At 38.9% G+C, this 1,089,312-nt stretch overlaps 3 protein-coding genes and 2 pseudogenes across 19 annotated transcripts; 3 read left to right on the top strand and 2 right to left on the bottom strand.

The window, feature by feature from the left end:
* Nucleotides 1–102,374: 102,374 nt before the first annotated feature.
* LACC1 (laccase domain containing 1) lies at nucleotides 102,375–122,898 on the bottom strand. Of its 12 annotated transcripts, none has more exons than XM_036754432.1 (7): nucleotides 122,754–122,898; nucleotides 119,609–120,218; nucleotides 115,473–115,651; nucleotides 114,373–114,538; nucleotides 109,467–109,692; nucleotides 108,172–108,351; nucleotides 102,375–106,106 (listed from the first exon to the last, which is right to left on the bottom strand). In XM_036754432.1, the coding sequence occupies exons 2-6, from the start codon at nucleotides 120,162–120,164 to the stop codon at nucleotides 108,177–108,179; spliced, it is 1,302 nt and encodes a 433-aa protein (XP_036610327.1). In that variant the 5' UTR covers nucleotides 120,165–120,218; nucleotides 122,754–122,898; the 3' UTR covers nucleotides 102,375–106,106; nucleotides 108,172–108,176. The 12 variants fall into 12 exon arrangements, 9 of the variants coding, with proteins under 9 accessions (XP_036610327.1, XP_036610335.1, XP_036610333.1 ...); XM_036754440.1 differs by having other exon boundaries at nucleotides 119,609–119,773; nucleotides 122,754–122,815; XM_036754438.1 differs by lacking the exons at nucleotides 119,609–120,218; nucleotides 122,754–122,898 and adding exons at nucleotides 118,054–118,107; nucleotides 122,422–122,523.
* Nucleotides 122,899–133,371: 10,473 nt separating this feature from the next.
* CCDC122 (coiled-coil domain containing 122) lies at nucleotides 133,372–160,542 on the top strand. The gene is made up of 4 exons (XM_036755736.1): nucleotides 133,372–133,485; nucleotides 146,670–147,068; nucleotides 147,811–147,927; nucleotides 160,330–160,542. The coding sequence occupies exons 1-4, from the start codon at nucleotides 133,372–133,374 to the stop codon at nucleotides 160,477–160,479; spliced, it is 780 nt and encodes a 259-aa protein (XP_036611631.1). The 3' UTR covers nucleotides 160,480–160,542.
* Nucleotides 160,543–242,239: 81,697 nt separating this feature from the next.
* Nucleotides 242,240–948,398, top strand: ENOX1 (ecto-NOX disulfide-thiol exchanger 1). 6 transcript variants are annotated; one of them, XM_036757465.1, is made up of 19 exons: nucleotides 242,267–242,612; nucleotides 379,650–379,717; nucleotides 451,353–451,421; nucleotides 491,492–491,608; nucleotides 597,927–598,084; nucleotides 680,604–680,747; nucleotides 681,911–682,048; nucleotides 739,885–740,058; nucleotides 741,286–741,492; nucleotides 745,518–745,751; nucleotides 771,970–772,182; nucleotides 798,733–798,839; nucleotides 802,534–802,651; nucleotides 835,078–835,262; nucleotides 877,824–877,931; nucleotides 883,750–883,806; nucleotides 920,395–920,497; nucleotides 931,639–931,724; nucleotides 947,404–948,397. In XM_036757465.1, exons 6-19 carry the CDS (start codon nucleotides 680,735–680,737, stop codon nucleotides 947,533–947,535), a joined length of 1,875 nt encoding a protein of 624 aa, XP_036613360.1. In that variant the 5' UTR covers nucleotides 242,267–242,612; nucleotides 379,650–379,717; nucleotides 451,353–451,421; nucleotides 491,492–491,608; nucleotides 597,927–598,084; nucleotides 680,604–680,734; the 3' UTR covers nucleotides 947,536–948,397. The 6 variants fall into 6 exon arrangements, with proteins under 6 accessions (XP_036613359.1, XP_036613360.1, XP_036613356.1 ...); XM_036757461.1 differs by having other exon boundaries at nucleotides 242,267–242,701; nucleotides 947,404–948,365; XM_036757464.1 differs by lacking the exon at nucleotides 451,353–451,421 and having other exon boundaries at nucleotides 242,240–242,701; nucleotides 947,404–948,398.
* Nucleotides 706,557–708,961, top strand: LOC118848539 (annotated as a pseudogene).
* A 112,100-nt stretch (nucleotides 948,399–1,060,498) lies between the features above and the next one.
* Nucleotides 1,060,499–1,060,973, bottom strand: LOC118845596 (annotated as a pseudogene).
* Nucleotides 1,060,974–1,089,312: the final 28,339 nt, after the last annotated feature.

Consider the following 1,089,312-nt stretch of genomic DNA (forward strand, 5'->3'; position numbering starts at 1 on the left):
TTATGTACCAACATCCATGGAAGAGAATGACAAAGTAATGAAGAATGAAGAATTTGACAAGATCGCCCTTTGGGGACCCACGGGAATGCTGATAGATCTGAGTAAGGATGACTACTGCTATACAACTCGGGAGAAGTTGCCCAGGAAAAACCACCATCTTGCCAATCGCTTGTTCTCCTTCCCAGTATATTCTTTCTGACCTACTCAGTTCTGATTTCCCTAGTTTTAGACCATAGTGTCATAAACTAGAGGTAAGAGGGGACCTCAGAGAGCATGTAGTCAAATCCCTTCTTTTTATGTATGTGGAAACTGAAGCCCAGGGAAGTTGGTGATTTGTTCAGGTTCATACAAGTAGTAAGGGCCAGAGGTAGGATTTGAACCCAGGTCCTCTGGCTCCATAGCTGGTGTTGTGTTTTTTTTTTTTCGACTATAGAATGCTGCCTCTGTTTCTACCTATGAAGTCTGGAGATCTGGCTTGACCTGAAGTGGTATTCTGTTTATCCAACTAGAAGACAACTCGTACCATGGTCACCTTCTCCCATTATAGACCCCTAATCACCTAAAGGGAGAGGGATCAAAAACAAGAAGACTTAAATCCCTCTATCATTTATTACGTATGTAGTCACTTCATTTCTTGGGTTCCTCAGTTTCTTCCTCTGTAAAATGAAAGGGTTGAACTGGATCACCTCTAAGATACTTTCCAGGTCTAAATCTATTCTTCTATGAGGTTGTGTAACATTCGCTCATGTGCAACAGCAGGGATCAATAAAGTCAAAAATCTAGAAAGTCGGAGGTCTAGACCACCCATCCACCCACTGTCTGCCCACCCCACCCCACCCCCACTCCAGCAGCCTTTTACCCAAGGAGGCAGAGCATTTGCAGTCTCATCTAGCTCCTCAAACCCTCTTCCTTTCCCTGGTTCATTCAGTGGATAAGCTGTTTGCTGCCCTGAGAGCCCTGCTTAGAATTGTGCCCACCACAGCATGGGTCCTTACTGAACGCATTTTGATAGAGGCCAACAAGGAGACAAAGTGTGTGCACTAGATCCTAGAACTAATGGTATCTTCCGATTATAAACATGGGGCTCTGGAGATCAGAGGGCCATGAGAACAACTGGATTAGCCTGACCTACTCCTCTCGGAGTGTTAGACACCTAATCTATGGTCTAGCTCACCCTTAGAGATGGGCGCATGCAAAGCTGTTGTGAGGATCATTGCCTCAGAGCTCACAGCTCCCTTCCATGACCTCCTCCCACATGCTGACTGCCACAGAAAGTCATTACATGATCCATGGAGAGGGATCTTCTTAAAGTAAAGCCGCATTTGAGGCACTGAAGTATAATCTTGAGGGAGTGCAGCAAATTAATTATTATTCCCAAGTTTACTCTAAGAACCTAAAACATCCTCAAACCATCCAACCGCTTTAACCATCACCAGCTACACAAAGGGCATGATTTTTGGGCAAGGCCACCTTCGCTACCACTAATGTTCTGTTGTTGTTCAGTTGTTTCGTCGTGTCTGACTCTTCAGGACCCCATTTGGGGCTTTCTTGGCAAAGATACTGGAGCTCTTTGCCATTTCCTTCTGCAGCTCATTTTATGGATGAGGAAACTGTGGCAAACAAGGTTAAGTGATTGGCCCAGGGTCACATAGCTAGTATCTGAGGCCAGATTTGAACACAGGAAGATGAGTCTTCCTGACTCTGGGTCTGATTCTCTATCCACTGCACTACCTATCTGCCCCTTAGAACTGATGTTCTGAGACAACACAATTAGTAGGCACCTATATGATCATGAAAACTAGAAATGGGACATTTGCCATAGCATTTATCCCCATACACCTTCCTCCAGGGTACAAATTTTACCACCATTTAACCTTAGCCAGACCTAAAAGAACTTGTCCACCAGAATCAGGATGAGGAAGATGCCCATACGTAGGCTCTGTTATTTGCCTTCCATGGTGCCATGATTTCTGAACCCAAAGGATGAACAGTTTCCAATGTGGTCTGCACCTCTAGCCATGTTTGTATATTTCCCCTTCACAAAGCTCAGTGGGTAATATACCACCATGATCTCCCGGTGATAGACCACCAGGGCCCATTCAAAACTACACAGATGGAATCAACTCCCTGGGTCTTTGGGTGGTCACAAATAAAATGCAATTTCTGCCAGTGTCTCCAGTCCTGGGAAGTGTGCGCCTATGAAAAACCAGATGACTCGATGGGTCCCTTCAGGATCTGAAAAGGAAAAACACTGGACTCTATCATTTGACCCACCTTTATTCCACAGAAATAATGCCATTCTGGTAGAGGTGAACACACTGATCAAGATGGTTTCCTTCCTCTCTTGACCTGGCCCACCTACAACTGTTCAAGTTACCTGCCTATTCCTCAGATGTTTTCTGTTTCTAATGTCTTCCCTTGCAAACTTTCAAAACTTGGTGTTCCCAATTTCAATTCTTCTTGGACTGTACCATTCCTGACATTCCAAGTAAAGGTTTACCTTTCCATAGCATATCACCTTCAATACATGCTATTTCCCTCAATCTACCAATGGAATGTAAACTCAGTGGACCCTTTCATTTTTGTATGTTTATTCCTAGTGTCTAATACTTTACATGCCACACAGTAGGCATTTAACTAGTATTTTTTGATTGATTGATAGGTGGTTGGTTGAGTCCAATGAGGAAAGCACATGAACTGAAACCTTGAATGGTATATCATGTGCTAGTCCTCCTATTAAAAGGCGGTAGGGTATGACAACAAGAATACTGGATCTGAAGTCAGAAAGCCTGGGTTCAAATCCCAGGTCAGATACTGATGTGCTCTGTGACCTTGGCAAACCTCTTCTTCAATCTAAGCTTCAGTTTCCTTGTCTATAAAAATAAGGGTATTGGATTACATGTTCTCTAAAGTTCCTTTAAACTCTAAATCCTAAAATCATAAGATTTACTATGTACTGTGCTACTACTCATCCATCATGGAATTCTATTGTATCATTTATTTGTCCACCCAATACACCCTCTTTTGTGTGGTATTTGGTTTCCTTCCCTGGGTTTTCCCTGCACACAACCTACACACCTCTGTTGCTGAGGTAAATAATTTCTTGGATGAGTTAGCAACTGCTGGACTGACTTGCAGAACACCTTACTAACCCTAGGGTATTCTTTAGGCATAGGAGTTCAGGCTTAATTGTCGTTTTGAAAGCTATAGAATGATAGATCTGTCTGATGGGGCACTCACTCATACAACTGGCCACTGTCATGCTTCCTGGCTAGCATTATCGTCCTCATTATATACCCATCCTGTATTTCCCCAGTTGTGACAGCATCACTCCCACCCTTGACTACATCCATCAAATCCTTGCCCACCCCAGCTAATTGTTGAGGGGCAAAAGGGATATGCAGCTGGGGAAATCTTGGAAACTGCCTCTAGTAACTAGTATGCTGGAAGGGTTATAAGACTAAGGAAATGATGGGGAAATCAGTGCTCCAAATGCATACCCAGAAGTTTGAAAGAAGCCTTCCACTGCTAGGCTGACAAACCACAGCTTCAACTTCTGGGGAGGTGCCCTAAGGGTGGCAACATGATTTGAGCCCATGGCAATGAGTATGGCTCTTGCCATAAAAGTGGTCCCAAGTTGAAAAGTACATGAAGCAACCTGGTCAAATTAGCCTCCTTGTGGTTCTACACATACATTTCATCTCTTATCTTTGTGTATAGAAGGAGCAATACCTCAATGCCTTTCCCTCATGCAAGTTAGGCTAGGTTTTCTTTAAAACATATTAAAACCATCCTTGAGACTTGATTGGCTCAGGGAACAAAAAAACTCAAGCTGTGACATCATTTGGTATAGCTAGGTGGCACAGTGAGCTCTGGGACTGGAGTCAGGAAGACCTATGTTCAAATCTGGGCTCAGATACTTACTGGCTATGTGACCCTGGGCAAGTCATTTGATAGCTATTTGCTTCAGTTTCCTCGACTGTAAAATGGGGATGATAATAGCACATACTCCCCGGGTGGTTGTGAGGACCAAATAAGATAATATTTATAAAGCACATAGCACGGTGCCTGGCACATAGCAGATGCTTAATAAATGTTTCTTTCCTCTGAGTTCAGGAGGGTAGCCTGAGTACAGCTCAGTGAGATCACAAAAAATTCTTTCCTTCTTCTTTTCTTTCTTTCTCTTTCTCTCTCTCTTTCTCTCTTCCTTCCTCCCTTCCTTCCTCCTCCCAATAGTACGTAAGTTCTTTGAAAGCAAGAGCCATTACATTTTTGTGTTTGTATGCTTAATGCTCAGCACAGTGCTTGGCATTTAATAGTTCTTAGTAAATGCTTGTTGAATAAATGAATGGATAAAATATTTAATTATTATAAACACTTCAACGGATCCATGATCTCACTAGCATTGATATTCTTTCCAGTAATGAATAAGGTGATCCATAGACATCTCATCTTGTGCTATTCTTGTGTATGTTCTCTCATAAATCCTCCATGGAAAGACTGACTATCCAATTTTCTAGAGGACTTTTTTAAAAGATCTTTTAACCTTTTGTAAGTACCAGAGCAGCACTCCTTGGTAATAGTGCAACACTGTCATGGAGTATGTCCTGCCTAGAATCCAAAAGGAAAAGAAATTCCCTGCAGATGGTGAGAGCCTTAAGATACTCTTCATCATCGTCAATGACATTGTATTGATAGCATCAGTTCCCATAATAATCTGGATCCCTTTCATAGAGATCTACAGCTATTCAAAGAAATTAGTCCACATAGTTAAAACTAAATGGATGAAATATGGCTATAGTCTAGACTTTGACATGAAGTTGGGCAGAGAGCTCATTGAGTTATTCTATTAGCATGTATATATGTATACATTCTATGTATATAAACAGTTTGGACACAGAGGCAAAATGCACATTTTCAAGAAATGAAATGAATGAAATTTTCAACCACATTTTATTTAATTGGAATATTAGCACATAACATGTTCAAAATGATTTCCATCATTCGTGATGCAAAGGTTGATGCGCTTTGCGAGAGTCATGTGAACTTGATGCAATAACTCCACATTGCCGTCAATTTTCCTATGTGTCCAGACTTTAGCGACACCCTGTATATATACATATATATGTGTGTATGTATTCAGTATATATGTACAAACACATATATACATAAACTAAATATATATGTGTGTATCTTGAGTATATTTGTATGCATATGTAGTTTTTTTTATATATACTGGACCCTCACTGTAGATAAACAAGGAGCTAGATCTAGAATTAAATAGGAAAAAAAGAATAGATTGTATATGAAAATAGCAGAATGCCTTTGATAGTCCCTAGCTGTACCTTGACACTAAAATTCATCTTTTGAACACTAGTTGGAAAGATGGGGCTTCAAATTATGGAGCACCACAAGCTTCAAAGAATCTAGGGCAAAGGAGAGAGGCAGGATAGGTATAAATAGGCTGTTTCATATTAGTGATAATGACATATCATCCCAGAAATATGATTGGAAAAATAGGTAGACTGATCATTTAGCAAGAGCGAGGGATAATCCTAGAGAGGAAAAATAATGTGAAACTAATTGTACCCTCTGAGCATGGCACCGTGATAAAATCTGAGCCTCTCTGAAAGAAATCTCTTTTGGTCTACTAACTGTAATTGAAGGCTTTGCTCCCTCAAAGTACTTCTGCCAAGTTGTCACCACAGTCGGGAAGACCAGGCAGCTAATCTATGGGGCAGTAAACTAGCAGCTGTTGCCAATGAACTTGGTGAGGACAATCTTAGCTCTCCTCTTTTGTGGCCACATCAAAACAGAGTTAGGCAGGGCTATTGAGCTGATATTCCTAACCTGGCCTTGGACCTAAACAACAATAGAGTCAAGTAGTATTGGACAGAAAGAGAGAGATGTATGATTTCATAGTGAGCCACTGTGATTTCATTAGTGTGGGGAACTCCTGATGTGGAAAACTCCCTTCTCTGATGCTACTTGTTTGTAACTTTTATAATTAGCGAGTTGCCTCAGGCTTGAAAGGTTCAGTGCCTTGCCTAAGGCTAGCACATGGCTAGCATGTGTCTGGGGCAAGACTTCATCTGGATCTCTCTGGCCCCAAGCCTGCCTTTCTATCCATTAGGTCACACTGCTTCTGAGAATGTAGCCAAACAGTCTCAATGTCCCGACCATATAATAATTGCTGGCTTTAAAAGCTCTCTATAAAGCTTTAAAGCTTGCAAAATACTTTACATACATTAGCTTTTTTTAACTTCCCCACAATCCTTTGAGGAAGGCACTATGGGTATTATTAGGAAATTGAAGTTCAGAGATTAGAGGACTTACCCGGTCATACAGACAGTAATTTTAAAGGAAAAGATTTGAACAATGCTTTCAGTCCAAAATCTAGCCATTGGGACATGCTGTAACCAATGGCTATCTTCCATTCACTTCTTCCATCTTAATTCTAATGAATTTCAGTGTGAGCTCAACTCAAAATACATCCACACTCCCTGAATATCTAGCCAGAAAGCCCCAAATCAGTGGAAACAGGTAGCATTTGCCAATGGTGATCTCAAGCAGATCAAGAGTCAACACGAGGGTGAAATCCACTTTGTTTCTTGGGAGCAACAACAAAAAATAATAGATGCCTCTTCCAATGAATGGAAAGGTCAGATAAATCCCTCAATCTTTGCTTTAATTAATTCTTATATTCTCAGAAGAATATAATCTCCTTGAAGACAGGAACTATTTCATTTTTTACTTTATTTCCTTTAATGCCAATTACAGTCTCTAAAGATAGGTAACTAGAAAGGCTACTCGGTTCTGTATTCACATGGATTACTAGATTCTATGTGGGGTATTCAAAAGTTAAATGCACTTTATTTTACTCAGTCTCTTATCCTATCTCAGTTGGGAATGGCTATCAGAGCAGACAAGGAACACACATGCCAAAATTAAAACATTTAATCAGAACTAAAGCAATTATCACAGGGATAGGGAAGATAACCTCAGTACACATACTGTAGGGAATAGGGACCTGAACTAATAATGAGGAAAATCATCTCTCATGAGAATCATATTCCAGGGTAGAGATAGCATGGCAAATGTCTCTGGCCAAGCCGGACTAAAGGTCAATAACATCCACTTAGAAGTGTCTAGATTTCTGCTTGGAGTACCTGCCACTCGCTACCGTCTCAGTCATGGCAAGAGTTCCTCCATCTCTCAGCTTGAAGTTGCTGCTACACACCATCATCTATTGGGCTCTATCATGAGTGACCACTCTATAGAGTTTCCTTCTTCCTTGAAGTCTCAACCACTCTCCTGATATGGTCATGCTGTCCTTCAGGCGCACAGTCTTATGGGAATTGATGTCCTAGGAACTTCAACTGGTCTGGTCTATCATAGAAAATGTAGTCCTTTCAGATGCATTCTTATCACATCAGTTACCTGAAGCCCCAAGATCAATAAACATGTTTCCTCTCTTATCTTGAATAGGAACCCCAAGAAATTTCAACCCCAAATCTGAGTAATCATAATAATCAATCTTAGTCCTAGAGAACAAATAATGAAACAGCTCTCTCTTCTCAGCAGAGAAATAGGGGACTACACGGGAAAGAATATTGTATACTTTGTCAGACATCACCACTAGATTAATTGTTTTTGCTTAGATGTTTTTCTTTGTTACAAGGGCTGGTTGAATTCCAGGGGAAAATGGAGTGGTATATTTAGAAACACCCATGAACAAAAGATATCTATCAATAAATCATATTAAAATGAAATAAAATAAAAACAAATTCTATTTGGCCCTTCAGTGAAATGGAGGGGGAGACATCCATAGTGTTTAATGGAAATAGCTAACATTTATATTGTTTTGAGATTTAAAAAGCATAATACATGTTATACCACCTAATCCTCACAGCAATCCTGTGAGATTGGTATTACAGGTGCTGGTTTCATTTTACAGATGAGAAAGCTGAGGCTAGAAGAGGTTAGGTGATTCACTCATGAGAACACAACTAATCAGTGTTAGATATAGGATTCAGACTCAGGTCCTACCTAAGACCAAATCCAGTCTTCTTTCCAACATACCCTTCTGCTATTTACTATTATGTCTGGAGCTCTCAAATATACCTTGTGGTTGGCATGACAACATCTCAAATAGAGAATGCATCAGAGATGGAGTCTAGGATGTCTCTTGGAGGTCTTATCATAGAGTAACCTGTATTAGAAGACCAACCTTCTGGCCAACAGGTACAAAGAAGAGACAGAACAACAAAGATGACACAAAGGAAAAGGGGAAAATTAGCCACCTCCCATAGAGCCACTAGTTGACTCTCCATGGGACAGAATATTGAAAAAAAAATGTGTATACACACACACACACACACACACACACACATAGACACATATAAACAAACCTATGTCAGGAGAATATCCCAGGTATTCCAAACAGTGGAATCTTTGTCTGACTCAGACCTCCATCCTATCTTTTTCTTAAGCCACTATCAAGGAAGTTTATTTGAGTCAAAACTCTCTCAGAAAATAGCTCAATCTGCTCAAAGTTTCCAATATTAGAGTCAGTCTAATTACTTCCAGCAGTAGCCACTACTCTTTCTCCTTGGTTCTTCTGACTACACATCTTTTCTGCATTACTGTATTAAACTAGGAAAGCATCTTGGCTTGGCTCAGCAAATGTTCCTGCCCCGTTGCTGACCAAGTTAGTCACTTTCAGTTCCACTGCTATTCCTGGCCATGGTACTGACATTAAGAAGATGAAGTCAAGGAGAAGCTGCATGGGACCAAGCACATGCAGAGCAAATACAAGCAGGAGGAGACGGGACATTAAAGACATGTCGGGAATCAGTGTTACCTCAAGGTATGTTAAAAAGGAGATTCCAAAATGATAGAAAATGTCATAGGTAGCACTCCTACGCAAAAAGGTGACCCAAAAGACATCAACAATCACTAACCTATATGCCTACTTTCTCATCATTGTAAAGGTTTTAGTGAGAATAGGCTATACCATACAACAAGAGCATTTTCGATGAAAATATGATGGAGATATAAACTAGTGGTCAGCAAAATTGACTTTAAATTATTGATAATTCTAAAACATATTAAAGAAAGGTTTATTGACTATCTAGAAAAAGAAGGAGTAATCACAAAGAGTGACTATGGCTTCATCAAGTAGAGGTCCTAGAAGACTACCATAATTTCCATTTTTGACAGTGTTTCTGGACTGGTAGATCAGGGGAATGCTATAAGCATATTCTGTCTAGATTTCAGCAAAGCATTTAATAAAGGTTCTTATATTATTTTCATGGGAAAAGATGAGGAGATATGAGTTAGATAATAGTACAATTACATGAATTTGGAAACCAGGTGAATGCCTGAACCCAAAGAGGAATCAACCTGGAACTAGGTGTTTAATGAAGTGCTGCAAGGATCTGTACTTGTCTTTGTGCTGGCTACCATTTTTCTCAATCACCTGGGTAAGGACATAGATACTATGTTCATTGAATTAGCACAGGATACAAAACTAGAAGGAGATAGTGTCAATGATAGAGTCAGGATCCAAAAATACTGAATTTAGTAAGATAGAATTGAATATGGATAAATATATAGGGTTAGAAATGGCAAACCAAAATATTTATAGCAGCTCTTTTTGTGGTGGCAAAGAATTGGAAATCAATTGCCCATCAGCTGGGGAATGGCTGAACAAGTTGTGGTATATGAATGTAATGGAATACTATTGTGCTATAAGAAATGGGGAAGATATGGACTTCATAATAACCTGGGAAGATCTACATGATATGATGCTGAGTGAGAGGAACAGAACCAGGAGAACATTGTACACAAGCACAGACATATTGATTCTGTGATGATTAACTTTGATATACTTGGCTCTCCTCAGCAATACAAGGCTCAAAGACAACTCTAAAGGACTCATGATGGAAAAAGCGAGCTACATCCAGAGAAAGAACTGTGGAGTCTGAATGCAGATTGAGGCAAACTATTTGCTCTCTTTTTTCTCTTCTTTTTTGGTTTTGTTTCTTCTCTTTCATGATTCATTCCATTGATCATAATTTGTCTTTGCAACTTGACTATTGTGTAAATAAATTTAATGCGAAGGTTTATGTAGAATCTATATCAGACTGCATGCCGTCTTCGGGGGGAGGGAAGGGAAGAAAATTTGAAACTCAAGAACATGTAGAACTAAGTGTTGTAAGCTAAAAATAAAAAAATCTAATTAAAAAAAAAGAAATGGCAAGCCACTCCAGTATCTCTGCCAAGAAAATCCTAAATGGAGTCACAAAGAGTCAGGCATAACAGAAAAATGACTGAACAAAAGTATATGGGCTCAATCCCCTGGAATGACCAGAGAGCAATTCTTCTGTAAAAATTTTGAGGGTATTCATGCTCAGTGTGCTATGGCAACCCAAAAAAACACATTTGAACTTGGGCTTCATTAAGAGACATTGGGTCTAGGACAAGCATAGGTGATAGTCCTGTTGTACTCAGCCCTGGTCAGACTAGATCTGGAACTCTGACCTCCAGATTGTGTTCAGTTCTGAGGACCACAATCTAGAAAGGACAGTGATTAGCCAGAGGCATACCAGAGGAGGACAACCATGATGTTGCAGTGCTTCAAGCTCATACCATATAAGGATTGGCTGAAGGATTTGGTACATTAACCTGGAGAACAGAAGATTTGATGCTAGACTGGATGCTGGGCTATGACAGACATCTTTAAGTATTTTAAGGGTTGTTAGGTAAAAGGAATCATAACATCTGTTCTACTTGGTCCAAGACAAGAAGAATAGAAATGAACAAGGGGTGGCAGTCACAAAGACACACATTTACACCTGATGTCAGGAAAAACAATTAAGAATTGGAGATATCCTTAAATGGAATTGGCTGCATCGGGAGGTAGTGAAACCCTCACTGAAGGGTTTCAAGCAAAGGCTGGATGGCTGGATGTGGGGTATGTGGTTCACATACAGGTTAGACTGCAACCCTTCCAATTCCGAAGTTTCAATTACTTGTGTAATTCTGTGCAGGAAATAGGCAGGCTTCCCAGACAATTTTCTAAACCAGATCACATCATTATGTGACTTGGACTGAAGCATAGAAAAAATTAGCATCCTGCTGTCTTTTTGTTCATTGATTTAAGAGAAAAAAAATATTGTTTCAGTAGAACAATATGCATCCCTGAAGGCTCTCCTTAAGGCATCTCCTACATTTAAATTATAAAAGATTCTATGATGGGTACAACTACAGAGAGAACCTTGTTCAATCATCCAATGAATATTGACATCCAGTGAGGGTCAAAGCAGAGCATCATATGAAAAGGCAGGTAATGGAGCATGGCACACTATTGAAGGGATAGTTTCAAAAGCACTGAGGCTCAGGATGAACTGAGGCTGGTCATGAATGCTAAGAAAAATAAAAAGGAATTTTTAAAAGCTATGTTGGTAAAGAGGATTGGAAAAGGAATAGAAATGAGGCTTGGGGGTATATGGAATGATGACTACAGATAATGAGAAAAGGCAGAACTGTTAACTTTTTTTTACTTCTCTATGCCAAGGAAAATGATCGCTAAACTGCAAATGACAAGAACAAAAATGGTTAAGAGTGTATATTGAGTTCACATCACCAGACTTTGGCAAATGACATCATAGGGTATGGAAAGAAGGGTGGTTATTATCAATAGTCAGTAAATACACATGGAGAATGGGGAAGTAGCTTCGGAACTGGAGAAAAGCAATTTTAACCCAGTTTTCAAAAAAATGTAGCCTACAAAAAATAGGCCAATAATTATGACTTTAATTCCTGGAATGTATTATTAAAGTGATGGTTTTTGAATATATAGAAAGGGAAGCGCGATCACAAAATGCCAGCAGGATTACTAGATGGCAAGTTTCCCAGTTTCATGGTGTTCTATGGATAAAGTGATAGTAGATTCCACTGGATTTAAGCACACAGAATGCACTTAAAGCCTAGTGATTGGTGGTTCAAAGTCTATTTGGAAGGAGGTTTTTAATTTTATTTTTACTATTTTCATTATTTATTTATTCTTCATGGAGTAGGCTGGGGATTTCTCTCTCACTCTGTTATGTTCAACATTTTTGTCAGTGACTTGGATGAAGGCATCAACAGTGCTTAGCCTAGTGCCTGGCACGTAGTAGATGCTGAACAAATTGTTATCAATTGATTGACAGTATTATTATCAAAGTTCTCAGTGGCACAGAGCTGGAGGTATAGCTAACACTGGAAAACTGAGCTGGGATCAAAAAAAGAGCTTAAGAGGCTAGAAGCACAAAAGGCTGAATGTAATAAAAAGACTTTTTATTGAAAGAAAAGTTCTATAATTGGGGTCAAAACTCAACTTTATCAGTACAGGTTGGAGAAAGCATGACTATAGAATGGTTAATTAAAAACAAGTGAGGGTTTTGTCATCTTGTCCAATCTCAATATGAGTCAACCCTGAGACACAGAAGCTAAGGAAATTGAATGTGACCTTAGGTGCTATTAAAAGGGACATATAATGTCTTAAATAAAAGAAATGATAGTCCCCAGGCAGATAATATCTGAAGTACTGCATTCATTTTGGATAGCCATTTTTTTAGGAAGCCAACTAACAAGTGGGAGCATTCAGAAGGGACCAGGATGTTGAGGGACAGCATTATGAAGATAAGTTGAATGGACTTGATGTGTTTATCTAGAAGAAGAGAAGGCATTACAGGAATGTGATATGACTATTTTCAAATATTTAAAGCATGATCATGTAGAAGAGAAATTTGATTTGTTCTCCTTGGCTCCAGAGGACCGAGTTAGAAGCAACTAGTAGACACTTCAGAGAGGTGATTTTTACTCAGGAAAAGGAAAAAAATACCTGATCGTGAAAGCTAACCAAAAGCAAAAGGGGCTGCCTTATAAGGACGTGACAGCTAGGTAACATAAGAGTGATGGATATGGAATCAGGAAGACCTGAGTTCAAATCCCGTCTCAGACACTTCTTTCTGTGTGACTCTGGACAAGTTACATGACCTGTTTGCCTCAGTTTCCCATCTGATAAATGGGGATTATAATATCAGTTACATCACAGCTATTAATGTAAGGCCCAAAGATATAACATATGTATGGCATTTTGCAAACCTTAAAGCATTATGTCAATGTTAGTTATTATAACAATTATTATATGTTAATAATATTATAATATAATACAATATAATATATATAAACATAATATAATAGTATATATTAATTATATATAATTGTTATTGTTGCCTCATTAGAGGGCCTCAAGCAAAGGCTAGATGATTAATTATTGGGGATCCTCAAGAGGGGATTTCTATTCAGGTATAGGTTGAACAAGAGAAATTCTGATACCCTATCTAATTCAGCAATTATGAAAGTATGATACATTATAATGGAGTTTTCATGAAAAGACTTGGATGATATTCACTGATGAAAGGTATGTTGACACTAAAGAAACTATATCCATCTAAGCATTTAAGGAATTATTATATGAATGAAAACAATTGGTTTCTTTTGGTTATGTTAATATTTTTTTCTTTTTATTTATTAATTTAATATTTTTAGTTTTCAGCATTGATTTTCACAAGAGTTTGAATCTCCCCACTTCTACCCTCCCCCCTTCTACCCTCCCCCCCACCTCACTCCAAGATGGCAAATACTCTGATTGCCCCATTCCCCAGTCAGCCCTCCCTTCTGTCACCCCACTCCCCCCAATCCCCTTTTCCCTTATTTTCTTGTAGGGCAAGATAGATTTCTATACCCCATTGCCTGTGTATCTTATTTCCTAGTTGCATGCAAAAACTTTTTTTTGAACATCTACTTTTAAAACTTTGAGTTCCAAATTCTCTCCCCTCTCCCCTCCCCACCCACCCTCCCTAAGAAGGCAAGCAATTCAACATAGGCCACGTGTGTATCATTATGCAAAACCCTTCCACAATACACATGTTGTGAAAGACTAACTATATTTTGCTCCCTCCTATCCAGTCCCCCTTTATTCAATTTTCTCCCTTGACCCTGTCCTTTTCGAAAGTGTTTGCTTTTGATTACCTCCTCCCCCATCTGCCCTTCCTTCTACTGTCCCCTTTTTTTATCTCCTTCCTCCTTCTTTCCTGTGGGGTAAGATACCCATTTGAGTGTGTATGTTATTCCCTCCTCGGGTCAAATCCAATGGAGCAAGATTCACTCATTCCCCCTCATCTACCCCCTCTTCCCTTCCAACAGAACTGCTTTATCCTGCCACTTTATGAGATAATTTACCCCATTCTGTCTCTCCCTTTCTCCCTCTCTCAATATATTCCTCTCTCATCCCTTAACTTGATTTTATCTTTTTAGATATCATCCCTTCATATTTAACTCACCCTGTGCCCTCTGTCTATATATATGTGTGTGTGTGTGTGTGTGTGTGTGTGTGTGTGTGTGTATACATATATATGTATATTCCCTTCAGCTACCCTAATACTGAGGTCTCATGAATCATACCCATCATCTTTCCATGTAGGAATGTAAACAAAACAGTTCAACTTTAGTAAGTCCCTTGCAATTTCTTTTTCTTGTTCTTTTTCTTAATGTAGAAGCTGCTAGATCTTGTGTTATCCCTGATTGTGTTTCCACAATACTCAAATTGTTTCTTTCTGGCTGCTTGCAGTATTTTCTCCTGATCTGGGAGCTCTGGAATTTGGCAACAATTTTCCTAGGAGTTTTCTTTTTGGGATCTTTTTCAATTTCTATTTTACCCTCTGGCTCTATAATATCAGGGCAGTTCTTTTTGATAATTTCTTGAAAGATGATATCTAGGCTCTTTTTTTGATCATAGCTTTCAGGCAGTCCAATAATTTTTATATTATCTCTCCTGGATCTATTTTCCAGGTCAGTGGTTTTTCCAATGAGATATTTCACATTGTCTTCCATGTATTTTATAATATCTTGATTTCTCATAAAGTCACTAGCTTCCACTTGCTCCAATCTAATTTTTAAGGTAGTATTTTCTTCAGTGGTCTTTTGGACCTCCTTTTCCATTTGGCTAATTGTGCCTTTCAAGGCATTCTTCTCCTCATTGGCTTTTTGGAGCTCTTTTGTCATTTGAGTTAGTCTATTTTTTAAGGTGTTTTTTTCTGCAGTATTTTTTGGGTCTCCTTGAGCAAGTCATTGACTTGTTTTTCATGGTTTTCTTGCATCACTCTCATTTCTCTTCCCAATTTTTCCTCTACTTCTCTTACTTGCTTTTCCAAATCCTTTTGAGCTCTTCCATGGCCTGAGACCAGTTCATGTTTTTCTTGGAGGGTTTTGATGTAGGCTCTTTTTGGCTGTATGTATTGGTCTTCTTTGTCCCCAAAGAAAGATTCCAAAGTCTGAATCTGAATCTGAGTCTGTTTTCACTGCCAGTCATGTTCCCAGCCAAGTACTTGACCCTTGAGTTTTTTGTCTGGGTATGACTGCTTGTAGCGTAGAGAGTACTTTGTCCCAAGCTTGAGGGGCTGTGCTGTTGTTTTCAGAGCTTTTTCTACACAGCCAGGTCTGCCACACCAGCACTCCTCCTCCCCCAAGAACGGCCAACCCGGACCGCGACTCAGATCTTAGCAGGCTCTGCACTCCTGCTCTGATCCACCACTTAATTCCTCCCACCAGATGAGCCTGGAGCCAGAAGCAACTGCAGCTGTAGTCCTGTAGCTACACCACCTCTGCTGTCCCTGGGATGGTGGCTGAACCATGAACTCCTTTCATTCTGTCCCTGCAGTTTTTTCCCACTAACCTTCTCTGTTGTCTCTGGTGTTTGTGGGTTGAGAAGCCTGGTAACTGCCACAGCTCACTGATTCAGGGCACTAGGACCTGTTCCACCTAGCTCCCAGTCTGCACGGTCTGGGCACAGCCCATGCTGGGCTCTGTTCCTCTCTGCTCCCAGGTCTGTGCGATAGACCTTACCCAGCGACCATCCAGGCTGTCCTGGGCTGGAGCCCTGCTTCCCTCTGCTATTCCATGGGTTCTGCAGTTCTAGAATTTGTTCAGATCCATTTTTATAGGTGTTTGGAGGGTCCTGGGGGATAGCTTTAGGCAAGTCCCTGCTTTCCAGGCGCCATCTTGGCTCCACCTCTGATTATGTTAGTATTTTACAAAAATTAGGGTAGAATACAAACATCTAGTCTAATGCTTTTAATACAGATTTAGAAACTGGTTGGGGAAAGCCACATCATTTGTTAGCTTTTTCATAAGACTGTATTTCAGATCAATACATGTAACAGATGGATGGGTGGCTCCCACTAAGATGCATTTCTTTTAAAAAACCCCATTCATATACCCTGCCTTTGCCACAGCATAGATTTTAAGTCGAGGAGAAGTCACGCTGGCATGTATTGTATCTCTCATGGGATGGTGGTCACATGAAGGAAATCCATTAAAGGAATGTAGATGCGTGTCCAGTCCAGAATGTTTGCTTGGAAAACCATCCCAGGATGTTAAAGGACTACCTTGTCCTTTGTAAGTATGAGGTCAAGCAACCTCCAAAAGAGAAAGGGCCCCTCTTTAGTATAGGAATTACTCATGCAATCCCATAGGTTTGATACCTTTAGGAAGGTTACTGAGAAGTCTAGCACTGGTTGTCTATTTTTTCTTATACTGGAGGTCTTTCTCAATAAAGGCAGTGGAACATAGACCTGAGAATCAAGGGAGCTAAATTTTCCTAGTTCTGCCAATTCAATTCGATTCAACAAGCATTATAAAGTACCAATTACATGCCAGAACTCTGCTAGAAACACTGGGGATACAGACAAAAAGCCAGGCAGTCTCTGCTGTCAAGCCTACACTCTACTAGGGAAGCTGGTATTTTTTATACTTAATGGTTCCAACTGGGCAAGTTCTTCACTCTTCAGTACATTACATTTTCTTTGTAAAGTGTGGATAGCAATATTGAAAATGAGGAAGATTATGACAATTTAGATCTATCCAAGCTTTGAGATTCATGTCTCCCAGAATTTCAAGCATAGTAATTCCAAGGTTTTCAGTTAATATAGCAAAATGCCAAGTCAGATCAAAAAGAAAGAAAGAAGAAGACTCTGAGGCTATTAAGCTCAGTGAAAACCATCCCTTTCTTTCTAACAACCTTTTGATGTATTTTTCTTCTGCATCCTTCTCACAGTGCCTAGTTCCCCAAGGGGCAATTCAAAATACTGCAGTAAAAATGATTTCCATGCCCAGTACAATGGCCTGTAGCCACTCTCTTCAAATCTCCTCTGAGACTCCACGTTTCCCTTATATCCAATTTAAGCTTCTTTAAAACTGCAGGCACCAGTCACTAGACATGTCAAATAAACTCCCATGCCCTTAGTAGAAACAGGATTCATGAAATCCACACATCTCCTTTCCCTTATATTTTTACTTCTTTTCCCGTTTCAAGCCTGTGGTTTAATTTATTTCCTCACTTCCAACTTCAATGAAGCTTCATAAGCCTGAAGCAACCAACGATTCATCCATCCAACCTTCACTGTTATCTTCTCCAAACCTCTCCTCAAGGTTCACTTTGTTTAGAAAGCTGAATTGAGTAGCTCCAACATTTCTGAACCATCCCCAGAAGGATATAATACTCTGAGTGTCTTAGACTTCATTGTCATGTAAATGTTTTACCATCCTTTGAGGTAGAAACTATGCAATATACTGTAAAGAACATTGAACCAAGTCTAATGCCCTGGGTTCAAGTCCTAAAGAGAAAGCCTTTGGCCTGGAGTCAAGACTTTTCCAGTTGTTTAGTCGTGTCCAACTCTTCATAAACCCCATGGACCATAGTACATCAGGCCCTTCTATCCTCCACTATCTAAGTCTGTCCAAGTTCATGTTCATTGTTTCCATCATACTATCTATCCTGGCCTTCCCAGCTCAGAGTGAATGTAAATAGTGATTTTTTTCTCTTTCAGCTAGCAATCCTGAGGGTCTTTCCCTCCCAGTTTGCTTTTTTTTTATTAAAGGGGGCATCCCTTGACTCACTTCTTAATCAGGCCCATTTACTGAATGGGCATTACCTCACTCAAAATGAGAACTAAGAAAGACCTTAGCTTAAAAAGGCCAAGGTCTCCACTGCATCCTAGGCCATCTCCAGTTGATCTGATCTATACCTGGCCAGTGGACCCAGATGGCTCTTGAGGAGGTGACTTTGCACAGGCCTCTCTCACTCAAATCCAATTCAATTGCAAGTCATGTTATCATCTTCCTGATGTCATGGTCCTCTTCAAGAATGAAGGACAAACCACACACCCACAACTGTCTATCTATCTCATCCTCTGCCATCCCTTTCTCTGTTTGCCTTCAGTCTTTCCCAGCATCAGGGTCTTTTCCAATGAGTCCCATCTTCTCATTATGTAGCTAAAGTATTTAAGCTTCAGCTTCAGTATTTGATCTCCCAGGGAATAGCCTGAATTAGTTTATTTAAGTATCAATCAATTTGATCTCCTTACTGTCCAAAGGACACTGAAAAGTGTGCTCCAACACCACAGTTGGAAAGTAGTGGAGTCAAAAGAGACCTGGGTTAAAATTCTCCCTCTGTAGATTTATAGCTGTGTGATTGTAAGGAAGTCATTCAACGCTCAGTTTCTCCTGAAGCATATACTTCACTAGGTTGTCTTGAAAATTAAAGGAGATCATTAAAGTGCTTTGTAAACCTTAAATAGATATTTAAATGTCATATGTATTTACTAAATGTGGGTAAATCACTTAGTCTCTTTAAGACTCAGTTTCTTCATCTGTAAAATGGGGATAATACACACCTATACTAATGACCTAATAATGTTATTATGAAGAAAGTTCTTTGAAAACGGTTACATTTTTATAAATGTGAGCCATTGTTATCCTTTCTTCCTTTCCTGATCTCCCTACATTTTATATAATTTTGATCATAAGTACCAGCATAGAGTCTTTCAATCTTTTCTTTGGTATAACATCTGCTCACCATTAATGGTTAATATCTATTACTGATGATAATGAAGAAGATAAAAGCAATTATGATTATAGATGTTAAGAAAAGAATGCTTTAGGGAATGTATGTCAGTAATGATGCCATGCTCTATGGGCTGCCAAGGTCCACTTCATTCTTCAGGGGAAGGGAGGGAGGAAGTCCCATTTCCCAGCTGCAACTAAACAGAATGTGGCACAGTAGAAAATAAAGAAAAGCATCTTTGTCATCAAATGGAGCTCAGTGTCTTAACAAATGTGCCTTGCTGGAATATAAAGACTCATTACCTAAAAATAGCCATCATTCAATGAAATATGCTTTTTAAAATTTGGAAGTAATTCTACAAAGCACAAAAGCTTGAGCAGAGAAAATTAAAATACAACTTGTTTGCATGTTAACAGATTTAGGGACTAAAATCCAAATAGTCTAATGATGTCAACATTTAAATGCTTTAATTTTTGCACCACATGAATAAAATACTCTTCTATTGCTGTTCCTAAATAAAGGTCCTATGTTCTACCTTGACTCCAGCCGTTTGAGTTTCTTTTACGTTGCTCTTCTAATGTATAAACCACTCATCTGGAATACCAGTTCTTTCTGATAGAGTCAGACCTTTGTTGAAATTATCCTAAATATAGAAGAGTGGTAGGAAGTCAGCGCCATGATGGTCTCCGTGCAACAACTACCTGTCTGCTTTTGGGGCCCTAATACCCACTGCTGGGCAATAAGAAATAAGGAGGGAGCCTGGCAGGCCCAATTGAAATAGAAGCTGTAGGCTGGATCTGGCCAGTTTTCAACCCTGCTTACTCCAGTTCTGGTGCCCACTTCATATGGACTCTGAAGCAATGTGAACCTTGACCTTAGGTTGATAGAGACACCATACTGATGGCACAGGGGAAGAGATTCAGGACCAAAAATCACAGATGTCACAGCTGCATTATGTCCCTCAGGCTCACCGAGTCTCTTCCTTGAATTAATTTCACCACTTGTCACTATATGATCTTGTTTTGTTTTGTTTTAAATGGGTGAATGAACAAACATTTATTAAGCTTTTACTATGTGCCAAACACTGTTATGGGCACTGAGGAGACACATACAAAAGTGGGACAGCCCCTGCTCTCAAGGAGTGATACAGACATAGGGGCAAATTGGGGGGAAGGCATGGGGGAAGGGAGTTTTGGTCAGAGGTCAGAGGGATTATGAGCAGAGCCGTAGGACAAAAAGATTTTCACCTCTTCCAATAGCAATCCATCAATCAAGCACTTTTTTAAAGTGTTATTACACACTAGACACTGTGTTATGTGTTGGGAATACAAAGACAAAAGTGAAAAAGACCCTGTCCTCAAGAAGCTTACATTCTGTTGAGGTAGACACGAATATATATACGAAACAGATGCAAGGAAATCTGACAGGGAGGAAAGAACCAACAGCTGGGGGAATCAGGAAAGGCTTCATGTAGAAAGTGGCATTTGAGATCAGTTTTAATGGAAACTAGTCATTCTAAGAGGCAGAGGTGAGAAGGAAGTTCATTCCAGACAAGGAGGTGGAAGATAGAGCGTCATGTATGTGGAACCCTAAGAAAGCAAGTTTGGTAGATTATAGAGAAAGTAAAGGGGAGTAACATATAATGACACTGGAAAGGTAAGTTGGGACCAGAGAGTAGAAAATTTTAAATGTCAAACGGAGAAATATATATTCATTTCTAGAGATGACAGAGAGTCAGTGAAATTTAATGAGGAGAAAGGGGAAACACATGATCATTTAAGAAAACCACCTCGGCAGGTATGTGGAGGTTAGAATGGAATGGGTAGAGACTTGAGATAGGAAGTCTGATTAGAAAGCCATTCCAATAAACCAGGCTAGAGTTGGTAAGGACTTGAACTAGGTTGGTAGAATCGACTATGTGACCTTTCCTAGAGTAAGTGCAAGAAAATGGAAAGCTAGGAGATAGGATAAGAAAAAGGGGGTATGCTTTACAAAGTATATGAAGTATGTATGTGTATGTATGTATATGTATATACATATGCAGAGAGAGAGAGAGAGAGAGAGAGAGAGAGAGAGAGAGAGAGAGAGAGAGAATATTACAAAGGATATAAAGTAAATAAAGCAGGGTAGATAATAATAATTCCTCCCCTGGATAGGATCTGGTTGACTGGTAGATGGCTAGATGAGATGTAAATGGATATATGGACCAGCTTGATATATTTTTTTATTGAGTTTTCACTCACCCACCCATAAATTAAGGGGGCTCTGCCCCAGTGTGGTATCCCAAAACGAAGTGGGTAAACTCACAGGGGCTGGCCTCTGGAAGTTAAAGAAGTCTGCAAAGTATCTCACTACTCAAGGTGAGAAGGAGGCCCAAGATGGCAGACAGTAAGGTTCACCTGCTGGGATGACTCTGGTTTCCTGTTATTTTGTCATTTCTCTGAGGTGGGCGTGGGGGAAGGGAGTGGGGAGAAAGAAGGATGGACTTTCATCTTTCTATACGCGTATTTTATTGATATTCTTTTTTATATTCCTTCCACTTCCCAATCACACCCCTACCCCCATACCCTCCCTCACAACAAAGTCCAATTAAACAAACAAATTAACACATTGGCCATGTCTGACAATGTGCCATCTGCTCTTTCTCATAATCACATACAGGCTGGTTTAGTCCAAGAGACAGCAGCCCCCTTCACATGGAATCAGAGGACATTGGAGCTGCAAGGAACCTTAGAGAGCATGCAGTCCAACCCCCTCCCCCACCCACCATTTTGCTTATGAGCAGATAAAGGCCCAGAGAGGTCATTAATTGGTTCTTCTAAATATTCTGGTAGAAGTACCAGTGTAATCAGCTACCACATGGTGTTCAACCATCAGTTGTTCATGTCAAGTCAGCCCAGTGACAACATTAGGGAAAATTGCCTCTTTTCAGCATAAGATACTGTTTAATGCCCTCATCTATCTCTGCCCCCATAACATTCTATTCTCCCTTATCAGTATGTCCCCTCCAAGACACGCACACCCTCCTTCTTGTCTCACAGAGCTTGTCTCAGCACAGTCCCTCCTTTTGGAGCAGAGTGGAAAGCTGCTGATTTATTGTCTGTTGGTGAAACAAAATAAATGGCAGGCCTGCATCAAGAAAGACTTCCATGGTTTAGCTTGATGTTTCTCTACATGGCACTATCTGAAAGTTCTCGACCATTACATCATCATAACATTATAAAGGAACATGTGACTATATAATAATTATGACAATCTATGCATATATTAAGTAATATGTTGTAATGTAACATTAAATATAGTTATTATACATTATAATATAAAGTAACATATTATAATATAGTAGTTATAATATATTATAACATAGCCTATAGGTAGTATATTATTATAATTATATTTTATGTTATATAATAGATATTAGTAATTAACAAAATATAATTTATAAGAATTACTGACAGTTATTTCATGCTCTAACACCTATATATATGTAACAAATGACATATAGTTATGTGCTATAACAAACAGCATATAACTATAATATAAGGTCAAAATAACTGGCAGTTATAGAACTTTCACATTTATTAGGTGTGTAACTATAGGCAAGTCATTTGACTTTCCTGTCAGTGAAGGATGGCATGTCTCTCATTCAAAGATCAACCCATTTAATTTTGGTGAGGTTCTTTGCTAGGTCATGAATTTTTCAGCCATAGAAACTCTTTTTTTGAGGGGGGAAGGCAGGGCAATGACTTGCCCAAGGTCCCACGGCTAGTAAGTGTGTCAAGTGTCTGAGGCTGGGTTTTAACTCAGGTCCTCCTGACTCCAGGGCCGGTGCTCTACTCACTGCACCACCTAACTGCCCCCATAGAACCTCCTAAAGACCCTCTGAATCATAGAGAGGGTTGTGACCTGTGTCAGTAGAAGGAATAACCCCACTGAGGTAACCACAGATGTTTGCAGTTCGGAATAAAAATTGAAAGTTACAACCTTGAAAGGTGAGGATGGGTTGAGAGAAGCAATACTCTTAATAATTCCTTCCAACTACTTCGAGCCCTCAGAATTTTGACCAGATGGGTAATCTGCTGGTTCTGGCATAGTCTTCTGTTTGTGAGGCTTCTCCATGGGAGGAAAATGGCCTGAATATAAAGGGCTTTTCCACAGGGAATTGTTTTTCCTTACTTCTATATACAAGAGCTATCAGATCCCTCTGCTCATGGAATTCTGTGGGTCTCCTCTATTTCATCTTCATTGATTTCATATGCCAATAACTTTGGCAAATGCTTGGCCTCTGCTATCCCACAATACTTACCCCATCAGCTTCAAGTAAATGTTACCAGCACACCAAAGGTTAACCTGAAGTTCAAATAGCATAGTCCTGGTAGTGGGTGTTCTAAAGTAGCTAAGCCAAGGATAGGTAGTAGCTAGCAGGTAGATTGGAGTAGCTAGAAGCAATTAAGGTCAACAGTCCGTACATAGGATGAGAAAGTCAGCAAAGGGGCTCAAGCACAATTATAGTTTTTTTAAGCTAGTGGAAACCAATGGGACAGAATTTATAAAGAAGTAGCAAAGATTCCAAAGAGGGAGGTATTGGAAAGGGACAAGATGGGTGCTAAGTAAACAGTTTGTGTTAGATGGAAACATTAGTTAGTACCAGTTAGGAAGTCCAAAATCAACCCAGAAGTCAACATATTGTGAGAAGAGTCAATGCCCAAATCAGAAAGAGATACATCCAGGGCTTAGGGTCCAAAACCATTTTTGAGTTCTGATGTGTCAGAATCATCGGAAAGTGGGAGTAGTTATTCCACAAAAATGGATCCGAATTCAGTTTCTTTTGAGTGGAAAATGTAGACTGAAAACTGAGAGAGCCTGGCATCTTAAGGGCCTGTTATTCAGGGGAACATAGCGGACGGTATGTAATACACCTCTCTGCATCTCATCTCACCATCTTTAGAAAGGTGAGACAGAGACCTGTTGCCATTTTCCTGTCCCGTGAGCGTCAAGCATTTGAAAAGTGATAGACATACATGGAATTTCCTGTGTGACCCGGGCAAGTCACTTCACCTCTGTCTTTCTCACCTGAAAAATAGGGATAATAACACTTACTTTTCAAGGGTTGTTGTGAGTATAAAATGAGATCATATTTGCCAAGTGCTTCACAAAATTTAAAGCACTCTACAATGTTAGCTTCTATTATTGTTATATGTTCTCTATCCAAAGGAGTACTCCCAAGATCTAACACACCCACCTCTTCCCAGTGTAGCGGAATGAGCACAGGACTTGGAGTCCAAGGACACAGGGTCGAATTCCATCTCTTCCCTTATCGATCGTGATCTTGGATGACCACTCTGCATCTCCATTTCCTCACTTGTAAAATAAGGAGTTTAGACTAAATGATCTCAAAATTCTCTTCTTGTTCTAGATCCAATGAACTGCATTTAACCTGTGTGACCCTGGGGAAATCACTTAACCCAGATTGCCTCAAAAAGAAAAAAAGAAGCCATATGTTCAAATGCTGCCTTAGATATAAGCTGTGTGACTCTGCTCAAGACACTTACATTCCCTTAGCTTCAGTTTCTTCACCTATAAAATGGGGATAATAATTTTACTTACCCCGCAGGGTTGTGAGCACCAAATGAGTGAAACACTCTGCAAAGCTAAAAGTGTCATCCACATAAAATGTTAGCTGTCATGATGATGATGATGATGATGATGATGATGATGATGATGACCCTTAGTAGAGTTAACCTGGGACCAGAACAGAGAGAGGCACCATGGTATAGCAGAAAAAGCCGTGGGTCTGGACTTAGGATGTTTGGCTTTGAATCTTGGCTCTGATACTTTTTTAGCTCAATGATCAGCAGCAAGTCCTCAATTTCGTCAGCTATTAAAAGAGGATAATAAAATTGGCAACTAACATACTGCATAAATAATTGTGGTTGTCCTTCATTCTCAAAGAGGACCATGACATCAGGAAGATGAGGTCTTGCAACTGAATTGGACTTGAGTGAGCGAGGGCTGTGAAAAGTCACCAGCCTCACTTTCTCCTCCAGAGCCATCTGGGTCCAGTGGCCAGATATAGATCAGATCAACTGGGGATGGCCCAGAATGCAGTAGGAGACCCTGACCTTTTTAAGCTAAGGTCTTTCTGAGTTCTCACTTTCAGTGAGGCAATGCTCATTCAGTGATTAGGCCTGTTTAAGAAGTGGATCAAGGGATGGCCCCTTTAATTAAAAAAAATCAAAGTAGGAGAGGAAGACCCTCAGGGTTGCTGGCTGAAAGAGAAACAATTACTATTTGCATTCACTCCAAGCCATGAGGGCCCCAAAAATATTGGCCAACAATAGGTCCTGGCCCAAGCACTGTATAAATAGGATACCTAGGTGGCAGAGTGCTAGGCCTGGAGTCAGGAAGACTGATTTTCCTGAATTCAAATCCACACTCAGATACTAGCTGCGTGACCCTGGGCAAGTCATTTAACTCTGTTTGCCTCAGTTTCTCCATCTGTAAAATATAACTGGAGGGGGAAATGGCACACCCCTCCAGTATCTCTGCCAAGAAAACCCCTAATTGGGTTATGAAGAGCTGGACACAATGAAACTGAACAACAACTGCATAATTGTGAGGAAATCCAGTAATTAGAATGCAAATCTAGGCCTTTTGACTTCAAATCCAAGTATTTCTACCATACCAGGGAAAAGCAATCCAATAAACTAATTTGTGCTAAAGTGCTATTAATCAATAGCCTAATGCCTCATCTTCACACAATTTGCATTTTAAATAAGAACTTTTAGAGAAAATGTGACTTGATGTGGATGTGACACATTTTAACTGATAAAATTTCTGTCAGAGTGATTTGTTGGAAGAGTTGAGGGCTTTCTTAGTCCTCCTCAAATTATATCATATTCTTCTTATTCTTATTCTTCTTATTCTATATCTCTAGCCTGTCCCAGGTCTGTGTGGATATATGCTTTTAAAAACAAAACTTTTATTGATGTATTTTGTTTTTGCATTACAAGCATTTAGAGATTATTCCCATTTTGTAAGAGATCTCTTGTAACAAATTATGTAAAACTAATAAAATACTGACTTCATGTGAAACTGCATACAATAATTCACATTTGTAACTTGCCTAGTTCATCTCTCTATTTTTCAAATTTAAGAGAAATCTACTTTCTCTCCTTCCCTCATCTCCCACCTCATCGAGGGGAAAAAAAGAAAAGAAAAACAAATTTCCTCTAACAACTATGCATAGTCAAACAAAACAAATTCCTTCAATTGTGAGACAGACAGAGACAGAGACAGGGAGACAGAGAAGTATGACAGAAAATATTTTGTTGTTCAGTCATGTCTGACTCTCCATGACCCTATTTGGGGTTTTCTCGGCAGAGATATTGAGTGCTTTGTCATTTATTTCTCCAGCTCATTTTATAGATGAGGGACTGAGGCAAACAGGGTGACGTGACTTGCCCAGGATCATGCAACTAGTAAATTTCTGAGGCCAGATTTGAACTCATGAAGATGAGTCTTTCTGGGTCCAAGCCCATGCTCTGTGCACTATGGCACCACCTAGCTGCCCAGAAAATATTTAGGTAAGGTTAAAGGAGGAAAGTTGTCTTTAAAGTACACTATAGACCTCCTGGACAGAAAGAAGAAATAGATGAGGAGTTTAAGGAATATCATAAGACTGGCACAGAGTAATGATGTAGCAGTGATGAGGGACTTATTTATCCAGAAATCTGCTCTCTGTACCTAAAAAAGGGTGATTAGTAACTTCCTGATTTGGCATAATGATAATTTTATCTTTCACAAGGTAAAAGAACCACCAGTGAGAAATCCGATTCTGGATCTGATTTTCACAAACATGGAAGAACTAATTGCTGGGTGGAAATAATGGTAACCTTGGGAAAAGTTATCACTTCCTCCTAGAGTCTGTGACAGAGAAGGGGAAAACCAAGCATAGCCTGGCTTGTACCCTAGATATTGGAAGAGCAGATTTCAAAAGATTCAGAAAAAAATAAGTATGAACTAAAGTTCTGTAGGGGAAGTCATCCAAGGAGGGGTGGGAAACTTTGCCCTTTTATTATGTTTAGTTTAAATGATGGCTGTAGAAACAAGGGAATGATGACAAGCCAAGAAGTCTCTAAACATAGAGTTTAAGATTGTTGAATAAAAGACAGGTGAAAATCACCAGTTCACTCCAGAAGAGATTGTTGACTTTTTTTCCTACTCAGGATGGAAAACTCTTAATAATAAAATTTTGAAGACACAAAGGAAAACAATCCCAATGAAGAAGAATAAAAGGGGGTTTCCTGAAGAGACTGATGTGGATACATAGGGAACTCACCAAACAACTTAGATTTTTAAAAGAAATGTACACAAGGTGGAAGCATGCACAGAAGATGAATATAAGAGGTGTGATTCTTTATGACCAGTGTAAAAACTGCAAGAATGAGCTGAGGCTGGCTAGAGATTCTAAGAACAACAAAAAAGGGTGTTTTTCTGTACTGGGTGAAAAATGAGGATCAAATAAGCAATGGGTCCTTTGGATGGGGCACAGAGAATCCAGAACTGTTCAATACTTAAGTTTGTTCCCATTTCTTTCTCTGCAAAAGAGACCGGCAATGATGCTGGAAATGACAGGATGAAACGGAAAATTGATATCCAATAAGACAGCAAGAATATCTATCTGATATTGATGAATTCAAGTCACCTGGCCCAGATGGACTCCATCTTTGAGTCCTTAAAGAACTAACAGATGTGATTGTTGAGCCACTGTCCATGATATTAAAAAGACTGTGAAGGACAGGAGAGGAAGCACAAGATGGGAGAAGAAAAATGTCTCAATTAAAAAAAAAGAAAAGATAACAGTCTTTAAACTGTAACCCATTAAACTTAACTTGGTTGGAAAAGTCTAGAATTGAGGATTAAAGAGATGGTTGATGAACATTTAGAAAAGGGAGTGGTAATTCCAAAGAACCACCGTGATTACATCAAAGACAAGTCAAGGCAGACCATCCTCATATCCTTCTTTCTCAGGACTATTAAAGTAAAGAGGAGGAGGAGGATGTCATGGATAGAGTTTACCAGGATTTTGGCAAAGCTTTTGATAAAGTATCTCACCCTTGTACTTAATTATACTTGTACAGATTGAGAGATATGAATTAGACACAATCAGATTGATTCAGAACTGGTTGGATTACTCAAATAATAATTGTTAATAATTAAATTACAACATGGCAAGAGATCTCCAGTAGGGTGCCTCAGGATCTGTGCTTAGCCTTATGCTATTTAGAAATTTTATCAGTGATTTGGAATAAAGGCACAGATGATATAGTTGTCAAAACTCCAGATGACACTAGGCTAAAAGTAATAGTTAACACAATGGATGATGGAATCAGGATCCCAAGGGATCTTGACAGACCAGAGTGTTGGGCTGAATCAAAAAGATAGAATCAACATTGCTCATTGTAATATCTTGCATTTAAGTACAAAAGAGCAACTTCACAAGCTTAAGGTGAAGGAGACATAGAAAGACAGTTGTTGTCCTGAAAATGGTCTTAAAGTTTTATTGGACTATAAGCTAATATGAGTCAGTAGTGGGATGTGGCAACCAGAAAAGCTAATGTGAACATGGGTTGCATTAAACATGGCAATAATAAGGTGACAGTCCGACCATACTCTGTTCTTGGCAGACCTCATCCATAATATTGTTTCAGTTCCAAACAGCATAATTTATGAGAAGGACATTGCTAGACTGGAGAATATCTGGAGGATGGTTAACAAAGGTGTCTACATCATATGAACATCAGATGAAGGGCCTGATTGTGTTTAGCCTGGAGAAGAGAAGGTTCAGGAAGAATGAAAGCTATCTTCAGGATTTTGAAGGGCTTTCATAGGGAAGAGTGATCAGACTTGTTCTGTCTGGTCCCAGAGGGCAGGACCAAAAGCAAAAAGTGGAAGTTGGAAAGAGGAAAATTTAGGCTGGTTGTCCAGAAAAACTTTCTAATGATTCGAGCTGTTTAAAAGTGGCATTGACTCCTTCTGGGGGTGATGAGGCACACCTCCTTAGAGGGGGGACCTCCAGGAGAGTCTATCTGATGATTTGTGAGGTACATTACAGCAGGAATTCTAATTGTTTATGGGCTATACTGGTTGGTCACAGATACCCTTTCCATCTCTCAAATTCTGTGATACCATGATCCTCTACACCACCCCCCTTTTCTGAGTTTAAGGCCTCTGGGCAATTATAACCTCATCATGAACTGAGTACCCACAGCAGCAGCTGCCACACTGTGCCACTGGGAATACCCCACCCCCTCCCCCATCAACATACCTGCCTCCTGCCTCCTGGATCACTTTATGACTACAGAAGATGCCCTTTGTAGGGTGAGCTATGTACTCCAGAGCAGTGCTGGTGAGCAATCATATTTTTAATTAAAATGAGAAAGACAGATACAGAGTGATGGCAATGCTAGAAGAGAACCAAGACAATGAAGTATCATGGGAGCCAAGGGAAGAGGAAGTTTAAAAAAGAAGGAACTGGTCTCAGAGAGAGGCCAAGAAGGATGGAAAATTGAAAAAAAAGTCATTAAATTTGGAGATTTGTCATTGATGACCTTTAAGAGAGTAGTTTCAATAGAATTCAATAGAATAGTGAGAATGAAAGGTGCTGAGCAATGATGATGATGATGATAATGATGATGAAGAAGATGAAGATGAAGAAAGAATACATGAAACCAATGAATAGAATTAGTTTTGAGGATTTGGGTAGTGAGAGAAGAAAGACAGTTTAGTAATTCAAGGAAAGCCACAAAACTGAAGCAAGGTTGGTTTGTTGTTATTGTTATTTAGACCAGGGGAGAGCAGAGGCAGAGAGAAAGAGCTGATGAAGAGGGAAACTGAAGACGCAAAGCAATTTGAGAGAAGGATTCAGAGGGAGGAAGTGGAATCAAAAATAGGACTAAAAACATAGGATCAAATCCTCCCAACAGGTGTGAGAATTAGTTTTGTAAAGAGTAGGAATATTTCTTAGCCACAAAAGATAAAGAGGAGCAGGCGGGTGAAGGGAGAGAGATTTTCAGGTGGAGAACAGTAAAGTGTCAGATAGTCTTAATCTTCCCATTAAAGTAGTCACTGCGCTCACCTTCAGAGAGTCAAGAGGAGGCATTTCAAGATCTCTTCTTCTGAGAAGCTGTTTCTTTTCAGAGGCAGAGGAGAGTATAGTCACTGCCTGTCAGCTCCCCGTTCAAAGGAAGCCATGTAGAAGTTGAACTGTGTTGAGCACATTCTCAAGCTTCCCCTATGGCTGTTCCTATCTCTCCCTCCTGGACTGTTTGTTCCTCCAGCATTTTGACCTTGGTATGATCACATCTCCTCAGTTTCCCTCCGTTCCACTCCTGAATAGCCACTTGCTACGTAGGACCTGACAAGGTCTACTCTACCTCTTAAAATTCAAACAATTCCCAATGTTGATGAGTTTTAAGGTACAGTCATGCTTGTGGGTGACTGAAATGGAGTGAAGATAAAGTCAGTCAGCTTGATGATGTCAAAGCCTGCGAGGCAAAAGTGCTAGAAAGGATATTAATGTGAATGATGAAGTCATCAAAAAGGATAGCAGGGAAAGGAAAATAAGACTGTGAGTCAGAGGCTAGAGTCACTGAGGAAGTTGGTTGAGCATCCTGGGATGCTGAAAGAAATGGGGATGGCAAGAAGATGATATGATTAAATGGGATAGGAACTGGACCTGAGACTTCACTGGTTCTTTAAAGCTCCCAGGTAAGGAAACTCTTTCTGTCAATGCAGGTCAGCACCTTCTCTGAAACTCATAGTCTTAGAAAGTTACTTTGAACACTGAGAGTTTAAATACTTGGTTCAGGCTCACACAGGTTAGCACATGTCAGAGGCAGGATTTGAACCTAGGTCTTCTGAAGTTTAAGGGTGGTTTTCTATCCATTATGTCATACTGCCTCTCTGATCATACGGTATGACTTTAAAAGAAGGATTATTGAATGATAAGGGCAAGAACCATGGTTTAAAACAAGGGTTTATAACCTTGGGTCCATGGAGCCCATGTGGACAAATTTTAAGGGATCCATGAACTTGGACAAGAAAATGACTACATCTTCATTTCAATAGAATTGTTTTCCTCTGTAATCCTAAAAGTCCTAAAATTTTGTCTTGTTTTATGTGTATCTTCATTCCAAGAAGTCATCAACAAGCAATGACCAACTATGTTCCAGGCAAAAACCAGTCCTTGCTTACAAGGAGCTCACAGTCTAATGGGAAGATGACGTACACACACTATGAACAAATAAGATGAAATAAACTAGAGATAATCCTAATGGGAAGGCTTTAGAATTAAGGGAGATTGGGAAAGGCTTCTAAGTGGCCCATGGATTTCACCAGACTAGCAAAGATGTCTATAACACACATGCAAAAAAAAGTTAAATATTCTCGGTCTAACAGCAACAGCAGAAAACAAAGCATATCCCTATAATTCTGTTCTGCTTCTATCATTTAATCAGCGTGAGTGGGAAAAGGATCTGCCCTCTGCTAATGAGGATTTGAGGTGTGGTGTGCTGGTAAATGTTTAAAAGTAACTCTCTGAAAAAAAAGTGTGCTTTTAAGTTTGAACTTCTTCTATCACTGTCTAGATAATCAACAAAACAGTTAATCAAGTCCTAATTTGTAGTGTTTGCCAACATCCTAGGTATAAATGCTCACACAGACTATTTAATAATTAGCTCTCTGGAGAGCTGGTTTGAGCTGGCTCCAGCACACTCCTGGTTGCGAGGGAAGATTTCAAAGGGGAATCCATAGCACTTGTAGAAAGGTAGAAGATGTAGGGAAATAGCTTAAGAGATCCATTGGACAAAGGGAGGAGGTTGAAAGACACTTTGATAGGACAGATAAGCTGAAGCAGGGAGAAGCAAGGAATCAAGCATTTATTAAGCACCTACTGTGTGATAAGCAGCTAGGTGGTTCAGAGTGCTGGGCCTGGAATCAGGAAGACCAGAGTTTGAATCTAGCCTCAGACACTAAAGAAATGTGTGACCCTGGGAAAGTCACTCAATCTCTGGTGCCTCAATTCACTGGTGAAAGAAATGGCAAACCACTCCAGTATTTTTGCCAAGGAAACCCCATGGACAGTATTGGTGCGGTATGGCCCATAGGGTCAAGAGGAGTTGGACACGACTGAACTGCAATGTGATAACAATAAAATGCTAAGTACTTTGCAAATATTATCTCATTATAACTCTGCCAGGCAGATGCTATTATTATTCTTAGTGTTAAGGAAACTCAAGCAAATAGTGGTTAAGGAACTTGCCCAGGGTCACACAGCGGCAGTAATCTATCTACTGTGCCACCTGGCCGTTAGAGTCCAAGAATACAGTTCCGTACCACTCAGTATTATACTTGTGATCGTTTGTACAATGAACCAACGTTAAAATTGGAATAGTGATAAAAAATGGCATGGGCCAATGGCAAACTTTAAAGACGACTGCCTGATAATGACTTGCAACTTATGATGTTGGGAGATATTTTTTGTTATGCAGATTTCAGCCAAAACCCGTAAAATTCCAGATTTGTATGGGTTTGTTGATCTGTTTGTGTGTTTTTCCAGTGTGATTAGGGAGAGAGGTAGAAAAGAGAGAAGATTCAAAAAAATAGCCTCTTGTTCATTAAAAAAAATAAAATTTTAACTTAAAAAATGAAATTACACTTTTGTCTCTAGTTCATCTCTCTGGTCCAAAATCTTTTATCTCCTGTCCTTTCCTTTTTTTTTCCTATTCTTTCTATCCCTTCTACAGGGTGTCCCTAAAGTTTGGACACATAGGAAAAATGCCTATTTTCAAGAAATGAATGAAATTTTCAACAACATTTTATTTAATTGGAATATTAACAGACCTTAGCCCCCTTGACTTCTCTTTCTGGGGTACGCTAAAGGAGAAGGTGTACTCAATGAAAATCACAGATGCCACATGCTTGATTGAACGCATAAAGAATGAATGTGCTAAAATTGACGGCAATGTGGAGTTACTGCATCAAGTTCACGTGAATCTTGCAAAGCACATCAACCTTTGCATCACAAATGATGGAAATCATATTGAAGATGTTATTTGTTAATATTCCAATTAAATAAAATGTTGTTGAAAATTTCATTCATTTCTTGAAAATATGCATTTTTGCGTATGTGTCCAGACTTTAGGAACACCCTGTATTTGTATCTCCCTACTATCAACATCTAAAAGATTAAAATTTATCTAAACATCTAAACGGTTAGAATTTAAATCTAAAATAATAATAATAAATATTTAAATAGCAATTTAAAGTTTACATATTACTCAACAAATTAAGTAGGCATTGTTGTTATTATCCAACTTTTGCAGGTGAGAAAAATGAGGGTGATAAGTTTATTAATTTGCCCAGGGTCACACAGCTAGAGTTTGTTTCAAGCTCTAAGCAAGGGTCTTCCTAACTCCAAGCGCAGTGCTATCTCTACTGTACCACCTAGCTGTTCCTAGGAAGAAAGTAAGGAAATATGAAGAACCAAGTACCATCAGAAATTATTTTTTACTAATTATGAAATTCAAGGATGGTGGTCTTGCTTCAGAGCAAGAAATTGGCAAATAGCCATTCACTAATCCAATAGGTTTAGACATCTATGATTTAGAAATCTAAATCAAATACTTTGAGATTTGATCTATCTATCCACTCTGCTCTCTTGAGGAGACTCCAGGGTCTTCCATATATAATAATCCAGAATCCAGAAGGATAAATGGGAAAGAAAGATATCCAAAGAACTTGCACTAATTGCCTGATTAACTATACTGCATGATGCAGTTTCCTTTTCTTGAGCTACCTAGATGACTGTGGATTTTCCATCACTTCCACTTTACCTTTACCCTTCCCAATTCATAGAGGCAATACCATTCTGGTTGACCGAAGATAAGGGTAGAATGCTTCCTATTAAAGACTAGGAAAATCCTCAGGATGCCCAGCCACTTGGAGCTTTCATGATGGTATAAAATATGAGCAGTAACTCATATAAGCCAGCATTTTAAACTTTACAAGATGATCTTCCTATGCCAATCCAGTGAGGTAGCTAGCACAAATATATTAGCTTCATTGATAGTAAGACAATCAAGACTCAGGAGGGTCAAGTGACTTAACCCATCATACATCTAGTTAAGAGGCAGCTGGATGGCTCAATGGATAGAATGCTGCACCTGGAGTCGAGAAGAGCTGTTCAAATCCACAGTCAGACACTTACTAGCTATATGACACTGGCCAAGTCACTTAACTGCTATATTCCTCAGTTTCCTCATCTGTAAAATGGGGATAATGCCAGCACCTACCACCCAGGTTTATTGTAAAGATACAATGAAGTAACACATGTGAGGTGCTTTGCAAACCTTAAACGTTCTTTATAAATGCTAGCTGGGAGGAGGAGGAGGAGGAGGAGGGGAAGGAGGAGTTCCATATCAGACCTAATTTTCCAACCCCAGTTTCCTTATCATCCAGAGCTCTTTCCCCTGTACCACTCCACATCTGAAGACTCTCAGGAATCTGAGAGTGATCCTATGTGACATCCTTGGGGATAGAACAGGCACGGACCTAGGCAACCAGCATGCTTTACTTCTCCTCTCTTCAGCCTTCTCTAGGAAAGGCCCCAGTGAAGTCACATCCTCTGTCATCTTCACTCAATCTCTACCTTTTCATATCTTAACTGATCCAGGGAATAAAGAGTTCAGAACAGCCACTAGGCTGAAAGTCTGCTAAAAAGCCTTGTGAAAAATTACCTTGTTCTTTTGCAAGGTGAGAAACTCTAATGATCTTCTAGGGAAGCACATCTTCATGGTATCTCTCTGTCACACAGAGGGTTGATCAAACTTAAGTGACACCGTGATGCTTGGAATGTCTGGCATTTGTTCACCATGAGTATGGAGGGCCAGAGTTTTCAGAACAGTCCTCAGTTTAAAGAATTTAAATGTGAATGATGCCTTCCTACCTTCTCTTGTGCTGATCATCAGTAGATGAATAAGGTTTTCATTTTAAGGTCCTGTGGCTAGGTACTTGAAATCTCTACTGATTATACTTCATTGGATTTGGTAAGAAGACACATAATACTTAGGGTGCATTTAAGCAGCTTTTGTTGCATAGATCTAAATGCTTTTCCCCCTCTAAATATCTCTCTATATATATATGTATATCTATCTATATGGATATATATGTACATATACATCTATATGTCCATTTATAAGGAAAAGATGATACCAACATTAAATAACATTTGCAATGTAGCATGAAAAAATAGTGACAAAGCTAAGTGTTCAGCAATGGGGATACCAAGAATGAAACAATCTCTGTTCTCAAAAATTTTCTAATAGAAAGGCAATATACAGAATAAGTATAAGGAGAATAAGTAAAAAGAAATTGAAAATTTCGTTGTCATTCAGTTGTACGTAGCTCTTTGTGACCCCATTTGGAATTTTCTTGGCAAAGATACTGGAGCAGTTTACCATTTCCCTCTCCAGCTCATTTTACAGATGAGGAAACAGAGGCAAACAGGGTTAAGTGACTTGCCCAGGGTTACACAGCTAGTAAGTGTCAGAGGCTGGATTTGAACTCAGGAAGACGGGTCTTCCTGATTCCAAGGCTGGCACTTTATCCGCTGTGCCACCTAGGTGCCCAAATGAGAACAAGATCTTATATTGTGGAACGATACTTTATTATTTTTTTTCCTGGCTCTGTTACAGGATAGGGCTAGGGATGGTATGTGTCATGAGCTGAGACAGAGGGTTCCATGGTTTTGGCTGAGATCTCCCACCACTAGCAGGGCACTGGAAGGATGCTTAGACCCAAGATATATAGAGGTGGATGTTCAAAAGCTGGAGTCCTTGGCCAACAATGCAGAGTTGAGGGGCAAAGGTGAAAGGCAGTATCCATACCAGAAGCAGAAGCCACTAGCAATATGGCTACAGATTCTAAGGAATAAGCAAAAAGACAAGGGCTGGTGCACAAGCATGCATATCGCCAAGCCCAGTCATGGAAGGCAGAATCACCCTTTTTACCTCCCATAAAGTAGTTGAAAGTGGACAACTCCCAATGGCACTGGTAGCGTTATTCTCTAAGGCAATGACTTTCTCTGAGCTTTGTGAGACCAACACTTCCATATCATAATCATCTGAGAAATGGAAAGTTGAAATACAAAGTCCAGCTTTATAATGTGGTTATTAATATTCTGAAAAAAAAAATAAGTGACTTGCGTTTTAAAGTTTTGTTTATGTGACTTGAGGGACAGGTGGAATTTTGGGGGGAAAAAGCCAAGTAACTTTTAAAAATGTATAGTGTACCTTCATTTTTGAAGAGGACCAATAGCATCATGAGGGTGATGTCTCGACTTGCTCATGAATTGGATTTAAGTGAGACAGAGCTGAGCAAAGTCAGCAGCCTCACTCTCACCTCCAGAGTCACTGGAGTCCAGTGGCAGGACAACAATCAAGACGACTGGCAATATTTAAATATTTTAAATACAGAGTAAATAAAGCCATGCCACATTGCCCTTACAGGGAGCTTTTCAATTAGGCTTTAAGTTCACACAGTGGTGAGGGAAGAGACTGGCAGATCATTTGAGGAGTCTCCAGGACATCAGAATCCAAGGGGATAGTTTCAGGAGGCATGAACTAGATAAAGGAAGAAAAGAGAGTAGAATCGCCTAGAGAAGAGGGGAAAGTAAGAGTAAGAGGGCACAGAAATGGGATGCCTTAGAAAGCTCTTGATTATTTGAGAGCGGAGAGCAGAGAGAGACGAACAGACTAATATGGGGACCCTAGTCCTTCAACTACACTTGGAGGATGAGGATCCAGGAAACTGAGTCCATGAGGAGACAGCTGGAAGTCCAGAGCTGAAGCCAAAGTAAAACTGGCCTCAAGGGGTTGTAATCTGTTCCCATTGTGTTCACTGAGAGAAAATGGGGGAATAACTGCCAGCTTTCTGTCAGTGCTCTACACCCACGTGCTAATAAATCATTTCCTTGCACCCTCATGTGTTTTCCCTAGGGGTTTTCTTCTCCTCTTTAGGGGTGTAGAAGATTATGTCCTTTTGTATATGGGGGCAGAGAACATTCTATTATTTAATTCCCTCTTGTTCTTTACATTGTTTTGATGTTTTGATTAAATACTTTAAGAAAACAAAACACTGGGTTGGTGAATCTTCCTCTCATAAGCAGACACTGTTGTATTGGTGGGGGGTTGGGCTGTGGTTTGCAAGCCTGATTAGCCAAAACCACCCGAGCTGCAGCTGGGGAAAAATAACAAAGCAACTCCCACAACAGAGTGCCCAGAGGTCCGGTTTTTACAACCAGATTCCCCACATTAATATCATTGTCATCTCTGGAAAGTATTTGTTGTCTGTTCCCAAGGTCTGCGTGACACTGTACTAAACTCTGAGGAACTCAAACCCTGTGTAGGCATGCCTGTTAATTCCAAAGGAGTGCACAAGACATTTCTTTAGGGTGTGTACCCAGGGAATTTTATTTTGTTTTAAGGTGAACATTTATTAAATACTCAATCATAAAAGACATTATTTTTATTCATCAAACTAAAGAAACCAAAACAAATTAATAAAAAATTTTAAAATAATAATTTTATTTAAAATACAAATTTTGCAAAGGGGTCCTTTTAATCCAGCTCTTCCTTTTATCATAAAATATAGAACAACCCTTTCAGTTTTTTCTTTTTAACTAAAAATTCTCTTTAAAAATATATCCTGTTCCCCCAGTTCTACATCCAGTAGTCAGTGTTGGAATTTAAGGACTGGTGCCTAGGGGAAGATTTTTATAATTTTAACTTTTTTTGGCCTTCTTTGCCTGTGCCAACCAGAGTCCCAGGACCATATAGGGTTGGGTTTAATCATGGAAAACAGCATGGCCAGAAGAGTCAAAGGTGAAAGAAAGGTCTAGATGATTTCTTCCCTCAACCATCTGGTACTATCTGGAGTCCTTGGGTCAAAGCAGGCGCCTCCAGGAAGCAGGAAGGAAATAGAAAGTCTTCTGGAACTCAATAGAAAATGAGCTCTGCCAAGGAGAAATGCCACCAGAACAGGCAAGGCAGCGCCATGAAGAGAGCTCGAAAGAGGCCACCTAGCCTTCAAGTCACCAGATGCACCACCTTCTTCCCACATCCGAATCTTGCAAAACTGACAGAGGAGAAGCAAGGGAAAAGAAGAAAAAGGAAGCTAGAGTAGTGATGGTGGTGACTACATTGCTTTCAATGATTATTATTGATAATAATAACTAGTATTTCCATGTATCTTTAAGGTTTTCAAAGCAATTTATATATATATATATATGTGTATATACATATATATAAATTATGTATGCGTGTATATATATGTATACACATGCATATACATATATATATATATATATATATATATGTCACTTTTTCCTGACAACAACCCTGAAGGGTAGGTGCTATTATTATCCCTATTTTATAAATGGAGAAATTGAGGCAGACAGTGGTTAAGTGTCTTGCCCAGGATCACACAGCTAGTAGGAAGTGTCTGAGGGCAGATTTAAACTCAGGTCTTCCTGACTTTGAGGTCCAGGGCTCTATCCATTGGGCCATCTACCAGCCTCTGGGATCCCCAAAGACTTCCACCCCTGTTGGAAGCCAGATCCTAAGGTTCTGCACCACAATGAGAACATTGCTGACATAGAGGATGTGCCCCCAACTACTGTTAATTCAAACAATACGTCTAGGTTAGAGAAGAAAGCAGGTATGGGTTTTGCTGGTCTCATTTCCATCTAGTCGCCCTAGATCCTGTCCTGTGGCCCTGTGCTCCTCATTAGTAAGAGTTCTCGGCATCTAGCCCTACCCAGCCCATAATACTGTCTTTAACTCTTTTCACTGCCAACCTCTGACTCCACCCTTTCCACATCTAGCTCTAGGAATCATAGTAGAAGGCTTCCTCCACAGGTGATGAACTGGCTTCCGTCTTAAATCATTTCATTTTCCATTCCTTCCTTTTTCTGGCTCTCACTAAGACCCAGCTGCCTCCCAATGGACATAGCTTCTCTGGTTGCACTTTCACTACCCCCTCACTGGTCAAGGTTAGGGAGCTGGGATATTTCTTGCTCTCTTTTGCCATTTCCAAGCTCACCCTCTACCACTACTCAGTAAGCTATTCTTCTTTAAGGTTCACTGAAAACATACCTAGCACCCATTCACAATCTATTGACATTCCACCTCTCCTTCTACCTGGCAACTCCAAAACCCTACTCTTCACTTTCACCGTGACCTCCAATCCCTCAGCCCCTCAGTTATTTCCCAGGCCTTCGCCTCTGCATTTACCTCCTTTCCTCTCATTACCCCTTTGTGAATCACGTCCACTTTTCACTATCCTCTTCTCTCAAGCCCCTTACCACCTCCTTATCCTATTAATGATTCTTCCTTTCCAAGCCTCAGCCTTAGATTACTCACACCATCCACTCTCTTCACTCCTACTGAAGTAAGTACTGCTGAACAAAGCTGAAGAAATCATAAAACTGCCAACTGATCCATTACAGATTTATTATGTAATTTCAAGTGGGCCCTCACTGCAGCAAGGCAATGCTTTCATACCTCCCAAATTCACTCACTATTCTCCTCACCACAGCAACTTTCCAAAATCTTTTCATCCATCCCCATTAACTATTGTCCCATATTTCTTCTCCCTTTGGTGGCTAAACTCCTGGAGAAGGCCTTCTATAATCCATGCTTGGACTTCCTTCCCTCTCACTGTCTTCTTAACTGTCTACAATCTGGCTTCCAACCTCATTATTCAACTGAAACTCTTCTCTCCCAAGGTACAAGTGCTCTTCTAATAGCCAAATCCAAATTTTGATTACATTAAATTGAAAAGTTTTTGCACAAACAAAGCCAATGCACCCAAGATTGGGAGGGAAGGAGAAAACTAGAAAAGAATTTTTACAACTAGCATCTCTGATAAAGGTCTCATTTCTAAAATATGTAGAGAACTGAGTCAAATTTACAAGAATATAAGTCATTCCCCAATTAATAAATGATCAAAGGATATGAACAGGTAGTTTTCAGAGGAAGAAATTCAAGCTATCTATAGTCATATGAAAAAATGCTCTAAATCACTATTGATTAGAGAAATGCAAATCAAAACAACTCTGAGGTACCACCTTTCAGATTGGCTAACATGTCAAAACAGGAAAATGATAAGTGCTGGAGAAGATGTGGGAAAATTGGAACACTAATTCATCGTTGGTGGAGTTGTGATCTGATCCAGTCATTCTGGAGAGCAATTTGGAACTAGGCCGAAAGGGCTATAAAAATGTGCATACCCTTTGACCCAGCAATACCACTTCTAGGGCTGTATCCCAAAGAGATCACAAAAATGGGAAAGGGACCTACATGTACAAAAATATTTATAGCAGCTCTTTTTGTGATGGTCAAGAACTGGAAATTGAGGGGATGCTCATCAATTGGAGAAAGGCTGAACAAGTTGTGGTATATGAATGTGATGGAATACTATTGTGCTATAAGAAATGATGAGCAGGCAGACTTCAGAAAAACCTGGAAAGACTTATATGAGTTGATGCTGAGTGAAGAGAGCAGAACCAGAACATTGTACACAGTAACAGCCACAGTGTGTGATGACTGACTTCGATAGACTTAGCTCTTCTCAGCAATGCAAGGACTTATAACAATTCCAAAAAACTCATGATGGAAAATACCATCCACATCCAGAAAAAGAAATATGGAATCTGAATGCAGATCAAAGGAGACTATTTTCTTTTTTTTTTGTTTTGTTTTGTTTTATGTTTTTCTTTCTCATGGTCATTCCCATTCATTCTAATTCTTCTATACAACATGACTAATGTGAAAATATGTTTAATAGGAATGTACATTTAGAGCCTATATTGGATTGCATGCCATTGATGGGGGAGGGAAGGGAAGAGGAGAAAATTTAAAACTTATGGAAGTAAATATTGAAAACTAAAAATAAACTTTAAAAAAGAATTGCCAAGTCCAATGACTTTTTCTCAGTCATCTGACTGCTCCTTCTTAGCCTCTTTTATTGGATCTTCATTCAGGTCATGCCCACTAACAATGGGTATACTCCAGGGTTCTGTCCTAGACTCTTTCCTCTTCTCCCTTTATACTATTTTGCTCGTTGATCTCATTGGTCCTCATGGATACCATTATCATCTCTATGCTAATGATTCTCAGATCTATTTATCCAGCCCCAACTTGTGTCCGGACCTCTAGTTTCATAGCTCCAACTGCCTAATGGAATCTCAAACTGCATATCTCATAGACATCTCAAACTCAACTTGTCCAAAACTGAACTAGTTATCATTTCCTCCGCCACTTTCCAAACTTCCCTATTATTTTCAGCTGTATTATCATCTTCACGGTCACCTACTCTCAAAATTGAATTCTTGGTTCCTAGAGTAATCTTGATTCTTCACTCTCTCACTTCCCATATCCGATCCATTGCAAGTCCTATTGATTTTGCCTTCTAAACATCTCTTACGTATGCCCTTTTCTCTCTGACACTGCCACCTAGGTGTGCTCGTTGTTTGGACTATTGCAAAAATCTTCTGGTTGGTCTCTTTACTTCAAATCTTTCCTCACTCCAGTCCATCTTCCACTCAACTGTCAAAGTGATCTTCCTAAAGTACATGTTTGATCATATCACACTCCTATTCAATAAACTCCAGTCATTCCCTATCACTTTCAGGGTAAAATATAAAATCCTCTATTTGGCATTCAATGTGCTTTATAACCTGGTCCTTTTGTATCTTTCTAGTCTTTTTATACCTTCCTTATTCACTTCTACATACTCTGCAATCCAGTGACACTGGCCTCCTCTGTGGTCCTTAAACAAGACACTCTACTCCTGACTGTGCATCTTCACTGGCTGGTCTCCATGTCTGCAATTTTCTCTTTTCTCCTCTCCACCTCCCAGCTCCCCTGACTTCCTTCAAGCTCCAGCTAAAATCCCACTTTCCTCATCTCCCTTAATGCTAGCACCTTCCCTGTGTTGTTTATCCTTATCCTGTAATATAGTTTATTTGTACTTAGTTGTTTAATGGTGTATTTCCCCAATGGACTGTGAGCTTCTATAAAGTAGGAACTACTTGTATCTCCAGAACTTAGCACAGCACCATAATAGGAGCTTAATAAATACCTATTGGCTTCTAATAATCAAATCAGCACTACCATTCCAGGAAAGGACATATAAATCAATCGCCCTATGGCTCTATTTACCATTTCTATGATTTCCCAAACCAAAGCACCTTCTTGGCCACCACTACCCTAGATATTTTGTATTCCCCTATTAAAATGGAAGCTACTTGAGGACAGGAACTGTCTTGCTTTTTGTATTTTTGTCTTCAACACTTAGTGCCTGGCAAATTGTACGCATTTAATAATTTTTTTAATTCATTCATTTATTCACTCATTCATTCATTCATTACTAAAAGGAACCTTAAAGATCGTTTAATTCCATTCCTTTGTTTTACAAATTGAGAAAACTGTGTTGCATAAATAAAATGACTTCTCACAGTCATGTAGGTAACAACAATCATAGTTCACACTTTTAGTAAGTAGCAGAGTTGGGGTTCAAATCAGTTCCTTTCATTCCAAATTGCTCATCACTATATATTTAACGAGGGAGAAAAAGAGAATTAAACTGCTTGTCGATAATAACCTCCTTAGTGAGTGACCCAGACAGAGAGGGAACCTAATCAAACATGTCTTCTGCTACTCTGTTTTGCCCTTTTGGTGTCAATGGACATCCAAATTAATACAATCCACCCTTTGCTTTTCTAGAGGGGTGTGCCTGTCCCTTGGGTGAATCTGATGATTGACTTTAGGGAGGAAACTGGTATTGAGGTTGGCAAAGTAACCAGTGGTTTAGATTGACCTAGAGGCTGTAGCCTTGTGTGCTAAGGGAGGGGAACTTCAGGAAAGAGGTTTTTCCTCCTCCCAATACAGAAGTTCAGTTAAAGCCAGTGATTGGGCTTAGAGCTCAGCCTTCATTTTCTGACCTCAGCATCACTGCTTCTGTGGAATGGGTGAGTTGATGGTGGCACATCTATACAAAGGGCTTATTACATTACAGTTGGACACCTGAAGAAATGATGTTTCTTCAAGAGATGATCTCTGTTGATCATTGGGAAGGGGAAAGAATGGAGGTGAGACCTTCTCCTTCTGGCTCTATTTATCTGCTACAAAGAGCCCACTAGGGAATGTAGGGGATTTTCTGTGGATGAGAGCCTTGTAAACAACACACCACATTGACTGTATTTTACCATTTTTATTCGTGTAACTGGTGCAGCAAATTTTTCAGGTCTGCAGCAGTGGTTGTTCGCTGAATTTAGAGCTTTATTTTATGGTTTTTAAAAATGCATATATGCATCTTGCTCAATACCAAAAATGGATGGAATATAGCTTCCAGGCATACATCAAAGGAGCAATGTTCTGTTGCACTCTGCTGAAAAGGTTTGAGTTTAAGACAGTTGACTAAACACCCTGAATTCTATGAATGCCCTCAACAGAATATTTATGCATGCCTCCTTTTATCTGGTTTGGCAATGGCAAAAAAACATTGCCTGAAAATCAGGTAGCTTCTAGCTTAACTCATCTCCTCCCTATGTGCTCCTGAGTCCTGTCTATTTATTTTACTGACAAGAAGACCATTTTTAATCTCTTTGCAAAACCAAACTAGCAGAGCAAAGGGAGAATAAGAGCAGATCCCATTCCTTGTGAATTATTATTAGCAGGTTGTCAGCAGCTATAAATTCTGATTATTAATGACAATCCAGAGAGCAGAAATAAGATAGCACATTTCACACATCCTGGTGGAATTTTAACATGCAGGGGAGAAAAGTCACCTCTTGAACAGTAAATTAAACAAATGTGATATATCATGGAGTTAGAATAAATGTAGGCTCCTGAGATACCTGAGGTACCATGCCCTTTCATTATTGGTGGCAAGAATTGTTTATTGTGATTTACTGAGCATGCCAAGAATTTCTTAATTGTGAAACATAGAATCTAAGAAGCCAGTCTTCAAGGACAGGGGCTCCAAGGAGTGATGACTCGGCACTTTAAGAACAGCTAGTGAGGATGAACTAAATGGAAGGACTAAAAAATTTGGGGGGAAAAAGGGTATCCATTGTTCATTGGCCTCCAGGTATGTATGTTTTCCACTCTACCAATGACCTTGGAAGAAGGATATTTGAGAAAGAGACATGGTATAGAGCAGTGGTTCTCAAACTTTTTGGTCTCAAGACTTTCATTCTAAAAGATTATTGAGGACCCCCCGAACAATTTTTTTCGTTTATAAGGGTTATAATTATCTATATTTACCATATTAGAAATTAAACTGTCTTAATAATATTTGAAAATAGTTTTGATCTCACAGACTCCCTGAAGGGGTCTTGGGTCCATCCAAGGGCCCCCAAGAAAATGTACTGAGAACCACCAGAAGAAGGAACACTGACTTTGAATTTAGAAGATTTGAGTTCAAATCACAAATTCCACTATTCCTACAACTATAACTTTAGACAAGTCACCACTCTGAACCGATGTGCTCATCTATAAAATTGGAGGGTGTGGGGATGTCTCTTTTATTTCTAGAACCTATGATGGTATAAACTTGCTGGGAGAGTGATAGAGATTTTTTTTACACAAAAAACCCAAAATCTGGCCTTGGAAGGGTTTGGGTCAGGCTTGGTAAAAGATCACATCCTAATGGCCTTTATGGCCCTGAGTCCAGAGAATAGGGGACTAAAGCAGAGACTACCTATCTCTGCTTTCCACTCTAGGTTATCAACCTGTTATCATTGCTAGTAAGGGTACAGGAAAAAACAAACAAACAACAGTTTGTGGACTCAGTCTCTCTTTATTCCTCCCTGTTTCTTCAGCAATACCCCCATCTAACCAGGGTCCATGCTGCCCAGATAACATAATGCCTGATCCCAGGCATTGGGATATCTATATCTACATCTATATCAATATCGATATGATGTAGATGTAGATGTAGTTATAGATATAGATACAGATACAGATATAGATATAGATATAGATATAGATATAGATATAGATATAGATAGATATCCCAGAACTTGGAGACAAATTAAAGCAGAATTGCAACCATTAATTAATGGCAGAAGCAATTTCTGCTGCACCCCCTCCCTCCATTACACACAGATGTGATTCCAGATGTTAGTACCATCAGTTAAGCAGAACCATGGGCAGCAAGAGGAGGCAGACACCCCCTCACTTCACAGCCAGGAACCCAACTGACGCTTGTCTCACCAGGGGCTTCAATAAACTGCTATAATGAATCTGAAACAAGCAAGGAAATGGCTGATAATTTAGCCCTCCATTTATCTTTCTGTTGCCCTTTGGGTGACCTATTTTGGTACTTCGGAGGATGTGCTATTCTGTGATTGAGAGGTGAGGAGGGGAAAGAGAGAAAGAGAATAAGCATTTATATAGCACCTAACCAGAGACTGGGCTGAGCACTAATTTTTTTTATGAATATGTCATTTGGTCCTCACAATAACCCTACAAGATGCTACTATTATCCCTATTTTACAGTTTAAAAAGCTGTATTGTACCTTCTCTAAGGACATGTGTTGTCCTTAGAGAAGCAAGGTGGCATGATGGATAGAAAGCCATCCTTGAAATCAGGAAGACCCAGATTCAAGTACTCCCTCTCACATATGCTGACCTAGGACAAATCACTAAAACTCTAATTGCTTTTGGCAACTCTCTGTGACCATCATCTGCAGAGAAAGTGTAGACCTACATTGGTAGAGGGAATTTCCTCATTTGGGAGTTCTCTATATGTAAATGAATTGCCCAGAGTCACACAGCTAGGAAGGCCAGTTTGGGACTCTAGGCTCACTGCTCTTTCTACAACACCAGAAGGATATTGGGGTTGAAAAGCTGGGCTTTTGTTTCAAGGAGAAGCTCCGGATCATGAAAAGCACTGCACAATTTCCTAAAAGCCATCCAACCAGGTCTCATCCTATTATTCAATTCAGGGCCCAATTCATTGTTCATCTTCAGTGTCTATGCTAATGGCTCTCATCTGTTTGTGGTCCATCCAGCTATATATCATTAGGATAAAGTTAGGGAGTGGACCTGTGATATCAGTGGTATAGAAAACTCTCAGATGAGAAAACTTTGTCTGCCAAGGTAGGTCAAAACCCTCATTGCAACAGCCTTAGAGAGATGCCTAAGGTACTGGGAGGTTAAATGACTTGCCCAGGGTCACACAGTCAGTAAACTTGAGCCCAAGTTTTTCTGATTCCAACACCAGCTCACCATCTACTATACCCAAGGTGTGAAACATGTGGCCCAGCAACACTCCCAAGAATGGCCTAAATCAGATTCAAATGGAATTGGGAAATATTTAACAAAATATAAAAAACAGTAACTATAAAAATATTTTAAAGCTTTCTAAAAATACAGTGAAACACAGGTATAAGTACATTTAAAAACTAAATCATTGTGTGGCCCACGGGGATCTTTATATCCAGGTGAATAGCCCTCATTTCTATTTGAATTTAACACCACTGCACTACCAAAGCTGCTTCCTTGGACATATTACCAAGACAGAACTGTGAACAACATGCAATGTAGAAAATCTCATCAAAGAGATATAGAACCAGAAAACAAGACAGGACAGTCATGAAGGCAGAGTACAGAGGATCTATAAAACCTTCACATTACATCAGTGCCCAGGTAATGTAAGAATCTTCAACAAAGTCTCCAACAAATTAGCCAGAGTTTCTGTGGACCATGTGGATGAGTCACACAGGACGGGAAGGTACAAGTGTCTAGTGAACTGTTCTGCTGGAAGCGATGCCTACATCAACAAAATTACTTTGATTCATTGAACTAGCAATAATCCAGTTCTCCAAAAATGAGGGCAGGGGAAACGGTGCAGAAAGACAGTGTAATCACAATGTTTTGGGTCCTCAGATGCCCTTCCGTTTGAGAATGTGTTTTGTTTTGTTGTGCTTTTTCTCTCCTGGATTCTCTCCACTCTTATAAGAACTCATAAAGGGTTAGGAACTGGACTTGTGATTTCTTCAGTATAAAATACGTATAGAGAACTCCCAAATGAGGAAATTCCCTCTACCAATGTAGGTCTACACTTTCTCTACAGATGATGGTCATGGAGAGTTGCCAAAAGCAATTAGAGTTTTAGTGATTTGTCCTGGGTCAGCATATGTGAGAGGGAGTACTTGAATCTGGGTCTTCCTGATTTTAAGGATGGCTTTCTATCCACCATGCCACCTTGCTTCTCTAAGGACAGCATATGTCCTTAGAAACATTGTCCCTATCTTCCTAGCCTTATCTTGGCCTGCTTTTCACGTACCCTGAACTTCAGAAGATCAGAAACAGTTACGCTCCCTTGTATATACCCCATACGCCTGTTGCTGTGTCTCTATGTATATGTCCCCTGGGAAATGTCTTATGTACCTATAAATAACCTTACTGGTGAGCTGTACAAAGGTCTCAGTGCTGAGAATATTACCCAGTGATGTTTTGGTGGCTAATGCGTTAAACAGATGGGACGGCTGAGGTGAGGTAGCCCTAAACAAGCTCAGGTCCAAAGATGAAGACTGATAGTATACCTGGTGGCTTAAGGTAGCAATGAAGACTTCTGTTTCCCTCTCAGCCTGGGCTTGGTTGGGAATGTGATGACATTCCAGGGATGACTGGGTATCTGGAACTAGGGCAGACTAGCTTGATGAAGTAAGGGTTGCTATGCAACAGGGAAGAAAAGGAGCTTGGGAAAGAGTGATAGTAGAAAACCTATAGACTGCTAAAAGATAAGGAGAAATGGTGCCTCAGGGAGAAGGGAAGCTGGCTGTAAAATATACTATAGCAACCTTAAGGTGACTATAGAACAGAAGCCTGGAATAAAATTTTTTAATGGGGGCTAAATATAGCAGGGTATTTGTTAAAGACAAGCCTGCTTTTATACTGATGCTTTGGGGCTGGGATAGTGAAGAGTTTACTGAGTATGGACCTGAGTTCATGTCACAACTCTGTAATTTGCTACTTCTGTGACTAAGTCATTCAACGTGACAAAGGATAATTAAACATTTCCTACATGAAGGCACTATACTCTGGGTCTCATTTTCCTCAACTATGCAATGAAATGGTTGGACTAAGTGATCAGTGAAGACCCTTCTAGGTACTAAGAACCCACGGAACAGATTCCAAAAGGTAAAGACACCCCTTACAGCTTCGCCAAGCTGAATTAACTGGCAAGAAACCAAGAATTGATCTTATATCTCATCCAGACAGAGTTGGCCTGGGAGATTTCAGTGACAAGGCCTTTTGGAAAGATGACAAGAGGGGTAATGGACCCAATATACAGAGTGACATGGAAAATGGGTTAATTTATTTATTTTGCTCTATATTAGTAGAGGGTGTTTGCTCATCAGTAATTTCCAATTGCTACAAAATCACAGATCTAGGTTTTGTTTTGTTTTTGAATCTCTGTGGTGCTTAGAAATAAAATCCTTTGAAACCCCTGTTAAATGGGTTCCATGCTGCTTTCAGGGAGTCAGGCAAGGGAGAAAGGTTCATGTTGTCATCCACAGGCTTGGTAGGGGACTTGAGTTCAAAGAGGTATTTAGATGACAGAAAGGTATAACAGTGAGCCAAGGCAGAAAAAGAGTGGGCCCAGAGGTTACGGAAGCTTTTTCCATGCACCCTATTTTTTCTAGCCTTCTCTTGGCCTGCTTTTCATGTACCATAAACTCCAGAAGAACAGAACTAGTTACTATCCCTTGTATCTATATCCCACACACCTTCTCTTGTGTCTCTATACTACTCTCTGTGCCTGAAATATCCTTCCTCTTCTCTAGTTAATGAATTGTCATCTGGGATCTAATTCCATCCCCTCTTCCTTGATTGCCCATCCTTTTTCCTGCCCAATAGGTAGTGACATTTCTTTCCCTGGATCTCACAAAGTGGTTTGTTTGAACCTTTTGTACATTTAGACCTTGAGTGTGACTCGGTGCCGTCATTAATGTGAGCATTCCCTTGAGCAATGCATGCAGATCACAGACTATCTATACACTCTCATCCCACGTAATCTTGTCTGTGTGGTCCTACAGATCCTCCGTAGGGAAGTCCATACAATGTGTTAGGAAACTTCATCTCGGTAAAAATGCAAAACTCAGACTGTCCATCTCTCTTACTACATAACTGGACCACCTCCTTTTGGGGACCATTCATTTGACTATTGGTCTTTTTTTTAAAAGGTATATGTGTCAGTGGGCATCTTGGGGTCATTAAAAACTCTAAGCAATTTCTCAAACTCAATCTAGCCCACTCTCTTCCTTCTGTTCTATTCTGGGATCAGCCTGTCCATCTGCAGGATCTGCCCAAAATATACATGCTAATACACTGATTCAATGAACTGACTCTCCAGATAGATATATAGACATATAGATATAGATATATCATTACCCGGATAGCAGGAATTTTTGATCCACTTGGTTTTTCCTATGTGGATTGTGAGGCCAATTTCTTCTGAGTGGCCATGGAATTCCCAGAAAAGCCTCTGCAGTAGTTTGTCACTTAATGCATTCAGCACAATGTTATCTATTAGCAGGAGCACATAACTGTCTTTACTATCTACATGCAGAGATGGGGAACCTGGGGGCCACATGTGGACTCAAGGCTCAGAGGCCCTGAGAGAGAATTCATTTCATTTGGCTTGTGTAGAGCATTTGCTAGGACTGTGGCAAATATCCTTGGTAAACATAAGCCTCTCAACTTTATGCCTTCCTTGCTATTGATTATCAGAGGATCATAGATCAGAATCATTCATTGTCAAGAAATCCTATGTGATCTCAATATATGCGTGGAGAAGGGATGAGAATAGGAATGTATTAAGTACATACTATGGGCCAGGCCCTGTGCTAAACACTTTATAAATGTTCATCTCATTTAATCTCACAACAATCCTGTAAAGTAGATTCCACCATTTTCCTCATTTTACAGTTGAGGAAACTGAGATTAAGTGAATTACCCAAAGTCACACAGCTAAGGAAGTATCTTGAGGCTGGATTTGAACTCAAGTCTTCCTGACTCCAGGGCTAGTGCTCTATGCACTATGCCACCTGGATGCTCCTGGGAGATTCCCTGTTGCAGAAGAGATGTTATGTCCCACCAAATAAAATGCTTTTTAAAAAACAGACAACCCACAACAAACACAGAAGGATCTCGTATTCTTTACACCTTTCAGTCAAATGTCTAAGTGTGAGGATTACTGTAGAAAAGAATTTGTTATACAGGATGTTCCTAAAGTCTGGACACATAGGAAATGTGGAGTTATTGCATCAAGTTCATGTGAATCTTGCAAAGCACATCAACCTTTGCATCACAGATGATGGAAATCATATTGAAGATGTTAATATTCCAATTAAATAAAATGTTGTTGAAAATTTCATTCATTTCATTTTTTTGAAAATATGCATTTTTGTCTATGTGTCCAGACTTCAGGAACACCCTGTAGTCTCCCTATTCCTTTCAGAACTAGTTACTCTCCCTTGTATCTATATCCCACACACCTTCTCTTGTGTCTCTATACTACTCTCTGTGCCTGAAATATCCTTCCTCTTTTCTAGTTAATGAATTGCCTATCAGATTTTCATCGAGACCCAGAGCGTGTAAGCTACGTGAAGGAAAGCATTATTTCTTATTTCATCTTAGCATCTCCTCATCTCAGAGTGAAAAATGGAGAGAGAGATGGCCTCTGAGTCGGGAAGATCTGGGTTTAAGCCCTGCCTCTGACACATTAATTAAAATGATTGCACAACCATGAGCAAGTCACTTAACTTCAGGGTAAATCTCTAAGGCTCTAAGTTTGCAGAATAGTTGTGGATCACTTCTGTCAAGGAAGTTTCCTCACCCAGGAATTCCCAAAGTCAATGGAATCACAGGCCCTGATTAAAAACAAAAAACCCCAGCAACTTCCTAACCACATAGCACAGTGCTCTCTGCACACAGCACGCGCTTAATAAACGTTTGTTAAACTGAGTTGAATTGAAATTTCAAAATCCATGGAAAAACCACAATGAGTCATAGGCTTTTCTTTAGAGAGATGAGGACACATTTTCCGTCGGTTTTCTTTGTTCACTTGTTGCAAGAACAGACATTGGCCAAAAAGGACTTTGGATATATTTGGTCTAGGGTGTTTTGTCTGGAGAATCTGTCAATGCTTGTCAGTGATGCTTTTTATGCCTCTGATGGTAAAAAAAAACCCAGCCTTCTAGATGAAACAATATTTTTATCTTTAAGTCACTGGGAAACTTAGACTTCATGAATGCCTTTGGTAAGTTGTCTCCAACCTACCCTGCTACCTATTCTAGTTTATCAGCATAAGTACCTCCTTCCCTCTTGGCTCTCCCAAACTAGTGCACAAACCCTGCACAAGATACATGAAGGAAGACATGGAGCACCTCTGACACTAGCCAAATGGAGGGGGAAAGGAAGAAAATTAATTAAGATTTGGGCATGATTAATTAAGATTGGGCATGAACCCAAATCTCCATTTGTAATAATTATAACATTACTTTACAAGGTGCTTAGCTTTAAAGTTTACAAGCAGTGTGAATGTTATCTTGTTTGATTCTTACAACTCTGGGAGAGAGGTTATCCCCATTTAACAGAAGAGGAAACTGAGGCAACTGGCCTAGGGTCACCCAGTTAAGAAGTCTGAGGCAAAATTCAAACTCAGATTTTTCTGACTCCAGGTTGAAGTCTATCCACTGTGACACCCAGCTGCTTAGCTTTCACCTATTTCTCAGTTTATTTACATTGATATGCATTAGTAAGAGGAAGGTTGGCATGGTGGATGGGGAAGCAGCCTTGGAATCAGAAGATGTGGGTTTCTGAGGCATACCAGCTGTCTGACCTTGGGCAAGTCACTTACTTCTCAATGCTGTAGGCAACTTTTGATATGAGGAGTTCCCTACATTGACAAATCATACATCCAGGCAGAAACAAAAAACCCTACTTCAATAAATAAATGAATTATAAGAATGTAACTTTGTTTCAAGAAACACCTGTCCTAAGATCAACTAGGCTTTTTTTAAATGTGGTATGGGCTTGTGATCTAAACACTCCAAAGGAAATAGAGAACATCCACGTTTTTAGGCCCAGCTCTGTCAATGTCTTCAGAAAGCTGACTAACCGGTTGATCTGAGATGCACTTCAATTACTTATGTGACTCTTACATGATAAACTACCATGGCCAATTTATCTTTCAGGGTGTTGACTTCTAGTGGTTTGAGCCACCACCCAGGAACCTGGGAAAATCCCATCAGCTTACAATCTGATGGGGGAAGACAACACCCAAGAGGAAGCTGAAAGGGTTGGGGGTACCTGAGGCAGGGGCAGGTTTTTTTGTGGAATCAAAGCCAAGCAGAGGGGCTGATAGAGAATGGAGTTTTCAGGAAGGTTGTGAGCCTTCTATAAAGGAAGACTTTGGGAGGAGTTTGGCACGCCATTCTCATCATTCTCCCACGTCATTGCCAACCCCAACCAAATATCTTCACTTCAGTTATACTCTCCCACTCTCTCTAGCCTAAAGTCCACCTCCCCACCTCCACTACTCAAGCGCATATTATAGCTAGGATATCTGGGTCTGCTTCTTCTTTGAAATATAGATGAATCTTACTTCTGTCCTTTGTGTACCCAAAGATTCCATTAGAAGGTTTACTTATTACAGTTAAGTAAAAATATATATAATACCTCCTCTAGGTGTACTCTCCCAACGCCCACAGTGGAGTCTCCAGAGGGCTCCTGAATATTCTTCTCTTCTGAATTTCAGCTGTAACCCTAAAGGGTTAGGTCTTCTATTACTATCACTCACAAGCCCCTATCGGGCATGCTCCAAATTATCGTTCAACCAGCATACCTCTATTAACTTGTAGAAAAGGCATTTACTGAGAAAGTAGGGTAACATCAGAAATTATAAAGGCAATACCCTTAACTTCCCCCCTCCACCTTCCAGAGTACACTCGCCTCTTGCACACACAAGAAGAATAGACTCAAATTTAAAGTACAATGAATTGAGGCACATTTGTAGAGAACACATGTAGTTCAAAAGGTACCCCCTGACTCTTGGCTTTAGGAAGGAGGAGGAGGAAAAGAGGAAAGGAGGAGCAGAAAAAGAAGTTATCTAAGGAAAAGGAGGAGAATGAGAGTCAAAGATTGGAAGGCAGAAAAATCAGAGAAAGAAGAAAAAAGGAGACCCCTGAGTAGTTGAGTTTACAGATAAATATGAGGTTCTTTCCAAATAGAATGCCTCTGAGGCGTTTTAATATTTCACAAAAGGATAAAAAGGATGTCACAGATGTCACCAAAAGTGATAAAAAGGATGTCACAGATGTCACCAAAAGTGAAGGTATCTGATACAGGTCCCAGAAAAACAGTGATAGTTAACTCCCTACTCATGGCAAAGGGGGCCAAAGGGTATCCTAGTACGAGCAACTGTGAGGTTTGTCATCTTCCCAGAGAGTGTATCCAAGATGACAGAAAGCCTTCAAAGACTTGTCAGACCCTATGAACCTATGCCAGTGATCCATGTAGAAGCATAGGATGCAGCCAGAAGGGACCTGGAAAGAGTCTCCAAGGAGTAAGAAGGCATGAACAGGAAATGCAGGCTTCAAGGACACAGGAGGTAGAAGGGCTGCCAAGTAAGGTAAGCACTTTAGAAGAGAAAATAAAATGAGGGAAGGGAACAGCTGACTAAGGAGATGTTATCTGGATTAGATAATATCTAACACAGAAGTTGGCAACCTGGGAGGGGGAAAGGGTAAAGAGCTGCAGCCTGTTTTTGTATGGCACCCAGCCAAGAAAGGTCTTTATGTTTTAAAATAGAGTGGGCCATACAAAAATAGGCAGCTGGATTTGGCCCTTGGGCCACACTTTATCAATCCCCACTGTAATATCCCTTCCAGCTCTAAAGGCTATGATCCTATAATCCCATGACCCTACACTGGAAAATTATATTTGGTTCTTCAGGCTATGGCACAAAATACAGGAATGATCAGCTCTTGAATATGAACAGAGTACAGTCAACGAATATTGTGAGCAAGCTATTTGGCTGAAACCTGGCTAATCTAATAGAGTGCATTTTTTAAAACGGGTAGGGAAAAGGAGAAAAGCATCCATATACAGCTGCTAAGCCAGGTACTGAGAAGAGGTGCAGTAAAAAGTAGAGGTGCTTAGTAATTCATAGGAAAGAATAAATTCAAATCTGGGTCATCTAAATCCAATACTCTTGACTACATCATAATGCCATTACCTAAGTTACCTTGGGTAAGGCATTTAACCCTTCTGAGCCTCAGTTTTTTAATCTGTAAAAATGAGACATTTAAACTAGATAATGTATAAAGTTTCTTCCAGTTCTAATAGTTGATTGCTCTTTAATCCTCCCCCAGCAAAAAAAAACAAATAAAAAAGGCCCCCCACTATTGCAAGCAGCATGGTATACTCATTGTAGACTCAAACAATCCATGCATGTTTCCTTGCCATATCTTTTTCAGTTCCACTCCTTCCACCTGGATTGGTCTTCCTCCCCCAACCCCCACTCCTCTCTATTTTTATGTCAAACTTTCTTTCAAGATTCAACTAGAATTTTGCCTTTTCTGTGATTACCTGTGGTGCCTAAACAACCAGTCTATGAACTTGGGTAGTAATTAACTAACAAACATTTATTTTTTTAAACACTATTAGTATTTTTTCCAATTACATGTAAAGGAAGTTTTCAAAATTCATTTTTGTAAAATTTTGAGTTTCAAATTTTTCTCCCTCCCTCCCTTACCTCTCCCATAAAGACAGCAAGCAATCTGATATAGGTTATACATGTACAGTCGTGTTAAACATATTCCCACATTAGTCATGTTATAAAAGAAGAATCAGAGCAAATGGGAAAAACCATGAGAAGAAAAAACAAAGAACAAAAAAATGAAAATAGTATGCTCCAATCTGCATTCAGACTCCATAGGTCTTTCTCTGGATGTGGCTAGCATTTTCCATCATGACTCTTTTCAATCAACCAACAAACATTTATGAAGCACCTACTATTTACCAGGCTCTTTGCTAGTTTCTAGAATGTCATCCGGCAAATAGTGTGTACCAGAGACAATCTCTGCTCTAAAGGAGTTTACATTCTCCTGGGTCATGAATTTGTAACTTGAGATCCATGGGTGATTAAGGAGCTCCTATGGAATTGACCCCAAATAGAGGGGCAGAGCTCAGCCCTCAGCATGAGGGTAGGCAACAAAAGCACAGACCCTAGAGTCAACAAGAAAGGAATGCAGTGCAGCTCCAGTGGCAATAGCTTAGGCTACAACATGGCACCCATTGGAGTACACAGTAGAATGGACAGTGGCAAAGACAGGCCTGACATAGCTCTTTGTTTATAGCAATCTGGCACTGAAAGAGTCCCTCTACCTTACTGCCACTAGAGTACACAATTATCATTTGACAACTCCTTCCCTGGGAGAGCTTAAAGGATCACAGGTTGGTTGCAGGGAGATGGCTTGCTTTCTGGCAATGGGAACAAGATGAAACTGTATAACCAACCCCTAAGAACATGGGTGGTCCCTCAACAGAGGCCTCTAAAGGGACAAACGTTTGGTATTTTGCAGCTAACTCCCACCCCCTGTTAAGGTTTCCATAGAGAAGCAGCCCTGGCTGTTGAGCCAGGGAACATCAAGCTGGTGGTAGTACAGGAAGATTCTCAGTATTGACAGCTGACACTGGGTCAGACTCTATTCAAGAGGGTAATGGCCTCTAAGCTACCTTATTACAGACGGCCCTGATTTATAATGAGGATCTGTGACCACCCAAAGCATCATCACCTACGCTGTGGTCTTGATAGTCCTGGCACTGGCTCACGCTCATTGCTACCGCTTTACAGAAGACCCACAGTGAACTGCAAAGATTTGGCAAAGATCCACCACATGAACCAGGTCATTAAGATCCCAAACTTGGTCTTTGTAAAGGGGGAAAGCAAAGCCTGGAATTTCTAGATATAATACATTACATGATATATTTATATATTATATATGATTAATAATATATCATCATTTATTATATAATACATTTAATAATATATAAAAATGTATTATTATATATTTGTAATAATATAGAATAATGGTATTTAGTCACTGGGGGGACATTGACTTTTTCCTTTTAATATTTTTGTCTTTGTTTTCCTTTTACCTGCAGTAAGATCTTCCTCCAGTACTGACTACACTAGAATTCTTCTATTTCCAAGATTAGAATTTTCCAGTAGGAGCCCAAAAGCCATTTAAGTGGTAGGTCCTCTAGATTATCCTTAGGATTGTGCCACCACAAGGTGTGGGGTGTGGTAGGAGCAATGTCTGCCATATGGACATATGGTTCCATCTTTTTTTCCATAAAAGGGAAAGACATCCCTAAGATTTGATTGGTTCAGGGGTTATAACCCAAGTTGTTGAGAGGACTTCCCAGTTCCATAAAGTATAAAAAGCCAGGACACAAAAAGTTAATGCCTTTCTGACTTTGTCAATGTCGTAGTCATCATTCTGCAAGATGAAATCACTGAAACCTTTTGAGAAGACGGGGAGAAGAACTACACAGGATGAGAAAGCATAGATGGATGTCAGTGGGGGCAAGTGAAGGAGATTTTCACCACTGCAAAACCCACAACAACGAGATCACAGATTCACTGAAGGACTTAGGTCTATGACATGTGCCTTAAGGGTTGCCATCATTCTCCATTCCAGCTGGAGCTGAATTTCAAGTATATTCCTAGAATCCATGCACTGGCCACTTTTCCTATTGTATTAACCTTCAATACAGTTGCTACCTGACTAATATTACCTGGGTAACCTGAAAAGACAGGAAATTCAGCAGCTGTGTCTTTTTTTCTTAGTCAAGGTTATCATATTCATTCTTTGATTCTTCAGGTGGTAGAGGCCCCAGCCACTAACAGTCATTCCCAGACCAAAATGTGGTACTGCTAGCAGTTGGAAGGGCATTGAAAGTCCAAACTGTCATTTGGGCTGATGTCAAGATACCTCCTAAGGGCACAAGGCCCAGGCAAACTTCAAATCAACTCACACCTGCCTCATAGATTGCCCAAGGCCAAGGGGCCTAGCATCGGCCCTAGCTGCTCCAGGCATGGATCAACAATCCACTGGGTTGTTCCCATGTGCTGGTCCTATAATGACTTCTGCTTGGCTCTCACCCCAGCTTTGGCTCCTATCTTGTTACGTTCACTCCAGACTCTGCTAACTCTGTGACTTTTGGCTTTAACTCCAGTTTTGGCAGCTGAAGCCTGGCTTGGATCTTGGACCTTTCCTCTGCTAACTCTGTGACTCCTGGCTCTGACACCTGGCTTGGCCCAGACTGATTAGTTAACAGAACCCCATTTGGCTTCTCTCCTCCTTTCACAGACCTCAGCAAAGACTCTGAAGGCAACACAAAGGCTTCTGTACTGTAGGTCCACCCTAGTCCTTAATGGTGTGTCTGCAGGGGAAGGGAGGGAAAAGGGAAACAGAGACTCTCCTATTCTTATCCATCCTCCCTCCTCTGTTTTCAGTTAAAAAATTGGATAAATAAAAATATTTCACACTTTTCAGTTGCAGAGGGGGGTTGTGGAGATTGGGTCACAGGATCCCTCTGTGAGCACTAATGTAAAATCTAACCAGGTAGAATTCATGCGGGAAAGAGCTACAGCCCTGGAAACTATTCCATATTGAGTTCCTGAAAAAAAAATGTACATTCATACACGCACATGTATAACTACAAGTTGATAAGGCCAAAGTTCTTTAATAGACATGCTTGAATTTATGCATACAAATGAGTTTTGTTCCCTTGAAGGTAGTAATTTCAAAGACATCTAGGGCTTTTGCACAATTCTGTCAAATTCAATATAAATTTTTTTTTAAATTGCTCATAACAGAAGTTCATAGTTTCATATAGAATTCTCTTTTCCCTTCATTGTTTATTGAAATGCTCATGTTTGTTGATGTTTGCAAAGCTCATATTAAAAAAGAAAGTAGTCACGTTGGCAGGCAATATGTTTATTCCAGATTTCATAGGATGATGAGAGATAACAATATAAAAGACCAAAAGCTGGAAGAGATCCCAAAAGCCATCTAATCTACCACATGAGGAAACCGGTCCAGGGAGGTTAAGAGCTTTGTCCAAGGTCACACACATAGGAATATTGCTATCATTCCAATCACTTTTGGTTTTCATTTTTTTGACGAGTTCCAGATGCCTCCACAGCTTAGAAGTTCCCAACACTAGCAGAGTCTGAGGTATAAGATAGATGGATTAATAAAACAGAAGAATCTGGGTCAGAACCGAGCTATAACAAGAAGGTAGGAGACTGATATTCTGATGCAGCTCTTGAACTGGTTCTGAGAAATCCCTCAAATGTCTTAAGAAATGGCAGCCTCACTGGAGTAAACGTTTCTTTAAAAAATAACCATACTTTGCTTCTTTTTTTTAGCTTTGTTTAAAAAGATTTAACATATTCAGGAAAGGAGAGGTCTTAGCATATTTTAAAAAATGTTAGCCAGAAAGAGAAGAGACCGGTCATCCTTTATATGACAGATCCTGGCAAGAACATGACAGTTAACAAGCGGGACCAGGAACTCTGGACTCTACTGACCAGAAGAGCCTTTGCCCAAGAAAATTAAAAGCAATTTCTCTCCACCAGAGAAGACTTTTATTAGAAAAGTGAGTGCTCCCAGTGACTGGGAAGGGGGTGTTATGTAAATGAGCACAATTAGCACATCTAATGGCAGCCAAGAATATGTTGGAGAAGACCATAAAAGGAACCAGAGCTGTGAACAAGCCCTAGGGGTGAGATAATATTCAATCATTCTCTCTTTCATTCACCCATTCATTTACCTACTACATACAAAGTATGTATATACATATAGATATACACACAGACATATATTTTAAATGTTTTTGCATAATACATATCTGTATATATATATATATATACACATATATATATCACCTTGTATTTCACTACAACAACAACAATATACATACAGGCAAACACATGCATACATATATAACATATATGTATGCATACACATACACATGTATGTGAGTATAAGGAAAGAGAGGGAGAGAGAAAGAGAAAGAGAGAGAGAGATTTTGGAGGGGTGATACTAGAAGCTGGTGGTATCAAAAAAGGTTTTGTGTAGAATGTGTAACTTTAGCTAAGCTTTGAAAGAATCTAGAGATTCCTACAGTTGGAAGTGAGGAAGGGATGCATTCCAGGCATGGAGGCTAACCAGTATAGAAGCAAGGAGACAAGACATTGAGTGTTGTATAAGGCACAGCAAGAATACCAATTTGGCCACACTACACAGTGCCTGATGGACAAATGTATATTAAGGCCAGAAAGGTAGGTTGGGGTCAGAATGTGAAAGCCTTTAAGTGCCAAAGAAGTTGGTAAGAGGGAGCCATAGGAGTTTAATGAGCAGGTGAGTGACATGGTCAAACCTATGCATTAGTAAAATCACTTTTGTAATTATGTAGGGGATGTCCTGGAGATGCACAAGTCTTAAAACAGGAAGGACAATTAGGAATTATACCTAGTAGTTTTTTGAAAAATTATACCAGACTCTAGTTTGTTCAATACGTGTGCAATTACTTTAATAAAAATATATTTTAAGAAAAGTAGCAAAAAAATGGCCTTTTTTTTACACCACTGATCTTTTCCGTTATCCGTGCCTGAAGTCTATTAAGCACTGATCAACAGAGGTTCCAGTCACCTGATGGCAACTATTCGAGGTATAGATTGGTGATTTTCAAATGTTTTTGTCTTATGTTGCTTTATTATTCTTTGAGTGAGAAATCCTGACATACTGTGGGGGAAGAGAGTCAGGAAAGCTGGGAGACACTGCAATTACATAAGTGCCATTCAATTTAATACATGCCCCTCTGAAACTGGAACCACGTTCTGCCAGGGCACACCTTTCGGAACCACTAGACATAGTGAAAACATGTAGGTAAACACAATGTGCAGGAGATGGAATAAATTCACCTAATAGACCTTATCTTTGCAATCCTAATCTAAATATATGATGCAAACATCATCATAATTAAGTCTAGAATTAGCATCCACCCCATTTAATGATGATCATAATTATGCCTTATATTCATAGTAAGCTCTAAGTTTATAAGCATTTGGCATGATTATCTCATTTCTTTCAGCATGGAAAGTGATAACCAACCATTCTAGACTCTGACATACTACCACTACCACCATCATCACCACTACCACCACTATTACAACTACCATTACTACTCCTTTAATGGCTGTAAACTCACAGAAAGGCCAGTCTTCTAATATCAATATTCTGCCCGTATTAGAGCACTACGATTTCTAAAAATACTAAAATATTGAAAAGCCATAGTGGATATGAGCAGCCTGCAATGAGCGATAAACAAAGAATTTTGAACAACCACAGTCAGGAAATCACCAGGTAAACATATGATTGAAGATTGCTCACATAGTAAGAATGAACGATAATTAGTGGACAGCCTGTGTGCTCCAATGTTATCCTCACAGTGTTAGGAGACTAAAGGAAGGCCTCCAGGATATTGGGAACCTAAAGGAAAACTGGGAAAAGAGTCACAGGCTAAGGAGGCATGGATGGGTGAAGATCTAAAGATCTGCATCATTGGAGGAAAGGCCCATACCGATGAGATCATAGATCTACTTCAATATGTGGATATTGTCTTAGAGAATCACAGGATGTTAGTGTTAGAAGGGGACTTAGAAGTCACCTAGTCCAACCTACTCATTTTACCAACGAGAGAAACCGAGGCCAAGAAGCGTTATATGAATTGATCGAAGTCAAACAGGTTGTTAGTAAGTAAAGCTGAAATTGAACCCCAGTACCTATGATTCCAGAACCATTCCTCTGATTGTACAGTTTTACTTTGGTCAAACATAAAGGGAGAGAACTCAGGGTCTAAATTGATGAAGAGAAGAAAGCAGGGATAAGGACAGAGGAGGGGGAAATCAGATGACTTTCCATAATTTTTTTTAATGATGGAAAAAATGATGATGCAGCTAGCTAATTGGCAACATGGTCAGCGTGCTGGACCTGGAGACAGGAAGACCTGAGTTCAAATCCACACTTTGTGGCTGTGTTACCTTGGGCAACTCTCTTAGCCTGTTTGTCCTGTGAAATGGGGAAAATAATAGCACCTATGTCCCATCTATGTTGGGAAGATTAAATGAGACATTATTTGTAAAGTTCTTCAAGCATAGTGCCTGGCATACAGTAGGAGCATAATAAATGCTTGTTTCCTTCCTTTCTTATACCCTCTGGATGTGGGCATCCCTTAATGTGTGTTGTACTTTCTGGGCAGACAAGGAATGTGTTTAGCCTCTTTGTTTCATTTAATCCTCACCAAAAAGGGAATCTGACAACAAGGAGCGCCTTGAGCCGACGCTGGACTAGAAGATGGCCTGAGTTCCCCTTCAGCCTCTAATCTGCCTTTGGCCAAGGGTGCGAACAGAGAAGAAGGTCTTCAGCCAGGTGCCTGATTAAGGGAATTAAGGGGATAGCTTTAGAACAGAAAAGGACATAAAGATCATACAGTCCAACCCCCAGTTTTGTAGGTGAAAAAACTGAGACCTAGAGAGATGAAGTGGCCCAAAGTCACACACAAAACCAGGATTCGAACTCAGGTTCTCTGACTGCATCCTCTCCACTGCACTTTCGAAAACCTTAAAAGCAGAGTTCCTACTTCACATAACTCCTCTATCAATTTCCACCTTCATTGTTCTAGACTGAGATTTCTTCTTCCTACATTGGCTTTCTTCTAGTCATTCTCCTGGTTCTCTGAGGATGCAGAAGATAATGCGTTCCTCCTGATCCTCTGTGTGTATGTGTGAATGTGTGTGTGTGTGTGTGTCTGTGAGAGAGAGAAAGAGAGGGAGGGAGAGAAAGTGTGCATGTGTATGAGTGTGTGTGTGTGTGTGTGTGTGTGTGTCTGTGAGAGAGAGAGAGAGAGACGGAAGGAGAGAAAGTGTGCGTGTGTGTGTGTATGAGTGTATGAGTGTGTGTGTGTGTGTTCCGTCATGTCTGACTCTCTGCGACCCCATTTGGGGTTTTCTTGGCAGAGATATTGTACTGGCTTGCCATTTCCTTCTCCAGCTCATTTTACAGATGAGGAAACTGAGGCAAATAGGGTTAAGCACCCAGGATCACACAGCTAGTAAATACCTGAGGTCAGATTCGAACTCAGGAAGATGAGTCTTCCTGACTCCAGACCCAGCACTCTATCCACTGTCCCATCTAGCTGCCTTCTCTTCCTAAACTAGAAGCCGTCAGAAAGCAAGGTTGGACAGACGCTTGTCTGAGATTTTGCAGAGGGGATCCTTGGTCAAATATGTGATAGCCAAGAGGTCCCTGCACAGCTATGAGATCCTGCAATTCAGCTTTGCTTAGGGCTAATTGCTGTTTGCAGTCACCCATTTCAGCATTGGCCTCACCCTATGAACCTCAACCATGCAGGCTCCCTGTCTGTCACAGAGCTGGCAGGGGGCGCCTGCTTGTGGGTGGGTCAGCCGCTTTATCTCCTCCTGAACTGAGGAAGCAGTACCTGGTAGGCTTCCTGTACTAACAACTCCCAGCCATATCAGGAAATTTTCTGAGAGTCAACCTCAGTTACAAGTAGAAGTTTTTTTTCCCCTCCCACAGACAGACATAACTGTCAGCTGAAAGGCAAAGGGCCCTGAGGGACCAGCAGTGAAGACACAAAACCTGGTACACGCAACACCTAGGACGTCATTTATCTTAGCCCTGTTGCTGCTGCTGCTTCTGAAGGAGGAAAAGGAAGAAGAGGAGGAGGAGGAGGAAATGCCAAGAAAAAAATGTGAATATTCATACCTATAGTTGTTTTCATTTTGGTTTTTTTGAGGGCAAGCATTTTATGTAACCAGTTTGTCACTAAGTGGGGTGACACTTTCTCCTCCCTATAATTCTTGTTACCCATTTCCACAAGGGTTTCATTGCCTTCTTCAACCCTCAGGCCTCTGCCTTGACAAAGATAAGCAATGATCTCCTACTCCACACAGAATGCCGCACCTTAGGAGGCTCTGTATCTTTGACAAGTCCCCCAAGAGAAAGATAGTTTGCAGATAAACAGCTCCCTGGGAGCAGCTGCATTGGGGAATTGATCCAGGGGCTGACAAACACAACAGCCCCAAGGAAGCGTGAGGCAGAATCTGGCGGCAGAGATTTGTTGAGCTTAGGAAACCTGGAGAACAAGGTGGAATGATAACACTTTTACCCTTCAGTGTGGAATCCAGTTCCTGCTTTCCCAACCAGGCCTGGTCAATTCCATTTAGAGGAGATTGTAAAGAACAAGGAAACCTCCTTGTTTTGTGAATTCTTGAATACTTCCACGCCTCGGTATTTTCTCACTCAGACTGGGTGTGATCACAGTCCAACAATAACAATGGGTCTGAATTCTTTTGGGTGTGTAACTCCCAGGACTCCCTAAGGGGTGTCCATTCAGCCTGGGACCCTTGAATAATACTCTTGGCAACTCAGGCCTTGGGTGTACCACAAAACCCAGTGGGAAGCAGTGATCACAAAGTGTTAGTATGACTCCATCAATAAGAGGTCATACCAGATGAACTTCGCTTCCTTTTTATTTTTTCCCTTTTTACCACATTATTGGCCTGGTAGATCAGGGCAATGTTGTCTGTATGATTTACCTAGATTTCATCAGACCACTTGGAAAGTTTCTCGTGCTATTTTCGTGAAAAGATGGAGAGATGGGGGCCAGAGAGTAGTACAGAGGTGAGTTCAGGACCCAAAAAAGAATTATTGATGGCATAAAGTCAACTTGTTCCTGAGTCTCTAGTGTTGTCATGGATCTGTAATGTTTTGGGTTTGTTTTTTTTTTAACCAGTGACTTGGAAAAAGGAACAAATGGCAGTCTTATCAAATTTGCAGATGTTTCAAGGTGGGAAGATCCAATGTTCATGACATTATAGCAATGCAATCACAAGAACATTGGGCTGAATTTAATAAGATGAAACAATACAAAATCTTAATTGGGTTCAAAAAACTAACTTCCAAGGTACAAAAAAAGGGAAGACATGGTGGGAGGACATTTCAACTCAAAAGGGCTGGGGGTTTTAGTGAATGGTGCAATTTTGGCAGCCAAAAAAGATGATATGATTTTAGGAGGCATTAAAAAAGACAGTGTCTGTCATTAGGGAGGTAATATTCCCATTGTCTTCTCTGGCCAGACCAGATCTGAGGTACTGTGTTCAGTTCTAAACATCGTATTTTAGGAGGGACATTTACAGGGCAGATAGTGACTAGCAGAGCTGGAGGCTTTGCTAAGAATTGTCACACCTAGAAAAAGAGCCAACAAAAGCACCTTCGATTGAGAGGCAGGGAAAGCTGGAGATGTGGATGCATCAGCCCAGAGTGCGGAAGAAGGAAAAACTGATCTCTACAGAACGACACAAAACAATTCAATACAAAATAATACTTATGTTACTAAATGTAAAGCATTAATTATTAATTATTATAATTATTTACATATGATGAATTGTATAATTATTAAATACTGGGAACCAAAAACAAAAGAAAACAGTTCCTGCCTTCAAGAAGCTTATATTCTATTGGGCAATACAGCATGTAAACACATAACCATGTACATGATCATTGGAGGAAGGGGAAGAAAGCATTAAGAAGTAGGAGGATTAAGAACTAGATTGTCATCTCATTTGAGCCACAGAGGAAGCCAGAGATTCTAAAAGGGAGAGGTAGGAAGAGAATATATTCCAGGTCTGTGCCAGGGTGCGGTGGTGGAAGAAGGGAACATCAAACAGGCCCAGTTTGGCAAGAATATGGAGTATATTCAGGGGAGTAATGTGAAATAATCAATTAATGAGCATTTATTAAGCACCTACTGTGTTGGGCACTGTGCTAAGCACCTAAAAAGGCAGGCTGTGGCTAGATTTTGAAAGGATTTAGACGGCAAGCTGAGAAGTTAGTGCTTTATCCTATGGGTAGCATAGATACATTAATTTCTTCCCCTCCACGATCATCCTCACCCTAGCTGCCAACCTGATCTTCTTAAAGTACAAGACCTGACGATATCACTCCCCTGCTCAGAAAGTATCAATAAGTCCCAACTGAACCCAACATATAATCCAAGTTTCTCTGTCCAACATATAAAACCCTTCGCCAGTTCTGGAGCAATGTCATATCGCTCTCCCTCATGTTCTCAACATTCTAGCCAAATTGGCTTATTTACCAATCTATATACTTAGCCTGTATATAAAATTTCATCTCAGTCTCCATGCCTTTGCGGAAGCTATCTTTGTTCCAGGAATGGTCTCACTCTCTGCCTCAGTTTCTGAAAATCCCTCTCTCTGAAAGGCTCAGCTCAAGTCTGGCCTCCTACAAGATGCCTTTCCTTATTCCCCTAGTTATTAATCCTCCTTTTTCCATCCCATAATTGCTTTTCTTATATTTCAAATATATTCTTATTTACTCACATGCATATATTTCCACTCAGTAGGATGTACTTCCCCTGAAGGGAGAGATTGTTATACAATGAGTAATTTTGAGGAGTAATCAGAGGGGCAGAGAGGGTCTTGAAGATGGGTGAATATTAATCAAAGAGGCTATCAGATTTAGCAATTAAGAGGTCCACAGGAACTTAGGAAAGAGTAGCTTTGGTCATTGGTGGAATGGGTAGAGAGACTTCAAGGGACTGGGAAATGACTAGGCAGAGAGGAGTGTGAGTGTGAGTGTGAGGAAGGGAGCTTTTTCTAGGAGTTTGTTCTGAAAAGAAGGATGGTAACTCCTTAGGGAACAAGCTGCTAATTTGGTGATGCATGACTGGTCCAAGATCAGCAGAGGAAGGTCTGACACCCTTTTCCATTGTCCCCACCTCTCATTACCCACCCCCATCTGTTATTTTTTTAATACTTTGATATAATAATTAGGTTATTTAAAACCTTGGGGCAATATAATGGCTCCTAAGATCTACATGTTTCTTTCCTCTTCAGCTTATTTTCAACAAAAATTTATGAGTTCAGTCACAATTGCTCTGAGCCCTCAGTTTGGAAAATTCCTAACATTTAGGCTGAGGTGGGCTCTCTGCCTAACTTTATACTTATATCTATTGCTAGTTAATCCCTGGCTTCTCGGTGGTTGAGGAAAAAATCGATTTACTGGAAACATCTGGATAACAAAATAACAGATTATATTAGGTAGTACCTGTTAATAGATGATAGTTGGAGGGGAAATTTGGAGAAAGAAACCCTTTTCTTAGGATTTCCCTCAGCCCAAGCCATCTACTCTGAGATGCCTAGAGAGCCAGTGCCCCTTTGCTGATATCTCCCTTCTCTACTACAGCTCAGTTCTACTCCTGCTCCTTGGGAAGGTGCTGGAATGCCAGGCTTGTTCTCATTTCTAGAATGAATCTTTTCTCAACTCACCTGATCATTTAATAGAAGATATCTCATTAAGCATTATTAAACACCTACTACATACCAGGCACTGTTCTAAACTCTGCGGATAGAAAGAAAGGGAAAAACCAAAATGATAACACATTCCCTGCTCTAAGGAGCTCACGGTATGATGGGGGAGACAACATCAAACAACTATGCCCAAATGAGATACATACAAGATAAGTTGGAGAAAATCTCCAAGGAAAGGCACTAAAATCAAGGAGGACTGGGAAAGCCTTCTTACAAAAGAAGGTAGAAATTTAGCTGGGAGTTCAAAGAAGCCAGGGAAGCCAGGAAGTAGGGATGAGGAGGGAGAGAGTTCCAAGCATGAGTGACAGCCAGTGAAAATGCCCATTCAGGAGATGGAATGCCTTGTTCAAGGAATATTAAGAAGATCATGTCAGCCCAAAGGGCTATAAAAATGTGCATACCCTTTGACCCAGCAATATCACTAGGAGGTCTGCCTCCTTAGAGATTTTTTTAAAAAGGGAAAAGGACCTATTTGTACAAAAGTATTTATAGCAGCTCTTTTTGTGGTGGCAGAGAATTGGAAACTGAAGGGATGTCCATCAATTGGGGAAATGGCTGGCCAAGCTGTGGTATATGATTGTAATGGAGCATTATTGAAGAAATACAAGAAACAATGAACAGGATGATTTCAGAAAAACACTGTGAAGACTTCCATGAACTGATGCAAAGTGAAGTGAACAGAACCAGGAGAACATTGTACACAGACACAGCAATATTCTACAATGAACAACTACGAATGACTTAGCTCTTCTCAGCAGCAATGATCCAAGACAATCCCAAAGGATATATGATAAAAAATGCTATCCCCCTCCAGAGAAAGAAAAGAAGATGTCTGAATACAGACTGAAGCATACTATTTTTCTCTTTCTCTCTCTGTCTCTGTTTCTTTCTTTCCTTCTTTCTTTTTTTCTTTCTTTCTGAGTTTTCTTCCACAAAATGACTAATATGGAAATATATTTTACATGATTGCATATATATAACCTATATCAGATTGTTTGCAGTCTCAGGGAGGGGAAAGGTGAAGGAGGAAGGGGTAGAGTTTGGAATTCAAAACTTTTTTTTAAAAGAATATTAAAAATTGTTTTTACATGTAATTGGGGAAAATATTTTAAAAGAAGAAGAAAGCCAAATGTCAATAGACTGTAGGGTAGATAGAGGGGAGTAAGGTGAAAGGAGACTAGAAAGGTAAGAAGGGACCAGGCTGAAGAGCTTTGGTGACAAGTAGAGAATTTTGTATTTGATTCTGGAGAAAATAAGGAGCCATTAGAATTTATTGAGTATCATACCCTGGGCATATCTTTGGGTATGCCCAAGTTCTCTCTGTCTTTCTGAACAGGAGTCTTATGTGAAGTCACTCCAGTTTGAAGGCTTTTTCTCACTCAGTTTAAGGCCTATGAATAAATGGAATCATTGGGAATATTATCACTTTTTTTAATTGATGTGAAGTTGAATAAATCAGACACCTCACTCTTACATTTTATTAATGTAGGGAACTCCAAGGAGGAAACCCTGCTAAGGCAGATCAGCAACTATTCTCAGTTGCTGAAGGCATTGAGGGTCAGAAGAACCAGTAGTATCAGTTCTGTTGTTGTTGTTGTTCAGTTGTTCAGTCATTTTTAGCCATATCTGACTTTTTGGGACCCCATTTGGAATATTATTGGTGGAGATACTGAAGCGGTTTGCCATGTCCTTTTCCAGCTTGTTTTACAGATAAGGAACTGAAGCAAACAGGGTTAAGTGACTTGCTGAAGGTCACAAAAGCTAGTAAGTGCCTGAGGCCAGGTTTGAACTAGGAAGATGAGTCTTCCTGACTCCAGGCCCAGTGCTCTATGTACTACAGCACCACCTAGCTACCCAGTAGGTACCAGAGGTGGAACTTTAACCCAATTCTTCCTATCTCCAGCTCTTGATCCACTATACCAGGAAACTATATGGACCAATAATTGCCATCCTTACCATTGCAACATTAGCTAGTCTGGCTTTTGCCAGGATCATCGAGTTGACTGCTTCTGGGAAGGGGGATACTGCACATTTAAATCCTTTGATCACCTGATATTCCCATTGTCCTACAAGGCAGGTTATCCCAAAAGGCCCAAGGTTCAAGTAACTAGCTATATGGCAAGGCAGCATCTTCCTTTTGCTTAATGGCAGGGGAATGCAACTTTGTGAACTGCTGCTAATTTTTCCATTTCCTAAAATCCAGTATGCTCTGGAAACCTTCCCTAACTAAATGGACTTAAGATAGTACATGTCCATTAGTCCACTCTGGATAAATCACAAATCCCATGAGGTCCTTCTTTTGCCATTCTGCAGTAGACATTTACCCCTTTGTTTATAATTCTGCTGGAGACTTATTTAGCTAGTTCATTGTACTATGTGTATTCTTGCTCAATGTTTGTTCATTGGATTGCATGCCATTTTTGTCTTTGTGCGTCAGTACTGTTCTGTCACATAACTCATTTTGTACTAATCTGTCGCCAAGTTCGGGGGTGCTTCAGAAATAATTTTTTATGTTTGTGGTGATTTCAGTTGCTTGTAGCTGATGTTCTTGTTGGATTCTTTAAAAATGCCCACACTGGAACTGCCATTAAGAAATCTAGAAATACCTATACATCGTTGAATCGTTTCAGTTGTGTCCAACTTTTGGCGATCCCTTTTGGGGTTTTCCGGGCAAAGATACTGGAGTGATTTGCCATTTCCTTCTCCAGCTCATTTGACAGATGAAGGAACTGAGGCAAACAGGGTTAAGTAACTTGCCCAGGATCACACAGCTAGTAAGAGCCTGAGGCCAGACACTAAGCCATCTAGCTGCCCACACACTGCACTCATCACCAGCAGCTTTCTCACCTCCATCCTTGCAGACCCTCTCCTTTCACTGGTGAGTCTTTGGTTGCCCAAGCCATCCATACTCACTCCATTCCCAGATCCACTCCTGACTCTTCAGAAGTGTCTGTCTCCTTGACAGCAGACTAGCCCCTCCTGGGTAATCCCTTCAACCATCCCTCCATTCACCTCCTTTCTGGCTCTTTGTTTAATGTGTTGTGTTCCCCCATTAGAACATAAACTCCCTAAGGGTAGGGACTGTCACTTTTTTATTATATTTGCATTCCCAGCACTTAGCACAGTATCAGGCACATAGTAAGCACTTAATACATGTTCTATCTATCTATCCATCTATCCATGTATCTAATCTATCTATCTCTGTCAGTCTTATCAATTGAATTGTTATCATTTTCCCCCAGGGTCCACAGTAGTGATGATGTTTCTGGGGGAGAGAGAGGCAATAAAAAGAGTGGATCTGATGACTGACCTTCCCCACCCTCATCTGGACTCTTAGGAAGTGTATATTCTCAATCAGCAAAAATCTGCAAGATAGAATGGAGGAGATGAAATCTGAACATTGACATCCAGGATTGGCTGCGTGTCTCTTCTTTCTGTTGCCTTGATTTCCATATAATGTAGTATGTAGCTGCTGCCATAAAACTGAGGCTGTGGGGCTTCCATGAGGGGATTGGGGCAGTTCTGACTACTACTGTCACTATGCTGTAGCCAGAGACTCCAGGAGTTGGCCAAGACTGCTGGAATACCAGAGACCAGTACTGACAATCCTGAGTCTCTAGATTGATGAAATTCCTTTCGTGCTGGTGAACTGGAGGGATAGACAAACAGACAGATAGACAGAGAATTTAATAAGTGCTTGCTATATGCCAGGCACTGTGCTAAGAGCTAAGGATATAAACAAAAGCAAGTAAAACAGTCCCTTTCTTCAAGGAACTTACATTCTAATGTGGGACAAAAACATAAAGGGAAATGAGAAGGGGAGGGGAAGACGAAGGGAAGTACATGTGTGGTGATATGGCTGGAGATGTTCAGGAAGTACAGGTAGAGACCTCAAACTGAGTAAGATAAGGTCAAATCCGGTCTATCACAGTCCCAGGCAGTCCCATTCTCTGGTGGGAAAGAAGTGGAGACAACGGCCACAGTGAAAAATAGAAAGACTATTTCTCTCACTACTCCTTCTCTGATTCACCAGTAGGGATTTGTGATCTCAAGCTTTGCAATCACAGGACAAATGCCTTTCCCATAATTCCCTTTCCACGATCTGTTGGCATGTGAGGTTCAGAAATTCCACAACTCACTTTTGAAAACCTGAGAGGGAGATTTGTAGAGATGGCTAAAGTCAGACAGCTACATTTAAGAGAATTAAACTTTTTTTCTTTCATTTTCACTTAATAAATTTAATGATGATAGTTAATAAATTATGTGATCACAATATGCTGAGGGCCTGAATCTTGTGAATGCGGATGGGGAATGATCAGAAAGAAGAGAGTTCATATGTAGGGTTGGGACTGTAAAGCTGAAACTGTCATATTTTCAGTCATATTTCATATTATCCCCTATATAACTCCAGATAAACTACAGCATGGGTCTGATCTCCTTAGAGCTACTAGAAACCATGAGCTAAATTGTAGGGAAGAAGTAACATGGGTATTTGCACACTTATGCAACTTCTGGTGGCTAGTGGGGACACTGCAGCATTTAGGAAGGCTTTATGAAATATTCCCTAGAAAGGAATTGAGGTAGCTACTGGGTTCATGGCTCAGAGAAAGCAACACTTGGTAAACAGATCAGATATGACACCCCTTGCTGGATAATTAAAACAGTAACATGCTACCATCTTGAAAGCTTCAGGAAAGCAACATGACAATCCATTTGGAAGGTATACAGTGCCACAACTATCACATGGAGGGTTATCCTCCTCGTTGTCACAAGTTGTTATGTATATGAGAAAAGTCCCCTTTGGGAGCCATCTGATACTCCAATCTGCCAAGAAAACTAAGGAAGGCACCGTCCCTGAGAGATGCAGGGTTCATGAAAAAGTTCATCATCCTAGCAATAAGAAGTGACATTGCAAAGCACCTTAAACATTATCTCATTTGATCCTCATAACCTCATAAGGTTAAATGCTATAGCTATTGTCATCTCTATTTTACATATAAGAAAGCTAAGTGGTTTACTCGGGGTCACAAAGCTGGTAAATACTCAAGTTGGGATTTGAACCCAGGTTTTTCCTAAATCTAAGTCCAGAACTCTCGCTATCTGCTATGTGTCGTAGCTTCTACCCTTACCAAAGAGATGCACGCTGAAGCTGGCAATACTAATATACCTACATCTTTGCTCATAACAAATATGTGAGGCAGGTAGACATAGTGGATAGAGTGCTGGACTTGGAATCAAGAGGACCTTGGTTCAAATTCTGCTTCAGACACTTACTAGCTATGTTCCCGTTGACAGGTGACATGTCACTTGAGTTTTCTCAGCCTCAGTTTTCTCACCTGCAAAATGAAAACAATAGCAACTACTTCACACATATATAAAGTGCCTTGCAAAATATTGAAGCTTATGCAAATGCTAGCTGCGATTTTACACATCAGGAAACTGAGTTTCAGTTTAATGACTTTCCTCTTTTAATGACTTAAAAGTTAAATGACTTTCCTCTGCTTATTCAGCCCCTAAGTGACAGAGCTGAGCTCAAACCCAGGTCTTCTGGTGGCCAGGTCCAGCAATTTTTCCATTTACCATACTTTATAGCTGGTTCTCAAGCTAATTCCAGCTAGTCTTCTTAATGCAGTGAAAGGATTCAGGGTTTTTTCTCTGCCTACTGGAGAGTTAATAGATGCAGGCATTTGTCCCAGGCTAAATTCATTTATGTATTAGAGCCCATTCTGAGCCTGTGCCTGTTCTCCTTAATGTGGGCAGACTCCAATCAATAGAAAGTGTACCTGCATAATGAAACACCTACTGCTGCCTACTGATCTCCACGAATACTCTGTGAGTCACTGCTCTTAAGAAGGCACAGCGAATGTGGAGTGAACAAAAGGAAGAATGCTTACCATGAGAGGGAATAGGAGATCTTTATTTTTTTAAAACCAACTTTTAGGTGATCCTGGGTCTATGAATTGCCACCCCTGCCACGAACAAGCTTCTTTTAAAAGTATTTATTTCCAGCATACTGTATTTCATGAAGACTCTTTTAATCTTTAAGAAGTTGCAGCTTTTGGTGGGGAAGTGGGGAGGGAAGAAGGGGGAAGAGAGACCTTCGTTTCACCCACTAATCAAATGGCTATTTGAAAAATTTCAATTAACTGCTATTGGCTGTAATTTAGCATGCTGTTTTATAAGAAAATTCTGCAGGATCCACAAGCATAAATGCTCCCTAGAAACTGCCCCATTGCAGCATTAGCTAGTGCAAAGGGCTTTTATTGCTTCTTTCTCCATATCATATTCGTTTACCACCATGAATATGCCCCAAGCTTTTGTCCTTGTTCCCCTTCTCTTTTCATTCTTTTATTTGGTAATCTCACTGACTCCTATTGCTTCAATTATCGTCTCCATGCATCTGATGCCCAGGTCTCCAAATCCAGTCCTAGTCTCTCTTCTGAGTTACAGTCACAAATATTCACATGCCTCTTAGATATTTCAAACTAGGTGACCTGTGGGCATCTTCATGCCTCTTCATGACCCCATTTGGTGTTTTCTTGGCAAAGATAATGGAGTGGTTGGCCATTTCCTTCTCCAGCTCATTTTACAGATGAGGAAACTGAGGCAAACAGGATTAAGTGATTTGCTCAAGGTCACATAGCTAGTAAGTGTCTCAGGCCAGATTTGAACTCAGGATGATGAATCTTCTTGACTCCAGGCCTGGCATTGTATCCACTGTACTACCTAGCTGCCCTGTTGGCATCTTAAACTCAACATGTCTGAAACAATTCAATATCTTTCCCTCTAAACCGTACTCCCTTCTGAACTTCCTTATTACTGTTGAGGGTGCCACCATTTTCCCGGTCCCCCAGGCCCACATCCTCAGTGTCATCCTTAATTCCTTAATGCTCACTCACCCACACGTACACAATTTGTTGCCTGATCTTGTGTTTAGCTTCACAACGCTTCTTGTATATGACCCATTCTCTCCACTCATCCATCCACCAGCCTAGTTCAGCTCCTCATAACCACTCATTTGAACTGCAATGACTCACTTCAAGTCTCTCTCCACTCTAATTCATCCTCCATTCAATGTCCAAGGTGTTTTTTTCTAAAGCATTCAAGTCTGGACATTTCACTCCCCTTCTCAGTGAGCTTCAGTAGTTCCCTATTACCTTCAGGACCAAATACAAAGTCTTCTATTTGGCATTTAAAGCTCTTGATATCTTGGCCCCTTCCTACCTCTCCAGTATTCATACTCCTTTCCTTCCACACACCCTACGATCCCGCAAAAATGGCCTACAAAAACTGATCCTCAAATGGGAAACTCCATCTCCTAACTCCATTCCTTTGATTGACTGTGTCCTATGTCTATACTTCTCTGCTCTTCCCCCCAACTCTTAAGCCTAGTTCCCTGGCATTCTTCAAAAGTCAGCTACACACACACACACACACACACACACACACACACGTATACATACATACATATATATACATATGTATATTTGTGTGTGTGTGTGTGTGTGTGTGTGTGTGTGTGTATGATAGACAGGTACTTCTTGAGGACAGAGGTTGTGTTTTGTTTTGTTTTTCCCTTTCTGTGTATTCTTAGCACTTAGCATAACGCCTCTGACCATGACCTCCTATCATTCTATATCTCCTTATGCTACATTCTTACTAACCATTTTCTTCACCTTCATGTGACCTACAATGCCTCTGTTTCTCAGTATTCTTCCAGGCCATGATCCTTGCTCAGAGTTCACTTTTATCCCATCTCAATATTGACCCCATATCTAGTCAATTCAACCTCACACTCAAATTCTTTGTCCCCTTTTCTCCTATCAATGCTCACCACTTGCCAAATCCCAACCCTCGATATCATCCCCCATTCCTTGCTTCTTAACTCCAGGCTCTGATAAAGAGGCAACCCCTCTTTTCAACAAGGCATACCCTCTTTGATTCCATCCTCTTCTGACATCTTTTTTTGTAGATTGCTCCTACAATCATCTCCCCCTCTTACTCTAATTTTTAATGTCTTGCTATCTACCAGCTCCTTTACCACCTTCTATAATCACGCCCAGTTCTCCTCCATCTTCATTACACCCTTACTTCACCATACCATCCCCTTAAGCCGTTGCCCCATATCTCTCCTCATTTTCACAGCCAAACTCCTAGAAAAGGCTATCCACATTCATTGTTCCCACTTCTCCCCTCATTTACTTCTCAATTCCTTGCAATCTAGTTTTTTATCTTATCACTCAAATGAAACTATCTCCCAAGTAACCAATTTTTAAAATTTTTATTTCTTTTTAAAAATTTTGCCCCTGGTGATCTCTTGCTAATGAAATACAATGGCCTTTTCTCAGTCTTCATCCTTTGTGACTTCTCTTCAGAATTTGATATTGTTGACTACCCTCACCTCTGGCTTTTTCATAACAAGGCTCTCTCTTGGTCTTCCTCCTGTCTGGCCATTCCACTTTTTTTCTGAATCATCAACCACATCCCATCCCTAACTCAGGTTGTACCCTAAGTTTCTGACCTTAGTCCTCTTCTCTTTCTACAGTTTCTCTCTTCATGATCTCATCAGTTTCCATGGGTGTAATATTCATCTCAAAGCAGATTATGCATAGATTTATCTATCCAGCCCTACCTAGTCTCTCTCCTCAGCTTGAGTTCCACATCACCAGCTGCCCCATGGACGTTTCCAACTGGATAGCCAATAGTCACCCCAAACTTAGTATGTCTAAAAGATGACTTTATAGATATAATATTATCTTCCCACAAAAAACCCACTCTTCAACTTCAAAATCATCCCTGGATCTTTCTTCTTTCACCCCCACATCCAATCATATGATAAATCTTGTCAATTCTACTTCCAAAGCATCTCTCACTACTTGTCTTTTCCATGACTCTAGTGCAGGCCTTATCATTTCTCATCTGAACTACCACAATAGCCTGCTAATTGGTCTCCCTTCCTCGAATCTCTCCTCTCTCTAATCCATTATCCACACAACTGCCAAAGAGATATTTTTTGAATGTAGGTCTGATCACGTCTGCTCCAAATCTTCCAGTGGCTCCCCACCACCTCTAGGATCCAATACAAATTGCTCTATGTAGAGAGAGAGAGAGAGAGAGAGAGATTGAGAGAGAAGACCTTGTCTGGGAGGCTCTGAGAGCCAGTACCATGTTCTGGGGAACATGGAAAGAAGGGAATGAACAATGAACATAACCCTGGTGAGTATACAGGTGATAAGATCTGGCATATTTTATGTTCACTTATAAAACATGAAAAGTCCTCCATACATAGTGTAAGTAAATTGAGACATTTTCCCTTTGTCTAGTAGTCATTTTGTGAATCCTAAGCAATGCAGCTCTTTTGTGCATCTGTCACAGATAGCTAATATACTCTGTAGGTGTTCAACTAGAGCAGCAAATAATGGGGGTACATTGTGCCAGGCTATTAATTTTTAAATATATAACATCTCACTTCGAAGTTTTCTGAAAGACTAGGAGCATAAGAATGACTTTCTCTTACATTCACCATGCAGACTTTTAAACTGAGATATACTGATAAATAGGGAGGGATGATACTAAGTCTGTATATTCTGTTTTGCTGCAAGGAGACTCAGGGCCAAATTAGGTGATCACTGGATGGTTGTAATAATGTATTTTTTCTTATATTCATAAAATTTACTCTTATAAATCCTCCTCGGATAGCAGCCAAGGCCTAATTCCTTCATGCAGAGATTCACTGCAGTAAACTCTCAATTATCTATGAGTGGTTTATTTGTCATGTTAATTATTCATGACTACCTCTGCCTCATACAGAGGCGCTGTTTTGCTTAATAATAATGATAGCCAGCATTTATACATCACGTATTAACTCATTTGAATCTCACCACAGCCTTGGGAGGTAGGTGCTGTTATTATTCCTATTTTACAGACGAGCAGACTAAGGCACAGAGAGGTTAAGTGACTTGCTCTGTCAGGGTCTCCCAGCTAGGGAATCTGAGACAAGATTCAGACTCTGGTCCTTCTGACTCCAAGTCCTGGGTTCTCTCCACCATATTGCCTAGCTGCCTCTATTACACAAAAGTTGAGGTATGAAGGAACAGAATGGGAATGAAAGTGCCTATGTGTACATCATAGGTCCACATACATATGCGGGTAGGCATATGCAACCTTAGCAGAGGATTCTGATTAAATCGCAATCTGATGAGCACTTTTTAACCATGAGGTACCAGGGATAAAACACACACACACACACACAATAAAATGAAATATAATTCTTGTCCACTTTTTACTAGATCCTATATTTAGATTAAATGAAATACAAATAATGTTCAACAGTCATTTACTTGGGTTAATATAGAGACAGATAGAGATATAGATGCATATATTTATATAGAGACGATTTTCTATTCTTCCTGCTTTCACTCCTGTGTATGATAACCAGGAATTGATAACAGCGACAGCAGTAATTCAGTCTGGTGATGTACTCTGGATACTCAGCAATATTTATGGAAGGACCCGTCACATTCCCATTTCTGTCACTCTTCCTCCTTTTTAACATGGTGGAATATTAAAATCTTAGACCTGAAAGGAACATCAGACACCATCTAGTACAACCCCCTAAATGATTGATGAACTCACATCTTGAACACTTCCAATAATGGAAGCCATAATATCTAATGAAAAAAATACACAAATACTTCAGACTCAAATGGATCCATGATCTCATCAATTTGGACATTCCCTTCAGTGATGGAGAACTAAGCACATCCACAACTAGTCATCCTATATGACATTTGTTCATGTCTTCCCTTAAGTCTACAACAGGGGATCCAGCCAATATACAGATAGCCTTTCTCCTAACATCACAAAAATGCCAGCACTCAGTTTCCCCGCTCCTATCCCTCACCCTTGCCACACGGCCAGCTCATCTCTTTTTCCTCAAATGTTTCTGATGACGTCTTTTACTCATGTAACAGGTGGTGCTTGAACTGAGTTTTGAAGAAAGCTAGGAATTCTAAGAGACAGAAGTAAGGAGGTAGTGAATTCCAGGTGTGGGGACAGCCTATACAAAGACATGAATGTGGGAGATGGAATGTTTGCGTGAGGAACAACAGAGAAGCCAATTTAGCTGGACCCTAGAATAAGTGAAATAGAGTAATATTAACTAAATATCTGAAAAGGTAAGTTGCAGCCACACTGTGAAGGGCTTTCAATGTCAGAGAAGTTTGTTTTGATCTTAGAAGCAAAAGGGAGCTCTTTGAGCAGGGGAGCGACATGGTCAGACCTGTGTTTCAGGAATACCACTTTGGAAGCTGAGTACAAGATCGAATGGTATGCAGACTTGTGGCATAGAAATCAATTCAAAGGCTAAACTAGGTGAGAGGTGATAAGGTCCTGTAATAGGGTAGTGACCATTTGAGAGAAGAGAAGGGAATGGATATGAGAGCTGCAGAGGTAGAATTAACCAGATTAGATTAGATTGGAGAGGGGAGGGAAAATGGGGAATTAAAAGATGACCCTGAGACTGTGATCCTGGATGACAGGATAGATAGTGGTCTGGGATTCAACTACAGTGGTCACAACGATATCACTCCAAGGGCCAGATGAAATCAAAGTAAAGGTCACATCTGGCCCTCAGGTTCCATACTCCTTGGGTCCCTATTCCTACTCTAAAATCAAAATCAGGAAATGCTTCCAGGTTAATTCAATTAAATTTCAAATTCACATACAGTCAGATTTACCCACTCTTCTTACCCAAGATTTTCAGGATTAAGAGTCAAAGGCAAAATCATCTCATTCCCCATTGAATTCTAATGAAAACTGAGAACAAAAGCAGGTGCAACTGAAGAAGGCCCATACTAGGTTAATACATATTTATTCTTCATCAGATCCAAGCACCTTACTATGCCTATCACTCTTGATAAGAAGTAAATGCTTCTGAGCTCCTACTTTGGAAACTGTCTGTCAAGGTACAGACATTGCAAAAAAACAAACAAACAAACAAACTTATAATATTGAAGAGATTGCTCCTGCCCTTTTATTTTCAGACTAAGTTGGTTCAGTAATAAATATATACAATAATCTTTTAAACTACTGTCTTCTGCATCTCTGTGTAGTAATTGCATATTTGAGGGGATAGTATAAGAAGCTGTGTCCATAATGATTTAGGTTATAGATTTGAAGCTAAGAAGACCTGTGTTCAAATCCTGCCTCAAATACTAGTTTGTGACTTAACCTCTCTGAATGTTTCTTCCAATAAAATGAGGGTAGAGATAGCCACCTATCTCACTGATTTGTTGTGGGGATCAAATAAGATAATGAGAATTAGAAGCTTTTACTAGGCTACATTAATAGGAGCCATTTCAGCCACATTAAATGGGTCTGGCTCCACCAATAACAAAGGCTCCTTCAGCATTAGCCTTTCAACTCATGGCTTATTTTTCTAAAGAGATAACAGTGTTGGGTTTTTTCTATTTTGTCGAGAAACTTGTGGTCCTCAGTGTTGACCCCTTCATAATAGCACATTCATGTTCCCAAGAGCCTAAATCATTGTGACATCTAGATGGGGCTCAGGTGAATAGTTTTTCCCACTGTTTGCCAAAGATGCAATTCTGCTAATAAGGGCTTCTCTGTGGGAGAAAAAGATAGCCATTAAAAAAAACAAAACATCAAGAACTAACAGAGGGGCAGTCTAAGTGCTCCATCATTACACGAGGAAAAACTAAAAGATTCGCAGTAAAGCCCAAACTGAAGATCCTCTAAGTAAATTTTATATTCAATTCCACAACCTTTAAAGTGTCTGTCATGTACCAGGCACTGTGCTAGACTCTAGGGACAAAAAAGTAAAGTGACAACTTCTCCCCTTCAGTCCCACCAAAATAAAAGCCCCCCACCAAAAATGTCCCTGCCCTTGGGTTTATATGCTACTGAGGGAAACAAGGCATCCACTGATAAGTAAATGAAAAATATAAGCATACGGAAATGTCCCAGTGTCTCCTGGGACAGATGCATCTGTATAGCTAAAGACTAGGAATGCAAATAGGGAGGTAGGAGAGACAGTAAGTAACCTTTGACACCCTGGACTTAGCTTGACTCACTGCCTATTTCCTCATCACCCAAAAAGAGAAAGGAAGAGACTCAGGCTTTGAAAACTAGGGATATGAAGAGCTCTTTGGTAATTATTAGGCAAACAACTATTACTTGATTCTGAGCCCAGGCATCAGAATTTGAAAACAGGAAATATATGAAGTAATGAACAAAAGTTAGGTTGAGGTCTGTGATCAAGGTACTCAATAGGGTGCCCCTCACCAGGAAGATAACTAAGTCCAAATTAAAAAAGGCTTAAGCCTATGGGCGCTTGATTAGCTGGGACAACCCAATTCCTTGTTCTACATAGTTAGATACTAAGGGCTAAGAAACTCAGCTGAGTAGATAACAGGCCTCTGTACTAAAGACTGAGGAAACAACACAGAAGACCCTTTCTGTTGGTCCTGGGGTCAGGGATTTCTGCCTTTTTCTTAAAAAGCTACAGGCTTTCAGCTAAGAGAATGTGGCACCACCCACTCTTCCTTGAAGAAGAGATCCCTGCAGATTGCAGACCAGCCAGAACACTGAGGTCATGGAGGTGGCAGCTTCCTGTATGACTCTAACAATGGAGGGGGTAAAGAAAGGCCTCTTGTAGGAGGTAGCCCTTAGGCTGAGCCTTGAAAAGAGCTAAGTCTTCCGAGGGAAGGAGGTGAGGGGACATCGCCATGAAACATACTGTATGAGAAAGAGGAATAGATTGTAATCTTAAAGGACAGAGGGAGTACCCACCTGGGTCAATGAATCCATTGTAATATTCCATGTAAGAATACAAATACAGGGTATCCCCAAACTACACTAAGACTTTTGGGACACTCTGTGCTTGCCAGCTATTTCTTTCACCTGGATGAATTAAGACTTGGTTAATCCCTGTGCACTGCTCGAAAGAGATGGTTAAACAACCTCGATCAAGTATACAAACAGGGGTTAAAAAAAAGCAAAGAGAAGGAAGGCCTTAGATTATCATCCATTCTGCCTGTATCCATACTTGCCAGAAAGAAAAGGAAAAGCCTCAACCAATTTACAATTAAAAATGTACTTTTATACAAAACAAATAAATTGGGAACTATCAAAAGAAAAAAAAAACAAGATTTCTTACAGGGAAGAATCACAAGTTCCAATTTACCAATCTGGTCCCCAGATATAAAGGGGAGTGGGAAGCAAGAGGGGAAAAAGTCAGCTTTGGCTGAGTCAGACTCAAAAAGCACAGCTATAATGATTGCATCAACAGCCCTGGGATAAAAATGGACTCATCTGCATAAAATGAAAAGACTGCCCAACTCCATTCATCTCCTATGAATTTTACTGCTGAGAAAATGACAGTCACTTTCAGAAGAAAGTGTTCATTTTTTAAGGAGCAAGGACCAGGTACACGAGTTTTGTGTAGGATTTGATTTAAAAGAGAGACAAAAAAGAAAACCCTATGGACCTTAGGAATGATGAAGGAAATTATCATTTAATTTGAGCAGGCTACTAGACCTGTTGGCAGCTGACACTGGAGGCAATTCAGCAGCACCAGAAAAGAAGGGGCTAAAAAATCAAAGGCAAAAATGAACCTGGCAAATTTTGCATTTTCAACAGCTTTCTAAAGAGCGAGACAAATTGCAGTTGAGCTAGGAGCAATTGGGGAAATTTCAGACAGGGAGATTTTAAACTAAACACTGAATTGATAAAAACCAGCCCTTCTCCCTATTTCAGGATGGTTCTCAGACACATATACAGTTAGGCAGGGCCTTGGCCTGGCAATGAGAGAGAAGAGCTTTTTTCCACCTCCAATTAATATGATTCTTTAATTTGCCCTTTGCCAGAGAAATTTACCCCCTCTAAGAGCTGCTCCTTCACTGCTGATCTGCAGTAATGAGGTTGACACGTCTTTCTACCAATCCATTCCTTAGAAAAACAACCGAGTGACCGCTATGCCAATAGCGGTAGCTCCTCATATCTATGGTCAGTTCGCCCATATTCATAGTCTAGTTGTAAAACTCCAGTATGAACCCTCCTGATGCCCTACTGGCATGGTCTAACCACCTTTTGGGAAAACACAGTATCCTATTAGAAGACAGGAAGAAACAAGCCAAGGAGCCCGTGTATACATCAAAAGCACCCACAGAGCTCACGGTTTCTAAATGGAAACAACCCAGAAGCTACTCAGACTGAGATTGTTTGCCTCCTGCAAACAAGATCAACCTTTCCAAGGTCAATCTCGCCCAGAAGTGGACAGGGATACGCTTTCTTTATTACTATCCCTATTTGCCAGATTTCTGCAGAGGGCCAGGGAGGTGTGGCTAAGAAATTCACTACTCCCTTTTATCTGTCCACAAGAAGCCCCTAGAACAAACTGGGCCAAGCCAAGCTCTACCACTTCAGTACCTAGTTGATGAATAAACTGTCAGGGTGTGGAAATGAGTTCTACGGCCTTGAATGGGCTTCTGTTTATGTAGAAGGCCCTGACATACAGTAAGGTCTCAATTCTGAGCATCCGAGGCAAGAGCTCTCCACTTCCTGACTAGGTAAGGAACTGGCAAACTGAAAAGAAAAATGGGGTGATACAAACTTATTTAAGATGATAATCCCAACCACAGTAGCTTTTAATCTTACTTTTATTGAGGTATTTTGCTTTTATGTTATCTTTTCTTTTCTGAATAAATCCTTTTTACCCTCTGCTACTCAGTGAGCCATCACTTGAAGTAAAGATTTTAAAAGAGGGGAAAATAGCACTTTGTATGTGTCTGAGAATACACGCAATATTCCATGCCCATAGTCGCTCACCTCTAGAAAGAAGGGAGGGGAGTAGATTTTTCTCCACCCTTTCCAGCTTGGTCATTAAGATTACAGTTTTCTTTAGGTGTCACTTTTTTTGTTCTTTCTGTTTGCACTGTTGCAATCACTTTGTATGTTGTTTTTTCTGATTATGCTTTCTTCACCTTGTTTCAATTTATATCTTCTAATATATCTCTGAATTCCTAATATTCATTATTTCTTAGGGTACAGTATTATTCCATCATATTCATAGACCACAGTTTGTTTCACCATTTTCCAATCAGTGGTCAACAATTCTGTTTCCAGCTCTTTGAAAGGAAGGAAGGAAGAAAGGAAGGGAGGGAGGAATGGATGGAGGGAGGGAAGGAGAAAGAGAGAGAGAGAGAGAGAGAGAGAGAGAGAGAGAGAGAGAGAAGAGAGAGAAGTAAGAAAGAAAGAAAGAAAGAAAAAAGGAAGGAAGGAAGAAAAAAGGAAGGAAGGAAAGAAGGAAGGAAGGAAGGAAGGAAGGAAGGAAGGAAGGAAGGAAGGAAGGAAGGAAGGAAAAAGAAACTGTTATAAAGATGTTGTAGTACATGTGACTTTTGTTTTTTTCCTTTGACCTCAGTGAGGTACATGGCTAACACTGGGACCTCTCTAACAAAAAATAGGAATATTTTAGTTAGTTTTTAAAGCATAATTCCAAATTGTTTTCCAGAATGCCTGGACCAATTCACAGTTCCACCAACAGTGTATAAGTGAGTCTGTCGTTCTGCAAAGCCAACAACACTGACTATGTCATCTTTGCCAGTTCGCTGGGTATGGGGTAAACCTACAGAACCACAGTGTTTTTTTCATGGTCAGCCCCCAAAACAACCTAAATAAAACACTCTACTCCAAAAGAAGGGCAGCCCTAGTAAGAAATGACCAAGCAGGAGAAAAAGGCGGGGGGGGGGACTTAATCTTAGCTTCTGACCCTTTCTAATGCTCATACCCTCTCACTTCTTCAATATTATAATTGCTTTCTGTGAGGCCGCATAAAAAAAAGCTTTAGCTGTGGAAATTTTGTTTTGTTCATTCAAAGCCACACAATGTTCCACCCAGGTCTCAGTGAAACTGAGTCAAACTGAGTCTAACTCAGTTTAACTCCTTGCATTAGGAATAACTATGAACCTCGGGTTCTGCAAGGGACTTGGTACATTCCCCAGGAAACGTTGCTTTCTTCTGTAAATAATGATACATCATTTGCATTGTTTAGGATGGGGGCAAATATTCTTTGTCATCTGTTGTGGCTATCCTGCTGAACAAATGCTAGGTGTTCTATTCACTCCAGGCAATACATGGTCCTAAGGGGACCCAACACGCATGACAGCCCACATTTCAAGAGCTCCACACAACTAGGGATGAAAAGCTCTGGGATATAGCAGTTGGTTTAGAAAGTAACATGAAAGGCAGCTTAGCATGGCCAGCTTGAATCTGAAGGCATGCAATCACAGCAGCGCAGAGTCTGTTCATCTAGCCCAGCCCAGACGTGAATGAGAATTCACAGAACTACAGCACCTGGGTTTAAATTCCAGCATTGGTCCTTTCTATCTGTACAAACTTGGTCCACTTAGTTATCTTCTCTGAGCTTCAGTTTCTTCATCTGTAAAATGAAGCAGCTGGACAAGACCACCTCCAAAGTCCCTTTCAGCTCTAAATCCTACCATCCCATTCTGGTCTTTATCTGTTATAACCCAAATCCTCACACAGCCTGTTTTTGAGAGCCCATATAACCTATGGGTTGAGACGCCACAGTAGCTGAGTACCCTGCTGTTATTTTAATTATGTGAACTTAATTAAAACACGGCCACAGGTCATTTATTCCATGACAAGGGGCTGAGACTTTCAAGACACGCTGAGTTCAGAAATTGCCAAGTCGCGTTTACGATGGCACTGGTTTAGCTGAAGGGCAACAGGCTGAAATTCTGCATAAATTATCAGAAGTACCTTGCCTCTCTTCATGCCTTGGGACACTTCAATGAAGGGAAAGCAAAGGGAATTGAAGGAATGGGGCTCAGTTTTTCCTCTCAGCAGTGCACAGAATGGTTCCCAAATTTCCCTTTTCAACCAACCCTCCGCTAAAATAGATATGTCTCTAGGCAAGGCCAGCTTTAGCTGTAAATTCAGTAAACACAGGAGCCAATGAAGTCCACATAGGGGGTGTGTGTGTATGTGTGTGTGTGTGTGTGTGTGTGTGTGTGTGTATGTTTAAATAAGAAAATGATGGTCAGTGGCTGAAACAGATTGTGTCTTTAGGCAATAGCATCTTAAGCTATAATAAATACAGTATACACAGGAGCCAATGAAGTCCACATAGGTGTGTGTGTGTGTGTGTGTGTGTGTGTGTGTGTGTGTGTGTGTGTTGTTAAATAAGAGAATGATGGTCAGTGGATTAAACAGATTGTGTCTTTAGGCAAGGCCATTTTTAGCTATAAATTTAGTATACATAGGAGACAATGAAGTCCACAAAGGATGTGTTTTGTGCGCATATGTGTTGTTAAATAAGAGAATGATGGTCAGTGGCTGAAATAGATTGTGTCTCTAGACAAGGCCATCTCTAGCTATAAATTAGGTAAACACAGGAGCCAATGAAGTCCACATGGAGGGGGGTGGTATGTGTGTGTGTTTAAATAAGAGAATGATGGTCAGTGGCTGAAACAGATTGTGTCTTTAGGCAATGGCATCTTAAGCTATAATAAATTCAGTATACACAGGAGCCAATGAATTTCACATAAGTGTGTGTGTATGTGTGTGTTGTTAAATAAGAGAATGATGGTCAGTGGCTAAAACAGATTGTGTCTTTAGGCAAGGCCATCTTTAGCTATAAATTTAGTATACGTAGGAGCCAATGAAGTCCACGTAGGTGTGCGTGTGTGTGTGTGTGTGTGTGTTGTTAAATAAGAGAATGATGGTCAGTGGCTGACAGAGATTGTGTTTTTAGACAAGGCCATCTTTAGCTATAAGTTTAGTATACACAGGAGCCAGTGAGGTTCATGTAGGGGTGCAAGTGCACATGTATATTGATTAAAAAAGAGAATGATGGTCAATGGCTAAAAAGAGAGGATACAGCAAAACATGGGGAACTGAACCTGGAGTTCTTAATCTAGGGTACTTGAATTTGGGTGGATTATAAATAAATAAATAAATATGTGTATGTGTGTGTGTGTGTGTGTATGTGTATATATATATATATATATATATATATATATATATATATATATATATATATATATAAAACTATTTGAATATGATTGCTCTCCTTTGTAATCCTGTGTATTTTATTTTATGCGTTTAAAAAGAGTATACTGAGAAAGCATGAACAGGCTTCACCAGCCTGCCCAAGGGGTCCATGACACAAAAAAAGATTAAGAACCCATGGAGGACAGTAGTAGGAGCAAGGTAGTTTCTGGAGTCCCAACTATAAAATTTGGGGTTGTACAATATGGTCTATAAGGTTGTTTCTAAAATTCTATGACAACACCATCTTCTCCAAAATCTCTGATTCTAAACTCACATAGCTATAAAAGGCAACTCTGATACAGTGGAATGCATGCTGGGTGTGGAAGAGAAAGGCTGAGATCTCAGTCTCCTATGTTTATTATTAGATATATGGTCCTGGGCAAGTAGATTAGCCTGTCTGTGTCTCAGTTTCTTCATATATAAAATGGAGATGATAGTAATAGTTGCATATTTAACCTGCAGTGCTGGGTTCAGGAAAGTATTTTGCAAATCTAAATGGCAGAGAGCTATAGCAGTTCACTGATGCACATGTTTATAGTCAAACCCCATTTCAGACCTTTACTGGGTTGGAATTCATGTTAAACAGAAGAGGACCTAGGCTGAACCTTAGTTTTAGACTCACTTACAAAAGACTAGTGGATGATTAAGCAAACAATTAACGTAAACAAAATTAGGAGAATAATGTTTACCTACTAAAGAGAATAAACTATTTTCAAATATTTTAGAAGTAACATTTACATATAATCAATATAATTACAAGTGAGCAGAAGCAGGCTATTTAGGCTGGTGCTTAGGTACCTTAATTACAAATCATATTAATTTATTCATTAAATTATACTCTTTACTGTAAATACTTGGTTATCTTTGTTCTAGCTCCTCTCCATTTTTTTTTAAACCAGGTCTTGTTATTTCATCAGAGGAAGAAATTCTTGCCAAGGGAACACCCTAAGATTTTCCATTCCACCCTCCAAATTAGATGAAATTAATCATGCTTGGTGGTAGCAGGGGCAGCAGTACTAGCTCAGTAGATAGAGCCCCGGGGACCTGTAGTCAGGAAGACCTGAGTTCCAATCTACCTTCAGACCCTTATGAGCTGTTTCCCTGGACAAGTCAATCAACTTCTATTTGACTTAGTTTCCTCATCTATAAAATGGGGGCAATAATAGCCTGTACCCCCCAGGGTTATTGTGAGAATCAAATGAATTAATATTTGTAAATTGCTTTGCAATCACTAAAGTGCCATTAAATGCTAGGTAGTAGTAAAAGATACCATCAGGTGGATAGAATTAAACACCAGCAGCTCACTATCCTTTCTAAACTGGCACAGTGGTATCAAATTGAACCAGAAGCAACGGCCACTAAGACAAGGATACATAAGGATCCCTGCAGGCCACATATTGTCTTAGAAAAACACGTATTAACATTATCTATTTTCTATTATATTTGTATTTTATTTAGTCAAATATTTCCCAATTACATTTCAATCTGCTTTGGGCCACACTCAAGAATGTTACAGGGTGGTGTTTAACCTCGTGTTTGACACTTTTGAACTAGTAGACAACAAAATCCTGTTCTATAAATACAAACCTCAAAATGTGATTGAGCCAACTTTTCAGCCAATGAAGTCTCTAGGACTAGAGCATGTTAACAGGCAGAACTTGTGCATCTTGTGCAGTTACTTGGCCATCATGTTGATCCTTAAGAGCAACATTCCTACTATATGTTGCCGTACCAAACACTCCTAATTTCCAAACTACATGAAAGGAAGAGCTTTCAAAAGGCAGAGACCCAAGCAAAAGAAATTAAAATCATTTGGGCACAGGTCAAAGTATATGTCATCTTTTTTGGTCTATCTGTTACTGGAATTTCCAAAAGATGCTTCCAGTGAGTCTACGGAAGGTGAGCTTCGCTATTCCTTTGATCCACTTGCATATCAGTTCCCAGAATATCGAATAATAGAGGGATATCATTTTGTCTGCAGATTGTTTCTATCTGAACGCTATCAAAATGATAAGAGTAAGTTAACAGTGACAATAATAATAAGTACTGTGAGATTTAAAAAGCACCTCATATACATTATTTCATTTGAACTTTAGGATAGTTTAGGTCGGACACATGGCCCGAGGGCTGCTTGCAGGACACTAAAGGATTTTTGGGTGGCCCTTGAAAAATGTAGAGCATGTAAAAGATAGTAGAGATGTAACAAGTGCCCTGCTTAACTTGCCTTCCATAAATCACTGTTGGGCTCATCACATAACTTGGTGGGTGGGTTGCTGAGTACTCTCTCCTATTTTTCATGTGACCCACAGCAACCAACCATCATCAGTCTGTCTCTGGTCTGAGAGGAGTGAGAGTTGTATCTTTTCCCTGTGTTTTCAGCATTGAACAGGGACAAAGTTAAGTGCAGCAAAGTAATTTTTTTTAACATTAATGTGATTTCATGATAAATAAAAGTCTTAAGTAATAAGTGTAATTAATTAATATTAATTGAAATTTCCCTTTTTTAATATGGTTTATTTGCAAAATAGTTTAATCATTCATTATACCTTTACTTGGAAAGTGAGTCACTTTTAAAACCTATCTGCAGCCCTAAGAAATTTGGCCTATTTTAATTTTGGCCCCTACATACTACCAAATTGTGCAGGTCTGGAATAGAGTATTGCAGGTTTGCCTAGGTTAATTCCCTTAATTAACACCATAATTCTACTCCCCCCAATAAACTTTGGTATTTCATATCTCATTTTTATTGTGTACTAAAAGTAAAGTTTTATTGTTAATTTAAATATAGGTATATACATATATACATACATTTATTTAGGTTTTAGTTTCTTTATTTGCTGACTAAAAATTATGAACTTTATGACTGTTCAATAATAGTTCACCTTTAAAAGTAAAATTACCTTTAAAAAATAGATTTAGCAAGATATACACTCTAAGGAAATGAGATGGGTGGACCTACACATGGAAACATGATGTAGTAGTTATGGGGGGGGGGGCCCTTCAATTACCTGAATTTTTTCTGCCAAAAGGAGACAAGCTAATATTGTGGTTCTTTGGCTTATTCATAATTTCATCCTTCAAAAGGTGGAGAATCCATTACAGGGAGTGCTATTTTGGACTCGATTCCAACCAAAAAGGAGGAACAAGTTGCTGGAGTGGAAAAAGTAAGAATCTGGGAGAAAGTGAGCATGCCATCTTAGAATCTGTGATGTAGAAGGAGAGTCATTTTCTGACATGGACCTAGCTTTTGAGAGAGCAGATTTCAAAGGATTCAGAGAAGAAGGGGTAGGATATTATGACCTAATAATAGTCCATAGAGAAAGTTAACTGGGTTGGGATAGACACTAAATTCTGAAAATACAAAAAAGGGGAATTCCAATGCAGAGAATAAGGAACTGTCTGAAGTGAATGATTTGAATATACAGAGAACTCACTGACCAATGTAGTCTTGTTTTGCTTTGTTTTTAATGTATGAATGAAAGCAATAGCAAGTAACAGGATGAATATAAAAGAACAGATGTATCAGTGAGAATCTAGTGTCATGAAGGCTAAAGCTCAGAACTAGCTGAAGCTAGAAATAAAAGCCAAAGACAATAAGAATTCTTAAATTAAAATAATAATTCTTAAAGCTATAAAGAAGAAAAGAAAAATTTCCCTTTTGTATCTCCAGAACTTAGCACAGTGCTTGTCACACAGAAAATGCTTGTTGTTGACTTTTCTTTGGGGGTGGTTGGGATGACAGTAATGGATAATAGAGAGAAGAGAAAGCTGCTCAACTCCTCTGATTCCCCATCTAGCTGTACACTGTCTAGCCAGAACACACAATCAAGCTACTCAATCTCCCTATTGCAGCATCCAGTGGGACTTGTAGCCATGTATGTCTTCTTGCAGAGTGGCCACCCTTCCCCAAAGCATTATGGTCTCAGTCAGTTGTAGGAGTGGCTACAACACAATATGTTTTCTAGACCTGAAGTTTTGACAGCCACTGCTATGGAAGACTCATGGGGTTGACAGTCCTTCGCCATATGCAGCTTGGGGGCTTCTTCTCCAGGGGTGGGGAACCTGTGGCCTCAAGATCACACATGGCCTTCTAGGTCTTCAAGTGGGATCCTTTGACTGAATCTAAACTTCACAGAATAAATCCCCTTAACAAAAGGATTTGTGCTGTAAAACTTGGACGAAGTCAAAAGGCTGCACCCAAGGACCTAGAAGGCCACAGTTTCCCCGCCCTTGCTCTAGACCATAACAAGACTGGGCTTATGAGATAATATGTGAAAAGTGCTTTGCAAATCTTAAAGCACTATGTAAGTATTAGCTATTGCTGTCCTTTCCATCAGGAGCATGTTTTAGGTTAGAACTAAGTGAGGTCTATAGTGTTGATTGAACCCAGGCTAGTTTGGGACACAACAAATGGGAGAGAGTGAAGTTTCTACACAGGTATATGTGAGGAACACATTTTAAATGATCTAAAGTTAAAAAAAAACCTGGCAGGTGAGCTTAGGACCTAGAGATAGACAGAGGTGGGAGTAGGTGGACCTAATGAAACAAAAGCAAGGTCAAAGTTAGGAATCACAAGGTCACAAAGTGAATTAGTACAGGCAAGGATGAGGGCTCAATCTGGAAGAATTCAGTGCTACATAGGAATAAAGGATTCAAGCTAGACAAAGGAAAGATCACAATTCATCCTACTCACTGGTCCCATATTGTTAACACTTCTTAAGCTCGCTAGACACCAGTTGGCCCCACCTTCCGGACCCATCCAAATTCCCTTCAACTGAATGGTTCCCAAGGAGACCTTGCACTGACTTTCGAGGAATCTACATTGCTAAAACAGAAGGAATCTTCAAGGCAATCTGCTTCAATCTCAACCTAGCCATGGACCTATCATTGACATTTTCATCAGTCTCTGAGAGGATGTTCATAAAGTTTGCAAATGGAACTAACATGGCTGGGATGAAGAGGCGGTAAATATTTGGAAAGCTGGGAAGAGGAGAAATGTCAAAGGCATTCTATAAATTCAAACTCAGGATGGCATCTCTGGAGATGGGCTGGGGAGAAACTAACTACAAAATACAAGGTGGAGAAGGACAGGCAATGCACAAACAAGATAAAAAGAATCTAAATATCATATTGCCAAAATGTAGTGCTCTGGTATAAAAAGAAGCATGATACTGGACTTAACATGCTTTAATATATAGGTCCAGCCTTCTCAATAGACTCTAAACTTCTTGAAGTTATAGATATCTAATATGCAGTGCTATAACAAAGAAGAAGAAGGTGCCTGCCTAGGGTGTCGAAAGCTAAAAAAAAATAGAGAACAATATATAAAATATGCAAAATGACTCATATGAAAGGATAGGGAGGAATTATATATATACGTATATATGTATATATAAGGTTTGCAAAGTGTTTACAGATACATAATAATAATAATACCTAGCATTTATGTACCACCTACTATGTGCCAGGCACTGTACAAATATTACCCAATTTGACCCTCACAACAACATTGGGAGGCAGATGCTATTATCTTCCTTTTATAGTTGAGGAAAATGAGTAAGAGAGAGGTTAAGTGACTTGCACCATTAAGCTGGCCCCAAGTCCAAAACTATCTTTGCTATGCCACTTTGCTGTAACAAATATTTAGAGATAATCAGTCAGCAAGCAGCTGATGGGGGCAGCTAGGTTGCACAATGTGGAGCAGTGGACAGAGCACTGGGCTTGAAATCAGGAAGACTCATCTTCCTAAGTTCAAATCTGGCCTCAAACACTAGCTGTGTGACCCTGAGCAGGTCACTTAACCCTCTTTGCCTCAGTTTCCTTGTCTATAAAATGAGCTGGAGAAGGAATTGGCAAAACCACTCCAGTATCTTTGCTAAAAAAAAAAATCCAAATGTGGTCATGAAAAGTTGAATATGACTAAGACAACTGAACAACAACAGCAAATCAGCAAGCATTTATTAAACACTCACTATGACCAAGCACTGTGCTAGGCACTGGAAATACAAAGACAGAAATAAAACCATTTCAGCCTTCAAGGAGCTTATCTGATGATGACTGTGATGAGAGTTACAAGGACAGTTTAGGAACTGTGAGCTAATCCTCCCAGCTTTGCTTCTGCTTAGCAGTGTAAGTTCTGATTATACTCAACAAACATCAAATTCTGTGTCTAACTCTGAGCTTCCCAGCTAAAGAGGTATGTGGAAAACCCAAAGAGGGTTCAGCGGGAAGTAACAAAGGTTGGAAAATAATACTTTAAAGGAAACATTGGCAGATACTGGGATTGTTCATTCTCAGAAAGAAAAGACTAGGTAAATTAATAGCAATTACCACTCATTCTTAATTAATTTCTTAATGCACTAGATGTCCTCTAAGATTCTGAATGTCCAAGGCATGTATTTTATCATACTGAACAGAAACTTAGGGAAATATTTAAATATGAAAAAGTAAACATGTATATGAGAAATAAACAAGTGTGTTTCCTTACACAGGAAAGAAAATGAACATAGTACAGTTATATAATTTCAAAGACCTTTGAGAACAATCATTTCATTTTATAGATGGGGAAATATTAGTATGAGATTGTCTATTACATAACATTTTGCTATAATACCTTCTTAAGGTTGGGAGAGAGTATAATGAAAAAAAATTGTTAAGATATGGATGATTAAAGACAAACACAGGAATGAGAAGAAAACCACTATGTCAAGAGGAAGTCAAGGGGAACTGAAGGAGGGGAGATGGAAAGAAAGGTTTAGGTAAAGGTTACGAGTATATGTTTGTACAGGGATAAATTGAAAGATCATAAAGTAATTTTGGAATAAAAGGATGGGAGGCTTTGTATTATGTTGCTAGGTCTTGAGGATTGGAAAAGGGGAACATTTGTGGGTGAGTGTGTCATGAAGAATAAAAAAGACTCGTTCCCAAAAATATTCACAGGCTACTATTAGTACAAACTTATGTTCAGACTGCGCTCTTTTTTTTAAACAGGGAAGTAAAATTATTGTGTTCCTGAAAGAAAAAGCTACCACATGAAATCTGGCTAGATCTGGCTAGAATTGTAGTTGTAGGTCACCTACAGATTAGTGTGCAGTGAAATAGTAATTATCTTTGAGTACACAGTGTCACCTAGTGGATTATCAGCGGCATTGCAAGATGTGTAATTTTCTGGCAAGTTTTTGAAAGCCATGTTAGACAAAGGAAGAATGAAAGCCTCATAAGTAAGAAATAACACACTGGAGTTTGGTCATTTTATAGTCAGCGAAGCACCTGATGGTACATGATTGCAAATCAGATTAACATGACTGAAAAAGGCTGAAATCGAACCATTTTTTTTCACAATCCCAAGCTCAGATGTGGAACTATAATTTCTCAATGCGTTGCTGTAAAAATCATCAGAGCCTTTCAACTTTGTCCCACTTTCAGTAACAAAAAAGGAAAAAAACATCTTGAGTTATTTCTCTCCCTATGACCTTGATCCCATTTCCTCTGGCCCTGGGTTCACTATGAGCCATCATCTCATCTCTTATATACTGTATATTCAATCTCTCTACTGTCTCCTTCCAATCCATCTACAACCAGACTTAGATTGCCTCATTTTTTTTAAAAAAGGGTATTTATTTCATACTTTTACTGTATTCAGCTACTATGCAAACTTCCTTCTTCTCATAGAGCCAAACTTCTTAAAAATTATCTACATTTGATGCTTCTACCTGTTACTCATGTACTCTCTCCTGAACACCTTTGCAATCAGACCTCCCCAGACGCTCAATTGCAAAGACTTTCTGTCTGTCAAATAAAGCCTCTAATGATATTTCTTCAGTCATCCACTTCCTTGAATGTTTTGCAACATCTGACGTTGCTGAACACCCACTCCTGGATACTCTTTGTTTGACATCAAAAACACCACTTTTTTTGGTTCTTCTACCTCTCTAGCTACTGTTTTCTTCACTGGTTCCTCCTCCTTTTCCTGATCCCATAAAGTGAATGGTCCCCAAAAGTTTGACCTGATCCCTCTTCCATTCTCTCTCTGATTTCTATCCCTAAAACATCCTCTCTTGGTCAGCTCATTCATTTCTGTAGCTTCAACTGTTATCTCTATGCAGATGGCCCCCAAGTCAGTATCTTCAGTCCTGAGTTCACTTCTGAGATCTATACCTGCATCTTCAACTGCCTAGAAGATCTCTCCATCTAGACATCTTGTGACAAAGCAGTAGAGGTACAGGAAGTTTAGTTCATTAGCATCTCAAATCCAAATTTCCAAAACCAAGTTTATCTTTTCTTCAAAAATATATAGTACAAGATTATTTGAAAGATATAACAGAGATGACCTTATTTACTATCTGTCTGGTTGTTAATATCAGGAAAGGCACAGAACAGGATAGCATATCTATCAAAGACATTTGCCACTGTCACAAAGTGGGTCAAACATAGGCTAAATCATAGGATCATAAATTTAGAGGCCAGCTAGTCCAACACTCTCATCTTAGTCATTAAGAAAATGAAGATTAGATAGGTTAAGTGACTTGCCAGGATCATGCAATAAGTATCAAATGAAAGATTTGAATACAGGTTTTCCTGACTCCAAGTCCAGGACTCTAATTATTATGCTAGGCCATCTCTCTAATACGAGGGTGGCACAGGATGGAAAAATAAGAATGAGTTGTAACACACATCCTTGGGTGGAATAGCTACAAGAAGGTGAATAAATCCACTGCAGTAATTCTTCTACTTTGGGGAATTTTCAGGAGGTGAAGTAGTCATGTGATGACACCAAAAGACAAGCAATGGAGTGAACGTGTGGCATATTGGTACCCGTGTGATATCAAGGAGCCTAGAGGAAGACTCTTGGCTTGTTAGTTGGACTCACTGTTGAGGATTCATGGAAGAACATGGACAAGAGTTGCAGAGTAAGAAAAGGTATTGATGAGTTGTGATCTGTGGCTCTGAAAGGATTGCCCATATTGATGAAATTATAGGTCCAATGAAATATGTAATATGTAACTCTGATCCTTTGCTTCCCATAATACTGGGGGGCCTTTCTCAGAGTCCCTTGACCTCACAAGGATGCCAACTTAGCACATGAACTTGTTCTTTAGTTATCTCTTGTTTTTACTGTGTGGTAGATCCATTTTATTTTTCAATCGTATTTCAGAGATTTCATTTTATTACACTTCTGCATTATTTGTTGTAATAAACTGCATCCTGTTCATGCCCACCATGCAGCTCTCCATTGCCCTTTTCATGATCCTCCTCTTCAGTCCTTCAGATATAATGCTCCATGACTCATAGCCATATGCCATCAACAAAAATGTATTTGCGTTAAGATATCATATGGATAAAGCTAGCAGTTATTCCAAGAAATTTGCAGTTTCCAAAATGCAATCCACTTCATCCTCTTCTCCCTGTTCAATTCTGAACTCAGTTGATTGTCCATTTGCTGTGTCTGTCTGGGATATATCTAGAGATTCTAGAGATTGTCCATCTAACTTCCTATCATAATCTTGACACTAGCCATTCCTCTTTGACTTGTTTTTCCTGTTAGTTTTTCCTATTAGGCCAAACTCTTTTTTAATAATTGTGGATCTCATTTGGAAGATTCTTAAATACAGAGTGTAATCCATAAACAGGAGGATCATCAACTACAAGGAATCCTTCGTCAACTTTCCTTTAGCAAACATGCACTCCTGGTCTATGCCTCACTTGATATAGTAACAGTAAGAAAGTTATCTCTGCTGTCTTTTTTTTTTGTCTTTTATGGAATCTTACTTGTATAGTTTTGATGTATGTGGAAGATAGTTTGTTAGAGGAGAACTCTACAAAATCGTGAGCTTTTTTATGTCAACAGTTTCATTAGTGGGACCTTGTATGTGTTACATCTTTCAGTTGATTATGTGATTTGCACAAGCCACTCCATGTCCTGACTGGACATTTTTAATGACTGTCCACCATGTCCTGAATTTTCTTCCTCATCATCTCTTCCTCCTAGATTCCCTAGCTTCCTCCAAATCCCAACTAAAAATCTACCTTTTATAGGAATCCTTTCCCAATTTCATGTTCATGTCCATGCCTTTCCTCTGTCGATTATTTCCAATTTATCTGGCATATGGCCTGTTTGCACAAAGTTGTTTGCATGTTATCTCCATTTCACCCACCACTTCATTAGGATGTGAGATTCTTGAGAATAAAGATGGTCTTCTGCCTTTCTTTGGATCCCTAGCGCTTATAATGGTGCCTAAAATATAGTCCCATTTATTTCTTGCAAAATGATCTTATAATAGTGCAATTTATCCCCATACAAACATATACCCCATTCTCTCTGCCTAAACCTTTCTTTCCATCTCCCTTCCTTCTGTTCCCTTTGATTTCCCCTGACATACTGGCTTTTTTCCCATTCCCATGCACGTTATTAAATGCTTGTTGACTGATTTCAACAGAATACAAGCTTCTTGTGGGAGAGAATGACTAAATTTTCCTTCTGCATCCCTAGTGCTTAGCACTTAAGAAATCTAAGTAATGGTAAAGATGTCGGCTATTATGTGGATTATCACATGAGAAGCAGCAGAAGGAGACAGGTTTAAAGAAAATTTGGTGAGATCACCAACTTAGCAAAATTATCCTTAAAGATGAAATGGAAGGAGTACCAAAAAACAGATGAAAAATGGAAAAGGTCTGCAAAGATTTTTGTGACAAACTCCTTTCATCATTTCTTGAAGGACAATAGAGTCACACCACACTTCCAAATGTGCCTCCTGAGAAAGAGGAAATAGAATTGCCAGGGGAATATAACCTCCGGTTTGGTGGAAAAGTGGAAATAAATGGGGGGGGGTGGGGGAGGGGAAGAGAGAGAGAGAGAGAGAGAGAGAGAGAGAGAGAGAGAGAGGACAGAGACACAGAGACAGTAACTACTGATCTAATTTGCAACTTTCCTACCTTTATAAAAATGTATTAAAACAATTTAAGCATGCATTGAAGCCATCCTTAATGAGTGATATCCAACAAAGAGAACTGCATGTTGTAAATAAAACATTGAAAATGCAGAAAATGGAAATCTTTGAAAAACAAAGCTATTCAGTTCATGGACAAACCTGCTTTCTATCTTGTGTTTTCTGCAATGTTTCTCTTGCAATTGAAGTGCTCTTTTTCCTACCCTTAGATTGGCAGTGTGGTATTTTGAGCTGTTATGTTGGTAGGAAAATTTAATTGTTAAACAAAATAGAGTGGCCATCTCAGGCTTACCAGAATCAGCCCAAACAAAAAGTCTGCATCAGATAGAGAAAGAACAGGACAAAGTTCACCCCAGGCACCCGGCATCAAGACAGAGAGAATGTGATGTAAGCATTTCCTTTCTCTAGCAAAGAAAATAAGCCTAGAGAGAGTGTGAGAAGTCAGTCTTCTTGACATGTGATCTTCGTGAGTGCAAACTAAATGTATGAAGCCTGGGAAATGCTACACAGAGTGCTTTTTTCTTTCAGTAAGCAATGATGCTGGACAGAACAACACATTCCTTGGAGCAGTTTGCCAGTCTTTGAAATCACAGCAATGGATTATAGCACAAAAGGTTTGGATTGTAACTAAAATGTCAATTTCCTGGATTTGCTACTAACATAACACAATGATCATATGGTCCATATATCACATTCTTTAAAGTCCTACCCTTTCATACTTTTGTGATGAATAATTCCATTATTCCACTTCATCCATTGGAGTCTGTGTTAAATGTATGAGGGTCAAAACAAGCTGGTTTTATATTTTATCTTCTAGACACAAATTCCCTATTCCCTAGGACACACACACACACAATACATGTAATATCATATATATATAAAATATGTCATATATATATACAGAATGTATATGAATAAATGTATCTATATTATTGTATATATATAACATATTGTGTGTATATATGTGTATAGTACTGATAGAAACTTGTTTATATACATACATATATGTGTATGTATGCAAATTGGTGCGTGTATGTGTTACCCTTAACACATGGGTTTTCCTCACTAATGCGCCTCATTGTCTAGTTTCTATAAACATGTTGACTACTCTCCCTCGCAGAGTATGCTGGTGGAAGGGTGTGACCTACACTTATGTGTAGATTGTGATGCATTTATTATTCCTGCTTCTGCTTTACTATATACCTGTGACGTTGTTATTATTTCTTTTGCTGATCACTTAGCACAGTGCCTGACATACAGTAAGCACTTAATAAATGCGTATGGATTGACTTAGTGCTTAGTAAATGGCAATATTTAAGATCTAAATGTGTCATCATTGCAGGTGGTTTGTGTAAATAAAAGCTCATTGATAGGGGCTAAAGAGCTAAAGTTGTGAATAATGGGAAGCATATACCCCATAACAGGCTATTCCTGTGAAACTGAAAGAATTTGAGCGTATCTATGTTCTGGTGGTCTATCTCTGGGAACCTAGACTTTCTAGTATGAGGGTAGGCTGGAGAGAGTGAGCTAGCCCACATGGCCACAGGTAAGTAGACGTCCATACTCCCTGTGTGAGTGGTGCGAGGCACTACAGTGTTGCTGGCTAGCCCCCATAGTCATACGCACATAGATATAAATGTGTATGCATGTATACACACACGCACAAATATCTAAATATATGCCTATACAATGTGATTAAGACATTTACATTTCACATGAAAGTGATTTACTTCAAAACTTTAAGGCTCTGATTTCATTAGATTTCTTCTATGATGCAGATTGCAAATTTCTTGTTTCAGTCGACAGTCTTCGTGAATTGCTATAGTTGTCATCAGTCGAGTGATTCAACTCTCTAAGCTTAATTAGATTGGTCTCCGGACAACAAATGTATACTCCATCTTTGGACTTGTTTTGCTACTCAATACTGATTTAATTGACAGATAAGTTGAATGCTCTCTATCTAGGCTACTTTTAAAAAATAGTTTTCATTTTTGTAGCCTAATAAAGTTCCCTACCCCATCCTAGATAAATGCTATTATTAACCTAATAATCACAGACTTTAAACAAAGATTCTTCTGATAAAAGCCCATAGTACCACAAATTGAGAATATTTATAATTAGACAATTTTGAATAGCTGACTATAGAAACAGAACATTCATGAAGATTAAAGAATTTCTTAGGTTTCTGTCATACATAAATGTATGTACATATATATATGTGTGCATATACATATATATGCATATGTGTACATATAATATTTCAATACTTGGAGGCAAATAGGTGCAAGGATTCTATTTGAGAACACAACACCAGATCAAATACCTTTGTGAAAAATGTTAAGCCAGAGATGTTTTGATGAATGCTCTGGAATAGATGGGATGGGATTCTATTTAGCATACAGTCAGTAAAATTCCCAAGACACCATTCAATGGAGCAGAAATTTTAGGTCATAAATAAATGTGAATTCAATTAATTGAATGAATGAACTCTAATATATTTACAAACTCACTTTAATCATGGCTCAATTTTTTTTCTAGATTTTGAGCACTAGGACAACTGCAAGCCCCATATGAAGTTATTAAAACAAACATCCCTTTGTTAATCAGTATTTTTCCTCTTGTCCTTACTTGCTTTTCATATTTAAAGTCTTTTAAATAAGCAACTTAGTGGTAATTATCAACACTAGATGTTGGACATTTTGTTCTGAGGAGAATTCAGACTTCTAGAATTTGATTACAGTTGATGGGAGTGCTTCTTGAGAAAATCATGATTATCTCTTTAAAGGCAGCCTGTGTAGAAGGGCATATGACCAAAGAGAGACAGACAGACAGAATGACAGAAAGACACAGAGACATTCAGATTCAGAGAGGGACAGAGATGGAGCAACAAAGAGAGAGCTGTCAAAATCATATTTCAAATTAGAACAAAAGTGCTTGATAGTCTACTAACCAGTACCTGATAGAAGATACCTGGAAAGTTGACAAAAATCCACTACCAAGTGTTTATAAAAAAAATCAGAGTTTTAGTTGACTATAAGCTCGAGACGATAGCATGACATAGTTACAAAAAATGCAACCTTAGACGGCATTAGAGACAATGGTGCAGGGCACAGCAGTGACAATGCACTGCAGAAAGAACATTAACAAAATAAAGTACATCAGGAAGAGGATGACAAGAGACATAGGTCATCTTGAAGCTATTGTCATACAAGAAACAAAGGAGAGAGAGAGACATGGGAGAAAGACACGGGCAGTACACGAGAACAGTCTTTAAACATAGCTTATAATAAGCTTAGCAAAGCTTAAGACTTCACTAAGACTTTTGGGACATCCTGTATAAGATGGGCTGCCATGTGAAAGAGGGAATAGATTCATACAGTTCCAAGATAAAAGGAAAATCAATGGACAGATATGAAGGGACACTGAGTTTTTGTTTTGCTGCCACAGTCATCATTTGACAATTCACTGTGACCTGGAGGTATCTATCATTCCAGAAGGCTGATTCAAGAAAATCTCTGGCAAGCTCCACCAAGAACAAGAAAGATCTTGAGTGTGATCCCATCCTCAAAAACAGCTTCTGCCCTTTGAGGACAAGCCTGGCTGACTAAGGAGGCTTGCAACACAGGAGACTCGTTGGCCAAGGTAACCAACGAAATGGAGAAAAAACATTTTGATGGTCTTTTTTGATCCTATGCAACCCTGTTGTGCATGGCAAAGGGGTGAAAAGCATGTAGAGATACTAAGAAACACATAATTTAATTTTAAATATGAGATACTTTTATAAGTCTCTGCCATCCCCCTCAAGCTATCATCCTGTATTCTTCCTTCTCTTCCATCAAACACTTAAGGCCATCTGCTCAGTCTCCACTTCGTCATCTCCCACTCAATTTTCAACCTCCTAAAATGTGACTTCTGATCCTGCCACTTGAATGAAACTATCATCTTCTGTTACTAATTCTCTCGTTCTCCACCTCTCTCTGTGTCTTTCTGCACCACAGATTCAGCAGAACAAGTCCCCTACCTCTGTATCACACATGGTGATATGCTGGTTAAGTACTTGGGCCAATTATCTATTAATTGCTAAATCCAATTGGCTTTTCCTCAGTATTGATGGCTCCTGGCCTCACTGTAACTTCTGACAATATTTTTAGCACCTTCTGGTGATGTTCTTTGGCTACAAACCATGGAGCAACACTATCTCCAAAGAATCAGTATTTTGACTCAACTAAGAGGAAAATGAGCTATGTTGGCAGAACTAGGCCACAACTTAACAATGATTGATTTGCTTGCAAGAAATTGTTTAAGAGATGTCATCCAACAGATGTATGACTTAAAAAGGAAGTGGGCTGGGTAGCCATTATCCTGCAGAGGACCCCAGATGATACAAGGCATATAAGAAAGCACCCGGACACTCAATGTAAGATTTATGGAAGAATGTGGGCAAGAATCATAGGATGAAAAGGACAGTCAGTCAATAAGTACTGAAGCACCTACTATGTGCCAGTTACTGTGCTACGTGCTGGGTACACAATGAAAGGCAAAAGACATTCCCTGCTCTCAAGAAGCTCATAATCTAATGGGCGAGACAACAGGAAAATATCTACGTACAAACAAGGTACATATGATTGACAGAGGAAGGTACAAGAATTAAGGACTGGGAAAGATTTCTTTCAGAAGGATATGATCTATACTGTTGGAGTATCTATACTGATGAAAGCTCAGATTCTTTAAAGTTTTTAAGTATTAGGAAAATTTTTCTAACAATTTAGGTCATCCAAAAGTGGAATGGACTGTCTTGTGAGACAGTGATAAATCGGAGCCATGGGTTCTCTATTACTAGAATTATTAAAGCAAAGGTTAAATAATTTAGCTGTCAGATGCAATAGAAAAGTAAAAGACTATACTAGGTGACTTCTATGGTCAATTACAACTCTTAAGATTTTGTGAACCCAATGGGCCAGAGGAAAAAGGAATTTTCTAGAAATAATTCAACCCTTTTATGAAAGCCAAAAATCAAGTTCCTAGGATATTTTAAGGTCAAAGACATTACAGATATTCTTTAGCCTATGGTGGGCCTATATTCTGTAGTTTCTCACCCACTCTGTTCCAACACTACTACAATTTCTCAACTCACTAACACCCGGGACCTCAAGGAAAGTCGTTTGTGACAGAATCCACACGTCACATTTTGTAGATCCTAAAAGAAATCACTAGAACCTAGAATATGATGAGCGCACTATTGACTTGCAAATCCTGCCTCTGAAACTCAGTCACTTAACCCCTGGGTTTAATTTCTTGCCTGTTAAATGAGGGAGTTAAGACTAGACGACTGCTGAGGTCCCTTCCAGCTCTAAATCTATGAGCCATTGATTTAGAGGAATCACTCAGGGGATGGTTATAGACTGTGACTAAGTCAGAGTTTTTAATAATTTTGACTTCACTTCTTTTGGTTATGTCCTTAATAGAATCATACATATTTAGAAATTTGTGAAGGAAAACTGCATGAACATAATTTTTTTCCCTTTGGTCTAGTCCTATAATTTCATTGGTATACAGAACACTCCATGAAGACACTGCCCTTGCCAATTCAGATCAGCAACTGTAATGCAGCTTAGAGTCTGAGAGCCTGAGAGTGACGGACATTGAGAGATTAAGTGACTCACCCAGAAACAGATAGTATGTTTAATGCTAATTAAAAGTATTGAATAATGTATTTTTCTGAACATAAAACACTGTAGAAAGCTTAATTTAATTGCAAGTTAGTTTATTTAAAACAGAGAATGGTTTCACGAGAGATGTCTAGTAAACAAAATACAAAGGTGATAAAGAAATACTTTATAGAATCTTCAAGTCATTCTTCTAGATGAATGAAGGAGACAGAGTTTGTACCAAGCTTACAAAAAGAAATCATAGCAACATTACATTTATACCGACTCCTGGTGGTAAGGCCACCTTTCCTCTTACATGTTAATACGATATCAAGTACAGAAAAATTAACCAGTACACTGTTTTTAGAATATAAAACATAAATTGAGACTTCATGTTACTCATAATAGTCAATACTCCCTCCAAACTCAAATCATCTCATGGACACACATTTTACTTATTCCTCATTCTAAATCTGCCACCAGAACATTTCCTGTTTCCAATGCCACAGACATTTATTAAGTACCTATACAAGGTACTCTGCTAGTTGCTGGAAGCATGGAAACAAAATGAAAACCCATCCCTGCTCTTAAAGAGTTTACACTCCCCTGGGGAAGTGATACAATAGGCAAACACAAAGGCACAGACAAGTTGAGGAAGAGGGAGCAAATGCCAACAACGAGGTGAATAAGAAAAGGTTTCTAATGGGAGCTGAGAGAATCATGCAGCAAGGGATTCTGAGCGGCAGAGTTGAGAAGGAAGTACATCATTGTCAAAAGGGACAGCAAGCAAAGACTAGGAGGTGAACAATGACAGGACAGATACATCCAATTAACAACATTAACGGTCACATACAGGAAACAACTTTCTGAAAGCAACAATGATGTCCTCCAGAAAGAGATAAGCGTACAAAATAACAGACCTCGCTCTCCAGACTGTACTAAAGCATGACTTTCTAAAGATGAAGTAAGTCTTTGTAGTAGTCGCTGCTGATGCAGTACATCCCCCTCCATGCTAAAGCAAAAATACATTCTATGATCCCATGATTTTATATCAGCCAATTCATACCTATCTGCATTGGCAAAATATGGTTTGTGAGCCATATTTGCCCTGAGTGGGGCCAAATATATCAAGTATTTTCATTAAATGACTTCTTGCTGAGTTGAAAGGAAAAGGAAGAGTAAAATAAGGTACCATTGTATTAACACAAGGCTTTTTCAGGTTAATTATTTTAAAATGCAAGATGTAACAACTGATTGCCTACAATATCTTATAACTCAGTTATTTTTAAAAGTGCTGCATACAAAAAGGTGAACAACAAATCTAAGTATTATGGAAACCCATAACAGTACTTTCAAAATGTTATGTGACAAAACACATTAAATACGTGTTGGTTATATCTAAGATACTTTCCTAAAATTAATTATTAATTATTAGACAAACATCTTCTGAGAGCTCATTCCAAGTAAGTGCAACACGCTGTGTTAGGTCCTGTGGAAAATCTAAAGATGTTGACAATCTAACAGAGAAAGGACATGATACATATAAAGGAAACTGTAATAAGTCCATGTGAGAAACAGGAAGTGCTAAGAAATTCCAAAAGAGAGGGAAAAAGTCACATTTGTCTTGGTAGGGCTAAGGAGAAGTGCAGGAAAGAAAATCTGAGAAGGCTTCAAAAGGACGAGGAAGAGACTCACTTGATAAAATCTAAAATGATTCGTGATCATACTTACTATCAGCACAATCCTTTACAGTTACAAAGTAACTTACATCTGATCCTCAAAACCTATGAGGTAGGTAATAAAAACATTATCAGCATTTTACACATGGGGGATCTGAGGCTTAAAAGCACGCTTTGTCTAAAGATGATGCAGAGAACTCAAACAGCAGCTTGAATTCAGATCTCCTGACTCCGAAATCCCAAGTGCTTCCCACTAAGCCACACTGCCTAATGAGCACGATAATGAATGAAAGCAATCCCAAAGCTTTATCATGGGAAGGTGTATGCTAGTCTGTATAATAAAGCATACCCAGAAAAGAAAGCTCTTGCCATAAAAATCCTTATCACTGTGAGGGTTTAACATCAAAACAGATACGGTTTTATCAATGGGAACAACACTAAAAATGTTAAATAATATTAACTACCAAAAGCATGGGACTTTTCCACTCACAGCTGAAATTTCCTCTCTGTGCTCTCTTCTCCTATTAGAAGGTGGGTTCCTGGAAAGCAGTGGGTGTCTCATTTTTCTATTTATATCCCTAGCACCTAACATATGCTTTGTCCATAGTAAGCATTTAATAAGAGCGTCCCCCCTCCTCTTTATATTCTTTCTTTCTTTCTTCTAGAGCATACTGACTTGATATCAGTTCTAAAAAGAATAAATTTAGTTGGTTCAAAATGATAATGAAAATAAAAATTTTCTTGAAGACAGATAACTTATTTTTCATCTAATTTTAGGTAAATCAAAAAGCTAAGTTTTTTTTTCTTGTAGGCAGAAGACTCAAATAAGCAAAGCCGGATCAAGGGCATTTAGGGATGAAATCAGAACCTTATTACCGCCACCCCTAAAACAGTGATCAAGTGAATAGCACTAACTACTGATCCATATGTCTATTTTCCTCTTCTAAAGAAAACTTTTATGATAATAATATACACATTCATTGAGAGAGGAATAGTAGCGCTTTTACAAATGATACTCCACAGCACACATTTACAATGTTAAAACTGACACAAGAGAACACAAGATTCCACTGAACTTACTGTCTAACTATAAACATGCATTTAATACAGTAAAGCAAAATGCTACCTTAAAGGCTCTCTTCCAACAAGTTGTTTCCCATACGTACATCAAAAGCACTTAAGATACAAGAGATAACGTTAACAACTCTCTGATTACAAATATCTGATGGGTCTTAAAACAGAGAAAGACTTGTTCTTGACAAAGATGTACATAATTGTCATGGAGGAGATGTAGTAGAGTCAGAGACATACATGGATTCTCTACAGATGATTAGGTCCTGGAGATGTTCATTCAGAGGTGACACTGGGCTGACAGAAGCAAATAATGGACATCACAGAGCCTCCTACATAAAAGCCAAAATCATTTTAAAAAGTATCGTGTAACAATCAATAAAGAAAAAAATTCAAACGGTTGATGAATGCCTATCGTCCAAACCATGATATGAAGTTAGATGACAACCTATAGAGAACCTCCATCAGTATATACCTGGGACAAGCACCATCAAAAGAAAATGACCTGGGCCCAGAACTGAACAGGATGAGGTGGTCGGGCTAGATTTCCTTTGGGAAACAGCAAAGTTTTTTAATGACTCCAGATTTCTTTCTGAAACAAAAACCCATCGTCTAGGGATGTTGTATGATTTTGAGTTATGAAATACTACATTTTCCAAGGAATTACAGCAGAGCATCATATAAAGAAAAGAGAAATGGAGAGGTATGTGGTGTGCAAGGGCAATGTGACACTTCACCAATAAGGAATTATACAAAAGAAAAGGCATAAAGGAAGCTGTCAGAGAAGTGTTTAACTGAAAAAAGTGGCTCTGTCATGTAGCAAAAAAAGAGGGATAACTAATGGATAGTCTACACGCTATACTGTTATCCATATGACACCCAGAAGAACATCTGTCAGGCCTCCAATCATAAATTTATGGGAATGTATGGATTAGAACCATAAGAAGGGCAGGCATGGAAGGCTTATAATCTGCATTACTGGAAAGAATATTCACACTGATGAGATCCCAGAACCATGGAATACCGGAACCAGTTGTATAAGTGGCCAGGAAACAACCCAGGCAAGCATTCTGGCTTGTATCTGTAAAATACAACGTAAACAAATATTTTAAAAGATATTGCTTAAAATGTCAGGAAAAAGTATACCAGTGGTATACTTTCTGGCAGCACGTATCAATCAAGTATTTATGAAGTCCATTATAAAGAGGAAAAACAAGTAGCACATCAAAATATACACATCCTTAAAAGTTACTGTGCAGAAAAATACTGATGGCGATTATTTTTTGGCTACACAACATAACTGAAAATATTGGAGTGGTGGAATGAGAATGGAATGCTATTCATTGGAATTTGCTATTTGTTAGTGAGAACAAACATCAATGCAGTCACAATAGTGCTACATTTCTGTGAGTTTGAACATGTTTCTCCAACAGATACTAACTTTAAAAATCAAATTCAAGTTCTTGTATTACCTGCAAATAGTTGATATAAATCTGGCTAAGTACCAAATTAGTCTGCACACCAGACAGTCTAGTATTTTAACGAAAGGTTGTTTAAAGATTATTCTTTCAACTAGTAAACATAAAGATAAATTAATTCAAAAAATGAGAAATTTACAGTCTCAACAAATTATTCTTCCTGATGTCAACATTTAATGTAAAGGCATAATACACTCATTACTACATGCCCCAAGTAAATTAAATGAACCATTAGTAATACATAAACATAATCTTTTATATCTAATATTAAAAATATGAGAAATCTTAATCATCAGACTACAGAAAAAAATTAATTTTGGAGCAACTTTCTTCATGTTTTCAATGTGGTAATCATCTCACTGATGATTGCCAGTCCAAATTCACATAGGTTTGCAATATTGGTTTTTTTTTCCAACATGTTGGACTACTAGACTCCTCCTTCCCACCCCCACCCCCAAATATCATAACAGTACCTGAGTAGCCTAATATGGTCAGCAAAATACCATTAAACCACAAGGACAAGCAAGATTTTAAGAATGACAAAACATGTATGAGAAGAATTCAATAATCTTCAGTTTCTCCCCTAATGACTATGGACATATTCATAGCTCAAGTATCAAAGACATTAGAACCAGAAAGGACCTTCGGTATCACCCAATATAGCCCCCTCATTTTATTTACAGAAAAGGAAATCAAAAATTCGGAGTTGCTCAGAAACTCACTAAAGAGTACTGAGCACACTGGCAATAGAATAGACTAAAACTCAGGCTTTCAGACTCTTGGGCCAGTGCTTTTCCCACTATATCAGCTGCTGTTTCCTTGTCTGTCAATTTTCTAACATCCTCCATCTTCACATATATTAAAAAAAAGTCTTCAAAATGCATTAAAAAAGATACACAGTACGTTTAAAGAAACAAGAATAAGAAGCAGAAAATATAAGCTTTTACAAACAATTCTTGAGCACTCATATAGGATTTTTAAAATCACAGATTCTACCCCAGTCTTGACAGAGGTAATATATGGTATTTCAGTGAAAGCTGTAAGAGACCTTAGAGGTCACCTAATCCAAATCCCTTTTCTGCTTCCACTCTGCCATCTTGGCTCTGCCCCCACTTTTCTTTACTGAGGAAGAAACTGAGATCTACAGAGGATAAGTGATTTTTCCCAAGTTCCTATAGGCAGGAAGAAAGCCAGGGGCCTTGGACTACAAATTCAACACTCTTTCCACTAAGGGCAGCCTCAAGAGAAAGACCAGAATCTGAATTGTGCCTCTTGATGCATATGAATTGTGTGAGTGTGAAGAAATCACTTAACATCTATGTATAACAATACCTGCACCACCAAGCTCAGTAATGAGGAAAGTGATTCAGAACCATTAAAGCACTACAGAAATGGGAGTCATTATTATTATTGTTATAATCTATTAACCAAGAAAAGAAGCAGCTGTCCTCCAAAGAAAATCATCTTAGGGAAAACAAGGAATAAGCCTGTCACTATGATCTTTCTATTTTGAAGCAGACTCAAAATAAACTTCTCAATAGCCCACAAGTATAAAAGGAAATCTGTTAAGCAATTATTAGGGATTTAACCTATCATGAAAAACCTCAATTCACAAAGAGCCCCTTAGTGCTTTCTAATTGGGTTTGGTTAAAAAAAAAAAGAACTTACCACATTTACTCTCTAATTAATATGAAGCCTATTTGTGACCCAAAATTAATGCCGTCCCGGACATGAGAGAAGAACATAGCAGGATGACAGGATGTACAAAGGTTAAGATTTTGGTTCTGCTCAGACTCAGAATCACCTTGAATATTCTGAGGAAGAATTCCTCCCCGTTCTAAAAGAATTCTTAAAATAAAAAACAAAGAAAGGCATCAATAATTTGTATGTCAAGCAAGAATCAAGCAAGCAGAATAATGTGTACGAGGTAGAGGGAGGGGTTGATTTTGGTATGACACTGTTTAGTGAAGATCTACAAAAGACAAAGGAAATTAATTATATTTCACTTACGGCTCATTCTGCAAGTGGGTTCAATATCCTTAATTAATGAGAAAACAGTACAACTTTCCATATTGTACTCTATAGACTTGGTTTAAGTAGAAAGTAGGGAAAAAATACTTCTAAAGCAAATTTAAAGGTATTTTCATGCAAGGCTCACTCATGAGGCTGGATTCAAACATTTTAGAATTGTTTTTAAAAATCATCTGGCCCCTTTTCTCCTTACTTTCTCTGACTAGATTTTTTACTAAGAAAAGTAGCTAACAAAGTAGTAATATTATATACAAGGCTATAAAGTAATAAGGTTAGTTCTTAAAACCATATGTAGAAATAAGTTATATTCTTTTATATTTGCACAAAAAATTTAAAAACTCTTTGCAGCTAACTTTGCTTCTGGAAGCAAATGAATAGAATAGAACACAGACAGATCAATACTGCTATGTGCAATTACACCCAGTTTTCTAAAGGCACTAATAATAAAACTCAAAAAATTCAAATAGCAAGGCTCCAGAAAGGTATCTTTAAAGGTAACAGGTTTATAGAATCCTAGTTATTTTAAACTAAAGAACCACATTCCTCTACCCAGCTGATAATAAAAGTGTTCTCTAGTTATGTGCTTAAATAGATCAGCTTAATGTTTCACCATCCTTGGAAAACTTTAGCCTATGTATTACCCATGATTAAAAGTAAACTTTGATCTACCTACCCAGAACTTTTACAAAATGATAAAATCACATTCCCAATATTTCTCTTTTTCCTTTCAAATCAAAAGAGATTTGTAAAAAGTCTAGGAAAAATTTCTGTATTATTTAGCTAAAATAGGTTTCCTGTTTTATCTAGATTTTTTAGGTAATTGAGTTCTCAGCTAGTTGACGTCAGCATTGTGAATGTCTCAGGGACACCATTTTGGTCTTATAATGAAAAGGCTGGTATTTTGTGTTCTACGGAAAAGAAATCAAACTTACCGAGTGGCTCTACGTATGTCAACATAAGGATTTGGTGAATCAACTAGTCTTACACATTGAGGGTCAAGATTATAAAAGGCTTTTGCTGAATCTCTCGGAAGAGTAAAACAACAAGGTCCCACTGAAGGGCCCATTACAACAAGAATATCTTCCAGGCGACAGCCATATTCTGCTACCAGAGCATTGACAGTAGCCATGGCAACTCCTAACAACGCACCCTTCCATCCTAGACAAGAGTAACGGGAAAATAGTCAAAGTTTGGAAATGCCGGACAATTATGGTTTGAACAGTATTTCTCATGTTACTGTAATACCAGATCAACTCCACAGTGCTAGTTCTGGAAAAAGCTGTCACATTCCAATATAACACCAAGACTGGACCATACAAGAGCAATGAAAGCAATCTTCTGAGCTCTGCCTAGGACTAGGGAGCATCTGTACTAAATAAGAATAGAAGAGAGAGTGAAGAACAGAAATGTGAGAAGATTCAAGGGGAAGAAAATGAAAACAAATATTCTCACTTAATTACTTTGGGGATCACTGATTTCATCAACCATCGCAGGCAGAAAACCTTCTACACCTCGGAAGTTCTTCATGAAAAGCTATGGCCAGCTTTGTGGTGACTGGCCTCTCCAAGTTTAGCTATGCTCATTACTGGATGATTGCCACAGTCCATAGCCAGGCTCACAGCCAATGCCTTTCCAGGTTGGTAGAACTTACCAGAGCTCAGAGCTCAAACTCCACTCAGTAACTGGGAGAGTAAAGCACAATGAACCATCAGAATAGGACTTAAAAGAAAGAGAATATTAAATAAACACACGTTATCAATAAGAATGGGATGATTTGATGGCTCTTAAAAAATATAAGAATTATTTTCTATTTAGAATGAAATAGGAAGAACTGAACAAAGAAGGAATAAAGATTAAAAAGAGGTTAACCATATGTACTGGTCAATGGTGAAATAAATTTTTGACAGGAGACTATAGATTTCCAATCCCTGACAGTAAGAATGATCTGAGTGGCCAGGACCATCAGTTGATATTTAACAAATGCCAAATATGTGCGCAGCAATATATCAGGAATTATAGTTGGAGTTCTACCTAGAGACAAGAGAATTAACTAGTGATCTCAGAGGTCCCTTCCAGTCCACAGAGTCTAAAAGAGAAAAAGACTACATAAGGCAGAATTTTATACAACAGAGAATGGGTTGGGAATTCACCTATGATTCCTCATAAGGAAATCATAAATGAGAAAACTCCCTCTACCAATGAAAGAACAGATTCATACCTTCCCTGCTTAAATTTCTGTTTTGTATTTAAAAATGTAAAAACCATTCTTAGCTCATTGGCCTTACAAAAACAGAACAAACTTTAGTCTAAAGCAAGGCTGTCTGACCTTAGGTTTTTATTGAAACAATAGACAATATATTATGATTTGCCATTTTAGTGAGAGCTCTGTGGTAGCTCAGCTCCGTTTATTAAAGCATTTGTGTAAATTTCTATGCTTGTAGGCGGGCCACATAAATCGCACTGTGGGCACATGCGGCCCATGGGCTAAAGTATCGAGAGGTTAAGTGACTGATTTGTCCAGGGTCATACAGTCAACGTGTCAGAGGCTGGAACTAAATCCAGGTCTTCCTGGCTTCTAAGTTAGCTGTCTACCCACTACCCCCATACTGCCTTTCTTATGCAATACAGAAGAAACAATGAACAGTTAATTGAACTTCACAGGTAAGCATGCTGCACGTACAAGCCAGTGTGAAGACTCGGCTACAAGAAGCTATACCTTTCACAGATTCACCGAACATGCTGATTTTCAGAAATTAGGTATTGTGGTAATAATATATGTACTCTAATCATAGTCTGTTCACTACAGTACAGTGAAAACACATGATCACCAATACAGGTCCCAGGAAGAGGGAAAAAAGTTTAGGAGGCCTTATACGTATGTGTAATCCCCCTCTATCATACTATTTACATTCAGCTCTGCTTTTTATTCCAATTTGTCATGTTTCCTTATTCTCAGATGAATGCTGCCTCTAAAAACATACTAAGACAGCAGTTCAGTACCGAAGACTGTAATGTCCACAACTGCTTGTCAACCGGTATCGCTGCTGCTATTCAGCGGCCTCAGTCACGTCCAACTCTTCGTGACCCCCTGTGGGGTTTTCTTGGCAGAGATGCTGGAGCGGCTTTGCCATTTCCTTCTCCAGCTTATTTGACGGATGAGGAGCTAAGGCTAACAAGGCTACTTGACTTTCCCAGGGTCACACAGCCAGGAAGTGTCTGAGGCCAGATTTGAACTCAGGAAGACACGCCTCCCTCACTCAGGGCCCAGCACTTTATCTACTACGCCACCTTAATCCCGGATAAAAACTTCCTAGTCCTCTCTTCCATCTTTTTTATCGGACTCCTGTTTTCCTATCTAAGAAATACTCTCAATTCACAGAACTGTTTATGAGAACTTCCAATAAAAGATAACTTATGATAAGAAAACCAGTATCTGCAATGTAAACTCTGTTTCAAAGCCTTACTTACCACTTCAAAGCCCAACCCTTTAGAGGCAGTTTCAGAAAATATCACTTTATTACACAAGGATTCCTACAACCTGTATGATCATGCGTTTTCAGATCCAGACTGTATGCCCACTACATACACTGTCGGGGGGTCACATCTACAGTGTTTCTAATTTCATAAAGCATACCTTGTAAACTGCACATAGTAAACTGATACTTCAAAATATAAAAAACATTAATTTATATTCAACATAAAGTAGCTACTGTAGACTATTTTCAAAGCAAAACATGTAAATGAGGGATCTCAGTGAGTGCTCCTCCTGCCCAAAATACAATTTTCTGAAAATGCAGGGCAGTCTCCACAAGCCCTTTGATTATTCTCTCAGACTTTTCAAAAAGAAAATTTAATTGAACAGAAGGTCAGAGACAATGTGCTTTGGTTTACTCTTGAGGACAGTTGCAGTACTAGATTACACCTCACCAAAAGTAAAAAAAAAAAGAATATTAATTTCCTAGACACCTAATCTATGTCCAAATTATAACCCAATTTCTAAAATGCTAAAGATTAATTCACTGGCCGCCTTATATTTCATGGCCTAACTACTTTATTTTCTTTTTAAGAACCTGATTAGTTACGTATGTATGGAAAGGACTTTACTTTCAAGGACACCTTACAATTGGCTATATACTATTTCTCTCTATGTGATCTACATCATAAATATTTTAAAACTGCAAGAATTTCCAGTAGAATGTAACTGTTTTTGTCTTTGTATTCTTAACATTAAGAAAAGTACCTTGGTAGCAAGTACTTAATAAATGCTTATTGAGTTGAACTGAATTTAGACTTCTGAAGCAACAAATAGGATCCAAATTTTTTATCAGTAAAAAGGGTAAACCCATGTTCCCCAGCAATGTTTTCTATTTAGCAAATCTGGCTACAAACCATCAAATGCCATTGCTGTAATCAACTGGGAAGCATTGCAAGATACATTCCTTTTCTCACTGCTGTAAGGTCTGAAGCCCAAAGTAACAGACTGATTCGTAAAGATGAAAAGAAACAGTAATTCTGGCATACTCCCTGTCTTAAGATCCTTTAATTCTTCCTTAATTGACTGCCTAATTCCCCAACAAAGTTTTTCAAGCCTTCTCTTCTGTCCTGAAACCTTCCTCACAACTCCACCTTCCCACTCTCTCTTCACAAGGATCTCACCTCTTATTTTACAAAGAAAATTGGCATCTTAAACTTTACATAACTCATCATCTTTCACCCCAAAACCAGTCTTCAAAACTTCTCTATTTTTGTCCAAAGCAGCACCATTTTACCAGCCTCCCAGCTTCACAACTTTGGTTTTCTCCTTGATACATCTCTTACTCCATTTATACAACAGCACAATCTTGCTGTTTCTACCTCCACTTGCATATAACCTCCTCTTTCTGGTCACATAGCTATTACCCTAGTACAAGTCCTAAAATTAGCTTCTTGCCTAGATTATTGCAAAAGCCAAAATTTTCCCGTACCTCAACCCTCTCGTTCAATCTATCCTATACAATCCTGCCAAAGCGATTTCTTTAAGCACATACCTAACCATGTCATTCCCTGTTCAATAAACTCCAATGATGCTCTACTGTCTCTAAGATAAAATATAAACTCCTTTAATTTTAAAGCCCTTCACAACCTTGTTCCAACGTACCTTTCCAGGCTCAATGGACATTACTTGTTCTCTCACACTGGGATTCAACCACACTGGCTTTCTCTTTGTTCCTTACACACAACACCCTACTTCCCTCTTCTGTGACTTTGTACCTGCTGTCCTCTATGGCTGAAATGCTCTTCCTCCTCCTCTCCAATTCTAAGAATTTCTCTTTCCTTTCAAGATGCTCTTCAATTACAACCTTCTCCCTGAAACTTTTCCTGATCCCATCAACGGCTGGTTCCCTTCCACTCCAACCACTTTTTATTCAACTATTTCATTTATTCTCTTCATGTTTATCTTGTATATACTTACATATGCCTTGTTGTCTCACGTATTAGAACATAAGCTCCTTGTAAGTAGGGATTGTGGGATTTATCCCATTTGTAACTCTAGCTTCAAGCTCAGTGCTTGGCAGGTAGCAGGTACTTAAGACACGATGACTGAAGACCAAACTCAAACAAGAATCTACACACTGTTCTAAACAACCCCCAGGAATTTATTATCTTCCCCAACCCATGAGTTACCAGCAATCCTTGCTATTAAGAAGTTTTTCTTTATGATTATTTTAAATTCTTTAAGCTTCAGCTTAAGCTGCTTCTTCTATCCCAACATATCTCAAAAGCACTGTCCAATATCCACAAAACTAAACAAAATGATAACAGGAGCTGACAGTGAAATAAATAATGAAATATAGTTACCAGAATGAGCAACAGCACATGCTTTTTTAACAGGATCTGCAAAAATTAAAGGTATACAGTCTGCACCAAGAGCTGCTATGGTGACACCTCTTTGGTTGGTTGTTATTCCATCATAAGAATCAGGCTCCTTCTTGCCCATTATCCAGACACCATTGGCATGATCAGTCTAATGATAGGGAAGATTTAAGGCAAATAAGGAAAAAAAAGTTTTAGAAGAGAAAAACATTACTTGGAATGAAATGGTCATAATATACAACTATATTATCATCTTAAGATTACTATTAAATTGTTAAGTCCATGAGATATCTGACTCTCCTACAGATGATAAACACTAGGCACCCTTGGACCAACAAATTATCACATCTTGATATAAAAATATAAAAGCAATATAATTTTTCAAATTTTTTTTAATGAAAATCTCCATAAATCTTACATAAAGGAAGTAAAAAATTCAAACAGAGGAAGCTAAGAGGCACAGTGGATACAGTGCACTGCCTAGAGTCAGGGTGACTCGAGTTCAAATCCAGCCTCAAGACACTTAGCTGTGTGACCTTGGGTAAGTCACTTCACTTCTGAGTTTCTTCAAGAGTAAAGTGGAGATAACAATAGCCACTACATCCCCGGGTTGTTGTGAGAATTCAATGAGATAATATTCATAAAGCAGTTAGCACAGTGCTTGGCACAAAGTAGGTGCTTCACACATGCTTCCTTCCTTCCTTCAAGAGACACAGGCTTCGTCAGGAAAAGGCATCTATCTTATCAGTGATGGTTCTGTTTGCTTCTGCTGTTACCAGAATGTCCTCCCTTTGTTTTTAACTATACCCAACACTCTTATACATCAAAAAGTTTAGCCAGTGAAGCTATACACCAGCAGGAACAGGTCCTACAGTAACTAGTGTGGTACCATAGTGCTTTTAGAAGGCATTCCAAGTGGCAGATAAATATTATGTAATTTATCTATAGGGTCTGAGGTGTCTATTGAAGGGAATCAAGAATAAATGTCCTTAGACTATAGTTGGAAAAGCTAAAGCAAAAAAAGCCTGGTCAAAAGTCACAGTCAAATTTACTTTAATTTTCTCATCTATGAAGCAACAAAATACCTTTATGCGGTGAAATTTTTCAGGGTCAAATCCTGCCGCTTGAGCCAATCTGCGCAGATTTTCTTGAACGACAGCCTTCGGATCTCTACGCTTAGTACTACTGAAGAGATTGAGAGAACTGAGAGTGGGTAGGTAAGATATCCCACCTGTCCTGGTAGTGAAGCCATGTATGAAAGTATCTGTTGAAAATATTAAAAGATTCAAAATAAATTCCATGCACAAAGTCTAATACTTTACAATGCTCCTATCAGATGACATTGATAAAGGACACTGATCAGATAACAGCAAGGATTTTTTAAGTTTGTAGGGATAGCTAAGAAGGATTGGGCTAAACAAATGGACCTGAGTTGATCTAGTTTAAAAAGCAATGGAAGCCTTCTGAAAACCAATAAAGTAATTACTGCTACATCAAGCAGCCATGGGTCTTCTCCTGGCTGCTGAGACGGCAGGCTCTGGGGAGTTATGCCTTCTTGATCATTAGACCACCTCTCCCACCATCCCATAAGCTGTTTACTTATCTGAACCCACAGCTTAAGTACTATTCCTCAGAATCCTTGCCCTGATAACATGCTTTCCAGTAACTGATCCAATCTTCCCAACATTGCTGTATCATGATACATGCTGGCAATCTTTGAAAATAGTTTATCCCTCACATGGTAACTAGCTAACTGGCCCTGCTATAATGGTTTATTCCAAGCCAATTCTGTAGGACAAAGACCCCAATAATGGAAACTCAGACCCTGTGCCCTGCACCAACAAGTAATAGAGAATAGTGTTAGCAAAATAGGGAGATGTAAGTGCCATGTAAATCCTGGTGCTGAGGGCCCAGATACTTCTAACAATGAAGATAGCTCATGTATATGCAGCATGGTTTACAAAGTTTTCCCAAGCCCAAGCCAGAGAGATAGATAACCTTAAGTATTATTTTTGCCTTGCCAAGTTCTATTTTCCCAAATTATCTAATTCTAATTCCTCTTTAGTTTCTAGCTCCATTGATCCATATCCTCCACGTTTCTCCCCTCATGAGGTATACAGTCTACTAAGAAGATAAGACAATGTTATGTAATATTATTACAATTTATATTATCAGAGAGCTGCAAAACAAAGTGTAAAGTGAGGTCCAAGAGGAAAGTCTGTCACCAAAGATATCAGAAGAGGCTTCTTAAAAGAGGTGGCATTCAAGCTGAGTTTTAAAGGATGGGTAAGAATTCACAAGTTACAAAAGGGTAAGAAGGATGCCAAATATGCATCATCACATTCAGAGCACAGAGCAGTCCAGTTTTTTTGGAGTAAGTCCTGAAGGGTAGGGTGACATTAAATAATAGTAAATAAAAATACTATCTGGAATCACAGAACAAAATGATCTTTTGAACTCTGACACAGGCAGCAACGTGTAGTACAAAGACTCCTGAACTTGTAATCATGGGACTCTAGCGGAGTCACTTGTCGGTGACTGTTGGTAACAATTCTCTCTAGACCTCAGTTTCATCTATAAAAAGATAAAGTTAGATAAGCAGGGTACTTCAAGCTCAAAATCTAGATTTTACAGTGACCTCATCAACAGCATGCTCTTCATAGCAGAGTTAATGAGACAGCATGCCAGTAAGAAGGTAATACAAGTTACACAGTTAATACTAATAGTTTTATTTATTTGAGCTCAACAGTCTCATAATTAGGGATCCTTACCTTGGTGATTCTTATTCTCTCCTTCAGAGAGGGAGCAGTGACTCTTCTCAAATAAGATAAAATGCTTTGTGGTAGGTTTATGTTATCAGTGACCAATCTTGCTGAATCAAGAGTGGTATACTGATTTTACCCAAACTAGATGTGACATTCTGATGCAGATAAATGTGGTTATGCCTTTTATATGAGAAACAGAGATGAGATTATTTTATACTAGGTTCTACAGAAGTAAACAATTGTCAGATAATGCTTTAGACTAGTAGTCTCAAAGCTTTTTTGATACCACTATTAGTAAAAAAAAAATTGTGTATGTATATTTACTTGTTTATAAATTACATACAGGTGCTATTATGTACATTACAAAATAAACACAAAAATACAAATTGAAAATATTTTATTAAAAGTACAAAACCCCATTTTGATCTCACTTAAAATTATCAATTTTATGAGAGCAAAATTAATGAATGTTTCATTGGTCTTGAAAATTTTTGTTTGACACTTTGCATAAAGCACTTCACAGATCTGGTTTTAATGTCAGTTTATTTAGACACTTGGTTTTAATGGCTGCCATAACTGAAAAATATACCTCACAAAGTCACACGGATCCAAGTGCATTGCTGGTAAGGCTCACTAAAACATTATACTCATTAGTGCCCTAAGTATACAAATACATTGTTATAGAGGACACAGGCACTGTTTCAGCGACCTGGCAAGGAAATAGGAAATATTCAGAAGAAAAATATCGTCAACATGGATGAAGAGGGTGGTATAGGTGTGCTGGAGAAAACTGGAAACTAGTTATTGTGGGGAGCACAGAATGGGATCCATCTTCCACACCTTATTGATTGTTATGGCCTCCACTTTGAAGAACACTGCTTTAAAAAATGTGAATGCTTACTGTTATTCATCCAGTAAAAGAGGGTCCATCTTTATCATATAAATGATTTAAATTCTAGGAAAAAAAATATATAAAAGTGAATACATCTAGAAAAATGTTCTGGTATCAAAGAGATATAAAATCTAACAAGGGAACTGTATTTATTTTGAAATATGTTAACAATCATAACTCGTTGACACTAACAAAATTATCAAGAGGTTATTTCTATGTTTGCCAACGACATTAATTATCCACTTGAAAAATGGCAATACGGCTTATGATACTTTGCTTGCTAAAATAGAGCTGTAACAAAATTGTACATATCAACGCATAGTCAAGCTATCAGTAATCAATAAGAATTTACATGCCAAACGCATTGGCGATAAAAATGAGGAATGATACAGTGAAAAATGAGCTGGATTTGGAGACACAGGACTAAAATCCTACCTCTGCCACTTCCTTTTATGATTGAGCTATACCATACTATTCACCCTCTTGTGGCCTCAGCTACTTATCAGTAAAATGAGGGGTTTGTACTATATGGCCTATAAGCTCACTTTGAGTTTGAAAACCATGACCTTTTTATTCTTTAGCTATCTAGAGAATATATACAAAAGCTATAAAAGGTTGTTTGGGGAGGGAGAGTATGAGAGCTGAGTAGATCAGGAAAGGCTTCAAGTAATGCTTAATTTAACTGAGACTTGAAGTAAACAAGGGATTCTAACAGGCGGAGATGAGGAGAGGGTGAACTCCAGGAATGAAGATAGCCAGCACAAAAGCAGAGACACAGTTTGTGGAATGTCTAGTTTGGCTCAACCAGAGTGTAGGAAAAGGAATAAAACATAACAAAGCTAGAAAGGTAGGCTGAGACCAGGTTGTGAGTGGCCTTAACTGCCAAGCGATTTTATATTTCTTCATACTAGAGGCAAGAGAGAAATATTGAGTAGAGAAGTGACATAGTCAATGCGATGATCAAGCACAATTCCAGATGACCAATTAAGAATGCTACTTACTTTCTGACAGAAAGATCATAAAACTCAAGATCATATTTTCTTTTTTCCCCTCTCTCAACTGGAGGGATAAGAAAAAGAGAAAATGCATGCCTTTTAGAGAAAGAAAATCATTCTGACAGTATGTGAAAAATGGATTGGAAAGGGGAGAGATCTGAAGCTGGGAGACCAATTAGGAGGGTCTTGCAACAACCAAGGCAATAAATGATGAGGGGCTGAACTAGAGTGGCTGTGTCAGTACACAAGAGGTGACATGTTTAGAAAATGCTGAACTTTTCTACAATTATCTTATCATTCTTTTTTTTCCTTGACACAACCATAATTTTACTGACCTGGGTACTCCCTCTACCAATGAAACCGAAGGTAGGGATGGTTTTTTGTGATGCTCAATAAATAATTACTGAGTGAATGGATATCAAATGAAGATTATATATCTGTATGTGTCACACTAATAAACCATGAAAAAGAGATCAAATTGAAGAGAGGGATGTGGAAAAGGTTAGAAAAGTGCCTCAAGAGTTGACTACATACATACATGAAAAATAAATGAATATAACCTAAAATACCTGGGATCAAGGAAGATGTGAGAATGGTGAGCTCCCCATTCAGTCCTGGTAGACTTCTCAAGTATGTTTTGATAGCATTCTGGATTTCTTCTAATTCTTGGTTTGTAACAGTGTTTAGCTCAATGGATTCTTTTACATGACTTTCTCCCAAATCTAGTGGTAAGTCTTCAAACTCAAAATGATAAACGTCAGTGAAGAGTTGATCAATAAAAACTTCCAGTAGTGCTTTTCTCTGTAGTGTTGTCATTATTTTAATACTACTCAAACTTTTTTCATCAAGTTTTTGCTTAATTGTATACAAGGTAGCAGCCATACTAGAATTACTTATAACCTCAAATCCCACTGGAAGAGTTGGTAAACTATTGATCATTTCAAGTTCACTATCGTCATGTTCACCATCACTTTCACATCTGAGATTATGGCAATGCATTATGCAAAGGTATTTGGCATTTGTGGCATGCAGGTACTGGACAGCATTCAGTGTTTTTAGTAGCACACAATTACTCTGTGAGTTCAATTTCAAACCAAAGAAATCGATCAATATTGCTTCTGCCATACTTAAGAACTGTTATAAAGCTCCTCAAAAAGAATCTTGTACCCAAAAAACTACCTATAAAGAAAAAATATAATTATCAACATACAAATTATTCAGTAGTTACAGAAAAAATTATGTAGTATTTAATTTTAAAAATTAGATTTGGATATCAAAAAACTAATTCATCAAATAATATGACCAATGAAGTAATGCCTCCCTTATTTTCCATGTAAAAATTTTTGCACATCTTTCAAGCACAAATATCTTTATAAAGTAGTTTTACATATGAAGAGTTAAGTATTAACTAAGGAAGAGTACTAGGATCCTTTTTTTTCATTATAGGCAGTTAGCTTAGGCAACTGACAAGATTGCCATGATGTCATATTCCTTGATATGACATATCTTACCTGGCCAAGTTCCAGCTTTGTCACTTACTAGCCAAGCCATTTTAACTTTCTTATCTGTGCCAGGAAAATGAGATAACAATACTTCTAATTGGACCCTGACGATTCATGTATAGATCAAATGAGATACAATAAGTGAAAGTGTTTTGTAAATGAAGTTAGGTGGTGTTGTTTAGCCATTTCAGTTGTATCTAACTCTGTGATCTCCTTTTGGGGGGGGCGGGGGGGGGGGATTCTTAGCCGAGATACTAGAATGGTTTGCCATATCCTTCTCCAGATCATTTTTTACAGATAAGAAATTGAAGCAAACAGGATTAAGTGACTTTCCCAGGATCACACAGGCAGTAAGTGTCAGAGACTCGATTTCAACTCAGGAAAATGAGTCTTCTTGATTCCAAGCCCAGGGCTCTATCCCTGTGCCACTTAGCTACATAGTATCTTACATTTATTAAACTTCAGTCCAATGAAATCACTAGTGTATAAAGCAGCTTGATCATAATAAACATAGCTCATGGGGATTAAAATTTTGCAAAGTGTTTCACATACATCTCTCATTTGAGCTTCATATAAAACCTGTGAAGTAGGTGTTGTTATCTCTGTATCACAAATGAGAAAACTAAGACCCAAAGAGGAGAACTGACTTGCTTAGCATCACCCAACTAGTAAGTGGAAGTTCTGGAATTTGAACCCAAGTCTTTACAACTCTTTCTATGGCCTTTCCATTACCTTTTTTTAAAAGAAGTACAGCTAATAGGGAAATCTTCCTTATTTTATATGGATAGAATGGTGGCTCTACATGGTATTACAACAAACATCTTGATTAAATCAGTATAGATACTATAACCCTCTTCTTCCTTCAACCATCAACTTTTTAGAGGACTTACACCAAGTCACAGCCCCTATTCTTTCCTTAGGCTCTATTGTGCCATGCCCTTCTTCTCAAATCCCATCTCACTTCTCCCTCCCCAGCATTGTTTATTTCCTAAAGTACTTAATGTTTATACTTTCCATTCTTTATCTAAAGATGCCTTTAGAGTTAATTTGTAAGAGAGTTTACCTAAATGCAAATGGGAAGACAGGTGGGAAAGAAGAGCAGCAATAGGCACAAACAGTGATTTATCCCCCAGTCCTCAGAGATGGTCCTGCTGCCTTCTACTCTATTTTTTCATTTTCCTACAGTATCAAGGGATCAGGGTTGATCTCAGTTTCCTTCTCCCCCGTTTCTATTGTTAAGGTATGCCTGATCTTACAGATCCCCCCCAAAAATACATATATGCTCAGTGGATTTTATACATCTATACAGATACAGGCATCTATCTACATATGGATATAGATCTAGATATGTACATATGCGTATATATCTATAGTTCTATGTAAATCTGTATAGATATAGAATATGTAATACTACAAATGTTGTTATAGATATGTTATATATAATCACTGGTGCCATTCTTAAGGATGCTGATCCTTAGGTCAGGGCTAAGGTAGCCCACCCTTGAACTTTAATTCATCCCTTGGCCTTACTGGCACCGAAGCTCTCATCACCTGTCCTCGTGGGTGCCCTCCCTAGAGGCTGGTTCATTTGTCCTCTAATTTTAGGCACTTCGCTTTTAAGTTCCTTCAATTATTTCACGCACACGCTCCGCGCCCTGCTGGGGTGGTGCTGGCTACTGTCTCTATCGCTGTTGTTAGCGTCAAGCCCTAAAAATTAAACAATCCCAGGGGGCTGTGAACGGGTTAAGCGCACAGCTGATAATGACGCCCCCGCTGCTGCCACCGTCCTCTTGACTCACACACAGCAGCCCCGCACGGCCGTGGCTCGCGGCGGTTCCCCGTTACTGCATGATAGGAACCCACGGACAGCCCATACTTACAGGCCCAGGACGCGCTGCCAGACAACCTTCAACCTAGATTCGCCAACGCAAGCTTCCAGCGGACAAACCATGAGCATGCACACTCGACTCCGCTGGGTTCTCGGGGAGCGGACCCGACGGCACTGCGGCTGCGCAGCGTCCAGGGGGGTGGAGATGCCGCAGCACTTCCGGCTTGGGAACCACAGCGCCCAGGATGCCCCTCCCCCCCACATATTCACAGCCCCCAGCCCCCAAGCGTAGCCTTGTCTCACAGCCCCCGAGGGTGGGCCAGGAAAATAAACCTCGAGAACTAGCCAGGGTTAAAGGAGGTGGGGTGGGGAGATAGGGCTCACCTGCGAAGCTGGGAAGCAGAGCGGGAGCGGGGACGGATGACCTAGAGATGCGGCGGTAGCGAGAATGACGTTAAGGGTCCAGAGGGAAGAGACTGAGTGGAATATCGAGAGCGAGGCTGGAGGAGGGGTGGCGGCGGGAGGACGGTTGGTCCTGCACCCGGCCAATGGGAGAGCGAGGCTGGGACCAGAGCGGGGGAGGGGGGGGGGGCAGGAAGGAGGGAGGGGCAGAGATAACCCAAGACAGCAGCGGTAGCGAGAACGGGGCTAAGCGTCCAGGGGGAGGGGACTGGGCTGAATCTCCGCACCGAGGCTGGAGGAGGCGTGGCGGGGGGGAGTGGCAGGGCTGAACCTGGCGCGCACCCCTCCCCTCAAGGTGTGTGAGGGTGAGACGTCTAGAGCGGGCGTTGTTCTGTGATGGCTGGGGTCTGAGGGGCTTCCTGAGTGCCTCAAATATAGGCCGCTGGGCCTTGGTGGCCATTTCCGGGACACCGCGGAGCAGGCGGTGTTCCCAGGCTTTCAGCCCCGGTTCTAGACCCTAGTTGTGTAAGCGCCGGTAAGTGGTTTTTCTAGGCTCCCGTGGGCCTCAGTTTCCACAAATGTCGATGAAATAAAAATCCTATTGTGTGCCTGGCACGAAGTGCTGAGGGTGGTTTGCCTGAGCCCCGCAGTGTGTAGGTTGGCACCATTTTTAAATGAATACTCCAAGTGCGGTCGGACTAAAGCCGAGTCCCCTTCCGTTGTTGTGGACCCTCGGTCACCCCCCACCCCGGGATCACGTGATCCTTTTTGTTTGCCATATCATTCTGGTCTTTTCACAGTGAGCTTAGGGTCCTTTAAAGCTATCCGTCTGGAAATTAATCTTTTTTCAAAACAAAGGTATTGTTTAACCATAATTCCCTCTCTTTCATTTATGGAATTGACGTTTTGAACCCGGTTGTAAATTTATATATTTGTTTGAATCAAATGTCATCTTGGTGGATTCAACCCAACATTCTGTTTGGGAAAAATCTATACATACAGAAACATCCATAGATATATTCTATAGATATAGATATATATAGGTATTATATGATATGTAATATCATATATCATGCATATTATCTGTTATAGGCTAGATACTGACTGTCATGCCACACATAGTCTAGCCATCCTCAAGAAACTTGAAGAGCATGCTATCTTTGCCTTCATCGAAGACTTTGCTAAAAATGTTGAACAGCGCAGGGCCAAGAATTGATCTCAGGGACATTCCACTATGGATTTGCCTCACATTCAAAATCAGCCCTTTGATTAATAACTGTTCTTTGAGTGTGGTCCTTAAATCAGTTTAGAAAGGACCTAAAGACGAAATTTATTGCCTAGCCCACATCTCTTTATCTTGTCTAAAAGAATGGTTAATTTCGTTCTCTTTTAACTGTCAGTCATTGGTGGTCAACATTTCAGTCATTGAAGAAATATTTTTGAGATTCCATTTGTGAGACAATGTAGTCTGCCAGAATTAGCATCTATTCGGAGGTCAGCAAACCTGGGTTCTCCTTCCAGCCTTGCTATTATTTGACTTGCACCTCTCAGGCCTCAGTTTGGTTATATTTTAATAGAAGGTGGTGTTTGACTAGAGGTTCCACCCAGCTCTAATATCATGTAATTCTGCTGCAAACAAGGAATCCTGCGGATTATACAAAGATATATAAGACTATCCCTGCTGCCATGCAACTTTCAATCCAGTATGGGAACTATGTACCGGAATATATTATAAATCAAGATGTCACAAATGACATAAGCATTCCACTGTAAGCACTCAGCTCACTTTACTTCAACTTAAAACATGGCAATGTAAGTAAGGTCTGCCTTACAACTGAGTTATTGCATAGCAGCTTTCTGAACTTGATGCCATTTAAGCCAGGGAAATTTGAAGGAAAAAACAAAAAGTAAAACAGACCACAGGCCCAGACTACCATTGCTTAAATATAATCAAGCAGAAAATTTATAGAAAATCAGATTCTTTGTTAGGTGGTATAATGGACAAAGTGCTGGGCTGGGAGTCATGAAGACTTAAGTTCAAATTTTGCCTCAGACATTTAGTGGCTGTGTGACCTTGGTCAAGTCACTTAAATCTGTTTGCCTCAGTTTCTTAAACTGTAAAAAATGAGGGTAATAATAGTACCTATCTCCTAGAGTTGTGGGGACCAAAAGGGATTGTGGGTTTGACATATCTTTGGAAACAGTCTTCTGCATTCTTAACCGTTGCTTGGATTAAAAAATACCAGAACCTGAAAAAAAATGAAAAACTAATGGAATTAGAAGAATCATAGAAGTTTAGAATTAGAAGAGATTTTAGTTATGATTTAGTCAAGCCAAATTATTTTACAAATTAGAAAGCTGAGACTCCCCCCCCCACCACCACCACCTACAAGAGGGAGAAGCATTTGTCCAAACTTAGAAAGTTAGTGAGATACCATAACTAGAATCAAACCCTCCTGGCTTCCTTCAGTATGTTTTCTCCTATGAGATAAGACCATACTTTACCATCCTTGACAGATGAGAATGAATCCTGTTTTTCAAAAATCCTAGAGAAATTGATTTGAAAACTTCATTTTGGTTGTAGAGAGTCTGAGTTTGGGGACTATATGGAACATCATGGCTTAAAGTCACAACAAGGTAGCAAAAAAATTGTATTAAAACAAGAAAAAAGATAAGTGAATGGGCAGCTTATATTTCCAACAGGCAGGGAAAACCCCAACAATATCCCTGTGGAGGGAACTGACTCTAGGGGGCATCTTAAAGCCTTAATTATGGGTTTGATCTGAGTAAAAGCGTCACTGAGCTAGGTCGCAGCTGTACTTTTTACAAAGAATTTAGTTTTTTGTCTGGGAGCCAACTCAGCAATTGAGTTTTGTACAACAGGGTATATATCACCCAGTAGTTTAGCAGTTACTCAACACTTAAGGACAGACAAGGGATTCTTGGGGCTGGGTTCAGATAAAGGTTGCTTCATGTCTCAAATTAAGAAACCTGTTACTCAACCTGTCCTTATGTAAACAAACTCTTCAGCAAAATCCCCTGTCTGCTATACTTCCTTCTAGAACCCATTCTAATGTTAAGCATACTCAGTCAAGTATTTTTAACATATACTTTAAACTAAAATTCAAACCCATTTCTTCTTTGATTGTAAGAGTTAGAACTGAAAAAAATCTTAGAGAAAATATAGTCTGAACATTTCATTTTAATGATAAGGAAACTGAGATCCAGAAAGGTTAAATTGCTCCCCAAGGTCACAGTAGTCAGGAGAGATAGGTTCTGAACGCAGGTAAATTAATTAAAAAAAACATTTATTATGCACCAGTCACTGTGCTACATGCTAGGAATACAGACAAAAAAAATGAAATAAACACTGCCCTCAGGGAGTTTACTATTTGTAGGTCCTCTGATGCTAATGCCAATGTCCTATTATATCATATTGCCTCTTTTTCTCTACTAAGTAGAAGGCAAAACACAAAATAAAACAAGTCGCTACAAAATTAACCCTACATATACTCCCAGAGGCTATTAAGTCTCTTCTCTCTTTAAAGCTAAAAAGTCACAATTATTGTCTCATATAATACATCTACAACTAAAATTATCTTTCCTTCATTTTCTGTGTATGGTACCATGATTGACATACTGGTCACCACACCATTGTCATTCACCCCATTTTCCATGTTTGAAACCTCAGTATTATCTTTTACTTCCTTCTCCCTCGTCTTCTATGTATAATTATCAAGGCCTACCCAGATCTCTACAATCTTTCTTTTCATTGATTCTTTCCTTTCTGCTCCAATTGTAGCACTCTAGTATAGGCCTTTCATTGTCATCCATCTAGAGTATAGCAATAGATCCCGTTATGTCTTCACATCTTTACTCTCTCAAGACACTCCATTTCATCCTTCATAGACTCTGAATTCCTTGAGAGAAGGAACTGTCTTTTGCCCTTCTTTGTATCTATGTTGTTTAGTATATTACCTGGCATATAGTAGGTGCTTAATAGATGGTTATTGACTATCAGAATAATATACCACACTAATCACTCCTTCACTTTTTTTTCAGTGATTTAATATTGCATGCCAAATAAGTTTCATACTCCTTTGCCTAGCAATCAAAGACTTATATAATCTGGTCCTAACTTTTCTTTTTCAGCTACACCTCTCATTGCTGCCCAAATTCTCTGCTCTAGCCAAACTAATTTCTTCTCCACACCTTTGTTCACATCATTTCTGCTGCCTTGGGGGAAGGACTTGTGGCAAGGGTAACATTAGAAAGACAAAAATGAAATGATCCTGGCCTTTAAGAAGCTTACATTCAGTTGGGGGGATAATGCCATGCCATATGAGGTTCCACTGAAGAAACTGTGGCTTGAGAAGTGGAGATGGAACCATGATAACTTTCTACATGTTCAAAGGACTGTCACAGGGAAGACATTTACATACTTTCTTTGAATCTAGAGAGCAGAACCAGAAGCAAGGGGTGGGTATTGCAGAAAGGCACATTTCAGGTTGACTTAAAGGAAAATTTTCTTTCAATTAGAGATTTATAAAAGTAGAATGGGTCATCCCCAGAGGTAGCGTGTTCCCTATCACAGTAGATCTCAAAAGTTGCATAACTACTTATCAAGAATATAATAGAGGGCATTCCTGCCCAGATATGGGTTAGACTCTATGATTTCTGAGGTCCCTTCCAACACTAATATTCTTCAATTTAATGCCTTGATATAAACAAGTACTGCGTTCCATATGCTGCTTTCTGAGATGACTCCAGAGCATCCTCGGTCCTCCCTTTCTTTGGTCATAGACATAAAAAAAACTAATATTCCAGCATTTTTCAACATTTTAGTCCATGAGGGTGATTATACCTGCCAAATACTGGCAGCGATTCTGCCATCTTTCCTTTGTGTCAACCAAGCCCCTGAGGTTTTCCCAAAAATTCTCTTTCACTTTGTTCTTTGCCTCACTCCTGCCATTCCATTGTAGTATGTAAAAAGATAGGGGAGGAGGAGTCTAATAAAGTTGCTTCTTCAGAAAAACCAAAATCCAGTCTAGAAAGAATGGTATCCCTTTGAGCCAGCAATACCACTAATAGTTCTGTACCCCCAAAGAGATCAAGAAAAAGGAAAAGAACCTATATATGTTCAAAAATATTTATAAAGCAGCTCTTGTTGTGGTGGCAAAGAATTGGAAATAGGATGCTTATCAATTGGGGAATGGCAGAATAAGTTGTGGTATATGATTGTGATGGAATAATATTGTGTTGTAAGAAATGACAAGCAGGATGCTTTCAGAAAAACCAGGCAAGACTTATATGCACTGATGCAAAGTGAAATTAACAGAACCAGAACATTGTACACAGTAACAGCAATATTGTATGATGATCAACTGTGAATGACTTACTTATTCTCAGCAACACAATGACCTAAGACAATTCCAAAGGACTTATGATCTACTTTCAGAGAAAGAACTGATGGAATCTGAATGCAGATATATTGAAGCATACTTTTAAAAATTTTCTTTACTATTCTTGGTTTTTTGTCTCTGTTTTCTTTTGCAGCATGGCTAATGTGGAAACATTTTGCTTGACTACACATGTATAACCTACATTAAATTGTTTGCCTCCTCAAGGAAGGAGGAGGGAAGGGAGAGAGAAATGAAAATGAATGTTTAAAATTTTTGTTTACATGCAATTGAGAAAAAATAAAAATAATGTACTAAAAATTAAAAACAAAAAAAAAGGAATGGAGTGCTTCATATTTAAGTGGAAATGACACAAGGAGTAATTTTTTTTCTTTCTTGGTATATAGATGAGAATGAAGGAAAGAGAAAAAATGTTGGGATTCAGAGATTCTGCTGCAGTTTAGAATAGTAGTTAGAATGGTTGTGACAGAAGCCTAGTACTGGAAGGGATCTTGGAGGTCATCTATCTCTCATTACAAGGGGATATGCCAGGGCCTCTGTCAGATGGTCTCCAAGGTTCCTATTTCTATTACTTCATACACTGATTAAGAAACCAGGATGAGATATTGTCCAACTGTACCAGTAAATACAAGGTACAGGGACCGTCCCCTACTGAAATGTGGTTTCACACAGAGCAAAGAGATATTAGTTTACAAAGCAAGTGTAAAAAGTACTGGTGTTTTATAGTCAAAGGCAGAAATTAATTTTCCTTTCCTTTCTAAACCAGGCAGTAGAGAAAGCAGAAAAAGAATATTTCAAAACAGCAAAGCTGTCACGGAAAAGAGATGTTCTTATATGCTATTTACATATCCTTTCCTTTCACAATGGAGAAAATACCAATGATGACATAATGAATCTTGAATATATGTACTTCAGAAGATCAGTAGTCCTTTCTGCTAAATATTGTCTGCCTTTTGGTTAGCATCTCAGAGCCCTATTTATATCTATGGCTCTGCCTCAGTAGTTCCAACTTTTACTCAAACTGAGTTACTCCATACCTATTTACATAAAGTTTTTGCTGAGCATGTTTCAAAATAATTAAAAATTCCTCTATTCCATTAAATAATCTCTACTCTACATACTTGCTCTTACTAACCATCCCCCTTCCCTTCTCGCATCAGCTTTAGTTTTGAAACCTTAGATTTAAAGGAACCAATTTCACAGTCAAGTGAAAATTATGCATAGAATTGATTTGTTCAACAAAGATTTTTAAGCACCTACTTTGTGCAGTGCAGTCTGAGAGACACTGGGGATGTAAAGCTAAAGAAGAATGCTAGGCCACAAAGAATTTATAATCTTACAAATAAGAGTATAAAGTACTGTGAGATCACATGAGGGAAAGATTACTTACAGAAGCATTAAGGAAAGGCTTCAAAGAATAAAAGATATTTAAGCTAGACCTAAAAGAGGAGACAAGGAAGTCAATAGGCAGAATATATAACTCTCTTTTCCTTATTTTAGAGTTAAAACATCAAAACAACAGATAGGGCATGGTAGGGTGAAGAAAGCATACAGGTAAACATGGCTGCTGGCCTTCCTTTGGCCTCCAGCAAAAGGTAGCATGGAGTTCCTCTGGAGTGAGTGAGTGTGCAGAGCAGCCTCTTTTTTTGTTTTGCTGGGCCAGAGGATCTCAAAAGGCCAGAAGAAGCATCTCTAACAATGTCTTCTGCCTTCCTTGAGAGTTTTTGTTGTGTTTTTAATTCTATTATTTGAGTGCTGGTGTTGAGGATGGTGATCCAACCTTACTCTTTTCTCTATGGCTAAATTGTTTGGAGCAGCAGTTCCCTACCTTTTTTGAGAGTGAAGGCCCTCTCTTTTAATGTTAAAATATTGTATTCTCCGCTCCCCAAAATAGTGAGAATGACTGTGAAATTGTGATAATTATTAAGAAAATACTTAATGAAAAAAGGCTACAGTGAACTCAGTCTTGTCTTTCAATGAATTTATGATTTATTACATCAGTTTCTACATACATTTGGAAAACAGCAATATGTATATTAATATCACAACATATACATGTATTAATATGAGAGGAAGAATGAAGTAATGCCCAGGCTCAAGGGAAGAAAGACTTGAGGTTCAATTCCTAGCTCTGACACATATTGGTTATGTGACTTTAAACAAGTAATTTCTCAGGTGCTCAATCAACTCAAGTCTTAAGCCTATAAATTGCTGAGTAGGTGTGGATCTAACTTGATAGAAGTTTTGTCACTGGGAGTTTCTTTTATTAGTGAAAGCACAGGTCTAGACCCAAAACAAATATATGCGTGTAAGACATATTATTTATTCAGTCTATAGAAATTATGTTTGATAAAGATCAAAAGGGCAATGCTTAGTGATTATTGTCTCAATTGATCCTTGCTATAAGCAACACCACCATGAGGTTTACATTTTATAAATGAGAAGAAAGTCTGAGAGGTTGCGTGACTTACTCAACTAGTACGCTGCCACCCTAAGTTATATACACATATACATACACATAGAAATACATATGTGATCTGTTGTCTACTATAATAAATATATTACTTTCTTAAAATCACTGAATTAGTCAACATTGTTGTAACCCTTCAGGATTTTTGTTAACGTGTGGAATTCCAAGGCCTTAACAACAGATGGCAGTATTTCTTTTTTTTTTTTTTCACCATTTGATTTCCTCTTCATTCTTTTGTATATTGTAGGGGCTGGTGACTGCACTGCCCTCCCTCCCTTAAATCTGATTCACTTGCAAGTCATGGCATCTCTTTCCTGAGGTCACAGTCCTCTTCAAGACAATAAAGACAACAAGGGACTGATTGAAATAAGTTGGATTTTTTTCTTAACAGCTGTATGTCTTTATGCATGTATTTATCTGGTGTGAGTGTACCACTGATTTGTTTAAACCTGTCTTTCGTGTTGTTAGCCTGTTTCCTTAAGCTTTCTCTTTAGTTAGAGAGGATATTGGGGAGCAGCCTATTGTTTGGTACACTGTGCAGGACCCAAAAGAGTCAGTCTATGTCCTTTAGCGGTTTACAATCCAGTTTAAATATGAAGTGAAAAATGTAAGGGCTGAGGTCAAGAAACTTGGAGATAAGTGCAGTACAATGGAAGGAACACTGGGTTTGGAGTCAGAATTTGATTTTGAATTCTGTTTACTCCTATTACAACCTTAGGGAATCAATGGACCTCCCTGAGCTACTGTTTCCTCATTGATTAAGTTAAATCAATCAGGTGTTCTAAAGCTAAGATCCATGAACTTGCTTGTCATATATGTTTTGATGACTTTCAATTGAATAGATTTCATTTGTAATCCTATGTATTTTATATTATGCCTTTATTCTGAATTCTGAAAAGTCCAGAGGCTTTGCCAAACTGCCAAAAGTATCTGTGACCTGAGAAAAGTTAAGAACCATTGGCATAGATCAGGGCTGTCCAAAATACAGCCCACAGTGCGATTTATGCAGCCCGCCTACAAGCACAGAAATTTACATAAATGCTTTAGTAAACAAAGCTGAGCTACCGCAGACCTCTCACTAAAATGGCAAATCAAAATATATTGTTTATTGTTTCAGTAAAAACCTAAGGTTGGACAGCACTGGCATAGATGATTCATTCATTTTATGATTGGAGACATAGCCTATGGCCACATGAATCTAATTGTCCCGTAGGAAATTTTGTGGTCTTGGCTTCATTAACACTGTGCTGCTGCAAACACCTGAAGTAATAAACTACAAATTATTTATATACACAAAAGCAAAAGGAGCATGTAATAACAGGGTGAAAAGAGTGAATGATATCCTTCACAGCAGAGATTAGTCTTTGAGTGGGGTTAAAAGGGAAGAGGAATATGAATTGACAGGGAAGAACCATGTAGTTCTAACTTCTCTCGTAATGGTGGGATGCTAACATTACCTTCAACATTTTCTGCATAAGGATAATAACCTAAGAGATGATTAGCTGTATAATGAAGGACTGGACTAGGGGATTCCTACAGCCTCTTCCACATAGAAAATGCTATGATTTTGTAATTCTGTTGGCTTCATAGAAATTTATCTCAGTCTTTCCAAATTCCTAGTAAATCTCTTGATTCAGGGGGTCTCCTTCCTTTTAACTTTCTTTTTCTTATATATTCTTTTACCACATCAGATTTTAGAAGTCTAGGATGATAGAGGACAGACATTTAATATGTAGTCCATCTCTTGAGAAGATACTTTCTTATTCAATAATTGTTTTGCCTTCATTTGTGTGCAGATATGATTCAAATATTTTCCTTAATTTGTGCAGAGTTTGAAGAGGTACCATTTATTTGTCTGTTTATTTTATGTCTCTTTTCTTATGTTTTCTATGAGTTGTGTTCAGTATTTTTAGTTAGTGAGAATTTATTGTATAACCAACTTACTATGCCACATATGCAAATACAGAAAATCTAATCTGTGCCTTCAGTCCAACCCTTCCCCCCATCCCCAACCATTTTCTGTAGGGATTCCTCTTATTTTGTATTTAATTTTAAGTTTAATTTTTCAGTTTATTGAAGTGGTGAAGCGGGGGTATCAACCTGTAACTGATAAGATTCTTAAGTGCTAATGTACCACGCAATGAGTCAGTGGGTCAGTAAAGACAGAATTTCCTCTTCATTTCCTGAATGATTTATTTAGTGTTAATACATGTGCATGCTCCTGGGGAATCGAACAATTCTATGCCATGTCTATATATATATATAATGAAGGTATATCAGTCTTAATTATAATATGGCATTATGTTGTTACTGTAATTATAATTCATTTAGAAGTGGTCTGACAAAAAATAGGAAAATAACATCATGTTCAATAAAGAAACAGGTGAAATTGTGTCAGAAATCCATGTGGAGAGTTCCAATTTTTTGAGTCTCTCAGAATTTCTTTTGGGTTCAGCTATGTTCAGAGAAAGGGAGCTTACTGGTCCTAAATCTCATGTACTTATGGTGAAAAAGAAACTTAGGAGCTTAGTAGAAAGGAAATGCAATTTCTTAGCACATTTAGTAATAATTAACATTTATATAATGCTCACTATGAGCCAGGTACTTGTGCTATCTCATTTTATCATTTGTCTTATTTATCATTTATCTCATTTTATCATTTGAATTTTAATCCCTAATTTCAATATAGAGCTAATTCTTCTCTCCAGATATGGCTAAGAAAAAGGATTCTTCATTTTCTGATGCTGTAAAGGAAGTTGTAGAGCAGCAGCAATCCCAAACATCTGAAATAGAGAAAAACAAAAAAGTTCTGCTCCAATTGCAGGTAATTTCCTTCATTATACTTTTAATAAAATATTAAATGTATTTAAAACTTCTGCACTAATATGAGAAACAATTAAAGGTGATATGACATTTCATTTTAGGGTGCTTTTTCGACCATTCAGTTGTACCTAAATTATATTTATATGAACATTCTTATCATGTGGAAAATGTGTCATTTCTGTGCATAAAATTAGTACAAAATATTCAAGTGTTTTATAAAAGCAGCCATTGAAGCAGCAAGTTGGCACAGTGGATAGAGGGGAGGAAGACTTGGATCAGGAAGACCTGATTCCTGTGTCAGATATTTACTAGCTATGTGACCACTTGATCTTTCTGTGCCTCAGTTTCCTCATATGTAAAAGAAGGATAATAATATGTACTTCCTAGAGTCGTTGAGAGGATACGTGTTAACTCTCTGAGAGCATTAGAGTGCTATTTAAACTGTTATACAGCTCAGGGTTCACACTTGTATATGTGTGTGTATGAATTCTTTGTTGTTCCTAAAATGCTTAAATGAGCTGACAGCTTTTAATTCAATATTTTCAAAATTGTAGACCACTAGTGATTCTTAACCTAGATGGAGCCTGGTAGCTTTTCTTCATCTTTGAATGTGGAACGATAAATTATCTGTACTCACTGCCTCTGTTTCCTCCGTACTTTACAGTCTGGCTTTTGGCCCTATTATCTCAACCAAAACTCCTCTCTCCAAAATTACCAGTGCCATTTTAATCAGCAAGACTGAAGGTCTTTTCTCAGTACACCTCTTGACCTGAGTTCTTCATTTGACACTGTTGAGATAGCTTCTCCTTCTAGATAGTCTTTCCTTTCAAGGTTTTTGTGATACCCCTCTCCCCTCCTGGTTTTTTGTGACACCCCTCTCCTCTCCTGGTTTGCCTCCTATCTAGATGGTTACTCCCTCTTAGTCTCCTTTCCTGGGTCATCATCCACATCATACCCCCTAACTGTTGATGTTTCCCAAAGTTCCATCCTGGTTTCTCTTCTCTCTCTTCTTTTTCTAAGTTACCTTATCAGCTTCCATGTGTTTAACTATCATCTTTATGCATATCGTTCCTGGTTCTCTATATTTAGTCCAGTTCTCTCCCCTAAGCTTCATTCAGTCCCTCTTAAACTCGATTATTGTTGTTGTTTCCAGTTGTTTCCAGTTGTGTCTGACTCTTCTTGACCCCACTTGGGATTTTCTTGGCACAGATGCTGAAGTGGTTTGGTGCCATTTTCTTCTTCAGCTCATTTTACAGACGAGAAACTGAGGTGAACAGGGTTAAGTGACTTGCCCAGGGTCACACAGCTGATAAGAATCTTTGAACTCACAAAGATGAGTCTTCCTGATCCAGGCCTGACACTGTATCCACTGTGCCACCTAACTCTACCTTAAACTTAATACTGTTTCTCTAAAACTGAAATCCTTATCTTTCCCCCTCATCCTCTCCTCTTCAGACTTCTTTATTTCTAACAAAGGTACCACCATTCTTCCACATCTCGTTATTCTTCTCAGGTTCATTATTTTGTCCTTATCCTTTTTTTAAGAGCATTTTTTTATTTAATATTTTTAGTTTTCAGCATTGATTTCCACAAGATTTTGAATTACAAATTTTCTCCCCATTTCTACCCTCCCCCACTCCAAGATGGCCTATATTCTGATTGCCCCGTTCCCCAGTCAGCGCTCCCTTCTGTCACCCCACTCCACCCCATTCCCTTACCCCTTACTTTCTTGTAGGGCAAGATAGATTTCTATGCCCCATTGCCTATGTATCTTATTTCCTAATTGCATGCAAAAACTTTTTTTTTCAGTATCTGCTTTTAAAACTTTGACTTCCAAATTCTCTCCCCTCTTCCCTCCCCACCCACCCTCCCTAAGAAGGCAAGCAATTCAACATAGGCCACATGTGTATCATTAAGCAAAACCCTTCCACAATACTCATGTTGTGAAAGACTAACTATATTTTGCTCCTTCCTATCCTATCCCCCTTTATTCAATTTTCGCCCTTGACCCAGTCCCTCTTTGAAAGTGTTTGCTTTTGATTACTTCCTCCCCTGATCTTCCCTCCCTTTTATCGTCCCCCTTTTTTATCTCCTTCCTCCTTCTTTCCTGTGGGGTATGATACCCATTTGAGTGTGTATGTTATTCCCTCCTCAAGTCAAATCCAATGAGAGCAAGATTCACTCATTCCCCCTCACCTGCCCCCTGTTCCCTTCCAATGAACTGCTTTTTCTTGTCACTTTCATGTGAGATAATTTACCCCATTCTATCTCTCCCTTTCTCCCTCTCTCAATATATTCCTCTCTCTCATCCCTTAATTTGATTTTGCTTTTTTAGATATCATCCCTTCATATTCAGCTGACCACGTGCGCCTCTCTCTCTCTCTCTCTCTCTCTCTCTCTCTCTCTATCTATCTATCTCTCTCTCTCTCTCTCTCTCTCTCTCTATATATATATATATATATATATATAGAGAGAGAGAGAGAGAGAGAGAGAGATATGTATACACACATATCTATCTATCTATCTATATATATATATCTATGTAGATATATATATATATATATGTATATTCCCTTCAGCTGCTCTAATACTGAGGTCTCATGCATTACACACATCATCTTTCCATGTAGAAATGTAAACAAAATAGTTCCACTTTAGTAAGTCCCTTATGATTTATCTTTCTTGTTTACCTTTTCATGCTTCTCTTGATTCTTGTGTTTGAAAGTCAAATTTTCTATTCAGTTCTGGTCTTTTCACTGAGAAAGCTTGAAAGTCTTCTATTTTATTGAAAATCCATATTTTCCTTGGAGCATTATACTCAGTTTTGCTGGGTAGATGGTTCTTCATTTTAATCCTAGCTCTTTTGACCTCCAGAATATCATATTCCAAGCCCTTCAATCCCTTAATGTAGAAGCTACTAGATCTTGTGTTATCCTGATTGTGTTTCCACAATACTCAAATTGTTTCTTTCTGGCTGCTTGCAGTATTTTCTCCTTGATCTGGGAGCTCTGGAATTTGGCAACAATGTTCCTAGGAGTTTTCTTTTTGGGATCTTTTTCAGGATACAATTGGTGGGTTCTTTCCATTTCTATTTTATGCTCTGGCTCTAGAATATCAGGGCAGTTTTCCTTGATAATTTCTTGAAAGATGGTGTCTAGGCTCTTTTTTTGATCATGGCTTTCAAGTAGTCCAATAATTTTTAAATTATCTCTCCTGGATCTATTCTCCAGTTCAGTGGTTTTTCCAATGAGATATTTCACATTGTCTTCCATTTTTCATTCCTTTGGTTCTGTTTTATAATATCTTGATTTCTCATCAAGTCGCTAGCTTCCACTTGCTCCAGTCTAATTTTTAAGGTAGCATTTTCTTCAGTAGTCTTTTGGACCTCCTTTTCCATTTGGCTAATTCTGCCTTTCAAGGCATTCTTCTCCTTATTGGCTTTTTGGAGCTCTTTTGCCATTTGAGTTAGTCTATTTTTTAAGGTGTTATTTTCTTCAGTATTTTGGGGGGTCCCCTTTAGCAAGTCCTTGACTTCTTTTTCATGGTTTTCTCGCATCACTCTCATTTCTCTTCCCAATTTTTCCTCTACTTCTCTTACTTGCTTTTCCAAATCCTCTTTGAGGTCTTTCATGGACAGAGACCAATTCATGTTTTTCTTGGAGGCTTTTGATGTAGGCTCTTTGACTTTGTTGACTTCTTATTGCTGTATGTTTTGGTCTTCTTTGTCACCAAAGAAAGATTCCAAAGTCTGAGTGTGAATCTGAGTCCATTTTCAATGCCTGTTCATGTTCCCAGCCAAATACTTGACCCTTGAGCTTTATGTTGGGGGTAGAGAGTACTTTGTCCCAAGCTTGAGGGGTTGTGCTGCTGTTTTCAGAACTATTTCTACATAGCAAGCTCTGCCACACCAGTGCTCCTCCTCCCCCAAGAACTGCTAACCCGAATGGCAACTCAGATGCAAGCAGACTCTGCACTCCTGCTCTGATCCGTGGCTTAATTCCTCCCACCAGGTGGGCCTGGGGCAGAAAGCAACTGCAGCTGTAGCTCTGGAAGCAGCCTCAGAGCTGTACCACCTCTGCTACCCCTGGAGCTAGGGCGGACTACACACTCCTTTCACTCCGTTCTAGCAGTTCTACCCACTAACCTTCTCTGTTGTCTTTGACATCTATGGATTGAGAAGTTTGGTAACTGCCACAGCTCACTGATTCAGGGAGCTATGGCCTATTCCGCCTGGCTCCCGGTCTGGTTGGTCTGGGTGTGGCCCACGCTGGGCTCTGTTCCACTCTGCTCCCAGCTCCATGTGATAGACCTTACCCAGTGACCATCCAGGCTGTCCTGGGCTGGAGCCCTGCTTCCCTCTGCTATTTCGTGGGTTCTGCCGTTCTAGAATTGTTCAGAGCCATTTTTATAGGTGTTTGGAGGGACCTGGGAGGGGAGCTTAAGTAAGTCCCTGCTTTTAAGCCACCATCTTGGCTTTACCCCCCAGTTTGTCCTTATTCTTGACACCCAATTCTCCCTCACCCACATACCTAGTCCATTGCCAAATGTTGCCATTTCTACTTTCACAACATCTCTCACATTTGATCCATTTTCTCTCTTCATACACCTACCGCCTTAGGCTAGGCCTTCCTCTCCTCTCTCAGATTCTTGCAACAGCCTCAATTGTTTCCCTAGCCTCAAGTCACTCATGATTCTAGTTTGTTCTACACACTGCTGCCAAAGCATTTTTCTTTAAGTGCAGACCTGACCAGGTGACTCCAACAACTCTAGTGACTTCCTATTGATTCTAAGATAAAATATAAACTCCTTGGTTTTGCTTTCAAAGCACTACACACTTGGCCCCAATCTATCTTTCCAACTTCATTGTACACTGTTCCTCCCCTCACACTCTGCAGTCTAGCCAAATTGACCTCTCTGTTCTTCACTCACAACACTCCATATGTTTACCTTCATACCTTTGCACTGGCTGTCTTCCTTGTCTGGAATGTACTTCCTCCTTACCTCTACCACATAGTGTCTCTCTTTTCCTTTAAGACACAGCTCTGGCTTCTGAATGAAGCCTTTCCTGATTCTTCCTGATTCCCTCAACTGCTAGTGTCCTCCTTCCCATAGTACTCTGTATTAACTACTTTGTGAGTATGTATATAAACTTATATTTATAATACATGTTTTTCATATGTACTTGTCTCCTTCATTGGAATGTTAAGTGCATTATGAATAGGTATCATTTCATTCTTTGTACTTGTATCCCTAGCAATTAACACAGTTCCTGGTACACAGTAGATGCTTAATAAATACTTGTTGACTGGATGATTGATATGAAAGCACTGAAGATGATTACAATTCATGGGTATGGCTAAAAAGACAAATATACAAACAACGAAGTATTTAAAACTCTTTATACAGAAAATTTTTATTTAATTTTCAGCTGTAGCTGCCACTAAAATTTCTGGCTGCTTTCAAGTTATCACAAAACATTTGTAGCAAACTCAGATTTTTACTGTTTAACATTAGTTACCTTGTGCAGTGCTTCTACCTCCTAGAGTTCTGTGTCTAAGCCTTATTCAGTTTAGAAGCTTCAGAGTGTTCATAAGGTGGTTCTCCTTTGCCCTCTCTTATTATGGTCAAAAACAATAACAAACCTAAGGAACAGAATATTGTGAAGTTTCAGTTTTAAAGGTGCTTTTTCATTATGATTTCATCACTGATTTTATCCTTTCAGTATGGTAGTGTGGTGTAATAGAAAGACTTTGAATCTTGTCTCTGCACCTAACTACTTGTGTAATCTTGGCAGAGCAAATCCCCCCACCTGGCCTATTTCCTCATTCACAGAAAGAGGGGATTAGAGTGGCTGGACCCTAAGGCCCCTTCCAGCTCTGAATCTATGATTCCGTGACCACAGATTGTAATCCTTCCAGTATTTTATAAGCTGTTGTGGCCTTCCAGAACTCATTACCAGCTGGACAACTTCATGGTTATTGGCTTTTCTGAATTTAGAGTAGGCTGGTCTTTGGAGAGCAGACATAGAGGCTGTCTCTGGAGCGCTGGGCCCAAGGTTCTTTAGTCTGATGGGACCTTTCAGAGCCTGAATTTCACTAGCATAGTCTTCCTGAACTCAAGAGCAGTTCTATAGCATGTTAAGTCATTGGAGGAAGGTTTTAGTAGAAAGATCTTCAAGAATTAGGTTTTCACTTGAAAATATATGACCACCACCATCACCACTTCCAACAACAACAACAATAATGAATACCATGCATTTATATAAAGTCTGTAGTTTTCAAAACTTTTTTAACATATGCTGACTTAACTTCCCTAATTAACTGTCTAAATTGGAATAGTTTAGGCATGTTTATAGACTTCCTAATTCATATATTTGGGGTAGTTAGGTGGCACAGTGGATACAGTGCTAGTCTTGGAATCAAGAAGACTCCTCTTCATGAATTCAAATCTGTTCTCAGACATTTACTAGCTGTGTGACCCCGGGCAAGTCACTTATCCCTGTTTGCCTCATTTTCTCATCGGCAAAATGAGCTGGAGAAGGAAATGGCAAACCACTGTAGTACCTTTGCCAAGAAAACCCCAAATGGGGTCAGGAAGTGTTGAACACATCTGAAATGACTCAACAACAACAATTCATATGCTTGGATATGGCCTTCAAGAACATTTTAATTGAAATTATTCCTTAGCAGTGATATTTTTTCTTTCTTAGCATAGTTCTGGATTTAGGCATTGATATCAGGGTATCAGCTGTGATGTAATGACCTTGATATCAGTATGACAACATTTTTTGTTTAAGTACTAGACTTTTCTATCATATAACATTCTTTAAGTCACTTTCACACATTTGTCTTGTTTGATCCTAACAACAGCTCTGCAAAATACTCTCTATAAGTAAGTAGATCTGTTCTGCATATGAGAAAAATGAAATTCAGGGGTTAAAAATCTTCTCCAAGGGGGGTAGAGCCAATATGGCACCTGGAAAACAGGGACTCGCTTAAGCTCTCCCCCAGATCCCTCCAAACACCTATAAAAATGGCTCTGAACAAATCCTAGTGCTACAGAACCCACGAAATAACAGAGGGAAATAAGTCTCCAGCCCGACAGCCTAGATGGTTGCTGGAAAGGGCTATCACACCATACTAGAAGCAGAGTGCAGCCCACGCTGGGCTGCACCAGGACCAACCAGACTGGGAGTTGGGAAGAGCAGGCCTTAGGGCCCTGAATCACTGAGCTGTGGCAGTTACCAGACTTCTCAATACACAAACGCCAAAGACAACTGAGCAGGTCAGTGGGAAAACTGCTGGATCTGGGTGAGAGAACTGCACATCTGGCCCCAGCCCTGGGGGGATGGAGGTGGCGGCAGCAGCAGGAAGCTCCAGTGTCAGCTGCTTCTGGAGTCCCTGGCCCACATGATAGGAGGAATCAAGTAGCAGATCAGAGCAAGAGTGCAGGGATTGCTTTGCTGGCACAGAGGCAGGGTTCTCTTGCTTTGCCCCTCTTGGATCTGAGTCATGGTCCTGGTTGGCAGTTCTTGGGGGAGGAGGAGCACTGGTGTGGCAGAGCTTGTGGTGAGTGGGGAGTAGAAGTAGCTCTGAAAACAGCAGCACTTGGATCCTAAAGCTTGGGACAAAGTACTCTCCATGCTAAAGGCACTCAAACTCTGACAAAAAGCTCAGGGGTCAAGTTGGCTGGGAATATGAACAGGTAGAGCAAAACGACTCAGACTCGGAATATAGAATCTATTTTTGGTGACAAAGAAGATCAAAACATACAGCCAGAAGAAGTCAACAAAGTCAAAGAGCCTATATCAAAAGCGTCCAAGAAAAATATAAATTGGTCTCCGTCCATGGAAGAGCTCAAAAAGGATTTGGAAAAGCAAGTAAGAGAAGTAGAGGAAAAATTGGGATGAGAAATGAGAGTGATGCAAGAAAATCATGAAAAACAAGTCAATGACTTGCTAAAGGAGACCCAAAAAAATACTGAAGAAAATAACACCTTAAAAAACAGACTAACCCAAATGTCAAAAGAGCTCCAAAAAGTGAATGAGGAGAAGAATGCCTTAAAAGGCAGAATTAGCCAAATGGAAAAGGAGGTCCAAAAGACTATTGAAGAAAATACTACCTTAAAAATTAGAATGGAGCAAGTGGAAGCTAGTGACTTTATGAGAAATCAGGGAATTATAAAACAGAACCAAAAGAATGAAAAAAATGGAAGACAATGTGAAATATCTCATTGGAAAAACCACTGAACTGGAGAATAGATCCAGGAGAGATAATTTAAAAGTTATTTGACTACCTGAAAGCCATGATCAAGAAAAAGATCCTAGATATCATTTTTCAAGAAGTTATCAAGGAAAACTGCCCTGATATTCTATAACTAAAGGGTAAAATAGAAATTGAAAGAATCCACCGATTGCCTCTTGAAAAAGATCCCAAAAAGAAAACTCCTAGGAACATTGTTGCCAAATTCCAGAGTTCCCAGATCAAGGAGAAAATATTGCAAGCAACCAGAAAGAAACAATTCAAGTATTGTGGAAACAGAATCAGAATAACACAAGATCTAGCAGCTTCTACATTAAGGGATTGAAGGGCTTGGAATATGATATTCTGGGGGTCAAAGGAGGTAAGATTAAAACCAAGAATCACCTACCCAGGAAAACTGAGTGTAATACTCCAAGGCAAAATATGGATTTTCAATAAAATAGAGGACTTTCAAGCTTTCTCGATGAAAAGACCAGAGCTGAAAAGAAAATTTGACTTTCAAACACAAGAATCTAGAGAAGCATGAAAAGGTAAACAAGAAAGAGAAATCATAAGGGACTTACTATAGTTGAACCATTTTGTTTACATTCCTACATGGAAAGATGATATTTGTAACTCATGAGACCTTTCTCAGTATTAGGGTAGCTGAAGTGAATATACATATATATAGACAGAGGGCACAGGGTGAGTTGAATATAAAGGGATGGTATCTTAAAAAAATAATAAAATTAAGGGGTGAGAGAGGAATATATTGGGAGAAGAAAGGGAGAGATAGAATGGGTTAAATTATCTCACATCAAAGTGGCAAGAAAAAGCAGTTCTATTGGAAGGGAAGAAGGGGCAGGTGAGGGGGAATGAGTGAATCATCAGATTTGACTTAAGAAAGGAATAATGTACACACTCAATTGGATATATGACCCTACAGGAAAGTAGGGAGGAAGGGGATAAGAGAGGGGGAATGATAGAAGGGAGGGCAGATAAGGGGAGGAGGTAATCAAAAGCAAACACTTTTGAAAAGAGACAGGGTCGAGGGAGAAAATTGAATAAAGGGAGACAGGATAGGATGGAGGGAAATATAGTTAGCCTTTCACAACATGACTATTACGGAAGTGTTTTGCATAATGATACGTGTGTGGCCTATGTTGAATCGCTTGCCTTCTCAAGGGGAGTGGGTGGGGAGGGAAGAAAGGAGAGAATTTGGAACTCCAAAGTTCTAAAAACAAATGCTCAAAAAAAAGTTGTTTTTACATGCAACTGTATAATAAGATATACAGGCAATGGGGTATAAAAATTTATCTTGCCCTACAAGAAAGTAAGGGGAGAGGGGATGGGGCAGGAGAGTGGGTGACAGAAGGGAGGGCAGACTGGGGAAAGGGGCAATCAGAATATATGCCATCTTGAATGGAGGGGGGAGAATAGAAATGGGGAGAAAATCTGTAACTCAAAATCTTGTGGAAATCAATGTTGAAACCTAAAAATATTAAATAATAAAAATCATCCATAAAAATAAATAAATAAATAATGAAATAAAATTAAAAAATCTTCTCCAAGGTTTCTTGGCTAGGACTAGACTCCAAGTCTTTGGGTACATAATCCCAAGCTCTTTCCACTTTACCACACATACAGCCTCTTTGTTTTGCTTCTATTATTCCAAAGAGTTATACTTATTAACACAAATTTTTAAATACATTGCCAAAATAAAATGTTAGGACCAAATAATAAAAGCTACATAGCTAGAAGTAAGTGAAAATTGTAGAAAACAGAGCTCCAAGTTCTATAAGAATTTTTTTTTTTATTGCAATATTTATTTATTTATTTATTTTTTTAATGCAATTTATTTCTTTAACATATTTGGTTTTCAGCATTGATTTTCACAACAGTTTGAATTACACATTTTCTCCCCATTTCTGCCCTCCCCCCCCACTCCAAGATGGCGTGTATTCTGGTTGCCCTGTTCCCCAGTCAGCCCTCCCCTCTATCACCCCCCTCCCCTCTCATCCCCTTTTCCCTTCCTTTCTTGTAGGGCAAGATAAATTTCTACGCCCCATTGCCTGTGTATCTTATTTTTTAGTTGCATGCAAAAACTTTTTTTGTTTTTGAACATCTGATTTTAAAACTTTGAGTTCCAAATTCCCTTCCCTCTTCCCTTCCCACCCACCCTCCCTAAGAAGTTGAGCAATTCAACCTAGGCCGCACATGTATTATTATGTATAACCCTTCCACAATATTCATGTTGTGAAAGGCTAACTACATTTTGCTCCTTCCCAACCCATCCCGTTTTATTGAATTTTCTCCCTTGACCCTGTCCCCTTTCCAAAGTGTTTGTTTTGACTACCTCCACCCCCATCTGCCCTCCACTCCATCATCCCCCCCGCCTTTTATTTTTTTTTTTATCTTCCTCCCTCTTCTTTCCTGTGGGGTAAGATACCCAACTGAGTATGTATGGTATTCCCCCTCAGGCCAAATCTGATGAGAGCAAGGTTCACTCATTCCCCCCTCACCTGCCCTCTCCCCTCCTCCCACAGAACTGCTTCCTCTTGCCACCTTTATGCGAGATAATCCACCCCATTCTATCTCTCCCTATCTCCCTCTCTCAGTATGATGCTCTCTCATCCCTTAATTTCATTTTATTTCTTTTAGATATCTTCCCTTCATCCTCAACTCACCTTGTGTCTGCTCTCTCTCTTTTACATATCTATATATACACATACATACACATACATACATATACACATAGATACATACATACATACACATTCACTTATATATATACTTAAACATATATATATATATGCATATATATATATATGCATATTCCCTTCAACTACCCTAATACTGAGGTCTCATGAATCATACTCATCATCTTTCCATGTAAGAATGTAAACAAAACAGTTCAACTTTAGTAAGTCCCTTGCAATTTCCGTTTCTTGATTACCTTTTCATGCTTCTCTTGATTCTTGTGTTTGAAAGTCAAATTTTCTATTCAGTTCTGGTCTTTTCACTGAGAAAGCTTGAAAGTCCTCTATTTTATTGAAAGTCCATATTTTGCCTTGGAACATGATACTCAGTTTTGCTGGGTAGGTGATTCTGGGTTTTAATCCTAGCTCCATTGACCTCCGGAATATCGCATTCCAAGCCCTTCGATCTCTTAATGTAGAAGCTGCCAGATCTTGGGTTATTCTGATTGGGTTTCCACAATACTCAAATTGTTTCTTTCTGGCTGCTTGCAGTATTTTCTCCTTGATCTGGGAGCTCTGGAATTTGGCAACAATATTCCTAGGAGATTTCTTTTTGGGATCTATTTGCAGAGGCGATCGATGGATTCTTTCAATTTCTAATTTGCCCTGTGGCTCTAGAATATCAGGGCAGTTCTCCTTGATAATTTCCTGTAAGATGGTATCTAGGCTCTTTTTTTGATCATGGCTTTCAGGTAGTCCAATAATTTTTAAATTATCTCTCCTGGATCTATTTTCCAGGTCAGTGGTTTTTCCAAGGAGATATTTCACATTGTCTTCCATTTTTTCATTCCTCTGGTTCTGTTTTATAATATCCTGATTTCTCATAAATTCACTAGCTTCCACTTGCTCCAATCTAATTTTTAAAGTAGTATTTTCTTCAGTGGTCTTTTGGACCTCCTTTTCCATTTGGCTAATTCTGCCTTTCAAGGAATTCTTCTCCTCATTGGCTTTTTGGAGCTCTTTTGCCATTTGAGTTAGTCTATTTTTTAAGGTGTTGTTTTCTTCAGTGTATTTTTCAGTATTTTTTTGGGTCTCCTTTAGCAAGTCATTGACTTGTTTTTCATGGTTTTCTCGCATCCTTCTTATTTCTCTTCCCAATTTTTCCTCTACTTCTCTAACTTGCTTTTCCAAATCCTTTTTGAGTTCTTCTATGGTCTGGGGCCAGTTCATGTTTTTCTTGGAGGCTTTGGTTGTAGGCTCTATGACTTTGTTGTCTTCTTTAGGCTGTATGTTTTGGTCTTCTTTGTCACCAAAGAAAGAATCCAAAGTCTGAGAATGAATCTGGGCGCGTTTTCGCGTCCTGGCCATATTCCCAACTAACTAACTTGACCCTTGAGTTTTTCAGTGGGGTATGACTGCTTGTAGATTACAGAGTTCTATGTTCTACGTTTGGGGGGGAGGTGCCAACTCTGTCAGAGCCGCACTCCTCCTTCCCCAAGGACCCCCAGTCCAGACTGGGCTCAGATCTTTGGCAGGCTGTGCACCCCTGCTGCGATCCGCCACTTAATTCCTCCCACCAGGTGGGCCTGGAGCCGGAAGTAACAACAGCTGTAGCTGCCCCACCTCCGCTGCCCCGGGGGCTGGAAGCCGAACCGCGAACTTCTTCCACTCCCGCAGCTTTTCCCACTAACCTTCTCCGCAGTCTTTGGTGTTTGTGGGTCGAGGGGTCTGGTAACTGCCGCAGCTCACATATTCAGGGCGCTAGGGCCCCCTCCGCCCGGCTTCCGGTCTGGATCGTCCACGCCGCTCAGGCTGGGCTCTGCTCCACTCCGTTCCCAGCTCCCAGCTCCCAGCTCCGTGTGGAATAGAGCTCACCCAGAGACCATCCGGGCTGTCCTGGGCTGGAGCCCTGCTTCCCTCTGCTGTTCTGTGGGTTCTGCCGTTCTAGAATTGGTTCAGAGCCATTTTTATAGGTTTTTGGAGGGACTTGGGTACGGAGCTCACTCTAGTCCGTGCTTACCAGCCGCCATCTTGGCTCCGCCCCCTCTGTGTCTATAAGAATTTTTTTAAAAGCACTCTGTGATTTCATTATTTTTCATTTTCTTGTCATCAGTTTTTACAAATCTGAGAAATAAATATTTTTCAAATTAAGTGATTTTCCTGCATGTATTATGCATCAAAACAATGACTTTACTCTGATGTTGAATATCATGAATTAATAATGATAACGTTAAACTCTATTACAGAATGAAGTCCGTGAGTTTGAGAAACAAATAGGATCTGTCATAGCAGAGACCAAAGAAACAGAAAAGCAAGTTTATCAGCAAGAAAGTGAAATAGAAAAGACCAGGCTTCATTGTGGAAGCCTAGAGACTCAAATCAAATCCTTACATGCAGAAAATGTAAAGCTCAAATTTTCCATAGAAACAGTACAAGAAGAGTTTGAAGAGCTCCTTATAAGAAATAATGCATATGATGAGAAAATAAGAATATATAAAGAAGGTATTGCTGAGGCAGAAAATACATGGCCATTTATGATTGAACTCCATCAAAAAAAAGAACAAATTAAAAAATTGATGACAAAGAAAAAGGAACTGATCCATGATCTCCAAAATCCAGAAGGAAACATGATAAAACAAGCACAGGTTTGAAATAATATTCTTTTTTTAGAGCTCATTCTTTTTATTATTTTTTTGCAAGTGCTCTATAATACATTAGCTGGTAAGGGAGTGTTGACCCATAATTAAGCAGTAGGCCTACTTGTTAAACTCTGTTTTAACTAAGTTCATAAGCTGCTTGGATGGCTTTCATAATTCTTTTCAACTTTGTCAAGTGTTTGAAATGAGTGACAACAGTGCCAAATGTGTGGAGGCATAACTGAAAATTAAATAAAATTATAATTATAAAAATATATAGGAAAAAGTCCTGTAATTAATCCATTTGTGGTTAAAAATTGTGATTCAAAAAAGTGCTCAAGCACTTGGTTCCAGACTGATAGATCCGAATCAACTCAAATCAATTTAGTATGCCTAATGCTAATATGGAAATAATATGAATTAATGATTATACCTTAAGCTGTCTTCTTCTTTTTCCTGCTGTTCTTTGAAGACTGGGAGCTACAAACTTTAGGATGTCAGTCATTTCTTAGTGCTGTTGCTGGACACCACTTATCTTTGCATCTTATTTCCATTTGATTCTTGGTTCTATTTCAGATTCTAAGGGGTTTTGACTAAGTTTCTGATTTTAGTTGTGTAGAATAGAAATATTGAAGTGATGCTTAACAGCTTCTAGGTAATGCTTTTTAAATCACAATGACAAATGTATCTTGGATTTTATGTACTAGTACCCATCTTCTATTCACCCATCCACTTTCATTTTTATATATAGGAAGAAATTATGAATCTAAAAGATAAAATTGTAACCATAAAGGCGTCTATCTCCACAAAAACTAATTTGCTTGAGGAAGAGAAAAAGGTACATGAAAAACTGATAAAAGAAATAGAGGTAAGTTTGAGATATTTGAGTTAATTTTTAAAAATCTCAATTCTATATCACGTAATTTTAATACAGTTAATTGTCAGTTTTCCATTCTAGCAAAGGCAGAGGAGTCAGTAATCCAAGATTAAAAAAAAATTAAATGTGACCAGGGAATCCTACTTTTCAGAGACTCACAATACTTTACCACATAAGGTGCGCTGGCTCTGTTCATTTTTACCACCATCATCTCTTTAAGCTGTGGTTCGAGGATTCATACAGCTGCTCTGTTACCACAGAATAGTGGAGATAGAATGTAGCCTGTTAGAACTGGGAGGAACCTTGGAGTAGACAACATCCTGTAGGAGGAATCCTAGGACATCATCTGATTAGCACTAGGCTAAGAAAATTCCAAATGTCCAACCAAAATACAGCATCCTTGATCAAAAATGTCTAGGGGAAAGAATCCGAACTAAAGCTATTTTTTTAGGTCTTCAGTTGAGAGCTAGAGAAGACAGTCCCATGATACCTTAGGCATTCAGAGAGAATCTGTGATCCTTTCTGACTTCCTTTTCACATAATTGTGTCTCCAAACCAAAGCCTTTTTGATGCCTTTCCCTGAAAAAATAAGTTTTGTTGCAGCCTATGTTTCATCGATGCTGCAAGACCTGTTTTGAAAGGTAGAACATTAGGCAGGATGGGTTCTAGAATATTAAGGGGAAACAGAACATTGAGACCCTGAGGGAAGCCCAGCAAAGGGAAAATGGGCATGTTGCATAAAGGAAAATCTCTGAGAGGGATTAGGCAATTAATACAGCAAATAGTGAAGCCTCTGAGGCAATGAACATGTGGGAACTGGCATGGTTGGACTCATTCATTAATAGTGTTCATTGTGGAGTATTACCCATTTCTAGACTCCTGAAAAGACTATTCTGTGATTTCATGTTTATGTTTATGAAAAGACAGGTGGTAGTTATCTTACTTTCAGAACTAAAAGGACTTGTTTTTTCATCAGTGTAAGTCCTCCATCAATGCTATGCCTTAGTAAATAAATGAGAAGAATCAGAACTGAAGCTATTTATTTTAGGCCTTAAGTGGAGAGCTTGAGAAACCAGTCCCATAATGCCTTACATGCATTCAGTCTTCTTTCTCAGATTTTCCTGGACAGGATTCTAAATCAAGTTTTTCTTCCCACAACTTCATTATTTCTTCCTCCACTATATCTCTTGTATCCACTCCCCTTGCCCTACTCACACTGCTGCCATCCTGATGCAGGCTTTTGTCTTCACTCCTAGACTGTTGCAGTGGCTTGCTAGTTCTGGTCTCCCTGCCTCCAGTCTCTCCTCACTTAGCTGCCAGAATGATCTTCCTAAAGCACTAATCTGGCCCTAAATTCCAGGCTCCCTCTTACCTCCAGGATCAAATATTAAATCTGTAGTTTGGGTTTTAAAGTCCCTCACACTTTGGTCCTTCCCTGCTTTTCTAATCTTCTTACACTTTATTTTCCTCCACCTATTTACAGTCGGGTCACACTTGCCGCCTTTCTGTTCCTCACACGTAACACTCCATCTCCTGACTCTGTCTTTTCTCTGGCTTCCCTCCATGACTCTTCATTTTTACATCCTGGCTTCCTTGGATTCCTTCAAGACTGAGCTTCACTCTACCTTCTGTAAGAGGTCTTTCCTTCCTGCACTCCTTCCCCACCTAGAGCCCTTGCTTTAAGATCACCGCCCATTTTCACTGTATATATCAGGTATGTACAGAGTTGTTTGCATGTTGTCTCCATTATTAGAAGCTGAATTTCTTGAGGGCAGGGAACATGTTTTTGCCTTTCTCTGTATCCCCATCATTACTAAACTCCTGGCACATAGCAAACACCTAATAAATATTTATTGACTGACACTTCATTTCTAGGAATGGTAATAGATATGATTACTAGTCTCACAGTAAAAGATATAATAGCAGGTTGGGGGTCTGGATCAAGCCAGAAATGGTAAAGGGTTACCCATTAGAATAAGTGATTTTTGAAATTCTATCTTAAAAGTTCATCACTTGTTGGCCAACCTTTTGTTGATGAGTCTTTCTGAACTTAGTAAGGCAGGCTCCTAGGCATCAGAAGTACAGTTTGTGGCCTGGTCCATGCCTAAGACTATCCAGCTTAGAAGGAACAGACAAGGCTTATGTTCTACTAACCCAGTCTTTGGAAAGCTCAAGGACATCTCCATGCCACAAGGAGATATGGTGGGCTTTAATGGAAGAACAATCATCATTTTTTATAGAGAATATAAAGCTTCAAGTAGGACTGAATTTTATATCAGTATGTTACCACAGAGACATCTTAGTGACAATTCATGTTCAGATGGTTATAGGAGAAAATTTAGAATAGAGAGAGAATAGATTAAAAATAAAAATCTACAGTGAAACTGCAAACCTGAAAATAATGCATCTTAAAATATTAATTTAGAAATAGATTATTGTTTCTAACTTATTGCATCTAATTTAGAACACTATCAAGGTACAAACTGAATGCTCTTATACTGTATCCCATGAGTATAATTTACATTTCACCAAGAATAAAAATAAAAATTACTTCCCTGGCCAAGATTAACATTCTTAGATGTTAAATCTTCTATTCTAAAGGTTCATATCTATTTCAAAGGCATTGATGTTTAGTTTTAGACAGAAGTGTGGATGAATCTGAGACTTTCATTTTTTATCACTTCGGCAGATAACTTCCTGCACTGAAAATTAATGAACTGTTTCAAAGCCTTATAACAGCCAGTTTTGTCAAGAATATCTTTTCCATTATAATTTTAGCTTTATTACCTCTAATACATTTAAAAGTAGTTCTGTGTTAACACTACCATAATATTAGAGTTGAAAAAATAAAATTTAAAAAATTAGAGGCTGCATGATTAAGTTATAAAAACAAAGACTAATATATTTAATGTGTTAGGTATATCATATTACATAATAATAATAATCATAGCTTGACAACATTAATTTTTTCCTACATCTGAAGAAATTTCAGTAAACCATCAGCTAACAAGTATTCTTCTTGAAATAGCATATTTCTTGAAAGGATATATATTTCAAAGATAAAATAATTTTGGTATGATGGAAAGAACACTGGACTTGGAATCAAGCAACAAGCATTTATTAAGTATCTATTGTGTGCTGGAATCAGGTAATAAAAGAGTTTGAATCACTCCTCATACAATTACTAGGTTTCTTTTTCCCAAGTGTTTTACCATGGCTAAGTAATTAATTCTCTCTGAGCCTTTGTTTTCACATTTATAAAACATGGTGAATAATAATTCACAACGTTTTTGTGAGGCTCAAATAAGATGATGTACATAAAAAGTTTTTTAAACCTTGAAGTGCCACATTAATGTAGCCTATTATTAATTCTGCTCCATTTACATTTCTAGCCTTCATGAAATTTTTACTCAGATGTCTCATTGTAGAAATGACTCCAAGTACCTGAATCAGTTAAATGACAAGCCAGTTACATCCAGAAATTGGGGTAGAGGTTCTTCTGCCAGTGGAGCCCAAAGTCCAGAAGCCCTTACCAAGCTGTAAAGATTTGACACATCATATGTCCAGTGACATATGATGTGTCTGTCATTCAAGGACCAGCAAATTGCTCAGAGAGGCTCATGAACAAAAACTTGGGCACCAGGTGATCAATATTTTTGGCTATAGTGATCCATAAAAGAAGGACTTCTAAGCCTGAAAGGTGTTGGTTCTGCTCTAGTGGAGAGAGTAGCTACACCAAGGAATTTATAGATCTATTCAAGTACTATACTCCTATAGCCAGGGCCTTAGTACAGTATTGGGCGTTTGCTTAGATTACAACACTGGTGCATTTCAGTTTTTAATGCTTTCAGATGTTTTATACTTTGCAAGCTTTACTTTTATCTTTCTATATTAATGTGTCTATGGTAGAACTAATTCAAGTTATTTGTATTTAGCATATTTTTTAGATTTTTTTTTATTTTTAGTTTACAACACTCGGTTCTACATAATTTTGAGTTCCAGATTTTCTTCCCTCCCACCCCCAAGATGGTGTGGAATCCGATATATCTTCTACATATAACTTCGCATTGAACTTATTTACACAATAGTCACGTTGTGAAGAAGAATTATGACCAATGGAATGAATCATGAGAAAGAAGAAACAGAACCAAAAAAAACCACACAAAAACAGAAACAAAAGAGAAAGAAAAACAAAGGGAAAAAAAGGCGAGCATGAAGTGTGCCTCAATCTGCATTCAGACTCCATAGTTCTTTCTCTGGATGTAGATAGTGTTCTCCATCGTGAGTCCTTTGGAGACGTCTTTGCACCTTGTATTGCTGAGAAGAGTGAATCTGTCAGGGTTAGTCATCACAGAATCCATATATCTGTGGTTGTGTATAATACTCTCCTGGTTCTACTCCACTCACTCAGCATTATATTGTGTAGGTTTTTCCAGGTTATTATGAAGTCTGTATCATCCCCATTTCTTATAGCACAACAGTATTCCATTACCTTCATATACCACAACTTGTTCAGCCATTCCCCAGTTGATGGGCATTCCCTTGATTTCCAATTCTTTAGCATATTTTTTGCTAAGTCAATTATTTTAACATGTTTTTAATCTAGGTCTATATGAAGCAAGCAGTTAAAAATGAACTGTATCTTTTCATACATCTTGGGAAAAGTCAATTTAGGTAAACCTGGTTCAGATAACAAATAAGAAGGCAGAATACCAAAAATAAATAAATAAATAAATAAAAGAAAGTAAAAGCTAAGCACACTAACATCAATAAATGATTTTCAGGAGGTAAAAATAGTATTTGCCAAAACCATGAATCTGGGGACAAAAACGCCTTGAGTATTAAAAGAGACTTTAATAGATGAGGAAAGCAAGCAGGCAGAAATTTGTGATGAAGGCTATGTACAAAGGATTTTTGCCTGTATCATATAGAATTCTGAGTTCTGCTGCTTAAAAGGACTAGAGAAATTGGAGAACATTCATTAACTCTTAAGCTCTTAGAGTTCAAGAGAGTATATTTAACCTACTTTGTACAACATAAGCACTTGCTAAATGTAATATTCTTTTAGGACAGGTATAAAAGTGACAAAGGATTTGGAAAATAATACTTATTTTACCCTAAGGAAAAAAAACTATCAAGATGATTTAAAACTTAAAAGTATATGAAGATTTTAAGTATATGCAGAAAGTGGAGAGGTAGTATGGTATAATAGTTGGAAAGCAGGCATTGGCTCCAGGAAGACTTGGTTTCAAGGCCCACCTTCTCAATACTGAGTATGAGACCAAGTCTCTTAACCTCTCAATGTCCAAGTCACTCTAACACTCTGAAGTTGTAGAGAAGATGTAGACGGGCGGGCCCTGCTAGAGGAAGTGGAGCTTCTCCCTTGGGGCTCCCTACTCCAATGAAGCCTCAGGTCTGGCCAAAATCAGAAAACAGAAGTTGGGGATCAAATATTTTCTACTAAAAGTAAAGACAAGGAGAAATAATGATGATTTTTTAGATTTACGTACTGTACATTTCAGAAGTTTTCCTATCCCAAATCATCCTTTCACTACCCTGTGGATAGATATTTTTAATCTACATTTTTAAAAAGAAATGTTCATGGTGTCATAGCTGTGGAGCTGGGAGTGACCTCAGATGTCATCTCGCCCAACCCCTTCCTTCTGCAGATGAAGAGATCTGGGATGCAGGGAGTTTACGGGACTCCCCAAGTTCACACAAGTCAGGACCATCAGACACAGTGTTTGATCCAAGTCCTCTGGTCTCTAATCCACAGCTAATAGAGCTGCTGGTGGGTCTGCCTGCCACCAATCACTCCCCACTCCAGTCCATCCTCCATCCAGCTGCTGGCACTTGGGTCCCACAATGTCACTCCCATACTCGTTAAACTCCAGAGGCTCCTACTGCCTCCAGGATTAAATACGGAATCCTGTATTTGGCCTTTACATCCCTTTATTATCAACTCCCCTTTATAATCAACTCCTCCCCCAAGCTCCCACCTTTCCATTTTTCACACACACACACACACACACATACGCACGCACGCACACGCTCCCAAACCCTCCCTACCCCCATATTCTTCAATTCAGTGACTCTGACCTCCTGGCTATTCCATGGATAAGATGCCCCATCTTTCAACTCCAGGCACTTTCTCTGTGTCCTGTACAAAAGGAAATGTTCTCCCTCCTTATGTCCACCAGTTTCTCTGGCTTCCTTCAAGTCCCTGATAAAATCTCACCTTCTGCTGGAAGCCTTTCCAATATTTCTTAATTCTAGTGCCTTTCCTCTGTTAATTATATTCTGTTCATCCTGTATGTAGCTAGTGAACATATATATATTTGCTTGTTGTCTCTTCCCATTAGATTGTGAGCTTCTTGAGGGTGGGGACTGGCTTTTGCCTTTGTATCCCAGTGCTTAGCAACAATGCTAGGCTTGTTAAATGTTTCACTGACCAATTGAGTCAGCACTAGTACTCAGCTCTCCTGACTCTTAATCTTATTTCATGATACATATGAAGAGTTAATTAAGGTTGTAAAAAAAAAACAACTTAAAATGGGTTAGTAAAATAAAGTTTAAAGCCCACAACTAATATGGAAATATATTTTGTATGACTTCATATATAGAATGAGTATCATATTTCTTGCTTTCTTAACAGATAGAGAGAACTGAAAATAAAAATATAATTAAGAAAAATGAACATTTAAAGCCTCTCTTTAAAATAGAAAAGAGTTTAAATTTCAATTTAGTTGAGATCACTGAGGTCAGCCAGTTATAAACCATGCTTGGGCAAAAAGTTTTCCTAGACTAGAGCATCATATCACTGCTCTGTTGGTTCTACCAGTCATCCTTCATTGCCTGTTTAGTTCAAGAAGCTGCTGTTGATGTTAACCCACCCATACCCAGGATACAAAATTCTATATTTCAGAGGGATATACCTGTAGTGTGAGCTATGCCTCCCATATCATTGTCATGATCCAGGTTTAGGTATGTTTTTGTGTAATAGATTAGATCAGCTTTCAAATTCCCTACTAGCCCCAGGATCCTATTCTTTCATTTGTTTAACAGTTAATGTCCTTTAAATAACCAGTACTAACATCAGGGGACTTGAGTTTTTCTCTTTACGTCTCTGTAAACAGACTGTGATTTATCCCACACTACGTGACTTTTTTATTTTAATCTCAAGTATGTGTGGTACATGCATACTCTGAAAAGATACCCTAGAATTAGTAGACAACATGTGGAGAATAATTATTTAACATTTTTAACAGCCTTGAAAGCCAAACTGCTGTTTGAAACCACGGTTTCCTTAGAAATCTGTGAAAATGATAAACACTTACAGATTTTAATTATTATCACTAGCTTGTTTGATGTAATTTATGGGACAAGAATTGTTGATTCCACCTTCTGTAAACCTCCTGAATTCATTATAGTGATAAAATGATAGATTTTTAGAACCGGGAATGACCCCAGTGTTTATCAGTTCATCATTTTAAAAAAGAAGCAGCTGAGTCTGAGATATTATGACTTATACAAGGTCACCCAGGTAATTTGTCACAGACCAAGACTAGTACTACACTTTCAGGGCAGTGGTTTTTTTGTTTTCTACTTTACTGTATCACAGCATCACCTTATCCTTTTTTATGTAAACTTCTATTTATCAGTTCTTTCTCTGAAGGTAGATTGCATCTTCCTTCATAGGTCCTTAATAGTTAATTTAATTATAATCTATAATAGCTTAGTCTTTCACAGTTATTCTTTGAAAAGTACTGCTGTTACTATATACAACGTTCTCTTGGTTCTGCTCATTTCGCTCTTCATTATTTCATGCAAGGCTTTCCATGTTTTTCTAAAACCAACCTGCTCCTCATTTCTTACAACACAGTAGTATTCCATCACAATCATGTATTACAACTTTTTTGGGCATCCCTTCAATTTCTAAGTCTTTGCCACCATAAAGAGAGCTTCTATAAATATATTAGGTTCTTTTCCTTTTGCCCCAATCACCTTGGGAAACAGACCAAAGAGTGGTATTGTTAGATCAGAATATATACACAGTGTTATAACTCTTTGTACATAATTCCAGATTGCTCTCCAAAATGGTTGGATCATTTCACAGTTCCACCAACAATGTATTAGTGTCCCAACTTTTCTACATCCTCTCCAACATTTGTCATTTCCCTCTTCTATCATTTTGGCCAATCTGATAGGTGTGAGATGACATCTTAAGGTTGTTTTAATTTGCACTTCTCTAATCAGAAGTGATTTAGAGGTTACAACCCCATATAGGGTCTGAAACTCACTGTTTAAGAAGTAATTGCTGAAGGGGTCACAAGTGGAAACAGTTTGAGAAGCCCTGATTTAGACCATTTTTTCATATGATTAGATGTAGCTTTGATTTTTTTTCATCCCCAAGCTGCCTATTAATATCCTTTGACCATTTATCAATTAGGGAATAACTCACATTCTTATTAATTAGACAAAGTTCTCTGTATATTTGAGATATGAGACCTTTACCCAAGAAACTGTCTATAAATTTTTTTCACAATTTTTTTTCCTTCTAATCTTGGCTATTTTGGTTTTATCTGTACAAAAGCTTTTTAATTTAATGTAATAAAATGATTCATTTTACATTCCACAATGCTTTCTATCTCTTGTTTGTTCATAAATTCTCCCATCCATAAATCTGATAGGTAATATGGGCCATATTTTTCTAATTTACTTGTGATATCTCCCATTATACCTAGGCCATGTATCCATTTTGACCTTATCTTGGTAAATGGTGTAAGATATTGCTCTCTACCTAGTTTCTGCCAAACTGCTTTCCAGTTTTCCCAATGGTTTTTCACTAAATGGTGAATTCTTATTACAAAAGCTTAAATCTCTATATTTGTCAAACAAAAGATTACTATAATCATTTACTGCTATGTATTGTGTGTCTATTCTGTCCCACTGATTTACCTTTCTGTTTCTTAGCCAGTATCAGATAGTTTTGATAATTACTTCTTTATAATACAGTTTAAGATCTGGTACTGTACTGCTCAGTCGCCTTCCTTTACATTTTTTTTCATTAATTCCTTTGATATTTTATTTTGCTTTTTTTTTTTTTTGGGCAGAGCAATTGGGGTTAAGTGACTTGCCCAAGATCACACAGCTAGTACAAGTGTCAAGTGTCTGAGGCCGGATTTGAACTCAGGTCCTCCTGACTCCAGGGCCGGTGCTCTACTCACTGCGCCACCTAGCTGCCCCAATTCCTTTGATATTTTTAGCCTTTTGTTCTTCCAAATAAATTTCGTTATTTTTTCTAGCTCAATAAAATAATTTTTTGGTAATTTAATTGGGATGGCATTGAATAAGTAGATTAGGTACAATTGTCATTTTTATTATATTGTCTCTGTCCACCCATGAACAATTAATATTTCTCCACTTTTTGAATCTGACTTTATTTGTATAAAAGTGTTTTATAATTATGTTCGTGTAATTCCTGGGTTTTTCTTGGCAAGCATACTCCAAGGTATTTTATGTCATATACTTGTTTACATTTTTTTCTGTGAGTTTTTGTGTTCTTTTTATCTATGTCAGTCTTCCCTCCTTTAGCCTTTATATTTGTTGAAACACAAACTATGTCTAGTGTTTCTTGTATATCTTCCCATAGGATGTTGGTATGGGTCTTTGAAGACAGTGGGAACATGGAATGATGACTTGGGTTGTGCTTACCTCACCCAACTCCTAATATGCATGCATGCATATATACATAATACATACATACGCAATACATATATGTATACAAGCATGTAATATGCTTATATACATGAGTTAATACGTGTGCATTAACTAGGAAGATTAAGTTAAGATTTGTATGATATGCTGTGTAAAATATATGTATATAAGCTATAGATACATAGAAACATATGTATGTGTGTGTATATATATATATGTCAGCTTGTATTACACATGTATATATACAGCTATCTATGTCTTAACTAGGATGATTAAGTTGATTAAGTGATTATAGCCAGGCAACTTGTAAGATCAAGGACATTTCATCCCTCCCAGTTTCTGGGTGGAGATTACTAACAGACAAACAGAATAAATCGCAATGTTAAGCCATAAAGCCCATTAATTTATAGCATAAGCATTTAAACTGTATTGGAGATGGAATGACATGTATGAGAAATATCAAGTAAGCCAATTTGGCTGTACCACAGAAAGCAGGAAGGGAAGTGATGTCCAAGCTTATAAACACAGTTACTCTGTCTTTGTTCAGAATATCTCCCGTGCTTACAATGCATTTCCTTGTCACCTTGACCTCTTAGAATTCCTTTTTTCCTTCATAGTTGATATACAGGGTCACTTTCTATACAAGGCCTCTCCTGATCTCCCCAAGTACTAGTATTTCCCCCCAAATTTTCTCTTGTAATAATTTTTTCATATTTTATATTTACTTAATATTTTATATTTACTTAATCAATACTTACTTATTGAGCACTTACTGTGTGCCAGAAGCAGTGTGGCATGGTAGGTAGAGAGCTAGCATCAAATCCAGGAAGATCTGGGGATAACAAGTGGCTGCGTGACTGCAGACAGCTTGCTTAACTTCTCTGTGTTCTAAGCAACTCTCTAAGGCTCTAGGTCACAGAGAAGGGGCTCGCCTTTTCTGAGGAAGTTTCTTATATCAATAAAATCACAGCTCTAGTTCTTATTTCTGTCCTACTGTGTGCCAGCTGCTGCTAAGTGCTTGACATACAGAGGAACAGTGAAAATAGTCCCTGCCATCAAGGAGCTGATGCTTTAACAAGGGAGTCAACATATGCAAAGCGACATGCAAGATAAATACAGAGGAGATAGGCAAGGGAAGCTTAGAGGCAATGGTACAATTATCTGGCAGGACCAAGAAAGGCCTCAGCTTGAGCTGAATCATGAAGGCGGCCAGAGCCTCTAAAAGTTGGAGGCTAGTAAGGAGATGATTCAAGGCACGGGGGACAGACAGTGAACGAACATGAATGCAGGAGATGGAATGTTGTATGTGAGGGAAAGAAAGGAGGCTGGTACAGCTAGATCGCGAAGAGGGTGGTAGGAGAGTCCGGTGTAAGAATACCGGAAAAGACAGAAGGGGCTAGCTTTGGAAGAGCTGTAAACATCAGAGGATTTCATATTTGATCCTGGTGGTAAGAGAGAGACACTGGAGTTCACTGAGTACGTGGGTGAAATTATGCCTATGCTTTAGTCAACTCTAGCCACTGTCAACCTGGTTCAGTCCTCTCCATTTTCAAGGCTCAAATAAAATTCTGCCTCCTCTAAGATTACTTTTATGAGCACTGGAATCTAAAAGATTACTTATTGCCTGTATTAGCTCGTATTGTTATCTTTTCATGTCTTATATTATGTCCCAGCTAGAGTGCAAGCCCTTGTAAACAGGGATTATGTAGTATCTTTTAAATCCTTCAAAATGCCTAACATGATGTCTTGCACATAGTAGATATTCCATAAATACTTGTTAATTTGAGTCTTCTCTGGTATTATTTAGGGTATAAAGACCAGATTAGATCCTCATCTTTCTGACCTGTCTGGCATTACTATTAAACTTCCCATAGGAAGGGAACAAACTAGGCATCATACAGGTTCTCTTAAGAACATAATTCTATGAATAACTGCATAAAAGGTCTATTCAGCTCTTTTAACTTATAACATTAATGGATGTACAAGTGCCTTGAGAGGCAGAGAAGGCTAGATAAGTGTAAGCTGTTTTTATCCTTCGTTATCATCACCTCCATTTTCCAAGGATCCTTCAGTCTCTGGTTTCCTACATAAAACAAAACTGTAGTCTTGACTAGTAGTAACATCTGTCGTTTACCCAGCACTTTAATGTTTGTGGGGCAGCTCGGTGGCACAGCAGTTAGAGAGCCATGCCTTAAGTCAGGAAGACTTACTAATGTTCCTTAGTTCAAATGTGGCCTCATGTACTTCCTAACTGTGTGACCCTGGGTAAGTCACTTAACCCTGTTTGTTTCAGTTTCCTCGTGGGTGAAATATACTAAAGAAGGAAGTGGCAAAACCCCTCCAGCATCTCTGCCGAGAAAACCCAAAATAGGGTCATGAAGAGTCAGATGCAACTGAACAACAACAACAAAAGAATGTTTGCAAAATGCTTTTCTACATAACATTTAATTTCATAACAGCCCTGTGAAAGAAATACTACAGGTGTATCCCCATTTTACAGATGAGGTTTATAGAGATTGAATGACTTGCCCAGGGTCACACACCTACACTAATTTACCCTACACGACAATACTTCCTTATTGCTAAGACTTCTTTACTTAAGTAGATAGCTTTTTATAGCCATATTATTTATTATTTATTAAAAATCCTTTTTAATTGTACTCTTTGTTTCAATAGGTACAAAATAAAAGGTATGGTGCTATTTTAAAGCGCCTACACTGTCAGGTGAACAAGCTTCAGGCAAACAGAAGACAATGGCAGTGGAATATTCAACAGATGGAAAAAACTGCAGAAGAACTAAGGAGATGCATAGGCATGAGAGAATAAAACAGTAGTCTGGCAAAATCGAGAGTGCGGGTGACAGGGTATGTCGTCTTTGCATTCAGTAAATAATTTGGGAAATAAGCCTTTGGATCTGTGACTAGTAGGGTCCATCTTCAAAGAAACTTGCATAGTGAGTAGGTTTCCTCCCTTTTATTAAAACTAGCTCGTGGTTGTTAATTAAGTTGTTAATTAAAGTACAGTTGAGAACAGGTATGTGATAGAAGAGTCTGTGTAGAAATTTTGAGTATGTAAGTGAGAGACTGTACTGATTTGTGCAGATGAGGTATAGAGAAAGAAGCCTTATCCATAGTCAGACTATATGGATGGGCTGACTGGGAAAGACCTCTTTATACAGAGAGTCAATTCAGCTAAATGCTAAACTATTTGAAAATTAAGTGTCTAATTCTTTCTTCTCTTTCGTGTTTCATTTAGCACCAGCAAACTGTAAAACGTTGGCAAGAAAATTTCAATTTTAATGCATTTAAAACCTAATACTTTAGAAAGAAAATTAAAATCTATTTCAAACTGTGTTAGAACTTGCTTTCTAGACATCCATTTTAGCACTAGTCCATAACAAAGATATTTGCATTAATTTCATTATGTAATATGTTCCCAAAAATGCGACTTTTCTATTTTGTCCAGTAGGTGGCAATTTAGTACCATTTTAATCATTTTCTTTCTTTGTTGTTATAGAATGGAAATTGAAGTATTGTAGATGTGGCAAAAAAAAAGCATCAATAAAAATTATTGTGTTTTTCAGTATATATCTTCTACATTTGTTTTAAAATTGCATGTGCTTTTACTCTACTAATGCAATAAAAATAAGTTTTTAATGTCAACAAAAACAAACATACTGTATTCTTAAAAAGATAGTTCCAATTTGCTTGAATTATCCAATTTTCCTCCATTATAGAAAGGTAAATAAGTATCATGGTAGTTTAAAATGAATTTTAACTCACCACTTTGAATGGAATGAATGAATAGGCATTTATTATGTGTCAGGCACAATGCCAAGCCCTAGGGATAAAAATATAAAATACAGTCCTTAAGGACTTTACATTCTAATATGGGAAGATGATACATGTAAGGGGAGTGGTGGCTAGGAAAAGGTGAGCAGAAAATAGAATGATATACCCCTCTCCTGATCTTTGTACTGTTTCATCCCTTAAGTCAAATATATTTTAGCATTTGTATGTAAGACCACTTATTTGAAGATATCTTTTAAAAAAAATCATTTGTGGGATTTCTTGATTTAAGAGGGAAAATGAAGTAGGTATCTATGTCCTTCATCATATATAACTTTCATTGTGCCTAAGAGCTAATGAGATCATTTAAAACCAAATATTTCTGTCCTCGTCCTATGATTAACAAGTATTGGCCCATTTCCCAAAGAATTAAATGTAGGAGAGAAGAACACATGAGTCGGGCTAGGTTAAGGAGAACGATATGGGATCCTTGCTAAAAAGAAATCTGAGTTGTAGGACAAATGAAGGGAATGTAAGACAGTCAAGAAAAGGGCAGAGAATTTACATAGTAAATGAATTGCTAAAAAGCAGAAGACACTCTAACCTAAAAAATTAAGGAAGCCTAAGTAATAGAAGAAGAGACAACAGGTAGAGATGTATAGCTTTTTATGTTAACGTTTTTACTATCAACCTTACTTCCTCCTAGTGTAGGTCGCATTTTTATTAGTTTATGTATTTTTAGTTTTCAACATTCACTTCCATACGTTGTAAATTTTCTCCCTGTCTCTTTCCCCTCCATCCCCAAGATGGCCTGCAATCTGATATAGGCTCTACGTATACATTCCTATTAAACATATTTTGACATTAGTCATGTTGTAGAGAGGAATTTTAATGAATGGGAGAAACCATAAGAAAGAATAAAACAAAAAAAACAAAACGAACAAAAAGAAAATAGTTTGCTTTGATCTGTATTCAGACTCCATAGTTCTTTCTCTGGATATGGATGGCATTTTCCATCATGAGTTTTTTGGAATTGCTTTAGGTCCTTGTGCTGCTGAGAAGGACTAAGTTTATCAAAATCAGTCATTGCACACTGTGGCTGTTACTGCATACAATGTTTTCCTGGTTCTGCCTACTTCAGTCAGCATCAGTTCATATAAGTCTTTCCAGATTTTTCTGAGGTCTGCCTGTTCATCATTTCTTATAGCACAATAGTATTCCATTACATTCATATACCACAACTTGTTCAGCTATTTTCCAATTGATGGACATCCCCTCTATTTCTAATTCTTGGCCATCACCAAAAGAGCTGCTATAAATGTTTTTGTACATGTGGATCCTCTTCCATTTTTTATGATCTCTTTGGGATACAGATCTAGCAGTGGTATTGCTGGATCAAAGGGTATGCACAGTTTTATATCCCTTTGGGCATAGTTCCAAATTGCTCCAAATTGGATCAATTCACAACTCTACCAACAATGAATTAGGGTTCCAATTTTCCCACATCTTCTTTAACATTCATCATTTTCCTTTTTTGCCATATTAGCCAATCTGATAGGTGTGATGTGGTACCTCAGAGTTGTTTTACTTTGCATTTCTCTAATCAATAGTGATTTAGAGCATTTTTTCGTATGATTGTAGATAGCTTTAATTTCTTCATTTGAAAACTGCCTATTCATATCCTTTGACTATCAATTGGGGAATGAGTCATATTCTTATAAATTTGACTCAGTTCTCTATTTATTTTAGAAATGAGGCCTTTATCAGAGATATTAGTTATAAAAATTCTTTCCCAGTTTTCTGCTTCCCTCCTAATCTTGGTTGCATTGGCTTTGTTTGAGCAAAAACTTTTCAATTTAATGTAATCAAAATTATCCATTTTGCATTTCATAATGTTCTCTATCTTTTGTTTGGTTATAAGTTCCTCCATCCTCGATAAATCTGACAGATAAACTATTCCTTGCTCCCCTAATTTGTTTATGGTATCAGCCTTTATATCTAAATTGCGTACCCATTTGGACTTTATTTTGGTATACAGTGTTAGATGTTGGTCTATGCCCAGTTTCTGCCATACTATTTTCCAGTTTTCCCAGCAGTTTTTGTGAGCTTATCCCAGAAGCTGGGGTCTTTGTGTTTATCAAACAGTAGATTGCTATAAACATTGACTACTATGTCTTGTGTACCTAACCTATTTCACTGATCTACCCCTCTATTTCTTATCCAGTAGTAAGTATATGTTGCATTTTCAGTAGCTGCCATAAACTGTTTCATATTTGTCTGCTTATATCCAGTGTTTAGAGTTTTCCCAGGCATGAAAAATTGAGCACAAATAGAAATATTGGGCTATATCTAGCCACTTTGGATTTTTAATTTTAAATATTTCTACATATTTTATATAACTATTCTATATATGCTAAATATTAATTTTTAATGTTTATATAGCAATTTCAAGTCAAGACACAGAATATTATAGTTTTACTTCCCTAAGGAGAAAGTAACCTCTCCTGGTAGAAACATAAAGAAGCAGCATGATATAATGGGAACAGTACGGGACTCTGAGTCACAAGATTTGATTTTAACTACTGACTTTGACACTTACTTAACGTATGTGACCATGGACAAATGATTTAACCCCTCTGAGCCTCATTTTCTTCATCTTTAAAATGGAGCTAATACGGTGGTCACTAGTCATCTCACAGTGCTGTTGTGAGAAAACTGCTTTGTAAATCTCAAAATTATATATAAATGCATTGTTATCAATTGTTCCTATCAGCATGTGGGCCCTTCGGGGGTCCAGTTTCCAGGAAAAATCTTCCCTCCTTCATGCCTTATTATGGAGGTGACTCATAATCTTCAAAGGCCTTGGCAGTTGTGTGTTCGTGTGTGTGATCCAAGTGATAACCCAGCCAAATTCAAATAGACATTGTCAGATTGGCAATAGAAGGATGAATTTTTCAGTCATGGCACCTCTCAACTGCCATCTACCAAGACAAAAGGGTTGCAGCTTGTTTTGGTAGAGTACCCACAACACTGAGACTGTAGAAGGATGTACATCAGCCTTATGCTTTCTTGGTACACGATGGCAGAGCCATCTCTTACCCCATGGCTTTCTTCCTTCCTTAGTCTCTGCTCAGCACCAGCACTATAGCTCCCACCTTCAAAGTGTCTTGGTGAGGCAGTTACCTTCTGTTCCCTAGACATGGCTCTACCTCTTGTTCCTCTAGACATAGAAAATCCCTAGGCTCTAAAATTTTACCCAGCTTCTTTCTCTGACATTGGCAGTGCCAAAGGTCCTTAACTACCTGTTCATAGCTTATTAGAGTTAAAGTGTTAATTTGCTTTCTAGCATTCTTAATTATCTCTAGCTATTCTCTTCATCTAATTCACCCCTAAACCTACCCTTTTTATTGGCAAGGAAATGGGTTCCCTTAAAACTGTCTCATCTCCATGATTCTGCATCCTTTTCATTTCACAATCAAAAGAAAAAAGACCCCAAATCATAAAACTTGATGAGTGTCTTTTTTTTCCAATTAGATAAAGGTTACTCAGGTTTACACTGCTATATGGATACCTGTCTTTGAAGCTTAATGCTTACATATAAGATACTTTGAATGACTAGTTAAAGATATCCTTTCATCATCCCAGTAACTGCCAGCAGTTGCCTTTTTTCCCTATCTTAAACTTGCTTCAGGCCTGAGACTTTTTAAAGCAGACTTTTTTTTTTGCTTTCTGAGCATTCAAACACCAAAAAAGCCTCCCTCACCCCCTTTTTGGTGTTTAAATGCTCAGAAAGCAAAAAAACAGTCTGTGGAGGTATAGGAAAATTTACATATTTAAAGCATTTAGAGGGCAGTTTCCTCACAGTTTACAAAGGACACATATGAGGAAGTTATAGGTATCCCTAATATTGTCCATGCAGTAAACAGCAATACTGTATTACTGTTTACATGTGAAACACCCCCAGTTCCTTATACAGAGGTCCTTATGTGGAAGATGTAGGCCAGTTGGGCAAAGAGCTTTTACATTTGTAATGTTATTTACATATTACCCATTTTCTGTTATCAGTTATTTGTCCCAGTAGCTCAGGATTCAGTTGATTTCATTGTGGGCAGTATCTTTTTTCCTATCTTATAGCATTCTTTAAATACTAATTCTGATCTTTGTTTTAAGACAGTGGCCTAACTCTACAGAGATTGCCAATTCAGGGATGACTCCCACATCAAAAATAAGCTTTCCCATCAAAATATAATGAATTTCATATTTTTCATTTAACTATCAAAATATTTAACTATATTTAAACAAGTAATTGATCATGAAATATATGATGGCAATATATGGCAATTATGATAATTTTATACAAAAATTTAAACCAATGATCATAACAAAGTGACTGTGTTAAAGTTGTATCTTGTTTTGGTCCCCCTGTCAAACGCCCCCCCTTCTAGTCAGTATAGTAAGCAAGAATATAAATGTTGTTGTTGTGTCATTTGAGTTGTGTTCTACTCTTCATCACTCCTTTTGGGGTTTTCTTGGTGAAGATACAAGAGCAGTTTGCCATTTCCTTCTCCAGCTCATTTTACAAATGAGGAAACTGAGGCAAAAAGGGTTAAGTGACTTGCCCAGGGTCACACAGCTAGTCTGAGACTCAATTTGAACTCAGGTCTTCCTGACTCCAGGCCCTTCATCCACTGCACCATCTAGCTGCTCTTAAGGCTATAAATAATGAGTTTAAAGTAACAATGGCAGCAAGTAAGATGGCAAAGGGAAACCTAGAAGTCACATATACACCATCCCAAAGATCGAAGGAGCATAATTTGCAAACTGTATCATACAGTAACAAAAATCCTATCCTGAGACCACGTGCTACATCAGGGGATGCTGTCTAGCCTTTTCTGTCAGGGCCTGTTGGTCCTATGATATGTAAACCTCAGATAAGCTCCAGACATCTTCACTAAGGTAAGCAGAACACCCAATGGTGCTGATAACTTTGAGATAATGTGGACATATTACCTTTAAAGTTTTGCTGACAATTTCAAGATGATCTTAATAGGTTAATGAACTAACCCCAAGGTGGCACAGATGAGTATGTTCTCTGCCAAAACCCTATAAAATGAGATCCCCCCCAATTCCTGCACTCCCTAAATACTCTTCCATCTTCATCTGGATCTATGCTGCTGAGTGCTCCCAGCTCTAATCTGTGGTTATGTAAAGTGTTTTCTGTGACTTTCCCGCTCCTCATTCTGTTTCCCATGTTGCCTGCGTTCCTCTGCCACCCCACCCCTGTCCTCACCTTTGCCTTTGTATCCCACTGCACCCTCTTTGTGTCATTTGTCTCTGTACTTTCTGTGCTGTTTTCCTCATCACCATTTGTCCCTTATTAAAGTGTGATTAAAGCCTCACTCCCTGCTGTCATCATGGTCTTTCCTGGAGAGTACCAAAAAGAACCAGGCATGCCTATCCCATTTCATAATTCAATAAATTAATTAGCAATTCAGAGACCAAAAGAGTATAAAAGTGCCTTAGTCAGCAAACACTTGTCTTACTTGCCAAGGGAGATGACAGCCAAAGTTATAATATAAACTTATTTCTAAAATTTTACAAAGAAGGCTGACATATGATTGTAAGCAGCACTGCTTCAAAACAGAAATGATTAAGGGCAGAACCATGTTAAAGAATATTTGGGAAGAGATTTCCATTTACATTATTTTAGTTATTGTATGTAGTTTTCCTACCTAATTCACTTTAATCAGTTCATAAAAATTTTCCTGTGCATTTCTATATTCATTATTTTTTTCTATAGACTTTGATATGCTAGCTTTATTGAACTCTTTTTACTCTTTTTTAATATAAAGGATAGCTTGGGAGTTGGGGAAGATACACTGGTAAATATAGAAGATGTAAAAGGAAATATAATTTAAAAATATTTGTAAATCTTCCCTTTTTCTTCTTTTAGTATCCTATTTTCATCCTTAAATTTAGCCCTTATTTCTGTTACTTGTGTATAAATCTTGAATATTGCACCCTCACAATATTTAATCCAATGATTTTCTCCAGTGGACCACTTTTCTTCTTATCCTAATTACATTAATTCTATGCCATTCTGGGCAAAAGCTTTTCAGTTCCAAGTGGTCAAATTATTTGTCATAACTCTTGTAATTGCCTCTTTTCCTTGTTTGGTTAAAAATTCAGACTTCTAGCCATAGTTGTGGACATTACCTGGTATGATTCTGTGTGTGTGTGTGTGTGTGCGTGTGTGCATGCGTGCATGCTTGTGTGTGTGTGGTATGACCTAAAGGTCATATTAAAATATTAAAGTCACAACCATTTTAAGCTTATTATGCTATATGATGAAAATGTTGGTTTAAACCTAATTTCCGTCAAATTGCCTTGTAGTTTTCCCAGGAGTTCTTGTCAAATAGGATGTCCTTTCCTAGGTAATTTATATTTTCAGGTTTATCATATACTGGGTTATTGAGTTCAATTATTTCTGATTCTTCCTTGTCTAATCTGTTCCATTGATCTGCTTTTCCATTTTTAACCTGCATTAAATATTTTGATGATTGCTGCTTCATAATAATTGGTTGAGGTCTAGAAGTGCTCTTCTGCAAAACTTCCTGGAAAAGGTCTGTAACCGTCCAAAATAGTTTGATTTGACCATCTACAGAAGAAAGATCAAGTGAAGCTAGAACGTCTGTTGCCTAGATTGTAACATTCATTGGCTAGGCAACCACTACCACTTGTATGAACGTATATAGACACACACATAAAGGCATTTATATGTATGTGCGTGTATATATGTATATGCATGTATATATGTATGTGTATATACATATATAAAACATATACATATATCTAAATTCATCTTCCATCCATCTATCTATGACAAGTACAAATGGATAGCAAGTTGATCCCAGAATAAAAAAAGGGAAAGAAAGAAGGCCAGATTGCCTTCACAAAAAGCTCCTTTAGTTACCTCAAGCATTTTTTGGAAACAATTGCCCGTCTTTTTAATATCAGTATTTTACCACTTTTGTTGTATAAATGTGAGACGTGAAACATGATTATTTCCAAGGAATTAAAAATAAATGTCTCACAGAGGGCAACAGAAAAATATATACATGGTATGTGTGAGCGGGTTGCAATGTATAATAAGTGAGGAACTTCAAAGAACTGGAGGAAAAGATTTCACCAGGGAAATGTATGAGTGGAAGAGAAGATAGACCAGATGTATGGCAAAGGCAGTGGATGACAGGCAGACAGATCAAATGTTTCACGGGTGTTTGGGGGATGTCAGCAGAAAGCAAGGAAGGCTTTCATTGTAGTTGGTGGATTCCTTATGGTAAACTCATGGGAAAACATGGACAGGTGTTACACACAGTGATCAGGCACGGAGGGATGCTATTTGCATTATTGGAGGGAACACCCAAACGGATGAGATTACAGATGCATTTGAATATTTTGAGTTTTTTATATAGGTCCAAAATGCCTTGAACATAGTTATTCTTGTTTTAAAAAATTAAGGGATAAAATTTAATTTAAATAAAATTAAGGGAAGGGGAACAAGTGTTTATTAAGCACCTCCTTTGTGCCAGGTACTGCACAAAATGCTTTATGATTATCTCATTTGATCTTCTCAACAACCCTGTGAGGTAGGTAGTATTATTATCTTCATTTTACAGGTATGGAAACTGAGGCCCTCAGAGATTAAATGACTTGGCCAGCATTAAACAACCAGTCAGCATTTGAATCTGAACTCGAACTCAGAAAGTCTTTTTGACTCTCGGTCCAGCTCTCCAGTCACTAGATCTCCTAGCTGCCTCTGTTGAAAAATAAATATTACAAGAAAAGACAAGTATTACAAGACAAAAGCCCCAACATAAGTGGACATTTTCAAAATACAGGTATGAAATATGACTTTAAAAAAGATAGTAACCTCTTATTAGATTTTGTCTATAATGCTATTTATTATCACCATCTGTATCTTACTAAAGAAAAATATTAAAAAAGTTTCAGTTTTTACAAATAGTTTTTCTTTCTTGAGGGTTGGGCACTAATATTAGCAACAGATGAAAATTTAGACTAGTGATAGTCTTGAAAACAACATAACTTACCTTCTTTGAATTTTGCATAATTCTAAAACAGATTTTGTGGGAAAAGATAAAAAGGACTTCCCTTCTCTCCTTGCCCCATTCTTTCCAAATTTGAGAGCCTTTTTGGAAAATGGGAATGATTCAGATTAACCCAAGAGGACTAAAGACTGAACTTTCCTTCAGGGCTAATGCTCAATCTCCAGAGAAGCCACTGCGGGGAATTGTGAGGAAATATTCCAGTGAAAAACACACTTAGGCACAGGCTTTATGGTTTGAAATCACCAGACTGGAACACATTTGAATCTGTTATTTCAGTCATCTTAACAACCAAATTGGATTGTGTCATGGTGAATGAAGTCAAGTCACCACTGATGGTAAAGATGTTGAAATTTCCTTCTCCGCCAGACAGCAACGTTTTGTGGAAGACAGTGTGGCCCAATAGAGAGAGTTCTGGAATTGGAATGAGAACACCTGTGTTTGATTCTCATCTCCACCGGGTGGTCTGGAGTAAGCCACAGAAGCTCTATGAGCCTTGGTCTTTGTGCGTAAAGTGGAGTTAATAATGCACTCACTATTCACTTTGCAGAATTGTTCTGAGGCTCAAATAAAATAACTGATATGACACCAGCTAGTCCTTTACTCCACCCAGCACTGGAAAGAAATTGAGGAAGTCTCAAGCTTTCTGGTTCCCAAAAAGCTGGCAAAGTGTTTCTCTAGTTCTGCCTCTTTCTGTATGGCACTGCCCTTTGCTGTCATTTAAGGGGGATGGTCAATAGAGATTGATCTAATATAAAAATAGCTGTTAGGTCTCCATCCCACCAAGAAAAAGCCGGGGTCTCCTGTGTTTTACTGAGCCTTAGTCACAAGGGCAAGGCAAAATGAGATACAAATGGCCACGCAAGGATACCAACTACAACATTTACATTTTCTTTACTCATAGGCATATTTTAAAAAATAAAAAATTCATGTATAATTGACAGGCAGGTACAGTAGTGGATAGCAATCTGGCCTCAGGGTAAAGAAAACCTGGATGTAAGTCAGGAAAACCTAGCACACACTAGCTGTGTGACCCTAGACGAGACACTTCAAGTTCCAGTACCCCAAGCAACTCTGAAATGGTATGATGCAGATCTGAATGGGTAGAGGGAGCTCTGCATCAGGAGCCCCCATCCCAATGAAATCACAAGCCCCAAAGGTAGGGTGGGGGGACATTAACTACAAAGCACATATGACCAGTTTCTTCCATACTCTGGCCTCCCTCAGTCCAGGAATTTTAGGAAAGCCACAGTTCCCACTTTTCTCACTCACCCAACAGTGCACAAAGGGCTTCACGCTTACCTTCAGAATGATCAGTCAGTTATTGAGGAACTTAGGAGCTCGGGTTGACTGAATTCTTCATGGAACAGGGATATAGACTCAAGGTAAACCCTAGCAGGGAAAGAGGCTCCTCTGGCCATGAGCAACGGGGTTGCTCTTGTCTGCTTTGTTCTGACCATGCTGTTGTTGTGGTATAGTGGATGGAACAATGGACTTGGAAGTCAGGAAGACCTAGGTTAAAATCCCTCCTTAAACACTTTCTAGCTTGATCTCCCTGGGCAAGCCACTTAACCTCTATGGGACTCAGTTCCCTCATCTTTCAAATGAAGTGCTCAGACTTGATAACTGCAAAGGTCCCTTTCAGATTTAAATCAATGATCCTATGATTCCTCGCCTCGTGAATCTAAAGGCACCAAAGTTTCATAATAGAAAATGGTCAGTAGGAACAGAATAGATTCACTGTCTCAGTTGTCATTTTGCTTTCTCTCCATCTTTGTTCTTGAAAAATGTGGACCACTTGCCTCTCATTGCTGCTGTGTCTGGATCATACCTCCCCTGAGCTACCCTTCTCTTTTTTTAAGTACCTCAGTTTTATGGGCATGGCCACCCTGAAATGCTTTGGGAGGAGGAGCCTCTGGGGACACAGAGCCCATGATCTCTAGCAGGAACATAATATAACCTCTGCTACATAAATGTAATTTATGACTGTGGACTCACTCTTGGCTTCACTGACCTTGCCTATTCTGAACTCCCAACCACATCTGACTTAAGGAACAAGAAACTTCCTCCCAGGGTTAAAGTCAAGTTTATTACAAATATGGAATCATAATTTACTTCCACATTTAATCCATCATTTTAATGGCTCATAAACCAAAAATGGAATTGAGCTGAGTTTAGTCGAAATGTAATGAGTTTTATGGTGAAAAGCAGTACCCAGATGAATGGAGACCATAGCACAACCATCAGAAGAGGAAAAAAATTGGCCAAAAACATTGATTGAAATCATAATGCCTACAAAGGTTTTGTTGTGACCTTTTAGGTTCACACACGAGATTAGTGTTAAAGGCCTCAACTCTTTTGTAATATTGCACAGTAATTTACTGGCTACAGAATCAATCCCTTTTATCTTTCCTGAAAGAATGGAAAGACTGTATTGATCCTATGGAGATTTAAGACTATCGTGCATGAGGTCAAAGGGTCAGAAGAATTTGAAGGCCCACCACTAGAGTCTGGGAACTTGCTTATACTCGATCCATTCTAAATCAATATTCATGGAACACAAATACCCACAGACATTAGGGGCTTATAACGTTTTCAGTATCATAAATATTTTATTTTTCATTAGCTAAGCTAATGATTGCCAAAGCTAATGATCAGAAGCTAAAACTGAAGTTATGTGCCTATCAAAATAACCTATGCTGCACACATTTGTTTGTTTTAATTTATCATGTATTCCTCAAGGAAGGAAGCTTTTTTTTTCTTTATTGAAATACATTTGCAGTGCAAGGAATCAAGCTTTACAATGTGTTTCCTTTTATCACAGATGTCACCTCATAAGGCTGTCCACTGAATATTGCTAAACAATATTGGGCTTTGGGAGTAGGTGGGAGATAAAGGGCCTGGAAGAATTAAAGAAACCATTGGTAAAAAAGTACTCACTATATGTCAGAATAGATGTTCCAAGTTGAACTTTTTTATTATGTTATATTTTAATAATGAACATGAGGACTAGATCTTGAGAAGCATAAAAATAGCAGACGATTTGGTAATGACAATGTTGCTGTTTATACTGTTTATGCTGTTATACTTCAGTGAAGATAGACCCAAAGTACTGAGTCTTCTGCCTCTTAATTAATGAGATAATGTACTCCAAAGCCAAAATCAGAATTCATATGATAAATAGTTTTAATAGGTTCCTTACCCCAAAAGCTCTCTGGCAGAGAAATCATGCTGAAATGGGAACAAAGAGCAAAAATTACAGACATTTTGCCAGCATTGCTGAAACGTAGCATGTGGTAGTTTTGAGGAAGAAGCCCAAAAGCAGTTTAGGCTTAATTTTAAAAATATTTCCTGAACCAAATATTTGAGTCAAGAAATATAATCCACCTCCTCATTCGCTAATATTTATTTCTCCTTCTATGACATTATTTCAATAAGTATAGATTTGACATCCTTCCTACCGCTGACGTAGCTAACATAGGCATGTCTACAAGAGATACGTGCTTCTCAAACATGTTGTGTTCTGGGATGCAAGATATTTTGAAGTTTGCTCCCTGCCCCACCCTCACCCCACTCATCTCATAATATTTGTGTACAAGGGAGACAACAAAGTACTGAGTAAATGATTTGCTTGGGTTGCTTTGTCTTCAGTGTCCTACCTCTTCAGTGACTCATGCACAACAGCCTTACCTGATGTCAGTACATCTTCCTAACAGGGGGGAAAAGAAAACAAACTGCAAGGGTTTTGTCTTCTCCTTTTTCAAAGTCACAGATACTGCCTTGCCACACAAAAAGCCAAAAAACAAACAACAAAAAAACTGGAACCTCCACCCTCAAAAAAGAGAACTCTTTTTTCAGATCAGTTCCCAATGTCATTGTGACTCCCCCAAGCAGTGCCAATGCAGGATGGATCAAGCTGTCAAACACATACCCCTAAGGGGTAGAGCATCAAGCTCTTTGAAAGACCTTGGCCATAGGCCTCCTGCAGTGATAATTTGGGTATTATTCCAATCTCTGGTTGGTCTTGAATTACAACACAATTCTAAGAAAATGTAATCTGCCCTGTCCCTAGTAAACAGTTTTCAGTGTTTTCACATTAAGTTTACTCATTTTCTAAATCTAACGCAATTATGATTATTGAAAACTCACATTTTTTCTTTTTTCTCCCTTTATCAAAACTACCACCTCCTGTCTTCTGTCATTTTGCCTTTATTACCTTACTCATTAATCTCTGGACGTCTCACCAATTGTGTTGTCTTCCCCATCAAATTCACACGTTTTGTTGTCACCTTTAAAATTGCACAGCTCTCCACTGAACACTATATTTCTACCTGTGTGTCTTTGTCAAGGGTCCTCAATTTCCTTCGGTGTTGTTTGGCCTCTAAGGTTCCTTTCAACTCTGAAGCTATGAATTTAGATCATAAAATCTATTTACATTTTTTCATTTCCTGTTTCTCTCCACCAATTTGCTTAAGTTTAGTGCCTAAAGATTTTCTTTGATCTCTCATATGGCTATAAATGAAGTTTCTCTGGTAATCCAACCTTTTCTTTGAAATCCTTTTAAAAAAGGGGGCCTTTTGGAAGCCTTAAAAAAGCAATCATATAGTAAAAGTCTCCATTTTTCTACCTACTTCTCTCCATCACTCCCCTGACCCTATCAAGCAAAATGAAGGAACTTTGCCCTCCTGATAATTTTAACCATTCCTATTTGATGTGGTTACTTGGGGGGTGAGGGGCAGTAAAATATTCAATGCATCTAACTTGAAAAGAAGTCCTCTAGGGCAGGTACTTTATTTTCTATGTTTAGTACAATGCAAAGTGCACTGTTGGCTTTCAGAAATAATAAATTACTGCTTCTTATTATTAATCTCTGTCAATGTGCTCAGGGGCTACCATGCAGGCACATCCAATAAATCTAATAAATAAAAACATTATGATAATGAAAGCCCAGCTTCCAGTTCAGGATATTTACTCAGCTCAGATAACATCATATGCTTGATTTTAGAGCTGATATACTCATTATTATAGGTACTACAGCTGTCCTCCCCCCCACCAATATTTTCAAGTGGCTGAGCATGCAAAAACATTTGAATTTAACTGAAATTAGTACTTGTGTTTAATTTTTTTCAGATTTTTTATATTTATTCAAAATTAAATCTCATGATTAAGTTATTCTATCCTACAAAATCTTCCCCTCCCATAACATCAGAAGATTTCTGTGGACTACGGTATTTCAGTTCTGAAATAATACCCATGCTAGGCACTGTGGTGGTGGTGGTGGGGATATAAAGACAAAAAAATGGAACTACCTACTCTTTTTTCCATAATTTTTTATTTAATATTTTTTAGTTTTCAGCATTGATTTCCACAAGATTTTGAGTTACAATTTTTTTCCCCATTTCTACCCTCCCCCCACTCCAAGATGGCCTATATTATGATTGCCCTGTTCCCCAGTCAGCCTCCCTTCTGTCACCCCACTCCCCCTCCCTCCCATCCCTTACTGTCTTGTAGGGCAAGATAGATTTCTATGTCCATTGCCTGTATATCTTATTCCCACTTGCAATCAAAAACAACTTTTTTTGAGCATCTTCTTTTAAAACTTTGAATTCCAAATTCTCTCCCCTCTTCCCTCCCCTCCCACTCTCCCTAAGAAGGCAAGCAATGCAACATAGGCCACACATGTATCATTATGCAAAACACTCCCATAAATAAGAATGTTGTGAAAGACTAATTATACTTCCCTCCATCCTATGCTGTCCCCCTTTATTCAATTTTCTGCCTTGACCCTGTCCCTTTTCAAAAGTGTTTGCTTTTGATTACTTCTTCCCCCTGTCTGCACTCCCTTCTATCATCCCCCATTTCTTATCCCCTTCCCTCACTTTCATGTGGGGTAAGATACCCAATTGAGTGTGTATGTTATTCCCTCCTGAAGTCAAATCCAATGAGAGCAAGATTCACTCATTCCCCCTCACCTGCCCCCTCTTCCCTTCCAATGAACTGCTTTTTCTTGTCACTTTTATGTGAGATAATTTACCCCATTCTATCTATTCCTTTTCCCTCTCTTAATATATTCCTCTCTCTCATCCCTTAATTTGATTTTATTTTTTTAGATATCATCCCTTCATATTGAACCTACCCTGTGCCCTCTGTCTATATATATATATATATATACACACACACACATACACACACACACACACACACACACACACACACATATATATATATATATATATATATATATATATATATATGTATATGTATGTATGTATGTATATTCTCTTCAACTACCCTAATACTGAGAAAGGTCTCATGAATTACACACATCATCTTTCCATGTGGGAATGTAAGCAAAACAGCTCCACTTTAGTAAGTCCCTTATGATTTATCTTTCTTGTTTACCTTTTCATGCTTCTCTTGATTCTTGTGTTTGAAAGTCAGATTTTCTATTCAGTTCTGGTCTTTTCACTGAGAAAGCTTGAAAGTCTTCTATTTTATTGAAAGTCCATATTTTCCTTGGAACATTATACTCAGTTTTGCTGGGTAGGTGATTCTAGGTTTTAATCCTAGCTCCTTTGACCTCCAGAATATCATATTCCAAGCCCTTTCATCATTTAATGTAGAAGCTGCTAGATCTTGTGTTATCCTGATTGTGTTTCCACAATACTCGAATTGTTTCTTTCTGGCTGCTTGGAGCATTTTCTCCTTGACCTGGGAACTCTGGAATTGGGTGACAATATTCCTAGGAGTTTTCTTTTTGGGATCTTTTTCAAGAGGCAATCAGTGGATTCTTTCAATTTCTATTTTACACTCTGGCTCTAGAATATCAGAATTTTCCTTGATTATTTCTTGAATTTTCTTGATAATCTCTTTTTTTGCTCATGGCATTTAGGTAGTCCAATAATTTTTAAATTATCTCTCCTGGATCTATTTTCCAGGTCAGTGATTTTTCCAAAGAGATATTTCACATTGTCTTCCATTTTTTTATTCCTTTGATTCTGTTTTATAATGTCTTGATCTCTCATCAAGTCACTACCTTCCACTTGCTCCAATCTAATTTTTAAGATAGTATTTTCTTCAGTGATTTTTTGGACCATCTTTTCCATTTGGCTAATTCTACCTTTCAAGGTATTCTTCTCCTCATTGGCTTTTTGGAGCTCTTTTGCCATTTGAATTAGTCTATTTTTAAGGTGTTATTTTCTTCAGTAATTTTTGAGTCTCCTTTAGCAAGTCAGTGACTTATTTTTCATGATTTTCTTGCATCACTCTCATTTCTCTTCCCAATTTTTCCTCTATTTCTCTTACTTGCTTTTCCAAGTCCTTTTTGAGCTCTTCCATGGCCTGAGCCCAATTTGTATTTTTCTTGGAGGCTTTTGATGTAGGCTCTTTGACTTTGTTGAGTTCTTCTGCCTGTATGTTTTGATTTTATTTGTCACCAAAGAAAGATTCCAAAGTCTGAGTCTGAATATTAGTCCTTTAGCACTGCCTGTTCATGTTCCCAGCCAAATACTTGACCCTTGAGCTTTTTGTCGGGGTATGACTGCTTGCAGTGTAGAGAGTACTTTGTCCCAAACTTAAGGGGCTGTGCTGCTGTTTTCAGAGCTACTTCTACACAGCAAGCTCCACCACACCAGTGCTCCTCCTCCCCCAAGAACCGCCAACCTGCACTGCGACCCAGATCCAAGCAGGCTCTGCACTCCTGCTCTGACCCGCGGCTCAATTCCTTCCACAGGGTGGGCCTGGGGCCAGAAGCAACCACAGCTGGAGCTCTGGAAGCAGCCCCAGAGCTGTACCACTTCCGGGCCCCGAGGCTAGGGCCGACTTCTCACTCCTTTCATTCTAGCAGTTTTTCCACTAACCCTCTCTGTCGTCTTCGACATTTATGGGTTGAGAAGTCTGGTAACTGCTACAGCTCAATGATTCAGGGCACTAGGGCCTGTTCCGCCCAGCTCCCAGTCTGGTTGGTCCTGGTGCGGCCCACACTGGGCTGTGCTCAGGTCCACTCCCGGCTCTGTGCAATAGGCCCTTCTCATGAACCATCCAGGCTTTCCTGGGCTGGAACCCTGCTTCCCTCTGCTATTTCGTGGGTTCTGCAGCTCTAGAATTTGTTCAGACCCATTTTTTGCAGGTGTTTGGAGCAACCTGGGGGAGAGCTTAAGCAAATCCCTGCTTTTAAGCCACCATCTTGGCTCCACTCCACGCCCCGCCCCCCCAAACTACCTACTCTTAAGGAACTGACATTCTGTCATGAAAAAGAGGTTAAGGGAAAGATAAGCCCATGGAGAAGTCATACACAAAAATGCTATTATGGAGGTTAAATAGCAACTGTCTGGTCTTCTTTGGCTAAAACATACCCCATGGATTGCTAAGCCTGTGCCAAGTCCTTTTGGTCTTGAGCCACATGTTTCTCCCAAAGTGGGTAGGGTGCAAGCCCAGCAATTCACAGGGTATGCTCTAACCAGAGCAAACCAAGGGACATCTCTCTCTCCTCTTTCCTCTCTCTCTCTCTCTCTCTCTCTCTCTCTCTCTCTCTCTCTTTCTCTCTCTGTCTTTCTCTCTCTTTCTCTCTCTGTCTCTCTACTAAGGGGCCCATTTCAGTTCTGGACCCACATTCTCATGCCCCTACTCCAGAACCCTGGGGAAAATGATTTAAAATTTACCTTTGGCTTTATATCTTTAGGGTCTCCCCAAAATGCCAAGTAGAAAGGAACTCAGTGTTCAATATGAATCAGTTATTTCCTTCACACAGAAGAAGTGCTAAACAAGAAAGACCAGCACTGATGTTAAAACACTTTTTGTAACATAATTACTTTTATACCCTCCAAAGACACTGAGACTTAAAACCATCAAAGTGTAATCTTTGGGACTGCTAAATAGTCATTGTCGACATTTCATCTTGACTCTGTACTGTCTCCTTAAAAGTCCATATTTTTTCCCAATCCAGGCCAGGGCTTGGGGCTCCTTCTCTTCCTGTTTATGGTTATTTTTTCTAAGAAGCCATAACAACAATGCTGCTAGCAGCTGCTGTGGGGGCGTAAGGCCAACAACACCAGCACACAGGAGGGCTGCTAGCCCGGGTTCTTTGATCTGCTTTTCTAAGGAAAGCAACTTTAAAGGGTTTACAATCTCATTTTAATTAAATATACATATATCATTCACTTAGTTCAGGGGGAAAAGTTAGCACCCTGAACTTCAGAGAAAATACAAACAGAAATTACAAGCAGAAATCATATAAATAAATAACACAAATTAGCAGACGGGGCTTCTAACTGTCTGTCCAGAGCAATATATACATAGTTACCAGAGAGAGAAGCACCAACATCTGGGTTTTCAAAGCCAGGGGGCTCCTTAACAGCTACCCAGAGTCTCTCTGGCCAAATCACAGGAATAGTCTTCCAATGAGTGAGCCCTAAAGCAAAATACTAACCTAAGAGTATATATATACTTCTTCAGGGTCAACCCACAGGGAGTGTCACAACCATGTGACTCAAACTCATGTGACTTAGGGTTTCTTCTGATTTAAACAGGTCATCAAAGACTCTTGATTAATCGAAGACTCTTGATTCAAACAAAGGCAAGTCTCAGTCAAAGGCACTTGATTACCTTAATGCTGAGAAGAACTAGAACTTCAAAAGAAAAAAGAGCAAAACAAACAGTCCCACCTTGCTTGCCATTACAGAAGGCTAGATAGTTTCAGAATAGACAGTTCCAACAGGGGCATCTAGGACCTCTGGATTGCTTAAATTCCAGTGCTAGACACCTCCATCTCAGGATCACTGTTCAATCGTCTCTGCCCAGGGAAGAAAAATAAAGGAGAGGCATCTAGGAACTCATGCCCAATCACACTTAAGCAGCTTCAACTGCTATGTGCTCACATTTCTGGTAAAGTAGAAAAAATGGGTCCTTCCTTCCCCTCCCTGACTCACAGAAAGAATGGAATGTTACATGCCCCACTTGGACTCATAGGAAGAGAGTAAGCTTGAGGATATCTCGCCTTTATAATTGACAGAGCACCTCTGCCACAGTGCTGGGGCAGGAAGAGGGACCAAAGGCCCACCCAAGTTTGCTATATCATACCAAAACTCCAAGTATGGCAGTGGCCAAAGTAGAGACTTAACACTAAATAAGGTGAGTTCTAATCAGAGCAGACCAGAGAGCATTCTGTTTACTCTCCTAGCCTTTGTGACAGAGTGAATTGGGCATCAGTCTATTGCAAAATCAGTCAGTCGATAAGCATTTATTAAGCCTCTATTATATGCCAGGCATGGGCTAAGTGTTAGAGATACAAAGAAAGGCAAAAGACAAGTCCCTGCCCTCAAGGACTTTACAGTCTAATGGAGGGGAGAACAAGAAACAAATATGTACAAACAAGCTATATACAGGATAAATAGGAAATAATAGAAGGAAGGCAATGAAATTAAGAACAGTTGGGAAAGGCTTACTGTAGAAGGTGGGATTTCAGTTGGGGTTTGAAGGAATCCTGGGGATCAAGGAGGTGGAGATGAGGAAAGAGCATTCCAGTGCAGGGAGACAGCCAGAGAAAATGCCTTTGTGCTGAAAAATGTGAAACAGCCAGGAGGCCAGTGTCTCTAGATCAAAGAGTAAGTGAAGTAAGAGGATTGGAAAGGTAGGGGGGGTTGCTTATGAAGGGCTTTGACTACTAGGTGGAGGATTTTCTATTTGATACTGGAGGTGATAGGGAGCCTCTGGACTTTGAGTATGGGGGCTCCATTGTTGAACCTGTGCTCTACGCAAATCACTCTGGCAGACGAATGGAGGATGGACTACACTTGTTTCAGGCAGCCCCGCTAGCAGCTATTTCAACAGTCCAGGAGTGAGGTGAGGAGGACCTGTACTGGAATGGTAGTGGTCTCACAGGAGATAAGGGGAATATAAGAGAAATGTTGCAAAGGCTTTGGTAACAGAGTAGATATGGGGGGCAGTGTTTGAGACTCGATAATGAGAAGTCAAGAATGACAGCTACATTGTAAGTTAGGGGTACTGGGAGGAAGGTAAGTGCCCTCAACAGTAATAGTGAAGTTTGGAAGTAGGGGGAGGGTTTGGGGGAAAGATAAGGCAAAGCGAGGGCTCAGTGGCCACTATAGCCCTTATAAATTACACTCTAGTAAAAGATTAATGGATTTGTATTCCAAATGTGAACAAATGACCAAATTTTCTTCTTAAAGCATCTTGGGAATAAGGAACACTGTGAAGATTAAAAACCAGGCTAGGCTGTGGTCTAAAAAAATGACTATTTCTGTATGTTCCTTTGGAGGAGAAAAGAAAAAAGGATCATCAGCATTCCCAAAATAAGGGCTGCAGCTGTCTTATAATCCAAGCTTCCAGCCTGATCATAGGGCAACCTACACATCAAACTATCCCTCTGCCTCTTGACAGCTCTTCTGGTGGGTCAGCAGAGGCCTGAAATTCATGGAAATCCTACTCTGTGCCTCTTCAAAGAGCACGATTCTCATCCTTTGCCAGATCGCATGAACAGACTTTTTATAAGGAGGAGGGGAAGGGGGAAACATCTCTACATCCCCCCCCCCCCAGATCATCCTGCGGCCTCACTGAGCATTCTGCTTTCTTCAGGAGCATTCCTTTCTCCTGGTATACCCTTTTGTAATTAACAATTCTCCTTTCCAATCATTCAATTATCCCTCCTGCAGCTCAAGAAGCCAGCATAATAATCTGATGAAGCAAAAGAGTAATTAACATTCAGAAGATGGCAAGGGAATGTGGAACAACTCAAAAGATGTACAAGAAGAGAAAATGCTGTAAAATCCAAAACAGAGCAGATGTCATCAGTGTTCCTGAGATTCTGCAATAAATTTAAACATAAATCATCAGTCATAAATTACGATGCTAGTGTAATATATTCAAAATGACTCTCTAAAATCTGAAAATAGAAAAACTCATCATAACGTTTAACATATGACTGTATTCGGTCAAGATAAATCGAACAACAGTCATCAAGATCTCACGAGTATTTTATAAGTGTTACATTTCAAGGATGGAGAAACTACAGCTCTTGCAGAGAGGTACATACAGGTGTATGTATGGGGTGAGGAGGGGGCAATTACCACACAGTGACAGGTGATATAATGTCAAAGTTTGTTTTACTTCAAAGCATTAAGGAAGAGCACAGTGACACATGTTAGAACTGTTTCAACCAGATTATCAGGGTGTGGTTCTATGGCCCCAGGAAGCTGGCAGGCAGGACCCACAGAAAAGGAGGTGAGAAAATGGCCGGCTAATTAGCTAGCATCTGTGATCTGCAAAAGTGAAAGGAGAACTGGGCAATCAGTGAAAGCTACAATGGTGAAATGACTGGGAAAAAAACTTGGAGCCACAGATGTAGTACACAGTCAGATCAGCAGATAATCAACACAAGACAAACTTGAACAGAAAAAGGGCAGGGAGGGGCAGAATTGAAAGCAGGTTCCCAGATCAAGCCAGAGACCCCAATCTGGGCCATGGTGTTGAGAGTATGTATATACTTCAAGGGACTCAGAGGTTTTCCTGCACCGCACCTTGACCATTGATGGTTGAATCCCATGATCCAAATAAAACTCTATTATTGCTAATGCCTGTTCAACTAAGGATTTCACGTAAAAAAAAAAAAAAACTAACTTCTGCATTGTAGAACATGACCCCAGGAAAAAAAAATGTTTTGTTTGAGCTATTTTCAATGAATTCTCTACAATTGTTGTTCAGTTGTTCAGTAGTTTTTTCCATCACACCTGACTTTCTGTGACCGTATTTGGGGTTTTCGTGGCAAAGATATTGGAGTGGTTTGCCATTTCCTTCTCTAGCTCATTTGACAAATGAGGAAATTGAGGCAAACAGTTAAGTGACTGGCCTAGAGTCCTGATTCTAGGCGAGGTACTCTATCCACTGCACCACCTAGGTGCCCAATTAAATGGATATCGTTAAATAAATATAAACAAATATAGCCCAGTTATAACAACTCACATTTACATATCTCCCTGTGAGGTAGTTGGCACATGTATCTATTTTACAGAGGAGAAAAACTAAAGCCCAGCGAGTTTAAATGACTTGCCTACGAGCCAGGTACGAAGCCTCAGAGGTGAACCATGAACACAGACTTTTGTGATGGCAAATCCATCACAATTTCCATGACGGCATGCTGATTTTCCAGTTTTACCATGATCCTTGTCTGTGTACTGAACTGATATTGTGGACAGCCACCATTTCGTCTATTGTAACTTAACTTTTGTGGAGTTAAGAGTTTTGCCTACTAGCTATTTTGTTCATGATCGTGGGAGAAAATATTTCTGATTGTGTCTTGGATAAGCCGGAGGCATCCCTCCCCGCACCCCCCTCCCCCTGCTTTGTCTTCCTGAAGAAAGAACCATGACTCATTCTTTAAAGAATACATTGTAGCCAAGGATCTAATCTGGAAGAATGTTAAAAAAAAAGAACTTGAATATGTTTGGGACTAAACTCTAAGATCAGGAGCCCAAACTGTACAACTCTGAAAAGGAGGATAAAGCCTTTAAAGAGAGACAGACAGTGAATAATAAGAATAATAAGAATAAACCGGACCCAGAGGGCTGGGAGTCTTCATTCAGATCAAGTGGAGAAGGCGCCCGCCTTCCACAGTCACCACCAGCAATAGCTGCTGCTTACCTGCCACCAACAGGGAGATCAGCCCAAATGGCAGCATCCCCCAAATGAGGAGACCAGTGACAACATTGGTCCTGCCTCCAGCTCATTCATTGCAGCCATCATCTGAGGAGGCAGCTCCCATAGAGAAGAGGCTAGCCATCCGCACCCACCAACTGCCAAACAAATACCACTCATATGGCAGGCGAGCCAGCTCAGCTGAAGCAGTGGGATACTCTGAGGGAGAGATGGGAAATAGCATATTCCAGACACATAAAGTCACCACCACCACCACTACCGTGACTGCCTTCTCCCCTCAGACCCTTAATGAAATGGTATGGTACTCTGAACCCAGGAACATTCAGACCAGCAGTGTTTCCAGCCCTCTGCCCACAATCATCATCTTGGGAAGCAACCCCTGTGGAGGTGTGGACTGGCAACTGCTCGGCCAAATGCTGTAGGAGGGAAGGGAGTAAGCATTTATATAGTACCTACTATGTGCCAGGCACTATGATGAGTGATATATATGTAATATATATATATATATGTGTGTATATATCTATATATCTATATCATTTGATCCTCACAACAGCCCTCCTAGGTAGATGCTGTTATTTATTATCTCCATTTTACAGGAAATTGAGGCAGACAGAGATTAAGTGACTTGCCCAGGTTCATACAGCTAGTAAGTGTCTAAGGCTGGATTTGAACTCAGGTTTTTTTGATAGACATCAAGTTTACCATGTTTTTAGCTCTGTTGGATCAAGTGTACTTTCTAATACTGTGTTCATTTAAAACAATGCAGAGGGGAGGGTGTAGTGGTTTTTCACTAAAACACAAAGCCTTGAGTTCACTGGGAGTAGTGAGTGGTTCATTATACTAGAATGCCTAGGATTTATAGGAAGAGATGTTGGAGAGAAAAGTGAGACCCAGAGAATATAAAAACATAGTCCCCAGTTCACGTAGGTAATAAGTGATAGAGCCTGGCTTTGAACTAGGGTCCTGCTGACTTGAAATCTAGTCCTGTACATTTCCTGCCGCCATCATTTTCTGTTGCAATTTTGGGAGCTGATATACTTTCAGTTTATACATTATAAACCATGTAGCCAAGATTAGAAGTCATTGTGAAAATTTGAGCCAAACTCATACAGTATTTCCTTATCATTTTCTCACCTTCCTATCCCTAGCCACACACGAAATTTCCCATACAACTTCCCTACTATTGTATAGCCAATAGCCACCCTTCATTGCCCTAATAGGAAGGTGCCATTATCCAAACACCTTTATTTTTAAGCACACTTTTAACCCTATCTTTCTGGTTGCATCTGGGGTGACCAAATTGAATTCTCTGCAGCATTAGGCCTGCACAACTAAAGTTGTGGGAAAAAGGAATAAGCTTTTATATAGCACCTTCTATGTATGTGCAAGGCATGGAGGTAGGGGCTTTTGGCCAATATTATTGCATTTGATTCTCACAGCAACCTTGAGAGGTGTGTGCTATTATTATCCCCATTTTATAGTTGAGAAAACCGAGGTAAACAGGTTAAGGGACTGGCTCAGAGTCACAGAGCTAGTACGTATCTGAGGCCATATTGAACTCAGGTCTTCTAGGCTCAGAGCTCTATCAACTCACTGTACCACCAGCTAGGTGCCTGTGGCTAAACCTTCATTCAGTTGTTGATAACAGTCGTTCTAGAACTCAAGAATTCTTATCATAGATTATTATATCTGGAAGGATCATCTGATCTCTTTATTTTATAAGGAAAGAAAGAAAATGAGACCCAGACATTTGCCTAAGGTCATATGACCTTGTTTCAGAACTGGGTCTTAAACACGAATCTCCTGACTTGTGGGATAGTATTCTTTTAACTGAATGCTCAAAGTTGATGAGTCTGCCACCTCGTCAATCCATAAGCACCTACTATGTGCCCACTTATGCTAAGTATTGAGAAAATCAATCAATAAGCACTTACTAGGTGCCCATCATTATGCTAAATATTGAGAACACAAAGAGAAAAGGGGATACATTATATATATATATACACACACACATGTATATATATATATGTCATGTATGTATGTACATGTAGAATATATACAAAATTAATACAAGGTGGTTTGGTGGAAGAGGGCTCTAAAATCTACTATGATAAGGAAAGGCCTCATATAGAATAGTTGTATCAAACTCATATAGAAACATTCACTAAGCTATAGATAAGAATCCCTGCAGCCACACATTTGTTTTAGGAAACCACACAATAAGATTATCTATGTTCTAATGCACTTTTATTTATTTTATTTATTTATATTGATCTCAACCTAATATATTAATTAATTTTATTTCTTTTTTTATTGCTATTTTTTTATTTTGTTTTGCACTTTTATTTGTAAATAAAATTATTTATTTTATATTTCTCAATTATATTTTTAATCTGTTTTGGATCCACTTGGGAGTGTTATAGTTGCTAGCTGTGTGGGGTTGTGTGTTTGACACTTCTGATATAGAAGATGGTACTTGGGTTGAGGTTTTAGGAAATCCAAGAAATCCTCAAGGTAGAGATAAGAAGAGAGAGCATTCTAGGCATAGGAGAAAGGCTGGTGAAAAAGCCTCAGAAATAGGAAATGGAGTGCCATCTGTAAGGAATTGTAAGTACGGCAATGAGTAAGAAGGTTGTAAAGGATAGAGCCACATTGCAAAGAGCTATAAATTCCAGATAGAGGTGTTTATCTATATTTGGTCTTAGAGATAATAGGGAACCACTGACATTTATTGATTTAAAAAGATGACATAGTCAGACCCCGTGCTTTAGGAAAATCAATTTAGTGGAAGGGTATTGGAGTAGGGAGAGCCTTGAAGCGAGGAGACCATTTGGGAGGCTATTGCAAGAAATTATAGAGACCGAAATTAGGGTGGTAGCTGTGTGGGTAAAGAGAAGGGAACCATAAATGTTTCAGAGAGAAAATTGACAAGAATTGGCAAGTGATTAGATGCACAAAAGTGACAGTGAGGAGTTAGGTATGACACCAAGGCTGCAAATCTGGAAGACTAGAAAGTCTGTGTGCTCTAACTAGTAATAGAGAAGTTTGAAATAAGGGTTGCTTTAGGGGAAAGACATGTTCTGTTTTGGACATTGTTAACATGCTCATGGAGTATGCAGTACAAAATGTCCAATAGGCAGTTCATGATACAGGAGTCCTGGTTATTCAGATCAGAGATTTGAGCTAGAAATAGGGTGCTGCAAAAGCCTCTTTTAGGCCACTAAAGATTTAGACTTTTGGGACATCCAGTAGTTGGAGCTTGAAGTAATTTTCATAGAGATGTTAATTAAGTCCATGAGAGGTCATGAAGTGAGAGAGTATATAGAGAAAGAGAAGACCATATTCCCTTCAGTAGGATATGTCACAAATCCATCTTCACTTCATGTGTTTCCTCTGTAAATCCTCCAAAAGGGAATCTCTCCAATGTGGTGGGGAGAGCTTCTCAAGATTTCTTGTTATTGCATGAATACCGCATGGGTATGTGTGATATAATAAGGAATAAGATCTTCCCTGCCCACTAATTGGCCTCATGTGGAGCCCATTAAGGGAAGCTTGCTTGTAGGAAGGCTTCCACACCTTTTGGCACTAAGCTAATCAGGCACTGAGTCGGGAGAGTTGTGATGCCTTCTGGCTGTGAGCCCATTAGTGAAAAGAGAATAGAATCTGAGAGGTAAGCTTTTGCTTTGGTGGCTCGCTTAGGAGAAGGACCTTGTGATTTCCTGGTCAAGACTCTGAGTGGCCGTATTTTCAGAGCTCTCCAACTGCTCAGAAGTAAAGCCTCTCTCCATCCAGTGGTACACATAAAGTATATAGTGATATTGCTTTGATTCAAGCAGTTAAGAGCCCTATCTGTTGGTCTTTATTTCTCTTCTTGGTATTTTCTCTGTTGGTATATGTAATTAAAGAAGACCATTGACACCTTTAAAGTTGCTTTCCTTAGTAAAGCAGGTCTAAGAACCTATGCTAGCAGCCATCCTGAGTATGCCAGTGTGGTTGCCGTTACAGCATGTACTGGTTATCTTTCACTTTTACTACATGACTCATTTATCTTTGGTACTAGTCATACCTTTCTCTATTAACATCCTTTACACTGTTTTTTTAAAGTAATTCTTCATAAATGATATTCTATGGGCTTATCATGCCCACTACATGCCTCTATCATATTTTAGGTGACCTTCAATTTTCATTTTTTCAGAGATTTAGGTATTCTGTGACTAATAACTATACACCATGACCAGAACAATATTGTTGTTAAAAAGTTGAACCTTTGTCATCTTCTATATGCAGTATCTATCCAAGATTATGGTATTAACAGACCAGCTCTATGGATTTTCCATCCTACTGTAGAATGATAAATGAAAATTCTTCTTGGTTTTTCTCTGGGGATAGTTAAATTAAACTCTTTTTAGTGATTATGGACCTCATTCAGGAGGCTGTGAAATATTGTGAGGCTTGATACAATAAACTCAATGTCATCTGCAAAGAGGGTCATCTGGAGAGCTTCACCATCTATATGGAATCTCTCTTCAAACTGAACATTTACTATGATGGTGGCAAGAACCTCTGGTGAGCATACATTACCTATATTATGTGTCACTTTATCTTAAAAATCAGAGAATTATCAAAATTATCTCTGATGTTTTATGTTTCAAAGAATCTTATTATTTTGACATATGCATGGGTAATATCTTGTTGGAGTAGATCCTTTAATATGATGTTTTGATCACCACTTGCTTGGTTAGGAACTCTTCTTCCAGCCATAATTGCAAGAAGTACTTTCTCCTATTTTATGCTAATTCTATTATGAAACATCCTTTCGTATTTAGATCAAATATCCATTTGGAACTTATAGTATATGGAGTAAAATTATGTTCTAAACCTAATTTTTGCCAAATGTTTCCCAGTTTTCTCAGTAATTCTCGTTAAATAGGTTGTCTTTCTCCAAGTAGTTAATGTTTTTGGATTTCCTAAACACTAGGCTGCTGAATTCTATTTTTTCTAGTTCTTCTTTCTGCTATCCAATCTGTTTCACTGCTCTCATTTTCTCTTTTTAACTAGCAGCAAATAGTTTTGATGATATTGCTTTATAATATATTTTGAGATCTGGAATTGCTTTTTATTCCCTCTTCATTTATACTTTTTTATTGTCTCCTTTGATATTCTGGACCCTTAATTGTTGCAAATGAATTCTGATACTATTTTGTCTAGCTCTATAAAATAATTCCTTGAGAATTGTATTTTGGTCAACTAGGTCGTGCAGTGGATAAAGCATTGGGCCTGGAGTTTGGAAGATCTGAGTTCAGGCACTTACTAGCTGTGTGACTCTGGGCAGGTCACTTAACCTCTATTGGCCTCAGTTCTTCATTTGTAAAATAGGGACACACTGGAGAAGGAAATGGCAAACCACTTTGGTATCTTTTTCAAGAAAACTCCATGGACAAAGTCCCTGAGGTTACATGGAGTTGGACACAACTGAATAACAATAAATTTAAAAATTAATTTTGGTAGTATTGCCATTTTAATTATATTGGCATGGCCCAACCATGAGCAATGAATAGCTTTGTAATTAGGTAAGTCTTCCTTTATTTCTGTAAAGAAATTTTGTAATCAGACTTAGGAGTTTAGATCTAAAGCTGAAAGGGTGTAGGATTTCTTTAAATCTGCTGCAACATGGAATGAAAGGAAATTCAAAGCATTCTGAGGATTGACTCTAGCTCTCTTTGCATCTACCACCAAGATCAAAAATTTATTCTGAGCCCATTCATAATAAAAGGAAAATATCTTTTGTTCATCTTAAACCCTCAATTGGCATGTCTACTCATTAAAAAGAGAATCTGTGTTTCCCTGTCTACCTGATCAAACATTCCCTCTGTGTGTTGGATTTAATCCCTCAGGTACACACACAAATAAAGGACAGTATCTTGGAGAAATGAGTTTCTTTTGAAATAAATGGTGAAATAGAAACAAGCTCTTAAAGGAAACAAGGATTGGTAAAGCAAGTTTATCTCTCCTTCAAGAGAAAATGAGAGGGTAAAGAGAAGCAGCATAGGATGGGGGTGTAGAATTCACTGGGCTCTATCTCTGTAATTCAGTGAGTGCAGTATTTTGCATTATTCTGGCTGGCTTGCACTCAACCTTGATCATTAATACTGATATAAGAGTTATAGAATCCTGTCTTTACTTCCTGTAGCAATGTATTTATGTCTACTCTGCCACTCTGAGTGCTAGTCACTCCCCCACCAGGACCCATACATCTGCTCTCTGGGATGGGATTCAGTTTTGGGAAGGATAGCCCTTGTGCAAATATAAGGATGGGGGAGGGAAGTCAATGAATCAATCACTCCCCAGCCCAATTGACACAACTAACAAAATACTTTAGCCTCCAGTTTGTCTGGTATATCAACCAATTTGTCAGTCTGTCTCCAGAGGGTGGCTAGTTCTTTCCTCTAGGTTTTAGGGGACCCTGAAAGGCTAGGAATGATTTATCTTATACTCTGGCTCATGAATTCCACCAGCTTCTTCCCATAAGGCTTATCAGTTGATATCAATTAGCCAGGTAGATGTAATAGTGTAATAAGTTGGTTTAAAACATCTTTTCCCTGCCAAAAAAAAATTAAATACACTCTTCTACAAGTACATATAGAATCCATGGGAAAGTGGGCTCAAGCTTTGAGCCCATGTGGTGAAGGAGTAATTCACCCACAGTTTCTGACTGCTAGAAGTTCTTTTCTCCCTTTTGGGGATTTCTTACAGTGTTACCCTTAGGCATTGTGTTGAATTAGAGTCCCAAAGCTACCTTTCCTCAGCATGTTGCCTTTGTCCTTGGCTCCTGATGAAAACACAGCTCTTAGACGCTGCTACACCAATGAGAAGTCCAAATGTTCCAGATCTTTTGAAATTTCCAGATGTCTTCTGGTCAAGGGTGGGGCAGAAGAGGAAGGCTCTTTTCTCCCTACCCCCAAGTAATTCCCTTTCAGGGGTTTTGCTGGAATTGGTCTCTCTTGCCTTGTGCAGAGAATGCTGGAATACAACTTGACTTACTATTTTGTGCAAACCCCATACAGTATCTCCTCAATTAATCTTAATATACCTCCTATAGAGAATCATTTCATTTCATCTTATGGCTTTCACTCCTCCCAAATTGATCAAGGACTTCTTGCACCTAGTCTAATATCTTTGACTGATTGTTTTGATTGATTATGTTCCTTCCAGGACAGATCTTTTCTATGTATACTTTGTCCAGCTTAGTTCTCCTTTCCAGTTTTTTTCTTCTTTTTATGCCATTTCTACTTCATCAAGTAGCATAGAACACAAGGACTGTGTTGTTTGAATCTAAATGTGGTATAGCTTCATTGTCACGGATGGAGAAAAGAAATGTTTGTGAATAGTTTTCTTTTTATTCTGTTCTTTAACTTCTTTCCAATTTCATTCTTAATGCCCTTGGGATGATTTAGCTTAGTTAAATGTCTTGCAAAACTTTATGTAAATTTTCTTTTATCTCAACTACTTCTCATAGTTTTATGATATGATATCCCTAATAATCTTCCACTTGACAAAGATATCAAGTGTTTTCTTGCCAAGGCATTTTAAATACTCCTTTTGGTCTTTCCAATCTGTCAATTGATTTTCATTAGTCAGATGTCCTTAGAAAATAGTAATAATCTGCATTAATGTCTGCTCTTTGATTCTTTTCCAGTTTCTCAGTGTTAAATGCTTAAATAGTGAAAGCTAGAGTCCCTCAATTAGGTGAAATATGGTCTTGTTTTTATTCTTTCTACTAATTTGATATTCATTGTAACCATGGCTCTAATGAGTTGATTGTCTGAAATTTTGAAATGAATCCCTCATTGACAGCCCATCTTTTCCTATCTTTTAAAAAATAATCAATTTTATTTTTTGTGACGTTATTTGGTGCTTGACATATCCAAAACCTTCCATATTTCTTATAAAAAATTATTCATAATATATAGACTTCCCTATAGTCTAAAAACTTTTGACACATCTTGTTTCTTACTCTTATTCCATATTTTCCAACAATTTTTGTCATCCTCTGCAATACCCACCCACATTGGTGAAGAAGTTAGTTACCAAGTATCGTTAATTTAGTTTGTAGGATCTTTTAAATTTCTTTATGGAATTTCTCTACTTACTCATCCTCTGCAACAGGTGTTGGCACATAAACTACAAATGTTTTCATTGTTGTCTTTCTGCGGATGCATATCATGACCCCTGCAATATGGGATGAACAAATGTCTCATGGAAATGATATTTCTTGTTACTTTTGGATGCCTGATAAAACCAATTCCACCAACTCCTTTTGTGTTTTCCCTTCCATTTAGCTACAAGTCTAATTTCTCTTTTGGTTTCACTTAATGAAAATGTCAAGATTTATATGATTCATTTCTTTTAGGATTATGTCCACTAGTTGACCACTGGATGAGAGTCAGATCAAGCACTAAGCTGATGTTTATAGAGTGTCTAAAGACTGTGGTTCTTAGCACCCTTTGTCTTCCCTTCGACTTTTCCGCCACTGTCATTGAAGAAATGGATAAGGGCCACATAACACTGAAGCCATTTTGTATTTTTCTTTGTTTTATGGACAGTCATGAGTGTAACACTGACTACTCTGACCTCAGCTGCCTGAAGGCCACATATGTTACATTTCACCTCTCCCCTCTCCAGTATTCTCTGATACTTTTTAGGGGATTGAAGGGTGTCTATACTCTCTAGCAATCATTTTAGCTCCCACCAATTAAGTTCCTTCAAGTGTTGGGGGGAGGGGTGGTCACCTCCCTACACCCAAATTCTATTTAACAGTCAAATTAGCTTTTACAAAAAAATATTACTTCAACATGTGGGAGTCTTAATCCCCTCCACCTTTGCACCACCTCAGTCTCTGGGGAAGGAGAAGGGGTTAGGTCTATAGTTCAGCTTAGTTCATATAGAACACAGTCCCAAATCCAAAATCTCCTTCAGGCTTGGGTTCTAGGCTTCTTGGCTTCTCTGGATTTCCTTGCCATGCTAACTGGCTACAACATCTTGCCTAGAATCCTGCTTCCAAGGTCAATATAGCTGGAGCTCCAGTCCTGTCTTCTCCCCCACCCCATATCTCTCTGGCACCTGAAACTGAGGACAAAGGTAAAAGAGGGCTGGGGGAGGGGTAAGGCGGGGAAGATATATCCACTCCCAGTTCAGTTCATGGTGCCTGCAATGTGAGAGAACTGGGTGCAATCCTCTGGATAGAGTAAAAGAACAAACAGGAAAAAAAAGAGCCTGTCCAGCCTGGTAGTTTTTAAAGAGGCAGCCTGTTCTGGCTGGTCAGCCAATCAAAGGAGGCTACTACCATCCATGTGGTAGGGAAGCAGGGTGCCTCCATGTTAGAAAATCTGGGCATGCTCCAAAGGTTCTTTATGGGACCAAAGAATTTACCATCAGGTAGCCAGTCTCTGGCACCAAGCCCATCCTTACTTACCTAGGCCAGTCCTCAGAGAGCAAATGAGGGCTTTTGTCAGAATGGTTTTTAAGATAACTCACAGAGAAGAAAATTCCAAAAGAATGCCTTTGGCCCTCAGTTTTCCCCATTTGTAGGGAGTTGGATTACATGATCTCTAAAGTCCCTTCTAATAAATCTGTGATCCTAAGACCTTTTCCAGCTTCCAGAGTTTGTATGTGCTAGCATAACCTTTGGGACCCTTTTTACTATGGTGATCTCTTTATTATGAGGAGGATTTTTATGGGGACTGTACTATGGATAGGTTAACTATAAAAGGATTGGTCCAAAATATTCAACAAGTGGGAGGAAACAATAGGCAAACAAGATTTAACAAAGCCTCATTTTTCTAAAAGTCCATAGTTTGAAGCAGAATAAATGATTTTTATCATGATTTCAGAGTCAAAATGAGCACTAACTCAGAGAACTTTTGTAACCCCCTTGTGATTTAGAACAGGCAAAAGTGATGTTAAAGCTTTTAAAGATTAGGCTTTGTAGTGGCCAGGATGCTCCAACTGTGACATGGAATTCTATGATTGACATATGAAGATAGCAAATAGCATTAAATCCAGTTATCATTTGTGAAAGAACATGAAAAGTTTCTATTCAGTGATGACTTTCCAAATATATATTTTTTTTGCTATTTTAATCTAAAATGTGTGAACATTTTTAAAGGTTGAAGTCTTCGAGAAATTGCTTTTTTCTTTTTTCCAATTAAGTGATTCTTTTAGGTAGCTCTGGTGAGAATAAACATGTTTAATAAACTGCAATAAATGTGCTTTTTATGTCCTTTCATTATAAATAACTTGATTGAAATATGCTCTTTCAAGAAATCATGTCTGTGCTGGTAAATTATGCAAAATGCTCAAGACACAAAATCCTGAAAAATAGGGTTTGTAATGAACATCTTGATCACACAATCATAACCTCCTCCCTACCAATGACTTACATGGGTATTATGGAGATGAAATAGAAAATATCTGTTAAAAACGGAAATCATAACATCTCCCTGAGATTGTACATAGCAACTCATTATCAAACTGGGCTTGTATCTAAGATGATCTTTAGCAACTTTACCCTCATTTTTGCCTTCATGGTATTCATGATCATTGCATTTAACTATAATTTTAATGTAATGTTTTCCAATGATGCACTTTATATCTCTTTCCTAATTGTACCTGTAGAGAAATCATTTTCAGGAAACCATCTCACTCTTTATGCCTACAATATTGTTCTTTGTTCCACTGAAAATAGCTTTCCTTTTCATTTTAATCACTTTTAAATATTCTTTACATTTACTATTTTTCCCCTGGAATTACAATGTTTCAGGAGCTGATAGCGAAGGGGTTTCAAGTATGTTTTATAGTTTTGGCATCGGAAACATACTAAGCCATGCTTATTAGTCTTTAGAGACTGCTAATTTCCTTGTACAAAGGGAATTTTGAACTCTCATTAGGATGTTTCCCAGATGCTTTAATTTTTGATACAGTTTAGTACAATTACGCTTGCTTTTACTACAGAAATTTGAAAAATAATGCACAGAGGCAAACAAAAAGCCAGTTGTTTAAAAGCACAAATGAGTAGCTGATAAGAAAACAACAGAGGCAACATGATGTTAAATCCTATATAACTCAGGAAAAAATGGATACATAATAATACTAAGAATTATAATTGCTAGGGCATTATGAACACGGGCAAATAAATCAATTAAAACAATAAATCAGGGAAGTATGCCAAAATCATTTAAATTTAGGCAACCAACTAATCTGAATTAAATAGGAAATAGCATCCTTCAGGAGCATGGGAGAGGAAAGGGAAAAGATGCTAAATTGAGAGTGCTTTTTTAAAAAAAAATAGGAATACAGTAAAATGAGAATATGGCAGCAAATGAATAAGAACTACGAGAAGCAATTAGTCTTAATCCATTGTTTTATAACACTGTTTTCATTCTTAGACTCTTTTCATTTGGCCTTAACACAAGCTATTTAATATTGAGGAGTTAAGATTTGGTCTGTAGAGGGGAACTACTATAAACTAAAATCAGTCATTGTTCAGAGAAAGGGGAACAAAAAATATAAGAACTTTATTTCCACCGTTCTGTGTACTGGGCTCTCTCCCCTCTCAAAAAGATATATACATATACATATACATATATACATACATATATATATATATATACAGAGAGAGAGAGAGATGAATATAGATATTAATAATAGTTTCAATAGAAATTAAAAGGTTTATGATATGACCTCAACTTTCAACAAAATCTTTGAGCCACTGTGGATACCATCCTAGTTAAAATATCACTAGAATTTTTTTTTATACTATGTCTTGGAGAACCAGCTGCTCATACAGTAGGGTTCAATTTATCAGTTAAGAACAGTTGTTGCTTTTTACATATCATGCTAGTAGTATTTAGGTTTATCTTCTGTTGTCTATAAACATATCCATTTGTGAATTCTTCTTTTTCAGAATATAGAATGGAAATGCCTTAAAACTGAGAAATTTAGCACTCAAGGCCCCAAAGCAAAATCAATTCCTTGAAGAACAATTAAATGTATCCCAATGGCATTTTCGGAAGACAGAAAACAGCCTGTGTTCTTCGCTAGTTGTTATTGGTTACAAGTTGTTGTGTTTTTTTCATGTTCCTGTTAGGTTTTCTTGTGTTTTTATTTTAAGCCAAGCTGTAGATCATTTCCTTTTGTTGATGTCTTCTTCAATATGTAATCAAAGTTGAATAATTTTATATGTTGCTTTACATATTAGCTTTCTTACAAAAATGTCAGAATATGTGAACTAACCCAGATGACTTCTGAAGTCCTGTCTAGCTCTAAATCTAGGGTTCAATAATCCGATGTATTAATTTTTACAAAAAGGAAAACTGAGGCACTAAGTCTTATTTTTATTTTTATTCCATTTCTACATAGGTAGATTCTTCACACTTGTAAAGCTCCCAAGAAATGTGCCTGTGTCTAAATGGGCAATTCTATCATTTTACAGGTTTGTGGCAAACATGGATGCTGAAAATTCTTGGAAAATCCAGAGACAGTTGGAGACAGATGAACTCAGTGGCTCAGCTCTCTTTGCTGAGCTGCATCTATATCACGAGCTAACATACCATATAGATCTTCTCAGGGGCTCCAAAAATGCTTTTCTCATAAAATTTTGTTCCCAGAAAAATGTACCGGAATGAAATCAATCTCAGATACTGGGATTACCCCTAAGTAGGATATAGCTTTGGGAGGGGAATTCTCCTGGTTGTATTTACTGGAAATCCCTCATCCAGGGCCCTTTATTCACCAAGTATGAAAGACGGTTTGAGTCAAAAGAGGTCACTTACTCATTCTCATAGTCATCACCAGATTGAATGTTGGAAAAAATGAGGCAGCCCTCTTAGAAGGTTTGCAAAGCAATATGTATATATGTATATATACATGCATATACATTTGTACACACGCACACAGACACATATATATGAAATCTCACTGTGCAAGCTACAGCTTCTTGGATCCACAGGTGAGACTTGAGTGGTAAGTGGATACCAAAGGTGAAATGGACTCAGCAAGCCCTCACTCCAGAGGTACTAGTCCTCCCTGAACTCTCCATAAGACACTGGACTTCAATGACTCTGGAAGAGATGACTGTGCAATTCTGTCTCATTTAAATCCAGTTCATGTGCAAGTCAGTATCACCCTGTGATGTCATTGGTCCTCTTTGAAAATGAGGGCTGAACAACAACAATATATCATCTTATTTGTGCTTCACAACAACCTTGTGATATAGGTACCATAATTTTATGATTTTACAGATGAGAAAACTGAGCCTCGGAAAACATTAAGTGACATATTCAGGATCATATAGCTAGGAAGTGTCTGATGTAGGATTCGAATTCAAATCTTTCTAACACCAAGATTGGTGCTCTAGCCACTAAATGCCGTCAGGGCAGTTTTCTTGACACAAGCTTTCATGATCACAGAGGAGTTGTTTTATTCTTTATCTGCAATCCGGAGAATACCTTGGATAATCCCCAGTATAGTACTTGGTACAGAGTTGGTGCTTAACAGTCCTTGATTGATTAATAAGATCTTACAGAAGAGATAAGTTGATACTTGTCTTCTAAACCCTCCCAAATGGGTCAGAAGATCTGAGTTCAAATCTTGACTTTTCTTATTACCTGTGTGACTTTGGGCAAGTCCTTCAGTCTCTCTGATCCCCAGTATTTCCATCTGTAATGAGATGTTGGGACTAGATCTCTGAGATTCCTTCTGGCTCAGAATCCTATTAGACTTGTTAGGTGCCGGTCTAGGTACCAGTCATTTAGCTAAGGATATTACTATTGGTCTGTGAGACTGTGATTATACACAACAGGGCCTGGGGAAGGGTATAGTCTGTCTAAAGGCCTGCTGCTCTTTCTCACCAAAAAGCTCCTTATGATATTTCACTGCCCTCATTCCCTTCTTTTTACCATGCGTACAGTAATGGAGTAGATACCCTTGTCCTGTCATGTCAAGCCCTAGGCACCATCTCAGGGTTTTTAATTTTGGGGGACTAAGTGCAGCCTATTCAAAGTACTAGTCAATTACAGCAGGCAGTACCTGCAGTAGTGCTGGGGTTCATGCCTCCTATGACATCCATATTTCCCAGGTATGTATAGTAGAAGATGGTGGTAGCAAGAAGAATCAAGAAAATACTGGACCATTTCTGATACAGGCCTCATTTCTAAAATATATAGAGAACTGAGTCAAATTTATAAGAATGCGACTCATTCCCCAACTGATAAATAGTCAGAGGATATGAATAGGAGGTTTTCAGATGAAGAAATTAAAGCTATCTATAGTCATATGAAAAATTCTCTAAATCACTATTGATTAGAGAAATGCACACCTATCAGATTGGCTAATATGACAAAAAAGGAAAATGATAAATGTTAAAGAAGATGTGGGAAAATTGGAACGCTAATGCATTGTTGATAGAGTTGTGAATTGATCCAATTTGGAGCAATTTGGAACTATGCCCAAGGGCTATAAAACTGTGCGTGCCCTTTGATTCAGCGGTACCACTACTAGATCTATATCCCAAAGATATCATAAAAAATGGAAAAGAATCCACATGTACAAAAATACTTATAGCAGCTCTTTTTGTGATGGCCAAGAACTGGAAAATGAGGGGATGCCCACCAGTTGAGGAATGGCTGAATAAGTTGTGGTTTATGAATATATTGAAATACTATTGTGGTATAAGAAATGATGAGCAGGTGGATTTCAGGAAAAAACGTAGAAAGACTCACAGGAACTGATGCTGAGTGAAGCAGAACCAGGAGAACATTATACACAGTAACAGCGATGATCAACTTTGATAAACTTAGCTCTTTTTCAGCAACACAATGATCTAAGACAATTACAAAATGCTCATGGTCAAAATGCTATCCACATCCAGAGAAAGAACTAGAACTATAGAGTCTGCATGCAGACCAAAGCATAAGATTTTCTCTCTTTTTTTGTTTTTGTTTTTCTCTTTCTCGTGGTTTTGCCCTTTTGTTCTGATTCTTTTTTCATGACTAATATTGAAATATATGATTGTACATATATAGCTTATATCAGATTGCTTGTCATCTTGGAAAGGGGGGAGGAGGGAGGGAGAAAAAATTAGAAGTCAAAATCTTATAAAAGTGAATGTTGAAAACTATCTCTACATGTAATTGGAAACAATGAAATGCTATTAAGTGGGGAAAAAGAAAACACTGGACCCTGAAACTTGAGGATAAAACCAAAGTAATTTGACATTCAAAACTCTCCATTGCTGAAGGAACAGAAGAATTGCCTAAGGAGGACACTCCGTGTGAGACCTAACGTGTTCCCATTGCATGAGGGGATGTAGACTTTGTCTAAGGAGTGACACATAGCTCACCTTAATTATTCTTTAATTTTTGAGAGTGGTCTCAGAAAATCAAAATCACATAAAGGTGCTATTAGTCAGAAACTTGATCCCCAATCCCCATTCCTCATTGACAGGTGTGGAACAGAAGACTAGGAAGACTTTGAATCAGAGAAGAAGGTGGATCGATACATCATGCCTCTGACTCAAGATCTCTTGGACTGTTGGTCACTCAGTGGTTTTCAGTGATGGACATGAGCAGTGGATATTCCCCGTGACAGTAGAAGTAGGAAAAAGATCTTCACATATTCAGTGATCTACCTATTTGAGCATATGACCTTGAGGAATTTCTGGAGTTTCTGCCATTTTTTTTCCAGTAGCTTGAGGGAAAAAAAAGTAGTGAGTGAAATGAACTACTTGGAGGTGTTGTGTCTCGATAGTTTTGAAATATTTAGGAAAAAATGGGAAGAGCATGAAGAGAAAGCTTCTGAAGATATTAGATGGGCTAGGAGCTTCTGATCTAGAGATGTTAATCAAATAGTTCCAGTGCTGCAGAGTTTCTATAAAGTATATGGGTGATGTAGTATCTCAATAAGGAATGAATATTGATCCTAAGAAAATGAAAGTGCTTATGATTCAGTAGAAATCCGAAGAATTATCAGAAGCAGAATACTTTGCTGGGACTTGGCACCTTCTATCAAACATTTGTAAAGTTCCATGTCATCATGTCAGACCCTCTCAATGATCTCACTCATAGATATTTGGTTCAGAAAACTGCAAAACAGGCAAAAAAAGAGAGACCCAAATCTGAACCTTATAACTTCAGAAATTGTTGGGATGAGAAATACGGGCAGGCAGGTAAGCATTGGCTTTTGTACATACAAGCAAGTCCTATATATTCTGCACTCATGCCAGCCTAGAAGGCTTGGGAGAATTTTATAGTATAAGAGTGGTGGCCACCCACTGCATATTCTATCAGAGTATTCATTCACAGGGATGCTTGTTATCCTATACACAAATACGAGTTCTGGGTTTTGAAGTAAGCTGTCGTTGATAAATTCATAGTTTTTGTGTTGAGAACTCTATTTCTACTACAGATAACAATACAGATTTATAGCCTGCCAAGTGCTAAGTTGAGTGCTGCCAACAAGATATGGGTGGGGGCATTGGCCAGCTATGAGTTCAACGTACACAGACGATCAACATGGATATGAGATTGTTGTTGTTGGTCAGTTGTTTCAGTCACATTCGACTCTTCACGGCCCCATTTGGGGTTTTCTTGGCAAAGATACTGGAGTGGTTTGCCATTTCTTTGTCCAGCTCATTTTACAGATGAGGAAACTGAGGCAAACAGAGTTAAGCGACTTGCCTAGTTAGTGTTTGAGGTAGGATTTGAACTCATGAAGATGAGCCTTCTTGATTCCAAGCCCAGTGTTCTATCTACTATGCCACTAGCTGCCTAAATCGATAAGATAGAAGATACGCTAAGTCTATTAAGTGTAAATGGTCCAGATGTCCTAGGATGCTAACATCCTTTTGTCACTACCTTATTTTGTTATCTAGTACACTAGCTGTTCCCTCTAGCTTTATGTCATATGCAAAGTTGATAAGTATGTCATCTATGCACTTATACAAATAATTGCTAAAGATTTTCAACAGCATAGTGTCAATCCCAAATTCCTGGACCACTTCATGGGAGACCTCATTTTAAGTTGACATTTAACAACAATAAATCCTCTTTACGTCCAGCCATTCACCCACTTCTGATCCATTTAATTATACAATAATCTAACCCACATATTTCCATTTTTTCCCACAAGAACAGCAGGAGAGACTTTGTCAAATGCTTTGCATTTGAAATAGGTGAAATACATCTACAAAATCTCCGTAATTTACCAGCTGCATAACCCTGTCAGAAAAAAAAATAAGATTGCCTCACAAGGCCTGCTCTTCATGAAGCCTTGCCAGCTCCTTGAAATCACTGCTTCCTTTTCTAGATGTTCACTAACCCTCTCTTTAATAAAACATTCGAGAATTTCGACAGGAATCAAAGTCTAGCTCACTGGTATATGATTGCAGATTATTATTTTCCCCTTTTCCAGTCCCCTGGTACCTCGTACATTCTCCATGATCTTTCAAGGATCACTCATGGTGGCTTTGCAAGCATATTAGCCAAATTTCTCAATACTCTAGGATGTGATTCATCTGGGCCCAGCAGCCTGAACTCATCAAAAGCAGGTGGGTGTTCTCTTATTATTTACCTACTTGTCTTCAGTATGAAGCTCAAATGTTCTGGGATAGATGAGAGGAAACCTAAATTTCCCAGTTTGTTGTATAATAAATGCACTCCTGTCCCATCAGGGATCAGACCTGATATCAGTAGGCAAAGTCTTCAAGTTTTCCTGATGCTTTGCTAATGATTAAGGGATATTGAGAGAAGATGGGAATAAGGAAGAAAAACAGAGTTTTGCTAGTGAGAGGCAAACACAACCCTAACTAAGGACTGACTAGATGAGCAGGTTGTTAAATGATTTATGAGGAAATGAAGTGGCACAGCTGCAAAGAAGTTACTGTGTATTGCATGTATAAACATGAATTGAGAGTTAAAGAGGAAAGGTTGGAGCTTCCTCTCCAAACATGAAGCCAAATCTAGGCATGGCTAGAGCTAGTTGGCACATAGGTGATATAAAAAGGGAATATATATATTTATAATATATATATAATATATATATAATATAATATATATAAAAAGGGAAGGTTTACAAGAAGCAAATGTTCTTTGGATTATTCTTGATCCCAAACATCAGTTACAGAAAATTAGGCCCTTATTACTATTTCCTAACCTCCCCCCCTTTCTTCCTAAATGACTTTTTCCAAGACTTTAGAAGTCACCTTATCCAGCCCTATCATTTTAAAGTCCAGGAAACTGAGGAACAAAAACAGACAAGTGACTTGTCTAAGGCTATTCATATGCTTATTATCATAATATGTTTATTATCATAAGCGGGATCTTTGATATCATTTTGTGATTTTAGAACTGAGGAGACTTGCACACTGCAGAATTCAATTTGTGTCTTAGGTAGTAATAATTTAATTCTATCTCTCTCACTCATAGATTTTGTTGGGAAGCTTTTTAACACCTCAGCCTTCCTAAATCTGCTTTCTTAACACTGAGCTCCAGAGGTGGAAGAGACCTAGAACCAGAAGCACTTTTTTCATGTGCAACATGAAAGCAACTATACTGAAGTTCAGTTATCAAAATATTTTTTAAAACTGAGCTCATGGAATCCAGGTTAAGAATTTCTACTCTAGCTCATCAGGCTATGGCCTTGGGATGCACCACTTGGTCTTTGGATCTCTAGATGAGAAATACTTCACTATTTGGCCTCCCAAGTTTTGGAGTCAATTCTTGTATACTTTCACCTTCCTGCAGATCCTGGAATATCTTTCCATCGTCCTCAGTAGTGGCTCTCTTCTAGATGATAAAATTGCATCTTTGACCTACTGCCCTAGACTAAAACTGCTAGTAGCCTCAGCTAGCAGATGAGTAACCTTTAGAATTATATACAGAATAATTTTTGTGCAGTGAGAAAGTGGTGAGCTTAAAAATAGTCTAGAGTGGTATGAGTTAATAACTTGGTTGCCAAGGAAACTCATTCCTGATCAGGAAAAAAAAGCAGTCACAAAGAAACATGGCACGTAAAAACAGTGTTTGACTCCATGATTCTTTTTCTCTTTTATGCTGGGATTGGTTACCAAAGTGGTTGATCAGGATAGTGACTCATATGTCATTTCCCTAGGTCGTAGCAAGGCATTTCACAATGTCTCCCTTGATATTGTGGTGGACAAGATAATGACAGGCAGGCAAGATTACAGGGTAGCCAAGTAGATTCACATAGGTTGAATAGCCAGATCAAACAATAGTCATTGGGAAATCCCATCAGTCTGCAAGAAGATCTATACTGGAGTGTCTTAGGGATCAGTTCTTGGTCCTATTAGTAAAAGTTCTAGAGTCAGAGAGAAAAGAAATCAACTGCAGAGATGCAGAACTGGGGAGGCAAGACTAAAAAAATCGTTTCTGTGAAAGAGACTCGGGACCGTTAGCACACTGAAGATTCAACCAGAATCAATAGTATGATATAGTAGTCAAAAAAGTTAACGTGGTCTGAGGCTACATTAATAAAAATAGTATTCAGAATGAGGAAGGTAATAGTCCCCATACACTCTCCTCTGGACAAACATTTGGAGAATTTCGTTCAGTTCTGGACACAGCCTTCAAGGAAGAAAGCTGACACGCTGGAGCATCTCCAAAGGGAATGACCGGCATGGTGAGAGGACACAAAATCTTGCCATATGAGAATCCACTGAAGACACTGGAGACGTCCAACATGGAAAAGAGAAATGGGCACGGGATGGCTATCTTCAATTACTTGGAAGACCAGCACACAGCAGTTGAGTTAGGATTGTTTTGTTTGATATCATCTGCAGAACTTGAAAATATGAGTCGAAGTTATAGAAAGGCAGATTTTGGCCTTATGTAAAGGGGAAAAAAACCTTCCTGATAATTAGGATTATCCAAAAATGGAACAAGATGCCTCAAGAAGCAAATAATTCCCCATTACTTGAGGTCTTTAAGCTGATGCCAAATGACAACTCATTGGGGATTTTTTTTAAAGGAGTTTTCTCTTCAGGTCTGGGTTGAATGAGATGACTACTGGCATCTTTTCAAAATCCTAGATTGTACAGTTCTATGATTATATGCCTCAATAGGTTGAAAAGTAATACTATATCAAAACAGATTTTAGTAACTAATGCTCTTAATGATGACCTAGGTTCTAAAAAACACGTCAATTATGGTTTCAAAAGAACAACTGTTGGGGCAGCTAGGTGGCGCAGTGAGTACAGCACCGGCCCTGGAGTCAGGAGGACCTGAGTTCAAATCCAGTCTCAGACACTTGACACATGGACTAGCTGTGTGATCTTGGGCAAGTCACTTAACCCCAATTGCCCTTACCAAAAAAAAAAAAAAAAAAGAAAGACCAACCCTATAGTAGCAGAATATTTCCTCCTAGACAGTGTGACTCCAATTTGGGTAGTGTTAAGGGGCTTTTTCAAATGCTTTGCTAAAATCTAGATAAACTATCCACAGTGTTCCTCTGATCTACCAGTCTAGCAACTTTGTCAAAAAAAGGAACTACTCTTAGACTTGTATGACCTAATTCTTGATGAAGCCAGCCATCTAGGCTCTTGGGAGTTATCACTTCCTTTTCAAGATATTCAGTAACCATTCCTTACTGATATGTCCTAGACTCTGCCAGAAATTGAAGTCCAGCTCACTGTCATATAGTTTACAGATTCCACTCCCCTCCCTTTTGGCAGGGACAACATTTTGTCCTTCCTCCACCTTCTGGTATTTCTCCCATTCCCTACTATCTGTATTGCTGACTATGGCTTGGCATTCATGTCTGCCACTTTTTTTTTCTTTTTACCTTGGAATACAGATCATCGAGGTCTGGTTACTTGATTCTTAAAAGAGGTAAATATTCTCTTACTATCCCCTTACCTATTGGGTTTTGGCTTCCTCTGTCCTTTTCAGTACAAAATATTTTCTCATTAGCAGAGAAAACAGAAGCAAAATAATCGTGAATTAAGCAGCTATGTATTTTATTTTATTCATGTCATTATTATTAGCACACCCATCAGAACAACAGCGCCATTCTTTCTTTGATCTTCCTATTTTCAATAATAATTTTTTTAAAAACAAAAACCTTTTATAATCCTAAATTTTCCTCACCAATAAATAGCATTTATGTAGAATAAGTTTTGCAGAGCTTTTTACCAGTATTATCTCATTTCATCCTCATAACAATCCTGGGAGGTAGGTAGTATTATTATCTCCATTTTACAGATGAGGAAACTGAGGTAGATGACATTTAAACGACCCACTGAGGGTTACTTGGCTTGCAAGCGTCTGAAGCTGGATTTGAAATCTGATTCCAGGTCCAACAGATCAATCCACTGTGTTGCCTAGTGGCCTAAAGCCATTGTGGATTTTAGTGCCCTAAATACGATTCTTACAGGATCCTGCTCTGCTTTCTATCCATATATGTCTTTGAAACATCCAAGTTGGTCAATAAATTTCCTGTGAATCCACATTTATACCTTTAAACCATTCCCCCATCATCACCACCCCCGCCAACCCAAATACTACTTAATCTCTTTCATCTATTTTGATTTTTTCTCCAAGGACAAAGTATTGTTTTTCCTGGCACATAGTAGGTGCTTAATAAAGGCCTGCTGAAGGACTGAATGAGGGAAAGGCAGGGGCTCTCTTCTAGATATGGTGGTTAGCATGGGGGAAGTACATGAAGGGTAGGTCATATGTGGAGAGCCCCCAAGTGTGGTTGGTTCAGTTTGGCTGAAACCTAATGTGTTATACATTTCAGTCATCAGTTTCTGACGCTGAGAGATAAGGCTGGAAAGAGAGGTTGAAAATATACTGTGGACTGTCAAGTTATGGAGAAAGGCCTTTTTAAAAAATTTTAATAGGGTCAGGGGAGAGCTGTAAAGAGCTATATCTACCGAATAAAGTGCATGACCTAGGAAATAGATTTTGTGATATCTATTTTGCCTCCTCAGAGGCCTTTTAAAATCTTGTTCTATTCATATATTTTGGGTTTTGCCTCATTTTCAGACATATGTTTCCCTGACCTACTACCAACTGAGCCATCTCTAATAACATTGATTAAAAAAAAACAGACTAAAAGCAGTTTAGCCATTATGAACTGCATCTGGAAGCTTATGCAACATTTTATACCCATAGTCCCTCCCCAACCTTCATCTCTTCAACTAGGGTAGGGGGGTATATTTTATCAACCCTTGTCCAGGTCCAAGTTTAGTCATTAAAATTATATAGCAACCATTTTCTTTTTGTTGTTCTTTCCACGTGCATTGTTGTAGGAATTGTGTATGTTGTTTCCCTGGTTTTGCTTATTTCATTTTGCATCATTTCAGATATCTTCCTATGCTTCTCTGAATCCTTCACATTAATTTTTCCTTAAAACACAGTAACATTCCATTATATTCATATAATGTACTTTGTTTAGCTAGTTGTTTTGCCACCAAAAAAGTGACACTATTAATATATTTGTGTATATAGGTTCTTTCTTTGACTTCCTTGGGGAATAAGTAGGCCTAGCAATGGGATTTCTGGGTCAAAGGATATGGATATTTTTAGTCATTTTTAAGCATGATTCCAAATTGCTTTCTAGAATGGTGGGACCAATTCATTGCTCCAACAATGGTGAATTAGTGTGCCTAACTTTCTTCAGACCCTCCAAAATCAGCTATTTCCATCTTTTGTCATCTTTGCCATTTTACTAGGAGTAAGGTAAAATATCAGAGTTGCTTTGATTTGTATTTATCTTATCATTAGTTACTTGGTACTATCTTTCATATTATTATTAATCATTAGTTAATAATTTGCATTGTCAAAGAAAGATTATTATATGTATTACATATAATAATCTTTCTTTGACAATTGTTCATATCTTTTGACCATTGGAAGATGGCTTTTAGCTTCATAAATAAATTTTAATTATCTATATATGTCAGATAGTAGTCTCTTATCAGAGATATTTGATACAAAGATCCCTCCCCCATTTAATGGTTTCCCATCTTATAGCTGCTTTGATTTCCTTTGTCCTAAAGATGTTCAGTTTCATGTCATCAGAATTATCTTTTTTTTATCTTTTGTGATCACCTCAGACTTTTTGCTTACTTATTGGTTTCTGGATGTCTTCCAAATAATAACATGGTTACATTAAAATTTTGATTAATCAAACGCTTGGGGATGTGTTCTTGTTAATTTGATTACGTCTTTAACTGGAAGCTAAGCAAATAACTCTCTTATATCATCTCTTATTGCTAGACATCAGTTCTTAGTGATTTCTTCCTAATCCTGATCCCTGAAATTATTTTGCATTTACTTTTTGTTTTTTATTTAATTATATGTATAGACATTATTTTGTGGTAGTAGAATGTAGGTTTCTTGAGTGAAGAGATGTTTCATTTTTGTCTTTGATATACAGTTACTTAGCAGAGTGCCTTGCATATAGTAGGTCCTTAATTAATGCTTGTTGAATTAGATTTCTAAAATGTATTAATCTACTTTCTTTTCTTACTAAACACATCTTATTGAAAGTAATTTAACTCTTCTCAAATAATTAAAAATCTTACCTCAACATCATCATTTGAAATATAAATGTTCATTGTAAAGTAATAAGAATCTTATTTCCTCCCAAAATCCTTCTCCACAGTGACTGTTCCAAACTTTAAACTTTCTCCTTAAGTCCCCAACCCTTTTTGAAAGCCTTCTTCTATAATGAAAAAATTAGCTCTAACAGGAGCTCTCTTCTCTCCCTTCACGTGCTCCCCCAAATTTCTCAACATCATCACCCATCCTCTCCTCCTCTCTTTAGCCTTGGAAGATAAATAATCCTTACTAAGGGTAATCCCTTTACTTGTACCATGGAACCCATCCCTTCCTGCCTCTTTCAGGATCTTTCTCTAAAAATGATTTCTTCTCTTTCAATCATTGATCCTTTCTTCTTCTTCCTTCTATAAATATTTACAGGTCTCTCTAATACAAAATACCCCTTAACCAGGGTGTTTCCATTGAATTTGTCCTTAGCTCTCTGTATCATGTCCCTTAACAAGTTCCAAAGTCTCCTTAGCAAGTCCCCAAGTTTCCTTTCCCACTTATATAGGGAGGATTATTAATTCTACCGTCTCCTGCCCTGCCTCTTCCCTAAATTCCAGAATGAAGGAGCACAAAAGATCTACATAGTGAATGCCTATAAGACATCACCGGATTTCTAGAACATCCAAATCTTGCAGAGATTTGTTTGAGCAATCTCATTAGCACTCAATTAGACTGCAAGCTTTGGATCCACTCACCCCCCACTCTGGCCACTCATTTCCTGTATAGAGACTACTAAGGGTCTACAATTGGTCCATTCAGATACAGCTCTTTCATCCAGCACCATGGATATTACTTACATAGAAGGGCACTGGGCCACGGAACAACACAATTTCAGTGTGTGTAGCACAAGCAGGGTACATCAGCTTCCATTTCTACATAGGACTTATGTTTCTATCTACTTCCACAAATAAGGCACATTCATTAGACTATAGAACTCCAACACCTAGACCCTAGACTTTGCTCATCCAAGCATACCACCATCACTCCATACTACTGTTCTCACTTATGTCATTAGTTCTGACTCCTGACTTATGTCATTAGCTATTCCACCTACAACAGCAACATTCTATTCTCTACATAATCAGCACCATACCAGAGAAGAGGTCAGACAACCAAGCTAATCAATGATCTCAGAATCAAAACAGCTTGAGAACTTCAGTGGCTCTAGGATCAGATATAAATTTCTCTATTTGGCATTTAAAATCTTTCCCAGCTTGACTCCAATCTGCCTTTCCTTCTTTTCACACAGTTGGGTCTAGCCAAACTGGCCTTGCTTTTTCTTACACAAGACACTTCATCTCTAGGCTCTTTGTTCTTGCAGAATCTTTTCCCATCCTCCATGCCTACAATGTACTCCCTCCTCACCTCCACGTCTGAGAATACTTCATTTTCTTTCTTTCTTTTTTAAAATAGTATCTTATTTTTACCAATTACATGTAAAAACAATTTTTAATATTTATTTAAAAATTGTTGAGTTCCAAATTTTCCTTCTCTCTCCTTCCCTCCCTCACTTCCCTCCTCCCTAAGATGGTAAATAATTTGATATGGGTTACACATGTGCAATCATGTAAAACATATTTCCATATTAGTCATGTTTTCAAAGAAGAAACAGACTAAAAGAAAAAAACACTAAAAATAAAGTGAAAAATAGTATGCTTTGATCTGCATTCATTCTCCTTGAGCTCTTTCTGTAGATGTGGATAACACTTATCATCATGAGTCCTTTGGAATTGTCTTGGATCATCGTATTGCTGAGAATAGCTAAGTCATTCATCATTGATCATTGTACAGTATTGCTGTTACCGTATTTAATGCTCTCCTAGTTCTGCTCCCTTCACTTTGCATCGTTACTTAGTTTTCTTCATGGCTTAGCTTAAGCACTACCTTTTTCTGATCTCCCCAGGTCCTTCCCCGCAACCCCAAACTACCTTTTATTTATTTTGCATATTTTTACTTATTTATATATATGTTGTCTCCCAACAGAATATAAACTCCTTGAGGACAGGGTCTTTTTCATTTTTATCTTTGTATGCCTGGTGCCTAACACGGTGCCTAGCACTTATTAGGCCCTTAATAAATGTTAATTGGTTGATTTATTTTTCTACTCATTCATACGGACCAAGTAAAAATTACTGGTTAAAGACAGCTGGAAGTTTCTTTTGCCTTCTGCACACATCTGTCTGCCTTTACAAAAGCTCAGGCTCACAAACCTAACATCAAGCTTGTCATCTTTTCTGAAAAAGTTATCCTTCCTTCTGACTTCATTATTTTTGTCAGTGGCATCACCATTCACCCAGTCTCTCTCGTTTGAAACGTTGATGTTGTCTTTGATTTATCCGTCTTCTCTTCCTCTCATATCCAATCAATTTCCATGTCCTGTCAAATTCTATCTCTGCCGCAGTTCTAGCATTTGGCGCCATCTTCTCAGTTGCCACTACCCTAATACAGAACCCCATTACCTTAAGTATGAACTATTGTAACAACCTTCTAATTGATATTCCCAAGTCTACTCTCTAGCCCCTCAAAACTATCCTTCGTTGCTCTGCCAGAAATAATCTTTTTCATGTCTAGAGTTTGCAATGTTAAAGGTTTTGGAGGGCTCAAAATCCTTCAGTCGTTCCCTAATGCCTACCAAATGTAACCTCTGAGTGCCTGTGGGATATAAAGAAATGCAAGCAGGAACTGAAATTTTGTGGATCAGAACAGAACTTTTTGGACTGTGATCATGAAAATGAATACTGAGGTAGAGGTAGAGGCACTGAGCTGAGGTGGCAGGAGGTGAGTTCTGGATAGAATGAGTGAGCAAAATAGGAACAGTAAAATAGTGGATCTCTGAAGTGGTGGGGGTGGGGAGGAAAGAGAGAGACAGACTGAGAGAGACAGAGACAAGGAGGGAGGGAGAGACAGATAGAGAAAAGGAGGGAGAGAGGGAGAGGCAGAGAGAGAGAAGGAGGAAGGGAGGGAGGGAGACAGGGAAAGAGGGAGGGAGGCAGAGAGAGAGAGGGAAGAGGGAGGGGGAAGGGGGAGGAGAGAGAGACAGAGAGACAGAGAGAGACAGAGAGACAGCCAGGCTCTGGCAGGCATTTTGTGATGTAAGCATAATGAAAAGAGACTAGATGTTTCAGGAAGCTAGCTTCCTCATCAGCAGGCTTCGACATTTTACTAACGTGCCTTAGAACCTTAAAAGGTCTCTCACTCTTGATACCAAATTATGACTGGCCATAACTTCTTTCTGATATGTGTCAGTCCTTAATTGTAAATGGGGGTGGGGGGATGGGGGAGGGAGGGGACGCTGTCAGGGAAAGTGCCAGTAAATGCCTTGTGGTACTTAGAGATATAGAAACAGAAAGCATGAACCTTCTCTTTCTGAATAGCAAGGTAAAAGGGATTTTTTTCTCCCCTCTTTCCTGCCCTCCCCAACACAATGGGGGCCTCTTGAGCTAACAAATCCTATAGTTTTGGTTTATTAATCTATTTTAATAAATGCCCTCCAAAAACAGAATTAAACTGGATCTAGTTGTTTTTTTCTGATCTTTTTTTAATGGGGGCATGGGTACAGGTGAGCTGCAATGTCTTTTTCGCTGATTCCCTTGTTTCATTGAGCATGCTCAATGTAATGAGTGTGGAGACTAAGGGAATAGATTTGTCTTGGGAAGAGAGAGGTGTGTTTTGGCCAAAATGGACACACCCACCTTTCAAAAGTAGGGGCCAGAAGAGAGAAGAAACTTTCTTTTGAGCTCCACCTTCAACCTCCAAACCCTGGCAGACAGCGCTATCAAGTGGTTATACAAGTAAGAATTCACATTGTTGAGTCTGGCATTTAAGGCTCTCGAAATCTAGTAAAAATCAAGTAAATACGATCTACTTATCACCGTTCTTTTCCAGCCTAACTACATACTCTTCCCTTGCAGTTCTCTTAACATATTTATCATGTATTATATTATATTATAACTATCTGTTTATTCCTCAAACCTCTCGGTATACTGTAAGGCCCAGGAAAATAGTGACCGTGTCATTTAAATTTCAGACTTTTCGAAGTATATAATAAGCGCTTAATAAATGTCTGTTATATTGAATTGACTAGAGGTAAAAGGAGTAGGAGATTAGGTTGAAAGCATACTTATCCCAGGACATCCTCTGTGAATTTAAATTTAAATTTGGTTCTTAAGTCATGGATTTTAGTTTGATATTTCCACATCACAGGGGTTAGTTGGCTCAGCACCCTCCTTATCTGAAAAATCTGAGTAAAATTTTTTGGCCCTCCCTTCCTACCAGAAAAGAAGTCTGAGTTTTTTCTTTTTCTCTTATGGAATATTTACAATAACTTATTGTAAAATTTGGGTTAAATATTCGGTCATAAGTTCTGTGTTGTCTGCTAGCCTTCATGTGTCCTCTGCGGCTTCTGCAAAACTCCAGAAATTCCCATTTAATTTCTTATGCCAACATGAGATATATCAAAATTCGATGGGGAAAGTTGCAATGTGGGAAGGATAACTATATTATGATTTTATAGAGTGGAAGAAGTACTAGACCTGTAACTAGGAAGGCCTTGGGTTCAAATCCTATCACCATTTACTAGTGAAGTGGCCTTGGACAAGCTGCTTAATAACCTCTCTGTCCTTTGATTTTTTTCACTTGTAAAATGCAAATATTAGTACTTGCAGTACCTACCTTATAGAGATTCAGACAATTTGCCCAGATTAAAGAACTGCATAAATGTAGTTTCTCATTATTTGTTTTAAAAGTGGGTTGCTAAGGAGGAATAAAGTTCCAGTTAAAACTTCCAATGACTCTGAATTTGGCTGATTCATTTAAATAGCGTTCAGTGATTGTGCATAACATAATAAATATACCTATAAGACATACTCCTTGCTCTTCAGGAAGTTAAAATCTAATCAAGCAGATAAGAAGGATAAAATAACAGTTAAGTTAAGGTGTAAGGCAGTGTATTGTGGAAGCATATTAAAAACATCCTTTTTAAAAAACATAAAATATTCATAAATAATATTTTCTCTGGCTTTTCAGACCTTTCCCTTTAGGAAAATGGGCAGGCTGTACTCCTGACTGTCCAGACTGTCTCAACCATATTACAGAAACCTCATCTCCCTGGAAGTTCACTCACTTCTGAAACTCTCATATGGGAAGTACTCTGTCCCTGTTGTCTCTCCTTCTGACTGGCTGGTTCCTCCCAGGGCCTCCATTTGAGGGGGTATGAACAGTCCAGTCAACTCTTTATTTCTTAACAGTCTGTGCTCTTCATTCTCAGACTTTTTTTCCATTCCTCTTTGCTGGTACTTCATCTCCTTCCCCACTGCCCTTTCAGCTTCTTTTTAATTATGGTTTTCCCTTATTCGAAGGTAAACTTCTTGAAGGCAGAGACTGTCTTTCTTTCTGCTTATACAATATTTATATTTCCTGAGCTTAGCACAATGCCTGGCACATAGTAAGCCTTGATAAAAGCTTGCTGACTTAAAAGCTAAGGCCTTTCTTAGGGAAATGGATTACGGGTGATAATCAAACTTAACTCATTTCTAAATAAGAACATTCCTTCCCCACTACTGAAGAGTTTGAGGGGAAGATCCTTCCTTCTCCACTGAGAAAAGATACTAATATTGATTTCAGGGAGGACTCCCATTGATTCCATGAGAGGAGTGATCTAGGAAGAAATGGTTTAATGGCTTTGTCACCAACAATTCTGGAATGTTAACCCCAAAATGCATTTTAACATATTGTGATTTTTTTCCCCTTCGTTTAAGATTCATATAAATGTTACTTCAAAGCGTCTTAGAGTAGAGAGTTATATTGGAGGACATAGGGAAACCATACTAATTTGGATATTAAATTAAATTGTTTCTGGTAGACAGGACCTCATACACCTAGTATAGTAGTAATATTTTTTTCTTCTACAATGTGATTTGCACAAAATTGAAAGATAAAGACAAAAAATGCCAAAGAATTTCAGAGAAAGGGGAAGTTAGTAGATGCTTCCTCAGGCACATAGGACTTGAGTTGGGCTCTAAAGGAGTCATAGGGTTTGGAGGAGGATACAAGGAGGGCAACTACAGGCATGGAAAACACCATGAGGAAAGATTTGGAAGAAAGAATCACCATGTGTTTAGATAGCCCATTTTAGGTCAGGAATAAATGAGGATATTAGAAAACAAAATACACTGAGTCATATGTTAAGTTGAGCACTAAGGTTAGAGGTGGAGAAGGAAGAAAGCTGATCTCTAAGAGTGTTCAGTACAGGTAAATTTGCTATTTCTAGTTTCTTTTAAATATCTTTAGATACGATACCATGCTTAAAATTTGCTTATTCAGTCAATAGTTTATAATGTTCCTATAAATATTGCTACCCACAATAATCCTATAATTATGCCTTTCAAAAAATGGAGTCTGGACCAACCAGTTCTTTCTTTGATCGTTAATGTGGGCTTTTATATTGAACCATGATTTTTTTCAAAGGCAAACCGCAGCAAACCAATCTATCAATCCAAGTTAAAGTCGAAACTACTGATTTAGCACAGGCCACAAGAGTCTCAAGAGGTCTCTTGATTTTTTTAAAATGTTCTTAAAATAGAGTAAAATGAATTTAAAGTGGTAGGACATTTTAAGAAGAATCTTGTAGTTCCTTTCTAGAGCCACAATATCGCTTTAAATGCTGTCTACTGTATGAGTCTCTCACAAAAAGTTAGTTGAGGATAAGTCATGTTATCAGCTGCCCTGGGAGAGTGAAAACATAATCAGATAGTTTTCATCTTTGCAAATGCCTTAACAAAATCACCAGCCCCTTTGCTTAATGCATTCTGTAACCTGAACCCGTAGACATGCTGGTGCCCTTTAAGGGGAAAAGGGGTGGGGGGAATCTCTTAGAGGTCTGATTTTAAGATCCTGATTTGCATAATCTTTGGAACAGATGATTTATGGGACCACTCACTGGGCTTTAAGTAGGTTCTGACGATCCCAAAGTAAGATAACGGAGAACAGGGATGCAAATTGCCTGAATTTACAGTCAGTCGACTGAATCTTACACCTTACTCTGGCACATACTCTTTGATCCAGTGACACCGGCCTCCAGGCTGTTCCACGAACTAGCTACTCCATCTCTCAGCTCTAGGTATTTCCTCTGGCTTGTCACCTACTGGCCTCCCTGGCTGTCTCACCTCTTGGCCTCCCCGGCTTCTTTTAAGTCTCAATTAAAATGCCATCTTTTACTGGAAGCTTTCTTCAACCCCTCTTTAAGTCTAGTGCCTTCCTTTTGTTAATTATTTCCTATTTATCCTGTATATAGTTTGCTTTGTTTGCACGTTGTCTGTTCCTTAGCTTGCATGCTCCCTGAGGGAGGAATTCTCTTTTGCCCCTTTTCATATCGACAGAGTTTAGCACAGTGCCTGACACACGGTGAGCACTTAATAAAGATTGATTGATTGAATTTGGCCCACTGAGATTCCTCCAAAGTGGGGGCTCTTATCCTGGGGCTCATGAACTTTAAAAAACATATATATATATATACACATACATACATACATACATATACATATATACACACACACACATATATACATATATATATATATGTTTTGACAATATATTTCATTATTGTTGGATTCCTCTATAATACTATGTACTTTGTTATGTATTAAAAACCTTTATTTGCAAAGGGGTCCATGGGTGTCACAAATTTCCAAAGGGGTCCATGACACAAAAAAGGTTAAGAACCCCTATGCTAAATTAAGACCAGGAAATGCTATATACCAGGATCATTCTACTGCCCCCATGGAAGTACTATAATATAATAGAAAGAACTAAGACCACTGTATATGCTATATGCCTTCCAAATCACACACATCATTTAAATTTTCTTATTCAGATAAAAGATCACCAAAAGTCCAAGATCAAAGTAACTCCCAGTTCTCTGGGGTATGGGTTATGCCCACAGCAAAACAAAAACAAAACAAAAGAACCTTCTTTGAATAGTTCTATTCAGGGTCTGGGCAGGTAAGTGGTACAGTGGACAGAGCGCTAGGCCTGGAGTCAGGAAGACTCATCTTCCTGAGTTCAAATCTGGCCCTGGGCAAGTCACTTTACCCTTTTTGCCTCAGTTTCCTCATCTGTAAAATGAGCTAGAGAAGGAAATGGCAAACCACTTTAGTATCTTCACCAAGAAAACCCCAAATGGTCGAACATATTGAAATGACTGTACAACTACAACAAATTCAAGGTCTATTCAGATAGTGATTACTACTCAAAATTAGAAGGGTCAACAACCATACACTGAATGACTAATTTTGTTCCTGAACCATTTCTAAGCAATATCTGAGTTTCTGACAAATCCTGATAGTCAACTGATGTTAACCATTGTCTTCTAATTTGAGGGTCACAGTATATTCGTCTCTTTGGAACATATACACAGACGTCTCCCTCCTTTCTCTATCTACACACTCTATCTTTCCCTCTTTCTCTATCTACACATAGCCACACACACACACACACACACACACACACACACACACCCTGTCTAGACTTACACACTTACAGCATAAGGCAGAGAGGCTTCTGTCTGGTGTCCTCATCCTAGGTCACAGAACACTGTCATAGAACCAGCTCCCTGTTGTCATTCACTTTCTATAACTGCCTTACCTAGGCTTTGCCTTGTTCTTGTTGCAGCAGGATACCATCTTGTTTTGACAAATTTCCTAGTCTATTGGTGTTATCTGTTAATTTGTGAGATAGTTGGCAAGGAAGCTATTTAGCCTGTGTGTGGAGGGAATCATAAGCTACACATTTATATAGTATAGAATAACAGTTCTGAAGGCACCAACCTTCACCCTTAGAAGGTCTTTGATGGTACTATTAAGTCAGCAGCACCTACTCCATCTCTCCCCGAGCTATCAAGTGTGGCTGCATTATATTCAGTAGAATTAGATGACAGGGTAACAGAACAAAGACACCTACAAAAATGAGCCCATGGGCACAAAAAGGAGGAATAGAATTGGGGGAGGGTGTATTTCATGAATCCCAGAACCATGTTGGGTTATTGATTTTTTGACACAGCATTTTGATTTTTTACCTATATACATATGTGTTTTGGCAAGGATAAACAGAACCTGGCTAGGACTAGTCAGTTCAATTGAAAACCAAAAAGATGAAGGAGTGATGGAAGGTGAGTGTGATGGAAGTGGCTATATTGTCATCCAAAGAGATGCTGAGACGGGGAGGGGAAGGAGTCCTTGAGATCCTGAGAGCCTGGGTTTGAATCAGTCTGGTGAAAGTCACTTAAGCTCTCTATGAGCCTTGGAATCGTTCAACAATAAAATAAGGTGATCCAGCTGGTCAGACCCTAGGGTCCTTTCAGCTCTAAGTCCTTTGAATATGTTTTCAGGAGGACAACATGGTTTACTACCACTGTGTCAAGTTAATAGTCCCTCACTGCTCTTCCAGGGCACACCCCTTAAATTGGTTACAAAGTCTTTTACAGTCATCTCTAATGTGCCCTTCACACTCATAAATGCTTATTTTGAATTGCAGCAGCAGTAGAAAAAAATTCATTCTTTGAATGTGTTAAAAATTGTGGGTTTTTTTTTATTTTGGATATGCTAGCGGTATATCTTAAAACGAATACAATACCTAGTGCTAATGATATTAGAAATAGTGAGAAGGAGTGAGAAGGGTTGTGAGTACAACCTTGTTTCTACTGGTTACTGTCAGAAATCTCAAGACTCCAACATCATGCAATACAATCAATAAAATAATCTTTACTGAACAGAGGAAGGCATTTTTCTTGATTTGATTTTATTTTATTTTTGGACCAGACATAATTTCACTGGAATAGAGGACTCTCAATGTGGAAACTCTCTCCACCAATGTGAAAAGGTATCTGCTCACAGATTCTAATCTTAGAGTTTCCTGGCAGTATTGAGGAGTTATTCAGTTGTGTGTGTATCTGTCTGTACATACATACACATATATACGAATATATACACATATATGCATGCATACAACATGCATATATGTATATACATACACCCATTGTACTTTGGTCCCATTTTTATGATCTTTTTTTCCTCCAGGAAATGAATTCTATAGAAAAAGCATGAATGATTACTATATATGTAAATATTTATATAAATTTTATATATATAGATATCTCTAGATGTCTACACAAATTTTCTAGATACTGGTATACATTTATATTATATACACATATGTACATAAATTTACACTTATATATGTATGATATGTGTGTATATAATATATATAGATATATGTAGATATAATCATTATGTGTATGTATGTATGTATGTATATATAGATATATATAATTTGTATATTAAGTATTCAATATTTAGAGATACAGATATTTAGACATATAAATTATTTTATATTTATATATACCTATATGTGTATGTATATACATATGTGTACATGTATTTTGTGTGTGCATGTATATATACATATACATACAGATACACACATATATATACATATGTGTGTATATATATACATATATATATATTCATGTTTTCTCTATGGAATTCATTTGCTGAAAAAAAGAAACCATAAAGATAGAACGAAAGAATACTGTTTGCTATTACATTCAAAGGCAATTATTATGTAAAATATTGAAAGTGGTCCACAGAAGAGGCAGTGAATATCAAGTTAGGTATGTCCAATGGCAGAGTTATCTACTGGGTAGCAGATCTAAGTGGAAGCCAGGAGCCCCTGCTTCTCTCTAGTTACAGTTTTGCTCACAGTGGTTTACTTTTTGAAATTGGACCAGTCATAGCATCTCCTCCCTGTGGTGATTCCTGTTAAAAAAAATCATAATGTTTGTAAAGGCCAAGGCCCCAGATTCTAAGAAAGTTTCATAGGGACTTTAGACATCATCTAATCTAGGGGTGGGGAATCTGCAGCCTCAAGGCCACATGCGGCCCTCTAGATCCTCAGGTGCAGCCCTTTGACTGAATCCAAACCTCACAGAGCAAATCCCCTTAATAAAAGGATTTGTTCTGTAAAACCTGGACTCAGTCAAAATGGATTCTAATCCAGTCCATCAGTTTAAAGATGAAGAGAATGAGGCCCAGTGACATTTAGGTAATTTGCACATGGTCAGAGGGCTAATGAGTGGGGATGAGTTAGAAGTGAGCGAGTTATATCTCTTTATGGGAAGCTGAGCTCCTCTGCTTATGAAGCTAGCTATTGATAAATGGGGATAAGGCTCCGAGAAGGCAGAGGAGCTAGCTGAATTCTTTCAGAGATCGAGCTGGAACCAGGGGTAGAAGTGGGATGGACTAAGAAACAGTCCTCACAGATAACCAGGGAACCTAAGGGATTACAGCAATCTATCTAGGACTCAGGGTTTTTCATTAAAACTTAGTGGATACCCATTACAACTTTGTATTCCCTGCTAAAGATTCATAGCTTTGGATGAGTTTTCATTTTGTAGCTGCCCAAGGATGGGGTGTCCTTATTAGGAAAAGTGAGGTGCAAAGTGTGCTGTGACACTACCTGTGTGAGCTTGGACAAGTGACCTAACTGTCCCAGCTTTAGTTCCCTAATGCAGGAGTGGGGAACCTATGGCCTTGAGACCACATGTGGACTTCTAGATCCTTAAGTGTGGACTTTGAGATTCAGGCTACACTTAAGGATCTAGAAGGTTCCCCACCCCTGTACTAATCTGTAAACTGAAGACATATTTAGTAATCAGAAAGACAGCAAACAAATGTGCTTTAGGTATTGTATGAGTTATATATGCCACATACTTAGAACATACATATATTTTATACTGGAAATATCAACATGTGTATAAATATATGCGCACACACACATATATGTATGTATGGTACATATAGTATGTGTGTATGTGACCCTAGGTAAGTCACTTAACCCTATTTGCCTCAGTTTCCTTATCTGTAAAATGAGCTGGAGAAGGAAATGGCAAACCACTCCAGTATCTCTGCCAAGAAAATCCCAGATGGGGCCATGAAGAGTCGGACAGGACTGAACAACAACATGTATGTATTTCCTACATTGACACTGTAACTATCAGATGCAAAACCCCAAGTGAAGAGAACGCTGAAGAACCAGTAGATGGCAGTGTTTGCTATTTTAAAAAACCTGTCCAGTACAGAATCCTTCATTCCCTTTACCATTTGTTAGTACATATATGTAGTATAAATCCAAACCTCCATTTTAAGAGTGTTTATTTACAACAAGTCCAATATTATGTCCCTTCCTGATACTTCTGTTGAATGATTCTGTCACAATTTCTTAAATAGAAAAAGATTTGGAGAACACTGACACCAGAGAAAATAAGCCCATTATTCAAAGATTCTTTCCTTTGCAGTAACACTTTAAAAAAATACTTTTTTTTCTCCATGAAAAAAGACTAAAGAAATGTTTTAAAAATCACATTTAGGTCATAACTGCATTTCCATTCAATCACATAAATGTTTATAATTAGCATATACTGATTAATAATAGCTAATGATATTAATAATTTAATTATCTTAACACCATTCTTTTAAAGATTTTTTTAACATATTTTTAAAAGTTTAAATTAATTCAGGTTCCCAGTGTAACCAAGAATTTGAAAGTACTGTCCAGTACATAATATAGAAGAGTCTTGTAATGGGACCTATAGGTTCCCTATTATAGATTGTTGAGGCCAGAAGGGATCTCTGTATATCCAGGGCCCTTTAATTTTCCAGAAGGGAAAGTGAGGCCTAAGGTGACAAAGCTAACTTGGGGCAGAGCTGGGATTTAAACTCAGGCCTCCTTACTGTGTTCTCTACACTGTTTCTGCCTCTCAGAGTACCTCACAACCAGCCAGACACTCCACACCTCTCCCTGCAGAGCCTCAGGAAAAGAAGGCTCTTAGGAGTTCTCAGCATTTACTAAAGCCCTGCCTAACCCACCTGTTCCTAGTAAAGAACTACCTACAAGTTCATGATACTGTTTTCACCTGTCATCCTCAAGCCTTAAGTATTTCTTAAGCTTCCTCTGCTTCTCATGCACATGGAGGAGTTTCAGCATCATTTACTACTGAAGGTTAAAACATCTGCACCCTGTAATCTCCTACTCAACAGCCAATACCAGTTTAATACTGTGAGGTGAAGTGCCACGGCTGAAATGTTTAGCAGAGTATCTATATTTCTCATCTTTGATTTAAAATTATGAAAATTATATATTGTCTGCAGAAGCAGATATTTCTAGTCAGTGATAGTTCCTCCACATAAGGACACTAAATGCATGCCAAGGTATTTTACTCTGAATTAAAATTTGATCTCTGTCTGCATAAAATTTGATTAAAATTCAGGAGCCAAGCAGAGGAAGATTAACAAACTGAACTGGAGTATCCAGAAGGAAAGACACGCCAAGCAGTAAAAATGAAGCAAGGGGGAAAAAATCACCCCAACAACAACTTGGATTTTCTATATTTATCTGAGAGCTGTGTGTGTTTGCTTCACTTGGTTGTCAATTTTAATTGGTCTGCAACATGCAGGGCTTCAGTTCTCACTAGTTTTAATGTATTCAGAATTCCTGTTGTTATTTCTCTCCTGTACAGTGCTATCCCAGAATGCAGTCCTTTCCAATAAGTAATAGACTTTCCTCTCATTATTGAAATAAGCAACTCATTAGAATGCCAGATCCTGGGATGCATTAGTTTTTATGTTTGTTGATATAACAGTATAGGGTGGAGAAAAGTAGGAAGTGATCTTTTTAGTATAGGCCAGAAAAATATGGGACAAATATTCAATATATGCCATAGTAAATAAAAGCAGTACATGAGTCACCGAATGAATGTTTTTCAGGGTTGAGACCATAACAGGTACACAGTCCATTCTCAAAGATACTCATGTCCATTAGCTCCAAGGAAGTAAAAGGAAATATATTGAACAGATTTAAAATTAATTATGTTACTTCTTGAAAACAAAGGCTACTTAAAAAAAAGGAATGAAATCTCTCTGGAGCAAATATCCATTTTACTAAGACTAACAGCAAGAATAACAATATATATTTGAAATTTGTAAAGTATATGAGAGTAAGATGGCAATAGAATTTATTCTAAAATCAACTCATGGTAGAAATCAACCCCATGTGAATCTAGAGATATATGAAAATTCAGATTTACATGAAAAATAAATGTTTGATTATTTACATTACAAAAGCCTTATTTGCTACATATAAAGAAGGGGAGCTACCAATTCTGAGAGTCCATTAGGATTCCTCAAAATGTGTTCTTCTCCAGGGTATGCAAAATGTGATTTGATTTATAAAGATATGATTTGCTAAAATATCCTCAAAAATCATTTGTGTAAAGTGAGGTATGTTTGCCTGTTCATGGAGTACCAAGAAGCAAAATTCCAACTATTGTTTGTCTGCCTTTTGTTTGCTTCCTTTAATAAAAATAAGAGAGTTCTTTATTTCTCCTTGGACAATTCCCACCTAGCATCTTTATCTTCAAAATGGATTCTTTTAGTACCTTAATTTAGCTTAAGTAACTTTTCTTCCCTTCAGCAATATTCTGTAGTTTGAAAATTAAATAGTAACATGTCTAATCCCAAATATTCTCTCTGTGAATAGAGACAGAGACAAAGAGACACAGAAAGGGATAAAGGTTCTTGCAAATACATTGCTATGTTAGTCATTGACCTCAAGTCTAAGCTTGTGGCTAGATATCTAAATAAAAGTTGAAATTGTCATCCAAAAATTGGGGTATTTTAAAATATCTAACTATTTGAGGCTTTGTAGGGGGGAAAGTATAGATTTTCCAGTTTTCATTCAGATCCTTGTTTTCATGTAGAACCATCTGGGAAATAGTCCAAGAAGCAATAAGTGAACCTTATAAAACAGGGAAGGTCAATAATACCCACCATAACTGACACTTCAAAAAAGTAACTCGACAGAGGCCAAGCCACATTGTCTTTGGTGAATAACTTGCTATTCCATTTAGTTACCAGATTTTAGACAAAAGGGGTCCATTCACAAAGGAAGATAAAAAGATAAACAAATAAATACAAAAGAGAGAGCACAGCCCACAGACACACAGGATGGGGGAGGGAAGGTTGGGAAATTCTGATATGGGTCTCCAATGCTCTCTCCTTCATACTTTATATCAGCTGTACTTGATATATAGCATTGGACAAGTCATTTAAAATTTCTGCAATAGATTTGATTTCTGCAAGCCAGGAATAATCAAAGTCAGCTGTCCTATATGGACACTGTATGGATAAAAATAATTCACATTTGTGCATTCCTACTTTCAAAGTATCTCTACATCTGTTGTAAATGCTGTTTATCTGACAGTACATTGTTTGCTTTTTTAACCAGATATTCAAAAAGATGACTGAAAACTGGACTAAGGCCATGGGGTTAGTTTATAGTGTATGATTTGAAGATGTACAATCTACTGAATGGGCCATGGCCCTGAGAGATGTCTATGATATACTGAACCCAGACTCTGACTTTTTGGGTGACCTCTCTCTAAATGCCACAATAAGTAGTGACAAATATAATTAAAGGAGTTGGTTGGTATTTGGTAAAATACCATTGAAAAATAAAACATTCTAACAACCTCTGGGGGTGGGGAGTATGTATATATATGTGTGTGCATAAATATATACACATATATACATACATATACAAAAACACATGCACACACACATATATACATGTGTGTATATATATACATATATATGTGTGTGTGTATGTGTGTGTGTGTGTGTGTGTGTGTGTGTATAAAATTTCCTTCTTTATAATGCAAGGTGTGGCAGGAATAAATATTTGCAGTGGAATAGAGAGTACCATAAGGTTATGTCTTTATTCCAGAGTGGTAATTAGGATGGGAGCAACTAGGACTCTTCTTCGGGGCATCAGAGGAGTTTTCTTTCCCACCACCACTTCCTTAGCCCTCACTTTTGGTTCTTAGCCAAGAAGCAGCATGGGGGTCTTGCCCCTCTCCGAGGGGCCCACCTTCTGTCTGGAGAAGCCTTTCCTTCTGCCCACTGCACTGCAGAACTTCTGGAGTCTACTTTCATGAGGGACCTGACCCTTTGACCATTTACCCCTTCCCCCCCATCTTCTTTTTTCTCCCCATATTCTGTCTCTTTTGAGGGGTTGCTCAATGTGACTGGGCATGACTAGGGTGGGTTGTAGTACTCTGTACTCACATACTGCCTCTCTCTCCCTCACTGCCATCCACAGTGGGTTGACTGGTGCCATTCCTCTCCTTTTTCCCCTCATAAGGTCTCTGCTGTCTTCTCTCTCTATCTCTTCCCAGGGTTTGCTTGTAAGACTGCCCTTGAAGGGACCATTTTCTACACCCCTCCCCATCTCCTATCTGAAGAGCCTTACACAGAGTTCTGCCTGTCTCTAGTCCAGAGGATCTCCTTCAGCCAGAAGGATGTACCTCTGTCTAAAACACTATCTCCATGACCCAGCCTGCTTTCTCTCATCCCCTCTGCCTCCTCCACAAGGGTCCTGTGCCCTTCCTCTTCTACCTCTTGGCCCTTTCCTTCTCTGCCTCCTGAATATTACCTAGTGTGGTTTTCTTTTCTATACCTTGTAACTCTTCCCAAAGGTTGCGCAAGAGCAAAACTATCTTTGGCTTCCCCCAACTCAGTCAATTTTGCTCCAAGTACCAGAACTCCTGGGGCAGCTAGGTGGTGCAGAATGCCATGCCTGGAGTCAAGAAGACTCATCTTGGTGATGCCTCAGACACTTACTAGCTATGCGACCCTGGGCAAGTCGCTTAACTCTGTTTGCCTCAGTTTCCTCGTATATAAAATGAGCTAGAGAAGGAAATGGCAAATCGCCCTAGTATCTTTGCCAAGAAAACCCACAAATGGGGTCATGAAGAGTCAGGCAAGATGGAAATGACCAAACAACTACCAGAGCTCCTAGTTATGTTGTGCATGTAGATCAGGCTGGGAGTGTGATGGCGTGAGGTAATAATGCTCAATACAGTCAAAACAACTAATGTGTGTAGAAAGAGCCTTGCCAAAGATTGGCATGGCTGCAGAAGTCCCCAAAGATTATCATTTGCGTATTCGTCTTACCCCAACTCCACATCCACTTCTTTCTTCAGGCCAAACCCAAATGAGCTAAGGGACTTTGTTTCTGCTCATGCAGAAGTCATCTGAGACACGTACTTTGGCACATACACTTCTTTCCTGGCCTCTAATGATGCTACCTCCCATCCTTCACTAAGTGACCACGTCTAGCTCTTATTATCAGCATCATGGACAGAATACATCCTTCTATCATATATATTAAAATCACACTGGCTATTGAGGTATGGAAAGCAGACTCAACACCTCATCCTAAGCCCTGGGGGACATGTGTCCTAATGTCCACATCCGGCTTCCATGGAACCCTGGTCACTTAGCATATATAGGGGCAGTATGCACATTCACCAGCATCTGGAACTTACTGAAAGGTTAGGTTTAAATGATTTTTAGGGTCTTCCTCGGCACTTTATTTTGAAGAATACATCTAAGATTATGAGAAAACAAGTTGGAGACTTCTGAAGCAAAACATGGTAGGATAGCTTTCTGATTGTGTCATTTGAGGAATAAGCAGGAGCAGCTGTACAATGAGTGACACTCTACAGGGACTATATTACTGAAAAGTAGTACTGTAAATTGGCAGAACTGGTTTCACTAAATACAGTAGGAAAATGCTGAAATGGAACCTTTCGAAAAGATGGCATAATGGCCAGAGCTTTGTAAGGAGCCAGGTAGATTTGAGCATAGATTGTCTTGGACATGAACACGTGCATACACAGTGCACACACACATACACACATACACATGTACACACATACATATGGGTATAAGTATACATACATGTAAATATGCATGTTCAAGTACACACTCACGATACACATATATATATATTTATACACCTATATCTAATTTGTGTATGATATACGTGTACATATATACTTACATAGATATACAAAAACACAAATACACATATATGTTTTTCTGTGTGTGTATGCATACACACACAAATATATGGATATGTTGTGCGACCTGGGTCCTGATTGCATTGGGAAATACACTCCTAGATCTTGGATCTGCCAGCATTAGGTTGCTGTGTGACATTGAGCAGTTCACTGAGCCTTTCTTTCTTCACCTACAAAATATAGATAACAACAACAAACAACAACAACAATACCATGTGCCCTATTTAATTATCTTATGGTTGTTGTGAGGATCAGATGAGAACATGAGTGTGATGGTGTTTAGAAAAAATGTTGAGAAAATAAAGATTTTTTAAAAATATGTATATATATAATATGAAACAGGAATAATAATTTACATTGATTCATCTCACAGGTATGCTATTGTCATTGAAATCTATCAAACAATAAGGCTTTTCTGCCTCATTTAAAAATAGAATTAGATGGAATTTTTGCCCTGTGGGTTTAAACTAGAAAAGCATACTTGGTGCATAGATGGGAAAACATTCAAGGTAGACAACAGCTTCATGTGTAAGATCAATGATACAGTGATTAGAAAGAAGCTCTGAGCTTCTTGGATGACAGGTGCACTATGGGCAATTATTCCTTTGACTATCTCATCATGGTGAAAAGTGGTATTCTAAATGATGCATAGTAAAGCCTGGGGGGAGGAATGAATAAAAGCCACAGAGGACTAAGAGAAAGAAGCATGTTTCATAGAAGAAAAAGAAGGACACAGACAGTAGAATGGAGATTTGGAAGAGAGAGAAAACCAGAGATGGAATGGAAAGCGCTGAAAAGGTAGGAGTTAATTAAATTTGCATACTTTCATGTCCATCTAAGATGCTCATTTTGCCTTAGAAACTGTTCCAAGAAGCTTAGGGTTAATCTTTTTTTCTTTCTTTTATTATTTTTTCAAATTTATTTTATTTTCAATTCACAGAATAAAACAAGCATTTCCATAACACAATACAATAAAAAAGATGATTGCACGTGAAACGGCAAATCTACCATGTATAACTTGTTATTCCCTCCAAATATACAAAAATGATCATGTAAATTTCTTTTTTGTTTTATTAATTAATTAATTAATTAATTGATTTTTGGAAGGGAGATCAGTGTTTGGGAAACATGAAACTGATTTCATTCCTGTAGGGAGCTGCCTTCAGAAATGAAGATTTACAACTTTTCTGTCATCTGGTATCTTAAAGAGTTGTCTGGAGGCTTTGTGCCACTAACAGACTTACCCAAGGTCACACAAGTAGTACATATCAAAAGTAGTGCTTGAACATGGGTCTTCCTGAACCCAAGACTGACCCTCTAGTGCAGGTGTTGTCCAGTTTTGTGTGTGCGTGTGTGTGTGTGTGTGTGAGAGAGAGAGAGAGAGAGAGAGAGAGAGAGACAGAGACAGAGAGAGGGAGAGAGGGAGAGAGAGAGAGAGAGAGAGAGAGAGAGATCGATACCTTTGGCATTTGGCCAAAGGCTACGGGAAATCTTCTTAGAGTAATGTTTTAAATGCATAAAAGAAGATACATAGAATTATGAAGGAAAACAGATATGCTGAAGTATAATCATCAAAATTTTTAGTCAAAAGGCTCATGGATCCCAGGTTAAGAACCTTTACTCTATCTATGCACTGCTCTATGTCATGGTACCTTTCATCTAGGATGTTGATATCAGTCCTAGGAAACACTGAGATCATTAATTTACCTATAGAAAACAACTACCACAAAGAAAAGTGCCATTTTTTCAGAGCATGGAAAAGAAAGGGCTTTAAAGACAGTGAATTGGGAAGTTATTTTAAAGCATGAAATGAACTTGGTGTTGCTGTCAACACAATTCAACTGATGACTTTTATGTCAAGGACTTGGCTGTCATGCTGAAGATCTCATTCTCTTTTCTAAAATCAGTGTAAATCCATGATAAGATCATAGATTTCAGCTAAAGGGACCTTGGAAATGATGCAGCAAGTATGCTTTGGCCCTCTCCCAGAGTCAGGGATGACCATCACCTTCAGGATTCCATAAGCATGCCCTGGGAGTTTGGGAGGATCTCTCTTCTTCAATGCCATTGGCTTCAGCCTCCCACAGTTATGTTCTCTCTGTTTTTAGGAGCCTTCTCCTCCCGGTTTAATTTTTTTTCTTTTAATTTAAAGGGGCCATCCCTTGACTCACTTTTTTGAGAGGCCTATTCATTGAATGGGCATTACCTCACTCAAAGTGAGAACATGAAAAGGCCTTAGCCTAAAAGGGCCACGGTATCCCATTGCATCCTGAACCATCTCCAGTAGTCCTGATGAATATCTGGCCACTGGTCCCATATGGCGCTGGAGGAGAAAGTGAGGCTGGTGACCTTGCACAGCCCTCCCTCACTCAAATCAAAGTCAACTGTAAGTCATGTTATCATTTCCCTGATGCCATGGTCCTCTTTGAGAACAAACGACAAACACAGCAAGGGGGCAGTAACTATCACCGGAGTACCATTGGCCACTTGTAACTTTTACAAAGGGATATTTATTTACTTCAAAGGTAGAGCAATAAACCAAGTCTCAGAGCAGCTAAATGACTTGCCATTGGTCATACGGTTAGGGTCAGAGGCAGTATATGAACACAGGTCTCACTGATTCCAAGTCCAGCATTCTGCCCACCATACTGTGATGCCTCTCAGTAATTTCTAGTACCCGAGGTACCCAATAGGTAACTCTCTACCCAAGAAGTCCTCAGAGAAGGCAGATATATACAGAAATATATATATGTATATATGTATACACCCATATGTATAAACATACACATATACATGTATGTATATATACGTATATACCTATATGTACATACATACATACATATATACTTACATGTATATATGTACATACACATATACATATACATACATACATATATACACATATATACATATACATACACACACACACACACACACACACACACACACACATATATATATATATATATATATACTCTAGCTAGCTAGCTAGCTATCACATGCAACCTTGAGGCTGTATCTGATATCTGATGCAGGGTGTTTCACATGTGAGAGATCCCTTTAAAAATAAGTTTATAATTAAGACATTTCACCCTTGACAACAAATGAAGGCCTTTGAGACTTTATGATGGCAAGACCAGAATGACAAATGATATTTATACATACAAAAATGATTTGTTAATTCTGAAGGACTTGTGATGAAAAATGTTATACACCTCCAGAGAAAGAACTGATGGAGTCTGAATGCAGATTGAGGCATACTTTTTTTTCCACTTCATTTTTCTTGGAGTTTTGTTTTTTTTTTTTTGATCTGCATATGTCTAATCTATATCGTATTGCTTGCCTTCTTAAGGAAGAAGAAGGAGGAGGGAAGAAGAGAACTTGGAACTCAAAGTTTTAAAAAAATGAATGTTAAAAATTGTTTTTACATGTAGTTGGAAAAAATATTTAAAAATTCACATAAAAAAGAATGATTTGTTAGCAGAACCCCAGTGATTCTCTCATTCTTCTACTGAAAACCTTGTAGCCCAGATCAAGAACCAATTTTGCTGTCACAATGGAGAATTTATGATTTAAAAAACCAATTAGAATGTAGCCCAGAATTTTCCTGTTCCCTCCCCTCCCTCCCCCTTTTTTTCTCCCCCCCTCTCTCTCTTTCTCCCTCCTTCCCTCCCTTCTTCCATCTTTGTCTCTCTGTCCCTCTCTCTCTCTCTCCCCCCCTCCCTTCTTTCTTCACAACAATAGGAACAAGATGCTAAACATTATAGAACTATTTCCTGGTCTGAACTAAGGTCTCCATTCTAGAAACCCTCAATCAAACTTGCCTCAACTGGAGGACAGCTGAAAGCAAATGTTCCTTCCTATCCATAATGTCTTTGGCATAAAATGACACTAATAGTAGATTAAAATAAAACACCCACACATACACACACCCCACCTTTTTCCATAGCATCAAAGAAGAACAAGGCTGAGACTATGAGTGAGGTGGAGAAGAACTGAGAAGCTTTGAGTTTAACTGCAGGAAAGGCCACAGCTAAATGATACCAGTGTGATGTTTCTGAAAAGTTACATGGAAAGAGAATCCATAACCCTCTTTAGTAACTAATTCCAATGGCCAACAGTCCTCGCAGTCAGGAAATTCTTCCATAGCATTTAATTAAATTCCTCATGCTGTAGGTTACAAAAAAAAAGGTAAATCTATATAAGGGAAGGTGGCATTTCTATCTATTTTATTAAAAGCTATATTTCTTGGGCTCTCTGAAATATGTAAAAGACAGCACAAGGAAAGTGAATTCAGCTTTTTTTTTCAAAAGACTGTATTCTGGTAGTTGCAATGTAATGAATGGTAACACTGACTATTTTAATTTGGGTCTTGTAGCCTTGGCCTAGGGTCTGGTCCTTAGCTTTGTAATATGAGAAACTGGATTTTATTAGTTTACCCAGGATAACTTTCAGGCTGACCTAACTCAGAGGACACTTATTTGTCCATCAGAACGTCATTTTAGCAATATATGTGCAATGAGAGATGTACCTGTCCAATGACCAGAATAATCATGTCTGCTATCAGGGGCCACACCCCCTACACAGTAGCAAGATGTGTAGGAGAACAGTAACACCTCATTGATCTAGAAGTCACTTAGCTAAAAATGTGAGTAAATGGAACATAGTGAAAAAAAAAAAGGCAAGAAGGAGGTGGGTAAGATACAAATCCAGCACTTCTGAAATGCATTTTGAAAGATTTCATAGATTTTGGACCTGGAAAGTATCGTATATGTTGTCTGTTCAACAGTCATATCAAAAAGCAAGTACACTGAGGCACATAGAATAATTTGTTGATAGTTGCATAACTAGATAGTAGCAGAAGAGAAACTAGAAGCCAGTCCTGATTCCATTCCAATGTTCATTATACTGCAGGACACTGTGCATTCTTAGTAAAAAATAAATACATCTGTTTTAGCATTTAAAGGAGAACTTTTCAATTATCTGGAAAATCCAGTTATATGGAATCTCATTCCTAGATGACGCCTGATAAATGAGGCATTACTGCAGCAGAACCAGAGAATATGAGGGCTTACCGGCACCTTAGAGATCACCCAGTCCAGCAGCCTCATTTTACATGGCTAATTTGTGGCAGAACTGGGACCAGAACCTCGAGTTTCTTGGCTCTGAGGCCAGTGCAATTTCTGCTACACCACAGCTGTCTAATCGGAAGGTTGATTGGTGGGCACAGAAACAGAGCAAAGGGAATTGAATAATCTTGTGCTGTATTTCACACAGGCTGTGAGAGAGGCTGGAGAGTCATCCCTATGCCCCTGAATACACTTTCCCAGCAACAAAGATGGTCACATCCTCCTGGGTCTAGACACAACACAGTATCTCTCTTTTCTTGAGCAATGCTGAATAAACCCTGACAAATTCTTTCAGTATGACTCCCTTTTCAATGTTCCTTATCACTCTCCTAAACCTTGTGGTGTAATGGACAGCCCTGGCTTAAAGTAATGATTTGGACAAAAATTCACAGGACATGATTTCTCTGGGCCTCAGTTTCCTCATCTTCAGGAGCAGCATGTCCTAGTCTTAGACTTGGAGCCAAGCAGACCTGGGTTCTAGCTGTGGGACCACGTCACCGGACATGCCTGATCCTCAGTTTCTTCTTCTGGAACGTGGGCATCATAATATATGTAGCACCAACCTCACAGGGCTGTGGTAAAATTTAAATGAAATAATACATGTAAAACAGTTTGCAAAACATATCACATGTATAAGTGCCTGTGATCAGTATTTGTAAAATGAGAGCACTGAATCAGCTGACCTTTGACCTACACCTTCCAGCTATAGCATTCTATGAAGCCATATGTCTGGCTTCAATCTTGGCTTTGTTTCTTACTCTCTGCTGATCCTGGGCAAAACACATAGTTTCTCTGCTCCTTATTTTCCTCACCTGTAAAATGAGAGCATTAGACTAACTTGCCTCTAAGGTTGTTCTGTCTCTAACTCCCTATTAAAAAAACATCTATGTTGTGAGGCCATGTTAGGATTTCCAGTTTTTTCTTTAGCTTATATTTGTTAGATTTGGGGAAGCAGTTACCCAGTCATAGGTATCTTACTCTTCATGAAGTTTTCTCAAATCATACTATAGAAGGGCTACTTCTTGGAAGAATTATTTTAGAACACATATCTTGTACTGATTCTTTTTTTTGGAGGCAATCAGGGTTAAGTGACTTGAACAGGGTCACACAGCCAGTGAGTATCTGAGGCTGAATTTGAACTCAGATCCTCCTGACTCCAGTGCAAGTGCTCTGTGCACTGTACCACCTAGCTGCCCCTATTTCCTGCTGATTCTTGATAGCCTTGGAGAATGATGTTTGCTTACTTTGAACCCTATAATTTAGGGCATACTTTTCTTCTCTAGGCTGGGATAGCACAGTGCAGGTAAAGAAGAGAAGACTTTAGAGGTAGAGTATCTGGGTTCTGCCAGTTACCACCTCTGTGACTTTGGGCAAGTTGTTACATCACACTAGGTCTTAGTTTGTTCATCTGTAAAATGGATGCACCGGACAAGGTGACTTTTAAGGTTCCTTGTAGCTTTTAAGTCTATAATCTTAAAATTTCCCTGAAATTAACTAATAAAATCAAATTTCTGAAATTGCCAAGTTAAGGAGCAAAAACATGAAGCCAAGATTCAGTTACCTTGTGAAACCCCACTTAAAACTGTCTTACCACGCATTGTTGTTGTTTGGTTGTGGTTGTTATTTGTCCTTCCTTCTCAAAGAGGACCATAACATCAGGGAGGTGATGCCATGTCATACAAGTGAATTGGATTTAAGTGAGGGAGGGCTGTGGAAAGTCATCAGCCTCACTGTCTCTTCCAGAGCCATCTGGGTCCAGTGGAAACATATAGATTAGGTTGACCGGAGATGGCCCCAGAGGCAGAGGGAGACCTTGGCCTTCTTGAGCTACGGTCTTTCCCGGGTCTCAGTTTGTCTGAGGCAATGTCCATTCAGTGATTAAGGTTAGTTAAGAAAAAATGAGGCAAAGAATGTCCTCTTTCATCCAGTAAAAAAAAAATCAATCTGAGAGGGGAAGACCTCCAGGGTTTCTGGCCAAAACAGAAACAATTGCTATTTACACTCACTCTGAACTGTCAGAAACCAAACAATGACCCAGTGAGGCTTGGACTGGTACCTACTTTGGCTAATAAATGAAAGCCAGAGTGATTTGGGTTTAAGGCATGGTCCTTAAGAAACAATCTAGCCTGTAAACCCCAAGATACCTTGAGAGGTTTCAGCAGTCAAAAATTATATTCCTTTAGGCAAAGCACCCACAGGTAAGAGTTTGATACCCTATGTGGACAGAGGGAAAGGAGGGAGGGAGAAGAGAGAGGAATACAAGAAGGGAAGGAAGAAAAGAAAGAAGGAAGGAAAGAAGAAAGGAAGGAAGGGAAGAAGGAAGGAAGGAAGGAAGGAGGGAGGAAGGGAGGAAAGAAGGAAGGAAGGAAGAAGGGAGGGAAGGAAGGAGCTGTATTACCCTACTGGAACCTGCCAGTTGGGGCAGCTACTGTGACTCATAGCTTGTTGTTTGTCCTTCTTTCTGGAAGAGGACCATAACATCAGGAAGGTTATGTCACAACTTGCAAGTAAATTGGATTTAAGTGAGGGAGGTCTGTGCAAAGACATCAGCCTCTCTCTTTCCTCTGAGCCATCTGGGTCCACTGGCAAGATATAGATCAGGGAGACTGGAAATGGCTCTTTCTTATCATGCATTACATTATCTCAAATGATAAATAAAATAGCATTTTGTAAAACTTAAAGGGCTATATAAACGTGTTATTAGTATCATTCACTGACTGCATTGGCAAAATTACCATGTATTCTGCTATTTTTCATTAACAACATTAAGCTTCTTGAAATAACTACTTTAGGTCAGTTGAAAAAGTAGGAAATTTCTTTGCAATTGGAATGACTAATTGCATAAAATAAAAAATTGTTTGCCTACTTGAAAGAACCCCCCCAAAACAAACCAAAGAAACAACTCCACCCTGTCTACTTTGTAGCACTCTGTAGACAGGCACTTATGTACTCAGTAACTCTTTTAAATCAAATCTCTGTTCTACTTCATATAAAGTATCAGGTCCAAGGTTAGAGCTGGACTTAATTTCTCCATGTGGAGGTTAAGTAATGCAAAGTATCTGCAGAATGTCCAGAGGCTAAGGAGCAGGGCTTGTGACTCCATCCACCTCAGTACCAAGGTGAGGGTAATTTTAAAGAGCCTTTTAAAGAGGTTTCATGGGTACATGTAGAAAAGTAAATGTTTTAAGGATGAATGGCTAAAATCCTGTTTTGAAGGACAAGCTGCCCAAGGGACCATCTTGGAAAGGAGGGGTGTAAAAGCATAAATATTATCCTTTTAGCCCATGGGAGTGAGTGTTTATTTGACTGCTGTTGTTAAAAAATGTTAGCATTTAAATGGCTGAATTTGGTTTTGAATAACTTATTTAAAAGAAAGAATAAATCTCACCTTAGTTGCTATTTGCTAAGAGAGTGTTCTGTCAGGCTGAATTCATTAGGCAAAATGCCCATGGATAGACATGTGAAAGTTGTACCTTTTTTCACAAAAATGAATTAAAAATTGAATTCATATCAACAAAATAAATGCCTCTTATGTGCAAGACACTATACTAAGTCATTATGTTCTCAGAGAGTTTACGTTCTAGTAGAACGATCAAATGCAAAGAATTGGAATTTGGTAAGACACCTTACCTGTACTGGAAGAAGACAGAACTGCATAGAACTGTGGATCCTACAGTTTCCTGTGTCTGTGAGTTTCTGCAACTTTTTTGGCTATCCACTTATGATTTCTTAAATATCCATCAAAATGTCATATACCTGGAGAGGTTAATAGAAAATCATCAATCTAATCAAGTATTATTTAACTTGTCACTCAATAAAAGTGTCCTGTTGTCCATTAACCACCCCCCCCCACTTGCATATATTTCCCAACATTTTGCCACAACTTGACAAGGAGAAAGAAAGAGACAAGGATTTATTAAGGACTTATGATGTGTCAGGTACTATGCTAAGGCCTGGGGTTACATGTACAAACAAAAAAGAAAGTCTTTGACTTTGAGAAGCCTATATTCTATTGGAGGAAGAGAACACACTAAAGGGAGTTGAAAATGGGGATGGTGGGAATTGAAGATACTGGCTAAGATTCTGAAGTACAGAGAAAGTCAGGAACAGGTCTAGGAGGGGAATGAAGGCAGACACTCTGGGTCCCTCTACAAAATGGCAGCTCGGTGAAGAACTCGCCAATGGTAAGAGGGGAAGAGGCTGTGTGGAGGGACAGTCCATGGGCCAGAGTGGTAAGCTATCCAAGGGCGAGGGGGCCCTGAGCCAACTGTAAGTCAGCAATGGGAGGAAGACACGGTTTTGATGTCAGAGGAAGTCAGGAACAGAGACAGGAGAGAAATCAGTGTCAGCCAGTGATAAGTGAGAAGGAAATGAGAAAAAGAGTATCATGGTTAATGGATCCCAAAATTATAAATTTAGAGCTTGAAGAGACCATTTTATAGTTGAGGAAACTGAGGCCCAAAGATGTTTAGCGATTGGCCTAAGTAAGGAATATAGGCAGGATGAGATGAGTGAGAAAGAATTGAAAAAAGAAAAATGAAGACATGATGGCTTGAAGGACATTAACAATAATTGTTATTATTTATAATTTTAATTAATAATTTTTAAATGAAAAAGCATCCATTTTAAATGAGGTTATACTAGGTTCTATAGACATATTAAAATAAAATGAAATAAATAAAATTTTAAAAAGATATATATTAGTGCTAACACTTTCATATATAGTGGTATGAGAGTCTGTGAGACCTAGGAGCTTAAATTCAGACTCATCAAGTGTTGTTGTTTAGTCATTTTCAGTCCTGTCCAACTCTTCATGAACCTATTTGGGGTTTTCTTGGCAAAGATACTGGAAAGGTTTGCCATTTCCTTCTCTAACTCATCTTACAGATGAGGAAACTGAGGCAAAGAGAGTGAAGTGACTTGTCCAGGGTCACACAGCTAGTGAGTACCTGAGGCTGGATTTGAATTTATGAAGATGAGTCTTCCTGATTCCACGCTCCAAGCTCTATCCACCTAGGTGCCATCAAGGCCTACATTCAAATCCCACAGCTATTACTGCCATTCACCAGGCCTCAGCACCCTTATCTGTCTAATAGGGGAAACTGTGCACAATATCTATCTTACAGGCTTACTGCAAGGTTCAAATGAGATAATTTATGTAAAGTATTTTGCAGAATTTGAAGAGCTAATATTAATTATCATTATGTGATCCTCAAGGAAAATAACAACCTATTCCAGATTGATTGTTACCGACCAATTCTTAAAGATATCGAGGAAAAGGGATTTATACAACTTCCTTTCCAACATGGCCCATAATCCCTGATGTCCAGAACGTTTTTTTTAACCTTGTGATCAAATCAAATACATATTATGTTCAACCTGAAACTTAAATTGCCTTTTTGGACATTCTAATTCTACTGTGCTTCCAAGTGGCTATGAAGAATAGCTTGTTTACTATGGCCTGCTGTATGATGCTATTTCTTCTACATTATAGCTAAAAGGATATAGTAGAAAAAGCAATGAGCTGGAAGTCAGGAGAGCTGGATTCAAGTAGTAACCCTGTCTGCTACTAGCCAGTTAGCCATATGCACTGGGGCAAATCATTTGACCTTACCAGGCTTCAGATTCTTCAGGTTCACTAATCTAGTTCAGTGGTTCCCCAGACTTTTGGAGTTCAAGGACCTTTTTTAAATACACACACACACACACACATGACATGCATGTACACACATGCACACACACACCCTAGTTTCATTCATGCCACATATTTTGCTAGGGCTAAATAAAGATAAAGATTAAAATGCTTGGTTCATATATGGGTTCTCATATCTGTATAACTTTAAGACCCCTCCGAGGTGCTCAGGCCACAGGTTAGGAACTACCAGACTAGATGATTTCTAAAGTCCCTTCTAGCTCTGAAAATTTATGAATCTATGAGTGTTTCAGATGTGATAATATGCATGTATATTGGGCAATGTTCATCAATAGTCAGCAAGTTATGCCTGTGTTGACACGTTCAACCTAATGGTTTGTGTATTTAACTGACAGCTTCACCAGGGGCTATTGGCACACATTTATTTACCCTGGCCAAGTGATATGTTATGTTTGCATTTACTCTTTTTGTCCCTAGGATAATTACTATAATAAGATTGCAAGCTTCTTAAAGACAAGGCTGTATCTATCCTAAGCCTCACTGATATCCCTCATAATACCCCAAACAATGCTAGGCACAAAGCAGGCAATGGGCAGGAAATTATTATGGCTTATTAACTGACTTTTGAGACAGGCAGCATGATATAGTAGGGAGAGCACCCGATGGAAGTCAGAAGGACCTAGGTTTGAATCTTCACTCTGCTACTTCTTACACATAGCTTTAGCCATGCCACGACCTTTTCTGAGCCTCAGTTCCCTCATATGAAATGGAAAAATAATATTACTCTTCTGCCTTCCCCATAAGGTTGCTTATGAAGATCAAATGAAATAATGAAGTTAAAAATCACTTTGGAAACTGAAAAACCCTATGTGAATATAAATTATTATGCTACATACGCTACTTTCATGGAAATTATTAAACAATTAAGTTGTAAATAAAAGCAATTGAGTGCTGATTCGCTTATTTTTCTGCATAAAAATGCCTATGTGTAAAGGAAATACGTCTATGGCATTTTTTCTCATGATAACATTGATTATTTAAAAAGCCTTTAACCACTTATCCTTAAAACATAAAACTGTTAGCATTCTTCTTTGATTCAGACTTACAAATTCACAATCCTGAGGCCAATAGATAGTTTGCGGTAATGAGCAGCTTGGCATGGGACTCTTCTTGAAGCCCATGAGGAATATTCATCAACTGCCCAATGAAGCTAAATGTCCTCTTAGTCACATCCTGAACTGAATTCCATTCAACTCAATAAATGGTACTTGGTGCCCCCTTGGTGCCAGGCTTCCTTCTTGGTCCTGGAGATACAAAGACAAAAATAAAATAGTCCGTGCCCTCAAGGAGCTTATGTTCTCCTAAGGGAATAGGGAAACATGTCCTCAGATAAGCAAATTATAAATATATAGAAAGTAATACAAAGTAACTTCAAAAGCACAGCTTGGGGACTGAGGAAAGTCCTTATATGGGAGATGGGAACTGAACTGTGTTTTGAAGAAAGCTAGGGATCCTGCAGGTAGAACTAAGGAGGGAGTGCATTCTACACATGGTACAAAGGACTGTCCAAAGGCACTAAGGTGGGAGGTGTAACATCACAGAAGGCGGACAGTTACTAGGTCAGTTTGACTGGACTAGAATGCGCTAACAGGTGGGAGCTAGCTTGTGGCCAGCTTTAAATGCCAGGTTAAGGATTCTGAATTTGATTCATGGTACATACTTTAATTAAAACCACACTATACTAGTATTTTACCAAAAAAGCACAGTAACTTTTCATTTCCAGGTTCAGTTCAAGGTGTTTCTGACTTAAAACGATAAAGTCTTAGCTGATCTGGAGCCTAATTATGGGTGAAATTTCCTGTCTCCTTATGCACGCTCATGACTGCTAAAACACATTAAAGGACCAGAGCTAACGGTCTCTTGCTTCGAACTTCAGAGAACGAGGGACAAGCTTTCTATGTAAGGGTTTACTTTCGGAATTTGTAGAATATCAGATTCTACCAATCACCCGAGGAAGGAAAGAGGCATAGTCATCTTTTTAGTTTAGTCTTCTGGGTAGATCAAGCTTCAACTAACTACTCATTTAAAAGTGTTCCCTCCCTGCCCCGCCCCCATCCCTGTATTTTTAAAGAAGTTAATATTTGACTACTTTACTGGGCTATTGCAAATTGAATGAAGCAATTATGCTAAGCAGCAATTCACTTTTTAGGAGGAAAAAGTAATTTTTTAAATTACTATACCGTGACAGCCTGTCTCTATCCAACTGGTAATAATAGTAGAACCAGATCTCTTAGTGCTTGTTAGTGATTTGACTACTTAGTATTTTAATGGCAAAGTGGCTTATACTAATTTTCCAGTTGTTCCTGATGGAATAGATGTTCCTTGAGGGTGGAAACTGTTTCATTTTTGTTGTTATATATCTAGGTTTAGCGCAGTGCCTGACACATAGTTTTAGGTGTTTATAAATGTCCTTTGATTGCTTGATTGCATATATTCTAATGATGTAGCCCAGTATTAGTATATAGCATTTTTATACTTGGATCACTATACATAACGGTATAACTAGGTTTCTTTCAGTGGGTAGTATATACTATAGGAAGACTAGCTTGCTATTTGTAATTTCCTTTATTTTATAATGCTCATTTCTTATTAGTATTTATTTCTAGAGGGAAAAAGTTGCTTGCCTTGGTGGACAAAAATAATTTTTACTGATGACATAGCTTGGTAGCCCATGGGGTTTTTATACTTGAATCACCATAAATAACAGCTTGACTAGGTTTCTTTCAGTGGGTAATATATACTATAGGAAGGATAGCTTGCTATGATTTGAAATTTGCTTTATTTTATAATGCTGATTTCTTATTAGTGTTTATCTCTAGAGGGACAGAGATGCTCCCCTTGGTGGACAAAAAGGATGTTGCAGCTTTGACAAAGTACTTCCTACTTGGGAAGATTGTGGTGTATGTATAGAGGAGTGTTATCTAGATTGCTCTTTCAGACTCACAAAATCACACACTAAATACAGCTTTCACTAGAAAACATCAATTCTGGGAAAACCAAAGCTGCAGAAATTATCTTGGAGAATTTTGCCTCACAACAACTGCAAGGGATTCTTGTCAAACAACCATCGGTGGGTTCTCAGGACTCTTCTCCAGATTCCAACACATATTTTCACGTAAAAATGAAAACACTTCTAAACTTAAAACATGGCAAAGAAGTACACAAATTCCAATTTTAAAAAATGTCTACTAAGGATGCTGAGTTGAGCGACAGAATGTAAATCGTTTAAAAAAGATCCCCCACTAGAGAACAAATAGCAAAACCCAAATCAATTCACTGTAATTTATACTTCAGTTTAGTCACTTTTCACAGCTGTGTTATCACCAGCAAAACCCCCATATATTTATGAACTGAGAAGAAGCTAGAAAAAAATGAACTTCTAAAGGAATAGAAATTTACCAGGAAATAGAAGATTGAGAATTTTTCAAAAGGATCTTTGCAGAAACCAGGCACATTGACAAGAGTGGACTTGGGGTTCTATTGAATAATACTTAAGCAGGGCACAATTATTCAATGAGGGTGAGCTGTGTCACCTATAATCTATGAAGTGAGCATCCAGGAAACACTGCCCTATAAATATATCATTAAAGCAGCTAGCTTTTGACAGGCTCTGGGACAGCACTTTCTTTTGGAACAATGTTTCCTCACTCTGAGGGTAAGCAATCTGCTGCTGCATTGGGAATTTCACGTGTTAAGGTATGCTTTTCATATATATTAAGGTGAGCTTTTATTGACTTCAAGCATCGAGTTAGGCTCAATGCTGTGTCCTTTTCTCGTATGTCCTTGGGTTGCCTTATATGATTTGGGGCAGCATTGTTTGCTGTCTTTGCTAAGTTGGAACTGTGGCACTAAGCCTGTCAGCCAGAGAGGGGAAAGGGCCACTCAGTGAAGAAAAGCAGCACAAACCTGTAGAGTTAAAATTAAGCAAGTCGGGGGGGGGGGGGGAGGGCAAGGTGGTGGGGTGGGAATTCAGTCCATCGAACATTTATTAAGAGTCTTCTACTGGCAAAAGCACATGGTTACTATCCTAGCCTAAGTTTGCACCCCAAACCTAGGTGGGAGACTAGAGAACCTTCCTTTTCACTCATAGCTCATACCAGCTCATATTATATATCATTTAAGGATTTACAAAATACTTTTAGGCAGGTAGGATCTCTTTTTTTTTTGGAATGGACCAAATATTTATATTTTACATTTATAAGGCACTTTGTTAGATGATGTGGGGGATACAAAACCAAACCAAAACTAAAACTAGGAGAGATTGCTGCTGTCCAGGAAGTTACAAATAGAGAGGATGTTCTTCATCTCTCCCTGGCCTCTTCAGTTCTCTCTCTCTCTGTCGCTCTCTCTTTATTCTGTTCAACTTTAAGAATATTCTTGTTGAACAGAATTATACCTTGGAATGTGAAAGACCAATCAAATCAATCAATAAGAATTTATTAAATTCCTACTATGTGCCAGGCACTGGGCAGGGTATTGGGGGTTCAAAGAAAAAAGTGAAACTGTTCTCACCCCTAGGAGATAATAGTCTTTCCCCCCATAATTAATAATAATTATTAATAATAGCTAGCATTTATGTAGAGTTATGAGGTTTGCAAAGCACTTTACAAATACTATCTCATTTTATTCTCACAATAACTTTGGGAAGTGGGTACTATTTTTACTCCATTTTACAGATCAGGAAACTGAGGCAGAAGTTAAGTGACTTGCCCAAGGGTTACATAACTAGTCTGAGGTGGGATTTGACCTCAAGTCTTCCTGACTCAGGTTCCAACATATAGTTCATCTAGTTGCCCCTGAAGCTTCCATTCTATTGGGAGAGATAACACGTATGTAAATATATATGCATGTGTATATACATAAACATGTACACATTATGCGGGTGTGTATATATGTGTGTATATATATATACATACACATACATATATACATACACACATATACAGATAGATAGATAGTTTTCAAATGTGTCTGACTCTTTGTGACCCCATTTGAGATTTTCTTGGCAAAGATACTGGAAGTGGTTTGCCATTTCCTTCTTCAGCTCATTTTACAGATAAGGAAACTGAGGCAAAGAGGATTAAGTGACTTGCCCAGGGTCACACAGCTAGTAAGTGTAATTTCAACTCAGGTCCTCCAGATTCCAGGCCCAGCACTCTATCTACTTTTGCCACCTAGCTGCCCCACTATATCTAATACATATATGCATATATGTACAGATATATGTATATACATGCATAGGTATAATATATATGCATCACATATACATATGTATATGTGATATATGAATGTATGTATGGAGGTAGAGGATGGCAGGGTAATCAAGCTTCTTATAGGATGTGGTACTTGAGCTGCATCTTGGAGGAAACCAGGTTTCCTATGGAGAGGGGTGTGAAGGGAGTGCAATATATTCATAGGAAAGAGTCAAAACAAAGGCTCTGAGGGAGGACATGGGGCATCCTATGTGTGAAATTATGAAACTAACAATAGGGGATCACACCTAAGGACATGTATTATAAGGAGGCTTTATTTGTTGCAGCTTTCAGGAGTCTTTCCAACCAAGAGAACAGGTCAAGAAAGCTGTCCCCTGACTGCTCCTCCTCTCTTTGATAGGACCCCTCTGCTCTTGGATGGATGACTGAATCTACAACAGAGCCTGAGATACCTTTTACCTTACTTCTCCTTAAGCAAAGTTATGGGAGTCTAAGTAGACAAAAGGAAAAAAAAAAGAAATGCCCACGTTTGGCCAAGAGGGGAAGGGGAAAGGGAAAACAACCTCAGATCTCTGAAACAAAGTATCCCCTTAATTCTCTCGGCCTCGCACTTCCCGAATCACCTTTTAAGAACCTGGAACACGATTTCCATAGGCTTAAGAACCATCCTCCAATGTGGTAGGGATAGCTTTGATGCAGAAGCTGTTAGGTCTGACCTCCCCTCGCCAAATTCCTCCGTTCACCCATTTCACCCCACCCTTGCCGGTCTGGCTGGGGACTTGCGAGTGGGGGAGTATGTGAGTACCCTGGCCCTTTTTCTCCTCCTGCCAACTAAGTACCCTGCTTCCCTAGGCTCCTTCAAGGTCGCCGTGGCAACCGTGGGTTACAGGTCTTCATCTCGTCCCTGCCCCCACCCCCTCTTCAAGCTGGAGTAGTCAGAGGAGGTAATGAGAGGGAGACGTCGGTGGGGAGGGGGGGAAGGTTAGTGGGGTTCCTCCCCGGTAGGCAGCGAGCAAACGCTCCCGCCTCGGCCACCGCCGCTGCAGCACCGGTGGGCACTCTGGCTGCTCCGCTCCGGGGGCTGGCGCTTCTCCTCCTCCTCCACCCAGCAGCTCTGCCAGGCGAGAGCTCTGCCTGCCTCCTCCTTCCCTCCCCCCGCCCCCCCATCCCCAGCCTTCCACGGGTTGACGGCTTTCCTAGAGGGAAGAATTTTACCTCGGTCCCTGAGAGCATCTCTCTCCTCTTTCTCCCTCTCTCTTTCATTCTCCCACCTCCCCCTTCCTCGCGGTGACTCTCCCCATCCCCCCTCCCCCCAGCGCTCCCCAGCTCGCGCGCGCTCTCACACACACACACACACACACACACACACACGCACACACACGCACACTCACTCAGTCATCCACACTCACACAGCGGCACGCATACGTTCGGGATCCGGAGCTGCTGTTTCTCGAGCTCCCCTAAGCTGGTCCTACTCTGGCCGCCGCGGCTGCTACTCGCCCAGGCTTCCAGCCGCCACGGGGCGTCCTCCGTCTGCAGCAGCGGCAGCAGGAGCAGCAGCGGCAGCAGCAGCAGCGGCGGCGGAGGCAGCCTCGGGCTTGGCTCGCTTCTCTCTGCCCGGGACAAGGAAGGGACGGATCCGGAGGGAAGGCGAAGCGGAGCAGCCGCGCCGCGCCGCTCCGTACCGGGAGGACCGCCTCCGTGCCCCCGCCCGGCGGCCGCAGGTAGGGAGCTCCCAGGTCCGCAGCATCTCCGAGCCAGGATCCCCCCACCCCGGTCCATTCCCGGCTCCAGGGCTCGGATTCGGAGGCTGGTAAGAGAGAGTGTTGGAGTAGGGGGGGTGGTGGGGTGAGGCCGGGGGTGGACGAGCAGGCAGAGGAGGGGAGGGGGTTTCTGGGCTCCCCGAGCCGACCCCCCCCACCCCTTTCACTTTTGCCAGCCCTTCCCAACAGCTGCTCAAGGCTGGGGGAGCTTCTTTGCGTCCAGGGAGGGCTCTCCTCGCTTCCCTCCCCGCTGCGCTCGGGACCCCGCTGCTGCCCCGCCGCCCCCAGCCCTGGCTCCCTCTCAGGGCTCCCGCCCTCTCCCCTGGCCAGTTTCCTTTAGGGCGCGGAGGTCTCAGTTTCAGCGGGCGGCTGGCGGAGAAAGTTTCCTGGGCATTAGCTGGAGGAGAGCTTGTATTGTTAGACACCAATGCCCCCTCCCGGCTCCCGCCCAGGATCTCTAGGCCCCATGGACTGCGCTCCCGGATCCCGTCCCGTCCCTTCAGACCGGCACACTGCACCTTCAGAGCCCGAAGCCCCGGGAGGCATCGGGCTGGCCGGGGGCACCGCCGCGCCCAGGGCGCAAGGCGGGCACCTGGGCAGCCACTGGGCCACCTCTCCGGACAACACGTGCACGCCTCCCACGGTCCGGGTCCCTCCCGGACCACCTCTCCTTCCTCCCCCCTACACGGCCACCACCACCCCATAGGTCGGACTCCCGGGGCTCCAGCTCCCTGATTGGCTGAAGACACAAACCCTCCCCTTCCCAGTGTGTGGGGGTGGTGGTGGCTGTGGAGTGTTGTGGTTGTCTTTGACAGCAGCGCACATGGGGCAAATGCGCGGGGGGTGGGGATGGGGGGTCAGCGGGTAGGGTAACTTGCCTTGGTCCAGTCCTGTCTCATTCCCACCCCCAATACTTTATTTTCTCTAGTCTCTTTACCTCCTTGCTGAAGACTCACACCTCCCCCCCCCCTCCCGGTGAAATATGTAAACAGTTGGGTTGCATTGGGTTGCATTTCCTAGTTAATATTTTTACGACAAGAGACAATTTCTTGAAAGAAAGATAGAACCAGTGGGTGGGTGGTGGTAGAGGGAACTATTAACCTGGGGTGAAGACTAGTGGATGATACTGGCCTGGGATGGTTAGCATGATAATTTCGAAAAGAGTATAACAAAGGGCTTGTCCCAGGATTCTGAAGAGGGTGAAAAAAAGGAATTGGAGATATATTTATGTGCACTGATGGTAGTCTCTCCTAATCTCCAAGAATGAGTTGTGGAACATAGGCAGCTAAGAGAGATTGGATCCACCTCATTGGGTGGAGTAGAGGAGAAAGAAATTAGAGAGGTCATTCCTAAAGTATTGTAGGTGAAGGAGACAATGTCAGGGGCTTTGTGAATTAAAGGTATTGTAGTGGCCTTGAGAAATATTAAGTTCAGTTTTCCCTTTTATTTTTGTTTCTTTCCCATTATTTTATTTATTGTCTTTTTAAAGGGAAACTATCCTCATATTGTAAAGTTCTCGTGTTCTGGAAATTATTTGCGGTGATTTCTTGTCCTGTGTTCATTTCTGAATGGTGACAAAAAGTGATATGTGAGACTAAAAAAAAAATCCAAAAAGTCCCTTTTATGTAATTCATAATAACAAAAGTAACAGTGATTTAGAAAATGATATAAAAGTAACAAGTGAAATTTGTACAAAATGCTGTAAAGATTTGTAAAGAGACTAATAAAGACTATAAGATGCTAGGGAAAAAAGATGTTTGTAATATATACATATAAATGATACTAATTTCATAATTTCCAGGAATGATTATATAGAACTATTAAGCCTTAATTCCTTGAAGGTGTTTGGATGTTAACCTAATCAGCCTCTGTGCTGTGTATCTGCATCTGAGAATATTGTAATTCTAATCTTTAGACGCCTTGTCAATGCACAGCAAACCGCAAGTGATACAAGTTAATGTTGACAATTTTATATTGAGTGCACTGTGCTATTTGTAAGCTGGTGAAATATGCAAGAGTAACATACCATGACTGTTATTCCCCAGGGACCCATATCAAAACAAAGTAAGGATCATAGGAGGCTATTCCAGGGAGAACAATTCAATTATTTTTTTTAAAAAATGAATAAATCGTAAGATTCTTGTATATGAAGAGTAGCAAAATTTTTTCAATTTGAATCATAATCTGTATTCACAGTGGGAGCATATGTAATATTATATAAAACAGCATTAAATTTGTTAGCTGACTCTAGATAATAGATGCTTTTCCATTTTTTATTATTTTTATTTAAGGAGACAGGGCTGTTTCTTTTCTAACTCCAGAACTGTTTCCAAGGGATAGGACTGAATGTGCTTGACAACTTGGAAATGATCACTGTTATTGAGAATATAATCTGTAATGTGCCTTTGTATGTCTAGTGAACTTGTGTTCATGCTGAGTTTTCCATGGAATTTGAATTCTTGTTCTAGGCTCCTGAACTTTAGATAGGTTTGACAAGGATATGTATATTAATTTACACACATGCATATCTACACATACACATTCTTGTATACATATATGCTTGTTATTTGGGGATAGTCACTCATAGGTAATAGGCATCTGGGGAATTTTTTTTCCCCTCTCATTTCTGAGTGTCCAAAAGGTGGTCCTGTGTTAAATTGTAAAAAAGCGTTATCACTAATGGAACTGGGCAATAGATCATAGAATCAGACAATAGTATTTTGTTGCCAGGCAACCACCTACTGTGAACAGAAAACAAAACGGTGGCAGCTGCTTCTACATCATGATAGTCATACTGTAGCCCAAGTATTGAAACCCTCCAAATGAGGCAGATTTACTAAGTCATCTGTCTAGAGTCAAATGGGTTCTGTTTTCCTCACTTCCTAAAGGAAGAGTTTAAGGAATTCTAACTGGAATGATATTGTTATATGTTACTGAATGGAATCTTTCTTATTCCCCTTGTTTACAAGACAGGCCTGTTACAAACTCAAAACAAGAAGCAGTGGTAAAATTGATAAGAATCCTTACATCCCATCACTTGTACTATTAATATGGCGCAAGCACGGATTTTATATTACAACCGGGTGTTCCTAGGCCCTTATGAGAACTTGACTTATCCTTCATTAATCTTAGAATTATGTAATGTTAGATTTAAAAGGGACCTTTAGAAGATTCCCTTCCATTCCACAGATGTGGAAACTGAGGCCTATGGTAGTTTACAGACTTGTCTGAGATTCATATTGCTTATTTGGTGGTAGACTCCCTAGTTTTCTACTCCTCTGGGGTTGCTATGAATAGGATGTGTGTTACACTTAAAAAATTAGACTTTCTATTTGTTTTGCTGAATTCTAGTCAAAACAGAAACAACAAACATGTTCATTTGACCATCAAGTTTCTGTGTCTTATTTACTTAAGTTCCTGCCTCAAGTTTTCTGGCAATCAGAATTAGATTATCATCAGGAACCTTGTGTTGTCTTCCTCTGTTAGAATGTAAACTCCTTGAGGTCAGGCGCTATATCTTGTTTGTTTGTATTTCTGTTTCCAGTGCTTAGCGCTGCACCTGGCATGTAGTAAGCACTTAATAAATGCTTCATGCATTCATCTATGAGATGAAACTCAGTTTTTGGTATTGGGATGTATTTTAGTCTTAAATGCACTGTATTTTTGCTTCCAATTTCCAAAAACTCCACTGAAATGTTGTTATCTAGTAGGCTGGGAAACTTTCTCTTCACTTTTATAAATATTTACAGCTTTTTACAATCTTTAGCACCTATCGTTTTGGGTGTAGATGCTAACTGTGATAAGGATGAGACTTGTATTTATCATCTATGAATGGCAGCAAGAACTCTAAGCATATTAACTTTCTCCCATCACGCTTGTTCAATTCTTCCTATTATAAGATACAGTAGAAATAGTATTCATATGATTAACTGAGATTTTTATCCAATAAAGCACATAAAGGTCACATGGTGTGATAGGAAGCATATTGGATTTGAAGCCAGAGGATCTGGATTCAGGTCTCACCTTTGTCATTCATTATTTGTGTGACCTTGGACAGACCAGTTAGGCCTTAATTTCCCTATTTATAAAATGGAGGGGTTGTACTATCATCTCTAAGGAGGCTCGGAGCAGTAGATCTGCCGTTTTGGCTTTCAGAGGCGAATATATGGTGTTTGTTATGCTTTTTGTTCTCTTTGCCAAAGTCGTCTTCTCAAAGTTTTTTTTTTTCTTATGTAAAGCTAAAAGACAGCGAGCACTCTTAGAGGTGCTAATAGTTTATGTGATTTCTCAAAAATAAATGGTAAAGAGTTTATCTTTGATCAAGAGATCTAACCTCTTAAAGCCTCTGTTTTTTCATTTATCAATTGGGGATAATAATGCCCATCAGTACTTGTCTCACTGGGCTACTGTGAGGCTTAAAAGAGATGATAGATAGAAAGCACTTCACAGACCTTAAAGTATCATATAAATTTGATTGTTTGGGTGGCAGACCACTTATGGATCATCATGTTTAGGGCTGGAGGGGACCTTAGATATTACGTAATCTCTCTCTCTCTCTCTCTCTCTCTCTCTCTCTTTCTCTCTCTCTCTTCCCCCCCCCCTCTCTCCCTCCCTCCCTCCCTCTCTCTTTCCCTTTTTCCCTCTCCCTTTTAACAAATGGGGAAACAGAGGCCCGGAGAGAGTGACTAGCCCTAGTCACACAGGTTGTAAGTGGCAGAGCTAGGATTTGAACCCGTCTTCCAACTTCAAATCCAGAGTTTCTTTCACTCTACTACATATGCCTTTTTAAGCCTTTAACTTTGGAAATAGATGGTCTAAGTGATTCCTTGGACCTAAAGAACCAGCATTCCATCATTTATCATTTAAACTAAAGGTAGGCATTGATCTCTAATGCTACTCTTATATTCAATAAAAAATTTGGTAGAAGAATGGTCAGAGAAACAATATAGCAATGGATCATATTGCTTATCACTCAAGCTGTTTTCACCTGCAAAGCCTGCACTCTCTGCCGTTTTATAGGAGTGAGCAAATTGATTTACAGCATGTTTAACCTAGTTTTAGAAGCCTGCTATTAACTTGTTCTAGCTAGAAAGATCTTCAAGGAGAAAATTTAGCAGATTTCAAGCCAATTTTACTGATTTTTGGGGGGAAACCATTTTATTCCCAGACTAGTTATAGTTTGTCTTGGGCAAGTGTTCGCTTTCTGTCTTCTTTAGTGGACATACATGCAGAGCCACACATTTTGACATCACTCCTTTTCTCATGGTTTGTTTCTCTTGGAAAATAAACTACCAGTGGATTGGCATTTGCATATAGGAAAGCTATGTAGAATTCAGCAGAGTGGAGGGAGGGCTGGCCTCAGGAAGACGAGGGTTTAAATTCTACCTCTGATACAGATGATCTTGGACAAGTCTCTTAAACTATCTGTGCCCCTAGCAATGCTCTAAGACTACAAATCTCAGAGCAGTTACAGATCAGTCAGTCTCTCCTCTGATTAAATCATAGGATGGAAAAAAAAATGTCACACACACAAAAGAAAAAGCCCACCGTTTTCAGAGAAAGTAAAGAGAGGCCCTAGTGACTTTTAAAGTATGATATAGTTATGTTTTAAATCCCCCAAGCCAGCTTCTGATTTTGTAGCCTATAAACCCTCACCCACACAGTTATGGTTGCTTAAAAAAAAAAGGAGAAAAGAAAACACAAGTATCAAATCTCTTAGCCCTCATACTACCTAAGAGGGACAAATTCCTGCTATTCTTAATTTTGCATCCACTCATATACGAGTTAAGGCCTATGAGCTGTCTTTTAATTTCAAGGACAGACTGAGGTAGTATTTGCTTGGAGAGACATAAGAAAATGATGCTGGATATAAGGGACAAATAAAAATAAACAGCTAGCACTTATGTCATGCCTTAAAGATTCACAAGCCACCTATAAATATTATTTCATTTCATCCTTGTAACAACCCTGAGAAGTAAGTGTTATTATTATCTCTACTTTAATGGGGTTAAATGACTTGCCAAGAGTCACACTGCTGTTGAAAGCAGAATATGAACTCAGGTCTTCTTGACTTCTGGTCTGGGATTCTACCCGTCGTACTACCTAGTTGGAATTATACATCTGGAAGTAGAAAGGAAAGATTAATTTTAATTATTCAATGGCCAAATTTTCTACCACCCTACCGTATGGTCTCTGTCTGTCTTTATATATTCACGTGCACACACATAAAAAATAATATATATGTATGCATGCACACATTTTTATATATACAAACATACATATATACAATGTATACATATCCATACCTATATACACAAATGCACATATAGACATGTATATTTTATGTATATGTATTTATGCATATATATTATTTTTTCAAAGGGAAAATGGGAAAATACTATGATACTTCTTATCTGGTTAAATAACATAAATAATAATTAGGAACACTGGAGAGAAAATTCGTTGCATCTCTTTTTTTTGTCTCAGTTGATTTTGGGGGAAAAATGAGAGCTCTAGCTAATAATATCTTAGAATATACTTCCTTTCTGCCATTGTAGAAACAGCTACAGAAGGATATTGATCTCTCCCAAACACAGCCATCTAAAGTATAAAACAGCTATTTAATAACCCTCAGCAGCATAACAAAGGTTATGGCGGTAAGTCCACCAAAATACTTTATTTAGTTGGAGCTGCAGGGTGAAGTTTGCTAGCCCAATGTAATTATCCAGACTGGAATATGGCCAAGGCACTGTGGTTAATATCCCAGACAGTGGGAGAAAAGTCATGGATAAAACTTTTAATGACCATAAGGGGACCATGCCTTTATATCTTACTTGTAAGACTATGGTAACTTTTGTAGCATAGAAGCCCTTAACCCAAAGGAACAGGGTATGGACTCATCACCCCTATCCCTGTAGCTATGTAACTTTTCAATGGAATGTTATCACTCAGGAAATAATAATCCCTAGAGATGAATGTTGACGAAATAAGAATTTTTGTTTTATCTCATGGCACCTCTGAAAAAAAAGCCCCAGAAATAGCGATGAGTAACACAAAATGCAAGTAACTGAGAGTGGCAAAGGCCCTAACTAGAACTTCCCCAAAAGAGCAGTGCTGATGGATGCGCTTGTGTGGTGATGACTCTGGATAACTTGAAGGGGAAAGGCCTTGTTCCCAGGACTTACTCCTTGGCAGAATTTTAGAGTATATAAAATTTGGGCATCTTCTCCCACCTCTGCTTTCTGAAATCTTCCTAACTTCTAGACTTTTTCTCTTCCTCAACACACAGCTTTTGTATCCCATTCTTTTAGGGCATTCCTGATAGCTGTCAACTCACTTTTGCTGAGATGTTGGTCAACTTAGCCTTAATGTGTTACCTCTTCCAGGGGCATTTGCAATTTACTTCTGACTGATTTTTCCCCCTATTGCTTGTTTTTAAAAAAAAATGAGCTCTCCTCCTGGGACACAGGAAGCAATGTCCCAAGCCTTTTGTGCTGGGAGCCAGGGGCCTGGTTACTGGCTTTGTGCACTGGAACCTCGGGTACTGGTGGCTTGCTCACTGCGCTGGGGTGGCCTGGTGTAGTTGCGCCTGTTGTTGCCTGGTTTCCAGGGCTGGCAATTTATCTTCTGCACTGGGACTCGAGGCATCACAGCTGGCCTGCTGTGCCACTGGCCTGCTCAGCCAGGACGGAGGGGCCTCAGTTGCTGATCTGTGCTGTGCTAAGAGCCTCTTGCTGTCTTGCCTGGATACCATTTGGCCTGGGCTGCACTCCCTTTTTACCCAAATGAGATAGACCTTTCCTGAAACCCTTCTAAGTTATCTTAAGCTGGAAAATTGTTTCACTCTGTCCTTTTGTGGATTTTGTTACTCCAGAATCTGGTGAGAGGCTTGATTTAATGTTTCTGAGGGAAACTGGAGAGAGCTCAGGCAACTTCCTGGCTTTTCTCTGCCATCTTGGCTCTACCTTCTGGCATTTGTATTTTGATAACAAACTCCCTAAGAGCCTGTCTTGGTGACCTAGTTCTGAGCTGCAATGGGCTAAACTGCTCAGTTGTCCTCACTGAGCCCAGAATCAATATGTCGAGGCCCCAGAGAGGGTTTGGTGGGGGCATCAGGCAGGTTACTTAAGGACTAGTGAATTGGCCCAAGTTGGAAATGGACCAGATCAAAGCTCCCATATCAACTGGTGGTGAGATTGGGCCTGTGAGTAGCTATTGCGCTTCTGGAAGAGGGAGCCCCAGTCTAGGAAGGAAAGAAATAAGGAACGCATAGACACACACACACAGACACACACACACACACACAGACTGAGAGAAAGAAGGAAAGAAGAAGGGAAGGAGTGATGAAATGAAAAAGAATGAAACTATTATGACCTAAGGGAATAAATATTAAATAGTGGAATTTCATTAGACCAGGTAGAGAGAGTTAGGGAAGGAAGTTGAGGCCAACTGTCAGTCTTGAAAACTTATCGTATCAGCATCCGCCTACTTGCAACGCTCATATTATCCTCATTTTGCAGACAGATAAAGCAAGGTACAGGATTAATATCTGCAGTCGTAAGTAACTTAGAAGCTTATTGGTCAACCTAAAAAATAGAGTTTTAGAGTTTCACTTGTAATCTGACAAGTAGTCACATAACACCACTCCAGAGAACTGTCTGTTGTGCTAGAACTTGTAATCAGTATTTGCTAAGCTCATGATATTTGCCAGACTATCTAGAGTTAAATGGAACAATTCTGGGCATAAATAAAAGTGGGAAGAAAGAGAAATCAAAGGATATAAATTATTCACAGCCAAATGATTAGGGAAGGAAAGTAATATTTTATAAGAAAGATTTGAATATAGTAATAGAGTTGTGGAGCAGGGTACCTAAGACACATATGGCCACTATGTGAGGAATAAATCATCACTAGCCAAGTGGAGGTTTTAAAGCCATTCTCCTCAGTTTGCTAGGCTTTGAACAGTAGCACTTCTTGGCAGAATTCTTTGACACAGCTAGGAGAATCAGGGATGGATGAGCAGAGGGAAGTAAGAAGAAATTAAAAAAAAATCCTTAGAAAAGAAGCTTAGAATGTTTAAGTAAAGGAGAAACTGAAGGCTTTGGAAGTTAAGGGTGATAGAGTCAGGCTTTATTGTCCCATGTAGGAATATTAAAAGTCTGCCCCTTTTCTGTTGCCAAAGATTTCTATAATCAAAGTAAGAGGAGTGTGCTGTGCATAGAGACACTGCAGAAGAAATGGAGAGTGGTGATGAGCAGGAAAGAGTTAGCTAGCTCTAACTACCAAGAGTTTGGGAGAATTTATTAGAAAGAAAGGAAGAAAGGCGGAACAAAGAGTTAGGATCTTGGGGAATTAAGATTTTGAGACAGGAAGAAATACTGAAAAGTGTGTAAGATGGTCAGGAGATGAACTCTAGCCAGAAACATGACACTGTGGAAAAGAAGAAAGCAAATACAAATAGAGAGTTTAAAATTTGTATTTAGTGTGCCTATGCGCTTAAGTGTAATAGTTTTTACTTTAGTGGTGGGAAAAGAGTTGTAAATATACTAACAGGTATTTTACATAAATACTTTTTATAATTAAAAAATAAACTTAAAAATTTTTTTTTTCTCTTCTAAAAGTTGTTTCAAGAATCTTGTTTGGATAGAGTTTGGACTAGATGACTACTGAAGCTTCTTCTAACTCTTAAGATTTTGTGATTCAGTAATAGAAATTGACCTGTATAGAAAGATCAGATGTTTGACCAACTTTCTTCCCTTCTTCCCACCTCCCTCCCTTGTCTTTTCTTGCCTCCTTTCTTTTCTCCCTCTCTTCCTTTTTTCCTCCATTCCTTTCTCCTTTTCTTCCTCTCTTCTTTTCTCCTTCTCTTCCTTCCTTCTTTCCTTCCTTCCTTCTCTGTTTTTAGGTTAAGGGTCATCTCAAAGACAGAGGAAAAGACAAAACATCTCAACAATGCAATAGTCTCTGATTAATGCTGATATGAACTCAATAAATGTTAATAGAGCTTTTTATACAGGTCCCATGGAAAAGGACATTTGCTGTTCACCTTGATACTCCCTATTCCCATAATGATTGAACGAGGCAATATGGGATAGTTGGAAGAGGGCTTAATTTGAAGCCTGAGGGTCTAAGTTCAAATCTGGTTGAAATATTTACTACCTGTGTGCATCTGAGAAAGCTATATCACTTCACCTTCCTCATTTGTAAAATGACCCATAAACTCATTTCTCATTCTTGAGTTTATAATTATGCCCTTCTACTATCACATCCCTACTGAACTCAACCTTAGCATAAGAAATGCACAAATGTCCTCTAATCTACTTAACCCCCCTCATTGAAGATCAGCAGGCCTTTCTTTTTTATGGATATCCTATATTTCCTTCTCTCCTTCAGTAAGAACAGAAATAATCCGTATTTTTATTATGCATACCCTAGTATCAGAAGTGTGTTCCTTTTGATAACCTACTAATTTTCTAAGGGTTGATCTTCCTTCATCCAGGTACAAACAGCGCTTTTGGAGGTCTTTCCCAAAGGATCATCACATTCCCTTCTGCATTTTCCTGGCCCAGAGCCCTAGATCAATTGTTTTCCCATCCCCACATCTGGTTTCTTAGTTCTGCTAACAATTCAGGGGGTGTTTTTGGTTCCCATTTCTGTGCAGGAAATCCTTGCGGCTATACTAATTTTTGGTTTTATAGCTCACTCTTTTTTATTTTTAAAACGCTATTGGCTCATTTATGTATTTTGTTTTTACATTATAAACATTTCCAGATAACCCTCACACTGTGAGACTTCTCCTGTAACAAAGTAAAACAGTTAAACAAAACTCATAATAAAGCGACCGCATTTGTAAGTGCAAGAAGCATCCCACATCCTGTAGCACCCAAACCTCTTTAATTTTTTTTAAACAGAAATCTGTTTTTTTTCCTCCCAATCCATTGAATAAAAGCAAATTCCCTGTAACAAATATGTATAGTCAAGCCAAACAAATTCTTTCATTAACTGTATACGAATATATGTATACATAAAATAAATATATAATTATATATAACATATTTAGTATTTAATATATGTTATATGTAGTAATATGGTAGCTAGGTGGTGCAGTGTAAAGAGTTATGGGCCTGGAGTCAGGAAGATTCATCTTCCTGAGTTCAAATGCTACCCCAGATACTTCCTAGCTGCGTGACCCTGGGCAAGTCACTTAATCCTGTTTGCCTCCATTTCCTTATCTGTAAAATGAGCTGGAGAAGGAAATGACAAACCACTCCAGTATCTTTGCCAAGAAAATCCCAAAGGGGTCACGAAGAGTCGGACATGAATGAAAAATGACTAAACAACAATAACAGTAATATATAGCATATTTTGTTACATACAACAAGCATATATTGTTATGTAAATATACTTGTCATGTATGTTAATATATACCTATGTGTAGATATGCATGTGTGTACACATGTATGTGGATGTGTACATATATACATGATAAGACATATACATATCTTATTCTATACCTTAAATCTATTACTTCTCTATCAGATGGTGGATAGTATATTTTTTCATGACTCCTTTAGGATCATGGACAGTCAGTGTGTTGATCATAGTTTTTACAGTTTTCCAAATTTGTTTGTTTTTCCTGAGTTGTTGTTATTGTATAAATTGTTCTCCTGATCCTGCTCATCCAATTCTTCATCAGTTGGAGGGGATATAACACACTCTTAAATATACATGTATGTTGTAAGCTGTGTTCTATGGGGCCTTCGCTCCAATGTACTGCAGATTTCTCCCTAGGATTTATCAGTCTTGGTACAAGGATGCTGAGTCACCTGATCTCCTGTGGAAGTAACTCCTGTGGAACAGAGACTAAGAGGGATGCTACTGAGATTGCTTTGGTACAGTGGGGAAACTGCCCCGCATTTTCTTTCAGTAAAAACATATGAAGGTGGAGCTTCAGCAGAATTACAGCTAGGGAGAAGTTCCTTTTTTTGTTTGTTTGTTTTTTTTTTGTTTTCTGCATGGAGAGCATAGGTGGTTTTTGTTTCAGGGATCACGGGGCTCACCTCTACTGCCTGTGGTGGCAGAGGAGAAGAGGGAGACTAGCTTGGCTCCCATCCCTCCTGCCTAAGACCCCAGCCTCATTCTAGAAGGGAGTGAAGAGGGGGGCAGCTAGGTGGTGCAGTGAGTAGAGCACCGACCCTGGTGTCAGGACGACCTGAGTTCAAATGCAGCCTCAGATACTTGACACACTAGTTGTATGAACTTGGGCAAGTCACTTAACCCCAACTGCCCTGCCAAAAAGCAAAAATAAAATAAAATAAAATAGAAGAGAGTGAAGAGGAGCAGCAGCCTTATGGATACCTAGGATTGGGACAGGCACCAGGAGATGGACAAGCAACTTTTTCATTCCCTGCCTTTCAGGCTCCATTGGTCTCTGTTGTGCTCCCACGGGCTAAATACCATTACAGCTAGCCCTCATTTAAGATGTCCCAAAAGGTGCCTGAGAAATGAAGTCACCAGTTTAGTCAAAATCCAGAGATTCCACTAGAAGGTATTCATCATGTTATGTGTGATATATGTAGAGATAATCTTAAAATTAAGTCAGGCAAATCAACGCTAGCTCTATAGATCTATGGCCTGAAAAAAAATTTAAAAAAAAAACTATAGGTAGGTGAAACTTTTAGTGAGTTTTGAAAAATGAGGCCTTGTAACACTGGTAATAAATGTGTCCAGGGTCTCATTGCTTGCTGTGGCAGTGGAATTGGGTTGGGGGGTGAAGGGACAGCATTCTGTGGATGAGTCAGCATTTTTGTGGGTGGATAGATATTTTTATTTGTTTTTAAAACCTGATTTGGAAGGCTGCTTGCACCATGCCTCCCATAATGATGAAAGAATTGTGGGTGCCAGGCAGGAAGATCATGGATTAGGCAGCAATGTGCAAGCTGACAATGGAAAAGAAATAAGCTTCTTTTAAATGGGCATAAGCTTTGAAGGCAAGTAATTAAGACACACTTCAACCTCATGGACAAATTAGGGTTCTAGTTAATACAAGGAAAAGATTGGAAAAAATAAATCACTTGCACACGTATAATCACTTAGGAACAGTTTGTTTAGTAACAAAACACCAATTATCCTTTCTCTTTATGTGAGTTCCTCCTCTATTTCCTTTTTTTTCTTTATCTCTGGGGACTGATTGAGTTCAAGGTCCCTCTCTCTTTCTCTCTTTTTTCTTTCTTTTTTTTAAAGGTAGTACTGTATTCTCTTTTGAGAAAGTAGTGTCCGTATTAAAGCGGCTAATGGTTCTCTGTGACATCCTGCCCAGAAGGCTGGTCTTTTGCCCATTTCAATTGAATGCTTCTGTGAAGATGAAGACTACATTTCTTTCCTTATTACTCAGTAATGTGTTGTGGCACAGAGAGTAGAGTTTAAAATAGGAATTTCCCAGGCATTAGAAGCAGTTCCATCAGGAGATGGAGAATGATAAGAGGAGTGGTTTGCTATTATATCTGGTAAAGCGGCATATAAACTAATGGGAAATAACCCCCTTTCATATGGATGCCATATAATGCATTAACACTAAGATGTTTATATTTTCCCCATACGGCCATAAATGGCAAAATGCTGACATCCATATTTTCAGTCTTATCCATACGCTATTGCCAAAGTGACTCAAGATGCTGAAGGAAAGATGTGTAATTTGGAAGAAAGAGAAAGGTCTAGGTATCACAGACAATCAACTCTTTGATTATCCATAAGTATTCACCTTGTGAATGACTTGTGTACTCTTCCATTCCACTGCCCAACTTTATTAACCAGGGCCACACAGCTAGGGCCAAGTTGGAATTGTAACGGAGCCCATCCCACAGTGGTTCCATGTGTGAATGAATGTATATGTGAGTGGTTGTGTACATGAAGGTACACAAAGATACATTTATTCCAGAGCCAAATAGAAATGATTTTGGAGACTATCATTTTTGAGACTATCTTTAGTTCTGGATTATTTTGCTCTGCCTCTTATCAACTCTCTGACAATGCAGTTATGTGAGAGTTAATATATAAATAGTAGCCCTGGTTTATTAATAATGACATTAACATGAATTACAATGTAACTATGTTACTATAATTTCCTGTGGCAGTACTGAGTTATTGCAGGAAATGAGCTTTTAAAGCAAACCATTTTGCAGTAACTTTATAATTATTCTATATGTATATGCACGTCCTAGCTTCTTTACTTTAAAAACTGATGTCCACATAAAGTATCTGACAATAAAAGCCTGGTTTTAGAGATTCTTCAGTGGGAAGATTGGTCCAGTTGCTATGAAGGAAATCGCCCACTGTTCAACGAATAGGTCATAATTTTTATTTTTTGTTCATATATTTTATTTGTTTCTCTATATGCTCATATAACAGAATTTTTTTTTAAAAAAACCTTTAAGGAAGTAATTTCTAAACTGAGACAGTTTGTGGACTGCTTTGGTAGTGGTAGATACTTCTGGCAAATGTATGTCGTCTTGTTTTGAACCTTGCTTGAGTTGGTTAGCTGTTGACCAAAATTATTTCTTTTGAGGACTTGTATGTGCACAGGAGAAACGCTGTTGGAGGGGATCCTTTAAGGTAGCATTTTGCTCTGCTGAATCGAAATGACTTTTTATAGACAACACAGAACCAACAACTTCAGTACCTTGCATGCTCTATGTCATTCAGTCAATTGTATGACTGTAAATCAATCAAGCAAGATGTGGTCTGCCTGCTTGTTTCTTTCTCACCTGAAAGATTCTCTCAATGGATATGCAAATTATTTTCATATAGTTTTTGTAGAAATAGGAAGGTAGGCATTTGGAATCAGTAGGTATTGATATTTTCTCATCACTTACATTTTTTTGTAACAATAAGGCATAAGATTTATTTTAGGTTTTTACGTTCTTTCCTCTTTTAGCTATCCTGAGAATAAAATCTTCAGGATGGAACAGAAATGGAGTTTAAGAAGAAATAAATAAAAGGATTGACAAGCAGCTTTAACAGTCTAGTTCATGTTAGATAGTGTGAATTTGTAGTAGACCTATCACTTTTTCATTACTTTTTTTTAGTAGTACTTGTTAGATTTCTCATACCCTAATCAATTATTCCTCATCACGTATTTTCCTTTTCAATTTATCTTTTTCCAGGTTGCTTTTAAGTTGCTCTAGTAATCGGCAGCAGTGCCTTAACTCTTAATGAAAATCTATCTACCACATTATCAGAGAGAAAGAGTTTTCAGATTTGATCCAAAAAGTTTATTTAATCTTACCCATAACTGCTGAACTTCCTTCAATAATTTGTATCTCCAACCAGCAATATATTAGCAAAATGAAGTGAAGATTTGAAATAATTCTCTCAAAAAACCAAGAAACAAAATACTATGTAGAGGAAATGTAAAATATTCTCATAATGATTCTGTGCAAATAGAGAAGTAGACATCTGGGTTAGTAGTTGTTATCTTCTTAGTCATTATTTTATAATAATTACTTTCCACTAGAATAAGACCTGTGACACTTTCCCAAGGCTTTTGGATCTTTAAGATTCTTGAGAAATGATTCCTTAATGCCCTGAAAATTGCATATCCTTCAGAATGGACATTTTATGTGCATATTTGGTGTAATTCAACTGTTTTTCCCTTCTTTGTTTAGTTCCTTTTCCATTTACTTATGCAGTGTATCATAGACTGGGATGTTAGAATACAAATGTAGCTGTTACTTTGTTTTTGATGGAAAAAAATTGTTTGTCAGCATTTTTTCTGTTCATTGTCCTTCCATTTTTCACCCTTCCATGCCCTAAGAGTGATCTGGCTTAATTGGGTCTCTTACTGTAAAAACTTGTTTTTATCTCCACTGCTTCTTGGTTTTTTTTTTATGGAGGTAATGATACTTTTAATTTCTCAATATTTTCCTTAGCATTTTGAAAATGATAGAAGTACTATGCTGATGTGCTCTGGGCTGTCATATCTCTATATGAGGGAAAGAGATTGAATGTATGCTGATCAAGACCATTTCTAGGTTCTTTTGCTCTTTTCAGCTTGTTGATTGATTTACATCCGTTAAATTTCTGTAGGAAATGATGAAAATCTGTGTTGATATCTGTTCTTTTATCCATTTCCCCCTTTTTGACCTCCACAGATTGTCTAAGTAGGTCAAGCTGGAGCCCCAATTCCCACAGCATATTCTCATTTTTATTCTTTCTTTCAACTTAGTATCAATTTTGATGTTTGCTCTAACAGGTCAGTGTTTTGAATGAACAAAGACAGCTGTTTCAGCAATGACTCCTATATTGGTAATGAGTCTTTTTTTGTCATTTAAATGATATTATTTGGTGATCATTATGTTTAGCAACACCAAACTCTCTTCTTGAGGAAAGTATTCAGAATATTTAGACTTAATTATTTAAGCCTTTGCTCTTTATCATTTTTTGTTCCTGATTTATGATTTCATATTTTCTTTTTTTTACTATGTCCAAAAATATTTTATTAATTTATTAATTGCTAATTAGGAATTGTATATATTCCTTTTTAAAGCAAGTAGTATGAAATGGACATTTATGGTTTTATACATAATTCCCTTTTTTGTATTCTTCTGTATATATGGAAATGCTATTACAGGTTGAGAATTTTTTTAAAAAGAAAAAAAATTTTAAAAAAGACAACACCCCATTTCATTGAAGCATTTGTTCAATTGCAGAGAGAACAAAAGGAGGCTCAGAAGGAAATACAGATGAGCAGCCCAGGTTGGAAAAGAACATGTTGGATTTATTATATACTTTTAAAAAAGCAAGCTCATGTAATAGGGATCCAACTCTTAGAAGAAGCTATCTTTACTCATTGCTTCCACTTCCTCAGGTGCCACTCACTTCTAAACCCAACCCTTGGCTGAAGCTTTTCTCCAAAGTTATCAATAGTCTTTTAAAATATATTTTGTTGATATCTTTTGTCTAAATTTCTCCTGTAACCAATAATCTTTTAGTGATTAAATCCAAAGTTCTTTTCTCCATCCCTATCATTCTTTTCTTTCTTGTTATTTGTTTATTTAATATTTTTAGTTTTCAGCATTAATGTTCACAAGAGTTTGAATTACAAATTTTCTCCCCATTTCTACCTTCCCCCACTCCAAGATGGCGTATATTCTGATTGCCCCGTTCTCCAGTCAAACCTCCCTTCTGTCACCACACTCCCCCCCATCCCTTTTCCCCTTACTTTCTTGTAGGTCAAGATGGATTTTTATGCCCCATTGCCTGTATATCTTACTTCCTAGTTGCATGCAAAAACTTTTTTTTGAACATCTGCTTTTAAAACTTTGACTTCCAAATTCTCTCCCCTCTTCCCTCCCCATCCACCCTCCCTAAGAAGGCAAGCAATTCAACATAGGTCACATTTGTATTATTATGCAAAGCCCTTCCACAATACTCATGTTGTGAAAGACTAACTATATTTTGCTCCTTCCTATCTTATCCCCCTTTATCCAATTTTCTCCCTTGACCTTGTCCCTTTTCAAAAGTGTTTGCTTTTGATTACCTCCTCCCCCTATCTGCCCTCCCTTCTATTGTTCCCCCCCCTTTTTTATCTCCTTCCTCCTTCTTTCCTGTGGGGTAAGATACCCAATTGAGTGTATATGTTATTTCCTCCTCAGGTCAAATCTGATGAGAGCAAGATTCACTCATTCCCCCTCACCTGCCACCTCTTCCCTCCCAATAGAACTGCTTTTTCTTGCTACTTTTATGTGAGATAATTTACCCCATTCTGTCTCTCCCTTTCTCCCTCTCTCAGTATATTCCTCTCTCATCCCTTAATTTGATTTTATTTTTTTAGACATAATCCCTTCATATTTAACTCACCCATTGCCCTCTGTCTCTCTCTATATGTATGTGTGTATATATATATGTATATATATACACACACACACACACATACATACATATATATATATATATATATGTATGTATGTATGTATGTATATGTATATTCCCTTCAGCTCCCCTAATACTGAGGTCTCATGAATTATACACATTATCTTTCCATGTAGGAATATAAACAAGACAGTTCAACTTTAGTAAGTCCCTTATGATTTCTCTTTCTTGTTTACCTTTCCATGCTTCTCTTGATTCTTGTGTTTGAAAGTCAAATTTTCAATTCAGCTCTGGTCTTGTCACTGAGAAAGCTTGAAAGTCCTCTATTTTGTTCAAAGTCTGTATTTTGCCTTGGAGCATGATACTCAGTTTTCCTAGGTAGGTGATTCTTGGTTTTAATCCTAGCTCCATTGACCTCCAGAATATCATATTCCAAGCCCTTTGATCCCTTAATGTAGAAGCTGCTAGATCTTGTATTATTCTGATTGTGTTTCCACAATACTCAAATTGTTTCTTTCTGGCTGCTTGCAGTATTTTCTCCTTCATCTGGGAGCTCTGGAATTTGGCAACAATGTTCCTTGGAGTTTTCTTTTTGGGATCTTTTTCAGGAGGCGATCAATGGATTCTTTCCATTTCTATTTTACCCTCTGGCTCTAGAATATCAGGGCAGTTCTCCTTGATAATTTCTTGAAAGATGATATCTAGGCTCTTTTTTTGATCATGACTTTCAGGTAGTCCAATAATCTTTAAATTATCTCTCCTGGATCTATTTTCCAGGTCAGTGGTTTTTCCAATGAGATATTTCACATTATCTTTCATTTTTTCATTCCTTTGGTTCTGTTTTATAATATCTTGATTTCTCATCAAGTCACTAGCTTCCACTTGCTCCAATCTAATTTTTAAGGTGGTATTTTCTTCAGTGGTCTTTTGGACCTCCTTTTGCATTTGGCTAATTCTGCCTTTCAAGGCATTCTTCTCCTCATTGGCTTTTTGGAGCTCTTTTGCCATTTGAGTTAGTCTATTTTTTAAGGTTATTTTCTTCAGTATTTTTTTGGGTCTCCTTTAGCAAGTCATTGACTTGTGTTTTTATGGGTTTCTCGTATCACTCTCATTTCTCTTCCCAATTTTTCCTCTACTTCTCTAACTTGCTTTTCCAAATCCTTTTTGAGCTCTTCCATGGCCTGAGACCAGTTCATGTTTTTCTTGGAGGCTTTTGATGTAGGCTCTTTGACTTTGTTGATTTCTTCTGGCTCTATGTTTTGGTCTTCTTTGACACAAAAGAAAGATTCCAAAGTTTGAGTCTGAATCTGAGTCCTTTAGCAGTGCCTGGCCATGTTCCCAGCCAACTACTTGACCCTTGAGCTTTTTGTTGGGATATGACTGTTTGTAGAGTAGAGACTACTTTGTCCCAAGCTTGAGGGGCTGCACTGTTGTTTTCAGAGCTACACAGCAAGCTCTGCCACACCAGCACTCCTCCTCCTCCTGGTCTGATCTGCCACTTAATTCCTCCTACCCAGTGGGCCTGGGGCCACAGGCAACTGCAGCTGTAGTTCTGTCCTCAGAGCTGCACTGCCTCTGCTCCCCCCCCCCTCCACCGGGCAGTGGCTGAACCATGAACTCTTTTCACTCCCTGCAGCTTTTCCCACTAACCTTCTCTGTTGTCTTTGGTGTTTTGGGGTTGAGAAGTCTGGTAACTGCCACAGCTCACTGATTCAGGGCACTAGGGCCTGTTCCACCTGGCTCCTGGTCTGGTTGGTCTGGCACAGCCCACACTGGGCTCTGCTCCCCTCCGCTCCCAGCTCTGTGGGATAGACCTTACCCAGAGACCATCCAAACTGTCCTGGGCTGGAGTCCTGCTTCCCTCTGCTATTTCGTGGGTTCCGCAGTTCTAGAATTTGGTCAGAGCCATTTTTTATAGGTTTTTGAAGGCACCTGGGATGAGCTCACACAAGTCCCTGCTTTCCAGCCGCCATCTTGGCTCTGCCCTCCGATTTCATATTTTCTAACTTATTTCCCCTGTTCTTTCCATTGAAGCATCAAGTATTAACATATCCTTTGCTTTAATCTGGAGAGTTTTATTATGTTTGCCATAAAATATCTTACATCTTTATCCTAAGTATAGATGTTGGCCCAAAAGTTGTAATTTTATTCAGCGTTTTCCCCTAAATGTTCATGATGAGTTCTGTCATTCAAACTGCCCGAGTGCTTTGAAATGATAGCAATTTTTGCCTTTGGACATTCTATAAAACCAACTCTACCGATGTATTTGCCTTTCCAAATGGATAACCTGTAGGTCATCCTTCCCTTTAGCTGCAGCTTTCTATTGTATTTTGGTTTCAGTTATAGAAAGAATATTGAGATTGATACAAAAATCGCTTTCACCAGCACTGCGTTTACTTATTGGTTACTGGACAAGGAAGGATCTCATATTCAGATTTGTTGTTGTTTAGTCATTGAGTCATGTCCACCTCTTTGTGACCCGGTAGACCATACTATCCATGGGGTTTTCTTGGCAAAGACACTGGAATGGTTTCTATTTCCTTCTCCAGGCATTCAGAATACCAACTGCTAAGTTGATGCTTATAGATGATCTGGGAATCTGAATGTCCATTTTCAGTGTTCTGTACAGGACTCAGGACAATTTTGTGCTTTCTTTGGGTTTGTGGTATGGATCGGTAGTTTAGGTCTACTATATACTTATCCTCCTATTTTGTTGTTGGGCTTCTAGAAGTTTAGCATTGTTACAAAAGACTCAGAGGGCTCCAGGAAAGCTCCTACCTCTAGACAGAATAATGACAGGCTTATATTCCTTGTACCACTTCTGGTAATCCATTATCTATTAATATTTCAACTTTTCAAAGAATCATCTGGAAGTTTCCAGAACGTTTGCTGGGCCTCAGGACTTTGCCTTTGAATATGTCCATTAATTTCACAACCAGTTCTATAGATTCACTGACATATGCTGTGTCTTCCATGTACCTCCCATCATTTGATTCTATACCTTGCATCATTTGATTATTTTAAGACAAAATTTTGCTTTGCTCAACTACTTTGAGAAATTCTTATTGTACAGATCTTTTTGAACTTCCTGCATTGAGTCTCTCATGGCCATATGAATGAAGGATTGTGTTAACCTTGTACTTCGAAAAGTACCAGTGGTCATTTTTCAATAATATTTTGCTATAGTCAAAGAATGTATTACCAATTGGCCAGCACACTGGTAACGAGCCTTTCTGATTTTTTCTAGGTTGAGCCTTAGAAAGCAGATGTGATCTGTTACTAGGACCATATATTGGAAGACTTTCTAGTTTGGTAGAACTTGCCAAAATTTATAGTCAGTTGGCATAGTCTTTGAGAACCAAGGGTCAGCATTATGCAGTGATGAAGCTTTGGAATGGGACTTTGTATAGGCTAACTCATTTGACCTTTATAGCAATTTTGTGAGGTAAGAATTACATATATTATTATCATTTAATTTACAGATGAGATTCATGGAGTGGCTTGCTCAAGATTTTATAACCATTCAGTAGCAATGACAATATTAGAAGCAATAGGCCTACTTTCATTCCAGTGCTTTTTCTGCTATACTATGCTGCTGAAAATATATTGCATGTGCCTTACACACTACTTTTCTTTTTTAAATAAAATCTATTGATCTTTTGTTTTTATATCACCTAAAATTTCCCCGCCGTACCTCTTCCTTTGGCCTCCCGGAAAGTGATGTCATATAATAGAGAATATTTTAAAAGAAAAAAGGGGGGAAGCAATCCTCAAAACCAATCAATATATAAAAAAGAGATATTAAATTTTTTACACCCATGGAGTTTCCATTTCTTCAAAGGAATGTGGGTGAGTGGGTTGTCTTCTTTTGTCTCTTCTTTAGGCCCACACTTATTTATTTTGTAATTTCGCATCATTCACTTTTGAGTATTTTGTTATTCTTTCTATTTAAATTGTTGTGGTCATGGTGCATATTGTTTTCTTGGTTCTGCATACTGCACTCTGTATCAGTTCACATAAGTCTTTCCATGTTTCTCTGTATTCATCATACTTGTCATTTCTTACAGTACCGTAATATTCCATTACTTTGTTTCTCATTGTTACCAGAAAGTGCTACTATAAATATTCTGGTGTATGTGGGAACTTTCTTATCAGCTGCCCCTTTGGGATATATGCAAGGTAGTGGGTTCTTTGGGTTAAAGGGTACATTGCTTTTCAAAATTGTTGTACTAATTCACAATTCCCCCAACAATCCATTTAGCATACTACTTTTCTATTTTTCTGAGGGATAGAGGAAGATATGGGGGCAAGGAAGGAAACCAAGCAAACCCAAGTTAAAAAAGGCTGGAATTTTCTTCTGAGCTCTGTCTTCTTATTTGTGTTATCTCAAAGGGCACAATTATCAACAGGTAATCAAAGATTAAATTATTAATGATGTGTGGCTTGCATCTCCTCCAATACTAAGTCTCCCTTCACCAAACAAAACCAAACCAAACAAAACCCACAGCAAAAAAAATTAAAAAAACACCTACAACAACAAAAAGCAAAACCAAACCCATAAAGCAAACATCCTCCTCTACCACCAGTTTTTTTCACATTTGTAACAAGTACTGTATCAAGTCTTCATTTATTTCTCTTAATCTATTTCCTTCTCAGTCCCTTCCTTTCCTAGCTTTTATTCCAGGAATCTGAAACATTCAACCCTTGTAGAAAAAGGTACAATTTGGGTACACAGTATTGCCACTGCTTTGGAAAAGCTACACATAGAGTTCTGGCTTCTTCTGTTTCTTTATCCTGTGTAAATCCAGGGTTTAAAGTAGCATTCCATAGATTCACCATGGAATTTCATTATAAAATCCTATTTTCAAGGCACAGTTAGCTTTAACATTTTTTTCCTTTTCAGGCATGTTTTAGTTTGGAGTTGGTTTTAGGCAAACCCCATTAAGTTCATTCTCTACCCCCCCCAAAAAAAGAATGGAATCCTTTGGTATGAAGTTGTCAATCAAACACTAGTTGTGGACAAAACCTGTGTTGAAACATGTTGGGTTAAGTTAAAAGGGTGAAAGAGAAGAAGAAAGTGCCTTTGTCATTTCTCAAAAACCACCAGGATGTGAAGATGGATTAACTGTACCTTTTGTGCTATTGTATCCAGGTGGCGCAGAGGTTATATAAGGAAACAGCTAATGAATTTTAAATACTCCCTACCCAAATACATAGTACCAAAGCAATTCCTAAGCTTTATAAAGAACAATGTCCTGTCTCCCAATGAATGCATGGAGCCCAAACAAAAGGGAAGCTATCTCTAACTACCTTTATGACCTTGGGAAATTCCTTTGAATTTAACAAGCATTTTATTAAAGTGCCTAGTAGAGTATGTGTGAGGTACCAGGCTAGGTGCTGTGTGTGCAAAGATACAAAAGAAGTCGTTCCAAAAATGAAACAATTTGTTTTGCCACTGTGTCCTCCCCTGTCAAATAAGGGAATTAGGTTAGATTATCACTAAGGTCCTTCCAAGCTCTAAGATCCTATGCTTGGTGCACTAGGAGTAAATGGATTTTAAAAAGCATTTATTAAGCTCATTATGTCTCAAGGCACTTGCTAAGTGCTGGGGTACAAATAGAAAATGTGAGACAATCAATTCTAAAGGAGCTCGCACTCTAATTGGGGCAGACAACACAGCAATCAACCAATAAACTTTTATTAAGTGCCTACTATGTATCAGGTGCTGTAATAAGTACAGGAGGTACAAAAAGAGGCAAAAGATCATCCCTGTCTTTAAGAAGCTTACAGTCTAATGGGGGAGACAACATGCAAACAAATCTATACAAACCAAGCTATATATAGAATAAATAGGAAATAATTAAATGAGAGAACCACTGAAATTAAGAGGGGTGAGGGAAGGCTTCTTGTAGAAGATGAGATATTAGTTGGGACTTAAAGGAAGCCAAGGAGGTCAATACGGAAGGAGAGCATTCCAGGTATAGGGGACAACTGGAGAAAATACCCACAGGCAAGAGATGGAGTGTTTTGTTTGTGGAACAGCTAGAAGGCCAGTGTCATTGGATTGAAGAGTATTTGATAGGGAGTAAAGTGTAAGAAGACTGGAAAGGTAGGAAGGAGCTATTTTATAAAGGGCTTTGAATGCCAAACAGAGCATTTTGTATTTGTTCCTGGAGGCAATAGGGAGCCACTGGAGTTTATTGAGTAGGGGAATGACCTGCATTTTAGGAAAAGACAAAAGAAAGTTCAACTGCAGGGCAGATGGCAAGGCCTGAAATTCCTAAGGGTGTGGTGGCCAGACACATGGCTAAGCCAGGGATGATAACACCAGGGCTCTGGAAGGCATAAAGAGAGGGGCCGATGGTAAGACCTGGATGATCTTAGGGTGTAGTGCAGGGGAGTTGCTAAGTCTTGGATTTCCATCTCACCAGAAGGAAGAATTAGAGATGCTTATCTCACTCAAACTGCATGAGCAGTCAGGAAGTCTAGATGGGTTCTGGCCAGCTGGGGCTGGGGAGGAGGTAAGAGAAAGCTAGGTTTTGGGTGGCTGGTGTTAAAAAAAAGTGGGTGGGGGCAGCTAGGTAGCATAGTGAGTAGAGCATCAGCCCTGGAGTCAGGAGGACCTGAGTTCAAATGTGGCCTCAGACACTTCACACACTAGCTGTGTGACCTTGGGCAAGTCACTTAACCCCAATTGCCCTGCCCTCCCCCTCCAAAAAAGAAACCAAAAAAAAAGATTTAAAAAAAAGTGGGTGAAGAAGTTACCTTATTCTTAGAGAAACTATTTGAGAAGGTAGGAGTTAAAACAGGAGGCTTGGTAGTTCTGACCTCTTCTCCAATTCCGCATAACAATCAATAAGTCCATAAAAATCAAAACTGGACTTGGGGAGAAGCAAAGAAGTTGTAAGAACAAGAAACGTAAGCAGTGTGGTCTACTGAAAGGAAATATTAGGAATCTATATAAAAGATGCCGTAATTAAACTGAAATTATAGTTGGTGCAGTACCTCTATTACTAGAAAAAAACCATCAACAATGATAAGAATCTTTCAATGTAAAATCATAATGTGTGATTTTAAGTGGCCCAGGTAAAGTAAAATACTTTTGTAGGAAAGAAATGGCGGGGGTGGGGGGAGAGGTGGAGAGGAAGGTGCCAGGAGAGAGAGGAATATATCCTCCCAGTTAGGGTTTGAGCTTCCTACAGCAGAGTCCTAGGATGGAAAGGAGCACTGATTTGATACCTGTCTCCGGCTCTATAGGCACACTGAGGTACCCAAATCTGGCACAAATTTTCTTTCAACGCACCCATTACTCTACACATCACCATGTGGTCACCCCATCGTGCAAAATGAAGTGAGCGAGGTCCTAACTGAAGGCCTGAGTAGCGATTATCCTGTTCTCATCCTTACGCTCCCTTTACTTGAATTTTTCTGAATCTTTGTCACTTGCTGTTCAATTTCTGAAAAGCAAATAGCTCGGAATCAGCATACTATGGAGATGGCAGCATGGGGAATCACCTGTCTTGATAATCTTTGCTGGCCATGTGACTTTTGGGACACTCCCTTGGGGTTCTGTCTCATAGGAGTGTGGAGGAAATAGGTTAGGAAGTTTATTTACAATGGTAGTTTAAATGACCATGGGTGGGAATAGTCATATGGAAAAGCAACCAGAAGAGTCCTGGGTTAGACTTGAGGAGACTTGGCTTCAAATAGAAGGTTCTGCCATTCAATAACTGAATGAAGCACTCTGGCCTTCAAGTCCCTTTGGGTCCTATGACTTTTATTGAAAACTAGGAAAAGATCTTAAATAATAATAATGATTGGCATAATTCAAAGTGATGCTGTAATGGCAGGTTTCGTGCAGCATTTTAATGAATGTTACTAAAGCAGAATAAACTGCCCAGTAATTATGGGGAATAATATTGAAGAGCTCAAAGTGAGGTGCGCAAACAGGAAAGACAAAAAAAAGTATGTGTGGACCAAAAGAGACGTGCATGCGGTGTGAGCACAACAGAATAGGATCCATCCGGGGAAGCTGAGAAGAGACTTTTTTTTTGGTAGGAAATTGCCCTGAAACTCAGGTGTTTCATAGGCATGAGAAACATGGAAAAGGACTCAGGCAAGTGAAAAGAGACAAGATTAAATTAAATAGCAGATGTGAAAGTGCTTTAAAGAATTAAAAGCACTATAGAAGCATAATTAATTCTTATGATATTAGAAGGGAGCTGGCTGTGAAGGAAAGCAGATACTCCAGGGCTAGGAGATCTGGTTACAAAGTAGGCAAGGGATGGTACCTTGTTGTAAAGCTCTGGAGACCCTTTTTATTTAGAGAGCAGCAGCGGTGTTCCTTTTTAGGGTGGAAGTGCTAGGAAGGTAGACAACTATTCAATGAGAGAAATAGCAGCAGAAATAAAGGAGCTGGAGAGCTGGTTTTTGCAAAAAAAAAAAAAAAAAGCACCAATATATCAAAGGTGTGATGCTGTCAGTGTGGTGATTCTCTCTGCCAAAGCAAATTGCACCTGTTTGTCACTTAGTACACAAATCGTAGAGAGTTGCTTGACATTCAGAGAAATTATGGGTCACGAAGTTAGTGGATTCACAACTAGATAGTGTCAAAGGCAGAATTTGAACTCTGTCCTTCTGACCCCAAGCCTACCACTGTATCTACAGTGCCATACTACCTCTATGCTCAAATAGATGGGAAAAAAATTTAGAACCAGTGGTGAAATTTCAAGCCCATGGTGACAAATAAAACAAAATAAACCTGGACATTTCAAAGCTCGTTGTGAGGACGAATTTTGTTTATATGGAGCCAAGAGAAAGCTCAGATCGTCTTTTAGGCCTCTTCTGTCTCTTTAATTCACTAATGCCACATTGAAGTGGAGGAAGTGGAAAGATTGAATAGTCCTTGTAGTTCCATTGGAATTGGCAGCAAGTATAGAGAGCAACGTGGCTTCCTGCTGACAGTCTCTCTACTGTCTTTGTTTTCCATAGGCTGCCAGTGGGTACCTGGTTAAGAGCCGTGGTAGCCAGACTTGTGCTTGTCAAATGTCCAGCTAAATATATATATATATGTATACACACACACACACACACACACACATATGGCAGACATTGTTTACTTTAAGTACTTCAATGGACACTGAATTCATTTTTTCCCTTTGATGTTTTAATGAACCAGTTATAGAATATCTGTTTCATTGGTTCCTTAGTCACCTTCATTGGGAACTGATTCATTACCCAATGGCTGTAATAACTGGAAACTTTCTTTTAATGCCCAACCAAAGCATTTATTTCCTTGTGTTGAGGCTACTGAGCAACTTGGCCTATTTGACCATAGCTCCAATGATGTGATTGATTGCTTAGTAAAATATGCTGGATAAAGTTTGGCTCCCTGCATCCTCAGGGCAGGAATTCTTGATTTGAGGCTGCCAACACCAAGAAAAAAGGTAGCTAAAAATTCGATCCAGTAATCTGTCCATGAATTGGCTTGGGAACCCAATGGTGACATCTGCTCTACAGTATTATTTATAAGTGCTACTACAAACCCCTAAATGTTCCAAATCTATGCTCTTGTCTCTTCAGTCTTAAAATCTTAGCATGAAATATTTAGTACCCTAGGAAAGCTAAATTAGTGGTGAGTCAAAGTAATTAAGGCAAAGTAAATAATCTCCAAGGTTCTCATTCCCCGTGAAACTAATTTCATATCTTATCCTTCATGTGTTAAAAATAGTTTCCCTCTAATTCAAGATGCCTGTGTACTGTGTTGGTGAAGTGCACTTCAGTTCTATTGAAAGGCTGCAGATTAGAGAATTATTTTCAATGGGGTGGATTTTTAAAATTATTTTTTAAGAGAAATATTCATTTTGGCACCATGAGAGCGTGAATTTTTCTGGGTGAACTGAGAGTCGGAAACAGCTGCACCAAGGCAGATGATGGGCCAACTAGCTTGTGATAACTTGCAGCTGGAATATCCTTTTTATCTTTTCTATGGAGACAGAAAGATCCTATCCTTCTAGCCTAAGATGAAATTATTTTCGTTCTTTTTCAGGGTTCTTTGTTGACACCGTGTCTACCTAGCCTTCTATCCAAAAAACTGAAAATAGGCCTGCCTAGTTCTTCTGAGCAATGGGAATGTTAGGACTCAGACATAATCTGTTCTGCTTTGGTTCCCTTAACACCAATGACAGAAAATAAAAAGGAAGATTTTTCAAGCTCTTTGGTTAGTAGATGGTAGAAACTAAAATTTCTTTTAGTATTTGATCATGCAAATTAGCACTAGCCTAGGAGTCTAGGCACTGAAAAAAAAAATGAGGTCAGCCCACAAATCTGACTGTAAGAAAGCAGGTTGGAATGAAAATGAAAGGGATGAATAACACCAATATCAGTTATTCTGGCCAATGGTATCCATTGCCATGGAATTTATCATTGCTATGATGTTGTTTGGCACAGTGAAAACTTGGCAACATGAGGGAATTTTTATAATCTTTCTGTAAGCCTGAGCAACCCCATACAAACATGGCAAATGTGTATTCTTAGTAAGGGAGGGTCACTGATGGGGCAGATGTTTGGAGAGGACTATTTAACATCTAAATCTTCACTTTACCCTATAGCTGTAATATGAGATCATTATCACCTTTGTGGCTCACCTTCAAATTCCCTCAGTTATCATCCTCTCTCCAGGGAGATGACTGAACCACAGAGGACATTTCTGGGCTTGTTCCTTCAGTGCAACATAGTGTTAATAATGTTTTGAAACAGCAAGATGGAAACAGCGATGGAAATGGAGGCTAATACACGTTGTCCTATTTGTTTGGCAGAAAGCAGTTTAATGGAAGAATATGTCTCATAAAGAGAATTTAAACACTATCATATATATGTGTAAATATGTATACATAATGTGTGTGTATATATATATGTGTATATGTACACATAAATGCAGACATATATGTGTGTATGTATGTGTATAAGTATAAAGATGGGGGTGCCAAAAACCTTAGTGCACTAAGTGTATTTATTTCCCCCAAACCCTCTTTTTTAGTGCAGAAAAGTTCGTCTTTTTACCAAAGATGAAAAGGGAAACCATAGTCCCAATACATACTTAACTTTATTGAATACATTTCAAGTATTTATGAATTGTAGAAATAACTGTGAGAGTACATTTAAAAAACAACATTTTTTTAAAAGAAGCCTTCCTGGGTCTGTTTGTGCTGATTTGCTTGCATATGGTACTAACCGTAGCTTTTGAGATTCTTTAGGGGAATTGTTTGTAGTCTACTATTAATTTATTTGATTAATCCATTATTAGCACAGGCTATCTCAGGGCTAAGATAATCAGAGGCTTAATTTTTATAGGCTTACCTTTTTTTTTTTTCTTCAAATGATGCTTTTTTTACCTAGTGTCCTTCCAAAGAGATGATTTGTCCCCCATTTCTGTTTGAAAATCTGTAGAGGTTACCATCCATAAATCAATCAGGAATACACAAGATAGACTGGAGCCTGAGCTTCTTAGATCCTTAAGGAAGCACTATGCCTGCTCAAGAGTGGTAGGTTTGTTGGCCGGACACGATTTACGCATTATTCCGTACCTCCCAACTCTGGTTTCAAAGGGTCACTGACTATGTCAATTTGTGATGTTGAAATCTGACAATACATATTACCATAGCCTCTGAAGAGTGGTATGTTACTTCTGTTACTTCTGGATAAAAATGCTGGTTTTTTTTTTGCTGGGGATGGGGGAGGATAACAAAAGAAGTATTAGAAATAATTGAAAAATCACATGAAGAAAGGAAGGTTAAAGCATAGAGTTGAAGCTTATTAGTCTCAGGTTGATATTGTTTCTTGAGAGCGGGCTATTTCGGCAGCTTTCCTACACTGTATGTGGTATAAAGAACAAACCTTTCCATTTTTTTTTTCTGAGAAGAGCCACGATGTTATCTCAGTAATTGAAAATAATCTTCTAAAGTTACTCTTTAACTAGAGTTACACAATCCCCTTTCAAATCAGCAGTAATCTTTCTTTACATTTCACCGTAAATGTTGCTGTCTGCGCAGCCCTTGCTCACAACAAGATCAAGCCTAATTCTTTTTGTGATTTGAAATATAGATCAGGAGGACTGGAGATGGCCCCAGATGCAGTGGGAGACCTTGGCCTTTTTAAGCTAAGGTCTTTCCCAGGTTTCAGTTTGAGGCAATGCTCATTTCAGTGATTAAGCCCAGACAGTAAGTGAAAAGTATTTAGATTTATTCTAGCTTGTTTTACTTGTTCGCTTTTTGGTTCCTCCTGACTCTAAAATGAGGATGAGATCAGTTACAGCTGAGCTTTTCTTGAAATGTCTTCTGACTTAGGTCACTCATTCAGTAAAACTTTTTTGAAGAGCCTACTTTGTGCCAGGCACTGTCCAAAGCTCTGGAGTTACAAAGAAAGGCAAAAGGCAGTCCCTGCCTTAGAAGAACTCACAATCTGTTGGCAATTAGTGACTTAGGTGGAGGTCTGTAGTGTATGTATTTTACAGGTGAGGGCAAGTACTAAGAGGTTAAACAATTATCCTAGACTTACAGGTCCAGTGAAACCAAACTTGAACCCAAGAACTTGGAAGCAACACCCAGACACTCCTCCTTTCCCCCCACAATAACACTATTAAGTCATACTTATTTTTTCTTCACTTACTGGTGAGGATTTTACTATATCTACCAAACTACATGTCCAAATTACAGTTAAGGTTTAGTTTTTGAAATGGGAAAACATAAAACACTCTTCTACAAAATTTCCTGGTTTTTGGATTTCCTCCGATTCACATCTGCTCTCCAATTCCCTAGCCGTAGGGGTTCCTCCCATCCTTAGTCATCTCTAATAGTCTGCTAAAATTCTATTCCCATGGAGATGACCCTGAATTCTTAGAGGCTATGCTAGTGGAAACCAATCTGCACGTCCCACCAATCTGGAAAGACTTCAGATGTGAGCCTGATGCCTAGTCTAGCTGAGTCTAGAGATGCTCACCATTAGAGTATTGGCCACCAGGTGATTAATATCTTTGGCATTGACCACTCATGAAAGTCATGATGTAAGAGGGGATTCAAACCTCTGTGGGTTCCTCTTGACTCTAAAATTATGTAATTCCGCAACTTCAAATTCGAAGTTCTTCCCACTACGCGACGTTAACTGTATTTATGTATATTAAGTCCCTTGAAAGGCATTCTAGAATAATAATCTGGGTATGAGTTTCGTGTGTCTTCTATAGAACTTAGAGTTTTTCATTTCCCTTACCACATTTTTTTTTCTCGAAATGACTTCTGACTTAGGTCACTCAATCAGTAAACATTTATTAAGCACTACAACATGCCAAGTACTGCACTAAACTCTGGGGATACAAAGAAAGTCAAAAGGCAGTCTCTGACCTCATGGAACTCACAATCTAATGGGAGATTGGTGACTTAGATGGAGGTCTATACTGTATGTATTTTACTAGTGAAGGCAAAATGAGAACTAAAAGGTTAAAGAATTATTCCAGACTCATATAAGGTTAGTTACTGGCTGTACCATGACACGTTACTTAGAAAGAGCATGAGCTGGGAATTAGAAGCCTTCCACTTTAGTCCAAGCCCTGCTACAAGCTAACTATTTGACTTTGGGCAAATCATTCATCAATATGGGTCTCATTTTGCACCTATTGTGTAGGAAGTTTGGACTAGTTTCTAAGGTACCCCTTGTCTTTAAGATCTGGTGTGCTTATTAATTCAGGTTTATCTGATTCCGTGGTCACTGATCATACCAATGTGAAAATGGATGTAGCCAACTTAACATTGTTGGGAACAGTTATGTGTTTTGTAGATTATTTAGGCTCCTTTCTTCTCCCTTAAAAATTGCTTCATGCCAGTCCTTCTATTTCAATGATATGAGCACCTCCAATTAAAATATATAAGGGGTATGGAACTAGGAAGTGATACTCATTTGAGTGCATGGCTATTAGAATAGTAAGTTTGATGGATAAATAATTTGAACTTCATAGCCAAAATGAAGTTTGGGAGTTATCTGTCAATTTAGCTTATCCTCTCCTCATTTATCCCAGGTAATTAAGACCCTAAATAGTGCTGTGAAGTAAAAAAAAAATTCCATCCCATAAACATTTCTGCCTTCACATCTGAGTAGCATAGTGACAGCATAAGGACAAAAAGGAAAAATGGTAGTTTGGCAGTAGTAGAAATGGCTCTAACTGCAGTTTACATTTATCCTCCTTTCAAATGGAGAACAAAATAGGGGAAAAAAGAGAAAGAATCAGTGACTATGTTTAAGCTGCTCCTGGGCAACTGTAATTTATGGTTTTCTCACTTAAGCGAGATATTGCCAGATGAATTCCTCAGATTTTTGCCAATACTGAGCTATCCCTCCAGACATAACTCAACAGTCATATTCATCACAGACACATTCATGCACATTAAGCATCATGTCTTTCCCCACGATGCATGATAAGCAGTGTTAAGTCCAGTTGTATTTGACATCTTCCTCAACAACGTAGGAGGAAGAGAGAAAAAAGAGCATGCTAATTAAATTTGCAAGGAAAGGCAGCATGACTGAGCATGCTTATGGTAGAAGAGAGGTTTAAGAATGTTTTTGTTCCCAGTCCTGCTGCTGACTCTGTGGCTAAGTCATTTAACCTCTCTATGTCTCAGAGTCCAAAAGTGAATGATGCTTTAGGGATGGAGATGGAGATGGAGCAATATAATTCATTTGTGGAAGAAAGTGCAAACTTTCAAATGTTTATAAGACAAATCTCATATTAGACATAGGGGTATAGAAGATACAGGTAAAGAGAGCAGAAAGTATGCTAAAGGTCTTTCCCTTTTGATTTACAAGTATAGACAGACCTTAAGAGAATGAAATTCATCCAGGAAAATGTGGGCTAACATGTCATGGGCAAAACTCATACAGAACAATGGTATTGAAAGGGAAGGTAATATTTGGAATATAGTCACACCATTAAATTTCTGTGAAAATAAATGGCTTTATATAAGGTGTGTCATGGCTACTCCTGAAAGAGCCTTATGAATGACTCAGCTTTTGAGTAGTAACATTGAGAGTCTTTGGTTGTATAAATAATAACATTTTAAATGCTTATGGAAAATGTCTTCAGTTTTTGTTGATGAGATTGTTTATCTTGCTTTCTCATAGCCTAATTTTCCTTAGCTCAGCCCTGCACTATATGAGGACAATGAAGTAGTCATTATATAGGCATTTCCATTTTGATAGTGTTGTCAACTGGAGAGGACACGAGTACTAGAAGACAAGAAGACAGCTTCAGAGTCTGACATTCTATTTGGTCTCGGGCAGCTCACTTAATCTTCACTGTCTTAGTTTATCAATAAAATGGAAAGAATCATAACTGTCTCATAGAAACGATGAAAGAAAGCTCAGTATTTCAAAGATCCATCATTTTGATAATATAGCTACATCCTCCGCAAATGCAGATCCAAATCATATGTGACTTACTAGAATAATCTTTGTGAGTTGCTATGGTTAAAAAAAAGTCATCGCTTGGTGACCAATCCTCTTGTGGTGAGCCTCTTCAAATAAACTTGGCTGATCCTCAGGCAACAGATATATACTTCTTTGCGTGGCAGTAATTACCATCTTTTCATCTTGGTAAGGCTTGCCAGACCTTTCACTCCACTGGCCAAGTTTTAGAGAACTGGGCTCATCTCTCGAACATGCTGATGCAGTGGAGTAAGATTTTAGTGTAGGGTTGAGAGAATAAATGAAATAAATCCAGTGAAAAGCTTTTAGATCCCATTAGTAAGTAAGCTATATAAATGCAAAGTAGCTAAACTGGATGGCTTGTCATTTCCTGAACTCATCCCGCCCCATTCAACCTTTTGTCATTTCCTCTGCTTGCAATATGATTCCTTCCTATCTGGGTATGTTGAAATCCTGCCCTTCCTTCAAAGGTATAGGCTAAGCGCCATCTCTTCCAGGAACCATTCTGGGCTTCCCTCAATCAGAAATCACTTCACTCTTTCCTTTTCTTTCATGTTTCTCCTACATTCATATATTTAAAGGGTTTGTGACTTCATTAGTGTGATTAATTCCAAGGGTGGGAACTCCTCATATCAAAGTGCATTACCTTCACCTCTTCAATCAGTAAGCATTTATTAAGTGGCTACTTTTTGCCAGGGCCTGTGCTAAGTGCTAGCGATATAAAGAAAAGCAAAAGACAGTTCTTGCTCTCTAGAAGTTTACAAGCTAATAGGGCAGATGACGTGAAAACAATTGTGTAGAAACAAGATATGGGCAGGATAAATTTAAGAGAATCAACAGAGGGAAGGCACTAGCATTAAGGCGTATCATGAATGGAAGATGAAATTCTAGGTGATACTTGGAGAAAAGTAGAAAATCCAGGAAATAGATATGAAGAGGGAGAGGATTCCAGACCTGGAGGACAGCTAGTAAAAACACCTAGAGTCAGATGATGAAGTATCTTGTGTGAACATACAAGGAGGCAACTATCATTGGACTGCAGAGTACATAGGGGCAAATGAAGTATAAGAAGACTGGAGAGGTAGGAGGAAGTCTCATTGTGAGGGGTCTGGTTTTGAATGACAAACAGAAGATTTTAGATTTGATGCTGGAGGTAGGTGATTCTGGGGATAACATAGTTAGACTTACACTTTTGGAAGATTAATTGATAGTTGATTGGAGGATGGACTGGAATGGGGAGAGACTTGAGACAAGCAGTCCAACCAGCAGGCTAGGTCAGTAGTCCAGGAATTAAGTAATGAGGCTGTGCCCAAGGCTGATAACAGAACTAGAGGAGTGATCAGGTCATATACAAGAGATGTTAGGAAGGTAAAATTCACAGGTCTTGGCAGTAGATTGATTATGGGGAGGATGTGAGAGAGAGTGAGAAGTCAAGGCTGATACCTAAATTGCAAGTCTGGGTGACTTAGGAGGATAGTAATGTCCTAAACCAGTGCTTTCTAAACTGTGTGTCTTGACCCCATATGGGATTGAGAAAAATTTAGCAACAGTAAAAGGTTTCTGAACACATAACGACTAAAAATTAATCAAAAATCAAACTTGTATTGAATCCAAGGTGTTTCTGGCAGCACTTGCCCATGTTACTTTGTGCAACGAAACTGCATCCTTGGTTCTGAACCAAAAGCATGCACACTTTGCACTGCTCATGCCCTCAGGTCACACAACTCCAGGGAAGGCTATGGAATCCAGGAAGAGGTTGAGAGTGGAAAAAGTTTAAGAAGCCTTCCCTTAGATCATTGGTGTCAAAATCCAGTAGAAACAGAGGCAATTAATCCATATGTAAGGATCCCTGTGGGCTGCATATTGACTTAGTTTTAAAATGTCATGTTATCAAAAGCTATCAATAAAAAGAAAGTCCCGATATGATCCAAAATATCTATTGTAGCACTTTTTGTGATAGCCAAAAATTGGAAATAGGGTAGATACCCATTATTTGGGAGATGGCTAAACAAATTGGGGTACATGAATGTAATGGAACATTACGTGTAGGAAGCAATGGTGTGTATGGTTAATACAGAGAAGCATGGAAAGAGCTTTTTGAACTGATGTAGATGGAAATAAGCAGAGCCAAGAAAACAATATGCATAGTAACTGCAAGAATATAAATTGAAAACATAAAGACACACCAAAAAAAGGTAAATGTAACAAAATTATAAAGATCAAGTAAGACTAGAATGAAGAAATATGAGAAATTCCTCCTTCCCCAACCAACCCCTTTGTGGAGTTGGAAGGTCCACAGGTATTGTATATTACACATGATTTTGGACATTTCAATGTATTCATCAGTTGTGCTGATTTTTTCTCTCTCTAAAAAATACTATTTGTTGTATGGGATGGCTCTCTGGGATGGGGAAGGATATTTGGGATAACTATGGTGATATAAAAAACAGAACATGTCAAAAGCTCATTTTTATAAAGCTCGTTTTGTAAATATTTTATTATGTTTTTATTTATTTTGTTAAATATTTCCCAATTACATTTTAATCTGGTTCTAGTTATGCTCAGGAGTACTTACCAAGTATTTTACACCTTTGCCCAAGACTATAATAGGGAAGTTTGAAAGGGGAAGAGTTTTGGGGAAAAGAGAGTAAGTTTAGTTTTGGACATGTTGAGCTTCAGATTTGAGTCTAGTGTTTAGGAGAGAGGTTAGATGTGGATAAGTCGATCTGGCAATCATCAGCATAGAGATGATAATCAATTCCATGGGAATCGATAGAGGGCAAAGAGAAGAGGGCCCAAGACAGAGCCTTGTCAGACATCCATAGTTAGCATGCACAGCCTGGATGAAGATCTTGCAGAGGAGACTGAGAAAGAGCTGTCAGGCAGGTGGAAGAGAACCAGGGTAATGAACAGTGGCTAAAGCTGTAGAAAGAAGTTAAGGAGGATGAGGATTGAAGCAAGGTCTTTAGATCTGGCCATTGAGAGATCATTAGTAACTTTGGAGAGAGCAGTTTTGGTTAAATGATGAAGTTAGAAGCCAGACTATAGAGAGTTAAGAAGAGAGTGAGATGAAAGGAAGTGGATGCATCTTAGCCACAAAAAGAAGGAAAGATATAAGATGATAGGCAGTGGGAATGAACAGATCAAGTGAGAGGTTTGTTTTTTTTTTTAAGATGGTGGAGGCATAGGAATGTTTGTAGGCAACAGAGAAATAGCCAGTGGAAAGGAAGAAATTGAAGAGAAATGATATAATAGGGATGATAAGAGGGGCCAATCTGCTAGAGGAGATGGGATGGAATGGGACCATTTGTCCATGTAGAGTGGTTAGCCTTGGTAAGGAGAATGGCTTTATCTTCATGGGAGAGAGGGTTGAAGGAAGAGATAGTGGCAGAAAGCATCTGGTTGATATGAGATGAGGAAGGGGGAAGAAGAGAAAACTCTCAATGAATGTATTCAAAATTTCAGTGAAATATGAGGCTGAGAGGGTGGGAGAGAGAGTTCTAGAAGGTTTGAGAAGGGATGAAAGAGTGGGGAAAAGCCTCTGTGATAAGAGATACAATGAATTGATTAGGGAGGTATAAAAGGGTTACCTTGACACAGTGAGGGCCCAGTTGAGATTATGTAACAAATTTGTAGTGGATTCAGTTAGCGCAGTTTTATGATTTTTTCCCTCCATCTTTAGTCTGCAGGAGTGATGGCAGAGGATGATGGGATTAATCCAAAGCTGAGGCTTAGCAGGACAAGATCAACAATAGAATAAGGGAGGCAAGGGACTGGGGAGAAGAGAACAGTTGCACAGTATAGAGTTAAATTGGATAATTCAAAGGGTCAAGATGGGAAAGGAAGGAGGAGAGTGTGGATAATGTAGGGGTAATCACCTGGGAGAGAACTTAGTGGTTAAGAGAATGAGGGTTATGGTGTGGACGAAGAACAAGGTTTGGGGTTGGAAAACAGGGAAGAAGGTAGAATGACAACAGACTATGCTTTCTTTCACTCACTTTTAAACCCTGCACAGTCTGGCTTCTGAGCTCATCACTCTGCCAAAATTGCTCTCCCCAAAGTTGACAGTGATGTCTTGCTTGACAAATTTGATGCATAGCCTTTCCTCAAACTTCATTCTTCTTCATTTCTCCATAGCATTTGACTGACTACCTATTTTTCTGGATACTCTCCCTCTTTTGGATCTCCATGACATTGTCTTTACTTGGTTGTTAATTAATGCTTATTGAAATATTTATTGAACTTTTGGCAAAAAATTGTGGATTCACTGAATATCCAGAAGTGTTCCTTGTTTCCTGAAATTTAATGCCTGGCACACAGGAGGTATTTTATAGGAATTTGCAGAAACGAATTGAATTTGGATCTGAGCTATGGCAGACATGCTGATTAATATAGTAGTAGTTATGCTGGTCTTAAGTCAAAAGGCCTGAGTGTCAGACCTCTAGCTTCAACACTTAATGCCTATTGAGCAAATCAATTTCTCTTAACCTCAGTTTCTTTATGTGTCAAAGAATGGGCAAAAAATAAACCTCCCAATTGACATAGTGAAGAAAGTGTTTCGTAAATCTTAAAGTACTATTTAAATGTGAGCAATTAAGAAATATCTTTCTTGATACAATTAAGGATGGGAGCAGTTTAGAAAAATAAACACTGAAGAAAGTGAAGACCCAAGCCCTTTGCATACGTGCCATTTATATCTATTCCATTGTGAGCACTTCTTCTGTGCCTGATAATTCATGGCTCACCAACCCCAGAGAGTTCAAGATTTTATTTTCCCGGCAGAGGAAAGAGTTTTTCTGGGAACAATAAGATATTCCCAATGTGTTAGGAAAATATGTCTCCAAAGGGACATCTCTGTGTGCTTTTGGGGAAGGCCTAAACAGTGTCTTTAACTCTATTACCATGCATAATATGGTAACAGTTTCTGAATTTTAATTCATAATTTTTTTTTATTTTTGGTGGGAATTCAAGATGGATAGGATGAGGAGGATTATCATAGCATATTAGATTTACTGATAGATGTAGCATCTTTATTTTATTTTAATATTCTAGGTCATTTTGCCTACATCTCAGAAATTATTGGCCATATTAAACACATTAGGTTCCTTAAAACTAACATTTGCATCTATAGTAATGCAGAGCAAGAATGTAGTAATTATCGTGGTCAGTGTCTTTATTTACTTCATGAGGTTACTGTGAAGTTTAATTGTTTAGTTACTGATTGCCTAGTTGCCTTAAAGGTGGACTGGGTTTTCTGAATGTGCTGATTATTGCCATCATTACTGTTTTTATTGTTATTAGTTCAGAAAATGACATTAGTCACATTCTCAGAGATCATTGGTTGGTTTAAGTTTAAATTAATCCAGGCCCTGCTAATTGCCAGGTAAGGAGCAAGGCTAGTCCCCTGCTGGGAAACAGGTGTGTTCCCCATCATAGCAGCTCCCCCTGACGTAGCTATTCCTGGTGTCACCAAGCACTCCATTTCCATAGTTCCTTCTCTGTCGTGCAGTCTATACCACAGGGGCTCATCTCCATGCACCTGTGTTAAAATGGAAAAAAACTGAAGCCTACACATACCCTTGAATTGCAAAGCCCTTTTACCTCAGGGAGAAACAACAGCAGCAGCTAACAGCCTCTGGGTCCTTATGACGTCTACTCCTGAGTTTTGTTCCTGTCAGATCACCTTGCAAAGAATTATAGCTGCATGGACTCCCTGCCCTTCCCTCATCCAAACTGAATAACACTTTCTCCTACTGACTCTACCTGTTGGATATTTTCTTTCTTTTTATTAATTAATTTACTTTTAGTTTTCAACATTCACTTCCACCAGATTTTGAGTTCGAAATTTTCTCCCTGTCTCTCCCCTCCATCACCCCAAGACGTCTGTTGGATTTAAAAAAATAATAAAACTGTTTTTCTTAATGGCGGAACTTCACTAATTAAGACAGCATATTCCCTGCCCACTAGACCTCCTGTCTTCTCTTAAAAGCATGAAAGATATTAATAATAGCCTTTATATATAATATAATACAATACAATATAACATAATTTAATGTAATATAATATAATATAGTACAATATAATATATAATATAATATATGCATATTATATGTAATATAATAATTCAGAGGTAATCTAAATGACTGTATTATATAATAGTATATTATGAGTACTAGAATGAAGTTACTTTAAATACTTCATACAATTAGAAGGAGCTTATAGAGCTAGTCTGAATTGTAGCAAATTCCAAATGAGAGGTTTCACTGTATTAACGGAAGGCTGTTCCTAGTCCTTTGGATCACTGTACGGTGTGGTCTAGACTGTTATTTAATCTCTATCTCCTCCAAGGGAAAAATAGTCTTTATCTGGAGCTCCAGTTCTGTCCAGGTATCAACATCATTAAGCTTAGCCTCTGGCTTATGAACCTCTAGTGATAAGAGCTCACACTTAAAGTTTATGAATCACTTTCCTCACAACAACTTTGTAAGAGGAAGTTCAGTATCATCAGTCCCATTTTGCCAATGAGAAAATTGAAGAGAGCTCAGATTCAAATTTAGGTCCCGTAATCACTTTTCCACTACACCATGCTAATTGGCATTCAAATATTATCGTTTCTGCCCGAGTTTGTGGGCTGATTGAGTCCATGCTTCTATACTGTGCAGACATTTTGTTTTCTCTTGTTCATTTCAATATTTTGGTCTGTGATCCCAGTTATGTCTGTACATCCTTCACTGGTACAGATTGTAACCCATCCATGCCCTTCCTTTGTGACTCTTGTCCATGACATTCTGTAAATCCTCTCTAGGATGGTACACCTTAAAAGTGGCAGTGGAGAGCTTGATTTTGATCTCTTTTTTTTAAAGTTGAACTTAGCACACAAGTACAATGAGAATTTCCCTCTACAAAGCAAAATAGGAAAAGAGGATTGCATATGCAGCCATGAATTTGTAAAAGAGTTCTCAAGCTCGCTTCTCCTTCCAAGTATACAAAAACTCAACATGTTCTTTTCAAAGCTGTCTGGCTTGCCTGTGTTTGCTACTGACCTTTCTTCTGTTCTTTGCTATGCATTTAAAAATGCTTCAATGGCCATCTTTCCTCTTTTTTTCTTCTTTCTTCCCTTCCCCCCACCTTGGTAATCCTATCACTAGCTGTGTTCCCTTTCAATTCCCTGCCCCCCTTAAAATAAAGCAAAACAGGAACCTCTTATCAAATAGTTAAATAAACAAGCAAAACAGATCTCCACACTGGTCATGTTCTGTGCCTTGAGTTCATCACTTTGCTGTCAGGAGTTAGATAGATAGCTGTTCATTGCATCGATCAGTTAATGTATTTTAGGTGTTTTATTTTACAATGTAGTTATTCTATAAATTGTTCTCCTGGTTTTGTTCACTTCACTCTTTATCAGTTCATGCTAGTGTAACAAGGTTTGTCTGAAACCATCCCTTTGGTCATTTCTTACAATAATATTCCATTACATTAATGTCTCATTGTTTGTTCAGCTGTTCCTCAAGTGATAGATATCTCCTTAATTTCCAGTTCTTTGCCATTCTAAAAAGAACTGCTATAAATATTTTTTATACATATGAGTCCTTTTCCTCTTTCTTTGATCTCTTGTGGGGACTGGCATATTAGTGGGTATTGCTAGATCAAAAAGGTACACACAGACTTTTGCAGTATAGTTCCAAATTACTTTCCAAAATGTCTAAACCAATTCACAGATTTATCGCAGTGGGCCAATCTTCCCACAGTCCCTTCAAAAAGTCATTTTCCTTTAATTTTTTTTTTTTTGCCAATTTGATGGACGTGAAGTAGAATGTCAGAATTATTTTAATTTATACTTCTCTAATTATTAATGCTATGTAGTGTATTTTCATACATTTATTGATTGCTTAGATTTTTTTTTAACTTTGAGAAATACCTGTTCATATTGTTTGGCAATTTTTCTGTGAAGAAAAATTCTGGTTTCCTTATATATTTTGGGTATCAGATTTTCATTGAGGAATTTCCTTAAAAGATTCCCCCTCTTCCCTCAGTTAACTGCCTCCCTTCTGATTTTAAATACATTAATTTTGTTGTGCAAAAACTTCATTTTTATGTTTGAAATGTTTTTAAAAAATCTTTTCTGATCCTCTCTTTTTTTGTTGGTCACAAACTCTTCCCCTATCTATAGTTGAGGTAGGTATTTAGTTGTTTGTTCCTTTAATTTATTTATGATATGACCTTTATATTTAAAGTCATGAATTTATTTGGAACTTTATTGGTATATGATGTGAGATACTGGTCTAAACCCAATTTCAGCAAGGCTGTTTTCTAGTTTCCCCAGCAGTCTTTATTGAATAGTAAATCTTTACCTACTTTTGGGATAGGTGGCAGTTGGGGGGGGGTCTTTGGTTTTATTGAATATCATGAGACTATGTTTGTTTGCTTCTGTATATTGTGTACCTAATCTGTTCTACTGACCAACTTCTTTACTCTTAAACCAGAACCAAATAGTTTTAATAGTAGTATTTGTAGTATAGATTGAGATTTGGTATTTCTAAGATCCCTTCCATCCCCTCCCCCCTTTCCCCTTTTATTATTTCTCTTGAGATTCTCAGCCTTTGGTTCTTCTAGATGAATTTTGTTATTTTTTCTAGGTTTACAAGGTGATCTTTTTGAAATTTGAAACTAAAAAATAATAAAAAAAAGATTATTCTGAAGACCATACTATTAATTTTACCACAGCTTCTAACATTACTATTATGTACTGCTCTAGACCCTTTCTGTTATTCAGTTTTCCTTACTATGTGGAGCTGGTGGGGAGGACAGAACAACAGAACTATTCCAGATCTTCTAGCTCCCAGGGACATCTCTGAGACATAGTCATGTAGAATAGCCTGAAATCTAAAGCCTCAGTGACCATTTCTCTATTTAAGGGCTGTAATGGCAAGTAGAGTAGGACTTTTTGTTTTTTGTTTTGGAGTGCTTCTCAGCACTAAGACAATCAGGTGCCTTTGAGTCTTGCCTTTGTTTCAATCTTTGTCTTTGATTGAGAGTCTTTGATTGAATCAAGAGTCTTTGTTGACCTGCTTAAGTCACAAGAAAGCCTAAGTCACACGAGTTTGAATCGCATGGTTGTGACGCCCTCTGACTGAGGAAGCATGTATATATATTCTGAGGTTAGCATTTTGCTTTTGGGGCTCACTCATTGGAAGAGCATTCTTGTGATTTTACCATTACAAGGACAAAAAAACTGGAGTGGAAATTTCTGACTCTCAGTTCAAAGAGTGAGGGAGACTAGTGTCAGGTGAATGACTTTTGAGTCATTTCACAGAACAAATTAATCAGTGCTTGGCTTATCTAAGACAAATCAGGAATGGGGTGTCGCTTTCTTCTTCCTCCTAAATTTCATTCCTAATCCATGGCATCGTTTTTTCTCTTAACTCCTTCCTTCTTTTTTGCTTTACAAAAATCCTGTCAAGGTCATTTACTGTCCTATGACATCGTTTCTGGGACCTTCTCTTCATACTCCAGAAACCTTTTTTTACAATGCTCCACAATCCCCCAACTTAGCTCTTTTTTTCTTGTCCTTCTTGATTGCATATTGGCTCCTGTTCCCCCTCCCCAACCCCCTGTTGCTATTGTCTTGGCTCTTCCCAGACTTGCTCTTAACCAGCTTCTGTTCTCTTCAATCTTGTGAAACCATTCTCATCAGGGGCTGCCAAAGAGACTAGTCCCTTTGCCTCCTCCTGTGGTATGATCAAGCTTCAACACTCATACTGTTAGTGCTTAATAAATAAATAGTAATCATTTGTGAGGGGGTCCTTTCCCATTTCTTCCTTTGAGAATTGACTCCACATTGCCTCTATAAACACTGCCTTCTGGATAAGCTTGTACCCTGTTGGTAATCCATAAATGCTAAGATGCATTTTAGATGTAATTTATATTCACAGAAGTTTACACAGTGCATTATTTAGGCAGTTCAGCACCAAGGAGAGTGATTATTTGCTTTCCTTTGGGTTCAAGGTCAGTGGAGGATTTACTGTGTTTAGGCCTCTGCTATGCTGTTGGCAAGATGTAATTTTTCCATAATAGATGGAAAGCCAAACCCTGTATAAACACACTTTAATAATGGTGAAAGCACTGGCATAGCCTTACAGTGAGGAAATATTAAAGTTCATATTCCTGTAGCTTAGGCTTAATTGAAGCAAATGGTCTAGGTATTTAAATGTGGGATGTTTGTATATATATATATATATATATATATATATATATATATATATATATATATATATATATATACACATACACACATACATACATACATATATATATTTTTTTCCTTAGTGCTTATTCACATGTCTCGCATTCTTCAACAGATATATCTTTAAGTACATATCCTACAGTTTCACTTAGTCTCTGTCTTGTCACCCAATCCTTGGGGCAGATTTACAACATTCTTTGTGACCCTTTGAAAATCTCTGTCCTTGTATCTCAGCATCCATTCCTCTGGCTGTCTCTAGGATTTAGCCATACAGCTCTTTTACTGTCTGGCAGTTTACTAAAAGAGTGACCTGAGGTGCTCATTTGTGATACAGGCAGGCGCCTTCCAGATCTATCTGCATAAAAAAGCCGTTGAAGCCAATTCAGAGCACTTTGGGGCATGATTTTCTGGGCAGCCCCAAAGCCCTGCACTTTCAGTTGCAAGGATTGCTAGCCAGCTAGTACATCTGGTGCCTAGTATGCACCATGCACCCCGTGGGCACTCAATAAATGTCAGTTGATATGGAAATCCTGACTAGCGTGAAAGGGATTGGAAAGTTACTAAAAATCAGAAGTGAAGCATCTTTTTATTTGTGTGTGTGAGGGGAAGTGTTCTTTTTCATTCCCATTTCCTCTCTGTTGTTCCTCAGGCTTTTTCCTACTTCGAGTGTATGATGGACCTCTCTTAAGGTAAGGAAAGTCAGATTAAATCTCTTGAAGGGACACTAGAAGTGCTGAGTCTTTTCTCCCATGCAGTAATAAGGGCCTTTTGAGTTTTGTCTAGACCATCCTTTGAAGCAGCTGGAATAGGGCTTTGGGACAGATGCCTGAAATCTCCCCAGGCAGTCCTCGTTAGAAAATTTCATATAAAGAATGCTTCTAAGAGTTGCCGAGTTAATAGAGTCAAGGTACTTTCTGATCCTTCAGTAAAAATGTCATATATTGTATTATTTTAGAGGGTCTGAACATAGAGATGAATGTGCTGACAGGCTAAAACAGAGATGGAGTGCGAATCAATAAAGTAGCTGAGATTGGGCCAAATCCGTTTATTCCCACATTCTTTAGACCATTTAAACTTTTCCCTTAGCGCCTCCTACCCGGAAGAAGGTTGGTTCTCTGTTTTAATACTGATATCTTTTGTTTCCCATTCATTTATTTATAGCTCCTAGCCGTGTTTTGAAGCTTTTAGTTAGCTGAAATATACCCCTCACATTTCCAAATTCACTTTCTTCGTTGACAAAGGTCCAAGTGGGAAGGTTAATTGTTAAGCTCTGATTTTAGTCAGTACAGTCAAAGGAGCTAGGCTTTGCTTGGGATTCAGGACCCCTCCCCCCCGCATTTTATCCCTAAATTATTTTTTAATCTTGTTTCTTACTATTCTCTTTCTCACACCCCCATGGTTTAACCAAATTGGACTATTTGCCTTTCTCAGAAAGTACCATACAGTATTCTCATCATTTTGTCCTTCATCAAGCTGTTACCTCTGTCTAGAAAGCCCTCACTCCTCCTGCATTGTTCAGATCTGCCTTTCAATTCCTGCCAGTCCTTTGATGTTTGGCCTTTGTGCTTGAAGAGGAATGAAATGATGTCATGGTGTTGAGGTCAATGTATAGTGTGTCCAGATGTGGCTGATCAGATCAACATGAGCTGGAAGGCTTTATCACAGGTGGGGCACAAAAAGTCCATATGATGGTTTGGGAGGGAAACATCTCTAAATTTGTACATCTCATGTTTCTTTTGAGCTACCACAATTCTGCTTTAGTCTCCAAGCACAGTGCCTTCTTTGATGTGGGCACATCATGCTAGATGATCCTGTGCCAGTGTGTCTCCCATCTCTCACAATCAATACCAAAGTTGTTCAGAGAGAACTTGAGACTGTCCTTATATTGCTTTTTCTGACTACCATGTGAGCCCCTGCCTTGTGTGAGATCCTTTAAAGTTCTTTTCAAAGTCCATCTCTTCTCTGAAGCCTTCTCTGACTCTCCAGTGAGCAGTAATTTCACTCTTCTATGAATTAACTCTTATCCCCTTGAGGTGCTAGGAACACATGCTCTTTTTTCATAATTATACTTAGAGTACTTGGCACTTAATAAATTATATGTTTGTGGCAGGTCATCATGAATATAGTTTTTATAAATATCATCTGTATATCTTCCCCCATCAAAGTTTGTTGAATGAATGAATGGTGTGTAACCTTGAATAGTTCTTGCATGTAGTAAGCACTTGTTGAATTACCTGTTATTATATGCACATATTCTGTCTTGATAAACATATAGGATCCTCTGAACTAGTAAACTCCAAAAGGGAAGGGACCCTGGTTTGTACATCATTGGATTTTGTGCCATTATGTGCAGCCTAGTGTTGCACATAGTAGGTCCTCCTTGAATATTTGTCAAATAGATCAATAAATTGAATGAATATGGTTTTGTGACCTGACATTTTTTGTTGCTTTCTATTAAACACACACAACAAACCTACTTTCCCCACCCTGTTTCAAATGTGCTCTGCACAGTGAGCACCAATATGTGATTGTTGGCTATTGACTGACAACTTTGTTCAAGATTTATCTTCTCCATGAAATATTTCCAGATTAGCTTTGACACCAGTGACCACAGACGCAACCTATCTTTCATTCTTCTTATTTTTTTGATTACTAGCCCTCATGTAAAATCTCTATTTCTTTCTCTGTTTCTGTAAAGGAATAGGACTGATTTCCAGAGATGACTTGGAAGGTAGTTAGTTCCCTTTAGAATCCCGTAGATTTGGGCTTGTCATACTTATGCTAAGGTAGTCATTGTGCCATGTTCAAAGGGACACATGGGGTACACTCTCTGGGTCTCTATTCAGATGATACAATCCATGCCAAGACCGCGTTCTTCTTTCATGGTGCTGTCACCAGTGTGTATGTAGATGTCTGTGTAGATGTGTGTCCCTCTTACACCTTATTTCAAATCTGTTGAAAGCAGGGACTGTTTTTAGTTCCCTAACATTCACAAGTCAGGTCCACCGTTGTGATTGGTAGCGGGTGCTTACAATGACCCATCTGCTCAATAGTATCTCATTCAGAATTAGTAATTTCTTTGGGTTTTTACCATTTAATTCCCAGAAGACCCCTTGAAATGCAAATGTGATACCTTGAGGGATAATGGATTAACTCTTCATTTACTACTCATAAACATTTTAGATGCTATTAGTTTTTCAGAGCAATTATCTGAAACCTGACTGAGGGCTGAATTCTAAGGGAAGGGGAGAAAGGCCAGATAAGTTTTGGTAGGGTATCAGGAATTGAAAAAAAAAAATCTGTAACACAGTGCAGGAGAAAGCCTAAACCAGGTACCGTAATGGAGAGTCCTGAGTATATAGGAAAGTGGGGGAAAAGGGAATAAACATTTATTGTACATGTGCTGTGTGCTAGACACTGTGATGAGAATTTTACAAATAATATTTCATTTGATTCTCACAACACTAGCAAGTAGATGCTGTTATTATCCCCATTTTACAGTTGAGGAAAGTAAGGCAGACGGAGATTAAGTGACTTGCCCAGGGTCACACACCTAGGAAGTGTTTGAGACTAGATTTCATGTCAGATCTTCCTAACTCCCAGAAGGTATCTAAGTGGTATCAGGAGAGTGACAGGTCCAAGTCCATAAAAGGTTAAGAACTCCTAATGAGATGATCTCAAAGGTTCCTTTAAACCTTTAAAGTCTTAAAGATTCTTTGATTATCTAAAATATTGACTAATGAACTATTATGTGGAGCCTTGTAGAAGAAGACAAAGTAGTTCTGGGACATGGAGGTTCAATGATGTACTTTGCATGCCTTTGCCTAGCCTTTTAACATTTTCAAAGTGTGAATGACCTTGCAGGTTACAAAGGACTGCTGTTATCATTATTCCCACTTTATAGGGGAGGGAATTGGGGTTCATAGACATTAAGTGGCAAACTCCAGGCTAATAAGTAGTGGAGCCAAGGAGGAATCCTAGATCTTTTGCTTCATTCATTCAACCAGCCAACTTTTATTAAACACCTGTTTAATTTATTGCGTATGTAGTACTATGCTAGCACTGGGGGAGATGGAAGGCTTAGATAAGTCATGGTCATTATACTCACAGAGCAAATACAGTTTAGTTGGACTCCTAAGCCTAGTGTTTTTTCCTTTACATCACACAGTCATTATTAGCGTATGTCTACTATGGCTAGATTGCCCAAAAATAAAGAATTAAGTGTACACCCCCAAGAAAGTCTATCTGCCATCTTGGGCTGCCCGTTTGACACTAATTCCCTTTATGTTTTCTCCCCCCAAACATCTCTAATGAAATGCAATTAAAGGATTATTGTTTTGAAGAAGCTTCTCCTTGAAAACGAGTTAATGAAAACATTGTTTCTATTTAAATGTGATTGAGAGTGGGTCATTTAAACAGTGAGGGTAAATATTGTTTTTACCAATATGTCTTTTTTAGTTAGTAATTTAAGAACTATTTTCCCTGTAATTGTATATTTGGTATAAGGGGAAAGGAATTGTTATTATTCAAAATCAACTCTTTTTTTAATCTAATAGATTTTTTTTTCTCCATTTAATCTCATAGTGCCTTTTCTTTACAATTACTACATTTTTTAGCTTCACATTTACTTGGGAAGTACTGGGGAACTGTGCTTTTTTACTTTAAAGTCTGCTTTGTCAAAGTCAAATTAGAGAATACTCTCATCTAAATTATAAGATGGTTTTTCTCCAGGTTAAATCACTTACTGTATATAATTTGAATTTGGGCGAAAGATTTTTGAAGACATTTATCTTGCACAACAACACGTTCAGCGCTTGGAATGTTTAATATTCCTATACCTGAAAAACAAACGAATAGCTTTTCTTTAATGACATTTACCCGACTGTTTTAGCTTAAAATGTATAGGCTTTTGTCATTTTAAATACAAGTCGAAATGCATTTTTTATATTCTACAGAATTGGCTTGTTTCGGTGACAATTATAAATGCAGACACCAGACCTAGCTTGTCACCTAAACTTGTTTTGCCTGCAGTGTCTGGGAAGGTGGATAGGGTTAGTCCCAGGCTCCCGCCATTCCCAGTGAAGTTAGGATTATGATGGAAGTTTAGGCTTTTTATTGATAGGGAAGTGAAATGTCCCAAATTCCTTTGTGAAGCTCTGCTCTAGAGAACTTAAAACATTGTCACCAAAATACAGGAAAAGTAACTGGTAAAATGTGGCCCTAGTTAGAAAGTCTCTAATAACAGCCAAGGACAGGGACCTCAACCGTGAACTAGAAACTTTTTTTCTTGGTCAGTTTTCTGAACTAATAGACTTATCCCACCACATACTTATACCTCAAACTAATGGGCATAAGGAAGTGCATATCGGGGTGAAGCACAGAATTTTATGGAAATTAAAATGAGATCAGCAAAGAAACCAAGTTCAGGGGCAGCTAGGTGACACAGTGAATAGAGCACTGGTCCTGGAGTCAGGAGGACCTGAGTTAGAATTTAGCCTCAGACACTTGATACTTACTAGCTGTGTGACCTTGGGCAAGTCACTTAACCCCAATTGCCCTGCCTTCCCCCCTCCAAAAAAAAAAAAGAAACCAAGTTCAGAGCAAAGGAAAAGGACATTCCTAGAAATGGGGGTGAACTACACCTGAGCTGAAAGGGGAAAAAGGGAGAGGAGAGAAAGCTAAGTTCTACATTCCCTTCAAAGCCCCTACATTGGGAGTGAGCTTCAGCAATCACAGGCAAGGTGCCACCATGAATCAGAGCCAACTATACCTCCTTAGGACCTCCCACTGTCTTCCTTTCTCCCTGTGGGCTTGGGATGGAACCTGTATCTGGGCCACTCCTGCTACCCTCCCCTAGGCGGCTATTAAACCTATCTTAGCCTGCTAATCCAGCTCTCTGCACTGCAAAATCTAGCTCCCCAGTCCCAAATTCTGATTTATTCCTCCTCTCTTCCCAAGCCGAGAGGATGTTGTGCTGGGTGGAGTTCCATTTCCCAAGATTATTTGCCCTGGGTCACAACATTTGCTCTTGAGCTTTTCTGCACTAACCCACCTGAAGGGTGTTCATATAGACACACAATCCCCAGTGATGATTCTTATGGTTTACAATTTTAGAGAGTTGCCTAGGGCAATGAGGGGTTAAGTGACTTGCCTTTGGGTCACAAAGCTAGGCTGTATGAGAGGCAGATCTGGAATCCTGGACTTCCTGATACTTAAACTAGATTTCAGTCCACCATGGCAGCCTCTTAAAAGTTCTTACACAAAGAATATCATAGAATCATAAATAATTGAAGGTTAGCATTTCAAAGAAAGTGAGAACAAATTGAGGCCAACATATATTGAGGCATGAATCCAGGGATGTGCTAATTTCAGTGTGAGCATTTACACCTTGGAAATTGGTCAATGCAAGATATATATATATATATATATATATATATACACACACACACACACACACACACACACACACACACACATGCACATATATACATACACGCATACACAATACGCATATATACATATGTATGCTTGATTTATTGTTTTGTTGATTCTCTAGACTTAAGAGAGTGATGGAAAAATGTTAATGCAAATTAAACTCAAAAGTGTGTTGTGCATTTTTTCTGAAGAGCTGGTTGTTAAACATTTACCAGCATAAATATGCATGAATCCCCTCTACAATGTATTTGACAAGTGGCTGCTTAGTTTCTACTGAAAGAACCCCAGAGCTGAGACCCATTTCATAATGAATAAGCCATCCTATTCTAGTGCTAATTGTTAGGAAATTCTTCATCTGAGTCAGCATTAATTTTCCTAGAGTTTCTCAGCCACTTTTCAGTTCTATCCCACTCTTTATGACCCCATTTGGGGTTTTCTTGGCAAATATACTGGAGTGGTGGCTTGCCATTGCCTTCTTTTGCTCATTTTATAGCTTTGTAATCTCAGGCAAAGAGTTAAATGACTTGCCCAGAGTCACACACCTAGCTGCCCTTCTGTGTTTCCCTATAACTTATCCTCTAGAGGTGTACAGAATAAGCTTAATTTTTCTCCCACATAAGAACTCTTTGAGAAATTGAAAATAGGTTATATCTTCATGATCTGGATTCTTCCCTTCTCCAGGATAAACATTCCAAACTTCTTTAACTGATTGTCATATGACATAAATTCCCTTCTTCTTCTTGTCCTGGTGACCCACCTCTGAAATTGCTTCATTTTGTCTGTATCCCTTCTATAATGTATTGCCTAGGACTGAACGCAATAGTTTAGATGTGATCTGGCCTGGTCTCCCTCATTCTAGATACTGTGCAGTAGCTCTGTAATTCAGCTTAAGATAAATTTAACTTTCAGCTGCCATAGCATAATGTTGACTCAAATTGAGTTTGTAAGCCACTTAAATCACAAGGTCTTTTTCATAAGAATTGCTATCTGGTCACATTTGCTCCACTTGGGAAGCTGATTTTTTTTAACCCAAACACAGGACTTTGCATTTATCTTTATGAAATTTATTTTATTGGATTCAATCTGTCATCCTCACTTGTAGAAATCTTTTTGGTCTTGATTCTGTCACCAAGCATATTTGTGATCCTTCTTCGTTTTATACCATTCTAAAATTTGATGGAAGTCATCTATGCTTTCATTCACATTATCAATAAAAAGCTTGAACTGAAAAGGGCCAAAGACAAAGCCTTTTAAATTGCTAGAGACCTTTCTAGCATTTCATTTTACTTGGATCAGTTAATCAAAACTCTTTGAATCTCATTATTTAGTAACAAACATTTCACATTTTTATCCCACCGTAAAGTTCACAATGCACCTTTCTCACAACTTGATTTGGTAGGTGTTGCTTTTTTTTAAATAGATAAAGAAATTTAAGTTTGCAGAATTTAAATGACATACCCACAGCCCCATAGTTTCTATTTGTCAGAGGTAGAATCCAAATCTACCAACCTGTTATCACTGAGCGCAAATCTGTCAATTTTATCAATAGGGATATTGTGGAGGACTTGGTCAGATTTTTTTTAAGGCACTCATTTGTAGATTTTGCAAGTCTGGTTATGTCATCAATTGCCCATATCCAGCCCAAAGGGTATTGGAAATGATAGCTATCCTTGCATTTTGCAACAATATTTACTCTAGCAATTTTGCCCTAAACCATGGAAGATATATGTGTCTGAATTCTTTGGACATTTCTGCAAAGGATATTCAGGGCAAATGAATGAAAGATGGTCCCCCTATTTTCCTGAAAATCATTTACTTTTTTTGTGGTTAACATGATAGAGTGGAGATTATTAGATCTCATAGCTAGAAGAAACTCTTCTTGCATTTCAAGTGAAGACCAAGCATGAGACCCAGTTTGGCACCCTTATAGCCTTTTCTCTGTCTCTGACCCTCACCTCCTCTGCTTCCCTGTTTCTCTCAGGGTTGGCTCTGTCACCTCAATTTGTCCTCATACTTGTAGGTCTGGTTTAGGTATTTTTTTTTCTAGTTTGGAGGACAGAGCATGGCCTACAACTATGTGGCTACAACTGAAACTCTCTCAGGATCCTAGTATTAGCTTTGATATGGGGGAGGTACAGTTTGCTACTTGTCAATATAGCTCCTAAGCCCTACATATGCCTCCTATATTTACACAAAATCTGTCATAATGACATTGACTCTTAAACATGAAACATTTACTAAATGAAGGGCAAAAGCAAGAATAATGATTACCCTTTACTTAATAGAAGTCCAGAACAAAAATAATCCATATATGACAATTCACCCATAAACCTGGATCATAGTCTTCATTAATGAGTGCAATATATGTGTGGGAGAGCAGGTACTTATTTACAGAAACCTAGCATGGTGTTGTTGCAGCTAGGTGGCACAGTGGATAGAATGCTAGGCCCATAGTCAGGAAGACTCATCTTCCTGAGTTCAAATGTGACTTCAAGACACTTTGTAGTTGTGTGACCGCAGGCAAATCACTTAACCCTGTTTGCCTCAGTTTCCTCATCTGCAAAATGAGCTGGAGAAGGAAATGGCCAACCACTCCAGTATCTCTGCCAATACAACCTCAAAAAGGGGTCATGAAGAGTTGGACACCACTGAATAACAATTGAACAACATGTCACAACAGCAGGGAGTTACATGAGTAGGGCAACCCATCTACCCAGGGAAATTCCCGTCCCTCAGTTGCAGACCCTGATATCCTTGGTCTTCTCAGAGAGTATTCCACACCATGTTTTGCCTCCTGGGCAAAAATTCTAATAGTAACTTATGATGTAAAAATCATACCTGTCAGGAATGACCCCCACTGCCTTTATATAATCTTCTCATAGACACTACACAGTTATTTGATTGACAGCATATCAACAATATCATCCCATTAGACACGTTCTGTGAGATCAGGGGCTATTTTTGTCTTTCTTTGTATCACAGGTGCTTAGGACAGTGCCTGGAATAGGGTAGGTTCTTAATAAATTCAGAAGAAGCGATACAAGGACACTCTCAAGGTCTCTCTTAAGAACTTTGGAATTCATTGTGTGACATGGGAAACACTGGCACAGGAACATCCAGCACGGAGTGCCCGCATCAGAGGAGGTGTTGTGCTCTGTGAGCAAAGCAGAGTTGAAATAGCTTAAAAAAAAAAAGCACCAAAAAACTGCAAAATGTGCAAATTTGGAGAATCCACCCCAAATGTTCACTTGGACTATGTATGCCTGACCTGTGGTAGAACATGACTAACTTGTATTGGTTTGATCAGCCACAGTCCGACACGTTGAAACTTGACTCTAGCATAGTGATATCATTTTGGTCCTCTGCCAGAGTGAAGGACAACAACCAACCAAGCTGAATGACACTCAAATGAGCAGATGTACCATGGCTTCCTGGCTTCATACATGTGCTCTTGGTAGATTTATCTGAGGGGAAGTTTTCTCTCTAGGCCTGTGTTTCTCCATAATAATAATAATAATGATAACAAATAATAATGATAGCCAGCATTTATGTGGTGCTTAAATGTTTGCAAAGTGCTTTACATACATCATCTAATTTGGTCCTCATGGTAATTTTGTGAAATAGGCACTGTTATTATTCTCATTTTACAGGTGCCTAAATGATTTGTCTAGGGTCACACAGCTAAGTGAGTGTCTGGGGCAGGATTTCAACTCAAGTCTTCCTGACTGCATCTCCAGTAGTCTATCCACCGTGTCATCTAGCTGCCTCTACATTGTACCTCAGAAGCTGTGTTTTTCTTCAAGCTTATTTATATCATTTTCCCTACATAATAAAAAGGCACACAGAAGTCTGACTTAGGCCAGGCCTTTGTGATTTAATCAAAGTAGATGTTGACCAGTCATCCCTGGTTTTCCATCCTTGTAATTTACCCAAGCCAACCCTGAATAGTGAGAGAGAATGAGGGGATAGAGAGGGCAGAAGATGAGTCATTTCCATATCAGCTTGAGCTAGGTGTCTTTGACAGGGAGAGAGGAAAAAAAATATGTGTGCAGTCATGGATTAAGTGAGTAAACGCCATCCCTTCTATTTTTTTTTTTTGAGGAAGGAAACACACATTTATTAAGGTTGGTCTATTGTGTTCCATGCGCTTTACAAATATTAATCATTTAGTCCTCATCCTAGCCCTGAGAGGTAAGTGTCATTGATATCTCCATTTTACAATTGAAGAAACTGAGGTAGAAAGAAATTAAATGGCTTGCCCATGGTCATGCAGCCAGCAAGAGTCTGAGGCTAGATTCGAATTCAGATCTTCCTGACTCTAGACCCAGTGTTTATCTAGTACTGCACTACATAGTTTCACTACTGGATTAAGGTTGGAAAGATCATGTTTTTAGTTTATCATCCACAAATAATGAACACCAAATGTACTATGCATAGTTTAATAAACTTGATTAGAGCGTCATAGTAACACCCTTGAAAGATATAATTCAGCTTGTATATATTAGGAACTTGTAATACCAGGAACGTAGGAAAATAATAGGACAAGGTATTTAAAATCTTGGAGGTCACCTAATTCAACCCCCTTGAAAGAGAAAGTAATAGTATAGTGCTAAGAGCGCTGAATTTGGAGTCAAAAGTATGTCTCTCCTGTCACCACAATCCCCAAACTGAGCCCCACAGCTTTGCTTCTGGGAGAGAAGATCTGGAGAATAGGTCCCTGGGGGTGGGGGGGGGTTCCTTTAGTTTTTGTCATTTTCCGGATACAAAACCTCTGAGCCTAGAACAGTTCTGTATTCCAAGATCTAGACCAAAATTTTCAAGCCCTGGCTTTGGTCAGTAATGATCACTCACTAGACAGGCTATTGTGCTTCACGCACAATGAATGCATAGAGCAGTAAAGACAGTACTGGATTGGGGGTCAGAGGGTCTGGCTTCCAATCCTAGCTTGGTCACCGTGACTTTGGGCAGGTCACTTAATCTCTAGGAGCCTGAATTTCCTCATCTGGAAAATGAGGGGGTTGGTGAGATAACCCATCAGATCCTTTCCCTCTCTTAGTCTGTAATTGTATAAATATCTAGCGATTGCATTCGAGGCCATTAACTACCTAGTGTTACCTTAAGGAAGACACAACTTCTCTGGGGGTCAGTTTCTCATCCGGAAAACCGGGGTGGGGCGGGGTGGACAGACTAGATGACAGCTGACGTCCCTCTCTACTCTCAATCTGTCAACTCCTTAATTTTAAGCTTTTTTTTTTTGCAAACAGTGACCTATCATATAGAACTAGGGCAGCCAAGTGGTACAGTGAATGGAGTGCTGGGCCTGGAATCAAGAGGACCTGAATTCAAACGTGGCCTCAGACGCTTCCTACCTGGGTGATCCTGAGTTAGTGTTTAACCCTGTTTGCCTCAATTTCCTATGAGCTGGAGAAGGAAATGGCAAACCCTTCCAGCATCTCTGCCAAGAAAACTCAAATTGTGGTCATAAAAGAGTTGGGAACAATTGAACAACAACCACGTTACATACAGCTGGCTGCTTTGACCAGGTACCACGGTACAGCCCAACTGAATACATTAGTTGCATGGTTTGGCCAAGCTTGAGTAGTTTACACGCTCAGAGAAAACTGTCATTCACTGGCAGAGTGTAACTTGATAGATAATCACCACACAAAAAGATCTAGGTCATTGAATTTTTCTAAGGTGTCACATAGCTGTGTTACCTTGAGCAAATTAACTTTACCCCACTGGGCCCTACTTTCTTCCTCTGTGAAACTGAGAGCATCAGATCAGAAGAGCTCTTGGTCCTTTTCCAGCATTCTGTTATTCTATGAAACAAGCTGCTTGTGTATCTCACTGGGGTGTGAATAATCATTTAGGTATTTGATTGAGTTTTTTCTTTTAGTAGTTTTTTTTTAATAGTCAAGTTCTGATCACAAGCTTTTCTGAGCTGTGTGGTCTATATGAATAATTAAAAGATCATTAAATGCACTTTAGCAAAACTTTCTGCACCAGTATTAACTGTGTGCAATTGAATCAATAAGGAACATTAAAAGATGCGCCCTGTAACCAAAGTGACTGAGAGATAGCAAAGTGGTTTCTATAAAGAAAAAAAGATCGATGAAAGTAGGGAAATGGAAAGACTTAGTCCTGGAAATGGGTTTTGATCATCATTCTAGTTCACTTTGCTTTCCCTAAAGTAGCAATTTTAAGGGAAGTCAAAAGAACAGATGATTTTACCTGTCATTTTCTGTTCTACAGTCACCTGGCATAAGCAGGTGAGTCGAGTGCTGATGGACAGCCCTGCTTTTTTTCCCTTAACTCTGCCCTTCCTGGGTGATTAGACAGCAAGTGCATTAGCTGTTCTTTATAGGAAGCTCTTTGTATTGGAACTCTGTATTTTCTGACTATGAGATTTTCACCTTTTAAACTTTGTTTTTCAGAATTGGCCTTCTCCTTTGAACCCCACCTCTCTCACTTTGCTTCCCACCCAACTGTTGTTTAAGGTGAATAGTAATAAATATTATCATTTGTTTCTGTTTGGTGGTGACAATCTTATTGTACATATAGACATATATTACATACTTATAGGCCTATATGTCTTATTGATTATTTTACTGTTCTGTTAAGTACTTGAGTAGATTAATCATGGTTCTGTTCAGGAAATCTGTTTCACAAATATATGACTCCACTTCTTAAAAGTCCCTTTACAAGATCACAACTAACTGTGTGACCCTGGGCAAGTCACTTAACCCTATTTGCCTCAGTTTCCTCATCTGTAAAATGAGCTGGAGAAGGAAATGTAAACTACTCCAGTTTCTTTGCCAAGAAAACCCCAAATGGGGTCATGAAGAGTCAGGCATGACTGAGATGACTGACCAACAACAACAGTAGCAAATGGTATACTGGAAAGAGCATAGGACTAGGGATTAAAAAACCTGGGTTATAGTCCATGCTCTACCACTAAAGAGCTGAATACTTCTCTGACCCTGATCTATAAAACGAGAGAATTGGACCAAGTATCTATAAGGCTCCCTCCAGCTCTTAATAATCTATAAGGTTTTTTGTTCAGCCTAAAAATTTGCTCCCCTTTGTTTCTGGACCTGGACCTCCATTTTAGTTTGCAGTTGTTTTCTGAGATCTGGACAAAACTGGTTTCAGGTGGAGACTCTCAAAGCATATTACAATGAATGCTATTGTACCGCTTTATTTGGGCAGTACGGTGGCACAGTGGATAGAGTGCTGGGCTTGGAGTCAGGAAGATTCATCTTCCTGAATTCAAATCTGTCCTCAGATACTTCCTAGCTGACCCTGGGCAAGTCACTTCACCCTGGTTGCCTTAGTTTCCAAATCTGTAAAGTGAGCTGTTGAATGAAACGGTGAACAACCCACTGTATCTTTGCCGCATAGGACTGAAAAACGTCTTGAACGACAACAACATATACCCACTTTTTCCACCTTTAAAGCACTATATAAGTGCTAGGTATAAGATATATTTGTATAGTTTAGCGCTATATGCCTGACACATAGATGTTTAATAAATATTTATTCCATTTCTTCTTCTTCTTCTTCTTCTTCTTCTTCTTCTTCTTCTTCTTCTTCTTCTTCTTCCTCTTCCTCTTCCTCTTCCTCCTCCTCCTCTTCCTCTTCCTCCTCCTCCTCCTCCCCCTCCTCCATCTTTTCTTCTATTAAAGAGAAAGTCCCATGATCTTATGACAAGACCAATTCAGAATTGGGGATAGAAGCATCTCCTTCTTACGCTTCAGTTTTCTTGTCTGTAAATTGAGTGGACTGGACTTATTCTTGGAGTACATGATCTCTTAAAGGTCCTTTCAGTGCTAGAATTCCATGATTCAATAACTTCCAGAATTGTATTAAACTCACGATGGGCATGTTCCTTCTTCTATTTCAAACAAAGTTGATTAGAATCAACTTTTTAACATACTTTACTACCACAATTTCAACCTAAAAAAAACCTTTTCAAGTCTAGTTTTCCACTTGATGTGTGTGATGTGATTTTGTTGAATGATATAGAGCTATAATTGTCTACGGGCCTATGCATCCAGATGTTAAAATGGCATGTTATCAAAGGCACTTACCTTTAAATCTGAGCAGTACTAAAAGAAATGGAAATCTGAAGGTCAGCAACTGATTAGTGCTCCTAGATTTATCTCATTACTTCCTTCTTCCTGGATGCATTTCCCCCAGAAAAAAAAAAGCTGGAAATCGGGTAGCAGTTGGTGGTTGGCACACTGAGCAGCAATATCCAAAAAATGCTTCTGAGTGTGAAGGTTAATCCTGATGGTGATACTGCTTTTCCTAAGTTTTAGGATGAGAATTTCCCAAAAGGGAGTTTCTTAGACACTTGCAAGTAGGTACAGAGATTGAGATCTTCCACCATTCATTTTGGGGATTGATTTAGGGGAGTCTTACCAGAAGGAATCAAAAGGGTCATTTCAGAAGGTTCCTTCTAACCCTAAGATTCTGTGATCGGCCACAAAGAAGGGCCCCACCCTCCAGATCAGCTCAGTATACTTGGAAAACAAGTCCGATAGGAGGAAAGATGAGGAAGCTTAACAAAGGACAATGCTTTCATGGTGTCGAGAAATTGGTACTCCATTTCTCTCTGCAGCTTTCAAAGCAGAGGATAAAACAACCATCGGCTGTAGTTTACTCTAATGCCTTTTGATGCTTCTGACAAGTTTGTAAAGCCCAGGATTCATTTGCGCATGGAGGTTATTATCTTTTTGGTTGTGTGGAAAATAACCAGACTGTTCTTGTTTTCCAGTAGCCCAAGCCTATACTCTCCTTTTTGTGTTTGTCCCCTTGTTGGATGGCACCACAGAGAGTATTTAAAGATGTCTGTATAGTTTATGGTACTGTTTAAAAATATTTTTTTCCTTCCCATAGTCTGCTAGCATAAAAATAACTGATGGCAGATGGAAACCTTACTGATGTTAAGATCTGAGAGAATCCTCCGTTTGTATTCGTGGCTTATATTTGATTAAGGTAAATGAGCAGCTCCTTGTGCCAGGAGGAGGATCATAGATGTAGGATGTGAAAGGATCTCAGAGACTGCCTCGCCCAACCAATCCTTCTATTTTTCAGGTGAGGAAACTGAGACACAAGGAGTTTTAAGTGACTTAAGGTCAAGTAAGGTCAAGGAGAGCTAGGTGGCACCATAGTGCATAGAATCAGGAAGACTCATCTTCCTGAGTTCCAGTATGGCCTCAGAGAATGACATTAAATGTCCAAGGTTTCCCACTGTATCCAGAGCCATCACCAGTCATCCTGACCTGTGTCTTGACCTGGACCTCAATGACTCTGGAGGAGGGGGTAAGGCGGATGATTTTGCACAACTTTGCTTCACTTAAATCCAATTTGCTTGCAAGTCAAGATATCACCCTCCCAATGTCATTGGTCCTCTTCGAGAATGAAGGATGGCCAAGGACTGGTACTAGGACAAGGCTAGGAGGTGGTATAAGGCATTAAAAAAGTATAACCACATTTCTAAGGCTCCTGCAGAGTGTAACGTTTGGATCCTACTACAAAGTTCAGGTAACAACAATAGCCTCAGACATTTACTAGCTGTGTGACCCTGGATAAGTCATTTAATCCTGTTTGCCTCAGTTTCCTCATCTGTAAAATGAGCTGGAGAAGGAAATGGCTCTCCAGTATCTTTGCCAAGAAAACCCTAACTGGGGTCACAAAAAGTCAGATATGACTTAAAAACGACTGAACGATGCCATAAGCACCATTTGAGTTGAGCACCTGTTTCTCCGGAGCCAGCATGTTTTTCACTGTACCACATCATGTCAGGAAAAGAAGATTTAAAAAGCAAGGTGCTTCATCAGACTTACAAAGCCAATTAGACGTGCGCTGTCTTTTACTCTGCACGCATGCCCCTGTGTAATTAAATGTAATTTATGTAAGTAATGGATGCTGTCCCTGCTTAGTGACCTGGGCTCAGGTTGTAACACAGCCTGAAGAGGCTGATGGGGAAGGTTGAAGATTGCCTTCTGCTTTATCCGACAGACTATTAGAACAGGGATGATAGAGTGAGAACCAAGGGCCAATAAGACTTTTGTTGGACTTAAAATAAAGACACCCACACACACACCCACACACCCACACCCCCACACACCCACACACACATACACACACCATTGCCCCCACCCCAAAACCCAACCCAGCCCTCTGAGCTTCTTAAGTCTGCTCAGCTGGTTATTGCTAGGTCTTAACATGGATAGTAAGCCTGCCTTGTTTGGAGAATCTCAGAGTGCAGCAATTTAAAGAGTATTTATCTTAGTAAGAATTCTTTTCTTTAATAGAAAGCACATTGGCTGTTTTCTTGACTCATCTCTTTTAGTAATAGTTCTTCAATGGTTAGCAGTGGGAATTCCTCCTATTAGAGGCAAGTTAGTTTACTTTTAAATTGTGCAGAATAGTAGGGGGCTACTTTGGGTGTTTCATTATCATTTGGCACATGTTTTTTCAATGATTTGGTATTAAGTGATAACCAGTTTATGAGAATGAAATAGGGTTTTAGAGGCTTAAAGAGGTTTCATGCCTTGCCCGAGGAAAAAGCATTTTCCTAAAAGAGAATTTTAGGACTTGGGATTATAAACAAACACATAGAAACTTAAATATGCAGATACAGCATGTGTCCTCTCCTGGAATGCAGATTCCTAAGAAGCAAAGCTAGAGAAACTTAAATTTAAGGAGACTTAGAATCCTGTAGCTGAAAGAGACTGTGTTGGGGTTTAGCTAAACCCAGAACATGACCTCTAATTGGGTCTATAGGTTAGGTTGTAATCAGTCAGAGGGCCACACTTGAGGACCTAGAGGGACACATGTGGCCTTGAGGCCACAGGTTCTCTACCCATGTGTTAAACTATCTCATGCAAAAAAATGAGAGACCTGTCCCTTGGATAGGGAAACGGGTTTGTAGATCATGAAATTGTCATTGAAAAGGCTGACTGGAGGTACTAGGATAAGGCTAGGAGGTGGGATAAGGCATTAAAAACTGTAACCACATTTCAAAGGCTCCTGAAAAGTGTGAAGTTTGAATCCTGGTACAAAGTTCAGGTAAATATTGATTTTAATTTTCTTTCCCTTTTAGCCCCTCCCCCACTGTACTTGAAGTAAAATGTTAATTACCTCTCACCAATGGAAATTGTGACTCATCTTGCTGGTTTAATTTAGATCATAAAGCATCAAAGAAAGTTTTTTCCCCCCTCAGCAGTGCTAAGGACTCTAATGGCAAAATGTTTATTTTAAAATTATTTATAGAACTGTAAAATAATATAAAAACATTTTTATTATTTGTAATAACAGTGAGGTCTTGCTAAAATATTAGACTGATTGCATCTACTCAGAAATGATTGCCCTAGGTCTTCAAAACTGGAAAAAAATGTATTCCCCCTGAAACTAGTTAGACAGTGGTTTCTTAAGGAGGTCTGAGTTTTGTACTAAAAATCAAAATGTGTTTTGAATACGTTTTGAGTTATGTTGGTTACTGTGGGCCAAAAGCAGCTATACTACTTCAATGTAAAATATATGTTTTAATCATTTTCACTTCTAACTCCAGAATAGATTTTTTTTCAAACGACTTTCACAGAGAAGAAAGGAAAAGAAATGGACTGAGGCCAGGTTTTAAAAAGTTTTGGCTGAGGAACTAAGTTATTCTTGAGTGGAAACGGGTGACTTTAGCTTTCTGCTTATAGATAACTCTACCTTACCCTCCTTGATTGTATGTTCTGTTATTGAACCCAAAGCAAGACATTCTCAGTCTCCATGGAGAACTGAACCATTTATCTGGATAATAATTCCCCTTCGCCTGAACCCAGACTGACTGGTAAACATTTAGAATGTAAACACAGCCTTTCGGAGGATATTTCGGTATTGGGACCTTCCCCCAGATAATGAGGAATATCTGAACTTCTGGTCAATAAATTGTAAGGCCAATCAGTGAGTGAAAGATCTTTCCTGCCCATTGAATAGGCCTCAGGTGGGGCCAACTAAGGGGAGGCCTGATTAGAGGCAGGCACACACCCTTTCACTAACTAGGTGTGAGGCCCCAGGCCTGTAATAGTAATTAAGGTGGGACTTTTTGCTGTTGACCTTTAATGATTTTGGCCTTTGTTTGAATGGGGCAGATAAAGTGGGTTGTTTTTGTATTTCTCAGCACTGAGACAATTGGGAGCCATTGATTTGTATCTGATATGATATTGGGGGTGGGGAACTTCTCCATGCCCAACCTGGGTGAGGTCAGGGCCCTCCCGGCCCTGAACAGGATATATAAGCACAGAGGTTAGCATTCTCTCTCGGAGCTCTGAGCCACAGCACAAGTGGCTTGTGACTCTGGGCCAGACATTAAAATGAGCTCCCCAGCTGTACACCCAGCTGTTGAAATGTATTTGGTCTGTAATTCAGGGTGCTGGTGTTTTCCCCTGAACTAAGCAAATGATATTTGTATGCTGGATTAAAGTAAGATTGTTAACCCCTTAACGTTGCTTTCCTTAATGAAGCAGATGAAAAAGACCTGGGCTTGCAGCGTTCTGTGAGCTGGTTGTTGTTGGCTTCGCACCCTTACAGCAGCTGCTAGCCGGATTGTTGAAACAAGGCCCCACATCTTTTTGCAGGCTCTGAGTCCTCAGGGCCCTGAACAGAGTATAAGAGCCCTGAGGTTGGCCTTTTGCTGTTGGGGGCACGCTCATTGAAAGAGTGTTGGTGACAAGACTCTGGGTAAGCCCTTGAAGCAGTGCCCCCAGCTTTGAAAATCCAGGTGTTGGTGCTTCTCTGGTAACTGTATTGTAATTTGGTTAGACAGAATTGTTGATCTGTTTATATTGTCTCTGTTTGTAATTTCTGTTTGTATTCTCTCTGAAATTCAGGGTACTGGCTTTTCCCTCTGAACTATATGAATGGTATATGTATGTTTAATTGGAGTAAGATTGTTAACCCCTTAAAGTTACTTTCCTTAGAAAAGCATATCAAAGAACTTGTGCTGGCAGCCCTTCTGTGTGCTGATGTTGTTGGTCTTACATAGCCACAGTAGCAACAAACAACATTGTTGTTACATAAGCTCAAGGAAGTAGCCGATGAGGGAAAAGGTTAGCTTAATTCATTGCTATTAGCAAGCACCCCTTCCCCCATTTACGTACACCCACAATTCCACTGCATGGGGTCAGTACATTTGCTATGACCCCTTCTTCTCTCCATCACTGAATGGTACTGCCACCTGGACATCCATTAAACAAACATTTTTAAAGATCCTACCATTGTTGTGCCATGCACTGTGTTCATCATGGGAAAAGGAACAATGATTAAGTGGATCATAGTTCCTGTGTTCATGGTACTTATATTTCTGTAGATGTGGAATAATATCTACAAATCAGTATAGTTAAACAAGTAATGGGTATACCAAGTATGATGAGAGAGAGAGAGAGAGAGAGAGAGAGAGAGAGAGATCACTGCCTTAGGGACAAGGTGAGAAAGGAGGACATGGAAATTCCTTTAATATTCACTTTGACCGGCTTTCATCTAAGTAAAAACCTTGGAGGTAGAGGTAAGAAGGTATACATTTAGCACAGTGCCTGACACATTGTAGGTGCTTAATAAATGCTTGTTGACTTGACGCTGTGATTCAACTTAAGGGTGGTCTTGTATAGTTTTATTATGTTTTCTTATCAGATCAAACGAAATACTAACAAACCGTTGCCAACTAGATATCTGGGCTTGCTATATGATGCATAGAAAAGATTCATTAAGAATTAGAACACTTTTTTTTCAGGCTGCTGTTAAGGTGTTCAGAAATAGTCTGTTTTCTTTAGTAGGTTAAATATTTCCTTCTTTGATTGTTTATTCTGTTTACTTACTTAGTAAAAACATTTTTTTCCATAAATAATGCTAAGGAAAACTCGAGGCCAAGGCTAATTTAATTGTCACCAATTCTAAATGAAATTTTACTGCAGTTTACGTAAAAATGTAGGAGTTTGTGGCCTGAATTATCTACTTTACACAGAACATAGAAGCATGGCCTATTGATAAAATTAATTAAGGGGAATGTGAGATAGTATAGAATTTTTGTGGAACTATGGGGAAAATGCAGCTAGGTGGTACAGTGGATAGAGTACTGGGCCCAGAGTCAGGAAGACTCATCTTCCTGAGTTCAAATCTGGCTCAGACCCTTACTAGCTGTGTAACCCTGGGCAAGGGCACTTATCCCCTTTTGCCTCAATTTCCCATCTGTAAAATGAGCTGGAGATGGAATGGTAAACCCTCCAGTGTTTATGCCAAGAAATAGGGTCAGGAAAAGTCAGATACGACTGAAACAACTGAACAGCAGCAACCACAGCGGTGGGGAAACTACTTAAGCTGTATGCGCCTCAGTTTTCTAACATATAAAATAATATTATATATCATATAAATCATCTATACTAGATGACTGCTGATGACCCTTGGAAGTCTAAATCTATGATCCTATGAAATTGGATTAGACAATCTCTACAATTCCTTCCAATTCTAAAATGCTATGATTCAGTTATTATATTTTCCCACTGATTATGGATTATAAAGATTCTCCATGTAATCCCAGGACTCAAATTCATTTGCATGAGACTCTCCTCATGGGTGGATAATAATTATTTGATGCTTTGTGCCTTCATTGGGGAGGAGTTGACAAGAGCTTGGTCGAGTAAAGATTCTAGGTAAGACGTCTAGCTTGGAGAGAGGACACACAGTGTTCCACATTCTCTTCATAGGTTCCAGGAGGGAGAGAGAGATTCTGGGAAGAAGACATCATCTTGAGGAGCTGGGGGGCCTTAAACGTGTCCCTGTTCCCAGCCTGCCTTTTTAGAAACTTCTGGGAATTTCCTCTTGTTTGAGATTGGGGAATCTTTCTTTCTCTCTCTTTCTTACTCGGTCTCTTTCTTGCTCTTTCTTTTTTTTGCTCTCTCTCTCTCTCTCTCTCTCTCACACACACACACACACACACACACACACACACCCACCCACACCTCTGCCCTCCTCCTTTTAACCTCTGGGTCCTGCTTGTTATCTATCTATACTATGTCCCATACATACAAAATATTAAACAAACTCTATAGGATATCCTTCATATTTCAGCTTATTGGTTGGTAAGCAGTTACTTAGCCCTTACTGTGTGCCAGGTACTGTGCATATTAAATTCTGGGTAATAACATTTTTTGGCCATATAACAAAATTATTTATCTGGGGTATATGAATTTTTAAATTAAAAACTTTTTGATAATTTTGGTGTAATTGATTTCCCTTGTAATCTTATGTATTTGGTTTTATACCATTAAAAATATTATTCTAAGAACAATTCTATAGACCTTCTTAGACTGAGAAAGGGGTCCACAACACAAAAAGAACCCTTGAATTGATATTTCTTGTATGCATCGATAGGCCAAACTCCTTTTTGGAGTGACTAAGGATCCCTTTGATAGGGAAGTTTCTGTAAAATCGTTGGGGGGAGGAGAAGAAGCCAATGAATGGGCTCAAGTGGTGGTGGTGAATTGGTGAAATCAGATATAGACAACTTATCAAGGAGGGGGAGGAGACAGATGAGACCATGGGTGAGGGTGATAGAAGGCTCAGGGAGAGGCTTTTCTTTGCACTCGGGAGACCTATGCATGGCATAGACCAAATTTGGCTTGGGAGACATTGAAGATGTATGAAAGAGAAGGAATAAATACCAGAGCTAGACCCAGAGGAGCCAGGAGGAAAGGGATCAGTGGGTGAGGCTAAGAGTTTAGCCTTAATGAATATCAGTGAGATGGGAGGGAAGATGGGGTGGTGACAGCCTGAGGCTTGAGGAATGGATCAGGGAAACTGGGAGTGGTCAGGCCAAGTGGGCTCCATCTTCTTTGTGAAGTTGGTTGGTAAGCCATATGCTGTCCTTGTGGAGGTTAGGACTGTGGTTGGTATCCCTGGGAGAAATGTCGAAGGAGAAAAGAGTGTTTGGAACTGTAAGCTGTTGGCTGGGGAGAATGAGATAAGATGTTGATAAGAACAGACTAAAAGAACTGCCAGAGGGACCTTCTGAGTTTATGTGGCATGAATTTGTACATTCCTCTACCGATTCCCATGACCTAATTCAACTCTAAAAAGAAATTTAAATACATTGAGGATTTTCTCTCTGTCCTCACCTTTCTCTTTTCTTGGGTCTACCTACCCTTCCTCTCCTATATGTCTCTTAATTTAAAATGAAAATATTATGAACAAACCACAAACAATTATTATGAACAATTTAAAATACAACAAGATATGAAAAAGGCCAAACCTGGGGATCATCCCCAATGTCTCCTCTCTTCCACATGCTCAGTCCTCATCCACAGACCACAAAGAGAACTTTTATCTGTTCTTGGAAGAAATATGTATTGGGCAGCAACTTCATGTTGAACTGGTGATAATGTGTGCTAGATGACTGGGAAGGAATTGAAGTTTTATTAATTTTAATCTACATTGTTTTTGGACTTTCTCACTGTTTCGATTAGTTGTACTGATATTTTTTTCTTCTCTCAAAAAAACCAAACCACTGTTTATCACATAGAATGGCTTTATAGGAGAAGAGGGACGAATACATAGGAAACTGTGGTGATGTGTGAAGCAGAAAACATAAATAAAAATTATTTTAAAAAAATTTTACCCATATTTTCCACTCGCAGATATGGAAAGGTAGTCTATTTTGGGAACATAGTTGCAAAGGCAACTCTTAGCTAAGAGTGGAATGGATGAGAATCATGCATTTGTTGCCTGATTTAAAGGAAGGCATTTATCTGATCTCATATGTACTAACATCTGTTGTGTGGAGTTAACAAAAGACATAGAGAGAGATGGGAGTAACTATAGGTTGATAAAATGATCTGGGGGAATCTTTATGGATGTAGTGCTCCCAGAATAGCAATAAGTGTTCTATACACCTGGAACATCAGATCTGCCACTCACATGGTGACAAAACACGACCAAGTTCAGGGCAGACTTTAGTGTAAGACTCTGTCAGTAAGGAGGACAATTCAGACACTTCTGCCTAAAAGAAACAATCTGTTTCCTCCATCTATTTTCCAGTGCTGAGCCCCGATCAAAGAGAATCTTCTCCTTCCTTCCCCAGCCCACGTTCTCCTCTTTCTCCTAATTGTTTAAAGCATTTGTGCATGTGGGAGCGGTGGAGAAAATGATTCTAATGTTCCCCTGATGTTCCTTTTTGAAACTGGTACGTTGAAATAATGGAATGGCCATCAAGTGACCATTAGAAAGGAAAAGAAAAATATTGTGAATGAGAGTCAGACTTAAACATGCTATGATTTCTCTTTGTCCTTTAATATAGTTTGTTTTGGGAATTTAGGTTTCTGTCATGGCATAGGCCAGCACTTTGCTTGACTCTGAGACAAAGAGGTGACATTTAAAAATATGTATATTACGTATGAAAAATAGAGTATGTTGTAATATAAAGAATATAGTGAAACAGATAAATATATTAAAATATATGCTATATTTTAAAATCTTGGCAGCTAGGTGGTGTAATAGGTAGAGTACACAGACTGGAGTCAGGAAGACCTAAGTTCAAAAGTGCCCTCAGATACTTACTAGCTGTGTGACCTTGGCCAAGTCACTTCATCCTGTTTGCCTCACTTTCCTCATCTATAAAATGAACTGGAGAAGGAAATGGCAAAGCACCCTGGTTTCTTTGCCAAGAAAATCCCAAATGGGGTCACAAAGAGTTGGATATGACTGAACAATAATAGCAACATTTAAAAATATATTCTATATATTAAGAATACACTAATGTATACAAAATAAATACATGTTAAATGTATAATATATACATATATTCAATATATGCAAAATAAACATATATTAAATGTATAAGTAAATATATATCTATAGCTATATAAAATCTGTAGAAATAATACATAAATATATATAAATATATAAAAGTGTATAAAAATAAATACATATTAAGTATAATGTAGACATATATTAAATATATACAAAAATACATCATAAATATATAATATATAAATATATATTTTAAAACACATACCTATATTGAAAATAGATCATCTCTGTTTCCAAATCAAACAAGACACTGGCACATATATGCATATATTGAATATATATGTATCATACACACACACACACACACACACACACACACACACATATATATTCAAAATGTTCCTAGGCCAGGTTTGACCTCTGTCTATTCTTGGTCACAGCCATCTCTGAAGTGATAAGAACTGATTGCATCATCATAATTTGGCAGGGAAAGAAAGTAGGTTGAGGGCTAGTCACAGCAGAGAGTAATGGTCAGTCTTGTAGAATTTCATAGCTGAAAAAGAAAAGTGCTGCTCTGGGTCAATTGTACCTAAAGATTATATTTGGGGATCCAATCATATTTTCTGATTTGAACTGAGTGTGTGTTCTCTCTCCTCCACTGATGCAGGCTGCCATCGACTCTATCTCCGAAGGCCAGATTCTGAAACCTATCATTGGAACTAATTCTTTAGACCCCTTCACTTGGATTATGACACTCCCTGAAAAAAGCCTTGGACTGATGCCAGTGGCTGTTCCTGTAGGAGAAGGGGGTAGGATCATCAAAAATGTGGATGATAGAGGAAGAGGAGGTTAGCCAGGCGTGGAGAGAGCAAAGAATCATAGCTGGAGAGTCTGAATGTTGGGCAGCCACAAAAAGCTAAGAGAACCAGAGAAGGGTCGCTAGCATATTAAGTAGGTCCTCTCAGATTTTTTTTTTTTAGTTTTTTATTTTTATTGGTATCTTTGTGTTGAGTCTTCCTCTGTTCCCCTATCCAGTCCACTATTCCTTGTCTGTTGTTGTTCATTCCTTTTCTATTGTGTCTGACTCTTCATGACTCCATTTTGGTGTTTTCTTGGCAAAGATACTGGAGTGGTTTGCCATTTCATTCTGCAGCTCATTTTATAGATGAGGAATGGAAGTAAATGGGGTGAAGTGACTTACCCAAGGTCACACAGCTAAGTAAGTGTCTGAGGTCAAATTTAAACACAAAATGAGTCTTTCTGACTCCAGGCCCCAAACTCAATCCCACTGCACCACCTAGATGCCCAAACAATTCCTTGCACAAATATAGATTTTTTTTTTAATAGGGTAAAACAAAAAAAGGAACTCAACAAAACTAACTAGCATGTCAGTCAGTCAGCTGACAGTATATGCGAATGTTACATACTCTTGAGTCCCCGCCTTTGCAAAGGGCAGAGGGAGGTGCTTGTTTTCAGCTTTGCCCCAAAGATTTACAGAAACACTTGGATGTGGATGGCTTGTCATCTGCCCCTGGGTAAAGAGTTTCCATTCTGATGGCATCCTATTCCTTGCAGTTCATACATTTTAGCAAAGAAGTCACTTCCCAGACCCACTTTTCTCTATCCCTTGGTGTTTGTGGGAATCTAGAATCCTGCAAAGCCTTAGAATCAGCCTCATGTGATAAATTGATTCTTGCCCATGGCCCATGGGAAAGGAGATGCTTCACATTTCCCATCGAAGCAGGGTTGAAAAGCTAAATTTTCCCCTTCTCCTACTTAAAGATTCCAGTCAGAAAAAAAAGAAACAGCTAATTCCCTTCTGCCAAGGTCAACTGCCCTTGAATTACAACCTAATCATCAAGAAAAGTGGCAAATTCATTCTGTGCAGCCCATAACATTTGAGACCAACCCACAGAACCTAATAGGGAATGTGGCTAGGTGAGGGGGACCTGCCAATACAAAGCCCACATCTGATTGCCTATAACACCTGATTCTACCAAAATGAACTGTTTACAGTTCAGTCTGCATGTGCTATTTTTTTAAGGGACTTGGGGAGAAAAAAAAGACATAAATGGTAAGCTTTGAAGTAACCTCATATAGAATCCTTTCCCTCCCTTGTTTATTCGAGAAGCCAGAGAGTAGTGCAAGGAAAGAATTCTTATAGGAAGATGACATATTAGGATTAACGAGATGGAAGACATGATCAAGGAAGTGTTATTTTTATTTGGAAATGATACACCTGGGAACTTAATACCAAGCCTGAGGATGTTTAGAAACGGGATTCATGCTTGTACACAGGAGATATCATGGTAACAAGAATGGGTGTAGGCTATGAATAAGTGAATTTCCCTGGAAACAAGTCTAGGGGGATGACTTGAATGGAATTATTATCGTTAACATGCAATAACTTTGGAGTACCCCTTGCACTAGACCACAACGACAACAACAAGAAAACCACAGCTCATTAAATGCTCTGTAGCATCTTTATTGAAAGACAGACACTTATGACGGGGTGAGGCTCACTCCCTTTCCTCCCAATGGGTCTATTTTTTTTATGATGGGAGCTGGGGAGGCAGACGGAGATGTGGCCCATCTCAAGGCAATGTCTTTTATTGGATGAAATTGGGAAATTTAATGAGTGAATAGTAAGAAGGCATGTGCTTCTAACATGTATGTGTATTCGTGTCTGGGAATACAGAAAGGAGATCTTGTAGAAGACAGGTAGCAATTGCTTTATGCTTCTGTTCTTCAATTTCCTCATTGATAAAAGGAAGAGATGAGAATATGGGATTGCTAATCTCCCTTCTACATTGTGTATGCAGGATATCAGTTATGCACTAGAAAGACTCTAGGTCAGAAAGGCAGCATCTGTGTAAAAAGAGATTTTTATCCCAATTGCGGTCGTTGTATTTGTCCAGCCGGTGCTGCTTTTGTGTGGCTGTGTCAAAACTGAGGAAGGGTGGGTCATTCTCATTTCTAAGGAAGTGTACATTACCCTCGGTGCCTCAGAGGCCTTGTGTCTACAGCTGATGTACAGACAGGTGATGTGTGTAATGGAAGGAGGTTCAAGGAACAGGAGCCAGGTATTCCAGCTTTAACTAGAGTCAAGACAACATGAAAAATGGGCCCCCAGAAGCTTCTCCTGGTGTTCACGGCATTATTTAAAAGACCTAATGTGCTGTCATGTATGATTTATGCTACGTAGGTGTTTTTCTACTGCATTTGGAGCAGAGAGATATTAGAGCATAATATATTATGCAGTTTCAAATGTTAAAAAAAAATACTGTAGTGATGTTTGGAGATAAAGGTGTTGTACTGGTGATTAGATATCCCAGAATAACTGTTTTCAGAGAAAAGGCATATATTTGGACAGTTTTATCCCAAAAAACATGCAAGTGCTTTCACTCTTTTTCCCCCCCTTCTGTTTCCAGTATTGGAGGTTGGTCTATCCCTCTATGCAAGTACCTGTTGTTGAGCTTTTGTTAAAAATGAGCTGGAGGCAGTCTGGCGCAAGGGCGTGGCATTGAACAAGAATTTGGGAGACTAGTGGAGAGACTGCTAGCCTGGGAGCCAACTATCTGGGCTCAAATTATGCCTCTGATGCTTACTGGTTATATGACTTTGGGCTCTGGGTCTCAGCTTCCTTCCTTACATGTAAAATAAGGCTGGTTTCTGAGGTACTTTCTAGCTCTAATATTCTATGATTCTATGATCCTTTTCCTGACTCTAACATTATGTACCTGTGTGATTTCTTGGGGCCTCAGTTTCCTTGGAAATTGATGAGGTTGGACTAGAAGATTGGTAAAGTCTCTTCTAGACATAGATGGTGACTTTTTTTTTGATGGGCGGAGGAAGGTAGCACCTGCAGAAAATGATCTTTTTAATCCCAATTGCAGTTGTAGTACCAATTTACTTCTAAATTTGAGTAACTTCAATAAGTGTCTTGTTTTATCTCAGTTTTCCTACTGATAAAAGTGGGATAATAACATAGTCTTATTTTTACAGTACTTTGTTACCTACTTGAAATGAATGCAAGGAGATTAAAGATTTGAAGTATCTTAGAAAATAACAAGGGAAGTGGGCTGTCTTCTAGATTCATAAATTTTCCTTTTATTGTGTAGTGATGTCATTCCAAAACCATCCTAACAGGTTGAGTAAAGGTTGTTTATAGGACTCCTGAGAAGTGGTTTTGGAAACGAAAGCATTTAAATAAGCAGCAGAAGTTCGCTTTTGCAAAATCTTGTTTTCTCTCAAACCTGGGGTTTTGGTGCTTGTAGAAAGGGGACTCCAAGAGGTATGCTCTGCCTCCATTTTACTTCTGCGCTCCCAAATATGGCTTCCTTATAGTGAGGTTCAGGGGTATTAAAATAAAATGCATCTTGCTGCTTGATGCCTTTTCCTGAAACAGTAACCTGTGCTTTGAGCTCCCCTGCAGGTCAGGGGGCCAACAGCATGGAACTTCTGGTGACTGTTATGGAATGGTGGCCAGGGTGGAACCAGGTTGTTGAGAACATGGGAGCTTGGAAGAGCCATGTTTGACTCTATGGGAAGCCTGCTCCATGATTCTTAGTAATATTGAGTAACATTTCAAAATGAACTTAAAAGATATGACAGAGCTAAAGAATATCCCATGTTAGACACGCTTAAAGGACAGCCTAAACTATAAGTGATCGGAGTGCAGGGGCAAGAACCTTTGGCTTTGGAGGCAGAGGACCTATGTTTGAATCTTGGTTCTACTACTGGCTACTTGTGTGACCTTGACCAAGTGAACCTCTCTGGTCCTCAATTTCCACATCTATAAAATGAGCCAAGTTGGAATGAACAGCCTGTAAGTTTCCTTCCAGCATCCACATCTTTGGCACACTCACAGTGCTCAATGTTAAGCTCCTACAGAGATCACATTTCTTTCCAGTGCAGCAGGTGATGGTGGGGGATGGTGAGTGCCAGGTTGGGCTTTAACACATTAAGAAACGTGCTTTGCAAGCTTCTGTAGTTTAATTTTGCAGATGGGCGCACAATCTGATGCCAACAGGGACATCTACTTCTTGAAATGTGGAGAACCTAGCTTTCTTTTTTGGCCAGCCACTTGGTATTTGTTAGTTGTGGCTTCTTCCTTCATATGATAAAAATAGGCTTTGAAACTGTGATCCAAATAGCTCCCTTCTTTCTAGAAATTTATAATCTAATAATAGCTCACTTTTATACACCAAGTCCATGTTTTATCTACTCTTTCCCTTCCCCATGCTGGTACATCACTCTGTCTCTCAATCTAAGACCATTTAGAGCTGGATCTTTTAATAGAATGCCCTTATGTTATGTTATAGATGTGGATACCTAGGGCGACTAATCCAAGATCACAAAGGCAAGTTGTCTGACTCCAAATCTAGTACTCTTTCTACAGAGTTGCCCTTCCTCTGAAATGATAGCAAAAGTATACTAGTAATAATAGTAACATTTAATAATAGCTAACATTTTATAGTACTTACAGTGTACCAGAGGCTGTGCCACATGCTTCATATTTATTATCTCGTTCAATCTTCACAACAACCCTGGGAGGTAGGTACTATTATTATCATCCTGATTTTATAGATGAGGTCATGGAGGCAAATAACTACTGAGGATATCCATTAAGAGCAAGCATAATTTAGGTTTTTAAAAATTATGGTATTATTGTATTCAATAGGAGAGTGACTCAAATAACTGAGATTTGAGAGGAACTGGCACCATTCTTTAATGCTCATCCTACCCATATTGCCTTGGCAGGTAACAGAGCAAGGAACCAGTTTCGAGACCTTATTCTGTGGGATTGTGGTGGATAAGAGATGAAATGATTGAAGAAACAAAGGTTCCAGCTTCTGAGCATATTGATTTATTAAGCAGCACATGCCAATTTCTCAATAAATGGGGACCAGGCCGCCTCAGCTTTGGCACTGGACCTTGAATATGTGGGGAGACACATTTTTATACATTAAAAACAATTAATCAAATAAGACCAACTAATTAAAAGGAAACAATTAACCAGGATGTACAATTAGGTAATCTGATTTCTAATTGGAGGAAAGATTAGGGACTTTCAAAGTTGGGAGGGGAAGAGTGAAAAGATACAATTCCCTGAAAACAGAGAAAGAGGTGTCACACTCCCCTCAAGTGTCTGTATTCAATCAAAGGAACATGAAAACAATAACCAAGGCCAGTTTTCAGATAAGACATATAGGTTGCTCGAGGTGTATAATTGTGAGAAAACACCTTGCCTCAACCTTTGGATCTGACTAGGTTTCTGATCAGCGTAACCTAGATCTTAGTTAAGGGCCTCTAAGCAGGGGCTAAAGGTTGTCTGGCCTCTCAGCCATGCAGGGCTAGGTTCAAACAAATCAACAAAGTCCTCCTACAATTCCCATAATTGAGTGAAGTTTTCTCAAGAGACAGAAATTGCACTAGACCCATAGCTGAATAGAAAGGGAACTGAGCTAGCTCCAGAGTTCAGTCCCTGGATGGAGTCAGTTCCCACCACCTGCTCTAATCCCCTCAATTTGCCCTTTTGATTCATGGGGAAGTGGTAGCCCTCTCCCCCAGTGGATCATTGTAGTAACAATTCGGCTAGCAGCAGCTGTGGGGGCATAAGACCCAACAAGACCAGCAACAAGAGATGCCAGCACAGGTTCTTTTGATCTGCATTACTAAGGAAAGTAACTGTAAGGGGTTAACAATCTCACTTTAATCCAACATACAAATATCATTCACTTAGTTCAGGAGGAAAAGCCAGCAACCTGAACATAAGAGCAAATACAAACAAATCACAAACATCAACAGACAGACCTTGTCTGATTCAAATCACAATTCATAGTTACCAGAGAATCACTAACATCTATCTGGGTTACAAAGCTGGGAGCAGTTACGGCTTGCCCAGAGTCTCAACACTCCTTCCATGAGTGTGCTCCAAAAGTCAAAAGCCAACCTTGGATCTCAGGGCCTGGGGCACTTGATTACCTCAGTGCTGAAAAGCACTCAAAGAACAGTGAAAAATCCCATTTAGGGTGTGGAAAAGTTAATCCCTAGTACCACCACATACAAGTCAATGACTCCTGATTGTCTTAGTGCTAAGAAACATTCCAAGACCAGATCCCACTTCATCTGCCCCATTCAAACAAAGGCCAGAATCATTAAAGGCACTTAAAAGAAGAACAGCAAAAAGTCCCATCTTAATTACTATTAGGATCACTTATCTGGAAGCTAAATCTATAAGGTTTTTTATATATTCGTTATCAGAATTATGTAAATCAGGTTGCAGACCAAACTACTTAGAGGGCTCACAATGGACTAAATCTGAGAAGGGAGATTTACATTTCACCAAGGTAACCAAGAAAACTTAAGCATAAACATAAACACCATGAAACAAAAGGCCAAAGCAATATAATAATGATCAATCAGTATTAACTGACATCAGGTCTCCTTGTATCCTAGTAACCCAGTCCTAATGTCCATCTAATCATCTCATTTTGTCTTGAATTCCAGATGTCCCATGTAGTCATCTGGTCCTTGGATATCTTCTCTAGGACATTCTGGAATAGGCTTCATTCTTAGGACAGCTCTGAAGGAGGCTGCGCTTCTCTGTTCCAGTTTACTTGTAAAGATTCCTAGATGAATTTGCTAAAAATTCTGTCAGTAACAAGACAATACAATTTAGTAGAATCTTTAAAATTTGGTTTTACAAACCTGAAACTTCAGAGAATTCCAGTTGCTATTTTTTTAACTAAACACTATACCTGATATGACAGTCTTTAAAAAAATTCATGAGGGTCTAATTTTTAAAATGAACCCTTCTGTCTTTAAAATTATAAGATACTTTAAAAATGGGAAAATAATTTATTTTACTTCTTTACAATTATCAATACAATGTTATTTATAAAATCCTTAATCCAATTTTGAGAATTTGTTGCTAAAACATAATCAAAGCCTGAATTTCCATACTGGATACATTTGGGAGTCAATCATATATATTGTTACAGAAAACAGTCTAATTCTGTTGCTTTCTCAAAATTTATTCCTCCGTTTAGTTAGAAAACTTTTACATTACCTCTTTGTCTTATCACTTTTTCTAATTTTACCTTTTGGAGGATATCATCCCTATATTATAATTTGGCCACAAATACAGAGTAAAATTGTAAGATTTCTCATACTTGAATTTTATTATAGTAACTCAGAGATTTTCCAGTATCAATTTATTAATCTTTTAATGAATAGATTTAGTATTGTATTTACAAAAATTCTACTGCCTACTGTTTAGCTCACAGGATTGCTGGGAGGAGAGAATTTCACAAACTGAAGGGTATTACATATGTATTGCCATCATGTAAACAATTTCCAAAATCTTTTGTTGATCCTATGATATGGACATGGCTGGCTGTAGCTTATAAGAATAGACACTTTAGTTACAAAGAGTTGGGAGTTTGCAACGTAGAGTTGTAGGATATGGAGATAAAGAAGCTACCTTGTTTTAAATCTCTTTTCCCTGGATCAGGCCAATGTAGCTTTGCGTACTTGTTGAATTGAATCGAATTGAAACTATAAAGTTGGGTTAATAATAATACTCATTGCATGGAAAAGAAACTTGTGAATCTCACAGCATTTAGTACAGGGGACTTAGTGTCATTGTCATTAAGCACAAATTGTTATAATTCTTCTGTTATATGTCTGGGTTCCTTCATATTTCCCTATCATCCCTTCCCTGCTTATAACCCTTGGCTTAATAATAATAATAGCTAGCATTTATATTGTGCTTTAAGGTTTGCAGAATTTTACATATATATATATATATATATATATATATATATATAGTCTCATTTGATGCTCCTCAAAACCCTGGATGGTAGGTGTTATTATTATACCTAATTTACAGACGAGAACACAGGCAGAGATTTAAGTGACTTACCTGGTGTTACATCGTCGGGTTTTTTTATCAGTTGCATTTAATTCTTTGTGACCCCATTTGGGGTTTTCTTGACAAAGATATTGGAGTGGGTTGGGGCAGAGCCAAGATGGCAGCCAGAAAGCAGGGACTTGCATGAGCGCCCCCCCAGGTCCCTCCAAAAACCTATAAAAATGGCTCTGAACAAATTCTAGAGCTGCAGAACCCATAGAATAGCAGAGGGAAGCAGGGCTCCAGCCCAGGACAGTGTGGATGGTTGCTGGGTAAGGTCTACCCCACAGAGCTGGGAACAGAGCCCAGTGTGGGCTGTGCCTGGACCAACCAGACTGGGAGCCATGTGGAAAAGGCTCTAGTGCCCTGAATCGGTGAGCTGTGGCAGTTACCAAACTTCTCAACCCAGAAACACCAGAGACAACAGGGGAGGTTAGTGGGAAACCTGCAGGGAGTGAAAAGAGTTCCTGGGCAGTGGAGGTGGTGTAGCTTTGAAGACAGAACTACAGCTGCAGTTGCTTCCAGCCCCAGGCCCACCATTAAGTGGCAGATCAGAGCGGGAGTGCAGAACCAGCTTAGATCTGAGTCTGGTAGGGGTTGGCAGTTCTTGGGCAAGGAAGAGGGCTGCTGTGGCAGAGCTTGCTGTGTAGAAAAAGCTCTGAAAACAACAGTGCAACCCCTCAAGCTTGGGAGAAAGTACTCTATACTCTACAAACAGTCATACCCCGACGAAAAATTCAAGGGTCAAGTAAGTTGGCTGGGAACATGGCCAGGAAGCAAAAACAGACTCAGATTCAGAATTTGGAATCTTTCTTTGGTGACAAAGAAGACCAAAACATACAGCCAGAAGAAGTCAACAAAGTCAAAGAGCCTACATCAAAAGCCTCCAAGAAAAACATGAACTGGCCTCAGCCAGTTGGAAAAGCTTAAAAAGGATTTGGGAAAGCAAGTTAGAGAAGTAGAGGAAAAATTGGGAAGAGAAGTGAGAGTGATGTGAGAAAACCATGAAAAACAAGTCAAGGACTTGCTAAAGGAGACCCAAAAAAATACTGAAGAAAATAACACCTTAAAAAATAGACTAACTCAAATGGCAAAAGAGCTCCAAAAAGCCAATGAGAAGAATGCCTTGAAATGCAGAATTAGCCAAATGGAAAAGGAGGTCCATAAGACCACTGAAGAAAATACTACCTTAAAAATTAGACTGGAGCAAGTGGAAGCTAGTGACTTTATGAGAAATCAAGATATTATAAAACAGAACCAAAGGAATGAAAAAATGGAAGACAATGTGAAGTATCTCATTGGAAATACCACTGACCTGGAAAAGAGATCCAGGAGAGATAATTTAAAAATTATGGGACTACCTGAAAGTCATGATCAAAAAACGAGTCTAGATATCATCTTTCAAGAAATTATCAAAGAGAACTGCCCTGATATTCTAGAGCCAGAGGGTAAAATAGAAATTGAAAGAATCCCCTGATCACCTCCTCAAAAAGATATTGTCTCCAAATTTGAGAGCTCCCAGATCAAGGAGAAAATACTGCAAGCAGCCAAAAAGAAACAATTTGAGTATTGTGGAAACACACAATCAGAATAATACAAGATCTAGCAGCTTCTACATTAAGGGATCAAAGGGCTTGGAATATGATATTCTGGAGGTCAGTAGAGCTAGGATTAAAACCAAGAATCACCTACCCAGCAAAACTGAGTATCATGCTCCAAGGCAAAATATGGATTTTAAATAAAATAGAGGACTTTCAAGCTTTCTCAGTGAAAAGACCAGAGCTGAATAGAAAATTTGACTTTCAAACACAAGAATCAAAAGAAGCATGAAAAGGTACTCAAGAAAGAGAAATCATAAGGGACCTACTAAAGTTGAACTGTTTTGTTTACATTCCTACATGGAAAAATGATGTGTATAATTCATGAGACCTCAGTATCAGAGTAGCTGAAGGGAATATACATATATATATACATATATATATATATATATATATATGTATATATATATATATATATATATATGTATTTATATAGACAGAGGGCACGGGGTAAGTTGAATATGAAGGGATGATATCTAAAAAAAATAAAATCAAATTAAGGGATGAGAGAGGAATATACTGAGAGAGGGAGAAAGGGAGAGATAGAATGGGGTAGATTATCTCACATAAAAGTGGCAAGAAAAAGCAGTTCTGTTGGAAGGGAAGAGGGGGCAGGTGAGGGGGAATGAGTGAATCTTGTTCTCATCAGACTTGACCTGAGGAAGGAATAACGTATACACTCAATTGGGTGTCTTACCCCACAGGAAAGAAGGAGGAAGGAGATAAAAAAGGGGGATGATAGAAGGGAGGGCAGATAGGGGGAGGAGGTAATCAGAAGCAAACACTTTTTAAAAGGGACAGGGTTAGGGGAGAAAATTGGATAAAGGGGGTAGGATAGGAAGGAGCAAAATATAGTTAGTCTTTTACAACATGAGTAGTGTGGAAGGGTTTTGCATAATGATACACATGTGGCCTATGTTGAATTGCTTGCCTTCTTGGGGAGGGAAGAGGGGAGAGAATTTGGAACTCAAAGTTTTAAAAGCAGATGTTCAAAAAAACAGTTTTTGCGTGCAACTAGGAAGTAAGATATACAGGCAATGGGGCATAAAAATCTATCTTTCCCTACAGGAAAGTAAGGGAAAAGGGGATGGGGGGGAGTGGGGTGACAGAAGGGAAGGTTGACTGGGGAACGGGGCAATCAGAATATATGCCATCTTGGAGTGGCGGGAGGGTAGAACTGGGAAGAAAATTCGTAATTCAAACTCTTGTGAACATTAATGCTAAAAACTAAAAATATTAAATAAATAAATAAAAAGATATTGGAGTGGTTTGCCATTTTCTTCTCCAGCTCATTTTACAGATGAGAAAACTGAAGCAAATAGGGTTAAGTGCGTTGCCCAGGGTCATAAAGCTAGTAAGTGTCTGAGGCTGGATTTGAACTCACGCCTTCCTGTCTTCAGATCTGGTGCTCCATCCACTTTGCCACCTAGATGCCTCAACTTGTCACTTTATGAGTGCTTGTCTTTCCCAAGTTTTCCCTCATCCTGGAGATTATGGTTTGTCACCTTCAATTAAGCAGACCTCTTGTTTCTCTGCCTTCCTAATCAAACTGCCGACATGCTTTTTTATTAACTTTCCATGGGGAAGGGAGAACAGGTGAAACTGAAGCTCATCTCTTTGCTACTAATTAGCAGCTCTGATGAAAGGCTTGGATAAAGTCATTGGCTACTGTGACATTTTGGAAATGTTATCAATTATTTGTGTGGTTTCCTTAATCATAAATAGAGCAGCCGTTTAGTGCCTTAAGCCCATTTTTCAACTTGGAAAATGTTTGTACTCTGGACCAGGAGGCTTATGTACTTCTCATATCTCAGCTACTTAACTTAGTCACTGAAGGCAAGTCAACCTTGCCTATCATCTGTCAAATTAGGAGCTTGAACTAGACATTCTCTGAGGTCCTGTCCAACCCTAACCCTCTAAGGACTTATTAAGGAACAGTCCAAGTGAGGCTTCTAGGAGGGGTATGTTAAATGGGGTCTATTTCTGGGGTCTATTTTTAGTTCCAGAAAGTCACTAGAAGTCTTCTTTTAGATTAAACAATAACAACAAACAAACAGTTGTAGTGGTTTTGAATTAGGTATATTCCCTGAGAGGTAGACAGAAGGCTGAGTCTAGAGTCAGGACAACCTCAAATACACCCTCATTACACATACTAGCTTTGTGACTCTAGGCAAGTCACTTAAGGGAAAACAAACAAACAAACAAAAAAAAAAAACCTCTCCCTGACTCAGTTTCTTCAACTGTAAAATGGGGATAATAAAAGCGCCTATCTCCTAGGGTTGTTGTGAGGATAAAAATGAGACAATATTTGTAAAGCTCTTAGTGTACAGTCCAAAGAAGATGTTTAATAAATGCTCGTTTCCTTCCATTCTACCCGTGGCTGTTCCAAGTTAAGAAAATGAGGCAAAAGATGGTTTGTAGAGGTCATTTACTTGCTTGTCTGAGATGTCTTTTCAATGCAAAAGTTTTAAACAAAACTTTGAAAAGTCTTTAGTTTGGATTTTGGGCTAAAGCTCTGTGAACTCCTGACCTATTTCCCACTAAATGGCATCTAGAGAGCTCTGAATCAATGCTGTTAGCACAAAAACAGTAATAACTCAAGAAGGAACATAGCCTGATTGACAGATAATTTCTCACTTGGTAGGCTGAAAATTTGTTGGGATACCATCTACACTCTATTTGTTGAAAGACTATCTCCCCTTCTTTTTGCATTTATTTAAATATCAAAGGAGAGGGGATTACAAATTAAAGAGATGTGAATAGTAATTAAATTATCTGTTTATTTTCAGAAAAAAGCTGCCCTTGCTACTATTGACAGGCACAGCAGCTCTCCAGATAGAATTTAAACTAAAGAAAATTATCATATTATCTCCTTGAAATTTAGGGAAGAAAAGATATATAATAATATTCAGGTAAATGTAGTATATCCTAGCTAAAGATTAAACACTTAGCAATGTTCAAAGTGAGGAAAACCAATTAGCCATTCCATGAGTTGTCCTTGAATCAGTGCTTGTCTTTCCAAAGATCAACTAAAACAGACCTTTACTATGATTATGGCTTTTTATTAGATTGACTAAGCTTAGCTTTCTCATTCAAAATTTGAGATGTAAAATTCAAACTTACTTGTGGAAATATGAGGGGTTTTTTATTCATTAATGCCTAAAATCAAGGTAAGAGGCTTTTATTAAATGGATGAGTGCCTTTGGGAAGACAAGTGTAAACTTGAGAACAATTAGTGAGTTTGCTAATTATTCTTCCCTGCCTATTAGTTGCAGTTCACTCTTTAGCAGTGAGAAATATAGCAAACCCTAAGTATTCAAGACATGAACTCATTTCTCTTCAGTTTTGAAATCTCCCTATGAAAACCTAATCTCCCAATGTGCTGAAGTAATTAGAGCAAAGTAAATAATCTCCAGTGTTCTTATTCCCCATAGAAATTGTTCTGATATCTTATCTTTCCAAAGTAGTGTTCAGCACATTCAGAAAGGCCTGTGTAAAGTTCTTCACTGTTCAGGAAAAAGAAGTGACTTTTAAACAGTCCGAGAACACAGCTTCTCTCCATCACAAGGGAAGTTTCCCTAGGGTACTTACTGCTAGAGGAGGAGAGAGAATTGTTTTCCCAAGGGTGGGAGACATGTGGTAAAGCAGTGAGCCAGAAATCAGTATCCTGAACAAGAAGCTACTGTGTGTAAACATGAGACATTTTGTTTGGTGTGTTGATCATTCAGTAGGTGGCATTCTTCCCTCTGAGTCACTATTGAGCTGATAGCTGATGCCCCTGTGTGATATGGGGACGGGAGGGGGGCGCCCTAGAACTGTTGGATGAGATGTTAAGCAAAGGGTTGGAACAGTTGTGGTGATTTATGATCCCGTGGGCTTTTCTCTTATTCCATCCTCCACAAGATTTGTGGTGTTTGTCCCAGTGTCTGAGTAAATTCCAGTATGAGTCATTATATTTCTGCCTTGCTAAATGAAAAGGCAGTGATAAAAAGGGATGTGTTCTCTGCTTTATCTGAAGGGCTAGGTAACAGCACACGGGTGGTGTGGTGAAGGGATCCTTGCCTTTTAAAAGGGCGATGTTGTTTTTACTGATCAGAACCTGCTTACCTGGTCACAATGCACATGTAGAAAGTTAACATTTTTTCAAATGATAAAACCTGCAGGAAGAGTTTTTCACCTCCCATGACTTGCTGGGTAGCAAGATGTTGGGTGAGCCTTTGTCTCTTTTGTATGTACAAATAGTTCATAACTGGGATGGTGTGCAGAAGATGTCTAATATCTAATATTCTTGAATTCTCTAATATTCCATCTTATGTAATTTTGTTCTAAGTTCCATTTAGATTGAATTTTTTTTCTTGAAAACCTGTTAAAAGTCTGTGATTAAAAATAAAGTCTGTTTGAGGCAGCTTTGTTATATGGAATCCTGGGTTTGGAGTCAAAGAATTTAGGTTCAAGTCATTTGATTTCTTTGGACCTCTTTTTCCTCGTAAATAATATGATACTGTTGGAGTAGGTGATCTCTAAAGTCACTTTTCAGCTCCAGATTCGTTGTCCTATGAATTATAATTTGCTTTTTTGTAATTTAATAATGACAGATTTTTGAAGTGTGTTAAGGTTTGCAAATCCCTTTCCTCATAACAGTCCCACAAGGTAGGTGTTAGAATCAAGATCCCTATTTTACTAAGGAAGAGCAAATTCACTGACTACTTATCCAAACTCTGTATCTTGATGATGTACTTGAAAACATTTTCTGACAAAGAATTGAAAAGCGTGAATATTATCTCTAGGTCGGTAACGTTAATTTCAGTTCACAGTCTCGCTATGGCTTTGCCATTGATTTTTGCCCCTTTTAATATATATGATATGGTTTGGGGTCCGATAGAATTTTTGACACTTTATTAGCTACGAATGGAGATAGGACCTTTGGGGGTCTTTAGCCCAATTTCATACCATTGATCCTTCCTCTGTATTCTTTAATATGTTTTCCTTTCAGAGCTTGAATGTCTCCATTAAGAAGCATCTTATGGCTGCCACTCTCACTGATTGGCTAGCAAGAACAAACAAGAGGAAAATAGTTTCATTCACTTGACAAATGAACCATCATTTGTAACACAGCATCAGCCCTGAAAATAGTGAGGAAAAAGCCCAATGAAAACTCACTAAACGGGCCATCTTCAAACAATACTAACATCCATCTATATTCTCCTAAATATGTCCCTGAATTCTACCCATTGGTGTTATCTTCCAAAGATCTCTTTTTCTCCTCTGTCATTCTTTGAGAGTTGCATCCATTTATTTCACAGTCTCTTCCCAAAATATCCTTATTAACTCTGTGCTCGCTTCATACTGTTGTGCCACATGAAAATTGTATTCATAATCACCTAGTTGTCTCTGGCCCATTCATAACTCATAGAGAGGAATAGGTTGGAAAAGGAGGAAGGTAAGAAATCTAATTTGCTAGACCAGAATGCCTCTACCTCCACTACCATAATGAGGCAATTGAAAAGTTTTATAGTTGGCTCAGTTGTAGGGAGTACTGATGAGATCTGAGTCAGGTACATGTTACTTTAATGATTTGACATCACCAGTGGGATACCAATAATGAGACCCTATGTCAAGGAAGAGTATTTTGGTAGGAGAATACTGAGAAGCTTTAGCTTCTGAGGAAGGGAGGAAAGTAGCTGAATCAAAGTAATAAGGAACTAGGAAAGGATTCTGAGGAAAAGAAAAAGAACATATATATATATATATAGATAGATAGATAGATAGATAGATAAAGAAGGTGAAGGCATATAGGAGGGAATATTGTTTCAGGGACTAATGGCCAATTGTTGCCTTATTTATTTATTTTGTGGGGAGTGTAGGAAGAAGACTATTTTCACTTAATTGATTTTTTGGTCACTTACTGGCTTATATGGCCTGTTTGGCAATAAACCAATTCATTTCCTTTGATGGATTTGTTTTTCCCCAGCCTGGTGCTTTTTGCATTAGTAGGGTCTCTGCACTAATCCTAATTGAAATCTACTGACAAAATGTGGCATTCCTCAGGCGCCTCTCATCAACTGAACTCATCATCTCCCTCCCATCTTCCTTCTCCCTAAATTTGCTTGCCTTTTAATATTACTCATTCTTTGGACCCTTCCTTTCTTTTCCCTCCTATATTCAATCTATCACCAAACCTTCTAAATTCTTTCTTCAAGATTTCTCTCAGATTCAATATTTCTTTGCCATTTTCACACACTCCTCTAGTTCAGGGTCTAATTGTCTCATGCCTAGAATATTAACAGCAGTTTCCTAACTGATTTCCCTTGAAGTCAGCCTTTCCTACCATACTGTTGGACTTCCTAAAACCATTATTTGGAAGGATTATTCTCCATTTAAAATCCTACAGTGTCCCCTCCATTGCCATTTCATCAGATTTAAACTTCAAATGCCTCACTTTGGACACTCGCCCAGTTTTTCCTCACTTTGCCTACCCAGCCTTATTACCCTTATATCTAACGGCTCACAGTATAGCATTTTCCGATCTTGTCAGTTATTGATTCTGTATCTTTCTTCAATATTCTTCCCCTGGCTTGGATTGTCCATTCTCTATCTCTGCCTGTCTGAATCCCCTTCATCCTACAAGTCAAAGATCATGTTCTCTCACTCCTAGTAACCTCTTCATTTCCTGTAGTCCTATGGCATTTCTGATCTGTATCACCCCATTGAGCACTTGATATACTGTCTTAAATTGCTCTCTCATCATCTCATGTGTGTTACCCTCGTTCCTCCAATTAAATTGTGAGCTTCTTGAGGGCAGGGACTACATGTCTTTCTCTTGAATCCCCTCTAACATCTAGCACAGAACTGGGGGCTAGTAGAGTTAGTATTGACTTTTTCATTTTTGTCAATTTGCTTCCATTCTCTTTGGATATAGAAGATCTCAATATGAAGAGGTGTGTGTGTGTGTGTGTGTATGTGTGATATTAATGCCATTTTAAATTGCCCTTTAATTTCTCCACATTCATTCATTCCACAATTATTATTATTGTTATTTTTAGCAACTCTTGTATGGAAAAGGGAATATGGTGTAATGGAATAAACACTGGACTTGAGAGTGCTTTTAATCTTTAGTTCAACCCTTTAGTCAACCACTGTCTTTTTGGAGCCTCAGTCTTCTCTGTAAAGCAAGGGCGACAGTTCAATTATTGCATTGCAGTACCTAACTCAAAGGGTTGTTAAGTACTCCCAAATATGAGCTAATCACATGCAAGGCACTTTGCTAGGCAATGTGGGGGTTATAAAAATTTAAGAGATCTTTTTTTGGCCTGTCAAAGGGGAAAGGAGACCTATATACAAATTATAGAAAATAAGTCAGAATGGAATATGCACCATAAATATAGTACAGAGTTCCATGTAGAGAGCTTTTGAGCGTTTTAGAGAGAAAGTGTAATTTGAGCAGAACCTGGAAGCATAGATAGTATTTTAAAATGTAGATAATCAGGGAAAGGACATTTCAAGCAGTCCAGATGCCTCCATAGGTGAGGTGCTGAGGAAAAAAGTACTTTATCCACCTTGGTTGGTTGTTTGTTGTCCCTTATTTTTGAAGAGGACCAAAATGATATCATTATGTTGGAGTCAAGGTGCAATGTGTCTGACTGTGCCTGATCAGACCAATAAGAGCTTGGAAGGCTCAGATCAGATACACATAATCCATATGAACATTTGGAGTGGATTCTCTAAATTTGCGTATCTCATGTTTCTTTTAAACTACCACAATTCTGCTTTGCTCATAGAGCACAGAGCCTTTTTTGATGTGGGTATGCCATGCTGGGCAGTCCTATGCCAGTGTCTCCCACGTCACACAATATATTCCACATTTCTTCAGAGAGACCTTGTGAGTGTCCTTGTATTGCTTCTTCTGACCTTTATGTGAGTGTTTGCCTTGTGTGAGTTCTCTATAAGAGAATCTTTTAGGCAAACATGAACGATGTGGCCAGCCCATTGGAGTTGCACTCTCTGCAGTAGAGTTTGGATATTTGGCAGTTTGCCTATGTCAAGAAATTACTGTTACTGTAATCAGGTTTTGTAGATTGAGGTAAAAGCAACAGCAGCTTTTCAGTTGTTGACCATTTGGTAACCCTAGAACTACCTTGATCTCATATGTAGTAGGCAGTACCTTGAGCAATGCTGTGTACTCAGTACAGTTTAGCAAATCTTCATGATTATACACATCTATCCATTCAAGGCAACTAGGTAGCGCAGTGGATAGAACTCCCCTCCTGAAGTCAGAAAGACCTCAGTTCAAATTCAGCCTCAGATACTACCTGTGTGAAATCACTTAACTCTGCCTCAGTTTCCTCATCTGTCAAATGGGCTGTAGAAGGAAATGGCAAACCACTCCAGTATCTTTTCCAAGAAAACCCCAAATAGGGTCATGAAAAGTCAGAAAAAGCAACTGAAGGACAATAAATCAATTCATTCAGTAAGTATTTATTAAGCATTTAGTACGTGCTAGGCACTGCACTAAGCACTGGGATACAGAAAGAGGCAAAAGATAGTTCCTGCCCTCGAGGAACTTTCAATTAAGTCATTAAGAATGCTCTCAGTTTATATTTTTGTGCTATTACCTTTATGTTTGAAATTAATTATCTATCAGAAAGTGTGGTACCTTCTCTGATAATGTTATAATGTAGGGCTGGAGAGTGGTGATACCTCCATTGGTGTAGTGGAAAGAGAGGCATAGAAGACTTGGGTTTGAATCTAGGGTCTGCTGATTTTTCTACCAATGTGACCAAGGGTCAGTAGCCTCACCTTTCCGGTGCTCAGTTTCTTAAATCTCTCCAATGAGGGACTTGGCCTAGATGATCATTAAGGTTCCTGTTAGCTTCAAATTCTTATCCTAGGTCCTTTCACAGCTCCTTCACATTTAACTTCGTGTAATAGCAGACTCGTCTCCTCCAGTAGAGTATAAGCCAGCCTCAGAAATAACTTTGGTAGCCTGTGAGGCCTTTAATGAATAATAATTGAATTGATTTTGAAGTATAGATCGATTTGCCATGGACTCTGATATGTTATGTGCCCCTTAAGGTCTGTCTGCAGTTTCTGGACCTGGCTGAGAAAAATTAAGGGAGTTTCTTCTGTTTTTCCTTATGCTTTCGTTCCTTTGCTGGGTGAGGAGTCTGTGGTCAGGGGTGGGCCATCTGGCATCTTAAATATACACACACTCCAAAATTAAAAATAAACTACAATTGTAAAGCTCTTGTAATTTTGCTCCAAGTCCAGTATGATAAAGTGAAGCCTCTCCTTTAGTGAAGTCTTACAAATGGCTTTCTCAAGTGTATATATTGTGTCCAAAACATAATCTCCTTTCTCCATAATCGGGCCAAGACACATCTGGCATGCAGTGGTTAGTGTTAAAGGAAGCTCTGAGAAGAACCACAGGAAGGTTTGGTGTATGTAGAAGTGCAGTGTGAAATAAAAACATCTTGGAAGAAGTCTGACAATCAAGCAGCCCTGTAATTACTTAGGGCAATATTGGAGGGAAATGGAATATAATCAAAGGAGGTGCTTTTTGCCCATCACAGGAGGAACTTTTGAGCAGTGAGAATTAACAAATTATGGAATGGTCTCACAAAGGAACTGAGCTGGTTTTTACTGTCTTAGACATTTAAAAGTGGGTAATCTCTTTGGGGACTGTTGAGACCTGTTTTGCACTGGTACCACTTACACGATGGTGTCGTTGGCATAAAGTCTTTTCCAAGCTTGATTTCCATGATCTTACCTTATGGAAACTGTTATAAATGAAAAGAGCATCTCTGTTGAGAAAGCTCAATACATTTTTCAAATGTTTCTTGACACTAACAGCTTCATTCTGCAATTAGCAAAGGGAATAAAGCTGATTATGCATATCTGTGGAGTGACACTTTGTATTTGATTAGCAGCTGTAAAGTAAACATTGAAAGGTCACTATCAATAACTTTCAGTTCCCTTGTTCCTGGAAACACCAGAGTCACTTAACTATAGCTTGTTTTCCCCTCCCCGCCCCAAGCTTGATAAATACTATTTAAAATGAATATAGTCTAATATAGGATAATAAAAGCAGTGGAATTTAAAAACCCTGTTAGATTGTATTTTCGATTGTTGCATTTTCCTAATTATCTTCTAGCACCCATCTGTTTCTGTGCAATTATAACTCAGAAATGGTACAACTTATAGCTAGTCTTATGCATCAGAAATGGGGCTATATTATGCAGACTTAGAAAATGTTTAAGGTATCTAATACCATGTTCATACTATCAATGTTTTTTGGGGTGGAGGGTCATCTAGTCCAGTGGTATCAAACTCAGATAGAAATGGGAGTCACTAATTTGCACAAAAGGATTCCTGCAGGCCACATATTGACTTAGTTTTTACATGTAATATTTTCTATCTTCTTATTGTATTTTTATTTATTTTGTTAAATATTTCCCAGTTACATTTTAATCTGGCTCAGCCTGCTGGGCTTCACTTGGGAATGTGGCTGTGTTTGACCACCTCTTACGTTTTTGGGGATTGTTGAGACCTGTTTTGAACTTATCTTGTCCTTCCTTTGACTCCAGGCACAAAAAACATCCAAGAGAGGAAAGAAAAAAAAATGTAGCTAACTATACTTTATGTTGTTTATGTTTAAAATTTATATATTTTTTTAATTTTAAATTTTTTTTTATTTTAAATTTTTGGTTTTTTAAATTTAAATTTAATTTTTTTAAAAGTATTTTAAATTTTTATGGTTTTGTTACTTTCAACTTTAAATACACCAAAATTATCCAAGAGATCATTTCCATATGGAAATATAGCAAACAAAATGCTTTGGGGTGACTTTCCCATCTCCTGCTTGCACTGAGAAGTGGCATCCCCAGATCTTGGATACTCTGTCTCCTCAGGGCTTCAGGACTACCCTTGAAGGGTTGAGGGTTGTCTTTTAAATGCTATTGTCTCATGAGCCCCCACTGGTGCTCCCCTTATGAATATCAATCAGTTGATTGATGAGGGGGTTGATATAAATTAGTCAGCCAAGTCTAATTAGACTTTAGAAAGGAGCATTTATTAGGATGTGGCACACTGGATAGAATGCTGTACCTGGAGTTACGAAGACTTCTCTTCCTGAGTTCAAATCTGACCTCAAACACTAGCTGTGTGATCCTGGGCAAGTCACTTAGACCTGTTTGTCTCAGTTTCCTCATCTGTAAAATGAGCTGTAGAAGGAAATGGTAAACCACTCCAGTTTCTTTGCCAAGAAAACCTCAAATGGAGTCACAAAGAAGTGGACACGACTGAAAACAACTGAACAACAACAAATTTACTAAGATAAGGATAGTTGGTACAAAACTACTCTCAAAAGTCTATAACATATCGTCTACAGTACATACAAAGTCCAGGGGGAAAATGGGCTCGAATTCAGAGAGTACACATGGCAAAAGGATAATTAACAATTCCTGGAAGCTGTTTTTTCTCAGCAACTCAAGATTTTCACCTCATGAAGGGGTGAGCTGGAGCTGTGAGAGGCAATTGTTAAATTATTGATGTGAGCAATATATACCCAAGAAATTGGCAAGTGGTACAAATTAGGGCTTGATTTATTTTATTGTTTTGTTGATTGTCTAGAACTAAGAAAGTGATGGAGAAAGATAATGCAGATTAAACTTCAAAGTACATCAAGTCTTCTTTTTTCTTTCTTTCTGGAGAGCCAGTTGTTAAAATAACCCACCACTGACTTTAGGTATGCTGTAGCTTTTTTTTTTTTTTCCTGCTAGACTTTTTGTAAAATCTTGAATCTGCATCCAGTCTGTCCTTTGCTCGCAGTGCAGGCATTTCTACCAGCTGTTTCAGGAAATGTTTAGGATACCACTGGGAATATGGGAATTCTAAAATTGGTTGAATTTTTAAAGCTCAAATGGCCTTTTCTCAGTGGGTATGTGTGTGCTGAGGAAGCAAGAGACCAAGACAAGAGGTTCCTTTTCAGAGGTTATGCTGGAGTGCTCTCTCCTGATTCACTGTTTACTCAAAAGCTTTATTTCCAGCTAGGTTGATGGTTTTATACAAGCCCCAGAGAGTCTCACTAAGTCCCTCAGCCAGTCTGAACAGACTTACTGCCATGCCTAGGGAGGTGCCCAGGACTTGCTTATACCCAAGGAACAATTGATATATATTCTCACCTAATAAATATTTCAAGATATAGCATATTATCATTTATTTTAAACAGAATGGAAGTTATTTGATTGATTTACTCAGTTAAATTCTATCCTTACACAACAGAAAAAGAGTATTGTTTATGAAATTGGGGGAAGGTAGGTTTTTTGGGGGGGAGGAGGGGCTGTTAAAATGCCGAATTCTAAAATTCTAAATAATGCCAAATTCTAAAATGTTAATTCTGAAAGTTGTGCTGCTCGCTTATGTTTTCCTCTGAATCGTCTGTTCTCTTTTGTTCATTTAAAAAATGTTTGATTGTCCCTCCCTCCCTTCCTCCAATATCTATCACTACTCACTTGTTCTGGGTCTATTCACATGAGGGTCTGCCTCGTGCTGATACCCTGATTTTTCAGGTTTGATACTGGAACAAAATGAGACACTTGTAGTCAATTCAAAAGTTTACCAAAGGAAGTTTAACTATACCAAGAGAAGGATATTTAACAAGGATAGACATTGAAGGCACCTCAAGTTGATTCAGTTGAGTGAGTCTCCCTTGCCTGAGTTGCCAAATGTGGTGTACCAGAAATCAGAGAGAACACTTAGAGATCTTTATGGCTATTTTGTACTCAGACGACAAAGAAACGATATCAACAGCCTTTAGTATTCTGAGCCAACCAAGTCTCAAAGATGATCTCAATATCTTTTAGGAGAAAACTAACCCAATTTTTTTTTTAATTAAGATTTTTATTTTTATTTTACAACACTCACTTCCGAATGGTTTTCAGTTCCAGGTTTTCTTCCCCCTCTCCCTTCTCCCTCCCCAAGACGTCATGGAATCCGATTTATCTTCTACATATAACTTCACATTAAACTTATTTACACAATAGTCAAGTTGTGAAGAAGAATTATGACCAATGGAATGAATCATGAGAAAGAAGAAACAACCAGAAAAAACCCAAAAACAAAAACAAAAGAGAAAAAAAACAAAGGGAAAAAAGGGGGAGCATAAAGTGTGCCTCAATCTGCATTCAGACTCCACAGTTCTTTCTCTAGATGTAGATAGCTATCTCCATCATGAGTCCTTTGGAGTTGTCTTTGCACCTTGTATTGCTGAAAAGAGCCAAGTCTATCAAGGCTAGACATCACAGAATCAATCTATCTATGGTTATGTGTAGTGTTCTCCTGGTTCTGCTCCACTCACTCAGCATTATATCATGTAGGTTTTTCCAGGTTATTATGAAGTTCGTATCTTCTCATTTCTTATAGCACAACAGTATTCCATTACATTCATATACCACAGTTTGTTCAGCCATTCCCCAATTAATGGGCATTCTTGATTTCCAATTCTTTGCTACTACAAAAAGAGCCACTGTAAATATTTTTGTACATATGGGTTCCTTTCCCATTTGTGTAATCTCTTTGGGATACAGCCCTAGAAGTGGTATTGCTGGTCAAAGGGTATGAATGTTTTTATAGCCCTTTGGGCATAGTTCCAAATTGCTCTCCAGAATGGCTGGATCAGTTCACAACTCCACCGACAATGTAACAGTGTTCCAATTTTCCCACATCCTCTCCAGCATTTATCATTTTCCTGTTTTGTCATTTTAGCCAATCTGACAGGAGAGATGTGGTACCTAAGAGTTGTTTTGATTTGCCTTGCGCTAATCAGTGGTGATTTAGAGAATTTTTTCATATGCCTATAGATATCTTTAATTTCTTCCTCTGAAAACTGCCTGTTCATATCCTTTGACCATCTCTCAATTGGGGAATGACTTGTATTCCTATAAATTTGGCTCAGTTCCCTGTATATTTTAGAGATGAGGCCTTGATCAGAGATGCTAGTTGTAAAAATCTTCTCCTTCCCTCCTAAGCTTTATTGCATTGGCTTTGTTTATACAAAAACTTTTCAATTTAACATAATGAAAATTATCCATTTTGCATTTTGTAGTGCTCTCTATCAAAACTAACCTAATTTACATTGGAGTGGGAGGGGAGTTAGGATATTGCTCCTACCATATTATTCCCCTTCAATCCTTCCCTCAATCCCTTCTTCCCCCAACCCTTCCTTAAAAAAAAATAGTTGGCATAGATCCATGTATCGGCCATATCAGAAAAGGTATGTTTCATTTCGCACCTCCAGTCTGTCACCTGTTTGAAGGTGAGTAACATCAGTCCTTTGAAGTCATGCATTGATCAGATTATTTGTTATTCAAAAATGTCCTTCTTAATAATATTCTACTTGTATAAATTGTTCTCCTGGTTCTGCTTACTTCACTTTCCAATATATCATATCAGACTTTGAGGTTTCTCTGAATCCTCCCTTTTATCAATCTAGCACTTAACACAGTGCTTGGCACATAGTAGGCACTTAATAAATGTCTCTTTATTGTACCACATTGTACAATTCTATAATAGTCTGTTATATCTGTATACAATAAGTTGTTCATCCATTTCCCAATTGATGGATTCCCTTTCCCCCATATTTTAGTTCTTTGAGACAACAAAAAGTTCTTCCATGAATATATTTGTATATATGATTTCTTTCCCTCTTTCTTTGATCCCTTTGGGGTTTATGGCTATTAGTGGTATTGTGAATCAAAGGTATACATAGTTTAGTGACTTTTAGTTACAAATTGCTTTCCAGGATAGTTATACCAATGGTATATTAGTCCCAACAATGGTATATTAGTGTGCCTGTACTCCCACAAGCCTTGCAACAATTGCTATTTTCCCTTATATGTTTTTTTTTACCCATTGATGAGTGTAATATGGAATCCCCAATTGTATTAATCTACATTTTTCTTCTTATTAATATTTTAAAGCATTCTTGCTTATATAGTTGTTGGGGTACTTATAATTTTTCCCAGAGACCTGCTATTCACATCCTTTTATTACTTGCCTATTGGGAAATGTCTCATATTCTTATGTATTTGAGCCATAACAATGGTTACCATTTATATAGCATTCACTATGTGCCAAGCACTGTGCTAAGCACCTTACAAATACTATCTCATTTCATCCTTACAACACTAGGAAATAGGTGTTGTTATTATCCCTGTTTTACAGTTTGAGGAAACTGAAGCAAACAGAGATTACGTAATTTGTTCAAGGTCACACAACTTGTAAGTTACTAACCCTAAATTTCTGGTATGAATCTAGTTGAATCAGGGTGTATCATCTTTTTAGTGTTATTGTAGCCTCTTTCCTAACATTTTATTTAGTATTTTTGAATTTGTATTCGTTATGGATCTTGTTCTATAGTTTTCTTTTTTGTCTTTCTTTTGTTTAGGTATAAAAACTATTTGAATCATAGAAGGAATCCATGCTTTTTCTGATTTTACAAACACCTTGTGTTGTGTCATTTCTTAGAAGGTAGATTTGTTTTTATTCTTTTAATCTGAATACATATGTATTTTTAAAATACATATTTTATTTATCAATTTTGCTTCTTTTTCTTTCATTGTGAATATTGTTTTTTAATTTTTGATATTTGGTTTTCCTCTCCTTTGAAAATAAAGTTAATCTTTCATATGTTTTATTTTTCTCTTTTAAAGCTAATTTTACTTATCAGCTCAATGTTTTTAACTTTCAATTTTGTTGGTCTTTTCTTTGATTTTCTGAATTTCCTTGTTGCATTTAGTTAGGATTTTCTAATTTGTTGCTTTTCTAGTTTTGTTTTTGTTGCAAGCCAGATTTATGATACCAGTTTCTCTCTTTCGTTGATGAAAGTATTTAGTGACATAAATTTTATTCTAAGGATTTTTTTGGCACTATCCCAAAATTTTGGTATGTTACATTATTGTGATCATTTTCTTTGATGAAATTATCCATTGTTTCTATTTTCTGTTTGGTGACCTGTTAATTCTTTAGATTAAATTGTTCAATCTCCTTTACATTTTGAATCCTGCAATTAAAGGCCCTTTACAGATGATAAATTTCATTGTATTGTGGTCAGTAAGGATGTGTTTAATTAATTTCTGCATTTCTGAATTTGTTTCAGTTTTTTATACCCTAACACATGGTGAGTTTTTGGAAAGGTACCATTTTCAATTGGGAAAGACATATGCAAATATTTAGATCTATAAAACTCTTTATTCTCATTCAGCAATAGTCAGATATCTGTTATGTTGAACTTTTCAAATATTCTATTCAGGTCTGTTTTCTTTCTTATTTATTTATGTAAGATTTGTCTAGATAGTTAATAGTGAAAAGACAAAAACAAAACCAAAAACCATTTATTAAGTACCTGCTATGTGCCAGGCACTCTGCTAAGTGCTGGGGATACAAATGTAAGTAACAACAAGCACAGTATTTGCCCCCAAGGAGTTTATAATCTGATGGGGGAAGATAACACAAAAAGAAATTGAAAAGGATAGGGTAAGGGAAGGTACTCAAAGAAGTCCTATAGCAGAGTAGCTGGTGGGAAATGGAGAGAAGACTGTGGTCAATCACTCAATGAACCTAAATAGAGGTTCTGGAAATAATAACCTTGACTCAGAGGGTCCAATCAAAGGATCATGATGAGGTATGAGTTCCAGGCAGATTCAGTTGTGTAGGATAATGAGATTTCCCAATGATGAGTTTCCTGGGGAAGGAAGGCATGATGGAGGGGACCAAAGATGTCTAAAAGCAGTGTAGCTGGTGGGAAAGCAGGAGATCTAAGGAATGTACATTAAAGCACCCAGCTATTAAAGCTTTTCTATCTCTCCCACTAATTCTGTTAACTTTTCTTTCAATTATTTAAGTACTATCAAATTTAGTGCATACATATTACATATTGACATCATTTATTATCTATGGCACTTTTAATCTTAAGGTAGGGTTTTTTTTTTTTTTTTGCTGTGTAATTTAGTCTAGTTGGATGACACAGATTCTGGAGCCAGTTCCAAAGCCAGTCAGTACTATGTTATTTTCTCAGGGATGTGTAGTTAGTTACCCTCTAAAGTATTTGCTGTATCTGTGATTTGGCGTATTTTTAGTTAAAAATAGCTATTCTGCCAGACCATGGTTGTAATATCTCAATCCCCTTATATTTGAAGATAGTATTTAAGTTGGGGTCGTAACCACTTTGGGGAATTTTGAGGCACTGAACCATTTGCGAAGGCCTCCATTCTTCTTTCTATTCTTAATGAGGCTACAAGGGAGGCATGAACTAAGTCTTTTGAATCATTGGTGCTCCGGTAATTGGAGATGAGATGAGCAGTGGCCACTTTGTATCCTCAGACTGCTTCCTGATTCTTCTTGCCTTTAATCAACAGAAGGGACAGGAAAGGGGAAGATGCATCTAGCATCAATCAGCATCAGCCCAGCCAAAGGCAATATAAACTCTGTGTGTGTGTGTGTGTGTGTGTGTGTGTGTGTGTGTGTAGCCAGAGTGGCCTTTGTTTTCTTTGAGTGACTCAGTTTATCTCATTGAACATTGCTGGGCCATGCCTGGGAGCAGAGAACTTCCTGTGTGACCTCTTCTGGGGCAGGAAGAGCCACGCCCTATTGGGTGTTAACCTAGTCTACACTAGGGGAAGGGGCCAACTCAAAAACCAATCAGCCCTGGTCATTCAGGCAGTGCTTGATGATTTCAAAAACTATAAGAGGGGAGAGGACAGCTTGAAGAGCTCCTTTTCCTTTTCCGGTTGGTGTGGGAGCAGTGGGGAACGTGACTTTGGGCCAGCCCTTGCTCTCGGGCTGAGCCCAGATGTTGGTAACTATGAATTGTATTGGGTCTGTCTGTTGATATTTGTAATTTGTTTGTATTTAGTTCTGAAGTTCAGGATGGTGGTTTTGTTTTCCCTCGAACTAAATGAATGTTCTGAACTTAAGGGTGCTGGCTGTTTGTTCCCCTGAACTAGCTGATTGTAATCTGTGTTTGGCCTGTCTGTTGATGCTTGTCTCTTTGCTCCCCTGAACTAATTGAATGCTAACTGAATGCTGGCATTTTCCCCTGAACTAAATGAATGTTGTCTGTATGCTAACTGAATGCTGGATTAAAGGTCAACCCCTTCTCCGTGCTTTCCTTGTTTAAGCAGATAAAAAGAACCTGTGCTTTGCGGGCAGCCTCCTGGGTGCTGGCTGTGGGGGGGATCTTACACCCCCACAGAAGCTGCTATGTGGGTTGTTAAAACTGTGTGTGTGTGTCTGTGTGTGTGTGTGTGTGTGTGTGTCTGTGTGTGTGTGTGTCTGTGTGTGTGTGTGGTGTTTGCCCTTCATTCTCAAAGAGGACCATGACATCGGGAATATGATGCCACGGCTTGCAATTAAATTGGATTTAAGTAAGGGAGGACTGTGCAAAGACACCAGCCTCACTTTCTCCTCCAGAGTCATCTGGGTCCAGTGGCCAGATATAGATCAGGACAACCAGAGATGACTCCACAAACCAATTTAAACCATTGCTAGAGTCCACTGAAGTTAACTCAATTATTTCCAGTATAGGAAATACTGACAGCAATGGGGTATATGTCTATGGGGGAGGGTGTTGGATGGATGGGAGGGAAAGAGTGACCCTAACCTCTAACACGATGGCTTAAAAGAATGGCAGTATAATCATTGAACTGAGTAAGCTAAATCAGAACATAGACCTTTTGAATGAGTTCAGCTCTGCTGTGGAGACCTAGTTCTTTGGACATTCATTCTCCTGACTTTTGACCATGCCTGCTATTTCTATTTCCTTTGGACACCAATTCCTTTGAATTGTCATTGGATATTTCTAGAGCTTGGGCCTCTCTTACCTGATGATAACTGACACATGGCCAAATATTTAATCTAAATATTATTTAAGAACACTTATTATTGTCTACACAGAGACTTAAATTTCAGTCCGTGAATCATATGTGGGAGCTTTTCCCTCTCTATCCCCTTAGGAGCTTCTATAAATTGGTTTATCTGAGAAGTGCAAATTTCACTCTGTCACTGGAAAACAAGTTGAAGTTTTTTTTCCTCACAGTTTCATACATTATCTGCATCAGCAGCTAAATTCCAAGCTATACTTTGCAGATGATGATATTTGAAATGAGCAGACTTTGAATAATGATGACCCTATAAAAGTGGCAATAAGAAAGACTTGTTGGAGCCAATAAAAAACTCATCAGACAAAGAAGCTGAGGCAGAAGTGTGAGAATGGAGGTCTCAAGTTTTACTTTTCTCATTTCTACCAGGCTTATGTCTTCTAAATCAAAGATACAACTAATTTTGCTAATCAGAACACTATTAGCATTGATCATATTCAGAACTATGGTGAGTACACAACTGAAGAATAGATGAAGAATGAATATGTAATTATTTCGTAGCTCTGAGCTGCTAGTCACATGCCCTCAGCAATAAAATGGGGGAAGAACGATAAGATTACCCAGTCAAGCATTTATTAAGCACTTACTATGTGCCAGGTACTGTTTTAGGTACTGAAGTTGCAAATAGGAAGACCGAAGTAATCCTGCTACTCTCTAAGAGTTTATATTCTAAAGGATCATAGATTTAGAGCCAAAAGAGGGACCCAGAGAAGCCATTATTCCAGCCAACTTATTTTATAGGTGAGAAACATGAGGTTCAGAAAATTAATCTCACCACGCAATCCAGAAAGCAAGTATTCAGTAGAAGTCTTTTAGAGGTTTTTTTTTTCTTTACAATGTTGCTATCTTTAACTTAAATTGTTCTGATTTTGCTCACTTCATTTTGTGTCAGGTCATACTTACCCAGGATTCTCTGAAATAATCTCCTTTGTCATTTTTTATGATGCAATAAAATTCCATTACATTCACATATAATCTCAAACCGTTTCTCCTTTATCTAGAAGGAGATCTAAGCTACTCCCTTAGGGTTTTGTTGTTTTCCTATCTTGTCTTTCCTTTCTACTCCCTTTTTCAGTGTCAGGAAGTTTGTTTTGCTTTTTAGCTATTCCCTCTAGGGTATTATCCTCTTAATGACTGCCTCCCATGAACTCCCACCTACCTACACTTGTGTCCCTGTTGAGTTTGATGTATTTCTGCACCACATGGTGTGTGTGTTTAACTCTCTTTTGTCTATTTCAGATAACAGAGAGGTTCACTGGATACCCACTCCCCTCCACCCTTTTCTCCATGTTTATAAACTCTTCTTTTCATGCACCCCAGATATGGGAAATAATACGTCCTTCCTCCTTCCTACAGTGGTCCTTTTTTACTTCCTTTATTTGTGTTTCTTCACACCTTCAGAACATAATCAACCTATCCCAAGGTTCTCTGTTATTCTTTAACTCACTCAGTACCCTATTAAGAACATTCAGAACATTAACATTAGTGTTAACATTAGCAATATTTTCCTTCTCAGCCTAGGTTTCTTGAGATTCTTGTGTTTGCCCTTCATTGCTCTTAATCAGATCTGATTTTTTTTTCATCCAAAATGCTTTAATGCCCCCTATTCCATTAAAGCTCTCTTTTTTCCTCCTATAAGATTATACTTAGCTTTGAAGGGTCTGCTATTTTTGGTCTTAAGCCTATACCTTTTGCTTTTTTAAATATTGTCTTCCAAGATCTCCCCTCATTGTAACTACCAGGTCTTGTGTGATCCTGTCTTTGGCTTGCAGGTTTTTTTTTTTCTTTGATATGAGAGCACTGAATTTTGGCTACGACATTCCTGGGACTTTTCCTTTTGGGGTTTCTTTCAGAAGGTGATTGATGTATTCTATTTATCTTCACTTTGCCTTCATTTTGCCACTTTTAACACACAATTTTTTTGAAATACAGTATTTTTTTAAAAAATAGTTTTCTGGGAGTCCAGTGATTTTAAAGCTATTTCTTCCTGACTTGTTTTCTGAGTTAGTTGTTTTTGATATCTTACATGTTCTTCTACTTTTTTAATCTTTTGATTTTGTTCTAATATTTCTTCATGTCTTGTGGAGCCATTGATTTCTGTTCAGGATATTCTAGTTTTCAAGGAGTTCATTTTTTAACAAAGGTTTACCACTTTTTCTTCTAAACTATTTACTCTCCTTCCAGTTCTTTTCTCTAGAGCTTTGATTTCATTTTTCATCTTATGTTTTATTTCTGCTAGGTATCCATGTAGTCCTTGTGGAAAATTTATTTTTCCCTCTTTTGGTCACTGCAATTGTTACAGTTAGTCTCTCCTTTTGAGGGAATCTCTAGATTTGCAATGATTTTTTATACTTAGTGATGTTTTCTTTGATTTGTTTATCTTTTTCCGTTTATCTCCTGAACTGGGGCTTTGTGCCAGGGTACATCTCTGCCACCTGATATATTTTGGAGTGTGGTGGTCGGCCCTGCTTGTTCTCACGTGGGTTTCCTGTATTGACTTCTATTTTCTGACATTAGCCCTCCTGAATCTTTGAATTTCAGGGCACTGGATATTCACAATGCTTTTTGGCATGTTAGGGCAGAATGTTAGAGACCTCAGATTCCCTGGGCATGGACTGGCCTGTTTGCCCCATACAGGTTGGTACTACAGTGGTCACTGCCTTCTGCTACTTTCTAGTCCTTCCAGAGCCCCCACCTTAGGGCTTTCTGAGGGGAGGCCCTTTGCTTTTGCTTCCTCAGAACAAAGACTCTTGAAGGCTATACATTTCCCTGGTTGTGTCTGGCTAGTCTTGGAGACTACCCTGTTCTGGCCCTGTATGCTGGTAGTCCTCGTTCCTGTTGCACTTTGGCTTCTGGCTGCCCCCTTGTGCAGTTTAAGGGTGGAAGAAGTCATTTGACCATAGTTTCTCTCAATGGATTTCTTGATTATTATATTGTCCGATGTGAACTTTAGGGTTTTGCTGGAGCAGGTATGTGGGAAATAGGCAATCTGCTTCCCATTCCGGCAACCATTTTGGCAGGAAGTCTTCCTATGGATATTTATTTCCTTGGTGATTTTGATTATGAAATGGTAAGTATAAAAATTATTTTACCTAAATTGCATAGCTTTATGGACATGGAAGAAGATGGAAGGCCAAAATAATATTATTCAGATTCAAAGTAGCATGCTTTCATGCTAATGAATATCAGGTACTTGTAAGCAACACATTTTCTTGATGCATGAGAAAGGCAAGCCTGCTTGGGGCTTCATTTAATTATCAGTGGGAACAAAACCACTGTCACCATGGTCATATCAAGATCAGAATTGTGCATAGTGATGGTAACCTAATTTTTTTTTTTTTTTGCTTCAAGGAATAATGATTGGTTTTTTCTGGTTTTTTTTTTTTAATTTGGTCTGTGCAGAGGAAGACCACCTATGCAGAGCAAAAAAAAGAGCTTAAAAAAAGGCAAATCTGGGGAATGACAGTTGTGGGAAGGAAGGCAGTGATCCTTAGAGTCCTGCAGTTTAAAACTTAAAAGAATCATGGTAGTCACTAAGTAAGTCAAGTTGGAAATTAAACTATGGATGAATTCAATCCTCTTTTGAATACCCACTTCTTTGAGTGTTTGTCTCATTGTTGGCCATACTAGCAAGTTCATCAAGCAAGTTAGCATCAGTGAACTTGGAAAATTTATGCAAACTGGACAGAGAATTATGCATGTTACATTTGTTTATATATAAATATGTGGTATTGGTGTGGGGGTTCCTTCCACCTTATGCAAGTGGCTAGGATCTCTCCTCATCTTGCTCAGTGAACTCTTTATGAACCCTCATTCTCAGAAAACTTCATCACCTGGTGTGATATGAGAAACACATAATTAAGGCTCCTGCCATGTAGGCTAGGCTAATTTTTCCCTAAAAATATAGTGAAACTGTCCTTGAGATTTAAGTTTCCCAGAGGGGCTAAAGCTAAGTCACTGATACAGCTGCAATATACAGAGAGCATTCTTTCCTACATGACTCTCTTTGAATTTAGATAAGCTGGCCCCTGAATGACACTTACATAAGCCCATATACAACCTCCTTCTAGTGATGTATACCTACGTATACTTGTACATGTATTTATGTGTACATACACGTGTGTTAATTGTCATATATTAACAGAATACCTAAGGGCACTTGATGCAACATAGAAAGTAGTTCTATACTTGAATCTAAATGAGAAACAGATGAGGCCATCTTAGAAGGCATAAGGGAGAGATGGGGGAAGAAGGAGGTTTGGATAGTAAAGACAAAGCTGTTTCCAAAGATGAGAATGATCAATATCTTATTAAATTCACTTTTTGCCAGTTTTTCTTGTCTTTTGATAAGAGGGGGAGGTCTTCCCATCTCCTGGGTCATGGGAGAAGAGATAGTAGGTAGTACTAATTTTTACACTTTGGTACAAAGATGTCTTTAGTTTTGCACTTTTGACATTGCTCCCAGGCAGGGGGTGGGGGATTGGAGTGGTATGGGGAAGGAGGGAGGGAGGATTCATTTTAGAGCATGATATAGTTGAACAGATGAGACAACTTACTCAACTCTGCAAGAATATCGGTAGTGGTTTTTCCTTGACATGCTAATTTGAGTCACAGGAAAGAACCGCATGGATGGTTCCCATGATGTCACCCCTCCTCCCTAGGGTCAACTAGGAAGCATTCAATTGGTATAGCTGAGGCTCTGGGTGTTGGCTACTCACAAGAGCCAAACTGGGATAACTCACAGCTGGGGGTGTACGCAGTGCCCATGCTGAACTCTGAATTGAGATGGGGACTGTGATCTAACTACAGACCTTCTTGGCCAAAAACAGATCCAAGTGTTAGTTTACAATGATTCACCTACTTTGGAACATTTATTGGAGCCTGGATATTAAGACAAGGAAAGCCAATTAGGACTTTAGGGGAATTCTTCATTTTTAAAAAATTTCTCTCTCCTACATTTCTTGACAAGATGCCCTGAAGAGAAACCTTGAAGTCTTAATTGACCACAATTAAGTCCAAAAATTCAAGTTTTTTCTATTACCCCATAGAATCTTAGGTTGATAACTGAAAGGAATTTTGGAAGTCACTCTAACCTCATAATTTCCCAGATGTGGAAACTAAGGCCCAGGAAAGTATATTGACTTGCCCAAAGTCACACAGCTGGTAAGAGGCAGAGTTGAGATTCAAATATGACTCAAAGCACATTTTCTATTGTATCACTCACCCCGTAGAAAATCCAGATAGCTCCCCCCTAACACCACTAGCCAGGAGAGAGAGTGAACAAAGAACCTATAAAAATACCTTCTTATGTAGTTAATGATCTGAATTGCAAAGTACATTATCTCATTCAGGCGTCCTCCTTACTCCCCTTTCATTATGTAAACTATTAATAGGTCATGCTCAAATGGTAGAAACTCTGCTTTAGGTGGCTGTGTAGTGCAAAAATGCCTCTCAGCTGTGTACTCTACACTGGTGCAAACCTGTTCCAGGCTGATAGTCAACAGAAGGCAGCCCACTGCAGGAATTCCATGTATTATTAGTTGTCATTCTTTTCCAGAAGTCTCATTAGCATCCAAGAGCTCCACCCCTTCTCTGGCACTCTTGGGTGGTGAGCAACCTAGGAGGAAATGGACTAGAGAAACCAGGCAATTTTTTTTTTTCATTGGGAAGGTAAAGGTTTGTTGGAAGAACCAAATTAATTGGATCTGGGGGCAGGGAGATCTGGAGAGAAACTGTGTGGGAAAGTGTTACTTTAAGTGACCTCCCAAACTAAAGCGCACTCTTTGGCAATAAATAGTGAATAGAGTGAACTCCTTGGGGAAAGATGTTAGGGTTCCTAGGAAATTGAAGGAAAAAAGACCGCAGCAGCATCTTACATAATTAGGCCATAAATAGAAAGTAGCTAAGTTTTAGAAATGTCTGTAGAGAATGGACAAAAGTAATCTCTCAAATCTTTCACCTCCAGGGGAACAGATCGTAAATTCCCTTTAATTTATATTTTTAAAGTTAAATTCTCATTAGTTTAAAGCTACTGAACAGATCTGAGCTCAACATCGTCTCTTAGTGATACCCGTGTAAATATGGTTCTGAGTACAACATGCATATTCTTTGTTTAGCCATCAAGAGAAAATGTCCCCAAAAACCTCATGGTGTTACTATCTCAGTTTAGCTGTCATCATTACACATAAAGGACCACTGGCCTACTTAGCTATTAGTTATTCATTCTCTCCAAAGAGTTCACATCTTTCAAGGGGGCTGGTAAAGGAGTTACAAACTCATTTACTGCTGAAAGTTCAGCTAGTCTCTGTAGGTTGATGGTTCTCAGAGAAGTGCCAAATGATTTAATGCTGGTCGATGCATGCCGGAAGTGTTTTGCTTGAATCATTATCATTTTGGAAATTAATGTTTGTATGCAGTGCCATTCTAGTGATCACCATCTTTGTGGCCTAGTTGTTGCACTCTTATGATACTCATGAAACTGTGTTTCAGAAGCATCAGAAGGGAGAAGGTAATCCCAGCAAGAGTCAGAGGCCTGTTGGACCTCTAGTAGAAACCTAGAAGGTTATGAAGAGCTGCTTATATTAGGGGACGCTCATGGTGGAAGAATTTCTGGCTCACACAAGTCTCACCTACTTTTTCCAAGTATCCTGTCATTTTTGTCCCCTAAATATACTCTTTGTTCCAATTAAACTTTCTACAAGCTATTCTCTGTACATATTATTCAATCTCTTTTCTCCATGTCTCTGCAACTCTTTTCTGAAATGCATTCCCTCTTCACCTCTGTCTTTTAGACCTCTTATATTCCCCTCCTGGCCATGTTCTGACTTTCTGGACTTCAACATCATTACTTCAATACTTCAGTCCTACCCTGGAAGCTCCCTGAGGGCCATGGGCCTCCCCACCTTGGAACATTCATCAATATTGCTAGCCCCCTTCTCCCATTGGTGAGTTCCTCTTGAGGCTGCCATTTTGGAGGCTGTGCTGCAGACTTTCTAGACTTCAACACCATGAGTTTGACATTTCAGTCCTACCCTGGAAGCTCCCTGAGGGCCATGGGCCTCCCCACCTTGGAACATTCATCAATATTGCTAGCCCCCTTCTCCCATTGGTGAGTTCCTCTTGAGGCCACCATTCTGGAGGCTGTGCTACAGAATTTCTGGGCTTCTATGCACCTTCCTCTCTCCCCTTTTCAGCTTTCTTTGTGGATTGTCTACCCCCGTTGGAATGTAATGTCTTTGAGGACAGAAAGTGACCTTCTTTTTTGTCTCCAGCATTTAGCATAGTGCCTGGAAGATAGTTAAGTGCTTAATAAAGGTTTCTTTCCTTTCTTTGCCTTGCCTGAGAACAGCCAGAAAGCCTTTCTCAGTCCTCGTAGTTGTTCTTTTTCCCTCCCTCTTAAAATGACTTTGTATTAACTACACATTATTATTTATATTATATACAATTACAATATCTATAATAATTTACATTATTTACAGAGCATTTAAGTGCCTACTATGTGCTATTTGCTAATCACTTTCTAAATAATATCTTCTTTGATCATCATGACAGTCCTCTGTGGTGGGTGCTAATATTATCCCTGTATTACAGTTGAAGAAACTGAGGCAGAGAGTTTAAGTGACTTGCCCTAAGTCAGGTGCCTTGGATCACTTGTTAGATGACCAACTTCTAGTTGGTAAGTGTCTGAGGCTGGTTTTGAACTCAGTCTTCCTGACTCCAGGCCCAGTCACCATCTACTATGCCACTTAGCTGCTTCTAAACTTACATGGCTACAAGTTGGATCCATCTTCCCCACCTCAGCAGAATGTCAACTCCTTGAGGGACTTTTGTTTTTGTTTTGGTATACCCAGCCTCAAGAACGACACAATAGGGGTAGCTATTTGTAGATAGAACTATGGATGAATGTTGATGTGGATGTATGTTGAGTCAGATTGAACAGAGGTGACTGGGAGGTGCAGTGGATAGAGTTCTGGACCTGGAGTCAAGAAGACCCGAGTTCAAATCTAGTCTCAGACATTTAATTGTTGGGTGACCCTGGGCAAATGCTTCTGTCTCTCTCTGCTTCCTCGTGTATAAAATGGGGGTTACAATAGCACCTCCTTACTGGTGTTGTGAGTGAGAATAAAATGAGATGATATTTGTAAAGTGACAAACCTTAAAGCACTATTTAAATGTTAGTGATCAGCTATTACTTCTTTTCATTTGCATTGTTCCCCATATCCGAGCTATCCTTCAACCTCTTCTCCAGCAGTCCAGATTCTTATTCTTTAAGGTCCACCTCGATGAAGCCTTTCCTAGCTATTCTACCCACACTGAAGAACTCTATCCTGTCATCTGTACCACTTAATCTAGCACCTGATTCCTTCCTGGCTTGCATTGTTCCCTAGCTCCTGCCCTCAGAAAACCTAACCTCTCCAAACTAGACAGTAAATTCCTTGAGAGAAAGGACTGCACCTTCCCCTGCTGTCATATTTCTTATAGTACCTAGAAAGGCACAGAGGCTACCCCATGGATATTTACTGACTTGCCATGAACTCCAGCCAGAGGCAGTGAGATGAAAAGAGTGTGCTGACACAGGTAATATTGGGTTTGAAGATGTAGTTGGAAGATTAAATTATGTGGTGGACTTGGAAGGTGTAGCCTTTCTCCATAAGATGGAAAAGAGGAATGATTTTAAATAGCTGGCTTTCTCTCTGCTGACCTTTGCTAACCTAATTGTTTTTGTGTTCTGACAGGCAGAGGATGTTTTACATGTGGAGCTAAGAGTTGGAGGACCTGATTGCTTGTAGGAAGTCACCCACTGTGGGGAGGATGCCTGTGCCTCATCACAAGACTAGGGGACAGCTTGCCAGAGATGCAGCCACATTTAGCCCAATGTTCTTGTGGTTCTGCCTTTTCATTTGCTTCCAGTCTGTTTGGCACTTCTCTTGGACATCTAATTTTAGAAAGGTCATGCCTGACTCATAAATGAACCACTGGATGGCTTTTATTTAGTGTGATCCTGAGAACCTCCTCTTAGCCTCATATGAAACATAGACCTTTATATTTATGAAGGGGATACCTATGCATAATACTCTCAAGCCTGGCCCTGAATGGCTGGTCCCTCCCTCCTCTCTTCCTCTTGTAGGCTGATGGTCGGTTTTTCAGGACAGATGACTCTGGTATGGGGTAAAAACCAACTGCCCAGGGAGAAACTTGCTTCCTAGGTCTCCTATTCAAAGTACTCACCAGGGTGCCCCAGGAACTGTGAAAGTAGTACAGCCAGCCATATATAGTCGTATACACGATATCTAATAAACCTGCTAATGAGTACTTCTCTACAGAGCGTGTGCTACTAACTTCGGCCTCATTTATCATGCTTTGGCTGGCATGCTCAAAGATGAAGGATGAAGTACCTAAGACCATCTTATTTGAAATGGATGCCTTGCTTTGTCTCTGGATAACTGTTTGTTTTATTGGCTAATGACTAGGTTCTGCTACATTCTAAATCCTAGGCCTAAGTTATGAGTGTGGCAAGTAACTAGCATATAGAACCACTATTCTACAAGCTCTCAGCAGAGACTTACAAGGTCATTTTAAAATTTGAAGTACCCTCTTGTTCATTTTTTTCCAATATTTTTGAGAAAAAAAAGAGATTTCTTCTAATTATCTCCCTCTGGGTTTCAGGTTTTGTTATGTTATATTATGTTTTCTTTTGGTGGGCATCAGGAGATCTGCAGTGGGTACCTCTGGCTGATGGTGAGGTGGGAGGATCCGGCAATACATTTTTTTTTAAAGTTTTATCTCTCACCTCAACTCTGTGGTTTGGTTTTTTTAAACTCTTTTATAGTGTTGGGTTCTATAGCTCCCATTCATTTTCAATCCCTGTTTGAATGCCAACTGCAGCTCCCACCACCCACCTTGAACCAACTCTATGTGTTGTGGAAGAAAAATAAGAGTTGGAGTGGGGGTGGGGTGGGGAGAAGACACAGTAGACACAGTGTAGCATAATACAATATAGACTCATGTAAATAATACTTACCCAGCACAATTCTGATAAACCAACTTTATGCATGTCTAGTCCACCAGAAGTAAACACCCATTCAGACAACAGAACAGAGTTATTTTTAGAGGCCCAGATTCAGATGTTCCTATAGTCTAAACAACTAGGAGAAGGCTGCCAAAATCTCTCCATTAATCACAGTGAACTAGTACTTTTTTTTTTTAAATTGGACACGCTGAAGCAAATGGGAGAGAGGGTAGAAGTAGCAAGGTGGAGGAGGGGCAGGGGGGGGTAGGGGGGAGGAGAGAGGTCATCATTTCAAAATATATGTTTCAGCCATAGATTTAGGGTTCATACTTATGGATCTCAGTCATAACTAAAAGCATAATTATAGTGTTTTCTTTGAAGTGCTATTATTAAAAGGGATGGGGAGGGCATTTTGTCTGCCTGCTAATTTTTTTGGTTTAGAGGTCTATTGGAATGAAATGAAAAGAAGCTCTAAATTTCCATTCCACAATGCAAGGGAAAACTTCACTGGGAGGGGGGCACATTAATGCTGTATTGTGCTAACTTGTAACTGCTCCCCACCCCTTTCCCAAACACACATACATTTTGTACCCTAGAGCTGTAAGTGGAGAGAGGGAGTGTGAGTTCAGAACTGTTTCCCTGGGTGGAATTGTAAAGGAAGAAGGCAGATACAGCTAGAACTGAATGATAGAGTGGAAAATAGTCTCAGGTTTGGAGCAAAAAGACCTAGGTTCAAAGCTAACATATGTCACTTAGTAACCGGGTGACTTTGGGCATGTCAACTTTTTTTTGGACTCCGTTTCCTCAACTGTAAAATTGAGAGTGTTGCATTGGATGCCTGCTGAGGACCTTTTCATCTCTATGATGTTATGGTGTGTAGAATGAGGAGGGTTAGACTAAGAGGTCTCTGACATCCTTTCCAGGTCTCAATCTGTGATGCTATGAACCGTGAGCATGACTTCACTGGGGACTCAGACCTCAAAGCAGGATAAAAAGCAGAAAGGGCATCCTCTCACTGATAGACTGTAGGGATATGTGTGTGTGTGTGTGTGTATGTGTGTTTGTAGAAAACTTATTTTGGTTCTTGGAAAGGCATCATCTCACGATCACTGCTATTACCACTTTTGGTCTCTCCTTTCCCGGAGCCAGCAGGCGCTGTTTTCATTGATTGAACACAGAAGTGGCTTGAAACCCTTTTTCCCCCCTCTACTAGTGCGTCTTTTAGATGTGTGTTATATCGCAAGTGGGAATAGTTGTCCAACTGCAGTGGGGTTGGCCTATCGTTAGTCAGACAGGACCTGCCAAAGCATAGGGAGAAGCTTAATTTAGGGTTTAGCGAAGGATGAATTTAATAATAAAATAAGCACTCTTATTGAGTCTAAAAACCAAGAGACTGTTTCATTAAGGAAGCAGCAAGGGGAAGTGGAAGGAAGGCTGGATTTGGAGCGGGAGCACCCAGATCTTGGCTATCGACCATCCGCCTAAATTGAGGCATGTCACTTGGCTTCCTGGGCCTCAGTTTACTCATCTGTCAGACGACAGGGTTGGATTAGATGTTGCAGCTCTATAATCCTATGATCTTTGAACATTTTTTTAAAAGAAAAAACCTCTAGAATTTCTCTTGGAAATAGGTGATGCCTTTCAAATGATAGATGGATCAGATAGACCACAAGAGGGCAGGTATTTTCACTTGGGCTATCACATACAGAAACAATATGATTTAGTGTGTTCTGGACTGAGAGTCATGAGACCTGGGTCCTAGAACTGTGTGACCCATTAGCCCATCAACAAAAATTTATTAAGAATATTGATAACATTTTCATATATATTAAATCCCGACTATGTGCCAAGTACCATGCTAAGTGCTAGAGATACAGAGAAAGGCAAGAGACAGTTTGTCCTGGCAAAAGTCAATCAACCAATCAATAAACATTTATTGGGTACCTAGTACGTACTAGGTACCATGCCTCTGGAAGCAGAGGGCCTGGGTTAAATCTTGTTTCTAATGTTTACTAGTGTTGAGACCTTGGACCAGTCTCTTATCTTTGGTTTTCTGTTTTTACATCGATAAAATGAATGATTCCCTGGAGTCCCTTTCAGCCATAAATTATTACAAATAATTATTAATTATATTAAATATACATAAATTATATTAAATATATATATAAATTATTATAATATATAATTATATATAATATACATAATTATATATGTAAATAATAAAACTAAGTTATTTAACCTCTGAGTCAGTTTCCTCATTTCTAGAATGAGTGTAATACTACTTTACTACTTTTCACCACTTTTATCACTTGCACTGACTATCTGATGGAGGTCCTGTGAGGAAAACTTCTGGTAAACAATCAAGTCCTGATATGTGATTAGCAAGAGGAAAATGGAGTAGCAATAATGATATAACTCAGTATTTGCTTTGGGGGGAGCAAAAGAAGGCCTCTTTCCCTCTTTTTCCTTTCTCCTGCCTCACCTTTCCAACAACCAAAGATGTGTGTGTCTGGAGGCTGTGGTCAGGGAGTGGACCCACTTTGGAGCTACAAGGAGACTTAGCAGTCATTAAATGCAGCCCTTCACTTTAACAGATGATGTCATCCCCCCTACCCCCAGCCCCTGCCATTTTCCCCCACCAATTTTAGGTCCTGATTCTCCATCTTTGCTACTTCTTTGCATTGTGTTCTTCTCATCCTTTCTTTCTTCTTGTCCACACTGACCTACCTGCCCTGGAGAAGGAGACTCTTGGATCCTCTCCTGGTAGGCCTTCTCCCTGTGATGGATCAGGGAAGGTGTGGTGTTGCCAATCTAAGTACGGTCCAGCCCTTAGCTCAGGGTGCCCCCCCTATGCATGCTTGTTGGCAAACACTTTCACATGATCCTGAAAAAATATACATTTTCTCTGCAGCAGGAAACCCATGATCCCCTAACTTAGAATGTTTTCTTTCAAATACAGAGCATTAACTCTGTGGTTTAAAAAGAGTTGAATTTCAGTGTTGCAAGTGAAACCAGCAGCGTTGTGTTGAAAAAAAATTCAGCTGGTAGATTATGTATGTAAACCGGTGGTTATTTGAGGAAATAACAGGGAATAGAAGGAAGAGATCAGGGGCGGAGTTGAATTTAATTAGAGGAGGACTTTCTTTTTTTAACCTCATAGATTTTATCTGCCTGGCAGCAGCTGCCTGGTATTTGAGATGTACAAGGTTTCACTAAGTATGAATATTTGACAGAGCAAAAATAAGGATCGATATGTTTACATTTCAAGGTCAATGTTTCTTACTGTCAGGAGCCAGAACAACAGAATGAGAAAACTCAGGTCTTTTTTATTATGTTATAGTAAAATCTTGCAATAATTACTATTATTTGGGTACAAGACTAACATCCGTGTTAATAGGTTTCCATGTCAATAGCTACCATTTATATAGCACTTTAGGTTTGCAGAACAGTTTACAAATATCTCATTGGTTCCTCACAATAACCCTGTGCTATTATTATCCCCATTTTATGTATTAGGAAACTGAGGCAGACAGACATTAAGTGACTTTCCTAGGGTGACACAGTTGGTAAGTCTGTGAGGATGGGATTGAAGTCAGTTCTTGCCAGAATCCAATTCCAGTGCTGTATCTGTCCTGTCACCCGCTCACATTAGAATGACAGAGTTGTACTTATGCATCATTATAGACTGTGACACCCCACATATCTAGCAGTAAGCTTTCTGGCAACCTGAGCCATTTGGAACATAGTCCTGAGCCAAGAAGTGGAGAGTCTTAAAAAAACATCATAGGGTCATAGATCACATTAGAAATGATTTCTCCTCCCTCAGATTTCTCATAACACTTTGTTTTAAGTTCCTTGAAATTTTACTATATGTGTGTATTACTCTCAAATAATATGTTCTGGTGGCCATATCCATACATTAGTAATCCCTACAAGTTTCTAAACTCTTTGAGGGCAGCTTCTGTGTCTTATTTCAACTAGATATGTTCTCAGTACCTGGTACAATGCCTTGAACATAGTAGTGTGCAAAGAACATTTGTCAAATTCAGTTCAGTGTAATTGTCAGTGGTAGAGTTTTTGGGAAGAATTAGTGCATAATTCTCAGGGGGTGTTCATCCAGAAACACAACCATCTCCTGGTCTGTGTGTCAGTGGTATCTCTTTGTAGAATCCATTGTTCTTATGGCATTGAAGCACTAGTCTTTGATGGGAACGTGAGTGTGGCGGTCTTTGTTTGGGAAATAACCATGATTAGAACGTCATCTGGTGTTGCTTAGTAGGCTTGGGATTAGCCTGTAACAACTCTTTATGAGGAGGGTGTTTTGAAGTGAAGAAAATGAGAGGAAAAATAAAATCAATAAGCAAATGGAGGCAGGATTAACAGAGGAAGGTCTCACAAAAGCACACAGATAGGCACACTGAAGTCATTTTCCCTTACTGGGCAAATATAGTGTTTCTCTTCCAATTTTTTCAGATTTCCAAATGGTGTAGAGGTGACACCATCCTTACAAAATGGATTTGGAATCCAGGATTTCCCCATCTACAATTCCTTTCCAAATAGCCACCAAAATGATCTTCTTAAAGCCCAGGTCTGACCAGGTCACTCAGTGTGTTTCAATGGCTCTCCATTGCAACTAGGTGGCAAAGTGGCCAGGCCCGGAGTTGGGAAGACTCCTCCTGAGTTCAAATCTGGCCCCAGACACTTACTGACAATGTGACCCTGGGCAAGTCACTTAACCCTGTTTGCCTCAGTTTCCTCATCTGTAAAATGATCTGGAGAAAGAAATGGCAAACCACTCCAATATCTCTGCCAAGAAAAACCCAAATGGGGTCATGAAGAGCTGAACACAACTGAAAACAACTGAACAACAACAATTACCCTTGAGATTAAGTACAAAAAACCTTTGTTTGATATTTCTAGCTCTTCTCAGTCTGGCTCCATCCCATATTTCCAGGCTGATAACACTCTACTCTCCATTGCATACTCTGTGCTACAGCCAACGTGGCCAACTTCTGTCTCCCCTTATATGATATTCAGTCCTGCCCCTTTGATCTCTTTCCTTAGCTTGCCCTCTTGGATTCAAGACTCAGCCACCTCCTTCAAGAAGTCTTTCATGATTTTCCCAGTTATTAGTGCTCTGTCCCACCTCCTATCACTTTATTTAGTTTCCAGAAATTTCCTGTTCATACTTATCTAAGAACACATTATATCCACCCACAGAATGTGAGCTCCTTGAGGGCAGGACTGTCTCACATTTTTTTTGCTTGTGTCCCAGCATTTAATATTGTGTCTGACAAATACAGGTTACTTAGTTAATGCTTGTTGATTAATAGATTGAGTGGTGGATTGAATTAACTGCCTCTGTGTCTTAAATTGTATATCTAGTGCAAAGTCTAGATAACCTGGACCACGCCTCTGAATAATTCTGCTTCCTCTTCCAAATATTTATGCTCATTAAATATGACCTGGATATTGTCACATATTTTTAGTGATAGATTAAAATCATTTAATGTCATTCTGTTTTTAAAGTGAAGTCTTAGCTTCCTAGACTATAAGCTCTATGAGGTTGGGAATTGTGACTTAAATAAACTGTTTCTCCAATGCCTACTTCAGTGTTCTGAACACAGTAGCTGGTTAATAAATCTTTGTTGGATTTAATTAAATAGTGACGCCTTATTTTTCACCTTTTCCTGAGACCCCTCTTTTTTGGCAAATACTTTTCTTGCTGTTGAAAAATCTAAAAATACATAAAGAATTCCAGGTAGAGTATTGTAAAGTGAGAGGTCATAACTCTGACTCATACAGCACACTTATCAGGATTGTTAGCAGGACCCATTTGAGCTACTCATTCAGAATGAAAGGGTATGGAGTTTTCTTTGTGTAACAGAGGCATTGCTATGGGATGTGATTACAGTTGCTGCTTAACATTCACATTATATTGTACTATACTTTAATACTTAGTTTTTTTGTACTTAAGGTTGTGCTTAGTGTTTCTGATTTCTAATCTTGCCTCCCACACATTTATTGGTTATTTGAGTAATATTCAGGATAGAGTTGAAGTAAAATGACAATGGAAAAATACAGCAGTAACCTACTAACAGGAAGGTTTGTTAGAACAGTTAATAATGCTACTCAATTACTTTTTAGGGATTTTAGATTTAGATATAGCTGTAATTAGTCAGGTCTGATAGAAAGAGACCCAGGTCCTCATTATAACTCTAATACTAAATTTCTATGAGAGCTTCTGTTTAACCTTTCACTTCCTTAGATGGCAATTTCCTCATCCTCATAATGGATTAGTGGTCACTAAAATCAGATACATACTACACAGGGGGTGTACAGAATGGTCCACTGGGATGTAGGAAGAAATATTAGAACTTCTATTTTGATTATTTTTTTAAGAAAGAGAAATAAATTAAGATTTACAAATAGTTACCATGTTATTGGGCACTCAGTCTCTTTTTCAGATGTTCACATCGTATGTGGTACTTGAGTCATACTGAGGGAAGATTCAGAGTTCCGCAGGTGGAGGGGTTGACATCAAACCACTTCCTCATTCACTTCTTTTTAGTGTGTTGCTTTGTTTACATGTTAAATGGCCTTAACAGTTTATTATCTACATTAGGGATGGGGAACCTGCGGCCTTGAGGCTCTATGTGGCTCTCTAGGTCTTCAAGTGGGGCCCTTTGACTGAATCCAAACTTCACAGAACAAATCCCCTTAATGAAAGGATTTATTCTGTAAAATTTGGACTCAGTCAAAAGGCCACACCTGAGGATCTGGAAGGCCACATGTGGCCTCGAGCCTGCAGCTTCCCCACCTCTGATCTAGCTTTTAAGCAAACTAATCATCACAAAATGGACTAGTGGTCTGAGAAGAATCCTGCAAAGACAAAACAAAACAACAAACAAACAAAACCCAACCATGGATTGAAGGTGCTACTAATAATGTGAACCCAAGCAAACAAGAAAATGGCCAACACTTTTCTTGTGCCCTCGTAAGCCGACTCTTCGTCAGTCACATAGTATAGTAAAAAACAAAGGTGATCTAATCAGAGCTGAAAGTTAGTCTCCCCAAATTGAAGTAATCAAGGTAATTCGATATATAGATTCTTATCCACTATCATCAGTGATAAGCCTTACCCTATATGTGGATTGAACCTTGAGAAATTAGCCAGTGATGATGGTAACCCATTATGATTAGTGAGGCATTAAAAAGCTAAGCTTTTGTTCTCAAAAGCCATGTGTCAACTGTAAAATTTCCCATATCTCTATGCTTTAAAAACTTGGAAATAGAATTTTCTAACTTGTTTAGAAATTACTCCAAAACACTAGTTTCAGTGAGTTTTAAACTCATTTGTTTTAAAAATATATCTATATATCTATGTGTGTGTGTGTGTGTGTATACACACGCATGTACATACACACATACAATATAAATATATTGTATATTATTATTATATTATATATGCAATGCCTTCTGCCTAGTTTACAAGAATAATTGATTGACATTGAGGAAGATGAAAATTTAATAGCTGAATTTTATCAAAAACATTTGATAGAAGGGTTTGGAAAAAGTAAGTAGCACGATTTAATAAGTACAGACAGTCATCCACTTCTTCTGTTGGGCTCTACATATCTTTACAAATAATCTTTTTCAGCTCTTGACAGCCATTAAGACCAGGTAGAAGAATAAACTGACCTTAGAATCAGACGACTGAATTTTTTAAGATAGTGAAATGTATTCAGTCACGTTGTCAAAGAGGTTTTTGTACCATTGATACATGAAAAAAATCATTTAAAATATTTATTTCATATTTATTTTATCCTTTTAGTATCTTTTGTATATTTTTATACTATACACAATTTATGGCTACAGGTTTATAATTTACAAATAAACACGAATACATTGGATTGCTTACTCATTTTTTATTAGTGGGGTATGTGATTTTTTTAAAAAAAATGAAGACAACTGAACAGGACATCACTGAGATTCCTTCCAGGTAAAAGTCTATGACTCTATTAATCAATGAATCAACACACTTTTGAAGGAACTGAATTATATCAAATGACATTTTCCTTATGAATGAAGTTAAATAAAAAGAAGTTGCAGCTAAAAAGAAGGATAGTTCACTGGTTCCCCTTGGAGAGGACCAAGTCAATCAACCAACTGCAGTTAGTAAGCATCTGTTAAATGTCAGGTACTGGGTTAGGCCCTGGGAATACAAATATAATAGATGGAATAATTCCTCCTTGTAAGGAGCTTATATTTGAATGGGATAGACAACATGGATGTGTATACACATCCATTACAGAAGTAATTCAATTCAAGATAGTTTGGGAGTTAACACACCAGCTGCTGGAGGTGGGGTGGAGAGCAGCAAAGTCTTCATGTAGAAGATGATGCTTGAACTCTACCTTGAAGGAAGAGTGGGATTCTCTGAGGCAGAAATAAGGAAGGAGTGCATTTCATCATGAGAGAGGCAAAAAGATAGGAGATTGTGTGTCAAGTGGGAAGAACAGAGAGCTGGCCAGTTTGGTGGAATTGTAGAGCATGGGAAGGGCAGCAATGCCCAATGAGGCTGGAAGGAAAAAGGTAGGTCCAAGTTGTGAAGGACTTTAAAAGCTAAACAGAGAAAGTTATATTTTATCCTACTGGTAATAGGGAGCCACTAGAGATAGCTTAGTAGGGGAGTAGTGACTTTGGTAGCTCTGGGGTGGATGGATTGAAGTAGGGAGAAACCAGAGTCAGGGAGACCAATGGGAAGGCCAATGCAATAATCAAGATGAGAGGTAATGAGTATTCACATGAATAGAGATATCAGAGATGTCAGATATCTGGCAACTGGTTGGATGTGCTGAATGAGGGAGAGTGGGAAGCTGAGAATAATGTCAAGGTTATAAACCTGGAAGACTGAATTCTTCTACAGTACTCCTGTGACAAGTTTCCTGTTAGTGTGGCTATGGTACTGGCATTTCCCAAGGCCACCAGCTCTGGCCCACAGATGACCAGTTTGGTGGGATAGAGAGAATGAGATGGAGATCCCCTTAGCTTTGGGGCCAGACTATCTCTACTCTGGCATACTGCACTGTGCATTCTTGTCTCTCTCCAGAAATCTTTTTTTTTTCTCCCAGAAGTCTTCTCTAGCAAATGTGTCAAAAGGTAGTCCCATCTCTTGGTTATAAAAACCCAAACATGCAGTGTGTTAAGCATCTTCCTTAGAATTAGTCACCTGAGGCTGTAAGAGCTGAGGATAAATTCTCAACTCTTGGTACTTTCCAGGTGTGAAGAATATATGGGGATGCTAAGGGAAAAGACAAAGCTGGCCAGTAAGTGTTCCATCTGTTCTGGAATTTTGCCAAGAATGAACCACAAACTTGCCAGTCTCCAGTTTCTGAAAGCTGCCTTTGCCTTTTTAATACTGGGACAACAGCATTTTCCCATTTCCATCATATTGGCATCCCTGTCAACTAGACCAATCTCCAGGCTGGATAGGATAACAAAAAGTTGTTCAAGAGGAAAATGAAGTCCAGTAAAGCATTGAGTTCCTCTAAATAAGTTAAATTCTCTAGGAGGAAATGAATTACACCATTCTGCAGAGTTGCTGAAAAGCTATTGGTAGTGGTTTAGTCATCACCATTACAAAAAATTAACATTTGTGAGTGCTGAGAGTCAGAAAATCTAGGTTCAAGTCCAAACTGTGCCACTTAGTAGCTGTGTTTCTTGGGACAGATCACCTGACCTCACTGAGCTCCATTTTTTTTTTGTTAAGTAAGAATAATAATACTTATAACCTCCTTCACAGGTTATAGTCAGGTCCAAATAGTAACTTAAATTTATGTAACATTTAAAATTTTTACAAAGCACTTTCCCTACAGCAACCATAAGAGGTAGGCCGTTCAAGCATCATCTCCAATTTGACAAAGGAGAAGTTGGGGTCAGAGATATTAATTGGATTTCTCAATGTCACACAGCTAATAGGTGGCAGAACTAGTATTTAAGCCCAGATCTTATTTTATTCATTTATTTATTTATTTATCTGTTCATTTATTTATTTATTTTTCCCTGCTCAGAATCCTTCTGTAGCTCCTTATTTCTTTTCCTATCAAAAAGTCCATCCACCTGACTATCAAGATCCTTCATTATTTGGCTCCAGCCTATCTATCCAAAAGCATTTGCCATTACTGCTCAGTATATAACTTCTACTTCAGTTACTCTGCCTCCCAGCTCTGGGCATTTTCACTGTTTGTGCTCCATGGCTGGAAACTGCTCCCTTGTCATTAGAGGGAGAGCATCCCACAAAAGAACATTCAAGTCCCAGCTAAAATCCCACCTTCTCCTTTTTTTTTTAAGAAGCCTTATTTTTTAAAATTTATTTAATATATTTAGTTTTCAGCATTGATTTTTACAAAAGTTTGAAATACAAATATTTTTCCCTGTTTCTACCTTCCCCCCACTCCAAGATGGCATATATTCTGGTTGCCCTGTTCCCCAGTCAGCCCTCCCATCTGTCACCCCACTCCCCTCCCATCCCCTTTTCCCTTCTTCTCTTGTAGGGCAAGATAAATTTCTACTCCTCATTGCCTGTGTATCTTATTTCCTAGTTGCATGCAAAAACTCTTTTTTGTTGTTGTTGTTTTTGAACGTCTGTTTTTAAAACTTTGAGTTCCAGATTCTCTCCCCTCTTCCCTCCCCACCCACCCTCCCTAAGAAGGCAAGCAATTCAACATAGGCCACATGCGTATCACTATGTAAAACCCTTCCACAATACTTATGTTGTGAAAGATTGACTATGTTTTGCTCCTTCCTAACCTATCCCCCTTTATTGAATTTTCTCCCTTGACCCTGTCCCTTTTCAAAAGTGTTTGTTTTTGATTACCTTCTCCCCCCATCTGCCCTCCCTTCTATCATCCCCCTTTTTTATCTTCTTCCTCCTTTCTTTCCTGTGGGGTAAGACACCCAATTGAGTGTGTATGTTATTCCTTCCTCAGGTCAAGTGTGATGAGAGCAAGATTTACTCATTCCCCCTCACCTGCCCCGTCTTCCCTTCCTACAGAACCACTTTTTCTTGCCACTTTTATGTGAGATAATTTACCCCATTCTATCTCTCCCTTTCTCCCTCTCTCAATATATTCCTCTCTTATCCCTTAAATTGATTTTATTTTTTTAGATATCATCCTTTCATATTCAACTCACCCTGTGCCCTTTGTGTGTATGTATACCTACATATATACATACATAGACACACACATATGTATATATATGTGTACACACACACACACATATATGTGTGTGTGTATATATATGCATATATATATATATGCATATTCCTTTCAGCTACTATGATATTGAGGTCTCATGAATCATACACATCATCTTTCTATGTAGGAGTGTAAACAAAACAGTTCAACTTTAGTAAGTCCCTTATGATTTCTCTTTCTTGTTTACCTTTTCATGCTTCTCTTGATTGTTGTGTTTGAAAGTCAAATTTTCTATTCAGCTCTGGTCTTTTCACTGAGAAAGTTTGAAAGTCCTCTATTTTATTGAAAATCCATATTTTGCCTTGGAGCATGATACTCAGTTTTGCTGGGTAGGTGATTCTTGGTTTTAATCCTAGCTCCATTGACCTCTGGAATATCATATTCCAAGCCCTTCGGTCCCTTAATGTGGAAGCTGCCATATCCTGTGTCATCCTGATTGTTTTCCCACAATATTCAAATTGTTTCTTTCTGGCTGCTTGCAGTATTTTCTCCTTGACCTGGGAGCTTGTTTTAATAATCCAGCTAGCACTTCCTGTGGGGGCGTAAGATCCCCCCACAGCCAGCACCCAGGAGGCTGCTGGCATGCCGGGAAAGCACAGGTTCTTTTTATCTGCTTAAACAAGGAAAGCACGGTAAAGGGGTTGACCAGCTTACTTTAATCCAGCATTCAGTTAGCATACAGACAACATTCATTTAGTTCAGGGGAAAAACGCCAGCATTCAGTTAGCATTCAGTTAGTTCAGGAGAGCATACAGACAAGCATCAAGAGATAGACCAAATACAGATTCATTCACTTACTTCTGGGGAAAAGTCAGCACCCTGAAGTTCAGAACATCCATTTAGTTCGGGGGAAATGAACTAGCACCCTGATCTTCAAAACAAAATACAAACAAATTACAAATGTCAACAGACAGACCCAATACAATTCATAGTTACCAACATCTGGGCTCAGCCCGAGAGCAAGGGCTGGCCCAGAGTCACGCTTGCCACTGCTCCCACGCCAGCCAGAAAAGGAAAGAGAGGGATCTTCAAGCCGTCTTCTCCCCTCTTATAGAGTTTTTGACATCATCAAGCGCCTGAATGACCAGGGCTGATTGGTTCTTGAGTTGGCCCCTTCCCCTAGGTTAACATCCAATAGGGCGTGGCTCTGGAGTCAACACCTCCCCTCAGCCAGCCCCATGACTCATCACACAGGAAGTTCTCTGCTCACAGGCATGGTTCTCTGGGCTTCCTGCCCCGGAAGAGGAGCACTAGGCCCAGCACCCAATGAGATAAACTGGGCCACCCAAAGAAAACAAAGGCCATTCTGGTCACAGAGCTCTGGAATTTGGAGACATTGTTCCTAGGAGTTTTATTTTTGGGATGTATTTGAGGAGGCGATCTGTGGATTCTTTCAATTTCTATTTTACCCTCTGGCTCTAGAATATCAGGGCAATTCTCCTTGATCATTTCTTGAAAGATGATATCTAGGCTCTTTTTTTGATCATGGCTTTCAGGTAGTCCAATAATTTTTAAATTATCTCTCCTGGATCTATTTTCTAGGTCAGTGGTTTTTCCAATGAGATATTTAACATTGTCTTCCATCTTTTCATTCCTTTGGATCTGTTTTATAATATCTTGATTTCTCATCAAGTCACTAGCTTCCACTTGCTCCAATCTCATTTTTAAGGTAGTATTTTCTTCAGTGGTGTTTTGGACCTCCTTTTCCATTTGACTAATTCTGCCTTTCAAGGCATTCTTCTCCTCATTGGCTTTTTGGAGCTCTTTTGCCATTTGAGTTAGTCTATTTTTTAAAGTGTTGTTTTCTTCAATATTTTTTTCAGTATTTTTTTGGGTCTCCTTTAGCAAGTCATTGACTTGTTTTTCATGGTTTTCTTGCATCATTCTCATTTCTCGTCCCAATTTTTCCTCTACTTCTCTAACTTGCTTTTCCAACTCCTTTTTGAGCTCTTCCATGGCCTGAGACCAGTTCATGTTTTTCTTGGAGGCTTTTGGTGTAGGCTCTTTGACTTTGTTGACTTCTTCAGGCCATATGTTTTTGTCTTCTTTGTCACCAAAGAAAGTTTCCAAAGTGTGAGACTGAATCTGGGTGTGTTTTCACTGCCTGGCCATATTCCCAGCCAACTTACTTGAACCTTGAGTTTTCCGTCAGGTTATGACTGCTTGTAGAGCAAAGAGTTCTTTGTTCCAGGCTTGAGGGGATGCGCCGTTGATTTCAGAGCTATTTCTGTACAGCCAGCTCTGCCACCCCAGCAGTCCTCCTTCCTCAAGACCAACCAACCCGGACCTGAAGCAAATCTTCAGCAAGCTCTGCACTCCTGCTCTGATCCACTACTTAATTCCTCCCACCACGTGGGCCTGGGGCCGGAAGTAACTGCAGCTGTAGTTCTGTAGCTGCACCTTCCCCGCTGCCCCTGGAGCGGTGGCCGAACCTCGAACTCTGTCCCCTGAAGCTTTTCCCACTAACCTTCTCTGTTGTCTTTGGTGTTTGTGGGTTGAGAAGTCTGGTAACTGCCACAGTTCACTGATTCAGGGTGCTAGGGCCTGTTCTGCCCGGCTCCTGGTCTGGCTGGTCCTGCTGCCACCCATGCTGAGCTCTGCTCCCCTCCACTCTGTGCATGATAGACTTCATCCAGCGACCATCCAGGCTATCCTGGGCTGGATCCCTGCTTCCCTCTGCTATTTTGTGGGTTCTGCAGTTCTAGAATTTGTTCAGAGCCATTTTTATAGGTTTTTGGAGGGACATGGTGGGGAGCTCACGCAAGTCCCTGCTTTCCAGCCGCCATCTTGGCTCCACCCCCGGAAGTCCAAGCCCAGATCTTCTAATGCCATATATGGTACTCTTTCCACTATCCTAAGTCGCTTCCATAATTTTAATGTACGTAACTTCCTGTTGTCACTCATTTCAGTCATGTCCTACTCTGTTTCCCCATTTGGGGTTTTCTTAGCAGAGATGCTGGAGTGGTTTGCCAGTTCCTTCTCCAGCTCATTTTACAGATGAGGAAACTGAGGCCCGGAGAGGTTAAGGTACTTGTCCAAGGTCACACAGCCGATGTCTGAGGCCAAATTTGAATTAATGTCTTCCTGACTCCAGGGCTGGCACTCTATCCACTGTACCACCTGTCTGCATTTGACAAATTCCTTTTTTTTTTTTTTTGGTTAATGTTAATACCATAGTATTTCCCTAAGCAACAAGGCTATCCCCTTTTCTCTATGGCAAAAGAAGTCTCCCCGCCTCATTCAGCTCCTGTCTTAGCCTAGGAAACAGAGCAGGAATTCATGTCCCAGCTCCGAGGATTACTGATCATTTATCTTCTGCTGTCCTCTTCTGCAGCTCCGTTGGCCATCCATGTTGTATTTAATAGATCTCTACGTTAGCCACAGTTTGGTACCCTGGATGGGGTCTGGTAACACTGCAAGATAGAAAGGAGGTGGTGGAAGCTGATGAAAGGGAAATAGCCCCAAAGCATGAGTTAACATTATTTTTGTGGCACATGCATTGTAACCTTGTGCCAGAAGCTTCATATGAAATAAAAAGGAAATTGAGACAAGTGAGATACAAAGATATAAGAAAGAACAAGCCAGCCTACACTTTCACACATCTGAACTAATGCGTGGAGAGAGGAAGGAGGGTTCTCCCAATGCCTTCTCCTCTTTTAATGTTTAAATAGTTTGATCAAAAAACATAAGTTAGCTTATGGTAAAAAAAAAAAAAAACTACTGTCTGTAGGCCAATTGCATCCTGTGGGGCACAAGAAGGTGCATGATTTCATTAGTGGTTATACTTCCCAAATTTTTGCTTTTTTCTTTTAGCAGACTTTGTAGCAGTGGGCAAACCAGGAGATGCTGAATTTAATGTTGTCATTAAAATGGTAAAGAGGCTTTATTCCTGTAAGACTAAGGCTATAATCACTTTATCTTTGTAAACTCAGAAAATTTGCTAGGCCCTGTTGTGGTGGTATTCTCCTAATTTTCTTTGTTAGGAAGGACTTTGTGGATGGATTGACGGGATCAGGTATAGAACTATGTTCCCTGAGTAGTATCTTTGAATTACAGACTCATGAAATCTTAGCCTTGGAGAGGACAAAAACATCCAGTCCAAACTCTCCCAGATAAGTGGCATCCTTTCATGATGTGCCTGAAAAATACCCTTCAAGACTCTGTGATATGATAGAAATAGTATTGTAAGAAAACCTGGATTTAAGTCCCTAGTCTTACATTTCTTAGCTAGAAAGTCTAAATATGCCTCAGTTTTGTCATCTCTAAGATGGGGACAATGCTGTTTGTACTACCTACCTCACAGAGTCATTGTGAGTGTGTAACCCTTAAAACACTATGTAAATGTAAGCAATTATTAAATGTGAGCAACCTTCTTGGAGGCCTTGGAAGGATTGTGTTGTAGTGGAGAGAGAGCTGGCTGTGGTGCCAGGAAGTACTTGATTCAAGTCTGCCCTCTGACCCTTACTTTGGGGTGAGTTATTTACCCTTTTGATGTTCAAGGAGATTCCTTTAGACTCTAAGTTGCAGAGTAGTTGCCAATCTGCATTTGGTAGAGGGTTTTTCCTCAGAAGGAGGTTGCTTCACTGATAAAAACACAGGTCCTGATCTCTTCATCTTGAAGCATCCAGTTCCACTTTGGGACTGCTATAGTTGTTAAAAAGGTTTTGCCCCCCCCCTCGCCCCCAGGCCTTTCTATTGATCATAAAATCTATTCCCTATAATTTCTATCTATTGGTCCCATTTCTGTCTTCTAGGACCAAGCAAAATCAATGAAATCTCCCACTGGTGTGTCAGTAAATTAGGGATTAACTCTAAAAGATGTTGGAGATAGTGGCCCCTATACCCTGCTCCATTGCAGAGTTGAGAGATAAAACATTGCCTTTGTTTTCAGGCTTTTTCAATACATTGATCAATTTGCTAATTTTCTCTCTCATTTTCCTCTTTTTCTTTTTTTAAATAGTCTTTTTTATATGGGATAGTTCTCTGGGAGGAGGTGCGTGGGTGAGGGATGCCGGGAGAAATTTAGACGATGCAAAACCAAAAGATGTCAATAATATATATATATATTTTTTTAAAAGTAAATGGGAAAAGTTGTGATCATCCCCCCCTTAAGTACTATCTTCACCAGAGTAACCATCTGCACTTCTTTCACTGATCCTCTTATGGGATAATTTCAAGCCTTCTGACCATCCAAATTGTCTTCTCTGGAAACTCTCTAGATTGTGAATGCCTTCCTTAAAATGTGGTATCAGCTGGATAAAATATTACAGTTATGGCTTCCTTCTGCTGACTTATTCAGCTTGAAATGCTTTAGAACCCCCATGTCTTTGTCACACAAATGCTTTCTAGTTATGTTACTCCTATACTCTGTCTGAGCAGGTGATTTTTTGAACCCATGTATGTGTCTTTACATTTTTAAAAATGAAAATAATAAAAACTGACATTTACATAGTGCTTTAAGTTTTGCAAAGCTCTTTGTATACACATTATTTCATTTGATCCTCACAACAGCTTTGTTGTGATTAAAGCGATTATGATCACGTTGGTAGGTGATAACATTTTATCTTATTAGAATTAACCCATTGTTCCAATCTTTTGAGACCTTTCTTCATCCAGTGTATGAAACAGAAAACTCTGGGAGTCTTCCCCACCCTGATTGATTCTTTTGTGAAGGCAAACTAGGTCATCTTTTACCCCAATTCTTACCTAGTCTTTAACAATGAATGGGTTTTGCCTCAGACAAACCGAGACCTGGAAGAGACCTCAGCTTAAAAAGGCCAAGGTCTCCTGCTGCAATCCTGGGCCATTGCCAGTCGTACTGACCTATGTCTTGCTACTGGACTTCAATGGCTATGAAAGAGAGAATGGGGCTGATGTGTCTGCATAGCTCCGCCTCACTTAAATCCAATTCACTTGCAAGTTAAGATGTCAGCCTCCTGATGTCATTGGTTCTCTTCAAGAAAGGAGGGCAAACAACAACAAACAAAACAAGGTGTCCCTCCCAACTTTGTCATACACAGTCTTGATAAACTTGCTGCTTGTGTCTTCATTGTTTTTTTTTAAGTACAAATCAAAGCCAAGAATCTCTATTCTGTGGTTCACTAATATAGGCATCCTTCTAGAATAGCATTAGGTTGTGGTTATCTAGCCATAGGATTCTACTTTAATTCAGAAATCTACCTTAATCTATTATTTGTTAACCTCCAGCCCATGTTTTGTCCATTTTGAGAATGTCATGAGGAATTTTGTCAAATGTTTTCCTGAACTGCCGGTGTATGTAGGTGCTATTCCCCTAATCTGCCAGGGTAGTAACCCTATTTAACAAAAGGAAAAAAAAAGGAAAGAACATTAGTTTGGTGTGACTCGTTCTTGTTCTTAATGCATCCATGTTGGTTTACAGGGTTTGCTTTCTTTGAGTACTTAAACCGTTTGTTTAATCATTCATTCTAGAATTTTGCCAAGAATCAATGTGAAGCCCTCTGATTTCTTTGCAGCTTGAAGACTCTTCTTGCCTCTTGAAAATTAGGACAAAACTTTCCTGTTTCCTTTTTTTTTTTTTTTTTTTTTTTTTACTTCTCTCATTTGTTGCTGTTTCTTGACCATGTCATTGCCCTGCTCAGAAGTCTTCAGTGAGTCCCTATCTTGGATTAAATTCAGGCTTCTTAGCTTGGCATTTAAAGCCTTATGTAGTATGGCTCCATCTGACCTTATTTTCACATTTATCAGACTTATCTTATATCACTCCCCTTTGTGTTCTTCACTCCATCTAAATTAGCTTACTTGATATCCTTTAAACTTGGCATTCTGTTTTTTCCCTGTCCTTATAAAGACTGCAGGCTTCTTACCATGCCTGGAATGCACTCCCTCCTCTCACATCCCTCTTAGAATCCTTGGCTCCCTCCAAGGTTCAGCTCAGGCGCTACTCCTGAAAACCCTTCCTGATACTCTTTATTATTAGCATTTGCCCTCACCTTGAATTATCTTCTATTTACTCATTTATATGTTCTCCAATAGAACAGAAGCTCCTCTAGGGGTCTTTTTTTTTCCATTTTTGTCTTGGTGTGCCCAGCATAGTGCCTTGCACATATTAGGTGTTTAATAAATGCTTATTGAATTGAATTTAACTGAATTTAGTGGTTTAACAATTGCATTTATAAGTTCTTCAAGTAGCTTGGGATATCATTTTTTTTCCAGGATCAGGTGACATGAATAACAAAATGACTGTCATTTTCATTTCACCCATCACACCTCCTTGCTGATTAGAATCAGGTCCAGAATAACTGTTTTGACCCCTGATTTCTCTTCTTTCTGAAAGATTACATTATTAGCAAGGCAAATAATAATGTTGGGCAGTCTGCTTTGAGCAGAGATATATCCTACCTCCTTGCCAGCTTTTTGATCTGTTATAGCAATTCATCATCTCGTGGAGGTGTCTGTGGTATATTTCCTCTGCATTGTTGCTTCTGTCTTTGTAGTTTATTGCTTCTCTAGACCTCTAATTCACTCTGTTTATCACCCATTCTGTGGGCATTCGTGTACAGGTAGCTGAGGCCTTGAGTGTTGTTTGTCTCTCTTCCCAGTAATTGTCTCTTGAGAACTGCTGGGCACCTTTACTGCTAGTCTTCCTACCTTAGACTGGCTATTCACTCTATTATCTCATCTAAAAGTTGCATCTTGGTATTTTCATCCTTCCTACTTCTTTTTTTTTAAAGTTGAAAGCCCTCTTGAGATCCGCAAGTCTCCTGACTAATTCATTCTTCCTGGCTCTGGATAGAAGTACTCTATCCCTGGCCAAGAGCCCATCATTTCTGTATCTCACATTATGGTTCAGGAAGCCAATTCTTGTTCTCTAACACTGCCTTCTTAGCCAGCTTGTCACTTCCCATCTCCTCTTTTCTGTTCTAATGATCCAACCTTCAATCAGCAGCTTTAATGAAAACACCACTTGTGCTTTGAAGTCCTTCAGGTGCTTGCCCCAAACTTTGTAATCACTGGGGATTATTTTCAGGTTGCTTCTGGTGGTAGCACTAGATCTCACACGAATCACCAGGATTGGGTAATGGTTGTCAGGTTTCACAAGTCTTGAATTATTCTTTGTCATGTCCTGGATGCCATCGCCAAGAAGACATACTGCCTAATTGAGCATATCTGATCAATAGATGTTTGCCTCTTATAAAGAAAAGTCACTGAGTGTGTGAAAGATGATTTTCTGTGATGTGTGTGTGTGTTTAGTGATCTTCTAATTGCCTGGTCTGATAGCCTTTTCTCTTTCCTTATCTTTCTTGACTTATGTTGATATTCCTAAAGCCAAGGTCTGATCAAATCACTCCTCTCCTCAATAAATTCCAAATGGCTTCAAAGTACCTAATACAATTTCAACTTTTGGGCATTTAAAGCTCTTCACAAACCTCCTTCAGCCTACCTTGCCAAGCTTCTTACTCCCCTCATGGTTAACTAAACTTGACTGCTTATTATTCTTCACATAGAAGATTCCATCTCCCATCCCCCACAGGAATACACTCTCCCCTCACTTAGGATCTAGTTCAGGAGCCAACCTTTTACACGAGATTCCTTCTGATCAACCCAGATTGCCTTGTATTGATATTGTATATATTTGTATATGTACATATAGTTTCTTGAAAGAATATAATTCACTCATGTCTTTGTATCTCAGTGTTTGGCAAATAGTAGGTGATTAAGAAATGCTTATTGGTTCATTGATTGATTTGCTCCTGGCAGCACCTATTTTTCTACAGAAAGCTGCTTCTAGCTGTCAAGCTCTAGATCCATTCTCTATGGAAAGAGCCTGATGCTTGTAAAAAGTCTCCTATTGTTCATTGGGCTTCTGCTGGCTTTGATTCCCATCTTCTCCCTCACCTTCTTTTTATCCTTTGCTTTCCTCTTGGAGTAGTTCTTCCAATCTGTCAAGAAACACTTCAGCTACTTTGATAAACTGGAGAGTAGAGAAATAACCCTCAGGTTTTTTTTAACCTTTTCTAGAATGGAAGCCCCACTACATTGACTGCACATACATTGTTTGCCTGCCTGTAGAAGAAACATAATTCAACCTCTTCTAATCACTGAAATAGTCTTCCTTGCTCCCCATACCTGAGATATTTGGCTTGTTGTGAAAATCATGAAAACATTCATGAACTATTTGCAAGATACTTTCACTATAGAATAACAGAAACTCCTTTGCTTCCTCCTTCCTTTCTATTCTTCTCATCTTCCACTACTTAAACACTGGTCTCTTTCCTCTACAGTACATATGCCTACAACTGCTCCTGCTTTATCCTAAACAAGTTTGTTATGGCAAGCTTTCCCAGAGTTATGTCCTATTATCTGGTGGAACTTCGTTCAGATGTTCCAGATCAGTAATTAGCATACTCTTGCCTCTACCCTCATGCCAACAGTATCTATAACCAGGAACCCTTTGTAAGATGGTCTTGAAAAATAACACCCAATTCCCAGGAGCTTCTCCGTTCTGTCTCTTTTTCTCTCTCAACGCTAGCTGCCCAGCCTCTTCAATTTTCACACTTCTGCCATTCAAGGCAGCAAATGCTTCATTGTTTTCTCTCCTGGGTCATTTTCATATTTGGCATTTCCTCTTTTCTAAAATCTATTGACAACTCAATCTCCAGTTTGAATTTGGAAATGCTGCTAAAGTTGTGGCCAGTACACACACACACACACACACACACACTCAATATCTCAATATGGTGGCGGAAGGTCATAATATTAGGTGGTTCACTCTTTGCTTTCTCCTTGAGCTTTGCTGCACATGGTGTAGGACGATTTTAGGAGAATTCTAAAGATGGAACAGCTGAACCGTGAGGAAGTTTTGAGCCATTGCCTGGAAAAGGTAAGAACCCCTCGTTCAGGAAACACAGATGGAAAAAGTGCTTGGAACTGGCACTGGGAAAAGATAGACTGCTCTCTGCTATTCTTCCCTGTCCCCAAGGCCCTGAAACCAGTTATGCCACAGCTGAAAAATACTGCTGTAGAACTTTATGTAGTGAATACAGATGGTATGTAAAACTACTTCCTGGTAATGAATTGTAATGATGTAGAAATCAGAATGAAATGACAGAGCTAGAGCAGCAGTGTCTGTGTCTGGAAAACTGTCAAAGAGTAATTTAGGGGACAAAAAGATCAATGAATGCAGATGGCCTCTCTCTGGTTTTCTCATGCCTACAATTGAAAACAAAAAAGACTTGTTAGTATAGAAGCACACTCTAGTCTCAGGAATGGCAGCTATAGCAAGTGATTGATCTGAAATATTTCTCTTTGCTTTTTCCAGTTCATTAATAAAAAAAATTAAGAAAAATTAGTCATAGCATGGCTAGATTGGACGGTTCTTTTAAGTCCTTTGCTCTGAGTTTGAAGGAGAGTACTTTATTATTATTTTGCTTTGGAACTGTCTTTAAAGCTGTCAAAATTGTGGCCTTTAGGGGGTCAAATCCCTTTTTTCTAATGTGGATAGGGAACCTTTATTAAAACCTATTCGTATCTAAGGGTGTAATTAAATTGAAAGACAATATAGCAGGCTAACTGCAATTTATAATTTGGAGTTCTTTAGAACTGCTGATAGGTCAACGAAGACTTCTTTTTTGGAAGTCATCAATCCTAAATCCAGTGGTGGTAAAAGATAGGACATAAAAAATGGATCTCAACTTTTTCCTAGACCATGAAGAAAAGTAAATTCCATTTTCTGCAACACTGCCTATTGAATATCATGAATTTATTTTTAAAGCTCTTGCAAAACTCAGGAAAAAATGCACTCAGTCTTCCCTAGGAATCCTACCCAGAGTTGATCCTAGGAATGGCTGTCCATGGGCAGCAGGGAACTCTCTTATCTCTTGGACTCATGTACACGTGCACATATAGATACATGTGCTCTTTTGGATTTTTGCTGTGGAGAGATGGACTCCCTTTGAAGTCTGATCATCCCTAATCTAAACCCTGAATTCTAAGTTTCACTCACTGGTTTATGAAGTTCCAGTCTTTCTCAGGCCATAGATTTACATGCCTATCCAGGGTCGTGGGTCAGCTCTAGAACCTTCTGGGTATTCCCATGGGATTTTGGCACATCTTGAAGTATGGGTATGCTAGCTAACCCTTAGAATAATGCTGATCCTAATTGAAAGTGCCAGGACACAACCCACCTTCTCAGTGGTTCCATGTATATCTAAGTATAGAACTAAACACAGAGCTTAATAATCTTCCTAATAGCTTGCATTGCTATTTGCAGACGATGGTTATGAAATGTCTTATAGAGGCAATCTTATTTGATCTTTACAGCAACTCTGTGAGGTGGGCTATGTAAGTACTGTTATTCTCACTGGACAGATGAAGAAACTGAGCCTCAGAGAGGCAAAATGATTTGCCTATGAGGTGGGTGGGATAACCAATCAAATTGCCATTATATAAATGAATAAACCGAAACCCAGGAAGCCTGACTAATCCATTTTAACATAGGAAGTAAAGTTGGACTATAGAATCATGGGGCTAAGACCTGTAAGGGGTTATAAAGATCATTTAATCCGAATAATTTATTTTACAGATGAGTAAACTGAGGCACGGGGGGGTAGAGATTATCTTCAAACTCAGGTCTCTTATTCCAAGACCTAGGTCCTTTTTGTTGTATCATGTTGGGTCAGCTGGGGAGAGGAAGAGCAGCCTGAACATGACCAAAGGATGATTTTAAAAGATACACAGACTCTGAATCACAGAAATTTCATAGACTCATGGAATCTGAGTTGGCAGGCATCCCAAGACCACCTAATTGAACCTAAGTGGTCATTTATCCTTTGCTTAAAGACCTCACCCCCTTGTGAGGCAACTTGTTCCATCTTTGGACAACCTTAATTGTTCTGCATCGTTGTGTCCTTGCTTCTATTCTGCTGAAATCAGCCTCTTCATTTTACATTCATTGTTCTTCCTTTTCCCCACTCAAGTCAAATAGAACAAATCTAACCTCCCTTCCACATGAAAGCTCTTTGCATTCTTGAAAACCACTGTTGTGCTTCCCTGTCTTGGTTTGTGTCTTCTCCATGGTACCCTTCATTTCCTTTAACTCCTCCTTGTATGATATAGTTTCCAGTTCCCTCCTGGTTGGTCTCCTCTAGATGCATGTCAGCTTGTCAACATTCTTTCTAAAATGTGAAGCCCAGAACTAAAAACAGTACTCAAGACATGATATGGGTAGGGCAGAGTACATTGGGACATGTCCCTTGTCCTTGGTGCTATGCCTTCATTAATCTGGTTATTAGCTTTTTTGGGGGGGGAGGATTGCTTTGTCACACTGTTGACTTGAATGGAAGCAGGGTATGGAAGAAAGTACAGTTCTGGGGTCAGAGAACTTGGATCCAAAATCTTGCTTTCTTTGTGAAACCTTCTTACCTTTCTTGGGTCTCAGTTTCCTCATCTGTAAGATATAGGGATTAGACTAGGTGATAACTGAGGTTCCTTTTGGTTCTAGATCTGTGATCTAGTCCACTAAAATTCCTAGGTCTTTTTCAAATGGGTGGCTCTCACCTAGCCTTACCTCTCCCACCCATATTTGTTCATTTCTTGTTTTCTTTTTAAACTTGTTCATTAAAGTTCATCAAACTCAAGACTTTATATTTCTCCCTTCTAAATTTTCTCATATTATATTAGTTCCTTTGAGATACTTTTAGAACCTGATTTTTTGATGTAGTGCATTTATCTCTCTATTTCAGCTCAGTGCCACCTGCAAAGTTGACAACTATACCACCATTGTCATCCTTTGTGATTGATAATATTTTGCACTGAATGGACCCAGAACCAGATCACCCTCCAAGCTCACATTGCTCCATCGACAATATATCCTATTAATTACTACATTAACTATGCAGGATACCTCCCAAAGTGTATGTGGATTTGCCTATTATTCTATGTTTTTAGTCATTTGACCAGTTTAGAATCCACTTAATTATTCTATTATTCTCTCATGTCTGGAATGATGTCCCTCCTCCTACTCCAGCTACTGACCTCCCTGACTTCCTTTAAGCCCCATCTAAAATCCCACCTTCTAAAGGAAGCCTTCCCTACCCCCTCTTAATTCCAGTGCCTTTCTTCTGTTAATTATTCCCTATTTATCCTACTTTGCTTTTTATCTCCCTCTAGAGCTATCCTGTTGGCTCAGTGGATAGAGTTAGAAAGACCTGAGTTCAAGTCAGGCTTCAAACACTTATTAGCTGTGTGACCCTGGACAAGTCACTTAAACTCTGTCTGCCATAACCTACTGGAGAAGGAGATGGCAAACTACTCCAGTATCTTTGCCAAGAAAATCCCATGGACATTTTGGTCCATAGGGTAACAAAGAGTTGGACATGACTGAATCACTCTGAACAATAATACACACACACACACACACACACACACACACACACATACACGCACATACACACACACCGGGGGGGGGGGGGGACAGCGCACGTGAGTGTTTTCTCCCGCATTAGATTGTAAGCTCCTTGAAGGCAGGGATTATCTTTTGCCTCTTTTTCTATCCCCAGCACATAGTACAGTACCTAGCATGTAGTAGGCATTTAATAAATATTGATTGAATGATTGATTATTTAGACCACATCTCCATCTTTTTCACATGATAGATTTTGCCAAATACCTTGCTGAATGTGATATGAGATAAAAAATCAGACTAAGCTCCTTAAAAGTTGTCTCTTAGCTACCATTCTGTACTCATTACTTCCATGGTGTCAGAAAAGTCAAGGCTAGGGAGGAATTTTATCTCATTAATATAGTACATTTCTAGTATGTAGCTATGCCAGGACACCTGGGAATTGGTAATGTAGAGATTCTGTAATAGACACAGACCCAGGAGCTTTCCAAAATCATGATTCAAATTAGGAAAATAGTGTATTCCTGGTCATTTTTAAAAACATTGAATTATGCCCAGGATTTAAAATATCCCCACATTGTTTCCTAGCAATTTCATTTAGCTCTGATTGTGTTGTATGATTCAAAGAGATGCTGAATTCCCCTAACAAGTAGAGACCTGATATGTCTTTGCCAAGGAAAAGCTTATTTCTATCCTTATTTTCTCTAAAGTTAATAACAGTATTTTATAATAGTGCTATACATTGATTTACCTGACTATAGGGAAATCTCAATATCTGCCCCCCTTGGGGCATAAACTATTCTGGATACTTGAATTGTTTTTTTTTTTTTTTTTTTTTTTAGCTAACTGAAGTTTTCCAAACTCTTGAAATTCCACGTATTTTTTTCATTTTACAATTTTTAATAAGCATGGCATCTGTGTTTCCATCCATGTCATATGTTGAGCAAAACAGGGTTAAGAACAGAATATTGGGGCACCTCATTAAAGACATCTTTCTAAAATGTTTTATACATCTTCTCTGCCTTTTTATGCTGAGTATACTGTAATTTAACGTAATTTAACCATTTCTGACTGAGGGTCATCATTGTGAATGTCATCTGTTGTCCTATGCGTGCCTTTACAGGATGGCTTTGAGATTTATTGAAGGGAATAGTTGCCTGTGCATTAAATGGCCCCAGATTCCTGTGATTTGGGGGCTCTAGGGTCTGCTTGTTATATTCTCCTCTGTCTCATCCATTGCTGTCAGTTCTCATCTCTGGTCAGTTTTCCTGGTACTTGCTCACTTTCTCTGCTTCATTCATCACCAGTAAACTCATCATCATGCAGATTGCATCCTGTTTGATCCTTCCTTTTACCTCCTTGGTAACTTCAGCTGCCTCTGTTCCTCTAATTAGAAATCTGGAGGGTGGAGTAAAAACACTTCCTAAAGCCTCCAATTAAAAAAGGGCTTTGAAGCCCAGCTTCATTTTCCCTCCTTGGATTCAACTCTACTGTCACCATGCCCCATTTTCACCTTCCTCTTCTATATTGTCTTCCCCCGTTAGATTTTAAGATCCTCGAGGGCAGAGACTGTCTTTCTTTTCCTGGTTTGTATTCCCAGCACTTAGCACAGTACTTGGTACACTGTAGGTGTTTAATAAATGTTTATATGGTACTGTATTCCAGAGCAGTGAGGTGATAACTCTTTGTTCATTGATAGAATGTTTCGCCTTTGGGATGACTTGGTATCTGTCTGCCTTGTTTGAGACTTATGCTAGGTTTTGTGATTGGGCAAAGAAGTATAAGAACTGGTAGAAGCTGCCGAAGTGCTACCACTTTGGACCTGTATTTTCCTTCGTCTATTTGGTCTTCTGTCTTTATCATAGTAGTTCTTGGTCTGTGGAGTTTTTCTGATATGCCACAGGATATAAAAAGAAATGGCTGAAATTTATAAAGGACACTAAATTGTTCCATTGTGTTTCAAACAAAAAAAAAGCCTGAGATGACCCTGTTCCACCTTATGCTGTATCTTTTGTTGTAAGCGTGTTCCATGCAGCCAATAGGACCTGGGATTTTCAACATTCTAATATCCTTCATCTATTCACTAAGTGGTAAAGTGTAAGGCTTCCCATCAGGGGCATTAAGTGGGATTTTTTGTGCACTGCATTGTGTCTTCCTTTGTCTGGGAGCAATCTGTTAACTCCTGCCTGTGTCATTCAGGAGACTTGTACTGGTAATGAGGTGCATTTTAGTCCTTCTGGTAAGGTTTTTGGTATTCGCACAAAGAGGGATAAGACTAACGAAGGATTGGATTCGTTTGGGGAAAAAAAGCAGTCAGGGAAAGAAGAATATCAAGAAGAAAACCTTTTTCCAGTTCATTTTATGTCTTTGTACCTTTCCTAGCAAAGCCAGCTGAATATACCTGAATTGTCCCACTGCTAAAAAATTTCTTTCCCCTGCCTTTGCCCTGGCAGTGCGCTAGGAGACTGGTACCTCCCAGTGGCATAGTCTGTTTCCTTTGAACAGTACAGGAGTCCAGTCCTTGTTTCTATCATGTCTATACTCTGTGCTAGGAAGGACTGGCTGTGTGCTGATAACAGAGATTTGACACTGGGGAGGAAAAAAGAGTAATAAAAGATGTCGGGAATGGAAATGTGCGAATATTAATGGATAAGATGGAAAAAGCCACAAAGGGAAAAAAGAAAGTTGAAAGACACCTTTTTGATTCCCCTCCCCCCTTCCTTTGGGAGAGGGAGTAGGGAAGAAGGAGAGAATGAATAAGGTGGATTAAAAAAAGTATGCAGGCTAGAAGAGGAAAAAAAGGTGGTGAATTGGAGCATAAGGAAAATAGAAGGTGGCAAGGGAGAAGGTAAATGATTCAGAGACCACGGGAGTAAGGGAGGGGGCCAGGAGAAAGGAAAAGAAGAATTTAAGTATAAAAGGAAGAAGAGAGATGGGTGTAGAGAGGGGTCCGTATCCTTTGGTTGTCCTGGGAAATCTCCAATTGTTCCCAGCAGTAGCCACTGCCAAGTAGCCAGTGTGTGTCACTGAAGACATTTCACTAACTTTTGTATTAAGTTTAATGGGATTCTCTTTCTGATTCCTGGATGACTGGTGGCAGTTTCACTGACACTTCGTGAGATCAAAAAAAGCAAGTGCCAAGCCCTGGTTCTGTCCTACGTGCCCCCTTGCAGTGTTCTCTAAACTTCTGAACCCGAGCCATCTGCATTTGATGTTTGCCAGCGCTCCTTGCCAACAGGGAGAGTTGGTTGAAAGGGAAAAAATAGTCCTAAGACTTGTCATATTTATAGCAAATACATGGGAGAATGCTGAACAGATAGGAATATGCCAATTGCTTTTTAAAGAGAAATTCTCTTTTAAAGGCAAACTCCTTGGCCATTATGTAAGGACTGCAAATGATGATTTCTAAGAAAGAAATCATCGGGGATCAAAATTAACAATGGGATTTATAAGCAAATGTTTCTAGTAAAGCTGTTTAACCTCTTTCAGCCTCCATTTTATTTTCTGTAAAATGGGGATAGTAGTGTTCTTGTCAGCACTTTTTGCACAGAGTTGTCATATGGAAACTACTTTGTAAATAAAGTGCAGTAGAAATTTTAGCCATGATTATTAATGTGCATTCGTTTATAGCAACTACAGGCATGGGAAAGACCGATTGGCTTGATTTGATAACTAAGACTTTTTAGTCAAGACAGAGGTTGTAGACCATCCATAATCTTTGATCCTTTCTGGATATGGTCTTTAAATGCTCTCTACTCTCCCTTTTGGGATTCTTAGTACTTCCTTAAGTTGCTGAATTACCACTGACTATGGGCCACTGAGTAATAGTCTTAAAGTTTCTGTGACTTCTGACTTGGAAAACAAAAGGGAGGAAATGGACCTATGATGTCATTGATACAGGGAATGCCTGGATAGGCAAACATTCTCTACTAAGCATACACGTTGCTACGTTCTACATACATACATGTTGGTATGTTCTACATACTTATGTGTTGGTATGTTCTCTGTAACTTAGGGTAAGACTAGAGTTACCTAGAGCGTTGAGATGTTAATTGTCTAAGGGCACACATTCTGTACGTGTGAGAGGCAGGCCCTGAGCCCACATCTTCCTGGATTTGAAGCTGACCCTGAGATGCTAATGATTATTAAAACTTTGAGGTATACTTTATAGTCTGTAGAACACATTCACTGATAACTCCAGAAAAATGTCATCCTGAAAACCTCAGAAAGTGTTAACTTATCTTCCCTACATTTAGGTAATGGGGCATCCATTGCTTTTGAATAAAATCACAAGTGAGAAAAAGTAATCCTTGTGCTTGAGAAGTTAATGTAGATTTAAATCTTTACGAACTTCATAGCACAATGTAATTTGAATTCCTGTACAATTTGGGGAGGGGTACAGGAGAAGACTGAGACTGTTCTGTTTGCTGTAGTTGCTACCAATGAAGAGATAAATATATTGTTCTTGGAAAGTTTGAAGAAATTATGTACTATATTTATTGTAGGATTTTCACTGTAAATAACTGTTAGAATGTTAGTACCTTTTGGATAAATTCTTTCAAAAGTGATCAATACGAATTACTGTAAATAGAAAAGGGCAATATCCAATATCCAGTCAGTCAAAAGCATTTATTAAATGTTTGCTATTTGCAAAACACCTTGTAAAGCGCTGGGGATACAAATACAAACAAAAAGAAAGACAGTCTCTGCCCTTAAGAAGCTTACATTCTAAAGGGGAAGATAACACATCAAAGGAAGCTGAAAAAGATTGGCAGGGAAGGAGAGAAAAGGCACAGTGGAGATGTCTGGGAGAGTGTAGCCTGGTGAGAAATGAAGAGATGGCTGACTTGGTCACCCTATTTACATGGAGGTTCTGGGAGGATCAATCCAATCAGAAGAAGGGACTCAAGGGGCAAAGGACTCTTAGGGTGTGTGAATTCCAGGGCTGAAGTGAGTTTCCGTGATGAAGAGTTTTCTGGAGCATGGTGGAGACCTGGTGGGAAATGAATCTGTGACATGTTCACAGAGTTTTCTTTGAATGAAATACTTCAGGACTGTTTTAACTTTGTTTTATTTCTATTTTGCAGGTCATTGACCATCAGGTGATATCTTTAAGATACATGCTTCACTGAATCTAGAAAGAAGCATCAGCCAGGTAAGTGTAAAGTTCTCATTCTCAGTCTCAGTCTCTCTCTCTCTCTCTCTCTCTCTCTCTCTCTCTCTCTCTCGCTCTGTCTCTCTCTCTCTCTCTCTTTCTCTCTCTCCTTAGCACCAACAGCTGCAGAGGCAGATTTTCAGTCTTGGGGACTTGACACATTTTGGCGATCACTTTACCATCACCCTTTTATAACATGTCTAGAAACCTACTATGACAGAATTAGGCCAAATCTTGGATGAAGGTGGATGTAGAATAGAGTATCTCCATCAGTCAGTTGTCAGCAAGTATTTATCAAGTGCCTAGAGTCATGTGGAGTTATAGAATGTTAGAGCTGGAAGGAACTTCTGAGGTTATCTCCATTCAACTCCCCTCCCCACCCCGATATTTTACAGGTGAGGACACTGAGGTCAAAAAAGTTAAGTAGGTCAAGTGATTGGTCTGAGATCATATAGCAAATATGCAGCAGAGCTGAGAGTAGAACCCTGGTCACCAGAGTTTCAGTCTAATTCTCTTTGTCCTGTAGCATGTAGCCCAACACCCTGCCATCCCTGGTGTGCTGTCCAGGAGGAAACAAGGGACCTGATCAGTGGAAAGCTCTTTCCTGATGGGCACAAAGTATCCAGCATAGAGCTGTCAGTGTTTGTTGAATCAATATTGGGCTGGGTGTATCCATCTGTTCAATATTTACTCTGATGTATGAATAGTGCAGTGTCCACTCCATTTAAAAGTCCTTTCTGTTGTCTGTGTCCCTTTGTTTCAGGCAGCTGCTCTAAATTCTCCTTGCATTTCTCCCCTAACATATACTTATGCCCCATAGCTCTGATCTTCCCAGGAAGCTCAGACAGATCGTCAGGTTTAATTTTCTATTAACCTTTATTGTCTAGGTTCACCTCCCAGTTGTCTTCTTGAAGGATTAAATAATCCCTGTTTGGCCAGTCTCCTTTTGGGATGTAAAACATTATCTTATTGATTATCTCTGTTGTACTGAGGCAGGACTTGGCAACCTGTAGGCAACCAACCCATGGACTAAAGCTGGCTAAATTAATCATGTCAGAGAGATCACTTATGTTTCTTTTCTTTTTTGTTTTTTTTTTTACTAATCTTTTATTTTTCCCAATTATGTGTAAAGACAATTTTTAAAGCTCATTTAAAATTTTTCTTGAGTCCCAAATTTTCCCCCTCTCTCCCTAAGACAGTAAACAGTTTGATCTAGGTTACATATATGCAATCATGTAAAATATATTTCCATATTAGTCATGTTGTGAAAGAAGAAACAGATCAAAAGAAAAAAACGCACACACAAAAAATGAAAAAATATTAAGTTTCAATATGTATTTTTTTTGTTTGTTTTTTGGAGGGGGGAAGGCAGGGCAATTGGGGTTAAGTGACTTGCCCAAGGTCGCACAGCTAGTAAGTGTGTCAAATGTCTGAGGCCGGATTTGAACTCAGGTCCTTCTGACTTCAGGGCCAGTGCTCTACTCACTGTGCCACCTAGCTGCCCCCAAAGTTTCAATATGTATTCAGACTCCATCAGCTCTTTCTCTGGAGATGAATAGCATTTTTCATCGCGAGTCCTTTGGAATGGTCTTGGATCATTGTATTGCTCAGAAGAGCTAAGTCATTTATAGTTGATCATCATACAGTATTGCTGTTACTGTGTGCAATGTTCTCCTGGCTCTGCTCACTTCACTTTGAATCAGTTCTTGTAAATCTTTCTAGGTTTTTCTGAAATCAATCTGCCTGTCCTTTCTTATAGCACAATAATATTCCATCGCAGTCATATACCACCACTTGTTCAGCCATTCCCCAGTTGATGGGCATCCCCTCAATTTCCAATTCTTTGCCACCACAAAAAGGGCCCTTCTAAATATTTTTGTACACATAGGTCTTTTCCCTCCCTTTTAAAAAAATCTCTTTGGGATACAGGCCTAGTAGTGGTATTGTTGGATCAAAGGGTATGCACAGTTTTATGGCCCTTTGAGCATAGTTGCAAATTGTTCTTCAGAATGGTTGGATCAGTTCACAACTCCACCAACAGTGCATTTGTGTCCCTATTTTCCCACGTTCCTTCTAACCTTTATTAATTTTCCTATTCTGTCACATTAGCCAAACTGATAGGTGTAAGGTGGTACCTCAAAGTTGTTTTAATTTGCATTTTCCTAATCAATAGTGATTAAGAGCACTTTTTTCCTATGGCTATAGATAGCTTTGATTTCTTCATCTGAAAACTGCCTATTTATATCCTTTGACCATTTAAAAGAGATCCCTTATGTAAAAGAGTATTCATAGCACTATTTTTTGGGAAGGGTGGTAGCAAAAAAATTGGAAACTAAGTGAATACCTGTCAATGGGAAAAACAAATTGTGGTTCATGAACATAATATTATTGTACCATAAAAATGACAAATGTAAGGAATTTGAAGAAACTTTGGGACAAATATGAATTGACACAGAGTGAATGAAGCAGAATTAGGAAAACGATATGCAAAATGAGTATAACAATGTAAACAAAAAGAACAAGAAAATGAAACTGAATAAGGAATAAAGTGACCAAAGGGGGCCCTTAAGAAGAGATAAGACATCATGCCATTATCTTTTCAATGGAAATATGGGGTACTATGGGTGTGAAATATTAATCTGTTGTCAGATACAATTGATGTATTTGTTGCTTTTTGCTGATAGAAAAAAAACTTTAAATGAAGGGAAGGCTCACTCAAAGGGGAAAAAGTAGGGTTATATTAAAAAATAAATGTGATAGCAAAACAAAAGGCATCAATAAAACTTACCCTCCTACAAAAACAGCCATTCCAATCATTCTGTACATAGATTCAAACAAAGATTCCTGTCAATGATGGCTGTTTAAATTTAGTTTTATGGTTTGGCTGCTTTCACAATCCTGCACCTGAACTTTTCATTTCAAGACCAGGAAGAGATGGCAACAGGTAATAAGGATGGACAGGTGTCCATGCTGCTTCTCACTGCTCTGGAGCTTCTGTGACCCTGAACTTGTAGGCTAGACCAGAGGTTCATCTGAAGACAGAACAGGGGAAGAGGGTGGGAAGAGTCATCAATTTGAGTAGTGAACCAGGACCAGAATTAGTTCAAGTGAGAGATCTAGAACATTCTCGAGCCAGTCAGGTTTTATTGCTACCTCTCTAGCATCACAGATCCAAACCTAGAAGGGACCTCCTCAACAATCCATTCAGGACCTTATTCCCCTTTGCCTGAACTCTTCTAAACCGATCCCTATTTCCTCTTGTCTCTTTCCCCTTCTAATTTATTTAACACATTTAATATATATGTGTGTGTGTGTGTGTGTGTGTGTGTGTGTGTGTGTATACATATTATATGTATATAATATATATATATATGTATGGTAATGTATTGATCCTAACAAGGTAGATGAAACACTTGTTTAAAAATCGTGGCTTTTATTTATTTTGACAATAAGGGCACTGTTGAATTTTTAAATCAATAATTTATTTTTAACATTCATCTGAAACAAGTTATACTTCCAAATTCTCTAACTCCTTCCACCCATTGTGAAGACAGGAAATGTGATGTATGAAGCACTTTTTAAGCCTTGAAGTGCTACATAAATATCTGATATCACTGTCACTACCATCACCACCACCATCATCATAATTATCATTATCATCATGAAGGCGGTATTGTATAGTGAATACAGAGCTCAGCCAAAAACCAATTAGGAAGACCTAGGTTTAAGTCCCATCTATGATGCCTACTGACTGTGACCCTGGGCTATCATTTAACCTGTGAGTGCTCTACATCTGCGTTTCTTAAACTGTGGGTCGTGACCCCATAAAAATTTGTCCACAATAAGAGGTTTCTGAACATGCAGTGATCAGAAATTAATTAAAAATCAAACACATAATGAATCTGAGGTGTTTCTGGCAGCACTTGTCTGTGTTTACACCACATCCTTGGTTCTGAACACAAAGCATGGGTACTTTGAACTGCACATGCCCTCAGGCCACACAATGAATGATCTAATGAAGCTTGCCTAAATGCCCAAAAGAGGTTGGGAGTAGAAAAAGTTTAAGAAGCCCTGTTCACAGATAACTCTCTAAGGCTGTGAGTTATAAAGAAGGTGTTCACCTCCGCTGTAAGAGGGAATATCCTCATCTGGGAGTTCCCTATACCAATGAAATCACAGGTACAATAAAACCTTGTACCTTTCTCCTTTCAATGGAACTATGGAGTACTATGGGTATGGACTGTTGCATCTGCTTTCAGATACAATTGATATGTTAGTTGTTTTTTCTGATTAAAAAAAAATCTTAGCTTGGAGGGAAGGCTCATTGAATTGGGGAAAAGAAGGGTTATATAAAAAAATGAATGTGATGACCCTGTGCATCCCTATTATTATTTGTATTTATTTTTACTGCATTACATTGTTTAAAAACGTTCATAGATTCCTCCTTTGCTCTCTGAAGACTTTCTCCGAAGACTGGCCCGCTACAGTTTAGCTCCAACATACCATTCCAACCTTTTCTCCTTCTAATTCCTTTTACATACTTTAGCCTCCAGACACATTGGGCTATGTAGACAGGCTCTTCTCCCCACACATTCAGCACCTTCCCAGACTCTGCTTTCCCTCACAACATGTCATACTCATGGAATGCCCTTCCCTATATCACTCTATTGAAATTCTGCCCTACCTTCAAGACACAGGTCAAATGTTCTGTCTTCTGGGAAACTTTCCCCGATATCTCTAGCAGAAGGTGACTGATTGCTCTGAACTAACACTTTGTTAGCTTTATATACGTGAGATACTTACATTTTAGACATCTGTACACAGTCATTAAGTGGCAAGGATAAGGCTTATCTCCCCAACGAAATCATTACATCTTTGGGGACAAACATCTTCTGTCACTTGTCATCCCACCTCAGACCCTTGCCGGGGGGAACAGTACAATGTAGGGGAAAGTGCTTGGGGCTTGGAGTCAGCAGAGGCAGGGGTTTGGCTCCCAGTTCCAACACTTAAGAGTTGTGTGACTGTGAAGGAGTCACTTAACTTCTCAGAGGTTCGGTTTCCTGATCTTTGAAATGGGGGCAGTGAAACAACAACCTTGCTAGCCCCAGGTTCATAATGAGAAAAGAGCTTTTCAAACCTTAAAGAGCTGTGTCAACATGAGTTATTGTTGTTATTGCCAAATCAGGCTTAACTTGGGTGCTACTGAATCCTCCCTTTTGTGACTCTTCCGTTCGTTACCCCCTAAACTTATTTTGTATTTACTTAATCTCTGTATAAGTTACTTTCCCCAGGAAATTTGGTTTGTTTGTTTGGGTTTTTTTGGTTTTGTTTTTTGTTTTGATTTTTAGACAGAGGCTGCTTCAGTTTGTTTTTGTGTCCCTACTACAGAGCACAAGGCTTGTACAGTATGAGCAGGCACTTAATACATGCTTGCTTACTAGCTGAAGGAAGAATAAGGGAATAGCTGAGATAAATGATTACTGAATTGAATGAGGTATTTAAGGTTAGGGCACTGGCCAAAGGTATCAATCTATCTTATCTATCTATCTATCTATCTATCTATCTATCTATCTATCTACATATAGATAGATAGATCTAGATATAAATATATGTACATGCATACATATATATAATTTTTTTTCAGTTAAGAAGCGTTTATTTTTTCCTCCCTCCATGCTCTCCTCTCCCCCCACCCGCCTACCTTGAACAGAAAGAAAAGAAAAACAAAACCCTTATAACAAATACATGTAGTTAAGTGAAGCAGATTTCCTCACTGGCCAAGTCCAAAAATGTACATCTTATTCTCATCTTGATATCGTTCCCTCTCCTCTGTCAGGAAGTGGGTAGCATACTTCATCGCTGACCTTCTGAAATCATGGTTGGTGATTGCACTGATCAGAGTTCTTGAGTCTTTCAAAGTTGTTTGTCTTTACAACATTCCTGTTATTATAGAAGTTCTCCTGGTTCTTTTCACTTAATTATGCATCAGTTCTTACAGGTCTTTCCAGTTTCCTTTGAAATTGTCCATCTCATCATTTCTTATGGTACAATAATATTTTCTTATATTCATATATCATAATTTGTTTGGGCATTCCCAAATAGGTGTGCACACCCTTAGTTTTGGACAGTGTTTCGCTACTCTGAAAACAGTCTCTATAAATGTTTTTTGTACATAAAATTCTTTTCCTTTTTCTTTGACCTCTGAGAATATAGACCTAGTAGGCAACTAGGTAGAGTGCTAGACTTGGAATCAGGAAGACCTACCTGAGTTCAAATCCTACATCAGCTTCTTGCTAGCTGGATCTCTTTCATCTCAGTTTCCTCTTCTGTAAAATGGGGATAATAATAGCACCAAATTCATGGGGTTGTTGTGAGATTCAAATGAAATAACACATGGAAAGTACTTTGCCAACATTAAAATGCTACACAAGAGCTAACCTAAATAAGACTTTGTGGTAGTAGTCGTGGTGGTGGCGGCAGAGGTCTAGCCGGATCAAAGGATATGCACCATTTAGTGATTTTTTGAGCACAGTTCCAAATTACTTTCCACAATTGGTTGAAGGTATCTTAACCATTGCTGACCACTGTCTTTGGTGCACCCTATCTAGGCTGTACTTTCCTTGAAGAATAGCCCCTGCTGAAGACCATCTGGTCATTGTGAGCTAACTGATCCCCCAGAAAGGGAATGCATAAGTGTTCCTGGATTTATTTACCATACCTCTCTGGATGTAAGCCACTTTCTTGTTAGCCTTCTCTGCTGACACTGCACATTGAACCTAGAATATAAATGCCGTACCTATCAGTACATCGAGATTTCCTTCCAGCTAATTCAATACCATTTAAATCATACTTAGCTAGGGCATTCTTTCTTCCCAACTGTATCACATTGCTCTTATTAAATTTCACGTTCTCTTTCCCAACTTTAATCTATAAAAGTGATCCTGAAAAAGATCTATTCCATCTGTGTCTTCTTCCCCATCTTTTTGCCTTCTTAGGACAGAATTATTTGAATTTATCTTGTGAGTTTGGGAGTTGATAAAAATATTGGAGTGCTTGTCTCGTAGTAAAGCCCTGAGAGATCCACTCGTTATGGATGTTTATTTGAAAGAAAGATTATTTCTGGCACATAACACTTAGGCTATTGTCATTTCCAAATAAGAATTTATTTTCTTACCGTAGAGGAAAGGTAGTGCTTACAGAAGACGAGAAATCTGTTTTATCCAGTGTGTAAACTACTACCTGGAAGTAAGGTGGGTGCCTTTGGAAGTTGTGCCAAGTCCTTTAGGAAGCTGAGGTATCCTTTAGCGGAGGCATGCCCAAGCAGGACTCTTGACCATAACCTTGACAAGTTGAAGGCCATGGTGGGTTGTTATTTTAATAAATGAGATATTCTGGAACTTGGAAATCACTGGAATATTCTGGCATGGGGAGAATGGATGATCTCCAAGTTCCTCTACAACTGTAGAATTATAAGCACTATTTAGCCTTACCACAGGTTCATAGCAATGGGATAATATCAAACTTAACAATATGTAATTTTAATTATTTTAGTAATAACAATACCTAGCATTTACATATCATTTTAAGGTTTGTAAAGCACTTTGCAAACATCTTGCTCGATCTTCACAACGACCCCAGGAGGTAGATACTATTATTATCCCCATTTTACAAATGAAGAAACTGAGGCAGATATAAGCTAAGTGACTTGCCCAGGGTCACTCAGCTAGTAAATATCTGAGGCTGGTGTTACAGTGGATAAAGCACTGGGCTTGGAATCAGGAAGACTCATCTTTATGAGATCGAATCCAGCCTCAGACTTGTAGTAGCTGTGTGATTCTGGGCAAGTCACTTACTCCTATTTGCCTCATTTTCTCATCTGTAAAATGAGCTGGAGAAGGAAATGGTGAACCACTCCAGTATCTTTGCCAAGAAAACTCCAAAAGGGGTCATGGAAAATCAGACATGATTGAAAAACAACTTAACAACCACAACAACAACATTGCTGTCTCACCTAGCTGCCTCATTTTGTACCCTTACAAGAATTAGACAGAGAGAGTCATAGAACTTTAGAACTGGAAAGACAATTTAAAAACATTTAGCCCGACCCACTTGGTTTATATAAATGAGCAAGTTGTAATCTCAGTGAAGCAACTTAGCAGGTACCTGTCTATTTATTTCAGACCCAAATTCTTATGACTTATATTCTAGTGCCTTTCCACTGTACCAAGCTAACAATAAAGAAGAGGTTTTCTTAATATTCATGCTATTGGTATGAATTTCTCAAAAGTATAAAATTTGAATTAGTTTCAATTCAACAAATAAGCAATTATTAAGTATAGGATATGTCGAAAGCACTGCTTTAGTTACTAGAAGTATGAATGTGACATAATCCTTGACCTTAAGGAACTTATTTCTGTAAGTCACTAAAAAATCTGAATCATTTCTAAAATAAAATAAAAACTCAGTCTAATATTTTTTATTACACTTGGCTGGCCCCAAATCAATTGCTTCCTCAATCAGTGAAGAAGTGTTTATTGAGCACCAACTATGTGCATGGCAGTGTGGAACCAAATGCTGTTTCAGCTTCTAATCTTAACACATCTGTCCATCCTGCTTCATTCCCATTTCGTTAGTATTTACTATCATCCATCGCAAAATTTTTTTATATAATTTGCCATGCAAACCAATCAGTGACATATTGTTAATATCTATAAAGCTTGGGAAAAATATGTCCATTTAACCTTTTCCCCCCTGTCATTAGACTACTCAAACCAAAATGGCCTAGTACAGGCCAGTTAATTTCTTGATGAATGAATTGTAAATTATCAGTCCTAAGTCTTAACCTTTTGTGCATCATGGACCCCTTTGGGTCTGGTGAAGGCTATGAAAACCCTTCTCAGATTAATGTTTTTAAGTGCATAAAATACATAGGATTAAAAAGGAAACTGTTTTTGAAATAGAGTTATCCAAATATGAAAAAAAATCATAATCACAGATCCCATGAAATCTGGGTATGGGCCTACTATACTAGAAATCTGTGGGCTTAAGGATCCCTGGTATAGACCAACAGTTGTATGAATCATTATTTTTAATTAGACTGTTTGATAAAATTGACCTTAAATTCCTTTTTATGTATTCCAAATTTTCTCACATATTTTCCTAAATATACTAGTATAGTGTATAATTTCATATTTTTAGTTCATTTTAAAAGAAGGGCAATATTTATTTTTTATTCATGTCTAATACTTCCATTACCAAAACAAAACAATTGAACAACCCAGAAGCATAATATTGAGCTCCTTGACAGTACAGACTAATTTATAATTTTTTGGTCTCTGACCACTTTTATTCCATATTTTCCATTTTTCATTAATCTCAACTTTTCCAGCATATCCTCATTAAAACCCAGGAACTGTCCACCAAGGAAATAATATTAATGTCTTCCTCATAAAGTTCTGATACTACAGAAACACCCTTTCCCTGCCCTTCCTATCTATGTTACCTAATTAACTCAATGAGATTTGTTTCAGAACGTTACATTAGAGAAACATTGTAGTGTTACAAGGGTATTTTAATCATAGAAATACCCTGTGGAATCGAAATCTTACAGGCATTTCTTTTTAAATAGTTATAATGTGATGACAGTGGCATGTGACTGCTAGTGAGGGGATAATAGTGTCTGCACATGATAAGCGCTTAATAAAGGTTTGTTGACTCTCCTAGATCTCCGCCTGCCCTTTCAATTGTGCCTTCTCAGTGTCTTTCTTTCATTGTTTCCTCTTAATCCACCCCTTTAATATAGGCATTCTGTAAAATAATAACTTTCACTTTATTCCCTCAATTACAGCATCTACCCCTACTCCTGTCCAGGGCTTTGGTTTTTGCTCTAACATCTCAGAGCTCTAAGAACTACATTTTGCATGTATTGATTTTCTAATTGCCTGCTGGACATTACTTAGGTGTCTTACTGGAAACTCAATATGTCTCAAACTGATCTCATCAACGTCCCCTTTCAAATCAGCTCTTCCTCCTGGCTTCTCTTTCTCTATTATTGGCACCATCATTCTGCTATCTAGTCAGGTTTAAAACATCTAAAGCATACATATGACTGTTCCCTTTTTCTCTTAGCTTAGGCCTTTTTAGCCATCAAGATCTCTTGATTCTTGATTACCTGTCTTTCACAGCTACATTTCCTTTTCCTCCCACTACCATCACCCTTATCACACTTGCCTGGACAATTGCAAGTACCACCTAACTAACTTCCCCATATCTAGGCTCTTGCTACTCCAATCCATCCTCCACATCACCCTCAGGGTGCCCTTTCTTAAAGCACTACCCAGATCCTGTCACTTAACTGAGGTATAACGTACAATGGAAATAAGATTTTACTTAGAATCCTAAGACTCAGGTTTTAATTCTGACTCTCCGAAGTCATTTCATCTCCTCTACACCCCAGTCTCCTTATATGTAAAGGAGATAACCATACTTGCATTTCCTGCCTCATGTGAGTCAACATGGTGTAAGGAGCTGTCCACAAAGTCAGAAATACTTGTATTGGAGTCCCATCTCTGACATATATGTGCTGTACCATCCTAGACAATTTATTCAAACTCTCAGTACCTTGACAACTCTCTAAGACTTTCTAAGTTTCATAGAATGTTCCAACCTCTATTGATAGAGGAGTTTCCTTAATGGGAATTTCGCAGTTGGGTCTCCAAATAAAACAAATAAAAATTATCTCATAGGAGTTTCTTTAGATAATGTAAGGAAAGGACTTTGAAAGCTGGAGATATACATATATATGTATATGTGTGTGTGTGTGTGTGTGTGTGTGTGTATATATACATATATATATATATATATATAAAATATTTTGTATATATAAATGCGTTGTTGTTTTTGTTATGATTGTACAGAAGACTTCTGTCTTCTCTCATTTCCTACTGAATATATTCTGAACTCCTTTGCCCAGACTTCATGGCTTTCAAAACTCTGCTCACAACCTACTTCTCTTGGTTTTTTTTTTCTCTCACTACTTCCATACAATCCCTATACTTGAGCCAAACTGAAGTATTTATTCACTCTCTCCCAAATGTGCCTTGTGGTTTCCTGTCTCTGTGCCTTGGCTTTCTACTACTCCTTCTACCTGAAATACTCTATCTGACATCATTGTCTGTTAGTTCCTCTGGGCCCAGCTCCAATGTCCTTTCTCCATGGAATCTTCTTGGATCAGATTCCCTTGGACCAGGGAAATGTTTTCTCCCTTCTTTCATTTCTTGTGCAGTTTTTGGTGGGGAGTAGGTAGAGGAGATAGACCAAGTTGTGGAGGCATGGTGTGAAGACGGGCTAGGAAGAAAAGGCTGGGATATGTGTAGCAGTGAGGATCAGTATCTCCAAATAAGTTAAACAAGCTTAAATGCAATGGTTTAAGTGATCTGAGTGAGAGATTTAGAAAACCATTAAGACAAACATGGCACAGGTTGATAGTGAATGACAGATGACATCTGACTGGCATGTGACATGATAGGAAAAAGGAAAAAATGTGTTTTATGTATTTTGAGTTAAGATTCTTCTTTATTCAAGAAGATGAGGAGTGGATGCTTGGTTCAGTTGAAAGTTCCTCAACACCACGAAGATGGAGACACGGGCAGTCCAGATATATTTATGAAACTTAGTTGCCATTGAATTCTAAGGGCCCAATACTGTTACTGTTGCACAAGGATTTGAAAAGGGTAAATACAAAGAACTGGAAGGAGATGTTGATTAAAGTATTAGTATATTTGGAAATAATGGAATTGAATTAATTAAATTAAATCTAATTAATATTGGACCTAATTGATTTTGTTTCCTCCATTCAATTCTACACTTTTTTGATTGAGTTGAAATGAAGTCAATCAGGCCATGAAAAAGAAGTAAAACCTAATGGAAGAAATAATAATAATTAGAATTTATGTAGAACTTTGTTTGCAAAGCACTTTACAGATGTTTTCTCATTTACACTCACAATAGCACTGAGAAGTAGGTATGATTATTCTTCCTGTTTTATAGGTAAATAAACTGAGGCAAAATAAGGTTAAATGATTTATTTGCCTAAGGTCACATAGCTAATGTGTTTCTGAAGCAGGATTCAAACTTAGGTCTTCCTAGATTCTAAGTCCAACACTCTAGTTCACTGTCCTACCTAATACTGATATTCATTTTTTTACATGTATGTATATATGCATGTATTAGATATAGATATATGATTGTTATGCCCATTTGACAGGAGAGAAAATTTCAGCGTTGATTTTCACAACAGTTTGAATTACAAATTTTCTCCCCATTTCTACCCTCCCCCCCACTCCAAGATGGCTTATATTCTGGTTGCCCTGTTCCCCAGTCAGCCCTCCCCTCTATCACCCCTCTCCCCTCTCATCCCCTTTTCCCTTCCTTTCTTGTAGGGCAAGATAAATTTCTATGCCCCATTGCCTGTGTCTCTTATTTTTTAGTTGCATGCAAAAACTTTTTTTTTTGAACATCTGATTTCAAAACTTTGAATTCCAAATTCTCTCCCCTCTTCCCTTCCTACCCACCCTCCCTAAGAAGTCAAGCAATTCAACCTAGGCCACACATGTATCATTATGTATAACCCTTCCACAATACTCATGTTGTGAAAGGCTAACTACATTTTGCTCCTTTTCAACCCATCCCGCTTTATTGAATTTTCTCCCTTGACCCTGTCCCCTTTCCAAAGTGTTTGTTTTGATTACCTCCACCTCCATCTGCCCTCCCCTCCATCATCACCCCCCCCCTTTAATTTTTTTTTTATCTTCCTCCCTCTTCTTTCCTGTGGGGTAAGATACCCAACTGAGTATGTATGGTATTCCCCCTCAGGCCAAATCTGATGAGAGCAAGGTTCACTCATTCCCCCCTCACCTGCCCTCTCCCCTCCTCCCACAGAACTGCTTCCTCTTGCCACCTTTATGTGAGATAATCCACCCCATTCTATCTCTCCCTCTCTCCCTCTCTCAGTATGTTGCTCTCTCATCCCTTAGTTTCATTTTATTTCTTTTAGATATCTTCTTCCCTTCATCTTCAACTCACCCTGTGTCTGCTCTCTTTTACATATACATACATACATACACATATATATAAACAGACATATATATACACACATACATACACATACATACACATACACTTAGATATATACATACACATTCTCATATATATACATAAACATATACATACATATATATATATATGCATATTCCCTTCAACTACCCTAATACTGAGATCTCATGAATCATACACATCATCTTTCCATGTAGGAATGTAAACAAAACAGTTCAATTTTAGTAAGTCCCTTGCAATTTCCGTTTCTTGATTACCTTTTCATGCTTCTCTTGATTCTTGTGTTTGAAAGTCACATTTTCTATTCAGTTCTGGTCTTTCATTGAGAAAGCTTGAAAGTCCTTTATTTTATTGAAAGTCCATATTTTGCCTTGGAACATGATACTCAGTGTTGCTGGGTAGGTGATTCTAGGTTTTAATCCTAGCTCCATTGACCTTCGGAATATCGCATTCCATGCCCTTCGATCTCTTAATGTAGAAGCTGCCAGATCTTGGGTTATTCTGATTGGGTTTCCACAATACTCCAATTGTTTCTTTCTGGCTGCTTGCAATATTTTCTCCTTGATCTGGGAGCTCTGGAATTTGGCGACAATATTCCTAGGAGATTTCTTTTTGGGATCTATTTGAGGAGGCGATCGATGGATTCTTTCAATTTCTATTTTGCCCTGTGGCTCTAGAATATCAGGGCAGTTCTCCTTGATAATTTCTTGAATGATGGTATCTAGGCTCTTTTTTTAATCATGGCTTTCAGGTAGTCCAATCATTTTTAAATTATCTCTCCTGGATCTATTTTCCAGGTCAGTGGTTTTTCCAAGGAGATATTTCACATTGTCTTCCATTTTTTCATTCCTTTGGTTCTGTTTTATGATATCCTGATTCCTCATAAAGTCACTAGCTTCCACTTGCTCCAATCTAATTTTTAAAGTAGTATTTTCTTCAGTGGTCTTTTGGACCTCCTTTTCCATTTGGCTAATTCTGCCTTTCAAGGCATTCTTCTCCTCATTGGCTTTTTGGAGCTCTTTTGCCATTTGAGTTAGTCTGTTTTTTAAGGTGTTGTTTTCTTCAGTGTATTTTTCAGTATTTTTTTGGGTCTCCTTTAGCAAGTCATTGACTTGTTTTTCATGGTTTTCTCGCATCCTTCTCATTTCTCTTCCCAACTTTTCCTCTACTTCTCTAACGTGCTTTTCCAAATCCTTTTTGAGTTCTTCTATGGCCTGGGGCCAGTTCATGTTTTTCTTGGAGGCTTTGGTTGTAGGCTCTATGACTTTGTTGTCTTCTTTAGGCTGTATGTTTTGGTCTTCTTTGTCACCAAAGAAAGAATCTAAAGTCTGAGACTGAATCTGGGGGCGTTTTCGCTGCCTGGCCATATTCCCAACCAACTAACTTGACCCTTGAGTTTTTCAGTGGGGTATGACTGCTTGTAGACTAACGAGTTCTATGTTCCACATTTGGGGGGGAGGTGCCAGCTCTGTCAGACCCGCACTGCTCCTTCCCCAAGAACCCCCAACCCGAAATGGGCTTAGATCTTCAGCAGGCTGTGCACCCCTGCTCTGATCCGCCACTTAATTCCTCCCACCAGGTGGGCCTGGAGCCGAAAGTAACAACAGCTGTAGCTACCCCACCTCCGCTGCCCCCGGGGCTGGAAGCCAAACCGCGAACTCCTTCCACTCCCGCAGCTTTTCCCACTAACCTCCGCAGTCTTTGGTGTTTGTGGGTTGAGAAGTCTCGTAACTGCCGCAGCTCACTGAATCAGGGCGCTAGGGCCCCCTCCGCCCGGCTTCTGGTCTGGATGGTCCACGCCGCTCAGGCTGGGCTCTGCTCCACTCCATTCCCAGCTCCCAGCTCCGTGTGGAATAGACCTCACCCAGAGACCATCCAGGCTGTCCTGGGCTGGAGCCCTGCTTCCCTCTGCTGTTCTGTGGGTTCTGCCGTTCTAGAATTGGTTCAGAGCCATTTTTATAGGTTTTTGGAGGGACTCGGTAACGGAGCTCACTCTAGTCCGTGCTTACCAGCCACCATCTTGGCTCCACCCTACTGATATTCATTTTAAAAAAATCCTTAATTGTTACTTTAGTAGAAGCTCAATTAGGTTGAACCTTTTGTACCTTTACAAGGAAAAAAAAAGGTTAAACCTAAGAAAACATATGATGGCAGGAATTTCATAAAAAATATAGAGTTAGCAAAATTTCATTGATTCTTCCTTCAAAATGTCTGTTCTTTTCCATTGTGATGACAACACTGTTGTCCAGACTATTATCACCTCATTACCTGACTAAGTGCAATAGCTTCTCAAGTAGTTACCTTCACCAGTCTCTGCCATTTATTTTATCTCACATTAGGTGAATCTTGTCAGAATGCCCGCTTTCATCTTGTTGCTACCTGCTCATAAAGCTTTACTTTCTCCCAGTTGCCAAATGAATATGTCACCTTTTCTGAATGACATTCAAGGCCTCCACAATCTCACTTCATGCTTAACTATGCCAACTTTTAATTCTGTGACCCACCAGACAAACTTTGTGGTACATCCTGGCAATTCTTATTGTCCTTCGGATTTTGCAAGGCCTCTTTCATCCTTAATCATATCATTTCCCTCTCCAAAACTCTATTCTCCCCCTCATTCCCAAGCATACCTATCTTTTAAACCCTGTCTGAAATTCTTCATTTTCCAAGAAGTCTTCCTAGTACATAACAATTTCTCCCTCCTGACTTCTTGTTGCATTTAATGTCCTTACATCTCATTTTAGTCTTTAGTCATAGACACATATATGTATATACACATTGGTTGAGTTGAAAGTTCCTCTACACCATGAAGATGGAGACAAGGGCAGTTCAGATATATTTATGAAACTTAGTTGCCTTTGAATCGTAAGGGCCAAATACTGTTACTGTTGCATGAAGATTTGAAAAGGGTAAATACAAAAAACTGAGTGTGTATATATACATATATACATACGTATCTGTCTGTATCACCATTTCACATGCATATGTCATGTCTAGCCAACATGATATGAAAGTCCTTCCAGGGCAAGGAATATGTCATCTATGCCCTTTCATTCATCCTGGCATTTAATGGCTAAGTGGTCAATAATTACTAATTGAGTTGAGAGAAGATGAGAACTAAAATGTATTAAAGTGCACATCGTATTGTTAAGCACACGGATGAATGTCATAGAACATGGTATTATTCCTTCACTGTGCCAAGCCAGGCAAATATCCAGGGTAGGGGGAGAGGGGTGTAGGTTGACTGCCACTGTTGCTTTCCAACTACCATAAAATATTAGAGTTGTTCTTAGTGGGGAAAAGTGGGGGCAATGGTAAGTGGGGGAAGAATAGTGGTGGTGTTTCTCCTCATTTCTTTGTCACGAAGAGGAGTGGAGACCTTGGTCTATTCCTGTACCTTTACTTGTTGGTGGTCTCTCAGGTAGTATGAAATAGGGAAGGGGACAGATCTGGCTAATTCTGTTGTTATAGTGTTTTTAAAATTTGAGGGCCAATCCACAATTTGTGAAGTTCTGATTACTCTAGAGTTGGGTAAAATAAGATTTTGTGTCATTTAAGACAGTCAGATTTGGTACTTGTTAGTCAGAGAAAGTATTTGGGAGAGAGAGTGGGCTGGAGATGAATGCTGTAATGTTTTGAAATTATCAGAGACTTTGGTTTTCTCCTCCTGTTACCTTTTCCAGGAGCATGGCTAACTGAGAGTTAGTAATAGTCTATCTTAAAAAAACAAACAAACAAACAAACAAAAAAAACAAAAACCCAAACCAACTATAAAAAGATGTATAGCCCAAGTCCTGGAGTAGCTAGAAGGAAGCAAAAACAGTGAATACTCTCTTGCTTAGAAGAGTTTTGCTCAGCTAAGGGAATAGATCTATCAAGTGCCCTCCATTGCTAAGACTTAGATTTGAAACAATGGCTCCTTAATTTGCTACTCTGTTAAAGGCTGGCTGATTTGTTCTTTTTTTTTTCCTAGGCCTCTGATATATTCTTAAAAACCTCTTAGGGGTTTTATCCTTTCAGTCTGAAGCATTTGTGCTTCATTTTGCCTTTTGTTCTTCAAACACCTCATCTCCTTTCTTACTTTCATCTTTTGAGAGGTTCAGAATAAATCTACCTATGGTGTGCACTAAATAATTTGGATAAGGCTCGGGACAAGTTTTGATGAGGCTAAGCCTCTCAGAATCCTGGAAAATATTCCCAGCTTGTGTTAGTGGAAGATTAATGCAGAAGATCTTCAAAGTTCTAATTTTTTTTTTTAAAGATATACATTGTCTCTACTGCTGATTGACAAATATTAGTATTCTTCTATGCCCGTATGTCTGATTATAATTGCAGAGGTGGTTGCTTGCTGTTCCAAGAGGAGCAAAATATTAATTGCCCCCCAGTTTAAAGGTTATAAAAGGGGCAGCTATGTGTCTCAGTGGATAGAGTGCTAGGCCTGAAGTCAGAAAGCACTGAGTTCAAATGTGACCTGAGACACTAACTAGCTGTGTGACCCTGGACACCCTTAGCTGTAAAGTGAGCTAGAGAAGGAAATGACAGACCACCCTAGTATCTTTGCCAAGAAAACCCCAAATGGGGTCATGAAGAGTCTGACATGACTGGAAATAAAAGACTAATGGTTATTAAACATTTTAAAAATTGATTTTTCAAAATGTATCCTTACTCTTATGTATTCTTATATACATGTACTTTGTGAATGAATACAAATGGTAACTTTAAGCAAATATGCATATTAGTCCTGAATGAGTTGCATATTTACATGATACCATTTGCTTAGGTAGGGGAAGGAATAGGCTTAACTTCTTATGGTACTCGTTTGAAGTGTGCGTGTGTGTGTGCGTGCATGCATGTGTGTGCGCACACATGCATGCGCTCTCAGAGCAATGAAACAGGTAACTAACCATGTAACTTAGCCCAAAGAAGATGATATGGAGCTGAATAATTTCTACACTGTCCTTATCATCTTGTATGCCAGAATGTTTTGGGTATGAGCTCAAAAGTTTTGGTGGTCTGAGCTACAAGTGACCGAAAGCCCAGGTGAAACCTTAAGGAAATGGGTCAGAGATAGCTCATTGCCTTCCCCCCAACTCCCACTGCTGTATCATATTTTCAACTTTATTTTGATCAACACTTTTATTTTGATGAGGCAGTATGGGCTAGTGGATAGAACACTGGACTTGGAGTAAGGAAGAACTGCGATAGAAGCTTGCCTCTGCACTTGATAAGCTCATTGATGAGTCATTTAATCTGTCCAAATCTTTCTAACTTTTTAATACTTATCTGCTAAATTATCGATAGATTCACCAATGAAATCACAGGTCCTTGACTCAGATATGCTTGTTTTGACCCAGTAAGGACAGCACTCCCCAGAACCCCAACCCAACACTCTCACATACAAATGCACACATGCACAGAACAGTGTCTCAAAACAATTAAGCAAAATCACAGAAGAGAGTGAATATGAGTGATAATACTTTTTTTTTCACTTTTGTAGTTTATTATTTGTTACTAGGAAGGGAAAAATGTATACTTCAATTTGGATTTTATAGTGCATTTTCTTGAGTTTTATTCATTTTAATGTTGGCTTCGTTTAATTTTTTTTGTAGTTTTTTTTTTTTTGGCCCTGATTTTTTACACTCTGTCTCTTCAAATAATTCTTCGTACATTTCTCTGAATTTCTGTTATTTGTGGTTTATTTGCCATTCTTTATAGCATAGTAATATCTAGAGTCAGCTGCATTGTGTATTGGGTAAAGCATTGGACCAGGACCTGAGTTCAAATTGGGTCTCAGATATTAGCTTTGAGACTGTGGGCAAGTCACTTGACCTCTGTCAGCCTTAGTTTCCTCATCTGGGACAGTAACAGCAGTTCACTCCCAAAGTTGTGAGGATCAAATGAAATATTTGTGAAGTGCTTAGCACAGTAGCCTACACTTAGTGGATGTATAACAAATGCATTTTCACTTACTTTTTTGCTTGCTTGCTGCCTTCTTCTTTCCACCGTATTCACATGCCACAGTTTGTTCAGTCATTCTTGACTTTTGGTGCATATATTTTGCTTCCAACTTTTTGCTTTTACAAATGGCACCATTATGAATGAATATTTTGTCCTTTGGGTTCTTTTTTTATGGCACTAATCATTGCCTGAGGCTATAAAACCAGTAGTGAGATCACTAGGTCAAAGGGTACTGATAATTTAGCAAGTTTTCTTGCATAATTCTAAATTGCCTCCCAGGATTGTTGGAGGTTTCATCCCTCCACCATCCATGAATTTTCATTGTCCATCTTCCTATAATCCTTTCAGATTTAATTTTCTCATCCTTTACTATCTTTGCCAATTTGATAGGCATGAGATAACACACCAGAATTGCTTTAATGTGCAGTTTTCTGATTTTAGTGATTTTGAACAGCTTTTCATATGGTTCTTGGTAATTTGCATCTTAAAGTGTTTATATGCTTTGACCACTTACCTAAGAGGGAATGTCTTTTAGTTCTAAAGATTTATGTCAAGTTCCTAGCCCCATTCAATATCATATTTTTATCTGAGTTATTTAATGAAAATATTTTTCCCCAGGATGTATCTTTTCTTATTATTCTGGCTGTATTGTTTTGTTTGTGGAAAAAGACTTCATTTTTATATGATCAATGTGTTTTTTTTTTTAAAAAGTAATTGCTGTGTCTATTTATTACATTCCCCCATATTTACAGTTGTGAAAGTTAAGAAACTTACTTTTTTCACAAGACAAGTTTTTTTTACCATGTGTATTTAAATTATTCACTAGTTTGGAATTGATTTTTGTATATAGTATAAGATGCTGGCATACGTCTTTTTTTTCTGCCTATTTCCCACCCAGTTATCCTAATGGTTCTTTTGGAATAAAAGAGTCCTTCCTGCAGTAGTTTTACTTTTAGGCTTTTTAGCACTGCATTGTTGTATGTGTTTCTTTCAAGATCTTGCTTCTCTCATTTAATCTACTAACTTTTTTTGTCTTTTTTTAAAAAATCAAATGCTAGATAGGGTTTAAAAATTTATTATGCTTTGTAATTCCTTTTGATATTCCATACCTTTTGTTCCTCATCAAAATATTTGTAACAATTTTGTCCAATTCTTGTATCCTTTTGTCAATTTGATGAATCTATCAATCTTCATACAAATACAGATAGTATCATCATTTTTATTATATTGAGACCGTTCAGCCACAAATAATATCTCTTTAATTAATCTTCCTTTATTCCCATACGAATCATTTCTTTTAGTTTTGTTTATATTTTGTGTGCCTTATTCCTAAATATTTAATGTGTTTTTCTTTTAAATTTATTTTTATGTCTTATGGCCATATTTTTCTTGCTACTTTTATGAAGTTTTTTAAGTTGTTGTTGACTCTCTAGGGTTTTTTAAGTAGGCCATCATATTATCTGAAATAATTTTACTTTACCTTGCTGTGTTTCTTTAATTTATTTTTTGTGTCTTATTGCTGTACTTAGCATTTCTAATCATAACACAAATAGTAGTAATGCAAATAGTGATCATTCTTGCTTCATGCCTCATTATTGGGAACTTTTGAATATTTCTGTGCTACATCTTCATTTTAGATAATTATTTTTGAAATATTAAAAAAAAGTTCTTTCAGGGGCAGAGCCAAGGTGGTGGCTGGAAAGCAGGGACTTGCTTAAGCTCTCCCCCAGGTACCTCCAAACACCTATACAAATGGCTCTGAACAAATTCTAGAGCTGCAGAACCCACAAAATAGCAGAGTTAAGCAAGGCTCCAGCCCAGGACAGCTTGGATGGTTGCTGGGAAGGGTCTATTGCATGGAGCTGGGAGAGGAGCAGAGCAGAGCCCAGCATGGGCCATGACAGGACCAACCAGACTGGGAGCCAGGCCAGAACAGGCCCTAGTGCCCTGAATCATTGAGCTGTGGCAGTTACCAGACTTCTCAACCCACAAACACCAAAGACAACAGAGCAGGTTAGTGGGAAAAGCTGCTGGGACAGAGTGAAAAGAGTTTGCAGTAGGCTACTGCCCTAGGGGTGGCAGAGGTGGTGGAGATTTGAGGCTGCTTCCAGAGCTACAGCTACAGTTGCTTCCAGTCCCAGGCCCACCCAGTGGGAGGGATTAAATGGTAGATTAGAGCAGGAGCGCAAAACCTGCTTTGCCCTGCCTGGATCTGGGCCCCAATCCCAGTTGGCTGTTCTTGGGGGAGAAGGAGCACTGGTGTGACAGAGCTTGCTATGTAGAAGTAGCTCTGAAAACAGCAGTGCAGCCCCTCAAGCTTGGGACAAAGTACTCTCTACTCTACAAGCAGTTGTACCCCGACAAAAAGCTCATGGGCAAGTGGTTGGCTGGCAACATGAACAGGCAGCGAAAATGGTCTCAGATTCAGACTTAGACTTTGGAATCTTTTTTTTTGGTGACAAAGAAGACCAAAACATATAGCTAAAAGAAGTCAACAAAGTGAAAGAGCCTATATCAAAATCCTCCAAGAAAAATATGAATTGATCTCAGGCCATGGAAGAGCTCAAAAAGGAAAGCAAGTAAGAGAAGTAGAGGAAAAATTGGGAAGAGAAATGGGAGTGATGCAAGAAAACCATGAAAAACAAGTCAATGACTTGCTAAAGGAGACCCAAAAAAATGCTGAAGAAAATAACACTTTAAAATAGAATAACTCAAATGGCAAAAGAGCTCCAAAAAGCCAATGAGGAGAAGAATGCCTTGAAAGGCAGAATTAGCCAAATGGAAAAGGAGATCCAAAAGACCACTGAAGAAAATACTACCTTAAAAATTAGATTGGAGCAAGTGGAAGCTAGTGACTCTATGAGAAATTAAGATATTATAAAACAGGACCAAAGGAATGAAAAAATGGAAGACAATGTGAAATATCTCATTGGAAAAACCAATGACCTGGAAAATAGATCCAGAAGAGATAATTTAAAAATTATTGGACTACCTGAAAGTCATGATCAAAAAAAGAGCCTAGATATCATCTTTCAAGAAATTATCAAGGAGAATTGCCCTGCTATTCTAGAGCCAGAGGATAAAATAGAAATTGAAAGAATCCATCGATCAGTGTAGCCAGAATGGCCTTTGTTTTCTTTGAATGACTCAGCTTACCTCATTGAGCCTCTGGACACTGTGGCTTGCTCTTCCGGGGCAGGAAGCCCAAAGAGCATTCCAGGAAGCAGACAACTTCCTGTGTGATGAGTCATGGGGCTGGCTGAGGGGAGGTGTTAACGGCCACGCTAGGGGGAGGGGCCAAGTCAAGAACCAATCGGCCCTGGTCGTTCAGGCGGTGCTTGATGATGTCAAAAACTCTATAAGAGGGGAGAGGACAGCTTGAAGATCCTCTTTTCCTTTTCCGGTTGGAGCCAGAGACAGTTACAGCGACAGTTACAGCGACAGTTACAGTTACAGCCACAGCCACAGCTGAAGCAGGAGCTGCCAGTAGCAGAGCTGACCTACGGGAGAAAGCTGAACAAAGACTTCAGGCCAGTGGGTAATCTTATTACCATAGAGGGGGAAACATGATTTTGCTTTACGCAATCATGCTTCTCTGTAGCCTCCTGGTTACTCTTTCAAGGCGTACTTATTGGGCCTGGAAGCTTTTGATCAATATATCAAAATGGGGTTGCTGGTTCATGGGTTGGTTACTGTGGAGCCTAAATAAATGTTTTGATTCTTCTGCCTTCTACTTTGAGAGTTTCTTATATCCGGCGGTTCCGAACGTTTCAGACATGTTTATGATCCTCTTTGAGATTATAAACTCTGCCCTCCTAATACAATATCTCCTCAAAAAGATCCCAAAAAGAAATCTCCTAGGAATATTGTCACCAAATTCCATAGTTCCCAGATGAAGGAGAAAATACTGCAAGCAACCAGAAAGAAACAATTTGAGTATTGTGGAAACATACTCAGAATAACACAAGATCTAGCAGCTTCTACATTAAGGGATCGAAGGGCTTGGAATATGATATTCCAGAGGTCAATGGAGGTAGGATTAAAACCAAGAATCACCTATCCAGCAAAACTGAGTATAATGCTCCAAGGTACAATATGGATTTTCAATAAAATAGAGGACTTTCAAGCTTTCTCAGTGAAAAGACTGGAACTGAATAGAAAATTTGACTTTCCAGCACAAGAATCAAGAGAAGCATGAAAAGGTAAACAAGAAAGAGAAATCATAGGGGACTTACTAAAGTTGAACTGTTTTGTTTACATTCCTACATGGAAAGACGATGTGTATAATTCATGAGACCTCAGTATTAGGGTAGCTGAAGGGAATATACATATAAAGAGAGACAGGGGGCACAGGGTGAGTTGAATATGAAGGGATGATACCTAAAAACATAAAATCAAATTAAGAGATGCTAGAGGAATATATTGAGAGAGGGAGAAAGGGAGAGATAGAATGGGGTAAATTATGTCACATAAAAGTGGCAAGAAAAAGCAGTTCATTGGAAGGGAAGAGGGGGCAGGTGAGGGAGAATGAGTGAATCTTGCTCACGTCAGATTTGACCTGAGAAGGGAATAACATACACAGTCAATTGGGTATCTTACCCCACAGGAAAGAAGGAGGAAGGAGATAAGAAAGGGGGGATGACAGAAGGGAGGGCAGATCAGGGGAGGAGGTAATAAAAAGCAAACACTTTTGAAAAGCAACAGGGTCAAGGGAGAAAATTAAATAAAGGGGATAGGACAGGAAGGAGCAAAATATAGTTAGTCTTCCACAACATGAATATTGTGTAAGGGTTTTACATAATGATACACATGTGGCCTATGTTGAATTGCTTGCCTTCTTAGGGAGAGTGGGTAGGGAGGGAAGAGGGGAGAGAATTTGGAACTCAAAAGTTTTAAAAGCAGATGTTCAAAAAAAAAGTTTTTGCATGCAACTAGGAAATAAGATAACACAGGCAATGGGGCATAGAAATCTATCTTGTCCTACAAGAAAGCAAGGGAAAAGGGGATGGGAGGGGAGTGGATTGACAGAAGGCAGGGCTGACTGGGGAATGGGGCGGTCAGAATATATTCCATCTTGGAGTTGGGGGGGAGGGTAAAAATGGGGAGAAAATTCATAATTCAAAATCTTGTGTAAATCAATGCTGAAAACTAAAAATATTAAATAAATAATAAAAATATAAAATTTTTTTTAAAAATGTCCTTTCTTTTCTTTGGTATCTTTTGTAGAATGTCTTTTCTGTGTCTGTTGATATAATTATGTTTTTTGTTGTACTTTACTGTCCCCAGACAGCATCTGAACTATATGATTACATATCATCTCTTCCCTTATATCTTCTACTGGCATTATCCTTGAGGTGCTTTGAGAGAGCTTATGGAAGATGAGATCACATCACAATACTTTTTTTTAACTGCAAAAAAGCAATCATTTTATCTACCTGCTCAACAGTCTACCCAACTTTAAACATAAATAGTAGGATAGCAATGTATGCTTTGACCATTATTATCTGAACTCTAGTAAATATAAGAAGATGAATAGCAATGTAAACAAAAACAACATTGTGTATTCAGGTAGCAGCTGGCAGTTTGCACTGTGCTTTCACAAAAGATTTTTGAGTCAGGAAGACGTGGGCCTCAAACGCTCTGTGACCCTGAGTAAGTCACTTAATGTTTAGCGTCCTTAGTTTCTACATCTATAAAATGTAGATATTAGTAGTATCTACTTCACAGGATTGTTGTGAGGGTCAAAGCACTTTGCAAACTGTAACACATTACATAAATGCTACCTTCTATATTGGTCTTCACAACAACCTTAGGAATTAGACAGGGCTGGTATTATTATCCCTATTTTGCTGGTAAAGAAACTGAGACTTAATGGTTAAACAACTTGTCTAAAGTCACTCATTTAGCATCTTAGACTTGGGAACAGGAGTCTCATTTTCTTATTCCTCATCATGTACCCTCTCCACTGATCCTCTAGATGAAGGAGTTATTAAAGGGTTAAAGTTGGTTGAGGAAAGAAAATAAGCTGCATTTCAGCTATGCTTAGTTTTAAGTGACATCTGTCCCCATGGAGATATCTACAGCCAGCCAAAAATACAGGATTGGAGTGAAGGTTAGAGGTTAGGGCAGGAGATGTAGATCTGAGAGTACTCTGTGTACACATAATAATTGAAACCATGTGAGTAGATGAATATTCCATATTGGTCAGAGGGAAGGGGGATGGCTCTGGGCCAAATATTGTGAGATAGTTGGAAGGAATAATATATGGAAGTCAGAAAGGCAGAAAAGGGATGGTGTAAGAAAGGTATCCCAACCATTAAATTGTTTGATTTAATTTGTAAATAAGTTGTCTGTTAATTGACAGTTGAAAGTGTGCTTTATACTTTGGAAGACATAATAAAAGAAGAAACAAACTCTTCCCCCCCTCCCGCTGGCTTAGAATATAAAGAGGGGATATATTAAGGAGTCATTTTTTCCCCAGACATCTTCAGGTCTACACAGATACTCCATGCCCAGCAGAATTTTCCTAGGCTCCACTAAGGTCACCAGTGCCACTAATCCCAATGGCCTCATGCTGGCGCTTGTGAAAATGCTGCCCAAAAAAGTCTCGTCTGCTTTGGTGGGTGAGGAAGGAAAATGATGGAATAAGTTTCTTTTAGGAAAATTTTCTGGTTAATCATAATCCTCCTATCCGGAGTTATGAAGCAATGAGCTCTATTTAGCTTTCCATTATAAATCAGAATTAAACTAGAAAAAATTATTTTTTTTCCTGACCTTTCAGAGTCTGTTATTTATGTTCCCTATGGTTAAAAAAAATAAAAAGAAAAAAAGCCTGGTCAGCTATATTCTGCACAAATGTTCTCAGTGATGAGATGATGGTGAAGAAATGAATTCCTTCTGTTGTGTGAATGGTTATGGAATTTTACCTCCCAAATTATTCCCCCCCCCCAAATGATTTAGCATGAGATAAATAGAGTAATAGGCCTTGTAGAAAAAGGAAGGATTGCGTTTATAACTGTATAGAGCACCCAAGGAAGCCCTCTATTTTGTGAAAAAAAAAAACATTTTGGAAAGGGGGGATGGATAACACTGTGAATTTACTAAATCAGCAGCATGTAGAAACATGGCTAGGCACCTGTTTAGCAGAGCGTGTGACAGTTGCATGGAATATGGAGGAGTTAATATTTTCTGAAATAACTTTCATGCTGGAATTTACTGTCTTCTGTATATATAAATTTGAAACATTAATGTGCTATTCTAGATGTTTACATTTAATATGCATGCAAATTCGGGATGCATCCTACGTGCTGCGAACATCATTTACAAATGCTTACTTTCCATGTTTGTTAGTAATTTTGGCTGCTTTAAAAATTAATACTTTAAAGAAATACACATTTTAAAGCATTTGTAATGATTACTTTTGGTTCAAAAAGAAAACAATATTCAGCTACTCTTCTCTCAGGAGGAAAAATGTAATGTTTAACAAAGTTATGCAGAATGTTAAAGGTTAGAATATTTTTATCTTTACTACGAATCGGTTTAGATTAGGTGTTGCAGATGATTGTCTCAGTTAACAATGCTGGAAAATATGGTGTTTACAATGAGTGATTGCAAGCTATGACATTTTGGTACCATTATGGATGAGTCATTCCAGCGATAAACATACATTGTGTTACAGAACACCATAATGTATTTTTAAATGTAAGAAGATAAGTAGGGCACAATGTAACCAAAAGCTTAGAAAGAGAGAGTCCCAGATAGAGACTTTGTAGGAGCTATCGCTGCCATTTAAGCTTGTTGTCTTGACAACTAAAATACAGCCATCATGTCTTTCCCCAGGCATGAAACCTTAGGGTCACCTTTGACTCTGCGCTGCCCTTTCTTCCTCCCTCATCTAATCTGTCAGTGAATTCTGCTTCTGCAACTTCTCCATCTTTTGGATTTTCGTTTCTCTTACCATTTCCACATCAGAGCTCCCAAGATCAAGCATTGCTATCTCCCAATGAGACAATTGAAGCTTCTGCAGCAAGGACTTTTGGGCATCCCTGTTACTCACATTTTCAGCCAATTGCAACCAACACAACCAAAAAGCTTCCTTTTTTCCAAACACATAAATGATATCATCCTTCCCATTTCGCAGATCTCCCATGGCTCCATACTGTCCTGTGCACCAAAATAAGCTTATTTTTCTTCCTATAAGTCTGCCTAGCCATATGATTCTCTTTCTTTTCTTCCATATTCTGCCTTCTGTTATCCTTGTGCTTTATGTGTCTCATTCTTGCTGCTTACTTCCAGACTACCATTTGCATTTGAAATAGCTTTCCTTTCCGTCTGTATATATACTCTTCTCCCCCTTTGTAACCTTACAGCGCCTTCATTTTCTTCCCAATTACTTCTCTTTCAATGAGAATAAACAGCTAGGTGGTGTAGTGGATAGAGGACTGAAGTCAGGAAGACTTAAGTTCACGCCTGTTACTTAGTAGCTGTGTGATCTTGGGTAAGTCACTTAACCCGTTTGCTTCAGTTTCCTCAACTGTAAAATGGCATTAATAAAAGCACCTCCCTTGCAGGTATCACCTACCTTGTGTGTTTCTGATGAGATCATATTTGTAAAGTACTTAGCACATAGCAGATACTATATAAATATAAGCTATTACTACTACTACTACTGCTGCTGCTTCTGCTAATGCTACGGTTATTATACAGTGAAAAGCGTGTTTGGATCCTCGATCAGAAAACTGGGTTTGAATCCCCAATCTGACACTCATTACCTGGTCGATCTTGGATAAGTGATTTAACCTTAAGGGATTTGATTAACATCTTCAAAATGAAAAAAGTTGGACCAGGTTATTTCTGAATTTCCCTTCAAATCTAGAAGCAACAGACTTGTGACTGTCATGTGGCAATGTTTACCTGGTCATCATCATGGTAGCCAGGTAAAATGTTGAGTAAAATATTTATTTGATGTGATGACGTCTCCCCTTTCCGCATTGTGGATTCTTTCATGTTTTAAAATATATTTATTAAATGACATGGCTGCCATCATCTACTTAATTGCTATTCTATTATCTCAAAGCAATTGTTAAAGGTAACGTACCTCCTTCCGCTTGGGAATGGATGTGTGGAAGGGCTAGAAAATCTTTAGCAAAGGGCAGAAGTAATGTGGAGAAGTGGAAATATCACTACATATATTAACTAGTCATTTGGCCATGGGAGCTTTCAACGTTCAAGACTTCTCTTCCTAAATGATCTCTTACTTGCCAAATCTAGTGACCTTTTCTCAGTCCTCATCCTTCTTGACCTCTCTCCTGCTTTTGACACCGCTTATCATCTCTTTCTCCTAGATACTCTCTTTTCTCTAGTTTTCCATGACCTTGCTTTCTTCTGGTCCTCTTTCTATATCATTGACTTCTCTGCTAGATCTTCATTTAGGTCATGCCCACTAATCATAAATTTCTCTCAAGGCTTGCTACGGGACCCTTTCCTCTTCTTCATCTATGCAGTTTCACTTGATGATCTCATAAACTTCTATGGTTTTAATTACAACATTCTATGCAGATGATTCTCAGAACTCCTTGACTTTTCTCCCATGTTCCCTAACTTCTCTCCCAACCTCCATCTTGGCTGTCCAACTGACTTTTGAACATGTTGAACTGCAGGTCTTGTAGATATCCTAAACTTAACATGTCCACACCTGAACTCCTTATTTCTTCCCAGATATTCCTTTTTTCCTATATCCCTTTTACTGGCAAGGGTACCATCGTTTGCCCAATCATCCAGGCTTATAACGTAGGTATTTGACTCCTCATATCCAATCAGTTGTCAGCTTGTGTCATTTCTACCTTCATAACATCTCTCCTGTACACCTACTTCTTTTCCCTACACCACCCCAAGCCTTCACTACCTCATTCCTAGGCTATATCAACAACCTTCTGATTGGTCCCTTTATCTCACATTTCTTCACATTCCAATATATCATCCACTCAGCTATCAAATTTATTTTGGATCTAGTGCCAGGCTTGAAGTCAGGAAGACTCATTGTCCTGAGTTCAAATCTTCCCTCAGACACTCATTTGCTGTGTGACCCTGGGCAAGTCACTTCACCCTGTTTGCCTCAGTTTCCTCATCTGTCAAATGAGCTGGAAAAGGAAATGGCAAACCACTCTAGTATCTGTGCCAAGAAAACCTCAAGTGAGGTCACTAAGAGGCAAACATGACTGAAAAATGACTGAGCAGCAACAAAAATGCAAATCTGACCTTGCCAGTGTTGTCCCCCTCCCCATCCCTTCCATCAAATCCAGTGACTCCCTGTCATCTCTAGGATGAAATATAAAATCTTCTGGTTTTTAAACCCTTCATAAATAAGCAGACCCCTTCCTACCTTTCCAGTCTTCTTACATCTTACTCCCTTCTACATATTCTAAGATCTAGTGAAACTGACCACCAGCTTGCTATTCCTTACATATGATACTTCATCTTCTGTCTCTGAGCATTTTCTCTAGTTCTCTTCCATGCCTGGAATTTTCTCCTTCCTCATCTCTGCCTCCTAGTTTTCTTGGCTTCCTTCAGGTCCCATTTCAAATCCTACTTTCTTCAAGAAGCCTTTCCCAATCTCCCTTAAGAGTGCCTTCCCCTTGTTATTCCACACCCCCCAATTTATCCTGTCTATCTCCTATTTGTATATAGTTATTTGCTTTTTGTCTCCCCCATTAGACTATGAGCTGAGAGCAGACCCTTCCCCCCTTTCGTTGTATCTCCAGTGTTTCACACAGTACCTGGCACAGAGTGGGTGATAAATGCTAGGTGATTAATTGATTTGAAAATATGCTGCGACTGGACTTGAGGTCATTGATACATGTGAGGGAAAGCACAACTTGACAGGTACCATTCCTGCTTTTCTAATGAATGTATGTCAAGAGAAATCCCAAAGATTCATGACTGCTTTTCTGCTATTTGTGAATAAGCCAAATTAGAGCTGTTTTTACCATGCTACTCTGGCCAAGAAAAAAGGACAGTAAGAATTAATGAGGAATGTAGCTGAACTCTGTCTTAGGTATATTTTGAGGAGGGGGTAATAAAGGCCATAATTTCTCTTACCTTATCCTACAATGGGAGAGAGAATTGTGTCCATTTATTCTTAACCTAACTGCTTTATGAACCTCATATTGTCTGATAGCCTCGCAGTTGTTGGGCTGGATGTAGTGGCAAGGTTTGAATTTACATTGTCATTTCTGTTAAAGCTTTCTGTTGTCTGTTTTAAGGGATTGTGCATTTGTCTTTTCTATCCCCAAAGAAGGAGCTGGCATATTAGATAAAGGGCCATTCCTCTTGTACTTTAGTGTATAGAGCTAGTGTATCCCTGGTAGGCACTAGCTCTCTGTCTGAGTCTTTACCAGGGAAATGAATCTAGTTATAGGAGCCAGTTTTACTGATCTACCCAGGAGCATGTTACAGAAGACATCTATCACAATAACAATGATCTAGCCTTCTACCAGAATCCAACCACATCCATATTTACATTAGAACACAGAGTTCTGGCTATAAAAATGATATCTTAGTGTTCTTGGATAATGCTGCCTTTATAATATTTGTAAGATATGCTAAAATCAAGAACTTCAAATTATGTTTCCATAGGTTGAGAAAAGCGTATGTCCTTGTGTCATTTCCTGTCAACTGCTCAAAAATAATGAGGGAGTCTCTACCATGTTCTCAAACAGATAGATGGGAATGTGGCTGAGCTACTCACTCCCAGGGGACCTCAGACTTTGTGTCGAAGGAGGGGTCACAGGGAAGGCAAATTCAATGTTAATTGGAGTACTCGCTAGGTATGAGGCATGTACTAGGTCCTGAAATGTCTTATAATCTAATTTACCAAGTGTTTTTAAGTGTCTTTCATGTGAAAGACACAAAGGAAATGATCTGGAAACCGAGCTTTGTGGAATTGCGTTAAGACGCTTATCTTGTTATTTCCATTTACATTGTGTGTCATGGAAATGGGAAAATTAGCCCTCAAATATTCATTCATTTGCCATTCATTCAACAAGTATTTCCAAGGCTCCTACTATGTGCAAGGCACAATTCTAGGAGTTGTAGGGGATTCAAGGATGTATTAAGACCCAGTCCTTAGGTGATGAACATCTACTAAGGCAGGTAATGAGGTAACGAGCGCACGCTAAGAATACAAAAATGAAAAACAACACAAACCCTGCCCTCAAAAAATATATACAAGTGTGATAACACACACTCTTTCTCAAACCTGTTATCTCTCCTTTCCACTGACCCTTTCCCTTCTTACTATAATCATACACTCAGGTCTCTTCTGTCCCCAAATTATACCACCCCATCTATATACACAACCCCATCAAGTGATCATTCTAGATCTTTCTTTTTACAGGCAAAACCCTTAAAAAAAGTCTGTACTCACTGCCTCTGTTTTTCTCACTCACTTTTCAACCCTTTGCAATATAGAGCTTGTTCTCATCATGAAGTGAAATTACTCTCTGTAATGTTACTGCTCAGCTAGGTGGCATAATGGATAGAGTGCCAGGCTTAGAGTTAGGAAGACCTGATTGGCACTGAAACCTCCGATATTTGGCAGCTGTGTGACCCTGGACAAGTTGCTTAACCCTGTTTGCCTCCATTTCCTCATCTATAAAATGAACTGGAGAAGGAAATGGCAAAGCACTCTGGTATCTTTGCTAAAAAAAAAAAAAAAAAAAAAAATCCCAAATGGGGTCACAAAGAATCGAACATGACTGAAATGACTCAACAACAAAAATGTTTCTAGTGCTCTTTCAATTGCCAAATCCAGGAGCTTTTTGAGTCTGAATTTTTCTTGACTTTGCTATAGCATTTGGCGCTTATGACCACCCTCTTCTTTGGATATTGTCTTCTCTATGGATTTTTGTGATAGTTCTCTATTAATTCTCTTCCTACTGGTCAGACTACATTTTTCTTCGTCTCTTTTGTTGGATCACCATCCGTGACTCACTCACTCCCAAGGCTTTACCCCAGCCCAATCTTTCTCCACTTGGGACACTCTCTTGCTGATCTCATCTGCTTCCAGGGACTCAATTATCAACTCTATTGGGATGACTTTTAGATTAACTTATCCACCCCTACTTTCTCTCCTGAGCTTCAATCACTCACCATCAATTGCCTACTGGACATTTCCAAACAGATATACTGAAACTACTTCAAAATGTGTTCAAAGGAGTACTTGCTATCTTATCCTTTAAACATTCCCCTCTTCCAAGTTTTCCTTTTTCTGCTGAGGCAATACCATCATCCCAGTCACTCATGTTACCAACATTGGAGTCCTCATCAGCTCAGTCTCTCACTCAACACATGCCGTTAGTTGTTAAGTCTTATTGAGTCTTTCACAGTTTCTCTCATGTCCTCCCTCTTCTCTTCATTCGTGATGACACTTTTGTTCAGACTCATCACCTTTTACTTGGCCTGTTGTAGTGGACTTCTAATAGGTCTCTGTACTCCAAATCTCTCCCTTTTTAATTCATCTTCCATACAGTTGCCATATTAATATTCAAATGTACCAGTCTGACCCTGTTTCTCCCTCACTTAAGAAGCTTCTGTGCCTTCCTGTTGTCTTTAGGATCAACTACATCTTTTCTCTTTGTACCTGAAGCTCCAGCCTACCTTTCCAGATTTATGTTCCCTTTTATGTATTCTACAGACTACCCAAACTGGCCTATTTGCTACACACGACATCCTGTTTGTTCCTTCTGACATTCCATTTCCTATTTTCATGACTTTTCACAAGTTTCATGCCTGGAATGCACTTCCTCCTCATCTCTGCTTCTTAGAATCCCTGCTTTCCCATAGCTCATTTCAAGTACCACTTTTTACGTGATGCCTTTCCTGATTTTCTAGTTGCTAGTGCCTCTCCAACCCCCAAATTATTTTGTGTTTGCTTCATATATGTTTTGTTTCTGGTCACGTAGGTACATGCTGTTTTCTCTGGAATCAGAAAGATGTGAATTCAAAGCCAACCTCAAGACATTTACTAGCTGCAAGAGACTTACCTCTGTATCCCTCAGTTTCATAATGACACCTACTTCACAAGATTTTTGTAAGGATAAAGCAAGATCATATTTGTAAATCCCTTAGCACAATGCCTGACTCATAGCAGGTACTTAACAAAATGCTTATTCCTACTCCTGTACCTATTCTCTGGTACAATATTAGGTCCTTGAGGGCAGAGATCATTTCCTTTTTGAATTTGTACTGCCATTCCCTAACACAATACTTATCAGGTGGCAAGTGCTTAATAAATGCTTGTTGATTGATTCATGAAACATAAATGTAGGATGTCATCCCCCAAATTCACATGATATGAGCTTAGTACTCATTGCTATTTTGTTGCATTTTTTTTTACTGAATCCTTAAATGATGCAGTAAAGGATGGATGGAAGCACAAAATATTCAAAGTTTTGGTTGCAGATAAGCTGACAGGTGAATATATAGGGTTTGTAGAACTTGAAGGGACCTTTGAAATCATTTGGCCCATCCTCGGGAAATGAGGAAATTGACACTCAGGCTGGTCAAGTGAATTGCCAAAGATTACTCAAGGGGTAAATGTTGTTGTTGCTCAGTTGTTTCAGTCGTGTCCAATTTTTTGTGACCCCATTTAGAGTTTACTTGGCAGAGATACTGGAGTGGTTTCCCATTTCCTTCTATAGCTCATTTTATAGATGAAGAAACTGAAGTAAGCAGGGTTAAGTGACTTGTCTACAGCTAGTAAGTGTCCAAGGCTGGATTTGAACTCAGGAAGGTGAGTCTTCCTGACCTCAGGCCCAGCACTCTATCCCTTGCTCCTTATATTACTTATAAGTAAGTAATAGAGCAGTTATTCAAATGCAGGTCCTCTGGACTCCAGTGCCAGTGATTTATTTCAGTTTACCAGACTTGTTCCATTGGGGGTAAGGGGCGATCTCAAAGGGTGAGAAAGGCAAAGATTTTTCTTCCATCAACCATATGAAAAACATGCTTGTTTGAACAAAGTGATTACTTTAGATACCCTCTATAATATGTTCAGGTCAACTCTTTTTGAGCATTTTATCAATTGGAGCAGTGGTTCCCAGTGGTATGTCTGGGATACCTTATGTTCCCTGCAACTTTTCCCAATGAGTCCCTTCACTACACAGAGACATTTGCAGCTGCTGTTGGCCTCCATAGTCCATGGCAGGTAAGATGAGAGGAGGGAGAGGTACCCTTGCATCTCAGACTGGCTACGTAGATGTCCTTGCCATGTAGCATAGGAATGAGTCTCCTGCTGCATCTGGTGGTTCTCGCATAAAAGCAGGATTCTGGCTACCCCCTCCCCAACCCACCAGCACTCCGAAGTGTATAGGAACAGCAGTGACAGCCGCTGCTCCTGACTTTAGAAAAGATAAAGTGATTTTGGCTTTTGGTAAACTAAATTTTAGCTCATTGGCTCACTTTGGACTGACCCTGCCAAAGTTTGGAACTATTGTGTAATTAAGAAAATTCTAAAAATAATGTTATGTTTTGAGTATTTTTTTCTTTTTAAGATAGAGAAGTCTTTGATGTTGTTTAAATGAATTAGTATAAAGTACTAAGGAACAGGTATAATCAGTATTCTGTCTAGAAAATAAAAGAGCAACAGTAGTAACTGACTTAGCACTTAAAAGTTTACAAAGGACTTTATGTATACTATCTTATTTTAGCTTGACAGCAACTTCGTGAGGTAGCTATTATAGGTATTATTCTTATTTTCATTTTGCAAGTAAGGAAATTGAGTCTAAGGAACGTTAATTTGCTTCATAGTACAGTGGTATGTGCACTGAACTTGAAGTTGTAAGACCTAAATTTTAATCCCAGTTCTGCCATTTAATACCTGTGTACCCTTGGGTAAGCCATCTCATACTCTGTTTGTCCTTATTTGTACAATGAATGGGTTGGAATAGGTGAACTGTCCAAGGTTCTATGCTTAGTAAATGTCAGAAGAGGGATCTGAATCCAGATTTTTCTGGTCTTCTCTCTAGATGCCAGAGGTCTCAAGCCAAGCCCTTATCTGGCAACAGCAGTGGCATTTTCTCTGCATATCCCTTCTTAGAGGATTTTTTTTTTGGTGGGGAGAGTGGTAGTAGGTCTTGGAGTACCTGGCCAAGAGCAGGAGCAGGGAGAGAGAGCATAGTACTGTACAATATAGTACATAGGTGGAGATTAACATAGGTGGGGATTAACATAGGTAGGGATTTTTTTTGGAATGCAGATTTCTTTCATAATTCTTTACATAAAACTGAATTTGGATAATGTGAATTCATGTAAAGTGAGAACTGTTTATAGTGAGTCCTGGTGAGTACCCTCAAGAATAGGCTGGTCATGTGGCTGCTGTTGTTTAAACATGCATAATCCTTTTGGTTCATAGAAGTTATTTAGGAAGGGTAAACGTATGCATAAACATATGTGTCATCAATGCATAATGCTCTTTAAGGGGAATGTTTAGATTCTTTCATGTGATTTCTATTAATTGCTAGTAAGGATTTCCCCCCTCCCACATCATCATAGAAATCAATAGGAAAACAAAACATTTATTTATACTCTATAATTCAGTCATCTAATTCATAAAGTGTGCTCAAGCTGTATTTATGTTTGGGACTGAAAAATAGAAACCAGCTACCGTGCCCACTTGTGTCATTGGTGATGAATAGAAGCAAAAAGAATCAGACTGTCTTTGACATAATTGGCCTTTCAATGTTATTTAGGCACAGTCTTGGTTATGGGTTTTGTAAAGTGCTGTTAAAGTTATAACGCCTCATATTTTCCCCATTAATAATGAGTAGCGCATGGCAGACACAGTTTAGGTTGATGCTTAAAAGTTTTTTGATTAATTGGCTCTTTGAAGGGACTTCAAGCTTTGGATATTTTGTTAAACTTTCCCAACCAAAGAACTCATTTATATTCTCCATTACTTTTCTGGTTATGCAGTTGTGTAGAGGGAATTAAAATCATCCTTTAAAAACATCCCTTGGATGCCCCTAACTCATAAATTGATGGATGTTAATGGGAGAGTCAAGTCTATTCTAGCTTAATATCATAGACATGTACTGAGCTATCTGGGGAAAAGCAAAGGTTGACTTAAATCCTCAGACGAAGATGCTTTGCAGATTTTGAAACATGTCAGTCAGCTCGAAATTAATTCATATATTCAACACACACACACACACACACACACACACACACACACACACCACCCTGAGAACTAGAAATGACACAGAGAAAGTCTAGACTAGGACAACCCTTTGATGAGTCTAGGACTAAAGATAATGATGGTTCAAAGGTATTATGGCAACAACTTTTACCAGAAAATAAAAAGTGAACATTTTAAAAGTTAATTGCCATTAAGATAACTTTAAGAACTTTTTTTTTGCCTAAATTGACAGACCTGTCTCGGGGTGAGATGTGAAAGAGAGCCTTTAGATTTGGGTGACATGCTTTGAGGACAAATAAATATCAGGTTACTTACTGTAAGTGAAAACAGGAGCATAATATCAGGTTCAGTTCTATTCTCTTAAACAGTAAAGGTGTATCATATTCCGAATATAAATATACTTCAGAACACAAAGGCGAAGGGGCAAAGCAGATCATCTTATATCAGTCCTAAGGCTCCATCAGATTTTCTTGGTAGCAGTAGTATTCCTTTTGTCTTCTTTTCAACTAAGTGATTTTCTTGGTGACTGCTTTACTTTGGAATTTTGTAGCTTCCATGATTTGAACTATGTGATCACTTGCTCAAACTGGTATAGACTGAAACCCATCTATACCTTCTAATCTGGTGTGATCATCATCCATGTTTTTCCTCAAGTCTTTTTAACTATTTTTAAAATTGTGAATTTAATAATAATTACCAATAAACACAAACATTTCAGGATACAAAGAACAGGAATTAGGATTGTATAAGAAATTGTAAAATTCTGATATATGTGTGTATCCAGTTTTTTTTAAAAGAAATATATCTTTAAATATTAAATTTGAACAAGGTTGAAACAAAATTACTCTATTTGTGTTCCCTTATGTGCTTCTTCTTCCTTATGCACACTTTAAAATATTGTATTGAGGATCTTTTTTATTATGCTTATCATTACCCACTGGCACATCTTCTCCATTCCCAGATAGAAGCTCAGTCTGTCAACAGATAAATAGGTGCAAGTGTCTTTAACTTGTGCATAGAGGGCCCATCCAACAGCTGGGGTGGGGAGGTTTTTCATTCCTCTGGTTCTTTTGATCTCTTAGAGTTAGCGTGGTACTCAGACTGTTCACTGTTGCCTATTAATTGCCACAATATGATTAGCCCATGATTAGTCCTCCTTAGACAATACACTTCAATCAACACTGCTGGTGGCACAGCGATAGTGTACTGGGTCTAGGGGTAAGAAGATCTGAGTTCAAATCTGGCCTCAGACAGTTACTATTTGTGTCACCCTGGGCAAGTCACTTGTCCTCTGCTTGCCTCAGTTTTCTCAATTGTAAAATGGGAATAATAGTATCTATCTTGCAGAGTTGTTATGAGAATCAATTGAGATGATATTTGTAAAAAAAATAGCCCTTATTTTTTCTTTTAGCTATTTTGATTCTTACTTATAATTTTGATTCTTCTGAGATTATGCTGTTCCATTTTCATAACTATAGAGCATAACTTGAAGAATATTGGTTTTTCACATATGTATGAAATCACACTGAAAACAATATATAGGCTTTTTTTAAAGATACAGTCTTATTACCTCTTTCTAATTGATTCTGGACTCAATTGTTCTTCCTTTGAAGCAATCCCAAATAAATCATAAAGTCATAGAATTTGAGAATTGGAAGGGCAACTCAGCAGCTAGCCAGTTAAACACAAATATAAAAGGAATCCCCTCCATAATTTAATGTATTCATAGGATGACTCATGATAACATTCATGCGTTGAGTCTCTAGCTGTATGTCATAATTCAGGGTTTGTGTGTGTGTGTGTGTGTGTGTGTGTGTGTGTGTGTGTTAAACTATTTTGGTGGAATTTTTTGTTTGTTTTTTTTAGTATTGATGGTTAGGGCAATCTCTTATGCATTTCTGAGTTTCTCACTGAGAAAGTTTTGCATAGGGTTTTGAGGTTTCATGTAATTAGTTCAATATCTTCAATTATAGAACCTCTCAGTAAATAGGGAATCCATCTTTTGTTTAAATTCTTCATAGGATGTATTACCTGATACTGGAAAACAGCTAAGGTGAATATATGTCTGCCCATTTTCTAGTTCATTCGAGGTCAGTATAGAATAGAGTTAGACCTATAGTCACACTTGCCGGGAGGTTAGTGTTATTTTAAAGTATGCACTGTATTTTTTCCAGGTGTTTTAGAAACAGTAGGATTTCATGTTCTCTATTCCTCTCAGGCAGTTGTGCAACCATAAAGATGAGGTCCTATAGAAAAAAAAACAAAAAGAAAGAACTTAACTATTTCTTATTTCTGCCTATTTCCTTTTCTTTCTTTTTTCATCAAAGATGCCCTTGGTGCCTGAGTAGGACATTCACATAAAAGCTTTATAGAGATGAGAAGGATAAGCATATGGACTAGTAGTCGCAGGATTTGTGTGGAGGATGCTCTATTCATGTATGTTTTGGTAAAGATCTCATAATCTGTGATCTTTTCCATTCTCTTGGGATTGTTCCTTTGAGATATCTTGAGAATGTTTCTCCATGTTTTTTTAAATTTTCTGCTCCCAGGAAAGATTGCTCTGCTGTGTGATTGGTAAAGTCCAACCTCTCTTCCAAACATCAACTTCCCGAGGACCGATGTTCTTGACTTACATAGCACATTGGGTAGTAGAAGTAATTCTACTATCATTGCTAATGGAACCATCACTATAACAGTATCAGGAGAAGTTTCATCTATAGATTGCCCTCAGGAAGATCTGGCTTAGGTTGATTTCATATCAAGCCTCCTCATGTTTGTTCTCTCCTCAGATTCTTTTTTGCTTTTTGTTTTTTTGTAAAGTGATGCTGTTCCTAATCTTCTGTCATCTTCCTTTTGGATGTTTTGAAAATGCCCTTGTATTCTAAGAGAGTATTGACCTTGCCTGATATGTGTTTCTACTTGGTAAGGACTTGGTGTTTGCTAGCTGAAGCATTTTTTGGTCTATTTCAGATTCATCATTGTGACTGCTGTTTGAAATCATTTAATTTTGTCTAAAAATGGTGATTGAGTCAATATATTTTATTTATGTCCTATTTTTGGAGTCAACAGCTTGCTTAAACAAATTGACTTAGAACTGGTGTAATGATACACAGTGTCTTCTAATTTTAACCTTTCTTCTAATTTGGTCTTCACCTTGACCTTTGTTCTAACTAGCCAGTGATGTGGTGCACATTAAAAACTGATTCTGAAAGGACTGCTATGGCTGTAACCAAATAGTCTCTTGCCTATTAAAATATAATTAGTTCTTTTTTGTGATTTGTTGAGTGCTCACCACACACAAAAATTTCTCTGTTCTTACACAAAGTACAGCTGGGTTTTGATTAGTGCGAATAATGAATTCCTAAGATGTGGTTGCAAGTATTTGAATTCCTGGTGTTAGAAGTTGTAATTATGTAAAATATGGCAATTGGTTCCAGCCCAGTGGAAATATGCAGTGTAAATTTGAATAATGTGATGACTTCAAGGGAATTCTTTATTTGTACTAATCAGGACCTAGCTGCTTTTATGATTTAGTAGGTATAACAGTTTACAGGCATGACATAGGTATACCCAAATGCATTCCTAGATTCAGAACCATATTTTGCCACCTAATTTTGACTGGCTTTCTCTGTGCCCATTTTCACATTCAAGCATCTGAGTCTTGAGTTTATATTTTACCTAAGTTTGGAGGATCTTGTAAAGTTCTTCACAATACTCATTTTAATTGTTCATCATTTTAAAAAGTACTGAAACAAGAAGTCCACTTTTCTGATAACTGTGGCTTCTGTTCATTGTGCCTCCAGCAAGATGAGATTACTTTGTGTCCCCTGGAATGGTGTAATTTGTTGTCTTTGGACACAATGAAACTGTCACTTTTCCAAGAAGAAACTTGCATGCCCTCCTTCTGTTGAGCTGCGCTTTCTTATAGACCATTTATCCCAATGTGTACCTGAATTGGAATCTCGTCTGCAACATTCCTGACAAATTGGTATCCAAGCTTTATTTGAAGACTCAGTCATGGGGGACCGGAGGAAGATCTATTTTTGTAGAGTTCCAAAGTCATTAGAAGTTATTCCTTGTCTTGACTAATACTGACTCTCTGACATGTTTACCTGTTGCTCCTCATTTTACTTTCAAGGTCTAGGCAGAATGAATCTAATTCTTCTTTTAAATAACAGTCCTTCAAATCCTTGAAGACTGTTGGTTATCATGTTACCTTCATTCGCACGTTTAAGAAAAATGAACACACCTTCCCTAAGTCTTCCTTTGGATGTAACCCAATTTATCAAAGCCTTTTCTAAATGTGGAGCACAAAGTTTGCCACAGGACCTCCAATATGGTCTCACTAGGGCAAAATGCAGTAAGACTGTCTCTTTCATCTGGAATTTATACTCCTACTAACGAATCCTAAATGATATTAACTCCCTTTTGGTGACATATGACCATGCTGACTAATATTGAATATTCATTGGTCTTTTTTCTCCTGAACCATTGCCTTGTTACATCTGCTACATACTGAACTTGTACACATATTTTGGTTTTGTTTTCAACCCAAAAGCAGGGCTTTATATTTTCCTCTCATATCATTAGCAGCAGCCCACTATTCCAGCCCATGAAAATAGTAGATTTAGAGCTGGAAGACAGTTTGGAGTTTATTTATCCTAACTTTTTAATTTCCTAAATGAGGAAACGTAGTCTCAGTCAGGTGAAAGGATTTGTCCAAGATCATAAAATGGTAAATGGCTGGTCTGAGACTCAAATGTAAGCCCTGTGATTCTAAATCCAGTATTCCTTTGCCTGTATCCCACATCTTCTGTTTTTCTGAATCTTGATTCTGTTATTCACTATATTAATTGCCTCTTTCTATACCTTCCCCCCCCTCCAGCTTCATCTCGTCTGCTATTTTGGGTAGCTTGCCATTTATACTTTAATTCATTAAGGCTCTGTGATTTCATCAGTGAGACTATTCCCTTTATTGACAGACATAGCTACCCATCAGTGCTTTAGTAGATTGGCTTTATCAATTGCTTAACCTAATGATGTACCTCTCTAGATCTAGCTGGGCTGGTCCTCAGACAGAAGATAATACTTCATTACTAAGAGCTACACTCTTTCCAGCCTGATAGGCCAAAGCTAACAAAACTCTTCTGGTATATGTAAGTCTGGCAAGACTTGTTAGTAATTACCCATGCCGACTCATAATGAATACATCTTTTCTTTTTAGCACCCATAAATCCCCCCCCTCTTAATAATTTATCTTTTTTTTTAATCAAGAAAAAACACCAAACCCATTGACCTATAGTTTCAGGTATTCACCTTTTAAAAATTAAAATACTTAAAAGTTGGCCCTCTTAATCTTAGGACATATCTTCCATTCTCCCTGATTCCTCAGATTTCATTTAAATGTGGTTCAGTTACCATGTTCACAAGTTCTTTCGGTACTCTGATGTAGTTTATGTGGCCAGCATGACTTGAACTTCTTGAGAACATCTAAGTATTCTCTTGACAGAACCTTATTTATCTTGGATTTCAGTTTTCTGTAACTATTTTTGTGTTAAAATTTCAGTCCAAAGAAAAGTCTCTCTTTTTTGGTAGGGGAAAAAAATAAAAATCAGTTGCTTTCTATCTGTCTGTCTGGCTGTCTGTCTGTCTATCTATCTATCTAATCTTACCTCACAAGAGTATTATGAAGGCCAAATAAGATAAAGTGCTTTGCAAAGTGATACATACATTATAGTTGTGATGATAATGATGATGATGACAACAATGATAAAATATTGATTAAGCACCTACCAAATTCCGGGTACTCTACTTACTAGTACTGGCCTATCACCTCAGAAATTATTTGGATTGTTTTCTTTTTAGTCAAATTCTAGCTTTTTCTATGACATTGTAAAACTACTATATTATGTAAGACCATATAATGAGGCCATGTTCATCTTTATTTTTTATTAAATATTAAAACTTAAATACACAATAAGAAAAGAAAAATTATAAACTTAAATATTGAAACTTAAATATGAAATAAGAAAATGAAATCAAATCATTGCCATGTGCCCAGCAGAACATGAGAGGATTCAAAATATACAACAATAAATTTGCATTTCAAGAAAGCCTATATAATAAATACCACCATTGTGTTGAGAGCTGTCTATCTTTTCTTTGCTTCCTTGTAAGTTTTCTTTTGTTCTCTGCTCTGCAGTTTTTACTTTCTTCTCCCCCCCCCCCGCCCCAAATGCTACAATTAAGTGCAGATCTGTCAGTCTGTTTTAAAATGTGTTTTTCTTCATTCTATTTGATCCTGAATGAAAAGCTTCTTTAACCTGTAACAGGATCATAACTGTAGCATGAATGAGAAATTGGAATGCCAATTGAGCTGATGGAAATTCAAACTCCAGGCTCTTACAAACAGGAAAATGGATACTCCAATTAAAAGAATTGTTGAGTTTTGGTTGAGTTTGCTGCACAAATTTGCCAAGTCAGCAATTTAGTGCACTATCTGGATGAGTGGTTAATTAAGTGGATGAATCCAATCACAGTTGTACCTCAGGGGAAAGTAGCCTATATTTTAGTCTTCTGTGTACATCGGGGCCAATTGACCTTCAGTTTCATGGCAGCTGTCTCTTGGGTGACTGTGCATCAACTTCTATTGCTCTTCTAAAGCCCTGTTTCATTGTATTGAACTTTATGTTACTGGCATCATAGGAAAATTTTAATTGCTTTTGTGAGAATAAGGCTTTATGTGACCTTTTTTTTGGCAATTCCCTCTATTCACAAGTAATAATGCATTATTTGTTAGTTCAAATTTTATGGTTTAAATTCTACCTGTACCTCCTATGACTCAGGTATCCCTAGGCCACTGATTATGAAGAGTATGTTTTTTTCCATTGTGGTAAATTAATCGTGTGGAACCCAGAGAAGGACATACATATATATTTTCTGATAGGTGGAAATGGGGGTTTAAGGTTAGAATGAAGGAGGGTATTTCTGGACAGAGTTTTAGGGGAAATTTATAGAAAGGGATCAGGGACTTTTTGAAGAGGAAATTTTGTTTCAGGACTTTTGAAAAACAAATACTTATTTTTAGTTTGACACATATAAGAGACTCTTTGGCCATTTTTGTTTTGTGTGCCAGCTAACCACAAGTTAACATGGTCTACTATATCTGGTAAACTCCACACTAGTCATGGTCAAGCTTGATATCCATCTGACCATCCACCCCAGGCATCTCTAGATCATTTTTCCTGCTGCTGTTTTTTTTTGGGGGGGGGCAGGGGGTGCATTACCTGAAACTATGGCCTCAGTGACTTAACCTGCCTTGCTTTGGAGCTATACTTTCCTGACTGATGAGTCAGCCAATGCAAATGCTCATGGCCCTAGAGTACTCCCATCTCCCCATCTACTCCACCCGGCTTCTTGCCATTTTTCTGCAATCACACATCCTGACTCTCTCTCCCCTGCCTCCATTTCCACCTCTTACTCTGAGATAACTAATCAAATCTATACTACCATTGCTTCTGGAATAAATGTGTGCCTATGGCTCTGCCTCTGTGACTTCCCAAACCCAAACACCCTTCCTTGGCCACCACTTCCTTGTAAGTAAGCTGTTTGAGGGTAGATGCTCTCTTCTTTTTTTTCTATTTGTGTTTTCAGAGCTTACTTAGCAAAGAACCTGGCACATAGTAAGCCCTTAAGTGTTTTTCCTTTGTTATTCATTCATTCATTCATTTTTATTACTAATTGGGTAAGTTTTATTTAAGGTATGATGAAAATTCAAAAAAAAATTAAACCACCAGTCAGAGAAGACACAGTTTAATCATTTTATGCAATGAAAAAATACAGTTCTCCTTTTGTCAGATATAACTTTAATATGCAATTCAAAGGAAATGCAAGTTTAATTTTTATTAGAGGTATACTATGTATTTTAAAGTGGTCATGATGGGGAATAACTTCAGATATTTTGAAACTTCAGCAGAAAATTAAATGACAGTTTGTTCATTTTATTTACCAGGTTAAACTGGAGCAGATATTTAAGTTGTATTTAGAGGTACACTGTTTCCAATTCAGTATGTCAGGGCCATTTGAGGAAACTGCTGGGATGGTTGGGTTGTGGATAAACATGGATATTTGGCTAGTATCTTATGCTAAAATTCACTAAGGCATCAACTACCATTATAGGTAATAATTTCAATAATTTTTTAAGTTTATATATTTGGACAGTTTCTTCAACAGCACTTAGCACAATGCCTGGCACATAGTAGGTGCTTAATAAATGTTGATTGATTAAAAAATAAATATTTATGATTATTTTTAAAAGAGACAGTTATTTTGCTTATAAATGTGAGATGTAGTTTTTAAGAATGTTAAGAATCATTATATTGGGTTAGACATCAAGTCTATGGCAGTCATGGCAAGGAATGTCTTATAGGAAGCCACAGTTGATTTTCTAGATGACAGCTTTGAGGGGTAAGTAGGTACCTACCAAATTGGCTTTATGCTTTTCACTTTCTGATGTAAATCTGAAGTCTTTTCAGGGCAAAAATCCTTAAGAAAATGTTGGAAACTTGATTGTTTACTAAATTGGGAGGTATAAGGTTATTTTCATGAACTAAATTTATCCCTTCTCCCATGCTGTTTTCTTCTGGGGTATAAGAAGGAAAAGTTCCTAGTTCTCATGATGGAACATGCTAGGTTGGGAGGGAGAGGGGTTAGGCTAGATTCAACTGGATGATCCAGGAGGTGTCTTAGATCTCAGGGAATCTGTGCTTCTATAATTATTGTTTGCTAATTAAGCATGGCACTTCTACACAAATAATGTTAATTACTCTTTTTCAAAAGTAAACCTAAATGTGAGGTGTCTCAAAAATCTTAGCATGAGTTTTTAGCTATTATTTGAGAATTAAGTTGCAGGAATTCATGCTTTAAGTTGGGTATGCCAATTAATTAGCACCACGTTTTGCAACTGGATTTAAACCCCAAATCCAGGCTCAACAAAAACAACACTGTGAAGGAATTTTAACCTGGTAGATTTAATCACATCCAAACTTGAAGGAACATCATCTGTAGACATATGTGCATATGCTCTTGTGCATGCATACTCATCTCCATGTACAGAGAGTGTATGTGTTCCAGAGACAGAAGGTTAAAATCACCAATATTAAGCCAATTTAATAATGTTCCTTTTCTAGAAAGTCGAACGTCAGGATCTAGCCTTATGTACTATATATCCTACCCCCAGTTCGATTTACTTGATTCAACAATCAGGAAAGCATTTTGGGTTAGAAGCCCATTCTTCAAATTACAATCTTTCCTAGATTATAATATTTTAAAAGAAAGAATGACAGACTTGGGGTCAGATATTATAGTTTTTCAGGGGAAGAAAAGCCTAAATGCTTATGTTGATTGCTTAAGTTAATTTCATTTCCTTGGGTGAAATTTTACTGTAGGAATACAGTGCATTACTCTGGCTAAGACATGTTATTTCCAATAAATATGGAAATGATGCCTCCCAGTCCTGTGGTCTGGTATAAGATCTCATGGGAAATAGCTTAAAACTACATGATAGGCTTGAAATTAATTCTTGCCCCTCCTTTGCCATCCTCATCCTCTGTTTACAAGATACACTATTATTTCTTGGTATTTCCAGGAGGATGAGTAACTGCAGTTCTGAATTGCGGAAGAAAACTGCAGTGATAAAAATCTCCTGGCACAAATGTTCTCTCCAAGAGAAGAGATGAACAAAATGGGCTATAATTTTGTAAGTTGGCAAAGAGTTGCTCTTTGTCCCTTACATAATTTACTATCACTTGTTGTCCGTTTTCTGTAAAGTGCCTAGACAGAAAATGCTGTTTTGCATTTTTCAGTGACCGAGGTACTACAGGGCTTTTGGGGGGAGGTAGGGTGAGTAGGGGCTGGTTTGCAAATTGAGATTGGGAAGCACTTCCATGTTGTTCTCTATGTTGTGAAGCCTCCCATTCTCTTCTATTAGTACCAACTTAGACTGAAAAGTATCAGAAGAAAAATGAATACACATGTCAGTTAACAAGTATTTAGTCAATCAATAAGTCTTTATTAATTACTTATTATACCAAATGCTGGGAAATACAAAGGAAAGCAAAACATGGTCAGTACCTTCAAGGAGCCCACACTTTAATAGGAGAGAGAACATGCAAAAAGAAAATTATACACAAACTATGCAATTATCCCTTCCACATCGTGGGGGTTAGGGGTGCAATGGCCTTGCAGTCTGGACAGTCCATGTTAAAGTTTTTGGCCTTCCCTTAGTACCAGAGAAGAAGTCTGAATTATGGTATTAAAAAATAAAATATGTTGATATTATACAATGCTATACATATATTTTATGCATTTCTGAGTTTCTAAATTTTTTTCTGTCTCATCTGCTGGCCTTCCCATGTCATCTGTAGCTGCTGCAAAACTCCCCCCAAATTCCTATTAATTTCTTATGCTGACCCATGATATATCGAAACCACAATGGGGAAAGTCATGATGTGACAGGGGTAACTGCATACAGAGATGGTGGAAGGTAGTAGGCAGTGGAAGGGACCATGAAAGGTGTCCTGCAGATGGCAGAATTTGAGCTGAGTCTTGAAGGAGGAGACAGATGTTAGGAGGAAGAACATTCCAGAAATGAAAGATGGCTAGTTAAAAGGCTCAGAGTCAGGTAACGGAATGTCATGTGCATAAAAAAGAAGGAAGACAAGTGTCCCTGCATCTTAATGTATGGGGGCGGTGCAGAATAAAGTATAAGGTACTGGAAAATTTTAGAACCGGAACATAATAAGGAACCACTAAAGTTTATTGGGTGGTGTGTATGTGTGTGTGTGTAGAGGCATGACATGGTCAGACATGGCAGCTGAATGGAGCTGAATGGACTTGAGTCGGGGAGAGATTTGATGTATGGAGACCAATCACAAGGTTATTATAATAGTCCAAATGTGAAGAGTTAAGATCTTGTGCCAGGGTATTAGCTGTGTGAAGGGAGAAAAGGGGATGCATATAGAATGTTATGAAGGAAGAAATGACAAGATTTGGCAATAGAATAGATAGTGAGGACTTGAGGATGATGTCACTGTGGTAAGCTAGGATAACTGGGAGAATGGTGGTGCTCTTGAGAGTAAGAGGGAAATTCAGAAGAAGGGAGAGTTTGGAATAAAGATAAGGAATTATGTTTTGGACCTGTTGACTTTGAAATGTCTGTGGAGTATCCAGTTTGGTGATATGAGACTAGAGCTTAGTAGAGGTTAGGACTAGATTTTTGGATGTAGGAATCACAGGGATTAAGATGATAATTGTACCCAGGGAAGCTGATGAAAATACTGAATGATATGCTATAGCAGGTGAAGAGAAGAGGACCTAGGACAGAACCTTGGGAGACACCCATAGTTAGGTTAATGGGTGTAATATAGATGAATATATAGCACGAGAGACTGAGGAGGAACAATTAGGTAGAAAGAGAACCAAGAGAGATGACTGTAGTGAAAAAGAATTTTGTCTAGTCATTTCAGTAGTGTCTGAGTCTTCATTTGGAGTTTTCTTGGCAAAGATACCGGAGTGGTTTGCCATTTCCTTCTCTAGTTTATTTGACAAATGAGGAAACTGAGGCAAACAAGGTTAAATGGCTTGCTCAGGGTCACATACACACACACACACACACACACACACACACACAGCTAGTAAGTGTCTGAGGAAGATTTGAACTCAACAACATGACTCTTCCTAACTTCAGATATAGCACTCTATCCATTGTACCACCTCATCAAAATAAATAGAGTGGAGAATATCCACGAGAAGATGATTTCAGCAGTGTAGAGAGGTCAGAAAGGACGAGGAGGAAGACTGAGAAAAAGCCATTAGATTTGGCAGTTAAAAGATTATCGGTAACTTTGGAGAGAATGCTTTCAGTCAAATGATGATGTCTGAAGCCAGATTCCAAGGAGTGTAGAATCAAGTGAGATGTGAGAAAGCAGATGTTCTTGGGAGGTTAGTTATGGACGGGAGGAGAAAATATTGAATGAAAACTATTGGGGATGGCTTGATCAAATGAAGGTTTTATAAGGTCAGGAGAGGCATGTGTATGTATATAAGGCAATAGGGAAGCATCCAGTAGACAGGGTGGGATTTTGTTTTTAAAGAAATTCTTAGAAGCCCCTTAGAAAGCTTGAGTATTCTGGATATTACTCAATCCAGTAGCCAATTTGGATCTTAAATTGAGTGGATATTACTTAAGGCAGCTCAACAGATTTAAACAGATACAGAATAGTTGAGGAGTTCCTCAGTTTATCTGATGTTTGAATGAGGCAAGGGACTGTTGTGTTTCTGTCTTTATATGGCTAGCATGTAATAATCCCTTAATAAATGCTTGTTGAACTACTTATGATCCACCATGTTTCCAGCATGGCGCTAAGTGGTCTTAAATTTTAGTGTGGCAAGAGCCTTCTCAGTTTCGGCAAATCTAATCCATGGTTACCTTCTCCTGCTGTATTGACTATATTAACATCGAAGGAGTAGAAGAAGAAATGCCATTTGGCTTGGCTGCTACCGGTGGTTGTTAGTTCTCACAACAAATCAACGGCAGTAATGACATAAAAGTAAGCTGTTGTTTTTACCGAAGTTGAAGTCAGGAGATGTAGATCATATTTCTGACTTTCTGTCTAATGTGGGGCAGATCACTTATCCTACCTGATAGAGGCCCATCTGAAAAAAATGGTGGTGACAAATCTAACCCTGTTTTGCTCATTTCCACTTAAATGGAAAGGAACATTGTAAAGATTTAGTAGATTAATAAAAATAGGTATGTCTAGAAAGTGTTTTGAGCTCCTTAGAACTAGGTGCTGTATAAATTCAAGGTATGAATATATGTGTCAAACTCTGAATTGCAAGAAAGATGGGAAACAGTGAACTGAGAGCATTCAGCTTTCATCCAGTCGTGCTACCAGGCAGCGCCATTAGAAATCTAAAGTTTGTCTATAAAAAGGCAGGGGTCTATATTATGAGACTTTGCTCCATTTTTTTGTTCTTTTCTATGACTGTTTATCCTTCTCAGCCCATTAAACACTCATTGTCTAGGCTTCCTGGAACCTTGGCCAGGTATCATTTCAGGTGTCTTACCTTTCAGGTGGGCTTCTTATAGTAGCTCTCACCTTTGTCTCCATTGCCTAGCTTTAATAATAAGGTGTGACTGCCTGGGATTGATGACCATAACAGGTATCAGTCATCCCTCCAAGTGTCAGGAAGAGGGAATATGAGATGAGCTATAATTCAACAGTTCTGCATATGTATGTGTGTTCATGTATAGGTTCATGTTCTTAGAGAGTTTCGCAGGTCGTACAGTCAGAATACATGTGAGGCAGGATATAAACACAGGTCTCTGTGGCTCCGAGGCCAGCCAGCTCTCTATCAAGAATGTCATATTGCCACTGAAGACCTCTCCATTTAATTTATATATACATATAAATATATGTAAATATACATATTACATATACATATTGTATTTGTTTATATATAGATACACACACATATATATTTATACACACATGCAAGTATATTCAAAAGGCAGTTGGTGATATGAGAGTAGAGATGTTAGGACTAGATTTATGGATGTAGGAATCACATGCATAAAGATGATAATTGTACCCAGGGAGTTGATAATTGTACCCAGCCTCAGACACTTATTATCTGTGTGACCCTGGGTAAGTCACTTTGCCCTGTTTGCCGTACTTTCTTTGTCTGTAAAATGAGAAGGAAATGGTAATTCACCAAGAAAACCCCCAATGGGGTCATAAAGAGTCAGATATGCCTGAAAAACATTTGTGTCTGTCCATTTGTGTGTGTGTGTGTGTATATATATATATATATATATACACACACACACACACACACACACACATATCTTTTAATTATATATACCATGTACACACACAAAAATGCTCACCTACAAGTGTATGTGGGTGTGCATGTGTATTTGTTAAAAGACGTCTTTAGCTGAAATATGACATGGAGAGAGAGAGAAGTGGAATCAGAACTAGGAAGACTGACGTATATTGGCTGAATGACCCTGGACCGATCCCTTAACTCCTTCATGCTCTAGACTGGGGGCATCCAATTCAAATAGAAATGGAGGATACTGAACCATAAAAAAGAATCCCTGTAGGCCACGTTTTGACTTGATTTTTATTAATTTTGTTAAATGTTTCCCAATTGTATTTTAATCTGCTTGGAACCACAGCCAGGAGTATGTTAGGCCACATGTGGCTGGCTTTCTGTATGTTTGATAACTTTGCTCTAGAAAACTTTCCAAGACTATTAGTTACAGAGAAGATGCTGACCTGCAGAAGTAGAGGGAGTTTCCTTGCTAGAAAACAAATAAATATATTCACAGATATGTGTGTGTGTGTGTGTGTGTGTGTGTGTGTGTGTATGTATGTGTGGTCAGGTATACACGTGTATGTGTGGTCAGGTAGGTGGCACAGTGGATAGAGTGCTGGGCCTGGAGTCAGGAAGACACATCTTCCTGATCTCAAATTCAGCCTCAAATACGTACTAGCTCTGTGACCCTGGGCAAGTCACTTAACCCTGTCTGACTCAGTTTCCTCATCTGTAAAATGACCTGGAGAAAGAAATGGCAAACCACTCCAGTATCTTTGTCAGGAGAGCCCCAACTGGGGTCATGAAGAGTCAGACATGACTGAAAAACAACAATGTATGTGTGTTCATATGTGTGTGTATATATGTGTGTGTTTGTGTGTGTATGCCTATGTATGCATCCGCATGTGCGTGTACAATGACAAAAGGCCCTTAGTGGTACTGTGACATTGTGGACAGAGAGTTGGAGATAAATATAAAGACAGGTAGATAGGTAGATAGATAGATTTATATACTGTATATATGTATATGCATACACACAGATAATTTATATGCATTATATATATATATATATATTTAGCTAGATACGAATACATACTTTTAAAAAAAGAGGTTTTCAGTGGCAGAGAGAACTAAAAATCATATAAATGATATATGTGTTACATTTTTCCTACTGTTAGGAGTCTAGAACAACTTTCCATGAGCTGAATGTAACATTAGCCTGGTAATGAACTTAGAAATTCTTGTCTGATACCAGTTAAAATGAATATTAATCTCAGAGACTATGGCCATCCTATAAAACTCATTCTATATGTGACTTTCCCCCCTGACTTTAACTTAGATATTTTCCAGATTGCAATTTCTATATTTATTTTTCTTCCTAGTAATTGATCTCTGATCCTGAGTGGGTTTTTTTTTAAGTGACTGGCCTCCCTTCTTTAGCTAAACATTATCATTTCCTTCTTCCTTTCCCTTTCTTTCACTCCAAACTAAATAAATCCTTCTGGCAAAACTTGTCGAATGTAATTGGCACGGCACTCAAGTAAAAGAGGCTAGAATTTTATTAAAATTTATCTTGACCTATAATTGGTTTCTCTCCCTTTTGCTGAAAAGTTCCCAGAATAATTCAAGCTAAATCCTAATTTTCTCTTTTGAAGAAAATAAGATCACTTTACAAAAATAAACAGTATTCTTGTAATATAGTTTCAGTGACACATTTGCTCTAGCTTTATAATTAGCTTTTTCTATCTTTTGGAATTTACCGTCACTTCAAATAACATTTACTAGGACAACATACATATGTTTTACTGTTGCTGATACTTAAAAAAAAAGATTCTCTTGCATGAGGAAATTATAGGAAGAAGCTACATCTGTCCATTCCCCTATCCTCATCCTTCCATGCCACTCTGCTGGAGCAATACCTCATTTCCTTATGCATCGTTCACCTTGTTTTAGTCTCCAACAATCCTGTTGTCTTCTTGTCTCCTATTAGTCTCCCAAGCCTACAGGTTCTCCCTTTCTAATCCATCCTTCACACAGCTGCAAAAACAATCTTTCTTATGCACAAATCCAAGTGTGTCCCTCTCATTGGCTCTCCACTGGCCTGCCTGTACAGTAAAATGTCTTAGCTTGACAATTATAACCATCTACCACCCTTTCTAGTTTTCTATTCTATTCTCTTTAGTAAATTCGGTGTCCCTAGCTAAGCTGGACTGCTAGCCACCTCCTGATTGCTCTCGCCCTCTCTGCCCTCTACATCTGTGCTGCCTGTACTGCAGGCCTGGAGTAAATTCCCTCTACTTTTCTGCCTTTTTTTTAAGTATTTCTTACCTCTAGTTTACAACACTCAGTTCCACAAGCTTTTGAGTTCTAAATTCCACCCCCCTCCTCTTCTCCCCACACCCCACCCCAAGATGGCATGTAATCTGATGTAGGTTCTACATATACCTTTACATTAAAGTTATTTACTCAATAGTCAAGTTGTAAAGAAGAATTAAAACCAATGGAAACGAACCATGAGAAAGAAGAAACAAAACCAAAAAAGAAGACAAAGGAAAAAAAGAGAGAGAGAGAGTAAATAGGTTGCCTCAATCTGCATTCAGACTCTGTCTTTCTCTGGATGTGGATAGCTTTTTCCATCATGAGTCTTTTGGAGTTATCTTTGAACCTTGTTTTCTGAAAAGAGCCTAGTCTATCAGAGTTAGTCACCACAGATACCATGTGTCTGTAATCATATATAATGATCTCCTGGTTCTGCTCCCTTCACTCAGCATCAGATCGTATGTCTTTTCAGGTTATTACGAAGTCTGTCTGCTCCCCATTTCTTGTAGCACAATAGTATTCCATTACATTCCTATACCACAACTTATTTAGCCATTCCCCAATTGATGGGCAACTCCTTGATTTCCAATTCTTTGCCACCACAAAAAGAGCTGCTATAAATATTTTTGTACATACGGGTCCATTTCCCACTTCTATGATCTCTTTGGAATACAGCCCTAGAAGCAGTATTGCTGGGTCAAAGTGTTTGCACATCTCTTTATCCCATTGGGCATAGTACCAAATTGCTCTCCAGAATGGCTGAATCAGTTCACAATTCCACCAACAACGTAACAGTGTTCCAATTTTCCCACATCCTCTCCAGCATTTATGACTTTACTGTTCACATCTCTGCCTTTTGAAGCATACCAAAGCTTTGTTCAAGTGCTACCTCTTCCATATCTCCTTGCTCTCTCCCCATATTCCACGTAACATTTTGACTCTAATGCTTCCTTTGTCTTTCTACCTTTCTACCTTGTTTCATACTCATTCACCTCTATTTTATTCCCACTTAGTAGATTTCAAGCTCCTTGAGGGAGGGTGCTGTGGTTTTTTTTTTTCATCTTTGAATCTCTTATTGCCATCTGTCACAGTGCTTGATCATAGAAACAGAATAAATGCTTGTTGCTATTTGCTGAATTATTCTTCAAACAAAATAAAAAGGAAGCTATACACAGAGCCCAATTATTTATCTCTTTGTTACAAGGCAGAAAAATTAAATGCCGTATATTCACCAAGTATTTGTTTTGTGTTTCCTGGATTTTGCTAAAGTGAACACTCATAGAAACCACATTGATAAAACATTTGTGGCTTTGTATTCCATAATGTATATTTGTTTAAACAGTGTATTGTTTACCGGTTGAAAAGATAACTGTGATGAATTGCTTCAGCTCTTCCGCTTACCTTTCCTAGTGGCTCTAAATTCCAATTTTGAGGCTAAAAAAAAGTTCATCTTCTTCAACTGAGCTTATTTCTTCCTCCTGGCTACCTGTGAACTTTTTTCTTACTCAGAGTTGAATCTAGGAATTCTTTCACTGGGAACAAAACTCTTTGCCTTTAATGAAGGAGATGGAGGCAGAGAAGACAGCATGACTGCTCATACTTTTGCATCACTAGAGGAAGCAGCCTGTCCTCTGGCAGAGTCTGACCCTTGATATCACAGGCTTAGGGAGGAGGGGCGGCTGCAGTGAGCTCTTGGAAAAGAGGACCACACCTGTCAGACCCTGAGGACCACAGCCCCAGGGAGGCTTCTTAGGCTGCTGGAGCTGATCCTCACTGCAAAGAGAAAGCAGTACTCTAGACTTTGGCTTCCTGGGACCAAATTCGATTCTAATTATGGCTGTTTCCTCAGCCACTCAAACTCTTCTTTCATTTTGCTTTCTTCCTTCATTTATATACTCTCATTTATCCTACTGCTTAGCTTTTTTCCTTCTCTACCTCCCTCCATACTGTCACCCATTTTCTTTTATCCCTTTTCCTCTTCTTATTCTTCATGTATATACAATTCCTGCATTCTCAAAGAAGCTATCATAGGAAAATTGCTCCTCATTCCTGCATAACTGGCAGGGAGTTTTTCCCCTTTTGAATACCACTGAATAGAATAATTTCCCTATTTGCTTAGTGAGAGTACTTCTGAGAAGTAGAAATCAGAACGGTTCATTGTGGAAATCTCCATGCTTCAAAGTGTTTGGGAGGCTTGAGAAGTGATAAGAAGGTTGGGAGTAGCCAAGGTGGAAGGTGGGGTAGCACAAATAAAATGGACAAGAGAAGAATGATTGCCTTGTTGCTTTGGGGACCCAGCTGAGATTAGATAACGGATCTGTTGTGTACCTAGTTGACATGGTTTATGACTTTTTCCATCTCTGCAAAACCTTCTCCAGGCTAAGCATGCTCAGCTCTTTTACTAATCTTTAGGTAATATTGTTTCAACCCCTTCAGCATCTTGAGGTCACCCTTCTTTGCATATGCTCCAACTTAAAAGGTGAAGCCTAGAATAGAACATCATATTCTGGGCACATTCTGACCAGGGTAAAGAACAGTGAGACTCCATTCTCTTTCTTTCAGGACATTTTGTTCTCTTAATGGAGCCCAATATCTCATCAGCTTTTATTGGTGCCCTATTGTGCTCTTTACTTATGTTGGACTTGCAGTCCACTAAGACCCCCAGGTCCTTTGCACACGAATTTTTGTTATCTAGCCTTATTTTCTTCTCATTTTGTACTTATGCAAATTATTTTTGAACCCAATCATAGAACTTTGCATTTATACTTATTACTATCTTGTGTATTAGCCATTATACCTTGTACCATTCACAAACTATATACGTGTGTGTGTGTGTGTGTGTGTGTGTGTGTGTGTGTGTTCCTTCAACCATGTCACTGATAAAAAGTTTGAACAGAAGAGGTCCAAGCACAAAGCCCTGGCATGCTTTCATAGAGATCCTCCCCAGCTTGCTGTAGTGGCGTTAGTATATACTCTTTTATCCCAGTCATTCAATGAGTTTGGAAGCCACTTAACTAAACTATTCACCTATCTCTACCCAGCTTCTTTATAAGACTTTCATGAGACATTTATCAGATGCTTTGACAGAAATACAGGTGTGTGAAGACACATAAACACACACATACAATGGCTATAGTATTCCTCTGAATAACAATAATTATCAAAAACAGACATGATGGTCCTCTTACATTTTTTTTGTTAACCCACCCTGGCTTTTAGCAATCACCACTTCCCTCTTTTAGTGTTCACAACTGATCCTCTTAATAATCCATCCTAGAATTTTGTTAGAAATTGAAATTACAGGTCACCAGTCTTTTGAAAATTGGTACGGTATTTGCCTGTGTCAAATTCCCATTCTCCATGATTTTTTAAAGACTCAGCCGACAGATATTCATTGGTCACAACTGTAGTACATCTGGACTTGTGACTTGAACTCCTTTAGGGTATCAAGGTTATTATCTCTGACTCTCACTTTACTTATCTTGAGTTTCAATGATTTTTTAAAAATCATTTTTGTTCTTTATTTCCTAGTCTGATGGTGATTTACCTTGGTAGAGAAAACAGAGCAAGACAGGAGTTAAGTAGTTTTGCCTTTGGCGTACAGTCCATTATTATTTTCCCAAATACTCCTATATTTTTTCTATTGCCCCCGCATAGCATGCACTATGTCTTTGATATCTCTTCAGTTCATTGGCATGAACAGTCTCTATTTTTACTGCATTTCAGTCACTTTTTTGTGCAGAGAATACACTATCACTTTTATTAGTTTTAGAAGCATATGTAACCCGGTGCCCCCTGAATTGCTTATCCTATGGCAGCCATGCCACTTAATACTGGAAGCACTGTAGAAGGATGGCAACAATATGTGTGCACATGGGTTCATTTTCTATGCTGTCTTCTGGAAATAGGAATGAAATTAGTGACTGTAAAAGGAAAAAAATGGTCAACCTTCTGTCCATCTGGTAGACAGCAGAGCAGGCTGAGGAGAAGCCCCCTTCCCCCTAGAAAGAAATCCTGTTAGAAAGGGGTTTGACTTTGAGGATGGATCTATTTCATTGCCCTTCTGCTACAACAAAGGAAATGTGTGTGAATGAAGTCAGTGAGGTTCAAAGATTACTAGATGAAGCCCCCCAAATTTAGTGCCCATAACTGAAGGTTCAGTTCTTGGAGGATAACAAAACATGACCTAGAGGAGAAAACCTGATTACCTCAATTATTATCCCTGTAAGCAATCCAGCCATAAGTAATTAGAAATCTCATTGTCCTGTCAGTAACAAGACATCTGGGCAAAGCATTCCTGATTCAAGAGAAAAGTTTCCTATAAAACTAATCATTTTACTTCTGTTTATCATCGAATTTAAAGTTCAAGGACCTGTTTTATTTCCCATCAGGCAACAATGATTTCTCTCCACTTAAGAGGAAAACAAGCAGAACTCTACCTTCCCAGGCTTGATGCACAGGTGGGATATTTATTAACCCTTCTGTTCCCCCTCTGAACAAATGAACCTAAACAAGGATGTAGGACAGTAGTGTGGGGCATGGGAGTAAGGCACGGGCAAGGGAAGTAGAGAGAACAGCCCCTCCTCCCTTTTATCCTCTCCCCTACTTATCCACAGGCTGAAAGGGAAGGCACCAAGCAGAAGTTCAGTATTGACATATCTAAATTAGACACATTTTGTAGAGTTTGCATCATTACTCATCCATTACTCATCCGTAGAGTTGTCACAACTATAACCATATGCCTGCTGAAGCTTATTCAACAAAGAACTGTACACGGAAACATTATGTTCACTAGCTTTGAGGATGGCTGTGCTCATGTGGATTTAACTATGCGCAGCCTTCTATGAGCAGGTTATTATTTTTTTAAAGTTGTTCCTTTCTCTCCTGCTTGGTCCAAACAATAACACCAGAAAAGTGAAAGATCACTGTGGTCCATAAGGTGATTGCATCTTTTACTGGTTTTCCTCTCCTAAGGAAGCAGATGTCCCATGCTAGTTTTGACTCGTTTATTGCCTTTCTGGGGGTAATTTAGTAATAAGAGCAGATATTCACAGGGTTAGAGCTAGAAAGGACTGCAGAGATCATTGGGTCCAACCCCTTCATTTTACAGATAAAAAAACTGAGTCTGGAGACAAGGTCACACAGCTAGTGAGTATTCCTTTTCTCCTTTCCTTCCTTCCTTCCTTCCTTCCTTCCTTCCTTCCTTCCTTCCTTCCTTCCTTCCTTCCTTCCTTCCTTCCTTCTTTTCTTTCTGAAGCAATACCGTATGCTCTTGTGTAGGGATATTTTATAGTCATTTTGGGAGGGCTTTCAGTATCAAGCTTGGGAAGGAGCTTTGCCAAAAAAATATCATGTACCTACAGACAGTGGTGAAAAATATCATAGGGGAACCTGAGCCAGAAATCTCTAGAAAATCTACTCATGAATGACAATATGTGCTTAGGCTAAACATGTGAAATTGAAGGACAGTAGTAGCTGATAACAAGCCCTAAAACCTATCCATTTGTTTTAGCAAACTTTTGTATCCAACTGAAATATAAAATAAAAAAAAAACCCTGAATGAACAAAAATAAAAGGCTGAAAATTTAAAAAAAAAACTACCTTCCCTTGTTTCCTTGCCAAACAACTCTCCATTCCTAGAATAAAAATGTAAGATGAGTTTTTTTATACCTTTGTCTCCACCAATACAATTCTGAGCCATTTACTCCTCATCATCCCATTTGATTGTGCCTTGGTTCTCAATTATACCTATTCCTTCACCCCCAAAGGAAAAGCAAGGTCAAAGATTAGTTCTCCTCAGTGTAAGTAAGGGAAGTTATAGCTCAGCTTTTGTACCCCAGATATTTTCAGCTCAGGAAAAGAAAACAAACAAAAAACTGCTTCTGTGACTTCATTTAGTACCTAGCCATGTAGACTGTTACTTATTTTCATAGGAGATCTACTTTCCAAAAAGGATTGTGTTTAAAGGAGAAAGATAAACAGAAGGCTAACTTTCTAACACATTTCAGTGTCCTTAATATAATAGGTTGTGTGATATGCCTTTGAAAGAAAAAATGAATGAAAAAGAAAACACTTATGAAGTATTTAATATTTGCCACACACTGTTAGAATGAAGTGGAATAATAAGACTCTAGACCTAAATTATGCCTATCTATGTGGCATGCACAAATGCATTTTTACAACTTTGCGTGATTTTCTTTGAACAAGTTAAATTATTTTTTTTTGATTGGTCATTGGTGATATTATTCAAGATGCAAATTTATTTCAGACTACTAGGCTTCCTGTCAAATATCCTTACTTGAAAAAACTGATAAATAATTTTTTTAAAGTGTTACTCCTTCCTTTGGGGCAGCTATGTGGTACAGTAGATGGAGTGATGGGTCTGGAATCAAGAAGATTCATCTCCCTGAGTTCCAATCTGACCTCAGACACTCACTAGTTGGGTGATTCTGGGCAAGTCACTTAACCCTGTTTGCCTCAGTTTCCTCATTTTTAAAAATAAACTGGAGAAGGAAATGGCAAATCACTTCAGTATCTTTGCAAAGAAAACCCCAAATGGGGTGAAAAAGAGAGTTGGATAAAACTGAAAAATGACTGAACTGAAGAAGCCAAATTAGATACTGATTTTCACATGTGAATGAACTCTAGCAATACGCCGAACCCCAGGGTAACAGTGGTGTTGAGATGCTTTGGAGGAGTGTTGTGTACCTTCCATCTTTCCAGAGGATTTTTCCTCCTACTTTTGAATTGATTTTTTTTTTTTGTTGTTGTTGATGTCTTTCTCCCTATCTCAAGATCCTTACATATCAGGCTTTATCCTAGGTCCTGGGCAAACAAAGAAAAAGAAAAAAAAAAGAAATAATACCAGCCACCCAAGAGCTTACATAGTATATTATATATGCCATTGTATAGTTTGGATTGGGAAACATTGACCTAAAAGGACCTCAATAAGGTCCATTTTCTAGTCTTGCAAATAGTTTTGGAAATTTGTCAGATTCATGAAAATTTAGTTTGGCTGCAATTATTTCATCATTCCCAGATTTCTTTTATTTTGTTTTGCTTTGTTTAGTGTTTTATTCTCCTTCCATATCATTAAGCTCAGAAAACACAAGTATCTGTTTGTAGCCAATATGATTGAAAGATGTCCCACAGATGAATTCCTTTGGAAGACAAAGAAAAGAGACATCTAGAAAGAGATGGGCTTATGTCTGCTATCAGAGAAGACCTTAAAGAAATTGCTCACCTTTCCTGCCTTATCACACACACTCTACCACCACTGTGATGTTCTACCTTCCAAGCCAAGCTCACCATCCCCAGAAATGGCCACATTGTCTTCTCTGGCTGGAATGCCCTACTCATCTCACTTTCTCTCTGTTGAAATTCTACCCGTACTTTAAAAGTCAGCCAAATGCTCCCTCCTCCAGTAAGTCTTCATTGATTTTTCTGAGGTGGCAATTTTTTTGGACCTCAAAAAGCTTCTTATGCAACTATGAATTTTTATGTTTTTTATACTCCTCATCTTCCCTACTCCATGGGCCATATCTTATTTAATCTTTGTTCTTCCTCTCCCCCCTCCATGGAAAAACAAACAAAACGAAACATAAAATCAATGAGACCCATACTCAGTATTCTTAATAAATATTTATTGAAGCTGACGTTTATTCTGCGTTGGGCTAGGCATATCATCCCATCCCACAAGGCTCGAGTTTCTTCATCTGCAAAATTAGAGGTTTGGACTAGCTTCCTTTCAGTTCTAAATTTCTGTCTCATCTGTGATTATATGATCCTCTTTTTAAAAATAGTACTTAAACATTTGGGCCAGAAATTATTTATATATCATCTTTCATCAATACTGCTAGTGACAGGAGAGAGTGCATCTATTCATTTGTTTAGTTACCCAACAACTACTGAATATCTACTGTATGTATGCTATACTTAAAAACCATTTTTTAAAAATGGAGATTGCATAATCTCATTTTATAATATATTATGATTTGTCTTGATCTAATGATCAAGACAATGAAACATGCATTTCTTAATATCTGGCCTAACTCCACACTTATTGCTTTTGGTCCTCATTTTGTTTTCATTGCAATGGTGAAGAGTTACTACTTTCCACTTTTCAAACACTACGGGCCACTTCCTCCGCACTGTCTCCCCTCCCCCAGGATAGCATGGATTTAAAATAAGGACATAAGCATGAACAATTTCATGAGAAACAGATGTCTTTGTAGACTAGGGTTGTTGGAGATGAGGAAATCTTGAGGAAAATCAATTTTTTTTCTTTCTCATTCTTTGGGGGCGAATAAGACAGACAGATAGTTTTCAAAACCCTCTTCACCAGGGAACCTGTTACTCTAGAGTCTCCTCTGACTCCTCTGAGTTTCTACAATGGCGTAACCCTACTTATATTGAGTGGCCCACTGCTTGACTGGTGAGCATCGATGCCCCAGCTTTAGCCCTGATCAGGAGTGTATCCAGTGGTTCCTTACTCATTCACAGCCCTCGCTCCTTAAATCCCTCCTTTGGAAATCTATTAACATGATGAGTATTTCTACCCAAACCTGAATCACTGAAACTTTCCATTTTGATAAAGAGCCCAAGCAGGTGGAATACCCTGCCCAACAACACTTATTCCTCCTTGGCCTCTCCATTTCTGGGCCTGGGAAGATGAGGCTACTGTCCTGGCTCTGCTCAAGGTCTAAAGGCTTCCTCACCTTGAAGTCTGTTCTTTTTGGAGGTAAGCGATGAATGGCACATCCAGCCATTGAGAGGGTGAGCTGGGGCAGAACAACTTCTTGGAGGAGCCAGGTTTTCACGAGTAAAAGAAAAAGGGAGAAATGTGAGAGGACAGCATCTAAGATGGAAGTAATAGAATAAGACTTCTAGAAGGCAGAGCGGAAGGAGAGAGGTCAGGGCAAGATGGGGTCATGGGATGGACAGTTAAGGTATATAGGGAGTGGAAAGCAGGGGCAGCCCCCAAGTTCTGAATCACAGGGATTAGAAGAAGGAGTAGATGGGATTTTGCTAGTTCTCTTTAGCACAGGTGCTCCCACTCTCAATGGTTCTCTGAAAATTGAAGATGGCATCAGTTTTCACTTTCTCAGACTCTAGGGAAAAGGGGAACTGGGATTGGATAAACTCAATAGGGTCCCCAGGGGTGTTATTAAATTTAAATTTAATTAATTTATATATAATTTATATTATATAATACAATATAATATGATATAATGTTATATAATATAATTTAAACTTAACTTTAGTGCCAGTTAATTCATCTCTTTCCTATATGATAGGGGATGATGTGTAGTCAGGGAATTCCTTGCACATGGAACATGTGCTTGGATCTTAGTTGGGGCCGATGTCTGAAGTCCTGCTCCTAGATGAAGTTTTGACAGGAAGAGGTCTGGTATATGAGGTACCAGTTGTAGGTAATATCCTAAAGGTGAGAGTCCTGCTGTCTTGACACTATAATTTTGAGAGCTATTATGGAGGGCTGAGGCATTCATTTTTTTTTTCAGATGGGCTGGTAAAGCTTTCACACATGGAAGTAGCTTCAGGCTTTCAAATCCAATTTCTGAATGCTCAGTGGTAAGGGAAGTGTTGAAGGATTATGGTTGTTATACATAGCAGAGTAGATTTTGTCTCTGGATTCTCCCCACCCTCACCTCCATAAAGGCAGGATTATATAGTACCACTATACCCAGAGTGAATGATAGAGGAGGGAGGAACGAGCGCAGGGGCAGGAATCTTGGAGTTAATGTAGGTCCCCACCTGCCTAAGTGTTTATTTTTTTAAGTTTTATTGGTGTATTGTTTTTTTTTATCATTACAAGCATTTATAGATTACTTCATACAAAGTTTCTTGTACTAAATTGTAAAGTTATATAAAATTAATACAATGCTTGATGATGATTCAAGGGCTATGATTGTTAAGTAGGATTGAATACTTGGAACGTATACTTTTATTGGGGATATGCTTCTTTGGATATGGCATCTTAAGGCAGAATTCACTTTCTTGACTATCATCTCATACTGTTGATTCATACTGAGTTTATAATCCACTAAAAATCCTATGCCTTTTTCATAGGGAATGTTGTCTAGCCATGTCCCCAATCCTGTGTTGAACTTTAACTTTTTTTCTGATTTTTTAACTGAAATGTAGCATTTTTTAATTACAGTCAATCCGTTGTTGTTCTAGCCTGTCCAGCTCTTTCTGTATATTAATTGCCATTCCTTATATTAGCTCTGCCACCTAATTTTGTGGCATCCAGAGATTTGGTAAGCTTGCCATCTATGGCTTCATTAAGGTCACAGATAAAAATGTTTAATAGAACAAGGCAAAAGAGAGATCTGTGTATTGCTCTACTAAAACGTCTTTTGTGGTTGCGGTAAAGACGTGCCTTTGTATCCATTTATTCAATCAAGTCTAACTGTATTCTCATAGTGTTCACTTCTCTCTCCCCTGTACCACAAGGGCTTACTGATTTGCTTTGTCAAATGATGTGCTGAAATGCAGCTGTATCTTTCCATAGCTTTCTCCTGGCCTACTAGTCTAAAAATGCTATCAAAAAAAGAAGTCAGGGTGCTTTGATATGTCTTGTTCTTGATGAACCCATGCTGGCTTTTAGTGATCACCATGTGCCTTTGCATGTATTCACAAGTCTCCAAGTCATCCCTTTAATAATACATCCTAGAAATTCACTAGCAAATGACATCAGTCTTACTGGCCTATTGTTTCATTCAGGTTTCCTGGAGGTACTGAAAACTTTTGGAAAAAAACCCATCAAAACTCTAGTATGATGGTCACAAAGTTCTATACTCTTGATTCCATTTCAGAATTTAGAGACCTTGGTGAGAGAGGTACTCAGAAAATTCTGCCATCAGTAGCCTGTCCTGGTTGTGGCCCCATAACTTATTGGGGCTGGGTAGCTTGGATCACCACCTGTTGCTTTCAGAACAATTTGTTTAACATGTTTATAAGCCAAGTCTAAATTTAGATGAAAAGGGTAGGAACAGAGAACTCTGAAGAAGCTACTTTCTGATAAAACTGATCCTAGATAATAAACTCACGATACTTTGTTATCAAAAAACAACAATAAGAGATGGGAAGCCCCTTTGGCTGTCTCTGGGAGGATTGACTAAGTTTATCTTCCCTCACCCCCTGCCCCGGATTGCTCAAGCAAGGGGCAACACTGTCTTAAGGAGCTGCAGCATACTCATGTACTCGTGGGCATAAATATTATCTATTCATATTTTAAATTACAGATGGAAAGTCTTCATGAAATAAGTGCTGGGGATTTCTTTTAGGAGAGAATAGACGAGGAAATCTCCATGGGAGAAAAAAAGAAAGAACAACTTTGGCATCAACCATATTTTCAGAGGGGTGTGTGTGTGGGGAGAGAGAGGGGGGTGGGGAGGGAGGGAGGGAGGGAAGGAAAGAGAGAGAGGGAGGGAGGGAGGGAGGGAGAGAGAAAGAGAGAGAGAGGGAGGGAGGGAGAGAGAAAATCCATCTTCAGATTTAGGTCACAGGTAAGTTCTAGGCAGAAATTTGTCAGAAGGCTTTGTTGCTGCCTTGCTTTCCACTTAGGAAAATACCAAAAACCCTATTATTTTGCCCTGTTGATGTAGAGTCAGACAAATTTTTATAGCTATTTACAGGAAAGGCCACAGCAGTAACAGCTTTTCTGATGGATTGTTATTTAAAATAAATTTTTTCATACTGATTAATCTCGTTCTATAACCAATAAGATTTGTATTTCTCAGATCATCTTCAGATCTTCCTTTTGTGTTAGATGCTAATGTTTCTGAAAGCATACACACACACACACACACACACACACACACACACAGAGGAATGTGACAATGAAATGACACTGTCAATGTTTTTATGCTGTTTACTGGTCACTGGCAGTGTGTGCTTTTTGTGTAGACTAACTGTTACTCTTTGAAATTCTGGCCTCCGTCTAATGGGAAGCATCATGTTTTGCTCAAAAAGAGCCTCTCCATCTTTGTTCAGTGCTCAACATCAGGCTGTTTGTTTTTGCTTCCCAGAGATGACCTTGGTTTTTTGACTTGAAATGGATGCGATCCATGGAGCAGAAGTAGGATCAGTGGGTACAGAATGGAAAATTGCACGTTCAGGCTACATAGTGAGGCAGTGAGGTGGTGTTGGGAACAGTCTAGAAATTAGAACGGTACAAAACTGGAATAAGCTGCCTTAGAAAGGTATTGTACTCCTCCTCCTTGCCCACTGAAGATCTTCGAATAAAGACTAAATAGCCAATTGTTGGGTATGTTGCATCAGTGATTTCTTCGGGGATTGGATCAGAAAGATGGCTAACCCGGGTCCTGTTCCAACTCTGAAATTCTGTGACGTAGTTTTTTGGTCAAATGGCTTTGGATTGATCTGCCCATGGCTGCCCCATTAAAGCTCTCCATAAACCGTAGGCACAGTTGCCAGATCCCTTAAATAACGCACCATTCACCATTTCATTCAAAGACATCACTCCTGAGGGTGATCGCTACCCTTGGGTGTTAATGACCGAAAAGATCGGAGGATTAGCGGAGTAGAAAAAAAAAAGATGATGAAGAGAGTTTCCACTGAACATGATATCAGAATCTTGGAGAGTGTTTAGAGAATCTGTCTGTGAGTCCAATACATTACTGGGCTGGAAAGAAATGTAACATTGCTGGAACTGATGAAGAAGGGCTGAGGGTACCGTGCCAGAGAGTGAGCCCGGGCCTCAAGGCAAAGCTTCCTCCTGCTGAGAGATTTGCTTGTTTTGCAAACCGTACAAGTAATTGGTTGTTAAGTCATATTTTGCAATTTGCGGCAGTATTTCAGAAAAATGGCTACAACAAAAGATATTGGCGAAATGGAGTAGAGATGTTATTTTAAATGTTGAAAGGCTCAGTTTAGATATACTCAATGATATGCTACAACATTTTTCCCCCAGATGGCTGAAAATGTTGACTTAAGCTATTTAAAATGTCAGAAGTGTATAATCTTCTTGAAGGGTCATTAATGTTTCAAGTACAAGCCTACAGATTCTAATGGTAACCCCTCTCCCCGCCCCCACCTGCTGAGATTGCCAGGGTGTATGCTACCAGTATCACTTTCATTGTTGATAAATCCAAATGACTTTCATATTCTGACATCCAAAAAGAATCATTCAGTCTATAAACAAACTTTTATTAAACACCTACTTTGTTGCAATCACTATATTAGATTCCTAAAATACAAAATTAAAAATGTAAGCTCAAGGAGCCTACATCATAGTGTGATAGACATGAACATATGAGCATAACCAAAATTTGTTCTCAATTAGTCATTTTTCAGTCGTGTCTTATTCTCTGTGACCCCATTTGGGGTTTTCTTGGCAAAGATACCGTTTTCTTCTCCAGCTCATTTTACAGATGAGGAAACTGAGGCAAACAGAGTTAAGTGACTTGCCCCGGGTCACACAGATGGTAAGTGTCTGAGACCAGATTTGAACTTAAGCAGATAAGTTTTTGAGACCCCAGGCCTGGCACCCTATCGACTGTGCTGCCTCACTGCCCCATCTCCAAAATAAATATGCACAAAATACATACAAATATTCCTGCTTCCTCCTCTTATAGGAAGTGGTGTTTAAAGTAAAATTTAAAGGCAACTAGGCAACTAATTCTAAAAAATTCTAGAAACAAAACAGAAATACATTCTAGATGCTAGGGGCTGGCCTCTGAAAAGGTAGAAAGATGCACAATGGATTGTCGTGTATAAGGAACAGCGAGAAGGCCTATTTGGTCCAACTGAGAAGTGCATGAGAGGAATGTAGTGTAATAAGGCTGGGCTGCAGGTGTGAAGGGCTTTAAATGCCAAAAGCAGGAGCATGAATTTGATCCTACAGGTAACAGAAAACAACAAGTTTATTGTGCAGGGGACGGACATGACCAGATGTGTGCTTTAGTTATATCACTCTGGTTGGTGTGTAGAGAGAATGGATTGGACCAGATGTTTGACCACATGTGAATCTGAAGTTGGGAATATGGAAATATTGTTGTTGTTGGTTAGTCACTCAGTCGTGTCTGACTCTACTCTCTTTTCTTGGCAAAGATGCTGGAGTGGTTTGCCATTTCCTTCTCCAGCTCATTTTACAGATGAGGAAACTGGGGAAAACAGGGATAAGTGACTTGCCCAGGGTCACACAGCTAGGAAGTATCTAAGGCCATATTTGAACTCAGGAGGATGAGTCTTCCTGACTCTAGGCCCAGCAATCTATCCACTCTGCCATCTAAATATCATTAGACAGATATTAAATATATAAGTACAATATCAGGACCTATTGATTTGAAGGAACTCTTAACTTCTAGAAACCAAGAGGCTCTGCGCTTATTTCTTCCTGCATGTGTGTCATGGGTCCTAGTATTTTAAAAAAACTAAGGCAAAACAAAATTTTTTTTCTGTTCCATTTGTCATCTTTAAAAAGTTTGAAAACCCTACTCCGAAAAGGCCAAGAGCTCTTTGACTTTCTAATATCCCATTACAGGAATGTCTGAACTCTGACCTGATGCTTATGATGTGCTAAGAGCTGGCACTTGGCTATTTCTTGTGTATGGAACCATGCCATTGACTTTTGAAATAGGTCAAAGGGAGCCCTTAAGATTTTTTCATATGCTAGGGAGATGATGTGGAATATGAAATCTGAGGAGTCAGCAAGAAAGATGAGTCTCCTTTGCACTCAGAAAAAGGTGAGTCTCATTTGCCACTTGGAAAACAGTTGTCTCAATACAGATGTGTTTGGAACAAGGTCCTAAACTTCACCTACACCTTAACACCTCACATAGGTGTTAAATAGAATATAGGAGGAACTCCAACATAAAGCCCTTGTAGAATATAGTGGGCAAAACACAGTCTTCTTGTGCGTGTTGTAATTAATTTCTAGGACTGCTAGGTGGCACAATGAATAGAGTGCCAGGTCTGGAGTGTGGGAGACTCATCTTCCTGAGTTCAAATCCAGATTCAGAAGCTAGCTGTACAACCCTGGGCAAGTCACTGAATCCTGTTTGCCTTAGTTTCCTCATCTGTAAAATGAGCTGGGGAAGGAAATGGTAAGCCACTTGGGTATCTCTGCCAAGAAAATCCCAAAATAGGGTCATGATTGAAACAACTGAACAACAACATTGGTAATGGCACAACAAAAAATATTGATAATGGTGCAACTTCAAATGGCTCTTTCAGAATCACCAAAATAATATTGTATTTATAGTAAATTTTCAGTGTGACCTTGTGCCTTTTGTTTGCTGTCCCACCCACCATAGTGGTTGTTCCAAATCTTACCTCTCCTCAAGTCCTCCATTGTACTCCTATCCCCGTCTCCCACCTCATACTTCACTGAAAAATCGAGTGAGACCATTCGCTGTGAAATTCCTCTTCTTTCCTCTTCCTTATGTCTCATGACCTCGTTCACTTTTGTCACAGATGAAGAGATAGGCCTTTTCTTTGCCAAGGCTATTTGCACTGTTGCTACCCTTTCTGTACATTATCCACATTACTACTCCAACTTTCTTATTTTCAGTCTATTTACTTGCTTCTTCCATGCCAGCTACAAACATGCTGTCTCCTCCATTCTTAAAAAAAATAAGAATAGAAAAAGCAGAAACAAATAAATGAAACCCACCAACTCTCACTTGATCTTACCATTCTCACTAGCTATTATCTACTCTCCTCCATTTTATGACTCAGCTCTTTGGGAATGCCATCTGTACTTGGTGCTTCTATTTCTCGTATCATTGTTTTCTAAACTGTCTGCAGTGGGGCTTCTCATCTCATTATTCAGCTGAAATGTCTTTGGCCAAAGTTACCAATGATCAGTTACAGCTCTTTACAATCAGGATCCTTCCTACCTTTCCAGTCCTATTCTTTCCTTCCCTTCACACCCTCTACTTACCCAGTTATAAAGATCTATTTGCTGTTCCTTACAGAAGACATTCCATCTCTCTCCACGATATGGCCCTGGCTGTACATAATTCCTGAAATTCTCTCCTTCCTCACCTCTACAACTTAGAATCCTTGGCTTCCTTCAAGATTCAGCCCCAGGACCACCTTCTGCAAAGGTCTTTCCTGGTTGCACTAGTTATTAGAGACTTCCCTTTGGCTTTTACATCTCTTTTCATGTGATGTCCCTTCCATTAGAATGTTAGCTTTTCGAGGGCAAGGGATATTTTTGTCATTCTTTTTATCTCCAATAGTTAGCATACTGCCTGGCTAGTAAGTGCTTACTAAATATTTATTGAGTGATTGCTTTGTCCAAACAACAAAAGGTTGTTTAGCCTGGGTAAGAGATGACTCAGAGGGGAGCATGAGCCCTTCAAATATTTGTCTTTTGGAAGTGGGATTTGACTTGGTCTGCTTGGACCCAGAAGGACAAACTTTAAGTGGCTAATTTAGTTTTAATATAAGGGAAAGACTGAAAGAAGAATGAATTGCCTTAGGACATAGTAGATCTCTCCTCCTTGTTGTTGTGTTTGTCCTTCATTCTTGAAGAGGACCATGATATCAGGGAAATGATGACATGACTTGCAGTTGACTTTAATTTGAGTGAGGGAAGGCTGTGCAAGGTCGCCAGCCTCACTTTCTCCTCCAGAGCCACCTGGGTCCAGTGACCAGATATTCATCAGGATGAATGGGGGACCCCGGCCCTTGTAGGCTAAGGCCTTTTCAGGTACTCACTTAGAATGAGTTAATGCCCATTCAGTGAACAAGTCTCTTTAAGAAGTGAGTCAAGGGATGGCACCTTTAATTAGGGAAAAAAAGGAAAAAAAAATCTAGCTGGGAGGGGAAGACCCTCAGGGTTGCTGTTCCAAAGAGAGACAGTTACCATTGACATTGACTCTAAGCCAAGAGGGCCCAAAATGTAGCCATTAAGTGGAGCTTGGGTGGGGACCAGTTGAGGTCTTTAAGCACATACTGAATGCCACTTGTCCAGTATGTTGTATGGGTTGTTCTTGGTCAGACATGAACTGAATTCCTAGCCTCTGAGGTCCTTTGGATGAGGTTAACCAAAATGATAAGGTTAAGGAACCATATGTTTTTAGGGGTGCTTGGGACCCCAAAATACCAACGCACAGAGTCCTGCTAAATGAATTCAACTCAAGCTTTCTCACAGCCAAAGAAAAACAAAGTTTATTAAAGATTCGCCATATTGGGAAGACTTTTAAGGAGCCTGAGTATTTGTGATGCTAATGCCAGCAGGCCAGATTAATCTGAGCTGGGCTAGATTGAATCTGAGTGCCTTCATGGAGGCAAGATGAGACTTACATACAGAAAGATTGTAGGAGGGATTGAGGGGTGATCAAGTAGTCTGGGCTGACTAGAGGAGGGGTTTAGGGAGGATCTTGATGGGACTGGGGTGACTAGAGGTCAAGACTCCAGGAGCGAGATTAAGGGTGGGAAATAGCTGAAGGCCACCTGGAGATAACAGACAATGCAGGGCTGGGCTACTTTAAGGGTAACAGAGATTTGGGCCTAGCTATAAGGAAGGCTTATGGCCTCAGGTGAAGGCCAGATCAAGTGGGAAGATTCAAGGATTGTTCAAGGGGGTTCCCAGAGACTGTACCCCATCAGGTTCAGGGGAGTTCCCAGACAATGTACCCCATGAGGTTCAAGGGAGTTCCCAGAGACTGTACCGCGTCACCTTCAGCCTCTGAGAGTCTCTGATTGTATGGTCTTATGATGACAGAACCAAACTTGAGAGGAGGGAAGGCTCATAATAGCATATTAGATAAATGCAAATTGCTAACCTGGCATTTAAAGACCTCTAGAATCTTCTTCCAATCTCTCCTTTTAGCATTATATACATTTTTTCCCTTCACATCATCCCCGCCCCTTTCAGGCTTTTTTCACAGGCTGTCCCTTCCTGTACACCCCTTTCTCCCCCACAAGAATCATGAACTTGTTATATGCATGGGGGTCGAAGGCTCAAGGGAATTTTCAGTATTTCCAAATTTCATAGAATGCATCTGTGAAATAGCTGGTTTTGATGTCCTGTGCTTTGTTTTCCTTACAACTTTCTCCAGCGTGGCTTGGGTTAGCCCTGACTTTGCAACAAGAAGACTTACAATCCAAATTGTGACACCTAGTTCTCAGCTTTGAGATTATTACCTAGTTTGCATTGGAGTGGACTAGTCCTGGACCTTTTCTTTTCTTTTTTTTTTTAATTTAATTTAATTTTATTTTATTTTTAGTTTACAACACACGGTTCTACATAATTTTGAGATCCAGATTTTCTCCCCTCCCTCCCCCTCCCTCCCCAAGACGGCATGGAATCTCATATAACTACCATGTATAACTTCGCATTGAATTAATTTATACACTAGTCAAGTTGTGGAGAAGAATTATGACCAATGGAGTGAATCATGAGAAACAAGAGACAGAACCAAAGAAAAAAAAACCCAAAAACAAAAACAAAAGAGAAGAAAAAAAGGCAAGCATGAAGTGCGCCTCAATCTGTATTCAAACTTCACAGTTCTTTCTCTGGATGAAGATAGCATTCTCCATCGTGAGTCCCCTGGAGTTGTCCTTGCACCTTACATTGCTGAGAAGAGCAAAGTATGTCAGGGTTGAGCCCTGGACTTTTTCTGATCCTCAGTTTCCTTATCTGTTAAATAGGATTTCATGCCCACAGTACTTCCCTTTCAAGGTTGTTATAAGGAAAACCTTTTACAAATAATAAAAGTGCTATATAAATATGAGCTATTGTTATTGTCTGGTTAACACCCAACTGCCTCTTGATGGGGAGACTTAGGAGCCTTTCCTGGGGCAGCTCTGACAGAAATAGGGCATTTTTCCCCTTTCTTTGTGCTTTAGTACATAATACATAGACAAGCCCAGACTAGCTTTGGCTTCCTGGTGCAAATGGAGAAAGTTGATCATGCCTGATAAAAGGACACAAGAAAAAGAAGCCGCTCAAGGATCTTATTTTCTGTGCTTATATGTTATTCACTCTGACTGCAGATTTTAAACACAACTGTTTCTGGGCTTTTAGAAGAAGAAGAAGAAAAAGAAGGACTGTGGGCTTGTTAAGAACATGATGAGCAGAGGCAGAACACTTTGGGGGGGACTCAACACTTCAGTTGTCATGGTAGCCAAAAGCTTTCAAGTAGATAATTTTTTTTTCCTTCACAGAAATTGAAGGTCTATATTAGTATGCTGAGAATGAAGAGAAAGTCAGTAGCAACATAAATGAATTGAGAGGTGAGAATATATACCTTTACTTTTCCAGCCATGGGTGTTGGGAAAATTATATCCTTTTAAAGTTCAAAGTTGGAGTTTAGCAAGGGTAGGCAATCTGGGAGCTTGGCAGAAAATCTCAGTTTTTGTACGGGTTTCTTGTCAATACAAGTTGTTTCCAAGTTGGTTATGAATAAAATTCAAGTATATTTCCAGATGAATGTATTTTTTTAAATGAATTTTGAAGAGAAATGAAGAATGCCAATACATACCAGCATCCTTGGTAATAGCGGCCACAACTTGCAAAGCTTTAGCTATGAGTCACTGATTTTTAAAGATGAAGGGCCTTCCTTGTATAAGGAGTAAACTATTTCTAGCTATTCAAAGGAGAGGAAAAGAATTGTTTAAAACCAAAATAGTAACTAAAATGACCTTCCTCCCTAAAAATTATTAGTTAAGAAAACTCTTCTACCTTGCTTGTAACTTGTAAATGAAAACGTGATTAAATTTCTCATAAGTATGTACATTTCATAAGTCTTGTATACTATGACAGTAGGTAAATCAGCTCAATCAATATTTTCATATGGAAAGGCAACTTAATTCAGGTTTTTTAAGTTAGAAAAAATATAAATATTAATCTTATAAAATTAAGAACTGGGATCATTTAACTTTGGCAACAATTGCAGTGATACATTGCAATATTATATTATTGTAAGCTAAGGTTCAGTACTAGTTAAAAGGTCCATTGAACTAAAGGAGTAGTAATTAATGGTTTGGCATCAGCTTGGGAGGAAGTGTCTCATAGAGTTTCCCAAAGATTTGTCCTTGGTCCTGGGTTTTTAACAGTTTTGTCAATGGCTTGAATAAAGGAGTAGATGGAATCTTACCAAGTTTCCTGATGACGCAGCGATGGATGGAATAGCTAACACATTGAACAGCAGACCTGGGTTAGAAAAAAAAATTAGCAGGCTAGAATATGAGGCCAAATCTAAGTTAATAATGGAGATTTAATTAAATTTAAAAAAATTAATTTAATTTAAATTAACTTAGTAGAGGTAAAAGAAGAGCCTGCTTTAGGGCCCAGAAATTCAACTTTCCAAATACCAAGTGGACAAACTGTGGCTAAGTAGAAATGTGTCTGAAAAAAAAATCTAGGATCTTTAGTGGACAAGAAATAAAGTACAAACTGACAGTGTAGACAACAAAGATAGTTCGGTCTTAGACTACATTAAGAATGACACTGTGGCCCAGACTAGGAAGGTGACCAGGCTCATTGTACTCTCTGCTCTGGTCAAACCACATCTGAAATTCGCATTAAGTTGTAGACTTTACATTTTAGGAAGGATATTGAAAACCTGGGAGACAGCTGGGGTGGAGAAGAGCCTAGAAATTAGCCTTTATGAGAATGAGTCAAAGGAACTCCAGCAGCCTAAGGGAAGACTTAAGGGTGTCATGATAGCTGTTTTCACTTACTTGAAGGACTAGCATTGGAGAGAAGCATTGAAATTGTCTTTGGGCCCATGAGAGAGAAGTAAGAGTGACAAATTTACCCTTTAAGTAAAAATTAACTTCTTAAGGACTAGTGGTGTCTGAAAGTCGAAAGAGCTGCCATAAGGGATAGTGGAAGTTCACAAATGGACTTTTCTCAGGTACGTTACTGGGGACATTCTTGGTCAGATAGGGGTTGGATTAGTTGGCTGAGAGCCCTTCCAACTCTAAGATCCTGTTTGATTCTGTGAAGAGAGAAACAGTGAGGCAGTGAAAGGAAAGGGAGGAAAGCCTAGGGAAAGTCAGATAGGCTGGAGAAGAGGAGAGGACAATAGACAATGACTGAAATAGGAGAAAATGACTACATATTTGGCCCATCTCATCTATTTCCTACAATCCCTACCCCCCTGCCCAGATCTCTGCTCTTCTGCTATTTTGGTCTCATTTCCCTCTTTATTCTTCTTGGGAGAGTGAGCACCATCCCTAGTAGGAGCCTGTCAGCCATCTAGGAGTTAACTTCATAGAACTAGCTCAAGAACTTCAGATAAACCCAAATAAGAACAACAAACGGCCATGGGTTCTTTACATGTGCTCTGGATTTTTTTTTTTTTTTTGCTTCATAGATTATAGATTAAGAGCTGGAAAGAACCTCAAAGATCCCTTAGTCCAACTGCCTCATCCTATTCTGATGATTTATTGTTTTGTCTTAACTATAATTTTTGTCTGGGCTTCTGGATTTCATGTCTAGCCAACTCTTGGGCTCCCTTCTCTCCGTCATAAGCATGTCTTGGCCTTTTGCCTCTGGTCCTTTTGTATGCCTTCTTGGCTGATCTGTTACAAGTCCCTGTTTCTTGCTTTCTCCAAACACACTACCTCAGCCGGCTTTCTCCCGGATTTCCAGCAGCCTTAGTTCTCTAGCCTCATACCCATCATGGCAGTGTGTCTTCAATTGACAAAGGATAGGCAGTTAAAAAAAAATTCCTTCAAAGTCTGTACAAAAATCTAACAAGATTGTACTATATATGGCTAAAATGTTCACAATCAAACTGACATTTAACTCGGATTGGAGAATTATAGAAATAGAAAAAAATCATGAATTTGGAAAATAATGGTAAGAATGATTCTTCTTATCGTTCTTCTTTGCCATAGATTTTGGCCACATTTTGTTTTGTTGATTACTTTGATGGCATTTTTCATGGGTAATCAAACCTACACACACACAGACACACACACACACACACACACACATACACACACACCTATTTTTATTTAAAAAAACGAGCTTCCGATGTTTCTTAGGCTCAAACTTTTATAGTTTGAGGAGACCTTGGAGATCACCTAGTCCATGAGTTTTTAACCTTTTTTTATATCATGGATTCTTTGGCTGTGTGGTGAAGCCTATGGACCCTTTCTCAGAATGATAGTTTTAAATGCATAAAATAAAATGTGTGAGATGTCGAAGGAAACCAATTATATTGAAATACAGGTATCAAAATATTGAAAAAGCAAGTTTATGGAGCCCAGGTGAGGAACCCTTGATCTAGTCTGACGTGCTTAGTTTGTGAAAGTGGGCATTACACAGGGATCTAGCTGACTTGGTTTGACTTATGTTGTTTAGTAGTTTTCAGGTCTGTCCAATTCTTTGTGACCCCTTTTTGGAATTTTCTTGGTAAAGATACTAGAGCAGTTTGCTATTTCCTTCTCCAGCTTAGCTTACAGATGAGGAATCTGAGGCAAACGGAGTTAAGTGACTTGCCCAGGGTCACACAGCTAGTAAGTGTCTGAGATCAAATTTGAACTCAGGTCTTCCTGACTCCAGGCCTGGCACTCTATCTGTTGTGCCACGTAGCTGCCCCCACATCCACTGAAAGATCACTGTTTGATGGTTGTGATGCCAGTCCCTCTGTCTCTGATCCTTGTCAATAAGAAGCCATTTGAGAGAGAGAGAGAGAGAGAGAGAGAGAGAGAGAGAGAGAGAGAGTGAGCCCTGATTTTCAGTTTTTTTTTCTGCATACCAGACTGTGGTTTCCCACAGTCCATTGCTAAGCCAGATTATTTGACGTGGTATGTCAGTACATCCTAAAAATGTTTCTTCTTTTCTCCTGCCTTGGGAGTACCACATGTGGGTGTGTGCACCCATACACACATTACACTAAGAGAGAAAAACAAGACTTAACTGTGGGTGTGATTCAGTGAGGGAAAAAAGCACACTTTAAACACATCTGTCCACTGTGTGTCAGAAACTCCAGTGTGGCCTAATAGACAGGAGAATTGCAAAATGTTCTAGTCTAAGATTTGCTGCTAACTTTGAGTGAGAGTACTTAACTCTTTATGCCTCAATTTTTCTTTCTTTCTTTCTTTTTTGCCACCAAGGATTTTGATTTAAACCTATATGACAGGTTTGGTGAAATGACATTATTCAGGCTTTAAGAGAAAGGTGAAGGGACCAGGAGGCTACTCTAGGCAGAAATCTGGTATCAGAATTGAGGTTGCTGCTCTCCTCTGAACTAATAATTAGTAGGAATTTTAATCCAATTACACTACCAGGTCTGGGAATTAGTTGGCTTTTATTCTGCTGGTATTGTGTGAAATATTAGCCAAGCCATGTAGCTGAATAACTAGAGAGGATTTAATTATGATAGTTCCTGATGTTTTTCAGAACATCAAAGACATCGCTGGCAGATTATGAAGCCAGATGTATTACACAAAGTAAGACTTGATCATCATTTTCTAGTATTTGTATCCTGTATAGGCAAAAGTGTAATTATTGAATAACTTCTACTAGGGAAGCGTTTTTCTCCCCCATAGTCATTGACTTTGTCTGCTGGATTTTAAATTTGCCTTTAGGAAGGTTTGGGAAAAGGATAGTGTATTATTCACAGTTCTCCCAAGACCTTCATTCTGCTGAGAAAGTTAGTGCTCACAAATTTCAAGGCAGGATGTTAAGTCAGTTAACTTAAAATAATTTAGGCTTTGTCTTCATTAAAAATAAAAGGCTTAATTCCTTTCTTGGGAATCATGAGTCCCCTTCATGGCTTTTATAGTAGTTTGTTTTAATTGTCTGCATGTCTTTGAAGAATAAAAATCCACACAAAATGTAATTTTTCCTATGTTTGGTTTATTGAAATGGAAACAGTGAAACAACAACAAAAAAAAACCCCAACTAAACTATGACAATGTTTCAAGTTTCTTAAATCACTGGAATTAATAAATGCTTTGTTATGAATAACAAACTGCATTGCTGGGCCCAGTGAATCCTCCAAAGAGGACTGGGTATTTGAAATGGATCTGATAGGAGCCTAAAGAGAAAGTGACCATGTTATCAAGAAGTTTTTGAATTTTTTTTTGATCCAAAGGCAACTTTATTTAAATTATGCATTTTTTGAGAGACATGTTTTACTTTAAAGTTCAATGCACAATACTGGCCTAATGATTGGAACTGGAGGTGACAAATTAAATGAGCAGTATCAAGTTCACCCTTTGGAGAATATGATCTTTTGTTAATTGGGGAAGATTGACAATATTCTCATTTAAGGTTGACCTTTAATAAGTATCTAATGAAAGCAACATCGTCTCATGAAATGTTGGTTTGGTTATACAAAAAAACCCAAAATGATAAGTAGAGGAAAAATGAATGTAGTCTGAGTGTGCTAGACTTTTAAAAAATATATTCCCAAAATTTCAGAAAAGATCTAGGATGATCCCACTGTCTGAGATTCTTGAAAGGAAATAGGCTTAGGAGCGCTGGGAGGCTGCCAAGAATGAAATTCTGAAGACTCAATCTTGAATTTTGTTACTAGGAATAAAAAGGGGGGAAGTTGTCTAAAGAACGTGATACAACATTAGAAGGGGCTTTTTGATGAACTCAGATTTTGAAAGGACCAGCAAAAAATAATCTAGGTCATGTAGCCAAGAATGAATTAAAAAGGTACACGTGTTTTTGGAGGAATAATATCTAGAGGGCTCTCCATAAACAGTGCTGAGAATAACAAAGGAACTTTAAAAAAGAAATCTGTGCTGTGGCCTGGAAAAACAAAGAAAGTTGAGAGTGAATGGAACAGTAGTAATGGATGATAAAACCCAGACCTACTTTGCTTCTATTCTCTATCTAGGAAGATGATCTCTAGATTTAAAGAGAACAAAAATAATTAAGGGGAAATGGAAACCCAAGAAATGTAAAGAGATGCTAAGAAACCACTTAGTATCCCAAAATGAGTTCATTACTTCTGAAGGTACTGAAAAGGGTACTGAAAGAACTTGCAGATGTACTTGCTTGAAGGATTATTGGTGACCTTTGAGGGAATTTTGAAATTAGAAAAAAAAAGCCAGGAAAAAGGAAGAGTTTGCAAAGTATGAACTTAACATTGACCTTTGACAAAATTCTAATTGTTAAATAAGCTATTTGTGGCTGCTTAAAAAAGGAAGTTAGCATGGATTTATCAGAAACATATCATGCTTGCAGATCACAAACCAACCAACCCCTCCCTACACAAGCCTTAGTAGATGTTTTCATAAGTCATGCCCTCTTCTCCCTACCTCCCTGCCCCCTCTCCCAAAATGTATACAATAGTCAATGTTGTAGCATTTTGTCTCAGCTTAGCTAGGCTAGTCTCTAAGCAACAGATACATAGTCTGTCTCTGTACCCATTCTTGGAGCCTTTTTAGCTTGTGGCTAGAGCTTGGACTCTGCTGGCATGGCCTTTGAGGGCTTAAGGCCTTCATCACATCATGATAAAACATTAGACCCTTAGGGAAGCAGTTGTATTCTATATTATATATTTAATTCCGTTTACTGGTGCTCATATATATCCTGCAATAAAATAATTTTTTCTAGAAAAAAAAAAGAAACATATCACGCTGACTAATCTCCTCTACTACTAGACTTAAGGCAGATCATGGAAAAGCAATAAGCATAGTGGACTTGGATATCAAGTTGATATTTGACAAAGTCCCTTAATGAAATGCTTATGGACAAGGTAGAAGTGTTATGGGCTGGATAGTTGTACTGTTAGGTAGATTTAAATGTGGTTGAATGACCAGATCCAAAGGAAGCTATTTAATTAATCCATGTCCATCTGGAGGGAGGATTCTTGTAGTATGCTGCAGGATTTTGTATTCTGTTCTGCTTGTCATTTTTGTCATTGATTTTGGTAATGTTATAGATGGCATATTTATCAAATTTGTAGGTGATATTAATTTAGTTATTCAGAAATATCTGTTAGTCACCTTCTGTGAACAAAATACTGCATTGGTATTGGAGAAGTACAAAATCAAGATAAAAGTATCCTGCCTTTATAGAGTTTACAGCATAGAAGGGACAATTGTTCAAAAACAGATAATGAGAATTCATGATGCTGTATGGTAACATTACAGATTTGCAAAGGACAGTGCAATGTAAAGTCCCAGAGGGCAAAGTCTAGTGTATGGAAGACCAGTGTTGTGTGTGCATAGCCTAGAAAATTTCATGAAGAAGTTGACATTTCAAATGGCACTTTAGAACAGATGAAGTGGGGTGATATATTACTTAATTTTGTTTATATTATTTTACCTTTCTAAGCATTCAACTATAAAATGAGAATAATATTTCTAGCAGTTAATTCTCTAAATGCCAGAAATTATTATTAAGAGCCATTGTAATTATTAATAATAATCATTGACATTTATATAGCATTTCTAAGATTACATAGTACTTTACGGAAAATATCTCATTTGATCCTCACAATGCATCTGTGAGCTAGGATCTGTTATTATCTTTATTCTATAATTGATAAAACTGAAACTCAGAATTCTTAAGTGACTTGCCAAGAATCTTACAACTAGTAAATGCCTGAGAAAGGATTTGAACCCTGGTTGTCTCTGCCAACCCCGCCCCCCCTCCCCAGCCTCCCTTTTAAAATAGTGTTATATTTTTTCCAATTACATGTAAAGACAAATTTTAACATTCCTTTAAAAAATTCTGAGTTCCAAATTTTCTCCCTTTCTCCCTAAGGTGGCAAACAATTTGATATAGATTATATATGTACAGTCATGTAAAACATATTTCCATATTAATCATGTTGTGAAAGAAGAAACAAACCAAAAGAAAAAAAACTATGAAAAAAAGTGAAAATAGTATATTTCAATCTGCATTCAGACTCCACCAGTTCTTTCTCTGGAGGTGGATAGCATTTTCTATCATGAGTCCTTTGGAATTGTCTTGGATCAATGCATTGCTGAGAAGAGCTAAGCCTATCAAAGTCAGTCATTACTATTACTGTGTACAATGTTCTCTTGGTGCTGCTCACTTCACTCAGCATCAGTTCATGTAAGTCTTACCAGGTTTTTCTGAAACCATTCTGCTTGTATTTTTTATTTTACATTCATATACCACAACTTGTTCAACCATTCCTTCACTGATGAACATCCCCTCAATTTCCAATTATTTGCCTCCATAAAAAGAGCTGCTATCAATATTTTGGTACAAGTTGGTCCTTTTCCCTTTTTTTGATCTCTTTGGGGTACAGTCCTAGTAGTGGTATCGCTGAATCAAAGGGTGAACCCTGGTCTTTTTGACTCTAAATCCAGCCCCTTTGCCATAGTTCTGTTGGATGATACTATTGGTTAGCTTAATCTATGCCCTGAATTGATTTTCTTTAAAGAGAAATGCAATAACAAGAAATAAAATGTCTTGCACATCAACTTACCCATTTTATAGATATAGAATGTGAGAAACATGGCTAGTTAACAATTGCTATCAAAAAGACCTGAGAGGGGTCATAGTGAGAGGTAAACTGAAGGTGAATAAACAGTGTGAAGTGGAAAAATTAAAATAAAGCCCCAAACAATAGCCCAAATTATATAACCTTGATGATATTCATAGAAGCATAATACCCAGAATTAAAGAGGAAGGGAGACAATTTCAGAGATCTACTTCCTGGTCAAGCTTCATGGGAGTGTTTCTTCAGTCTGAACCACACTGCCTTGGGGGCTTCGAGCAGCTAGAATACCTGCTGGGGAGGGCAATCAGAGAAGGAGGAGGAGACTGGAAACAATGTCATATTCAGTTTCATTCAACCTGTGTTTATTTATTGCCTTGGGTGTAAGGCATTGTCCTAGACTTGAACATAAAAGGTGACAAATGAAACGCCACTCTCCTCTGGGGTCTCCCTATGGCATTTGGTACAAGTGTAGCAAGTGCTAATTTTTATACTAGAGAAGAGAAGATTTGAGGGAGCATTACCTTTATCTTCAAACTCTTGAGAGCTCCTCCCCTCCTCCCTCTTCCCTCTTTCCTCTCTCTTTGTCTCTGTCTGTCTCTCTCTGTTGTCTCTCTCTTTCTGTCTCTCTGTCTCTTCCCCTGTCTCTGTCTGTCTCTCTCCCCAATTCTCTCTGTCTGTCTGTCTGTCTGTCTCTCATTCACTCTCTCTCCCTCTTTCTATTATATATGTATATATATATGCACACATGTATATGATGTGCAAGTGTGTGTGTATATATATATACACACACACACATTATAATTGTATGTTTGTGTGAGTATGTAGATTACCACCCTCATCTTTGTAGTCACCCCGATTTGTAACTGTGGACTCATCCTTGATTCCTCAGTTGTTGATTCTACCTCCACAATATTTCTTGTGTCTGCCCCTTCTTTCCACTCTTGGAGCACTGTCCTAGTTTGGATCTTTGTCATCTTTCCCCTGGACTACTGCAAAAATCTCCTAAGCGGTCTCCCCGACTCAAGCCTCGTCCAGTCCTTGTTCTGCAGAGCTGCCATTGGTATTCTTAAAATCCAGGTCTAGGCTTGTCACTCCCCAACTCAATAAATTCTAGGTTCAGACACAAACTTTATCTTTAATATTTAAAGTTCTTTACAGCCTGGCTCCATCTTAATTTTTCCTCCTTATAATACATTCCCTTCCTTGATGCATTCTATAGTCTAGTCAATCTGAACTTCTGGATGTTCCTCACATAGGACACTCCAAACAGCATCTCCACATCTTTGCAAAGGCTGTGCCTGTGCCAGGAGTACACTTCCTCATCACTTCCATCTTTAAAATCTCTAGTTTCCTTCAAAGCTCAGTTCAAGTTCTAACTACTATGTCCTGCATGAGATCTTTCCTGTTTTCCCCAGCTACTAATGCCCCTCCCCCTGTCCAAAATCACTTTTTATTTATTTTGAATATAATTTATATATTTATATGTGGATATATCATCTTTCCTTGTAAATATCAGGCATTCTTAATCTGGACTCCATGGAGTTGTTTTTTAAATAATACTTTAATTAACTATATTTCAATATAATTGTATTTTATTTTGCACACTTAAAATCAATGATCTGAGAAGGAGATCATACACTTCACCAACCTGTCCAAAGGGGTTGAAGATTAGGAATCCCTGCCAAGTGGAATGCATCCTCATTGCCTGGTGCGTAGCAGCTGCTTAATAAATGTTTGTTGATTGATCCTCACAAGTGCCCTGTGAGGTAGATATGCTAGGTAGGTATCATGCCCATTTAACAGATGGAGACACTGCTTCAGAGACTTTAAGTGAAATTACTTGCCAAAGGTCAAATACTTAGTGACTATAGATCTTTTGGAGTCTTAAAAAATGCATAAATGAGTGTATTCAAAATCTGTCACTATTAGGCAAATCCCTTTAGATACATTACTTTTTACATGTCAGTGCAAAAAAAATTATGCTATCCAATTAATTGATATTAACTGAGACAAACATTTCCTGAAGCAAACGGGCCGTTTGGGACCTTTTCAGAGAAGGTAAACCTCGTTCTCCTTATACCATTGGTTATAAGTGAGACATATGCTTCTACTTGAGAATCAGCCCATTCCTAGAAATTTAGAATGTGAAATGTTGGTTTCTATTTAGCATCTTTTCACTTATTAAAAAGAGCCAGTGACTTCCAAAACTCTTTCTCTGTGTACTTTATATCCTTAACGTTGTTGAATTTTTTAAAAAGTATCATCAAATATTTGGATGCAGTCTGGGTTTGCTCTCTTAAAATCATTTAGAGAGAGGCTGTTAACATATTGGGATGCAGTAAGCTTCTAAAGTAAAAAAAAAAATGAATGAAATCCTGAGACTAGTAAAGAGTACATGTATACTTTTTTCACTTTAAATTAAAAACTAAATATTCGTGCCCAAGATTCATAAGGTTAAAAATGACTGCTATCACGCAACCTATAAAATGAATGAACCCATGAATAAATAAATGAAAACTCACTAAAGGCTTACTGTGTTCCAAGCACTGTGATGAGCACTCCTTATACAAATACACAAAACAGTCTCTGATTGGAGTCTTAGGGTTTGTTGGGTGTACATGCCTTGTGATATATTGTGGTCCTCAGACATGAGAGTGAAGTGAAACTCATGGGTGTAATCACAATAAAAGAGTAGAGATGAGCCATATTGTCAACACACAAGAGAGTTTTCTGATAAAACATGAGTTCTTTTTTTTTTATTGTTCTCTAGAAAAATAAGCACTCACTATCTCTGGCATCAGTCAAACAAAAACGAACTGAATTTTCCAGTGAGTTTTCTGCAAAGGTAGGGAAGAAGACATTCTCCCCCAGTTTCTCAGAGATGTCAGCTTCTATCAGAAGAGCTGTGCTAACCCTAGGCGGTATTAACCAGGGTATAACATAAACAGATCATGTTATAATCCTCTCCCACTGTGCTCAGCATTGATAAGGCTCTTCCTTATTAGAGTTTAATTTTCAGCTCCACATTTTAAAAGAAATACGTGGAAATTTGAGGTCATCCAGAGAAAAAGAATGAAAATGACTTTTAGGTGGGTGGGGGATAAAGGGTCTGTATTAGAAACTCAAAAGAACAGGAATCATTTTCCACTGAAAAGAGAAGGCAAAGTGGTGACATCATAATAGTCAGGGGCTGGTCTCCCATCTAGTGCACACAAGCCACTTATCATAGATCAATTGAGACAGACAAATTCCCCTTGAAATCAGTGGCTGATTGGCACCCTGTGGATCTCCCATGCCCCACATCTGTTGCTTGGAGTGGAGCCCTTTGGTGATTATGAAAGGCATGGCTGTTTCTTGGTTTCCAAACAAATTCAGTGCCTGCCCAATAAGTTAGAGGGCAATTGTAGTCTGGGAAATGAGGGCAAAAGGAAATGGTTTCCCACTGTACTCCACTTAGCTTTAAATCCTCAGAGATCTGAGTGACATAGAATTTAGAGTTGGAGAAGATCTTATAGATGATCTGATCTAACACCCTCATTTTACAGATTAAACACACACACACACACACAACCAAAAGAAAAAAAAAACAAAAAACAAAACTAAGGTGCAGAGAAGTAACTTGTCACTCCCCAACTCAATAAATTCTAGGTTCAGATACAAACTTTATCTTTAATATTTAAAGTTTCTTAGGTGCTAAGTGACGGAGCTGGGATTTGAACCCAGGTCTTCTGCCTCCAAAGCCAATGTTTTCTCTATAAACTATCTGTAAAGCCAAAGAGTCCCTCTAACCATCAGTGAGATATCTCTCTTCTTCCTTTTCTTCCTTCTCTTCTTTCTCCTGTCCTTCCTCTTCTTCTTGCTATCACCATGGATATGGACTAGACCTATAAATTTATTTAGTACTACAGGGCAAATCCCTGGGAGTGGGTGGGGCACATATTGATTTAGAAAACCACAAATTAACATCTATGTTGGATTATAGTTTTATTTATTTTATTAAAAATTTTCCAAATACATTTCAATCTGGTTCAGGCCCCACTCAGGAGTTCTGCTGGCTAGCTTATGGATTTGACACCTCTGGTGTAGGGAATTCCCTGGTAGAAGAAACACTTTCAACAAATGCAGATCAATATTTTCCCTGCCATCTATCATGTTAAAGAATTGCCTAGGGCACTGAGAGGGTATAAACAATGACTTGGTGACTTGTCCAGGGTCAAACAGCCAGTGTGTGTCAGAGACAATGCTTAAACCCAGATCTTTCAGACTTTTAGGATAGGTTTCTACCCATAATGCCACAGCTGTTTATTTACTTATCTTTCTTTTCTACCCCCATTAGACTGTAAGCTTCTTGAGGACAGGAACTGTGTTTGCCTTTCTTTGTATCAGCAGCATTTAGCAAGTTCTTGGCACATAGTAGGCACTTAATAATTGCTAGTGGACTGCCTGCCTGCCCATCTTTCTGCCTACCTGTCTGCCTCTCTCAGTTTTTAAATAGCATTTTTGGTTTTCAAAACACTACATATGTATTACCTCATTTCATCTTCATAGGTAGGTGCTCCTATTTTCCATTTTCAACATGAGGAAACTGAGGCTTATAACTTGTTCAGGGTTACACAGTCAGTGTCTAAGACAGGCTTCAATTTAATGCATCTTGAATGCATGGCACCAAGTTATCTGTCAGGGATATAGGGAATAGGTATCACTGAGGGCAAGGCAAGGAACTGTTTGTCCATCCATTGTGTAGCTCTTGTGGTGATTGGGGGAGGAAAACAAATCATCTCTAAAAACACTGATCACATGTTTTATTTTAAGGTAACCCAGAAAATGCTTAGAAAAGATTGTAAACTTAGAATTGTGTATGTAGGTGTATATCTCAACCCAAGACGCAACTTTTTATGAAAAGACTAAATCTGCTATTTAAATGACTTAGATAATTGTCATTTCTTTGGACAGTATTGGTTTTAAAGTTTAGTGAAGCAGTTTAGACTCATGTGTTCAAGACTGAAACTGTACTAATTACATGTTCACACCAAAGACACATACATTTTGAAGTGCAATATTCAATGAAATTTTGTAGAATTAAAACCCAGTAAAGTGTGTGTATGCATAATGCACAGGAGGTGTGAGGATGAGGTAAGAATTTACATCCAGACATATCTAATCAAACTTACAATGCAGTCCTGGGCTCCTTCCCTGTGCCCAATTCTGTATGGGGCATTGACTATTCAGCTGCCTTTCTGCGCTTGCATTCGCTGTGACTGCCAGCTTTTGTTGCTGTCTGAAGGTAATTAGAGTCTCTCAGCCTGGTGCCTGGGCTCACTTCATGCAGCCATGATTCTGTTGGTGGGATAATACTGGAGCAGAGATGGCTGCTGTCCTGCTGATTTTCAGATTCTGGCTTTTCTTTCTGTGCATGTATAATTACATTTTAAGAATAACCACCAACAGATAGGTCCTTAGTTTTCTTACCTCTTCACAGCCTGAATATTTGTGCATTTTTATATTTACCTAGCCTTACATTAAAATATGATGTAATGGGGAAAATTGCTAATTGACCATAACAAATTAAAGATGTGGCCCATCAAAAACAGGATTCTCTTTCTTTCCTTCCTTTCTCCTTTTTTTCCTTCCTTCCTTCCTCTCACCCTTTCTCTTTTTTTCCCCTCTTCTTACTTCCTTTTTTCTTCTTCTGGATTTTTAGTAAACACCTATGAGTAAGACATCATGTTAACCACCAAAGAAATATAAAAATAAATACCATATATTCAGTAATATCTATACACCTTGCTTTCAAGAAGTTTCTAGGCTTATAGGGAAGTAATACATGAATAAATAATTATAACACACAAAAAGAATAGTATTATATAAGAGGCACATATAAGACTTGGAAGGTTTCATGAGTGAGATGACTCCTGAGCTAGTACTTGAAGTGTACATAGAATTTTTTAAATTTGCAAATGTCTATTTTTTCTCCAGCTTCTCCCACCACTGAAATATAAAAACAAAACTCTTATAACAAATATGTATAGTCAAACAAAATAAATTCCCACATTGCTCATGTCCAAAAATGTGTGTCTCATTCTGCATATTTAGTCCATCTTCTCTTTATCATCAGTCCTCTGGAATTATGGTTGTGGAAAAAAACAGCCTTTTAAAAAAAGCTTTAGAATAAGTATAAAGTAGGCTTAATTATTTATACTTTTCTTTTTTACTGCATTTATTTACCTTCCTAATGTTTCTCCTCTTTGAATTTTTTTTGTATATCAAATAATCTGTTCTCATATTTATTCTTTTGGGGTAATGATTTGAATGACTCCTTGTTGTTATTGAAGTTCCTTCTATTTCTGTTAACCAACAGGTTCAGCTTTGCAGGATGTTTTTCTGGGGTATCTTCCAACCTCTTCTTATTCAGATATCATATTATAATCTCTCTATCCCCATAAACAAGGAATTGTTCTGGGCTTTGAAAATAAATTTTCCTCAAAAATTAAAGGCATTTCTCTTGACTGCTTGTCATATTTTTGTTTGAAATTGAAATTCTTAAATTTAACCCCTATATCCATTGCTGATTGAAACTTGAGTTTTCTCTGAGTCAGTGATCTCTGGATTCTATTAGTCACTAGTGTATCCTAAGGTTTCAGTAATTCTGGGCTGTTTTCTTGAATTATTTTCTAAGGTATAGTATTTAGACTTTCGCTTAATCTTGTCATTTTCTGGGAGACTTATTGTCTTTAAAATAGAGCTGGGAGTACTATTCTCTTTAAATTCTTCATCTGTTAGTGCCATTTTCATGGATTGTCTTGTCTTGGAGAGATTTTCTGTTCTGTTTTCTAATTCGACTACTTTTTCACTTATCTTGCTGAGTTATTCCTTGCTAGCTCTAATTTCTACCCTTTTACCCCATTCTCATTTCTTCATTTAATTTTTCTTTTGTCTTTTGAAACATCTTAGAATTTTTTATTCATTATTTCTGAGACAACAGTATAATTTGTAGTTTTGCTTGTATCAGTGCTAGTTGATTCATTTATTATTACCTGTTAATATTTCTTCATTGTGTTATGGCCTTTTCTGGTCTCCCTGCTCATTTTTCCTCCTTTCCTTGATAGTCTTCTTGCTAGATTTTCAGCATGAGAGCTTATTTCATTCACTGTATTTTTCGGTTGACCTTCTTAGTTCCAATCCCTTACCTTATATGTTATCTAATAATATACCTTTTGCTTGTTTTCTGGATCTTCTGGCCACCTACCTCCCCAACCATATCTTAGAGATGAGTTTATACCTATATTTCCTTTGTTTTTTTATTCTCTACCACCACTATTTCCCCATTATTTTTTCTGCCTTCATAGGAGGTAGCATTAATGAGATGTCTGTATTTTCTGGTCCCTTCTCTAACCACAACCCTTGACTTTCTCCTGTCTGGACCAGACCTTCACAATCGCAGAGCAGCTCTTGAGTTGGGGATTAGATCTTTGTATCTGGCTGCCAAATGGATATTGCGCTAAGTTTCATGAAAGTTAGATTTTTAACCTTTCTCTTCCCCTTCAATGTGGTTTGTCCTGTTGCTATTGAGGTTCTGCTCTATGCAAAATTGTTCATTCTTTCCAAAGGGATTGTTATGCTAGTGAACAGCTCATAGTAATGGACTCAAGACTGGGAAGAGTGTTAGAATCTACCCCAGTAAGAGTTCCAAAGGCGGTCTGGTCTTGTCAGTCACAGGGGGACAGGGTTGGAGTGGGCTTGGACTCATGAGTACTTTATTCTGTTGTCTTCTCTTCTTTCACTTTAAATAACGGCATACCTTTTGAATTATTTGGTGACCTACATAGAAATGAATGAGAGTTATGTTAAGAGCTGACCTAGTCTACCATCATCTGTCCAAAGCTTTTCTGGGCCCACTTTTATGGTTGAAGAGTCAGTGTAATTTTTTGGGTGGTCATTTGCTTCTATCTTCCTGGCAGCTTCCTCACAGAAAGCATGGTTTACTTGTAAGTCCAGGTTCTGATCTCCAGCTTAGTGTGGGCAGGGTTCTGCCTATACTTTGAACACACTCTAGTTGGTTCCAATCAGTGATGACCCACCAGAGATATATTGTCTGGTTGTACTAGAGCAAGAATGGAGAAACTGTGGCCTTGAGGCCACATGTGGCCATCTAGGTTCTTAAGTGTGGCCCTTTGCCTGAATCCAAACTTCACAGAACCACCTTTTTACTAGAGCCAAGGCATTCAGCCTTCTGGCTGACATCCATGACTTTCTTAAGGGACTTTATGCTCATAGTCATAGAATCCCAAATATGGATTTTTTTTTTCCTTTTCCAACTTACAACAGCCTAGACTCTTTACCAGCTGCAGGAATATATTTTGCAAATGTCCTTCATAAAAAGCCTGGACTGCAGCTGCCATTTGTAATCTATTAGTTAGCACAGCAAAACATTCTATATCTTTAGCCCTCATAATCACAGTTTCATGAGGTCTAAGTGTCCAGGTGCTTAGATAAGCAGCCAACATTTATGAGGTGACTTGGTGAGCTGAGCACTGCATTAGAAGCAGAAGAGGAGACAAAAGCTTTAGAAATAAACACAGCACTTTCTTTTAATGGAGAGAAAACTATGCTGGGGATCCCTAATCTGTCCCTTTGTAGTGCTTCATCTCCTTGAACCCCAATGTGATAATATTTGGATTCTCTGTCTAACTGATTTATTGGAAAGAACAAATGAAATACGATTTCTATAAATGGATTCTATCAAGGAATTCTCATACAAGAGACAACTAAGGATTATGTTTACAGAAAAACAGATAGCACAAACCAAATGGTTTCTTAGGAGTTGCTAAGGATAGGAATGAACAAAGGGATGTGGGATCAGTATTTAAGGCTTCTCGGGACAGGTGAGTTTGGAAATAAATTTTGAAGGAAGTGATAGACTTTGATTATTTCAGAGGAGAAGAAAGGGCAAAGTCTAAGTCATTTTATAACCAGAATATTAAGAAATATGCTTAATTGTCAGGAAGAGAATTGTGTTAGGTTTAAAAGGAACTTTATGATATGGTTTCCATTGAATGTAAGATCAAATACAATTTTCCTGTTGCCTTGTCTGTGAATGTGTATATATATATATAGATATAGATATAGATATAGATATAGATATAGATAGATAGATATAGATATATATTATATATATATATATAAAACTATACATGATAACTACAATACTTTAGTGACTTCATTTAATGGATAGAACTACTTATTGTAGACTTGTTTAGTTATATTAAATAAACCAAAGGTACCTCTGTTTGAATCTTATCTTAAATACTTAGTTGTGTGACTCTAGAGAAGCCTTTTAATTTCTTCGTACCTCAGTTTCCTCATCTTCAAAACAGTGATGGTTACAATATATTAAGGGGAATTAGTCAATTACAGATATAGTCCATGTACTCGCATTGATTAGTTCTGCAAAAATATGATTTTAGGTGAAATATTATAACAGAGCATATAATTTAAATTTTTATTGTCTGAATTATGGTATCCTAGGAACGTATTTCTTAAATTATATAATTATTCCTGTGGAACTAAGACTGCATAGTCTTATAATGGTCTTATAATGGTAATATGGTGTAATGTTAATGGGAGGAGGATGTAAGATCTTCCCGCCCATTAAAGCTTCATGTGGAGCTCATTAAGGGAAGCTTGCTTATAGGAATGCTTGTACAACTTTTGTTAATAAACTAATTAGGCAATGAGTCAGGTTGTGATGCCTTCTGACTCTGAGCCTATTAGCTAAAAGAGTATATATTGAGAGAGGTGAACCTGCACTAGCAGCCATCCTGGGTATGCCAGTGTGGTTGCCATTACACATGGACACATCTTTCCCCATAGCTTCCAACTCTTTTTTACCCCAGAGACCGAAGGAATTTTTACTTGGCAAGAGAATTTAAAGATAGTTACACTACTACATTTAACTTTTGGTGTCTATGGTGGACTTAGAGAGGAAGAAGACTTAGGTTCAGTTGGGATCATGGAGGAATGGCAAATACTCAAAAGAGAATTGTATGTGGGGGTGGGGTGGGAAGAATGCTCTTTGTTACTCATTGGTAGCACCTTGGGCTTGCTTAGCAACCAATATCTTTGGCCAATTATTAAAAATTTCTAAGGGGGTTGTTGTCTGCTCTCTGGAGATCAGACACAGGATTTTCCAATATTATGGTTGGACTTATACTATATTAACAATGTTATTGTGAAACTATCTTGATTGGGGATCACTGGAATGAGATAAGCTTGAATACCTGAATAGATATAATGTAAAGCAGGATGTAAGTGTCATATCCTATCAAAGTCCAATCCCTACCCTATAGATATGCTAAGCATAAAACAGTGGTATGGGATTTAGAAGAATGAACAGTCACTTATAATTGGTAAGGTTTGGGATGTTATTTTTTAGGTTTTTTTTCAGTTATGTCTAACTCTTCATGACCCCATTTGGAGTTTTCTTGGCAAAGATGCTAGAGCGCTTTGCCATTTCCTTCTCCAGTTCATTTGACAGATGAGGAAACTGAGGCAAACAGGGTTAAGTGACTTGCCCAGGGTCACACAGCTAGTGTCTGAGGCCAGATTTGAACTCAAGAAGATGAGTCTTTTTGACTCCAAGCCCAACACTCTATCTACTGCACGATCTAGCTGCCCTGTAACAAAATAAATACAATAAAATAAGTCCAACAAAAGAAAATAATACCATAACATAATATAATAAATACAATAACATAAGTACAACAAAGCATAGATAATAATAACTTGTGGTTTTCTAAGTCCAAATGCAGCCCTGAGGGATCCTTGTGTGCATTTAAGTGCCCCTCACTCCCATTTCTATTTGAGTTTGATATCCTTATTCTTAATAGTCTACAACTAATCTCCAAAATCAAGGAATAGTTGTTTAACATCTAGGCCTAGGCCGTGATAAGTCTTGAATATAAGTAGGACCTTTGTCAGATAGGGCCTAAGCACGGAAAAGAAAGATTTCCCAAAGTTCTAATGTAAATTCCCAGAAGCTCAGGCTAATTCTTCCATACACATTGCAGAATCTTTCAAAATTCCATAGGAAAACAAACCCCTTATATCAAAAAATAATCAAAGATATTGGAGTTTAAAAAAGTCTCACAAGCAGCAAATGCTTGAAACAGTGGTAAAGGCATCTAAGTGTTATTTGGAGTCAAAGGACCTGGACTCTACCATTTGTTTACTTGCTGTTTATGTGACCTTAGGTCATATTTGTGTGTGTGTGTGTGTGTGTGTGTGTGTGTATTATGTGTATTTTTGATACATACATACATACACCAAACTCACCTGTCCTGAGAAGCCTTTAATTAATTTGTTCCTTTGTTTTCTCAACTGTATAATAATGGGGGTTAGGCTAAATGATTTTTTAATTCCCTCTTCCCTGTAATCCATCCTACACAAAACTACCAAAAGAATTCTCCTAAAGCAAAAATCGCTTTCCTGCTTAGGAATCTTCAATGCTTCTTTCTTCTCTCTAAGAAAATGTATACCTTTACCAGCTTGGCACTTGACTTCAGCTTACCTTTCCCATGTTTATCTCACATTCTTCTTCATTCATTCTGTATTCCTTCAAATTGGCCTGCTAGGGACAGGTAGGTGGTACAGTAGATAGAGTCCTGGGCCCTGGAGTCAGAAAGATCTCAGTTCAAATCTGATCTCAAACACTTACTGGCCATGTGACCCTGGGCAAGTCACTTAACCTCCATTACCTCCAAAACAACAACAGCCAGCGACAGTAACAGCAAAAACAACAAATTAGCCTTCTAAATATTCCCAAATTTGTCATTCTGTCTCTCACTCACATGTTTTACATTAGCCGTCTCCCACTTATGTGCTCTTTTCTCACTGCCATGTCTTTCAATATCTAGCTTTCTTCAAGGTCCAGCTCATGCGACACCTCACATTTCCTGATCTCTTTAGAATTTTTTTTGTGTTAATTCCTCCTAATATAATCATAAATGTACTCATCTTACCTATCTACATTTTGTATCTCCTCCAGAGACAGAAAACTCCTTGAGAGGAAATACTTTTTTTTTTTTGGCCTTTGAATTCTTAGCACCTAGCACAGTGCTTTGCACATTTAACATGTTTATGGTTGTATCCTATGATCTTATTCATTAAAATTTAAAATGGAAACAGATCCCCTATACGTGTTGTAGTTGTCCATCCTCCATTTTTGAAGAGGACCAATGACATCACAGGGCGATATCTTGACTTGCAAGTGAATTGGATTTAAGTGAGTCAGAGTTATGCAAAGTTGTCAGCTTTGCTCTTGCTTCCAGAGTCATTGAAGTCCAGAAGCCAGACAAAAGTCGAGCCAACTGGAGATGGCCCGGGTACCAGTGCATGACCTTGGTACCTTTGATATCTGACCAAGTTCTAAGCGCTCCACGGTGCCCGCTTCAACTGCCTTGATGGCTGTGGGGACAAATCATTCTCACTCAACCGTCCCTCAGGGGGAAGTCTTCACATGCTTGGGGCAGACATCCCCCTCACTCACAGAGAAGCGTGAGGCCCGTTGGTTACCCTCAACCTTGTTTAGCCCTTCAGCTGAAGTGGTTTTTACTGGACTATGGTCACTGCGCATGCTGCAGCTTCTTGGAGCTACAGGTGAAAGTTGGGTGACAGGTAGACAATTACAGGTGGATGAGCAGCCCTGAAAAGGGCTCCATACGCCCTCATACCAGAGGTGCTAGTCCTCCCTGAATACCCCATACACCCTTGAGGCTCTGTATACATATAAACTGAAATTAGAAGATCAAGGTTGTCATCTCAGCTTCGCCACTTATTAATGGTGGCAGATCTTGGGCAGATAACTTGACTGTCTTGGCCTCCTTTGTTTCATCATCTGTAAAAGTGATCAAAAGAGTCACATGGGTTTGTGTCCTTGTCGTATATATTCCCTCCAATGATATGAGTCCATCCCTTCCATCCAGACCTTCCCATCCTATTCTATTCTTCTTATTGTTTTCTTATAAATTTGTCATAAGGACAATGTGCTGAGAGCCTCCTTTCCTCTCTTCTGTTATCTCTACAATACCGGTGGAACACATGGACATTGTTAATCTCTTATTCTCAATACATGACCAGCCCATCTTTTTTTTTTCACTTATGTGTTTCTTTGACAGCTTTTGTTATGTGGCTTATAGCCTACTCAAGCCCGCCAGATAACTCACTTTTGACCTTTGAGTAATTCTTAATTTCAATTCTTTAGCTATTGTAATATCTTATTACAGCAAAATGACAAAATTAGAATTGGAATAACATTAGTATTAAAACATAAGAATAAAAAATACTAGAATGATGTTAGTATTAAAGAGATGGCCATTAGAAATTATACCTAGATCATCTTATGCAATATTCCACAATAAATTCAAAATGAATATGTATCTTTAATAATAAAGTTAGTATCATAATTAGGATAATAATAGCTAGCAGTTATATAGTGCTTTAAAGTTTGCAAAGCAATTTACACATTATACTATTTGATCCTCATAACAACTGGGGGATGTAAGTGGTTGTTTTTTTAATCTCCATTTTACAGATAGGGAAACTGAGGCACAGAAAAGTTAAGGGACTTGCCCAAACTAGCCAATGTCTAAGAAAGGATTCCTGACTCTAAGCCAAGCTCCTCCATGCTGTACTACCTAGTTGACTTCTCTTTCTCAGCTATGGGTAGAAGGTATATTTTTACTGAAACAAGGGATAGACACAATTGGAAAAGATAAAATAGATAATTTTGATGATAAAATATTGAAAAGCTTATGCACCAACAAAATGATGCATGTAGGCCTTGGTTGGAGGAAGTAGTTGAATGAAGGAAAAAAATATCTTTGTATCAGCTTTTTCAGATGAGGGTTTAATATCCAAAACATATAGACAACTAAAAGAAATATGTAAGAACAAAAGTCATTCTCTGAGAGATAAGTAGTCAAAGAATGTGAAAAAATAGCTCTCAGATGTTCAGTTCTGGGTTCAATTCACTGTCTATTTGCTATGTGTTTTCAAGACATGTCTATTGATGGATGAACTTCAGAAGTTGCCCATTAAACTGCGTGTCATAGTTTGAATAATAGGCATTTTTTTCTCTTTTAAGAAAATTTCATTGCTATATTTTGTCTTCACATAACTGATATCATTTTATACTTACCCCTCTTCCAGAGAGCCATTCCTTATAACAACAAATAAAAAAGAGGTGAGAAAAGAGCAGTAAAACTAATTAATATGTAAACCAAGTTTGACATTATATTCAGTTTTCCACTCCTCATATCCTCTACCCTTTCTCCCCCACAACCTTTGCAAAGAATGGAAGGAAATGCATTCTCCTATTTCTTCTTTGGTGTCAATTGTTTTATTATTATTCCTTCTATTTGTGTCATTATAAGCATTGTCTGTATTATTTTCTTGTTTCTGCTTATTTCACTTTGCATCAGTTTATGGCTTCTCACGGTCTTTGGAATTTGTCTTGATATTCATCTGGATGACTAGAGATGACCCAGGATGCAATGGGGGACCCTGGCCCTTTTAGGCTAAGGCCTTTCAATGTACTCACTTAGAGTGAGGTAATGACCATTCAGTGAATAGGCCTCTTTAAGAAGTGAGTCAAGGGATGGCCCCTTTAATTAAAATAAAAGAAAAAAAATCAAGCTGGGAGGGGAAGACTGTCAGGGTTCCTATTCCAGAAACAGTTACCATTGACATTCACTGTAAGTCAGGAGGGCCCAAAATACAGGCATTAAGTGGAGCTTGGGCAGGGACCTATTGTGGTGCAGTCTATGAGTTTCAGAGTGAACTTGGTTTAGGGGGGGGGGAGGGAGGGAGAAAGAAAGAGAGAGAGAGAGAGAGAGAGAGAGAGAGAGAGAGAGAGAGAGAGAGAGAGAGAGAGAGAGATATGCTTCTGGCCATGAAGATTTGCCTTCCTTTGGAGAGGAGAAGGAGAAGGAGACGGATAGGGAGGGGGAGAGAGAGGATGAGCTGAGTTACCCGACCAGCTGGGTCCCCTTTTAGGCAGCTCTGTCTATTCACAGATTGTGTTTGTCCTTTGTTTTCGAAGAGGACCATGACATCAGGGAAATGATGACACGACTTGCATTTGACTTTCATTTGAGTGAGGGAGGGCTGTGCAAGGTCACCAGCCTCACTTTGCTCCAGAGCTGTCAAGATTGGACCACAACAGGTTCCTGCCCAAGCTCCACTTAATGGCTGTATTTTGGGGCCCTCCTGGCTTAGAGTGAATGTCAGTGGTAACTGTTTCTCTTTGGAACAGCAACCCTCAGGGTCTTCCCCTCCCAGCTTGATTTTTTTAATCTTTTTTTTCTAATTAAAGGGGCCATCCCTTGATTCACTTCTTAAAGAGGCATATTCACTGAATGAGCATTACCTTACTCTGTGTACATGAAAAGGCCTGAGCCTAAAAGGGCCATGGTCCCCCATTGCATCCTGGGTTTTCTCCAGTCATCCTGATAAATATCAGGGCACTGGGTCCAGATGGCTCTCCCTCAAATCAAAGTCAACTGCAAGTCATGTCATCATTTCCCTGACGTCATGGTCCTCTTTGAAAATGAAGGGCAAACGTAAGGAATTCATCATATTAATTATTTTTTACAGAACAGTAATATTCCATTACATTCATGTAACACAATTTGTTTAGCCATTTCTTAATTGTTGCATGTCTACTTTGTTTCCAATTCTTTGCTACACTAAAAGTATATATTATATAATTTATATATATTTATATAATATATAAATATTTGGCATATATGGGACCTTTTTAAGATTATCAGCTTCATTGGGTCATGTACCTACTAGTACCTCAGAACATACACATTTTAGACAATTTTTAGCATAATTCTATATACTTTTGGAATGACTGGCCCAATCCACAGCCCTTCTATTTTTGTTGTTGAGCCATTTCAGTTGTGTCTGAGTTTTCATGACCACATTTGGAGTTTTCTCTGCAGAAATATTGGAGTGGTTTGCCATTTCCTTCTTGAACTTATTTTACTCAAACAGAGTTAAGTGACTTGCCTAGGGTCACACAGCTAGTAAATGTTTGAGACTAGATTTGAACTCATGAAGATGAGTCTTCCTGATTCCAGGTCCTGTGCTCTATCCACAGTGCCACCCAGCCACCCTGTTATTCTATAGTCCCATCCAAATGAACAATAAGTCTACTTTATCCACTTAGTTTTTCTTTTGTGGATAGTAAGGCCAAACTCAGACTGATTGTGAATTTAATTTAGGAAGTTTTGCATTATTCTAAGGCTTGATGAAATTAGTACAGTCTAATCCACAAACAGCAATAGCTGGAAAACCGAGTATCTATAGGGAATTCTTCCTCCACTTGCATTTTGCCCTGGAACTCCTCTATGGCAATGGTAAATGCCTTTGATGATCTTTAACTTCATTTTGTGCCTCAAATTTTATTAATTATCATAAATCCAGAAAACACATTTATCTCTGCTGTTATATCAAGGAATCATGTATAATTTTGACATACACCAGATATATCTGATTGGAAGAGACCCTTCAATATAATATTATGCTCTAACAAAACAAATGTTTTGTTTTTTTAATAGTTAACAACTCAGCACAATGGTCGCTTGCATTTTCTACATCTTTCAGTCATTTGTGTTGTGGTAAAAATGTAATCTGTTGTGGAATATCACTTGTGAAACCCTGAATGTTCCCTTCAAATATTGTCATCAAGAATGCCCTCGATGTGTGTATAGATAGTTCTCATTATGTATATATATATACATACATACATATATATATATATATACACACATATATATGTATATATATGTGTGTGTGTGTGTGTGTGTGTGTGTTTATGAAATTAGGTGGTGGTGTTGTTAAGTTGTTGAGTCATGTCTGACTCTTTGTCAACCTGTATAGGGTTTTCTTGCCAAAGATGCTGGAATGTTTTGCTATTTCCTTCTCCAGGAATATTAGTCATAGGAAATAATAATTGTTTTCTCTGTAAACTTTTTTTTAGTCAATAATATATCATTAGACTTTTTCCTATATGTTTTTGGCATCTTCCTTTCCTTCAGATACCTTGAGAATCTATTCTTCAACACCCTCAACCTTCTCTGTGTTGTTGGTCTAGTTCAACAGCTTTTTCGTTCTTTGCTTCTTCAATACCATCATTAACTTACTCTACAAGCGTGTGTGGGATTGTGGTGTTAGTTAGAATCCAGATGGGGAATTGAATAAAGTTTGTTATAAAAATCTTTGTTGATCTTGTCCCATCTTTTTTCTATTTATTGCCCTTTCAGCTTCATCCTTAAATTCCCTTGGGCTGACTTTACTTAGCTGAATCTTTCTAAGCTTTATTTAAAGTGGTTTATCCTCCCACAACTTTTCTGTTTTTATTAGGTCATAATATTTAGAATCTCCCATTCTTCTTGTCTGTAAGATTTTATAAACAGGTCCATATTTTAAATCTACATTGCTCTTGGCTGCCATATCTTTCCACTTGGCAAGTAAGTTAAGTGTTTGCTGACTAAATCATCTTTTGTTTTCATTTCGCCAATTGACTCTTTTTTCCTCTGGCTCAGAGAATCCCTAGCTTCCTTCAAAAGTACAGCACAGGGGCCACCTGCCTTTTCTCCTCAAATTTATTTTTGTATTACTTTGTACATATTTTATTTACATTTAACTGTATACGTGTTATATTCCCAGTAGAATGTAAACTCTTTGAGGTCAGGGGCCATTCTGTTTTTGTTTTTATATGCCAAGTACCTAAAGCAGATTTTGTATAGGGCAGGCATTCAAAATGTTGGCATACCCCTGGCCTACTAGACTAATAAGCCTATCCAAAAAAAAGGAGAAAAAGAAGAAGATGAAAAGGAAGCCCTGTATTATTTGTAATTTTTTAGGATAATTTTCCAATTCTTCTAAGAGTTCTTGGTAGATATGCAGATAGACACAATTTTTAAAAAAAAGCTAGGCAACTTTAGATCAGGCTTGAATCTTTGTGTCGTGGCTTCTCAGAATAATTGTCAGATACATATAACAAAATACATAAGATGATAGAGAAAACCAATTATATTGAAATACAATTATCAAAATGTTTTTTTAAAAAAATAGCAGACCTTAGGTTAAGAACCCATGGTTTAGATTACCCTCCAAGAATATAAACTAAAAAAAAATAGGCCTTCACATTTTATTACCAAATTCTTGCAACCCTGTGTATTTTAGAATCATAGAAGTAGAATTTTAGAGCTAGGAAGAACCTTAAAGATCACAGGATCATAGATTGGAAATTAGAGATAGGTTATTAGGGAATATGAAGTCTGACTTTCTCATCGTTCTCACGATAGTGACTTACCCAAGTTGGTAGCAGAAATGGATTTTAAGACGTTATTTTGTTTATTTTAAATGCCACTTCCTGATAGTGACTTCTGACTGAAGAAATTGTTATTTGTTCTCATGTTCTGAAAAAAAATGTCTTTTTTATTCTAACTTTGATATAGTTCAATGGAGGGTGAATGACTCCATTCTTTTGGATCTGGAGGTCGCAGGATCAAACCACATCTACCATTTACTTACCATGTAACTTTGGACAAATTATCGCACCTTTCTTGGTCTTGGTTTCCTTACATATCAAATTATGGTATTGGAATAACTGAATTCTAAGGCTTCTTCCCAGCTCTAAGGCTATTACTATAGTGAGAATCTGGTTTTACTTTCCCAGCTCATATATACATTATAGAAGTTGAGATTAGATAGATCTTTTCTCAGGGTACTAGAGGTTCACTTGGAGGAGCTGGAAAGTCTTTATAATGCCACAAAATTTAGGCCCCACTCTATCTTCTTCCAAATATCAGTCATCAATTACATTTAGCATCTCTCTTATTTCAACACCCCGCAGCCTTTGGCACCTCAGTATCATTTAAACAACTCTCATCAATTTTACAAAAGATCATTTACTGAGAAGTTATAATAAGAACACGCGTACAAAAAATATCCCTTCTTAACCTCAGGCGTATTCTATCCTTTGACACCTAATTCCCTGGAGAGCGTGGGCTCAAACTTATAGCATGTATCCTCCCCCCAACTTCACTTATGAATGTGGCATAATTCATAGATGAAGTTACATCTTGCTTGCAGAAACAAGTATTACGTTGTCTGTCTGTTGCTGGGCTAGGTCAGGCAGATTGCTCAGTGCTTTACTTCTCAGTGGGATTAGCTGCTAAATAAAAATATGTGCTTTAAAATGTACACTCAGTTAAACCTTAGCATCAATTGTAGTTCTTGGATTTCTACCTCATTCTCTCATAGTTCACAAGTTTTCACCTTAGTCCTTCCAAACTCAAATACTTTTTCACCTAAAGAAGGAAAGAATAGGTAACAGGGATGGAAGTAACTGCAGGGCCATGCGTTCATGTTAAATGTTATATTCATGTTATGTTAAAGTGGATGGGCAGAGTACGCCACTAATCGAGGTCCTCTCACCCCACCCAGAAGCTTACAGCAGTCCCTGTTTGCTCACTTAAATTCAGCCAGGTAATCAAGAGAAAGAGATTCGCTTTGGCCAGTTAATGCCTTTTGAATGCTTCTCTGGTTCCAGGTCAGAAGTTATCAAAAGTCTGTTTCTTTACCACATGGTTAATGAACTAGAGTCAGCCATAGAATAACTACACACGCCCTGACAAGTGCTGAGCCCCTTTATTTCGTGGCATCAGGTTCTTTCAGAAGAACATTCACCAAATTTTCGTGCTGCTAAAATTGAGCCCTCCTTGGTTAATCCCTGCATTAATTACACTATGATATATTTCTAGGCTATAATCCCTAAATTCTCCCTGTACCTTATTAGTGAGCCTCTAAATGAAATTACGATTAGCTTTGTCCTTATTCGGGTTAATAGTTAAAAGTAAGGAGGCTCTATTTCATAAGAAGTTTCCCAGAAGAGAAAAAGCCAAATTCCTTGACAGGTATTTTACTTCTGAAGAGGTCGGTGGTGAAGACCAGCGTTGAATCTATAGCTAATCACTGAGGAATGTCTGCTGCAGCTCCTTCCTGAAATCACCAGGTTCCTGACATCAGCCTCTGTGATAAATGGCAACTCACAAGTAACAACATTAAGAGATAGTTAGCTAGATCCTGCTGAGAAGAGTTTAGGGATTAATGGGACAGAGGGAAGGGAGAGGAAGCCTCATAAAAACGGTCTAATAAAATGGATTTCAGATTGTAGGAAGAGGTGAATGGTGTGTTCCCTGCTGAGATGCAGTAATATTTCGATTACATGATTAGATGGGGGATAAAAGAAATCCAAAGGGTTCCCAATGCACAGAAGTCAAGTGAGCTTAATAAAAATATGCTTTAAAATGTATACTGAGTTAAATATATTTTGATTTATTATTTTAGAGTGGAAAAGAGATCAGATGCCTAGGATTTGGGCCCTTTCTTTGCCTTCCAGGGGGAAAAAATAGAGGAAGGGATGGAAGTGAAGAGAATATTTGAAGAAACAAAAGAAATTTTAAAATTGTGATTTTTCTTCATGCCTTTCATGAAGATTAGAGAAACTAGCAATAACTTCCTACCTTTCCTACACATGAAGATTTTTACATGGCTATGTCTCAGAACATTTTAGGAAGTGTAGTTTAGCCTGGTTATCATAGAAAACATCAGATCCTGGTTCCAGTCTTGCCAGGGCCACTTACTAGCTTTGTGAACTCAGGGAAATTCCTTCATTTCTCCAGTCTTCCTCATATATAAAATGAAAGATTTGCTCCTTCTATCCACCTCTTACCTCCCAGAAGATTATGTTTCCTAAGGGTAAGGACTTTGATTATTATTTTTTTCTTTCCATCCCCAAAGTCTAGCAGAGTGTTTCACCATTATTAGACAACTAATAAATATTTAAATTATTCTTGAAGTTGATTAGATGACATCAAAGGCATATTTCATTCCTAAGGATTCTATGATTCTGTGACTTGTGTGATCATACTTGGGTCAAAAGAACCCTGGTGTTTATAGGACTTTTACATGTTCCTATTTCCCTCTTCTTCCCAAACCCCTGAGGTTACATACGGTTAGGTCTACAAAAAGAAAAGTATTGAATGTGATTTAGCAAGACTATCTGTTTTGCATTTGAAGGCCAAGTCTCCCCTCACTTTATTGTCTATGCCATACGCTGCTGCTAGAATGATTTTCCTTAAGCACAGATCTGGTCATGTGATTCTCCTACTCAGCCAATTTCAGGGACTTACTATTGCCCCAGAATAAAATATAAGCTCTCTTTTAGCTTTTATAGCCTATGTGAACTGGCCCCAACCTATCTTTCCAGTCTCATTGGTATTACTATGTATTCCTACCCTCTTCTTCTCCCATACCCAACTCTACCATGCAGCCAAATGGGCCTTCTTTCTGTTTCTTACACGTGACACTCCATCTTGTATCTCTGTGCTTTTGCCCTGGCTGGCCCCCAAGTCTGGAATGAAACCCACCCCCCCATCTCTGCCTCAAAATGTCCCTCTCTTCCGTTTTGATGCAGCTCGGGTACCATCTTCTGGATGAAGCCTTTTGTCATCCTTACCAACTACCCTCCCTCCCAAATCACCTTGTATTTAACTACTTTTAATATTTGTATTTATTTACTTTATATATGTGCTGTATAGATTTTGATATGAAACTGCTATCTCTCCCATTATAAGCTCCATGTATGTAAAGATGTTTTCTTTCTTTCTACTTGTATCCCCAGTACAAATTATTAAAGCACATAGTAGGTGCTTAATAAATACTTGATTGATTGATTGATCACACTCAGTTTGCCTTTTGACTTCCAATTAGTCATTTGCATGTGTCTCAGCAGGAATAGCTGCTGGAGCACCCGCTCCTCCCTCCCCCCACTTCCCTTCCATTCTGGTGTTTGCTCTGTGGTCTCTCAGGTAAGTGCAGAGAAGTTAGAGAGAATAGTATGAACTCTGTTCTGAAAATTATGTGTATGCATGTGTGCATATATGTGTGTGTGGGGATAGCCTAATTTTGTCACCAAGAAGTGACAGTAGGCATACCAAAATCCCGATCTTTCTTGCATACATCTCCAGAGGATATTCAAAGGTAAGTTTGTCATATTTTATAATAATTCTTCATTACATGCTTCTTTTGTGATAGCCATTACCGTTTCCCTTTCAAAAATGATTCATTACAACATGTATTCAATATAGTTTGATGTAGTATAAATGAATAATTCTGAAGGTAAAAAAATGGGTCACATTCTTCCAGGTGAATAAGCTCTCCTTGTGGATAAACAGATTTTTTTTAAGGCAGGTTTTACTCTTTTTTGGTGGAGGAGGAAGTGTCTACTAGGAACTCATATATTAAGATCCAGCCACAGGATATAAAGAGCCTAGCACGGTGACTTACATATACAAGAAATTTACTAATGCCTTCTTAAAGTTTACATTTTTATAACCTATTGATATATTTTGTCTTGGCGTAACAGACAACTCCTAACAAAAATGATATGAACATAGTAAAGAAACCAATGTAATTGAGCAGCAGGGGCTGCAAAGCAGAAACTTTGGACAGTAGCCCTAAATACCGCATCTGTCTCTTACACTTGGATTGCCTATGGTTAGCTCATAAAATTTGGGAGAGGTAGGGAATCTTTCCTGGTATAAAAGACTGGTCCATTATATTTCTATTATAGACCAACCAAGTTTGTCTTTTTAAGGATGCAAAGTCGAATGGGATCCTTTTGTTGTATAGCTCTGAATCTGGGTATCTGGTATACCTGGGTATTGTGTGTATGTGTCCATGGTGAAGTTATACGTGCCAAGATGTGTTACCTAGCTATCAGAGAGTCTGTGATCACAGGGATGAATCTAGGTCACAAGGTTACTGACAGCCATACTCTTGAAAATGCCTTCTTGGCCATTTGGCCTTCTCTCAGGCATGCCTGCCTCAGGTCACAATGGTCTCAGGAGAACAGCCAGTTAGTTATGCATAATTAAAATTTGTGGTTACTAGCTTGCAGCTCCTGAGTTGATTCCCCCTCCTAATTGCTACCTCTGCTCTTTAGATATACAAGCGAACATCCTTCAGTAGCATTTTACAGCCATGTATTTTTTAAAAGTTTTATTTATGTTATTTTTAATTTATGAAGTAAAACAAGCATTTCCATAACGTAGTAGAATTTAAAAAAGATGATTGCACATGAAACTGCAAATCTGTTATGTACAATTTGCTATTCCTTTTAAATATATAATAAAGATATTTTGACAGTCAAGGTGTACATTTGATGTACACCCTGGTGACATTCTACTCAGGCTCACTGTACTTGTTTATAATTACGTATAGCCATTCTTATATAAAATACTCCTAAAATCCTTAAATCTTTTTCATGTGATATCTGTCTGTTCCTCCCACATATTGTACAGTTTAATGTTTTTATAACCTCATGTAGGACTTTACATGCTATTAAATTTTATCTTATTAGGTTTGACCCATTATTCTAACTTGTTGAGAACTTTTAGACTCTCAATTCTTTCACTTAGATGTTGGGTTATCCCAGATTTATGTTACTTGCAAATTCGGTAAATTTGCACTCAAAACTTCATTCTAGTCATCAATAAAAATATTGGGCAGGGCTGGGCCAATAATACATTTCTAAGCCTCTTTACCATAGCCTTAGCTTAAGGTTCAATTTAATCCATTAATTAGTGTCCTTTGGATCAGCTGTTCTTTCATCTTTTAAAACAATTTTACGTTTGTCCAGTCCATCCACATATATCCATCTTGAATATAAGGATATAATGAACAACTTTGTTAACTGTCTTGTTGACCACTAACCCTGTCAAAAAGGCAGATGAAGTTAATCTTGCGTGACATCTTAATGAATCCATGCCCTTAGTGATCAACATTTCCATTTCTTAGTGCTTACAAACCATCTCTTTTAAAATGTGCTTCAAAATTTTACCCAGGAGCCAAAGCCAGACTCACAGGCTAACATTTTGAAGACTTTTTATTCTGAACATATCTTGTTTGTATATAGTGGTTTGCATGTTGTCTTCACCATTACATTGTGAGCTCCTTGAGAGCAAGTGCTGTCTTTTGCTGTTTTTGGTATTCCTAGAGAGTAAAGGTGGTGACTTTGCACAGCCCTGCCTCACTGAAATCCAATTCTCTTGTAAGTCAAGGTATTACCCTCCCGATGTCATTGGTCCTCTTTGAGAACAAAGGACCAACAACAACTGTTTAGCGAAATGCCTGGCACATATTGAGCACTTAATAAATGCTTTTTGGATGACTGTGTTTCCTGACATAGAAATATCCACTTTTTTTCTTTTAAAGCCTTTAATCAGAAGTACCAGGTAGGAAAACACTGAGTCCCTAATGACATCAGTTTCATGCCTAGAACTTTATGAACTCTAGAGATATTTTATTTCCATTGTGGTGTTCATCCCTTCATGAATACTAGAAATAGATATGTTTGACAGGTCTCACGGTTCTATCCATCATGCCTCAGATACACAGTCTGAGAAGACAGCATCACTTCCCTGTTATTCATGTCAGGTAGATGTGTAGACAGACACCTCTGCAGGGACCTTCCTGCAGATCCAGGGAATCCTCATCCATGAAGGCTGGCAACCTGCTTCCTGCTAAGATGGTCCAGAACAAGTCCCATCAGAAAGAGGTGTTGATTAAAACTATTACCAAAAGTTCAATGGGCCCTCTTCCCTTCTTTTTGTTTCATTTTCTTCTGCCTTCTAATCCTTTTGAAAGAGGTTTGTTATTTCTTGACTTTCCTCTTGAAGTATTTCTTCCATCCTTTAAGGAATATTTCATTCATCCCAATAAACTAGATCCTAGAGAACCATTCCTCCAGCCCCTTCTCTTTTCTGTGTAGGGAGATTAGCTTGTGATTTGATTACATGTAGTTCCTCCTTGAGTCTAGTAGAGACACAAAAATACTTCAATTCTTGCAGTTAACTGCAACATTCTTTTCATCCTTTATACTTTCCAAGCCTGAGATACTCAATTTTCTATGACTTTTTTATGTATCAGTAACCTCACTCTTTGCATTATTTGCAAATTTGATGAGCAGCAGTGACTTCAAGTAAGTCATTGATAAAATTGCCGAATGTAAATGGGCCAGGGAGAAAGTCAGATTGTTACTGTATTCCACCAGAGAATTACTTCCACATTGATATCAACTTGACCATGATTGGTCAGTCAACCAACTAAACCCCATCTAACGATATTATCATCCAGTCAATATATCTCTATTTTTTATGAAATAAATCTTACTGAAATTTGCACATGCTACACACCCATCTACAAATCTAGGAATTCTCTTAGGAAAGGGAATTGTCAATTTAAGATGACTTGTTCTTAATGAACAAAAGCTCATTTAGGGTTTGGTTCTTCTATTTCTACATGCTCATGAATTATTTCTAGGAATTTTACCAGGAATCAATGTCAACCTCACCATCCTCTAATGTATAGTGCCCATTTTCTTCCTCTTTATGGAAATTGGGTATTTGCTTATTTCTAGTCCCACTTCTTCAACTGAGAAAGTTGAATGGTTCTTGATTCATTGTTATATGTTATCATTTTATTGTTCACCACACGCATAGTCCTTAGTCATTTTACTTGCCCTCACTTCATCTCTTTTCCATGATTTAAAAATCTGATTTCATTGAGTTTCCTGTGTAGCCACGATAATCTATTTAGGGTCCCCCCCCAACTCCCCTTTTTGTTTCTTATTAGGATCAATTTCAACTCCATCTGCAGCATTTCCTTCTTGAGAATCTCTTTTCTTTCTAGGCAATGGGATTCTCCCTATTCTGATTCTTAATTTTTTGAACTGATCTCTTCTAGAGTACAATATTTAATAATGACCAGTTTTCTTTGCCAGCTTTCTTTGTTTCCCAATTTATTCTGTGCTCTAAGGCAGGAGTTGTTAACCTGTGGTCTATGAACTTGGTTTTTAAGATTATATTTTGATAACTTTATTTGTATTTAATTGGTTTCCTTTGTAATCCTACATATGCTACTTTGCTTTTAAAAACATTATTCTAAAAAGGGGGTGAGTCCCTAGGCTACACCAGACTGCCAGAGGCATAGGTGATACAAAAATATTTAGAATTCCTACTCTAGGGTGCTACAGACTGTTCTTGTCGTTTCTGATTTAAATCATATTTGAGAAAATTATAAAACATCATTAATTTGAAAAGTGTAGAGAAAAACTTTTAAGGACAACTGATAAGATATATGTATCTGTCTTATTTTTTGCACTGTCTCTAAAATGCATTTAGAACTTGTTAGAACATTCTGAATCCAATATGGCTTAACATCCCCCACCCACTTGCTTTTTTTTTCTTAGCAGCTGTCTCTCATTTGCCTTTCTGTTCCTTGAGCTTATTAAGATTCCTTTTGTTAGATGAATCATCTAGGTCCAAATTCTTTTCTGTGTTCCTTGGCCTTGTTTATTATCCCAATGCTTTATTTTTTCTGCAATACTTTACTTTCTCCACTAGTCCTATGACCTGTAAACACTGTGTTTATCAGTAACTAATGATAGTTAAATTAAATTAAAGATTTAGAGAGACAAAAATGTATGTTTTCCTTGTGATACAATTGTTTCTATTGAGATAAGTTAAATGCTGATTAAAAATGTTTTTGGAAAAATAATGGCTTTCCTTCTCTGAGAATTCAGAGGTCACGGGTATTTGAAAGCTCTGACTGGGATTGAGGTTGAAAACAAAGATATTTGTTTTGGATATTTTCAAATCTTCAATATAGTAGAACTGTCTAGAATATTTTCATGTTCAGCCAATTGCAAATAACTAAAAACAGAAGCCTCAATGCTCCCTTTTTTAGAACCAGCATCCATGGCATTTACTTTGAAGAGCAACTTCTATTGTGGTCTTGATGTTTACTCAACACATTGATATCATTGGAAATCAGTGAATTGTCTCCTGAAGGTCAAGTCATAAGGCTATGAATATGCTACTAAGTGGTCCAGAAGAGTAGATTCTGAGATTTGTAGAACCCCGTGACAATGCCTGAATTTCTAATAATTGGTTGGGAAAGAATGTTTGGTAACATGGTTCTTTGCTTTCCTGATTGTCATTTTTATAACCTTTTAATACCCTCACCTGCCTGAAAAGTCCCTCGAATGACCTCTGTCATTCCTACTAGATTGACACATATATTATTATATTTTAAGTAGCACTTAGTCTGTCAAATGAAGCATTAGCCTTGGAGATTTGCAGTCCATGTTGTCATTTTGAGGGGGGAAAATTGGTTAAATGACAGGAGAAATATTGTGCTTCATGAACAGAATGGTTTTTGTATTTTGTTGGCTGTTCTGGTCATCCATATCCCTGTCACTAACCTCATTAGGTCAAGAACTGAAGGCATTTTACACAGATGTCGCGTGGATTTGGTGACAGTGGGGCACATTTTAGTATCTGAACAGTAGTTTAAAAATGTAATTTTTAATTTAAAAAAATTTAATGGCATTCAGTCCTCAGAAAAAGGTTTAATGTAAGATTCTGAAGTTTGACTTTCTTTACAATTCATCATTAGACTTTCCAAAATCTTACCTGAAACTACCTAAAAAAAGCTGGTGCTAAAAATGAACTTTCTTCTGTGGGACTCATTTATTTGAATATTGTCCTTTTGCTTTCCCTGAGATCAGCAAAATCTAAGGTTGAACAATATGTTAGGATTCTGAATCTTTCAAAGATATTTGTGTAAGCCAAGTAATTGACATAGTAGAGGAAAAATTAATCAGGTACATGTTAAGTGAGAGCCAGGGAAGGAGGCATTTGCAGCACTAGGTGGCTTTCTGCACACCATCCTGGTAGTGGGGCTTTGCCAGCTTACATCTGGAGTGGTTCATCAGCACTGAACAGATGTTAGTGTGAAATAGGTCATCGTAGCAGCAGGGCATTAGAACACTGAAATTTCTTTATTCTTGCAGCAACAGCTCTTCCATTCTATTCACACCAATTATGAACATTTTAAGTCCAACTCTGAAATAGGAATACACGTGTGATGGCTAGACTTGGAAGCACATAGAGATATAAATCTAATCAGCTCTGAGGATTTGCCAAGGAGCTTTTCCCATAATATAAGAGAAATAACCTTCCCCATTCCCAGAGAGAGTAGGATGGTTGTTGATTTTATTTGTTGCTGGGGTGGGAGAATTGGAAGGGTTGTTGAATAGACACTTCTGAATGCCTTCCTGGTGGCAGATGCCCAGAAAGAGAGAGATGCTAATTCTCAGGAGTTCCATCAGTCATTGAAAAAGAGAGGTCACATAGATAAGAAAAATGAACAGCACATGGTATGTGAAGCAGTGACATTCAATGAGTCCTTGTCACCGGCAGCCATTAGCATGCAAGCCTGCTGTTAGGTTTCCGTGCTTTATGCGTTTCCCTTGACCAGGCAGGGAGCCTTCGGAGCGCCTGTAGCAGTTAATATCATACAAGTTATTGTTTCTTTCTGGAATATCTTATATTTTTAGTGCCATTGAGATGCTTCTCTGTCCCCATGTGCCTCTAAAATTTTAAAGAGAATCAAAGAATGCATAATTTATATCTGTCCCAGAGGTAATTGAGTGACTCAGTGAGTGATATCTATGAGGGGGATTTTTAAAAATTTCTTGTCTTATGTGAGAGGAGATTTTTAATGTGAAAACTATGAAGACTGGCCTCAGGGACACCCAGCTAATTATCCCTCTTACAGTGAGTATGGATTCCTTAGGGATTAAGTTGTGGATAAGGCTTGTCTTTGTGTATCTAGGCTGCCATTATGAGCCATAGAGGAACTGATTCACCTTCACCACACAGAACACAACTTACCTTTGGACCCAGAAGAGGATATATTGGAAACCTTTGGACTTTTAAGACTATGCAGAGATACTAAATGGGGGAATGTTTCTTGTGGATGAATTCATAGCTAAGTGAGGAATTTTTTTAATATCAAAAATGTTTCCCTTTTCTCTTCAATCCCTAAGGTGAATGATATGTTAAGATTCTGAATCTTTCAGAGATATTTGTATAAGTCAAGTAATTAACATAATGGGGAAAAAATTAATCAGGTACACATTAAGTGTGTATCATTGTTTTTTGGGGGGGGTAGTCAAAGTTGGGAAGTACTCAACATTTCATCCCCTTGAAGCATGGAAATGTTGGCAAGGACAGAGAAATAAAATCTCATTCTGGTGTCTTTTAGTCCACTGAAAAGTATTCATGTCTTTAGTTATCCAAACTATTTATGATGACATTTATTTGTAAGTGGCTTCTTTGATACTTGTTTTTCTCCCTGAAAGATTAATAAACAGCTGGGCCTGCTCATCCCTCATTAGTCATTTCATGTACAAAAAAAAAATCTTTGGGGGGAAGGGCTATTGAAAACTATGAAGCCAGTGGAATTTAGAGGATGCTGTTTTCCATGGGAATTTACATGTAATCACATACTTAAGAAGCAGTGTGACATAGTGGATTTACGAGAGACCTAGACCTGGCTTCAAGTTCTACCCTTAATACATTCTGGCTGTAACTTAACCTTGTGATGATCTAGACAAATCTCTAATATTTTAAGTTGCAGGGAAGGTGTCAAATAGTTTCCTTACCTGACAGTTTCTTCCTCTTGAAGTTAATTCAGCTCTGAAGCCTCTAATGCTAAGACAGTGATATCATGGTGATGGTATCAGTGTTAATTCTGAATATATTAGGCCAGGGCAGGAGCCATGACTCCAAGGGACCCAAGACAACCCAACCTTGGAATTAGGAGACATCTTCTGAGCAAAAGTGTTACTGAGAATAGAATAGATAAAATATAGAGGTGAGATACATTGTGAATATTGTCTCTTTTAAAAATTTTTATTGCTGTCTTTCATTTTTATATCATCTTTATTTCCTGATGTGACTTTCTTTCATCTTCCTCCCAGGGAACTATCCCTTATGATAAAGAATAAAAAAGGGGAGAAAGGAGGTTCAGCAAAACTAATCAAGTTATTGAAAAAAAAATCTGTAACTATAGTTGTTCCACAGCCATAATCTCCCATATTTATAAAGAAGTGTTAGGAGACATCTTTTCATATCTCCTTCAAGGCCAAGCTTGGTCATTTTAATTTGTCGATGCTCAATTTTAATTGTTTCATTGTTTAGTATTCTTTCCATTTAAACTGTTATAATAATTGTGCTTATTGTCTTCCTGGTTTTCCTGCTTCACTTTGCATCAGTTTATAAAAGGCTTCCCATGCTTCTGCGCATTCATTACATTCATCATTTCTTACAGCACAGTATTATCCCATTATATTCAGGTACCACCATTTGTTTAACTATTCTCCTATTGTTGAGCAACAGTTTTGTTTCTAATTCTTTACTGCTACAAAAAATGCTATTATAAATATTTTGGGAGCTTTCTTATTTTTTTTTTTTTGGTCATTGACCTCCTTGGGAATATGCTTAGAAGTGGAATCTCTGAGACATTTTAGTTACTCTTTTTGCATAATTTCAGATGGCTTTCCAGAATGGTTGGACCAATTAATCCTTTCACTATCAATGAATTAGTGTGCCCCCTAATTCTCACAACTCTTATATTAGTCCTTTCTTATTTATTCCATTGGGGCAGCCAGGTGATGCAGTGGATAGTGCACTGGGCCTGGAGTCAGAAAGACTCATCTTCCTGAGTTCAAATCTGGCCTCAGAGACTTACTAGCTGTGTGAACTTGGCAAGTCACTTAATTCTGTTTGCCTCAGTTTCCTCATCTGTAAAATGAGCTAGAGAAATGTATCAATCCAGCTAGCAGCTGCTGTGGGGGTGTAAAACCAACAACAACCAGCACATAGAACACTGCAAAAGCCCAGGTCCTTTTGATCTGCTTTGCTAAGGAAAGCAACGTTAAGGGGTTAACAGTCTGACTTTAATCCAGCATACAAATACCATTTACTTAGTTCAGGGGGAAAAAAACAGCACCCTGAATTACAGACCAAATACAATTAGTAGTTATCAACATCTGAGTGTTCAGCCAGCGAGCTCATTACAACAGCTGGCCCAGAGTCACGTACCACTGCTGCTGTGCCTCAGAGCTCCAAGAGAGAACGCAAACCTCTGCGCTCATATGTCCTGTTCAAGGCCCCTGAAGGGCCCCGACCTCACCCAGGCTGGGCGTGGAAAATTTCCCCACCCCCAGTATCACATCAGATACCAATTAATGACTCCCAATTGTCTCAGTGCTGAGAAATACAAAAACATTCCACTTTATCTGCCCCCTTCAAACAAAGGCCAGAATCATTAAAGGTCAACAGCAAAAAGTCCCACCTTAACTACTATTACGAGAAGGAAATGGCTAAGCACTCTGGTATCTTTACCAAGAAAACCCCATAAGAGAGCATGAAGAGTTAGATATACTGAAACAACTGAACGATAGTTTATTCCATTATAAATCTCCTGAGTGTGTCTCCAGTTGGGCCCTGAGAAGATGAGGTGGATTGAAGATGAGATGGATTAAAGCTGATAATGATGAATGACAGCAGCTTAAATTTATATTTAAATATAAGGTTTACAAAGTGCTTTACAAATATTAACTCATTTTATCCTCACAAGAACCCTAAGAGGTGGTGATCTTACCCGCCATGTTACAGATGAGGAAACTGAGCCGGATAATTTTCAAGTTGATTTGCCTACCCAGGGTCAACTGGCAAGTGTCTCAGGGCACATTCGAACTCGGATCTTTCTGACTTCTGGTCTGGTGCTGTATCCACCGTGTTACTTAACTTCCTATAAGTCTATAAGATTCTTCTAGTTGAAATTTATACATGGATAAGTACAAAAAAATAGCTACTTTTTGTATATTTGTGTATTTATTTTCCTTTCCATTTGCCCCAGGAATGGCCAGGACAATCTGTGATCTCCTTTTTGAAGAATACTGAAGTAGATGCTCAGGACCACTCTTCACTGGCTGAAGTCCAAGAGTTGAAGTCAAACCACTAGGTGTTTCTGAAGGTATGCCATTGTGCAAGACCTATGAGCTGCAGTGACAACAATAACAGAGGCAGGGCCACTGGGCTGTATGGAAAGGAAACAACTGATTTTAGTTCAATTGGTGAGGGCCCCAGCTTCATGCTTAATCTGGAGGCCACCTACAGTTAGAACTACTTAGCTGATGTTTAAAGGCTGTGCTATTTTACTACTGTTGCACAAATACTTGTCCTTGAAGATAGGGAAGGTTGGGAGAGTGGAGGAGGGGAAAGAGAGGAAGATGGTAGAGGAAAGAAAGAAGGTACAGAGAGACACAGGGACAGATGGAGAAAAAAAATCATTGTATTAGATTCATTTCAGTCTGTTGTTATTCCTTGATGGCATCTCCCATGCATTTATTCATGCATAGTTGTAATAGTAATTAAGGTGGGACTTTTTGCTGTTCTTCTCTTAAATGCCCTTAAGGATTCTGGCCTTTGTTTGAATGGGGCAGATAAAGTGGGATTTTTATTAAGACAATCAAGAGTCATTGGATTGTATATGATGTGATACTAGGGATTGGGAACCTTCACACACCCAGCTGGGGTGAGGTCAGAGTCCTCAGGGCTCTGAACAGGATATAATTGAGGGGAGCTTGGCGTTTGACTTTTGGGGCACATTCAGAGAAGGAGTGTTGAGACTCTGAGCAAGGTGCAACTGCCCCCCAGCTTTGCAATCCAGACACTGGTGTTTCTCTGGTAACTATGAATTGGGATTTGAATCAGACAAGGTCTGTCTGTTGATATTTGTAATTTCTGTTTGTGTTTGCCTTGAAGTTCAGGGGGCTGATCTTTCCCCCCTGAACTAAGTGAATGATATATGTATGTTTGATTAAAATGAGATTATTAACCCCTTAAAGTTGCTTTCCTTAGAAGAGCAGATCAAAGAACCTGTGTTGGCAGCTTTCTGTGTGCTCTTTGTTGGTGGGTCTTATACCCCTACAGCTGTGAGCAGATTGTTGCTATAGTAGTATCCTTAGATGGTAGTGGTAGAAGGTGGGGGGACTTTCTATTGAGTTGTACTGTCAAGCTGCCTAAGGCATTAAACATATATTCAGGAATCACAGCATATTAGTGTGGGAATTAGTAGCGACTTCAGTGACCATCTAGTTGAATTCTCACTATAACGTACTCCACAAGTGGTCATCTAATCTCTGCTTGAAGATCTAAAAGGAGGGGGAACCTACCACTTCTTGAGGTGGTGGCGCATTTCATTTTTTCACAGTTCTAATTTTTAGGAAATTTTACCTGATATCAAGCTTAAATTTGCCTCTTTGCAACTTCTACCCACTGCTCTTGGTCCTGACCTATGGGGACAAACACATTCTAATTTCTCCTCCATGTGCTAGCCCACCATATATTTGAAGACAATAATCATATCTTGGATTCTTCCTTTAGCCAAGCTAAACATGCCTAATTTCTTCAACCAATCATCATGTCTTAGACTAAAGGACTTCCATCATCCTAGCTGTCCTCTTCTGGTCTCTCCCAAATCCGCACATGCCCTGCTTAATCCACTGTGCACGATGCTAAAAAAAAAAAGAAAAATATTCCAGATGAGGTCTTATGAAGGCAGGGTACGGTGGGACTGTCACCTCCTTATTCTTGTATTCTATGTCTCATTTAATGCAGCCCAATTTTGCATTAAATTTTCTGGCTTCCACATCCCAAAGCTGACTTATACTGAGTTTTCAGCCCACCAAAATTCCCAAATCTTTGACAGAACTACAGTTTGTCCATGAATTCACTATCTTCTCGTTGTGAGGTTGATTGTTCATCTTTTTAGAATTCATTCCAGTGTTCCAGCTTATCTAGGTTCTTTAGGATTCTAACCATGCCATTCACTGTGTTAGATATTGCTCCTAGCTTTGGGTCATCTGAAGGTTTGATAAGCATGCCATCAATGCTTTTATCCAAGTCACTGCTGAATATGTACCAAAAGTATAGTGACAGTTTTGTCATGAACAAGGAAGGATTCTTGAGTCATTCCTTCTTCAGTCGCGCATATTTATGAATTGCTTGCTTTGTCCTTACAGAAGGAGACTATAAATGCATATATGTGCATGCTATATACACACACCCATGTGTATATATGTATGTATACACACACAAACAGATACAGAGTGATTTTGGAGGGAAGACACTAGCAGTGGGAGCATCAGGATAGCCTTCTTGTAGAAGATTGTGCTTGCTTGTGGTGAACCTTGGAGAAAAGTACAGATTCGGAGATAAGGAGGAAATGTGTTGCAGACACAGGGCCAGTGCTAAGGCTTGGATATGGGAGACTTAGTATCATCTATGAGAGGAATCATAAGGATGCCAGTTTGGGTGGACCATGGTATGCAAGGAAGGGAGTAATATGTAATGAGACTCAAAAGTAGGTTAGGGATAGATTGAAAAGGGTTTTATATGCTAAGCAAAGGAATTTCCACATTAGACATCGTTAGACCCTGATTGCTTTGTGAAATTTCACAGGCATCAAAGGAAAAAAACATGATTTCAGGATTACTTCTTCTGAGGAAAAGTATGTTACTTGACAGCTTTCATCAAAATATTGTAAATCCAATTAAATTAAGTATAATTTAATTTGACCCAAGTTTATAAACAATAGCTCATCAAAGAACCAAAAAGGGTGTTATTCCATTATAAAGAAAGATATATCAGTTAGGACTTTTTCTTAGTATATTTTGGAAATGTATCCAATAAGCACTTTTTTACTTTGTGAGAAACATTTTCTGTTTTTTAGATACATAAGGTAAACACTCTTAAATGTCACAAAGCTTTACAACCAAAGCAGACTATAGTCTCATTAGAGGGCTGCATATCCAATGGCCAGAATTCACAAATTGAGATATCTTGCTATAAAAGTTCACCGTAAACAAGAAATTGGAAATGGGCATGTTTGAAATTCAAGAAATACTAAGCCCTATGTTATTAGCTGAGGAAGCTTCAAAGATGGTTAAAGATGCCTAATTATCCCCTGCATCATTTTATCTGATTTACAAATCTGTTTTTCTTTTTGTGAATTCTTTCTCTTTTTTATAGCTTTTTGTCTGTGGGAAAGAAGCTAGGTACGGTTATGCATGGGGCTCTTACTGTGAATTGGGTTTTTGCAAGATGCTTCACTACATTGTTTCTCCATTGAATTCAACAAACTTGTTTTTAAATGCCTACTCTGTGCAAGGCACTGCACCTTAATATCCTCCTTATAAAATCAGGGTAATTATGGTTATTATTCAATTACTCCTTCGAGTTTTAGGTGTTTAGTGTCTAGTCCTGCTTTGAATGGAGGACAGGAATGCTCTACATATGCATGTTTTCTGTTTAAGAGATTTTCCGCAAGACGCTTTTATTTGACTAGACTGCTTACTTGGGGAGACAAGAGGCATAGGTGATATTCAGGCTACTGAGAAAATGAGATACGTGGAATCAGTATGGTTAGAGCAGGACTGTGAGGCTATTGACTCCAGAGAGAGTCTGTTCTTCCAACTCTGTCAATGTGATAAGGTATAGGGGCAGACCATCGAAGAGTATAGAGTCAGTACTAGATAAGAGAGGCATTCTGGGAAAGAACTTTTATACTGGTTACAGTGCGTAGGAAAGCAAAGCTCAGAGAGAGAGCCATGGAGACCTATATTTATGGGCTCCAAGGTCTGGTGTTCTTCTTGAGCAATAATTAGGATGATACATAACCGTCAGTCACAAATCTAGCCACTTCATTATGACTAAGGGTAATTTGTTTGGGGCAGATCAGGCAGGAATTGAGAGACGTCAAGAAAAATAGAGGAAAAAGAACTAGGCATAGACCGTAGAAGTTTCCAGCAGGAAGGCTGGAGAGAAATTTGAAGTCCGAGAAAGAAAATTTGGAGTTTTTCTTATGTAGGAGCCAAAGGTGAAATTTAGGGATTTACGGGTCCATGGCTCAAGGAGAAGATACAAACCCAGTGAGGCTGTAAGTAGGGGTGAGGGAAGAAGGGGTTGTGAAGCTTAGGAGAAGAATCTACCCTAACACTCTAGTTCTCATGTCCTGACCTCAGGGTGTTGACAAGCAGATTCCTGAAAGCCAAGACAACCAAAATCCACCAACCAGAGAAGAGGAAATGATAAAACAGTTAAAGATTAGACCTGGCAAAAGAGGAGGCCTAGTCATGAAAGAAAAGAAAAACTCAGAATGAAGCCTATTTGGCCTGAAGTGTCACTGCAAGCATGTAAACTTACCCACTACTTGTTATTCTATTTTCCTGGTTATAACAAGTTGTGGGGCTGATTGTACAGCGGATTCAGGAATGAAGCTGTTTGGAACAGCCTACAAAATTTCATCTTCAGGCAGGAACATCTGGACCAGAGTTCCATCCCACAGGGAATTCCTTCTCATCTTGGACTGTGTGCCATATCAATATGGAATTGTTTTCTGTCAAAATATCCTGTGCTTGGCCTGGTAGAGTATCTTTGGATTCTTTTCTTAAAGAAAGTATTCATGATGTCTTGGTGTAACTCTTCTCTGTCTATATTTCATCTTTCATGCTATGTTTAGGTGAATAATAAAATCAACTATGCTAGTGTTTCATTTGTCTCTCTAAGGTGCTCTCTTTCTGTTTAGCTTCCTTCTTTTCTTTTAAAAAGTTGTCCTTCATTTATAGCAAGAATATGAAAATTCATATGATTCAGCTCCTCCACTTCTGTGTCCACTCACTGGTAGTTGTATAAGGATCTCATATTTAGAACACCAAAAGCTAAGTTAAGGAACAAAATCAGTAGAAAGCATTCAAAACAATTGCCTTGTGATCTATTTAAATGTTATTGACAATGAAAGGTGGGATGTGGATGGAAGAAAGGACGGACACATAAACTACAAAAATTTCATATACATGTTTAACTGATGTAAATTAATTTTCCATAGCATGCAGGTCAAAAAAAGCCTAAAAAGAATGATAGCAAACTTGCCTTTTCAAGCAGGAGAGTATGGTTAGTCAAAGGCAACACTAGTTTAGAATATGAACCCATCTATAAAATCTTATGGGAAAGAATAGTAGATCATGAACAATTAAGTATTGCCTCATAAACCCTAATATAACAGTGGTACAGCTGATTTAAAGAGAGGTTAATTAGATAGCAAATAATCAAATGTATCCTAAGGAGATTTATAAATCAAAATGGAAGAACAACAAACACAACAAAGTTGAAGATCTGGAAATACTATTATAATTTTTTTTTCATCATCAAGAATACTAGAGTTGTCATACCCTTGAATTCCAACATCTCAGTCCCAAATGTTTTTGTAGAGGAAATGGCACTAAAGAGAACGCAGACAGGAAAATTCAAATGAATGAGACCATCTTATACATATAGAAGATATATGCTGGAGATGCCACAATTGTGAAGATATTGAGGAATTGATTCACGGTATATAAGAGAGGGAAACGTTTAAAGCATGGAAGTAATCTCAGATTGTGTTAATAAGATAAAAAAATCATTGAGATAATATCAACAACTCTCAACCCATGAACCTGCTTTCAATATCTATACAATATTTTATGACAGTAATCTGTAGGATATCCTCCATCAGTGTAGAATAGAATAGAATACAATAGAATAGAACAAGTTGACTTTAACAAGTTATATTTTACAGTAGAGCACATTTTCTGACACACAAGAGATTAAAAGAGTTAAAGAATGCAAGATTCTTATATTGATTATATTTTTTAAAATTTACCTTTTTTAGAGCAAAATGCTGCCATAAGCTATCTTCTCCAGTAAAGTGTCTCCCATGCCTAGGTCAAAATTGTACAAGATTATTTCAAAGCTATAAGAATGAAGAGAACCATGTTTGATTATACTCTAATATTAAATGAGCAATGGAACAGAGAGCTACATGCTCTCCAAACATGGTCCTCTTGGTCATAGTGAGGATATGACATGGTGTTCAAGATGAAAAGAGATTCTTTGTTGGATGAGATGACAGTGTGGTCCAGGTATTCCTATTTAAGGGTGACATTTTATAGATTGTTTCAAGTCCTGGAACATGGCAGAGTTACCTGGAAAAGATCTATAACCACTCAGATGAGGTTGGCTTTCCCATCCCTGTAGAATGGAGAATGCTTATTGATCAGACTATAGTATGTTTTATTATAGGAATACCATCTAGAATCAACCATCAGGAGTTATATCTTGAATAGTCAGAGCAAACAGACAATGAATTGGACCCAGAATTAAATAGTAGGAAGCAAGTGGTCTTAACATTTTTTGTGGGGGTAGAAAATTGGAAAGTTTGTTTTTTTACAAACCTCAAACTTTTCCCAGAAATAAAATGTTTTAAACATCAACATTCTATTGATGGTAGTATATGGCTATGAGCCATGCTACCTTAAAATTTCCAAAGAAGTAAAAATGAAATATCACTCAGAAGGCAACAGGTAGGCACATGTTGAGTGTGAGTTGATGGCAATACAGTAAACAAGTAATTAAGAGTGAAATGTGCCATTTGAAAAAAAAATGATTAATTTTAACATAGGATGGACCAGTCACATAGTGAGAGGGAGGGATAATCAATGGATAATCCATGTGGATAATCAATGGATAACCCATGTGCTTCTTGTAAAGAAAGTGAGACAGTTGCCTCTATCCCCAACACACACACCCACATACACACAGATTACGGGAGGATGTGAATAATAGCTGTACAGGTTTGTCAGCATGGATGGGTTACTATCTGTATCATTATAGGGTATATTCACATTGATGATATCATAGAAACATTTGAGTATATGGATATTTTAAGTTTCCTTCTTTTGCTATATTATTCTCTGCAGAAGGGTCATATGGTATTTCTGAGTAGCAGAGAAAAGGAGAGAAGAAAAATACCTCTGTCCTGTCCCAGAACCTAAGTAATAGTGAGAAAAAGCAGTAACATTGGAAAATTGGTGAGCCAAGGTCTTGGACTTCCTGGTGGGGAAAAGAGTATCATCTCTTCGGGTCAGAATTTTCAAGAAGGGGGCTAATTTTTCAAATCAGAGCTCGCTAGGTTGATATGGTATAAAAAAGCCCTTTTCAGTCTATCATTAAGAAATGGCTGCTTTCTTGGTATGGCAGTAGTTGACTGATCTGATGGTATCTTGCCTGTCTATTGTAAAGCAGATTCAAAATTTAAAACTATTGCAGATATGCTAATAAGTTTGGGAACAATAACACTCTGTTAGCCAAAAGTTCATGTTGTTTTTGAAGAAAGGTTAAAAATAGTAGATTTTAAAATCAATGCTGAAAGGGGGAAAAGAATCACTTGAAGGTCAGAGTTACACTAAAGAGTATTTCAGAATAAACTCTTCCAAACTCAATTCAATTGGAAAAAAAAACCACGACAACTGTGTTTTTGCCCTTACTGTTAAGGATTTGATCTCCTGATCCTCACTCTGATTTTACTTCAGGCTTTTGGGAGCTAAATATATCCATCACATTTTAGCTGTACAGTTCCTCCATCTGTTCAAGTCAGTTCAGAAAAGTTCTGTGAGAGACCAATCAGGAACTTCCACAGGCTGGCTTCATTATTGTGAGTAAACAATTTAATATCTTGGATGGAAAATCATTTTGGTTGTCCATCTCTTTGTTACTTGGAGGGCAGCTTGCTGTGCTCATTTTTATTTTAAAAAGCTTAGGTCCTGAGTTTTGAAGAAATCACGGTTCTCCCTATAATTTCTAGAATTATAGGGAAGGGATCAAATATCCTTCTCCAACACCCTATAATAAGAATCAAAATACCAAATGCTCAAATATCAAATGCCATATAACCTATAATAAGAATCTTTTGAACATAAGAATTGTCATATTCAGTCAAACTCATGATCTATTCAGCCTGATAATTCTGTCTTCAACAGCTTATAGCCTCAAGGGCTATTTTCTATCCTTTCTGATGTCACACTTAAAGATTAAAAATGTACCTTGAAAGATCCCACTATTCCTTCACAATCATATCCAGGGTGAGTGTGTGTGTGTGTGTGTGTGTGTGTGTGTGTGTGTGTGTACGCACACGTGTGCTGTTGTTGTCCTTATGGTTATTTTTGTTGTTTCTTTAGTCCTTAATTAACTAGAGGGTTCTAGATGAAGAGTACTTGACAAACAGTTGCCTGAGCCATGACAAAAATCAGAATTCACAATCTGCTCTTACCCTGAATGCTTCAAATTTAAGGCTAAAGTCCAAAAGAAAGGGAAGAGATAATTGTTGGGGTATTCCTTCTCCTTTCCCTTAGCATCATTATATTCCACTCCCTCCACCCACTCCTTGCTTTTCAGCAGTGAACAGATGCAAATCTATCCTCAGAGGTCAAGGACAAAGGCAGACTGATGCTGACTCTTGTTCTCCATTTGACTCCAGATTGGTTAGCTAACTATTCTGTGTTGTAAAGTAATTGTTTCTTCTTGTCTTTCTTTGTTCCTAAGATCATTTGAAATAAATTATTTCAAAATTGCTGTTTTCTGCTGATCTAAAATAATGAAAACAAACAGGTTTTAGAAGAAAAAGAAAAGATCTCATGCCTACATTGACTTCTGTCATCCATGAATTTATCTAAACCCCTTTGAGTCCTTTTATGTTTTCATACCTTGTCATCTTGTGAGATAAGGGGGAAGCTTATTAACTTTGATCTTGAAATGCTGCTGTTTGAAACCTGGGAACACAGGTGAAAGAGAGAGAGACAAAATGGGACTTAAGCATATATAGTGCTATGGCGCTTTGGCATCTCTGAATGAAATATGGTACAAATTGATGGAAAATTGGCTTAGAACAAGGAGACAAAAGGAGTAATGGTGAGTGGTTACTTTTTAATGGATGTCTTCCACATGAAACTACAATCCTTGCTTCTGGTTTTGTTTATGTTTGTGTCTGTGTGTGTGCGTGTGTGTGTGTGTGTGTGTGTGTGTGTGTGTGTGTGTGTACACTCATTCTGATACATTTCCAACACTTGTACTTGTTCGGTTCATTTAGCCATTTTCCAATCGATAGACATTCCCTCAATTTCCAATTCTTTGCTACCACAAATGAGCTTTTTGTACATATAGGACATTTTCCATTTTCATTGATCTCTTTGGGATACAGTCTTAGTGGTATTCCTTAGTGGTAGTTCTTTGGGCGTAGTTCCAAATTACTCTCCAGAATGGTTGGATCAGTTCACAACTTCATCAGCAGCACGTTGCTGTCCCAATTTTTTTTCACATCCCCGTCAACATTTGTTATTTTCTTTCTCTGTCATACTAGCTAATCTGATAAGTGTGAAGTGGTACTTGCATTTCTCTAATCCATATGATTTGGAACATTTTTTTTCATATTACTATAGATGGCTTTGATTTCAGAAGTTCTGAAAACTGCCTGTTCATATGCTGACCATTTAGCATTTGGGGAATGACTTGTATTCTTATAAATTTGACTCATTTCTTTATATATTTAAGAAATGAAGCCTTTTTCAGAGAAACTTGCTATAAATTTTTCTCCCAAATTTCCTGCTTTCCTAACTGCATTGTTTTTGTTTGTGCAAAACCTTTTAAACTTAATGTAATTAAAATTATCTATTTTACATCCTGCAAAGCTCTCTATCTCTTATTTGATCATAAATTCTTCCCATATCTGTTGATCTGACAGGTAAAATTTTCCATACTTCCCTAATTTGCTTGTGATATCACCCTTTATGTTTAAATCATGTACCCATTTTGACTTTATCTTGGTATATGGTGTGAGATGTTGTTCTATACCTAGTTTTCACCAAACTGCTTTTCAGTTTTTCCCAGCAGTTTTTGTCAAATAGTGAGTTCTTGTCCCAAAAGCCAGGATCATTGGGGTTATCAAACAATAGGTTAAATTAGTCTTTTACAGTGTGTATTGTGTACCTGAAACACCACTCTATTTCTTAACCAGTGCCAGATTTTTTGATAATTATTGCTTTGTAATAGAGTTTGAAATCTGGTACTGCTAGACTACCTTCCTTCATGCATTAATTAATATTCTCTTGAAATTCTTGAACAGATTCATCTTCAAGATGAATTTTATTATTTTTTCCTAGCTCTATAAAATAATTTTTGGTAGTCTGATATGGCACCAAATAAATAAATTAATTTAGGTAGAATCGTTATTTTTGTTATATTGGCTTTGCCTATCCATGAGCAATTAATATTTCTCCGGTGGTTTAACTGTAACTTTATTAGTGTGAAAAGTGTTTTGTAAGTGTGTTCATCTAGTTCCTGGGTTTGTCTTGACAGGTAGACTCCCAAGTATTTTATATTTTCTGTAGTTTTATAATTTTTTTTCTCTTTCTATCTTTTTCTGCTGGAATTTGTCAGTAATACATAGAAATATTGATGATTTCTGTGTGTTTATTTCATATCCTTCAACTTTGCTGAAGTTGTCAATTGTTTCAACTGGGTTTTTAGTCAGTTCTCTAGGATTCTTTTAGTATACCATTATATCATCTGCAAAGAGTGATAGTTTTAATTCCTTTTTGTTTATTCTAACTCCTTCAGTTTTTTTCTTCTCTTATTGTTATGGCTAGCATTTTTAGTACAATGCTGAATAACAGTGGTGTTGATGGTCATTGTTGCTTCACCCCTGATCTTATTGGGAAGGCTTCTAGCTTATCCCCATTGATAGATACTACTTGCCATTTTAAGGAAAGCTCCATTTATTCCTATGCGTTCTAGTATTTTTTAACATGAATTAATGTATTTTGTTGAAAACTTTTTCCACAACTATTGAGATAATATGATTTTTTTTTCTTATTGATATGGTCAATTATTCTAATAGTTTTTAGCCCTGCATTCCTGCTTTAAATCTCACCTGATCATAATGTATGATCTTTGTGATATATTGGGATACTCTCCTTGCTAATATTTTATTTAAAACTTTTGCATTGATATTCATTAGGGAAATTGGTCTATTGTTTTCCTTCTCTCTTGTTTAGGTACCAGGACTATATTCGCATCATTAAAGGAATTCAGTAGGATTCCTTCTTTGCCTATTTCCCCAAATAGTTTATATAGTATTGGAATTAAATGTTCTTTAAATGTTTGGTAGAATTCAGTTGTGAATCCATCATGTCCTCGTGTTTTTTTTCCCCCCTGGGGAGTTCATTGATAGTTTGTTTAATTTCTTTTTCTAAGATGAGATTATTTAAGTATTCTATTTCCTCCTCTGTTAATCTAGGCAATTTGTGTTTTTGTAAATATTCGTCCATTTAATTTATATGGTTAGATTTATTAGCACATAATTGGGTAAAATAGCTTCTAATAGTTGCTTTAATTTCTTCTTCATTGGTGGTGGATTCATCTTTTTCCTTTTTGATACTGGTAATTTTTTTTTCTTTTCTTTTTTTTAAATCAAATTAACCAAAGGTTTACCTATTTTATTGTGGGTTTTTTTTTATAAAACCAACTCCTAGTTTTATTTATTACTTTAATCATTTTCTTTTGATTTTATTCCTCTCTCATTTGATTTTTCAGGATCTGTAATTTAGTGTTTAATTGGGGATTTTTTTTATTTGTTCCTTTTCTAGTTTTTCTTTTTTCTTTAGTTGTACACTTAAGTCATTGATTCACTCTTTCTCTGTTTTGTTGATGTAAGCATTTAGAGATATAAAATTTCCTCTAAGTACTGCTTTGGCTTCATCCCACAAATTTTGGCATATTATCTCCTTGTCATTATTTTCTTCCATGACATTACTGTTTCTGTTATTTATTCTTTGACCCATTCAGACTGTATAAGATTAGATTATTTAGTGTCCAATTAATTTTTAATTTGTTTCCACAGCCCTTTATTGAATATGATTTTTATTGCATTATGGTTTAAAAAGGATGCATTTAATATTCCTATGTTTCTGTGTTTGGTTGTGATGTTTTTAATGTCCTAATACATAGTCAGTTCTTATGAAGGTGCCATGCACAGCTGAGAAAAATGTATACTCCTCTTCCTATTCAATTTTCTCCAGAGCTCTATCATATTTAACTTTTCTGAAATTGTATTCATCTCGACTGCTTTCTTGTTCATTTTATCTAGTTTTGAGAGGGGAAATTTGAGACCACCCCACTATGTATACTTTTACTGTCTATTTCCTCCTGTGACTCATTTAACTTTTAAGAATTTGGATGCCATGCTAGTCGGTGCATATATGTTTACAATTGATATTAATTCATTGTCTACAGTTCCTTTTAGCAAGATATAATTTCCTTCCTTGTAACTTTTAATTAAATCTATTTTTCATTTTGCTTTGTCTTAGATTATGATTGTTATCTCTGGTTTTGTTTGTTTGTTTTTACTTCGACTGAAGCATAATAGATTTTGCTCTAGCCCCTTATTTTTACTGTGTATATATAGCTCTTTTTGAAGTGTGTTTTTTGTAAATAATGTATTATTGGATTCTGGTTTTTAATCCATTTTGCTATCAACTTCCATTTTATGAGTGAGTTCATTCCATTCACATTCATAGTTATGATAACTGTGTATTGCCCTCCATCCTAGTCCTATTGTCTCTGTCTCTCTCTCCCTCTCTCTCTCTCTCCCCCTGTTCCCCCTCCGTCCCTCGCTCTCTCCCTCTCTCCCCGTCTTGAAATGCCAGTGAGATATTCACAGTGCCTGTGGTGGCTATGAATATGTTGGCATAGTTCTAAATTGCAAAATATGACAGACTTCACATGGAAGACAGAACCAAAACATCTATTCAGACACCAGAAAGCCAAATCCCAACACCAGAAAACCAAATCCATCATAGCAATAAAGAAGAATATACACAATAACAATGCAGGGGATACTGCCATCCCCAAGCCTTCCCACAAATGAACACTCACAGCTAGCTGCCTGCTTCCTCTCTCTTTCAGCTCTAACTGCTCTGACCAATTTCCTTCCTCTCAGCTCTGCTCTACCCTTTCTGCTCCACCCCTTCCTGTTCCATTCATTCAGCAAGCTTCTCCCACCACAGACTCATGTGACTCAGGCTTCCATGTGACTTAAGCAGTCCACATGGGCCTATTAATGGGTGGGAAAGATCTTCCCATTAAGCAAAAATATACAAACAATACACCTGTCTCTTTCTCATGTCCCTCCTTAAAAGTCTGTTTTGTTTCTGATTAATTCTCTTAATACCATCTCCCTTCTATCTGTCCTACCCTTCCCCTCTTCTTATCTAGTTTCCTTCCTACTTCCCTGGAGGGTAAGAAAGATTTCTATGCCCAACTGAGTGTGTGTGTTGTTTTCTCTGAGCCAATTCTGAGAGTAAGTTTCAAGCACTGTCCATCCCCATCCTTTCCCATCCACTATTAAAGCTCTTTCTTCCTTGCCACACCTCTTTTATGTGAGATATATTTTCCTGTTCTTACTCTCCCTTTCCCCTTGTCCCAGTGCATCACTATATTTCACCCATTATTTTTAAAAAAAGTCATCCCATCAGAGTCAACTCACACCCATGCCCTCTGTCTATGTATACTCCTTCTAACTGCTCTAATAATGATCAAGTCCTTAGGAGTTACAAGTATCATCTTCCCATTTTGGAATGTAAACAGTTTAACATTTTCAAATCCCTTTTGATTTCTCTTTCATATTTACCTTCTTATGCTTCTCTTGAGTTCTGTATTTGAAAGTCAAATTTTCTCTTCCACTCTGATCTTTTCATCAGAAATTCTTGAAAGTCCTCTATTTCATTAAACACACACACACACACACACACACACACACACACACACACACATGTATATCTCTATATTCCCCCTAAAGGATTAGACTCAGTTTTTCTGGGTACATTATTCCTGGTTATAAATCAAGCTCTTTTGCCTTCTGGACTATCATATTCCTAGCCCTCTGATTCTTTAATGTGGAAGCTGATACATCTTTTGTTATCCTGGATGTGGCTCCACTGAATTGTTTCTTTCTGTCTGTTTGAAATATTTTCTACCAGACCAGGGATCTCTGGAAGTTGACTGTAATAATCCTGAGAGTTTTCAATTTGAGATTTCTTTTAGGAGGTGATCAGTGTATTCTTTCAATTTTTTTTTTATTCTCTGGTTCTAGAATATCAAGATAGTATTACCTGATAATTTCTTGAAATATGATATCTAGGGTCTTTAAAAAAAAACACAAAACTTTATCATGGCTTTCAGGTAGTCCAATAATTCTTAAATTGTCTCTCCGTGATCTATTTTCCAGGTCAATTGTTTTTCCTGGTATTTCACATTTTCTTCAATCTTTTCATTCTTTTGACTTTATTTGATTGTTTCTTGATGTATCCTAGAGTCATTAGTTTTCACTTGCCCAATTCTAATTTTTAAGGAATTATTGTCTTCAGTGATCTTTTGTACCTTTTAATTTTATTCCCCATTTTTTAAAGGATTTTTTAAAACTGAATTTTTTATGCCTTTTTCTTCTGTTTGGCCAATTTTGCTTTTTTAAGGAGTTCTTCTCTTTGGTAGATTTTGGTGCCTCTTTCACCATTTGGCCAATCCTGCTTTTTAAGATGTTATGTTTTTCAGTATTTTGGGGGGGTCTCTTTTACCAAGCTGTTGATTCTCTTTTCATGATTTTCTTGAATCATTCATATTTCTTTTCCCAATTTTTCTTCTACCTATCTTATTTGATTTTTAAAATCCTTTTTAAACTCTTCTAGGAATTCTTTTTTTGAGACTTCTTTCTAATTCATATTTTGATTTGAAGCTTTGCTTGTAACTATTTTGAGATTATTGTTTTCTTATGGGTTTGTATCTTGATCTTCCTTGTCACAATAGTAACTTTTTATGGTCAGGTTCTTATTTTATTGTTTGTCCATTATCATAGCCTATTTCTTGACTTTTAACTTTATGTTAAAGTTAAGCTCTGCTCCTGGAGTGAAGGGAACACTGTTGCAAGCTTCAGATTTTTCATGCTGCTATTTTCAGAGCTAGTTCTTGGGGTCTATAAGTTTTCAGTGCTTCCAGGGTAGTATGATCTAGGAAGAGATGTGGTCACTGCCCTCCTGGCCTATGCTCTAGTCTTTACCCAGGAAGAAACCTTGCTCCCCTGTAACCACAAGTGCTAGTGCTCCTCTTGGCTCTGTAGCTGTGATCAGGTCCCCTGCTCTCCTGCAGCTGCAAGCATTCCTTTCTTCCTTGGGACTAATAATAGGGCCACTACTCCTTTGTGAGTGACATAAGCATTCTTCTCCTCCCTAGAACTGTGAACCAGGCCCCATTCCACTGTGGTCACAAGTGATGTTGCTCTTTTTGGCCCTGGAACTGTGACTGAGAGCTGCACTTAGGCAATGAAACAGGGACCTGAGCTGAACTCTAGCACAGCATCCTCTAAAATCTCTTTCTGACCAGTTGTCCTACTTACCTCCTTACTGTCTGTGGTCCAAGAGCTCCAGAAACTGCTACTGATGCTGTCACAGCTGCTTCCAAGGCCTACTACTGGTGTTGCCACAATGTGGCCTGTGCTGCCTCCTGGCCTAACCCCTTATTTGGTATAACAGACTGTTCTTGCCAACTGCCTTAGTTATCTTGGGCTGGATAATTGTTTCACCTGACCTTTTGTTGACACTGTTGCCCTACAGTTCAATTTGAGATGTTATTTTAAAGTTGTTTGGAGGGGAATGTTGGGAGAGTTAAGCTGAGAGTTCCTGCCTCTACTCCAACATTTTGGCTCCACCTCTAACTTTATTTTTTTAATTGAATTTTATTTTATTTTCAAATGGAGATCTGACTTCTTTTTCTCCCTCATTCCCTTCATAGCACCCCTCCCATTGAGAAAGCAAGAAAAACAAACCCCTGTTAAAAACAAGCATATTCAAGCAACATAAACTCCCATATTGGCCTTATCCAGAAAAAAATATATTTTATTCTGCCCTCTGAGTCTATCACTTTTTTATCAGAAGGTAGGCAGCATGTTTCATCATTAATCCTCTGGAATTATGGTAGATCATTTTGTAAATAAGATTTCTTAAGTCTTTCAAAGTTGAAACAAATAAATGAACTTTGGGGATAGATACAGTTATTCATAAATTCATTGTTACATAATAAAAAGAATTTATTAATTGGGAGCATACAGCATTTTGAACGTTTGAAAGAGAAGATGGCGGCTGGAAAGCAGGGACCAGCCTGAGCTCCCTGGCGAGTCCCTCCAAAAACCTATAAAAAATGGCTCTGAACCAATTCTAGAACGGCAGAACCCACAGAACAGCAGAGGGAAGCAGGGCTCCAGCCCAGGACAGCCTGGATGGTCTCTGGGTGAGGTCTATCCCACACGGAGCTGGGAGCTGGGAATGGAGGGGAGCAGAGCCCAGCCTGAGCAGTGTGGACCAACCAGACCAGGAGCTGAATCAGTGAGTTGCAGCAGTTACCAGACTTCTCAACCCACAAACACCAAAGACTGTGGAGAAGGTTAGTGGGAAAAGCTGCTGGAGTGGAAGGAGTTCGCGGTTCGGCTTCCAGCCCTGGGGGCAGCGGAGGTGGGGCAGCTACAGCTGCTGCTGCTTCTGGCCCCAGGCCCACCTGGTGGGAGGAATTAAGTAGCGGATCAGAGCAGGAGTGTACAGCCTGCTGAAGATCTAAGCCCAGTCCGGGTTGGGGGTTCTTGGGGAAGGAGTAGTGCTGGTGTGACAGAGCTGGCACCTCCCCCACAAATGTGGAACATAGAACTCGTTAGTCTACAAGCAGTCATACCCCCCTGAAAAACTCAAAGGTCAAGTTAGTTGGCTGGGAATATGGCCAGGCAGCGAAAACACACCCAGATTCAGTCTCAGACTTTGGATTCTTTCTTTGGTGACAAAGAAGACCAAAACATACAGCCTAAAGAAGTCAACAAAGTGCAAGAGCCTACACCAAAAGCCTCCAAGAAAAACATGAACTGGTCCCAGGCCGTGGAAGAGCTCAAAAAGGATTTGGAAAAGCAAGTTAGAGAAGCAGAGGAAAAATTGGGAAGAGAAATGAGAAGGATGTGAGAAAACCATGAAAAACAAGTCAATGACTTGCTAAAAGAGACCCAAAAAAATACTGAAAAATACACTGAAGAAAACAACACCTTAAAAAATAGGTTAACTCAAATGGCAAAAGAGCTCCAAAAAGCCAATGAGGAGAAGAATGCCTTGAAAGGCAGAATTAGCCAAATGGAAAAGGAGGTCCAAAAGACCATTGAAGAAAATACTACTTTAAAAATTAGATTGGAGCAAGTGGAAGCTAGTGACTTTATGAGAAATCAGGATATTATAAAACAGAACCAAAGGAATGAAAAAATGAAAGACAATGTGAAGTATCTCATTGGAAAAACCACTGACCTGGAAAATAGATCCAGGAGAGATAATTTAAAAATGATTGGACTACCTGAAAGCCATGATCAAAAAAAGGGCCTAGATATCATCTTTCAAGAAATTATCAAAGAGAACTGCCCTGATATTCTAGAGCTAGAGGGTAAAATAGAAATTGAAAGAATCTACAGATCGCCTCCTGAAAAAGATCCCAAAAAGAAAACTCCTAGGAATATTGTTGCCAAATTCCAGAGCTCCCACATCAAGGAGAAAATACTGCAAGCAGCCAGAAAGAAACAATTTGAGTATTGTGGAAACCCAATCAGAATAACCCAAGATCTGGCAGCTTCTACATTAAGAGATCGAAGGGCTTGGAATATGATATTCCGGAGGTCAATGGAGCTAGGATTAAAACCTAGAATCACCTACCCAGCAAAACTGAGTATCATGTTCCAAGGCAAAATATGGATTTTCAATAAAATAGAGGACTTTCAAGCTTTCTCAGTGAAAAGACCAGAACTGAATAGAAAATTTGACTTTCAAACACAAGAATCAAGAGGAGCATGAAAAAGGTAATCAAGAAACAGAAATTGCAAGGGACTTACTAAAGTTGAACTGTTTTGTTTACATTCCTACATGGAAAGATGATGTGTATGATTCATGAGACCTCAGTATTAGGGTAGCTGAAGGGAATATGCATATATATATATGTTTATGTATATATATAAGTGAATGTGTATGTATGTATATACATACATATTTATATATATATATATATATATATGCACATATATATGAGAGAGAGAGAGCAGACACAGGGTGAGTTGAAGATGAAGGGAAGATATCTAAAAGAAATAAAATGAAATTAAGGGATGAGAGAGCAACATACTGAGAGAGGGAGATAGGGAGAGATAGAATGGGGTGGATTATCTCACATAAAGGTGGCAAGAGGAAGCAGTTCTGTGGGAGGAGGGGAAAGGACAGGTGAGGGGGGAATGAGTGAACCTTGCTCTCATCAGATTTGGCCTGAGGAGGGAATACCATACATACTCAATTGGGTATCTTACCCCATAGGAAAGAAGAGGGAGGAAGACAAAAAAAAAATAAGAGGGGAGGGCAGATGGGGGTGGACGTAATCAAAACAAACACTTTGGAAAGGTGACAGGGTCAAGGGAGAAAATTCAATAAAGGAGGATGGGTTGGGAAGGAGCAAAATATAGTTAGTCTTTCACAACATGAGTATTGTGGAAGGGTTATACATAATGATAAACATGTGGCCTATGTTGAATTGCTTGACTTCATAGGGAGGATGGGTGAGAAGGGAAGAGGGGAGAGAATTTGGAACTCAAAGTTTTAAAAAAACATGTTCAAAAACAAAAAAAAAGTTTTTGCATGCAACTAGAAATTAAGATACACAGGCAATGGGGCGTAGAAACTTATCTTGCCCTACAAGAAGGGAAGGGAAAAGGGGATGAGAGGGGAGTGGGATGATAGAGGGGAGGGCTGACTGAGGAACAGGGCAACCAGAATATATGCCGTCTTGGAGTGGGGGAGAGGGTATAAATGGGGAGAAAATTTGTAATTCAAACTCTTGTGAAAATCAATGCTGAAAACTAAATATGTTAAATAAATAAATTTAAATTAAAAAAAGTTTGAAAGAATTTTAAAGATCATCAATTCAACTCTTTAATTATGCAAACAAAGAAACTGAGGTAGTGCACAAACATTTTAATTATACATGTTAACAGAATTAGGAATATTAAAAGTTCAGAATTTAAGCTTAATTATTCAAAACAGAAATGTATAATTAGAATATGACCCTAATATAATTTCTTGCTATTCCCTATGTGAATCCTGAAATCTGTACAAATTATTCTTGCTCACTGCCTGCCTTATGAACTTCTCCCCCCAAGCCTCATCCCAGCTCTGAGTATTTCTTCTGTTACCTTTGCTTTTGCTTTTATTCTTCCTGAAATTTTGAATCTCCTTTCCCTTAGCTAGATTCTAGGACCCAGCTCAAACTCTGTGACTCCTTCCCCCAGTTGTTGTCAGTTTTCATCTGCTATGTTATATGATTATTCATCTTTTTAGGATATTTCCTGTTTGCCCAAATGGCAGATATTATCCTTTTCAAAGGCAAAGGGATCATGTTGGATAACCTTCGTTGACCTAGTATCTTGAATATTGCAACCATTCAGTAGATAAGAGAAGATTTTTAGCATTGGAAGGGACTTCCTTCCTTTTAAAGATGAGGAACTGAGGTTTTTACAGAAATGATTTTCCTATAATTACCCTGGTTAATAATGAGAAGAACTGGGATTTGAACTTAAGTTCTTATACTCAAAAGCCAGGCTTCTCTCCATTACATGGTTTTTGATGATAATATGTTAGTACTTAAATGGGCATGTGCCTTTGGTGAAATGGGTACTTCTTGCAATAGTGCTGACCATGACCAGGACACCTTCTTATCTAATCATCTATCTCTCTGATAATGATATCTTCTATGCAACTTCTGTTAATTGCACAGTCCTTCAATGTGTGTTGCCCTTTGAGTAGCCTCAAACTTTAATACTTTAGTGATTGTGGAGATTTATTAGTTGGAGCCCTACAGCATCATTGGATGAGCATTGGTGACACAAAAAATATGCCTTTTTTTGAAGGAGAAGTTTAAGGGCAATAAAAGCCTTCTGCAGTTTCTAAAATGTCTCTCTGCATTCCTCCTGCTAATTATATAATTCTAGTCTTAGTTCAATGTCCATTGGTTAGTGACTAGAAAACTACATGTACTGATGGCTTCTATCTCTGGGTATCCCATCCCACTACATATCAGTCTAGATAATAGGCAGTCATCAAACAGTTATTTCATCTGTGCCCCCAGTTAAGCAAGACTCATTTTGGGAAATCTGCAATGTTCTGAGGCTTGATTCATCTATCAACAGCAGCCTCTGGAAGACCTCTTTTTTAATGGGGATCCATCTTCCATTTGGACTCCATAATGGATGTCCTCCATGTCATTAGGAAATAGTGTTAGTCTTTACTGACATCTCTTCTTTTTCAAAAATATATTTTTTAACATTCATTTAAATTTTTTGTAAGTTTCAGATTTCCTTTTTTGTGATCTTACTTCGTGCTCATCTAGTCCAATACTTCTGAACTACTATCTTGGAGAAAATATTCGTGATTTATAGTCTTGAGTATTCTGTGTTTTTTCCTAGCTTTCTTATTCTTAAACTGTGGTGCTGATAAAGATGCTGAAATAGAAAAGTTACAAAGCTAGCCATTACTATAATTGAAAATAGGTCTCAGGAATCTGCTTAGGTTTTTTTTTTAATTAAAAATAATTTCTACCTGCAAATTCTTAGTTACATACTGTTTATGTGGAGGTGGGGCTAGTGAAGAAGTGTAGAATTAGAGATGGAGAAAGCTGGTTCCATATGATTTGAGTGACTTTTACTAGTTTTATGGAGCATGTGTTGTCATGGAATGCTCCCCATGGAAAACAGTCCAAAAGGTATTTGGAGGGGATGGGAAGGATACTGAGGGCCTTCTATATTGTCTCTTCAGAAGGGTTTGGGTCTTCCTCTCTAACTATGCCTGGCTTTTCTTGGTTATATCATCTGAAGTCAGATTAACACATCCCAGCAACTTATTGTGGTTGGCCCTGTGGTCTCTGTCACTTTAGATTAACTAAAATGTTATTAAAAGGGACTCCCTTGCTGTCAAAAAAAGGCAGATTCTTTCAAGGTGATGGATATCTAACCCAGAAGTATCTATCTTCTTGGGATTTCTTTTCAGAATTCCAGATCTCTCAAGTTTTAACACCCCAGTTTTTGATTTAAAAAATTATTCCTTTGTCATTTTTCCTCCTCAGTTCTTCAAAACCTCACCTTCTTTCCCCTTGTGAACAACCTGTTTTTCAAGGAAGTGAACATCTTGCATTTCCCAGGTAACAAACCACAGGACCTTACACAAGTTATCTCTGTAGTTTTTTATAAAATGAGGATGATAATGCTTCCAAAGTTTTTATAAGAAAAGTGGTTTAAATCATGAGTTACCATCATTATTACTAGGCCAAATCTGGCCTCAGATGCTTCCTAGCTGTATGACCCTGGGCAAGTCACTTACCCCTATTTGCCTCAGTTTCCTCATCTGTAAAATGAGCTGGAGAAAGAAATGGCAAACCAAACCACTCCAGTATCTTTGCCAAAAAACAAGGTCATGAAGAATCTGACATCACTGAAAATGACTGAACAATAGCCTCCAGGTGAGTTTTCTTACTGTAATAGGTAGATAATAATAAACGAACTACCTATCCCGAAAAGTTTGAGTGAGTTAAACACCCATAAATCTTAAAGTGATAGTGTTAGAAAGATGTATATTTATGTAACATTTCATCAGGAAATAATTCTTAGATAATATGAAGAGTTACTATGAGAGGTACTATACATACTTATGCACTGTGGGGTCCTAGAGGTTTTATGTTCTAATGGATTCAGGTGGAACTTTTTATTTTAGGCCAGACGTGTAATTAAAAATGGTGTTGGGAGCTCTCTCTACTGTTGTAGACTGCAGCTTTTACTGTCTTGGCATTTCCTACAGGCACCTGGGAAGCTAAGTGATTTGCTCAACATCATACAGTCAATATCTATTAAAGGTCAGACTCGAACCTGAAGCTACCTGATGGTGAGGCCAATTCTTTATCCATTACTCCATGCTTTCTGTTTTAAAGTGGCAATTATTAGGTGCTCAATAAATACTTGTTGATTGACGATGAACTCAGGGTGAAGAAACATGATTGGAATGTCTCTGAACTCCAGATTTCCCCTCTGTAACTTGGAAAGGAGGGCAGGTAGGGTTGTACTGATGATGTCTCCAGTGAGTTTGAGTAACTGAAAGTCATATTAAGAACCTAATTTGTATCTGAAAATGAGAGAGAAGAGTAAAGAGAACAAAGCAAGACAGCAGAGAATCAGTGATTAGCCATGTCCTGTATTTCCCTTCTTTTGTTTTTATATTCCAGTACTTCCACATCAGAGAGGCTGCATGCATTTAAAGTATGGATGATTGTAGTCCAAATGCAAACACCCTTTCCCCTGGTCCCTCCTAGCATTAGCATAATTCTGCAGAGACCTGCCAACAGGCCAGATGTGTGCAAGTTTGCCAATGTTTGGCTGGGTGAGTGGTGCGTGAACTGAGACTGCCTCCAGTAACATGTCTTGCTACCCCTGTTTATGGTGTCTCTCTGGGTATGAAAGTCAAGTGGGTTGGAAAGCAGAGAGATTAAAGGGCAGGGACATGAGAGGGGATAGAATAATATTACTGTGTGGCTTTGTCACCTTTGTGAAGTGGATAAGTGTGCCCAGGCTCACGTGTTAGAAGCCATAAGTGGTAGAAAACAAACATTCTCTCATCAGGGAAAAAAACCAAAACAAAACAAACAACTCGCTCCCCATGGATATATTAACTAAGCTACTAAAAGGAAATCTGGCAGGGGGAAATACGTTTAAAAACAATTATGGAAGCTCTCTTATAAAAACATGCTTCTACGGGATCTCAGTATCTGCTGTTGAACTCCTCTCTATGTTTGATTTCTGAGGGGCCCACTTGACACTCTGACACTATGATGTTACTCTGTACCATTTACCAGATAAAACACAACAAAAGAGAGTGAATATTAATTAATTAATTAGCTGATTAATTTAGGGTAAAAACTCAGCAGTGTCTACTTGTCACAGAGGGATTTTTTTTTAAAGTCGGGCTTGGAGATGGAGAAGCTATAGCAAGGCGACAGACAGAATCCTATCAATGGGTGAATGCATGAACATTGGTTATAGAGAAGTATAAACCTCATGTGCTTTCTATGGTGCCATTTGACATCTTTGCAGAAACTGATCTGGCTTCTTTAGGGCGTAGGGTTGGAGTGTTAGTCCAGCCTGCTTTTGGAGCTATCTCTGTTATGCCTCAAGGAGGAGGGCAAATTAGCTGTGGCTTGAGCAGGGACACCCAAAGGAATAATAGCTCAGGATAGAGACTGCAAAATTCATATAGCCCATTCAGTCCCAGAGTCAACCCTGAAGTGAGTGAATGCCCTGCTGAAAAATAATCCAAAAGGTCCTTAAAACAGTAGAAAGGGGACCTGTGGATGAGAAATTAGTTACCTATAAATAAGATGCTACTGATTTTCTCCCTGGAACAGATTTTGTAAACCAAGACCTACTCTTTAGCATGGCAGCAAAGGAGAATTATAAGGCCCTAAGACTGTTGTTCATTGCAGTGTCCAACCACTAAGTTCTGTTTCTGAAAGTAATGATGTTTCAGGGGGAACACTGGTACTAGTTGTGATCAAAGAATCTTTTCATATAACTAAGTTTCTGCTTCTAACTTTAGTAGTGTATGATGCTAATTGATTGTGGGGTGGTTGGCTTCCTGACTTTGATATCAAACCTACCTTAAGCCTGTGACAGTTTAATCTTTTTTCAGCAGAACTTGCTCTTGTTCAAAACATTTTCCTAGATACTCAAAACCTTCATGATAATGTTCAAAATCCTTAGCCTCCCATTCAAGACCCATTCCAGTTCGGCATCAGGCTCCCTTTCCAGGCTTATATCTCACTACAACCCTAAACTAAGGTCCTACTTCCACCATTCTAGTCTATTCATCTTTCCTAAACCTGTCATGCATGTGTAGCATACCCTTGCCTTAATGTTTTTGCTTATGTCATTTCCCATGCTTGGAATGTTTGTACCCTTCCATCTTTAATTATCCATCCTTCATGGTCCACTCAAATCTTACCTTCTCCATGAAGTCTTCCTTTTCTATTCCAAGCCCAAAGTGATTCTCTCTGTTATAAATTTTCATAACACTATTTCTGTCATTTAAAGATTTATAGGCTGAGCGGCTGATTCGGCATTTATATAAAGTACTTGGTTGAGACACCCCTTTATATTGTTGTCTTATGTTGTTACTTAATTCTTGTGTTGTTATTCATATTTTCATGCATTTGTCTTGTCTCTTCAAGTAGGGTTTCAAAGTTAATTCATTCTTTCAGCTAACATTATTATTAAATGCCTACTGTGTTCAGAGCACTATGGTAGGCACAAAGGGAGGGAGATATGAAGTTTAGATCATATACTATTCTTGCCTTTGCAGAGTTTAAAGTATAGTAGGGAAATGTGACACTGATTTGTGTAATACAGAAGATTAAATAATAAGCGCATTAGAGAGGCACAAAAGAAAAAGCCCTATGAGGTCAGAAATGGGGGGTCATTATTGTCGGGGTCAGGAGAACCTTTAGGATACAGGTGGAATTTGAGTTGAGCTTTAAAGACCAGGTAGAAATTTAACAGGTGTCTTTAGGAGGGGAGAAAATTCAGGCATAGGGAACAGTGTGAACAAAGATAATGACACAGGAAAACACTATTTGCGTTTAGAAGACAGAGATAATGTTGTAATAGAAACTATTGTCATTATATGGCACGGGTGTCAAGGAAAGTCACAGCAGAGTTGTTAGTAACTAAACCAAGATGATTTGTGCTTTGAGAGACATTAACCGCAGTGGGTTTGAAGTATAGACGATGTGGTGGGGAATAATATGAAATGAGGCTGGAAAGGTAATATGGTACCAGAATGGTGTCACAGCCTGGCCTTGAATGCCAAATAGAGGAGTTTGACCATCACTTAGCAGGCACTAGGAAGCCCCTAATGACTTGTGAATAGAGGATTGACATCATGGTGTAACGTAATTCATCAACAGCCTCCTTAGCGCTTAGGACAGGGCTGGGTACATAGCAGTTGTACACTGAGTATTATTAATTAGATAACAATATTCAAGAAGCTGAACGAATGACGGAAGGAGTCTGGGGTTTATGGATCCTTTGCCTGTGTTGACCTTTTCATGCCTCAGCTTCCCTGCTCGTCCTCTTGGTGCCATACCTTATTGGGATGTTTTAAGGATTAATGAGATAACGCTTGGTAAGTGTTCTGAGCTCTCCTGAGAAATATATTACTGTCATTACATGACAGAAGTGCCACAAGAGAGTCACAGTGAAGTCAAGTTAGTGACTCAACCAGGATGATTTGTGTGGGAAGTGCTTTGAGGACATTAGCTTTAAGTGTGACTAAGAGTACGCTTTTTGGAGGGGAGTGGGGGGAAGGAGGGTCTTTCTCAGTGTGAATCTTTGAGATGCATTTCTTTTTTCCTTTACGGCCGGTTAGAGGGAAAAGAAAGATTGTTAGTTAAGGAGAAATTGTATATGTATATACATGTATAAATATACATATGTGTATATGATATAGCTATAGATGGATAAATAGGTAGGTGGATAGATGGATAGATGGATGGATAGATAGATAGACAGAATAAGTCAATTAATTCCCCCCCCCTTTTATCACACACCTGTTTTGGGGGAGACTGTAGAAGAGGTAGATACAGTTAAATACTTTGGAAAAAGTGGTTGTTATTTTACATCAAATGTAGTCAGATCACCATAGCATTTGGCTTCTTGCCCTTTATTCTTCATTTCCTCACTGGCATCAAAGTGCATCTTATTTTGCGAAATTATCCCCCATTGAGATTATTTGAATTAAGGGTGGGTAGGTCTGGGAAGATTGAAAATGCTTAAATGGGGGGGGAGGATGTGAGTTATAACTGCCTAACCTTCCTTTCCTCAGATTCTAATGCTTTATGATATCTCTATAAAACAATATGTCATCCAGTGGCTACAGGGGAGCAGGTTCATACATATTTACCAGTCTGCAAATTATAAATGTTCAGCCCAGAAAGTAACAGTATTCTTTGTCTTTCTGCTTTTCTTCCAACACTAATGATTCAAAACTCAAACACATTTAGCACAAGAAGACTGTCTTTGCAAGTTGCCATTTCCCTTTGTACACCAATTAGGCCTTTGTAATTTAAATAAGGTTTTATTTGCTGAATTGGAAGCTTGCATGGAGGTAGACTGAGGTTTTCTCTTTCCTGAGACTGAGCTTTGATATAATGATTTATTAAGGTACTAGGGGAAATATTGATCCTGCTAATAGCTTCTGCCTTGCCACACAATGTTTTACATTTTACTCAGCTAACAGGACCATATTCCCTCTCTCGTCATCTGATTGACCATAAATGCTTTGGCCTTTCCTTAGCAATTATCTCACTTACCAAAGCAGTGGGTAAAAGTCAAGTATTTATAGACTAATTAGAGAAGTCGACATGTCTAAATAGTGTACTTTACATAATACAAAGATGCATTGTATGGTGGTGTGAAGTTAGGTACAGTAAAAAAGTCAGTCGCAGAGAGCACAAAGAAGGTATGCACACTATTGATTATGACTATCTTTGGTGGGTTTATTATGAGTAGCACTGAGGCTGGGATTTAATAATAGCAGTTATGCCTACATTTTATTGGCTTTTCCCACTGTGGCCTCTCTCCTTGATCCTAACCTGTTCTACCTTATAAATGCTTTCTGACATTACTGAGTTTTGAGCTTATTCCTACTAGAATTTAGAATATAAACTAGGGCTTATATGTACAATAATACAGTATTTGATGCTATAGTGGAAAGCTATTGGGTAGAAAGACTCTGTAAAAATGCCGGTGGTTATTGTATTATTTATAAGGTATTTTGTAGTTTCGAAATGCTTTATAATCCCTAATTAATCCACATAATAGCTTGGTGACGTAGATTAGGATCTCTATTTACATTTTGCAAATGAGGAAAATATAACTTAGTGAAGGAAGAAGGTGACATTCCAAAATCAAATGCATGGCGGGTCCAGAATTGTAAGCCAGAGGTCATTCATGTACACGCTAGACCCTAATGCTGTGTGCAATGCTGATACTCAAAAAAATGAACAAATAAATTGGATATTCCCTTGGACTTTTCCATTTGCTCTCCTTCCCTCTCCACTGAAACATGTTAATGCGTGTTTCTGTAGGGATGACAAGTAGTATTTCTCTTCCCTACCATCCTCTAGTAACATAACAAGCCACGTTGCACAGAAACTGTTTCCCCATCCCTCATAAACCTTACCACAAAGGACATTTAAAGCTCTTCACAGTCTGGCTCTAACTTAACTTTGTAGGCTAATTACCCCATCCTGCACTCTGCACAGTACTGGCTTACTTACTGCTCTTCACCTACAATATTCCAACTTCCACCTCTCTTCCTTTGTACATAACTGCCTTTTAAAATCCCTATCTTCCTTCAAAGCCAAGCTCATGCACCACCTCATAGGAAGGCTTTTCTTGGTCCTCCCAGATGCTAGTATTTACCTCAGAATTACTTTGCATTTAATTCGTATACATTTTGAATCTTTATTTTTTAACCATATTATCCTTCATGCCGTCTCCTCTCATCCTACATGGCTAGTGGGATAAAGAACTCCATCTATGCACACCTGAGCAGCCCCTGGAAGGGTAGCCCTGGGTTACCTCTCTACATAGTGATCACTTTTCTTCCTCAATCTTAAAAATACTTGTTGGGCTAATGTAGGAACGCCATTCAGTGTCCACTTGCTAGCTTCTCCCTGTATCACCCTCTGTGGTAAAGCTTAAGAGTTAATGGCCAGGAATGGAAATTGTCAGTTTATGGATATATCTTCCCTTATCAGTATTGTATCATGTTAGAACCAAATGGATCTCTCCAGGAGTCAGAATGAAACAAGTCAGGTCCTAGGACCTGACAGTTTTTCCAAACAGCATTAGTTTTTTCCTTTTATGTAAATGTAAGCCATTGAGAACCAGAACTAGAAAGTTATATTTCACAGTGACTGCAAAAGACTTTTAGCAACTACCTCTACTGCTGCTGCTGCTGCTGTTACTACTAAAAGCAAACATTAATGAGGCTGAGATTATATGCATAATGTCATCTTTCTAGCTACTTGTGAGATAGGACAGCATGTATTGAGTCTTTAAAATTTGTTTTTTCAAGTATTTGTTAACTGCCCTCCTTCCCCCTGCCTCCAACCCACAATTTAAAAAAAAAGAAGGAAAATCCTTGTAGCAAATGTACTTTAGTTAACTAAAATAAATGCCGATATTGGCCATGTCCAAAAATGTACATCTCATTCTCCATATTTAGCTGACAGGAGATGGGTAGCATGTATACTCTGGAATCATGGTTGATCACTGCAACAGTGTGTAGCCTTCATCCTTTTGTACAGATGAAGAAATTGAGGCTCATTTTGTGGGTTCTCATAGCTGTTAACTTCTAGAGGATGCTTTTTGAACATGGGTCTCTCTTGACTTCAAGTTCAGCCCTAACTGGATCACCCTGCTATTATTCAAAAGTTTCCCTGTTGTACTGTTATTCCTGAAACCATTCTATATTGCCTCATTGTCATGAATTTCCATCAATAAAAAAAGGTGATAAAATTGAGCAAGGATGAGAAAATGACATTAAAGAGCCTTGTCAATTTTGGGCCCAGGATAGATAAGTTGAGACTACAAAGAATAATTTTGCATTTCTTTACTCGAAGGTCAAGGAATCCAAGATAGAAAGACAGTTTCCTTTGTGGCGTGCCACAAAAAAAAAAATGTAAATTTAATTTGAATGAAAAATGACAGTGATATTCCTAAAACGAAATGCCCTTTGGTGACATTTGCTCCTGTGTGGGGACCTGCCACATAGTGCTGGGATCTCCAACCCTGCCTTGTATACGTTGCATCTATAGTTAGCAATATGCAAAACTTCAGAGTAAGAGTGAAAAGTGTTTTGGCATCTCCCCTTCCCCTTTCTGCAGATGTTTCAAAACACCTACAAAACACCTATCTCCCTTGTGATCTTTGGCTGCCCAAAACCCAATGAGTATTCCACTGAGGTCTGTCCTTTCCTTTAAAGTATCGATATTAAAAAATTAATTTCCTTACTCATCTACTTCCCTTCAATTCCCATTCCCACAATGGGGCTGTCTCTGGAAGGGAATACATTTGTACCCAGGTTTGGATAGGTATGACCCAGTAACCCCCTCTTAGTCCTCCCAGGAGAATTTCCATATTAACCCCAATAATTCTAATTGATGTGTTTTCAGATAATAAGACTTATTAAAATGAAGAATCTCCGACTTAGAGATATTTTGGATGGAGGATAGGGGAAATTCCTTTCTGACATACCATATGTCACACCCCAGACTTTGAGTGGGTTTCCTGTTCTACCTTCATGTAAGGTCAGTCTTAGGTATATCCATCCTCTTTCTTGGTAGCAGGATTGGCTTTGATTCTTCTTGAGCCTGATGGTGGAGGCAGTGCCAGTGCAGAGGAAGAAAGAGCAGAACAAAGAGAAGTGAGAAGGAAGGGAGAAGGAAAAATGAAGAGAGGAAAACAGATGAAAAGGAAGAAAAGGGATAAAATAAAAAGGAAGGAGAAAGAGGATGTACTCTAAAAGTGGTGGGATAAATTGGGAATAAGGAGACAGGCAGGACTTTTGTCCAAGGGCCTCCAGGATAGTAAATATATTTTGATGCACCATTCAACCTCCAACTTCAGGCCTTGGTCCCTTTGTGTGGCTTCTAGGAATTTCTCAAATCAATCAGTGTGAAGCTTTGCTGGCAAGCCCCTTTCAGTACATCAGAGGTATTTTCTTATGGTGGAATCAAGGCTGTCAATAAATACTTGAACGTTTTCTTTTTAAGCTTTTGTTGTTTCTGAAGTCAGAACTCTCTAGGTAGAAGCTCAAAAATCCCTTAGAGTGACAGTGCTAAAGATTCCTGCTTCTCCCAGTCAGGGGTCAGCAGTGGCTCATCCACCAGCATATAAGGTTGTGAAAGCCTGCGGCAGAGCTGGGCCCATTGTTGTCCATGGATAATGATGCTAATGAGTGAGGTGTTGGATCAATCCTATTCCTTCTTTTTTTTTCTATCTCACTACATCAAAATAGGAAGAGATTGTAAAGAAGCCCAATTCTATTTTCATATTGTTAACTAAATCACTTATTAGTTTTTGTTTTTTGTTTTTTGTTGAAGTAGCAGCTGGGAAAGGATCCTAAAGTTTTCCTGAGGGGGAAAGGGCAGACAAAAATCATCTAACTGTGCACCTTGCAAGTGGCTGGGCTGGCACTCTCACAATTGAGTTGAACTGGTCTACCTTGTTAACTTGGCTTTATTTTTCGCAGTATTGTGGAACTCCATCTAGGGGGTACTCTCTAATGAAGCAGACAAATGGCCTTGTGTACTTTCCTGGACAATTGGTCCATCCTAATGTTAGGTGCAATTTAAATTGATATTATGATACTCTGTGTGCTTTTGTTTGGCTGTTATCCACCCACCAAATGCAGCCTCTAAGCCTTGGAGCTTTTATTAAATCTAGGAAGACCAAATTTGATTAAATCATAACGTACTTTTTAAGAGAAAAGAAATTTTCAGTGTATAAACATGCTTGCTACTTTAAAAAGGTCAGGAGCTTCCTGAGGGGGAAATATGCCATATAATCTTCAGAAGATTGAAAAAAACCAACCCTAACTTCATTTAATTGCTCCATTTGGAGGATGGGGGTCTCACTATATAGATAAATGCCAGTTATGTCCTATTTTGTGTGCTTTTATATTTGAAGGACGATTTGAGAGGGATTTCTTGATGAGATAGCACCATTGGTTATAGTTATATTTTAAAAGGCCAAAGGGAATGAAATTTAGGACTAATGTCCCCTTCTCCTTCTCCCTCTTTCTCTCTCTCTCTCCTCCCCTTCTCCTTGTACCTCTCCTTCTGTTCCCTCTCACATTCTCCCTCTCTCCTCACTCTCTCCCCCTTTTCCTTTCCCTCTTCCTGTCCTGTCTTCTTTCCCTCTCTCCTTCTCTCTTTCCTCTCCCCCTCTCCTTCTTCCTCCCTCTTCCCTCTTTCACTCTGTCCCTCTCCCTACCTTCCCTTTTCCCTTCTCCCTCTCCCTCCCCCTCTTCCTTTTTCAAAAATTATCATTAAAAAAACCCAAAACACTCTATCAAACCTCCTAGGTCTTTTGCAGTTGCTGCAAGTTGTAATTGAAATGAAGCACATAATCCCTAAGATTTCAGGGCTGCTTATGATCTAAAGTCCTAACCAGCAGCTGCTGGTGTCCAGAACCACTGTTGTTGAAAAAGTACAGATTTGCTTATTCTTCCAAACCATTTTATATTGGCTCAAGGAGAAAAATCAGAAAATATTTCCTAGTCCTGCAAACACAATGGAAAGTATGAGTTCTTAGCCAGCATACCTGAAGGGAGCTCTCCCCCACCTATAGCCCATCTTTAAAAAAATTATCTTTAAAGGAAGAAGGGTTATTGTAAAAAAGAAAGGAGATGGATTATTAGGCTTTTCTAGCCCTTTCCCTGCTCCGTTAGTCTCTTCTAGGCATATGGACCCCGAGGAAGGAATTCATTACTGAGCTTTCTGGTCCTTGATACAAATATTTCCCTTTGCATCAGATAGTTCCATAAACAGAATTTCTTGGTTTTGGATAGACTGGTAGAGCTCATTCCTTAGATGTTATGAAAGATTTTGAATAGTTCAGTCAGATAGGCAACTTAGAAGCATTATGATCTAGCTGTTATGTAGCCAGAATATAGATTTTTTAAATTACTATAAATTTAAATACTATTTTTAAAAATATCATGCTGTACTGCACTGTAAGCTTTATGTGTGTATGTGTGTATATATATGTGTGTGTGTATGTTTGTATGTTTATATATGTGTATGTATATACACATGGCTATATAAGATCAAAATATAACACAAAACTTATAGAGCCATCTTCTGGCTTAACCAGAATGTAATCCAAAAGATATAAATTCAGTTAGGCAGAGATGAATCGAGATAAGTGAATTGTCTTATTAAGACTTTGCAGTTTAGTATTTTACTTTTTGAAAATATATTTAACTTCACTTTCAAATACATTGTTTGAAAATGTCTTAGTGTATAAAACTTAATCATACCTGACCAGCTGTTGGTCTTGGTGAACATCTAAGATCAAAGACAGCCTTTCTCACTTACTGCTTTTTGGACATCTATTTACTTAACTCCTTATAGAATGGAAACAAAGGCTTTCACTTTATAGTCCCAGACCAATGTCATCCTCATAATTATTGTTATTCAGTTTTTTAGTCATGTCCAACTCTTCATGACTCCCTTTGGGGCATACTTGGTAAAGATACTGGAGTGATTTGCCATTTCCTTCTCCAGTTCATTTTACAGTTGAGGAAGGGTTAAGTGACTTGCCCAAGGTCACGTAGCTAGTAAATGTGTAAGGCTACTCTTGAACCCAGGATGATGAATCTTACTAACTCCAGGCCTGGCACTGTATTTACTGTGCCACCTAGCTGCCTTATGCCACCTAATTAGTACATTGAAATGATCAAGGACTGAAGACATGTCTTTGTTGGAACTAGCTTTATTTTAGCGAAGGATAAAGTGGATTCCATGATTTATGTCGTTTTATTGAATATTTTTAATTATTCTTTTGGGCTCAAAAATGAACAACTGTATTTATCAAATTTATGTTTTTTTTTCCTCTGGAAGGCAACTTGCATTTATCTTTTTAAAATGTGCAAGTAGATCAAAGATATCTTGACCTTGGTTAAACATTGAGGTTTTTTTTTTTTTTTTGAGGGTGGGAAGAGCTGGGAAACAGACCATCATATCAATTATGCTTGATAAAGAAAAGAGCCCTGGCTGAAGTTTGAACCTTAGTGGTTGAGAAATTTTAAGTTCTTATTTTTTTTAAATTTCAATTAAATTAAAAAAAATTTTTTTGTGAATTTGTGGCAGACAAAAAATTTCTACCACGTTGCTTGATTCACTAGGTACTATAAAAACAAAGACTGACAAGAGAACCAACATGGCTGGAAAGGACAGATATAAAAAAATACCCAAAGATACTGGGTGATTTGTTTTCTTTTTTCTTATCTTTTCAAGGCTCATAGTAACATATTTAAAAGAAAATAATTGCCATTTCCTAGGGATTAAAAAACATCCACTCCTATGAGATTTTGTTTTGGGAGTTACATTGAAAAGGTAATATGATTTTGTAATATCAGACAAACCAGGCAATTAATACCAAGAGTGAGAATTCCCTCATATTTCAGAAATAAAACAAATTCTTTGGACCCAAAAGAATAAAGTAAAAGAAAGAAATGATATTTGGTACAATGATTTTCTTACTCTCTGGTGGATATTCAGGAGCTAAATCTTGTCACATTATTTTCCCATAATGCAATGTTTTCTGCCAGATCTCAGCCACCATCTCAGCCTGAGGTTACTTTTTCTTTTTTACTCCATTAATGGAGGGGCTTCTTGTTATTGTTGGTCTTTCATTCTCAAAGGGGACCAATGACATCAAGAGAGTGATGTCTGGACCTGCAAGTGAATTGGATTTAAGTGAGATGGAGCTGTGCAAAGTCATCAGCCTCTTTCTCTCCTCCAGAGTCATCAGAGTCCTGCGGCAAGACTTAAGTCAGGACTGGTGATGGCCCTGGATGCAATGGGAGACCTTGGCCTTTGTAAGCTAAGAGAGGAATCTACTGCCCATAACATGTATTAAATGAGTCAATGGTTAATCAATCAATAAAAATTTACTAAGTGCCTACTATGTGTCAGGCATCATGCATTAAGGCTTCTATGTCAAAGGCATATTAGTCTTTTAAAATTCTTTGATTTTTCTACTTCATTTTTCACTTTCGTTTCATTTAAGGAATCAAAACAGATATAGATTTAAAAGCATTAGCTTGACAAAATGTAGTCAGTTGCTACTGGGGAAATCTCTTTTCAATAAGAGGAAGTCTCAACTTTGTTTTTAAAAGAGCAAAAGTCAGTTTTATGCAAATTAGTATATGTGCGAATGTAAGATCCTATATAATTTTAGGGATGATCTATCCCAAAGAAAGGGTGTTGAACCACAGCCTAATTATTCCATGATTTCATGGTTGAATAGGCCAGTTTAACAAATAACAAGTCTCAATTGGTATTGTATGCATTTTTTGAAACAATAATCACTGATTGTCCCAAAGGGAGATGTTGACTACACATATGGGCAGAAAAGCAATTTAGTCCTGCCTACATTATCTGAGTCTGTGGGATCTAACAGCTATACAAGAGACACTCATTTCCAGAAAATCTAATCTAAAGATGGACCTTAGCCAGTGAAGCCCAGGGACCGTGTGTAGTGTGAGGAGCATATGTCCTGTGAAGAATTAGGCTGTATTATATTATTTGTATAGCCATTGTCTTTTTCCAGTATTTGGTTGATGGGAAGAGGAGGTCAAAGGTCAGCCCTGGAGTCAGGAGGACCCGAATTCAAATTCTGCCTCAGACACTGTGTGACCCTGGGCAAGTCACTTAACCGCTGTCTACCTCAGTCTCATCAATCATAAAATGGAGATCATAGTAACACCTATTTACAGGGTGGTTAGAAGGATCAAATGAGATAATCTTTGTAAAGCACTTAGCACGGTGCTTGGCATGTAGTTAAGTGCTATATAATACGTATTCCAGGATCTTTATTTCAAGTATAAGTAATTTTTAAAAAAAGGTAGTTTCTTTGGAGTTTAAAAATTCCTGGATTTAAGTATAGCAGTAGAGGTCAGGGGACAGATTTGAATTATATTGGAAAAATGAAAGTTTAACTCTGACCTTGTTTTTACATTACCTGTTTAAACACATATATATGTGCAGACACACACACACACATATACATGCACACACACATACATACACAACTGGTGGCCCAGTATATAGGGGAAGGAAAGTGAATAAACATTTATACAGTTTGTGTTTAATTGTTTTCAGGCACCTCCGACACTTTGTGACACCATTTGGGATTTTCATGGCAAAGATACTGGAAAGATTTGCCATTACCTTCTCTAGCTCATTTTACAGATGAGTCAGAAACAGCATTCATCAAGTGACTTGTCCAGGGTCACACAGCCAGTACGTATCTGAGGTCACATTTGAACTCAGGTCTTCCTGACTCTAGGCCCAGTGCTCTGTCCGCTGCAACATCTAGCTGCCCCTAAAGAGTATATACCACGTGCTATGTGGGAGACTGGAATTGAGCAATGCTGACCTGAGAAATCAAGTAAAAGTGTTCTTTCCGTTGCATATGAAGGTGAGTTGATTTTACTGATTTAGAAAAGCTCAAAAATAATAAAACAATGATAACAACAATAATAATAATTCAAGCAATTGAAGAAGTATGTTTTGCCTGTAGTTGTCAGTGAAGTATTCATTCCCTAATGTTGATCAAAAGTTAAAAAAAAAAAGTTCTTAGTTGCTGCTGCTCCATTATTATCTGTAAAGCCAAACTCAAATAAACTATTCCAGCACACTGTATAATAATAGGAATTATGCGACAATTGAAATGATTTTTTTTCATCGAGACCTCAGAGGAGTTGACCATTTTTATTGGCTAGATGAAGATGGGTCAATGGATGCTAGAAGTTAAAAAACGTTGCCTGGAAGTTTCCACTTACCTTAGTACTTCCTGTTATCCCTCGGATCAAATCTAAAGTTCCTTTTGGATTTTAAAGCCTTCCTAACCTGACTTTTTCTTACCTTTCTGGCCTTCTTCTATCTTAACCCCCTCTACATCGTTTATAGGCCCGTAACACTGCTTTCCTCACTGTCCCTTAGATGAAACACTGTCCTTTGACCGTAGCTTTTCACTGGCTCTCCCTCATGCCTAGAATTCTCCCCTTCCTCACCTTTACTTTCTGGTTTCCTTTATTTATTGCTGTTCATTCGTTCAGTTGGGTCCATCTCTTCATGATCCCAGGCACCCTAATGTGCCAGGCCCTTCTGTCCTCCACCACCTCCCAAAGTCTGTCCAAGTTCATGCTTGTTTCTTCCGTGACACTATCCGTCCGTCTCATCCTCTCTCATCCCCTTCTCCTTTTGACTTCAGTCTTTCCCAACATCAGGGTCTTTTGTAATGAGTCCTGTGCCGGTGTAAGCTAAAAATTCCATCTTAAGCAAGAAGTCTTTACTGGTCTCTCTTAATGGTGGTGCCTTCCTTCTGAGATTATCTTGAGTTCATCCTCTATTTGTCTTACTTGCACAAAGCTGTTAGACTGTACCTTTTGAGGGCAGGGGCTGATTTCACCCTTTTGTGTATACCCAGGGCTCAGCACAGTACATGGTATATAGTATCACTTCAACAAATACAACTTGACTTCCTATCTTTGTAAATTTTAGCAGCTCTGGGTTGGGTCCCCTTTCCTTCTGTCTGTCAAAGAAGCAGCAGGAGGAACTCTCCATGTAAATGTCTAATTTTTCCACTGGAATGTTTGTCCTCTACAGGCCCCAACACCTAGGCTTCTGATGTTTATGAAAGAACAGGCCATAGCTGCTTACTTTAATCCTTTGCAAGATTTCAGTAACCCTCTTTTGTCCCTCCCCTGGGCCACATAAGCAAGTGTGTAAGGGAGGAAACAAAAAGAAACTTGACAAAAAGATTATTTTGATGGTTTATTTTAATGGTAGAATTGACGGCAAATGCCACCCTAGGGTCATCTGGAAAGGATAGTCGGGCAAGGCTTTGTCTTTCATTATTATTTTAAAAGAAATAGGAAGAAAGCTTCAGAATCCCAAACACCTAGGAGTATTTTTAAAGGGCTTTTGGTTTACTTATGGTTGTGTGTACTGGATAACAGAGAAGTACAAAAAAATAAAGAAAAAGAATGCTTAAAGTGGAAACCTCTTAAATGACAAAGGGAGATTCAGGGGCACTTGGCTGCCTCTCCTTCCTCTTATGTGTCAGGGTAGAGACTGGGGAGTGAAGTCATGAGCCACAAAAGGGACATCTCAAGGTAAAAAAAACAAAACAAAACTGTGGAGGCTGTGGTGGAGAAGAAATAATGGATGTGCTGGGGAATTAAAATTATGAGTAGAATTAGAGGGAGAGAAGTAGAGGAAAAACAGGAAATTAATTTATAGAAGGAGATGAGAACCATCCTACATTTGGTATGGTTTACTTTAGACGGAGAATTGTAGTTTTTCAGAATCAGCAGCTGTTTCTAAAAAGATCTGACAGGCATTGGAGTGAATCTAGTAACATGAACCTCAGTAGAGGCAGCTAGGTGGTGCACTGGATAGAGCACTGGGCCTGGAGTCAGGATGACTTGAGTGCAAATTTGGCCTGCGATGCTTACTAGCTGCATGACCCTGGGTAACACACTTCCACTCTCTTTGCCTCAGTCACATCAAGCAAAATGGGGAAAATCATCTAAATAAAATCTAAATAATATCAATAATAATCTAAATAATCTAACTAGCTAAATATTTCCCCCAGTCGTTATGTGAATCAAATAAGACAATGTTTGTAAAGTGATGAGCACTCTCTGTGCCTGGCTCTTACTGTATGCTTGTTTCCTTCAATAGGGACAAATAATCTTAACCCTCATTCAAAAAGTCAACTTCACAATCTGGGGCAGTTTGATAATTTGCCTGAAAAAGATGAAGGGGTTTTTAAGTGGACTACAGGATATGTGTGTGTGTGTGTGTGTGTGTGTGTGTGTGTGTGTGTGTGTGTGTGAGAGAGAGAGAGAGAGAGAGACAGAGAGAGCGCTGCATTAAGAGGCATATGTTCTAGGAGTAAGGGGGTAACAGAACTGCTTAGGTTGGACTTCATCTGAAGTATTATGTAATACAGGGAAAATTTCTAGGGGTGTTTGTCAGTAGCTAGGGGTTTCTCAGGGGTTCCTAATTTTCCCTGTATTACATTATATTCAATATTCAAGTTAGAGGTCATCCTGAGAAGACCATCTAAAATGGTGAAAGGCCATCCAAGTCCTGTGAGGAAAGTTAGACAGAAATTGGAGATGTTTAACTGAAGAAAGAGAGAAGGAAGAGTGAAGGAGATGGAAGAGGAGAAGAAAGATGATGATGATGAGGAGGAGGCATGCTAGCTTTCTCGAAGTATTTAGAGGGATATTAAGTAGAAGGGGGATTGAAATTGCTCTCTTTGGCCCCAGAGCGTAGATCCTGCAGCAGTGGGTGGATGTTGTAAAGAGGAAGGTTGAGACTTGGTACAAAAGAAGACTTCCCAACAGTTAGAGCCTTTGGGATGCTTTGAAGGGCAGTGTTCCCTCCCTGTGGAGGTCTTCAACCAGAGGTTGGCTGACAGATAACTATTGGGATTCCTTCTGGGTGTTCTAACATTCTGTAATTCTGTTCATTCTTTTGGACTCCATTCCCCTTTAGACATACACAGGGATATATTGTTCTTGCTAAAGCACAAACACTCCTCAAGTCCAGCTGTGCTTAAGATTCTTGACTTTTTCCTCAGAATGGAGAGATGTGCTTTATTCCTGCAGTGTGGATTCAAATATAAATTAGTTCTGACAACCCCCTCCCCTCTTAATATTTGAATTGCAGAGGAAATGAGGCATACCTTACGGTGGTTACACAGTCAACCTAATGAAGCAGTGCCCTGGGATTACTATCCCAAACCCCAATTTGTCCTAGTAATCTGTGTCCCCAGGGGAAGGCTGGCTATTTGTCCCTTTGGAGTTTTAGAGGTAACCCTAAGGGCTTGGAGATGTAAGCCTATTGCTCACAAACTTCCACTGCTGTGTTTCCCCCATTAATGATCAGTTGATAATAATTATCTGGACAGACAATCAGCTTTTAGAAATCAGTATTTACTAAGGTGGTATATTAAAAAAGAGTTGGTATATCTCCCTCAAAAAAAAGTCTGGGACGTACTGTCTCATAAATATATACAGAGTCCGGAAAAACTGGGCTTATTGCGATGACATGATGTAGCAAAAGGGGTAACTAGGAGCTCCTGGAAGTACTTTTGCTGGAAGTCTTTTTCACACCTTTCCCTGAGGCCTCATTAGTTATGGTGTTGCTTTCTCCTTGCTATCTTGTGGAGTCCCCAGACTGCCCTTCCTCAGTGTGTTTAGTTTGTCCTCAGCTACTAAGGCATCCACTGTTGTTCCAGGGACGTGATTAGGACACTTGTGGGAAGTCCAGAATCTTCTGATAAGATAAAGTTCCCAAGGTCTCATTCTAGTCAAGGAGGTGGGGGAGGGGAAGACAAGCTCTTCTGCTTCCTAATGCCCAGAGAAATTCCCTCTCAGGACCTTTGCTAGAGCTGCTTCTCTCTGGAAAGCTGGCCTGCGAGTTGAATGTTGGGTTCCAAATTGCCTTCCTATTTTCACCATGATCCACTGGGTGTGACTGAATCTTAATAACCAATCCCACTGCTGTTGTATCCAGTGGCTTCCACTCCTTTCCAAACTAGTTTGTTTTTTTTTTTTTTTGGTTACTCCTACCTGCCTCCTTCACACTTTTTTTTTTCATTATTTCTACTTGAGATTTTTTTTGTTTGTTTCTCTAGATGTATTTCATTATTTTTTTCTAGTTCTATAAAATAATTCTTGGATCGTTAGTTTGGCATGTCACTAAAAAAGTAAATTAATTTAGATACCACTGTAATTTTTATTATATTGGCTTGGCCCTATTCATGAGCAATTAATACTTTCCCAATTATTTAGGTCTGCTTTATTTCCATAAATCTCCAGTTGATTTTAATCATTTCTCCAATGGCCTTTTATTTTATATATTTTATTGCATTTTGGTTAGTAAAATGTGTTTAATATTATTGCTTTTTCTGCATTTGTTTGTAAGGTTTTTATTCCCTAATACATGGGTTGATTTTTTTAACTGCCATTCATAGCTATGAAATAAGTATACTCCTTTCTATTTCTCTTCAATAATTTCTAGAGACCTATCATATCTAATGTTTCTAAAATTTTATCCAATCTTCTAAAACTCAGATCTTTAACTTCTTTCTTAATAATTTTTTGGTTAGATTTCACTAGCTCTGAAGACCTTCACTATTGCAGTTTTACTGTATATTTCTTCCTGTAACTCATTTAGATTTTTCTTGAAGTTTTTACCTGCTATTCCATTTGATGCATATATCTTAAGTATTGAAGTTCATTCATTTTTTTTTTTTTTTGCTTTTTGGCAGGGCAATTGGGGTTAAGTGACTTGCCCAAGGTCATGCAGCTAGTACGTGTCAAGTGTCTGAGGCCAGATTTGAACTCAGGTCCTCCTGACGCCAGGGCCGGTGCTCTACTCACTGCGCCACCTAGCTGCCCCCTCATTCATTTTTTTTAATGGGACCTTTTGGGCAAAAATGTAATTTCCCTATTTATTTCTTTTAATTGAGTCTATTTTTTGCTGTTAACTTGTCTGAAATTATAATTTCTAATCCTGTTTTTTTAAAAAAATTCATTTGAGGCATAACAGATTTGCTCCAGCCTCTTATTTTAACTCTGTGCAAGCCTTTATGTTTTAAATGTGCTTATTTTGAACAGCATATTGTTAGATTCTGCTTTCTAACATATTGTTAGATTCTGCTATCCTTTTTTTGTGTTATAGGTAAATTTATCCCATTCACATTCAAAGTCATAATTGTTGATTATGCATTTCTCTTTCTCCTGTTCTCCTATACTTTTTCCTGTCTTTTTTCCTTATCACAGATTCTTACCCTTTCAAATCTCTTTTCATGATCCCCTGCTTAAAGCTTGGAGTTTCTTTTTCTTATGACTAACCCCTCCTTGAATCTGCCCTTCCTCTTACCCTTTTTCTTTTCTCTCTCTTTCCTCTTGTCTCCCTGGTGAATTGAATGTATTTTTAGACTCACCTCTTTATATATGCATGTGTGAGGGAGAGATCTACCCTCCTTTGACCAGTTTAAAGGAAAATGAGGTTCAAGTGGCATGAGCTTCCCCTGCTCCTTCCCCATTTGTGTGAACTTCTACTTGTGCAACCTTTTTATGGAGACAATAACTTTCCACAATTAGTTCAGTGACTTTGACTGATTCAATAGCAGGGCTCCCATCTGATAAAGGTATAAATGTTCAGCATCTTCTTACAGTTACTATAAGTGAGGTAGGTGGCGATCGATTCATTTTCCTCCTATCCTTACGCTAAAATAACTCTATAAGTTAACACATTATTACATTTTCATGAATTAACCCACACACTATTTGTACTGATAGCACTTTACTACCTATCTCTCACTTCTTCCAGGAGGCTGAAATGCAGGGTGTGTGACATGTAAGAGAAAGGAAGGGTCCCTGCCCTTGGGACATCACTTTGTGTAGCTGAATGCTACTATTTTGCCCCTAACCACTTCAGCTAAACTCCTACTCCTCCAACCATAGTAAATATTGTATTTATAAACAATAAATGATATAATAATAAAAATGATATAATAAAGTAATAAAAATATTTACCAGGTAAGATTAACTATAAAAAGCAATACTTTTGAAAAGGGAGATCTGCCACCAGTTAGCCAAATTTCCATGTAAAATGGCCATTCTTGAGTCCAGTGCATTTGGGGCTCTCTATAGAAGTACCCCTCCCTAATAACACAGAAGAGCCTGATGGTCCTCATTATGTTGAAGAGCTTTGTGCTCAGCTGGGGCAAAAAGCCTGAGTGATCTGCTTACCATACAAATCAACTTAACTGTGTAGGACCAGATGAATGACAAATAGCTTTTGAAAAGGCATTGGAAACCCTGTTCTCATTGTCTCGTTAATGGAGGCTGAAGAGAAGAGAACACTCTTCTTTGCTGGCTGGGGCAAGGAATCACTGATTCTATGGTATGTTGTAGATTTTTATTTTTCCCCTAAGAGATTTTCTATCTTTGTCATACTATAAAGGCAGCTCTTCAGTGGGCAGGAAAAAAGACCTTTCTTCGGTCAATTCTTGACCTTTCTTTCCTTTGAAGATGTGATTGTCTTTGGGCACCCAGAATCCTCAAAATTTGGTTTGAAAACAAAAGTCATCTCCTGTCCCCTTCTTCCTCTCCTTTCCTCCTCTCCCTCTCCTTTCTCTTTTATTTTTTACTCTCAAAACTTTGTAAGAGATGAGGGGGAAAGGGTTTTGCTTCCACAGAGTTGAAGGTGTCCTTCTACCCCTCCCCCACCCCGGTTTTAACAGAATGTAAGTCAGGTGACTTATTGGAACTACTTCCAGTCAGAGCTCTGATGTAGCAGAAACCAGGCCTCAGGTCAGTTGGGTGAAAGGTCAGAGGCTTGTATGCATGATTAAACGAGCCATTTTGAGGACGGCATGATGTAGGCAGTCAGGGGGTTGTATCTGGCCAATGAGGAGAAGTCAATAAAAGGACTGGCGTCCATCTATGTCCTTTGTACTCTCCTGTATTCTCTTCAGGGGATGTGCCCATTTATTCAGACCGAATAAATGTAAAACAAAATTAGACCACTCCGCTTGGGTGGCGTCCTTTCTCTTGAGAAAGCAATAAAATTCCTTTCTACTTTCTACTTTGAGAAGCTTCTGGATCTAATTTGGGGAAGGGTCACTGGCCCACACAACTTGAAAAATGAAATGGAATGTAGGCCCAATAAATGATTTGAGAGCTATCATTTCATTTACGAGTCAAGCATTATGTAACAGAAATTGTAGTACTTTAGTTTATGTGTCAGAAGGAAAAGAAAAAAAGAAACAAAAACAAATTATATTGTGCCAGAATTGTCAATATTGATTTCATTTCTGGAAAAAAAAAGAAAGTAAAAACTCAACAAGCAGTGTGAAGGCCTTGTGCTTTAATTTTTTAGGTTGGGTGTCAGCCCTCTCTGAACATCTAAGCATTTCTGATGGAACTTCACAACTTCCTTGGAGAAATGCATAATATGATATACCCAGTATAGCATTTAATTCCAATTGAAGTTTTCTTTAGTGTCACACCTTTCTTTGTAGGGGGAAAAGAAACAAGCTTTGTTTTCTTTTAATCATGAAAATAGGAGAAGACACTTGTCATGTCTTAATTTTTAAAGTAAAAATGGAAATACAATATGTTGAGCTGAATTAAACCTATTTTCATATTTATTTTGCCCTTTAAAGGGAGCATTTTGTACAGATTTCTTGTTGCACTTCACCAATCAAAAATCACCTGGAGGATTCTACTAAAAGACTATAAGTATAAGTGCTTTGGGAGTAAGTACTACATTTGGCAAAATGAAGGGGAAAACATTATTTCAAGGGAGCTCACAGTCTCTGAGCTTTTCTTGGTTACTATCTCTATTCAGTAGGCTTAATTTTCAAAGGTTAAATAGCTGCCTATTGCAATCTGCTAGATTATAAATTGCTAAAGAGCAAGGCTTGTGTCCTACCTAGCTTTGCATCTACCATGCCTGGTGCAATGCTTTAAGTGCTTTGCACATAGTAGGAACTTAATGAATGTTGACTGAATTGCTACCAAGTTGGAAATATTTATTCAAAATCTATCTATTTCTATGTGAATTGAAAATTTGTAATCAAGACTTTCCCCCTCCGTTCAATTGCATATAATTTCTCCTAAAAGTTGCTAACTAATCTTGTTTACCGTCTGCATTTCTGAATTTTTCATTCCTCAAAGTTGTTTTTTTTTTCATTTTTTCTACTTATATGTACTTCCCTGAAAGTATTTGCAACTCACTTTAGTTAAAAATAAAACACCCCCAAATAACCAACCAAACAAACAACAAAAAAGCTCAACAACTTTTTTATATAAACCTGTAATAGACAGGGAATGTTCTAAATTCCCCGGCTATATGATTGTTTAGTTTTAGGACAAGAGGGAATAGTGGTTGAGAGGGTTTCTGGAGATTCAGTAGTAGAGTTGAAAGCTGACAGGAGAAAGAGAAAGAATCAGTTTGACCTGTAGTATCCCTTTCCAGAATTGCCAACCAGCAGTCATGGGAAGAAAATAAAGGTCAAAGAAATTACAGAATTTAAAACCTTCCCAATCATCCTGTCCAACTCCATCTTTTTTAGGAATGAGGGAACAGAAAAGTGACTTACAAGCTGACACAGCTGGGCTGACGACAGAGTTGGAGTTCAGGTGTGGATTACAATGACAAAAATCACTAACAGATGTGCTGGAGAGTGTGCTATTTATCTCTTGTTATCTGTCTAATTTATATTTTATCACTCCTTTGCATTTATAAGCAGTAGATTTGATAGATTATCTGTTGGCCATAAATGTTAAACTACTTTAAATGTGAGCTATGGTTCCAAGACAATAAGACAACTTATTTTTTAACAAACCTACTGGGACTTAATGCATCCAAAGGAGTGGTGTGATCTCCTTCAAAGGGGTCATCTGCAGAGGCTAGGAGGTTATTGAATTGACAGTATTGTCTCTCAAAGCATTTTCGGAATGCCTTTTTCTGCAGAGCTCACATTCCATTCCTTTGAATTTCCCTAGTGGAGCAGTTTCATCCTTTTGAAGGTGGATTTCATTTTGGAAAACTGTAAAAGAGATGATTGAAACCAGGTCTGATGAATGAGTGTATGTGTGATGAGGTATGAGACTTTCTTATGGATTGGCTCTAAGGGAAATTTTTTTAAAAAGTAAAAATTCCAGAAACTTGAACAATGGCAGGTTTTTTTGTATCAAGTGCATGGCTTCCCAGGGTGACTATTTTTAAGGGGACAGCATTCATTGAGTCAGTCAATAAACATTTATTAAACACTTATTTATTCAGTGAGGCATTGTGCAAAATCCTGAGGATGCAAACAAATGCAAAAACACAGTCCCATACTCTTAAGCTCCTCATCTTCTACTGGGGAGACAATGAGGGGAAAACATACACACACACACGTGCATACACATACATATATGTATATAGAGATAGATAGATAAAGGAAGGTAACCTCACAGAGAAGGCAATAGCTGAGGTTTGGGAGAGGGCACTGGGGAAGGCCTACTGCAGAAAATGAGATTTGAGCTGAGTTGGGGAGGTAGGAGGCAGTGGGGAGGAGAGAAAGCATTCTAAGTATGAGACAGCCAGTGTGAAGGTACAGATTTTAGTAGTAAGTGTCATATATGTGAGTGTGATGCCAATAAGTGACTAAAGATCTTTCTCAACCCCGCCTCCATTCAGTAGGCCTCAGGTCAGGCTAATTAAGGGAGGCTTAATTAGAGGCAGGCCTACCCAGGCCTAAACTCTTTTGCTGATTGGGCATGAAGCCTTCAGGCCCTAAGAAGAGTGTATACCCCCAGAAGGTACCCATTAAGGTCAGAATTCAGCCCAAGGAGAAGAAGTAAGAACTCCAAGACAACAGAGCTGAGAATCTGCAGACTAGAGAGCTGTGGAGAGACAAGAGAGAGCTGCAGGGAGAGTGGAGACCAGAGAACTGAATGGGGAGAGAACACAGACAAGAAGACAGTTGGGATTCATGAGTGTTTACGGGAAGGCCCAGCAGTAGAGATGGCTACAGGATGACTTGGTTCTTTGTTGTAATACTGTGTTATAATTTCCTTGTTGTTACATTGAGATGGACTTACTGGCTTTGGAATACAATTACTACTATGTCGGATTGGGGTTATTGGTTCTGGGATTTGATCCCCTGACATCTGAATAAATGTTATACTTCCCTTGCCTTCTACCCAGAGAATCTCTTGTACTTTACAATTCTGAACTATACAGGCATGTTGATAGTCAGCTTTGAGGTCATGAATCTGGCCTTACTGATACAGTGAGAAATAGCAAGTATGTTGGTATAGCTTGGAAAAGAGAACAATTCCTATTTTGGTCATGTTGTGGTTGAAATGCCTGCAGTATAGAGAACATGGAATAAAGCATATACTGACTAGAAAGGTAGTAAGTGAGGATTTTATATACAACCCAACTCCCAAACAGACAGGGTGAGAGAGGGACAGTTCTGTGCTAGATCTTACATATGGGAAGGGAGACCTGACTCCCAATTGGTCAGAGGTTGCTGAGAATAATGCTGAATATCTACATAACGGACTTAGTTGAGTTTGTTATAGATACTCTTCAGAAGAGACATGCAGAGAAAGGAGCTCCAGAGAGTCAGGAAAGGAAAACTCTGTAATAGCTTTGCTTGAAATTCTAAAGATGGTGATTTCCATGTTGAGGCAGTCAGGCACTCACCCCTTCCCTTGTCTATAATCAAGAGAGATATTGGGGTAGAACTATATCTAGCTGCCACACCCAAAATATTGATCGTCTCGGGCAGAGATGGCAAACATGCAGCCTGCAGGCCACATGTGGCCCACAACATTTCCAAGTGTGGCCTAAACCAGAGTAAAATTAAATTGGAAATATTTAATAAATTAAGATACAATAAAGTATGAATAATGTTAATATGTAGTTTTCTTATTCAGTATGTGCTGACAGGGATCCTAATATATGGTTTATGGCCCATTTCTTTTTGAGTTTGGCAGCATTTGTCTAGGGGATGATAGCCACTTCCCTAGTCACTCTTGTGGAGTTTGGTAGCCCTCAACTTACAGTTGTGATCTTGCCCCTTCCTCACCAAACTGTAGTTACACAATAGACCATCACAAATAGTAAATAGCAAATAAATCCATTTATTAAGCAAAACAGCAAACAGAAATTGGAAAAATTCTACAGATTAGAATCTACAAGGAAATATAAGAGTGAAAGAGCCTGTAAGCTAGAAACAAGATGAAATCTCAACTCAGTTAAGGAGAGATGGGATTCTCTTCCCTCCCTCCCCTCAGGAAATCCATTGTCAGCTGTCTCTAAGAATTACAAGTCTAGGGTTGTGATGAGGTTGGCTTACTACGTATGTCCATCAGTCTACAATTTTTCTCTCTCCACTACCTTTGTGGAACTCCTTTCTCCATGTGCCTCTCTTAAATAGCATATGGAACGAGCTCAGTAAAACCAATAGCATTTCCCCCACCAATTAGTAGCCACGTTTCTTTCCCTTTATGCAGCATGCAGCACAGTGCTATCCTTTTCATAACTCATCTGGGTAGGAGCCAGGTTACATATACTTGATACCAGTGGTAATAGTGAACCCTAGAGACTATTGAGTATGGGATTGACATGGTCAGATTTGTACTTTAGAAAGATTACTTTGGCAGCTAAGTGGATAGAATAGATTGGAGTGGAGACTTGGGGCAGGTAGTCCAAGTGAGAGGTGATAAGGGCCTGGGCTAGGGTGTTGCCTGTGTGAGTCAAGAGAAGGGAATGTATATGAGAGATGCTGTGAAGGTAGAAAGACAATAAGATTTTACAACAGATTTGATATGCGGGCTCAAGGATGATCATGAGGTTTTGGGCCTGGGTGGCTGAGCGGTACCTACACAGTAATAGGAAAATTATAAAGAGGGAAGGATTTGGGGAAAAGAGAATGATCCCTATTTTGGTCATGTTGTGTTTTAAATGCCTGCAGTACTTCTGTTTTGAAATGTCTCAAAGTCAGTTGGTGATGTGGGACTAGAGCTCAGGAGAGAGGTTATTGCACAATATATAAATCAGAGAATCATCTGCATAAAGACAATAATTGAACCCATGGGAGCTGAAGAGATCACCAGGGTAGTTAGGATAGAGGGAGAAGAGAAAAGGGTTCATGAGATAACCTTGGGGACACTTGCCTGCACTGGTATGTTTGCTTAAAAAAGACCCAAACAAACAGAAGGTGCTTGAGCAAAGAATTACAAATGAACAAAAACACAACAAAATGTACCATTGGCAATGCCTGATATTGTGAGAGAAGAGAGAAAGTATAAGAGTTGGATTTCTCTAGAAGAATTCCCTTGAACACCTACTAGTTTCCCAAATTAGCTAGAATCTACTAGTTAAAGATTAGGGGCATTTGATCACCTGGCTAGTACTAAATAGTATGAAAAAATGAGAAAAGCCAATTATTAAGAAGTCCCTGCAATATAAGCTTAGCAATTAAACAAACACTTTGCCATGGAAGTTATCTGTAAGAGTTAAGAGTAGTAGTTGAACATTTTAGCAAATTAGATCTCCAGAGACCTGCAAGGATTTTTCTAGCATCTGTGTTTCTTCTGTTGCTGAATAACAGTTATCTCTATGCACAGTTGTGTAAAGTTGGTGTTTTTTGCTCTAGGAGATGGTGAAAGGAGTGAAGGAAAGTTCCTCTTCTCTCTGGCTCATCTTGTTTCAAGAGGTTGGAGGGTGGAAGAATATACTTTAAGGAAGAACAGAGAGAAGGGCCATTAAACCTTTTGACTCATTTAAAAAAAATAGAAGGCTCTTTTTCAATAGAGGTTGGTGCTAAACTCTCTGAGAAGGGAATAGATTCTAATGCTTCTCTAAAATGATGATTGAGGTTCTCTGGGGATCACCCAGATAGAGACTATCCAATACTCATCATGGAAGGAAAAAAAACAACAACCAAATTCTGGTGCCTGATGACATTGCTAAAGGATATAGAGTTTGTCCCAAGTCATATATCTGCTTGACATAAAAGACATAGAGGTCTGTTGTCTTTCTGGGGTATGTATCTGAGACATGACTGAGTGCCTCCTGAGACTTGTCAGATCTGACAACTACTACTCACTTCTGCTGATTTATGTGAGGACAGATGCTGCTGCTGGAGGGAACTTAGAAAAGATTGCTAGGGATTTTCAAGTATTGGGAAGGAATCAGAAGACCTCCGAGGCACAGGTGCTGTTTTCATCATTGACGCCAATTAACGGTAGGGGCTTCAAAAGACAAGGGAGGAGTTATGAGATGGTTTCAGAGAGTTTGATTTATATTTTATAAGCATAGCCCAAGATACCATATTTATGTGCTATTGGCCAGGGATGGAGATTTAATAAAGAATATTGCCTGAATACTTGCAGATCTAATGAAGAAGGTGTTAAATTAAAAATAGAAAGGGAGGGAGAAAATTGCTTTTGTACATCTGCTACCTTAGAAAGTAGCAGGTGTAGCACAGGAAGAAGAATATTAGTGGAGAAAATCCATAATTCACAAGAGACAGTTTCTAAGAAAAGGTTGGAAATAATGCTCATGACCTCAGATATCTGTACACAATTGGGCACAGTATGTATAAAAAACAAAGTAAACTAGAAATCTTATTGAAAGGAGGTAGATTCAGGTATCACTGGCACTAGGTAGAATGTTATTCATGCGACTAGAAAATGGCAGTGGAAGGATATGTAGTGTACAATAGAAATAGATAAGATGAGGAGGGTAGTGGAATGCTTGGGACAGCTAGATAGAATGTTGGACCTGAAATCAGGAAGACTAATCTTCCTGAGTTCAAGTCTGACCCCAGAGACTTACTATGTGACCCTTGGCAAGTCACTTAACCCTGTTTGCCTCAATTTCCTTATCTGTAAAATGAGGTGGAGAAGTAAATGGCAAACCACTCCAGTTTCTTTGCCAAGAAAACCCCAAATGGGGCCATGAAGAGTCAGACATGACTGAAGAACAACAACTCCAGAAGAGAGCTAAAGAGATCATAATATAATACAACTATCACTTCCCTATTCCTGTAAGCTGTCCCCGTCTTCATGCACCCCAAGATCACACTAGCTTTTTTGACTCCCCTGTCATACTGCAGGCTCATTTTGTAGTTTGTAGCTCAGTTTGTAGGCCACTAAAGCCCCAAATAATTTTCAGAATGACTTAGAGTAACTGCTGTCTGTCCATGCCTCTCCTTTCTTATACATATGAAATTGATTTTGATACTCAATGTGTAAGACTTTACATATGTCCCCATGGAATTTTATCTTCAGACAGCAGAAAGTTCTTCCTTTGCTTGAAAGTAAAGCCATTGATCAATTACTGCCTTGCTTTATTGTTAATTTCATTATTTTTAAATCATTTATTAATATTTTATCTTCAAAAGATAGAGAAACTGCCAAGGAGAATTTTTAATCCAGACCTGCTGCTAACCAATAAAGAAATGGTTGCCAAAGTAGAAATGCTAGGGGTGTGATGTTGCTATATCCAAGAGTTTAATTAAAACAAGGAGGGGGGAGTGGGTGCGGTGTGACGTAAGACCTAGATCTGGTAAGTGTCTATTCCAGTGAATTTGGAGGAAGCATAGGGAATTTCCCGTGGCCTAAAATTCTATAAAGAGAAATTGGCTTAGGAGAGATGGCATGTTCTGAAGCATCTAGGTGGTGCAGTGGATAGAACACCAGACCTGGAATCGTAAAGACCCGAGTTCAAATTTGGCTTCAGATACTTCTTAGCTCTGTGACCCAGGTCACTTAATTGGTTAATTATCACTTAATATAACTGAATAATATCACATAATTAAGTTACTTAATCCTGTTTGCCTCAGTTTCCTCATCTATAAAATGAGCTGGAGAAGGAAATGGCAAACCATTCCAGTAGCTTGGTCAAGAAGATCCTAAATGGGGTCACAAAGAGTGGGGCATGACTGAAAAATGACTGGACAATGAAATGTAGATAATACAAACACAAATGTTTCTAATTTTAAAAATGGTGAGTTTGGGTGGTGGTGGAGCAGGGGAAGGGAGATGTGGAATTGGATAAACGAGGAACTAGTCAACTTAGTCAAATTTTTTTTTAAAAATGACCAGAAATACACATAGGGAAGATGGAAGCAAAGGAAGGTAAGAGAAGATGAAAACCAAAAGGGATGAAAAAAACCCAGCATGATTCTGTAAGAGAGTATTTTTATGAGTGTTGAAGCTTAAAACAACTGAGTTTGGTGACAAATGCTAAGGAAAACCAACATGAACTTAAAAAATATTAAGAGTAAAAAGGAAAATCACAGAAGGCTAGGACCACTGTTTGGACCACATGTTTGATGATACCATATGGCAGAACCCAGATATAACTACTATACTGAACTTGAATTTTGCTTCCTTTTTTGGGTTTGGTTTGTTTTTCTACCAAGGAAAATTATCTTTAAAATATAAAGAATAGATAAAAATTCAACCGTAAGATAATTGAAAAACAAGACAAGTAATCTGAAGAAGAGCGCACATTTGCCATAGTTTCTTCCTCACCCATTTGCTAGCAAGGTGGTCTAGAGATGTTTACTCAATAGACAGGTAGTGATTTCTGAAACCCATAGGTGTCAAAAGGGCAACTCAAGCCCCTTATTCAATGGCCAGGTTGGGTATCATTCAAAGGAATCTCATGTTCTTAGTCAAGTAAATAAGAAAAGTGTTCCATCTTGGTGTTACCTCTCTCATAGGCCTGTATTAATAGCTATATATGTGTATATATATATATGTATATATATATATATATATATATATATGAATGTGGATTATTATTTTATTAGTATTATTGTTATATTATTATTCTAACCCCTACTGGAATCATTGAAAGATTTATTTGAGTTGGTAGCAGACCTTGGTGTGCAAGGCTCTGCTGCTTGGTATCTGCTTTTCTATATCCATGCCCACAATAGCCTGCACTAAGTGATATGTTCCTGCCTTCAGTCTGGAAGCTGGGAGTCTAGAAGCAATTATCTGTACTTTTCCCATAAGATTGTTCTATGGACAAATGAAAGAAACTCTGTTGAAGTACTTCAGTATATTTTTAGTGATTTCTGTAACAATTTCAAAAGATATTTAAGTACCAAATGTTCCTAAAACATCTCATTTGTCGTTTTGAACCTAACACCTGAAAAACAATCCTAGAAACTTAAGGAGCTCATAGTGGCTTTTCAGTTTTTTTTTATGCTTACACCCTTTATATGACAATGTAAATTTAAGGAAACGCTGATTATTTTTAAAAATGTCTTTAGGATGAAACAATGGAAGATGCTACAAGTTCCTTAAAACACAGAATTGAGCTTGTAAGATGCTTTGTAAGTTGGCTAATGTCTGGGTAGCAAACTGGACAAGGCTTGGCCCAGGGAGTTCAGGGTTGGCAGCCCAGTTATGCAGGAATCATCCAGTAGATAGGCTATTTCAAGAAAACACACTAATGTCATATAGACATAGTGGGGATTTAGGTAAGCACGTTTAAGTCTTGAGTAGTATTATTTAAGGTAGAAAGATGCAGAAGGATTCAAACCACAGGTCTGAAACAGTAGAGATCCAGAGTCAGGGAAGTCAAAAAGTTAACCAACAGGCACAGTTGGGGAATTTTGATCCTAAGGCAAAGATCGTGTCTTGTCTGTATTGTTTTATAGTCTCTGTTGGGTATGGGTGACCCTAGTACCATTGATGTTGATCACAGATGCTCAGACACCTGCAGGTAAACCCCCCCCCCAATTGATCAGGAAACGAAGATAATGAAACTCAGGATGACCAAGTATTCAATTTGGATAGAGAGTATTTATAGGATCATAATATTTAGAGCTAGTGAGGACTTTAGGGGTTACTTAGTACAATTTCTTCATTCTGGAGATGAAGAAATTGATTCCAGAGAGCGTAAGTTCCTAAGGTTATGTAGGTAGCAAATCATTGTTTTCATCTTCAATGCTGTAAGATTTACCAAGGGCTTTGCATATAGTTTCTCTTCTTATCTTCAAAACCACTGTCAGAGGCAGTTGCTATAATAATTCTCATTTTTCAGATGAAGAAAATCTTAGGCAGATGGAGGTTTAATGACTTGCCCAGGGTCATACAGCTAGTAAATGTCTGAAACTGGATTCAAACTTGGTTTTCAGACTTGGTTCTAGTGACTCTAGCGTTTCATCCATTGGACCATTGAGGCATTGGAGTTCACAAGCAGGTCTTCTCGCTCTGAATTCAGTGCTCTACCATTCCATGGCTGTATTTACTTTGTTCTTCTACTCCTTAGCCCTGTCTAGGTCAATGGCTTCTCATATATTGCTAGAAAACATCAGTCAGTTGGTCAATAATCATTTATTAAGCACCTACTATGTACCAGTCATTGTGATAAGCGCTGGGGGATACCACAAGAGGCAACGAGCAATCCCTATCCTCAAAGTGCTTACTATCTAATGAGGGGGCAGCAAGAAAACAAATATGTAGAAACATACCATATACAGGATAAATAGATAATGATTTTTAAGGAATTATTTTCTTCAGTTAGCTTTTGTAACTCCTTTTCCATTTGATCAGTTCTACTTTTAATAACTACTACTTTTAACTTCACTTTTAACTACTTTTAAAGTAGTTATTTTCTTCAGTGGATTTTTTTCATTTGACCAATTCTATTTTTTAAGGAGTTGTTTTCTACAGTCAATTTTTGCACTTCCTTTTCCAAGCTGCTGCCTTATACCTAATAGATGATCAATATATGCTTAATGAATTGAAATTGAATGTACTGAAATGGCTGTGTCATTTAGTAGAACCATTGCAAAAGAAAAAAATCTACAGAAAATATTTTTAAATGTACCTAAATTATTTATTATTATTTCAGCTGGCATGATTACTCACCAATATGTTGAGTTTGCTTGGCACTCTACACACAGACCTTAAACTGATTTCTGATTTAAATAATAGAGTTACTTACCACTGAGTGACAGAGACGATGAGCACAACTTGTGCATAGAATTGGTATAAACTTTGCAGAAAGGGCTAGCTGCATAGCAGAATAATTGCTCCAGAATGCGTCTGTTTCCTTCATGGAACAGAGTTTTAACATTAAGAAGCTGAATGTGTTCTTTAGCTAATACTTTTCATGAGCAGGCCTGTATTTTGAATAGTGTCCAAATGCCACATGCTAATTAGCCCATATTCTCCAGCCTTTTGATGCATTTCTGTAAAATGTGGACTTGAGCAGGATGCAAGTAAATCAGCAGTAAATGACTCCAAAGCAAAATACTGTAAACTTTTCTAGTTGAAAGGACCAAATTACTGAGATGCAAAGCTAGTTACCTGCTTCATTAAGAAATATGAGTGCAAACAATTTTTATGAAAAAATTATGGAAAGCAATTGGCTAGAGAGTGATTGCAGAGGTTAATCTGTGTACTAATTGGCTTGTTTAGGATGTACAGCCAAACCAGATTCACCAATCATTTCTACTTTAAGTAAATGATGCAATATTATGGCAATTAAAGCATGATTCATTTTTTTTTCCACAGTGTTTTTGCATTAAGTTAAAAATGATCATTTGGGCTTAATCCAAATCAAGGAAAAATATACAGCATCTAAATTAAGCCTTTACCTTTCAAGTATTTTAAAGAATTTTTTTTGAATGTTTAGAATACTGTATGCTATAATGCAGTATCTCATCCCTGAACTGCTGAGCTTAAAAGATATTTTCATAAGACAAACCTTCCTCACAACCCCTTTTATTTATACTACCGGTCATTATTCTATTGAATGTGACATTACAGCCATTTTTACGGTAACAAATTATAATGTGGGTGCAAATTATAACTTTCTGGCACAGAACAAGGCAAGCAATTGTACAGAGAAATAGAAGACCTGAGAAATAGGAACCTTTGGATGTAGCAAAAGCAAGCAAATTATGGAGAGTTGATAAACTGAGAAATTCTTTCGCCGAGACTCAGGGTATACGGATGATTTCCAACACGATTCTTTCTTTCCTTGAAATGGCTGAGGTTTCTGGCCAGTATAGCTTGGAAAAAAGTTTCATAACTAGTGAATGTCTGCCTATTAAAATACTCAGAACATTTTCAGAACTTCTATCTAGGGATTCCTCAGTATGCAAGATCAGGAGGGTGTATCCCATCTTTTTAAAAAAAAAAACTAAGTCTAGTTGATAGTCTGTTGGAAGAACAGATGGACCTTTTTATTAAGGGTGCTAGAAAGCTCTCAACCTCTCAAGGTTATACTTAGAACCTTGGTTAGTAAGTAGTGAGCCATCTTCTGGGGCCTCATCCCACTGATTACTTGGGACCTAAGGAAGTCACTCTGTGGTGAGATGGAGGTGAGGTGCCATGTCTCTTTTGTTCTGTCCTGCTATACTTTTGTCTTTTGAAACTAGGTGGAGGATATCATATTAATCTCTATTAAAATTTGCCTCATCAGATATGACCCACTGATCTAGCCCAGGTTTCATCCTGGGCTGAATTTGGCCCTTAGGCAGTTGTCCACTTGCCCCTATTCTAGCTCACTGTGGGCACTTTGGATCTTGACTTTGACATGTTAGCTGTTCCTTTTAGTTTAATTTCATTTGCAGATTTGATTAAGTATTACATCTAGACCTTCATCCCGGAGTTTTATCAGAACGTTGAATAACACTGGGCCAATAACAGATTCTTGAGGCGTTCCAGCGGAGATCTTGCTCGAATAATAGATGGATATAGTGAATGAGGGGTTCAAATCACTTTACAAACATTGTCTCGTTTGATCTTTATGAGACTGTTCGACACTAAGTAATATTATTCCCATGGTACAGACGAGGAAACTAAAATTGGAGATTAAATGATTTGCTTATGATGAAAAAGGCTTGTAGGTTTCAGAGGTGGCATTTGAACCCAGTCTCTTCTGTCTTCAAGCCCTTTATGCTTTCCCCTGTATTATTCCGACTCTCCTAGTTACCGCTGATCATTTCTATTTCATCATTGACATTTTGTCATTCAATCAAGTTTAATCCACTTAAAACTGCACTATTGTCCAGTCTGTCTCTCTCAATCCTGTATACTGTGTGGGTATTGGAATACTGTATTGGGGAAGAGGCCATAATGCTCTAAGGAGTTTTGGTCTAGTTACTCCTTACTTCCTGTGCCCCATTATCATTAAAAATATTTTTTTTACTCCGACTTGACAGTGTAGTTGAATCTTTGTTTCCTCTCTTCCTCTGCAGATTGGCTTAGACTTCTGTGTCAGTGCCTATAGGCAAGACAGAAGGTCTCATGCAGAAAACCCATGAAACTGATTTTGGTCCCTGGTTGACAAGGGTATAAGCCCTATTCGGGAGAGGTAATTTGAGGAGAAGAAGGGAGAGAATGATTCTTATTTAATGGGACTCCAGATATCTTTCTCATAGCATTGAAAACAGCTGTAAAAAATATCAGCATTGACTCACATACCTAGGAACATGAAAAAATTCATCTGAGACCCTAAAAAGTTGAGAAGAGAACAATCTTATAATGGTTTAATACATCTAATAATTTTCTGCATGTGTAGGTGTGTGTGCGTGTGTGTGTGTGTATGTATGTATGTGTTTAAGAGAACCTTTAAGTGCATGAACAACTCCAAATGGTATCTGGTATAAGAAAATGTAGTGTGCTGAAATGGGCAGGGAGAGGGTCTATGAGATTGGCAGAAAGGCTGACTGCGTAGATTTTTCAGGACTAATGGAATTGTTTGCTATCCAATGGCCTTACAAACTATTCACAGATTTATTAAAATTATTTCCTACTGAAAGTTTCCTTAAACTCAAGCTCAGAGGCGCATTTGGCTACGCTATTATTGATACAGGATTTCTCTGACCCTGAGTTTTGACTGTTCCAAGGTCCTGTCTCTGGCTCTCTTGATGTATATTTTAACTCTTTAAAATATGCACTAATATGCATAGAGAATAATAGTAATTGGAGGTATTACAGAATGTATTTTAGCATGTACAGCCTGGTTTAAAATTATTTAAATAGTCCCATTGAGATACTATTTCATATTTTAATGAGGTTCACTGTGTATGCATTTAATTCTTTTAAAAGTAACATTAATGCACCAGAGAATAGTGTATTATATGGAAATTATATTCTGCAATGCATTGCTGTAGCTCTGGTGGTTATTTATTATTAATCTTGAATTAATGGCATTTTTGAACTGGTTAATGTAGGTATGTCTCAATTTAAGAAACTCTTATATGGAAATCTAAACACAAAACAGGAAAATGTGACTTTTGGCATCTCAGAATATTCGCTACATAAAAAGGTCACTTTAAAGAATAACTTATTTGGTTCACATTCATAGCTTCAGTGTGACCGAGGGGTAAAGATGGTGAGAGAAATAAAGTTAAGGTGTTTAGGAGCAACTGCTGCTTGAAGATAAATATAAATTCTGAAATGATCATGGAAATCAAATGAGAGCATAATCTATTTTATGAAAATTCATTTTATCAAATGTTTTGTTGTAATCTTTTATCACCTTCATTGCCAAATATATTCCTTCTTACATCCCTTCTGTTACAAAGACTAAAAATCGGTAAATAAAGCAGAACTAACTAGCATATTAATCAAATCCAGGGGTGTCTTAGAGCTAACTCTAACCCACTTGAGAAAACTGATTGTTAAATTTTCAGTATGAGCATTTACATCTCAGAAATAAGCAATTGTAGAAATTGGTATCTGATTTATTGTTTTGTTGATTTCTAAACTTATGGAAATGTTAATAATACTGATTAAACTTAAGTGTGTGGATAAATTCCCCTCTTACCCCCTCAGAGCCTGGTCGTTAAAAACTTACTAGCACACACCTGTAATCGCTCTATGATCATTGCTTGAATTCATTAGGAGTACATAGAAAGCTCAGAAAATGAGGTCATCATCAGACTGGAGTTCTGGTGACTCTAGGCTAGTAAGAATAGTAATAAAATTCATTTACATAGAACTTTAAGATTGGTGAATGTGTTACATTATGTCATTGGAACCTCACAACACACCTGATTAAACCAGACAGAATATGCGTTGTTCCACATTCATCGATAACCCTCCTCCTACCTCTACCCCAGCCTCCACCTCTGCAAAGATGGGAATTTTCTTGTTACTTCTTTGGGAGAATCTAACTTTTAAGGAGCAAGTCTATCGGAGTAAGGTTTAGTGGCTACACATGAGACTGTGAGTTAGGAGATTTTTGTTCAGGTCCTGATTTTTCTGCTTATTAGTGGAACAAATTATTTCTTACATAGTAATAATAATTCTTGCACTAACTATCCCCATAGGACTGTTATTAGATTAAATTAATTCATGCAGAAGAAAAGCATGTATCTATACTATAGGATACTTCTAAAGAATATAAAACAAGTAAATTATGTAAAGGTAAAACCAAACTGGGGCAGCTAGGCGGTACAGTGGATAGAGTTCCTGGGCCCGGAGTCAGAAAGACTCATCTTCCTGAGTTCAAATTCAGTCTCAGGAATTTACTAGCTGTGTGACCCTGGGCAAGTCGCTTAACCCTGTTTGCCTCAGTTTCCTCATCTGTAAAATGAGCTGGAGAAAGAAATGGTAAACCACTCCAGCATCTTGGCCAAGAAAACCCCAAATTGGGGTCATGAAGAGTTGGACGTGACTGAAAAGCAAAAAACAAACAAAAAAACCAAAACCTGAAATTAAAGCTTGGTGTTCTTTGTAACTGAGAATATTCTACACCTTGTTTATTTCCTTCCTCCACTATTATCTTGTACTCTGAGTTCTATGAAAAGCATATGAGGAAGTATCCTTGTTGCTACTAATGAGAGCTTGATTTATTGAATGTCCACTAGGGGCAAAATATTCTGGTAGGTACTTCTGAGTAACATATTACACTAAAAATCTATGTGGCCTCATTGATAGAGTGTTGGGCTTTGAACCAAGAAGAAATGAGTTTGAGTCCTCTCTCTGATATTTAATAGCTGTATGACTGAGCAAATCACCTAATGCTCTCAGCCTCAGTTTCATAATCACGAAATGGGAATATTAATGGCACCTCCTTCACAAGGTTATTGTGAGGATCAAAAAAGATGATATCTGTGAAGAGCCTTGTAAACTTTTCAGGTGTTAAATATTAGCTATTATTGCTAGTCTAACTGTTAATATAAGTTTTTCTGCTATTAACCAAAAAAACCCCAACACCACCTTTTCCTTATATTGATACTAATTAGCTAATCTTGATGTTAGCCAGCAATAAACATGTAATCTTATTTTTCAAATAATTTTTTCTCATTGTGTTTAAAAATATCCGATCTTAATATTTTTAAAATTTAGTAATAGCAGTTTTGTAAATGTCTGTTTCTTTCTTTTTTGAAGATTAACATTACCATATTGACCTTAGCCATAGTTTAGTTTTAGTGTTTATTTAACTGAATTTGGTAGTTATTGGGGCATATTCCGTTTCATATCTCTAAGCAATCTACCCAATTTTCCCTATTTTGGGGCAGGACCAGAGTTGGAAGATAACTCTCTATCCAAATGCTCTCCTTGGTCATCTTGGTTACATAATCAGCATGAAGTTTTTAGTCTGTAACTGTTCTGTGTAGCCATATTTTGAGAGCCATGCCAATTCTTCCTCTTTGCCATCCGTTGTTTTACGAGCTTTAAGAGGTGCGTGGCTTATAGCTCAGTGGGGTTGCTAGGACAGATTCCTATCACAAATGATAAGTATAGAATAATTCAGTGCAGCACCTTTCTATTATAGAATTTTTGGGCTTTTTGGGAGGAAGTTTTACCTTTTCTGTCTATCTAAAACAAATCTCTGAAGGTTTTGTCTGTTCGCATTTCATAATTCTCTGCTTAACAGGATCCTTATAAGCGGTGTCACCTTTATAGTATCAAAGAATTTGGGCAAAAATATTTGTTGGCATTGTTTGAAAGACTTTGAACAAAGGCAGTTAACTGAGGCTATGTCCTTCAGGGCTGTCTTTAGCATCAAAAATATTCATTGGTCAGTGGACAGTTCATCCTAACTGTAAGCTCTAGTAGGAAAGGATTCTGCATTAGAAAAACTCTTAGCATGCAAACAAGAAGGTAGTGGAGTTTGAACAGAAGTTAACGGAGTTATAGAGTTTTATGAACTGTACAGATATTTTTGATAGTACTGCTGATGTTCCAACTAACATGGGGACTTGCTAAAGAATAAAACAAAAGTGCAGGCAGCGGTCTTTTGGTCCACTGAATTTTTAAACATTTAAGCAGAAACTCTCTAAAGTCCCCCTTTTCCTAGGGACACAACATTAAGGAATACTTGGAATATAAATATATCCACCAAAGAACAATATAAACATCTCTACCCAAAAAAATCTAAGCTTAGAAGTCCTACTTCTACTACTGTTGATAATGAGTTGGAATTCATGTTTTGAATAATACAGTAAATACTTTTGAAATTAAACTGAGAGGAATTTTGCATTTTATTCTTCACAATAAACAATGAAGTTAGGCTTTTTAATATTGACTCATCTACCTTACACTCAAGAAATAGTACCTTTGATTTTCCAGTTGACATTTTTTTCATAAAACCATAATACAAAAAAAATATGGATGTAAATGTGGTTCTGATGGTTTCTGTTCATTATACTAATCATCACCAACAATGAATTTGTTCTTGAATGACTATTATGAATAGGACAATTAATAAAACCTTTCTAATGTGTAGAATACTTTTTTAAGTGCTGGAGATGGAAAGAAAGAGACTATAAATACTGATCCCTTCCCTGGAGAGGTTTATGATCTAGTTGGAGGAATAGGATATGCATATCAAAGCTATGGAGGTTAGGATCCAGAGGTCTAGACAAAGGTCAGTACCTCAGGAATTCAGAGAAAGGAAGGATCCTTGAGGGCCAGGAAAGGCTTCATTATGTCAAATCGAGTCAGCAAAATTTTGTGAAGGGAGTTTTTTTGGCCAGGTACTGTGGTAAGCCCTGAGGATACAAAGAGAGGTAAAAAACAGTCCCTGCCTCCAAGGAGTTCATATTCTAACATGGAGACAACTATATACATATATGTTCTGGGGCAATTGGAGGTAATCTCAGAGGGACAAGATTGAGGGAGGATCTGGGCTTGGTACCTCTTGCAGAAGGTAGGATTTGAGCTGAATCTTGAATGAAGCCAAGGAAGGTGGGAGGGAGAAAGAAGGGGGGATGTTTGGAAAAGGCATCTGCTTGTTTTTATTACGTATTTAGAGAAAGGCAAACAGGAGTTGGAGTGTGGTGTGAGAGGAGCAGCAAAGAGGGCTGTATCATTGTTTATGGAGGGAACAGTACAGAATAAGAATACTGTAGAGATAGGAGGGGGTCAGTTTGGGAAGGATTTTAAAAGCCAAACAGGATTTATTATTTAATTCTGGAAGCAATAGGGAGCCACTGAAATCTATTGAATAGGAGGAGTGACATGGAAACTTGCTTTGGTAATTGACCTGGGGAGAGACTTAAGGCAGGTGAATTAAATAGAATGGTGCTGTAATAGTCCAGGTGTAAAGACATGAGTGCCTCTACCTGGATAGCAGCTGTGTCAAAGGAGAGACGAGAACACATCCATCATGGAAGTAGAAAAGAAAGAGCTTGGCAAAAGATAGCGTATGTGGGACAAGCAAGAGTGAGAAGCTGAGGTGACGCAGAGGTTTTGAGCCTGGCTGAACATAAGGATGTTGGTGGCCTTGAGAGTAACAGGAAAATTCAGAAGAGGGGAGGATTTTGTGGGGAGAATATTGAGTTCTGTTTTGAACATGATGAGTTTAATGTTCTTGGGGACATCTTGTTCAAGTTGTGAAAATAGGTAGGTCCTAGTCTAATTTTGATTTAATTCTATAGAAATACTTCAACCATCAATAACAACAACCAAAGAAGATTTTACCCCCCAAAACTAACTGAACAAAAACATTCAGTTTTGAGCTGAAATCAAGCATGGAAAGTTTCAACCCCAAAGGTTGGAACCTTTTGGAAAATTATGAGAGTGAAAATGGAATTATAATGAAAGTCTTTCTACTCTGTAATTTTATAGTGTTCCAAACAGTATATCATCTCACTTTGCATTGTGTTTACTTAATTAGATGCTTGAAATATGGAAAGCAATATTTAGATGAAAGTAGAAACACAATTTTAATGAGAACTAAGCAGTATAAACAGAAAAAGATAAATTCAGGTGGCTTTATATTTTAATCATACAAATCATCACTGCTAGAGAAAGTGAAGTGAGTCTTTTGCAATCTTATCCATCTTCTTGTCTCTTATTGCTGTACTAACAGTTTGTGTTCTAAATGCACAAGAGTAAGTTCAGTGACAAAGAATAGAACAGAAAAAAATAGGCAATATTTCTAGATTCCTTTACCACTAAGGTTGCTTTTCGGAGAGTCGTGAATTATAAAGATAAGAAAGGGCTTGAGCTTGGAATATATGTTTCCAGAGTTAGAAATTTTCTTTTTTTCTTTTAAAAATTAATTTCTTTTTAGTTTTCAACATTCATTGCCATAAGATTTCGAGTTCCAAATTTTCTCCTCCTTCCTCTGCTCCTCCTACTTCAGGACATCATGCAATCTGATATAGGCTACACATATATTCATATTAAAATATTTTTACGTTAGTCATGTTGTAAAGAGGAATTAGAACCAATGGGAAGAACCACAAGAAAGAAGAAACAAACAAACAAAAAGAGAGAGCAAATAGTATGCTTCAGTCTGCATTGAGAGTCTATCAGTTCTTTATCTTGGCATGGACAGCATTTTCCTTCATAAGTCCTTTATACTTGTCTTAGATCATTGTGTTGCTAGGAAAAGCTGAGTCATTCATAGTTGATTATCACAAGATTTTGCTGATACTGTGCAATGTTTTCCTGGTTCTGCTTCTTTCACTTTGCATCAGTTTGTACAAGTTTTTCCAGGTTTTTCTGGTCTGCCTGTAGATCATTCCTTATGGAACAATAGTATTGCTTTACATTCATGTGCCACAACCTGTTCAGCCATTCCTCAATCGATGGGCATCCCCTCAATTTCCAGTTCTTTGCCACCACAAAAAGAGCTGCTATAAATATTTTTATACATATGGGTCCTTCCTCCGTTTTTATGATCTCTTTGGGATACAGACCCAGAAGTGGAATTGCTGGGTCAAAGGGTATGTACATTTTTAAAGCCCTTTGGGCATAGTTCCAAATTGTTCTTCAGAATGCTTGGATCAATTCATAACTCCACCAACAATGCATTAGTGTTCTCATTTTCCCACATCTTCTCCAACGTTTATTATCATTTTCCTATTTTGTCATGTTAGCCAATCTGATAGGTGTGAGGTGGTACCTCAGAATTGTTTTAATTTGCATTTCTCTAATCAGTAGTGATTTAGAGCACTTTTTTCATATTACTATAGATACCTTTAATTTCTTCTTCTGAAAACTGCCTGTTCATATCCTTTGACCATTTATCAATTGGTGGATGACTTGTATTCTTATAAATTTAACCCAGTTCTCTATATATTTTAGAAATGAGGCCTTTATCAGAGACACTGGTTGTAAAAATTGTTTCCCAGCTTTCTGCTTCCCTTCTAATCTTAGTTGCACTGGTTTTATGCAAAAACTTTTCAATTTAATGTAATCAAAATTATCCATTTTGCATTGCATAAAGTTCTCTATCTCTTCTTTGGTCATAAATTCTTCCCTTCTCCGTAAATCTGACAGATAAACTATTCCTTGCTCTCCTAGTTTGCTTATAGTATCAGCCTTTACTTCTGAATTGTGTACCCATTTTGACTTTATCTTGGTATACTGTATAAGATATTGGTCTATGCTTAGTTTCTGCCATACTATTTTCCAAATTTCCCAGCAGTTTTTGTTAAATAGCGAGTTCCTGTCTGAGAACCTGGGGTCTTTGGATTTATCACATGGTAGATTACTGTAGTCATTGACTGTGTACCTAACCTATTCCACTGATCCACCACTCTATTTCGTAGCCAGTACCAAGTAGTTTTGATGGTTGCTGCTTTATAATACAATTTAAGATCTGGTATGGCTAGGCCACCTTCCCTTGCGTTTCTTTTCATTAATTCCCTTGATATTATGGAGCTTTTGTTCTTCCAGATGAATTTTTTTATTATATTTTCTAGCTCTGTAAAATAATTTTTGGTAGTTTCATTGGCATGGCATTGAATAAGTAAATTGATTTAGGTAGAATTGTCATTTTTATTATATTAGCTTGGCTTACCCATGAGCAACTGATGTTTTTCCAATTATTTAGATATCACTTTATTTGTGTGAAAAGTGTTTTAGTTCCTGGGTTTCTCTTGACAAGTAAACTCCCAAATATATTATGTCTACAATAACTTTAAATGGAATTTCAGAGTTGGAAGTTTTCAATAAATTCTCTGATTCTGAAGAAGATGTGCCATAGAGTTTTCAGGATTATAAGAGACCTCAGAGTCTCTTTAATCCAATCTGCCTCTTATATTTCACAAGAGACTCAACAAATGGTCCTGCAGCTTGTGCTTGAGGGTTCCAAATGAGAGGGAAATCACTACTTCCTGAAGCAAGCCCATTCTATTTTGGGACAGCTTGAATTGTTAGAAAATTTTCCTTACATCAAGCCTAAATCTTCTTCTTTGCTATTTCTTCCCATTGCAAACCAAGCTTCATCATTTTTCCATATGACAGCCCTTCAAATAGTTTTGATAAAGAGCTCTCATGTTTGCCCCTGAGACTTCTCTTCCTTAGGCTTCACATTCCCAGTGCCTTCAACTAATCCTTGTATGTCATGAACCTACATCTCTCCCCTTTGCTGGTTACTCTCTGTGTATGCTCTAGATCAACAATATTATTCCCAAAACATGGTGCCTAGTCATGAACATAATACCTCAGATGATCTGGAAGGCAGGAAGGAACACTGACTCTGGAATCAGAGGACCAGGATTCAAACCCCACTGCTTCGGTTTACTATTTCTTCAACATTGGGCAAATCACTTAACTCCCCTGGCTTTCAGTTTCATAAAAGGCAGAGTTCTATTAGATGACCTCAGAGCTCATTTCCAGCTCTAATCTATGACTTTGATCTCCCTAGTCTAGAACTATTCTATTTTCCTAGCTTCTTTCTCTATAGCTTAAGATCATAGTGATTTTCTTGGATGCCGCATCACCCTATATACTAAAATATAGGCTGATTTTCAGAGGGGTCACCCTGTGTACTAAAATACAGACTGATTTTCAGAGGGGTCACCCTATATACTGAAATACAGACTGATTATCAGAGGGGTCAGCCTATAGTTTGAAAATATCAAAAGAGAGATTCCACCGCCTACTTCATTCAGACATGTTTTAGATAATTTCAATGACCTTATTGAATGTTAGATAGAATATCAGATGAACTGGTTATAGCATGATGTTTCCACAGTCAGAATTTTTAATAGAAAAAAACAAAACTGCATTTCTCATTCTTGGGAAGGAAAGAAAATGAATTGTAGGAGAGTGGAGAGAAAATGTTTACTGTTAACAAGAATTCTTGTCTTTTGAAAAAAAGACATTCCTTTAATCAAAAAATATTTATGGGTTTTGGGAGTTCAGACTATTGAAATCTATTTTTGAGAAAATGTGCTTTAAACATTACATCTTTTTAGTGTGGCAGAATTAAAAGCTCATTTAAGGAACTTTTGTTCTTTTTCTGTTTAATCCAGGAGTTTCAAGGTCAGCATGAAAGGCAAAATAATGGATGAGAAACAAAGGTTTTAGAATGTTAGATGTAAAAGCTTTAATTAAAGGATGATGCCAAAGTGACTAGTTCTCCAGATTTTTTATAAAGCTAGTTAATTCTAAACTAATTCTCTTGGAATAATGCTCTAGTGAACTGGGATATTTTATTCCTAATCAGGCAGCATTATGTGCTGTTAATTAATAGTGGTGCTTCCATTTGTTAACCACTACTGAAGTAAAAATGACACCTAAAAATAGAATATTTTTTAGCATCATCATCATCAAAAACATGTAAGCACCACATCTGCCCATAACACTGCGATTGTTAAACACTCTACTGATCACAGTTAATGGTCATAGTACCCTTGTCTCTCTAGGAGTTTATAAGCCAAGAGAGACTCCAGTAATGTGATGTGGGCAGCAAAAAGGACATAAAACCACTGAAAAAACACTGAACAAAATATAAATTAAATTAATGAAGTATTGGCACTACCAGAAGAAGAATGATGGCTTGGGGTAGGGTTAGGGGGAGGGTGGTGGTCGTAATCATGGGAGCTGAATGTTGAGGCTGGTTGGGATAAATGAGGAAATTCACTTCTTTCTTTTCCAGTCTGGCAGGGAAGGATATATAGAGAAAAGTGGATTTAAGGAACTACCTGAAACAATACAAAAAAATTCTTTGTTCCTTCTGTGAGTGTAATGGAATTAAGCATTATTGAGTGAAGACTCAAAATGGGAATGTAATTCTGTAGAGAAGGCAGTGAGCAAATTTACTTATGTGCGAAAAAGAAATGGGGAAGGGATATGAAATAAAAGATATGAAGTCTGAGCTATCACAAAAAGCCTTATGGAGGATGGATTGGTGTGAGAGAGACTTGAGGCTGGATGACTTTTCGGAAAGCTATTGGAATTGTCCAGGTGAGAAGGGAACAGCATGTGAATTAGTTGGCTATAGCAGTTGAAAGAAGTGAACATAGAGGAAAGATGTTGTGAAGGTAAGAATAATAAAATTTGGCACCTGATTTGGATATGAGGTGAGCAAAAGTGAGGATTGTAGGACAGGTTTGGAGAATGATGGTGTCCTAGACAGTAATAGGAAGGTTGGGAAGAAGAAAAAGTTTGAGGGAAAAGATGGCTTCTATTTTGGACATGTTGGGTTTGAGATACGCATGGGGTCATCCAACTGGAGGTGTCCCACAGGCCATTGGTGATGAAAGACTAGAGTCTCTCAGGTGAGAGTCTAGGGCTGGTTGTATAGATCTGAATCATTTGAGTAAGATAGTAAAGAGAGAAAAGAGAAGAGAGCTGAAAATGAAGACTCTGGGACTCTCAGGAATATTTGCTAAACATGCAGGGAGGGGGAAGGAATTTAGTGAGGAGATTGTAATGGTCTGGTTGAAAGGATATTAAAGTTTGGACTAAGATTTTTGTTGGGATGGGAAGGAAAAGGTGAATTTATGGAATGTTTTGAAGTAAAAGAGAAATGAATCAACAGGCAGTCTCAAGTGTCAACTCTGTGCCAGGCACCATATTGGGCATTGGGGTGACAAAAACAGAAGTGAAACAATCTCTGCCCGTAAGGAGCTTATCTTCTCTTGGGGTAAACAGTGCGTACATAGGTATGTAAAAATGTATCCAAACTGGAAATAAATTAGTTTTTAGGGTGGGGATGGATCAGCAAAGGCTTCATGTACAAAGTGGTGCTTAAGCTAAGCCATTTAGCGAGAGCCTATGTATATGGTGAAAAAAACTGGGATGGGCAAGACATGTTTTGTGGTTTCTTTCTTGAATCAAGTAACATGGTAGGGTTTGACCAATAAAATGCAAGAATTGGGAATCAGGACAGGTTTAGAGAGGAAAAAAATGAGCAGCTTGATTTTGTCTTTGTTATGACCTGTTGATAAGATATGTACATCAGCTAAAAAGAAGCAGAGGGGAAACAAATATATTTGTGTTTCATACATGTTACAAACAGTATTAAACCATGGTACCACATGACATCACTAAGGGTCTTAACATAGAATGTTTAATCAATCGATGAGCAATTATTAAGCATCCCCTCCACTGCCCCACCCCCTCCCCCATGGTATATAAAGACATAATGATAATTAAAGTATCTCATGTCTGAGCACTACATAGTGCCTGTTTTGTCCCAATGACTCTGTTAAGCAGTGCAGATTGGTACTATCTCCATTTTACAGAGGAGGACTCTGGGCTCCTGACTCCCTCTCTTTTCCTACTTCTTATATTCCCAACTGCTAGAAAGTAAATTCTTGAGGGAGAGCAACCATGAGTCTAAATATGGGCAGAATCCAACTTAACCTTTCCAACATTGTCTCAGGACTCCCTTACCTGTGGCCTTTGTTCCAGCTAAATTGATAGTTCCCTGAATACATTAAATGCTGTTCTGCCTCTTCTCCTATACTCATTCTGCTCCATTTTCATAGGATTCTATTCCCTACAAACCAGTTCAAATCTTACTTGTAAGGTCCATATCAAATGTCACTTTCTTCATTAAGGCTCCCCTGATCATCACCCTCTTTCTTATCCAATTGGCTACGGTTTCTCCCTCCTCTGCACTCTCATAACACTTTTTTAGTATTTCATTTATGGCATTTCTTATATTCTGCTTTGTATTCGAGTTATTTATACCTTTGTCCTTTTGGTCACACTCATCTGCCCTTGGAAAGAGGAAATGGACTTTTCATTCAAAGCAAAATAACAACCACAAAAACTAGGAATAATTGATTGGCAACCTCAACCTGGGAGGATCAATGTAGCCTCATGTAGTGAAAAGAATACTGATGATTTTCCTGGTAATCAGGAGAACTGGGGTTCCCATCTTGGCTGTGATGCTAACTAAGCAGTATGACTTTGCTCGAATCAGAACATCTTTGTACTTTAGATTCTCCATTTGTAAAGAGGGGATTGGATAAGCAGAAATTCTCCCTAAGGACTTGTCTAGCTATGGGAGTATCTGATTTTGGAGTGACCTTAGGAAAGACATTTCAGTTTCCTCATCCATAAAATTAGGATAAGAATACTTTAAATATCTACCAGGCTGTGAGGAAAGTGTTTTTACAGATCTTAAAGTGCTACGGAAATGTGAGGTGTTTGAAGTACATGAATAAATTTCTCCATTTTGAAATTAATTTCAAAATAAAGAAAATATGAAAAGTAATTAGTCGCCCCCCACCCCCAACGCCCCATTCTTTTGGCTTCTTTTGAGTGCAATCCAAAAAGAGTGACATAAGCCTTTAGAGGTTTTCTTAGAATGTTGTATAATTCAAAGCAACTTGTTATTCCCTAGCTAACTAGATGCCCTATTGTTCTGTTATCTAAGCATTGGATTATCTGAACCCAGTCAATTCAAAGCCTCTTTTTCCCCAGTCCCTCAATTTCAAATTGAATTGTTATTGTATTTCCAAGACTCCATCCACTTAAAAATAGATGGTGCCTGAATGATGGGTGTGAATCAAAATATTAGCCCCTGACTTATCCGAGCGTGGGCTTCCCAGAGGTAGACAATTAATCTCACTTATTTTTGGCCGCCAGAGAAACATCAGATAGCAATTGCTCTTATTGGTCACTGCCTTTGCTCTCTATTCAAACTAGTTGATTGAATACAGTCATGTCCACATCATATTAGGGAGCTCTCCCAAGGTTATTTCTGCCTCTGCCTCAGCCTCTGCCTCAAGGTTATTTCTGCTTCTGAAACACAGGTTTTCAATCAGGGCCAGTAATGGAGCATTATCACCAATTATTTTTCCTTGAAAGCTCTTATCTAAGCCCGAGGTTGGTTTTTTAGCCTCTATAGCTCAGACTACTGGTCTCCATTTATGATTTAATAATGGTGGAAAGTTTTGCAATTTTTTATAAGGTTCTAATGACTTGTGGTGATTGGAATCCTTTAAAATAAACATTTTGTAAAGGATAGTCCTATATTTTTAATAAATGGTAGTGTCTATATTAGCGCCTTAAATCATAAACATTTCTTTAATCGAATGGAATGCTACATCTTTTTCCCCTTTGTTTTGAGGATGAAACGTTCATTAATACTATTATCCATATGTAGAGATGTGATTCACAGAGAAGCAATGAGGACAGTTTAATCATTTTAAGCGCTGATGACTGTTAAGCGTGGCGCTGATGACTGTTAAGCGTGGCAAACACAAGCTGGACTGGAAAGAGTGGTATGGTGATCAAAGTATCAGTTCAAGGCCATTGGGTAACCGGCAGCCTTTTCTACTTTGTCTGCCTGTGAAAACCACCTTTGGTTCATCAGTTTAGTGCCTGTCAAGTGCCTACTGTGTGCCAGCCAGTGTATTCGTGCATTCTGTATTTAGAGCTGTAGCCTTTCTTTTCAGCACATCTAATGGGCTACTTTTACTGGGGCTCAAGAAAGGTTTTCCTTACAGTATGGCTGTCTGTGTTCCACAGCTGTGCCATATCACCTGAAGTGGGGTTTCCTACTTCAGTGTGACCAAGCACTTTTTCTTGACTTGACCCACTTAAGTCATACCATAACTATTTTTCCCTCTCTCATCATCCCTCAGCTGTTCGTGTTCATCTGAGTAGACCTGGTTGTGATAAAATATTACTTTTGTCATCAGTAAGTTAAGTCCTTCCTGTTGTTGGCAATCTTGCTGGACAGATTTGAGGGAAAAATGTAATATGTTATACTTACATTTTCATGCCACCTCTATAAAGAGTGACGTAGAATGCAATGATTTTAATACTAAGAAAATAATTTTTTTTTCATCTTTGGGAATAGGGAGGGCTCCTTAGGTTTGGCAGATTCATACAAACCAAAAAAAAAGATAGTGGTCCAGGGCAGTGTGATATAGTGGATAGGATGCTGGAGGTAGAGTCAGGAAGACCTGTGTTCCAAGAAATCCTCTCAACACTTACTAGCTCTGGGACGCTAGGCAAGGACCTCAGTGACCTCATCTGTAAAATGAGGGAGTTGGATGCTCTGGCTTCTAGGATTACTTCCTGCTCTAAATCTAGGATACTATGTTCATAGGATGTGTTCAGCTGCAGTGCACAGGGCATCTGAGAGACTGTAGTGTAAGGAGATAGTGAGTGGGCCAGCCTTGGAGTTAAGAAGGCCTGAGGCAAAGTCCCGCTCCTGTGGCTGTGTTCAGGACACTGCGTCTGAGTGCCTCCAGGCTCCTCTGACTGTCAGTTGCAGATGAGAGTTGCTGCTTTACATTGGTGCAGGGAGCTTCTCTACATTAATGAAGTCACAGGTCTCCCATGTCCCCCAAAACATCTACACGTCCAATTATACTGTCTTCATATGTCCCTGTATAAAGGAGGGGAAAAAACAAGGAGGTGTGCATATATTTCCCTCTTTTCTGGCGGTTACATAGATTGGATATAGACTACTAACTCCAGGTGCTTTTTTTTCTGTAATCTGCATTGCAATGAATAATAGTAATGGACTTAGGAAGTTAGAAGGAGTTGATAAGGAACAAGATGAGTTCCCTGGTGCACAGAATGTACTTAATTACTTCTCAAGCCTGTGGTGAAAGGGTGGGGAATAGAGCAAAATGTGTTTAACATGAGAGGAATGGAGGGCGGTGGGTAGACACCTTGCTGATTTTCTAAAGTGACATGTAGCTATTCAATAAGAATTAGGGGGATAAGGACCATGAATTCTTTGTTATAGGGAACTCCCAGATGAGGGAGTACCAGTACAGGTCAGCACCTTCTCAAAACACAGACTTTCAGAGCGTTGCCTCCCTAGAGCACCTAAGGGTTAGGACTTGCCCACGCCTCCATAACCAGTGTGTTCTGGAGGCAGGAGATGAGCCCAGGTCTTCTTGGTTCTGAGGTCCACTCTCTATCCACTATGGCCATACTGCCTCTCTATTTCATGGCCTTATGGAAATTGGCATCCGAATATACACTAATCATGGAGGAATCTATTACAAATTAATATGGAAAAGAAATCAAGTGTATTCCATTTGAGAAAGTGTCTTTAGTTTAATTATGATTATGGGACATGTTATACTAATGTCTTATAGGCCATCCAGGGAGAGGAATGACGTCTACACAACAAAATTCTCATAATAGAATTTTACAACTATATCTCTGTTGGTGGGATGAGGCTCTTGGGTCTGCTATGAAAAGTGAGTTTGCAGATTAATGAAGTTCTCCCGTGTTGTGTGGCTGTGACCTTTGGTTATAAACTTGGCCCCATATTTACACTCAAAGCATTTTAATTGTTGGTCTTCTGAGGCATTGCTTTGGAGTTGGACATATGGAGATCAGTGTCTAGTGATTTTGTCACCATAAACTGGCAAGAGATACGTTTATTGCCCAGTCACTCTTCCAAATCTAACTTAAAGTGCCAAGCTTAAGAGTTACTAGCACTTAAAATGATTTTTTAAAAAGACACAGCTAGTATTGTTTCCTCCAGTGAAGCCTACTCAGAGGCTTCATGGAGGTAAGCCTGGCATGCCAGGGGAGCTCAAACTCTAACAGTTTCTATTAGTCTAGAAAGGCTGGAAAAGTGTGGACACGGTGATGGATTCTTTATCTATTGACTGAATGCCAGCCTAGTTTAGTTGACAGAGGTTCAATAACAGAGGGTTGGAAACCATAGTACAAAGACCATCTTCTAAAGCATGGGGGAATTCTAGTCTTCATCAGTGAGAACTAATGATCAATGATTCAGACCAATGGAATAATGAGTCCTTGACATCTTTATTTACTTAGGTTCATTCTGGTTTCAAAATTGTCTGTTCGTTTCATTTAAAAGTAAACAAAGAAACAAAATTATGTTGGACACAATTGCTGTTAAGAACAGAAGAACAAGGAAGATTCGTGTTCTTTTGTGTTCTCTTCTCTGGTCAGACCACGTCTGGAATATCGTATCCAGTTCTTGAGAGTGCATTTTAGATGGAAGTGATATCAATGATAAAAGTGGACAAAAACGCAAAAGACAAAAGTAGTAGAAACCAAAGCTGGAAAGAATGATTAAAATGAAGGCAGTAATTATCCTCTTAACTAGATTGTCTCTTAATTATTTCTCTTTTTCAGCATCTCCCACAAAAAAAAAAGCACACCAAACCAAAACATCAAACTTTTGCACAGTGCTAAACACTAGGTGGCACAGTGGATAGAGTTCTGGGCCTGGAGTCAGGAAGACTCATCTCCCTGAGTTCAAATCTGGCCTTAGACACTTAATAGCTATATAGACCCTGGGCAAGTCACTTCAACCTGTTTGCCTCAGTTTCCTCCTCTGTAAAATGATCTGGAGAAGGAAACGGCAAACCACTTCAGTATCTTTGCCAAGAAAACTCCAAATGGGGTCACGAGAAGTCTAACATAACTGAAAAAGACTGAACAACAAGTAAACGTTTTTAAAAGGAACAAGTAAGTGAATAATAAGGCTGTTGTTATACGTTGCAGAAAAGTAAGAATATATGTTTTTCAAATTTGTGATGAGGCAAAGAGGAGACATTGGTGATATTTGGGTTATGGTTGTTATTTTGATTCAAGTTGGGAGGAAAAAGGTGGGAGACGGGAAAAGCCAACAAGAACATAGTTTAAATTGTATAAGCAAGAAAGATAGCATTGATAATAGCTACCATTTATATAGTTAATTAATAAAATCAATAATAACACAATGATGAGAGGTACATATAGTAGGTTTGCAAAGGATTTTGCAAACATCTCATTTTATCTTTGCAACAACCCTAGGAGTTAGGTTTATTATTATCCTCACTTTACAGATTCAGAAACTCAAGCAGGTGATGACTTGCCCAAGATCACGCATCTAGTAAGTGTCCGAGGCACTTAAATCCATTCTATCTAGTGTGCTTCCTAGCAGTGAAAGATCAAATGTAAATTTGAAAGATAAAATATAAATTGGAGTATTGGCACTTGAAAAGTACTGATACTGCCAGTACGTGATTTCCATAAAGCTTTTGGTTCTGATGATCTCAAGTCATTGCTTAGCATTAACATACACAAATGAGTTACACACTTGGTCCATCTTCTCAAGAAGCTTATGGTCTAGTTACTAGACTGCTTCTTCAAGGCACATGTGGCCCTCTAGGTCCTCAAATGCAGTCCTTTGACTGAATCAAGACTTGTGTATTCAGTCAAAGGGCCACACTTGAGGACCTAGAGGTCCATAGGTAACCTCGAGGCCACAGGTTCCCCCACTCCTGGTTCAGTATTATAGTTCACAAATTAAGAGCTAGATTGGACCTCGTAGGCCATCCAACTGAATCCCTTTATTTTATGGATTAGGATCCCAGGGCCCAGAGAAACTGGGTCACAAAGATAGTAAATAATAGAAACAGGGTTTCAACTCAGATCCTTGGATTTTCTTCTGCCTTCAGAGACAAAGTTCCTCCCATTATAGTAAGTTGCCTCCTAGGTAGAAAGAAAAAAAATGAAGGCAACTTTAGTACAATACAACATATCTAAGTGTCATTAAAGGTGGTACAAATACAAAACCAGAGGTGTTTAGAGGAGAAAACACTTTTGTCAGCAAGCACAAAGATTTGTTGTTGAAGGAAAGTTTGTGCTGAGCCTTTAATGATGGGTAGGATTTCCACAAGCAGAGAGTATGTATATACACGTATGCTTGTATGTGTGAATAAGTTGTATACATCTTTGTGTGTGGACACACACACATTTGTGTAAGCATATGTTTGTGTTTCTAGGACTTGGGGAAGAGAGTTGACATAATATGGAGTTTTTCAGACAGAGGCAACAGTGGGGGCAAACACATGATGGTGGCAAGGGTCTAAGTTTTTCATGGGAAAAAGTGAGGAATCCAGACTGGCTGGAGCACATAGGGAATGTGACAAGTCTGCAAAGGCGAATTGGGTGCAGATTTTGGAAGGCTTTGGAAGCCAGGCCAAAGAATGTAGGCTTTATTCTGAAGGTGACGCACGATGAAAGGACAGGATTTATCTGAGAGCAGGGGGTTGCTGGAGAGGAGACAACCCAAGGGCAAGAAGACAACTTGAGAGGCTCTTGCCAGGTCCAGGTGCAAGGTAATAAGGCCCTGATTTGCCTTTGCAACTTCTCCGTTCCAAAAAACTAGAGAATTGATATGATTTTAGAGATGGCTAAACTGAAGAGCACAGAGTTTGAGTCTTGTGAGATTGTACATTAGGCCAAGTTGGAGCTACAAGGCAGCTTTTTGGACTTCGGCTCCTCTCACATACTGTATCATGAAAATATGCCTTATAAAGGATTCTAAGATTTGGGGGACAGTGATGGTTCCATCATGTAGCTCATTCCAGTATAACTCATTTTGATTCTTTATATTAATGAAATAAAATTACAAGCAATTGGAAAATTCATTTCTGAAGAGTGGACTAAATAAAAGGAGGGGGATTTATTAACTGATGGTGGTGCTGTTCTTTGAAGGGCCTAGATTTTTGAGCTCCTTTTCTAGTATTAGTGATGTTTTGTTTTGTTTTTTTTTTGTTTTTTTTTGGTGGTGGTGGTTAATCCATTCACGTTCTCTAAGTTGCTTCCACAAGGGTCACGTTATCAAAATGACTGGTAATGGAACCTTGGGCCTTAGGGCAATGTAAAGCTAACTATCCCATGACAGACTCAATCCTAATACTTTGACATTGATAGATATGAGCTCTAGATAATTAAGCTGCGCAGAGAAATTAGCTAGACTTCATGGATGTTATGTAATTATGTATATTTTCATGACAGTACATGAATGACCTGAGCCTAAAATTCTTAAGTGGGTGGGTGTGTGTTTGTCTAAAATAACCAGTATGGGAATTTTATAAGCAAAAAAAATTACCCAGTACTGAGTTGCTTTTTTGTGTTATCTGAGAAATGCTGCTGTATTTATGTGGCAATTTAAGCTCTTTTTGACCAAATTTTTTAAGTGGCATTAGTTTGGCATATTTTTTTAGAAAGCAAATTCATATGGGATGTTTTTCCTAATCAGAATCCAGTTTCCTACTTTTCTGTAATTTCTTTGATATAATGGAAAAACTCTAAATCTTTCTTTAGAAAAAAAAAAAATTAAATGCCAGTGGTGAGCCTGCTTAACCTAGATATGGTCTCTGAAACTAAACAGAGGATTTTGAAAAGAAGGTGAAACCTGCATTCTTTTATTCTAAGGGTGCTTTGTTTTGTTCCTGGGGTTTAATTATGACACAGATGGTTTTCAGATCTTATAGGGAGAAAAAATATTACCCGCAGGAGTGTCAGATCTTACACACAAGATGCCACTGTATAAGACCACACCTGTCCCCAGAGCCAGACAAATCCAGTTTTGTTGGATTCGGTGCTCCCAAAGCATCTTGAGCCTCTGTAAATGCCCAGGCCAGCTCAAACACAAATACTAAGTCTCCTTTCCTTGAGTCAGGGCAGAGACACTTATAAGAGACTTGCGTATCCTGGCAGGGTGGGTCTCCCTAGTTGTGCTACCTTCCCCAAAGAATATCCTCCCCAGTAGTCCTCCAACAGCCAAGGGGGCACTAAAGCAACCCTAAGCACTTCCATCTGGAGGAAGAAGGTCTGGATTCAAAAGCCAAGCTCCTTTGTTTTCCTCTCCCTTGTCTGGTTACATATTTATCCTGTGGAAGCTCCCAGGTAAGCTTGGAAAAGGTACTGGCACATCTTGCTTTATGCAGTAGGAGAGCTCCTGAGAGGTCTGCTCTCCTCCACCTTTCCCCATCTATCTACCTTGTGATTCCTTAGGGGTTTTGTCTTAATTTAAGATGGGGAAGAGGGGTGGGTTTTAGTTTTGCTGTTCCTTTTTGACAACTGATCAATCAATCAACCAATCAATGAGCACTTATTAACGTCTGATTTTGGTGCCTCTGATGAGCCAGGTAATAACAGGAAATAGAAACCTGGTTGCAGGGGTGTCTGTCCTCTTCTCGCCCCTCCAGTTTTTCTTGTTTCAATATTGGAATAATTACAGACATTTATATATTTAAAGGGCAGATAAGAGGTACAGCAGGTAGAGCGCCGAGCCTTTAGTCAGAAAAACCTGATTTCAAATGGAGCCTCAGATACTGACCAGCTTTGTGACCCTGGGCAAGTCACTGTTTGCCTCAGTTTCTTCATCTGTAAAATCAGCTGTAGGAGGAAATGGCAAACCACTCCAGTATCTTTGCCAAGAAAACTCCAAATGGGGTCATGGAGAGTCAGACAGGACTGAAAATGACTGAACAACAACAAAAAGATATTTAAAGGAATCCTTTGGTGATGTGTGTGCCAGGGATCCTCTGCAGTGCTGTTAGGCCTTCCTAAAGTGAGGCACACCTGAGATTTCATCATTCCTGGTGACTCACCCTTTTCTCCTCACCTAGCAATTTGAGAGTTCATGTTTTCTTAAAAATTTATTTCACGTTTTATTCCCAGCACTTTGTCCCTCTTGTAATCACCCAAGTTTCTTTCTAGAAATAAGGAGTGAAATTTTATTTATACACACATATATATTATTACATGTTACATTACATGTTATATGTATTATATATTCATTATATATGTTATGTATTTATATGCTCATACTTTACATAGATAATTTTATTATATTTGTATTATGTCTACCTTTATATTTTATCTTTATATTGTTTCATTTGTAGTATATTTATAATCTCTTATTTTGTTACATATGAATTCAAAAGATATTGTGTGTATATAGAAATAGAATTCCATTCCTTATGTCTATATGTCATTCCACTACTTATTTCATATACATGTATGTATATACACACACATATATGTTAAACATAGTAACATTAATACTTTATAGTATTTTCATAGTATTTATATTTTATAGTATAGTAACTTTATATTTTAATATACTTCACATTATATTAATATAGTTAATAATATAGTAACTGTATACTTTAATATACTTTATGGTATATTAATATACTTTATAGTATATTAACTTTATAATATGCTTTGTATATAGTAACATTAATACAATAATACTGTAATATACTCATTTATATAGTGATTTTCTTTAATAATATATTTATGCATATCTGTACATATAGAATAGTATATATAATTCTTTGTATCTAGATAATTTATACATACACACAGTGTGTGCATGTGTGTGTCTGTGTGTGTGAGAGAGAGAACTGGGATCTCAGTAGTGAATAGAAAAGCTTTTTTCAAAAGGAAGGTAAAGTAAAGAAACCTTGGATTCTATCCCTTACTTAAAGCTTTGGACAAGTTATTTAATGCTATAGTGCTTTAGTGAAATTCATGTGAGGGAAGAACCAAAAGTCAGAAACTTGTCCATTCTAATCCTTACTAACCCCCTCAAACACTCTATAGCTCTGAGCAAGTGACTAATTTTTTTTCCATGCATAAGCTCCTTATATAGAAAATATGGATGGATTAAATAATTTCTGCATCTGGAGCATTCTGAAATATTATGAGTTATCATTATAGCATAAAGCACTTTTATAAATTATAACAAAACATCATTAATTTTGAACTACAAGTGGGAACAAGATATGCAATCAGATTTGGATTATCTAAGATTGTGAAAGAAGTAGGGTGCCTCCAATTAACTGTATATTATATTTTATATTTTATATTTTTTTTTGGTTTTTTGGCAGGGCAGTTGGGGTTAAGTGACTTGCCCAAGGTCACACAGCTAGTACATGCGTCAAGTGTCTGAGGCCGGATTTGAACTCAGGTCCTCCTGACTCCAGGGCCGGTGTTCTACTCACTGTGCCACCTAGTTGCCCCCCAATTAACTGTATATTAAATAAAATGAACACAGTATTGTTGGGCCTGACATCTTGCATGAGTGTTGAGGGACACGCCTCTTAGGTAGCAGGCTCCCCTGAGACAGCCAATTGTGTGAGCAGAATTGTTGGATCTATCGCCCCAAAAGTAGCTTGAATTTTTTTGCAAACAAAAACTTTGTCTCCTTTACCTGAGGAGGGGACGGAATGATTTTAAAAAGATGTCTGCGTACTGCCAATTTAATTTCTTTATTGTCTTCTTCATTGCCAGCTGCTGGTTTGAGTTATGTATTGTAGGAAAAGCTCTTTAGGTCTCTGCTGATTAGGTGTTTGTGAGCAGTTGAACCGGAGCTAAGTATCAGTTGATCTTTACACTATCTACATTAATTTTGTCACCCATATTAGGAGGGTAAACAAGATTTAGAATGAGGGCTTGGTTATTAACCTATTTAAAAGAAAAAAAGTTTTGAAGCAGTTTAGAAGATCTTTCATTAAACAATAGACTAGGTCGGAAGGGTGTGTTTTGTTGTTTAGTCATTTTTCAGTCCTCTATGACTCTTTTTGACCCCATTTGGGGTTTTCTTGGCAAAGATACTGGAGTGCATTGCTATTTCCTTCTCCAGCTAATTTTACACATGAGGAAACTGAGGCAGAGTTAAGTGACTTGTGCAGGGTCACACAACTAGTAAGTATATGAAGCTGCATTTGAACTCAAGTCCTCTATGTTATCTACTATGCTACCTAGCTGACCACGGTTCAATTAGATCTCCTTCAATGCTTTATTTGTACAAGTGACAAATTAAATCCAAGTACAAGACTTCAGATTTACCAAGGCTAAATTTTAGCTTATCTAATTGGAACCATTGTTCCAGACTCTCAAGATTTTTGAATCCTAATTCTGTCATTCACTATATGATTACCCAGAATCCATAGTATTTGTCATCTGCAAATTTATAAACATTCCCTTATTTTCTTTATCCAACTTAGAGGGAAAATGTTAGGCAGGAAAGACCTCCCTTCAGGATGCAATTACTTCATTAGTCTGTACTCTTTGGGTCTGGTTGCTCAACCAGCGACAAGTTTACCTAATGATGCTTTCATTTAGACCATTCTTCTCCATCTTTTCCTGTGAACAAAGTTTCCATAAGGTAATTTGATAAATTTCTTGCAGCCATGCAGATACCTGATGTTTATAACATTCTGCTAATCTAATAACCCTGTACAGAAAGGAAATGATGTGTAGTATGACTTGTTTTTAGTGAATGAATATTGCCTCCCAGTGATCTCTAAGTTGTTTTCTAAGGGTCACAAACTACTTGTGTAATAATCCATTATAGATGGTTTTGATGATTAATATAGTTTCCAGAGTCCACCCTTTGGTAGTCAGGACAATAGTCATCTGTCTCTATAGTCCAACGACACCTTATATTTCATTCACCATGATGGTTCATGGGTTCTGTGATGACATCTACAATTCCTTCAGTGCCATAAAATGTAATTTGTTTCTACCTGGATCTTAAGATTTTTAGTATCATAGAATGATAAACTTAGATTTGGTAAATTTAAAATCATTTATAACAGCCAAGTATATAATGTAACCTCTTCAAATGGCTTCACATTTGAAAATAATGCTGCAACTTCCAGACTTGAGACAATATATGTAAAATTATTTTGCCTATATTCTTAGTAATTATTTTATTAAATAAGTGCCCTATTTGCATATAGACATATAATACTGATCCAGATATAGAACATCCCCCTCTACCAATATAGGTTATAACTCTAAAATGAAATGGCATGGAGAGAAAGTCTATAGGTATATACTTGAAGATTAAATACACAAAACTACCATATTAAAATACTTGCTATGAATTTTTAATTTATTTCTATTCTGATCATTATAGCTTTCATTTTTGTAATCATTTTCTTTTCATCTTTGTCACTGTCATGGTTGTTCTCTTGCTCAGAGTGCATTTATATAAGATAAATACACAACAGTAGGGTATACACATGCATTACTCTCTATTGAAACAGGGTCACTAATGAATTGGAAATTAGCAGCACTGACATGTTCACAGTGGCACGAAAGGATGTCTCATAACCCCAAATCAAGTCAATCATTAGAAAATTTAAGATATTCAGGACAGTTTTTAATTAAATTACTGTATATGGATTATTTTAGGTAGGGTACAAGAAGAAGAATTGGTTTTAAAACTTGACTAACACCAGAGTATCTCTCACTGAATCGTTCTATCCAAAAAGATTTTAATGTATCTGAAACATAGACATGCATGCTGATGACTTATCGGTATACACACCAACACATAAACTATTGTGCATACACGAATGAATAAATGCTTATTTCAAGATTTTGTTATCTTTATTTTTTTCTTTTATACATATTTACTTTAAATCTTAATGCATTAAAATGTCAGGAGTGACAGTTCTTCTAAAAATAATCCGATTTTGGTTCATTACAATCAGGAGGCACGAATAGAGGATTGATTTGCAGGTAAAGAAAGATGTGTTATTTAGCCTCATTTTATTATTTGTTACTTCAGAAGCTACCTTTAAGATTTTTTTTCCCCACACTTTTTACTACTCCCAGAACAGTAGTTGATATTATAAATGTAGACATTAACAATAACTTTTGTGAGACTCCTTATTTTAGGAGTTACTTAATTTCTAAGAAGCAGATGAAAGGTTAGTTGTTTCTTTTTGGCAATCTTAGATCACTTCAGTTATAAAGAAATAAGTATATATGTATATATGTATATGTATATGTGTGTATATATATGTATATATGTGTGTGTATATATATATGCATATATATATTTTTTTAAATGGCAAATTGCTTGCTTTCAATTCCTGTAGTTTTTATATATCCATGTGTAAGGTTAGGATAGAGTAAAGTCATTTCCCCTTCCATTTACTAAAATTATAAATGATCGTGCAGTGAGACAATCAAAGTCAAGGCTCTGGGCCTAAGAGAAACAACTGATCTTTAATTCTCCTTATAAACAAAAGAAAGGCTAGAGACTGAAAATGGGAGTACCACTGGACGTTCACCACCTGCATTATGGGCCTTATAGGGTTATGCTAAGAAAAGCACCTGGTAAACCTTAAAGAGATATATAAATGTGTATCATTATTGTTATGATCATTATCATCATCGTCATCATCACCCTTAGCCTTAGCAGAGCACTAACTCCATTGTAGCAATTCAATAAATTCCATTTGGTTGGCTCATCGATTGGATTATCATGAATGAAAATAAAGGACCAAACAGTCAATAAGATATTGGGGTCAAAGTAATGGGATTTTCAAGATGTCAGGTAGTTGTTTTCAGGATAACTCCTCAACCTAACAAGTCAGAAGAAGGAAGTATGTTAAATAAATATAAATGTTAACTATTATTATTTTGGTTTTGAGATGTCTGATTTCCAACCTAATTTCTCTCCTTTTAAGGATATTCTTTTAAAAATGTAATTTCTCTTTTGAACTCTTTGGGAGTTTCTGTTGTTCCATGTTCTCTGGGGAATCTACAGAATTCTTTTTTTTATTAGGATTTTTTTTGCTCATTTTCCTTCAAGGCGCAAATATTTATTTAGTATGCTTTAAAGAATGTTTTGCTTATTTTTCCTTCAATATTTGTGCTGGTTTAACTGTTTCATGATTAGACTTGTACATAGTGGAAACAGTCTCTGCCAATGAGGAATTTATACTGGCCAGGAGGGTCAGGGATTATTAGGAGGGAGGGAACAAGATAAAAAATACCAATAAAAAAAGTTTACAAAGTAGAAAAAAAAGTAATTTGGGGTAAGGTACTATTAGCCATTGGCTGGTATCAAGAGAGGCTTCCTGTAGGAGGTTTCCTTCACTTCGGCTGAAATTTGAAGGAAATGAGAAATTTTATGAGAGGGAATATACTGTAGATGGGAGATAGAGGGAGTACTTACTAAGGGTGCAGGATGCCCAGATGATGGTGATATTCAAAACAAAAGTCATCAATAAAAGAAATGGACAAACAAAAAATACCCATTGGCTAACAAGGCAAAAAAGAAGGAGAAGTCAAAGATTATTCCAAAACTTTGAGGGATAGTCATTTGAATAGGAAGGTGGTAGGTTCTGTTTTAGCCAAGATGAGTTTGATGTGCTGATGGAACATCCAGGCTGAAATATCCAGCAGGCAGATGGAAAGACAATTCTCTAGAGTTCAGATAGAAGATTGAAGCTTAAGCTATAAATCTAGTAGTCCTACTTTGAGAATGCTTAAGTCAGAAGACATCACACTTTTTCTCAATGTCAGGGGCAAGGCCATCAGCTGAAAGCCCAGGGAACAAAGTTGGGTTGGGAAGCTTGAACTATGTATGAGAAAGGTTTTGAACAGACACTCTTGGCCCTGGAGATGAAGTCATGCCAAATGCATCTGGTCCTGCTGCAATTTGCCTTGAAATGACTGTGATGTGAAAACAGAAGGCATTAATGAAGCTTTACAAAGTTAGGGTCATATTTTATGATATGATTGCAGCAAACCGCTGGGCCAGAATGAAGAGATTTTTCTGGAAACTTTCATTGAGTCTATCTACTAATAATCTCAATTCATTTCTCCTTTGAAAGCGTTTTCCCCTCCTGTAATCAATTTGACAGACCACCATGGGATGTGATGGCAAATGTGCCGGGTAGTTCAGCTCTTGTTTTTGATATGCTTTAGGATCTTTGTAGCCACATACTGTTTGGTGACACAGAGGGCATTTTCCATGGCAGTCTGTTTTCTTGCGTCTAAGGCTGCATTTTGTTAACTTTTGACAGAAGCATCTGTTGCCAGCCTTTACTCCGAGCATGAACAGTGCTTGAATTCATGATTGAAAACAGACAATGGGAGGACAGCCTTAGACTCTCTGTTTTAAATAAGATGTGTTTATAGTGTGGGAGTAAAATGCTGCAGAATCTGTTTCCTACTTTACCTTCGTGTAGATTTTCTGTTCCACGTTTTGGTCGATTTGAAATTTAGCAGCCCTTTACAGAGTTGCAGATAATGGGGAATTTCAACCCGAACTCAGAAAATTAAATACGTGAGCGCTTGTAAACTCATCCTGGGAAATGTGCATAATCACCTGTGGAAAGAAAATCTCTAGTACTCTCCTCCTGGCTCCCCTAGATTGGACTTAGATTATTATTGAAGTTTTATTATTTATTAATAAGAGTTGACAGCTGCTGTGGATGACAGTTTTCCCCCAGTAAGAAGGTAGATTGATGCAGACTGTTGGTCTGTTTAGGAGTTGGGGGAGAATGAGAATCAATGAAACAGCATAACACAGCCAGTTATTGTGTGATTTGGAAGAAACACAAGCTTGATTATGCAGGGGCTTGCCTTGTTTGGGACGTTTTTATATTTCTTGGGCAAAAGGTTTTCTTATTTTTTTCCAAGACATTCGTAGTTATGTTACTTAACCACACAAGAACCAGCCAGCTAACCTGCCCTAAGCTACCACTCTGGTAGAATCCAGTCAAGTTGAAAGCTTTGATTGCTATGATGGCAGTCCTGTAGTTTGTGGTAGAAGGAAGTGTCAAGAGCTTTTCTAATTTTGTTTTTTATTTTGTTTCATTTTGCTTTTAAAAGTGCCAGGATAATCCAGGTTTACTCATGTGATATTTTTACTGACATTTGCAGTATAATTCTACTGTAACAAAAAGTCGACTTAAGACATATGTACCTGCTGGGTGAGAAGCAATTCCAGGGCAGTCCTGTGAATACATTCTTCCAAGCAGTCAAGAAAATTGTCAGTTTGACAGTCCCGAGGCTGTTGCTATAAAAACTAAGTCTAAAAAATTAAGTCTTGTTTTATACCAAAATAGCTTTTGATTCAATTCAGCAACAGTAAGTATTCAAGTGATAAAGCTGCTGCTGATCTACATTGGTGAATGGAATAACCTTCATAGGAGTTCCCTCTACCAGTGAATTCTCAGGTCCAAATCCCCTCACCAAAAAAAAAAAAAGAATCCCCTAAAAGTATTCAGTAAACATGTATTAAGGACCTACTGTGTGCTAGCTATTGAGATCTAAGGGAAGATCTGGCATGTAGGTAAAATTTGGATGGCGCCTTTATGGAGGTTACAATTTAGTAGGGGGTATAACACATACAAAGATAAACAGTATTCTGTAGTCTATACTATATAGTTATCATAAATGGGTTAGAGAAGTGTGTTGTAATGTATGGGGCAGGGGAAGCTCTTCCCAACTGTGTTATTATGGAAGGCTTCCTGTAAGAAGTAGCACCAGCTTTTAAAGATGGATAGGAATTCATACTTAGAGGTGGGGAAAAAGAGGCCATTCCAAATGTAGAAAAGAGTATGAACAAAGCTACGAGATGGTCAGGGTCCATTTTGGCTAAATAGTATATGGAATATTACATAAGGTGAGGTTAGGGGTTATGAGACTTTGGGGAATGTTGAAGGACAGGCAAAGAAGTATTAATTAATCATCTGGTAGCTGTCGTTTATATAAGGCTTTGAGATTTGTAAAGCACTTTATATATGTTACCTCATTTGATCTTCATACCAACCCTATGAGGCAAATACTATTATTATCCGTATTTAACAGGCAGTGGTATGAGGCCAACAGAGGTTTGGTGTCCTGTCATGGGTCTCATGGACAGGAAGTATCTGAGGCAGGATTTGAGCTTGGGTCTTCTTAATTCAAGTCTAACACGTTATCTACTGCACAGTCTAGCTCCTTCAGTCTCAAGTGTGGGAGTCGTGGATTGACTGCCATTAACTTTCTGTGGGAGTCATTTAAACGCTAGGCCTGTTACCTAACTTATAAAAGGAGAGCATTGAACTAGATGGTCTCTAAAGCCCTAACCATCTCTAAAAGTCTACAATTCTACCTTTCACAGAAAGCTTATTGGAGGAACAGCCTCCTTTTAGTTTCTAAAAACATGCCTGTTTCCATGGCTACTTGTCTATACATATCGTCATTACTTCCTTTCTGGGATATTACATTACCCCCCTTAAGAGTATCTCCCCCCCGCCTCTCACTCTGCTAGCTTTCTCTTCGTGCCTATCTTTCATTTTACTTCCAAAGTTATCTTCCTTAGGCACATATCTGACTTGTCATTTCTTTGTTCAGAAATCTTTAAAGCTTTCCTGTTACCTGCCAAATTCAGGACCTTAAATCAGCATCCAAGGTCCTCCACAACTTGACATGATGCCACCTTTCCAGCCTTATTTCATATTACTTCATTTTACTCATTCTGTGTTCCAGCCAAATGACTTTATTCTGAACCCTTCTTCAAATGTGCTGCTTTCCCGTGTCTACATCTTTGCCCACTCTGAGGCTTAATTGTTTTCTCTCCTTCCCCTTAAGCTCTTAACTTCTTACCATCCTTTAAAGTCCAATTCATATGGCCCCATATTCCTGTTTGTAATAACTTGCTTCCTCAGCTCTCATGAAGCACTCTGTTTTGTCCTTCTCTAATGCACTCATCGTATATTATGTTTATTTATGTATGTGTGCACCCCTGTCTACTCTCCCCACCTTCGAACCCACAGCACAAGCTCTCTGAGGGAAGGGACTCTGTCTTAACTAAACCTTGGATCTTTCTTCACTGCTAAATACTATGCTTTGCACAGAGCAGGTGAAAAACAAAGGGCTGTTTTAAAATTCTAGACCATTATACACACAGAAATAAGCATAACACACAATAACATCTGATCAATGCACTAGAGAAGGATAAAATAAAGTGTTTCATGAGTTCTGAGGAGCCAGGCAATTACAAAGAGTAAGATGGGGGGCATTCCAGTTGGATCTGCTTTGGATCAGATTGAAGTCCCTTAGTTGGGTGCCTGAGTATGCTCTGTCCTCCCAGGGACTCTTGACTTGGGATGGTCTAGGATATTTTAGACCCTTTCAACCTTTCCCTTATCTAGATATGAATCCCTGACTTAGTCTCCTAAAGTGAGATATTATTCACCCTATCACTCATATGGGTAATGTCTTCCCAATGTAGTAGTTAAGAAATGCATAGACATTCTTAGAATCTCTGAGCTTGCCGAGACTTCCCTGAACAGGAATCCCTGACAATCCCTGACAAGTTGTCTGTCATTCTGCCGGTGCTGGAAGACTTCCAGCAGGGCTGGTGAATTCATTAACTCCTGAGAGTTCCCATTCTACTTTTAGACAGTCGTGGCTTTAAGGAAGTTATTTTTTTCCTGTTATCAAGCCATAATCTGCTGGTTGGCAACTTCTTCTCATTCTATGCCTTCGCTTATGATGAGCACCCTTCACTTGCTGGAAGACACCTGTCATAACCCCCTATAAATTTACCCTTCTTCAGTTGAAAAGACCCTGCTCTTTCAACTAACCTTTGCAGGATATTTCTTTTGTTCCTTGATCAGCCTGATTTCCTTTCTCTGAACAGACTCCAGCTTATTCCACCTATTGACTTTAGGTAGCAGTAACCCCTCTTTGATCTCTGCTTCAAATCATCAGCTCAAAAACAAACAAGCAAAAACAGCCCCTCTTTCAAAACAAAGAAAAAAACTTTTTTTCCCCTCCTTTTCTTTTATTACCAGTTTTAATTGATTCTGCATTTTGGTCTTCAAATGAGATATTTGTAAAATGCTTAGCATGGTGTCTAGCACATAGTAGGAGCTTAATAAATGTTTGTTTCTCCTTTCCTGTTTTAGATAATGTATTTAAAGTACATTTAAAACCATATATAAATGCTAGCTGTTTTAAAAAATTATTCTCATCATCATCCTCACTTGACCTTAATTCCATCTTCTATATAAGTTGCATTGTAGTTACTTCTTAAAAAAAAATCTAAATTGGTCAATTAATTCCGTCTGCATTTATATCTGTGCCCTTTTCCTTCTGCAGGATAATTTGCATATATGTTGTTAGAATTGTGTTCTTAACAGTATTCTATTTATCTGAAGCCAACTTTATGGAATTTTCAGACATTGGAACCTTCCTCTTCTTTCTGAAACCAACTTTCCCAGTATCTAGATTTCATCCCCGTCCTTGTCTGTCATTAAAATGCTTGAAAAAAAAAGATTGCTTTCTCCCAAGCTTTCTGTCATTTTCACTTTGGCAGTAAGTTACATTTTTTTCCAAAAGAAATATTATTTATTTTTAACGCTCTTTTCTTTCTAAATTTTGAGTTCCAAAATCTTTCTCTTCCTCCTAACCCTTCCTTACCCACTAAGAAGGCAAGCAAAATGATATCAATTATACAAATGAAATCATGCAAAATATATTTCCATATTAACTTTATCATAAAAAGTGCGAAAATTATATTTAAGCTTGCACGCAGTTCATCCGTTCTCTCTCTGGAGGTGGATGGCATTTTTTCATCATGAGCCCTTTGGAATTGTCTTGGATCACTGTATTGAACAGAGTAGCCAAGTCTTTCACAGTTGATCATCATTATAATATTGCTATGACTGCGCACAATGATCTGGTTCTTCTCACTTCACTTTTAAACAGTTTATATAGGTCTTGACATGTTTTTTTCTGAAATCATACTCCTTATTTCTTATCACACAACAGTATTCTATCACAATCATGTGCCACGACTTGTTTGACTGTTCTGCAATTAATAAGCATCCCCTCAATTTCCGATTCTTTGTCGCCACAAAAAGGGCTGATATAAATATTTTGTACGTATTTTTTTTATCTTGTTGGGGTATAGACCCAGTAGTGATATTGCTGGATCAGAGTGTATGCACAGTTTTATAGTCCTTTAGGCATAGTTCCAAATTGTTCTCCAAAATGATTGGACCACATCACAACTCCATCAACAGTTTATTAATGGGCCTGTTTTCCCTCATCTCCTCCAGCATTTTTCATTTATGATAGGTAGGAAGAGGTTTTAATTTGAATTTCTCTAATCAGTGGTAATTGAGAGCATTTTTCATATGACTAGATTTGATTTCTTCTCAAAATTGCCTGTTCACATCCTTTGACCATTTATCAGTTGGGAAATGGCTCTTATTTTTAGAAATTTGACTTGGTTCCCTATATATTTGAGAAAATGAGGCTTTTATCAGAGAAACTTGCTATAATTTTTTTCATATTACCTCATTTATGATGCCTGTTAGCAAAATGTAGTTTCCCTGATTATTTCTTTAGTTAGGTCTATTTTGGCTTTTGCTTTGTCTGAGATCATGATGGCTATTCCTGCCTTTTTTTTTTAACTTCAGCTGAAGCATAATAAATTCTGCTCCAGGCTTTTATTTTAACACTATGTATGTGTCTTTTTCAAGTGTGTCTCTTGTAAATAACATATTCTTGGACTCTGGTTTCTAATGTATTCGACTATCTGCTTCCACTTTATGGGTGAGCTTATCCCATTCACATTCATAATTATGATTATTGTGTGTTTTCTTCCATCCTATTTTCTTCTGTTTATCATTTTCTCTCTTAAAAGTTTGTTTTGCTTCTCACTACTGCCTCACTTAATCTGCCCTCCCTTTTAACACCCCTCACCTCCATTTCTCATTCCCTTCCCTCCTATTTCCCTATTGGGCAAGAAATTTCTATACCCAAAGTGAGTGTGCACATATATTATTCCCTCTTTGAACCAATTCTAATGAAAGTGAGGTTCAAGCATTGCCTGCCATACCCCATTTCCCTCTCCAGTGTAAAAGGTCTTCATGCCCCTTTTATGTGAGAATATTTTCTCCATTCTACCTCTACCTTCCTTTCTTGCAGTACATCCTTCTTTCTTTCCCCTTCATTTTTTTGAGATTGTCCTAACATAATCAACTCATACTTATGCCTTCTGTCTATGAAGATTCCTTCTAACTGCTCTAATAATGATAAAGTTCTTCTGAGTTACATGTATCATCTTCACCTATGGGAATATACATATATTTATGTATAAATATATTTATATATAAAATATTTTATTAAGTCTTTTTGTTTTCATTTAATGTTTACTTTTTTATGCTTCTCTTGAGTCTTGTGTTCGAATGTCAAATTTTCTATTCAGCGCTGGTCTTTTCATCAAGAATACTTGCTTGAAAATTCTCTGTTTCATTAAATGACCCCCCTGCCCCCAAAGTATTATATATAATTTTCTTGGTTGGGTTATTCTTGGTTGTAATCCTAGGTCTTTTGCCTTCAGGAATATAATATTCCAAGTCTTTGTTCCTTTAATGTGGAAGCTGCTAAATCTTGTGTGATCCTGACTGTTACTCCATGATCTTTGAATTGTTTCTTTCTGGCTGCTTGCAATATTTTCTCCTTGATCTGAGAGCTCTGGAATTTGGCAGCTATAGTCTTGGGAGTTCTCATTTTGAGATCTCTTTAAGGAAGTGATGGGTGAAATCTTTCCATTTCTATTTTACCCTCTAGATCTAAGATATTTGGGGCAGTTTTCCCTCATAATTTCTTGATATATTTTGTCTAGGTATTTTTTGATCATGACTTTCAGATAGGCCAATAATTCTTGAATTATATATCCTTGATCTATTTTCCAAATCAGTTGCTTTTCTGATGAGATATTTTATTTTTTCTTCTATTTTTCCTTCTTTTGACTTTGTTTTATTGATTCTTGATGTCTCATGGAGTCTTTAGCTTCTGCTTGCCCAATTCTAATTTTTGAAAGATTATTTTGTTCAGTGAGCTTTTGTACTACTTCTTCAATTTGGCCAATTCTGCTTTTTAATTTTTTTTTCTTCAGTGAATTTTTGTATCTCCATTTGCATTTGGCCTAGTTTGCTTTTTAAGGAGTTCTTTTATTTAATGGATTTTTGTACCTTTCTTTTTTACTGTTAGGCCAATTCTGTTTTTATAGGTATTATTTTCTTCAGTATTTTTTTTTTTACTTTTTTCGCCAAGCTGTTAATTTTCTTCTCATAATTTTCTTGCATCAGTCTCATTTCTTTCCCCATGTTTTCCTCTACCACTCTTATGTCTTTCTTTATTGCTTCCAGAAATTCTTGCTGGGCTTGGATTCAATTAAATTTTTTCTTTGGTACTTTGGTTGTAACTGTCTTAACATTATTGTCTTTTTCCAAGTTAATGTCTTGATCTTTCCTGCCACTGTAGTAGCTTTTATGATCAAGTTCTTCTGTTGTTGCAGGCTCATTTTTCTCCAGACTATTTATGGACTTTGAATTTTATGTTAAAGTTGGGCTCCACTTACCTGGAGTGAGGAGTTACTCTCTCAAGCTTCAGGCTTTTTCGTGCTACTCTTTTCAGAGCTGGTTTTGTGAATCTGCAAGTTGTTGGTGCTTCCAGGGTGGTATGATCTAAGGAGAGGGGTAGTTACTGGTCTCCTGGTATGCACTCTGGTCTTTACCCAGGAAGAGCCCCTGCTTCCCTGTAGCTGCAAGTGCTAGTGCTTCTCTTGGCCCTGGAACTATGACCCAGAACTGCATATGGGCAATAGAATTGCCAAACAGTACCAAGTCCTTCATTCAGTGCCAACAAAGGGTTCCCTGTAATCTCTTTCTGTCCAGTTGTCTGACCCCCTTCCTATCTCTGGGCTTAGAGCTCCTGAGGCTGCTACTGCTACCACTGTCAAAGTGCTTTCAAGGCCTACCTCTGGTGCTGCTGCCAAGCTCTGGGTCACCCCATCCCAGCATCAAGACTTCTCCTGTTGACTTCCTAAGTTGTCTTGGAAAAAATGTCTTACCCTGACCTATTGTTGTCTCCACTGCTCCAAAATTTGGTTTGTGGAGTTATTTTAAATTTGGAGGGGAATGTTGCTAGAGTTCAGACAAGCTGCTGCCTGTGTTCTGCCATCTTGGTTTTGCCCCAGGGAATTGAGTCTTATTGATAAAAATCAGGCCTAGGATATTTGCTCTCCCTGTCACTTTCTCCTTTTGCTAGGAGGGCTGCTGTGGCATCTGACAATTTTTTGTTTTTCCTTAATTCCCTTCCTTTTCGTTTTGAAGCCCTCAATAAAATTTGCAAATCTACAGGAAAGTATATCTTTTCTCTCCCTTGCTTAACATAGTCTATTCTTGGTAAAACAAAACAAAAAGAAACTAGTGATCTTATCTCTCAACCCCTATTCCAGAAATTGAAATATATGGGATCCGATACAGTCTTGTTAAACAACATTTGCTTCCCAAATCATTCTTTTTTCAAGACTAACTTTATTTGACAGCCACCAAAAATAATTAACCAGCAATAGTGAAAATACCATGGCCTAAATTTCTCCTTTTTTCCCAGGACTCTATAATGCTCAGCAATACTTTAGAAGTTTCTTTTGGCAGTATTATTTGTCTCCATGCAAATCATCAGAAATAAGTAGTAATTGTTAAGTTTGCCCTGATTCTGCAGGCTCTGTTTCAGGTGCTAGACATAGCTCATAGTTTCTTCTGGGTATTTGGTTGTTGTGAAGGAACATTACTCACTTATCCCTACCCTTCTTAGATTGATTTTAGATGAATACACAGACTCTTTCCCCAATGGTTTAGTGTAGTTTTCCAGATTCTCTACTATTGTTTATTATTATTTTTGATCCTTAGTCTTTGCTTAAAAAGGAATAGTTTCAAAACTGAAACAGTAATTCCCACCCCCTTCCCCCCACAAAGGGAAGAATCATTTATCTCTAGGGTTATATGTCTGGACATTTACCAGCTGCTAGAAAATTCTTGTTTATGAAGGAAACAAATCCTGTAATTTTGTTTCTTCAAGAAATTCATGCCTGTATTTACTCTAACAACCCCTGCATGAGCTTAAATACGTTAGTGTCTTGCTAAAGTCCAGATGTTTGCCACAAATGTCATTGGAAAAATAATATGTATGTAATATATATATATCCCTGCCCCCAGCCTGAAAAGGTGAATGGCAATGCTATAACCACACACAAGCTCCATAGACATTCCTAGCTCTTTTTAATGTCATAACTTCATTTGTTTGAAATTGGTAGACTAGGATAGGAGGAAATTCAGATGTACCTCACTCATTTTAAGTGGCATAAATTCTCCAGAGTTCTACAGTGCTTAGATTTGAGCATTCTTATTTGAATCATGTTCTGTAAAGATGAGGCATGTTGAATCCTAGAAATGAAATTTTGGAATTGAGGGATGAAACTGATTCCAGTGGGCAGATTGTCAGCTGGCTCTTTGGGAATAACAAAATGAATTAAATGCCAAACTCAAGAGGATCCTGGAAGGTCCACTTTAAATAATCTTCACTTTAAATTTTTGTTTTAAGTTAAAAAGGCAATAACCATCCACAAAACAAGTGATTAAATAAATGCAAAAAGTAAAGGGCAATATCTAAACCCCTAAAACTCAGTTTTAATAAGGGAGAATGAAACAAATGAACTAACATGTAGTAAGCAAAGAAAATAGTCTTTTTTTCTCTGTTTCATTCCTGTACTACCTTAAGGTAAGGGCTTTGGGCTTGTGTTTCTTCTTCCTTTCCTCCCTCTCTTTCTTCCCTTCTCTCCTTTAAGATAGATGGAAGAAGAACAGAAGGAAAGGAAAGGGGGAGAGAACAAGAGAGAGAGAGTGAGAGAGAGAATCAAATTCTGTTTCTGCTGATTTACAATCTTTCCCTTTTGTTCTATAGTGCTAAAAAGATTGCCATATCTTCCTTTGACGGCTCATGGGAAGTCTTATAAATGTTCACTTACACATTTGACAATTTTTTTTCCTTAAATAGTATTTTATTTTTTCCCACAATTACATATCAAGAAAAATTTTAGCATTCACTTTTACAAGATTCTGAGTTATAAATTTTTCTACTTCTCTCCCTCCCCTCCCCTCTTCTGAAAATGATATACTTTGATACGTGCTATCATGTAAAACATATTTCCATATTCATCACAGTTGTGGAAGGAGAAACAGATCAAAAGAAAAAAAATGAGAAAGAATAACGTAAGTGAAAAAATAGGCTTCGATCTGTATTCAGAGTCTATCAGTTCTTTATCTTGGTATGGATAGCATTTTCATTCCGGAGTCCTTTGTACTTATCTTGGATCATTGTGTTACTGAGAAAAGCTGAGACATTCATAGTTAATCATAACAGGATGTTGCTGATACTGTGTACAGTGTTTTCCTGGTTCTGCTCATTTCACTTTGCATTAGTTTGTACAAGTCTTTCCAGGTTTTTCTGAAGTCTTCCCGCTCATCATTTCTTATGGAACAATAGTATTCCTTTATATTCATATACCACAACTTGTTCAGCCATTCACCAGTTGATGGGCATCCCCTCAGTTTCCATTATTTTGCTACCACAAATGGGACTGCTATAAATATTTTTGCATGTGTAGGTCCTTTTCCCTTTTTTATGATCTCTTTGGGATATAGACCTAGTAGTGGTATTGCTGGATCAAAGGCGATACGCAGTTTGGTTGCACCTTGGACAGAGTTCCAAATTTCTCTCCAGAATGTTGGAGTAGTTCTCAACTCCACCAACAGTTCATTGGTATCCTGATTTTCCACATATCTTCTCCGACACTTGTCATTTTCCTTTTTTGTCATATTAGCCAATCTGATTGGTGTGAGGTAGTGTTTCAGAGTTGTTTTCACTTGCATTTCTCTAATCAAAAGTGATTTAGAGCACTTCTTCATATGCCTATAGGTATCTTTGATTTCTTTGTCTGAAAACTGCCTGTTCGTATCTTCTGGCCATTTACCAGTTTCAGTATGGCTTGTATTTTCATAAATTTAACTCTGCTATGTATTTGAGAAATCAGACCTTTATCAGAGACACTTACTGAAAAGATTGTTTCTCAGCTTTCTGCTTTCTTTCTAATCTTGGTTGCATTGGTTTTGTTTGTGCAAAAGCTGTTCAGTTTAATATGATCAAAATTATCTATTCTACATTTCGTAATGATCTGTATCTCTTGTTTGGTCATGAATTCTTCCCTTCCCCATAGACCTGACAGGTAGACTAATTTCTTGCTTTTCTAAGTTGATTGCTTCATTATCTATGGTACCTTTTAGCAAGATGTAATTTCCTTTTTTATCTCTTTTAATTAGGCCTGTTTTTGCTTTTACTTCAATATGACAAATATTTTAAGAATACTTTGCAAATTGTTCTATATACCTTCCCAGCTAAATGATCTCCAAATATGCCAACATATATATGTATGTATGTATATATGTGTATATATATATACATATATATATACACACACACACACACACACATATATGTATATGTGTGTATATCCAAATACAAATAACTTTCAATGTACCAAAAAACTATATATAGAAATTTACTATGATGGATATACATTTTAGGATGGAATTCCTATTTAAGACTTATGTGTAAGTTGGTTTAGTTACTAAAGAACTGAAACATCTTGTTCTCAGACCCTAAGAACAACATTAATATATGGCTCCAGTGTTCAAGGATGAACATCTCAGACCAGTTTAGATCCTCATCTATTCAAACAATAATCTATATGAGAAAGTCTGTATAAGCTAAATTTGGTTAAATCTCACCTAGGGGCTTTGAAAGTCTTTTACTTTTGCCTTTGGAAGTGGCACTATTACGGTGGAAATTTTAATAATGGGAGTCATACAAATTCATTAGCTTTTAAGATGTATGTTTTGGGCTATGGACAAAGTATTACATTTCTCTAGAGACTCCTAAGACTTTTGCACAATGTTTGTTGTTATTTATGCCGTCATTCCTACCATACTCTAACATACTGCCTTTGTTTCACTAGACAGTCTTCCAACCTACCTGTGCAATTCATTTGGAAATCAGAACTATAATAGTAAACCTACTTTATAAAAGAGAGTCCTAAGTAAGAAATGTTTGCAATGAGTCTCATTGGTCCCAGGGAAAAACCACAGTAGTGGAGCTCACAATTCTTGAACTTGACTTTCTAATTGGACAGTCAGTTAGCATTTCTTGAGTGTCTGCTATGTAGAAAGCTCTGTTCTAGGGTTACAAACAAGTATCAGACATTGTCCATACCTGAAGGATGTTACAATCATATCTTTTAACACTTGATGGTTCCACAATTTATCTCAAGGCATGAGTAGCCCATGCTTTCTCTAGTAGATCAGATTGCAACTATATCTTGTTTTTCTCTACAATTGCTATCCATGTGTTCTCATCAGTTCCTTCATAGAGTGGCTACTCAAACTTCAAAATGCTTTCCTCTGTGTCTTTTAACATTTTATGTATATTAGTTCAGTACCCTCGCTATCCATCTGTTTTCCCTCATTCTTGTTATTCCACTTTTCCCGTTTTGTGTTTCTGGCAAGTTAGTTCTAAGATGAATTCATCATAACCGCCCCCCCCCATTAGAATGTAAGTTTCTTTTGAGTAGGGGTTATTTCAATTATTGTATTTGTATCCCTAACATCTAGCACAATCCTGGAGCCATGCTTAATAAATGCTTAATAGAAAAATGTTTGATGAGAAAATGAAGTATATGCATTTGAAAAAATATTCTATTGAACTTTTTCCCCCAAATCTAACTTGTGGAAAGTCTTTCCATAGCCTATAATTGATGTTACCTTAATATCTACTTATTTTTTTCTATTTCAAAGGTAATTCATTGTAGTGATACAACCCAGAGTTTTCTGGGATGGCCTTTTTTGGCCAATGTGGTAATTTAGAATACAAGACAATATATATGAAACATAATAAATGTCATAAGATTGAAGGGAGACAAAAATCACTTTAGTTAGTCACCAAGCATTTTAAAGCACTTTTTTATGTGCTAGGCACTGTGCTTTAGTGCTAGGGATACAAAGAAAGGTAAAAACAAAAACAGAAAGCAATATTTGCTCTCAAGGAGCATGCAGTTTAATTGAGAAGACAATATCCAACAACTATGTACGAAGGCGATTTTGAAAGGATAATTTGGGGTTAATATCAGAGGGAGGGCATATGAAGAGTTGGGGACTATTTTATGGTAAAGGTGAGTGCGAGTTGGACTCTGAGGGATAGTTTTAATTTTGGTCGTTGGAGAGGGAGGAGACCATTTTAAGCAGAAAGAATGAAGTGAATAAAGGCATTGAAGTGAAGAAAATGCATGACAGGCTCAGGTCATGAAACGGACCAGTTTGGCTAGGTTCATGAAGGGGAGAGTGTTTGAAGACAAGTTTGAAAAGTTAATTTGAAGCCAGATTGTGGAGAACCTTATAAGCCAAGGTAAGAAGCTTGGATTTTGTTCTCTTTATGTTCAGAGGCAATTATAAGTTTCTCAGCAGGAGAATGACAAAGTGGAAACTTAGAAAGTAGGTACCTATGGTTGGAAGAATGGGCAAACAAATTTGCTATATTAATATAACAGGTTATTACTGTACCATAAAAAGGATAAGTAAGGATTCAGAGAAGATTGGGAATACTTATATGAACTGATAAAAGTGTAATAAATGGAACCAGGAAAAATATATACCCAATGACTAAGACAATGCAATTTGAAAGAATCAAAAAATGAAACTGAATACCACATAATTATAATGACCAAGCTCAAATCTGGAGAAGAGTTTGGAAAGCACAACGTATTCCCTTCTTTGCTTGGATGGAGGATTCTGGGTATAGGATGTTTCATATGCCATTAGCCTTCCACTAATTCATTAATGGTTTTAATTAATTGGTTGTTTGGTTTACTTGAACTCTTTTTTCCCTATCGCAAGGGAAGGCTCATTGGGTCGGTGAGGGGGAAAAGGGAAGGAATACATAAAGAAGTAAAGGTTATGTAAAAAGGTATCAGTTATTTTTAGTGGAGGTTTAGGAAGGCTCATCATTGTGCAGAATGAACGTATTTACATGAAGAGAGACTGGAATTTCACATTGAGGCCAGTTAGAAGGTTATCATAGTAGCTTAGGTGTGATATGATAGAGAAACAGAAAAGCAAGTGGAACCTGAAAGGATGAATGAGAGAAACTTTGCAAAGGAAGAGGTGACAAGACTTGGTGAATGATGGGCTAGGATATGTGGGGGTAGTGGATTGTGGTAAGCAAGGAGTAGAAAACATTTGATGATCTCACACTTGGTTGACTGAGAGAATGTTGAGGCCTCTTCTCAAACTTCATTCTTCTTGGCCTCTGCAGTCTTGTATACTACTGAGACTACTCTCCTTGATACTCTCTTCTCTCTAGGTTTTCAGGACACCACTGTCTCCTGGTTTTCCTCCAACCTGTCTCCTTCTCTATGTCACTTGGCTGGATCCTTTTCCAGATCCTTCCCTCTAACCAGAGAGGTCCCTCAGGATTCTATCCTGGGTCTTCTTCTCTTCTCCCTCTATATTATTTCACTTGCTTATCTCATCAGTGCCAATAGATTTAATTACCATCTCTGTGCTCATGATTCTCAAATCTTAGCTATCTTGCCTCAACTCCAATCTTGTATTTCCAAATTCCTTTCAGGCATCTTAAACTGGATGTCCAATACATCTCTTAAACTCAATATGTCTAAAATACAAACTCTTCATCTCTCCCCCTAAACTCTTTCCCACTCCTACCTTTCCTATTACTGTAGAAAGCAGTACCATCCTCCCAATTCCCCAGCCTCACAAAGGTAGGAGTCATCCCCTACTCCTCACCATCTCTCATCATTCCCCTACCCCCATACCCAAATTGTTGCCAAGGCCTGCTGATTTCACCTTGGCAACATCTCTTGAATTTGCCTCCTCTCCTCTGATACTTCTCCCACTCTAATGCAAGCCTTTATCACCTCATGCTTGGATTAGTGCAACAGCCTGATGGTGGGTTTGCCTGCCTCAAGCCTCCCCACCCTAGTCCATCCTCCCTTCAGCCACCAAAGAGATTTTCCTAAAGTTCAGGTCAGACCGTGGTTCTCCCTACTCAATAAATTCCGGTGACTCCCTATTCTCTCCATGATCACGTACAAAATGGTCTGTTTGATATTCAAAGCCCATCATAACCTATCCCACTCCTACCTTTTCAGTCTTCTTACATGGTATTCCCCACCACATACCCTTTGATCTAGTGACACTGGTCTCCTGCTGTTCCATGAACAAGACACTTCATCTCTAGAGCTCTGGGTATTTCCCTAGCTGTCTCCTATTCCTGGAATGCATGCCAGTTTCTCCCCAACTCTATCTACTGGTTTACTTTTAGTCCTAACTAAAATCCCATCTTTTACAGGAAGCCTTTTTCAACTCCTCTTCATTCTAGAGCCTTCCCTTAGTTAATTATTTCCTATTTTTCATATACATAGCTTGCTTTGTATATATCTGTTTACATATTGTCTCTCCCACTGGATTGTAAGCTCTTTGAGGGCAGGGACAGTCTTTTGCTGCTTTTTTGCAACCTCAGTGCTTAGCGTAGTGCCTGGAACATAGCAGGTGTTTGATGGCCATTAACAGAAGCAACTTAGTCGTCAGCATGTTGTTTTCCCATTAGACTGGGAGTTCCTCAAGGGCAGAGATTGTCTTTTGCCTTTTTTTTGTATCCCCAACACTGATCACGTTGTCTGGCATGTATCTGCTGCTCAATAAATGTTTGTTGAATGACTGACTGACAAATAGAAACATATCCTGGCTAAGGTTAACTGGTTCTGTGAAAACAAGATGTTAAATGAAACAATCTTAGAAGTGTCAGTCAGTTTCTTAGGAGCAACATTATAAATAAGAGATGCATTCCTGAACAGGCAAAATTCAGGCTATAAAAGTTTAAAATAGGTTTTTACACAGAGACTTGAGACCATAACCAGGTGCAGCAGCAATGGGGCTGAGCCAAGTTCCTTTTGGGGTAGGGAGTGCTGGATCGGTTTAAGCCATGGAAGCAGTGGTTACCAAGACCAACGCTGTTGCCCCTATGCGGAGGCCAGCGTCTTTGAGGAAAATGAAGATAAGATGCTGTCACATTGGATGGCAAGAGCTTGATGGTGAATTCTCCTGATTCCTTTGGGTTGGCCAGAAGTCAAGCCCTAATGTTGGGGGAAGGGAGCAATGAGACTTGCCGTACGGTTCAGTACTTTTGCAACCCCTGAAATTTGAGCACAAAAGATTGGGGTGGGGCATGACTCACCAGGATGTAAAAGGAGAAGAGACAGTGTCACATCTGGTACCAGAGAAGGCTGGCCCTCCTTCTTGGCACTGGGCATCTGTGGTCCTATGGGAAGTGTGCCAATAGGATGTGCATTTGATGCCATCAGGAGACCCCTCCAGGTTCACAATGCAGTCTCTCTTCCAAAGGACTTTTCCCTAGTTCCAGTTCATTGTAAGAAGGATGCTTCCTTTACAACTTTCTCCTTGGTCATCAGACTTGTGTTATTGTGAAATATAATATATTAGAGATATTATTATAAAAAGATGGTTGTATCACCATTATCCAGTATCTACCATGAGAGAGAAGTCTTGAGGGAAAACCATTTGGGTTGAAGAACAGGGTTTTATATTGTATTGGTTCACGTATAGGTAGTCCCAGAATATAAACCCTAAAACGAAATATTGGAAAGATAAAAAGTTAGACATATGTGAAAAATAGGTTCTTAGCCTGGGCTGTGTAATATTTTAAAAGTACTTTGATAACTGTATGTTAGTATAGCTGTTTTCATTTGTCAACATATGTATTTTATTTTATTCATTTAAAACATTGTCCTGAATTGTGGACTCTGCTCTGGTTTTATATAACCCAGATTATGTGTGTGTGTGGGGGGTGTGGAATAAGAAAATGTTTTTGGACTAATATTGAATTTGAGATAATCAATATTTTCTTACTCCATTCGTACTCAGCATTAGCACAGTCCCTTAATAAGTATTAATTAATCAATTGAAATAAATTAAAATGGCATTAAGGTTTAAATTTTTTTTCTTAAATAGTAGTTGTAATAACAAGAAATTTTCGGAGTCTTTTAGTTAAATGTTAATTACCCTAGGGATGGCTTGGGTACATTAGGTTGCCTCTCACACATACACTTTCCTTCTTTCTCTCTCCCTCTTTCCCTCTCTCCCTCCCTCTCTCTCTCATGTAAGTGTCAAAGATGTGTTTATTTTTAAAGTACTTGAAAGCTGGGTAATCATTCATTACACTTCACAATTTCCCTCTCAGGGTCATATTACTATTTGCATCTCACTGAAAGGCCAGTGGAAACCAAAATACCTAAAGCTGCTTATCCAGGTTGTGACTATGCCAGAGTTACAATCTGAATTTCTTATGTCCACTCCACCCTTTAATTGGCAAGGCAGTGGCATATTTTAAAGAAACATATCTTGAAGGTGCACATGTTTGCTTTGCCCAGTAGCAACAACAATCCTAGAATTTTTAGAACTCTTACATCAAGCTTTAGTTCACTACAAATGCTATGGATGGTCATAGAAGGAAGATCTCATTATGGACTAGAGTGGTCAGAAATAGACACCCTAGAGCAAATTGTGAATTAGCTTGGCTTGAAAAATGGGTAGGACTTAAAAAGTCATCAGAGGAGGAGCGTATCACAGGGAGGAACAGCAGGAATAAAGGCGAAAAGGTAGGACTGACTATTATGTAGGAGGAGGCTAGGAAGACCACTGGAGAGAATTTGTTCTGGAACTTCTAGCTGTCATGTAGCTCCATGATAAGGAGGCTATAGGCAATTATTGAAGAACTGTCTCTCTGGAAAGTGATCTGAACAGAGCAAGGTTTTTTGTTTGTTTTTTGTTTTTGGATAAATTTTATGGCAGTATACTAGACAGATTTGAAGAAGGAAGGGCCTAGAGCAGGCCTGCACAACTTGTGGCCCTCCAAAGGATTTCGGGCGGTACATTTTTTCGTAGGCCACCCAAAATCCTTTGGTGGATCACAGGTTCTGCTGGCCTCGACTAGAGGAAGAAAGACTCATTGTGAGCTGACAAGGGCCTGTACTATGATGGTGACAGTGGGAATAGAAAGGAAGAGACAGATATAGAAGATACTTCAAAAGAAGAACAGATTTGACATGTGTGCATATACGTGTATATTCCCTTCAGCCACCCCAACACTGAGGTCTCATGAATTATACACATCATCTTTCCATGTAGGAATGCAAACAAAATAGTTCAACTTCAGCAAGTCCCCCGTGACCTCTCCTTCCTGCCCACCCCACGCTGCCATGCCTCTCCTGATTCCTGTGTTTGAAAGTCAAATTCTCCATGCAGCTCCAGTCCCCTCACTGAGAAAACCCAAAAGTCCTCCATCTCATTGAAAGTCCACACTCAACCTTTGAGCATGATTACTCAGTTTTTCTGGCTAGGTGATTCTTGGTTTTAATCCTAGCTCCATTGACATCCAGAATATCATATTCCAAGTCCTTCAATCCCTTAATGTGGAAGCCGCTAGATCCTGTGTTATCCTGATTGTTTTTCCACAATACTCAAATTGTTTCTTTCTGGCTGCTTACAGTATTTTCTCCTTGATCTGGGAGCTCTGGAATTTGGAGACAATATTCCTAGGAGTTTTCTTTTTGGGATCTTTTTCTGGAGGCGATCTGTAGATTCTTTCAATTTCTATTTTACCCTCTAGCTCTAGAATATCAGGGCAGTTCTCTTTGGTAATTTCTTGAAACATGATATCTAAGCTCTTTTTTTGATCCTGGCTTTCAGGTAGTCCAATAATTTTTAAATTATCTTTTCTGGATCTACTTTCCAGGTCAGTGGTTTTTCCAATGAGATATTTCACATTGTCTTACACTTTTTCATTCCTTTGGTTCTATTTTATAATATCTTGATTTCTCATCAAGTCACGAGCTTCCACTTGCTCCAGTCTAATTTTTAAGGTAGTATTTTCTTCAGTGGTCTTTTGGACCTCCTTTTACATTTGGCTAATTCTGCCTTTCAAGGCATTCTTCTCCTCATTGGCTTTTTGGAGCTCTTTTGCCATTTGAGTTAGTCTAGTTTTTAAGCTGTTGTTTTCTTCGTTATTTTTTTGGGTCTCCTTTAACCAGTCATTGACTTATTTTTCATGGTTTTCTTGTATCATTCTCATTTCTCTTCCCAATTTTTTCCTCTACTTCTCTAACTTGCTTTTCCAACTCCTTTTTGAGCTCTTCCATGGCCTGAGACCAGTTCATGTTTTTCTTGGAGGCTTTTGATGTAGGCTCTTTGACTTTGTTTACTTCTTCTGGCTGTATGTTTTGATCTTCTTTGTCACCAAAGAAAGATTCCAAAGTCTGAGTCTGAATCTGAGTCCGTTTTTGCTGCCTGTTCTTGTTCCCAGCCAACTACTTGACCCTTGAGTTTTTGTCGGGTTATGACTGCTTGTAGCGTAGAGAGTACTTTGTTCCAAGCTTGAGGGGATGCGCTGTTGTTTTCAGAGCTATTTCTATATAGCCAGCTCTGCCACACCAGCGCTCCTCTTCCCACAAGAACCACCAACTCAGACTGTGACTCAGATCTTAAGCAGGTTCTGCACTCCCACTCTGATCCCCCACTTAATTCCTCCCACCAGGTGGGCCTGGGGCCAGAAGCAACTGCAGCTGTAGTTCTGTAGCTGCATCACCTCCACTGCCCTCTGGGCAGTGGCCAAAACGTGAACTCCTTTTACTCTTTCCCCACAGCTTTTCCCACTAACCTTCTCTGTTGTCTTTGGTGTTTGTGGGTTGAGAAGTCTGGTAACTTCCACAGCTCACTGATTCAGGGTGCTAGGGCCTGTTCCACCTGTATCCTGGTCTGGTTGGTCTGGGTGCAGCCCAAGCTGGGCTCTTCTCCACTCTGCTCCCAGCTTTGTGGGATAGACCTTACCCAGCCTCCATCCAGGCTGTCCTGGGCTGGAGCCCTGCTTCCCTCTACTATTTCATGCGTTCTGCAGTTCTAGAATTTGTTCAGAGCCATTTTTATAGGTGTTTGGAGGGTCCTGGGGGAGAGCCCTAGGCAAGCCCCTGGTTTCCAGCCGCCATCTTGACTCTACCCCCTGATATGTGTGAATACAGAGAATGAAAGGGAGAGAGGAGACAAAGTTGACTTCTTCCAGTCCTTAGCACATGCAGAATTCCTAGAGGCTTGGAAAAGTGTGAGGGACTTCATGCCCTGATATTCTTTATGACCTTCCATTCAATGCAATATTGTGTTTGACAGATAAATACAACAAATCTGACCTTGATGATCTCTTAATAAAGGGAATTATGAGGAAGGAACATATTTTAAATAAGTAAATTTTCTAGCGTTCATAAAAAAATGAAACATTTTGGTTTATGAAGAAAGTATGAAAATATTCATTGATGTGATAATGAATATTTTGTAACAAATGATAGATCCATTATCTTTAGTTTCTTAACTTTTGGAAGATGGAGTCATAGAATCATAAATTTGGAACTAGGAATGACCATAGGGACCATCTAATCTATACCCCCCTCCCCATTTTATAGATGAGGGACTGAGGGTTAGAAGGGCTACATTCACACACCACATGTAGTAGAAGAGTCAGGGTTCAAACCTGGGTCCTTTGACTCCCAATCCACCAAACCTGATGGTGTACCATGCTTCCTCTGCCAGCCTTAGTGCTGGCAACAATTGTTGACAGAATCTTTTCATTCTTCTGTCCAGAATAAAAGAAGGTCTCTGGTTTCACTTTACAGTGACAGACATGTTTCCCCATAAAGGTCACATTGGAGATTTGAGTCACAAGCTCTCTGATTCAAATTCAGGCCTGAGTTTTTAAAGTGCAGCATCTCTAGCTTGCCAAATTCCATTAAAATCCATGGTGTTAGGTTGGATTATGAAATAATGGACCAGGATCCTGGGGGATATTGTCCCTTCATTGGTAACACATATATAGATTTCCGACTTTGCATTGTTTTCTGGGCCTGTATTGTAGTTGAATTCTGATTTTCACACCAAATCCTGCAATGATGTCTAATTTCATGGGCTGTTTCTGGCAAAAGTAGTTCATTTTCTAGCTTATCAATTATCATCAGAGGATTTATGTAACCACGTAATCCTTATTATTTGTTTGAGGTTATCCTAGCTTACTTGGAATTCTTCAGTGACAATTCTTTGGGGGTTTAGGGATGTGCAAGGGAGGGCTGAGAGAGCCTGGGGCATAACCTGAAATTTTTGTTCAAAGTCTATTAAAAAAACCCCTAAAAACCTCAGAAGGTTTTGTAGTTGAGCCTTCTATCTAGTTCAGTGTGGTTTTTGTTTGTTATCTACCTTATTCCTTTTGGTCTATTTCTTCCCACCAATTAAATAAGCACATATTGAGGCTTTAGAATGTACCCCTAACCCTTTGCTCTTTGTGCCCATAGAGATGGGTTAGTCTAGTCATCAAAGGTATTTCAAACTGGCTCCTTTTTGGTCTTTTTCTTCCTGTAGTATTCCCACTCTTCAGTTCTGCAGAACTCAGAAATATCAGCAGCCTTCCCATCCCTGACACTGACTTTTTATTCATGACTTAGGTTTCCTGCTGCCAAAGAATGAATAGGCTGCCAGTGACCTTCTTGCTCCCATCATTTTCCAGCTCCCATCATAGCAAGCTCCTCAAATATCGCATGGAATATGAGCCAGTAGCCCTCCTTAGACATGGTTTCCCCCCCGTGGCGCTGAGCGCCGGGGATTGGATGAGGGCAGTTTGCAGTTCTTGGTTGGTGGGCCCTAGAGAGATTGGGTTTCTCACACTTGTGACATGCTGTGATAAGCCTGAGTGCTGGGACTTCTTATGGTACACATCTCACCAGGCTGGCTGGCAAAGGGTAAGTTAACACTGTTTTCTATGCTGGTTTTTGGAACCTGAGATAACATGCGAGCATTTGCAAATAGAAGTGTATGGTGAACATGAATGTCTTCACCACCATAGGGGAGAGAGAGAGAGAGTGGTGGAAGGAGAGGAGGAAGGAAGGAGGTATTCTAACAGGACCAGGGCATGATATCAAGAGTGCTCAGCTTGGCCTCAGAAGCCCTGAGTTTGAGACAGAGCTTTGCCCCTTTATTCAGTCATTAACCTCATTGATAGAAGTGGTGTGTCCAAAATGAGAGAGCTGATGGGACACTCCTAGTGGTCTCTGCCTTGGTCTCACCATGTCTGAGGTGTTGTTTTTGGTTCTAGGGACTACATTTTAAGAAGGACATTGGCAAATGAAATCAGATCTAGAAAAGAACAACTAAGATGCTAAACTTGAAGGGAATGGAAATTAGGATTGAGAATGTTTTACCTAGAGGAGATTCGGGGGCAATGTGATAGCCATCTTCAAGTACTTGAAGGGCAGTTGAGTAGATAAGATATTAAACTTGTTTTATTCATCCTCAAATGGAAGAAGGGGGAGCAGTGGGTAGAAAGTACAGAGTACTTTGAGATTTCAGTATCAGATTTCAGCTGATTATAAGCAAAATTTTCTAGTAAGTAGACTTATCCAACAGTGGAATGAGAGACTTCGGGAGGTAGGAAATAAATTATTCATCACCGATAGTTTTCAAATAAAGCCTAGGTGACTGTGTCTTATTTTGGGGGGCGTGGGGGATAGAGAATGTTGTAAAGGGAATTCCTGTTCAAATAAAATTTGCACTAGATGACTCCTGAGGCTGCTTGATTCCATGACTGTGAATAAGAGCCTCACTTTTCTCATCTGTCAAGTGGGGCTAATAATACATTTACTATCTACCTCCTGGAGTTGTTATGGGAGGAAAATACTTTATAAATTATAAAGTTCCAGATCAATATGAGTGGTTGTTCTTAAGCGTGATTATGTTGTTATTAAAGGTTATTAGGGGTGCTTTATATTTTTGCATCATTGAAGTCAGGTATTACCTCATATTGTATACCTTGTTATACACTAACAGATTTGGTTGGGGAGGTGATCTTTTAGAAGGAGTAAGGAGAATGGAGGAATAACAGGAAATTGGATAAAGTTTAATTCTCCAAACACTCAACCAATCGGTAAACACCTTACTGGGCCGGAACTAGATTTTCAATTACTTGTCTCTTGTTAAGTTTTTTTTTTTTTTTAAAGTATGGGAGTAGAGAATGTCCTTGATAGAAATGCCAGAAAATGCCAAAAAAATCTTTTTTGTTTGTTTTTGCTGTGTATAATCTTACTTGAAAAGCACTGCTTGAAACAAGGTAGGTGCACTTGTGTGGTGTTTGCCTAAGTAGGACAGTGCAAGCCACACGTATCAGTCTAAAGCACAATATGAAAGGTGATCTCTTCTTATGAAGAGGGATGTACATTTAGGTAAACCTGACCTAGACGTGGTTATGTCTATTTTGCTACCAAGTCCATTCTTTAAAGATCTCCTTAACCTGTCTGTCTATCTACTTATTTATTTTTTATACATTTTCCTTATTTACTGAGCTGTAATTTTGCTCTCCCTTTTCAAGAATACTTTCTGTGAGCTTTGTCCTTCTCCTAATGTCATTGGCAAAGCAAAACCTACCAGATTACTATGTTATAAAGTATTGTCATCTTTGGGATTTTTCCCCCAGTACCATCAAACACAAATTAATTTTACCTGTTAATGCCTAGACTAGTGGTAGTTGCACAGCTAGCGTTCAATTTAATGTGCCTCGATGAAGAGGATTATTTCTGACATGTTTTTAGCCCTCTGTTCTTTCTCTGACCTTCTTTTTCTTTATTTCTAGAGACGTTCTGGTTATGTCAAAACTTCACATGAGTCCTGCCCTGGTCTTATTCTCTGGGCAGCTTTCATTTGAAAAATTCCTGTGAGTGCATCCTTTTTAATCAAGTTCTCAGAGAGCAGAGAGAGAGCCCTGTCTTCTGATGTTCTGCCATTTTTAAGGTTTGTGTTAACTTTCCATTTTTATTAGTGAGGTGGCTACTAATTCTATAGACTGTTTCAGAATTGTGCAGCTTCTGCATTATATGGCTGAGGCAAAGTGAGGGGTGAGGGAGGGGTGGGAGAGGGAGTTCCCTTCAGTCAAGGGCATCATTCATTGGACTGGGGCTTATCAGCTTCTTTGATGTTAAAGAGAAATGAGAGAGGCCATCTGATAGGCTAGAACTCATCCCTATCACTCTCTACTTTCTGGGTTGCTATAAAAATTCTAGAAACCACGGGCTTATCAATGTGTTTACAAACCAAGGCATGTTCCTGTATGTATTACCACATCTTATGGTTTTCACCACATTTTTGTAAAAACTAAATGCACACACATGTAAATAAATACAGAGAGTCTTTATTAGTGCAAATAATGACTTCCCTGGAGTGGTCATCTTATTTGATTTTTTCATTGGATATTTCCATTTGGGTAGAACAAATTATTATGTTTTACATATAATTATAACTTTAAAGTGGATTTGAATAATGAGACTGCTTCACAGAACTCATTACTTGCACTAAACAGGGCCTAGTTATATGTGTATGTGTTTATACATAGTATATACATGTGTGTATATATGTATGTATACACATTGTGTGTGTAGATATATATCTACACACATGCATATATACACATATATATGCATATCTTTGATGGTACTTGTTTGAAAATGGAATAGTGTTATATGTCTGAGCCCTCTGTTGAATTTCAGTAGACAATGTGATAGTAAGATTTTGAAGTCTCAAGGTTAATCCTTGGGTCAGAATGAGAAGTTAAGAGCGAGTGTGAGTCCATTCATACCCTTATCCAGGAAAGGCTTGTTAAGCAATTTCTATGTGCCTAGGGCTAGAGGACATATAAATGATAAATTAGACACACGAATCTCCCAGGAAGCACAAGTTTATTGTTCATCACCAGTCTTGTAGTTTAAGGCCCTAAGTTACCCTGAACAGGGCCCAGTTATAGGAAAACAGCTCTGATCCCCAGAGTTTATAATCCTGTATAGATACATGATACCATTTTAGCTGCAGTTACATGTCACATAAGCAAGATTCCCCTCCTCGAGGAGCCCTGTTTGTTAAGAAAACAATAGAAGTCAATAGAGTATCTTATCTTTGGAGTGGACGCCTCTGGGCTTGGTTCTCTTTCTTAAGGAATGTCTGTTTCTGGGGTTTTACCATCTTCCAGTCAGACTTAGCAATAAAGCAGGGCTGGAGACATACAAAGACTTGGCCCAAAACAACAGGCATAGTAAAAGAAGACACCTAGAAATGTTCTTGAGTCAGGGTGCTTCTATCAGGAAAAAAAAACAAACAAAACATAAGTGTACAAATATTATAAATGATTGGTAAATGTTTTAAACATGTATGTCCATGTGATTATCCTAGCCTAATACAGTACATAAAAGCATAAAACATGAAGGAGTTACTTACTTGGGGATCATAACTGCTTATAATATAACCTTTAAAAATTTTTGAGGGGCCGAATATTTCGGATGTTAAGACAGCAGAAAGTAAAATGCTTTTATTTTAAAAATACTTGCTTGGTTAGACCTGGCCAAAGGCTAAATTCACTTTATGTGTGGTTCATAGAAAGAAAAATCATCAGGGCGTAGGGAAAATAGTCAGTATAGTAAATGGATGAAGACTAAATGAGGAGCAGAGGAGGGAGGGAGCTGGGCATTCTCCCTGGAATGACAAGTCTTTTTTCCACAAGCATCCATTTCATTTGGTAGGACTTTTATTCTGTCCACAGTGACAAATGTTTTCTCCCTTAATAGCCCTTTACTGTTGGTTTTTTATTTTATTTCTACTGAGAAATCAAAGTAGATTGCACTGCAATGTATGGGCCAGATTCCAGTTTTCCCACTGCACCCTTCATCTCTGCACCACACACTTAACTCACTTTGAAGAGCAGAACAGGGTGCGGAGGGAAATAAGAATTTATATCTCCATCTTCAGGGCCCTGTTCTGTCATTTTGGGGGGATGCCACCTGGATGTAGAGTCTATGGAGTCATAGACACGGAGGAGACCGGATAAGTCAACAAAACAATTCTTTCTCTTCAGGCAAGACCATGCTTAAACTACTCCAGACAGATATGAATCAATTTATTTTAAAGCTCTTCATAGCCAGAGATTCTAAAACTTCCTTTTGTAACCTATTCCTATTTCCCCGTCTTATAACCCTCACTTGTCAGAAAAACCTATATCATTTCTAACCTACGTTCCCTATGCTGTGCCTTAAACTCATTTCTTCTTGTTCAGTCTCTCCATGGAGATGGGGAACATGTGGTCACTGTCCACTGTATAATAACCTTTTCTATATTTGAAAGCTATTATTAAATCAACTTTCTGCCTTCTGGTGAAAATATCCTCTGTCTTTTTTTCCCTCTAATAGATCTTATTTTTTGAAATTTTCATTATATTTTGTACTCATAGTACTCATCCTAAGAGGATGGTAGTAGCAAAAACACTTTGTAAACCTTAAAGCTATATATAAATAAGATATATTATCAGTGATAGCTATTTTCTGAACCTCCTCAGATGTTTTATATTAAGTTGAAAAAAGCAGAACCAGATACAGCACAGGTCAAACATTTTACAGGCAACAGTGTTTGGGTCAAATGGTTCCTATCAAGGAAATATGTAATAAACACAACAAAGAATACAAACCTTCAAGAAAAAAATAGAATATAAAAATTGGAAGGGACCTCAGATATCATCTGCTATAACCTCCTCCTTTTGCAGGTAGAGAAACTGAGGCCCAGAGAGGTTATGTAGTTACAGTGAGGAGTAGGACCAGTAGGATCTGTTGCTATTTGATATGAAAATATAGATGCAGGAAGATCTATGTCAGGACATGAATGAAGAAGGAGGATGGAAGCAGGCTGACAATGAAAGCAAGCAGGGATGTTGGAATAGAGTGAGCAAGCTCAGGGTCACCTAAGAAAATTGGAGGACATATATGCCGGGCATAGTGAGTGGATTGGAAGAGGCCAGAAAATCTGAAGCATTGGTCACACACACACACACGGAAAGGGGAGGAGAAAGGCATTTTTCTAGGACCCTTCTATCTATTTCTGACTATTTCTTACTGTTGCTGCTGCTTCTTCCCCCAGGCAAAGCCAGTAGAGGCTATGATCTAATTAGGGTCATCTTATGGAGGAGAGCCAAAAAAAAAAAATGAAAGTTTTTTGTTTTGATATCCAATTAAAGAACTTCCATTAATCCCTGTACTGTTTTTCCTACCCACAGGCTTGAACTCCAAGATTTTCCATCTGTATTGTAACTGCCCCATCCAGTCTGCTTTATTTTTCATCTAGTAGCAGTATGGAATCTGCATCCTTGTTTCTTATCTCATTCTCCTGGTAAAGTAAAGTAATCAGAGGAGATGATTTAGAAATCAGAGCAAGACCAAATCCCCATCACTCTAAGGTTTCCTTGGGCTCTTGTCTCTCAAAGTAGTCACTAAAACACTACATTCCTTTACTAATGCTTAGAGTAGTAGCTAATTGCATTGTAGGTGCTCAGTAAATGCTTATTGGCTCACAGACCATGTTAACTTATTACAATTGGAATTTTTGCCATGCTTCAAGCTTCACAGAACAGTACATTTTCTCATTTGATTCTTAAATTTCTTTTTTTTCAGTTACTTATTTTAATTTTTAGTTTACAATGCTCAGTTCCACAAATTTTTTCCCCTGCCTCTTCTCTCCCCTTCCCCCCCGGATGACATGTGATCAGATACAGGTTCTACATATACCTTCACATTAAACTTGTTTTCCCAGTAATCAAGGATTCCTACAACATTTCTATGAGGTAGGCACTGTGGGTATTATCATCCCCATTTTACAGATGAGGAATTGAGGATTCCAGAAGTATTCATGGTCATACAACTAGTAAGTAATAGAGGCAGGGTCAGACCGAATGCCAAGTCCAGCTTTCTTTCCCTTACACTAGGCTGAATTCCTCATTAATATTCCTTTCCTCTAACTTTGTCAGAAATAGACTCGTCAGACAAATAGATCATTTGATTCCATGATAGAATATTTCCTAGTACTGCAATCAGAACGCCAAAATGAGACTATGGATTCATTTAGGAAACTAAGCTCAGTTAACTTGCATATCTTACTTTTACTTGTACAAAGCTCACACATTAAATAGGTAGTTGAAAAGAAGATTAGGGTGAAAGGCTTCTTTTCTTGTTTTCTAGCAAAATTGTAAACCCTAAAGGGTAAGTTTATATAATTATAGATAGGGTTGTCTCTAACCTATAATAATCTATAACATCTCTTTCTGTCTGTCTGTCTCAAAAGGCTGCACTAGTGGAGAGAGAAAAAAATAACACCAAAAAATTTCCCCTTATCCTCCAGTTATTCAATGATTTCAAACTTTCTGAATAAATTCTTGAGCCAAGTTCCCAAAATATTGAAGAGCCCATATCTCTTTGTATGTGAAAGAAACTGAGTATGATGGACTCTTTGGAGGTTCTCATTTCCTGAAATACAATGCCATATGGGTTCCAGCTTTGTAAAGATGAAGGAATAAATATTAGCTTTATGAGATCAAGTTCATATTCTAGTCGAAAAATAGCTCAGAATAAAAGATACAAGGATGTAATATAGGAAATTATAGACAAACACACTCTTTCCTTATGGGCATATATCTAATCTACACATCCAGAGACAGCTCTCTTGGAAATTCGTGTTAGTAGCGTAATACAACTTGTGTCCATGATATATTGCTCTTCTTCAGTTAACAATATATCTTAAATGACTATCTCCTTACCAGTGAAACATTTCAGACGTCTTTTCCCTATATCTTGTTAAATAATCCTCCAGTTCTCCATATTGTTGATTGCAAGAATGATATACAATAAGAGATTTTCAATTCTGCAAGTCTTCCAGGTTCCCTACCTGCTTATCTGGACTTTACCCTCTTCCCCCAATGTACTCCCACACCCTTTGAACATTTCATCTCCTTGGGAATTACATTAGAAAATATCTATTGACATTTTTAGTGGAAGTCTTTATGAGAAGAAATCAATGTTCTTCCGCACAAAATACCAGCACTTTGAGTGCATGATAACTGTTACTGTTAAGTCTAGATGAAAGATATATTTTGGAGGCAGTGAAGACGTTAAAGTTTCACATTAACTCTTACGTTGCCATTTCTAGTCCGTAATTACTAATTCCCATTAATAATATACAGATCTAAACACTTAAAAAAACCCAAGATGTTTACTTAATTTGTGTTCAAATTACTTGCCCTTTCCTAAAAATGTCTACCGAAGTTGTTAGTTAAAAGTCAATCAACCAATCTGCAAGTATTAAGTACCCCTACAAGGCATTTTATTCAATTCCTCTGAGCAAGACTCTTCTCCATTAACTCATAGTTTTTCTCCTGCTGCGAGCCAAAAATAATCAACCAGTTGTTCTCAGAGACACAAAACAGTAGAACAAATGTAAGAGCCTTGAGGGCAGAGGTTGTTTTCTGTTTGTCTTTGTGTCTCTAGTACCTAGCACTGGTACTTGGTGCTTACTCGGCTACTCAAATGGATCCCTGATCTCACCAATTTGGATATTCTCTCCAAAGATGCAGATCTCGTCCTCTCCATGTCTGCCCATCCTATATGACATCAGTTTACTACAAGAGGTTAATCTAGTATATTGGAAGCCTTTCTTCTTCCTGAGCTGACAAGGATACCATTAGAGCCCTTAGACCATAAACTTGTCATCTCTCTCTGTCACCAGTATGACCAGCCTATCTTCTTTGTCTGCCATGCCTTTCCCTGTTCTTGGAAGTTCTTCATTTATTATACCTTGCAGCCTGTGCACACCCCATAGTGTGCCTGACTATTGCCTTGTGATAACTTATCTTCAGTTATTCAGGGATTTCTGTGTTTCACATAGTAGGCACTATATCAAATGCTTGTTCATTTCAGTTGAATCAAATAAATTTTCAAGAGTCCAGTACCTCCCCACTTTGATAGCATACATTTTCCTGCTTCTACCAGTTCTTTGCATATTCTAGACATCTATCTTTTTATTTCTTTTATTCTTCAGGACCCTAACCATCATCTCATCCTTCTTCGGTAAGGGTACAAGTATGATAGCACATCATCTTGCTATTAAAATTTTTTTGAATCAATATTCCTTGGACGTCCAAGGAGAAATAAATTATTTTTCCTTTTACCTCCTGCCAATTCAATTTTAGAGTTTAATTTTATTAATTATTTATATCCTGCAAAGGGTTTCAAAGATGGCTTTCTAGATTCACTAAACTGATCACCACAGAGTGGTGTTTGGATTAGAAGGAGATAAAAGAGAGTTGGAGAATATTTTTAAAAGAAAATATATAAAGGATGCTTACTCATATTTTTATTAGCCAGCAACCAATATGTTACCTAATTGTATATAGAGACTATGTCTCAATCACAAGACCACCTCTCTTTTACTTTATGAAACATTTTGGTTTTTCTTAAGGAGTCAACTGAGGTTGAATAATTTTTCCAAATTAACTAAAGATTCCAGAGATACACTCCTGAAGGTCAATCTGTGTTTCCATCTACCATCTTGAAACAAAATGAGAGCCATTAAATGCTTTCAAATGTCATTTTAAAGTAAGAGACTCCTCATTGAACTACATGGAGACTACTAATTCACTAAATTATTCACTAGCTTAATCTTTCTCCCACTAATAGTCTTGAACCCTTAAACCTACTGGGATGCCAATGAGAAGTTTAAAACAGCTCTCTTCTAGAAGCAAATACCAGAGTGCAGAGAATTGATATGAGTGTATAAAACTATCCTTCTTTAAAAGCTTCTGATGTTCTACATTAGCACAGTCTCAATACAGTGTTCTCAAATTTCTTCTGGGAGACCAAATTATATAAGACAGAGATAAATTGTCCACTCTCTGAAATCTTGAAATTGCCTATACATCCGAGGTTTTAGCCTGTTTTCAAGTTGTTTCCTAGAATTTGCTGCTCTATGAGACTTGGGTTTCTATTCAGTTAATGACAATCTTAAGTATAGCTGCCTGCTGAGACCATTGATACTACTAAAGCTGCAACTTTTGAAAGGATTAAAAAAAAAAAGGCAACTAACTTAAAAATATAACCGTAAGGAATGGCAGGTGTAGTCTCAAGTTCAGTTTTTACCTGTTTTATTCATTTATCTTTCTCCAGGATTCCAGAATGTGTTGACCACTTGCCAGATGCATTTTTCTATATGTAAACATTAACCACCATTGAGTGATTTCCATTTGTCTTTCAAGTATGCAGGTTTGGATTGGTTCATTCTGAAAATTAACCCCAAATTAATTTGCTTGTGTGTATTGACAATGGCTTTCGATAAACTGAGATTGTTGGTGCCAAGTTCAGATCTGTAGCAGACTTCTGTAGCTGAGTACAAACTCTTAAAAAAAAAAAAAGTGAGTTTCTGACAGAAATGCTGACCCAGCTTTCCCTATAGCTCCTCTGCCAAGGCACCACCATATTGTGTGGGCTTTCATGTATATCTAGAATCAATGGAGAAATGCTTTTCAATCTTACTTAGCTCACATGTATTTTTAAAGACAGCTTTTGACATTGGGGCTGCTTTTCCCAAGCCAAGATTAACAATGTTGTTTTCCAAGCCATGTAAATATGGTAACTCAACATTCTGCATTATAGTAGACCTGATGAGATTTTCTCTTAAGGGTCTCATTTGTTACTCTTTGTGGTGGGATTTTGACAAATTGTCCATTTCTTTTTTCTAGTAGGTTTCACTTTGGGGGGCATGCCTATAGCTGGCATTCACTTAATCCATCTGCCTGTCCATCTGGGTGCATGCACTGGAGTGTGGCATGTGTATGGCTCTCTTCAGGGTGGGAGCCAAGATAAACAGTTCTCTGCTGCTCACCACTTCCAGAAAGTGATGAAAATTGTAATGCTTGTTCTCCAGTACAAGCTTCCTCTTGAGTTCATGGTCCATGCTCATGGCTGACTTAAACGATAAACTCTTGAAAGTAATGGATTTCTTTCTATCCCTTCTATCTCCAACTTTCCCTCTGTTTCAGGATCTTGGGAGCTACCATATATAAAAGTCTCTAGTACTGTGTAATGAAAAGGGTAAGGAAATTGTAACTAGAGGACCCAAGTTCAAATAATGGCTGTCCTTGTATGACCCTGGGAAAGTCACTGAATTCCTTTGGGTCTTAAGTTCCTTATCTGTAGATGGAAGGGTTTGAAGTAGATCAGTGGCATCAGACTCAGATAGAAATGGTAAGGATCACTGCAGGCAGCATATTGACTTGGTTTTAAAATGTAATGTTATCTATGTTCTATTGCCTTTATATTTATAGTAGAGAAAGATCTGATATTGCATGAGAAAGCTGTGAATGTTGGAGGATTCTGATAGGAGCCAAAAAAAAAAAAAGTTGACTCCAGAAGAGGAAGAAGCTTATCTGTGTATGGGGCTGTCATCACCATTCTAAACTTGTTTCCTTCAGCATCCTGAGGGGTATATTGTGGGGAACATAAAATGGACATCTGGAAAGCACACCTGAGGTACAAGTAAAGCAGGATTGATTGAGCCCAGGCAAACTCACTAATAAGCTTTCCAAGTAGAAGTAAACAGAAGTTTTGGTTGAAATTGAAAAGGACAGGAAGCCAGTGGAAACTACTAAATGGTTCTCAATACAAATGAGTAAATCAGTAACCATTTTGGATAGAAAAGCACTTGGACTTGGTGTTGTTTAGAAAAAAAAAGTCACCAAGATTTGTCTTTCACACATCTTAAGAGGGCATCTGTCTAGTGTGGAGGTGCATCACTTCGTCAGGGTGATGTGGCAGAGGAATTAAGGATGTGGAGTAGCCCTGTTGCCAACAAAATATGAAGTATTTATAAATTATGCTAATCTTCAAATTTACATCTGCGTAATTGGAATAACTGCTCACAGCTTAGTGAAAATACAATATATTGTTAAGGGGACTTCCTGTGTTAGTTGAAAGGCTGTTGTGAAGGTGCCAGCATATTTGGATATACTTTCAGGAAAATCACAGCAGTGAAGACTAATACATCTCTTTATTACACTTTGAAATATATCTGGGGAGGGGTATGCTGTGTGCAAAGCCCTTTATTTCAAATAAAACATCTTATTTTCAGTACTTTAGATGCAAGCCCAAAGCAGATTCAAATCCCTTTTCTACAGAATGGTTTCATTATATCTGCTAATTCAGACACACCCCTACTCCCAGGCTTGTTTTAGCTTTTAAAGGGTATCATCAGCACTGGGAATCTGATCAAGGATGCACATTTGCCTGGCTACTAAAGATAAACAATTCCATTCATAAGCAATGCACTGTTCTTAAAAATTTTTTGGAGAAAGGCAAAATTGGTTGTCAGGGCTTGGGCAGGAAATGCTGAAACTGACAAATGCTAGAATGTTGGAAAATATTAGATTACATGTGCTTTCTGATAAGTGATTGGGGCATAGAGAATGGCCAAGTAAGAATAGGGAGTATCCACAAAGGTTTTCAAAGGATAAAAGTTAGTGCAAAGGAAACCCCTACTAATATGGTGAAAGAGCTTACCTGATTAAAGGGAGAAACCTAGATTATACTAAAAATCCAAGAAAAAATAGTTTTGTTACTTGCAAGTACATACAGAATCTTAAAACTAATGACTAACCAAAGTCTTGCCAAGAGAAACTCTCTGGTCTTATTTAATGGATAGCATATTTGCTTACTTAGTTCTCACCCTTTCCCCCTCCCCTCTGTATTTTTATTCTAATATGGTCAGGGAAGTCCATATTATTCAAATCCCTGGGTCCTTTTCCCCTGCTCTCCTCAGAAAACATCATTTGCGAAGGAATAGTGACTCACCCAGAGTGGTACAGAAGTCAGTCTCTTTCCTGCTTCAGCAGTTCTTAACTACTTAGATCGAAGAGTTCTCTTCTGAAGACGTGTTTGTGGGACAATCCCACACGCTGGCTGGCGTTGTCCTCTCCTTAATAACCTTCCTTCTACCATTATCAGTGACTAGTACTGGTAGTATTCCTTCTACAATATCCTTCCACAGTTTTAGTACTTTTAGCAATGGAGAATTCAACACCTTACAGGGCAGGCAGCTCATTTAATTTTTAAAGAGCTTCTAAATGTTTTTTCCTTATATCTGGTTGAAATCACCTTCCATCTCTGTGGTAGTTAAGAAAACCTTTTTGGCTTTCTGGATCAACCCTTTCTCGTGTGCTTGGCACACGCACAGGCACACACACACACACACACTACAGTACTATTTTACCAAACAGTACACCAGTGTTAGAAACTCCAGCTATATTTATATCAGGCTATTTATAACTCTAAAATAAGAATATATTAAAGGAATGGAATTTGCTTCTTAATTGATTAGTTTTTAAAGCATTTTTTTCAAAAGTGGAAGACCAGAAAATTAATATCAATTTTACAGAATGATCACTAATATAATATGTCAGAAAACCAAACAGATCTAAAGGATGTAACAGTTTATAAGCTTTAATACTGTTGGGCTTTATCAATTTATTTTTAGAAAATATGGTATTAAATTAAAAAATGTAAAAGTCCATGTTAAGTAATATGTCTTTTTGTAATAGTCCTAAATATTTAAGATAAAACTATATAGAAAATTGATTTTTAAAACATTTTAAACATTTTTATTTAAAGTTTTGACTTCCAAATTCCATTTCTCCCTCCTTCCTTCTCCTCCCCCTTCCCTGAGATGGTAAGCAGTCAGATATAAGTTATACATGTGCAATTATGTAAAACATTTCTATATTAGTCATTTTATGTAACAAGACTCAAATAAAAAAAAGAAAGAAAGTGAAAAATAGCATGCTTCAGTCTGTATTCAATCAATATCAGTTCTTTCTCTGGAAGTAGTTAGTATGCTTCATCATTAGTCCTTTAGGGATTTTCTTGGATCATTGTATTGCTGAGAATAGCTAAGTCATTCACAGTTCTTCATCCAACAATATGCTGTTACTGTGTATAGTGTTCTCCTGGTTCTGTTCACTTCACTATGCATCAGTTCATGTAAGTCTATAAAAGTTATTTTTAAAAAGAACACAATTTTTTAATATTTTAAAATTTAAATTTTTTTTTAAAAATTTAAAAATATTTTAATATTTTAAAAAGAACAAAATATAGTGTTCTCCTGGTTCTGTTCACTTCACTGTGCATCAGTTTACATAGGTCTATAAAAATTATTTTTAAAAAGATAGTTTAAGCATTTCTGAGAATAAATGAAACATAACTTAGCTATACTTGTTATTCTCATCACATAATTCCTATTGCTTATAATAACACAGAGGAACTTAAACCATTTATAGAGGAAACACTTTGGATTGTATTTTTGCAACAAATGCTTTACAATCTAAGTAAAATGTGTTTTGAATAAATGATTTCTGAACTTCCTATAGGTCCATGGCATTAAGTATAGTTCCCAACCCTAGGAATGGGAAGGGGCTGGATGCCAGGCAGAGAAGACTCTTCAGGATATTACTCTCCCAATCCTCATTTTATTTTTCCTCTCTGAGGTGCCACTCAATTCATTCCAGTGGCATCTGGCAGACTCTCGAATTTTTTGCTGGGCCCAGCATGTAGTATATTAGAGTTTTCCTGGAACAACAGTCAGGGAAATACCATTTCTAAAAATATACTTTACCGGGCTTGGGTTATTTATTTTTAATTTTGGGGAAAGTTTATGTTCTATTAGATTATTCATATTTTGTCCCCGACAAAAGATATTTATTCAAATGAAAGCCACAGCAAACCTGATACTCTGTGCATAAACTACTAAACAATTGAACACATTTGCAAGTTCAGGGACTTTATAAAAGAATCAGATGGAACAGCATTTCCCTTCTCTTGGCTTTTGGGCTTATTTTCATGGGATTTTGCTTTTGTGGCTAAATTAGCAGCTTACTTGGCTTCAGGTACACTGAGCAACTATTCTACATTTTTGTTGGCTTAGGGAGATAGTATGGAAAATAGCAAGAGATGTGTATGGTTGAATGTGTAAGTGGGCTGATGGGAAAGCCTGGTGGGTGTGTCTTGGAAGCAGTAAAAAACTTCCCTTGGGGCTGAAATGAATATTTTTATACTTAATGCAAGATAAATCTGTAAGAAAACAATTCCCTCATTTGTAGTGCTCTTGAAGCTAAAGGGGAAAATGTAACACTTCCTACAGTGTTAAGCTGAAGCAAAACTAGAGAAGGACCACCATATTGGTGAAGGGACTCGAGATTAAGCCGTACAAGATAGGCTGAAAGAGCTGGGGGAGTGGCTTTCTAATGAAGATTGATGGAGGGGGAAGAGAGGATGGCAGAGTGGAGAAGGAAACATTGTCCTCTTTAAGAATTTCACAGAAACGGAGAGCCTTGGAGTTGGAAGGGATCTCAGAGGCCATCTAGTTTCAATTGGTACTTGAACAAGAATCCCTTTTATAGCAGACCCAACAAGTGGTCATCCAGCTTTCATTTGAAAAAGTGATGTGTTATTAAGGAATTCAATTTGTTCTTCTTAGCCCTAGCATGTACTTATATACATGCTTGTTGTCTCCTCTGTAACCTCCTGGAGAGCAAGGATTGTTGCAGACAGGCCAACATGGTAGAAAAAGAAGAAGAACAACTCAGCTCTCCCCATAACTCCTCCAACAAAAATATAAGAGGAGCATCAGTAGTCCTCGGGAAATCCAAGGAGAAAACACAGCGAGTTGTTTTCCAAAACCAGGGAGCAGGAACTGGAGCCAGCCGGCAGCTGTGTCTCTCTGACCCCAGAGCTGGGCTGCAGATCTAGTGTGGACTTAAGCAAAAAGCTGGAGCAATGCTTAGGGATGACCCACAGCTGTGTTCCAGGGCAAGAAGCCATTATGGATTCAGCAGGGACTAGGCTTGACTGTGCAGGGAACGGGAACAGGAGCTGGCCAGCCTGCAGGTGTTACTATCTGACCTCGGAGCCGAGTTGCACATTCGGTATGGACTTAGGAGAGTTGTATGGCTAGGCATAGGGCCGACCTGGGACTGTGTTCCTGGGCAAAAATTGGCCGTTGAGAGTAATGGATGAAAGTGGCAAAGGGGCAGATTTGGGCTTGGTGTAAGAAAAACCTTGCTAAGAAATACTGCCATCCTAAAGTTCAATCATCTGTTTCAGGAGCTGATGGGTCTTTAAATCCATAGAAGATTCCCATCCCAGTACACATTGGACTCCATGGTTTCAGAGAGCCCTTTTCCCATACCCCATTCTGTGATACATGATTTTACCTTATTCCTGTATGCGGAAAATGGTAGTTTAATTCAGCAGTCATCTATGAGGTACCTACTGCGTGCAGAGCACTATGTTATGCACAGGGAAATACCCTGTCTTTGTGGAACCTATAGTTTAGTAGATAGATTTAACCCATACACAGATAGATGTAATAGAAAACAATATATGATATTGGAGTCTGGGAAAATGAAGTGCTCTGTGATGTCCCAGAGGAGAAAGGTGATCATTAGCTGGGCAGGATCAAGAATAACCTACTGAGGGATTCAGCATTGGAGTCTAGCTTTGAAAGGTGGTTGGAATTCAGTGAGTGGGAAAGGCAGGTGAATTATAGAATAAGGAACAATTTGAACAAAGAGACACGAAGGTATATGGCCTATATCAAGGGGATGGTAAGCCACCCCATCTGGCAAGAGCATGAGCTCCTTGGAGGGGAGTAGTACTATGTAAAACAGGAAAAGGCAGCCTGTTGTTAGATTTTTGAAATCTTTGAATGGTAAGTGAATGAATTTGAACTTGGTTTTGTCATCAGTGACATTTTGAGCAGAGATGTACCATGACCAAATCTGTACATGAGGGAAGTCTAGTGTTGGTACATAATGTCTAACAATGGTGTGATGGATGAATACAAGATGATCTGAATGGAGGTTATGGCAGTAGTTCAGGAGTTTCTGAGTTCCTTTGTTACCTAGGATTGTGGCAGTGAGAGTAGAGAGATATTGAACTAGTAGAATTGATAAGATTTAGGAACTAATCAAATATGAGAGGAGAGGGAAGAATCAAAATTATAATCAAGGGTTAAACTGGATGGCTAATACTTGCAGAAATGGTGAAGGCAGGAGGAAGAGGTTTTTGAGGAAAGAGGATCACAGATTGGGACATGTTGAGTTGGTGATCTTAGTTGGACATAGGTTTCCTCTAGGAGGAAGGGTCCTATTTATAATTAGAGATATGGAACTGGAATTCCAGAGATGGGTTGATACTGGAAGTATAAGTTTGTCAGCCATCTGAGTAGAGATAGAAGTGAATGGCTGTGCAATGGAGTGAGTATGGGCAAAGGCAAAGGTTTCATGATTAAAGCTTGAGGAATATCCACATTCAGGAGTTGGGCAAAGAATAAGGAGCCAAGGAAGGAGATTAAAACACAAATACAATAAATATTTCCTTCACCTAGGTCTTTATTATTATTTAGAACTTGATAAACATGATAAAAATTGATATTTCCATATACAAAGAAAAACAAAAAAAGAGGAATACATATATGCCCATATATACACAAATCTCTATTATTTGCAGCTTTTTAAAAGTATATGATACATTCATTGTATTATTGCTGTCCTTGTTGGTATCTCTGTCTGAGCTTCCTTTTATGCATTTGTGCTTAGTAGATTGGAGTTTCATGTGCAATCATCTGCTTTATTGTACTATGCTATGGAAATGCTTGTTTTATTCCATAATTAAAAATAAAATTTAATAATTAAAAAAAATGGAAACAGCAAAAAAAAAATCCTTGCATCACACTTTTATTTTCCCCCTTCTACTTTGGTCTTTGTGATGAGCTAGTAGGGAAAAATGCTAGACATATTTAAAGAAGACATTCAAATTTGACCTTTAGACAACATCTCTTTCTAACCTTAGTTGAAAACTACCAATGTTAAGCACAATATTAATTAACCAGAAAGGGAACAATAATATAGATGCTCTGGATACTGACAGTAACAATGTCGATAAGAGAACAATAATTAATGACAGAACAAAAAGACTCCTGAAATCCTAGTCTCGTAGGTTCACAGATTTAGAATTGTGAGGGATTTTTTGAGGTTGTCTGATCCAGTCTGCCTCAACTCAAGTCAAAAAAGTCTATTAATTGCCTCTCTTTTTACTGATGAGCTTACAGGGTGGTGAGCCTTGGTTTGAGACTTTTATTGTACCTCCTAGAATCCCAGAATTTGGGACTTGGAGAGGACTTCACCAGCCATCTGGACATGTTCTTTTGCAGATGAATTGGTTGGCTTGGACCACTATGGACTGTGGAGCCATCATTTCATGCTGGACCTATTTTTAAAAGGGGGGATTCTGGGATCCTCTTCTCTATGATATGCTGGTGCTATCCAGACATTTTCTCTTCTCATTTTAAAAGGCTGAGTCCTAGAACTCTCAAACCCGGGGTTCATAGTGAGTCAACCCCAAAGCTGGCATTGCTGAGAATTTCCTCTTCTTTTTTCTTTAGAAAGCTGAGGTTCAGAAATTCTCACTGATATGTAATTTTCCTTTCTTGGGGCCACAGTTGAGGGAATGTGAATTTTCAGCATGCCTCAGAAACTGCTGAGCCAAGAGTTAATTGCAGGCACTTAAGTTTCAGAAATTCAGGGATTGTGTATGCTCTCCACTAGCCTGGCTACTGCTACCTGTTAGTCCTAGAGGCTACCAGATCTAAGGGCCTGGGTATGGATAGGGTCAGTTCCTTGGGGACTGTGCGGACAACTCCTAGGGACCAAAGTCTGCCCTCAAGTCACTCCGTCTTGAATTTACCTCTCTCTGCATCTCTCCAAAAATATAAAAGGGGACAAAAACCAGGAAACTAACCCCTTTTTAGTAGTCTTAGCAGGAAGGTATGGCATAGTGGATAGAGTTGTTGTTAAGACCTAAGTTTGAATGTGTAAGCAGCTGAATGGAGTCGGGAAGAACCTAGTTCAAATCTGGCCTCAGATACTTACACAACAGACTGAGCTAAACCATTTCCATCCCCAGTAATCCCCGATGGCTCTAAAAATGGACATGTCCACATGTAATGTAATAGTAATAATAATTATAATGATAGACCCCCCCCAAAAAAAGATTCACCATCCCATAAACTCATCAGCTTTATAAGCGAGCTGTCCTGATCAACCCCCTGCAGATCATAGCACTTGCTATGTTTCCAGGTGCTTAATTGTTTTCTCATTTATGTCATCATGATAATGACTAATGTTCCTGTTCTGCATGTATCAGCCAAGCTCCTGAAGTCACAGAGATTTCTTATCGGGTGTTCTGTAAAATGACTTTTATCCTTTTTGTCAGCAGTTGGCTACTTTCTCAAGTTAATCAGCAGATTAGCTTCAGGTGACTAGCTAACCTAAGTCAGCCATTTCAGTTTTAGAAATCCTTAAGAAGATCCAGGGCTTCCCTTTGTTTTAGCCAGTATGGATTTATGGGGTATTGAGGTTTAAGTATTGCTTTTTTTTTGGCTTTGAATAAAAAAATCCCAGGTATTATAGACACTTTAGGGGAAAATAAACAGGCACTATCATGTTATTCCTTCAGCAAGCACACGTCTAAGGTAGTTGTCAATAGAAACGGGAGCAGACATTTGTCTTCATTAGTTATTCCAAGGTGCAGCTTTTTGGATGCAGGTGGCCTAACTTCCCAGGCACGTTAATTTGGCAATTATTGTACCTGCAGCTCCACACAGATACTGATTAATTTCACATTTTGCTCAGTGGGCAGTTTAATGTTCTTGTCACCTTAAATTGAGGTTTAAATGTGCAGAGTGGGGGAGAGAATGTCAAACCCATTCCTACAACTTGGGGACAATTCTTAGGAACTCGTATCCTCTCTGAGTACAGGGGTTAAAAGGTCTGGGAGATTCATAGAAGACCAAGCTAAGAGGGTGAAAGACTATCAGAAAGGTTATGTGACTCTTAGTTAAAAAAAAAAGCCTACAATAATTCTGTCTTATTTTCTTTTACAAAAGTGCTATTTGCTCAAATGCCAAGCCAAAACATACACTTGCTGGCTAGGATCACTGTCGTATTTTAGTCCTCCCAGGCCTTCAAAGATCTGTGCTTTTGTTGATGTGGACCCTCCTTCCACTGATGCAGGTCTCAACACCTCTTCTCCTTAGCTAGTATATGATCTCAGTGCATTTCTGTAGCCTTAAACATTCACCACTGTTTATGGTGGAGAGCTAGGCTGCTGCTCATTAGACAAGCTGCATAGCATGCCCAAGGGACCATGCTAAAAGCTTTTCCATCTTAGTATGAGGTTGGTTGTTCTCCCTTGACAAAGCATTCAGGAACCTAGGACTCTCTCCATATCACACAGTGGTATGGGAATAGCCAAGTAAACTGAATTTGAAATCAAAGAATCTGACTTCAGATCTCAGCTTTACTGGATACCATTTCTGATTTTAGGCTAATTGCATAATCTCTCTTCAGTTTTAGTGACAATTTCTCATCTCAGCTTCATTTTCTTCATCTATAAAATAAAGACCTTGGACCAAGTGTCCCCTTACGCCCTTTCTAGCTCTTAAATTTGGGGACATTCTGTAGTACAGTGGAAAGTATATTGGATTTGATGTCAAAGTATTTGGGTCTGAATCCTTGGCTATGCCATTTATTACTAGTATAAATTTGGGTAAGACATTTAACCTCTTGGGTCCCAGTTTACTCATCTTTAAAAAGAGAGACAATTGATAAATACTTCTTAACTTGGTTTGAGGGAGGATGGACCAGATAACCTCTTAAAGTCCCTTACCATTCTCAATCTGTGAACCTATGAGACTAGGATTTCAGGAGAAAGTAGTATTTTTATTACTCTCATTCCAAGCATAATACTTTGAGACCTTTCTTATTTAAGTAACCTGAAGCAACTTAGACTTTCTGAAAGCACAGAGTATGTTGCTTTAGTTTTAAATCAAATGAGCAAAGTCACTTACCTACTTACACTTTAGTCAACTTTGCAACATCCATGACTCATTAATGCATTCCCCTGAAAATTACCAGGAAATAGTTCCCATTGGAAAAACCTGAAACCACACTGAACATCTGCTGGTGAAGGTATTCATTAGTTCTGTCTGCTGTTCTTTTGGCTAATTGCCTGGGAGTGAAGTTGACGCATTTATGGGGGCTTAACCTGGTGCTAGTATTAGCAGAAGAGATCATGTAATGTTTGGAGAAGGAATGGAAAATGTCAGGCATGTAGCATCCCAAACATAAACTTTATTTACTACTCTCTTGAACAGTTTGTTTGCCTATAACATTGTTCACACAACTGATAAGAGAAAATGTATTTAATAACTACTCAGTGCTAATATGCTGTAGTATGCATGGCTGCCTAATTTAATTTATCTCTGATTAAGCCTATTATGTTTGAGATCACTTTACAGAAGAGACTTTTTTGCCAGCTGTAAGCTTATTTGAATTGTAATATAAGTTAATAATGTGTGAAATAACCAGCGGTGCCTGCTTCTAAATGTTAATTTTACCAAATGACTTCCTGAGTTAGCGCATACACAGATCATTCATTGGCATGTAGTTGGCATGTTATTGATTTTAGGGGGCATTATGTTGTAGTGGAAAGACTGTTGGGATTGGGATTCAGGAGACTTGAATTCAAGTCTCTAGTCTCTCACTTAGTGAGTTTATCACCTTAGCAAGATTTCTGGCCTTAGTTTCCTCATCTGAACATTCCATAATTAGTTTTCTCCTTTGGCGGGGGTGGGGGGGTGGTGGTAGAAAGGAAAAAGAAAGGGATAAGACGCTTTGTTCTCCAGAGATCATTACTCATTAGATCATGTATTTATATCTAGAAGTAATTTAGAGATCACCTAGTCAAAATTTCTCATTTGATTTTATGTTTTATCTTCAATCCATCCATTTTTAAAGATGAAGAAACTGAGGTATAGTCAATATGAATCAATTATTTAACTAATAAGTAGCAAAGCTGAGATTCAAACCCAGGTTCTCTGATGCCTAAATTGGTGATCTTTTTATCACATCATAGCATTACAAACGTAATGGCAAATGAATAATTGACATTTTTCCTACTGATAAACATTGCTGTTGAAGGTAAGTGCTGTTATGTAACTCAGGCCTTTTTTATTTGTAGGTCCCCCTAAATGCTACTCAAAGTTTAAGGTATGTTCTTGGAAAATCTCCACTCAAACTCCAACTCACAAGCCCCCACAAATATTTCTTTTACCATACCAACCAGAGGATACACACTAATTCAAAGCAAAAGACATTTAATTATAGGGAGGCCTAAAGACTAGATTGTGATCTGTTGTGAGAGAAAGGTCAACAACCTTTCAATCATCTATAACTGGTACTACTATTACCATTTTATCAAACGTAATTCCCAGTGGGTGACAGATGTATCTAAAGGAGATGGTAAAAGAGTTATAGTCTTCCCTGCTGGGCTTACTAACTCCAGCATCCTTAGAGGATATTGAAATTGGATATTCAGTGACCCTGGTTAATAGTCCAGCTGGAACAGAGAGGTGATACTCACTAGGAAACATTGGAGATGCCCAATGATTGAAATGCCTAGTGGATTCCAGCAAAGAGGGATTCTGTGACATCAGTAAAAGACACCAGCATCTTTGAAGTGTTAGAGGCATTAATTGTCTCCCCATGTGTGTGCCTTGTAACCCCCACCCTTTCCCACAAGTACCTTCATCATATGAGTTCCCCACATTCGTGGTGCCCACATGTGATCCCTTTAAATACTGTACCCACTGAATGTGTATGTACTGGGGACAGGAAGCTCAATATTTGCAGAGTAATGTTCTGTTGCTTTATTTACAATTGTTATTTAAGTACTTTATCTTTGAACTAAATGTGCCATCTGACCATGATAAAAGCAAATGCCTTAGTAGAGTATCCTGAGTCATATTTTGGAGATGATTCTGACCCACAAATTATTTTGAATCTGGGTTAGTTAACTAGGAACTCAGAGTGTGAGCAGTCTTGGGCGGGGTGGGGGGGGGGGTGGGGGAGAGGAAAAATAATTAAACACCATAGCAGAACAAAAGACAATAAATCCTTTCATGAACACAGATGTGACTTGTCCCACACATTTCCACAGTACTGATTTGAGAGGGAATACATGTTTAGGTAGCATGAGGCCAAGGCCATACACATGGGAGAAGGCAGATGTATAGGAAACACACAGAGCCAATGCAAAACTCAAGACTAGGGCTTCATTCTAAATGAAATTCTTCCCTGTCTTTGATCCTGCATCCTTCCTGGGAGAGCTGCTGATGACACGTGCTGTTCTCATGATATATCATCAGGCTAATGACTTATTTTTGCAGTTAATACAATCTGTTTGGGTCCTGTGCTGGTCTAGCTTCTCCACTCACTACGTTGCCATTTCTCGGTATCTTTGATAAATTGTTCTCTGTTGCTGCCAGCTGCTCTCTCTCCACTAAATTGTAGTTGCTACATAGTCTTTTTGTCTCATAGGAAAAGTGCCTCAGTTCTTTTAGCTATGAGCCCCAAGGGCTATTTCAACTATATGTGATTCAGCTGCTTAATCTATTAGCTTGTAGTCTATACCCTTTTAGCTTTCTTCTTCCTCAGCTGCCACTCCTTAAATTCTGTTTACTCTTGAGCTAGGGTGAGAAAATTCCTTTCAAATCCCCTCATGACCCTGGTTCATAAAATTCACCCCAGGACCTTCACTACTAAGACTGAAAATGGATAGGGAAGCCTTGCCCTGCTTTTCAGACTGGGAAAAAAAAAAGAAGTCATAGCTCTCCCTACATTTTAAAGACTGTTTTAAAACCTTTAAATAATGCAAGGCCAGATGGACAAGTAGGTGACTTAAGAGATTGCCAATAAGTTATAAAGCATTTCATGCCTATGTGTGGACATGTTTATTGACAGATGAATAGTGAAAAGAGGCTTGTAATTTTGCTGTTCTGTGCATTGATCTCTTAGGCGATGACTGCATTTGGCCTTGTCTACATAATTTGACTGAATCAACTGTTTTCAACATCATTCTGTTTCCCACTTAGAGTAGCTGATTGCTGAGTCAATGATTGAATTGTACACAATCCAATTTGTTTGCTCAGCAATTTGCTTTATTTCCTTGTAGACTTTTGGAAGCACATGTAAATCTTATAGCGAGAAATTAAAGTTACTGTTGAGGAGTAGAATGTTTTTGTTTTTTCATTTTTAAAGAATGTAGCCCCAGACTTTATTAGCACTTCAGGAATCTCTGATATATTCCTGATCAGTTAGATATCTTCCCATCATGAAGCTTCAGAGCTACTAGGCTTAATGATGGCATTAGCTTTTCTGTCTGTTTAAACCAATATATAGATCGATTTAAAATACACGTTACCTATGTAGATAGGCTTTTTGTTGTACCACACTAGTCAGATTTCTGCTTGTTTTGAAATGATTCTGCAACTACAAAAGTAACTGTAGTTGGTACATGTAATAGTAGTATGAATATCACAATTTTCCTAAAGCATTCTTCTATTGTCTAGCCCCAAACCAGTCTTAGGTAACTTTTTGTTTTTGTTATTCAGTCATGGAAGTCATATCCGAATCTTTGTGATCCCCTTTGGGATTTTCTTGGCAAAGATACTAGGGTGGTTTGCCATTTAATTCTCCAGCTCATTTTACAGATGAGGAACTGAAGCAAACAGGGTTAAGTGACTTGTCCAGAGTCACACAGCTAGTATGTGTCTGAGGCCAGATTTGAACTCATGAAGATGAGTCTTCCTGACTCCAGGCCCAGCCTTCTCTCCACTGCACCACCTTGCTGCGCCTCAGATAACTGAGTGCTTACTTTTAGAATTTGACTGCTATATAGTGATTTATTTTTTCTTGGGGAAAAAAAGTATTTTATTTAGAAATTTATTACTTTAAATGGGAAGTTACAAATCATTAGAAGCTAGTAAACAATGAGACCCATAAAGAAGAACCAGAAATCAAAAGGAAAAGGGGGGGGGAAACCCAAGAAGCATAGTAGCAAGATCTCATAGCAATCCAGCAGTCAAGGGGAAGCAAGGGACTTTAATTAGCACAATTAATTAAAGAACACTTGTACATTCATTCACTTTCATCTCTTCCATGTGGATGAATTTAGAAGCTTTTTAAAATATGAAAAGAGATATTCAGGCGTGGGCCAAAAGTCTCAGATTTGACAGCATACATTATAATTGTAAACCTCCTTGAGGGCAAGAAAATTATTTTAGAGATGAACAGGGACCTTATTAGTCACTGTTTCAATTCCTTTATTTTTATATATGAGGGGCAGCTAGGTGGCACAGAGCTTAAAGCAGTGGGCCTGGAGTCAGGAAAACCTCTGTTCAAATCCAGCCTCATGTGCTTCCTAGCTGTGGGACCCTGGGCAAATCACTAAACCTCTGTTTACCTCAGTTTCCTTGTTGGTAAAATGGGGATAATGATAGTACCTACCTCCCAGACTCGTTGTGAGGAACAAATGAGGTGATACTCGTAAGATGCTTAGCACAGTGCCTGTCATGCAGTAGGAACTATAGAAATGCCAACTATTATTATGAAGAGACTGAGGCCTAGAGTGGTTTGCCCACAGTCACACAGCTAGTTAGCCTCAGAGCCAGGGCTAGAACTCACACAGTCTAGTTGTTCCTTCTTCAGTACCAACAGGCATCTCTCACGGCCCACGTCTCTATGTCCCCTTTGTGCCTGACATGAAGTAGTCACTCGGTAAATATTTTTTAAATTTTATTGTCACTAGTAAAAGTCAAAGCATTTTGTTTCCGAGAATGGATTGTAGTGTTTTAATTGGCATTTAAAGGATTCCAAGTATTTGTTAATAAGAGCCATTTTGAGAATTTTCATCATGCATTTGATTGCTTCTAGTTTTAGACTGCCTATACAGTCTGTTGGATCACCTCCTCCAGGGTCGATTCTGTTGATTCAGTAAGATTCACAAAATAACCAGATGTGTTCCGGTTCATTTGGCTGCCTCAGTGATCAAATCAAATGTGTAGAAGTCCAGTGATGGGGTTGGAGGGGGGGATAGGAGAGAGACAGAGAGACAGACATAGACAGATGCGGTGGGGGGGGGGGGGGGGCCGGGCCATGGCGGGGTGAGGAAGATAGAATATTAATGGAAAAATAGTTAAGTCAGCAAACTGCATATGTGACATTAGGATATAATCAACTAACTTTATTAAGATCATAATTAGATTTTTCTCTCACTGCAAAACATGTAAGTATTCAATAAGAAAGCATAGAATCTTGGGTTCTGTTTTTTTTTTCTTTTAGATATAAACTTTGATGTATTTAGTTTGCCATTTTCAACATGAGCCTACTATGTAATCTGTTGCTTTAATGAGGAAGACTCCCCTTGTATTCAATTTAGATATCATGTGGCATAGGGGACAGAGTATTGTCCTTGAGGTCAAAGACCTGGATTTGAATCTTGCCTTGATATCAAGGGAAGTCCCTAGCTAGCCCCAGTCCTATAATACTGGCTCTTAATTCTTTTTCATAGTTGCTTGGGACTTTTCTGAATTTCCTCGAGTTTGCTACCATGTCATACTGATATTCCTAAAAATAAAATGGATATTTGCTATAGCTTTCTCTACTCCAAATTGTTTAAGACGACTCTCATTCTTTTAAAGTATTTTTCAGGCTTTGTCCATTCATGATTACTGTGGCCAGAGGCAGCGTGGGGTTTAATAGAAGGGATACAGTGCTTGGAGTGGGGCCTCATGGCCTAGAGTTCTCATTATAGTTAATGATGATGGTGTGCGTGTGTGTGTGTGTGCGCGCGCGCGCACGTGCATGCATGCATGTGTGTATCAACAAGTAAATCCATGTCTTTGGACTCCATTCTCTCATTAATAAAATCAAAATGATAATTGTACTACCTAGCTCAGTGGGTGGTCTTGAGAAAGATACGTTGTAAATTTTGTGGTCTTATGTAAATATGAATTATTTATCATTTTCATTATTATTATTATTATTGTCAGACTTATGATTTTATAAGCCTAAGGGACACCCCTTTTAGAAACTCCATCAAAATGTAGATATAAAATCTAACTGAAATTTATAAGTGATTTGTGTGTGGTCACAAGGCTAATTTAATTCAGAAACAGGACTTGAACCCGGCTATTGTGATCCCATTGTGGGGCCTCTAACCAGGAGGTCACATTGCTGTCTTGGAGATGAACAGTGAAACAATTCAATAGACGTTTCTTTAGTGCCTATTGTGTGCCAGGCTCTGAGGTTATAAAGAAAAATGAAAATAGATTCTGTCTTCAAGGAGCTTACAATCTGTGTCTTGATATTATTTGTATCTATGCCAGTGCCTAGCATTATTTTTTTCCTGGTTGTTTATATTTTGAGGGCATCTTTTTAATTTTAATTTTTTAAATTAGCAAACCATTTAAAAATTAATCTGTCCCTCACTCTGCTCCCTTCTTCCACTAAGCAAACTAAAAAAATCAAATAAATAAAATCCTCAATACATAGCTTCATATTGAGCAAAACATTTTCTTTGCCATGCCTGAAAATAAATGCCGATCTCTATATTTTAAGTTTATCGCCTCTCTCTCAGGAAGCGAGTGAGTGGCTTGTTTCTTTTCCATTCTTATGGACTTCTGGTTTATCATTGTGCTGATCAGTTTTTAAAATTATTTTTCTCTTCAATGTTGACATTTTATTAATTGTTCTATTTCTGCTCATTTCATTCTACATCAGTTCACTGAAGTTTTCTCTATTTCCTCTAAGAATAGTCCACTCCATAATTTCTTATACCACAGTAATATTACCTTATGTTCATTGCCACATTTTATTTAGTAATTTCCCAATAAGAGGACACCTTTTTAATTTTTACTTTTGGGCTACCCATAAAAGAGCTGCTATAAATATTTATATTTTATAATACAGAACATATTATTTATACATTAGGTACGTATTTGCCTCTAGCCCTAGGTGTCCCCCAAGGTGGGCCCTCTCTTCTTCTTCCTCTTTACTACTTCACTTGATGATCTCAGCCCCACCCTGGATTTAATTATCACCTCTATGCTGACAAGATTGAAATCTACCTATCCTGCCCCAAGGTCTCTGCTGACCTCCAATATCATATTTCCATTTTTAGACACTTTGAAATGAGTGTCCAGTAAATACTTTAAACTCAATATGTCCAAAACAGAACTCATTATTTTTTTCCTACACCCCCCTTCCCAACCTTCTCTATCGTCATCAATGGCAGCACCAACCTCCTGGTTCCTCGGGCTCACTGAGACTTCAGACCTTCACTACTAAGACTGAAAATGGATAGGGAAGCCTTGCCCTGCTTTTCAGACTGGGGAAAAAAAAGAAGTCATAGCTCGCCCTACATTTTAAAGACTGTTTTAAAATTAAAATTAATTTTTTTCTCATCCCCCATGTCCAAGCTGTTGCCAAGGCCTGTCATTTTCACCCTTGCAACATCTCTCCAATAATGCTCCCTTCTCTCCTCTGATGCTGCTACCCTGTGGTACAAACCCTCCTCACCTCACACATGGACTATTGCAATAGCCTACTGGTGGGTCTCTCCCCACTCCAATCCGTTGTCCATTTAACCACTAAAATGATTTTCCTGAAGTGAAGATCTGTCACTCTACTATTCAGTAAACTCCACTAGCTCCCAATGACCTCCAAGATCAAATACAAAATCCTCCATTTGGGGTTCAAAGCCCTGCAAACCCTATTCTCCTCCTGCCTTTCTAATCTTCTTTTGCACCTTACTCTCTGTCAAGTATTCGTTCCTTCATCCAGTGACACTGGCCTTCTGGCTGTTCATAAACAAGACACACCAACTCTTGGCTCTGGGTATTTTCTCAGTCTTTCCCCCGTGCCTTCCATGCTCTCCCTCCTCATCTCCACCTACTGAATTCCCTAGCTTCTTTTAAGTTCCAACTAAACTCCCACCTTGTATAGGAACTCTCCTAAATCCTCTCAATTCTAGTGCCTTTCTTCTGTGGATTATTTCCTATTTAACCTGTATGTAGCTTGCTTGTATGTATTTAATTTGCATTTTGTCTTTCCCATCGGAGCTTATGGTCGGGCAGGGACCTTTTGCCTCTTTTTGTATTCTTAGCACTTATCATAGTGCCTGGCACACAGCAAGAGCTTAATAAATGTTAATTGATTGATTAATTGATATAAATACATATATATGTGTATATTTGTTTGTATGTATATGTGTGTGTATATACGTGTGTGTGTATCCTCTTCCTCTTTCTTTAATTTCTTTAGGGTATAGGAGGTATAGCCGGGTTGGTGGGTCTGGACAGTTTGGTAATTTTTTGGACGTAGTTCCAAATGACTTTTCAGAATGGACTAATTCCCAGCTCCAGCTGCCTAGCACAGTACTTTGCACATAGTATGTCCTTCATGAAGACTTGTCAAATAAATGAGATCGACTCCATAGCGTTCGCCCTCCTTAGCTTTTAGTAAGTGCCCCATTGAGCCTAGCATAATAAAAAGAAAGCCACACGGATACAGTCCTATAAAGAGTTTATAGCCTGATAGGCAATGATGAAATTTATAGAAGTTACATCTGGCATAATAAAAGTCTTAAAGCAAGACAATAGTTTAGATAGGGAAGATTATTTAGAGATTAAGAAGAATTTACCCAGTCAGGCCAAGGACTTGTCCATTTCTAGGTAGACAAGGATGACTAGGTAACTGAGAGAATATCAGGAAGGTAGCTCTGGGAAAGCCATGTCTAAATTAAGTAGCATAAAAGAGAACCTTCAGCTTTTCCATCTGGATATTTGTCTCCCTAATGGCTATGTTTTCCATTAATGAAGTTAGAGGGCACCGTAAAAAGAATTGCTCACTTAGCACTCAGTACTAGAAATGGTTGGGTGGGTTCCAGACCGTCTGTCTTTATTCCGAGTGACCTCAAATTGTACGGTAAGTCTGATTTTCCATGGTCTCAGTTCTCCCTAATGCAACCTGCAGAGCAGCTCTTGGCTAGCTCTCTTATTTAAGAGGCCTGGTGCTTTTATTTTGGTTTGATAGTCTTTTCTCTGAAGTTTGAATCAATGCTTACTGTTTGGAAATTTGGGAAACATATGTCTCAAATTGGACATCTTCCCAACTTCCTAGAGCTCAAACAGTGAGAAGATGGCAGAGGAGAAAATTTATGGAAGGAGGTCATCTTTTCATTTTCCCTTCTGCTCTCTATCAAATTGCAAAGAGTTGCTTCCTGTGAGTTGAGGAGAGAAGTATATGCCTGTGGCAAACCTCACCCTGAAAGTCTTTGGCTTAACAAAGAATTCTTTGCATTATTTCGTTGTTTTGTTCAGATAATTCCAAAAGGCATATAGATAAACACCATAAAATAATATGTTTTACAGATACATATACATGTATATATGTGTACACATATGTGTGTCTGTATGTGTGTATAGCTATCTACACCTGAATAACAATATGTATATATCAAATATATGCCAATTTTTCACTACACAAAGTTTCAGAAAAGAGTAGCAGAGAAACCATGGAAGACAAAGACAACTAGAAGAAAATTAAGGGTGTGGTTCTTTTCTTACTATTCTTTTCCCCCAGAAATCATTTCCTAAGAAACATCTCTGCCTAAGAAAATGATTGCATTTTTTTTTGCCAGTTCTTTTTTTTTTAAATTCAGAAGTTTTCTTCATTTCCTCTCTCAGCCCTCAATCCCCTTCTGTTTCTTAAGAGATTTCATTAGATTCAAGTAGGCCCAAGGTTACAATTTATTGTTTCAGAAATCTAAATTGCCCTTAGGTCTCCACCCAGAGAACCACAGACAATGGAATAAATGCTCTTTTAGAAAAAGAGAATGAAGAAGCTCCTCTCCAATTACTTCCTTTTGGAAGTGATTCTGAAATGTAGCTTTTCTAAGGGCCTGATTGCCCTCCTTTTTACACAAGTAAGAACAAGAATAAACACTTTATAGAGTTGAATTTGATTTAAGGAATCAGAGAAAATGTTACATACTTACCATCCTTTTATATACTTGTATAGAAATTTTAATATACATTATAAATAATCATAGAATATGTAATTTAATATATTTGTAGATAATATTGTGTTTATAATATAAATATATTTTGTATTATATACATGTGTGATGTGATTAACTGAAAGACATTCACAAATATACATTCATCCAGTATTTGTTATGTGCCTGTTACGTGCCAGACATCGTACTAAGTACATACAGAGATGAACATGGTACGACCCCTCCTCTCAAAGAGCTTTTGCTCTGTGGAGGGCTGGGGCCAGAGAATAGCCTACACATAGAAAAGTAAATGTGAAATATATACATATAAAAAATAAATACACATGGCATATACCAAGTCATTTCCATAAAGTTCCAAAATCAAAACCAGAATGACATTTCCGTGATCTCATAAAACATAGGCAGTTTGGAGCTAATTATGTATTCTTCTCCATAAACCTAACCCGTACACCTCATTATGACCTGGAGGGTGCCCTGGGGTTTTCAAGGCCTACATCAGAAGCACACTGCTTCTAGAAGGTACTACAAAGCTGAAAAGACTGTGACTTGGGCCAGGTGACAAATTGTATGTCTGCCATCTGAGGACCAGCCTGGCTAAGTAGAGACCAAGAACCCAAGGTTGGCCACGAATTGCTAGATTTTTATACACAACTAAGAAATATGAAGGAACTGCCATCTGTATCAGTGGAGACAGTTATTCATAAAGATAACCAATCAGTAAACAATAATACTTATGCTCATCATCACAATAAGTGACTTCATAAAGTACTTATTTTAGAGTTTGTACAGCACCACTGTGAAGTATTATCTGTCTTTTATAAGTATTGGAACTGAGACTTAGGTTAACATCATGGTCATAGATCTAGTAAATGTCAGAGGCAGGATTTGAACCCATGGCTTCCAAGTTGCAAGTTTACTACTCTAGTATCCTTCATGAAGGATTAAGTCCATCATTTCGACATACATCATAACAAGAAACTTTTTATACGTGGTCCTAAAATTTTAAAACATTTTTTAATGGGCAGCCCTAGACAGTGGTTATTATTACTTAAATGTTTTAGGGAAGATTATCTGAGGATGAAGAAAATAATTAATTTTATCATTTCTTTTCCTGGTAGTTCTTTTTCCCTGTATCCAAATACATCTGACATACACTACATCCATTATATTAGTGCCTGTTTTTAACCTCCTCTCTTTTCAAAGCTTCTGACTTAGAAAATCATGCCAGGAAAAGTGTATGAGTCACTGATAAATTATACTGATTGGGACCACTTGCAAATTCATGCTCTCTACCTTGAGTTGCATGCACCATGCTGCTATGCTTTGCTTTTACACATATTTCTTGGCTTATTATTCTCCCTCTAACAATAGCTGTTCAAAACCTTTTTCCCTACCTTTCCCACTCCCTACTCTAACCTTGCCCCAGTGCTTTTAGCAAATAACCTTGCTTCCCCCATCACTGAAAAGTTTGAGGTCATTGGACCTGAGCACACCCAAAGTGTAACTACTAACTAGATTTATGTATTCAACCTCAATGTTTCTTCCTGAACTTAAAATATCATATTTCCTGCTGATCAGTTCTACCGTGGTTTCTTGTCAGTACTTCAAACTTGTGATGCCTAAAACTGAAATTGACCCTTTCCTACCCAAATAACCATTTCCTTGTCAACTAAGCTTGAAACATTAGAGACGTTGTTAGCTCCTCCCTGTCTCTTGCCTACCTATTCAGTGAGTTCCCCCAATTTTATGAGTTCTCCCTTCAAACACCATTTATCACATCATTCCTTTTTTTTTCTTCTTTTTCACTGCAGCTATTCTAATTCAGACATTCATTACCTCTTGACTGAACAAGAATCTTACACCTCTGGAGTTGAAAGAGACTTTAACGATAATCTAGTCTAGGTCCTTACCTGACTCATGAATCTTTTCAATGACATACCCAACAAGTGATTACCTAGTTTTGGCTGGCATGCCTATGGGGATGGAGAAGTCATTGAGTAACAGTAGAGTAAACCACTCTACTTTAGACAAGACTAATTGTTTGGGAACTAGTCCCTATGATGAACCAACATGCCTAGGGTCATGTTACTTGTGAGAGTTTGAAACAAGGCAATCTTAAGTACCTGGCCATCATTTTTAAGACAAAAGACATTCTATCCTTTTTTTTATCCCTCTGAGGTTATTCAAGCCGAAGGCATTTAGGTGATTATGGGTATAATTTAGAAGGTTTGGTAATATTCCAGTGCTCTATGCAAACATCACAAGACCAGATACAAATAGAAGCATATAGTAAATACTACCATCCATAGTAAGTCACGTTTTCATTTGAACTTGCCACTGAGTAACTTCCAAGCAAGTGGCAAACATCTTCTAGAACAAGCCTGACTTGATAATGATCAGAAATTCATAGAGCAAAATTGTTTCAGTTGGTACATCACACATACTTTTATCATATACAACAGTGATGCCTATAGGAAGAGAGATTTTTTTTGCTGGCCTTTTGCTCTGCTGATGCAGCTGGTGTCAAAAATCAGTAGGAACAGGAGATCTTGTTTTCCCTGAACTTCTTATTTAATTAAGTGACATATGTGTTCTGTTCTGGAATTCCATGTGCAAAAAAGCCTGTCTGTTTGCTTCTTATACTTTCATCCAGGATACCCTGAATTTATATGAAGATTATTGCCATCAAGATTTTGTGGAAAGGGAAGAGCAGGGATATGGAACAGTAGTTACCTCATTTGTTCCTCACATCAAGAGGTGTGAACTCTGTGCTATTTTATCATCATTTTACAGATAAGGAAACTGTTGACAAAGTCAGGATCCAAAAAGATCTCAATGGGCTCAGATAGAGACAAATGTAAAGTCTCAGAATTCAAGGGATAGAGTTGAGAAGCTATGCATTATTTTAGGCCGGAGAACATTAAAACTGTTTGTGAAATACTATAAAAATTGTTTATTTGATTTCAGGACATTTGGCAGCATGCCTAAAAGATGACTAAAATCCTTTCTCCTGGTTATGTTTTCTTTGTTTGAATAGAAAAAGAATCATATGATTAAAATAAAGACATGCTCATAAAAAGTTTTACTTTAATTTTATTTCCTTTCTTGCTTCATCTTTTTGAGGAAATGACCCTCGGTTCTCAAAAACCGTGCCAGAGAATTTGGAGCATTGGCAGGGCCTGCTAAATTAAAAAAAGAATTCAATCTGTCCTAGTGCTAGATTTGTTTTTTGTAGGAAGACAAGTTCATAGGAGCTTCTTTCTAGCAGGTTGGCCTAGAAGGTGATAAAATTTTTAGGTTGCTTCTGAGATCCCTACCAACCCTCTGTCTATGATTCTATGACCGTAGCAACTCATGAAGACTGCATGCCAAGGTATAAAGGGCTTTCTCAGTCTGCATTAATGCTAGTTAGAATTATCTCCACAATCTCCTGAAAACGTCTTGTTTGTACATAGTTTTTTCTGCATAGTTGTTTGCATGTTGTCTCCATCATTAGATTGTGAGATCCTTGAAATCTGGGACTGTTATTGCCTTTCTTTGAATCTCCCTCACTTAGTGCAATGCCTGAATATAGTACGTGCCTAATAAGTATTTGTTGAGTTGGGTTCCAAAAGAATTAACTGCTTAAGTATGGAATTGGGGAGGAGTGATTGGACAGTCATTTGTGTGAAAGAGGTCTGAGGGTTTTAGGAGACTGTAAGGCCGATGTGAACTGCCAATATGACATGGAAGCCAAGGTAATCTTAGACCTCTCTTAATAGTGGTATGTTATGATATTATGGTGGATAAGGTCCCACTGTACCCTACCCTATCAGACCACCCCTAGACTAGTACTTTCAGTTTTGAAGCAAATTTTTAGGAGAGTCCTAGAGAAAATTGTGTCCAGAGGAGAATGACCAGGATGGGAACAGGTTAGGTGAGCCAGAAGGCTCAGCAAGTTGAAGACATTAGGAATGTTTAACTGGGAGAAGATAAGAATTATTAAGGGCATGATAGTTATCTTTGTGTAATTGGAAGTCTACCATGTAGAAAAAGAGATGAGCCTTGTACCACTAGGCTCTGGAGGGCAGAATTAAGAACAGTGGTAGAAGCTACAGTTATATTTTGACTCTATAACAAAAAGCTTCCCAACAGTTAAAGCTATGGGAAAGTGGAATGATCTCCCAAAGAACATAATCCGTTTCCCGTTACTCAAGATAGAAATAGTAGTAATAGAGGTATATGTATGTTCAACCATGTTAGTCCAAATGCATTGAGGTCTCTTCTGACTCTGAGATTCTGTTTTTGTGTTGCTATTTTTGCTTCAATCAGTCAATGATTTGCCCTCAGAAAGCTAATTCTGAAGTGACCATCAGGACTCAGCCCCTTCTAATACACAAAGATATAATCTCTATCTCTCTTTCCCTCCTTTCCCCACATAGACTTCAGGTCTAGCATTCTATCCACTGTGCCATCTAAGTCCCAGGGAGGAAACATCATATCTCTCAAAGGCTTATAGTAGGTGTTTAACCAATGTCTGTTGACATGACTTAATTTTAATTAGCTTCCTCAAAAATACTGTGGTCTATTGAAGATAATTTTGTTTGATGGAATTATTCCATTTCTTCAAAGTCATTTAGATGACCACCTTTTGGTCACTCATAGACTATTGCTACATTTCAGAATGCCTTCCTAGTCTTTCCATCTTTTTCCTGGTCAAGGAAATAGAAAACAAATTGAGAATCCCCTCTAAAACAACAGCAGTAACAAACTGCTGGGTCTCAATGAGGGGGGAAAGTTTAAGGATGCGTCTTGAAGCCAATATTCACGGGTAGCATATGCCTAAGAGTGGAATGTTTGAGGTTGCTAAACCAGTATGTGAGATTTAACTTACTTTTGAATAAAGATTATCAAGGATAACTATGTACAAGGTTGTAAATCTGCTTAATGTTGCATGACTATGTTGTATGCCAATAATACTCTTTAAGCACAAGCTTTGAACACTTCAGAAACTGCCAATACAAATGATTAAGACCTTAAAGATAATGGAACCGTTTGAATCGAGACACACAAGGTTGTGTTGTTGGGGAAATAAATGAAAACCTACTGTTCACATGTATTCACCCCCCCCCACCATTGGCTTCTCAATATTGTGTGTGTGTGTGTGTGTGTGTGTGTGTGTGTGTGTGTATTTTAGGGAGATACAACACCCGTCAGAAAGCAGTGATTATGTTAGGGTGCAACTATTCTTCTGGCATGAGTATTATTTCTGTCTGGTCTCTGGTGTTTGGGATGTAATCCTGATTCTTAGAAGTAAGCTAGCTGGAGTTGTGGCCAAGAAAAACAAATATTGAATAGATATTGAAGGTGCTTTTCCCCCTTTGTATCTCATAGAAGAAAAAATACTCAGGGAAATAACCATTTTGCCAATGCTGCTTGTTTACTAAACAAAAGAACTTATATAGACATACACATATATGTGTGTATATATATATATACACACATATATGTATATATGTGTATATGCATGTTTGTATATATACACATTTTTGTGTTTATACATGTATATATGCCATGTGTATATGTGTGTATATATACATACATGTATTTATTTATTTATTTATTTATTTATTTATATATAAACTTTTCTTCCCTGGGAAAGTTTTCTTGTATGTTTTTTTTCCTGTGTGTGTGGTTTTTTATCTGGTATAGAACTGTATCAGAAAATAGGAATTTGGATGAGAGATTCTGCAGCCCCTTTTAACTCTGAGATCCTAATTTGTCATTAGTTTTGACTTTTGTTCCAATCCATCTTGTTGCACATGCAGAGAGCTAATTCTGAAATGTCTATCAGGGATTAGCCCTTTATTACTCATAAAGATATCATTTCTTTCCTTTTTTTTCCTCCTTTTTTTTCTATGTCTCTCTTTCTTGTCCCTCCCTGCATCTTTCTGTAATTATTAGATGCATATTTCTTTCTACAAGGATACAATAAAACTTCTCTTCTTTCATCATTCAAACCTATGATTTTATTGACATAGGAATCTCCTGGCATGGAAACATTCTTTACCAAGGCAAATTGGCATTTGATCTGTAATTTAATCTCAGAGTCTTGCTTGAAGGACTGAAAGCTTTGTTCAATAACTTGCCCACTGTCTCATAGTCAATGTCTATTAGAAGACTTGAACACAGGTCTTCTGACTCCTAGGCCAGCCCTTTATATCCCTTATACTATGCTTCATCTTTTTTACTTCATTATGGTCATATTAAAAGAGGATATCCAAGAGCCCCAACATTTTTCTTTCTACAAATCGGATTTTCTTAACCTGAGGCCTGTGGACTTTTCTTTTTTCTACATTTAGATAACTATTTTAATATAAGTGTTTTACTTTGTAATCCTATGTATTTTATTCATTCAAAAAGCCTTATTCTAATGGGTTCATTGATTTTGCCAGACTGCCAAAGGGGGTCCATGATGCAGAAAAAGGTTATAAATGGAGTGGGTGTCTGCTATAAATGGAGTTGCTGGAGTTAATGTTACTGGCATAGCAAGACCTGAAGTCTAGCAGGGTCTGGCATAAGCAGTAACATCTGACTTTGCATGTTTGTTTCTTAGTGTTCACTTTATATAGTTGTCCCTTGACCCTTTCCTAAGAAATTAAACTTGCCTAAGGGAAGTCTCACAGAGGAAAAAAGGTGTTTGCATCTGCTTAAGGAAATGGTTTGCTGAATAATAACTTGTTTAGTGAAATGTGTTGGACTGGACCAGCCAGATTGAGCAGGCAGAAAGCAACCTGGACCTCCACTATAAAGGAACCTACCCTGAGAAGTGAATTGCTTATTTTGCATCTAGCATAAAAATCTGCACCCAAAAAGCATTGACTTCTGTATAAATTCTCAGTTGAAACTCAGTATTAAACTCCTTCCCCTTGCTAAAGCCTCAAGGTATACTCACTTCTCCCAAGCTTTGCATTCATTTCTAAGATGGTGCGTGTTACTCGATTCAGCCCTCCAGACCCCAGTGTAGAAATTTCTCTGAGAGGTACGTTACTGATTTAAACTTTCTCAGTCCTTGGGGGAAATTGCAGGATGCTTATCAACAAGGTTGTGGTGGTCTTACCTAGGTGAAAGTACTTTCTGATTTCTAATGGTGCAGTTTGCTAAGGTGTAGAATGACCGGAGAGAGTTTGGCTCAGCCACTTTCATAGACTTACTGAACCGAGAATGAACCACAAGAAGGCAAAGGAAAAACCCTAACAATCCCAGTGTATATCTCCTTTATTCTATTCCTGACTCCTATTTGTTATTTTTTTGCCAAGAAAATCGAGTTGGTCTATGTGTAAGCATGGCCTCAAGGCCAGCAACTCTTAAAAATGGTTAAGGTGAGAAGGAAAAAGTCTCTTAAAATAAAAGAAATGAAAAATCCAAAGGTAGATGCTGGTTATTATATGGCTGTCTTCTTTTTTGTGCTGTCTGGTAACAGGATGGTGCCAGTGGCCACGTTTGATCCAACAGATTTAACAGAGCTATGCTTTTGAGGAACATAATGAGATTTCATGTTTCTCTTTTAATCTGTCCTTCAGCAATGAGTGTTTAGATTATTAGGAGGTGCTTCCTTTAGTCTCCAAGAAGTTGCCTAATTCTTTCTTGCTAAAAAGAGACCATGTTCTACATGCACTTGGATTAACTGACAAATGCTGATAAACTCAAATAAGAGCTAATATACAGTAGAGGCAGAATGGTGTAAATGGCCTTTGTTCAGTAATGTTGGAAGTAGCTGTACATTTCTGGTTTACCTTTCAATAAATATCATTGTCTTAATGGAAACATCTATTTTAGAAATTCATCTCTCAGGATGACTATCAGGAGCCACAGCTGGAATGGAATGTTTTGGTGTCTCTGTCTGCTTTTCTGCTCAATTAAAACCATTGATTGCTGTGAGCATTTTAAAGGCAGATCTGTTATATTTTGTGTGAAAGAAGCATTAACACATTTTAATACCATTTTAAAGTCATGTACACTTGATTGACCTCAGGGTACTCTTACTTAAATCTTCGATAACTTCAGCAAAAACATTAAATTGACCAAGGCACAACATCCAGAATGAGGAGCTTATGAGCATACAAGATTTAGCCCTGATCAGATCATATCTTGAATGGTGTCTTCAGTTTTAGGTGCTATGTTTTAAGGAAGAATTCTGGGGAATTGGAGATCATGAAGGAGAAGGGGAGGGCAATGACTAAGATGACAAAGGGGCTAGATGTACGGCCACTTGAGGATTGACTGAAGGAATTGGGCATGTTTAGCTCAGAGAAGACAAAACTTGGGGATGGAGTGAGTGCAGGATATTGCATTCAAGGTTTTGAAGACTCTTCCTATAACAGAGGGATAAGCCTGGTTCTTTTGACCCCCAGACCAAGTAGAGGCATGTTTAGGAAAGACTTCCCCAGCAATTGAAGTGACTCCCAAAGTAGTGTCCTACCTTAGGAGGGTGTAGTTCCCCCCAGAAAACAAGAGGTTTTTAAGTAGTGGCTAAATAACTACTTGTTAATGATACTGTAGTAGGAATTCTTGAATAGGTTTGATTAGACAGCTTCTAAGTTCTCTTACAATTCAGATTCCTTGATTCTTATTCTTATCTTTTTCAAGCAAATGCACCAATGGGCGCTAATCCCTTCCCTCTAATCAACTAGATGCTAAGATAGCTGCAGACTGAATTGATGATATTATGAGTATGAAACTGGACTTCTACTTGTTTGTATCCCTGCTCCAGAAGCTATAAGCCAAAAGCAAGGGACCTCTGTTAACTTAGAGCAGTCAGTCCAAGTTTATCTACACCTATTGTTGGCTGGTCAACCAAGTCCACCGAGTGACGGTGTCTCGTGAGAACTGCAGATGCTGAAACGCAAATATTGAAAGCCTGAGTTGAGATCAAGTCTCAAGGATTAGAAATTCAGCCCCTGGGGTTGGCTTACCAAGGTAAAAAACCAAACCAAACCAACAAAAACAGCGAAAAACAAGGCACAGAAAAGATGAGAGACAATTACAAGACTGTGTTGATGCCATCATAGAGAATTGCTACGATGTATTTTCTTGTATCTTCCTTAGCCAAGGCCAGGTTGGGACCTGGCTGAATCTACACATACTGGAGTAATTTGGAATACCTCCTATATTAGAGAATGGGAGCAGGAGGTTATAAACATTCTGGAAACCCTTGTATATGTGTCATTCTTATAGGGCTATACAAAAATTAAAATGAGTACCCTGCCCTGTAGAGATATATAATCTAGGAACAATAGACTACAAATTAACCACGTTTATACTTTAGGATCACTTTTTTTTAGAAATTATTTCTGGGTTTTCTTAGTATTTTATGCATTTTTCTTCTGTTTCTTTTCTGATTCAATTTCATGAACATTTTTTTTATTATTATTTATGTGCACATAGCACTGTCCTAGAAGGAAGACACAGTCCTACTGTTAAGGAATTTACAACCTAGTAGGGGTGTGTGTGTGTGTGTGTGTGTGTGTGTGTGTGTGTGTGTGTGAAATACTCCTAGCAAGGAGATCATATAAATAGCTATGGTGCAAATGTAATATGATAAATAGATGAAAGGGGTACAAAGTGCTTATGAGGTCTGAAGTGGGCAAGATGAGTTGTAGGATCAGAGAAAGCTTCATAGAAGAAGTAATATTTGGCCTGAGTCCTAAAGGCTGGGTATTATTTCAGAAAATGTGGAAGATAGGAGAGAAGGGGGTGTGATAGGAAGAGGGAACAGTATGAGCAATGTCAGAGTGGTGCGGAAACAGTTTGTTCACAGAGAATGGTAAGTGGTCCAGATTGGCTGGAGCAGTATGAGGTTAACTTTTGGTACCAAATTGTGGAGAATCTTGAAGGTCAGAATGATCGGCCAACCATTGAATGCTTTCTGAGCAGTGAAGTGTCGTGATCAATTCTGCGCATGGAGATATTTAGAATATTTGGTAATTAAGCATAATATGGTAAAAGATGGAAGAATGATGGAGGTGGGTAATAGGGAAAGGTGGAAAGAGTGCTTGGCATGGAGTCAGGAGAGACCTAAGTCCATTGCCCATTTCTGAGACTCGTTCTGGGATGTTGGATGAGTCAGTTTGCCTAAGACATGAATTTCCTCATCTTAAATGGAGGATAATAACAATATTTTCTACTGCACAGGTCTGTTGTGAGGCTCAGATGAGAGAACGGGTAGAGAAGACTTTGCAGACCTTCAGTTGCTATATAAATGTCAGCCATCATCATCATCATGACCGCTGCTGCATGTTAGAGGTTCTTGTTTGCAAATGTAGGAAGTTAGCTGCCTGAAGAATGATCTGGGGGCAATTTTCTTGCTGAATATTTGGCAGAGAAAGCATGAGAAAGAAGAAGAAAAAAGATAAAGGAAAGGGTAAAGAGATCTCCCCTCTTTTTCCTTCTCTCTTTCACTCTCTCTAAACCAGCCTCCCATCTTTTGTGTCTGAGGAAATCTTTGTGAGATGCTAGAATGTCACCGAATCGGTCAAATTGTGCCTGCCAGCTATTCGCGTTCTCTTTCATGAAAGCAGTACCCACTGATCAACATTTTCTGGAGACTTGTTTGATGTCTGCATTGAAAGAGTCCAGGGTTTCTTTCATTCTTTTTTTAAAGAAAGCTTACTCTCTCATATAACATTTATAGAGTCCCTGTTGAGTCAAAGTTGTACATAGCACGTAGCAGAAACAGCCCATACATTATTTATTTGAAATGTCATATGTCACCAAGATTGGTCAGTGGGGGTACAAAGGGAGGCCTTTTCAAGGTCAGATTATAATGAGGGAGGCTCAAAAGTTAAGCTGCCAAAGCTCTTAGATCCCTGCAAGACTTTTTTTTTCCCCTTTCAGTGGTCTCAATCCAATTATTATATAGAATTATAGAACACTAGAGTTGAAATGAACCCTCTAGGTCATGATTCAGTCAGTCAGTAAACATGTATTAAGTGTCTATTATAGACCAGTCACTAAAGTATGGGGATGGAATGCAAAAGACAGTCCCTGCCCTCAAAGAGCTCTCAATTTAATGAAGAAGACAACATAAAAACACATATATTGAAACAAGATGTAGTCAGGATAAATTGAAGATAATCAATAGAGGGAGCATTAAGAAAGGCTTCTCATAGAAGATGGATCTTAGCTGAGACTGGAAGGAAGTCAGAGAAGCCAGAAGGTGGAAGTCAGGGAAGCCAGAAGGTGGAGATGAGTAGTATTAAGATAGAGTAATGTTTTCATTACAGTGATTCCCAAAACATAAATTCACAGAAGCTAGTGTGACGATACCTTTCTGTTATGAATTGAGATTGCCTCCGAGTCAGCATGACTCTTGCATTTAATAAAACAAGAAAGCATTCTAATATCTCATACTTTTTATCTAGTAGGATATTCATTGTTATTTAAAAGGATTGGATCGGTAACTCATACCTCCTTGTTTGGCTGGTTTCTTCCTAGATTCTAAGATTAAAGGTCCAGATTCCTTAGCTGGGACATAAAGTCCTTCATAATTAGGCACTGGCTTGACTCCAACCTTATTTCACATTATTCCCTAGCACATGTATATTCTAACTCTACTGTAATTATCACCCTATCCCCCAGAATTTGTGATCTTTTTCCATTTGTAGGATTTCTTTCTTAACATGGAAAGAATCAAGTTTTCCTGACTATTTTACTTCTTATATTTGGCAGCAAATACCTCTCAAAATGAGTGATTTTTGTAGTAAATCAGCATCCACCCTAGGAAAGGAAACCAAATAATATTTATTGAAGGATATTGTTTATTGCCTCAGGAGTGATAGACACAGAACATGCTATGAGTTTTCTAGTAGCCCAGCAACAAAAATGACATCCAGGCTTTCCCTTTTAATGTAGGAAAGGTCCCATTTCTGATACATGTTAGTGAAGATCAGGATGCTTTATTAGTTTTTGCTCACTTCCTTTTGTTTCTGAGACAGTGATTTCTGAGACAGAAAATCAAGGTAGGAAATCAACCGGTTTCTTCTACTCTAAGATCTACACTTTGGGATCTTTGAGCATCCCAACTGGATGAGGGATTAAAAGAGGAAGAAAAGGAAGCAGTGGGTGTGGATGGAGAAGAGTCTGATTCACTCCATTGCTAATGGCAGATCATCTAGGTCTGTTCTCATTGTGATTGAAGCCTATTCTTCCGGCCTTTGTTGTGTTCTGAATAATTTTCCTAGAGTTGCAAGACTCACTCCCCTGTGCAGATTAGCCATGAACTTGTAAAGGATTATGTGACAGAAGAACGGACCACAATGACACAATGCTTTCTGAGAATTGGCGTGTCATGTGTTCAAGGCCTATTCGATTTCCAATTTTCTAAATTTTAAAAATTCTAAATGTCTAATTCCCGAGACTCTTAAAAACATGATTTTTAATATAATAGAGAGGTTAATATTCATTTGTGGTTTTCTGTTCAATACATGATACATCGGAGTGTCTTACATCTATGAGGTGGATCACCAGGCAAGACTAATATGTATGTGCATTGCATACATTTTCTAGCCAGTGATGTCAATTGATTTACATTCACAAAGGAGAAATGGTAACTCTGAAGTATTATAATAATAACGACAACCATTAGTATTTCTGTAACACTTTTTGGTTTGCAAAGTTCTTCACAAAAATCTCATTTAATCCTCATAAACAACCTTTTAAGGAAGGTGCTATTTTTAGCCTCGTTTTATTGATAAACTAAAGCTAGGAGCTCGTCACTCCCCATCAGGGCACATAGCTAATAATGATAATGATGGTCGTAGGAGACCCGTGTGTTAATTCCTATGTTAAATGCTTTACAATTCCAGTCTCATTTGATCCCCACAATAATCCTTGGAGGAGGGCACTATTATCAGTCGCATTTTACAGATGAGGAAACTAAAACAAATGGAGGTTAAGCGATTTGCCCAGAGCCACACAGGTTGAAAGTGTCTGAAACAGGATTTGAATTCAGGGAGCTTTGTGATCCTGGGCAAGTCACTTGACCCCGTTTGCCTCAGTTCCTCATCTGTAAAATGAGCTGGAGAAGAAAATGGCAAACCATTCTAGTATCTCTGCCAGTTAAACCCCAAATGGGGTCACAGAGTTGGACATGACTGAAACAACTGAACAACCACAAAGCTTCTGTGTCCAGGCTCTGCAGTTTTAGGAGTCTGTGATTCTAGGAGTTGAGTTTGGACCTGCTGTGGTAGCTTGGATTATGGAGCCCAGGCTAGACAATTAGTAAAAGATGATTTATTAATATAGCATTCTTTTTAACCCCTGTCTCTACATCAATCTGCTGATCAGTTTTGTCTTCTGGGACATAGTATTTATGTCTAAAGTCACATATACGGCTCCCTTTGTGCAGTAGATGTTTGAAAAATTGCAAGTAAATCAAATTTTTGTAACATTTCAAATCAATTGAATTATATAAATTATGTGAAAACTGTTTACCTCATAGGACCGTAGACTTACATATAGAAAGGACCTGAGAGTTCATCTTGTCCAACTTTCATTTTACAGTTGTGATAACCGAGGCGCAGAGGTGAGATGCTTGCCCGCTCAAATTTCTGTAAATCAAACCAAGTAATAAATGTCCTGAGGAGCAATATTTTTATAGGAAACTACAGCCAAGCCTTTTGCAAGGTGAAGAATGTATTTTTTTAAGTTAACAATTCCTGAATGTATCAGGGAATAGTGTTTTCAAAGATGGAATTTATTAAGTTCTCTTAATGTGAGGCACACCTGCAATCAATTTAGGATTCCCCTGGCATTAAAGTTGTACTTTTCCACAATAAGTGTATAACATTAAACTTGCTACCAAGACAATTTCTAATTTATACAACAGATATTCTTGGCATACCAAAGTGAATAATTCTTCTCCCTGCCATAAAATTGGTATGTATTATGTATCATTGCTGGGTTCAGTTAATAAAAAATTACTTGTGTGGGCATTTAATGATTTTAACACAAATCTTACTCGAAGGTCTCTGAATATTATGCCTTTGAATTACAAAAAAGAACTAAGAATTCAAGTGAATGCATGTATAGAGCTGGGAATTTGGGTAAGGGCACCAAGCATAAATCTGAGCAAAATACTTGTCCAAAAAAAAGCCAAAGATTTCATGTTAGGGCTGAAATTGGATATAGGTTCTATTTAAATGTTTCTTTTTCTCCCTTTTCTAGATTGGGCAGAAGTGGAGTCAGGAGGAGATTTAAGGATTGGGAAGATAGCCATATTATTGTTGTTGTTGTAAATTAGTGTGCTATTTCAGTTTGTGATCCAGTATCTCTGTGGTCCATCCTCAGACACTCCAGGAGTAGGTAGAGCAAAGATTTTTTAATAAGAGATTCACTGAGTTGAAAAAATAATGTCCTTGGCTCTGGAACTCTGCATTTAACACATTTCCAGCATATGCCATGTGGAAAACTCATCAGGACTTAGCCAGTGCTTTTAGATTGAGGCAGCGATGTGCATGAATAAAAGACTGGAGTGTTGACCTTTTTTAGTAAACAATACTAGAAATGTTGAGCACCTTTAAAATTCAAATGCGGCTTTTAAACCATGTTCTCATTTTTATGGACAGCTGAGACCTGCCTGCACTAATACCCAGATAATCTGAGGACTTTACAAAGCTTGTGAAATTAGTCAGACCTGGTTCATCTATACTTGTTTTATCTCTACGAGTGAAAGCTTGGCTGCTCTGCCCTGGTTCAATTTTTCCGACTGTTCGGGGACTTTAATTTCCCAGGAGACCTTTTGCATGTCAGAACATTTGTATTGTGTGCATAATATTTGGACCACTGCTTCCTGTCCCCAACTTCCATTTTAATTATGTAGGAAAGCCGATCTTTATTTATTAGAATTTGTACTTCAAACACAAAGATGCCTTTCCCTTCCCCTTTGTGATAGTTTCTTCCTTCTCCTCATACAGATAAATCTCAAGATATGAGTATGGACTCAGTTTGAGGCTTCATTAGTGTGAATTACTGGTAAAAGTAAGATCATAGATAGCCAAATAAAGGATTTGATCAGTTATGAATCAAGTCTCATAGAAGACATTTCATCTATTTAAAGTGCCCTCCACCCCACTCCAGCCCCATGCCCACATACCCTCCTACTGGGATTGGAATATCACCTCAGGGCATGTTAAAGAAATCTTCATGATACTAGATTGTACCAAGGCTTCCTAGTGACAAGGCTTCAGCTGACCTATTCCACTCTATTAAAAATTAAAATCTGTTTAAGGTTAAGCTGTTCACTTTCCACCCAAGGCATCTAACAATATTTTCTGGTGAAAAGAAATGACTTCTAGGAAGCTACTCCCTCTCTCCTGGCCCCAGCCCCCTGTTTTCCACTCTCTCTTTGTTACAGAATCACAGAATTTTAGAGCTGGAATCAACCATAAAAATCTTGTAGCCCATGAATTCTCGACTTCATAACTGTGTGTGTGTGTGTGTGTGTGTGTGTGTGTGTGTGTGTGTGTTGGACCCCTTCAGCACTCTGGTGAAGCTTATGGAACCCTCTCCAAAACGATGTTTTTAAATGCATAAAATGAAACCCATAAAAGTACAAAGGAAACATAGGCAACTGGGTGGCACAGTGAATAAAGAGTTGGGCCTAGAGGCAGGAAGACCTAAGTTCAGTTCTAGCCTGTAATACTTACTAGCAGTGTGACCCTGGGCAAGTCGCTTAACCTCTATATGCCTGAGTTTCCGCATCCTTAATAATAGCATCCACCTCCCGGGTTTGTTGTGAGGATAAAATGAGATAATATTTGTAAAGTGCTTTAGAAATGAGAGTTACCATTATTAAGAAACTAATTATATTGAAATAAAGATGTAATTTTTTCCCATACAAGTTCATGGACCCCTTGAAATCTATAAGGGGTCTATAGGTTAAGATGCCTTGATCAAGTCTGTATCAGACTTTTTATTTTATACATGGAAGAAGGATGATGTGAGTTTCCCAACTTTACAAATTAACTCATCTTGGAATCCTGGTCTCTTGGATCCCCTTAGAGCCAGGTCTTGGGTTCAAATCCTGCCCTAGGCATTGCGCATGTGACCCTGAGTAAAGGCACTTACCTTCCCTGCTCCTCCTCAGTTTTCTCAGCTTCAAGAATTGGAGGTGGGGTTTCCTTGGTCATCTCTAAGATTACTTCCAGCTCTAAATCTATGATCTCATGATCATTCCCCCTCATTATCCAATTGAAATTACCAGCCACTGATGCCACCCTAGAAGAGCAGAGTATAAATAAATGGAGTTTGCTTTCTATGAAGGTAATTACCAAGTTTCAAGTCTCTGCAAACAAAAGGGATTTCTCCCTCGACACACCAGTTTTAGGTGAAATCGGCAAATCACAAGAAAATAATTTCATATTAGGTTCTTATCATACTGTCTTGTATATAACAGATACTTCACAGAGGTTTTTTAATGTACCTCATTGTTTTAAACAAATGCCATACAAAATACTAGAATCAGTACAAAATCAAACTAATTGTCTGCGCCTTTCCTTTCATCTTGTTGATTTTGGCCATCATCTGACTGGTACAAGATAGTTTCAAATCTTAATTCTGTTATCTATTATATTAAGTATCCTTTCTAACTATGATTTAATAATCTATTTTATATAGCTTCATCCAGGCTGATAATATTCTTGAATAGGAACAAGGACAGAGTTTTGACATAATTCAAAAAAAGATTTATATCTAGCTTGACAATATCCATTAACCAAGTGATTTGGGTATGTTTACCAGTTGTGAATTCACCTAAAAGTACTACTTCATGCTGCCCTTTCTTCTCACAAGGATATCATGGAAACTTTTATCAAATTTATTCACTTCTTTGAGGCAAAGATCTACAAAATAACCAGTCTTGTGCTCTCTATTGCCATTTCTATTTGAATAATGAAACCACTAACTCATCTCATTCTGACCCTTAGGTTTGACCTTCTGTGGTTCCAGGAAATCAATATACACTTGTGCCTGTAGTATTCTCCTAGTCTATCATTCTCTTAACTGTGGAAAAAATAGGGAATGAGACCAGTGAGGCATGACTTATTCTTAGTGAAGCCATGCTAGCTCCCTTTGTTTGAGCATATATTTTTTTTCTAAATGCTCACAAAATTTCCTATTTGATAACCTGTTGCAAAATTTTTTCGTAGTTAGCATCTGGCTTGTTGGTTTATAATTTCCAAAATCTTGCTTGACTTAGAAAGTATTTTCCAATTCCACAATTTCTTGATATTCTTTTGTCCCCTTGTTATATAATTCTGGACTTGGACATTTGAACTAATTAAAAGCAAGTGCATGCTTTCTTGCTATTTCTTTACCTTACTTGTCTTGGTTGCAACACAGGACCTACCAAAACTCATCAAACATGCTTACTACGCATTTCTGGTGGTCTAGCTTATACTTCCAGAAAGAACATAGAAAGTATTGTTAGGAAATGTAAATCTGGACCAAAGCCAAAATGAAAAGTTTCAGCTAAAGACATTATACAAGTAGTATATTCATTGCTGTTGCAAAATTTAAGCTAAGAGATTCATAAAACAAGGATCTATTTGTGTTAAGAAGTCAGCATATGAGAATGAGATGTTTTTTTCTTAATAGTTTAAGATAAAAGAATGATGTATTTTTTTTAAATTACATTGATGTATGTCTGGTTTTCATATCAGTTTCATATCCAGATATATCTCTTTCTCCACGCCTAGCAGAGAACCATTTTTATAGCGGAGAATGAGGACAAAATAATTCAGCAAGACTAACCAATATATCAACTAAGTTTAACAATACATGGGATGTTCCATACCTGTACTTCCCTCCCTATTCCAAAAAGGGAGGGAGGTTCATTTTCCCACGAGTTCTCCAGTGTTAGGCCTGGGCATTGTGATTACACAGAGTTCAATTTCATCTTGTTGCTGTTGTTCTCTTCATGTACATATACGGTGTTACAGTAACCATGTAGATTGTTTTCCTGGTTTCACTTACTTCACTTTGCATCAGTTCATTGAAGTGCTCCCATGAGTCTTTGTATTCTCCATATCCATTGTTTCTTATTGCTTAATACGATTTCATTACATTCATGTTGTTTCTATTTCTTTTGCTACTACAAAGAGTGCCACCATAGTATATATACTATGGTGTTTTTTGAGAACTTTCAATCTTTTATGCCACTGGGGTTGTCCTTTTCAAGCTAAAAATATGAACAAATAATATCCTTTGGTCTTGATTTTGCTTATGTTTTCTACCACAGAATAATCAGGTTAAGGGTAGAGCAAAAATAGTTCTAACTATTCATATGAAAAATATGTGTGGACTTTAATGGACTCCTTTATAATGAATCAGTTGTGTGACATGGCAGCTCATATTGTGGTCCCTCACAACTCTGATGCTGTGATTGTCATTAGGCTTATATCCTATCACTGAAGTGTTCTCTTCACCTAGCACAATGTCTGTATTAGGAACTGCAGCTTGACGTGGTTATTTTCTTGTAAGGCTCCTGTGACTTCCTTATCACTATTCAATTTTCCCTTGTTAGTTAGAATTAAATCAATAAAGATAATAATAATGCAAATGTTTGAATGGAATGGAATTATACTGAAGTGCTGTGCTTGCTTATAAAGACTAAAAATGCTCTCTTAATATCCCTGATCTTCAATCAACCTATTAGGAATTCATCCTTCATGAATTGATCTTTGAGTTTATCATTTCAGAATTTAAGATCCTTTCAGACATACAACATTTAATGTCTTTTGGGATAAGGATTTCCATTTATAAGCACTGTGTCAAACATATTTCATTTTATTCACCCCAAAACTATCTCCTTTAAGATTTGAAGGATTTTCCTACTTCTAGTATCACATGATTTGATGAACAAGTGTTTAGCCATCTTTCATGATTTTATACACTTTGATCATATCTCCTGATAGCCTTTGTCTTTGCAGCCTGGAGAGTCCTAATCTTTTTAGTTTATCTTCAACATAGAAGTTTCTCCCTTGATTATTTTAGTTGTGTAGTATATAAACAACAAAAAACATTGTGTATGGGATTATCTTCTACTTGGAAATTTTCCATTTGAAACCCCAGATACTTGTCTCAAGACTACATCTTCAATAATATTGCTACCACAGCCATGAAAACAACTTTCATTTCTGTACCACTGTTTCTATCTGACCATCCCAATATTTTACTATGGAGCAGGAGGTGTGAGACCAGGATATAATATAATGGGATGTGAAGAAAGTATCTTATAATGAAGATTCATTTAGTGTAGCATGGCAAAAATTTCAAAAATGGGATCACAGATCTAGGGCTGGAAGGAATGACACCTCAGAGACCTTCTAGTCCAACCTCCTGCCATATTACAGATGAGGAGATTGAAACATGATGGTTAAGTGGCCTGCCTAAGGCCATGTCAGCCTTTATGTGGCACCAGTTATATGCCTAGCATGATACTAGATGCCAAGGGCACAAAGAAAGAAGTGAAAGAAGTTGAAGTCAGTCAATTTAGGGAGAGATATCCTGGAGCAGTCCTGTGTCTTCTCACTTCTGTGTTTTTGTCCAGAATAAACAATATTTTTTAAAAAAAAATCTTTGTTGTACAAAAGTCTTTTCTGTCTTGTTAGAATTCATAAATAATATTTATCATTTATTATTATCAATAATGTTTCAGTTTGAGCAGTGTGATTGAATGACTCATTAAAACAACAACAACAACAAACCTGGGTATGCCCTGGAGGAGTAGGACAGACTTAGCACAATAAATTGTTAATCATTTATTCGATTAATTCAATCAATGTAGCTAACCAAGCGGGTGAATCTCATTTCTTGACAGTTTTTTTATTGGAAGATGCACAAAACAATAATCAAACAATAGGTTATAATAGTAGAACAGTTTTTTTAGCAGAATTCGTGTTTCTTTGTATGTATCATTTTTATCATGCATAGCAAGCAAAAATGAATTATCCCTGATTTTCACTCAATGGAAAGTTCTCAATAGAAATCTATTCCTTTTTCAAAAGAGATTTTGCTTAATGGATAGACATCATACCTTAATTTCCTGCTCATGTTTGGGTATTTTACTTGTCTTTTTATACGATTGTAAGCAAACACAAGAATTCTAGTTTCACTGGCTCCCCAATTTGGGGCCATGTTATGAAGGACTTTAAAAACCAAATAGAGCTTGTATTTTATCCTAAGGGTGATAGAGAGCTGCTGAAGTTTGTTGAGAAAGGGTGACAAGTTCAGAACTTCACTTTAGGAACATCTTTTTGGCAGCTATGTCGAGAAGCATCTGAAGAAGAAAAAGATAGCAGGCAGAGAGACCAATTAGGAAGCCACAGCAACAGTCCAAGTTAGAGGTATTGAGGGTCTGAACTAGAGGGTAAATGGGGCAGTGATGGCTTTGTACATGGAGGAAAAGGGACATGTTCCAGAGAGGTTATGGAGGTAGAAATGACAAGATTTGGCTTTGATGCTTGGAATGAGCATAAGTGACAAGTCAGGGATGACACCGAGTATGTAAATCCAGGTGACCACAATGGTAGGTGCTGTCATTAGCAGACATAGGGACATTTAGAAGAGGAATGGGTTTTGGAAGAAAGAAGATGTAATAAGATCTGTACTATAGATCCCAGTCTCTCCCTGTCTTCTCAGGCAATGCGACTAACAGTCCTACCTGAAACAAGAGGGAAAGAGAGTGGGATGGAGGAAAGGGGTCAGTGCTCATGCAGAGCCTTCCTCCTACCATGGACAGCTGCCAGGAGATGCTCTGGAGGGAACAGGGTGGGTGTGCTGGGAGGCCCAGTAGGAATTTACCTAATGGAGCCTTTGTCATTGTCCACACCCAGTTCAGAAAGGAAAAAGTTGGGAGCTTGTGCAAAGGTGGGAGGGAAGGCACAGAGAAGGAAAAATAGTTAGCTGTCTCAGAGACAGGACCCATGACTGATTTTTGAGATGATGGGATGCAATCAGAGGCATGCTGGTAAATGTTTAACAACTAGCTCTCTAGGGGAAAATTTTTTCAATGAACGTACTTTTAAGTATAATCTGCATTATTGACATTTTTCTCCATCACTTCCTTAAGACAATCAACAGAACAGTAAATCAACCCTGATTTGTAGTGTCTGCTGATTCCTGAGGTATGAACGTTCACACTGAAAATTTAACAATCAGCTCTCACAAACCACTGCAAGATGGCTATAGCGCACCACTGGGAGCTATCAATTTTCTCACCCTCCAATTAGTTAATCACACCCCGTTAGGGATTGTGCCAGGATTCCCAGGCTGTCCAGCCTCCCACTACTTTGGAAACAGTGGTTTCCAAATTGCATTTTCTCCCCAAATCCTGCCTAATCTTCTTGGCCCCACCTCCTCTGTGAAGTCTTCCCTGACCTTTGCTGAAACTGAAAATTAATAATGGTAGTTAACAGCAGCAACATTTTGTAGCACTTCCTGTATGCTAGGCACTATGTGAAGGACTTTTACGAACATCGACTCATTTGATCTTTATAACCCTTAGAGGTAGTTGTTATTATCCTTATTTTGCAGATGAGGAAACTGAGGCAAATAGATGTTAAGTGACTTTCCCAGGGTCATACATCTAGTAAGTGTCTGAGGCCAGATTTGAACTTAGGCCTTCCTGACTCTAGGTTCTGTGCTCTATGCATGTGCTACTGAACTACCAAATTGCTAGAATTTATATAAGGCTTTACAATTTGTGAAAGACTGTCCGTATATTATCTCAGTTGATCCTCACAGCAACCTGTGAGATAGTTACTATTAACCCAGTTTTACAGATCAGGAAATTGAAACTGCAGGATTCCAACTCGGGTCTTCCTGATTCTAAGTCTGACAAGCGATCCTCTGTGCCACCTAGTCCAGAAGAATAGATCTAAAGCTGGAAGGGATGTGAGAGGTTACCTAATCCAACTGCCTTCTTTTACAAATAAGGAAACTGAGGGTCAGAGAGTTTAATGGGCTTACCCCACATCACACAGTGCCAGAGATAGGATTTGAACTCAGCCCTTCCAACCCCAAATTCCATCATCCTTCCATTGCCACATTCAGCTTCTCCGTGAATGTTTCTCTGCTGAAACCTTGCCGCACACATTGCCTGGACCAGTTGGGCTTTGATTATATGTTGCCTCTGCTTTTTTGTACTTTAGGCCCCCATTTCTTCTGTGTGTCAGGAAAATGAGAACCATGCCTTTCTAATTCTTTGCATCCTTGTGACACTTTGCACATTAGTAGGTACTCATGACTATTTGCTAATAATGGTGATCGTGAAATGGTTTGCCACCTTGTTACTAACCTGAAAGTGCAATGAAAGCGTATCATTCTCCGAAGTGAAGGAAATAATTAAGAGTTCTTTTTTGCCGTACTCTTATAGTCTGTAATATCTTTATTGCAAGTATCTTCAAAACACTTAATTGCACATAAAGCATATGATATAAAGCCTAAAATATGAGAGGATAAAAGCAACAGAAAACGGCCATGAGTCTTTGTAAAGAGTAGGTATTCACTGATCTTCCACAGAATCTGTGCCTTCCCTAGTCCTATGAAGGTCAAAAGATTTAGGGCAGAGAGGCAAGCATCCTTCTTCTGTCTCAGATGTAAACAGTGCCTTAAATTTATTCTGATCATCAATAGCTAATAGGATCCAAGGTCTGTGAGTCAGGAAGAAGTGGAGGATAGAGTCAAGGAACCATGGAGAAGATACCGTTTGACCAACCAGCAATCTTGTAACATTCCACTTTCCTGTTCCCTTCTTGGGTTCCCTCCCCGTCAGGGGGAAGAATGGGAGCAGATATTCACTCATCACCGTACTGATAAACAGGACGGTGTCACAAACACACAGGCTCTCAGTCATGGTGGGTGCAGTTTGACTAGGAGATCAGGGATCAGAATTGTTCCAAGTTTTCTCATGCCTATATTGATTGTAATAAAAATAATATTAACAATACTAGCCCTAGACAGTACAATTAATAAATGTGCTAATAATAAAGTACTAGACAGATTACAAAAGCCATTTTCCTCCCAATTACCTCCTTGGGTAATATAAACATTATTATATAAATATTAAATGATTTGCTCAGTGGAGAAGTTAACAAGTGTTGGAGCCTGAACTTGAACCCAAGTCTCCTGACTCCATACACAGTGTCTGTCCTTCTCACTCTTCCATGCTACCTCTCAAGTGGCTAAGAATTGTGTAAGCCACAGAAACAGTGTTGTTTGTTGGGGAGCATACTGGATTTAGAGTCAGACGAATTAGGTTCTTAGAGTCAGACGAATTGGGTTCAATCCCACTCGTGCAATTTGCTGCTGTGTAACCTTAGGGAAATTGTTTAATTTTTGGGATACCTCAGTTTTCTTATCTATAAAATGATGAAGGGAGTCAGAATAGTTGATCTCTAAGTTCCTAATGACTTTCCTACCTGTGATGTAATATACAGAGGGGGAAATGTCCCCATATAAATGAAGTTTATCGCGTGTTACTATTCCTGCTATTTAAGAAGACCAGACAACTCTAGGGCAGGAGTGTCAAACTCAAATAGAAACGGTGCTAAATCACACGTAAGGATCCCTGCAAGCAGCATATTGACTTAGAAAACCCTATATTAGCGTTATCTATGTTTTATTATATTTTAATCTGTTCTGTTAAATACGTCCCAATTACATTTTAATCTTGTGTTTGACACTTCTGCTCTAGTGGGTGCCTGAGGGTTTGACCAAGTCTATGGAATAATTCAAATTTTTCCATTTCTTGGTTGTGTTGTTGTTTCAGTCACATCTGACTTTTCACGATCTCATTCCGGAATTTTCTTGGCAAAGATACTGGAGTGGTTTGCCGTTTCCTTTCCCAGCTCATTTTACAGTTTAGGAAACTGAGGCAAACAGGGTTAAGTGACTTGGCCAGGATCCTTCAGCTAGTAAGTGTCTGGGGCCAGATTTAGACTCGGGAAGATGAGTCTTCCTGACTTTATGCCTGGTGGTCACTGAACCACCTAGCTCCCCTAGATCTTAAGATGGGATCCTGGTTAGGGGAAAGAAAAAAAGAAAAGAAGTCTGTTTGAGTTATCATTCTTATAGTATGTTACTTGATTTTGAGGCAATGCAGAATCATGGATATAGTGTGGGACACACTACCAGTTTAGTAGACCTGGATTTAAATTCTGCCTCACACTCTGTAGAGTCTCTCTATAATCTCCCAGAGTCACTGGTTCCTCAGCTGTAAAGTGGGGCTGATAGAACTTGCACTCCCCACTTGTGGTGAGGAAAATTCCTTGCAAACTTTAAAGTGCTATATCCATGTGAGTTATTGTTATCTGTAAAATGAGTGTGTCGGTCTAAATGAGCTCTAAGGTTGCTTTTAGCTCTAAATCTGTGATACTATTATTAATAGTGAAGCCATTCTAAATGTATACATATTTCATCCTCTGGGAGATAAAAATAAAGCAGCTTAGTATATCAATTCCTTTATTCCTTTTCTTCTGGAAGGTTAAGCCATGTGAAGTATCTGGCAAGACATGCTTTGGCATCTCAATAGACCCTAAGTAATTGGACATTGCTCCCATCTTGCCTTTACCTCCAACCTAATTTTCTATGAATTGATTACTTTGCATCAAATCAAGTCTGGCTGTTTACTTTGGAAAGAGGGAAGGTTAACATCTTCCTCTCTAAAACTCTTCACTTGCAGTTTCCATGAGAGAGAAAGTTAACTTTTCTTTAATGTAAAGATGGCTTTGGGGCATGACTGAAAATGACTTTGTGTTTCATTGAGTTCATCTGACTTTGTGTACAGTTGAAGTGAAATGCAGTTTTAAAGACAGCTACATTTGGGGAAATCCAGATGGGGAAAAAAGAGCTATTAACAATCAATGATTTGCTTTTTTCCATCAAATTATGGAGGATTTTTGCACTTTGATATACCCTACTGAGTATAAAATAAATATGCACTTAGTTTCTATTTGCTTGGGTGGAGGAATGGAGGAAGTCCTTCCCTCCCCCCAAAAAAAAGGAAAGGAAGGGGAGGAAAAGAAGGGAGAAAGAAGCAAATTATTTCAAAATTATTTATGGCCATTGTTGTTTCATTATTACAAATTTATAGGATTTGTGAGTGAATAATAAAAATGCTGGAATCCTTTGGCACTGCTTCAGTTCCTGCCCTAGTCCCAGTTCTGACAAAAGTCTGCAAATGTTCACTTCCAAAATAACATTCAGAGGGGAGAGAAAATGAACTATTGATGGAAAGGCAACATGGCGTAGTTGACACAGTCTTGGATTTGGGGTTAGGAAGACTTTGGATTAGAATCTCATTATAGCCACGAGCAAGTCATTTAATCTCTCTGAGGCTCAGTTTCCTTCTCCATAAAATGGAGAGAAAAGCACAATACCTCACAAGAGTTGTTCTGAATATGAAATGATGTAATTTAGAGCACTCTTCAAGCCTTTAATGCTGCATAAATGTGAGCTATCAAAAATTCTTAACTTTATTATAAAACAAATAATATTTAATATTATCTTATGAGTTATATTAATTGACTAATAATTATTATAATAAATAAACATGAAAGCCTTTATACTAACTTTGTTTTAATTTCCTTGCATCATTACTTTATATGTTTCAGTAGATTTGGAATCTGTTCAATGTGATTAATACTTCAGTGTGCAAGTGGCAGCTCATCTATGTCTTCTTATCCTGTGTGACCCTTGTTCATGTGACCCATAAACCTTCTGTAAGGCATCCACCCAACATGCTGAGGGCCTTTCTCTAGACTTTTGACATTACATAGGCAACCACTGCATCATGCAAATTTTTTATCTGTTATCCCTTGTTCTTGCATTATAACTGGCTTACCTCTTTTTTCTAGTCATATGTATCTTGAATGATAGATTGTATACCTGCTTTTGCACATAAATTATCATTTATAATATGCCCCATCACTATGCCCACCATCCATCTCTCCATTGTCCTTTAGCTGAACTGCCTTTTTGATTCTTCAGATTGTGGTCTTCCATGATTTACAGCTAGATAGCATTCCTGAAAGAATATTTGTGTTTAAAAGATAAGTTTTGTAGTTCAGGACTAAGTATTATGCAGTTTCCCATATGTAATGCAGCCTCTTCTCTTCCTTCTATTCAGTTCCGATCCAGTTCAATTGTTCATTTCTAGTACTTCTACAAGATCTGTCTGACTGTCTATCTATCTGTCATATGTCATGCTAAAAATTATATGTCATACTAAAAATAATGAGAATTATTCCATTTGTTTTATTTCATATGGATTTTTAGGCCACATTCTTTTGACTTGTAAATTTTATTTGACAGATACTAAGGTGTTCTAGAGTTTGATGAAATCAGTGAAATGTCATACACAAATAGGAACAACTTGAGGAACCTTTCCATCTATAGAAAAATTTTAGTAGTACCCCAAAAAAGGCTATTGAGAGTTCAACAATCGCTTCTAACCTAACCCACATACTCCCTTTCTATTATCTATCCTTATTAAGGATGTTTGATGAAAATATGAGAAGACAATGCAATTTAAGTTCAGTCCTGGACCACATCTTTAGAGTCACAACATTGACTAAAAGGCAAAGACAATGTCAGATGTGTTTATTGTTTCTTGATTATAAAAAGGAATTTAATTTGGCAGAGCATAGTACAGCTTTAGACATTCCCTTACAAGAAGATATCTCACATTCCTATGGTGGGATCATATAAGATTCCTTGATAGACACAACAGAGAACTTTAATAAACCTCTGTTTATATAAATAACTTTATTGAAAAACATAAAAGAGAGAGAAATATGATGCCAGAGATGTTTGCCACTGTTATGGAGGAGTACCCTGAGTACAAATGGAAGTAGGTATGCATTACAGTATAAGTAGGCATATAAATAGTGGGGGACAAGAAAGGGAAAAAGGAATAGGGGGGCAAAAGGTACCTTGAAGAAATTGAATCTTCCGATTATCCCGCTATTTCATTTTAACTATTCCTTTCTCCAACCAAACCTTTCTTTAGCACTACTGTCTCTACTTTTGAAATCCTTCTGTTATTTCAGGGCTTCCATCAGGTGCTCTTTCCTCCAGAAAGCCTTTCCTGAGTTCCTCAGCTATCAGTGATCTTCCTTGTCTTAACTTTACATAGACCACTTTGTCAGCATCATTAACTTACCCTGATCACATTCTGCCTTTTATCTCCGTTATTTGTGTACCTTCATTTCTCATTCCCCTCATTACAGTATATCGTCCTCAGGGGTTCTATTGTTTTTAATCTTTAAACAATTCTAATTACTTTTGATTCTCCCCATTGAGTCTGTCGCTTATACGGTAGCATAAATGTATCTTCATTGTTTTTGTTTCAAGCATATGCAGTCATAAGATTGCAAGAGAAAGCGAAAAATGAGAATATGTAATTCCATAGGGCAACACTATGATTGCATTGGCATTATGAAGTTTCCTCAAGTTTCTTGAATTTCATATGTGAATTCCCAGCCATTACATTGCACTGATGTAGTTCTGCATGTCACCCTTTCTACTCATAAACAGACTTCAGCAATTCAACTCAGCATGGCTCCTTGTGTGCCTATAAGGAAGCCATTTGAACTCAACATGCTTTTATGGGAAGAATATGATTGCATCTACTGTTTTATCCTGCAGCTCATTTTCTATATTAATTCACAGTTCCCTTGAATTTTCTGCCCTTCCTCACACATCCTCCCTATCTTTCTAATGTTCCCGATAATGTCATCTAATGGCAAAATCCATCACAATAAGATCCCTGCCACTGCTAGCCATTACCCTGAATTTAGTGTGCTGGATTAATAAGTCATGATTAGGCTAGAAACCTTCACTGCCCTGTTTGAGCTACTGGACTACAGCAAGTCTTTCGACTCTAATTAATCATATAGCTGGATTTAGTGGTGGTATTCCCATCATGCTTGAAATTCAGTCATAGAACTTCCTGTCACCCTCTCCCTCAAACCATTTAACTCCCTGCCTTGCTTTCAGAAATGCAACTTTGTTCTGCTTTCAGACCACATTTCATGCATTTGCCAGAATTTTAATTATTTAAGACATCTTAACAATCAAACCAAATGCTATTGGAGAGAATGAATGCAGCAGAATGTATAATGATCCACTGATGCCTGATATGAAAAAAAAAATTTAGCAGCTGGAGATAGTTGGTTTGGGGGTATGTGTAGAGTTTTGTAAAGCACCAGGGTGAATCAATTAATTAACTAATTAAAATAATTTTTAGTTAGTATTGACTATATACCAACATTGTCTTTAGTGCTGGGGATAACAAATCGAAAAGTGAGACAGTTAGTCCCTGCCCTAAAGAAGCTCATCTTCTAGTTGTTTGAGGCCACATATGTAGGAGTAATCAAACATATAGGGTGGATAGGAAAGCCAGGCTTCTGAAGTATCTATCCATTTTGCTAGGAGTATTTAGACTAGGTAGAATGTAAGCTCCATGTAGGCAGGAACCATTTTTGTTGTTGGTAGTGCTGCTATTAATTTGAACTTCTAACACCTAGCAAAGTATCTTGGATGCAACCTAATACATGCTTATTGAACTGGAAATAAAAATTCCTATTAGCTCACACTTACTTAGTGTTTTAAGAGTTACAAAGCACTTTCCTTACAACAACCCTGTCAGAGAAGGTTTAAGGACTGCAAATACTGTAGTTGTTGGTGGTGTTCATTTGTTTCAGTCAGGTGTGACTCCTTGTGACCCAATTTGGGGTTTCCTTGGCAAAGATATTGGAGTGGTTTGCCATTTCCTTTTCCAGCTCATTTTACAGATGAGGAAACTGAGGCAGTGTGAAATGACTTGCCCAGAGTCACACAGCTAGAAAGTCTCTGAGACTGGATTTGAGCTCAGGTCTTCCTGACTCCAGGCCCAACAATCTATCCACTGTGCCACCTAGCCACCCAGCTGCAGATTTTACAGATTAGGTAACTTTGGTGAGAAGATGCAAAGTGTCGAATCAGGAGCCAGACATCTAATAAGTATCAAAGTCTGGACTAGAACCTAGGTTCTTCTGACTTTAAACTAATGCTTTTTCCACTAAGCCACAGCTGACTTGTAAAGAGTCCCACTCCCCACCCCACCCCCAAAATGCCCTTCCTATTAGTGCTCTATACAATTTTTTATATGAGAATCAAAGTAATAAAGATCAAAAATTATAGTTCAGGAAACACGGAACAAGAACTTTACTGTGATACGCAAATGATGCATCCAAATTTCCTTACACATCTTCATAGGAGAGGCAAGGTGAGTGTGAAGTCACTCAATCAGCTATCAGAGTTTAAACTTAGATAATACAGTGAGTGAAAAAAAAACTGCACATAGGTAAGTGCCTAATAGGGATGGGATTTTTATCTAATTTGATGTAAAAAAGGCACAGTGGAATCTCATCCATATAAGGCTCCCTACCCATGCAAATCTTTGCATTGTCTTATGGGCATAGGAAGTAGAAGGTCCTGGGGCATGTTGCTCCTTCCTTGGCCCTGTTCTATTCCTTTACTTCCAATGCTGCCCTATGATGGAGTAAAAATATCCAAGTAGAAGTAGATGCTCATAGGTTGGGTAACAGATAAACTGTCTGTAGTGCATAAATGTAATGGGATATGATTGTACTGTGAGAAATAATGAATACGAAAATTTAGAGAAACATGGAAAACTTATATGAGCTGATGTAATATGAAGAACCAAGAAAGCAATATACAGAAAGATGATAACAATATAAATGGAAAGAACACAATAACAAAAAATGAGACTAAACTCTGTGTAATTAGAATGATCAAGCTTGGTGCCAAAAAAGAGATGAGAAAGCATGTCATCTTCCCTTCTTTTCAGAAGTGGAGGACTATGCATTTAGAGAAAACTCTTTTTTAACCCAGTCATGAATTTATTGGGTCATCAAACATTTACTAAACACTTCAGTGTGGTAAGCACTATACTGTGTTGGGGTAGAATATGACAAAAAAACAAAGCAGGTGCTGCCCTTCATGAGCTTAAATCATAGAGGCAGCTTTCATAACGACTAGAGACCCCAAAGTAAAAATGGCCTGATTTAGAATCATAGTTCTAATACCTTACTAGATATGTGACCCTGGACGAATCACTTAACAGTTAGGTACCTCAAGAAGGCACAGACAGGTTGCTATCTGTGTTAGTGGATAGTATTCTCATACCAGAAATTCCTCCGCACTGGTGAAATCACAAATCCTTCATATATGCATACATATTCATATGTATCTATATATTTACATACATATATGCATATATATCTATATATTTACCCATACATGTTCATATGTGTATTTATACAAGCATATAGCTCTACTACTACATACATAAGATAACTATATGTATTAAGACATTAATTATATATAAATATAAAAATACAGTATTAATACTATAGGGCTAATTATTCTTTATGTCATTGTTTCAGTGGAAAAAACACCTTCCAAGTTCTAACTGAGGGTTCTAGGAACACAAAGAATTAGAGCATTTCAGAACCAGGAGGAATCTGCAGAGGAAGGTAGGACTAGGAGGAACATCTTTCAGTGAGGGCTCTCATAATTAGGAATGTCATAGTTCTTACAGAAGTGGAGGCAGTAGAGGAACTTTGGAAGCTGGGACTAGGGAGATGGGAAGGTGGTAGCTATATAGGTGGGATTTTGAGATCAGGCTCCACCAAGCATCAGTACCTTCAGCACCTAGGAGAGTAGCAACCATTCTAGCCTTTTGGGCAACCACCAGGGTTTCCAAGGGCAGGAAGAAGGGTCATGAAGGGGAGGAATTAGCAGCACTAGCCATTTGTAAGCCAAGTCGTAATAAGTAGAAGGCTGCCTATGCTAGGACAACAGCACACCATATTCCAGGTTTTGCTATCTAAAGGATTATATGGAACTGTGAATTTTTCTGGAATTATTTTCTGTAAAGACACTGGAGTTGGAGTCAGAAGACCTTGGCTCTGCCATTTACTACCTATATGGACACATTCCTTCTTTTGAGGCTTTATTATCCTCGTCTATAAAGTGAGGGGGTTGGATTTCTTCATCTCTCAGCTTTTTTCTGGCTTTAAATCCTATCTGCCATTTTGATGTTCCTTAGTTGACAAGTTGATTCTATAGTCCCATTATCTTTTCCCTTCCAAAAATGCCTTATGTTCCGCTGGCACCTTTTGGCAGTAAAGGAAGGGTCAGCAGCACTAGAGAGAAGACTAACATTATGAATTTCAGTCAAAGAATGAATGAACAAATGATGGAATAGAGATGGTGTAGTCTGAACACAGTGTCAGTATCAGCAAGGAGTAAAACCTTTCAAGGATTACAGCTAGAAATTTACCAATCAGTGAAATAAATATCTGATGCAAGGACTAAGCAAGAAAACTTTGTGCCAGTTTAGGAGCATTGGGTTAAAAGCAGAGCAGTTCACTCAAAGAACAATGGAGAGGGATGACTTTGTTGCTTCAGATTAGGATAGTGTGATTCATGCTAAGCATCAGCTGGAGGCAGGATCATTTTCTAGCAGTAACGTGCTAGATCTTCTCCCCAGTTTATGCTTAGCCAAAAGCAATCCAATTGTAGACTAAGACGCATGCAACATTTCTAAGAAAGTTGTTTTGCATTGTTTTTCTAGTAATGGATTTGTGCTGACTTATCCACCAACTCTCATCTGGTCCAACTCTCATCTGTTGTGACCAACAGCAGACATTTTCTAGGCAGCTGGATAGTTATTAATGAGTGTAGCTGTAGAAAAGAACAAAGCCTAATTGGTCAAATACTTGACTTCATCCTCCTTAACACCCCTCTAACCAAATGAACTAACCAGCTACAGATGGAAGAACCCAGAGAGTGCAAGCTGAACCAGAATGCTGCTAAATAGCTAACATCAGGCAAATTAGAGGTGCCAGGAAATTGAACCCTCTACTCCTCTGGCCTTGGCTTCAGCCTGGGTCATAGGAGAACCTCTGGGATAAGTCTTATTATGAGAAAAATCTTTCCCTGAGTTAACCCATAATTTAGGACATTGCTGGCACAATGAAAATATTTAATAAGTGCTTGTTTATCTATCTATCCCATATATCCATCTCTCTAATACAGATATTCTTAATCTCTTGTGTATGTATCATGGATACATCTGTCAATCTGTTGAAGTCTATGAACTCAGAATAATGTTTTTAAATGCATAAAAATGAAATATATAGGATTACAAAGAAAAAAAATTATTGAAATGAACTTATAAAACTATTTTTAAGTTCATAGACCTCATATTAAGAATCCCTGATCTAATATATCATGGTGTCCATTGTAAAGGGCTCATGTCTAGGTTATAGGGGACTATGCTCAACCAACAAGTTAGATATGCATGTCTTTGGCTAAATGTAATAAAAGGCTTCTTTTAATCCTCTCTCCTTTTCTATTTGACCTGTACCCAGGCTCTTGGAGTATCTTAATTTCACAACACAGACCCCCAAGAAACTCGAAGACTTGTTTCTGGCTGCCTTTCCCAAGAAATTAGTTGTCATATCCCCCAACCCCAATTACTTCCCCAGCACTGTTCCCAGGCACCTCACCTGGCCTGTTTCTGCATTCTCAAACAAAGAATGGACTATTTAAATAAATGGCTATCAAGAGTAAGTGAGTGAATGTGTATGATGAGTGTGTGCCAAAAGACTGATCAAGGAGTGGCATCAGCATTACAAGACTTCCTCTACTGTATAGAACCTAGAGTATGGGGTGGGACATATCAGTGTTTACATGTATGTCTGCATATCCAAGTTTTCATGTAGTTACTGGAGTATGGTAGTTATGTCCATTTGCAGAAAATGCAGAAAATGATACTTAGACTACCTAGTTCACGTGAGTGGTAGGAGAAGAATGATTTCCTAAACCTTACATGACTATATAAACGTGCATTAGGATTGGTACTAGGCCTGTGATTTCAACTGCACAGGGAATACCCAAATGAAGAAGAGCCCTCTTCCAATGTAGGTTGGCAAATTCTCTGCAACTTCTGGTCTTGGAGAGTTGCTGAGAACCTTGGGATGTTAAGTTATTTGGCCAGGGTTACGCAGCCTAATGGTCTTCTGGAATCTGAGATCTTTATCTATTATGCTATGCAGCTTCTTTAAATGTATTCCTTTTTATGAGTGACCACATAGTACAGTGGGCCAGAAGCAGCTAAGTGACATAGGGGATAGAGTGCTGCAGTTGAGGTCAAGGAGACTTCACATTCTACCTTCATTGCTGGCTTGTGACCCTAAGCAAGTCACCTAACTTCTGTAAGCCTCAGTTTCCTCATCTATAAAATGGGAAGGGATTGGACTTGATGACCTCTAAGATCTCCTCTAGCTCTAAATCTATGAACCTATGATCAATGAATAAACATGACACTATATAGAGGGAACTGAGCCAAATTTATAAAAATAAGAGCCATCCCTAAATTCATAAATGATTGAAAGATACAAAAAGGCAGTTTTCAAAAGAAGAAATCAAAGCTATCAATTGTCATGAAAAAATGCTCAAAATAACCAATAATTGGAGAAATGCAAATTAAAAAAACTTTGTGGTATCACCTCACACCCATCAAATTAGCTAATATGATACAAAAGGAAAATGACATGCTGGAGGGGATGTCAAAAATAGGAACATGAATGCACTGTTTGTGGAGTTGTGAATTGGTCGAACCATTCCGGAGAATAATCTATCACTATGCCCAAAAGAGCTATAAAACTGTGCCTACCCTTTGACCCATCAATACCACTTTTAGGTCCGTGTCCCAAAAAGATGAAAGGAAATGAAAAGGACCCATATGTACAAACATATTTATGGCAGCTCTTTTTGTGGTGGCAGAGAATTGGAAACTGAAGGGATGCCCATCAATTTGGTAAATGCTGAACAAATTATGGCATATGATTGTGATAGAATACTATTATGCTGTAAAAAACAAAGAAGGAGAAGGTTTCAGAAAAACCCAGGAAGACATGTATGAACAGATGAAAAGTAAAATAAGCAGAATCAGGAAAACAATGTACACAGTAACATCAATATTGAACTGATCATTAACTGTGGAAGATTTAGTAACTCTGAGCCATGCAGTGACCAACCAGAATTTCAAAGGACTAATGATGAAAAATGTCATCTACCTGTAGATAAAGAACTGATGGATTCCAAGTGCTGATTGAAGCATATTTTTTTCTCTTTATTTTTCTTGCTTTTTTTTTTTGCTACATGGCTAATATGAGTTGAGTGGAGAGAGGTAGAGAATTTGTAACTGAAAATTTAAAAAGTAAATCAATAGCATGAATAATTAAAAAAACCCCACAAGACTATCAGTCAGAAGACCTGGGTTTGAGTTATCCTGGCCTTAATATTTACTAACCTATATACATGTAAGTTGTTTTTATTAATGGTAATTATCCATTATTATTGATAATAACTGTTCACTGTTGTTATAAATGAAATAATTATCCTAAAGATAATAGGCATAATAAATCATAATCTGGTATATATTTGTAAGTAAAAACCCCCACAGTTCTTAAATTCTATGCACATTCTTAACTACCTCCTAGTTGCTGCTTCATTATTTCAGAGTAAGAATTATTTCATAATAATCCATCAAAGTAAGTATTGCTCGAGAATGAGCAGGTCAGTGGACTTGAAGAACAAAAGACTTTTTTCTCCCAAGTAAGACCAGAAGGGGGAAAAATGTGCTAATGCTAGTGGGAATTCTTCTAAAATATTTGTTTTGGTTGGGTTTAAACCATCTAGCTGTGAAAATAACAAACCATCATAGCAATAGCAACGTACTGTAATTCCCAGAAAACACATTCAGCATAATTTCTTTTTTATATAAATAATAAAACCATAAATAAATATTATCACTCCAAGCCAACCTAAAATGATATGTAGCAGCCTGGGCCAGGTTTTTTCCTTTCACATCTCTGCTTCTTTAAGGTCAATTTCTTCCCTATTTTTTCCCCTCAATAACTTTTTTGTAATCTGTATAAAAGTAACAGAACATGGAGTTTTTTTTTTTCTGAAGTGAATTTGAGGAGCAAGTAGACTGCAGGCCCGATTCGGTGTGTGAGTGCTTGGGATTGCAGAGCAGTGCTCTTGAGTACTGTGGTCAGCTACAAAGTAAGAAGATGTCTTGGCCTGAGTTATGGTCAGAGAGGTAGACCTTGCCAAAGTTGGTTAGCTTATGCTTAGCTGGGGGTGAGATGCTTTATGCAGAGTTTTGCAGGGACCTCGTTAAGAGCACATTAGTTTAAAGGGTAACTCAGTAATGCTCTTTGTGACCCTCTCAGTACATAAGTTAAATACGATGTGCCGCTAGTTTATACTGGCTACACTCTGTTTCATTCTGTTTCATGTTTGAGTTCAGGCAGATTTCCACTGATTAAGTAACAGCACACAGGGTGTTTTGGAACCATGGATAACTCATTTACCAAAGTTCCCCAGTTGTTTGAGGGCCAGTTATTCACCCTCTGCAATTAAAACGTCCCACCTCATTGTGTAATGTGTTTTCCATGGCTAGGTCAGAGTACAAAATGAGCACATAATGAGAAGCTCCAGGACAAAATGGGACCAATCAGAGATTTATCTGTGCCTGGTTTTCATCTACATGAGGAGCTGCTGCTGCTGGCAGAGATGGCTTGAAAGGGGTGATGTGTAGCCAATACACAGCTCCATAGGGTGCACATGCAAAAACTGTTCTTTTGTGGGCAGTTGGTGCTATAGGTTCCAGGACTTCACACCATTGACAACCCTGCCTTAGAGGCTTGATGTCAAGTGTTGATGCCTTTGTTCCAAAAGAGCTATTCCCTTTCTCCTTGCAGGATTGCCAGCTGCTTTATCAGGGTGTTTGAGCTTCTATATATACCCCAGATGTCTCCTTTACTGCCTACAATACTTTTTAGGCTCGGTTGTTGTGTGACGATTGTCAATTTCAAAAACAAAGAGTTTTTATCCATTGAAGGGTGGCCAGCCCTCGACAGACTCATCTTCATTTAATTTCACAGACTCCAGCGTGTGGCTCAGGTAGCTGTGAAGCCCTGGAATCCCTGTTGTACTGATAGAAAAGTGATGTTAGACCATTTGCCCAGATTTTCTCATCGACCTTGAAGGGAGGAGAGAGATGAATTTAGTTCTCTCCGCTTTCAGATTCTATCTCACCGCAAAGGAAGGACTTTCAGACACTTTAAAACTGCCCTCAAATTGAACGAACTGCCTTTAAAAGAAGTGAGTTCACCATCATTGGCGGCACTGAAGCAAAGAAAGGATCTCATCTCATCCCGCCGCATTTGGTGGCAGGTTGACCAAATGAGCCCTTTTTAATACTAAGAGCCTATGAATCTAAAGTAATCACAAATGGCATTCTGATTGACAGAGACTACTTAGAGGGGAAGTGCAGTTATTTTAATGGAACCAATGCTATTTTTACTCCTGGGTTGCTTTTTTTCAGTAATGCATTTACAATTTGAGACATGGCTTATATGGCACTTCCATTTGGTTGTTTTTCTTTCATGTAGTAGATATACTTAGAAAAGCAGAGATCAGTAGTATATGCTAGCCTGTACATTATGTGATATTTATCTCTATCAAGTAAGAGAATGATTTGAACTATCAATATTTCATACTTGAGAATAATTGATATTTATATGGAACTTCAGGGTTTTAAAAATATTTTCAGTATTTTACCTCTTAATCTTCATACCATCCCTTCGAGGTGAGTAGTATAGATATTATTTCCCCCTTTTTACAAAGGAGTAACTATGGCTTAGAGACGACTCACCCATAATCACTTAACCAGAAAGTATCAATGATGGTATTTGAACCTGTGTCCTCCCAACTCCAAATCCATCATTTTATCAGGCTTCTACTTCAAACTAGGCTGCATTTCAATCTTCCAACAGGATAACGCTCTGTTCAGGAAAAAAAAATTATAAGGATGTAGAAAACCTCCAAATATTTAAATCTTATTCATCTAAATAATTTGAAAATACCATGGTATACAGACTTTTAAAGGAAAATAATGTACCATTGCCACATTTTGTGGAATACTTACCCAGTGATTATCTACTTTAATTTCTTTTTTCAGATAGGGAGACTAAGACCCAAAGAAATTTAGTGACTTACCCAAGGTCACTCAGCTAGTAAGGAGCAAAAAGGTTTCCTAAAAATCAGCCTAGTTCTTTGCTATTCTACTTCCCTGCTTCTTTCCTTCCATTTAGGAATACCGAGTTTGTTCTTTGCAAAAAAATAAAAATAAAGGTTTCCTCTAAGTTGCTTTTCCTTTTTTTTCCCCTAGCATTGTTCTGCACTCCCCTTTTCAATTCCATGGAGTGTTTTTCTCCGAGTCAGAAGATAATTGGCTTTGTTCACCATCTCATGTGCTGCCTATCCTGTTGAAGTCATCTCTTCAGCAAATTGTGTCATTTCATTTGATTGCATGATTTCAGAGGGAGGCCTTCTGGTCATGTCTCAATTTTATTTTTAATGTTGAGTTCTTCAAAGACTGACATGTCATTGGGTGAAACCTTATCATTTATTCTGTAACCATTCCTTGCCTGAGATGGAAAGTGAATGATTTACAATTTAAAATCAGGTGCTAGACAAAGTGAAAAATGGAGGCTGTAATCACAGGTCCAGAATGGCATTTTGTATTTAAGCAACGGGCAGATTTGCCTTTTATTATTGCCAGTGCATCGCCAAGCTAACACTCCCCCTTCCTTCCAGTGATTTCACTATTTTAGTACTGTATGTGCCTTTGTTATCACTAATGCTGCACTTAATGGGTCTCAAGATTCTGTTATTTATAGACTTCAGCTCATTCAGGCAGCAGCTGCTGGAATCCTCACAAAAGAAGAAGCATCATTGTAACCTGCAGAAGACCCAGCATTGGTTGCCAGGAAGGGTTAGGATTTGGAAAATTAGCAGCTGACTTTGTAAAGGACACCCCGAGTGCATCACGTGCTGGCTCTCACATTTATCTGACAGACTTTTTTTAATTTTGTTTTTATTTTTTATATTGTAGAGTCAAAAATTTCAAAACTTTTCACGTAAAACTTTCTCTCTTGTCGGGTTCTTCTGGTTAGCTTCAAACAACTGAGAATTGGGATTGAACACTAGCACCCCTTAATTTAGAAATGAATGGTCTTCCTAATGGCAGCCTGTGGCTGCTCTCCTTTTATTTGCAAACTAAAAATTTAGAAATAATATTCTCTCTTTTGGGTTATACTACTTAGTGCAATGTTGCAATTGTTCCCCTGTTGCCCAGCAATTGAGGCTCTTTTGAGAGAAACGTAAGAACCCAGTGATCCTCCTGATCTTGCCATGTTCTCCTTCTTAGAATCACTAGGTGTCTTAGAATCTTAGAATTCTTAGAATCACTAAGATTCTGATTGAGTGTCACTTCTTGAGTGTTCCCTCCCTCTTGAAAATGTTACATCTTTCAACAGAACATAAGCTCCCTGAGGGCAGTACCTATTCTTACCACAATGTCATTTTGCTGTGTTATTTTTTAGGGGGTGTAGATCTGCAATTATTTTGTAACTTATAGTCTGAAATACAGGAGGAGAAGGAGAGAGAGTTACTTGAGACCATGAAAAGTTAAATAGGCATTAGAACTTGACTGGAACCCTGGTCTTCCTGACTCTAAAGCCAGCTTTCTATCCACTGTGCCATGATGCTTCTGGCACTTGACAAATATTGTTGAATTAATAAATTATTGTTGAATTAACTCATACAGATACAATACAAAAGGGGCAAGAGAGAGATGATGGAATACCTATCAATTTTATGACTTTTGGATGACATATCTTTTAGGGGTTTATAGCCTGGCTGAATTAAATTTAGCCCAGCTCATGTGTTTGCCTATGACATTCTCAAAACATGAGGCCATCCTTCCCCTCTTACAGGGAGGTTTCAGAGATTTCCCAGTGTTAAATAAGTCTGTCTTTCAATAAGTGCTTTTTAAACCTAATCCAAATCACCATTACCGCAACTTAATCCCATTTTATCTTATTCTGCCAGTAGAAATGGATAACATCTGATCACTGTCCTGTGTGAAATAAACCTTTACACATTTAATAACTTCAAATTATCCTTTTAGGTTGACTCAGACTTTATTTAATAGTGCAGAGTACAAGCCTGGTAAGAGTCCAGGCTTCTCTGTCATTGTCCTGGTTGATTTCTTCTAAACTATTCCCACGCTTTTGAAGTTCAGAGCAAAATAAAAAGTTATTATTACTATTAGTAAGGGTTAGGGAGGTGGTGCAGTGGATAGAGCGCTGGGCCTGGAGTCAGGAAAACCTGAGTTCAAATGTGACTGCAGACACTTACTAGCTGTGAGATTTTAGACAAGTCACTTATCCCTGTTTGCCTCAGTTTCCTCATCTGTAAAATAAGTTGGAGAAGGAAACAGCAAACCACTCCAATATCCTTGCCAAAAAAAAACACCCAATTGGGGTCAAGCACAGCCAGACACAACTGGAATGACCAAACAACCAAAACTATTATTAACGATAATAATAGTTAACCTTTATGTAGAACTTTAAGATTTACAGAGCACTTCACATTTGCTGTCTCATTTGGTCCTCACAATTCTATGAGGTAGAATAATGGGTATTATTATTGACATCTTACCGATGAGGAAGCTAAGACAGACCTTAAGTGACTTGCCCATGGTCACATAGCTAGTAAGAGGCTGAGGCCAGATTGGAACTCAGTTCTCCCTGATTCCAAGTTCCATGTTCTATCCACTGCACTGACCTAGCTGCCGCAGAATTTTACAACAACAAAAAAACCTATCATACACAATCAGTACGAAATGGCAAACTGCTCCTCTCCCTCCATTCCCTACCCCACCCCAAGTTTCAGGTTTTCTCTGATTTTGTTAGAAGTACCTTGTGTAGTGGAAAGTCTGGTAGACCTGGAGTCTAGTGAGACCTGGTTTCAAATCCCAATGCATACTGCTTATGTTGTCATAGAGAAAATATAGAATCATAGAGTTTTTAAGTATGAGATTTCGCACTGACCATTTAATCCATACCATATTTGAAAAAAATTTTTATTCTATCATATACTCTAGGTGGTCACCCAACCCCTACTGGATATTCTCCAGTGAGAAGGAACCCATTACCTTCCAAAGTAACCAGCTGTACTTTTGGCTGTTTCTTTTTTTTGTAAATCCAATTTTATTTTATTTTTAGTTCCAAATTTTCTCCTTCCCTCTTCCCCTTCTCCACCCCATTGAGAAGGGAAGAAAAATGAAGCCCTTTACAAATATATACATATATATATATATACACACACACACACACACACACACACATATATGTGTATATATATATGCATATATACACACTATGTATGTGTGTGTATATATGTATAGTGTGTATACACACACACACACACACACACACGCACACACATATATATATATATGTATGTATGTATATACATATGTATAGATTGTCTTCAGCAAGTGCCCATATTAACCATGTCCAGGAAGGGAGGAAGGAAGGGAGCAAAGTTGGAAAGAAGAGAGGGAGGAAGGAAGAAAAGAAGTATGGAAGAAAGGGAGCAAAAAAGGAAAGAAGGAAGGAATGAAGGGAAGGGAGGGAGGGAGGAAGGAAAGAAAGAAAATAGCCTTTGACTTCATCACTCCTCTATCTGGAGATGGAAAGCACGTTTCATCATGTGTCCTTTGGAATTGTGTTTGGTCGTTATGTTGATCATAGCTCTTAAGTTGTTCAGAGTTGATTCTCCTCACAATGATGTTGTTAGTATATAAATCGTTCTCCTGGTTCAGTTCATCCGGGTCTTCTTGGTCTTTCTGGAACCATTCCCTTCATCATTTCTTACAGCACAATGATATTCCAGTACATTCATATGTCCCAACTTGTTCAGCCATTTCCCATTTGATGGGAATCCCCTCAGTGTCTGATTCTTTGTTGCCACAAAAAGACCTACTATAAATATAATAAATATATATATTTATATATATATGTGTATGTGTATATATATATATGTATGTATATATATATATCCTTTTCTTCTTTATTCAGTCTCTTTGTAGTATAGACCTAGCAGTGGGATCTCCAGGTCAAATGATATACACAATGTAATTGTTGTTCAGTCATTTCAGTTACGTCTGACATTTTGTGACCCTATTTGGGCTTTTCTTGGCAAAGATGCTAGAGTGGTTTGCCATTTCCTTCTCCAGCTCATTTTACAGATGAGAGAACGGAGGCAAACAGAATTAAGTGGCTTACCCAGGGTCACACAGCTACTAAGTGTCTGTGACCAGATTTAAACTCAGGAAGATGAGTCTTTCTGACTCCAGGCCCAACACCATGAATGATTTAATGCTAGCGCTAATTATTAGGAGGGCAGCTAGGTGCTTCAATGGATAGAGTGCGAGGCTTTTCCTTTGTGAAGTGTTGAATATGACTGAACAACAACAGAATTGTTAAGATGTTGCTCCTGACATCCAGACTTAATTTGTTCCTGTGTGACCTCCACCAATTTCTCCTAGCTCCATCTTCTTAGTCCAAACAGAATAAATTTCATCCCATTTTCCCACATGATAACTCTTCAAATATTGGAAGACAATTGAATCTTCTACTCTCCACTCTAAAGATCCACTTAATATCCTGTAATTTCTAACCTGTAAAGTGCAGATAAGACCTGTAGTACTTACTAAGGGTTTTTGTGCCATTCAGATGAAATAATATATATCAAGTGCTTTGTGAACATGAAAGTGATACAAAAATCTTGGTCACTAGAGTAAATATACTGGTACATAGACTCTTTTAAATTATATCTTTTATACCTAGGATAAGACTGTTAATTTACCCCAGGACTAATTGGACTTCCATATTTTGTCCTGTTAAACAATTACAAATTGTTCTTGTTATTTGAATACCTCATGGTTCTTCTGCACCTTACCTGGAACACAACTTAAAGTTACACAACATTTTCTCTCTAAAATTACATTAGTACTTTGTTTCTCCCTTTTAAAAGGGTCGGATGTTTTAGAGTAGTTTCAGGACAATACCATCTTTAGCTCCTATAGAAGACTCACTTCTGTAATGAAAACTATTTGTGTGCATTAAAGACATCATGTTCTTTTTCCCTTACAGACTAAAGTGAGGCATTTTCTCAGGGACTAGAATGAAGAGTGGAACTCTGAATGAATCTAGGATTGTTTTGACTATAAATATGCACCATTTGTAGGTGGAAATGAATAGTTTCTGAAAAACATAAAAGGATCCCTGGGTGTTGAAACAGAAAACATGTTTGTATACCAGACCTGGTGTCATATTGGAGGGAAGCAATTGAAGCCCCATTTGGCCTGGAGTCTTTATGAGGGATGGGTAACCTGCTTCACTCACTAAAGTTATTCATCCATGAAAGTAAGCATGTGCCTAGGGCTCAGAGGACATCAGGCAATGGGCCAAAGAAAATCAGGCAGGAGGCCTGAAACTAAATTGAATGTGCCCTACTTCTCCTTTCAATTTACTTTTTGTTTGGTTTTAACGGAAATCTTATGTTGGTGGTACACCTATAGGTGTGACTGATACTGGCACAGTTGGGATCTGGGGAGCATTTGCAAGGGTTAGGAGGAGTTTGCATTGGAAAGTATGAGAAAGGGCAGTGCAGATTGTCTGGGTCAAATGTAATTGTTAAGAGCCTGGATGAGTTTCAAAAGCTATTTGAAAGGCTGGTCTAATCCAGTTCAAAATTAAATATAAATCCCCTTGTTAAAATGATTATGACATTGAATGCTAAATTCTGTCTTAGACTGCATCTTATAAAGGGGAGTATTACAAAAGAAATAATTTGACCTTTGGCAGAGCTGTTTTCCATTTTTTCTAGCCTTTTGCATGTGTAATTGATTTATGGTTATAATCTATGTAGGTAGTTCTTCCATCGATGAAGATCACAATATATGCGTATTTTCCCATCCCCGTGTCATTCTATAAATCTTTCCTAGAAGACTCATCCAAGTGGTAGAGGCCTTCTTTTGAGTCTTTTAATATTTCATGAATACTATGGCAACAGTTGGAACTTCCATGTTATCCTCTACTCGTGATAGACGATTGGTCAACCCTCTTTTCTAGTCACACATGTCCTCAGTAAAGCCTTTTACTCCATTTCTTTTGTACGGGTCATTGTTGATAACTTGTTACACACGTCTTATAGTGTCACTGGAAGACTATTTGTGATTTAAAAGATGGTTTTTTTGTGGCAGGAAGCAGATTGGTATCATTAAAAATACTTTACGAATTCTCAAAGGCAATTCAGGCTGCTGTCCTCTTTCTATTCCCTTGTGGACCTAGCTCATTTGTCCAGCTACACCAATGGACAAATTCATTTAAGTTACCCTTCTGTGTTTCAAAATCTGGGTTGTAGGCATTCTTTATCCATTGGGTTTTTCTTATTAATCTAATCTTTTTAAAATAATCTTCAGTCTCATTGGCAAGGCCCCACAGGGTTTGGAGGCTTGAAATAATTAGCAAAATGGTATTTCCTAACAGTGAATCTTGACCATTTTTTCTATCATGGACCCCATTCTGCAATTTGATGAAGCCTATTTACTGTTCAGAATATTGTTTTTAAATGCATAAAAAACCTAGTTTTTAAAAAGAAATTATTTTAAATGCAGTTATCAAAATGTTTAAAAAAAAAAGTTCACTGACCCCAGGTTAAAAACCCTGCTTCATGGGAGCCTCTTGAGAACTTCACTATTTACAAGGAGTTTTCCTTTTCTCCACACTTTGCACAAAATGTCCTCCATCACACTATTGAACTCTTTTGGCAAAGCGTATGTCTTCCTGTCTCAGGCCTTGGTTGTTGTTGTGCTCAGAGGATCATTGAACAAAGTTACCTGTTTGGTCACATGTATCAAGAAACCTTGAATATTTTTACCATATGCACAGGAGACACCATGTTGGAGGAGAACCTTTAAGGCTGAGCTTTTCTCCGACATGTTAAATGCTTTCAAAAACATCAACAAACAGCACATGTAGCCAAGTCTCATATTCTCTGTGCCTCCTAATCAAATAGCATTTCTCCAGGGGAGCTACTGGCCAAATGAGAATGATTTCATACTTTCTTACAACAAGCATGGAGAACAGAGCAGGTTTTGCCGTGACCTGCAAAGAGTGTGTGATGTGTAGGCTATTACCACAGCCATGTTAGTGCCATTTATGCTCGAACTGTAGGCCGGCCTTCCTCCTAGAAGAAACAGTAAAGAGCTTCGAGAAGTGCCTCTGTACTCTCCAGGTTATCTGGGAGAACTAAGTGTTCCTTTAATAAAACTGAAATATGGCTTCAGTGGGAGAATGAAAAAGAAAATGGATCGAATGAAGCATCCCACAAATCCTGACCTCTCAGCAGGTTGAAGGGGAAAAGAATATCACTTAGAGGAGAAAAGGGTTGAGGAAAAGGGGTTGCTGAAAATTGGGAGCTAAGGAATAAATGCAAGTCTCTTCTTGAAGAGGGGAGTTGTATATTCTAAAGAGAAATGCTCGGTCTCTAAGGAATGACAGCATACAGATTCACAGTTGTGTTGACAGGGAAATACCATCAAGAATGGGTCAGATAAGGAGTAGGAGTTGCTGGCTCCCTGCTGATGGGGATACTGAGGAAGCTTTTGGTAGTCCTGGTAACACTAGAGAAATTTGCTTCTTTTCTAGCTCATATATCAAGCACGTTAGCATACCCAGGATGGCCTGCTAGCACAGGTTCTTTGATCTGCTTTACTAGGAAAGATAGCTTTTTAAGAGGTCAACAATCTTCTTTGATTATATTCACTAGTTTAGGGGAAAGGTCAGCTCCCTGAATGTCAGAGAAAATGCAAGCAGAAAAATAAGCATAAAAACCAACAGACAGGGGTCTTAACTGCCTGAACCAAAGCAATATTGCTATACATATTAGATACACCACTGGATCGAGAGAGCCTTTACATCTGAGCAGTTGGGGAGCTCTGAACATATGGCTACTCAGAATCTCAAAAGACCCTTCTCATAAGCAAACCCCCAAAGTAAAATACCTACTCAGACTATATATACACTTCTCAGAGCCAGAAGGCATTATAACTCTTGTGACTCAGTGCCTAATCAACTTAGTACCAAAAGGTGTGAAAGCCTTCCTACAAGCAAGCCTCCCCTAAGCAAGCCTCCCTTAATGGGCTCCAGATGAGTCCTATCAATGGGCACAGAAGATCTTCATATCCAATTAACATTACAGCATTCAAGACTGTGACAAAAATAACCTCCTAAGAGCTACCAGACCATAGAACGATTGCTGCTTCTGGAGTATCCTGTAGTCACAAATAAAAATGTTCCAGGAATACTAGGAAGTATTCCTAAAGAAGATCAATCTTGCTCAAGAAACTGAAGATCCCCAGAACATGGTGGTGGTATTTTCTACAATATTATCCTTAGAAGTTAAGAGCTTTGGGAAGGAAAGGCAGATTTGAGAAAGGAACAACTATTTAAAGAAAACAGTGTCTGAAAATGAGGTTTTAGATTTCTGTCCTTGGGCTTAAAATAAAGGAACAACAGGCTTCTAGCCTTATTGGTTGTATCTTTTTAAAAAAAGGCTACCATGTGCTTGGAGTTCTGCTAATCCCATCCAAAGGTGTTCAGACTAGAAAGGTTGAGGAAAACCTATGTATTGTAAAGAGTAGCCACAGAATAGATGTAGAAAACAGTAGAGGTGAATAGAAATTCACAGAAGAGCAAATCCAAGAAAGGAGCCAGTAATAAAATCTATGTCTATACTACTATGAGCAAATAAATTAACATGAGAGCATGATGCAAAAAAGCAATTGTGTTTAATGTCATACATTTGTGACTTGGGATAGGACTTGTGGGATGAGACCCATGACTAGACTGTGACACTGGAATATTATGCCTCATTCAAAGTAAGTGGGACAGGTAAAAGAGGCATTAATGTCAAGAAGTTATTCTAATGTGAAAAATTCCAGAACTATACGGGTAAGTATTGTGGAGAACATTTGGGTAAAAACTTAATGGAGACAGAAATAGAAATGATGTTATTATCAGAATATACTAGAGGCCACTTGGACAGAAAAAAGAATATAGTAGAGTTTGAAAAGTTAATCATAAGTGAGGTAGTGAGACACAGTATATAAGTAAAAGTGGACTTTAATTATCTGGACATTTGCTAAAGTTCTTTATCCCTTGGTCCCTCTCCTCTCCCTTCTTCTCTCTCTTTTATTCCTATTTTTCTCATTCTCCTCATCTTCTTTCTTCTTTTCCTTTTCTTCCTTCTTCATCTTCTTTTTGTTCTCCTTCTGTATCTTCTTCTCTTCCTCCTCCTCCTTTTCCTCCTGTTTTTCCTTCTCTTCTTATCTTTTTCTCTTTCTCCTTCTCCTCCATCTCCTTCTCCTTTGCCATTTTCTTCTCTTCCTCTTCTTTCTTTATCTTCTTTTTATCTTTCTCACTCACACATACAGAGCAGCTAGTAATTTCTTGATTTGCTTTGACAATGATTTCATCCTTTAAAAGGTTGGAGAACCAACATGAATATATTCTTTTCTGGATCCAGTGCTGATCACTAAAAAGATTCTAGTTGCTGAAGTAGAAATGAAAGCTGATGCAGACTTGAGTTTCATTGAGAGTCATAGTGTCCAGGACTATGGTGATGATACTCATCTTGTATATTGCCCTTATGACATCTAGATTATCGTGTTGAGTTTAGGTTCCACTTTTTAGAAAGGACACCAATAACCTGAAGAATGTCCAGAAGAGGTGGAGGATTGTGACAGTCCTGAAAGTCTTCCATATGACAATCTGCCAAAAGAAACTAGGATGCTTAGCTCAGATAACAGAATGAGGCAAGATAACTCTAAAGAGTGTCGGGAAGTAGAAGGATTAGACTTGTCTTGCTTGGCTCCAGGTGGAATTGGCAAAAGCACAGATCCAGGTGTGATACAAAATAAAACTTCCTAGTCATCAGAGCAAAAGTGGAATGAACTCCCTCAAGAGGTGGCCGGTACTGTCTCCTTGGAAATCTTCAAGCAAAGTGATCTCATTGTATCCCCCACTAGACAGATTGTAAGCTCAATGAGAGCAAGGTCCATCTCACTTTTCCATTTGTAGCTCCTAGTTAGCCTAGTTCCTGGTACATAGTAAGTCCTTAATAAAGGCTTGCTGATTGATGGAATGACCAAAATAGTCACAAGGATTCTGGTTTAGATGTGTTTTGTAGTACATGGCTCCCATGGTTCCTCCCAACTGTGAGATTTTCTGATTCCATCACTGTATGACTACAGAGATAATGATCCATTAAGACCATTATTTTCAAAAGACTGGCTATTCCCTTCTTCTGTTTTCATCAAAGGTATCCTTGATATACATGTATATATTTTCACATATATAGATAGATAGATATTCACGAATATAGTTTCATAAAGATTTTGTAGAGATGAGGCATTACTGATTTCTCTTCAGCTGCCCTTTCAGTATAATAAAACATATCTGTTCTTTTCTTCTCTTGTTGAATCTTTTTCCTTCCCTGGGATGTCTTGAAAATCAATTCCCCAGTGCCTTTTTATCAAGGACTAGCTTTCATACAATTTCTTCTCCACGTATTTGTTTAGGTCCTGACTTTATCTTAAGTGCCTAAACTTACTCGGGCACTAAAATGGCGGAGCCAAGATTCAGACCCCAATGTTCTTTCTGATTACTAATCTAGTATTCACTCTGAGATACCATTAGACTATTTGCTGTTCCTCACACTCAACAGACACTTCATCTCCAGATTCTTTTCTTTTACACTGCCTGTCTCCTTTGCTTGGAGTCCCTCATCCCCTCCATCTCCTAGCTTCTCTGGCTTATCCCCTTAGTGCCTTTCCTATGAGACTGCCTTCCATTTACCTGTCTGTGCATTATTTGCTTGTAGTCTCCTGTTAGAATGTAGGCTCTTTGAGGGCAGAGACTGCCTTTCTTTGGATCACCAGCATTTTCCCTAGGGCCTGGCATATAGTAGGTGTTCTAGAAATGCTTGTTGGTTGACTGAAGAGTGATTGTGTTTGGCTGGACACAGCACTATATGTTATTCCCCTGCTGCCATTTTTGTGAGCCAGTGACGACTTCTTATGGGTCAGGATATCGTGTCTTCTCACCTGTATCCTTTCTTCCAGTTTCTTATTGCTTTTAACCTTTGCTTCAACTAATTAGTGATTTGACAGCACATAGTTATTTCTTGTCTGTTAAAGTACATTCATTTTTGCTTTTTCAGGTAGTGTTTGGTATGTGCTATATCTAGCCACTAAATGTTGATTTTTCATAGTTATTTTTTTAAATAAAGCTTTTATCATTACATGTGGCTTCTGAACAACAGATAAGACTCTTATCTTTATCTTATCTTATCTTTATCTTTAACATACATTCATATTGTCCTTGTGTCTACCTTCACAAAGAAGTCACCATCCATCAAGGCTTGTGTTGGCTTGGTTTGGAGGAGCCAAACTACTTGATATAATTTTTCTGCACCTTATTTCTCCACGATAGATGTTGGTTCAAAGACTGCAATTATTTTTGTGGTAGGTTTCGTTTTGCTCTGTTTTGCTTGTACTAATCTTGCTTATAGGAGACAGTTTGACATAGGAAATAGATTTAGAGTCATGAAGCCCTAGTTTCAGATATTATCTCTGGTACTTACTAACTGTGTGACTATGAGTAAATCACTTAACTGCTTGAGTGAGCCTCAGTTTCCTTATCTGTAAAATTGAGATAATAATATCTTTAATACCTGCCTCTTGAGACTGTTGTGAGGTCCAAATGTCTATAAAGTGCTTCGCAAACTTTGAATCAATATATACAAGTAATTACTGTAGAGTGAGATGACTATATGTCATGTGAATGTTTTTTTGTTGCTTTGAGGGACATAGTGAATGTAATTCTGTTTTCTCTTTTATAATCAGTTTTGATATTATGCATCTATTTATGGCTTTTCTTTATGGCTTCTGGTTTTAATATGCTACTATATCAATAAGGAGGCATCTAGGTGTTGGTGGATAGAGTATGGGCCTAGAGTCAGGAAGACCTAAGTTCAAATCAGACCTGACACAATTATTAGCTGTGTGACCCTAGTCCAGTCACTTAACCTCTGTTTGCCTTAATCCATTGGAAAAGGAAGTGGCAAAGCACTCTGCTATCTTTGTCAAGAAAACCCCATGGACAGTATTGGCATGCTATGGTCCATGAGGTCATGAAGAGTCAGATGCAACTGAATGACTAAACAAATATCAATATCTATCTATCTGTCTATCTATCTATCTGATTCATTTTTTCCAAAACTGTGTTGTCATTGGTGAGACAGGCATTAACTGTACCCAGCAAATCAAATAAAAGTAGTTAGGCAGTCTAAAAACAATTAATTCCCTCTCTCTTCTTTTCTATAATTCCACCATTTAACTCCATGTGACAAAGCGGGATACCCAGAATGGAGGGCCATCTGGTAACTGTATTTGTCTCATGGATCATCATGGACAATGAATTCATTACCTAGTGGCCAACTTGATCGTTATGAGCCTGTTGCCATTTGGGTATACTGGTCCTCCAATGACAGAATAGGCTGTTGCCTCAAACGTATTTGAAACTTTCCTACTTTGGTAGACCTGCCAGAACTTATGGTAGCCTCTGAAAACCCACAGTCATTTTTACCCTATAACAAAATGACAAAATTGAACTTCTGTGGAGACCTGGGTTGGGACTAAAATAAACCACTAGGAAATCAGCATATAAATTGATTGGGCTTTATTCAACCCAGACAGTTATGGAATATCTGTATATTGCTCTTTAAAGCAGCATTTCAACTTGAGATTTAGCATCTAAACTATTTATAAGAAGTAAGCAAGCACGTTAGTGGGGCAGCTTGGTGGTGCAATGGATGGAGTGCCAGCCCTGGAGTCAGGAAGACCTGAATTCAAATCTGGTCTCAGATACTTACTAGCTGTGTGACCCTGGGCAAGTCACTTAACCCTGTTTGCCTCAGTTTCCTTATTTGTAAAATGATCTGGAGAAGGAGATGGCAAACCACTCCAGTACCTTACCCAAGAAAACCCCAAAAAACAGGGTCATGAAGAGTTGTTCAGTTGTTTCAGTCATGTCCAACAACAAACGTGTTGGTTAGTAATATATCACAAGTGAGACTGGGAATATCCTGAAGGAACTGAGCCCTGGGTTGGGTGGTGGAAAGTCTTGTGGCTACAGGCTTTACCTAACAAAGTATTGTGCTTGCTTCTTCCGCCATACAAAGAGAGGGCAGTTTCCAATATCAAGTGAATTAACGATATTTGGATTCTACATCTATGATGATAATAATGATGATAACAACAACTCATTTATCCAATACTTTGAGGTTTCCAAGTTTTGCTGTTGTCATTTTTGCCCAACAATCTTCTGAAGTGGGTAATACAAGTAGAATCGTTCCTATCTTAATGAAGAAAAAACTCAGCTTGGGAGAAGTGAGTTTTCTAAAGTCATACAACCAATGAGCATCAGAACTGAAACTCAAACCCAAGTCTTCTAAATCCAGTTGGGGGCGGGGGAAAGGATGTTTCCACTGAACAATGCTGTCATTTATGGCATAAATGTTTTTGTTTTTTTTTTAACAATCAAGAATTCTTTAAAAAGCTTTGGTGGTTCAGAAGGTAGGTAACCACAGGGAATCAAAGGCAGACTTTTTTTCCAAATGACTTTGTAAAGGGACAAAGAAAAGTTAACATTTTGTCAGAGGCCAAGGCATCACCTCGCTAGGTAGGGTGCTGGCATGCATGCAGTTAGTTGTGGAAACATGTGGTTCTTACTATTTCAGAATTAATTACATAATTACCCACCACTACAGAGGGATCCCAGGGTATCTTAATGGAAAAGCTACACTCCAAAAATGAAATAGTAATAATAATTAGCATTTACTATATTCAGAATCCTTTATAAACTTTAATTTAACCTCCTCACATCTCAATAATGTAAGTAAATATTCCTAGGAATATGAGATTCATTTTTAGTTAAGAAATAAGAAAACTGAGACCTTCATAAATCTTAATTATTTATTATTAATAAACAGTACTGATTAGTAATGGGAGAGACAGTTTTATATAGTGCTGGTCTGGTAGTCAGAATGATCTGAGTTCTAATCCTATCTCAAACACTTACTTGCTATGTGACCTAAAGCCAATCATTTAACCTCTCTCACCCTCTGATTTCCTATCTGTAAAATCAGAAAAATAATATTTCACGAAGTAATTGATAAGGATCATATCTATCTATCCATCTATCCATGTGTATATGTGTGTGTATATGTATGTTTGTATATACTTATATATTTATAGATGCACATGTGTATATATGTCTGTGTAGTCAAAGATAATATATACACATGCGTATGTGTGTTCAAAGATACATATATACACATACACATACACACGTATACATTTTTACAAAGTGGTATATAAACCTTAAAGTGATTTATCAATGTTAGCTATTATAGATAATACAATGACAATGCATAACAAATTAGTTATTCAGTCAGAAGGAAACGATGTACTAGGGGGAGGGGAACATTTCACTAATTACCAGCCAATATTATTAAATGTAGTACCTTTCTTCCAAAGCCGATGATTCCCAAACTTTGTAGACCTGTTGGTTTGAATTTCTCAGCCCGATACAACAAACTGAACCTTGGCATTAGCATTAAGGGGCCTGAGTTCAAATGGAGTCCCTCTGCCACTTACTACTTTGGGATCTTGGCATAGGTCCTACTAAAGTGTCACCTTAACTTCCCTGGGCCTTATGACCCAATGATCCTATCCTACACCTAGCGATATATGTCATGCACTCCCATTTAGAAGAAAAGTAATTTAATTTTGAATTTAAAAAAATTCAGGATACCCCTTTATATGACTGAAGAAATCCCAGTCTTTCATAAGACTATATTTGAAAATCATTGCCCAAGCCATGGAGGATGTATGAAAGATTGTCATGTAAGTTCCCTCAATTATTCACTAGGGGAATTTTAGGCAGAGGAAGGCTAAGTGAATGGTCTGGGTATCAGAGATCATTAGGAATGTGGCCACGATTAAACACTGAGGACTTTTGATTGTCCAATACTCTTTTCAGTGAAGCTATAAAAGGGATGGGCAAGGAGGAGAGCTGAGTTAGCCCATACACACACCAGTAAGCAGAAAATCAAGTGGCACCTAGCTATTCTATATTTCAAGTAGTCCTCTTGTCTAGGAGACTCCAGGCCCAATCCCCTTTGTATTGCTCTAATCATGAAAATGCCAACCATTGGCATAGTACTTTGCACAGTAGAAAGCGAACACTGTTCTGAAAGCACTGTCTGAAAATGGCAGATGTAGGACAAGATGGTGATTGGCTTGGACTTTAGTCCTAAAGGCTACAAAGGTAATCAGGTAAGTGCTGATCTCCAAGGCTGCAAAGCCTTTTGAGTCTTCACAATTGAAGATTTGTTGGACCGAGGGAAAAGGTGATGTATGCACACTTGGGTGCAAATATAGCTAGCTTCCTGGACTGGGAAGCTGGCCAATTCATTCCTATTTTGAGAAATAAGTAAGATAAATAGTCACCTTGAGATGATCAAATGAAAGGGCTCTCACATCAGGAATATTTGGGCAGTTTAAATGAACAAATTTCAGTCTGTTTGGCTCTACGTATTCTGTAAAGGTTCAAGCAGGAGTGAACTGAGGAGGCTTTGTTGGGGCAGAATACAGATCCTGGTGGCATTGTGGATAGCTGAAGGGTAGAATTTTACGTACACCATTTCCTCTGCAATTAAATTTACTTTGTGTAGTGGGAGTCTCTTTGTCTGATAGCAGTCACTGCCTGTGTTAATTGATACACAATATATAAATGAGTCCTAGAGTCACACGGGTAGCAGAGTTTAATTGCCTGGTGTAAAATATGTATACTGAGTACAATCTGCTATCACAGTGAACTGCTGTATGGATAAAGACAGTTCATCTTGATGGCAGCTTGTTTGAGGAAACTCTAAATGTCTCACGTTTTCTCCTAGTTGAGACAATACTGCTTGCAACTTCATCAAGACAGTGGGAAAGGTTTGGGAATTTTTCTGTGTTCACACAGTATACTTTAGAACTTCCACTCAAACAGGTGAATCTTATGTTTCTATTTCTTGGCCACAAGTTCCTGCTACCAAAGTGATAGATATTCTTGTGATAAACTGATACACCATTCTGTAAAGAGGCATACCAACAAGGCCAACTAGTATTTAGACAGACTATGTAGTGGCTAATTTTCAGGAATACATTGGTATTAATTAGCAGCATATTTACTTTTGGAGGGAAAAAAGGTTCTTAATATGGAAGATAAATATTTTCATTCAAATGTTGGCTTGAAGCCACTTAATATGCCATATATTTCACTCTTTTGAAATGACATGATTATTTTTCTAGTTTGAACCATTCAAAATATATCCACATATATTTCAAATTCAAAGAACATTTGGGCTAAGTCAAATTACTTCGAGGTTACAAGGATATTCCAACAGTTATTGAAAAACAAAGCTATCTCCATAGCTCCCAGATAGACTCAAAACCTTTTAGGACGGAACATTCTCATCTTTTATTCAGGATCTGGCATTATTTAATATTGCTTTTCACTCATTTTCTAGTTTCCACTTTAAAGTCTGTAAAAGTTGTTTTTATGTAGGTTATTTCATTTGAGCCTCCCAACAACCCTGTGCGGTAGGCACTGTAGAGATTATTGTCTTCATTTTACAGATGGGGAAAATGAGACTGAGAAAGTATAAGCAGCTTAGTCACTCAGCTAGTAAGTTTCAGAGGTGTGATGTGGATGAAGGTCTTCTTGACTACAAATCCACTGTCTATTCTGTACTCCATGATGCTTTAGAGTGGTTTCTTTCTTTCTTTTTCTTTTTTTTATATTTTTCTAGCTCTTTTCATCTTTAAATACATTTTACAGGCAACTGTCCTCTAAACTTACAGGGTGACTTAGTTCTTAACATAAAAGCTAAATTCTTGGTCAGCCCACTCAATTGATGTCTATGTACATAGAGAAGGCTGCAGAGTTTCTGCATCTAAGACCCCATTTGTAAAGACTTGTGAGCTGGAGGCAGGATGCCTGACATCTTCACAAATGGTACTCTTCATCAATCTAGCACAGGGCATAGATGGGATAGCCCTTGGTGAGGGGTACTCAACTGGGCTCCTACTAGTGCTATCTGGCCTGGAAGTGGGTTTCTTTTCATTTGGCTGTTTGTTTTGAAAAGACAGTGGTTATGCCCTTGAAGGAGGCTGGATTTAGTTTCTTATCAGTCTTTTCATCCCTTTGTAGAGCCTGATGATCTCCTTGTGGACCCTGCACATACTAACCAAAGGGCTCCTGCACCTCCAGGTGTATATAATGCAATAGTAGATGAGCGTGGAGTTGAAAGTGTCAAAGAGCGGCCCAAGGAACTCACACAAATGATGGCTGCAGGTAAATACTAGTGGTTTCCAAGAACACCTTAGCAACACCATCATAGGGCTTTCATTGGGAATGTTTGCCTAGCCATGAAAATAAGTAACGGTCCATGTTCTCTGGGGCCTAAAGGAAATCAGGTGGTGGGTCTCATAAAGGCTAGACTTAGGATTAAACCAACTTGAACACACCTAGCTTCTTTTCTTTCTATTCCCCTCCCCTTTTAAATTGGTGGAAGTGATATGGGTTTGGGGGAAAGAGAAGGTGGTCATGGAAGTCTTTGCTTGTGAAGTTGAAGTTACCAGTGGAATACCAGTAGAAAAATTCTACTTCCCTCTTTGACCCTGATAAGGGGTGAGTTTGGAGACCACTCTTCTATGTATTCCCCTAAAGTAGTGAAATGAGGAGTCTGAAGAAGAGGGAGCTTTGATTTAAAAAAAATGTGAAAAAGGGCATTGGACCAATTTAAATGAAATATTCTGAACAAAATTTTATTGTTGATAACTATTTGTAAAACTCTTAGTCACTGAGAAGCACCTGTTCCAAAAATACATGTCTGCAAACCAGTGTCTTTATTTTTAGTCTGATAATTGAGTCGACTTCTTCAGAAAAGAGAGAGAGTATCTCCACTTTGCTTATCATAATAACTCATATGCTCTATCCTAGCTGGTCCTCCTAGCAATACTCTGAAGCGATGAAGTGTATATAGGACTGGCCCTGGTGTTCCCATTTTACAGATGAGGACCCTGAGTCGCATTGATTTCCCCCAGATGGCAGATATTGGAAAGAAAACTTGGGTTTTCTGAATTTCGAATCTGCTATTTTTTTTTTTTTTTTGCTAAATACGACTGCTTCCCTGTAACTTAACTAATGTTGTTTCACCGGGAGAAGGAAGTGCTTTTCTCCTCTTTTCCAGGGGTGCCTCAGTAATAGCTCGTTGTGTATAATATAAACTACATGTCATTAAGTTCCCTCTCAGAACGCATTCAGAAACTCTTTATGTTTATGTCTGGGGAAAGTGTTGCTGTAGATTACAGTGCTTTATTTTTTGGTGGTGTGGGGATGTGGTAAATGAAGCCTCACATCTCTGGAAACATAATTTCCTTTAAAACAAACATTCTTGCCTGTTGACTCCAACTTATAATTTGTTTGCTGTTGTTATTGTCTTTTTCCCCCCGCAGCAGCTGATGGTTTGGGAAGTATAGCAATTGATACGACACAGCTGAACATGTCTGTCACCGATCCAACAGCCTGGGCAACCGCCATGAATAACTTGGGGATGGTACCAGTGGGCCTGGCAGGCCAGCAGCTTGTGTCAGGTAAGCCTTCTTCTGCAAGGCCCTGGAGGGTGCAGAGGAGTGAATATAGCTTCTATTATCTCTTGTGTCATCACTGGCATTTTAGGAGGTGATGATGGGGACTGACAAGAGCTAGGAATGTGGCTGGGGAAAAAAAGAAGCCATTTCCTGATTATTGGTCTTATCAACGGTGCCCCCACAACATTGAGATTGGCTTTTGGTTTATGGCTATGTTGCATTTGTCTTGGCTCTGTCAGAGAATATGTATCTCATTACTACACTGGTCTGCCCCCAATCAATGTTGTTTCTCAGATAGAGGTCTTGAGTTACCATCCCCCCGCCTCCCCATCTCTGATGACGGCATCACATCCTTATCCACCTTCCCCTGTGGGTCTGTAGTTGTCTATAGTCATGGCTCATTCTTTCAAGTTAGTTGCAGTAAAGAATATTGGAACAAAGATGCTATAGACATTTTCCATTTAGGAAGAATTCAGCATTGTTTAAGTGGATGCTTAAGCAGACCTCTGCAGATCTGGGTCTGGGTCTGCCTATGCCAAATATTGATTGTGTGACTCTGGGAAAATCATTCTATGTTCCATGGTGGTAAGATCTGGAGAAGGTGCATATTTACAATGGTAAAAGAAGTTCCTTGCCAGGATCTCTCTTTCCTGATACAGGCCTGGTTAAAAAGAAAAAAAGGGGCAGCTAGGTGGTACAGTGAGTAGAGTACCAGCCCTGGAGTCAGGAGGACCTGAGTTCAAATGTGACCTCAGACACTTGACACATGTATTAGCTGTGTGACCTTGGGCAAGTCACTTAACCCCAATTGCCCTGCCAAAAAAAAAAGGAAAAAAATCTTCACTCAATTCCTCCAGTATTTACTGAGTACTTATTATGCCTAGTTCTGTTCTTTGTGCCATGTGAGCTTCAGGGGGCAAGTATAAGACATAGTTCATGCTCTCAAGAATTTTACACATCCTCGAGGAGACCAAACTAATGCATAGAAAATTGTTGCTTCACTATTTAATTGTATCTGAAAGTCCTATGAGCACTTCCTCCCTCCACTGGCTATTCTATGCCAACCCAGAAGTCATCCCTAGCAGAACTATTCAAGTTGCCAGAGGTCTTTGTATAGCTCTTTTCATATTGTGTGGGGACAAGTATGACAAGGAGGCACATGTCCAAGGCATGTGTGGTGCACTGATTGGTCAGTTCCTTGTGAGGAATTATCAAGTTGTCGACCAGCAGGCCTCCTTACTCTAAGCTGCAGATGTGGCTTGGGTGATCTTAAAAAAAAGAGATATAGAACTCAAGAAAAATTTTACTTCTTTTTTTTAAAGCATTGGCCCTTGGAAAGAGTGCTCTAATAGCTTGGAATGTCTATAAAATGGACATTTCCCTTTTAAGTTGATGCTGTGAAATAATGTTCAGAGAAGAGAAATTAGATGAGAAAAGAGAGGAGAGAAAGGCATTAAGAAAGAAGGGAAAAAAGAAAGCAAAGAAAGGATGAGAAGAAAAAGAAAATTAGTTTATTTGTCTTAGCATCTCATAATCTATATAAAAGATAGTCCTTAGTGGCAGAAGTAGTACAAAAAATACCATTTGTCTGATCTGCGAAAATGACCTAAGGACATCCTTAGGACATCCGTGTGTGTGTATGTGTGTGTGTGTGTGTGTATTTGTACACACTACCAGTGTACAAGTAAGTCCATAGCTTTCTTCTCTCCCCAATTTTAGCATCTACAGATGAACTTGTCCATGGTTGGGGCTCCCCTCTGACATATGTCACCTAGGCCCTTTAATCTCTCCAGACATTTCCTTCATTGAATTAGTAAGTGGGGATTTTCTTTTTTGCCCTCCAAATTTTTCCAGCCTCCTAATTGAAATATTAATGGGTTGGAAATTACTTTAATCTTCCCAACCTCTTCTACTCCCCCTCTGTTCCCTGAATACTTTGTGTCTTCTGGAGTAAACCATATCCTCAACAATTCATTATTTTTTTCCTATGGTTCTGAGACTTCTGACGTTTTAACCATGACCAATTTATGATTTTCCCAACAACTTACCATGAAAAGAATTACAGCCCTGCTCGTTATAGAAGATTTACCGTGTCTGCACTGAATTACATTCTCTATCTCCTGTATTAGCCAAACTGCTTAAACTGTCTCTGAACCTTTTGGGGTCCGACTTGACTCTTTCATTATTTCCCAGACCTCCTAGTTTTGTTATATGTAGCCTAGCTTTCTCTGATGCCATCTAATGACATATGTTTAAGTTTTTAAAAAATGGAACTCTTTATGCTATCTCAGGATGGAATTCTTTTCACAGTCCTTTATCTTTAGCATTGTCTATAGTTGGTCCCGTTCTACGTAACCAGAGCTCATCTAAGCCTGTTGATTGGCTCCTCAAAAACAAAATGTTAGATGGAATGACAAGACAAGGGATAGTTATTTCCATAGGAGAAATGTTATAGTAGAACTAGATTACAGGCGGGTTTCCCCAGAGATGTTATGACAAATTAAGAATTTTATTGCACAATGACTTTGGCTAAGGCAAGGTCATGTAACTTTTGCCAATGGACTCAGAATTATTGAGGTAGGTCACTGCTTTTTATTTACAGCATCCCATGATATATTCAGTTGTCCAGTTCATGAATCAGGGACTGGTTGATAATGACAGATAGAACAAGGGTTTTTTAACCTTTTTTGCATCATAGATTCCTGTGGCAGGCTGGTGAAGCCTCTGAATCTCTTTTCTGAAAAATGCTTTTAAAATAAAATACATAGAATTAACAAGGGAAACTGATTATACATGCGCACACACACACACACATATACATACATATGTATATATGTATATGTGCATATGTGATACATGTATATGTGTGTGTACACCTACACATATGTACATACATGGATGTGATGGTCAGGGACCCCAGGATAAAAACCTCTTATACAGAGGCGTGCCTGGAACCTCTACTACTTTTTAGGATCTTGCCTCAAAAGATTGTCCTTGCTGACAAAAAATCACATACCTTTATTAGTGAAAGGAAAGTACCTTCCAGACCATCCCAATTTTCTTCTGTTACTTGAATCACTGATAGAAGACCATGTGGAAACACAGTCAACCATAGCTGGTTCTGTTTGAGTGTCTGCAAGAATGGTTCTAGGAATTTTAAAGTGTTTTTAGAAAGCCGTCCTCAAAATAACAAAAATAGTTATTAAGCCTCTGAGCAAGAATTCTCAATACACGGTATTTGGCAAAGGTGAAGTCCTTCAAGGGGGACTTCTTGACCTTGAATAACTACTGCCCATGGATAATAGCATCAATGGAAATGCTTGGCTTAAGCATTTACTATAAAGATATTCTTCATCAGATCTTTAAAAAGGAAAGAAAGGAAAAGACACCAAAAAAGCTCTGTTTATCTTTCCTTACTGTGGGATGGAGAATAAAAATTCTTTGTCGTTCTATACCGTACTGTGAATCCTCCCTGTCCCCTCCTGACACACATACATTAGCATTTTCTATTTCTATAGTACTGATCTTTTAGTCTTACAATATAAATTTTAATTTCTCATCCCCTGTCCAAAAGATGTTTAATTATTAAATACTATGTCATATCCTGTGTATATGCGATGTTCTGTGAACCATAGGAACAATACTTTCTTCTTTCCCTGTTGAAATTGTCTTGCATATATACATAAATGTATATATATACACACACACGCATGCACATACACGCACAATATGTGCATATATAGTATACATATATGTGTGTATACACACCTACATATACACATGTGTGTATGTGCACATACATAGAGACATGCATGTGTTTAGACCTATAAACATACACACATGTGTGAAACAAGACCAGTGAAAGTGATTCCATTTTCTGGTCTTCCTTTCTCAGATCATCATGTATGCAGTTTGGTATCAGTGACTAATCAATTCTAAACGCAGCTAACCTTTTAAATACCAGTCTGATGTTATCTATACACAATTTAATCTCTTATCTATTGGTGCTATAAAATTGAATTTTTGATCTGGGCAAATGTCAAAGTCTTTCATTTGTAAAGAGAGACTCTTGTTAATAATTGCGTTATGTCTTCTCTGCTTCTGTATCCTTTCTTTCCACTTGTTATTCATTGGCATTTTGTGTTCTTGTAATAGCTCATTCTTGCATTATGGATTCTCTGCATTACATGCATGCATTCATATAATACAGTTGGGCTGAAAATTATCCGAAAGAATGCCCTTTAATAATGCAACTCTGGTGTAAGGGGTGCAAGGAGAAGAGAATATGGTCATATTTGAAAAAAACAAATCACTTTATTTTTAAGGCATGAATTTTCATTGTATTTAGATAGAACCTATTTTCTGTCTAGGGAAGCCCCTCTACTAAAAAGTATTTGTCCTATTAACCCTGGAAATTTCACTATTATTGATTCATTCCTTCGAATTGCATCACTTGTCTCCTGTGACCCTGTGAAATGTTACCCGCCCCCCCCACAACACACACACCCCTTCATACAATTCAGTCCCATTTGCCTCATTCAGGATGAGTTGATCTAGTCTCCTCTTCCCTGGGTAACTAGATGGGCAGAGGTCATAGAGCTCTTTAGGTTCCTGATGGAGTACGGGCATTCTGTATGGGAATAAAGGGCAAAGAAAAGTGGTCAGAAGGAATAGGGCCAAAGAAAAACCTTATATGACCATAGATTTAAATTTTAGTGATTTACCTTGTTTGGGGTTCTAAACTTGTTTTTTGTGACAGACCTGTTAGGCAGTCTGGGGAAGCCTATGGACCTCTTCTCAGAATAATATTTTAAAATACATAATAAAATACATAGGAGTACAAATGAGATCAGTGATATTGAATTATCAAAATATATTTTTGAAAAGCATACAAGTTTACAGACCTCAGATTAAGAATCCTTGACCTACTTCAACTTCCACATTTTACAGATGAGAAAACTGATCCCCAGATGCTTCAAGTCACATAGATAGTAAGTTCCAAAGCGGGGCTTTGAACCCCGTGCTCTGGTTCCAAATCCAGAACTTTCTGCTGTTGCTTGCTAACTCCCATCTCAGCATTTCTTTCACATTTTGCCATGGACCAGTGCTGGCTTTGGACCATCTTTGAAATATAAATAAATATCATTAGTTAGAACTTTTTCACTTTTGGTTGTATTTCAGAGGAGAATTTTATTATATGAAGTTGAATGCCAGAAAATGGATTTAAATATTTAATTCTTTGTGACTCTAATCTTTGTTAGAAATTCTCTTTGAAGTGAAGGGCTCTTCCCAAAGATTCTTGGGCTTAGAGTTTGGAATCCAGAGATACTGGACTCTTACTATCTAGAGAATACCCAGGAGGAGATTAGTGGTATCAGGTAGACTGCTATGAATTAGTGATGGCTATCTGGCTTTCAAGTCCCTGAATATGATTTAGCAGGGCCGTAGATACAGAAAAGGGGGGTAGGTTTCAGCATCCCAGAAAAAAAAAAAGGAAGTCTCATACAAAGTAGCAACCAAATGGAGCTTTTTAATCATGAAAACAGAGATGAATTAGGCTCACTGCATAAATCCAATCAAGTAAAAGAACAGAATTGGAAGCAATGAAATACAGAACTAACAGGATTTCAGTTGAATATAACTCCACTGGAAAATAAGACGCATACAGCTTCCCAGCAGAAGCATCAGACCTTTTTTGCCTTTGGCCTCTTGCTTAAAAAGCACCTTCATTTTTATGAACTCTCAGAATGGGAAGGGGAGGGAAGGAGGGGGAGATGAGATGTCAAGAGAAGTAGAGTAAAAAGTCTTTTGGACAGAGTCAACATGGCAAGAGGAGGAATCGGCTTTTGTAGGTGCCCAGGCCCTATTCATGTGGATGTGACAACCTTTGCTATGCATGCCTGAAGTAATAAACTAAAAAAGATCTTTTCACAAGGCATACATGGATGGGGTGGGGGTTCCACAGAATGGTGAAGTGGTCAAAGTGGGTGTATGCGGGACTATCCCCCTCCTCTAATTATATTAGTGCCTCTCTCTTTACTCTCAACACTCCCTGCCTGGCCCAGTTAAATCCCACCCACCATCCCCACATCAGGCACCTCTCCTGTGTCCCATTCTTGTTCTCAACCCACTGGTAGTGAAATTCTAAAAAGGTGTTAACTGATGCATTAAGGGATGATTTCTCCCAGGGTCATTTGCAATTTAAAAGAGGATTCTAGAAGCTGACAAAAAGTGTCCCCCAGGGACATACAGAGAACTGTGTCTCAGCTTATGGGTTTAGTGGGCCTCTTTCTGGTTTGGGGAAGGGGGTGAGGCAAGTAGCCTGCCCTCCTACCCTTACTTTGTAGAAAATGAAGAGATGAAGGCTTGATGCAGCACCACTGAAGGGTTGCAGACCCCATGATGTAGATATTCACTCGGTCATGACAGATAGTAGGAAATCTGGTAAGACCAAATCCTAGTGAGTTTGGAACTGCCCAGCTGTAGTTAGAAGCCTCATCCTCTTCACAGAAAACCGCAGTCCTCCGAGTGCTCTGTGGTCGCAGAAACACTCTTCTCTCATTTGAGAATGGACAGAAAACCTTGCCTTCAGCTGAACCATTTCTATGACCTTGACTATAAAATCAATGGTTGCTACAAGGTTAGTTGGACAGAAACGTCTTGAGTGTCAATACACACCATGATGGAGCACATGACCATTTTCTTTTCTTCTCCATTGGGAGATGCTGGCTTCATAGAATGGCAAAGCGTCCTAGACATCATTAAATCCAAACCCGTCATTTTTTAGATGAGGCCCAGGCTGGGTCACTTGATGATTTTTATTGTACCATGATACTGTCGGTACAGAGCAGCTAGGCAGTGTAGTGGATAGACCACTGGTCTCAGAGTCAGGAAGACTCATCTCCCTAAGTTCAAACCTGGCCTCAGATACTTCCTAGCTGTGTGACCCTGACCAAGTCACTTAACCCTGCTTGCCTCAGTTGGCTTATCTGTAAAATGAGCTGGAGAAGGAATAACAAACCACTCCAGTACCTTAGCTAAGAAAACTCCAAATAGGGTCACAAAGAGTTAGACATGACTGAAATGACTGAACAACAACAGCTTGTTGGTCTTGCTGCTTTAATACAGAAAATCCATGACCCGGTCTGGAACCTATAAAAGCATACTTATGCTTTTTATTTAGTGTTTTGGAGGTAATGGTGTTTGTTCATGCTCAGGGATAAGGAGCAAACAAACTTCTTAGTCTTTGGAATCTCCACTAAAGCTTTCATGTTCCATGGGTGCACATATAATAATGATAGCTGGCATTTGCACAGTATGCTATGGCTTGCAAACCAGTTGCAAAGACTCCCTGATTCCACCTCCACAACTTCTCCAGCATCTGTCCCCATTTCTTCATTCACGTGGAAACCATTCACATTTCTTGTCTGAGTTCTGATCGTAGGCTCAGTCTCCCAGCTTTCCATCTTTCCATTGTCCAAACCATCCTCTATACAGGTGCCAACGACATCTTTCCCATGAAGTATGTCCTCTTCAGCTTGGCAGTTGAAGCCCTTCACAATCCAACTCCAAACCTACTTTTCCTACCTTCTTTCATTAGAAACTACCTTCCGGGGCATGCACATTCTAGCCAAATGTCAACTTACATCCATGTATCCATCTGTGTAGACTATGAACCACATGTGGAATGTGCTCCCTACTTGATTCAGTATTTTAGAGACCTTATTCAAGGCTCAGGTCTAGCACCATTACCCTTTATAGGTTTCTTTCAGCTGTCCATATTCTCTGTTTCCTCAGTGCAGTGGATAGAGTGCTGGCCCTGGAGTCAGGAGGACCTAAGTTCAAATCCAACGTTGGTCGCTTACTAGCTATGTGTCCCTGGGCAAGTCATTTAACCCTCAGATTCCTCATCTGTAAAATGAGCTGGAGAAGGAAATGGCTAAGCTGCTCCAGTGTCTTTGCCAAGAAAACCCCAAATGGGGTTATGAAGAGTCAGACATGACTAATCAACCAAACAATAAAAAAGCACACAGTATCCATTCCCCCACCCCTAGTAGAATAGAGAGACTTGAAAGCAAGAAATGTTTAATTTCTGTCTTCAGTTTTTGTCTGTGTCTGGCTGTAATGGTAATCAGAGCAGGATTTTTTGCTGCTCTTCTCTTTTGGGATGCTAAGACTGTCAAGTGCCTTTGATGAGTCTGGCCTTTGTTTGGATGGGGTAGGTAAAGTGGAATCTTTTGTCTTAGAGTGCTTCTCAGCACTGGGAAGTTGAGAGTCATTGATTGTATATGCTTTCCCACAGCCTGGATGGTGAGTCTCGAGGCCCCAGGGCCCTGAGCAGAGTACATGTGTTGGAAGATTAGCATTTCATTTTGGGGGGTACACTCGTTGAAAGGGTGACAAGACTCTGGGCAAGCCATTCAAATAGTCACCCAGGCTTTGAAACCTAGATGTCCGTGCTTCTCTGGTAACCATTGTGATTTAATCAGACAAAGTCTGTCTGTTAATCTGTTCTTAATTTCTGTTTGTCCTGAATTTCAAGGGGCTGATCTTTTCCCCCAGAACTAAGTGAATGATATATATGTGTTTAATTAAACTGAGATTGTTAACCCCTTAAAGTTGCTTTTCTTAGAAAAGCAGATCAAAGAGCCTGTGTTGGCAGCCCTTCTGTGTGCTTTTATTGTTGGTCTTACACAGCCACAGTAGCTGCTAGCAACATTGTTGTTAAATTGGCACAGTGCCTCACACATATTAAATGCTTAAGAAAGTTCTGTGGGTTAATTGGTTGAAATTTCCATTGAATTCAACTGAACTTTGTTGAATATTATCTCATCTGATTCCCCCAACACTGAGAACTGAGGTTGGTAGTGAAAGTATTATCACCCCCATTTTACAGATGTAGAAATTTAAAAGTCCAGACAGGTCAATACAACTTAGCAAATAGTTGAACCAGGGTTTGAATCTGTGTCTTGTGATTCCACTATATTTTTCCACTATATTCTTTCCAAGCTGTCTAATTTAAACAGCTAAGCAAACTGAGTAGCAAGCACCTTAAAGCATGAAGAGTTAATTCAACTCAGTCATTTACTCAATCTCACTAGAGACTGTTTTTCAAGGATATCTTTCTGCCTTGGAATATATAATGGAGCTGAACTGGGATTTCATCTCTCTCCAGATTCTATGCACAGACCCTGATTTAGGCTTATTTTTATCTGCGTGTGTGACTCTGAGGAAGTCGCAGCCTCTTTGAGCCCATTTCTCCTTTCTAAATTGATTAGGTTGGATTAAATGACCTTCAAGCTTCTTTGTAGCTCTAGATCCATGGTACTCTGACCAACTGATAAGGAATTCTGGAGAAATTCTATAAGAAGAACAGAAGAAGCAGCAGTCTGAGGCGTTTATCAACCAGAAGAGACTTTGAATGGCCTAACAGAAATGGAGTGAAATAGTATGGAATAGTGGAAAAGACAACTGGACTGAAAGTCAGAGAGCCTTGGGTTCTGTTCTTGGCTTTGAAAAATGTATCTGGTCCTCAGGCATTTTATCTGTGAAATGGAGAAGGCAGGATAGACTGCATTGAGCAATTCAGCTAGCCAGAAACAATAAATAATTGAAAGAAGAATTCCAAAGTCAAGAATCTAAGAAGTGAATGCTAAAATTGTGCCTATGAAGGCAACATCCTGAGAAAGTTAACATAAAAAAATAGGAGAGACTGTCCATAGCCTATCATGTGCACTGCATTAGTAACCAGCACTATGGACATCTTGGTTACCAGGATAGCCATGGGCTGATTGTTTTTTATTTGCTTACTTTGTTTTGGATCGTGTATGTGTGTGTGTGTGTGTGTGTGTGTGTGTGTGTGTGTGTGTGTGTGTGTGACTGTATGTGTATTTACTGACCCAGAGGGCCCCCGCTGAGTTAATCATACATTCTGCCCTACAAGCCTTAGTCAAGGAGGATTCACAGGAGGAGGACTTTAATCTTTGAAGCCTTTGAGGAATCACGCCTAGATTACAGAAGGAGAAAGGACTAGCTGAAGGGAATGAGAAATGTGGCTTAGCCTCATTGTCTTTGTCATCAGACACACTGTTCCAGGTGCATCTGCTGCAGTGGGTAATAATTGAGGTCAGAGATGAAGAGGATGCGGTTTGAAGCTATAAACACTTAGACACCCCTCCACATGAGGGAGATGGCAGGGGATGTTTTGGGCCTTCTGCACATTTCAGAAGGTAGCAGCTTTGTTGTTGTAGTCATCCAGTTGTGTCTGACTCTTTGTGACCCCATTTGGTGTTTTCTTGGCAGAGATATTGGAGCAGTTTGCCATTTCTTTCTCCAGCTCGTTTTACAGATGAAGAAACCGGGTTAAATGAATTGCCCAGGGTCACATAAATAGAAAGTATCTGAGGTCGGATTTGAACTCGGATCTTCTTGACTCCAGGCCTGGAAGTTTACTCACCGTAGTGGGAGCAGGCTAGCACAATTAGTTCTCAATTAAATATACCAGGAAAGGAGAACAGAGGCGAGTATAATCTACAAATCCACTGCCAATTAGTCTGGGGAATGTTTTATTCATTTCAATCAGTCAGTCAGTCAGCAAGCATTTATTAAGGGAGTACTATATCCTAGACAGTGCTAGGTATTGATGATAGAAAGAAAAATATAAATCAGTCTTTTCCCTAAAGGACCTTACATTCTAGTACAGTTTTGTGTGATGTTGGGAATTTATAATTCTGAAAATAAAATTATCTGTAATATTAAAAACCTGACACGTGTATGATTGAAAATACCTTCCCCAGTCCTACTCCGTTGCTTTTTCATACTTTTCCATACTTTCCTCTCAATGCTCCAACTGGATCTCGCATCCTCTCAGGGACCTATGATTTTGGCACTGTGAATAATCCAGTGTGGGACCTCCCTCTTCCAACGCAGATAGCAAGCCTTTTACAATGGCTAGGCTTGGAAACTTGCCTGAGGCTCGGAGGTAAAGTTACTCACCCATGGTTATAACATAGGGAAATAAAAAGAAATTAAAAATGTGAGGGGTGAGCCTCTTTTTATATCCCCAGTCCTCAGTATGGTGCTGGACTATTATAGTTGTTTAATAAATGATTATGGGCTTTATTTATGTTAGTGAAAACTTGAAAACAGAATTTCCTATGAAATTTGATGGTGGGTATTCATGCACTGATCAGTGCTTTATGAAGAGACACTATTGCTACCTTATTGGCAGAAATCAGAATTTTGGAGTCTGAAATGCCTTTGGAGAGGAAAACCTTCCATGTGCAGAAAGTCTCATGAGAAAGATCTGTGATTTCTCAATGTTTGTAATGTGCCCATGTGTTACCTTACTTGACATCTAGGACTTAACCTTCCCATCTTACGTATAAAGAGACTGAGTAGCAAAGCCAATACCAGGACCCAGATCTTCTTGACCAGCATTATATCACGGGTATTTAATGACATTCATATAATTTTTTCAGGTTTGCAAAGCACTGGACTTGTGTTCTTTTAACTGACCCCAACAACAACAACCCTATAAAGTAGGTGGCTATTATCGTCCCTGATTTACACATGAAAATATAGTTAAGATTCTGAGAAACAAGTGACCCACCTAAGACCATATTGCTAGCCAATATAATAGAAAACACCCCTGGATTTGGAATCAGAAGAAGGGGGTTCACAACTTGGTTCTGCTTTTTTTTTTTTTACATATTGTAGGACTTTAGCAAATGACTTAATCTCTCTGGGCATCAGTTTCATCTGTCTGTTCGTTACAAGTCCAAAAAGCCCAAGATATTACTAGTGATAACTTTGTCCCAAGACAAGAGACAGGATAGGTATAGTGTAGACAAAGGCAAAAGAGTATAGTAGACTTAGGGTCCACGGAGACCTGACTTTGCGTGCCAGCTCTTCTGTACTTGCTATTTGTGTGACTTTGGGCAAGTTACAACAATAATAATAAAAAATAATGGCTAACATTTATGTAGAGGTTGCTATGTTCTGGGTGCTGTGCTAAATGCTTTCCAGTCATTAGCTCATTTCATCTCACAGCAATCTTGGGAAGTAAGTGCTATTATCATACTCATTTAAACATATGGAGAAACTGAGGTAGAGGGGGATTAAATTACTCTGTCCAGGGTCACGCAGCTAGCAAGTGGCCGCACTTGACCTTACCTGATTCCTACTTTTCTCAGCTGTATAATAGGGATAACAACAGCTCCTGGAGAATGTTGTGAGAAAAACATGCTGTGTCATGTGGGGTCTTATTAGAGTGACTGATGATATGCGTTCGTGAAGTGTCTGCTTGTGCTTGGGTATGCCCCGTGGTGGACATGGATAGAGGGCTGTCTGTGTGAAGGTAACTAACTGGAAGACTTGACCCCTAACCTTGGATTTAATAGCTTCAAACTCCAAGTAACTGAACTAACATAAACCTCCTTCAGAAAACTGTATTTGTGGTTACTTAGGAACTGTTGTGTATTAAAATAAAATGAAAGTTAGGCTTTGCCTCACTCACAGGCCCACATCAGCAGACATACAAGCAAAGACCGAAAGCATACAAACAAAAATTTTTAAAAAGGTAACCCATTGATCTTTCATAGAAAATGTAAAATACAGCAAAATATTAATGAACTATGTGGTGTTTGCTTCTCACTCAGAGCCCTCCTTTACTCTTCCCTGGTTCATTTTAAATTCTGAACACTTCCTTTGCTTCTGGATTCTTTTTACTGTCCGTCTTATGGCTCAGACAGCTTTCTCTCGAGTATGACAATGGTTTGCAGAACATCTTCTTGTCCTGCAACAATAACAAAACACAACAATAACAAAATGCATTGTTACCCTTAGGGTAATTTAATATACTACTCATAATATTCTTTTAGATTTATTCATTAAGTGTTTACAATAACTACAATGATAACTTTAGCCCAATGAAGCTCCAAATTAAAATTTACAAACCTATAATGCTTCGAACATGTACATGCTTGTTGTAACAGGAAAATATATATTTGTAACATAATTGGGCAATTATTTACTAGTTAAGTTACCATCAAAGACTTTTTAACTCAAACTCCTTATGCTATCATGATAAATCCCCAAGGGGTTCACAAACCACTAAATGAGAATCACTGGGGTATTGTATAAACCGTATACCTTGTTCCTTCCTCCCTTTCAAAAGAATAAAAATGAGCCCCCTCAAAAGCCTTCTGCCTGTAATTATCTCTAGCCAAGCCTTAGGCCTGTCCACCCTGACTGTGCCACAGTAAGCAGCTCTGGGAGTGCAATCATTTCTGGGAGTATGTTACTTGTACTTAAAGTCAAATGAAGAACAAGATGGCAGTGAGGCACTATTATTGTTGGGATGTTCCTGTTGGAAAAAAATGAATTCTTTGCCCTAAGCAATTCATAGAACACTTTGCTTTTTCTGCTCTTTTCCTTTTATCAGTGGTTTTCTTTTTTTTTCTTTTTTGGGTACACCTTTTATATGAATTATTTGTAGTTGGTTAGCAATTAAATAAAATATCTTCAAAGACTTAACAATTTCCTAGCCTTCAGCCAGAGCTACCCGTCTCCCCACCAGGAGCCTGTTTATGGTGGCACTAGCGTTTGCTACTCAAGATTGGCCATCACTTGCCTCTGTTGCATGAGTTCGTATCTGGGTTTATTTTGTTTTGTTTGTAATATAGTAGAAGGCTTTCTTTCTAGTATATCATGGGATCATAGATTTAGAGCTGGAAGGGGCATCGAGGGCCATTGAGTCGAAACTATTCACTTAAGATCTAAACAAGCGAATCACCCAAGGACAATTCACTATCAGGTGTCAGAACTACAAGTTCAACCTGGCTCCAAATCCAATCCTCTTTCTGCTGTTCTACACCTCCTATGTTTATTAAGCATCACAATGGAAAAGAATTTAGAACCTTTTTAAAGAAAAAGGTAATTAATATATAAGTAGAAAAATTAATGAAAATGTATCACATTGGAATATAGAAAGTAAGTAACATTCTCAATAAAAATAACTTTTTTTGAGCAACCTGATGTTAATTTTTCAATCTTTTCTGAAGTTTTCTGGACCATTTCCCTTTTTCTTCATTTCAGCATAGTGTCCAGACAGTCTTCCCCTGTATCTGACAGTTTTATTATTGAATCACTCCAAGGTTTCAGAAACCCTTAGAGTGAGGTCACACCTTGATTCTCTTATCATAAATGGTAAAGGGAAGGCACACAGGAACAGGGAATTCTTCACTAGGTCAAGCAGAAAGCCAGCTTTCAGTGACATTTGCAAAAGTCAGAAATTAAACTCAAACTGTCTGGGTCTTTCTCCAATCAGTGACATAGTTGAATTTTGAATACATTTTCCAGGATGATTATAATAATATCTTACTACCGAAGTTATGTGTGATCACAGGATTGATTTACAGCTTGAAAGGACCTTAGATATCAAGTCTGGCCCCTCATTTAGCAGATGACAGATGTGAGGGCTAAAGAGGTTCAGGAACTAACGTTAAATTTCCTACCTGTGGGAGAAAATGATCAGGTAGATGAGCTTTTGCTCCCCTTTTTTGGATAATCAATGCTTCTAAAAAAAGTGTGTTGTGGAATATTAATCATAGACCCTGAGCTGTCACATCTTTTTCAGTAATTCATTCTCAATGCAGATCAACAAACATTTATTGTTATCTCTACGTGAAACTTTGTGGTAGATATTTGGAATACAAAATTGATAACATAATCCCTTCCTCCAAGTAGTTTACAATCTAATAGGAGACAAAAGACACATACATAAGTATGAACTATGATAACAGCAAAGAAGGGAGTTTAGATAGATTCCTATAAGAAATATGGAGGTAGGGGACCGAGGAAGACTGCCATCTCGTGTACATTTTGAGTTTCCACTCCACTGAAATCCCCCATATCTTTTTTAAGTTTCTATCTAGCCATGGCTCCTCCGTTTTGTACTTGTGAAAAGTTCAGCTTGTTAAGTCCAATTCAGTGTTCTAGCCTTTCAAGATATTTTGAAATCCTGACAGAGATCTAATATGTTAGCTATCCTTCCTGGTTTTGTATCTTCTGAAAGTTTCATTAATGTCTACCTCTGTCTTCATTCTCTCTTACTGTGTTGAGCATCACAGGGCTAGAGTACCCTAGGAGAAGAGACCTTCTTCCAAGTGGACATTGACTATTGGTCAATCCAACCAGTTCCAAAGCCAGCTAACAATACTATTGTCTGGCTGACATTTCTTCTGCTCACAATCATAACATGAAAAACCATAAAATGCTTAAAATCTAGGTCAACCATATCTGTAGAATGCCACTACTCCATCTTTCAGTCTAGAGCAGTCTAGTCTGCTCCCTTTCCCCTACAATCCCCATTATAGGGTGAGTCTTTCATGATCGGCTCCTGATAAGTCATAATGGGTCTTTGAAATCACTCTCCCTTTTTTTGATGTTCACTAACCGTACATTTTAAGTTAGCATTCTAAATAAAGCTCATTGGCTTAATAGTTTTCAGACTTCATTCTTTTTTCTTTTTTGAAAATCCATACTTCTTTAGTCCTGTGAAACTTCTTTTTCTCTACAGTCTTTCAAAGATCTCTAACAATGGTTTTAGCAATCAATTCCCAAAGTTCTTTCAGCACCCTAGGATGTAGTTCCTTTGAGCTTGATGTTTTGAACTCATCAAAGGCAGTTAGGTGCTCTCCTACTAGCTCCTTACTTATCTTAGAAATCAACCTTTTGTTGGCTTTTTTTCCCCCTGTCCTTTTCAGCCCTAAGATCACTCTTCTTACAAGAAAGAGGAAAAAAAAAAAAGAAACAACATAAGCTTTGAATTCAACAACACAACCATGTCCCTAAATACAATTCTTTGATTTTTATCTTTGCCTCAGTATAACTAAAAAAAAAAACCCCACACCTATTGGTTGTGCTTAGATTTCCTTGCTAGCCTCAGTTCGTTCTCTTTGGTACTACTAAAATATTTTTATACAAGAGGACTGGCCTGGCCTTTTGAAGTACCCAGCGGTTAGCTCCAGAGTTGGTCTCCATGTGGTTCCAAAGGCGGTGGTGAATTTTTAGACTGCTTCCATGAATCAGCAACTGGTATGAGAACTTCCGGTCCCCTTTCATTTCTCTGTCACCCTCTACCTCATTCTAAGACTCTATGATGATACCGGTGTGAGCAGAGAAAAGGGAATGGATGCAAGAGATGTTGGGGTGGTAAAATGGATGGTATTTGGCCACTGATTGTATATGAGGAATGAGAGAAAAAAAGAGTTTAACGTGACTCTTGGATTTTGAATTTGAAAGACTGACAAGAGCATGGGTACCACCAACCTTATTCTAAGGCTTTGAAAGGAAATAATCAAAGACCAATGGTTCTTCCCATTAATTTGGAAGAATAAGCCTATAAGTGGATTACGAGTTTATAATTTTTCTCTTGGGGTATAAATAAGCTTTTATATGCATATGTGTATACATAAATATATAACACACATACAAATATATACAAATATTTATATGTATGTATACACATATGTGTGTGTATAAATATATACATGTACATATATACATAAATATGTATGTACACATATATTTATATGGATATACACACCTATTTATATAGAGATAAATAAATATCCTCTAAGGGGATAACTATGCTTCTTTCATACCTTGGGATTTTACTCTCACAACTTAAAAAGAAGGCAAAAAAAATCTTTAATAATTTCACAGCTCCTGAAGCAGATAACTATCATTATCATGTCATTTCTATGAATAAAAAAATCTCCTCTATGTAGAAAGAAGACCTGGAGAATGGACATAATGTTTAGATCTCTTACATTCCGATTATTTACTGAATCAAGATGAACTTCACTGGTCTTTCTCTTCTCTCCTCCCTCTCGTGGGAGGAGGGGGTAGAGTGTTCTGCTCTCCCTCATTGTGCTTCATTTGAACTCAGCAAGAGCTCTGCCCTTACAAATTATACCCTGCAGCCAGAGAAGAGACAGTATTCTTCTGACTGTGGAAGAACCCTGGACAAGAAAGCCGAAGCCCTAGATTCTAGTACTAGCTCCATCATTTATTAGGCATGTTACCTTGGGCAAGTCATAACTTATATGAGCTTCATTTTCCTCATCCATAAAACAGGGATAATCATAACTCCCCTGCCTGCCTCATAGCATTGTGAGTTAGAAATGGAATCGTGTAGGTGAAGGTGCTTCCAACACTGCAAAGTGATATTTCCAAGTACAGCGGTATTATCTATCTTTAAATTGTCAGGCAGGTGCTTATTACCTATCAGGCCAGTATGGGGAGGCAGTGGGGCTTATTGGATCAAGTCCTGAACTTGGAGTCAGGAAGACCCATGTTCAAATACCACCTCAGCACGGTGTCCTTAGAGGCAGCAGGATGTAGGTTCAAATGCTACCTCCTAGACTTACTAGCTGAGTGACCATGGACAAGTCAGTCTTTAAGCTTCAGATTCCTCCTGTACAAGGTAGGGGTAAGGATAGCTATAGTACCTCTCTCATGGTGTTGTCCAAAGGTTCCAGTGAGATGACACATGTAAAATGCTTTGTAAACTTTAAAGCTCCAAGCTTTATTATTATATTATGTGTATTATATAATATTATAGTATTATTATTCTACTCAGTACTTTAAAGATCTTTTGTTGTGTGACTGCTTCATTTAGCATTCTTCCAGAAGTGTGTATGTAGTAGCTACACATCAAAGTCTAGTAAGAACCTTTCTTGAGAATAGCTGCATGGGCTTTCATCAGTCAGTCCATCAATAAGCATTTGTTAAGATCCACCTATGTGCTCCATGCTAAGTGCTTGGGATATAGAGAAAGACACAAGACAGACCTTGCCCTTGAGGAGCTGAGAGTCTAACAGAGAAGACAACGTGCAAATAGCTATGTACAAATGAGCTATATACAGGATAAAGAGGAAATAATCAAAGGAAGGAAGTGACCAGAGTTAAGACTGGGAAAGGATTGCTGTAGAAGGTGAGATTTTAGCTGGAACTTGAAGGAAGGGAAGAGGTAGAGACAAAGAGGAAGAGGAGTCTAGGCATGGGGGACAATTGGATTCTTCAACTGAATTCAACAAATAATTATCAAAATCTGCTATATTCAAGGCATTGTGCTAGTTTGTATTCAGTCAAAGGGCTGCTCTTGAGGACCTAGAGGTGGCCTTGAGGGGTGGGGAACCTCTGTGCTAGGTACTAGAGATAAAAAACAAATTGGTCCTCGTGCTGGGGAGCTGCCTCAGAGGGAGAGAAACAATAAAGATTAATGGAAGCAAGTGAACAATCAACATGCTGTAAAAAAAAAAAAAAGGAACAGTTTAGGGCAGGGGTGGGGAACCTGCGGCCTCAAGGCCACATATGGCCCTCTAGGTCCTCAAGTGTGGCCCTTTGACTGAATCTGATTTGTTCTGTGAAGTTTGGATTCAGTCAAAGGGCCACATTTGAGGACCTAGAGGGCCACATGTGGCCTCAAGGCTGCAGGTTCCCCACCCCTGGACTGGGTTGGGGGGAAGCGATAGTGTCAGGAAGGCTAATTATAAGCAGTGGTTTCTGAGCTAAGGCCTGAAAGAAAAAGGTTTGGAAAGGCCTCTGTGAGGAAAAAGTAGAGATTAGGAGGTAGAGAAAGGCAGGAAATATCATGCTGAATAAGAAAGAGGGGATATCAAAACCTTGTTAACAAATAAGCTTAGTCAAGAAAAATGTCTATTTTTGTGTGTATTTAAGTTCAGAATAATAAAATAAAAAAAATTAAATGGCATGTTGGAATCAAGAAGCAACCAGTTCAGCTGGAAGGGCAGCTGGGTGGTACTGTGAATACAGCCCTAGGCCTGGTGTCCAGGAAGATTCCAGTTCAAATATGGCCTCAGACCCTAGCTCTGTGACTCTGGACAAATCCCTTAACTTCTGTTTGTCTCAGTTTTCTCAACTGTTAAGTGGGGAGAATAATAACACCTACCCCACAAGGTTGTTGTCAGGATCAAATAAGATAATCTTTGCAAAGTACTTAGCACAGTGCCTGGTATATAGCAAGTGTTATACAAACATTAGCTATTATTATGTACTTTAGGAGGGGAGCAACATGAAATGAAGCCACTGGAAAGACTGATTGGAACAAGATGGAAGGCCTTACATGTTAGGCTGAGGAGTTTGTGTTCTTTTGTAGAGATGGCAGCGAGTCATGGAATGTTTCTGAGTGGGTGATTATGTAGGCAAGCCAGATAATTTTGGTAGTCATGTTAAAGAATGGACAAGAAAGGAAAGTCAGGTGAAGGCAGAATGACCAATTAAGAGGCTATTACAGTGGTTCAGGAGAGATGTGATGAGAGACTAGGACTAGGATGGTGCCAGTGTTCAGAGATAAGAGAGAATGGCTGTCGTGGAGGTAAAATTGTCAGTACTTAGCAACTGTCTGTATATAAGGAATGAGGGAGAAAAAAAGTTTAACATGGCTCTGGGAGATTGAACCTAGAAGACTGGCAAGAATCTGGGTACCACTAATAGAAAGAGGTTTGATTTGAGAAAGAGCAATTTGGGGGTGAGGGAGGTGGGAAAATAATGAATTCTGGTTTGGGCTTGCTACATTTGAGATTCTAGGACATCAAGGTGAAGATGTCTAGCTTGCACTTAGAGATGCAAGGCTAGAATTCAAGAGAAAAAAACTAAGCCTGGATATAAAGACTTCAGGGTCATCTTCATAGAGATCATAATTGAATCCATAGGAGTCCTTGAAATCACCAAAGATGTCAAGAGAAGAAAAGAGGGGCCAAAACTGAATCTTGGAGGATACCTCTGCTTAGCAGATGGAAAATGAACCAACAAAAGGAACTGAGAAGTGGTTAGATGGATAGAAAAACCAAGAGAGAAGCAGTGTTACCAAAGTCTCATGTGTTTATCATCTTTGTTCAGTCCTTCATCACCTATCACCTTGACTGCAAACTATTTTCCCAGTTGATCTTCCACCAAAAAACCTTCCTAAATCTCAGGTCTGGCTAATGTTACTTCCTGACCTCAGAATCTTCAGTGGATTCTGCCTCCAACCCTAACCCTAACTCTGTTGCCAGGAGGATAAAGTGCAAATTCTCCAGCTTGGCAGTCTGACTCTAGTGTATCTTTCCAGCCTTATTTCATATTATTCTCTTCCACAAGCTATTTGGCATTCAATCCTCATTGTCTTTCATCTCAATTTGACTTCTGCATTTTAAGCATTTTTTCTGCTTAAATCTTTCTCCTATTTAGCATTCTGGCTGATTATACCAGTTAGCAAGATTAGTCTCTTGCTATAAGCAAAGTATCCTCCTTTCTCCTATGGTAGTTTGAATCTGTCCTTTGTCTGGTTCAAGTCCCTTAAGTGACCCCAATCCACATAATCCTGGCAGCCTTCATCTTCATTATTGATTCAGATTTCCATTTTACCTTCATCTTCCAAGTCTGTTGTTTCCACTAAGTATATAGCTACCTATGTCATTCGTGTGGCTTTTATTATTAATCTCAAGAATACTTCATGTAGAGAACCTCTCCAAGTGGAAATAACTTCCATCTGCAGCTTGGCTTTTGTGTCTTTTCTCCTAAGTTGCCTTAATATTATCCAATATTTTATCATACCTCCTCTCTGATGATTTTTAGTCCATTAATTCCTGCTATAAACCATTGCCAAGTGCTTTTAAAAGCCTTGTATCCAGTAGCTTCTTCTTATCGGTTATAGTAATATTATCTCGAAATGACTTTAATACTTAGTTAAATATGATTCCCTTCTCCTCTTTCCAAATCCAGCAAGTCTTCTCATATGACATTTCTTGTGGGAGCTTCCAAAATTTTTCCTCTAGTTAAAATTAGCTCCCATTTTGACATATGAACTCCAATACCTGGTCAGAATTTCATTACATCTGGCCAAAGTCCATTATCACACATTTGCAGACAAAGAGTTCACAGATACATTGCCATCTTTAGAATTCTGTGCAAAATTCCAAATAGAGTCAAGTTGGAGTGAAATTTCAGAGTGTAAAAGTTGATAACATATGGAGTTCATTTATAATAAAGGGTCATAAGACTGACATACTACTTTGTGATTTTTAACTGTGTATAAGAAGTAGTTTTAGTTGTGATTTTTAAGGTGTTTGGTGAAAAAAGAGACCCTAAAACATGTATGTTTTTGATGGAGAATAGGCTATATTTTAGGGTATAGGTCCAGATCTGAAGTAAATACTAGTATAAATTGAATCCAAGAAAATTCTGGAGTGGTTCTAAATAAGTAGAGCAGGGTGAAAGGTAACATGGAAGGTCCTCAGGGTAAGGACCCTGTGAATATTGAGATTTGCTGAGCTAAGACTCAATATCTTCCTTTAATCAAAGCAGTAGTCAAAGGGAAGGAGAGTCCATTGGGCATCCTCAGACTATGGCAAGAGGAAGAAGGGTATTCGATGATGATCCAAGTACTTCATCAGAGTGATCACAGTAGACCTTGCCTATATATAGTCTCCCATGAAGGTTTCCCTAAGGTTGAAAAAGATAAGAGTGGGTAGAGTTATTTATTTGACCCCTTTAAATGATCCTTTACTACCTAAAGGAACTTATATGTGATTGACTAGTAATTTCTTATTCCCAATGTGAATTTACCTCTCCTCTGATAAAAGAAGCAATAAGGGAAACTTGTATGATAGAACTGATTAAGACAAAAAAAGGAAGAATTTATAGCTAAAATAGAAATTTACAGGGACCATGGACTCTGTCCTAGATATGGAAAGAAATGAACAGCATAGTCTGAAATATATCCTATATGTGAGGAGTACAAATGAGCTCATGTAAAAGCACAGCCCAAGCTTTAGCTCGTACAGAAGGCCTTTCCTGATCTCTCTAGTTGTTAAAACCATTTGTATTGGCCCCTTAAATATTTTGTATAGGAGGCAGCATAACATGGTGGATTTGGAACTGACATGCCTCTAACTCTTACTGACCATGAAAACCTGGTGAAATGAAGCTAGGTACACCAAAACCAAGGAGGGGTTTCTCCATAGAATCATCTTGGAATCCTGTTCTTCCTCTTGCCATGGCTTGAGGATGTCCAATAAATCCTCCTTCCCTTGTTTACCCTGCCTGTGGAGGTTCTCATGGTTAGTAGGCATTAGAGGCAGGTCTTCCAGACTCCATGATCAATTCCAAATCTACCATGCCAGTGTGTCTCCTATAAAATATTTAAGGAGACAATACAAAGGGTTTTCATTCATATTATAAAAAACCCAAAGAATGTTTAACATTACAGCTTCATTTCTTAATGTAACTGAGGTTTAAGAGGATACCCTGGGGAGGTGGAGTATGGTCAACATGTGATACTCTGCAGCTGCTAGGTCAGGTGATTATGTCTGTCTTGACATTTCTGTTCTTAACCTAATAGATCATAGAATCATACCCTGCCTGAGACCAGAAACCACAATCTCCAGACTCCAGGTCCAGGGCTCTTTTCCCTCCACTATGATGCCTACCCTCGATGATCGTTCTATTGGGGTGGTTGGCTTGAGAGAACACGCGATTGACCACCTGTTCTATCCATATCAAGTCCTTGGTAAGACTATCCTCGGTGAGAACTGAAAAGGACCTGCTTATTCTTAGAAATTCTGTCTCTGGTAGGTTTCTGTTTTCCTTCTTGGCCTGGCTCAAAAAGTTTTCCTTCATTTCTGACTGCCTTGTGTAGGTAATTCCATCTGTCTCTACTCTCCAACAGTCTGGAGCTCAGTTTCATCATTTGAGGGGAGTGTTTATTTATCCTGGAAGTGTTTCTTCAAAAAAGCCCACTTGTGCTGTATTATTTCAGGTCATTCTCTAGTGGCTGCTCAGATCAGTTACTGTCCTCATTCTCCACATATTTCTCTGGTGGCATAGATAGCAATCTTGCTAGACCTGAAGAAGGTGGTAAAAAAAAATACCTGTTATGATCATAGGAGACGGCAGCTCAGCTGAGAGTATCAGTAGCATACCTTCAATTGGTGATATGATAGAGAATACCTCAAGTAGACACACTAACAGGGGATGTGGAGGAGAGTGCCATCGTAATCCCACCAAGACAGAGAGAAGGAACTTATGAGCATCTCCTGACTCCTCTGAGGTATTTTTGTTGTGTCTGACTCTTCGTGACTCCCATTTGGGGGGTTTTCATGGCAAAGATACTGGAGTGGTTTTCTATTTCCTTCTCCAGCCTATTTTACAGATGGGGAAACTGAGGCAAACAGGGTTAAGTGACTTTCCCAGGGTCACACAGCTAGTAAATGTCTGAGGCCAGATTTGAACAGAAGACGACTAGTTTTCCTGACTCCAGGTCTGGCACTTTATCCCCTATACCAGCTAGCTACCCTGAGCTTCTGAGATACAGGCGGAACCATTGGAAAATAGAAGCAGTGTGATCTCTTTGGAAGAGCGCTTCATTTACCATTAGGAGACCTTGGCTCAAATCCCAGCTCTGCTACTTAGTAACCATGTGATCTTTGATAAGTCACTTTACGTCTGGGGTCCTCTGTTTCTGCATCTTGTAAAATGGAGGGATGGGACTAGATGATATCCAAAAACATACATGTTTATATATGACATATATGGTATACGTGCATGGATTTGTTTGTGTGAATACATATCTGTCAATCTCCAAAATAACATGTCAGCCTTCCTTATGTTTATTTCAGTGAAGAATCTTTACCATCTGCCTCTCATTCTTTATAATCAAAAGGGATCCTGCTGGTGTGGATGGTGTCATTTCCCTTTTCACCAAGCTCCCTATTTCTGTAATTGCAGCCCTATAAACATCAACAGCAGGGGCTCACTGGGGAAGACTTTGTTATTAATACCATGGGATCTGTCGCCTTTGAGTAAATAAATAGACAATCCTTCTTGAGCATGTTGAATGCTCTGTTCTAGGAAATACATTAGCAAAAATTGTGCATTTCTCACGAAAGGGGGAGCCTAACTTTTTTTTTTCTAGTATTCTATCAGTATCTTGGGCATCTATTTCTCTTGCGCTCTATCTTGGTGCATCATTGTCTCACTCCAGATGATTTTCTCTCTTCCTGTTTCTATATGACTAGGCTATGTTAACCACTGCAGGCTAACTTGCCTATAAATCATTATTAATGGCACTTTGCTAGCTATTTTCCTTCCAAGATGAAGAGGAAGATTTAGAAATCTAACAAGGGAAGCAAAAAAATTTTAGGGGAGTAAATTCAGATGTTAGGTGGTGCATTGAATGGAGTAATGGGCTTGGACTCAGGCCGAGTCATCCTTGTGAGTTCAAATCTGGCCTCAGACACGTAATAGCTGTGTGACCCTGGGCAAGTCACTTGACCCTGTTTGCCTCAATTTCCTCATCTGCAAAATGAGCTGGAGAAGGAAATGGCAAACCACTCCAGGATCTTTGTCAAGAAGGTTCCAAGTGGGGTCATGAAGAGTTAGACATGATTGAAAAACAGCTAAACAGGCTGGTGCTACTTGTTGCAGGCTCCAGGCAGTCACCATGCCTATAACAAAGCAGTCACTGCAAGTTGAACAGCAAAAGCTCCTAGATAAAGCTATTCAGTCTGTGAAAGTTCAGCCATTCCAGAAAAAAACAATGCCTAGAGAAAATCAAGCTTATGGATCCTCTGAAACATGCCTTTAATATGCTAGGTGAACTTTAAATACCTATGTTATCACCAGAGAACTGCTATGAACTTTGTGGCTATTTCGGATGAACTACACTATTTGGAGGTCTACTTGACAGATGAATTTGCCAAAGGAAGGAAAATAGCAGATCTCTATGAACTTTTATAGTACAATGGAAATATTATCCCACGACTGTCTACTTATTACACTGGGAGTTTTTTATGTCAAGTCATTTCCTCAGTCTAGAAAAGATATTTGGAAATATTTGGTAGACATGTGCCATGGAGGACAGCATCCCTTAAGAGGTCTATCTCTTTAAAAATTGTCTTCTTCAGTGTACAAGAAACATTTTGCCAGAAGAAGGAGAGCCAACAGATGAAGAAACAACTGGCGACATCAGTGATTCTATGAATTTTGTACTACTAAACATTTCAGAAATGAACAAGCTCTGGGTGCAAATGCATCATCAAGGACATGGCCAGGATAGAGAGAAAGGAGAACGGGAAAGAGAGGAACTTAGAATTCTAGTGGGAACAAATTTGGTCCTTCTCAGTCAGTTGGAAGGTGTAAATGTGGAGGAATGTAAACAGACTGTTTTGACTGGTATCTTGGAACAAGTTGTAATTTGCAGGGATGCTTTGGCTAAAGCCACGGATGTACTCGTGGATATGCTTCTCATAGAGCATATTATTTAGGTCTTCCCTGATGAGTTTCATCTACAGATCTTGAACCCTTTTCTTCAAGCCTGTGTTGAGTTACACCAAAATGTAAATGTGAAAAACATAGTCATTGCTTTAATTGACAAATTAATTTTCTTTGCTCACTGCGAAGGTGGATCTGGAGTCCCAGCAGATATTAAACTTTTTTGATATATTTTCACAGCAAGTGGCCACTATAATACAGTCTAGACAAGACATGCCTTCAGAAGATGTTGTGTCTTTACAAGTATCTCTCATTAACCTTGCCATGATGTGCTATCCAGATCATGTGGATTGTGTTGATAAAGTGTTAGAAACAACAGTGAAATATTTAATACGCTAAATCTAGAACATATTGCTACTAGCACTGCAGTTTCAAAGGAGCTTATGAAGCTGTTGAAGATACCTGTTGACACCTATAACAACATTTTAACAGTTTTGAAGTTAAAACATTTTCATCCCCTCTTTGAGTATTTTGACTATGATTCTAGAAAGAGTATGAGTTGTTAAGTGCTTAGTAATGTCCTGGATTATAACACTGAAATTGTCTCACAAAACCAGGTGGATGCAATCATGAATCTAGTATCAATGTTGATTTGAGACCAACCAGATCAACCTGTGAAAGACCTGGACCTTAAAGACTTTGTTGATGAGCAGAGCCTTGTGGGAAGATTCATTCATCTTTTGTGGTCAGATGGCCCTGATCAGCAATTCTTGATTTTAAACATGGCATGGAAACATTTTTGAGCCAGTGGGAACCAACACATTTGCTTTATACTCCCTCCCTTGGTATTTGCAGCAAAACAACTAGCTTATTACTACAAGGAAAACTCCAAAGTGGATGATAAATGGGAGAAGAAGTGCCAGAAGATGTTTTTCATTTGCACATCAGACTATCAGTGCTTTAATCAAAGCAGGATTGACAGAGCTGCCTTTATGATTTTTCCTTCAAGGCTCTAGCTGCCAGGGAAATTGGCTTTGAAAACCATGAAACAGTGACATACGAATTTATGTCCCAGGCATTTTCTCTGTATGAAGATGAAATCAGTGATTCTAAAGCCCAGATGGCTGCCATCACCTTGATCATCAGGACATTTGAGAGGATGAAGTGCTTCAGTAAAGAGAACCCATGAGCCCTTGAAGACAAAGTGCACCTTGGCAGCTTCCAAACTGCTCAAAAAGCCAGACCATGGTCAGGCTGTGAGTACATGTGCCCATGTCTTCCACTCTGGCAGAAACACAGACAAGAATGGAGAAGAGCTTCATAGAGGCAAGAGAGTAACAGGAATACCTAAAGAAGGTTCTGAAGATAGCAGATCATTACATGGATTCCTCACTGCAAGTTCAGCTTTTATAGAAATTCTGAGCAGATATATCTATATTTATGAAAAGGAAAATGATGCAATGACAATTCAGCTTTTGAATCAACTTATTCAGAAGAGAAGACCTTCCAAATCTTGAATCCAGCAAAGAAACAGAACAGATTAACAAATATTTTCACAACATTCTGGAGCATTTGCGGTTGAGGAGGGAATCACCAGTGTCTGTGGGGCCAATTTAAGAAGGTCTGGTCCTTTAAAGAGAAGAAACGCAGACACGCTGTACTTCTTTCCATTTGCATACAGTATTTTTTAAAATTATACTAGAGTATTTCCACCACTACCCTCCCCCCCCACCATAGATTGTGCCTTTTAGAAATGCCGTTAGGTTATCTTTCTCTTATCTGGAATATATTTTATTCAGCACCTCCAGACACTCACCTTCAGGACCATAACAAATTAATCCACTTCACAGGTTTTCAAGTTGGGTCATCAAATGTCTATCTGATCGGCAGACATAGCGTGAGTGAATTGTTTTTTTTTTTTAATTCCTCTGATCTTCAAGTCTCTTTCTTTCTGTTTATAGTCACTGTTTGTGGTTGCTTCTGTAATTTTATTCAGCCCTAGGGAGTACTAACCAGGAAGTGACTAGTACTGTCTGTCTGTCATCTATGGTCCTTCTTAATTTTTACAAGAGATTTGATTTGGGGGTGGGAGGGATATTGTATGTTAAATTCATTTTGAGCTTTTCTTTAAATGTAAGGCAAGGCTATGTGTAATATTTCCCCTAAAACTAGAATATCTTAATGCATGTTTGAGAGTGTAAAAGCACCATGGTTAAAAACAGAAGTTTATATTTTGCATTTTGGGGCATCTATTAGGGGCCTGTAGTCATCACTGGGCATATTTATCAAAGAAGTTTTCTTCTAAATCGTATAAAAATAGAGAAATTGTGATCTGTCTAGTTTGTATAAAATTGTCAGTATTGTAAACTTAGGGGGAAATGCATTACACAAGTATCAAGATTTTGCACCAGTGAAACAATAAAATTGCTATAACAAAAAAAAAGAAAACTATACAAAATTCAGATGTGCAGAATCTACAAATTTGATATTACTTGAGCATTACTTCCTTACACACACATGTGCACACACACACAAACACACACATGTGCACACACATGCACACACATGTTCACACACACACGCACACACACACACATACCTTATGGACTGAGAAATATAGAATGGGATTTGGTCCAGTTGACACGCATCCTCTAACACTGCCTCTTGTTGACTTCAAGACTGTATAGTTTGGTGCATAGTTGCTCATAATATATTCACTTAAATCGGGTCCTATCCTCCATATAAGTTCATATTGGATGTGAATCAGAATGGCAGTTCTTTTGTTCTTATTATTAATTTAAGGGTTATGACTGTAATATCACAGTCATCACTTACATATAGCACATAATATTATCAGTAGCATATAAGATATGAGAAAATCCATAATGAGTCAGACCCCCGGGTCTATACCATCCAGCATTCTGTCCCTGACAGAGAAGGCAGTTAATGTGACAAAATACTTTTTCTGAAATCATCCTCAGAGGTTAGGGATGTACCTTTAAAAATTCATCATTAAAATAACCCATTTTTATGGGTACTTATGCTTATGAAGTTTCATCTATTATTGAAGAACCCATCCTCTCTTCCCCCACCCCACCCTTCTTCATCAAGGTCAAAGGAAGGAAGGCCTTGAATATGTTGGGGCAAACCTCTTCCCATCCTGAACAAATCTCTGCCCTGGGGAGTTAAACCTTATTTTAATAATGGTTCCCATGGAAGCAACACTGATTATTCTGATAGAAACAGGGAGAGAGTTAAATCCCTAATTAGTGAGTCCCTCACTTGGACCACCATTTCATGAGGGGCCCCAGCCATGCTCAGTTCACTTGGAACTCAAATCAAATCTCCAGATTTTTTTCACCTCTTCAGTAGCCAACTTTCCCCCTGTGTGTTTGTGCATGTGTATGTGTGTGCGTGTTTTCCCTTTAGAATGTAAGCTTTTTGAGGTTAGGAACTATCACATTTGTTATATTTGTATCTCCAACGTTTAACGCGGTGCTGATCATAGCGAGCATTTAGTAAATATCTATGTAAAAGGACGTGGACAAGTGTGACACAGGATGCTCAGGAACTCGGTAGGGTCACAGATCAGTTTACATATTATCAAGGTCATTTTAAATTTTAGTTCTTCCATAGAAGCAGGGTCATTCCTGTTGTTATTCAGTCACTTCAGTTGTGTCCAACTGTTCATGACCTCATTTGGGGTCTTCTTAGCAAAGATACTGGAGTAGTTTGCCATTTCTTTCTTCAGCTCATTTGACAGATTAGGAAACCGAGGTAAACAGGGTTAGGGACTTGTTCAGAGTCACACAGCTAATAAGTGTCCGAGGCTGGATTTAAACTAGCAAAGATGAATCTTCTTGACTCTGGACTTAGCTCTCTATCACCTAGCCACCCTGGGGATAATTTAGACACAATAAAAATAAATGGTGTTACTCTTTAGGAAAAGTGTGACTTGGACCTGGTCCAGAACCAAGTTTCAGTGAAAGGGTACCCATCAGAATATAACTCTCTCAGATCAAAATTCTGAGCTCCTCAGGCACCTTCTTCTAGTTACAGGCAAACATAGGCCAACAACACCCCTTCCAAGGAGCCCTCAGGAATATACACATGAGACACGTCTCTCCAGGTCTGGACCAAAATGGGTATTTCAAATAAAGAAATAGATCCTATCCCCCAACTGAACTAAAGCAAGGAAGGGAGTGGGAAGGGAGAGTGATATCCTGACATAGTGAATGAAGAAATTCCTGATTCACACAGTTCTGTGAACATTCCAGTTGTAGAATGCCACACGATTTCCCTTCACCAAGAACCTGACTGCTGACATATTGGCAGACAGAAAAAAAATCACCATGGATAGGCTTGGCTTCCCTGCCTATCATTCTCGTAGGCCTCCATGCAGAGATGTCAAGCTCAACGCCCTCAGAACTCCCAAATCCTGTCCGAACCAGATTAAAACATATTTGGGAAATGTTTAACAAAATAAAAACGCAGCACAACATAGATAATGTTAATTTATGTGGCCCACAAAGCTCTGTTTGTATTTGCATTTGGCACTACTGCTTTAGTGAACCAGGCATCAGATGATAAGTAACATTTTCCAGTTCTGGGACTATCTGTTCCTTCTCAGCAACCTACATATATAGGCTTGCTAGCAGCTCTCATGGCAAACATATTTTTCACATATTTTTGGATTTACCTTATGTTCTATTCAAGAGCTGTATGTACATGGCTGAAACAACCTCATCTGATTATTTTTAAATTCCCCTGGGAGCGTGCCTGTTTGGGTCATGGTGGGCTAACTTCTGCGAACACAATGTGACAGAGCTTGTCTCTCCATTGACATAGCCTTGAGACCCCAGGGTCACCTCCACACCACCTCTAATGCAACAGTTTCTCAAAAGTTACACCCTGAAATCCTGAAACATTACAGTTATCATCTATCATGTATCTCCTCCTCTTAACCAGGTGATCTTTCAATTTTTGATAGACTACAGTTGACTTGCTGTAGTTTGATTGGCAAATATAGGTAACTGATTGGCCTTTTTTTTAATGCAAAGAACTTGCAATTTTTTTTTCATTTAATGTGGACTTGAAATATATGAAACCATGGCTAAATAATGCTAAAGTGGTCATAGTAGCCCAAATGAACATTTCTGTCCGGGCCTGTGTGGCCGATGCAAATTTTCTTTTCTGTATTAAATATAGATTAACCAGCCCAACACTTTGCCCAGTATGTAAATCCATGCTTTGTGTCTTCACACTCTTCAGCATGGGTAATATTGGCATAAACTCAATCTGAAGTTGGCTTGCTGAGTACAGCTTGACTGTGTGGAGGAATGTGGAAAGATCCATAATAAAAATCTAAGAGAGTCACCCATCCAATACCCAATAGGTAGTCAGTAACTGATAATGATGTAGTAAAAATAACCTTGCTATTTACAGCGTGGGCCAGTATATTGAAAAACACGGCGATGACTTAGGATACATATTTATATACTTTACTCCGGTTGAGTATGATTGCATCATATCTCGCATGTAGCAACATTTTTATATGAGGCCTTTCTAGATTGAAAGGGTGTTATGTGTGTGTATTAGTGTCATATCCCTAGCCTCGAAGTGGCAAACCCTTAAAGGATGTGAGTAGCAATCTTAGGCTATTTGATCAGATAGGCAATTTCCACTCAACCTGTAAAACAAATTTATCACAGACCTTCCCTTATCATAAGACTAAAACTAGACTCTGGGGCATCATAACAACTGTGACCTGAAGCACATGAAACCCTAGAAAGGGAACACACACTATTTATGTTCTTGATTCTCTTGCTTGAGAGAGCTAGCCAACCAACAGAATATAGCCCTAGACAGAAACGAAATGCCCAGAAACCCTATGCCACCATAATAGTCCCACTTCTCTGCTACATGGAATCCTACGGGGTGGTAAATTTGTATTTTTTTTTCAAGAAAAATGTCACCTTGAGGGAGTCTTTCAAGCATAATCCCTCAAAAGAAACCCCAGACCTATTACAACAGTTCATATTGCCTGCTTTCAGGTGATCTTAATTCTTCACATGATAGCAAAGACCTGGAGTTTTATCACATTCATAGAATCACTGAAAAAAGGCCCTAGAATGCTAGAGTATTTGCTGTAGCACTTATAAATAGAAATGAGTGCAAGAAAGAAATGGTCTCAGAAGAGAATGTGGCGTATTGTGTTCTCAATGATGTAAATATTCCCTCCGTCACTGTAATCAAGTGAGCAAGCCATCAACAAATAATTTTTACATGCCTTCCGTGTCCTAGAGATACAGGGACAAAAATCAAACAATCCTGCCCTCAAGGAGTTTACATTCTATCCAGGAAGATAACACGTACACATACAGGTATGCAAAAATATACAAAAAATAAGTATGAGAAGGGTAGGTACTAATAGCAGTGGGGGAAGGAATCAGGAAAAGGAATGCAGAAGATAGCATTTGAGCTGTGAAGATCACAGACTATCTTTCCCATGTCACTCTGTGCACTTCTTAGTCGTGTTCTTATCTAGACCCTCCACAGTGGGTCTACCCAATGTGCTAGTTTCATGACTATCAATTCAGCACTCAGACTGTCCAGCTGTTATTTCTTATTCTTACCATATAATCAGTCTATTTTATTTCTCAGCCAGGCATTTCTTCAATGCTGTGTCCCTTGTGGTGTTTTTTTTTTTTTTTGTGCATCAGTTGATAATCAGAAATATTTTGCAACTTATTTTGACCACCATGAATTTCTGCTTTTTTGTTTGTTGTTGTTTGGTAGTTTTTCAGTTCTGTCGAATTCTATGTTTTGCCATTGTTTTTTTTTTCTTCAGCTCGTTTTACGGACGAGGAAACTAAGCCAAACAGGGTTAAGTGACTTGCCCAGGGTCATGTAGCTAGTAAGTGTCTGAGGTCAGATTTGAATTGGGGTCTTCCAGACTCTAGGCCTACCACTCTAACCACTGTGCCACCTAACTATCCAATTTCTCTGTCACCCTTTATTTTATTTGTAATTTTTATTCTTCAGGGGTTGAGGTACTCTAAGATTTGTAGCCTTTTAGCATTGCTGAGAGAGTGTTTGTATTAAAAAGATTTGTCTTTCATCTGGAGTTGTTGTTTACTCATTTTTCAGGCATGTCTGACTATGACCCCATTTGGAGTTTTCTTGGCAAAGATAGTGAAACGGTTTGCCATTTCCTTCTCCAGTTCATTTTACAGATGAGGAAACTAGGGCAAACAAGGTTAAGTGACTTGCCCAAGGTCACACAGCTACTAAGCATCTAAGGCCCACTTTGAACTCAGGTCTTCCTAACTCCAGGCCTGGCACTCTATCCTCTGCGCCACTTAGCTGCCTTATTGCACTGGAGAGCAATGCGATATTGGTCCTGTAGCTATAGGATCTCCCAAATGCAATCCAACCTCCTTTCTTCCAGTTTAATTCCTTAATCAACCCCTAGAAATATAAACACGGTGATCATTGGAATCCTAAAAAATATGTATTTCTTATAATTTGACATTAGATCACATGATTGAATCAATAAAGACATCTTCCAGATAATTTTTTCATGGGACACTTTGCTGAAATTGCTCAGGTCACAATGGATTCTTCAAGATTACGTTGATCATCTGGTTGACATTACTGAAAGCTGTGTTGTAAATTTCCGGCGTGGCGCCTTCAATGGTGGCCTGAAAGCTTCTTAGGAAAGAACTTGGTTCAAACCACTAGAAATCATTACACATAGTACTGAAAGTATAAGAACAACTTAGTTACAGGATATCATTAACACATTTCTCAGAGTGTTCTCTGATGAACTAGAAACTTATAAGGGGAAGCCAATGTCATGTTATTTGGATTCAGATACACACTCACAGTCAGTGTTCCCAATCTTGTGTTCATTGTTTCCATCTCTGTTCAAATAGCTAGACCTTTGGCACATCTGCAGTTTTCAGATGCCCAGTCAGCTGTTTATAGTGCTGTGGTATCACATCTGTTAACTTAGCATCATCTCTTAGTGTCCGCCATCTTTACCACATATTCTGCCTGATGTCTTTTCACACAATATTTTCTTCCAATACATCCACTAACCCTAACTCCCTCTAGAGTACCTCATTTGTCATACAGCTCCACAGAGACGTTTTGCAATCTGCGTGAATGCAATCTTCTCTTCTTCCAAAACATTTTTGACTCTTTTCTTTCCGAATCCCCTACCCCCAAATCTACTTAGTTGGCACATTTTATTTCCAATTGATCTCTCTCTTGTATCCATTCCTTTGTCTCCACTCACACCGATACCATCCTAGCTGAAAACCTCATGTCTTCAAAGGATTGTCATCATTTCTTTACTACTCTCTCTTCAGTCTCACCATTCTGAGCCATCCTTTGCATAGCTCTGAGGGGAAAAAAAATCTTCCTAATACACAAGTTTTGACCTGATCAAAACCATTTAGGGACACCTTATTGCTTCTAAGATAGAATACAAAATCCTTGATCTACCATTTAAGAATTCTAACAATCTGGCTCCAACCTGCCTTTCTGTCTTTATTTCATATTATTTCCTTCCATGTGTTCAAACCAAACCAAATTGTTGTTTGTTGAACTTAGTATACCATCTCCCACTCCTTTGCATCTATGAAATCTATCTCCAGTGCCTGGAATGTACTTCCTCATTACTGCCTTTCAAGTCTTTTTCTGCCTTCTAAGTTTAGCACATTTGTCACTTTTTCCATAGATTTCTCAGACCTCCCCGTATTAAAATGCTGTCTCTCTTCAAATTTTCTTTTTTTAAAAAAAGTTTATTTTCATTTTTTCAATTAATAAACTTATAAAAATTCCCTTCCCCATCTACCCTCATTGAGCAATTAATGTTTTAATTAAAACCTTCAGTACATAGTTGCACAGACCTGCAAAAGAAATTCTTCTATTAGCCATGTCAGAAAATCTGTTTCTGCATTTTAGTTTCACCTCTAGGTCAGGAGATGAGTGAAGTGTCTCATTTTTCATTTAAACTTGTGATTTATGTTTGCATTGATCAAAATTTTTCAAAGTTGCTTTTCTTTATAATGTTATCATTATATAAATTGTTCTCCTATTTCTGCTCACTTTTCTCTGCAACACTTCATAGAGGTCCTCCCAGTTTCCTCTGAAATAGACCACTTCATCATTTCTTATGGCACAGTGGCATTCCATTACATTTATATACCACCATTTATTTAACCATTCCCCCATGGGAGAATACCTCCTTGGTTTCCACTGTTTGGCTGCAATGAAAAGAGTTGCTATAAATATTATTGTACATACATTTCCTTTTTATCTTTCTTTAATTTTTTTGAAGTACAGGTCTAGAGGTAGCATTGCTGGGTCAAAAGTTATATATAGTTTACTAGCTCTCTTAGCACAGTTCCAAATGGCTTTCCAGAATGACAGCCAACCCACAACTCCATCTGTAGTGTGCTGATATCCTTGGTTTCCCACAGCCCTTTCAACATTGGTCATTTCACTCTTTCATCTTTTCCAGTCTGATAGGTGTGAAGTAGAATCTTAAATTTTCTTTAATTTGCAGAACTGTAATTATTAATGATTTAGAACACTTTTTCATGTGATCGTTGATAGCTCAGATTTTTTTCTGTTGAAAATTGCCTTTTCATATATTTTGATCATTTGTCTATTGGGAAATTGCCTTCAGTCTTATAAATTTGAACCAGGTCCTTACATATCTTGGTTATTAGACCTTTCTCAGAGAAATATTGAAAATAATTTTCCCCAGTTATTTGTTTCCCATTAGATTTATTTGTGTGAAAATGTTTAAATTTTATAGAAGCAAAATTATCTGTTTTATCTCCATGACTTGTTTAGTCATGAACTCTTTTCTTAAGGTAATTCTTTGCTCCTCTAATTTATTATATGATTTTTATATTTGTGTCATATACCCATTTGAAACATATCTTCACGTATATTATGAGGTTTTGGTCTAAGCCAGTTTCTTCCAGACTGCTGTGTATTTTTCCCAGCAATTTTTGTCAAATAGTGAGTCCTTCTCCCAGTAATTGGAGTCTTTTGGTGTCTCAAACACTATGCTACTGTGTTGGCTTCTGCGTATTTTATGTCTAATTTCTACCACCACTCTCTTTATGTCTCTCTCTCTGTCTCTGTTTCTGTCTGTGTCTCTCTGCCTCTGTCTCTCTGTCTCTCTCTCTCTCTGTGTCTCTCTCTTTCTCTCCCTCCTTCCCTCCCTCCCTCTTTCTCTGTCTTTTTTCACTAGTATGAATCATTTTAATGGTTTTGGTAATGTTTAAGATACGGTACTGATAGACCCTTTACTTCCCACTTGTTTTCATTATTACCTTTGATATTCTTGACCTTTTGTTCTTCCATATGAGTTTCATTATATTTTTCTAGGTCTGTAAAATCTTCTTTTTCTACTGAATAAGTAAATTAATTTAAATAACATTGTATTTTATTATATGGGCTTGGCTTATCCATGAGCAATGAATGTTTCTCCAATTATTTAGGTCTGTCTTTATTTCTTCAGAGTTTTTTTATAGTTAGATTCATGTAATCCCTGGAAAAACCTTAGGAGATACATTCTCTATTATTTTCTAGCTTCTGTAGTTATTTTGAATGGAATTTCTCTTTCTAGCTTTACCTGCTCTTTTTTGTTGGTTATATATAGGAATACTAATGATTCATGTGAACTTAGCTTTTATCTTGCAACTTTGCTGAAGTTATTTTAATTAATTTTTAGTTGACCCTCTACGGTTTTTTAAAGTTATCATTATGAAATCTGGGAAAAATGGTAATTTTGTTTCCTCTTTGCCTGTGCGTATTTCCTGTTTCTTTTTTTCTGGTCTTATTGTTGTAGCTACATTTCTAGCATTATGGCAAATAGGACTGATGATAATGCTCATCCTTCCTTTTGCCCTTAATCTTACTGGAAAAAGCCCTTAGCTTTTCTCTGTTATACATAGAGTTTGCTCTTGGATCTTGCTATGTACTATATTTGGGAAAAGTCTATTTATTCCTGCGACTTCTAGACGAGCCCAGTACTCTCTCTATTATGACTCATAGAAATGAGTGTTGGAGTTTGCCAAAAGCTTCTCTAGTATCTATTGAGATGATCACATTTTATTATTTATATTGTCAACATATTTTGTTATATTTAAATTCTTCATTATGTTGATTTAACTCTGCATTCATGATATAAACCCAACCTGGTTATAGTGTATAATTTTTCTAATAGGTTGTTATTTGCTAATCTTTTATTTTATTTTTTTTGAACTAAAATGTTCATTAGGCACATTGTTCTGAAATTTTCTTTCTCTGATTTGCCCCTTCCTGGCTTAGTTATCAAGACCATATTTTGTGTTGTAGAGATATTAGAAGGATATCTTTTTTCTTATTTTTGCAAACAATTTTTGTGTAGTATTGGAATTAATTGTTCTTTGAATTTTTGAAAGAATTCAGTTGTAAATCTATTGGGTCCTGGAGGCATTCTCCCCTGCTTTGGGATTTCATTTATGACTTGTTCTGTTTCTTTTTCTACTATCAAGTTATTTGGTCTATTTCTTCTTTTGTTAATATTTTATATTAAGTATTCATCTATTTCCTCTTAGTTGGCAGTTTTGTTACCATATAATGGGGCAAAAAAATTTTTATGATTTCCTTTATTTCCCAGAGTCTTATGACTATTCTTTTGCCTTTATCAATTCCTATACAATATTAATCTTATCTATTTGCATATCATCCTCCTTCCTCCCACCAATATAAGCTCTAAGGGCAGAGATTTGAGGAGGGTGAAGATTGCCTTTGTATTCTCAGCACCTACTACTTCAGTGCTTTGCAATATGCATGTATGCAAAAGATCCATGATCTCCTCAGTGTGGAGGATTCCTGGTGTGGAATGCCCCCTCATCATTAGAACTATTTCTTCTTAAGTAGATAAGTACTAGGGTGCTGCTGAAGGTACGTCCAGGGAGACACAGCTACTAAGTTTCAGAGGCATAATTTGAGCCCAATCCTCTTGACTGTATATATGCCTTGCATAGTGGGACCTTAATTTGGAATGTGGAATTTAATTGGACCAGTATTCTGGTGTATATCACACTGTAGGCATAGCAATGTAGATGAACATTTTTGCTTTGATCTTCATGAATATTTTCTTTATTGTTCAATATTATATATGTGTTTGAAATTCATCCAGGTTATTTTGTTTCCATTCATCTGTTCTGTATCCATGATGTTTTCTTGCCTGAGTTAGTGATCGAGGTACAAATATTCTGTTACCACCTCAGTTTCCAGGCCCTCTACATGAACCTATTCCTCATGGTCAATGTTCATTTTTCATCCATTGTTTTGCTAAGGTTCCTCTCCATCCCTTTCAACTTTAAATCTATGATCATGTTCAGTCATTATAGGATTTCACTTGACAGTTAGTTTACCTTTGGTTCAAAGGGGAAAAATCAAAGAAAAGTTTCAGGAAATGATCAAACTTTGTGTCCTCAGACCAGTTCCACCTACCTGATGGATCACACTGGTTGTACTGGTGACAAAGCCTAATTCTAAGGTGAGACTTTGTGCAGGCTACTGTTTACTTAAGCAACTCCCTTATCTGGTCTCTACAGCTCTTTGCTCCTCTAGTTAGAGGAAATGCCTTTGCAAAATTGACCTTGCCCAAGTTTATTGTTGTCTGATTGTGGAAAATACTACCGCAGAAACTCAGTCACTTATTTTCGGGCAGTCTGAGCTAAGTACCTTTGGTTCAGAATCTCCATTGCTCCTGGAATTTTCCAGGTGTTTATTAAGACTTCTTAATGAACTCTTGAGCATGGTGTCATACTTCAGTGATGCCCTAATCATGGAAACAACAGAAGATGAATTTGCAAGTTCTTCATCATAGCAGTTCATCAGGTTGTTACGTGGTAGAAGTGTTTAATTGGAGCTTTCAGGATCATGTATGTTGACTGCCATTGTTTATCCCACCCTGAAAGAAAGTCAAAGCTTCAAGTCTTCCTGGGATTATTTCATTTCTGCCATTTTTTTCAAAGCTTCAAGTCTTCCTGGGATTATTTCATTTCTGCCATTTTTTTCTTCCTCAAAGGCAGCACTTTTTAAGACATTCCAGCAGCATTCCATGACATCAAACTCCCAAGCATGAAGGGGCTTTCTGGGATGTCAAGCTGTCATTAACTCCTGAGCCTGTGCCACTATGTTCCAATGATTATAAACCATGCTTTCTTTCCACATACTCTTCACCTGGTGCTGGTGGATCTGTTCAGCCCAGCAGAATCATGAGACCACTTTTTTACAACTCAAGAACAATGTTATCTTCTGAATAGGGCCACAATCAAGTTAAGTGAAGATGCCTTTGCTGTTATCAGTGGGAGCCAAAATATTCCACTTTGGTCATGTCTGCACAGTTTGCGTTGATCCTAAGAACTTGTCGGAACTCTTTCTTTGGGATAGGCCTGTATGTTTAAGTATGTTACTCGCTATTCTGTACTTGACGAGGGATGATTTTACTTCATGCTTCTGACTTCAAACCTGATATTTGAATCATATCACACATTCTGAGTAGTCTAGCATTTCAGAGTCTAGATTATTTTATGTCATTTCCACTGTAATTTGAAGGTTAGTCGACCTTTTTGGCTGATGAGATTACATAATTAACTATGTGAAGTCCCTTCTTCTTTAGAATCATAGAATTTTAAAATTGGATCTCAGAGCTTACACTTTATCTCATTTTGTACTTGGTATGGAAGAGAGTGGTCAGCAGAGAAACTGCCTGGGGAATTCAAGCTATCCTAAGCATTTGTCAACAATAGGGAAACTATGCTATTATTCTAGAAGGTAGTCATCCCACCATTTTGCTTGTAGAATTATAGTGCATTTGAGAATTGTCTGTATGAAAATATTGACCAGAAACTATTTTTGGTGACCTGAGATTCTGATGTTGTTGAACAGATTGTAAGACAATGGCATGTCCCATGTTGTTAGCATAGTGGGAAATAACCAACAATCAATAAACCACATTGAATTTATAGGACTGTTTCAGGAGGAAAACTTGTTGATTGTGGTTGCCTCCTTAAAATAGTTTGAAGTTATCTTGATTCCATGGAAAATTTCTGCTACAGTAATCACAACTCCAAATCACTTATTTGCAACACAAAGTTTGTTGTATACTATTATTTCTGACGTGGAATCTGCCTTTACTTCAATTAGATTTCAGAGATTATGAAAAGGAGATTAGACTTTTACTGTTTTACTTCATGATTCCCAAATAGTCAAGTTAAAAGGATGGTACTACCTGCTGAGGTTGATCTGAAGCACATAGTAAGAAGAAAGTTTGGCCACTTTCATTGGTCAACATGCTATTTCATGTTTAATAATAAGATGCAGTGTGCCTAGAATACTAACGGGGCAATATCTTGAAACATCCTGTGGCCATTACCACATATATTTATTAGAGAATTTATGAGAAATACAATCTTCCCCACAAGACAGCCTCACCTGGGAAATATGGTACCTGAGCCATGTTGGATATCTGCCGTTGTAATTGAGGTCATAAGGTCTAGGGCATAGATAGATCGATCATACTGACCAATTGTGAAAGTGTCATTCTCTCCCTGTCCTCTCCTGGTAATGTGATAAAAGCTGAACCATTAGAAGAAATATCTCATCTTAAAATATCTTTCTTAAATTCTTTTACTTGCTATTATTGATGCTACTAAGGCAAGGAAGCTGTAACTCTTCTTGGACTTTTGCAAACGTTAAGGTGGTGTTTCCACCAGCGCTTGTATTAACAGAGAGTCAACCTTATGGAAAGGTAACTTGGGGTTGCTATTTTTTATGTTAGTTAAGTAGAAAGGGTGTGTGTGTGTGTGCGTGCAAATACATCTGTGTGTGTTTGTGTCCATATACCGGAGCAGTGGTAGTGCAATATAGTGATAATACTCCTTTCCCTTTAGTGTTTGGTGCCTTATAGCCATCCCAAATGCTGCAGTGATTTCCAGAGCTTTTCAAAGAATAAAGTTGAATCATGTTGAAGAGTTGTCATCCCCTGTCCATCACTTCCCGACATGACAAAGTGTTTGGAAGCTGATTTTTCCCCTGTGTATAAAACTATAGCTAAAGTGATAAAATGAAGAGCCATAACACCTGAATGTATGGTTTGCCCTCACCAGAATGCCTCTCAGCTGAAAAGTTCCTTGCAGTTTCTGTTTTAGGGCCACTGATGGCAAGAGCATTGCATTCCCAATTTTTCCTTCTCAACTGTTATTTCTCTGCTTTTTACCCCCATGTTAAATGCTATTCTGGCTGTTTTTTTCTTTGTCCTGGAAGATTATCATCTTGCCTTTCTTTTGGTGCTACCACACCACACCAACCATAATACGTGAATGTTCTCTTGCTAGCTATTTTCAGTGTTATATGATAATTTGGGAATTTCCTAAGTGAATTCAGCTTTTGAGGCAATTCAGTCATGGAATGCTTCCATGATGGGGGAAACAATACAGTTGTGGTTCCATCCCAACTGTGGCACATGACTTATTTTGTGCCTCAATATACCTAAATGTACATTTTAATGGAGAGATCCTATTGAGAAGTGTGATATCTTGACCTGGCAGGATCTTGCTAAGGGTAATGAAACTAAACACACACACACACACACACACACACACACACACTCTAGAACTGCTTAGACTTCACTACCTGGATGCCCCTAAAGACCTCAATCTAGCGTGCTTAGCATATAGTCATCACTCAAGAAATGCCCTGCACTTTGTAGGTGTTAAAGACTTGTAGATACACACAGGCCACAGTGCTAGAAAGGATCTTAATATTAATAGAATTATAAGATCCAGAGTTAAATGAGACTTTAGGGATTACGTAGACCAACCTCCTCATTTTTATAAATGAAAAACTAGGAACTTCTATGATTTGCTCAAATTCACATAGGTGTTAAATAACAGAACTGAGATGCAAACCCAAGTCCTTACGACCCATCCCTTGTTCCTCCCTCCCCAGCTTTCTTTCTGTTCAGAAACTCTCCTATTGTTATCAGAGATAAGTCATAGAACACTCCTAGACTATAAACTCTAACTCCTTTTCCCCTTGTTTCCTTTGGAACCATGGCCATATATAAAAATTTTGTCCCAAAGGGGCCTCAGGAATAGGTATGGATCACATAAGGATGAAGATAACAGTTAAAGGTTGTAGATAGAGCAGGCATATCAGCTAGGGGCTGATTAGCCACAAAGTGGTAATAAATCCTAAATGTTCCAATGTGGGTGTATGGCCTCCTGTGGAACTTTGAAAACAATCCTTAAGCTTTCCTTTCTCATTTGTTAAGGTATGTGGGTTAGGGAGAGGAAGACCTATGTCACAGACATTTAATAAGAAATGGAAATTAAAATATCGAAAAGGGAGTTTCAAACATAAAATGCTGTGTAAAAGCTTAGTAATAATTTAAGAAATGATGGTTAGTGACTAGAACAAGATGTAAAACCAGGAAATGAGTAACAGAAACATAGTTTTAAATATAAAGTCAAGCATAAAATGCATAATTTCAAATAAGGTGTCTTTTGCAATACTTTTAAAAAGTCAAACCTAGACTAATATCTTTGGGTCATTCATTTTTTATTTTAACTGGGATTGAAGTCTCTCAGTATTCCATATTCCTGCACTGAAGTGGAAAGCACCATTACAAAGATCATGATAGTGAATCATATTCAGCTCAAATATCTAATTTAGTTTTAAATGGCTATTTGTTAGCTAAATATTTTCTTGTTCACTTTCTTGCTCTGAGAAATTAGCCACTACAATTGTCCAAGAGGCTGGCAAAATTGCAAGTAAAATCATGGAATCTCAAAGTTGAATAGGACCTTGGTGGGGGGGGGGGGTTCTAATGCAACTCAACCCATATCTAAACAACAATCCTCCCTACAACATACCTTGGCAAGTGGTCCTCCAGTATTTCCTTGAAGATTTCCAAGAGGGAAGTTGGGCCCCCACCTTCTGAGGCAGCCCATTCATTCTTCTTTGAAATAGCTCAATTGGAAAATTGTTGAAAAGGTTTTCTGTTGTTGCTCTTAGTGATGGTGGTTTTGGTAGTGTGTGTGTGTATTTGTGTGTCTGCATGTGTGAATTCCTCTTCTCTACATCTTCTGCCACTGTTCAGAGTTCTGCCCTGTGGAGCCAACTACTAACTAAGCTCATGTTATTATACTCCTTTTTCAAGTCTCCTTTTCTGACCATGGAATTTCCAAGAGGTTATTAATAGTATTGTCTGAATTAAAATATAAATCCACAAAAATATATATGTATATATATACACACACACACACATATATATATATATATATATATATATATATATATATATATATATATATATATAAAATAATAATATAAATCCACATGTAAAGAACAAAAACATAGCTGGGATTTAGAAAAGCCAACCTCTTGTCACTGTATTTCCTTTGTTATTTTTGTGGGGATCTTCCCAATTTCCTCTGAAAGAATGATTCTTTTGTGCGTGTCTTTGTCTCTGTCTCTATCAGATTCTATCTCTGTCTCCCTATCTCCCTATGCCTCTGTCTCTATCTCGCAGTCTCTCTGTCTTTGTGTGCGTCTCCCTCCTTCCCTTTTCCTTTCCCTTCTTCTTTCCCTGGCTCTCATCTCCCTCCATCTTTCTATGCTAGGATATTTCTCTGATTTTTTTTTCTATGGGAATTTCTCTTTTTTATGCATCCCTATATCTCTATCTCATGTTTCTCTTCTGTTTCTGTCTTCCCCTCCTTCCTTTTTCCTTCTTTCTCCCCTTAACCTCTTTCTTTCCATTCTTCTTTCTCCCTTATCTGTCCATAATAATAAGTTTATTTATGCTTTCATTTTCTATTATATAAACAGTTCTTTACGTCTTTTATAATAGATGAGTACAAAACTTTGTTTTTCTCTTCGCACAAAATTAAAAGTTGATTTTCATTTACATGACTCTTAGTTTATTATCCACCCCCCCTTGTAAATCAAGGACTATTTTAAAAAAATCTTCCATATTCTCCAAAGTGGCTTTAAAAGAATGATAAAATTATCAAATGGAGACTGGAATAGGGCAGGTTTTAAAACATCATACTATTTCCTTCAATTTCTCCTTAACATTCAACACATTTGGGTGTTATAGGCAGACAAATTGGGGAGAGCTGCAATATTGGGGATAATAAGCTTAAAAACATATAAGAAATAGCTCTCCCAGATTTGTCTTGGGTACATTACTCCATTTTTCATTTACAAAATGAGAATAGGTTAGATAAATTGCCAGACTAAATGAATGTTAAAAAAAGAGGGCCCCGTCTCATATCACAATGATGCTGAGGCCTTGCTTATGAGATATTTTGTGGTCTAATATCAACACCTCAGTATTTTGAAAGATCTATAGTCTCATCATTGTGTAGACACCCTTGCCCACTGTTTACCTCAATCCCTCCATATCTTGCTGACTATTTTGTCTGCGGGTTGCTGCGGTCACCTTCTGAGGATGGATGGGATCCTGAACTCGTCCAGCCTGTTTCTTGGACCAACACCCATAGAGGAGAGTTTATCCCTTGGCTTAAACTCAAAGTCTTTCCACATTAGCGGGATGTGCCAGAGCTTAGCATAGTCCAGGAGGTCCCAGAGCTCCCCCCAGCACCATGGTGAAGCATCAGAACAGGGCTCTGAGAAAGGAATGGTGATAAGATGTCAAACAGCAGGATGAATTGAATAAAGCCTGGGTCATGGAGCAAAAGCAACAGCAATGATAATAATGCCTTACTTTTGGATGGTACTGTACCATTTTCAGAGGGTTTTCATAGACTATGTCATTGTCTCTTTGTTGGAATGAATTTGGGAAAGTAAGTGTGGTCACCAAGCCTACATTGTAAAGAAGGCTGGATGGAGCTAATATTAAACCTTGTAATCCTTTTAAGGCTACGCCAAAGTTTCAGTGCTTATTCTTTTTACATGCTCTGCCTGGAATTCTTGATATATTTAATTCTCTTAAAATGGTATCTGTATACTCTTAGAAAATTGCCTGCCACCTATTGATCTTATTTATTAGGCAAAGTCTGCAAAATTTCAATTTCTTAAAAGACTAGGAATAAAGAATACCTATGTAACTTGCTTTAAAATAAAAGGATAAGGGCATCATCTTGGACGGTAAATATTGAACAAGATTTGTTTCTTCTCATTTAAATTTATGGAAAGCTACGTATCACCCAGCTGCCTCTGCAAACTGAAACCACAGTTGACTTATAAAATCAAAACCTAATACTCATCAAATATCCTCTGCATACATCCAGGGGTGTCGGGTTCAATTGGAAGATTCCTGTACGGAAAGATCTTACACTCTGAAATGCCATCTGTGTTCCCCGCTCACTGACTGATCATTACTTCATTTACATGTGATTTGGCTCCCAGGATGGCCTGGCATTCGCTCAACTGTTATCTTGACTTCAGACAAAGAACTGAAGCAGTTCTTTAGAATGGGAGCCATTAAATGCCAGGGACAAGTGGGCTTCGATAAATATTTTGGGCTTTTGATATATATTTACAACATCTCTGCTTCTCAGAGAAGTGTGTGCTGTGTGGCTGTTTGAGCATTCAAGAAAGACGTTTCCTAAGGCCTCCACAGTGTGCGTGTTTGTTTGTTTTCCTATCTGCAGTAGGCTCCTTCAACATCGTGGGGGAAAAGGAAAAAATACCACAGAAAACACCAAGAGTCTATTTAGTATATTTTTTCATGTAAAAGCCTGACAGTACAAGGTCACATAGCATTGTACCAGATGGAAATTCATCATTAGCTAATGAGAAAGGCTCTGAAAAGAAGTTGGGAAGGAAGCAGATTAGCTGGGCTTCATTCTCTGTGTCTATCCTTCTGGACTTCAGGTGAGCAGCACCCTGCCTGATTCTGAATGGAGTAGGACCTAATAGTCAGGGGAAGATAGTGCCTACATTAAAGGACTGTTTTGAGGCTCAAATGAGATAGTACATAGAAGTGGCTTTGCAAAACTTTAAAGGGCTTTAGAAATGGCAGCATGGTTGTGAAATGTGGAACTCCACAACGTCTAAAGAGATGAACATGAGTATCACACAGAGGGCAATGGAGAAGCGCATGGTGGGTTTGAGTAGCTGCAATGTATACCTAAGGAGGAGCTTTGATGAGCAGGAGTAAAAGATGCTGTTGGGGAAATGTATGGTAGGAAGAGATGGGCCGTTTATATGTCATATGTGAGGGATAGCTGGTGGATAACGAGAAAGCTGCACTGGTAGCCTCATAATATCAGGAGAATCAGACCCATTGGGTAGAACCCTGTGGCAAACTTCTTGGAGAAAGCAGACAAGAGTAGCACCAGATGGATGAACTTAGAGAGCTTGCAATCTACTTCACTGAAAGGAAAATGGAAAACAATGAGCTCACAGATCCATTTGAGTATGAATGTCAGTAGTAGTAGTAGTAGTAGAAGTAGCAGTGATAGTAGTACTTGTAGCAGTCATCGTAGCAGTAGAAGCAGTAGGAATAGTAATAGTGGTGTTAGTAGTAGTAGTAGCAGTAGAAGTAGTAGTACTAGTAGTAGTTGTAGAAGTAGTAGTAGTAGTAGTAGTAGTAGTAGTAGTTGTTTGTTGTTACCACCATAAACAAATTGCTATCTGTCCTCAACCTATATTTGGAAGCCCTTCTCTGGATTTCCTGATTTTTTTTTTGCTTCATAAATTCTGAAAAAATAGTTAGCAATTCTCCTCTGTGGCTAACCCAGTGCTTAAGAATATCCCAGACATGTTAGCTTTGAGGTCCTTTCAAATTTCCAAGGAGATTTTACTCATATTAGGGAACAGAGAGGCAGTAATAGTTCTTACGGATATCTCCAAGTAGCTTTTTTTTTCTGATGCTATCTCAAGAACTGGCTCAGAAAGCCATCCCTGGCTGAAGTCTCACGCTAATATCTGGTCCTTTCTGGAGAAGGAAAAGAACTATAGTTTGAGGTTCTAAAAGAATGGAGGTTCCTGTGGAATCTGAGAGCTCACCCTTTCACTTCTCCGTGTTTTGTATTGTAATGTGAAAAGATAAACCACTACAAGGTAGAAAAGGGCCTTGACATGGCATTGGATTTGGAGGTGCTGAAGCAAAGGTGAGGACTATCTGGTGTCCAAAGGAGCTAAGGTTCCCATGTTGTTTGAAGGTAACATGTAAAGTTTTCTTTTAGAGTTTCTTGTATCGCTTTGCATAGATCTTATTGTCTACCAGGTTTGGTGATGGCTAGTTCCTATGTCTTCGGATGTTGCTGAAAAAGCTGATGTGTCATGTGTGGTTTCTTTCTTAAGGATATTAGATCCTCCCTTTTCAGTCCCTCTACACTATACCAGTCACATTAAAAATAAAAGGATCTAGATAGATTATTTTACTTGGATCTGATATAAGAATCATTGAATACTCTCTGACCTACAACTAAATTCAAGTTAGCAAAGTTTCATTAAGAATCTACTATGTGTAAGTTCTATGCTAGATGTTTAAGACACAAAGGTGAAAAACAATACTTTCCATTGATGGCACTTCCATCCTTCTAGTTAGCAACCTGAAAGTCATCCTCATCTCTTCCTTCTCCCTTTCTTCTCATATCTAATTGTTCCCAAGACTTGTCAGAGATGTCCTGTGTCCTATTTAAGTTAATCTTCACCTCTCTCCTAGACTGGTGTAATAACCTCCTACTTAGTAAGTATAGTCAGCCTGCCTCCACTTTCTTTCTTTTCCATTACATCCTCTGGAAGATCTAAAAATGTAACCCTCGTAAACTAAAATATGAAATGGCCTAGAGGACAAAATATAAACTCTTGAGCCTGGCATTTAAAGCACTCAAAAATATGGTTCCCATCTACCTTTCCAGTCTCATCTCAGGTTATTTTCTGTCTCTCAGTCTCTATCTATCTCTCCCCATCTCTCTCTGTCCTCCTCTGTCCCCTTCTGTCTCTCTCTGTCTCTCTCTCTCTCTCTCTCTCTCTCTCTCTCTCTCTCTCTCTCTCTCTCTCTCCCTCTCTCTCTCTCTCTGCCTCTGTCTCTCTCTGTTTTTTTTTCTCTCTCTCCCTGTTTCCCTACTCTCTTCCCCACTCCTGCTCTCCCTTGCCTGCTACCTATTTCCCATCTCTGGTCTTTGTGCTTTTGCTCAGATGATCTGCCAATTTCAGAACAGACTTTATCCTCACTTTTGTCTCACAGAATCATTCCTTCAAGGCACAGCTCAGGTTCCCTGTCCTACATAAGGTATTTTTATTGTTTTACCTCAGATGTTATCACTTTCTCTCTCTCTTGAAAATACTTTGCATATGCTTTGTATTTACTTAGGGTCATAGACTTCCAGCTTTCAGATTTTCTTCAGTGATTCTCTTCACCAGCCCTTTCATCTTTACATTTGGTGAAACTGAGGCTGGGAAAGTTGCAGCAATTGTCCCAAGTCTTAGCAGTAGTAAGAGGCAGAGAATTAGGCCAAATCAAATAAGATGAAATTTGATGGGTACCAAGGTAATGTCTTATACTGGGCTTCAAATAATCATCATTGCAAGTATAATCTGCAGGAGGCATGACTGGATGGCATTTTATCTGAAAAAGATTGCAGGGTGGGAGAGTTGGTGAATGATCAGCAATGTAATATGGCAGCCAGAAATGCTAATGCAATATTAGGCTGCATCTAGAGACCTGGAATCCAGGAATAAGGAGTCAGAAAGCCTATGAAGACAAGAAGTGATAAGTGTTTGAGCTCTAGTGAAAATAGAAATGAAGTGAGGAAAGGGAGGGAAGAGAGAGTTGGCTTCCAAACAGCTTAAGCTTATTACCTGTTACATGCCAGATGCTCCACTAAAAGCTTTCGTGTCCCATTTGTGGTAGTCCCTCTGGTATTTCTATATTTCAGTAGGTCAATAAAACACTTTGATGATATCCTCTGGGTGGTGTGGGCTGGCTGACTGTGTAGGCAGCTTTTGTAGTTCTTATCCATTCAACTCACCTAATCAGCCTAGGATGAGGAGCTCTCAGGGAACTTTTGGATACTCCTTAGCCAACTGCCCACCCAAAACAAGCATTCCTAAAGGCCTTTTCTCACTGTTTAATTTGCTCCCAATACTGTTTGTAGCCTGGGTAACCGATATGGCAGTCCTGATTCAGGAGCCATTGCTCTGGGGCATTTTGCCAGTCAAGAAACATGAAGTGCCTACAACATTCCAGGCATGTAGTATTGTATATATAGACTATGCCAGGCATTGTGCTTAGAAGTAGAGATACAAAGGAAGGTAAAAAGATAGTCCCTGCCCTCAAGGAGCCCACAATCTAATGGGGGAAACATACAAACAACTACATACAAACAACCTATATGCAGGATAAATTGGAAATAATTAACAGAGGGAGGGCACGAGAGTTAAGAGGAGCTGGGAAAGGCTTCCTGGAGAAGGAGGGATTGAGTTTAAAGTTCCCATTACTCATTGCATTGTCATGTTTTCAAACAGGGGCACAAATCTCCTCACCCCAAAGTCCATAAGCCTTGCAATCAGCTCCACAAATTCTTCATCCCTCTGGATCCCACCAGTGTTGATGAAAAGTAAACTCAGAGGATCTGAGAGATGAAATGAGGTCTTTGTTTATAAAATGAGCTCAGCAGGACTTTAAGAACACATATTTGTTATGCATCTGGTGTTTAAGTGAAAAACCTACTCCTTATGACTTTTGAATCTCTTGGCAAAGATCACAGAGGCATTTTTTTAAAAAAAGACAGTTTTATTCTCTTAAAGATTTTACTACGGGAATCGACTTCTCATATGAGTTCAATAAGATGTTCACCTTACCTCTAATCTCCTATGGAGTTAATTTCTTTCAGTTTATGTTTCATGTCCCTTATTGAATTTGGAATGAAAGAAGGCCTGAAAAAGGTTCATTTCCTAAGAAAGCAATTTTCAGAAAAGCTTCCAAACAGGAAATTAAAAATCATCTTTTAAAAAAAAGTTTGGTACCAAATTGTGTGTGTATATACACACACATATCTATATCTATATATCTATATCTATATAGTATGTATGTCTATATAAACACACATATATACACTCATATGTATATATTTGTATATATACATATGTGTGTATTGGAGATTTTTGGTGTTTCTGCAAAACTGCAGCATCAGTATGACTGTGGACCACAAACTGATTTGCCAGAACTCCAGAGACTGGAACTACCCTATAATAATAAAAACAGATCCTTAGAAAGAGACTTTTTTTTGCCCCTACAATTTTGACATCATGGGTTTGGACTTTTCCTTTATTCAACAGATTACGTTTTAAATCACCCACTCTCCCTTTAGATTAGGAGGGCATTGTGATGTGACCCCTTTGTCTTCCCATCTCTACAACTCCGTTTCTTCATCTGTAATATTTATGCTCACTACTTCATAGGTTAGCTGTGTGGATCGAATGAGATAATAAAGGGGACAGTACTTCTGTGGCTATAAAGCACAATATATGAAGACTAATGTGCATGCTATTAGAATAAAAAGATCACAAGTTTCCCTTGCTTTAATTTGTCTGTTTTTTCTTGTTTGGGGCTAGTCTCTGCCCCCACTCCATTCTTAGTGAAGATGGAGGGCAGCATTGATGAAGTCACCAGTGTGACTCCTTCAGGCAAGACAAGAAACAAGAGATGAGTCACTAAGGAAGAGTCTGCCCTTGCCTTACCACCTGTGTCTGTCTGTGTATGAAAGCTTTCTCAGGTGGTCTTACGCTGTTAAAAAGTTCATGGATCTTATAAAAACAAAGCTCTAATCCTCTCCCACTCCCACTGCCACCACCCAGTGTCCACTCACAGGTCCTGTGAGATCCCACACGCAGCAGGGTATGTGGGAAAGAGAACTGGTCTCAGTGCCTGAAAGCCTTGTTTCAAATCCCATACTTGCTAAGCGGTATGGTATCGGGCTAGCTATTTAACTTTTCTGAGCCAAATTCTTCATCTGCAAAATGGGGTTAATAATACTTGTCCTATCTACTTCACCACATTGAGGTAAACACTTTATAAACCTTAAAGTACTATGGAAAAGTGAATTTTATCAATTGTTATTCTTCCAAGCTCTTTTCAAAGTGCTGATTTCACCAGGAACGTATTGCTAAATCCCATATTCTCTACGTATTTTTTGTCTTAGGAAAATCTGAATAATTCTGATTATAGGTTAAATTATTTCACTTATGAGATAAGCCATGCTTACCCAGTAATCCATTTCTCAAGATATTTTACTTATTTCGCCTTCAAATAGAGAGGAAAAAAAGACATTATAGCTAAAGGAGACTATAAGCACTGGGCAAATATCTGCTTAATGTAATTCATGGACCTTTCAGTGCTTGCCCCTCTGAACCATTTCAGTTTTAACTAATCTTTTTTGTTGGCACATAATGGGAAGGTCCCGTGACATCCCCCTCCAAAATCCCTCAAACTAATGTTATAAAAAGTGTGACTGTAAAGTAATGAGATTGCCATTTATAGTTAAACATCCCAGAATTCATATGTCTAAATGTATCTTGTACCCTTCAAATCCATCAACTTGGAAGATTTTGTACCTTTTTAATGATGTCCAAAGCATCAATGTTTAAAAAAAAATTTTCTAGCTCCTCCTTTGGACACATTCTTTTAAACATATTCTTTGGGACACATTCTTTTGAATCTTCCCAGTGATAGCAAACTCTCCTTCAAAAGCAGTTTTGATTTTTGGGAACAAGCTGAAATTTGTTTGGAGTCCAGTGTCAAGTCTGCTGAATACTATGGGTGATCAAGCTGAGATATGTGGTTTGGAAGGCAAAAAATGAGATGTGACTGTGAAATGAGACTCATTGTCATGTATGGCTCATAAAGTGAATCTGAAGGCAATTGAATTCCCAAGCAGGAGTTCTTAAAATACCTTGAGCCATATCAGCATAGAGTTATAGATTTTTCTAGTTGAAACAGGATCTTGAAGATTTTCTGTATCAGTAGAATTTTAGGTTCAGATCCAGATCAAAGGTCATTTCTTGCCTGAATCCTACCCTCAGCTTAAAATGATCTTTCTCTCCTAATAAACTCTCATAATGACATCTTGTTTCTGCCTCCAATTTCTATTTACATTCAGTTTTGTATTATTGAATTTTTTCTAGTCTTTTTAGGCCAGGGCTTGACACATAGTGCTTAATAAATACTTTTTTCTTTTTAGCTAGTTAGCTGGTGAGTTTTCTTTCTATCTCTTTCCATATTTAGCACACACATCAATTTGTTAAAAGCTTATCCTTTTATTAGTGCAGACTGAGATCTCAACTTATGTATAACTTAGTCTTTGAGAGTTGTTTGAGGTCCAGTGAGCTGCTTAAGGTAACACAACTGTTGAATGCCAGATTTGAACTTATCTTTCTGACTCCAAGTCTAGCACTTTCTCTGCTAAATCAACATGCCTAGGCCTAGCACATAGTAGGTCCTTAGTAAATATTTATTAAAAGAATGAATGGACAAACCTGCCTTAGAGGCTTCGTGGTCTAACCTCCTCACTTTATTGATGAGGAAATGGAGGCCTACCATGATTGTAATAAAGATAGGGTGGACTGTTTTAAAGGCCAAATCTCATCTCTCTTTAAAACCTCATGACTTCCTGGTTACATTGTGTGTATGTACTGGGGGTAGTGAGGAATAATATCTCATAGCCAAATGAATGGCCCTGGAAGAGATGAGGAATCAGACAGTTGAGGAGGATGACAAGACTTCGAGTCATGCTGTCCCCACCAGGGTTCAACACAGAACAATGAGCAAAATAATCAAGAGAACCAGAGGAAGATTCCCCAATGGAATATCCACTCAGGGCAGGTTTTCCAGAATCAGAACACTGAGAAGCTTCTTAGGTCTTCTGATCTCACTCTTTATACAATCCCCCAACAGCCTCTCTTGATTCCTGCCCAGGAAATTTCAAATCCTTTTCCTTGTCTATTTTGTGCCTCTTATCACATTCTTCTCTGAATATTGTTAGTGATCATTCATTTATGTATTGTATCCCTGTGGTAAACTATAGGCCATAACAACATCTTAATTATTGATGTGTTTTCTCTCAGTATATTGAACTATTGTTGCTGTTAACTGAATGGTCTGGGAGGTCATCAGCATTTTTAGCTCTGAGTGTCACCAGCAGAGTTCTTGGGTACATGCCACTGACAGACGCAAGGCATTATCAGGAGGAGAATGTTAAAAATAGGAAAAATAAATAAACAAGGGAAGGAAGGAAAGCAGAGTATGAAGGAAGAAACTGAATGGTAAAAGGAAGAAGGGGATAAGATAGAGAAAAGAGAGAGAGGCATGGAAAGAGGCAAAGAGCCACTGGCAATAGCCTTCAGTGCCACCTCACTGTATTTGTGAAATAGATGCCTTTTGTCCCTGTGCTAGTCTGTCCTAGAAAGATTAGCCTATTGCCAAGGAGAGTATCTTCTTTCTTTAAAAAAGTGAACCTCCATGTAAAGTGATTCCCATAAAGCCCTCCTTGAGAACTCATTCTAGTGATTGAGAACTCCTTTCAGAAACGTGTTTCCTATATTTAACTATTATTTCTTATTTGGGCTGAATTGCCTTACCTAGACATTAGCCATTAATAGCTGTTTCTCTCCTCTCTCCGTCCCTTTCCCTCACCCTTTGGTTAAGTGAGAGATCTGATTTTTCTTCATTTTTTGGAGAAAAATACGTGCAATAGTCATTCTAGCAATGACAAGTCATCTATTAAAATGAGGTCAACCAGAATCAGAGAATCTCACATTTGAAGGGTGCCATATAATTACCCAGACGATGGGCCAACACAGATTAGTGATCAGGAAAATCACTGGGACTAGAGAAGGACAATTGTTTTCAGGGGAAGAATGACAAAGTATGCTTGGCCAGGTCAATATCAAGGTTCTTTTGAAACACTAAAACCCAAGGACTTGTAATGGAAATTGGAAAACAGTTGTAGTAGCAAAGATTCAGATAGAGAGATTAATGCCAGATCAGGGAGCAAGATACAGAGAATGTCAGTGGAGTTCACCCTTTGACTCAATCTGTCTGCCCAGACATTCATTCTCTTATGATGACTGTTTGCATTCACAAAACCATAGCTTAGATTTAAAAGGGAACTCAGGTGCTGTCTAGTCCAACCTGTATCTGAACAAAAATTCTCACTAAAACATAATTGACAAGTGGTTATCATGTCTTCAAGTCTTTCCTTGAAGAGAACCGTTGAGAAAACCCACTACTTCTGAAGGCATATTTCATTTTTGGATAGCTCCAATTATGAAGAAATTTTTCTCTTATAGTTCAAGCTTCTATCTTTTACTAAATTGCTCCTATTTATCCCCTCTGAGGTAAGGCAAAGCAAGTCAAATTCCTCTTCTATATAAATGCATTTTAGATACTTTGAAGATAGTTATCTCCCCTACTAAGTCAGATCTTCTCTGAGAGAATCATACCTAGTTCCTTTTGCTGATGCTCATAGCTATGGTCATCAATCCTTTTACCTTCTCTCCCCACAGAGCTGTAACCAGAAATCAGGTACCCAGACAAATTTGATAGCTTCTCTCTCTACTTTAGGAAAGCACTCATCCCTTCTGAGCAGCTCTGTCTTTGTCCCTTGAGGGCCTTGGGCTGTGAAGTACCCTCACTTTTCATATAGAAAATCATCTGAGGGACCACACCATCATCACAGCTTCTGGCTGCCCTGAAGCTGCTCCTCTTGCCAAAGCCATATTTGTTTCTCTAGCAGACTCTGTATCTTCCTTTTTTCAAAATCTCAGGACAACTTCTCTTGATATCTGAAGCCCCCCTCCTCCTCTCCCCTTAATTGTAAACTGCTGCACATAGGAAATACTTCCTCCCACTTCCCAACATGTCAGCACCCTGGGTCAAAGCTCTAGTCCAGGCTTGGGGAACCTGTGGTCTCTAGGTCCTCAAGTTTGGCCCTTTGACTGAATTCAACCTTAATAGAACAAATCCCTTTAATAAAAGAATTTGTTCTGGAAAACACACCCAAGGGACCTAGAAGGCCACATGTGGCCTCAATGCTTCAGGTTCCACATCCCTGCTCCAGTCCCTCTGACATAGTTATGATTCTGGTGCCTATACTTATTTGAATTTACTCTAGCTTGTCAACATCTAGTTTGGTAAATGGTTGCCTAACCACTGTTTTATTGCTTGGTTAATTTCTAGAAGCCACTTGCACTTATCAATTGAAATACTAATAAGTGCATATAATATCAGGTACGTGCATCATTCAGTTCAATAAACTATTGGACTCAAGGGGTTTGGGAAAGGAGACCATATGGTCTCCAAGTGCTTCCCCCTGCTCCCAGAGTGAAGGCATTTCTTGCTTTAATGAATAGGGAAGATCTCCCCCAAGAGGCCCCATCTGCTATTAGAGACACGGTTCCCACAGAGTCAGGCATCTTGGTGAGATGTAGCCTTGGCATTAGCAGTTATTGCTGCTGTTATTTGTCCTTGTTTTCAAAGAGGACCAGTGCCATCACAGGCTGTGGTCTTGAATTGCAATTATCCTTTAAGAACAAAACTTATCCTGCTTTCGTCTGTGACCAGTGGAAACCCACCTTCTCCACCACACAGCCCCACCTGATGGGTGACAGGAAGGAAGGAGAGAAGCAGGCAAGCATTTATTAAGTGTTAGGAATGATGCCAAGAGCTTTACAAATATCATCCTATTTGTTCCTCAGAAACTATTATCATCCATATTTTACAGTTGAACCAACTGAGGCAGACTGAGATTAAGTGACCTCTCCAGGGTTACCCAGCTAGTAAATGACTATGGCTGAATTTTAACTCGGGAGCTCTTGAATCCAAGCCCTGTGTTCGATCCACCACATCGCTGAGCCGCCACCCAAGAATCCCCTGGATTGTATAGTTCATTAGTGATGTTTTACTGCTCACTGGACTTAGAATCATGAGGACCTGCATTAAAATTCTGCCTCAGACTCATCTCAGTTCCGTGATCCTGAATAAGTCATTTAGTTTTTCTGTGCTTCAGTTGCCTCATCTGCGACATGAGGAGGTTGGACTCTGTGGTCTAGAAGGCCCTTTCCAATTCTAAATTTGGAGCCTATGTTTCTAGGTGCCTTATTGCTCCTTGAGTTGAGGGAGTGAGAGCTAAGTAAGAATTTCACTCCTCTCTTGAACTTTACAACTATCCTGGCTTTATCTTCAGTATGCATTTTAATTGGAGACAAATATATGGAATATGCGAGCATGCTTTACTTTTCACTTCAAATTGGTTGTATCCTGATGATCCTGAAGGCTTCAGTAATTACCAATCCTGGTCTCTGTAAAATGGGATGAAATTTGTTGATTAGCATAATTTTGCCACTGACCATCAGAGAGAGCTCCCTATTATCCTTCTCTGAAACATCCAAACAAGACACAAGAGACAATGATGGCTATGCCTTCTTTGCATTGCCCTCTCTCCCCCAGAATTCTCAGCTTAATATAGCCTTGAAGTGTTGGCTACACCTCTTTGGGTGCCTTGATTGTTTCTCCCTCTTGCTTTCCTGGACCTGTTGTTTATCATTGCATTTCTTGCTGCTATCTCTCAATATCTGGCCAATGGTATAGCCCATAACAAATACTTTCTGACCGCTTGCTATTTAGAAAGCAGTGTGCTAGGCAGTGAGAGGAATTCAGAGATAAATAAGAAATATTTCTTGTTCTCAAGGAGCTTATCATATAAAAGGAGAAATATAATATATAACACAAAGTAAAATGTGATTAGAACAAAAGAAAGATCTAAGGGAAAAAGTATTTTAGAAAATTTGAGGAGGGAGAAATCATTCTCAGTTGAGGGAAAGGTGAGGCATGATGCAGGGAAAGCTTCATGACAGGCCCGACCGCTGAACTGGGCCAAGAATCAAGAGAAAGATATTAACGGGCAAGAGGTAGATTAAAGGAAAGAAAAAGAGTCTTATGAAATAATGTTGGAAAGGAAATTTGGATCAGATGATGGAAGGCCTTAAGTACCAGGTTACACAGTGTGCGTTATAGCCTCTAAGTCATAAGGATCCACTTAAGATTGTTGAATGGATGGTGAGATAGCCTGGGCATTAGGAAGATTGCTTTGGCAAGTGTGTCAAGTATAGACTGGAGAAGAGGAACAATTAAGGTCAGGGAGATTGTTTGGGAGGCTGATCCAAGTGAGGGGTAGTGGGAGCCCGGCTATAGTGTTCTGATTGGGGAAAAGAGGATGGACTCAAGAGGTGCCATTGACACAATTTGGCATATAGGGATTGAGAAGTATGGAAGAATCAAGGATCACCCCAAGATTTCAAGTCTATGTAAATGTGTGCCATCTCCATAAATAGGTGATTGGGGTGGGGAAGTAATATCAGCCTTAGAAGGCATGATAATGAATTCAATTTGGGGCATGCTGAGTTTGGGATACTAGAAGGAATATATAGTTGGTGATATCCAATAGGTAACTGATGATGCAGTACTGGAGCTGGGGGAAAGATTGGGTTGTGGGTCATGTGAATAGATGTGATTATTGATCCCATGGGAGTGGAACTCACTAAAGGAGAAGGTATAGACAGGATAAAGGGCCAACCCACATTTGGGGACACTCATATCTGAAGATGAACCAATGAAAGAGGAATAATGGATTTGGGTGGTGAGCAGAGACCCAGACAGAGATGAGTATCACAGAGGCCAATAGCAGAGTGTGGTCAGCTGAACTGTGCTATAGAAATGTCAAGGGAGCTATGAAGTAAGAAAAAGTTGGGTTTGCATTTGTAAAAGCCTTGGTAACCTTGGAAGAAGCAGTAGTAGTAAAGTGGAAGGGTCAGAAACCAAATTGCTGGGGTTCAAAGAATAAGTGGTGAGGAAATCAATGAGGGCACATGATTTGGTCTAAAATCGAATGCATGACAGCCATGGAGTAGCGTGAGCTACAAGAGCTGAAGCTACTTGTTTCTGAGGTAAAGGGATTTATTTGGCAGCCTCTTGACCGTGTCACCATAAAGCTGGTGATCACAGACCAAACTCTTCCAAAATCAAGGGCAGTTGGAAAAGAAGGCAACCTTGATAGAATCAGGCTGAGAAGTAAATTTAGAGGGCACTTCAGTGCTAAAAGACGGTCTTCTCACATTCTCGGTCATGACACAATGTAAATAGCATTCTGATGCTCTGTAACAGAAAATTGCATTCTATGTAATAGCCAAACTTCATGGCGCATGGTGTTGTACTTTAATAGGCTATATTCTAGTTGGTCGTGTTAATATTTAAATGATTTAACATTTCCTTTATGTATAGTTTGAGGTTCGCCATTCTGCATGAGTGTGCATAGGGGCGAGAGGTGGGAAGCTGTTCTAATACCATTCTTCTGGGATAGTTTGCGGTAACTTTATATCAAGGCAGGTTCCTCTCTGGAAAAGAAAATTCTAAAAGTTAATGGTTTTTATTACTAAAATACTAACAAAATTCGTTTGAATTTCATAACCCAAGATTTTGAATTTTATCTCTGCAGATTCAATCTGTGTGCCAGGCTTTGATCCCAGCCTCAACATGATGACTGGAATCACTCCAATTAACCCAATGATACCAGGCATGGGGTTAGTACCACCACCACCACCCACGGACATATCTGTCGTCAAAGAAATAATTCACTGTAAAAGTTGTACACTCTTTCCTCCAAACCCAAGTAAGTGATCCTAGGAAGAAACATTTGCTAATGGCTTCCAAATTTTTTTAAAAAATAAATTTAAAAATGGTTTTGTGTATGTTTCCAGGTACTGATATATGTATCCTCCTTTTGAGCTCTATATAACATACCTGCAAGCTCACGGAGGTCCTGGGTTTCCATATTAGAAGAAACATAGGATATGGAGTGGCTTTCCAAGTCAAGGAGCTGACTTCACACAGCAGTGCTGCTGATACAGAAATATTTGGGGATAGGCAGCTACATTTAAAAATCTTTTCAGCCAAGCTAGAGTCTAGCATTGACTACAAAACAACGTGTAAACAATGGGAGCCCTTCCATCCGTCTTCACAAGTAGACAGGAAAACTCCAAAATGTACTTTGCTAGATGGAAAAAAAGAACCAATTCAATAGCACTTTCTTAGCCCTCATCAGTGGACATTTCTGGACCAAACTGTATTTAGTTGAAAGCAACAAATATTAGATGAGTCAAATGGATCAGAATATTTAAAAAATACAACTTCAGATACTGTGTTTATGAACTTTAATAGCCAGAGCTTGGACTTTTTTTAATTCATATTAATCAATGTTGGGTGGGTTTTTTTTTAAGCTGGTCTTTTCGGAAGATTGCTTCAGTAATCTGCATATAAACTAGGTAAAATGTTATGACAGTGTGCACTTTATCTTTTATACAGCTTCCCCCAAATTTAATAGTTTGCTCATTTAAATGTAAATAATAAAAAAGTGGTTTCTTCAGGCTCTGGTGTTTCACGGCCAAGTAAGTACTCTGTGAGCTGTTAGGTTATGTTTTCTGTGTTCTGGCTTTCTGTTCTATTATCTGGCAACAAGACAAAGTAGATAACCAGCAGAGGTTTTTCATCATGTTGTCATTTCATCATGTTTTGTACTTCTCTGCTTTCCCCCTCCCCGTTTGCTGGGGCTTCTGTGTTATGAAAGAGAAATGAAATTATGCTAACATTTGCTTTATCTTTGCTCACGGACAAGCGTGGCCATTCTACATGTAAGAATGAACACAGACAGTAAAGAGTCGGGAGGAAGAGAGAGGAGCTTGAAAAAGATATAATCCAAGATAAATGTAAATGGGTATCAAACTATGAAATCTCTTTGGTTTTAAGGAGTTCCAGCTGGGCCTAACTTTTTGCCCACTGAAACTGCCGAAGGAAATGTAAATAAATAAACGCCAAAATCTTTGTGTTTTGTTATGATTAGATCTCCCTCCACCTTCCACAAGAGAGAGACCTCCTGGGTGCAAGACTGTGTTTGTGGGAGGATTACCCGAAAATGCTACTGAGGAAATTATTCAAGAAGTCTTTGAGCAGTGTGGCGATATCACAGCCATTCGGAAAAGCAAGAAGAATTTCTGTCATATTCGTTTTGCAGAGGAGTTCATGGTTGATAAAGCCATTTACCTTTCTGGTACTCTGCATTCTATATATGGTTTGGGGGAGGGTCAGTTGGGGGCATGTCCTTTGTTGTGTTAATATTTGCTGACTCCCTTGGCTCTGCTGCACCAAAAATAACATTTGGGGACTGGAAAAGAGAAAAGGGAAAGGAGGTTGTGGGGGTGGGGAGGGATTCCCTTTGGCCTTGTCTGCCAGAAAAGCACAATGTGAAATCTGTGAATTTATCCCCACTCTTCCAGCAATATGCCACCATGTTGTAATAATACCCCCATCTTCCTCATTTCCATTTCCTGTTTGTCTAATAGTCCATAGGTGGAAAGCATTTTGATGTATTCTGGTTCTTATTACTGTTATTGGATGGGGTTCTCTGGTGGGGCAAAGTACTTTTACCATAAGCTGTTCCCCTTTCAGGAAGTAATTCACTCTGTAGGATGCCAGGATACCAAAATTAGAGTAATTTAATCTTAGAAAATAGTTCATGAACTTTAGGATCAAGCCTAATATTATTGTGAGGAGTCTTCTGTTGTGGATAGAATGCTGGATTTGGGATCAGGAAGATCCAAGTTCAAATCCCACCTCAGACATTCACTAGCTGGGTGACCCTGCACCAGTCACTTAACCATTATCGGCTTCAATTTCATCATCTCTAAGATGAGGATGATAATAGCCCTCACCTCCCAGAGTTGTTGTGAATATCAGGTGACATAATATTTGTAAAGTGCTTTACAAACCTTTAAGCGCTACGTAGATGACTTGACTAAATACTATTATTCGGACCCTGGGCAAGTTCTTTAATGTCCCTGGTTCTCAGTTTCTGTATCCGTTTACTAAGGGGGTTGGAATATAGGATCTTTAAGTTCGTTGCTAGTTTTGAAGTTATAATCTGCCCATCTGATGCTGCTTGTAATTTGATTGGGCAGTCCTATTGATCTCTGGCTCTTTGGTATTAATTTTTGCAGACTTTTGATGATTTTTAAATAAGATCTAATGTAGTCCCCTACATAACGAGAGTTGGGGGCTGTATATGTGGAGGTTGGCAACAAAATTGTTATCGAATCAAAAACTGATACCATTGGTACTGACGATGACTTCAAAATATAACAATCTTTGAAATGCACATTGCTGGCACTCCTCCTTGCCCGTTATACCTCTTTCTTTTAGTACTCTAAAAATTTTCAACTTGTTTCTCTCTTCTTTTGATTTCTCCATTCTGCTCATATACACATAGGGTTCCCCTTGCTCTTCTGTTCGCTTCCCTTCTCAATGTCCTATCTCTTCCTCCCTCTATCTAATTCCTTTCTTCCCCCCCCCCCCACTATAAGCTAAGGAAAAATTATATAATACTTCCTTTAGGCAACTCCCTGCCCTAACTCATCAAAACCGAAGGTGGGTCAATTGAGTTTAGGTTAATGAGGAAAGGGGAAAAAAACCAGCCGAGAAGCAACATCTAAACATCATTGCCAAATTTCAGCTAATTTCTGCAGGCAGCCCCTAACGGCCATGAAATTCCATTGCCAACCCAGAGCCTTGAGTTGATTCCAACACTGCAGAGACTTTCCTATGCTAAATAAAGACATAAAACAAATCTGAGGCATGCTTATTCCAATCAGTCCTTAAAAGGGGGGAAAAAAGAATCTGAAGGCATTCTAAATTATGGTAGAGAACACTGTGCCTTGGACAGAGAAGGTAATTAATCAACATTTATTGAATTTTAAAATACAAATAGCCTCTTGTCATTCACTTAACTATGCTTATATGGAGGTTTAAATGATAACATTTTAAAGTATGAGGTTCTGTTGACTGGCAAATCAGTGAAGCTTTTCATACACTTTCTTTAATTTCCCAAAGATTTGAGCAGCCTGGCTTATGTAAAGAAATCCATGCTCTACCACCAGCAAGCCATGTGACCTTGGGTACATTATTAAACTTCTTTGGGCCTCAATTGGCTCTTCTGTAAAATGCCTGAGTTTGACTAAGTGATTCCAAAGGCCCCCTTCCAGATCCCAATTTTGAATCAATTATAAAACTAAAAAGCACAAATGAAGACAGCTCAGTGCCAAATTCAGGTACCTAGCAGAGTTTTCCTCCCCCCTCCCTCTATCCTGGGTATTTCTCATTCTTGACGAGACCCACTTCAGTTGCTACCCAACTCCCAACCAGCTGAGTAGGGTGCCCATTTTCTTTCTGATTTGCTGCCTTCTAAAGAGGGAGTGGGCAGAGACATAACCCCTCCAGGATTCTGCCTTTGCGACTGGGTCAAGAGGGCGATCTAGTCCCTTGCTCAGCCGGAGTAGAAGAAGCCTTGAGGAGATCAAAAAAGCCAGGTTGGGGATACAGGGAGGAAAAGGCAGCAAAGTATGCATGGGAGGTTCTACAAGCCTAAACACAAGTGGAAGGCCAAGCTAAGTTTGGGAACATTTCATATCTGAAGGCCAAGCTAATTTTAGGTTCAGCATCAACAGGGGCCCTTTAAAGGCTTCTGGTGACGTTTGGGTGGAAGGGACAGCCATGCTTTTTGAACCAGAGACATTTGCAAAACAATCTTCTGAACATGGGCACAGGGGAAGTTTTTTGGCTGGTAATCTAGATTGGACAGCTGGACTGCTCTTAGGGATTCTGGACTGGGCTCAGCTGCTAAGTGTGGTGTGGGAGGTGATTTAAATGGCTGACATTCTTCCTAATTACTTTGCTTTTTTTTTTAAGACTTGGTTATCTACAGCAGAGAGAAACATTTTGCTTTAGTGTTACATTTTGCATTTCTGTTATCCAGATGGGAGAATCGCTTTTTTTTTTTTGTAATGTTGCTTTCTCTCTCTCTCTCTCTCTCTCTCTCTCTCTCTCTCTCTCTCTCTCTTCCCTTTTTTTAGGCAGCAGTTGACATTGAGGGAAAAAAGAGGTTGAATTTTTTGGGAGAATTCAGTGTGTGAGATGCATGTTGTTTAAGACTTTTGTGATTCTAGAAAGGTGTGAAATGCCCTTTTTGGGGTTATGAGTCTTACCTGAGATTTCCACCTGAGTTTGAACCCCAGAACATTAAGACAATGCTTTGAAAACTGTTATGTGATTTCTCAATATCTGTACTGAGTAGCCTCCCTTTTTTAGAGTAGGGCTTATTTGCAGAACCCTCCAAACTCCCCTTCATGCCCCACCCCAAATAACAAGAATGCTTCTCTCTCATTTCACTGGTGGGCCCTAGTTGACTTGATTCAGCGGGGGCCTCAGTTAATGTTTTGAAGAAGTCCAGAGATCCCAAGATTGAGCTTCCCTTCTGCATTTGAAGCCTGGCTGATTTCAGGCTTGTTTGTGTTGATTTCTGAGATCAGATTCCTGCTCTAATCCTTGTAGGTTGGGTAGCTCACAGTAAATCCTCTAAAGATTTCCAGGTCCATTTCTGGTCTTGCTCCACTCTGCAGAGCTGATCCAAGCACGGAACTCCTGTGGACTTCAAAGGTTGCAGGAGCTATTTATACCAAGCTTCATGCCAGATGATCCATTGTGGGGCCTTTTAGGAAAGCTTTTTGTTAAACCTCCTGGTTGAAGGTAAAATATTTTTTTCCCGAGCACCCCCAGAGGATAAGTGGAAATAAAGCAACATTGCCTAAGAGCATTTGTAATTGTGGCTTTTGGAACTGCAGAGAGATAATTGAAGCAGGAGCAGCACATGTTCTAGGGTAATGAAGTTGTGGCTCAGGGGTCCAAGCACTGTGGAATTTCTGTCATGGTAGATGGTTAAAAATAGAATAGGCAGTGGTTTAGGTAAACCTCTCCTTGGAAGCTAGAGGCTGCTCTACATGACCTCTGAAAATTCTTCCTGCCTATGACGTTATTACCAACTCTGCAAGGTGCTCAGCTTGACAATGCCTTGGTCTCACCTTCTAGAGGTGGGGAGTGTGATAATGGTTCCCCACCCACGTAGCAATGCTACATGAAGGAAATAAGCGATGTGCCTACCGTGCTTTAAGGGCCTCAGAAACGAGGTCCTTTCTAATCAGTAGAGAGTATTGTTTGTTATCTAACATGTTTGTTCATTGGTTCTAGGTTACCGCATGAGATTAGGCTCCAGCACCGACAAAAAGGACTCTGGTCGCCTTCATGTGGATTTTGCTCAGGCCAGGGATGACTTTTATGAATGGGAATGCAAACAGAGGATGTTGGCCAGGGAAGAAAGGCACAGACGCAAATTGGAAGAAGACAGGCTTCGTCCTCCCTCCCCTCCGGCAATAATGCATTATTCAGAACACGAAGCCACATTATTGGCCGAAAAGCTAAAAGGTATTGACTGACTTATTCTTTCTTTTCTTCTCCTTCATCCTTTACGAGTTGATGCAATCCAGACATGAACCCCCAGTCCTGGCTTGATTCTCTCCGCTTTTATTCCACGCTGAGGAAGGAAGGCAAGAAATTATATTTCCAACATTAGCAAATCCTACAGGTTTGCCTTCTTGATTAGATGCAAGCATTTTCCAGATAGGAAGCACACAGAAGAAGCAATGGTGTACAAAGAGAACCACCACCACCTCCCCCCCCCCATCATCACCACTCTGAGGGAAGCCTTGCTCATTCCTAGAACTCTGACCCAAATTCTTCATGAAGTGTATGCTCAACAGGAGCTCAGTTTAGATGAGGAGGAAGCCAGGCCCATGATACATAATGGCTCAGTAGAACGTTGATAGTATTTTTCCTGCTAAGCATCTCAGTCATCAAGATCCAGCCCACTCCAGTGGGTCAGGTCACAGCGTCCCTGCAGTTCTTGTAAAATTCTTCCTACACGACAGTGATTCAACAACAAGTGCTTATGGTACTAAATTCCATGCTGGGTGCTGTGGGGGAGCATAGAAGAAATGTAAAACATCGTCTGGTCCCCTGCCCTCCATGGTCCAGTAGAACAGATAGAACTAATGCAAGAAATAATTAGAAAACAATACAGGCCCACAGCAGACTAAACTGTAAGGATGCTCCATGGTATCAACAGTAAGTACACGAGGAGTCTGGAGAAGAGAGTCAGAAAAGTGAAGGACAGCTTCAGCTGACCCTTGAAAGATGATGAGGATTTGGAGGGACAAAGAAGAAAGGGGTGGGATTGGGAGAGCCAGGAAGTCAGGATGCCAGGGAGGATCAGTGTGGAGATAGGGAAAAGAGCCCTAGATTTTAAGATCCAGGCTCAGATCCAAGCTCCTCTATTTACTCTGTGACCTTGAGCAAGCTATGTCATCAGTATGGGCTTTGGTTTCCTCATGTATAAAATAAGGAAGTTGGATAAAGCAGTCTTCAGGTTTCTATTCTAGGCAGCTAGGTGGTTCATTGCCTAGAGTCAGGAAGCCCTGAGTTCAAATGTGGCCTCGGACGTTTTACTAGATGTGTGACTCTGGATAAGTCACTTCACCTTTGTTGGCTCAACTATAAAATGAGGGTGATAAGAACCCTCACCTCTCAGAGTTGGAATGAAAATCCAGTGAGATGATATTTGTAAATCACTTGGCACAGTAGCTGGTATATCGATGCTTATTCCATTCCTTCCCTTCTAGCTATAAATCTGTAATCTTCCCATTTTTGCTCTTTTTTTCACCAAAGGAAAACAAAGTTTATTAAAGATTCGCCGTATTGGCTAGACTCATAAGCAATCTGGGCCTTTGTGACGATTGTATTGACAGTCTCAACTAGATTGAATCTGGGCACCTTCATGGAGGGAGGATGGATCTTATGGGTCCCATTTCTGTTCTTCTAACTTAGAAACCCAAAAATGGGAAACTGCCTTTGGCTAGAGAGGGTGGGGTTGAGCCAGGGCTCAACCTTGTGCAAAGAGGAGTGTGTGAATCTATGAATCTGAAGAGGAGAGAGCGCAGTGTGGACACAAGGCGCTTCTCAATTGCCAAGGAAAACTGTCTTTAACCATGGATGATGGTTCTTTATTATTTGGAAACCTGAAAAATTGACAGCACTCATCATTTGTCCTAGGCAGATGCTCTGATGAGGAGATTTCAGACAGTCTCTTGTTCACATGCGGTCAACCCTTTCACATTATTGGAGATAATATTTTCTGGCTTCATATCCATGTGTTTAGATTCACACTTAAGAAGACCAGTACCTGTGAGGATTCCCTAACAAGTATCTGTGTAGATCACTTTAAAATTTTTTTTAATATTTTCTTTGATTTAATCAACCAAAATCTGTTTTCTTACTTCCCAGTTTACCCTTATCTCCCTATTGAGAGCACAAGAAAAACAAAACCCGTTACAAACATGTATAATCAAAACAAGCAACTTTCCACATTGGCTGTGTGCAAAAATTATGTACTGATCACTTTTTAAAGAATTACTTAGCTTCAGACATCTTCTCTGTCTTTCGGTGGGCTGGGGGAGGGGAGGAGGAATGGGGCAAAAAGGGCATGTATCCAGATGCCTCCTGTTCAGGCCGGTGAAAGCCACCATGGACAGCTGTGTTGGTGTCACACTGAAACAACAGGTTGCATTCAAAGCATGTGGTTTCTAGGACTCTCCAGGACTCACTGTTCTGGCCTCCGGGAACATGGGTTCAGATACTACTTTGGGTTCTTAATTACTTGTACCCTTGCAAAAGTTACTTAACCTCCCTAAGCCTATTTCTTCAGCTGTGAAATGAGAGAGTTGAAGTCCATAGCTTCTGGTATCCCCTGATTCTAAGAGGGGTCTTTACAGAGACTGCAGACACAGACATTGGCTATCTCAGAGACAGTAGATAAAAGCACCACTTAAAAAAAATAAATAAAGCACTACTTTTTCATTAAGGGGTCCTGCTGTATGGAGTGGAAGGAATTACCCAGATGGAACAAATTCATCCCAGTCAGGAATATTTCAGTGTGAGTTTTGTACACTGGATTTTTTAAAAAGAAAAAATAAAGCAATGACTCAGTAGCAAACATCCCAAATTTACAGCTTCTGATGCACTATACACTCATAATCTACACAACAGACTGTTTGTATTCATGCATGTCCACACCCAGGAGTGACAGCTTGGAAAACCACTTCTCACAACTAGGTTCTTTTCAGTCTCGGTTTAAGTTGCTGAAAAAATGAGTGTGTTTTTTTTTCCATGATCTTCCTCGTTTGGGTATTACACCCAAGCTTAGTGCTTCTTCTGCCCAATGACATTTCAGAAAAACAGACCCTAAGTTTCCAAGGGAGCAGTACTTGCTTCGTCTTTTTAGGGTATAGCAAATTGGGAGCTGAATTTTGGTAATGTAATTTGCAAGGCTTGCCATTTCCAAACTATATATTTGTATAGATCAGTATAATTTGCAGAACTCCGAAGCTGTACCTTTGCCAAGTACGGTGTGATCCCTTGAGAAGAGAACAGATTGGAAATTTAAATAGATGGAAGATACAGTAGGCTGAACTGGCTGGGGATACATCTCAGGCAAGAGTCAGGTAATATCGAGCCTGACAATTTCAGCCCATGCACCGAGCTTGGAATATAAACAGCAGTTAATTGCTCAGGAAATTGGCTGGATCACTGAGAGGAAACCCACCTACCTTTCTTTATAACACTGCAAAATCAGGTGATGAGCACTGGGGTAACTGGCTCCCCAAAGATGATTTTAGTGATATGGGGATATTTAATGTAGTCAAGATTCAAGGTGAAGAGAAGAAACCTAAATAGAATCTGCAGAGCACCTAATTGGATTTGGATTTTCCCCCCTGAGAAGAGGAAGATTTTAAACATAGTTAAAAAGGTTCACTTCTAGCACCAAACAGCTATAAGAAGCATTTTTTTTTTACCACTTTTATATGAGATTTTTATTTTTTTTCAAAATCAACTTTTATCCATTTTCTATCTGCATTTTCTTGTTGGCATCCATTGTGACCCTGTACCCCTGGCCATAAGTGCTGACCAGTAGCAGATGTAAAAACGCAATTTTCCAGTGGTGACAGGTGTTAAAGCATTTCAACACTATAGGGTAACCCCATCCAGTGGAGGCCTTGCTGACTAGGCCAAAAGCAAGCACATTTAATTTGAGCTCTATTATGTGTATATCTCAGAATCACCCAATCTTCCTTACATTGATAGAGATTTTTAAAAATTAATGGGAACCCAGATGATTAAATTGACAGTGTTTTAAGACCATTTCACTTAATGAAGACTGACTGCAAAGTAACTGCTTACGGACCTAAAAGTTTACAACATGGCTTTGAGAAAGAGAGAGAGAGCTCAATAACAGCATAATTACACTTTATTGGAAACAGTGGTACCAGCCAGATGAGATAATGAATTTCTGTGTGTCTTCTAGCACATAACCTCCACCCCTGGAGGAAGCCCCTCTTTGGAGTGTGGAAGGAAAGAGGAGATTGATTAGACAGTAAGGAAAGATTACGGTACTAATTCATTGGGGATTTCTTTTAGTAAGAGCATTTATTCCCCCACCCACCCACCCCTTTGGAAAGCTTCAACTAATCTTTCATTACTTAAAGTGGAGAGTTTCTTTCTGAAACAGGTATAGTTCTAACAAATAATTAAATCCTAAGCCCGGGGTCTTAAGTTTTCCTGGCAATGCTATTGGGATTACCTGATATGTTATCTAGACTTCAGGAGCCTGGATCAGAACCAATAGTAATCCACAGAGAATTACTCTAATTTATATCTCATGTGATGCAGTCTGATCCTTCCAAATTCAAGGCAGGAAGAAAATGGTGCAGGTATTTTTTCTGAAAATGCTGTCCATATTTATGTGAAAGTAAACACTCCCAAAGCTCATGCTGTTCTCCTGCTCAGGAAGAAGGGAGAGAGACAAGAGAATAATCCTCCTTGAAAGTTAGTGCTTCAGGTTACGTTGACCTTCACGGAGGAAGGAGCACGCCATTTTGAATGAAATCTATTTATCATCCAAGAAGTCTAACTTGTATGCAACTCCATTTTCTTGTTTTTCATGGTACAGGAATCACAGCATCTCGGAGTTTGAAGAGACCTCAAAGATTGTAAGATTATATTATTTAGAGCTAGGAAAGACCTTAACCTAGTCCAGACTCCTCCTATATCGATGAATAGACTGAGTCCCGGAAAGGAAAATGGCCAAAGTCACACAGATAAATAGTAGATCTTCAGATTCCAAATCACTGTCCTTTTGTCCTATACCACACTGACCAGAACACCCAGAGCCAAGGTTCAGGGGAGGCTAGCACCAGCAGTAAGTATAGAATTAGATTTGAACCCCAAACCTCTGACTTCAAATTTGTCACTTTACCCTAAAGATGCCCATGATACAGGCAGTTCCATAACTGAATTGAGCTATCACCCTTCTCCATTCAACTGAGCAGCACAGAAGTTGAGAGCTCAATTAACTCTGTAGATAATCAGTGAAAATTCCCCTTTAGCTGGCCATCGCCTATACTTCCCCATTATTCTTAGGCTAGCCGGGTAGAGAGGTGGAAGTGGTTCTGAGAGGCATCCCTAACCCTGCTCCTAAATTCTAAGTTCACACCAAAGCTAGAGGAAAGTTGAGTGGCTGGTGCTTCGAAGCCTTTATATAATTCCTTTGAAAGAGAAAATAATACGATTAAAAATAGCTTACATTCATAGAAGTAGCACTTTCAGGTTGAGAAAGCTCTTCCCTCACCTCTGTCCCATGAGGTAGGTTATGTAAGTATTACATGTATCACGCAGATGAGGAAGCTGCCACCTCTGAAGCTCAGGGCAATTTATGATTTTCCCAAAGTCACTCAACTACTTTTATTGTTGTTCAGTTGTTTTCAGTTGTGTCTGACTCTTCATGACTCCATTTGGGTTTTTCTTGGCAAAGATAATGGAGTGGTCTGCCCTTTCCTTCTCCTGCTCATTTTATAGATAAGGGAACTGAGGCAAACAAGGTTAAATGACTTGCCCAGGGCCACGCAGCCAGTAAGTGTCTGAGACCAGGTTTGAACTCAGGAAGATGTCTTCCTGACTCCAGGCCTAGTGCTCTGTGCACTATGGCACCACCTATTTGCCCCACTTAACTACTAAGTGACTCCATTGGACTCCACATCCATTGAATGCCTTTTCCAGATGACCAAGTACCAACCTTCCTGTTGTCCACTCTCCAAAGGGATTTGTATAATGCCCAGCAGAGCATTTTATCTTCTATGCCTTTCTTCAGATAAACAAAGACACTATAAACAAACCTCAGCAACCTTATTTATCATGTTCAGCTCTAGTTAGGAAGATGTGAGTTTGAATCCTGCCTTAGACACTTAGTAGCTGTGGGACGCAGGAGTGTGTTGAGCCAGAGCTAACAGGATGGAGAGATCACATTGTTAAATTTTCAATGAGAACATTTACACCTCAGAAATCATCAGTCTTTACATATTAATTTATTGTTTTGTTGATTGTCCATATTATAATCAATGTTATTAGTCAGATTAAATTTAAAAGTATGTACCTATTTCTCTCTCCTCTCCCCCAAGCCTGGATGTTTAAACATTTACCAGCACACACCTATATTGTTCTATTGATAGTGTTTGAGCTCAATAGGAGTTCGGTAGAAATTGGAGGGGGGGGGCAAGCATTTATTAAATGCCTACCAGGTACTGTACTAATCAATTTACGGATATTGTCTCATTTGATCCATTTAGATTTCATTAGATTGCAGAGATTCTCCCCCCACCCTCTCCCCTATCTTTTCTCCTGTCCCACACAGTGTAGTCGTTATCACCGAATCGCAGAATCTGACACTCAGAGGAGACCTCAGACCTCTATAAATGCCAGTTATCATTATTAATATTAGCCTACAGGCACCAGGCCTCTACTTTGGTGATGACTTTATTTTCATCTAGTCTCACCTAAACCCCCGAAGAATCTACAACATGATGATATAACTTGCTCTAATATGATAATATAATATGATAACTTATAGATTATAGTATAACCCACTATAGCCTTCCTGACAAGCAGTCATCTACACTGTGCTTGACCTCTTCTATTTTTGGCACATCTCATTTTTTTATTTATTTTTTTAATTCTATGTTCATTTGCCTATCCATGATACCCTGTAGTTAGTTTGCATTCTGTTGGCTCAGGCAGTTCCCAAACTAAGTATTGCTAACTACTCTTGAATGGAAGTGTTGGGGGAAGGAAAAGAATAAGTGCTTGCACAGAGGCAAAGAAACTCAAAACTTAAAAAAAAAAAGCAGGTGGAATAGATTTGGTGAATGGACTAAGGTTGTCTAAGTCTCCTCAGGCAGGAATACACTTATGTGGAATGGTGCCAGGGAACAGGAGGCTCCTCAGTGTAGAAAGGAAGGAAGGGATTAAAATAATGGAAGTGCAGGGCTTAGAGCCACAAAGGGCTTAGAGACCACATAGCCCAACCCCCTTCTCTCACAAACAAGAAAACTGAGGCCTGGATCGGGGAAACAATTTACCTAGGATCGAACATGTAGAAACGAGCATTTTTAAATTGAAATTGGGGCTAGAAAACCAGATTTTCTGACTTTTAAGTCTAGTGTTCTTTCTACTGTATCAATCTGGTTAAATTCATAAGAGAACCAGCAACTGGGAATAAATCCAACACACATACACACACACACACACACACACACACACACACACACACACACCCTGATCCCGTGTATCTCAGTCTACAAGTTACCCTCATATGGCAATATTCTGTTTTCCCCACTTAAGTCTATTGTTCACACTTCCCTGAGTCTGCACTTGGCATTTTGCCTTGTACCTCTCTACACTTATATAATTTTGAGTACTATAGTGAATTGTGTTTCTGTCACATGCCTCCAGTGGATTGTAAACTCCGTAAGGGTAGGGATTGTGTCTTATTTAAACTCTGGATCTCTTGTTTCTTCCCCTCTGCCTAGCAGAATACTCTGCTTAACAAATGAATAAATGTAAGCCCACTGTAAAAAAAAAACAAAACTCTTAGATCTATTTGTTCATTTCAAGTTAATCAGGCAAAGTCGAATAATCTTTGTTGATTAAATATATTTCTTGAATTCTTAGCTGTCCCCCAGATCATCATAACAGGGGATGCAAAGGAATGAAGTAACCCATAGGAATCCATGTAACAGAAACCAAGACTGCATTAGCAGAAAGCGTGTGCTAACAATGAACCTTCACCTCATAAATTTCAAACTTAGAATCATAGAATCCTTGAGTTGGAAGGAACTTGAGAGATCACTTAATTCAGCCACTTTACCCAATGGAGGAAACCAAATCTATCCATTTTCTTCAGTCGTTCTTTTTATATTACAGGTTAAGGTGTCTTTACTATCCTAGTTGCACAACTCAGGACACAACCTGTTGTTTTAATGGATCTATGGCTTCCATGAAATTATGGTCTCATCAGGGGGGTTTGGTTCAGATCACAACCAAATCTACTCGTTCTGTGCTATTATTTTCCCATGGTAATGTACAGATCCTCTACAGGGGATGCTGGAGATGCTTTTTTACTTTTGGAAAGTACCAGTGAAGCTCTAGGGTCATTCGTTAGTTCTCCCTTACTCATGTGACATGACAAACTCATCTCCTTTTATGTTCTTATTCATGATCTATGTACAGCTGTTCCTCAGTACATTAAAGACAGTGTTACTTTCAACATGGATTTTTTCTTTGTGTGTGTTCTTAGCCCGCCCCAATCACTCTGCCCAATTTTTACCCTCCTGAGTGCCGTTTCTAGTTTTCCGTGTAGCTGAGTAGTTGCTGAAATGTTACATCCCCGGAGTCCTTTGATTACTCACAATGACAGAAGTCTAGAAAGCTCTGTTCCATGTTCAGTCTATTTGTGCTCTTTGAATCAGTTGCATTTGTGAATGCTCTTGAGATGATATGGCTCGTTTGGTTCTTACTCCATGTTTTCTTTAGATTTATTTTTTCTTCCATTGCTTTCACTGTTTTATAAAATGACATTGCTATTGATAATAATATTGTGATTTTTCAGCATCCATCTTAAAGTTGATATTTTCCTTGCCTGTTATATCTCCCCCTTGACAAAGAAATAATCATTTGTTGGCTAAAGTGGTTTCTTAGCCTGTTTTTGTGGTGACTGCTTTACATTGAATAAACTTTTGTAGGAAATGGTGGTGATAAAGGTCAAATCTTTGTCTTTGGGAGTTTTTTCTCTTTCTCACTTATTATCAGCAACTTATCAGTAACTAGTAATTTATTATCTATTAAGATGTAATCCATTTTGTTATTTTTTGTTTGTGTGTATTTATGTTAGCCATTGTTATTCAGCCATTTCAGTCATATCTGACTCTTCATGACCCCATTCAGGGTTTTCTTGGCAAAGATGCTGGAGTGCTTTGCCATTTCCTTGTCCAGCTCATTTGACAGATGAGGAAATGGAAGTAAACAAGGTTAGGTGACTTGCCCGGGGTCACACAGCTAGTAAGTGTCTGAGGCCAGATTTGAACTTGCAAAGATGAATCTTCCTAACGCTAAGCCCAGTGCTCTATCTGCTGCACCACCTAGCTGCGCATGTTAGCCATACCTAACACTTTTCAGCTCTGAGAAAAACTATTCATGGGATTGGTTTATTAACCATTGGCTTCTTTAGTCTCAGAAACTTGAGTCTTATTTTCTAGCCTTTATTTCTCTGTCTTCTTTTGCATTCAAGTCACTGAGTCAGTATCAAAATGTATTCTGTCAAGTTCTGGACAAGTTCTTAGAATTTCTCTACCTTTTCATCCCCTGGAACAGATGTTGATGCGTAAGATATGATTATTTCATGCTAATCTTTTTTGCTTCCTGCAAATGACCAAATGTCTCACGGAAATGTGATTCCCGTTGCTTTGGGCCACATGATGAAACCAGTTCCACCAATGCTTTTGTTTGCCTCTCCAAGAAGAAAACCTGTGAGCAATCCTTTCCTTTAGTCACAATTTTCTTTTGTCAAGATACCTCTTAACAACAATGAACTAAGCAGTAGACACAGTGCTCCAAATGTCTCATCTCAACAGTCTAATGATACCATTATCTTTCCCCTTTTTTGGATACCATCCTTCCTTATTATTGCTAGAACTGCAGTCATTTTTGTCAACCATGTAACACCAAATACTAAAGTTAGAAGGAAAATCCAAGGCCATCTTGTCCCATACATACCTGAGCAATAATTTTCTCTCCATTATGCATAAGAAGCCTTTGACTAAAGACCTCAAGGGAGGGGGAATATACTGCCTCCTGAGGAATCCCTTTCCACTTTAAGCTAGCTCTAATTGTCCAAAAGTTTTTTCTTAGTCCTAAATCTGCCTCTTTGTAATTTTCATGCAATTACTTCCAGTTTTGCCATCTGGATTCAAGAATAACCAGTTTAGTCCTGTTTTGTTTGACTATGTGAAAGCCCTTTGCATATTTGAAAATAGCACTCATATCTCTAAGTTTTCTATTCTCCAGACTAAATACTCCCAGTTCCTTTAAATAGTCCTCATATGGCTGAAGAAAAGGGCTTTCACCGTCCTTTTTGCTTTCCTTTTCAGCTCATCGATACTCTTTTTTTAAATATGGTGATCACAACTGCACAAAATACTCCAGATGTAGTCTGACTAGGGTAGAATACAGTAGGACTATCACCTCCATATTTATGAAGCCCACCTCTCTCAATGTAGAATAAGACAGATTGAATTAGTTTAGTTTTTTTTCTGGCTGCCGTGTCTCACACTCAAATCATCTTGAACAAGTAGCCTACTAAGTAATAACAGTTACTATTATACAGGGTGTCCCTAAAGTCTGGACACATAGGCAAAAATGCATATTTTGAAATATTTGGAATATTAATAGGCCTTAGCCCCCTTGACTTCTTTTTCTGGGGTGTGCTAAAGGAGAAGGTGTATTCAATAAAAATCACAGGTGCAACACACTTGACTAGATGCATAAAGAGTGAATGTGCTAAAATTGACAGCAGTGTGGAGTTACTGCATTTGCGAAGCACACCAACCTTTGCATCACAAATGATGGAAATCGTATTGAAGATGTTATCTGTTAATATTCCAAGTAAATAAAATGTTGTTGAAAATATCCTTCATTTCATTTCTTGAAAATATGCATTTTGCCTATGTATCCAGACTTTAGGAACACCCTGTAGAAATGATGGTTTTAGAGCTCTCTAAAGTTTAAAACATGTTTTATATAGACTATCTCTTTTGAGCCACATGACCAACCTAATAACAACAGTTGTTATTAGCCTCACTTTGTAAACCAAGGAAACCGGGCACCAGGGAAATGATGGAACTTTCTCATGTTCTCACAACTAGGAAGCGTCAGAGGGCAGACTCAAAGTCAGGTTTCCTGACTCCCACCTCCATCATCGACTATGCCTTGCTGCCTCTCATTACAGAATGTGAAGATGCTTTATAGGTGAACTACTGCCTAGCTGTGCCTCCCCTTCTTGCCCTCATCTTGTACTTATGAAACTGATCTTTTGAAACCAAATTTGAATCTTTATATTTATACCTATCTTATTTCATTGACTGGGTTTGACCAGGTGCTCTAACTCGCAAGATGGGTTGCAAAGCCAGATGTTATCCAGTATGATGCATATCCTTCTGTGTGTCATTTCCAGATTTCATTAACATATCACATATATTTTTATCAATTCGTTGATAAAAATATGAAACAGAGCATAGCCTATTATATACCCAGATACTTCACTGGAGACCTTCCCCCCCGCCAAGATGACACTGAGCCCTTTAATGATTATGCTTTGGGCCCAGCTAGACGAGTAAATCCAAATCTACCCTATGTAGCTGATATCTCTTGATTTTCCTATAAGAATAACGTGAGATAATTTTTGAAAGACATATCTAAAATCTAGGTAATTTTATCAACAGCATATTCACTCTTGTACCAGCGTAATACCACTGACTAATAATAATAATAGAACTAAAGCAAGATGTGTGAGAACAGTTCTCTATGAGGAACAAAGGAGGGAGAATGTCATCCTTACAGAGACTCACTGCAACTGTAGTTTGACTACCACCCTAGATAGAAAATGCCAGGTATTGTTGTTGTCTTATCCTTCATCCTCAAAAAAAGGACCATGTCATCGGGGAGATGATGCCATGACATATGAGTGAATTGGATTTAAGTGAGGGAGGGCTGTGCAAAGTCACCAGCTTCACTTTCTCCTCTGGAGTCACCTGGGTCCAGTGGCAAAACATAGGTTAGGACCAGGTGTGGGTGGAAATGTCTTGTCGTTGGCCTTTTTATTCTGTACTGTATCTAACTCAAATATATGTGTGTGTAATATATAAAATATAAATATATATTAAAAACATCCATTTATTGAGATTATTGAAATGTATCAGAAATTTATTAGATACATCCTGTGTTCAGAGCTCTGTACCCAGTGCTGGGGGAGATCCAAACTCTAGATAAAACATTGCTCCTGACCTCATGGTGCTTAGTCTAGCACCACGACTGAAACCAGTACCTAAGATGTATAACATTACATGATCAGTGCTTCAGAGAGTTACAAAATAAAGTATCAGTTAAAGTCAAAGAAGGCCAGTTGTTATAAACCAGATTCATGGAAGACTTTGTGAAGAAAGTGACGTTGAAGATTTGTAGGATAAACAGGAGATCAATAAGAGCAGGAAGAAAGACTATTCCAGGTGGTAGTAAAGGCTGGTGAGAAAGTGTGTTTTGGCATCATCGTGTACCTCGTTTTGATCAGAGATACAGGATACTTGCAAAGTGGGGGGAAAGCACAGAACAGCATCTTACAGTGTTTGGTGTAGGACGAGTATCTTGACCTCACTCCCTGGCCAGAATTTTCTGCCACCTGTTTAACCACTGTATTGAGAGGAAATACTATGATTGGCTGAACATGAGAACTAATTACCTTCCCTTCCTCCCTAGGGGATGGTCAGATAAGTCAGGTCAGAATCCCTTCTGTTCCCAGGCTGTAGAATTCTTTTTTTGCTTTATTACATGAAGAGGAGCATACAGATGGCAGAACCATGAAAACTGCCTCACTATAATGACAGTACTCATAAGCTAGATGCTGGGTTTCTATGGCAATAAAGAGAAATGTGTCTTAAATATGAAGAAAGATAACAAAGTAACTCTCAACTATTAAGCTAAAAGCCCCTCCCTAGAAAATGAAAAACAAGTAAATAAGTTAAATGAAAATGAAAAAGGATCCAAATAACCAGAAATAAAAGATCATGAAGGTACATTTGGTAGGTTTTTTTAACATTTTTTTTATTTTATTTTACCGAAGCACAAATACAAAATAGAGAAAAGAAACAAAAACATATAATAAACTTGAATATTAAAGCTTAATTATAAAGTAAGAAAGAAAAAAAGCATGCCATGTGCATAGCAGAACATAGGAGGGGATTCAAAATATGTAACACTAAATTTTCATTTCAAGAAAGCCTGTAAGATAAATAATACACCTTGTGTTGAGAATTATCCATCTTTTCTTTGCTTCCTTGTGTTTTCTTTCATTCTCTGCTGTGCACTTTTAAACTTTGTTCTTTTTTCCCCTCCCCCAGCCCCTAGCAGGCTACAATATAATTTAGATGTTTCACGATATATACATACACATACAGATATATACATACATACACTTATACATACATACATGCATATATAGACATATAATTTCCCAAACATACTCCACTCCTGATCCTTGTTATGTTTGTACATATCTTTTGTTTCCTATCCCTCCCACTATTCCCGTATTGCTTCTACCTGCTACATCAGCCTCCTATTACTTGCCTACCCCCGCTTCTCCACCAACCAGCTTGCCCTCCTATTACTTGCCTTCCGCCCTCCAAGGATCCCTCCCCATCCCCCCATTCCCATTAATCTAAACTTCCTTTACCTATTCCCTCATCCTCCTCTCTAAAATTCCTAATCCCTCCCTTGTCCTCTCCCCCTTCACTATACCCCTACCATGTTATTTCTTCTAAATTTAGAAGACTTTTATACTCTTCTAAATACATATGTATTGTTCCCTCTTAAACCCATTCCCGATGAAAGTAGGTTACTATAGAACTACCAGCCCTCCTCCCCCATCTAAATCCTCCGTATCCTTTCTTCCTCTTGCACCTCTTTTGTATAAAATACTCTTTTTTAGCTGTTTCTAAATGGTTTTACTTTTTAAATTCATATCACAGTCAGATTTATCCTTCTCTTTCTTATGAGCTTGACAATTATTAATAAGAATCTTAGACATACATTTTACATTTTATGTTATATAAAAGGTAAACAGTCTGTCTTTATGAATCCCTTATGAATCAGTCTTTAGTATATACCTTATGTTTCTCTTGGTTCTCGTATGTCAAATCTTCTATTAAGTTCAGGATTTTTTTAACAAAGTCCTGAAAGTCTGAGGGTTTGTCAAATGTCCATTTTTTTCATTCAAGATAATACTGAAATTTGAAGGGTATGATATTTTTGGCCAGAGCCCCAGGTCTTTTGCTCTTCAATATATTATGTTCCAAGACCTGTGGTCCTTTAAGGTCTCTGCTGCTAGGTCTTGTGTAATTCTAACTGTGGCACCATCATATTTAAATTGTTTTAATTTTGATGCTTTTTAATATTTTATCCTTGATCTGGGGATTTCGGAATTTGACTATGATATTCCTGTGAGTTTTCCTCATAGGATCTCTTTTAAGTGGTGATGGGTGGATTTTCTCTATTTCTACTTCCCTGCCTTGTTCTAATGCTCCAAGATAATTTTCTTTAATTATTTCTTCTATTATTGTATCAAGATTCTTTTTTTGAGCATAACTTTAGGTTACTCTGATTATTTTTATATTTTCTCTTCTTGATTTATTCTCCAAACCTGTTGTTTTTCTTATGTTTCACTTTCTCTTCTATTTTTTCATTATTTATGTTTTGTTTAATTATTTCTTGATCTCTTATGATTTCACTGGCTTCATGTTGCCCAATTCTAATTTTCAAAGTGTCATCTTGTTCCTTGATATTCTTGATCTCCTTTTCTAATTGGCTGACTTTCCTTTCAAAACCTTCTTGTTTTTCTTGGATTATTTTGATTTTTTTTAGTTTTTCCTCTGTGTCTGTCATTTGATTTTTAGAGTCTTCTTTAAGGTCTTCTATAAATTCTTTTTGGGCAAGTGACCATTTGACATTGTTCTTTGGGGGTTTCTTTACTTCAGTATCATCCTCTGAAGATGAACCCCGGTCATCTCTATTCCTGTAATAGGTTTCTATGGTTGGATTCTTTCTCCTTTGCCTGTGCATTTTTTTTCCCTGTGGTAATAACTTCATTTTTGTAATCACCTCTAGTCCTGGGGTATGGGAAATGGTGCCTCTTGCGCCAGATCTTCAGTTCCTCCTTCTAGCCTGGAACCAAAGCCAAACCTGCCAACCTCCTGTAAGTGCCCACAGCCAGAGGCTTTCTGACCCACTGCTTCTTCACTCACCGGGCGTGTGCTGGTTCCTTCCCGCCCCCACCGCTCTTTGCAGCAACAGCTGGGTCTGGTGTTCCTAGTCAGCAGAGGTTCCCTCCATCTTCCAGGGCTCAAATGCCCAACTCCTCTCACTATCCCAGGGTGAAAAGTTCCAGTGACTGGGGCCAAGGCAGCCACTCAGACCAACTAACCCCAGGGCTTGCTGCTAGTTGTTTAAGGGGGTTGCCCCTTGTTGTTAAAACGGAACCTAGCCTGGAGGTGTTTACTCTTAGGAGGGTCTGGGATTTTTCTTCAGATCTTCTCAAACTGTCCCCAGAAGATCCTGTTTGTGCCCCTATTCTTCTTTGTCTCCAGCCACACTTTGGTTGCCCTAAGGTGCTATTTTAACTCTTTCGTGGGGGAAAATCTTGAGAGCTTGGAGTTTTATGACCTACTGGGCCATCTTCCCAGAATCCTCCCCCGTTTGGAAGGTTTCTCATCAACGGCTACGTTATAAATAATGATTTGGTTCATCGTTCCTCACTCGTTTAAGTTGTGACCATTCCAAAGTGATTTTGAGGGACGACTCCAGCCTGGCTGATGACGAAGGGTATTGATTATTGTGCTTGCCATGCAGCTTTCTCCATATTTGGAACATATTAATCACTTCCTCAAGGGCCTGAAAGGGGAAGGGGAGGAGAGAGGGAAAAAAGAACAAGCTCAGGTGAATTAATATAATTTAACCATGATTGTCTCAAATTTTACTCATTCATTTTTATCTGGCAGTCTCTTACTAACCATAGAATACACATTAGGAAATTAATTGTAATAAAAAATAAAAATATAGAGAAGGTGGGCCAGTGAGCAAGTGGTAGATTTAAATTTATTCTGGGAAATCTATTTTCAAGTTATCTATTTGCACTGATGAAAGATGTTTATGTCAGCTTGGGGTGCTCACTGTTTTAATTAGGTTAAAATGCATCCTTTTTCCTCACTTTTTAAATTAGTTCTTACAACTAACCACTTCTGACCGATTCAGAAAGAAAAGTATCTTGGTTCAACTATGTGATTGATTTAAAAAGACATCCAAAATTCTCTAGCCCCTGATCACCTGCTGGCTGTCAGCAGCGGGCTGCTAGTATTTAAATACTTTTGATGGAACTCAAAGCCCAGTGGGCCACAGGAACAATCTGGAGTTTAAAACAGTTGTTACATTGACCTCACAAGTGTAGACTCTATTTAAAAGGGCTGGACCAGGAAGCCAAACAGCCATCCTGCGCTTAATGGTCATCTATTATATACACAGCACTGACGAAATAAAGGACAAGGTTCTCATCTTCTAAGAGTCCAGTGGGAAAGACAAGGCATGGAACAATGGGCAGGCCATAGGAGATTGCTAATTACTAAACTTTTTGGGTTATACCACAATAAGAAGCTATACTGTAAGAAGAAGAATGGCATTTATAAAGCACCTGAGGTTTGCCAAAGCCGTTACATATGGTCTCTCGTCTGAGTCCCACAATAACCTGGGTTATTACTGTCCCCTTTTCATAAGTGAGAAAACAGGCTGAGAGAGACTGAGTGACTTGACCAGGGTTACACACTATCTCACTTGGGATTCAAATTTACATCTTCCTCTGTTTCCCAGTGTCCAACACTCTTTCCACTACACCAAAGGTTTTCAACCTTGTGCGTGCGCGTGTGTGTGTGTGTGTGAGAGAGAGAGAGAGAGAGACAGAGACAGAGACAGAGACAGAGAGAGGGAGAGAGAAAGAGAGGGGAGAGAGTGAGAGAGAGAGAGCGAGAGAGATGGATCTCTTTGACAGTCTAGTGAAGCTTACAGATTTCTGAGAATTATATTTTTAAATATTTAAAATAAAATGCACAGGACTATAAGGGAAACGAATTATTTTGAAATCCATTTATCATTTTTTCTAAGTTCCTAGAGCTCATCAATGTAATAATGAAAATGATGATAATAATAATATGTATGTAAATCTTCTGTGTTCCAGGTGCTATGCTAAGCACTTTACAAATATCTCATTCGACCATCAAAACAATCTTGGGAGATATGTGCCATTATTATTAGCCCAATTTAATGGTTGAGGAAACTGAAACATGGGGTTAAGTGACATGCTCAGGGTCTCATCATCACCATCATCATCATCATCATGTGGATTTGAACTTCAGTCTTCCTGACTCCAGGCCCATGGCTCTATCCACTGCCTCTTTCTAGATGGAGAAACATCTGGGACTTGAGCTGGGCCCTCAAGGAAGGTTGGATTTTCTTAGAAAGGGAGAGGGAAAGGCATTCTCCATAGAGGGACAGCACAAAGAAAGTCAGGGAGAAGGTGGGCAGAAGGTGGGGTAGTGTTGTATATTCCGGTGGCTGAGGGGACTAGCCCCTTGAGAATGGAGGGTGCATATTAGTGAGTAGTGAAAAATAACATTTCATGGATATAGCCTCTAGGCATTTTCTGATATTCTGCTCTAGGTCCTTTGGTTCTTCTTTCTCTGGTCCTTGGAGATTTCATCTAAATCTCTGTAGCTTCAACCTCTCCATTTCTTTCTCCAGGTCTCAACTCTCATCTGAGTTTGAGCCCCACATTTCCAGTTTCCTTTCTGATATTTCCACCCAGGTATCCTGCTAATTATCACAAAATCAACATTTTCCACTATTCACAATAAGCACAAAATAAAAGTCATTATTTTGCCCTCTAAACCGTTTCCAGACCTCTTAAAATCCCTATTTAAATGAACACAATTCTCGTCTTTCTTACTTAAACTTAGGATTCATGTTTAAAGACTCCTTCATTCTTTAAAAGGTAGTGTGTCATAGTGAATAGAGCGCTGGATTTGAATTCAGAAGGACTTGGGTTCAAATTCTAACCCAGACACTTAATAGTTGTGTGATCCTGGGCTTAGTCATGTAACTTCTTTGTTCCTAAATTTACTCATCAGCAGAATGGGGGTGGGAAGTGTATTTTGTGAATTCTAAGGTCTCTTCTAGTTCTAAACTCTTGGTCCTAAGAGTCTTCTTCTCCCACTCCCGTACCCAGTAATTTTCCAATCAGTCTATGGATTTTCCCTCTGTAGTGGGAGCTGTTAACATGAGGTCTACAGATTCCAGGGGATCCCTGAACATGGATGGGAAAAATCAAATCTTTATTTTCATGAGTATCTAACTGAAATTTAGTGTTTCTCAATCTTTCACAATTATTAATGAAGGCAGCAAACCATTATTCTGAGAAGGGGTCCATGGGCTTCACCGAGACTGGCGAAAATGTCCCTGACACATAAAAAGCCTAATAACCTGTGCTTTGCAATGTCTCTAATTTCCATTCTTTCTTTTCCTTTCCCATTGTCACCCCCCCCCAAGTTCAAGATTTTATTTCTTCATGCATAGACTATTGCATTGGATTCTTAATTATTCTCAGTGTCTTTATTCTCTTTCTCCTGTTATTGGTATTGATAGACAAGTTCCTATAAAACACTGCTTTCATCACAACCCTCCTCTTTTCAGACAGACAAACTATTCAGAATTCACCAGTTGCTCCATATATATTGCCTCTAGGAAAAAGTGATTTGACATTCAAAGTCCCCTACAGTTTGGTGACAAACCTATCCCTCCAGATTTTCAACTTCTCTTCTATATCAAATCTTCATCATATCCGAACCTATCTACTCAACAGCCTTAACACCAAACATATCGTACATTTTCCTACTTCCATGCCTTCCCTTATACTTTCTTCCTTCCTTTCTTCTTCTCCCTTTTGAGAAGAGATGCCACAATAGAAATGGATTTTAAGGAAGATTTATCTAGCAATAATGTGCATGATGGATTGGAGGGGATAGAGACTGGAGGCAGAGAGGCCAGCTGTGAGGATGTTCTAGTAACCTTGGCATCATGTGGTGAAGGCCAGAACTAAATTACATCAAATGTAATTCACTGAGAGAAAAATGTCCCCTAAATACTTTTTTTGAGAATTTAGTACAGGAAAGAACTTCTGCTTGGAATTTTTAAAGAGATCTCATGACTAAGGTTGTACCTAGGCATGTTCAGAAAATGTATTTGGAAATTTTATGAGTGTACCTTTGATGTGATTCTTACGAGCAATATTAGTATCTTTCTAAATGAAAATCTTTAATAAGGCTACAATGCAGATCCTATTTAAATTAGTTTATATTGTTCTCTGCTTTCTCAATTATCTTTCTACCAAATAAAAAATTAAATTTACAATTGGGTATTGAAATTGGCCTCTCCTGATGTGCTCATGTAACCATCAAGAAACTTACTGGGTTTTTTTTCTTAATTAATATAAATTAAAACTACCCCCTATGTCCCAACAAATGTTAACTGATGTTACTCGTCATGCCTTAACTAATGCAAGTCCAATTTAATTGGAATGTCATTGTATCAATCAAAGTTCTATTTGCCTGTTAAATGTTCTAACAGTAAAATAGCATATTTGTGAATCCTATGAGAGCAAGAAAGAGACAAAATAACTATATGCAGCTGAAAGAAAGATGAGGGATATTATTTTCATGTATTGGGTCTATAACAAAATGCTAATAATTTTCTTTATGTATTTATGAAAGAGGGGAGAGTTATAGTGAAAGAAAAAGAAAAGCACTTAGAGGTAAACATTTTTAAAGGATTTCTTATAAACATTTGGTTTATCTCTGCTGTCTATTCAGAGGTCCATTCTCCTAACATCTGTTGGCAGGGTGAGAGGTAGAGTGTGTGAGGGAGACAGAATTTATTCTGACTGTAACTGTTGCAATGGGTCTCTCACCAACATAATGCTAAATTACGATTCCCTCCATGGGCTGAACATAATGTTAAGTTATATGATGGATTTTTCCTTATAAGAGCTGCTTTGGTTCATGGAATGAGCTAAGAAACCACTACCTCTGAGTTCACCAAGGGTTGAACTTAAAACTGAATTTCTAAAGTTAACCAAGTTATGTGAGCTACTTTGCCTGAGCTAGTGGGATAAGATTTAAGAAAACTTGTCTGCTTCATTTTCAGTGTCCAGGATGGGCAATTCTAGGCCATCAGTTGATGAAAGCATGAGGTTAAAAAAGTCCCAGGTTCTCAGGTTCATACCCCAACTCACTAGTTTAATTGGAAACTTCTGTTCCAAAGCCAGGTTACACCCCTAAAAATCAATCCTTCCTCCTGAAAGAAAAGTCAAATTACATATCCTGTGACCATATATCAGTAACGTCACCTACCCTTCAGTGTGGAACAGCAAGCATAATCTATGTTGCCAATGCATTTTCTTAAGCAACTTTCTTCTTAACAGCAAATGAAATTATGCCTTTATTGGACATACCTTCTAAACCAAATCATCATTACCCACCCAAGAAGATACATGTAGAAAAAAAGTTCTGGTAGTGCAGATACACCTAAATATATGTCATAGGTAAATACATCTTTTTAAGGAATACCTTTTAAAATAATTTAGCATTTTTCAAGTAACAGGTATTTTTAATTAGTCAGTCCCTCCCATTGCCTCCTCTCCAATTGAAAAATCAAACCCTGAAAAAAAAATGCTTCAATACGTAGCCACATAATCTGACAAAACAAAATTCCACATTAGTCATGTCTAAAAATGTCTATCTCTTTCTCTATTTTGAGTTCATCACCTCTTTAGGAGGAAGTGAGTTGCACATTTCATCTCTATTCTTTTGGACTCATGGTTTATCATTCATTGCATTGCTCAGAGTTCTAAAGTTTTTCAAAGTTGTTTTTCTGTAAAATTTTGTTATCCTTGTATAAGTTGTTCTTGTTTGATTCACTTTGCATCAGTTCATAAAAGTCTTACTTGTTTCCTCTGAAATCGTCCATTTCATCTTTTCTTTTGGCACAGTAATTTCCCCTTATATTTGTATACCACAATGAGTCTGCCCCAACAGGAAGAAACTCCTTTTGGGGCTTTCATGAAAAGAGTTACTATAAATATCTTTGTATATATAGATCCTTTCTAAAATTTGTTTGTCGTCTTTGGGGGCATAGGCTAGTTGTAATATGTTTGAGTCAAAGGATATCAATGGTTTGATCTGGTCCTAGTTCCAAATTACTTTCCACATGGGTAGGCCAATTTATAGCTCCATCAGCAGTCTAATAAATACTGTACTTGTTTTCCCATAATATTGGTCATTTTTCTCTTTTGTTATCTTTAACAGTCTGATAGATTTGCAGTGGAACTTCAAGTTACTTCAATTTGCATGTCTCTATTAATGATGTAGGACATTTTTTTCATGATCGTTGGTAGCTGGGATTTCCTCCTCTATTCCTTTAACAATTTATCTATTGAGGAATGATTCTTAGTCTCATACGTTTGACTCAGTTTTCTATATATCTTAGGTATGAGACCTTTGTCAAAGGTGCATATTACAGTTGTGGTGTATGATTGTGATGGAATATTATTGTGCTAGAAGAAATAACAAATAGGCTGATTTCAGAAAAACTTGGAAAGAGTTACATGAACTGATGCGGAGCGAAGTGAGCAGAACCAGGAGAACATTGTACACAGTAACAGCAATATTATACAATGATCAACTATGAATGACTTAGCTATTCTCAGCAATACATGATCCAAGATAATTCCAAAGGATTCATGATGAAAAATGACATCCACATCCACAGAAAGAACTGATGGATTCTGAATGCAGACTGAAGCTTACTATTTTTCACTTTTTGTGTGTTGGGTTTGGTGGTTTTTTTTGGTCTTTGTTTTCTTTCACAACATAACTAATATGGAAATGTTTTTCATGATTGTACATGTATAGCCTATATCAAATTTTTGCCATCTCAGGGAGGGGGAGGAAGAGGGAGAGAAAGAGTTTAGAACTCAAAATTTAAAAAAAAAAAGAATGCTAAAAATTGTTTTTACATGCAATTGGGAAAACTAAAATATTATTTTTAAAAAGACACTTGTGACAAAATTTTCCGGTTATCTCTTTTCCTTCAAATTTTTATTACATTAAATTTGTTTGTGCAAAAATTTGAAAATTTTATGTTATCAGAATTCTTTATCTCATGTAAACCTATTTTTTTACTTAGTCATAAACTCTTTACCTATCTATAGATTGAAAAGTTAATTTCTTCCTTGCTCCTCTAATTTCTTTGTGATGTGACCTTTTTATATGTAGATCATATATCCATTTGGAGCTTATCTTGATATGTGGTCTGTACCTAATCTGTTTCACCGATCAACTTCTCTCTCTTTTTTGAACCAGTACCAAATATTTTTAATGATTACTGCTCTGTAGTTCAACTTGAGATCTGGTACTGATAGAGCCCCTTTTCTTTCCAATTTTTTGTTATCGTTACCCTTAAGATTGTTGACCTTTCATCCCTCCATATGCATTTTGTTAGTGCTATAAAATTTTTTAGCTCCATAAAATATTCTTTTGGGAGTTTGGTACAGCACTAAATAAGTACATTAACTTAGGTAATATTGTCACTTTTATTTATATTGGCTCAATCTACCCATGAGAAATTAGTTTCTCCAGTTTCTTAGGTCTGTATTTCTACAAAAAGTGTTTTTAGATTCATATAATCCCTAGATGAATCTTGTTGGTTAGATACACTCCCAATTATTTTATAGCTTCTGTCATAATTCTGAATGGGATTTTCCACTCTTTCTTGTTTCTAGGCTTTGTTGGTTTTAGATAGGAATGCTGATAATTTATGACATCCCTTAAGTCATCTCCTATTACCTCACTGATCTCTGGAGGTAACCTTGCATTCTTAAAGGTCCTTGCTTGCAGAGCAAATGTGCTGGCAGATTCTACTAAAACGAGAAAGGCCTCAAGTATGAGTCTAGTGACAGACCATGTGTCTATTACCTACAGAGAGCCTAAATTCCTATGGACTTATTACCCTGTTAACCAAGGGTATGACTCTTAAGTCATAAAAAAAATACAGTCTTCATTAGTGGAAGAATACCCATTTTGCTGAAATTCTGAATTTTCTGAAGTTGGAATTTTTGAAGAAGTATTTCTCAATAATGGTATGCAAATCGTTATTCATGTATCCTATATAAGTGATGGATGAGTAAGCTAGGATTTTTCGTAGGTGGGTTTGGTTTAGTCTGCCTCAGCAGAGAAAATACTATACATAATTGCAGCAGGCTCACCCTTACTTATTCAAATAAACCATCAATGCCAAACTATAGGGAAATGTAAAAAGACAATGATAATATTACCTCACTTATGACAATTTCCTGGGAAGTTTTGCAAATGTATAGTATTCCCCTCAAAGAATAGTCTCCAGAATGAGAAAGCCAAATGAGCCCAGAAGCTGATATAGTGAGTATGCTCTGGGCTCGCTATCTCAATATCTGTCCAACCACATTTGCCATCTCAAGGTTCCAGTTAGGGTGCCTCTTCTATAGGGTCATTGTCTCAAGCCCCTATTGCCTTTTTTCTTTGTCTGTTAGGTGCCAGTGACTAGAACCCCAGCTCCATTCAATGACTTATTGCCAGTTAGCTTTTAGAAAGGGATATTTACCTGGAAGAGAGGCAGCTAGGTGGTTCAGTAAATAGCTCACTGGGCCTGGAGTCAGGAAGACCTAATTTCAAATCCAGCCTCAGACACTGATGAGCTATATGACCCTGAGCAAGTCACTTAATGTATGGATCCGCTGGTAAAAGAAATGGCGAACCACTCTAGTATCTTTGCCAAGAAAACCCCACAGACAGTATTGGCATTCTGTGATCCGTGGGGGTCACAAAGAGACATACACAACTAAACAATCACAACAACAAATTTATGTGGAAGACATAGTATATCAAAAGTAAAACAAATATTATCCTCCACAGCAGTTCCTTATATAATCTCAGTTTCTGGGGATAGTAGGCTCAAACTTAGCTCAGTTCTTCCATTATGTTGACCCTATCTTGTTCGCATCTAGATGCAGTATGGACTCCTAGATGTGTTCTCGTCTCAGCTACATCTGGGCAGGGTCCCAGAGGTCATTGCCCTCTTTCTGTGGGCCCCAGTGTTGTACTAACTGCAAAACCCAGACCCTAGGAAATCTGAATTCTCTCTCTTCCTCTCTCCTGATCTTTGGAAACTCACAAGTTCAGAAGGCCCGATCCCTTTACCTAGAATGGAAAAAAAAAAGGCAAACATAGAGGCAAATGATCAAGGCCCATTTCTCAGGGATACATGGCTTCCTTCTTTTCATGTGATGAACCTGAATTAGCCAAACATGCTAATATACTATGTGAATGTGCCAGTCCCCACTACCCTGAGTTAACAAGAAAATGCCTTACCCTCCTTCACCCAGAGAGACATGGCAGCCAAAGCCAATAGGCATTTAAAATACAAACTCAGTTGTAAACCACTTTGGAGGAGGATGGTAGGAGATTACAAGCAGCGTAAATTCAAAAAGCAGGAAAAAGTAGCAGTGGCACAGAGGAAGCTGGGCAGGTCATCTAGTTGAGAAACATCCTCTAATAGGCATTTATAAATGAGAATGGCCAAAGGACTACAAATAGTACAAAATATCAGTCACCGAATTGCTCTCTTCCATTTACCCAAGGGGCTCATTCAGCCCTTACTTGAAGACATCTTAAGGGGTAATCAACTGCCTTCAGAGGCTGCCCATCTCACTTTTGGATAACTCAAATTGTTAGGAAGTTTTTCTTTATATGAAGCTTAAATTTATCTCTTTTCAGTTTCTAACCATTGCTTCTGGGTCTGCCTTCTGGGGCCAAGTAGGGCAAATCTTATCTGTCTTCCATGAAGAAATCCTTCAAAGGATCGAAAACTTGAATCGATCTCAAACCTTAAGTGACTATTCTTTCAGTCCGGCTAGTCAACTGGTTTCAAATTCACCTAAATATATCAGTCCAAATATCATTTAATTCAGTAGAATGTGAAATTTATCCATAGGAAAAGTAAAGCTAATATAATTGTGAGAGTTTAACTTTGCATATTACCTGTAATGTGAATAATACCTTATGAAGGCTACTAATTCTATTCCATAATATGTGTGTGTGTTTCTTGTACTTAGTTATGTATATGTTGTACATTTTGTGTAATCTAGCGCATATAGATGTGTATGTGTATACACACATATATGTGCTTTTGTTTATATAGACGTACATATAAATAATATATAGACCTGTATATACACACATGTATGCCTATATATGTATGTGTATATCTTATACATTTTATGTCAACTAGTGTATATAAGTGTGTGTATGTACTTATATCCATGTATGTAAACAACATGTGTGTATACATATATACATATATATTGTGTATACTCTAATGATTATATTGTATATTTTATGTAATCTAGCGATTATAGGGATGTGTATATATACATGTTTATATATAACACACATATGTATGTATATACATATTCATATGTATGTATGCCCATATGTATATCTTGTATATTTTTATGTAATTGAGTGCACACGCAGGTGTGTATGCATATACCTATGTAGAGACATATGTGTATGTCTGTACATATGTATATATCATCTTCCTCCATAATGGTTTACAAGTGAGCTTGTATTTTAAATGCGTATTGGCTTTGGCTGCCATGTCTTTCTGGGTGAAAGGAAGTAAGGCATTTTCTTGTTAACTCGGTCTAGTGGATACTAGCACATTTGCATAGTGTAAGCACACATATATACATACACACATACACACAGACCTTTATAACATGCATTTACATATGCAACATGCATGTATATACGCTATATATATATGCATATACAACATACATATACATACACACAAACATTATCTCATTCAAAAAAATGTAAGCTTCTTGAGGGCAAAGACGGTTTCAATTTTGACTTTGTATCCTCAACGCCTAGCAGAGTGAATGCTTGATAATTTATTTGTTGATTGATCAGTAACAAAATATGGCATTTGGACCACTGTCTGCTTTGTAGATAATTTCACATAAGTGGAAAAGAATGAGACAGAAGGTGGAAATCTGGTGGTGGAGAATGTTTGTCCTCACATAAAACAATTTGACAATTATAGGTAACATATCTGGGGTGATAATACTACATCTTGTTCCCTGAAGGGAACAAAGGAAAACATGCTTTAAATTTTTGAATGTGTAGGGGTGTTTTATAAATATATATCTTTAAGTTATATCCTATGGGTTTTCCTTTTCTAGACGACAGCAAGTTTTCCGAAGCCATCACAGTGCTGCTCACCTGGATTGAACGAGGGGAAGTCAATCGTCGATCGGCCAACCAATTCTACTCCATGGTTCAGTCAGCCAATAGTCACGTCCGCCGCCTGATGAATGAAAAGGCCAACCACGAGCAAGAGATGGAGCAAGCAAAGGAGAACTTCAAAGATGCCTTAACTGGAATTCTCACTCAATGTAAGTAGCCATTTTGGGGGCCATATCCTTTGTTGTGGTTTTGCTTTCCGTTGTTGGTGCATTTTTGGTTTTTGTTGTTTCTTTTGGGGGTAAGTAGCTATAACAACTTCCCATTCTGCTCCATACTCAATGGCAAACTTCATAACCTACTTCATACTCTATGGCAACTTGGAGGAACATGGACCATCCCCCAAGAGCTTGTTTCTCAAGGTGAGCAAAGTTTCCATAGCCTTCCATCAGTCGTGCAGCATCTAGCCTCCATATCAGGAGTGGCCAAACTCACCCGATGCCTTGACTCAGCACATACTACATTACCTGCCGTGCACTCATCCACATTTAAATAGAGATTTGTAGGTCACGCTAATGCTGACAGAATAGAAAGCACACACAAGACTCAATTGGCCTTGGGCCATGCTTGGGGAAAAGTTGCAGGTAGGGCTACTTTTCTTCCTCCTTGGGTCATGATACTCTGGAGGTGCAGAGCATAAAGTCCCAGAAATTTGATACTCTGGAATAATATTGGCAACAAAGAGTTAAGTCTAATTTTTCATTATTTTATTTTATTTGATATTGCCTTTGCTCGTTTAGAATGGAAGGCAAATTGCCTGGTGATTTTTTTTTCCATGTCCAGATATGTAATTGATGAAAGGATATAAATGAGGCTTCCTCATAGAACAATTGTCAGGGTAATTACCCAGGGCTCTATTCAAAAAAGGATGTGTGTGTGTGTGTGTGTGTGTGTGTGTGTATTTTTTAAGTGCACTATAGCTGTGCTTGTAGTTAATGTCAAAATGCTATAATGCTTCCCAGCTGGTGATGTTCTCTTGATTTGTAAAGCCCATTTAATGGTGCTGAAACAATACTCTTGTAAATTCCAAACCAGACAAGATGGTGACGCGTGATTTAGGTATTAACTCTTTAAAAAGCTATATTTTCCCCAAATTATAGAGCCAACAGAAAGTGCAGTATAATAGATAAAGGGCTGGTGTTGGCTATATCCAGCACATAGTAGGTACTTAATAAGTGCTTGTCGATTGATTATACCATGCTCTGAAGGAGATATGAAGTTAGATGATACACAGTCTCTACCCACATAGGCTGTAACAGGGCAATAAGTTTTTGTTGTTCAGTAATTTCAGTTGCGACTCCATTTCTTCATGACCCCATTTTGGAGTTTTCTTGGCAAAGATACTGGAATGATTTGCCATTTCTTTCTGCAGCTCATTTTACAGATGAGGAAACTGAGACAAATAGGGTTAAGTGACTTGCCCAGGGGCACACAGCTAGTAAGTGTCCGAGGCTAGATTTGAACTCACAAAGATGTGTCTTCCTGACTCCAGGCCCAGCATTCTATCCACTGAGCTGCCTAGCTGCCCAGGGCAATAAGACACCAATATAATGTAATGTTCAGCAATATATGATAAGTGTATTAAAGATGCTACGTTTGTCTGGGAGGCTTGAAGAGGAAAGTTGTCACTGATCAGAGAGAGATCGTGGAAGTCTGATATCTGACTTGTATGACTCAAGAAGGCTTTGTAGCAGCAGGGAGATACCCACAAACAGTCACTTAAAGGTGAATGGGTGTCCAGTATGAGATGAGGTGAAGCATCTGACTACATACACTAAAATTTGAAATTCACCAGGATTGTCCCCACAGAATAGAAAGGATGGAGTCGTCTGAACTGGAATTCATCTCTTAGCTTTATCTTCCCCCATCCAACCAGACAGCTAACTAACATAAGGGCAGATTTACTGGCATTATGATGGAGAATACTGATAGTGATATCCAAAATAAGGAAGGGACACAAGATATTGTCCTTTAGAACATAAATAGTATAATACAGTAGTCCAATAGGAGATTAGAGAGGCAGCATAGTGTGATGCAAAAAAAAAAAACCCTAGAATTAGAGGATCTCATTTCCAATCCCACATTGATGTGGGTAGTGGGTATAGCCCCAAATAGAGGCAGAGAGACCTGAGTTCAAATCCTGTCTCAGATGCGCTATAGCAGCATAACTCCGGGCAGGTCACTTAATTTGTCTCATTTACCAAATTGGGATAATAATAGCATCCATCTCCCAGGGTGGTTGGGAGGACCAAATGAGATGATAATTTTTAAGTGCTTTGCATAGCATAGGTACTATATAAATACTCGCTGTTATTATTATTAATGAGGATAATAATATCATCTGCCTCACGAGGTTATTGAGGATCAAATGATACAATATATGTAGGACGCTTTGCAAACCTCAAAGAACTATTTAAATGTGAACTTATCATTATTAGTCGTTATCATGGTTACCTTATGATCTTGGGCAAGTAAATTCTCCCCTTGGACCCTCATCTGTAAAATGAGGGGTTTGAAATGATATGGCTTCTAAAGTTCCTTTCACTTATGACCTAAAGTCTTGCCAAGTCACACAATCCGATTCAATTGAACAAACATTTATTAACTGCCTACTATATTCAAGCCAGGCCTCACAGTGGAAAGAGCGCTGATCCTGAAGACTCACCTTTCTGAGTTCAAATCCAGCCTCAGACACTGTGTGAGCCTGGGCAAGTCACTTAACCTTGTTTGCCTCAGTTTGCCCATCTGTAAAATGAGCTGGAGAAGGAAATGCCGAACCTCTCTAGTATCTTTGCCAAGAAAACCCCAAAATGGGGTCGTGAAGAGTCAGACACAACTGAAATATGACTCAACAACAAAAATATTCAAAGCACTTTATTTGTCTCTGGAAATACAAAGATGAAATAAGACCTCTGCTTAAAGCAGCTTAAAATCTAATTGTGAAAATAAGAGTGATCCATTTAACAGAACATAAGTGTAAAGAAGAGGTCCAGATAAAGTATAATGAGAAATCTGAGTAGGAAGAGATCACTGTCATTTGCAGGGATTGACTGTCACAGAGAAGGGGTATCTGACTTTGATCTCGAAGCAATAGAAATTTCATTTGGCAGAGGTGGAGGGAGGAGAGTCTCCACTTGAGACATGAGCACATAAAGAACAAATACATGGAGATATGGACGAGGGCAAGAAAAGAATGAGGGGTGCTAAGTGGTCCACTGTGGTTAGAAGGTAGTTTGATACAAGGGAGGGATGGTAGATTGGAGCCAGGGGAAGAGGGGCCTTGAATTCCAAGATTAGAAATTTGTACCTTATGCTAAAATGAGAATCTGCCTCCACGAATAGAGACACAGAAGTCTATAGAGCATACTTCCCTAAACCACCCTGGCAACAATCTAGAAGTATTTCCTGGTGTACTTTCAACTTATAATGGGTAGAGATTCCACTTTGCTACTAATATTGAAGATAAGCCAGACAGTGAGTAATAGGCATCTCTGAGGTTTGGTTTTGTCTGGCAGTGTCCATTAAATGGGTAACAGCGTGTCAAAACAGAAGAGCTTAGAATGATGAATGTGTGCTTCTGGTTGGAAGAACGTCAGAGATAACTGTGGTTTGGGAACATGAAGTTACCAACTGTGGGCAGCCACCTGGTCGAGTAGAAACAGTGAGGGATAGTAGAAAGGGCCGTGTCACTGTAGTCAGAGGACCTTTGTTCCACATACTTTTCACCACAATACGATCTTAGGCTAATTTCTCCCTGTTAAGCTTCTTCATCTGTTTTTTTTATTTGTTTTAAAGGAAGTCGGAGTAAATGACCTCTGAGGCCTCTTGAAGTTCTGGCTCTCTAATCACAATATGTGAGATTCAAATTCCACTCCAGCTATGTGGGTCTAGGCATCTCATTAAACTTTAGCCTCAATTTCTCCATCTGTAAAAGGGGCATAATAAAAGCGTACCTCACAGCTTTGAGGTGAGGATTCAAGTGAGATAATCTATGCAAAAAGCCACGGAAACCTTAAAGTGTTAGATAAATGTGGATTATTGTTATTATTAACAGGTCTTGCCTCATGGGGTGAGTGTGAAGATCAGAGGAGAGAATAGATATGAAATATTTTGCAACTATAAAGTGCCAAATTATTATGATTCAGAAAATTCATATTGGTCATTTCCCAGCTGTGACAGGTATGACAACCTGTTAATGTCCCATTCATCTACCACTACATGGCATTGTTTTCTAGCCTTATAACTTGATTCTGAATTCCTACCTGACACTGTTTCACCAGCTTGCTAACTTCAGCAGTGACTGTGGCAGGCCCAGATGCAACCTGAAGTATATTGTTTGGCAGCATAGCCAGCACGTTGGCAGGCGTTCCAGCAGCCTTGAGCAGACCCTGGGAGCCATAACACTCTCAAAGTGACTTTGAAATAGATGATTTACCTTTAAAGTTACAGGGAGGTTTTGGCTTTGTGCCCCACTTACCAACCCTTGCTTATTCTCCGTGATGGGCTCATTCTTCTCTGCCATCAATAAATGAATTTTAGAATTAAGGATGAACTCAACACAGGAATTCATCCAAAATAAATAGCAGCATATGTGCTTAACCATACATATACAGTGTGCACATTGTCTGATGGCACCATTTCTGGATTTCTTTTAAGGAAGAGTCAGATTTCAGTTTCCCTAGGTACCAGTAGTTTATGTGACAGTATTCATGTTCTCAGCTGTGTATGTGGACTGGGAGTGATGCCCCAAGGAAGCAGGGCTGGTAAGGAGGGGCCTAAGAATAACTATTGGGATTATGGAAGTAAGATTTAGGGATCATTGATTCAGAGCTGGAAGGGACCTCAAAGACCCCCTACTCCAACCCTTTCATTTTACAGATGAAGAAATCACTATTCAAAGAGATTAAAGACATGCCCAAGGTCATAAGGTAGTAAATCTCAGAATCAGGATTTGAATTCAGATTCTCTTACTGCAAAACCAGTGCTTTCTACACCATGGTACCCTCAGATAAGTCCAGCACTACAGAGTGAGACAGGTAGCAACATAACAACTGTCATGGCATTTCCATAATCTGAGCAGGGACAGTTCTTTACAGTGAACCCAATTGTCACATTTTCCAAAAGCTTCTTGTTAGTCAACTGAGCATCAGTAACATCCCTCCTTATTAACATTAATATTCCTGGCAAACACCACATGAATCACATTTTGGCTTTTTCATTTGGGAATGAGCCTGGGATTGTTAAACATGAAAAATATATGAGGAAGGCATCTCAGCTCTCTGTCTCCTAGGTGACTGGAAATATTCCAGTCATTCTAGAATCCATCCCTGAATGCTACTTCCCAATAAAATATCCTGATTTTGCAGTATCAATATGCTTCTCTGTAGACATCCTACTAGCTGAAGCAAAAGAGAGCTGAGAACTCTCTGGGAAGTGTTTCAAGACAATCCTAGAACAGGGATGTTAATATGCTGGTTTGGGGAACTTTGCACCAAAGACCATAAGGTTCATAAACAGGAGTTTCTTGCTCATTAAGAAGCGTTCTGGGGAGAGGAAAAAGGCAGGTCCCAGCGCCACCAGAGGAGTTCCCAAGTCCACCACATCCTTCTGTCATTTGGATTTGCAGTATGCACAACATTGTGAAAACACATCATCCCTTGATAAAAACGTTTCCATGGATCTGCCTCATCGAAAGGAACAAGGGCATCTGTAGCTTTATGTATAGTGCTATTTTATGGGTTACCTGCTGCATATTTAAAGATCAATTATAGATTAATAATTAATTATATTTAATTCAATTAATAATTAATAGAATTAATAGTGTATTTAGTCATTGATCTAGAACTAGAAGGGATCTCAGAGGCCTTCTAATTCGGTCTTCCTCATCATTTAAATATGAATAAACTAGTGAAATGATTTGTCCCAGGTCAGCCAGATAGTGACTGTCAGATCCTGGGTTATAACTTGGGCTGCCTACTCTGCTTGCCCTCTTGACACTGCCTCTCTTCCTACCTCCACAAATGTTTTATGCAGATGAACTACAAGGTCAGACATTACTACAGCTAATTTGTAAGTCATCATAACTTCCGTCTCCAAAAGAATGAGTCAGCCACGATGGGAATCAATTCTTTGAACAAATAAATGCTTAACAAATAAATGGCAGAGAAGTTGAGGCCCTCCACACACTGTTTGCTTTCACATTAGAAGTGATGAAGATTCAACCCTTTGGTACTAAACTCGATGTCCAAGCCAAACAGTGCATTCCATTCTCATCCCTCCTTCTTCCATCTCTGTACCCCTGCTCATACCATCCTACAGATCTAAAATGGCTGTTGGTCATAGAGGTAAGGTTAAAAAGGACCCTACTCCTCCCACTTTATAGATGAGGAAACAGAGACCCAGAGAAATAAAGTGACTTAAGGTAAGTGGCAGAGCCAGGAGTTACACATGCATCCTGTCATACCTATCTCCCTCTCTCTGCCTGCTGAAATCCATCCATTCCTGCAATACCCAGCTCAGATACCACTCTCCGCATGAAGCTTGCCTGGCTCCCACATGTGGGTATGATCTACCCTCTTTGAATTTCTTACAGTACTTTATGCTTCACTTATTATATCTCAACTTAAATAGTAGCTTTTTATGCCCAAATTTTATTATCCTTAGTATATTATATAATATTATAATTATATTATAAAAATATGTAACAGATATTATATAATATATAGAATTATATATAATATATAATATATCACTTTAAGGTTTGCAAAGCAAATTAGAGTATGTGTATACATATGTGCATGTATATACACATGCATACATATATATGTGTGTATGTATAGGTATAGGTGTGTGTATATATACATACATATGCATATCTACATGCATACTGTGCTCGTGTGTATGTGTGGATATAAATACATGTACTCGTATGTGCATATTATGTATATACATCTATATGTGCATATACATATATACATGTGTATATGTATTTATATATGTATGAGACGTGATTCTCACAACCCTACAAGGTATGTGCTATTATCTCCACTTTACAAATAAGGAAACTGAGACAGAGAGAGGTTAACTGTAACGTGCCTAGGATCAAACTGCCGGTGAGTGTCTGAGACAGAATTTGAACTCAGGTTTCCTTCGTTCCAAGTCCATTTCTTCACCCACCATATTTACGCCACCTTGAGGCACCATGCTTCTTCTTTACGTTGCCTACACCTAGCCAACTGGCTTACACATAATAGGGGCTTCATCCGCTTTTGTTGATTTGAATCAACTTAGTATTTTTTTTCCCATCCAGTGCTATATAAATCAGGGACTTAAGCAACAGTAACTGCCTCTTCATTCTTAGGTAATCCTTCATTTCTGGTTACAGATGAATAGTCATCAAAGCTGACAGAACAGAATATGATGCTGATATTTAAAGAGAATGTGTGTCTTTTTTTTTCCTTTTCCAACTGGCCAGCTAACTCCTTTTTGGTGGAAATAAATACAGGTGTAGTGGACTCTTCAACACAGATGAATTATCTCATCATTATGTCATTTTATGATATGGGGTTGTCAGTTTCATGGCATAAAACACACCATGTTTTACATCTCAAAGACTTTCATGTTGTGGTATTATCTGCTTTATATATAGATATACTTTCTAGGAATCCCCCATGGGCATTCCAAATCTCAGTTTTGTTTTGAGTATAGCCTGTCATTTCATAGCTCAGAGAGGAATTGTTTCTAAAGTTCTGGAAGCATGTGCTACTGCATTGAATTATTAATGTGCGCATCTTGTTACAACACTCAGAGACCTATGAAAATTTAAACAATCCATGATATTCCCACTCTGGTTCTTTCCCAACATGTTTCATGGTATGAGAAAAGAGAGTCAGGGGAGCTGTGGGACTGAAAAGCATATAGAAAAGGAGAAAAGTGGAAATTAGAAGAATGTTGGTTTAAGAATATGTACTGTGTTTTATGCTTTATAAACACAACATAGTTGTATTCAACAGTTGTATTCAAGAAACGATTACAAATAATTAGGAGGTTTTTTTCCCCTTAGAATTGGCCGATATTTGTCCCTTTGCAGCTTCCATGCACTGTGTGGTTCCCTTTGGGACCAACCAGAACAAGTCTAAATACTCCTCTACATGGAAGGTCTACATGTAATTCAAGATAGCTAAAACCACCACCTTGAATTTTCTCTTCTACAAGCTAAACGTCCAAGCACCATGCTGTCCAGTACCCCCACCTTCCTAGGTTATCCTCCTCTAGATATTCTCCATCTTGTCAGAGTCCTCACTGGAATGTTATAGTCAGAATGAAAGTACTGTAAGTGAATGACTAAATTAATAGCTAAGTAAGTAAATTAAAAGATTTGGCACATTGTTCTAGTTTGTTGAGATCATTTTCCAGTTGGTTATTATATTACACTACTGACCCGTGTTGAAATTTCAGTCAAATAAAAATTCTAGATTTTTTTTTATCTTGAACTTGTGAAGTTGATTTCTTGAACCTAAGTGAAGACTTTCCATCATATCTTATCTTGCCAGGTATAGACTGTCATAAGTTGGATCCTGGATCATAAGTGTGGATCCTGGTGATGTCATCCAGTATGTTAGTTACCCCTCTCAACTACATACCATCTCCAGATTTGATAAGCATATTTCATTGAACTCTTCATTCAAGTTAGAGACAAAAATTTAAATAGCAACTAATTTACTAGGAAGTTAATAAATATTATTATTGTTTAATGTGTTACTACTCCTGAATTTTGCATGCAGTTTAGGTTATTTTTCCATGCCCCTCAATTCATACCACATAACTTAAGAGAACCTGTCTATTCCATCTATGTGTGGGCATGGTCCTACTTCCACAGTGTTTAGCTAGATGGTGCAGTGGATGGTACACTTGGCTTGGAATAAGGAAGACTTATCTTCATGAGTTCAAATCTGGCCTCAGACACTTACTAGCTGTGTTGCCCTGGGCACGTCACTTAACCATGTTTGCCTCAGTTCATCCTCTGTAAAGAGGAGCTGGAGAAGGGATATAGCAAAACCCTTGAGTATCACTGCCAAGAAGACCCCAAATGGGGTCATGAAGGGTCGGACACAACTGAAAAAATGACTAAACAAAGACAACAACATTATCTCTGTTTAAGAATAAGTTTGCATAATAAGTATGATTTATGAACCCACAGAACCTCTAAACAACCTGGGCTAGAGTGGAGTGAAGTCAAAACCCTATATCCAGCTTTAAATGTACAAAAAGTTGATCATAACCCATGTTGAGGACTTCTGACTATCTTTGTAGCACAGCATTTGGCAACACTATGAAAAGGTCTCCTTACCACTCCTACCATGGAAGATAGTGGTCATCCACTACAAAGTTAGGAGGGATAAATGGATCAATAGCTTGATGATATCTTAGAGGTCATCTAGTCCAGGTGAGAAAAGTGTAGTTATTGGCACTAACAAGTTACTGGCACTGAGAAAAGTGTAGAATACTTTTTGTGTTCCAGACATTGTATTCACCATTAACATTGGCTGGATGTTGGTACCATCGGCATGAGAGGTACCATAGTATGGTGGATAGAGTGCTGGATATAAAATCAGGAAGACAGGGGTTGGAATTCCATCTCAGATATTTACTACTTGTCTAATCATGGGCAAATTACTCAACTTCTCAGAGCTTTTGTTTCCTTATCTGTGAAATTGGAAGAGTGATACTTAGACTACCTACCTAACAAGAAGGTTGTAAGGAAAGTACTTTACATACCTTACAGTACTATATAAATGTGAGGTTTCTTGTTGTTGAAATAATAATTATTATTATAATATACTCCTCGTGACATGGATATGGACCTAGATTCTATATAGCTATACTACCGTGTCTGCTTTCAAAAGATGATCACCAATAGACTGGTTCTTTGTTGTCCAATTATTTGCCCATGGGAAGCTATGGAACAAAGAAAAATGAAAAATGGACCTGAGTCCAACCAGGACTTTCTGTTTCTGCCATGATGGTGCCAGATTGTACCAGAGAAAAATTGCCAAGGGAGAAATTACCAAGGGAGATAAAATTCACAGTTTTTTCAACCATCAATAAACATCAATTTAATTTTTAGTGCTCTCAATGTATTATGCTTGTCCAATGGTCAGTGAATAGTTATGTTATTGGAAAAAATAACAATTTTTACGTACTCACTGTAAACAAAACCAGAAGAGGGAAGAAAATAACTCGAAGTATGCCTCATGGATTCTCCTTTGAGAGGCAAATAAAGGACTTGGTGGAGTTGATTTCATTTTCATCTAAGGTCAATAAGAAACATCATTTCATGAGACATTTTGTCATCTTATCTTTTAGTGGTTGTGATAAATATTTGCAAAAAGACCACCATGAAAATCATAAATTATAAATTTAGAGCCAAAGAAACCTTTAAAATTACCTAAAACAACTCCCTTATGAGTGAAGAAACCAAGAAACATAAAGGTTAAGTGATATTCCCTTTGTTACATGGGTTGCAAATAGCAGAATTAAGATGTGAACCAATGTCCAATACCATCATTCTTTCTGCTTCACCAAATAAATAATTACATTTTATCTATTAGAGGATAAAGAAGAGGAGAAATCCTATATGACTTTCCAAATTAAATGAACATATTCATTGATACTCAGTAACTTCAATGCAGAGGTGGAAATAGTTTGGAAAATATGATTCAGGAATAGAGAATGGGAGAGACCAAAGATTTGTAGACTATATATAAGCCTCATGACTATTCATCATCATGAATACTTTCTGAGAAATGAATCAAAAGGTTTTTTTTCTTGTGTGGTGAATACCAACAACATCCAAAAAAATGAAACTGATTAAATTTTACAAGCAATTAATGACTTGCTACTGATTGTGAGAGTAATTTCTGAATCATCTGTCTGTGTGCAGACAGACCACTGACTTGTAAGAACAAGGAGCAAAGTTGATACAAAGCTAGAATATATGGTGTGCAATTAAATACTCTAAACTAAATTATTTAAACAAGTTATTGGCACTGAAAATGCATGTAGGAAAGGATTAACAACAATGATCATCATAATTTCATACAAAATTTGGGTGACATAAATCAATTGTTATAATGAGACCAAAAAAGACTAAAACCATCTTAGTTTTTTAATATATTTTATTTTTCCCCAATTACATGTTAAAACAATTTTTTAATAATTTTTAGTTTTGAGTTCCAAATTCTATCCCTCCCTCCCCCTCCCTGAGACAGTAAGCAATCAGATATAGGTCATACATGTAAAATATTGTGTAAAATATTTCCATATTAGTAGTTGCGTACAAGAAAACTTGAATAAAAGAAAAAGAAAGAAGGTGAAAAATAATATACTTCAGTCTGTATTCAAACAATATTAGTTCTTTCTCTGGAGGCAGATAGTATGCTTCATTATCACTTCTTTGGGGATTTTCTTGGATGATTGTATTGCTGAGAAGAGCTAAGGCATTCACAGTTCTTCATCAAATAATATTGCTGTTACTGTGTACCATATTCTTCTGTTTCTGTTCACATCACTTTGGATAAGTTCATGTAAGTCTTCCCAGTTTTTTTTTTCTGAAATAATCCTGCTTGTCATTTCTTCTAGCACAATAATATTCCATTACAATCATAACCCATAGCTGGTTTAGTCATTCCCCAGTTGATGGGCATCTCTTCAATTTCCAATTCTTAGTCAACACAAAAAGAGCTGCTATAAATATGTTTGTACATATAGGTCCTTTTCCCTTTTTTTCATGTCTTTGGGATATAGGCCTAGAAGTGGTATTGCTGAATCAATTGTATGCATAGTTTTATAGCCCTTTGGGCATAGTTTCAAATTGCTCTCCAGAATAGTTGGATCAGTTTACAACTCCACCAACAGTGCATTAGTGTCCCAGTTCTCCCACATCCCCTCCAACGTCCACCATTTTCCATTTTTCTCATGTTAGCCAATCTGATAGGTGTGAGGGTGATACCTTAGAGTTGGAAAATCACCTTAGTTAGCAAACATGAGTTACCTTTATGGTGGAGAGATGTAGTAACCAAGGGCTGCACCAACTGAGAATATAAACTACTTTGTAAAATCATACAAGGAATGATGTTGGAAAATTATTAGCAGAAACACCTCACAAATAAAAATCAGAAAGAAAAACCAGCTTAAAGAAAACATAGTGAGAGATGCCTCTAGGCAAAGTCATTCTGAGGACATTTAAGGATGAAACTGGATGGAGGCCAACAAGCATAAAAGATGGAAAAGATCTGCAAAGATTATTTATAACTAACTCTTCTCACCAGTAAGGGCAGTGAAATCATTAGATTTAAGCTGTAACACAACCATCACATACCTGCTTAAGAGGTGGTAGAAATGATACTGAAAAAAAAAGATGATGGAAAAAGCAATTGGATGGCTAAATCGTCTTTTATATTTTCAAAACCAAGTATACATAGAATAGGTAGATTTCTTGAAAAAGTGAGCAATAGACATAATATTGTTTGACCATCCTCTGATCATTCACATCCAGTGCTACAGAAAACAGCGAGATGTTCACTCAGTGAAGGTCTTTGCCATGGTCATGGACAAGACCCAGTACAGAGTCCAAGTCAAGGCACCTTTTGCTCTAGACAGTGAGTGTGTCCTAGACTTCTAGAGATAGTGTAAGATAGAAGGGCCTGATGTGATGGGGTCATAAAGTGTCAGACATGACTGAACAACAATAGTGAGGTACACCAAATTCTTGTATTTGCAGTATTTGTATCAAAACCCAGGATACTGCAGAGATTTCTAAAAGAGATCCATAATCACTGAAGAGAATTTGACTTCTCTATCTACAAATTAAAAAAAAAAACAAATGGAAGAAGAATAACCATTATCCAAAAAACAGCCTTAGGATTCTACCTGAAATAAAATCCTACGTTTTAATACCAGTAGTCTCCATTTTTGTTGTATGGCTGTGAGTCATGGAGTACTACAAATTCCATAGAATTTAAATTGACCATGCAAAGGGTGGTCAAAAGGCACATGGTAGATGTGACTGGCTGCCACATATTACAAATAAGGACATGGAAAGGAGAAGTGGTATACAGGGTGTCATCAAAGAAATATACACATGAAAAAGAAGATATATGGGTCATATGGTGAGAATTTTTGACAACTGGTAGACAGGAAACTTAAGCCCTCCATGGACAAGAGTTGCAGACAAGGATAGTTGGTGATTGGAATCATTGGAGAAAGAACACCCATCACCAAGATTACAAATCCATTGACATAGTTTGTTTATTTAGGAGTATTATATCACATTCATCAAGTAGTCTGTAAGGTGATGACCCTTAATTCAGAGTCATCATCATACATATCAGTGATTGTTTCCAACCCCCAGACTCTTTCCCAGTTACCCATTTTGAGTGATTGGTACCACCATTAACCTCAAGGCCATTTTTCAAAACAAAATATTTCTAAAATGAAGGTGTTAGCAGATGACTCGATACCTTACAGCTTTAACATACTACAGTTTGCTGTTGTGCGTGGAATCTGGTTTTTGCTAGTATTTACCAGAGGTCCGACTGCATGGTGTCAAATACTTCAGTGAGATCAGTGGATAGTGTATACAGCAAAATAGATTTTATTCCTTTCATACATATTTCTCAAGTCTGTTTTAAATAAGGCATTGCAGGTTAAAGTCACATTTTAATTCTGAGGATTTGAGTTTGGCAACATGCAATTGAGAAAAATTGGGGCCAAAATTATCATCAGTAGAGAGCAGTGAGATTCCTTGATCATTTTCTCCATGAGCTACCTTACCTTGCTTTTTGAAGTTAGCCCATAAAAGGGTCCTGGGATGTGGAAATCAGGAGAGTGAAATGTGAGGTGTTTCAGATAACCGTGGGTGTGCTGTTATCCCTTTCAGCCAGATTTGTGGCCTCTTCCACATTTCTTCTGAATGTGGAGCACTCCTTGAAATCAGTTATCTCTTAGGAACACTGCGGATAAACATTTTTATTCCCACCAAGGGAAATTTGGCTCCTGTGCTCTGCTGTCCAAAGAGAATTTTATGAAGTGTTAAAATGTTTTTTCGACATTTGTGGCTATCATCTATATAGCTCATCCACAGAGGAAAGTCCCCATATAACTGTTGTAGCAGCTCTGCGGAGTCTTTCTTTCTCCACAAAAGTATCCTCCATGACTAGTATTTCTTGATCATTTCAAATGCTTTTTGGGGGCTTTTCCCCTCAAAGATGCCTTTCTGGTCTCAGAGCAACAATGTCTAACTAAAATAATTCTTAAAACAAAAAAGAAACCCTTTCCATTTCTCAGGGTAAGCAGTCAAGATTTTTTGGATGCTGACAATTTGCCATCCATGGAGTACACACAGCCTTATTTGTTGTAGACTTTTAAGGCACTGCTCCTGAATGCATATTCTCAGCGAAATCATGCCACTATAATATTAGGATTTTAAGGGCATTCTAAAAGTGCAATAGTAGGAAGGGATAAAGAAACTAAAAGGAGAAATTTACCTATTCACTAGCCTACTCAATTCCAAGATTTACCGGAAGAGATGTCCAGTAAAACAAAGCAATTCAGGTAAGAAATATTCAGTTCTGGGCACTGAAAACTGTCAGCCCCATAGGTGCTTGATTATGTTAATGGTTGTAAAGCCAATCAGTAAGTGAAAAGATCTTTCCCGCCCATTGAATAGGCTTCAGGTGGGGTCAGTAGAGGAAGGTCTGATTGGAGAGAGGCCCTTTAACTAATTAAGTGTGAGGGCCCAGGCCAGTTAGCAAACTAGTTAGCTTGAGACAGGTGGGAAGCCCTCAGGGCCCTAAGAGGAGTTGCTAAGACCAGAGCCAATGGTATGTACCTGAGCTCTAGTCAGTCAGATGATGGCTAAGGACTGTATAAAAAGAGAGAAAAGAGCTTGGAAACGGCAGAAGCTGAAGAAGCCCAGAAACAGAGGACTAAGAGCGCAGGATTCAGGAGCAGAGCGCCAGCTTCCAGAGTGTGCAGAGCAGAGAGTGCTGAACACAAGAGGCCACTTCAGAACTTGGAGTCAGCAGAGGCACAGGAGAGAGTGCTGAGCAGGGACTTAGGACTTGTGAGCGATCTTCTTATAGAAGGGCACTAGCATTGAGGGGAAGCACAAGCATGGTCTGGATTGCTGTATTTTGTTGTAACCTCCTCGTTACTATAGTGAGGTGAGCTTATTGGTTTTGGAATGTTGTTGCCAAGGAATCAAATTGGGGGCTTTGGTCCTTGGGTCTGATCCTTTGGAGTCTAAATAAATGTTATACTTCCTCTGCTTTCTACCTAGAGAATTCATGATATCCTGTGATTCTAATCCATTCAGGCATGCTCATGGTCCTCTTTGAGGTCATGAATTTTGCCTTAATGATATAATAGTTGTTAACTAGAATAATAGCGATAGTAATGGTGATGATGATGATGATGATAACTAACATCTGTATAGTGTTTTTAAAGTTTGTAAAGTGGGCAGCTTGGTGGCACCGTGGATAGAGCACCAGCCCTGGAGTCAGGAAGATCTGAGTTTAAATGTAGCCCCAGACACTTACTAGCCCTGTGACCCTGGGCAAGTCACTTAACCCTGTTTGCCTCAGTGCCCTCATTTGTAAAAGGAACTGGATAAGGAAATGGCAAATCACTCTAGAATCTTTGCCAACAAACCCCAAATGGGGTCACAAAGAGTCAGACATGACTGAAAAGACTGAATAACAATAATAAAAAGTTTGCAAAGTACTTTATAGATATTATCACAAAGACACAGTGGAATTTGGCCTTTAAGCTCATTAGGGATCATCTATCAAAAGAGAAGAAAAGTGGGAAGGGGAATAAGTCTCTATAACTATCTACTGTGTTTCAGACATTGTGCTTTATAGTTGTCTCGTTTAATCCTCACAACAACTTTGTGGTCTAGGTGCTATTATAATCCCCATTTTACAATTAAGGAAACTAAGTATACAGGGATTGATTGACTTGCCCAGAGTCACACAGTTAGGTAAGGTCTGAGGTCGAATTTGAACTTAGGTCTCCCTGATTCCAGACCTAGCCCTCTACAGGGCCACCTAGCTGCCCGTAAAGCTATTGCACCAGGGACCCCTCCCAACTCTATGATTTATTGATCTCACATTTGAAGTAGGTACTAGAGGTGAATGAAAAACCTGAAGAAGTTCAGAGAGTTTTAATTGACCTCTTCATGATCTCATAGCTAACAAGTACTGTTGGTAGAAATGGAACAGAGGCATCTCCTGATTCCCAAGTCCAAGTTATTCTGCTCTATTCTTCTGCAGAAAGTGGACTGAGGGAAATAAGCTCTGAGGCATACATTGGCACAAATCTGGAACTCCTCAGTTCAAAAAAAAAAAAAAAAGACGATTTTTACCTGGGGACAAATGAGGTGTCATTGAAGTCACATTAGAAAGAAAATGGTGTGTTCTTGATTCTTTGTGAAGCTCAAAAGGCAAGGGAGAGTCCTCACATTCGAGATAAAAGAGAACTTATATGGGAGAATACCATTTTGAAGAAAGGATGGCCATCAATGAGGCAGAGTATTTCAAGATTTCTACATTTGAAGGTAATAGGGCAACATGGGGAGATGTTAATCATAGAACCATTAACTTGGAAACGATGGTGAAGAAGTCTGGGCTGGCCTCCTTCATCCCTATCACCCACCGTGCTTCATTTTAGAAAGAAAAAAAAAGAAGTGGTCACTTCCCCCAAGATCGCAGAGTCAGTCGTGACTGAACAGGACTGTCCCAGAATAGTCAGTGAGACCCTTAGGGTGTGACCTCTGTGCCCGTCATTACTTACACTAATCATATTATCCCTTTTATCTTACTTATTTGCGTCACTTCTATTAGATTTTGCATTCCTTGAAGGAATGGATTATTTCCTTCTTTTATCTTTTTATTCCTGGTGCCCAGAATAATGGTCTGGACATTTTTTAGTTGGGGGTGGGGGAGGGGAGTAAAAGACGTGGAGAAAAGGGATGGAGATCCAGAATGTAAATTCGTTATTGTAAGACACTCGAGTAAGAATTTTAGGATACCCTATACAGGTAAATGTATGTGTATGTATATGTATGTGTGTATATGTTCATATGTGTGTATATTAATATGTGTATTGCATGAACATGCACATATGAATATGTATACATTTATATACTCATATATTTTGTGCACATGCATGTGCATTATGCACCATGCAAACATGCATACACATATTAATACATATATGTGTGCATATATATCTGTGTGTTCCTATACATGTGTGTCTGTGTGTGTTGTGCATGCATATACTCACACACATACACCTATATTGGGAGTCAGCCCTAATGAAAGAATTCCTGATGTTAGGACAAACTTTGGCAGAGACTGTGTGGGATTAAATTAACACCCTCCCCCTCATATTTTCCACTCTTGGATGTTGGGAGCATCAAATGTACGTGCCCCTAAGAGCAGAGAAGGGACAGTGTTGGGGCCTTGGCCTCAATATTCATTCTTTCTCCTCTCCCGTTCCTGTTCCCAGAGTGAGCCAAATCTCCAACCTCTTCGTGCCTGAATTATAGTATAAGAGACTGCCAGCAGCATCGGAAGTATATATGATATTGGTCCATGTTTGGCTCTCCGGTTTAACAAGGTTGTAATAGATATGAATGTCACAAGACTCTCCTTTTCCCTCTCTCAAGATAATGCCACAGTATGCTTCTTTTCCTCCCAAGCTGACCTTGAAATTCTCGTCTATCCATACATAATGCCAAGGTTTGACTACTTTAATTCCTTGTTTACTGGGCAGCCTGCCAGACTGATTGGCAGGCTCCGGTATTCTCAGAACCCAGAGCCAGACTGCACTTAAGTTTTATCTGAGACTCTCTTCGAAGAGGCTTTCGGTAACGTGATGTCAGACTGCTTAGACCTCTCCTCTTGACTTTCGTATATTCTTCTGCCTGTCCTCTGAGAGCGGATCCACTTTTTCCTTTTCTTCATTTTAATTGTTCCATGGAGGCTTCTTTGTATCCATCCCGCCACTCCATCTAAAATCCTCTGCCCCCACTGCTGGCCGCTTTGTCTTTCTCTACCCTTCCCTCTGCTGCTTGCCATCAAAACAAAACAAAACAAAAAAAACCCCAATAACAACCACAACAAACACTAGAAAACCTCAGGTGGATTCTAATTTAATTCATTTGTTTCTTGTGTCTGACAAGCTCTTAAGAGCTCTTCCTGGGGAATTTGGAAATTTTTATCTCTCAAAGAAAAATCCCTTCTGAACCCTGCAGAGTTGAGTCTCTACTCTAAAGCACTGATGGTATTAAAAACAAAAATGAAGGTACTTTGTGTAAGAAAGGCCTCCTGCTTGCAAAGATTTAATCCAGTTCTCCCGATATTTGGAGGGCTGAATGGATTAAGGATATTATCCACTGAATGGATTAAGATATTTAGCTAAGGCTTGGGGGCCTGGAAGGTACTGGGGGACATGGGAGAGGAAGAAAGTGAGGATCTATGGAATAGAAGATTTTTTTTTTGGAAAGTTTGGCTACTTTGCTTTGCACTTTGGAGTCTGTGACTCCAAATCCCAGTCTTTCAGGACCCCTTACCTCTCTGGGCATGAGTGTTTCTTCACCTCTAAAAGAAACGGTTATTTTAATTAATCAGTTAATAAATATTTATTAAACTCCTACTATGTACCAGGCACTGTGCTAAGTACTATTAGATCACCTATAAGGGTCTTTCCAGTTCCGGATCCATGATCCTGTATATCTCTCACAATATCTCAAATCAAGGGTTGACTGGTCTTCTCTGCCAAGCTTTGATCTTGTAAGGGGAATTGGGGGAAGAGAGCAAAGAATGGGATGTAGTCAAAAGAGTGCTTGATTTGAAGACAGAAGACCTGACCTGGTGGTGTCCAATGTCTCTTCCCCTGTTTCTTATCTCTGTGACCTTTCTGAGCCTGTTCCCTCATTTGGAAATTGAGACCATTGAACTAGACAATCTTCAAAGTCCCATCAAGCTCTAAATACTGGCAAAAACATTGCTGACCACCCAGATTTGCATCCAGAAAAATGCGCCTCATCATCCAGTCTAAAAATACATTCTCCTTCCCTGGCTGTTGTATTGATATCAGGAACATAATGGACAACTCAGAGGGTCACTCATGGAGAAGAACTTAACCAGGGGTTGTAGCAGCCAGCACCCTCGCATACCCAGGATGGCCCGCTAGCACAGGTTCTTTGATCTGCTTTTAAAGGCATCAACAATCTTCTTCGATTACATTCACAGGGTAAAAGTCAGCCCCCTGAACATCAGAGAAAATACAGAGAAGGTACGAGCAGAGAAATTATCATAAAGACCCACAGACAGGGCTCTGACCACTTGAATCAAAGCAATATTGCCAAATACTTTACACACACCACCGGATCGAGAGAGCCTGTACATCTGAGCGATCGGAGGATCTGAACATACGGCTACTCAGAGTCTCGACCAGGAAACCACAAGATCCTTCTCATGAGTGAACACCCAAAGCAAAATACCAACTCATAGTATATACACTTCTCAGAGCCAGAAGGCCTCACAACCCTTGTAACTCAGTGTCTAATTAACTTAGTATCAAAAGGTGAGAAAGCCTTCCTACAAGCAAGCCTCCCCTTAGCAAGCTTCCCTTAATGGGCTCCAAGTGAGGCCTATCAATGGGAGGGGAAGATCTTCATATCCCTGCACATTACAGGGGTCAGGTTTTATCAGTAGCATATATTTTTAGCAAGAAAGGAGACTATGATTTCATTCGTACAGGGAACTTCCAGCAAGGAAATTCCTTCTACCAATTCAGACTGACTCTGTTGTACAACTTAAAATCTGGAAGAATTTCCTTGGCTTGTAAAAGGGGTCTGCTCAGGGTCACCCAGCCAGTACAAATTAGAGCTGGGAGGTGAACATGAATTTTCCTAACTCTGTACCCATCTGTTGTATTCACTGTACCACATTGCTGCTCAAACATCATTTACCCAGGTGAGGCAAGGCCTTCCACCAATGCAGTGTTGCATTTTCTCTACAACCTAAAGTTTTTGACAGATGCCTGCTTCTCCATAATCACATGGTTCATCCTCCATTCAGCTGCCAAAATGATCTTCCCAAAGCATGGGTCTGACCACGTCACCCTTCTGTTCAGTAAACTTCACTGGCTCCCCATCACCTCCAGGGTTACATATAAAATCTTCTGGTATTTAAAACCCTTCCTAAACTGTCCCATCCACCCACCCACACCTTTCTAGTTTTCTTAGAGCTTATACCCTACCTCCAATACCTGCAGTGCTATGACACTGGCCTTGGGACGTTCCATCTCTCAGCTCCAGGCATTCTCTCTGGCTCTTTCCCACACCTGGAACACTTTGCCCCCTGTTGGCTTCCCTAGTTTCCTTCAAGTCTGCAGAAAGCCTTGGTGGCACAGTGAATAAAGTGCTGGGCCTGGAGTCAGGAAGACCTAAGTTCAAATGCAGACTCAGACACTTCCTAGCTATGTGACCCTGGCCAAGTAGCTTAACTCTGCCTCAGTTTCCTCATCTGTAAAATGAGCTGGAGAAGGAAATGGCAAACATTCTCAGTATCTTTGCCAAGAAAACTCCCAGAAGGAGTCACAAAGAGTCTGACATGATTGCAAATGACTAAACTAAATTCCCCTTAATTCTAATGCTTTCCCTCTATTGATCATCTCCAATTTATCTTGTCTATATCTTGTTTGTACATAGTTGTTTGCATATTGTCTCCTTCTATTAGATGGTGAATTTTTGAGAAGAATTCTTTTGGTCTTTTGGGTTTTTGCCTTTCTTTGTATCCCCAAAGTTTAGCAGTGCCTAGAACGTAGTAGGTGCTTGATAAATGATTATCGACTGACTTCTCTACTCAGTCAATAAGTAATAAGTGTTTATTGACTGACAGTCATTTCCAGTATGCATCAGAGGCAAGACTTCAACCTAGGTCTTCCTGACTCCAGGACCAACTCTATGAGCCATTCTATGACTTGGGGCTAAGAAATAGAAAGAAATATGGAACTTGTGTAGAGAACGAACCCAGAAATAGGATTTGCTAACCCAGTGTTATAACTGAACTAACTAGCCAGGCCTTTATATAAGCCATGAGTAAATTGTCTGGTCATTTTTGCCTTTTTTATTTATAGTGATTTAAGCCAGGGGTAGGGAACCTGTGGCCTCAAAGCCACATGTGGCCCTCTAGATACTCAAGTGTGGCCCTTTGAACTTTGTTCTGTGAAGTTTGGATTCAGTCAAAGAGCCACTCTTGAGGACCTAGAGGGCTACATGTGGCCTTGAGGCCACAGGTTCTACCCCTGATTTAAACTATTAGAAGTATGTGGTTAAATGATTTAGCTTTCCTTCCTATTTTCCCACTTTTTGTTACTTTGTCTCTCCTCATTCCTATATATGTGCACGCGCGCACACACACACACATATATTCTACTATATATACATATAATATATATTATATCAACATATAGACTATATTCCACTGTACCATAATATGTCATATATATATACACACATAGGTATACACATGTGTGTATATATGTTTATGTATATACACATATGTGTCCATATGTTTATGTGCGACAAGTATTTTAGCAGTGTGTATATGTATATATACACACATACACACACGTGTGTATATGTATGTATTGTGTGCTAGCGAACATATACACACACACACACACACATACAAACATACACACATACATATATACTGGAAAAAACACTGGCTCTAGAGTCAGAGGTGCTGATTTCTAATGCCTCTGATGCCTACTGCCTCTGTGACCTTGGATAAGTCACTTAACCCTCAACCTCCCAACGTCTCAGTTCCCTCAGTAAAGTGAGGAGATTGGTGCAGATAGCCTCTGAGGTCATTTCCAGCCCTAGATCTATGATCTTATGGTGTATATATCTATGGATGGCATCCATTAAAGTGGACCTCTGGTACCTCATGATGGTAGAGAGGTGACGTTAGATTCTTAAAGGCAGTGCCAATGAAATCTCAGCTACAGCAGACCCCATCAAAAAGGAAAATGTTTTCAATATGGCCCCAGTGACAGACTAGGTGTCTGCTATCTGAAGACCGGTTTTGCTTAGCTCAGAGAGTCTCCTCAGCAGATGGTGAGGTCTTTTGGCCATGACAGCTAGTGAAACTGTCTGTGAAGGCAGAGGTGCGGATGCTTGCTGTGTCGGTGGAGGAAGTTTTTATACTGACTATATCAATAATAATAATAATACTAACAACTGACATTTATATAGCTCCTGCCAGGCACAGTGCTAGGCACTTTTCAGATATTCCATTCCATCATTTGATACTCACATCAAGGTTTTATCCCCATTTTATAGTTGAGGAAGCAGACCCAAATTAGTGTTAAATGACTTGCCCAGGGTCATATAGCTGGATTGGAATTCAAGTCTGCCTGACTTGAAGGTCTTTTGAAATATAGGTATAATATAGATATACATGTATTTTACATCTAGACTCTGTAAATGTAGATACATATGCATATACATATAAATTTACATTCTGGCCTTTATTTCGCCCGCTTCAAACAATGGAATCTACAGCATTCTTTCCTGAGGGCAGACTTTGAGGAATTCTCAACACAGGGATGTGTAATCCCAATACGCTAATTGTCAATGGATTCTTGGTAGAATTCTCCACCTTTTCCTGCCCATTTGTAGTAGCACGTGTGTTATGGTCAAGCCTGATGCTTTGGGATATTATCACATTTGAAAGTCTACCGGAACATGAGTATCTATCTACCAGAGTAGTGCTTTGCTCCAGAAGTTACAATTAAACTACACTCATCTGAAAGACTCTACAGAGAACATCTTGTCATTCAGAAAGAACTCTTAAATTTTAGCAGTAATTATTTTCCCATCATCGAATCCAGTCATTCACACTGTATCTGTTTGACCTCTCCGTATAACAAGTTAAATTGTACTATACAGGCATTCCAAACAATCTGGGGCCATCCGCTTATGAACACCAGATCAGAGGCCATTGTTATCAGCCATAGCCCCACCCTCGTTCCACAGAACTCTGTGAGAGGAGTATGATATTTTTGTGAAAGGATTTAGTGATTTGGACAGATTAGATCCATTTAGTAAGCTAATTAGATCCATCCCTGTTTGGCTAGGGATGAAAAAGTAAACATATTTAAACTTAACACTAAGTCACAAGGCCTAGGGTAAAGTTCCACCTTTCTCACATATATGAACTCAACAAAGACTTACTTTCTCAGTAAGTACTTACTTTCCTCATCTATAAAATCAGTTGTTCAGTCAATTAGCATTTATTAAACACATACTATGTACAAGTGTTCAATCTTTCAGTTGAGTCTGATTTTTCATGACCCTGTGGACCACAGCACATCGTGTCTGTGGAGTTTTCTTGGCAAAGATACTGGAATGGTTTGCCATTTCCTTCAGCGCATTTTACAGATGAGGAAACTGAGGCAAACAGGGTCAAGTGATTTGCCCAGGATCAAACAGCTTGTAAGCATCTGAGACCGCATTTGAACTCAAATCTTCCTGATTCCAGGCCTGGCATTCTATCTTCTGCACCATGTCCATAATAGGGCCCTGAAAAATGTTTACTGATTGACCGTCAGGGCTCTTGGTAGCAGCTGCTGCTTTCCTGACCGCACAACTCCATTGCCTTTCTTCCTGATTGCAATAACAACATTTCTCTTTCTGTGACCCTTCTGTGCCATAAAATAGAAGGGTAACCCGATATCTTTAAGTGTGTGTGGATCTTTTTAAATCCTTCAAATGTTATCTTGTTTTTGAAAACTCAAGTCTGCTTGGTAAGGCTATCCCTAGGTGTTCTTGGGTTTTCTTGGCAAGACAGTGCCTTAGTTCTGTCTAATCCCTAAGCCTAGTCATCATTCAACAACACATAAGAGAGATGGGATGTAATGCCTCTCCTCCAGGGCGTAACCTATGCCAAGTCTATGCTTTTGTAGACTCTTTGCACTGCTGTGTTGACAGGAGTATTCCTTTACAGTGTGTTCTTATCCCTCCTTAAATTGTAAACATCTGTGGTATTGAAAACATAGGACCAGTGATTTTTTTAAAAATCACATTTAACATCTGTCTGCAAAGCAAAGCTACCAACTGCATGAAATCTTGTCTTATCTAAACTTTACATCTCCTTTAGCTCACAGCTCTGTATACAGCAGGGGCTAAACAAATGTCTCTTGAATGGAATGGAATTTTAGGGCCAGAGAGTAATTGAGTTCATCTGATTTTATAAAATGAGACAAAATGAGGCTGAGATAAATGACTTTCCAGAGGTCACATAACTAACTGGTGAGTGGCCAAACCAGGACTCAAACCCACATCTCCTAACTCTAAGCTAGGTCTCTTTCTACCATACCTTTCGACCAGGCCTGTACAATCTGTGGCCTGTGCCCACCAAAGGATTTCGGGCGGCCCGTAAAAAATGTGGAGAATCCTGAAATCCTTTGGCGGGCCGCAGGTTGTGCAGAACTATTTTAGACTGTGAGCCCCTTGAGGTCATGAATTGTTTTTTTTGTTTGACGTTGTTACTGTTGTTCTTTGCCTTTTTTTGTATCTCTAGAGCTTAGCTTAGTGACTGGCACATAGTAGATGCTTGTTGCCTGACTGATTCACATACCAAATACTGTATTCCTTAGCAGCTATAAAATATATGTTCAGCATGGCCAAAATATACCACCTAGGAAGTGGAGAGCCCAAGCAGAGGAATGAACATGATCCAGGATGGACTCAAAACTTCATCTAAGTCACTAGTTCTGCCTTCCACAAGGCATTTCCCTTCACACTTGTCTGTAGAATTCTGGGTTTCCTTCTAGGTGAGGGTAGCTTTCATTGGTCACCGCAGACTGTCCTTAAAGCCAGGACTGCCCTGGCATCTGTACCTATTGTCGGGTATAGTGAGAGGGAGAGAGGCAAAGGAGGGGTCATGTCTAGCCTTACGGGGGGCCCTGAGGGAAACATAGACCTGAACTGATGACAAATTGTCCCATTAAAATTGAGTTAAGTTAATGCATCACTTGACATGATGATAAGGCTTGATAAATGAGAAGATTCGGTTTTGAGATTCTTTTGCATAGAGGCAAAAAGCAACCCACAGTAAATATAAAAGCTTCTATGAGAACAATCCCAGTTATTCTGAAATAATAGGTGAATGAAGGAAGAAGTTAAACATTGTGTCGTATGAATGAAGGCATCTTCTCCCCCATTTTCCATCCCATTCTACCTAATATTTACTTGAACATTTTCATATGCTCTCTCTTTTTTAAATCCATGAAACTTTGTTGTGATAATTATTTCTTCTGGTCCCTCTTTTGGGGATTATTGTATCATTGTAGACATCCTTAGCATGTGACATTTTGCCAGAATGTCAAAAATCTTGTTAACATCTTGTCTTTTTACAGATGTATTCTTTTACTTATTTTTTTTGAATAGAGCCTTTGAAATTACCCAGTAAAGATTTATGGCAGGTTTTAGCTATGTCTTCACAATTAATCATTAAAAAGTTCAGATCTGCACCTCGATTCAGGGACCACATGAATCCTTTTAATTTTTAATTCAAATGGTTCATTCTGTGTCCCTTTAATTCTTAAAAAAAAATCTTCAGTTTCCCTTTGCTGTTAAAACCAATGGTTTTTAAAACATGCATTTGGCTTGCTTTTGGCTGGCCCTAATCCCTAGCACATAATACTAATGGCTCAGTCTTTTCTCTGGGTAGTGTAGTTAACAGATACTGGATATTTATCTTTCCGATTGCACAGTGCCTGGAAGCCACACAGGTGCTAAATGAAGTCAAGAAGACAAAGTTAGAACTTAAAGTGGTTTGGGAGCCAGAGGGAGGGGAGCTTTATGAGAGTGATAATGGAATAATAGCCAATGGTATGTAGCCCTGATGAACTATGGAGGGCTCAGAAGGTATGTAAATGAAATCTGCATGCCAATGCAATGAGTTGGGTGAGCCAGCTGGGGAACATTGGGCTTTTCTTGCCTTGAAGAAGAGGTATTGGCTCTGATTTTTTCAGTAGAGATCTTTGGGTTGGGTGCATTTGAGAGCACCACAATGGGGCATCAATGGGGAACTGGGGAGTAAAAGTGGAAATTGTGAATGAGAGAAGAGGTGCTTAAAAACTAATTGGCCCAACTAAATCCACCTCAGCTACGGCCGTTTCAGAATTAGGCCATTGGCACACAGAGGTCATAGCATCTAGCAATTCAGAGATGCCTGCCTTCTTATTCAGCAACTCCTCCCCCTTTCTCAACTTCCAGCTCCCAACCTAGACATTATAAATCTCAATGTGAGGACAGATGGATGGATAGAGGCAATCACATCTTTAAATGATAGCTGAAGTTATTTACAAACAGCTGCCCATGAAGTGTTTAGGTCACATTTAAAATTGGTGTAGACTAAAGTTATGGAGACAGACTTGAAGGGAGACATCCCCAACCTTGATAAAATGTAAGTACAAAAGGCACATGATCGGATGGCTATCGATGATGTTGTCTCAATAATGACATCATCCATAGACTCCTAGTGTCTTTGCTTTGCTTCACTATAGTGATCACAACATAAATTACTTGTCTTGTTTGACTTCCTTGTTCACCAAAGTTGAGCAGATTGTGGCCGTTTTCAACGCTTCTGCCAGACAAAAAGCTTGGGACCATTTCTCGAAAGCTCAGCGCAAGAACATAGACATTTGGCGAAAGCATTCTGAGGTTGGTGATTTTATTATTATGTTTTAACCACCGTCACACAGCTGGATTGGCCCAGAATAGTGTGGCTGCAGCTAGGCTGTGATCTTCTGCATCTACCCCTTGCTAGTTACAGCTGGCAAGGCGATCCACCCATCATTGTGCAATCTCATTATCTGCTCCAAAGCCAGCAAAGATTTGTTCCATATCCAGAAAAGCGGCTGAATTAACACTTGGAGAACAGAGTGATTTTCTTCTATGAAAGAGGAATATTATCACAGTTTTTTACCTTTCTACTAGTAATTAGTTTGGAAATCAAGCAAGAACCTCTGTTCACCAAAGTATTTTAAATTAAGATATAAGTTTTCATATTTGCACCTTGTTTGTGTGTAGAGATTTTTGTTTGCTTGTTTTTTTGGTCATTTTAAGTGCTATCTCTAGTGATGGAGGTTTGTGATTTTGTCAGAGCCCCAAAATGGCAAGTATTTCTTTCCATCTATGTCTTCTTTATTTATTAGTCACTTCTGTTAAACACACGTCTCCCTGGGAGAAATCCAAAGGGACTGATCAGGCTAAAAGAATGCCACCCCCCCCCCCCACTCCCTAGACACCAGGGGAAAGATATGGAAGCTCTGAGATGCCACCTCTATCACCTGGGAAGAAGCACTTTGTGTTTTTAGTCATTGATCTTCCAGTTTCCATGTTTAATTCAGCCATGTAGTAGTGTACGCTATGAGCCTGTACTTAAAAAAAAAAGTAAGTACACTGTTTGTCTTTGTTTCTTTCTTTTATCTTAACAAGAAAAAATTTCATCCAGATGCTTCTCCATTCCTAGCACAGCATGTTAATATTACGGTTCTCAAAATGATTTTTCCCCGTTTCAAAATCAAAACTTTTAGAAGGTAAGGTGTACTTATTTAATGATTTTGGAGCACAATTTTTTTTAAGTGTAGTTTGAGAAACAACAGAGTGCTACGATATAAATTATTTGGGTAGCATTTTAAGTGCCCATTAACTAATGCTAAATTACAGTTGAATACCAATGGCACTAGATGTAACATCCACATGAATACCAAATGAATTCTTTATTATCACTGTTATTATGGGGAATACCAAATGACTTCACCATAATGGGACACTTAAAATGCTACTGCAATTTATTGTTAAGAAGGACATTTTTTTTTTACTTCACAAATACTTTAGAAGGTGGTGGCTGATAAAATTGTGTTCCTCTGGATTGGATTATGAGGAGGATGAAGATGGTGTTTCCCCTTTGATCTTCTAGAAACAAGAGAAGTATAGGGGATTCTCTTGAACAGACATCTTGAATTCAGACCTCAAACACTGCTTTTCAGGGGGGGCCAAGTAGCTGCGTGTGGTAAAATCAACAGATGCAGGATAATGAAAGACCAAATGGGAATCCATAAAAACATTTTTTGGACTTGACAGTAACTAGACCATTTCCCTTCTTCTAGAAACAAAACAAGATTTTTTTTAAATGGAAGAGAAAAGCAAGGAGGGGCTGAATGAGCCCCCCTTTTCAGCTCCTGTCACTAGCCTGAGAATGTCAGCCAGAAACAGATGTTGTCTTATGTCTTTTTTTCTGATTGTTCCCCATCTGCTGATTTGTTTAAATGCACTTTTTCCTCCTTCCTCTCCCCTTATGCCCTCTCCAAACCCCAGCCCCCCAACAAAATCCTAATGACTCCAGTAGGGAGAGCACAAAGGTCTCTGACTGTCTTAGGAAAATTACTGAGTTTGCCACCCCTTTAAAGAGGAGTAGAAAAATATATGCCTACTGAATGCTCTTCGGCCCTGGATCGTGCCAATGGCCCATCTTTTAAAGGGCCATTGTGATATCCCAACTCTTCCCACCAAACTCCCATTTGCTCTCCGTTATGAAACAGAATTGGAAATTACCTTTGATTTTTTTTCCCTGTGTGCCATTTAATTGATTAAATACCAGTTTGCAACTTACATTGTGAATAATTTCTCAGTTGCATACAAGCTTGATAATTGGCTTGATTTTTCAGCCTCCCCATGTACAGCATCTGTTAATTATCTGCAACACCTTTACAGACTTACTAGAATGTACCAGTGATTTACTGCTGAACCGGAGGCACCCTGTGGAAACACCCTCAGGTTTTTTTGTGGGGTTTTTTTTTTTCTATTTCTTCCTCCCTCTCCACCTCCCACAGCAACAGCTACTGTATGACTCTTTATCATTAATTGTGGGGAATAAACAACTGGCCCTTTCTGCCCCATTTATTCTTTCCACCTGACTTTTCCTTGTTTCAAATATTTTTAAGCCACCTCTCTGGGAATTGGGCCCTTTGTCAATAGAAAAATTAGCTGTCTACCGCTTATAAAGCACCAGCCTAATCATGGTGTAACATCCCTTGTTCAACACCTGGCAGCAGGATTTAGGGCAGAATAGGCCTTTCTCTGTCTCTTTGAATGATGTGCTTCAAAAGGAAGTAATTTCAAATAAGAAGGATTCAGAGAAACATGGGAAGACTTACAGAAAGTTAGGGAGAGAGAGGAACAGTATACAAAACTGTGCTCAAATATCATGGTCCATGATTGTGCCATGTGATCAAAATGAAAGAATAGGCCCCCTCTTTCTCTGTTAGCAATTGATGAAGTATTTTTAAGAATGGACTTTGGAGAAAGGTTTGTTTGGTTGTTTATTCAGAGGTGTCCGTTGCGTCAAAACAAAGGGTATCAATATTTTTAAAAAATTAATGAAGGAGGGAGAGGGAGAGAGAGCAAGATGTGTTAAGAGCTTAGGTTGCAACTAAACATACCAAAAAAAACCCCATATGGTGAAATTATGGGGGAAGGAGAAAAAAAGGAGATATCACCCACCCTCCTGTCTCTCCTTGAAAGAAAGCAAAGGATAAGACTTTATGCAGGCCCTGAATGGTTATTCAGTCTTATGGGGTCTTGCCTTTCTGAATGTGCCCTTCCTCTACCCTCAGAACCTGGATATTTCAAGAAGATACACTTAGCCCTAAACATTTCTTTAGAACCAAATTAATGTATTGCCAAAATTTTCAGTACCCTTTTATGGGTCCAGGACAGAGACAAGAAGATGAGAGAACATCAGAATAACCCAATGCCCATTTTTTAAAAAACAAGCCCTGGGCTCTGTGGTTTTTAATCAGCTGTAGGACAGTTTAGTTTTACAAGACTGTTATTATTATTAAAAATCATATTCACTACTTAAAACTCAACAAAAGCATGTTGGAATTAGTAGATCCTTAATGAATTCTGACAATATTTTGTGAACTATAAAAACTTGTGAGATTGATATGATCCTTTTTCTTCATATGTAAATTAGGCAGAATACATATAGATAGTACCAGAAGTGAATTTAAGAAAAAAAATATTGATTTAAAATAGTGTTTCTGTTTAACACCCATTAATATATTGCCTTGAAAAGTCAGCAGTGATAATCACTAAAGGAGGACATACATGTCCTCTTTTTCTCTATTTCATATCTAAAATTTGACATCACAGTGGTCCCAATGAAGGAAAGCACTGTAGAGCTTCCTTCTAGAAGATGTAGAAAGGAGATAGGAGGAGGCAGTTTCTTTTTCCACATTAACTTAGATTTGTTACTTTAAGACAACCAGGGTACAGCAAAGGGGCTGTTGAGAGAATGGGTGTTGTCTCATTTTCTCTCATTCTAAAAAGCTTGTTCTTTTGTTTCTAGGAGCTCCGGAATGCTCACAGTGAACAACTCATGGGGATCCGACGCGAGGAGGAGATGGAAATGTCTGATGATGAGAGCACTGACACCCCTAATAAAAAAATGAGAGTAGATGAATCAGGTAATGCTGACAGCCTGCAATGTGAGAGGGTACAGGGAGTGTTCTGAATCTAAGATGGATGAGAAGGGACCAGAAGTGGTCATAGAAAGCCAGGGAAGAGCTTACGTTGGAAGTACATTTATATTTTATCTGGCTTTTGTCTGCTGAACTTCAGGCTCTTTAGAAGGAACATAGTGATGCTGAAGCTCCATTCTCTCTCTCTCTCTCTCTCTCTCTCTCTCTCTCTCTCTCTCCCTCTCTCCCTCCCTCCCTTTCCTTTTCTTGTCTTCTTTTTCTCTCCCCCCATACCTGGAACCATGCTAGCTTTTTTTTTCAGTAGGATTGTCCTCTTTTTGTAAAATTATTTTCCATGGAATGGCAGCTATAGCTTTCACTGAAAGATAGATGGATTTTGTTCTCATTTAAGGAATTTTGCCACCGTGGCAAATTTTTTTAACCACCAAAGAAATTTTTAAGCCTCTATTCTAAGTCCCTTGGAATTCAGACTATTTCCTACAGAATAAAGATTATTAAGATATTATAATAATTATATATATACATATACATATATCACAATAAATTATTAATATCAAACAAAAAGCTCTGGATTCAGAGTTAGAGGACCTGAATTCTAATCTTGGCTGAGCTACTTACTCCCTATGTGACCCTGGGCAAGGAGCATCCTGCATGTAAGAGTCAATTTCCCCATTTGTAAAATTAGGAGGTTGGACTGAATGACCTCTAACATGACGTACAGGTCTAATCTATTATCCTATTAACCTTTAGTTCCCTGTATCCATCTTGGTTGGTTGTCCTTCATTCTCAAAGAGGACCAAAATGAGCCAAGATTCAGTGTGTTTGACTATGGCTGATCAGGCCAATACTAGCTCAGAATGCTCTACCACAGGTTGGGTGCAAATAGTCCATGTTAACATTTGGGGTGAATGCTCCAAACTTGCTCATCCTGCATCTCTTTTGAGCTGTTTCAATTCTGCTTTGCTCATAGAGCACAGCACCTTCTCTGATGAGGGCACACCATGCTGAGCGGTCCTGTGCCAAGGTCTCCCATGTCACACAATCAGTTCCAAAGTTCTGGAGAGAGACCTTGAGAGTGTCCTTGTAGCCATCTAATCTATAGTCAAAGGGATGACTTTCTGTATATCAAGCGAGATGATTAGGTCCATTTCTTCTGTTTAACAGAATGAAGGAGCTTATATAGAGACTTGATTGGGTCCGAAATTTAAAATACATGTTTGCCTAATCTAAGATGCTGGCTCGAAAGCCTTCCTGGTTTTCTTTTCCCAGACAGGGGAATTTGAAATCAGACACAATTAGAGAGTTGCTTACTAAAACAGAAAGGGAGCCCTTTAGGAAGGTTCCTGGCTAGAGAAGGAATGGGACGCTATGCAGTTATGGAAAATGAAAACTAAGGGGATGGAAATCTGTTTGACCTCACTATTTGCCAGATAGCACAACAGAGACCTGCCTTGAATTCTGTAACTGAAAGATTACAAGGGAGTCAGGCAGAGAAGAACAGTGATATGACTAAAAATAGGTCGTGAGTAGTCATGAACAAAAGGATTCCGGGAAGAGGGTCAGCCTGGTTAATAGCTTGCCCCATAAAGCATCCAGGTTCACCAGGGCCACAGTAGAGAATGCCAAGGCCCGGATATTGATCAAAAGTAAAGCTTCTGGTACATACATATCAAGGAGGGATTTTAATTTCTTTTGATAATTCTCTTTCATCCTTAAATTGAATTCATTAAGTACTTTAATGCACGTAGTCTTAGGGGTGGACACCATAGAAGTACTTTCTGAGGCCATGTTCTCTCTATCTGGTAATTTATGAATCAATATTTCCCTCTTATTTTGGACTTGGTATTAGACTTTTAGGGATGGTCATCTTTTGGTTTATTATATGTTTTAGATTGTTTCTCCCCTAAGAAAATCACTGTTTTCATGGCTCAGTCTTGTTAATGGTTAGATACCATATTTTAAAAGTCTAGATTCTGGTGAGAAAAGTTGAAAGAACATCGGTTTTGGAGGCAGAGGACCTCAGTTTGAGAATGAACTCTTTTGTCATATTTATTACCTCAAACATCTGTGTCATACACTCTGATTTCCAATTGCTCTTCAGCTGTGAGATCCTTAGCAAAAAAAACCTCATCTCTCTGGACAATACTTTCTTTACCTAACTTTCCTGGTCTATTTTATTGACTTAGCTGTAGATGTCTAACCCAAACAAGGGTTTGGGATTGGAAGATTTAAAAGGCCCTTTCTAGCTTTGAATACCTTGATTGGTCCAGTTCTTTATAAGAGTTACTTCAGGTAAATAAGGCAATTTTTTCCCCCAATGAACGTTGTGTTAATGTGGTTATATACATGAAACAAGGTAAAATAACGCTATAATTCTTAATCTAACTCTTGATAGGATTGACCTAGAAGGAATTGAGCACAGGAGAAGTTCTCATTTGAACGTGTACATTTGGTTTTTTTGTGTGGGTTTTTTTTTTTGGTGACATTTTTCTTAAGCATCATGTCAATTTTCCAGGTAAGAAATGTGTCTAATTTTGCAGCCTGCCTAAGACATGACCAGAATAACAACAACTCTGAACAGTTTAGTCCCCGCTTCTGGAAAATATCACTGAGCATGGTACTGGTGCCCAACAGATGTTACTTAGTAATCCAGATCCAGACCCCATTTCGTTTATTCACGGCAAAGTAGATCCTCCTGAGGCCTTATCTTTTAATCCAATCTACTCAGTTCTTCTTGTCTCTAAGTATCTCGGAAGCATTCACACAGATGCAAGGACATTTTGATAGTAACCTGGGAGTTTCTCCGTAAATCTGAAAAGCCAAGCTGGACTCCTTTTTTATTCTCAATTCATCTGCCAAGAATATGAAGGAGAATATAGATTTTTGGATGTCCTGTATGTGTCCAATTCTTCTATCGACAAATACTTACCATGGCCCATTGAAAAGGTTATCTTCTGATTTGTATTTCTTACATACGGAGAGATGGACTTAGACTGGGAATGTCGGTATAGTAGTTTAAAAGGAAAAACAAAAAACAGGCCTCTGGTTAATTGGAATAGACCCTCATACTGATCTACCTGCTGAGGAAAGGGTGTGTTTGGAATTGTGACAAGCTCTCTGTAGCTCAGTTTACCTATTTCTAAAGTGGACATCAAAATATCTTCCCCACCCTCACTTCGTAGCAATATTATGGGGACCAGGTGGATAACATACATCAAGACTTTGCTGTCTAGATGACCAACATGAGGCTCTATGCCCAAGAAGGCTGGCATTCAGAATCTGGGATTTTAAAGGATTTGGTTTCTGGCATCCTGAGCTCAGGGACCCTTCTATAGCTCAAAGTTGCTGCTTTCCCTGGTTCTCTTCTGATACTGCAGCTCAGTCTATGGCCTGCTGTCATTCCCTATTTCTTACTAATACCTTGTCCAGTGACTCTGGACAACAGGCTTCCTGGCCTGAAGCTGCTTTGTCATTTTTAGCTTTATGTGCTCCAGGGCACAGGCTGACATGAATTCCCGCTTGGTCTTTTGACCAAGTAGCAGACAAATGCTTGATAACTAGAGTATGCAGCAAGGGACTAAAGGCTCTTTGCCTAAGGGGTACACATCTCCTGGTGGTAGCTCATTAGGGTATCTATCACTCATTTTTAGATACAGGATTTACATCTGTCACTCATAAACTAGCTGCCTTCTCCTAGGGTGCTGATGTCTTTTATTGACGTTAGGAAATACTAAATCCCCAAATCCATGTGAAACTTTATACCTATGGAAGAATCCCTGGCGCATGGCTTTCAGTGGCCTCCTACCCCGGGAGACTCTTCTATGGAGTCAGTCAGGTATTAGCAGATCTATCCTTAGAGAGCCAAGAGGGATATTGTTTAGTAGAGTCAGCCCAAGCTGAAGAAGGAGCTCAGGAGACGAGTGAGTGTGTCTCACCATAGAAAGATATTATTTTTGATTCTACCATCTTTGACTGGAAGATGTTTTATTTATTAATCTCTCCCAGCTTAGTCATAAACCTTTATTAAAGCTTGGGTCTGGCCTATATGTTTTTTCTCAAGGGTTTATTCACCATGGAGGAATGAAGGGATGGGAGAGTTTTTAATTTCTGAATAATGCCCTTCCTCCACACCATTAATTTTGGATGAGGTCAGGAGCCCTGACTCATTACATTTGAATATGTATCTTTAGTTTGTATTTTTTGCCTGCATCTCTGATTTCATTGAAATAAGGGAGCTCCTTGAAAGCACAAACTATCTTTTGCCCCCCCCCTTTTTTTGTATCTCTAGCACTTACCACAGTGCCTGGTACACAGTAGGTGCTTAATAAATAGTTTTGATTGATAGAAAGCTTCTTGGAGCACTGAAAGGTTATGCGATTTGCCCAGGGTCATATAACTAATGCCTTTCAGATATAGGATTTGAACCCAGAGCTAACTGACAGTGGGTTTAGCTCTTTCTTTCCTATACCACTAGACGTACCTCTAGAGGCACATGGTGCTTACTTATAAATTAAGGATTTAGCAAAATCACTCAAAATCACAATGTCAGTTACATGTTACATTTGGGTCACACTTTTGATATATCCTGATAAAATTATAATTCTTTAACTACCCTACTGGCTTTAGGTATTTTGTTTTAAAGGGAGAAAGGAGGAGAGAGACAGAGACAAAGAGAAAGATAGAAAGAGAGAGACAGAGACAGAAACAGAGATAGAGAGAGACAGAGAGAGAGGGAGAGAGAAGAAATGTGTTCATCGCACCATTTGGAGCTTGACAGGAAAACTGAGGCAACTGAAGTAAAACTAAGTTGATAAAAAAGAAGTTGGAAACCAGCTTAGTTAATAAATTTGAAGCTCCAAGTGTAGTTATTGAAGCATCCATTCAAGAAGATACTGTCCTGATCAGAGGCATGGGAAAGAGAGGAACTTTTACAAAATTGAAATTTATAGGTGCTTGGTCTTCCTCCTGCTGGAAAAAAATCAAGGCCCAGAAGTCAGGATCTTAAAGATCCATTCTTGAATTAAAACTGCATCCAGCTTTTCATAAGACACTGTACATAATAGGATACAATTTAAACGCACTCGCACACACACACACACACACACACACACACACATACACACTTCCCTGATAACCCACAAATGTGCCAATGACTCACTTAATCCTTGAAAAACAAACAAAACCTCTTCACTTAACCCTCAACCTATAATGCTATATCTCTCTTCCCTTTCACATCTAGGCTCAAGAAAAAAGTTATTTTCACTCATTGTCTCTACTTTCTCCCCTAATTCGTTTTCTCCACCTGTTCTGGTTTATTAACCTCACCACTTAACTGAAACTACTCTCTCCAAATTTCTCATTGATCTCTTAGTTGCTAAGCCTTTTCTCCATCTTGACTTCTGTAAAGCCTTTGATACTGTTGTCCATCCTCACTTCCTGATTAAGTCTCTCCTCTCTAGGTTTTTGAGGTACTTCTCTCTCCCTACCTGTCTGGTGGATCCTTTGCAGTCTACTTTGCTGGATGGTTAAGGTTATATCTCACATTCTAACCATCAAGATCCCTCAAGGCTTTGTCCTAGGGCCATCCTCTCCCTCCCTCCCTCCCCCACCCTCTTCCTCTCTCTCTGCCTCTCTCTCCCTCTCTCTTTGTCTCTCCCTCCCTCTCTCTCTCTCTCTTTCTCCCTTTCTCCCTTCCTCCCTCCCTCTCCCTCTCTCTCTCCCCCTTCCCCCCCTCCACATATATAGATGATACATACACATATATACATATGTATGCACATATATCCAGACACATACATACCCTTTCTTAGTGACCTCATTATCTCTCAGGGATACACAGATAACTCCTGGATTTATATATCCGGCTCTTACATATCTTCTCAGCTCCAATCTTGCATCACCAAGTGCCTATTAGACATTTCCGACTGAATGTCCAACATAAAAATCACTCCCCGCCCCAAAACCCATCCCTATTCTGAAATTCCATGTGTTTGACCACCATTCTTCTGGTTCACCCAGGTTTACAGCCTCAGAGTAATCCTTGACTCTTCACTTTCCTTTACCCTCCATGTCCAATCAGTCACCAAGTTTCATTGATTCATTGATTCACAATCTCATTTAGACCCATCAACTTTTCTCCAGCACCACAACTCCCATTATTCAGACCCTCATCCTCCCTCACTTGGATTATTTCAGCAGGCTTCTAATCTTGTTGTCTTTGTTTAGTCATTTCAGTTTTGACCATGACCCCATTTGGGGTTTTCTCGGGAAAGATGCTGGAGCGGTTTGCCATTTCCTTCTCCAAGCCACCTAATAATTCCCTTTAACTCAACCCTCTCCCCTCTGCAATCCATTTTTCTACACGGTTGTCAGGTTGGTATTTCTAAAACAGTCCTGTCCGAGCCATTCTTCTTCTTAAGAAGCTCCGATGATTTCCTTTTGCCTCTAGGACATAATACAGACTCCTCATTTTGATATGTAAAGTCTTTCACAGTCTGTTGCTAGCATACATTCCGGTTTCACTGAACCTTACTCTCCCTCACATACTCAGAATCCCAGCCAAATTGGCCTCATTGTTATGCTACATACATCATATACTCCCCCTACTCTCTTTTGACACTACTATTATTCTTGTTCAGGCCCTTATCACCTCATCGTCTCATCGCCTCATGTAGTAACTTGCCGGTTGCTCTTCCTTCCCAGAGTCTCGCCCCCTTTTAGTCTATCCTCCACTCAGCTGACAAATTAATTCTCCCAAAGCACAGATCTGACCATGTCAACCCACCCTCCCTGCACAATAAATTCTGACTCCCTATCACCTCCAGGATCAAATATAATGTTTTGGCATTCATAACCCTTCACAACCTGGCCCCCGTCTACCGTTCCAGTCGGTGACACATACTCTGAAATCCAGTGACATTGGCCTCCTTGCTATTTCTCACACAAGACACTCCGTCTCCAGACTCCAGACATTTTCTCTGGCAGTCCCTCATACCTGGAATGCTATCCCTCTTCCTCTTCCCCTCCTGCCTTCTCTGCATTTCTTTAAGTCCCAGCTAAAATCCATCTTCTATGGGAAGCTTTTCATGATTCTCCTTAATGCAGAGACCTTCCTTTTAATATCTCTTATTTATCCTTTATGTACCTAATTTGTACATAGTTGTTTTCATGTTGTCTCTATTTGACTATGAGCTCCCAGGGACTGTCTTTTGCCCTTTCCTTGTATGACCCATGCTTAACATGATGCCTGACATACAGCAGGCATTTAATAAATGCTTACTGATTGACTGCATACACAAAATTCCTTCTTTCCCCATGTCTTCGCATACACTGTCCCTATGCCTAGAATGTTTTTCTAGCTCACCACTCTCTCTTTAAATCTGCTAACTAAAGTGCCACCTCCTACATGTAGCAATCCCTGATGCCCCCAGTTATAATTGTCATCCCCCAAAGTACTTTCCATTTATTTTGTATTTAATTATCTGAGTACTTTTTAGTTCTCCTTAATAGAATGTAAGGTTTTTGAATGATTTGTTTCTGTATCCTTAGAGCCTAGTATGGTGCCTGATATATAGTAAGTGCTTAATATGTTTTTTTTGAATAAAACAATGTAATCCCTATGTTCTCTATGAAGTATCTCTTTCTTTGGGCTATTCAGTATCTGATAAAATGGTCCAACACCTAGCAATGTAATAACCCTGAGCAAATCTTTTTGGAGTGAAAAAGTTTAAATTCTACGTAGAAGAAGAGAAAATGCTTAAAAACAAGCATGACCCATTCTTCAAATGAATTCAGAACTTTTATGCATAAAAGACTCTATCATATTGCAATTGAGTCTCAATGTCATGATGTCACTGGGCATCATCATCATCAAAAAGTCTTTATTCTGTGTCCATGATGTGCACTGTACTAGGTGTTGCTCCAAATGGTTCTGTGATTGGTAATAACTCAAATTCACATAGGACTTTAAAGATCATGGGAGTTAATACGGTATAAAGAATGGAATGCCATGCTTCAATCCAGGAAGACCTGGCGGGAGCCCAGGCAAATCACTTTACCTGCCAGTGCTCTGATCAACTCTCTAAAACTATAAATTGCCAAGAAAGTGTTGGCATGTTTTGAAAGAGGAAACTTCTTCATTTGGGGTTCCTTATACCAATAAAATCAAAAGACTACTTGGTTCCTATCCTCATTCCTTCAAGGTTACAAAGCTTAAAGAAATGACCTTTGTCTTTGTAGATTACAGTCTATTTGGGAAAATTAAAAAATTATCAGTAACAGTACAAATTATTATATGATAATTGCCAACTGAATGGGACAGACAGTGTTGTAGGAGACAATAAAATATACAAATTAATCAATTTATACTGATTTTGGCAGTGTTGGGAAGACACTGATGAACCAAAAGGGTCTTTTTTATGAACTTAACTCCATTCCTTCTCATTGACTCCTTGGTAAGGTTGGTTTGCGGTGGGCAAGTATGGACAGTTTGCATACTTTCAAAGTCATTAGATTGTGGTTATTCTGCCAGGTGAACTTTAAGCTAACTATAGAAAATGTTTTGGTGTTAAAGGTATGAAAAGGTTTTTTTCAGGATATTAGATTCTTAGAGGAAACTCATAAGGATATGGATATACACATATATATATAATCATAAAGATAAGTTTTTTATGGAGGTAGGTATTATACAAGGATATTCCTATACACTTCATGAGGCATGAAATCAAATTGGCCCTTAATTCTGCCATCATATTGAATTTGAGATTGTTTAATAATGCCACAACCTAAGCAATTTCATATGTATCTGGACACCCTGAATTAAGAATAACAATACCTAATTAATGACAATGTGGTCACTGACTGGAGAATTTCAAGATGACTTTAATTTTATCTTTCGTTCTGAAGATTTTTCTGTTCAAGCCACATTTCCATACCTCCTATAAATTATAATGCACATTTCCTATAGATTGCATAATTCCTATAGTTTATATTATTTGTTTCAGCCATCTGCTTTAGATTACATAATTACATTCTATTGAAAAGACAAGTATAGGTTTATGCAAATGTGTGTGAAGTGAACCTGTGAATTGCAACCATTGTCATTACAGTAACTCTTTGGTAGTGATTCAGAGAGATTCTGAAGGACCCCTTACCTGGCTTTTGCATCACATGCACATGGAGATTGCATCATGCCCAGGCATCACAATAGCGGTCCTTGTGACTGGCTATGGATGGAATGGAAAGAAGCTTGATGCTAAAACAGTGGTTTTTCAGTGAGCTGAAGGAAAATAGTGGCATAGAGGGCAGGGAGATGAAACTTTTTCAGGAGACATTGAAAGATGATCTAAGACGATGGTATGTAGCTCAGGAGGTACACCACAGGAACAGACAGGTCAAGAAAGGGAGAGAGCTGTCTTAGTCTGAACTGACATACTATATTGATGCCAAATCTAAGAGGATGAACTAAAACACTAGCAGACCCCAAAGACCAGCAGTTGCGGGTCAAAGTGCAAATGGGATATCTGATCATATTTTGGTCTTTCACCAGAAAATGACAGCATGGGTAGCAACATCCTCCAACTGAAAATACAGTAGTAATATGCTACCATCACCCAGTGCTGAAAAAAAAAAAGTTTCCTATGGAAGAAAAGAGCATTCTATTTCTGTCAACAACAAAATGTCAATGCAGAACCTAAGTGAAAAGCCAGTAACTTCATCAGCTAAAACTAGCAGAGGCTTAAGTAGGCTAAGAGAGATTTCCTACAGTGGGCTTGGTTTGGTCTTCTAAATTCCTTAATTCTTGGAATAGGTTTTCATCAATTAAAAAAAAAATGAGTTTCTTCCCCATCCCCCATTTCTTTTTATGTTCTAAACCAGCTAAAAGGGCTTAACTAAGCAACTTCTTCCCCCAATTTTCTTATACAAGCATACCTCAGTTTCCATAGTAGAAAGTTATAAATAGATCAAATTTTTGTAAATGAATTCACATGTAAAATGCAAGAGGGGAGTTACTATGTAAAGTTAAGGATTGTTTTTTATGCAAGTAATCACCCCTAATTGATCCCTTTTGTAAATTAGGTTTTTGTAGGTTAGGTTATCAGGCCTACTTCTTATCCTTTAGCTTATGTAACAAAGCCTCAACATTATTTCATGCTCTTCATAAGCTGACTTAAAAAGCTATCATAATAAAGCTCTACTCCCATAGAGCCATTGTATCGCGAAAATACAGAATCATAGGATCATGGATTTACAGATACAGGGGCCTTGTTGATCATTCATTCCAGCCCGTCATTTTGCAAATAAGAGATGAAGTCACTTGTCCAAGGTGATCCAGGTTAGTACCAGAGATGGGATTTGAATCCAGTCCCCTTCATTGCAAATTCATTGCTTTTTTTTCCCCACCGAAATATGTTGCCTTTCCACTTACCAAGCAAACCATTACAGTATTAAGTCTCGATGTGTCCCTTCATGATGGAAAGCTGCTCCTCACAACCCACAATTGGGACAGGATATGGGGCCACTGGCAGATGTTACACTGGAGCAAAGAAGTTTAATGATGGAACTTTGAGGAAGAAAAACTGCTAAGATTCCAACCCAAGAAAGTTTCCGGAACGTGTCCAGTTAACCACATGCGTTAGCAGTGCTCCAGCAGAGTCTAAAGCCTGGGGTGCGCTGATGCCTTTCAACTGCCAGGAATGCTATTATCTAGATTACATTTTATTATGTTTTCTGGGTATTTCATACTGATAAGGTTTTATGCAGGATCATTACATAGGAGAATAGATTTAATCCTGTTTTCTTAGCGGGCTTTAAGGACACTGAGGAATTATTTATGTAATAAGATGCAAAGTTGCTATGGAAAACACTATAGCAACCTAACATCTTCACAAAACCAAGCAGCCACTTGTGACAGCAATCTAAATTTACATTTATTTTAGTGTCATTTTATCGACACTCTTAGTATCTCATTTTGACAGGCTGTTAAAATATGTTTTCAGCTTGCGCTTGAGCAAAATTAACAGAGTGTTGTTGGAATTAAAGTGCATTTTGCAGAAATTCTGGAAGTATTATAATACTTTTTGAGGGAATGTAGACCAAAGAAGAACCCAGCAAGTTTGTAAGTTTAGAGTTTGTTTTGCTTTCCCAGCTCAAGCAAAATCCCTTTCACTAAAGACAGTTTTAATTTTTCTGCTTTTATTATATATATATAAAGTATGTAATAAGTATCTAAATATGAAATGGAGACTATCAGTATAAAATGTAATAACATTTATAATGCACTTTGCAAACTTCAAAGCACCGTATAAATCCTAGCTATTATTATTGTTATTATTTATGGATGTATATCTTTTCCCCAGTCTTTATGAGACCCTTGTTGGCAAAAAATCACTTTCAATGGGTTATTACTTTCCAATATCTCATGAATTTAATCTTAAAATCATGGGGGATAGAATTAGGACTGGGGGAGCAATCTTAGGGACCATCTAGTCTAACTTCCTTGAATGAAGATGAAGAAACTAATGCCCAGAGAAGGGGTTACCTGCCCAAGTCACCCAGGTGCCATAGTTGGAATTCAAACCCAGGTTTTCTTATCCTATATCTGCCCTGTTTACATTGTACCCCTGGGCCAACCACGTTAATATTGCCCTAAACAGATTTGTTTTCAGATAAGAATTCCCTGTCTAACACAAAATGTCCAAAAGCCTTGGTTTTAAAAAAAATTATCTGTATGAAATTGAAAATATGGAGCAGATTATTAAGAAATCAGTCTATGTTCTTTTTGGACCTTCATCTGTCACTCTGCCTTTGGCGGTACCAAAGTATAATCTTTCAGGGGGTCAGGGAAGCGACCTAGCAATGTTTGCACCTAGGGTTGTCAAGCTGCCTGTCTGGGTGTGGGATTTACCTCTCTAAGAGCAGATTTTTAAGCCCCTCCAATATGAGGGTGACCAAAGAGCTGTAGATATGTATCCCATTTAGTAGTGGAAAGATAGAAAGTATTGATTTTCATCTCTAGCTCTTGGTCTGGGATTGTGAAGTGTGACTATAACATCGTTAAAATGGGACCACTGGCAGAGAGAAAAAAAATCAATATTAGGCCATATTAAAACACATGCTGTTACCAACTTCATAGTGCTGTGATGTACTGTTTATTAACATTCTCCTAATTCCCCTCTGCCTTTATAAGGCTTTGTACTAAACACAGTCAGTGATGTGAAACTCTCATACTCTGATTCCTAACTCTGTTATCCATAAACTTCTTTAGACAAAGCCCTGGAAAGACTCTTCTGTCTGAGGCACATTAATGGAAAGTGAAGAAGAGATGGCATCTTGCAGAATTCCAGCTCATTGAACATATTAAAGTGACACATATCTGATGTGAAGAGCTGTTTGGTATTCATTTCCTCTCCTTTCCATATGCTTAAGAATGATAGTCCTCACTACTGAATAATACTTGTCTAGTACTTAGAAATCCTTGAACTTAAGGTTCTACTGAAGTATACATCTTTATTATTGTGGCAAATTCTCTCATGTCCAAAAAGCTTGGGAACAGGCGTCTTCACTAAATGGACCATTCTGGGAAATGGGAGGGGTCCAAGGGCTGCATCAGAGGCCCTTCTCCTGGTTGGGTTCTAAGTTATAACTCTTTGAGGGGTGCCTGTCTACCTGTTCTCCCTGGGAAAGATTCTGTGTAAAGTCATCAGCCTAGTCCATATGTCAGAGCCATCATGAATGGCTTGGGGAAATTTGTGACAGTTCCTACAGCTATCATATCTTACAAGCCCTTGGTTTTCACTTAGGGATGCAGAAGCCACTGGCTACAATGTGCCCCCTTGCCCGTAGCTGCAATAGTTATTCAGCTATTCAATTTAACAAACATTTAATAAGTAAATTAATAAAATAAATAGTGAGTGAATGAATGAAATAAACATGTAAAAGCCATTGTGCCAGATAGCATGGTATAGTGCCTAGGTTCAAATCCTAGAACATAATCATCATCATAGGTGTTGGCCATTGGCAAGTCAGTTAAACTCCTTGAACCTCAGTTTCCCCATTTGGAAAATGGGGCTAATACCCATAGTACCTACCTCACAGAGTCATTGTGATGATTAAATAAAATAATGTATGCAAAGTGTTTTGCAAATATTCCAGCACTGACTAAATGTTAGTTCATATTATTAGGTACTGAGGATGCAAAGTCAGATTTACAATACTGACTCTGCTTTCAAGAAGTTTATAAATCTAATAGAAGGGAAAGCTATATAGGGGGAAAAAATATAGGATGTCCCAAAAGTCCTAGTACAGTTTTAAACTATTACAGCTATAGCATCCTTTTATTTCCCATCTTTTCCCCATTCTCCTTTAACACCTAGAACATCCTACATAAAACTTAAAATAAGCTTTAATACTTTAAAATTGCACTAAGATTTTTGGGACACTATTATTCATTCCGATGAGGGATAGGAAGATAAATGCAAAGGAGAGAATAAGACAAAGTGCTATGAAACATGTGAGAGTGACTTTCACCTTGGCTGGGTACCAGGGAAGGCTTTGTGAAGAAACTGGTGCCTGAAGCACCTTCATTCGCTTGAGGTATTCTGGCTGTTTTCAGTAATTTATGTCACTGATAATTAGGTTACTATTGCTGAGGTTGGGTAAATTTGGTGTTATCTCACATATGGGGAAAGTCAAGATTTCATCTTGCATCAAAATTCTCACCTCCCCTGACCATGATTTCAGTTTCTGGACTCAATGTCCCATGATTATTTGTACAAACAGATACTAGACACATCACCAATGTTCTAGACCAGGTGAGAGTTTCCAAGAGATTGTTGGTGGTCTGTTGTCTTTTCCCTAGTGGATGTAGAGGTCATAGAATGATCCCCCCTACACTTTTTTTGGAAGTGAAGAGGACAGAGAAAATCCTTCTCTATCTTTTTCACTACTGCAAAGATATTTGCTTCTATGCAGGTTATATACAAAGTCAACTATCTTGAAAAACCATTCCCATAGACATGTAAGTTGTTTTTGTTTTTGCAATTGTTCCAGAAACTGGCATGATCCCTTTCCAAGGAAGAGGACATTTGTTTCCTCAAAAAGGAACATGCTGTAGGAGCCAGTCAGGAGGAGAAGTGATTTGTACACATTAGGTGTTTAATAAGTTTTCCTTGAATGAACAGGGAATGAAGTGAATTGACTGTGTCACATTTACCCCTGGTGAGACTGCATCTGCTTTTTGTCACACCCTATCTTTTTCATTTCTAAAATCTGTGAACAGGTAAAGAGAAAAACAAAGATATTGTCAAAAACACTGATAACATCTGATGGCTACATTTATGAATGATTTGAGCTACAGTGTCAGTATTTTCATTTCCCATCTTTTCTCCCATTTTCTCTACAACACCTACTGCTTAGAACATCCTCCATAAAGCAGACCAATTTATTGATTCCTCATCCACTTTCAACACTTTCCATTATAATATTTCTCCCTAATTTGCTTCCCAGAGAGCAAGAGAGGCTTTGCTTCAGATGATGGGATAGAGTACCTTTTAAAATGTCTTTAAAATAAAAGTTGAGAGAGATAGTTAATATAATGCTGGGCTTATTGAGACAGTGACCTGACCCCAGTAGTTCTAGTTGAGTTACAGAATGTATAATGAAAAAGTATATTGGGATTTTATTTGATTATTAAAAGTTTCCATTCACAATAGCTTAAGCTATAGCATATGTATATGTGTGTGTGTGTATGCATGTATATATAATAAATTTCTAGGAGATAGGAAATATGTCCAGAGATTTTTAGATAAATGCTGAAAAATACATTCTCCTGTAAGTGATTTGCAGGTCAGTTGTCATGACAACTGTGTCTACCTGCTTTACCATTGTCTTCTAGTATACTTAACTAACTTTTAAACTCGCTAAATTGCTTTAAGACTTAAGCAGTGTGCTAATAAGAAAGAGTGATTCAATTAATTTTTTTAAAATACTACATGTGTGCCTACGATGTGCCTACTTGCCTGGTGAGAAGGGTACAATGTACGTGCTAGAATTGGAGTGAAGAATACCCAGGTTCAGATCCTGCTTATGACACTGAATGACCCTGGGTAAGTCACTTCACTTGTGTGAGTCACAGTTTCCCCATCCAAGTGATGGGAATAATGGTGCCAATAGTATCTATAGGTAATACAAGAAGCATAGAAAAATATGCTGCTTTCCTCATTGAATCCAAATAAAATGATAGGTTAAATTTTTGTTGTCGATAATGATATTGATACAATCTACTATTTTATATTAAAGATGGATTAACTTAAAACTGAATAAAATGAGACTGAGATGCAGTATTAGATCTGAAAACTTTTTTATTCATCTGCCTACACTTGGCTTGGAGTGAACCATGCAGATGATGTAATTCCCCTGAAAAGATCATAAGAAAAAGATCACTGGATTATAAATTTAGGAAGGGACCTCAGAGGTCATTGAATCACATCTCCTCAATTTACAGATGAGGAAACTGAAAACCAAAATTGTGAAGTGATTTGCCCAGGGTTGTAGAGCTACCATTTTTCGAAAGTAGAATTTGTAGCTAGGTCTAACTGTTTCCCACTCCAGTGCTCTATTCTTTGTCTTGCACTGGATCAAAGGGGAAATATAGCCTCTGTCCTCTCTACTGAACGTAGGCATAACCAAAAACTAATACCTTTAATGAGGCAGGGAAATGTGGAAGGCAAGAAGCCCTGTGAAGTTTGAAGTTATTTAAGTTCAGCATCTGCTTAGTTCCAGAGAAGGTGCATCTCTTAAGAAACAGCTGATTTGACAGGCTGAGGTCCTGAACTCCATACCTGATGGGAAAGAGAGGTAAGCAGGTCACTAGGGGCCGAGAGTGAAATGATTTTCAGTTTTGATTGTTGGATCTAGAAATAACCAGTCGGTTTCTTTGAAGTTGACAGTGAATTAAAGTGGGGATGTTGAGAAAAATAGTCAAGGGACCCTCTCACCAGAAAATAACCCCAGACATCTCTCCTTCTCCTCCATGACACACACATTCTGTAACCATATGATTAACATGTAGCCTGTGTTATGAAACTGTTGCTACCATCCTGTTGCATACGATGTCCTATGTGGTCCTCTTCAGTAAAGGATATGATGAGTCACTGATTCACAAAGCTCTGAAATATTCATTCTATAGAAAGCACTGTACTGGGTTCTATGAGAGATGTAAAAGTTCCTGCCCTCAAGGGGCTTACAAATGTTCATGTTTTGTTTTGTTTTGTTTTTGTCTCATTTTTGAAGTAAGGTGAAGACTAAGGTTGAGTGGAAGATGGCAGAGATGTAATACAGACTATGTAGTTTGAATTTTCCTTTGATAATTATCCTGAAGACATTACCTATGAAACATATATTTGACCTTTTCAGTAATCAAAAGTTGTTAGGTCCCTGGCTTTTAAAAAAATGAGTAAAATATAAAGGTTTTGTAATCATATCGTGGGGGCAGATAGGTGGCACGGTGGAGTGCCAAGCCTAGAGTCAGGAGGACTCATCTTCCTGGGTTCAAATCTGGCCTCAGACACTAGCTGTGTCCTGGGCAAGTCACTTAACCCTGTGTGCCTCAGTTTCCTCATCTGTAAAATGGGCTGGAGAAGGAATGGCAAACCTAGTGTCTCTGCCAAGAAAACCCCAAATGGGATTATGAGGAGTCTAACATGCCTGAAAGCAACTCTACAACATCAATCATGTTGTAATTATATGCGCATAATTATATATGTAATGAATATATTATATTCATTGTTTTATGGTATAATAACATATATTATGGTCATATATAATTATATTAACATATAATTATGTAATATTTGAATCATTAGCACCTCATTTATAAAGCACTTTCTCAACCACTCCATCTCTTAAGCTGCCTCCCATTTTCAGTAACATTTCAGTTAACAAGAGAGCATCTTTCCCAGAGGATTTCCCTTAACCTTTCAGAAACAAAATATTTCATGTTAATTCTTAGCTTAATTTGAGTGCAGTCATTTCCTTAAAAATCGCTGAATATGGGCTGAAGTCTGCTCTATCACTGACCTCCTTAATTCAATCAAGGTCACCCCCATAAACTTGCCCAAACAGCTTTATTTCTCAATTAGGAAAGAGGCAGAGTTGTTTAAAAGCATTTAGTGTTTGATTAATAATGCTTAACGGGTGCTTCAGCACTTATTGAGGTTTTTTTTTAAGTAGTTGCTAGGAAGAATAAAACATTGCCAACTGAAAAATTAAACTCATCAGAAACTCAAAGCAAATCATTTTAATGAGCAAAAGCGAAAACTGCTTCTTGCGGGCTCCCAAGAAAGGTTATTGTGTCCCAATAGAGAGGTTTTTAATACCTTAGCCTAAGTCCCCTCTTGTAGAAATGTGTACAATTTAGACATAGAAATAGTCTTTGAAACTAACTGCACTCTGAAGCTGAGCCTGAGGAATCTGAGAAGACAAACTGTCATCTTTGTGGAGTGGGATCACAGAGAGAAGACGAGAAATATGACCTTCCAAGCACAAAACATTGGGAATGGGCTATTATCTCAGTGGAGATGAGTCTAGTTTCGTAGTAGGGAATCTGAGGCATCTGAAGGAATGGAAGATTTGAGACGATTGAAAAGAAGGGATGATGGGAGAATGGCTGAGCAAGTCAGAGTCCATGTAGGGGAGTGCTAGAGACAGCTGGAAACAGCTCCTGAAAGTCCATTGTTAAATTTTCAGTGTGAGCATGTATGCCTCAGCAATCAGCAAATACTACAAATTAGAGCTTGAATTATTCTTGTGCTGATTGTATAGACTTAAGAGTAATAGAAAAGATCATAATAATGCTTAAAAGTATGTCCTGCATACATACCCTTCCATCTCCCCCCACCCCCCTGCCCCAAGCTGGTGGTTAAATATTTTACCAGCATACCTCTAGGTACATGAATGGAATGGAATGGTGCTGTACCCTAAAAAACAATGAATGTGAAGACTACAGAGAAGCAAGGGGAAATTTACATGAACTGATGCAAAGTAGATAAAGCAGAATCAGGAAAACTATATATATGTATATATATTTACATATGCTATATATATATAAAGTATATATACTTATATGTATAAATACATATAATGGCAATAATATAAATTGGAAGAAAAAAATCAGTACTGTGTAATTGTAATTAACATGCTTGTCCCTGATGAAGAGAGGAGAAATTGTGCCTCTTCCCTTCTCCACAGAGGTGGTATATGAGAGATGGAACATTCCATATACTTTTTTTCTTGGTCGATATGTTGGTGAGATTTGCCGAGCTACTTTTTTTCCTTTCTTTTTAAAAATTCTTTGTTACAAAAGATGACTCTCTGGGGAGGGGAAGGGTATATTTGGAAACGAAGGTGTTATTTTAGAATATATCGATGCCAATTTGATGAAAGAGAATGAATCAGGGAGATGACCAGACGTTTCCTCCTTGCTTCCTAGGCCTGCTCAAAGGCCAGCCTTGCAAGGTGACCTAGTTCTCCTTCAAAGAGAGCCCCAGCAGAAAAGGCAAATTTCCAGGATTCAGAGTGAGGCATCTCCAGAAGTGGGGATTATTTGGTGTCATCAGGCAGACAGAAGAAAGGCACCTGACCTTTCTACAATCTCAACTCTACCCACAATTTCCCATGTGACTCTCCTCTGAGTTACAATTTTCTCAGCTGTAAAATAAGGTTTCTCTAAGAGTCTTGATAGAATTATGACAGGCCACCAATCCAATGAACTTTTGAAGTCTCTTTGCAAATATCAGATGCTATGTACATTATCAATAATTATTCTGGTAAGTGATCCAAGAGAATCTAAACTATGGGAATAGATTAAATTGACAAACAGAAGAAAAGAGTTTTGAGTCAAGGAAGTAAAATGTGACTACAAAACAAAAGTTATCAAGAAATTCAATTGAGAGACAAGTGAAAATGGGGCCAATGATATCAAAGTATTACTGGGTAGAAAGAGGAAAGAAAGTCTGAGGTTGTTGATGGGGAGAAGAGGTACAAACGGGCTATAGGGTAGAAGGTTAAAGATAGACTTGCCACAAGCAGAGTTTAGCCCTATCTCATTTGGAACAAACCATGGATTTAAAAGAGACCATTTAAAAGAAAAGAATGAGGTAGACAAACGCAGATCAGCCCCTAGTGCCCAAGGAAAGAATTCCCCCACTCTCCTGATGTGGAAATGTAATCTTGATAGCTGAGAACAATGAGTTGAATCTGATAAGATGGAATTTAATAAGGAAAAATGGTTCTTAGGTTAAAATAATCAACCATACAATTACAGCATGTATCAATAGTTTGCATTAAAAATATTTCAGAGTCTTATTTAGACCATAATCTTAAAATGAAGAAAGAACATGATAGTGAAACCTTTGGCTGCCTGGGCCATAGATAGTTAGAGAGAAAGAATGCAGGATGAGTGACCCTGGGTCTTTGCCAAGGAGAGAAACTTTAAAGCTTTCTAGATTTGGGAACATGTACATAAAAAGCCATTCTAGTCCTTTACAAATGAAAGCAGCTAAAGGTAAAACCAGCAGGAGCTAAGAAGGGTGGTACCAGGAGCAGGGGTGGGGGAGTTCTCCCTCCTAAGAACATAGATGCTAATTCAATCCTGAGTGTGTCATGAGGCCGTTCTAGATAGAAACTATATCCATATATATGCTTGCAAAGAAAAATAATACAAGACAACATCTAGTTGATGAGAAAAATGTGCTTTGGAGACATTCGGTAGAGGATTTATGAAGGCATTCAATCACAGTATCATTATAGGAAAGACATTAAGAGACGTTCATTCAGAAAGGAAAGGTAGGTTTATTGTTGTGGTGGTTGTTGTTTTAATCATGAGACCTAAAAGGAAAAGTTAGGAGGAAGGGAACAATGGTGCCTCAGATGTTAGGTGCTGAAAGAAAGGTTCTCTCCACAAATGGAAAGACATTTGGAGAAGATGGGAAGAAAACAGGAAAGCAGTAAGAACAGTTAGCATGTCCGTGGCACTTTAAGATTTGCAAAGCATTTAACATACATTATTTCATTTATTTCTCAGAGTAACTCAGGGAGGGTAGGCACCTACAGTCTTATTTTTATTCTCCATTTTATAAATGAGGAAACTAAAATTTAAACCCAGGTTTCTCCTGCTTTCTGACCCAGAATGCTTTACACTATACCATGATCTCTTTTCTAATGAACAGCAAATCAAGGCAGGGACTATCTTAAACTTGTCCAAATCCATGAACAGACTGTTTAAAAGCAGAGAGTAGCCTCCAATGTGGTCAGAACCCAGTCATTTTTTCCATGTCACTGTCATCTTCTGTGGACTACAATTCCTGAAGGACAAGATATTTAATCTGCTTTCTGTATTATCTACTACTTGATACAAAACACTGGGATTGGATCCAGAAGATGCCTGGGTTCAAATCCATGCCTGGCATTCATAAGTAAATCTGAAATTGTATAATCCTAGACAAGTCCTTTTTCTTCTCTGAACCTCAGTTTCCTGATCCACCAAATGGAGCAAATAATATCTGTGATATACTCACCGCAGGGTTGTCATGAGGGTGAAATGAAGTCGAGTTTATAAAGTGATTTACATACTGAAAGCTCTATATAAATATTCATCATGATTAGAATTATCATATAATACAGTGACAAGTAGAAGTGAGTACTCATGAGTAGCTTAGAATAAGATGGAAGAGTGGTTTGTTGAGCTGAAGTGAAGACAGGGTGGCGGGTCCCATTCCTTGGGATACAGGAGGAGGCAATCTTCATACATGCACTCCTTCAAACTTCTGTCCCCCTTTCTTTGTTGTCAGTTTTCATATAGTTATAACCTCAGAGTACAGTGAATCTACCTGTACATACATAGAAACACCACCCTCCCCCCAATGTCCTTGATAAATAGTCCTACAGTTTCTGCTTAAAGAGATTTACTATTCAGCAAGCAAAAACTGTCTGCCTCCTGAGGAAGCCCTCTTTACTTTCATACAGCTCTAGTTGGTAGGAATTTCTCTTTTCTTTACCTTGAGCCTAAAGTGGCCCCCAGTTCTACTTTCTCTTGCACACGATAGTCAAATTCTTGAAGACAGCTTTAATCCCCCGACCTACCCCACTCATTTTCTTCAGCCAGTCTCCCGTCACAATATCTTTGCCCCCTTCACCATGTTCACTATCCTTCCCTGAACATTGTCCATCTTCCTATTATCTGAGTCCCACTCAGACTCCATATGTGTGAGTGGTCATCGGCACTGAACGCAATTCTTATGTGAGCTAACCAGGGAAAGCATACAGCAGGACTAACTTTTTTCTTGTTCCAGACCCTGGTTGTCATCACAGCATCAGATTGAATTAGCCTTTCTTTGGCTACTGCATCATGTTCTTTTTTCATTTCAAGATTATGGTCCAAATAAGACCCAGAAATAATTTTCATGCAAACTATTGATACTCTCTGTAATTGCATGGCTGATTATTTTAACCTAAGGACTATTTATCCTTATTAAATTCCATCTTATCAAATTCAACTCATTGTTCTTAGCTATCAAGATATTTTTGGGGGGTGGGGGGAAGGGGCGGCTCCTGACAACCATTCCATGTGTTGATTGTGCTTCCCAGCTTTGTATCATCTTCAGATTTGAGAAACATGTCATCTATGGATCTTCATCTGAGTTATTGGTGAAAATTTTAAATAGCCCAGGGCAAAAGACACATCATTGAGAGACTCCATTGGATAACCTCCATCCACAACGATATGGACCCGTTGATGGCCCTTTGCGTCCTGTCATTCAACCAAATTCTTGAAGTCTTGGCATGCTATTCTTGCAACAGTTGCCTGATCTAGCATGTTAGTAGCTTTTTAAAAAAAAATAAATCAGGTTAGTCTGGCATGTCCTATTCTTAGAGGAGCCATCTGTCTCTTAGTAATCACTACTTCCCTTTCTAAATGCTCAGAAACTAGAATAATATGTTCTGGAATTGTGTCAGAAATCAATATTAAGCTTACTGACTTGTAATTTGGAAAGCTAACCTACGCCATAGGAAAGTTGCAAATAGATGATGCATGTTCATAGCATGGTTGGAGATTTCCAAAGCCTATAAAGGAAGTGCGTGGATGATAAATCGCATGACTACAACACTTCAAGTTTTATCAATCACTTTCCACAGAATGACTCTTTGAAGTAGATAGTAAAAGTGTATCATTCCCATTTTACAGATGAGGAAATGGGTGTAGAGAACATAAGTAAGAGGGTCCACGATTAAAGAGCTAGAGAACAAACCATTTTTTCTAAGTCACTTGCTTAGGTTTAGGCTGTCTTGCTGAGACTGAGCTGGACAGCCTGATGAACTGGACAGCCAGGCTTCTTTGGAGCTTAGCTGAGAAAGGAATATTTGTTATCTTTCTCATGAGAGAATTACTTTGCATGTTTTAAGCCTTAAGTATTTTTTTTAAAAAAATGAATGAATGTAAGTGATAGTCTGAAAAATCATAGATTTCCAAAAGCGCTGCTTCTCAGATTACTCAAACTTTTTATAAAGACATGTAGCAAGACAACTTTTGGAACAGAAATAAAGCATTTTCACCATGAGAGATGGCATTGCAGGGCTAATGAAAGGGGAAAAAAAGCAACAGTCGAATTCAGCCACAAAGAATGTGGGCTCTCTTTTCTCCTGTGGAAATCAGAGACATGTGATGTGGTAGAATTATGGCGATGTTTTATTGCCAGAAGGCTGACAGATCCTATTCATGCGTTCCTAGGGGAAAGATGCCAGAGGCTTAAAATGGGCACCCCAAAGGAGTAGGGTACTCAAGACTCATCCCTATGGCTGTCACCAAATCAGTACACATTTGTTAAGTCTTATGTGCTACTGTGCTGTGGTGATGATGCAAAGCAAGACAAGAAAATAGTTCCTGCCTTCAAAGAGCTTGCAATCTAATGGGGAAGAGACCAGTTTGATAGGATTGAATGAACTCACTTGTTAAGAGCGCTTTCTTGAGTTTGGGGTGCTGTCTGTGATAGTTAAGTAGCACAAAAGTAGCTGGACCTCCTAGAGCAGCCCAGCTCTCTGTTTCGGAGAACAGAAGGGAAAATACGAATGGATCCGTGCAAACCTAAGACCAACCACTATAACCCAAAGAGCGTTCCAAGTTCGTCAGCTCAAAGAGCATTCCCCCACTTTGGGATAGTCTGTAAGTGATGCTACTATCAAAAGTGAAGAACTTGTGCATAACTAGCCAGAAACAAAGATCAGAAGAGGGGAATTTATGAGAAAGGAACGCAGCAGCAAAAGGATGGTGTTCTGCGTATGTAGGCTAGAGAATTAGAGACTCTCTGTTGTCCTCTTTCTAAAATATGGCACTCTGATGCAAATGTGTCAGAATGACAGATTTCTGTAGGCACCTGTATTGACATCAAGCATGTGCACATTTTTTAAGATCTATATTTAGATAACCTACACTTCCTGATGTAAATGTTTTGTAAAATCGAAACTGTCAGTCCAAAGGTGGTAAGTGGGAGGAAAAAAAGGAATCACTACCTTATGCCCAATTATAGGGGGAAAGGCTTTCTATAGGAAATAGGATGAAAGGAGAAAGGACTACAGTGAGGTTGGAAGAAATGGGCTATATGTGGGCCAACATGGTTCTGGGAGAGAGAGCATGTAGTTGTGGAAAGAATGCTAGAGTTAAGTTTGGTGCAGTGGAAGGAGTACTAAATTTGAACTCAAAAAGGACCTGAGTTAGAATCCAACCTTGCTACTTACTAGCCATATGACCTTTGTCAAGCCCCTTTCTGGAAGTAGCTTTCTTCATCTATTAAAAAAAGAGTCAGACTGGGGCAGCTAGGTGGCGCAGTCAGTAGAGCACCGGCCCTGGAGTCAGGAGGACCTGAGTTCAATTCCGGCCTCAGACACTTGACACAAGTACTAGCTGTGTGACCTTGGGCAAGTCACTTAACCCCAATTGCCCTGCCAAAAAGCAAAAAAAAAAAAAAAAAAAAAAAAAAAGAGTTAGACTAAATAACCTCTAAAGTCCCCTTCAAATCTAGATTAATGTTTCTATGTCTCAGCTGTGCCACTTCTGGCTATGTGGCCATAAGTGAATTACTTAAATCTTAGTGAACCTCCAATGTTTCATCCGTGAAGTAAGGAGAGTAACACCTGTATCTACTGCCTCATAGAGCTGCTGGGTGGAAAGTACTCTAAACTTGATGTGCTCTTTAAGTTTAGAATGTTTATTAATGTGAGTAATGATGGGGGTGGTGGTGGTGGTGGTGGTAAGGATGGTGATAAGGATGTTGTAGATGGATGAAGATGGATGGGGAAAAGTTTCAAGCCTTCCCCTTCAGATTAAGCTATTTGACAGTTAAAGCCTTGAGTGCTATATGAGTGGTAAAATTTTAACAAGACTGCATCCTCATGCTAAACGTGAAAACCTGTTATCCGTCACTACCTTCCCTTCCTCCCTGCTCCTATCCTTAACCCATCTCCTTCTTACTAGCAACAACATTGATTACCTAAAGGTGAATAATTAAACGTATCAGAGGCTGCTGAAAGGCAGGTATAAGAGATAGGAAATTAAGATTAAAGGGAAAACTGAAATTCAGATGCTTATTCTTTGATACCTGGATGCAACAGAGGTGTAGACATTCCCTTCTCCAGTGCAAATCACAGTCCTTACTTGCTTTCTTGTCCAGTTTGATTCTTGTCCATGTGTGTCTATTAAGTCTTCATCAAGAAGATCCCTAAGGTAGTGGAGCCCTTCTTTAAATGAAATTCTTTTTTTGAGGTAATCGGGATTAAGTGACTTGCCTAGGGTTGCACAGCTAGTAGGTATCTGAGGCCAAGTTTGAACTCAGGTCCTCCTGATTCTTGGGCCAGTGTTCTATCCACTATACCATCTAGCTGTCCTCAAATGAAATTCAGATAGAAATAGTGTCTCCCAGCTTTAGGCTTGTGGAAGGGCAGGAACAAGTAAGAAGAGGTGAATCTTGAGACCAATAGATTTTCAGAATGTTTCTCTCTTGCTTCTCTAAGGTCCTAAGGACATGCGTGAGAGCCATGAATGTGTCTTGCCTAAACTTTGTATTAACCCTTGCCTAGTCCAGTGTTCTTCATGTATTAATTAATTAATGTTTGGCAAATTTCATATTGCCATTCTTTCTCTGTATTTTTTTTAAATTCAAGATTAGCCTAGTGTTGAAAAAGAAATAGTATTCTTAATGCCTTGACTTTCTTTTGCAAACAAGATAAAGGTTGTCGGGAGAGAGAGCCAGGGATAATAAATGGGGGAAAAAAGTGTTTGATGTATATCCTCAGTGAGACTCAGCATAAACCCAGGAGCACAAGAGGAAAAAAAATACCACAATGAAGGAAGAAAGGTTCCTTTAGGTTTGGTGTTTTTTTTTTTAAAAAAGCATCTACTGCAGGTTCATCTCCCAGGCTCGCCTTTAAGCCATTGAAATGACAGGCCCTAGACTTGATTCTCTTCCCCCAAATACGCTTATTGCCTTTGTCTCACACCAGACAGAAATAGACACCGTTCTGCTTTTGTTTAGGTCTCACTAATGACATCCTGTACACTGACTACAGAACACTCTGCAAATATAAAATGTTATTTCAGTGCTGAGTTATAATAATAATAATAATCCAGAAAAGCTGTAGCTAAAAGGATTTCTATAAGCAATTTGGGGAAGATTGCTACTCTACGCTCTTTACACCACTTGCTCGATCGCTTCAAATTCTGACACAGATGTTTCATTAATTCCTTCAAGAGTACTTACTATGCTAAGCATTATGAAAGACACAAAGAAGAATGATAACAATAAGCTAGCACTTATGTCATCCTTTAAGGTTTGCCAAAACCTTTATGTGCGTTCTCTTATTTGATCTTCACAGCGTCCCTGAGAAGTAATATAATCATTCCCATTTTACAGACAGGGAAACTGAGTCTGGGAAAGGTCAAGTGACTTGCCCGGGGTTAAACAATTAGTGAGTAACCGAGGCAAGATTTAAGCTCAGGTTCGACTCCTGAGTTGGAATCCAGCACCCTGGACGTGGTCTTGTCCCTCATGGAATTCATAGTCTAGGACCAAGGAACAGTTATATTATTTCTTCTGGCAGAGGTCTCATAATCTTCGTCATCGTGAAAGTGATCACTAACTCTGAGTGATAGAGCCATTAACTTTCTGATAGACTCAGTTTCTTTATCTAGAAAATGGATATTATGTTTGTCTTGGGTTTTATATTTTGTCAGGGTCCTTACGAGCAGAGGAATCAAACACAGCTCACAATACTCAAACATAGCCCACAATACTCCAGAGTGCAGCCTTGGTTCAAGATTAAAATGTAATTGGGAAATATTTAACAAAATAAATAAAAATACAGCAGAACGTAGATAATGTTAATATATAGTTTTCTAAGTCACTGTGAAGCCAATGGAGCTCCTTACATACGGTTTAGTGGCCCCTGTTTCTATTTAAATTTGACGCCACTGCTTATAAGGACTCGTGAATGGATATTTAAACAATAATTTGTAATACAGCATGAACAAAGAAATTATGTTGTTTTTAGTTGACTTTTTCAAACTCTCCTCAGTCAACATTTCTCTTGTATATTTAGTATGTATTAGAGCTGAAGAGAATACCAAAGAAATGATATTTAGTTACTGCCCTCAGGAGTTTACTATCTGGTGGAGAAGATAAAATGAATGGGGGAAAAAACACTCAGGAACACTTATAAAGCAACATAGAAACAACTGTTTTTAAAAGAATGGAAAAAATAGGATACTATTTCCATGGACCTTTTGTTCTATCAGGATCTTAACGTGGCTCCTAGCCATTAAACTCAAACCTCTTGACACTGAATCATTAATCTCTACCCAGGTTTAGATGATAGGCAGTAGGCATTTCTCAAAATAACCTTCTTAGAGGAGGGGAATACCTGGCACAGGGGGTGACTCTAAGTGGTTGATCAATGTCAGAGAAGCGTCTTCAAGACTGTGTGCTATTCCCAAGACAGTTCCCAAGAGTATTCTAAAAAGGACCTTCTGGGACATCTGACTAAATTTAGAGATCCACTTATCCTAGGTTCTGAAACTCAAAGATGAAAAAACTGAAGTAGACCCTTTCGGCCCATTTCTTAATATAATATATGTGAATAGGACATATGAATGGATAACTATTACACAAGGTAGGGTGTGATCGGCCAGCAGAAGAATAGAGACAAAGCTTTCTAAGAAAATTTGAAGTAACATGGAGACAACATTTAAGGTCAAGGAATCAAGGAAGACTTCACAGAATAGGTAGTCCCTAGGGTGAGGTGGCAACTCAAATTCCCCTTTAAATTTCCAGTAGCTTCCTATGCCTGGACCGAGACCAGCCTTGGCAAACATGCCGATGTTCTACTCTCCAAATCGAAACCCTTTCATTTTGTCAGTGAGGCAACTGAAGTTACAAGAGCTTAAATAATTTTCCCAAAGTCATATAGCAAATGAGTGATGGAGACAGTACTTTGAACCTAGATCTTCCTATTTCAGAGCCAAAGATATTGTTAATGTACTGAAAACAAGGCCCCCTCTAGCTTACCCAAGGTGAAGGACTTGAAACACTTTGACTAAGAAAATGAAGAATAAACACTATTGTCTCAGCCTCCTAGAAGCTCTAGCACCGTGAAGAGAAGTTTAAATATACACATTTCCCCAGTGACACAAAGATTTACAGTTCTTGAGAACTACAGATAGAGTTGGAAACAATATGTTAAAGTGTTCTCTTATTTAGTTATATCTTGCCTGAGCATGAGAAAGATATTAACGTATTGTCAGGATACTGGGACAAATCCCAAAATAACTTGCACTTTTTCATATAGTGCTAATTATTTTTCAGAAGCCATGTCTAGCTGATAACTTGGAAATTTTAATGTTTTCACCAGATCATTTACTTAGAAGAAGTAAGACATGGCACCATCTTCATCCAAGGAAATTCTGGGTGGTTGCTAGCTTCTCAGGAGGCAGAGATCATATTAATATAGAGAATAGGAGGTCATACGATGTGTATTACATTACATTCTGTCCAACCCAAATGCAAATAAACATTTTCCCTAACAATAAAATTTCATCTACGAATTCATCAAATTTTATGTTCTTGTCAGTGGTAGTTATCTTAGTTCCCCAGTGCTAATTAAAAAAAAAACCCAAAACCTTTATTTGGTTCACAAAATTCATCCATTGCATAATAAGCTTCCATTTTTCAGAAAATTGAATGATCCTAGTATCATTGCATTAACGATGATACTTAAAGCATATGGCTGCCTTGCTCTTCTCTATTCTGTAGCACGAAGCACAATGTGGTAGGCTTATGGTACTCATTGAGCACATACTTAGCTGATTAGTTAATGACATCTAATTAATGACATCAAGAATCATCACTCTCCTAGTCCTTACTGCCTCCTGAAACACCAAAGATTAAATTGTGTTTGGTGTAGTCTTGTGGATACTCTATCATACTCTAATTCTTAGAAAATGTGTAAACGTTATGTGGTTCCAGTCCCAACTTATCCACTAGTTAACTAGGTTCCCTTGGACAATCACTTTATGTCTTTCATTTGCAAAATGAAGGGATTGGCCCAAGGTCTCTTCTTGCCATAACATTCTATGACTCTGTACTAACTCTCAGTTAACCAGACTATTCTATAAACACAGAGTATCTTTTGGCATTCCAGAGAAGCATTTTATTATCATTATTCTCTGCATTTCAGAAAGAAAAAAAAGTAGAATTTATCACACATTCATTTGCCTATTCATCCATTACACAGTCATTCAGGAAGTATATTTCATCAAGAAAGCTTTGATTTTTATGCTTTTTAAATATTTTAATTTGAAATAACAATATAGTTTCTGCCAGATGTTCCAGGAAAGGTTGTAAAAAAAACTGAACTAAAGAAATGTTACTAAGTTTTAATTTTGAGTCCCTTCAGGATTTTCAGGTCCTATAAATTTCACTGGATCCACATTTATCAGTATTTCTTTTTTCTGCTATTTCTCCTGTCCAGAAAGCCTAGTATTGTCTTAAGAGTAAATAGCTTTTCTCTGGTGAATAACCTCAAGGCTGTGGTCCCATTCTGATTCATGTTTTCAAACAGGTGGCTTGAAGTTAAGTGGAGTCAATATATAATTTCTCACCCTTTAGAATATTACCACATGGGTAACAAAAAGAAATCTGTAAATATCAAGCTTGAAATCATTTAATCAGGAACATGAATCATTTATACACCCCAATTATAAAAATGTTGATAGAATTGGCTATGGTGTTGATTTTTTTTTTATATTACAGCTGTTTTCTTATAATGATATCACATCCCTCTTCCAGGAATGCAGACGCCGCTGTGTCTTGCTTGGCAAGCTCACTGGTCATTTGGCTCAGGCAAGAATAAGAACTATTGGTGGTACCATTCCATAGGATTGTGAGAAAGGCCCCAAAAGAATGGATGGCCCTTTTCTCTCTATGTATTTATGCTCAGATAATTTATTTAAATAATGGCTCTGGTGCATTTTGCTACACAGATTTCAGCTTATATTGCAGACTCTGCAATTCATTTGGAAAATGTAATTTCCACCCCTGCATACTAATCGATTTCTTCACAAACACCTGCTATCAGTTATGATAATAAAAATGCCATTCTAAATTGAAAAAGGGCCAAATAGAGCTTGCTAAGGAAATGACTTAAGTGTCTTTCAGTGTTGCTAATGTAGTAATGTGCTTGTAAAGCCAGTACTTTTTTCAGTCTTTGCATTTTCGGTAATTTTGCTCTGTTACATCATCCCCCTGTCAAATGAAACCTCCTTACAGTAAGTCAGACCAAAGTAGTAGTGATTGCTATCTGAGGTTGTGAGAAAGTAATTGAAGCTAGACTATGAGGAGTTAAAATGTCTAGTCTCAACTCTCAGATCTATCCTGGCCATCTTTCTGCCCTTGTGGGTTAATCGCCAAAGAAGTGTAAAATTGCCTGCTCCTTTGCTCCACACACCCAGAGAATAAACTTTTGTTTATCCAATTTCTCTAGCCTCTAATCCATTCAGCATAGCATTCCCAGACTAATCTTCCTAAATCACAAATTTCATCCTGTCCTCTCCAGCTCAAGAATCTATCAGAGCTCACAACTGGCTAACACATCAAATCTGAACCCAATGTGACATTCCAGAGCTTCCACAATCTAGTCCCTCCTTACCTATCCAGTCCTCTCTCCCTACTCTCCAACATGAACACTGTACTTCATTCAAGCATTCTCCTTAGCAGAAAATCATTTCATCCCTATGAAGGTCATGTGACATATTCAGGGTACAAGAGAGAAAGGACAAGAGCTGGTGTTTAAAGCTGGGTCCTCTGACCCCAGACACAGTTCTCACACTGACAGTATTCTAAATTTGCTCTTCTCTTCCACCCACCCAATATCAACCTCAAAAGAAAAATGGAAAAAGCATAGCAAGTGGAGGTATCTTTGCTGATTCCTTATCTATCTGTAGCAATTACTAACAAGTTTTGTATCAGGAGAGATTATAGAATAAAAATCCAGGATCATGGAGACCGTTAAAAAACTTGCTGGCCAGAGAAAGAACTGATAAAAAGTAGTATGTATAGAATGATTTTTACATACATTATACATATTTGTGTCTAATGGTTGTCATCTCTAGGGTAGAGAGGGGAGGGAAGAAAAAAAAAGAAATTTACATGATAACTTTATTATATATTTAAAAGGAACAGCAAGTTGTACATAATAGATTTTCAGTTTCATCTGTAAAATCATTTTTTGTGATACTATGTTAGGGACATGCTTGTTTTATTCTATAAATTAAAATGAAATAAGTAAATAAATTTAAAAAATAAAAAAGTAAAAATAATTTTTAAAAGTGCAAGGTGCTCTCATATTTACCTTTGTTTGCTCAGTGCCTTGCACATATCAGGCATCTAATAAATGTTTACTGATTTGGAGAAGAAAAAAAAAACCTGCTGGCCAAACAAATGAAACTAAGTTACCACTCTGGTGGGAAGAAAAGATCATTTCTAGCCCAATAAAATGTAAGCCCCCTAAGGGAAGGGATTATTTTATTTGTCTTTATGTCCCCAGGATATTGCACACAGTAGGCATCTAATAAATGTTTATGGAAGGAATGGGATGTGAGAAAATGTTTAGGGTCAGCTCAGCTACAGGTTGTCCTTGGATGCCACTTTGTCCCTAGGACTATGTCAGTTTTCTTGATGTGTTAAGAAGCTTGGCCTGCCAAGATCTTAACCAGTCATAAAAAGAAAGAAATCAGAATACAGATGACTGTTACCATTTGTACAAAACTCAGTACTTTAACAACATCAGTCCGGGATTCCCATTCTGTCTGACACTGTACCATTCATTCATTCATTTAACAAGCATTTTGTGTGTGCTCACTATGTGTTAGACACTGTGCTATACAAAGGCAAAAACAAAAGTCTCAGCCTTCGAGTTTATATTCTGTGGAACACATCAGGTCTAAAGAAACAGGTTATGGGCATAGAACATTGTAGTAAAGGTGGGGTGGGGGAGGGGAAGGTCACTGTCTCTAGAGCCAGAGAATCCAACCTCTGCAACATAACTACCTGCGAGATACTGGGTAGGTCATTTAAGAGCCTCGGTTTCCCCATCTGTAAAAGGAGAGGATTGGATTGGATGCTTTCTGAGATTCTGTCTAGCTCTAAACCTGTCATCCTGTGGATTCTTCTTCATAAGAAGTTAGGAGTGAACTACTACAGGACAGTTGCAATACTGCATATTTGGAAAATGCTTTAGAGTTTACTAAGCCCTTTCAAATCTACTAAATTGAACCCTAACAACAGCTCTGTAAGGAAGGCAAGGCAGTTTTTATTATCCTAATTTTATTCATGAAGAAACTGAGGATTAGAGTGGTCAAGTAGTTGACTCGTGGTCACAAAACTATTAAGTGGCGGCAATTCTGGTCCCAATTCTGCTAGATAATGGTCCGCCTCTATACTGGACAAGTCCAATGAAGTGGCCTGATGACGCAGGGTATCCCAAAAGTCTTAGTGCAGTTTTAAGCTCTTAAAGCTTAAATATAGGGTGTCCCAAAACTCTTAGTGTAGATTTAACCTTTAATAGATCAAAACTGCCCTAAAGCTTTTGAGACACCCTGTTGAATGAGCAACCATGAGAAAGGACTGTGGGTTTTTATTTTTGTTTCTCTGCTTGCATTGTATCCCCGAGGTGGCAGGGTGTTTCTTGACTCAGGTACGTCAATTACTTTCCCAGCAAGAAGCACACCAGCCCCAGCCCCACTTAGGTCTATTGACACCACCAGAGACTTCACTGAGCCCTGTTCCTAAAATTGCTGTTTGTCCCCTCCCTAGCCCTGGCTGCTCAGGCCTACGCCCTCAAGGAAGAGAATGACAGCCTCCGGTGGCAACTGGATGCTTACAGGAATGAGGTAGAGCTGCTGAAGCAGGAGAAAGGGCAGCTTTTCCGCACTGAAGAAAACCTCACCAAGGACCAGCAGCTGCAGTTTCTTCAGCAGACAATGCAAGGCATGCAGCAGGTACGTCGACCCCAGACTCTCTTGGTTGAAGAAAAAAAAAAGTTGGGACCCTGGATCCTGGAGATGATCAATTCCCAGAGGAAGAGTTGGGTCACAAGCCAAGATGAAAGGATGGGTGGAAATGAAAACGGAAATGTGTGTTTGGTTGAGGGGGAGGAGATTTGATGTCTATCCTTGGGGTGAAATGAATGAAAAGAGAAAAGGAATGGTCTGGATGTGACTGTGTAAAATACACATCATAGATAGATATGTATTATAAATACATATAATATGTATGTGTATATATTTACATATGTACATATACATGTGTTTATATACACATATGTATAGAGAGAGAGAGAGTGAACTATCTAGAAGGATTGATGAGGAGTCTTTCTTGGTCATTTGACATTGATATTTGCTTAAACTTCAGACAACTTACATCTTTTGTATATATAATATGTATATAATCAGGGATAAATCAAGGAAGCACCTTGATTTTCTGCATGCTTGGGAATGTGTCCTGGATGACCTTTGGGGAGTGGGGCTACATGGATTTAGTCCTGGAGATCAGGAAGCCTCCCCTACTCAACAACTTCATGCGATGTACACATACAAACACATTATAACAAGAGATAGATACATACATATAGATACATATGTACATATATATGTTCATGTGTGTATATATATCTCATTACGTATCCATATATATGGATAGATGGATATCTTAAATTTAACGTAGTTTCAGTGTCAAATGGTCAGTAAAGCCTTGTTAATCCTCTAGGTAGAAAAATTTTTAAATCAAAAATTGGTTTTGCAAAAGTATGAACTTACGATTTCATGTTTCACTATTAAGTTTGTTTGCTCATTGAGGGTTAAAATCATGACTTCTACCTCCTTTGTGTCTCCACATGGTCTAGTACAGTACAGGGCACATGACAGGTACTTAATAAGTGCTTGTTGGCGAGTGGAAATGTCAGTAGGTAGCTACTACTGATGTCATTGGCAGTCTTAGTTTGAAAGGGTATTGACTTGGGTAGATTGAATTTGAGGGTCTGTGTTGCCTGGCTGTTATTGGAAAGGAATGGAGGTGGGCACTCTGATGGAGAGAGAAAGGAACATGGATTATGGGACCTCAGGATTGGGAGAGGAGAAGGCAAGAGTAGTGGGTGTCCAAGGAATGGGATGAAAGATTCTGGTCAGGATCTAAATCTAAAGTCATCAGAAGAGAGATTCAGAAAATTGGCAAAAATCTATCCTTATGATGTCTCTAATCAAAAGTTAAATGGACCGCCTTGAGAGGAAGTGAGTTCTCTCTCACTAGAGGTCTTCAAGGCTGAATGATCACTCAACAGGAAGTATTTAGTATATAGTATATATTTAGTATATAGTATGGAGTTATTTCCTGTTGGACTGTGTTGCCTTGCAATTAACTAACTGTGAGATTTTGTATGATTTTGAAATTCTAGGATTAGGTATTTTGAAATCTTAAAGTATCTTTCCAGAAAGTTAATTGGCTCATTTTACTAGTTTAGTGATCTTTGTTCTATGGCTCAGAGGTAAAGGTCACTTAACTGTGCCCTCATGGTAAAACAGGTGTTCCTTTATGTAATGATCATAGCTCACTTATCTAATACTTTAAAGTTTTCAAAGTGTTTTTCACACATTATCTCACTTGATAATTATTTAAGTAATAATAGGAATCTACTGAGTTCCCCAGCAACCTCGGAAGGGGGAGTGCTTGGTCCTCATCTCTCTGCTAACTCACATGTGGGCTTGCCCCGCCTGCCATCCAAACATATCCTGGGTTCCTTAGGGCCAAGTCTATACAGGCTGGCACACACAGAGAAAATGGGCGGGCCATTTTGTGTTGGAACAGAAAAGGAAAGGCAGTACCTTAGTAGCAGATGGAATAAGTGAGGGTGATAGATCCCCAAAGAGAATTTGAAAAGTCATGATAAAAAATTTAGCTTGTAAATTGCCTTGTGAATAGATTATAGCTAAAGCAAATTCTAAGGTAATTTTAAAATGCAAATATACCTAGGTACCTACTTACTATTTCATAACCTGAACATGGAATGCAGTCAGATCCTAGGGGAGACTACTGTATTAGCTTCCTTCTGGAAGCAAGATTTCCCCTTCTGCGATGGTGCTAGAGTGTAGAGCTTTAGGTAATGATTTCTGATTTCAGGCCCCAAGTTATAATACAGAACAGACAAATCCTCACCATGTGAGAATATTTTCTGAAAGAAGGTGGTTTTCATTTAAATTAAGATGGGGGCAGATGAAGAACATCTAGTAAAGCTTTCATTTCTAGAACTACTTACTAGCATCCTCAGGGAGAGCCCCTCGTTTAGAAGGAGCTTATGGAGTCAAAAGAACAGTAGGTAAACTATTCCCTGGCATACATGGATCAGAATCTGTTCTCATGGATGGAAATGAGGCTACACATCTAAGCAGGCGGGCTGTTTTATTTGTAAATTTCCAAGTTAGTGCCGGCATCCACACGGATGGCTCTGTAAGTTCAAGAGCATGAATTGCCTACAGATCCATTCAAATGATTAGAGAAGTAACTGTCATGGGAACATTAGCCAAGCATAGAGGAAACAATTGAGAGGAAGGGAAATAAAATGAATCAGTGGTTCATAACAATAATAATAAGGCCTCCATTCATTGAACACTGTCTGGTTCAAGAAACACTTCTGTCACTTTTCGTCATAACAAGGTGGTAAGAAAAGGTTGATGATAATTCGTATTTCTAAAACTCTGTAAGACTTTAAGGTTTGCAGAGGTGGGTTGTACAAGTATTACTGCCTCCATTTTGCAGAAAATAAAACTGATGCTTCTGGGTCGTTGTGTGGGGAAAGTCATATAAGAGGTATAAAGTGCTTGGTAAATGATTTCATGCACAACCCTTTGACATTATTTGTATAGGGGTCTTCTGATAAGGAACTTCCCCTACTAATGCAGGTGGGGCCCCTCTTTGGCAACTTATAAGGCTTAGAGGGCAACTTGGGGCACTGAGAGGTTACATGATTTGCTCATTAGAGCTAGTTGTGTTTTGTGTGAATACCACTTGCGTCTTCAATATGATATACTGCTACTGAGGACATCCAGAGTGCCATGACTTCTGTAAACCATAAAGTATTGCTCAAGATGTCCCAAAAGTCTTAGTGAAATGTTAAAGCTTCTATCCTGCACTAAGGCTTTTGGGACATCCTTAATAATTGCAGGTTTTCATTATTGTTCCCTCTCTCTCTTCCTGTCTAATGTTCTTGTCTAACCCTATGTTATCAAGTGTTTAGCATTTTTATTTTTGTCCCCACTCTGCAGATAATAAAACAGAGGCTCACCCTAGAGTTTAAAGGATGTGCCGTAGTCACAGAGCTATATAACTTCAGCCCCAGGCCATCTGATTTCAAATCCGCTAGACTCTTCTGCTTGCTTTATAGTCTAAGAACAATTTACCAACCAAGTCACAAAAATTATGTACTGACATCTGTCTCCTTCAAGAAATTTTTGAATCTTGGCTTTGAACACTAACTGGTTGATATTCTCAATATGTGTGGGACAGATCACCGAGTTTCAAAGGCCAGCCAGAAAATGGCATTCAAATGACTTCTCAGGTTCCTCCATTTGGAAATAGATATGACAGCTGCTATGTGGGTGGAGTTCCTGGGGACGTCCATCTGGTCAGGACGTGGGACGTCTGTCTCTGCCCCACGCCAGGATTAGGGTCTGTTGATTTCTCCAAAGGCATTAATATCACACCTCAATCTACAAGCTGCCGAGTAACAGCAGGGTCCCTTTTTCTCCCCTGGGAGCTGTTTCCTGTTCCTCCCACCATTGATAAGTTCAAGAAATCCTTGTTTGAGGAGGCCACAGCTAACAATCAAAGCATTATATTGCCTTGAAATCATTGGGTGCCAGTGCAATGGCAGAAGACGTGGGGCTAGGTTCTTCAGGAATCAGGAAGGAAGGGAAATGAATTCTATGACTTTTCATCAGGGATAGTGACTTGGAGAAGAGATTCCAATTCAGGTGGAGTTTGGATTGAGGGTCTGTGAGGTTCCACCCAACTCTGATTATATATTTCTAAGGCGGAGCTGCTTACTGATGTATCAGCAAAGGAACATCCCCTGAATGCTTGTTAACAACCTATGAACAATTAATCAAAATATTGATCTTTGACCAAGGTAGAATCAGCTTTCAGAAAATTTAGTAAATGAAAGGTAACTGTGGTAGAATGGGTCCATGATGGCAGGAATTTCCTGGGTATTCTCTATGTTAATGAAACTATAGGTCTGGACTCAATCCCCCCCCCCAAAAAAGATTTAAAACTGCAATTCTTGAACATTTAAGAAAACACTTGTATTTATATCCTTTTTGTTTTATGGCACCTTCATTTCTAAACATAGCCTTGCCTCTACCTCTCTCCTCCCCAATAAGTCATCCATTAAAACAAAGAAAAAGGGAAGGCAAATAAAAAATAATTCTTTAGCAAAATCGATTAGTATATCAGCCACGCCTGACAGCAAATTCAGCGTCCACTTTTTTATATTAATTCAATAAATATACCGTAAACATTAACTAAGTGCCTACTCTGTGCAAGACTCAAGTGTGTTGGAGAAAGAGAGAGGGAGAATGGATACAACAATGAGAAGTCCCTGCTCTCCTTCCTCTAAAGATATATCTTACTGTTTAGTAGTTTCTATTAGGTGACATTTTCATATCATATTAAGAGATTTCACTCAGGAGATCAGAGTATGCAAGAGCTGATTCACCTCCGCATCATAAAGATAATTTTCCCAGATGTAATATATGTGCATACATTAAAGGCGGGGAAATCAAAAAGCTGTTCAAAATATCTATTCATTCTCAATTTTTTGTTCCGTTTTGAAAGTGATCATTCCAATATGTCACATTCTTCAAGGTGCTCTAAGTCTGTCCGGACAATGTGGCACTCAGGTGTTCATTTATTTCCACATAGTTGAAACAACCACTTTTAACCACTTCACAGAACAGCAAGATATAACAAGAAAAATAGTCTCCAGCCTGACCCTCCAGTAGGAAGATGTTTCACCAGATATCCACAGCAAGCACATCCAGGACAGCCTGGTTTTCCATACAGAAAACAATAAAGTGAAATTCAGCTACATCCTTTTTGTAATCAACACATATTCAAAAGAATTTCAATCAATTTTTATTTTCACCGATCAGAAATGTTAGCTATTGTGTCCCCATTTTTGAGTCTAGGAGTCAGGCTTCTTTAAGGATTTGTGTCTGTGATATCTTCCATTTTAGGGAGTCTTTGCAGTTCACTGCAGAAGTATACAATAGTATACTGTACGTAGTTGATAATCTGTATCAATAGCTATCTAAATGATACTGTATGTACGACACTGTAGTGTAATATGTACTAGAGTATCCAGTTGTCCTGGTCTGTATCTGGCCACTGGACCTAGATGGCTCCGGAGGAGAAAATGAGGCTGGGGTCTTTGCACAGCCTCCCTCACTTAAATCCAATTCACGCGCATGTCATGGCATCACCTCCCTGATGTCATGGTCCTCTTCGAGAATGAAGGACAAACAGCAAGCTAGTCACATAGTAGTATACGAAGTCACATTTCTAGCTTTAAGTCATAAAATTGCTAGAAAATATGGGAGATTAAATTAAGCAAAGATAATTTCTGTCACTTCCTGATTTGATTTGCATCCTTCCTCCCACCTCCCAACCCCCTATGAATTTCATGATATTAAAATCTGTCATTTCATAGTACCTACCCATTTGGCAAGATTTAAAAGGTCTTCCAAGAAAACAAATAGAGAATTTCTCTTAAAAAAAATCCAATATCATTCTGGAAACCATTCCCTTGCCAAACCAAAGCAACCTGATATATCTTGCCACCCCCCACCCCCCCGCAACAAGCTAGATAATTTTTTGGATTATTTTTATACTTAAGAAAAACCTTCCCTTGGCTTTTCTCTTTTCCTCATTTCTCAGAGAAATCCTCAGCAGATCACAGAATTCCACTCCTATTTGTGAAGAAAAAGGTACAGTCAGGAGTAATCCATGTTCCTGAAAATGAAAGCCTGTTGGGTTATTGCATTAAAGTTAGATCCTTCTAAGTTCACTTCTGGCACTAAGTGTGTGTCACAGTTTAATATCAGGCCCACTCAGAGGTCTCAAACAAAAGAGAAATAATAGCTTGTATCCATGGTTACACATGATAGCCACTACCTGATCTTAAGATGGCGATGAAATTAACTTGTATCTCTGCCACACAGGTGGTGGTGTTGGCTTCCATTTATATCTCTATGTGCACAAATGGAGAACAGACAAAGCTGGAATTGTTCTGTATCTTATGATAGCCCCACTGGAGTTTAAGCACAACTGCAGTCTCAAGATGTACTTTCAGAATATTTTTTTTTAATTCTTACTCAAGGATGGATAGCCGTTTCTTGTTAAATAATAACTGATTTTTGAAGTATAAGTTTCCTTTTAAACTCACATAATTCTGATTTCTGAAGTGGCTGGTAATGTTCAGATAACAACAGGATATAATTATAAGTGCTGATCATAAAATTGTATGTGACTAATGATGATTATGCCAGCAGGCCCCCCTCCCCTTTAGGTAAGACACAGATGATTTCATAAATACTTTAAGGCAATACTTTATAATAGCATTAGCAAAGCTAGCCTGCAGACCAACTGTCTCATGCTGGTAAATCACTGGTCCATGTAGAATGGTCTTTCTTTCTTGCTTGCTTTTTATTTAATATTTTGGTTTTCCTCAATTGCATCTAAAAACAATTTTTTTTAAACAGAAGACATCCTATTTATTATCATTTGTTTTTAAAGCTTTGTGTTCCAAATTTTCTCCCTTCTTCCCTCCCCCTACACCTATTGAGAAAGCAAGAAATTCCATATAGGTTATACATGTGCAGTCATGCAAAACATATTCATAATAGTTGCGTTGTAAAAGAAAATACAGACAAGAAAAAAATACCTCAAGAAAAATAAAGTTTAAAAAAGTATGCTTCGGCGCAGCTAAGTGGTTCAGTGAGTAGAGCACCAGCCCTGTAGTCTGGAGGACCTGAGTTCAAATCCAGCCTCAGATACTTCACACACTTACTAGCTGTGTGACCTTGGGCAAGTCACTTAACCCCAATTGCCCTGCCTTCCTCCCTCCAAAAGAAAAAAAAAAGAAAAAGAAAAAGTATGCTTCAATCTGTATTTGGACATCAACGATTCTTTCTCTGGGGATGGATAGCATTTTTCATCACAGTTCTTTCGGAGTCGTTTGGATCATTGTATTGTTGAGAATAGCTAAGTCATTCATGGCTGATGGTCTTACGACATTGCTGTTAATTTGTACACAGAACATTTTGCTTTACATCAGTTCATGCAAGTCTTTCCAGGTTTTTCTGAGAGTATCCTGCTCATCATTTCTTACAGTACAATAGTATTCCATCATAATCACATAATACAACTTGTTCAGCCATTCCACCATTGATATGCATCCCCTCAACTTCTAATTCTTTACTTCCAGAAAAGAGCTGCTATAAATATTTTTGTACATATAGGTCCTTTTCCTTTTTGCTTTTTATTTCTTTTTGGATACAGTCCCAGTAGTGGTATTGCTAGGTCAAAGGATATGCATGGTTTTATAGCCCTTTGGGTATAGTTACAAATTTCTCTATAGAATGGTTGAATCAATTCACAACTCTACCAACAATGCATTAAAGTCTCATTTTTCCAACATTTCCTCCAATATTTGTCATTCACCTTTTCTGTCCTATCAGCCAATCTAATAGGTATGAAGTAGTACCTCAGAATTGTTTTAGTTTGCATTTCTTTTTTTTTAGTTTAAATCATTATTTATTTAATATTTTTAGTTTTCAGCATTAATTTTCACAAGAGTTTGAATTACAAATTTTCTCCCCATTTCTATCCTCCCCCCCACTCCAAGATGGCATATATTCTGATTGCCTCGTTCCCCAGTAAGCCCTCCCTTCTGTCACCCTACTCCCCCCCATCCCCTTTTCCCTTACTTTCTTGTAGGGCACGATAGATTCCTATGCCCCATTGCCTGTATATCTTATTTCCTAGTTGCATGCAAAAACTTTTTTTTTGAACATCTTCTTTTAAAACTTTGAGTTCCAAATTCTCTCCCCTTTTCCCTCCCCACCCAACCTCCCTAAGAAGGCAAGCAATTCAACATAGGCCACATGTGTATCATTATGTAAAACCCTTCCACAATACTCATGTTGTGAAAGACTAACTATATTTTGCTCCTTCCTATCCTATCCCCCTTTGTCCAGTTTTCTCCTTTGACCCTGTCCCTTTTCAAAAGTGTTTGCTTTTGATTACCTCCTCCGCCTATCTGTCCTCCCTTCTATCATTCCCTGTTTTTTTATCTCTTTCCTCCTTCTTTCCTTGGGGTAAGATACCCAACTGAGTGTGTATGCTATTCCCTCCTCAGGTCAAATCTGATGAGAGCAAGATTCACTCGTTTCCCCTCACCTACCCCCTCTTCCCTCCCAACAGAACTACTATTTCTTGCCACTTTTATGTGAGATAATTTACCACATTCTATCTCTCCCTTTCTCCCTCTCTAAATATATTCCTCTCTCATCCCTTAATTTGACTTTATTTTTTTAGATATCGACCCTTCATATTCAACTCACCCTGTGCCCTCTGTCTCTATATATATGTATATTCACTTCAGCTACCCTAATACTGAGGTCTCATGAATTATACACATCATCTTTCCATGTAGGAATGTAAACAAAACAGTTCAACTTTAGTAAGGCCCTTGTGATTTCTCTTTCTTGTTTACCTTTTCGTGCTTCTCTTCATTCTTGTGTTTGAAAATCAAATTTTCTATTCAGCTCTGGTCTTTTCACTGAGAAAGCTTGAAAGTCCTCTATTTTATTGAAAATCCATATTTTGCCTTGGAGCATGATACTCAGTTTTGCTGAGTAGGTGATTCTTGGTTTTAATCCTAGCTCCATTGACTTCCAGAATATCATATTCCAAGCCCTTCAGTCCTTTAATGTAGAAGCTGCTAGATCTTGTATTATTCTGATTGTGTTTCCACAATACTCAAATTGTTTCTTTCTGGCTGCTTGCAGTATTTTCTCCTTGATCTGGGAGCTCTGGAATTTGGCAACAATATTCCTAGGAGTTTTCTTTGTGGGATCTTTTTCATGAGGCAATCGGTGGATTATTCTAATTTCTATTTTACCCTCTGGTTCTAGAATATCAGGGCAATTTTTCTTGATAATCTTTTGAAAGATGATATCTAGGCTCTTTTTTTTGATCATGGCTTTCCGGTAGTCCAATAATTTTTAAATTCTCTCTCCTGGATCTATTTTCCAGGTCGATGGTTTTTCCAATGAGATATTTCACACTGTTGACTACTTTTTCATTCCTTTGGTTCTGTTTTATAATATCTTGATTTCTCATCAAGTCACTAGCTTCCACTTGCTCCAATCTAATTTTTAAGGTAGTATTTTCTTCAGTGGTCTTTTGGACCTCCTTTTCCATTTGGCTAATTCTGCCTTTCAAGGCATTCTTCTCCTCGTTGGCTTTTTGGAGCTCTTTTGCCATTTGAGTTAGTCTATTTTTAAGGTGTTATTTTCTTCAGTATTTTTTTTGGTCTCCTTTAGCAATTCATTGACTTGTTTTTCATGGTTTTCTTGCATCATTTTCATTTCTCTTCCCAATTTTTCCTCTACTTCTCTAACTTGCTTTTCCAAATCCTTTTTGAGCTCTTCCGTGGCCTGAGACCAGTTCATGGTTTTTTTGGAGGCTTTTGATGTAGGCTCTTTGACTTTGTTGACGACTTTGGGCTGTATGTTTTGATCTTCTTTGTCACCAAAGAAAGATTCCAAAGTCTGAATCTGAGTTTGTTTTTGCTGCCTGGCTGTGTTCCCAGCCAACTACTTGACTCTTGAGTTTTTCGTCGGGGTATGAATGCTTGTAGAGTAGAGAGTACTTTGTTCCAAGCTTGAGGTGTTGTGCTGTTGTTTTCTGAGCTTTTTCTTCACAGCAAGCTCTGCCACACCAGTGCGCCTCCTCCCCCAAGAACCGCCAACTGGGACTGGACTCAGATCTGACTAGGCTCTGCACTCCCGCTCGTATCTGTCACTTAATCCCTCCCACCAGGTGGGGCTGGGGCCAGATGCAACTGCAACTGTAGTTCTGTAGCTATGCCACCTCTGCTGCCTCTGGGGCTGTGGCCAGACTGTGAACTCCTTCACTCTGTCCCTACAGCTTTTCCCACTAACCTTCTCTCTTTTCTTTGGTGTTTGTGGGTTGAGAAGCCTGGTAACTGCCACAGCTTACTGACTCAGGGTGCTAGGGCCTGTTCCACCCAGCTCCCAGTCTGGTTGGTCTGGGTGCAGCCCATGCTGGGCTCTGCTCTGCTCCACTCCCAGCTCCGTGCGCAACAGACCTTACCCAGCAACCATCCAGGCTGTCCTGGGCTGGAGCCCTGCTTCCCTCTGCTACTTTGTGGGTTCTGCAGTTCTAGAATTTGTTCAGAGCCATTTTTTAGCAGTGTTTGGAGGGTCCTGTGGGAGAGCCCTAGGCAAGTCCCTGCTTTCCAGCTGCCATCTTGGCTCCTCCCCTAAAAACAATTTTAACATTAGTTTTTTTTTAAACATTGAGTTCCACATTCTCTCTCTCCCTCTCTTCCTCCTCTCCTCCCCCTCACTGAGAAAGCAAGCAATTTGATATAGGTTATACATGTGGAGTCATACAAAACATATTTTCATTTTAGTCATCTTATGAAAGAAAACACAGACCAAGAAAAAAAGAAATACTAAGAAAATTTAAAAATGTATGTTTCAATCTGCATTCAGACTCCATCAGTAGAACAGTCTTTCTAACACTTTTTGACCTTAGATTAATAAGGATTAGGTCTAGTTAGGTGTTTTGATCACCTTCAGGAAGCAAAGGTCAGAAATAAATTAGCACATTAATGCTTCAAGAATCCATGAGTTCTTATGGTCATTTCCTTACTTTACCTATGCAGATAGTAACCTCTCAATGGTCTTTGAGAGTTACCATGGTAGAAAAATTTATCATCCTGAAACGAACCCGATTATGTCTTTCTGAATTTAACTTTTGCATTAACGTATATGTATATAAATAAAAATGCACATATAGTCCATCACTAGGCTACATTTGAAGGCACTGTCATAAACTAATCTTTCAAAAAGTACACAAAACACATTTTTACACACAAAATGAATATAAGTATCTGCATCTATATATTGGACACAGAGTGTATTCTGTATACTACCCAACAGGACTTCATTATTTGTATTGCCTCAAAAGCTAATCTGAACTGGGAAATATCCAAATTATGAAACATTTGAAAAAAGATATATTTTTATAGCTTTCTAGCATACAAAGTAACTCTAAGCTAATCAGATGTTGGGCAATAGAGATCATCGGGGACCTGCATTAATGAATAAGTATTCCATTAATTAGTATAGCAATTATTTCTATGTAAACGAGTGCTTTTAAAGTCCTTGAAAACAGTAAGATTTCGAAAGTTAAAAGTACTTGGCCTGAAAGATGCATAGAGCAAAAGCAAACTTCATTCTAAATGATTCTATTGTAGGCTGATCTGAATCATAGAAGTGCAGATTTGTTGGAGAGAGCTGGTAGCTATGTGACACTAAGTCACTTAACCTCTTTCAGCCTCAATTTCCTCATCTGTCAAATGGGGATAAAAATAGTTCTTTTACATTACACTGAAGTTATAAGGATCAGATTAGATGACATGTCTAAGGCACTTCGCAAATCTTAAAAATACTACTATGTTGTATAAAATACTATTATATTAAATACTATTTTAAATATTAAATTTTAATTGAATTATTAAAGTAATTAAATATTAAATATTGTGTAAAATGTTATTATATCATATTAAAATACTAATTATATTATTTTGCTCAGTGGTGCAGTGGATAGAGTGCCAGGCCTGAAGTCAGGAAAATGAGTCTTCCTGAGTTCAAATCTGGCTTCAGACAGGTACTAATTGTGTGACCCAGAGCAAGTCACTTAACTTGTTTGCCTCAATTTCCTTGTATGTAAAATGAGCTGGAGAAGGAAATGGCAAATCACTCCAGTATCTCTGCCAAGAAAATTCCAAATGGGGTCACGAAGAGTTGGACACTACTGAAACAACTAAACGGCAACCAAACAACAGAAGGGAACTCATTTTAGGTATATTTGAGTTTTTTATTACTTAGAGAATTGCTTAGAGCATTGAGAGGCTTAGTAGTAGCCAAAATCACCCTGCCAGTGTGTGTTAGAGGCAGGGCTTGAACCGAGGTCTTGTAGACTTTGAGGCTAGTATGTACCAGAATGCCTCCCCTAAAAAGGGATTGTTGTGGGGAGAAAAGATTGGCATGGTAGATTGGAGTCAGATTGTAAAAGGCCCTAACTGGCAGGTGAGGAGCTCATGGTTTATCCTTTATTCACTGTGGAACCACTTAAAGTTTCCAAGCAGAGGAATGATGTGTTCCAACCTTAGGATCAGGAAAATGATTTTGGTAATTTGGCAAAGGTCTCACAGGAAAGGGAAGAAACAGGAGGGAAGGAAAACAGACAGAATGCTTTTGCAGAAAGGTGATGAGATGAAAATAGCCATAGATGGTAAGAGAAACAGACAGTTCATCTACGGGAAGAGGTGGGAAGTACAACAGGCAGTAAGGACAGCTGGTTTAAGGAAACAGAAGTAAGCCAAGCGCAAAAATCAAACCCATATCAACTGTTAGATGGTGTTTTGATGTATATAAAGAATTTAAGTGAATGGAAAGCAAGGCTTGTTGAGAGTTCTTAAAAGAGGAGGTCAGTGCTGATCATGAAAAATTGAATGTAAATACTTAGAAATGTAAGCTACCCGACCAACATTAACAGGAATTCATCCTTCTCTGCAATATTCATCAAGATGGTTCCTGAAACTCCAATATGTTCAAATTGTGGAAGGAAGATAAAGAGCATATCTGCTAATAGATAGAGCATGCCAACAGAAAGAGGAGAATGGTCGGGTTTTCTCTTACTCTGGAAATCTTCTGATAGGCCATATGTATTATCTAACATGTGAAAATACTGTACAATCATGTAATTATTATTCCAGCCTTATAAAATTGGACTGGGAAAGAAAATAGGATAATTAGAGAAAGAAGAGGAGATTTACCATCCATCCTTACTTTATGAGTCAGTATTAAAACCTTGGTTTAAAAAAAAAGTTACAGAATATTTGGAATCTTTCCAAAGCATGGAAGATGGGAAGGGTAAGAGCACATGTTCAAGCAATCCAGTTTTTCTTGTAGTCATGACATTTCTTTATTATTAACAGGTGCATACACACAAATAAAACAAGAAAGACATTTTACACATCTTTATGAAAAGCCACTGACATTTCCCCCACAACAGAAGAATGTAGAATCTGTTGACTCTCATGGTTGATACTTTATTTAAACAAATGTTTGAAAGTTAAAACTCTAAGAGTTGGAATTGCTAGAATCCCACTTCAGTCTCTTCCTTTCCAATCATCGGCATGGGTGAATGTATGCTGACTGCAAAGATTTTCATTCCTTTTAGCTGCCCAGACATCACTAAGCCACCCAGGACTGATGTATTCTAAAAGCAGTATTTATAATAATAAGTGTCATTTATATGTATGGGGCACCTTCCATCTAGACAGCTCGAAGTCATTTCTGGGTGCTTCTAGAACATAGGCATGGTGTGATATATTTACCAGCCAAATCCTCTCCTGGAGAGTTGCTGATGCATGATGTTAACATGTATTCTACTCCAGAGCATACCAACAAAATTGGGCAGCTTCTGGCTTGGTTTGGGAATTCTCAGGGTTTTCCTTAGGATGTAAATCATCCATTCATTCAGGGAAAGCATTTATTAAGCTCCTACTATGTACCAGACACCGTGGTAAGTGAGGGATTTCAAAGACAAAATAAAAAAATTTCTGCCTTTAAGCAACTAATGTTTTACTGAGGAGAAATAATTTGTGCATAGAAAATTAAATGCAAAATACATACGAAAGCAGTTTCCGGGGGAAGAACTCATCAACTGGGCATGGTCAGTATAGGTTTTCTGTATGATGGTGCTTGGAAGGGGTTTCTCATAGTAGCCAGCTCCTTAGTCAGAAGGCAGAGGAGGAGAGGAGAGAGGATTAATGGCACAGATGTTTGCAGGAAGAGTCAGTTCTCCAGCTCCAATACTGGAAAAGGACAAGAAAATGGGCAATGGGGTTGAGATGAGTTAGGGAGATGAGGGTGCTCATGATGGAGCATCTTAATTTTCCCAGTAAAGTGTTTCCCAAGTCTGCTCTCTAGGGAGATGGGGATAGGGAACTGCCCTAGCCGTCAGGAAGACAGTGCTACCTCTGGCATGCTGACTGGTAAAACTCAGCAAGTCGCTCATCGTCCTCTTGGTGTCCCCAACCAACTCTCTAAATCCAGTTACAAAGAAAGCTGTTCATCTGCATGGGGAGAGGGAGTTCCCTCTACCAATGAAGTTAAAGTTCTGGTTCCCCAATCCTACTCTTACTGAGAGGGAGTCGGACGGATTGGGGTAGGTGACTTGAAGAGAGAAGAGAAGGTTTGGAATGGATGCTGAAGAGAGTGAGAGATATAAGGAGGAATGAGAAAAAGGATTGTCATGCAGCAGGGAGGGCCCAGGGGAGATTATAGAACATAAAGTTAAAAGCATCTTCTAAGCCAAGCATTTTTAACCAAAGCCATCTTGCTGCTTTCAAGCTGGCACAGGTTATGGGACCCCTCCATGAGCACACATTTAGGAGTGGAGAAAGGGAGATGTGGGAATGACCTAGCACCGGGACATAACCCTACTCACTGCAGTTTGCTTGTCTCCTCTGGGCCTGTATTCTCACCTGTCAAAAGCAGATGTTGAACTGGGTGATGCCCAGGGATCCTTCCCACTCTGATGCTATGATCTTATGACCCAGTGCTGCTTCAGAAGATAGAAGCATTCTCCAAGAAGGGAAGGGTGATCCACAGGACATCCAGAGGCCAGGATGCTTTGGGCACCCAGTCAGACATCTCCTCTTTGAAAGGTGTAGGAAGGTTTGTCTAAGGCAGGCCAGGTCCCAAAGTATCATGGATCTAGCATATGACCTTGTATACGCTAATAATTTTTTTTTAAGCTCAGTTTCCTCATCTGTAAAGTGGGGACACTGATATCTGTCTGCCCTATTTCGCCGAGTTGCTGTGAGCATTGAATGAGGTAATTTTCATGAAAATGCTTTAGAAAGCTATAAAGAGCAACATAAAGGTAAGGTTTTTGTATTTTAATGGCTATCGTTTTTAGGCATTAGATAACTTATTCTTCACCATATCACTCTGAAATAGAAAGGGACCATTAAATGTGATCACCATTTTTTTTTTCCAAGTGAGACCATGGAGACCTAGAGACTAGCCAGGAGCTGTGGAGCAAGAAATCTAGCGAGAATCACGAGTAGCTTTCATTCTTAAGCAGGGTCTCTCCTCTCTTTCCATCTAGGCAACCTAATGTATGCATGAGCAGAAATAGAACAGTACTTTTTTTTAGGCAATCAAGATAAAATGACTTGCCCAACATCACATGGCTAATAAGTGTCCCAGGCCAGATTTGAACCCAGGTACTCCTGACTCCAGGGTCGGTGCTGGATCCACTGCTCCACCTAGCGGCCACTAGAAAAGTGCTTCTGAACCGTTAAGACAAATTAAGTGTAGACATTTCCTTGTTCCTGCCTCAGGTACTTAACTAGCTCTGTGGCCCTGGTCTTAAAGATGCATGGTCTCAGTTTCCTCATCTCTAAAATGGGCCTGATGATAATACCTGCCTCCCAAGGTTGTTGTTAGGATCAAATGAGATTACATTCATAAAGTGCATGGCAAACCTCTAAATGATATATAAATGTTAACTGCTATCATAGCTATTGTTCAAAAACTAAATTTAATTTTTCTCTTATCCAAAATCTACCTGCTCTTCTGAATACTCTATCTCTTACCCTATTCATCATGGGATAGTGTTGGTTTCCATTTATGCAGCACTAGCTTTCATTTAACCAATCATTCGTGTCCAGAACCTTGGTGTTTTTCTAAGCATTTCCGTCTCTTGCCCTCCCCATATCCAATCAACTCATCCCAGTTCTCACCGCTGTTTGTTTGGCTGTTCTCAAAGAGGACTGTGACATCAGGAAGGTGATGCCATGAGTCACAAGTCAGTTGGATTACAGTGAGGGAGGGCTGTGCAAAGTCACCAGCCTCACTCTCTGCTCCAGAGCCATCTGGGTCCAGTGGCCAGATATAGATATAGGTTAACTGATCTTAGAGTATTGAAAGGGCCTCCCAACAGATCTTCCCATTTCCACTCTTTCCCTTGTAATTCATCCATTCTTCATACCATTGCCAAACTAACCTTCCATGTAAGCAAATCTGATTGTGTCGGTCCTATGTTCCAAACTCTCCAGTGGTTCCCTCTTGCCTCCTTGTTATAGACTGGACCCTCAATTCGGCATTTAAGGCTCTTTGTGATTTCACATTGCTCTCTCTTTCGAGCTTTATCTCGCACCACTCCTTCCATATACTCAGTGTAGACTGAATGAGCTCTAACATGCCTCCTATTTCCAATGCCCATGCCACAAAACTCTGCCAATTCCATGCCTTTGTTACAGTTCCTCATGCCTAGAATCCCTCCCCCTTGTTGAATCCCAACACATCCATCAATGCCTACATCCTGTAGGAAGCCTTCTCTCTTCTTCATTTACTTAATTTTTAAACTGAAGAACCCTGACTCTCTCTCGTGCCCACCCCCATTCCCTCACTACTGTAGAAAATGTTCCTTATTTCCCTTCTCGGAGCCCCACAAATCACCTTGATTGTCTGTACACAGTAGGTACTTAATAAGTTCCTAGAGAGTCATTGAAAATCAGTTCTATTCAGTCAGGCTTCTTGGTTTTTATGACCTAAATTGCTTTTTTTTTCATTTGCATAGAGTAAAACCTAGTAGAAAGAGTGGGGAAAATACAGCTTTTATTTATTGACATTTTAGCTCTAAAAACAAATTTCCAAGCTTCTGGAAAGAGAATGAGAAAAATAGGAAAGAGACCCTAATAAAACTTAAGTAGGGGAGAATTCATATCCTCACAAACTATATTTGAGATACTATTAATTTACTTTATCACCAAACACAGCCTCACTAGTTAATATTCCTTCTAAAAATAATGAGGCTATCAGAAGGTTTGAATGAGAGGAAGGAAAATATCATAGTGGAAATATGGCATTCACCTTGTAGACCTCAAGAAGTTTTGCTTTGCCAGGTTTGCTGTGTTCTTCCAGATCTTGGCAGAGAAGGCATGGAGCATGGTGGACAGGAAAGAGGGAAGTATGAGTGTTGCCTCTCGACACCTTCTTACAATGTCACTGTGGTCAAGTTCACCTCTCTCTCAGTTTCAGTTTCTTCATCAGCAAAATGGGCGTGATCCCTTCCAGGATTACTGTGAGGATCAAATGAACTCTGTTCTGGGTACCAGATTTTAACTCTAATTTAATTTAATTTAATTTAACTCTTGATGAGTTGGAGAGTGGCAGAGGTGGACTATAGTTATTTTCTCTAGGGAAGAGAAGACTACTAGAAAAATGTGGGGCTAGGTGGTGGAGCTGGGGAATGATCTCTGTCTTTAAGTGTTTGAACAGCTATTATGTGAAATTAGACATGTTCTCTTTATCTCTAGAAGGCAGAACCATAAGAAATGGGTTCAAGTAGGAGAGACAAATTTAGGTTTGATATTAGAGAAACTGTGTGGACCCTTAGATCTTCCTTGAGAGTGGTGGGTTCCCCTTCCCTGGCACTTTTCATTTTAAAGTTAGATGACCTTCAATTCTGATTAAACTTTGTTATAGAGGGAATTCTTTTCAGATATGGGTTGGATGCAATGGCCTCGCAGGTCTCGTCCAATTCCATATTCTGCAATTCTATAAAGTGTACATTAATTGTTTTGTCTCCCTAAAGTATTATAGAAATGTAAACTTTTATTTTGAAGTCCTAAATTAATCTTGCAGTGACTCTAGGAGAGGCCAGGTATCCCCAACTAAGGGTACATGGAATACAAAATTTCTTTTCCCTGAAAGGGCTATGAGGAGACACCTCCCTACACTACTTTTCAGAGGTGGAACATTGTATATATTGTCAGATCATTTTTAAATGTTATGTTCAGTTTTGCTGATTTTTTCTCATCTTTTTTTCTTTAAAAAAAATGTCTTTGCTCTATATAGAATGGTTCCCTGGTAGAAAGGAGGGAAAGGAATATAGCAGGGAATTGGGGTGATGTAAAAATAAAAGATATCAATTAAAATATATAAGCATGTTTGAGACTAGACTCTCAGATGGGATGAAACACATGCTATACCTTCACACTATGATTATTATACCATCTAAACCTTCAACCGTAGAAAATAGGATTAATCCTAATTCAACAAACCATCATTAATTGGCTACGTGGTGCTAGATTCAGGAGGTATAAAGATGGAAAATGACATAGTCCTTGCCCTCAAGGAGCTTATACACTAATAGAATCAAAGAGATGCAAGGAATCTCAGGGGCCACCTAATTCAACATGTCCCTGTAAAGGAAACCCCTCTTAAACATCCCTGCCAAAGGATCATCCCCTCTCTGCTTCAGAATCCCTATTAAGGGAGAAAACCCTAAAGCTACCTCCCCACACACACACCAGAAGCAGCTGTTTTCATTTCTGGATGACTGTAAGTTGTTTGAAAATTTCTCCTGACATCAAACCTTTGCAACACCTACCCGTTCAATTAGACTCTCATCATGACAATAGCTAACCCCTAGCATTTATTTGTAAAGGGATTTAAGGTTAACAAAGTGCTTTTATACGTGTTTTCTCATGTGATCCTCGCAACAACCCTGGGTGGTAGGTGTGATTGTCATCCCCTTTTTATAGATGAGGGAACTGAGGCTTTATAGAGGTTAAGTAAAAGTTTGTATCTGAGGCAAGATTTGAATTCAGGTCTTCTTCCCAAATGCTCTAACCATTGCACCACCTAGCTACCTCCAGTTGCTTGCTGAATTGAATTAATAAGCACCTACTGTGTACCAGGCATTATTCTAGGTGCTGGAGACACAGACAAAAGCAGAAACCCCTTTGCTTCTAGATCTGCCCTCTGAGGACAAAGAGCATTCCTCTTTCTCAGGATAGTGTTTCAAGGACAGCTCTCACAGCTGGGATAAGTTGTCTCAGTTGGCCAAATCTCTTGGCTTCCTGCAACCAGCCTTTGTGTGGCATGTGTAACTACTTGGTCGACCTCCTTCAAGTGCACTCCAACATAGCCTTGTCTTTGCTAAAATATAGCCCCCAGAAAGGGGCACAGTACTGCTGATACAGTCTGACTGAGGGGGGATAGAGCAAGCCAGCCTCCAAGCTTCTGAATATATGACTTTTCCCAATGTAGCCTAAGGTCACGTTAATTTTGTTTTATTTTCTGGTTGTTGTTTTTTTTCTTTTTTGGGAGGGTTGCCTTTTTACATTGTTAATTCTGACTGAACTTGACAAACAATGCCACACTCCCTCATCTTTCCCCCCACATACATACACACTCTGATTTCATAAGCATGGCCTCTATCTTCATCTTTGCCCTTGACAAAAAGTAATGAAGATGACCCAGGGCAGATCTGTGAGGTACTCCACTAGAAACATTCTTCCTATAGAAACAACCCACTAATAACTCTTCTTTGGGCCTCCTAAAATGGAGAAGTCATCAATACAGATAAGGGAAACATAGAGGAGGGAAAACAAGGTAGTTGTGAAAGCTTCAAGGAGTTGGGGGCACCTTAACAGAGCCTCAAAGGAAAAGAAAGGACTTCAGGATGGGGAGATTAGAAGAGAGGAGTGTGTTTCCTGACTCAGGGAATAAGGTGGGTAAAGGCAAGAAAAGGGAATTGGGCTGAAAAAGAGTGGAGGGATGGATTCCAGTCCAATTTGGATGGCTGGAACCTTGAATGCATAAAGGGGAGTCGTGGGAGATAAGGATGGAAAAGTAGGTTATAGCCAAATTGTCAAGGGACCAGATAACTTTATTGGGTGGAGAATAGTCAGGTCCCTTAAGGTTTTTAAATGGAGGAATGATCAGATTGCATCCAGAAAATTGTGCAGGCCAAAGATATAAAGATATGGCTGTAGTAGGGATGTGCTAGAGACAAGACCAAGTAAGAGCCCATTTCAAAAGCCTAGGTGAGAAGAAATGAAGGCCTAGAGTGGAGTGGTAACAATCGGAGTTGAAAGATAGAAATTAATTCAGAAGTTAAGGTGTTAAGTAGAATTAACTAGATTTGGAAGATGGTTGATTAAAGGGAGGGTTAGAGAAACAGAAAATTCAGAGGGAGAAAGAGAGAGAGAGAGAGGCAGAGAGAGAGAGAATGAGTCTAGGATGACTCCAAAGTTTAAGTCTAAGTGACTTGGTTTGGTAAAATGATGGGATTATCAGCAGAAGTTGGAAAGTTAGGAAGAGGTACAGTTTGTTTTCAGGGAAGATGATTAATTCATTTTGGGGACCAGCTTAATGAATCCATGTGCTCTGGCCTTGAGTCCACAGCATGATGGCTTGGCAACTCAGTGCTATCCCCCAGTTCAACCCCAAACCCTGACTTCTTGCAGAAGGCATTTCTGTATGTATATAACAGGTGTCAGACTCCCAGCCAGACTACATAATCGCCCATCCCTCAGCTGGGCTATAGCTGGTAGAGGGCCAGGGCTTTCTATACCCAGCTGGTTAGAAAAAGGAAACATGAGTATCATGAAGGACTAGCCAGTTTCCTGTGTCAGCAAAAAACTGTAGCTACAGAGAATCATCTTGGTGGGGGAAATGAGTTGGGAGACACATAAGAGGAACGAGTTGGAGGTACAAGGTTAATTAATGAGAAAAGTAAGGAGATAAGGGTAGTATTTTCTTAGGTACCAAGACCACATCTAACCAGAAGAAGCAGAAAGGAGAAGAAGCAATCCAGATAAGACAGGAAGCAGAATCTTTACAAGTTTCCCAGGGCCATCTATATATAAATTTTGAAATGTTGGCTGACACGTTAACTAACTTTGGAGAGTTAAAGTTAAAATTGAATGTTTGGGATTGAAAATTGAGCCCCAAAATATATGGTATTTAGTTAAGGGCAAGACTTCCTTTGTTGAGCAAACAGTCATCAAGAGCAGCTTCACTGGTCAATGCCCAGCTGGCTCTGCCGTTCAAGGATCTGACACGTTCTCTGGAGGGGCAGCTTCTTTAATTTGAATGTTAATTTTTTTTGAGCTTTTTGTACCTTCTATGTGCACTGGCTTCTTAGAAGAGGAAGGAAAGAGAAAAGAGGATATGAATTTTTCTTCCTGATTCGTCAGAACTAAAACCTAGTTTTATGAAAGTCTAAGGAAAGGAAGGAGAAAGAAGATTACAGATTATATAGGTTATGATATTAAAGGAACTATATTACGTGATCCTTTGTCCAAAGAGAAGGCATTATGCAAAGCACTTCTGAATAAATATGTAATAAACATATATAAATATAAAATATAAATATAAATTTATAAATATATAATATATTATTACATTATGTTATATATAATATATTACATATATATAAATATTACAAATTTATATTTATAAATATAAATTTATAGAAACAAATATAAATATAAAAAAATAAATATATAATAAGATTACTTCTAGTCTCCTAATCATTTACTATTGGGTTTTTAGACTAGTAGAGCCAATGAAGGGTACTACTGTACCCTCATGGTCTCTCTCTTACCCCACATCCTACACATAGTTCAGTTAATTTATTTTCTATCTGATACATTTTAGTTTTAAGCCAAGTAATACTCAATCACAGTTGGTTTCATTGGCCAGCACAGAAAGTTTCATCAGCAGGTTTCAGGGACATATATTTTCATCTAAGATTTACATTTCATCTTGAGTAAGTCATTTATCGAACCAGTGCATTACATATTTTTCAATCATTTAAACACAGACGGAGAGGTACTCCACAATTTTGTCCTTCACTAATTCTCCACATCTCTTGTCTTCTTTCCTCCAGGTTTATATTTCTCCCCTAGAGGTTTGTAATTCTTATCTTCAGTGCTCCTCACAATTTATTTCAGAAAGGTTTTGGTAATAGCCTAACTGCAAAGTCCATAAAAATGCTGGCATGCTGAGTTTCTTTTTACTATATAATTTTTTTCCTAGTAATCCTCCCATTTATCACTCCAAGTCATTGAGAGGAGGGGATACAGAGTAATTTAGAGACTAGACATCTGTTAACGTAAGCTCAGTTTCATTTCAAAGGATTTCCAGTGTTCAAGATCTCCCAAGACTTGTCTTTTGTAGGCCCCTGTTTCCTTGTTGATTAGTCTGGTCTCATCAGGCTGCCTATTTGCCCAGCTGGATATTAGGCTTCCTTCCTTCAAATCTGCAATGTTCTGACCATTCCTGATATTACATCCAGATCTCTCATCGCAACAGGCATTACTGATGAGCTGTGCACTCTACCTGTGAAACGACGTTGAGCCTAACGCGAGGATGCCTGGGATTTTTCTTTATTGATTTTTTTTTCCTAGTCTCACATTCATTTTCTCACTTTTGTTAACAAACAAGGATTTAGCATCATAAAATATTAGAGCTGGAAAGTGTGGCAGAAATATTCTAGTCTAACCCTTCCTCATGTATAAATGAGCAAAGTGAAGAATGAGAGAATTAGGGATCTGCAAGTTTGTACCTAGTTAGTAGCACAGCTACGAATAAACAGAGATCTCCTGACTCCTAAATCCAGCATATCTTTCTACCACATGAAATTGCCTCCTCAAATTGTTTTTCATTCTGGAATCCTTTTTTTTATTTCCATTATTTCAAATCACTTTTTAAAAAGTGATTTTCCAAGCCAGTAGAGGAATTGTTGACTTTTTTCATAGATATTGGGCAGACGTTTATTATTTAGAATCTTACCCGTGCCTCATTACTGGATGTCTGGACTCACACAAATCCAAATTTATATTGGAAGGTTTTTCCATGATTTCTTTTGCTTGTGTCCCTGCCTAGGAGTTTCCCCTTGGGATCATCCTCTACATTTGGCTCCTTCCTAGCTTCATCTAGGGGTCCTCAGTTTCTTTGCAAGTATTAGTTGAAAAAGATACAGAACATTAAACAAGTATGTTTTACATATAATAAAGCATGTGGAGGGTACTCATACCTCTGCTCATGGCCTCTCTGGAAATTTCTAACTTCCACAGAAATCAGGTTGATATAACTGCATGCCACACTGAGATAGAGAGATAGATAGATAGCCTGGGCTGGAGAGGAACCAAGGATTTTAGGCAGCCCTTCTCCCAGAGACCAATATAGTTGTAACAGACTTATTGTGCCACTCTAGGGTTGAGGCTTGTCTAAGAAGGGGAAGAATTCGGGGTAGCCAGAGAGCTGACTCTGTACAGTCTGCATGACTCATGGTTCAAGTGAATTGCAAGGCCTTGAGATAAGGACCTCTCTGGTCTTTGAGTTTGTCGTTCTCTTCCATACTGATCTTTGATTCTGCCTTCAGTGCTCCATTTTCTCTTGGAAATGGCCACTGCCTCCAGGTCTGCCCAGCATCGCTGTGCTTCTCTGGCTTATATTCATCTTGGTGTCACTGGGTCTGTTACTCCCATCAAGGTTTGGAGGCTCAGTTCCTCTGTTGCTACTACCATCCCTCAGTGGCTGCCTTCCATTTTCTCTGGTGTCATCACCAGTGCTGTTGTAGCTCATCTGCTTCCTTGGCAAAGTGTTACAGTTCTTTCAGAACAAGATAGCCAAGGCCGGTGCCCTGCAAGGTTAGCATTTCCTGTTCTGTGGTTAGTCAGATCTGTTCCCCATCCTCCTGAGATAAGAAGAGGTTAGCAAGACCACCCTTATCAAACCAAAGAGTCTTAGCTCTTGTTCTTAGACGAGGAAGGAGGACTGAATTACATTCAAATCTTCCATGTCTCTGAGTACAGGGAGTATCTCTTTACCTCCCCCATTTCCATTTGCCATTTTCTATAGAAGCTTTTTAGGTAAAGGGGAGGAGGGATGGGAGAAAAATCCTTCATCTTTCTAATTCCCTTCTACCTTCCCCACCCAACACTACCATTAAGGCTGCTCTATACAATTACCTTGAGGTTTGGAGAGCTCTCAAGAAAAAAAATGAAAACGAAAGGCTCAAAGCTGGCCACCACTGCCAACAACCTTGTGCCAGTTGCAAAGGTTTGGAGCTGGAGTCCCCTATGCAGAACTGCAGACTTTGAGAGCCGGCAGAGCTCAGTGATCATCTAGTCTACCTCCAGCACAGACTGAGGCTCAAATGTGTAAAGCAACTTGTCTGAATTCACAGTGCCACAAAGGTCTGAGCTGGGATTTGAACTCAGATATTCTGACTGTATCCTCAATACTCTGTCTACTATGTTGTTGTTCAGTTGTTTTCAGTCATATCCAACTTTTTTTGACCCCGTTTGGGGTTTTCTTGGCAGAGATTGTAGAAAGGTTTGCCATTTCCTTCTCTAGTATACTTACAGCTGAGGAAACTGAGGCAAACAGGGTTAAGTGACTTACCCAGGGTCACACAGCTAGTAAGTGTCTGAGGACGGATTTGAACTCAGGAAGATTTATCTTTCTGACTCTCAGCCCAGCAACTATCCACTGCACTGCCTGGCTGCCCTAGCTGGCCACTATACCCTACCATTAAAAACAAGGCCTTTGTCACAACCCACATATGAATAGGATCATTATAAGCAACTGAGTGGTACAATGAATAGACCACTGGGCCCAAATTCAAGTCTGGTCTCAGATACTTACTGGCTGTTTGGGCCTGAGCAAGTTACTTAACCTCTGTCTGACTCAGTTTCCTCATCTACAAAATGGAGTTTATAGTAGTACCTACTTCCAGGGTTTTTGTGGGGATAAAATGACACAATTTTTGTAAAAGTGCTTTGTAAACTTTTAAGTGCTATATAAGTAATGATAATTATTATTGTCACATCATCATATTCTGATGATTCAGAGAAACCTTTAAAAATAGTTTTCTTCAATATGACCTTCATTATAACATTAATGCCCTACTGTCCAGAAAGAGTGATAGACAAAATGAGGTAACCAGCCTACGAAAAGGATTGGTGTATGTGTGCCTCCCAGGCAAGTCTGCTTGAGTGTTTTGGTCTTTAGGTCATGTAGGAAGTCTGGGGAATGTGGGGGCTCATATCCTTTCCTGGGATCTCCCTTAAGGATAGCATCAGGAGTCTTTATGTTCACATAGCAACACTTTTCCTCTGTAGCCATCCGAGCACTTCAGAAGCTTTAGCTAATCTTGGGAAGTAATTCAATTTTTATTTGTCCACATTTTACTTAGGGAACAACTGAGACACAGAAAGGTTCAGGAGCCTACCTGGAACCAGGCTTCAATTAGGGATATTTGAAGTGTGTGACCAGTACAGTAGACAAAGCTCCAGTACCCAGTTTTCATGCCTATGGATTATTATGTTGGGGACCCAAGTGGGAATCAGAGAATAAGCCAACGATGCCAGTGCCCACAGAGATGATTTCTGGGCAGGAGAAGCCTTGCTGTTGACCCACTCCAAATGCAAATGAGTGCTTATGGCCCACAAAGAGAAGCAGAAAGATCCCACATGTCAAGCAAATGAAACTGTGAGCCCTCCCAGGTTTGTCCATCAACCTGTTTTCATGATGCTGCCCTTAATAATATTAATAACAACTCATGTCTATCTATATGTAATGTGGATAGATAGCTATCTTTCTATGTATACATTTACACAGTGCCATAAGGTTTGCAAAACACCTTCCCTGCACCAAGCATGTGAAGTAAGTAGTACAAGTATTGCCATCTCCATTTTGCACACAGAGAAACTAAGGTTTGAAGGAGATAAACAAGTTGCTTAGCGTCAGACATTTGCTAAGTCTGGGAGCTAGGATTTAATGCTGTGGCTCCCCAGTCTTTCCATCATGCTACCAAATATTTGTGTGTGTATGTGTACATATATATGTATATATGTGTGCATATATACATGTATATATTCATGTGTGCATATACGTAGGTGCATACATATGTACATACATATGTTTGTTGTAGATCACCTCTTTATCATTTAGGATACAGAGAGTCACATCCGTAGCTAGGTTGGGTTCTCCCGAAAGACAATGAGATTGACTCTCTTCTTTGTTCTCCAAGTGATTTTTCTTTTTTAGAGTCATTTGCATTGTGATGGTACTCCTGTTGGTACCAGTTGACCAGAAAAGGCTTAGTATGGCTATTTCTGCTAAGACTGTTTCCTCCATTAAAAATAAAGATAATTGGAGCAGATTATCAACCTCTCCCTCCAAAAAAAAGGGAGGGAGGGGCATAAAAATATTTCTCTTATTCTTCTTTTAAAGAATTCGGTCATCTATGTAGATCCTGCCATTTTATGCTGAACCTAGAATGTGAGTTCGGGAAACCAAATGTCATGTATGTTTTTTTCTTCAAGATGCTGATGTTTTGGAAGCTGGGCTTTTAGCTGATTTCAGCAAATGTGCTTTGGCAGAAATTTTCATTAAAAAAGACATTAGTTAGTTTCTCATATATAATGTTAAAATGCCTTCACTTACTGCTCATGGGAAAAATTACTAAGAGTTTGGGGTGTATTCCATCACAGGATGTATTGAGGTTAGTATTAAGTATGAAGAAACAGCTTCAATTTCTCTGAATTTAACACTTTGAGAGCTTTAGGAGTTTGGTAGATTTTTTGTTTGTTTCTTTTTTTCATTTGCTTTTTGTTTTGGGTTGGTTTTTTTATTCGCTCATTTTTTACAATAAACTTGTTAGCATTTCTGGTCATGCTGACACCATTCTTTGCGCTGGGTCTAAGTAATTCAGCTCACTTCTATAATGTTTTCTATATTTAATGTTTTGAAGGCAGAGAAGATTGGTTTAAAATAATAATTTTCTTTCTGCACTTTCCGGATCTGTGCATAATGGGTGATGTTGTAGATATCTATTTTTTTATTCACTAGGTTTCAGCTCCAGAGATGGGGAATGTGTAAGCTCTTTTAACTCCTTTTTCAATAGGATCAATCAAGTTTATTTTTCTTTCTTCTCAAAATGGCTTTAGTCACTTTCAAGAAAGCTGCCAGCTCAAGACCGTGACAAGATCCCCTGCTTTTAACCACAGGCAGGCTCCTTAGGGAATCTATTCTTTCCAGTAGTGGCCCTTGGCCATCCATTATGGGTTAGAAAACCAGTGTGTCCTTGAAGGTTTAGAAGAATCCAAGGACAGCATGTGACATCCAAGAGTGGTTTTAAGCTCTGCAGGACAATCCATTGGAAAAAGATTCCTTGTCAAGGCTTTTAAGTTCTTTGCTTTAAGGACAGAACTGTTTCATTGGGGTCTTTGTATTTATAGCACCTTTCAAAGGGCCTGATAAATAGTAGGCACTTAATGAGTGCTTATTGACTTATCAATTAATTAATAGATTTGCTTAAAACTGATTAGTATGTTTTAGAACCTGCCAACTATGGCTCAAACCCAGTAGGGACTACGAGTCCTTGAATGCGGCAAGGGGTTTCTGGTGCTTATTGCAGGCCCAGGCACCCCAGAAACTCTAGGAGCATACTAGAGTTTAGAGTCATTCATAGGTCAATTTAGAAATTTAGAAACTTGTCCACATTGAATTAGCCCCAATAAAAATTCACCTTTAATAAGGCTTTAAGAGTGTGCATATGTTAAAAGTTGCTTTTACATGTAATTGAGAAAAAATATCATTCAAAAAAAGTTTGCATGATAAGGCCTTCTAAGCTCAATTAAAGGGTAATTATTTTTCTGTTTATTTTCACATAATTAACCATGAGACATATAACTAATATTGAGATTAATCAGATGATCTTGGTATCACTCAGGGTTTTAGTTTTGCTTGATATTTCCTCCTGCAGAATTGGTTGTGATCATTTCTCCTTTTCCACTATTGTAACGACAAGCATAGCATTGTCTACAGCCATAGCTGCTTTCTTGAAACTGTAATCAAGACAGCCCTTATGTCTTAAAAAGCTCAGGGTCGATGAGGCCAGGTGCAATGGGTTTGTGGTGTGAATATAAAGGTTCTGAGCTCAACTGAGCCAAATGTATTTTCCACAAATGACCAACAATAGCTCTACATTCTTACTAGCCTGTTCAGGATTACTCCGTCAATCGGTGGTGAAAAGCTTGCTAGCTATAAATGTCCTATGATAACTGAGACATAACTATTGAGAAGAGAGAACAATATCTGTTGGCCTTCGGGGCACAATACAAGACGCATCTGTTCAATCAGGTTCTTGCTTGATTGAAGTAAATGAGCTGACCTGGCTGGGGATCTACTCTCATGTTAATATTCTACATTTCTATATTAACAGAAGTACACGTGCCCAGAGCCTGGGCTGGTGACCATGTTGTATTAAAAAAAAATTTTAAGGGAAAAAAAAATAAATTGTTCCAGACAAATTGGATTACTATTTTTGATGGAGTCGCCAGCTTAGGCAGTGGAAGGAATTCAGTTAGCACAGTATATAATCATTTGACTAACACACTGGCTCAGTCTCTCTCTGTCACTCTCTGTCTTTCTCTCTCTGTCTCTTTCTGTGTCTCTTTGTCTTCTCTCTCCCTCTCCTTCCCTCCCTCTCTCTCTCTCCCTCTCCCCCTCTCCCTCTCCCTCCTTCCCCTCTCTCTGCCCCTCCCTCCCTCCCTCTCTCTCTCAAATGTATGGATAGAGTTAGTCCAAATTGACTTGGCCTTGAACATTGTTATGTCAATGGAAAACTGGCCAAAGGACTACAGGGACCGTGGAGACTTGAGCATTAAGTGCTCTGAATTTTAATCTAAACTCTGACAGCCCATTCAGTATTGGCCAAATCATTTGACTTTGCTCGGTCTTAGCCTTCTCATCTATCGAAAGAGGATAATGGTATCACTTTCATTTTATGTGGTCCCTTTTGACATTCAAAAAGCTCCATATGCTTATCAGATGTTCTTGCTTCCCATGTATCTCAGTAGCACTGGGATATGGACTCAAACTGAAGTTCAGGACACTGTCTAATGGCTTGCCCATCATCCTACACAGCCAGTCAGTGGCAGAGTACAATCCAGGCCCATGAATTCCTCTGGGCCACTCCTGGGATCTGTCATACCTCTGTTCGCCATTCCGGAAGAAAATCAGGTCATTGCTTTACAGTAATTTATAAATTATTTTTCATCAGATACTCATGAGAGAGACTTTTGACAGGAATGACAATGACTCATTTTTTACAAGTGAGGAAACCGAAGCTGAGAGGGTAAAATGCTGAGCTCCAAGTCACACACTGTGTTGGTACCCTGTCCATCTTTTCTGAATCTTTGAACTCTGCATGTAGTTGGATTTCTCTGATCCAGACCACTTGTCATGTGCATTTTCTTCCTCTAGTGATACTATAGCAGCATCAGGAGAATATGGTGTTAGTCGTATAACTGTCAACTATAAATAGCATGCAGATACCCACCATTATTCATTAGTACTGAAAAATTTGTAAATAAAGAAAAAATGGTCTGTTGACACATTTGGAAAATGGGGAGAATGGGGAGAGGCAGGGGGTCAGTACATGGTAAAAGTCCCTCCAGCCCTCTGTCACCTACTATATCTGTAAGGTAAGATTCATGATATCGATAGTGACCATGTATATTCCTGTATAGTTTGGAATCACAAAGTATAAGAGACTCTCTGTATAGAAGGCAGAAGAAGTAAAAACATTTATTCAGACACCAGAGAATCAAATCCCAGAACCAATAACCCCAATTTGACATAGCAGTAATTGTATTCCAAAACCAGTAAGTCCACCTGAGTGTAACAGCAAGGAGATTAAAACACAGTATAACAGCAAAGAGCTAAGCCATCCTGTAACCTTCCCTTCTGCTAGGGCCTTCCTGTAAACACTCACTCACGGGTCCTAACTGTCTGCTTGCCTGCATCCTCTCCTCCCAAAGTTCTGAAAGCCCTTGCCATTCTCAGAGACCCTCCAGTTCTCTCTCTCTGTCTCTCTGTCTCTTCCAGTTCTCTGTCCTCTCTTGCAGTTCTTTCTTCTTTGTCTCACAGCTCTCTGGTCTCTGCAGCTCTCTAGTCTAAGCTTAATGGCTATCCACAGGCTATATATACCTTGTTTGGGGCCCTGGAGCTTAGGACCTACTTAGCAAAGGGTGTGCCTTCCTACAAACAGGCCTCTCCTAATCGAGCTTCCCTTAAATAGCTCCACCTGAAGCCTATTAAATGGGTGGGGAAGATCTTTGATCACATTAGCACCATACCTACCCCTTCCATACTTCCCTGTAGAAAGATAAAGCAACAAGATATAATGGCATGATCTATGGATTTAGAGTCAGAGAACCTGGATTTCAACTTCAGCCCTCTTATTTTCTATTCATGTCAAAGTGGGTGATTTCTAAGGTCCAGATCTCTGATCCTCTAATTCTTGACCATAATGAAGGCTTTGAGATATTATTGTAAGACTCTAAGTGCCCCTGAATAAAAAAATGTTAAATTGTGCTCATAACAGTTTTTGTTGGAAAAGTGGCCATCTTATGCATGGCACATCAAGCTCCTCATTTCTCTTAACCAGAATATTTTACTTCCCTCAGTTGTACCAGGCAAAGGAAAGTTTACTTAGGAAGGGGACGATACAAAAATAACTGGTAAAGGCAAGTGACTGTTAGGAGCCTGCACACTCAGCCATCCTTAGGAATTTCTTAATTATCAAGTGACAACAACTCTATTTGGAATGAGATGGAGAGACAGAGACAGAGAGATAGAGAGAGACAGAGAGAGAAAGCAAGAAAGAGAGAGAGACAGAGAGACAGAAAGACAGAGACATAACTCATCCCTTCTCCATTTAGCTTCAGCCAGAACAGGAGGTGTCTAGAAAGTAAGCTCCAGGGAGCTAGATTGAGAAAGTTTTCTGTTGCTAATGGAGGCTTGGGCCTCCTTGATTCAAAACTTGAGGAGCCTATTTGTAAAGGGCTGGCACTACTGCTGGCCTTTAGAGCTAAGAGCTTGGGCGATAGAAGGCATGGCATTGCTTCCAGACCTCACGGTGTGCTGGCAAATGGGTTAGAAAGTCTAGCCGGAAGGAAGGTAGTTGGATGTGGCCCAGGTAGGCCAGGAGTTGTGTGATGCCCAGGTCTTCCAGATGGCCCTGGTGTCCTTACTTATTAAGCATTTGCCAGGCGCTCTTCTAGACATGACGGATATAAAAATCGGAAACAAAACAGTCTCTACCCTCAGGGAATTTGCATTCTTTTTGGAGAAAACAACATGTTACCCAGATAGATCGCTGAATTTGGAGTCACTGGTTCAGTTTTTGTGGTTGTTGTTCGATTGTTTTCAGTTGTGTCTGACTCTTTGTGACCCCGTTTGGGGTTTTCTTGGCAAAGATACTGGCGTGGTTTGCCATTTCCTTCTGCAGCTCATTTTACAGGTGAGGAGACTGAGGCAAATAGGGTTAAGTGACTTGCCCAAGGTCACCTACCTAGTAAGTGTCCCAGGCCAGATTTAAACTCAGGAAGGTGGGTCTTTCTCACTCCAGGCCTGGCACTCTATCCACTATACCATTTTGCAGTCCTTGGAGTCACTGGATCTGAGTTCAAATCTCAGCTCTGCCACTTGTTTCCCATGGGATCTTGGACAAATTACTCTCTTAATCTGTTTGTTTATATATTCTTCATTTAAAATGAAAGGTTGGATTTGATGACCTCGAAGGTCCTTTCCAGCTTTAAATCTATGATCCTAATTACGAAGTCATTGGGAGAGAGAGAAGATTCTAGCAAACTTGGAGACCAGGAAAAATTTTGTGTACAGGATTTCATGTGAGCTGGGTCTTGAAGGAAGGTAGGGATTCTAAGAGGGAAAAAAGATGTTTTTCAGGCATGGGGGAACCCAGCCTATTCAAAAGCATAGTGATAGGAAATGGAATGTCATGTAAGGAGGGGTATAGCGAGCATACCCCATTTGGCTGAATGTGCAGTAAAGCCTGGACAAGTAGGCTGGAGCCAGATTTTGAAGGATAAACAAGAGAATGTATTTTATAGGCTGGAGGCAATGAGGTGCTACGAGAGGTTCTTGAGCTGTAGAGTGACATGGTTTGACCTATGCTTTAGGGGCATCAGTCTGACAGCACCGCTTTGGACGGTATAGTCAGTGCACATCTCTCTCTTCTTCAGTCCTACTTCTCTCTTTCACCTTGTTGGGTTTCACACTAAGATGTCTCACATATGACTGTCTTCATGTCAAGGATGGCCCACTTGAGATCTCTTAATGTCAGCAATCCTTGCGTGCCTCTTTAGGAGCACCATGAAGAATAGGAACCATCTTGATGGATTTACTGTTTGTTGGAGCTAGAAATGTGCCCCTGTTGACATGCTTTCAAGTCCTCATTAAATATCTCTCCCTCTCTGTCTCTCTCTGTCTCTGTGTGTCTCTCTCTGTGTCTCTGTGTCTGTCTTTCTGATTCTCTTTCTGTCTGTGTGTCTCTCTGTCTCTGTGTGTGTGTCTCTCTGTGTCTCTGTCTTTCTGATTCTCTTTCTGTCAGTGTGTCTATGTCTCTCTGTCTCTCTCTCTCTCTCTCTCTTTCTTAGTTCAACTAATCAAGTGTCCTATGGTTCACTGATTAAAAATCACGAGTTATATTGGGTAAGAAAGTGGAGTTAGTCACACCCCCAAATTCCTTCCTGGTGTACTCCTCTATGGATATTACATAAGTTAGAAATAAATTAAGAAAATAGGTCCAAAGCACCTCCCAACTTTCAAGGTGACCGCCCTCCCCCACCTTCAACAACATCTTTAGTCCACAAGTCCCACTGATGGATTTCCCTTTATTAGTCAGCCAGAGAATAGAACTAGCTCAAAGGAAAGGCCCTGACTAGAATAGCAAAGTGAGAACATTTACAGCAGAACATTCCCCTCAGTGTATACTTAGGGCACATTATCCATAGATATCCACATCATCAGAGTGGAGAAAGTGAACAAGAGCAAGGTTACATTCAAAGAACCTCCATGTGAGGAACATATGTGATGAGCAATTCCCAGCCCAAAGCTGGAGGACCTGGAATGTCCCGTATGTCCTCTTGCGATGTCTCTGCAGGGCACATTTTCCCAGCAGACTTACTGGGCTCGAGTATTTCTCTCTCCCTTCTCCCTCTCTCCTTCCCTCCTTCCCTTTCTCTCTCTTTGTCTCTCTCCTCTCCTCTGCCTCCCTCCCATTGTTTCTCCCTCTTTCTCCCCCTTCCTTCTTCTCTTCCTTTCGCTGTCTTTGTCCCCCCATCTCTTTCTGCCTCTCTCTGTCTCTCTCTTTTCTCTCTTCCCCCTTATCCCTCCTCTCTCCTACCCCTGTTCATGTTCGTTCTCTCTCTCTCTCTCTCTCTCTCTCTCTCTCTCTCTCTCTCTCTCTCTTTCTCTGCCTCCCTCCCTCCCTCTCTCTCTCTCCCTTCCTCCTTCCCTCTCCCCCTTTATCCCTCCCCCCACCCTCGATCCCTCTCTCTCCCTCCCTCCCCACTTTTATATGGTTTTACTTTTAAACAAACAAGTTTCATTAAGGTCAAAACCACCCCACCCTATTTTAGCCTTGATATCAGTAAGTGCTTGATAAATGATTGGCAGTGGACCTCTCAAAGTCTGATACCCCGGCTGTTCCCATCTTCCCATCTAGAGGGGTTCAGCATATAGCACATAACAGTCCATCAGGTAAGACACAAGGTGAACTTTGGAGGTAACTATAAAGAGGCCCAAATGGCAGAAAATGAAATCCTTGAAACCGTGTCAGTAGTTCTGGCAGTACGCTGCCTTTTTTTCCCCTGCTGTAGGTAAAGCTGAATCCCATCAGAGGGAGAAGATTGCCTTTCTGCCTAGAAATGAGAATGGCATTTAAAACTCAATATCAGAAAAACTATTGATGAGATTAAGAGCCTGGAAGAATTGATTTAGGAAGAAAGATCAAAGAAATTAAATATGCATAGCCCAGGATAATAGGATATTAGTCCCTAAACACAATTTCATTTTTGTTATCCAGTGTTCCTAATATCAGTTATCTGAATGGTCTAGTTCCCCCACAGAGACAGCTTCTCCCTAGAGGGTCCCTGTGTGTGAGGCATTGCACGGCCCAGAGAATGAAGCTCCAGGATCAATACAGTGGTACCAGAGGCTTCGTTGCTGTAACATACAACTAGACTTGCAGGAGTCCTGATTTCATCACTGTGGATGAATCCTCTGCCTTGCTTTTCAACACTTGCAGTAGCTAAATAATTTTACCTCCTGGTGGCCCAACCTGCTGAATCTCTCAGAACTAATCAAGGCTGCTTCTCCCATGACAAGTGTCCAATCAGTTTGTCACTAGGCCCATAAGCAAAGAAAGCTTTTCCAGCTTGTTAGAACAGCCCGAGTTTACCACCCATTGACGTCATCTTAGAGAACCCAGGCTCACTTCAATGATGAGATGAGGCATTGGAGTAGAACTTTAGCGAAGGTACTATTATATTGATGCCTTAAAACAAAGCAGTTCTCCACCCCACCCCGCCATCCCCTATGGAAGGTGACTCAGTACAGCCAGGTTCCAAACAGTTACTAGAAAGAATGCTAGATAAACAGATGTATAGAATAATTTTACATATATGAATATACATAGATATCTATCCATATCTATCTATATATCTATTTATATCTAATGGTATCCATCTGGAGGTATGGGAAGAGAGAAAAAAAGAAAAAAATTATAGGATAATTTTTTTGTATATTTGAAAGGAATAGCAAGTTACTGTGTTTAGTAGATTTGCACTTTCATGTACTGTATCTTTTTTATTATACTATGTTATCAAAAAGCTTATTTTATTCCATAAATTAAAAAAAAAAAAGAAAGAATGCTAGAACTAAAGTTGGAGGACCTGGGTTCAAATCCCAGTTCAGATCCCAATGGCTCTGCCATTGATTTCGTGGCAAGTACTTAACCTTTTGAGGTCAACTTCCTTATCTGTAAAGTGAGGAGGGGTCAGATTAGATGAATAGCGCAAGATTTCTTGCATCTCTAGATCTATAATTCTGTAATGTAGTACGCAGAGCAGCGTTTTGATAAACCAAACAAAAGGAGAAAATAAAATTGGCACAGCTGCCAAATTGATATTCTGAGTTTCTTTCCTGTTCAAGAAACCACAGAGACTCCTCATTGCCTCTAGATTAGAAAACAGTCTCTTCTGGATGGCATTTGAGGCTCATCCCAATCCGACTCTAGCCTTACCTTATTCAGACTTTGCCCGGAATGCACTCGCTTCTCACTTGGACTCCTAGAATATACCCTACCTCCTTCAGAACTCAGCTCTTGTATCACCTCTTCTATGAGGTCTTTATTTTTAACAGATTTTTATTGATATCTTTTTTTAATCACCTAGGTTTCCCTCTGTGTGCCTTCTCCCCCTTCCTTCTCCTGGGAGTCATCCCTTATAACAAAGAAATTTTTGCTTTTGTTTTTTAAGAAAGAGAAAAACAACCAGCATACTGAAAAAAAAAAGTTGACATTATTTGCAGTGTTCCACACCCACGGACCCCAACTTTGGTGAAGAAGTTGGGAAAGAAATGTGTCTTCCCATATTTCTCCTTTGGGGTCAAATTTGTTCTTTATAAATTTGTAACTTTCATTTTTTTATTGTTTTTGTTGTTGTATTCTTTCTATTTACAGTATTGTAGTCATTGTATATATCGTTTTTCCTGGATCTCCTTACTTTACTTTGCATCCATCCACATGGCTTTCTGTGCTCTCTGTATTCCCCATTCCATAGGCATCTGTTTTTTCTACTTCTTGTCTACACAAAAAGTAATGCTGTAAATATTTTGGTGCATATGGAGCCTTTCTTTTTTTGACTTACTTGGGCCGTGTGCCTAGTAGTAGGATCTCTGGGTCAAAGGGCATGACCTTCTAGCCACTTTATTTATATAATTCCAAATTGCTTTGCCAAAGGGTTGTACTAATTCACAGCTCAACCAACAAGGCATTAGTGTGCCTGTCTTTCCAACAACCCCTCCAACACTGACTATTCCTCTCTTTTGTCATTTTTGCCTGTTTGTTGGGGGAGACATTAGACCTCAAGGTTGTTTTGATTCATATTGTATTGTTCTTTCTATCGGTGATTTGGAACATTCTCTCATGTGGTTGTTAATAGTTTGCAGTTCCTTTAAGAATGATTTGTTCATGTTCTTTGATTAATCCTGTATTGGGTAACAAGGTTTTATACTTTTCTCTTTGCTTTCTTTGTATCTTGCATAGCAACCCTTTATCAGACATACTTGACATGACACTTTATTCTCCCCACCCCAGTCGACTACTTTCTCATCCTAGATGTATTCATTTCATTTTGCAAAAGCTCCTCAATTTCAAGTAATTAAAACTATCTGTTTTATCTTTTATAACTGCCTCTGTCCCTTGTTTGGTTAAGGATTCATCCCCTACCCATAGATGCAAAAATTACATGTTCTGCTTCTCTTCTAATTTGCAGATCACATTATGATTTTGAATCAATTATAGAATATAGTATAAGATGTTGGTCTAAGCCTAATCTCTGTTGAACTGCTTTCTAGTTTTTCCAGCTGTTCTTATCAAATAAGGAGTTCTTTCCTAAATAATTTATGTTTTCATATTCATCAGACATGGGTTTGTTGAATTTATTATTTCTGATCCTCTCTTGTCTAGCCTGTTTTGATGATCTACTTTTCTCTTTTTCTCACTGGCACTGACTGGTTTTGATGATTCCTGCTTTATAATATAATTTGTAGTCTGGAATTGCTGTTCCCCTTCATGAGTCCTTTCTTGATCCCCAGAGTTGTTAGGGCTGTTCCTTAATTTCCTATCATTTTGTATTTACTTTGATAATCTTTTATATTTGCTTATGTGTGGATATTATTTACTTATTTCCAAAAGAACATAAGCGCCTTGAGGGCAGGAACTTTTTTGTTTGTTTATTTTTTATCTTAATGCCTACCAAAGTGCCTGGAACATAGGAGATACTTAATAAATGCTCATTGAGTAAATGAAACTGCTTAGGAAGAAATCTGTTTAGGAAAAGAATAAACATTTATCAAGTACCTAGGCACTTATGCTAGACTTCATATGCTGGGCATTGTGTTAAATACTTCATAAGTGTTTCATTTAATCTTCACAATATCCATAGGAGCTAGGTTCTATTTTTATCTCCATTTTACAGTTGAAGAAACTGAGGCAAGCAGGTTAAGTAACTCATCCAGGGTCACACAGCTAGTTGTGTTTGAGGCCAGATTTGAATTCATGTCTTCTTGACTCGAGGCCCTACTATACCCATCCACTATGCCAACTAGTTGCCTCCAGGTTTAGATGTATAGATTTGTATGTATAATATTCCATTGTCATGTCACGTAGCGGATTTCTTTGCAGTCAATTCTAAAAGCACATATTGTTCCCCAGAATAAACAAGACCTCTGGAAATTGTAATGACTTTGTTCAGCCCTTGGAGTGTGATCGAGAGCTTTAAAGAAATAAGAATAATTATGGTAGCATAGATACCATGAAGAATTAATATCAATGTCCTTAACTTGGTTTTAAGTTCTTAAGAGAAAGGGTCGTCTCTTAGACCTCTTTGGTTAGCTGATTGCATGTACACAGTAAGTACTCAAGTGAAGGAGAGGGAGCAAAAAGGAAATCCCCTCTCCTCAAATCTTACCAGGGTACTTTGGTGGTAGCCTTACCTCTGTGGGCATATTTCCTTGTGAGGAAATTTAGCTGACATATTTCACATAGTGAGAATTTGCACTGCTGGTTATGACCTCCATGAAATGTAACCCTCTTTAATCTGTTGGATAGATAAAAGCCTCACCCTGGTAACACAGTGTTTAGAGTGAAAATATGAAATTAAAAGAAAAAAGGAAAATGAAGGGGTTGTCGTTCCTCCCAGGAAAGTGAAATCACCCACACGGCTCAAAATGTATACATGAAAAGCATGCTTCAAGCAGCCTGGCTAGTCATTGAAAATGATGAATACCCAGGTAGATGATGTTGCTCCAAGGACCTTGAGCTTGGCATGCCCTGATTTCCATTTCAAACTGACAGTGCAATTTGGTTGCTAGGGCACTGACTAAAAGCAGAATCAGGAAATTTGGATAGTAGAGGTAGAAGGTCACTTCCTGGGAGAATGACCTGGGTTGAGTTACTTAACCTTTATGTGTGTCTATACTTTTCTCATCTGGAAAAACTGACCAAAAGAAAGAGCCACTAAGCTTTCAAATAGCACATGCAATGCATTTTGAATTCATAAAAGAGAAAGGCCCATTACCCATCTGACTCTGTCTCCCCAAAGAGCATTACAGAATGCTCCCATTAAGTCTATGGCCTGGAAAAAATCACGATATGTCAGGTCTACTATTTTATTTACCTGTTTATTGACCACCAGAGTGTTTACATCTTGATTGACATATGGATAATTATCTAATTGGTACCCACTCATTTGAAACCACCCAAAATGTAATGCTGCATCTGTTTAAGGCTGTATTCTCCAATGTTAAATTGAAATCACACTGCAGTCAGCCAATACAGCGAGGCAGTCATCCGAACTAAGTTCTCATTGCTCTCACTAACCATGAACTTTTGTCATCTGTAGCACTTTAATATCTGACAATTCAACCCCACCTCCTCGAAAAAAAAAAAAACAAACCCACAGCTATAAAGCTTCCTACATTTCAAATGCAAGGAACCAAAGACAGTGACTTTCCAATAACCAGGTTTAGATTATCCCTATGTTTTCCCAAGTCATCGAGATGAATGGAAAATTGCAGCTGCTTGACTCAGACCCTATTTGGAATAGACGAATACTAGATCCATGAGCTTTTGCTATAGAAATAAATTAGCAGCCATTAATGATATTGAATACAGAGACATTCCAGATGGTAGCTGTTTTTTAAATCATTAATAGTATTGTTCCTTCTGTGGATGGGGAACAGGAAAGAGATGACAAAACACTAACTTACTGAATGGATTTTCATGACCTTGTTCAGAAACACTTTCTTCTAGGTTAAAAAAAACTAGTAACCTCTTCATTTTATCACAAGTGAACCAAAAAGATTTAAAATGAAATAGCCATGTTCCTTTAATAGTATTCATGTGTACTCATGTATACAGAAACACTACTCACCAAATTATGTGGCTCATGGGTGGTATTTTTGCTTTTCTTTCTAGACTTTAGATCAATCTCCCAGAGTAATAGGAAAACCCAAGATTTATACCCAGATGTCTGCATTCCCAACAAATGAAACCCCTAGAGGTAGTTTCCACTATGCAGTTCCTAGGGGTCTCTTAATTCATTTGACCTGCAAATAGACTTCGTAGTCTCTACCATTTCAGGGAACTGGTCATAAATATACTGTCCAGCACTGACGTCATTGTAGCAACCCTGAGGTCATCCCATCCATCCTTGAACCACAATCCAGGCCATGACAGAATTGAATTAATAGACCTGGATAAAGGATATTAAATATGATGTAATAGGCATGATGTAACTAAGGCAGTAGGGGCTATATTGGCCACAGGCCTCTCTGAACCTCCACTCTGGTCTGTAAAATGGTGGAGATACTTGCATTACCCACCTCACAGGATCGTTTCAAGGAAAATACTTTGTAAACCTTGGATCACTAGGTAATTATGAGCTATTATGTAGGTAACACTAGAGGGAATCAACCAAGGAAGTCCTTGAGAATGAACCCCTTCTAAATTCTCAAATCACCACCAGTGAGCTTCACAACCAGGACACTCACCCACAGGCCTTGGCAATAAGATCCAGAAAACAGTAAGAAAATAAATTGTGCTATGCCTGGCATGTGTTCACAGATATTCCAGGGTGGCACCTCAAAACTTCATCACGTTGAAAGCCTGTGCTGATTGAGACATACCATACATATTCCATACATAGCTGAGAAGCCATTTTCAGTCAAAGCACCTGACTCTAGTGACTGAGGCCCTAAAGTTAAAGGTCATCGACTTCCTAAAGTTCACTGCTAATTCATGAGCTCATAGATCTAGAGTTAGAAAGAACCTCAGAGGCCATCTAGCCCCTCATTTTACAGACTTGCCTTAAGTCACTCAAGTAGTAGATGTCAGTAGTAGGATTTGAACCCACATTGTTTCTGAGCTCTGTATTATGCTTTTACTGCTCCCAGGGTTGTAGAGGCAATCTGGCATAGTAAATAGAATTCTGGTCAGAAAGATCTGGGTTCAGATAACGCTGCCAACTCACACTAGCTTTGTAACCCTGAGTAAATTCACTTATTCTCTCTGTGATCTTCAGCCTTAATGCAGGGCTAGAAGGAATTCACCATGCTGAGGCAATCACAGATTCCTGCTGTATTCAATCACTGATCCTTCTTGTATTTGTGCATTAACAAGGACAGAAGGATTTTAAAAAAAAATAATAAATCATCTAGACAGTAATCAGGCTATCAAATTTTTATGAATTCAGTCAATAAGTATTTTTGAGAGCCGGCTTTGTGTCTGACCTTGCGCTAAGCACTGCGAATAAGATTACCGTGGAAGAAACTCCCACTCTTGATAAGCTCTCCTATTGTTCGGTGCTATTAGGAATTACCCATTGGATTCAAGGATACCCAGGTTTGAAGATATAATTTGCTCACCCTTCATTTAGTTAATTTTTGGCAGGGATTCGAACCCTGTTTTTATAAGGGTCCAATGAACTGAAAACTTATCTCGTCTTTGGTAAGCTGGGTATTCAAACGCCCTCAGAATGGTTCTGGGAACCGTGAAAAAAAATAGAAGAAAGGAAATGTATCTTGCTCCATTGGTTGGCCATTCATTATTTGTAGGCTTTTGTCTCAGTGTCAAAGTACTAGATAAACTTTCTTGATTCTGTTCTTTAATTGGTTGTCATGTAAATTGTTACATGAACACTTGAGCTGATGGGGATATCCCCAAACCCATGTTTGTGGTGTGGTGGGTGGTAAAACAGTAGATTGTAGTGAGAAATTCTTAAAGCCACTTACACACAAACAAACAAAACTTGTTACTGGGCTAGAAACACAGAATCACGAATGTCTAACTAGTGCCAAATTGGTGTTCAAAAAGTCATGTACACATGCCAGGACTTGGTATTTCTTCTGGATGCCTTTTTTTTTCTGACCTGATAAGTCTTTGAAAGTTTCTTCGAATTCCTCCAGTTGGTTGTTTTCAACATCAAGAATTCAGTGTCCGAGATAATTCAAGCCTTGCCAGCTCAGGCTTCGCCATGTGACTCTGCAGCCAGACTTGATGAAGCACTGAAGAAGCCTCCTTGATGTCTGAGACAGCTAACTCTGTGTCATGAATGCTTAAATGTTTTCATGTTATTAATGCGGGGTTGATGATGGGTAATCACAGAATAAATAGAATTTGTTCTCTTCAAACCACTCATCCTTTATTTTCAAAAGAAATCGTTTTCCTAGAGACTTTATTTTAAAGCTTATGAAGGGATTTTGTTTTTCCTAGTGTACGTATACATTAATACATGATCTTTTTCCAAGTAGGAGTCGTCAGCACGGTACAGTGGGAAAGATGTTAGATCCGGAGTTAGAGGAGCTGGGTTCAAATTGGGCATTTGGGCTCTTATTACCTGTGTGACTTTGGGCTAGTCATTTAACCTCCTTAGGTCTCAGTTTCCATTATCTTTAAAATGGAAAAGTTGGAACTGCATGGCCTCTGAGGTCCTAGTTATAGGATCCCAAATGAAACAGAGCTGGGCACTACTCGGTCTCAGGCAGCTGCCATTAGCCTGCCTGTACATGAGTTACACAGGTCAGAGGGTGAGGGGAAGCCCAGAGTTTACAAACATCCTCAGTCCCAGAAATACTTGGAGTGTTCTTGCTTAAAAATAGCCGTGCGGGTCAAAGCTTAGTGTTTCGATGGCTTGTACCAGCAGTCTTCTTGGCTGATCTATTGATTTCTGTTGGACTTCAGTCCTGCTGTTCTAATATAAGACATCACCATCAAAACAGAGTTGGAAGACGGATCTTAACCATTCCCAGCAGCTTGGTACGGTAGCTTCACAGAATATAATTTTACAGAGAATGGAATGTCTTTAGGCCAGTGACTAATTATATTAAAGGTCTGTGCTTTTGAAATTATTTATGGCCGCCAGTATCTGCCTTGGTCTTTTAAAACCACAGAGTGTGTTTCTACAAATAAGAATTTGTTCAAAAGGATATGACAGTTCCTCCTTGAAAGATATAGTACCCCAGAGTTTAGTGCTTTAATATAACAAATAACTTAGCCATGTATTAAGAAATGCAGCCCTCCCAGAGCTCTGCAGTGGAGGGGAAAATACACAGAAAAGAGAGAATCATTCTCTAATGATTGAGTGGATGTTGTGACTATTTGAAAAACCCCTGGCCTCTGAACTCCCTAATCATAAATGTCCTTTCTATTCACAGCAATTATTGACCATTCAGGAAGAGCTGAAAAACAAAAAGTCTGAACTGGAGCAAGCTAAGGAGGAACAAAGTCACACGCAAGCATTATTGAAAGTTCTACAGGAACAAGTAAGCTGCTAAATGAATGGGACAACCCTAATTTATCCACTTGTGCTTAATGTATGCAAATATTGGCAGAAGTTAATCTATGGTATAATTTGCCTATACCTGGTCAAACCCCCTCCTGCCTAGGCTGGGTGGAATTTGCAATCCAAGGACCAGCTGCCTTTGTCCTCAATTCAATACCTCAGTACGCACACCAGTGATGTGTGAAGGTTTTCTCCCAGAAGACAAATGAATTTTGATAAAGTTTAAAAAATATTGGGAAAGCAAACATATTTCAAAGTAAGCAGTTGTTTTCGGTTAAGTCTAATTGTGAGGAAAATGAGTTTAGCATAGCCTATGGTCTTTCTGCAGACACATGTATACAAAACACTGATTCATGGTGACATTAAAAAAAAAATCCCTCGTTGTATCAGGGTACTTATCTAACCGTAGTGAGAAGCAAACCTTTTCTATAAAGTCAGTAAATCTGATCATTCCATTTGGGCTTTCTTTGATACTAAAGTGTGGCCTGACATTGATAAGTGGATTTGAAAGTATTGTCTTACAGCAGGGAAAGATGGATCGCTCAGCAGCCCAGAGAAATCTGAACCCTCCATCTTTAGAACTGGAGAAGGAGGGGAGTCAACTGTGGGGAGGCAGGGAGAGCTCTTGAAATGTATTTCCAGCACTGATCTTTGTTCACTACCACAGACCTAATGGATCTTAATTAGGTTAAAGGAAATTGCAGAGAGCAAGCCCAATCCTTTGGGTCTTATCAAATTTAGGATTATTATTAGTTTTTAATGTAACTATTGGTTCTAAAGAGTAAAATCAAGAAGCATTCATTATATACCTGCTATGTGCTGGGCACTGGGTTAAGCTCTGGGGATACAAAGAAGGGCAAAGATAGTCTCTGCTTTAAAAGAATTCACAGTATAATGAGGGAGGAGACAATATACAAACGATATATAAATAAGATATATACAGAATAAATTGGAGATAATCCCATAGAGAAATTATTAACATTGAAAAAGACTAGGAAAAGCTTCTTTTAGAAGAGAGAACATACATACATGTACAAATGTGTGTGTAGATAGATAAACATACATGCGTATGTATATATGTATTTCATTTAAAGAGTACTATGCAAATAAAAACAATGCCAAACATGATAATTTTCTCAAGATATTTAGTAGAGAAAAAGTGTTCCCAGCCACGTCTGAGTCTAGTGACCTCATACATGATTTTTAAAGAATGGTTTTCGTTCAATGAAATTAATTTTGTAGTCACCATCTCCTTGAATTAAGGGATGAATTTTCAAGGAGTTTTGAGACCATTGGAAACTTATGGGGAAGAAAGTTACTTGTTAAAACAAAGGCCTTGTTTCTCTTAATATACTTGCTGTGAATCCGTATGAGTGAGTGAATTAGAGTGAACTGGAAAACATAGTGAACCCTATTCACCACAACCTATCAAAATATAAAGCAGACCTGGAAACCATACCTGAAAGTCTCAGCCTCACCTCTCGCCCTGTACAAAATGAGATGACCAGTAAATGCAAACATCATTAAACACCTACTATGTGTTTCTTGCTATGTTTTGTTCCCTCCAACTAGTCCATTTTTGTAGCTTATAGGTCTTCTTTACCCTAAAAAAGAAAAATATAACAATAAAGAGCCTTTATTTCCCTGCTGATGACAAAGGTTATCCAAGGTCTTCAGTTCGATTAGAAAGTTTCACCTCCAACCATTAAGGTAAATTCTGAGTTTTGACATAGTCCACGTTTTGAGATACATTAGATGGAACAAAGAAGAGAGAAAATGTAGAGAAATTATACTCAGGGCTGGGTGTGATACCCTGAGTGCTCCTAGACATTAAATGCAGAGCTTAGATGGGGGCTGCAAAAATAATTAAAGTGATGGAAAAGAAGGTCTTTAAGGAAAATCACAGGGAAATTACTTGTACACATGCATACATATGTAAAAGAGATTATAGCTAGAGAAAAGAAGGCGAAGGACAAGTAGATAATGGTCTTCAAGTATGTGAGAGGTTGTTCATTATGTAGATGAGGCTGAGGACCAGCTGTTTTCCATTTCTAGGAGAACTGAACAAAGGGAAATTGGCTCCATGAATGGTTTGGATTAGATGAATACCCTTGTGCTGGAGATTGTTGGAATGGGTCTTCAAAAGAAAGATCTTGCTAAAGATGTTCAGAAAAGGTAGACAGTCATCTGACTAGGATAGGTTAAGTGAAGGTAGCCAGATGGCTTCTACAAATTCCTTCTCAATATCCCTTAGTTTAAGGATTCCCTGCCAGAACTCTGGAATACTCTCCAAAGGTCGAGCCTCTGATAAAATGGTGAGTTTATCGACATGAATTTTCCAGATTATAACACTAACCTAGAAGTCCGAAGACTGTGATTTGCTTCCTAGTCCATGGTCACTGTTTGTCACCCTTATGAGATTCCATAACAAATAAGGCTGATGCCTTTAGCTCAGTGGTAGAGAGCTCTTCTTAAAAAAAAAATTCAATAGTTCTATTCATCAAATCGAGGGCAGTGATTTTCAAGCAAAAGGCATCAGCAAGGCATAAATCAGAGTTGTAGAGTGGCCGACCGTGACAGACCACCAGTGACCGCAATAGCCCCAAAGAAGCCCTAGCGTACAGGGTGCTATGAGGTGCTGGCCATACACCTTCAGATCCAGACCCCAGTCTTCCTCACTGATGTCATCTTTACTTATAAGATTTATAGCTAGAAGCGACCTTAGAGACCATCTGCTCACGTTATGTATGAAGAACTGGGGCTCTGAGAAGCAAAATGTTCTATGTACATGTAAATCCTAGGGACTGCCATTAATGAAGTTTCCACAGCCATGGCGCTTGGAAGCACATTTCCATCATTCCCCCCAGTCGGAAACTGGGATTTTGGGGGCTAAGGTCCCGGTTCAAACTTGCTCCACAACAGACCCTCAGAAGTTATTTATATGGAAGAGAAAAAAAATGGATGTTTCCTCATCAAAAGCGGGGCAGGAAAAAATATGAACTGGAGATGAATATGCAAATGAATTCAGTGTAGTCTTTAATGGAGTGCATAAACAGCTTCCCAAAGGCCTGATGAATGACTATTGGATACAGTCATCACTATCAATAAATGCTTCTTCATTGCCTGCTTCTCTAGTCTTTCTGTATCCTCTTCATCTTACTGCTGTAGACGCCAGGTACTCGAGGAATGATTTTAGGTGATAGTAATGAAGGGAATGATCTTGCATGAAAAAGATATGATGCTTGTCCTCAAGGAACTTTACAGGCAGTACTGTGTTTTGATATATTTTATTGATTTTCTATTTAAAGCCCTGGTCACAAGTTGGGGATCGATACCTGACTAGGTCAGCAGGTAGGCCCTGGCCCAAGCACTGGTCTCCATTGAGAATTTGCTCTTAATTCAGTTTTTCCCTTGAATTGTCTAGGTGTTACTGTTGCTTACTCTTTGACTCCTATGTCTTATTGGCCTCTACCTATCTTAATAATAACAGCAGCTTCCCACCATTCAAGTTATTCCTTATCTCCACTCTCATAAACACACACATACACACACTCACACACACACAATAGTACCAGTCAGAAGGACCAAAGTTATCTTCTGATAGAGGAATGGGCACTCTAGCTAGCGTAAGACAGGCCCCTTACCTGTTCTAAGGGAGGGGTCTTCAGGTCAAAGTCCACACCTCAAAGGCAGGTGAGGAAGGGAAGAATCCATATAGGCCTCTTCTTCCTGGAAACTGTGACAGATGTGATAAGAGTGCCCAAGCAAGCAGAAAGGTGTTGGAGCAAAGGGAGGTGAGTGATAAGATCGTGTGGAGTGGTCTGAGTGATATTGGGTCGGGTAGATGATGTGCCCTTGGAGGGGTCAGGGAAGGAGACACACATCAAGAAGTTGGGTAGGATAAATAGAAGGAAGGAGAAATAAAAAAGAGAGACGAGAAGAAGACAAAGGGATTGTGGAATACGGGAATATAGGGGTTACCACATTCACAGTCACAGACTTCTAGTACGACAAAGCTAGAGTCTCTTTATAGCCAAGGGTTCTGGGTTTGAAGTTAGGAGCATCCAGGTTCCAATACTACCACTGAAGCTTACCTTATCTTAGGGGTTTTATATAGGGTTTGACATGGAAAGGAGTTCCTTCACATTGAAGAAATCGGCGATCATTTATTAAGTGCCTACTGTGTACTGGTGTACATTCAGCATGACCTGAATTTGTTAGAAGACCAGATTTCCAATCCTGCCTCTGACATATCCTGGCTTATGATTCAGGGCAAATCACTTAATCTTCCAGTATCTTCTGGCAACTGTTTAAGATTCTTAAGTTGAAGAACAGGTGATGATCTCTTCCAGTTTTTCTCCCACATGCCCTTGAGTTTGTAAAAGTGAGAGACCCTGTTAGACTTTGGTCATGCTGTCAGAAGAGCGGTTAAAATGTGCCCTTAATTGGTGGATTTTATTGTTCAGTCATTTTCAGTCATGTCCAATTCTTCGTGACCCCATTTGGGGTTTTTTTGGTAGAGACACTAGAGTGGTTTGCCATTTCCTGCCCAAGCTCATTTTACAGATGAGGAGATTCAAGCAAACAGGGTTAGGTGACTTACCCAGGGTCACACAGCTAGTAAGTATCTGAGGCTGGATTTGAACTCATGAAGAAGGCACAGCTAGGTGGCTCAATGTTAGATTTTACATTCAAGCAAACTAGGCAGGTTTTTTGGCCTGGGAATCAGCTGTATGTAGTCACCTTCATGTTCTTTGGGAGCTTTCTCCTGCTCAGAGTCAAGTGGGTGTGACTTTCAGACTATGACTATGGGTCTGCTTTAAGGAAACTAGAATGGTTAAAATACATAAAGAACCAGAAACAGCAGATGTTCTAAATCTCACACAGTGGTGATATGTATGCAAGTGTGTTGTTGTTTTCTTTTTTTGCCATCCAAGCTTTGAGCATTTATCTCCCACCATGAAGCATTTATATTGGACATAAAAGATGACAGACCTGCATAAAACAGAAGGAAGTGTAGGCAGACAGCTGGAAAGATGGTCTTACCCCTCCCTCGTTCCCTACACCCAAATATCTGCTTTCAGTCAGACTAGGGTGAAATGCCAATTAAAGGGTTTCCACATACTCTTGATAACTGATTATTTGTGAGCCTTCCAGGAGGAAGACTGGCATTTCCAAATGTTCACTGTTAAAAATCTCATCTGAAAAATAGCTTTTCTCTAAATGCATCAGTGACCACATCTTCCCAGTTCTTCCTCCCAACAAAGAAACATAGGATTTCCTCCATCTCTTCCCCTGGAAGCAATGCTATACATTGTGATAGTCTCGAGGAGGGCCTGTACAGTAACGCTTGGGTATTTTGAACAACCCAAAACAAATATATCATTCAAAAATAATCGTTAGTACAACACCACTGAGCTAGTAGCAACTTGTAAACACTGCAGAGTTTATATTAATAGCAATAAGAATAACAAATGCAACCATTTATTATTCTTGAGAGCTAATTTTTTTAATACTTTATGCCTTTCAAACCACTTACTAATGTTATTATTAAAAACAGTAATGTCCACGACTTGTGTGTGTGTATGTATGTACCAGCTAATCAACCTTCAGAACATGTTGACTTCAAACTGGTTTCAGAAAGACTCATTAGAATTATGCATCCCATCTGCTTCTTCTCTTTGGAAGCCTTATAAAATGCAACCTCAAATAAATCAGAGTTAACCGTCAGCATAGCACACTCTCAAGTAATGTGCCTGCTTGTTTATTTGTTGTATGTTTCTCCTTACCCTTTGCAGCTAAAAAGTGCCAAGGAATTAGCCGAGACCAACGGCCACAGCCACGAGGATGCCAATGTAAGTACTGCAAGTTTGTTTACCACTTGTCATTTGATGTTGGTTGAGTGCCCGTTTGCATGTGATACTTTATGGATCATATAAATAGAGATACCGTTCCTGTCTGTCGGTGACTCCCTGAGATTGCTGCTTATGTCTAACTGTTATATTGGTAGGGGAACATTCATGCTGTTAGCTTAGATGCCTAAATTTGGATTGAAAAATGCTTCTAACCAATCCACAGCCTCACATATTCAAATCACAAGGAAGCAGTTTGAGTTCTAATTTCATATCTATAAGCAACAGAGTCTAAGAAGGCCAAAGGGAGATGGGACACGGTAATGTCATAGAATATCTTGTATTATGCGTGTTATCACGATCATTATTTTAGATAGTGATAATGGCCTTAAAGACCATTATACCTAATTTATGATACCTTAGGTTTCTCTAGTTCAGATGTTCTTAAACAGGAACCCATGAACTTATTTTTTTTAATTTTGATAAGAATATTTCAATATATTTAGTTTCCTTTGTAATGCATGTATAATGCATTATTCTAAGAAGGCTTCACCAGACAGGGGTCCATGGTACAAAACAGGGTCATAACCCCTGAGCTGGTGTTTCTACTTTTCTAAAGGTAAGTAAGATCTCTGTTCTCAAGGTTCTTAATGGTTTTGGATATATAACCATCACACTTAATCAATCAGCATGTGTTTATTAAGCTCTTACTATCTGTTAGGTACTAGGGCTATAAAAAAGTGAAATATTTCCTACTTTCAAGAAGTTTGCATTCATTCTATTGACCATAGAGTGCAGACCTATACTTATTTATTTTGCCCTTTTCTCAGTCCTTTTTCCTTTCACATGTGTGTATGTGCTAATACTATTCTTATTTTCAAAAAACTATCTACTGAGCACTTTTGTTTATCTGGCACAGAACCAAAATATAGAATTTCTGAGCAAGCTTGGGCCAGGTAGGAGAGATTTTCCATCTTGTGTACATCCTATTTAATTATTTACAATATAGATCCCAACATCAGTAGCATGTCTCCCTCTCCACTTTGCATCATCTGCAAATTTAATAAGCATGCTTCTAAGCTTTCATCCAAGTCCTTGTCACAAGTGTTGAACAGCACAGGGCCAAAGACAGAACTTTGGAGTGCTCGCTAGAGATCCGCTTCTACACTAACATTGAGATATAACAATTTGGGTCTGGACTCAGTGAATCTTCTTGTATTGTCCTCTAGCCCACATCACTCCCATCTTGCCCATAAGGATAAGTAGCATGACTTTATAAAATGCTTTGACAAAGTGTAGATACTCAAGAGAGAATCACAAGCATTCTCCTCCTGATTAACACCTTAGAAACCTTCATAAACACAGGATTAGTTTGGCATTACCTGTTCTTTATGAAACTGATGCTGGCTATGAGTGATCACAGTTTCCCTTTCAAAATGTTCAGAAACCATCCCTTTGATAATACATTCCAGCATTTTACCACAAGTCAAAGTCAAGTTCATTGGCTTATTTTTTTTCCCAGAGTTTACCTTCCTTTCGTTTTGGAAAATCAGAACAGCAATCACCAGTCTTAGAATGCCACTTCCATTTTCCAAGAGCTTTTAGAAATCACTGACATTTATTCAGCAAACATTCCCAACAGATTTCTCAGTTCCTTGGGATTCAGTTCACTTCAGCTTGGTTACTTGAAATGATTCAGGACAATTAGATGTTCTCTTACAATCTCTTCTTATTTATATAGAATTGTTTGGGGGGTTTTTTGTTTTGTTTTTTTTTTTTGTTCTAACTTACAACAGTGATACTAAATGAAAATCTCTGACCAGGTAGGAAGAAGAGGAGAGAGGGAGTGAAAGATACATAAGAAAATTGTTTAGTTTACCCTTATTTTCACGTAAGGAAATGGAGAGCCAGAGAGCTACTAAAGAGACAGAGTCAGGAATTGAACCCCAGTCTTTTGTTTCTAAATTCGTTGTTTGTTTGTTTCTTCTGTTACAACATAGTGGCTTGTAGAGAAGATGGTTGAGGGCCGACAAAGAGTCACAAGAAGGAACAAGAGCTGGTTCAGTGTAGTGAGCCTATCTCTGATACTTTTTATTAACCATATGGCCTTTATTCAGCAAGACATAGCTATCACCTCTGTAGATCTCAGGCTGAATTAGATTATCCTCTATGATCCTTTCCCACTCTTAATCCTATTATGTTATTATAAGTTTTTGAGCTAAAAGAAGCTTTAGAGTTCATCTAGTCCAACTGCTTTTTACAAATGAAGAAACTAGGTACCCACCTATCAAATTTAGGCACAGGGCTAGTTGTAATTACTGTTGCTGTTTGGGCATTTTTCAGTCATATCCAACTCTTGCATGACCTTACTTGGTGTTTTCTTGGCAAAGATACAGGACTGGTTGGCCATTTCCTTCTCCAGCTCATTTTACAGATGAGGAAACTGAGGCAAACAGGGTTAAGTCACTTGCCCAGGGTCACACGGCTAGGAAATGTCTGAGGCCACATTTGAACTCAAGCTTCCATCTCCTTTTATGTTGTCTCTTTTTATGTGTTTCATGTCTTGTCCAGGAAGCCATGTTAGGTAAGGGAAATTAAAAAGTCAGTCACTTTTGCTATTTGTTAGAGCTACTGATAAAATATCTTGGGAAGGAATATTTGAAAAAAAAAGTTTGAAATAAAGTTTTTGTTCTATCTGAAGATTTTGTCTTAGCTCTGTATTGATCATTTGAAGCAAAGTACTTTAACAGGCCATTTGACTAAAAGCCAGTATTTAAAATACTATTGAATGAAACAAATAGATTTTTGCTACTGTCATTCACATCAGAAGCTGGTGCACAGTGAACCCGTTCTGACTGAGCAGATCATTCCTGGGATGGTTCATATTAGCTTTTTTGGTAAGCATCTATGAACACTTCCCGTGATAGCTTCTGGCATTCCGTCTTGGCCTTCTAAAATTGCCTTGGCACTCGCATGTCAGGTGTGCACCTGAAAAATTTCATCAGTAATTCTGAAGGGTGTCTTCTGCAAGACATTTCCCTCCTTGCAATTTATGAGCTTGTTTCCAAGTGCCAAGGAGCTCCCAGATTCCAGCGTAGAATTTACACGTGAAAACATTCTAGATCCCATTACATTATTGCTGTATGGCCATAATTATTGTTATTTTCACTGAGTACAAACTTTATTTAGCACATATTTAACAGAGAACTAGGTACGAATCCTACACAATATTCTCCTGGGCTTATAGGCTCAACACATAAATGTTAGAGATAGAAAAGTCCAATGCAATTGTACAGATAAAGAAACTGAGTCCCAGAGTCCTCCAGTGACTTAGCCAGTGTTACACAGCCAGTAAATGACAGATCCAGGATTCAGACTCGGGTGTTTTAACACCAAATCTAGTAGTCTGCAATATCAATTGAGATAGCTCCTTAAATAAACTACATCTTTTCTCTGTTTCCTGGATATACTAAAATCCTTTGCCAGCTTATTCAGAATCAGCTTTTTTTCTGGAGGAAAGGATAAATGTATCACTGTTGGGAAAATGGAATGACTCCATCAGGCCCTGATCTTGGTCAGGGCCCAAATTGCTGAGGCCAAGCATTTTATTTGCATGTGGAATTTTGGATATTAACCCCAGCTAGAACAAATCATATCTTTTAATTCACCCTGGATGTAAAACTAGCCTTGGTCCCAGGGCCTCAGTAGGACATTTCTTCAGTCTCGATCCTATCTCCCTCCTCAAAGCACGCCACATATTGGGCTGTCCGTTTTAGCACTGTTCCCCAAACCTTGGGAGAGCTGAATAATAGAGCTCTGATAATCTATTCATAGTAATTTAGATAATTGATCAGAGTCACACAGCTAGTTAAGTGTCCAAGTACAGATTTGAACTCCAGAAAATGAGTCTTCCCAACTCCAGACCTAGTGCTATGTGCACCATGGCACCATCTAGCTGCCAAAGCAGATCCACGGGCTTTAGATCTCAAGGGACCTCACTGAGACTAAAGTCTTCATTTGAAAGATGAGAAAACTGAGTTGTAGAGAAATGAAGAAACTTGGACATTAGAGTTTTCTTGTCCAACTCTTTCATTTTTAAAATGAGAAAAATGTGACTTAGGTTATGATTTGTACAAAGTCACCCAGGTCTTCCCAATTCTGAATCCAGCAAGAACTCTTTCCATCCTAATAAAAGCATTCCCCTCATTCTTGCACTTTGGAAAAATGATACGGTGTTGATGTCATACTGACAGAAATTATTTCTTCTTACAATAAAGGAAAGCATTTGAATGATCATGTTTACACATGTTAGTATGGTACATTTATAAGCACTTCAACATGTTTGAAGATATCCTTCCCAGTTTTAAAATGTGGCTTTCCATCATTCCTAACCAAAGGATAAACTACACACACACACACATATAGGGAGAGGGGGAGAGAGGGAAGGAGGGAGAGAGAGAGAGAGATGGGAGAAAGATGTATAAAAGAAGAAACCCCAAAGTAAATGGAGTCACACCATCAAAGACAAAGAAAAGCCCAAATGACTGTTCTTACGTAACTGCTTCTCTTCATTTAACACATGGGACAAGGTATTGCTGGTACATAGACACAATCGAAAGTCAGAAGACCTGGATTCAGTTTATGATCCTACAGACCCATAAGACCCTTCAGTAGACAATATTCACTTTCCTTCTCTTCCATTGGCCCTACTGCCAAGGAAAAGAATGAGATCATCAGGCGTCTACCCCCACACCATCACCGCCTCGCAATGGGTCTGGTCTGTGGTAAAACTCAGCACCTAGAATTCCTTTTGAAGGAATATTTGGAAGGGAAAAAAAAGTCTGAAATAAAGTTTTCACTTTATGTGAAGATTTTGTCTTAGATCTGTATTGACAATTTGAAGCAAGGTACTTCAACAGGTCATCAGACTAAACACCTGTATTTAAAATATTATTGACCGGGGGCAGCTAGGTGGTGCAGTGAGTAGAGCACTGGCCCTGAAGTCAGGAGGACCTGAGTTCAAATGTAGCCTTAGACATTTGACTCACTACCTATGTGACCTTGGGCAAGTCACTTAACCCCAATTGCCCTGCCTTCCCCCCTGCAAAAAAAAAAAACCAAAACCAAAAAAAATATTATTGACCAAAATAAATATTCCTCCATAAATATATCATCCTTTTTCATGTACCTTTATCTTCTCTGTTGCCCCACCCCCTGCTTGCATTGGCATTACCCTTTCCTTCACATGCGCCTCATTCTTCCCTTCTCACTCCAGGGCTTCTCAATCAAGTGACAGCAAGTATTTACTAAGTGCTTTCTCTGAGCCCAGTAATGGAAATACAAAAAAAGGAAATAGCCCCTATTCAAAAAGAGCATGCATCCTGTTAGGGGAGGCGAGGACCTAGCAAAGTGTATAAATATAAATATATACAGTAAATGGTGTTAAAAAGGTAGTGTGAAAGAGAAAGCACTGGCATGAGGGGGAGGGGCGGCAATCAGGAAAGGCTGAAGCCTGAGGAAAAAAGAAGCTGCTTCACTAATATCTGTTGATTGATCCATCCTATTAGAGATTGTTCCCTCCCTGACAGCCATGCCCTTACTTCATAAAAAACTAACCTGTCATGTATTTGTCCTGCCAGGCGCTTGCTCTGTGTTGGGAAACTGATAGTGAGTTATAGCCCAGAGGATGCTGGATTTGAAGTTAAAGGACATGGTTGGAATCCCACTCCTCTCACTTAATACCATGACCTTAGGGAAAATACTTCACCTCTAGGCCTTTGTTTCCTCATCTGTAAAATAAAAAGTTGGTCTGTATGGTCTTTCCAGCTCTGAATCCTGCGTTTCCCCGTTGGTCCAAGCCAAAGTGATGAAGGATGATAACTAAGCAGTGGTTCACACCTATTCTTTCTCCAGGTTGCTTTGCTCCAAAAGTGTCATTTAGAGAAGTAGGCCTTTACGTGGGACCACCTTTTCCTTTCCCCCTTAAGGACCATGCTGTCTTTCATCCATTCTTCTATTAACACCTCACTCCCAAAACCTGTGACTTTCCTCTCTGATGCCATGAATCATCGTCCTTGGTCTTCTTACGCTGATGCTGCACTTCTTTCTGATTTTGCTACCTTCTCCCAGGCTTGTTTACCACTTCATCATGAGTTAACCACATCCCCTGCTGCCTGCCAAGAAATCCACAATCCGTCTGAGCAAACCCACAGAGAAATCCCATCCCAGTGCCCTTGGCAGCTGTTGATGATAATTGGGGCCCTTCCATGAACTTGGGCATCCAGTTCTTGACTCTAGGGAAGAATCAGGGAGAGAATTCCTCTACAAGACAAAGAAGCTAGCTTCATGCAAGCTTTAGTTAACCTTGTTTTTTTATGAATACTCAAGAAAGGGAACGGTTACAGTGTTATATTAGCAACCAAGAAGCTGTTGGGAAAATACGACCTTGTGGTTTTGTTCTGACTTACAGGCTGGGACTGGGTGGTTCTTGCTTGGTTACTGGTAGATTCTGGTGCATCTGCTTCCCCTAATGTCATATGAAGGTGATACCTAGGCATTCTATGGCTATGCCGGGGGACACAAGCTCCAAGCCAGGAGTCAGAAAAACCTGAGTTCATTTACTTATCTCAGTCATTTACTAGCCATGTGACCCTGAGCAAGTCATTTAACCTCGGTTAGCCTCAATTTCGTTATCTATAAAACGGAGCTAATGATACCACCTACACCTCCCAGAATTGTTGTGAAGACCAAATGAGATGATATCTGTAAAGTGCTTAGCAAAATGCTTGGCAAATAGTAGGAGCTTAATAAATACTTGTTCCCTTCCCTTCCTTTCATCACTAGATTAGCCACGTAGTGATGAATTCTTCAGTCACCAAGCTGGCACAAGAGGCCAGCTACCAAATAGCAAAGGGATTTGGGATCCGTATGAGTAGGAAAAATACCTGGATGGATGAAATTAAAAATCCTAGACGTATGTAAAATGTAGGATACATCTAACAGGATTAGGACACGTTGGATAATTCTGACTGGTTTTGTTCAGGGAACTAAAATACCTTATTGTTCCAAACCAGATTGGAGGAGCATACAAGGGAAATGAGAACATCAGCTCTAGGCCAAAGAATTCTGTGACTATATTATTCATAGAAACCAGAACAGATCCAAAGGGGATTTATCCATTTTGAAGATTGTAACTCTATTTCCCTAAACAGTCTCGAGCAATATTTTTATGTGTGCTAACCCCACGTATAATCATTTAGACCATTAGACGTGTTTCTGTATCCATCTATGAATACTTTTCAGTAAAAATGTGCCCCATGTGTTGCCCTGGGAGGGTAGAATAGAGAGAAATCTAATACCTCTTTTCAAAAACAATTAAAGCCCAGTTTCTAAAAGGTAAATAATTATAAGTAATGAAGTCACAATAATTTAAGTAAATTCCTAACAATAATAATAATCATGGTAAAATACCATCTATCTGTCCAGAGTAAGCTTGGTATAATATATGAGCCTTGGAAGACTTAGCCTCAAAGTCCTGATTCTGACACATACTAGCTATGTGACCATAAACAAGTCACTAACTCCTGAAGGCCACAGGCAATTCTGTAAGACTAAAAGTCACAAATGAATTGCTGACCCATATGAGTGTAGGGAACTTCCATACTTAGGGTTTCCATGCGTTGATGAAATCATATTTCTTCGTCTTCTCAAAAAATGCCACTATGTTAAGAATTTGGGAGTATTTAACAGGAGAAAATAATAAGATGGTGGCCATTCTTGAGTATTTTTGGAAAGCAAAATGATGCGTACTCTTTAGGAGATTCTGGAGGAACGTGACTTCAGGGCTCCATGTGGGAATAAATCAGAAATTTTAACATGGGATCTTGAAATGAAGTATTTAAGGTTTAGAGAGCCTAGATCTGAAGTATTCTGCGTTCTGCCCAGATGGAGGCTAATGGAAACAAGTTACTCCCTATTTAGTAGCCCAGCTTCCCAATGAGATCGGCTAAGTTTTCAATTTATGAGCTTGAGAATGCTAGCAAAGTTAAGAGAATAAAATGGATTACATCTCTGAATAGTAATTAAGCCATTTTAAGTGATTGAATCAAAGATATCCACAATATCCCAACCAAGCTCAATTTAATCAACAAAGGAGAATACCAGAAGTTCAGCTCTTTAAGATAAATCACGTTAGGAGACACAAGCAGTCCTATTTTACAATTATGAAAAGAAATTACAGAGATCTTATTCCTGGGCATACTGCCCAATAAATGGCAGCCTGTTATGACCTTACATAAAGGAGAGCTAGAGAGTGAAAGAGAGACTGGTTTGGGGGAGGGAGGGAAATGGAGAGGGAGAGGAAGGGAGGGAGGGAGGGAGGGGGAGAGAGAGAGACAGAGAGAGAGAGAGCTTAGTCACATGTGTATGTGAAAAGATTCACCTCCAGAAGGAATGTCAGAAGCAGAAATTTTGCCCAAAAGCCCCTAATAGGAAATGGGAAGGAGAATGATCAGCTCTGGCTCCTAGGAAGTGTTGGAAGAAAAGGCAGAAAGGGAGGCAAGGAGCCAAAAATACATTCATTGGCCTGTGAGCGCCCAGCTAAAACGACACTTGGAATGGAGGGAAGATTTCTGTAGGTGAGCTTCCCTTTCTTTCATCACTCATATGCTGATAAGAAGTGCCAAAACTTGCTGGAATTTTCAAGTGTGTTGAATACCCCCAACAATGATGTCCATATAATACAACTTCTCTCATTATAAATTGGAGGAAGGGGATAAGAAATGGCAGAGTAGAGATGTATGAACTTTGTTGACCTGAAATATATCTAGGCCAGTCTTCCTTGGGTAGGATTGGAAACCAGTGATCTGCTCTGCTGTTCTATAAGAATTTCACACCCTACACTCCTTTGATTTTTATCATATCTTTCTGTAGCCTTGGGAAAGGGAAGACTCATTCTTTTTTCCTACATGCATAGTTCATTTACTGCCTGATCAAATTACTTCCCCAACACAAGGGAATACTCTACTCTATTGCACTGGGGGGTTGCTGGGAAGATGCTGGATTATGCTTGACTGCAGGGATGGAGATGGGAGTGGAGTTGAGAAGGAAGTTTGCATAAATTTCGCTCTTCTCAGTACAGCCAGCTCAGCCTAATCAACCCTGGAGATTAGTGGGTGACAGATGTCACAGTCAAATCTCCCTCACAGCCCATTCCTTCTTAAAAAACCTTTGCCAACGGTTTTTCTGATTAGAATTAAAACTCATGCACGTGATTGTAGAAAGGCTTGTCCTAAAATAGATTATGCAATCAAATCAAGCAGTTCCCGTCACCCATGGGACACATTGCAAATAGATTGATTAATATTGGTAGGCTGTACAGCAATACTTCCTCATGGAAAGGGTATGATTGCTATCAGGCTGGGTGTAGCAACAAACATTTCTAAACCACCTGCAAAGAAATGGAGTAGCCCAAATCCTCTCCACATTCATCTTTCCAGTTCTTCCTTTCTCTTTCTCCATCCCTTCCTTTCTCACACTGGGTGCCATCACTGGTTATGCAGTGGTAACTAAAGCACCACTCAAAAAGATGAAATGTCCAAAGGCCCATTAGGAAATATACGCAGTGGTTCCTCCAAACCTCTACTTATCACCACTTCCATCCTGACCTGTGTGACCTCAGTGAACAGGAAAGGAACAGGGCTTCCCAGCCTGGCTCATGAGGACCTCTACCCAAGTAATTTCCAGGCAACCAGGTGTGATTTTCATAACCTATGGTGCCTAGGATGTTGTTTGTTTCTGTGATTTTGTTGAGAATAGTCCTCAAAGTAAAGTAGTTAGTTTCCATTCACATTTAAAACTTAATCAGAAAAATCTCTGACCATATATAGATGATAAAACACCTTTCTGCTTTCTTTAGGACCTTAGTTAGTATCAATTTTCCTTCCAGGACAGTGAGAGCTAAGGATCTTCCTCAAAACCTGAAGACTGATCATATAAGGAATTGACTGTGGGGTAGTGAAAAACACGGGACTGGATTTAGTCACAAAATCAAGGCTTGAAATCCAAATTGGCCATTTCCTGAAGCCTCTGTTACCCAGGGGGAGTCACTTAATCTCTCTAGGCTATAATTTCTTCATCTGAAAACCATGGGGACTGGACTAAATGACCTCTAAATGGCCTTATAGTTCCAGATCCTATGATTATATAAACTTTTTTCCTTCTGCTCTTCACTTCCTCCTTCGCCCTAGAGCGTTGGATTCATTAAATTCTTGAACTCAGAAGAAACATCTTTGGACATTCACATCAATCCCTGCTTTCCAAACATGGAATGCTATGAAGGGGAGTAAAGCTGTAATTACTATGAAAGGAGTCATTGTGATCCCATCCTGTATCTGGAACATTGGTAGCCTTCAGTACAGTTGAAATATCTATGTGTCAGTACTGCCAAATATTCCAAGCTTCTCTGTCCCCCAACAGACCCATTCCCTTCCGGGGTTAATCTTACCTTTGCAGAGGGATGAATATGCACTTCTTTCCTTTTCCACATTAATATACATTAAGGATATCTGGGACATCCTCATACATCCTTGAGATGATCTATTTCCTTCCCCCCCGCCCCACCCCACTTGCCACATGCTCAGTATTTCAGAAGACATATGCTCCATGATGATCTTTATCTTGAACCAGTTTAGTTAATTCCTAAAAGTAACTGGAGTAGTGCAGAAATAGATTATTTTTAGCACTGGGGCTGTCCTGGGCATCCTTGATCAAAGAGCCACCTCAAAGGAGGCTACATGTTTCACTTTGGGGGAGCTTTGAATAGAGCTATTTAACTAAGGATACTGCATTTATTCACAAGTTCAGCGAATCTCTTTAACCCCAAGTCAAAGCCTTAGGAGTGGTTTTAAGTCCATTGCAGCATAAGGAGAAATCAGAAGAGACTTGTTTCCAAAAGGAGTTAGTAGTGGAACCTATATCTCTGGTTTAGCAATATTGGGCATTTCCTCTTTCATGAGGGTTAAAACCACCATCAGAATGATGGGATCTTGGCCACTTCAGGCTACCGAGCTGCCACGTCTCCATGCGGGTTGAACATCTTGGCCACAGAAGAGTCTGTCCCTCTGAGCCACAGGAATCTTTGTGTGTTGATTTCAGCTGGCATGGGTCTATTTTGTAAATACCCACAGAGTTACTGGAAGGCACAGGAAATTAGGCCCTTGCCAGGTAATGCCAATAATTCCCTGAATCCTGCAGGGGTTTTTTTTGGAGGGGGTGGGGGAAGAAGGGCAAACTTGCCAGTCTTAGAACACTTAATGGTTTTGCAGATTTCTGTTCATTTAATTTGTTCAAGAAAATCCCATCAGCCTCAGCCTTCCTTAGCCCAGAAATTGCCCTTGTAGGAGAGATTTATGGCTGTGATGCTCACCATCACTGTCATTATATATGTGTGTGTACGTGTGAGAGTGTGTGTGAGAGTGTGTGTGGCAGTGTTCCCATGGGATCATAGAGGGTGAGTGATGGACATTTTTGTTTGGAACATTTCCATAGTGCTCTGGGGATGCTGATGAGCCACTTGTTTTTATGAGACTTTCAGATTCTAATTAGCACAGGCAATTTCTTTATAGTCCTAACTTTCAGGAAGAAGACCTTAAAGTGTAAGAAGGGTTTGTGAGTGCAAATGTGCGTGAGGAGCAACCTTCCCCATTTATTATGTGAATTTAACTTTTCTTTTTTCTGCTCTTGCACATTTGGCAATGAAGAAGCAATCTCTTTCAGACTGAGGTCCATTTAAGAAAAAAAAATGGCACGCATTTTATAGGGTAAGCCTTAAATTAGCCCCTTCAGAAGGGCTGGACTGGTAGCCAGGAGAGCCAGTAAATGGCATTTGTCCCCAAATTGGATCCAGCATCAGGCATGGAAAAAAAAAACTTTTATTATTTTTCATTCCTATATAACAATAGAATTATTCATCAGTAATAAATCTTTTTTTGGTAACCATATTATTCTCCTTGCCTATGACGCCCACTCCTTTTCCTTCCACCTATCTAAATAATAATAATGATAGCTAACATTTATGGAACGTTTACTATGTACCAGGCAGGTAGCTAGGTGTGTCAGTGGGTAGAGCTCTGGGGCTTGAGACAGGAAGACCTGAGTTCAATTCTAGCCTCCAACACTTACTAGCTGTGTGTTCTTGGGCAAGTCACTTAATCTCTGTTTCTCTAGGAGTGTATTAGCAAGCACCTTAGCACACCCAGGATGGCCTGCTAGCACAGGTTCTTTGATCTGCTTTTCTAAAGGAAAGAAAGCTTCAAAGGGGTCAACAATCTTACTTTAATTACAGATAAGTAGAAAGAGGTGAGTATCCAAGAAAGAATCCAATAGACAGGGTTCCAACTGTCTAAACAAAGTAATAAATACATAATCACCAGACAGGGAGCACCAACATCTGGGTTCACAAAGCTGAGGGGTTCCTTAACATTGGCTACCCAGAGTCTTGTACGGCCAAATCACAAAGACTTCAAGCGAATATTCTTCCCATGAGTGAGCCCCAAAACAAACTCTCACCTCAGAATATACACTTTTGGCTAATAGGCTCAGAGCCAGAAGGCACCCTAACCCATGACTCAGTGCCTAATTAGCTTAGTACCAGAAGGTGTGAAAGCCTTCCTACAAGCAAGCCTCCTTAGGTAAGTTCCCCTCCCAATGGGCTCTATGTGACTCAGGATGTGTCACAGCTGTGAACTGGGCCAGAGCTCAAAGCAGTGAGATGTCCATGGTTGAAATACCTGTGTACCTTTAGACCTGAGAACACGGCCCCCGCTCCAAGGAAAAAGGGGACACGTGTGGTCACAGAGGCCTATTAATGGACAGGGAAGATCTTATATTCCATTAACCCTACAAGGAGGCAGCAAGGTGTCTCAGGAGACAGAGAGCTGGGCCTCAAGACAGGAAGACCTGTTCAAATCGGGCCTCAGACACTCACTTGGCTATGTGACCCTGGGCAAGTCACTCAACCCCTGTTTGCTTTGATCCACTGGAGAAGGAAATGGCAAACCATCTTTGCTGAGAAAACCTCATAGACAGTATGACCCATAAGGTCAGGGCAAGTAGGACACACTGAACAGCTAGAGCTAGGACGTGCCAGGTGCGAGGTGAATGCTTTACAATTATGATCTCACTGGATCCTCACAACAACTCTGGGAGGCAGGTGCTATCATTACCCGCATTTTACTGTTTCAGCAATCCAGCTAGCAGCTGCTGTAGGAGTGTAACACCAGCAACAACCAGCTCATGGAATGCTGCGAGCCCAGGTCCTTTTGATCTGCTTTACTAAGGAAAGCAATGTTAAGGGGTTAACAATCCTACTTTAATCCAGCATACAAATATTATTCTCTCAGCTCAGGGGGAAAAGCCAGCACCCTGAGCTTCAGAGCAAATGCAAACAAAGTACAAACATCGACAGACAGACCTTGTCTGATTCAAATCTCAATGCATAGTTACCAGAGTTTAAAAAAGTCCCAACATCCGGGTTTATGAGCTGGAGAGCTCTTATCTACAGCTACCCAGAGTCTCCACATCAGCACACCACCAAGAGTGAGAGCCCTAAGCAAACAGCTCTGTCTTCCCTTTTTATGCCCTCTTTAGTGGTCATCAACCATCATCTGAGAGACCAGAACTTAAGCTCTGGTCTTAGCAGCTCTCCTTAGGACCCCGAGGGCTTTATGCCCACACAGACTTAGCACCTAATAGATGTGGGTTTGGGCCTGGGGTTTAGCACCTAGTAAGACTCAATCAAAGGCACTTAATCATTTTAAAACAGTAAGAAGGTCCCACTTAATTGATAATTACATTTACAGATGAGGAAACTGAGGCAAACAGAGGTTAAGTTCTTTGCCCAAGGTCACACAGCTAGTAAGTGTACGGTGGCCTTGAACCACTCTTTAAGGACCCACTGGAGTTCTACCCAGGATCTGGTCCAACATTCTCATTTTATAAATGAGGAAATTAAGGCACAGAAGCGTTAAATGACTTTCCTAAAATCACATGGATAGCGTTCCTCAGAGGCGGATTCAATTTCAATTTCAATGCAGATTTCTGATTCCAGAGCTATTTCTTCTCCCACTGTACCACACCGCCTTCTATATCTCTTCTGGTTATCTACCATGAGCTTCCCATTTCTCCTGAATCTCCCCCTCTGTTCTGAACTCTTACAGCACTTAGATGACATAATTTAGTGCTTAATATTATGCCACTTCATGTGGTTCATTGGGATGATAGAATCTTAGAACTTCAAGGGAAAACCTTAAGCCTCATCTAGTCTCATGGTGTCAAACTCAAATAGAAATAGGGCCCACTAAAGGATCCCTGAAGTCTGTATATTAGAAGCCGCTTAATCAGAAAGCCACATTTTAGAAATCGGTAGTTAGAAAGCCACATATTAACATTATCTACGTTCTATTTTACATTTATTTTGTTAAATATGCTCCAGTTACATTTTAATCTGGTTTGTGTGGCCTACAGGTTGCATGCTTAACACCACTGATTTAATCTCACCTCCTCATTTAACAGAAGAGGTGGAAAGAGTGCTGGATTTAGAATCAGAAATTCTGGGTTCAAATTCTGGTTCTGCTACCTTACCACTCATGTGACCTAGAGTGAGTAGGTCACTTAAACTCTGTGGCTCTTAGTTTCCTCGTCTGTAAAATGAGGGTTCTAGGTGACCTCGGAGGCTCTGTCGAGTCTCTAATATCGTGATCCATTGCGAGGGGTGGGGAACCTGGGACCTGGAGGCCACATGTGCTCTTCTAGGTCCTCAGGTGTGGCCCTTCGACTGAATCCAAACTTCACAGAATAAATCCCCTTAATAAAAGAATTTGTTCTGTAAAACTTGCACTCAGTCAAAAGGCCACACCCAAGGACACCAGGTTCCCCACCCATTCTATTCCAACTCTTTTAATTTTGTTGTCGTTGTTTTTTAGTGGGTTCTCAGTCATGTCTGACTCTTTGTGGTGACCCCTTTGTGGGTTTTCTTGGCAAAGATGCTGGAGTGATTCGCCATTTCCTTCTCCAGCTCATTATACAGATGTGGAAACCAAAGCCAGTGGGGTTAAGTGACTTGCCCAGGGTCACACAGCTAGTTAGTGTCTGAGGCCAAATTCGAACCTGGGTTTTCCTGACTCCAGGCCCGACGTTGTATCCTACTGGGTAACCTAGCTGCCCCTCTATTTTGCTGATGAAGAAACCGAGGCCTGAAATGGTAGTACAGCGATTTGCTCCATATCACAACGGTAACAAGGGCTCAGAGGCAAGCTTGGAAGGCAGCTCTTCTGACCACAAATCACACGCTCTTCCCATGGTATCATTCTGGGGGAGACACAAAGTTTAAATGCAAACATGGTCCCTGCCTTTATGGCGTGTACAGTCTAGACCCATCCCCACCCGATATAAAATGTAGACTTCCTGAGAAAATTACTCTATGTCATACTTCTCGGTCACTCCCACCAACTAGCACCCCCTTAAGCCCTAACAAGGGCTAAATACCTAGTAATTGATCGATTAAATTTAAAAGTTCCCACAGCTCTGAGACCGGAGTGGGCAGTATGAAAAGATGGAGGATTTCAAGAAGAGAAGTTTCCTTTAAGGCAGGGATTATTTCTTTTTGGGCTTTCTATCCCCAACATATCACCTCAGGACATGTTTAATACATGTTTGTTGAAATGAATTAACTTTAGAATAATGGAGTCAAGAAAAGTCACAAATGTGTACAGTTATAGGCCTTTAATGCTGAAGGGGGGACTGTGGTATTCCACTCCCTCATTCGATAGATGCAGAATCTGATGATTTGTTGATTTGTGGTTGCTATTTATTATTAAGGTTTTGTTGTAATCTTGTCTAATTGTTTCCCGTGTGCATCTCGTCTTCCCAATGATAACTTACGTTCGTTGGTTTGCCAAGTACTCACATCTTCCGTTTTACCTAACAAACCGATTTTTGTCTTCCCGATAATAATAAATTTATTGCTTTACCCGTGGGGTAACGCAGGAATAAATGCGTTCCCGTTTTACAGATTAGGAGATGGAAGCTCTGGGATTACAGAGATAGTAAATGTCAGAGCCAAGATTTGAACCCAGTTCTTCCATCTCCACCGTTCCTACCTCACCACACCACCTCCTGCCATCACCTTAAAGGCAGAGGTTGGCCTGTGCTTTATCACCAAATACTTTCTCATACCATGCTAGGCAAAAAATAGGCATTTCAGAAATGAATGAACTGACCTGGACAATCCGATTTGGTCTTCTCCTATCTACTGCAGCAGCAGAAGGAGGAAAGAAGGAAGAAAGAGAGGAATTGGATCAACACCACCCAGGTGCTAGGACATTTATGATATTTTCTTTGCACGACCTTCAAATTGCTAGCTATGACCCAGATCGTGCTTCAGTAATGTCTAGGGCACCCAGTTCCTCCTGGAACATTTCTCTTCTTCTATATAAGGAGACGAGAGGTGACGATAGAGAATTGGATCTTAGCAAAAAAAAAACTGTTTAATATTTACCGAGCACCCACAGTGAGCCGAGCAAACCTGGTGGGCCTTGATTTTACTTTAATAATCATCCAATGACTTTTTTGCCCTGTTCATCGGTTCACATTCCATCTATTCTGGTGACCTGTATTTGCCATCAGAAAGGTCAAATATAACCTCTGAATTTTCATATTATCATTAGTAACCTAAACTCAGCAGGTGAAAATTATGATAGCGGGTGCTTTGTAGTGGAAAAAAATAAGAGGTGTCTTTCTGAGAAATGAACTGGGAAACTAACATGCCAAGAGTACCATAATACAATTAATCTTTACCCACAATGGAGTTAGCATCATATGAGATAAATCAAAGGGACTAATTCTGGATGCACACACATACATTTACAGGGATTTCGCTGTGCATTCTTCTGATTGTTTCTTAAATTTTATTGGCTGGGGAAATTGTTTATGTTCATACTTTTCCAAGCAATGAGAAGGGGTGGGGAAGGTCTGTTAAGGGGATGGAGAATGAAAAGCACAGGGAAGTAGAGAATTTATCACTTATTTTCTTTAAATATGACCCAGAAATACAGTGGTATGCTGTAGATTAAAAGCTTTTTTTTTTTTTTTTTTTTTTGCTTAACTTGGGAAACTGGGAAGAATGCTATATTCAGAAAACCTGTGTTCTAATTCTCAACCCCATGGCCTTGGAGAAGCCATCTCACTTCCTTGGGACTCATTTTTTTCTCAACACTAACATGAGAAGATTAGATTTTTAAGAAGGGTAGAATGAAAAGAGCATTGAACTGGATGGTCAGAAAAAATGGGTCCACGTCTCATCTCTTCCACTTACTGGTTGTGTGATAGTGAACAAGTCACTTCAATCTCTTTGAGCCTCAATTTCTACTTCTGTAAGATGCCGGTAATTTTGGTAATTGCTGGTAATGCTTGAATTTCTTACCCCACAAGGTCGTTGTGAAGAAAGTACTTTATAAAACAGCAGATGTAATGTCTTATTATCCTTAAGGTCCTTTCCAGCTAGGTGTGAAAAATAAAGTGATATCCCCAATTAAGCTACGATTCAGGCAGCAGTAGAGACTTACTATTTAATAAGGCGAAATTTAAGAAATGGAAATGACATTATCCCCTTGAATTGAATATAGCCATGATCGGTAATAACTTTAAAAAAGAAAGCTCAACGTGTCTTACATCTAAGATAATAAAGGCATCATTATTTTGAAACATTATATATAAAAAGCTCAACATACCTCCATACCTAAGTTAATAAAGAAATTATTTTAAAGTAATGGTTATGATACCTTACGACTTTATAAAATTGTGCCTACATGACAATAAACATTTCCACAGACTGAAGTGGTAAACCGCACCCAGTGGATTCCATTTTTGTTCATCTCCGTTTCCAAACATTGATTTTTTTTGTCATGGGGGAATGTTCAAGATAAATGTCTGCGAATTGACTGACTAATTGATAGACAATTAGTGAGTATTTTTTAAATACCTACCATGTGCAGGTACCTGTGGTAGGCTGGGGGCTGGGTGGGGGGGGTGTGTGTGGAGGGGATACAAAGACCAAAAAAAAGGGAACAACCCTGCCTTCAGAAAACTTACCATCTTTAAGGGGAGACAAGATGAACACATTTAAATGTGTGTATATATACATATGTGTATTTATGTTTATGTATATATATATGTATATGTATGTATATATATATATATATATATATCAATGTACTCTGTATTGACATATAATACAGGGTAATTTTGTAAGGGAGGCAGTTGGAGATTATGAGACAAGGCCCTTTCTAGGAGGTCATATATAAGGCATGTGGATATGTGTATATATCTACACTAAACTAATAAAGGAATTATTTTAAAATAATGATTATACTTCATGACTTTTTAATACCTCTAATATGTGTGTATATATCTGTGTATGTGTATATATGTGTATTTGTGTGTGTCTGTATATATGTCTGTCTGCATCTGTAATGTATATGTGTATGTATATATGTGCATGTGTATATATGAATGCGTATATACATGTAGGTGTATATATGTGTGTGTGTATGTTGTGTGTATACATACATAACTTACTTGTAGTCATATACATAGGAGGTATATAAAGTCATACAACATAATCATGATTTTAAAATAATTCAAAAAATGCACTTTGAGCTTTTTCTACATTATGCTTTAAAATAATAATGTCTTTCTAAGATATGGTGTTTGGACTGAGATTTAAAGAAAATGTGGGCTTCCTCCATGCAGAGGAGAGGAGGGTGCACATCGCAGACATGGGGGCACAGCCTGTACAGAGACGTTGAGAAGGGTCATGGAATGTCATAGGTGAAGATAGGAGGCCTATTCGGCTGAACTATAGAGTTTGAAAAAGAGAGCCAGGCATATAACAAGGATGGAAAGGTTGATTAGAATCAAGTTGTAAAAAGACTTTAAACACACACACACACACACACGCAGGCGCGCGCGCGTGCGCACACACACACACACGGAGTTCATCCTGGGTCACCATAGTAATTGGGAGCCATTAGAGTTTATTGAGCATGGGAGTGAAACGGTCAGACTTGTGCTTCAGGAATATCACTTTGTCTACCACGTGGTCAATGGTCACAGACTAAAACTTCCTGCCTCACAGTCAGTTTTACCCATTCCTGTATGTTAGCGTCACCTCCTCTATGAAGCCTTCCCTGATCACCCCATCTCAACTAGTTCCATCCTCTGAACACCTAAAGCAGAGGAGTCAAACATACCAACTATAACACTCCCAAGTGGGCCAATTAAAATGTAATTGGGAAATATTTAATCAAATAAATAAAATATAGTAAAACATAAGTAATATTAAATTTTAAAACTAATACACAGACTGCAGGGATCCTTATGTAAGGATCTTCTGTTTGAGTTTGACTTCACTGTCCTAACACACATTATATATAGACTTTATGGTAGTTATTTCATGCCTTGTATATGGCTTCAGTCCCCAACTCTGTTAAAGTGTCTCTGGCAATAGGGAGCTTTGGGAGGTCAGGGAAAACATTTGGTCCATCTCTGGATCCTCTCCCCTTCCAGGGCCTAGCACAATGCCTTGTATTTAGTAAATGTTCAATAGGTTTTTGTTGAATGAAATAATTAGTTTCCTTCTCTGCCCTCTCTTTAAAATTCTCTACCTTCAAGAAGACAGACAGTACATAGAAGTAGAAGGAAGCTTATGGCCATACATGGACCCAGCCTAGAAATTTATTAGTCTAAGCAGGGGCTTATTAGTCTAATTAGCTTTTCCCCTGGAAAAGTCTAACACTACAAACATGGAGTTCATTTTTCATAATGCTGCCACCTTATTCTCTGGTACTGGTCTCTTACTTCTTCTTTGTGAGTAAGGTACCAATTCTGTCGCATCTTTCACTTCAGGTAATACTTTTCTGAAAGAGGTCTCTTTCTTCTCTCTGTCTCTGTGTCTCTCTGTCTCTGTGTCTCTGTGTGTCTTTCTGTCTCTCTCTGTCTCTCTCTCTGTCTGTCTTTCTATCTCCCTGTCTCTCTGTCTGTCTCTTTATCGCTCTTTCTCTCTCCCCCCACCTTTTCCCTTCCCATGTGCCTCTCTCTCTTTTTCTCTCCCACTCCCCCCCCCCACTCTCTGTCTGTCTCTCTTTCTCCGTCTCTCTTTCTCCTTCTCTGTCTCTGCCTCTGTGTGTGTGTGTGTGTCTCTCTGTCTCTGTCTTTGTCTCTTTATCTCTCTCTCCCCCCTCCTTTCCCCTTCCTGTGTGCCTCTTCTTCTCTTTCTCTCCCACTTCCCCCCCCATTCTCTGTCTCTCTCTGTGTCTCTTTTTCTCCCTCTGTCTCTTTCTCTCTCTCTCTCTCTCTCTCTCTCTCTCTCTCTCTCTCTCTCTCTCTCTCTCTCTCTCTCTCTCTCTCTCTCTCCCCGTCTCCCTCTCCCTCTCCCTCTCCCTCTCTCCCCCTCATCTCCCCTTATCTCCATCTCCCTCCCTCTCTCTCCTCACACCATTATTATCAGGCAACCTTGATATGCCTGGTCCTTGATCCATCAGCCCCCCAGATAGCTTCCTGGTCTGCTTCCCTCCTACTGCCTTCATAATTGTATGACAACAATTGCTAATCAGACTCAGCTGGAGGCTCTGCTGTCTCCCAAGTATGCTGGGAATCCAGACAGCTCTGGGAATATGGGAATGTGTGTTCTGAGTGTTCAACATCATCTTGCTGAAACCAAAGCCCATCCATCCTGTGCACGTGAACCATATTGGAACAAAGGCATTTTGGGATATATTAGAATCCTCTCTCTCCAGCACCCCTGAAAGACCGGAACTAGCTTGACCTTTGAAGCCAGAAAACTTTCTAAGCCCAGTTGTTAGAACAGTCTTAAGACATAACAAATACTCCACATGGCTCAGGGGTCTAGCAATTGAACACCAATGAGGTGGAAAGTCTCAGCATGTAGGATGTGATAGCATCGTGATGAATGACTGCATCCATGCTGAGGAACAAGGGCCAGTAGACTTCTCCCATTAAACAGTCTCTGTGGAGCTCAGGCGTGACCAGCATGCCTCTGGATGCCTCCTCAATGCAAACACTGAGCACTAAAGCCCCCCTCCGAAGAGGTCACCTGTGGGTGGCAGCCCACCCTCCCAGGAGGGCTGGAAGTCCCAAGCTTAAGTGATTGCTTGGACTAAAGAGCCCTGAGAAACTCTAACCCCATAATTCCTAAGGCCCTCAGGACCCTGCTGGGGATCTGCTAGCCCAACTCTGTTTTTTTTTAATTGTTCAAGATTCCAGAACTCCCTTCCAATCCTCATCTGGGCTATTCCTCAAACTATTCTCACCTTGTCTTCTTGCGGATGCACCCTTCTTCTCCCCTCTTGGCTTCTTCCTGACAGTAATAATAATTCACCCAACGTTCCTCCTACCAATCCCAGGAGAGAGGCAGCATGAGGTATTATTGGGACTGTTTTACAAATGAGGAAACCAGGATCCAGACAAGTGAAGTGACTTTACAGCTGTTAACTGTCAGACCTCAGATTCAGAGCCATGCCTTGCCTCCAAATCCAGGGTTCTGCCTTTGTTAGATCACAAAGCTTCGTAAGGGCAGAGGCCATATTTCGTCTAAAATTTACATCACCACCACCACTGCCACCCCTCTCCCCAGCTGCTTAGCATAAGTGCTCTGCTTGCTGGAAGCTTCATTGAAATTAATCCAATTGGAAACCCAAAATAAATGTCCTTCTGTTTTCTCTCTCTTCTTTTTATCTGAGGGGAGGAGAATCAAGGTAGCGAAGGAGGTTATCACAGAATTCCAACTCCTAACCAAAGAAAGGAAATTCCCCCCAAAACATAGTAGCTGGTCATCCAACCTTGGCATGAAGATTTCTAAAGAGAAGGAATGTACTCCCATTCTTCTTTTAGACCTAATTGATAGGATTTTTTTTTTCTGCTAACAAACTTAGATTTACCTCTTTGCAATTTAGACCCATTATTCCTAGTTCTGGGACAAAACAGAACTATTTGAATCCATGTGATATCCCTTCTTATGCCTGAAAATAACTGCCTTTGACTCCTTTATCCCACCCTACCTCCTAGCCCTCCCCAAGCTCCTCTCTTCTCCAAACTAAACACCCTCAGTTACTGTAAGAAATCCTCCCACGGCATGAACTTGAGGACCCTCACCATTCTAGTTGCTCACCTCTGGATGTCCCACACCTTATCAAATGTTTTTCCTAAACTGTGGTGCCTAGACCTGAACAAATGTGATGGCCACTTGGAAGTACAGCAGCACAATCACCTCCTTATTACTGGAACCTAGGACTCTTATTAGAACAGCTAGGTAGCACATAATGACCGGTAGGTTGTATTCACTTTGTTGGCGGTCCTATGACTATTGCCTAGACTCTTAGATCTTTTTCAAACTGCTATCCAGCCATACCTGCTCCATCTCATACTTATGAAGTCATTTTTAGAGGTAAATATTTGATAATTATCCTTGTTAAATTCCATCCTATTCAATTAATCCAATTTAATTAGCCTGTCTAGATCTTATTAGATTTTGAATCAGCCATTCAGTGTTACCTATTCCTCCTAGGCTTGTGTTGTCAGCAAATAAAAAGTATATTATCCATACTTTTTTATATATATGTGTCATTGATGAAATGTCAAGCAGCATGGGGCCAAGCACTGATGCCCAGGCACTCCACTGGAAACATCCTTCCCACGTGAGAGAAAAGTCTGAGTCCCCATCATTCATTTCATAATTCATCTAAAGCATATTTGTATCACTCTATCTTTTATATAAGAATAGCATAAAGTACCTTATCATAACTTAGCTAATGTCTAGGTAAATTATTTCTAAAATATTTCCCTCATCTACCAGGTTGGTAAAACTGTTTAAAAAAAAAAGAAAAAGGGAATAGGATTATTCTGATTTGCTAAAGCCATGCTAGTTAAATGATCACACTTCCTTTCTATATCTCTTTATTTTTAATTTTTGTTGATGCTTTTTGTTTCTGTATTACAAACATTTATAGATTAGTCCCAGCTTGTGAGAGGTATCTTATAACAAAGTGAAACAGTTAAATTAAACTAATAATACATGAGTAACCTCATCTGAAACATTTCACATCCATAGCACTCCCTCATCTCTATTTAAAAAAAAAATTAAGAGAAATATATTTCCTCTCCTTCCCATCTATCCCAATGGGGAGGGGAAGAAAAGAAAAACAAATTTCTTTTACCAAATATGTATAGTTAAACAAAACAAATTTCCTCAATGCCTGTATATATATAAATATATATATACATATATATTTATCTGTGTGAGTATATATACACATATATAGTGTGCATAAATGTGTGTGTAAACCTATATCAGTCACCTATCTGTAGTAGATTCTGTATTTCATTATCAGTCCTCTGGAATCACAAATACGGTCATTGTATTGATCGTAGTTGTTACAGCTTTCAGAATGTATCTTTTTATAGAGTTATTATTGTATAAATTGTTCCCCCGGTTCTGTCCATGGTTATGCCCATCCACAGGTCCACCAACAGTACATCAATATGCCTCTTCTTTTCCCCTCGGCCCCACCAACATTTATCACTTTCCTTTTTTTTTTTTTTTTTTTGGTCTTCTCTGCCACTGTGATGGGTATATGGTGGAATCTCAAAATTGCTTTAATTTTTATTTCTCAAATTAGTAGTAATTCAAAGCGTTTTATTTTTCATTTGGCTGTGCATAGCCTAGGTTTGTTCCCTAGAGAGCTGCCTGTTCTTATCCTCAGGCCATTTATCAATTGAGGAATGGTTCTTATTCTTATAAAAATGAATCATTTCCTCATATACCTTAGAAGTGAGATCTTTATTAAGAGAAACTTTCTATAAAGATTTTTCCCAGTTATTTGTTTCTCTATTAGCTTTATAAGGTTTATGCAAAAACTCCTTCATTTTTGTAATCAAAATCATCTATTTTCTCTGATCTTCTCTTCCTTGTTTGGTCATGAACTTTTCTCCTATCCATAAATTTGATGGGTAATATTTTCTGCGTTTTTCTAATTTATAATCTAACCTTTTTATATCTAGGTCATGTACTCATTGGAGTTTGTCTCTATATAAGGTGTGAGTTTTTGGTGTAGATCCATTTTTTTCCATATAGCCGTCCAATTTTCCCAGCAGTTTTTGTTATATACTTAGTTCTTATCCCAAGAATGATTTCAGGGGTGCTTGTATTTATTGAATATTTGGGTATTAGATACATTGCTTTAGAATGTTGTATGCCTAATCTGTTCCAATGATTTTTCTCACTGTTTTTTAAACAGTACCCATTAAAAAAATTCTCTTTTGTAGGACAGTTTGAAATCTCTCACTGCTAGATCCCCCTTAATTTTCATTTCTTTTTATTATTTATCTTTAGACTTTCAACCTATCTTTCCTCCATATGAATTTCACAGTTATTTTTACTAGTTCTATAAAGTATTCCTTTGGTAGGTTGATTAGTATGACATTGAATAAGAAAATTAATTTGGGTAGTATTGTCATTTTTATTATATTGGCTCATCCTATTCTTGAGCAATTAGAAGTTTTGCAATTATTTAAGTCTGTCTTTATGTAGTTTGTAGTTGTATTGATTTAATTCTTGTATGTATTTTGGGAGGTCTCTCCCAAGTACTTTACACATTCTGTAAGTTATTTTAAATGGAATTTCACTTTCTCTAACTCTCTCTACTAAGGTTCATTGGTTTTATATAGAAATGCTGATGATTCGCATTGAGTTATTTTATATTCTGGAAGTTTGTTGAGGTTGTTAATTGTTTCAGTTAATTTTAGTTGACACTCTTTAAGTATACTATCATATCATCTGCAAAAGTTATAATTTTGTTTCTTCTTTACTTATGATCATTCTCTCAATTTCTTTTTCTTATCTTATCACCGTAGTCAGCATTTCGAGTAAATATTATGTTAAATAGAAGTGGTGACAATGGGAATCCTTGTTTCACCCCTGATCTTATTGGAAAGGATTCTCATTTATCTCCATTACATATATTGGTAGCTCTTGGTTTTAGATGTAAACTATTAATCATTTTATGAAAAGGCCCAGTTTTCTCCGTGTTTTATAGCATTTTAATACTAGTACTAGAAATGGATGCTATGTTTTGTCAAAAGTTTTTGTAATCATATGATTTGTTTTTGTTTTTGTTAATATGGTTAAGTTTATGGTTTTCCTAATATTAAACCAACCTTGTATTCTTAGTATAAATCCAACCTTGTTACAGTTTACAATCTATGTGATATGTTTCATATAGCTATGAATAATCTAGGTTTCCTCCCTTGAGGACCGCTTATTCATAACTTTAGAACATTTATTAATTGAGGAATGGCCTCTTTGCTAATATTTTATTTAAAATTTTTACATCTATGTTCATTGGGGATTTTGGTCTATAGTTTTCTTCTGCTGTTTTTATTTTCCCTGATTTAGGTATCAAGGTAATATCTGTCTTAGAAGGAGTTTGGTAGAATCCCTTCTTTTGCTATTTTTGCAATCAATTTATGTAATACTGTAATTAGTTGTTCTTTGAATGTTTAATGAAATACATTTGTGAATCCATCTGGTCTTGGAGATTTTTTTAACCTTGTTTAGAAGTTGATTTCCATATCTCTTTAGCAGCACATTCTAGAATTTTGGCAGCAATTGAAGTTAAGTTTTCTGGCCTATAGTTTTCGTATTCTAGTTTCTTCTTTAAATAATATTCTTATTATTTAAAAAAATCAGAACATTTACCCTCCTCCAATCTAGTGGGTTTTATTAAATTCTTCACAATCTTTTAAATATCACTGACAGAAAATCAGCAGTCACATAATAATAATAATAATAGCTAATACTTACAAAGAACCTACTATGTGCTAGGTGCCACAGTGGATAGAGAACTGGGCCTTGTGTCAGGAAGACCTGAGTTCAAATCCAGCCTCAGACATTTACTGGCTGTGTGACCCTGGGCAAGTCACTTAACTCTATTTGCCTCATTTTCCTCATCTGTCAAATGAGCAGAAGGAAATGGCAAACCACTCCAGTGTCTTTGCCAAGAAAACCCCACATGGGGTCATGAAGAGTCAGATGCGACTTAACAGCAAAAAACGTGCCAACCACTTCACTAAGCACTTTACAAATATCTCATTTGATCCTTACAACAACCCTGTAAGGTAGGTGCTGTGATAATACTCATTTTACAGATAAGGTGAACTGAGGCAAACAGAGGTTAAACAATTTACCTAGGATCACAAAGCCGTGAAGAGTCTGAGGTTAGATTTGAACTTGAGCCATTCTGACTCCAGGCCTGGAGGTGCTCTAGCTGTATCCACTGTGCCAGCCAGCTGCCTCCTACCAGTTCGCATCTACCATTTCCTTCAATACCACAGGGTGTAAGTCATCTGGGACAGGTGACCTGAATTCATCCTTTATAGCAAGGTGTTCTCTTTAACCTCTATTTAGATTAGATGTCAAATTGCCATGCACCACTTTGTTCTAGTTTTATTTCCAGTCCAAAGGTCATTCTTTTTGGCAAAGAAACAGGAACCTAAAAAAAAAAAGAATTGAGAAGCTCTCTGCTGGTTATTACTATTGCCCTGGACCCCACCCCACCCCATCACTGGTTCTGTTTTTTTACCCTTAGTTTCCCCTCATTGTAGCTTTAAAAAAGCCTTCTTTTTTGTCCATAGCATCACCAACCTCAGTGACTTCTGAGCTTTCACACTCTTGACATTCATTCTTACTATATTATCCCATGTATTTGTATTCTTCCTATCTGCCCCTTGCTTCCATATTTTGTATATGTGTATATACACATATGTGTGTGTGTGTGTGTGTGTATATATATACACATACACACACACACACACACACATATATATATATTTAATCAAAGTTGGCTTTTTTGGTATCCACAATGGTCTCTTTAGATGACTCCCATTTTTTTTCCATTTTCATCAGAATTGTTTCCATTTCTGTCTTTATTATTTCATTCTTTACAATTCACATTTGGTCTGTGATATAGTCTGATGACAAAAGTCACCTTTGCTTCATCTTCCATTGATATGCATTCAAATGTTTTCCACTTTGCGTTCCTAATCCTCTTCTCACTATACAATGCTCCGCCCTCCATCCCCTTCATCTGTTTCCTTTCTTTAAATGAGGCCTGCCCATCTAGGGCTGTAGTCAATACATAGCTCTCACCCACCAAGTCTCAGGGATACCCTCAAAGGCTTCCAAATCTTCTTTTTTATTGCATAAAATATGCATTTTTGTGCCCACAACTTTCAGGCCATATGTTTTGCTTCTGACTTCTTTTATTTAGTTTCCTATGGTCTTTTGAGTATGTCAACTGCTATTCTCCTCTTTATATTATAGCTACTCTCTACAGTATATCATTTAGTGGGTACTGTAGCATGGTGGAAAAACAGGCAGTTTTTTTCATCCTCCATCTATTTCAGTTTAAAACTCTTTTCATTAGACTTCTAGAGCACACCAAGTAAAGGAATTCTTATCACCCTTCATTAGGTAGATTTCACAGCTGTTGAAGAATCTGTTTTTCTGATATCTTAAGCTGCAGTTCAGAAATCCAAATCCCCTTCTCAGATACCATCTTGTCAGCCAACTGTTTACTTTCCTAATCTGTCTTTCTCTTTTTCCCCTTTGCTTTCAGTGAGGGTGCCCCCCCCCATCCATACACCTATGGGCCTTAAATTTCTTGCCCAAGACTTCATACTTTGGCGATGTTTTTTAGGTTTTTCCTTGAAGTATCGTTTATGCCCACCTGAATCACCAGAAATGGGTGATAGTCATCTGTTTTGACAGTTTTGGGGGCAACATCTAGGGTTAGATGCCCGAAAAAGACAACAGACCCCTCTATTAATAGTTGCCTCAGGACACCTGAGCAGGGAATCTGAGCCAATCCTACTCTTCTTCTTCTAGTCCTTACTAAATTATGTATCATTTACTAGTACTTGTGATTCCACTTCACCATGCCCTGGAAGAAAAGCAGCTGCTTCCTCTTCAGAACATTCAGCTCCCTCCTCTTCAGAAAGAGCTTGAAAGTTAGGGTTTTTTTTTTTTTTTAGCACCACAGGTGTTCCTTTGGCTTCCCTTCTTGCTCCATGTGACTTTCTCCTACTTTTCAACTTCCCATCTTAAGTCCTACTTCCCCTTTGCTTCTTCATATCCTTTTTTCTATTTTTAATTTTTTTGCATTGAAACCCCTCTTTCATCACTTAAGGCATACTTCATTTTCCTTAATAACCTACAGTGCACTGGGGCATACCTTGAACCCCATCACCTTTTCAGCCTTCATTTTGAAATAGGTGATTGGATTTGACCTTTTAACACTTCTCCTCATCCAGCACAGGTAAAACCATCATTCTTTCCAGATTATCTCTCCTACCTGTCACTGGAGCAGAAATTCCTAAATAGTAAATTATTCCCGGTTGAAAGTTGACAAGAATTCTAAGCCATCTACACCTCATCCTTTACCTCGTCAGAGAAGATGTTTTTTGTGTTTTACCTTCACAGAAAGAAGGGGGAAAATTATCAAATAAACGTTAAGTTCTCTGGGCCCTCTAGATTGTAGATTTATCCTCCTCCACAACCTCGAAAAGTAATCTTAGGAAATGTTAGTATTGGCGTGAAGATTTTCCTCTTAACTCCTAGGGGTAAGAAACAAGCCTTTATGACAAGCTTGACCCAGGTTCTTCCAGTGGATGGGAAAACCTCTTGGAAATGATTAACATTGATGAGCTTTCAATATATCTACTCCTCTCTTATCACCTTTCATTTGTAGAGGCAAAAGCTAGATATCAGGAAATGAAAATGGGAATGAGTGTCAAGGGAATAGGTGCTGAAGTCTGGGTTCAAGAAGCTTGGCATTGAAATGAAGGAATGGAAGAGGTTGGTAACTAGACAGATAGCAGGTGCAAATGAAGGGGTTTTTTAAGAACATAGGAGATCCCTGACTCAGCCCTTTTCCTAAAACAATGCCAGCTCAGTAAACTCTTGAAGGAAATGCATCCATAGTGAGAAGAGTTGAATCATCTTTTGTCATCCTTCCAAATAATTGACAGGGACTTTTAGAGAGGAAAATTCAGCAGCAAGTAACTAACCCATTAAGAAATCTTAAAAATACTATGGCTTCTGGCTCCCTCGTAATGAAAACCTTTTTCTCTGGGCCCTTAATGACTCTTTTCAAATATCAGAGAAACTGGAGTTAAGAGTAAGAGTTAGAAAAGATTTATTAGGTCATCTTGTTCATTCTCCTGCACCAATTCAGAATTGCTACCTGTAGCGCACTTCCTAATCTCCTGTGCTTTTTACAGTCTCAAGTAAATGGTATTCTCACCACTTCCTTTGGAAGACTATTTCACAGTCCAATAGGTCCCACTGTGAGGAAGCTCTTGATCCTCAGCCTAATGTTTACTTCTTACTTTATGCTTCATACACCCCTAGCATTTCCTTCTCTCACCCATTCTCATTCGTGTCTGTTTCAGAAATCTTAAGCATCCATTCTGATGCATTTATTGTGCATTGTGAAATTCATTGCACATCACATCTTTCAGGGTCAGAGGATGTTGACCCAGTTAAAGTAGGAAGTATCTTCATATAAGAAATAGATCATTGAAATACATATTCTTTTGAATGTTCACATTGTCTTGAAATCTTGGTTCTACTGTGGAAAACAAGAGTAATTATTTCATGTTCCTTGAGTAGTTAAAGCAAGGGATGTTTCCGTTAAAAACAACCAGGGTTTGGTTTGTCAACTCTATAAAATCTTCCAAAATCTTCAGTTTCTGAATTCAGCTTGATTAGCAATGATGGAGCTCAGAGGACAAATATTACCCGCTAGATAATTTAGATTATGGTCTGCTATAAATAGAAACAGGTGAATGGAAGAAGAAAGTTGCTGGTGTTTTGTTAGTATTTTGTAGTAGTTCTATCAATGGCTAATGATGATAATTCTCTGAATTGATTTTGTATGTTAATGAGACTATATTGTTTGCAAACTGAATTCAAATGAATCTTTCTCCAAAAGTTTCCAGCTCATCAAAATAACCCTGTGATTTAGACTAGAGTAAAGGTAATATAGATTAGGAAAGGTGGGTCTCTAAAATGACTATGCTGAACTCCCTAGTAAATGTCCCCTTCTATGTCCGACTATTCCTGATTCCATTTGGAGTTTTCTTGGAAAAGGTACTGGAGCGGTTTGCTGTTTCCTTCTCCAGCTCATTTTACAAATGAGGAAACTGAGGCAAACAGGGTTAAGTGACTTGCCCAGGTTCACACAGCTAGGAAATGCCTGAGGGCATTTGAACTCAGGAAGATGAGTCTTCTGACTCTAAGCTGGCATTCTATGCATATTCATATACATCAGCTGCTTCTCACCTTAATCACACCATAATATTTAATTGTATTTATTCTCAGTGTTTATCATATAACATCAAAGCTAACATGCCAAATCAATTCAGTGAAAGTCTACTATGCACAAGACACTTTTAAATACTATAAAGATTAAACCATTACAGTGAGGTATCCATATTGTTGCCCTGTGCCTGCTACTCTGCGGAGCCAAGGCCTTGGGCATGGGCAGGGCTACTCTCAAGGCCTGGACCTCCTCATCCTAGTCATCAGGCAGCTCCAAAACCCAAACACATAGCTCTAGGTCCCACTGCCAGCTCAGTGGGTAACCCAGGGCCTGAGCTCACACTGTCACTCAACAAAGGTGAAGTTAAGAAAGTCTTAGACAAATTTTGCAAGAGGAAAGAAATGCACAAATGGGGGACTAGCTCTGGCCTGGATGATCTCTTCCCATTTTTCATGAGACATGTCAAGCTGATGTTCCCTATGCCAGCTTATAAGGATAATCACTGTAAAATCAGCAGCTTAGAATTTCCACCCAACTGGGACCCAAAAGCCAGATCAGTTCAGGAAGATAGTGTTTCATGCTGGCCCCACCGACAATGGGAAAACTCACCTTGCTATCCAGAGATCCCTGGCTGCAAAGCCTGGAGCTTGCTGTGGCCCTTTAAAGCTGTTGGCCTATGAGATATTCAAAAAGCATAATGTTACTGATGTGTTAGGTGACTTAGTGACAGAGGAAGAAGGAGTTATCACAGACCCAAATGGAAAACCAGCTGCCCGTGTTGCTTGTACTGTTGTACAAATGTTACAACCCCGTATGAAGCAGCCATGATTGATAAAATTCAGATATTTAAAGACCCAGCTAGAGGATAGGCCTGGATCAGAGGACTCCAGGGCTCTTTATAGAAGAAATCCATTTGTGTGGAGAAGCTGCTGCTATTGATATTGTGACGGAGCTGATGTTCACCACAGAGAGGAAGTGGAACTTGGAAACTATAAGAGACTTACCCCCATCACTGTGTTGAATCACGCTCTCCAGTAGTTAGACAACCTTTGGCCTGGGGACTGCAGTATCTGTTTTAGCAAGAGTGACATTTACTCTGTGAGTTGACAGATTGAGATTCAGGGATTGGAGTCAGATGTTATATATGGTAGCTCAGCCCCTGGATCAAGACCTCACCCAGTATATCCCACTAAGCCTCCAGGTGAGATATGTCTTCTTCATAGCCCCCATCAACAAGAAGCAGCCAATTGTCTGCACTGTTAGAGTTTGCGGGGTAGTACAGTCGGGTTGAGCTGCTGACATCTGCCTGGTTATGCCATTATGTCTGGTGGCCCTTACTCCCACTGAAAAATATTAAGGACCTTGTGGAGCCGGAGGCCATCAATGATATTCTACATCTCTGTGTCTAAGCTACCAATTTGTTCCCTGATGGCAGCCTTGTCCAAGACCTTCAGAAAGAACTCTACAGTATCATCCAGAAGGGTGTGCACGACATCACCAGGTTGATTCGCGTGTCTGCATCTCAATGGATATTGAACTTGGACAGTTTGCTGATAGAAAGCAGGGCCAGCTGTCAGGGGCTGCAAAGTCTGCCTCTCGAGAAGTGATAGAGGCCAAAGCTGTTGAAGCCACCATGGTGGAGAGTGTGGCCTCAAAGTCCCTGGCCTCGAAGGCCAGGCAAGGGTAGCTCCACACATGTTGAAGCAGCTGAGAAAAAGCAGCAGACAAAGGAGGGGAGGGTCAGGACAGAGGATTGGAACCACTCAGAGAGGACAAGGAGGAAGAAAAATGACCCTAACTCTGATTAGATTTTTAGTTATAAAATAAAAACAGCATCTGTTTTGAATTTTTTTATTTTTTAAATAAATAAACTAATAAAACATGGTGCCTGCCCCTTAGGCACATGCAATCAATCATCAATTAATTGCTTGAGAGCCAAAGGAGAGACTATTAGATGCTGAGAGAATACAATCAAAATGAGAGATCTTATTTAGAATGCTTGTTGATTCCTGTATCTGTAAATGGAAGGGTCACTTCTAAGAAAAGAATTCTCAGTCTTGGTTCATTGCAAAATGCAGTTAAATACTAGCATATAGCCTCTTAGCTACCTCAAGCATGTACTACTGTAGATGTTGTCTCCCTTTTTCACCCAGTTGCCTAGTGGATATTTCACACTGGATATTCCATAGGCATCTCAAACTCAACATATCCAAAACTGAAAGCATCTTTTCCCTCATCCCCACTCACTTTCTGCTAAAAGTAGTATTATCATCCTTCTGGTCATTCAGGTTCTTATCAACATCAGGTTCATCCACTTCCTGCTTTGCTTCCTTCCACATATCCAGTTAGTTGCCAAATCTTGGTGTCTTCACCTCTATAATATCACTCGCATCCATCTCCTCCTTGTTGTTCACATGATCCCCAACCCTAATTTAGTTCCCCATCACTTCTTTCCTAAAATACTGCATTAAGTTCCCAATTGGACTCCCTGTCTCAAGTCTCTCTCCCCTCCTCCAAACCAGCCTCCGCTCAGCTGCCCAAGTGATTTTTTTAAGTGCAGGTCTGACTATGTTACTCCCTTGTTCAAAAAATTCTAGTGACTCCCTATTACATCTATAGATATTTGCTCTTTTGTTTGACATATAAAACCTTTTCATAATCTGCCTCAAATCTATCTTTCTATCTGCGGTCCCATCTATATACTCTGTAGTCCAACCAAAATCACACTTCTAGTGGTTTTTCACCCACAACACAAGATAACTTTGCACTGATCATCTCCCATACCTGAAATACACTCCCTCCATATCTCTGACTCTCAGAACCCCAGGTTTTTGAAGCCTTTCCTACTATCCCAGGTATGATAGCTTTCTCCCTCAAAAAGCATCTTGTGTTTACATTGTAACTGTTTCATAGATATTGTCTTCTCCAAAAGAATACAGGCTTCTTGATGGCAGGTACTATTTCATTTTTTTCCCATGTATCTCCAGTGTCACAGCACCCGGTACATAGTAGGCACTTCATAAATGTTTGATTGATTGGTTGAGTCCGTGTAGGCTTTTGTCCCTAGAGTAGCAAGGGGGTTATTCCATATTGCCATGATGAAGGTTTTAGGCCCAAATCCTTGTCTTTCCTTCCACCCCTCTTTTGAGTCCTGTCTTAGGGTTCAATACTACATGGCAAGAAAGCCAAGAATCATCCTTCTGCGGCTAAGCACCGAGTCTCCCAACTCCTTCAGTTGTTCACCTGGTTCACCATTAGTGGTCCATGGCGGCAAATGAATGGCCAGAACATAAACTATACTCGTCAGTCTCAAGAATCGTTTCCAAGGAAAAGAAGACATTAGCTCATTGATTTGGGAAGTTATGGGTCTGTCTCCTTTTTTATTTTTCTCCACTTCCCTTCACCCCACCTTGGTTTCTCTTTTTCCCAAGTGGGCAGTAAACAGTTTGAGCAAATACCTTACTTTCAGGACCATCATTCGTAAATGAGTCAAGGAAGTTCACTGGGCCGTCCCTGTACTGAGATATTCTCTTTCCTTTGGTTTCCAGTACTTAGCGAAGTACCGGGTATATAGTAAGTGATTAATAAATGCTCATTGATTGATTTTTGATTCTGGCTCAGAAGTCAGTGACATTTGGCATGTACCCATTTGGTTGGACTCAGCAACATTGGTCTTTGCCATTTCCGCTTCGTTCCTTGAAAGCGGATGATTCTATCTCTTTTACTTCCCTTAGTCCACTGTTCTGCACTCCTCAGTGCCCCCCAAGATATTGCCCTACCCTCTCCTCTGTACCTCTTCCTTATTCAACTCAAAATGGCAATTCAGTTGTCATCACTTACTATGCAGGATATAAATGTATCCACCAGACCTGAAAATATTAACTATACTTGGCCCTAGAGTTTATTTGTATTTCCCTTAATTAATAAAATCTTGTGTTTAATAGGGTCCTCCCGTACACCAAATCTCTTGTGTTTGTTATGAGACCACTGGAGAGTAACAGTCCTCACTCAGCTTTACCTTCCTTCTCTTCCCTTCCTAGGCACAAAAATCTGGGTCTGTTTCCCCCTGGGTATTAGCTTGTTCTTAACCATTCTGGAGAGTCTGTTATTGATGGTGCTCTGCAGGCTGCCTGACCCCCACTAGCTCAGAGAGAGGGAGTGAACTCACAATCTTTCTCAAGCTCTAATTGAGACAGCATAATCAGGAATCACCATATGCTGCCTCATCCCAAAGGAAATGAGTGCTTTCCCTGGGCTCCGTCTATACAAAATGTTCTGTTCTGATCCACATAAACTTGTGAATGTGTTCTGTGTTTTGAAGTGCTTTGCCACGTGACTGTCAGTTCAGATTACTGAACTGTGTCCCTTCTAGGCACTGCCAGTCAGCCTGTGGTCATGGATTCACCCATGACTGAAACATACTTTAGCCACTCCTGTCCTTTAATGGCATCTTAACTTACAAGTCTAAATCCACTAAAAACATTTATCCAACACCCAATCAACCGGTGTTCCTCCCTCCGTCAGTCTCAGTCCTCTATTGTTATCCATAAATCACCTGATGTCCTTAAACCAGGTGTGGGGAACCTGCTGTCTTGAGGCCATATGTGGCTCTCTGGATCCTCATGTGCAGTCCTTTGACTGAATCCAGAATTATACCCACCTCTGCCCTAAACTATTTATCCTTTCTAAACCTCCTTCACTCTCACTTCTGATTTACTCTTTGTTTATTCTCTACAATTTACAAAACATTCCAGTAATAACTGTGATCCTGAACATTCACTATCTCTGAAGACTTTTATTTCCTTTCCGTATCCTAAATCTCTATCTTCCAATTGATTACAACCCCAGAAACACCTGCCCTTCTACTTTTTCCACCCTCCATTAAATTATCCCTTCCATGTACCTCCCCCTGAAATCTAGTGATTTCTCCACCTCTCCACTGGACTCCCAATCTCCTGGTTTTTTTTTTTTCCATTAATCGATTTTACTTTAAAGATTAGCTCATTTTGCACAATGTCCTTTCGCTCTAAGATTCGACCACACTTTTTAGAGAACTTACTACTTTCCATTGGATAGCCCTAAGTAGCATTATAATCTAGTAGATGGTACTTCAAATATTGGACTTGAAACCAGGAAAATCTGAATTCAAATCCTGCCTTGTTAAATGAACCCCATCAAGTCACTTAACATTTCTCAGCTTCAATTTCCTTCTCTGTAAAACAGGGTTAATAATAGCCAGGATTGTGGTGAGGTAAAAATGAGATACTATACACAGAATGCTTTGCAAACTTTAATGTCATCTATTATTATTACTACCCCACGAAGATAGAATTGTTCTTTGTTTACCATAAAGCCAGTTCAATTAATATATGCTTTGTCTGAAAGCCGCTGTATTCATAGTGAGATTGAATAGGTCTGGGAGGACACGAGTTAAATCTTTTCCTTCTTTTAAAAAAGAAAAAAAAACATGAATGCCTTTAAAAAATAGAATAGTTTGGCCTTGATGTTTTAATATGTTACTGGCTTGTTGGACAAATTCTTCATTTTTAGTTTCCAGAAGAAAAGAATTTTCCAACCTTGTCTTTATCTACCTTCTGCAGTAGTGTCCAAGGATCTTTCCACACTTGACTTCAACCACAAGAACACAATTATATCAAAGCTTCGCATTACCTTGGTCTTGCAACAGTCCCTATTTCCATACACACACACACTCTTTCTCTCCCTCTCCCAAGTTACTAGCACAGTATTATAAATCAGTCGGAAACATGGTTTGCCAGAAAAGTTTCCATTCATACTCAAAATAACAACGGTACTAAAAGTAACACCAGCCCCATTTAAATATGGTTTCTGCTAACAGAGTTTAATCAGAACATGAACAAAGCTTGAAATAAGTAGTGACAAATTTGGCGCCTGGACAGAGAGTTATTCTGTGAGGGGTGAGATGCAGGACAGAGACTCAGTTTCAGAACTGCTCCTCTGCTGTTCAGGAAATAGATGATTTATTCAGGAGTAGTTGGTCCTCAGCTTTAAATAAAAGCAAATGAAAAGCCTCTTCTATAGCACTTAAAAGAACAGGCAAGTTTTGATCAAAATGTAAGAAATTCGCATGAACATATATTTTGTTTTTGCTTCTTAAAAGGAAATCAATGTGCTGACTGTGGCGTTGGTCAACCAAGACCGAGAGAATAATACCGAGAAACGGACTCAAGGCTTGAAGTCGGAGAAGGAGGCACTGCTCATCGGTAAGGCAGCTCTACCTTGCTCACACTGTGTAGGAATACAGGTCAAAGCCCAGATGAAGATATGCCTTTTGGTTTACACCCACACAAGCCTGAGACAGAGCCAAGGAAATATCCATATTTGGGGCTAGAATCACCCAGTGTTGGAGCCAGAAGGCGTCTGAGAAATCCTCTGAGCCACCCCAGCTAATCCCTTTACAGTGTAGACAGAGAAACAAAAGTATGTAAAGGTTAAATGATTTGCCCAAAGTCAAGCGGCTAGTTAGTGGAATATATTTCACAAAAGGTTCAGAACTAGGGTGCTGCCCTTCAGTTTACCCCTTTTTAGGGGAAGTAAAGTCTGACCTTTAATCTATTCTAGAAGAAATATAGGTTTAATACTTTCAAATACACATAGCAAAGAAATGACAGCAGAGTATTACCAAGAAGACCTTTGAACCCAGGTTTAATGAAAAAATTATAATTAGCATATTAATTTTTAAAATAGTAATGGAGGATAATGACTACTTGAAAAGTTTGGGGTATTTGTTCTCCTCTTTAAGTCAACCAGAATCAGGATTGTGTTCAATGTTTAGCAAACAACTAGACCTCCAAAAACACATGGTACACTTTTAAAGTTTAATCTGCATTAGTAATATTTTCTCCATCACTTTCTTAAACCTACACAATCAACAAAACAATAAATCAAACCCTGATTTGTAGTGTTTGCTGATTTCCAAGATGGCAGTGCTCACATTGGAAAATTGAACAATTGGCTCTTGTGAGCCCAGTAGGAGCTGGCTCCAGGACACCCCTACTTGGAACCAACCCAGTCTTGTTTTCAGCAATAAAAGTTTTTCTTCACAAAATTGCCAAAGTAAACTTCAGCTCATTCCAAATTATTCTAAATGTCAGGTTAGGGGATTCCAGAATAACGAGGCTTTTGCTTCACTATCTCTGAACATTACTTGGCAATCTAATAAAGAAAAGAAATCTGCAAGGCTAAACTAATTTTCCTGATAGGGTCATAAATAACAGTCACTGGCATTTATATCATTTTTTAAGCTTTACTAAGTGTTTCACAATACGTTAACTCATTTGAGCTTCCCAACAACTCAACTGGTAGGTACCAGAGGTATTAGTATCTCCACCTTCCAGATGAGGAAAGGCTAATAGTTATTTGCCCAGAGTCATACGCTGAGGAAAGGAAGGAGTTGATATTCAAACTCAGGCCTTCTAATTTGGAGTACAGCATGCTTGCCTTGATAGCATTAGCTTCTGCATAACAAATCTCTCAAGTCTTTACCCCCCTCCATGATTCATTTCCAAACCATAGATCCTGAAATCCTGGATAAGGCACAAAGACTCCCTAGGATTCAAGACCTTTTAAGAATTCTCCTGACCAGAATCTGGACAGAGCATTGTGGACCATCCCCAGAATTTTTAAAGTTGCCTCCCTACATTTCCTGAAGACATCAGGGACAGTTTGACTTGTAGAAAGAGTATTCATTTATTCTCTCAACATTTATTAAATGCCTACTGTGTACATTGGCGTGCAGAGACAAAAATGAAATAGTCCTTGCCCTCAAGGAGTTTTCATTCTACCAGTGGGAAACAACATGTATGTATATAAGAAAATACAAAAAAAAAAGCAGAGTAAATAGAAAATAATTGCAGAAGAGATAGCACTAGCAAGTAGGGATCAAGAGATTTACTGACACTTTGTCATTCACCAGAGTTTACTTTCTTTGGCCCCATTGTTAAAACTCAACTGTATTCATTCAACAAAGAGAATTCCTGGTAAAACCTGTTTCTCTTCCTGTCATCGGCCCATAAAGGTGTCATACTATCTATCTCCCTTCACTATAATACATGTGATTTGACTTATCACAAAAGAAGTACATATTTCACAGTGAGCAGAATTTTCTGGCATTTGAATATATAAGGGATAGGGACTCGATCTGGGATGTTATCACCATAGGGAACTTCCAGGTGAGGAAACACTTTGTACCAATGCAGATCAGCACCTTTCTCTGCAACTTAGGGTCTTAGAGAGTTGCCTGGAGCCCTGAAAGGTTAAGTCACTTGCCCAAGGTCATACACGTGTCAGAGACAGGTCTTCAACCCAAGTCTTTCTTGACTCTAAGACCAACTGTCTATCCATTACACCATCCTACCTCTCTTAAAATATGTGCATTTAGAAGATGACAATATTTAAAAGTGTCCCTCATTATGTATTGCCCCTAAGTAACTGCCTAATCCCCAGCCTAAGCTTTACTCTTCAGTCAAGTGAGACTTCCCCAAGGTATACTTAAGAGTGTAATAAATGTTGGCCTTGAGATATTGGGAGGGGCAGATTTAGACCCAAAAATAACTTGACATTGGGCTAGACCTATGAGGCTTCTCTGACTCCAAACCCAGACCTGCATCTAGGCTGGGTGATAAAAATAAAGTGGTTATTTGAGAGAGGGATGGCAGAGGAAACAATTGCCTTTCACCTAACTATGGCAGATGACAGTGAGCAGGCATCGATTTCAGTTTCCTGTCTAGTTCGGTCGCATTAAAAGCCAGGCTCCTGAATATCAGGTGTCCGTTAGGACACTGACTCCAAAAGGAAAGATAACTAACCTCCATAAAATTATTAATTTTTTCATTAGGGACCTGTGAGTAATGTCTATGAAATTTGAGCTTAGGACTTTGAATCCCTACATTCCTACTATTAGGATGAATGAAGTTTAAAAGGCACAGAACTCTGAGTTGGGAGAAAAGGAAGAAGAGCCCATCCTTCCTCCGTGATCCATAGTATTGATCCAAGCCCAGACTTGGCAGTGACTGCAGCGCAGGGTTCCAAGTTTTGATTGGCTCCTCAGTTGCATGGTTAAGAGTGAACAATGAGATCACCGCTCATGTTAGACAAATGGCTTTTCCATATTTGGTTATCTGGCAAAAGTAGCTCCTAGTTGCATTTTCAAGGCGCCGCATGCTCGCACCTCAAAATGACAGGTACACCGGGCCTTTAAGAAGCCGGCTCAGAAGGAATTAAATTTAAAAGATAGTCCAAACTTCATCCATCATATATAGATTTTTCAACTACAGGGTTATTGAATATGACATCAGCTTAGAGATACTCCAAGGAAAACCAATTATTTTTCTCTCCAGTGATATACAGCTGTAATAACACGCCAGGCACAAGCCTCAGAAGACATGCTGCTCTTCTCTCAGTTCTAGGAACCCCAAAGTGAACCCACATGTTGTTGATAACTGGCTTATTCTTATACCGCAAAACATGTCAAGTTTTGACAAATGTTTTTCTTCTGTTCAGTGGGACAAAAGGGCAATTTCCCCCATCAGGGCTTTAGGGAACGAATGGACCTACAACAAACTGCTTTACTCCGTATTCTTCTGTACAGTATAGACCACTCTGAGGTCAAGAGAGGGTTTTGGTCCTCCTTGGGTTTTCTCCCACCTGTCATAGTTCGTTTCCTCTGAATTCTCCCTGGAAGCATACAGTCTCCTAACGCCATTATCAGCATTGTTATTGAGTTAATTGCATTACTTATATTACTTGGAACCTTAAAACCCTCTCTTATTAAGTGCCTACTGTGTACATTGGGGGTGCAGAGTCAAAAATGTCCCTGTCCTCGAGGAGCTTACATTTTACAGGCGGAAACAACACGTACACGTATAAGGAAATACAGAACACACACAAAGTACATAGGAAATAATTGCAGAAGGGATAGCCCTAGCAACTGGGGAGGAAGAAATTCACCGTTTGTAAAACATTTCAAAAGCCACCCTGAACAAGGTGGTGTCACCACAGAAAATTACCATGCCTCTGAACCACACTATGCGTTCTATGACTCTTAGTAACTAAAGGTATGAAATATGCTGAGATTAGGGGAGGCATACCCTACTCCCTTCTCTCCTTTGCCCTTATTCACACATCATGCTATCAGCATTCTGCTCCAGCCTATGAAGTAATTAACCAGTATGCGTTTCGCATCTCTACCCCAAAATGAATCACATGTAAAATATGTGGTTGAAAAAATGATGGGCCGGACATGTGTCAAGAGCAAGGGTAACCAACGGATACTCCAGGTGCTCTTTGGTATCATTGTAGTGTTAGGACGAAGCAAGAAAGGTCCTTCTTTAACGTCCCTTGGTAAACCCATGGGAGGAGATGGACAAGAATCACACAAGATGGTAGACGTAGATGGGATGTGATCTACATCTTTGGAAGGAACGTCCACATCCACATAAAAATGGCTCAGGCACGTCACATTCCACTTGGTTATATTTGAGTATGTTTTGTATTTATTTATTTATGTATGTAGTTTTCCCCTTTAAGAGAATGTAACCTCCTTGAGGGGGGGAAGGACTGTTTTCATCCTCATCTTTGCATCTCCAGTACTTAGCATATGTTGTCATGCGGTCATTCAGTCGTGTCTGACTCTTCATGACCCCCTGGAACAACTGTCTATGGTGTTTTCCTGCCAAAGATATGTCTCTGGCTCATTTTACAAATGAGGAAACCGAGGCAAACAGAGGTTAAGTGACTTGCCCAGGGTCACACAGCTAGTATGTGTCTGAGGCTGGATTTGAACTCGGGTCTTCCTGACTCCAGGCCCAGTGCTCTATCTGCTGATCCACCTAGCTACCTACTTGGCATATAGGAGGTGCTTAATAAATGCTTATTGCTGGTTTGGGCATAGCCTATAGGGTTATGTTTGGGCATAGTCTATCAGCCGAATCAAGTTAGGGATTGGGGTTGAGCAATAACAGTCATTGAAAAGCCCTCCTCAAACATTAAATTAGAGTCAGCTCCTGCTTTTTCAGGGCCTTCCCACTGTCAACCCTTTCAGGCATCCCCGCCCCCATTCTTACTAGAAAAAAATGGGGCAAGGGCCAGGAAGCAAAGCTCAGATTGAGTCAGTATCACTTTAATAAAATGTTTGCTGGGAAGCTTATTAAAGTGAAAACCTGGAATGATCAGTGATTTCGTTTTTCCTTGGTGTCCTCTATTGGCCCCTGTCCTGCCAATTGCAAATGAATTATGTTTAGTCAGAAAAAAAACCTGTGTCTATGATTTAGGCTTGCTGAGCAACCCAAATCCCTATGAACTTAAATCCATGTTAACTGGAAGATAGGCAACAGAGTCCATTAGGCAAAGGGGCTCCCAAAATAACTAACCACGATGACAAAGTGGCTCAGTGAGAGAATGCTGTTATACTCTGCCGTTTCTTTGTAACGTACGTCCAAGTATACTGAAAGTTGTTCCCCCGCCCCAGCCATCCCAGTCCTACTGACAATACGTGTTTTGTAACTTGGACCCCAAATCCTTGGAGCTTCCAAAGCCAAAATGTTGCTTGGGCTGGAGGAGGACATTGGCCTGTATCCAGAACTGCCGTGGGTCTGGAGAGGTGGGAAATCCAAATGGAGCTAGTGTGATTGCTGCTCTAATGAACCCCAAGTAGTCAGAATGATTGATAAGCTCAACCAATGAAGTCTTCTTCTCCAACCCTGCTCCCTCTGAAAAACACCCTTAGAGTAATTGGAACCTCCAGGGGGCCACAGTCATGACCCCTGGACCTGCTGTAGTCCTAGCTGATTCTACAGGGTAGAGGTAGATACAAGAACACTTCATGACCAGACGGATAGATCAACAGATAGAAACAGTGGAATGTGGGCTCTTTGAGGATGGAGACTGTTCCTTGTTTGTCTTTATCTCTTTATGTGCCCAGTGCAGTACCTGGCTCAGAACAAAGCAACACCACTATCGGTGCCCCTGGCAGTTCAGTCCTATGATCTGGCAGTCACCTGAGGACATCAGAATGTGCCATAGTAGCTACCAAGGATGTACCTTGGTACAAGACTCGATGCTATAGCTGTGGAAGGGTAGGGAGGTGTACCCCATGACTTACATGTCCGGCATCCGTGAGCTCCACAGGACTGGAAAGACAATTTCCCAAACAATAGGATGCTCTGAATTCTTGGTAGCCCGGTATTAGATAGAGTGAGTGGCTTAAAAAGTTCAAATCCTACCTCTTACACTTATTAGAGGCATGGCCCTGGTAGGTCACTTACCCTCTGATTTCCTCAGTTTCCTCAAGTATAAAATTGGGATGATAATAACACCAACCTCATAGGATTGTTGGTGAGGGTCAAGTGGAATAATATTTGTAAAACACTTAGCACGGTTCCTGATTTGTAGTAGGCACTTAGTAAATGCTTATGCCATCCATTAACCTCTGTCTGCTTCAATTACCTCATTTATAAAATGAAAATAACAACTACCTTCCAGGGTTGTCGAGAGGATAAAATCAGATAACATATGTAAAGTCCTTTGCATGACCTCACAGTTCTAATATATTCCCTATCACGGGTGGTGGTCGTATTATTGTTTTTTGTTGTTCAGTCTTTTTCAGTTGTGTCCTACTCTTTGCGACCCCATTTGGGGTTTACTTGACAAAGATACTGGAGTGGTTTGTCATTAGCTTCTTCAGCTCATTTTTACAGATGAGGAAACTGAGACAAACAGTTAAGCAACTTGACCAGGGTCATACAGCAAGTAAGTGTCTGAGGCCAGATTTGAACTCCCTGACTCTAGACCACTTTGCAACCTAGCTGCCATTTTTATTTATTACTTGCAAATCCTCATAATTGTTCATCCTTATAAAAACAAGTTTGCCTAAGCAGAAAATCAAGCTCGCTAGATTTACTTATGACTTATGGTTCATGGAAACAGGTCCTTTGCTTTGAGTACGTAGGTGCATATCCACTGTGGATCTCATACATGAAACTGATGAGGTCAAGGTCACTCACTTATTTTTCTCTGCTGTCAAATCGGAATCAAGAAGCCTTTACCTCTTTCAATTACTCTCCCACCTTCTGTTATTTGCAATGAATGTGGGAGTAGCATCAGAACCATAATTCAAGAGTCGGAAGGGATCTAAGGAGACGCATAGTCCAACCCCATAATTTTATAGAGGAGAATATTCATTGCCTCTCTAATGAAAATGGAAGGAGTTATGTTCTAGGGCCTCAATGTGGTGTGGAGGTGACCTTGGCTTCTCAATGATTATGCTACTTGAATACAAAAGCTGCATAGTTCCTACCAAGCTGGAAAGACTGAGTTTGGGTTTGGTAATGGACTGTTATTGATTGTCCAAGCATCAGCCTAGCCAAGTCCAAAGAGGCTCGTGTCCATGTTAGCATCTGGTGATAATTCTTCTGGGCTACATCAGTCAGCTCCCCAAGATCATCCTCTGAGGCTTAGAGGGACTGAGCTCTATATTGCTAGAGGAGAAGAAGTACGTGCAGTAATGACACTGAGTATCCTGTAAGTGTTAAAGTGAAATGAGTACTCAGTAGGGGAAGCCCGGCCCCCAAGATTCATTCTGGTTTTGGAACTGCTAGAGTATTTCTCAATGCTGTGGTCTCCTTTTACACTCACTACTTATGAGGACAGCTTGACATACAAAAGGATGAGATTTCAACAGGTCATTTTGGAGTAGATTTTTATGTTCGACTGTTCTACATCCACGCCCTCGTTAGGTCAGTCTGACATAGCACAGAGCAGTACAATGCCAAAAACTCTTGGGTTTTTGAACGTCTGTTCATTTCACAGTATAGGCCACATAATGGATTTGGCAGGTATTGGAGGTGTGTGGGATGTAATGGCTCAATACTTTTGATTCCAACCCAGATCCTTAGAGTTCTACGAAGCTGGACACTTCTGGACTTTGTTAAAACGGAGAATGAAGCGGAACTTATGCTGATAGATATCTGGCTGTAGCCCAGTTTAGGTTAATAGCTCTGGGAAGCTCCGGTCACACTAGACAGCTGGCTCCTTATCACTTTATTATCTCCTGCTTGTTGTATAAACTAAGAGATATAAAATCAGAGAACTTTAGATGTGGAAAGGACTCACAGAACATCTTGTCCCACCCCCTGCCTCTTACAGCAAAAGGACCGGAGGCCCCGGGAGTTCCTGTGACTCGCTATTATCCTGCTATCCTAATAACCAGACCATGCCTAACATCGCTAGTCATAATTTTAAACTTGCACATAGGTGGAATCAGTAATGTCCATAGAGCTTTCCATGTTCATAAATCCGTCCTTCCTCAGTGTCAGAGCTGATAAATGTACTCTAATTCCTTACTGTCGGACCATCTTGTTTAACCGTCAGCCATCCTGCTCTCTGCCAGCTTCTCAAGGCCCTCCTTGCCCACTTGCTGGAGCTCTTTTTGCCCTGATTCCTCCCATACCCCACTATTCTCCACCTGACCCACTCGCTTCCCACCCCCTGCCCAAAGGTCAAAGGTTAAGGTGAAGGGTGCCCAGTTGGTAAGGTAGCTTCATAAAGTATGGGACAGGAAAAGTCAATGATCATGTAAATAGCAGGTAATGAAGGAAGGAAGGAAGGAAGGAAGGAAGGAAGGAAGGAAGGAAGGAAGGAAGGAAGGAAGGAAAGAAGGAAGGAAGGAAGGAGGGAAGGAAGGAAGGATGGAAGGGAGGGAGGGAGGTGGGAGTGTGAGGGAGGGAAGGTGGGAGGGAAGGAAGGAAGGAGGGAAAGAGGAAGGAAGGAAAGAAGGAAGGGAAGAAAAGTTAGGGAGGGAAGGAAGGAATTATTAAGTGGAAATAAGGAAGGTAGAGTTTGGGGTAAGAAGCAGTGTCTTAGGGTCACATTTGAGGAGGCATGCTAAGAAGGGTTGCGTTGTAAATAGGAGTATTCTATCAGTTACTTTTTTTTAACGAATCTAAGCAACTTCACAGGAAAAAAAAATCTAGTCAGCATTAAACCCTAAACTAATTCTTTCACTCTATATTCTCTTCCAAATTGCTTCATGATGTGGATAAACCCTCCAGCACTGCAGATTGCAACCCATCCATGCCTGTTCATCCTATGAACTCTTTTTCAAGGCCTCCCACAAGTTTACCCAGGGGGTCTACCCAATGTCCTGGGGACCATCCTTGCGGTTGTTGTTTTTGCCTTGATGTTGTAAGGATACCCATGCAGCACATAGGCTCTTTGTGGTTTGTCTCTTGCTCCTTCCATTTGACTTGCCCATCTTTTCAGCTCATACATTTCTCTGATGACATCTTTTCTTCTGGTTTCCTTTTGTAATTCCTTTTTTGCTCCTTAGTGTCAAGGCCTCTTTTTTATATGTATCCCTGGCCCCTAGCACAATACTTGGTACATTAAGTTCACTTTAAAAATGCCTGTTGATTCATTGATTATTAATGGAATATACATGTGTGTTTTATTATGTGTGACTCTGCCCAATCCAACAGCCATGAATTAAGAACTCACTATTTACAAACCAATCAATCTACAAGCATTTATTAAGGATTTACTATGTGCCAGGCACTGTAAAGTATTCTACTAGGTACTGACCATAAAAAAAATAAAATATAAAAACAGTCCCTGCCTCCAAGGCATTTGTTCCACTTATTTCATCTTACTTTTTCTTTCATTTAATGACATTTCATTCAGACATTTCCATATAATGATATGGTACCCACACTTGCCACTTTTTTGTTGTATCTTGTCGGTATAGCAGAGTTTGCTTAGTTTGGGGGGGTCGTATTTTTCTGTTTTTTTCCTAAATGGATATAAGACTCTTTTCAAGCAACAGTTTCACAGCTGTAACAGACCTGATAGACCATCTAATCTAATCCCTTCATCTTTAGAAAAAATAAGGTTTTATGTGACTTGGGGAAGATATCTTTTTGGCCATTTTCTCTGAAAACATTAAGTATTAGGCATGAATTGATCATCTGAATTTTGTTTCCAGGTGGCAAATGTCCATACCAGTTAGTCAGTCAGCTAGTATTATGAGGGTCCTAGGGCTCTAGGAAAGGTACCATGAGAAATATAAATATTTAGTTAGGCAAAGAGTATCACATTATCAACAGTGTGCCCGTGCTCATCTTGGTCCAGAAAGTATGCCCAGGATGCTGACCTTCCCTAGTCCAATTGCTCAGGACTCAGTTGTTATAAACTCTCCAGCACTTCAATTCCCAGTACAAGATTATACTGGGCACTTCCCCCAAAGTCCTTAGCCCAGGAAAATACTAAAGAGGAAAGGAGAAGAATCATCAACAGTGTTAACCCCACATCAATCCAGGCTAACCCATCTCCTTTACAGGGTGGCCCATTTCAAGTAGGGCTTGTTCTACACAACTGTATTTCATCGAACAATAAGATCTATAGCTCCAACCTTTGCTTGGTTCATTGAGGACCTGACTTTTAGGTTATCAACAGATAATTCATTATGGAATCCACTCAGACACAGCTGGGGAATGTTCATTTGAATATGACTTTTCAACAATTAACCACAGAGAGTCCCTGGAGATGAGCCTTCCTTCCTTTCACTCTTTTAATTTGGGAGAAAAGGAGTCAGGAGGGTGGGGAGGGATTGCTTTTCATAGCAATGCTAAGACCAACATCCTGCTTTTCATCTGTCAAAACAATGCTGACAGTTGATTTTCGTGATGGAAAAAGCTCTCAATTTATCATCTGATTCCAACTAAACCATTCATTCCCCTAGACCTTTTAAAATGTTCTTATAAATTACAGTGAGGAGAGACAGAGCCAGGCTCCCTTTAAACAACAACAACCGACCACCAAAAGCCAGTGCACCAAGAAGGATTTGGGCTTCCTTCAGCAGCAGTCAGGGCAATGTGGATTAAATACCTTTTTGTAACTAGCAACTATAATTATTCGGAAATTTTGAAGCCCTGTGATTTCTGACACAGCTGCATGAGTGAGCCCTTTTCCCACTGCAGCATCCATTGAGGGAGAGAAACACCATAATTCTATCCTTCCAATAACTACAATTTTATATTGGTAAATCAAGCATAAAATTGGTAGTTGAAATGTTTCCAGGAGTCTTTGTTTAGAAATACCTTTATTCATCTATATATTATCTTGGTCACTAGCTTTCTAACTGCTATCTCCCGACAGATAAGAAATTCTGTTTACTGTGTTACCATTACTGTATTCAAAATGTGTTGTTATCTAGTGTTTGTTGAGTGCTGTTAGAAATAACAGGGCCATAACTCAGCCTGACAAAATGGTCACAGGGTGACAGAGGTGATATTACTTGGCTGAGGCTGTTTGTGCCTCGAGTAATTTCTAATATTTGATTTTTTCAATGCAGGTATCATATCAACATTTCTTCACGTCCATCCTTTTGGAGCCAATATAGAATATCTTTGGTCATACATGCAGCAGCTGGATTCTAAGGTAAATAGTTTTTATCTAAAGGGCTTTCATTGCCTAAATGCAAAGTATCGTGATTGCTGACGGCAGGTGGACTCCGCATGAGGCCCCATTAGGGACATAATGGGGAAATGGGGCTTGTACGCTTCCCTCATTCCCAAATTCTTTGGCAGGCAGGCTGTCTTCCTTCACTTGCCTTTGTTTTTGTGGTAGAACAAACTGTTATCTGAAATGACAATGACTTTAAGCAGATGCTAAATTACTTGGGGAAGCTTGTGGGGAATGTAAAATGTAAGGTTAGTCAAGGGAGTCTCAAAGACAAGAGAGGAATCAGTCAAGGGCTCCCGTTAGGGCATCAGCCTTGGACCATGCTGGCAGGCCTCCCAGCTACGGGATTTCCACTGACTTCTAAAGGAACTTGATATGGTGAAAAAAAAAGCTTGCATTCTTTTAAAGCTACCAGAAACATTATATGGATTTTAAGAAAATAACTTAGGTCCTGAGTTATTTTATGTATTGTTGGCCAAGTTAAAAAGCATACCTACCTCCTCTCCTCCCGCTCTTCCTATCTTATAAACAAAGTTTGGTTTGTTTCTCTCTCCATTTTGATCCAGGTCAGTGCAAAGGGGATTTTGTGTTGTCTTCAGAGTTACACAGAAAGATACTCTCAGGATCTTGCAGAAGGGCAATTAATGGTCCTTTTTTGTTTTATTTAAATAATCAGGATCTTCCCACCACCACCACCCTCTTTCCATGGTGACATTTTTGATGTTGTCTCAAAGTTAAGACTTTTCTTGCTTCCTTGATGCCCTTGAATTTACTTTTTCTTCTAGTACATGAGGGTCCTACGAGTATAGTGAAGAAAGGAGCATGGGAGGGGGGGTTGACAGTGCTATGGGAAGGCCCATTGGTGCCAAACTGGTGCCCATAGAAGCCATGATAATAGCCAGAAGGCCAGAGAAGCAAGGCTGATTAGTGACTATAGAAGAGATGGAACTCAAAGATCCAATCTCTCGCCCCACTTAAGGTCACACAGTGAGCCAAGAAGTTGTGAACTGGGATAATTTTTTAGTCCTGTTTACATATTGGCCTTATATCACATTGCCATCTAGAGAGAATGTATTGTCATTTATGAAATGTAGAGAACCATGGACATTTGAACAGGAAGAGGAATAGTTCTTAATTGGAAGAGGAATAAATCATTGATGCAACTTTCTCAAGAAAGAAGGAGCTGTGACAAAGAAGGGAGGCCAGTTGTGGTCCTTGAGGGACCAAATACTCCAGCCACGAACACAAACTGAAAGCAGTAGGAAAATCCTTAAGAAAGCTGTCTATAGGAGACCATATCTCAGATACCTTGGTCTACAGAGAAAGATCCCAGACTCAAAAGTTCTCCAACCTGAAGCACACGCTAAAAATCTTGCCCAATTCTAATTATTATCAATGCAGTACTAGCTAATGCACCATTTATGCTTTGTTTTTAAGAGAGGCCATCTTATGTCTTAAAGCCATTAGGCTCTCTGTATGGGTCTGACCTTCTCCTTTAAAGAACACGGTCTAGAACCCTCTACCATTATTGTCAATAAAGAGTTTTCTTCAATGCTACAAATCCCTGACATTTTTATTTTTCCTGGCTGGGAATGGTGTGGAATGGGATAAGGTGAGATGGATGACCTGCCTCGAGGGACCTGATGGATTAGAAATATCTTCCTTGCTTGGAGTGAGGACACCCGGGTTCTAGCCTGTGCTCTAAAGATACTCAGTAAATTGAATAAGCATGAAGTCCTACTCTGGGACCCTCGACAGGTTAGGCCTCAGTTTCCTTAGCTATAAATATAAATCTATAATATATAAAATAATTGTATCTAATAATAATTATATATAATGATCATAGGATTATAGATTTAGAGATTTAGAGCTAGAAGGAAGATAGGAGGCCACAGAGTCGAATCTTCTATATATTGTTATTATATTACATATAATATAAATATAAATAAATTATAATTATAAATGATACATGAGGTCCCTCCTAATAGCCAAAATTCAAACAAACATTTGAATTCTGTTTCATGTGGCTGGAGGCCCTGTGGTAATTATTTTGGTATCTGCCCACAGTGCTAATCTTAATGATAGATAAATAGTCGGCATTCTCAAAAAAAAAATACTTATTGAGTTGAATAAGCATGAAGGTACAATACATACTGTAAGAATTTCACTTTCTTTTGTTTCAGTAAAGTATTGAGAGCTTCTTCTACCGTTTTTCTTCCGTTGATCCAGCCATTAGCATAAATACCTGGTATATATTAGGCACTTAATAAATGCTGGTTAATTTGACTTAATATCATTTTCCCTCATATCCTGAGTCTTTCTTTTCTTACCTTTCTGAAATCCTGAGAAGGAAGAGAAGCGTCTCTTAAAGGGAAGCCAGTAAGTAGTGTTTAGTGACAAGTGGTATTAACCAAAGAATCTACTTTTCCAAGAATTTCTGGGACCCTGTGCCTTCTACATCATTGGTATAAGTTAATATTTGTAAATGCCACAGTGGGTAGAGTGTAGGACTTTAAGTCAGGAGTACCTATGTTCAAATCCAGCCCTGGACATTTATGTGACAATGGGCAAGTCACTATATATCTCCCAGCCTCAGTTTCTTCATCTGTAACATGAAGGGATTGGACTCTGTGGCCTTCACGCTTCCTTCTAGCTCTAAATCTATAAGCCTATGATCATCATATTTTTCCCCTCAGGGAATAATTGAAATAATGATTTTTACTTCTATTGATGGTGGAGTGGTAGGGAATCTTCTTTCTCCTTTCCTATGCTTCTCAGTAGGTATGTTGCTTATTTTCAGGCAGAGTGACTTTGTGCAGTTTTCTCCATCTATCTCTGGGGATAATAAATTCGTTTAGAATTAGACCTTAGAAACTTGGTCTCCAGAAATGAGATTAGGTTAGGTGACTTGTCAATGGTAAGTCTAAGATCTAAGATAACTACAATCTAAGATAACTGAGTTGATGACAGCAGAGTTCCCAGGTGCCCTCACTGAGTTTGTTACCTAACTGAGGATGAACTGTAACCCAAGGTAATCTCCAAATGCCATTTCTAAGCCATTGCCAGGTGTCTTTGAAAAACTGTAGAAAAAAGATATGATGCCACGGGAACAGAAATCATCAAATGACCTGGTTTTCACAAAAGGAGAAAAAGGATGAAGTCTTTCAATGATCATTGAATTTGACTTTGCGTCCTAGCAAAATTCTGGAATATATTACTAAAAAGGCTGGTTATGAGTCCTTAGAAAGGGAAATAGTCATCACTAAGATATAGAGTAGGGTCGATTTAGAATAGATCAGACAAGATTACCGTGATTTCCTTTTCTGACAAGGTTCCTAGACTGGTAGAACAGAGTAGACATATAGTACACTTGGATTTCAGTGAGGTATCTGCCCAAATCCTTCATTAATACATTCGACATAAATGCAGAGGAATAGGGGCTAAATGGGAATATGCCTAGGTGAGTTTATAACTGGCTAATGACCAGTTGTGATTGATAGACTGAGGACAATCTGGAGGGAGGCTCTCACCCAAGGATTCCTCCTTAGCTTGGATCTTTTTACCCTTTTTTATAAATTACTTGGATGAAGGTGTATCTGGCCTACTTCTTCAATTTGAGAATGGCATAAAGTTGGGAGGGATAGGTAATACACTGGATGACAGAATCGGGTTCCCAAAATATGTGAGATGATGAAATTGGATAGGGATAAATATAAAACCCTCTACCTTCAAAAAATCAACTGGACAGGTACTGGATAAATGAGCAACAGTTCATATGAAAAAGACCTGGGAAAATAAGGGGCTGTAAGCTTTGGATGGGTCAACAGTGTGAGATGGCAGCCCCCCCCCCAAAAAATGAAAAAGAATTAATACCATCTTGGGCATCGTCATGTCAACTATTACTAAGTTTGTCTTTAGAAAGACAAACAAAATTAGGCTGCATGTGTATGTCTATTTCTCTCAAAGCTTGTGGAATATGCATATAACAATATGCATGGATGTTCATTGTAGACAATGAACTCAAAGATGGACAGACAGAAGAGGCTTTATATCTTTGGAGCAATTGCCTCTCATCCCTCCCTCCCTCCCTGGCTCAGGATGCGTATGTCAGCTAAAATTAGTCTCTGTATGTGTTAACCATAATATGAGAAAGGAATTTTCTTAATTGGATAGGTTGCAAATACAATAAGATAGGAGATGTATTAAAGTATCGATTGAAATTCTAGATCCAGGATATTATCTGTTTTTCCTCTATCATTAACATGACATGATTTAACATAATATTGCCCATAAAATACCAAGATAAGAAAAGTCCCATTATTCAAGATAGTGTCTGGATCAGGGTGCCTTGTCCTTGGTAGTCATAAACAGAAGAATGCTCCTGTTCAGCTTCATCTGGTCTTATAGTTGCTGATACAGAAAGGGGCATTTTGGATTAAGCATGCCTGTTATATCAGAGCATGAAAAGCATTATGGTAGGTTAAGCTCAGAGTGGGACAAAATGTCTCTCCTGATTGAGTCAATCCTGGTTTGGGGCCTTTCTCAGGTCTTGAGAGTTCAAAATGGTTTGGGGAGGGGTCTACAATCAGTAGAAAGCTGGTTTCCAGGATAAAAGAGCTGATGAGACATCTTCACTCTGTCCCACTCAGACATCTTGGATACTTACTGGGTTCAGGTCTGGCCACCACAATTTAAGAGTAGTGTGAACAATCAGGAACACACCCACCTAAGTACAACTAGGATAATTAAAGGACTGGAAACCAAACCGTGCCATGTGAAAAAGTGACAGTATTTTAGAAAGAGCATTGAATTGGAGTCCAAGTACTTATATTCAACGTGGCTGTGTGGCTTACCAGCCGAATGGCCTGGGATGAGTAACTTCAACATCACTGAGTCTCATTTTCCTCCTCTGTCAAAGCAAGGGGTTGCAGTAGATAATCTCTGAGGTCTCTGTGGTCCTGTGAGTCTGTGTTTTGCCTAGGGAAAAAATGGGGGGGGGAGAGAGAAAGACCAGAGGAGAATGTTTGGGAGAGGAAAATGGGAGAGAGAGAGAGGGACAGAGACAGAGAGAGAGAATAGATCGCTAAGTTCTGCAGAACACTTTGCACGTCTTATCTCACTCGGTCTTCACAACAACCCCGTAACGTAGGTGCCGTCATTCCTGTTTCGCAGCTGAGGAAACTGAGGCAAACAGATCCAGAGTCTAACTGTCTGAGGCTGGACTTTGAATTCCAGTTTTCTTTATTCTAGCTCCAGCCCTCTCTATCCATTATACCCTCTAGCTTTGTCATATTTGAAAAGCAGTTGAATGCAAAGGAGGATTAGACTAATTTCCCCTGCCCCCAGAAGGCAGAACTAGGCAAAATAGGCATAGAAGTTGCCGAGGTATATTTGAGCTCAATATGAAGAAAAATTGTATAAAAATAAAACAATCCAGAAGAACTAGGCTGCCTTCAGAAGATACTAAAATCTCTGCATTACTCAAATCCTTCAACTGGAGTCTTGTAGTGAAATAAAAAATGTCTTGGGCTTATAATAGAGAAATCTGTGTTCCGGTCCACCCTCTGACCCCACCTGAATTCTCTGAATTTCAATCTCCCCATCTATAAAATGGGGATGATACCTATGTACTTACCTTACAAGGTGTGTTTCTCTTTCAGTTCTTTTTTTATCCTCACCCAACTCTTCATATCCCCGTGTGTGGTTTTCTAGGCAAAGATACTGGAGTGATTTCCCATTTCATTTTACATATGAGGAAACTGAGGCAAACAGGGTTAAGTGACTTGCCTTGGATCATCCAGCTAGTAAAGGTTGGAGGTCAAATTTGAACTCAGGAAGATGAGTCTTCCTGACTCCAGCCCTGGCACTCTATCCTTGATAGGTAGAAAGCCTTATAAATAGGGGTTTTGTGGGGCTTAAATGAGATGATGGCTGTCGTAAATGCCAGGTATCATCATCATCATCATCATCATCATCTTTGTATTAGCCTTCTTTTTGGTGATGACTTCCTTCCCTGAGCCCTTCAAGCAATGTTTAACGAGCGATAAGGGATATACTGGTAAATATTTAACAATCAGGCTCTCTCAGGGGGAAAAAAACCTGTGTGCCCACACACTTTGAAGTTTGATCTGCAATATTAACATTTTCTTAAGTCTGGATAATCAACAGAACAACAAAGCCGTTGCTGATTTCTGAGGTGTAAATGCTAACGCTAAAAATTTGACAGTGGTTCTGCATGCCAGCATGTGCTGGCTCCACTCCACCTTCATATAGAAATATCAGTTATTAAGGAGATTAGTTCTAGAGAGTGTTGTAGGAGGAATAGAATTGGACCATATGGCTTCTCAAGTGCCTTATTACTCAGGAGTTTCTGTAATTCTGTGGTTCCATACCTTTCCTCAGAGATTCAATTGGATGATTTCATCTTATCTCAGATTGGCACTTAAATTTCGGAAGACAAGCAGGAAATTGTGCCCCTGAGGCAGGAAGAGCCTAATGCTTACTTCTCCTCATCAAATCTTTTTTTTCCCCTCAGTGAGGAGATTGCTATGTGAATATAAGCCCCAGAATATACCTTGGCATGGGAAAAGGGCCTGGCAAATATTTTGATGTAACAATATTGGCTACGTTTCTATAGACCACGATAATTTATGACACAATCCAGGTAGCAACCTTGGCAGGTGGGCAGTACAGGTTTTATTTTCCTTTTTTTTTGCAGATGAGGAAACTGATATGTTATATAGTGATGTTAAGTGACATCTGTCCCATGGTCATGTAGGTAGTAAGTTATGGAGACAGGATTTGAATCTAGATTTTTCTGACAAATTAAAAATACTTTCTACAACCCCATATTGCTTCTTCATCTATCTGGTGTGGTTCAGGAAAGTCAAAGGACTAACCACCATCTGTGGCCCTTTAAGGTTCTAAAAATGCTTAAATACACTTTCATCATAGCTGTTGTTCAGTTGTTTCAGTTATGTCTGACTCTTCATGACCCCATTTGGGGTTTTCTTGGCAAACACACTGGAGTGGTTTGCCATTTACTTCTCCAGTTCATTTTATGAATGAGGAAATTGGGTAAACAGGGTTAAGTGACTCAGCCAGGGTCATTGAGCTAGTAAATGTCTGAGGTCGGATTTGAACTCAGACAGTAGATAGATATGGGATTCTGCAGTCCCTTCATCTAAGAACTTTAATGGCAAACAAACCCAGGACAGAACCCTTCCTGTGCTGGTCAAGGCCTCATTTTCTAGTGTCCAAGATGTGTAGTCATTCCTAAATGGATTGAATCTCATGTCCTAAGTGATCCTGTACTGGGTGAGCTGCCCAAAGTCTGCCTGGAGTTTGTAAGGTTAAGCAGAAGGAACTGATGGATGGAGCTGTCACAGGTAGTTTTTATTAGAATGGAATATTTTTCTGGGGTATTTATATACTCATTTAGAAACATTTAGTATGTGTCAAATAGAAGCAACATGGTGTCATTGAGAGAGAGCTGGCCTTGGGGCCAGGAAGACCTAAGTTTAAGCCCTGCCTCTGAAAGATACTGGCTCTGTGACCCTAGGAAACTCAATTGAGTTCTCAGAGCTTTGGACCATCGGTGAGGGCTGGCTGCGTGTCGCCCCACAACACTCCTAAGGGTGGCCCCAACCAGATTAAAATAGAACTCCCATATGATTTTAATGTGTTGATATAGTGACAAAAAATAAATATATGAACATATGTGGGTTTTTAAATGAAGATGCAGCCCACAGTTTAGTGGCCCCTTTCTCTATCTGAGTTTGACCCCACTACTCTAGACACTTCTCTAAGTGTCTAGCTGCAGAAAAAATGCTTCCCTGCATTGATAGAGGGAGTCCCCTCATCCAAGGAATTCCCTTTGTCGATGAAGGGAGCAGCCAGGTGGCACAGTGGATAGAGCACTGGGCCTGGAGGCAGGAAGACTCATCTTCCTGAACTCAAATCTGGCCTCAGAGACTTACTGGCTGGGTGAACCTGGACGGGTCACTGTTTGTCTCAGTTTCCTCATCTGTAAAATGAGCTGGAGGAGGAAATGGCAAACCAGTTCAGTATCTTTGTCAAGCAAACCCAGATGGGGATCACAAAGAGCCAGGCATGACTGAAATGACTGAGCAACAGCTATGTCTATGAAGCCGACCAGTCTTTATCCCTTTGAGTCAAAGGACTCTGTACTGGACACTTTAGGGCATACAAAAATAAACAAAACATGCTCCCTGATCTCAAGTAGTTTATAATCAAGTAGGCGAGATAACACATGTATGCAAATAATTATAATACATAATTATAATGAACAGTAACAGGACAGAGTAGACAGAAAGATCTGAAAGGTAGTGACAATGATTCTTTTACTACTGATTTCATAAGGCTGTTAGGAGGAAAGCATTTTGTCAACCACCTACATATATGTACATACATGTGGACACATATGTCTATGTGTATATATATACATATATAGGGTGGCCCCAACCAGATTAAAATGGAGTATGTGTGTGTATGTATGTGTGTATACATATGCTTTTTCTGACAGGGTAGCTAGGTGGCACAGTGGATAGAACACTGGGCTTGGAGTCAGGAAGATCTGAGTTCAAATCCGACCTTACTGGCTGTGTGACCCTGGGCAAGTCACTTAACCCTGTTTGCCTCAGTTTCCTCATCTGTAAATTGAGCTGGAGCAGATGTGTATATATGTATACACGTGTGCATATATAGATTTTACATGCACACGCATGTATGTATAAGTGTATTGTGTGTGCTATGCATGTGTGTGTATGAAGTAGTTTCTTGTGTGTGTGTGTTTGATCATAAAGCCTAGCTTGGACATAATAATAGCAGCCTGGCATAGTGGATAAAGAAATGGCCTTGAATTCAGGAAAAATTTGCATCCCCAGCCCCAGCAGGACAAATAGAAAATGGCTTTTTCAAACGCTTGTTGATTTGAACTGAATTGCGTGCTAAATTATGCTCTATATATTTAGTACAATAAAAATTAGAGAGGGGAAGACATTCATGATTGCATTAACGATAGAACCAGGGATTCGGTGCCTACCTTAGATGTAACCTCTATTCCTTGAATAATTCCCATTTCTACGGCACTTTCCTTATAGCAATATGAGGCAGAGAGTGCAAGCATTTTGTTGTGGCTGTGGTGGTTATTGTTGCTAACTGGATTCCATCAGTGTAGGGAGCTTCCGAGAAGAGCTAACAATTTTCCAGTGCCTTAAGGTTGGCAAAGCACTTGGCACTATAGCATCTCACTCGATCCGATCCCCATAACTGTGGTGTGAGGCACATACTGTTATTTTATAATGAGAAAGCGGACTGAGAGAAGTTAATTGCCTAGCATCATACAGCTGCCTCCCGGGCAAGATTAGTACTTGGGTCTTCCTGGCTGCTTAACAGCATTCTATCCAGCACAGGACCTAGCTGCCTTCTGGTTAGGAAAATCCTTTTATCCTTGTATATCGGTAACTGCTCTACAATTTGGAAGTCTTAGAGGATGACCTTAGGTTCTGAGGTGACTTCCACAGTCAATGTGTATTAGAGTCATGACTTGAATACAGATCTTCCTAACAGAAGCTCTCTCTGTCTCTGCTGAGCCAAATTGCCTCTCAATTTTACAGAGCAGGGAAGTGATTCATTCATGGTCACCCAGCCGGAAAGTGTCAGAGGCAGGATTAAAATCCAAGCCTCCTGACTCCCAAATCCAACGGGGTTCCCTCCTCCCATTTATACCATTCTCACTCTAGTTTCAGCTAACAGTCCTCAGGTTTAAACTCCAGAGCTGGGCAGGACAGAAAACAGTTTCCACAAAAAGGAATTCTACCCTTGAACTTGACTTTGCCATTCACTGGTCTTGACTCGGCCCGGCTTTTGCCTTACAGGACCTAAAGGGAAAGAGGAAGGGGGGCTTCATGTTACTCAGCTTCCCCATGCCTGCCTGACTGACCTGGGGAGATCAGCCAGATAAGCTGGAAAATAAAATTGATTTATGTCTGCTCATGTCAATTTGTACATGTACTCAGAGGCCCCAGGCAAGCAGGGTTGGGGGGGGAAGGGGAGGGTTCACTCGATAAATCAAAAAATAAACCAAGCAGATCTTGTAAAATACCTCTGTGGCTTTTTGCCACATAAGCCCAAGAAAGTAGCAGGCATCTCAGTTTCTGAGAGCCTAAGCCCCATGCTCATGGTTTTATTTAAAATTATAACAGATAAATCCGACCCAATACATCGATGCTTTGTCTTTGGGAATTTTAAAGTAAAGGGGTGATGGGTGGGGGGGCGGGGTCACTGAGAGCATCAAAGACAGCTCGAGCAAATGCCACCAACAGCTTGAAACAAAAACCAACTAGGTGATAGAAAGATAAAAACTTATTTAGAACAGAAATCCCCTCCTTCTCACATCCCGAGTGCACAAACTATAGGGAAATGAGCTTACAGATGCCCCCAGCACCTCTCTCCCACCCGAATCCAAGGGTTCCACCGAGTTTCATTTTCCACATCTGTGACATCCTCCTCCCAGAATCCCTAAGGGGCCTGTCAGACCATGTCTTATATGAAGGAGCTGATGCTAAACTCACCAACCGCCAGACCCAGGGTTTCCCTCAGCATTGCCTGTGTCTTCTAGGAGGGTCGTGGTCTTTTGTGTCAGATGCTGCTGTTCTCAGAGACTGAAGTGGCCTTGGGTGGGATGTAAAGGAAACAGATCAGTGGTTGGTAAATTATTGATGTGGTGTAAAGGGGAAAGGCATTGGGAAGAGCTACAGATTCTGTTCAAATAAAGAAATGCCAGCTGTGGGGCAAGAAAAAAGACCAGAAATAAGGTATCAAAGACAAAAGGAAAACCTGAGAAAATCTAAATGGTGCTCGCTCATGGTGAGGTGGATATAGTCGGGAAGACCTGCGCTCAAATCCGGCCCTTGGACACTTGCTAGCTGTGTGATCCCGGTCAAGTCACTTAACCTCTCTTTGCCTCAGTTTCCTCATTTGAAAAATGGAGACAATGGTGAGAATAAAAATGAAATAACAATTGTAAAGTGTCTGACACATAGTAGGTACCATATAAATGTTAGCCATCATTATTATCACCACTAATAATAATGATAACTAACATTTATTATTTTTATTATTTATTTACTATTATTAATAACTAGCAATGATTTGCAGAGCACCTTCTGGATGTTATTTCTGAGGCCAGCCTGACCCATTGGTGCCTCTGAAGGACTGATGAGGGCATTTTCGAATGCTACTTGACTTGGAATAATAGAACTTTCCAAATGGAACTCTCCATCACCTGGTCCTACTCCTCCATTGTACAGGTGAAATAGCAGACCTGTAGAGATGGGCCTGTGACCAGTTTAAGGGACTTGACCAAGGTCACACCTTTAGGGTGGCAGAATTAGGGGCCCAGGCTTGTGTTTGCTTGGATCTGCTCCTGACTGAGCTTCCTACTTCATCCCAGTGAAGCTTTAGAAAAACACGCCTCAGAGCAGATAAAGAGTGAGTTTGAAAAGCACATTCTTCCCTAACTCTGAAGGGCAGCGTTTTACTTCTTTGCTACAAAAGGGTTGACTCAAGTGTCAAAAGGCAGCTTGCTGTGAATTGGAAAGAACATTTGACTTGGCTCTCCAAGCTCCAGGTTCAAGTAGCAAGTGACACCTCCTTATAGCCTAAAGATGTTTCCTTTCTTCAGACTGTCTGACATCTCACCATTTAGTTACCAGTAAGCTTTTTTAAATAGACTTTAAAAGATATATCAGATTCCATGCCATCTTGGGGAGGGGGCGGGGGAAGAAAATCTGGAACTCAAAATCGTGTGGAACTGAGTGTTGTAAACTAAAAATAAAAAATCTTAATTTAAAAAAATAAATAAATATACTTTAAGACTTTGGGGGAAATTGTGCTGTAGACCCTGAAAAGCATTCTGTGTAAATAACACTATGCTTCTACGCTAAGGCAGAATAGTAGAGAGGATAGAAACCTGGCCATGGAGTCAAGAAGACTTGGGTTCAAGTCCAGCCTATGCCATAGGCTGGTTGTGTGAGTCTGGACACCTCCTAGTTGTTATTGTTGTTCAGACATTTTTCAGTTGTGTCTAACTCTTTGTGACCCCATTTGGGGTTTTCTTGGCAAAGATACTGGAATGGTTTGCCATTTTCTTCTGCAGCTCATTTTACAGATGAGGAAACTGAGGCAAACAGGGTTGAGCGACCTGCACAGGGTCATACAGCTGGCAAGTGTCTGAGGCTGGATTTGAACTCAGGAAGATGAGTCTTCCTGACTCTAGGCCCAGCATTCTATCCACTGTAGCCACTAGCTGCCCCCCAGCAACTTTTAAGATTGTAAGTTACAGATCCGAATTGGGAGAGCAAATTCCCTATACCAGTGTAATCACAGATCCAATCTGAAAACAAAAAAAGAAAGAAAATGCCACTGTACCCTACACTCAGGGACAGTGCAATTTCTACCAACACAGATTCTAATCCCTCCATTTCTTGAATTTCTGTAGGAAAAAAAAATCATCATCTATTGTCCACCCTTCTGTTAATGAGGCTCTACAGTTTGGGTTGGTCAATCAACAGACTTTTGAAAAGTACCTTCTGTGTGCCATGATGCACTGTTATAATGCTGGGGAATATGGAGATGCCCTCAATGAGCTTACATTCTACATACAAGTAAATACAAGCTGTACGCAAAATAAATGCAAAATCTTTCAGGGAGCAGCCCCCGCATCCCTCAGATCAGAGTGTGTGCTTGAGCTGAACTTCAAAGGAAGCTCTAAAGATGGGGGTGAGAAGGGAAGGAAACCCAGGTATGGGGCCCAGCCCTGGCAAAAGCATAAAGATGGGAGGTGGTATACAAGGTAGAGTGACTTAGGCCAGGATGGCTGAAATGTAAAGTGCATGATGGGGAATAATACAAGTCTGGAAAGATCAGATGGGACTGACTGAATGCCAAACAGAGAAGTTTCTATTTTATCCTAGAGGTAAGAGGGACCCAAATGGCAAACACATCACCAGTCTCTGGACCTGTGCTTGAAGTCTTTCCAACTTGGGACATCTGCCTGAGCTGATAGTGGGGCCAACCTAATTGAGAACCCAAAGGTCACCTCCACACCACGATGGAGCATTGGAGAAGGACTACAATGGAAGCTCCCATATGCATGCGCCCTAAAACTTTAAAATAGATCTATCATATTTCAAAGCCTATTTCTTTTTTAAATTTACGTGAACTGAACCTTATTTAACTGCATATTCTAGAGTGAATTTTCCCTTAAAGGATCAGTCAGTTTATAAGTATGTATTAAGTGCCTACTATGAGCCAGGCCCTGTGCTAAGTACTGGGAATACCTAGAAATGCCACTGGATGTTCACAGTCTAATGGGGGAGACCACAGGGGTTATCCCATCCACCCCCCCCCACTTTACAGAGGGGGAGATAGAGACCCAGAAGTCTGTCCAAGTTTACCCCCATAGCAAGAGGCAGAGCTAGGATTCAGATCCAGGTCTTCTGAGTCCAACTTTGGTGATATCTCACTGTACAGCACTGCATCTTTCACCTCTTCCTTGTCTCTACTACATATCGAAGTTCCTTTGGAAATGAATGTCTAGACGTGGGCTGTCCAACAACAGGGTACTACAGACGAGTGCAGTCCTTCATGCAGTAGCTTTCAGCCATGATATTGATTTGGGCTGACCCTTCCATAGACCCTTGTGAACAAGAGCAAATGTTTGTTAGACTGCTGGGCAAGGTGAGTGAGACCAGCTGAGGACATGATTCCCATTTGCAGGATAGTCAAGTCAATAATCATTTATTAAGTGCCTACTATGTGCCAGCACTACTACTACTACTACTACTACTACTACTACTACTACTACTACTACTACTACTACTACTACTACTACTACTACCACTATGTAATAAGCACTGGGGATAGAAAAAGAAGGCAAAAGCACTGTACCTGCCCTCAAGGAGCTTACAGTCTAATGGGAGAGAGACAACGTGCAATCGACTTATATACAAACAAGATATATCCAAATTGGAGATAATCTTAGAAGGAAAGCACTTCTTACAGGTGGTAGGGTTTTAGCTAAGACTTGAAGGAATCTAGGAAAAAAAGATGAGGAAGCATAACATTGCAATCGATCAATCAACCAACATTTATTAGGTGCCTACTGTGTGCCAGGCACTATGCTAAGTGCTGGGGATACAAAAAGAGGCAAAAAACAGTCTCTGTCCTCAACGAGCTCACATGCATACAGATATATACATGATAATTTTAGGAAATAATTAACAAGAGTAAAGCACTATAATTAAGTGGGGTTGGGGAAGGCTTCCTGTAGAAGGTGGAATTTTAATTGGGACTTAAAGGAAGCTGAGGAGGTCAGTATTGGGAAGCAGAGAAGGAAGAGAATTATAGGCATGGGGGACAGCCAGAGAGAATGCCAGGAGCCAAGAGACAGAGGGTGGAACAGCCAGGAGGCCATTGTCATTGGATTGAAGAGTACAGGTTGGGGAGTAAGGTGTAAGAAGAATGAAAAGGTAGAAGGAGGCTAGGTTATAAAGAGCTTTGAATTCCAAACAGAGCATTTTGTGTTTGTTCCTGGAGGCAAGTGGAAGCCAGTGGAGTTTGAGTTGGGGGCGACAAATCACTTTGGTTGCTGAATGGAGAACGGACTGGAGTGGGGAAAGACTTTGAGGTAGGCAGACCCCCCATTAGGCTATTGCAATAATCCAGGCACGAGGTGATAAGGGCCTACCTCAGAGTGGTGGCAGTATCAAAGGAGAAAAGGAGGTATATAGGAGTGATATCACAGAGGTGAAATCCGTGGGCCTTGGCGACAGTTTGGATATGGGAAGTAAGAGATAGTGAGGAATAACAGGATGACTCTTAAGTTGTGAATCTAAGAGACTGGGATGCTGGTGTTGCCCTCCACGGTAATAGGGAAGACAGGAGGGAAAGGCTTAGGGGGAAAGATAATGAGTTCTGTGAAAACATAGTCATTAAATTGAATGTCTTGTCCAAGGAACAGTAAGGAAGCCATGGAAGGGAGCTAGATGTAAGAAGATAGGAAAGGTAGGAAGAGGTCAAACTAGACTAGAAAAATAAGACTATGAAATAGGACTAAAAATAATATAGAAATATATAAAAATAATACTAGGACTAAAATAGAAAAATAGACTAGAGGGGGAAGAGAGGCTATTGCAGTCCAGGTGTGAGGCGATGAGCTAATAGCAAGCTAGCCTCCTCATGACTCCTAAAACTTTAGCTTTGAGTGGCTTGCCCTGTAGCCAGCCAAATTAACTGGCCACAGCTGTCATTCGGGAATAATGAATTGGAACACATGTCATAGAGTGGAACCCAAAGGGCATGAGTTCAAATTCCTCCTCTGACACCATCAATGTGACCTTGGGCAAATCCCTTTAGTTTGCTTATCAGTGAAATAAGGTGGCTGTACTAGATATTCTTGAAGGTTCTTTCTCATCCTAGATCTTTGAATTACATGTTGTTTTAGGGTTAATGACCTGATTCACATGCTGTTTGTCTCATTAGAAAATATATCCTCAACTCATTCCTTGACTTCCTTCCATATTAAGGAGAGATCCATTTGCTCCAACCAATTTTTCTCCCTTTCTCCTAGATATCGGCAAATGAAATTGAAATGCTTTTGATGAGGCTGCCACGCATGTTTAAACAGGAGTTCACAGGCGTTGGAGCAACACTGGAGAAAAGGTGGAAGTTTTGTGCCTTTGAAGGAATTAAAACCACCTGACTGTGAACAGCAAACGCCCTCTTGTTGAGAAGCAACCATTGTACCACGTGGGCAGGGCGAGGCAATCTGAGAGTGAGATCTTTGGAGTTTGGCACATGGTGTTACATTCACAGAGCCATCAAGGCCTAATTTTAGTTCCATCTGTGGTGTTCTCTTGTGAGTGGAAATGTAATTGTGCACCAGTTCCTTAAAAATAAATTTTTTTTAAAAAAAGTTTCATACTGTGACAGAGCCGTTTCCTATGAAAACCAAACAATGACACCACATTAATAAGGATGGAGAGGTTTTCAAATCTGCAACATCTGAGTAAATCTCACTGAGCGAAACATTGGAGGGGGGCATGGACTGACCGTGGTTGTTGCTAAGCTACCCAGAAATGTAGATGTAATGTATAGTTGAGCTCATTAAATGACATTTTCCTGGAAGTCTATCTTTCTGTTTTAGTATATAAGTAATTTTACAGTGAGGAAAAAAAATCATACCAAAAGAAAACTTGAATATGTGTCCTAATAGTTAATGTATTTTGTAAATTAAGTTATATGCTATTCCAGGGATTTTTGCCTTATTCAAAGAGGCCTAAAATGTGATTGGACTCCTTAAGAATGCTCTATCAAGAATATTATTTTTCTAAGGTAACAATTCTCCATCATAAGTTCTTTTAACATGGATTGCATAACAGTTTTCATAAACATTGTAAATAGAGGGGGAAAAAACAAACCAGTGACCCTGTCTTGTACTTGGTATGTTACATTCAGGTTTATGCATCAAAATAAATATTCAGTTGCTTTACTGTTACAGATTTTATAGCAAAGATATTAATTTTTTTCAATAAATATGACTTCTACCATATTGGTTTTACAAGCAATCCCTCTGATGTTTCTTAGTTTTTCCTGTTTGAAAATGTATGATTTCTTAGACTCAGTTGCTTAGCCCCACCCTGATCCTAGCACCTTCTCATTTTACACATGAGCACTGTACTAAGGGAGATAACATTGGCTCAAATTAGAGAAAATTACATTTTTTAGAGTAGGAAGTGCCAAGATGGAAGATTATGCATTTGTTAAATAGAGCAGATATTGTTTAAAAATATCTAGACAAAGCAGCCAGATTTAACCAACATAAATTTCACATTTGTTCAGTGGTCTGTCAGATCATTACAATGCAACCAATTAGTCACTCTTATTAACTCACAGATAATCCTTTTGTGCATCACTTTGGATAAGAGATTAAAGAATTCGCATTTGGCCCAGCATATTAGCACTTGGAGGAAAAATTTTCATCCATCAATTCAACAGTCAACAAATATTTGTGGCGCAATGTGCAAAGCACCATAGGATGTACAAAGAAGTCCTGCCCTCAAGGAGCTTCCAGTCAAATATATGAGATATAAAACTGTGACAGATTCCTGACAAAAGAGAAAATGTGAAAGTTCAGTAATACAATTTCAATACAAATTATATGCTTCGAGACTTTAGAAAGAGGCCATATTGTGGGAAAAAAAATCATTAGACTTTGATTACACCACTCCTTAGCTGATACTTGCCAGCTGGGTGAGCTTATGTCGGTCACTTAACCACTCTAAGCCTCAGTTTCTTCATCTTTAAAATGGGAATGGCAATACTTATAACTCCTACCTCACAGGGTTGTTGTGAGAATCAAATTAAATGATGTCGATGAAGAACTTTTAAAGGAATATGGTGAATATACACAACACCAGTTATTATTCCTCAGACACGACTTTAGGAAAGGTTTTTTAAAGGAGATGGCATTTTAGTTGAAACTTGGAGGATGTTTAGAAGATGGACAGATGGAGATGGGAAGAAGGTTATTCCCGGAAGAAGGAACACCAGAAGCAAAAGTACATGGTGAATAAGCCAATTTGGCCACCATGGAGAGAGCAAAAATTTGGACATGGGGGCAGGGGATGGTTTAAGGCCAAATCATGGACAATTTAAGTATTTGAATCTTTCTGCACCCCAATTTTTCTCTCTTATGTGTGTAAGAGCAATGAATAAGGACAATCTGAAATGAACTGATTAACCTCAAAAGTGTCTCTTTCAAGACTACAGCTGTACTAAGAATATTTTTCCAAACACCAAACAGATGCAGTGCCTTCCCAAAGTACTGATTTCATCATAATCGTCAAGCAACATTTACTGAATCCCTGGTTACTGAACTCTAGCATGCTAACTGCTCACTGGATATGACTCAGTCCTTTAGAAACTTGCAAAGACATTGACCATTTTGGTCACTACTACTGTGTACAAGGTTAGGAAGGAGGAAGCATTTATTGAGTGCCAACCATGTGCCAGGCCCTGTGATAAACACTTTTACAAATAATATCTCATCCCATCCTCACAGCAACCCTGGGAAGCAGGAGCTATTATTTTACAGTCGAGGAAATCAAGGCAGACAAGTTAAATGACTTGCCCAAGGTCACACAGCTAGTAAATCAATTACCCAGAAAAGGCAGCCCCTGTTGATTCATGTCTTCACAAATGGGTGCTGGCCCGCTCATTTGACACCCATGCCACTGTGTTAATTACCCAGGGAAGGAATAAAATGAGTTAGGCGGAATATCTGAATTGACCACTACATGATGGTCATCCCACTGGCCTCATGAGTTACTTTCTCTTTGATCATGGACTAAGAGCCAAGGAAAATTGGGAGAGCCACTGAGGGATGTCAGTTCCCCATCTCAAACTCGTGCATGAGCTCAGAGAAAAGTCTCAGAAATTGTAGATCTTTTCTCTTCAATGTCCTTGTTTCTTCTGCAGGATTGAAACAGAGGCTATGCTGGCCTCTGATTGCCTCACTCTCTAAACCAGGCTCCCAAGCTTGACCTATAGTGTTCGGGCTACCATTGGTCATGGTGTCTGACATGGTTCCCCAGTCAATGGCCACTCCCATACTCTCCCAGCAGGCTTAAAGGCAAGATCACAAGTGGAACAGCAATGAGAGAAGAACACAGAAGCAGAGGGCAAGCATCCATTCATCCTATCATGTGACTTCTGAATGAGATACTGAACGAAATGGGAGAAGTAATGATTATCCTTATATTGAGCCAAAAATTGTCTACCTCTAATTTACATTTGTCCTGGCTCTATTCTCTGAAGCCATGAAGAATTAGAGGCAGCTATTCTGTCCCTCCAATCATCTCTTCAGACTAACTATCCCCATTTCTTCTAGCCCACCCACTTATTTCACGATGCAATACCCTGGTTGCTCTCCTGATTACCCTCTATCTTATCAATACTTATATTTCTCTGATTCTGTGATTCCATTAATATAGTTACCCATGTCATTGGCACTGATCACAACCCATCTGGAGATTGTCATATATGTGTGATTGTCACATATATTGTGATTGTCACATGTATGTGATATACCACTCATACCTTTCCATAAATTCTCTAGAGAGGAGCATGCCCTTATTTGGCTCTTTTAATATTTCGCAGATAATAGTGCAGTATGAGGACTGTCCATCTATTATTCCTCATTCATGCTTCATGTCTGACCCAGCTCCTTTGACTCTCTGTTAAGATAGTCGATATCATTTTTATAAAACACTCAATGTTTTCCAACTGTTTTATTCAAAAAACATTCATGCTACACAGGGATGAGGATTCTGAGTAATGATACACAGGTATAAAGCCATTGGTCTCCATTTCTTTGTCTCCAAAATAGTTTCTGTATATTTTCCCATATAATTTACAATACATATTCCCATATAATTTATAATTTTATGCCATTCTCTGCTGGGCCTACCTTCAGATAGAAGTCAGGAAGCATCGATATAGATATAGATTAGATATAGTTATAGATATGATGACTTGGATGAAAGATCTTTTCAGGTTTTTCATGAAATTTTTTTCTTTCTTCATCCACTGCAAAAGATATTGGTGCCTAATCTGCAATTATGTTCATACTTTAACAATGAAATCAACATCAACAGGTTCTTTCTTGAGAACCCATGAACAGTCCTATTTAGCTAATTATCTTTGTCTGGTTTTCTGGTTTCATTTAGACTGAGAATATCAATACAATTGTCCAGTTCCTCCTATTTCATAGCAACATATCAGTCGTTAGACAAAACACTCATGCTCAAAGTATGAAAAGTTAAACTAACATTTATAGCTAGTCTCAAATTCTTTAATTCTTGCCACCTTTTGTCCCCTTTTCCATTGTATTTTCACTATCACTGGAGAAGAGATAAATTTGAGGACAATTTTGCATTATCTGTTTCATGAGTCGCCACGGCCAAAGGATGAATCCCCTGAATGTTATTAACCTTCTGGTGATAAGCCTCTCCCTGTTTAGTTTGGATGGGCCTCAGAGACCAGGCAGGGTGTTGCTGTGCTCAGACTGGAAACTTTTCAGCTTGGTAGAGCTTGCCAGTGCTGTGTTCCATCCTACTCAGGTAGGATGTTTGCGGAGGTCATTTTATTAATGTCTATTCTAAGATAGGAAGCTAATCCCTGAGCACTGTTACTTGGCATCATTGAAAGAGCTCTGGATTTTGATGAGAGGAATGAGTTAGAATTCTGAGTTTGTTCTTTGCTACCTGAGTATCCTCATCATGTCACCTATCTGTGCCTCAGTTTCTCTACCTGTAAAGTGAGAGAGGATCTCTAAGAACCATTCCATCTCTAAATTTATGATCATACTGTACTCCAGATGTAAATATTCCTTCCTTGCACTTGAAACTTTATTTCTATTATTGTAGCATATAATGACATAGTGGTATTATTATACAATAGCCCACAATGCTTTCAGTCCTCCAAGACAACAGGATCTTTTTTCACATGTGCTGTTTTTTTGCCAAGTCTTGTCCAACATTGCTAATAATTTGCATTTATATGACATTTTAAGGTTTGCAAACTTTATCTCATTTTATCCTCAACAACCCTGGGAAGTAAATACTCTTATTTTTTTCCATTTTACTGATAAGGAAACTGAGGCAGATAAAAGTAAACTGACAATCATTCAGCGAGTAAGTACCTGAATCCAGACTTGAACTCAGGTCTCCCTGAATCTAGGACCAGTGGCTCTCTATCCACTGGACCACCTACCAACCTCGAATTTTATCCTCACAACAACCCTGAGAGTTAAGTGCTATCATTATCCATATTTTACAGATGAGGAATCTGAAACGTATAGAAATTGTGTGACTTGGCTAATGTCACTCAGCTGGTAAGTATCTAAAGCCAAATTTGAGCTCATCCCTTCCCGACTCCAGGTCCAGCACTCTATTCACTGTATACCCAGCTGCCCCAGTGTGCATGTGTGCAGTTGAATTTATACACTCAAGTGCTGAACTTGAAACTCAATAAACAAAAATATTAATATTCACTTCAGCTCCTTGTTCCAGTTTGTGTGTGTGTGTATATACACATACATACCTATACACACACATATGTGTGTGTACCCAATTCCACCATTCAGTCAATTAGACATTCCTCTCAGTTTCATGTTACCTAGAATTTTGCCAAATATACTGTTTACATCCAAATCATTGATTAAAAAAAATTGAACAGAACAGGGCCAAGGGTAAACCCTAAATCTCTGGTCTTGGAGTCAGAGGACTGATTTCCAGTCTTGGCCCTGTCACTTACTACCTGCCTGACCTTGGTCTGTTTGGGGAGAAGGCGATTCGAAGAAGTCCTTTAGCCTCTCTTGGTCTTATTTCTTCATCTGTACAATGAAGGCATTGAACTAGCTGGCCTCTGAGGTCTTTCCATCTCGAAGACTCTGGATCCTATTATCTTTCTCCTGGGCTATCCTTAAATCTCATGGTCCCTGTGGTTCTTGTTTATGTGTCCATGGAACATGAAATGCTGCTTCTTCCGAAAGAGATGCTATCTTCTCAGACAGAGCTTCTTCACCTTCTTTATGTCATGGACCTCCTTGACAGCCTCTGGACACCTTCTCAGAAGAATGGTCTTAAGTGCATAACATCAAATACATGAGATTGCAAAGGAAACTAACTATATTGATATAATTATCAAAATGTCAAAAGTTCCAAGTTCATAGACTCCAGAAATTCTCCCCATGATCAAAAACGCTGCCCTCAGGAAAGAACCCCACATGCATTACGTAGCTGTAGCAAACTGGAATTTCTTTTTCCTCCATATCACATTTCTTCCCTCACCAACCTCTTTACTTTGGTTCTGATTCCCCTTAGCGGCATCAGAATCTTTTTCTTTCTGACTTCCTTCTTGAATTATTTCTTCCACCCTAAGTACTTTTCATCCTGTCTAATGAACCGGCGCTCAGCTAGAGATTGCTCAATTCTTTGCACCTTCTTCCCCAACAGCCCAATTAATTTACTTGTAATAGACACACTGCATCTGATCGTCTCTGGTGGGGATACAAATTCATCATCCCTAAATATCACTGGAACACCTCGTAGAACGAAGGTTAAGGTTCTCAAGTGAAATCACGATTTTGTAGACCCCTGAAAAGCATCTGCTTGCCTCACTGGTTAGTTGCTGCTGGTAACTAGTCATGGTAGATTACTAGGCTGACCTGTCCCTTCTGTAAATTATCTCAAGCTAATTTGTTCAGGTGGCCATTTGTCAATAATCAGCACTGGTCTGCTAAAAACACATTCATTTATTTTTTTAAATTTTTCTGTGAGCATTTCCAAGCACAGATGATTTCCTACACATGCAACCTAATACGGAAGAATCTGAGTGGGGCAAGAAGTGAGAGGATTCAGAGACTGTGTCATACCAAAGACTTGCCACCACATTGTGGGAGATACATGCCTTTTAAGTATCAAATCTGGAGATACTCTGCATTCTTCAGAATTCAAAAGCTCCTTGCCAGCACCAAGGCAAACGAATTGTGATTTAAAAAACAAAATCAGACACGGTAGAACATATTCAAAGAGATCTGTTATCTTATGGACATGCATCCCTTCTCTCTCAACCTTCACCAAAGATACAGTTCAAAACTAATCAATGCCTGCTGCACATGTTCTCCTATTCACCACAAGGGGAACTTAACCACTATGAAAGGGACCTTCCTAAATTACTATGGATGTTTTGAGAATACCAGTGGTGCATGTAGGCTTTCCATCAGTTACCTCCCCTGCCCATTCCTGTCACATGGAAGACCCATCTTCTTTTTCTATCATGCATTTGAATCTTGGATTAAAGAGATTTGAGCAGTGTGAATTAGTTGCCAAAAATTAATAAATTAATTTATTTATAAAGTCATTCACTTTACTTTTGTCAGTAATTAGAGACTGAAATATGATTCCATCTTAGAAAACAGAAACCCGTCTTGTTCTGCAACTCCTTTGATCATTCAGTAAATAGTTTTTGACTGCCTTCTATGTGTAAAGCACTGTACCATGTTCTATAGAGGAGGCGAGAAGATCGATAGGCAACCCGTAGTCCCTGCCCTCAAGGATTTTATAATCTAGGAAAGACAAATTATACAAAAAAAGAATTATAATACAATCTATAATGTGAAAAATGCCATTAAGAGGTTAAAAAGTAGTTTGTGAATTCTGTTGAAGGAGAATCACTCCCAGCTTGAGGAATCTGGGAATCCTTTATTTAGGAGGTAGCATTTGAGCTGGACCATGATGTTAGCCAAGTGGTATTTCTACACGTGGAGGGAGTCGTGTTAACAAAGGGATGCATGAAGTGTTTCATAATGAGCAGTTCAGTTTTACTAAGGCTTAGGCTTTGTAAAAAGAGATAAAGTTTAAAAGGCGAAGAAGAGAGTGAGCAGGGACCACATTGTGGAGAGCTTTGAATGAGAATTTACTGTATTGCTTACACTTAGTGAACAGGATTTAAAGTGACCTTATACTATATGTAGGTTTACATTTAAAAATTTCCTATTATATAACTTTTAGACATTTTGGAAGAGCGAAAGCCAAGTGACTATAAATGAATTTATGAAACAATTTAATTCATCATTCCCCAAAAACCTTCAATATTTCACATTTTTCTGGGGGAAAAACAGTGACCTTTTTTTTCAGAATTTGTGTTTATGCTAACCAATATCCCGTAGGCCTTCATACTGCTAGCCATGTGCCATATACCCTAGCATCAGGGTACATGAGTACCAATAGAACCCTGTGGCTATCCATCTGTTATCTCTTACTTTCACCATATGACTAACTCACACTCTTTTTTTATCAGACGTTTCCTCAGCTGCATTTCTTATACTACATCCCGCGAATAGGTCAACATTGAAAATCTGCTGCAGACTACTTGTGCCCACCATATGTTTCTCCATTGTCCTTTGGGCCATCTACAGCTTTGAGAGATTATGCCCTTCCAAGAATTGTAATCAGATAGTCTCACCAGAAGAACATTTGTGTTAAAAAGATGAGCCCTCTTTCCAGGGAGCAGCTTGGCATTGTTAAAAGAGCTGTGCCATTTCCCAAAGGCAATCGAGCCCACTTGGTTCAATTCTTGGTTCAACTCACCCTCCATCTGTATTGTCTGTACCCTGATGTACTAACTCATTTTAAAACGCTACAGACGGTGGCAGAACATTACAAGTATTGCCTTTTAAAATAGCAAAAAACAATGGAAACAAATACAAGCCTATAGAAGGCTTGGCATGAGACCCAAATGAGCCATATCCTCTTAAGAGCATTCATGGATGAAACTGTCAAGAGAATAACAAATAGACACAAAATGAAACAAATTTGTCAACATTTCTATAATGATTTATTCTCATCAGCAGCATCTGAGGCACCACTGAATGTGGACAGTAACACCTCAGTCCTTGATTATCCTATGAAGAAACAGAAATGGTATTGGAAGATAAAGATGAGACCAAGGACACACTGAGGAAATCTGTGCTGGTGACACCATCTTGAAAGCATCATTTTATAAAATATCTCAAGGGGGAAGATGATAAAGAATTGGTGGAGAGGACAACTTTAAGTTAGGTCCTGAGCCCCATAAAAAAGGAGAAGAATGATGTGGAAGCTTACTGATTACAAAAAATAGAGAGGCAAACAAGAAAGAAGGATGAGGCGAGCATCAACAAAAGGGAAATTGTTAAGTAATAGCAACAGCCATTTCCTAAGGGTCTGGAAGTGACAATGAGACTTAAGAAGTTGCAATCTGATTTTATGCTTTGAGGACAAGGATAGAACAGCATAAGAAGAGCACCTAGTCCTGGAAAGAGGTTGGTATAAATTGAGTTGGGGAGGGGTCAACTTTCATTTTTATTTTGCTTTGTTTCAATTAGCAAACATTTATCTTCTCCCCAGCTTACCCATGGCTAATTAGAAGGGAAAAAAAGCCCTCCTTAACAAATATGGATAATCATGCAAAATATGACCACGCCCAAAAATGTATTACTCATTCTGTGCTTTGAGTCCGTCACCTTTCTGTCAGGAGGTGGGTTCATCATTAATCCTCTGGGACTATGATTTGTCATTGTATGGATCAGACTTCTTAAATCTTTCAACTGTTTGTTTTTGCCATGTTGCTATTGTATAAATTGTTCAAATGGTTTAATTAACATCACTCTCCAACAGTTCATACAAATCTTCCCTAGATTTCGCTGAAACCATCTCTTTCATCAATCATTACAACGTAATAGTATTTCATTACATTCATATACCATAGAGTTCAGCCATTCTCGATGTGATAGGCAACCCATTAGTTTCTAGTTCTTTGCCTCAACAAAAGATAGTAATCATCAAAGCTACTTGGCACTGGTTTAAAAAAAGATTCATCAGTAAAACAGAATAGGTACACAACATTCTGAAATAAACAGACGTTAGTAGCTTAGTGTTCAGTAAACCCAAAGACCCTGCTGTGGGAATAAGGATTCACTAATCAACAAAAACTTGTGGGACTAGAAAGTAATCTCGCAGAAATTAGGTTTAGACCAACATCTCACACAATGTATCAGGATAAATTTAACCTGACATGACTTAGATTAAAAAGTCACATCATAAACAAATTAGAAGAGAAAGAAGTCATGAACAAACAAGAGATAGAATCTCAAAAGATAAAATGGACAATTTTGAGTACATAAAATTAAAAAGCTCTTGCATATAAAATCTTTTGGACAAATTAAAGTTTTTATGAGTGTTAGAAAATGGAAAGAATATGAAAGGAAGCAGTCCTAGATGTAAGAGATTTCAAAAAAATAACAATAAAATGGGACTTCAGAGAGGATAAGATCAGGAGCGAAACAGATGATAAGAGGCTAAGAAAAGGGAGGTGTGAGTTGAGTGGGGATAAGAGAACAGGGAATGGTAACAAGGTAAGAGAGTTTCCCCCTCAGCAGATGATAATGACTCTGAATCTCAGATGAGAAGATGGTTGTTCCCTCTACCTACAAGGTGGGAGAAATACCAGAATCTACTAAGCTTGAGTATTTAGCAAGAATGTTGATAATGAGCAGGAAATGCTGGAGCTGAGCTCTTGTAGAATCATAGAAGCTCACTTTTAAAGGTCTTCTAAGGCAATCTAGTCCAACCACAGTCTGAAACGAATCCTCTCTACAATGCCCATGAAGCTTCCATTTGAACATCTCCACTGAAAGTCAACTTGCTAGATCCTGAGGTAACCCATTCTGTTGTAGAAAAGGATCAAAGAGCAGAAAGACTCAAGTCTGCCACTTCTTCTTCCTGCCTCACATCTCAACTCCAACCTTTCTCCTTATATTCCCAAAATGATTTTCCTAAAACATAGATCTGACCGTGTCATGTCACACCTCCTAATTGATATACTCCAGGGGCTCTCATTTACCTCAAGGATCTAATACGAGTTAGTTTCATTGACTTTTAAAGCTCTTCACAACCTAGCTCCAACCCATTTTAAAGCCTTATTATATTTCTCTCCTTAATGCTCCAGCCGTTCTGGTGTACTTGGTGTTTCTCACATGCAATACACCATCTCCCATTGTCAGGCTTTTGCACTGGCTCTACACCATGCCTGGAATTCCTCAGCTCTGCCTTCTGGAATACCTACTTTTCTTCAAGGGTCAACTTAAGACCATCAACTACAGGCCTTTCCAAGTTCCACCCAATTACCACTGTCTTCTCCTTTGAGGTTATTATTTTTCTGGCTTATATGTGATCTGTCTATACCTGTATATGTGTATATATATATACATATATATATATATATCCATATATCCATATATATCTATATATCCATATAGATATATATGATATGTCTGCCAATAGAATGTAAATTCTTTGATGGCAGCAACTGTTTCTGCTTTTGTTCTATATCTCTACAGCACAGAAAATAGAAAAAGTATGAGAGGAAGAGGTCCTATATGCAAGAGGTTTTAAAAAAGAAATAGAAAGGGATTCTATTCCCCTGCTTAGTACAGTGCCTAATACATAGTAGGTGCTTTAAAATGCTTGTTAAAATCGATTGAATTAACATAAAAGAAACTGAATTGTAGTGAATGACAGATGCCTCTTGACTGGAGATTGGTAAATGATGTAATACTGATTTCCAAAAACAGTACAAAGATTGGTGTTTAAAACTATAGACCTTATAAGCTTGATGTGGATCCCTGGTAAAATCCTAGAAACAATTATGAAAGTCATAGGATGTTAGTCCTCAGAATGGAAAAATGTAATTATCTGGTACCAGCAGATGTTGATTTGTTAATGAGTCCTGCCAGATTAGTATCACTCCTATTTTTGTGACAAGGTCTCTATATTAAGTGATTCATGGTGGTAGATTGCAGCCCAGTCTAAGGAAAAACTTTGAGATGATTAAGCAATCCAAATTTTGAATGTACTGCTTCGGGGATCAGGGAATTTTATATTCCTGGAAGTCTTCAATCAGACAAGGGATGGCCATTTTGTTGGAGTTGCTGGGGAGAAGATTCATGATTTGGGTTGAGCTTGGCTACAATACTTCTGAGGTTCCATCTGTCTCAGATTCTGTGATTCTGTACTAGATTTTATGACTTTCTAATGACTCTGGACAACAATATCCCAAGGAAGTCAGGCAGAGGCAGCCCCTACCTACTTCATCAATGTTAAGTGCTAAAAACAGACCAGTGCAAATGGGACGTGGGTAGATAATCATGATGCTCAAAACTGCACAAGCTCTCTTAGCCCTGCTGAAGAAAAGAGCAGCCCGAGTAACGAGAACCAAGCACAGCACATGTAGAAAATAGCCAGCCTGAGTCCCCTGCCTTGGCTGCTTTTTTTTTTTTTTTTTTTTGCTATGCAGCATGTTTCCAATAAACAGTAATTAGGGTCAAATACAGTCAACTGAGGAGACACTATATGGCTTTTGGCAATTGCCACTTTGAATGATGGTCAACTAGGTGTATGATATGCAAAGATTAAATAAAGTATTAATTATGTCTTTTAAAAAACCCAGGAGAGATATTGTCAGGGAAAATTATAGTTTCATTCAAAGCATTCAGAAGTATTATTTGAGAGAACATACACATCTATTATAGTTGCTGAGAGTATCAAAGCAAGTGACTCCAGCAAATCTGGTAATTACAGAATAGTTTTTTTAATAAAAATGAAGCATTCTGGTCCTAAACCCAAACTCAGTCTTCCTCCTCTTGGACTGGAGAGATACCTAAGCTGCACAGCTGGGAATGCCTATGTGGTAAATTTCAGTTCTTACATAATGTACGTTTATGGGTACAGTGCAACATAATGGACTGCGCTTGCTTCATGGGGAAAAAACAGACTTATCAAAATAAATTGCAGGCATTTTACAGTAGAAAATGACACTATTTCATACAAAGCCAAAATGTAGTTAATGTACAATAGAAAGTGTGTCATATGTAATGAAATGCATCTTTTTGGGGGCCCGCGCAAATATATTTATTGTGTATTGGAAATTGTAATATCTTCCCTAGCGCAAAGAAATTTCTATTATAAAGCTCATTTACTATCGTGGGTAGGAAAACCCATTTCTTGTTTCCAAAAGTAGTCGATCTTAATATCAGCCCACAACATCAGCAAGTTCACTTAGGAAGAGGTATGTGCAGACAAGCATGGGACTTAGGAAGCCAAATGCTCTGCTCGATCCAATTTGCATATCATGGTAAGGGCTTTGTCGTCCATTCCATCTGGAAGTCATCTCATCAGGAAAGCTTTCATCCAACAAGAGGAGGATCTCCAAACTGGTTATGACTAGGTCTTCATTTAGTAAGCAATAGTTTGCTTTTGCATGTGCTTGGGCACAGATAGGGATTTGGTTCCGTCCTATTTCGAGAAGCAGGACACTTCGATTCCATTCGATAAAAGTTTATTGAATGCCTACTAACAAGCCAGGCACATGGGATGTGCTTGTGGTAGTGGGGGAAAAATCTGCATCATATAAAAGTTGCCTCCATTTGTCAATTATTTACCATAGCAAATCAGAATATAGAATGACCTGGTCTTGAATTATAAGCTTTGTAAAACACTGGATAAGGGTAAAGGGACCAAGACTTGAGTGGCCACCCTGGTCTAAGGAAGATCGGTAAGAAGGTTTTGCAGTCCTGGGGCTAGAAGGGAATCAAACACTGAATGGAGAAGAATTTAAATCCAAATGAAGAATAAGTCACAGCTTGTGGGTGTTACATCTGCAGCTCAACTAATAATAGCTGGCATTCATATAACCCTTTAAAATGTACAAAGTGACCCCGGGAGGTAGACACTGGCAATCTCACTGTTCCCATTTTACAGTTAAGGAAAGAAAGGTTAATGACTTGACCACATCGCACTGCTAGAATGCCAGAGCCTGGAAGTGATCCCAGGGCTTCATGGGGAGAAAGAACCAGACCATCTGCTTTTGAATTCTAGCAATGATACTTATGAATAGGGTGCTAGATCTGGAGTCAGGAAAACCTAGATCTGAATCCCACCTTGGATGCTAGCTGTGTGATCCTGGGCAAATCACTTAACCTTGCTGGGGCTCAGTGTCTTCATCCATAAAGTAAAGGGTGGGATTAGGAGGCTTGTAAGGTCCAGCTCTATGTCTATGATCCTTTTATCATTGGGCTTCATTCAACCTCCCCGGGGCCTCAGTGTCCTCTTCTGAAAAATGAAGGGTTTAAACCAGATGGCCTCTGTTCACGATCCTGTGATCCTTCTGCTCCATTCTAGTCCTAGGCATTGATAGGTATTGCCAGGACATTAGGAAATGGATATGATGGGGCAGCTAGGCAGCACAGTGGACCTGGAGTCAAGAAGACGCATCTTCCTGAATTCAAACCTGGCCTCAGATACTTACTATCTGTGTGACCCTGGGCAAGTCACTTAATCCTGTTTGCCTCAGTTTCCTCTTCTGTAAAATGAGCTAGAGAAGGAAATGGCAAAGCCACTCCAGTTTCTTTGCCAAGAAAACCCCAAATGGGTTCATGGAGTCCAACATGACTGAACCAATCGAACAACAGTAACAACAAATACCATCATAAAGCCAAGTGTTACTTCTGTTGTTAGACAATGTCCATAGATATCAGGCATACTCTAGGGTAGGATGAGGACCAATGAGAAACAAAATAATTTATTAATATAATCACCATAACCCCATCCATGATATATTCCTCCTTTCTTAACAAGCTGCTGGATGGAGTCAGGCACTGGGGCAGGTGATACAAGAGAAAGGGAGTCTCTGAATCACATATTCACACAAATACTTGCTAGTCGAAAACAGGTTCTCCTCAGATGTCAGAGCTCCCGTACCAAGGGAAACAAGACATCTAATGCTTGGAACATCAGAAAAGATCCTGGGTCCTTAAAAAGGTCAGTCAGGGGTTTTCATTGCTTGTTTTGATCATCTGGTGCCTGAAAGCCACCTAGGCAGCTAGATGGTACAGCGGATGGTACACCTGGAGTCGGTGAGACCTAAATTCAAGTCTGGTCTTAGACATTAGCTGTGTGACCCTGTGAAAACCACTTACCTTCCGTTTGCCTCAGCTTCTTCCCTTGCAAAATGGAGACAATAGCACCTACCTCTCGTGGTTGTTATGAGGATAAAATAAGATAATACATGTAGAGTGCTTTGCAAACCTTAAAGAGCTACTGAAATGCTAAGTATTATTTTTTAAATGCACTTTCTACTTTTCTCAACCCACCCTTTAATAAACTTTATTGCCATCTTTGTACTGAGAGTTCCAACTGACCCAACTGGCTCATCAGCTACTGGAGCTTGTTATTATAGGATAGAACACACTTAAAGCTTGGAGCACCCCTGGGGACTCCCTAATTTTACTGATGAGGAAACTGAAGTAGTAAATGGCAGAGCCAGGAGTCTAACCCATGTTCCCTTCCAGAACCAGGAATCCTTCCACTGTCCCATGCTGCATCCTAGAGTATTCTTAATTTGAATTGAATTATGGAATGCAACTAACTTTAGTAACACAAATACTTATCTCTGCACAGTCCACACCAGCAGTGGAGCCAGCAAACAGAATAATTCCAGGTAGCATAGGGTAATAGGAAGAATGCTGCTATCATTGGAGTCAGAAGACCTGGGTTTGAAACCCAAGTTAATGCAAATTGTTGCTTCACCTGAATTTCAATTTCTTCATTTGTAAAATTAATAATAAATTTATTATCAATTGATAATTAGCATTATTATTGATCATTTGTATTTATTAAAATAATAATAGCATTTATGTAGTGCCTACTACGTGCCAGGCATTGTGCTACTTAACTTATCTACCTCAAATGGTCATTGTGAGGAAAGCATTTTTTTTTCCTTTGGTAATTTTGTTGCAGTAGAGGGATATAGTAGGAATAATATCCTAACCCCTCACCCCATGCAAGTTAGTCCACTTTTCCTTAAATGGTATTGAGATATTCCTCCATACTTGACTGGCTTAGGTGACTAAGGGTTCAGGCTGTTGACATCACTTCCTAGTCCTCTGAATACAAAATAGCTGTAAAGAACTGCAGAAATGCTCTGATGCTTGACTAGTGGTAAATGCTGGACAGCTCAGGCAAGGCCAAGCTGAATTAACTCAAGTTGTCCTCAGTGCCTATCCTTGTTGAATATCCTCCTGTTATGGCCGAGTGACTCTGCTTTTGTTAAGTGTTGAATGTAGGAGTGCCTTATTTTGTTCTCATATCAAACCTAAACTATCAAGGGACTGGCCTGAGACAGGATCAGCCCTAGATCAGGGGTGATCAAGAACAAACCTTGGCTACTTAGTAAGATTGAGAGTTTTGTTTTAAGCTCTATCTGTTCTAGTCTCCCAGCTAGCCTATTTTCCCTTTCTTAAACTTTGTTGAACTGTAATGTTAGACGTTTTTGTGCCCTGAAAAATACTACTTTAAAGAACAAAATGAGTTCTAAATGCAGTGAAAACTTGTTAATGTGGTATTAAATGAAGCACATTACACAAAGGATTCAAAGTGTGACTAGTGTTAAGTGATTTTTCCAGCTATGTTATCAAACTTGTGATGACCAAGTAGGAAATAGGAAGCACTGTTATATTTTCAATTGAAACTCCTATAATATGTTTTATAACATCGACATACTCTGCATGAACTTTACATTCATCTCATAAGCTTTCCTAAACTTTATAGATTATTTTAAACTTTTGTAAAATACTTGGATATAAGAAATATAATTTGAGTTACTTTTTAAAATTTATAACTTTGAAATAAACATCTAATTTACATAGGTGTTTACATAGTCTTGATAAGTACAGACATCCCCACTAATTGAGACCTGGCATTGATGGATATTTCAACTGAGTCTACTGTAAATATTAATTGAACTTTGGGGTTTGGACTCATGAAACTGGAGTGATAGATCAGCCAAATCAGAGAGGTCAAGTAAGAACTGAACAGATATCAGATATCTAAGAGAAGACTTTAGTCTTCAGAGGCACAAATTGTCATAGTCTTCCAAGGACCACGCCCACACCAGGCAGGAGCAGTGGTGGGATAGACCCTGGAATGATCCAGGACTTTGTCTTTGCAGTCTCCTGAGCTCTCTAGAGAGAACATGAACAAGCACATGTCCCTAGAGATGAAGGAGTAGCAAAAGACTGAACCACAAGGCAGGAGAACAAATGAGACATTTTGCTATTACTATGAGTTATTCAGATGGTCATGGTCTTAAGGCAAGGGATTGCCTCTTTAGGAGCTCCAAGTGTCAAATTCCCATTAAAGGACACCCATAAACTTCAGATAGCACTATAAGATTGGCAGATTGAATAGGCCCTTAAGGAAGCTGAGAAAAGGGGGGAGACACAAGAAGAAGAATAACTCTCTAGCAACCTCAAGTGTAGAATACATTTTTAGGGGAACAGCCCCCAAACTCTTCCAGTAGTAGTATAAGTCTGGTAGTCCAGAGAATTGTATAGGTCTTTAACTGGAGAAGCTAACTGGGAAATTATTAATTTATTCTAGCAACTGCAAGTTTCTCTTCCCAGGAAGAGAAGTCTAAACCATGAGTGGTACTGAGCCTGGTGACCTATGGAAGTCCCTTGGGAGCAGGAAGGCATAAAAGAAAGGAAAAGAAAATTATATTGGTTTTAAACATAATTCGGTTTCCTTGTTCATTTATATTTTAATCATGTTTATTGTTGCTTTTTTTAATATATCATGATTGCCACTCTTGTTTTGTGAAATTAACTTGAAGCATAAGAAACTCTTATCCAGGTCCTTATTTTAAATCAATGTGAAACTGTATGTTTTAGGTGTACTTTTTGTAAGTAACCCATCATTGGAGGTTTTTTCAAAATCTATTTGTTTACCCTCTTCCACTTTATGGGTGAGTTTATTCTATTTACATTCCCACTTATGAATGTTAGATGTGCTTTTCCTTTCATGTGCTATTATAATGTTTCTGTTCTTTTCCTTTAACCTCTTTCTTTACAGAAAAAAAGAACAGGTAAATAAAGGGACTAAGAATAATTCTAGCAAGCTATAAGTAAAGTGATTTCATCCCGCTTCACTTAGCTTCCTTTTTTAAACTAGCCTACACCCAGGCCATTGAACCTTACCCTTTCTTTCCTTTCTGTTAATTCCTCTTTTATAATTAGTCTTTTGAAGTTGACTTTTGGTCTACTTGTGACTATCCCCTCCCTCTTAAATCCTCTACTTTCTTTTCCTGGTCCTCTCCTTTTCCCCTTTTGGTTATAAGCTATTTTAGCACCAGGCTCTCTGTCTGTGTACATGTGTGTATTACGCTTTCTTTTGCCCATTTCAAATAAAAATGATATCCACTTCCTTCATCCCCACCTCAATATTTATACATTCTTTTGCCATGACCCCTAGTATAGTCTTACAATGTCACCCCCATATTCAACAAACTCCAGTGACTCCCTATTATCTCCAGGATCAAATACGAAATCCTCAGTTTAGCTTGTAATGTCCTCCATGACCTGTCCCCTTACCTTTCCATTCTTTTCATGCCTTATACCCCACCACAGACTCTGTGATACAGAAACAATGCCATCCTTATTGTTCTTCACACAAGACTCTCCAACTTCTAACTGCATTTTCACTGGCTTTGCCTTTGCCTGGAGCATATAAACAAATGCTTTTCTGTTGCTTTCTGACTTCAAACCTGGTGTTCTTTCAGGAAGAAATTGAGAAAAAAAAAATGAAAATGAACCTGTGTTCTGGAGCTTACATTCTGCTAGAGAGGAATTACATGTACACAGAAAAATAAAGAAAAAAGTAATTTTGGGAGAAAGGAGCAACTGGGAGAATCAGGGTAGGATAAGTTATATATTATATAGGAGGTAGGATTTGAGCCGAGCCTTAAAGGTAGAAAGCATTAGGGGCCATGAATCCCAAATATTCCTCCAATTATCAAATTATACTTTATTTCCTTTAGGTATTTTGTAACTGTACTTGTATATCTTCAGTGTGTCTCAGTATGTTTACTCCCAGACATGTTTTACATTTTGCAGCTATTTTTAGTGTCTTCCATTTTTGTATTATTTCCTCTATAACAATTAGTATTGCCAAATAGAAGTGCTGTTGACTTTTTTAACTTAGTATGCATTCTACTACTTTACTGAAGATATTAATTTTTGCAAGTAGCTTCTTTGCTGATTCTCTGGAGTTTTCTAAGTAAATTATCATGTTATCAGCAACTTGGGATAATTTTGCCTCTTCTTTGACTATGACATTAATCTCTTTTTCTTGCCTTATTTATATTGCTAGCATTTCTAGAACAATGTCAAATAACAGAGAATATCAACATTCATATTTTACTCCTATATTTATTTTGGAAAGCTCCTGATGTCAGCCCATTGCAAATAACATGAAGGTTTATACACACACACACACACACACACACACACACACACACACACACACACATATATATATATACACACACACATATATATGTATGCATATATACATATATATGTATGTGTACACATATGCATATATATGTATATGTACACACACACACACACTATTATTAAGAAATAGCCCTTGTATGCCTATGTTTTGCAGGATTTATAGCTAATGTTAATGGGGAGGGTGTCAGATCTTCCCTGCCCATTAATAGGCCTCATATGGAGCCCATTAAGGGAAGTTTGCTTATAAGAAGGCTTGCACACCTTTTGTTATTAAGCTAATTAGGCAATGAGTGGGGTTGTGATCCCTTCTGGCTCTGAGCCTATTAGCTGAAAGAGAATATATTGAGAGAGGTGAGCTTTTGCCTTGGGGACTCGCTTATGCGAATCACAACTGATTCGCTGGTCAAGACTCTGAGTGGCCATATGTTCAGAGATCCTTGACTCCTCAAAGGTAAAGGCTCTCTCGATTCAGAGATGGATATAAAGCTTTGATTTAGATAGTAGAGCCCTATCTGTTGGTCTTTGTTTCTCTTTTCTATATTTCCTGTGTTTGCATTTTACGTGATTAAAAAAGAAAGACTGTTGACCCCTGAAACAGCTCCCTTTCCTTAGTAAAGTAGATAAAAGAACCTGCACTAGCAGCCATCCTGAATATGCCAGTGTGGTCGCCATTACAATAGCATAAATGAGTATTGTATTTTTTCAAAGACTTCTGCATCTATTGATATAATGTCTTTTATTTAAATATAACTAATTTCATTAAATGTCTTTCCTACTGTTGAACCATCTTTATATCTATATATATATACATGTATATGTACTTATACGTATGTGTAAAATATGCATATACGTATATATTTTGCTATGATTAAAAAAAACTTTTCGTGTCAATACTCACTAGTGATATTGGTCTGTAGTTCTCTGGCAATGTCTAAAGATGTGATCTAATCAGAGCAGATTATCACTGGATTAGCCTCTCCCATATTGTGGACATTATACCTTTCTCAATTCAGTCCAAGATTTAATTGGCTTTTTCTTGGCCATATTCTTCTGAATATTTTTCACATAAAATGCTACTTCTCCCCAAGTTCCCTTATCTTGTATCTCTATAGTAGATTCTTTGATGGAAGTAAGGATTTTACATTTATCCCTATTCACTCTCATCTCATTGCATTTAGGTCATCTTTCTTGCCTAAGGGATCCTTTTGGATACTAACTCTTATCCAACATTTTAGCTATTCCTCACAGCTCTTTGTCATTTCATAACAATAGAAGTAATAAAAATTAACATTTATATTATACTTTTAGAACTTAGAAGAGCACTTTCCCAGCAACAATTTTATCAGATTTTTAACACAAATATTATTATCCACATTTTACAGATAGGGAAGCTGAGATTCAAAAGAGTTGAGCAACTTGATCCAAGGTCACATAACTGGTAATAGTCACACCCAGGTCACCTAATTCCAAATTAAGCACTATAGAAGATAAAAATTACAAAAGCTATAATCTTTGACTTCAAAGAGTTTATAATATATTGGAGATTATAATTTCCCTTTATACCCATAACATTACTTTAAGGTAGGATAAGGAAGATATTATACTATTCTTTCCAACTTGTGAGTGGAAAAATTGATGTAACCAAAAAACTCACATTAAATTCAACGCTTGAATTTTTTTTCCTTTGGTCCTGACCTGTGATTATGTCTATGTGGTAAGCTCCCAGGTATTCACAGTATCCCCACTGATGCAGGTTAGCAACTCATCTGCATTCTTGTCTTGGAGAGAGTCTCTGGGGCACTGAGAAGTGACTCATCTGGGTGATGTGTCAGAGGCAGGATTTTAATCTACGCTTTCTTGACTCTGAGGTTAGCCCTCAGTCCTCTATTCCATGAAACTTCTCATCCTCCAATATAAAATATTTATCAGGTACTATATTTAATTAATTAAGGGGCAGCTAGGTGGCGCAATAGTGCTGGGATTGGAATCAAGACTCATCTTTACGAGTTCAAATCTGACCTTATACATACTTACTAGCTGGGTGACACTGGGCAAGACACTTAACCCTGTTCACCTCAGTTTCCTCATCTGTAAAATGAGCTGGAGAAAGAAATGTCAAGCTACTCGAGTATATCTACCAAGAAAACCCCAAATAAGGTCATGAAGAGTCAGACACAGCTGAACAACTAGAATCAAGGCTGATTCCCAGACTCAAAACCTTTCCATCTAGCCCACACTCTACCAAATGACTGCAGGTGTTTTTCATTTCAAACCCACAGGGACATTTGTACATTTCCAACATGCCTCAAACAAAATGCATAGACAACCATCTGTATATTCATGTAGATTTTGAGATCTGGTCCCCGCCTCCATCATTAACTTTGACTCTTCTATTTTCTGTCATCCCTCTGGGGGATGGGTTGTGGAAGGGACTGAAGCAAAAAGATATTCAAAGGGAAAATATTTCTTAGTATTCATAATGCTGGCTGTTGATATTAAAACTCCCCATTTCTGTCCCACCAGGGAGAATCTGTATTCTTAGTGTAACAGAACTTAAAAAAATGTACAAAAAGCTTAAAAGGAGAAAAACAACAACATAGAAACAGGAGTAAAAATAGAGATCGAGAGAACCTGTCAAAACGTCAGGCTCTGTCCAAAAACGAAAGTGGGGGCGGAGGAAAGAAGCAGGAAAATAACAGCCCTGAATTTTGCACTAATGAACCCAACAGGATGTTTTATTTTCTCTAAAATCTCTGCCTGCGATTAGATCTGGCTTGTTTTAGATAAGTCACTATTTTAACAGATAAGGTTTGTCACTCATGGGCAGAAGAAATGGAATTGTGAACAGCTTGGAAAACATGGCTGCCCTCCTGACTCCTCCTCTCCCATCAGCAATTGCTTTTAAGGGTATTCATTAGCAGCCACAGAAGAAAAGATGCCCTGAACTCTTATAAATAATCCATCTGGAAGCAAACAGGTTTGGGCTGTGCATCCGTTTAACAAGCTTCATTTGCAAGAAAACATTTCCACGGCCCTGTAACACCTTATGGCGCTGTCTGCTTTCTGTGCTCCCTCTCTGGTTTCCACTTTTTTTTTAACACCACTGCTGTTTTCGTATAAAAATTATTACTGGACAAGAGCTCCTATGTGCTGGGAGGAAAAGAGCTTGTCCAAGCTGATGTGTTTGAACATCGCCTTGGGGTCCAGGTGTCAGGATCTCCCTGCAAGGCTGCCATCGACTCATTCCTAGCCTGCTTCCATCATCTCAGGGTGGGCCTCCGGAGTGCCAAACACCCACATGGAGTGGTTCTGTGATAGGCTTATAAGGCACAAAGAACAAACAAAGTGATTCAGCTCGGGAGGCTAAGAGGAGAGAAAGCTCTGGAATTTATTCCCAGCTCTGCTACCTCGCCTTGTGACCTTGAATAAGTCCCTCAGTCTCTCCGGGTCTCAGTTTCACCTCCTGTACTTGCAGGACAAGAAGAACATTTGCCAGCTACTTACCTGTCTAATACATAATAGAATAAGTGCTCATAAAACATTCTGGATATGCTTAAAGTGAATAAATCAAACAGGCTGCAATGTAGGAACCATCAATATCAGCGCTTTGGGCTCAAACCAAGACTTCAATTCCAGTCTCTGGTGATGAAAGGCTGGTGGGTGGAAACTCTGTCAGCTGCCCCACACCTCTTGTCTCAGTGTTTAAAATGCTTGCCTTTAGATCAAGGATTCTTTAGGAAGGACTACCTCATAGTACAGTAGCATTGTTGTAATAACAGATTGACAAAAATGGAGACAGATGGCTGCTCAGCAGCAGTTTTTTTAAAAATGAATTTACTGTTTATGAAATGTGCTAGATTGATGGTACTGGAGACAGAGAGGCTGCTGTTGAAAGGGAAATAGACAGCATACTACAAGGACAAGGGGACCCACAACCGCCACCCTCCTTCCCCCACCCCCACCCTACCCCCACCATGCCATCGCCAAAAATATCCCAGACAGAAGCTTCAGCCTTTCCTTCCATTTGTAGTCAAAAGGAATAGAATGAAGGCTATGGTCACCCTGACTTAGGAAGAAGAGCATGGATCTCCTTTAGTCCTGGTGTTTGGGAGGAAATTACCAAAAAGGTCTTTGATGAACGTTGTCTCAAAATTTACCTTCTTTCCACTTTTCTTCTTTTCTAGGAAATCAGCCAAGTTTACGACTTCCAAAGAGCTGTGATTTCATTAGTACGGTTTACTCCCTTCTATTGACACACACCAAAACCTTCGCCTTTCCTGGGCAGACAATTTCATGAGTTCGATTCAAGTAAACAAATATTTATGAAGCTCCTTACATGCACTGGGCATTGTGTTGAGTGCTGGGAATACAAAAGCAAAAATAAAACGATCCTTATCAAATTTCTGTTCAACTGATGAGATATAACACAGAGACAGATAAGTAAAAAATCACTCCCTGGTGGTCAGCTGTCTGGTGATGAGCCTTTCACAGGAAGTCTTTTCAGCTTGGTGAGACTGGCCAGAGATTGTGCACACAGGAGGCAGCCTCTGAAAAGACAAAGAGGTGGGAGATGGGATGCTAAGTCTGAGAAACAACTGGAATGTAGGATACAGAAGAAAGAGTAGTGTGAAATAATCTAGGAAGTCTGGAGCCGGACTATGAGAGGCTATAAATGGCAGGATGAGCCATTTATGTTTTTTTTTTCCTAAAGACAATAGGAAGCCACGGAAGATTCTTGAGCAGATAAGTGATGTAGTTTAGTCTTTCACTTTAGGAAAATGTTGTTAATTATGTGAATGATGGATTGAAGAAGGGGAGACTTGAAGAAGGGAATCCAGACTTTTGTCATCATCCAAATGAGAAGTAATGAGATTTGAACTTCATTGGTAGCTATTTAAGAAAAGGTCTATGGATTTTGCTAAAGATTGAACATTTTCCAATGATTCATATGTTACCCAGAAGTCTGTGGTTTTCTGGAATGATTCATGGAAATTCTAAATGTCTGCAATGATTTTCAAACATCACAATTTTTGTCAAAGTCTGAACCAAATTATTTCTTCCACCTTCTGTGGATATGGATGAAAAGAGAAATTCTTTTTTCAGAGTCTTGAAGGCCGTTTGTTCTTCAAAAATATTTAATTAAGTACAAATAGAAAATGTAAAACCCTAAGTCATTAACAATAAATATTTTAGTAGGAATCAGTTGGCAGCTAACTGAGGTCAAGAATGTTGTATATGCCTGGCAAGAGGAACAATGGGAGGGAAGATGGGTAGATAACAAGGTGGAACAAGAAAGAAGGGGAGATAGGAAGATATGTCTCTAGTGCTGTGTTAAATTCTGGCCACCACATTTTAATACCAACATGAACAAATTGGAAATCATTCAGAGAAGCATGACCTGGAGGAAGGGACCTCAGGACTCTGCCATAGGAGGCTCTTGGAATGTTTAGCCTATAGTACAGAAAATTTGGGAGGCGGGGGAGCACAGACTCATAGCTGTCTTGAGGTATTCAAAGGACTATTATTACACTGCAGAAAAAGGATTAAATCCATTTTACTTGGTCCCAGAGGAGAAAACTTTGATCAGTGAGTAGAAATCAAAGAGAAGCTGATTTAGGGTTGTTGGAGAAAATTTCCTAACCATAAGAGTTATTGCCAAATGGAATGGGCCTCTTCAGGAAGTTGTGAACCACCCTTAGAGATCTCAAAACAAAGGTCCAGTGCTTTCCTGTTGGGGATGTCCTGTATAGGCCCAAGTTGGGATTACAAACCTGAGATCTGGAATACTATGATCTGAATCTATAACTCCTATTCCATAGTCCATTCATTCATTCTCTCATTCACTCACTGTCATTTAAAGCAAACCAGTTGATTCCTCTGTAGCTTGACTTTACCATCTGGAAAGCCAAGGAAAGAAAAGCCTACTCCATGGCTCCTTCCTGGAGATAATATCTATACAAGACAATAGGGTTCAAACGCAACTTCCAGAACTATCTCTAGAGTTACATCTCCCTAATGGCTAAGCTGAAGTCCTCTGTCCTATTTTGATGAAGCTGCTATGGAACTCAAAAGTTTTCACCGAAGTGTTAGACCAGCTAGTAAAGGCTGAAAGCAGCAACTCTTTATTATAAGTGTGTTTTAACTCACTCAAGGGAAACCATAAAGCCTGACTTGAGAATTTCAGTGACCAGAGCTTATGTGCATATAGCACAGCTGTAAAATGTAATGGAGGCAGGAATAGGGGCAAGGAAATAGGGGTTTTGGACAAAGGATACTACAACCAGAGAGGCAAGATTATACCAGATCTTCGTGCCCAGCTGAAGATAGGAGACACTGGGCTACCTAAGGAGGGGTAAACCAGGCAAGGTTAGAAAAATGGGACAGGTCAAAGTTGCTATGATAATCAGTAGTGGGTTAAGCCTGGGAATGTTCATTGCATTTCCAGCCTGGATGAAATGGGGAGATCCAATCTCCCTTTTTTTTTTTTTTTTCGGTTTTTAAAGTAATTTTGAAAGGGCATCAGAGGACAAGAGAAGCAGCTCAGTAATGCAAAGCACCATGGGTTTCACAGAAGTCAGGATCTCACTCAGGTACATCTGATTGTTATGTTCAGAGAGATGCTGGGGACTGCCCAATGGAAGCCTCCCACTCTACGGGTTTCCTGTATGGAAAGTTCCAGAGAAGGGAGGAGACATTAGGCATAAGGATTGTCTATGTCTAGAGCAAGGAAGTTTTTTTTGGACTTACATATATTCTGACTTCAGTATATTATAGGTCCGTGCCTTCCTTCAGTGGAAGCATAAAACAATAACCCTGCCCCAACCCCTTTCATAATTACTTTAAAAAAAGGCAGAGTGGATCTCCCTATTTCACCCAGGCTGAAAGTACAATGAACATTCATGGGCTTAACCCACTACAGATTGGCATAGGAACTTTGACCTGAGCCATTTTCTAACCTTGCCTGGTTCACCTCTCCTTAGGTAGTCTTGTGCCCGGTTCCCACCAGCTCCTGGGGGCTCATCATATTGATACCAGATTTAGGGGACACTTGAATGGCTGTAGTCCTACTGACATTCAGAACTCTAGAACTGAATGATCTAGCAGCTTCAGTCCCCTGTCAGCAGGGATTATGGATATGCACCACCTTGCCTAGCTAACATTACTTCATAACATTAAGGATACTAGGCCTCAAGCTATATAAAAAATAATAAAAACATCTTCAGTATTTTCTCTTCGAACCTGTTTTCCAGTATTTTAGTCCTCTTTTTCTTTTTCCAGGTTACTTAAATATATGACACACTCAGAGATCCTTGGGAGGAAAAAAGGTATCATGAAAGAATATTGGAACCCAGGGGTTCTCCTCTACTTAAAAAAAAAAAAACTTGTCCAAATTTGGCTTTAAAATAGCCTTTAAATCTCCTCAATTTCCTTTTCCTGGTCAGCACATAAAACACAAGAGCCTGTCTCCACTCTTCTGTGCATAGATAGAGTGGAGGGAGGTCAGCCCCTTATTTCAAATGTATTATTACATTCATGGTACAGTTTATTCTCAACTAGTCAGGTCAACTTTCTGATTTAGGGGTTAAATCTCATAGTCCCTAAGCATGAGAAAACAAGCAGACCAACCCCGACAGCAAGGAAAGGGAAATAAATGGAAGTCCTGAATCCTTCCTGGAACCTGTCATTATCCTTTCTGGCTCTCTAAGTCAGCAAGGCTGGCCATCCCCCCACTTCAAAAAGCTCTTCCCTGCTGGGCTGCACCCCTAGCTGAACTGCTTCCCAAATCTAATTCTCCCCCTCCCATCTCCATGCATGCACACAAATCATGCTCCACAGCTGGGATACTTGGAATTAGCTCTTCATTTCTCCCCAAGAGAATTTCTCAAGAGTCCTTGTCCTTCTTCAAAGTTCAAATCAGGTACCACCTCCTCTGGAAAATCCTTTCTAGCCCCTCCCCCTTTCTTGATCCTCTTTCCTCACTCAATTTTCCTTGCTCTATAGTTATCTGTGTACATGTAATATCACTGCCCCCTTTGCACCCCAGTAGAATACAATTGCTCCTTAAAGTCAACCCTTTTTATTTTTGATCTTTGTATCTACCTCCACACACAATCCTTCGCACACTGTCGGTATGCTTAATAAATTGAATTGCTGTTGCCAGACCATGCTCTCTTCACTTGGAAGCTCCCATTCCCCACAGAACAAAGTAGACATGGCTTTTCAACAGTGTCATTAGTTTTAGAGAGGGAAGGTTAATATTCACAAATACAACATCTTATAGAATTATAGAAGTGGTGAGACATTGACTATTAAGAATTTGATCATGAGATCCTCCCTCACATGGTCATTAAAAGTTTAGATAGACTTTATTGGGGAATGACTAACCAAACTATGCTACATGAATGGAATGATGGAAATGTTGAACAGGGAGATATAAGCAGAACTAGGAAAGCAATGCACACAAAAACCACAGAACAACTGAAGATGAATGCTATAAAATTATAAAGACCAAGATTTGGTGCAAAACAAAGATATGGAAAAATACATCTCTAAGTTTTCATGACATTGCTTTTTCCAGTTCTCTTCCTATCTGTCTGAACACTCCTCAGTCTCCTTTGCTTGATCTTCCTCCAGGTCACACCCAACCAACAGTTGGCATCCCCCAAGGTTCTGTCCCCATCCTCATCTCTTCTTTTATACCTTCTCACCTGAGGATATATATCATCAGCTCCCATGGGCTCAAGTACCATTTTCTATGCACACAATTCTCAAATCTATTTGTCCAACCCTAACCTCTCTCCTGACCTCCAGTCTCACATTGCCAACTGCCCAATGGACATCTCAAAGTCTAATTATCTTTCTCCCTAAACTTCCACATTTCAACTTCCCTATTATTGTCCAGGTCACAAGGGACAACCGTGCTCCCAGGTTCCTAGGCCTGAAACCTTAGTGTAATCCTCGACCCATTAGCACTAAATTATTCCCAAGTCTTGTTTCTACCTTCACAATATCTCTCATCTATGTCCATTTCTCTGCTCTGTCATGACCCTTACTGGTGGAAGAAGTATCCATGGAAACAAAATCATGGATGCTTGAAGTATCGACATAAGTATGAGACATAATATGTACACTTTTCAGATAGACACATGCCATTCTTATCAACTCTCACAAAAAGAAAGCCACTCCTTTACAATGAGTCTCATTTTGATATTTAGTCTAGGCAAAATTTTTTCACACTCCATGAAACACTCAGCCATTGACTTTTGATGGCCAGCACAAAAAAGCCCAGAATCCTTTAGGAGCAGAATCCCATTTGTGCTGCAACATAGGTTACTGTGTAATAATTGTAAGGGAATTCAGCATAAAAAGAACCTTTTTAAAGAAATTGAAATGTATTTCACATGGTAACTGATTAAGGAACATTTGCAGATAAGGATTAATAAGTTAGTTCATACCCTAAGGCTGAAGGTATACAACTAATAAAATGTTCTCTAAAAAACAGCTTCGTCTAGAAAATGAAAAGACCAGGAAGGATTGCCGGCTGAGAAAGTCCTTAACCTCCTCTTTATGTTTTAAACACGGGAAGATTGAGGTTAAAATGAAATACACTGTTTTATTGGTGTGCAGGAGGAGGTAGAGAGACATTGCTCTATATAGAACTCAAAAATGAAATTTGATTTTTAGCTAAGGTGCTTTGGGGGAATACATACAAAAAAAGTTTTAAAATAAAATTGAAATATACCTTTGATTGACAGGCCAGAGTAGACCCTCTAAGAGTCTCCCAAGGCCCTTTCTGTCAGGGGCCAAAGTTTAAATATGAAAAATAGGCTATTATGTGGAATAGGAGCAGAATTCAGGGTCTTTACATCCCTTTGGGGAAAATGTCAGCCAATAAAAGTGACTCGAAACTTTCAAAAGTTATCTGGCTGAGTATTGCTGAGACAACCTATCCCAGAGTGGTGTGGGTTTCTGTGAATGAATCTTAAGCCAACAGGTGCTCATGAGCCGCCAAAGGAATACAGCTGTCAGAGGATGGGGAAGTGCTAAAAGACTGATAACAGAGTCTGATAGGAAACAAAGCCACCTTGCGAGGTACTGTTTAAGGAGGACAGCTGGTCTCTCAACAACTTTAACCCTCAGTTTAGCCTTCCGAAAATGAGTTTCCTTTACAGAGGGCACAGAAAACTGAATAAAATAAAGCTTGAGGGAATAAATCCATTTTTAGTCACTAAAGGATAACTTATTGAAGATTTCTGGAAGTAGTCTCCCCTAAGTCTAATGGGGATGGATTTCTACATGAGAAAACCCACCCACCCTCAGGCAGTCTATTTGAATTGGGGATTAATAAAATCTCAAGATATTGGTTCATTCTTATAAAGCAAGAGATATTTATCTTCAGGAGTTCTCTGTGTGTGTGTGTGTGTGTGTGTGTGAGAGAGAGAGAGAGAGAGAGAGAGAGAGAGAGAGAGTGTGTGTGTGTGTGTGTGTGTTCTATCAATTCGAATGTAGAACACCACAAATTATCAAAAATCAAGGATTGAACATTTTAAATAATTGAATACTTAGCCCACGGAGGCTGGGGAGGAGGCAGGCAATAAGAAGAATTTAAGACCTGAAGTCAAGACAGCAGAGCTTAGGACCTGGTTCTGACACCTACTAGCCAAGTAATTAAGTATATGTCTCTTACTTTTTGGGAACTGTTTTCCCCCTCTGTAACAAATGGGAATATTAATGTTCATATTAACTATATACTATATACTACTATACTATACATACTATACCATGCCATACCATACATACCATACCATTCCATACCATGCTATACTATTCTATAACTATATACTAATGTTCATATTAACTATTTCATAGCTTTTATGAAGATGAATTTTGATAATATATAGGAAATGTTATGCAAATTTTAAAGAGATATACATTTCAGCTATTAATAACAATAATAATACTTTAACAAAAACTTTGGCATTTGATATGACCATCACATATCAACTACTAAAAGATGAGAACACTAGTGACCTCTCCGAATATATGCCAATTTTATGTTTATTTCTTGTTTTCCAAAGCATCCCCATTGTGGATCACGAAATAATCTAGAAGTATATCTTCAGTTTTATGGGTGAGTTCATCCCACTAAATTCATAATTATGGTAGTTAATTGTTTATTTCCCTCCATCTTATCGTCCAATACTATGTCTTCTCTGTCCTCTTTGATTGTTTCAAGTTGTACCCTTTCTTTTTTTTCCTTTTAACTTTCCCTTCACTATTTCCTCTCCAAGCTTAGGATTTGTTTTGCTTACGATTGATCCTTCTCTGACTCTTCTTATACTCCCCCTTTCCCCTTCCTATTTGTATCTGTATCTGTTGAGTACTCAAATCTGAGTACTCTTTTGATTGTTCTGTCCTCTCTTCGCCAGTTTTGATGAAAGTAAAGTTCAAGGGATGCTAGCTCCCCCCACTCCTTCCATGTCTTCCTATCATTCTACTTGTGTACTCTGATTATGCGTTAACCAGTCCCCATCTTCCTTTGAATGTTCCTCTAAAGTATCTTTTCCCCTCTCCCTTTTATTTTTTTTCTTACAATGTTTTTGAGCTATAACAAATCGACAAGGTTGTCTTTTATCTCAGTTGACTATCTCTATGACCCTTTTCTACTTTAGGATTCTGAAAGAATTCTTTTAGCATTCTCCCCACCCTATTACAGTAAGAAGCTGCCAGAATGGATTAGAAGGCGAAATCCAACAACATGTTTACGAGAAACATACTTGAAACATAAAGACTCACACAGAGTTAAAACAAAGAGTTGGGGAAAAATCTATTATGCCTCAGCCAAATAAAGAAAAGCAGTAGTAGCAAGTATGACTTCAAACAAGGCCGTAACAAAAAAATAGACTTAATTTTTTAAAATGTACAGAAGGAAAATACAGTTTGCCGATAATTAATTGATTTCAATGTTTAATACATACGCACCGAATGGCGTAGCTTCTAAATACTTAGAGAACTAAATGAATTATAAAGAAAAATGGATAGTAAAACTATAATAGTGGGGGACATAATTTTACTCCTATTAGACTTAGATAAATCACAGCAAAAATTAAGAAAAAAGTTAAGGACTTGCAAAGAATTTTAGAAAAATCAGATATCATAGACCTCTGGCAATTATTGAATGGAAATAGAAAGGAGTACATATATACACATGCTGTGTGTGGCATCTTTAGAAAGAAATTATCATGTCTTAGGACATAAAAACCCTTGCAAACAAATGCAAGAAAGCATAAATACTTTAGACATCATTTACTGACCACGTTGCAATAAAATTATGTTCAGGGGCATGTATATAGTATAATTTGGTTGAAGTATACAGTACACAAAGGACAGTGAGATGAGATAAGACTAGAAACCCAGTAGATGACAGATACTGGATAGTATTGAATACAAAGAATGTGAACTTAACTTGATCAGCATTAAAGGTTTATTGAAGATTTTTGAGCACAGGAATGGCATAACCAGATTCATGTAAAAAATTAATCTGGCAGTGATATGGGAGAAGGGTTGGAGGAGAGAAGAGAGACAAGAAAACTTGTAAGCAGGCTATTGCCGTATTTTAAGGTAATACAGGCATATGTTACAGTGGTTGCAATCAGAATAGAGAAGAGATGAGACAGATCACAGATGCAGAAACAAGATGAATTGATAACCAATGGCATATGAGAAATGAAAGAAATGGAAGAGTCAAGACTTGGTGCGAACAAGGTTTCAAGCAGGATAAACTAGATGAATGCTAGTACAAGACAGAGGGAAGAGAAAGTTTTGAGGAAATACATGAGCTCAGTGTGGGATAGGCTGAATTTAAGGTGCTGGTGGGAAATGAATGAATGAAAAAAAGCAGTTATTTAGCATTTAGTATGTGCAAAGCACTGTGCTAAATGCTGAGGATTCAAAGAGACAGTCTTTGCTTTAAAGGATCTCTCATTCTAACGGGGAAAATAACAAACATAGCCTTACTTTCCTCTTCTATAAAATAAGGAGTTTGGTCTGTGCAATCCCTTTTGGCTCCAAACTCTATGATCGTAAGGCTCATTTCTCATCTGGCTATACTACTTTGGGACTTCTTTTATTGACTTCTCCCCCAGGTTTTGGCACTGGGTACCCTTCCTCCCACCCTGCTTTTCAGCTTCCTTTTGTATTTTATCTTCCCCCATTAGATGGTAAGCTCCTTGAGGGCAAGACTGTCTTATTTTTATATTTGTATCTTAAGCACTTGGTACAATACTTAGCACACGGTAGGTACTAATAAATTTTGTTTATTGACTGATTATTAACTAACTGATAACACACAGAAAGCAAGTCATATAAAAAGCTAAGTAATCTTTAGAGTATTGCAGAAAAGCAGTTAGTAAGATATCTTCCTTAGTGTCATTTCAATTGCTAAAAGGACATCCATTTCTGACCTTAAGCCATTTAACAATGACAAGGACTTTGTTACTGAGAACTATCATAGGCTCTTGGATTTGAAGTTGGAAGAGAACTCAGAGTTATCTACTCAAACTCCTTTTACAGGTGAGAAAACTGAGGCACAGAGAGGTTAAGTGACATGTTGCACAGCAAGTAAGTGTCTGAGACGGGGTTTGGATTCAGAATCCTAACTCTGAGTTTCTGAGGCTATTAAATAAATTAAGCTGTAGCTCTAGCAGAGGTGACTGCTAGGTTGCATCTCCAGGAGGGTTCTGCCTTCAGTGATGACTGTTTTCATCTTGTGCTGAAGATAAGGAGAAGTGGGCTAGCCTACTTTTGGGACTGTCTAAATGGCCAGACCCAATGAGGACTCATTACAGTTTGATGTCAGCTTGGAGGAAGGTCTGCAGTGGAGTGTCCCAGGGATCTGGGCTTGGCCCTGTGCTGTTTAATATTTGTCACTGGCTGCATTGACATACTTATGAAATTTTCAGGAGCCAGAAAACTTCAAGAAATAACAAACATGTTGGATGACAGTAATAGAGTCCCCAACCATCTTGACAGGCTAAAATGACAAGTGAAAACATGACTAATATAGAAATATGTTTTGCATGATCGCACATGTATAACCTATATCAAATTGCTTGCTATTTCAGGGAGGGGAAGGAGAGAGAGGGAGATAATTTAGAAATCAAAATGTTTTAAAATGAGGTTTAAAATATTTTTACATGTAATTGGGAAAAATAAAACATTATTTTTAAAATAAGTGAATTCTTGAAATGCAAGTTACATATCCTTCTCAAGAAATATGGAACCTCCTTTGTCCATTCTATTTTGGTTTTCTTGTTCAATTCACACAGAAAAGGCTTGGTCCTGTTAATTTAGAATAGTACATAGAATTGATAGGAAAGGCAAACAATATTGTTCTCAGTAAATATGGATTCCCTGGGAGGTCCAGGCACGGGATCATTTCAGAATTTCTGAAGCCATGGCTTTGTGATAAACACATTGAATTTGGCTTCAGAGGGTGTGAAAGCAAATCTTGATTCCGTTCCTTAATATCTCTCTATGTAATCTTGGCCAAGTCACTTTAGTTCTTGGGGCTTCCAGTTTTCTCATTTGCAAAAGTAGGGTGTTATATTATATGTACTTTAATGTTCCTTCAATCTCTAAATGTATTATCTTGTGATCTTCAAAATAAAATTAAAGGAAATTTGGTAAAAATAAATAAATATAGGGTAGCTAGTTGGCACAGTGGATAGAGAACCAGCCCTGGAGTCAGGAGGACCTAAGTTCAAATCCAGCCTCAGACACTTTCTAGCTGTGTGATTCTAGGCAAGTCACTTAAACCCGATTGCCTCCAAAAAAAAAAAAGTGAAACCACTCAAGTTAAAAAATTTTCAAAAGTGCAGATAATAATAATTACTTGTATTTATATGATGCTTTATGGTTTGCAAAGAGATTTTACAAATATTTTCTCATTTTATCCTCCCAACAATCCTAGGAGATGGGGGCTATTATTATCCCTGTTTTTCAACTGAGGAAACTGATTGCTAGCTAATTCTGTGGATAGAAGTCTGGGTTTGGAATCAGGAAGAGTCATCTTCATGAGTCTGAATCCAGCCTTATGTGGTTGTGTGTGTTGTGGTTTGTCTTTCTTTCTCGAAGAGGACCATGACATCAGGAAGATGATGGCATGACTTGCAGTTGACTTGGATTTGAGTGAGGGAGGGCTGTGCAAAGTCACCAGCCTCACTTTCTCCTCCAGAGCCCTCTGGGTCCAGTGGCCAGATATAAATCAGGATGGCTGGAGATGGCCCAGGATGCAGTGGGAGACCTTGGCCTTTCTAAACTAAGGTCTTTCTGAGTTCTCACTTAGGGTGAGACAATGCCCATTCAGTGAATAGGCCTGTTTAAGAGGTGAGTCAAGGGATGGCCCCTTTAATTAAAAAAGAAAAAAAATCAAACTGGGAAGGGAAGATCCTCAGGGTTGCTGAGCCCTATCTGTTGGTCTTTATTTCTCTTCTCTATTTTTTCCATTTAATTAAAGAAGGTTGTTGACCCCTGAAACAGCTGTCTTTCCTAGTAAAGCAGATAAAAGAACCTGCACTAGCAGCCATCCCGAGTAAGCCAGTGTGATTGCCATTACACCGTTTCTCTCCCCCTCCCCCTACCCTAGGAGTGTGATATATAATTTTGCCAGTTAGTTGATTCTTGGTTGTAGTCCTAGCTGCTTTGCCTTCTGGAATATCCTGTTCCATGACCTCTGATTCTTTAATGTTGCAGCTACTAAGTCCTGTGTAATCCTGATTGTGGCTCTCTGATATTTGAATTGTTTCTTTCTGACCACTTGCAGCATTTTTTCCTTGACCTGGTAGTTTTGTAATTTGGCTATAATGTTCCTTGGAGTTATTATTTTGCAGTCTCTTTCCTGAGGTGATCAGTGGGTTCTTTCAATGCCTATTTTACCCTCTGGTTCCAGGATATCAGGGCAGTTTTCCCTGATAATTTTTTGAAAGGTACTGTCCAGGTCCTCCTTTTGATTATGGCTTTCAGGTAGTCCAATGATTCTCACACTGTATCTCCTAGATCAGTTGTTCGTGCAGTGAGGTATTTTACATTTTCTTCTATTTTTTTCTATCCTTTTGAATTTGTTTGATTGATTCTTGATGTCTTATGTAGTCATTAGCTTCTACTTGCGCAATTCTAACTTTTAAGGAGTTGTTTTCCTCAGCTTTTGTACTTCCTTCTCCGTTTGGCCAATTGTACTTTTTAGGGAGTTGTTTTCTTTGATGGATTTCTGTATCTCCTTTTCCATTTGGCCAATTCTGCTTTTTAAGCAGTTGTTTTCTTTTTCCAAGCTGTTGAGTCTTTTTTCATAATTCTCTTGCATCCCTCTCATTTCTTTTCCCCATTTTTCTTCTACCTCTCTTATGTGATTTTTAAGCTCCTTTTTGAGCTCTTCCAGGAGTTCTTTCTGGGCTTAAGACCACTTCCCATTTTCCTTTGGGGTTTTGCTAGAGGTGTTTGGATGTTGTTGTCCTCTTCTGAGTTTGTGTCTTGGTCTTCCCTGTCACCATAGTAACTTGCTATTGTCAAATTCTTTTTTTTTTATTATTTTTTGCTCATCTTTCTTAGCCTTTTTTCCTTTCTTTTAAATTTGAGCTCTTCTCCCAGGGTAGGAGGGGCATTGTCTCAGGCTTCTTGTGCCAATGGCTGCAAACTCTGGCTGCTTAAGGCCCACAGGGGACCCTCATGTCTGGTGCTGTGCTGAGGGGCTGGGGAGAGGGGGTGGCTGATGGTGCTGGAGGTTGTAGGGATCTGGCAGCTTACCTGTTGCTGAGTTAGGGTCCCAGTGCTGGTGTTCCACATGTGCTGAGGCCAGTGGGGTGTTTCCACATTTCCCCAGGGCTACACTGAACCACATATAGTTCTGGCTGCCGGAGGATGCCTGCCTGCCCAGGGCTACAGAATCTTCAGGAACTGGCAGCAGCATGCATTGAATAACAAATCAAAGTATATCTTAGTAGCCTAGAAGTTATAGGATACAGAAATGGCAGTCATTTCTGAATCATCTATTTTGGTGCAGTCAGATCATCTAGTGAGGGGTGCAAAGGTCAAAACAGTTGTGCAAAAAAAGAGAGAGAATAAAGATAAGAATGTCTTGTATACAATTATAACATCTCCCAATTGTTTAAATGAGCTATCAACTTGGGCGAAAAAAAGTAAGAAGTGGATAAAAGTGAAAATAATAACTTCCTAGAGAAGTTACATGAATTTTCTTAGAGAAATTTAACCAGTGCAAAGCTGTTGTCACAAGAGTGTGGAAAGAACCAATAGTCATTAAATCTCCTCGGTAAGTTGATATATATGGCAGCCCAGAGCAACAAAGGCTCAGAAGGCAAATTCATTTAGAAAACGAGACAGAGGAAGACGATGAAAGATAATGATGACGGAAGTCTCTAAGTAATATTGGCTCACAAAGCAGAGATAGGTAACCAAGGGAAGCAAAGACCTACAGAGTGGTTGGTGTGTTACGCAACTGATGAGCTCTTGGAGAGAGATGGTAAAGAAAGAAAAGAAGACCAAGCTGTAGGGTCTGTCCTCACTCTGCCACTTTCTGTGTGACCTTGGTCAAGTAACTTAACCTCTCAAGCCTTCATTTTCTTTTCTGGAGGCTGAACCAGATGATATCTAAGGTCCCTTCCATCTCTAAATCTGTGATTCTATGACCACCATGAAAGGGGCAGGACAGAACGAGTGATCCATTAAAGGCAAAAGCACGAAGTGGAGTCGGAGGAGCTGGGTTCAAATCTTGGTTCAGTGCTTACTACTTGAGTAACCTTGGGCAAGTCATATAGCTTTCCTGAGTTTTGGTTTCCTTATCTGTAAAATGAAGGGATTGGATTAGATAGTATGTTAGGTCCCTTCTGTCTCTAGATACATCATGTTGTGATCCTACGATTGGTCATAGAGGTAGGAGGAAAATCAGGAGAGAGCAATATAATGAAAACTCAGGGAGGAAGTGATAATGACTAACATTTATGTAGAGCTTATTATGCTCCAGGCACTGAACTAATTTATAATTATTTATAATTATGTATCTTTATAATGATTCAGAAGGGAAGGGAAAGGAAGAGAAGGGAATTATTTATAGTTTTTATATATTTTTATATTTATAATTATATTTTAAATAATTATTTATATAAATTTATAATTATTTTATAATTTTTATCTCATTTGGTCTTCACAACAACCCTGGGAGGCAAATGCTATTCTTATCCCTATTTTACAGATGAGGAAACTGAGGGAAATAGAACCCAGTGACTTGCTTAGGGTCACACAGCTAGTAAGCACTGGAAGTGAAATTTGAGCTCAAGTCTTCCTGACTCTAGGCCCATTACTCTATGTACTGTGCCACTTAGCTGCCATGAGGGTGGCCCATAATTTCAAATACTGCAGAGACGAAAAGGACTAAGACAGGGGTGGGGAACATGTGTCCTTCTAGGTCCTTGGGTGTGGCCTTTTGACTGAGTCCAAGTTTTACAGAACCAATCCTTTTATTAAGGGGATTTGTGCAGTGAAGTTTGGATTCAGTCAAAGGGCCCCACTTGAGGACCTAGAGGCCCCATGTGGCCTCGAGGCCACAGGTCTCCACCCCTGGACTAAGACTAGACCGTTAGATTCAGTAGTTAAGAGCTCTTGTTGTTGGTAAACTTGGAGAGAATAGTTTCAGTCAAGTGTTGTAGTTGGAAGCTATATTGTATTAAATTAAGAAGTGAGTGGGAGGTTATAAATTCATGATAAAGTGTATAGATAAAGAAGGATTTTGAAATGCAGAGTAGGAGACAAGACAATTTACGGCAGACTCTTTTTTCATTTAAGGTTGTAGTGAAGTCTTTTGCTGAGTGGGAGAAGGAGTTGATTTAGCAAACTCAAGGAAAGAGAAGTGGGTTTAAAGTAGCTGCTATGGTGAAGGTAACAGAGAGTATATTATGGAGGAATAAGAGGCTTTGCCAAGATCCAGTAAGGTTAGTTGAGAAATAGACAACATAACTTTCTAGTGAATCCAGTTGGCACAGGTATATAACTTTCTGCAGGAGCATATGAGTAGGGGCAGGGAAGATAAATGACGGGGATGACTCATGACTGCGATTGGTACTAAGGTATGACTAGCAGTAGAACAAGGGGCAATGGATTGAAGGATAAAGGGTAGCGTACAGATGAATTTGTACTGCGAAAGGAAGAACTTATAAAATAAGGTCAGGACTGTGAAAGGAAGACGGCAAGACCAAATCCTAAATTTCTGTGTGCAGTGAACAAGCACATAAAGAAGAAATTTGTGTTGGAGGTAACAAAAATTTAAAGGCATACAGGAATCGAATCTCAAAATTTCTTAGAGAGGGGGAAAATTCCAAAAAAATGGAAAATATATCAAACATTTGGAACTTTGACAAAAGATAGAGGGAAGCTGGATAGCACAGTGGATAGAGTGCTGGGCCTGGAGTTAGGAAGACCCGAGATCATATCTGGCCTCAGACACTTACTAGCTGTGTGACCCTGCACATGTCATTTAACCCTGCTTATCTCAGTTTCCTCATCTGTAAAATGTACTGGAAAAGGAAATGACAAACCACTCCAGTGTCTTTGCCAAGAAAACCACAAATGGGATCACAAAGAGTCAGACATGATCAAAAATAACTAAACAAGAAAAAAAGATAGTGTCAGGTTAAACAGGAACCCAACCCTCCATTTTTCTTCCTGCAATGATTATAAGAAGAGCACCATATTTAATGATGACCAAAAACTCCAAAGAGAAACATCCATGAGCTAATCCATCCATTCAGCCTAGCACTGCACAAAAACAGAACTAGAAGCTCTGACGCTGAAGGAGAGGTACTGCCTCCCGGAGGAGCACAAGCACAGGTAATCAGATGGAACACCTGAAGCAACACCTGGGAAGCCAAAGGGAAGCCCTGGGAGTACAAAGACCCCTTAGCACCCAGACCAGACTCTCTAGAGAGCAGAGAAGAAGCAACTGGAGACGCCCCTAGGGAACAGAAACTACTCAGTATCTTGATTAGGGAAGCACAAAAGGAGATAGAAGACAACTCTAAAGCCTGATCAAAGAAACCTTTATGTTTTTTGGCGGGGTGGGGGTAGAGGTTAGCAAGAAGATTCTGTCTCTGATCAAGGAAGCCACAAGGAAAACAGAGATAATCCAGTGCCCTCGTAAAGGAAGTCAATTGAGTCTCAAGGATGATTCCAATACCTTTTAAGGAAAAACTAGCCTAGCCTGTATGGCAGATACTGCTCCTACCACATCAGGGGTGTTATATTACAGTTATCTATATAGGTGTCTTATCTCCTGTGGTGAATGAAAGATGAAATGACTGAGGAAACAAAGGTTTGAGCTTCTGGGCACATTGATTTATTAAGCTATGCATTCCAATTGCCCAACAAGTCGGGACCAGCCAGTAACCTCACTCAGCTTTGGTACTGGACCCCAGATACAGGGAGAGACAGATTTTTATACATTAGAAACAATTGACCAATTAAGACCAATTAATTAAAATGAAACAGTACAACATTAGATGATCTGATTTCTAATTGGATGAAAGATTAGGGACTTTCCAAGTTGGAAGAGATTGAACGGGTATAATTCCCTGAATTCAGAAAAGAGGTGTCTATAAACAATCAAAAGAACAAGGAAACAATAACTGATTGATTCAGTATCGGGCCAATTTTCAGATAAGACATATGGGTTGCTTAAGACGTATAAATGTGAGGAAACCCCTTGCATCTATCTTTGGATCTGATGGAGTTTTTGGTCAGCATAACCCAGGTCCTTAGTGAAGGGTTTCTAAACAGCAGGTAGAGGTGGTCCAGCTTCCCAGACACACAGGGCTGGCTTCAAATAATACAATAAGGTTTTCTCCCAATTCTCACAATGGAATAAAGTTTTTTCATGAGATAGAAGTTGGATTAGACCCATAATCGAATAGAAAGGGAACTGAGCTAGCTCCAGAATTGAGTGACAAGATGGAGTCAGCAGGGTTCACTCACTCAGTTCCCACAATTAGATACTTTCTGTCCTAAACCCCTCAATTTCCTCAATTTCCCCTTTTCTTGCTGCTCCAATCCCCTCACCCCTCTGTAGACTATAAATTACAGAATGGCAGGAATGGTGCCTTACCTAGATTTTCCATCTCTACCAACATTTAGCACAATATTCTGCGTATAGTAGGTTCTTAGTAAATGCTGATGGAATCTAATTGATTACATTGCAGAACTAGTTTCTACATAGGTGAGGATCATATTAAATGACTCCAGGTCCCTTTCTACTCAGATGTCCTCTGATCCTATGATTTCTTTGTCCTGCGAGAGATGGTTTCTGTACTTTATACTAATATGCATTTACTGCATCCTTATTTTCAAGCAACAGTTTTAAAGCAGTCCATTTGAAAGATGAAAGTGTCCTTCATTGAGAGAATACAGCCCAGCCACACTCCTCAATTCTGCCCAAGGCCCAAAACAAAGGACTTTTAGTGGGAATATTCCTGTTCTTCTGAGTCAGTGCAAGGCTTGCCTAGGGCATAAGGTAACCAGTGTATTAGGTGGGATATTAAACAACATAAGATGTCAGAGGTTAAAATCAACAGCTTGAACTGTGGTATCTCCTGAAACAGTAGCCAACACTGACAACCAAATCCATTTTATCACCTGATGGGATGATCTGTATTCATCTTTCTCCTCTAACACTATTGAGGAATGGCCCTCTCCTTTGGTTAATGATGCAGTTGTTAGCATTTCTTTCCAAAATGGAATATTGCCCAGATGGACAGACACACATGGGAAATATATTGATGTCACCTTCCAATAAAATATGTGTCAAGGCAATCTCTTCCATAGAATGCATTCGCTTATAAATGCCAATCCACCTCCATTTGCCAAGAAATAAGATGCCCGAGATGGTAGCAAGACCCTATAAAGATGTGTAAAATGCACACTGCAAATTAGTCCTCAAAGATGAAAGTCTGTGAGCTAGGAAGTGCTTAAATCTCTGCTCCAATTTCAGATTTCTCCTGCTTGAACTATTGATGCTGGGTGTGATTCATCAGGGCCGCACTCCTGTTCAGATGCCAGACATGCTGAGAAATGACCCAATAATCCCTGAGGAGGATGAGCACATCCGTCCTTTGCATTTTCAGAAACCCAATACATATGTCTACGGAGAGAGCAAGGTTGTAATCTCTAGTCATGGCTGCCCATTATGTCGGGGCTTTCCGATCCCCAGGAGCTCTGGATCAATACGCCCTGCACCAGTGACTTTGTCCATAGATTGATTTCCTGAAATCTCCCACACCAACCCAGATCAGCCTCCCAGGCATTCTGGAAGAAGGGTAACAAAGGGCTGCTCTGGTTAGGTGGCTCTTTGGGGGATCTCTTATGAAAGGGAAATAAAAGTGGGGGTCAAGTTACATTCCCTTAGGGTCATGTGACCACCTGGTCTTTGATTTTTGGAGAAACCATCTAAATGTAGTAACACCTTAGTTATTTAGTTATTAGGCAGTTATGTGGATACAGTACTGGCCTTGAAGCTCAGTTTGATTTCTGGAACAGTCATTTAACCATTTTTTCACCTCAGTTTTCTTATCTGGAAAATGGAAATAGAAACATGTCCTAGCAGTAATGTGAGAATCAATGAGACGGCACATGTAAGGTGATTTTTAAGCTTAAAAAGTGCTAAAATGTTGGCTTTAGTTATGAACACCTAGAGTTTTATTCAAAGCAGAAGCAGCAAGACCACAGCCCTTGAACACCTGCACGGAGAGTTGGTGCAAGAATTCGTGATCTAATTGAAGATATTGGCCCCATGTTTGTGATCCCAAGGAGGTACTTTTGCAGTCAAAGGAGAGACAGTGAAATCTGATGGAAAATGTGTTGGTTTTGAAATCGGAGGACCTGGCTCCCACCTCTCTGTCCTATGAATCCCAACGCGATCCATTTTCAATCAAAGGAGAGGCAGAAAGAATGCTGATTTTTAGAATCAGATGACCTAGCGTCGAGTCTTGACTCTGTTACTTACCAGCTGTGTGACCTTTAGCAACTCACCTTACTTACCTCTATGGCCCTCAATTTCCTCAACTGTAAGTTGAAAGAATTTATCTAAGCGATCCCTACTATCCCTTATTGCTCTAAATCTGTCATCCCATCATGCTATGATAATGACGAGGGCCCCAACGCCATCATATGAAAACTAGAAAGAATGTCATTCATCTTTCCCATCTCTGTCTGGTAACAGAATAATTCTGAGTAGGAGTCTCCTCTCAGGCCAAAGAAGTTGAGGGGAGTTTTCTGCGGTTCCTCGTGACCCCACAAGACTCATGTTATCCCCAGGCTCTCCCTAATCTTGAGGTATGATTTAAATACCACAAGTCCCTGAAATCCCTTTGATAGGGGATGAAGCCTCCCATTGCACAGTTAGATATGAGGCTTACTATGAGAGTGTGTTTGGAAGAATTAACAGTGACAAATTTCCACTGAGGTGGAAACGAATACCATCCTTTCCTGACAGCAGGTTTCAATAGGGGACAAATGAGAGAGCACACCTAAAGATGAGGAGGAATAAGGAGGTAACCAATGCAGAAAATGGATGATGGAGGCACTGAAAACAGAGGCCATCACAGCTTCACAGGCTAAGGATAGGCCTTGACCATAGCCAGTACAAATGAGAAAGAAAGGAGTCAATGTGGCTCAGTGAAAATTGTGCTGGCTATTGAGTCTAAGTTACCTGGCTTCCAGTCTTTGCTCTGCCACTTTGGACAGATCATTCAACCTCCCTGGACCTGTTTCCTGATCTGTATGATAAAGGGGTTGGACTGGATGGCCTGAAACTTTCCATCTTGCTCTAAACTTATGCTCCTATAACCTATGACCCTTATGGAGTGACTACCACAAACATACTCAGAAACTTCAATGCTAGGAATAGGGGCAGATACTAAGGAGTAACTTCTAAGTTGGTGAGGGGAGAAACATTGGGGAAAATTCCCAAATGGCACCCTGCCAAGGCTGGAATCACCTTGCTGGTCCTCTAACTTCCTGGCAGCTGTATCCTTTTTTTTCTCCGACTGCTTTCTCCAAGATTCTAAGTTTTGGATTTCAATTACGGGCTCCTCCACCCTTCCTGCCAGCTTCTACATTCAGCACAGCCCCTAACTCGTTATTGGCTGTTCAATAATTATTCTCCGGTTGATTTTTATGATTGCTATTTACAACATAATCCAACTAGGAAATTAGTAGATATTTGTCATCAAGGCAAAGAGCGTCGAACAGGAGGAGCATGAGTTTGATTTAAGGGGATGTCCCAGCAGTCTCATGGAGTTATGAGTAGAGAGCTTTGTAAACCTTTAAGCGCCATATAAATCAGAATACTTGCTATTGTTACTTCTTGTTTCTCTCCAATTCTGCCCTCTGAATTCACTGCCTGTCAGACATAACAATCCAATCCCATCACGGAAGCGGTAGAAAGTAATGAAGATGTCCTGGGGTCTTTGGCTGGGGCTTAGCTGGAGCTTGGACTCAGACACTGCTCCTCTCTGTGGAACTCTCTAGGTTCTTCTGACTAGTTGATTCCTCACCTCTCCCCCAACACACCCAAGCAGTCTGGCTCCATGGTGAAAGGCAGTGGAGTCTATTGGAAAGTCTATCCTGGACAGGGAGTTAGGAAAGCCTTGGATTTGAATCCTGCTCATGACACTTACTAGCTGGGTGTCAATAAGCAAGTTATTTACCTTCTTTCAGTCTCAATTTCCTCATTTGTAAAATGGGGTATTATAACCGATGATATCCAGCTCAGAGGATCGTTTGGATTATCAAATGGGACACCATATGAAAAGCACTTTGAAAACTCTATTTCCTTCAACTCTTTCACAGTTTAGTAGATCTGAACTGTGAAAGCATGCATTTTCTAAAAATGCTTTCCATACATTATCCATCCAGTTATTCCTTCCATGAGTGGAGACAGTACATCCTCCATGCCTTCTTGTCATTTATGATTCTTATTCCTGTCCTTCCATAGATTCCCCCAAAGAAGATGCATCCCATGGGCTGGAGGCTTTTTTCTAATTCTTTTTTTTTAACATTTTGAATATTCCCATATAGTCCTTGACCTGCCTATCAATTATCTGTTACCCCTAACTCTTGCCATCACATGATCTACTTGACTCTTTTTTTTAATCGTACAGGACAAGTAGGTGGTGCAGTAGATATAACACAAGACTTGGAGTCATGAAGCCCTGAATTCAAATGTTGCCTTAGGCACTTACTGTCTACGTGACCCTGGGCAAGTTGCTTAACTCAGTTTGCCTCAGTTTCCTCATTAATAAAATAAGGATAATAATAGTACCTACCACATAGGTTTGTTGTGAGGATAAAATTATTTCATATTGGTAAAGTACTTTCCAAATCTTAAAGTGCTATAGAAGGGCTGACTATTATTATACACCTCCACTCTGCCATGTCTTACATGTAAGCCATCCTTGAAAATATGCCATGGCCTACTTGCACTCACCATATACTTCCCTATTATACTTTGATATTTCACTTTGTTTCCTTGGAGATTATTATGTCCCAAGACTCACAAGCAGGCAGCCCCAAGAAGGACTGAGATACTGGGGTCTAAATTTGGAGGTTTACTAATTATAGATGATGGCTATAGATCATTATAGGAACAGCGACACCTTTGTTCCGTTTTATGCCTGTTGTGTGTCCTCCTAAAAATTTGAGCCATGAACACTCCAGGTACTATATGACATACTTCAGTCTCACACCAAACTTTCTGTATATTAGATTTTGCTCTCACTGCTTGCAGAAAATGGCAATCATTCAGGATAATATGGTTACCTTTTCTGATAGACCGCTATCTGGCAGAGATGACTCATTGGAATAGGTCAGGTTGAAGCTGTTGTCTTTGTTCACTGGACCTTCTCATCTCTAACCTTTCTTCTAATTTGATGTTGGTTTTGACCTTTGCTTTAAGTAGCTGATGGCCTGGTTGGACGCAGACTGCTGATTCTGATATGAATCCCCTATCAGTAAGCAGTCATTTTGCATCTATCTGCTAGGATACCACAGAGTCACATTTTTCAGTGTTTTATGCATTTGTCTGGAGCTTGCTGTACCACCTTCTGACTCTTTTCTGGGAGAAAGAGAAATCTTGATACAAAGCTGTGATCCTTTAAAGTAGGCTATAATTCAATTCAATCCAACAAACATTTCATCACTCACCATGTGCAAGATGCTGACAATACAAAGAAAATTCTAAATAGTCCCTGCCCTCCAGGAGCTTACAACAAGCCTCTGACCTCTTTTATTTCTCAAACCCAATTATATATATATATATATATATATATATATATATATATATATATATATATATATATTTGCCATCCTGCTCTATGTTCTCTCCCACATCAAAGTCACTGAGTAGCAAAATACGTGTGGACTAGATGCAGTGTCTTGTGAAGTTCTGTAGAATTTCTCTACTTCTTCAGTTTTTGCGACAATAAAATGGTGACGATGATGATGGTGATGATGACGATGATGATGATGATGATTTCACTGTAGCTCTGTTTGGTTTCAACTCCCCTGGAATATGATGCCCCTCCCAGAATAAGCCAATCATTCTAAATCTCTTTATCCTGCTGCTAACTCAGCCTTAGATACTCAAACTCCTTCATATCTCCCTCAGCTTCCTCTCCCTTCTGATTGGACGGAATGCAGGAGGAGCACCAAACTAGTCCCAAAGCTGAGAGCTTTGGGACATTCCAGCTCACACCACTTTCCCTCTGTAGCTCTGCTTGGGGAACAAGATGTTCCTCCTCACCAGGTACCCCTTGGTGTCTCTGCGCTCCTCATCTTTCCAGCTTTCTTTTTGTGTGTTGTCTTTTCCAATTAGATTGTAATCTCCTTGAGGGCAGGGACTATCTTTTTGTTATTTGTATGCCCAACGATTAGCATAGTGCCAAGCATATGGCAGGCATTTAACAAGTGTTTATTGAACTGAATTTACTGAAATACTAATAATAATAACTAGCATTTATATAAAGCTTCAAGATTTGCAAAGAGCTGTCTGAAATTATCTTTATTGTTTTTATTAAATTTTGTTTTTTCTTTCAATTAATAAACATTTATTTTTTTCTCTCTCCCACCTCTCATTTCTACTGGAAAAAAAGAAAAGAAAAGAAAAACAAAAACCCTCGTAATGATGTGTATAGGTGACCAAAACAAATTTACAAAATGGATGGTTGCAGAGAAACCTGCAAAGACTTGTATGAACGATGAAGAGTGAAGTGAGCAGAACCAGGAGAACATTTATATTATAACAACAACATTGTAAAATGGACAACTTTGCAAGATTTAGGGGACCTTGTTGTTGTCATTGTATTCAACTCTTTGTGACCCCATTTGGGTTATCAACCATAATTCCAGAGGATTCAGGGTGAAGAATGTGATTATCTTCATGATGCCTTTTTGGGACAGGACTGTTGCACTTTGGTTATTGTACCCCAGCTGCCTTGTATCAGTGAAGGGCATGCAGTGGCATTCTATAAATGCTTGCTGATTGATTGTTTGCTTGAAGAGCAAGAGGAGATGACCAATTGTCTTATGAAATGTTTCTTGTTTCCTTTGGACACTTGATGAAACCAGTCCTATACATTTTTCTTTTTTCAGGAAAGCCTGTGAGTTACCCTTCCATTGAGTTGAGACTTTCTTTTGTTTCTGGTTTTCTTTATTGCAAGAATTTCAATATTGATTTGGCTCAGTTCTTCCAATAGCATGTTAATTTGTTGGTCACTGCATTGAGATCTCACAATTAGAATACCTTTCACTAAGGTTTAAAGATAGTGTACTACTCCTTCTCTTTGGATCTACAAGCAAAAAAGGGTTGCATAGGCCTGATGGCCATTTTAGTTTTTTTTTTTCCTTTATTTTATAGGTTAACAAAAAAACCGTCATGACTGTGCTGGAAGATGTTTAACACCTGGCTCTCTGAAAAAAAATGTATTCAACATAAACTTTGAAGTTAAATCAGCATTATTAATATTTTATCCATCCCTTCCTCAAGTCTAGACAATCAACAAAACAGTAAATCAAGCCTTGATTGTAGCATTCGCTGATTTCAGAGATGTAAATGCTCATGCTGTACATTTAATAACCAGCTCTCTGGAGTGGGTTCAAGCTGGCTCCAACGTATCCCTGCTTAGGAGCCATTGGACTAGTAAGAGGTCTCTCCATTACTTTGGTCTTCAGATAGCAAACTCAGGTGTGTGTATGTCTGTGTGTGTGTGTTTGTTTGTGCGTGAGTGGTAGTGGTAATGGTGCTATTCCTGTTGTTCTGATCTTTAAAGCTTTTCCAGCACGGTATAACCTGTCAGAGTCAACACTTTGTTGACAGAGCCTTTGAGAACCCAGAGTCACATCCATTCCATAATGAAGCATCATGTAGGTCCTTAAAGCATTAAATAAATATCAGCTACTTATGATTACATCAGAGGCTGGGAGAGATACTGGAAGAAGAGATACCTGAACCTGGAATTTAGAAATATTCTTGACACTGGGTTATTTTAAACTGTACCACAAAAATAATAAAAGAAGGGGGAGGGAATGAGTATTTATTAAGCACCTACTATGTGACATGCACAGTGCTAAAAACCATTTTAGATTTATTTGCATATGGACAAATTCAGATGTACCTATCTAGGTACCAGGTAACACTCTTCAGTTCAATATATCACCGCCACAAGCATCCTCTAAGCAACTACTGTATTTGCATTGCAAACTGCTCTGATGCTGCCTAATCTTACTGTGTTTACCCACCTAACCTGTTTATGGACTTAATGGCTTTGGATTGACTGCTAAGCCTCTGTGTTCATAGGATCACAGAATTTAGAGCTGGAAGGGACCCCAGAGATCATCTAGACCAAGCCTCTCATTATTTTTTACATGACCCTAGTAGCCTGGCTCCTGTTTTAAAGCCTCCACGTTATCCCTAGCAGACAATGGTATTCTGTTTGCTATACCCAAATGAGCTCCCCTTCCCTCCTTGCAAAGAAAAAAAATGTATATGTAATGACATGCCCAGAAAAAGAGTGAAAGCAAGATAGAGAACTTGCACAGAGAACGAGACTAATTGTCTCTTTTCTTTCTGTTCTCTTTTGTTTGATGATCTTATCTCCCATAGCTCAAATCATCATCTCTATGTGGATGACTTCCAAATTTGAATATTCAGCCCTACTCTCTTTTTTGAGCACCAGTACTGTAGCACAAACTGTCTGTTGGACTTAATTTTTTTGATGTAAATTTTTAAATTTTAAATTTAAATACAAAATGAGAAAAGAAAAAAGAATACTTCCACATACACAGTAGAACATGAGAGGATTCAATACAAACCAATAAATTTCCATTTCAAGAAAACCTATGTAATAAATACTATAACATGATTTTCAAAGCTACATCACTTTTCTTTGCTTCCTTCTAGGTTTTCTTTTGTTCTTTGCTGTGCATTTTTTTACTTTTATTTTTTTTCTCCCTCCCTCCCCACCTCCTCACCCCACCCCACTGTTACAATTAAACATATGTGTGTATATATATATATATATATATATATGTACACACACATAGCTATATATATACACACATAGCTATATATATATAAACATATACACACAAACATATACATACATATACGTATATATACATACATGTAAGATTGCATATTTCCATTTATCATTTCTTTCTCTGGAGAGGTCCAAGTCATCATTCTTATATCAAAGCAGTATTCCAATACAATCATATCCTCTCTGAGAGATTGTCTATGAAAGATTTTCCCCTAGTTTCCTGTTTTCCTTCTATTCTTGGCTACATTGGTTTTATTTATGCAAGAAATTTCTAATTTAATATACTCAAAAGTATCTATTTTATATGTCAACAGAGCTCTCACCTTATAATATAAAGTTTGGTACTGCTAAATCTCTTTCCTTTACATTTTTTCCCTTAGTTTCTTTGGAATTCTTGACCTTTTGTTCTTCCAAATGAATTTTATTTTTTCTAACTCAGTAAAGTAATTTTTAGTAATTTAATTGGGGTGGCATTGAATAAATAGATTAGCTAGGTAAAATTGTCATTTTTTATTATATTGGCTTTACCTACCCATGAACAACAAATATTACTCTAATTATTTAAGTCTGACTTTATTTGCATAATGAGTGTTTTATGTTTATGTTCAAACAGTTTCTGTGTCTGTTTTGAGAGATATATACTCTCAGGTGTTTTATACCATCTAATTATTTTAAATGGTCTGAAGCAATATTGAATAACATTAGTGACATATAGTGTAGGTTCCCTATTTTTCTCTTTTAATTAAATCTTTTTTAGCTTTAACTTTGTCTGAGATCATGGTTACTATCCCTGGTTTTTTTTACATAATAAATTCTACTCCAGCCCTTTATTTTAACTGTGTGTATCTCTCATTTTTTATTTCTCCAGAGGAGAAAGTGAGGCTGGTGACTTTGCACAGCCCTCTCTCACTTAAATCCAATTCACTTGCATGTCATGGCATCACCTTCCTGATGCCATGTTCTCTTGAAGAATGAAGGACAAACAACTACTACTACTACCACTACTACTACTACCACTACTACTACTACCACTACCACTACTTCTACTACTACCACTACTACTACTACTACTACTACTGCAACTACTACTACTACTACTACCACTACTACTACTACCACTACCACTACTACTACTTCTACTACTACTACTACTACTACTACTACTACTACTACTGCAACTACTACTACTACTACTACTACTACTACTACCACTACCACTACTACCACTACCACTACTACCACTACTACTTCTACTACTACCACCACCACCACTACTACTACTACTACTACTGCAACTACTACTACTACTACTACTACCACTACTACTACTACTTTTATACCCTTCTAGATGTATGTTGTTCCCTTTTTAACCCACTTCCAATGAGAGTAAGGTTCCAGCCCTACCAGCCCTCCACCCCCACTTGTTTCTTCTGTATCAATTCTTTTTTTATGCCTCATTTGTATATGATAATAACTCCCTTTTATCTTCCCCTACAATCTCCCCATCACACACAGCTCCACCCAAGTCTTTCTTTCAAACTACCCAAATGACAATCACATTTTCACATACAAGAAGTAAATGGTTTGGCAGTTAGCCAAGTCCTGTCATTAATTTGAAAATAGGTGAAAAAAGCATCCTTCCATATTCTGATCTCTGCTCTTTTCCTTTGCTCACTGGCCCAGAGGAATGGAGAAACACTACCAATGTCAGGGTAAGTGGAGGCATCGAGGGAGTGTACTACCACCATACTTAGTGGCTGGAGAATGTGTTGTAGCTTTACCATAATGAGTCAGCTATAACCGTAGGTATCGCGGTGGACCCTCTGATTGCTCACATGGGACTTCTGGTGTCCTCTGGTCTGACATGATATTATACATGTAATCCCTGACCTAGAATCAAAACATTGGTTTTACATAGAATGGTTCAACCTTTACAGAGTTTCAAAAAGAACTTTTTTTTGGTCTTGTGCCTTCACCCAGAGTATTCCCTAAGGAATTTCAAAATATAGGTCATATCTAGGTATCTACAGAGAAAAGAAAAGGAAACTCAGATCCTTTGAAATGACTCAGGCTAATAAGACATCAAATACGAGAAAAGCTTTACTTACCAGGCAGAAACTGCAACATACAAAAACAGACTTACGTGCAAGCCCATGAAAAGGAGAACCCACTCTCCTGCTTTCTCTGGTGGGCCTCCACCTTCCCCAGGTGCCTGTGCAGACATCCAGACTTACAGTCATATTGCAAAGAGGGGTGTCCCCAAAGAAGAAAGCTCTTGAAGTCAGTCCCTACAGAGTGGAGGGCTTTCTCCTCAATGACCCTACATAGTTCTAGTTATTATAGTTCCCCCTCCCCAAGAAGGCAAAGAATTGGGGATCACAAGAGAGTCACCTCTCTTCCCTTGAACAAGCATGGTCTGCAACATTCACAGAACTATCAGATTTACGCCTGCTTTCCATGGTTCCATCCCTTGGTGCTCTTTGGCTCCTATTACCACATAGCCTCATAACTAACTCTCTGGTTGATCTAGAAACCTTGAATTGACTAGAGACACCTGCTCTTCTCTCCAGGGGACGTGGAACAATAATTCCTTCCCTTGTCCAGGAAATCTCAAACTGTCTTTTCTGAGGCTCCTCCTCTTCTAGGGTTACATGGTTCCCTTAAGGAACCTTGCAAATAAGCAGGCTTCCCTTCTAAAGAACTGATTTTAAGTCTCTCCTTTTTGCATCTCCCAGCTCTGGTTCTTCCCTGTTTTTTTTTCTCCTATTGGGTGGTGTGCTGGAGTTCTGGCTCCTACAGTCTCTTGAGAGTGGATTTTTTAATTTTCAGTGTGAGCATTTACAAAATCGACAAATGCTACTAACTGGGGCTTGGGTTGTTGTTTTATTGATTTTATAGACTTCAAAAAGTGATAAAGAAGGGGTAGCTAGGTGGCACAGTGGCCTGGAGTCAGGAAGACCTGAGTTCAAATCTAGCCTCAGGCACTTACTAGTTATGTGATCCTGGGCAAGTCACTGAACCCAGATTGCCTCCCAAAAAATGATAGAGAAAATGTTAATAATGCAGATTAAACTTAAAAGCACGTCTAGTGTTTTCTTTTTCCTAGAGAGCTGGTTTTTAAATATTTACTAGCACCCTCTTGGAGGTCACCCTAAACAGAGTAGCACTTTAAGTCAAGAGGATCTCATTCATCCCTGGGAAAGAGGAGGGCCAACTGGAAAGAGAAGGAAACTTGTTTGCTTTTCTGTTCATGGGCTTATGTGAAGTCTTTTTTTGTCTTGCATTTTCTATCAGGCAAAGTAAATCCTATATTATAGTACATATTGGAGTGCTTGCATGGGAACTGAAGGTTCTTTACTTTTTATGTAGAAATCTAGACATAAATACATACACAAATGTCTACACATACACATGTGTATAAACACACATGTATACATGCATGAATGCACACACACATATGCATATATATGTATATATACACACATATATGTATATATATGTGTGTGTGTATATATATATATATTTTTTTTTTGGTCAGCAACAGTACAGGAAGCATCAGAGGTGAAAATCATATTTTTCAAGAAAAGGTTTGTTTTGTATGGATATATAAAATGAATTGCAAGAATAAGGTAAACTAATGATTCTGATGATAGGTTGTCTAAGAGTGGTAATATTGCTTCAGGATAGTTAGTTGTTTCATCATAATTATTAAACTAGGGGTCTTATTCTTGTTGTTAGTCCTCAGTTCACAAAGATCAATGAGATCACAGGGTGATTTATTGACTCACTTGTGAATATAATTTAAGCGAGGAAGAGTTGCACAAAATCGTCAGCCTCACCATTTCTTCCAGAGTCATTGAAGACCAGAAGCAGGACAAAAGTCGGGATAACTGGTGACAGCCGGGATGCAGTGAATGACCTTGGCATTTTCGATGTCTGAGCAAGTTCTAAGGATTCCACAATGCCTGCTTCAGCTGCCTTCACGGCCATTGGAACAAATTGTTCTCATACCCCCCATTGTTGGGGCGTCAGAGGGGGGGTCTTCACATACTCCCCACAACTCACTGAAAGGTTTGGGGTTTGAGGTGTGTAGGTTAACCTCGCAGGTTTAGCCTGTCTGCCAAGACAATTTTTCCAGGGTCTGGCACCTGCTCGTGCTACAGCTTCTTGGAGCCACAGGTGACAGTTGGGTGATAGATGAACCCCAAAAGTGGATGCACAGCAGCGAAAAGGGTTCAGTGAGCCCTCTTACCAGAGATGCTAGAGCTCCCTGAACACTCCCATTCTTAGCTATGTATTATTATATATGTGCATATACAAATGTACATATGCATATACAAATATATAGATTATATGGACATATTTATAGGTATAATCCACATATATGCATATGTAAGTTACATATATTTTCTATATGTGCATTAGAATCCATATATAATACATTTATTTTTAAAATATATTCATTATGACCCACATCCAAGAACAAGGTCAAGGTACCGGCCCATGTCCAATAACCATCCTGAAAGAACTAACTAAACCCTGAAGCACTAGCTTTACCCTTATACAATCCATCAACAGAATAATTAGTTTACCTTATTCTTCAGTACAGAATTTTGTTTTAGCAACTCTCTGTACACATCCACCCAAAATAAACCTTACTTTGCTAAGTATGATTTTCGGTGCTGACACTTCTCTTTGCTCACATCCTCCCTTGCACTGTGGCTGATCAATATTTCAAGGAGTTGGAAGCCACCCAGGTGAACTGACAGTCCATCCAAAAATAATAACCAGTGCTGGGCCCTGAGGCCCTCTTCAGGAAGGAGGTCCCTCTCAGCTCTCAGCCTGTACATAAAGACCAAGTTCAGTCCTGGTGGAAGCTGGCTCCTACAGAGATGGGTCAGCCTCTCTTTCTTGGACTCATTGACTTCTTTACAGATACCACTGCAGAACCCAAGGAAGAATCACTTAAAACTAAGCTTTGAATGCAGCCAAGATTAGAAGGGAAGCAAAAGGCTAGGAAACAATTTTTAAAGCCTGCATCTCCAATAAAGGCCCCCTTTCTAAAATATATAGAGAACTGAGTCAAATTTATAAGAATACAAGTCATCCACCAATTGATAAATGGTCAAACAATATGAACAAGCAGTTTTCAGATGAAGAAATTAAAAGTATCTATAGTCACATGAAAAAATTCTCTAAATCACTATTGATTAGAGAGGTGCGAATTAAAACAACTCTGAGGCCACATCACACCTATCAGATTGGCTAACATGACAAAATGGGAAAATGATAAATGTTGGAGAAGATGTGGGAAAATTGGAACACTGATGCATTGTTGGTGAAGTTGTTTACTGATCCAACCATTTGAAAGAGCAATTTGGAACTATACCCAAAGGGCTATAAAACTACGCATACCCTTTGATCTGGCAATATATCATTACTAGGTCTGCATCCCAAAGAGATCATAAAAAAGGGAAAAAGACCCACATATACAAAATATTTATAGCAGCTCTTTTTGTGGTAGCAAAGAATTGGAAATTGAAGGGATGCTCTTCAATTGGGGAATGGCTGAACAAGTTGTGATATATGAATGTAATGGAATACTATTGTTCCATAAGAAATGATGAGCAGGCAGATTTCAGAAAAACCTGCAAAGATTTGTATAAACCAATGCTGTGAAGTGACCAGAACCAGGAGAACATTGTACACAGAAACAGCAACAGTGTGCAATGACCAACTTTGATAGACTTAGCTCTTCTCAGAAATACAATGATTTAGGACAATTCCCAAAGACTCATGATGGAAAGTGCTACCCACATCCAGAGGAAGAACCATAGAGTCTGAATACAGATCCAAGCATACTATTTTCTCTCTTTTTTTTCTTTCTTGTGGTTTTTCCTTTTTGTTCTGATTCTTCTTTCACACTATGACAAATGTGGAAATATGTTTAATATGATTGTACATGTATAGCCTATATCAGATTGCATACCATCTTGGGGAAGAGGAAGGTTAGGGAGGGGGGAAAATTTAGAATTCACAATCTTATAAAAGTGAATGTTGAAAACTAAAAATTAATTATTTTTTTAAAAATGCATAACTTTGGCTCATGTCTAGGATCTCTGCAAGAGAGGAGTAAAAATATACTCAATATATCATGTAAACCATGTATAGGATGCCTATTTACTTCCTCCAAGGAAAAGTTGTGTTTAACACAAAAAACTTACATATTTGAATTAACAAAGACTTAAACAAGCTGTGGTAACTTTTAACAACTATTATACTCTGTCAAGAGACTGACATTTAAAATATCAAAGCATGAGACATTTTGTAGGACAGCTAAATTGGCATTTGACCTTCTTCTTGGCTCTGGACTACCCTGACAATTCCTTTTCCTTGCATATCTTCTGGTGAGCCAGGCTAGAGCTTGAGATTATCTTCTTACATGTGTTCATCTTCTCCAAGACAGTTGGATGGTTATGGGTACAGAATACTCCCCCTGCTTCCAGTAAGCTATAACTGAGGAACCCAAGAATTCCTAAGCCCTCAAATTCACAGATCTTTCTCCAAGGCTAAATATTCCCTTCTGGGATTCTCTGTACAGTCACCTCTGCTCGGGGAAGAAATATAAAAGAGGGAGCCAGGGGTTCAAAATCTGGTTCAGGCTCACCTAGTCAGGACATGTGCTGACTGCCAAGTGCTAGAACGCTGCCAGAATGAAAGAGGGCAACTGCCCCTCCCTCCATTTTTCATAGGAAGTCTCAGAGAGGGAGTTTTATATTCTACTTGTTTGAAAAAGAGAAAGGGGGGAGGGAGGGAGGGAGAGAGAGAGAGAGAGAGAGAGAGAGAGAGAGGAAGGGAGGGGGAGAGAGAGAGAGAGAGAGAGAGAGAGAGAGAGAGAGAGAGAGAGAGAGAGAGAGGAAGGAAAGAAGAGGAGGAAGAAGGAGGAGGAGAAGGAAGAAGAGGAGGAGGAGAAGGAAGAAGAGGAGGAGGAGAAGGAAGAGGAGGTGGAGGACAAGGAGAAGGACAAAGAGAAGGAGGATGTGGACAAGAATGAGAGGGATGAGGAAGATGAGGAAGAGGAGAAAGAGGAGGAGAAGGATGAGAAGGAGGAGGAGGAGGAGGGAGAAGGAAGAGGAAGAAGAGGAGGAGAAAAAGAAACTACCTCTCCTATGTCTTCTTTTCTTCCTGGTTCAATGGCCGATTCTCTTAAGGTAGATATCCCTTGCTACCATAATGGGACCAAAGGACCAATAAGAGAGTGCCCAAGTCCTTTTGAGCATGGAACCGCACATGGATGGCCAGAAGCATCTAGGGCATCTCAGTGAATCCTCCATGGGGTGGCCTCCCACAGGTCCAATCTTTGTTATACTAGACATTGCCTAGGTCGCTTATAAATCAGCCACAGACACTCAGATAACACCTCACAAGGGAAAAATAAAGTTTGGTTGCTAATAAGGTACCTCCAATTTGACTATCCCTTCTGGAGGAGGGGAGGGAAGGAGGGAGGGAGGAAGAGAGGAAGGGAGAAAAGGAGGAAGGAAGGAAGGAAGGAACGAAGGAATGAAGGAATGAAGGAAGGAAGGAAGGAAGGAAGGAAGGAAGGAAGGAAGGAAGGAAGGAAGGAAGGAACTATGAAAGAATAGCTCTGGTTTGAACACATTAAAATGGTCTTAGAGCTGCTAGGATCAGCCATGCCCTGTTCAGATATTTCATACATCCATACACATTAGACACACATCTTCACTTCTTAATTATAAGAGTAACATATCCAATGTCATCAGAAATAAACCTGACAAATCAAATTTCCCCAATCACTTAAACCATCTCCTACATATACCCTTGGGGGAAGAGAGGGAGGGGTACATGCTTTGATGGGGATTGGAAATTATTTGGGCTTTCATGAACCTATAGGAAAGGAAAACACCATCACTAACACACTGGAACATAGGATTTCATCCATGTAAAACACACCATTTCATTGAACTGAGGGCAGTAGATATTTTGTGGAAAATGACTAAACATTTTAGTGCAAGCTTGAAGTGTTAGACATGAATCAATAACAACTTATTAAGTGCCTACTATGTGCCAGGCTGCAGGTACAAATACTAAAGTGACTCCACCCCTGACTTTAAGGTACTTAAATTTTGTAGAGTAAAATAACCTGTACTTTCACACAAAAAATTTATATATATATATATATATATATATATGCATATGTGTGTATGTGTGTGTATATATGTGTTTATATACATGTGTGTATATATACACACACATACTCCACACACATACATATGTATAGACATGTATAAGATGTATATAGACAATTTTCTGTGTGCATACATATATGTTCTGCATATTTTCATATACATGTTTGTGAGTATATATACATATATATGTATATATGACTACATATACATAGAAAGTGAGAGGGAGAGAAAGACAGAGAGAGAGATGGAGAGAGAGGAACAAAGTAACTTTAGGAGCAACTGGAAGAATCAAGATAGGCTTCCTAAAGGAAATAACACTTGAGCTGAACTTCAGAGAAAGCTAAGGATTCTAAGAGGCAGAGATAAAAAGGGGGAGCATTACAGGCATGGGAGACAGCTGCTACAAAGGCCCAACATGTCATCAATTTTTGCTGGAATGTAGAGTAAGTACAGGAGATGAATATGAAACAGTCTTGGGAAGATAGTCTGGAGTTAGGTTGTAAAGAGCATTAAAATTCAAACATCAGAGTTTGCATTTTTTTCCCCTAAAGGTAATAGGGAGCCGCAGGAGTTTCTTGAGTAGAGAAGTAGCATAGTCAGATATCTGCTTCAGGAATATAAACTTAGTGCTTGTCAAAGGATGAATTGGAGAAGGCAGAGACTAGATTTGGGATGACCTGTTGGGAAATTATTACAATAGTATAGCTGACATGTGATAAATGTCCAACTAGATTAATTGGTTTATAAGTGGAGAAAGGGAAATGGATGCATGATATTTCATGGACATAGACTTGTAAGTGACTGAATATGAAAATTGAAGGAAAAACCAAAGATGGCTCCAAGGTTATGGAGCTGGAAAGATTGGAAGGGCAGAGGTAGGAGGTGTAAATATTATGTCCATTTTACAAATGAAGAAACCAAGGTTCAAGCAGCCGGTGACTGGCAAGTTGGTCTTTGAAGATAGATCTTTTGATTCTAGATTCACTACTTTTTTACTCTATCATATTGACTCTACCAAGGACAGTGGTGACCTACCAGTGAGCAAACACTGAACTAATCAACAGTGCAGCGCCTTAAAAGCAGGGCCTATTCAATGAACACTAGGCTGGATCCTGCTAGCATTCATTTAAGGACAGGTCTACCTTGTTTTATCGTACTTTGCTTTATCATCTTTCACAGATACTGTGTTTTTAACAAATGAAGGTTTGTGGCAACCTTATGTCAAGCAATTCTATGGGCACCATTTTTCCAACAGCATAAGCTCACCTCGTGTCTCTGAGTCACATTTTGGTAATTCTCATAATATTTCAAACATTTTCATTATTCCTGTAAACGTTATAGTGATCTTTTATCAGTGATCTTTGATACTGCTGTTGTAATCATTTGGGGATGCCATGAACTGCAGCCACAGACAGTGAACTTAATCAATAGACGTTGTGTGTGTTTTGACTGTTTCACAGTGGCCATTCCATCTCTGTCCCTTTCTTCAGGCCTGCCTATGCCCTATGAGACACAACAATATTGAAGAATATTACACAAACTTAGTCTATAAAACAGCAGCAGGGTTTGAGAGGATTGACTCCAATTTTGAAAGAAGTTCTACCGTAGGTAAAATGCTATCTAACAGCATCACATGCTACAGAGAAATCTTTCATGAAAAGAAGAGTCAATCGATGCAGCAAACTTCATTGTTGTCTTACTCTAAGAAATTGCTACAGCCTCCCCAGCCTTCAGCAACCACCACCCTGACCAATCAGCAGCCATCAACATTGAGGCAAGACCCTCCACCAGCAAAAAGATCACGACTCACTGAAGGCTCAGATGGTGGTTAGCATTTTAAAATTAAGGTATGTATTTTTTAGACATAATACACACTTATAGACAATAGTATAGCACACTTAATAGACAATAGTATAGTGTAAACATAACTGAGGCAAACAGAAGTGAAGTGTTTTGCCCATGGTCACATAGCTTAAAAGTATTTGATGCTTAATTTGGTCTTCCAATGGACAGGCCCAGGGCTCTATCTACTTACTATGCCACCTGGGCCTCTCCACAGGACCTACTAAGCAAGCACTTCCCATGTGCTGAATAATCATTGAGGATATAAATAAAAGCAAAACCAGTCCCTACCCTCAAGGTCCCAGTACAATAATTACTTATATTTCCATAGCACTTTAAGGTTTACAAGGCACTTTATTCAGAGCTGCCTCGGAAGGTAGGAAGTTTAAGCATGCAGATGGGAAAACTCAGGATCAGAGAAGTTTACATGACTCAGCTGTGGTGGCTCAAATAGTAAGCGTTCAAGGTGGAATTTGAAATTAGTTTCTTGACTCCAAGTCCAATATTCTTTCTATTCCATCATATTGTCTCTCTGCCTGTAGGATGTCAGAGCTAGAAGGGAGGGTAGAATTTGTAGTTCAGTTGTTTCAGTCATGCCTGACTCTTTGTGACCAAATTTGGGGTTTTCTTAGCAAAATGATTTTCCATTTTCTTCTCCTCATTTTACATTTTATAGATGAGAAAACTAAGGCAAACAGTGTGAAGTGATTTGCCCAGGGTCACATAGCTACTAAGTGTGTGAATATACCATGTAGAACACAAAAATCCAAGGTGGGAGGGACCTTTGAACAAAAAACAAAGAAGTCAGAGCTAGAAGGGGCTTAGAACAAAGTGCTGGGGAGGAAGGATGAAGACCTTATAGGAAAGGAGATACTTCCCTCTGTGAGGAGAGAAACCAGCGCCAGAGCAGGCCAGGGTAGGCCCACTGTGCCTTCTGCTCAGGTACAGATTATTTCTCTTCCAATCATCTTAGTTAGCACTTATGGAGCTCTGACAAAGGGCCGGCCTCTGATCTATCCTGGATAAAAGCCTAGTGGTAGATTTGCATGATAATAGCTTTAATATTTATTTATTTTAATATCTATTTAATATTCTGGCTCACTGCCATTAGTTTTATCAGAGGAATATGGAGAAATTTGTTCTGGGCTGAGAGGGTAAAGAGATCATTTTAAGAGAGCTTCCTCGAATCTCTTTATGCACAGAATCTGCAAACTGCAGATCGAAAGGCCAGAGTGAGAAGCTGACCATCAATAATGAAATCACGTGCCCAAGTCTGAGAGAAGAGTCAGACTTCCCTGCCAAAGCCTTTTGAAGGGGGAGTCTGGCCTCCTGCCCTGTGCTGGGTGCTTTGAGGATGGGTGTTGGGAAGATAAAGGGACAGAGACATCATATGCCTCATATACCGATGTGATCTTTAATTCGAAATCAAGCTCATTTCACAGACTCATTCTGCAGCTCTCTGACTTACTCGAAGGTTGGGAGGGAGGGATGATTGAAGCCCAGGAGCACTCTCATTTCTAATAACTTGACTATTTCCCACAAGGTCAATGTACTAGGTGAAAAACCATTTCATTTTAAAATATTTATCTAAACCCAAGTTCTTCCTAGGAATTCCTATGAACATTTCCATATTATGTAGGAAACTCATCAAAACACAAAGGAAATCAAATATTTCTTGAGTGAACAGAATAAGAATGGATCCTTACCCTCATGGAGTTTCTACTCAATTTCACCACATAGCTTATACTCATGTTCTAGGCTTCTACTAAGAAAATGCTGCGATGATGAAATCCTATACTATACAAGACAAGGGGACACGAGCAGGGGTCATATTAAAGGAGCAATAGGAAGTGTTTGTGTGGTGTAGTGAATAGAGAAATTCCCCTAGAGACAGGAAGACTTAGGTTCAATCCCTACATCTCCGTATATTGGCTGTATGATTCTAAGCAAGTCACTTAACTTCTCAGGGACCCCAAGCTACTCTCTGAGACTATAAATTGTAAAGAATATGAAAAAAGAAAAAGGAATTTGATCACCAGGAGAGTGTTACACTGATGAAATCATAGATCAAGTTTTGTTAAAAAGCCATTAAAAAAACAACTCACCTTACTATAGCTCTTTAAGGTTTACAAAGCACTTTGCTCACAAGGCGCTGCCAGTAAGTAATAGTCTAAGTATTATCATGTTAAGACACACACGTGAGCCCTACTTTACCCAGACCCGAAGAAAGGGAAGAGTCCCACTAGCTACTTTAAGTGCAGTGCGTGTGAGCATTGGTCACCAGGTGGCGCTTCAAGCTTAATATGCCAGGGTTGCTTGCTTCCATGGGGCTTGGTGCCAATAGGACCTAGTATTTTGGCTATATCTGGACAAGCCACCAGTTAATATTCCAAGCCTAGTAACTCAGAAAGTGCTAGGAGTATTTAGAGGTTCCCTTCTGTAGCTTTCCCTTAGCTCTTAGCTAATCTAAGGATAGGATTAATTCCCAACAATAATTCACAACTAATCAGATGGCTATTAGTCCCATTCCTGTAGGATCTGAATCTCCTTCCCAGTGCTGTGTGATTCTAAAAAAAGGTTACTCATCTTCATTTCTGTGACCTCCAAATACCAGCATTTCCATATAGCAATATGAAAAATCATGAGGCAATTGTGAACAGAGAAATCATATTCAGAATAACTAAAAAAAAAATCACCCTATGAAGAAACACTCAAGACATACAAATACAAATTACAAAATATTAATTATAGAAATAAAGGAAAACAAACAATTGGTGGTATATGCATTGCTTATGGTTGGGCCACACCAATAGAATAGAACAATGATACCATGTAAATCCATTTACATATCTACCATTATAACAATCACACTGCTGTGGAGTTGGGTTATAGAACTAATTGAAATAATAATAAACTCATTTTGAGGGAAAAAATATCTAAAATCTAAATGAAGATAATTAAAAGATTAGGAATGAAGAGGGTGGGGTGGGTGTAATAGCACTTCCAAACTACATTATATTTATGATATTTATATATCAGTTATTTGGTGCTGGATAAAAAATAGAAAAGCAGATGACTGGAACAGACTGGATAGTTAGAATAATGTTTGATAAATCCAAGATTACAAACTTCTTGGAGGATTCTCTATTCAACATGAACTATTAGTGAAATTAGAGAGCAGTTTGGCAGAAAATGGGTTTAGATAAGCAACTTATACCATATTTCACAACAAATTCTAAATATGAAAGTTCATAACATTTAAAAATGTAATAAAAGGAGATATAGTTTTTCAACTATAGCTAGTAGAAGAAATATTAACCAAATCAGAAATGAGAGATCATATTTTTTTAAAAAGACAATATTGAATTTTTTTTAAATGGTAAAGTTTTTGAATGAATAAAATCAATCCAGCCAAGATAAGAAGACAAACTGTCAATTAGGGAAAAATCTGCATCAACTATCTCTGATAAATATCTGCTATAGAAGATATATAGAGAATTAAAACAAGAATGAAACAAGTATTTCTAAGAGACCAGGAGCAATAAATCAGCAGGGTTTCTAAGCAGACATTTCCCAGAATCCTCAAAATTTCCATTTTCCTTGCCTTTGAAGAGACTTCTCACCTATATTGTTTATGGCCTGGTCCACTATTCCATTTCATTTCTTCTGAGCTGCTGTCAGAGCCAAATGAAATAGAGCAATAGATTGGAAATAGAACTTTCCCAGAGGGATTGCAGATGAAAAGGAGGAAGGGGTTGGGGGAGAAAATAGAGGAAACCCAGAGATCTGGAGCAGGCAGGAATAAGAAATGGAATCAGGACAAGAATGGATTGGAGAGCCATGACATAGCCACGGTGAAATCACATAGAAGGCAATACCAACCAACAGTATTCCCAGCTTTTTATTCTTCAGAGTGGTTTTCAGTGGGTTACAAAACTTTCAGTTCCTTCCCTTATTCCTTCCTCCCATCTGTCACTGTTCTATCGTCAATCACAGGAGGAGATGCTGAGAGCAGAGCCAAGCCAGGGCCATAGTTCTGTTGCAGCTTACTATTTGAAAGTCTTATCTCTGGTAGCTACTGTTTTGTAGTTACCTTGCTGTGTTTAAGTAAATTCTACGGTCATTAAAAAGTAAATTGTCTAAGTGCTATGAATAAGGTCAGTAGCAAATGAGAAGGGGAGATTCCAGACATGTAGTGAGGGTAGGAACACCTAGAAATTTCCATAATTCTCATAATTTAGAGTTGTATTCAATTTTCTTTTTCCCCAGACTGAATTTCAAATCCAGTTAATAAGGTTGATTAAACCTGCCCAGCCCTGTGAAGATGGAGGAGGGGGAATCTCTTGCATGAGCATTGGAGAAACTTTGCCCCCATTGACTGGTGGCTAGAGCAGAGTGCCACCCAGTGGACAAATTTTACATTACACCCCCTTGCGGGTCAATCAGTTGATTTATTAATGAATAAGGGTCCAGGAGTGGAAACCTGTGGCCTTGAGGCCACATGTGGCCCTCTAGGTCCTCAAGTGCAGACCTTTGACTGAATCCAAACTTCGCAGAACAAATGTCCTTCATAAAAGGATTTGTTCTGTAAAACTTGGACTCAGTCAAAAGGCCACACCCTAAGAGCTAGAAGGCCACTTGTGGCCTCGAGGACACAGGTTCTCCACCCTTGGCTCAATAACCCATTCTCTACAGATTTCAGAGGGCAGGGGAACAATCCTGGTATAGGTGGGTATAGCTTTAGCAGCACCACTACATGTGTAGTACCATCAATGTAATTTGTCACAAATATATAAGACCAGGGGCCATTCTCCAGCAGAATAGTGGTCAAAGGATATTGATAAACAGTTTTCAGAAGAAAACTTGCAAACTAGTAATAATCATATGTGACTGCTCCACATTAATGAATCAACAAACATTAGCACTTGCTATATGCTAGACACTGTGCTAGGCACTGGGGATAAAGATAAAAATGAAAGCTTTTATACTCAAAAATCTTATATTTAATTGAAGGAGACAATATATAAACAAATAAGCAAGAAAAACAGTTTGGCTGCATTGGAGAATGCAGGACTATATCTGGTATTCAGGCAGTGGGGACCAAAGTCATCAGTATTATAGCTATTTCTACAATAGATGGATAAAATAAAGCAAAGGTATTTGTAATTCAAGAAAATTAAGATTTTTTTTTCTATACAACAAACAGTGGATTATATTCAGAAATGCAATACTCTCAAGATACTTTGCCGATAATACATTGATTGACTTCTTTAAAAAGCTGAAGCTTAGGCAAATGATACAAATTTTCATTGGTTTTATCATGCCCAAGTAGAATAATGGCATTGGACCTGATTCTGAAGCAAATAGACACTTTCTTAGTGCAGGTTTGATGTTGGGAGAAAATGAGACATTTGCAAGTCATTGAACAGTTAACCAAGAGGAAGTTTACTCTGCGCTAATACAGCAAGTATATGAAACGAGGTTATTGAGACACCTAGCTTCTCTGAAGGAGGAGTCCTTCATCTCCAGATGGAAAATCTCTGGGCATCAGGGCAGGATGTGGTGAAGGACAAGACGACTTATGTGGTCTTCAGAAACCATGAAGTCAAAGGAGTTTAGATACAGAAATACAACATAGCTAGGACCTTTTATGCCCATAAGTAACCTGGAAGCTGTTTCAGGGAAGCTGAGACCAATTATGACCAGGGGCAGTTTTATTCTCCTTTTTAGTAAAGTTAATCCCCTTCTCAGGAGGGAAGGAGGAGGAGTGGCCCTAACCAGGGTTGTGGGGAAACACTGGTAGATATTGGCTGTGTCACAAATAGGGAAAGGGAAATTAGCTTTTTTTTTATTTGACTATAAAAATTCTATTTAACTAGAAAGATTAGCACTGACTAGTTTATCAGTGTGTCCCCCTCAATCTCTCTCACCAACCTCCGTATCTAGCTACTCACATTATGCTGAAACCTCAGACACTATTCTATACAACACACACAGAGGTCACAGACTTTCAGTTTTTTAAAAATCCTTCAAGGCTTACCTCAAAGTCTACCTCTTTCACAAGGCATTCCTATATCCTTCCCATTCATAAGGACTCGAATTTTGGTTTGTACCCCCACTTTTGTACTTAGGAACCTCGATTTAGATAGAGCCATGTGGGAACAGAGAGTCACAAGTGATAGAGTCAGGACTTAACTACAAGGTCATGAATCATATGTCCTCCACTATTTAAGGAGGGCTCCAAGGACTTTCACATCATAGTTTTCCACCTGGTTTGTTTCCTAGACTTCATGATCTCCAGACATTCTTCATCCGGCAAGATGAAATCAACTCTGTGACTCACCTATCCTCAGATCATTTCTCACCCTTTCTGGCTGCTCCCAGACTTGATCATGCCTCCTCACTTGGTACCTGCACCAACCTCTTCTTTTTAGCTTCTTTTTATATTTTGTTTTCCTCCATTGGATTGTAAGCTCCTTGAAGTTAGGGACCGTCTTATGCTTTTCTTTGTATTCCCAGCACTTAGCACAGTGTGTGGCACGCAGTTGGCACTTCATAAACGTTCATCGACTCTGACTTATAGGTCATTTGAGTGTACTTCTTCACTTTAATAGATACTGTAATAACTGAGAGAGTCATAAGTGCCCAAGTCAGGATTTGAATAAAGGGTCATGAATCATGAATCTAGGTCTAAACAAGGTCTAAACCACACTGGATGCTGCTTGGTATGGACTGGAATATCCAGTTGCCATGATTCTTGAGAGTAAAGTCAAGACTTTACAGAGATTATGGCACAGGTCAGATTGGAGAACAAAAAATGGTCTTCAAAGTCTGAGTTGGTGGGCTAAGGTTAGCATTCAGAAGTCCAAACTGAGGAGAGAACATAAATTGAATCACAGTCAGGATGTACAGGCTGGTGTCAGCATCCCGAGTTTTAAAATGAGTGAATGTAGACAGAATACTGGACATTGATATAGTATTTTAAAGTATATCAAGTCCACATATACTATCTCATTTTCACAGCAACCCTGTCTCATGCACTAGTTGTGTGACCCTTAACCTCTGTGCCTCAATTTTCTCAACTGAAAAATGAGGGAGGGAGGAACTTGATGGTCACTAAGGTCCACTCTAGCACTAAATCTATTATCCTATACTCCTATAAGGTAGAGGGAACAGTTACTGTTTCCCCATTTTATGAATGAGGAAACTGAAGCTCAGAGAGATTGTGGTCACACAGCTAGTAGATATCTCAGGAGGGATTCAAACCAAGGTCTCTAATGACTCTAAGTCCAGCATTTTTCCCAACATGCCTTGCTAATAAGAGTATATAAACCAGGGTCAGAGTACCTAGGTTCCATATACTCTTTCACAAACTCCTTCATATTTCCAGTCTTCCATGTTCTCAGCTCTAAAAGAAGGTAGGCTGGAATAGATGATCCCCAAGGATCTTTCCAGGTCTAAACCCTGTGATCAGCGCCCAGAAATTAAAAGTAGACAGGAGAACAGGAATAGAAGCAGAGTTCAAGTACCCTGTCACTGGTTAAAGTTTAGATTCCAAGTTGGGCATGTACCAACAGCAAAGAATGATATTTAGACTGGGAGCCCAGTAGTAACATCTCAGAATCTGGGACAAATGGGTAAAAACACAACCATTGTGTAGTTGTTGATTACAAGACAACAGTTACCTTCTCTCTGCCTTTGTTTTAAATAGCCTTCCTGGTGTGGGAGAGCTAAGAAGTAGCAAGTGTGAGCTGCTCTGCAAAGCCAAGCAGGGTTTACTTAGACTCAGAGAATTTTAGAAATGGAGGGAATCTTGAGATCAATCCAACCACCCCATTTTACAGATGAGCACACTAAAAAGGTGGAGTGGTTTACTCAAGATTGTACAGTGCAGCTAACTAGTATCTGAACAATAGTAGAACTCATCTGCTAATTCCCAGGTCAGTATATTTTGTTTTATTTTTAGTTAAATCTTTTTTTTTCAATAACCAAAAATTGAAAAAAGGAATCTATTTCCTTTCTAATGCCCTGCTTCCCCCCCCCACACACACACACCATCACCACTGTTGAAAAAAGAAAAAAAGTGTGTGTGTGTGTGTGTGTGTGTGTGTGTGTGTGTGTGTATGTGTGTGTGTGTAAAATCAAGTAAAATAAATTCCTTCAAGGTAATGTCAGTCTGTACCTTGGGTCCATCAACTCTCGGACAGTGGAGATAGCACACTTCCTCATTGGTCCTCTGGGATCATGATTTGCATTGATCAGAGCTACTAAAGATTTCAAAGATTGTTTGTTTTTATATTATTATTGCTATTATAAAAATTGTTCTCCTGGTTCTGCTCTCTTCACTCAGCATCAATCCATACAAGTCTTTTCAAGTTTCTCTGAAACTGTTCCCTTTTTCATTTCTTACAACACAGTAGTTTTCCATTACATATGGGCTCTGCCTTTATTTCAAGTGTTTTGCTTTTGTACAACTGTAACAACAGTGTTGCTAGCAGCTGCTGTGGGGGCATAAGACCAACAAGACCAGCACACAGGAAGGCCGCTAGCACAGGTTCTTTGATCTACTTTTCTAAGGAAAGCAACTTTAAGGCATTAACAATCTCAGTTTAATTAAACATACACATATCATTCACTTAGTTCAGGGGGAAAAGTCAGCACCCTGAACTTCAGAGCAAATACAAACTGAAATTACAGAGACAATATAAACAGATCAACATTTCTGTCTAACCAAATCATAATACATAGTTACCAGAAAAGCACCAACATCTGGGTTTTCCAAGGTGGTGGTGGGAGAGGACAGCTTCAAGGCTTACCCAGAGTCTCATCACCAACACTCTTTCAATGAGTGTGCCCCAAAGGCAAAAGGCCAACCTCCGAGTTCTTATACCCTGTTCAGGGCCCTGAGGGCTCAGAGCCTACTTAGCAAAAAGGTGTGGGGGCTGGGGCCTCACACGTAGTTAGAGAAAGGGTATGGGCCTGCCTCTAATCAGGCCTCCCTTTATTGACCCCACCTGAGGTCTATTGAGGGGGTGGGAAGAGTCTTTAATCCCTGATGGGCATCACAAAGGTGTGGCTTCCCTTTGTTGGCCCCACCTAAGGCCTATTCAATGGGCAGGAAAGATCTTTCACTTACTGATTGGCCTTACAACATCTAGTTCTTTTCCTCTTTCTTTGGTCTCTTTCAGGTATAGGCTTCATTGTGATATTGTTGAGTCATAATTAAGTAACCTTTGGGGCATAGTTCCAAATTGCTTTCCAGAATGGGTACACCAATTCACAGCTGTACTAATGTTGAATTAGTGTGCTTCTTTCCCACAATCCCCCCAGCATTTGTCATTTTCCTTTTTTAAACAATTTTGCCAATCTGGTGCATACAAGGTAGATCCTCCAAGTTGTATCTTTCTAATTGCTTGTGATTTGGAAAACTTTTTTGTATAGGTGTTGACGGTTTGGATTGCTTCCTTAAAAATCTTCCTGTTCATATCCTTTGACCATTTATCAATTGGGAAATGGCTTTCATTCTTAGACACTTAAATAAATTATTTATATATTTCACAAATGAAACTCATTAGTGAAACTTGCCACAAAGATTTTCAGTCACCTGTTTCCGTTTTCAATTTTAGCTACATTGGTTTTGTTTGAACTTAAATATTTAAATTTTATGTAATCAGAATTGTCTGTTTTAGCTTCAGATAACCTCTCCATTGCTTATTTGGTCAAAGACTCTTTTTCTATTCACACATTTGAAAGGTAACTTCTTTGCTCCTCTAATTTGTTTATAATTTCATTCTTAATGCCTAAAGCACATGGCCCTTTGAAGCTTCTCTTGGAAAACATTGTGAGATCTGTGCCAGAATGCTTTTTATAGGAGTTGGTGAATGTGGCAGAGTGTTGAGTCCTTTGGAGAATCTTCACAGGTTTTGTGGTGTTGTGCATGTATACTGATGACTGTAAGCTCCATATCTTTTGCCTTTTTGTATCCCTAGTGCTTGGTATAGGGTCTGGCACATAGTAGGTGCTTAATAAATGTTTATTGACTGACTGATGATAATATTGTCTTTCAAATATGAAGATGACAGTACTATCTCACCATCAACAGGCAAGGTACTTTTTTCAGTTGTTTTTCCACTATTTTGATAAAGTCATACTCTTACCCAGTCTCCCTTTTGACTAGTAGCATGTATTAAAAGACAGATAGCCAGGAATGGACACAGAACATAAAACAAATTGAATCACACAAAGATCATACAAATGACCGATGACCAAGATATTCTAATCACTTGAGCCGATCAAGTCCTGATAGACTCATCTATACACTAACACATAGCAACAATTTTCCACAGATACCTACAAAGGTCACTTAAGGGCCGACAATCTAAAGTCTTCCCCTTTTCTACCTGATCTCTAGTCTGTTGGCTTCCCATTGCCATTTCTGCTCAGTACAAGTGATGTGACAGACACCATAGCCCATTCAGGTTAAAACTTGGGAAGGACAAAAGATAGCCAAACTGGAATTGACCCACCTCCCTCTGACCTCCACACTTTGTAGGTCCTGGATCTTGAATACTACCTCTGATGGATATCATGAAATGAGACTGCCTATAGCCCACAAGATGCCAATCTCTTTGTTGTGATACAGGCAGGGACTATGTTGGCACCACTATCACGCAGTCTAGGGCAGTGGCAAATTGACAAAAACCAAACCTGGCAGCCTTGGTTGATTTAAAGGGAGCATTTAAACTATTTCTCTCCTGTGTCAGAAGCAGGAATGAAATGAATGTACTGTTTACTCGAGGGAGGCTTTGGGGAATAGAGGTTTGCAACTTAACAGAAGGTAATTAACGCTTCATCTCCACCATGGCGGACTCTACAGCATCATTGGGATGACTCCCAGGAAACACATTGTAATTGTATCATCCTATCTAAATGACAGCATCTATATGCCGAGATGGAAACTAAGGAGAAGGAAAGTGATGCTGGTGCCGAAGGAGACTTTCCTCTCCACCATGGAGAGTTTGTAAAGGAGGAATAGAAAGAAGATCTCTGCCAATCCCGTCATTTTGTCCATGGTTAATCAGTCTTACAAACTTCCCCCACTCTCCCCTAAAGAAAAATGGTCTCTGTTTAATACTGGCATTTAACACTAGAGAGAAATGGTTCTGCTCTGGGTATGCCTTGCTGAAATTCTAGTTGAGTCCTTAACTGTGGCCCTCATTTTAAGGTTCTAGGTCAGGGGTTCTGCATCTTTTTTGTGTTATGGAACCTTATGGGAGTCTGCTAAAGCCTATGGACCCTTTCTCAGAATGTTTTAAAATGCATAATATAAGATACACAGGATTTCAAGGGAAAGCAATTATAATGAAATAACAACTATCAAAATATTTTTAAAATTAAGTTAACAAACCTAGGGATAAGGACCCCTCTCCTAATTTTTTTTTAGATTCTACATAGACCTTCACATTAAAATTATTTACACAATAGTCAAGTTGCAAAGAAGAATTATGACCCATGGAATGAATCATGAGAGAGAAGAAATAAAACCAAAAAAAGAGGAAAAAAAAGAAAGTAAATAGTTTGCCTCAATCTGCATTCATACTCCATAATCCTTTCTCTGGATGTAGCTCACTTTTTCCATATTGAGTCCTTTGGAGCTGTCTTTGAGCCTTGTATTGCTGAGGAGAGCCAAGTCTATCAAAGTTAGTCATCACAGAATCAGTATGTCTGTGGTTGTGTATAAGGTTCTCCTGGTTCTGCTCTTCTGATTCAGCATCATATCATGTAGGCCTTTCCAGGTTACTGTGAAGTCCATATCTTCCCCATTTCTGATAGCACAATAGTATTCCATCACATCCATATGCCACAATTTGTTTAGTCATTCCTCAATTGAGGGGCATCCCTTTAATTTCCAATTTTTTGCCACCACAAAAAGAGCAGCTATAAATATTTTTGTACATACAGGTCCCTTCCCACTTGTGTGATCTCTTTCGGATATAGACCTAGGAGTGGTATTGCTGGGTCAAAGGGTAAGCACATTTTTATACACCTTTGGGCACGGTTCCAAATTGCTCTCCAAAATGGCTGGATCTGTACACAACTCCACCAACAATGTATTATTATGTTCCAATTTTCCCATATCCTCTCCAGACCCCTCTCCTAATTAAACTACAAGGGTCGGCTTCATGGTTTAGCTGTGCGACCTTGGACAAGTTGTCACTTTGTATTTCTGAATGCGAGTTTTTCATTCTATCAAATGAGAGGAGTGAGTGGTATGGTCTTTAGGGATCCTTTTGAGCTCTAAAGGTCTATGATTATATCTTCTTTCTCTTTATCCTCTCCATTAATAATAATACACTAGGAATAGTAAGTAAGTAAGCATCTCTGCCTAGGCATTCAAAGCAGAGGTGTTAAGTAGTGGAGTCAACCCCAATGGCATTTCAGAAAAAAACTTTTTGTTGCAATTAAATTCTACAAAACTCAGCTATTCAATAAAGTCCTAAATGATAATAGATGCGGATGAACCTAGCATGTTTGCAAAGGGCCTTACATACAGTACCTCATTTAAACCTCATATTAGCCCTGTAAAGAAGATACTTACAAGTACCTGTTAACTCATTTTAAAGGAGATGAAACTGAGACTCTGCTATGTTATGTGACTTGCTTATCACCCCACAGCTAATGGGCATTCAAGGGGAAATTTGAATACAGATCTTCCTGGCTGCCAATCCAACATTTTGTTCGTCATACCATGCTGCCTAAAATCACTCATTCAAAAGATGACAAATTAGAGATAAAGTGCAGCATACTGGCTGTGTGACCCTGGGCAAGTCAAATAACCCTTCTGAGTATCAGCTTCTTTAACTATAAAATGGATAGAATTATACCTATAGTACCTCCCTCACTGGGTTGCTATGAGGCCTAAATGAAATCATGAACGTAAAGTGATTTATAATCCTTAAAGTACTATGTGAAGGTCAGCTATTTTTATTAGCATAGAAGGAATTCCTGCTTTAGAATACTCCATTGAAGAATTCTCTTTTAATACCTAACATTCAATGATTCTAAATGTAACACACGAAAAAAGGCCATTTAAATGAAGAAACGTTTTGCTTTCCTTCTCTCCTTATTTCTTAGTCAAGTGTGATGGTCAACATCCTTTGAGGGTGGAGAGAAGGGAAGTTTCTTTCCTTCTGACATAACTTATGAACTTTTCTAACATATTCCAAACATCTGTTACTACCTCAGCTCACTGGACATGCTAAGCTGACCTTTTCTTTACTTAGCCTGACAACTCATTCCAGATTTCATTTATTTTCCTTCGGATAAAACCTCTTCCTTTGGGTATCTGAGCTCTAGCTCTATTCCTCTAATGGAGCCCTAGGGCCCAGTCACCCTTCCTGGCTCAGTTCCTGGCTGTGGGCTGCTGCCCCACCCACTCATACACGCTGGGCCTGAGAAAATTCTCCTGGAAGGTATAAAACTTTGTAATTCCAGCCCTCCCTTTAACTTTTAATAAATGCATGGGCTATCCGTGATTCCAAGTTATATAATAAAATGAAACAATATTTTTTTGTGTTTTAATTTGTCTCATTAAACACATACATGTCAGACATAGGCTAAATCAATTGCTATGCGTGTTTTAAAAATAAACAAACAGGAATTATAATGACTGAGCTTAGCCCCAAAGAAGAGATATGAGAAAGAACCTTCCCCCAAATCTTTGAAGAGGAGGAGAACTATGGGTGTGGAACATTGCATATGATTTCAGATTTATTCAATATGTTAATTGGTTTTGTTATAGGGGTTGGCTCTCTGGGAGGAGAACAGTAGGAGAAAGGAAAGAGATAGATAGATAGATAGATAGATAGATAGATAGATAGATAGACAGATAGATGGATGAGTGGATGGATGGATGGATGGGTGGATGGATGAGTAGGGATGGATGGATGGATGGATGGATGAGTGGATGGATGGATGGATGGATAGAGCATTTATTAAATGCTTACTACATACATAGTACTAAGTTCTAGGAATCCAATACAAACAAAGATGGTCTCTGCCCTCAAGGGGCTTACATTCTGGTCGGGGAAGACAACAGAATGGAGAAGGTATCTGAGTAGAGGCAAGATGAATTGGAGACCTAGAGTGTCATGCACCGGTCTAAGTTTGAAGAGGGTGTGATAGGTGCAAAGTTTGGGGAGGAACTCACCAATCAAAAAGAGATGTATGGGTGAAAGGAAGGGCTAGGACTAGAGAGACATTGAGAAATATAGGCATATATTAATATGTATGTAGGCATATATTTGGATGTATATTTTATATGTACATATTTTATATGTATATGTATAAGTATATTTTGTATGCATATTTTAAAAGCTATTGATAAAAATTTATTTTAAAAATAATTTAGCCTTTGCATTTATATTAATGAGTGAGAAATGAAGTAAGCAGAAAAAGGGAAGTTATGTAGGAAATAATTATAGCAATATAAATGAAAAGAATAACAACAAAAAATAAACAGGACTTTATATAACTATAATAATCAAGCTTGTCCCCAAAGATGAAATAATAAAAATATGCCTTTCTCCCTTCTTTGTAGAAGCGGAGGATTATGTCAGATTTAGTTAATATATTATTTGGTTTTGCTATATTGCTTTCTCTCCCCATCATCTTTTCTTTTTAATTCTTTGTTAACTAGGGATGACTTCCCAACTAAGGAGGAGGTAGGAAGAATATATTTGGAAATAAAAGTGATATAAAAACAAAAAAATAGCAATTCCATTTTTAAAAGACAGAGTCCAGAAAAGAAAAAAAAATTAGTTTTCCCATTGGTCATGGTATTATTTTAGTATTGTTTTATAATTAATGAAATGCCTCCTCTGTAACTTGTTTAGAGTATTCATGAGATGTGAGGGGTGGCCATTACAAGAACTCATCTCTTTAACTTCAGTATTAGCCCGGGGATTCTCTAGGACTTCAAATCAAGGAGCATCATAATTTCCAAAGAACCCCAGCAGCAGGGGCAATGGAGAGACATAGGGAGGGAATAAGTAGGCAGTAGCATATTACCACTGATGCCTAATATGCAATAAGTGCATTAAAATTTTTAAAAATCATGCATGAAATGCATGATTGGGAAATGAGGGCAACCAGTCATGTAGCAAGAATGAGAGATGACAGATGGACAGGCCCAGTGCTGAACTGGTAACCCATAAGATGTTAAAAGACCTAGAGAAGTGAGTTGAGTAGAGTTCAATGAGTTGAGTAGATCCTCTGTGGGGGACTTAGGGGAAGGGCACGGTCAGGAAACATAAGATGAGAAGGCACAGATGTTGTGACCTGTGGTAATGGAGGGAACACTGGCACGCATGTACTCACACACGTACATAACAAATGAGATCTTGCATCCTTTGAAGCACTAAGGTATTAAGATGTGATAAAATGGATGGTGTGGACATCAAAGAAGTTGGTCTCTTGTTTTGGAGATGAGCATATTAAGTTAAAAATTTAGTTTGTTCACAAGTTATATCAGAAGGAAGGTAACTTCCCCCCTCATCAAACAATGCTGTCCATCACACTTAACAAAGAATTTAATGATACACAAGCCAAAGGGACCCCGAAATTCAGAATATGAGCTTAAGGGAATATGAAGAGAGATCTTGATGTAGTAAAAAAAATTATTGGATTTGAGGTCAAATGGCTTTGTTATTAGACTTGTTAGGCTTCAGTCTGCATCTAGGACTAGGTGTGTGACCTCAGGCAAGCCAATTCATCACTCTGGGCCTCAGTTTCCTTACTGGTGAAGGGAAGGAGTTAGATGAGATGATCTATAAAAAAACCTTCCAAGTCTACATCTACCGTCCTACAATTGGAAGCATTTTTCCATTAATTCTGGTGCTTCTTATCCTAAACTTTCTTGTGCTTACTTTTCTTGTGCCAGGCACTGTGCTAGATAGTGAGGGCAGAAAGACACACTCTCTCATTTGGGCTCAAGTACACATGCATGTACACACACACACATACACACACACAGCCTTTTTCTTTCAATTTGAATACCTGCTAAATATTTTTCCAAGCCCCTCTTTCAAAGAGGGACCAATGAAGAAGAAAACCTCCAATGAGACTAACACCACAAATCTTTTCCAGGGCACTAGAATCCTCTTGTGTAGATTCTTATTTATACAACAATGCTCCAGATGCCAGAAACCTCCTTGCGATTAAGGACCAGGGAGGACAAATTGATGCCCCATGATTCTGCCTCAGGGCATTAACTCTACTCAATTATTGGAATTAGGGCTAGTTTTGAAATAGTGTTTGCTCTGTTTCAAATAACAGAAGTCTCACTGGCAGGAAGAGTCCCTTGGCAGTCATTCTGGCCCTAGTGAGAAATAGAAGGAAGATGAGAAGTTATGAGGCAGTTAAGACCAAAGTCTGTCACTTCACTAACATAACAATCATCATTAATCCGCAAGAAGTCAGTCTGGAATAGGAGATAAACCCTTTGTTTTGTTTTGTTTTGGTGATCTAGGAAAATGAGGGTACTCATTAATTCCTCTTTAAACTAATTGGCAAAGCAGTCTGCGCATGTAAGTTATGAATGATGATGCGTAATGGTCTTTCTGAAAAAACAACATATGAATTGAAACATCCTCTCACCTGAGCTCACTCTTACAGTCGGCTTACATGTAGTAGTTCATGAAACCCAGAAGTCCTACATCCTCAGGGCAGTGGCTCAGTGGATAGAGTGCTGCATGTGGAGTCAGAAAGACTCATCTTCCTGAGTTCAAATCCAGCCTCAGAAACTTACTAGCTGTGTGACTCTGGGCAAATCACTTCACCTGTTTGCTTCAGTTTCATCATCTGTAAAGTGGGCTGAAGAAGGAAAAGGCAAACCAGTTCAGTGTCTTTGCCAAGCAAAGCCCAAATGGGGTCATGAGGAGTCAGTGTCCAACAACAGTGTTGAATGAAGCTTGACCTTTAGCTGCATATTAGAAGACTTCTAAGGACCTTTCCAACTAAGATTTTGTGATTCTTTGCGACTTGACAAGATTTTGGCTTACTAGTAATTATTCTCATGGTGAGCCCTGTTTAGATGCTCATCCTTTGAATGGAAATTCCCTCACCAAGTTGCACAAGAAAGAATTTTAAATATGAATTCTAACAACAGCATTAATTTTCTTTCTTTTTCTTCCTTTTTCCTTTTCCTCTGTCTCCTCTTCTTTTTCTCTTCTTCCTTTTTTCTCTTCTTTCTTCCCTTCCTTTCCTTAATTTTTTCTTTTCTATATTTCCTTTCTTCTTTCCCACTTCTCTACCTTGAACAAAATAACTGAAATCCATCTTCTGAACATCTTTTAACCAATTCTTACAACCGGGCCTTGAAATTTTCAAGTAACCAACTTACCACATGTGACTATAATATTTGAGGCTCTTTGACAGGTCCAGAACTTGAATGGATCCCCCACCAAGAAGCTACACAATGATCTATATCTATCAAGGTAAAGGACTATACAAATACATTGTAAAGAATTCTCCTATATGATCTGAATGATGTTTGGGAAGGACCATTGAGGGAAATTTCAGGTTTGCTCAGAAGTTCATGAGTCCCTAAAATGGGCTAGTATAGAAGTGCAGCTGATCCAGATGAGAAATATTTAACAAAATAAGTTAAAATATAATAGAACCTACAAAATGTCAATATATGGCTTTCTAAGTCAATATGCAACCCCCAGGGATCCTTACGTAAAGAGTAGTAGATGTTCTTTTTTATTTGAGTTTGACACTACTGGGCTAGAAGGTTTTTCTTTGAAGTTAAGGCCAGTGACTTCTGAGGTACCTCTTTCGTATCCCCAGGATACCTACTGAAGTGCCATGTACACAGCAAGGATTTAATAAAAAAATGATCTACGTATTGAAGATATTACATTGAATCTGTAGCCAAGACAGAACCGGAAAAGCTGTGAAAAGTTCCCCTTAGAGAAGGATAATGTCTTCAAGGGCTAACTTATAGCCTCTGTAAGTGTAAATATAGTATACCTAGATTTCAGCCAAAAATGTGACAAAATCTTTCATGCTCTCTTTGTGAGCAAGGTGGAGAGCTGTAACCTAGATGACAATGCCATTAGGTAGATTTGGACCTGACTGAATAATTAAATCCCCCCAATAGTGATGAATGGGCTACAAGATGATAGGTCACTGTAGATGTGGATGTTGGTCTCTAGAGAAGTGCCCTTTGTTCTATACAATTCAGCATTATTATCTATGACTTGGATGAAATGATAGATGACATGCTTTTCAAATTTATAGATTTGACACAAAACAGGGTAGGATAACTAATACACTGAAATACTGACTTAGGATCCCAAAAGACTGTGACACAGTATATTGATGGGCTGAATCAAATAAGAAGGAATTGAATAGGAATGAATGTAAAATCTTATGCTTGGGTTCAAATAGTCAAATTCACAAGTACAGAATAGGAGTAGAGGAGACAACCATTGATTCATGGGGAAAGCTCTTGGAGTTTGAGTGGATGGCAAGCTAAATATGAGTGAACAGTATGACACGGTCGCCAAACAAGTTAATGCTATCTTGGCCCACAACCTAAAACAAAGGAGGTTGATCTTACTGCTGTGCTCTGCCTTGGCCTGACCAAATCTGGTAGTATTGTGTTCAATTCTGGGTGCCATATTTTAGGAAATGCATTTAGGATGCATAATGCATTTAGGAAATGAAGCACATTTATGAGAAGGTGACCTGGATGGTGAAAGGACTAGATAAAGGAAATTTGATTGTAAGAGCTGGGAGTAGTTAAATCAGAGATGATAAGACTTAGAGGGATATGATAACAGTTTTCATTAGTTGAAAGACCATCAGAGGGAAGAGAAATCATCACGCTTGTTTCCAAAAGGCAAAATAAAGAACAATGTCTAGAAGGTTCATAGGTGAAGATTTTGGCTCTCTATGTAAAAAGGGCTTCCTAACAATTAGAGCTATGCAGATATTGAATGGGCCACTTCAGGAGTCTTTCAAGCAGAGGTTTAATGACCAATATGCCGGTGATGCTGTGGAACAGGTTCTTAGTCAGATATGGGTTGGATTAGATAGCCTCCAAGTCCCCTCCAACTCTGAGATTTTGTGAGACCAGAGCCTTCCTGAATCAGCTGGGAGTCTGTACCACCTGACAGTGTGAAAAATTGCTAAAAACCTTCTAGTGGCTAATTGACTGCTTCTCTTCAATAAATAAATCCCAATGAATATTTATTAAGCACTTACTATGTGCGAAATGCTCTGAACAGCAAGGAGGAAGATAGAGACATAGTCCATGCTTTGAAGTCTATAATAAAAAACGGAAAACGATAAATATATGCTACATACATACAAATACATAATAAAATATTGCCACAAACAAGAGGCAAATAAGGGATCCAGAAAGGGAGCAATGATGCTGGCTGGACCATAGAAATAAAGAAAAACATGGATGGCGTTTCAGCTATATCTTAAAGAGGAGGGAAGTAATATTCCAAAAGATGGAGGGTGCTCCTGGCATAAGGAATGCTATGAGCAAAGGCTCAGAATCAGGAAAGCATAGGAAGGACATGATTATTGAATAAATGAATGAAAAGAAAGTGCATTGTGAAGGTCAAAAGAGAAAGCTGTTGCTGAAATCTGGTTTTAGCTTACTTAATGGTGTCCCAGCTGATGCTTTAAGGCACCAGGGAATGTTGCATAAGGCTAGAGACCCAGTTCCTTTCTTCCAGCAGTAGGGTTGCAACTGACTAGAAACATTCCTGCCCCCTAGTGTCCATGTGTTGAATTGCAATTTGCTTTAACAGGTGAAGTCCCATAGACGGCTATGCTTAGGCAGATAACAAATTTGCTTTGACACTTAACTTCCTGCAGCAGCTCTGCTCTCGAACTCTCTGGCAGAGCTATGGGATTGCAGCAGCTATCTAAGGAAGCAGCCAGCTGGACATAACGTCCACACAGTATCAAAGGGGATGGCAAAATCTGTTTTCAAGCAAGGCACTCAAATGCCACCCCTGTCTTAACTACCTGCCAAGTATGTGCCTTTGGAAATGGCAGGTCATGGGGGAGAAAGTGAACTCGTAGGCACGCTTGGTGTCCCAGGGAGCTGTAACGGGAGAAGATGCAGGATTGAACTTGAAATCTCCACTGCATTCCTTAGACAGCAGCATGTTGTAGGAGCTGGCTCAGAAGGAAACCCTAGAGGACAGAATCAGCATTCTCCTGACCCTAAAACGAGTACAAGACAAGATGTGTTCTGCCAATCTGTAAGAGTTTCCCTTCCCTCTCCCCCTCCCAAACCAGTGGTAAACAATAATAATGTTTCCTTCCAGCCTAATTTATACTCACAAACTTTTGCCCTATAGTATATAGATATCTATATGTATGTATATGTGTGTATGTGTGTGTGTGTGTATACATATACACATGCATCCATACTTATATACATAATCAATCTCACTTCCTTTAATACCCCAAGATTTATTGGTGGGGCTAGTCCTTTCACTGATGCAGATTGCAACCCTCTGATTTAGTAAATGGTCTTTAAAAGTTTCTGAGTCTGAAAAAATCAGCATCTTGCAGCCAACCTGATCATGAGCTTCTCCAAACTCAGACCATCTAGTTCACAAACAACAGCTTGGTAAGACTTCCTAGGGATTTTGCTTTGCTACCTTTGCCTTTGCGAGGCAACATGCTAGAGCAGAAAGGACAATGAAAATGTCATTTAAAGAGAGACCTAGGTTCAAATCTTGTATATGATAGTTATTCTGATAAGATTTATTATGATACCGATTTTCTGACTATGGTTTATCAATTACTCACAAGCAGTAACTATGGTAGATGCTGAGCATATGAAGATATAAATCCAACAGTCCCTGTCCTCAAGGAGCTAACATTCTACACAATAGTCCATGGACTTGTGGTTTTGTTTTTAATACTCCGATAAGTATATTTCAATATAATTGGTTTCCTCTATAATCTGATTTTTAAAATGCATTTATGGCATCATTCTGAGAAGGGATCCATAGGCTTCACTAGAATGCCTAAAGACTCTATGACTCAGAAAAGTTAAAGATTCCCTGTTTTCTATAGGGAAAAAAATCATATACCTCAGTTTCCTCAGTTGTAAAATAGATAATATCTAATAGCTAACATCTGTAGTATTAGCTAACAGGGTTATTGGGAAGGCCAAATGAGATATAATATGTATATCACTTTACAAATTTTAATATGCTATGTAGACACCAGCTATTATTGTGGAAAACTCCTCCATGAGAACTGAAGCCATGGAGGTGCCAATGAAGGACTAGTAGAGTATATAACTCCCCCCCCCCCCACCATAGATCCCAGCTTCTACAATGACTAGCTGTAGAAGCATGGGAACATCCCTTAATCTCTATCGGCTTCAGCTATCTCATCCATAAAACAAGAGCGTTGTAATAGATGGTTTCTGAGGTCCTTTCTAGCTCAGAGTTTATGACTCAATGTATTCTTAACCTCATTTTACAGACAAAGAAATTGAGACTCAGATGGGGTAAAGGGTTTACCTGAGGTCACATGGCAGCTAGTTAACTATAGAAGCCAGGTCTCTTGCCTCGGAGTCCAAGCCTTACTTCACTACATCGTGCTGATATATGTGTGTATTTATACATATTATAAAAAGATGAGAGTTTCCATAATTCATGCAGTAGGTCCTGATCAAGCTAGCTATGAAGCAAAAATTGTTCTAAAATACATGCTGAGATTTCAGGATAGTGATCAGCTATTAAAGAATTCTTTGAACCTTCCACACACTATGATTTCTCACTCCAGAATGACCTCAAACAAAATGTATGCCCAGCCATAATGAGCTCATTCTTTCTAATCAAAATTGCAATGCAAGTCCAGGATGTGTATTAGCTTGCATGAATATCTGTCCCAAGCAATTCTTTCTAGCTGAGATCACTTCATTATATACTTTTAGTGTGGTTTCAAACCAAGGAAACTGGAGAATAGTTTAATCTTGCCCCCAGTGCCTTCTAGTTTGCTTCCCATTCTACAGCATCCATAAATGGCCATGCACATGTGAAGAGAAGTGCCCTGGCTTTGCCAAGTTCCAGTACAGACCATTCCTGAAGGATCCCCAAAGTTGAGTCTTTCAAATCCGCTGTGTCTCTGAAATCAGTCTAGTAACAGAGACAATGAAAGGATGAACTTGTGAAAGACACACTGTGCTTGGGGTGTGCCCTGAGACAGTTGTATGAGGCAGGGGAGGCTTTCTTCTTATGTGGAGGGAATATCAGACCAAATTCATTTTGTCATCAAGAACAAATACAGATTTAAGGCACCATCAGCACACACCAAAAGCAATCAGCATGTGGTGAATTAAAGTGATAGGAACAATTGATTTTCATCAGCAGACCTCTCCAAAGGTCTCCAACCTTCCAGAAGAAATTCAGATGACCAATGCTGGAATGCAGTGAAAATGTTTATTTATTGATTTCCTTGGTGCTTGAGTAAGGGCACCAAAGAAAATATGGCCTCCGAACCCATACATTCATTTTGCTGTTTCTTCTCCCTGGATATCCATCTGATCACAGCCCCTGATTTACAGAGAGTGATGGATCACGTGCAATAGTATGACTCTTGTCTCTCTGGTACACACATTGTCCTTCCTTAAAGCAGACTCATTGATGGAGATAATCTACTTACACTTTGAGCATCCGTGAAGAATTTGTATTCTGTTCAGTTCTTCTCAGAAGCTATGTGGGCATGGGCTGGTACTGTGGAAAAGCATAATGGCTTTGGAGTCAAAGGATCAGGATTCAAATCCCACCCAATATATTTACGACCTCTGGAACCTTGGGTTCCTCATCTGCAAAGTAGAAAGTTGGACTAGATGGCCTTCAATATCCAGTTTTCAGTCTATTGTCCCTATGGGTTCCTCTTGTGTGCCAAGGAGAAATATAGGGCTAGGACCAACCTCCCTTTTTTCTGCCTTAGACAACACTCCTCTTCATATTTTCCCTCTTATCCCCATTTCTTATCTCCTCCCAGATCACCAAGACAGAAAATCATTGACCTGAAGACTTCATCTTGTTGAGAACAGGGCATCTATTCAGCCCTTTTTCTACAGTAAAGCAAACCTCCAGTTCAAAAGAGATTCCAAAGGTCAACTTGGTTTTCTGCAAATATAGTTATTTTTATAAAGTAAGTTACTTGTATCTCTGCTCCTGGGATAAGAAATTCTCAATGGCTAAATATTTGAATTAATGTGTGCATAGACTAGGCAGATGTCAGCTTCACAAAGTGATGTACATATGAGATTCAGTGTCAAGAAAATTAATCGATGATCATCTGGAACAGCAACTAAATGTCACAATGAAAAGGGTTGGAATGGAAAAAGGTCTTTGAGGTGTCTCTGGAATGGACAGGAACAGGAAATAGTGTATTAGAGAACAGAAGAAAAGAAGATAAGAGGATAGCCCAGAAGACACTGGGATGCTTGTCTCACATTAAAAAATGCCAGCATTGAAACTTTCTCTTGCATAATTTGAAAATGAATGAATGGAAAAGCATTTACTCACAGTCTGCCAGGTGCCAGGAACCCTGCTAAGTGCTAGGAATTCAAATACAATAACTAAAATAGTCCCTGTCCTCAAGGAGCTTTTACTCTAATTAGGGAGGGTTATTTTGCTGGGAAGCTATAGCGCTATGGATGGAATCATCCCTTCTAGGAAAGATAGTACTGCTTGCTGCTCATAGCCAGAGGAGGAAAATTAGGGAAGAAGGACTCAGGAAGGCATTCAGAGGCATGGGAGGAAGACAGCCAGAGAGCAGTGTGGTAGGTCTGGGTCTGGGCTAGATTGAGAGAACTCTCACCATTCAGGACCCCAGGGTCCTGAAGTTGGAGTGCCAGGTTACAGGCAGAGGCTAGAGCAAGGGAGGATGGGGTGAAAATGGTCAATGAGGGGAAAGACAGCCCTAGTTTTCCCTTTGGGCTACTAAGGATTTCAGGCAAATCCAAAGGGTGATCATGGTCAAAAGGGAGGCTTGAAATGACATCCTTTTTCAGTATGCTTGCTTGGTTTACTGACAAAATCCAGTGCAGAATCAATAGAGGTTTGGGTAGCGGGTTGTATTCCAGTCTGTTTCACGCATCAGCAATGCCTATTGATTCTTACTACTGTTACTGCCCAGGTAGCAAATGTCTAAGATTTCTCTCTCTCTCTCTCTCTCTCTCTCTCTCTCTCTCTCTCTCTCTCTCCCCCTCCCTCTTTCTCTTTTTCTCTCTCTCTTTCTCTCCATCTCTCTCTTTCTCTCCATCTCTCTCTCTCTCTCTCTCTCTCTCTCTCTCTCTCTCTCTCTCTCTCTCTCTCTCTCTCCCCCTCCCTCTTTCTCTTTTTCTCTCTCTCTTTCTCTCCATCTCTCTCTCTCTCTCTCTCTCTCTCTCTCTCTCTCTCTCTCTCTTTCTCTCTCTCTCTCTCTCTCCCTCTCTCTCTCTCCATCCCACTCCACTCCCTGCCCCCCACATACATAGGTACCCTCGATGTGGTTCCCTGATGATGTGCCCTAGCTTTAAGGGTTCTGTATTTTGTGCACCACTTAGGATACAAGGACTTTGTTACCAAGAATTGCTTTTGGTTGTGCCTAGTTTCTAAAGAAGCCAAGATAGTCAAGGCTCTTGGTGGCTGTAGTCTTCATTTGGCTCCAGAAACTCCATCGAGGATTGATCTTACACAATAATAATAATAGGCACAATTTATACAGCATTTTAAGATTTACAAAACATTTTATATATAACACCTCATTTTTCATAATTAACCGATATTTTATAATTTAAAATTTATTTACAATCAAATAATCCTAGTATCATTTATCCTTACAACAGCCTGATGAAGTACATAAGTATTATCCCAATTTTACAGATGAGGAAATTGATGTAGAGAGTAGTTTAGTGACTTGTCCAGGGCCACACAATTAATGAGTACTTGAGATTCAAACTCAGGTTTTCCTAACTTCTAGTGCAATGATCTATTCATTATACCACCCAGTGTCCTATATGCTGTTTCTGTGGTGCTGTTACCTACTCCTACAACAACTAGCCATGGCCTGAGACGCGGCCTGAGACAGAAGGCAGAGCTGGAGCCGACAGAAGCAGTTGGAAGGTCTGGCTGAAAAAACTGAACCTAGAGATGTTGACTGCACTCATGGGAATTGATGAGATCCACATGGTGTCCATATACACAGTCAGTGCTTGGTAAATGTTTGCTGATCCTCCTCCCATACAGCATGATCTCCATTAACATGAGTAAACCCCTCCATCAGTGCAAATAGCCATCCCTCTGCACCTTCTTACCCTGTGCAATTCTTGTTGGTGTCTTTCCAGAAATCTTTCATAGAAACTCTACTCAGTGTTTGAAAAGGCTGTCCTCTGGTTCTCTAAAGCAGTATTGCATTGACCCTTGGGTGGAACTGTCTACGTTATCCTTTGTTCTCATTACATGACTCCCCAAATGCTATTCAGTCATATGTGGCCTATATGATTTTTTTCTTTAAACTGCTCTTTGTAGAGTAGTTACTGCTGGGGATCTGCTGCGGCCTCTTTATTTTTCCTGTATGTTTTTCTATTGACTTTGAGGTCGCCTGTACCTCTGCTTCTTCTAAGGTCATAATGTCTCATGATTTGCGGCTATTCTAGTATCAGTGGGAGAAGCTAAGTATTGAAGAGGAAGAAGGGACCTTTGGAATCATTGATTTGGTTAACCAATTCATAGATAGAGAGACATATTTATAGACAGATATACATATGTGTTCTATATAGTTCACAATTTTTCTTTACATATTTTTTTCAGAAAAACCATGAAAATCACAGATGACTATACTATCAAACCATTACCCTCTTTGCACAGCAGCAATGCTATTGCCTCACAGCCAGTAGGATGTAGAGTTCAAATTAATTTTCCAGTCTCCATAAAGGATTTGTGTTGTATCCGTCCATACCCTCTCCCTTAGTGAGCTTTGTGACCTGTGGTTGTGCTTACGAGTGACAGCTGGGCAGGCCTGAGAGTGGCCTTATATGTGTCCCGTGGGGGGCTAGAACACAGCCCTCAGCCTTGTTAGTCCCACATTCTAAACCACTGAGCCAACCTGCCCCCTGAACCCCTCCACACACCAAGGAGAGAGATCACAGGAGAGCCATATTCAGGTATATGAATAAACCAACAAACCAATACGTGATTAAATATTTATAGGCAGTGGAGGGCTCGGGGAGGCTATGTGAGTGGGGCTTTGAGTAAGGAAAGGAAAATCACCACGTTGGCCTCCTTTCCACTTTGCTGGGAAGACAACACAAAGTAAATGATGCCTTCCCTTGAAGTGTTCTTCTCTGGGGGTGGAGGAAAGGCCCACTGGTTTTGACAGCAGGGAAGCTTTATAACCTTTTTAAAAATTCTTTGAAAAGAGGTTTGTTTGTTTGTTTTTTAAGAGAATCCTTTGCCAAAGCTCCAGATGTATAGAATACATAGATAACCCCAGCATTCTTTTCCACCTGTCAGTACATAAACTGTCAATCAAGGCACTTTGTGCTCTTCTCTGGATGCTCATTTAACTAGAATTTCCTCAGGCCAAAGCTCTTTGGAATTGTGCAGCCTATTGGATCTGGCCCTGGGAATCTGAGGTCACTTAGAAAGAGCCCTCCAGCCTGATTCAGTTTGAGCAGTATCTATCTGACTCACTGGTTAGGCCAGCCACCCATACTTCTGACCCTGGGAATAGGAACCCAGGAGCCAGGGAAATTTTTTAATGAGCTGCTTTTCAAGGCAAGGGAATTGAAAACCTTATCTGAGATTTCCAACTCAGAACAAAGACAACCTGGCATGCGCCTTTTAAAATCCACTTGTCCTGATAATTTGTCAAAAGCAGGTCTCTGGAGCAGGAAAGATTTTTTTGCCCTTTTCCCTTCGGGCTGAACAATATGACGGCTGTTAGTTCTTCCTAGAGTTTTCCCCTTTGATGTTAACTGTGGCTTCTTTTCCCCATTTCTCAGTTTCTTTCTCTAACAGAGGGGCCAAAATAATAAATGGTTTGCATTTATAGAAGCTTTAAAGTTTAACCAGGGACTTGAATGCATTATGTCCATTAAACTGAGGCCCAGAGAGATTTACGCAGAGCCATATAGCTGGTAAATGTCTGAGGGGTGAGGTCTCCCTTCCTCCCTTCCCGACTCAGTCTAGCATTTTATCTATTTGGAGTTATACCAAGCTCTCTTCTTCATTAAATTGATAATTATGAACTTTAGAGTTTAAACCTGTTGCCTTAAAAAATACCTGTGCTTCCAGAGAGATCCCTCAATCTTTCAATGTAACTGTTGTAATTAACTTAGCCCCAATGGGAACTGGGCAAACAATCGGATGAGAGAGAGAGAGAGACAGACAGAGAGACAGAGAGAGACAGAGACAGAGAGAGAGAAATAGAGAGAGACAGAGAGACAGAGACAGAGACAGAAACAGAGACAGAGAAACAGAGAGAGACAGAGACAGAGAGAAAGGATCAGGACTTGACGGTTGTTGGCCATCAAGATTTGTAGATTCTCTTCCTCATCTTAGTTTATGGCTGAATGGGACTGGAGTGTCATGTTCTTCGTGGTGAGCGCCAGAAGAAATGTCTCCATGACATTTCAAGATACTGTTAACTTCTACAGAAGAGCTGGCCTCCCACAGAATGCTTAGGGTTGGCAGGGTTTGGTTATTTCTTTCCAAATAGCCACAGAGAATGGCAATTTCCCACACTAGAACAGCAACCTTGCCCCTAACATGTTACACAATGCACCCCCGTGGCAAATTTGGGAACCATAGCTAAAGATTTTCAGTTTGAGGGACAGGGAAGGAGAATGAAACATTGAGGAATTCAGGAGACGTCCCCTTAGACCCTTTCTTTGCCCTCCTCCCACAGCAGAAAGTGAATCAAAGGAGTAATCTATTTCAGAGATGCAAGCACATGAATAGAAATCTCTAGGCAATGGTCCTTCACTCATCAGGGACAGAAAACCTTTTTGCCCTTTAACTGTCCTGTCTACAAGATCCATTGTAATGTTTTTTAGGGGAAATTCTCAATTACTTTAGCTTCCCTGTGTCTTGTTCGAGTTTTATGTAAGTCCTAAATGCACATTCAATAATAAAAATAAGGCATCCCAGCAAGATGCCTTGCAACTGCCTTTTATACTTAAGGATGTAAAACTGGTTAGGAAGGAGGTTAATGTTGTTATTCTTGGGAGATAACCCCCGTTGCCATGGCGAGGAATAGGCTGTCAGTAACCGCAATGAAGTTGGCTCCTTTTGCAAAGAGCATCCAGTTATAGCTGTAGCCTGAATGCATTTACCACTGAGCTTTGACTCAAATGTTTAACTTGGCAGACAGGCCTGTTTCATCGTTTGAGAGATGGTAAATTCTAAATGTGCTCCTGTATAAAGATGCCCGGTGAAGCGGGGCATGGTCCAGCTGGGGTCAACTGGGCAAACAGGCTGGTTTTAAGTTTGAATATCTTAAGGTAGAGGGAAAGGAACCCCCAGACAAGAGCCAAGACGGCCACACCCACCAAAAGAAAAACCTTATAGAAGATATTTAAGCTGAGGTCACATGTAGTTTATAAGGTGGGAGGTGCTTTTGACTGATGGGTTGATTTTTTTTTTTAATTTAGGGGGCTTCAACTATGATGTTCACAGCTTAATGATGTACATTTCCTACGGAAATTTATTCAGGCAATAATCCACAAGAAATTGGTTGTTTGCAGCAGTTTATGACTTGTTATTTAACATTTAACAGAATGGCCATTTATTTTGGAAACAACCAATTCTGAGAGGTTTATTGCTATTGTAAACCATAATCAGCCGTTTGTATCATTACTAGTTTTGCAAGAGATAAAAATGGGCAGCTGTGAAGGGAAAATTGTGGAGCAGGCTCCAAGCATTTGCATTTGCGATTGTATGTGGGGGGATATTTCACCTTGAAGGTCACCTGCATTCAGGGAAACTGTGCATTTCTCTTCAATGTAAAACATTCAGCCTCCCCCTTAAAATCAGATCCAAATAAGATAATGCTCCAGCGGGTCCCTATAATTTTTTTTTAAATTGCTTACATGGAAAAGGAAGATAAGATGTGGACAGGCTAGGACAATACCGTAGATTACACTTTGTTTATCACACCATCACACCAGGAATTAAGTTTTGCTGCCTTTGAAGGAGCCACAAGTGTTTGGGTAATTTATTCCACTGTACCCAGAGATAGCTTGCTGGTTACCAGGGTTTCTGGTGAAGCACAAACCTCTTTCCCTGCCAAAGGATTCGTGGCTTTGGACTAAAATGGAAAGTGTGATTAGATATTTTAGCCTGTTCATCCTTTTGAGGGGAGATTATCTTTAAAATAACACTAACAAGCACTGCAAAAACAAACAAACCAAACAACCATCCCACAGTCTTAGTGTGTATATATTGAAGCTACATAGATTCTGCAGGCAAATTACAGTTATTTGGTACATCTGTGGAGGAACCCCAAAATTCTGGGGTTAAACCATCCTTTCTTCTTTACAGAGATGAGAGACTATGGAATATTGCATGTACAGTGCCTGACTGATAGATGGCACTTAATATATGCTTGTTTCCTTGACTCTCAGAATCAGTTGTTGAGATGAAATGTATTACTGAACTGTTTTTCTTCTATTCTCTTCTGTTTGTTACCAAAATATGTAACTGGAAATTGAAGGGGACAGAGATATATTCAGACATGAAGTCAACGTAAAAGCAAATGATGTAAATAAAATATTGTTTGGTGGTGTTTTTTTTTTTTTAAAGACTTCTGGGACTAAGAGAGACTTTGTGGGACTAGAAGTCAGGAGAGTTGGAGTCTAGTTCCAATACTGGGATCTTGGATCATTTAGCTGCTCTGAGCTTCAGTTTCCTATAAAATAGGGATGAAAATAGTAGCCCTACCTAACTCACAAGTTGTTTAATGGATGGAAATGAGGCAATGAATATGAAGAACCAGGGAAGAAAAAGTTAAAAGGACTACAGAAATTACCATATTATTCTGTGTCATTCCCCCGCCTCCAGGCAAAATGTACAAAGCCATCAAAGCTTTGACTGTTTCTTCTCAACTCTCCTCTCAAAATTATGCTGGGTTTTTTTTTAATTCCTTTTCCACATAAGCAGGAACCTTACAATAAAACTCAAATGCTCACTCAACCAGAATTTGCACTGTCCTGGATCATGACTCCTCCCCTTTTTCTTAAAAAAGAAGAAAAGAAAGAGGAATGGTAGTGGGGGGTGGAGGTGAGGAAGACAAGAGTTAGAGATGTACTCTGACCTGGCTCATGTGGGAAGGAGTTCTATTCTGTGGATCCTCTGATATTCCCATTAAATTGTGAGCTCCTTATAGAGCAGGAACTGTCTTTTGCCTCTATTTGTGTCATCAGCCGTTAGCACAGTGCCTGGCACATAGTAGACACTTAATATATGCTTATTGACTGACTAACACACAAAACTCTAGTGGAGCATGTCTTTAGCTAGGGTGGAGCTTTAAAGGGACAGTTGACTATGCTCCCTCTGATGACTCCATATGCTCCCAGTCTAGGCTCTCCCGAAGCTACTGAAAGAAATCAGGAGACACAACCTGGCTGCATCCTGGCCAGGGGAAGCCACCTCATGCTACCTTTTCTCTGACTCAAGAAAACAAGCTAGAAGGAGGGCAGTGAGGGGCATACTTCTCCCAGAAGCCCCCTCCCCTCTGGGGAAGCCTACCTGCTTCAGCATCCAGGTGACAGTCAAGCACATCATCATTAGATGTGTGACAGGAACAGACGGAGAGAATGGAGAAAGGAAAAGGAGGGAAATGGGCTAGAAGGTGTCTCCACTTTGTGATGGTATGCGTAGGGGGAGAAATCATTCCCAAACATGACAGACCTGGAATCCAAAAAAACCCAAAAAACAAAAAAAAAACCCTTTCTCCAATCCTAAAGGCCTAAAAAAAGGAAGTCAGGCTAATAAAACTTAGGAAACAATTAACAGCATTCTCAGCACCAAATACACTGCAGAGAATTCTCCTCAGCCTCTGGTACTGGCCGCAGAACTGCAGCAATTAGTATCAGAAATACTCTTGCTGTCAGTCACAAGGTGTTAGCTGTTCCCTGCCTGTAGAGGAGAGAGGAGATGTAAGAAATGGAAAACAGCATGTTTTAAACAAAACCATAATCTTCTCTAGTTTAGAGTCATAAGAGGAAAAGCACTGAAGAAAAGCGACAGCCTGGTCCAGTGGAACATTCCTCAAGAAGACCACCTTGGTCTCCATTGTCCAAATCAGAAATCATTTCCCCAGAAGTAGAATCCACTCATAAATCTACTGGATTTTGTCAGTATGGGTTAAAACCCCCAATAAGAGCATATTGTATGTCCCAAAATGTCAGGCTTCCTTCCTATTGATAGAACCAGTCCCTAGGACAGGTTGAGGGGTTGGCATGCCTAACATAGAGTCCCATTGGGACAGACATTACAGGGACAGAGGGATCATTGTTTATCATCATCATCATCAAAGAAAAATTTACTGAACATTCCAGTTGGGGATAACAGTGAGGGGAAGGGCATGAGAGAACCACTATCTTTGTCCCGGAGCATGGGGTCTGGACCCCCTTTGAACTTTCCCATGAATGTCAGGAACCCAGCCCCTGAACCCAGATCCTTGGCATTCGCCTGAGGCATGGGGTTCATCTCAGTATAATCCTTTCAACTGTCCTTTCGCTGTGGCCCCTGACCCAGCCCAACCCTTTATTCTCTGTTACCTCTGACCTAGTACCAGAATTTTCCTATACATTTCAGTAGCCCAGATCTCTGGTGCCTCAGCCCAAGGCATCTGGCTCACCCCATCCCACCTTGATTACTTAATTAGTTTACTTGACACTCCTTAAGCCCATCTAAACCCCCTTTCTCTGTTACCTCTGGACCACCCCAGGCTATTTGCCACTCCTTAATCCCATCTAAATCTTCCCACAATCTTTTCCCCTATAAAAACATCAGTCTTGTCCTTATCAAATGCGCAGACTCACTAGGAGTTTGGCAGCTTTAATTGGCATCACAAATAAATTCGCTACTTTGACTGTAAGGCTTGAGTGATTGAATTCTTTAGAGGCAGACCTGTGCCCTGTACCCTTGCATTTTGGGGTTCCCAGCACCCCTAGATCACAACACTTGTATCATATCTTCCACAAGTATGAATAGGGACACAGCATGGTACAGTGGGAAAAGCACTGGCCTTTGGAGTCAGGACCTGACTTTTGATATTTACTAGCAGTATGACCCTAGGCAAGTCCCCAGGGCCTCAGTTTCCTCATCTGTAACATGAGGTGGTTGGGCTAGACAGTCCCAAAGGTCTCTCTCAGCTCTAGATCTATGGTGCTATGGTCCTAATTTATGGAAATTAGCATCTAAATTCTTGCTTGTTTCATTTAATAATAGCATTTTATAAAGGCAACATTTATATAATAATAATTTTATTTAATAATAGCAACATTTATATAGCTCTTACAATTGGCAAAGTGTTTTACATCCATTATCTTTTTTGTACTTCCCAACTACGCTGAGGGAAAAGTGCTATTATCATCCCCATGTTACAACTGAAGATGCTAAGGTTTAAAGAAGTTACAAGGCTTGCCAGGGGGTCCCTAGCCTGTGCTGGAGGGAGGACTCAGACCCAGGTCTTCCTAACTCCAAGTCCCGTTTTGTCTCATATACCACACTGACTCTTGATTTCCCAAAGAACTCTAGCTAATGTGTTTAGCCTCTCTAAAAAGTCAAGTGTTTGTTTTATTTTCCTGCAAGATATTTCTAACTGTATGTAGACTCTGGGCTCCCTCTCCTAGAGAGAGACAGGTTATATCTTCCCCTCAAAGTTCTGGGGGTACCCCTAGGGGTGTATGTGTGTGATTCTCCTCTAATGCTATCAATCAGCTCAAGCTGCCCATTCCAATGTTCCCTCCACTATTAGCCAAGAGTCACTAACCCGACTGAACTAATTAATATCAATTAGCTTTTACAAAGAGACATTTAAGGCAATGGCAAACCTTTCCAGTATCTTTGCTGCGGAATGGAGTCACAAGAAGTTGGACGTGATTGAACAACAAAATTTACTTCCAATCTATAGCAAGAACAGAAGTTTTTAAAGTTTAATTTGCGTTAACGTTTTCTCCATCTCTTTCTTAAGTCAAGACAATCAACAAAACAATAAATCAAGCCCTGATTTGTAGTTTTTGCAGATTCCCCAAGGTGTGAATGTCCATACTAAATATTTAATGATGGGCTCTCTCAAGTTGGCAGAAGTTACCCCCAGCACACCCCTACTTGCAGAACGAGGATCCGAGCCTTCTTTCCATCACTAGGAGAGCACTCTACTTTATATCATCCCAATTTCTGGAAAGAACAGGCTTAAATCTAATGCAGTGTCTATATGGCATCCTTCTGACCAAATTCACTTCTAAACCATAGCTGATGGACAGATGGACGGCTGATGAGTTGTCTTCTCTCCTACCGCTGGATGGAGCTGAGCAAGGCTCCTGGGACTTCGCTCCTCACTGTCAGATCCCTACACGGACGTGATCTCCGACTCTCGGATTTCTGGTGGCTCGCTCTTCTGACTTTTTGAAGCTCGTAAGGTCTTAAGCAATCTTTAATCTCTTTCACCCCCAAACAGGAAAGAACAGACACAACACAGAGACGGAAGCAATTTTAACTGTACAAAGCTCCCAGGAAAGGTCTTAGAGGTATCGTCAATTATGAAGTACTTTGCAAATGCAAATTGCTACATGAGGATTTGAGTAAGAAATGTCATTATTAGCACGTTTCTACAGGAAGGCAAATATTTGGGCAGGGAACAAATTGCTGTAGTTGCCTATGGGGAGCAGTATCTTAAATAGACAAAGATATTGCTTCTCTCCCTCTCTCCAACCTCAAGAGATCGTGCCAGACAGAAACGTAAGGTTCAAGAAGTGCTTTCATTAAAAGCTCATAGAATTTAGCACTAGAAGGGATCTTAGAGCCCTGAAAAAAATGAGACCGAAACAAGTTAAGTAATTTGCTCAAGGTTACACACTCTGGTAGTAAGTTTCTAATAGCTGGTAAATATTTAACAACCAGCTCTCTAAAACATATGATACATCTTAAAGTTTAATTTGCATTATTAATATTTTCTCCATCTCTTTCTTAAGTCGAGACAATTAACAAAACAACAAATCAAGCCCTGATTTGTAGCTTTTGCAGATTCCCAAGGTATGAATGTTCGCACTGGATATTTAACAATGGGCTCCCTCAAGTTGGCAGGAGTTATCTTCAGCACATTCCTACTTGCAGAAAAAGGAATTGAATCTGGGTCCTCTGATCCCAGAAGACTAGTGCTTTTGCCACTAAACCATGGATGATTCATGAAGGATCATCCCTTTTGTCATCCAGGAAACACCCTGTGTGGGAATTTCCTTTCACAAAGATAGAGTGCAACCCATTTATAACTTAGTAGATGGTCCTGGAGAGTTATCTAGAACACCTAGATATCCAGTTACTTGCCTGGGGTCACACAACTAGTAAAAGTTAGAGGAAGGATTTGAACCTAGGTCTTCGTAAACCCAACACTTTATGTATTAAACTAAGCTACCTCTGGATCGGGAGTTCTTAACCTTTTTTGTGCTGCGGCTATCTGGTTAAACCTATGGACTCCTTCTCAGAATAGTATTTTCTAGGATTACAAAGAAATTATTAAAATATTTTTAAAGAAGTTCAAGGACCCAGGTTAAGAAAGCTTGCTTCTGAAGATCTAAGTAACAGGTCATTACTGAGGATATTAGGGTGTTTAGGGATGTATCTGTAATCTGTGAGAGTGATATCATATAGCTAAAATATTACCCCCCTCCCCTTCCCACAACATATCTCCTGATCCTACTTTGGAGACTAGGGTGGATAAGAGTAGGGAGGTGTCTAACCCATTCTGACACTTCTTAAATTGATCTGTCTTTCTGACTATTTACTAATACATTTGTTCCTGTTTTCTGGGGATGTATTCAAGGAAGAAGCCCCTGAGTCAAGATCTTGCTGTGCTTGTTTTTGTTCCATTTTCCATTTTCTCCAGTTCTTAGCAAATACAAGGCATGGAGGGGGAGTTAGAGCCCAGGCAGTTGGTGAGCACCTGACTCAAATGTAGGAAGCACTTACTGTTTATAGTTCAATCAATTCATTAGGAGATTAGATTCTTCTACTCTCTGAGGAGACAGCCTTCCCCATCCACAGCTTGGCTTGGCCACTCATTTATTAAGCACCTGATGAATGAAGGCTGCAGTGTTAGGGGCTAAGCTCCATTGTGGATGGTCCTGCTGCCTGGGGACTCAGAGGGGGCTTGCTCACTAGCTCCTGAGAGCACAGCCCAAATGAACCAACCAGAGCATGCTAGCTAGCAACCAAACTAGCTTTATTAAGAGCAAATTGTGCCAGTCCGATTTAATTTCCTTCTATGACAGAGTGACAGGCCACCTAGATAAGGGAAAAGCTATAGATATAATCTCTTGGGATTCCAGAAAGGCATTTGATTCTGTCCCATGTGACAGTCTCATCAGTCTTTCAAGATGGCAATGTCACAGTAGATTGAAATGTAATGGGCCAAATGTTATTTGACTCTCTGTACATGCCTCATGTCAGTACAGGTCTAAAGGACTCCTGAGTCCCAGGCAAGGAAAGGGGCAGGCCCAGAGGAGCTGGGAAATTCTAAGGCTCTGGAGAGACTAGATTCCCTCTGGGCTTCTCTAAGTGAAAGATAGCAGAAAGAGTGCAGGATTTGGATTCAGAATATCTGGGTTCAAATCCTATTTCTGAAATTTACTGCTTCTATAACCTTGGGCATGTCAATGGCTATCCATGGGTTTCAGTTTCTTCATGTATAAACTAATTTATACATTGAGGTTGGCCTTGATGGTTTCTGCGGTCCCTTCTAGATCTACGATCTTATGGATTGAGGCCCACAGATATTTAAAACAAGAAAATATACAATTTGACTTATAAGAATGTAAACCTATAGGCACTAAACCTGAGCTACATATACCCTGGGCTCATAGATTGTTTGTTCTTTGTTTTCAAAAAGGGACCAGTGACATCATGGGGGATGTCTTGACTCATGGGTGAATTGGAGTTAAGTGAGGCAGAGCTGCATAAAGTCATCAGCCTCATTCTCTCTTCTGAGTCATCAGAGTCCAGTGGCAGGGCAAAAGTCAGGATGACTGGCAATGGCCTGGAATGCAGCGAATGACCTTGGCATCTTCTACGTCTGAGCAAGCTCTAATCACTCCACAGCACCTGCTTCAGCCTCCTTCATGGCTGTTGGAACAAATTGTTCTCATCTTCCTGTTCTGCCTGGGGAAGTCTTCACATAGACATCCCCCTAACTCACTGACAGGTTTGAGGGCTTTCAGTTACCCTTGACTTAGTTTAGCCTGTCTGCCCAGATGTTTTTACTGGGGTGTGGCCACTGTGCATGCCACAGCTTCTTGGAGCCACAGGTGAGAGTTGAATGCCAGATGGACACCAAAGGTGGATGAGCAGCTCCGAAAAGGTCTTGACAAGCCCTCACACAAGAGGTGCTAGACCACCTTGAATACCCCATATACCCCATGGATAGATTTCAGGAGATCTATGAACTTAGATGGGGAAAGAAAGCATATTTTGATTTTCACTAACCTCTTTTAAAATTTGACATTTCCTCCAATTATGCATATAGGCAACACACATGATTACTAATCGGAGAAGGGATTCATAGGCATTACCAACTTGTCAAAGGGGTTCTTGACAACAAAAATTAAGAACCCCTGACATAAATAGGAAGAACAGCAAGCAAACAATCATAACTGATTTGCATCTGCTCCACAGAGAGATATGAGAAGACACCCCTACTTCTTTGCAGAGGTGGAGGACGATGGTTGTGTAATACTCATTTTAACACTTGGCACATCTTGGGCACTTTATAAATGTTTATTGATGGATGGGTTGATATAACATCAGACTTTTTTGGTATCTTGGTTAGTTTTATGGAACATATTTTCTTCTTATTTTATTTTTTATTATCAGGGACAGCACTCTGCCAAGGAAAGATAGGGTAGGGAATGCAGGTAATATAAAAACAAAAGATATCAGTAAATAAATAGACAAATAAATGAATAACTAAGTAACTATATTCCAGACAAAAAGTGATCCTGGACTGGGTTGGTAAAGAGTAAAGAGAAGGAGAAGGATACAAGAAATATGGAGATAGAATTGAGAAGACTTGGCGATTGATATGGGAGTGAGAGTCATGAGTTAGAGGGAATAATCCAGGATGACTCCGAGGATGTCAATGAGTGATTGAAAGGATGATGGTGCCCTTGACAGAAACAGGGCAGGTTGGATGAAGGGTCAGTTTTTCCAGGAAGATACGGAATTCCAAGGTATGAGAAATCGAGTCCATCACCCAGCCCTGGTCTTGGAGTTGTCTTTCCTTGATGTGACCAGGCTGCTGAGTGCTGGAATTCAGGAAGGTTAACTAGAAGGGAGGGCATGGACAGCAAATGCAGTGACTCTGGGCGACACAAACAAACCATCAACTCCCGAAGATTACAAAAAGCTCCTAACACCTCCTATTTATAAAGCCCTTACAGTGTTTCCTCATAACCCCATGAAGTTATTAATGAAGACATTATCATCATTATTATTCCAGTCTTACAGACCAGAAGAATGAAGGTCTTTTAGATTCCGGGATTTGCCCAGGTTACAGGCGGCGTTGGATTTAGAGATGGAGGAGATTTCAAAGATTATTTGCTCCAACTCCCTCTTCTATGGATGAGGAAATTGAGGCCCAGAAAGTTAAGTGATCCACCCAAGATCACATGGGTAGCAGAAGCAGGCTTCAAGGTCAGGTTGAACTGAAGGCTAACCGCCTCCGAGGCCGGCCCTCTTTCCATGTGTAGCCAGAATGGCCTTTGTTTTCTTTGAATGACTCAGCTTACCTCATTGAGCCTCTGGACACTGTGGCTTGCTCTTCCGGGGCAGGAAGCCCAAAGAGCATTCCAGGAAGCAGACAACTTCCTGTGTGATGAGTCATGGGGCTGGCTGAGGGGAGGTGTTAACGGCTATGCTAGGGGGAGGGGCCAAGTCAAGAACCAATCGGCCCTGGTCGTTCAGGCGGTGCTTGATGATGTCAAAAACTCTATAAGAGGGGAGAGGACAGCTTGAAGATCCCTCTTTTCCTTTTCCGGTTGGAGCCAGAGACAGTTACAGCGACAGTTACAGCGACAGTTACAGCGACAGTTACAGCTACAGTTACAGCTACAGTTACAGCCACAGCCACAGCTGAAGCAGGAGCTGCCAGTAGCAGAGCTGACCTACGGGAGAAAGCTGAACAAAGACTTCAGTCCAGTGGGTAATCTTATTACCATAGAGGGGGAAACATGATTTTGCTTTACGCAATCATGCTTCTCTGTAGCCTCCTGGTTACTCTTTCAAGGCGTACTTATTGGGCCTGGAAGCTTTTGATCAATATATCAAAATGGGGTTGCTGGTTCATGGGTTGGTTACTGTGGAGCCTAAATAAATGTTTTGATTCTTCTGCCTTCTACTTTGAGAGTTTCTTATATCCGGCGGTTCCGAACGTTTCAGACATGTTTATGATCCTCTTTGAGATTATAAACTCTGCCCTCCTAATACATTTGGCGACCAGGATGGGATCGCTAGGTATAAGATCTCTGTTTAGAAGCAGAACAATTCCAGAGGAAGAGATGAATATCCCAGGATGGGAGCATCCATTTTATTCCTCCCTAGCAAAAGAATTGGCTAAAAAAGCTGGACCCTGTGAAAACTGGGAACCAAGGCTACGGAGAGGAGATCCTAGGGATTTGGAAAAGTGTTTACGAGAAGTTGGGATTCAGTCAGGGGCATCACTATCTAGGCAAAGCTGGATAGTGTTATCAGCCTACCGGCTAGTATACGAAAGATTGAGATTAAGTGAAAGACATGGGGGCACTCCTACCCCACAGGAAGAAGGGGAATCTCAGATAGCAGGAGACCAAACTGACTCAAATGAGAACTTTTCTATTAATGTGGCTAAGAGCAACAGGAGACCAAAAAAGCCCAGAGTGCATTTCAACCCAGCCCAGAAAGAGCCTGACTGCCTGCTTCGTCCTAGCCATGGTGGCAGAGGAAGTGAGTGGGGAGAGAATGAGACAATGTTAGGGGCTGAGGCACAAAACACTACTGGGGTTCAGGATGTGCCTCACACAGAGAATAGGAGATGGTTAAATGATCAGACAAGGGCTCGACCCATACAAAGGAGGAAGACAGAAACCCGAGGTGAAGATTCAGTTACAAGGGAAATTCAGGAAGATTTCTCACCGCAAGAGGTCACAGATATTTTGAGTAGATTCAGCCAAAGAATAGGAGAACCATTGATATCTTGGATGGTAAGACTCAGTGATCAAGGGGCCAGTGGAATATCAGTAGATAGGACAGACTGCATGGGATTCATAGGTATCAGCCATGATCCTCTAGTTCAACAAGCTTTTAGGGAACATCATCAGCAAGGAGATGGTGATAGCAGGACTACTCTGTTGGCATTAGCCGCTGTGGGATGCAATAAGAGATATGCTACTGATTCTATGTGGCCCACTGAGCACAGACCCTGGTATTCACTTAGAGATTGTATCATGAGACTAAAGGAGGAGGTAATGAAGACTGCCATTATGATAGGAACTGCAGACAAATATTACAATGATCCAATGGGACTGCCTCATAGGAATTTAATAATTAGGACAGCTCCCCCTGCTTATAAACAACTAATTTTGAATTTATTACTTGGAGAAGTAGGGAGCCGTCTTACAACAGTGATAAATAAGATTTTACAGTTACATGACTTAGGTGACTGGGGAAGGGATAGATCTCCTCGAGAGAGAAGGGTGAATAACCAGCAAACTTGGCACCAAAGGAGAGTAACAAGGAAAGAAATGTTTACTGCTTTATTGAGAGCAGGGGTAGGTTTTGAAATGATAGATGGAATTCCAACCAATGAATTATACAGAATGTATAGAGGACTTGATAACACGAGAAATAGGGAAATAAGAACTGCTCCTGCAAGCCCACAAGCCACTCAGACTGAAGGTGACCTTGTGTGATTAACGGATGAAAACTTGTACATTTGGGGAAAGGCTGGGAGGACAATCTTAGTCTCTATCTAGGGTGGGATCCTCTTGGCTTCCTCATTATGTTCCTTTTGAAAAGAAACATTTCCCACCTGAGTTTGGCTCTGATGTTGGATCTTTGCATAACTGGAATCTCAACCAAACTTGAGATGATTTTATTTGAAGAATTATAGTCCATACTTGTCTATTCTTTTTGTCCTTTGTTTTGGTTAACCTTGTTGCTAGTTCTGTCTCCTTTAGGCTTAAGTACCCTGCACTTTCCGGTGACTGCCTAAGCATGTAGCATTCTTGGAATTCCTGCCAGCTCGTTAAAGAAATGACCTCTGGAATGGGACTTTTTGGGGGCAGGGCCATCTCTACATCCAATTTCAGCATGAAGAAGCTATGGAAAATGAGACCTTCACCCCTCACCCCAAGATTTTGAGCCCCAATCGTTCAAGGGGGGTGGAAATGATGATAGTGTTCTGTTTACTTATTTTGTGTTATCCTTGCTGTGTTGTTTTATTGTTATGATATTATTGATCCTATGTAATGGATACAAGGATTTAGGGGTGGACATTTGAATTATTAATAATTATTTTGGGGATGATTGATTGAAGAGATTATCTTGCTGGGATCTAGGGGTGGATCACATTTGAATCGTAAACCAATATTTAGGAATGTCACCAAATGATATGTTTTGCTTTATAATGAATGATATGTTTTAGTTTCCTTTGTAATTGGATCACAATGTATGTTCTAGGATACATGGCTGATTAGATTATGTATCCTATAACAAGGGGTGGAGTGTAGCCAGAATGGCCTTTGTTTTCTTTGAATGACTCAGCTTACCTCATTGAGCCTCTGGACACTGTGGCTTGCTCTTCCGGGGCAGGAAGCCCAAAGAGCATTCCAGGAAGCAGACAACTTCCTGTGTGATGAGTCATGGGGCTGGCTGAGGGGAGGTGTTAACGGCTATGCTAGGGGGAGGGGCCAAGTCAAGAACCAATCAGCCCTGGTCGTTCAGGCGGTGCTTGATGATGTCAAAAACTCTATAAGAGGGGAGAGGACAGCTTGAAGATCCCTCTTTTCCTTTTCCGGTTGGAGCCAGAGACAGTTACAGCGACAGTTACAGCGACAGTTACAGCGACAGTTACAGCTACAGTTACAGCCACAGCCACAGCTGAAGCAGGAGCTGCCAGTAGCAGAGCTGACCTACGGGAGAAAGCTGAACAAAGACTTCAGTCCAGTGGGTAATCTTATTACCATAGAGGGGGAAACATGATTTTGCTTTACGCAATCATGCTTCTCTGTAGCCTCCTGGTTACTCTTTCAAGGCGTACTTATTGGGCCTGGAAGCTTTTGATCAATATATCAAAATGGGGTTGCTGGTTCATGGGTTGGTTACTGTGGAGCCTAAATAAATGTTTTGATTCTTCTGCCTTCTACTTTGAGAGTTTCTTATATCCGGCGGTTCCGAACGTTTCAGACATGTTTATGATCCTCTTTGAGATTATAAACTCTGCCCTCCTAATACACCATGGGCCATGCCACCTCTCTAAATACACATGGCATTTGTCCAACTGAGGTGGGGGGGGACCCTCCCTGCATTTATTTCTTCATGTTCCCTTTACAAAGCCTTTGGATGACTTCTCTTTCCCTTCAAGGCTCCCCTTGGTGTTCATTTTAACCTTATGTGATTGACATAAAAAAGGGGATGAAGGGCACACACTGTGTACTGAAGTGAACCCTGGTGTACTAGAAAGAGCCCTGAGTCTGAAGGCAGAGAATTAGGTAGGAATTCTGCCTTCAGTCCTGGTTACTTGTGTGACTCAGGCTCTTCATCTGTAAATAAAGGGGTCCCTCCCAGTGTGCCTTGGTGGAACGAGCACTGGATTTGAAATCATAAGACCAGGTAAGAGGTGGCTGGAAAGCCCTAAAGCTCTCCCCCAGGACCCTCCAAACACCTATAAAAAATGGCTCTGAACAAATTCTAGAACTGCAAAACCCATGAAATAGCAGAGGGAAGCAGGGCTCCAGCCCAGGAGAGCCTAGATGGTCACTGGGTGAGGTCTATTGCACCGTGCTAGGAGTGGAGCGGAGCAGAGCCCAGCATGGGCTATGCCCAGACCAACCAGACCAGGAGCCAGGCGGAACAGGCCATAGTGTCCTGAATCATTGAGCTGTGGCTGTTACCAGACCTCTCAATCCACAAACACAGGCAACAGAGAAGGTTAGTGGGAAAAACTGTGGGGAGAGAGTGAAAGGAGTTTGTGGTTGGCCACAGCCCTAGGGGTGGGAGGGTGGTGCAGCTCTGAGGCTGCTTACAGAGCTACAGCTGCAGTTGCATCTGGCCCCAGGCCCACCTGGTGGGAGGAATTAAGTGGTGGATCAGAGCAGGAGTGCAGAGCCTGTTTAGATCTGAGTCCAGTACGGGTTGGCGGTTCTTGGGGGAGGAGTAGCGCTGGTGTGGCAGAGATTGCTATGTAGAAATAGCTCTGAAAACAACAGTGCAGCCCCTCAAGCTTGGGACAAAGTACTCTATACTCTATGAGCAGTCATACCCCGACAAAAAGCTCAACAGTCAAGTAGTTGGCTGGGAACATGAACAGGCAGCAAAATACGCTCTCAGATTCAGACTCAGACTTTGGAATCTTTCTTTGGTGACAGAGAAGATCTAAACATACAGCCAGAAGAAGTCAACAAAGTCAAAGAGCCCACATCAAAAACCTCCAAGAAAAACATGAACTGGTCTCAGGCCATGGAAGATCTCAAAAAGGATTTAGAAAAGCAAGTTAGAGAAGCAGAGGAAAAATTGGGAAGAGAAACGAGAATGATGTGAGAAAACCATGAAAAGTAAGTCAATGACTTGCTAAAGGAGACCCAAAAAATACTCAAAAAAATAACACCTTAAAAAAATACACTAAGCCAAATAGCAAAAGAGCTCCAAAAAGCCAATGAGGAGAAGAATGCCTTGAAAGGCAGAATTAGCCAAATGGAAAAGGAGGTCCAAAAGACCACTGAAGAAAATACTACCTTAAAAATTAGATTGGAGCAAGTGGAAGCTAGTGACTTTATGAGAAATCAAGATATTATAAAACAGAATCAAAGGAATGAAAAAGTGGAAGACAATGTGAAATATCTCATTGGAAAAACCACTGACCTGGAAAATAGATCCAGGAGAGATAATTTAAAAATTATTGGACTACCTTAAAGCCATGATCAAAAAAAGAGCCTAGATACCATCTTTCAAGAAATTATCAAGGAGAACTGCCCTGATATTCTAGAGCCAGAGGAAATAGAAATTGAAAGAATCCACAGATTGCCTCCTGACAGAGGTCCCAAAAAGAAAACTCTTAGGAATATTGTCACCAAATTCCAGAGCTCCCAGATCAAGGAGAAAATACTGCAAGCAGCCAGAAAGAAACAATTTGAGTATTTTGGAAACCCAATCAGAATAACCCAAGATCTGGCAGCCTCTACGTTAAGAGATTGAAGGACTTGGAATGCGATATTCCGGAGGTCAATGGAGCTAGGATTAAAACCTAGAATCACCTACCCAGCAAAACTGAGTATCATGCTCCAAGGCAAAATATGGATTTTCAATAAAATAGAGGACTTTCAAGCTTTCTCAGTGAAAAGACCACAGCTGAATAGAAAATTTGACTTTCAAACACAAGGATCAAGAGAAGCATGAAAAGCACTTAGCACAGTATCTGGCTCATAGTAGGTGCTTCATAAGTGTTTACTGATTGATTGAAATGAAGAATTGATTGAAACTGAGTTCTCTTGCAACAAGAGCTGTTCGTCTTTCAGGTCTACTGGATTTTGTATTGTCTATAAGTGTGCACACATTTTATATGCTGATGGTGAATGGAATTGTCTCTGCAGATGTTTTTGTACATTTTTTTGTGTTTTGACCATAGAGTGGGATCCCTGCCTGCTGCTGTAATCAGGCCAGTGTTGCTTAAGCAGACAATTTTTAGGGCACCTTCTTTAGCCCCTTCCTCACACCAGGAGGCAGTGGGATGCTTAAAAGGCTGCTCTGACACCTAGGGGGCTGCCAAATCCCACTGCTGCTTTCAGTCAGATGACCCTATGGCCTGTGCCGCCTTTGTGCAGGATTGTGACTACAGGTCCCAGTGTATCTGCACCTGCTGCTTTGTCACTTGCCTGTCACCATAGGTAAAATGGTAAAATGGTATGGGTGATGTCTTTTGATTCATGCGTACATTGGATTTAAGTGAGGCAGAGTTGTATGAAGTCATGGGCCTTACTCCTCCAGAGTCATCACAGTCCAGTGGCAGAACAGAATCTCGATGACTGGTGATGGCTCAAACTTCAAACTTTAACTCCCACAAGTTGGCCACATTGTTCAAACACAAAATGTAAGCTTGCCAAAAAGACTGTCTTATGGAGAACTCACGCAGGGCAAGCATTCACATGGTGCTCAGGTGAAGTAAGACAAAGATGCTCTCAAGGTCTCTCTTAAGAACTTTGAAATTGATTGTGTGACATGGGTGACACTAGCACAGAACTGCTCAGCATGGCATGTCCACATCAGAGAAGGTGCTGTGCTCTATGAGCAAAGCAGAATTTAAAGAGCTCAAAGGAAACACAAGATGCAAAAATTTAGAGAACCCACCCCATATGTTCACATTGACTATTTGTCCCCAACCTGTGGTAGAACATTCCACGTTTGCATTGGTCTGATCAGCCACAGTCAGACACACTGAAACTTGACTCTAGCATTGTGATGTCCTTTTGGTCCTCTTCAGGAACAAGGGACAACAACCAACCAACCAACCAATTGATTGATTTATTGCTCCAACTTCCTCATTTCCCTCTGCAGAAGGTAATGACATCTATCCACCCTCATCACTTGTCAGTGCTGTGGAGGGCAAGAGTCTCCACAAGCACCAAGAAAACCAGGTTACGCATATAACTTGGGCTGTAACGTGGCTCCCAGGCCCTTTCCCTGCCTGTTTCTGGAAAGAGTGCTGAATTTGGAGTCAGAAGACCTGGGTTTGTGTCCTGGACCTGCTGTTTAAAATTAGGTAATTTGCCCAAAATCACACAAGTAGGAAATGAGCATCAGAGATGGTATTTGGATCCAGGTCCTCTGAAAGCCAAGGCTTTCTATCCCTTCTTCTTGTTGTTCAGGCAATCACTGAATTGAATGGTAAGATCCATCACACTGGCCATGATGGGGTACATTCTCTGGGAGCCCCCTTGAACTCTCCTTGAATCTTCCCACTTGATCTGGTCTTCGCCTGAGACCATAAGCCTTTCATTATCCCTAGGCCCAAATCTCTACTAATCTGTGACTAAATCTGTTACTCTTAAACTAGCCTAGACCTATACGGTTGGTTACCTCCAGATTGCCTCTGTCAACTTCCCACCCTTAATCCCATTCCTGGAGTCTGACCTCACTTCAGTCACCCCAGTCCCATCCTTAAACTCCTCCTCAAGACCTTCCCAAAACCCCTCCTCCCATCTCTCCAGAACCACCCCTAGATCCCTCCCACAGTCTTTCTGTATATAAGCTCCATCTAGCCTCCGTGAAGGCACTCCTCAGAGTCAATCTGGCTCAGTAGATTCAATCTGGCCTGCTTGTCAGACGAGCGTCACAAATGGTGATATTTCTTAAGGCTCTACACAATATGGCAAATCTTTTAATAAACTTTGTTTTTCTCTTTGGCTGAAAAAAAAAAGAAATCATAAGACTAGGATTCGAATCCTAGTGCTGCCACTTATTTGTGTGATTTTGGGGAAGTCATTTAATTTCTCTAATCCTCAGTTTTTTTTCTTCTCTAAAATGCAGAGGTTGGACCAGATGAACTTTAGGGTACCTTCTAGCTCTAAATATATGATCCTATGATCTTCAGATTGACCCTTGGCTCTCTTTGCCTCTGTCCACACTCTCTGCTCTGCCGTACTCTTGCATTCAGCTCAGGCAGCCTTTCCAGACCACACAGTTCATTTGGGAGGAGAAATTCCAGTTGCCCTGGGAGTAGATAACTATGTGTGTGGGTCAACATTCCATAGGGGTTTATAACCTCCTTCTTCATCACCAAGCCAGACCACTTTCCCTTCTATTACTCCCAGATTTGGCCTCCTCGCCAAGAGCAAGTGTTCTCTCATGGATTGGGAAAATAGATCTTGCTTTGGCCTGATGAGCTAAAAGGCCTTTGCCATCCCAGGCTCCTAGGACGATTTGTCATGAAACAGCTTCCAATTCACTTCACAGGATGCTTCCTCTGGTTTCATAAATGCAACATGACAAGTGACAAATGCGCTGTAAGATAACAAGGCCCTTGGATGGAAACACATGTGGAAATGAATGACTGCCCCGCGGAGATTCAGCGCATTACCAGCATCAATTCTAGCCCATCAGGGAAGGGCTCAGGAACTCAAAAGCCTTCTCCTAAGAATCTTAAAGCGAAAGCTATGCCATGCTTTGGCTTGAGCCTGTTGGGGGCACCTTCTCACTTCTGGACGACATTCCTCAACTGCTAGACAAGGTTCATAATTCAGTCACATTTCACAAAAAGTGCATCACCCCTTCTCTAGTGTCAGTGCGTAATGAGCATTGTAATTTACTCTGGGCCAGATTCCTAGTCTAGAGTGGCAAATTAATTTATAACCTGCAGAATAATTCAAATAAACCTAGGTCCAGCCAACATACTAAACCAGGGGTAGGGAACCTGAAGCCTCGAGGCCACATGTGGCCCTCTAAGTCCTCAAGTGTGGCCCTTTGACTAAATCCAAACTTGATGAACTTAATTCAAATTTGTTGCAGTTTGGATTCCGTCAAAGGGCCACATTTGAGGACCTAGAGGGCCACATGTGGCCTCAAGGACACAGGCTCCCCACCCCTACACTAAACACTGGGGTTAATGAGACAAAAATGAAGCACTCTCCACTCTTGAGGAGCTAACTGTCATTAGGAGGAATACATATATACAGAGAAGACAATACAAAATAATTTGAGTAGGGAGATGGTGATATGAATAAAGGGAATCAGGAAATGTTTCACTAAGGAGATGGAACCTGAACTGAGGCTTTAAGGAAGTCAGGGATTCTACAAGGTAGAGGAGGGCATTCTAAACATGCAAACAGTTTTAGCAAAGGCCCTGGAGGCAGGAGACAGAAGGCCAAATTCAGGAGATACTTGTATTCCCATTTGCCAGGAATATACAGCGTGTGAAAGGCACTAAACTAGCTGCTGGAAGTACAATGACAAAAATGAAAAAAACAAACCCTGTATATGAAAAGTTTATATTCCTTTGGAGGAACATGGGTGTGTGTGCATGTGTGTGTGTGTGTGTGTGTGCATGTGTGTGTGCACATGCTCGAGCGTATACATATATATGTATATAGAGAGATAGTGTGTGTATACACATATGTATGCATATATATACATATATATATCTATATATATGTATATGTCTGTATGAAAATAATGTGACCTAAATCTGAGAAAGTGAGAGCCAAATTGTGGAAGGTTTTAACTGTCCAGTTAAAGTTTACAGAGCAGGAGAATGGAACAGTCTGACCTGTGTCTAAGGAATATTATTTGTCAGCTGTATGGAGGATGAATTGCATGGGGGTGAGATGGGGAGCTGGGAGACCAATTAGGAGAATATTGAACTCCACCTACCCTGGTCTGTAGCCTTAATCTGCTTGTAAAACTTTTTTTTTTAAACCACAGTGTGGTGTCTGAATTGCATTGCTTTCTAATGGTAAAAAATTAAAACTTAATATGTTATTCATTCAATCATGATTAAAATGTGATGTCTTTGAAACTGTGTATATGATTTCAATTATAATAGAACCTCATCATAGCACATCTCGTCAAACGCATGTCTATGTACCATAGGCAAAATCATACCCATCAAATCATAACTACATATATTAAAGCCTGAAATAAAAAAGAAATCATAAAAAGAGGTTATTGTAATAGCCCAGGTGGGAAGTGATGAGGACCTGAACAAGGATAGTAGACCAGTGGCAATGCAGGTAAGAGGGAAGGGGATGAAGTCATGAAATTTTGTAGAGGCAGAATCGATTAATTGGGCATGGGGGAATAAAGAAAGATGACTCCAAAACTGCAAACCTGGATGACTGGAAGAAGGGTGGTTACCTCAGCACAAACTGGAATATTTTAAGAAGGAATATGAGAAAGGTAACATGGGGAAACTGGACCTGGAGATGGATGGAGAGCACAATGGCACTTAGGTCCTACTTAGGTAGTGGGAAATGAATAATAGCTGGTTGAATGAAACTGGTTCATGAAGGCTAGGCTAGTCCTTTAAGAAGAGAAGGGGGCTACCTGAGATATAAAAGACTCCATCTATGGGGATTTGTGATCAGAGGTTTTAGCAGAATTCTCACTGTTTTATGAGAATGATCTTTCTGATGTAGAATGGTGGGCGAATGCAGAGGTGGTAGAACTTAACGGTTTTATGTGAAGTGGTATCTTTTTTTAATCTTATTTTTTAACCTTATTTTTAACCTTCTTAATAGAAGAGTCACCAGTAGAGTGACTATAAGTTTATGGCCCATGTATGCTTCAATCAGTATAACCCCAACCCTGAATTACTGGATTGGCCTAATTTGGACCTGGCCCAGAATATTTGACATTGTCAGCAAGGGCTGTTGGCAATGACTTCATGATTAAATTCATTATTGAAGTTGGGGGAGGATGTTGTAGAGGAAATGGAGCCTCAGGAGTGAAATTAGTGGAATTGCTGCTTTTTAACGACATGGGGGAGGTAAAGTTATCTTTTTTTAATAATCATGGAGAGCAGGAACTTACCCGAAAGATGATCCTATAGCTGACTTGGAGGTAATATTGAATTCCTGGATGAAAGTGATGAATCTTCATTCCACCTCCACAGAAGAAGGAGGCAGCCTCTCAATAGAGGCCTCTTAAAAGAGACAAAATTTGGTACCAACCCTTGATAGGGGACCTCAGGGAAGAGGTGATTTCAGTTGGGAGGCTGGAGTAACACTGAAAGAGGACTGGTCTAGGGTGAGTCCTAGTATCAGCTCAGTCCTCAGGATGGGTACACACAAGAGGCCAAGAACTCTTAAATATCTTCACTCAAATGACCTGGACCCTGTAATGGGGATAAGTGACAGTACTAGAACTGTCATCATCTGAAAAATGCAGTCTGCCTCCAGAGAAAGAACTGATGCTGTTTGAATACAGACAGAAGCATACCACATTTGTCTTTCTTTCTTTCCTTCTCTCTTCCTTCCTTCTTTTCTTCCTTCCTTCCCTCTTTCTTTTCTTCTTTCTTTCTTCCTATCTTTCTTTCCTTCCTTCCTTCTTTCTTCCTTTCTTTCTTTCCTTCCTATCTTCTTTCTTTCCTTCCTTCCTTCCTATCTTCCTTCCTTCTTTCTTCCTTCCTTCCTTTCTTCCTTTTCTTTCTTTCTCTTTCTTTCTTTCCTACCTTCCTTCTTTCCTTCCTTCCTTTATTTCTTTCCTTCCTACTTTCTTCCTTTCTTTCTTTCTTTCTTTCTTTCTTTCCTTCCTATCTTCCTTCCTTCTTCCTTCCTTCCTTCCTTCCTTCCTTCCTTCCTTCCTTTTCTTTCTTTCTCTTTCTTTCTTTCCTACCTCCCTTCTTTCCTTCCTTCCTTCCTTCCTTCCTTTCTTTCTTTCTTTCTTTCTTTCTTTCTTTCTTTCTTTCTTTCTTTCTTTCTTTCTTTCTTTCTTTCTTCCTTCCTTCCTTCCTTCCCTTCCCTTCTTTCTTTTCATTCTATTTTTCTCTCTTCCTTTTGTTCTTTCTCTCTCTACTTTTTTTTTGGTTTGGGTCTTCCACAAAATGATCAACATGGGAAATGTTTTACATGATTGCACATGTATAACCTATATCAGATTGCTTACCAGCTTAGGAAGGGGAGAGGGGAGGGAAAGGGATAGAATTTGAAACTCGAAACTTTAAAACAACTAGGGAATATTAAAATTTGTTTTTACATGTAATTGGGGGGAAATATTTTTTAAAAGAACTACCATTATCTACTGTGGACTTAATATTCTCATTGCTGTTCTTGATTATTATGAAGACCTATTCTGAATTGCCCCAGAATTATCCTATCCAATCCAATAAACATTTATTAAGTGTCTACTATATGCCAGGCACTGTGCTAGGGATATAATTAATAAAATACAGGGCTATAATTAATATATATAGTATAATTATGCATATAATTAATGAATAAGTCCTCAATGAGCTTATAGTCAAAAGGGTGAGACAACACACAAAAGAAGGCAGGAAAGGGGCAGGGGAAGGGTTAAGGGGGAATAGGACGGGGGTACTGCTACTTGTTCTGTGGAGCTGAAACCAGGCAGGGCAATAGATGAAAAGTGGAGTGATCTGAGAGTCCAGTTTTTGCCTCTATAAAGGAAGACGTCGGGAGCGGTTTGGAACTCTCCCCTCCAAACGGAGGGGAGAGGAGGTTAAGGGAGATAGAGTCAGTCTAGCCTTGAGTTAGCAGCAAGGTGTTGAGTTTAGAAGTGATAAGCTTCTTTTGAAAGGGGCATCTTGCTCAGTGGAGTTTAATCAGGCAAAGCAACAGATGCAAATTAAAGTGATCCCCCTGTGTGGTTTCTACTTTTTGAAAGACCAGCCCAGTCTACATAAGCAAATGCTACTCGAAATACAATGTACCGGCAAAGGAGTCTGAGAAGAGGTCGACATGAATGTAGGAGAAAAATCAAGAGAGAACAATAGCATGAAAGGCAAGAAAGGGGAAGATATCCAGGAGGAAGGAGTGGTTGACAGTGAGCTGCAGGGAGCTCAAATAATTTGAGGACTGAGAAAGGCAATTGGATTTAGCAATTAGCAGATCTTTGGTTACCTTGGAGACAGTAGTTTCAGTTGAGTAGGGAGGTCAGAAGCTAGGTTGCAAGGGTGTTGAGAAGTGAGGAAATGGAGATGATCCTTTCTAGAAGCTTGGCTGTAATGGGGGGAAGAAATGCAGGGCAATAACTTGAGAAGAGAGTAGGGTCAAGTGGTTGTAGGGTATTTTAAGGATGGGGGAGGCTTGGGCACGTTCATAGGTGGCAATGAAGGAGCCAGTGGATAAGGAGAGATTGAAGATGAGAGGAACTCAGAGGAGGATTGAATGGGCATTGGAAAGAATGAGTTCAAGTAGAGGGGTTGGGCTTGTCAAGGAGAACAGTTCCCTCTTCATCAAGAGGATTTCCTCTAGGAGCTTTTGCTGTGAAAGATAAAAGAGATACAGGATGAGAGTTTGGTGATTGCTGAGTCAAGTGAAGACTTCTTACGGATGGATAAGAATGAGGACGGGTCTCTAAAGAATGTGATTCTTGTACATTTTGGTGGCACTGCCTTAAGAAATGTTTCAAAGTCTCCAAACACAGCTTTTTTTCCACAACAAAACTTCCACGGAAATATTTATTGGCTTATTTGGGTAATAAATGCAGGACTGGAAGCATCATAACTAGACGAAGGTCTGTGCAAAGAAATACCTCTGCATTGAGGCTGTACGGCTGCACTCTCCAGAGGAGAGGCATCATAAACACCCACATGGAGATGTGCACTGAGAAAGGAAGCCCCAGGCACAATCTTGCTCTGAAAGCAGATCGAATCAGCAACACATGTAGGAGTGTGTGCTTAATGAAGTGGGTGGAGAACAAGACCAAGGATGACTCTGTGTCAAGTGAAAAACGTCTTCATAGAAAGCTGAGCATACACAGTTTCCACTAGAGCATGAGAGTTGTTCGCAGATGTTGTTTGGCAGCTCTGCACCTGGCTCTGAAGGAAAAAAAAATACTAATTGGCTCCAAGGTATGGTCACCTGATTGGCTGAGTTGCCAAGAAAAAAAATTAAATTCATTAGTGGGACTGGCAGCTTTGCAACCCAGCATGTGCATAGGATACCACATTAGCACTGTACAATCGTGTACTTGGGGCCGGGTAACACGGATACCGTGAATCAGCTCAAAACTTTCAGAGAGTCTGTTGTTCTTGATAAAGCAAATATTGCATGCGATGAGTTAAAATGAATAGAAGACTGCTCAGTCAGTGGTGAAGTGGAGTTGACGCTTGTACACAGAACTAGAAGGCAGAAACAGAAATGTGTAATTCTGATGCCGTATGGCTTGGTTATGGATAGAAACTTGCCGTATTCCCTCTTTGCCAAACAGAAAGTATAGAGACACTGATGCTTCTAATACCAGCATGCAGGAATCACAAAGGATCTCCGACACAGGGGTGACAATGGTAGATCAGTTGGCAGAAGCAAAATTCTAGGTTGTGTAGTGATACCTTATACAATAATATAGGAGAGACAATGTGGCTTGGTGGATACAAAGTCTGACTCAGAGTCAGGAAGACCTCTGATGTACGTTGGCTGGGGGTCCCTGTGCAAGGCACTGAACCTCAGTTTGCCAGACTCTAAGTTGCAGAGAGAGTATTGATCTGCACTGATGAAAGGAAGCCCTCTACTCTAATGAAAACACAGGTTCTGGCAAATATATACATACATACACACATACTTAAGTAAATACACATAGATAAATGAATGAACAAATAAATAAATGATAAAAAGATATAAATAGACAGATGGACAGAGACATAACTACAGAAATCTCAAACTGGATTCAAGTCTAGTCTCCCAATGCTTCCAAGCTCTGCGACCTTAGACGAGTCACTTAACCTTTCTGAGTCTCAGTTTCCTCATTTGTAAAATGGGAATGATAAAGCTTATACTACTCACGTCATAGGATTATAAAAGAAGCGCTTGTAGGGTTTCAAGTGGTATGGAAATGTAAACTATTATTAATTTTATTATCTATAAGAAACCCAAAGCATTTTATCGATTTTTTATTCCTTTCCTCTGATTTCTCTCTCATTCATCTCACCGTAGGTGGGATTTCAGACAAAAAAAAAATAAGGTAAATAAGGTATAGTGGATTTGGAGTTTAAAAACCTGGGTTTCAAACCTATTTCTGCTACTTTTATTAGGAATGTGGCTGTGGCTAAGTCACTTCCTTCTAGCTCTAAAGCCATGATCCTACAGAATAGGTAATTGGATCAAAGTACATAAAGCAATTTAATAAGTAGCCAGAGTCAGGATTGGTAGATTCTACCAAGCCAAGTGTGAGCTATAGGGAGTTCTCTGGGTAATCTAGTGTAGGATTAAGAGAAGAGAAAGACCAGGAAAGTAGTTAAAGCAGAGAGGTGAGTAATCTTTCCAGAACACTAGGCTAGTCAAAGGCTGCTGCTCAGAGCAAACACAAGGTTCCCTCAGTAATGGGGTGGGGAGAGTTGGGAGTTTTGCCAGAAGTCTATCCTGGCTGCTTTCCTGACATGTGTGACCCAGTGATGAAGGTCTTGTGCTTTGAGATGAATAAGCAACCCCCTCATGGGCTACTGAGATAGAAATGCCAAAGTGGACCTTTTTTTAAGTTGTTGAAAAATTTATTTGCATATAAAAGTTGGGGCCATGAGCCACTACAGTATGACCAACATGGTGGGACCAAGCTTGGCTCGGCTCTATTGTTGACAGACACAAGGGCTGTTTTATGGTGGAGGCGAGGGTCTCCTGGAACTAGTCACAGCTCAATATTCATATATCTTGAGATACCAATAGGGAATTTTAAGATGAGATGCCACCTTTTGAGTGGCCCCCACCTATAGAAGGAATATGTTGTTTCTTTGCCAAGTTGACCCATTTAAGGAGAAGACTTCCAAATGAGGGTGTTTAGCAACACCCTCATCTCCATTCTGAGACCCATCTCAAACAGAAACCCCAGAGCTTTATTCAGCATCAGGGCAATGCTTTTTGTCTTTGTTATCCCTCCAGACACAGTAATTCAGGGTCGTGGCTGTCACCATCCAGGCCAGACAAGGGTACATGAAGCAGGTGGCTGTTGGGCTCACTTGGTACCAGGACACGATGGCGGCTGCTGCAGCCCCACTGGTCAGGATGATCTCCCCAGGCCCCAGCCCATCTGGTGAGCTGAGAGCTAGCTGCCCCACATAGAGTCCCAGGGGCACCAGGGCCTTCTCCATGTTGACTCCTAGGTCTTTCCAAACCAGGTAGGGGCCATGCCCCATAGCTGTGTACAACATCCCCAAGACAGGACCCAGTATCCAGTAGGGCGGATGCCATGAAGGCTGCTCCAGAGTTGCATACCATATTGGAACCTCATGGCTCATGATCCAGGATCCCAATGCTGCCAATGCTCAGGAACAGCATGAAACTGACTGCAGGAACCCACGGGGGCACCATGTCTAGTATGCTTGGTTCAGCAGGGGCATGGGATGGAAGGTGCACACTGGAGTGGCCCAGACAAGAGACCCAAAGTGGACCTTTATAAAAGCTACCCTTAGCTAGCTCTGTTCCTTTGACCCTCCAGGTAACATCATATAACTCTGGGATTTCCCCCTTAAAGTGGGGAAAGGGTGGGCTTTCTCTCATTCCAGCAGAAATGGTCAGATACATGGCAAGTAAAGTACATGTCCTACCTGGAAGAGCCTGAGTTTGAATCTGGGGCTGCCTTTTTTTCTATGTTTGTTATTTCTTAAATTAAAAGTGAAGGCATGATCAAATATTTATTAATCAATTCATACATGCCCAGCACTCTTTCTTGAGTCAAGGTGGCTAAATGCTGTTCTTGAGATGATTGTGTCCAAGCTTGGAGATGACCTTATTTGTCTAAGAGGTTTGGAGAGTCTCCATCCTTTGATCAAAGCTGAATGGGGACGGGTGAAAACTCCCTGATAACCACTTTAGTGCTTTTTTGAGAAGATGGCCACCACCAGGAGGATGAACCCTGGTCAATCTTGTCGGAAGATGTCTGATATGAGAGGGACAGTGCAGAACTGAGGTGAAATCTACTCAGTAGTTACACAAAGGGTTTCATATTCAAATGTGGACAACTCAACATCCTTGGAGATTTTTATAGCACTTACAAGTTAGCGATTGTTTAAGTTTTATCAATGAATCTTTTGTATATTTGAGCAATCCTTTTGTGTATAAGAAATAAATACCATCCTACACCTGAAATTAATATTGTATTTTGAATACCTTTCTACTCCTCACTTCGGGGAAATCCTAGGCATGAGCCACAACCTAAGGTACAAGCAAATCTTCCTCAGTACATTAGGGCAGGAGATGTAATGAACCAAATTGTATGAGGAAATTATTAGAAGATGGGCCCTCCCAGGACTGAGCCAGGTCCAGACCTTGTGCAGAGGTCCAGAGTTGAGACAGACCTCCCAGGGGAAGGAAGTAGATGTTAGATCGGTAACATCTAGACAGCACACTAGAATCCTGAGGCCATATAGCATGGCCACTCTTGATCTAGGCTTTTGTGTCCTCTCTGAAAAGGAAAGGGGAGAAAAAAGAAAAATCTTGCAGCACCAGACTTAAGGGAAAGGTAAGTGAGAACTGTCGTTTATTTCCTCATTTAAATCAGAAAGTCGGAGTGGATGTCAGTAAAGCCGAACGCTAAAAATCTTTAAACCTCTTGGTTGATTAATTTGTCCCCTACAGCCAATTTATACTAGAGTAATTCCCATTGACAACAGCGAGAGAAACCCTAAACAACTGTGGTCTGCCCCACTGCTGAACTCTGCTAACTAGGTACTCATGACTCCAAACAGATTTGTTCATTTTCGACCAAAGACAATTTTGCTGGACATATTTTTCTTTCTCTCACAGGGGCAACTGTCAGCAGAGCCATGAGCAGAAATACCCTGAGCCTCTTGATACTGTTAAGTAGAGGATGCTGGACTGCTTGCTGACACCAGGCTTTACCCAGCATCCTCTGGGAGGCAGCTTTAATAAACTAACATCATTACCATTCTGCAACTACCCAACCCGGGGAGCTCTTCTTTAAGAATATGGCCTATTAAAAAGAAGTGGGGGAGGGGGCGGGAAGAACCAAAACCAGTCTCCAAATCAACTAAGTTTGCATTTTCACACCGAGCATTCACAGGAAATAGTAGTTCTGGGTATATGCAGAAAAGCAAATAAAAATAACTTCACCGATTGCTAGAGTTCACCCATTTTTCATCTGATTTTTCCCCCTTTGTTAAATTTCTTAAAATTCACCATCCCACACACTGTACCTATTCTTGCTTTACTATGGCAATGTGTACACAATTATGTCTGTATAGAAAATTGGTGTTCCATACACAAATCTCACAGACAGATGAAAATACAATGCTTCCACTGTAGGTCTCTCTGTGTTGTGTGTTTTTTTTAATATGCAGAACTGTTATGGAAAATATTTGTCCCCTGACAGCAACAATGACAAAAAAAATCCACGCTTCCATTTTATGGTAGATATAACCTTTATGCTGTGTTAGGCAAACATGGTGTCAAACCTCCTTCCTGTCCCAATCTGAATACACATTAGATAAGGGGCGGGGCGGGGTCTGAGGAAAAAATAAGGCTCTTCCAGGCCAGTGTAGAATGTGCATGGTCCCTTGTCAATTTCTTCCCCTGTTTGGGTTAGGCAATATCATTAAGACGAAGATACCAATTTTATGGACTTTCTTCCCTAGTGGGATGGGAGAAGAAGAGGAAGAGAAGGAGGAGAGGAAAGCAGAGAGACTATTTTTTTTGAGGGGAACAGAGAGACTATTCTGCACATCAATCCCAGCTTCCCTGTTGGGAAAAGTAGAGGATTGTATGGCAGTTTTATTCTTTAACCCAGCTAACCACGGGAGACAGGCATTCCTGGGGGAGTGGGGATCTTGGCATTTCTGCATCCTGTGCAGCATTTCTGTGGCCAACACCTGTGTTTAGAGTTGTTTGTAGTCAAAAATCGCCAAGGGCCAAAACTCCACAGGAAAGGTGCCCGAAGCAAAGAAATAAACAAACCAGAGAATTTACGCACCCTGCCTTGGGTCCTTCAGTTACAGACAAAAGATGAAGAGTAAATTTAAACTATTGTTTCCTTCCTCTTTCTACCTTTTTTCAATCCCCCGGTGACATTTTAAAGAGGCAGCCTTCCATGATGAATATCTGACCCTCTTAAACAGTTCAGCATCTGGGCAAATCTATATGTAGTCTATTGCTTTGAGGTCTGAAATTAGGAATCACAAATATTTGTTTGCCATAGCTCTGTACTAGGCACTTAGGGGAGTTGTAGGATCATAGATTTGGAACTGGAAAGGAAGTTAGAAGTCATTTAATTCAACCCCTTCATTTTACAGGTGAGGAAACTGAGGCCAGGAGAGGCTGTGTGAGTTATCCAAAGTCACACAAATCGTGGGCTCAAGATAGACGAGCTATAATCCCCAATCACAGTCCCAGTTCTGAGTTCACCATCAAGTTGAGGACAGAGGTGTTATTGTTCAGTTGTTTCAATTGTGTCTGACTCTTTGTGAACCAATTTGGGATTTACTCCATTTCTTTCTCCAGATTCTTTTACAGATGAGGACACTGAGAAAAACAGGGTGAAGTGACTTGCCCAGGGTCATACAGCAACTAAGTGTCTGAGGCCAGATTTGAACTCAGGAAGATGAGTCTTTCTGACTCCACGCCCCGTGCTCTCTCCACTGTGCCACTCAGCTGCCCTAGTTACAGAGATACCTTATGATATATAAAAGATGTATTCCTGGAAAGTTACACCTAAGTTGACTTTTTTAAAAAATCTATTCTTTTTTAAGTGTGTTAGGAGAGATAAGTATTTAAAGTAATGGAACTCTGCTGTGAATCATTTTTAAGCAAATAATTGCCCCTCTCAATATGCCTTTCTTATAAATTTGTATTTTCATATTTTGAGTTTGCTTAAACCACATGATATGCAAAGATGAAAAACACAGGAGCATTTATATAAAACATCTAATTCTATATAAAAATATAATTCAAACAGAATATCCAAGTACTGGAAAGCTGGAGAACTTTTCGCTGTCAAATGGATATAGAAATAGACTTAGATACATGACCTGGTTATTAATGATCATACCATTAAAAGAAAAAATTAGCAGAGAACCCAATTGGGCACCTGATATAGCTATGGCTGGAGAGGAAATGATTAACAGGATACAGGACAGAGATGATTACAAAAGATTAAAAGATAATTTTTGATTAAAGGAAATTGAAAAGCTTTTATACAAACAAAATGCAATGATAATTAGAAAGGAAACCATCAACTGGGGAAAAAAATCTTTATGCCAAATATCAATAATTATAGGCAATTCCTAGGGGAAATGGTCTATTCTTGTTTCTTCTACTTTTTCTTTCACTCACTCCTTAACCCTCTGCAGTCTGATCTCATTGCTCAACAGACTGAAACTGATGTCTCTAAAGCTACCAACACTCTCTTGATGGCTATAGCTAGTGGACTTTTCTTAGTCTGCATCCTTCTTGATCCTTTGTTACATTGGTCACTGCTGACCATCCTTTCCTCCTGCGTACTCTCTTCCCTTTGTGTTTTCATGACCCTGCTCTCTCTTGTTCTCCTCCTTCCTGTCTGACTACTCCTTCTCATTCAGTCTCCTTTGTTGGTTCATCATCCATTGCATGCCCCCTAACTATGGGTATTCTACCAGGCTTTTTTGAGCCCTATTCTCTTTTTTCCACTCTGGAGCCACCATACTTCAGACCCTCATTTTCTTCTGCTTAGATTACTGCAACAACCTCTTAATTGGTCTCTCTGTCCCAAGTCTCTCTTGCTCCAGTGTATCCACCACACAGCAGTGAAAGTGATTTTCCCTAAATGTAGATCTGCTCACCTCATGCCCCTAATCAGTCAATTCCAGTGGCTCCCTATTGCTTGTAGGATAAAATACCTCCGTTTATCTCTCAAAGCTTTTCGCAGTCTGGTACCAGCCCATCTTTCCAGGCCCATTGTACATTATTCCCCTGCCATGATTCTGTGATTCAGCCAAACTGGCTCTCTCCTTATTCCTCCCCAATGCCATTCTATCTCTGTGCCCCTTTGCTAACTTTCCCACATGGCTAGAATTCATTCCCTCTTCACTTTCACCTCAAAGAATCCCTTTCTTTCTTCAAGAAGCCACTCAAGCACTATCTTCCACATGAAATTTTTTTGATCGTTTATTAACTAATTATCTGTTTAATTAAAAATCTGTTTATTAATTAATGACTGTCACTTCTAGGACCATAAGTCACCTTGACCTCTAAATCTCATGGTCTTAGAAGTGACAGCCAATTAATAAACATCTAATTTATTGTTAAACAATTAGTCCATTAAGCACCTACTATGTGCCAGGCACTGTGTCTAAGCAAAAAAAAAAAAAATAGAAAGAAAGGCAGAAGACAACCCCTGCTCTCAAGGAGCTCAGAGGCCAATGGGGGAGACAATGCATAAAACAACTGTATACAACCAATCTATACACAAGATAAATTGGAGATAATCAATAAAGGAAAAAAACTTGAATTAAGAGAGATTTCTAAAAAGTTTCCTATAGAAGGTGAGATTTTAGCTGAGATTTGAAAAAAGTCAGGGAAGTTAGGAGGTGGAAATGAGGAAGAAGATCATTCCAGGCACAGAGAACAGCCAGCAAAACTATCCAGAGTTAAGAGATGGGGTGCCTTGTTTGAGGAAACCAAAGTTATTGGATCATAGAGTATGTGGGGTGGGTGGGATATAAGGTATAAGAAGATTGGAAAGGTAGGGGAGGAAGGTTATAATGGACTTTGAATGCCAGAGGATCTTATATTTGATCCTGGAAGCACTAGGGAGCCACTGATGGTATGGGGAGGGGGAATGTGTTATGGACTGACCTGCTTTTTAGGAAGAATACCTTGACAGATGAATAGAGGTTTTTCTGGAGTGAGGAACAATTTGTAGCAGGGAGATGAACCAGAAGCCTATTGAAATAGTGCAAGAGTGAGGTGATGAAGACTTTGACCCCCGGTCTTATCATTTTAATCTTGTGCTCTCTATTGCACCAGTGGTTTCTATTTAGTGGTTGTCAAAGCTTTTGGGGTCTTATGATAATGATCTAAGGGATTTATGCTAAAAATTCTTTAATGGCACCTTAAGCAATTAGTAATTACTCAGTTGTGTAACAAAAATATTTTTCCTCTGTGATAAGAAGCATGTTTATATTGGAAGCATTGTAGATTTATTTCCATAGCAATTAAAAACCATCCCTATCATATGCATAATGATTTTGGTGTTCATACAGTGATTACATCAAACTCTGACCAGTTTTGATTTAGTACACACATTCTTGCAGTTTGTCATCAAATTGTTTTCAAACCACCACAAGGATTTGACATTTGAGCACAAAACAATTCCCACTGGATTGTCAGATGCATGTGCATACTCTCATTTACAATCTATATACTGTACCAGAGTAATTCCTTCATTTCTCTATGTATTTCCTGTAATTATAGCTTATCGGCTATGAAATCATGTGATTAACATGTTAAGAATTGTTTGCATTTTTTTGTAACACAAATGTCAGACTGTTTCAAAACAAGTCATTTTGAAGCCACCATGGCCAATCACAAAATCAATCTTGCAGGAACAAATCTTATGTTGACTCCTGTTGCAGTATTAAGGCTATCTTCTGATTTAAACATATCTTCTGCTTATATTATTGTTCTATCTGGTAGATTTTTGTAAAGAACTGGTTGAAAACACTGTTCACTCAATAGAATGTAAGAGTATAGCTCATGTGGCAGTGGTAGAAGAGAAGAAAGTCACATTTGAGGAATTTTTTTCTTTACAAAGCCTGGTTTATAAATAAGCTATCATGAAGCCATATATGCAATTGACCTTGAAGTCCATTATGCATTTAATATTAGGCAGTAGAAAAGTTAATAATTTACATCATAACTCACTATTAATTTTGTTGGTTGGTTAGGTGGTTAAAAATTTTAAAAAATCAATTTTCATCTCACAAGAGAACTTGTAAAATCCTTCTACAATTTTCAATCACATATTTGTGTAAGTGAGCATTTTCATTTTATTCTTGTTTTAAAACAAAATACAGAAATAAACTCAATGTAGAATCAGATTTAAGACTAGGTTAGTCTGGTGTTGAACCAAATGTTGCAAATCTATATTCAAATAAAAAGTCCATATTAAAATTAAGTTCATTATAATTAGTATATTATGTTAAATATCTTCTATGTTGCAATTTAATTCATTAAAATGTTATTTATTCTACAAAATTTGTAAAATAAAGATATTTAATATAAAGTCTCACCAGATTACTTTCTTTTAATTCTTAGAGTATCCCACACAAAATATTCATAATTACTTTTATAATTTTATGTTGAGAATTTTCACAACAATAGAACAAAATTTTGTATTTTATAATCATAATTCTATAATGAAAAAATTGAATTTGGAACCTTTTGGGGATTTGTAGCTGTAAGCACTTAACGAATAAATCTGAAAGAACATTATAAAAAGTATGTTAAATTTCCCTGAAGGTTCACAATGTTTTTTTTTTTTGTTGTTGTTGTTATTATTGATAAGGGCACATTGGAAACCACTGTACTACACTGTCTCCTGTCACATCTTCGGATTACAAAAATGATTTGTTTATTTTAGTTCTGGTCAAAATCAGAGCTATAACTTAGTGATTTTGGAATCTGAGGTAAAATTAACTTTTCTAATATTAATTAATTTATTTTTAGTTTTCAACATTCACTTCCATAAGATTTTAAATTCCAAATATTCCCCCCTGCCTCCTCTCCCCACATCCCAAGACAATGTGCAATGTGATGCAGGCTCTCCATGTACAATAATATTGAACATATTTTTACATTGGTCATGTCATAAAGAAGAATTAGAACCAATGGACCAATGGGAGGAACCACTGAAGAAATGAGAAAGAGAGAGAGAGAGAGAGAGAGAGAGGGCAAATAGTGTGCTTTGATCTGCATTCAGACTCCATAGTTTTTTTTTCTGGATGTGCATAGCATTTTCCATCATGAGTCTACGAAATTAACTTTCTCAAACAAATTATTTTGATGTGAGAGTAGTTTAAGAGAGTAAGAGGAACCTCTAAGAGAACCATTAGACTGTGGGACCCAGGACCTCTCAGGAGAAGAAACTCAGGAAAACTCAAGGTGGTAGCTGGAGGATCCCCACGAAGGAAAAGAGCAGCACAGTCCTAGCTGGAGAGGAACTCACCTGGGGCACAGATGATGAAAGGTGGAAGAGAAGAACATATGCTGGTAGCTTCTCTTTTTAACTTATTCTTCTCAATTAGATTCCGTAGAAACCTCAGTGGTTTCTACCTGATAAAGGAATGCAACTGATTTCAGCACCTTCTAAATTTCCACACCCTGGGGCCAAGTTCTAGTTACCTTGCTGTAATTGTAGCACTGGCCAAAATGCAAACTCTTCTAGAGTTGACTCTTCACTATCCGCACTCATAAAGGAAGGGAGCGAATCAGAGAAATCTGAAAATTCCTTAAAATGGCTTGGAATCGCATCTTTGACCGTAGGTTTGAATTCTAGCATGTGTAGTGCTCTAGAAATTTACAAGCCATCTGTGTAGACCTCATTCAGGAGTTAGAAAGCCTCTGGCGTTCCCTCCCCTTCATCAAGTCCCCAGCCTCAAAACCCTTCAGTAGATAAACAACGTCAGCATCACCTCTCCACCTGATGGGTCAGGGCATACCTGCCAGGCTAAACATTTTCTGCCTTTTTAAAAGTACCCGATGCATTTTTTAAGGAACAAGTAGGTTTTTGTTGTTGCTGTTTAAAAGACTCCTGATAACTCCTTAAGAAACTGCCTTTGTTGATCTCAAGAAAGGAGTTAAGTAAGAGAAGTGGGTAATGTCAATAGGAAAGAAGGTAAAGTTTGCCCAAAATGCCATAATTCCATAAGTAGGCCAACACCAATTTAGCAAATCTATGTGATACTTTTCTTTTTTTCTGATTTAAGGCTAACAACAATTTAGCAAATCTATGTGACACTTTTTTTTTCTGATTTAAGGCTAACAACAATTTAGCAAATCTTTTTTCTCAGTGAGAGGATTACCATCTGCTTTGCCATTGTGTCCCTAAAACGATCGTTGAGTTTTTCCATTTGATTTACATTTTGTTTCCCTTTATTAGAACGTGGGCTTCCTGAGAGCCCGAATTGTCTTGATTTTCTATTTGTTATCCCGAAAGTTTGGCACAGTACTTTGTACACAGCAAGTGCTTAATTAATGCTTTCATTCTCTATGCCCTTTCAGCAGCCATCCCATAGCTTGGCATGAACTCTTCCTCACCTCTACCTCATAGAGCTCCTCTCTTTCTTTAAAATTCAAGTCAGATGCCATTGTCTGCATGAAGCTTTTCCTGTTTCCCACAATCAGTTGTGCTCTCCCTCCCAATCTACCTAGTGTTTAATAACTTCATATGTTTATATTTGTATTTAAGAATATTGTATACGTTTGTATTTGCTTTTGTATTTATATTTTATAAATTTTATATGTACTTATCTCTCTATAACCTCCTCTTGAGGGGTGATTGTTTCATTCTTTGTATCACTCTCATCTAATATAATGCCTAGCCCGTAGCAGGCATTTTAAATCAACATTTAATTGATTGATTGTTCTAAGAATATTCTCTTATATCGGTGTCCAATTTCAATAGCACATTATTAAAATGACAGCTAGATGGTACAGTAGATAGAGCTCTGTGCCTGGAGTCAAGAAGACTTGAATTCAAATTTCACATCAGAAACTAGCTATGTGACCCTGCATAAGTCACTTAACCTCTGGCGGTCTCAGTTTTCTCAATTGTAAAATGAAGATAACAGTAGCATCTACTTTCTAGGGTTGTTATAAGGATCAAATGAGATAATATTTGTAAAGGGCTTGACATGATCCTTGATACATAGTTGGTGTTTAATAAATGCTTGTTTCCTTCCTTTCATTCTCAGTATTATAGATTGAGAAGTAACTTGGTACAGTTGAGAGACTACTGAGTCTGGAGTTAGAAAACCTCAGTGCACTTCTCACCTCTGATGCTTAGTACCTATGTGACTCTGGGCAAATCACTTGTTCTTCTGGGCTTCAGTGACCTCTTATGTCAAATGAATAGGTTAGAATAGCTAGCCTCTGAGGTCCCTCTATATCAGGGAGATTTATGCGACCCGCCTACAAGCATAAAATTTACATAAATGCTTTAGTAAACAAAGCTGAGCTACCGCAGAGCTCTCACTAAAACGGCAAATCAAAATATATTGTCTATTGTTTCAATAAAAACCTAAGGTTGGACAGCCCTGCTCTATATCTAGGAGCCTATGAGATAGACAGCATTGAGGGCAAGAGTTCTTCATTTTTGTTGTATGGTGGATACCTTTGACCAACTAATGAAACCTATGGCTCCATTCTCAGAATAATATCATTAATATATAAAGTAAAATACATAATATCATAAAGGAAACCAATTATATTTAAATGCAGTCATCAAACTCTTTTCTAAAAACAAATTCATGGACCACAGGTTTGCTTTAGAGACAGAGGGAATAAATAACTATTCCAATTACATCTACTTAGATTAATGCAATTCTTGTGCAAAAGATGGAGAGATGTAAAGTAGGTAATGGCATAAGTAGGAGGATTCAGAACTGCATGAATGGCCAGACACACAAAAAAAAATAGCATTAACACTTTTGTGCTTGCTTGGATGTCCTTAGTGATGAGCCTCAGGGATCTGTTCTTGGTTCTGTGATATTCTACAATTTTATCCATGACTTGGACAAAATCATAGGTGGTATGCTTATCATATGCCACAGAGCTAAGAGTGAGCATTAATACTCTGGATCAAAGAGGCAGAATTCAAAAAGTTCTTTAATAGTTCAGAATATCAAGCTGAATCCAATTAGTTTAAATTTTTAATTTAATTAAATAATATAAATTAGGGATAAATGGGAAATATGATTCTTGGAGGAAAAATCAACTTCTAAAATAAAAGTGGGAGAGTGTTGGAAGGGCTAGATAATAGTTTTTCTAAGACAAAAAAAGCAAAGGAGAAGGGCTTGGGGGGCGGGAGGTGGGGGTGGTTGTAAGTCAGCAATATGATATGGCAGCCAGGAAAGCAAATGTAGTCCTAGGTTCGCACTAGGAGAGGTAACGCTGGTGAGGCCAATAAAAGTGATAGGGAACCTTAGCCCTAGTCAGCCATATTGAGCAGTGTATCCATATATCTAAAGGGCACCCGAAGGAAGGCAATCAAGATGACGAAGGGTCCCAATTTCTTATCATATTGAAAGGAATTCGGGGTGCATAACCCAGAGAAGAGAAGACTTAAGGGACATATGACAGCAGTCTTCAAGTACCCAAATCTTTCCAAAGTCTAGTGCAGTATTAAGCGTTAATACCTTAAAATTGCACTAAGACTTTTGGGACACCCAATACGGAAAGCATAAACACGTGTTAGGGTTGAGCTTGATGCCAGCACCATGTTAGTTCAAGTTCATTCTCATCAAAATATATAAGCTTAAAATATATGCGTATAATATTATTATATATTATACATATATAATATGTCATATTATATATGTATATATAAAAGCTTAATTATAAGCCTTTGAGCAGTTAACAAAACTTTGCCCTAAGACAGCAAGGATACAGTGACATTTAGGTTCTATAGTTGCTGCTGCCCCCGGTTCCATATGGAAATAGGTCAGCTGGGCAGGGTATGGTAATGCTCTTTAGACATCTACCAAGTTAGAGGGACCCCAACTGTGCAGGGATGGGACTTTTATTCCCTTAAGTGAGCAGGAAGTTACGGAGGGCAGGGGCCATTCAAGCCCCTGGGAAAGCTTTGTTACCTTTTAGGGAAAATAAATCTCTGTTGTGGGGAAAGGAGAAAATGTCGATCTTCTTATAGTATGGGAGAAGGATTCAGATTGTTCTATTTGGCCTCAGAGGAGCTAGAAACTATGAGTAGTAGTTGAAAGGAGGTAAGCTGATTTAAAGAAAAGCTCACCAACAAAGAGAGGTGCCTCAAAGTGAAATGAGATGCCTTGGGCAGGGGTGGATTCCCCCCTGCTTCTCCCACTGGAGGCCTTCCAACAAATGCTAGATGACCACTTAAAGGGTCTGTGGTAGGTAGAGTGGATTCTGCTCCGATGCGGATTAGAATAGATGGCCTCCCATGCCCTTTCCGACTCGGTGATTCTGTGAATGTAGACTCAAATTCATGTGAGTGCCTTTTCACCAGACCACAGCCTTGTTAAAAAATAATTTTTTTGCATTTTGAATGAAAGCACAGCAGGGACCAATGATGCATTTCAGAAATGGGAAAAATCAATAGAAAAAGATTTCTTTAGAATTTAATAGAACATTAAAATGTCCTTTCAAATGTTACATATTATTCATCATTGTTTTGGTAGAATTTTTTTTGCCTTAAATTCTTTTACCATCTGCTAACTCCCTCACCTTTTAAATAAATTCAGACTTCTTGCCCTCACCTCCAAGTGTTCATCTCTTAGCCATTGAATGCCTGCTGTTTAACCCCTTTCATGGCTTTCCCTTTTGAAAATGAAATCTTTCTTCCATGAAAAGTTTCAAAGAATAATATCCCATTAAAGTTCTCCCATCCATCCCTTGCTCTAAGAGCTAAAACCTCCTTCCAGTGTTGGATGTTTTCTGAACCTAGCTCACAAAGACACATGGCAGAATTTGTGACCATCAAGAAGACATTGTTTGTGCTCCACAGTCACAATGGATACTTTGAGAAGCTTTCTAAACTCTTTGTGGAATCAGGGAAGACTAGTACCTCTGGTGTGAGGGCTGCTGAACCCTTTTCAAGGCTGCTCATCAGCCTTTGGTGTCCAACTGCCACCCAACTCTTACCTGTGGCTTTAGAAGCTATAGCATATATCAGTAAAACCATCTTGGTAGACAGGCTAAGCCAGGTTGAGGGTAACCAACAGGCTTCAAACTCGTCCATGAGTTACAGGGGTGCTAGCCAAGCATGCAAAGACTTTCCCGAGAAATAGTCAGATGTGAACACTTTGTTCAAATGAGCCATGAAGGTGGTAGAAGAAAGTGAGGTGAAGGGCTTAGATCAGACACAGAAGATGCCAAGGTCATCCGCTGCATCCTGGGCTATCGCCAGGCATCTTGACTTTTGTCTTGCCACTGGACTTCAATGACTCTGGAAGAGAGAGGGAGGCTGAAAACTTTGTGCAACTCTGCTTCACTTAAATCCAGTTGGTGAGCAAGTCAAGACATCACCCCATTATGTCACTGGTCCTCTTTGAAAAGAAAGAATAAACGGCATTCTCTGTTCACATTTACATGAAAAAAATCTGAACCACCAAAAGCAAGAGCAGTAACTGTAACCTGGACCCCACTTTGTGCAGTGACCCTGGTAGACTCAAGGCAGTGTTTTACTTCAAGCCTTTCTAGACATCAGAGTCACATCTTTACTTTTGGTTGGCGGATGGGGAAAGCAGCACTGCTGCATGGATCCAAGAGGGATTACTCCAGCTACCAGGTTTAGCTTTGGCCATTCTGCCAGCATTGTCGGTGCCTCAACTCAGCCAATAGGAGGTGTCTACACCCAAGAGGTGCCTCCACACCATTTTCCAGCAGGAGACTTATTATCTAAATTTAGACAAACTTTAGAGGTTGAACACCTATGTTCATTGCCTTTCCCAGGGGGCATTTCTTCCGTCCAGGACAAGGGACTAATTTAAAGCTTCTGGCTAAAATCCAACTTGAGTAATTATATTCTGCCTCCTGAACTCCTCCTGAAGCAGATCTGCATTTTCTCCCATTCAGTCCTAAAATGTTGTCCAATGCTCCTAGGCACTGTCTAATAGTTCAGAGAGCAAGAAGAAGGGTGAACAGTATTTAATGAACTTGCATTTCAATTGAGTGGGATTTTTAATAAAAAAAAAGTGAGCTTTTCATAAATTCTTTTGCTCAGCAACAATAAAAAAGGAAGATCACTCAGCTGGGAACAATAGCTAGTCAGCTCATAAAAATCATTAGAGGGAACATTTTTGCTGTCTACCATGCAGAGCAATTTGCTGGTGGGCAGCCGTCCAGATCACTTACAGAGCCTACCTATAAAAACCAGAATCTGGAAGAACTTCACCACTTTTTCAGGAAACACATTATACCTGCAAAATCCAACCATAACATTTCCTAATCTGTATTATTCCAGCCCAAACCAGACTTTGGTTCACATTATTGGGGTTGTCCTCGTGGGCACAAAAATGATACTATTTTTACAGCCTCTGGCAAGGGGTAGACTGGCCACACACACACACACACCCCTGAGATTGGTAGTTGTTAGTTTTAGGAAGAGAAGAAACTAACAAGAGATCAGCCCTAGGAGAGGAGAATAGAGGTTTTCACATAAAATTTACAGAAGCAGAGTTTGGGGATTCTAGAGGAGAAGAAGGAGAGAAGAAGGAAGAGGAGGCAGTTGTCTCATGGCAACATCACATGACAGCCATATCTTTAGTTCCCTTTCTCAAGATCACAAGAGATGGTTTTAAACTTGAGAAGGAAAGAGGAGAATGGGGAAAGGAGTGGGGAGGGGGCAGGGGAGAGGAGAGGAGAGGCAAGGGAAGGGATATGGGAGAGGAGAAGAGGGGCAAGGAGAGAGGAGGAGAGAGGGGAGGGGGGAAAGGACATGGGAATGAGATGCCGATCAGAAATTTGCCTGGAGGAAAAGCATAGAAACTTTTAAAAGACTGGATAGTTTAAAATTACTTTGATTTTAATTTGAAATAAGGTTGTATCTTATATTCCAGAAAGTCATAGGACTTCACACAACAAAATGAAATGATGTTAGAAAGACCACTAGGATTGAATTGAAAACACATCTAGTCTCTTCATTCAGCTCCTAGAATTCAAGTTCTTGCTTTTTCTCATGGCATCCTAAGACTATATAGATGAACATCACTTCTTAGATGAAATCAAGTCAAAATCTACTTGCCTGTGTGTCTGTCTGTGACTCTCTCTGTGTGTCCGTCTGTCTCTCTGTGGGTTATTTATTTGCATATATCTCATTTGGGGCAAGGAAAGGGGGTTGTTGTTGGTGGTGGTTTTGTGTTCATGTGTGTGTGTGTGTGTGTGTGTGTGTGTGTGTGTGTGTGTGTATTTAAGGTTTTTTTTCTGCCTCCTAGTACCTTTGGGCTACAGGATCTATTCTGGAAGCAAAGACAAAAGCAAATGGACGTTTGCATTTAAGCTGAATAGACACTGCTATCGAGAACTTGAAAGTAAGATTTGCTGTTAGAGTATGATCCATTTGAATAAAATCCTTATGCATAAATACCCAAGAGCTGATACTAATTAGCTAGCTAAAATCCAAGTCTCAGGTGTATCACAGCTTGTAGAATGGCCACCGATCAGCTTCTACCTAAAAAGCTCATTGGGAAATTTGAAACCCACTGGGTTTAGACGCCAGCTAAATGCTTCAATTCTACGCCTTTCACTCGCTTTCAAACATAATACTTGCATGATTGGTCTATTCAGAATAAAAAATTTCAAGACATTCTAATGGCCAGCTTGAAGTCTAAGGGAAGTAGCTAAGGAATGATAGTTAAGAATAGGTGCATAACATAATGGGAAGGAGCTCTAAAAGATGCAAGGCTATTCAGATTGCTGGACAGGAAACTGAAGTGCAAACACCTGATTACAATAGTCTGGCGTTAAGAGGGTAATTATTAGAATCAAACAAATCCTGGGAAGATGAACTAACTACAAATCCTACAAAAAATTACCAGGGGATCTTGACGTATTCTTAACAACACATGTGAAACCAGAAAAGTTATCAGTTAAGATAATATGTTCACAAGATGAAGAGTCTGCATGTCTGCAAATGCCATTTGCTATTCTGTCTAGATGAAGACATGAGATTCAGGCTGGAATGTATTTAATGAGGGCTAGGAAGACTGCATTTTCCTATAGATTGCCAAAATCATCTATAACTGAAAATATGGGAGATGGGGTGGGGGCAATTGTGGGAAATGGAGAGGAAAAAAAGGGAGAAAGTGAATAGACATAACTGTGTCGGATCAGACACTGGTTTATCACAGTTTCCAGTCACCCCTCCATCCTGGTTGTACTCCTTTGGACATGTTACAGCTTGTCTCTCTTCTGAATAGATGGTACTCAGGACTAGACAATAATCTGGCCAAGATAGAATACAGTGGTATTATCACATCCCTTGATCTGGAAGCTATTATATAAAGACAGAGAAAGTTGACATTAATTCCTTAGCTGTCATGTGACAGCTGTGAGTTGTTTTATAGGGAGCTTGCGGTACCCTGAAACCCCTAGGTCTTTTTCATACAAATTGTTGTTCAGACATGACTTTCTCATTCCATATCTGTGAAATTGATTTATTTAATGAAAGTGTAAGACAATTTTTTTTCTATTAAATTTCAACTTAGTAGATTTAGCTCATCATTGTAGTTGCTTAGATATTTTTGGATATAGCTTTTGTCATCCCACATGTCAGCTACTTCTCCCAACTTCATGTTATATTCAAATTTCATATACATGTCATCAGTGCACAGTTCCAAATCACTGATAAGAATGTGAAACCAAAAAGGGCCAAGGACAGACCCTTGGGATATTCATTTAAGCAGAGGCCACGATCTCATGATCTTCTTATCGACCATGATCCAACCATTTCGATTCAATGATCCATTTCCAATTTTGTGACATCTGTGCAAATAGTGGGTTCCTCCAAAAGAATCAAGTTCTTGGATATAGGGGCTGTTTAGTTTTTGTTTTTGTCTCCTCATGGCCTAGCACATTCCCTTTCACAGGGTAATCACTTAATAAATGTTCGTTGAATTGGGTGTCACACACTGCCCTTTTCATCTATTCTGTCCCTTAGGAATAAGATACGTCTTCTATTGCTACAGTCAAGTCATGAATTGAGTTCTCACAAATTTCATTCATACCATGAGGCAGATAGAATCTAACTAGATAGAAAGTGTCAGGATAGCATTGTACATAAAAAAGACATTAACCTGTGAGGAAATTCCTAAACCTGTGGGGGAAATTACAATAGAAACCATATGAGTGAGAATTAAAGTAGGGAGAAACAGACAATATCATAATAGAAGTATATCCAAGAGACCGCCAAGCTAGCAAGAGCAAATAGAAAACAAATTCTTGAGGTAGGTTACAAATCAGGATACATTTCATATATATTATATACTATTATTATATTATAATATCATATCATATTTAAAATATTCAGGATATATTTCACATATATTCATATTTCATATATCTGGACAGGTTTCTCTCTCATTCTCTCTGTCTCTCTCTGTCTCTGTCTCTCTCAATAGCAGAATAGTTGATAAATCTGATTTGGTTGATTAAAGAAGCAAAGGAACAGACTGTTATGGACATAATTCTGACTGACAGGGAGAGAGCACTTGGTGAAGTGGAAACAACAAGCACTGTAGTAGGTAGAGACAATGCCATCTTATAATTTGTGATGCACGAGGGAAGCAAGGAACATAGTCTTACCTAGGAGAATTGATTCAAAGACTTCAAAGACAAAATAGAAAGAATCTCTTGGCCTGAGACTCTAAGAGGGAATATTATTGAAATGTGAGGGGCTACTGAAAAAGGACTCATTTTCACAAAAGCTACTGGAAAACTGGAAAGCCATTTGGCAGAAATTAGGTTTAGACCAACCCATATACCAACATAAGCTGCAGATGGATACATGACTTGGAAATAAAGAAAGAAGGAGGAGGAGGAGGAGGAGAGAAATTGCCTTCTCAATCTATGACTAGGGGAAGAATTCATGACCAAAGAGGAGATGCTTACAGTGTATTCACATGGAGGTATCCAACAGTCAGTTGGTGGTATGGAAATGTAGTTCAAGAAAACTTTATGATATGTGGCAATGTATACCCTGGCAGATATACATTGGGAGCATATGACCTGCTAAGCCAGTTGGAAATTTCCAAACCTATTTCTCTCTTTTGAAGCCTTTTTCTTCAATTGGTCACACTGATAAAAATGCCACCTGTATCCCTAAGGGCTTTAGTTTCTCATCTAGGACTTGATGATTCCATCAACACATTCTAGGTTTCTTCTGGCAGTATAATTTGTCTCTACACGAATCACCCAGACTGAGTCATGGTCTTCATGTTGGACAAGTCTCAGGGGACTCTATGCCATGTTCCAGACACATTCCCTAGTAGAAAAATAACATTTTTCTATTCTTATATTTGTCCTTGGAGTCCCTTGATAAGGAGTCACTACCTATGACTATTCTTCTCTCTTACCATTATTAGATAGCCTCTCCTGATGGTACCTGGAAATCCATTTCATCATTCATTAGAGCATAAGATGTTGTGTCCAGAGGCAATCCAGATTCTGCCACTATGAGAAGAGCCTTATACTTGCTCAACAAGTAAAAGTGTTCAGATTCCCGTCCTTTCTACGTCTCATTCTTCCACCATTCTTCTTCCTGACACAGATTGGAATTATGGCTCTGGGGATGTTTTCTTGTTTCTTCTTTGAAACTCTTATCCCATTCTTTTAAGGAAGACTTCATTCTCTACAATAACCTAGAACAGTTAATCAATCAATATTTATTAGGTGCTTACTATGCACCAGGCACTGGGGACACAAAGAAAGGCAAAAGACAGTCCCTGCTTTCAGGGAGTTTACAGTCTAATGGGGGAGAAAGCATGCAAATAACCATGTATAAACAATCTCTATACTGTATAAGATGGAAATAATCAACAGAGGGAAGACTCTAGAAGTAAGGGGAATTAAGAAAGGTTTCCCAGTTTCCCATGAGTGGGATTTTAGCCAGGAAGCCTTCAGAGATGAGAAGAGGGTATTCTAGGCATGGGAAGCAGCCAGCAAAAATACCTGGATTAGGGAGATAGTTTCTGATGTGAGGAACAACAAGGAAGGCAGTGTCCCTTCTAACTTTTAACCCTTGTCCCCAGGTTAGAGAATAACTTGCATTTTTGGCATACATGGTTTTCAGCTCGCAATGGCATCCTTAACTTCCTTATAACAAAATTGCCAGTTTTTTCTTGCAAGTCTTGCGGGTTCTTATAGCTAATTCTCAGGGCAGACTACGGGTTTGCTTCATTGAGGACTCAGTGGTTGGGCTCTCCTGGGAAAGGCTTATTTCTTTAGGGCTGACTTCCTCCCTTTTCTTGGGATATAAAAAAACTATCTTGCTTAGTCACTTTGACTGACAATGTACATTTTCCTAAGGAACCCAAATAAGAAAGAAAAAAAGAAACAAAAACCTGTTCTGTTCTGTCTGCTGCAAGAGGTTCTCATGTAGGTATACATTAACTGGCAAGACACTGTTTAGTTAATTACCTATCTCATCTCCCCTCTTGCTGAAGCTTAGATGCCTCTTTATGCTCTCCTTCCCACTCCCTGTGTGAAAATGGTTATCTACTGGAGGTGGTACAAGGATGAAAAGTTTCCAAAATGGTAGATTTTCAAAAATGTTTAGATAAACTCACGGATAGTAGATATATAACTGGCTATTGTGAGAAGTTAGTGATATTTTGGGGGTTGAACTTTTGTTGTTTGTTGTTCAGGCATTTTTCAGTCACCTCCAACTCTTCATGACCCCCTTTGGGGTTTTCTTGGCAAAGATACTGGAGCAGTTTGCCACTTCCTTCTCTAGCTCATTTTACAGATGAGGAAACTGAGGCAAAGTGTTAAGTGACTTGCCCAGAGTCACACATCTATTAAGTGTCTAAAACCAGCTTTGAGCTCAGGAAGATGAGTCCTCCTGATTCCAAGTCCACCTCTTGATCCATTATGCCATGTAATTGCCTGAATGAAAACTACCTATTCCTTAGTGCCTTGTCAGAAACATAGTGTTGGAATGATTTGGCCCTATGTGGCCCAGTTTGGGAATTCCTTATATCCTGCTGATTTTTCAAGCAAAGTTGAGTACTCATGAAAAATTTCATTTCGCTTTGGTAGAGATTTTCCATTCGATTTTATGTAAATCATTTAGTCTATTGTTTTTGCTGATTTTCTCTAGACTTAAGAAAGTGATAGAGAAGATATTCATAATACAAATTACAGTTATCTCTTTCACATCATGGGGATTAAGAATGTCATGCCTCTACAATCTGGAAAATTTGTGTAAACTTTTGGCCTGCCTTCTGTATCAGAGATGAAATCTGAATTAATATGATATTAAAAGATAAAATATGTTGATGGTATACAATGCTGTACATATATTTAGGCATTTCTGAGTTTCTAAACTTTTTCTGTGTCATCTACTGGCCCTAACATGTCATCAGTAGGTTCTGGAACCCTCTTTCAAAATTCCCATTAAATTACTTATGCCAACCCATGATATACCAAAACCATGATGAGGAAAGTTGTGAGGTGAAAGGGATAACTGCGATCTGAAAAATCATTCGTGCATACATTAATTTTTGAGAGCCTATTGTTAAAATATACAAGTAATTATAGTTTAGAATGGGAATGGGATGAATTTACCTATAAAATGGAAACTGATAGTAGATTAAAAAATTTGAATTCAACAAATTGTTGCTTTGAAGATAATGGACACAAAGTGAAATGAAGAGATCTGCATTTTTATAGTGATCTATTTTTATCATCAACGTGAGAGAAGCTATCACATTTGAACTCTATAACCTCAGGACCATGAGAGAATGTCCTAACGAGTAGCAACTGCTGCTACTCAAATGTGTGCAGGGGAAATCCATGCTGAAAATGATGTAATTTTAAAAATACTCAGATTGGAATCACAAGATATTGAATATTTCTCTTTTTTATTGCACATTATATTTATTTAATGTTTTTTAGTTTTCAATGTTGATTTCCACAAGATTTTGAGTTACAAATTTTCTCCCCATTTCTACCTTCCCTCACCCCAAGATGGCATATATTCTGTTTGCCCCTTTCCCCAGTCTGCCTTCCCTTCTGTCACCCCACTCCTCCCCCCTTATCTCCTTTCCCCTTACTTTCTTGTAGGGCAAGATAGACTTCTATACCCCATTGCTTGCATATCTTATTTCCCAGTTGCATGTAAAAACAACTATTTTTGAGCATTTGTTTTTAGAACTTTGAGTTCCAAATTCTCTCCCTTCTTCCCTCCCCATCCACCTTCCTTGAGAAGGCAAGCAATTCAACATAGGCCACACATGTATCATTATGCAAAACACTCCCATAATAGTCATGTTGTGAAAGACTTAACTACTAACTCTATTTCCCTCCATCCTATGCTGTCCCCCTTTACTCAATTTTCTCCCTTGACCCTGTCCCTTTTCAAAAGTGTTTGCTTTTGATTACCTCCTCCCCAGATCTGCCCTCCCTTCTATCATCCCCCCTCTCATCCTCTTTCCCCCTACTTTCCTGTAGGGTAAGATACCCAATTGATTGTGTATATTATTCCCTCAAGTCAATCCGATGAGAGACAGATTCACTCATTGCCTTTCACCTGCCCCCTCTTCCCTTCCAATAGAACTGCTTTTTCTTGCCACTTCTATGGGAGATAATTTACCCCATTCTATCTCTCCCTTTCTCCTTTTCCCAATATATTCCTCTGTCACACCTTAATTGTATTTATTTATTTATTTATTTTTAGATATCACCCCTTCCTATTCAACTCACCCTGTGCCCTTTGTCTATGTGTGTGTGTGTGTGTGTGTGTGTGTGTGTGTGTGTGTATTCCCTTCAACTACCCTAATACTTAGAAAGGTTTCATGAGTTACAAATATCATCTTTCCATGTAGGAATGTAACCAAAACAGTTCATCTTTAGTAAGTCCCTTATGATTTCTCTTTCCTGTGTATCTTTTCGTGCTTCTCTTGATTCTTGTATCCGAAGTCAAAATTTCTATTCAGCTCTGGTCTTTTCATCAAGAAAGCTTGAAAGTCCTCTATTTTATTGAAAGCCCATATTTTGCCCTGGAGTATTATACTCAGTTTGCTGGGTAGGTGATTCTTGGTTTTAATCTTAGCTCCTTTGACCTCCAGAATATCATATTCCAAGCCCTTCGATCCCTTAAGATAGAAGTTGCTAGATCTTGTGTTATCCTGATTGTGTTTCCACAATACTCAAATTGTTTCTTTCTGGCTTCTTGCAATATTTTCTCCTTGACCTGGGAACTCTGGAATTTGGCTACAATATTTCTAGGAGTTTTCTTTTTACGATCTTTCTCAAGAGGTGATTGGTGGATTCTTTCAATTTCTATTTTACCTTCTGGCTCTAGAATATCAGGGCAGTTTTCCGTGATAATTTCTTGAAAGATGATGTCTAGGCTCTTTTTTTGATCATGGTTTTCAGGTAGTCCAATAATTTTTAAATTACCTCTCCTGGATCTATTCTCCAGATTAGTGGTTTTTCCAATGAGATACTTCACAGTGTCTTCCATTTTTTCATTCTTTTGGTTCTGTTTTATAATTTCTTGATTTCTCATAAAGTCACTAGCTTCCAGTTGCTCCATTCTAATTTTTAAGGTAGTATTTTCTTCAGTGGTCTTTTGGACCCCCTTTTCCATTTGGCTAATTCTGATTTTTAAGGCATTCTTCTCCTCATTGGCTTTTTGGAGCTCTTTTGCCATTTGGGTTAGTCTATTTTTTAAGGTGCTATTTTTCTTCAGTATTTTTTGGGTCTCCTTTAGAAAGTCATTGACTTGTTTTTCATGATTTTCTTGCATCACTCTCATTTCTTTTCCCAATTTTTCCTGTACTTCTCTTACTTGCTTTTCCAAATTCTTTTTCAGCTCTTCCATGGCTTAAGACCAATTCATATTTTTCTTGGAGGCTTTTAATGTGGGCTCTTTGACTTTGCTGACTTCTTCTGGCTGTATGTTTTGATCTTCTTTGTCACCAAAAAAGATTCTATAGTCTGAGTTCTTTTTCACTGCTTGTTCATGTTCCCAGTCAACTACTTGACCCTTGAGCTTTTTGTCAGGGTATGACTGCCTTCAGAATGGAGAGGGCTTTGTCCCAAGCTTCTGGGGTCTTGCACTGCTGTTTTCAGAGCTACTTATACATAGCAAGCTCTGCCACACCAGCACTCTTCCTCCCCTAAGAACCTCCAGCCAGGACCATAACCTAGATCCAAGAAGGGCAAAGTAAGAGAAACCTGCCTCTGCACCAGCAAAGTGCTCCCTGCACTCTCGCTGTGATCCACCACTTGATTCCTCCCTCCGGGTGGGCCTGGGGCTGAAAACAACTGCAGCTGGAGCTCTGGAAACAGCCACTGGAGCTTCCTGCTGCTGTTGCACCACCTCCGCCACCCTGGGGCTGGGGCCAGACCAAGCATTTCTCTCACCCAGATCCAGCAGTTTTCCCACTGACCTGCTAAGTTGTCTTTAGCGTTTGTGGGTTGAGAAGTCTGGTAACTGCCACAGCTCATTGATTCATGGCCCTGATGCCTGCTCCACCCAACTCTTGGTCTGGTCTGTCCTGGCGTAGCCCACACTGGGCTGCACTCCACTCCCAGTATGTTGTGATAGACCCTTCCCAGCAATCATCAAGGCTTTCCTGGGCTGGAGACCTGCTTCTTTCTGTTATTTCATGGGTTCTGTAGCTCTAGAATTTGTTCAGAGCCATTTTATAGGTGTTTGTAGGGATTTGGGAAAGAGCTTAAGTGAGTCCCTGTTTTCCAGCTGCCATCTTGGCTCCGCCCAAGATATTGAATATTTCAAAATTGAATATTTCAAAATCAATTCATCAGCAAGCTTGACTCGGCAAGAATTTCTTAGTAGCCCATTTTGTGCAAGGCACCATACTAGGCAATGAGGAGCTAACACATCTTTCCCACTTCTGCCCTATGGACTCCCTCAAGATACCACGTAAGTACCACCTTTTATATAAAGAATTTCCTGATCACCAAAATGCTAATTCCCTTCCTCTCAAATTACCTTGTATTTAACTAAATATGTATTTATTCTCTTTATTTTTCTGCATATACATATACTTCTCTGCCTCTCTCTACATACACACCTGAGTGCACACACACTTCTTTGTTTCTAAATTTCCACCTTGTAAAGGAAGTCTTTCCCAACTCCTCAATTCAAGTGTTTTTCCTCTTTTAATTATTTCCTATTTTTCTTGTTCATCAAAGAAAGCACTGTGCTGTCTGAGTGAAGCAGAATTGCAGTAGCTCCAAAGAAACATGAGACATGCAAATTTAGAGACATCTCCACTCCAAATTTTCCTGTGGACTATTTGTGTCTGACCTGTGGTAGAGCAGTCCAAGCCTGTATTGATCCAATCAGCCACAGTCAGACACAATGTACCTTGACTCCAACATAGTAATGTCATTGTGGTCCCCTTTGAGAATGGAGGACAACAACCATTTTTCCTGTATATAACTTGTTTTGTCTATATTTATTTGCATGTTGTCTCCCTCATTAGATTGTAACCTCCTTGAGGGCAGGGACTGTCTTTTGACTCTTTTTGTATCTCTAGAGCTTAGCACAGTGCCTGGCATATACTAGACCCCTAACAAATCCTTGTGATGGATTGATTCTGCAGGGCTCCTCAGTGAAGTCCACATTGCTAATCAAAGGTAATTTGGGGGAGAGACTGGCACTGGCAGGAGACAGGGGGCAGTAGATGGTGCTTGAGCTAAGCCTTGAGAATGGTCAGTAATTCTAAAAGATAGAGGTAAAAAGTGCATCTGAGGCATGGGGACAGACTGTGCAAACATATAAGAGATGGGACATAGAAGGACTAACAGTAAGAAGGTCAGTTTGGCTGGACTGAAGAGTGTGTGAAGGGGAGGAATATATAATAAGGCTGGAAGAATAGGTTGAGGCCAGGTCATGAAAGACGTTAAATTCCACATGGAGGAGTTTCTCTGATCTGGAGGTGTTATAAAATGCCTTCTAGAGGTATTAGGGAACCACGGGATTTTATTGAGCGGGGGAATATCATTGTCAGACTTGTGATTTAGGAAAATCATTTTGGCATCTTTGTGAAGTTTAGATTGGAGAGGGTAGAGATCTGAGGCTTGGCAGTCACTTAGGAGGATATTTCAATAGTCTAGGCGAGATGTGATAAGGGTCTGAATTGGTGTGGTGTCTGTGCGAATAGAGAAGGCAATGGACCCGAGAGACACTATGGAAATAGAAATGATGAAGCAACTTTTTGGATCCGTAGTGTGAGAGATGGAGAGGGAAGAGTTGAGAATGACTCCAAGATTGTGAACTTGAGTTACTAGGAGGAAAGTGGTATCCTTGACAGAGACTGGGAAGTTTATACAAGAGGCGTAGGCTTGGGGGAAAAGATGGAGTTCTGTTTTATGTGCTGAGTTTGAGACTCTCTAAGGGGCAGCCAGGCCTGGAGTCAGGAAGACTCATCTTCCTGAGTTCAAATCTGGCCTCAGACACCTCCCAGCTGTGTGACCCTGGGCAAGTCGCTTCACCCTGTTTGCCTCAGTTTCCTCATCTGTCAAATGAGCTGGAGGAGGAAATGGTAAACCACTTCAGTATCTTTGCCAAGAAAACCCCAAATGGGGTCACAAAGAGTCAGTCACAACCGAAATAACCAAACAATAACAACAGGCCATCCAATTAGAAATGTATAATAGGCAGTTGGAGATGCCAAAAGAATGGAAAAGATTAAGTTTAGTCCCCACCTCCCTCTCTTCCCACCCTCCCTTGCCCCTAAGACATTAGTATTCTGGTCCATATGTATTCTTTCTCAGTTCTATAAAATTTTTATAACAATAGTCTATTCAGGCACTGAGGGTACCCTCGGCAAAAATATTAGAAGCAAATAGGCATCCTCTTGCAAGACAATTTTCTACAGCAGATCAAACTGACTGAGAGGTGTTGAGGATATAAGATCCTGCTGTGTTTACCATTTTTTTTATTTAAAAAATATATGTATATATTATATGTACATACAGACATATATATGTACACACATACAAACATACGCACACACACATACACACATATATGATTTCCTAGAACAAAATGTTGCCTGGAAGACCACCCAGGTGAGGTTTTTTTTCCTCACATATATGTTAAAACCGTAAGCGATTATGACAGCTATGTCTATGCAAAAACTCTATTCAACAATCTGCTAAGAATGGATTGACAAGTAGAAGTGCAATACAGAAGCACAAATATTTAAGATGTTTGCTGGTATCATGCATTATGTCTTATTCCTATATAGCAGTGAGGCTCCAGTTGAAACTAGAAGCAGATAGGTGGCACAGGAGAGAGGAGGAGGACCCTATTTCAAATCCAGCATCAGACATTTACCAACTGTGTGACCCTGGGTAAGTCACTTAACCTCTGTTTGCCTAAGTCTTCTTAACTCTCAAATGGGGATCATAACACTTATCTCCAGGGTTGTTGTGAAGATTGAATGTGATATTTGCAAAGTGCTTAGAATAATGTCTGGCACATAGTAGGCATTTAATAGTGCCTGGAACATAGTAGGCTTGTTCCTTTCCCCTTCCCTGTCTTCCTCCATAGAAAGTCCAAACAAAAAGATGGATTCTCTATTAATGGTCTTTTGTACAGACGGCATTGTGTTAACTATATTGAGCCCCTAGAACACAGCAAACTGCCTTAGTGAAAGCGTCAGCCATGTAGAAGCTATTGGTCTAACTAGGGGAGGCAGTGTGATAGAGTGGACAGAACATTGGATTTGAAGTCAGAGGGGCCTGGGTTTGAATCCTGGCTTTGCAGCTCGCTACCTTTGGGACCATGGGCAAATTGCTTTACTTTGCTAAAAAATAAGAGTTAGATTAGATGGTTTTTGAAGGATTCTTCTGTTTCTAAATCCATGTTTCCACCCTGGTATTTTGATTTGGTTTTAATGGATGAAAAAAAGGCATCCTTCCCAGACTATGACATAGACAATCTTTCAAATTAGTCCATTAGTGTGTTCCATGGGACAATGCACCTTCAGTAAGGAAGACTTGAGTTCAAAGACACTTACGAGCTGGGTAACCCTAGACAAGTCACTTCACCTGTCTGCCTCAGTTTCCTCATAGTTCTCCAGCTTCATTCATTTGGCACTTCTTTGACTTCACCATGGTCCCCTCCCACCAGCCATGCCCCCACTCCGCTTTTCATCTTTCTTCACTCACTACATTGTGAGTCCCTTGAGGGCCGGGAATTCCGTTTTTCTATTTGTGTCTCCAGCACTTAGAGCAATGCTTGGCACATAGTAGGTGCTTTATAAATGTTCATTGACTACTAAGGGTTGTTTTGAGGGTCAAATGAGATAACATTTGCAAAGTACTCTGCAAATCCTAAAGCGCTCTATAAATATTAGCCATTGCTTTTATTGTTGTCATTATTATTATATCTTGGAAAGGTAGAGAATGATCTGGTGTAGGAATTGAGTAACAGCAGATTAGACTCAACAATACTTTTGATAATCCAAAGTTACTTACTGTTCTGTTTTAAACATTCATTTCTTTAAAACCAATAACTTTCAGGTTATGTCTCTGAATCATGGGACACTGTGATCTCAGAAGAACCCAAAGGTTAATTGGAGGAAGAAAAAAGGAAACCTATCATGTGCATATGCAGGCTGTAGCATGTTACCAATGATATAAGTGACATAAGTGGTGAAGACAAGAATATGTACAGCTGTAAAAGGAGGGAATCCAGTTATTCATCAAGACAAAAACAAAACAAAAACATGGTAGTACACTTGTACCCCAAAGATACAAAAAGCAAAAAAAAAAAAGATGGGATCTGGTGGGGTGGGTAGATCCCATATGCCAGACTTACGGGAAAACACATATAGGAATTACATTATACAAGAAAGCATGGACAAGTTAAAGACTGTATCAGTGGAAGAAATATCCACATGGAGGAAATATGAATCTGACATCAGGAATCAAGAATCACTCATGCATGGTACTTGGAGGTTACATAAGTAAATACTGCCCCTGCACAACATCATGAGGTTTTTTGCTTCTCTAGGCTCCTTTCAGACTTTCCTTATAGAGTCTAATATGCAAATCTCGAGTCAATTTAGTTGTTTTTCACAGTATGCCATTTTAAGGGGTTGCAAAAAAGGAGAAATGAGGCCCATCACTGAGAGAGAGGAGGGAGGAGGAAGGGACGAATAGCCTAAATGGCTTGAGATGATAAGAGGTTTGGAATAGCCACAGTGTGGAGTGCAACAGAGATCCAAAAAGGGAATAATAAAAAGATTCTCATATAGCAGTGAGGCTGCACTTGAAATTAGAAAAATTTGAAGTGTCTCCGGTTGGCACAGTTACGTTATTTGTTCTAATGCCACACACAAGAAGGAACGAAGAGGGTTGCTGATGGTGTTTGGCAAAGCATGAGCGGTGACCGGACTGGAGGACAAGAGATTTAATGGTGGAGGACAGTGGTGGAGTTGGACTGGTGAGCTCCAGGGCCTAGATATCAAGAGGAGGAAAGGGAAGTCAGAGCAGGGGTGATGGACTGATGCAGCAGGGAGAGAGTGACAGGTGGCAGTGATGACAAAAAAGACAATAGGACCACAATAGCACAGGGTCTTTAGCAGCTATCTAGACCAATCCTCTCATTGTATAGATGAAGAAATTGAGAATTAAGAGAGGTCTGCTTGCCCGAGGTCATGCAGGTAGTAAGTACTAGTGCTGGGAGTCGAACACAGGTCTTTTGATTAAAAATATCCAGGAGTTTCCACTGAACCACCCATAAGACTTAGGTAGTAGA

This window comes from Trichosurus vulpecula, chromosome 4 (genome assembly GCF_011100635.1).
Source record: "Trichosurus vulpecula isolate mTriVul1 chromosome 4, mTriVul1.pri, whole genome shotgun sequence".
Lineage (NCBI taxonomy): Eukaryota > Metazoa > Chordata > Mammalia > Diprotodontia > Phalangeridae > Trichosurus > Trichosurus vulpecula.

Coding starts and splice junctions, on each gene's coding strand:
- ENOX1 (XM_036757464.1), top strand. Junction 741,493..745,517: donor TAAAGCCATTTACCTTTCTG/GTACTCTGCATT, acceptor CATTGGTTCTAG/GTTACCGCATGAGATTAGGC. Junction 745,752..771,969: donor ATTGGCCGAAAAGCTAAAAG/GTATTGACTGAC, acceptor TTCCTTTTCTAG/ACGACAGCAAGTTTTCCGAA.
- CCDC122 (XM_036755736.1), top strand. CDS start 133,372: ATGGCTAAGAAAAAGGATTCTTCATTTTCTGATGCTGTAAAGGAAGTT. Junction 133,486..146,669: donor AAGTTCTGCTCCAATTGCAG/GTAATTTCCTTC, acceptor ACTCTATTACAG/AATGAAGTCCGTGAGTTTGA. Junction 147,069..147,810: donor ACATGATAAAACAAGCACAG/GTTTGAAATAAT, acceptor TTTTATATATAG/GAAGAAATTATGAATCTAAA.
- LACC1 (XM_036754432.1), bottom strand. CDS start 120,164: ATGGCAGAAGCAATATTGATCGATTTCTTTGGTTTGAAATTGAACTCA. Junction 114,539..115,472: donor AAAAATTTCACCGCATAAAG/GTATTTTGTTGC, acceptor CCCTATCATTAG/ACTGATCATGCCAATGGTGT. Junction 109,693..114,372: donor ATGTGCTGTTGCTCATTCTG/GTAACTATATTT, acceptor ACTCTTGTCTAG/GATGGAAGGGTGCGTTGTTA.